The sequence below is a fragment of the Podarcis raffonei genome, chromosome 15 (genome assembly GCF_027172205.1).
Source record: "Podarcis raffonei isolate rPodRaf1 chromosome 15, rPodRaf1.pri, whole genome shotgun sequence".
Classification (NCBI taxonomy): domain Eukaryota; kingdom Metazoa; phylum Chordata; class Lepidosauria; order Squamata; family Lacertidae; genus Podarcis; species Podarcis raffonei.
This window is the reverse complement of record NC_070616.1, coordinates 18,319,432-19,313,157: the sequence shown is the minus strand read 5'-3', so window position 1 is coordinate 19,313,157 and position 993,726 is coordinate 18,319,432. Positions and strand designations below refer to the sequence as shown.

Genomic DNA, 993,726 nt, shown 5'->3' with positions numbered 1-993,726 from the left:
GGTGATTTAGACTCGGCTCATGCCACTTTTATGAAAATGCTTCAGCGTAATGAACTCTTTCTTTTTATCTCTCCTCCGGCATGGGAAAGCTGTGTGTAGCTAGTCTACAAATACACCAGTTAAACAGAGCTGATAAAGAAAAGGTATTGTGTCCAACATGTTATTATCATTTTTTTTTAAAGAACCTCTGTAAACAAACAAACAAAAACACCAGAAATGCTTCCAGAAATGTAAAACCATTAAAGATGTTTCTGTCTCTAATAAGAAGTATCAAAGGCAGAGGGGAAAATCAAGCTGCTGGGGGCAGGGAGAAAATTAAAGGAGATCAAAGAGGAACATGTGCTTAACTCCTTTCTACTAGCCTTATCTAATTTGGCCATTAGGATGTATTTGGGGGCTGTTACGAAACCAGCTACAATTACGGTATTTGGTCTTACCCTTGATTTGAATTGTGCAGGAGGGAAAGGAGATTCTAAGCAGGAGCCAGGGCTGTAAGACAACCTTCCCTTATGTCTCGGGGTACTTCCTACAGATGGCACAAAGGCTGGTAACCTGAGTGTGTCCCGACCTTTGGAAGTGAGGCACAGAGGCACAGTAACTCACTGAATCTTGCTTCCTAGTGTACATATATAATTAGGACTTTTTAATATCTAGGCACCCACAGCTTCTCTGTATTTTTAAAAAGCCATTCTAAATGGAGAAAGGATGGAGGCATGATGAGAAATAAGAAGAAAATGGGGCAATGGATATCAATAGCCTGTGTGCTTGTGTGCGCACATGTATGCATGCATTAGGAGTATGCACTGACCACAAGATTTACATTGGAGCATGACTTCGCATTTTGGAAAACACCCTGCCATGGTTTAAGGCACATTCATAGGTCACCTGATTCAGCTTGGGGAAATATATATCTAAGTAGAATAATAATAATAATAAATTTTATTTATATCCCGCCCTCCCCAGCCGAAGCCGGGCTCAGGGCGGCTAACAACAATAAAATAGTACAACATTCTAAAATCATTTCATTATAAAATTAATTCAAATCAAATTGATGGCAACCATTAGGCTAAAGTTCTCTGAAGATTGCCAAAGGAGGGAGTCAGGCTGTGCCCTGACCAAAGGCCTGGTGGAACAGCTCTGTCTTGCAGGCCCTGCAGAAAGATGTCAAGTCCCGCAGGGCCCTAGTCTCTTGTGACAGAGAGTTCCACCAGATTGGAGGCACAGCCGAAAAAGCCCCAGCTCTGGTTGAGGCCAGCCTAACCTCCCTGTGGCCTGGGACCTTCAGGATGTTTTTGTTTGAAGACCATAAGTTCCTCTGTGGGACATACCAGGAGAGGAGGTCCCATAGGTACGAGGGTCCTAGGCCATATAGGGCTTTAAAGGTTAAAACCAGCACCTTAAACCTGATCCTGTACCCCACCGGGAGCCAGTGCAGCTGGTATAACACCGTATTGCAATCACTTTATTTTTGATAGAAGTAGATAAAACTTGCAGGCACAACAGCCCCTCCAAAGCGGGTAAAGCCAGCAAAATTAGAGGCCCAGAGGCTTTTGTGTTGGTCAACATTAAGAGTTAGATTTTTAAAAGAAAACTTCTATAACTCCCCTCCCCTCAGTGTTGGGGCAGGACTGGATGAGTTTTACTGGCAGAGCTACCTCTTCTGAATAAATCCTGCCAAATTTTAGACTGAGAGCTGATGTGATGAATAGGATGGCCTTTACAGTAATAATAATAAAAAAAGGAATACACTGCTAGACTCACGACAAGCAATGGGACTAGCACAGCCTCATTCATTTTTTCCGTAAATTGGTGTGCAACATAGCCCTCATCTTGCAAGCATCACAATGATGAGGAGGAAGTGTTGTCCCAGGTAATTATTTGGTGAAGAATACAGTGGCTCATATTTGGAGGATATTATCCAAAGTGGCCTTTTTTCTCAAGAGCTGAGAGGGTGGGGGTAATTCGGAAACTTTCTCCAGGAGAAAAGTAACCCAGCAACACACCTTCTGAGAAATTTCAGCCCAGCTCGGCATCCACCACAGGTTCTGGTCCCCATCTTCCCCCTCCCCTTTCCCAATTTCATGGTAGTGACTTTCTGAGCTGCAGGGAAGAACCTGTTCTCCTCCTGAGCAGCCTGGCCATGGCAATCGAGCAGATGGACTGTGACATTTTCACTATTGTATTGCAAGGGCTCAGGCCATTAATCAGAGGGTGACATGGGAATCACAAGGGAAATGAGGGGGCCCAGGAGCAATTCGCTGCCATTTACCTGTGAGGTTCCTAGCACAGCCCCTACTTTGCTGCAGGCAATAAGCAGTTGCTGTGCCTAATAACTTTCTACACATGACCCATCAGCCACCAGGGCCAAGAGTCCCTCCCCTGACCGCTGAATGTTGCTTGAACCTGGCAATGGTGGCAAGATTTTCCTTGAGCCCCATCTTCAAGGAAATGTGTTTTGTTTGGTGTAATGCAAAACACTTTTTTAAAATGCAATAATATGTTGTAACAAATAAAAGAATACTTGTGAAGCACAACCTGGGGGGGGGGGAGAGGAGACACAACTGTGCAATGCTACAAGGTGATGCTCAGACTAAGGCGCTGGTGGGGAATGTTTTTCAGCTTAGTGACTGCATTCCCTTCCAGACAACTTTTTGAGGGCCACATGGCAATGGTGGGCAGGGCCAGAGGAAAAAGTGGGTGGGGTAACATACATAAATGCTACCTATATACAGTAAGGTCATTTACTACACACAGTGATACATTAGGGCTTATGAGGGATGTGGATTGGAGGAAAGCATTGTGGCTGAGGAGGTGTGGCCTATGGGGAGTCCCAGGGGCCAGACTTAAAGGTCAGGAGGGCCACCTTTGACCGCCAGGTCCATAGGTGCCAACTCTAAGGGCTGAGATCCCTTTACCCCCCTCAATAAAAAATTTGAAAGGACTGCCCCTCAAAAAAAGTTGATACTCATTGCCATTCAAATGGTGTGCACACACTGGGTCATGTAATCAATTATGTGGGGTGGGACTTACTTTGGCCCCCCAATATTTTTTTTTCAGATCAGCACCCCTACCCAGGTCTGAGGTTGAGACCAAAGTCTTAAAAACTCAAACATAACTTCTGTGGTAAAGCTCTAAGGAAACATTTACATGGAAAACAATTCACTTAAAAAAGAAGAAGTGTACATGCAACAATTGTGAAGCAAAGGATACTGTGGCCGGCTTGTTGGTGATAGCCAAATCATTAAATTAAGAAATACAGTTACATGTAAAAAGCAGGTCTATGTGGGATGCACACTTTTGAGAAATGTTGCTCATCCGATCATTGACCGGTGACTGCAAATCCAGTAAGAGATTTTCACCTTCCCTTGGAATACCCCACTTGGGAGACTTTGGCAACATCTCTTCAATAAGAAGTGTGAAGCTGCTGGCATTTCCATTTGTCAAGTTTTGGCTCCCAATCAAAGATGGCATTCCTTAGATCTTGGGGAGGGGAGTACATCTCATGCCTACTAAGAATGAACTTAAATGCACATATTAAAATGTTTGGAGGCTGTGCCCTGCCTATCTTGAATGGTAAAGCTTGTTTTGAACTAGAAAAGAAAGGACAAACCCACAGAGTGTGGCTTGCATCCTAAAACAAATGAACAAAAGGAAATTTTGCTTTCCCTCCTTCACATATGCACCCCCAAAAAACTCTCTGCTGTGGGTGAAAGGTAGCATCCTGATCAAGGTGGAACAAGGTGTGTGTGGAGTAGGCTGGCCAGTTACGCATGGCTTAAAAAGAGGATTTGCATCACTAAAAAAGAGGACATGGATTTGCATAACATTTGCACTTTGTATGCATAGGCATACATTTAGAAATAATAACTAACATTTAAATTTTCCCTGTTTATGGATCATTATCTCTAAGCAAGCTTGGCAACCAATAGAGAATGCCTTCAAATAGATGACTGTACTCCAAAAGCCCTTCAAAGTAGAGGACTCTCCTCTGTTAAGTAGGACACATGGCCACCCTGGGTTGGAGGTGAAGGGGACAGGAAACCTTCCCCCCCCTTAACATCTAAATTGTTATGATGCCAATTATTCCCTTAAACTGAAGGAGCCCAACCCCTGTTGGTTTTCAAAACTAGGAAGAGAGTAAATCAACATGTGAGGAAAGTCTCAGTGGTAGCGCATCTTCTTTGCATGCAAAGGGTCCCAGGTTCAATCACTGACATGATCAGGTAGGGGTGGGACAGACCCCCTGCCTGAAACCTTGGCAGTCAGTGTAGACCAGATTTCTCAACCTTGGGTTCCTAGATGCATTTGGGCTACAGCTCCCATCATTCCAAGCCATCATGGCCAGTGGTCAGGAATGGTGGGCTTTGTAGTTCAAGAACATCTGGTGACCCAAGGTTGAGAAAGACTGATGCAGACAATACTCAACTGGATGGATAAATGGTCTGGTTCAGTACAAGGCAGCTTTCCATGTTCCTCCTTTAGCCATGCTTGGTTACAAACACAGGCAATGTTCATTTGAGTGTTACTAGTATGCCAGAGTTTCATCTGTGAGTCAAGTGAGTCCCAGCATTTATGCCCAGAAGCAAGAAAATTTCAGACACTTTGCTCGCAAACAGCACCATGGCCATCCAGTCCACACATCTGATAAAACCTAATGCAGAAAGAGGTGGGGGGAAATCAGCGGCATCAATGTGGGGCCTCCTGAAATGCAGTTAGGAGAGCTTCCTCCAGGCACAGCGGCTTGAAAATTTACTTCTCTTCTGAAGTCCAAATAGGGACTAAAAAAACCCAGTTGGTGCTATTGATTTCCCGTCTTCCAAACGCATGTGCCACCTTAATTGTGATTTGTGTGATAGTTCAGGGGCTGAAAGCTTTCGCTTATCTCAACCTGGTTAAACAACTTTAAATAATAACAGGTCAATATATCTGTCCATTGGCCCGGCACATCTGCCCTCCAGTTTCAGTGGAGGGACAGCTTTAATCAGCCAGAGCTTGGGTCTTACTTACAGGGAAGGCGCAACGGAACAATCCTCCGAGGCAGCTCCCTCACTCCTGGAGGCTTGCAGGAGTCAGAATCTGAGTTTCCTCAACCCACCAGAGATCACCTGCACTCAGAAGTAACTGGAAACAGATGATGGACCAGAGCCTCTGTCAACTACAGTGAGCTCCTAAGAAAAGAATTGTAGCAACTCACTTCAAAATACACACTCCCATGACACAGTTAAGTACGAGTGCGGGGACGGAGATGGAGCAAGGAAAGATTACTTGCTTTCCTCAGCAAACACCCAACAACCTCCACTTCCCCACACCCCTGGCAAACCTTGCATGCCTTTGTTACTGGAGAAGAGAGAAGGAAGGCAATTCCATGACATTTGAAGGGTGACTTTTCAAAATGTTATGTCGTGGCTATGCCAAAGCTACACAAGAGCTGCACATGTCCCTTACTTAAATCCAAAATTATTTAGTGGATTTAACACAGTTAAATGCTGTAGGTTAAGAGTAGAGCATCTGCTTTGCATGCGGAAGGTCCCAGGTTTGATCTTTCATATTCTCCAGGTGTCTCCTGTCTGAAATCAGCTGCCAGTCACTGTATAGAATACCAAGCTTGATGGACCAAGGCACTGATTCAGTGTGAGGCAGCGTCCTATGATCCTAAGCATTAGAAGAGACTCTGTCACACACACCCAATTTGCCAGGATTGCACCCAGACAGGCACACTCCTCTAATCCCCCCAACTTTTGGAGAGGGGTTATTTGAGGCAGTTCAGAGCATTTTCATTACCTGTTTAATATTGCACAAAGTGGGAGATTCCAAACACACTCTCTCTGTAATCTCCTTTTCTCAACTTTAGCCAAAGGGTTTATCTTTCTTTCAGTTCCGTTCTATTGCTCCTCTTCCACCAATCAATGGCGATTTCATTAGCACACAATCACTGTCTAATTAACTCTGCATTCAATCACCACCACTAAACGGTGTGGTCAGGAACATCAAAGCTCGAGTCTGTGCTAACCTCAGATCTTTTGAAATGAGAAGAGCTAGGGAGGAGGAGAAACCAACAAAACAAATTTACAAGAGATTCTGGGGCACAGAAGAACCTAATCAGTGGCCTGCTAGTGGCCTATCTAGTCCAGTATCCTGTTCTCATATTGACTACCCAGATACCTGTGGCAAACCAGCAAGCAGGACACTAACACAAGAGCACTGTACTCTGCTGAAGGTCCCAAGAACTGGTTTTCAGAAGTATTATTGCCTCTGACTATGGAGATAGGGCATAGCCATTTTGGCTTGTACCCATTGATAGCCTCATTTTCCACGAATTTGCCCACTCCTATTCTCAAGCCAACTTTTTGGTTCACTTTAAGAGGGGGACCAGGGAGCACCCCACCTTATTCAAGCACCAAGATAGGGGGAGACAGTCTATGGCAGAAGATGAGAAAAGGAGAAAGTGGTTGCCTTTTTAAAATTAATTAGAACCTCTGTATATGGAGCCAGAATAATCTCTGAAGACAGGCACTGAGAGTAAAAAGCTGAAACCCACAACCTCTTCCTTCTGGGTGCCCAGAGGAGCAAGCAACTGATCATGGCTGGAAAGAGAAGAGAGGATTTAATGGGCCTTTTACCTGATCCAGCAAGGTGGTTCTTACGTATTCCTAGCTGCAGCAATGTGAGCATCTCTTTGCAGCCAAAGGAGATTTATACTAAAGAGGAGGTGGCTGACATGTAATTCCAAAATCGCTTTCCGTCCTGGTGTTGTCAAAGGGAACAGTCAGAAGCAAGAGGCTTGAGTCTGCAGCCATCAATCCTGGGTTATCTACAGAGCCATGCCGTAAACCCCATTGATCATAATTTCTCCAGTTTATTTTCTCTCCATAATAATCGAGGAGCCAGAGAAAATGGCCAGAATCTCTCTCACTCGCACGCTATCTCTCTGATACACAGAGTCAAAATGGGCAAAGGGATGCATCCACAGGACACTTAAGAGCCAGGCTCCCAGTATCAACTTCTGGGTCAGTAGCAGGGATGGAGCAGGAATCCACCAAACACAGACTCCAAAAAGACTCACCTGATCCCTTCTTGAAAGATCATGTTCTGGATGTGATCCATGGTCCACTTCAGAAACTTCAAGCTGGAGGGTTCCACTGGGAGTGGGGTGGGGATTGAAGACATTGTGTAATCCTCAGACCACCTATTAAGGGCTTGTTGCTTTTGTTTTGGTCCCATTTTACTAGCAGGTTTCCAGGTGAATGTGATCTAAACTGATTGATTGATTGAAAAACATTGCAGCTGTGGCAATATACAAGTTCTGTGTGTGGTGCTCAGTATGCAGTGACTCCTCCAGACATATCTATTTGTCGCTGGCCACATTCACACCATAAACTTCAAGCTTCTCATGCCACTTTAAACAGTCATGGCTTCCCCCAAAGTTCATTGTTCATTCCCCGAAAGTGCAGTGTAGTTCATTAAGAGTGCTGAAAGGTGTTGGGATCTCGCTGTTCCCCTGCCAGAGCTACAAACCTCAGTGGCTTAACAGTCAATCCCTCTTCATAGGAAACTCTGGGAATTGTAGCTCTGGGAGAGGGTCTCCTAACATTTCCCAGCACACTTAATAAACCACAGTTCCCAATATTATTATTATTTTGCTAGAAATCATTGCTGTTTAAAGTGGCGTCATAGTACTTTAAAGGTAGGATGTGAATATGTTCTCTGTGGTGGCATAAAGTGTGAGTCACACCATGAGCAAGCACATTTTGGAGGTGTGGGTGGGGACCCAGTGTGTGGTATACTTGCTGCTCCAACGCAGAAAGTTGAGTTGGTATTCATGGTTCCTCCTGCGGGCTTTGCACATCTCTGTGTAATATTCCATGCTGCAGAAGCTAAGACCCTATCGTACCGCAAAGCTCTTACCTTGATCAGAAAACAAAAGCACTAACACACATTCCTATATCCCCGTTCTTTTTGATATTATGCAAATCCACAAAGTAGATCCCACAGTCCATAAGAGCCTGCAACTTGTGGCTTTCACTGCTAACTTAAGATTTGGTTTTATTAAAGAGCTAACACCATGGAGCGGTTTAGACTTCAGCGCTGGAGTATTTTCCTGCAAAGCAAATCCTGTACAGTAGTCCCTGCCTCAAGAGAAGCCAAGCGAGTCCCTAAGCTACTTTTAAATATCGATCTTTATAGAAAAGGAAGCAGTCAGACGCTTACATTCCTTTAAGGGAATTGCAATCACAATGCAACAAAAATGTGGAAAGGTCCTCTCCCCACCCGACAATGAAATATAGCTCTGGAAATGGTTACATTTATGAACCTCAGTTTTGCAGGAACCCCATTACAGGCACATAAGCACACGAAACACCAAGGCCAGCAATGCCTCGTGGTACTCGAAAGCCACATAACTTTTTGCACATAGTGCTTGCAATGGCTTCATTTACATTAAGGCAAATGCAAGTTAGACTTTGAACCCCAAAATATGGGGACGGGGAAGAGAAGGGGGTGTCAGATGCTGAACTTTTGGTACCGCCCCAATTCATGTTTGGAATTGACCATAGGACACATTTGCATTCAGTTCGGGGCTATCTCCCAAGGCCCACATGCCATGGGTTGTTGAGTACAGTGCTACCTCGGGTTACATACGCTTCAGGTTACATACGCTTCAGGTTACAGACTCTGCTAGCCCAGCAATAGTATCTCAGGTTAAGAACTTTGCTTCAGGATGAGAACAGAAATCGTGCTCCAGCGGCGCGGCGGCAGCAGGAGGCCCCATTAGCTAAAGTGGTGCTTCAGGTTAAGAACAGTTTCAGGTTAAGAACAGACCTCCAGAACGAATTAAGTACTTAACCAGAGGTACCACTGTATAGTGATTTAATTTACTGAAATGGGCAATAGCATTACTGTATGTTTAATTCTGGAATGTTCCCCAGTATCTCTTGTGTGATTGGTTAACTCTGGGCACATGGGAGGTATCTCATTTCATTCTCCATTTAGTTTTGTGTGTGAGTGACTTGACTGTAATGGTTGCATCTCCACAAACACTGAAGATGAGACAGTGTTAGATGCAATAGAGGAGACAAGTGCTAATGTTTTTGTGTGAATGTATGTGACAGAGAGAAGTACAGAAGTTGATGTTCTCCCAAAGAAGCAGTAAGGAGAAGTCTGCTGGAAGGAGAATGTGGAAACCTCTCAGAAAGAACTGCATAGCCTAGCTGGACAAGGTACCGAAGAAGGCTGAGTGCAAGTACAGTTTTGGAAAGAGAGAAAGACACAGTTTGTTTGAACGTTTAAGAAAGAAGCTGTAATCTTCAACTAAGAAAAAATAAGCCCATGCTTGGATAAGCATGTGAATGTAAATACTTTGCATATATTATTCTTTAGCTATATGTTCTGCAGATAAAAGCTTTTTGAATATTTTAACAAGTGTTTGGACATTGCTTTAATTTAGAGAGTATTGCACATAATTTGGCTTCCTAGCTGCAATTTAGCTACTCTGCCAATGAGTGGGTGGGCCAGGGGCAAAAGTGGGTGGAGTAACAAATGCAAATTTGATCCTTATACAGACATACACACCCCTTGCCACTTGCATCCTGCAGTCTTATTTTCCCCTAACAAAACTGGTTCTGCCACACCAGAGAACTAGCCCAGTAACTCTGGATTAATAATACTGTGGGCTTTGGTTGGCACACTCAAACACTATGTTATCCTAACTTGTGGTACCACCACCAGCACCTGGTATTACAGGTTGCGCTTGTTTACAGTGTCACGAGTAGACCAAAGGGCAAGAATGATATCAAGAGCAGGTGTTACAGTGACGCTGCATTACTTGTAGGAATTGGTGTGCATGCAAAGGTCATCGGATGTCCAAGGCTGTTTACAACCATTTCTGAATACCCTCTTTTAAAAAAAATCAGTAAGAGGATGGCTTAGATTCTCCCTGAAAAGCTGTATTATCAAAGTTGACTTACAGGGAGGGGAATGGCTCTAGGTGTGGCCTGAACTCAGAAAGCTGGGGGTTGGGTAAATTAGTTACTCAGGCAATAAACTAGAAAGATCACAGTAGCTGAAAGTAGGGGCTGTTTCTCTCTCTTTCTGAAAGAGGGAGAAAATCATGCTGCTTTTCTCTCTTTAATAGGTGACCACTTTGTTTAAAAAGCATGAAATTGCCACTTTGCCTCTCCAAGGTACTGGTTACTGGGGAGAAGGTGATTATTACATCAGAAGCAATGTGACTCAACAAGCCCAGAAACGCTACTCAAAAATGATCAAGCAGGCACTTCACTGATTTCTTTGCATTTGTCAAGTTTGGGCATCTCTTAAAAAGTATACCACCAGGAGTGCTTTCCTGCAGCTATCTGAAAACCACTTTGGTCAAAACTACACATCACATTTTCTTGAGCATACAGCTAAATATACCACGTGCACATTTGGAGATGCCAAAGAGCTAAGAGGGATGTTTGCAGCTCACACTTGGATGTCAGTGCAGAGGCAAGCCCAGGTTTGATGCTGCTTAGGGTGGCACTGTCGGTTAAACCACAGAGCCTAGGACTTGCTGATCAGAAGGTCAGCGGTTCGAATCCCCGCAACGGTGTGAGCTCCAGTTGCTCGGTCCCTGCTCCTGCCAACCTAGCAGTTCGAAAGCACGTCAAAGTGCAAGTAGATAAATAGATACTGCTCCAGTGGGAAGGTAAACGGCGTTTCCGTGCACTGCTCTAGTTTACCAGAAGCGGCTTAGTCATGCTGGCCACATGACTTGGAAGCTGTACACCGGCTCCCTCGGCCAATAAAGCGAGATGAGCGCCGCAACCCCAGAGTCGGTCATGACTGGACCTAATGGTCAGGGGTCCTTTTACCTTTACCTAATGTGTGGAGTTGCCAAACCTTCATCATATTGAGGCTACTCAAAATTCAGTCACACCAGCATGTCATATCACTCGGTTTGTGTGTATAAACTAGTTGTATTAGGATTGCTAATGTCTTTCTGGTAGGAGTCTCTCGATGTTCAAAGGCCCCACAACGGGCAGAAATTTGACAGGTTGAAATGCCTCCCTTCCAGAACTGCTGCCGCATGATGTAAACAACAACAACCACCTGCAGTCCTGGTGAATATCTGTCTGCCATCTAACTGTAAATGGCACAATGATGCTGAAACAGGAAGAGAAAGCATACTGTCTTGGAAAGGATTGTCTTTGAGGGTGGTACCATGTGGCCTGAAAGCTCACTGCATGGTGGTTGACCTGCATCAGCTAGGCCAGTCTGCTCCCTGCCATCGTGCTAACTTTGTAGGTGTAGGCACACAATTATTGAACAGGGGAGTGACAAATCAAATCTGCAATCCCTTGTCTGTACTATGAAGTCCAGCAATATGAATGTATTATTGAGGCCTGCTGACCACACACTGCTGACAGACCCAACAAGCATGCTCTCAGCTGTTGTTGTTAGAGCAACAGATTAGGAACTGTTCAAATCCCTACTCAGCCATGAAGCTCACTGGGTGACCTTGGGCCAGTCACTGCCTCTCAGTCTAACTTACCTCACAGGGTTTTTGTGAGGATAAAATGGGGAGGGGAGAAACGTTTATGTGACCCTTGAGATCCTTAGATGAAAGGTGTGTTATAAATATAATAAATAACTTATTCACTGTGGCGGGGAAAGGGGTTCTAACCTATTTTGCTGGCACCTGCAATCTTCAATTTCATCAAGGCTTTTCTGATATGTTATATTAAGTGATTAATGTGTTAATACTCATCCTGATCCCCACTCCCCACCTGTAGCACCTCAGAAGAGCACAGGGTTCTCTCAGCGCCACATAAGGCTGTGACTAACCAGACTGTAGGCATGTCTCAAGAGGCACACGTACATCATGTGTACCAAGCCTGAAGATGCAGGGTTATACCTGGTGACGTAGACTATTATCATTTGAAAGCAAAATTTTGCCAGTTGGCAAGAACCACAACAGATTCTGCATTACGCAGAGCAATCAGTTAGGCATCTGACTCATTGACAATGCTAAACGATCAAGGAGGAAAAATGTAAGAAGAATCTTGCTGGGTCAGGCCAAAAGCAGACCCAGCGCATCATTCTGCTCCTGCAGTGTCGAACCAAATAGTCATGGGAAGGCTGTGAAGACATAAGTGCAAGTACCCCATTGCTCTCAATTAGGTATGTGGGAGAAACTTGATTCAGTTTGCATTTAGAGGAGAACTAATTCACACTTTGCCAGGCTGTTTGAAAACAGAAGATAGCCATCCTGTGAAATTCTCCACATTTTGCAATGCATTTCTCCAGCCAGATAATGTGTTCAAAATAGTATATACTGGGCTGGAGTACATGTAACTGTGAAAATAACATAATGCTACGAGCAGTGGCAGAGGAACCCTCTCCGGCACCCGGGGTGGGATGCCAAGGGGCGGGGTGAATTGCCTGGTGATGCATGTGCAATGTCTGTATGGACTGTGCATGTGTGGCAGCCTGTACAGTCACCATGCAAGACACAGCCCATATGGACGCTCGCATGGACGGTGCGAGAGAGTGGCAGCCCGTATGGATGCCACACAGGCGGCGCCCATACTAACTGTGCATGTGCCTTCAGCTGCTCTACAGCTGGGGGGGGAGCGAGCCATCTTGTCACCCCCCCCGAGTGATGCCTGGGGCAACACGCCCCCTCCCCCCTTCATACACCCCTGACTATGACTTTTGGGGTGGGATGTCCTGTGCTCTTTCCAAACCTGTGATGGAGGCATAGAATATATAAGAGCAAGCTGCCAAACTAGTTCCTTTGTCTAAGTAATGGTTTTGAGTGGCCAGTTAAATACCACAATTTGCAAGTTCAAAGAGGTTGCCATAGAAAAAATGGGTGCCCCCACCATCACAATAGGCAGAATTATTATCGAAGGAGTTTGATGTGAGAAGCTGGAGGCACAGAGACATGTTGTGCTCTCTGCTGAACTTTGAGGCTCCCCTGGAAACCTGAAGGGGAAGCAAGATCTATCTGGGTGTTAATGCTGTGAGCCCCTCTATCCTTTGCCCAGGCTAGGGACATGTATGTGTGAACAAAACCATACATCCTAAAAGTTACCACCGTCTCAAATGACCTTCATTCCAAGGAAACTGAACCCTGGGTAAGCACTTGGATCCCCTGGAGTCTCTCACAACTTAGAGACTGGGGTCGCATACAACAATATAAAAATGCATCATATTAGGAAAAATTGTACTGCAAAAATGTGTTAAGTTTGCTTACAATACTGAGAAGAAATTGGCACAAAAATGGAGCTGAATTTTCATGAGCACCATTTTAAAAAATGCAAATAGATGGGGAAATATAGGATAACTTAAAATGTGGAAGAATGGGAAAAGGGAAACAACCAAAATGGGCAGATTTGCCCATCCTTACTCTCAGAAACTCCCACCATCCGAATGGTTCCCTATCCAGTTTTCCAAAACCTCTTTCCCTCCCGTGCAGCTCTCTCAGTTGCTTCCACCATCTGCACTTAACCCATTAACTAAACATTTCCATTTGTTCTCTGCATAAGCCGTGCTCTGCAATTTGTAGCAGGGACCGTATCATGGCTTGCGCCATGCCATAACTCTGCAAAGCACTCTAAAGACTGCCAGCTCTATGAAAGGCATTATACAAAAACAGGCTTGTAGCGTATCGATTGTGCTGTTAGCAAGCATTCTCCGGTGCGATAGCCATGCACAAGCTGCTAAAAGCGATCTCTCCAAATCAAGCCACTGGAAGAGAAAAAGGAACACAAAAGACTGAGACTCAGTGATCATATAACACCTATTTTGAAAGATCTTCAACAGTTATCTTTCCACACACACACCCAACCAAGCCAATTTAAAGGTGCTGATTTCAACCTTCAGCTCTCTTAACATTCAAGCTCAATGCAATTGTAAATGTATTGTCACATTTAACTTACACTGCTTTTAAAAAGCAAGTAACAACGGGGCAGGGGGGTTGGTGAGGCTGATCAGGATCATAGTAGGCCTGGAAGGGAGAGTTTCTTTCCTGCCCTGACTAGATTGTTCTATGTTTAAATATAACAACAGCCTTAGAGCCAATATTCCATGAAACAAACAAGAAAGTGCAGATTTGAAACCAGTGGCGAAAATCAGTGGAGTTCTGAAATGTTCAGTCTGCCATCTTGATTCAACATGTATTCAACATCCAACTGTATTCAAGCACAGACAAAAACCAGTGCCTTGATCTCAGGAATGATCATGCAACATTTGGTTACAACATCTTAAGAGGTTTCCAAATGCATAGTGAACAGACAGCTTGTCAAGTCATACAGTTGATCAATGCTAGATAGCTAGATAGCTAGATGGACTTGAGGAAAAACAGAAAATGTCACCCCTGCCTTTACTTCCTGTTCTTCAGCTGCCCCCTTCCCCCATGCTGAAGGCAATCAGAGAGTAGAAAGAGGCTAGAGAGGAGCAGGCAGTGGCAGGTAGGCACTGAGGCAGTGGCAGCAGTGTGTGGTGAACTCCTTCAGAGGCCAGATCTCCTGCCTGATGCAACTGTCTCACTCTGCCCGGTGGGCTGGCTGGCCCTGGATTGAGGATAATCGGATGGAGAAGATGCACTTCTGCCACTGACAATGGCGAGTCTCACCCCTGAGAAACTGACACAGAATTGCTCTTTCTTCTTTAGAAATCTGGTGAAATTGTCCCCTCCCCACCTCAATTTCTCTGCCCAGGGGCAGATTTTTGAGAGACCATTTGCACATAGCTCTATTACTTGTACAGTCATTTTGTGATGCTGATTGCATGCTTGGCCATTATCATGTGAACATCGCATGAGAGTGTGTTTTGCTATGTTTACATGGGGTTGGAAGCTGCCTTCAGTCAATGAGCCCCCTCTCCAGGATGGCATAGATTGATGCCATGACCTGTGTTGCCTTCATTGTGGTGTACAGTAAAATTAAAAAAGCAGGGATGAAGACACAGGAGCCAGAATGACAAAAGAGAACTTACAAGCAGTGGAAGTTAATATAGCTACATTCTCCGGGTCAGTGCAATTATACCTCATTAGCTGCATTGCTGTCTTTTGTATAAACATACTGTGTGGAAGAGGGAACCCGGGGCCAATCCTTAGTGGGTGTAAACCACCAGGCTGTGTGAAGAGTCAATGGGGTTAGGATGATTTATACCACCCGAGGAGCCAGCCCAGTGTTTTCAATATTACATTTTAAATATTAGATTAATGGAGTTATGACCCCAGAAGGGAGCTCAAAAGAGCTGAAAGCTGACAGCCGTTCGCATGTCAACTATGGTTTAATCAGATTTCCTTCTTCTGTTCTGCTTTCCCTGCTAAGGGACTCCAAAAACCATTTTAGTGGAAACTGGTTTCAACCTCCCATGCATACAGCCACAACTCAAGGAGCCAAAAGCTGCGGCAAGGGCAATCCGCAGCCTGTGGCTAGGATTGGTAGCCAATGAATTGTGCTCCCTTAGGGTGCATTCAGACATGGTGAATATTGCACTCGTTTTCCTTGTTATTCTATGAGCACTACTGTCCCATTTTCTAACGTTCCTTCCACATTGCAGTAGCTCTTGTGTTATGGAACTGTGGCTTTTGGAGTGAAATACCGGCATGTTACAATAAATCTCATTCACACTGGTGGGCGTGGTGTGACACAACAATGAACGTCATTGGACAACATAGCTTTCCATACATGCTTGCTTCTGTTCCAACACTCCCCTCCTTAAAAATGGCAGGGAAAGATGGCATGCCTGCATACTGCCCCACATTTTGTCTCTTCCACAATTTTTCTAGGTTAAGGGGACTTCAAAAATATTTTATTTCTGGAATCAAACACTGGAATGAACACTCACACACCGCATTCCATTAGTTTTCCAGAAATGGCTTTTACATTGTATGGCAGCTCAAATATAACACACATGTTAATAGTTTGGAAAACATTGGGGAGGCAGAAGAAATGGCTGTGTGAATGTAGCCTCTATTGCCCTCTGCTTCTTTACCACAACATATGGGCAGGGCCATAGCTCAGTGGCATATGATTCACATGCCTTGGGATCTGATTCCTGACATCTCAAGGTAGGGCTGGGAAAGGCCCCTGCCTGAATCTCAGTTACTTATTTAAGCAGTATTAAATTCAGTTCTCCGCATTTCCACAGAAATTTGGATTCTTAAAAAAACACACAATCCTTATGAAAATTCATTTCAGTATGAATTTCCTCTAATAAATGTGCTTTTGTACAGTTTTGACAAATATACACATTTTGTTTGCAAACAATTTTCCCGAATATAATGGATTTTTTTGTGTTATTTTAACTATTATATGCAAACAAATCATGAACCGAAGAACAGCCTTTAAAATTTGCACTTCTCTGAATTTTGTACGGTAGTTCTCCAGCCAAGTAATGTATACAAAAAAATGCATATACTAGGATAATTTGTGCAAATAATATATATAAGCACATTATATACGGGAAAATTGTTTTCCAAAAATTTGTAAATTACGGGGAAATGCTTTGCAAAAATGTATGTATATCCGGCAGAATGACATACAGAAATGTGTATACTGTTTTAGGATAAAGTTCATATTATAATACCAGTGCAGTTTGATGAGGACTTTAAAACTTTGCAAGCTGATGTGCGGAACATTTGTGGAGGACTGAACTTAAGACTGGGAAAATGAGAAATTGAGAGATCTCGAAGTAGATGAATTTGCCCATCCCTAGCTTACCCAATGCACAAGCAAAATCCCAAGCTGTACAAATAGGCATTTTCACTGTAAATCATCAACAGTTTTTCTCAGGCAGCATAAAAGGTCCAAGGAGAGGACAGCCACAGAGTACTATGAACCATTTTCTCCAATGGCCTTGTTATACCATTGTTATCATAAGAGCAAGGAAAGGTGGAGCAGAGGGAGACTGACATGACACTACAGGGAACCTAGATGCCTTATAATTCAAAAAGGTTGTCGAAAATGGGTGCAGGTGCCAATGGGTGCAGGTGAGGGGACTTTTGTCAAATAAGCCACATTTTGTCAAATAAGGAGCAATAAGTAATAATGTGGCTTATTTGAGGTTGTTCTCAGGAGCATCAACAAGGACAGAATTGCAAATGCTGCAAAGGGGACAGGCTCAAAGGGCATTTATGGTGGAAGAGTTGAATAATAAGGAGCTGGCAATGGCTAATGTTTACCAAGCCACAGAGCAATTCAGAAGAGCTTATTAAACATAGGAAGCTGTCTGCCATAGAGTCAGACTCGGTATCGTCTACCAAGAGCAGCAGCTCTCCAGGGTTTCAGGCATGTGTCTCTCCCAGCCTTACTGTGGTATGTCAGGGGTTGGACCTGAGACCTTCTGCATGCAAAGCAAATGCTCTCCTACTCAGCTAAAGCCATTTAGCGGAACAGTCCTATTTACGCCTTCTGAATTCAGGAGGAATGAAGCAAAGGGCTGAGCACAACAAAAGAATTCCTAAGGCGGAAATAACCTTGCGAGAAGCTGCCATATATTGAGTCATAACACTGGTCCATCTAGCTCAGTACTGTCTGCACTGACTGGTAGCAGCACTCCGGGAATTCAGATGGCAGGGGTGGGGGGAGCATTCCCAGCCCAAGCTGGAGATGCCAGGGATTGGACCTGGAACCTTCTGCATGCAGAGCAGATGCCCTACACCTGAGCTACAGCCCTTCCCCTTATTAAGAAAAGTAGAAGTGGTTTTGTGAAAGAAAGAAAAGAGAGAAGCGCTAATCATAGTGCTAGTTGGTGGGCAAACCTATATATCTGGTCATAGGCCACTCAAAATTCATTCATTCTGCTCCCCGCCATCCCCATATTTGGAGTAAACTTACGAAGAATTGGAAAAAACAGGCTCCTGCTGTTAACTTGCAGTGTTTCTGGACGACTGCCTTCCACCTAAAAGGGGTAACAAAGATCATATTTTTCTGTGTGCATGTCTGGCACATTCCTGGTTGTTACTTTTCACTCATGGCTATTATGGCTATTTCATTGCTTGCCATCCACACCAGTGAGCGAAGCTGGGCAGAATGTATCAGGTCTGTGCTTATAAGTAAATCCCTACCCCTCATTCACCCCAGCCTGGCTCTTCCAAGGCCCCACCCCAAAGTGATGCAACACTTTGGACCATGACCCTGTTCTGTTTGGTGTGTGTGCCTCATCTTGGAAGGGCTCACTCAGTCTGAACCCACGTGCTCACCTTGTTATTTGATTGAAGCCATTGCACAGATCTACCTTCCATTCTGGGTATGATATGGATATACATAGACATTTTTCTAAAAGGACCAGGGAGGGCGGATCCCAGGAACTGTGCAAGGGCAAACATTTGCAGACTTGTTGATCATCTTTCACAGTGGGCAAAATGGGGGCTTGCGTTTTTTGTGGGAGAAGATATCAGGTCAGAGCCCTACATGCATGCTAACTTCTTGGGTGTATCTGCACTAGAGGCTTAAACTGGTTTAACAATCATTCCAGAGTAGAATTTAGTTGGCTATAGCACCTTGACTCTGAACACATGAGTTTCTTTTTTCCTGAAAAAAACAAAACCCTGTCTTATTGTGGGTGACAGACATTGATAGATCCATCCTACAAATTTGTCCAATTAATACTGAAAGCCAAGAAAGTTCCCAGTTATCACAACATCTTGTGGCAAGTGAATGTCAATGATCCAATGAGCAAACACCAAATACTCTGCAGTCAGAGTTTGTGCGCGTGGAGAACAGAGGAAGTGTTATCTTGTCATTCATGGTAAAAGAAGAAGAATGAAGAATGCTATTGATGTGGATCATACATGAGGAACCTCATTATGTGATGATCTGAGTCATACTGAATGACAGCCAGTCCTAAACTGGCTTCCAGTTCATTTCCAGGCTCAGTTCAAGGTGCTTATATTAATGCCCAAAGCCCTAAATGGCTCAGGCCCCAAATATCTGTAATATTATCTACAGACCCTGCCAGGTTTCAAAATCAACAGAAGGGGGCCCTCTTGGTAGTTCCACCAGCCTAAGAAGTTCAGGAGTGGTGGTGGCCAGGGAGAGGGCCTTCTCTGTGGCAGCCCCCAAGCTGTGGAACTCCCTGCCCACAGAGGTACACCTGGCACCTTCACTATAAAGCTTACAGTGAGTGCTGAAGATGCTCCTCTTTGCCTTCGGCATCTGAGATGTCCCATTCAGGATGCAGTGTATTCTTGTGAATGCAAAATATTTTAGCTGCTTTCAGTTCTGAATTTTAAATTGTTGTAACCCGCCTGGAAGCATGGACCTGAAGGGCAGGAAATAAATGTAATACTATGATGATGACGACAACGACTACTAATATTCAACAGTCTTGCCACAGGCATGCTGGTCCCCTTGGCAAGTATGAGGTGGAATTACCGTTAGATCCATTATTAGTGAGGTGAGTGTCACGTACGCAAGAATATGACCCGACCACAAGAGTGGTAAGAACCAGTTAAAGAGGAAGTTAACACTGACTATTAAAGCAAACAACAACAACAACAACAGCAACAACTCCCTCCATATAAGATACAGGGAGGGTTCAGACACATTCAGTAAAAAATTGGTTGAGTAGGGTTGCATTTCATGGACTGTGGCTGGATGAGAGGTGGTGAAGTGCTGGGGTGGTTGAAGATTATGTATAATTTTGACTGGCAGAATCCGAGACCAGGGGAGAGAGATAGCGGAGGAAGATTGGAAGAAATTTAAGGACTATCTTAAGAAACATTGCAAAATTAATGAATGTTAGTATGACGCTGGTTTAGAATCTATGTGGTTTTCAGCTGTAACGGATAAGTAAAAAGAAAGAAAGGTTAAAAATTAAATGAAATTTAGGGAAAGGATTTGCTGAATCAATAAATTAGAAACTGGAATACAGAAAGGGGAGGTATGAGGAAGTCGGGGAAGTAAGTCATAAGAAAATAAGGGATAGAAAGTATACTTGTTTTTTTTCCTTTTTATTCTTGTCTGTTTCTATTTTTGTATTTTTGTTTTGTTATGTCTTTATATAATTTTTGAAATTTTAATAAAAAGTTTTTTAAAAAAGAAGATTATGTATAATTTGCCTATATATTGTGTGTCCTGATAGAAAGTTATCACAGACTCTTTGCACTCTGCCTGGTAATGCATTACTGACTAAAGTCTGACTGACTGGGAATTGGAGGTGAGCCTCCATACTTGTAACCCCAAGGGGAATTCCCCCACAAATGCAACATACAGCTTGTCTTGCAGGGGCCTTGTAAGCAAAATGTCAGCAAAACTTAGTCTATTCCTTGCATTTTGTGCTATTCATGCTTCTATTCATATTCACTCCTGCATAGGAAACATTTGGGTTAGCCAATGTGGTGACCTCCACCTGTTTTTTGGACTACAACTCCCATCATTCCCAAGCACAATAATCAACAGTCAGGGATTGATGGAAGCTGTAGTCCATAACTTCTGGAGGGGCACCACCATGGAGACATTGAGTGGTGAGTCTTCCTGCTGCCCTCCACATGGCAAAAGCTATTGATGTAGATCGTTGATGAGGAATACCTCAGTGTGGTGCACCACATTGGCTACATTTGGTGATGGAAATGAAACATTGTCACTTAGCCAGTATTTGGAGGAAGATTTCCATTTGCAGTGTGCACTGAACACAGATTCTTTTATAACCTTTGCGCCTTCGCTATTGCTCACCCACTATAGCTAGAGGGAATGTCATTGCACTGCACTGATCAAAAGTCTATGACCTGCAATCAAGGACAAGATCAGGCAAGGAGGTTAACTGTCCCTTCTAGCACTAACATCTAAGCATCTATGGAGAGAAAGGACTGTAAAAAAATACAATAAAATCCCAGTTGTAACCTTTATGTCTCTGTTTCCCAGACCTCATTACTTGCAATTCTGCATCTTGCACTCCGTGGTATCCCTCCTGAAGGACACTCTTCTCTCCATTTAACTACTTCCCTACGTGATAAGCAGCAGTTCTTTCTTTTTGAGATGTCCCATGCAGCTTGTGGCCCACCAAAGGCAGCTGATCGACACAGTGTATCATGGTCTGCTATGTGTGGTATCACCCATATGCTTGGTTTTGTAGCCCCAGGCCAGTAACCAAGGAAGGTGGTTTATTCAGGCTGTGGTGGGTGAACAAATAGGGCAGGCTGGTGGGCTGTGTCCAGATTTGGAGGTCATGGTCTAATCCAGGCCAGCACATAAGGGGGCAGAATTACAATCATTTAGCCGTCCACATGGAACTGCTCTGATATCTTTTGATGATGTATGTATGTATGTATATATGTATGTATGTATAAATAAGGCTGCAAAGGTTACAGAAGCTAACTAGTAGACAGGATGTTGCCTCTCGCTGGACCAAGATTGTGAAGGAGAATATGATCTATCAGACTTGCAGGCCTTTTGTAAGAAGGAAGACTTTGTGATCTTAAAATGCTTGCTCGCTTTCTCCATCAGGACCCTGAACAAGAAAGAAAAAGGGAAAGGGAAAGGGAAAGGGAAAGAAGGCTTAGAACTTCCTCCTCTCCATGTTATTCCTCAGAGGTTTTGGACTACAACTCCCATCTTCCTTGACTATTCACTATGATGGCCAGGGATGATGGTAAATGTCATCTGGAACATCTGGAGGATAGTACAGAGTGAGTCTTTTAAAAGAGGCCCTGTGGAACATGGGCACTCTGTATCCATGGGGCCTCTTTTAAAGGACTCACCCTGTACTTGGTATGGGAATGCTGGTCCAGAGTTTCTGATAACTAACTGATATGTGCATAGCCATTCAATGTACAACATCCATGTTGAGGCCAACAGTGAAGAGAAATCAAATATGGAAAGGTCTAGGTTAACCTTCTAGCTCAGGAAGCTGGAAGATCAGCCCAATGATAGATGAATGAGGAGTAAGGCTAGAGAAACAGAGGGCAACCAGTCAAGGGAAGGGTGGTAGGCAGGAGCCAAGGGGCATGAGATTCCAACCATGCAGCCAGTGCAAGCAAGGAAATCATGAACAACAATGGGAAGAAGAATTAAGGATCCACAGGAGTCAAGAAAGCAGGGAAACAACTTTGGGCTTGCTAGTTCAATAAGATATGTCATGTCACCTGCAGCGTGATTCTCATTTTTGTGGGACCATTTCATGAGACACCAACACACACACACACACACACACACACATACTGTTGAATTATTAAAGTAACACTAACCCAAGTTGATGGTCATATCCATTTATGTTCAGCCCAGAGTGATCCAGAGATGTTTGGTTCCCCGCATTCCGGCCACATTGCATCAACATATCCTTTTCAATGCATTCTTTATCTACCATCAAGTTAATGGACACTGGGCAAAAAGACCCAACTAGGAACTCTTACTGAGACCTGCACACAGCAGGAGCAGCTAATTCTCTTGTGGTCTCCTACCCCACCACCCTGCTAAACTGGCATTGCACCCTGCCCTTGAAGATCTGTCCTATATCAGAGTTTAAGTTCAACATTTTATTGATGATTTGTTTTGCTGCATTAGCTATATATGCACATCTCTTCCACAACCAGCTTAATAATGAGGTATCACAATCAGTCTGAAGAGGAACATGGAACATATTCTTTTTTCTTTTTAATGTAAAGTCAGATACAACCTCCAGTTTTGACCTCCAAACAAATCAAGGACAAAGGAGGTCTCCATCTACTGAGCTATCCCCAAAACCGTCCGTCATCAAGGTGCAACTCTCCAATTCTATCCATTGAAAAGGAAAAGAGAGAACAAAACTGATGTGAGTCAATTTCTCTAGTAGACACGGGGTATGTGCATATGTGTGTGTTGGAGGGTTCTTTTTAAAAAGATGTACTATTCACTGAAACGTCGTTTATTTTTATTTTTCTCTGTGTCCTTGTTGTGTTCCTATCCAAAGCTGTGTAGCACAGGGAAAATAAAGGTTGTGTGTTGGTTTTAATTACCACTGTTTTCCCCATTTATAGAAATCCATATATGGAAAGAGACACTGCAGAATTGTTATGTGTTTTTTTTTCATTCTTTCTTTTCTTTTTTCTTTTCTTTTTTTTTATATAAATGTCTTCAACATGTAAATAACCCACGGAAAGGCCGAAAAAGGAAAGAAAAAGAAAAAGAAAGAAAAACAAAAGAAAAAGCAGGAATTAATTACACAGTTACCAATAAAACTCTATCCTTGTGTCTGAAAAGACCAATACACAGCTAACTTCATATACAGCATGCAGTAATGTCGGCAGAAGGACCTGGCTGAGAAATAATGTGCTAGGATGCTAACAAAATAATAATTATTATAATATTTATATATATATGTATGTATATTTATATATACTATATATATATATATATATATATATATATATATAGCTCATAAAAAGAATAAGCATATCCATCTAACTCAAGATACAGTGAGCATCAACCTTTGTACTTCCAAACAGTATGAAGACAGTGGAAAACCTTCTTGAGTTGAACACCAGAATAATGAATGAAAACTCGATAATGCTGGTGGAGGCATTACTTGCTTGTCCCCTCTCTCTCTCTCTCTCTCTCTCTCTCTCTCTCTCTCTCTCTCTCTTGCTTCTGCTGGACGGGTCAAATTGTATCCAGACCCATCTGATAAACAGCCAGAGACATTGACATTCCACCTCCTTGTAAGCCAGTTAAGAATCCCATTAGCCAATTTGTTCTTAATAATAAACTTACTTTTCTCTCTCCCCCACCCCATTTTTCCTCTCTTTTTTTGTATTTTTGTGGTGTGTTTTTTATGAACTAACAGTTCTAGGCTCATATCAGAAAATATAATTAATAAAATTAATAATGACTCAGAATCCCTTATTATCCATGACATCCATGTAGTACAATGAATCAATGTCTTAACAATCATGTGATTTTGGGTCATCATCGTGTTTTCCCTTTTCCTTGAAGCTGCTTGTGGTGGCTGTTGCTTTATCAGAGTGGTTGTGGTCCTGTCATTGTTTCGTCATAGTTTGCACTCAAAGAAGCAAACTGACAGCGCAGTCCATGAAGAGGAGGGAAGGGGACCAGAGGTGTATGTGGGGTTGGGGGGGGAACTGTGACGTATTTTGTGCACAGGGTAGTCGACACCATAATCCTCCAGAGTTGGGCAGATTTCAGAGAAAAGAAAAAACTGAGTCAGCTGCCTTGCTAGTGTGGGGATGGGCAGATGGGGATCAATGGTCACTCAGCCAAATGCACTGGTTGGTCCCCAACAGCTGCATTCCTTGTCCATGGTGAGGGAGGGAGTGGATGAGAAAAATAAAACCCAAAAGAAAGAAAACGAAACACTCAGTTGTGTTGAAACATCAGCAGAACAATTTGGACTCTTCTTTTTTCAGATTCCCTTTCTCTCTCCCCAATATTTCCTCATAATATACTCTTACTATTATGATTATTTTAAAAAAATTGTAATATTCTTCTCTTCATCTTCTTTATCTTCTTCTTCTCCGTCGTCATCTTATCGCCATGGTTGACAGGGTCAAAACTTGGGCAGCAGTTGCAACAGAAGGAAGGGGAGCAGCCAGATGCAGCCAACTCTTCTTGATCCGCCACTGTTCCCATCATGCACTGCTCCAGGGCCTGTGGAAAGACAGAAGGCACCATGTCAGTGAATGGAATAATAAGCAATGGAATGAAGAAGCAAACAGGCCAGAGGCTATTATCAGCTATGGCGAAACTATGGTTATTGCCACGGCTGGTTCCAAACTAACCCCTGTCTACCCTAGTCAAATTTATTTATTTATTATGTAGGAGCACAACAAGAAAACAAGGACAAAAGCTTGGTGGGGATGTGGGAGAGTGCCATCTCAGTGGCTGTTCACAGACTTTGGAACTCCCTTCCTAGAGAAGCTGGCTCCCTCCTTGTTGTCTTTTCATTCACAGGTGAAGACTGTTTTATTTTGACAGGTTTCTGGGAACTAATTGTCTTTTTTTTTTTTTAAGGAAAGGACTTTAATAGTGCTGTTCTGTTTTTATTTTCTGTATTTTAATAGATTTATTTTTTATGTTGCTTTTATTTACTTAGAGTTGTATTACTTTCTAACAGTTATATTTTAAATGTTTTTAGCTTTCTGTGTTTTACCTATTTCATTTTAATCTGCGTAAGCTGCTTTGAGTTCCAGTCTGGAGAAAAGGCAAGATGGTGATATCATCATCATCATCATCATCATCATCAACAGCAGCAAACAGGGACCCAAAGCAATGGCATTTTCCAGAGACTGTCCCCTTTCTTCATCAGTAACCATGGCTGATCAGCCAGTCTTCACAACACCCATGTAATAACACCTGAACCAAAGCTTATTAATTATAAGATTTCTTACCCACCTTTCACCATAAGGTCCCAGAGAGGGTTACAAGTGGATATGCAATTATTTAAAGAATACACACACACACACAATGAAAATACCGTACCGAAAACCATTCCAGAGTGAACCGAACACCACAAATTCAGCAAAGGAGATGCATCCCCCAAAATGAAACTCCTTAGTTGTCAAAAGCCAAAGGAAATAGGAGCACAACAAGAAGACAAGGACAAAAGCTTGGTGGGGATGTGGGAGAGTGCCAGCCACATCACTGCTTTTCCTGTGCCTAGAACAGAGGGGTCTGTGGTTTACTGCCTGTCCTGTCTTTTCTAGGCACAGGGCTGAGCGGTTTTGCCTTTGCCCTGCTGCTTTCTCCCAGAAAACCTGTCATTTAGCGCCAAATCAGAACAAACAGCAATCCATAGAAAACCCAATTGTCTTTCGTTCTGACTCAGCGTGAAACTGTGGGTTTTCCTGGGGGAAAGTGGAAGGGCAAATGGAAATGTAGACGAGCCCATGGTGAAAGCTGCACAGTGAAGGTGACTGACACACCTTGTTGGGGAGTTCCACAATTTAGAGGCTGCTCCATGGAATCTTTCTACCGGCCTGCTATTCTTTGTGGTGGAGCTGCCAAGAGATTTCCCCTTAGCAGATCTTAACACACGAAAAAAGCAGAAGAGATGGGGATGGCCTTTCATATATTTGAGTTCTAAGTTATTTAGAGTTTCAACACTAATGCGAGTAATGCAGGTTGAGGTTCAGTCCTGCTTGCTCTGAAGTCCCCATATTATTAGACCTGCCATAGCACAAGTAACATATTCTGTATACTATCAGTCCTTTACTTTTCATTGTGAAAAATCAGAGTGCTCCAGCTTACAAATAAGCAGTTAGAAACCCTTAAGGAACATATGAAGGAAGCTAGCTTATACTGAGCCAGGCAATCGATTCATTTGGCTCAGTATCATTGACACATTGACTGGCAGCAGATGTCCAAGATTTCAGGTGGGAGGTCACCCAGCCCTATCTGGAGAAGCCATATATCAAACATGGGACCTTTTGCATGCATAGCATGTGCTGAAGCATCACTGAGGTACAACCCGCCAAGGAATAAGATCAAATTTTCATGGCATAGTGAATCCTTGGAGCATCATACACTGGAAAACTAATGGCCAAACCACACAAAAATAATACTATGGGTGGAGAGACCCAGGATGAAAAGAAAGTCTGCCCAATCATCCCACTGTTACTCTCTTGTAAGCGCATCTGCCAACACGTTGCTCAGTTCTGTTGAGTCAAATGCTTCTTCCCTTGTCAGTCTTGCAAAGATTACTTCAATCTCTTTTATGTACTATGAGACATTTTAAATCCCGTCACAACATGCTATGTAAGGTGAAACTGAACGCTCAGAGGTCCGGAGCCTCTTGATATGTGCTTCCAAACATGTGATTCATATGATTGAATTCATTCGTATTCATTCAAAGAACCGTCTGCTCCAACATAATCCTGTTCATCTGCTGAGCATCTCCAGGGAGTCCCTGTTCTAAATCCCATCACTGTCTGATGTGTCTCTGGTGACAGCACTTGGTATATCTGGTCCCTTCCTTTTACAGATAGGTAGCCGTGTTGGTCTGCCATAGTCAAAACAAAACAAAATTTTTCTTCCAGTAGCACCTTAAAGACCAACTAAGTTAGTTCTTGGTATGAGCTTTCGTGTGCATCTGAAGAAGTGTGCATGCACACGAAAGCTCATACCAAGAACTAACTTAGTTGGTCTTTAAGGTGCTACTGGAAGAAATTTTTTTTTTTTGTTTTGGTCCCTTCCTTGTTAACCTTTCAATCTCTTGTGAAGACCACCTTCTTTAAATGTGCCCCAATGTGCCTTTGGTACTGGTCAGATGTCCGCCACACACGGTGTGGTTTTTACATGACTGCCTCCTGTTTCCATTTCTTCATTGCTCTGCTTTTCGGCAAATGACCTTTAAGTAGCCACCGCAGAGCAGCAGATTTCAAAGGGAGACTGTGCCATGAAACCTGCTGACTATATCAAGACTTTTGGATTGAAGCAAGACAAAGGATTTCGAGCACATTGTATGCAATAATTGGCTTACCCATGCCAGGATGCCTGTGTCTTCAAAAATGGTTTTATGAGCTGCCACTGTTAAACACTAAATTATCACTTTCTGTTTTTTTCCTGCATTTGAGTTCCCTTTACCCTTTTTTGTAACAACATCCTCCCAACCATGTATATATGTACTTTCAGATCAGGGTAACACTTCATGCATCTGATGAAGGAGACCACAGTCCACAAATGCTTATGCCCTAAGATGCCCCAAGACACTTTGTTGCTTTTTTGCACCTGCCTTGTTTCTTGGTATAGCATAGTTTTCCTAGCATAAATCCCAACTTTGTAACTTACTATTAAATCTGTACTGATGATTAAACACCTCCACCACAAATGTTTTCTATCTCCATTAAATCAACTGGCGTTATCACACTGGAGCTGGACCAGAAGCCCTAGAAAGCCTCAGCTACCAGTTTCTTGAAAGCGAAGTTGGATCCTTTGAAATTTCATAACAAGCATTCAAGGGAGCCAAGCACAGAGCTGCATGGAAGGAGATAATGGAGCTCTTGCTGCCAAAACAGCCATCAATGACGGCAGAGTCAACAAAGGAGCCGAAGTGGCCCAGCCTGGCCTTGGCAATGGCTTCTCTCCAACATTAATTCCTTAGCGCTCATTAAGGAGGCATGTGATGTTCCAAAGTGGCCAACAAACAGGCCCAGTGGTATCCTAGGGAAAAAGCTATTAAGCATCAATTATCCGCCGAGAGCATCTGAGAACAACGAAACAAATCATCTGAGAATGATTGGCCTGGAATACCCTGCTGAGTTTTCCATCCAGGTGCCAACTTCGGAGTGTTAAGGCATGCAGAGGGATGTTATTGGTGGCTTCTCCACACTGATGAGGATCCCTTTCCCCAGGGACTTCCAAATTTCAAGGGAGAACGTCCGCAGGCAAAGTTTCAAGGCTGGCTTATAGTAGCCAGATCTAAGCTGGTGTATAACTCAAAGGAAGGCAATGTTCAGGGTGTTTTGGACTACATGGCCAACATGGCTAATTGTTAGGAATGATGGAGTTGTAGTCTAGCAATATCTGGAGCACACCACATTGTCTATACCTGGTGTAAATGTTTGTTGAAAAAAAGTTCCATTCTGAGGAACACTCTGAGCAGGGGGAGATATAGATGCCATTTGGTCAGAAACATAAAGATATCCCATTAAGTTCTTCTACCTCTCAAAAGTGCACACCCTACTTCAGAGAACAGCTGAAATACCTCCATACCTTTGGCTTTGTGAACTACAACTAAGACAATGAATCTGCAGTGGACATTTTGATCAGGATTTAGCACATGTGGAAATAACATTATTTGACTGCTCTTCAAACTCATTACTGTACATTTTAAGGCCAGTACCTGACTGTATAAAATGACTCTTCTCTTCTAGACAGCATTGCATAAAGTGATGTGAGGGGATAAGGGCATTTAGGTGCTGTAGCTGTTCAGGCCCACTCACACATGCAGCAAACCATGTTTTGATATCACTGTCAATGCATGACGAAAATGTATGTATAAACCAGGCCTGAGATTCTGAATAAAGGTAGACTGGAAAAAGCACTGTAATGCTTCTCAGATCACAAATGAGTAATATATAGAATGTGTTTTGGGGGTTTGGGAGAAAAAAGGATTAGGAGAAGTGGCAAAGCAAGGATAGCGGGTCACACAGCAATGGAAGCAAAAGCTGTGTAAAGAAGATCTGTAAATTAAGCTGAAAGAAATGAGGACTAGCCGCATTATTCTGCAATAAGGATGACTGGTGACAGGTGAAGTCTTGCTACAAAGCAGATTGTTTGAAAGCAGGTGGCAGAAAGCCTTCAGGTATTCAGCAAAAAGAGGCAGAGGGTTGGACACAAAAGCTGACAAAAGATTCAACACGGCCAATGATGGGCCGTTCGATCCATTGATGTTAGCTTAGCCATAGGGGAAGGGAGAAGAAACAGAGAAAGACGGAGAGGGATGGCTGAGGTTCAAGGCCAGAAGTTGGGGGAGCAGCAGCAGGTTTGTGGGTTGCTGTTGTTGTTTTACTGACCTTTCCAGGGTGTCTGAAGTGTGGTTGTCTCTTCTACAAAATTAAAGAAGAAGTTATCAATAAAGCAAACAAAAGGCCCTCGAGGTGTTCTACCCTGCTCTGAGACACCTTCAACCTTGCACTGCTGTGATTTCTTGCAAACTTCTGCTAAGGCTCTCTCTTTTTTTATCTCTAAGCTGGTTTTATGCTTTTCCAGTCACAGACAGTTTACAGAGGGTTAAAAGATGGCAAATAAGATGCTCCAGGCATTGCAATTTTCATCATGTTGCTCATAACCCAGGCTCATAATCACCATCTCTAGAAGATTTCTGACCTTTTAAAACTCATTGTCATCTTTGATCTTGGTGCAACTGCAAATCGTTTGTAAAGGATTAGTAAAATAGCTACACTTTTCCTCATGAAATAAAGTTATCAATATGCTACTGCTGCCTATGGAGAAATTAGATAGATAGATAGATAGATAGATAGATAGATAGATAGATAGATGATAGATAGATAGATAGATAGATGATAGATAGATAGATGATAGATAGATAGATGAATAGATGAATAGATGATAGATAGATAGATAGATAGATAGATAGATAGATAGATAGATAGATAGATAGATATAGATGATAGATAGATAGATAGATAGATAGATAGATAGATAGATAGATAGATAGATAGATGATAGATAGATAGATAGATGATAGATAGATAGATAGATAGATAGATAGATAGATAGATGATAGATAGATAGATAGATAGATAGATAGATAGATAGATAGATGATAGATAGATAGATAGATAGATATAGATAGATAAATGATAGATAGATAGCTGGGAGCAGAGGTCAAACACAGTTCCTTGACTTGTGTACCTGGGATGCTATGCAAATCTGTGTTTGCTATGCACAAACCTTGGGTTGGATGCAAATGTGACAAATACAGGGCAGAGTGGAAAGTAATGCCTATTTACATCCCCACACCTAATTAACCTGTGTGTCATTTGCTCTTGAACACTTTGAACAGCTGTATGTTAAAATACAGTGCCTATAGTATAAATTATCTTACAGATAAATGCCTTTCACATGGAGTGTTTGCTTTAACATCTGTATATTTTGATATTCACATCAAATATATTTTTTAACCAAAAAAAGTGGGTGAGATAAAAGGAAACCCCAGAAGAACAAAATCACAATGCATGAAAGAGAAGAGGAGGAAGCCTGCAGGTATGATGTTTATTAGACCGAGATTTCTGTATCTGGAGTGGGGCCTTATGTTATGATGCAGGCTTGATGATGATGACGCATAACACTTCTATAATGATTTTGAGGATTCCCACAGATCCCTTTGCTGTAACCCTTACAACAACCCTGTAAAACAGATGAATATTACTAATCTCATACTCTAAATGGTTAGAGGCAGATGGGGCTCATCAACCTGGCAAGGTGGCCCATCTAGGAGAAGGTAAACTGATCCTAAACCTCTACTGCCTTGTGGCTATACTCATTCATGAGAAAGGCATTGGGAACAAACCCTGAGGAAAAAAATTCGTACCCACTGCCTTGTGGGACATCTTTAGGTGAAGAAAAGTCTAAGGAGTGGCATCCCTAAGATTTTGTTCATTTCACGTTTGAATTTGCATCTACCTAATTCATACTTCCTAAAACAGGATGCAAACCAAAATGCAGCTATCCCTCAAAATCTGCACTTCTCTATTTTTATTTTTTAGCAATGCAGTTCTCCAACAACAACAACAAAACGTGTAAAAGAATGCATATATTGCAAGAAAGTTTAGTTGAGAATGCACTGATTCACGAACGTTAACAAACAAAATGTGTTATATTGGGGTAATTGCTTGCAAAAATATGTATATTAGGCAAAATTGAATGAAAAAGGTGTGTGTTAGGCAAAATGTGAACTGAAATGTTGATGTTTTGAAAGGGCTTTTAAAAAAATGTGAGGTGTGGGAGAGGAACACAGAGGAACCAAACCTTGCATATCAGTAGCCAGTGACACCAACAGTCATACTCTAAAGGATGGGAAAGTACAAAGTATGAGATCTGGACAAATAGATGGGTGCTGAAGATATGAATCTGGGAAGCTGGTTTGCTGTAAAGAAAACTGTTCACACTTCCACTTTTGTATTGCTTTGTGCTGATGTCACTTAGGAGAAGTAAGCAATCATGGTGGGGTGTAGGAAGCAACAAGATGCTTTGCAGGGACCATGAGCAATGGAGGAAATGCTGGCATCTGCTGCATCATACTTTCAGCTTGCTTCCATGGGACAAAATATTTCCTGACACATTGAGATGACAGAAGACCCAGCTCTGTATGCTCAGCTCTAATATCCACTGGCCTCCTCAATCTGGCAACTGAAGAAGCAACTCACGCCACAGACAACAATAAGATGGTCTAGGAACTTGCAAAGCCAGAGAGCTTAAAAGTCTGCCTCATGGCTAGAATCTGGGTAGGTGCTATATAAGTTTTGCAGCATGAAGTTTCTTTCTTTTTCTTTAAAAAGGAAAGTAGGTTTATCTTGTGGCTTTTGGCTGAAGAGAGAAACCTAAACCAATATGTAGAATAGAACACAAGTACAGACACATTCTCTGCACACTCCTGGTTAAGGATGTTCTCATTCCAAATCCAGGTTATAGAAGAATTTAGATCAGTTGTAAGGAGTAATGACTCATGGTACCCATGCTATGGGTTGACAGTGCACAGTCTGTATTATGAATTGTACACTACTGTTCAGTCTGTATGCAACACACACACAAGCAGAGCTAAATAGGTGGTGCAGAAACACCTGGTCTGGGGGTGCCTAAGGAAACATAGGAGGAGTTGCCCTGTTCAGTTCAGTGTCACATGAACCACACGAAAGAGAAGAATGTAAAAGTTAAAATGGGAGGGGGAGGCGGGGGGGCGAGGTTAAAATACTGTTCACTTAAACAAGGAAATCAATCCTTTGGCTCGTTGCCAATACCAACTTTTTTTGCTTGAAAAGATGAGATGTTGTCATCCAAGTGCCCATGAACGTACATACTCCACATGATCCAAATGATCCAGCTCATGTATCAAGGCCAAGGTGGTCTTTCAGGTAACCTAACCCTAGATCATTTATATCGCATTAATATAGCTGGGTCATTTTCCAATTAGTTACAAAACCTCTCATGCCTACAGCTTCCAACCATTTCTGCTTTGGATCCTCCAAGTGAATCCCATAATGCTCCAGAAAATTAACTCCCAGCTATCTTCTTAAAAACCATGCATAAGCAAGCAAACAAAAATGTACACACACCCCTTGCAAAGACCACCCTGTGTCCTGCTGCCCCACCCCTTAACACTCCTTTCATAGGAAAAATGCAAAATTGGCTAGAGCTGGTATATAAGCTTGTGGTACTTACATGGCAGAATGTAGGGAGGCATGAGGAGAAGACACACACAAGGAAGCCATGCAGGAAGAAGAAAAGAAAGAAAGAGAAAAAAGGGGGGAAATAGGGGGGGGGAGAAAGAAAGAACAGATGAGTTAATAAATAAGTTTTGCTTCTCGGAATGTGGCAGCTACAAACCAGTGTTGATTCCGCAAGGTGGGAGGAAATGCAGATCGATAGAGCAAACCACATTCAAGTCCTAGTATCAGTGATGAAATCTAATGGAGGTCCGTGGACCAGGGACCAAAGTTAGCTCCATTCCTGGGATCATATCTCTCCAAATGAAGATGAGGAGGTAGGTTGGGGAGCTGGCCAAGTTTGCTAGGATTCTTCCCCCGCCTGCATTCTGTTAGCTGGTTTTTTTCCATCAGACCTATTTAAACACCTGGATTTGGGGCATGCTTTCACCTCACAATCATTCCTCTTCATCTGCCAGATGGTGCAACTTGGGGCCACTTTCTGCCAGTTCCACATCTCCTTCTGCTGAAATTCATCCCCCCCCCCCCGCCACCATGCCATCAATTAATTAACGCTGCCGTTTCCTTGTTACATGTTATGCAGTGATTCCAAATGTACTGCCTTGTTTTGTTTTCGCTGCAAGAGTATCAATAAGGCAGCGGCTGATCATTTTGTCAGCCCAGTTGGCAGGCAGTGGCAAAAAGGACATGCTTTAAACACTACAGAATTATATAGAGATGAATTCCATGGCGGGGAAGCAGCTCTCTTGTGATCCTGCATAATATAGGACGGCTTTGAGCCCTGATCAAGGCTGGCTTACCCATACACTTTTAAGGGGAGATGGGGGAACAGATCCCCACAAAGAATCATAGAGTTGGGAACGACCCAAAAAAGTTATCTGGTCCCATCACCTGCAATGGATGCTTCTGCAAACCTCCACCATAACTATGGAACAGTGAAGAAGGAGAGACTGGGCCCATTCTAATTCCATACACACAGTGGTGTAGCATGGGGAGGGGCAGGGGGGTTGTGACCCCTGGTGCAAAATTCTGAGGGGTGCAATCAGGCACCCTGTTCTGCAGGGATCCCCACCCTGGCCCAGGCAGCAGAGCAGCCCAGACCCACAGTGAGTGGCTGCAGACAGAGGGAAGCTGGCAAGTGGTGACCCCAGCACAGCACGATCCAGCGCTCCTCTCTGCGGGAGTCAGGGAGATTTGGCCCCACTTGGCTCTGGGGTGGGGGTGCTCCAGCGCCCACTGCAGACACACATCTACTCTGCAAACCTATATTGGTTTCATATTAATTTTCATTTTATGGATCCTCAAAAGAATCCTGGGAAATGTAGTTTGGTGAGGGCACTCAGAATCATATGTTGCAGATCCCTGGCACCACCCATATAACTAGACCCACCTACTACAATTCCCATTAGCTCCAGTCAGTGTGGCTAATACTCAGGGATGATGGCAGTAGTAGCTTAGCAACATCTGGAGGACAAAACAAGTTGACAAACCATGACCTACTGTGACACACTGAGTCCCAGATGTTGTTGAACTACACTTCCGTCAGCCCCAGTCAGCATGCACAATGATGATAAGAGCTGGAGTCCAACAACATCTGGAAGGGTACCCTGCCATAGATTTTCTGTGAGGGATGTGCAATGCTCTATTTGTTGGACGGCTGGGAATTTTATTGTCTACCTGATTCTCCACCAGCAAAATTAAGGTCATATTATCAAGGGTGATCCAAAATTCTCCAACCATTTTAGGAGGCTCTTAAAAAAATAAATACGTCCAGAACATTTCTCATAAAATTCTTGTTTTTAAGGATGTTTGGCACCGCTCTAGTATAAGCCCTAAACTCAGAGACTTATGATGGGAATATTGAAGAGGTTATGTGCATTCTAGGTTTAAACTGATTTTAGGAAATCTTGTGATCTGCAGTTTTGTGAGTCATTTCTACAGATTATTATTCTCACGATTCGTTGGGTAGGAAAACTTGATGGTCAAAGTGGTTAGGGGATGGGGACAGGGATGGGGATGCTGTAGCCCTCCGTATGTTGAGTGGGCTACAACTCAAACCATCCTTGGCTCTCCAGATGTTGAATGGGATGGAACTTCCATCACCCCTAACTCTCCATACATTGTTGGGCTAGAACTCCCACCATCCATAACGCTTGTCAGGATTGATGAGAGTCGTAGTTCAGCAAAAACTGGTGAGCCACAGGTTCCCCATCCCTGGTATAAAGGCAATATGAATTTTGCATGCAGATACACTTTTAGTTACTTGAGTCTAATCTGTGAGGGAGGAGAAGGAGATATGGAACTGGTTACTGAAGCTCTGAATCACTGAGTCAACAGATCAAACATGACATGATGGAGACAAGGAGACCAATCAGAGCCTGCAGTCTCTTGGGTGCTCATCAGGAAGTGGTACCGTCCTCCATGCAAATCGGACAAGGGAAACAGGCAATGTATAACGAAGGGTGGCGGCGGGTGGGGAGGTTGCAAATAAGGGAGCAGAAGGTGACATACAGCAAGAACAATACTGACCTTGGAACAAGGTTGAGCTTGTGGGCTCACTTATTTCTAAACCAGGTGAGGAAACAATGGAAGAGAAAAATGAAGATAAAATAAAAATAAATATATTGTTTCATAATTACCACTCCATGACCACAGCGCCGTGTAAATAAGAAATGGGATGGAGAAGGTGTGGGTGGCAGTGGGAGGGCTGTGAAGTAAATGGGCAAAACAGAGAACAGCAGACACTTTCTGAAAGTGAATGAAAGGAAGCATGAAGAAAAGGAGATGGAAAAGATGACATAGTTTTTAATGCCAGCCTTGCAAAAGAGCCCATTTGGTCACCGGAGAGGCCGGGGATCACAGTCTGTTCCTAGGCCTACACATCACTTTGTGCAATACCTTGATTTCTTGATACTATCATCCCATATTATTGCTTGTTTTGAAGACTGCTACAGAAGAGGAGTATGTCCAGCCCATAAGACAGCTAACAGTTTATCTTCAATGGTCAGGGAAGGGAATGTTTAACCCCAGTTGTTGCTTTCCCTTTCCCACATCACCTTAGCTGTATTTGTCAGCCAACTCCATGTTGCCTGTGTCACAGGGGAAAGTGCTAGGGCAAGGGTAGGAGAGTTTTAGGGAAGAAGTGATGGTTAGTTGATACCATGTCCACAAATTCTCTCCTGCAAATCACAGCCTCTTCTCACTGCTTTACAGTTTTGGGTGGTCACTGACTGCCTTTTGTGGAGGGGAAGTTCTACTATAGAACCAAAAGGCAGATATGAAAAGCCTTAAATAAAATTAAACACCAAGGAATAATTGGGCTTCCCAGTTTCCTAGTTCACACCTCACAGCTTTCAGCTCTCTGCCTGAGGGCCCCCTTTAATATAACAAACACAATAGGCAAACCCTGTAAAATCTCAGAGGAGACTTTTCAATGGCCAAAGAAGTCAAAATGGATGAGAGATATTCTCCTCAAACCACCCTACCTCTTCTTGAAGGTTGACTCATTAGATTCTTTTCCTGAAGGATTTGTGTGAGAAAATAGTTCCTTCACATCTCCATCCATGGAAGTGGATGGTAATAATCATTTGTGTGCTTAAATAGCACATCTCAAGTATTCAAAGCACTTTGCATAACTTATCTCAATCATCTTTACAATGGCCCTCGAAAGCAGCCCAGCATTTTATGTGGGTGTTGAGGCTGAGAGATTGGGGAATTAGGCAAAACCTGAATTAGGGCCTGCTCTGCACACAGCCTTCTCTCTTAGCTGCCAGCCTACACACCTCCTCTCACAACCACATTAGCTCTGCTGAGCTTATTCTTTTCTCCTTCAAATGTGGCACATCAGGTTGTTTATGGAGGAATGCATTGCCCTCCCTCTTCATCATTTAGGAGCACAACTGCTCTATCAATTAAGATTAATGAGGGAATCAAGATTCTGCACTTTTCGGTCAAAACTGCAGGTCACCTGTGATGGCATGACACCTCAGGGACCTTGTCATGCCTCTTCCCTATTGATTTTAGCGCAGCATACCCCCATATTCAAAACATGGAGTCTGCGGTTGCCCCTAACAACGGTTGGGCCTAGAATTCTGGCTCTCAACAGGAGACCTCTTATGAAATTAGCTTCCCACTAGATTAAGGCACTATGCGGAACCAAAGTGAAGTCCTGCAGAGTTTACAATGTAGTCACACAAAAGGTGTTGTGGGAGGGTGGTGCGGAGGGGAAGAAAGTGATTTGCTAAACTAAGATTAGTACAGGATGGTACAGTGGGACCCTGCTGTAGTTTAATTATCTGACGATCCCTCTGTGAACAGCAGACTGATTCTCTGCCCCTGCACTGAGCTGCTTTAAGGCTCTCCGCGGTTCGCGAGATGGTGGTTGTTCCTTTATTGCATCTTAGTGGTGGGGAAATTAAAACACCTGCCTCACCTAAGAAAGAATAACCACTCTACATCTTGGATTTGTTCAGGGAAGAAATGTTCAACAAAGGGAAGAACAGTTGCTGCTTTTGGCATGATTGTCTGAGAGTTAGTTTTTGCCAACTAGGGAGTCCAGCCTGACCAAGGCTGTGCACACACCATACATTTCAATCATATTTCAAGCACATGGCTTCCCCCAAATAATCCTGAGAACTGTAGCTGATGCCAACATAGCCGAAATTCCCATCCTCCTTAACAAACTACAGATTCCAGGATTCCCTTGAGGATGTTGTGCATTTTAAACATGCTTTAAATCATAGAATCATAGACACGTAGGGTTTGAAGAGACCTCCAAGGGTCATCTAGTCCAATCCCTTGCAATGCAGGTACCACATCTAAATAATCCATGACAGATGGCCATCCAACCTCTGTTTAAAAACCTTCAATAAAGGAGAGTCCCACCTTCCAAGGTAGCCTGTTCCACTGGTGAATAGCTCCTCCTGTTCTAAGCCATACAACAAAATTCAGTGGAATAAAACACCCACCGCAATTTTGACAAGGATTTCAGTGAAGACCTGGAGCTCACTTATCAGAACCTTTCACAACCCCCATTGTACTAGGTTCCTCTAGAACTGTCCCAAGGTCTAGTGCAAGCCTGTGACAGCAGTGATGTGCACCAAAGCCTACAAAGGCTTCTGGGCCTGCTTCTACCTACACGGTACATATCTGAGGAACATATACTGAAGAGGACTAAAAGCCTTGGACACTGTTGTATTGTCTGTGGCATTGGGGAACTGTAATCCATGCAGTGCCGGTGAAAGCAATCTCACAAGATCCCTGGGCTCAGATACTTATGCTTTTGGTGTGGCTTCTGGGGAGGCCTCATATCATCTGGAACAATGTGGGATCTGAGACATGTAGAACTCCCTGCCATAAAATAGGTACTACCCATGCAAATTCACCACTGACCTCTGGTAGTCTCTAGAATTCAACTCCTAATACCACTTTAGGTCCAACTAAGAGCAAAACTACTTAATAATAATAATACCAACTGCACCATAGTAGTCACTCCTTGTGGTATTTCCACCTACCAGTTTCACCTTGGGAAACTTGGGATACATGAAATGGGCTCAAGAGTATTCACAATTTGCAACCGTGCCCTGACATAAGAAGAGCCTGTTGGATCAGGCCAATAGCCCAATCTAGTCCAGCATCCTGTGCTCATAGTGGCCAACCAGATGTTTGCAGGAAACCTTCCAACAGGACCCAAGTACAAGAACAATCAATCCACCCCATCCCCGTGGTTTCCAGCAGCTGATATTCAGAATATTGCCTTAGACCATGGAGGCAGAGCACGACTAGCTGCCATTGATAGCCTTGTCCTCCATGAACCTCATTCAAAGCTATACACGTTGGCGGCCATCACTGCCTCCTGCAGGAGTGGGTTCCAGAGTTTCATCCACCCTGAATCATCCAACATTCAGCTTCATTGGCTGTCCACAAGTTCTAGGGTTATGAGAAAGGGAGAAAAACTCTTCTCTACCTACTTGGCTGTGACATATAACTATGAAAGGCACAAACTAGCTTCATTTGACATTGAGTGTACATTTGGTAGCAGATTATTTTTTTTTTTTGCAAGGCTGTATGACAGAACGTTGTGATGCATGTGATGGGAGAGATGTCATCAGGAATTAATCAATCAGCAGTATAAAACATTTTAGGCCCTGGTGTGGACACAAACTCTTGCTTGGAAGGCTGCATGGGATCAGCCTCTTGAAGAGACTGCTTCTTCTTTTACACCCCCTCAAAATGCTTACCTCCCACCACATGAATCCCCCTTGTGTTTCTAGTTTCTTCATTGTATGACAGCAGCAATGACATTTATTCTGAGTGACAGGGATGGAAGGATCTGTCAAATTTTGTTCCCTTGGTTTCTCGTTTTGCCAGTCCACATTTTGCAGCAAGTCCCATTGTGTTTTTCTCCTAATAAACACATATCCTTAAGCAGTTTTGACTAATGCACACATTTTAGCACATGCTACCCTGAAATATGCATTTTTCCCCAAAACATTGTTTGCCTGGCGAACTGCAAAGCAAAATTCGGGTAGGCTCATATTTTGCAGGATTGCCGTGTTTCTTTTTGCATATTATTTTGGAAAGTGTCTACCGGATAGATTTGACTTGAGTGGAAACCTGCATTGAATTGCTCCTCCATCCCTACTCAGTGACTTCCAGGCCTCCTACGAATGACTCCCCAAATCCAGACCCTGGGCATTGTTTTTAAAAAGAGTTATTTATTTATTTAATCTATTTCACAAGGCTTATATGCCACGTAATCATCAAAAAACATTCAAGAAGTTTCCACAAAACAACATAAATTAGTCATTAATAAAACTGATGAAATCAATGCTGAAAATAAGTGTTGACCTTCAATTCCTCTAAATTTAAGTAAAAGCAGCAGGTTTTTTAAAATGACATAATAAACTAAAATGACATGTTAAAATGGCATGTCTGACTTTGCTTTCCTAAACATTTTTTAAAAGCAAACACTGAAAACAGTATTCTCAGACACCTGCTTAATATTAATAGGCAACAGTTCTAGAGTGTATCTGCTAGCTAGTGTATGGGGTAGTACATGTGCTATCCCATTTGTTGCAGTTTCTAACATGCCATTTTATTTATTATTATTCAAATGGGGGTGGGTTGTGCTTGTTTTTCAAGCCCTCTTGCCTATCCCAAGCCTTTGGGATGGGCTGGTGGAAATCTAACTCAATCAATCATTTAAATCACAAGTAACTAAAAGACTGGGACCCTAATTTCTCTTCCCACCTGTGACATGACCCATCCCACTTGTGACATACACAGAGATAGGCAAGCTGAAGCCCATGTAGGCAGGGATTCAGGTTTCTACAATTCTGCAACATCAGACTGCCACTTCAGATTTCAACAGGGCAAGAAAATGCTAATTCACTTGGGAAAGATTCTCAGCAGCATTTGAAGGCCCGCTCTTAGCTAGATTAATTTTCCAAACATGCAAATCTACAGTTCTCCAGTGTCTGAAGAGAAATGAAAGGGAAGGGCTCCTTAACCATATTTCTGCTGAAATACAAAGCGGTGTATAAATTAGCTAAGCAAATAAAAATCCCACTTGAGGCATTTTCTCACTAAAAGTGACCTTTCCCCAGTTGCTTTTCCACACAGAGAGAAAAGATGTGGGTAGCAGCAATGCTGTGCAGAGAGAGAGAGAGAGAGAGAGAGAGAGAGAGAGAGAAGGGTCAAGCAACTCCTTCCCCACTACCATCTTTCCACTGAAACTCACAGCCTCCCACAGCTGCTTTTCATTTGAAACAAAGCAAAATAACACGGGTTTTTCAGGAGATGGCTACATGACCTACAGTACATCCTCTTGTTTGGCTATGAAGAATAATTATATGTGGTCTGAAACACTGATGTTACCCCTGCCTGACATTTGGAGGGATTCCAGTGTGGACACCTAGAGATTCAGACAAAGGAATAAATTGAGATATTTAGCTTCTAATTCCAATCCAGTGGCCACTTTGACTTCCTCTGGGACTCAAGCAGTCCTAGGCTCCTATTTAATAGACTGAAGTAATATGGCACACAACACACAGGGGCAAAGGTTGCATAATGATGATCACCAGGCCAGGAGATGCCAGCCTCTCTTTTACCAACGGTAGGAGAATGCAAGAGCCCCAATTCTAGTGGATGAACTATGCATTTCTGTTGTGTCCAGAGGCCTGGGATTCTTTGAAATAAGAACCTGGACTCATGCTGTGCTTAGAAGATGAGCAGGTTTCGTTTTCAGTTTCTTGCTGACCCACAGATTAGCATTCTTCCTTCCATAATTCCCCTTCTGGTTACTATGGAAGTAATGGCAATGTATTTATGGGTAAATCTTCAGGAAACCTACTGCTCTGTATTGGCCCTCCTGGCTTGCCATACAAGGGACTTCCTGAGTCTTCTCTCAGGGACTGGGCTTTTGGGGCCACATCTGCACCACACATTTAAAGCAGTACTCAACCAGTTTAAGCAGTTGCTACTTCCTCCAATTATCAAGGGAACTGTAGCTTGTGAAGGGGACAAAGAGCAGTTAGGAGACTCCTATTCCCATTACAGCTACAATTTCCAGAGTCGCTTGGGAAGAGCAATTGATAGTTAAATCACCCTAAGCATTGCAGCTCTGTTAGGGGAAGGGGTGTGTGTGTGTCTCCTAACAACTCTCATCACCCTTAACAAATGACAGCTCCTAGGATCCTTTGGGGGAAGCCATGACAGTTTAAAGCTGTGTCATAGTGCTTAAAATGGGTGGCGAGGATGTGATCTTAGCTCCTGTTCTGCATCAAAAGCAGTGGCTTCCTCCTCCACAGACCATATTAATGTTGGTTTCATTGATGTACCCTCTGTGTGGCTTCCTCTTCATGGTGCTTTTCACCAACCTGTCTTGGGCTGGGTCACTCCATGCCCCATGGGACAGCGCTTAAGCCATGGATAGGCAAACTAAGGCCCAGGGGCCAGATCCAGCTCAATCGCCGTCTAAATTTGGTCCACGGACGATCTGGGAATCAGTGTGTTTTCACATGAGTAGAATGTGGCTTTTATTTAAAATGCACCTCTGGATTATTTGTGGGGCATAGGAATTTGTTCATTTTTATTTTTATTTTCAAAATATAGTCCGGGCCCCCTCAAGGTCTGAGGGACAGTGGACCGGTCCCCTGCTGAAAAAGTTTGCTGACCCCTGGCTTAAGCCCTCTTAAGATTGTAGTATACAACAAGGAGGTTATGTTAAAATGTTCAATAGACATGGACTGGTGTGGCTACTATCCCTACCACCCAGTAACAATTGGTTAAAGTGGGCATAGGAAGCCAGGAAAGTGGGGCACTCCAGGTTTTGCTCCTCACCTCAGCTCCCAACTGGCACGGAAAGGCAGCCAGAACAGCTCTGCCTGCCACAACGTTGGAGAAGCATGACAAATAAGCCAAGCAATTACAGCTGTCCCTGGCTGTGAGTGGTGTCAGATGGATCCATCACTCTAATCAGAGCTCTGGCATGTGGAGAAAATAGCTTCCAGATAAGGGTACAGAGCTCTTCCCCGCCTCCCTTTGCGAAAGTCAATTTTTTATTTCATGTTGCAGTAATAGAAAATGCGACTTGGAAGCAAACCTGGGATCACCGAGCCGCTTGGGTTGTTTATTCTCAAAAGCCTCACCTAACAGACTGCACTCCGGGGTGGCGATGTCAGAGGAGGCTCTCTGAAATGGTGGTGGTGGTGGCTGTTTTGTATATAGAGAGGAAATTTGTCCTCGCCACAACAGGTCCCCTCTCTGCTTGATTACCTGAAAGGGCAATACTCTGGAGGAGGAAATTTCTTAAGATGTATTTATAAAACATGAGTTGAGGAGGGGACCAGTTATCTGATGGATCTACAATGGGTATATCAAGACTTCCCCAAATGAGGATGTTGTAAAGGGGTTAGAAGTTCTATGGTGTCCTATGGGGTTGGGATGGTTCCAGCTGCAAGTATTTAGTACTTCTTATCAGGCAACAATGGTACTTGAATGATCCCACCATGGGACTATTTGGCTTCTAAAAATCTCAGAGGGGGATTGTGTGTATTCATGTTGTTCAAGTGTGGGATAGGGGAGCCTCTGGATAATTCAGCTTCTTGGAATTTTATATGTTCTGAAGAAAGAGCTGAAAGTCTAGTGCTACAGTAAATGTTTCCCCGATTTAAGTCAGGAAAGTACTCTGTACTAGGCAGTTCTGACAACACTTCTGGGAGACACTGAAACAGGTGTACATCAGAACAGGTGTGGGAGAAATTTCATCCTTTAGATTTCACTCAACTACAGCTCCCATCATCCCTGGCCATAGACCATGCTTTCTGGGGCTGATGGGAGTTGGAGTCCAGCAAGACCTGGCAGGCCAATGATTCCCCATACTGACTTCAGGCAGTGGAATGAAGAAGTTTGTTGGTGTAAGGTGCCAGAGAATCCCATAGAAAGCAGAATTCAAGGTGAATACTGGCATTCTTTTGGAGGGTGAAACGTCCATGCAGTTTCCAGGGAAGGTTATCTTCTCAGGTTGGTTTTCCACATCCATAGTAATGAATGTGTCAAAGTCCACGTGTCAGTGAAGAGGAGGATGAAGTTGACTCAAGAAAAGTGGGATAGTGAAGCCCTTGCCCATTACAACTGAAGACAGTCGAAGTTATTATGGAACCAGCAGAGTTGTACAAAATCCTGGACTGACTTTTGCCTGATTAGGAAGTTATAGCATTCACTAAGTGTCACCCTGGTGGCTTAGTCCACCTCATTTCTTGTCCCACTCTTTGAGAGTAGCATTTGACAGAAGCCCCACATCCTGAAAGCTGTTGACATCTGCAGATGCCAGGGAAAGATGCTCAGTGGTAGAGATACTGCATTGCAGGCAGAAGCTCCTGTGTTCAATCCCTGGTAAATTTGAGTAGGGCTAGTAATGCCCCTTGCCTGAAGCCAAGGGAGTGCTGCTACCAGTCAATGTAGACATTTCTGAGCCAGATGGACCAGTGATCTGACTCAGTAAAAGCTACTTCCTATGTTCCTAAATATTAGGAGTAAATATAATTTGTAAAGATTTGGTTGTCTATCCAGTGGCATCCCAAGGATAAGAGGCTAAGGAGGGAGGCTAGTCTTTCATGACTCTAATAAATGTCATGGATGCAGCCCTTGTTCAGCCCTTGTGGCAGAAAATATAAGAGCCCTGCTGGGTCAGACCAAAATCCACATTCACCCCATACATTTAAAAGTAAAGGGTAAAGGGACCCCTGACCATTAGGTCCAGTCGTGACCGACTCGGGTTGCGCACTCATCTCGCTCTATAGGCCAAGGGAGCCAGCGTTTGTCCGCAGACAGCTTCCGAGTCATGTGGCCAGCATGACTAAGCCGCTTCTGGCGAACCAGAGCAGCACATGGAAACGTCGTTTACCTTCCTGCCAGAGTGGTACCTATTTATCTACTTGCACTTTGACATGCTTTCAAACTGCTAGGTGGGCAGGAGCAGGCACCGAGCAACGGGAGCTCACCTCGTCGCGGGGATTCAAACCGCCGACCTTCTGCTCGGCAAGTCCTAGGCTCTGTGGTTTAACCCACAGCGCCACCCGTGTCCCATACATTTAAAGCACCACAATACCACTTTAAAACAGTCCAGGCTTCCCCCAAAGAATTCTGGGACATGTAGTTTGTTAAGGGTGCTGAGGGTTGTTACGAGACCCCTGTTCCAGAGCTACTATCCCCATAGATCCCTGGGAGGGGAAACGGATTGTTAAACCACTCTGGGCATTGCAGCTTTGGGGGTGGGGGATAGGGGTCTCCTGACAACTCTCAATGCTCTTAGTGAACTACAGCTCCCAGAATTATTTGGGGGAAGCCAGGACTCTTTAAAGTGGTTTCATGGTGCTTTAAATGTATGGGGTGTATGTTGCCCTAGTCTAGCAGTCTGTTACTACAGTGGCCAACTTGGTGCCAAAGGGAAGCACTGGACATGAGTCCAGTAGCCCCCCGCCCATCTTCCCCAGACTTGAAAAGAGAGGGTTTTTTAACTCACCTGTCCACCCCTCCCGCATCTCCTTGACCATATACGATCCCACTGGAATACCAGGACATGCTTTACTTACCGTACAGAATGATGCTGGCGTTGGTGTTTCCTAGCTGGTTGTAGGCCACACAGGTATAGTTTCCATAGTCCTGCTCAGAGACATTGAAGAAAGTCAGGCGGGAGAAGAAGGCCTTGTTTTCCACTTTCAACCCTTTCTGTCCTTCAATGAGTCTGAAATAATAGGAGATAGCAAAGATAAAAAGAGGAAGACCAAGAAATGGTGACAAGTCCATGATGGAAGCTAACAGAGTTAGCTGGCATTGCTGCCTATAACTGACTGCATTCGAGCACCATAATTAGATCTGAGCATTCACCAGGGGCCAATTCTGATGCCATTTTTTGGGTCCACGTGATCCCTTGTATGGAGAGATTTCATCAAAAACATAAAATTGGAATGGGTTATCTAAGCCATTTATCTGGAGCTGAGAAGCACTTTCGTGACGTGGGATCATTGGATTCAAGCGTCCTTTCCTTCTCCACCTTGCAGATCCTGCCAGAACAAACAGCTCAAGGCAGAAGATTTCTTTGCCAGCTGCCTTTTAAGGAGATCCCATTGATTTGTCCACAGCACAGATAAACAATTCCAATGAAACGTGCACTGGCTCAGTGAATTCCAAAGGAGGAGACTGTGAATTCTAATGCTACACTAGACAGGACCTTCAAATCAGATTGCAGTAGGAAGGGAGGGAAGAGGCCAGCGAGTTCCATAGTTTAACTATGTGCTGCATGAAGGACTTTCTTTAGTCTGACTTGGATCTTACAGGATTCAGCTTCCTTGAATGTCCATGTGTTCCAGTGTTATGAGAGAGGGAGAGAAACTTTTCTCTATCCACTCTCTCCATGTCATGCCTTATTTTACACACAAGGAACAGACACTAGGCAAAGGAACAGGATGCAGCTGAAGAACTCTGCAAAGTGTCTGCTGGGGGAATGAAATGAGGTTGCTGAGCATATTTGGTAGATGTAAGACACTTTAGTTTCCCCCCACAGTTACACCCCCCATAGCCTCTTTGGTACCTGATTCCCCCACCCTGATACTCTTGTATGCTGCTTAAAAGAAAAAGACAATGTGTGTGTCTCTTTGTTTGTGTGTGTGCTATGCTTAGCTACTTTTCCCCACAGCCTCTTGCTCTGTGTTATTGCCCTGGCTTTTGATCCTGACTGGCAGCATATTGGAAGCTCACGTGATCCACAACTTAAAACAAATGCCTTAATCAAATGGACAATATCTCCAAATTTGTGTTTTCAATGGACCTCTGCACTGTGGAGATAATTAGCGGAGGAGAGCTCCAAGGTCTGGGGACGTCTGTGGGAATTACACAAGCAGAGAATAATTCTAATTTGATAAGTAAGTCTCACTCACAAACTGGGGTGGAATTGTTACAGTGGAGCCTTGCTGTACCAATGAACTTTGGCAATGAGGGCTGCTATTAAGCATAATTCCATGTTAGACACACAGATGAGGATATTGGGGTGAAGGGGCTGTGCCACATGCAGAAGATTACCACTTGCTTGCAGTATTATTACTCTTAACTAAGTGCCATCAATCTACTTTGCTGAGCAGCGTACAGGGAAAAGGTCCCTAATTTTAAGGAGCATACAATCTAAGACCCCATCTGTGCCCTGCATTTAAAGTAGTACTGTGCCACTTAAACATTCAAGGCTTCCACCAAAGAATCATGGGAACTGTAGTTTGTGAAGGGTGTTGAGAGTTGATATTCCCCCCTACATTACCCAGAGTTCTCTGGCAAGGGTGACTGATTGTTAAACCACTATGGAAACTGCAACTCTGTAAGGCAAATGGGACTCTTTTAACAATTGTCAGCACCCTTAAGAAACTATAGTTCCCATGATTCTTTGGGGAAGCTTTGACTGTTTAAAGTGGTATCATAGTGCTTTAAACATATAGTGCAGATGGTCTCAATGTTGACAACGGGGATAATAAGAAGTTGGGTGGAAGAAGCAAAAGTGGCAAGCGAGTGTGAAGGCAGGAATTGAAGACAGCAAAGCTAAAAGTAACATTGGACAAATGCTAGCAGATTCCCTTACAAGTTTGGAAGTTAATCCCCCTGCTTTGAAACATAAATGGGGGTGGGGTCATTCACTTTGCATTTCATTGTGATCCTGCTTAATTAACACTTTACAAACCAAAACATGAGCGAAACCTTCCAAAATGTGCCCTTTTTAAAAATTTTCACTGAAGTTCACTGAGAAAAAAGAGAGAGAGAGGAGAGAGAGAGAGAGAGAGAGAGAGAGAGAGAGAGAGAGAGAACAAAAGATGTATAGTAGAGGAAATATATATAATAGTGACCATAGCCTCCCTGCCTCCAGGCACATATATGTTAACCGGAATTGCATTGAAAATACATACAGAAAGAGAAAAGAATACAGAAATGGGAATGGGTTTTGTTGTGCAAAGAGTTTTTAGTAGAAAATATGTGCTACCATATTTATGGAAATGGGAGCAAACTGAATTTAATAAATTTGGGGAAATGAGAAACAAAGGAAAATTAAAAGTGAAATTCATCCTTCCATAGAATTAGCCCCAGTTCTTTATCCACACTCAGTCGCTGAACGACTGCAGAGAAATGTGCTCATCTACCTCACCAGCACCATGCTGACTGTGCTTAGGGTGGAGCGGCTATCAGTTTTCTAAGAGAGCAAGTAAATTCTGATGCAGTGATGGTGAGGATAGGTCCTGCTGAAATATCCTAACATCAGTTACAACTAATCCTTCATGTACCTTTTGTCATCCTTGTACCACTGGAACTCGGCTGATGGAACTGCAGAGGCGTCACACTGGAGGATGCCTTTTTGTCCCACCGGCACCCCAGTGTTCTTAGTATCTGAGATGTATGGCGGGTCTGTAGAGAAAGGGACAAGTTGAGGGGTTGTTCTCTGTGGCTTTGGAAAATCACTTTGCTCTGCTGTTGCTTCAAGGTCCTTCCCCTCTCCAGAGTTTTGCTTGTGCCAAAAACAAACTGCCAACAGCAGAAGGTTCCTTGGCCAGATGCGCTTGAAGAGTCAGTGACCAGATCCTGGCAGTGAATACTCAAAGGCTATTTTACACGCATTCTCAAAGGAACCAGCTCCAAACTATCTCTTAGACACTACCACTGCCCACACAGTTCCACTTTCTAACTCCTGCCCACTTGATCAATGCATCCTCAACTCTCTGCCACTTTTCAAGTCCTGTTGGTGCAAGATGTGTGTTTTGAGAATGCTCGTGTGTGCAAATGCATGCAAGTCCATGCAGGAATGTGACAACAAACACATGTGTATGCCTAATTGACTATGGACTTACATGTGTGTGTATGAGAAATGTGTGCACTTGTCTGAGTTCTGAAATGCGGGGTATGTGTGTAAATCAGTATGCAAACATGCAGACATGTGTGACCCATTCATTGGGTGAACTGGACATTTGGTCTAGGCAGCATCATTTCTGCTGGGATGTCACTAGAAAGAGATGCTCCCAATTTACCAAGTTACTGTTCAGCCCCCTTTTGGAAGATTTACTGTGGTGCAACAAATGTCAGTTTGTAGCTCAAAGGCAAAGCATGCACTTTTCATGCAGGGCACCATATCCAACATTCTTTAGTGGATGGCTGAGTTTTAGTGTTCTGCAACAGAGGAATCCAACACAACCGTCGCACTAGCACAGGCACAGACAAACTCGGCCTTCCAGATGTTTTGAGACTACAATTCCCATCATCCCTGGCCACTGGTCCTGTTAGCTAGGGATGATGGGAGCTGTAGTCCCAAAACATCTGGAGGGCCGAGTTTGCCTATGCCTGCACTAGCAGAACTCATGCAACAGAATGGTCAATCCACAGCGCAATAAAGTGACCAGCAATCTGCTTATGCATTCTCATGCTCAATGACATTCTGCTAGCACAAAACCTTTTTTTTTTTGCTAGTGAAACAAGTATACTGCTACATAACTTTAACTTAGCGCTACATTGGATACGACTCAGAAGGTTTCAGGTTGGACCAGCTTCATGTAAGGTAGCTTCATATGTTCTTATTTTATCACTTGCAGGTATTTAATTTATCTCTTGCAGGTATTAAAAGGTGCAGAGAATATGCCAAGGAAACACAGAAAATGCAGCAAGAAAGACTGTGGAAATCCTTCCAGCAGCAGCACCCCCACGACTGCTAAGCTGCAGCAACCTACACCCTGCCCTGCAACAACCTACCCAATACTCACAGTTCACTGTGACTTTTACTCTCCGCACCACAGGAGTGGCAACATCGTTGGATGCACTGCATTCGTACTCCCCTGACTGCTCCCGAGTGATGCCGGTGATCTCCAAGTACTCGTCTTCGCTCATGAATCCCACAGCTGTAGAAGAAAGAAAAGGACCAACCTTGACTATGCAGCAGGACAATGTGGCTGGTGAGATACCTAGAAACAGTGCACAATGTTCTCTGGGCATGCATCTTTCACCTGGCACTGCTGCTGCTGATGGGAGTTCTAGATACAGCCCTTAAAACGATCCTTTCCATTTGTTTGCCTGGATATCTTGATGTGGAGGAAAGGAGCATTATATATAAATGAGGTGGTAGGCAGCCAAGCTTGGCAGGCTGCCATTGATAATCCACGTGCGGAAGACACCAAACCCGCTGCCTCCTTTGAAAATGTGTGTGGGGAGCAGGGAGTTCCCTTCACTGTCAAGAGGAGAAATCCCCGGTCCATGGCTTTCAAGCCAAATCAAAGTGCATACTTAGCCTCATTTAGCTTACATTGATGACCCCCTTCAGCAGACTTGAGTCATGCATTTGTACACACATTACCAAAAGAAATAAGAGTGCTTTCCTGCAGTGGTGGGGGCAGTTGGTAAAAGGAGAGAATCTCCATAGTACTAGGGATATGTTTAAGGTATAGACATAAACTGGTTTTGCCCCAGTTTCACTGCCATGGTTGCCACCGCCGCCTCAATAATATCAAGAACCGGAATGTCATGAAAGGGATAAGCAAAAAGGAATCCACCCCCTCCCCAATACAATTCCCAAGGCTCAAAGGTTGTGCACACAGCATACACTCAAAGCACATGGCTTTTTCCAAAGAATCCTGGGAACTGTAATTTACCCCCAAAGAGCTGCATTTCCCAGCACCCTTCACAGACTACAATTCCCTGCATTCTTTAGGGGAAGCTATGTGCTTTAAATGTATGGTGAGTATGCAGTCTTGGGATAAAGTAAAATGAGATAAACTAGTTTCAAACTGGATTGCATTTGCAGTTCAGACATTCCCTCAAAATGCAAAACCATTAGATTATATCAGCATTAAAATACCTTTGGTATAGTGAGTCATTTTTTTGCAAATTGGAAAGTTCAAGTTTGATTTTGAAATGTGGGGAAAGGAAGGAAGAAACTTTACCAATCCCTTTAAAGGATGGCAGAAGGGTGAGGAGGAAGAGAGACATAAATACCTTATTTATTTCTCTTAAATCTCCCCATCTCCTTTTATCAAATCTTTTACAGTCCGGGTGTTGTAATTACTGAGCAGAGCATCTCTGAGACCGGTGTCACACTTAATATTCCTATTAATTTTAAATGTTAGTCCTTGGTACATATGTGTGGCAATTGGTGTCATATTTTAATTAGTCTTGCCCTACACCATCTGAAATTAATAATAGCTCGAATTACCAGTGTAATTTATAAATTAACATTGCTGCAGCATTAGGAAATAAATTAGCTGTGGACAGCTGTTTCTGGAACTGGACGACAATGGCAGTGAGAATGTTTTATGGGGGGGGGAGATACAGTACACACATATAACGTGCCCCCCAAACAGGGACTGAGCTAGTTTTACAGGAAGACAGAATGCCCTTCTGCAAATACCCAGGGGCATGCAAAATCTTGCAGTGAGAGCTGTACGTCTGCAGTCCTCTTATAAATGACAGTGACCATACAGCGCATGGGTGCATCTCAAATACATTCCTGGGAGGGTGCAGCAGTGTGAATGAGAGATGACTGTGCCAGCCAGGACACTGCATAGGGACCATGATGGGAACTGAAATCCCTCTTTGCCATTACATTCACCAGTGCCTTCCCATTACTGATTATTTCCTCCCCCTCATCCCAGACGGCAGACTGTACAGAGGCAGCTACGCCTTGAGGCTTCCTGGTTGCCGCAAGAGCTCTGTGAACTCCTGCTACAGGCCAGCAGCACCCACTGGGGGCCTCCCCTCTGTTATCAGGGAAGGAGAGAGGGGGTCTGCAGAGCTCCCAGGGGGGAAAACAACAGAAGCTGGAAATGTCAAGCAGTTACTGAACTATTTCTCCCCAAGTCCTTCCCCTGGAGAGACACAGAGCCAGCAGGAAGGAAAGTCCTCAATGTCTCTGCTTTCCCTCCTTCCAAGGAAAACAAACTCTGGGAAAGTGCCTTGAACCCTTTGAATCTCTCATCACTCAGAGATTGGGGTGGGGGTGGCATGCAACAATACAAAAGCTGTCTTCCACACCTCTGATAAAGCAAAGGTTCCTACTGATCCCCAGAGGGTTGCTGCAACCCCAAATTATAACCTGTGCAAACATGCCTAGCAGTGCCTCTTTGACTCTATCTCTCCCATAGGGTGAGCCCCATGCACCAGACCACTCTCTCTTTCACACACACCAGCAATATTATTAGAGCGCTCCTGTCAAAGAATGATGAATTTGGACAGGATTGCCAAGAAAACCACCTGTAGCCAATGGATGGCCCATGTTTATAACTGACAGGTCCTGATCTCAGACCCCTCCAAGTGTCCCTATTTTCCAGGGACTGTCCCAGATTTACAGAAGCCATCCCAGTTTCTGATTTGATCCTGGAATGTCCCAGTTTTCCTTAGGACATCCCTATTTTCATCGGAGAAATGTTGGAGGGTATGGAGTTAAGTGACTCCTGAGCCAAGGAGGTAAGTAACTATACAACCTTCAGAAAACATCTGAAGGCATCTATTTAATGTTGTATTATATATATTGGAAGCTGCCCAGAGTAACTAGGCAACCCAGTCAGATGGGCAGGGTATTATTATTATTATTATTATTATTATTATTATTATTATTAAACATCCCTATTTTCATCAGAAAAATGTTAGAGGGCTTGCGATCTTATTTTCTCAAGGCTGCAGATTGAAAACAATGGTTTCTCAAGGCAACACCCTACTATAAATGTGGGCAGCTTAAGCATGCTTTCTGAATATGTAGCCATCCTTTACTAAACCCTCATGTCTTCCAAACATGATTTGTTCCTTACCTTGGAAGGAGAAAGGATTAAGAGCCCTTGTAACAGAAAGAGCCTTGCTTTGCTTTTCAGAGAATTGTTTTAAAAGAGGGTACTTAGTTAACTTCTCAGCCAAGTCTTTCATAGAAATGAATAAATTGGATGGATCTACTTAAGTCGGGGGACGCGGGTGGCGCTGTGGGTAAAAGCCTCAGCGCCTAGGGCTTGCCGATCGAAAGGTCGGCGGTTCGAATCCCCGTGGCGGGGCGCGCTCCCGTTGTTCGGTCCCAGCGCCTGCCAACCTAGCAGTTCGAAAGCACCCCCGGGTGCAAGTAGATAAATAGGGACCGCTTACTAGCGGGAAGGTAAACGGCGTTTCCGTGTGCTGCGCTGGCTCGCCAGAGCAGCTTCGTCACGCTGGCCATGTGACCCGGAAGTGTCTCCGGACAGCGCTGGCCCCCGGCCTCTTGAGTGAGATGGGCGCACAACCCTAGAGTCTGTCAAGACTGGCCCGTACGGGCAGGGGTACCTCTACCTCTACTTAAGTCAGAAATAGTCGCTGCCCCCTGTGGCCTTCCATACAAAAACTCAGACCTTGTTCTTTTATTCCCTGCTAACCTTTGCTTAAAGTCAACTTTTTGGAATTTGGAAACTTTGGTGAAATTCTCATGGGTGAGTTTTCATGGTTTTTGTTAAGACTGATTTACTTTTGAGGTGGCTGGTGGCTGTTTGTGGGTGTGTCTTCTTTCATGCTACCAATCATCTCCCCAGTGGCCTGTGCTCTGCAGCTTCCCTGGGTGTCCAGGCTTCAGTGAAAACCCAGAGAAAGGTATCATGAGGCAACTTCTCCCAAGAGGCTTTTTTTCAGATCAGGAAGCGCAAAAAGCCAGGGCACAAGAAGAGTCCCACTGGGTGAGGCCAAAGGCCTGTCAGTACTCCAGCATCCTGTTCTCGCAATGGCTAACCAGATGCCTGTGGGAAACATGCAAACAGGGCCTGAGGACAAGAGCATTCTCCCTGCCTCTGGTTTCCAGCAGCTGGCATTTAGAGGCATACTTCCTCTGACAGTGGAGGTAGAACATGGGGAGGCAAACTAAGACCCGGGGGCCAGATCCGGCCCAATCACTTTCTAAATCTGGCCCATGGATGGTCCGGGAATCAGTGTGTTTTTACATGAGTAGAATGTGTCCTTTTATTTAAAATGCACCTCTGGATAATTTGTAGGGCATAGGAATTTGTTCATTTTTTTTCTTTCAAAATATAGTCCGGCCCCCGCACAAGGTCTGAGGGACAGTGGACCGGCCCCCTGCTGGAAAAGTTGCTGACTCCTGAGGTAGAACATAGCCATTGTGGCTAGTAGCCATTGATCACCTTTTCCTCCATGAATTTGCCTAATCTTTTTAACAACATCCAATTTGGGCAGCTTCTGGTGCAATGTTTCCTGGAAAGAGAGGAGAAAGCACACACCACCCTCAGGTTTTTTCGCCGCCACAAGGTAATTTCAAAACCATGCACCAAACTTCTGTGGAAATTATAACACGCTCTGAGAACAAAGCAGAAACGCTGGAGCCTCTTTCACAGGGGAAGAACATTTTCAAGAAATTGGAAGATGGGTTTGGTTTTTTGTTTTTGTTTTTGACACAGCAATAACTTTAATTCCTACTCAGGGGACTCACTCAATGAATTGAAAAGGAAGGTGGGGGTTGAAGTTCAAGGGGGGGACAAGTCCAAGGAGTCCCACACATTCTGAATCTTCCACAAACACCCACACCTCAAAAATTCCTGAAGAGCAGCTGCACTAGCTGGTTGTGTCAAAACAAAATGAGTCCTGTCACACCTTGACAAATGACTAATAAATTGTGACAGCAGCTTTTGAAGGAAAGAGCATATTTCCTCAGTCTGCCCCTCAGACTCTTCTACCTCACAGATGAACTTTTTAGAGCATCCCTTCCCGAGAAGCCTGAAAGGAGCTGAGACTTGTTGATGCATCATTATGCAACCTGTGCCTTCCCTATTGCCGCGATGATGAATTGTTAACATCCGGATGCCTCTGAGTTCCCAGTTCTGGGATTCCCTTAGCACCCTCCCTTAGCTTTGGGGGAGAAAATGCTGAGCTCATCAGTATCCAGCATAACCGAAGGGCATGGTGTTGAAGGCATTATTCCAAAATCAATATCCTTTGGTTTGGGTGGAGGGGTTGCGGGTGGGAGAAAGGAAAAAAACACAACTGCAGTTTTGTGTTCCAAGAGCTGCCCTGAATACACTGAAATAAATACACATGAAAATGGGGGAAGGATCCCTTTATGGCTGACCTAGAATCGGTGTCCCAGTAGAACAGTGTGTTCTGCTGATAAAGTGAATATGCTGCCAAGAGCCTGAATACAGTCCATGCACAAATTTCACTTCTCTCTGTATTATATATATATATATATATATATATATATATATATATATAGGCAACAAAAAGCTCGCTGGCTTCCTAATTAACAAAGAACTGAATTTCTTCCCTCAAGTAGATGCAGGCCATTTAGAGAGCATAGCCCACACTGAAGTGTGTGCCAAAAATCCTGAGCAGCTGGAAAAGCACCACACACCTCATTGCTGGTGTTTGGATTGTTCCTAAGGTAAAAGGGAGTTGGGCTTGATTTTGTCAACACACAACAGGCTTCAAAGTAACTTTGTGGGCAGGGGTCGATAGATCACTCTGTTTCCAGCCTGTGTCACTTTTGCACAAGGACCCGCTGAAATTAATAAGACACAACCAGGGCCGGATTTAGGTTTGATGAGGCCCTAGGCTACTGAAGGTAATGGGGCCCTTTATAAGTCCAGCTGTCCTTTGTCAACAACAAATTGTCACTGTTTTTTTTGTGTTGACTCTATGCTATATGGTAATTCATGGACCTAATAGGTATCTAAAGCCATTTGCACATAACAAAATACCGTATTTTTGCTCTATAGGACTCACTTTTTCCATCCTAAAAAGTAAGGGGAAATGTGTGTGTGTCTTATGGAGCGAATGCAGGCTGCACAGCTATCCCAGAAGCCAGAGCAGCAAGAGGGATCGCTGCTTTCACTGTGCAGCGATCCCTCTTGTTCTGGCTTCTGAGATTCAGAATATTTTTTTTCTTGTTTTCCTCCAACAAAAATTAGGTGCGTCTTATGATCTGCTGCGTCTTATAGAGCAAAAAATACGGTATGTATTTTATCAAAGTAATTGTTGAACTGAAATGCAATTAAGAAGAAGTATATTTGGGGGCCCCAAGAGAGTGGGCCCCTAAGCTATAGCTTGTTTAGCTATAAACACAACTAACTTAAGTCTGTTCATTTCCATGGGTCTACTCTAAGTAGAAGACAGCAGGATACGATTGTGCATGTACACACATGCACCAATCATTGTTTTGGTTATTTTGGGAAACCTCTGGACAACTGTGTTCCAATTCCTACAATAGTTAAAGAGCAGGTCAGCTCATACTGGAATTCACAAAGATGGAATCTGTCAAGCATCTTGATTATGTGGGTAATTTAAAAATAAAATAAAATCTCTGAATGTGAGGCAGGAAAATTCAGCACTAAGAGCTTCCCTTCTCTCTCTTTGTTCTTCCAGGATAGTGCAGATTAAGTTGAACATGGAATGAATGATGATCCCAGCAGGGAAAGCTAAAGGCACATGCTCAAGGTCACTTAAGATGGATTTGGTACCCTTTAGCACCCTTTAATCACTCTGCTGTGCTAGGAGTCAGGGTGGCTAAAGGGGGCAAAAGATGGATTGCCCACCACCATCACACTTTCAATGAATGTTTATAGGTGAAGTAGGAAGCCGGATCCATGTTAATAGTTACATGAAGACAGAATGAACACCACATCATGTGCCAGCATCAAGAAAAGGCTAGTCTCCAGGTGTCCGGTTTCATGGCTTATGGGAAGTCAACTATCAATCCAATGGGTAGTAGGACAGAGGTTAGAAGTGTTGTGATCTACCATCAGTTATTCCATCCTATCTACAACAGAGGGCCTCCCCATTGGCTCAGCTGAGAGACCAGCAACTATTAGCTCCTCTCCTCCTTCAACTCTCTCCATTCCAGCTGTTCATTACTAAGAACTAGTGTATGAGCTTTCTTTCTTTCTTTTCCTCTTCCTGCCTCCCCAGTCCATTTTCCTTTTGTGTCATGTCATTTAGACTACAAGGCTGATGGCAAGGGCTGGCAGAACTGATATCTGGAAGCCTCTCTTGCACCCTTTCCATTTTCAGCAGAATAAATACTTTACTACAAATAGTTGAAACAAAGCAAGAACCAATAACATGTTCCAGCTTATGCAGGGGTCACGTTGCAAAAGCAGCAAGTGAATGTCAGAATGGGGTAGAAGTGGAAATCGGAAGCCAAAGCAGATAGACAGGAAGATTGAGTTCCTCCGGTGGTACATGACCCCAGTCAAGCTTGCAAAAATCTATCATTTGCCCGATAACAAATGTTGGAAATGTAAGGAAAATGAAGGTACATTCTTTCACCTTTGGTGGACGTGCCCTAGGATTAAGGCTTTCTGGGAAATGATATATAATGAATTGAAAAAGGTATTTAAATATACCTTCTTGAAGAAACCAGAGGCCTTTCTCTTGGGCATGGCCGGCCAAGTGGTGCCAAAGAAGGACAGAACTTTTTTTATGTATGCTACAACAGCAGCAAGAATACTCATCGCAAAGTATTGGAAGACGCAAGATCTACCCACTCTGGAAGAATGGCAGATGAAACTGATTGACTGTATGGGATTGGCAGAAATGACGAGCAGAATCCGTGACCAGGGAGAAGAGTCGGCAGAAGAAGATTGGAAAAAAATTAAGGACTATTTACAGAAATATTGTAAAATTAAGGAATGCTGAATGGTTTCTAGCTGTAATGATATAAAGGAACATGGATGAAAAAAAGAGTTTGGATAGAAAATAAGGTGATATTATAAGCTGTAATGCTTTAAGTTAAGGATTTGCTGAACAAATAATCTGAAATGGAATACATGAAGGGGAGGTATGAGGAGGTCAGAGAAATATGTTACTGAAAAGATTGTATTATGAACTATATGTCTTTTTTAATTTGTTTGTTTGTTTTTTGTTTGTATAAAAAATTGAAAATCTTAATAAATATCTTTTTTTTTAAAAAAAGGAAGATTGAGTTCCTCCTTCTATTTCTCCTTCTTCTCTTGCTGTCTGCACCTTCTTTCTTCTCTCCCCTATTTCTACTGCTGTTGGCTTACTGGAGCAATGGCAGGCTCTGGATGCACTGAAGTGAGCACTGGGAAGCTGCTCACAGCAGGCCTCTGAACGCTTCCACAATCGGCCTCAACATAAAGGCTGTTCACAAGTTACATTCAACAAGTGTACAATCTGTACAGACGGTTCAGCTGTACACTCATGCAGTTATTCACAAGCAATGAGTGTATACTCTGTGTACACCATAGTTGCACTGTACAAGCAGAGATGTAGGGTGGCATTGATTTCAATGCAGCGCTGTTTCCATTCTGCTGCAGCTTGGCTTCTGACTAAAGCTGCGTCGTTCATCTTGCTGTGGCAGAATTTTTACATACTTGATTATTTTATCCTTATGCTATTCCACACCATTCATTTAAGTTCAGAGGAAGCACAAAGCAAATGGGGTGGTGGTGGTGATCAATTATGTAATGATCGCATATAAACAAAAGCAACTGCATTGATTTCTGTTCCAGATGTTGTTGTTTAGTCGTGTCTGACTCTTCGTGACCCCATGTCCAGAGCACGCCAGGCACTTCTGTCTTTCACTGCCTCCCGCAATTTGGTCAAACTCATGCTGGTAGCTTTGAGAACACTATCCAACCATCTCATCCTCTGTCGTCCCCTTCTCCTTGTGCCCTCCATCTTTCCCAACATCAGAGTCTTTTCCAGGGACTCTTCTATTTTCATGAGGTGGCCAGAGTATTGGAGCCTCAGCTTCACGATCTGTCCTTCCAGTGAGCACTCAGGGCTGATTTCCTTCAGAATGGAGAGGTTTGATCTTCTTGCAGTCCATGGGACTCTCAAGAGTCTCCTCCAGCACCATAATTTAAGATATGGAGGGAATAAAAAGCACCAGCAATTTCCACTCTTTCAGTGTCCTTATCAAGTAGCATGCTTTCATCCACAAAAATACTCACACAGGATTTGTGGAAAGACATCTTGAACCACCGCGGTGTAGTGGTTAGAGCTCTGGATGTAGACCTGGGAGACCAGGGTTCAAATCCCCACTCAGCCATGAAGTTAACAGGATAGCGTTCGACTAGTCACTACCTCTCAGCCTAACCAACCTCACAGGGTTATTATGAGAATGAAACAGAAAGAATGAGAACGATGGACAGTACCTCAAGCTCCTTGGAGGAAAAGTGGAATATAAATGAGACAGATAAACAAACAGCATGCATCTAATTCTCTAAAACCATCTCTCTCTCTCTCTCTCCCTTTCTCTCTGGTATTTGTCTCCCCCCTCTTTTTATTATTATTATATTATGTATGTTGTGTTTTATGTGGTAAACTGGCCTGTGGTCTCTTGATGAATGGCAGAATATAAATTTAATAAATTCAAAAATGAAATTAAGACTCTCATCTGGGAAAAACCCTGTATGGAAGTACATGGAGTAGGGATTTCCTTACGAGTTTTGTGATGTTATTGTTCCATTAAATAAAATAAAATAAAAACCCAAAACACTTTAAAGTAAAGCTGTATTTTGATGGACACAAGAGCAGTAAATAAAATCTAAAGCCATAAAGCTTTTTAAAATCCCAATCCAGCTGAGACCATTTAAGTGCACCGCCTAGCAAATAAAACACGGATCCCGTTCCAAGCCGGATGTTTATTTGCCAGATTCCAGCCTGCGGAATACATTATTATCTTTTCCCAACACCTCTTTGCCCCTATAAAATGAGATTTAATATAGTCTTTTCTGCAGCATCCCCTGCTGGATGCTACCAGCCATTTTATCTCTCCACTGAGGAAGGCACAGATTGAGAGTAATTGCTGAACCACAACGCTCCATGAGCCCTGTCCCTTTACTTTCTTCTTTTTGCCTGTTTATAATGGGAAGCCTTGTTGAGAGACTCGGAGACAAATTTTGTGCATTAGCGACCACCAGGAATGGAGGAAACAAATAGACTGGACCCAGGGAGTGGGGCAGGGGTTAAGTCAACGCAATCTGTAAATAACAGCATGCACTCTGACAAAAAAGCAACAGAACACAGAGGAGGTTATGGTTTCCAAGGTCCCAGGGCAGCTGGCACATAGAAGATGCATTTATTTATGGTACCTATAAGATAGAAGGGAGAGAGTTTGGGGAGGTAGCATAAGAGCATCTCAGGGTACTTGCAGACAGGGCCAGATTAAGACCTTTAGAGGGCCTAAGCACTTGAAAGATTTTGGTGCCCCCATAATTCAAAATATATAAAAACAATAAACCATATTTCATTAATCTGTATTATTACTATGTTGTTGTTGTTTGTGTGTGTGTGTGTTTATGTGTGTGTGTGTATAAAATTTATCCTGGGAGCGTTTTTTATGCAACCTGCTTCAGCTGCACCATATGGTCCCTGGTAAATCCGGCAATGGAAAATTTATTTCATGCCCTCCTTCCCTTGACACCCTGAGCATGTGCTTATTTTGCTTAATGGTTAATCCAGCCCTGCCTGCAGACATCCTGCTTATTCAGTGTTCATCCCGATTCACTTGCACAAAGCTTATGGGGTGCTTAGACTATGTCTGGTCTTTATAGAGTCATAAAAATGTATGGTTGGAACAGACCCTACAGGTCATCTGGTACAACACCCTGCTATGCAGGTATCACAACTGAATCATTTACGTTGGGGATGGGGAAGAATGTGGCCAGGTGAGCAGTGTGACTGCTTGCCTAGTCAGCTGCCTGCATAGTCACAAAAAGAGCCCCATTTTTTTCCTTCAAAGGGATCTTTTAAATTGGCTTTGGACTGAACCAGTAGAGGACGGTCTTCTGTGAAGGGTCATCTGGGTTAGGCACAATTCAGTTGCTCAGTCCCACTCATGTGTCTCAGAGAGTCAGCACTGATCTGTTTATGGGGGAGTTATATGACAGTCAGCACTCATCATCTCATTAATCCTTCATCCCATCCTTTGCACTGCATTTTCCCATCAGTTTGCAAACCATAAGGAAATCTGTTTCTTTGTTTTTAATTTTAAAAAGTGGATTTGTTATGCTAGATCAGAAGAGCACTATAATCCACTTCATAGAATCATAGAATCATAGAGTTGGAATAGACCACAAGGGCCATCGAGTCCAACCCCCTGCCAAGCAGGAAACACCATCAGAGCACTCCTGACATATGGTTGTCAAGCCTCTGCTTAAAGACCTCCACAGAAGGAGACTCCACCACACTCCTTGGCAGCAAATTCCACTGTCGAACAGCTCTTACTGTCAGGACGTTCTTCCTAATGTTTAGGTGGAATCTTCTTTCTTGTAGTTTGGATCCATTGCTCCGTGTCCGCTTCTCTGGAGCAGCAGAAAACAACCTTTCTCCCTCCTCTATGTGACATCCTTTTATATATTTGAACACGGCTATCATATCACCCCTTAACCTCCTCTTCTCCAGGCTAAACATGCCCAGCTCCCTTAGCCGTTCCTCATAAGGCATCGTTTCCAGGCCTTTGACCATTTTGGTTGCCCTCCTCTGGACACGTTCCAGTTTGTCAGTGTCCTTCTTGAACTGTGGTGCCCAGAACTGGACACAGTACTCCAGGTGAGGTCTGACCAGATCAGAATACAGTGGCACTATTACTTCCCTTGATCTAGATGCTATACTCCTATTGATGCAGCCCAGAATTGCATTGGCTTCAATTGGGTGAGTTTCAAGATGCTCTTGGATCCTTCCCACAAAACAGTGATGGTCTAGAAGTCTCCTTAGTATACACAGGCATACCTTGCTGTGTTATATCCATTGTAACATTTAAGGATCACAAAGGAAAGTATTATGAATAAAATTGGCAAGATTGCAATGCTGTTATACATAATGCTATCATACAAGCCTAAGTACAGGTAGGTAGCCGTGTTGTAGTCGAAACAAAATAAAAAAAATCCTTCCAGTAACACGTTAGAGACCAACTAAGTTTGTTATTGGTATGAGCTTTTGTGTGCATGCATACTTGGTATCTGAAGAAGTGTGCATGCACACGGAAGCTCATACAAGTAACAAACTTAGTTGGTCTCTCAGATACTACTGGAAGGAATTTTTTTACAGTTGTACCTCTGGATGCGAATGGGATCCATTCTGGAGCCCTGTTCACATCCTGAAAGGAACGTAAGACGCATCTGCGTGTGCATGGGTCACGTTTTGCCGCTTCTGCGCATGCGTGCAACATCATTTTGAGCGTCTGCTCATGTACAAGCAGCGAAACCTGGAAGTAACGCATTCCGTTACTTCCAGGTCGCCGGGGAGTGCAACCCAAAATCGCTCAACCTGAAGCGTATTCATCCCGAGGTATGACTGCATTTTGTTTTGCATACAAGCCTATGGTGTGACCACATCTGGAATACTTTATAGAGTTCTGGTCGCCTCACCTCAAAAAGGATATTGCAGAGTTGGAAGCAGTCCAGGAAAGGGCCACCAAAATGATCAAGGGGATGGAACTATGAGGAACGGTAACAATAACACCACAAAACCATCCCCTACGAGGAACGGTTGCATCGTTTTTGACTTTTTATTTTATAAAAAAGTTGAGTAAGATGCAATGTGATAGAAGTTTAAAAAACATCTGCATGGCTTGGAGAAAGTGGATGGAGTACTTCTTCAGACACTTCTTCACGATGGATTTTGCTACCACAAGATGCAGCAATGGCTAAATGTAATCACGATCATCTTCAATACCTTTTGGCCTGTAAAAATAAACTTCATCCTTGCCTTAACAGATTGCCAGGGTGGATGAGTCACCGTCTCCGCTGGCCGCTTTACACACATCACTGTTATATATTAAGCACCAGAACATATGCCGGAAGCAGAGCCATATAGATATCAACTGGCATTCAAATACCACAAGCGCCCTGAGACGTCGCTTTTAAATGCCCCAGTACATTCAGGAAGCCTGCATCCACTGGACCTCCTGCCCCGTTCCTCCTTGAGCCCACTCGACAACCTTTCCTATGTGCAGCCAGGCTGTAATTTTGCTCTTCAGGCAGAAGGGAAAGGAGAGCATGAGAAATAAGAATGTAAGAAAAGCTTTGCTGGATCAAGTCTAGCATCCTGTTCTACAGAAGGCAACCACACATCCATGGGAAGCCCACAAGCAGGATTTGAGCACAACAACACTCTCCCCACTTGTGATCCCTAGAAGTATGCTGCCTTTGACAGTGGAGTCAGAGCATAGACAACATGGCTAGTAGCCATCGGTAGCCTTATCATATGCCTAGAATTTTAGCAGCTGTTGGGTCTGCAGCTGTTTTTGGACTACAACTCCCATCATCCCTAGCTAGCAAGACCACTAGGCTGGGATGATGGGAATTGCAATCCAAAAGCAGCTGGAGACCCAAGTTTGGGAAACACTGGTTTAAAGTTTGATAGTTGGGGGATGAGAAAAGTGGGGAGAAAAGTAGCAAGGAACAAGAGTGAATAAGCATGACTTGGGTTTAATGCAAACAACATACAAACAAAAGAGTCCTTCTGGATTAGACCAGATTCCTGATCTTGCCCAGAATCCTACTTCCTGCAGCGGTCAGCCTCTGGGAAACCCACAGCCAGCACTGAAAGGCAAACAGCCTTTTCCTGTATTTTGGGCCCTAGAGTAACTGGTGTTCATATTAGTGCAGAGATGGGAGAGAAGGGGAGGCAGTTGTAGGCTCCCTCGACATCTCAAAGGCTTTCACATGGAATATGAAACAACCTTGTTTTCTGCTCTTAATTCTGGGACTGTCCCTGGAAAATTGGGACACTTGGAAGATATGTGATTTTGTTATTCTGAGCTTTGGAGTATTTGCATGAGGCCATGGCAAGGCAATCCGTACTGTTCATTCCCTCAAATTCACATTTATTTTCAGTGCAAAATGTACATACGCCACTTTCCTATATCCTTGAATCTAGCAAACCGCCGTTAAATGGTTCCAAAGACTCTTCTCTCTTACCACCGGAGGCAAAGCATTCTGTTGGAGACTTTAATAGCTGCAGCTCGCTAGACTCTCCTGAGAGCTCCCTGCTGTCATGATCAGGCCTCATTCAATTTCTCCTCGTTGAAACAGCTTTTGTGAACTTTTAAAAGGATCCCTCTAAAAGGGCACAATTAGGGGCTGAAATACAGCAGGCATTAATATTAAGATCACTCATTCCTCGGGGCTGCGGAGGCCAGCTCTGGCAGCTGATGTTATTATTACTATTAATAATAATAGTAGTATAATACAAGCTGGAAAATTGAACAGGCAAGAGCCAGTTTTCATCAAATACACATTCCCTATTCATAGGCTAATTGCACAAAAAGGACTATTGATTCATCTACAGGAATGAGATCCCACCTCTGCTCTGCTGCAGCTGATTTGGGTGGCTGGGTGTGCAGCTTGTTCTGATTGGCTGTGCAAAGAAGGAGAAGGCGCTAGACAAAAACGTTCCTTTTTACCCAGGCCTTTGGCTGATCGTATTGACATCCAACACCCTTTTAGAATGTGGCTCTTTTTTGTTTTGTTTTTACTGGGTTATTGTTTTTGGTTTGATTTTATATGTTGTGGTCTTGTTTGTGAGGTACTCTGAGACCTCTGGGTATAGGGCGGTGTATAAATTGAATAAAATAATAATAATAATAATAATAATAATAATAATAATAATAATAATAATAATTTATACCCCGCCCATCTGGCTGAGTTTCCTCAGCCACTCTGGGTGGCTCCCAATCAAGTGTTAAAAACAGTTACATATTAAAAACTTCCCTGAACTGCTGCCTTAAGATGTCTTCTGAATGTCAGGTAATTGTTTATCTCTTTGACATCTGATGGGAGGGCGTTCCACAGGGCGGGCTCCACTACCGAGAAGGCCCTCTGTAGCCTCACTTCTTGCAATGAGGGATAAATAAGGGGAAATAAATAAGGGGAAATGGTGCTTTGGGGCAGGGGTTATTCTCCTCAGGCAAAGCCCATATCACAGGTGCGGCTTTCGCCAGACTGAACCATTTTGGACTGCTGAGGGCAGGGGTTGGCCTTGGCTTTGGGAAGTAGGTGAGAGGCTTTGGCAGGGTCCTAGAGCCCTCTTACCTTCTTCCTGAAGCCCAGTATTTGCCCAGCTTTGAGAAGGATGGTGGAGGACTCTAGGACCCTAGGACCCTGTTAGAGCCTTCATGCCCCCTTTCTGAATCTTTGAGAAAGTGTCCTTTTCAGTTGAATCCCCAGTCTGACCACATTGTTTGCAGTGACCTAAATTTGCCCCTGCTGGGCAGGGCTTTTTTTTTACAGCTGGAATTTGCCAGAACTCAGTTCCAGCACCTGTCTGGTGGGTGCCATTGCCATTATAAGAAAACAAGGTGAGTTCTAGCACCCTTTTTTCCCTAGAAAAATAGTACTGCTGCTTTGTGTGTGTGTGTGTGTGTGTGTGTGTGCGCGCGTGTGTGCGTGTGTATCACATGTTCAAAGGTACTCCCATGTTTTAAAAAATGTATCCACATGCAAAACCAGCCTGTCAGGAATTCTAATCCAGCAACCATGAACTGGGGGTGAAATTTGATTCAGTTTGCACGTAAATGTGAACCTACCTGTTTTGCACTTTCTGAAACAATACCAGAAAAGCAACACTGACCACATATATCTTACTCTGTTCCTGTTTTATTATAGGGCTAAGCCAGAAATGTCACTGGCTGGCTAAGAAGTCAAATAATTGACAGGTGCTTCTGAAAGTTTTGGAACTTAAACTCCTAATTGAATCAACAAGGAATTTCTTACAAAGTGTATTACAAACTTGCATATAAATATGAATTTAGTCATTTTTATTTGGCATACGATCGAATAGTAATAATGCATTACATGACACCAATGCTAAACATTTAATTACAGCCTAGTGAATACTCTTTACGCTGCTATATAGAAAATGTAAATTGGATCCATGGAACTAGAGGTGTTTGCTTTATTTATAACTGTCCACAACCAATTGCATCCACCATTTTTCATGTTAGGAAAATAGGAAGGTATCCAATGGAGCTTCTTGGGGTATCAATTCTATGCACTGAGTTTCATGCTTTATCATGAAGTGCACCATTTAATTTGTTCTGAGCTGCTGCACTAGCTAAACTATTCCCTTTCCTCCTTTGGATATGAATGCAGATTTAATCAATAAATGAATCACGTGATCAACTAGAACATGTGCAACTAATTTAGGGCTGCCATATTTTGAAGAGCAAAAAAGAGGACACATTTGCCGACTTCTACTTTTAACTATGAATCGCTATGATGACTCTACCCGTGAAAAAGAGGGTGTGTCCTAGAAAAAGAGGACATATGGCAACCCTATTATGGGTGCAGTCCTAAAGTTCTTGGGAGGATTTCCCAGGGGTCACAGGATACATTGCTGCTTACTTCTGGAGATTGGAGACAGAGCTCTAATATCCAAGAGGGGGACGTGAAGTCGTATCCTCAGATCCTCTCCAGCACTGCAACAACTTCCACAACCTGGACCAACCAGGTTTGCAGCTCTGATGTGAGTTGGGCCCCCAAGGTGACTTGTTAGGGCAGTTTGGAGGCATGCCAGGGAAGATGGGGAAATGGATTGGATCTGAGCTTCTCCAAAGCCACACAAGCACCCCGATACACTTTCAAATGGGGGTGAAATTTAGACCAGCACAGGAGCCAATCTAGCTCTCTTTCTCTTCTTTCACTCCCATTGTTTCCAATATAAGGGAAACCATTTTTTTTTAAAAAAACTTCAGAACAAACAGAGGAGAGCAAGAGTACTCCTCCAACAGCACAGCTGCCCTGTTGATAGATGCCTTCAGGGCAGTGGATGGCATTGAGATTTTCTCCATACATCATTGTACCCTAAGATTTTTTTTCTTTGGGCACCAGCCCTGAAAACTACCGTATTTTTCGCCCCATAGGGCACACCAGCCCATAGGATGCACCAAGTTGGTTTTTTTTGGGGGGGGGGGAAATAAAGAAAAAAAAATTATTTCCCCCCCAGCCCCCAGAACAGGCTGCTATCCGCAAGCCGTGGGAGAGCTACACGACAACGCGCAGCTCTCCCACGGCTAGCCAAGAGCTGTGCGAAGGCCGAAGCCTGGGACGTGCTGAGCTCAGCGCGCCCCAAGCTTCTGGGTGCAGGCAAGCTCTCCACTAGCCGTGGGAGAGCTGTGCGAAGTCGCGCAGCTCTCCCACGGCTTGCGGATAGCTTCCTGAAGCCTGGAGAGCGAGAGGGGTCGGTGCGCACCGACCCCCCTCGCTCTCCAGGCTTCAGCGAAAGCCTGCATTCGCCCCATAGGATGCACAGACATTTCCCCTTCATTTTTGGAGTGGGAAAAGTGCGTCCTACAGGGCGAAAAATACGGTAACTTTGCAAGAATCACCCCCCAGCCTCAGAGGTAGTGTCTGGAAAAAACAACAACATACCTACATAAATTGCATTGGGTTTGCCACTCAACCAACACCCTCCCACTTTCGAGAATAATGAGATTTGCTTTGTGGTTGAACCTTAAACAAGTTCCTCTTTTTTTTTCTTATGCCACACACTCTCTAGAGGCAATGCCAGGGAAATGCCCAGTGCTTCTCCATGGGGATTAATTTTGTAAATCACTCAGACCTCACCTAATTAAAAGCAGCTTCTGAAATCCACAAACAAAAGCACTTGTTAGCCGAGACAACAGAGTGAGGTGTAAGGTTAATGAGCTGGTTTACTCAGCTGTGCTAATTTGCCATGCTCCTCTGGCCCACAGCCTGCGTGGATTCCACATACAGGTTGCCTGCAATCAAAGCCTGTGTCAAACCTCAGACAAAACTGAAGTCTTCCTTTCCTTGGGACACTTCCTTATCTTAAACTCACAAGCACACCTTCCAGAACAGTGGCTTATCCCCAGGGAGTTCTGGGGTTCCTTAGAAACCTCTTATGGATTTCTCAGGGAGATCAGTGATGGAGGGCAACCTTCATTTAGAGACTGATAGACCACCACCATCTATGGAAATTGAAGGCAGGAAATTCTGTATCATGCTAGGATTCATGTCCCCGCTGTCCCTCTTCACACACAAATTCAGCATTCAGATTGCCTTGTAAAGGGGTACTTTCTGGAATGGTGTGGCATTTAAGAGCAGATACATTTGAGAACTGATCACTGAGATGTGGCATGACAGCCATCTTCAAATATCTGAAGGGCTGGCACATGGAAGGTGGAGCAAGCTCTGCTGCTCCAGAGGGGAGGACCTGAAACAATGGATTCAAACTGCAAGAAGGGAGATTCCGACTAAACATCTGAAAGAACTTTCTGGCAGTAAGAGCTGTTTAACAGTGGAACGGACCATCTTGGAAGGTGGTGGGCTCTCCTTCTTTGGAGGTTTTTAAACAGAAGTTGGATGGACATCTTCCAAGGATTGTTTAATTATGATTTCTGCATTGAAGGAAGTTGGACTAAATGACCCTCAGGATCCCTTCCAACCCTACAATTTTATGATTCTACCTTAATCTCTTTCTCTTCTCTCTCACTGTCACCAGATGTGCACACCAATAAGTCCATCTCGCCCAGTTTCTGCATTAATCCACAGCTAATAGTGTTACAAAAGTTGGGTGCCACCCCCACTCTCTGCTGAGCAGTAGCAAGATTCTAGGGGGGGCGGTTCTAGGCACTCACCAAGGGTCTGGGTCCGTTTGATAATCAAGATGCAGCAGAAACTGCTGTAGCTTTAAGGAATTTGGTTTTTTCATATACTGTCATACTTCTTGTTACGTCCGCTTCATGTTACGTTCTTTCAGGATACGTCCCGCGGCAACCCGGAAGTACTGGAAAGGGTTACTTCTGGGTTTTGCCACTCGCACATGCGCAGACACGCAAAATGACATCATGCGCATGCGCAGAAGGTTGCGTTCTGCTCATTTTGCGAATGGGGCTCCGAAACGGATCCCGTTTGCAACCAGAAGTACCACTGTATTTACACCTGAGTTTGGTTGGAGTTAGTCCAGATCTTACAGCATGGTCATCTCAAGAAGACTTGTTCCCCACAACAGTGCAGCACAGAAGTCCAAGGCATCTCTCCCAGCCTCTCTTCAGCCAGCCTGTCCAAGATGGATCTGTATTTTGTTCTCCACCTTCTACTTCCCAGCATGCCTTGATAAAGACACTCTTTTCTTGTCACCTCTCTCACACACCCATCACCTTGGCAACCTCCATCAGCTGAGGCCCAAGGATACCTCTTAGATGGGTCATCAACCACCAACAAAGAACTCTGAGGCTTGTGGCTCTGGGAGGAGGACAGGGGTCTCAGCACCCTTAATGAACTACAGCTCCCAGAATCCTTATGGGGAAATAATTACTGTTCAGAGTTTTATCATAGCACTTAAAAGGACAGCTGTGCAGGTGGCCTGGTAATACTTTGTGTATGACTAACATACAGCCTTATGTACATTGTCATTTAAACATATACAGTAGAGCCACAACTTAAATGGGATTCACTTATACTATTGCAGCTTTTGTGGGTGGCAGTAAAATTAATTAATTAATTAATTAATTAATGGAGAGCGGGGAAAACACTCAAGGGGAGCCCCTGAGACCTTGTGAGATCTCACAAAGGCTCCACAAGATATCACACAACCTTCCCAGAGCCCAATAAAGTAGGGATAATCACACAAGGGCAGTTCTGGGGGTCTTCTAGACTTTGTTAGATTTTGCCTTTGCGTGTCAATCTCCAGAACAGTACCATCTTCATAAGTTGTGAGCCTTCTGCATGCTAAAACCTTTTCTCCAATATACATATTTTCTCCACATATTTTCTTGCACAGCATGCATTTTATCTTGTATTTTAATGCTTGCTTTTTTTTTTCAGTTGAGAACTCCATGTGAACTTATGGGAACTGTGAAATTTGGTGGGAAGCTATGTTCAAATCTGCAAACGAAGCAAGGAGGTTTGGATCAGGTCAGTTCACAAAGGAATTTACAAAGATCAAATTCCTCCAGCATCCCCTACTCTTCTGCTCAAAGAATGCTGGAGGCCCAACAACAGTGCCCTGCCTGAACTGTGGATATATCTGACAGCATTCTCCCATAATCCTCTGCAACTTGCAGGGTTCCTTTAGCAGACATTCCAGTGGTTCCTCAGCAAAGACGTTAACGTGCAAAGAGTTCCCTAGGGGGCGGAGAGCTTGAAGAAAATCTCGCAAAGGAATAAAGCAGATCTGACAGCAAGCCTTTGCCCCGAGAGTTGCCCTGGTAGGCAGTTTTGCAACATAAAAAGGACTTCAGCAAAACTCAGCAAAATTTAACAGCGCACACGGCTAAAGAATCAGCTCGGCTGCCCCCACCCGCTCCACTCCACTGGTGGTTCTGAGCTGACATGAGCAATCATCTTTTTAAAACCTCTCCAGCAAGTCCAGGATCTGTTGCTCCCCCACCTCCTACAGCCAGCCCAGCCTTCCACCTGTATAGCCCTGGGATGCTTTGCTTCCATCCATATTGCTAATGGCCTCCCTGAACGGAGGGGGATTGGCAGGTTCAGGAGACGGCTGCCCCAGTGCATTCTGGGGGAGGAGCGGCTGTAACCTGGCAGTGCACCATCAACAGCTGGCGAGAGCAGCCCAGCCTCCGAGAGAGCAGATGATAACTTGTGCTGTCAGGCGAAGAAGCCAAGCAGAACGCAAGTGGCTGCAGCAGAGCAATTAGCAAGCAACTTAAGTAAATCAGCAAAAAGCTTGCTCCTGACCATCCCCTCCACCCGCTCTGGTGCCCTTTTGACAGGAAACACATTCATTACGAAAACCCTTTCTTTTATACACATGGAAATTCACTGAGCATAAGAATACAAGAAGAGCCTGTTGGGTCAGGGCAGTGGCCCATCTAGTGCAGCATCCCGTGGCCAAGCAGATGCCTGTAGGGAAACCACAAGCAGGATTCAAGTACAAGAGCCCTCACCCCTCCTGTGGTTTCCAGCAACTGGTATTCAGAAACACTGCTGCCTCCACAATTGGAGGCAGAGCATAGCCATCATGGCTCATCACCATCGATAGCTTTCTCCTCCATGAATTTGAAAGCCATCCAAGTTGGTGACCATCATTGCCTCTTATGGGAGTGAGTTCCATAGTTTAATTATGTACCATGTGAAGAAGTCCTTTCTTTTATCTGGCTTTTAGACTCCTCCCACCCTGTCTGCAACAACTGTGCCCTGCCTGAACTGCCCGGTGCTCTTCACATGAAGGGTGGTATACAAAGAAGAAGAAAGAAGAAGAAGAAGTCAGTGCCTGCAAGAGTAATTTTGTGGCTATCAATGATAGATGAACCCATCCAACAGCGTCCTCCCCACTACATTGTGGTATCAACAGTCAATAAGCTACTTGTTCACCTGGAAATTTACCCAGAATTTAATCATGTATCACATCTCCAGATGTTGCTGGAATACAGCTCGTATCATCTCTGGACATTGACCATGTTGGCTGAGGCTGATGGGAAACGAAGTCCAGCTACATCTGCTTCTATGTTTTCTCTTTGATTATGTTTCTAATACGCTTACTTAATTTTATTAGTGTAATTTGTTTTTGGTGTACATCACTTCGGTATGTTTTGTTGTGGGAGGCTGTTCACAGATACAACCACTTAAGCCGAACAAACTAACTCTGCTGTACAAACACCTGGTGCAGCCTCTGTGCTTCATCCATGGGCACCCCTGATGTGGATTAAAAACAACAACCTCATTATCAGTGAGGTCCATATCATGTACACAAGAATGCAACCTGACCACAAAACTGGTAAGGAGGAATCTAACAGCTGTATGTTAAAGTGAAAAACATATCCAGATAAGGTACAAAAAGGGTTCTATTACATACAGTGAAGAATGGGTTGAATAAGGGTTTTCAGGGATTGTGGTTGGATGAGAGATGGTTGCGTGCTGGAATGGCAGAAGGTCGCTGGGTAAATGATGGCTAAGAATATGTATCCCAATAGAAATGCTCTTGCTCAGTGGCAGAGAGCAAGAGGGGGTGTGGCTGGCACATGTCTTGGGGGCGTGGCGCGCCGCCCGCAGGGGCATGGCACACATCCTGGGGCCGTGATGTGCCACCTGCGGGGGTGTGGCACCCAGCGCAGGGTGGGGCAGCCGCGATGGCACCCCACCGGGATTGTGGTGCCGGGAGCAGTATGCTTCCCTCCTCTTCTTCCGCCAGTGCTCTTGCTGACTCTTTGAACTCTGTCCAGTGATGCATTACTTAATAAAGTATGACCAGTTGGGAATTTGGTGTAAGTCCCTGTACTTGAACCCCCAAGGTGTATTTCTCCCCCACACCTGCCAAACCTTTCCTAAATGAAAGAAGCAATGGGAAGAAGCAATGAAGGAATAGTGAAGCCAGGGAAATAAAATAAAAAGGGAAAAGTGGAGGTGCTTAGTGAGAAATGAAGAAGTAATCAAACGACTCTGTATTAAATATTAGGATAAGGTTATGAAGACTGAAAGGTATTTCATCTGCAATATCTTCTTTCTGCCTTCTTTGTTTTCCCTCATCTCCTGTTAAACTCTGTACACCCAACTGCAGAAAAACTTTACGTCTCCACTGCACAATTCTCCCCGCTTCCTGCTGCACAGGCAGTGACTAGCTGCAGATTATAACAAACTCTGCCAGGAAATATCTGTAAACTGATCTGCAGAGGAAAAACAAGATACACTCAATAAATAATAGTCTGAACAACTAGGATACCTTCAAGGCAAAGCAGCAGCTGGTTCCTTCCTTCCAAAAGTCCCCTCAACAGAATTTTCGGCAGATCAATGCAATAATGTGGATTTTCATTTTTATTGTAGTTGTGTGTAGTTTAAAAATAAATAAATAATCCAAGGTCTCTGCCAGTCACCTTCATTTGCATTTATCATACAGAATGATATAGCTGAGGGCCCTGTGTACTTCAGTTCCCATAATCCTTCTGGGCTTGTCTACTGTCTCTCACTCCGAAGCACCGTACATAGTTTTGCATGCATAAATCCCTAGGTTCCCTTTCCAGCATCTCCAGTGAAGGGATCCCAGGGGTGCCAGAATCAAGAAAGGATAATGAGGCAGGCATGAGGCCGATATTACTAACACGACTCAAAGGAACCCAGCAGAGTTTGCTAATAGCACTGGCATGTCAATAAGGTCCCCATGTCCTCTCTAGAGGCAGGCAAGAGGCGGTGGCGACGGCAGCATCCGCAGCAGCAGTGGGCCCGAAACAGAAAGGTATAAATAACAGAGTGATGTGTCTCCCGTGGAGCAGCGGAGATAAGCCAGAGCGGGTACATTAAAGAGATTGCCATCTACAAGCTGGAGGACAGTGTCTCGCTTCGTAAGGCCCCTGGCTGATGGGGACTCATCTGTCAGAACGGGGGGGGGGGGGGGAGTGTCAGCAGGCCAGTCGGGAAATGGCAACACTCGAAGACAGGCTGCAGGAAGGGTAGGCTTGGCACAAAGGGGCAAGAGGTGAGAATGGGCAGACTCCCATTGCTACCTCAAGCAGGGAGGGAAGAGAGAGTTAGGGAGGGAAAGGATGCAGAGCGTCTGCAGTGTCTGCTGAAGGTCTCCATCACCTCTGGGTGAGGCTGGAAAAGCCAAAGTCTGCAGAGCTGCAGCCAAGAGGGATGGCCAAACTTGTCATTTCTTGGTTCCTCCCACTTTCTCATTTTTTTGCCAATCTTCAGTTCACTTGTTCATAGTTCCACCTCAGTTGTGTGCTTTTAAAGTGCTCGTGAAAATTCACCAGCATTTTAGTGCAAATTTCTCCTAACATACACGTTGTTGTCTGCAATTTCCCCTAAACTACACATTTTGGCAAAACTGTTTCCCCTTATGTAATGCACTTTTGTGTGTTATTTTCACTAGAGACCAGGGTTCGAATCTGTGAAGCTCACTGGGTGACCTTGGGCCAAGCACTGTCCCTCTCAGCCTAGCCTATCTCACGTGGCTGTTGGGTGGATTAAATGGGGGGGGGGAGCCACGTATGCCGCCTTGAGCTCTTCAGAGAGAAAAAAATGGTGGAATATAAATGCAAAAAAAGAGATGGACCTCTCCTTATAGGAACAGACCAGAACCCTGTGATCGTCATCTGAGGCCCTTCTTCGTGTGTGACAACACGAGAATGGGCCTTTTCTGTGGTGGCTCCCTGTTTGTGGAATGCTGTCCCCAGGGAGGCTTGCCTGGTGCCTTTTTTACACTTCTGTAGGCTCCAGGCAAAAGCATTCCTCTTCTCCCAGGCCTTTGGCTAATTAAACAATCAATGGCCTTTTAATATCTCTCTCTCTCTCTCTCTCTCTCTCTCTCTCTGTGTGTGTGTGTGTGTGTGTGTGTTTGTGTGTGTGTGTGAGATTGAGAGAGAGAGATGGGGTTTATTATTTATGTTTGCTACTATGTTATGTATTTTTGTGTCTTTATATTGTAAACCACTCTGTGATCCTTGGATGAAGGGTGGTGTTATAGAAAAACAAACAAATGCCCATATCTTGCAGCTGTGGTGGGATCCTGGTTTTATACCCCAGCGGTTCTGGGGTAAAAAAAAGGCAGAGTAGGCCCATGGCAAGTTTGAGTGTGGCCAACACCCAACAGGACTCAGACTAGCAGTGGGCTTACTTCAGAAGGAGAATATTTTATGGAGATAATTTTATTAAAATGTTTACAACAATACAGCCATTGGCATTCAGCTTTAATCAATAGCACAATTTATCGTCCTTCAAGGTGAACATTAAGGCAGGCTTCCCAATGGTCAATACTTACCCCTAAGGTCTATAAATCTTTACACTACCTCAGCTGAGGTTGACAGCGGCTGATTTGAGATAAGTAAAAGTAAGGGCATGAAAGATTGCTTCTTTTTTGGAGGCGAAAGACTAACTATTTAATTACAATCCCTACAGCAATTCAGAGCCAATTTACGGCTGCCTCCTGGTAATAAAAATTAACACTGCAAGAACTTGTTGCTCCGAGTGACATCCTAAAATGAAGGGTCATTCGTTTCACATGGCACTCTCCTTTTGCCCTCCGTCTAAATGTGAATCATAAATGCGGACATTAAACAACACTAATAAAGAGAAGATTGTAAACAGAAGCCAGGGGAAGGGGGAGAGAAAATGTGCTGCCAACAATCACTAATGGGCCATATTGCAACAGTCCCTGATAGTAATTTGTTTTGCATGGAGTTATATAACTGCTTCCAGAGCACCCCAGAAACTCTAGCATACGCTAGACATGGACATGGGGACTGGGGCAGCTGAATTACCATTCTGTTCCACTGCAAAATTTGCACCCAGACTGGAAGGAAGTGGTTGGGTTGGCTTTCTCTCTCAGGCCCTGAACTCAAATAGTTCCCATGGTTGGAAGATCTGAAAGCTTTATGGATGAAATCAGTACAGCATCCCAAAATGGGTCTACAGATCTGAAGCAGGAAAAGAACAACAGGGTGCTAAGATACATGGCTAGGATTAGGTACAAAGTTCATCCAACTCTTGACACCCCACCTGCACTTTCCTGTTCAAGAGTGGGGCAAGCACAGCTTCTTTGCACAGATGATGTCCCAGGCAAACAAAGCCAAACTCATTCGCAGAGGGTGGGCATGCACGGTCTGCTCACCCTGTCGCTTCTGGACCCTTAGTGACGGATGCAGACTCAATGTAGTTGGCTCGCAGTTTGTCTTATTGCATTTTAGACTAGGACCTGGGAGACGAGGGGGTTCAAATCCCCACTTGGCCATGAAGCTCACTGGGTGACTTTTGGGGCCAGTCACTGCCTCTCAGCCTTATCAACCCCACAGGGTTAACCAAGGAGACAGAGAACCATGTACACTACCTTGAGCTTCTTGGAGAAGGTGGGATTTCAATGCAATCAAGAAGCAAAGGAAGTGACGTTATGTGGATCAGCTCAGTTTGCATGCTGCACATGGGCCATAAAAAGGTAAAGGGACCCCTGACCATTAGGTCCAGTTGTGGCCGACTCTGGGGTTGTGGCGCTCATCTCATTTTATTGGCCAAGGGAGCCGGCATACAGCTTCCGGGTCATGTGGCCAGCATGACTAAGCTGCTTCCGGCGAACCAGAGCAGTGCATGGAAGCGCCGTTTACCTTCCCGCCAGAGCGGTACCTATTTATCTACTTGCACTTTGACGTGCTTTCGAACTGCTAGGTTGGCAGGAGCAGGGACTGAACAACGGGAGCTCACCCCGTTGCAGGGATTCAAACCGCCAACCTTCTGATCGGCAAGTCCTAGGCTCTGTGGTTTAACCCAGAGCAAATGCATTTTTTCTTAGCTCGGAAAATGGATCGTCTCATCACAGATTTGTATTGTATTTTTAATAGGGAGTGATGGAGTAAAAATGGCAGGCCAGTGACCATATGCTCATGACTTTAAAACAGTAACAGCATTGGGGTTTTATCACAGACTTTGTGAAGTGCTATCATTCCCCCCCCCCAAAAAAAAGCCCCTCTCTTGCTTCCCCATGGCTGTGGGGCATTTCCTGTTGCATGGTTACAATCTACGCCTTCAAAGGTACTTGAAGGTCATTACCTTAAAACCAGCTATGAAATGAATTATGATTTTGTACCGGTAGCTGCCACATTACATTTGTTATTATTATGTGTGATTTATACATCATCAACTGTTTGCATGGCACTTTACAGAGAAACATGAACAGAAAATCCTGGCCTGAGGACCTTTGCAATCTAAATTATAAGCAGTTGGAGTGGGAGAACAAGAGAGGGAGGGAGGGAGGAAGGGAGAATAGTAGGGCATAGGAAGGAGGAACCTCCTTGCTTGATCTAAAGCTGGTGTTGCATCACTCCCTTTATTGTCAATGTCCAGACTGTGAGTGAAGTTGGTTTTGTAATGATACCAGCCATGTATAATGTATCAGCAGTTTTGGGGTGAGCATGAGGTTTGCAGAAATATCCCCCCAAAATAAAATTTGGTCTCACGGGTCAAATTTGACCCTTCCACCCCCACAGTGGGCCAAGACTGGCCCACAGGCCAGATGATTCCCACCCCTGGACAATACAATAATAATTTATTAATAATAATCATTTATTATTTCTATCCTGCCCATCTGGTTGGATTTCCCCAGCCACTCTGAGACAATGTTCTCTAAGGTCAGTTCCAATTGTTATTTGATGATTGTATAATGATGTAAGGGGTACATCACTAAGGGGCTGTGTGGGCTCTTCCACACTTCCACTTGTTCCATGATTTCTATTTACAAGTCTGAAAAGTTCTTTTTTTGTCCTGCTGTTTTCCCCAGGAAACCTCACTGTTTCCTGCTGACTCAGAATAAACATCAATCAGGTTGTCTGCTGATTGTCCTTTGTTCCAATTCAGCAGTAAGCAGTGCTCCCCCCCCCCCCAAGTAATGTGGTGGGACAAAAAAGGAACCTCTTGGATTCACAACTAGAAATCATAGGACAGACGAAATCACAGGACAAAAAGACATGTGGATGAGCTCTGTGTGTATAGTCGTACCTCGGGTTAAGAACTTAATTCGTTCTGAAGGTCCGTTCTTAACCTGAAACTGTTCTTAACCTGAAGCACCACTTTAGCTAATGGGACCTCCCGCTGCTGCTGCACTGCTGGAGGACGATTTCTGTTCTCATCCTGAAGCAAAGTTCTTAACCCGAGGTACTATTTCTGGGTTAGCAGAGTCTGTAACCTGAAGCGTATGTAACCCAAGGTACCATTGTATATGTGTGTGCATATGAGGGAGGGGGAGAGAGAAGTCCTGCAGAAAGAGCAAGTTGGCACCGTTGTTGGCACAATGTGAAGATCCTGGTATTACAATCTAAATCTGGCAATTAGCTAAACAATATGATATTTCCAAATTCTCTCTCATTCTTATCCACCGGAGAGATACTTACACAGTCAGGTAAGGATAGAGGGTAGGATTTGAGGATTAGCCTTCAGGAACACAGGGCATTTGATATTCACTACTTATCCTAAATTCTTCTCTGCTCTGTCTGCCAATCATAGCTACTCGCTTGATTGATTGGAAACAATGCTCTCTCTTCCCTCTGTCCCTCCCTCCTTGCCTCACAAACACCCAGCCACTCATACAGTTCATTAAATTGGCTCGCCCTCCCTCCCCCTCTCTCTCTCTCCCTCTCTCCCCCTTCATTCCTTCTGATATTGCTCTCAGCTGTTTCATTAGAGTTTCCTGTCAAAGATTTCGGTATGGACAGTTCTTGGTCATATGTCCAAGACCCTTATATAAAGGTTCATAGGTGACATGTGCACCTCACAATCAATCACATCAGGTATATACCATGAAAAATTCTGGCTTTCCCCCCTCACTCCTGTTTGAATAGATCTGTGGATATTTAAAACTCATTGCAGGGCCTGCACAGGTCTCTCATAGAAAATGTTTCCTCCCTGTCTCATAGAATTATAGAGTTGGAAGGGAACTGCAGGATCATCTGGTCCAACCTTCTGCAATGCAGGAATATGGAGCTGTCCCTTATCAGGATCGAACCTGCAACCTTGGCATTATTAGCACCATGCTCTAACCAACTGAGCTATCCAGCCTAAAATAAAGAAACGAGCATAGAATCATAGTCCAGTTGCCTACAATGCAGGAATCCTGCTCACAGCTGTCCCTGGGTGGTCTCGAACCAACAACCTTGGTGTTAACAGCCAGATGCACTGACCCATTGTGCCTACAACAGCCTTCCCTGACCTGATGTCGTCTGGATGATTTGGACGACAACTGCAATCACCCCTGACCATCCTGGCATGGGCTGATGTGAGTTTTGATCCAGCTCCCCTATGAATGTATATATTGAGGGTAGACACACCAGACATCTGCACAGGGCTTTGCCATTTCTGACAGCAAGAGCACAGGGAGTAGCACGCTTGGTGGTAGGCTTCCACTTTCAGAACTCCTTCCTTCCTTTTGGAGGCTCACCAAAGTCAGAGCTTGAGGATTTTCTCCCCAGAAGCATGGTTCACTAAGACCTCTGTCTTTGAACTGATTCTATGGGACCATGGTTACGAGAACATAAGGAGAGCCCTTCTGGAGTAGGCCAATGAGCCCCCTAATTCAACATCCTGTTCTCACAGGGGCAAACCACATCATGTCTATCATGTCTTAAACTGCAGTTCTCTGCACATTTATTCAATGCATACGATACTCGGTTTCAATAGTGTGTTCTGCAATTCTGTACACATTTGGAGCAAGTACCACCAAATGCACTTGGACTAACTTCTGGGTAGCTGTGCATAGGATTATGCTGCAACCGCAGCTCTGCTTGACACAGCATGCCACGTTGTTCCATTCTATTTATTCTCTCCATTTATTGTTACCTGCTCAGAACCTTCAGGGTGTCTCTTGAATGCTGCAGGGTAAATTGCCCATTAATATTTTGGTGGTGCGAAGGTTGGTTTTCCCCCCACCTCTGTCTCTCCCTCTTTTTTAAAAAACTTCAAAGTCCTTGGAAGTTTCCCGCTGTGCCTAGTCAAACAAGATATTTCTTTGCTTTATGTCTCGTCTCAGCTAAGAAATATTTATGCTCATTTCTCGTATTGAAATCCATCTGCTGCCTGTTCTGTTAGAACTGACTGATTGACAGCTCCCTTCCTTTTGCATCCTGCAGCTCATCTATTCTCTAGACAATGAGGTACAAGCTTGCTCTCTTTCCTTTGTCCTTCCCCAGTCTTTGGCTCTCAAATCTTCAATCACGTCAGAGAGATGCCTCCATCTGCAAGCTAACCCCGTCTTGGCACTACCTGCTTTGGTGGAAGGCTCAGTGGTACAGCACAGGCTGGGCATGCAAAAGGTCCCAGTTTCAATCCTCAGCATCTCCAGGTAAGGCTAGAAAAAGCCACTTTCTGAAACCCGAGCTGATGCCAGCCAGAGAATGCTGAGGAAGGTGGACCATTGATCTGACTCTGCATAAAGGAGAATCCTAGCTTTGTTCTCCTTTTGGCCACACCAGCCTTTAACTCTGCATCTTTTATATGTACAGTGGGTCTGCAGAAACCCCATCTCAGACCCCAGAGGCATTATTATTATTATTATTATTATTATTATTATCATCATCATCATCATCATCATTATATTATTATTATTATTATTACTATTACTATTATTATTATTACTATTATTATTATTATTATTATTATTATTTCTGGGCAGAATTCAATACAGTTTGCAGGCATAGATATTTCTGAATGGTTGAACTCTCCCAAATTTCAGAATAATCACTGCAGCAGTTCTCCCACAAAGGCAGACTTTGCAAACTTTTGGGGTGGGTAAAATAGGAACCACTTAAGCTTCCCAAGTGTTTTGCAGGCAACCGGTCTGTAAAGAGCAGGCATAAGAGAGGTGTCCCTGGGTGATAAGCCTGCCAAACTGCAGACCAGTAGACTGATAGCGTTTTTTGTGCTAGGAGAATCAAAGGATATACCTTCCCCCTGCCTCTGGTTTTGCTTGTGATTTCCCATTTAACCAGGGATGCTTCTTGTAAGTTTGGCTTCACTTTTTGCATTTTTTTAAAAAACCTCTTCTGTATGGAGTATTTTGGTGCTTTCCTTATGACCAAGCCAACAGAGCGCTCCATGGCTTTTGGCAGGTATCCATTTGACTGTGTTTGTGTGGGGAGGTGTTCAGCTCCTGTAGATCTCACCTAGTGCTGGGCAAGTCCCCAAACAGCCCAAGGTGCCCCAGTTCAACCCAAGGATTATACAAAGCTGCTGCAAACCTCTAGAAGAGATCATTGTCTTTTCTGGGGTTAGAATTTAGCTTTCCATAGAAAGGTAAGAGGCACACCTGTTGCCTTGTCTGGATTCATCTCTGGTCACACCCACTACTGGCCTGCAGATTCTAGAAGATTGTTCATGAGTAAACGTGGCCCTTGGACTGGAAAGAGTTCTCCAAACCCTGCTCCGGGGCTTTTTTCCCTGCCAGAACTCATGGGAACTCAGTTCTGGTACCTCTCAAGTGGGCGCTGTTGCCATTATAAGAGAAGAAGAGAGGTGTTCATGGTGAGTTCCAGCACCTCTTTTTCTAGAAAAAAATGGCACTACTCTGCTCCAACCATCAGACCACATTGGCTTATCACTGCCAATGTTCTCTTTGGAGAATCCCAAAGATGCTCTCAAGGAACCTCAATATTCTGCAGGACACTGAAGACTGTTGCTTAAAGAGATGAGGAATTGGGGAGTCAATGATCTTGCTGTGAAGCAGATTTGGGAAGGCTGAGCTGGTGTATTATTATTATTATATTGTTGTTGTTGTTGTTGTTATTATTATTATTATTATTATTATTATTATTATTATTACCCAAACTTCACCAGCAGGTTCCAAGGAGGGTTACAACAATTCAGAATTAAAATTCAGAATTAATTCAGAATTAAAAACAGTTTAAACTTATTAAATTCATGAGAATCGGGTGGCTCCTGAAAACACATGTCTCCATTGTTGAAGGCCAGGGTGAAGAGGTGCATCTTCAGATTTTGCCAAATGTTGTATTGTGATGAAGCCAGACACAGCTCTGAGAGAATTCCACAATTTAGGGGCTGCCAAGGAGAAGGCCCTCTCCTGGAACACACTTACAGCAAACTTTTTTTAGGTATTTCCAATCTCTCCAACATCTGATTTAATGGTTGGATGCATTGAGTTCATTGGTTATTACTCCAGAATCTCCAAAGATACAGAAATGAATCTTGATTCAGGTACCTTGGAACTTCAGCTCCAGACTGCCAAAACCATAACACCCCCCCCCAAAAAAAGTGCTGCACTGCCACCAAGAGGCGTCCCAGTCCTATCACTGGTGCAACTGTAGCAAAACCAAACTGCCACAACACTTTAGTCACTATAGTTCCTATTTCCAGAGCAAGCTGACCTCTTGATTCCCACCACTCTGCAAAAAAAGAAAAGAAAAAAAGACTAGGCTGGGATTTGTTCAAACATTTGCTAAAATGGTCCAACACTTTCCTAACTAGCACACAGAGCTGGTTGCTGTGGATGCCTACTTGACAACACAGCTTATTAATGGAAATTTGTGCAAAGGGATGCAGCTTGTTACAGTATGGAATTTCTCACTCACTTGTTAACAACTCTCTCCCCCCTCCCCCACTTTGCCCAGCAGCATTTGGTTATTTGCGTGCACGCATACACACACACACATAAATACACATTGTTCTGTTCAGAAATGCAAGGGCTGAACAAGAAGATCATGTTCACAAACTTCCTTTGCATGCATCTTTAACTCTTATAAGCAAATTAATTGAATAAATTCTGGCTATTTGGTTGTTTGTATTGTTGTATGTTGTGCTTATTGTATTTCTGTATTGGGGGGGTGGGGGGTTTATGTGATGTTGTAAATATAATTTCCAATAAAAACTTTTTTTTTAAAAAAAGGAATAAATTCTGACTCCCTCCCTTTCTCTAAATGTAAGGGAGTGGATGGATTAAAGGAAGAACGCTGGCATTAGACTTTTCAGTCTGTGCTGCAGGAGGAGAGAGAAGCGAAAAGCCACAGCGAAAGGGCAACATCAATTCAGCATCCTGAAAACATATGAGATTGAGCTCCAGCCTCCAGGGAAAGATCTAGGCAGCCATCCTCTTGATCCCACTATGCAGCAAATCTATGAAGTGCAAGAGTGAGCTACACTACAGGAGCAAAGAAAGGACAGTGGCAGAGAAGAAGATAACTTACTTAGGAGGGGGACCAGAGACTATAACAAAGGATGATAAAAGGAATCAGCCAAAGAGAATGGCTTGCTCCAGGAGTATGGGTGGCCCAATAGTGGATGGTCCCTGTTGGGATTGGTAGGGCAGAAGCCAGGGAGATCAACAGCAGGGGGAGCCAGAGGCAATGGCTTCAGTGACAGGAGGAGCCAACTCATTTTTTCAATTTTAGATTTAGTTCTCCACATTTCTGCAACAATTTGAGATTTAAAAAAGGGGGAAAAAATCCTCAGGAAAATTTACCAACATTTTGGTGCAGATTTCTCCTAATATTTTTATACACATTTTTGATTAATGCACACATTTCCACAAGCAACTTCCCAAATATAATTCATTTTTGTAACTTTTTTAATGGACACTTCTCCCTAATATGTGATGGTTTGTTGGAGAACTGCAACACAAAATCTGGATAACTGTGAATTTCAAAGGATGCCGGTGTTTTGCTTCTCGTATAGTTTCAGAAGGTGCAAATTTGATTGATTAAATGTGAACAAAATTGAATTTCTCCTCCATCCCTATCAGTGAGAAGACAAATGGAAAGACCATATTTTTCTGTGTATAAGACTAGGTTTCCCCCCTAAAAAATAATGTCCAAAATTATACACGTGCCAAGGGTAGATTTTCTTAAGTCTGAGTCCCCAAAAATAGGGGGCGTCTTATAGAAGGAAAAATACGGTAATTGGTCTATTGGCTACTAATGTCACAATTGCCCTAAACTTTGCATTGAGGGATCTTTTCTCTTACCACTGTTCCAGCGTAATTGAGGCTTTTGCAGAAGATTTCTCCATTAGATACAATTTCATATGTTGCTCAAACCCACCATGCTACTTTCTTATTCCTCTCAGCATTCTGATGGTACCTCTCCCATCTGTGCCAATATCTCAATCCAAGAGAAGCAAGTTGGACGGACAGAACCACTTGCAGACCCAGTAAGTTATTACGGTGATTGCTATGCATTATTTACAAAATTGTGGCGTCTCATTTGCACTGTAAAGTACTCAATACAATGTACAAAATGGCAATAAATCCCCATTATGTGCCACATAAATGCCCTTTATTGCTTCAGCGTTCTGCTTGTTACTGAAGTGAAACCCCAGGAAAGGCAAGTTTGAACTCTGCACTGAACAAAGACAAGGGAGGGCTCCGATTTGTGAAGGTTACTGCTTGCCTGGTCCATTCTTAATGCCAGCTCTATCATTAAAATTGTTCTAACTCCTGCTTAATGCTGTCCAAGTATTTTTAACAACATCCCTTTTGCTCCCTTCTTTCCCCCTTGCCCTGCTGTGATGACTCTCAGGCTTTCAAACCCTTTGCCGGGGATCAAATCTTGTGCGCTATTAAATTGACTAGGAGGGAGGCATGGCAGCAAGTCAATTTCTGGCCCTACCGATATTCTGCAGCCAGTACCAGGAAGAGATAATGTTCCCTATGGAAGTCACAATACAGAGTTCAATGGCACCACACAATCTTCATTGGGCTCAGGCAGAGAATGACAGCAGCTACTTAATCTCCCATATAACTCCCCGGGTTTGTTAGCCGGTGAAGCTTGGAAGGACATGAACTTTTATCGGACGAGACAGGTACTGACTTTGCAAAGGGTTCGCTTGCGCTTTGAGACCGGCCTCTTGGGGATGTTCCCTGGATGGATTTTGCCTTTATGATCAAGGTTAAACCAGGGCTGAGCCTGCTCTACGCTACACAATTTAAATGGAAATTCAGCACCAAGGAAACCCACATTCTACACAAGGAATAGCTAGATCCTGAGATCCATGTACACTGTTCACACACTAGTCAGGTGTAGGGTATTCGTGGCTAGGGATAGGGGAACGTGCTCATTTTGGCTTCTCGTTTTTCCAGTGTTAAGTTCAATTCTCCACATTTCCACATCACTTTGCTATTTATTTATTTTAAAAAGCTAAGCCTGTTGGATCAGGCCAATGGCCCATCTAGTCCAGCATCCCTCCCCTTCACAAGTGTTACTTCCTCCAACTATGGAGGCAGAGCTCATCCATTATGGCTAGTATACACCAATCGCCTTCTCCTCCATGATTTGTCTAATCCTCTTTTAAAGCCATCTACTGTAGGTTGGTGGCCATCACTGCTTCCTGAAGGCATAATTCCATAGCTTAATTATCCCACATTATATTGCTTATGAAGGGACGCGGGTGGCGCTGTGGGTTAAACCACAGAGCCTAGGGCTTGCCGATCAGAAGGTCAGAGGTTCGAATCCCCGTGATGGGGTGAGCTCCCGTTGTTCGGTCCCTGCTCCTGCCAACCTAGCAGTTTGAAAGCACCTCAAAGTGCAAGTAGATAAATAGGTACCGCTCCGGCGGGAAGGTAAATGGCGTTTCCATGCGCTGCTCTGGTTTGCCAGAAGCGACTTAGTCATGCTGGCCACATGACCCGGAAGCTGGACGCCGGCTCCCTCGGCAACCCCAGAGTCAGTCATGACTGGACCTAATGGTCAGGGGTCCCTTTACCTTTATATTGCTTATCCACTGCTTTTGATTGGAAAATATGGTGGGCAATTAATCCCATCATGGCTGATCAAGATGTATACTATGTGTGACAAGGTGTTGACCTATAAAGTGTTACACAGCTCAGGATCTCAAAACCTTAAGGACTGCTTCTCCCCTTACAAATGAACCCAGACCCTGCGCTTGTCATCTGAGGCCCATCTCTATGTCCCTCCCTCCCTGAGAGGTTCAGGGGGTTACAACACAAGAATGGGCATTTTCTGTGGTGGCTCCCTGTCTGTGGAATGCTCTCTCTAAAGAAGCTCACCTTGTGCCATCATTACATACATTTAGGTGCCAGGTGCTTTACCCAAGACCTTCAACCCAAAAGTAATACATGGCCTGTTAAATGGGGGGGCTGTTATTATGCTAATTTTATTATATGCTGTGTATTGTATTTTTTATTATGCTGAATAAATTATGTTCTTAATGTTGTATACTGCCCTGGGATCTTTAGATATATAAATTGAATAAATAATAATAAGGTTGCAGTTGTGCATTATAAAAATAGTTTTCTGTTTCTTTCAGGTAAGAGTCCTGAGCACACAGTGGCAGTCAGTGGAAAGGCAGAGGCTTCTGAAGAATTCAGGAGAGAGGTAGTGCACATCCTTCCCCTGGGGCAAAATGTGCAATCTTTGTGCTTCTAGCACATGGGTGTATCCCTCACATACACACTTCCATTGTGCCTCTCCTCTGCTTGCATCCAGTTAAAATCTAACACCAAAAGCTCTACTCCCTTACAGATTTGGGTAAGTATGGCTCAGCATCTGGCAAACACACACTCACAAACACCCCCCCCCCTTACAAATTGCTTCTCTTTCATTGGTTGCTCCGCTTAATTTACTTCCAAAAGCCTCTCCTCGGTCTAGTTCCCTGCTCCGAGCTCTCCTTGCATGCCTCTCCAAGCATGCTTAAACACTTCCTTCCCTTGCCCCACGCTGCAGGGATGCAGGAGCATCGCAGCGATTAGAGTCCTCTCTCCCAAGGAGGAGTTCTTGTACTTGCTCAGTTCCCCGCCCACTCGCAAGGTGAGAGAGGACAGCATTGCTGGAATGAAAGATTCCCCTCCCTGCCCTCTCACAGCAGCAGCCCTAATTCATTTTTCATGGCCCCCTTGCAGTGACAAAAGCCGCTGCTCCTCTCTTGTAAGCCTGTGCCATGCAATAAGTCAAAGCTGATGTGCATTTCCCCCGCTCCAGGCGCCGGAGCAATGCTTTGATTTAATTTGTCCTGTTGTTTGGCTCGCAGGCTTTTGCCGGGGACTCTTCTCCGCTGAGCCCAGGATGCAGGAACACCATCAGGATGGTGGGGAAATGTGTGTGTGTGTGTGTCGAGGGGAGGTGTCAGCGACAGATGGGGTTTGCCGGGCACCACTTAAATGCCTTGCTGCAATGTGAAGATGTCTGAGAGTGACAGATGCTCCAGCAGAAAATTACTCAAATGCAGAGAGAGAGGGAGAGTCATGTTTGAAGGAGCCTCTGGTCCTAAGGTACACCCTTTTGCCATGTGGGCTTCTTTCCCTGTCCATTTCCCAGTCTCCTTCTCCAACTTCCTTTTGCCAACCCCCCAAAAAGCAAAGCAAAAAGCCTCCATGTGCATATGTGGCCGGGGTGGGCAGGGAAGAAAAGGCACTTGGAAGAACATCCATTATCTTTTAAGGCAGAGGCTCAGCTGTGCTTTTGGGTAATACAATCAGTCTGAAAGCTCTTGATCTTTCATTGCTAGGCATGTTGCGAACCACACATACCCACCAAAATAAAATCCCTACTCTTTGATTTGCCGGAAGAGAGCAGGAGCCTCATTGTGCTCTGCCTGAAATAGGCACAATGAGGCAAGCATCAGGGTGAAGCTGAGGGCAAACGCAAAGGGAGAACCTGGAGAATGTTCTCTCCAGCTGAAGCTCGCTGAGGGCCATCAGTTGCTGGAACTCAGGACTTGAGCTGTAAATAGAAAAGCTTTATCTGGGAGGGAAGAAGCACTGTCCCATTAAACAGCCAAACCTATCTTCCAACCTATCAGGGATGCTGTAGCAGCAGATTTTCAGTATCATCTAGGTGCCTTCCTAGAGGCCTTCCTGTGTTCTCGAAGCTACAAACATGAGCCTGACCAAACTGCGGGAGGCAGTGGAAGACAGGAGTGCCTGGCGTGCTCTGGTCCATGGGGTCACAAAGAGTCGGACACGACTAAACGACTAAACAACAACAACAACAAGGTGCCTTCCAACTCTATGGTTCTTTCACAGTTGAAAATGGTGTGTGCAGGAATGAGGGAGAAATTCAATTCAGTTTGCATGTAAAAGCAAACCTACTTAACTTGCCCATTCCAAAACAACACGTGAACCAAAACAAAGCCATCATTCGATATTCACACTTCTCTGAATTTTTCAATGCAGTTCTCCAGGCAAGTAGTTTGTACATAAATCCAAATTCAAGGGTAATGTGAGCATATAAATGCATATACAGTATTGGTGAAAATAGCATGCAAAAATTGCATACAAAGTTGAGAAATTCACAAAAAAAAAATGCAGATGAATTACCATGTGAACCTTTTTCCAAAAAAATGTGTATTCATGTAGAAACTTGGAAAAACACTACAACCTACCCTCCAATTCTATGATTCTATGAAAGCCTTGGACTATGTTGGAGGAATGCAGCGAGTGGGAAATAAGGTATCAATTCATAGCTGGGAGCTGAGTGAGTGGCACACGGAGTCTTTCAGACCTACTTAGTGCTCGAGTAGAGAGCTTGTCAGCTTTATTTAGCAGCCCAACTCAGCTAGTGGTTTGCCAAGCAGCATCCATGTGTCTGGAAGGAGGATGAGAGAAGGAGGAAGCAGACCTGAGATAAAAGCATATGGTATTACATGCATGCAGTAAGGAGAGAGGGAGAGGGGCACCAATGAGAGCTGCAAAATCGAGAGCATTTTCTAAGAGGCGCATCTCAGTGGTAAAGCATCTGATTTGCATACAGATGTTCCCAGGTTCAATCCCCAATGCTATCTCCTGGGAGGTCTGGAAAAAGCCATTGTCTGAAACCTTGGATATATGCTGCCAATCAGTGTAGAGTTCCACAAACTTTCCAGGGATGGAGAACGTGTGTGCTCTTAATGGGGAAGGATTTGGAGAAGAATTGTAGCCCAGTGGTGGAGCAAAAGGTCTGCATGCAAAAGGTCCTAGGTTCAAACCCTGGGGAGGTCTGCCTCTAAAGCAGTGTTTTTCAACCTGTGCGTCCCCAGATGTTGTTGGACTACAACTCCCATCATTCCTAGCCAGCATGACCAGTGGTCAGGGATGATTGGAGTTGTAGTCCAACAACATCTGGTAACCCACAGGTTGAGAAACAGTGCTCTAAGGGAATGCAGCATGTGGGCTGAAAAACATTCCCCATGCTCTATGCTTGGCTTCCCTGTCCTCCCATTAAGAAGCCCCAAACTCTCATTGCAAGAAATTTTCATGCCTCCTAGAAACAATGGCAGGATGGACAATGCAAGGGGTTGTTCTTTAACAACAGCGGAAGGCAGGTGTTTTTATTCTTTCCTACCCACCTCCAGGGTGTTGGGGAATACAGAAGCAGGAGATAAATGGTAGCAGCACATTCCTGCTTCTTTTTTCGTTTTGCTCTCCCCTACCATTCTTTCTTCTCCCTTTTTCTTTTTGCCTGCAGGATATATCTGGCTCGTCAAATTAGGAATTTGCTACATGACGGCTGTCAGAAATAAATGAGAAGAAGTGAGGGAAGGGGGGAAGGGGGGCAGCCGGCTGGGAGGCGAGCGGGGGACTGATGGTAGATAAATTTCCAATTTTTCATAAGACAAGGAACAAATGTTAAAATAAAAAGACAGGGGGGGAAACCCTGATAAAGTGTGCTGGTGGAGTGACCTGCTGTGTCTCAGAGGGAAAGGGATAGGGCAGGCACAGGCAAATGGGGGCTGGGGAGAGAGAGACTCTCCAGGTCGCTGTCAGACCAGAGGATGATTCTTACGGTGTGTTTTTCAGTGATTCTTCTAAAGTCATTGGAAAGTTAACACTACCAGAAGATTGAGGGAATTTGGGACAGCAGTGTAGAGGTACAAGGCCACCTTCACACCATACGTTTAAAGGACTATGTCACTTTAAATTGTCTTCCCACAAAGAATCTTGGGAAGTGTAGTTTGTTAAGGGTGCTGAGGGTTAGGAGATCCCTTGTGGAGCTAAAGTTCTCTGAGTGGTTATTGTTAAAGTCCCTCTTCACAGGGAACTCTGGGAATTGTAGTTCTGCAAGGGGTATAGTGATCTCCTAAGAGCTCTCAGCACCCTTAACAAACAGCAGCTCCCAGGATTATTGGGGGGAAGCCATGATTGTTTAAAGTTGTAGAGCTTTAAATGTATGGCGCGATTGTGGCCAAAGACCCAAACATCACTAGGTAAAGGTAAAGGGAACCCTGACCATTAGGTCCAGTTGTGACCGACTCTGGGGTTGCGGCGCTCATCTCGCTTTATTGGCCGAGGGAGCCAGCGTATAGCTTCTGGGTCATGTGGCCAGCATGACTAAGCCGCTTCTGGTGAGCCAGAGCAGTGCATGGAAACGCCATTTACCTTCCCGCAGGAGCGGTACCTATTTACTTGCACTTTGAGGTGCTTTTGAACTGCTAGATTGGCAGGAGCAGGGACCGAGCAACGGGAGCTCACCCTGTTGCGGGGATTCGAACCACCGACCTTCTGATCGGCAAGTCCTAGGCTCTGTGGTTTAACCCACACCGCCACCCGCATCCCAAACATCACTAGGTATGGCTAAATCTGCTCATCCCCCCTCCTTCTTTTGAAGCTTAAATTCTGTTTTCCACATTTCTGCAGCAATTTGTGGTTTATTTTATGATCCTTTAAGCAGCCTGTACAGTGAGGAGTAGGGCCTCCCTAGTGCCCTGTTGGTACTGAAGTATCATTTGTCCACAGCAGGGAGGGCCCAATTTGCATTTTTTCCCCTACACCCTGGTTTGGATTCTAGAACTTGGCTCCCTCTAGTTGCTGTTCGGAGTCCAACTTCTAATATCCCTGGCCAGTGACCATTCTGCTTAAAAAGGTAAAGGTAAAGGACCCCTGACCGTTAAGTCCAGTTGCGGATGACTCTGGGGTTGCGGCACTCATCTCGCTTTACTGGCCGAGGGAGCCGACGTTTGTCCACAGGCAGTTTTTCTGGATCATGTGGCCAGCATGACTAAGCCGCTTCTGGCAAAACCAGAGCAGCACATGGAAACACCGTTTACCTTCCCACCAGAGCGGTACCTATTTATCTACTTGCACTTTGATGTGCTTTCGAACTGCTAGGTTGGCAGGAGCAGGGACCGAATAATGGGAGCTCACCCCATCGTGAGGATTCGAACCTCCAACCTTCCAATCAGCAAGCCCTAGGCTCAGTGGTTTAGTCCACAGCGCCACCTGCGTTCCACTACCATTCTGCTTACAAAAAGCAAATGTGTGTTATGACTTGGAAAGGCTCCCTGTCTGAAACCCTGGAGAGACACTGCTGGTCAGTGCAAGCAACACTGAGCTAAATGGACCATTGGCTCAGCATCTGGCAGATTCCTATGTTCCCCTTTCAGTCTACTTTGCTGCATTTACACAGCACTCGACGAATGATCAGAATTCAGGCTGGGTTGGCAGCAATGATCTATGCCATCTCTCCATCATGTTCATCTTTATTTTCTTTCACCCCTCCAGACACGCTATTTTCTAGCCCAGCAGCTTTTGCTGTGCCTCTCAGGTTTCACAGTGCTGATATCTCCATTTCTGGGCAAAACATCGAGGTGGTTGTGCTGCACATATGGAGGAAAGTGATTGGAGGGACAGAAGAAGGGCAGGTGGAGGAGGGGGTAGAATGGCAGTGCACAGCTGACCTACATATGCAGCATGGGGCAGGGTGATGGGGGGAGTGGTGGACAAAACTGTCACTCTCCATTTCTTGTGAGTTTCTCATTTCCCCTAACATTAAGTTCAGTTTGTCACATTTCTTCAATGCTTTTTTTCTTTTCTTTTAGAAAAATCGTAAAGTCCTCACACACAAAAATGAAAGCATTTTGGTAAACTTCCCCCCTTTTTTGGTAAGTGGTTTGCCCAAATATAAATGCATTTCTGCACACATTTTTTGTTTGTTTGTTTAGAGACCCGCACTACAAAATCTGGAGATGTGGATTTTTCAAAGGATAGCTTTGTTTTAGGTCATGTATTGTTTGGGGAAGAACAAATTAGGCAGGTTTGTGTTATGCAGACTGAACCAATGTCTCTCCTGCCTATAAGCATGGATGGTGAGCCAGTGGTTGTATAGGGGTTAGAGTGTTGGACCAGGACCTGGGAGACCAGGGTTCAAATCCCCCTCGACCATGAAGCTCACTGAGCGACGTTGGGCCAGTCACTGCCTCTCAGTCTAACCTACCTCACAGGGTTGTTGCAAGGACTAGATGAAGGGGGCGGATATTGGAACCTAATCCCTCACAGGTCCTAGTCCATCCAGCCACTATACCACCACTGGCTCTTTGTGTATACGGGTGACTGGGCTTCTGGTGGTGTCAGCCAGACACCAAGGACCTAACTCATCCCCTATACATGCTATTTTTTATTCTCTGTTCTCAGCCCCACCTCACTTTGCACAGCCGAGGGCTGCATCCTGCCAACATCAGAGCCTACTCAGCTTTCTGCATTCCCTGGTGATGCTCGGGGTTACTGAGCACCAAGCAGGATGGCCCCAGCAGCAGCCATAACTCACAGACCATCTGAATCTAGAACAAAAGACTCAGGTGTATTCCCTCCCTTGCCTCCACTTTTGCAGAAGACAAAAACCCCGAGGGCATCCGGATAAGAAAAAGAGACAGAGGACAGTAAAATGAGAGGCTGCTGCCCAGCTGTGGAGATAATTCCCCCGCTTGCTAGCTTTGAAGATATTTCTCTCGCCTGACTCTTTCCCTGCTGATGCTCACGGAAATGGATTCCGCCAATGTCCCACACATAGGTAGAGAGGGGTGAAGGGGGGGGGAGATCCCATTCTTTTCAAGTCTTGTCACCATTGAGTCGAGATAATAATAGTCTTTTTCTGATCCCCTGAACTTTCCCATCTGCTTGGAAAAACAACGGCAATTCTTCTTCCTCCTGCTCTCTCCCACTCTCTCTCCCCGTTCCTCTCTCTTATTTTCATCCTCCTACTCTGTAATTTAAAGCCATGGCAATGCAGTAGCCCCTGGGTCCCTTCCCTTCCCTTCTCTCCCCCTCCCGCTCCTCCACAACCTTTTTAATACACTGCAGTTATTTCAAATGGCCTTTCTTCCAGGGCTGGCCTCCTTTTGCCTGATGCCCCAGAGAAGCAGGATAAAATATCTCTCGTCTAGACAGGGGAGGGACCTGTCCAGTGGGCCTGGCATTCCTTAGCTCAGGAGCCTCCTGCTTTGTGTGTTTTGTGATGGCCACTAACCTATATGGCTTTAAAAGAGGCTTGGGGAAATTCACAGAGAAGAGGGCTACCTCTAGCTACCAGCCACAATTGCTTTGCTCTGCCTCCACAGTTGTAGACAGCAATGCTTCTGAATACCACTTGCTGGAAAGTTCAGGAGGAGGGAGTGCACTTGTGCTCAATTTTTGCTTTCGGGCTTTCTATACTCCTCTGTCTGGCCCCCTTGAAAACAGGGTGCTGGACTACAAGAGCCATTGGTACCACTCCCTTGTTCCACAAGACATCTGAATGTATTCAGAGTTTTATTGAAATATTCAGGATATTGATGACCAGCTTACTTGGTAGTTATGTCAAGACAGAGACTAGTTATAATTTTGTATAATTTTGTAAAATGTTATCTGCACATGTGCAGTCAAAAGGAAGCCCTCTTAGCCTAGGTGCTAGACCTTTAGAATGGGTCTATGTCAGGGACTGGCTGGATGAGGAAAAGTGGTGGGTACCGCCTGCCCTACAGCCCCCAAGGGATGACACAGAAGACGACTTAGACCCTGGATCGTAGTGGTGGGACACCTGGAGAGCAATCTGGGGAAGGGATGTGCTGGGAGGTACTTGAAGCAGGAGTCTTGAGCAATCAAGGGGGGTCAGAAGAAGGAGGCCCTTCCAGGACAGGGTTAGAGGCTGAGAGTCACAGTGTCACTGCAGACTCAGACACAGAGAGGTCAGAGATTGCCCCTGCTTCTGAACAACTGGACACTCCCATTCCTGCTGGCTCTCCTCCTGACACCCAGGTGGAGGAGAGTCCTGGGCCAAGCAGGCTTAGAGGAGGAGCCCATCCCTTTGTCACAGTCTCCATCTGCTAGGAAGGGATCCAGAGTGAGAGGCTAAAGGGAAAGGGAAGGGCAGCAACGTCCCAAGCTGAATGAGTCGAGATAGAGTAAATCTGCTGTATTGTTACTTTCTGTGAATAAAAGCTAATTGCATTTCGTGCCTGATGTTCTTTCCTGCCCTGTGGATGCCCTGTAAGGATGGCCTGACAGCTCCTTGACAGTCTAGCTCTTATTCCTCAATTTTAAAAGTGATTCCCACCTTCCTTGTATGTTTGTATCCAAGAAGAAAGAACCAGGTGGACACCCTCTCCCAGCCTTCAAAATCTAGGCAAATACCCTAGCTTATGCTGGGGCATATTCACAAGGCCTTAGAGTGGTCTTGACCTAGCTCACAGGCCTTGAGAACGGCACAACACACCTTGGGCTTTATCATGTGAGAGGCACAGGCAGAAGTTGTGCAAGAGCAGCTATGCATTAAGGTCCTGATCCTAAGCCCACTGAAGTCAATAGAAAGACTCACATTGTCCTCGAGGGGCTTTGGTTCAGGACCTAAGCAGGGCGATGAACCAAAGGGTAAAAAGCATTCACAGTGGTCAAATGTTCACCTGCTATTTTCCACCTGCTCTTCTACCTGCATATTCTAATCTACAGTGTCCAAGCAGTAAAAATGACTGCTTTTTAAGCACGCAAATTTATTTTTCTTGCTTCACCTTTTTTCTCTTGTTCAGAGAATTTGGGGGATTTATTTTTCTGGCAGGAAGGGCACATAATAGCTCTGCCACTAACCTGCCCCCCTCTTAGGTCATGCTATGAAAACTGCCACAGAATGTCCTCCCTTCTTTCTTGCCCCAATCATGCTTGAAGTGCTGAGCTCTTTGGAAGAGCTTGTGTTATAACTCTCCTCCAAAGCAATGTTGCCCTGAGGTCATGCTGGCATGGAGAGGGTGGGAGAGTAGAGTGTAGAAACTGCCTTCCACAGAATTGGACCATTTGTCCATCTTGCTCAGTGCTGTCTGCTTTGATGAGCGGTGGTCCTCCAGGGTCACATGAGGGCTTTTCCTTTGGCTTACTACTGTAGCATACCAGCACATCCGCAGTTGATCTACAAGGGTTTCTGACTTTCACTTGTCCGACAATAGCAACAACAAGCACAGTGGTTCCTAAAGTAGGCAGTGAACCATGCCCTGGGGTGGGTAGGATTATCTAGGCGCAAGGGGACAGCAGGGTGTGTGTGATGGAGGTGTCATTGACTATCAGACTTTAAAAAGCTGGTATCAATGGATCAAGTTCATCTATTTCATTGAGTTAAGTAAACTAAATAGTTTTAACTGGGTTTTGAATAAATGTGCCATTAACTGCTACTATTCTGATTTTTATTGTGTTATTATCTTCCTTAGTAGCTTGTGCAAACTGCTATCCTGAATAATGCTTTCTATAGGGTAGTGAAGGGGCACAGGGGATGAGTTTATGGAACCAAAGAGATGATGGCCCTAAGAGGGTTGGGAACCACTGAACTGGCACATCCCACTCACAGGGCCATCAACAGGGGACACACCAGGGGTGCATATGCACTAGGCTCGTAAGGGACCCTGGACTTTTAGCTTTCACCCCCTTCCCCAAACATCTAGATTTGCCTTGCCACAACCTCTCACCACAAGCATTGAACTGCTTCCCCCGCCTCTCCGACCTACTGCAGCTTCCTAGTGGACCCCAAAGAGCTCCTTCAAGTTTTGCAATTGGCTACTTTCATCCTCTAATGCTTTTTTCATCACAGGGGAAGTCCCAAGATGACATACAAATTAGCCACACAGAGAACAAAGCCCTTGCATTTCAAAGCCAACCAACCTCCACTATTTTAGAGCAATACCACACAGGAAGTTGGAGAGAAGGGGAGGCAAATCTATGCAAGGCTGGAATCATGCCAGGACGCTCAAGTAACCTCAACACTTCTATAAATACTTTAGGATTAAGACCTCCCTTGCGAAGCTTCTTTGTTGAACATAAAACAGAAGCTCAGGACATGCTAACAGAGACAGCTATTCAGAGATAATCATATACACTAAAAGAGAACTCAATTCTTCTAGTGGCAGTCCTTATGGAGGCAAAAGGAATCATCAGCACAAAAGAAGGAGGTGGGACTCCAAAGTTCCCAGGACCACAAAACTTTAGGTGGGATACCTAAGGGTGGAAAACCTCACCAACACAGTCCAATGGGGACAGGAGTGATAGCTTGCAAATATTTAAAGATGCTACCCCTTTGAAGGGAAGGTCCATGAAGTGCATTACTATACTCAAGTTGGAAGGTGCAAGGACATCCATCATGTCATGGCAAACAAATCCTTATATTCTGGTAAGAGCAGAAACCAACATAAAGGTGATGCTGGAATAAGGTGTATGTGGGTACACAGGATCACTAGTGTGGTAGATGGGCTGTTGGCCTGATCCAGTGAGGTTATTCTCCATGACCCCTTCCAACAGCCACCTGCCCCCAGATCTACTGGATTGCCCACTCTCAACTATCTGTTTTAACTGCATTGAGCTCCACCAAATTTTATTGCACCTAATGACTTCCCACTGTTTCACAGGATGGTATGGTTGGAAATGGCCAAGGTGCCACATGGTTTAACATGCTGCCTCATCCTTCAGAAGGTCTATGTAAGTCTAACCACAATCCAGGCATATCCATCCATCTATCTATCATCTATCTATCTATCTATCTATCTATCTATCTATCATCTATCTATCTATCTATCTATCTATCATCTATCTATCTATCTATCTATCTATCTATCTATCTATCTATCATCTATCTATCTATCTATCTATCTATCATCTATCTATCTATCTATCATCTATCTATCATCTATCTATCTATCTATCTATCTATCTATCATCTATCATCTATCTATCATCTATCTCTATCTATCATCTCAAGGGAAGCCCTTCCTCCTCAAGGGGAACCCAAGGCAGTAGACAACAATACAACTACATGAAACAATTCACAACAACATTATGCTATATTACATGTTTCTTGGATGCAAGCAAAGAGGAGGCCTGTCAGATTTGATTTCCCTTAGCATTTTCAGAAAGCGCATGGCCTGTGCAAGGACGCTTGAGGGTTTCCCATGGGCATCTGGTTGACCACTGTGAGAACAGGATGCTGGACTAGATGGGCCATTGGTCTGAACCAGCAAGGCTCTTATTATGCTCTTATGTTCTTCACGGTATCAGAGTAGTAAGTATTTGCTGATGCCTGACTCCATTGAGCTGGGCACACACTGCAGGTCTTTCAGGGATACTAACCATTCTTGACTTAGAATAGGCTTCCCCAAACTGGTGCCCTGCAGATGTTTCAGACTAAACCCATCTCTGACTATTGGCCACGTTCTGTGGGCTGCATGGGAATTATAGTTCAAAACCTCTGGAAGGCACCAAGTTAAGGAAGGCTGATTGGGCGGGGTAGGGATACTTTCACAACACCCAGTAAGATTTTCAGATTCTGACTATAAGAAAAGCCCACCCACCACCACCAGTCAACCAAAAAAATGCCTGAGATGTTATGTTGAGATCAGTGATCATACAAAGAACAGAAAGCTATGCAGCGAGAGGCAGGTTTCTGAAATCAACACAAGCAGACAGTGACCTGAATGTGACCCTGCATTGTAAGCCGGGGGGGGGCAGTTAAAACACCTTGAAAGTCTTCCCCGTGGAGAGACAAGATAAATGAAAAAGGAGGTTAATGGGGCTGCAAGTTTTTGAAAGAAAAGGATACTGAAAGCACAGCTGTAAAACATGCCTCGCAGGAAACCAAATGGACACAGAGGGATCTTTTTAATGATCCCAAAAAACTAAAATGGAAACTTTATATGGCCAAAAAAAGGCAATGGGTTTAAATTTTGGGGAGGCAGATTTGGGTTAAGCACCGACAAGATCTAAACTGAGCACCTTAGCTATGGAATAAGCAGACCTGGAAGTGAGATAATCATTACAGATGCTGGCAAAGCTCTCTGTATCTGGGCCACACTATATGCATTTGTGCATGGAGATGAGCATTAGAAACCCCATAATGTGCTTCCCAAAGCTGGGGGAAAAATCATAGGGGAGCCAGGAGTCCTATTTTGACAGACTTCTATTTGTAAGGGCTGTCAGAGGTCAGCTCCCTGCTTGAAGGTGTCCTCTATGTGGCAGCTGTCCAGCCCAGGTCTGGTTTAACAATAAGGAACCAAAAGAAGGGTGAACATCGGCCCTGAAATTTGCCCATCAACAGCAGCATCTGGACAACAGATAGAGCAGGGACACAAGTCACCTGCTGTCTTCCCCACTGAGGTGAAATGTGTTGCATGACATATATATATGCATCAATAATCACATGCAAATTTCATGCAAACTGTTGAGCTCTTTGTGTGTGATGCAAATCCTCATTTTTTGGCAACACAAAACTGGGCATCCTTACAAATTATGGGCTTATCAGTCCTCTTCCTTTCACTTAGTTCCTGATCTTCTGATCTCCTGATCTCCTAATCCTATGCCCTCTTTCCTTCCCGACTCCCTATCTTTGGTGCCTGCAGAATTGCAGGACACCAGGACAAAAGGCACCATTTCCATTGTGAAATGCAATTTCCCTAAGGACAGTAGATTTGTGGGAAATTGCATTTCCCATGAGCTACCGGGGCTTTTCATCCTGGTGACTGGCTTGGAAATGGCTTGGTCTATTGCCAAGCAAATTTGACATGTGCCTATCTTTAGTCCTCTCCCTCCTTTCTTGATTTTTTTCCAATAAAATCCGAGGCAGGCATCTGTTGCTGTGATGCTTCAGCATATCCTGCCTGACACCTAGATTTGGCACTGAAATTTGGCTCAAAGCAACATTCAAAGTATGTTTGTGGGGGGAGGCTGCTCCTTTAGTAAAACATCTGAAGGATTTTAAGCGAAGACAGGACTTAATACTCAGTGTATTGCTACTGAGCAGCTAAAGAAATGTTGAAAATCACCATGTCTGCAGACAGGATGGACAACAAATGAATTCCTATATATCTGTACAGCAGGAGCAAACCTTGCATTTCCCAGCATCCTGCAATTGCACAATCTAAAGCAGTACTTGGGGAAAACTCTAAATTTGTTTGCATTGTTTGCATTGCAAGATACAAATGAACCTACATTTTGACTATTTAATAAACTTGGTTGCTGTTGTTGATTACACTTTCTTCAACCATATTCCCCCTGGATGTTTTGGATGCCAACTTTCATTGACCCCTACAAGTATAGCCAAAGGCCAGGAAGAATAGTTGTGGTTCACAGTACAGTACGCAACACATTGGCTATGCTTGACCTCCCCGCTGCACCAAGGATTCCCTGTCTGAGCTGCTTCAGGTCGTGGCGGATTTTCTCCTGGAGACACCTAGTTTGGTTGTCCTAGGGGATTTTAACATCCATGCCGACACGACCTTACAAGGGGCCGCTCGGGACTTCGTGGAAAGCATGGCCTCCATGGGGCTGTCCCTGAATAAGTTTGGCCCAACTCATAGTCATGGACATGCCTTAGACCTGGTGTTCACCTCTAGTGACGTGGGTGATCTGACACTAAGTAAAAGTGAAACAAAAGAAGTGCCATGGTCAGATCACTTCCTGGTGCAACTGGACTTCTCCGCGACCCTTCCCCTCTGCAGGGAGGTGGGACCAATTCGGATGGTCCGCCCCCGCCACTTAATGGATCCAGATGGTTTCCAGAGAGTGGTAGGGGATGCTTTATCCCATGTTGATGGCCTTTCAGCTGATTCCCTGGTGGCCCGCTGGAATGCGGAGTTAACCAGGGCTATCGACTGTCTGGCTCCGAAGCGCCCTCTCCGATTGCATGGAGCCCGGACAGCCCCGTGGTTTTCTTCGGGGCTGAGGGCGATGAAACAATCGCTGAGACGGCTAGAGCGTCGGTGGCAAAAAACTCACTCCGAATCTGACCGGACACAGGTTAGAGCTCAACTTCGAGCCTACCAAGTGGCGATAGCGACGGCGAAGAAGACTTTCTTCACCGCCTCTATTGCATCTGCAGAAAATAGTAGCAGGAGACTCTTTCAGGTGGTTCGCAATTTAACAGAACCACCTTTACCACCGGGGCCTTGTAAAGACCCCAAGATCTCCTGCAACGATTTTGCAAAGTTTTTTGCAGATAAAATCACTCATATTCGGAAGGAGCTAGACACCACCGTGGGAGCAGGGTTGGGGCGGGAGAGTGCTAGAGCTCTGTCTGGTCAAGTTGCATGGAATCAATTTCAATCCGTTACCCCCGAGGATGTGGACAGGCTGCTTGGACGCGTGAAACCAACCACCTGTCTCCTTGATCCTTGCCCATCCTGGCTAATAAAAGCAAGCCGGGAAGGGCTGGGCGATGGGCTCTGCGGGGTGGTGAATGCTTCCCTCTGTGAGGGAACATTCCCAGATCCGCTGAAAGAGGCGGTCATTAAACCGCTTCTTAAAAAACCATCTTTAGACCCGGCCAGTATGGCGAACTATCGCCCAGTCTCAAATCTTCCATTCTTGGGCAAGGTGATTGAGCGCGTGGTTGCTGAACAACTCCAGGCACGCCTGGAGGATGCGAACCATTTGGATCCCTTCCAATCAGGATTCAGGCCTCATCATGGGACTGAAACTGCCTTGGTCGCGCTGGTTGATGATCTCCGGCGAGCTAGGGACAAAGGTGAGAGTTGTTTCCTGGTTCTGCTGGATCTCTCAGCGGCCTTTGATACAATCGACCATAACATCCTTCTGGACCGTCTAGAGGGGCTGGGAGCTGGGGGCACTGTTATGCAGTGGTTTCGCTCCTTCCTCCTGGGCCGTGTTCAGAAAGTGGTGGTGGGGGATGAGTGTTCAGACCCCTGGGCCCTCACTTGCGGGGTGCCTCAGGGTTCCGTCCTCTCCCCCATGCTTTTTAACATCTATATGAAGCCACTGGGAGAGATCATCAGGGGGTTTGGACTGGGTGTCCATCAATATGCAGATGATACCCAGCTCTACCTCTCTTTCAAATCAGAACCAGTGAAGGCGGTGAAGGTCCTGTGTGAGTGCCTGGAGGCAGTTGGAGGATGGATGGCGGCTAATGGATTGAGGTTGAATCCTGACAAGACAGAAGTACTGTTTTTGGGGGACAGGGGGCGGGCTGGTGTGGAGGACTCCCTGGTCCTGAATAGGGTAACTGTGCCCCTGAAGGACCAGGTGCGCAGCCTGGGAGTCATTTTGGACTCACAGCTGTCCATGGAGGCGCAGGTCAATTCTGTGTCCAGGGCAGCTGTCTACCAACTCCACCTGGTACGCAGGCTGAGACCCTACCTGCCTGCGGACTGTCTCGCCAGAGTGGTGCATGCTCTGGTTATCTCCCGCTTGGACTACTGCAATGCGCTCTACGTGGGGCTACCTTTGAAGGTGACTCGGAAACTACAACTAATCCAGAATGCGGCAGCTAGACTGGTGACTGGGGGCGGCCGCCGAGACCATATAACACCGGTCTTGAAAGACCTACATTGGCTCCCAGTACGTTTCCGAGCACAATTCAAAGTGCTGGTGTTGACCTTTAAAGCCCTAAACGGCCTCGGCCCAGCATACCTGAAGGAGCGTCTCCACCCCCATCGTTCTGCCCGGATGCTGAGGTCCAGCGCCGAGGGCCTTCTGGCGGTTCCCTCATTGCGAGAAGCAAAGCTACAGGGAACCAGGCAGAGGGCCTTCTCGGTAGTGGCGCCTGCCCTGTGGAACGCCCTCCCATCAGATGTCAAAGCGATAAATAACTACCTGACATTCAGAAGACATCTTAAGGCAGCCCTGTTCAGGGAAGTTTTTAATCTGTGATATTTTAGTGTATTTTTGGTTTCTATGGAAGCCGCCCAGAGTGGCTGGGGAAACCCAGCCAGATGGGCGGGGTACAAATAATAAATTATTATTATTATTATTATTATAAAGTAAAAGATAAAATTAGGTGGTGGTTGTTTTCCCCTGTTCATTCAAAATACCAGAAGAATGTCTACGATGACAGAGGGCCTTCATGGTAGTGGCACCCGCCCTGTGGAATGCCCTCCCACCAGATGTCAAAGAAATGAACAACTATCTGACTTTCAGAAGACATCTGAAGGCAGCCCTGTTTAGGGAATCTTTTAATATTTGATGAATTATTGTATTTTAATATTTTGCTGGAAGCCGCCCAGAACAGCTGGGGAAACCCAGCCAGAAGGGCGGGGTATAAATAAAAAATGATGATGATGATGATGAAAAAACATAACAGTGTCCTTTAAAGACTAGCAACATTTATCAGGAGAATTTTACACATCTGTTCATAGCCAGCAACATGGTGTAGTGGTTAGAATGTTGGACTAGGTAGGACATGGGAGATCAGGGTTCAAATCGCCATTAGGCCATGAAGCTCATTTGGTGACACTGCCTCTCAGTCTAACCTACCTCGCAGGGTTGTTGTGATTTAAATGAGGAAGGGCTCCTCAGAGAAAAAGCTGGGATATAAATGCAATTAAATTAATGTCCCACCTTTCTCTAAAAGGAGCCCAGGGTGGCAAATGGCACAGGATAAAATACCTTAAAAACAATTCCACTACAGATGCGGACCAGGAAAGATATTACGTGTTGTGCTTATGAAATGGACCATCATGGGAAACCTCCCTGTTCTGATTCCCTGCTGGTGGGGAATACAAGGACTGTTGACTAAGGATAACAAACCTGAGAATCGATAACTTCTGAAACTCTGACAAGTCAATCTAATTATACAAGCCAGGGCTCTGTGGCCAAGCACTTGACCAAGATTAACCCTGCTTAGCTTATGAAGCTTCACACAGCCTGCTGTGGCCTGGAGAGCTCAGAGCCTTCCCCTTGTCTCCTCCAGCTGGTTTTCAAATGCCACAGCATGCTGCAGCATCTGGCTGGATTTTATTTTTTTTAAGGATGGCAAAAAGTTAGGCCAATGTGCCTGGTGTTAGAAAATAATAGGCATAGTGGCAGAGCTCAAGAGACAGGGCTTGGGCATTGCCCTACCAACTGTTCTGGTTGGCTTCCACAAATCTTAATACAGGAAAGTAGTAAAGAAATAGTCTTCCCTTTCCAACAGATCTTTCCCTGCCAGATGCAAAAAAACAACAACAATTCCACCCCTAAAAACCCAGAAGCAGATTGCAATTTGCTCTAAATTAATCTTATCCAAAATGTTTGACAAGTCTCGTGGCACATCCAATGGAATCTTATAGAACCTAGGAGCTGTTCATTGGTCTAGTGAGCCCTTTATCAAGTAGAGGCATCACATGACATAGTTTCCCTCCCTGCTTCCTGATTCATGTTAACTTTGGGACAATTTCATAGAATCCCAGAATCGTAGAATTAGAGTTGGATGGCAGCCTAAGGCCATCTACTGAATCTTCGAACCTTCAGCTTCATTGGGTCTCTGTGAGTTGCAACATTATGAGAGAGCAAGAAAACTTCTCTCTGTCCACTTTTTCTATGCCATACATGTTTTTACTCGGCCACTGAACTTCCTTTACTCTTTTACTTTTTGCTCTTTTTTTACTCTGCCAAACCTACTTTCTTCCTCTCCTTCCCACCATGCCTCACTTTCCACCTGGGTCCACTGCAGGCCTTTCTATTCTGCTTCCCTTTATGGCCTTATCAGCTCCTCACTCCTGCCACCCACTCTTCCCACCAAGGCAATCTCCCCCCCCCCCCAGATTCCCAACGTAGCCAGGATTCCTCCCAGGTTAATCCTGCAGAAACCTCTCCCAGCACACTTAATATTCACGGCAGCGAGAACATTTCATGGTGAATTGGATGCACACTCAACTGGAAATGGAAATTTTATGACTGTTCTCACTCAGCGCTGCAAGATTACACCAGCTGAGAAAACATGGAAGCAAATGAACAACCTGTGAACTGGAAAGTATATTAATAATGAAACTGCAGCCCGAGAAATGAAGGCTTTATTCTGTTTATATTCTGCTCCATTAATGGAAGGCATCCTTAGCTGGCTCCGCCCCATTAGCCAACAATCTGTGCAACGAAAAAGCTTAAGGGTGTTATGGCTTGGGCAAGCTGAGCATGGGGAGAGAAGGCGCAAGACAGAACCTTCGTCCAAAAAAACTATTGTTTTCTCCTTTTTTGGCAAGCAAGTTTGTTTGATGTTTAACAGTCTTGGCTACAAAGCATATAATATAATATAATATAATATAATATAATATAATATAATATAATAATATAATAATTATTAGTGGATTGCTTTTGAACTGCTAGGTGGGCAGGAGCTGGGACCGAAAGATGGGAGCTCACCCCGCCGCGGGTATTCGAACCGCCGACCTTTCGATCGGCAAGCCCTAGGCACTGAGGCTTTTACCCACAGTGCCACCCGCGTCCCTTTAATATAATATATTATAATATAATATAATAATTATTAGTGGGGGATAGGTGATCTCAAAATAGTTGGTCACTGCCTAATGGGGACTCCTCTGGAACAGATTGCCAAACTTTAAGCAGCAGAAACATTGGAAGGATCTTGAATGGATGCACTAAGGGCTACAATGCAGACAAAACAGGCTCCCTTAGTTCAAACCAGAATATTTATTTCACCTGCAGGTCAAACACCAAATGGAAAGTCAATTTCTGAATAACCTGCTGCAAGTACACACATTATGCAAACACCATTTCATTGTTTGAGCTACTCAATCACATTTATTTGCTTTGTTAGAGTTAAACTCTGTTTGGCAGAAGCAACAGTGAATTGGAGAGGTGGTTTGCCTGCTGAATTGCACAACGAGGTAATGGGATTCATTGCCACTATTTCTGGAGTGTTTCGGAGGAAAGCCAGGAGGCCCTTGCAGCTCAGTCGGAGAGCATCTGGTCTGCATGGAGAAGGTCTCAGGTTCAACACCCAATATCTTTAGTTAAGATTGGAAGAGACCCCTGCCTGAAATTCTGGAGAGACCCCTGCCAGTGGCCCTGACTCTCAGCTTCCTTCTGCTTAGCCTCAGTTTTGCCTTTGTAGAATTCAACAGGGAGGTGGGATGAGGACAAAACTAGAATTAGTTGGTTCTACCTTTCATTAACTTAGACTGCAATCACACGGCAATTTATTCCCTTTCCCTGATGTTTCCCTAACTGTTAATTTCTGCATTCTGATTGAGATTTTACACAAATTAATAGCCACTTCTGGAAAGCTAGCAAGAATCTGTTGGAAGTTTAGCATTCATTTCTGCATTAATTGGTTCCAGAAATAATCTGTTTGCAAACCGCTTAACCCAGAAAATCATGGTGAAGAAATTTGGTGTGGTATACCACCATACCGTTATTACTTGCTGTGTGTGGGGTTTTTTGGGGGGGCGACATGGGGGAGTAGAGATGTTGTTCATTGGCATTCGTTGTTATGTCACGCCACTGATGCAAATAAAATTTAGTGTGACATTCTAGCATATCACATCCCCTCCAACATGTTGTAGCGGAAAAACAGGATGCCTGTCTTCTGGGGCTTCACTCCTGCACAAGTCACATGACCCACGAGAGAACATGGCTTCCAAACATGTGTTTCCAGGTGCTGTGCTCTTGTGCAAATTCACAATCTTTCAGGGCTGTCCTGTTGTGTGTTTCGGGGTGCAGTGAGCTCACACAGTGTCCCGGTTTTATCAGGACAGTTGCAGGGTGTGATTTCAGTCAAAGCCCACATCCACACCATTCTTTTAAAACACCATGAATAACCACTTTTAATACCCATGGCTTCCCCCAAAGCATTGTGGGAGCTGAAGTCCATTAAAGGTGCTGAGACTCATCAGGAGACCCCTGTTCCCCACCCAGAGCTACAGTTCCCAGAGTTCCCTGGGAAGATTTGCATGAAAAGGGAAGGGTGGGGGAGCGAGGGAGAGGAGGGAACAAGCAAAATCAGAAAACATGTTGTTGTTTTATTAATTATAGGACCCACCTTATTTTTGTGATTGTAAGTTGTTTTAAACTGGTTTCAATACTGTCTTGTAACCCACCCAGGGACTTTGAGGTTAGGGTGGGTAATAAATGATAATGATAATAATATTACAGGTTACAGATTATATGTCTGAAATTCCTTAGCCTGGGAATTAGAAAATTAAGCAGTCTAATTAAGTCTGAATAGAAAACAGTAGTGCAGATAGGAGAGAACATGGCAGCTCTCCATATAATGAAACTAATGTTTTTGTGTTGGAAGCTAGGGAAAAAGAAAGAAGAGAAAAGGGGTGATTTGTCTTCTTTGACCTTTAGAAATCTTATCCTGAAAACTTCCCTATTTTCTGGTCAAAGAGGCAATAGAAGTCATGGTTTTCAATATTGTTGCACCCCCCCCAACAGGACTAGAAACTTTCTCTAAAATCAATAACTTAATATATTCAAAAATCTGTCAGATACCACAGGAAGTGTGCTAACAGCCAGATCCTAATAATGTACAATATGGGTAGGCAAACTAAGGCCCGCAGGCCCAATTGCCTTCTGGATCTGGCCTACGGATGGTCTGGGAATCTCCGCATGAATCACCAGCACGCGTGTTCTTTCCTTCTCCCTCCCTCTCCCTCACACGGCGCCTCCTCCCTCCTCCCTCCTGCCTTCTCTCTGCCCTGCCTAGAGGAGGAAGGGGGCTGGGCTTTGTTGGTGCCAGCAGCAGCAGTGCTTGAGTGGCCGCTATTTTAAGCAGCCCCTCTCCAGAGCCCTTTTGCACACCACTCATCATCCCGCCACCGCTGCCACCAACCCCTGCCACCCGCAAGACACAGGTAAGCAGCCACCGGGGCTCTTGCATCATCTTTTCCCCTTCAAAATATATATGGCCCCCACAAGGTCTGAGGGACAGTGGACTGGCCCCCTGCTGACAAAGTTTGCAGACCCCTGATGTACAGTGTGATCATGAACAGGCAGCAACCTAGAATTTGCCTAGGACCTCTTGGTATAGATATATATCAATATCGATAGATTGATGGTAGGTAGGTAGGTAGATATAGCCACCCGTTGCTTTAGTGGCTAGTGCCACTGTGAATTTGCCACATCTGCTTTGCATGCCTGTGCCCAGGGCTGGTGTGCCAAACAGTGACAGTGTGACAGTCAGCGAGCTCAAAACAGCCTGCAGCCCGAGGAGTTGACAAATTGTTCCAAGCACCAGGCTGTCCCTCCACAGCATGGCAGGGGTCCTTCCCATTTCTTCTGTCACTCCCTCGCCCACAATGATTTACTGACCTGCAATGTAATTAGTGACAATTGGAAAGGATGCCAGTATCTGGGAAGCCAATCGCGGGCACCCATGAGACGGGATGCCAGATGGCAAGGAGGAAAATGAAACGCAAGGCCCTCTGGTAAGGGGTAGGCTTGCTCACCGATGCTTCTCTCTAGGAACTCAGAACTCTCACACCTGTGAGCTTGAGCCTACGTATGCAACAAAACTATTTAATATTTTTTAAAAATGTATATGCTTTTCCCGACCCCCAAACAAGTAGAGACAGATAGAGATGGAAAGGAGAAAACTGCAAAATTAGAACTGAATGCTTAATCAAAAGACCAATAATTGGATATAGATCTTGGGCTCAGACCGGCAATTTAATAATTGGATATAGCTGTCTGCCCCCCTTCCCAGCATCCCAGTTGAATATTCTCTTTAGCCTTCCTGCTAAAATAAATGTATTTAGGAGGAAAATCAACTGCACAAATCAGGGATATCCAACATAGTGCCCTCACAACTCACCATCCCTGACCATTGGCCATGTTGGCTGAGGCAGGTGGGAGTTGGAGCCCCACAATATCTGGAGGGCAACACCTCTGGTTACCACTGACATAAATGGCATTTTCTCCTTGAATGTTTAACCCTGAATTAAATAGGATCTCTCTCTCTCTCTCTCTCTCTCTCTCTCTCTCTCTCTCTCTCTCTCTCTCTCTCTATTATGTTTCTATCTGTGAAGTCCACCCATTCAAGGAATAAAGAAAGGGCCGAAACAGAAATTCTGAATGCATTTGATATATGGATGTATTTGCACAGCTGATCCCATCCTCTATCTACCCCTGTCTTTCAAAATTAGCACATAATTGAATTTTCACCCAACCTTTTGCCAGTATTTCCTCTTATTAGTTTATCAAATAGATATTTCAAGCGCTACTCTGGCATAAATGTATGAGCCCTATTGCTGGAAAAAAAAAATATTCCAAAGGAGAATATGGTATCAGGCCAGCAGTGGAAAAAGTCATTGACACCATGTCTGGTACATATATGTATATATATCAGAGGTGGCTCCCTATGCCGAACTACAACTCCCACTGAGGATAACTCACAATATGGAAAACTGTTGCCCTGCTGCTGCTGTTGGATTCCAGCTCTCATCTATGTTAGCCAGCCTGGCCAGTGGCCACAGCTGATGAGCACTGGATCCTAACAACACCTTGAAGGCACAGGCTCCCCCAGCCCTCACTAGAGGATGATCTGCATTGCCACCAGAAAGGTGGGCATAGTTTGGGTGCTCTTTGGCTGTACACCACCAGCTAGCATGGTGTAGTGGTTAGAGTGTTAGATTAGGACCTGGGAGACCAGGATCCAAATCCCTACTTGTTCATGAAAGTCACTGGGTGACTGTGGCTCAGTCACTGACTCTCAGCCTAAATAGGGTTGTTTTAGGGATTAAATGAGGGAGAGAACCATGTACACCACCTTGAGCTCTCTGGAGAAAAAGATGAAATATAAATGCAATCAATCATTATCTGTCTACTGGACCACTTAATGGAAAACCCTAATACCAAATTGCCTCTATCCAGTGTGCTATGAATTCACATAGCAGGGAGCATTAATGTACAATGCTTTCTGCTATGGGATGTGGGATGACAGCCATAGTGTACCTCGGTTGTAAAAGAGGAAAAGAAAGCCAAAAGGTTGGGAAGATCCAGTGGCAGATGATGAGGGGAGGCCTCTTTGGGCCTGAACCCTTAGAGAGATTGAGTCAATCATAGTAGACAATGGTGGGCAGATGGGCAAATAGCCTGAGATCCAATGCGGTATAGTGGTTAGAGCTTCAGAATAGGACCTGGGATGATGGACTATATGGAATTGGCGGAAATGACTGGCAGAATCCGAGACCAGGGAGAAGAGTTGGTGGAAGAAGATTGGAAGAAATTTAAAGACTATCTGCAGAAATATTGTAAAATTAATGAATGTTAAAATGATGCTGGATTGAAATTAAGTGGCATTAGCAACAAAGTTAAGAAGAATATGCAAAAATGGATTGATAATGGATGAAAATATATAGCTATAATATGTTAAGATATTGAGTTAAGATAAATGAAAGAGGGTAAGGATTTGCTGAATTGATTATGTAAATGGGAATACAAAAAGGGGAGGTGTGAGGAGGTCAAGGAAACAAGCAAATGAGCTTAAAAATATCAAAAAATGGATTTGTTTTTAATTTTTTTACCTATTTGCTTTTTGTATCTTGTATTTTTTTTCCTTCTCTATGTATTTTTGTATTTTTGTATTTTTTTATCTCTTTCTGTTTTTTTATGCTTTCTTTTTATTTTGTAAACTTCTGTTTTTTGTAAAACCTTAATAAATATTTCATAAAAAAAAAAGAATAGGACCTGGGAGACTCAGCCATGAAGCTCACTGGGCAACCTCGGACCGGTCACTGCCTCTCAGCCTAACCTGCCTCACAGGGTTGTCCTGAGGATAAAATGGGGAGGAGAGAAGCATGCACATTAGCTTGAGCTACTTGAAGGAAAGGTGGGATACCGATGAAACAAACTGCAGCTGCTTTTAAAAAGTTTTTCATTGAACTGGAAACTGTAACTGTTTCCAAAATGTGTTAAGTGTTTTAAAATGCATTAGAAAACATCATGAATGTGTTTGCCACCATGGTCTCCTTCAGGGGGGAAGGGAGGGATATAATTATAATTATACACACACACATACACATATGAAGCAAGCTATTCAGTACATCACGGCTACTTCCCAAGAGCGGTTGCCTTGAGGAGAATGGGGTAGTATCCAGCAATTGCTCCTCATGTGCCCAAGAAATCCTGTGGACCTGAGAGCCTATATGTGGCTGACTCTGTTTATTCCATAAGCTGGTAGTTCCTCACACTTACTTAGGCTGAGATGGCTCTGTGTGGGAATCTTTATCTTTAAGATAAGGCTTCAGCTGACACCTGCTCTAGGAAGTACAGGCCAGTCTTAAAGGCTATCCATGTTAACTTTCTGCCAAGTATTAGTTAGCCTTACAATTGTTTATTGTAATGGTTGATACTGAATTTCTGTCTAATTATTATTATTTGTTGACATTTAATTTTATGGTGTGCTACTGTATTCTAATGGGTTATTGAATATTGCCTTATTGTTTATTTCATAGTTATGTTTCTATGATTCTTTGTATTGGATCAAATTTCTATAATGTGTGTATATATTTTTTCCTGCTTGTAGATTGCCTTCTGTATAGTATATATAGAAAGACAGTATACAAATTAAAAGTGGGGGAGGGGAGGAAAGGAAGAAAGGAAGTCTTTCACTTTGGTGAGAAACTGGCATGTCATCCAAACAAAGATGTTGCTGATGTAACCCCCTAGAGCAGCCTTTCTCAACCTGTGGGTCCCCAATGTTGCTGAACTACAACTCCCATCATCCCTAGCTAGCAAGGCCAGAGCTCAGGGATGATGGGAGTCGTAGTCCAACAACATCTGGGGACCCACAGGTTGAGAACCGCTGCCCTAGAGTATGAAGTAGCCTTTTACACTGGTGGGAACCCCAAATACCAGAATTGGTGGTTAATGCCTTAATTAGTCATATCAACATAACAAAAAACATATAAGGTAATTAGGCTGACCCCAATGCTGGCATGAGGGTTGCATCTTGGCTGCCATGAGTCTGTACCTGTTGCCATATGGATGGAGTTCTCCAGGCAACACAAAGGAGAATGGCATCATTGGCCTATGTTCTTTAATAAAATCTGCTTAATTGCAGATCTGGTGTTATAGACTGCCTACCTGAATTCTAAAGTACCACCGCCCTTTGGCAATACATAGAGCTGTCCCTGAAAGGATGAGAGAGAGAGAGAGAGAGAGAGAGAGAGAGAGAGGTGTCAAGGAGATAGAGGAGGGTGAGAGAGCAATAAGGGGATGTCAGGGACAGACAGGAGTCACAGCTGTAGAATTGGAAGGTACCCCAAGGGTCATCTAGTCCAATCCCGTACAATGCAGGAATCTATTGCCCAATGTGGGGTTCAAACCTGTGACCCTGAGATTAAGAGTCTCATTTGCTACTGAGTTAGCTATCCCAAATCGGAGGGGTGGCAGAGTTAGAAAGAGAAAGAGAGAGGAGGGGAGAAGCAGATGATCCTTCCTATTTTTATTTCAGCCCCCACTCACAGCTGGCTTCGGCACCACCCACTAGCCTGCAGCCCCATACAGATTGCCCTTCAGAGAATGCATCCTCTGGGTGGGGGGAATCCCACCCCCGATCTAAGGTTCTTAAGACCACAGCAAATTGCTGGATTGAAATGATCCATACAGCAAGCCAATGACAAGCTATTAAATGCAACTACAATTAAACTCCAGTCCCTTTTAAGTTAGCTATGCCTTTCAAAATGCAACCACCACAGCTTATGAAATGTGCACTCACTCACACACAAACATACACACATCACAGAACGCAAAAATGAGCCAGAGCACAGTTTTCTGCAGCTGAAGCATCCTAGCATTGACAGAATGAGGACGCGCTTCGCTTCTCCAGCTCGGAATTTTATAATAATACCTCGGGGGAGTCGCCGGCAAAGTTTGGCCAAAATATAATTAGTTTGCACATCTATTAGAGCCCGATAAAAGGTTTTAATTTGTGTGGAGATCTCCTGAATCTCAGATACTCTGTCCCCGGCTCTTCCTCTGCTGCCTCAGAGGCGGGCAAGCCAGGCAGAGGTACAGCGGTTTCTGTCTTTGTAGAAGGAATAAGGTTATTGTCCTGCAGCCATCTTTATTGCTAAAAAAGAATATGACAATGTGGAAAGACCAGGCTACTCCCATTCCTCCCTCCCTCTCATCACAAAACACACTCATGAACACACATGCACACACACAACTTTTTTCATGCCAGAAAACATAGCCCAGCAAACTCCAGCAGATTCCACTTTGGAGGCTAAATTAACATCTCAAGCAGAGTTTCCAAGCAAAGGGTCCCTGAGCAGAGCAGATAGGTAGAAGCTTGGGAGTTGGAATTTTTCATTCCTTTTTGCTCAAGGCACCCGGCACATGCCTCCTTCAATTGTGGTTCTTTGTTGGGGCGTGCAATTATCCCCAAAACACGACAGCTCAAGGCAATCCAAGTCACAGTAATTCCTTGTTCCACCCAAAGGCATACCGTGGAAATGAAAGAGACAGCCCTTGCTTCAAAGGCTGTGTGGCCTGAATTATCTAGGCATCATAGCTATTTAAATACTCTGTCTAACTGCTGGGTTCTTAAAGCACCAGTCAGAAAACTCAGAAAGGATTGTGCTCATAAACTTGTCCTTATAAGTCCTCCCTGTGCTCCCCACCCAGTAAATGGTCCACAGACACATTGGAATCAGGTCCATTGAGCTTCTCCAGTCAGTCTGCTGAGCCGTGCTGTCTTACAACATCATTGCTCCCACATCTTTCTCTTCTACTTGCAGTTGGTAGTTTCTGGGCACAGATAATGGGCATACATATGCACAAACATATTTAGTATTGGAAGGAACAGGTGCACAAGAGAGGAGACAGCTCTTGGAGGTTGTAACTCTGACTTAGTGGCTGCACTGGGGCACCCTACAATTGAGTCAAAATATACAGCAATCACCCTTGCTTCATCCCAAAGATGGTCATTCTCAGCTGTTAACGCTACATTACTGAATCTCTTGGGATCCAAAAGCGAGAGTTAATGCCACTGAAATTAGAGGTGCATTTTTTCCCCAGCGATGCTTTCAAGAACAGCATTTACAATAATGTTGCTCTGAAACACCAGAGAGGTTGTAGAGGCATGGGAATATACGTTCACATATGTTGGCAATGTAATGTCTTCAACAGGTTTAGGAAGCAACTCTTTGCTGAAATTAATGCAATCACACCTTGTAGTTTTGCACCTAGAACTAACTTAGCACTGTGAAGTACTTTTTGGAGAAGAACTTCAAGATATTGTGTACAAGTCTAGAAATGACACACCAGAAGAAGGGTCAGCAAGATGAAGAAAATATGGTCTTTCATTTTTATAGACAAATTTGTGGGCAAAAATAACTTAAGTCCTGTTATGACAGGATGGGGAACATATGGCCCTTGAGAGATGGTTGGACTCCATCACTCATTATAATGATAAACTGGCTCTGTGTCAGTCCAACCGAGTTTCAGTTGTTATATATATATATATTCCCCATGTGTTATTCTTTTTCTCTCCTATAAAAATATGTGGAAACCCATTATAATTTATTTGCTTGTCACTGCTTCACTAACCACTGCCCAGGGATGGAGGACTATCTTGGCTTTCCCCTTTGATACCTGGTTTAAGAAGATCTTATTTATAGCAATATCTGGAAAACGCACTCATTCTTTACGAGTTTCCAGGGGTAAAACCAAACCGACGGTCTATGCAGCTACATGGTAACCATTCATGACTTATGTCAGAAGACAAACTTACGACTTGCAAAGTTTGGTTTTATGTGGATCTGATTGCAGTCCAGGAATTATTATTGACCCCTCCATTGTTCGTCTGTGGAATCACGATCTTATTATTCAAAGCATCGTTATCTCTTGGCAACAACCATTTACCTGCTCTGCATCATTTTCTTTGTTAAGTTGGGACATCAAACAGCAAGCCGTTGTTCGTTTCTGCATCTTTCAAACATTTGTATTGTTATATGTAATGATAATGAAAAATTGCGTGGAATGTTTTCCTTTGCAATAAAAAGCATTATATATATATTTTTTAAAAAGGAATATTTTAAACAGGCTTGATATGGGGTTTCACTTTGCATCTTGCTCCCTTTATCCCTGCCTCATTCCTTCTAATGTATTTTTCCTAAACTCACTTGCTGTTCGAATGCAATGCAACAAGCTCAAAGCTCTTGAGAAGAAATGCTCCTGGGTTGCAAGGAGTGTGGAGTTTGGTGCAAAGAATCCCCTTGACATTGCCTGTGAGCCTCTCGCCACAGCTGCTGCCATGGAGACAGAAGACCTAGGCTCGGAATGACCTTTCCATTCCCCCACCACCACCACAAAGGGTTTTTGCTTGCCCTCCCTGATTAAGTGCACATCAGAAACCATGGCAGATTTACAGGTTAAAGCATGATTTAGTGGAGTGCACTGCAGTCAAATTAATGCGGGCTATAATATAGTTTACCTCATTAAACAATGCATGCCAAGATCCCGTCTGCTGTAAAACAATTGGTCTCCGAAGTCTAGTGTTCATCTTCCAGGGTTGCTGGGAGATAATAAATGGGTAATATCCCAGTGATAATGGTAATGGAGTCACGGCTCAGAGCTAATATTATGGCAAAGCAGTAATTATTTCAACAGTAAACAAGGAGACAGTTCAGCTGCCGGCAGGATTAGAGCCCGTTGAAATGCTTCAGTTAATTTAGCTGGATTCCAAGATGGTGGATTGGCTCTTCAAAGGAAGGTGAAGTTCTCATCTGCCGAGTGATGAAGCCAAGTCTCTCTCATTGACTGGCTTCCATGGGGCCAAGGCCATCCTTCCCACCCAAAATGCAATGGAACATCTTGGCATATGGGCCGCAGGCACCACAGAATGGGGAATGAGACAACATTTATGGAGATCTCTTCAAAGAGACAGGAACACCATGTCACCTAGATTAAAGGGCACCACAGAAGCTAGGTGGGATGAAATTGAAAACACACACACACAATGAACAATGAATGTGGGAGAGATAGCAAATGTATAGCAGCCCCAAAGTTTCACCTAAATTGAAATTTGAAGGTTCTTGCTCAGATGTGGTGGGCTGGGTGGGAACAGTGGAATTCCATGTGAGAAGAGGAGGGAGGAGCTTCATGGCCCTAGCATTTTTTTTCTCGCAACATGTAGCAAAGATAGGAGAGGTATACTAATAAAGTTAACAGCCACGTTTATTTTTCTATTTTGTAAAATGTACCATATATACCGCTTGACTGCAAAACAAACATGCAAACCTCAAAGCGGTTTACAGATTAAAGCAATGGCATTATCTCTGAAAATAAATAAATAAACCAGTTTTACAAAACACAATTGGAAACCTACAAAAATGAATAAAATCACTGATTTAAAAAAGCAGAATAAAACACATGCCAACATTTTGTGTGTCTGGATAGGCTTGCATAAACAAAAATGCTTTTAGCAGGCACCAATAAAAAACACACAAAGGTGCCCGCCTAATGTCAATAGGCAGGGAGTTTCAAAGTTTGGGTGCCGCCGCACTAAAAGGTTGATTCCTTACAAAGGCAGAATGGGCAGAATGTGGCACCTGAAACAATGCCAGTTCCTGAGATTAAAGCAGTCAAATGAATATATATGGGCTAAGGTGATCTCACAGGTCTCATATGTTTGTGTGAATTATTTACTCTTGCATATATTGTGTGAGAGAGAAACTTCTAAACCAGAATGAGCACTGAAACCCCATTTCTTTCACGGCTAATGTCTGACACCTAGATTTTGAAATTCCCCCCAAAAGCAAATTCTGTTCTATTTAAATGTGGCATATATAAAATGGGCACAGACCTGACAAGAGTAATAAAACTGTAAGTTATTAATACTACGGGAATGTTCTTCTTCAGATTAGGCAATTATGCAGCTTCCCTCTTTTTTTCCTTCCAGTATATTGCGGCTCCTCACATTCAGTACCTCTCTATTGCTTTAACCAAAAATGAAATGAAAACCTCTCTGTATTATCCTGCCCATCAATAATCGGATCCATCTGCAGACAATTCCCTCCAATCTTTCGCTGTCTATTTCCATGACTGTCTCAACGGAGCTCGTCATGCAGAACAGAATCACTGAATGTACTTCATGTGACAGGGAGCAGGAAAACTGCTGACTGTCAAGATTTTCCACATTTAGAAATGGAGTTTCCTGCAAAACCAGCCTGTTCCAAAAACTGCACTTTAAAGACTCCAACAAACTGGACTCTGTTTATCTAATGGAACTGGGGTTGGGAAGAGGGGAGGTATTCTGAGTCTCCATTTCTACCTACCACTAATATATTTATGCATGTGCAGTAATGGGCAGACATTTGGTCCGATCCAAAAATACCATATATATTTTTTCTCTATGACTCACTTTTCCCTCCTAAAAAGTAAGGGGAAATGTGTGTGCGTCTTATGGAGTGAATGCAGGCTGCGCAGCTATCCCAGAAGCCAGAACAGCAAGAGGGATCACTGCTTTCGCTGCGCAGCGATCCCTCTTGCTGTTCTGGCTTCTGAGATTCAGAATTCTTATGGTCTGGTGCATCTTATAGAGTGAAAAAGACGGTAGCTCTTCTTATGCGGCACCTCACAAAAACAGCTTGGGAAATCTTAGCACCGTGATCCCTTCCACCTATAATTATGTTTGTAGAGGCAATTCTGGTTCTGAGATGAGGCTAAGTAGGAAGGGAATTCTAGACCTAAATATGGTGGCTTTTAGTGCATACAGGAGTGAGGGTGCACAATTGCATTGTTAGATATTTTGGGGTATGGCTCTGTTAAGGAACAGGTGGCTACTATTTATTCAGGGCAGCCTTTTGCTTCCTCAAAGTAACACACCCAGACAACTGCTTGATTCTCAGAAAGATAAGAGAATTTTTTCAATTTTGGCTTCTTTTGTTTTCTCATTTTTCCAGCCTCAAGTCCAGTTCTCCACATTTCTGCAACAGTTTGCATTAAAAAAACAAAAAGTTTCTCGTGAAAATTTGCCAGCATTTTAGTGCAAATTTCTCTTAATACACAGGATTCTGGATGTGATTTAGTCCAATGTACACATTTTTGCAGAGAATGACTCCCAATATGATGAATTTTAAATGTTCTTTCTTATCACAAATGCATGCATTTATATGCATCTTTTTTCTCTTTGCAAGCATTAGGTACAAAAATGATAAATGCAAGTACCACATTCAGAGAAATCTGGAATTTGAAGGATACCTTCATTTCAGTTCACATATTGTTGCAAAATGTGCAGATTTAGGTAGGCATGCATTAAAATTCTGAACCAGATTTCTTCCTCTTCCCTATGTCGCTGCAAACAGCTCACGGGGACATTTTAACCAAGAGGCCTACACAAGGTCAATGGACATACACTTGCCAACAACACCATCACCTTGACAACACAGAAGATTCCAATGAAAGGGAAAGCAGTAACCATGGAAACAAGCGATTGCTTGTATCTGGATTTCCTTAACCAGACTCTAGTGACCTTATTCATGTAACTACAGTCAATATTGCAGGGTCAGAGAGGATGCAATATGCCAAAAAAGGGAAAAAAAACTTTCCTTAAGATAGTCCAGTGACTGATAACATGCACACCTGGTGGACCCCAAGCAGGCTTAAGTCATAGCACTTTATCAACAGTTGGTGAGATCCCCTCCCTATGACTCTCTCACACTTCCTGAACACTCACACCCATGCATAAGGGCTGGTAGTCTGGTAATAAGGAGGTGGTGAAGAAGTATTCCACAAACAGCTCAGAATGTACTTGAGCAACTTAGCTGCTAAAACAGAGGAGCCAGGGCAAAAACAACATCTTTACAGGACATTAGTAGTGGTATTAGTAGTAGTAGTATTAATAGAAGGAGGAGGAAGAATCATTCTTTAAAAAAAATAAAAATAGACTAGAATAGTTTCCAGGCTATTTACAATCAGAATAAAGGTAAAAGATAAAAACATAGCAAGAATATGCAATATGCTAGCAGAACATCAACCTCAAGAATCACATCACAACAACACAAGCAACATACAGTCACAATAATCCATCACAACACAACCAATGCCTGGGGAAAGAGGGAGGTCTTAATCTAGCGCTTAAAAAAGGGTTAGGGTCAGCTCCAGGCAGGCCTCGCTGGGGAGAACTTTCCACAGCCAGGGACCTCAGCCAAAAAGGGCCTTCTCTCATGCTGTCACCCTCCTGTCTTCCCTTGGAGGGGCTCACAGAGAAGGACTTCAAGAGATGGATGTAAGGTTTGGATAGGCCATGCTTTGCACATCACAAATCATGCAACTCAAATAAAGCAGGCATCCTAATGCATTCCATGCATAAGCCCCTATTTTGCCAAAGTCCTTCCTTCCTTTCTTCCTTGCTTCCTTCCTCCCTTGTAATATTTCTGCCTCCCACTGTCCTATTTCACAAGGCAAACCATGTTTACACAGTTTGCATTAAGGAGGCCTAAAGCAGCAAATCCAAAGGATAAGTCAACAACACGGACACAGCAGCAGACTGGAGCTCCTGAAATTTGCCTCAGGCTCATATGCTCTGGAGTGTTCCAGCCACACAAACATCCAGTTCGAGGTTGGTTTGGCTTGGAAACCACGGAAGCTGGAGAAACAGAGTTCAGGCTAGCAACTCTGTATACCCCTCCTTTACAGTGTGGCGAACTCTTCAGACCTCCTTTGTCATTAGTAGACTTGAAAGGTCTGTGGCTGAAACCAATTAATTATATAGCAGCTTTGAAACTGCTCTGAGCAAGTTTGCTCACTGGGACTGGCACAACCTGTGTGTGTGTGTATGTGCAAGAAGAGAGGAGAGAGGGTCAGTACACTGTGCAGAGAAATTGTGTGACTGCTTCCCACACACTGTTCTAATTCCTGGCCTTCGGCATGCCACTCTCCTTCTGCCCACTCAGCTGGCACTACAGCTGATGGGTCTCTTACCTGCCATTGGAATCATCTCAGCCCTACACAGGACTCCAAAAATACATGGCGGGCTCTCAGCTGCTGGGCTGAACCTGTCCCCGCCAGGTGCTAGCACAGCCCATCCCGGTACCCTCCATGCTTCGTAGCATTTGATGCCACAGCATCTGCCAGCTCTGGGGGCACACATTCTGTCAGCTGGAGCATTTGGGTCTGCAGTATCAATTAGTCAAAAACTTGCATCTTGACTGAGTCACAACTGCACTGAAAACTAATCCTGTGGCTGCAACTTTACATTTGGAGACTATCAACTGTTCCAGGAGCTGGACAGAAGAGAACTCCTACCGCAAGAGGAGCATACAAAGGACAGGGAGACAGACAGAACCCAAGGAATCTACCCATGCCTATGCTTCTTCATAAGCATTTGTTATGGATTTGGTGGTTTCTTCTCCCACTCTCTTCCCTTCTTGAAACATAAGAGGTTGGGAGCCCTTCAATGAAAACGATCAACAGCAGGCACGGGACAGACAAAGGATGCACTTCTTTGTATAATGTGAAATTAACCTAGAAATGTGATTGCAACAGAATGTTGCCATGGCCATTAGCTTAAGTGGTTTTTTAAAAAGATCAGAACAATCCAACGAACCACGGACCTATCAGTTCCAGTGGAGAAATGAGAGAAGCATGGCAATGTTGTGGGGGTGGGTATATATTTTCCTCCCCCTCCTGTATGCTTTGGCACTCCCAATAGCCCTCCCCTGATCTGCTTTTCATCTCATAAACAGAAAAGATAAAGGCACCTAAACGTTTTCTCCATTAGAAGCTAAGTATGGAGAATTGGCTAGGGATTAGCTGGGTGTTTATGGGTTTGCTAGGCAGAGCATCTCAGATATTTCTCTGGGGAGAAGGAAGAGAGCCTAAAAGGGGGCTGGAAGTGTTTTAATGGTTTAGTAGGAGAAACAGTGGCGTGTGGTGAATTTTTTCCATAAGGGAACAGTTAGGGCCAGAGGCGCCAGCTCGCAAGAGTGATGGGGGGATGCTGCATGCGTGAGTAGCACACCTTCCTCTTAAGCTGGGCAGAAGCATTCTGGACTTTGGGAAGGAGCTGCCAGAGACTCAGCTATACAGCTGCAAGAAAAACGTTTCAAATGTGTTGTAAAGAGCAATATACAAATGTGACACTAGATGGCGAAAGTGAGCTATGCAAAATTCAATGTATTTTTCAAAACGTTTTTTTAAAAAAGCATTTTCACAGCATTTTTTAATATGTGTGTAGATTCCACCCAGGCCTCTGACAGGATGCTGGAGATCCCCTGCCTCCTTCCCTAAGCTGTGTGGAAGGGCTCTTGGATCCTGTCAGAGCATTGTGCCCCCCTCCCTAAACCGGGCAGAAGCTTCCTGGGCTTTGGGAAGGAGGCACCAGGCTTCAATACTTTGGTAATCTAATTTATTGGGAACATTTAGGGAACTAACCTAGTCCCCCTAGTCCACTGGCCAGATGCCACCAAGGAGAAACAGCCATTCTAGGGGTTCATCCTTGCCCCACCGCTTTCCCCCAAGGTAACCCAATCTTTACCACTGAATTGGAACAAATATCAATTGGGTTTCCTCTAGACTGATATTTGCTCTGATTTATTGCTAAAGAGCAGGTCTTCCCAGGAAAATTGGCCAGGCAAGGACAAAGCTACTTGGACCTGTGCCTAGGAAGTGTGGGAGAAGTGGAAGTGAGGACAAGCCCTACGACCAATCAGTTTAATTAGAAACAAGCTTAAAGTGGAAGTTCTAAGTAACGTTCTTAATTCTTTCCATAAAGGGTTTCTGCCTGAAACATAGTATTGCAGCTAGTTGGAATAACCATTAAGCTTTAACCCTAATCAGATATCTTTAAATAAGATTATCATTTTGTTTACATTGTGCCTCATCCTTTTCAGGGCAGATGGGGCCTGAAACACATGCAGATAGTACATGGTGAACAAGGATTCAGAAATCAATTGCGCTACTTTTTGCCCAAGTGTTGGTAGCTTTTTTCAAGAGCTGAATTCCATTGTAGGGTAGTCTGTCGGAGGCTGCATGACCACAGTAAGCGGGTCTGAACTCATTGTTGGGTGGGGCTAGAGCAAATGTCGTTGCAAGCCGCCTATCTCTCACTTTCTCTTTCTCTCTTCTTCCCCACTTAGCAAACTGCTGGGGGCAGGAAAGAGATCACTCTTGCCAAAGGGAGTGCAGTTTGCCCTCATAGAAAATAGCATGCATGAAATGCAAAGCCATGGTTTGGAATCGCACAGTGAAAAATCAAAGGTCCTTACTGTTCCTGCAATGGCCTGCATGTGAGAAGGCAGGCGTGTGGTGGGCAGGGTTGCAGTTGGGCACATCTCTGGGAAGCCAACCTTTAAAATAATCTTTCTGATGATGGGATGGTGGGCAATTTATTTGGGTCCTGCAGTTTCGTCTCTACTGGTTCAGATGGAATTTGCTGGAGGAGGCAGTTTGTCTCCTGGGGACTGTAGGTTTTGCAGGACTCTGATGACAATTACATTGAATTGCTCGGCAAATGCATTGCAAAGGAAGGAAACATTTTGCCGTTCTCCCGGATGCCACCTCTGGATCCGGCAGGCTGAATGGGAAAAGAGAAGCCTGTGTCGACCGATCTTTGAGGGTGACCAGGCTGCTAATGCAGAGCATGTAATCTGGACATGAAATCTGGCGAAAGCTGCTCCAGTAAATTACCTAACCCTGCAGGTAATTTCTGATTAGCTTGCTCCTCTCCCCTTGATGCTTCGGCTGTTTCCATAGCAGCTAAATCCTAAGTAAAATGGAGACATCTGGTTCAAACTCAGGTAAAGCTCCCTTGGGGGAAAAAGGAACTGGCTGGTTGACAGCAGAGAAATAAAACATCCTTGCAGAAAAGTGAGCAGCAGCAGAAGCAACACCTGACAGCATCACAGGCCAGCTGGAGCGAAACCCCGTGGGTGGCAGACGGGGCCTTGAACTGTTGATGAGGGTGGCAGAGGTAACAGGAAGCAGGCAGAGGGCCTGATTGGAGTTAGATGGGTTGACACAACAATAAGATGGGTAGTAAGCATCCTGTAAAATTGCAACAGTCTAATCAAAACTCTTTGGGCTTCGGTGGTGGCTGGTGCCTGCTGGAATTGGTAGGGTGGAAGACAGGGAACCTGGCAGCAGGTGGCACCAGAGGCAACAGCAGGCACAGCCAGCTAATTCTAAATTTGTTCCGATCCTGCTGAATTTCACAACAACGAGACTGAGGAAAGGAAGTTGGCAGGCAGCAGCACACCCAGGACTTGTACGTAGGAATGCAGGCAGGCGGGGGTGATTGAGGTTGGGTGGGGTGCTGGGCTCCATTTACCCTAAATGTCCATGCTGCAGTATTTGGCTCCCTCTGAAATCCATGATGATGCCTCATCCAAGCAAGAACCTGCAGATTCACTCTGAAATTGGAGTTTAGGCAAAGATTGGTGGCAATTGTGTTGAAATCTATGCTTGTGGGTTATGTTGTTCAGACTTTGACCCAACACAGCTTTCTTTGGTCTTTATCCCTCCCTTGTTTGTGTACATGGGAGTTGGGACATGCCAAGCAGCCCTGCCAGGTGTCTGTACAGATACATCTACAGCAAGGGAAACCTCAGCATCAATACAACTCAGAACCATGACCACACATAGTTCCATGTTACATTGATGTATTTGCATGTCCCCCTGCATGTCACAGAACTGACCCAGCCATTAGTTAGGGTGATGTCACTGCTGAATTAAGAATAGAGAAAACATGACTAAGAAGCTTAAATCATATATATGACTGACAGCCTTCTTTGGAAGTTAAACCAGTGTCCAGACTTTAACATTCAAAAGCTTTACTTGCATATAGTTATAGATGAATTAAAACACAATATCTACAGTCACGTGCTCATCCAAACATAGGTTTACAGGCTTTTCTTCTAACTTCCAAACAACTTTATTTTCCTCTCTTTCCGGAGCTCAGCACTCAGCCTTCTGTATCTCAATTAGGCCATGCCTTGAAGCTCCTATAAGGGATTTTGACTTTTACCTTCTCCTGCAGTTTTGCTGTCTTTCTTTCAAGCAGAGAAGAAACACTCCAAATTTCTATTCAACTTAGCAGTGTTCACAGTGGATTCTAAAACACAGTCAACTTGTTTCACATAAAATGGATTCTCTCCTTCACTGGTCCCATGTGACCAACGTTAGCCAATCATGAGAACTACTAGAATTCGGTTACCAACCAATCAAATTTAAACACATAGTAATGCATATAAGCACTTACAATTTCAGTGAATTAAATTACTAAACAGCCACTGCTTCAAGAAGCAGAAACCTTTGAGGCAGCACCCTTGAGGGTGCCCTCCTGCTCCACAACTTCCGCTAACAGTGGAGAAGAGGCAAGATTGTGTCCATTATGGGTGAGATCTTGCCTGAAGTCAAGTGAGATTCAAGATCTCCTCCCAAATCAGTGTGATCTTACCAAAAATGAGCACCAATGGTGGTGTGGTTTCTCTGGTGGGGCACGCGGCCACAGAGCAGGCAGTGGAGGAGAAGGTGGCAGCAGCAGAAGGGATGGTGGCAGTGGTAGGACATGGCGGCACTTCCTGTTTTGCATCAAGCGGTGAAATGGGATGTGCTGCCCCCACTCCTTCACTACTGATGTTTACACTGCACATAGAGATGCCAGGGGTGGAGCTATACAATACATCCCTGTAACCAGTCAGAGCAGCATGAGAGCTAGAATGACTTGTGTGACAGTGTTTTTAATTCCTCCTTCCTGGACTCAGAACTGATTCAAACAAGCAGCAATAGGAGATGACACAGCCATTCTCACACTGTACCACCTCAGACTGGAAGCTGAGTGAATGCATGCATCAATATTCCTCAAGTTAAAACAAACAAACAAGCAAACCCCTTGTGTCTGGAAAGTGGGTGGATCAGAAAGAAGGCTAGGCTAAAATCCCCAACATTTTAACTTTTCATAGGCAGAAATCCCTTTTTCGTGGAGCAGCATTCAACCGCATGATATACCATAAGAAAATGGATGCTGTTCCTTCCACATATTTGAATCGGGCACATAAAGCCTTTGCACAGTGTGTGCCCTAGGCAACGTTCATCCATGTGGACAGTAGGCATTTCCAGGTTAGAGTGACTGTTTGCAGTTTGTTCTCAGTCATCATCATCATCATCATCATATCATCATCAAATGCAGAGCACCACGTGCAGTGCCAGATCTAAGATCCCCACCAAAGTATGACATGTCTGACAAGGGGAAGTCCCATCATCTATAACAGGGAGATACATCTTCTTAGAGTATCTTACCTTTGGGTGAGATATGTCTCCAAGTGATTGTAGGGTCCGGCCTGCCCATAGCTATGCAGGTGAGACTGACATTGCCACCTTCATTGATGGAGATGTCCGAAGAGATCTCAACAATTTTGGGAGGTACTGCAATGACAAACAAGAAGATATGAAAGTCAAGTCTCAGTTTCTGAAAGCTCTTACAAATAGACCATTCTTTGTGGGTCTCTGTACAACTAGGTTAAGGATGATCACCACCAAGCTGTGAACCTGATCTGGCTCTCAAAATAATTTAACTGCCCCCTGGAGGCCTCACGAAATTTCAGCTGAGGTGCAATAACCTTTTTTTGGCTCAAGTTTTCACCCATAATTCTTTCCAAAACATGTAACAGATATTGTTATTATTTGTTATTTCAACTTTCTATAAAGGTTGTATGCAATTTTCTGACCATGCCCAGGCATATGTGCTCAAAAAAATTACGAAGCTGTTATGTTTGCAGTAAGGATGGGTTTTAGTGTCAACCTACTAAAACTACACTTTCTAAAACAATATATGAACCAAAACACAGCTATCCTTCAAAATTTGCATTTCTCTGAATGTTGTGATGCAAATCTCTAGCAGTGTCCAGTTGCATGAGCACATTAGTGAAAGTAATATTAAAAATGCATTATATTGGGTCAATTTGTTTGCAAATTTGGGTATATTAGGCAAAATCACATTAAAAATATGCATATTGCAGAAAATGTGCAGTAAAATGCTGGTGGGTTTTCATGAGATTTTTTTTTAAAAATAAAGACCATTGCAAATTGATGCAGAAATTTGGCAAATTCAATTTAAGATTGGAAAATTGAGAAACTAGCAGATACCAAAGTTGTACCCTCCATCCCTAGGTGCCAGTGACTTTATGATGTAGTTGGACCATCCACAAGGGGACTTCTAGTCTCTTCTGAACAAAACCAATGTCTATAGAAGTTGGCAACAAAAATCATTATTCCTTGTGTGTATCTCCATGGGATAAAATATAATGAGGAATGAAATGTCTCATCACTTCCACAGGAGTCAGTGATGGCCACTAGATAGATTTAAGAGAGGATGAGAAATTCAAGGAAGATTGAATGGCTACTAGCCGTGATGGCTGTGCTCTCTCTCCTCAGTTGGAGGCAGCGTGGCTTCTGAATACCAGTTGCTGGAAACCACAGGAGGGGAGAGGGCTCTTGTGCTTGGGCCCTGCCTGCAGATTTCCCATTGGACTATCTGGTTGGCCACTGTGAGAACAGGATGCTGGACTAGAGGGGTCATTGTCCTGATGCAGCAGCCTTCTTCTGTTCTGTTCTCCTCCTCTCCTTTGGTGGCCTAAATTGCATTTCAGTGAAACTGATTTGGAACAGAATGGGATCAGACCCACGCTTCTTAAGAAAAGTATCCTACAGTGGTACTTCAGGTTACAGACGCTTCAGGTTACAGATTCCGCTAACCCAGAAATAGTACCTCGGGTTAAGAACTTTGCTTCAGGATGAGAACAAAAATTGTGCGGCGGCAGTGGGAGGCCCCATTAGCTAAAGTGGTACCTCAAGTTAAGAACAGTTTCAGGTTAAGAACAGACTTCCAGAACGAATTAAATTCTTAACCTGAGGTACCACTGTACTTTAGTTTATATGTGTATTAATTAAGACACAAACTCTCTGTATGATATCTGTGCACCCCTTGTTGCACATACACGGAAAAAGTTGTAGCCAAGCAAGGTTGCCAAGCAACAATCCGAAACAGCAATTGAAACATAGTATGCAAAACTATTGGCCAAATAACTAATTAATCAAAAGAGCACTGGGCAGAAACAAAGAATGGGAAACCAGCAAAGACATTCAATAAAAGGGGAACTCAGCATAAGAACCCAAAAGGAAAAGACACTCTGTTCTCAGAGAGTGCCAAAACTGTACTGCTTTTGTCTGGACACTGGAGTCTTGAGCACTATGGAAAAAGTGCCTGGAAAGAACTGCCCTCCTGTTCCCATTTAGTCTGGAGGACAGATGATTAAGAAGTGGTCCAATAGGCATCTTCACATATTTGAAGAGGAGTTACAAAAGTGATGGAGCAAATTTGCTTTTTGTGGCTCCAGGCAGTAAGACCCTAAGCAACAGGTTCAACTAACAAGGGAAGAAAGAACTTAGACAACACATTATAAATAACTTCCTGATGGCACAAGGTAGCTGTCAGTGCAACAGACTGCACTGGAAAGTGGTGGGCTCTCTGTCACTGGAGGTTTTTAAGCAGAGCCTGGATGACCAACTATCAGGGATGCTGCAGCAGTGGTCTGGATGACATTTGAAGCCCCTTGGAACTATAGGATTCAATGATCCCTTGTTATCTCAGATTTCTATGCCCAGTTTCATACATAGAAAGAAACCCTATGAAATCACAGGGTGGTGCTATTTCATATTTAATTTTATCTAACAAGATTTACATACCACTTACTTTTAAAAAAGTGATTGGCATATAATAATGTGAAATATTCATAAGGAAATACTGATAAAATTACAGGCTTTGAAAACCAGGAGATATCACAAACATGTCAAAATATACAGTACTTTTCTGTCTACAAGATGCCCCCATGTATAAGACACCCCCTATTTTGGGGGACTCAAATTTCAGAAAATGGGGGGAGATGGCACAGAGTTGTTGAGCTTGGATTGCCCAGGGTTGTTGAGCTTTTATTATGGGTTTGGGGTTTTTTTGCAAAATCGCACACCCGCCAAATCTGCCTCCTGTTTGTCCCATCATTGGCAGAAGCTGCCAATCACCCACCCAACTGCTGGAGCTTCCGCCAATCAACACCACCCATTGACGCAGCAACCAATAACAAGCACAATAGCCACTGACAGCCTCGGCAGCAACCAATCAAACATCCACCCTGTGCAATACCCATGTATAAGACGACTCCCACTTTTTAGCATGATTTTTAAACAAAAAAACATAGTCTTATACATGGAAAAGTACAGTAAATAGAACCAACAGGTTCTAAACCACAATTTATACGTTTGGGAAGGCCTTCCTAAAGAAACAACAGGTTTTTAAGAAAGTGTTGAAAATGGTCCAACAAAGGCACCTCCCAATATTAATCAGCACAATAAAAGGATCGATTCCCTGCAACTGTGAAGCAAATGTTATATGGCACTTGTAAGAGTGCCAGTTGCGCAGACCAAAGTGGCCAAGTGGGCACAAATGGGCTAAGGTGATCCATCAAGCAAACTGGTCTCAAGTTGCTGAGGACTTTATATAATAATAGCAACACCTTGGAATTGGCTGAGTAGCAAATCAGCAACCAGTACAGATTTCTGAGCGGGGGGGGGGGGGTCTGACAGAGCTTCACTCCTTTGAGGAATCATGCTGCAGCATTCTGCACTAACTGCATTTTCCGGAACCAATGCAAGGGAAACCCCACTTTAGATTGTACTGCAGTACTCCAGTTCTGAAATCACCAGTGCTTAACTAAAATGGTTTATTGTTTTATTGCTTTATTTATTTATGCATCTATATCCCACCTTTTTCTCCAAGGGTTCTCCACCTCCTCATTTAACCCCCATAAGAACCCTGTGAAGTAGGATAGGCTGAGAGGCAGGGACTGGTCCAAGGAACGTCATATCTGAGTGGGGATTCAAACCCAGGTCCTAGCCCAAAATTCTAACCACTACGCCACATTGGTTCTCCTGATCCAAGAATGGCTGCAGCTGTCATCATACCAGGTGACTGGTGTCTCAAAACACTGTGTACTCGCTTTCACAGTTATTTTGCACAAGATGAACGGGGGCTTTGAGCTGATATGATCAGGGCACCCATGGCTTTGGAAGCCTCTGCATGATGGAGCAAAAAATCCCTTTGCTGGTCCTGCTCTGAGGTCCACCCCTCTTTCCTTAGATTCCTCCTCCTCTAGGATTCCCTCCACGGTGTCTGGCGCAGACTCCAGCCTTTCCAAGTGAGCCGTCTGAGTGCAGAGGAACTGCAGTGGCCTTGCATACATTGCCTCTGACGTGCGTAGGTAAGTAATTTATTGATCCGTAAAGCACTTCGAGACGCTCAGGAAGGGATTATGTCATGCCAACGCTGCACGATAAAATAAAAAATGATGGACTTTTTGTGAACACGGGGGTGATTTAGGGTTTGTAGCTGGAAGTGTAGTTAAAGTACATTTTAAGTGGAAATCAAGGTAGGTAATGAATTACACCGCGTCCGGAAGGGCTGCTGGGAGTTCATTTTCCTGGCTTCTGAATCAAGAGCTAATATTCTAACTGTACACTAGAGGACAACAGAGGATTGAACACAAGCTAATGGAACAGGCCTTTGGCATTGGGTGAGGCAGGGAATGGGCCTGAATTTTCATCCAGGCATGGAGTTGTCCCAATGGCATGTTAGCCAAAGTAAGTCATTGAAGAAGACAAGTAAATGATAAAGCCGTTGTCTGAGTATAGTATAAAGGAACAGGTGCCATCAAACCATAAAGATGTCATTAGATTCACTAGGCAAAGAAGTGAGAGAAATCTGAACTGAAATGGTGCCTCAAGCGAAGTCTGCCAAGGCTGGTTCATGTGACAACCAAGTGATGTCAGTCTAATGTCTGCATATCTTATTCCAAACCATCTGGGTGGATCCAACCATGAGACGGATCTGACCCAGGTGGAGTGATGAGCAGATGAATGGACAGACAACTGCTGTCCTCTTGACTGTTTATGGCTGGATCTGTTTCCATTGAGCTCCTGCTCAATGTTACAATGAGATGTCAGCCAGTGTGGTGTAATGGTTAGAGCACTGGGCTACCTACCTCACAGGGATGTTGTAAGGATTAAATAAGAAGTGAGAGAACCATGTATGTCACCTTGAGCTCCTTGGAGAAAAAAGGTGGAGTATAAAGGAAAAAATGCAATAAATAATTGTCATAATTTGAATCTGAAGGAAATGATAAATTTATCATACAGATATTTGTATTATTATTATTTGTAGTAGAAACAATAGTAATAGTAATAATAATAATAATAAACACCCCATGATCCTTAGAGCCAAATGAAACTTTGAAGATATGGGCCCAGATGCAGTGTAATCTACTTCACCCTTCTCCAAAAAAAATCCATTCATGCTCTCAAAACCAATAGCAGTTGGTAGGGGTGGGGGTGGGGGATGACAACTTACTTTCACCTCCCATCACCACCATCCCTCTGGCATATTAGGAATGGGCAAGGGAGGGGCAGCAAGGTCAGTGTGGGTGCAAATGCACTGGCAGAGCCAATCCAGCAATTCTGGACAGTATGTTTGCACTGCACTGACTTCACTGCTGGCTCACCCTTCTTCCTGCCAGTAAGCTGTGTGGATGGATGGCTGTGATGGAATGCCAAACCCTGCTGAAAAATTCAGTTTCATTAGCTGTACCTGATTGGGAACTTCAGAATCCCAATCAGAAATCACTCAAATTACAGAAAACATTTTTAATCGACAAATATTATGAAATTGTGTAACTCGCGTTGCCTCGTTTTCAGGGAAGGACAGAGTTCTGGCCTCAGTGTGAGGTTCCATGACAGAAGCGCTCAACACCCATCTCTCTTCCCTTCCCCTATCTTTGCTTGAAAAGGTTCTTTGGAAATGTCAGCTGTGATAATCAATTAATTATTATGAACTGGCCATCAATGGGCTCCCATTTGCCCCTATCTCTGAAATGCAAAACTTGAAAAGGTTTGCATCAATCAGTATCAGGTGCGGAGAAGCAGCGATGACAGCCCCAGCCGGCATGGAAAGGAAGCTGGAATGACAGAGGCAAAGCCTGCCGTTAGTTACCCTTTTAATTCAAGCCCGCAAAGCTCGGATTTAACACGACAGTTATTATATGCTAATTAAATGTTTGAATAATTAATCAAATGAATTATTTAAAGTGCCTTTTCCTGCGACATAACAGGTATAATGGGAAGATTTCCCCCTCTACACTGGGGAACAAAGACTTAATAAATAAGTGATAATAAATATAAACCCGGTATTATTTAACATTCAATGGCAATCTCGGCTCAGCTATATCAAAATATTTTATTAAGATGTCAGCGTATCTGGGCAAAATAAAATAAAATAAAAAAGAGAGGTTTGAAAGGCAGGTGGTGCAAGCAAGATTTCTAAAGCCATATCGGAAAATGCAGATGGAAGCCCCTCCTGGATGGGGTTGGAGGCAAATAAATATATAAGTCCCAGTCTCCCTGCTTGGCGCTCCTGCTTGCCTTGCGGTCCCTGTTCTTGCCATATTACTCTTGCTTGGAGGTGATTAAACATGGCAGCACCATTGCTGGCCGCTCCAGTGACACAAGCACAGATTTCCCCAGAGCTGGGTCGGTGCTTTCGCAGATCTCATTTGCTTTGCCGCGAAGATGATCTTATTTCAAAGAAGTGTTTGCGCTGTTGAGAGCAGATGTGCTCCTTTATGTGAAGTCCCCAGAACATCAGTCAACAGATCAACCTAACTCAGGATTCCCCAACCTGGTGCCCCACACCCCTCACCAGACATTGTCAGACTAACATAGATAAGTTTACTAGATAAGTAAGTCTGCAACCCTATAACTCCACTTAACTGTGAGGAAGCCCTACTGAATTCTCTGAGCTGCATCCAGTGTTAACCCTATGCACAGTAGACCCATTGAAAGTAATGGACACGACTAGCTGAGGTCCAATGAATTCCATACAGTAGGTCTGTTCTAAGAATAGTGTAGTTGGATTCAACCCTATAAGGGCTGACATCTGGTAGACGTGGTTAGGATCGCACTGTAAGTAAGTAAATGATGCTAACTGCTGCTGATGTTGACCACAAATAGGCAACTCAGGGCACAGGCTTCATCATGATATTTCAGACTTTAGTGGTTAAAATCCATTCTCTTCTCCTAGTAAATATTGCAGAGTAACCCCCAAGTGACCTTGTAGATCTCACATGAGGTGGTTTGAGGGCCTGTCATATCTTGCTGTTTTTTGTTGTTTTTTTAAGTACAGTGGTACCTCAGGTTACAGACGCTTCAGGTTACAGATTCTTCAGGTTACAGACTCCACTAACTCAGAAATAGTACCTTGGGTTAAGAACTTTGCTTCAGGATGAGAACAGAAATCGCATGGTGGTGATGCGGCGGCAGCGGGAGGCCCCATTAGCTAAAGTGGTATCTCAGGTTAAGAACAGTTTCAGGTTAAGAATGGATCTCCAGAACGAATTAAGTTCTTAACCCAAGGTACCACTGTAGCTACAGATGCCCCCACGAGACTACCTAGTGCAGCTGCTCTATGAGATCTCAAGACAGGGAAGGGTAATTTTTCCCATCAGCTGATATCTGATCCTGGGGGATGGGGGGGGAGGTGGATATGCCACAGATAGAACCTGAGACCTTCTGCATGCATGCTTTGTGGCTGAGCTATGAAACTTTCCTTAAAGCACAGGTCTTTAACTGATGGGTCTTGTCAGGGAACTGCCATCGGAACTAGAGGAGGAGGCGAGGCTCCACAGCGATGCTGGAGAGGGGCCAAGCAGGGAGAGAGGCAGGTCTCCTGTTGGGGAAGAAAATCAGCGCGACACCAGGGATAGAGGGGGGCCAATGGGGGAAGCAGAGAGCAGGCTCCGGGACTCTTCACTGGACACCAGCGGGGAGAGCACAGGTCCTCCGCTACCCACGCCCTCCCTGCGCAGAAGACTTCCGCGCAGGGAGAGTAGGAGGAGACTGGGCGTCAAACAACTCTTATGTTGGAAAAGGTTTAAGAAACGCCCACTGACGGATTCTGCCAGCGACTGAACAGCCACGGAGTGGATGGCTGTCCAGCGAGAAATGGTTTAACCAGCCAACCTAGCCCAGAGCGGCGGCTATTTACGCACAAGCAACCCCTAAAGCCATTACAGGTCTGGACCCACTAGTGGATTGGAGTCTGATCCAAGGTGGGTCACAACCCAAAATGGATGGCAAAAGATTGAGAATTCGGTCCCAAAATGCATGTTTGAGGTTTTTTAAAAAAACGGATCTGAAAAAATTGAAGATACTGGATCTGGCACACCCAGTTCCTGGTGCCATTCATGCTGAACACAAAGCAAGTCTCAATGTGAGTGATAGCTCTTGATGGTGTAATGACATTATTAGGGGAAATTGTATGTTAAAAAAAAAAGGCAAAAGATACAGTATGTAACAACCTCCCACATGTTTAATGTACAATTCTTATTGAGAGGTACAGCATGTCATCAAGATCTGTCACTCTCAAGGGGACTTTTTTCTCTTTGTTTTTGATTCATGCAATGGTAGCAGAAGTCCCATGTTCTACCTAGTCATTGGACAATGCACTGGACTTGTGGACTAATGATGGGTGGAGTTATGCAAAGGTTCATTTGGGGTTGAGTCCCATCCACCAGAGTTGTGTTTTGAGAACCACTGTGGTATAAGGGCATTGGACTAGGACCTGGGAGACCAGGGTTCAAATCCCTACTCAGCCATGAAGCTCACTGGGTGACCAAGGGCCAGTCGCTGCCTCTTAACCTAACCCACCTTACAGGGTTGTTCTGGGGATTAAACAAAGAGGGGTGAAGCCATGCATGACACCCTGAGCTCCTTGGAGAAAAAGGAGCAATATAAATGCAATAAATCAAATCAATAAGTACTTTAAAAATGTAAACAATAGAAGACAGAAGGGTATCCCTCAGACCACCTTGTTTGTTTCATTTAAAAAAAGCTTTTCAAAAATGTGGATTTTTTTATCAGGTTTTGTATGTATTCCTCCTAAAATATTTGCACAGAACCAAGATTGGGGGGTGGGGCGGTTTCCACCAGACTTGTGCAGAACTGGGACCAGTCACATATTGGTCCTGGATCCATCCATATCTAAACCTGGAGTGTTGTTGAGCACTGCATCCTCATCCAGGTTACCTGCATGACAACTTTCCCATCTGGTTGCTGGGTTATTCAGCTCAGCTATATCCCCTACAAACCCAGAGATAACATTTGCACCCCTGGTACCAGTACAGGACCCTTACCCCAAACAATGAAGATGTAGGGGGTGGTTATTTTTGATAGGGAGCAGGAAATCACTGGTGTTAGCAGCACCATTCCTTATGGAGGCCCAATTAAGCCTCCGTACTACTTTGTCAAGATGGATAAAATAAGGGGTGGAGGTTGCAGCAAAAGAAATTGCGTGGCAGTGGCACGAAGGTAGTGGCTGTGAGTCAATAACTCAGCACGCCTAGTCCAAACGCTATGCTGATGGTAACAAACAACCTTTATGAAAGAACGCCGCAATATCTTGCAGCAAGAGTCTATTAAACTGCTACTCAGACACTGCCGTGCTAGACTGTCATTGGAGAATACCACTGGGATGTTTCCTACACAAAAGCAGCACAGAACATGCATATTTCTGCCTAGCCGAGTTCTGTGTCAGATTAAGGCAAACAACAAATATAAAGTCCCCAAAGAGAAAGAGAGAGAAGTGCATTAATGCTTTGTGTCTGATGTTGGAGCCATGCTCGGCAGCTTCCTGGCATCCCGCTCGAAAACAGTCACCAGGATGTAGTTTTTGTAATCTGTTGGCTGGGTAGAAGGTTTTTGTTTGTTTGTTTTTCAAATGAAGGTCGGACGCTCCATTGCCTCCAACCAATGAAGAAAGTAAGTAATGAAGAAAAGGGGGCAAATGGTAGAACTTTGTAGTTAAGGATTAAATGCATAGGATTTTTTTTTAAAAAAAAAACCAAAACACAAGTTCTACTGTTTTAAAAGCTTGGTTTATATTTTTCCAGCTGTTGACTTACCAATATTGAGAGTAGCCAGTCAGGTATCTCTGGGGTGCCCCTAAGCAGGGTGTAAATTCAACAGGCCCTTCTGAATCTACAGAGACTGGTCTTCAATGGCATGCAATGCTTACAAACCAAGAGGTTCAACACAGAAATCATGAGACCTAATGGCCACTGAGGGTGTTGCCTGTGTCATTGTGCGCTAGAGCTATCATCAAAGATGAATCCCCACTTGTTGAAAATGTTCAGACAATTTCGAGGAAAGCAGATTTGGTGGTTTTTTTGGTTTTACAGGACTAGTGAAATTTCCCAGGGAAGTGTGGAGTGCAAGCCCTGTTGTACTCAACGGCATTTACTTCTGAGTAGGATTTTCCAGTAAGCTGCCTCTAAGTTTTGCTTAAGCAATATTTCAAGACAAATTGAAAGGTGTAATGAACCTGGAAATCCAAGGGAAGCAAAAGAAGTTTTGATAAAATTATCAACCTGTGTGTGTGTGTTCTTACAAGCAAATGTTCTCATTTCACACTTTCTTTTTTCATCACTGCAATACACTGGGGAATGCAAAGTAATTATGCTTGCCATCCAATTCACAGATCAGCTCAAGGGATGGATGGATCAGTTTATTTCTGGTCCGCATCACTTTTGCACATTTTCAGTCATGAGCCCATCCCATGCCATTTCTGCATTAATCCTCATTTTAAACAAAACATGCAAAATGAACTTTGTTTGGGTCAATTGTTAAAGTGTGTATATAACAAAGGATGGGTGAGGGTGACATTTGCTTGGTTCGTATTCTTCTCTTACCACTGGAATGAAGTTGTGCAAAATTTAACTGCAGGCTGCCACGTACTGCAAAGCAAGCTGCTAAATAAGCTGATTTTTTTTTTAAAGCAAACCTTTTTAAAAAGCAATAACGTGCTGATATATTCTTGCAACTTTCACAATTTTTCAGTATCTTTAAGGAAGTGACTCACGTGCTTGTTATGCGCTAACTACTGTATAAATATTTTGCACTTTGTACCACGTTCAGAGCACCCGTGGCACAGATGTGCCTCTCCTGTTATGTGTATCAGAAATAAAGGAATGCTCCTGGCACTTGTTTCAAAAGATTATCTCGTGGTCTGGTTTCAAAAACAGATACAACTCAATACATGCCTCCCTTAACATGCTTTCTCTCACAATATGCATTCCTAAAGGCACTTTATCCAAGAACACACTTTTAAAAATACTTTTTTTTTTTAGTTGGAAACTTCACTGCACAATCTAGAGAAATGTGAGAGTTAATTATGTTCTGATATGCACATTAGTTCAGGAGATGCAGATAGGTCTTGGAATTCAAAAGGATTGAATCCCTCAAGCATCCATGCATAGCACTGTGCCCAGAAGAGCCATGTTAGAAACTTCATATGGCAGAGGGCCACTTTGATGGGTGAGTGGAGCCACTCACCTGTCAACCACCTGGTATCACGTGAAATTGCCTCATTGCAAATTTCAGTCTACCGTTACGAAGGAAGGATCAGGAGCATGCTCTAAGTGTACTCTTCATCTTTTTTGGCAAATAATTTTTTATTACTTTTTCACAGTTACATTTTTACAAATAAGAACAAATACCTTTTCACAAACCTTCCCTTTGAGATTCTTAAAATCTCTGGACTTCCCTCCATACCCCCTTCTGGTTCCTTATATTAACAAATTTCTTCTGCATATCCATTCTTAAACTTCCCCATTATTATTTCCCTTTATCTAATTTTCTACTAGTTGCAATCATTATTTAAAAGCCTGCCAATGTATCAACTTTTTTACAGTAATTTGCACATAAACAATAAACAATTCCCACTCTTGGTTAAATTTCTTGTTGTCATAGTCATTAATTTTGCCATTTCTGGATAGTCAATTAGCTTGATCTGCCATTCTTCTTTTGTCGGTGTCTTTTCTTCCTTCCATCTTTGGGCTAACAGTATTCAGGCGGCTGTTGTAGCATACATAAATATTTTCTTCTTTTCTTTAGGTAGTTCAGTTCCTATCAATCCTAATAAGAAAGCTTCTGGTTTTTTAACAAAAGTTGTTTTAAACATTTTCTCCAGCTCATTATAGCTCCTTTCCCAGCAGCTTTTAATAACCTTACATTCCCACCACATATGATGGAACGTACCCTCCTTTTCTAAGTGTACTCTTAATCCTTTACAGCCCCAGAGTGAATTCAAGCTGCATCTTCCTTTGCAGCTGTGGCTTGAACTGCAAAGGGTCACTATTCCTATTTGAAGGCAACACGGTTCTAAAAGGAAGAATTGGGAACACAAAGTGCAGTTCTGATTCTTCCTTTGCAGTAGCTGTGGCTTGAACTTTCCTGACTCTGACCTCATATATGATGTCAGGTTGTGGGAAGGTTGAGTATGGCTCACCAATAATGGTTTGGGAAGCTACCCACAATATGTTTGCAAGCAACCTAAGAGACCTAACTGGTCTTTTTAGAAGCGTTGTGTACTGGATTTGGCCAAAGGCTGAATCCCAAATTGAATTGGGTCAATTCAGATTCCTGGGTCATCCCAGGTTAGGTTGAGATACCTGGAGCATTCTGGGGCTGTCAGGGGATGGGGATTCAGACAGGAAGATGGAGAGGAAGGCAACCTCAAGGCAGCCATACACAGCGCTATTAATTAGATATATGGGCTAGAGATGCCCCACCATTGTCACAGATACATGACACATTAGATTTCTTTATTTATATTAAAATGGTGGATTTTGTCCAATGTCAGTCATGCTCAGAGTAGACCCACTGAAATCCATAGACATGGCAAACTTATTGTTCCGTTCCACCTTTAGAACAGGCATGTGGAGTAGTTGTGTGTCACATGTCTGTTTACTTCCAGCACAGTCTGCTGGGAACTTCTGTTGTATATAGCTTTTGCCTATGCTATTTGCTTGGACACGAAGGGAAGCGGACATGTTTTCCTTTGTCCTGATGCTGAATAAATGCTTGTAAATATGCTTACATATGCCTCTGTCCGCTACTGCTGTTGCAAAGAGTTCTTATCTCTGCTGGCTTGCCTGCTCAGTCTCTAAAGGTCTTTGAGGCTTGAGTCGCAGTTTTGATGCTGTTCTGAGAACAGGCTGCCGGCTGGAGCCACCTGGGGGCCTGCCAATTGCCCCTGTCTCCCTGGACGCATCCCAACACTTATATCCATTAATTTCCATTGACTACTCTAAGTAAAAGTGAGTTGGGAAAAGTGGACAGAGAACTGTTCTTCTTCATCTCCCATAACAGCAGAACTTGTGGACATTCAGTGAAGCCGGATGTTGGAAAATTCAGGACAGATGAAAGGAAGTCCTTCCTGCAGTGCATTTTTAAGCTATGGAACTTGCTTCAATGCGAGGCAGTGATGGCCACCAACCTAGATGACTTTAAAAGAGGATTAGACAAATTCATGGTGGAGAGGGCTATTGGTGGCTATTTGCAAGGATGACTATGCACTGCCTCAACAGGTGGAAGCAGGGATGCTTCCAAATCCAAGTTGCTGGAAACCACGGGAAGGGCTCTTGTGCTTGGGTCCTGCTTGCAGGTTTCCCACAGGCATCTGGTTGGCCCCTGGGAGAACAGGATGCTGGACTAGATAGGTCATTGGCCTGATCCAGCAAGCTCTTCTCATGTTCTTATGAGACAAGCATTGTGCCCCTCCTTTCCCGTAAAAGCTCTCAAGAGGACTAGCAACAATGGTCATAGCTAGGCTTAAGAAGCATCATTCAGTGTAGAAATTTGAGCTGTTTTTGACCACATCAATACAAACCACAGAAATCTCACGAACCTCCTTTTAGAGGGAGTTCTATATGTGTCTTTACAGGCAGAGGGCCTTCTCGGTAGTGGCACCCGCCCTGTGGAACGCCCTCCCTTCAGATGTCAAGGAAATAAACAACTATCTGATTTTTAGAAGACATCCGAAGGTAACCCTGTTTAGGGAAGTTTTTAAGGACTGGTGCTTTTATTATGTTTTTAGTTATGTTGTAAGCCAGCCAGATGGGCAGGGAAGAAGAAGAAGAAGAAGAAGAAGAAGAAGAAGAAGAAGAAGAAGAAGAAGAAGAAGAAGAAGAAGAAGGAGGAGGAGGAGGAGGAGGAGGAGGAGGAGGAGGAGGAGGAGAATAACAGCAAAGCTTATATCAAGGTAATTGGGCACAGAATTGCAGCCTTAACTCATACCCTCCAACATTTCTCCGATGAAAATAGGGACATCCTAAGGAAAAGTGGGACATTCTGGGATCAAATCAGAAACTGGGACAGCTTCTCTAAATCAGGGATGTCCCTGGAAAATAGGGACACTTGGAGGGTCTGTTAACCTGCTTTCAAACAGATCAATTATGACTTCAAGAGCAGGTGAGATGGGGTCGATAACAGGATGCTTGAGGAATTGGATCTTTGTGAATTCCAACATGAGTCGACCTCCTCTGCACCTTCCAGACTCATGTGCTAATTGGGACTGCATTAGCCACCAGATTTTGCACTTCCCAAATCCTCCAATGCAGTCCTCAGCTAAAAAAAAAATGCACCCAAATCCATTTGGAAATGCTCCTTTTGTGAAAAAACATATTTAAAATATACCAATATGCATATAAAGGAGGGGGTTTGGTGGGTGGTTAGATGATGCTTACAAATTAATGCAAAAATTAAAAGCATGTGGAATGTGACTAAGACCAAAAGCAGACTGATGTGTTTAAAGGTAAAGGGACCCCTGACCATTAGGTCCAGTTGTGGCCGACTCTGGGGTTGCAGCGCTCATCTCACTTTATTAGCCGAGGGAACCGGCGGACAGCTTCCGGGTCATGTGGCCAGCATGACTAAGCCGCTTCTGGTGAACCAGAGCAGCGCATGGAAACGCCGTTTACCTTCCCGCCGGAGCGGTACCTATTTATCTACTTGCACTTTGACGTGCTTTCGAACTGCTAGGTTGTCAGGAGCAGGGACCGAGCAACGGGAGCTCACCCCATCGCGGGAATTCGAACCAACGACCTTCTGATCAGCAAGTCCTAGGCTCTGTGGTTTAACCCACAGCAGCACCCGTGTCCCTGATGTGTTTAGCCCTTGTCAAAATAAGGGAAAAGAAGACTATTCCTCTTCATTTTTCATTGGTTTTGCATGCACTGCAATGATTATAAGGAAACAAGAAGCCTGGGATGGGTGCAGTCTCCATGCACAGCAGCTGCATGGGATAAATTATATTCCCCCGCCCACCAGGTGTTAGGGCAGGGTGTGTTCCAGCCCATCCTACAATTTAACTAAACAACACTGCACTAGATTTTGAGCTTCTCTAGGTTCAGTTATGGCTTAAAATATTATCCTATTCCACTGGGGGGTGAGGGGTGGGACAGAGGGTAGCAAGATTAATATCCTAACAGTATCTTTGCAACCCCCATCCTGCTTGACAAAAAGCATATGTGAGATCTGAGCCCTATATGTGGAATTCAGAGCCCATCTGCAGAAATGACTTGAGAATCCTGGAAATGAAGGGGACATATGACACAGACTTAATAGGCAATTAATAAATAACTAATAGAAATTGCTCTCCTCAAAATGAAGCCTAATGAGATGTGTCATATGTTGCAGAGATGCTTCTAAATGATTTCTCCCCAAAAAACAAATAGCCTCTCTTGTTGCGGCAACAGAGCTTTCCTCTCTGTGCTGGAGGACACAACATTATTTACATGCATCTCGACAGCATGTTATATGATAAAGCATCACCATAATTCATTGCTCCGTGAGAAGGGGAAATTTTTAATCATGCATTAGGAAAGTATTTGTAAAAAGTGCTGTTACATCAGAGTGTAACCAGCTCAGCACTCTAGGCAATGCATTAACAAAGCTCCAAGCTGGGAGCTGACTCTGATCTCCCTTTCACCAATGTGGATATTCCCATTTGCATCATCATATACAATTCCAGCCTTAGAATAACCAAAGCTTTAAAATAAATTGTAAAACAACAACAACAACAACAACAACAACAACAACAACAACAACAACCCACTTTAATTTATTTCTCTTTGATTTAGATTTTCTAAAACAGTATTGTGGAAATATTTATGCTTATAATGGAATATGTTTTTGTGACTTGTGTTGTTGTTTAACTGTTCATTCTTTGCAGAGATTCCTTGGAAGGAAAGGTTGTTCAGGAGTTCTGCAAATAAATCCATAATACCCAAGCTTGGGACCATCCAATGAAGTCAAATGCTGGCAGACCCAGGAGAGACAAAGTAAAGTCCTTCTTCACACAGTGCATAGTTGAACTATGGAATTTGCTCCCACAAGATTCAATGATGGCTTTGGATGGCTTTAAACGTGAACTAGACATTTCCATGAAGGACAAAGCTATAAAGGTAAAGGACCCCTGACAGTTAAGTCCAGTCGCAGCTGACTCAGGGGTTGCGGTGCTCATCTTGCTTTACAGGCTGAGGGAGCCAGCATTTGTCCGCAGACAGTTTTTCCGGGTCATGTGGCTAGCATGACTAAGCCACTTCTCATGCAATAGAACACCGAAACCAGAGCAGCACATGGAAACGCCATTTACCTTCCCGCCGGAGTGGTACCTATTTATCTACTTGCACTTTTGGGCGTGCTTTCAAACTGCTAGGTTGGCAGAAGCCGAGACCGAGCAACAGGAGCTCACCCTGTCACTATAAGTAGCTGCTATTCGTGATATCTGTTCTGCATCTTCATGTTCACTGTTAGAGGCAATACATCTCTGAGTGCTGGTTGCTGGGAATCACAAATGGGGGAGACGGCTGTTGCTCTCAGGTCCTGCTTGATGGTTTCGCATAGCCATCTCCCACTATGAGACTGGGATGCTGGGCTAGATGGTCCTCTGGTCTCATCCAGCAGGCCTCTTTTTAGGTTCTTATGTGGGTGGTCATTAAATAGCAAACAAGGCAGAGGGCAAAGAAGAAAGGAAACAGTGGTGATTGGAATGTCATCAAGACAACATGTTTGCACCAAGTGCTGAAATTGCTGAAGATGGGAGGAGCTTTGCAACACTCATGGAAATACAGGGATAAGTTTTGTCTCATCCCCAACCACCATCCCTCCAACAGTTTTTGTTGCGCTTTTTGCAAGCAAACTTCAAGTGCTGTTGACAGCCGTTTGGAGTCCTACCCAAAGCTGCTCTCTCCCACTCCTGCTGGGGTTAGCGCAAGGGCGTGGCACTTCTTGGCTGTGCCTGTTTCATCCTACAAGTCCTCAGAGCTGACAGTGGCTCTGTTAATCCCCTTGTGAAATGTCACCGTGCGGGAACGAGTCAGGAAGGGTGAGAGCAAAAGAGAGGAAGTTTGAACATGACTTCTTGTTAATACAAAGCTTGTCAAACCCGTCACCTAGAAATGCTGAATGTCTTTATTAGATTCCTTTATCTCCCCCCGAGATTGGAGGGACAAGGCTGCCTGATTCTCTACGGAGATGTCATCATCCAGAAACTAATTAAGGGCTGAAGAGGAAGTGGGGCATCGGGCACTCTAGAGAACAAAATGTATTAGCAACCGGAGTCAACGAAGATATTACAAGTGAACTTCAGATCGGAAAGGGCAAGCTGGGAATTTGACAATAACTTTCTGTTCCCCCACTCCTACCACTTGCTCCCCACAATCATCCCCCCCTTCCCTGATGTCTTGTTTTGCCTGAGGCACAAGCAAGTCCAGAGGGATTTTGGTGATTTCCTGGCATTTCAGCAAACAGTTTGCAATCTTTTTGCGAGAAGGAAGAACAGGGGAACATTTGACCATCCCTTTTTCAGAGCAGCGCTGCTACACGGTCGGCAAAAGCACATCACACAACTCTTGCCTGACTGCACTGTTGCATACTGCAGGTTGAATGAATTGATAAAGGAGATAAAAGGAAACCAAGTTGCTTCAAAGTTAGAGGGTCTGCTCACTCCTTTGTGAACCACATGGTGAGAAAGGTATATACCATAGATCAGGGGTCAGCAAACTTTTTCAGCAGGGGGCCGGTCCACTGTCCCTCAGAGCTTGTGGGGGGCTGGACTATATTTTGGAGAGAGAAAAATGAATGAATTCCTATGCCCCACAAATAACCCAGAGATGCATTTCTACTCATTTTCACACATTCTACTCATGTAAAAACACGCTGATTCCTGGACCGTCCACGGGCCAGATTTGGAAGGCCTGATCCAGCCCCCGGGTCTTAGTTTGCCAACCCATGCCATACTGTAGATGATCATATCAGTTTCTCCAGGAGAGTAAGAGGAAGTTTTCAAGTTGCTGGATATCATCATTAGGGCGGGATGATGTATCAATATATCGTCCAAATCTGGTTCGAAGTTCATATCGTGATGTCGGTTTCATCATATAGTGTGAATCATGATGTGTGTGTGTGTTCACACATTCACTATGCAAAAATCACAATGTGGGAAAAGCCATGGAGCCAGCCAATGTCTCTACATAGCTCCATCCTTATTTCAGACATTGTGATATATCGGTATATCGTGATGTTTAGCTGGTGATATATCACGAAGTTGTAAATCAGATATCACCCAGCCCTAATCATCATTCTAGCAGCTAACAGCAGAAACTCCTTGTGAGAGAGGCTAGGACTTGTGAAAATGTGCAGATTTAACAAGATAAGATGAACCTGCTGGATCAGACCAAAGGTCCATCTGGTCCAACCAGATGCCCAAGGGAATAACAGGTATGGGTTTCTTCCATCCGCAGCCAGCTCCACACATGGCTCCCTTCATGCACTGTTATCTCTGATAACAAAAGGTGCTAAAGAAACACAATAACAGATGCTTCCGGGCTGCCTGCATAGCTGTGGATGTTGTATTCACAGCAAAGCTGAGGAACATGGGGTCATCGTGGATGGTCAAGGAGATGCATCATTGAATGCTTCTTAATGAAGGTTCCTCCTTCCCTTTCTACTGTTAGCATCTTTCCCCCTACTCACTCTCTCTTGCATCCTGCAGGAGGGCAATGCTACATAGTGGTGGCTGAATGGTTCATTACCCCCTAGGCAGATTTAGTGGAGGAAAACCAGAAGTCTGTGGCAACATAATGAGTCCTTCAATTGACAGAGAATGAATGGATTAATTTGAGGCTATTAGAGTCTTTTTCTGTCATTGTTCTTAAAATATGCAGCAACAACCTTTTACAAGGGAGCATAAGATGTGTCATAACAGCATCTGCGGTCATGGGATTTAAACAGAGAAAAAGAAGGAACAAATAGAGGTCAGTGTAGATACATAGGAAGCTGCCTTGCACTGAGCCACATCATTGATGAACTTTGTTTAGCATTGTCTACACTGACTGGCAGCAGCTCTCTGGAGTTTCAGGATGCTTCTGGACCACCACTATTTTCAAGGGCAATTCAATCACATACTGGCAAATTCAGATTGTACAATTTGATTTGATTTTGGAGGCGTTGAGCAGCAAATCTGCTTTTCCAAAATATCATTTTTATTTTATTTTTTTTGCAATAAAGAAACAGATGGGAAAATGCACTGGGAAGTGTAGAATAACACTGGCTTACAGCAGCACTGTGTAACCACCCTACAAGCACATTGAAATAAATGCTCAGTAAGCAGCTAATGTCTAAACTCCCTGGAAACTAATCAGGATGAAGGATAAATAAACAGATTGCCTGAAAGCAACTTCAGGTAGGGGACATACCCAGTCCTACAGCAAGGTGCCAGGGATGGACCCTGGGACCATTTTTATGCAAAGCAAATTGAGCCACACCCCCTTCTCTTGGTCAAATTTAGCATGGTCTGGGATGGGCAAGGTGTTTGTTCAGCATCACAGCCAAGAGTGGGGGGAAATGTGCCAGAGAGGTGTTGGTAAATGCCTCTTGTGCACTGTTTGCATAAAAGGCACATGGGTCTGGTGTCAGATATATCCTAATGTGACAACATTTGTTCAATTTCCAAAGCAAAATTAGAAATGACAAGATGCTGTCTGGAGATGGTTGTCAGAAAAGCAAGATCTCCGTTTATGCTCATATAGGGTTATCAATGAAAAATGTGTGCCAACAGATGTCTGTGTCTGATAGGAAAATGCTACAGTTTACAGTCCTGATCTTATTGGGGTTACTATTTTGTGATGGGGCTCAATGCACAGAAATTTCCACTAACTGAGTCTAGTCCTTCCCTCTGGAGGAAGAGAGAACATTTGCTCCATTGTCTATAGGATAGCCCTATAGATATTTGAAGTTACTATCTTATCTCCCCTTAAACTTTTCTCTTCTCCATGCTAAGCGTACACAGATCTTGGGACTATTCCTCATAGGGCTGTTTCCAGATAACTCACTATCCAATATATCCTTCATTGGACACTTCCCAGGTTGTCAATGCCCATCTTAAATTGTAGTGACAAGAACCAGACACAGTATTCCAGAAGAGTTGTGCTACTTTCTCCCCACTCAACTTGATGTGAGGGAGACTAGGACTGAAACCTGCAGTAAAACTGAAGCTTACTGGGTGACCTTGGACCAGGCATTCTCACCTCAATCCAATCTATCTCACAGGGAAGTTGTGAGGATAAAATGGGATGATCTTGTGTGAACAATGCAACTTTTAAAAAAAATACTGAATAGGTCACTCATCCATCGATGACCTCCCCCCCTCTGCTAACCAAATCAAATAAAGAGCATTGCAATGAAGGCCAGGGCACAGATCTATTCATCTTTTTCTTGTTCTTCAAACAAGACAACTCCACTCAGATTTAAACCTTGTTTCATTTCTATCATTTCACACTGAGACCAGGTCATGAACCAGAGACCTTCTGGGTGTCAGGCATTGCCTTATGATAATGAGCATTGTTCTGGGATTGTAGAGGTCTGGTTGTGACTTCAGTTTTAGAAATGTTGACATTGTTGTAACTCTTGTCTTTTAACCTATAACATGAGTACGGAAACTTTTAACTCAAGGTCTGCCTTCCCTACTGGGAAGTCTTCCTCAAGCATCCTGCCAGTTGATTGATTATTTAATTTCTATATTGCTTAATATAGTAAAAATATCTCTAAGCAGTGTGCAAAAACCTGAAGCAGCAGCAGACAACTTAAACAAAATATTAGCAAAATTCACAGTTACATATAAAAATGTGACATTATTACAAAGTTACTAATATATAAAAATCAGTATCAATGCATTTTCCTTCTGGCACAGCCTAGTGGGTGGGACCAGAGGCAAATGTGGGCAGAGCAATCAATGCATCTCTGTATAGTAGGCTAGTTTCTATGCATAATTCTACACACCCTCTTGTCCTGTATCCAGAAAGCCAAAAAGCATTATCAGAACACATTTCAGGCGAAACACTCAAAGAGGGTGGAAAACAGGATCCGTTAGGAGTGTGGTCTATGGAAAGAGGCTGTGTGGCTGGGAAGGTGGTATCGCCCAGGGGAGAGTCCCAAGCGCCAGACAAAGAGGCCAGAATGACCGCATTTGATCTTTGGGCTTGAGGTTCCCTAACTCTGGCCTAGAGGCTTATTGTAGGAGTTTATGGCATACTGCTCATCCATCAGATTCTGGATTTCTATGGATATCTGTTGCAACTCAAAACAAACCAGCCTACAATCCCAATTTAGCGATATTTATTCATTTGCTTTCATTGTATTTATTTGCAGAACGTGGGTGTACGTTTTCATATGTTTTTACTTTATTCATATCTGCTGCCTTGTGGGACATCTTTGGGAGAAGAAAAGGCTAAGGAGTAAGCCCTACACAAATCCAGAGTAGAGTCCCTAAGGCACTTGGATGGCGTCTGTATGTCTCCTTCCGGCAACTCCAGAAACCCATCTTGTGCCAAATTTATTGCTCTTCTTTTCTTTGGACCACATCAGGGAGGCTGAGAAGGAGGCTTTGTCATCAGGGCAGCCCAGGACCTCCATACACACTGCCCAGGCTTGTGCCCCAGGGAGGTCACTTCAGTGTTCTAGCAGAGTGAAAACAATGCAGGACACAGTCGTTATGAGTTACTGGAACGCGACTCTACTTCAATTGGCTATGTATTGTACAATGCAAGCTGTGCCCCAGCCATTGCTTCCTCCATCCACTAACAGCCCTTCAGTGAATATGTTACCTTTACATCAAAGATACACAGTGGTGTTCTAGGGACCTTGGGAATCACAGGATCTTTCTATAGGAGGCAAGGAGGACTCTTCTCTCCATTGTGCTATGCCCAGGTGCTTCGTGGTGCACCAGACACAATGTGCTGCTGACTGAAGGGGAAGGGAGAGAAGAAAAAGTGCTCAGACCTGGTACTTCTGTCTCACTCCTGCAGAAGTATAAGAGCATAAAGAGAGCCCTGCTGGAGAGCCAAAGGATCATCTAGCTAGCCCAGCATACTGTCAGTGGCCATGGCGTCAGATGCCTATGGGAAGTCTGCAAACAGGACCTAAGAATATCAGTGCTCTCCCCATTTGTGATTCCCAGCAAGTGGCATTCAGATGCTTACTGTCTCTGACAGTAAGGAGAAACTAGGAGGGAGAACCTAGCCATCACAGCTAGTAGTTGCTGATAGCCTTGTGAAATGGATTTGTTGCTGTTTTACAGTTACAGTTTGATGCTTCCACATCTTTTATTGTTAGCACACCCCAGTTAAAATATTACTTAGGCAGGGGGATAGCCAATGCAATTGCAAGTAAATATTCATTGAAAGAATGTACTCATGTTCTTAAATCTTTACCCTTCTCCCACATGTCACCCTTGGTTTGGGAATGTTACTTTCTATCAGCTGTGACATCTCCTCTTTGTTTCCTGCTAGTTGTTTGGGGAAAAATTCATGCTGGCCTCCTTCTTACTATTGATCCTCCTGATCATTATGAAGATTGTTTACAGTGGGTTTCTTTCTGTTTTATTCCCCCCTTTAAAAAAGAAAGAAAGAAAGAAAGAAAGAAAGAAAGAAAGAAAGAAAGAAAGAAAGAAACAAACTATGGGGTGTATAAATCATTATTGTTTTAACTTAGTTCCTGTACTTTTAATTAAGTTACTTTTCCAATTTTTTTTATCTAGTTCATTTGTCTCTGTTCTCTTTATCCATCCTTTCTTTCCCCCCTCCCTTTCGTTGCTCTCTTCCCCCCTCCTTCCCCCCCCCCAAGGCAGACTTGGGTGTGAAATTATACATTTCCATCCAGCTAACGATCACTTTGAATTTTTAAATGTTATTAAATTGGATTGCACTGCGGTCACTGGACTATAGTCATCTTGCTGAGATATTTACTTGCAGTATTGAAAATGAAATTGGATTGAAAGCCGGGTGATGGGGAAGGGAGGTCGGGATAAGGAGGCTCTGCTGTCCGTGGTGCTGAAACTAAAGAGACTCCCTCGAGATTTTATAGTGAGCAAGTTCAAAGGAACATCTTATGTCAAGCCGTGCACGTATTGTAATATCTTTAATAAATCAATTACTTTTTGGCAGGGAAGTGTCACAGCATCTCAAAGCCTGGTAATCACTTAGCTGTTGCTGCGTCTTAAATGCTGAAAAGCTATGGGAGCAGGAGGGGTGGAAGGAGTCTGGCGGAAAAACAAAAGGACAGAACTCAAGTGCTTTGGCCTTAAAAGGCAGTGATAAATAAGTAAGCAAAAATCACGCACTCTGGGGTGCAATTACATTTCGATCCTGACCAAATCCATCAGTGGCCTGTGAACTAGAGAGATCTCCAGCCCAATTTATCTTTCTCATTTCTCTTTGGATTAGAGAAGGAAATCACAAACACAGTGATCCCCTGATGCTGAAAGCAATTTTTTGTTTCACCAAGAAGTTTTTTTTTAGAGAATTAATATGATTTAGCATTGGTCATTTCTTCTGCATTTCATGACTTTATAATGTTATGATGGTTTACTGATTTCATTGTACACCACCCTGATCTTATTATTATTTTGAATGAGCTTGTGGCATATAAATGCTCTTATAAATAAGTGAATGGATGACTAAAATAGGCCATAAAAACAGAATCAACAACTGAAAGGAACTCAGTCCTCTCACACTCCTCAGTCTTCCCACACCCTTGAAGGAGAGGCTCAAATGATCTTAGCTATAGATCAGTCTTTGGTCTTGCATCCTGGTTTTGGAGTGGTGTTCTTGGGCATGTGGGTTAAAAGAGTGCCCCTGGGCACATACAGAGAGCCAACCCATTGCCACTGAGTCCATAGCAGGCACCACAAGTAGGAGCTTGCAGTGCAGAGAGGATGGCTGGAAGGAAGAATTAAGGCTGGCACCACTTGTTTTAGAAATTCAGCACTATTAATAGCTTGTGTGCATGCATACATATATATATATATATATATATATATATATATATATATATATATATATGCAATGTCATGTCACATGCCTTCCATAATCTTGGAGTAGGGAAGGTTTTGCAGTGAGATGTTTGCCACAGCACTCTCCTCTCCTCTGCACAGATTGTCTCACAGCTGATCCAGTGATCTTACTTTAATCCCTCCTCTGTTGCTATCCCTGAAGTTCCAGAATGGGACTGGGGATGGATTCCCCACCACCACGCACCTCCAAATCTAATTTTTTTTTTAAAAAAACCCATAGTAGACTGAGTAGCTGCACTGAATATTACCCCAATTACTTAATCACACAAAAAAAATAAAAAAAATGTGTGCGGAATGAATCTGAAGATATTGTGTCCTATAAATGCAGAATTTATTACACCCATTTTTGTAAAGAAAGAAAGAAAGAAAAACAACTTTCAAAGTATCTGTCCACAGAAAAGCTTTCAATTGATTTTTGTGTTGTGGATTGTACAACTCTTCACCTATTTTGGTCACTTGTGAAATTATTCAGATGTTTTGATTTCATTGTCAAGTCTCTGCATTTGCTGCAATTTTACTTTACCAGAGGTTTTCTATGGTAGCTCTAGCATATAGTGAGCTAACAGGGCATGCCCAAGACATTTTGCTTCCTGTGGTAAAGGCCTATTTGGTGCTTGCACACACAACCCCAAATATCATGCTCAGAAGCCAACTAGACAGGCAGTTGAATTTTACTTCAACGTTGGCAATGGGACAGCATCCTCAACTATACCTGAAGACAGCAGTCTAATTTGAGAACACAGGGCAAGTCTGTAGACACAGCTCTGTCTTCCAGTGACATACTCCTACTCCCCACCTCCAAGTTATGCAGAGCAGAATTCAACAGAGCAAAACAGAAAGGCTCCTTTACAGTGAAGTATTTGTTTCCAAGAGAACTATGCAGAATTCCAGTGATCTCTAGACCAGTTCAGTTCAAGCTTTTGCCTTCCCCTTCTCTCTGTATCTGACAATAGTCTCCTTTCTCCCGAATAGCCATAATTTGAGCACAAACAGGCATGAAGCTTTTCAAGAAGTAATGAACTCTGTGCTGGAACCGCAGCAAAGGGAGGTTTTAATGCTAGGCTCCGAGACTGTGGCAAGGCCATCAATTACACAGCCCCACAGCTGAAGGAGCAAAATATAACATTTCAGACAGGTGCTGCCAAATGGAAGGGGGGATGCCATGAGCAAAATAAAATAAACTCAAAACACCTGCAAGCAAAAGAGAAGACTGAAGGGTCAGATCATCCAGATCAAATTAGAGGAAGGAGAGAGGGACAAGTTGAGTGTAATGAACTGGCAGGATGACAGGGAGGAGGAGGAGGAGGAAGAAGAGGATCGCAGCAAAGGGTTTACCTGGGACTGGGACACACCAGGGCAAGCTGGGGGTGGGGAAGGAGAGGTTGGTGTAGGAAATACTCATGGGGTGATTTAGGATGGTGAGGGGATAGGGGTCTGTGCACAGGAACTGGAGCAGCAGGACTCATCACCAGAGCCAGAGGGGCCCCTGTCTCAATGAACACGGCAGACTCTGAGGCGTAGGGAAAAGCAAGAGGGGTGCTCTGGGAGGCTGAGGCAGGCAAGAGCCCACAGCTCAGCTCACTAGGTGCCCATGTAGGGCTCAGCAGCTCTGGGAGGAGGTGTGTGATTTTTCAGCTGCAGTAGGCTCAGAACAGGTGAGGGTCACATGCCTCATCAAGCTCAGATGCTGAAAACAGCATGCAAACTATAAAGGAGAAGGAGAGCTGAGGTACTGTGTCTGTTCCAGCTTCCCATGTTGGTTGGAGCATGGCTTGGATGTTCTTCAGGACTTTCTGTGTGTGGGACTGACCTCTAGGTGCCCTGACCCTTGGATCGGCTGCAGAGGTGAGAACCTGTCCTGACTTTGGATTAGTTGGCCTGCCAGACTGCACACTAGCATCTGCCATTGGAACTCCAACAGGACTTACTGCCAGGTACCCCATGGTTTAGGACATAGGGAGGAAGTAGACCAGAACTGTCATGCAACCCAAGCATGGGGGGGGGTACAACAGAAGACTCTGCAACTGCCTTACATCTCTCTTTAGCACTTTGGATAATGTACTATACCAATTACTTGCCTGAAGAACAACTATAAAAGCATGCATGTTTAAGGTAAGTCAGAGGACTCTTACAGCTTAGCAGCCACAAATAATGCATGTTACACTTACTCAACTTAGCCCACAGTATCTTTGTTTTGAAACAAGGAGTAGGAAGATGTCAGACCTTCAGGGATGAACAGAGTCCTCCCTGTTCCCACTCTGCATTGTCTTCCACACGCCCTGAGTTCCAGTGCAACTAGGAAAATCTCAACAACTAATTTTGAACTTGGAGCATGTATGATCTGGCACAGCCTCTAGTTCCTCGGTGTCTCCTTAGCCCCTGCCCTCCCAACATAGAAATGTGCACTGATAAGAGATTGTAAGAAACAGACAAAAGCCAATCTGAATGTGACTGTATTCTCTGTTGTATCAAGATTATGCAATGTACAAGAGTGCAAGGGTGCACCAGTAAAACATGCAGAGGACAGACAGAGAAAGGTATGAGGTCTAGGCAGCCAGAAGTTCCAAGAACATTAGAAGAGCCTGCTGGACCAGGGCAATGACCCATCCTAGTCCAGCATCCTGTTCTCACAGTGGCTGAACAGTTGCCCATGGGAACCAGCAAGCAGGATTCAAGCACAAGAGTAATCTCCTCCCTGTGGTTTCCAACAACTGGTATTCAGAAGCATTTCTGCCTCTGTTTGTGGAGGCAGAGCATAGCCATAATGGCTAGTAGCCATCGATAGCCCTCTCCTCCACAAATTTGTCTAGGTTTGCCTTTCATCAGTCATTCAAAGGCAGCTTGCAAACTTCCCCTCTCCCCCCCTCCCCTGATCAACGCTGCCAGGTGGCCTCTTCCTTTCTCTCCTTTTTTATTATAAAAATGACTTTAATCTGTGTTCATGCTCTCAGTTTGGCTCTGGGAGCATGTTCAGGCACCTGGCTCCTGGCAGTGCCAGTCCTCAGTGCAGGGAGCACATATGCAGCTTTCAGATAGGAAAGGGAGAGCAATCACAGCCCAGCCAAGAGAGGTCAGCTCAATCCACCTTGACTATCGTCCACATACCAGTCTCCATGTGTTCAAACTCTCCTCTCTCCCAGCCAATGGCAGGCAGAGAGCCAGCCAGTCTGTGGCTTCTCGCAGCTTCTCCCCACCTCTATTCCTTTTTTTTTTTTTTTTTTTTTGGCAACTCCCGAGTCTTGGCTTATTTTGGAAAAGGGGGTTGGGTATTTAAAAGTGCCTGCCACACCTGGTGTAGTACCAAGAGAAGCATTTAAGAGAAAACATCAAAGGCTAATTCGTGTCTCTCTCTCTCCCCCCCCCCACAGTACTGTGTCCTACATCCCTTAATGTGCTTGAAACAAATGCAATATGACAGCCTAAATGCCAAGCTGTGTATTCTGAGCTGCAGACTGTGTGATGTTAGCTTGATGGCCCTTCAGGACTGTAAAATGAACATGGGAACCTGCCTTGCACGGAATCAAACCACTGGACCATCTAGCTCTAGTGATCTACACACCAACTGGCAGCAGCTCTACAGGGCCCACCTGGAGATGCCAGTGACTGAATATGGCACCTTCTGCATGAAAGGTACCACTGAGCTTTGGGCCTTCCCTAGCAGCAGCGGTGTGTGTGTGTGGGGGGGGGGGGTTAGATAGGGGAAGTTCCCAGCCCCACCTGGAAATTCCAGGGATTGAACAAGGAACCTTTTATATGTGAAACTGATGTTCTGCCATTGAGGTATGGTCCTTCTTCCAGTCAGCCCTTCCCCTTGTCTGGAGAGGGCAATTTGCAGAGGAAAAGAGACAATGTAGAGTGCTGAACTCTTCCTCTGAAAGCCAGTTTCCCCCCTGAAACCTATTCCCCAATTGCTTTCTCCTCCAATAGTTTTCTATACCCTGGCTTGCCTAGAACATCCATATCCAACCTTTCAGCCAGTGAACTCCATTTATAACCCACCTTTGCTCCAAAGTGGTGAACATGGTTTCTGCCCTCTTTCCCTCCATATTTTCACAACAACTCTGAAAGGTAGGTTAAGAAATAGTGACAGGTGCCATGTCATCCTGTAAGCTTCATGGCTGAATGGGGATTTGAACTCTGGCCTCCCAGGTTTCATTCTGACAGTCTAACCACTACAGCAGACCACTTGCATTGTATTAATACACCACTTTGGTGTATTAAACGAAAGAGAGAACACCCGACACCTCGTAAACTGTAAGCATTAGTAAGCACAGTACACGCACAGTGAGATGTTCAGATACACCCCTCTGATCTTTAGGGGGTGGTATTCACCCCAGCCTTCCAAAAGTGTTGACTAGGCCACACCTTCTGCCAAGCCTGAATTAAAACCAACAGTGTTTTTTCTAATAATAATAATAATAATAATAATAATAATAATAATAATAATAATACTGTAATAATGCTTGGAAATGGACTGGCAGCCAATGGTTTGATGAGACATGTTATGTTCAGCCTGTTCTAGTAAACCATTCAGCAGCAATTCTGCTTTGGTCCAATTGTCATTTTGGAGTAGTCTGCAAAGGCATAACAAATTAATTTGTGAAGTGAACATACATCCAGGAAACAAGATAGGGATAAAGGGTAAGATTTTTCAAGGAAAGGGTGAATTTCGTGCCCTCCAAACAGAGCTGATCCAAGACATTTTGCTGCCTGAGGAGACTGATGGTGCTTCTACATGCAGAAACTGACTAATTGTGACACACACAACTCTGTCCTTCACTAAGAGGAGAGTGCTGCCCCCCCTTCCCAGCATCTGTTGCTGAGAAAGTTGCCTCAGTCTGGGGCCAAACCTATCTCCAAAATACACTGAAATGAAGAGGGGGCTATATGTGAATTCGGTGTTATGGGTAGCTTGGCCTTAAGCTAGCTGGGGAATTTTATTTGCTCGGTAAACTTCCTGCTGTTATTATGAATAATATATTCCCCCACAATGGATGGAGATGATGTAGCAGTTACTGATGTGGCAACTTCCACTGAAGATCCTGCTTTGTGAAAGAGCATCTTCCCTTTCTGCCACCTAAGAACCTAACAGGGGAAAAGCATGGGGAAAGCACATCTAAAGACCAGTAAGGGCAAGAGGGACGGGAAAAGAAGAGACGGATTAAAATAAAAGATTAGATTTATGCTCAAGACTTAAGGTTTAATAATGCAACAGAAAATCAATATTTAATAAAGCAAATGATAGAGAAAAACATTGAACGGCAGATGAGGCTGGTGCACCGTTTTCAAACATGTAGCTCCCAGAGGAGGCAGAGTTGGCAGCACAGATCCGATACCAGACGGTCCTGAAGGGCTGGCACACAGCAGGAATTTGGGTCTCATTGATTCCAATTTTGGGTATCCAGAGATCTTTTTAAATTAAAGAAGAGGCAGAGAATTGCAATCACAGAGCTTATTTTATAGAAAGCTTCTGGACACTGTAATCAGTAATGATGGGTGCCTGGGAGAGTCCCATGAGTGAAACAGCAGGTCAGGATCAGATGGCAATGGCAGGGCTGCTTTGATAGCCAACAACAACCAGGCAGAGGTGCTTTAGATTGGTAACTTCAAGTGGGAAGAGGTGTTGTGGTTCTCAGGTCCTGCTTGCTGGCTTCCCACAGGTATCTGGTTGAATACTGTGAGATGTGGATGCTGGACTTGATGAGCCTTTGACCTGATCCAACAGGGCTCTTTGTATGTCCTTATAGCAGGAAATGTCAGAAGACTGGGGCAGTCAGTGGTCAGGAGTCATAGAACTAGAGGAACAGCAATGGCCATCCAGTCTACTCAACAGGATCTGGTGCCTACCAATCTCTCCACTGGTGAGTTATCCAACTCAGACTGCACTGTGTCTCAAACAAGCTAGGTCTGGAACTTCTTATTTGCCTTAGTCATGTGTTGATTTGGAATGCTTGCTTCCAGTTCACTAGCATCATTCTCAAGGCACAAGCACTCTGAGATGGAGGCATAGCTCTGTTTCTGCTGCTGTTGCTGTCCCTTTTCCCTCAGAGAGGTGGTGGCCACAACAGAAAGGTTTCCCCGATTTGAACTGTCTTGGCCCAGTAGCCAATCGGCATCCAGTGCAAAGCCTTTAAAAAGGTTTATGATTTATTTGTGGTAGGGAGCTCCACCTAGCAACCTAACCATGGCACTCTGCACAAGCTACAGCTTCACAGGCAGCCCCACACAGAACATAATACAGTAATCTATTCTCCAGCCCCAGGGCACCTGAAGCAATCTGCTTCACCCTGTTGCATGGCAGGGCTGGCCTCACTTAGCAAACCTTAAGGAGCTGCCCGAGGCTCTGACGCATCATAACAAACTTTCGGAAACTCTCTTAATCCACCCCTTTTGACTCATCTAGCTCACCATTATCAGCTATGAGTAGCATTAGCTCTCCTAAGTGTTAGGCAGGTCTCTCCCAGGCATGTTACCTGTGACTCCTTTGTTAAAAATAAAAATAAATGGAGATGTGAGGACTTTTTGCATGTCACCATTTGCTCTACCACCAAGCTCCAAGCCATTTTTTCATGCTGTGCCTCTCCTCATGCTCTGGCTATGATTGAAGAAGAAAATCAGCAAATACCGGCCAGTGAGGTTTAATAAAGAAGAGCAATATATATACAAACACAGAGAGAGGGGAAAAAACCCAGATGCCGGTGAGAGATTAGCAGCAGCAACAACTCCCTCCCCTGGAGGCTGCTGCAAACTGCATTTGACAAGGAGAACGGATGCGGCTCAGCACTGGCAGCAGCACCATTACCCTTTGCTGCCAAAGTCTCCTCCATCCCACTGGTTTGTTATGTGTGACAAACTGTATTATGCAAGCGCAAGGGGGAAATTCAGTAGTTTATGATTAAGTGAGCTTCTTCTACAGCTCAAGTGAGATGGAGACTTGCGATTTTGTGCAGCCAGTCATTCCTCAGGCTTCAGCACTGATTCAGCGCAGTCGTGTATGGACGTGTGTTTTAAAACTGATATTACTCAAGCTGCACTGACGCAGGGCACATGCCGCAGGGCAGGTCCAAGCACACCGATGCATCCCTCCATCTATCACCATGCCCGGGAGGACTTCCATGTTGGAATGGTGCACAAAAGGGACAATCTCACTGAAAGCATTCCCTCCAACATTCCTCTGATGAAAATGAGGCATTTCCTAAGGAATAGTGGGACATCCCCAGATCAAATCAGAAACTGGGACAGCATCTCTAAATCAGGGACGTCCCTGGAAAATAGGGACACTTGGAGGGTCTGTGAAAGAAGGGTCACCCCCCCCCCACACACACATACATTCATTCCAATAGCCATCAAGATAATAACCACCCATATGATATAGTAATATTGCAGAAGTATATTCAAAAATATTAGTTTTCAAAATAGTACAGTGGTACCTCGGGTTAAGTACTTAATTCGTTCCGGAGGTCCATTCTTAACCTGAAACTGTTCTTAACCTGAAGCACCACTTTAACTAATGGGGCCTCCCGCTGCTGCCGTGCTGCTGGAGCACAATTTCTGTTCTCATCCTGAAGCAAAGTTCTTAACCCAAGGTAATATTTCTGGGTTAGCGGAGTCTGTAATTAAGGTGTGTGACTGTTGCAGAGAGAGAGAAAGGAAGTTGGAGAAGGCATCCCAATCCACTGACCCAAAGGTGGGCTTCTGGGAGTGGTTTGGTGCAGGGATACCAAAGAAAGATGTCTAAACACTGGAGTGATCAATCTAGAGCTTTATTAGAAGGAGGAGCAAACTTACAGTAAGTCAGCCTGCAGGATCCCACTGCTGTTACAGACATGGCATGGACACTACAACAGGGAGAGCTCGTCATGCCGAGCAAACATTTGCACATTCTTTATATATAGAGCAGCATAAATCAGTTGGGCCAGACTGCCATCAGTTCACCAGTTCATCAATTCAAAGCTTACAGATAGCTCCCCACTCTGGGCCGAGACCAGCATCCCAAGGTCCACAGATAAGTGCAACATCAAGGCAAGTCAATTAGCATATATCAAAGCAAGTGAATATAAACATATATGAGTTCATTCTTGTAAAAACTCCCAATTAGTTTTGGGAAAAGATGGCGCTTGCAGGCCTGCCAGAACATTTCATCTTTGGTTCAACACAGCTGGACAAAATATCCCCTTGCTTGTAATGTTGGGAGATTTAGGGCAGATAAAACATAGTACTTCTTCACACATCGCATGTTTATATGTATTAAATTTGTATAACACCCTACATCTCAAATGATGGAATTTAGAATCATAGAATTGTAGAGTTGGAAGGGACCCTGAGGGTCATGTAATCCAATGCAGAAATCTCAGCTAAAGCATCCATGGCAGATGGCCACTCAACCTCTCCTTAAAAGCCTCCAAGGAAGGAGAGTCCACAAGTTCCCGAGGGAGACCATTCCACTGCCCAACAGCTCTCACAGAATGTAGTGATGGCCATCAACCTGTGTGGCTTTAAGGGAGGACTGGACAAACTGGCTATACTTTGCCCCCACAGTCTGAGTCAGCAATGCTTCTCAATGCTGGGAACTGCAGGAGGGACTCCTCTGCTGGGTCCTGGTTGCAGGCTTCATGGTTGAGCATCTGGCTGGCCATTGGCCTGATTTGGCAGGATCTTCTAGTGACACTGCTTTGTGTATCTTGTCACAGCCATCTCTTGTCAGCCATAAGTGTAATAAACCCTGTATAAAATCTCTCTCTCTCTCTCTCTCTCTCTCTCTCTCTCTCTCTCTCTCTCACACACACACACACAAACGTCTTATCAGTATTCCAGGCCAGGAACACCACAGAACGGCCATTGCCACCCCAGCTTTCTGTACTTTCTGTCTCCTCCCTTCCCCAACCTCAGGCTAGGTAATTGCTAATTAATAATAACACTTAGCACTTTCCATTTTCAAAGCACTTTGCAGATATTAGATAATTAAACCTGCTGTGAGTCGGGCCAAGATTATTATCGCCAATGCACAGATGTTGATTGCCAGAGTGTAAAAGTGACTTGGCTGTGGTTGGGGTGTGTGTGTGTGTGTGTGTGTGTGTGTAATGGAGGGTCAACATTGAAGGCTGCCTGTGATGTCTGACCACCCAGTGCTGGGCTGGTGCCATACCACTTAGGCAAATCTTAGCAAAAAAATGCAAAGGAACTTTAATTGCAAAACTTACACCACCACTCCCTGGCTCTCTTGCAGATCTTTTTCAGTTGAAGATCCTTAGTTAGTCTTAAAATTGATCAGGAAGAAATTCTACCATGTAAGATGAACACAGGAAGTAACAACTGGGTCGTGCAATTTCATCAGGAATTTAACAAGAATATAATGACATGGGTGTCCCATTTGATGTCATTCTGTGAGTCACAACCAGTTCTTCAGCAGTGGATGACAGTGATCACTTGATCTCTGAGGTCCAGCTCCAAGGGCCTTCTGGTACTTCCCTTACCATGAGAAGTTAAGTTACCAGGAACCAGGCAGAGGGCCTTCTTGGCAGTGGCGCCCTCCCATCAGATGTCAAGGAGATAAAGAACTACATAACTTTTAGATGACATCTGAAGGCAGCCTTGTAATGGGAAATATTAAATGTTTGATGTTTTATTATGTTTTTATGTGTTGGAAGCTGCCCAGAGTGGCTGGGGCAGGATATAAATGCTTATTTATTTGCTATTTGTTGTTGTTGTTGTTGTTGTTGTTATACCTCAGTGCTGAAGGAGTAGCCATTTAGAGTGGCACAGGGTTCATGAGGGCTGATGCTGACCTTTCCCCCTGACCCCTTCCACTAGCTTGCCTTTCATAGCACATGACACATATCTTGGAGTTGCACAGCCAGACATATACCACAAACCCGTTAAGATGAAAGAATGAACAGAACAACAGCTTATACTCTACTAAGAAGTGTGATGTGCAAATCCAACAGAGGCAGCGTTATCAAAAGAGGCACACCCTCAGGATGCGCTCTGTCCTGCTACTGCAGGAGAAGACTGCTTAAATGAAAGGTAGCAGTTTAGTCTCCAGGGAGATTCTCAAATGTGGCAGCACTAGCATCAATGTATGTTATGTGCAGTGGGTGGTTTGAACGCATACCTAACAGCTCAGTGTCTTACAAGAAGAGAGCACCCAAAAATTGTTTTGATGGGAGATTCAGAACAGGGAAAATAAAGCACTACTTTTCATTTGGACTTCAGCTGTGATTCCTGTACTGCAGACTACAGTTCTATGATTTGTTCAGTGTATAGTTAAACTCTGGAACTCACTCCCACAAGGGGCAGTGATGGCCACCAATTTGGATGGTTTAAAAAGACAATTAGACACATTCATGGAAAAATAAGGACATCAATGGCTACTAGTCACTTTGTTCTGTCTCCATGCCTGTAATTACCAGTTGTTGGGAATCACAAGTAGAGAGAGCATGGGGCCAGCTTGTGGGATTCTCAGAGGCATCTGCTTGGGCATGGTAAGAAAAGGATGGGGCCTTTAGCCTGATCCAGCAGCCTATGCTTTGGGTGATCCTGTTGCTTCTTTTTTGGGGGGGGTTAATGTGGTACTATGAAAAGGATAAGGACGCGGGTGGCTCTGTGGGTTAAACCACAGAGCCTAGGACTTGCCGATCAGAAGGTTGGTGGTTCAAATCCCCACAACGGGGTGAGCTCCTGTTGTTCGGTCCCTGCTCCTGCCAACCTAGCAGTTCAAAAGCACATCAAAGTGCAAGTAGATAAATAGGTAGCTCTCTGGTGGGAAGGTAAACGGCGTTTCTGTGCGCTGCTCTGGTTTGCCAGAAGTGGCTTAGTCATGCTGGCCACATGACCCAGAAGCTGTACGCCGGCTCCCTCGGCCAATAAAGCGAGATGAGTGCCACAACCCCAGAGTCGGTCACGACTGGACCTAATGGTCAGGGGTCCCTTTACCTTTACCTTATGCCCTATGGTCAAGCATGAAGCTTGGAAGAGTCCTAGCCACTCCACAGAATGGAGGTACTTGTTAGGGTGCAAGTTAGAAACAGAAATTGCAGATGAATGGAGGTTTGAGAGAGCTAAGGGCAAGAAGGCATAGGGCAGGAAAGCAGACCAGGCAAAATAATAATGTAAGAATTGCTTTCTGGAACAGGCCGATCACCCATCTAGTCAAGCCTCCTATCCTCACAGTGGCCAACCAGATGTCTGTGGGAAAACTGCTAGCCAGACCTGAGCACAAGAGCGCTCTCCACTCCTGTGGTTTCCAGCAATGGATATTCAAAGACATAATAAAAGACCCCATATGTGACAGATACTTATTTCCCCTTTGGCTTCTGTCATGCTTTCAGGGAGAGCTGCTTGCAGCGTCTCCTGTTCAATGGATGCAATTTTTTTTTTGCCCTCCCTCCCTCTCCCCAGCTTTGTATAGTGACACAGAGGGGGCTTCAAATAGCAGGAACAGCAGCAGGGGCTCACAAAGGCAGAAGGATGAAGTCAGCAACTGCCAGGGACCCAGAAATTACATAGGTTAAGCTGAAAAGATGGGAGGCAGCAGGTGAAGGTGGCGCTGCTCAACATGGGGACATCTGTGGGAAGTCATTCAGAAAACTGACTTAGACAGCTGATACTGAATCTCTCTCGGAAGTGCACAAGCAGCCATCAGATGAAGGCACTTGGTTGTTACAAAAGATAGTGGATTCAAAGGTGCAAAGTGAGGAGAGGGAAGACAGTGAGGGGATGTCCATTGCTAATTTCTGCAAATAATTAAATAAATATCCAACTGCCTCAGCAGAATTCATGGCAAATTGAAGATTCCTACTTAGGCAGAGCATCAAAGGAATTCTGAGGGTTGCCAAATTATTATTATAATAATTATTTTTTAAAAAAAACCCCAAACCCAATAACTTTAAATCTTTCAAAATGCCAAAACCATCACCTTAAATCAGAGAGGAAATCCAAAAACCATAGCAAGCCACAAAGCCCAACAAGTTCCACAAATTCAAACAACCACATTTAAAAACAGCATAATGCTGACATTAAAAGCACCAGGTTAAAAAAAAAATTATTATCTTTACCTGGTGCTGAAAATGCACTCCATAGGTGGGAGGTGAGACTCTTTGGGGTAAAGCTTCCCCAAGCAGCACATTCCTTCAAAACCATGGTTTGAAAATTTTGCATTTTGTGGGAAGGGTGAGTAGTCTGAAGCAATACAGTCCAACCCCCTACCCAATTCTGTCAAGTGAGTATGATGCTGCTTTCAGCCAAGTTACACCGTTGGTCCTTTCAAGACAGTATTGCCTACTTTTTCACTGGAGATACAGGGATTTGAACTCAGGACCTCCTACATCCATGTGCCACATGATGATCCCACAGGAGCAAAGCATCACAAATGTTACGAAATGAAAATATATATTTAAAATTAACACAGGTAACGAAAAGAGAAATTGACTCATCGTGTGCACCACAAGAAATCTGAAATATCTACAGAGCACACACCATGCCAGGGGAAGCCCCTCAGAGATGTGCAACTAACTCTACCCTTCAGCAACTGTGTCTGCTGCGCTGCACGCAAGATGGAGCCTGCCTCTCGCTTGCTTCTGCTTCATCCTATTTCAGCAAGCGGCTAAGATTTTAGAGTTTTGTCGCTTCACCTGAGCGGCACAGTTGTGCCACCAAAGCAGACAGGTAATTAACTATCAAACAATGGCCAGGATTTAGAGATTAACTCAGGGCACAGAAGGAGTGGGAAAACTCATTTGGAGCAAACAAAAGGGGCGGGGTGATTAGTTTCCTCGGCCACAAAGGAAAGATCCAGATAGGGTCAGGGCCAGGGAAACCGATAAGAAGCCAGAAAGCACAAATATCCTCCCAGGTTCTTTTCTCCTTTTTTATGCACCCCTCCCCTTACCAGCATCTCATGCTAGAATTCCACAATTTCATGCAAATTCACGTGTCTAAGTGAGATTAAACTCCAGCGGGTGCCCAGAGTCCTTCACAAAGTCCATTTCCAGCCCTGAGATAAGGCGGACTTCCTTTAATGCATCTCACAAGGCACAGAGAATGTGTTGGGGAGCATTACAAATACAAATACAATCGTGTCTCCTTTTGTTTCTATTCTATTGACCCTGGGAACAGCCTCTCATGCATCCTAAACATTTTGCAGGTGGAGGGTGTGGGGAAACTACCCAAGAAGAGCACGTATGCCTTTTTCAAGCTCAGAATCCAGTAACTTTGGTGGATTTGGGGGGACTCTGTATTTTGCTTCTTCTCTGCTTTCTGGGCATTGGTTGTCTCAGCTGCATCAGGGAAGCAGGATCGGGTCTAAGGATGCCAACACAGGCAAACTGTCAACAAGCAAATGTGCAAGTCAAGGAGGAGCCAATCATAGGATTGTAGGGCTGGAAGGGACTCCAAGGGTCATCTAGCCCAACTGCTTGCAATGTAGGAATGACAGCTAAAACATCCCTGACAGGTGGTCATCCAATGTCAGTTTAAAAATCTCCAACAAAGGAGTGCTCACCCACCTTCCAAGGTAGTCCATTCCACTGTCAAACAGCTCTTACTCTTATAAAATTCGGAATTTCCTTGCTTGTAATTTGAATCAATTGGTTCATTGAATCCACTTAAACAACAATCACTGCTCCAAGCAGTTTGTTTTGTTGGAGACCCTATTTGTCTATCTCAGTAGCATTTGTGCCCCATTGGTTTTCTATACAGCTCCCTCCCTCCCTGACTTTTTCCCCCTCCAAAAATCCCTTGGCTGCTCACTCCTCCTTCCTGTCAAAAACGTACTGCTTCACCCGTACTTAGGTTCTGTGTGACACTTTTGCAAGACAAATTGACCTCCACATCCTTTGCAAAAGTTCCACTCTTTCAGACTTACGTATATTACTGATGCAATATCATGGGGTTGTTGTAAATATTCTGTGACATCACACATGAAGCACAGCCAATGGCTGCAGGGCATAGCCAGTTGCTATCCCTGAAATGGAATAACCTAAAAGGCAGGGTGCGCCAGCATGGGAGGGGGGTGCTTTGAGGGTCACCAATGTGGGGAAGGTACCACCCCCTGAGACCTTGCTTATGCCCCAAGCCTAGATGAATGCATGTTGTTTGATGGGTGAATATGGAAGGGTGGTTATTGGCTGCTGGTGCCCCTGATAATGGAGGGCACCAGGGCCCTTTGGATGACAGCCAGGGTCTGCACTAGCCCAGGTGAGAGGTGGGCTGGGGTCCTTGGATGCTAGAATATTAAGGCTGCGTTCAGACAGCATTTTGTTCCATTTCCCCAACATTTCCTTACCTGATAATTTCTGCATTTTATGTGATCTTTCACAAGATTTAAAAGCTACTTCTGGAAATCTAGCAGAATCTAGTTTAGTGCTCATTTCCATGTTAATTCCTTTTAGAAACCCTCAATAATCCAGAAAGCTGGGGGAATCTTTGTGCTATAATTTCCCCAACATTTTCATGAATCATGCCATGTGATGAAATTTGGTCTCAAGACATTTGGGATAAGTAACAGCTAACTGGCTGGAAAGAATTTTCTTGATGTAATATAGAGCCTTTTATTCTTGGTACTCCTTGGTACAAATTATTGCAGAAATAAATAATAATAATAATCACAGATTAGTGTGGAACAGGGCAGATAAGACTTGTGGATAGACACATGCAAAACTGACATGGACCAGAAAGAGACAAAAACTTCCTTCTACCTGTGCCCCAAGGTAACTGGATACAGGATTGCTGCCTTAGTGTCTTATGAAAGTTGAAAGGGTAAAATCATGTGACATGTTCACCCAGCTACGTGGGCAGAATTTCTATCAGTCCTGCCATCACTGGGACTCTAAAGAAAATAGGATGGATACATATACAGGGGAAGAACTCCCTGTCCTTGGAGCCTCATCCCCAGAGGAAATGCTGCAAGCCCCAGGGCAGAATTTAATTGCTTGTTGAGGGTCCCCCTCATTATCTCACTTGCAGGAATTTGCCCAAAGGCCCTTTCCTATCCCTGAGGGAAGGATGCTACGGAGAACTCTGTGGAATGGATCCCCATTACCTTTCTGCCTTTTGCTTTAGGTGTGTGGCCACCTGGGCCCATAATTTGCCTTCAATGGCTCCACATATTATGCTGGAAGTCAATTCCATACAGACAGGTGGTTAACCTCAGCACTTTGCCCACCCCTAACAAATAAAATAAAATAAAATAAAAAAGCAAGAGGCAATGCAGAGATGAAAAAGCATTTCAATGATCAAAATGAGCTTGTAAAAGGTGAACAAAGCCTTGAAAAAGCCATGGGCTGGTTGGATGAAGAAATGGATAGGAGCTGGCCACAGCCTCGACTCTCCAAGACCAGGTGAATTACATCATGGATGGCCATCTGTCATGGATGTTTTAACTGAGATTCCTGCATTGCAAGGGGTTGGACTAGATGACCCTTGTGGTCCCAACTCTACAATTCTGTGATTCTATGATTCTGTGGGGTGCTGAATCATCCTTCAGATGTTTCAGAGCCACTGACTGCAATCTTTGAGAATTCTTGGGAAATGGGTGAGATGGCAGACGACTACAGATGGGAATTTTGCCCCAGTTTTTAAAAGAGGGCAAAAGGCAGATTCGGGCAATGACAAGCTTCTCAGTCTGATGTCAATACCGGGCAAAATTCTGGATGAGATTATTAAGCAGATAATCTGCGTCAGGAACAACCGTCAGGACGGGGTACGTCCATGCAGCTGGATTGCTGGCAGTGGAAACCCCTTATAGACTTTTTGCATGGAATAAATCAACTGATGATATCTGGGCTTGAGGACTGAAGATAAAGTGGATTTGTTGGGCATCGTCTTGGAGTGGGTGCATTACATAATTTTCTACATATAGCTGACAGATGAAGAATAGCAAGTTCTCTTTTTCTCTGGCTTGCTTGCTTGCTTTTCCCTTTCTCCCTCTCTTTTTATATTTGTGTTTTTATTTAGATTAGTTTTTCATACATGATAAAAAATTGATAATCTTTATATTCTTTTTCAGACTTTAATAAAATCTATCTAAAAATGGATGGCTGGCAGGGGTGGTGCTGCTAGTTACTAGGAGGAGTGGGAAAAGTTGACAGTGTGTGGGTTCAGTCAAACCAACATTTCTACTAGTGCACCAGCAGAGTGCTGAGCTCCCTGTTCCTTGCCCTCTACCTCCCAAGTAAGCAGCAGTGATGTTGGTGCTGCCAAGACCCCAGACACACTGAGTCACCTCTCCCTCTCCTTCACTCCTTTTTTTTTTTTATAATATTTTTATTCAAAAAGTTTTCCATATAAACATAACATACATGAACATACATAAACATACAAAAACAGAAACAAAAACAAAACAAAAAAACATGTACCATTTCATATCCTAATTTCTTATACCTTCCTTCCCCGACTTCCTCATGCCTCCCTTTTCTGTATTCCAAATTCTTATCAATTACTCAGCGAATCTTCCCTTATTTTAAATTTAAGTTTAAGCTAACCTTCCTTGTTCTCCTTGTCTTAACCATTACTAATAGTAACCATTTACTTTCAGTCCATCATCATTCTAACTTTCATTAACTTTGTGATATTTCTTTAAATAGTCCTTGAATTTTTTCCATTCTTCTTGCGCTGTTTCTCTTCTCTGGTTTCGGATTCTGCTCGTCATTTCTGCCAAGCCCATGTAGTCTATCACCTTCATCTGCCATTCTTCCAGTGTGGGTAGATCTTTCGTCTTCCAGTACTTCGCAATAAGTATTCTAGCTGCTGTTGTAGCATACATAAAAAAAGTTATATCTGTCTTTAACACCCCTTGGCCAACAATACCCAAGAGAAAGGCCTCTGGTTTCTTGGTGAAAGTATATTTAAATACCTTTTTAAGTTCATTATAGATCATTTCCCAGAATGCCTTTATCTTCGGGCACGTCCACCAAAGGTGAAAAAATGTACCTTCCTTTTCTTTACACTTCCAACATTTATTGTCAGGCAAATGGTAAATCTTTGCAAGCTTGACTGGGGTTATGTACCACCTATAGATCATTTTCATAATATTTTCTCTTAAGGCATTACATGCCGTAAATTTCATCCCGGTGGTCCACAACTTTTCCCAATCAGCAAACAAAATATTATGACCAATGTCCTGAGCCCATTTAATCATAGCTGATTTAACCGTTTCATCTTCTGTATTCCATTTCAGCAGCAAATTATACATCTTTGACAAATTCTTAGTACTGGGTTCTAACAGTTCTGTCTCCAATTTTGATTTTTCCACCTGAAAGCCAATTTTACTGTCCACTTTAAACGCTTCATTTATTTGATGATAATGCAACCAATCTCTCACCTTCCCTTTTAATTTCTCAAAACTCTGCAATCTCAGTTTGTCCCCTTCCTTTTCCAAAATTTCCCAATATCTTGGAATATCTCCTTCACTCCTAACCTGTAGGTAAATGGATATCTAGAAAACAGTACCTTGATTACTACATGTCAGCAGGTGTTTATAATGCCAGGGCAACTTTATCTCCTATTTGGCAGTTACTAGCCTGGAAAAGGGACGTGGGTGTTGCTGTGGTCTAAACCACAGAGCCTAGGGCTTGCCGATCAGAAGGTTGGCGGTTCAAATCCCCGCAACGGGGTGAGCTCCCATTGCTTGGTCCCTGCTCCTGCCAACCTAGCAGTTCGAAAGCACGCCAGAGTGCAGGTAGATAAATAGGTACCACTCTGGTGGGAAGGTAAATGGATTTCTGTGTGCTGCTCTGGTTTTGCCAGAAGCGGCTTAGTCATGCTGGCCACATGACCCAGAAACTGTACACCGGCTCCCTCAGCCAGTAAAGCGAGATGAGCGCCCCAACCCCAGAGTCGTCCACGACTGGACCTAATGGTCAGGGATCCCTTTACCTTTAGCCTGGAAAAGTTAATGGTCCAGGTAGTCAGGAACTCCACATATCTATTATACCTCTGTTTCAGAAACACATTTTATAAGGTCTCCCATGGCAACTTGGTTGACAAGATGGTATAATGTGGGCTGGACACTATTGTTAGCTGGTCGAGCAACCACACCCAACAAATGCATCTTAATGGCTCTGAGTCAAACTGGAAGAAGGTCTGGAGTGGAGTGGTTGCTTCTCAAATCTGCAGAAGACACAAAGTCGGGAGGCATATCTAACAGACTAAATGATGGAATCAATATTAAGAATAATCTTCATGGGCTGGAACACTGGATAAATGTAATGTTCTGCATTTAGACACACACACACACGTCAATGACACAGCAAAGCACAGGCAGTGGGAAATCTGGCTTGACATTAGCCCATGTGAGCAGACTCTAAGTGTGGATTGCAAGCTGTGAGCAGCCAGCATGAGTGTTGCTGAGTTCCATGACACTTCTCAAAAACTCAGCTCATAGCTGAAAATAGCTGGAGTGTCTCCCAAATTTGAAGACTCACAAATGGGTGTGTGGAATTTGGCAGGGGGGGGGCGGCGGTAGTGGTGGTAGTGGTGGAGAGAATCTCAGCTCAGCCATAAATGCCCGTTCATAGACATTAGAGAATCATGCGGTGCACAGCCTGTCATTTCCTACACTGCAGATGGAGAGGTATATATTTGGAAAAAGTGAAAGCATATTATCAGACAATTTTGTTCCTCTTCTAGTATATCTTTAACCAAAAAGAACAAACACCATTATTTAGAAGTGATTGCAGGACAGACTACTGAAAAGTATGCTGCATCCATTTACAAGAGAACCAGGATGATGGAGTGGTTCGAGTGTCAGATGAGGACCTGGGAGTCCGGGGTTCAAATCCCTACCTGGACATGAAGCTCACTGGGTGCTCTTGGGGGCCAATCACTGCCTATCAGCCTAACCTAACTCAAAGGGTGTTTCTGGGGATTAAGAGAGGAAAGGGAGGGGGAAGCATGTATGCTATCTTGAGCTCCATGGAGGAAAAGATAAGTGCAATTTTTTTAAAAAAGACACAGAGCAAAAACTTCAGCAATGCATAAGAGGAGGGGGATGTGCTAGGGGTGATTTTTGAAATGAACCTTGGAGTATTTTACAAGCATAGCCCTATTTTCCTTTGTGAACTGTTGCAGCATGTGCTTTCTTCCATACACCTGCCCACATGACACTACCATGGCATCATCATCATCATTATTTCCAATTCATAGAGTAATAACATTGCCCTCTTCTATATCTCCCTCAATCTGCTCAAGAAATGATAACAGTTCATTGACCAGCCTTTAAACACCCACAAACACTTGCAGAATTGCAAATACTCCAAATTCCAAATATTCACTTCCAAGACAGTTAAGAGAGACTTCCAGGTTTGATACCAGGACACATCATCTCTTAAAATAGCAATATCCTGTAAAGCAGAAGAACCTCAGGTGTGAGGCATGAATGTGACCCTTCAAGTCTCTCTATCTGGCCCTCAAGATACTTCCTAGCCACCCTCTCTCCCCAGGCCACACAACTCACTGGTGCTTCTTCACAGCCTCCTTCCCAATCTTTGAGAGATTTTGCCTGGGTAGATTCGGTCCTTGAACTCTGATCATTTTTCTTACTTGCCTGGATGGAGGATAGAGACCAGACTCCCCACAGGTCTCTATTTTCCAGGGACAGAAGATTTACAGAAGCCATCCTAGTTTCTGATTTGGTCCCAGAATGTCCTGCTATTACTTAGGGCATCCCTATTTTCATTGGAGAAATGTTGGAGGGTATGGAGTTATGCGACCCCTGAGCGAAGGAGATAAGTAGCTATACAGTGGTACCCTGGGTTAAGAACTTAATTCATTCTGGAGGTCTGTTCTTAACCCGAAACTGTTCTTAACCTGAGGTACCACTTTAGCTAATGGGGCCTCCTGCTGCCACTGCGCTGCTGGAGCACAATTTCTGTTCTCATCCTGAAGCAAAGTTCTTATCCCGAGGTACTATTTCTGGGTTAGCGGAGTCTGTAACCTGAAGCGTCTGTAACCTGAAGCATTTGTAACCCGAGGTACCACTGTACAACCTTTAGAAGACATCTGAAGGCAACCCTGCATAGGTAAGTTTAAAAAAAATGTTTTCTTATGTTTTTATATATGTCGGAAGCCACCCAGAGTGGCTGGGGCAACCCAGTCAGATGGGTGGGGTATAAATAATACAATTACTACTACTACTATGGAATAAGATGTCCCTGTTTTCACTGGAGGAAAGTTGGAGGGTATGTAGAGAGGGGCATGTGAATTTTTGTAGAAAATAGCCAACTGTGCAAAAATAAAAGTTACGTTAGTTTCTCCATCCACTTTTGCCTCTGGCCCTGTCCATGACTGGCAGGTGTCCTAGAGAAGGTTGCCTAGAAGGCAATACAGCCTGCGAAAGCTTCCCCATGCGAGCTGCAAATCTTTAGCTGCCATTATGTATTCCCTTCTTGAGGAAACCAGATGTCTTCCTTCCAGAAAACAGGATGAAATGAAGAGAAAACAACCACTGCAAACAGGCAGGATTGATTTTAAATACCAGAAGATATCAAGGGCTGGGGTCAGGAAACAAGGCACCAGCTTGAGGATGGATCCAATATAATTACACCTCCTCAGCTGCTTGATTGCAGCTTCAACATTTTCCCCCCTCCATGTGATTGACTTTGATTTAAGAAATCTGGACAGGTAATAAAAGTTTGCAAGATAAACAGAAAATGCATCCCTCTTTTTTATTTTTGGTTGTTTCATGGGCAGTGGAGATGGCGAAGGGAGGGGAGTGCCAGCTCTATTTATTTTTCCTTGATTGCTTTAAGAGGAAGAAAAAGAAGAGAAAAAGAGTCCTGGAATTTATTCTTTATTTTTTTATTTTTGGTCTCTTATTCATTAGTCTGTCAATAACGCTCAGCCCCAACATATCGACAGCGGATTAGCTCAGGTCGGCTTGGTGTACAAGACCAATGCCTTTCTTAACCCAGCTTGTTTCCAAATCAATACACCCATCAGCATTTGAAAATTAGCCCAAGATGAGATTCCAATAGTCAAGCTACTGTGTCATGCTAAGATGGCTTCCAGCCAAATCCTAGAGAGATGGCTGATGGCAAATGGATTAGAATCCCCCGCAACATTAATTCTTGCCCAGTAGCCCCACTAGTGCACTAAGAGTGCAGCAATTCACAGACATCACACGTTCCCCTCACTCCCCAGCAAGGATGGGGGAGAAATGCAATTGAGTTGCCATTTAAAGGCGAACCAACCTAATTCACACTTTCTGAATCAATAGGTGAATTGAAAACCAGCCGCCCTTCAAAATTTGCACTTCAACAGATTTTGGCAATGCAGCAAACATGCATATCCTAGGGTAAGATGCGCATGCATTAGTGCAAATAACACATCAAAATGCACAATAATGGGTGAAATTGCTTTGCAGAAATGTGCATATATTAGGCAAAATTGTGTACTATTAGGCGTGCATCTTAGGAGAAATTTGCACCAAAATGCTAATGGATTTTCACAAGGATTTCTATTTTTTTTAAAAAAAAAACACCAACTGATGTGTTAATGTGGAGAACTGAACCTACAATGGGAGAATAAGAAACAAAAATGGACAGATCCCCACACCCCTCTCTCACACACTCACACATTTTTTTTTCAGCCTGCACAATCCAAGCCACCATGCCATTCAACTAGGCAAACAACTTTATATTTTGCACAGTCAAAACTAAGAGTAGCAAAACTAAGGGGCAGAGAAGTAAAACATGAAGGCTTGTGTGAGAGAGAGAGAGAGCGAAGGTATTACATGGGTTGATTATTCTTCATGGTTTTTATGCTTTCGCACCTTCAAGAACACTTGTTCCAGCATGAGAACTAGGAACTCACTTTTTGCACGAAACCCTCAGGCTTCCCTGAGCCCCTACCTTGCACGATGAGATGGACCCGTGATGTCTTGGGGTGATTGTCCGTCTGCACGGAGCAGGTGTAGGGCCCCTCATCGTACACGTCCACCTCGTTTATCCGGATGGCGTAGTCAGTCTTGGTGTTGGCGATTAGCTCCACTCGCGGATCCAAACACCACTTGTCATTGCCAGCATAGAGAATGCTGCTGCGGTTGAGCCAGGCTACCCGGGTCACTCGGTTATCCACAATGCACCTGGATTCAGAAAGAGAAAGGGGCAGAGATGGTCATCACCAGCATGTGGGCCTTTTGAGAGGCTGTTTTATATGATTTCCAACACTGTGCCTTTCCCCCCTTCCCTTCTCTCCTTTTTTTAGCTTTGCTGCGAGAAGCATTTTCTCAGAGCCGGCACCTCCGTTCTCCCAAGAGGGAGATGTCAGCACTTTACTTGGATCCAAGGGCTGCACTCTGGACATCTTCCTCCATCTAAAAATTTTAACCTTAACCCTCAGATCCATTCTGGCACTCCTCCAAAGGAAAGAATATCAATTATTTCAGAGGCACACACCTTCAAGCTCTTGTTAAGCTGCCCCTTTGGTACCCAGAAACCATTTTCAAGGAAGATCGCCCACCCTTCCCTGGCCATCTCAAAGCCTCCAGTCCATTCCCTTAATTTTCCCCATGCATGGTCACTGCCAGCATCCACCACTAACTTCTCTGCAGTTCTTACTTCTTCGAAAGTTCATGCAACTTTTCCCTGAACTTTCTGTTCTGTACAAATTAGGCTCCAAACATCTGAAAGAAAACCTTCATCCCCACCAACCCTCTCTGGTGCTAAGATCAGAAGGGAGGGGGGGATGCAATCTTGGTTGTTCCACCACACTCAGAAGTGCAGGGAATGGTGGGTTGGGAGAGGGCTTTCTCTGTGACACCCCCTCCAATTGTGGAACCTCCTCCCCACAAAGGTGCATCCAGATGCCTCATTGTACAGCTGCTTCTGTATGTTAAAGATGCACCTTTGAGAGTTTTGTGGAAGCCACCTCTCATATTGGCTTTATACTGTTCTGTTCTGTTCTGTTCTGGTTAGGATAATTTTACTTGTGTGTGTAATATGTACAGTGGACCTGCAGTTTATCTATGTGATAGCAACCTTAGATGCACAGCTAATGAATAAATAATTGGAGAGTAGAGAAAACCTGCTGCAGAAAGAGCTTTTTGAGCCCTCCACCTTGCTTACAGGGCTCTGAGAAGGTCATGCCAGGGCTTTCACGCAACCTTCTCAGAGCCCAGTAAGTGAGACAGAGGGTATGTCCTGCCCTGGACAGGAAGGGATGGTCAAATGGGGTGGAGATTCAGGGGTTTTCCACATGTTATTCATTTTTGCTTTTGCATGTGGACCCCTGGATTTGAACTGTTGTGTAAGCTGAAGACCGACTGCATTTAAAACTGTGTATTGACATGGGTGGCGCTGTGGGTTAAACCACAGAGCCTAGGACTTGCTGATCAGAAGGTCAGCGGTTCGAATCCCCACGACGGGGTGAGCTCCTGTTGCTCGGTCCCTGCTCCTGCCAACCTAGCAGTTCGAAAGCACATCAAAGTGCAAGTAGATAAATAGGTACTGCTCGGGTGGAAAGGTAAACAGCGTTCCTGTGCACTGCTCTGGTTCACCAGAAGCCTTTTAGTCATGCTGGCCACATGACCCGGAAGCTGTACACCAGCTCCCTCGGCCAATAAAGCGAGATGAGCACCGCAACCCTAGAGTCGGCCACGACTGGACCTAATGGTCAGGGGTCCCTTTAGCTTTTATTATACTCTTGTAACCAGGGGCGGGTGAATCTGCCAATTTCGGTCCCTCTCAGTTTCTCATTTTTCCAGACTTAGTTCAGTTCTCCACATTTCCACATCAGTTTGTGATTTACGACAAAAAACCCCACACAATTCCTCGTGAAAATTTATCAGCTTGGTAGTGTGAATTTATCCTCACCTACACATTCCTGAATGCAATGTTGCCTAACACATAATTCTTTGCAAAGGCATTTTGTTTGTTACGTTCACTTATATATGAATTCATATATCCATATGCACACTTCAACCTCAGCATTTCTGTACACATTACTTGGCTGGAGAACTGCACTGCAAAATTCAGAGAAATGTGAATTTTAAAGAATCGCTGAGTTTTGGTTTGCATATCTTGGTGGATAGTACAAATTAGATAGGTGCACCTTCAGATGTCAGCTGAACTGAATTTCTCGGACCATCCTTCGTTGTAACTCACCCTTGTATCTTATGGATCTTATGGTTAAGGATAGGTAAGAAATCTCATAAATAGTTCAAAAAATCTACTATATATATTTGAAAAGTTTTCAAAACAGGTCTGCATTCTAATTACAGAAATCTAGGAAGTTACCTTATACCAAATTAGACCATTGGTCCATCTAGATCAGTACTGTCTGCTCTGACTGGCAGCGCCTATCCAGATTTCAGACAGGGTGTCATTCTCAGGTTTATCTGGAGATAAACCAGGGATTGAAACTGAGACCACCTGAATTTAAAGGAGATGGCCCACCACTGAGCAATTTCCCTTACCCATCAATCCACACTTACTAGGGAGATACCCTGCTGAACTTTATGGGTTGTGCAGCACAATCCTAAGTATGTTGGGTAGATAAGGCTGACAGTTCCTCAACAGCAGGGATTAGGAACCTGTGGCCCATCAGATAGTGTTGGGTTCCAGTTCCCACCAGCCCCTGCCAACATGGCCAAAGCTCAGGAATGATAGAAGTAGATTGGATAGAATAAAGACTTATTTGAAACCACCATCCTCCTTTCCTCTGGCACTGTTCGATTCAGTGCATATCGCGTCAACATAAAATATACAGAAATCTCATTTCCATACAATCCAATTAAACAACAACAATAATAAAACGTCCAGGACGTCAACATTTCCAGTGACAGTTTATTTCACGTCACTCCAAAGCACTGAGATCTGAATTGGAACTTTCATGTTCCCAATCAGAGGTGGGACTGGGGGATTTTTTTTGTCAATTTCCAGCTGTTTCCAGTCACATTCAATGTACTGCAATCCCCAGCACATTTTTTTCCAGATTTCCTCGCTTGCATATCAACCACTTTGCAACCTCATTTCATGAGCGCTTTATCTGACGCATTTTGGATTTCTCACTTGTCCTTGATCCCAAATCTTGAATGGCACTATTAAACGGAGGCAGCGCATGCCGCCAAGGCATCTCATTTTGACAGCACCACCAACCCCCCTCCAGCGAGAAAGCTGGCCGAGAAGAGGCTCCCTTTAAAGCATGCTTTATGTTTAACAGCCCTCATAACTCAGAGGAAGAGCGATGTTAAAAGGCCAATGATGGGGGATAATGTCCAAACGTAAAACCTGCTCACGCTAAAGACAGAGTGTTTGTATTCCGTCCACTGCTTACTCCATTACGTCGTCGTCGACATCTTCTTTTTTTTAACAGTGGTTGTGATACAAGCTGATTCCTGGGTTCCCAACTGATGGATCACCAAATATTACACAGATGTCACCCAACACAAGTAGAGCTAATGGACCGCACATCAGATTGCTGCAGTCAATGAACCAAGGCAAGTCCCCCACCATTTAGGAAAGAGGCACATCAACATTTCCAGGATACTACAAGGCCTTGCTTAATAGCAGTGTTTAATTGAGACTCAGCCTTGCACAGTTCCCATTATTTTCAATAGGAATGGCGCAGCACAGTGTCCTGGCAGATCACAAACCATGAACACCAAGCACAAGTACATATAAACAATACACAGATGCAGGGCTACCATGGATAGGAAGAGTGTGCATACACACACACACACACACACACACACACTGCCCATTTGACTGGGTTGCCCCAGCCACTCCGGGTGGCTTGCAACATATTAAACACAGTATACAAACACAAACATCGCAAACTTCCCTATACAGGACTGCTGGGGACTTGGCTAAGCAGACTCAGTGATTTAAACACAGATCCGGGAAAATGAGTTCATGTGTGGGGAGCCTCTGGGGATACAAGGAGAATATAGGAAGGAGGTGCCCTCTCAAAGTAGCAGTGATAGAATTTTTAAGGATATATATATATATCTCTCTCCTTAAAATGGTTCTGGAAATGAATTGACAGCTAGTGCAACAGTTTAAGAACAGGGTTTCTAGAGATGGAGAGATATGCTGTCGTTACGATATATTTCTGACTGTAGAAGAAAAGAGGTGGGAAGTTTCTCATGCCAGCGAGAAGGATTTAAGAAAAAAAATCTCTTTCGAGTTCCCCTTCTCTCTCCCCTTCTCCTCATGCCTGACCTTTGTGAAATGCCGAGGTCTAGGGACCTGTGGACAATAATGGAGGCAGACAGTGTGTAATCCAACCATTCCCTCCATCAAATGGGCATTTAAGTGCTTTTGAAAGGCAGCGGGGCACAGGCAACGCATGACGATGCAGTGAAATAAGTGTTTTCACCCTTCACAGCGCCTGGTCACACAATCTCCCCTTATCACATGGAGACGCTCCTCAAGGCCCCAAGATGCACAGAGCCAGGATGCCCACCCCACACCGGTCACAATCTCTTCTTAAAGCTCCAGAGTCAAGCACCAACACAAGGGTTAGTTTTTACGGTCCCCAGAAGGACAGGAGCCCAAGGTTTCAGTCACAGGGATCCTCTGTGCTTCGCTTTGAGTGAAAGACATGTTGCCCAGTTTAGTCTGAATGGGGACTGAGTTGCTTGATATGTTTTCATTGTCGGCTTCCTTTTCCATTTTTTGGCAAACCACATAGAAATCCTGGACAAATCAAAGGTAAAAGGTAAAGGTACCCCTGCCCGTACGGGCCAGTCTTGCCAGACTCTAGGGTTGTGCGCTCATCTCACTCTATAGGCCGGAAGCCAGCGCTGTCCACAGACACTTCCGGGTCACGTGGCCAGCGTGACAAGCTGCATCTGGCGAGCCAGCGCAGCACACGGAACGCCGTTTACCTTCCCGCTGGTAAGCGGTCCCTATTTATCTACTTGTACCCGGGGGTGCTTTCGAACTGCTAGGTTGGCAGGCACTGGGACTGAACGACGGGAGCGCACCCCGCCGCAGGGATTCAAACCGCCGACCATGCGATCGGCAAGTCTTAGGCACTGAGGTTTTACCCACAGCGCCACCCATATGTAAATGCTTAAATTTATTTTATTTACTTATTTCGTAAAATGTACATACTGCTTGGTTGTAAAACAACAACAACAAAAACCACACCTCAAAGAGGTTTACAAAAAGATAAAACAATCAAATTATCAATAAAACACCAACAATTTAAAGTTTCAAAACATTAAAATAACAATAGACTAAAAGCAGATTAAAACCCACATCAACTTTCTCAACATCTGGGTAGGCTTGCCTAAACAAGGATGTTTTTAGAAGGTAGTGAAAAGAGTATAGTGAAAGCACATGCCTGCTATCAACAGGCAGGGAGTTCCAAAGTGTAGGTGCTGCCAAACTAAAAGATGGAGCTCTTGCAAATGTGGAAGGGATATTAGGTGGCACCTGTAACAGCGCCAATTCTGCCAATCGAAGCAGAGGTGAATGCATAAATACATAGGTGACAAAGAACATCATTTGATTAGAGATACCTTCCCCTTAAGTCCTGGTATATGGAGATTCTCTCCAACAATGAAGAAAATACACTTTTCATATGCTCAGAGGAACAGTCATATATTTGCATTGTTTCAGTCTTTAATTTATTGACACTGAAAATATGCTGCCAAAGAGAGGTACTGAACAGCCTTTGATGGGTGTGACGGGAGCCCTTTTTCACACAAAGTTGCCCTAGGTATGCTTTAGACTATGATGTTCTGTACCTTGGCTACAACCAGACTACAGAATTAGGGTCCTTGCTAGTTAACTGATCCACCTGCATTCACAAGACGCAATCTTTTACATATGCAAACACTTCCAATCATCAACCTCCGGTTGTGGCAACTGGCCAAAAGGATAACATTCAGCAAAACACTGGTTGGATAGCAATCACTGCTGTTTAAAAAGGGACAGGCAGGAAATGCATCAAGAACCCTGACACGTCGCAAACCCTCCTTGAGAACAATCATGCCTAATTTCAAGGGGAGGTGTCTTTCTTTGCATTTTGCATGTTCCAAGTGGGGCCACAACACCAAATGCACCAGCTACAGAAGGTTGTAGGGTCTGTTTCCTTCTCTTTCTCTCTCTCCCCCCGTTTCCTCACCTCCCCCTTTTATTTTTGGCTCACTCCTGCCGGCTCAAATCCTGCTGTCAGCTTCCATGCAGCATACAAATCCCATTTCTTCCAGCAGGACTTAGCTGTGCATTAAACTGGGTGCAGGATTCCAGCTCCCTTTAACCACCTTATGCACGGAAATCTTTCCACGAGCTCCGTTGGTGCACCCGCTTGCGTTCCTCCACTTCAAGGCTGCTGCCGCCTGATCCTTGCCTTTCCTGACAGGATGAGCTCAAAACAGCTCAGCGAGTACTGTGCCTCTCGCCTCGCTCCCCAATCCCCTAGACCTCACTGCCTTTGGCAGCTGTGGCGATGCAAACAACAGCAAGCTTAGAATCGGCCCTTGTTATGTTGAACTCTAGGAATCTCAAAGTCTTTTTACACACACACACACACAAAAACACAAACACAGGGGGGAGGCACACACTCACTCACATGCACAGACAAAGAGAGAGGTACAATCATAAAAAAACAAAACATCCTTCTGCAGAGCCATGGCAACGAGGAGAAAGCGAGAAAAAGGCCAACAAGTAGTGTTTTGCGTCGGGAAATAAAAGGAGAAAAGTCACTCGCAAGAGAGTCAAGTCAGTCCAGGAAGAGGAACAAAGTGTTACAGAAGACGACTCTAACAGGTCTTGCTCATTCTTTAGAAATTTCTATAGAAAGCTTCCCTAACTGAACAACAGTTTTTAAGAACGAAACAATATGGTGTTACATGCTGCCCCAAACTCCAAAAAGCAAGAGACTCCGGGTATTCCAAGTACCGGTACTTGCACGGGTTCAGGCTCCTGGTGTCTTAAGGATATGCGGCTTTATTTTCACATGTATACAACGTGAGCATGGGATGGAGGAGGGCCTCACAGCATTAGGTCCCCAACAGATCTTGCTTCTTCATTAGTTGCAGCCTTGGATCCAGCACAGAGCAAGCAGGTCTCTGTGTATCCAGCTTCCATTCTGCTCCTTAGTTCAGCTCTCTCTCACTGCATTGGCTATTGTCCTTTTATTTACCAGCCAGGTGAGGGGGGGCACCCATTAACCTGGAGGGCTTAACTGTAGCTCTCTCAACCTGACTCCTTTGTTTGGGATGCTGCTGAGGACACTTAACTGGCCAGGTATGGTCACTGTCCCACAAAGAAACTTGTCTGAACATTCACTAGGTACATAATCCCAAGAATTGGAAGCGACTTGGGGCATCATCCAGACTAACCTCCTCCCCCGAAAAAACCTACAACAATACTGAAAGGCTTTGGAGGTAGCCACTCAGTTTGATAATCCAGTTTAGATATAGGTAATTTGTTCTCCCATTCCAAAGTGCCATTCTCCGTCTGCATTCCAGTGGATCAGATGGAGTCAGTAAATGCATTCTTTTCTGTTGCTCAGTGAAGGCAGATCTGGGAATTTAGTCTAACTGGTTGTGATACCCATGTATGGCCTTAGCTGACAGGACTCAAGTGCGGGGCTCCTGTCAATCTGGATCCTGATAGACCAACAGATCCATCACACTTAACAACTTCCACGCAGGCAGCAGTGGACCAGTTGGTACAGAATCCTACGTGGAACCTACTTATGAGTAAACATAATAAGATTGCACTGCTTTAACAAACAGCATTCACATATATTGTCTCGCCCATTTTTACAACAGCCCTGCAGGGGCAGGTCAGTATTATTAACCCCATGTTGCAGAAGGAGGGAACCAGCCTGAGGAAGTGATGGACATATAATCCCGGTAAGATCATTTTGTTTATTTTCTTACAGTGTTTTTCTTCTGCCATTCAACATGCTTATATTGCACGGTGGCAGACACATTCAAAATAAAATGAAATGTACCAAAATTACCAAGAAACATAAATGTCATAAAAGCCTGACATTTCTTAAAAGCAAAAGAGTAAGCAGCAGTAGCAGAACAATAAACCACTAAAAGCAATTTGAGAACAAAACAAAACAGCCCACTTTTGAAATGAAACGGGTCAAATGAAATGGTTGTAGGCTGGCACATAAATTCACAGGATGAGGCATCAGGCAGTCAAGCCTAGAACTGGGATACCACTACTGAGAAGGTCTGGTCCAAGGTCACTGCCCACAGAGCCCTGGTCAGATCGAGGTGAGTGAACCTGTCTGATTCAGTTTCCCTTTCTCACTTTTCCAAACTTAAATTCAGCTATCCCCATTTCCACACCGGTTTGTCTTAAATCCTTATGAACATTCACCAGCAGGTTGAAGTTCTCCAATATGTACATATTTTTGCAAAACAATTTCCTTCATTATAATGCATTTGTGTATGCTATTTTCACCAATATATGCATTTCATACATATTTCAGCCTAGTATATGAATTTTGGGGACACATTACATGGTGGGAGAACTGTGTTACAAAATTCGAGAAAAAGCAAACATTAAAGGATGACTGTGTTTCAGTTCACATCTTGTTTCAGAATTTGCCAGTCTGGTAGGAGCATATAGCACGGAAGCAATCCCTGAAATACCCTGTTCCAGGGAGTGAATAATCTCAGGCCCAGGTAATGACTTTGGTCTTCCAAGCTTCTCTCTCTGGCATGTAGGATTCTCTACAACACACACACACCATTTACCCAGGGTGCCACTCAGTTCCCTTGTGAGGATTGTTTCAGGGATTTCTGCCTGGCTAGAATGTGTTCTTGAACTCTGATATTGTCTCTTGCTTCCCTGGATAGAGGGCAGAGTGAGGTATATAAGTGCCACCAGTTGTGTCCCTCTGAACTGAGTGTGGTTTTAAATCTGGAAAGGCAACATACAAATAAAATGATTACTAATGACTGATTGAATGCCTGTTGCTGGGAATCCCAAGTGGGTAGCATTCACTCAGGTCCTGCTTGTGAGACCATCAACAACCAACCATCTTGCTCCTTGCAATAGACAAGTGAGGTCTTGTTGGTGGTACCATCGCCAAGAGGCTGCCAGGTTGGCACTGACCCATGACAGGGCCTTTTCTGTGTTGGTTCCCAAGTTGTGGAATGCCATCCCTAGTGAGGTGTGCCTGTCTCCATCATTATTAACAGCAAGGCAGAATATGAAAACAAGCTTATTTACCCAGACGTTTAGTGGCTCAATTACACTGTTTCATGCAACCCAGGGATCATCAGGTAGAAGTATGTTTTTTAATATAATTGCCTTTTGAATGTTTTTAACTGAAACCACTTTTAGATGTTTTTGATTGTAATGGTTTTTAGAATGTTTTAAATATTTTATGGTGTTTTTGCTTCTAGATTGTGTATCTGTTTGCCATTCCGGGCTCCTTAATAATAAATAAGCATCTGGTTGGCCACTGTGTGAACAGGATAGTGGACCAGATGGGTCACTAGCGCCATCCAGGAGGTTCTTCTTCTGTTTATTATTATTTATACTGCCTACAAGACCAGTTGAAGGGACATGGGTGGCGCTGTGGGTTAAACCACAGAGCCTAGGACTTGCCGATCAGAAGGTTGGCGGTTCGAATCCCTGTGATGGGGTGAGTTCCCGATGCTCGGTCCCTGCTCCTGCCAACCTAGCAGTTCGAAAGCACGTCAAAGTGCAAGTAGATAAATAGGTATCGCTCCAGTGGGGAAGGTAAACAACGTTTTCATGTGCTGCTCTGGTTCGCCAGAAGCGGCTTAGTCATGCTGGCCACATGACCCGGAAGCTGTACGCCGGTTCCCTTGGCCAATAAAGCAAGATGAGCACCACAACCCCAGAGTTGGCCACAACTGGACCTAATGGTCAGGGGTCCCTTTAGCTTTACAAGACCAGTTGTTTAGAGTGTGGTGCTGATAATGCCAAGACTGTAGGTTCAATCCCCAGATGGGACAGCTGCATTGCAGGGGGTTAGACTAGATGGTCCTCAGAGTCCTTTCCACTGCAATTCTATGATTCTAAGACACACTGGCCTGAGCCATACGCTGCTATTCCCTTCCTCACCTGAAGATGACCCTGAGCCCTGAGCACACCCCATCTTCCTTAAGAGACCAAGCCAAACTCCAGAATATGATCACAAGGCTCCCAGCCAAGCCTTAGCGCCTCTGACACAGAGTTCCTCAGCTCCTTTCCCCTTCCTGCATACTCCCCAATTTCCCCACAAATGAATGAAGTGAGGGGGAGGGGAAAGGGTGGGGCACCAAATGATCAAAGTGCAAGAGATGCTTCCTCCTGGTGTGATGTTGCCTCTTATGCAAATCACCTGCAGAAGTTGGGCTATGGAACATGTTTCAAACCCAGCAGGACACAGAGGGAATGAATAATATTAATCAGGCCCGGGGAAAGAGCAAAGCAAAATTAGCCCTCTGATTGCTGTTCTCATTGCAATTCAGGAGAGGAGGTCAAAATCTTTTTTGGAGGGTGGGGGGGGAGATGACAAGCTTTCTTCAAATTCCACCAAAAAAAAAAAAAATGCCCCACCCTTTCTGCAACAAGTTCACAAGACCTTGGCCACCTGTCTAGCCAGGAGTTTCCAGAGGTGAAATTCCAGCCCAGTTCCCATCATGCAATGAAAGAGAAGTTCATACCAGGCACCATCACTTCTGGGTAGCGAGTTGCGTGCTGTTTGTGCATCAATGGCTTCACTGGAATCTACAGACAGTACGGAACTAGATGGACTAATGGTCTGACATGGGATAAGACAGCTTCCGATGTTCCTCTGTGCTGAATTGTTCCATCCATTCCCTCAACACAGCCAAGGTCTCGCTGACAGGTTCTGCCTTTGGTTAAATCGCTCTAATAGCCTGCCTGCCATCTCACAGTAACCAAAGCCTTGAGAAACGAAACTGGCCCATGGGCACAGGTGAGGGGAGGGAATAGAGTCACCTGGCAGGGTGGAAGTGATCTTGCCTTTGCCCTTCACACGTCTCCTTGGTGAAAAGCTCATGGGATCTTCAACACAGCTCCCTCCTCTCCCTCTCCTGTCGTTAGACACCTCAGCACTCCCCTTTGTCCTTGCTGCAAACTTGGAAATTTAGATGAAGCTGTAAAATCCACTGACAGCTCTGCGTTGGCAGAGGCACACGGTCCTTCAGCTGATATCTGGGTGATATACAGTGATGACCCTCAGGAGCAGGTAACCACTTCAACGCCACATGTACAAAATGAGATGCAAAAGTGGAGAGAAATGGCACGGGGGAATAGGGGAGGAAATGATTCAAAAAGAAAAGAAAAAGATGAGAGTGACTTATGAGTGTCCATTGCCACCCAAAGCAAACTTACAGGCAATTTCAAAGTTTTCTGTTTGGAATAATAGTAATAATAATAAAAATTCTGAGGATTGCTGTGGGACACTAGCATTATCCAGAAAAGTTTTTTGGGGAAGAGGGTTCATGCACCCCTAATCCTCCAAAGCAGGGAGTTGCTGCTCAATCATGAAAATATTCAAGGAAAGCTAAGTCAGTTTCCAAAGACCTAATGAAGTTCATTTAGCTAGTGTGTCTGCAGGTTCAAGAATACTCCAAGATCCCAAACCTACAGATGGGGTTCCCTTAGCTCAGTGGCAAACCACCTTTTGGGTGCCAAAGGTCACGGGTTCAATGCCTGGTACCTCCAGCTCAGGGATAGAGATTTGTCAATTTCATTTTTTTCTCAGTTTCCCAGTCACAAGTTCTGTTCACACAATGAATCTGCACATCAGTTTGCAAACCGGTTTTATAGAACGTCACTAAACATCAGCATATTAGAATATACACATTTTGAAGCAATTTCCCCAATATAATGTATTTTTGCTTGTCGTTTTCAGCTATGGATGCATTTTTATGCATACTTCCCCTTAATATACCCATTTTTTTTTGTACATTTCATGTAGAATGTATCACAACATTGGAAGAATCCCAAATTACAAAAAAAAGCTAAAGCCCAGGTTCTGCATTGTTTTGAGAAGTTCGGATTTAATAGGTTTGCAAATCCAACCCAAAATTTATCCCATATGCTATTTTAGTGGAAAGAATCTCAGGCAGCGAGTTATATGGAAAACCTATTTGCCACAGGAACAAACTTCATGTCTTCTTAATCATGTTAATGCACATAATATACAGAAGTATTCAAAATCTAAAGAGCAACCCCTGTAACTGAAATCAAGATTGGGACAGTCATGCACGGGAAGGATGGGGTTAACACTTTCCCCCTTGCCATGGTCCAAAAGAAAATCCTGCTCCCAAAACCATTATCAGCCCCAGGAGAAATGTTTCCACTGGTGACAATGGAAGCTTCCCAGTCAGATCTGATAGCAGCTTCGGGTGTGGGGTTGCAGTGGTCAGTGGGACACTGCCACAAGCTGGGCATTACAGTTGCCATCCTAATCAGCCCTGGAGCTCATCATTTATACCAGCCAGTCAGAACAAGCAATACCAGGCCAGATGGACAAAGCATCTGATCTCCTTTAAGGCAGCTTCCTCGGCTCCTAGGATTCCTCCACAGCCCCTTACTGAAGCTCAGACATCCAGCTTGTAAGAACCAAATCTCAGGTTGCATTTTATTTTAAATGCAAATGTCTCATGCTTAAGGCTGTAAGGATCATGTTGCTGTAAGAATCAAAAGGCAGGAATCCTGGGTTTTAACAGCAAGAACCATTCCTTTTTCTTCCTGGGAAGTGAATGGATGAAAGGGCAAACTTGGGGTTCAGCATGCAGTGGTACAGGGGAAAGCCCCCTTCCTGTCCTTTGCTGAGCAACTGCTCTGCCTGCCTGCCCTGGATTTGCTTGATGCAAAGCCTGTAAAGCAGAGAGATGGGCAAAGGCTTTTGGTGCCGCAGGCAGAGGCAGCCTGGGACACCCACTCCTTGTGCTTGCCTTCCCATATAGTGCATGCACGACTGTGTGCGATTGTGCGACATGCGGCATTAGGAATCTAATTCCGAACTGCTTCTTGACAGGCCCTGAAATTGGAGAGCTTCTGAGCAGTGGGAGATTAAGTCCTTTCAAAAGAAGCACTGGCTAAGGAGCTCAACATATTCTCAACCTTGATGGATGAGTCATGGGAATTGGTGGCGGGAAATCAGTCAGAAGAGGGAGGGAGTGAGGAAGGTGGCACAGTTGGGGAGTGAGGCAGGAATCAGCCCATCTGGGCCAAGGAAGGTCTTCTCTCCACAGGCTTTTACAGCTTCCCCCTCCTCCAAGGCATGTGGGCTCATGTCACTCCTACCCCAACTCCTAGGGCCCCTCTGGAGTTTTTCCCTAGGTTTATTCTGCAATGTGTCATTGGCCACATTCACACCATACATTTAAAGCACAACGATGCCACTTTAAACACGACTTCTTCCCCCAAAGGATGCTGGAGCTGCAGCTTGTTAAGGGTGTTGTGGGTCATTAGGAGACCCCCCTATCCCCTCCCAGAGCTGGAATTCCCAGAATTTTCTGTGAAGAGGGATTGATTGTTAAACTGCTCTGGAACATTGCTTCTGGAAAGCGTGTGCAGACAGTGTAGGAGGGTTGAAGTAAAAGGTTAGAATAATAGCTCAACACTCCTCCCCATCCTGTGTCAACATCAGTCTATCCCACAGCTGCTATTTCTTTCTTCTTATTGGATTAGTCGGTTTAACCCATCCCATCAGGATAGCATCACAATTTTATTTGGTGATGCAATGACATCATTGATGGGTAAAGGAGGGCACTGGAGGGCAAGGTAAACAAAGTGGTGTATTTGTTTAGCTTAGCTTTCTTGCTAAAATGCAAGTATATGGGAAGACCACTGAAATGGGGAGGTAGTTTTTGGCACTGACAAAAATGGAGTTTCATTTCATTTCCCTCACAAAAGGTTTTTGGGGGGATCTCTCTAAAATGAGATATTATGGCACTAACAAAAATGTTATCTCCCTCACACACAAGTACACACCATATGAGTCATTTTGGCTCAACTCTAATTCTTAGAATATGTTTTATTGGGGTTTTCACAGAAATTTTCCTGTTCCCCTGGATTTAACATGTGAAATCATTTTGCAGAACTCAAAAGGCTAATTTAACATATTATTGCATTGCACATACTGTAGTACCTGATACACACCAGCTCTCATCATCATCACCTCTGGTATGTCAAGGTTGTTGGCAATAAATGCTCATGTTTCATTCCTCTTAGCAGAAAGTGATGGTCCGTCTCCCTTCATGCTTTGTTCTCAGCAACCAATGTTTCAATGAGTGCCTAATTCTTTTTCAGCAATGAGCTGGGTGCCCAAATACTTTCCATTTTTGCTTTGTGCCGTTAACACTTAATGGTTTGCAAATGAAATCAACCCACCTTATCTCAGAACATCCAGGGGTGGAGACTGTTTTTACCAGATACAAGGCTTGGGAACTGCCATGCTCAAGAGTGATGACTGGAGAGGAGTGATGCATCCAATTTATTACATAGTGGGAAATCGCCAGCCCAAATGGTGGGATTTTCCCTCCCTCTCCCCAATAAATAAATCCTGAATAGATTTATTCAGAGCCAGAAAAGTAAGAATTACTGTATGTAAGGCTGGAAGAGCACTTTCAGAGCAAGATAGAAAGAAGTTGGTATGTGTCAGCTGCATTCAGAAAACAAGAGCGCTAGCATAGTTGTAAATCACCCGATCTACCTCACAGGGTTGTTGTGAAAATCAAGGAGGAATCAGCCTGCATTCTGAGCAGGGATTCAAAGCTCAGTGGTTCAGGTTCAGTGCTCTAGCCGCTATACTCCATCGGCTGTCACTTTATGCTGTTGGAGTTAAGATCCTGGCCCTAGAGATACTGTAGATGTAATGGAGTATAAACTCTACACATGCTTTAAATCATAGAACTGTAGAGTTGGAAGGGACCTTGAGTGTCACCTAATCCAACCCCCTGCAATGCAGGAATCTCAACTACATCTTACATGACAGATAGCCATCTAACTTCTGTTTAAAAAGCTCAAGGAAGGAGACTCCACCTTTTCTCATGACAATCTGTTCCTCTATCTACCAGCTCATACTGTCAGAAAGTTATTCCTGATCTTCAGTTAGAATCTCATTTCTTGTAATGTGAATCCATTGGTTTATGCCTTACCCTCCAGAGCAGAAGAAAACAAGCATGCTCCCTCTTCCATGTGACAGCCCTTTAAATATTTGAAGAGGGCTCTCACATCTCCTCTCAGTCTCCTCTTTTCAAGGCTAAACATACACAACTCTCTCAACCATTCCTCATAAAGCTTGGTTTCCAAACCCTTTATCATCTTGGTCACCCTTCTTTGCTCATGTTTCAGCTTGTCAATATACTTCTTAAACTGTGGCATCCTGAACTGGACACCATATTCCAGGCAGACCACTCCAGGGCAGAACAGAGCAGTACTATTAATTCCTTTGATTATATATTTCTGTTGATGCAGCCTAGAATAGCATTAGCTTTCTCTCTCTTTTTTCTTTTTCTGTTGCTGCTGCATCACATTTTTTACCCACGTTAAGCTTGTGGTCTACTAAGACCCAATATCCTTTTCACATGTACTACAACCAAGCCAGGTGTCCTCTCCCCCCCCCCACAAAAAAAAAAAAACACCCAACAACCTGGTTTGTCCCTATTGAAATTCATTTTGTTAGTTTTGTCCCAGTACTCCAATCTGTTAAGGTCATATTGAATCCCGATTCTGTCTTTGGTGGCATTAGTTACTCATCCCAGTTTGGTGTCACCTGCAAACTGGATCAGCATCCCTTCAATTCCTTCATCCAAGTCATTTGTAAAGATGTGGAAGAGGCATGGGCCCAGGATAGAACCCTGCAGCACCTCACTTTTTCCCAGGATGACGAGGAACCATTAGCGAGGGACACTCTCTTTTATTATCATTTCACTGTAAGCATAGATCTCTGGAGCTCAGATCAAATTTCTGGGGGCTCAAATGAAGAAAAAATACAGAGGCAAGGGAAGGGGGATTGGGGGCTGTACCCAATTCTGACCACACTCAAAGTAGACCCATTGAAAGCAATGGACTTGCTTGTGTCTAATGATTTCAATGGGTCTAAGGTGAGTAGCTCTGGATGTAATCTATACTGTTAGGCAACCAAAGAGAAAATCCTCATTTTAAGAGCTGGATATAGCAGAGAATGACTAACAAAATCTTAGTTTGCTATTGGGTATAAAAGAAATTAAAAGAAAATAAATCTGGGCCACCTGAGTCCTGCACACATTCAGCCACCTCTGCAGCTGCCCCGTTGTTTGGTTGACTTCCCTTTTTTAATCCACTTATTTTGGATTCATGGCTGTGTGGCTCTCCGGGGACAGCGGAGAAACATCCCTGGTATCGTGCTAACAAAAGTACCCTCAGAGAGATCCACCCAGGGACCTGAGTCCAGGTTGCACGGTCCATTATCTCTTATCACACATGCAGCTGGAGCTAGTCAACACATGCGCAGTGGGAGAACATCAGCACAAAGTGTGCAAACAAAGGGAGTTATTATTTAAATCAGCGGGGTCTGCATTAATACCAATCTCTGGCATCCAGAAGAGCAGAGGGATGTAGGGATTTGAGATATAGCAGAGAGATCAGGTAGCAGATGGCTGAGTGCCAGGGACATCCGTCCCCTCAGGTCCCTCCTGTTTGATTTTGACTCCCGTGGCATCTGCCTGCGCATGTCCCATTAGTACCGATAATATTTATCGTGCGTGTTCTACACCTGAGCCTCCTCCCCAGTCAATGCTGATACATTTCTCCTTCTCTCCTTTGCCTTCCTCCAAATATTTGCATGCATCGGTTAATTCAGTCTCACCTTGACCCCGCTGTGAGGCTTATGCTCACCTGAGTTGCAAAAAAGAAAAAGAAATTGGGTTTGTAAACGCTGCAACTAGAGACACAGCCCAATTGTGCCTGAAATGTAATATATGAAGGCAATCAAATGTGGATGTTCCTGCTTTGGGGGTGGAGGGGGGCGGACATTGATTGACCAACCACCATAGAAATTTGAGGGAAGCAAATATTAGCGCAGAAGTTTGCAGCAGGGTGATTAGCAATCCCTACTTGGGATTCGGAGAATGAAATGCATCAGTCAAGCAGTCTACCTCACTGGCTCTTCTGCTGAAAGTCCAGGACTGGCAAACTCTCCATGCAAGAGGTTGGTAAGACTAGGGAGAGGGAGTTTTAACCTTCTTCTAAAGGCCATTTCTTGATGACCCTTCCCAGAAGGTAGGCATTCAATTCATTAGAAGAACCACACACATGCTAGGGTGGTATGTGTAAGTTTGCCTTAAATGGAAGAAGAAGAAGAAGAAGAAGAAGAAGAAGAAGAAGAAGAAGAAGAAGGGGGGGAGGAGGAGGAGGAAGAAAAGTTTGGATTTGATATCCCGCTTTATCACTACCCAAAGGAGTCTCAAAGAGGCTAACATTCTCCTTTCCCTTCCTCCCCCACAACAAACACTCTGTGAGGTGAGTGGGGCTGAGAGACTTCAAAGAAGTGTGACTAGCCCAAGGTCACCCAGCAGCTGCATGTGGAGGAGCGGAGATGCGAACCCAGTTCCCCAGATTATGAATCTACCACTCTTAACTACTGCACCACACTGGCTGTAGCCCAATGGTAGATCATCTGCCTTGGTGCAGAAGCTCACAGGTTCAATCCCCATCATCTCCAGGTACACAACATCTCTGTGTTGTTTTGCCAAATGGCCAGGAGAGTCTCCCCACATTCCTTATAGCACCTGATGAGAAGTCTGGAGAATCAGGCGAGTGATATGATTCTCCTCACCCACATGGCAGGGTGTTATATGCATACCATGGGATGTTACCACTTAGCAAAGACTTGTGTTCATTCACCCACAGCAAAGGAAGTTCTACAAACAGAACAAGTGGAGCAGGACACCAGCGTATACCAGCTGTGATGATCAAGGCAGATCAAAGATTCCTTGATATTAGTTTAAGAGGTTTAAACTATGGGACTCGCTCCCACAGGAGGCAGTGATGGGCACAATGTTGGATGGATGGCTTTAAAAGAGAATCGGGCAAATTCATGAGCTATGTTCTGCCTCCACGTTTCTAGAAATTGCAGGAGGAAACAGTGTTCTTGTGCTTGAATTTTGCTTGCAGGTTTCCCATTAGCACCTCATTGACCAGGGCAGGGGTCAGCAAGGTTTATTTTGCCTGGGCCAGATCAGTCCTGTGGAGATCCCTCTGTGGGCCAGATTGCGCGCGCACACACACAATTTTCGGCGCCGCAGAAGCAAGTCCCTGTACCGCACTGCGCTGGTTTAGAGCAGTGCACAAGCGGGCAACTTGGTTCGGGGGGGGGGATTGTGGGCTGGTCAAAAGACCTTTGTGGGCTGCTTCAGGCCCATGGGTCTTAGGTTGGTGACCCCTGGACCAGGGTGAGAACAGGCTGCTAGACTAGATGAGCTGTTGGCCTGATGCAGCTGGCTCTTCTTAGGTTCTCTTAGGGCAGGCATGGCCATGTTTTGGGACTACAATTCCCATCATCCCTGACCACTGGTCCTGTTAGCTAGGGATGATGGGAGTTGTAATCCCAAAACAGCTGGAGGGCCATGTTTGGCCATGCCTGTCTTAGGGGCTTTTGCTGGCCTGCCTTCTTCCCAGCCACCCCTTGTTTAGAAATCAGTGCTAACGAAAGGTGAAGGGAGGGGGAATCCTCCACCCTCTGACATCTCTCCCTCCCCTCTCCCCTTGAGGACATCATCCTCAAAATATATTTCATTTCACAGCTGCATTATGGTACCACAAAATCCTGTGAATCCAATTTAAGAACAGATTACCTCCTCACTTACTTCATTTGAAGCAATTACATGTTAATTTTCATTGAGACCAGCCTAATGCATACCAATCTGAGGCTGCAATCTCATTTGAATACTTGAGGGAACGTTACTTGGGCTTTGGGCTCTCGAGGCTCCCAGCTTAAAGGGCCACTTCACATTTCTGCCTCCCTCTGTTCTTCTCTGTTCTCTCTCTCTTTTTTTTAACTCACTCACGTTATTTATGTTCTGTTCACCCCTTATGTTTCCCAGCATGGGACTCAATGCTTTTCTCCCAGCAGCATTTCTAACCAGCTGGTACCACTCATGAGATTGCAGAAAGCAAAGGGGAGAGAGGAAGGGTGGGGGCGGGGAAGTTGCACTAGCAAAAGTTCATACAACCTGATTAATTGAGCATGAAGTTGTCACAAACTCGGTTGAGTTAGCCGAGAGGAAGGAAGTCTGGAGATGTTTTGGGAAGGGCTGCACAGTTAATTTAAAGAAGCCGCTTGTCAGTTTTGCATTGCCTTCCTTTGGGGATTGGGGGGGGGGGGATAAGTACCTTCTGTTTGCATTCTGTGCAAATCTACTTAATTTGCACCTCCTGAACCAAAAAGGTGAACCAGAACACAGCTAGCTCTTTCATAAATTTGGTGGTGCTGCTCTCCAACCAAAAGGTGTGCATGAAGGTACATACATTACTGAACATTATGCATAAACAACATCATGTTACGGGAAATGGTTTGCAAAAAAAATACATATACATGTGGAAGAAATGTGCACAATAGGCATACAAATTTTCCTGCAGGAGTCCCAAGCTTTGTAGGGGAGTTGGCATATCTGGACTGTTGAGAAAGTGTTGTGTGAACCAGTCACTAAATGAGGTGTTTTTTGGGGGGTGACATGACCCCAAATGGGTGCCACATCTAAACGAGGAGAAAGGGGAATGGACCTGACGTCAAACACGACCACACTCACTCACAGAGAGATGATTTCTGCACCTCCCCACTGTTCAGAATGAAACACCATCATGTTTCAAGGGGTATTGTTTAATGTAGGAGAGGCTGAGCTAGTATGGAGAGGTCTCTTGTGCATTGCAGTGTTTTGATAGGATATTCCCTGAGGCCTTTTGCAGGGTATATTGAAGGGGCAGGGTTGGTGATCCCTGCCATACATCATGTGACTTTTAAAAAATCTACTAAACTGATGGCAAAGCAAATGTTATTGTAGTTCCCTCTAAAGAAGGACAATCACAGTATTTGTTTTAAACAGAGCAATAATAACTCTGCTGAGGGAAGCAACAGGTTTCTACCATCTTGGGAGCATGTTGTCAAAAAGACTTTGGTGGTCCATCTTCCACTGAATCAACTCAGCCCTTTGAAAATGTATCCTTTATAGCTATGGCTTTGAAGCTGTGTCTATAGGATGATACAGTGCTACCTTTTCTTTCCATTTCCTCTTTCTTTGAAAGAGAAGATGCTGGGGTGGGAACTCTGATGTTCGTGATCATTAAAAGAGAGAGGTTTTAGTTACTCAAGTGTAATATTTGGAGGGAGAGGAGGGGGATTTTTTTTTCAAAAGCTTGGCCTGATTTAATATTTTATCTGAGGATGAGAGAGCGAGATTTGTTGGTGATCAAATACATTCAAATACATTAAAGATACCTCCAGTGATCAGAAACTTGTTAAGGAATGACATGAAAGTGGTGAGGGAAAACCAGGGGAAGTTGAGTCACTGTGAAAGGTGCCATAACTTATCAAGAAAACAAAACACAATGAGACCTTTTTCGGCTGTGAGGCTCTGTTGAAAGGACTGGAAGGTGGAGCCAATCCAGGAAAACTTGACAGGAGAACTAAGGATCCAGAATTACAGTCACAACAGATTATGACTATCACCAAGCATATAGGAGGAAGAGCCATAGATCAAATCTAAAGCACCTGCTTTGTATGTAGATGGACCCAGGTTGAAACCTCAGCATCTCCAAGTCAGGCTCGGAAAGGGTCTTAGCTAAGACCCTGGATTGTACCTGCCAGTCAGTGTAGACAATATTGAGCTAGAGCAACTTTCCCCAATCTCATGTCCTCCAGATGTTGCTGGACTACAGTTCCCATAATCCCTGGCCATTGGACATACCGTCAGCCATATTGTTGGTTCCAAGGGGTTGCCTGAAGGTACATGAGATCACCACTCTGCTGGAGCTAAGCAGGCAATGGGTCTGAGCAGTGGCTGGATGGGTGACCTCTTGGGAACCAAATGCATACCATTTCAGGGTTTCAGGATGGAAGAAAGGTGGGATATAAATGTTTCCAAAAATCCAGAAGTTAAATAAATAACTGGCTGGAGCTAATGGGACCTGGTGTCCAAAACATCTGTAGGGCACGACTTTGGGGGAGGCGGAGTTAGATGGACCAAGGATCTATCTCAGCAAAAAGCAGCTTCCTGCACCAAGAAATATGGTCTGCTAGATGGACAACAGCCATTCAGTACAAGCAGCTACATGTCACAAAATGCATATCACAGCTGTAGCATGCCATTAACCCCTACCTCAAAGTCAATGTGACAACTAACACAATGTATTAATTCTCTGTTTAAAATACTAGCCATGAATGTTGGCAATTGGTATGCTGCCATCAATGGACAATATCTATCTATCTATCTATCATCTACAGTATCTGTCTATCATCTATCTATCTATCTATCTATATCTATCTATCATCTATCTATCTATCTATCTATCTATCTATCTATCTATCTATCTATCTATCTATCATCTAGATATCTATAACATTGGGGGAGAAAAGTTCTAGCCTAGCCTGGATCAAGTAGCTACTATAGGCAGGGTCTTCCTGTCTGCCCCAAGCAGGAAACAAATGAAAGAGGGGAAAGAAGTTAATTAAAGGTAAATGCAAAAAAATGACGTTAAGGTGAATCACAAACACACTACAGTGGTACCTCGGGTTAAGTACTTAATTTGTTCCAGAGGTCCGTTCTTAACCTGAAACTGTTCTTAACCTGAAGCACCACTTTAGCTAATAGGGCCTTCTGCTGCCGCCGTGCTGCCGGAGCCCGATTTCTGTTCTTATCCTGAAGCACTATTTCTGGGTTAGCAGAGTGTGTAACCTGAAGTGTATGTAATCTGAAGCGTATGTAACCTGAGGTACCACTGTATCTGTTTCAGCCCTGCTTCCCAAGCTCTTCCCTGAAATGGAGAGGTGGGAGGGGGAGGGAACCATCAGGAAATCAGATCCTCCTGTTCCTGGATGGGGAACCAGCTGGATTATCTCTGGAATCCTTTAAAGAGGCAAGCAGAAGAGCCATTTGTTTCCATGCACAATCAGCACTCAGCAATGCCCGAGGCTCACATCTGATTAGCCGCCCGCTCCTCTGGAGTCACAGAAAACTTTGATCGTTTCATATGTATGCATCCGGACCGGAGCACAGAGATCTTTAAACTCCAGCAAATGTCTTATTACTGCAGCACATGCATCATGTCCAGGCCTTGCTCCTTCAGGCCCCTGGGATACAGTTGTGATTGAAGAGACAAGACATTGTCCTTCTCTCCCCATCTTGCAGCAACCGCTTGCCAGGACCAGACTCAATTTGCTCCTGTTTGTTTTCCTCGCTGCATGGCTGGGTGAAATAGGAGTTCATTAGCTTTGTTGGCGAGACAAACCTCACCAATCCGTTTATTATTCCATGTCCAAGTAAGCTGTGTATGGTTGTGTGGGTGGAGAGTCCATAAATCGACAGCATTTTTTTTCTAAGTTGCCCTGTGCTGGCTTTAGAATTTAGGGGTCCAGCCTATGTGCTGTGCATACTCAGTCCCACCCCCTTTAATCCAGAGGAGGCAACTTGTGCTAATGAAGAATGATTCCATGCAGAGTCTGACCTACTTGCACACCCAGTACAAAGTCAGAAAGTTTGTGGCAAATAATATCATACAGGAATGGTAGGGAACCTCAGGCCAGGGGGAATCAATGTGCCCCTCCAGGCCTCACTATTCAGTTCCCAGGTCTCTGCTGAAGCTGTGTGCTCCCTGGCTCTGCTTTGTGTCAACCCCTTCCCATCCCCTGACAGTGATTTTACCTGGCTGCAATGTGTGCTTGAACTGAAATAAGGCATCTAACTTCCTCTGGATGGTGGCTGGAGAGTGCTGTATGTCCGGCCACACAAACCATTGCATATGACCCCTTGAAGGTTACCAGTTAGAGAGTGGTGGAGCATGTTTTCATGGTGCCTGGAGCACATGCATGTGTGTGGTGGGGGGCAGGTCGCGGGACTCAGAGGGCAAATGGCGAAGGGAGCCTGCCAGATGCCAGCCCAGCCGCAGCAGCCAGAGTGACACCAGCCCCAAGCTGCTTTGTGAGGCTGGAAGGATCCCAGCCTTGCAAAGTGGCACTGGGGAGGGTGGTGTGAGAAGGATGCCATGTGCCCTTCGATCCCAGCCTCGCCCTTGAGGGGCTGGGATCGAAGGGCACATGGCTGTTGCATCTTTCTAATACTGACCTCCCCAAACCAACCCTGCACTGCTTTGCAATCATCCTGGCAGGTCCCTGGATGCTACGCCCCTGCAATTAGAGAAGGTGGCCCACGGGCTGGAAAAGTTTCCCTGCCCCTGTGTTGAGAGATTTGAAAGAAGACAGGCCCAACCCAATCCATTTTGCCAGAGGCAAAGGACCAGATAGCATCCACTCCCTAGTCTATGGGCAGAAATCAGTGCTGTCCACAGCTGGATCTGACTTCAACACTGGTGATGGGATTGCATCCTCCACTCTGCTGCATTCCCTTTGGGTGGTGGCAGCTTCAATGGGCAGCTCTGCCACCAGCAACAACACACCCTGAGCTGGCCCTGGATTCTGTCACACACAGGCAAATTCAGGCTGTACAATTTAAGTAGACTTGGACTTCTTGAGCAACAAACCCGCTCCCCACCCCCAAAAGAGAGAACCCATCTGGGCTTTCTGTGATAAGGACATTGGTTAGCAAACACACTGTGAAGTAGGGGGTATCACTGGCTTGACACAATGCCATATAAACTTGCTGCAAACAAATCAGGATGAATGCTCAATAAACAGGCTGTCTGCAAGCAGCCTAAATCTACCCAAATCATGAGTGCCTGCCACTCCAGTTGCCTCTTAGGATCCCGTGCAAGAGGTGGGAGCTAATAATATGAATGATTTCTAACATGTATGCCATGGATTAAAATGTTTGAAGCATTTGCGGCAAGCCTCTGAAGTAAATCAGTACATTTAATTCCATACTGTGGATGGAAAGCTGAGGCTAAGAGCGGTGGCTTAGCTATGGCAACCTCGCAAGTTCATGCCAGAGGTGCGATTTGGACCAAGGGCTCCTTTGGCTTACGCACGGTGCACCAGGCAGAAGAATTGGGTGAAAGGTGGTCCCGGTAGCAGTACCAGTGACGAGATTCTGTTCTAGCAGTGGGGTAGATTTTGTTGCCTGACCCCTTGAGCTGTTCTTGCAGCAAAGCAGTTCCTAGAATTGGGCTGTTTGATGTGAAAACAAAGAGCATTCAAACCTCTGCTTCCCTTGAAAAATGTTTTTTCTAAAGAGCTGGAAGACTACAGGGAGAAAAAGACTCTCCACCTCCACCATCAAAAACCACGGGGTTCTGAGTCTTTAAAAAGAGCTTTATTTATATATATATATGTGTGTGTGTGACATACTATGTGGAGGGAATAAAGAAAATGTACACAGTGGCTATCTAGCCCGCGGAAAGAAAAAAGCTTGCTACCACAGAAGATTACTGAGGCAACTAGCTTAGCAAATTTAAAGAAAAAAAGGATTTGGCATTTGTCGGAATAAAAACAGCACCTGGAGTTATTCTGCCCACGATAAACCCCTATGGAAAGGCCGATGGGATTTAAGAGGAAGTGATATCCTTTTACACAGAACTCCTCCATCTGAATCTGGCTGCAAAATGCCGATGCAGGGATGGTATTTGGAAATGAATTCTGTAGGTATTAAACAGGGATTTCCATATACACTGATTCTTAACTGCGTGGGATGGGGGCGGGTAAGGAAGGGGAGAACGGAATATGCAGGCAAGGCATACGACTGCTCACCTAGATTTGAAATCTTAGAGAATTTGCGAGGAGCCACAGTGAAAACCACCCATCTCCTCCCATAGGCATTCTAAGCATCAATTTAAACACAGAGAATAAATGCCCTGGTGCACCTGTAGCAGCAAAACTGGATGCTTTCATCTGCCCCACCTGCAATACAACATATCTCTCCTGTATCAGCCTCTACAGCCACAGCAGACACTGCAACTCTCCAATGGTTTGACTTTACCCCTGAAGGCACACTCTTCCACCCTCTCTCAAGACAGACAGTCGCTAACAGCAAAATCAAATACAACTCTACAACAATCCTGGAACCCCTGAACAATTTCTTACTGAAATGTTGGGAGCTAGGGATGGAGGAGAATTTCATCCAATCCACATCTTTCAGCAAAGGAACCAAAGGTGCACCTCCCAGGATAATACAGGGGATCAGAACACATAGCCTTTGGACCGAGCGCTTATACACATTCTGTGATGCAGTTCTCATTTTTTAAAAACACACACACACACACATTTGATATGTGCTTTTGGTGCAAATGCATACAGAACGTGTTTTGGATGCATTGGAAAATCTATATGCAATGTATTTTCAGGGGAAATGTGCCTGGAATGTATGTATGTATGTATGTATGTGTGTGTGTGTGTGTGTGTGTTTATATGCATATAAGAGGAGAGAATGTGCTTATGACTGAACACATCTGAAATTGGTACAGACCAGATAAAAACTGATATGTCCATCTCTATTGGGGACCCTACTAATGATGCTGCCCCAAAATATCATCCATCAATGGCCATCAGAATGGAAGATTCTGCAGGATTTAGAAAGCTGCCTTAGACCAGATCAGGATTTTTTGCCCAAATAACCCAATATTCTCTGCATCTGACTGGCAGCTGCTCTCCAATGTCTTCTTCAGACATCTTTCATCTCTCCTGCCACTTGGTTCTTCTAACTGGAGAAGCCAGAGATTCAAACCAGGACCTTTCATCTACAAAGATTGTATGGTACCATGAGTGGACGGCACTCATTAAGGATGTTTACACCTGCATTCCCTTGATCTTGTGACCTGAGTATACTGTTTTCATTGCTGTGCTGTTTTAATGGAACAGGTTTTATTGCATATTTTAATTATGGCTGTTTATATTTTTTATTGTTTCAATGGGAGAGTTGCATTGCAGTTTGTCAAGAATGGATCATTGGTAACAGTCAGACAGAAGACAGCAAACAGCAGTTGTGGAACAAACCAATACCGGCAGCACTGAATGAATCAAGATCAAAGAGCAAACCTAGTGGACATGATCTAGGACTGGGATTGTGAATTTGTGGTCCTTTAGATGTTGATGGACTACAACTCCCAGCATCCCTAGTCACTAAGCATGCTATCTGGAGCTCATGGCAGTTGGAATTAAAAAAAAAATCTGGAGGTCTATAGGATGCACACTGCTGTTTTAGGAGCAAACTGCAGGACAAACATGGAGGCAGGATTTAGGGGAAAGCTAGGAACAAAAATGAACCCACCAGAGTCCAGGAAGACCTTGTTTCCAGATGATAAGGAAAATTCTGGGTTGAGAGACTACAAGTCCCCTGTGGGTCCATGCGGTCAGTAAAAGAAGGAAATTCCAGCCAAGCAATTTGGAGCAAAACAGCAGTCAGTAGACTTAGATCCTTTATTGTTGCGCAACAGGTTCAAACAGCAGCGAGTGAACCCTGAGCATGGGGCGACATTGACTTTTAAAACTTTCCCACCATATCCTAACATACAGTTCATACAGCATCATTGATACATCATTGCTACATCACTAAAATGTCAAAAAGGGGAGGGTTATACAAGGCAAACATGTCAGGGCAAGACCCAAGTATAAGATTAGCATAGGCAACACCCCTTAAGTGCCCACCACCCAAAATACAATAGAACTTCCTTAGCATGTCTGGACCCCGAGGCAAGTTCGGTGATGAGATTTGGCTTCCTTTGGCTAACAATAAGCTCAGCAATTGTCACTTCTGGGCATTTCCTGGGAAGGAAGGAGTGTATGTGTCTGAGGGATTATGGTGGGAGGTGGCCAGGAAAAGAGTCCCTTTTCCAAGGGCAAAATGGCATTGGAATGGAGAAAATTGGCAAAGGGGTTGATGATTTATAAAGCTAGGTATCTTCTCTGAGCTGTCAAGTAAAAAAGATGCATTCTGGCATAATATTTTTAACATTTAACAACTGTCAAGATGTGCCCCCCCCATCATTTCCGTAACAGAGAGCAATGTTAAGTTGGAATCATAGAGTTGTAGAGGTGGGAAAAAATCAAGGGGTCATCTAGTGTGATGCCCTGCAATGCAGGAACTACAACTAAAAATTTCCTGACAGATGGCTACCCAATCTCTGCTTTAAAAACTCTAGTGAGGGAGAGTCCACCACCTTCGTAGGGAGTCCATTCCACTTTTGAACAGCTCTTACCATCAAGAAGTTCTTCTTAATTTTTATGCTCCTTTCTGTCCAGGAGAGCAATGACCAGCCTGAGAAGCTGAAGTCAGTCCAGGGCCTGGAAATTTATCACTAAAAAGGCTTCCACCTGCAGTTCAGTGGTTCTCCACACAGGGGAGCAACAGAGAGCCAGCAGCTCCAACCAGGTACAAGTGCTCAAGGTGATATGCTTCCTGTGCCAAATTTATATGCCAACATCTTTTCAGTGCTTCCCTGTCTCCAATGCCTGAGTAAATGTGAGCAGAGATGGACAGCTAGGCACAGGAGCCATGTGGTGTGCCAAGGCCACTTTGGGAAAGCTGACTAACCTGGGTACCTTCTGTTAGGTACTTTTGTTTACTAATCTGCAGCTCCTCTGGAGGAAGCCAAGCTGCCCAACCATAGCGAGCCATCTAACTGCTGCCAAAAGGGAGCTTAACCCTATTTATCCAGATGGTGCGAGCCTCCCAAGTGCTTGGGGCTCCTGACGTTTTCCAGGATAATGCCCAGCGGTCTCATTATATCCAAAACCCCTCCTTTTTCTCCTTTCAGCCACACCAGCAAAAAAAAATTTCCCTGGACTCTCATTGCCCCCCATCCACACTTGGCAGAAACAAAAGTAGAACAAAAGAGAGGGAGAAGGGAATTGGTTTCTATTGTGATGTTAAAAGAAAAACCAACACACACACAACCTGGAATATGAATGTGTTTATTTATAAATCGAAATTCAAACTAATTATTAGCTGGAGGCTTTCAAGTAAAAATGTAGGTCATGCAATATTATGTGGGATAATGACAATTGTTTCAAGCTTCAGGAAGCGCATAAGTAATGGGGAACCATTTGTTCTCCAGCTCAGCTCAACACAAAGTTCCCTCACGGTGCCAGATGACTATGGAAATGTGTGCGGCTCCATCCCAACCCATCCAAACGCCAATGTGGGCTCTTTTAGGTGATTGATTATTTCTACTGCCATCATCACTGCCCTGTGTTATTACAGCCTTTGGAAACTTTCATCTGACCTCTGTTGTCAAGACCCAGGTTGCAGAGTTGCAAATGCCTTCATAGGAAGAAGAGTTCTGGGACATCAAGGGCCCTGATATCTTCTCCTTGGACTGTCCTAGAAAGATTATACTGAAGAGTTTGTAGCAGAGGAGAAGAGCTTCTCCATAGAACAGGGGAAGCCAGATGCTGTTAGACCACAGTTCACATAATCATGATTGTACTGGCTGGGGCTGATGGCTTGTAGCATTGTTTAGGTTATTTTGTCAGGGGTGGGGTTGCTACTCTTATTGATATTGATTTTTGTATCCTTATTTTGTGTCTTATTAAGATTCACATGAAAATTGTTTCTTCGTGTAAAGCAGGTGCTCTACCACTAACTACAGTCCATTGCACTGATAAGCAACTCAGTGGCATAGTGGGGTTGGCTGGTGCCAGGGGTATGTGGAGGGTGAACAGAGCCCACCATGCCAGCCCATCTCTCACCACCGATACCACCAGAGTGCCCCCTCATTGAAGCCAAGTGGGGCTTCATGGGGCTGCCTACCCACCCATGCAGGGGGCAGCCTGTCTGGTCAATGAGGCCCTTGGTGGGTGAATCCCCCTGACATCCACAGAGAGGAGCACCAGGCCAGGCCATACTGGGGTCACCCCTTGCCTGCCTCCCTCTGTCCATGCCTACTCACCATCCTGGGAGTGTGCCAAGCAAGGAGCAAGGCCAGGTGGCCACTCAGTCAAGAGGCCAGGGGCACAGTGGCATGGCCAGGCCAGGCTCCATGTCCCAGAGACCCCCGGTGGCAGGCAAGAAAGGATGGGGAGCTGGGGTTGGGGCCTGCCAGGATGTGTCTGGTAGGGACGGGGATTCCTGTGGAAGCTGGCACCTGTGTGGGGGTTCCTGGTTTGCATGTCCTTAAAATTGTGCTCCTGGGGTCATGCCCCCCAAGCTACACCCCGAATCTTCTACATCATCTTCTACATCATCGTGTTTATTTTTTGCCATATGAGAGTTGACATGAGCACAACTTTCCCACAGTTGACCCCAGGGACTTCCCAAGCTTAGCACACTCATATTCACCTCACCCTTGTGCAGATGACTGCGGATTCCACACTAGGTAAAGGTAAAGGGACCCCTGTCCATTAGGTCCAGTTGTGGCCGACTCTGGAGTTGCGGCGTTCATCTTGCTTTATTGGCCGAGGGAGCCGGCGTACAGCTTCTGGGTCATGTGCCCAGCATGACTAAGCCGCTTCTGGTGAACCAGAGCAGTGCATGGAAATGCCGTTTACCTTCCTGCCGGAGTGGTACCTATTTGTCTACTTGCACTTTGATGTGCTTTCGAACTGCTAGGTTGGCAGGAGCAGGGACTGAGCAACAGAAGCTCACCCCATCGCGGGGATTCGAACTGCCAACCTTCTGATCAGCAAGTCCTAGTCTCTGTGGTTTAACCCACAGCGCCACCCGTGTCCCCCACAGCGCCACACTAGTGTGATGCAATTAAGAAAGCTCTTTGCTTCCTATGTCCTCTAGGCCATGTCCTCCCACCATCTGACACTGAATTCCATTTGGAGCAGAATCTGACTGCAACTCTCATCTGCTTCCAGTACTACTGACTCCATTCACAATAAAAACAAACAGGCGATCTGCTAGAGGGAGGGAGTTTCACAGTCACATTCAACAATCAACTTTCAGCAGAATGACTCTGATTTACATCACACATAGCCCACAGTCTGCATTATTTATACTTAACAAATGCTTCTTTCCCTACAAAATCTAAGGATGCTGATCTTTCTTAGAGAATGGCAGTCTTAGAACAGAATCGACATTACAGTCATCACCACACAGCTGAAAGCTTGTTGGCACATTCATTGTTCCATTGCTGCCACTGAACTTCTGATTGCTGTTAATCTCCAGTGTATCCTTTAATAAGCACGGTAGTATTGGAATCCTACATCATAAACCACCTTTGCCTCGATAATATGGAGTGACATTTCTTTCTTTCTTTAAGGACATGAATCATTGCACTCCAGGCCTCTGCTTCCAGGGGGTTGGGTGGGCATCTGTCAGAGATCATTCATCCCTTCTTAGCAGTGCAGCAGTAAAACAGCTAGCACTTTTGCAAAGCTAAGCACGGTCATGTATGAGTTTGAATTGGATGGGGGACCATGTGTTGAGATTCCTGCATGACAGGGGGTTGGACCAGATGACCATTGGGCCCTTCCAATTCTAAAATTCTGTGATTCTAGATGTAAAGCACCACAATGATGAGGAAGCAGGGAGTAACTAGCATCTTTGCAGCATAATCAGTCACCTAAACTAGGTGTGCCTATAAATGATGTGAAGCAGTTGTGATGTGAGTTTGCACTGCGGAATTCCAGGACATATAACTAAACATAGGGTTGAAGCAATGAATGGAGCAGGGAGAAGGAGGGTGACCATCCCAGAGAGACAAGGATAGTTCCACCCTTAGAGAGGGACTTCCTGGCAATGTTGCAAGAGAACACACTGGTCTGAGATACCCCTCTCCTATTTTCCCCAGACTTAGCTTCAGCCCACACAAGTCAGTGGCATGAAGTAAAGTCCATTGAGAAAAGGAATCTGTGAGTGATGGGTTAAATTGTCAGTTTGGATTTCTTTCCCTTTCTCATTTTTCCAGTCTTAGGTTCAGTTCTCCACATTTCCTTGTGGAAATTCACCAGCATTTTAGTGTGAATTTATCGTATTCTTTATATGCGTGCATATATATATATATATATATATATATATATATATATATATCCTAATATGCACCTTTTTTTGCTAGGCAATTCTCCTAATATAATGCATTTGTGTATCTTATCTTCACTGCTACATATACGCATTGATATGCACACTTTATCCCAGCAAATGCAATTTTGTACATGCTACCTAGCTGGAGAACTGCATTGCAAAATTCGGAGAAGTGAAAATTTAAAAGCATGGCTGTATTTCAGTTCTCACATCACTTCAGAAGGTGTGAATGAAGTAGATTCACCTTCACATGCTGACTGAATTTATCTCCTACCCCTACTTGTGATGAGCCCACTCAACCCCATCTGAATGATAGGGCAGGGCAGCTAGTGATCTGTGTGTCAGACTGGGGCAGTGCTTCCTGGTGCCTCCTGCCAGACCCAATACAGCTCTAAAACTAACCTCCCTCCCCTGTGGTGGGATGGAGCTCAATGCTGATAGCTCTGAACTGTACTTACCTGGGACTGCGGTTCAGGTGTGGCCAGGTTGGGGCTACATGGGTGCAATGGTGGATGCACCAGATTGGCTCCACTTGTGAGTCCATGCAGCCCTGACCTTGAGGTCACCATGCCACCACCCCGTGTAAGTAAGGTACAGAAGTACTAATGTCATTGAATCTCTGCTCCATCACACAGATTGCAACTGAGTGTACATTCATGTTATTATTCCAAATATGTTCCTATAAATATTTGCTTCTTTTTTGGGTGGGGGACAGAGGGGTTTCAGTAGAGCGTTGTGGATATCCATGCCAAAGAACCCAGGGAAATGCAAGGAACAAAGGGGTACAGAGTTTCCGCAAGGAACTTTCTTAGATATTTCCTCCAGAAAGAAAGTTAGTCAATAATTTAACTCTGAAAGGAGCAGACAAATATCAATTTTCCTCTGTGCAGACATGGTGCCAAATCCGGAGACTGAATTCAATCATTAAAGTGTGAAGCTGGGGGATTTCAGCCCTGCTTTGAGCACAAATCTCAATAAAGCCTTAACTATGGAGCTGCTATCGGTGCCTTCAAAATAATTATCCATGTGAGGTTCAAGGTTAGCAGCTCCGCAGCTGCAAGTCGGAGCGGAGCCGTCGATATGAAATACCACCATCGTAGCAGAGGGAGATTGGGCTGCTCCAAGAATAATCCACAGCCTGGATCTAAACTTTATTCTGAGCCGCTGTGAACCCCGCGGACCTGTGGCATGCCAGCTCCAAACTAGCAATGAGAAAGTGCCAGAGCAAACCTGCCTGTCAAAGCCATCAGCCAGAGGAGCTGAATCTGACGCCGGATGGTGGAAGGGGCAGCTTCTACATTTAGGTTTTCGGGGTCATCTACAGAAGCATCTGTTGCTGCTGTGCCACCAGGAGGAGATGGAGAAAAGGGATAATTATATGAAAAAATAATAAAAAAACCCTCTGGCACTGGTGCCCCAGCCTATTCTTCTGCAAAGCCAATTTGCATTATATACAAGCTTCCTGAGCCAAGAGGAATGTACAGCCTCCGCTGTCCAAATTGGCAATGCAGCATGGAGAAGGAATGTGGGGAGACCATATTTTAGTTTAACACACCAACACCTGCACATTGTATATCCAAGCACCCGTAACTGGGATGGAGGGCCATTCTGCCATGAACATGATGGCAGGGCCCATTCCCTTGTAAACCACAGGGAGCAAATTTGAAGTCAAAGCTGGCTCTGGCCTAGCAAGCACTGTGCATATCCCAGTGCTGAGAAGGGTAGCACTCATACTAGTTTATTGTGGCATTTCCCTTAAGTTGTAGACGCATAAACCTAAGAACATAATATTGTTTTTGTAAACCACTTTGAGTAACAATCACAGAATCATAAAACTGTAAACTTGGAAGGAACCCTGAGAATCATCTACGCCAACCCCCTACAATGAAGTAATATGTAGCTGTCTCATACCAGGATCGAACCTGCAACCTTAACATTATCAGCACCATGCACTAACAAACCATACTATACAGGCTGATCAAGTAGTGTATAAATTTTATGAAATAAAATAAGTAAAGAGTATGCTGGATCAGGCAAGTAGTCCATCTAGTTCAGCATCCTCTTCTCACAGTGCCCAACTGGATGCCTGCTGGAAATCCCCAAGCAGGAGCTGAGCACCCCTCCATTACTGTAGAGGCAGCTGCATAACTATCAATAGTCCTCCATGAATTTGTCTAATCCTCTTTGTAAGCCATCCAAGTTGGTATCTCTCACTGCCTCCTTTGGGAGCAGGTTCCATAGTTTTACCTCTGCATTGAGTGAAACACCCCTTCCTTTTACAGGTAGGTAGCCGTGTTGGTCCGCCGTAGTGGAAACAAAATAAAAAAATTCCTTCCAGTAGCACCTTAGAGACCAACTAAGTTTGTTACAGTGGTACCTCTGGTTATGTACTTAATTCATTCTGGAGGTCCGTTCTTAACCTGAAACTGTTCTTAACCTGAAGCACCACTTTAGCTAATGGGGCCTCCTCCTGCTGCTGCTGCTGCACGATTTCTGTTCTCATCCTGAAGCAAAGTTCTTAACCTGAGGTTCTATTTCAGGGTTAGCGGAGTCTGTAACCTGACGTGTATGTAACCTGAAGCATATGTAACCCGAGGTACCACTGTATTGTTATTGTTATGCACACGAAAGCTCATACCAATAACAAACTTAGTTGGTCTCTAAGGTGCTACTGGAAGGATTTTTTTTTATTTTGTTTCGACTCCTTCCTTTTGTCTGTCCAGGATCTTCCAACAGTCAGTTTCATTGGATGTTCACAAGCTCTAATGTTATGTGATGGAGGGTGGGCCTTTTCTCTATCCACTTTCTCCATGCCAAGCATAATTTTACAAAGTTTTATTTGTCCTGAGATTTCTAGGCACAGATCTGAGAGGTTTTTCTTTTGTCTTGCCATTTCCCCCGGAAAAACCCAATGTTTACTACTGAGTCAGAACAAACTTCAATCCGGAAAAAAAACCACTTGATGTATGAGTGCCCCCCCATTACGCCCCCCCTGCCCCCCATCATGTCCCTATTCCCTCCTTTTAGTGATGCGCTTTGTTACGTTTTTGGTCACTTCTTGGTTTGGCGCTGTGCGTGAGTACGCAACCACGCGTCTTCCGTTCACACGTTAATTGGTCGTTGCCTTTATAAACTCTCCTACTTTTGCGCTGTTTATTTATTTAAAAAGAAAGCCTTTTTGTGCTCATTTCATGCTGTTAATCTGAGCAGTGTGGATATGCAGCAGGAAGGTTTGATAAACATTAAGATTATGGGCAACACGATTTCACTGCACATACACACAAAAGCAGCAGGCTTGGACATTCACTTCAGTTGGCTTGTATCTATAATACCTAGTTTTACACCGCAGGTGATTTTGTGTGTCGAGAAATGTCCCCTACAAAAGCCTTGTGCTTGTTTGGGAATTCTGTGGGGGGCTGTGTTCTTTAGCAAATGGGTATGTGCAGGTTAAGTTGTATACTATTTATAGCACTCTGTAAGTGCCATATTTAAGGCATGCTGCATGCAGTTTCCCAAGAATGTGTTTGCTGCTCTCCTTAACCAAGAAACTTTCCAAAATGAAACAAAGCCAGATTTCCCAAACTCATGCTGGTTCACTAGCCCTGTGCATATGCAACCCTTCGCACAAGCCCATTCCGCCCAAATCTCCACAATGTGTGAATCTCCCAGGAGTCAGGAGCATAGCGAAAATAGATGCCCCAAGACATCACACAGCACCCAGACCTACACAGAAGAGCACACATCCCATTGGCTAGCAGTGCCTCCTCACACTGAGCAGGCTATCATAGTGGGTCTGATATACTCTATTTCATTTTTAAAATGTATGTACCACCTTTCTTCCAGTGACCTCATTTTGCCCTCACAACAACCCTGCAAGGAAGGTTAGGCTGAGAGGTAGTCACTGGCCTGAAGTCATCCAGTGAGCTTCATGGCGGACTGGGGATTTGAACCTTGGTCTCCCAGGTCCTAGTCCAACACTCTTAACTGCTGGCTCACAGTGATCCCTCCCCTGCATAGCTATGGTCAGAAATGGCAACCAATGTCATTCCTTTTGGTTATGAGACCAAGCACTAAGGACATTGTCAGGAGCAATGTAACTCCTATGGAGTAAGGGAAGAACTCCTTACATATCAGCCAAATGCCACAGTTCTTGCAAGGGAGCTCCGCCATAAAACATCGGCTGCATCTAAAGGGTTAAACACAACCCCCCCCCTTTTGTATTGGCATAATAAAGGCTGGCTGCAGAGTGGCATTTCTTGGCTGCCAGGGCCTGCTATGTTTGATATTTATTGCACATTAATGGGGGGGGGGTTTGTTGTTGTTTTTTGTAAGCCCCTCTGAGAGCCCCAGTGAAAGAGTGGCCAGTAAATAATTTCAATGCATCAAAAGATAATCAGCATTTTAATAACAAAGGGCTGCGTTCCAACTAACTTCTGCTCACAGTACAGTACCAGAACTGGATCTGAGGGAGCTTATGTCTAGCACTGAATACAGCCCATAGGCATCACATTTTATTTACTTATTTCATAAAAATTTATATACTGCCTGATTGTAAAAAAACAAACAAACCTAAAAGTGGTTCACAAAAAGAATAAAGCAACAACATTATTAGTAAGAATGCAGACTGTTGATTATGGTGGGGGATTTTTAATTTATAGCTATTTACATATTATTTATATACATTTTTTAATTTTTTAAATTAGAAATGGAATTCTGCATTGCAAGAAATTGTACTGGATGAACTTTTGGACCTCTCTCAACTCTAAAGTTCTCTGATTCTATGAAATAAAATAGTTCTTTTTTAAAAATTGCTTTTAACCAATCATTTTATCATCTTATTCTTTTGGTAAATCGCTTTGATGCTTCTTCTTCTTCTTCTTACAGTCATGTGCTGCATAAATATTACAAAATAAATAAATTATGGGTTTATTTATTTATTTGAATCCTTATTTGGTGCTTCATCTGTTTCTCAACCTTGGTGGTTGTCAGAAAGGGAAAGCAGAATAACTGCCACCATCGTACTATGGAGGGGCAGACCATTATCCATTTGACAATGCTTTTGAAGGAACAAAACATGCTAATTATAATGTTAACATTTCCATCAGGAAAAATAAGAGAAAAAAAGCTGGATGTGACATGGAACTGGCATACAATGAAAGGTTTATGGTGGTTTTTTGTTTTTTTATAAAAGAAAATGTTTCCTGAAAAGACTCGATATTTATTAAAATACTCTAGATACAAATGGATGTTCCTCTTTTAAAAAAATGTGATTGACTCACCTGCTTTCAACTATAGCACTTTGAGAGATGAATGGGAAAAGGTTGTCATATTTTTATTCTCTGCTCTCTCTAAGTGACTCAATACATTTGGCTCCAAACGCCGCTTTGCAATAAAAAATCCCTGCAGCAAATTCCCTCTCATTTAGTCTCGGCGGAAACCCGGACACCTTCAAACATCATTTGCTGGAAACTAAGGAGGACAAATTATTTTCTGCATTTGGCAAGCAGTGAATGCACGACCCTGAACTGGGGCCAAAATCAAATGGTGTCAACCCCAACCCCAACAGTAGCTGCAGGATTTCAGGCAACAAACGAATACATAGTTGGAGAGGCAATGTGGTGTAGTGGTTAGCGTAATGGACCTAAACCTTGGAGATCAGGGTTCAAATGGTCACTTGGCTATGAAGCTCACTGGGTGTGCCCTTGGGGGCATTTAATGCATGCTTCTCTGTTCTCCATCCAGGCCACAAAAGGAGTTCAGGGATATATTTCCATCTAGGCATAGATGGGTGCAAGGCAGGGCTGGGGATGGCTTGTTTCTGGGGAGTGGCTGGCATAGGAGAATGGGGTGAAAGAGTCCCAAAGGCCAGCTAGAGATGCTTTAGAGGTCCATATTTGACCCCCAGGGTCTTAAACTCCCCATCCCTGGCTTGGAAGCTGCCTAGTTTTCCTTATCCTTAGGTGACTTCATGTGTCTTGCTTCTTGATTTCTTTGCCAGATGGACTGGCTGGATGCAGCGGTGGGAGACATGAGCTGGGGAATCCCCAAGGGAACCCCCAGGGAAAGAAGGCTCATAGCCAGGGGATTGATGGTGGATGACAATGAGTGGTCAGAGGGAGAAGACTCAGAGGAGAAGATGCTGGGAGGTGAAAAGGCAACAGGGTTTAGTGAGCAGGAATAAGCTCTGGCAGAGGGCAGTCCAGACTCAGAGGCAGGAGAGGAGGGGGTCCAGGAGACAAAGATGAGGCAGGCTGAGGAATTCCTCTCCTGCACTGACCAGCTCCCCTCCTCCTGGTATTCCAGAACATGCAGAAAAAAGAAGTGGAAGGAACATTGAGAGAAAAGACAACAAATCCTTAGGCTGCTGGGGGAGGAACTGGGGGGGGGGCTTAGATAGCGGTAGTCAGGCAGGGACCTTAACTCCTTGCAACTGCTTCATTGGTAGCAAGACCTACCGGGAAGGGTTGCTGTGACCACTAGACTTGTGCTGCCTTGGTTTCTTTGAATAAAGAGATAACTTCACTGACATCAGGTGCTTTATTGTTTTATTGCTGACCTATGCCTGACTCCACCTCCTGACACCTGACCTCCGCCATCTCTACCCCCGGGGGCTTCTTGTCCTCGGGTTTTTCACAGGCATCTGGTTGGCCAGTGTGAGAACAGGATGATGGACTAGGTGGGCCATGGGCCAGATCCAACAGGATCTTCTGATGTTCTTATGCTCCTGCATGGCCCTGCCCGCTCTGCAAGGGATGCACTTTGACCAGCCACGAAGAAGGTTTTCCCTATAGGCCCTTCCACACGGCCCTCAAAGTCCATATTGGAAAATGAGAACAAGGGCTCAAAATCGCTCATAGGACCAACTTATCTCCCTCCTTTCACCCCCCAGAACTAACAAAAAAGTATTTCCACTCTGTCTGGAGCTATGAGAGCCGTCTGTGTTCGCCTCTCTACAGAGCTGGCGGTGCTTTGTTGCTGAGGTCTCGTAATTCCGTTCCCCCTCCTTTTATATTCCACTTATTTATTTATTTGTTTGTTTCAGGTTCTTTTCCCGTTTTTCAAAAAAATAAAATAAAAAACCTTCTTCTTTTCTTTTGCAACGTCTGTACAATTTCAGCCTCGATAACGCACAAGTTAATTAAGCCGTGATCTCCCAGAGACAGGTTGCTACAAGGAGATAAGCAACAAGACTCTGTTCGCCGTAAACAGCTGTGGTCCTGACCAGCTTCAGGGGATTTGCTGCTTTTGTACAGGAGACAAAAAACAATCCTTGGCAATTAAACCTAGACATATTTCCGCCACAATCGGTGGGACTCCTGACGTCATTTGCTCGGTGCACCCTCTCAATGGGCTTTTAAGGAATTTAACAATGCTTTGTACAGCCCCTGGGAAGTTAAGTCCTGAGCTTGTGAAACAGCCAGTTAGATAAGGATGTCTAGTTAATAATCACTGCACTTTTGAAGTACAGGAGCAAAGGCCCATTTAAATGTGGGTCACAAGATGATTTCTCGCAGAAGAGAGAAAATGTTGGAGAAGGGAGGGTGGTCTTCACCTGTTGGCGCTTAAGCGTCAGTTTGGGGCTCAGAGCATTTGGGTGTGATACTGGTTCTATGAACTGTTAATGCCACAGAATTGCTGAGCTGGGAGGGACCCCAAGGGCTATCTAGTCCAACCCCCGGCAATGCAGGAGTTGCAGCTGAAGAATCCCTGACAGACAGCCATCTAACCTCTGCTTAAAAGCTCTCCAACGGAGGAACACCCACCACCTTCTGAGGTGGTCCACTGCACTGTCAAACAGCTATGGTGCAACAAGTTTCCCTTTAGGAGTGACACATGTCCCCACGGTTTGCTCACATGAGTGAGTTAAGTTAAGAGCACTTAAAATGTATTTATTCTGACAGCACAGAGTTAACAGATGGAATTCACTCCCATAAAACAGCATGGCTGGCACCAACCTGGATGGCTTTAAAGAAGGATTAGATATTCATGGAGGATTAGGATATCAATGACTGCCAGCCATGATAGCTGTATTCCACTTCCACTGTCAGAGGCAATAATGTTTCTAAATACCAAATGCTGGGAAGTGCAAGAGTGGAGAAGGCTGCCACACTCAGGTCCTGTTTGCAGGCTTCCTACGGGCATCTGGTTGGCCACTGGGAGAACAGGATACTGGACTGGATGGACCATTGGCCTGATGCAACAGGTTCTTCTTTGGCCAACCTTTTGTATAAGCCAACATCAGCAGGCATTGGGCCATATCCAACTAACCTCTATTCAGAGTAGAGCCACTGAAACCAATGAACCTAAGTTAGCCATATCTGTTTATTCCAACAAGTCTGCTCTGAGCAGGACTACACTTTGGATACAATCCAATTTTGTCCTATAATGCTAGAATACACACACACACATACACCCACCCACACCCCAACACTGTCTTTAAAGGATTTGATTTTATACTTTATTTTATTGTTAGCATATAACTTTGATGCTTTGTAAACAGAATACAAAGTAATAATCAAATACGGAAACTGACAAGGACTCTCCAAATGACCTTTAAGAAATCCTTTACAAGGCTTTAAAGGATTTTAAATCCATCGCCAGATTAAAAACTTTTTGATGCTCTGCTCCATATCGGAAGTATGCTTTATAGGATATGTAATTTTCCCATTCCACTTATTATATTTCAAAATATTCAATAAAGGCAGTGGAGCTGCATGCAGTTCCATTGTTATTATGACGTCCATATACTGTGGCTTTGCTTTCAACGTATGATTGCTACTTGTTCATATAATTGGAGGGTTAAGCGTGTGGCTGATTCACCATCACTCCTGCTATTAATGGCAAACTCAAGTGGCTGAGTGTCGATAAGACAGGAACCATACAGAACCACTGAGAAACAAGGGGGATGCATCAGCAGGCTCAGAAGAACCCCAAGCTTTAAAGAAGTACAAATGAACCTTAATAAAAAATAAAATAGGGATCCAATCCATTCAAGCAATCTCTGTGTCACTCAGCATTACTGACATGGACTGGCAGAGGCTTTCCAGGGTTTCAAGCAAGCGAGTCCTCCTGCTCTACTTGGAAATGCCAGGGAGCAAGCCTTGGACCTTCCATATACAAAGCAGATGCTCTATCACTGAGCCACAGCTCTTCTCCAAGGCATCTCATCATAGCGGGGAGGACTGTGACCACATGGTGTATGCACCTGCTCAGTCCACTATCTAGGTGCTGATAGCTATTGATGAGTGCCTCCAAGGCCCCTTCTGCTCTCCCTTATGATTTTGGCGCTTGGTCCTTCAAAGAGAAGAGTATCCTCTGAGAGACCTTCAAATAGACTCAAGGACTTCCCTATGTAGAGCAGGACATGTGGCCACCATACTGGGAACTCCTGTAATGAGAACAAGGAAGGCTTGGGCATATCGTGGGAGTCAAGACCTCACAGTGCTTACAGCTGCCTCTAGCAGCTTGTGGATTTTGTGGTTGCTCATCGAGTTAGAAATCCATCAGCTTGGTAGGACCTGAGTTATGGATTCAGGAGAAGACCCCCCTCACGGGACTGTGCCGCTTGAAACACAATTACTGGAATATAATAAGTCATACAGTGGGAGACTCTCATTAAATGCAAAGTGAATCACTCAGTCTTTGGGGGGCTAGGAAGGGGAAAAGGAGAAGGGGATGGGTGTCCATTTTTATTCCCCTTCCTGAATGTGGCTTTAATGATTTTTAAATCCCTTCAACCCAATTATAGCTCCAGATTCTGATTAGGGTCTCTGGGCTATTGTGTGCAGCAGCCATTATCCAGAGAGCCACAGAAAAATTAGTACCTGGAGAGACTGCATTGGAAAATAAATCTTTCCCTGACATTTCACAACCAATCCTTGGCCAATTAGGGCAAACTCTGCTATGCTGGTAATGCGCCTGCAAAATGCTCTCCATGCTGGAAAGGCCAAGCGGAGAACAAGTTATAGAACACATACACACTATGAACACACAAAGCAACACACATTTATTGGTTTAGGGTCAAAGGTAAGGGTACATTTGAGTAGTGAGCAGCAGCAGTGACACAAAGTCTTATGGCATCTTTAAAAAAACCAACAACCGTACAGAATTATTATGGTACAAGTTTTAATGAGACTACTCATGCCATGATAAATGCTTAGACTTTAAGATGACATAAGACTCTTTGTTATAGATATACTTTTTTTAAAAAAGAATCATTTATTTATTTCAGCAAATTGTTGCCTTTCCTAATAATGTGAGCACAGGGAGAGTTACAATTATAAACAAGCAACTGTTGTCAACTCCAGCTAAGGTGATCTCTTAACTTAAGGGCATTCCTCTCAGCCATCATTTCTAACCCCTTTTCAGCTCAAATTAGGAGACCTTACCTGGGCCACATTTGCACCATGAATATAAAGAACTGTGATACCAGTTTTAACTGACATGACTCCACCCCCAGCATGAATTCTGGGAACTGCAGTTTCTTAAGTATTGAGAGTTGCTAGAAGTCCCCTGGCTCCTTTCCCATCAAAACCCACTTTTTATTGGGTTTTCCCCACTAATTCTTATTGCCAGCTATGATCCACCTTTAATACATGTAAATGCACTTGGAAATATTATCCACTACTCTCATCTCTCACTATGTTCTTTTCTTAAAGCATCAGCTGTACAGTATGGTGTTGTGGTTAAGAGGGATGGACCTGGGAGACCGGAGGTCGAAGCCCCACTCTGCCACGAAGCTCACTGGGTGTCCTTGGACCAATCACTGCCTCTCAACCTAGCCTTCCTCAGGGTTGTTTTAGGGATTAAATGAGAAGGGGAGGACCCTGCATGCCACCTTGAGCTCCTTGAAGGAAAACGTGGAACCTAAATACAACAAATGCATAATCCTCAGGATTATGCAATGCCCCATGCATGCGCGGTAACAGCACTCTTTAAATAATAATGGCGTGGGTCTTCAAGAGAGACGGCCAGTTTGTACTCTATTGATGACAGCATAGAGGAATGGCCACCCAAGAGCATCAGCCTATGACCCAAGAAATCCACTGCTCAGATATCACCACCACTAAGTATGCAGTAAGAGGCCTTAGTGAAATTGGAAGCCAGGCCAGACCATTGGTGCATTAAAGTCTGCATTGGCTGTATTGCCTGTCAGCAGCTCTCCAGGGCCTAGGGCGGAAATCCAAACCCCCATTCTACAGGTCTGTAGGAGCTGTGATGAGGCAGAGGTGCTCCTCTGCCTAGTCCTCCCTTTTTAGCCAGCTGAAAATCTCCAAATCACGATGTTTCATGGTTGGGAGAGGGCAGAGCTGGGCTGGAAAACTACCCACTGCATTCCTGCATTGCAGGGGGTTGGACTAGATGAACCTTGGTCTCCCTTCCAATTCCACCATTCTGTGATTCTGGCTGTACTGCTGTCACATTACATCAAGTGGCCTGACCTGGGTCTCTTCACTGCACCAACCTGGGAGCCAGCACAGTGAATCAGTGTAGTTCGCCTGCCCCTGCCTGCATGAGCAGAAAGGCTCTGTCAAGCCCTATGCTGACAGTTTAGGGCTCAGATTGCTCTATAAGAAATGGATCTTTCTCGACTCTCCCAAGAGGTCCTGGGGATTGAACCTGGGACTTCCTGCATGCAGACAGATGTAGCTATCGCTGAGCTACATCTCTTCCGCCAACAAGCCCCTCTCCCCCGGCTTCCCCCTCTTCTGCAACACAGAGGAAGTAGTAATGGGCTAAATCGTTTGTTTGTTAAATTTCTATCCCACCTTCCCACCAAATGGTGTGCTAGGCAGCTTAAAAGCAAAAACAGAAATTCAAGGGCTGTTGTAAGGATTACTAATGCATGAGAACCACTTAGCAAAATTGCTATATAATGCTAAACATTGTTGCTGCCATCAACAACAGCACATCATCCCCAACTATCCCAAGATGTACCATAGCCCAGCTGTATTCTAGAGCTACCCCTTGCCATCACCAACAAAGTAGCTGAAATTTGTCTCCAGCCCGTTCATCTATTGATGTGATGGGGTTGTCATTACAACAGCCCTCTAATTGCTCAAAGCTGTGCATTCCATCCAGCCTGGAACCTGCTTGTAGCAAATAACTGCAATGGAAATCTTCCCATCTTCCTTTGACCCAGCAACCTGCAGGAGTACCTGGGGTGGGAGGTGTTAGCTGACAACCACAATAATCATTCTGTGCAATAATCTTCAAGTGAACTGGGGGAGCGGGCAGTTGATGTGGCATATCTTTAAGCTGCCCTGGTGCTTCCATTTCTCCATCTTTCATAGTTTCCATAGCAACTTGTGGGGCGGTTGAGGGAGGGGGAGAGATAGAATAACCATACTAAAAGAGAGGTTCAGGAGGGGAACAAGCAACGAAGCCAAATAGCTAGTTTACTGCCAAAAGAAAAAGGCAGCATCTATATATGAACACCTGGAGCCTAATAGCTCTGTAGCATGCAGAATGGCTGCCTTCCTGTGCTGGCTCCCCCTTTGCTAGATAAGACAGGCACATGCATCACACCCACAGAGTGTATCAGAAAGCATAGAAGCTCAGGTGTCTGGACATTAACCGGATGCTAGGAAGACTGCAATGAAAACAAGGCAACTCAACATAGCATCATGCTTCCTTTACTTTGAGATCAAGCTCCACCACACCATCATTTTTGCATTACCAGGACTGAATGGCAGGGCTAGTCAATGCGTTATGCTCCAGATGTCTCTAGACTGCAGCACTCATTATTCCTGACCACTGACCATGCTGGCTGAGACTGATGGAAACTGGAGTCCAACAACATATGGAGCTCACCACATTGGTTACCCCTGGTGCCACGAGAAACTAAAGTGGCACAATGGTTAGAGAACTGGAGTAGGGTCAAAGAGAGACAGGTTAAAGTCCACACTGGGTGAGCTGAGTACAATTTCCTTCTGTCTCTGTCTCTGTCTCTTCTTCTCCTTCTCTCTGTACATGATGTACATGGTTCTCTCTCTCCCCATTTTACACTCACAACAACCCTGTGAGGTAGGTCAGGCTGAGATGCAGTGACTGGCCCAAGGTCACCCAGTGAGAATAGGGATTTGAGCCCTGGTCTCCTGGCCTGACACTCTAACTACTGCACCACACTGGCTCAACAACATACAGAACCGACTAGAGATCAGAAATTTGCTTCAGATGTACAAAATTAGTGTGCCAGAAAAATCATTTGGTGGTCCTCAACTAAACAGATCCATTCCTATAATGATTTCTGCTTGTGCTTTCCCCTCTTCCTCCTCGTCCCACATGCACCCTCTCCAAATCTGCTCCAGAGTATGGGAAGAAACCCAAAACCTATTTGTGTGGAACACACAGGTACCTGGAGAGAGCAGTATTTTTCCTAGGGGATCTATAGAGTTGGAAAGCAACCAGTGGGTAGAATCTGATGGCTAATGGATATTATTTAGATGAATCTTGCCAGGGGTTCATGGTTTTCACTCTGATCATGGTTCTTAGTTGGCTGGATGGAGGACAGTGTGAGTGCATGGAAGCTAGCCTACCATCCAAAGGTCAAATTTCTCATTTGTCACTCTGCCTTCTTTTGCCTCTAGTCCTGCCCATCATTGGCACATGGCCCCTTAAAGCTTGGGTAGGCAAAAAGCCTTCCACACTTGGTCTACTCTTTCTGGAAGGGGATCTCCAGGGCCTCAGGCAGAGAAAGCATATGGAGTTGTCATGAAACCTTCATCATGCATATAAAACACTCTACTGCTGAGGTGTGGCCTCTCCAAGGTTGCATGAAAGATAGTTTCAGGGTACAATGAGCAAAGAATAGAAAACTGGAACAGCAGTTATTTTAGACTATAATTGGAAGAGTTGCAGTGGGCAAGGAAATATATCTTGTTCCATGCTGGAGCCCTTAGCGGCATTCTGTCTGAGTCAGCTTTGCCCGGTCAGAACAATGGACAGATCACTGAGAGACTGGTTGCAAAGTCAACAAATAGTTCCCAGCAAATATATTCAACATGCAAAGCAAACTTGGGTGGAAAATTAGGAAGTTCTACATCAAGACAAACATCCAAGGAACCTTCTGCAGAGCAAAATATGTTTCGATCAATATTTCTCAAGGACATTACATACATTCCTAGTTTTATATCTTTTGAGGTTCAAAAAGTGGAAAGTTGTGTCTCATCTACAGAAAAGACTGATAGAATTATCTGCTAATTAACACTGCTAATTGTCAAGAAATCATTAAACCAGCATAACTGATGACACAGATTAATTCAGAAGCATAAGACCTTGCCATCTGGCAGTGAAAGAGTGGCTGATAATATCCGCTCATTTACGTTGTGTTGGTCGTCCTCACTGTGTGAACCAAATGGTGGTGAAAGAGGATTTTGCTTATTAAATAAATCAGAGGGGAGCATCCTAAAGGCAGCAGTGCTATTTCCAATCTGTTAGAGGGTTATCCATCTTTGTGAACAAATAACACAAGGGCAGGCATGAAAATATGACGGTAAGCTACTCTGATGTTTCATGCCAGTCGGTTTAGCTGGTTAACTTTATCTACAGAATTAACTACCTGGTATTAATCAGAGTCGGGTTTGGATACAAGAGATTGTGGGGTGACCTTGGCTCTATGCTAGAATGAGAAAAATGAATATGGCTCCTAGATCTCAGAAAAATTGTGAACCCTTGGCTGAGATTATGCTTTTAAGTTTTGATAAATAGTCAGAAAATTACAAGTTCAAACAGGGGCAAGTTTGCCAATGCTTATTTTTTTAGTGGGGGTGGGAGTGGGGAAAGTCAACTCAGATGGAAGTTGAGCTAATTCAGATGGCCTATGAAAAGCTCTCATGCTGAGACAGGATGTTTTCCAGTGCTGAATTGGGGCCCCAACTGAATTTTGTGGCTAGTAGTGCATATCTATAGAAAACCCTGGGTTTAATCCCTGGCATCTTGAAGAAGAAGAAGAAGAAGAAGAAGAAGAGTTTGGATTTGATATCCCGCCTTTCACTCCCTTTAAGGAGTCTCAAAGCGGCTAACATTCTCCTTTCCCTTCCTCCCCCACAACAAAGACTCTGTGAGGTGAGTGGGGCTGAGAGACTTCAAAGAAGCGTGACTGGCCCAAGGCCACCCAGCAGCTGCATGTGGAGGAGTGGAGACGCGAACCCGGTTCCCCAGATTATGAGACTACCGCTCTTAACTACTACACCACACTGGCTCTCTTGTTGGTGCTTAGACTAGATGACCCTTGGTTTCCCTTTCCAACTCTACAATTCTATGATTCAATTTGATGTTGGGAAAGACTGAATCCCTGGATAGGTGCCCCTGAGCAGACAATTCTGTGCTAGATGGAGAAGTATCCTGACCTGCTATAAGGTGTGCTGTTATTATTATTTATTAAATCTATTAGTCACTTCTTTGCCACAGCAACTCAAGGAAACTTATCAATTATTTAAAACAAATAAACACAAACATACATTAAAATAAACATGAAAAATAAAACTCCAAAAGTCAATGAGAGAAGAAGGGGGGAAACTGAAATGGATGGAGTGATGGGAGGAGAGAGGCCTCTGCAAGTGTTCAATTCAGATCTCTCAGGGGCTGAGGGTTCTACATTGCCCCAATGTCTGCTGGGATGGGGCTCTGGAGGGATGTTGCCCCAGAGGAGGCCTGAAGGGATGTTGCTCCGACATGGCATGGCCTGATGGGATACTGCCCCAGGATCCATAATGTTGGGCGCAACTTGGCATCTGTGCCTCCAGTACTCCATTGACACTGTAGGAAGGGGGAAGGAGACAGGGGAAAGTGTGTGTGTGTGGTGTGGAGAGAGAGAGAGAGAGAGATGGTTGGCTTGCAGCTCTGGGGATACTCATCCCTCCTCCCCCTCTCTCTCACAAACAGATTACCTCCAAGAGAATGTGGTCCTTGAGAGAAAAAGATTCCCCTCCACTGTGTTACAGAAACAGCTAAATACCTCCCACTCTACCTTTTAAACATTCTCTGTTCTCTAAGTGGATGAGCATCATGCTAGGTTTGGAATAACAAACGAAAGAGATATCGTTCTTCAGCAAAAGGAAACAACAACACTAACAGAGGGCAAAATAGATTTATAAATGTATCAGCAGGGAGAGGGATTCTTTTTGTGTGTGTCTCTATCTCTTGCTCTCACACACTTTTTTCCCTCTTCCTTCCTTTTCTCATAAGAGAGCCAGTGGTGGTGTAGTGGTTAGAGTGTTGGACTAGCACCTGGGAGACCAGGATTCCAATCCTCACTCAGCTATTAAGCTCACTAGTCAACCTCTTACTGGTCACTATCTCTCAGCCTAACCTATCTCACAACATTGTTGAGAGCATAAAATGAAGAGGGGGAGAGTTTTGTACACCTCCTTTGAGCTCCTTGGAGAGAGAGAAAAGTGGGGTGGAAATTTAATAAATAAATAAATAAATAAAATTAAAATGCAAGCTCGTCCAACACACATATGACCATCAATAGGTTTAGCAGGAGACAAAAGGAAGTATTGCCTGGCAGAACACACAGTTAACTTGTGAAACTCAAGGTTGGTGTGTGTGTGTGTGTGTGTGTGTGTGTGTGTCTATTCTCTTACACAGGTAATTGAAACCTTCATTGGTAAAGGAAACATAGCTTACCAAAGAGTTGAGCTTTGAGGGGGAAATCTGGCTTGATGAAGCATCCCATCTCTTGCAAAGCTCTTTCTAATCTCATCTGCATGAATGCTATTCTGAGAGCACCTGCCATCCATGCCCAACTGTTGCCAATTCCAAATTTATTCCAGGAGAGGGAGAGAAGGAAATGACTGTATATTAGCATTGTTTCAGTACCAGGATAAAACAGTGCTGTGTTCCCTGCTGTCAGGACAGCAATCCAGCTGTGCAAGGGATATAAGCATAGCTGGCTGTAGTATGCTGCAGTAACTACATATCCAGTCATTCAGCAAATTAAAATCTGCCCTACATTGGCTTCAATTTCCTCCTCTCTCCAATCGACTGGTGGCACTAAGGGGTGGTGAAGCTTCCTCTGTGATCATAAGGAGTAGTTAAAGCAATCTGGAGTGCAACCACCTGAGCAAAGGATGAGGGAGGCGGGTGATGACATAGAGCAGATGCTGTAGGCTGAAATGAAGAGGACCTGTGTTGGATTTCTAGGCTTGGGAGATCCTAGTTTAGGAGACCTTTCCCTCTGTTTTTCACTTTCCTTGTCTGAGAAATGGGAATGATTAGAATACCAACAAACTCTTGATGAGAATGACAGCTGCAGAAGAACATAGGAAAAACGCTGCAGCATTAGACTGATTTTCTGACCAGTCCAGCATTGACCATCTAAGGTGCCTTCAAATTATGAAAGAGCATCACTAACCCATTGGGCTCTGATGTGGATTTGCAATGTTTGGGACTTTTTAGTTAGAGAAAAAGTGAATAAGAGGTGATGCAGGGAGTGGAGAAAGCAGATAGAGAACAGTGTCACTCAGGGACATCCAATGAAGCTGAACATTGGAAGATTCAGGACAGATAAAATAAAGTCCTTCATGCAGCACATGGTTAAATTATGGAACTCGCTCCCACTGAAGGCAGTGATGGCCACCAACCTAGATGGCTTTAAAAGAAGATTTGACAAATTCACAGAGGAGAGGGCTATCAATGGCCTCTGAGGTGGGAGGCAGAAATGCTTCTGAATGCCAGTTGCTGTAAACCATAGGAGAAGAGAGTGTTCTTGTGCTTGAGTCCTGCTTGTGGATTTCCCATAGGTTAGCCACTGTGAGAAGAGGATGCTGGAGTAATTGGCTGGCCATTAACCTAATCCAGCAGATTCTTCTCAGGTTCTTACGCCTCACTGAATATGCAGCTGTACTGCAAGAATGAGGAAACTGCTTCAGGCGACAGATCTAGCTGGCTGGCAAATTGCCTCCCGCCCCAGTAGCTACCCACAAGGCTGCATTCTGATGCCACTGTACCGTGGCCATGCCACTCACCCACCACAGCTATTTTGAGCAGCAAGGAGGAATGCAGATGTGATCCAGAAACAGCACCTCCAATCTTGTCCTCATGATGCACCCTTAGGAACAGTGCTGGCAGATGTAGCAGTTGCTGCAGATGCCCTGTTGCCCACTCATCCACCAACTCACTAGCTAGCCCACCATGGAGCACAGCTGCTGCTAAATGCAGCCAGAGGACTCTCTGGACCAGGAACCCCCAAACTCGGCCCTCCAGATGTTTTGGGACTACAACTCTCATCATCCCTAACAGGACCAGTGGTCAGGGATGATGGGAATTGTAGTCCCAAAACATCTGGAAGGCCAAGTTTGGGGATGCCTGCTCTGGCCCACCACACCTCACTCTAAAGAATAGGTCCTTCCTCCACCATCCCTGCCCAATTGTTTTCCAATGCTGGATGGACCAGCTGCTGTCACCTGGGCAGAGGGAAACCAGGGCCCTATTGGCCATCTAAGGTGGAATCATGGATGGATAGCAATTCCAGCCTCTGTGATCAGCCCTGATTCTGGGTGGGTGGGGAGAAGAGGGGCTGCAACATTCATGCCAAAGCTGAATGGCTACTGAGAATCAATGGGGGAAGTGTGGCCCTCCAGATGTTGCTGAACTATTGTTGCCTCTTTCCTGACCATTGGTCATGCTGGCTGGAGCTGCTGGGAGTCAGTTTCCAGCAACAACTGAAAGGCACTTGATTCTTCCCCCGCCCAAGTTCCTCCTTTTCACTGCGGGAAGTAACGTATATGCAGCATTCTCAGCCAAAACAGCTTACAGATAAGGGAGCCGGAATACTCAAGACTGCTAGCTGAATTATCTTTCTATATGTACATCTTTTTAAAAGGGGGGAGGGGAGGGAAGACTAAAACTTATCGTCTTGATGTGCAATAATATTAAAGGGAGTTGAAGTTTTCTTTTATGCTTTCTGGTGCCTGCTTCATAATGTATAAACATTCCAGAATTGGAACTGGCATGCCTGTATGTTAAAACAGCACAAAATAATACGAACACATATTACAAACCCCTGTTGTGTGCCTGTTCGCCGTCAGAAATATGGGATCTATATTTGCAAAGTCTGCTGCGGGATTATGGGGGAAATAAACATGCTGGAGACAGGAGTGGAAATGGACAGAACTCAGAAAGAGGAGGAGGAAGAGTGGGCGGAAGAAAGCGCCAAACAATGGAAATGGGAGGTTTTGTGGGTGCAAGACAAGAAAAGAAATGACCGACTCCCATATATCCCCCTGCATTGCTGAAATATTAATTCCTCTGTGCCACATGAGATATTTTTGCACATGAGCCTAGGAAACATGCTGCAAGATAGTTTAAGAATTATATGGTTGGGGAGATGAAAGCATGTCTGGATACAAGATTAATTCCTGCAGTTTCCAGTGCACAGGAGAGCTTCTCTATGGGAGTGTGCAGCCAGTGCCATGTAGTGGTTAGAGTGGTGGATGAAGACTGGTCAGACCCAGTTTCAAATCCTTACTCAGCCATGAAGTTCTCCAGGTGACCTTGGAACTATCTCTACATCCCAGCTTAACTCAAGTCCACAGAGCTGTTGTGAGGTTAAAGTGGTGGTGGTGGGGAACCCCATGTTTGCCCATGGGAGCGAAAGCAGGATAGAAACATAATAAATAAAATAATGTGGCCAAGTGTTAAGGCTCTAGATGCCTGCAGGCAGGAGCCAAGCACAAGACCACTCTCCCCTTCTGTGGTTTCCAGCAACTAGCATTCATGACTGCCTCCAACTGTAGAGGTAGCATAGCTTCCATCATAGCTATTAGGCATTGACAGCCTAATGTGTCTAATCCTCTTTTAAAGGCATCCAAGATGGTAGCATCATTGCCTCCAGTGGGAGTGAGTTCCAGAGTTTAACTATGTGCTGTGTGAAAAAATCCTTCCCTTTGTCTGTCCTGAATATCCCAACATTGGGTGTCCACAAGATCTAGTGCATGGGTAGGCAAACTAAGGTCCGGGGGCCGGATCCAGCCCAATTGCCTTCTAAATCCAGCTCGCAGACGGTCCACGAATCAGTGTGTTTTTACAGGAGTAGAATGTGTGTTTTTATTTAAAATGCACCTCTGGGTTATTTGTGGGGCATAGGAATTTGTTCATCCCCCCCCCAAAAAAAATATAGTCCGGCCCCCCACAAGGTCTGAGGGATAGTGGACCGGCCCCCTGCTGAAAAGGTTTGCTAACCCTTGACTAGTGCTATGGGGGGGAGAGAGAGAGACTTTTCTCTATCTCCTTTCTCCATGCCATAGCATTCTCCCCACCTGCAATTCCCACCCAGCAACAGGCATTGAGAGCCTAGCTGTACCTGGGAGCTCCACTGCATACATCTCCTGCTTTCCAATGCCCACAGGCTACTCCTGTCAGGCATTTCACTACCACTTATATAATGAAGCGAGCCTGGTTTTGTAATGGAGTTTAAAATGTATTGCGGTTTTTGTGGTTCATAGTTCAGTCAATCCCAAAGACAACATCCTGCAGCAGGGTATAATGGCTCAGAGGAGAAGTAGATGGAGAAACCAGGGAGATAAAGTAAAAGCAGCCAGAAGCGTCTTCTGATCAAAATGGATTTGATATATGGCCAGGGGAGGCAGGAAGACAAAGAAATCGTGGAAAAAAATGGTATTTAAAAACATCGGTGTGTTTCTGAAATGAGATTAGGACAGCAACAGGTTTGCTCTGATGCCAGCTAAATCCCCATTAAATCAGATTAATGCAGATGGTCTTTATGTAACTGACCAGAAAGATCAATACTGTTGCTGCACTTGGAGAAGGGAAGAAGAGGAGGGAGGGGGGATCTTGTTGGGGGGGCGGATATTGACTGACTATAGCAACCTCAGTAAGGCGTAGCTAATTCAGGATCGCCTAAATCAGGGCCAAATGGACGAACATGCAATGGCAGAGTTTCAGATTCAGTAATAGTTGGTTCTTAGACAATGTATTGTAACAGAAGTCGGTCAAAGTGGCTGCATTCCTTGAGCGCAGATAAAAGTGGGCCTCTTTCCAAGAGGGAGGAGGAAGAAATGAGCTGTTGCTCATTTGTACACATTAATTCATCACAGCGAATGCACATTTTACAGTTTTCTTTGTGCGTACCAATAAGGTGGATCTGAAACACAGCCAGATGACAATGCAAAACACAGTTGCCTCTCTGCAGTATTGGGAAAGGGATCACTTGCCTTGGAAACAAAGATGGGGTTGGGTTTCATATGGCCACAATGATGTGCTTACAGGAATACTGTGCACCTTAAAAGTTTTCAAATCACATCACTAGCTTCATCTCAATAATCCTTACTGAGATGCAAGGCAATGTAGCACACATATCCCTGTGTTGCACATGCAGAGGCAATACCAAGAAGAAGTGGCCTGGATAAGGCCACCTACATGAGTCATGGCAGAAGCAGGATCTGCTGGTGCAGATGTCCCACTATGCTGCATAAACTCGCAGAACTGTGCAACTGGGCCTCCATGTTGCAAGCAGATAATGTGCTGATTTCACTACTACTTCCCACATTGGTACTGCAACTTCAACTGTGGCTACTGGCTCTGATGTCCCTCATGCAATATCCACATTGTCACCCCAGTGCTCAGTCCGGCTAGCACCCAGACATGACCCTAACCCCTTGGCTCCCTTTGGCTCACTCTACAGGTGACCGTGCAACACCAGTAGGCTCTTAGAAGCACAGCAAAGGAAGGACAGATCCTTGTTGATAGGAGACAACCTTGACTTCAGTGTCTGGGAGCAACAAGAGTTCTGGGTGTATGTTAATGCCTATCTCTGCATCATATCTCTTTGCCATCTTGCAACATGAGCATTCAGCCATCACTTTGTCCTCACCAGAACTAAACTCTGCTTCCGACAAGCATCACATCCATGGGCAACCAAATCAACAATCATCTGCATCCTTTAAGAATAGGATCCTCCACCTGTTTTGCACAATTATCTCCAAGAGCATCCAGCTTTGCATCACTCAGCATACAAGGTCAAGGTCAGATTGGCTCATAATCATTGCCTCTGCCCACAAAGACTACTCTTTCTGTCATGGGGTGCAAAATGTGGGTTACCATACCTCTGGTTATTTAGCATCTCCACTGTTGTCTGGCTTTCCCCTCTTTCCTTCAGATTCTACCTGATCCCACCAACCCCTTTTGTCACAGGTAGCCCCTCTTCATAGTGAACAGAAGAGTTTGTCCTCAAGGGACCATGGCGGTCAGTCTTGTTTGATCTTCAAGGTCCTTTCCTCACTTAATTCTTCTGAAGCAGGCTCAGAACCCAAGGTGAACCCCAAAGCACATCTGACCTAATTGTGCTGTTATCCAAAGCCCACACATCAGAGTCTGAACTGACTCTTCTGCTCAGTACATACCCCACCAAGCCCTCTTCAGGCAAGAAGCATCTTACAGCCACACTTGCCATTTGATTGCTGGATGAATGATGCAAAGAGAAGAGTGTTTCCCCACCTGCCCTGGGCTGGGGGAAAGTGACTTAGGCTGGAACCCTGCACTCTTATAACTTGAGAAGAAGTCTAACTGAACTTGGTAGGGCTTAATTCTGAATAGAAGCATATAGGATCGCACTGTTCCTTTAGGCTTCAAGAATCAAGAAGAGCAAACAGAGGGGGGAAGGAAGAAAGCAGGAGGCAGATGGGGAAGCTAAAGTTGATGATCACCTGAAATTCCTTCCCTCTGCAAGCCATTATCCAGTAGCCCATGCTGGAGAAGTTGCTCAGAGATATAAATCTTACAGTGACATTTCAGGGCTGGTTCTTAGCCAATTAGGGCACCCTCTGTTACACTGATAAAGCATATCCCCGCGTGACAAAAGGCCAAGTCAAGTGGAAGTGAAGTTTACCCCCACACCCCCACAGCACCACAGTCCTGTAAAGGGGGGGGGACCGAGCGAGCAAGTCTGGCACTCGCTGACAGCACTGTCAGGGGATCTAGCCTGATGAGTTCCTATGGGCTGTGCATGCTCCAGGCTCAGAGTATTCTTCGGGCACAAAAAAGGAATAGGTTCATGTGCAGCACCAGTCCCTATAGCTGTATAATCAGGGTCGGTCGATCCCTGCACAGAAACTGGCTCAAAGTGCCCCGGTGATTAATCAGTTAGTGGCATACAGAAATATCTAGCAATCCTTAGTAGCCTTGTAGGTTGCAGGCATTTAAAAGGATGGGTACCAGAGGCTCAAGAAAATCCCCGTTACTTCCTCTCTCTTTTTTCACATGTTTGAAAAGAAGTGCTTCCAAACAAGACACTGAATTCTCAGGATTTAATTTGCCACTTTCTTAGCCATCTCTGGAAATGGTGTTTTTTCTCTTCCCCCTGCCAGTTTCGTCCTTTCCCCCTTTGGCTAACATTGACTGTTTCCTCCTGAGTTTTTAATAGACTAAACAGATCCCAGGCTTCTCATTCTTTTTCTTATGCCGAAGCAGTAGCGGGGATGGAGGAAACCTGGGTGGATGGGGGAGAGAAACGGTGCTGCAAATTACTGTAATGCACCCAGCAGGGGGTGCTGTGGAGCACTGCACATGGTTTCTGCTGTCCCTCATCTCCTGGGGAGATGCTGGCCTATTGATTAAGTGGCGTTTACTTCTCAGCTCCACCATGCCAGGTTTAAGTGACAGCCACAAAAAATGGAGCTGCATTTACACAGGAGACGTGTCAGAAATGCATGTGCACTGGCATAACCCACTTGCTAACAAGCCAGGTTGAAGGTCCTTATATTAATGTACTAAGCCCTGAACAACTTAGGTACAGGGTACCTCAGGGATCACCTGAACCCCTTATATCCCAGCTCAGTCACTGAGACCATCTGCAGGAGTGTCGTTGGTCATTCCCCAACTTAGCGAGACCCATTTGACAACAAGGAACAGAGGCTTTAGTATCACTGGCCCAGTCCTGTGGAACTCTCTGCCACTGGAAATTAAGCAGGTGGCTTCTGGTCCAACTTTTAAATTCTGGCTGAAAACTTTCCTATTCCGCCAAGCTTACACAGACAGTTAAGAATACATCCCTTCAAAATGGTTAATTGATGTTTGATTTTAACTTTTAATTGTTTCATTGTATGGTTTTATGTTTACGTTGCTGTAACTTACTTTGAAGTATTTTTATGACACTGAAGTATACAAGCATTTTTTAATAAATAAAAATAAATGAAAGCTATAGGAATGCCACATCTGAATTCATGGATGTAGACAAGGTCAATTCAGTTAGTGAAGAACAAGTGTGGCCAGACACTTGGGGCTAAGCTCAAATTGCAGCTCTGTATGTCATTTGCTCAGACCAACTGGGTAGTCTGCAGGGAGTGGTTGAAGGAGAGATCGTACTACACTTGGAGCAAGTCAGACATGCAAAATCGCCTCGCTGGGTCACCTTGCATGGTAACAAGGTGAGGGCTGTAATCCTGATCAGCTTGGAAGTACGTAAATCCCAATGGGGCTAGAATGGTAGTCTTAGTTACATTCAAGCTGAAGTATTGCAATGGAAAAATCTGCCACCCATATGTCTCTCGAAGCTTGGAAACTGGGGACAGAGGCAACCGCCTCCTCTGTTTTTATCCTTAGTGCCTCATATTGAGTTACTTACCTATATGATTGCCTTGCCCCATACATTCCCACTTGACAGCTTCAATCAGCAAAACTGGCCCTGTTACACGTGCCACATAGTACCCGTTCTGCATTGGTAAGAATTCAATCAGTTACTGTGGCAGCACATACACTTTGGAACTCCCTGCCTACAGACATCCGACAGGTGCCTTCACTGTACTCTTTTGGCACCTGCTAAAACCATTTTATGTTTAGACAAGCCTACCGTGATATTTAGAAAGTTGATGCATTTAAAACTGATGTCATTTTAACTTTTTGAAAGTTTTGAGTTATTGTCAATTCTTATTCATCATTGTATTGTTTTATTCTTTTTTTTGCAAACTTCCTCGAAGTTTGCTTGGTGTTTTTTTTAATAATCAAGCGGTGTATGCATTTTATGGGGAAAATATGAATAAATGTGTCTGAAGTTTTTATTATTATTATTAGTAGTAGTAGTAGTAGTAGTATACTGCCCTATACCTGCAGGTCTCAAATGGTTCACAATATAAAATCACAATATAAAAACATAAAATACATGATAAAATAAAAACAAGAACAACCCAATAAACTCAAGAATCCCCCATTCAACCAGTATGCCTTGTAACTGCTGACATACCTACCCACTACAAATTTCTCCACTACTTAAAAAAAAAGTCATTGCACTGCCTCACAGGAGCAAATTCTGCACTGTTACTCAGAAGTAAGCCTTGCTGTATTCAGTAGGGGGTTTGCTTAGAATTGCTGCCTTACATCTGTGTGTGAAGGACTTCCCTCTTGTTTGTCCTGATCTGCTGCCAGTCAACTTCATTCTACTATTATGAGAAGGAAACCATGTAAGAGAGACCATCTTTTGTCTCTGAGAGGAGGCAGAAATAAAGTGTTTGGGGGGGGGGACACACCAGAAGCTGGAATGAATGGACTCTCTGTGCTATAAAACCTGCTCTCCATTGTCTTGTTTTGTACAACAGGAACAGAGAAATATGTGCACATCTTCCAGAGACGCTTTGCCAACAAACACTCACATTGACTCACTGCTTTGGCCCGGCGCTTTCAAACCAAGCACATAGGCGCGCGCACACACAAAAACACACAAGTGTGTGGGTGAAGCACAACACACAGTCTTCCGGTTCTTCAAAGAGCAAAGCAGTCTTTCTGAAAGCAATGTGTTGGTAGGATAAAAAAAGAGAGGAGGGGGAATGCATGGCTTTGTCATCATGGCAAAATTTCAGGAGGAAGAAGAGCCAATGCTAATAGCTTGTTTTTGACTCTGCCTTCTATATTGGGGGGGGGGGGAATGAATGCTTTAGAGTTGGTCTCTGGATTCCTCTGTGCTATATTAGACCAGCCCTGTCAAATGTTCAGGAAATGAAGGCTGTAGATTCTGCCTTAAAGGCTGACAGGCAACCCCCTCCCCCAGAATAACAGATTCATAGTTAGGACTCCAATGGCCACATAGCCCAACTCATGAAATGCAGAAATCACAGCAAAAGCATGCCTGACAGATAGCCATCCAACCTCTGCTTGAAAACCTCCAAGGAAGGAGAGTCCACCACCTTCCAAGGTTGTCTGTTCCATGGTTGGAGAGCTCTTACCATCAGAAAGTTGGCCCTAATGTTTAGTCAGAATCTCCTTTCTTCTTATTTGAGCCATTGGTTTGGGTCCTACCCTCTGGAGCAGGAGAAAGCAAGCTTGCTCCATCTTCCAAGTGACAGCCCATCAGATATTTGAAGATGGTTATCATCTCACCTCTCGGTCTTCTCTTCTTCACGCTAAGCATTCCCTATTCCTCCAACCGTTTCTCATGCTTTCCAGATCATTGATCATCTTGTCCAAATCTTGTGTCCTGTTATCATACCCTGTGGCTGCTCCCTAATCAGCACATGAGGAATGAATCTCTGGGAACGCACTGGAAATCCAATTCATGTTTACTCCAACTGAGCAGTAAGCAGTGGGGTTTCCCAGGGAATGTGCCAAAAACAAAAAACCTTTCAGACCCATGCCTAGAAAGCAGGGGCCAAGCGGAAGTGTGGGCTAGTTGGCTCTGCCTGTCATTGGTTCTGGCTCCCCTTACTGTTAAGTTCCCTGCCTTACACCCTACCAGTCCCCAATGGGCACCAGCTACCACTGCTGTGTTTTATTGTGTGTTTTAATTATGGATGCTTATATTTTAATGCTTGTTCAAAAGGCTTGTATACATGTAAACTGCTTAGAAGCCTACTTTGGCATTCAGTGGTATGCAAATGTTAATAATCACAATAGCAACATTATGTTTCTTTATTCCCTTTTAGACCTATTCCTTTTCATGTCTATGGGATCTTCTTCTGTTTTTAAGTCACCAACTTTGGGGGCATGGCAGAAGCACGATGGAGCTTTCACAGCTCCTGTTGCAGTTCTCTCCTCCCAGAGGCTGTCTCAGAGCTCTAGTGCTTCTGCTGCCCTGCCAGATCTACGTGCAAAGTCAGTTGCTGTGTGTGTGTATGTAAAAAGAAAGAAAAAGTAAAAGGGTGACATAGGAGACTAGAAGCCATCATGTACAGTGGTACCTCGGGTTACATATGCTTCAGGTTACATACACTTCAGGTTACAGACTCCGCTAACTCAGGAATAGTACCTCGGGTTAAGAACTTTGCTTCAGGATCAGAAATCATGCTCCGGTGGCACGGCAACAGCAGGAGGCCCCATTAGCTAAAGTGGTGCTTCAGGTTAAGAACAGTTTCAGGTTAAGAACGGACCTCCGGAACTAATTAAGTACTTAACCTGAGGTACCACTGTACTGAGATTGAAAACCCTATCATTCCAGCCCAAAACTATTTCAGTGGTTGAATGGTGAACCCCTGAAACAAAACAAAAATGGATGCCCTGGGAATGGGATAACGACAAACAAGAGACAGCCATTGTTGCTAATTCTTAAATTTGCAGCTCGATTTTCAGCTAAAATAAAAAATAAAAATACATATTTTAAGACTGAATATATTTAGACATGAGTTATTGTTCAGTGTTGTTTTGTTTCTGGCAGGCTCAAAAACCACAAGCGGGATGGAGCAGATTTACGTTTGAACATATGTGGAAGTGATACAGAGTTGAAATAGGCCGATCTGTCCATCCCTGGGGAGAATGCTTGGTTTGTGGGGCCTGTTTCCCTGCCATGTTTCTTTTCCATGTTACCTATGAGCCACAGTAGTCCAGCTACCATCTTTCAGTAGAACAGGGTTAGGGGAACAAAATGAAGCAGAGAGACATGTGGATGCTACCTTGAGCCCCTTGGAGGAAAGGTGGGGTGAAATAAATAAATACATGAATATAACAGATTCCCATTTCTTCCAAATCACTGCAATCACTTGGATCCCTTCCCTTTCCCCCTCAAAGTCTTATAGCGCTCAGAAGCATACAAAAAGCTCACATGAACACTCAACATAATACATTATAACATGGTAATTACTGTGTATACAGAAAGGGCTCAGCTTGCATCGACTTAACAAGACCACACCGACTAAGGCAACCCAAACAAATCAATGGCATATTTTAGACAAATAAAAAACCCCTCCTCGTGACACTGGCAGGCTGATGACTCAGAGATTCTGTTGCATTAACCAGAATTTTGAAGGATCCTTAAGTCAGTGGGACACCTTCAGAAGCAGCCTCCTTTGACGCCGCTTTGTTTTTGGAATTGTCGCATTGGCCTTTTGAATGCCCAATTATTCCGCTGCAGTTGCCCGAGTCCTTTTCTTCCAGCCCTCATGTGGCACAGATTGCCTCTTAAAATTCATTATTAGGTGTAGTCATTCAAAAATTTCCAGGCTCCATTCTCCACTGTTGTAGCAGCACCTAACAATTTAAAATACCAATAAAACCAAAACAGCAAAATAGTTTAACACAGTAACAACAGTCATTAAAACAGCTACATTAAAAAAATATATATATCCATAATGATATCTGTAGCAGCAGAAGTAGCTGAAAATAAGCAAAATTCAATCCCCTTCAACCAACACTCAGCACCTCCCCAAAGAGGCAGATTTTAGCCAGCTACTGAAATACCAACAAAGAGATGGGATATAAGCCCTCTTCAGGCATTCTACTCAAGTGTAAAAGCAACACGAGTGGGAAAAGCACAGTGTGCAAAGTCACCCTCCCTGGTAGCCTGTCTCAGGCACCCTCCACTGTTACCCTACAAAAAACCTGACTTTTTCCACTAGGAAAATTACAAATTACACATCGAGAGATGTTTGGAATCAATATTTTCTTAAAATTAAACTCTGAGAAAGAAAGAAACAATCTGCAGGCTGGTGTCTTTTAAAAAACAATGGCAGATTCACACACTAAATCCCTCATGTTGCTTCTGCAACTCTGTCCAATTTGTTTCAGATTTGCCATAGAAACAGCTGAGCCCCCCCCCCTCTTAGAAAAGACAATGACACTTCAGCACACTGAGAAGTCACAGCAAGCAAGGCAGTAACACCACAATGGAAAAAGCTGCCATGCCCAGGAAAAAAATGTGAGCAAGGTTCTTCTAAAAAACATATATAGAGACTGGCCAATGCTCAATGCATCATTGTGGCAGCTGTTCGGCAGCCATTAACCGCCTCCTTGTGCTTGACAGATGGACCCCTGGGACTGGTGTCTGGTCTCTGGCTTCCATTAAGGAAAGCACTTACATATGGGCTCAAAACATATCTGCTTGGTCTGGTTTTAGGGTGTCAGTTGCACGCTGGGACGAAAATGTGTTAGCTGAGGGCTCTCCACAAATGTGCGCTCTAGAGGTCTCGTCTGCTTCTGCAAATAACAATTTTTGCAGCAAATCTGCAGCTCTGTCCATAGAAGAGCTTTGCCAGCATGGGGTAGGAAACTCATGACACTCCAGAAGATTGGGCTACATGGACATCCTGCATGGAAGTAGTGAACAGATTAAGGGTGGGTGTCATGGCAGCACTGGCACATTGCACTGTTCAGCGTAGATCAGAAAAAGACAAGGCCACAGCAGCTAACTTGCAGTTAGTAGTTCCATTAAGGAATCAAACAGGAAACATAGGGAGACTCATGAGATATGCTCCCTTATAGTGCGCTGTTGCTCAGACTGTCTTGCACCTCCCACTTCATTCTATTCCCTCTGTGTCAGGCCCCTCCCTCTGTCTATGGAGAGTCCCAAGGGACCCCCTCCATCTCTGCTTTGCTCTCTGCTCTGTTATGTGAAGTAAACACCTTGTTCTGGGAGTGGGAGGAGGAGCTGGCAGTCTGTCAACAGACACACCATCAAGAGGAGCTTGTGATGAAGCTGCTGACTTCTGCCTTTGCTCCATGCTGGGGCACCTGCTTGTTTCCTCCTTTCCCAGTACCTCCCAGCTCTTCCTCTCTTCTGGTGTGTCAGGCGTCAGGGAAATGCCCCCCCCCCACCTTTGGCCATGCATCACCAGAACAAAGCAATTAGAGTCCCTTACCAGTTTAAGAGTGTTTAATGATCACAGAAAAAGAATAAAGCAGCCATTCTCAGAGTGAAGATGCTCCCAATTAAGTTTTCCTCCTACTTCCCTCTGAGTTATCTCCGTCACTTCTCATTCTTGCAACCAGATCCCACAACCACAGAGCTTTCTGTGTAGCAACCTTATCAGCTCTCCTTGCTATAATTCTCTGACATGGGGTGAGTCCGGTTGTCCACCACCAAGAGCCCAGCTCCATAGCTTCTTCCTAGACAACGTCAGCCCTCCAGATGTTTTTGGCCTACAACTCCCATGATCCCTAGCTAACAGGACCAGTGATCAGGGATGATGGGAATTGTAGTCCCCAAACATCTGGCGGGTCGAGGTTGTCTATGCCTGCTCTACGCTTTCCCTTGGAGCAGTGGTGGAGGAAGGGGGCCCGGTGGGGGCGGTCCACCCTGGGTGTCACCACTGAGGGGGGTGACAAAATGCCAGGTGGGCGGCACTCACCGTGGGGCCTGCAGCGTGCCCGAGTCACACATCTCTCCTGGGAGAGACACGCTGGCTTGGGCACAAGCAGGATCCACTCTGCCCAAATGGTCTGCCCACTGCCTCCCCCCCCCAGGTGTAGGGCGGCTGAGTGGGAGGAGGCAGCCAGACTCCGGAGGCCCCATGGTGTGCCCCACCCTCGCCCTGCCCCTATGGGCAGCTTGCCCCACCCCTGGGTGTACTGCCCCAGGCGCCCAAGTGCCTTCCTCCACTGCTGCCTAGGAGGCTCTTGGTCAGGCAGTTTCCACCACTCCTTCTCATCTAGCCAGTCCCTGACAGTGGGTTTTCCTGAAAATCTTGATGTCCAACATATCTGCACAAGTATTTTCTAATTCTCATCTCACTCCTTTATCTCAAAGAAATGTGAGGGGTTTTTTTTTAAATGCTTCTGCTAAAAATACCAAACAGTCCATGCATACTGCATACATTATTAAACACACGATTGTACACAATATTAAACATGTCATGTTCTCTGTATCTTCTATGCACGTGCATTCCAGGTTTCCTAAAGCAGTCAGCACAGAAACAGATACGCACAATGTTGCAGCCAACTGTGTGAAAATAGTAATTATATATTGATACTTAGGAAATTGTGCTGCAAGAATATAGTACTGCATGGGGCTTCGAGAGTTTTGTATGTATTTTATGCATATAATTAGTTGGTTAAAAAGAAAGAAAGTATACAAGTGGCCCAAGGCAGGCAAAGCTTGGTTGTATCACCATAAGCATCAAATTCCATGTATAAATATATTTAAAACAGATTCCCCCTTCATCCCTAGTGCTGGTATTATCATACCTCGTTTGGGGAAGAGGGCCCAGTGGGCAAGGGCAGCCACAGTGCTCCAGATGTCTGCCAAAACCAGCAACACCAGTGAGAAAACACCAGATTTCCACTGAGTCCTGCAGCCAGGGTTTAAGATCTGAAACCCATTCTGAAAGGGCATTGATTCAGCAGCCCCCCTGATGAAAAATCCACTGGCCACCACCCCACTCTCCAGATTGGAATACTGTGATTCTGCCAATTTCTTGTGGCATTTTTTTGTTGTGGGGGGGGGGAAGGTTGATGTATTTCTAAAGCTCTCTCTCCAGTGCTTAAAAGCAACATGGTTACACACCATAAACCTATTGATATGCATGTTCTAAATGGTGAGGAAGGCCAGCAATGAAAAACCAAGTATTGAAACAACAGCAACAACATTGGCACATGTATATATTTATTTACTTCTCAAGATTTATACGCCACTTGTAATTTACAAAAGCGCTTTACAAAAAGAAGAAAACAGTAACATTGTCAGCAAAAAAACACAACAACACCGTTACAAATAGCAATTTAAAACATTCAAAAATAATTAAAAACAGCAATAAGCTAAAAACCAGATCAAAACAGATGTCAACATTCTACATGTCTAGATTGGCTCGAGGTGTATATTTTTAAGACCCATCTTATTTTTTTTTGTAATTATCAGTTGTTTTAAACTTTTTTTAACATTATGTTTTAATGTTGCAACCCATCCTGGGTCCTTAAGAGTGAAAGGTGGGTAAATGATGATGGTGATCAAAATCATCAAAACAAAAATGTTTTTAGCAGGTGCTGAAAAGAGTCCAGTGAAGGAGCCTGCCTGCTTGATGTCAATAGGCAAGAAGTTCAAAAGTGTGGGTGGCGCCATTGTCAAAGATTGATTTCTTACTCAGTTTTAGTGCAAAAGCAAGAATAGGCGATAATTGCTTCAGTATATGCCTTCAGGAATAAAGGACAATTAGGTGTGGGGTGCAGGATCTTTAGAACTCCCTGAGCTGTTTTTTTTTTGCGTTCAAGAAGGGCACCTGGAACAACAACAGCAGCCATAGGACAGGTGGATTTACCTGGCTCTCACAGATTCTCTCCCTCCAGCTCCTTAACTCAGCCACCTCCCAGCCCCAAAGCCACAGTGCGCAGCCGCAGGGTGTGATTATGGCTCTCTAAACCTCTCCAGGAGGAAGCAAGTGGGTTCATTAGCAGCAAATGCTGACTGAAGCTATAAGCCGCCAGCAAATCTGGTGCCATAGCAGCTTGCTGTCAGCAGGGGGGAACGCAGTGTGTGGCCCTGTCCGTATGCGCCGCGGTGCGAGAGGGCAGAAGAACACACTGTGCTCTGTAATGAGACTTCCTGCAAACACAATGATTCTTGGCCCGCTGCTCAGGGAAAAAAACAAAAGTAGTGCAACACATGGAAAATTGGTAGGGAAGAGAGACGGGCGGAGAGAGAGAGAGAGAGAAGGGAGAGGATAGGATCAAACAGGAATGTGCACTTGGTAGTCAAAAGAGGGGAAACTTGTGCAACACCTTTAGGCTGCAAGACTAACAGTATGAGTGCCAGGCAGAAATTCAATCAGTAAAGCTCTCTGTCGCTGCATCTCTGTGCCTGGGAAATGCTGGTCTCCTGAATTTCTGTCTATCATGTTAAAGGGACAGGAATCCTGCCAGGAAGTAAAAAGATGGTATTGCAGTGATAAATACTGAAATATAGCTCAGTTGGTAGAACACAGGGCTCTTCATTTCAGGGTTCTGGGTTTGAGCCCCACGTTGGGTGAAAGATTCCTACATTGCAGGGGACTGGACTAGATAACTCTTGAGGCGCCTTCCAATTCTACAATTCTATGATCCCCCTTTCTCTTATGGTGTGTTCCGGTGTTTTCTTGCTTGCTTGAAGCAATTGGGTGTGGTTTGAAAGAGACTTTGTTCTCACAAGGACCCACCTTATTTTTGTGATTGTAAGTTGCTTTTGTTTTTAATAATGTCTTTTAATGTTGTAACCTTCCCTGGGATCTTTGGGTGAAGGGAGGTATTATTATTATTATTATTATTATTATTATTATTATTATTAATGGTAAAACATTGTATTTTGTCACACTCTAACCCCTTGGTGAAACAGGTTGGGTAAGCTTTTGAAACAATGCAGAAATCTGCAAATCCCTCTTAGGTGAGGTGAAAATGAGTGGCTGCCAGTGTTCACTGTTATCAGTGAGCCGCTTTCTTTTAAAACTGACTTCAGGCATTTCCAAATGAACTATTCTCTTAGGCCTTAACCGCCAGAACCTCTTCTAAATTGAACCAAATGGCCAAAAGGATGCTAGTTCAGACAATACCGAGGTTTGAAATTATTTAATGGTTTGTATGGAATATGCACACAGAGAAAAATCCGTCATGAGTAGGACAGCAGGAAACGCTTCCTCCAAGTTTCCTTTCCTTCCTGCATGCGAAATTATTTCGGAGGCCATTTGTTTGTGTGTTTGTTTTCCAGAGAAACGGCACACACTTTTGCTGCCTTCTCAAGTGATGCCTAAAGCAGCTAGGGTGAGCAAGTCACCCAGAAATGGTCCCACGCACAGTGTATAATGAAATTTGGTGGTGTGGGATACTGAGAGATGCCGCCTGCTCTCCAGGGGAAGGCATTTGTGATGGGAGAAAAGCCATCACTTGAAAGGGGATGTTTCCAGGGAAGGAATCAGAATGAGCTTCAGACAAGTCGTGCTGAGGGAATACTGGATGGCTGTGAGACAATGAAAACATAGCACATACGACACACTAAAACTCCACCTAGAATCCTACCTAGAATTGATTAAATCTCTGGAGTCTGGTGGGAATCTTAGCTCAGTGTTTGAGCATCTGCTTTGCATGCAGAAGGTCCCAAGTTCAGTCCCTAGCATCTCCAAGTATGGATGGGACTGCCCCCTGCTTAAAACCCCCTAGAGCCATTGCTTGTTGGTGTACACAGTGCCAAGCTACGTGCAGCAATGCTCTGAGTCAACTCCATGTCAGACGGGTGGGATACAAATAATAACATTATCATCATTATCGTGATTATTATCTCTTCATGGCCCATGCCACCCTCCCCCTGGATTCTGCTCTTCAATGCAGCCCTGGGGGGATGGACAAGGTTCCTTCACCCAGCCCCAACTGCTGCACAGCATACGTTTTCTGCCTGCACATATTGGTTTTCTATCTGGCAACCTCTCTTGACTCTGCCCTTTAATTTACTCATTATCCATCCTGATTAATTGACCAATAAAGCTCTGTCCCGTTTTTAAAAGCAAATCTCCAACCCACTTGCTTTTAGTGGAGCTCTGAGTGGGCAGCTGGCTCCAATATGCTCGTGACCAAGCCTTCCCCAGAGTGCAAGGCACTGCAAGTATTGTCTTCTTCACAACAACCTATAATAGCAATCTAGTGCATTGGCAGATTCAGAAGTGCAGGGTCCCTTTGTAATAGTCACAGCCACACCCCCTCATAGCCACACCCCCTCCTAAGATTACACAACCTTCTACAATTATACAATGATCTTATAATTATACAATAATAATCAGAGCTGGCTCTGCCATTAGGCAGATTGAGACGACTGCCTCAGGTGGCCAAAGTCCCCAACACGGCAGCCCCACAGAAGCGAGCGCTGATTTCAGCCAAAATCACACATACATACATAAACATACATAAGATAGGGCTGCAGATCCCTTTTCAATCAATAGGAGTTGCATTTCAGTAAGCGTTCATAGGATCGGACTGTAAGTCCCATTGAACTCCATAGTGATGCTTTTAGAAACAATGGCAGAAGTGGATCAGAATCCATGGCTCTCCAAAGGGATTCTCATCTCTCTCTCTTTCCCATTATAGTGAGCAGGAAGCACAGAAACAATTCACATACATTGAGCTGCAACGGTACATGATGCTCTGGAATGCTGGTGGCGGCGGTGCCCCCTTTAAAATAAGAAAAGGGCATTTAGAAAGTCCCTGCCTCTCTTGCCGTTATCTTGGGAGCCTTGAAGGCCCGCCTGGTGAACCAGTTGCCAGTAATTAGCCCAGCATCGGTACGGAGCATGAACACCTCTAAAACAACCCCGCTGCCTTCCATGCGGCAGAGATGGCAAACGCAGAGATCAAGTGAGCACAGGCCGTCTGGCAGCGCTGCAGCTAATGGTGCACCGGGGAAGCTGTCACTGTCAATCAGCCCAGTCTGCGTTGTCAGAGAGGATGCCGGATGCCGACTGTTTTGCACAGACAGCCTCATGTACCCAGTGCCTGGCAGGCACCTTGATGAGCACAGGGCACCAGCCTCTCCGCTGACAAAGATTCACATCCCACAAGGCGGCAGAGCAATGTAATTCCCAAGTGTAGCGTTTCAGGTGTACCCAAAATGAGGCCCAAACAAAATGTGTTGCCATGCAGTGGCATCCTTCATTGAAATGCAGAGGCAGTTGCTGTCCCCATCAAAGTGATGCTTCCTCCTAGGTAATGTGATGCTTCAGGAACTTAAAACCTTCCTATTGATTTCCACAGCTGTTTCTGCCTTCCTGGATGCTGCCTGGCATCCTGTGCTTGGGACCCTTACCTGCTGGCATATAATTTTCTCGCTAATGGGAATTATTACAAAGTTCCTAAGTTGCTGTGATGTGTCCGCTATTGCACAGGGTGCCTGGAAACTGTGCACTGTTCCTTATTTAGAAGCACAGACAAAAGCTCTTGCTCCCCATTCAAAAGCTATTCTCATTTGTAGTTGGGGAGGTGGTGTAAGTTGGCTGTGAAACATCTTCCACGTCAGGTCACTTCTTTCATCCTCACTGATCGCAAAAACATATATTCAGATATGCCGTTTGTTGGCAACATCTATCTCTAGCAGCAAACAAAGATGCCCCCCCCCCTCTTTTGATTTGAATGTGGGGAATCACAGATTGTTGTAGCATCGGAGGGCAAATTAGCTGTAACTCTTTTTACAATCTTTCATGTAAACGGGATGCTATGGGAGTCAGAAATCCAGGGCTGCATACGTATTCGAAGCAGATTACTTCCTGGGAAGTGCAGTTCATTAATGGTGCTGGGATTTGTAGCTGTATGAGGTGCAAACTACAGTTCCCATGATTATTTTCGGGGAAAGCAATGTGCTTTAAATGCATGCTGCATATGCAGCCTGGATCTTGATCGGTGCGGAAGAAACGCAATGTGCTGGCCAGGATGATTCCCTTTCCGGCATGTGTGTGGGAACAAAAATCTGGTTATTCCTGTAGAAGGAAGTTGGAAAATAGAGCAAGAAAACAGTGTTTGCAAGAAGAACAAAAAGCAACCTCATAAAACCCGCTGGCTCCTACAAAGGAACACCCATCTGGCTTAAAGAAGGCTACTTGAACCATCTTACAGAAGTCCAATGAAAGGGAAAGAAAATGCTCAGAATGACAAATTTCCCTTTAATTCCTTTCCCGTCCCTTGTGGATACTACACAGCTTTGAGATTTCCCCCACTGCTGCCGTGCTGGGAGTCCTAATCAGGACCGGCGCCTTATTGTTGCCTTTGTTCCTTCATCTCCTTCTCCTTCCTTGGCCAGATCTTAAGGAGCCAAAGGTTCAAAACGTGTCCTTTTGTTTGATTTGCATCAGATATGAAGGCAACAATACACAAGGCTCTTTCTTCTTCCTCCACCCCAGCCCCCTGCTCAGCAACGTCCCTGCCAGAGCTAATCAAAATTCACAGCACCTGGCAACATGTAAATGGCATTTCAAACACTTCGAAATATGAATCCCTTCCCTGGTTCCCCATGTCCTGTCATGCTTATCAGTGGTACGAGAGGAATGGGGAGAAGCTCCTAGCCCTTTTCATGCCAGAAGAGTGATAGATAATAACATTTTGGAAGAGAGAAGAGGCAGGGAGGGCTGAAGAGCAAGAAATAAGCTTCTGAGTGGAGGAGTCAATTGGTTGTTCACTCCAAGTTTTGCAGGCTAGGAGGGGACATTCCACTTGCTTTTTAAGAAGTTGTTTTCTCCACCTCCTCTTTCACTGGAGAGCCACTCCAGCAGAATTAATTCTTCTCCCCACTCTTTCCACTGCCCACCCTCTTCTGCAGCAGGACTCCATAAGAAGTTCCTGGAAATGGCAGCTCTCCAGTTTGGGCTTATTTCCTTTTTTTACCCAATCAACGTCATGGCCTCTATCTAGAAGAAGCGTTTGGATTTGATATCCCGCTTTATCACTACCCAAAGGAGTCTCAAAGCGGCTAACATTCTCCTTTCCCTTCCTCCCCCACAACAAACACTCTGTGAGGTGAGTGGGGCTGAGAGACTTCAGAGAAGTGTGACTAGCCCAAGGTCACCCAGCAGCTGCATGTGGAGGAGCGGAGACGCAAACCCGGTTCACCAGATTACGGGTCTATCGCTCTTAACCACTACACCACACTGGCTCTCTATCCATCTATCTATCTATTATCCATCTATCTATCCATTAGGTTGCTTCCCTCTCCCACCCAAAAGGTACAAAGCATCTTACAATAAAATAATCCAAGCATAAATGCAGCCGATATCAAAATACAGAAGAGAACATAGCATATACTTTGATTCACAAATGCGTACAGCAAGGCAAAGTGAGCATCACAATGCATATTTTAGTGAAAACAGATTGACCGCTTCAGTCCGCAGAATCGGCAGTCCTACAGGTGACAAATAATACTCATTCCACAGTTGTTAGAAACTGATCTTTCAGTGTGGGAGCAGCCACACTTTGGAACTCCCTGCCTATTGAAATCAGGCAGGCACCTTTACAGAACACTTTTTTGGCATGAGCTTAAAATGTATCTGTTTAGGCAAGCCTAAGCAGACATGTGGACACTGATGTGTTTTAATCCACTTTACTGTTAATTTTAATTATTTGAAAAAGTTTTTTTAATTGTTTTAAAATGTTTTTATTGGTAATTTTAATATTTCTTGCAAGCCACTTAGAGGTTTTACTGCAATAAAGTGGCACATACATTTTGTTAATTTTGTTCGCATTGAAATAAATAGAAATAATACAAACATGAATTATATTAGGGGAAATTGCTTTGCAATTATTAGGAAAAGTTACGTGCAAGAAAACATCTATATTAGGAGAAATGTGCACTAAATTGCCGACATAGTTCCATGACAATAAATAAATAAACAAACAAATAAATAAAGACTTTGCAAACTGATGTGGAACTGTGGAGAAGTGAACTTGGAAAACTGAGAAATGGCAAGAAACCAAAACTGACAGACTTGCCCCTCCTTACACAGCACCGGCCACCAGCTCCCAGACCAATGAGGTCATCAAAAAATGTATCCCATTAACATCAGTAAAAATTGACCTCAAGCATGAAGGAAGGAAGCAATAAAGATCTCCAGCAGTGCTGATAATTGCCAAGGTCACCAAATGAAAGACCACTGATTCTCCAAGTGTCTATACAAATTTTACAGAGTCTGCAAGCCTATCATCATCATCATCATCTTACTACAAAAGAATTTCAAAAATAGACTGGAAAGAGAAGTTGCCGAATTGCAACTTATTACCAAACTTAAAACCATGGAGAGACCTGGTCTGAATAGAGACATTGGATTCTTATCTCATTATACATGATAAAGCTATTTTTAGCCTTTTCACCCCTTGCTTTTTCCTGTAAGACCAATTGCAGTCTTTAACAGTCATCAACAGATTTACCACACCTATCAGCCAATTATCCATTCCCACCACCCTTCTGAGTAATACCCCTCCCCACCCTATCACTATATATAAGGGTCTGGTGACTTCTGTTTCAGTGTATCTGAAGAAGTGTGCATGCACATGAAAGTTCATACAGTGGTACCTCGGGTTTCAGACGCTTCAGGTTACAGACGCTTCAGGTTACAGACTCCGCTAACCCAGAAATAGTACCTCAAGTTAAGAACTTTGCTTCAGGATGAGAACAGAAATTGCATGGCAGCGGCACGGCGGCAGCAGGAGGCCCCATTAGCTAAAGTGGTGCTTCAGGTTAAGAACAGTTTCAGGTTAAGAATGGACCTCTGGAACGAATTAAGTTCTTAACCTGAGGTACCACTGTACCAATAACTAACTTAGTTGGTCTCTAAGGTGCTACTGGAAGGAAAATTTTATTTTATTTTATTTTATTTTATTATTTTGACTACGGCAGACCAACACAGCTACCTACCTGTAATCTTCATCATCATCATCATCATCATCATCCCAAAGCTGACTATACCTTGGATGCAGCTTTCCCTTCTTCCCCAACCTCCCTGTGCTTATTCCTGGGTTATAGGAGCGGGTTCCACCTTAAACTTGGAGGCTCAGGATGTCTCAGCAGAAGGAAAAACAAATTGTTCTGTTAAATCTCTGAAGGAACAGACTATCTTGCAGTCTCGATGCAACCACATGCAAGTAAGTGGAGAGATAAGGTCTGTCCTCCTTTCTGGCGTGATTGCTCAGGGCATATGGGAGGAAGGCAAAATTAACAATGCAACACATTTGCTGCCTCCCTGCCCTTCCTCCTGACAGTCTCTCGATTCTGAAGCCAGATGCCACCTGAACATCGGAAATCAGATTTGAGATACAGCCAGTTGGTCATCAGTATTTGATCACCAGTGTGTGACAATCTCCTTGCCTGCTATCATTTTTACATATATTATAATAATATAATTCTGTTAGAAGATTCAGAACAGATAAAAGAAAGTACTTCTTCATGCAGCACAGTTAAACTATGGAAAACCCCTTCACGGAAGGCAGTGATGACCTGGACAGCTTAAACAGACGATCACCAGGGTTTCCCAAATTTGGGTCTCTAGCTGTTGTTGGACTTCAACTCTCATCATTCCCTAAGCTAGCAGGACAAGTGGTCAGGGATGATAGGAACTGTAGTCATAAAACAGCTGGGGACCCAAGTTTGGGAAGCCCTGGATTAGACAAATAGGAGATGGCTATTGATGGCTACTAGCAATGATGTCTATGTTCTTCCTCCATGATCAGAGGCAGCAATGTTTCTGAATACCAGTTGCTGGAAACCACAGAGGGGAGAAAACTCTTGTGCTCAAATCCTGCTTGAAGAATTCCCATTGGCCTGACCAAGCTGGCTCATCGTATGTTCTTAGGCAATTAATTACTTTTCACTAAACAAAGCTGCAAGCCACCCAGAAGGTATATGTTTAGGGGGCAGTACAGTGGTACCTCGGGTTACATACACTTCAGGTTACATACGCTTCAGGTTACAGACTCCGCTAACCGAGAAATAGTGCTTCAGGTTAAGAACTTTGCTTCAGTATGAGAACAGAAATCGTGCAGTGGCAGTACAGCAGCAGCAGGAGGCCCCATTAGCTAAAGTGGTGCTTCAGGTTAAGAACAGTTTCAGGTTAAGTACGGACCTCCAGAACGAATTAAGTACTTAACCTGAGGTACCACTGTATACAAATACCATAAACATCAACATGCCATTACTATGTTCTAACGTAGGGTTAGGAACCATTCTTGACCTGAGGTCTGCATTACCTCCTAGCAAATGTTCTGGGGGCCACTTGGCAGTGGCGGGTGGGCTAGAAGCAAAAGTGGGTGCATCAATAAATGCACATTTTTTACACTTTGTACAATAGACTAGAACAGTACACAGTACCTCTATGTCATAGGCACTCACATACACATCTCTATTCTCTAGACAAGCATTATTAAAGTTCATTGATGCTTTTCACCTAGGCTAAAGTGTTTATGCTGTGCATTGTTTTACAAACTTCTATCAAACTGCCTTTTCCCCAAACCAAAAAGTCCCCCAAACTGAAACTTGTTTTCATGGGGAATCGCTCCATCACCTTGATCTACTTGGTTGCCCTTTTCTGAAGCATTTCCAAATTCTACCATATCCTTTGTGAGGTGAGGTGACCAGAACTGTACACTGTATACCAAATGTGATCACGCCATAGATTTGTGTAATGGCATTATGGTATCATGCAATTCAGTTCAATCACATGTTATGACATTAGTGTAGGTGTTGGTCATTAAAATTCCTTCCAAACATATAAACACTGTGTCTCGGGTGAATGATGCAGGAAAGAGAGAGCAAGAGAGAGAGGGGAAGAACAAGGCTGAATGGACTGTATCCCATTCCCTGAACACTTATGCTTAAAAATGTCTCCCCCTCATTTTCTGCCTTGCCTTCCTTCTCTCTTTGCCACCATGCTGTGGGAGGTGACAGGTCCCTTTATCTCATTTTCCTTCTGTTTTATAACCCCAGTTCTTGCAATGAATCCCATTTTGTTTCTCCCAGACACATTTTATCACAATAATACTTCACACTATGCAAGAAAACTTCAATTACCGGTCCCGGAAGTAATTCATATGAATTAAACCCCTGATTTCTCGCTGAAGCTATACACACAAAATGGTGTGTAGAGAGAGGAACAGTCTCACACATTAGGATGGGGGGGGGGAGAGAAAGAAGATGATGTGAGAACTGAGTTCCAAAGATGCTGGGTTTGGCTGCTAAGTCCACAAAAGCACATGGTACATAAGAACATTTGTGGGCTGTCCTGCCTACATGCAATATATGGTTGTGAGACATTGGCAGCTCCCTAGAGGCCTAGGATGAAAAGAAAACTATTCACACAAATCTCCCAGACCAATACTATGTTGGAAGGGATGGAAAGAGGATCAATTTCAATGCATTTTCTTATTTGACATAAGCTGCCTTGGGGACCTTCCTGGATTGAAAAGTGGTTTGCGAATCAACATAAGTCAGAGAGAGGGGTGTGTGTGGAAATGCCCCACCAAACAGGAGAAACGCTGTTGAAGTATAACCTGCTGGGGTTTTTAAATAATAATAATATAACAGTGGAACCTTGGTTCTCAAACGCCTTGGTACTTGAACATTTCAGCTTCCGAATGCCGAAAACCCAGAAGTAAGTCGAACCGATTAAGTTCGAGAACCTAGGTTCCACTGTAATAATAATAATGTATTGTTTTTATATTCCACCCTATACCCGGAGGTCTCAAAGCGGATCACAGAATAAAATCAAAATATAAAGCCACAAAGTATATAACCAAAATAAAAACAACAACCCAACAACCCCCTTAATATATATATATATATATATATATATATATATATATATATATATATATATATAATGTAAACAACAACTAGATAATGGTTCCTACAATGTGCAACAAATAATGCATGGAGGTGCAAGGGTTATCACTCACCTTGTTGAAACCTTTCACGTGCAAAGCCCTCCCATGTCAAAGAAGGGCGTGAGGAAAAGGCAGAGGGCCAAACCACAAGAACAGCCACAGAGGAATCAGCAGCCTTGCCGTAGAGACAGGGGCAGTTGGCTTCTTTTATTGGCTGGTTTTCTTGAACTGATGAGAGGCCTGTTATTTATAAGCCGAAGAATGCTCTGGTGTAAGAGCCTAATACCCTACTCTACATACCCTCCAAGGGTTCCTGTTTTCCAGGTACAGTTCCGGAATTACAAAAGCCACCCTGGCTTCTGATTTGGTCCTGGAATGTCCCTATTTCCACTGCCAGTGCTGATGCCGCCAACCTCGGGGAGGAGGATGAGCTGGTGCTTGTTCCAAACGGCAGCTGTGACAAAACATCTCATTGCCTCTCCATGACCTCTGCTGCTGGCCTCCTCCCTTGGGCACCTTGTGGAGGCTGCTGAAAAGCAGGCAGAGTGGAGGAGAGGCAGCCGCCCCCAAGGAGGAGCCCTACATGACATGCTGGATCTGAGGGACAGGCAAAGGGCAGGGCCTAAGAGGGGGCAGAGTGGAGTGCTGTGTCCTGTTGATGGTGGAAGTCACACTTCTTCAGACAGGAAATATTCTGCAGGGCAGGGGGTGGGGCAAAAATCGGGGGCCGAGGAGGGTCAGTTGGTGGAGAGTGGGAAATGTCCCTATTTTCACCTGAGGAATGTTAATATCATCATCATCATCATTTAACTATACCCCGCCCATCTGGCCAGGCTTCCCCAGCCACTCTGGGTGGCTTCCAAGAGGATATTAAGAACACAATAAAAGACCAAACATTAAAAACTTCCCTATACAGGGTTGCCTTCAGTTGTCTTCTAAAAGTCATATAGTTGTTTATTTCCTTGACATCTGATGGGAGGGCATTCCACAGGGTGGGCACCACTACCAAGAAGGTCCTCTGCCTGGTTCCCTGTAACCTCACTTCTCGCAGTGAGGGAACCACCAGCAGGCCCTTAGCACTGGACCTCAGTGTCCAGGCAGAACGATGGGAGTGGAAACACTCCTTCAGGTATACTGGGCCAAGGCTGTTTAGGGTTGGAGGGTATTTACTCATAAGCAAGAAAGCTGAGGCATGAAAGGAGTACAAGTGAAGAGCCTTGTGTGAAATAGAGGAACAAAGAGGAACAGCCTCTGTGGGTTTGCCAGGAATCCATAAAAAGAGAAGGTGCAGAGTAGAAGTAACACCCTTCCTTCTGCCTAAGGCCAAAAAGCCCTATGGTTTGTTATGCACCAACATAGGAAGTTGCCTTATACCAAGTCAGAACAACAGTCCATTTGGCCCAGGATTGTCTACAGTGACGGGCAGTGGCCTATCCAGGACCTCAGACAACAGACATTCCCAGTCGTACCTGGAGATGCTGGATATTGGATGTGAGACCTTCTGCACACAAAGCAAGTGCTCTACCACTGAGCTGTAGATCGTCCTTTACTGGTATGTTTTCTGCTGCAAGTTCTTCCAAACTATCGCCATGTAATCTATGTAAATTAAAACATCACACACCCTCCCTCTTCTTAATATCCTTTCCAGAATCAGCATCTGCCGACATGGAGCCAAGCACATCTTGAGTTTGACTTCAAGAGAGACCAAAACATAATTGTATTGAAACCCCCTAAAACATAATGCATCTCTTTAAGCACCATTATCTTCAAATGGTCTCATAAATAACATGGAAAGAATAATTTAATTTGTGCCAAAAATAGATGCCTAAACACTTCACTAATCTTATCCAACCACTCGGGTTTCCAAGCAATCATCTAAGGTGACGAGAAGGATGCAAAGAGAAAAAATTGTTTTATTAAAGACCATTTGTTAAGCACGAGTGCTCCTTTGTTTGGGATATCTATTAACACCACAGTTGTCATTCACCCAGTGTGAAATCACCCAGATTAGTTTGACATCACTCAAAAATATTTGACTTCCCCCTAAATTCCTTGGATCTAAGGACAGCTCAGTCGGTAGAGCACAAGATTCTTAATCTCAGGGTTGTGGGTTTGAGCCCCACGTTGGGCAAAATATTCCTGCCTTGCAAGGAGACCATTAGATGACTTTTGTGGTCGCTTCCAATTCTATAAAACTACCAGCCCCATTATTTCAATACAGGAAGCTAGCCTGGCTTAATTAGCTTTTAACACTTGCTGGGTAGAGGGATTAGAAGTGTAGCACACAGCTAAGCACCCCAAGCCTTGATTAAATTCTAACACTTACTGGATCCAGCAATTTAGAAAGGTCTAGCACCCACAAACTCATAACAATACTTTTAAAATAGCAGGAGCTGCTTAAGTTCCTCAGAGGTGATACAGACTGGATTTCCTATGTCGGACAAGCCTTACAAGGGAGAGGCCTGAACTAGCGTTATCATGCGGCCTGATTTAAATCAGATGTTCACTGTTCCACTCAAACTTGGTGCTATTCAAATGCTAATTTAAAATGTGCTTGCATTGAAATGATTTGACATATGTAAATAAGCAATGGCCATTTCCTCCTCCCCGAAGGGAGCATTGCTTCACAATCTCTTAGCTTTGCAATAAGTAAGGGAAGCTATTTTAGCAGATAATCTCTGTGCAGCATAATGGGGGGTACACTGTCTTCTAAATGTGATGCAAACTTTGATCTTGATGAATCATAGAACTGTAGAGTTGGAAGGGATCCCGAGGGTCATCTAGTCCAATCCCCCGCAATGCAGGAATCTCAACTAGATCATACATGACAGATGGCCATCCAACCCCTCTTTAAAGTCCAGGAGGGAGGAGGAACACTGCTTAGTTTTGCAAACTCACAGGGGACATCTGGCGGCCTACATTCTATTTCTATTGTGGCAGCAACTTTGATATTCCTTTGTATAAGTCATTAATCAGAGTCATATGAAAGGCTCACCCATTATTCAAAGTGGGTGGTCACATCATTATACACAGTGGAAGCAAGTACTAGACCCACAGCAGTAAGTCGCTTAAGTCCAATAGCTGCTCAGAGCACATCTTGGGTGCTCCTGCGTTGGTCATTTTGGCGACTGTGACTACCCAAAACTACAAGTCCAGTTTTGGATTCGGGGGGGGTCAGATTAAAATTACACAGCCCCTTCTACCCCCTCAGGGACTGTACCTCATTCAGCTGTGCTCTACAGGGCTAGGGTTTGTTGTCTATAGAATTAGCACCCAAACATATCAGATACTGTTAATCAGTAAAGCATTGATCCCATACTGAAGTAAACCAGAATGCAGAAAGCTTTACATCAAGCACAATTCATGTTAAATTTTGAGCTCAGGGTGCTTTTGAGCCAGTGTGCTTCTGTATGCAGTCTGAGATTAACATACAATTCAGATGGCATCCTAAGGAGATGTACAAGCTTTGAGAAATGTCGCCAATCTTATAGGAATTCTCTCTGTGGTCCCTGCAATCAGATAATGCTTCTCACAAGCAGGGACCTCCAAATTATTCAATATGAAATTTTGTGGCAACTCACATTTAAGGTACTTCCTCAGAATTTCAATAAGGCATTAAAGCTAAGGGTGGGGGGGAGCAACACCAACAGCATGTAGCTGAACTAACAAACCTGCACTAATGTTTTTGTTGGGTCCCAGGAAGTGACTGCAAAGTGCAAACACACATATTTCACTAATCTTATCTAAATTCTTTTGACTTTCCTTAAAAATCCTGGGAATGCACATATTTGTCAAGTTCAGTTTTTCCTACTTTCTCCCCCCCCCCAAATTCTGGGGAATTGAATTCTGCATCAGTTTTATTTTTATTTTCAACTGTTTTGGTTCAAATTGTCCTATAAATGGAAGTGTTTTGAATTTGAATTTTACCTTCTCCTTGTTTTATCATTGCATATCTTATTGTCCTAATCCACCTATGGCCAAAGGTGGGCAAGAACTCTAATAAGCAAACAAAGCCATGAAAATACATACATGTACAAAATGTTCTCCTAATAGATTAAGCATTGCATGAAATTTTCCTCATTGACACATTTTTTGAAAGCCCTTTCTGTCAATATAATGTTATTTTTCCCCAATGGATAAATATTTTCTGCACGCTTTTCTCTAATATACGCTTCCTTGTTTTGGAAAACTACATCACAAAATGTGGTGACATGATACCCATGGATACCCATGTTTTGGTTCATGTATTGGTTTTGGGAACTGCAAATATGGGGGAGGGCCATAGCTCAGTGGTAGAGAACTTGGTTTGCATGCAGAGAGTCCCAGGTTCAATCCCCACATGACCTGGAAGTTGTACGCCAGCTCCCTCGGCCAATAAAGCGAGATGAGCGCCACAACCCAGAGTCATCTGTGACTGGACCTAATGGTCAGACATCCCTTTGCCTAATCCTGGAGAACTTCTGAACATCAGTGTAAACAACATCAAGCTAGGTGCACCAATGGTTTGACTGGGTATACAGCAACTTCCAATGTTCCTATGTAAGTTCACATGAACATATCACAAATTAACCCCCCCTCCATCCTGACCAAACACAGCCTGACTTCTCTGCACTCCCTCAAAACCCTGCCACATTATCTCAGTTAAGCAAAATTCAGTGGTACCTCAAGATTTGAACTGGCTCGTCATTCCTGCAGTTCTCTTTGCCCGTGAACAAAACCTTGCATTTTCCACCTCACTGTGGTCTGCTATAACTTTCTAAATTTCAGGCTCTCTCACTGTTTCGCACTTGCAAAACAACCTTTTAGACATCGGGTTTTCTGATTACCCTTCTTTGTGTGGCAGGAAATGTTTGTAGAGGAAGCAAAAAAAAAAAAAAAAACCAACACAAAAAAACCCCCAAACCGGGAGTCAGTACATTAATGCCCTGAGATGAAATATAGTTCTGTCTAAATATGCTCATGGTAATTCAGAATGCATTTGAAGTGATTTTAGATTCTAAAGCCTGCTGGGAGCTACATTTTGGGATGTGTCTATCAAGCGGGAGGTTCATCGCCCACTCGGCTTCCATTCCCCCCCCCCTCCTGATTACCGTTTCCAAGACATTCAATCAGAAGCAGAAGTAGAGAGAAAGTCAACCACAGCTGCAGAAGCCGGAAAGTCCAGAAAGCTGACACTGGAGCTCAAAGATGAAGGTTTGATAATGGTCGGAAAATCCTAGACATATATTTGAAGGGACAGGAGTGCCAACTTGAATAAAATAGGGGGGCACGTAAACCCCTCCTCACATAATTGATCACATGACACAGGGCACACACACCGTTTGAATGGCAATGCCCATCAACACTGGGGGCCCCCTCAAATATTTTAGGGGGGACGAAGACCCATTGGCCCCTAGGAGTTGGCTCCTATGTGTGTGGATGGGGGTGTCGCAGGCCAGATTTCAACGACAAGCAAATTCCTCCTGTGTTTCAAAATACCTACTGAATCTATTTGCTATGACATACTTTGGGGCACCACAGCTGCCTGACCCATGTGCCACATTATGTGCCCCTAGCTGGCACTTTCTCACCCTGATACACAAAACCAGAAAGAGGCAAGCACTCACTTACCTGTGTTAAATCACAAGTGAGAGGACTTGCTTCCTTAGCTGCCTTAAGCCAGTTCTCAGCACAAAAGGCAAGGAGAAGAAGAGTTTGGATTTGATATCCCGCTTTATCACTACCCTAAGGAGTCTCAAAGCGGCTAACAAATCTCCTTTCCCTTCCTCCCTCATAACAAACACTCTGTGAGGTGAGTGAGGCTGAGAGACTTCAGAGAAGTGTGACTAGCCCAAGGTAACCCAGCAGCTGCATGTGGAGGAGCGGGGATGCAAACTTGGTCCACCAGATTACGAGTCCACCGCTCTTAACCACTACACCACAAAGGCAAGGAAACATTTTCAGCCTGAGGGCTAGTTACAGGTAGGTAGCCATGTTGGTCTGCTGTAGTCGAAACAAAATAAAAAAATTCCTTCCAGTAGCACCTTAGAGACCAACTAAGTTTGTTATTGGTATAAGCTTTTGTGTGCATGCATCTGAAGAAGTGTGCATGCACACAAAAGCTCATGCCAATAACAAACTTGGTTGATCTCTAAGGTGCTACTGGAAGGAATTTATCCTGAGGGCTGTATTTCTTTGTGGAGGATCTTCCAGGATTCATGGGAGCAGTGGTGGGCAGAGCCAAAGGCAAAAATGGGCAGGGCAATGGATACAGCTCTTACGTCAAACTGGAAGAGGTGGAAGCAAGACTCATTCCATCACATTTGCTGGAGGTCTATTAGGCACCTCCCTGCCCCTGAACTGTGCCAACTGGTCATTACAGAAGCTACTGTTTCGAAATTGGTCCCTGAGTTTTTGATTTCCCTCTTCCTTTCCTTTTCTCTTTGGGCTCGCGTGATGGTTAGGCATTGGAATAGCAATGTGTGGGAGAGGGGAGATGCGGCCATCACCTGCTCCTCCACGCTTAAGGGTATTCTGTTAAAGGAATCCGGGGGTATGGATCTCGTCTGAAGCCCAGGGAGGGGCTAGGGCCATGCCATGACCCCAGCGGGAACCCAGGGAATGCTCAAGTCAATCCACATCGGCGGGGCTCCCCCTACTGGTGGTTTACCCTTACCAGACTCCCTGCAAGGCAGGCAGGAGTCAGATATAGTCTGTTGATGCCAATGCCTAAGCCAATACTGCTCACATTCTGGAACCAATAAAGTTGTGGCCTAAATTTTGACCATTAACATTAACCTAAAATTCTGTGTCCTTGGGTCTTTATTTTCATGGGGATGGCTTGGGGGCTTTGACATGCAACCCTTTTTGTTGAAGAGTGTAGTATAAAAATGCAATCAATCAGTAAAGGACCTGTTCATTCTGGAATGCCAGGATTTCCCAGAACATGTTTTGATGTTGCTGTTCTACCACCTACTCAACTTTTTGGTTAAGCCAGCCCTATGGTCACTCATGCAAGTCTGCACACAAGTAAAGCATCTTGGTGGTAAATGTAAAGAAACAAACGATACACTCATTAAGCAGAAAACCACATGGGCAAGCTTTTACATGGTCACAAGGAACAGTCTATTAAGGCAGAGGAGGTTGAAGCATCCCTAAAATTGCCATTCCAAACTCTTATTATTAACTTCTTCAGTGATGCATCGTAGAAGGAAAGGAAGCCTGAAGGATTACCCATTTGAGCAAACAATCTATCCTGGAAATGAAACATCAAGCAGACCTTTCTGTTAACATATTACACCACAGTGGCTCAGAAAAAAAAAAAGATATATAGGGTGGCGGACTAGCCAGGAGAGAAACATACAACGGCAGAGTGGGTTCACTTCTTTGCTAAGCCTCACAAACAGTGAATGGATGGTGTGATGTACGCAGAAACAGAACAGGGCTGACTTTTTAAAGCAGAAGGGAAGAGACACTTTCTTCACCCTGGTGTGTGTGGGGGGGTGTGGGGTGTGGATCCTCTGCTGCCAAACTGCTTCAGGTCCATATTTCCTAGGCATGTCTCCACAAAGGAGGTCCTGTGCCATCTCATTGCCATATGGAAGACAGTGTAAACTTGTCTTCTCCTGCTATGGAGGCTAGGACCCAAACCAATGGTTTCAAGTTATAAGAAAGGAGATTCTGAGTAAACATCAGGAAGAACTTTCCAGTAGTGAGTGCTCTCCAACAGTGGAATGGACTCTCATGAGAGGTGGTGGACTTTCTTTCCTTGAACGTTTTAAAGCAGAGGTTGATTGGGCAACCATCATGTATGATATAGTTGAGATTCCTGCACTGCAGGGAATTGGACTAGAGGACCCTTGGGGCCCTTCCAACTCTACCATTCTATGATTCCTCATCATGTTCACTACAGTACATGAGCTGAGATCACTCGTCTGAGCAATGCAGGCAGCAGGAGCAGCCAATTCCATCTAGAAAGGGTGGAGGTGGTGCTGAAGTCACAGCAGCGACAGGAAGCAGTGTCTGCTTCCGTCATAAAAAGGGACTGTCTCCATCACTGAAGAATTTTGGGGAACAACATTGCCCTTTCAAACGAACATTATGCTCAAAAAGCTGAAATTGGGAGGCTTTCTGGCACAGCTCAACGTCTTCATCTATTAGTACAGCTCTATCTGCCTGGAGAGAAATAGCCAGCCATCATTAGGCCCAAATCCTTATGCTCAGATACTCCAAAGCCAAAGCTGACATCCTAAACTGATTAGATGGCATGATCTGTCTAACCTGGGGCAAAGTACTTTGGATCAGATGCGTTCGGGGTTCTTACTGATAAAACTGTGCTGATGTGCCTTTGTGAATTAGGCGGGCCCTTGTGATGTTCTTCTGAAGTGCAAGTTGTAAAAATGCACACAAAGAAATGCAATTTCTGGCTATATGGGCCCCATCTGTTCCTTTACCCCTGCATCTATTTCATCAATTAATGTATCTTTCTTAGGCTGATTCCATAAAGCCTCAAAAGAAAAGTCTTATCCTTGAACCATCCTCCCCTCTCATTCCCCATCTGTTTCCCGCAAACATCAATTATGGTTATGTTAGTCTTCTTAAAAACTCTGAGGGTTTTTCCTTTTTTCCACCTAAAAGAGACGAAATCTGCTGCTTCATTTCATGGATATAATTAATAATCACAATAATGGCTGCACTTTCGCGAGGCTCCTCCATCTGTGAACATGGTAAGTGTTTTACAGATATCTTCACAAAGGTAAACTCTGGGCTAATTTAGGATGAAATGGAGGCAAAAGGGGTAAGTAAGTGGCAGGCAAGGGGGGGTACAAGTTTGCATACATCCCCAACTGTGAGGCAACTTGGGGTGCCTTGGGGAAGGGTCTTGACGTGCCATTTCAGTTACACTTGTTATCAGTGAAGCCAATGCCACATATACAAATAATGCAAGTTTACCACAAAACTGGTAAGAACCAGTTTAAGGTAAAGAGAACCCTGACCATTAGGTCCAGTCATGACTGACTCTGGGGTTGCGGCGCTCATCTCGCTTTATTGGCCGAGGGAGCCAGCGTACAGCTTCCGGGTCATGTGGCCAGCATGACTAAGCCACTTCTGGCGAACCAGAGCAGCACACGGAAATGCCGTTTGCCTTCCCGCCAGAGCGGTACCTATTTATCTACTTGCACTTTGACGTGCTTTCAAAATGCTAGGTTGGCAGGAGCAGGGACTGAGCAATGGGAGCTCACCCCGTCGCGGGGATTAGAACCGCTGACCTTCTGATCGGCAAGCCCTAGGCTCTGTGGTTTAACCCACAGTGCCACCCGCGTCCCGAAGCACCAGTTTAGGAGGAACCTAATGACTGGATCTTAAACTGGAGGGGGGAAAGTTCCAGATACAAGGAGGTACAAGGAGGATTCTGATACATACAGTGAAAAATGGGATGAGTAAGTGTTTTCAAGGACTGTGGTTTGATGAGAGATGGTGGGGTGCTGGGGTGGCAGAAGGAGATTGGTTTAGGATACAAAAAGCTAAGATAGTGTATATTTTCTTTAAACTCTGTCCAATAACAATAATGGCTGATTAATGAGACATTATTTGGGGTGAGCCTCCATATTTGAACCATCCAATGGGTGACAATAGGATGCTGGGCTGGATGGGCCATTGGCCTAATCCAGGAGGACTCGCTTTATGTTCTTATTCAGGCATAGACAAACTCGGCCCTCCAGATGTTTTGGGACTACAACTTCCATCATCCCTAGCTAACAGGACCGGTGGTCAGGGATGATGGGAATTGTAGTCTCAAAACATCTGGAGGGCTGAGTTTGCCTATGTCTGTTCTTATTATTCAGCTTGTTCTAAGGGCAACAAGGTCTTCCCGCTAATGACACCGGAGCTAAGCCTCTATCTCTCCTAGCAAAACACACAGCATTAGAATAATGTGGCTCTTCAGAGAAAGAGGCCTCATATCTGAGAAAGAGGTGAGGAAAGGAGTTTTAGGGAGGATTTATTTCCTGACACAGCCTGACAGCCGTCTGCGGCATGATGAGCTTCTTCCGCACATTATTAAATGTTTCAATTTTCACCCGAGTACCTTTGGCGGTTATGAAGTTGTTCCTCCCCCTGCTTGCCCTCCCCCATCCCTCCCACCCTGCTATAATATTTAGTCTACGGCTCTGCTTATTTACATAGTTAATTTCGGTTCTGTATGCAAACACAAATTAGTTTTGTGCAATTACTTTCTGCACGGACACGGAGTTTATCCGCTTCGGTGGCTTTAACAGCATCGGAAGTGACTGCCGAGGACCATATGGCTCTCTCTACATATGATCACAATATTACCTGTACATATTAGTTACATAAGAGCTACCTTATAATTAGAGTGTGCCGGGAGATGGGAAGGGGGCGGGCAGGCGGGTGGAGTTCAAAGCAGAAGTGAGGGGAGAAACAAAGGAAGAGTAACAAATCAGAAAGGCATTAAGGCGATTCCAGCACATAATGGAATTAAATAATATGCTCACATGCACACCGAGGCAGAATCACAAGGATGGCAGGTATTCGCTGTGGGGAGGGACCCTTCCATGCTTGTAAACTGCTTGCCCACAGACCTGCACACGCTGGCCCATGGCAGATTAACCCATCAGACAACACCTGTGCTACTATTTCTTATTCATCTATTGCATTTATATCCAGCGCAATTTTTCTAGGAAAAGAGGTGCTGGAAATCACCATGAACACCACCTCATAGAATGGGAAAGGTGCCCACTTGAGAGGCGCTGGAACAGAGTTCTGGTGAGTTCTGGCTGAAACCCCCCCCCCCTATAATTATATCCCACCCTTTTTCTCTGAGGCACTTATGGTGGTATACATTGTTCTCAACACTCCTCAATGAATATCCACCACACCAATCCTGTGAGGTAGGTTAAGGCTGATATTTGTTTCTGCTTTTGGGGGGGGGGCGCTGACAAACCTTAGGAGTCTTTTTAAAAAATGATTTAGAGAACTGAATTTAATTTTTTTTTGTGCGGGGAGGGGTGAGAATATGAGAGAATTGAAATTGACAGAACCATCCATCCCGTAATGGACACCGCGTAATTTCTATTCCTGTACTCTATTTGTGAATCTGTAAGCTGCTTTCAGAGTCTCTAGGGGCTGTAAAGCATGATATTATGAATGAATAAATAAATAAACAAACAGACAATTGTCTGGTCTGGTGTCAGTCAGCTTCCTAGAGTCCACTTCTGGGACCAAACTATGAGTCAATATTTTGGGGGGTGGGGTGGGGGAGTGGGGAGGAATCATTTTGATAAATGCATGTAAAAAATGAAACGAAACATGATAGCCAAGCTGAAGGTCATTGCCACCCAAAGAAAAAGCAAACTTTGGACAAACAAGCTTCTCACTGATCTAGCTTGCAATTCTACAAGGTGATTTTGACACCCGGATACAGTGGCATCAGCTTGAGGAAACTGTGAAAACAATCTCTCCCCACTGCTACCAAGATAGTTTTATTTTTATAGCACGTTTTCACATGCAAGACATCTCCTAGAGCTTCGCGCAAATATTAATTATAAAGCCCTAGGTGGTAAATTATAAATATCAGTTCTTGCAAATTTAAAAGAAGCGGGGGTGGGGAGACCAACAATGCCAGACAATCCTAAGAAGAATGTAGCACTTGAACAGATGACGGAAGACCTGCCTGCAAGTCAACGGGCAAATCATTTAACAGCAATGGACTCTTAAGTGATGAGTGCAAACAGAAGGTAACTGGAGCTTATTAACAATTTCTCCAATGCTTTTAACATACATCACACTTTATAATCGTCACCCTGATCACAACAATGTGAGATCAGAAGCGGCTTGCTGGGTGGGGCGGAGACTCTGAGGCTGGTTTCCCAGCAGGTGAGTCACTGTTGCTTACCAAAAGAGACAGGGGCAAAGCATTCTGGGTATGGTTTAACATGATGCAAAAACACCAGCAGAACCAATTAGGAACTTGTGCACCATGCTGTCCTCCCTGCTGCTTTGTCCCTACCTGAAGCCTGAGACCATCTTCTGAGGCTCTTCATCATGTCCCTCTTCCATGACAGGTTCAGAGGGTGGCAACACAAGGGCAGGCCTTTTCTGTAGTGGCTCCCCATCTGTGGAATGCTCTCCCCAGGGAGGTTTGGCTGGTGCCTTCATTATACAGCTTTAGGTGCCGGGCAAAACATTCCTGAAGGCAGCCCTGTTTAGGGAAGTTTTTAATGTTTGATGTTTTGTCGCTTTCTTCTTATTAATAATAATATTCTGTTGGGAGCTGCCCAGAGTGACGGGGGAACCCAGCCAGATGGGTGGGGCATTAACAACAACAACAACAACAACAACAACAACAACAACAACAACTTACAGTGGTACCTCGGGTTAAGTACTTAATTCGTTCCAGAGGTCCGTTCTTAACCTGAAACTGTTCTTAACCTGAAGCACCACTTTAGCTAATGGGGCCTCCTGCTGCCGCTGCGCTGCCGGAGCCCGATTTCTGTTCTTATCCTGAAGCAAAGTTCTTAACCCGAAGCACTATTTCTGGGTTAGCGGAGTGTGTAACCTGAAGCATATGTAACCCGAGGTACCACTGTAGTATTATTATTATTATTATTATTATTATTATTATTATTATTATTATTCCTGTTTAACCAGGTCTTGGGCTGATTGACATCTGATGCCCTTTTAAAATGTGTCATTGAAGGGGTGGTGGTAATTGGGTTATCTTTGTTTTTGTTTTGGTTATGTATTTTGTGTTTTTTATATTGTGATTTTATATTGTGAACTGTCCTAAGATATACGAATATAGGGCAGTGTACGAATTTAATATATAACAAAATAAAATATTAGTAACAGCAAACCACCTGCTGGGAAGTTAGCACTCCACCCAGCCAGACTCTTCCGACCGAGATCTGTGTCTCCATTTTTCCCATTTCATAAATAGGAAGACAGGGTTGTGTCCATCTAACTTCTACTCAGCGTGGAACTATTGAAACAAATGGACCGAAGCCACCCAGCTCTAATGATCTCAGTGGGACTACTCCAAAGATGGCCAGCATCAGATACAACTGTAGGAGCAAGAGGAAGTGACCTGCCCACATCCAACAGCTAAGTCCATAGTTGGCCAAGGACCTGAAACAAGGTTTCCTGAAGCAGTGCATAGTTAAACTGTGGAACTCACTCCAACAGGAGGCAGTGATGGTCATAACCTTGGATGGCTCTAAAAAAGGATTAGACAAATTCATGGAGAGGGCTCTCAAAGACTACTAGGCATGCTGGCTATCTTCTGCTTCCACTGTCAAAGGCTTTATGCCTCCCAATACCAGTTGCTGAAAGCTACAAGATGGGAGAGTGCTGTTGTTCTCATGCCAAGCTTGTAGGCTTCTCAGAGGCATCTGGTTGGCCACTGTGAGAACAGATGCTGGACTAGATGGGCCACTGGCCCTTATGCTCATATGTTGTGTTCTTATGAGTGTAACACCTCTTTCTTTTTCTTAAAGAGTGTGTTGCCCTTGAGAAAGCAAGTGACAATGTGTGAGGGACACTCTCCAAGATGAGAGAAGTCCAGCAATGCTCAGCTCACAGTTGTGTTTACTGTGCCAGATGCCCATGTGTAGGGTGTCTATTGTTTGCATATGTGTTTGGTTCACTTTGTGCTGTAAGGACTACCAGCTTTTGAGACAGAGCCCAGACAGAGAGGCACTTAGTTTTCTCCACTGGTGATCATTGCTGCAGAATCTCCAGTTTCAAGGGGAGCAGAGGTAAGTGACTTATGTGCTCTGGGGTTGCCATACACAGCTGATGGACTAAGAAAACAGTAACTTCCTAGGAGGAATGCATAGACACCCCCACACCCCCAAAATCTATCAATCTTGATAAATACGACAAGTCTAATTGAAACACTATTTCACTCATATTGGAACCTGCAAATTCATCTCAAAATTGCCACATAATTCTGGAGGAGGAGTAAGAAAATAAGAAAAGCCTGCTGGATCAGCCTAATCAGCAATCTAGTCCAGCATCATGTTCTCACAGTGGCTACTGCAAGCAGGACCTAACTACAAGAGCAACACCCTCTCTCCTGTGGATTCCAGCAAGTGGTATTCAGAAACATATTGCCTCCAATTTAGTATTCTTCACTGCTTTTGTATATTATGGGATCATAATGTATTTTTTTGTAGGGGGAGGGTACATTTTATTCATAACTACTGTCATGATTTAACATTTTCATTTACTTATTGTGGAGCAGCTTCGAGAAAAGCAGAAATGATTTTGTTGATGTTGTTGATGAAAGTTATTATTTAATGATAGCAACAATTGTTAGTTCTGTTAATGCCAAAAGATGCTTTGAATATCATTTCTTTTATGGGCAAGCAAGGGGGGGGATCTAAGAAATAATAATTTAATAATGGCAAATCAACAACAATGCTCTTTCCTAGGCCAGATATGTGGAAGAAAACACATGGTCACATTTTTTTCTGGAAAAATAAAAAAATGACAAAGACATTCCAAGCCCTAAGTAGCCATTTAAAGCCTGGTAAAGCAGAGTGTTAAACTCAATGCAGTGAGTAACTATAAATGGCTAGAAATAATGACTTAAGTACCTCTGTGGTGGTGTGAGAAAGGAGCCTGCCCTCGACTCTGATGAACACTCTGAGGACCATGGAGGAGCCAAGTGGCCAGGATGGAACGGCAGTGAATTGCTGCAATCAAGAGGCGGCCTCTACAAAAGCTTGGATCGAAGCCTCCAGGTGTGCAGTTGCAGAAAAGCAGGCCCAATTTCTGCAATATTCTTTAGGTGGTGAAAGGGGGCATTTTACAACAGATCTCCCTCGTTTCCGCAAGAAGTATAAAACACGAGAGAAAAGCAAGCTCAAAGACCGTTCCCCTTTTGACTGCAGAGGCACACGCGCCCATTGAAGGAACAAAAGTTTAAGGGGTACTTTAACTTGACTTGGATAAAAAGCGAGGCAGCAGCAGAATAAGAGGAACATTATTTGCCCACTCCTATGGGTCACCTGGAGCAACTCTGTGTGTTTTCATGTAGATTTAATTGAAAGCAATTAATCGGCAGGAGGGTGCTTGGGAATGCTTACAATTACAGGACCCAGCTGCAATTCACAGGTGTGATAAGTGCCTGTGCTTTGTTCTGTAGTTACACAACAATTATACTTTGTTATTGAGTCACTAGGTGAATGCACACAGGAGAGTTGGCTGGAGACATGGGTGGGACGTTGTGGGTCCTCTATTCTTGGATAGGCCAAGAGAATGAATGGATGTGTGTGGTCAGCAAGGGCCCCAAGCTGAGCTCTCTCTTGGTACATCAGAAGATCCCTGCTGGATCAAGCCAGGGGCCCATCTAGTCCAGCATCCTGTTCTCACAGTGGCCAGTACTATTACTTCCCTTGATCAGGACTATGTATTTGCATGAGATTGAACAAAAGAATCTGACTTATATGGGGCCAGACTCAGTTTCAGACAGGTCATACCTGGATATGGCAAGGACTGAATCTGAGACCTTCTCTGTCACTGAACTATGGCCCTTCCTCAACACCTGCACCCGCCTTGGCCAAGGGTGGAACTAAAGCACTCCTGCTTTTAGGCAGAAGTCTTTGCTAGTGTTACTTACAGATGCCCAGGATTGGACATTGGACTTTCTGGATGCAAAGGATGTAGCTCCACCAAACAAGCTACCACATTTCCCCATTGTATTTCTGTGTGTGTGTGTGTGTGTGTGTGTGTGTGTGTGTGTGTGTGTTCATACTGCTGATATCTGATTGTTTGCAGCACCTGGCATGATGCTGGGTTTTGTTGTTTTGTTGTTTTTGTAAATTACATGTACATTTTGGAAATGCCATTTTGCAAAGAGGGAATGGCACACCAATGATGACTTTCTGAAATCCATAGAAGGACATGGAATTGCTCTGCAAATTAGGCCTCCATTTCCAATAGTTTGTGTGAGGGGCTAACAATGAACAAAAGCAGCTGGCTTTGGACATCTGGTCTGCTGAACACAGATCACGTACGTGCAGAAGCCTGATCACCACTCTGGGCAGTTAGAGGACTAATCTTGCACATTCCAAGTGGGAGAAATCTGCATTCTGTACTGGGTCATTATGACACTTAGCACAATTGCTACACACAACTGTTAAAGATAGAGAGAATAGCAAGAGAAGAGAAGGCAACCTGGAATCAAGGCTACAGTGGGGCTGTCACCAGCTTTTGGGGGGCTCTTGGGTACAAGCTATCTGAAGGACTGTTTTCTCCCATACAAAGCTGACCAGGTTCTGAGATTTATTTGTGGTTTTTTTTTGGGGGGGGAGGCCCTTCTCTCAGTCCTGCCAGCCTCACAGGTGTGCTTGCTGGGGACACAGGACAGGACCTTCTCAGTGGTTGCTCCTCCTGAGATTGAGGGAGCCCGGGGCCGTACAAAGACAGCACATAATTTGAGGGGCGTGGCCCTTTGATTTGAATTTTTGTGGGAGCCCTGCCCCCCCCGCTCCCCTACTTGCCCCCTGCCCCAAACCCAGCCCTCTGCCCTGCAGGAAGGTCTAAGGGAAGAGCTAGCATCCCTAGACCCCCTTTCTAAGCAACCAAAGTCAGGGTGGAAATGGAATATTCCCCCCTCCAACTCGAGTTCCTAACATGCAGCACCTTCCCCAGTTTCTTCATCGGAGTCTACCATCCCCAGCCTGATCCAGACAGTACTGCAAAGGTCATTACAACCCCCTAAAGTCAAAGGAAAAAACTGAACTTCAGTACTTCACCAGTCACCTTTTAATTTGTTGTCCATAGTATATTTTAGAGTTAGCTTAATCTGCTGTTTTATGCATGCCTCCCTAAGGGTAAATTTCAGTGGGGCTTACATCTGACTAGAGATGCACATATGCTCGCACTGTCAGAGGCAGATCTTGCGAAATATGTAATTTACAGGTAAACAAACAACACACACCTCAAAAGTAAACCACCAGAATAAATTTGGCCTCTATTACAACTTGTCCAGGAAACTTAGGTGTCTCCTAAATTCTATGTCTGACAGCCCAGTCCTTTCAGGGTAGAATCTGTAGTCTCATACACTTCCTCATTTAACTCAATGGGTCTTAATTCTGAATACACAAGCTTGCAGTTTATCAAGAGAGCAAACAAATACAGCCCTTTGCTTCCACTGTCTCATATTCGGTTTTGAATGCCTGAATAAAGGCTTATGTGAAGAGATGGTGAAACAATCGCCCTCCTAGCCCCATCAGTCAGGACCCCTCGCCATCTCTGCTTCCATGATGCAATACGTCTTGATGAGGGAAATATCATCGCAATCTACCCAAATCTCCTGCAAACACATAAAGGAACCAGCCATGTGAGTCAGTTCCGGACAGCTTGCTAAGCACCCATAGCATCAGTGATAGCCTATTATTATCCATCAAGCTTGAGTTCACACTTATTCCTGTGAAAGAGTAAATTCTTCGACTTAGCGCTGCAAGATCCAGAGAAAGTGCCCCGATTGAACCATCAGAGCTATTTGTTGATTGAAAAATTAAACTTCCATGAATCAGGAGCTCTCATCTTCAGAGCAGAATCGGGAGGGGGTTATAATTGTCCAAATCATCAAAAGCAAGCATCGGCCGCCACGGCATCAGAATAAATTGTCACTTTTGCTATAGCCATAAATGTCTTCTTCTCTTTATCTTCCTCCCATCATTCAGGATGAAGAGTGTCAGATTCTTGGGCAATGAAGTATGTTGTCATAGGATCAATGTCTCCTGCTTTGAAAATAAGTATCTCTACTTTACTGGGTACTTATCTAGCAGCTGGAAATCGTTATCCTCTGATAACTTCCTACTCACCACTGATGTTATCTCTTAGGCAATGCTGCAGCAATCGGAGAGTCACAATGCCTACTGCATCCCAGGACTGTCATACAAAATGAGACATGTCATAGGGACACTCAGGAGGCTGCAATAGCTATATCCCAATATGTGATAGAATCACAGAACTGGAAAGTTTCCCCAGGGGTCATCTAATCCAACCCCCTGCAGTGAAGGAATCACATGCACCCGGTGTTTGGAGAAATTAGGAACATTGGTCTCTCTAGCTCAATCTTGTCTATACAGTCTGGCAGCAGCTTTCCTGGGTCCCTGCCCTACCTGGAATCATAGAATTGTAGAGTTGGTACCCAAAGGGTCATCTTGTCCAACCCCCTGCAATGCAGGAATCTCAGCTAAAGCATCCATGACAGATGGCCATCCAACCTGTACTTTAAAACCTCCAAGGAAAGAGAGTCAACTACCTCTGGAGGGAGACGAACCGCTCTTACTGTCAGAAAGTTTTTCCATACGAAGGACTTCCGGGTTGGCGCCATTGTTTAATGGCGGATTCCCTCCGAGCTCCGGAGGGAATCGGCTCCGTAGCGTCTGGGTCTGGCCGCTGCGGCGAAGCGGGGACCCTTAAAATCACAGGCGCGGATGCCTGTGAACACAGAGACTCGGCGGGCACCATTTGCGCCCCCCCAATCTGCGACGGAGCCTTTTTAAAGGCTTCGGAACGGAGGCAGGGTGAGGCGTGGTGCTGAGAGTACTCCCTCGCCTACGGAGTGAAGCCGCAAGCCATAGACAGAGAGCGCCAACTTCTTCCAAGATCGACTGGACTCTAAAATATAAACCCGTGAGTAATACGGAGATTGGGACTTTATAAAAAATTTTAATTCTGGATTTGGAACGAGCGGGAAGGGGCTAAAAAGGAAGTCACCCCCCCTCTTTGTAAATAATTTAAAGCAAAGGACTGAGCAGCTAAGGTCGAAAGAATTTGCTTCTTGTTTTTTTTAATGAAAAGATTTTGATTTCACGGTTTTGACACTATAAGAAGATTTACTGGAGGATAAAAAGAACTTGGGGACTGAAATTTTACCCCCCCCCCAGACCCGGGAACGCCCTATGAGAAAGCCTGGTGTATGGAAGATTTTGACAGCTGTCAAGTGAGCTGTTAGTCAGCTAGCTGTCAGCTGGAAAAAGAAAACATTGTTTCTGCTGTTTCTGCTGGTTTATTTGGTACAACTTTGTTAAAAACAAGGAGGGCTGATACAAAATAACTGGACTTTTGGTTTTGAGCTGAAAGGAACATTAAGGAACTAAAATCCCCCTAGAGGGGGAATAAGGACATTACACTACAAAAATGACTGGAGTATGTAAATTCCAAGCAGAACTAGACAGAGTTTTCGTTCTCTTGGGAAACTTGAAAGATGAATACAATGCTTTGTCTACAAACGTATCATTACTACACTGGACAGTAAACAACAGCTTGGAGCCTGATAAGGACTTGAAACAGGAAGCCTATTTAACTGAACAAATAAATGAAACTGAAAGCGTAGAAACGATGGAGCAATGTGTTGTTTTTGAAGAAAATGAAGGAGGAGCAGGAGATTTGCAGGAGTTAAAGGAGAGTTACAACATGAGGCCTGACATGATGACAAAAAAGGATAATAAAAATTGGATGTGGAAAGCCTGGTCTGAATGGGAATCTGGAAAATGGAAAGATCTCCTCGGGAGGAGACCTGAAGACCTGAGGATTACAAATTGGTTGAAGGTGAAAGCTGGAGCTTTGGGGACATTTGGATCTGTAAGAAATCTGAAACAAGAGTTGGAGCACCCCATAGGCTTTGCTTTTAAGTATGGAGGACTGGCTGGAAGCAACATGGATTCTGTTGGGCCGGAGCCCCTCCGAGACTTGGGGCTTAACATTAAGGACCATCAAAGAGACCGGCGGAAAGGAACTGAGAGAGATATAAGGGCCTCGGACGTGAGATCTCCAGGCTAAATAAATAACATAAAGACTGATGGACATTGGTTGGGGTCTGGAACCGGGAAAAGGGTGGGCGGAGGTTGGGAATCCAAAGGGTGTATAAGGATAATTTGTTTTTTATAATTTAGTTAATGGTAAGGAAATTGGGCAAATCGTGGAAGGGAAATGTCGGTCGACTTCAGGAAAAAGGTTTAAGAATAATTAATGGGGTATAAGTATGGATGTGTGTTTTTAATAAGGTAAAATTGGTTTTTTCTTTTTAAATTAATTGAAAATAAGATTGTTAAAAATAAATGGAGGAAATGGAAAAAAGAAGGAAAGTAAAACAATAGTAAGTTAGAATAAATGTATAAGTTAAGGTAAAGAAATAAGTTAAGGACTTGCTGAACTGACAATTTAAATGGGAATACAAGAAGGGGAGGTGTGAGGAGGTCTGAGAAATAAGGTTAAGAACAATAAGTATCAGAAACTTTTATGTGTTTTTATTGTTGTTTAGTTTTGAATATTTTGTATTTTTGTGTTTGTTTTTTTCTCTTTTGTTTTGTTTATTTCTTGTTCTTGTTTGTTGTGTGTTTTTTGAAAATCCTAATAAATATTAAATTAAAAAAAAAAAAAAGAAAGTTTTTCCATACGATTTAGTTGGAATCTCCTTTCCGGTAAATTGAAGCCATTGATTCAAGTCCTACCCTCTAGAGCAGGAGAAAACAAGCTTGGAGATACCTGGGATTGAACCTGGGAATTTTGCATGCAAAGCAGATGTTCTATGACTGAGCTATTTGAGCCTTGGTTAAGGGTGGAACTAAATTAGTGTTGTGCTGAATATTTCTTCAAATTGCTTTCTGCTTGTTGTTGTTATTGTTGTTGTTTGTTTTACCATTTCCCATCAATTAATGAGAGAGGAGAAAATGCATTTGAAAATAATCAAATGTTAGAGAAACTCTCATGGCTGAGATTTGTCTCATGTATACCCCATGGCTGAGGTAGCTAATGAGTGTTTACGCGCACCTTTTCTATTATTCTACAAGCCATTTCATCTCTTTTCCCCCCAGGAAGGAGTCACCATTCACCTTACAGGGTCTCACCAGGAAGTGCTTCCTAGAATTCCAGGATGAGGGATGTGATGCAATGTCTTGGGGTGGTGTTCGTCCAACATGCTTCTGAGGTGGAGACACCTGATCCAGCATGCCAATACAAGGGGTTGCTCTGGAATCTATGACCTGTGAATTCTCACTTGTATATAGAAAGGTATTTGTGGTGGTCTGAGGTCTGCGTTTAGTCCTTCTTTTAACAAAAACAATTTTAGCTGCTAGTTGAGGGGAAGGCTCTTGCCACCAGGCACACTGAGTTGCATCCAGTGCTAGTCCCCCTCAGAGTAGATCCATTGAAATTAGCAGACATGGCTAACTTAGATCCATTCATTTCAGGGAGTCTGCTCTGAGTCAAAGCTTACGAGATGCATCTCGCCTGGAGCAACGGGTCATGACAGTGTTTGCGTTTGCTCTCGGAGAGAACTTTTTATCTTTTAATCTACACTGCACCTAATTTGCATTCTATCCCCACCCCTAAAATGTAAAATGTGTAAGATTGAAAACAATGTAAATATTTTAAATATTTTAAGATGGTCCATACTTTTTTAACATTTTAAATATGTCTAATTTTATTAAGTTTTTCACTGTACTGTTCTGCTACTGTGTTGTTGTCCTCCTTTGGGAGGATGGCCAGGATAGAAATCAATTAATCAATCAATCAATTAATTAGTTAGTTAATTAAGACAAGGCACACTTGAAATTCCTGCTGAGAATGACATCGTGCCATCAAGGCTCATTGCTCCTGGGACTTGCTACATTGATTCCAAAGTGCATGGTGGAAAGGACCACTTGCTTGCTCACTAGCCAGCTGCTCTTAGGTGCCGATTTATTTTTTTAAAAGCAATGACAGAAGACAGGCAGGCAACTTGTGGACTGTCTCAGAAGCACCCATAACTCAGACTACCTCTTACGTGTCTTGTTTGTCGTATGTTTTTATGTCAAGAAAAGAATTGTGTGCAGATTTATTTATTTATTACCCATAAAACAAAATAAAACTTCTTGAGACAAACACTTTGTAACAACTAAACCAAAGCTGGCATGGAATGCTACGTTGACAAGATGATAAAAAGCTGGTTATTCCAATATCTGCAATGAGATACAGTCAGGTAAGTGAAGACTCCCATCTTAAGAAATGAGGGAATTGTGGTGCACATGACTTGCAAGGGATACATAAACCTATCACTGAAACGACAAGGAGTACCAAGAATAAAGGGTTCCATATTGCAAAAATATTTTTTTCAGACAATTAGATATTACTGATCCTGATTATTTTAGAGACTTGTAGAAGAGAGAAGTGGTGTTTTTTGTGTTTTTAAAAATATATTCAATAAAATCGCACCAGACAGACAAAAAAGTTTTTTCAAAAGTCCCCACAGGTTGGTCCACTCACATAGAACAGGAACAGAAGTTTTATCCCATGGCAGACTGGTTCAACACAGATTTTGCCATGGGCCCATCACTAGATGTTAGTCCCAAGCCAGTCCAGGAAGTCTGGCTGGTGGAAGCTGCAATGGTACCTTTGCATAGCTGTGACTTGTGGATTTCTGGGTTGCTGTTTTGTTGATGTTGTTGAGGTTTTGATTTTTTAAAGTTTTAGAAAGCAAGCCCTGAACAACTTAGGTCCAGGATATGTCCGGGATCACCTGAACCCTGATACAGTATCCCTGCTTGATTATTGAGATCACCTGCAGGAGCATCACTGGTCATTCCCCTCTTTGGCAAGTCTTACTTGTAGTCCATAGTTTAACTATGTGCTCCACAAAGAAGTGCTTTCGTGTATTTGTCCAGAATCTACCAACATTCAGCTTCACTGGATGTTCATGAGCTCTAGTGTTATGAGGCTAGAGTTACTGCTGCTCCCAACTTCATGGAACATGAAGCTCACCTCCTGTAACTTTGAGATGCACTTGGTTGCATCCAACCCATGAGGTCTCACCAGCACAGTTTCCTTTCTGAGTGGTTTGGCAGGTCCTCGTCTGGAAAATTAGACCATTCTTGGACCCAAATCAATGCCCCGTTAAGAAGGACAATGCTGCCAGCCTCATTTATCCTCTTCCCTCCACCTCCATTAGGACGATGTGAGCAATGGCAAGCTTACTCCCCATTGTTTCCATTGGGAACTTCCGCCTCTGGTTTAAACCTCTCCGAGTTCAACTTCGTCTTCAGTGCTGTGGCTGGTGAGAACCTACGGGTCTTTTTTTATTACTATTATTACTCTCTTGGTTGCTGCTGGCAGGGTTCCCCCTTTTGTGTAGATCAAAGCAATCAGAGAAGAGCACAAACCCCTGACTTCCCAAAATGAAATAGGCAGGCAATCAAGGCTATTGGAAAAGGGCACACCAGGAAAGCAATGAAGAATAGAAATAACATTTACAAAACTGGGTCTCAGCATGACAGGGGTGCTTTGGCTGCCGTCCCTAGCAGCGGGCACCATTCTCTTCCTGAAAGAACTTCCTTGCAGCAAAGTAAACAGCTGGCCTGTAACGGAGGGGGTCTAATGATAATAATGCTGATGGTGATGATGGTGATAATAGCAATAACCATCTCACATTTATATAGTGCCTTCCATTCAGATGGCTTCTCAAGGACTTTTCTGTTTCTTGCAAACTTGGCAAAACTAATCTGTGGGATGTGACTCTGCCCAAACTCTAAGGGCAGATCTAAAATACAGGCATAGCTGAATATGTTATGCTTGCTGAACTGTCGTATCGCCCCACAAAGAATCCTGGGAGCTGTCACCGGGTAGAAGGGTGCAGATTTTGTTGGACTCCAACTCCCACCAGCCCCAGCTAGCATAAGGGACGACAGCACCAGATTTAGGGCCTCATGGAAGGTTCCCTCACACAGGGTGCTGAGCTGAGAAAGAAACTGAGAAGATCCATTTGGGGGCACCAAATTTTGGGCTCACACACGGTGCCATATTTCTGAATGGCTGTCACATGGAAGCTTGTTGTTTGGTGCTGCTGAGGGGAGGGCATGAACCAATGGATTCAAATGACAAGGAGATTAGGGAAAACTTTCTGATGGTAAGCAGTGCTTGACAGTGGAAAGGACTACCTCGAAAGAAGAAGAGGAGTTTGGATTTGATATCCTTCTTTATCACTACCCGAAGGAGTCGCAAAGTGGCTAACATTCTCCTTTCCCTTCCTTCCCCACAACAAACACTCTGTGAGGTGAGTAGGGCTGAGAGACTTCAAAGAAGTGTGACTAGCCCAAGGTCACCCAGAAGCTGCATGTGGAGGAGCAGAGACACGAACCCGGTTCACCAGATTACCGCTCTTAACCACTACACCACACTGGCTCTCAAAGGTGGGGTACTATCCTTCATTACGGGTTTTTAAACAGAGGTTGGATGGCCATCTGTTAGGGATTCTTTAGCTGTTATTCCTTTATTGCAGGGGGTTGGAATAGATGACCCTTTTGGCCCCTTCCAACTCTGCAATTCTGTGATTCTATGCTCCTGAATGGAAAGTGTAGTTCAGGGAGGAAAAACCTATGGCCCTCCAAAGGCTGCCAGACTCCAAACTCCCATCAGTTCCAGCCAGCATGACCAGTGGACAGGGACAATAGAAGCTGTAGTCCATCATGATGGGTATTGGTTAGAGGATATATCAATTATATTTAATAATCTATAGACTCGTGTGTGTGTGTGTGTGTGTGTGTGTGTGTGTGTTAGCAAAATAAAGGAAAAATAGCTGTTGCCTATTTTTTAAAAAACAAAACACGGGCTTACACATAAAGAGCCTCAGTAGCACAGTGTCACAATAGCAGAGTTTAAATCCAGTCATGAAGCTTATTTAGTGAAACACAGAAATAGGCTTCTAAACCTTCTTTTAATATGCTCCGGGTACTTGAGACAGTTGCCCTCTTTTACCCACATGCAGAGAACCAAATCACACACTGAAGTAAGTTTAAAATATACTTTACTTACAGTCCTGAATTGTCTGAAGCAGCAATAAAATGCAGGGTCAAAAAATACAGCAAGGCAGTCTCAGACATATGTCTGAGACAGAGATATATGTTGAGGGAGAGATAAAGGAGTGGGAAACAAGCCTTGCTTCTTCCCTTTTAGGAGAAGAGGGCATGTGACGTCATGGAGCCTGCTCTATCCATTTGGAACTCTGTGGCCCTCAACCCCTTCACATACTAACTAGCAAATCTCCCACACATCAGTATCTGGTGGACACCAGGATCCCCAACCCAGCCACAAATCCTGATGTTTTGATCCACTAGCTGTAAAATGAGGGATTATGTTTTGAGGATGAAGTATCTAAGCTGCAGGCTTGCACAATGTGCAAAATCCACACAATGCATCCAATGTTCAGAAGCTGCCACATAAGAAAATAGGAATTGGAGATGAGTCACACATCCAACTCCCTCTCAGAGCTGTTTCCTCTGAGGTTCTCCCTGCCTCACCCATCCACCCCAGAGTTTGCTCTTTCAGCCCCAGCTGTGCCTGAGAGGTCCAATTTCACAGCTGCTCAGTTCCAAATTGTACTTGTGCATCCCAGCTGTAGTTTGAATAGCCTGTATTTGTTTGCTATCAGCTTTAATTAAGAGAGGTTTCATTAGCTGGCACAAACATGACACCTTTTTGCTCAAACTCCGCACCCCTCCAAATCCTGTTTTGGGTTTGAAGGTGCACAACTGCACAAAGACAAAGGATGAGAACTCTCTCTCCTGCTAGATTTAACATAATTTCGAATAGGTGCATTTTCAGAGGAATTTGGGGTGGGAATGCACAGGGATTTCACATATGATATGACCCTTGCTGGCCCAAACTAGAGCTTGAAGCTCCAGAACTCACTGAAGCACAAGGCCAGTTCCCTTGGGGAGAAAACAATTTCACCCTCTGATTTCCTCTGAATTTGGAGGCTCCTCCTCAGATGAGTCATCAGGCAACTTTTGTGAGAAGACAAAACAATTTATTTCTTCTGGGCAATGTTTATTTGGTGGTGTGTATGTGTGTGGCTGTTCTGCATCCCATGGCAAACTGAGTGAGTGGAGAAGCTGAAAAGAAACCCTGGCAAGATCAGGAGTTACTGACTCCTTTCTTCATTCATAAGGAGGCAATACAAGGTGCTCTTATCCCTGTTCTCAGTTTCCTAGAGGTGCACAGCAAGTTGTGAGTGACCCAAGATAGTCAGCAATGGCAGTACTATGCTGAAGCCTGTCCTCCCATTTCTCAGATGCACAAATGTTCAGTACACATTTTGATGCAAGCCTAATTTGCACTTTCTGAAACAGTATGTGCAAACTGAACTACTGTTTGAAATTCTCACTTTTTTGAATTCTGTGGTGCAGTTATCTAGTCTTGCCTCAACCCCACCCCCACAATGATAAAAAAATGTGTCTCCTAGGGGCACAGTTTCCTCTATTACATTTTCACATACTAGTTAAAATAAAATATGAAACTGCATTGCAGTAGGGAAATTTGTTTGCAAAAATGTGTATATTTGGGTACAATTTGCACTAAACCACTGTGAGAGGAATCAATAAATTTGGTTTAGGATTAAGGGATTTAAGACAGGAACTCTGCCCTAGTTTTTAAAAAATAAATAAATAAAACACCAAGAAGAAACAGAGTGACCAGACCTTGCTTGCAAGAGCAAGCACTTTGCAAAAAGTTCTGATTTCATGCTGCTTAGAACAGGAAGCGTTGCTGTGCAAAACTGTGACCAGTTTTATTTAGAAACATTGAAACATGACAAAACTTGCTTGTACTTTTCCTTTGCAAATTTGTGGACGCACAAATCTGTTGCTTGTGTTTCAAATCATACATAAATATCCGTTGCGTCCTGCATGCTGTCAGAGTCCCAATGACCCTCATAAGGTCAGGAGAGTCTCCAAGCACTTGAATAAAAAGAAGTTTTAGGGTAAATCTGAGTGTGGGTATTGATTTCCACAACACTGCTAATAAATTTTCGCAATGAAAACTATAACACACACACACACACACACACACACACACTGAAATTGCAAACTGATATGGAAATGTGGAGGCCTGAACTTCACATTTGAAATCTGAGAGTGTGAACAAAGATGAAATCAACAGATTTGCCCCTCCATACTCAAGACCAGGGGTCGGCAAACTATGGACTGCGGGCCAGATACAGCCCAAGTGGGGCGTTAAACCGGCCCCCAGCCCTTGCCACTCGCTCAGTTAGTCCCCGCATGGGAGTGGGGAAAGAGCGGCTTTCAGAGCCATGGCAGGGAAGGAGGAGGGGTCTGCAGCCAATAGGAAGCAGTGGCTGCATCCCAGAAGTCAGTTCCCGCACGGAACAACCAGTGCAGCAATTGCTTCCTATTGGCTGCAGGATAGGAAGCCATTGCCACCCGCTTGGTCAGTCCCCATGCTGCGCCAGTTGCTCTGCATGGGGACAGACTTCCAGGACACAGCCACCACTTCGTATTGGCCGCAGGAAGCTCCTGCAGCCAATAGGCAGCCGCAGACACACACACATCCCCGACCGCCATGGCTCCAAAAGCCAGCAGGGAAAGAGCGGCGCAGGCAATCTGGCCTACCAGCAGAAAAGTTTGCCAACCCCTGCTCAAGAAATTCACAACCCTAACCCAGCCATGAGAGCAATGCATGTCCAGAACACCAATTTTTATTTTCTATTTAAATAAATAAATCACTGCATCCCCTCCCCCCTTTTCAGCTCCCAAGTCATTCATGTCACATGCATGAGGAAGGACAGTCCACCCTGAGCTCCATTCCACCACTGAGCTGAACAAGTCAAAGCCAATTCCAATCTGATTATCCAACATGGCCCGATCAGTTGAGACAGCGACATTTATCACATTAATGGAAATGATAGAAGAAAACTAGGATCCTGTCCAACGGGGGCACTTTTATCACATGTTGCACTGTCTTACAAATCCAATTATCGCCAGCTGAAGGTCTTAAGAGCACTTGAATTGCAACTTTGAAAATCATGAAAGGCCTGAGCCACACTTCCCTTGAATCCTGCTGCCATTGTCATCGGGAAAACGTGCATATTCCCCAGTGCTTTTGATCAGTGGGTTTTAGGAGCCTCGTAGCTGGGGCTAGACTTGGAAGCAGCAATTGTTGAACAAGAGAACAATTACTTTAGAGTCTGGGCTGCTCCTGCGCCATCACACAATGTGAGCTCAGGACTATAGACTGAAAAGATCCATTCTCCTGCAGGCTTGGAGAGAAACACGGAATATTGCAGTTAAGCACTTCTGCCATAAAGTCATGCAGCTGCATCTTAGAGGCTCCCTCACCGTTTCACCCCCTCAAATCACATCGGATGAAAAGACAGCTGTAAACTTCTCTCACCCATTTCAACAAATGCAGCTTCTCCTCAGCCTGCTGACACAAAGTGCCCTGGAAGGAGCTGCACCTGTTGAACTCCTCCCACAGTGTGAAAACAGCAATACTGCTGTGAGCAAGAGCCCACGCACAGCCAGTGACTCAATGGTTGCAAAGGATAAATTGAGAAATAATCCTGGATCCAGAGCTCTGAGCACTATCTGATCCAGTAGGTAACTGAAGTACTGTTACATGTTAATCAGTCTTCCAGGAAATTAAGATTTAAAATGCAACATTTTCCAAGCCTGACATCATGCATCTACTGTATGTACAAGTGCACAGAAGGATGGGTAAAGAACAATATCACTGACCTCAGGGCAGTGCTCAAAGCTTACCTCTCAAAATGTTATAAAAGCAGAGCTGAATTTCAGCTGTGAGACACTTTTTCCAATGCTGGGTCTTAGCATTGTGGATTCATAGATCTGTATCTATAGCAGAATCTATATCTATACAAAGTGGTATATAAAGTTTACTAGTTGAATAAAATAAAGCATGCAAGTAATGGGATGGGTGTGGCTTGCTAGAACAATATTTAGACATTCTGGGTTGGATCAAAATTGAGGAGGGGATTTGCTGAAGATTCTTCATGACCCTCCAGAATTCTCCAAAACTTTTGAGGTTGAAAGACAACATTCTGCCTGCCTTGTCAGATTCAGCATGGCTCCACATACGATTTGCTGGGAAATACAGGTGAGGAGGGTGCAGGACCCCCTTATGAACTTCTCATAGGCATCTGATTGGCTACTGTGAAAATAGGATGCTGGAGCAGATGGACAACTGGCCTGATCCAGCAGGCTCTTCTTATGGAAACCACAGGAAAGGGGAAGGCTCCTGTGCTCAGGTCCTGCTTGAGTTCCCATTAGGGCATCTGGTTGGCCAATGTGAGATCAGGATGTTGGACTAGATGGGCCCTTGGCCTGATCCACCAGGATTCTTCCCATGTTCTTAGCAGCAACCCACAAAAAACAAAAACAAATTCTCTGTTAATTTCTCAGTGCTTTTCTGCTCAGCGCTTTTTCCTTTCAGCTAAAGTTCACCTGGAATGACTCATGTTCCTTACACCTCTTGGTGGAGAAGGAGCAGGAGAAAAGTTTGTAAAACTTCTCTCTTCATTTGATGGAGCCACCAACCTGGTGGCAGGAGGGCTCCAGTGTGTCACTTTGAATCCACTGGAAGATCAGAGAGCTCTCAAGGACTGACAGCTTGCTGGAGACAAAATAGGACACCTGTCACTATCATCCAGTGACTCCTGATATTTTTTTTACAAGAGGACTTAACAATGCTGCTGATGGTTGTCACTCACTTCCAATACCATCCCCATGGAAACAGACAGCTTCAGAGAGAGTATGAGTGAGGGTACATAGTCATTGTGATTCAGGTTCTGAAACTGATCAGGCATTAGAAAATACAAGCACAATTGTTAGGTGGAAACTTGCCATTTTGGGCAAACAAAAGACACCTGTTCCTGGCCTGATGTCATATATGACATCTGCCATGGAGAAGTTCAGCCTGTGGCTTAAAAATCCAAGCTGTGACTAAAATGAAGAAGTCAGGTGCACACTCACGTCACCCAGATTCTGCTTTTGAAGCCAAAAGTTGGCACTTTAAAATTTTTGGTGTCATTTTCTGTTACCCAAAGTGCCCAGTTTTGCCTGCAAAGGAAGACTAAGGATGCCTTGGCTTGAATTCAAGGCATAGTGGCAAACAATTTTCCTTTGCACCCCCTGCCTCAATTTCTTTTGAAGTCACCCCTGCAAAGAAGAACAGGAACAACTGGGAACTGACTCAGAATACGCCTGTCCAATTCTGCCCAATTCTCCTTTCAGTTTCACTGGCTGCTGCTGCTATTTTTTGCATTGCTGTTTTACTGTTTTATTGACTGCTGGTTGAAACTCACTGTACTTTGATATTTCAATGTTGTAAGCCACCCAGATAAGACTATTATTGGGGAGCATAAAAATACTATTAAGTAACTAACTGACAAAGGGCATTTTGCATGTACTATACTTCTTCTCAGTAGTAGGGTGCAGTTCATGCATCAATGATTTAATTTACACTTCAGTATCCTAGCCTTAAGCAGAATTGGGGGGGGGGCAAAGATTGTCTGCTTTTAACTATTCGTATTTATTTTGGCATTCCTTCAAAGCCGTCAATGGCTTACTTCAATTAAAGGTCCTGGATATCTCAGCATATGCATATTTCCCTTTAGGTTGCACTGCATGATGGAGTTTGTAGTCTTGCAATTGCTCTTGAGTGTACATCTTTTAATGCAGGTTTCACCTGATTTCATGGGGTCTGTTGGAATAGTTTGGAACACAGGAAGGATCATGAAAATGCCACTGATCTTGTTAATGTACTGGGAGAATGCAGGCAGTGAAAGAATGCTGAAAAAAGTTTTTGGTCCAAGAGTAATGTGTGGCAATGATCAAAAGCCCAGAAGAGAGAAACACTCCAATCTGTATAAGGTTTCTGCAGTAGCTTTGTTTCTCATCACACTGCCATTTCGGTTGAATGGACAGGGAAAGTAAGCACCCCATCACTTACAGTTCATTAAGGAGGTGCACAGCTTCGTAGCATCCTTCAGACTTGGAGCTACTTCATACACTAAAAAAGCTAAGAGGGTTACAGAGGCTCAACCAATTTACACCTTTGCTCCTTAACTCTGCTGGAAGACAGAGGGAGGTGTCTGGAGAACTTCCCCACAGAATATCATGATTACTACTACCGTCAAAATTCACTTGAAGGTCTCTCTCCCTTGAACAGGAACCTCTAAATTCACCTTTAAACTTCCTGCTTCAGTGGAATGGACCCTAGAGGTGAAGACATAGACATATTGATCTCTGCCAGAGAGGGAACTAAAAAATCCAAAAGACACCACAGAGGAGATCCATGAATCTCTGCTCCTGCTGTAATTGGATCTGTACAAATCATGTTTCAGTTGTAAATAAATACAAAAAGAGCAGGAACACATGGGGAGAGAAATTGCTAATTATTTGAGAGAGAGAAAGAGAGCACCAATATACATTAGTCTCAGTTCAGAAGCATTCTGCCAAATTAGAGACAGGCAAGTGGAAAGTGAGCCAATGTATTGGCTGCGCAAGGGGCTTAGAGGATGTGATGCTCCGCAAGGCTGCAGGTGAGCCATATAAATGAAATGGCATTTATGGGGAGATGTGAGTAGGCATAAATCAGAGATACTCTACCAAGGAGCATTAACAGCATGGTCTCGCTGCTTCTCTTTGATCTATATTTCCTTCTCGTCTGAGCCTCTCTGGCCAATCACCTTATGGCTTACGCTTAAATCTGTCTTGAAACAGTTTCCACCTGGAACACTCAGAATTATTCCAATCCGAGAATCGGTCTATACCAGAGCAGATTAGCAGCAGTTACTTACCGGTTATTGATTGTGCAAAAGAGGGAAAAGACAAAGTTGTGCCTGGAAGAAACATTAGCACCAAGGCAAGGAAGAATTATTCCTCTCCCCCTGCAGGCTAAGTTAATGCCCTGGAGCATGAGATTATTCATGAACATTGGTCGAACAAGCACAAATGCTAATAGTTACCAAATTAACAAGCTCTCCTTCAGAAGACAGTCAGCTGCTCCAGTAGAACTAGGCCTCTTCAACATCACAGACAAGGGGGTGGGAAACAGATGGGAGTGAGCTGACACTACGACACAGTGTCTTTCTAGCCATTTTCCTGTGACACCAACACAGTAAAGGTAAAGGGACCCCTGACCATTAGGTCCAGTCGTGGCCAACCCTGGGGTTGTGGTGCTCATCTCGCTTTATTGGCCGAGGGAGCCGACGTACAGCTTCTGGGTCATGTGGCCAGCATGACTAAGCCACTTCTGGCGAACCAGAGCAGCGCACGGAAACGCCGTTTGCCTTCCCACCGGAGAGGTACCTATTTATCTACTTGCACTTTGACGTGCTTTCGAACTGCTAGGTTGGCAGGAGCAGGGACCGAGCAACGGGAGCTCACCCCGTTGTGGGGATTCGAACCGCCGACCTTCTGATCGGCAAGTCCTAGGCTCTGTGGTTTAACCCACAGCGCCACCTGGGTCCCTTCACCAACACAGTAGATGGCTACTATTTCCAGGGTGGGATTCAGTCACATGCTGGATAAGTCAGGTTGCACAACTGTAGTTGATGGAGAGGTATTGCACAGCAAACCCCCATAGATCAGACTTTTTGTGATAAGGAAAATGAGAGGCAAATGCACTGGAAAATGTCAGGTAACTCTTGCTTTGACACATCAGCTAACCTCCCTGTAAACAAATCAGAATGAATTCTTATTAAATAGCCTACATGGTTTGATCTCCCAGGAAACAAATAAGGATGGATGCTCAAGCATCCAGTTTTCCCTCTGCAAAATAGGCAGGCCTCTTTCCATCTCAACTGATTGTATTATTTCAGAGGGAGGCAGACGTGCAAAAAGCTCTCTTATTTCCTTAATGCAGAAGCTTACCGGTTAACACAGGCAAAAGTGAGATAAATCAGAAACAGACCTATTTGTCCATCCCTTATATGTTCCCCTGGTATCTTACAGCTTCTTGCAGAATTGTTACATTTTATGTGGCATATGGGAAGTATACTAGATGAAGGTCCCTTCTGAAAGCAGGTTAAAAATATACTGAGAAAAGGACCCCACTGCTTAGATTAGCCTTGGCCAGACTAGTGGCCTCCAGAAGTTTTGAACTATAACTCCCATCAGCCCCTGTGGGAGTTGTTGTCCAAATCTCTGGAGGACACTAGGTAGACAAAGGCTGGCTTGGATCCTGTAGCAGAAAGTGTAGCTCTTAGGTTTCTACAATCCTTTCTGCAGTTTCTACAAACACCCCCTCCGCGCACCCCAAAGGGTAAGAAACGTGACTGCATTCATCCTCGCCTCCTCCACCCGTCTCTGGCTAAGTGAAAATTCACAAAAGCCAGAGCTTCACAAGGTTTGAACTGCTATGATCTTTCCATATTCTCATTGATGCTCCCGCTGCTACAATACAATTTGCTTTCGAGCAGCGTCTTTCAGAAGAAAACAATAACTGAATGCCACCCAGCCGACTGCTATCAATTGTGACAAATGCATGTGTAGCTAGCATGGGATTTTGTGACAATGCACCATGGCTGGGGTGTGGGCATGGTGGTGCAGCAGGTGGGTTGTATTTCATTTGATGTTTCACCTTGGCTGTCTTCTTGCCAATCATTGTGAGCTGCCTTTACATAACGGCTTCCTCTTTCAAGACCTCATCTCTTGGGTATCAAGGAATTTGTCGCTGCTTTTGTTTCTAATCCTTCAACAACCCCATATTCTATCTATCTATCTATCTATCTATCTATCTATCTATCTATCATCTATCTATCTATCATCTATCTATCTATCTATCATCATCATCTATCTATCTATCATCTCTTTATCTATCTATCTCTATCATCTATCATCTATCTATCTATCTATCATCTATCTATCTATCTATCTATCTATCTATCTATCTATCATCTATCATCATCATCATCATCATCATCATCATCTATCTATCATCTATCTATCTATCATCTATCTATCATCTATCGATCTACCTATCTATCACATTTTTATATTCTACTCTTCAGCAAAAAGTGCCCCCAGCGTGGCTTAGATACAGTAAAAATAAGACAATCATGGAATCACAGGCTTGCAATCTAAGAACAAAACATGACAAACAAGGGGAAAGAGAAAAGGAAGGGATGAGAGAAATCAAAATAAAACCTATCTATCTATATCTATCTATTGCCATTTCACAGTGACTATCCCATTGCACATCTTGAATGATGTATTTCTGCCATATGATGGGGTCTGGCTGAGACTGGATGGTACAGAACCAGAGAAGGGTGCTCTTGGCAATAGAAGAATCTGCAGAAGAGGCAGGAGGGTGGTGAGTAGGAAAGAGGAAAGATACAACGTGAAGCAGCCCAAGGCCTCAACTAATCTTCTTGCATCATGGGAAATAGATACAGGATGGCGAATGCAACCTGAATCTTGACTGCCTGTGGGTCATAAATTCTGCTCCGAAGGCCGTCTCATCCCAAATTAAAGAGAGAACTTGAAAGTAGCTGTGTAGCTACACCCTGCTTAAAATATACCATGTATATAAAATACCCTCAACCGTGTTGCTAGCAGGGTTGCGGAGCAGAAAGATCGTTTTATCATTCGTCTGAAGATTAGCAGAATTACAAGACACCCTGTCAATCCTGATCCAAGATTGTCCTTGCCAGGTTTGTTTCCTGACGAGCTCAAAAAACATATTGCATAAAGATTTAATGCCATCATTTATTATCACAGCTCGACTGGAAATTGCCTGACAGTGAAAATGCAGGCCCATTTGGTTTAAATTCTTGGTGCCAGCATGTTTGGGAAATTGCCTCCATGGGGGAAAAAAGGGTTTTCAGTATAAAATGACTAAGCTGCCTTACCGGACAAGTGCTCTTCAAACAAAATGATTCTTATATATCGCTTATAGGGAAGGGGAAGAAATTCAACTCAGTTCACATTTAGAGGTGAAGCTGTTTAATTCACACTTTCCCAAAAAATATGCAAATGGAAACAGCCATCCTTCAAAATTCGCACTTCTCTGAACTTTGCAGGGCATTTTCTCCAGTCAAGTAATGTGTACCGAAATGCTTAGATCTGCATATATTAATGAAAATGTACAAAATTTGGGGAAATTAGGGGAAATCGCTTTGCAGAGTGTGTATATAGGCAAAAATGCATACAGAGACATGTGTGTTAGGAGATATCCATAGTAAAATGTTGGTTTTATACACACACACACAGAGTTGTACCTTGATTGCCGACAGATTGAAAACTCGAAAACCGGAAGTGAATGTTCAGGTTTTCGAACGGTTTTCGAAAGCTGAATGTCCGGATGCTCCTGCAGCCAATCAAAAGCCGGGTTTTGGTTTGCAAATGTTTTGTAAGTCAAATGGACATCCAGAACGGATTCCATTCGACTTCCAAGGTACAACTATGTGTATGTGTGCATGTGTGTGGAAGAGTGGAAGAGTGGGATAATATTATCCAACATCTTAATGAAGTTTGATGGCCCAGCCAAGCAAGACATTCTGCATATGGTCAGAGGCAATTTGTTTTTTCACTTCACATCCTGTAAAGCTAAGCACCAGCAATGAAAGCAGAAGGCAGGATTAAGGCTTTGTAAGGATTGTCCCACATGCTGGTGGCAGGTAAATAAGACACAGGTATAAATCCTGGATCTTCTGCATCTCCTGAGCTACTGATTTAAAATGAACAAGCCAAAAGAGAAGAGAGAAAGATTAAGGCAGATGGGGAAGCAGATAGATGGAGCATGAGAGATACATATACATGCCAGTTGCAACCTGTGGGAAGAAAGGTGGGGGGGATGAGAAGTCAAGTATGGACGGTCAAAAGAAAATGCTGTATGATGAAAGCGGGGGGAAATTTTCAAATGGGTTGAAGGAGCAACAAAAAGGATAAAGAGGTGGTTTTCTCTTTTACAAATGCTTTGATCAGCCGTAGTTTATATAATTAGCATATGAAGCTGCATGTAGACAAAAAGAGGATAACTACATCTGATGCACAATAATAATAAAAACCACAATATCTGTCTTTTAAAGAAACAACAACACCCTGTAGCCAGCTGTGATAAGCTGATTCGAAAACTGGGTAATGAAAGAATTAGACAAGCTGATCTCTCCCTCCCCCCCCCCCCCCCCAGAAATACACTATCTCTCTACCTGTACAGACCTCAGTTCCCACAGTGCTTCTTTAGGTTCTTTAGAAATAACAGCTGTAGAAATGAGGGTTCTGTGCAGGATTTGGCCAAGGAGGATTTGGGCACTGGCCAAATTAGGTTGAGGAAGCCACAGGGTTACTGCAACTCAGGTTGGACAGAGCAGTGAAATCTGGGACTGTTAGTGGGTGGGGCATCAGGCAGAAAGGAGAGACAAGTGGGGAAACCCTATAAAAAGGCAAAAGCCACATTCATACTATGCATTTAGAGCACTATGATATAAAATTAAACAGGCATGGCTCCCTCCCCCCTGCCAAGGGAGCTGACTTGGGCCCCATCTTATGGGTGCCCAGTGCCCGTGATTTCATGATGTCACGTCGTGATGTGACATCATGGTGTTACACACACACCCCGGCCTCAGAACCTGATTTCCAGTGGTACCAGATGTCGGGGTGCAGGGTCTTGCAAGGCCTTAGACAGCATCTCTGAGGGCTTGTGAGGCCTCAGACGTGACTTCTGGTGCTTCGTGAGGCACCAGAAGTTGCGACAGGGGCCCTGTGGTGTGCTTAAGCACCCAGAGCCCCCTATAGTTGGTGCCCCTGCCGCCCGCAAAGATTCCTGTGAATTTTAATTGGTTAAAATTGACCAATTAACCTGTTCCATTCCCAGAGCTATAGTTTCCAGAGTGTTTTAACAATCAATCCTCCTTCCAGGGGTATTTTATGATATTTGTTGATATGGCAGTATAAAAACAGTGGTTATAAACAAAACAAAAGAAAACAAAAAACCAGCACACAAAGCCATCTAGCACCCAGGCAGGCAATTTCTTCACCAACCCAGTGTGGTCTGCTCTGACTGGCAGAAATTTCCTGAGGTCATAGTCAGAGGAAGGGGCCACAGCTCAGTGGCAGAGCAGGTGCTTCACATTCAGAAGCTCAAATCCCTGACATTTCTATACAGGACTGGAAGACACCAAAATCCTGCAAAGCTGCTGCCAGCCAATGTGGACAATACCAGACCCTCCAAGTGTCCCTTTTTCCCCAGGGACAGTCCTAGATTTACATAAGCCATCCCGGTTCCTGATTTGATTTTGGAATGTCCTGCGTTTCCTCAGGACATTCCTATTTTCACCAGGTAAATATTGGAGGGTAAGCAACACTGAGCCAGATGGACCAAAGATCTGATTTATTCATTTATTTTGCATTGCTATCCCACCTTTTCAACAAAGGAGATTCAGGTGGTGTGAATGCTTCCCCCCCCCCCTTCATTTAATCCTCACAACAACATTCTGAGGTAGGTTAGGATGAAAAGCAGGGATTGGCCTATGGTTCCCAGGTGAACACCATGGCTAAGTGGCAATTCGAACCCTGCTCTCTCCCAGACCCTAGTCCAACACTTTAACCACAACAGCACATTGGCTCTTGTACTAAGGCCGCTTCCTATCTTCCTAGAGGGTCTTTCCCAATCTTGTTAAGCTACATCCTTTAACTACTAAAGCTATCAGGGATTCAGTCTGTGGGCATTGCACATGCAAAACATACACTCTGCCTCTGAGCTGGGAGCCTTTCCCATGATGATTAAAAAATAGTCGCCATCCCTTCAGGGTTGAGTTGAGGCTTCAATTAATCCTTGCTCCTCGGGGTTGCCTAGAGGGGAGGTGACCCTTTTGCAGGTGTCCTTGCAAGCTTCTGAGGAGGCCGAGGGGGGGTCATCCATGAGCCAGGGCACATGGGGGCGCCGCAGGGGCAGAACGCTGCCTCCTCCCTCCCATCGCATGCAAAACTTCTGATATATTCGGACTAGAACAATTTGTCTGTGGCCGTAATTTTAACTACCTTCGCACCGACAGGCCAATCAGAAGCCGCGCCTCGCTGAGGTTTTTACGAGCCCCCATAAAAGCTGCAAAATGAAAACTCAGGGGCCCTTAAAATATACTCCATGGCTATGTGTGGTGCAATTGGAGGCGTTTATGACTCCTGTCAGGGCGTTTATGACCCTGTAAAACTGTGCAGCAGCCTGGCCTGCAATGAAAGAGAGAGAAGGAGACAGAAACAGAGAGGGAGAGAGAGGACTAGTCCATATTAAAAGCCTAAATGGTCTTGCAGGTTTACAAGGCCTAGCGTAACAATGCGGTCAACTGCCTCCCCCCTCTTCACAGTCTGTCCCTGAGGGACCACCAATTCCATCCATGTTTATTGCTACTAATCCAGCAATGGGGTACAGGGGGAGAGACACATGATCAGTAGCTTGTATGGGGGGGCAGGGTTAGTGAAGTGATTTACAGGGCTATCGTGCCAATGCAGGATTCTGACCCCATGACAAAAGCACAATTCAAATGTGCTTAAAAGTTAGAGGCAGGCAGACACCTTTATTCATCCATATTCTTTTAGGCATTTCCTAAATAAAAACTAAATTCTACAGCCTGCCATGCATTTTATCGCTCTTTATCCTCATGAGATACATTTTTTAGGCTATGAAGAACTGAAAGGGGTGGCAACAGAGAAAAGAAGAAACAAAGCAGGGGCGTTCTGCGTATAATCAGTACCGCAGTTGCAATAATCCATGATTAGAGCAGGCAGAATCCACACTCGCATCCAGGCTGCTGGATGGATAGATGGATAAACAGAAACACACACACAAAATCTCTCCCTCTCTTTATTTAGCAAAATGCACTTCCTTGAATTAATTTTCTGAATTAAAAATACTGATGGATCCTTTGGCATGTTTCCCCAACCCAGCCCAGGCAGCAAAGACTAACATATGCCTACGCACAGGTAGACTCTCTCTAGGTTAAAAGCAGGGTTGTGTGAATCTGTCATTTGCAGCTTCAATTATTCCCATTATCATTTTTTTTTTACAATCTTAAACCCAGTTATCCATATTTCCACATGAGTTTGAGTTTTATTTTTTTTGTTTTAAAAAGTTGTGAAAATTCAGAAGCATTGTATTGCACATTTATGCTTATTTGTATGCAGTTTCGCCTAATACCCACATTTCTTTTGGCAAAACAATTTCCCCAAATATTTCCACATGCTATCTTTGCACATATATGCATTTGTGTAGAGACTATACCCTAATAGATGCCATTCTGTACATACTGCTTGGCTGGAGGGTTGCATTGCAAAGTTCAGAGACATGCGAATGTCAAAGGATGGTTGTGTTTCTTTTAGTTCACATAGCTTTTCGGGAAATGTGAATTAGGTGGGACCACCTTTAAATGTGAAGTGAGTCAAATTTCTCCCCCATCCCTGGTTGAGAGAGTTGCTTGGGCAGCAGAGGGGTGAGATTATGTCTAAAAGCAGGGGTCTGAACCTATGGTCCTCCATATATTGTTGGACTCCAAATCCTATCAGCCTCAGCTAACATGGCCAGTGGTCTGGAACAGTGGGAACTGAAGTCCAACAATGTCTAGAGAGCAAAAGGTTATCCAGACACTTTAAAGGAAGTGTTATTTATGAGCCAGATGGAAGAATGGAAGAATCCATAAAGCTTTATCAGTCAGAGCCATTGTTTTTCAAGGTTGTGTGTTTTTAAGGTTGTATTTATTTACATGAACATAAGCTTAATGTTACGCATGGGAATAAAACAGCCAACAAGGGCTGCATAGCCTCTGCATTTCTTACTACACAAAATGTGCAGGTGGAGAGGGGGAAGAGGAGCTCAAAGGAACTCAAAGGGTGGAGCCTTTGTCCGCAAAGTCACTTAAATAACACAGGTGGAGTCCAGGGAGAAAAAAGGCCTGGTAACACTGAACAAACTGGAAAAATACCCCACAAGACATACCCAGGGTATCATTTAAGGAGAAAGGAACAGAGAGGTTTTGTCTTTCTTGGTTCTGGGACTTGTACACAGCAGGGAGACATTTAAACAAACCTACAGATGAAAACACCCTCATAATTCCACAGCTGACCAAGGCAAGGGCTACCTCAGCAAAAATCACACACAAATGTTTTGCACAAAATGCTAGCTATGATTGGAAGGGGAGATCCAATAGTTGTCCTGAGTCACAAACTTCTTTAAAATACAGGTTTTAAAAGTAAACTAAAACAAAACAAAAAACACCTATGGATACTATTGAGCCCTTTATACCATCAGTTGTGATGAAAGTGAATGATTTCTCTATTATGAAAAAAGGGAAAAAAATGTATTTTCTTGCCCTCTGCCTTCTTTCTCAAATGAAATGGATGGTGCAGGACAAGCATCTGCAAACCTGACAAATAGCTAATAAGAGTCCTCTGGGCCTGATAGAGGTCTGGGGTGTTTTGTTTGGTTTCTGTGGTTCTCTTCTTCCAGATTATGGGCTCTGAGTCAGCCATATTGGGCAACAGGGGGAAATGGGGTAATTTTCCAGGTCCCACAGCAGACCCTCCAAGTACCCCTGTTTTCCAGGACCAGTCCCGGATTTTAAGAAGCCATCTCAGTTTCTGATTTGATCCCAGAATGCCCTGCTTTTCCTTAGGACACCCCTATTTTCATTGCAGAAATGTTGGAGAGTATAGAGGTTTGCAACCTCTGAGCCAAGAAGATAAGTAACTACACAACCTTTAGAAGACACACGGAGGTATCTCTGTATGGGGAAGTTTTTTAATGTTGAATACTTTTATATGTGTTGGAAGCTGCTCAGAGTGGTTGGGGCAACCCAGTCAGAAGGGCAGGATATAAATAAAGTTGTTGTTGTTGTTGTTGTTGTTGTTGTTGTTGTTGTTGTTGTTGTTGTTGTTGTTATAGTTATAGTACGTCCCTATTTTCATTGAAGAGATGTTGGCTGCTATGCCACAGAAGAGAAGCAGTGTATTCATATTATGAAGGTGACACTCTCTTTGACGGGGTGTGTGTGCCAAGGATAGAATCATAGAATCATAGAATCATAGAGTTGGAAGAGATCTATGGTAGCACTCCATACTCCTAGAAATGTTGTAACATTTCTTAACCCTCCTTCACCAGCTGGTCCCAAAGCATGTTACAGTAATTAAAAACTTAAAACAGTTAAAATATATTACAACCCCAGAATAAAACCAGCCTTGAAAATACCCACCTCAAGTGTCAAAGGCTAGGATAAAGAATTGTGTCTTCAGCATTTGCTGCAAGCTGTATGGCAAAGAAGCCAAACATACCTCTTTCGTTCAGGTAGACCCTGTCATCAAGCAGCATACTGCCAAAGTCCCTTTTCTGAAATATATTTGGATTACAGGCAGGAACCTAGTAGATGAAGTTCTTCCTAGCATGGAGGTGCAGTAAAAGGATAAGCTTTAGCTCTTAAACTTCTGATTGTGAAAGAAATGCCCTCCCAAAATTCACCAACCTACCTCACAAAGCTTATAAGCATCCACAAACCTATCCCGAACTCTTCCATTATGAAACTTATCTCAATAGATTGCAACTGTTAATCTTTGAAGAACTGTTTGGTGGCTTCCCCCACCCTCTCCCTAGACCTGGATGAATAATAGGGAAAATTTTCAGAGGATACTTGTTTGCTCTTTTAAAACAAATTTGCGTCAGCTGTGTTTCTCCCTTCTTTTCGTGTTTGCTTTCCATTAATATTTTAATGAATGAGTTTGTTGGCAAGAAATCTTTGTGGAAACAGCTAATTTTAGGCAAATACCACTGGGGATTTTTTATTTAAAAAATCAGAGTTGTTATATCGGCGCTGGTAATACACAATCCTGAAAAAAACACAGTATGTCATTCCACAACAGAATCCTAGGAAGCCACCTTATATTGAATCAGACCATTGATCCACCTCCTTCAGTAATGTCTACACCAGGGTTTCCCAAACTTGGGTCTCCAGCTGTTTTTGGACTACAACTCCCATCATCCCAAGCTAGCAGGACCAGTGGTCAGGGATGATGGGAACCGCAGTCTAAAAACAGCTGGAGACCCCCAAGTTTGGGAATCCCTGATCTACATAGACCTGATGCTACATAGCAGCAGCTCTTAGAAGACTCTCCCAGCTTACCTGGAGATGCTAGGGAGTGAACCTAGGACCTTCTGCATGCAAAGCAGGTGTTCTACCAGTGAGCTACAGGACTTCCACACACTGGCTGTGTTTGGATATCACACTAAACTATGGTTTTGAGAGATGTGAATGAATCTAGCCTCTTTCTGGACTTCTCCACCTGCTTTTCTCCTTCTGCACAGCTTTTTGCTTCCATTTCTGATTAACTGTGTTTTACCATGTCATCCCAACCTGTAACCATAGTTAACAGTAAAATAGCCATATACCCAGCTTCAGAAGCCACAATTTGAAGTTCAGATTGTTTTAACTATAAGTCACAATGTTAGCTATAGAAAGCAGAACAAACCATGGTTGACTACAAGTGGAAGTAGACGTTTCTGAATTTCCCCTCCCAGTCAACCAGGAGAAAGGAAAGGGTGGAGTGAGAGTCTAAGTCTGGGGGAAGGTTAGTCTTCCCAGACAGTAATTAAGCATGATGTCTGAATACAGTCACGGAGTAACATAAAAGAAAAAATTATATGTAAAATGTATTGGGGTAGGGAGGTGGCAGGGAAGGAGAAGCATATGAAGCAATAAACTTTGGGAAAACAATCTTTTCAGAGAAGTCAAGATGATTTTGTTGTTCTGAAGATGCTGTACTTTGGGTTGAATCAACAATGTTTTACTTAGAAGCAACCATTTGAAATGAATGGGCTTAGGCGAGTCCTATTTATTAATTTTAATGGGTCTACTCTGAGTAGTGCTAGCTTTAGTGACAACCCCACATTACTAGGTAAAGGTAAAGGTACCCCTGCCCGTACGGGCCAGTCTTGACAGACTCTGGGGTTGTGCGCCCATCTCACTTAAGAGGCCAGGGGCCAGCGCTGTCCGCAGACACTTCCGGGTCACGTGGCCAGCGTGACAAGCTGCATCTGGTGAGCCAGCGCAGCACACAGAAACGCCGTTTACCTTCCCACCAGTAAGCGGTCCCTATTTATCTACTTGCACCCGGGGGTGCTTTCGAACTGCTAGGTTGGCAGGCGCTGGGCCCGAGCAGCGGGAGCGCACCCCGCCGCGGGGATTCGAACCACCAACCTTTCGATCGGCAAGCCCTAGGTGCTGAGGCTTTTACCCACAGCGCCACCCGCGTCCCTCCACATTACTAGGTTTACACAAAAATGTACATCTGCTGAACAATCAACTGTTTAGTAACCTTCAGCCAAACGTGCAAACTTTTTTGCTACTTCATTTACGTCAGTCAGTAGGAAATACATTGTTTTCTGCAGTGGTTATTCCATGGTAGCTGATTGACTCACGCAAATATTCGGGATCCTGCTCACAACAGCTGTTGAACATGTTGATGTGAATTAGCCCTCATCAGAATCCCTCTCTTCTGATCAACTAATCTGGACATCCAAGAGGAGCAAATCACTCCTTGCATCTTGCCATTATCAACAAGCAGTGCCCAAAATCAACCAATAAACAAACAATCCCATCAGGCCTCCAGTATACATTTGATCATTACCATAAGCAGGTTTATTTGCTTTAGCAAGGCAAAACCTTACAAATGTCAACTCAGCAGAAAACGACTCTCGGAGCAGTTCTATAATTCTGCTATCGGAACGAGAGCTCGAATGTACAATGTGCTAATATACCAGCAAAGCAATATTGCTAATCGGGCTGTTCAGGACAGACATGGCCATTAGCCGTAGTTCCCTCTCGCTTTTTTTACAAACTGATTTCTGTCGTGCAGTTGGAACATGTCCTCCAGCTGTCTCCCACGTTAGACCAACAATGGAGAGACACAGCCTGTAGCAAACCGTTTCCACCCAGCCTCCACTTCCCATTATTACTATAGCTGCAACTAAAAAAAGACAGTCGAAATCAGAGGTAGTCAAGATGCGGCTCTCCAGATGTTATTGAATTCTGAATTTTGTTGTAGAGTAATCCAGTCAAACCCAATGGTTCTTCCTTCTGGGTAGGCAGGCATGCATAGGTTAGAAAACTCCAATCTGAAGTGAAAACTGAAGCACAAAGGTGTTTATAATGGATTAGCTAATCTGGAACACTTATGTTTCTGGCTCCACCCATCATAGGCTGTGACTCCACCCACCGGTAACTTGGCAGAAAAAGAAGACACAAGCCACATTTACACTATACATTTAAAGTGATATGATACCACTTTAAACAGCCTTGGCTTCCCCAAAGAGCTACAGATTAAGGGTGCAGAGAGATGGTAGGTGGCCCCCTATTCCTCTCCCAGAGCTACAACTTCCCCAGTGGTTTAACAGTTAATCCCTTAAAAAAAACTACAGCTTCCAGGATTCTTTGAACATAAAAAGCATCTGCTAGATCAGGCCAATGGCCCATCTAGTCCAGCAACCTGGCAGAGGTAGCCATCATGGCTATTGATCACCTTGTTCTCCACAAATTTGTCTAATCCTCTTTTAAAGTCACCTAGGTTGGTAGCCATCACTGCCTTCTGTGGGAGTCAGCTCCCTAGGTTAAATATGTGCTGCATGAGGAATACCTTCCAACATTTCTCTGATGGAAATAGGGACATCCTATTCAACAAAAGGGATGCAGGTGGTGCTGTGGGTTAAACCACAGAGACTAGGACTTGCCGATCAGAAGGTTGGCGGTTTGAATCCCCGCGACGGGGTGAGCTCCTGTTCCTCGGTCCCAGCTCCTGCCAACTTAGCAGTTCGAAAGCACATCAAAGTGCAAGTAGATAAATAGGTACCACTCCAGCAGGAAGGTGAACAGCGTTTCCGTGCGCTGCTCTGGTTTGCCAGAAGTGGCTTAGTCATGCTGGCCACAACATGACCCGGAAGCTGTACACCAGCTCCCTCGGCCAGTAAAGCGAGATGAGCGCTGCAACCCTGGAGTCGGCCACGACTGGACCTAATGGTCAGGGGTCCCTTTACCTTTACCAATTCAACAAAAACAACAATAATAATATCCCATCCATCTGACTGGGTTGACCCAGCCACTCTGGGCAGCTTCCAACATATATAAAAACAAAATAAAACATTAAACATTGAAAAACCCTATACAGAACTGCCTTCAGATGGCTCGAGGGGGTGATAACGCCATACTCTCCAACATTTCTGATGGATCAAACAGAAACCAGGACAGCTTCTGTAAATCAGGGACTGTCCCTGGAAAACAAGGACACTTGGAGGATCTATCAGAAGTTCTTCCTTCCTTCCTTAGTATCATAATACTTTAAACGCAAGATATGAATTTGGCCCCAGTGCAGTCGAGACAACTCGCTCAGCCAGAGCTCTTTATCATAGGCATATGATTGCAGGCCCATGTTTTTGGTCCCTGTTCCATCCACAGAAACCCTACAGGAACGTTTAATAATTGCAAACTGCTGCCCAGTTGGTTCCAGACATGTCCTGCTCAACTTGCTAACTCGTACTCTGCCCTATCAGGCAGGCGCCCCTGTTTCCAAAGCATTACCTGCTCCATGAAAGGAAGTAATCAGTTACACCGTTTTAAAACAGAAGGTGGTGTCTCCCCCACACACACCCTTTGCAATAAATGAAACACAACAATTGTCTCCTTTTCCCTTTCTTTTTCTTTTTTTGTTCCTGAACAGAGCATGGATGTGGAAAATAGCCTATTGAGCTCACTTCCCCGCCTCACAGGAGCTGCAAATGTGATCCTTTGCAAGCTCAGACAAAAATCTGTCATGCTACATTAGGCTTGATAGCAAATTCAGTCCTTGCAAGCTTTTATCAAAACTGTGTATCTAAAATCTTCATAACACAGGAGGGAGGATGATTGTCCTCTGCCCTGTCCTCTTCCCTCGTTCTCTACCCCACTTTCTACTCTCTAGAATTAACATTCTCACAATCAGCTTCCAGTTCAAGGCACTAGGGGAATAGAGAAGTGGGCGGCAGTGGTGGAATTGGCCAACCCATTTTCCTTGGTTAAAGAAAAACAAATCAAGAAACAGGAAAACACACACACAGGCACGATCTGCATCTCACTCCCATTTTGTTTTGACAACTGAAGCATGTGTTGTTGAGAGAAGCAGGAATAGCTAGTGTGTAGATAGCAGTCCCAAGCTTGAATCTGCTTAGGCAAGAGGCAAGTAATTCATTCATTCATTGATTCATTCAGCCATTCATACATTCATACATACAAAATTTATAACACACACCCCTCCTCAAGGGGAGCCCAAGGTGGCTCACACTAATAAAATGACATAGAAACAATTTAAAATAACACTATTTCAGTGCCTTTTGGATAAAAAGTTATGTGCTGGGTCTCTTATCATGATAAAAATGGGTGCCAGCAAACAATGGTTCCCCGGGGCAGCAAAAATAGGTGTCAATACTCTGCACTGGTGAATACGATTCACACACAAAAAGCACCGCTGCCTGCATCTGAGGAGGCAGAGCATAATCTCCATCATGGTCAGTATCTATACAGCCCTCTCCTCCATGAATTAGTCTAATCCTGTTTTAAAAGTGATCCATGACATCAGCTTGCCAACAAAGGTCCGTATAGTTAAAGCTATGGTTTTCCCAGTAGTAATGTATGGAAGTGAGAGCTGGACCATAAAGAAGCTACCAGCATGAGTTTGACCAAACTGCGGGAGGCAGTGGAAGACAGGAGTGCCTGGCGTGCTCTGGTCCACGGGGTCACGAAGAGTTGGACACGACTAAACAACAACAACAATTTTAAAAGTATCCCAATTTGTGGCCATCCCTGCCTCCTGTGGGTGTAGTTCATTATGTGCTGTGTAAAAAAGTTCTATATATATATATATATGTATGTGTGTGTGTGTGTCTGAAATCTCTTAAAAGTGAATTAACACAGGGTGTGTGTGTCCCCCCCAGTGGGATTTCTTAAAAGCAGGAGTTGATTCTCGCCCCCCACTGACCCAGTCGCAAGGTATGTACAAGCACCCAGGTTTTATGAACAGGTGAAAAAGCCACACTAACACCCGTGAAGGGCATCAGGCATGCCAATATGTCATTTTCATAAAGCCATATGCACATTCCTGTCAACCTTGCAAAGCTAAAAAGAAAGCAAACAAAAAGGAGCCTGTGTCTCCAATCCTCCGGTGCCATCCGCTGGCACCTTATCCATTTTGCAAGTATTTGCACATTCACACATATAGAGTGATTATTTCCATAATAGCTGCAAGAAGCAGCCTCAAATTGACAATATGACATGACGTTACAGGTCTAATTCCAGGCAATCTGAGTAAGTGACTAGAAGCCAGAATGAAGCTGACAGAATCATGCAATTAGCGGAACCAGGTCCGGTGCAGAAGTACAACAGCACAGACTAACCACGAAGGGGGTGCTTATTACTTATTTGCATTTACATTCCCATTGTTTCTTTTCTTATGAGAAGAGTCACAATTCAAGACCCTCTTTTTGCCCAGGGCGATGTGAAACCTTTGCCACAACCTCTCCGAGAATCAAACTGTAGGCTGTGACTTGACTCCCTGCCATGACCAGGATGTTTGTTACAAAATCAGTTCTTTTGAAATCCAGATATAATCCCAGAAGTTTACTAGCAATTCTTACAAAACCTCACCGTGCCAGATTTTCCCCTGGACGCTGAGCTTCTGCTTGAACTCGTTATGCCAGAATCTTCCAGAGGTATCATATGCTGAAAAAAGGAGGGGGAAATGTTTTTGTTTCTGTTGTTTGGGGAATAAATCCCCTGCTTATTTCTTGAGGTTTTTTTTAAGGAGTGGAAATCAACAGGGGTTTTCTTTAATTTGGCAGCTGGAGCTGTTTCTTGGCATGAAGATAAATGATGGGAGGAAGCTTAATTTTTGTGTCCAGCTGCTATTAAAGACTCAGGTGCAGGGCTTGTAAAAATGATGGCAACCCTAACAGTGAGAAATGAACCACACGATACATGCAAGTGTATTGTAAATATATGTTATATCAAACAACTCCCATTTATTTTATTTTATTTTAACCCAGTAGGGTGTGGGGGTATTTTTGACTTGTTCATTTACATTGCCTTCACTTGCTCTCTCTCACTAAACCATAGAAGCGTGGAATTGGAAGGGGCCCCAAAGACATCTGGTCTAATGCTCTGCAATGCAGGAATCACAGCTAAAGAGTTGCCGACAGATGGCCATCCAACCTCTGTTTAAAAGCCTAGAATGAAGGACACTATCCCACCCTTTGAGGTAGTCTGTTCCACTGTTGAACAGCTCTTACCATCAGAAAGTTCTTCCCAATGTTGTTGAGAGTCATTAGGAGACCCCTATTTCCCTCCCACAGCTATATTTCCTATAATGGTTCAACAATCAAGCTCTCTTAGACTCACAGAATTGTAGAGTTGGAAGGTACCCCAAGGGTCATCTAGTCCAACCCCCTGCAAAGCAGGAATCTCAACTAAAACATCCATGACAGACGGTCATCTAATCTTTGTTGAAATAGCTCCAATGAATGAGAATTCACTACCTTCCAAGCGAGTCAGAATCTCATTTCTTGCAATTTGAATCCATTGGTTTGGGTCCTATCCCCTGGATCAGCAGCAGAAAAGTTTGCTCCATCTTCCATGTGACAGGCCTTCACTTATTTTAAAATGGCTCTCATGTCACCCCTCTGTCTTTTCTTCTCCAGGCTAAACATACCCAACGCCAAGGCTCTCGAACCTTGATCATCTTGGTCACCCTCCTCTGCCCAGGCCAAATGCCCTCCTCTTTTTGCCACACTTCTAACCTCCAATCAAGTCATCCAGGCTACATCTTTGGTTTGACCAGATGAAGGAAGCTCTGCACTCGAGGCAGTGCCACAACACAGAGCCTCTTCAAACACCTCACATATTTGTACTCAAAACTTGTGGTGGGAAACTTCAATTCCCACCTCAGGCCTGGAGGCCAAATGCAGTCCTTGAGACCTCTCCATCCAGCTTGCAGAAGACTGCCCAGACCGCATCCCCTCACCAGCTCCACTTAGTCTCCAGGAGCCATGAAGTTCACAGCAGCAGTCACTGGGCAGGAATGCAAGAGTGACTTTGCCACAATGACTGCCCTGCACTGAGCTATCCCTGGTTTGTCCTTCCCTCTTGGTAAGCAGCAGGTGCACAGTGCTGCTCCGACTGCCCACCACCACCACAGAAAACAACAACCACAGCTGTCCCCAGTTCTCAGCTGGCCTAGGTCACAGGGGTGTCATGAGGAACAAATGGAAGGCAGGACACCAATGTCCACTGCTTTGAGCTTATTGGGAAATGGTCTGTGTTGTCATCCTCGTCTTCCTAACCCACCAATTCCATAATTTGAACTCCCCTTGGAAAGCAGGGTGGGGAGGACACAGTGGGGAGAAATTTGGGCCTTGCCCTTGAAAGCTACCTGACCTTGCTTCTGGCAAAGGGACACTGAGCATTCTCCACAGCCCACTTGCCTGTGAATGCCGAACAATAAGAAACATGGCTGTGATTTATCATTAGGGAACTTAATCCCAAGCATTTCTCTCTGTGTCTCTCATTCACTGGGCAGGCTTTATCCATTATGTTTATCTGCTGATCTACCCTTCTCTTATCTTATCCCTCATTCCAGCAGCAGTCCCTTGAGCCCAGAAGGTGTTTCTCCCCCCCCCCTTTTCTTTTTTCTTTCTGCAAATAGCAGGGTGTAAATCCCCTACTTAACAGCAGAAAAGGAAGGGGTTCAGGCACCCTCTTTTGAGGATCCAGGAATAGGAAGAGGGGCACTCCCTCCCTGCTTGGAACCAATTCTGCAAGGGCTTCTTTCAGCAAACAGGGAGCCTAAGCTGGCTGATCCAGAGAATATTCCTTGTCAAAAGGTAAGCTCAGCTTCTCCTCTTGTTCTAAGACTCGTCTTGATTAATTTGGCTTCACACACACACACACACACACACACAGAGAGAGAGAGAGAGAGAGAGAGAGAGAGAGACTGTCTGCTTCTTTGATACTTCCTCCCAAACTCACCCCACTCTTCAGTGTTGTGTGAGTTTCTAGCAAGAAATGTGCCACTAGCAAGAAAAGATCTTTAACAAGCTCCTAATTTTTAAAGCTACTGGCAATGGTGATAAGAAATCACCCTAACCCACACGTTCCCACATTTGACTGCTTTGATCAGTGGAAAAGGCCCTGCTACAGGTGCCACATAATACCTGTTCCACATTTGTAAAAACATTTACAAAAGGGCATTTACATACCCTTCAACTGTCCTGATTAAAATCAGGCCATCCCATTTTGGGGGACCATGCTCTCACAGGGGTTATGTGATTCATGCAGAAAAACAGCCCCAGAAGACTGGCATCCCGGTTTTCTGCTGCAACATGTTAGAGAATGTACATTCAGGGTGGCAGCACCTACACTTTGGAGCTTCCTGACTACACCTTAACTGTACGCTTACTGGTACCTGCTATTTTTTATTTTTAAATAGGCCTGTCCAGATACTTTAAAATGCTGATGTGAATTTTAATCTGTTTTACTATTTCGACTTTTGCATGCTGGAAAGTACAGCTCAATTTCCCCCCTTTTAATTGTTTTATCCTTTTTGTAAACTGTTTTGAGGGTTGTTTTTTTACAATCCAGTGGTGTTTAGATTTTATGAAATAAATAAGCTAACGTGTGTGTGTGTGTGCGTGCTGTAAGGTGGGGTTATGCGTAACAACAAATGAAAGGGCCCAAATTGTTGGTATTTGTTATGTCACCCAGCTGCTAATTACATTATTTTGCTGCATCGTTTTTTATAACCAACACCACTCTCTGGTTTAATGTTTCCCTAACTCCACTTAACTCTGAGTGGTGCAACTGAAAGAGGCAGCTGCATGATATTACTGCTGGTGGCCCCCTCCCCTAGTCTCAGTAATGATACCGATTCCAGAAATAGGATTTCACTAAATCAGATCTGACACATTTCAAGACAAGCAATCAGAGAAGCATCTCTAGCCTATGACTTCCAGGCCAGTCTGGGCTGAGCTGGCTGCAACCCCAAATCAATACTTGGGCCGCTGCATTGCTCCCAACACATAGCCAAGTGTTATTGGACATTTAAGAGCCCTACAAAATGGCAGTTAGTTTCTTATCCTTGGTCCCAAAGCCAGGGGGAAGAGTTTGGTGAATTCTGGGTGGGAGTGAGATTCCACGATGCCCAAGAAGATCCAATATCTGTCAACTCTCTTGCTTTAGGTGGGACATTCTGGATTTAGAGAAGCCACCTCAGCTCCCAGAATGTCCCATTTTGGCTCCCACAAGAGTACAGCTCCCAAAGATGCATGCTTTCGGTGGCTGTGACTCATGTGGGACCAGAGCCCTGGAAGACATGCATCCCAATTTCACTTGGCAGCATCTTGGAGAGTATGAGATCCAACTCTCCTGGCCAAATCCTGACTCACCATGCCCCAGTTCTAACTACTAGGGTCATGCACAATATCAGGTCAATTTCTCAATCCTGAACCAAATCAGTCTAATTTGGGGTGACCTGGGATTTGGTAGGATCAGGTTGAGGTATCCCCAGATTGCCCAGGGCCTGATTCGGTCAACTCAGAGCTATCCAGTGTTGTCAAAAGGGGGACAGTCTGGTAATATGGGGGGGGGACATTAAACCCTGAATATATGTGATCAAAGCAGGTATTTGTGGAGGAGCACAAGTTTAATTTGGGTTTTAAACCTTTATCAGACTATTTAATTATTTATTGCATTAATATCTCACCTTCCCCCCCCCCAGGACCCCAAGTGACACACAAGAGTCATCTCCTCATTTAATCCCCATATCAACCTTGCAAGGTAGGTTGCTGTTACAGGTGCACCATGGCATTTCTTCACTCTGCGCTTCTCCCGGCGGTCATTCCTCCTCTGCACACTGCCTGCCATGGATAAACAACCTGACTGTCTCTCTCCAAGCATTGCAGTTGTCTGCAAGGGGTTCCTGCACAGCAGAGTTAATATTGCCAGCCTTCATGTCATGCTTGCAGACATCTTTGTAACACAGAGTTGGTTTGCCAACAGGTCTAGTCCCAGCTCCCCATAGAGCACATCCTTTGAGATCTGCAACCCTCTTCCAAGCCAGTCTGATGAGAGTGGAGCGGAGCTTACCCATCTCTGCTCAGCAACATCGCACTAAAAACCAATGACCCTCCCTCCCCCTCCCCCAGGACCAAACTAGGATCATACCAGGTCAGGCCATTGGTCTATCTAGCTCAGTATTGTCTACAATGACTAGGAGATGTTCTCCAGGGTTTCAGGCAGGGAATGTGTCCCAGCCCTAACTGGATATGCCACTGGGGATTGAATTTGGGACCTTCTGGATGGAAGTAGGTGCCTTAAGAGACGCGGGTGGCGCTGCGGGTTAAACCACAGAGCCTAGGACTTGCCGATCAGAAGGTCGGTGGTTCGAATCCCTGAGACGGAGTGAGCTCCCGTTGCTCGGTCCCTGCTCCTGCCAACCTAGCAGTTCGAAAGCATGTCAAAGTGCAAGTAGATAAATAGGTACCACTCCAGCGGGAAGGTCAACAGCGTTTCCGTGTGCTGCTCTGGTTCGCCAGAAGCGGCTTTGTCATGCTGGCCACATGACCTGGAAGCTGTACGCCGGCTCCCTCGGCCAGTAAAGCGAGATGAGCGCCGCAACCCCAGAGTCAGCCATGACTGGACCTAATGGTCAGGGGTCCCTTTACCTTTACTTTAGGTGCCTTAATGTTGCTGAGCTATGGCCCTACCCTTTTATTTTGCTTAGGGTGAAGTGGCTATATTCATCTTTCATCATGGAATGAGAATGCAGCTGAGCACACAGCTGCCAAAGGCCAGCGTGGGTGGCAGAGGGGACACACCCAATACACAAAATTGCCATCTGAGAGCATGCTGGATGTTTCACTAATCCAACTTGGTATGGACAAAAGGCTTTAACGCACAAGAGCCTCTAAAAACCCATGGCAAAGGGTTGGAAATCAAGGCTCTGAATTTCTTCCCTTCCCTTCACTTTTCCCCCATTAAAAGACAAAACAAAAAACCCTCCCATCCTTTAACAAGGGCTGATTTTCCTCCAAGAGTTAGCACAGGGCAGGCTGAGTTACGGAGGCTGTGTAAATATTATTTTTATGATGCCGTTAATAATGGTGCTACTTTGCTCTTCTAAGGCATCTATTATCAAAGGATCGTAAAGTGTTTTACAAACATTAATTAAAGGCTCGCAACACTCATTTCTCCAAGGCAAGCTTTAGTTATTTCGTGTCTGCTACAAATGAATTAAACTCGTGGAAAGGGGAGCGATGTGATTCATCCACGTTGAAAGGAAGGATCAGCCTGGCAGGAATGGAACCGATCCCTGCTCCTTTGTTCCAGGACTGGGCAAGTGGTAGCCCATTGGCCACTTGGGCCAATTATAACAACAACAGCAGCAGCAACAACAACAATAACAAGCCCTATTTGCGTGTTGAGGTCCCCAAGCCACCCCCCAAATAACTCACAATGCACACTTAATTTTTGTTTAAGGTTTTTGGCATAATTTTGGCCACAACTTTATTTAAATACAAAACTGTGAGTGGTTGTTTAGGCATTGGTTAAGACTATCTGTCCCCCCGCCTGGGGACAGAACTGACTTCCGGGCACCACGAAAGACAGTGCGGGAAAACAAGTCGGGGAGAAATGGAGCTGAGTCACAGACCCTCAATTCTCATCCGCATGCTCCCCAAAGGCTTGCCGGCCCTAGTCCCATTCCAGGGATTGGACGAAAAGATGGCAAGCCCCAGGATTCCTTTAACGGAATTCCCTTTCCGCAGCAACCATGGAGGGGCAGGCCCAGCCTATCCTAACCCCTCCTCCACCAATTTATAACCAATGCCTAACCACAACCTTACAAGTTGTGACGATTTGCTACGCAGTAGGCAAAAACCAAATGGCCCAGCCAATCAGCCAGATGGACAAAATTCCTACCAGGCCCCTGCCCCAATGGCAGACAACCCCATGACAGGCATAGCAAGGTCAATGCAACAACCCCTTACTCAAGGGCGGGTGGGCAGGTGATCCGTTACACGCAGCAAAGAGAAAGCTCCAGGCTGTGTGCAGAGTATTTAAACATTTTACCCCTCCCACTAAAATTGTAACATAACTTTTACCCCAGCAACCCAGTGAACCAATCACTGACCCAGGCCATCTTTACCTGCCTGGTAACAGAGGGGTGGCTCAGCAGACCCCACCGCAACACGTGCTCTCCATGAAGGAGAACACGCTTTATCCCCCCCCCCCCAGTGATCCTATAAAATGTAATCAAAATATGGTCTGATTCAGTGGGGGCTAAGGCCGAGCCACACAGGGATATTGAGTGGTGGTGGTGGGCACAACTTGTTGCCCCATGCCTCTTACACCAGAATTGGAAAACTTTTTGCATCACAAGACACACATTCCTTCTAGGGGCCACATGTCAGTGGGGGACATGGCCAGAGGCAAAAAAGTAGGCAGGACAACCAATATGAATTTTACCTTTGGAAAGCATGGTGTTTCCACATATGTTCCCACATGCTTCTTTACTTTCCCTCTGAGCAAACAAGAGGCATTATCGGAGTTCAAAAGCATATTAAAGGTAAAGGTAAAGGGACCCCTGACCATTAGGTCCAGTCGTGACCGACTCTGGGGTTGCGGCGCTCATCTTACTTTATTGGCTGAGGGAGCTTCCGGGTCATGAGGCCAGCATGACTAAGCCGCTTCTGGTGAACCAGAGCAGCACACGGAAACACCGTTTACCTTCCCTACAGAGTGGTATCTATTTATCTACTTACACTTTGATGTGCTTTCAAACTGCTAGATTGGCAGGAGCAGGGACTAAACAATGGGAGCTCACCCCGTCGCGGGGATTCAAACCGCTGACCTTCTGATCAGCAAGTCCTAGGCTCTGTGGTTTAACCCACAGTGCCACCCGCGTTCCTCCAAAAGCATATTGCAGCCAGGTAAAATTGATGAAGGAGGGGGTGTAGCCTGGGGAAGAGTCCCAGGGGCTAGATAGAGAAGCCTGGAGGGCCACACCAGGCCCACCGGCCTAAGATTCCCCACCCCTGCTTTGCGGTTCATGCCTGAACGTTTGCTCTCTGATGGAAGTGTGTATGTATTTGAGCGTGTTTGTGTGTGTGTGAGAGAGAGAGAGGTGAGAAGCAGCCCAGATCATATTTAGTTATCTACTTCCTCCTCTTATGATTGACGGCAAATGTCAGAACCGATTGCCTCTAATATATCAAATGCAACACCACACATATTATTCTAATGTTCCACATGTTTTGATATTGCCATCAGGGATTTTTTTACAATTGCAATAAATCAAAAGCGCCTCCTGCATAGCGGGAATGGAATCCTAGCAATGGGAAAGACCTCTCTCCTCACCCTGTCTCTTCCTTGCATTCTTGGCCAACTCGCGGGTTCTTTTTCTTCCCCTGTGGTGTATTGTTCTGACAACAAATGCTGTAATTGGAGCATTGTTCTGACAAAGAATACTCTAATTCCTGTTCAGGCTGTAATTAAAGTCATCTTCCACTTACATACACTTTTCATTCTTAAGGGGTCCCCAAGCGCATCTCGGGCTCTTGCACAAATGACTAACTACATATCCAGCCCCTGAAACGTGGACGACCTCTAAGGAAAAACACTAGCCTGCTAAAACCTACACAAAGAGGATGGATCTGAGGTGGGTTTTACACAAAAGCTAGTGGCTTTCAGACTTTCTAACTTCAGGCAATACTTTCCACATCAACACATTAGGGGTTTTGTGCATGTCTGCTAGGGATGGTTGAATCTGTCAATTTCATTTTCTCTGTTTCTCATTTCCCCCCAGATTTCAGTTCTCCACATTTGCACATTAGTTGTTTTTTTAAAAAAAAATTCTCCTGAAAATTCACTTGCGTTTCAGTGTGAATTTTTCCTAATATACACATTTCCCCAAAGTAATTTCCCAATATAAAATATTGTTGTATGCTATCTTCACAGCGAGTTTCAAAGAATAACAATTTCAGTTTGTATGTTATTTCAGGAAGTGCACATATTAAAATGTGAATCACACCAAACTTCTCCTCCTTCCTTAATGTCTACTCCTCAAAATATAAATAACCTGTAAATCACTTCTGCGGTTTGGGCATTGTAGGATGGTTGAGAGATCTTAGATTATTATTTTTTCCTCTTAAGAGACCCTTGCCAAATTTACAGGACAACAATCTCCAAAATTTCAGGCTGGGGTGTGGTTGCACAGTTTGTCTCAGAATCTTTGTTCATATGTGTACATTAGGGTGGGGGCGTGACTAGTTAAGGATACTGGTCTCCAAATGGTCACACCCGATACTTTTCTGCAGGTGCACATTTCAGGAGAAAACCAGAAATTATAGACCAATGGTTCAAGTACCTCCCTACCTAGCCAGTGTGGTGTAGTGGTTAAGTGTGGTATAGTGGTTAAGAGCGATAGACTTGTAATCTGGGGAACTGGGTTCGCGTCTCTGCTCCTCCACATGCAGCTGCTGGGTAACCTTGGGCTAGTCACACTTCTCTGAAGTCTCTCAGCCCCACTCACCTCACAGAGTGTTTGTTGTGGGGGAGGAAGGGAAAGGAAAATGTTAGCCACTTTGAGACTCCTTCGGGTAGTGATAAAGCAGGATATCAAATCCAAACTCTTCTTCTACCACCAGCAGGTGCCAAAGGGTACTTCCAGACTGTTGCTAATTTGCAGGAGGGCTTTTAGTGCATCCTGGAACTTGGGGTTTGTGCAACTGAAGTGGATTAAAGAACTTTTTAAAAGAAGCAGCCTTTGTACAATTTAGAAAGTGGCAGGAGAATTCAATGCAAAGTGTGGGGTGTCTGAATTACCAATGGGAAGATGTATGAACATCCCACAAGCAAATCAGAATGAATGTAGGGTCACTGTCACAAAACCTTCCCACAAACAAATCATGCTCCAGAAAGGCAGGATGTAATCTAACCTCATCATAAGCTGTGCGCAAGCAATGATAATCTGCAAGAGCTTTCAAAGTGGTAGAACAGCCCCTCCCCCAACTGTTTGTTTAGGCCTGGACCTGTTTCTACCCATCACAGAGCATTTGAGCATTGGCCAGCAGTGGGATGGTGAGGTTCATTTTCACCTATTGTTTTCATGGTGAAGACAATAACACCTGCTTTGGGGGGAAAGTCTATGATTACTTGTTAGCGCTCAGATGCTATCGTTTAAATGGGGTGTTCAGAGATCTCTTTTAAGATTAAAGAGAAACTTTACAGAGAAATTGGAGGAGAGAGAGAAAGAGAATGAGGTTGGTCATATGGATTGGCCTTCAAGTGAGAAGAACAATATAGCGTCATTCGCTGCTCATTAATGTCGACTCTCACAGGATCAAAACTGTAGCAATTTTCTCAAATCAAAACTTGTGCTTATGCTTTGATTGAGGCTCAATGATGAACCGACTGTTCAAAGGTGGGCTACAAGAACAGATAATTCTATAGTATAAAACCTTCCTAGAACCCATATTTAGAAATGAAATGTAGTGCAATGCTCCACGCAGTCACTTCTTTGAACTTCCTTCCCCATCTCACCTCTGCACATAGAAAAATAACACAGCAGGCTATAGGCTAGCTTAATGACTTTCGCCCTGACTTTTGTTGGCTTTTTCAAAAGCAGCGCCTTTATGATATCATTCCCCCCCTCTGCAATGGCACAGTCTTCACACTTCTTTGCACAGCGCATAGTTAAACTATGGCATCTACTGCCACAAATGAAAGCAATGGCTGCCAAATTGGATGTGGAAGTGAGGTGCATAGTTTAACATGTGCTGCATAGTTAAACTATGGAACTTACTTTCACAGAAGGCCATGATGGGCACCAAGTTGGGTAGCTTAAAAAGGACTGGACAGATTCACAGAGGAGTAGTCTATCAATGGCTACAAGCCACAATGGCTATGCTCTGCCTCCACTATTGCACTCTGATGCTTCATGTGGGCTTCTCAGAGGCATCTGGATTTACTTCCATGCCCCCTACCAAGAACAAAACCTGCTCCATAAGGTGATGGGATCAATGGATTGCCATGTCGGAAGATTCAGGATGAATGAAAGAAAGGACTTCTTCATGTATCACATCATTAAACAATGGATCTCACTCCCACAAAAGGCAGTGTTAGCCACCAAATACTATGGCTTTAAAAGGGGATTATATAAATCCATGGAGGAGAGGGCTATCAGTGGCTGCTAGTCATGATAAGTGTGCTCTGCATCCACAGGCAGTAATGCTCCTGAATACCAGTTTCTGGAAGCCACAGGAGGGACAATGGCAGACCTTGGGGTCTCAAATTTTAGCAGCACCCTGTGCGACACCAAATTTGAAATAATAATTGTGGTATCCCCTGTGGTGCCGCTGAATCAGTCATACTACCCTAAATTTGCCTCTGGAATGGGAGAGTGCTCTTGTGCTAGAAACCTGCTTGTAGGCTTCCCACTGGGGCATCTGATCATTGTGAGAATGCAGGACTAGATGGGCCTTTGGCCTGATCCTGCATTCTATATAACATACTCTCCAACTTATTGTGGAAAGCCAGGCCACATGTCTCCCGGAACCATGCGAGATCGTGAAAGACACACGTCTTTTAGGGTTGTGAGCTCATGGCACCCCAAAACATGAGGTTTTTTTAATTGGGACACTTGAGGGGTATTATAATGTGGGGATGTGCAGTCAGCAGAGAAAACCAGCAATTTCTCCTTGTGAAAATGCTTTAGGTACATGGAAGGGGTTCTTTGAATCCTGGCCAATATTTCTGAATGTGTAGTTTGGTTCTAATTTGGGACAAACAGCTGGAATGAAAGAGGAAGTCCTTTGATGCCCAGCATGCAGCAATCTCTCTCCTTTTAATGGACACTAAAGAAATGCAGGGTTTAGCAAAAGAAAAAAGAAAGAAAAAGATGGACTATCTTCTTTGATTTCACTTGCGTCTATAATGCCAAGTCAATACAGGTTAAAAGCAAAATTAAAAGGAATTCACTTAGAGTAAATCAAGTGCTTTTTTTCCCTCTCCAAAAGGCAGAGTTATCTGCTTTGATCAATGCATAGGTAATATAGAAGCTGGACCAGTTTCCTAGCTCTCTGCACGTCTAAGTTGAGCAATTTTTTGAAAACATAGATTTTTTTAAGCTTTTCATTTAACTTCTTTTTTGGATTTCAAGTGCATCTATTTAAACCCACTTCATGCTGGATTTTTATTTTAAAGAAAAAAATCCAAAGCAACTCACAATAAAAACAAATTGGGGGAGAATGGAAAGAAACAGACAGTGATAAAATGTATAATTAAATAAAAATGTTCCACATCTTAGAGAAGATTTTAAAGTATATTGCTATACGATACCATCAGCAGTAATAAAATCCACTGCTAAAGCCTTGAAGAACAGAAAGTTTGTTCTTAACTAGGCCAACGTAACGAAGGAAATGTTGCTGCCTTCTTCACCTGCAAAAGTAGCATCCTCCTGAATCAGGTCAAAGGCCCATCTAGTCCAGCATCATCCTGTTCTCACGGTGGCCAACCAGATACTCATGGGAAGCCCATAAGTACAACAGCAACTCTCCCTCTTTCATAACATGCCAGAGGTGGGTTTAGGGGAGCACAACCAGTTCAGTCGCACTGGGTGAGGAACCTCCTGGTTCCGCATGGGGTGCCGCAACTATTATTTAGAATGGACCATGAGCACCAGGGAGTGCCAAATTCTGGTGTCATACAGGGCACGCTGCTGAAATTTGAGATCCCAAGGTCCGCCACTGCTAGAGCTTGTGGAAGATTCAGGGCGGATAAAATAAATCCCTTCTTCACATAGCACAGTGTTCAACTGTGGAACTCGTTCCCAAGGGAGGCAGTGATGGCCACCAAACTTTATGGCTTTAAAGGAGGGTTAGACAAATGCATGAGAGAGCTATCAATGGCCACTAGCCATAATGACTATGTTCTACCTTCACAGCTGGAGGCAGCAATGTCTCTGAATACCAGTTGCTGGAAACCACAGCTCTTCTGCTCAATCCTTGCTTGTGGGTTTTGCTTTGGGGCAACTGCTTGGCTAATGTGGGAAGAGGATGCTGATCTTGATGAGCTACTGATCTGTTCCAGCAGGTTCTACTTATGTTCTCAAGACCTGTGATCACCAGCTGCTAATATTCAGAGGCACACTGCCTCCAGTGACAAAGGTACTGTAGCTCCTAGCCATTATAGTTAGTTGCCAGTGATAGCCTTTCTCCTCACTACTGGAATAAGCACAGGAGTCATCAAATGGAATTAAGGGGGCCATTCAACATTAGAATAAAAATCACAGAATGCAAATAAACTAGAGTTTTGAGCAGAGCTCCAGAACTCCAAGGAGCCCTATGAAAGAACATTTCCCTTGAAATCATGAAACTTACAAATTAGCTGAAGGCATGGGACAGTAGGAATGCTGATTAGTGCAAAAATATCACTAAAAGTGGGGTACCTTATAAAGCCCTGATACCATCAAAGCACACACTATCATGAGTGAACAACAAAACAAATGTCTGGCAGGACCCTGGGGTACCTTTTATTACAGACCTCCCCACCCTGTTTTAAGGCATTAAGATTTCTAATTCCTTTTCTGCTCTCCTTACTCCCAATTATAATTTAGAGTTCCTTTCTCTACCCCACCAGGGAATTCAGAAGTCAAAGCTACTGAAGACAAGTGTGACAAGTGCAGCTTTCTGCTTAAAGTAGTTGACCTATTTTCATTACCTCTTCACATGTCCCATGGCATCCTTAAGTCAGTGTCTTTCATCACTATAGTGGTTGAAGACCAGAGATTTTCTGTTTTGTTTCTTTAGGGTGGAGTAGAAAAGTCTTTAGCGTCTCATGGGAGCTATGTCTTGTCCTAATGGCTTTACATGTCTTCCTATAGCCTTAAATAATTCAAATGTCTTTTGCTGCTGAGATCGCAGCAAGCACAACCAAGACGGAGAGCATTAAGAGTCTGAAACCCCCTGAAGAAAAGAAGAAAAAAGGCATAATTTGCCATTATGTCCTACAACCAAACTACCTTGTTTTTGGAAATTAGGCTTGAAGTCATTACCAATATGTCTGGCCTACACTATGGGCTCATGTCCTGGTATACTTTCTAACAGCTTCAGAAATATTCCAGCCCATCCATGGCCTAATGATGTCTTAAGTTTCCTTGTCAAGTCCTAAATAAATGATGGGGGCAGGGAGACCTGTGACCCTTCAGACATTGCTAGCCTTCAAACTCCAACATCCCCAAGCAACATGGCCAGTGGCCATAAATGATGAGAGCTGGAATACAACAGCTGGACGCTCCCCTTCTCTGATTTAGTATTTGATAAGGAAGCTTAAAACGTTATTAGGAGCATGGATGGAATTGGGTATTTCTGAAGCTGATAAAAAAGATGCCAGGACATGAGCTAAATTATTAAAACATAAATACCATGTATGCCGGATCAAACCAAGGGCCATTTTAGGCAAACATTTTGTTCCACATTCTGTGTATTCCACTTGCTGAAGCTTCTGAGCAGTCAACAAGGGCAGCCCAATGCACATTATGTTAGTAGTCTGTTCACAAGGGCATGAAACAATAGCAACTAGGAATGAATCAGAGATTGTATACAACTAATAATAATAATAATAATAATAATAATTCTGCACCAAGAGACAAACTACTGAAACTTTCCAGAGAATGGAAAACCATGGAGTCGTTGACATAAATTAAAACACCTTATTTCAATGAAACCTTGTAACCCATTGCTACCCAGAGCAGTTCCAATAATACTTCAGACTAGGGATATCAGAGAATTCTTGTGAAAATATATAAGGAAGCAGAAATTGCTGCAATGCGTATTTTTGTGTGTAGTCAAGAACTTAAATCAGTCAGGCAAATGCAATGGGAATTCATTCACATGCTGCTTGTTGGTTCATCAAAGTCTGTAAACAATATGTCATCAATGACTTTTTAAATGTTTTGACATTTCTTTTACACTGAAATGAATGTATGTTATGTCAATAGCTACATAACTCGCATTAAGCAGCAGACAGTGAGACTAATGACTTTGCATTTGATGGAAACTGAACTGCAGTGGAACGGAAAGGGTGCTGGTTATGATGAATATAGGTCGGAATGAAATACGCTGCCTTCTTACATTCCTAGCTACGGCCCTGCCTCAAGCAAGGCACTCTCTTTGCCAATGATTCAGCAGGAGGCGTTGTCTAGTTTCAGTGAACTGCGGCTGTGCATGTGAACTTAGATTTTCTCTACTAGTGACATGCTTCTGTGACCTCTGTTCAAATCAGATCATGCAGCATGGGAAGGGAGGAATGATGTCTTGCTGTTTATTCACAAGTGATCAGTTTGTCACTTTGATGCATGTTACCAAGGAAGCCATTATGAACAGAGAACAGTGCTAAGCTGTCTCTTTTCCATGTTCGTTTTCTGCAAAACTAATTGGGTTTTTTTCCACTGCGAGTGGAGTGGGAAAAGGCTGTGGGAGTGCTCAGGGTCAGCGCTTAATTTATGAAATGCAGTTTTAATAACCTTATCTGTTTACCTCCATTTCCCCCATGTCTGCTCTCTTCCTTCACCACCCCCGCTGCAGAGACTCCCCAGTCCTTAACCATGCAAGGAGATTCAATCTAATTTAACTCTGTGTGGCACTACAGGGAATAGACTCTTGCCCCTCCCCTCTATCTCTCTGAGTCATTCCAGTGGGAAAACCTCAAGAAGCCATCTCAATGTGACCCACGTCCTAGGCTTCTTAAGAGTGCTAAATTGGGTCAGATATGTGAGGAGTGAGGTGGGGGTGGGCGGGTGACATTGGCCTCATAAAATTTACTTGAGAGAGGGAGAAATCTCTGAACCATTAATGCTTCATAAAATTTTTACAAGGCTTTGGCTAAGAAAAAAAAAGGGGGGTGGTGAAACAAACAGAGATGGAGTCGGCGTTTGAGCGCTCTTTAAATCAAACATTCTCTCTCTAATGCATTCCCCCCCCCCTTCCAATACCAATCAGGAAAGCAATCAAGCATGATGCCCCCGGCATCCCTTCTCTTCCATTTCCAGATTCTAATATCCTCCCAGATCAAGACACTCCCGGTTGACGAAGGGAAAGTTAGTTATAAACTCTGCACACTCTACCGGAGTCCTGGAGCAAGGTATTTCTGGCAGGCTGCCAATCACCGGACATTTGCTCCTCTTTTAATCAAAAACACTGATGGCAGCCTTGTAAAATGTGTTCGATTGACCTTGTAACCTGGAGAAAGCTGGCAGGCTTTCTCGAAACTGGTGCTTCCTAAAGTGGAAGGTAGTGCCCCCTGGGTGTGAGGGGGTTACCTGGGGGTTCTAAGGGGTAATGGGGTGGCAAGGGAGGCCCTTCAGGTGCAAATGGCTATCAGACTTTGAAAAGCTGGTAGAACCAGCTTTTTTTCCTAAGGGGACACAGGGGGATGCATACCCCTAAACATTTTGTGAATCTTTGTACTTTTGTCCATTTACTGTACAGTCATATCTCGGGTTACAGACGCTTCAGGTTGCACATTTTTGGGTTGCGCACCGTGCCAAACCTGGAAGTACCAGAACAGGTTACTTCTGGGTTTCGGCACTCGCGCATGTGCAGAAGCGCCAAATCGCGAGCCACCTATGCGCAGACACAGCGCTGCGGGTGCCTCCCGCATGGATCACGTTCGCAACCCAAGCGTCCACTGTATATATTTTTCCCAATTTGAACTATAAAATGGTGGTTTTCTTGAGTCAAAATGAGAGTACCCCTAAACATTTTTAAACATTTTAAGCACTGGGTATAACCAAGACATTTTTTCCCAGCCAGAACTCACTGGAATTCAGTTTCGGGACCTCTCAGGTAGGCCCCATTGCCATTATAAGTGAACATTATAAGAGAACCATGAGTTAGTTCATGGTTCATGGCCTCTCTTTCCCTGGAAAAATATCACTGGGTATAACGGCATCAAGTTCATCCATTTGGTTGAATAATTAAACTAAAAAATTTTAACTGGGTTTTGAATGAATGTGCACCACTCGGGAGTTTGGGTGGTGGCGGCAGCCCAGGAGAGGGTGTGCTTTGTGCACCTCCTGGGTTGTGGAATTCCCTCCCCACAGAGGTGCATTTGGAACCTTCATTCTATAGTGTTCACCATATGGTAGAGATACGCCTCTTTACCCTCTTTTTTGACACCTGAGAGATGTGCTTTCAGGACCCAGCCTATTCTTGTGACTGCAATCTGTTTTAATCATGTGCAATTTTAACACTGAATATTTTAATTGTTGTAACCCACCCTGGGACCTGATGGTGAAGCAGGTAATAAACTGAAATCATCAACAACTCAAGCCCCTTCCCAAGTTTGGCTGTAAACATATATCAGGTGCAGCTATCTCTTGTGTCGGGATAGCTGCCAGAAGGAGAAACTAATGCAGCTCAAGGGCCTATGAATTCCTACAGATTTCCAGAATCTGCCTCTTATGGTTTCCACCTCAGATTTTGACATTCCTTTTTACTGGATACAATTACTGGAGCAGAACTCAAAATGTCAGAATCTGCTACACTTCCAGAGATGTATATCTGGAATGAGGCAAGCTGAGTCAATGGGGATTAATTATCTCCTTTCTGCGATTTTAAAGAAAAGAAAAACACTGAGAATACATTAACTGTTTAAAATGTGAGTTTTTAAATTTGTTTTTTAAATTTTGGGTCTGTTTGCCATCCTGGGCTCCTTTGAGAGCAAGTGTGGGATATAAATTCAATAAGTAAGCCTTATCATAGAATTGTAGAGGTGGAAAGGACCAAGAGGGTCATGTAGTCCAACCCCTTGCAATTCAGCAATCTTTTTGCCCAATGTGGAGCTAAAACTCACAACCCTGAGATTTAGTCTCAAGCTCTACTATCTGAGCTAGACCAGGCATGTTATGTGTGTTGTGCATGTGTTTGTTTGTTTGTTTGTTTGTTTGTGTGTGTGTGTGTGTCCCTTTTATTTGTGTAGTTATGGGACTGTGCTATAAAGGATTGTACTTGATGGTTTTGTACATCTCTAGTTGGAATAATAATAATAATAATAATAATAATAATAATAATACCCTGTCCTTCTGACAGTGTTGCCCCAGCCACTCTGGACAGCTTCCAGCATATATAGAAACATAATTAAACATCAAATATAATAAATTTCCGTATGCAGGGCTGCCTTCAGTTGTCTTTAAAGGGTTGTATAGTTACTTACCTCCTTAACATCTGATGGCCGGGCATTCCATAGGGCGGGCGCCACTACCGAGAAGGCCCTCTACCTGGTTCCCTGTAACCTCACTTCTTGCAATGAGGGAAGCACCAGAAGGCCCTCAGAGTTAGAGCTCAGTATCCAGGCTGAATGACAGGGGTGGAGACACTCCCTCAAATACACAGGGCCAAGGCCCTTTAGGGCTTTAAAGGTCAGCATTGACACTTTGAATTGTGCCTGGAAACGTACTGGGAACCAATGTAGGTCTTTCAGGAGTGGTGTTATATGGTCCCAGTGGCCACTCCCAGTCACCAGTCTAGCTGCCGCATTCGGAATTAGTTGTAGTTTTCGAATCACCTTCAGAGGTAGCCCCATGTAGAGTGTGCTGCAGTAGTCCAAGCATTAAAGAGTAGGAGTGCCTGGAATCTACTATCGCTTATTGACTCAATTGTTGTCCTGGGACAAAAGGGGCCAATGGGCATTCACCTGGCCCCCAAAATTCCCACCTAGCTCCTCATACTTGAACCAGTTGTTTTCAGCATCAATATTAAGCTTCTATAACATTACTCACATGAGTGTATTTGGCTTATCATTGTGCCCATTTCATTTATGCTTTACTTTACTTCCCATGGCCTGCCTCTCCAATGAGGACGTACTTCAGGGCCAGCCCCACCATCAGGGAGGTTCAGGAAGCTGCCCAAGCAGCAGATTTAGGAAGTGGTGGCAACTTTTGAGGACAGAGTTGTGTATGTGTCACTTGACCTGCCCTGCACCCTCTAACTAGCTTTAACTAGCTTTAACCTCTAACTAGCTTTAACTAGCCAACAGTCCCCTTTAGGTTGAAATTATGTTGATAAAAAAATAATAGGAATATTCCATCAGCGCATATTCAACTGTAGTGAATTAACTGAGGGTACAGCCTTTCATGCATATGCATATGGTGCAGAATTATTCAGCATAACAATCCAAACATTTGTGGTGCCTGGATAAACAGTGGCATGACTGCGTTTGAGCTGTGGCTCACATATAGTGCACTCTACTTTATGTTGATGTACAGCATGCCGGTAGCTTTAGATCTTCTCCAGCAGCTGCCACACTTGCACATATCCCCGTACTGAAAACCAGGCCAGCAGGTCAGCTTGGTGAGAATTAAACAGAATCCTGGCTAACCCTGAAATTTCCATTCATTAAAGCCTTAAGTGTCTGCTTACAGCTTGTAGCAGAGGTAGTGTCAGCTTCTAAGCACAGGACTTGGTAGCATCCCAAATCACCGTGGAAGGCGTCCAAGGGAAGTATATGCTTGTGATGTAACAAATGCATTCCCCATTAGAGATCCAGCATTTAACCTAGAGCAGTGAAAAGCTTCTCGGCTGGTTGCCGAGAGGGAGAAGGAAACAACCATGTCCCTCTTTGCCCTTCAATACCTGGGGAGGGGTGCAAGACAATGCTTTTGCATGCAGAAGGTCCCAGGTTAAATTCCTGGCATTTCCAGGCAAGGATGGGGGACACCCCACCCCACCCCGGCTGAAACCACAGAGAGCTGCTGCCAGTCATTGTGGACCATTGGTATGAAATTCACAAACTGATGTGGAAATGTAGAAAACTGAACTTAAGATTGGAAAAAAATGAGAAACGGAAATGGAAATGGACCAGCTCACCCACCCTTGAATGCGACTGGGTGGCAATTTGAAAATAGACCTTCACAGTCTTGATCTGACATTCTAAGGCCAGGGTAGCTTATGTGGTACCCACCAGAACTGTTGTTGGATGGCACTTCCCATTGTCCGTGACCATTGGCCATGCTGGTTGGGGCTGATGGGCCCAGTATCCGGAGAGTATCGTTGGCTACCCCTGCTGCAAGCACCCAAATACACTGATTCTCCCCAGGCCACACACCATTCCTTGTGTCACCCCTTAGTGGGACTGTTCTGTGCCCTCTTTGAGTAATTCTGCCAGCCTTTAATGCATCTTTGAACTGTGATAAGATGTGTACTTAGAAACCTCTGATTTTCAGTGGGCTAAATTCCAACCATGCAAAAAGCTGCATCTGTTGCTCCATCCACTTTTGCCTCTGTCCCCACTCAACATTGGTATGGTGCCCCCAAAAGCTTGCCCGTGAGACAATGTGGCCCAAAGGTTCCCTGCCCCTGACTTTAGTAATACAGTGGTACCTCTGGTTACATACTTAATTTGTTCCGGAGGTCTGTTCTTAACCTGAAACTGTTCTTAACCTGAAGCACCACTTTAGCTAATGGGGCATCCCACTGCTGCTGTGCCACCACCGTGCAATTTCTGTTCTCATCCTGAAGCAAAGTTCTTAACCCGAGGTACTATTTCTGGGTTAGCGAAGTCTGTAACCTGAAGCATATGTAACCTGAAGCATATGTAACCCGAGGTACCACTGTAAAGGTAATGTAGGTCAACCATAAGGCAAACTATCACCAAAAGATATATCAAGGTTCAGAAAAGGGCAAACAAAGTGATTAAGGGGGTAGAAGGACTCCCTGGTGAAGAAAGGATACAGCGTTTGGGACTTTTTAGTTAAGAGAAAAAGCAAGGAAGAGGCTATATGAAAGAATCTTATAAAATTATGCACGACAAGTTGCTAGGAAAATGTTTTTTCTCCTTCTCACATAACATTAAAACTTGTGGGCTTCCAGTGAAGCTGAATGTTGGGAGATTGGCCATTGGCCTGATCCAGCAAGTTCTTATTATGCTTTAAGTTGAATGCACAATTTTTTAATAACTGGCAGCAAAACCAAGACCATGTGCTTTGGCTACCGAAGCTCACCTCTTCCCCCTCCCAGTTCTGTTCTGGAGAAAGGAGTTGATATTTTGCACCCAGTGTGCATCTACAGGACAGCAGAAGGGAGGTCAGGATGGCTAAATTGGAACAGCAGGCCAGAATGGTGGGAAGAATCTGGACACCTTGCAAGGCTTCCTCCTGCGAAACTTTGGCATATTGTTCTATGAGAGTGTTCCAGGATGCAGCAATTCAGACGCCTGCAGAGCTCTAAGCATCTGCCCCTGGCATTTCTTCTCTCTACCCACCTGCTCCCTGGACACTCACTCGCTTTTGCCTTTTAAGTTCTCTATATAAGGAACTTTGGGAATTGGGCCTCCTGACTTCATTCATCACAGTATTTCAAAAGAATGCACTTCACAGCTCTGAGATCTGACATGGCATTCCATATTCATTGGGTGCCTCCTTCTGGATGCAATCCAAGGCAGTGGCCAGGACTTATACAGTTTTAACACATACCTTGGTCTCTCTGCATATCTCTAGAGGCTGCTTGCTTGCTTCCCTATGTCTGATCTGAGGATGCTGACAGAATCTGCGTCTGCCAAAGTCTGACATAGATTCTGAGGTTCAGTTACACAGGATACGTTTACTGGAGTGGAACTCAACATGTCAGGATAGAGGGGTTTTCCCCCGTACTTTCCTGGAATTTTGAAAGCCAGATTTTTTTTGGGGGGAGGTGCTGGTAGGGGGGTGAGGTTCCTGCTGTCTTTTTGGTTCCTTTCCAAGAAGAAGAAAAACACCAAAAGAATTTTTTTTTCATGAAGTATTCTTCCATCAGAATCACCCAGGTATTACTTTTATTTTTGCAATTTTGCAGTGGTGCTACTAGCATGTTTTTTTTATACTTATTAAAAATAGGAGTGATGTTCTTTTTTCAATTCTTTTTGAGCACTCTCTTTTGACAGTCTCAATTATCCCCTCCATTCTGCTTTATCTCCGCCTTCACAAAGACTCCGCCTTGTTTTCTCTTCCCTAGTCTCACTGCCTTACATGCGAAGAGCAATGGTCAAATCTGTCAGTTTCAGTTTCCCTCATTTTTTCCAGTCAAGTTCAGTTCTTCATGCTTCCAAGTAATTTTTTGGATAAAAAACCCCACATGAAAATTCATCAACATTTTAGTGTGAATTTACACAATTTGTATGCAATTTTGCATGCACATTTTTGCAAAGCAAATTTCCACACTAGAATCCAATTTTTGCAAGTTATTTTTAGCACCATATACATCTTTCTTCACACTTTAATCCCAATATCTGCATTTTTGCACATGCTACCTGGTGCGTGTGTTCTGCAATAAAAGGGCACCAGCTATGTGTTTATATTGTAGCATCCACACATCATTCTACTTTATTCATTGTTCTGCGATACTTCCTCAGTTTTAGCACACATTTTCTAACTAGAGGGGCAACACTTGCACTATAACACAACAGAAGTGGTTCAAAAACAAGCACACACCTGGAACATTTGTGGTTAAAAATAAAGTTTCCATATTTCAGCAAGATGTTACAGGGCATGCACTGATCACAGTAAGATGTCCACCCCAAAACCTTTGCAAACAAGTTTTGAAAGCGGCATGATGTATAGCCACCCCAATACCATCATGACTGCAAATCATCATGCAGGCACAACAAAAGATCATGGGGTGCAGGCAAACACTTGGCCCTAGAGCTGGCCTTGAAGCATCACCCAATATTTATAGTCTGCATACCCTACCATTGCTATGGAAGTGGCAGCAAGGAGACTCCCCAATGGGAGGGGGCACTTTTGTCTCCTTTGCTATGTATACTTCCTAGATCAGGCACTTGGCTGAGAACCTTCTGGCTATCTAAACTGGCTTAACCAAACAAGGGGCCTCCCAGATGATCAATACATTGATGGATGGCCTGTTTGCTCCGCAAAGCCCTCATATCCCTTCCCTGCCTCGCCCCCCTGTATTTTACCTCCCTCTCCCAAAACTAGCCAGCAGGTTTACTGGGTTCTGCCTGAAAATGAGATGCAGAAAGGGCATTGGTCAGGGGACAGAGCTGCAGAAACAGATGTGGCAGCAGGGGCAACAAAACCATCCCTGCACATCTTATTGACAATGCGGAGGTTAGATATGCTTGTGAAGGGCACCTCTGCAAACAGAGAGAGCAACAGGAGGCTCTCAAACAGCAGGGAAATGGAGACATTGTATGCTGGATTGTATACTTTTTCAGCAGGGGGCCAGTCTACTGTCCCTCAGACCTTGTGGGTGGCCGGACTATATTTTGGAGGAAAAAAATGAACGAATTCCTATGCCCCACAAATAACCCAGAGATGCATTTTAAATAAAAGGACACATTCTACTCATGTAAAAACACACTGATTCCCAGACAGTCTGTGGGCCGGATTTAGAAGGCAATTGGGCCAGATCTGGCCCCCGGGCCTTAGTTTGCCTACCCATGATATAGAGAGTACGGGATCTGTTTGTACTGATATGTTTATTGTTTTATTCTCTTTGTAAACTGCTTTGAAGTGTTTTGACATTTATAGTCAAGTGGTGTACAAATTTTATGAAACAATAAATAAACCGCATTCCTTCAACCCATTCATTTCAATGCAAAAGGGAGGGGAAATCAGTTGCATGTCATTTGTGGATTGTTCTTATTGCCCAGTATTGCCAGCTCTGACTGGCAGCTGCTCTCCAGGATCTACTTCCACCTGCTCCTAAAAAAAAAAAAAAAAAAAAAACAGCCTGGAGATGCCAGTGATTTAACCTGGGGCTTTTTGTGGTCTACGACTGAGCATCAGTCTCTCTCTCCCACTAAAGTGATGGCAACCCCTTTTGCAATGGGAAAGAGCTGGCTGAGTTTGGACGATGCAATCAGTGGGATGTGCTTAGAGCGACGACCCTCTTGTCTACTTGACCTTCTCCCCTCCTCTCTTTCCCCCCGCACTCCAAGTAAACCTGCCCTAGCAAGTGTTATTGGGACCGGCAGGTCAAGTGCATGACTTTGCAGCCATTGTGCTGCCAACTGCTCTATTTGCTGTCTCCAAGACAAGTCTGAAATGTCACAGACATTGGCAAAGGAGCTCTCCAGAGAACAGCTGCCCTTGCTCCTAAATTACTGGCGGTCAGTAAATGCAAGCCAGCTGAGTGCCCTGCCATGTAAAAAGAGGTTGTTTGCAAAGGCTCCCAAGGCCTCCAAGCACCATTTCTCTCTCATACACAAGTGCAAGCAGAAGGAAAACAAATAGCACTTTCAGACTTTACTTCCAGACCAGAGAGAGAGAGAGAGAGACAGAGAGAGAGAGAAGGAAGGAAGGAAGGAAGGAAGGAAGGAAGGAAGGAAGGAAAGGGAGAGAATAATTAGGGAATAGAGGAAGCAGGATTTTCATAGGGTCAGAGAGCTCCCCCTGACCCATTTGCAGCTATGAAATACCCATTAGAGATGGGCAAATTTGTCAATTTCAGTTTCTCATTTTTCTAAGCTTTAATTCAGTTTGCTACATTTCCACATCAGTTTGCAATTAAACACACTAAACGTAGCTCCCTGTGAAAAGTCAGCAGCATTTTGGTGCAAATTTCTCCCAATACACACATATTTGCTCACACTGTTGCCTGATCTATTTCCTTATTTAAAAGCACTTAATTTTTCAAAAAAATCTCTACTACACTTTCTTCGCAAGGCATATTTGTTTGTTGTTTTCACTAACACAGGCATTTTATGCATGCTTTGCCCTAGTACCTGTATTTTAGACACATTATTAGATAGGAGAACTAGAGTGCAAAATTTGTAGAAATGCAGATTTGGAAGATTGGTTGTGTTGGGATTCAATGACTGGTTGGGTCATGAAAATGGCACTTTTGCCCAACAAAACTGTTTCTCCAAAGATCAGACTTTTTGCAGTAAGGAAACGAACAGGGAACTGCACTGGAAAGTCTGAGAGACATTTGGTTGATGAAACATTGTCTAACCTCCCCACAAACAAATCAGAATGAATGTTCAATAAATAACATACACGGTCCAATCTCTCTGCAAGCAAAGCATGATAAACAAACAAATCGCTTGATAAACATGTCATCTGGAAGTGGCCATTTCTATTGCTGTGAAAACAAGGAAGATTCATTTATTTTAGCCCACAAGGATCTTTCTAGTTCTGGACAAGTTTCTTCAGTTTGCCTTCCAAACCATTCTGCAAATATTAAAGATCCGAGCTCTGTAAGTCAAGCCATTTCCTCATTACTGCTTTCAATAAATGCAACCGGAGACCTGGGCAATGAAATAACATTGCCATAATGAGACCCAAGGAATTGAGCAAAGTGATCTGATGCTACAGTGATCAAGAAAAGAGCGATTAACTCAAGTAGTACATAACTAGAGCCTAGTTAGCCATTATAAATGAGCCAATGTGGCAGAGGGGGTAGAGTGTCAGAATAGGACCTGGGAGACCAGAGTTCAAATCCTCACTCAACCATGAAGCTCAGAGGATCACTTATGAAAGCATCCATGCAGTGCAATCCTAGACAGCCTTACTCAGATTTAAGTCCCATTGTGTCCAAGGAGGTCCTTCCAAACATCAATGCACATAGGATTGTGACCTTATAGGTGCCACATAATACAGTGGTACCTCCGGTTGTGGATGGAATCCATTCCAGAGGTCCGGTCGGATCCCAAGGTTTCTGCAAGCTGAGGACTGCTTCTGTGCATGTGTGAAGGTGGTAGACTGCTTCTGCGCATGTGTGTGTGGCAAAACCAGGTCAAATACTTCTGGATTTGCTGCTTTCGCATCCTGAAGTTTATGTAACCAGAGGGTTACATAACTGGAGGTACTACTGTTCTTGTTCTGCATTTGTAATAACAACACCCACACTTTGGAACTCCCTGCTTATTGACACTATGCAGGTGCCTTCACTGTACCCTTTTCAGTGCATGATAAAAGCATTTTGATCTAGAAAAGCCACTCCTGTCCTGTATTTTAATCAGGTTTTTAGTTTACTTTTGATTTTAATTAATTTCAAATGTTTCAAATGGTTGTTTTTAAACTGTGGTTGTTGTTTTTCTTAAAAAAATGTTTAGGGGTACTCTCATTTTGACTCAAGAAAACCACCATTTTATAGTTCAAATTGGGAAAAATAAATACAGTAAATGGACAAAAGTACAAAGATTCACAAAATGTTTAGGGGTATGCGTACCCCTGCATCCCTCACCCCCCGAAAAAAAGCACTGTTTTAAACCATATTTTAACTGATAACTTTATTGTTTTGCTATTTTTGTAAACCACACTGAGGTTTTCTTACAATCAAGTAGCATATAAAAGTTGTGAAATAGAAGTAAATAAATAAATTATGCCCCTAATCAGGAAGCACCCTTAACATCCCAATCCCCATAGGGGGGAAAATGTATATTTTACTGGGTCAAGGAGAAAAGCTTGGGTTGTTGAACTGAAGGAAACAAATTGGGTGGGTAGGGGAGAGAGGCAGGAGTGACTGTCAACTGTTTCCATCCATTCCAAGCTATTCCCTCTGCCGCTCGCTTCCATTAACATCCGATTTGGAAACAAGGCCACAGAACTAGCTCCGGGTGGTCACAGCATCCCCCAGCAGGTACAGCTGGGTTTTTGCTGAGCAAGATGACTCATTTGGCATATATAAACCAGCTTGGACAAGAGTGCGGCTCTCGCTTGCTCTTTATCACCTCGCACAGTTGCACGGAAGAGGGGAACGAGACAGGAGAGGCAGAGAGAGAGAGAGTGGAGGAGATGTCAACAGATAAGATCTTCTGGGTTAAGACAATTTCTCTTCTCACCTCCAAAGAATGAAGTTGCCTCCCTCCTGCAAAAAAACAAAAACAAAACCCTACAGCCGTCTCCCTTGTCAAAGAGGAGAAAAAGGCAACCCCCCCCCCGCACTTTCAAGGCAAGGTTAACAGGGTAGAGAGGGAGCATCTGTTTATGAGGAGGGTTATCAAGTGAAAGGCAGTAACACAGTCTCCAAACCAGCTTTTCATAGCCTCTTACTTATTATTTAATTTGGCTCCAATACGTAAAATTAGGCTAATGGCTGTTAAGTGGTTAAGGCGCACACATTGTCCATCTGCCGAGAAGGCTCCAGGCCATTGTTCTGTTTCAAAGGCTAAGGAGGGGGAGGAAATAATAGGAGAGGCGCATGCTGTTAGCTTGAGAGCTAATGCATCCTCTCCTCGCTTGCTTGAGTTTCTTCTGGCACTGATGTTCTCTCTCTCTTTTGCTGGAAGTTTAAGAGAGAACTTTGGGAAAGTAGAATTTCATGAATTCAGAAGCCAGCCCAGTTGCACTCACTCTCTCTTTATCTCTCTCCATTATCATCAACAAATGGCTTTGATCTTTCAATATCTACCTAGCAAAGTGCTTGGTTGCTCTGACTTACATCAAGGTCAACAATAGCCCCCAAAGGCACAAGGCATATACAGGTTTTGGCCTCTTCCTAAATGGGATCTCTCACTTGGTGCAATATCATCGTATGTGCTCAACAATTTTCTGGAGGAAGGGGCTGTTTGTCCCTCTGGACACCAGGTGTGTAGCACCATATCCTGCCCTCCATAGATGAGGATCTGTTGGAGGTGGCCTCTAGGAACCCACCACAGACCCACCTAAAGCACAGTTACAAGGGGGAGCCCTCGGGACTTGGGGTGTAAGAAGCAAGCATTTCCGGTCCCATCCTAAATTCATTGCATGCAGCACCATTCCCATGGCGCTGCATGTCATCTTTTGCCAAAACCGACATTATTCGTCTTGCTGCCTGCTGTGGTGAAATTACATAAGTTATGTTTTTAATGATGTAATTAATTATGTAAATCATGTCATTACATTATGGCATAGTCCCCCCTCCAATATATTCCACCCCATTCATTACAATGCAAAGGAAACACAGTGCAACTAGAAGGAAAATAGAAATCAGTTAGGTACAGGTGCACTATGCCAAATCTGGCTAATATTCATTCTAGCCCAGTACTGTCTACACTGACTGGCAGCAGTTATCCAGGGTTTCAGACATGGGTTTCTCCTAGCCCTACCCAGAGATGCCAGGGGTTGAGCCTGGGATGCTCTGCATGCAATGCAGGGGCTCTGCCCCTGAGCTACGGACCTTCTCCATTAATTCTTGCTCAAGGTCAGTCTCAGGCCAAGCCCTGTTCAGTGTCTGGAAAGCTCTCAGTCTGGCTGGAGCAGATGCACATCTCAAGTCAGGCTGGACATATCCATTTGCAATGCCTCCTGCCTCATCAGGCTATAATGTAATGCAGCTTCTGGAAAATGGCATAGCAAGGCTTACCATTCATGGGAGAGGGGAGATCATGCTGAGCTATAGTGGAGCAGGGGCAGTAGTGGGTCCCATGGGCTTCGTGGATCTGGGCTTTCCCCTTTGCTTCTTGCAATTAGCTGGGGTAGCACTGATGATATATAAATATAGGGCATGAGGGGTGTTGGCTTGAGGATTTACTTGAGCCCTGATGATAGAGTAATTGAAAAGAAGGAGGGGTGAAAACATTTGCCAAAAAAATAGTCAACCCCCCCCTCAATCCCTAATGGATGACTGCACTGCTTCTCTGCTTCTCCACATCTATCTTTTGCAAAATCCATTGCCTCAGCCTGTACAAGCTCCCCCATCCCCCGCTTTATCTGCATCCTGCATCTCTCTCAGGGCAACCTGCCTGAGTGACTCTGCCTCTTAACTGTATCCATCCCAATTCATTAGCTGTGTACAAGGTGTATATATACACACTCAGTCAATCTCCACCAGTTCCAACTGCAGGCGTGGACAGAATGCAAAGTGAGGCTGGGAGCCAAGCTCAGAGGAAGTTGGTTGTAATAGCCGAACAGATCCACCTGTCTCCTTGTATGTCCTCGCCTGCCTCTCCAAACTTCTTTGCAACAAGGGAAGTCTGGAGCAGTTATGGATTTTTAGAGGCTGGGGCAGAGCGAAAGGGGTCAGATGTATTCCGAAGATGCACGTCCATTTATGCTCAAAAGATCATTATGGGTGCAAGGCGCATCCCTCCGAAGTCATTAGCAAAAGTCTCACTGATTTTAATTGATCTTGATTGCAACCCACAGCTGCTGAAAGTGAAGCACTGGAAAGTGAAATGACACTTGTACATCAAAGTTACAATAATTTGGGTGGTAGATAGGCCCACCTCATGAGGGGATGGGGTCACCCATCCTTTGCATCTGGTGATTTTGGGTGCCGCTGAACTGTACCAGATGTATTTCTCTTTGACATGGCCCAAAGCATAGGATCAATCAAAGCTGGGGGTGTTATAAGAATTTTGTTAGGCTGAAGGCACAGTGGGTGAAGAGCTGTGGTGGTGTCATCTGACTAGCCTTCTGCCCTTGCCAAGCCTCCAAGCAATGGAGGCTTTTCAATGGAGGCTTATCAGGCTTTTCATTTGCCACCTTGAAAACATTATCAGTTATCCATCCATGGTGAAAAGAAATATTGTGTCATTGCAGGTGCACCTGACAATTCCAGCAGCCACTGGAAGCATTTCCTGCATATGAGTGCATTTCCTCTTTTTTAGTGTTCCATAACTGGCCACCCTATCTGTGCAGCTGCTCCTTTTGCTGAAACCAGGGCCTGGCTGAGGTTTGAAACCCAGCCAAACATACAACTTTGCCTTCCCTCATAGAAGCGCTATTGCTAACATTCCAAAAGCCTTTTACATCAAGAAACTGGAATGAACTTAACTGTTCCAAGCCACCACAGTCTGTGCCAGAGGATTCACCAATAAAAGTGCAAAATAAGACTCAATCTCTTCAAAGTCTGAACTAGGATAGGAGAGAAATTCAACTCAGTTCTCATTTGAAGGTGATTGTATTGAACTCGTAACTTGCGATGCAATTCTCCAACCAAACAATTCTTACAAAAATGCATATACTGCATACCCCTCAATTGTCCCACTTAAAGTGGGACATCCCAGAGTTACAGAAGCCATCCCAGCATCTGATTAGATCTCAAGATGTCCCATTTTGGCTCCCACAAGAGCACAAGACACCTGTTTTGGGGACCATGCTCTTGTGCAAGTCATCTGGCTCATTGAGTGGCGGTGTGATGTCAGGGAGCATGCTCTTGCCTGGGTACCACTGCTTGCTCTAAGCTTACTTCTGGGTTTCTTCAGTCAAGCTTCACTGACGGGGTTGTGACACTGAGCTGGTGAGAATCTCTCTCCTCTTATTCCCAACACCAACAGCCCTCTTGTCTGCCATTCACTCCAAGCCCCGTATATTCACTTCAAGGCATATTCATGGGAAAGGGTTAAGTTGTATGTGTGTGGGGAGGGGTGAGTTGGGATGACAATCGTTTGGGATGTGAAAAGGAAGGGGTGAATGAAGGTGCACAGAGGGGAAGAAAGGAGGATAAAAGTGGGGTGTTGGCTGAGGAAATGGATGTCTTAGATCTAGGTCTCTCTCTTTCTCTGCCACCCTTTAGTGTAACCTACAGCAGTCACTCTGACACCATTTAGCGTGGCCCCAAAATATGTGTGTTTTGGAGGGACATGTTCCTGCACAAGTCACATAATTATGATTTGCACAGCATTCCAATCATGAAAATGTGTGTCCTGTTTTTCCTATGTGGAATTTTGGAGGATATTATACTGAGTTCAAAGGGTGCGTGGAAATGAATAAATCAGTGAAAACAATATTCTAAAATGCACAGTATTAGGAGAAATGGCTTGTAAAATAAAAGTAAAAGAAATGAACTAGTCAAAACTGCATGCAAAAATGGGTTTATTCGAAGAATTTTGAACTAAAATGCTGATGAATTTTCATGAGGATGTTCCTTAAAAGCAAACCATCTGCAAAATGCTGCAAAATGTAGAGAACTGAATTTAAGATTGGAAAAAAAGAGAAACCAAGAGAACCAAAGGGAAAGATGATCCAGGGTTTGTTCTAGCCAGTAACCGCCAGCCATCCAGGCTCATTAAACTGAACATTGTGGAGTCCTCCAAGCAACTCTGGTAACTCCAGCCGATCACCGCTGCTCCTTAACCAGCAGTCAGGTTATGCAGAAGATTATCATCGTGTCTCTTGATAGCACCCAACAGCAATACCATCAGCAGGACAAGCTTCTATGCATCAGGATCAGACCCCTGGGCTTGTTCCCTGCCTTCCTCTTTAGATTTTTCTGTGTGCAAGTTTCAAAATGAGCTCCTGATTCCCAGCTAAAACACAGAGTTTCACTTAGCGCCCCTATTTATTTTCCACAGGAGGAAAACACAACCTTCACACCATCAGCCACTACTGCAGTTCATTGGTCTCCATGTGTTTTCCCTGACAGCCCTGGGTCCAAGAGCCAACTGGCAGAGGGGGCCTGCACTTCCAGGGTAAACCATGTGGCGCTGCCAGTTTTCCGTGACAAAAGGAGTGTTTACAGCCGGCATGGTGACAGCTGTCCGAATGCCACATTTATTTACGAAACGTTAGTTAAATTACTGACAGTTGGCGCTGCAGAGGGAGAACTTAGTAGGAAAGGCTGACATTCCCCCCCTGTCTTGCTAACACAGCGGAGCCGACTCCACTCCATAGATCACCCTCTTGCCTCCTCTGCTTTTGTTTGTTTTAAAGTTCCCCTTTAACAAATCTCTGCTTCTTGGATTGCATTTGCATTTCCACACCTGCAGGCTCTGAACCTACGACGGACGCTCTCCAAGGCTGCGCGGGGACGCCAAGCTTTAAAATGGAGTCAACACAGCGCTTGTTAGAAGCTGTTCTGCAAGCTGTCGCTCAATGCTAATCCGGAAGAGCTGTTTACACAGAGGTCTGCTGGCCATCGCTTGGCTCATCTGAGTGTATTCAAGCGCCGGGGTCCAGAAGAGACCCCAAAACAGGGGAGCTTCAGCTGTGATCGCATAAAAAGAAGTACAGCAACATCTGCACTTTTAACAAGATGTCTGAAAACTGGAACAGGGCCAGAGAAGAAGATGGTTGGTGGTACAGAAAGCAAGTGCTAGGAGCATGAATGTAAGGAGGCCTCATTCTCCATTCCATCGTGTCTGATGCAACACTGTTTCCATTCTGCTGCAGTTCACCTTCTGCCCAAAAGTACATTGTTTGTCTTGCTGTCCATTGTTGCAAAATGGCTTGATTTATAATTACAGTTGAACCTTGGAAGTCGAACAGCTTAGTTCCTGAACGTTTTGGCTCCCGAACGTCGCAAACCCAGAAATGACTGTTCCAGTTTGTGAACTATTTTGGGAAGCCAAACATCCAATGGAGCTTCTGTGGCTTCCTGCATCCAATCAGAAGTCGTGCTTTGGTTTTTGAACATTTTGAAAGTCGAACAGACTTCCGGAATGGATTCCCTTCAACTTCCAAGGTACGACTGTATGTATAATCCATCTCATTCATTCCATTGCAAAATAATAATAAGCAAATGCCTATCAAATTCATGGGACTGATTTCCATTCCACACATGGGACAAATAAGCTAATATTGGTAATCTCTTCTCCAACATCTCCACCTATGAGGAAAGGTTAAGGGACTTCAGGACCTTTAGCCTGGAGAAGACTGACAGGGGCATAACTGTCTTGATACCTGCGGGTATAGGGCGGTATACAAATTCATAAATAAAATAAAATAAAATAAATAAAATAAAATAAAAGCCTCTATTTACCTGAAGTGCTGCACCATAGAAAAGAACAAAGGCTTGACCTCTGCTGCCCCCAGAAGGCAGGAGTAGATATAATGTGTCTTGATTGATCCTCAAACTCAAGCAACCAGAGCTTGGGGCAAAAGAGGTATTGTTAGAATTGAAGACCAGAGTGACTCTGAATATATTCCAAACGTACAAATTTGTTTTCCTTTCCAGCACCAACTGAACTTCAGTCCTGGTCAGCTTTCTTTATTTCCTCAGCCTAATTTAGGAGGGGAAAGTCATGTTTGTTGTTCCTATAGTTAGAATCTCCCAATCTACCTATCTAGATGCCAATCTACCTCAAAACACCCAGAGATCTTTCTAATAGATCCTGATCCTTTTGCCCAACCCTGCCATAGGTAGGCATGGAAAGATCTGCCCATTTCAGTTCTCAGTTTCTTATTTCTGCAATTTAAGTTCAGTTGTCTACATTTTGCAGCAATTTGGAACCTTTTTTTAAAAAAAATCTTAATCAAATTTATCTGTTTTAGTCCATATTTCTCCCAATTTGTATATGCAGTTCTGTCCATATTTGTATACGCAGTTTTGATTAATGCATATATTTCTGCATGCAATTCTCCCTAACATGATGCATTTTTGTATGTTATTTTCACTGATACCTTCATTTTTAAGCACACTTCCCCCTAACACCGGCAATGGTCGAAACGAAGGTTGGAAAACTACAATGCAAAAGTTGGATATGTGCAAATTTAAAAGGACAGCTGCATTTCAGTCTACATATTGTTTTGGAAAGCACAAGTTTGATAAATTTAATTCAGTACACATTTCAATCTATCTCCCATCTCTAACCACGGGGAGTCAGTTTAACAAAGCCAGCTCAATCCACCTACACAGACTGATATTTTTTTTAAGGTTGAAAAATTGTGAATTTAAGTAACCAAGCGATAAATCTCGCCTACTTTCAAAGTATACCTTACGAACCCCCTTAGTGTTTCTTTCAGAAACCTAGCTTAGATCTTTACTCAGGACTTGTTTGTCTCAACATCAATGGAAGGTGTTTCTGTTATTTTATTTTTTTTAAAATGCATCAGGATTCATACCAAGAGCAATGCACAAAAAATTACAATTTACTAGCAATAGGTAGGACCACCGTGCCTTTACTTTGAGTGGCTTTCGGGTCATCTGCTTGCATCCCATGCCTAATTTGTAACATGAATGGATCTGCAGCCCCAGCTGGGAAGTCAAACCCTTTATTTAAAAGATACCTATGCTTCCCTTTCATCACAGATCCAGGAAGGTTTCAAGAGACAAGATGGAATAACACAAATGAAATAATGCAATATGTTCAAAGAGATATAAATGGAGCATAGCTCTGAGGGACAGAGATTTTGGGGGGGGTGGCGGCATCCCAGTTATGCAATGAGAGCCAATGGGGGATAGTGGTTGGGGTGTCAGGCTAGGACCCTCAGACACCAGGGTTCGAATCCCCACACGGCCATGAAACTCAATAAGTGACCTCGGGCTGCCGCTCAGCCTATCCTACCTCACAGGGTTGCTGTGAGGATTAAATGGGGAGTGGGAGAAAAGCATCTGTGTCACCTTGAGCTCCTTGGAGGTGGGATATAAATCCAAACTAACAAACAAATCACAGTTATGGAAACTCTCCCTGGAGAGGATGGTGCTTACTGTCCTTCAGACACCAAAGACTTTTAATATTACCATAATGGCCTGAATATAAGCCTCACTTTTCCCCCATCCAAATTCTGACCGTGAAAAGTTAAAGTGTGGCTTAAATTCATGACCTTACAAAAATGGGCTTTTACGATATTGCTGCTGAAACAGACATATGGTAAAACGGAACAGGTGTGAGTGCCTGTGGAATTTTAAAGGAGTGGCTTATATTTGGGTACAATGGACCCTCTAGTTATGTGCCACTCTGGATACATAACTTTCGGGTTACAAACATGGCAAACCTGAAAGTGTATACTTCTGGGTTTCGCCATGCGTGCATGCCCAGAAACAATCATGCCGCGCACATGCGCAAAAGCGGCACCTCTGCCTACGGACTTTTTGGGTTGTGGATGGACCCCTGGAACAGATTTAATTCATATCTGGAGGGTCCAAATGTATTGTCTTCTCCCCCCTCCCCCCTTGAATTTTAAAGGTGCAGCTTATATTTGGGTGTGGCTTATATTCGGGCCAATACGATATTCTCTTAGGCTTTTGACCATCCTCTTAACATGTTTTTACATCAAATACGTTAACTTATGTTAGCATCATTTCACATCATTCAAATGTTCGATCGTCTTCATTTTCTATGATAATTGTGCTTAAACTCTTACAAGGTTTGTTTTGATTTCCTGGAGGAGGCCTGGTGATGGTTGCTGGCACCATCCATAATCTCCGTTCCGATTCCGCTCAGTGTTTCACTAGCTTTTTATATTTTATTTGATTGTATTCTATAGATTTTACATTTTAAAGATTCTTTAAAATTGCTTAACATCACCCAGAGGATCTAGGGTTATGGGGCAACAAGCAAATGCAATCAAGCAAGCAATCGTTTTGGAATGTACCACTTCAGAATGCAGGTGGGAGGGGGGCGCACCACTATGCAAAAACTCCCGGCATGAAGAAAGCTAGTATTTCTGCAGGATGCCATAGCATGACTGTTGTTTCAGACAGGCTACTGCAGTGGCTCTCAAAGGATGGGGCGTACCACACCAGCATGGCAGGAGAGGATAGCAAGTGTGGTGAGAAGATTCAAGTATAATCAAATAAGCATTTAAACATTTTGGTGCAGTATAGTATCAAAGTCTCTGTTTTTTTATTTGCAGAATATGGATAGAGATGTTTTCAAAATGAGAGCAATAGTATCAAGTGTGTAGCAATAATTCATGTTCTTCAGTAGCTGCATTGTTTTATACTTTCTGGATGTTCACTGATCATATTATAAAGTAGCTGTAGTCTGTGTTATAAATCAAGCACTGCTAGGAGTTGTTTCTTTTTGTTATTCAATGGATTTCTTATCAATATTTTTTTATTCTAAAAGTCTCAGAACTGCTGGTGAGCTCCCGTTGCTCGGTCCCTGCTCCTGCCAACCTAGCAGTTCGAAAGCATGTCAAAGTGCAAGTAGATAAATAGGTACCGCTCTGGCGGGAAGGTAAACTGCGTTTCCGTGCGCTGCTCTGGTTTGCCAGAAGCAGCTTAGTCATGCTGGCCACATGACCCGGAAGCTGTACACCAGCTCCCTCGGCCAATAAAGTGAGATGAGCGCCGCAACCCCAGAGTCATCCACGACTGGACCTAACGGTCAGGGGTCCCTTTACCTTTACTGAAGACATATCACATCAAATCCTCCAAGTGTCCCTATTTCCCAGGGACTGTCCCGATTTACAGAGGCCATCCCAGTTTCTGATTTGATCCCAGAATGTCCTGCTTTTCCTTAGGACGTCCCTATTTTCATCAGATAAATATTGGAAGGTATGCAGTTATGCAACCCCTGAGTGCAGGAGATAAGTAACTATACAACCTTTAGAAGATATATGAAGGCAGCCCTGTATATGCAAGTTTTTATTTTATAAATATTAATCTTTTATTATGTTTTATATATGTTGGAAGCTGCCCAGAGTGGCTGGGGCAACCCAGGCAGATGGGTGGGACATAAATAATGATGATGATGATGATGATGATGGAACAACATGTCCCTATTTTCATTGGAGAAATGTTGGAGGGTATGGAATTGTAGTAACTCCCGTTAGGCTACCGAACTGAGTTCAAGATCCTTGATTTGGCATACAAAGCCCTAAGCAAGCTTAAGAGAGCCTTCGCTTGCTTCCCGACACCCAGATACTTTGGACTACAACTCCCATTAGCCCCAACAAGCAGTGGAAGCTATGGTCCAAAGTGCCCATGCTGGTTGAAGCTGATGGAAGTTGCAGCCCCAAATAGCTGGAGGGCACCAGGTTGGGAGAGGCTGGCTTCAGCCTAGATAGTGCTGCCATGGACATCTGCCTGGGGATCTCCTGGGGGAGTATGCCCTCCTGATGGTTTTGCATCAGCCTGAAATGCAATGTGCAATGATGTGGGAGGGCTGCCTCAGAACAGGCACCCCAACCCCGGAATTCTCTCCCTTCCCAAATACACACAGTGCTGCCTCTTAGGAGCATCCAGCACCAATTAAAGACCTACTGATTTAGCCAGGCCTTGGGGTGAGCTATTGGTCTCCGAGTTTGCTATTATGATGATTAATTGTTTCTGTTAGTGTTTCATGGTCTGGCACTTTTATTATCTGATCGCTGTATTATGTATGTTTATTGCATTTGATTGCAACCCACTCTGGGATTGTTTTTAGCAGTGAAGTGTGAGCAAGAAATATTTTAAATATATAAATATTGGGGAGATGGCTATATTAAGCACATCACTCACAAATGGTAGTTTACTTACATGCAGGGATTTTTCACAGAGAGGAACAATGAAAAGCATAACCCTCCTCAACTTTAGCCCAGAATTCTACCTCTTCGGTCTACTCACTGTGTCATTCTGTGACTAAGAACCAGTTTCCCCTTCCTAGATTTATTATATTAGAGCTGGTTCGTAGTCACAGTTCCTATCTTCTACTGCTAGCTATATTATATTAGAGCTTGCTTTGGATACCCAGTGATAGAGATTCTGTATATGTTTTGGGGTACTGTCTTCTCCAGAGTGCAAGCAGAGGGGAACAGTCCCACCTAATGCATGCCATGGAAGGGTTGCGGCCCGGCCCTTGCTTCTCAACCATTGCAAGTCCAGCTGATATTAAGCTTCAGAGCTGCTGGGGTTCTTCCAGACTGTCACTATTTTGGGGTGGGATTCAATAACGCACTGGCAAATTCAGGTTGCACAATGAATGTTGATTTCACACTCTTGCACATCAAACTCACATCCCAGGGAAAGGACAGAATCAAATCAGCCTTTTTTGTCGTAAGGGAAAGTGACAGGAAATTGCATTGCAAGATGTATAAGACTGAGTCAGATAAGTGCTGGAGATGCAAAGAGGTGAAGGGAACGTTCTTTCGTGTGTGGTGGACATGTAAAAGGGGTAAAAGAGTATTGGGAAATGATCCATAATGAATTGAAAAAAATGTTTAAAAGTACTTCCCCCAAAATAACCAGAGTCCTTTCCATTGGGGATAATTCAGACTGAATTTCCCAGGTGTCAAAAAAGGTTATTTATGTATGCTACTACTGCAGCCCACGTTTTGTTAGCCCCAAAATGGAAAATGAGCGAGGTCCCAACTAAAGAAGAATGGCCACTTAAATTGACAGACTATGCACAACTCGCAGACTTAACATATAGAATAAGAGAACAAGAAGAACATATATTTAAAGACTGGAAAACATTTATTGAATATATGGGAAATAACTGTGTACAGCTGAAAACAACAGCAGCATTAAGACAAATTCAACAGTGTAAACAAGTTTTGGTGGATGCAATAATGGAATACTGAATGGTATAGTTTTTGTAAAATATGCAGGGATTTATGGTATGTAAAATGAACCATGGAAAGAGAAGAAGGGAAGTCACTGATTTAAATTGAGTATTTTAAATTGTAAAACAGAAAACTTAATAAAAATTATATACAAAAGAAAGAAAGAAAATGCATTACAACAGTGGTTCCCAATTAGCTAAGCACGGCAGACCCCCTATGTTTCAAAAGCCATGTCATGGACCCCCTACAATTGAAAATTTTGATATCTCTATTAGTTTTTGTTATGTGAATGGTGCCTTGGACCCCCTGGGTGGGTTGTGTGGACCCCCTGTGGTTTGTGGACCACCAACAGGGAACCATTGCATTCAAAAGTGTGAGATGACCATTTCTTGATGTGGCATTTTCTCACCACTCTGTAAACAAATCAGACTGAGTGCTCAGCAGTCACTCAGTAGTGTTTCTAACCTTCCCCCCAAAAAAAGTTGTACAAATAAATCATGATGAATAAAGTGCTCCCCTGGAAGTGACCCACGATGGAGACCTGGCCAAAAAAGCATTGCTTTTCCAAGGTAAAACAGCTTTGCAAAAAATTTTACTGTAATTTTTACATGACAGCAGCACCAGCAATCAAAGCTACCAACTAGGCCTAACTCAAACTAAACTCTATCTGTGTCTTTTTTTAAAAAAGGGGGGAGGGGAGAACTAAGAAAGTAGTTCTACTAGAAGACTTTTAGCTGTGCAATCACACTTTCCCTCTTTCTCTCCCTGCACACCTGACATTTATTCTGGGGAGATGTGCAGGGCTTATGGGAAGAGGAAAAGGTGGAGGAGTACCATTGCACAAGAGGAAATCCTTGTACTAGCTGAAGTACTTCATTGGATACCACTCAAAACCTCCTTGCTCCTAATTTTTTATCGGGTCTCTGAATGATGAAACACTTCAGTTCTGAATTTGAGAAGTTGCTCTTGATTATCTGTGTTGTTTTCAGGTGGATTTCTTCCTTGTCGCTGAAAACGAGAATTTATGCTGGAACAGAGGCAGCAATGCAGAACTTTCCTCAAAGCTATCAGGCCTAAAATGTCCTCAGCGAAGGATGCCCAGGCAGGCAGGCAGGAGGGGGGAGCAAATGTTACACAAAACTACACTCCAAAATGCAAATGGATGAGTGTGTTTTTGGAGCCATCCTGGGCTCTGCATGTGCCTGATAAAAGAGACGCAGGTGTTCAGGCCGTTTATGGTTGGAAGCATAGATGAGCTGGTCAAAATCTCTTATTTTGAGGGTTGGGGTGGGATGTAATATTTCACCAGCTGCTCCTGCTGGAATCTATTTCTACCTGCATTTACTCTGTCCTTAGCCATGTGTGGAAATGGGCAACACTGTCTCCTCTTTGGCACCTTAGCCAACTGAGCACATCACAGCCACCAACCCAACAGGCTTGGCCCAGGGCTAAAATTGCTCTGAGCAACTTTTGTGGATTCTCGTTCATGCACACCTTATGCTTGCCCCAGAGTCATTGCCATCTGTTCCCATCCTGCAACACGCAGAGAGGCTGAATTATCTCTAGAAGATTCACATTGGATTATTTCTAATCGCTTCTTAGTGTCAATCAAGACATCGGGTTTAAGGTCTATCAAGTAACTTCCTCGTCTGTTACAGCACACCCTGCTTTTCTCAGATACCTTAGGAACAGTGTTCCTTATTTGAGGCAGACATCATTACAGTCTTAAACATGCTTACTTCAAAAGAAGCCCCACCACATTCAATGGGGCTTATTCTTACAGAGTTGAGTGGTCTTGGGATAGCAGCCTCCCAGCCTAATCCTCACTAAGCACATTTTCTTGGAAGTCCATTCCACTGATTTAAATCAACTTACTTCTAAGGATGAAAGCTTAGGCTAGGTTAAAGTGTCAAGATCCATACCTTTCACATAACCTGAAGTGGGGTGGGGGGTGGGGAGGCTTTCTAGATATCCAACCGATATTAAATGCTTTCAGTCCTGCTCAATGAAGAGTAACAATGCCATCCGATAGATGTCTACTCAAGTCTAATTCTCTCAGACCCTCCAAGTGTCCCTATTTTCCAGGGACATCCCTGATTTAGAGAAGTCATCCCAGTTTCTGATTTGATTCCAGAATGATACCTCAGGTTAAGTACTTAATTTGTTCTGGAGGTCCGTTCTTAACCTGAAACCGTTCTTAACCTGAAGCACCACTTTAGCTAATGGAGCCTCCTACTGCTGCCGCACCGCTGGAGCATAATTTCTGTTCTTATCCTGAAGCAAAGTTCTTAACCCGAGGTACTATTTCTGGGTTAGCGGAGTCTGTAACCTGAAGCGTCTGTAACCTGAAGCGTATGTATCCCGAGGTACCACACTGTGTGTGTGTGTGTGTGTGTGTGTGTGTGTGTGTGTTTGTGTGTATGTATGTATATGTATGTTGGAAGCTGCCCAGAGTGGTTGGGGCAATCCAGTAAGATGTGTAGGGTATAAATAGTAAAATTATCATTATGGAATGGGACATCCCTATTTTCAACACAGAAATGTTGGAAGGTATCTCTCTCTCTCTCTCTCTCTCTCTCTCTCTCTCTCTCTGCTTTATTGACGTCCATAGACCCAAAATACAAGTCCAATTGACTTTAATGGGGCTTGCAGACCCTCCAAGTGTCTCTATTTCCCAGGGACCATCCCAGATTTTCAGAAGCTGTCCTAGTTTCTGATTTGATCCCAGAATGTACTGCTTTTCCTGAGGACATCCCTATTTTCATTGGAGAAACTTTGGAGGGTATGGAGTTTTCCAACCCCTGAGCCATCTGAAAGCAGTTGGCTTAGGGGTTGGATATATTTCCTGTACGTACAGGGAAGTTTTTTTTAATGTTTAATGTTTTGTTATGTTTTTATATGTGTTGGAAACCACCCAGAGTGGCTGGGGCAGCCCAGTCAGATAGGAGGGGTTTAAAAAGTATTTATTTATTTTTTTATTATTATTATCATCAACACCATTATTATCATTATTTAGGACTGGAAAGATGTTGGAAGGCATGGGCTTACTCCTAGGTAAGTGGGCTGAGCATTGCTTCCTAAAGTACACACCTAGCTTGCTCCCACACTAAACTCAACAGAGCTTACATAAAGGTGCTTAACACTGGCTGGATTGCAGAAAGAAAATAGTTTGCATTGGGTATTCTGGGCAAGATCTTACAGTACAAGGCCAGGATAGTGGTGCCAAGGGCTATCAGTGCAACTAGATGGGCAATCCTTGGCCAACAACCCTCCCCTCCCCTCCTAGAAACACCTTCCTGTCCAACTCGGCTGTGTTGATTGTCAGGACAAGGCAATCCCTCAGTTGACTCAAAGGCCAAGTTGTAAATAATGACAACTGTGGCACCAGAGTTCTGCTGTAGACACCCACCAACAGCCAATGTGTTTCTAATTCCAGAAGCCTCCTATTTCTTCAATAACAGCCAAGAGAGAAGCAGAAGTTTTTTGTGCCTCAGAGAGAGAGAGTGCCCTTCCTCCACCTCCTTCATCTGCATCTACACAAACAGTTCAAAGACACAACAGTACCTATTCAAGATCGACACAGAATCCTGCCCTGGGTTCCCACCTCTTTCATTTAGCAGGGACTTGAAACAGAGACCATTCTGCATCAACCCCTGCTTCTATCAGGAGAGCTATAAAGAGAAACATCTGACTGGCCCAGCTACAAGGGCCTGAGCTTTACACAGAGAGAAATTACTTTATAAAAAAAAGAAATCCATGCATATCACAATCTTTTCTCTTCAGACCGGTTCCATCTCCGCCACTCTTTTCGCCCTTGCCTCTCAGTTCTGCTGACTTTCCACTTTAGCAATAAACTCTTCTCCCTTTTTTTTGCAAGAAGAAGAAGTAAGAAAAGAAAGGAAAATGCGTGCTTCAGACAGACAGCGAACCGAGAGATTTGGAGCCACTGCTGGCAATCTTCACTTGCACAATGCCTTCCACTAACTATGCCAGGTGCTCCCCGGACTCATTTGAAATGAGGGCCTCAAAGTGAACTGGAAGCTCATCCAGTTTTAGTTCCACAGAAGCAGGGAGCAAGAGGAGGTGAATTAACTCCATGCAGATGGGATGGCAAAGCACACTCCTGGAAAGATCCTTGAATACCAATAGTTCCTACCGCTAGCAATTATTGCCTTCTGTGGGGAGTCAGAGGAAGGTGGAACTCTTCCTGCATTGGATCCAGATTTAACTCCCAGTGGGAAGAAAAAAGAGGGATTTTGTGGGTTTCACCAATGCAGTAGCAGTGAATTAGTGGTGGATTTATTCTGGAGCAGCCACACAGCATTCTGTTTGATGAGTTCTTCTGCAGTGCTACCCGGATGATTATATATTTAGCTATTTGTGTGCTTATTTATTTCATGACATTTATATATTGCTTGAATGTAAAAAAGCAAAACAAAAAACAAAACCCATACAGTGGTACCTCGGGTTAAGTACTTAATTCGTCCCAGAGGTCCGTTCTTAACTTGAAACTGTTCTTAACCTGAAGCTAATAGGGCCTCCTGCTGCTGCCGCACCGCCGGACCACGATTTCTGTTCTCATCCTGAAGCAAAGTTCTTAACCCGAGGTACTATTTCTGGGTTAGTGGAGTCTGTAACCAGGAGTGTATGTAACCTGAAGCGTATGTAACCTGAGGTACCACTGTACCTTAACACAGTTTACGAAAAGAAAGAAGCAATGAAATTATTAGCAAAACAAAAAACAAAAACACTTGAAGACATTCCAAAAATAAATAAATAAACCAGCCATAAACTAAAAACTTATCAGCATTCTAGATATCTGAGTAGGCCTGCCTAAACACAAATGTTTTTAGCAGGGCAGCCTGCCTGATATCAACCGGCAGGTAGTTCTGTACTGTACTGTAGGTGTCACCACACTAAAAGATTGCTTTCTTATACATGTGGAATGCCCTTCCTACCATATTTATTTATTTATTTAGGGGGTGAATTTGCCACACCCCTCCTCCCCTGGAAGAAGAGGTATCTCCCTCGGAGGAGGATATTATGACCTGATGGGCGATTTCGCCCATTGGGAAGAGGTAGTGATTTAAGCTTGCTCTGCCCCACGTTCTTCTGAAGTGTAAATGCCACCACACTAAAAGACTGTTTTCTTATACATGCAGAATTAATATTATGTGGCATCTGTAACAGTTTCAGCTCTGAGTTATTGTGCAAGAGTTGCCCAGCCAGATGACAAGAGAGCAACAAAACTGGACAACGAGATACATACCCTAGGACATTTATGGTATGAAAAGTTGCAGGATTCCTATAGGATTGGATGCAAAGTTCAGCCTGTAACTTTTGCAGGCACAAACAGTGCTGAAAGTGGGGTTGCATATAACTGCCCCAATACCACTGTGAGCACAAGCCATTGTGAATGTGCAATTAAAAGGAAGCCTGGGTAAATGGAAAGAAGCCAGACACTTTTCTGTTCAGATTGCAGATTCAACAGGCACAAGTTATTGCTCCACCTACTGCGTCGATTGACTCATAAGCCAGCAACTCAAAAGCATGTAGACCAAGTCAGACAGGTAGCAAAGGGTCACACACAAAGTCCGAGACTAAATTAAAAGTTATCCTTGCCCCATATGCACCAGAAGCAGGAAGAGCAAGATCAGTATGTGGAGTATCCCTCCCCTTCTCTCTGCGTGTTTGTCTCTTTAGGAATGTTTCCTTAGGGTTCTTTTTTGGTGGGGGCACTTTTGCAAACTTCAGGGCTTCCTCCCAAGTAAGTTGATGCATCCCTCTTCTTCATGGGTGGTGCCATTTTGCCTACATAAAAATAGGCACTCTGAAAATGAGTTTGCTATATTGGTATATATGATGGGCGGCTGCCAACAGGGTGTAACTCTATTCCCGAATCTCACTGGCAATTGATCTTCATGCACGAGCAATTAAAATGCCAGCCAGTTCAGTTTAATAGTGGATGGGTCAATAAAGACTCAGCTGGGATTGTATCCTCTTGCACATATCAAGGCACATCACAAACCAAGCGGTGCTGCAATGCTGCCAAATATCAAGCAGACCAGTCAACACAGAAGTTGAGCTTTAAAAAATAAAAAGCCTTAGACAAACCTTTCCAAATCTCCAGCCTCTATAACAGCTGTATAGAAAGGTGCCTCATTCCAAACGCATTCAGACATGAGGAATTCTGTGTTAGTGTTACTGATTATAATGCTACACGTCTGTCCTGTTTTCTGATGTTCTTTTCATGCTGCAGTACCTGTTGCATTATGGAACTGTGGCTTTTTGACTGCTATACCAACACATCACACTAATTTTCATTCAGACCAGTGGGCATGGTGTGACACAGCAATAAATGTCACCGCTATCACCCAACCCTTTCTGCACCTGCCTGCTTCTGTTTCCCCCACGATTTGAGGATACCACACCAATTTTTTACTCCCACGATTTTCAGTATTGATGGGGTTGCAAAGTGATTCTTTCTGGAACCAATCAAAACAGAAATGAACACTTTCACTGGGTTTCCAGAAGCGGCTTTTGCATCACATGGAAGCTCAAATATAATACGGAAATTCACAGTTAGGGAAATGGAATAAATTAATGTGAGAATGCAGCCTAAGCCACCTTTAGAACTCTTCCTCCACCTCACCATTAGTCAGCATTTCCAAGGCTGCCAAATCAAGAGACTATGACTTTGGGGTCAGGAGAAGAGGTCAATAACCAGCACTCCTAATACATCTCAATGGCAGCATTCTCCAAGGTGACATCCCACATATAACTCCCATATAACATCACATATAACATCAGCCTGCTTTGCAAAGGGGACATAGAGGAGGTTGGAAGGCAGGGTTCCTAAGTTAGGATTTAAAGGCCCAATCGTTAATATACTCAAGATTAAGCTTTGAAAGCCCAATACTACTCTGTACTTGTGCAACCAACCAGGCTGTTATGCACATAGTGTAATCTGTCCCCCACCCCAGCAAATAAAATTCTTATTAATTGATTGATTGATTGATTGCATTTTTCTCCAATATGCTCAAGGTAGCATACATGGTTTTCCCTCCCTCATTCACCCCTGCATCAACAACCCTGTGAGGTTGGTTAAGCTGAGATAATAATGTGCTTCCACTGGCCACAAAGTTACTGGTTAGACTGCTGCCTAAGGTCTCCATTGATTAGGTGATCACCAACATGCTGCTGGTTTGCAGACACAGCTCTGCATTTGCAACACAAGCCCAGTAATAATACTAGCCTTCCTTACAGGGTGGCTGTAAGAATTTCAGAGAAGACAGGTGTTCCATAGCGTTGTAAAGTATTTTGCATTTAAGTAACAACCACAGCCATGGTGCCACTTTGGCCAGCCGACCTGCCGGTTCTTTCAGCTTTGAAAAAGGCAGAGTTTGTGCAGCTGGGTCACAGCCCTGCCCAGGATGAGAACCAGAATCTCTGGCCTGGGCATGATGTTCACTGGGTAGCCTTGGACCATCCCCTCATCTCAGCCTAGGCTACCTCCCAGGATTGTTGAGAAGATGAGGAGGGCAATCTGTATTTATTTAATTATTGCATTTGTATCTCACCTGTCCTGCAAGGAGCTCTCAATTTTATCCTCACCCCCCCCCCCCAGTGAAATAGGTCAGGCTGAGAGTGAATGACTCACCCACCCAAGGACACCCAGTGAGCTTCATGGCCAAGTGGGAATTTGAACCCTGGCCTCCGAGGTCCTAGTCCGACACTAACTGCTGCACCATCACTGCTTCTCATAAATAACAATGCCAATTGCATCCTTGTTTGGCAGGGAGAGAAGATGAGGGGAATTGCATCCATTCCCTGCTACACCTGCTTCTAAACCTATATTGGTAGCCCACACCAAATAAGGAAGGTGGTAGGAGTTGGGCCTCCGGGGAAAAAGGTAGGCTGGGACTGGGAGAGCTGACGCTTCAGGAATTTGGCTCCCTAACCTTTATCTAGGCTCAGGCACAGACAAGTGTATTTCTCTGAAGACTGAAGCAACCACAAAACATTCTGACAGCTGGGTTTGGCACCGATCGAAGCTTCCAAGGCATCTCATGTATAATGTGTAACAGTAATCCAACTGGGATGTTGCCAAGGGCTACAGCCATTTCACTGGTAGACAATCGCTGGGGAGAGGTGAGAAGATCGTCTACAGGGTGACAACCCCTAAGCTACTTCAAGTTGTCATGAGACAACCACAAGCATTGGCCTGGGATTCAGGCCATGTTTGTACCATCCATTTAAAGTGTTATGATGCCCCTTGCAACACCCAAAGAAATCTCAGTGCTTGTTAAAGGCACTGAGAGTTGTTAGGAGTCCCCTATTCTCCTCACAGAGCTATGATTTCCAGGGTGGTTTAACAGTCCATTCTCCTTCACAAGAACTCTGAGAAGCACAGCTCTGTCAGTGGAAGAGGGGCTCCTCGCAGCTATCAGCACCCTTAACAACTCCCAGAGGTCTTTGGGGGAAGCCTAGTGGTACCATAGCTCTTTAAATGTATTGTGTGAAAGTGGACTGAGGCACACATTGACTGGGCTCACATCCACACCACCCATTCAAAGCACATGGCTTCTAGCCAAAGAATCCTGGAGACTGTAGTTTGCTAGGGGGTGCTGGGAATTGTAGCTCTGTTGCAGTGAGCTATAATTCCCTGGATTCTTTTTTTTGGGGGGGGAGTGGTAGCAAAGAGGTATAAATGTGTTTTAAATGTTGGGTGTGAAGGTGGCCTGTTTGCAGCATGCCACAGGGGACAAATTTTGCTTCCAGCGTATTTCCAGTGGCGCGCAAGCCCCCTGGCTCCTGTACGTGGTCTTGTGTGCACATGGGCGGTCTCTCATCAGAAAGCAAAGAACTCATCCACCGCGAGAAATGCCAGGCCTTTTCAAAATGCCGTAATCCCCAGGAAAGTTAAGGAGGGGGGAGAGGAGGAGGAGGGAAGCAGGTCAGAGTGATATTTTTATAGTCCAGAGCTCTGAAATAAATAATTTCAGAGGATGAAAAATATCAGGCACTGAACTTTACGAACATCAAAATGAGATGAATATTTCATAGGAGCCGCGAGCCACGAGCCTGAACCCTGGAAAGGAACATGAATACAGATCCGATAACAAGGATTCCGATGGTTGGACAAGAACACAGGGAATAAGTCAGGGCAGGGAAGGAAATGGGAATGCAGGAGTGAAAGGTAGGAAGAAACTAATCAGGAGATGTCCCCAAAGGGCTGCCTCATATTAGCAAATTATTCTGTGTTCGACCATATCCTATCCAGGCTAACACAGCAGCAGGGCCCCATCTGCACTATGCATTTAAAGCACTGCCATGCCACTTGGAGCAGGCATGGCTTCCCCCAAGGAATCCTGGGAACTGTAGTTTGTTAAGGGCGCTGTTCTACTGTTGTGTTTTATCACCCTGATCTCTGCACTTCTGGGGGGTGAGCATGGATGGGAACGTGCTAGCTGTTATCTTCTTTTTTATTTCTTTCAGGTAAGAATACAGCAAACCATTTTATTATAAAAAGGGCATGTTGAGAGTTGTTAGGAGATCTCTAGTCTTCTCAGAGGGCAAGAATTCCCAGAGTGGTTTAACAGTCCATCCCTCCTCCTAGGGAACTCTGGGAACTGTAGCTGTGTGAGGGGAATGAGGTCTCCTGACAACTCTCAACACCTAGTTCCCAGGATTCCTTGGGGTAGCCAAGCTACAGCTCGTAGGATGCTTCAGGGGTAAGCCATGACTCTTCAAGCATATAGTGCAAATGGGGCCCAAGTCTCCAGTGGACTTCAGGAAACAGCCTTACACTGAGGCAGATGTAACTCTTGAACACAAAGGGTGATACTTCCAGAATTTCTGGAGGTCAAATTTCCAAGATCCATCTCTGAAACATAGGAAGCTCAGAGCTGCCTCATGTTGCCTCAGACCATTGATCCACCTACTTAAGTGTTGTCTACAGACTGATGTCTCTCTGATGTCTCAGAAAAGATTCCTGACTTCCCCAGCTATACTTGGAGATGCCAGGGACTGGACCTGCAACCCTTTATATGCAAAGGAGGTGTTCTGCCCTGAATGACAGCCTTTCTCAGAAGGCAAAGGGATGACTCCCAGTTTATAGAACTATGGTCACCATTACTACACGGGGATGTATGGCATGTTAGGGGAAGAGGAGTACTTCTGGTGTGTCACACGTCTTTCTGAGGTAGTTTGTCCACCTTTGACACCCATCCTGCACTCAGCTCTCACCACACCTTGGGAATGGCTCACTGATGCAGCCCTCCTAGCTGCTTCCTTGATAAAGGGGAGGAGCTATGTGTGACAGCAGAATGCATATCTGCTTCTTGCACAGTGCATTTTGCATTCTGTGCTATGAATTCAGTAAAACCATGCACACATATGATATTTTGGTGCACAGGCATGAATGGTGTACAATATGACATCTCATGTCTGTGCACCAACCACAAAAATGGCTCAGTTAAATTCTCCCCCCCTTCCCCTGCCTGGCTTTTCATTCTCCAATTCTGGCAACAGGTGAGATATATAGAATTTCGGCCAGACAATATTACAACTGACTGGAACTATTCCTGGGAGCTCAACAGTAATGCACACTCCTGTGTGTCATCTTTGTTCTTAAGGGAAACTGGCTGGTATAATAGAACTGCAGGGTTGGGAGAGATGTCAAGACTCTTGATTGTCTTGGGCGCCCTCCTCTGCACACATTCCAGCTTGTCAATATCTTTCTTAAACTATGGTGCCCAGAAATGAACAGAGGACTCCAGGTGGGGTCAGACTGAGGCCAAATGGAGACTTGTGTTCCTGCTAGGTACTAGGCAAACTTTGGAGCATTAAAACACAACTTGGTTATTCTGTGTGCACAGTAACCACAGTAAATCCAAGGTGGATGAAATGTCTTAAAGAGTATCTTAAATAAAATAAAAGCTATTGACAAAACTCAGAAGTGAGTCCAACCCCCTGAAATACAGGAATCTCAACTAAAGCATCCATAACAGATGGTCATCCAACCTATACTTAAAAACTTCCAATGAAGGAGAGCCTATCAACTTCTGAGGTAGCCTAACTGAAATCAAGATACACTATGTCCACAGCATTCCCCTGATCAACCAACTGGTAACCCTATCAAAAAAAAGAAATGAGATTCGTCTGGCATGACTTGTTTTTGAGCACAGCTTTCAGCAGTGGATAACAGTGGAAGGAAAGGAGGCCCGGCAATGGTGTGGAAAAACAGAAATGTCTTTCAGCAGGGAAACATTTACTTATAGAAAATCAGGAAAGGCTGCAACATTTGAGATTTTTATTTTATTTTTAGTTTGGAAAAAAGGCAAATAACAGGAGAGATGGTGAAAGGGTGTACCATTATGAATGGTATGGAAAAAGTGGGTTGAAAAGAGCTTTGCTCCCTGAATCATAATATTAGAGCTCTTGGGCATCCAAAAAAGCTGAATGTTGGAAGATTCAGGGGGGATAAAAAAAGCACTTCTTCACACAGCACATGGTTAAGCAATAGCTCCCACAAGAGGGGATGATGCCTACTAACTTGGATCACTTAAAAAGAGGATTCAGCAAACTCGTGGAGCTCTGATTTGGAGTATATTCTTCTAAGAGGATTACACAAATTCATGGAGTGTTAAGTCTAGTAAAGGCTACTAGCCATGATGGCTATACTCTGCCTCCACTGTTGGAGTGGAGGGTATGTGGGTTGCAGTAGATGGTATTGGAGGGTATTCTTTATTGGAGGGTATTCCATACCAGTGGGGAGGGTGCTGTTGCTTGCAGATTTATTTATTTACTCATTTTATATCTCACCTTCACCCCAGTGTACAATCCAAGGAAGCTCAAATCAGATACAACTATAAAAGCACACAATAAATGTAAATATTTTTAAAAGCAAGTAACGCTATTAAAAATAGCACTGAAAACACTAAAGACCATTTAAACAAACAAACAAACACAAAGTATAACATCCACAGAACCCCCTGCCACAACAGCCAGTTAGTGGCCAATGTCTATTGGAACAAAAAAGTCTTTACCTGCTGGAGAAAGGAAAGCACAGAGGGGTCCAGGCTGGCTTCCTGTGGAAGGGAAGTCCACAATCTGAGAGCAGTCACTGAGAATGCCCTGCCCTCTCTTGTGTCCCCACCAAATGTGCCTGCAAAGGTGGTAGGACCCAAAGAAAGGCCTCTCCAGAAGACCTGAAAGCCCAAGCAGGCTCATATGTGGAGAATATTGTGCTTCAGATAGCCTGGACACAAGCTATGTTTGGATTTGCAGGCCATAACTTTACACTTTGAATTGTGCCCAGAAACAGACCAGTAGCCAGAGGGGCTGTAGTCACAGGAAGTTCTCCCTGTAACTGGCTCCAGTAAGCAATCTGACTGCAGCAACTTGGACCTGCTGAAGTTTCCAAACACTTTCCAATGACAGTCCCACATGGAGCATGTTACAATATTCCAAACAGGGTGTACAACCAAGGCATGTCGCTCCATGGCTGGATCAGACACCTCCAAGAATTTGCACAGCTAGTGCCCTTGCTTCAAATGTGCAAGCACACTCATGGCCACTGCCAAAACCTGGGCATCTAGACTGAACCCAGGAGTATGTCCAACTTGCAAACGTGAGTTTTCAGTGGAGTGCAACTCTATTCAGCACAGGCTGAATCCCTGGTTCCCTTATCTGCCTTTCAACTGACCATACTGGTGACACTGAACTCCAAAACTCTTGACAGCATCTCCTAGCTGTTTCAGGTAAATGTTAAATAGAATTGGGGGATATGACAGAAACCGAAGTGACACCACAGGCCAGTGGGATGGGGTGGAAAGGAGCACAGGGGCGGTTGCCACAGGTGCAAAATTGTTAGGGGGTGCAAAATTTCGACACCCAGTGCTGTCTCAATGTAGCTGTGCACTTCTGTCACTCCATTGAAAACGGCTTCTCCTCAAGAACCAGGAAGTGATCTATCCAGACAATGGAACGACTATTCTTTTCTTATCTCCATGACTGTGATCTCCTGCATAACACGGACACTGTTAGGCAGTTGGATGCACATGCATATTCCGTCTAAGTCTTTCTCACTTATCCACCTGCCTCCGCATGGCCCCGGGCACTAGCAACTCACACTACATCACTGCCATAGGCCAATAGCATCAGTTCAGCTACGGTGAGAACAAGATGGTGGACTAGATGGGTCTTTGGGATGGTCCAGCAGAACTGTTCCTATGTTCTTAAAGGCTTCTAACCCATCTTTCAAGGCACATCGCCTTCTCGGGGCAACTTACATAAAGTTTTAGAACAACAAAAACAGTTATAATTTAACCATTAATTGAAGAAAAAAATTAAAATCAGCGGCAGCTAAAATTCTTCAAGCGTAGCGTATTAATCATAGCAGGCTGGAATAAAAATGTCTCCAGAGTTTTCTTAAAAACCACCAGCCATATAGACATAGTTAATTTATGTATATATCACATTTAACAGAAATGCCTCCGTGCTCAACAGCAGTTCACATACAAAACAGCTCCAATTCAGTAGTACATGAAATAACAATAGATTCAGGCAAGTAGCTGTGTTGGTCTGACCCAGTTGAAATAAAAATAAAAATAAATAACAAATTGTCCAGTAGCACCTTATAGACCAACTAAGTTTGTTCTGTTATATGCTTTCATGTGCATGCACACTTCTTCAGATACACTGAAGCAGAAGTCACCAGACCCTTATATATAGTGGGAGGGTGGGGTGGGGTATTTCTCAGAAGGGTGGTAGGAGATGGGTGATTGGTTCAATGGGTATGGTAAGCCTGTTGACGACTGTTAACGACTGCAATTAGTCCTGCAGAAAAAAGCAAGGGATAGTGTGCACATGACCAAATAGCTTTAGCATGTGTAATGAAACAAGAAATAACAATGTAGAAAAAAAATTACAATGTAGAACAAAAAGAGGAACAACACTGCAACATACTACTAAAAATAATAAATTGCAATTATCATTATATTTAACAAACATCACAATTTAAGTGGGAACCAAGTTGACCAATAGCTGCAATGATACCCAATAAGCCTGAAAGCTGATGATATTGATACGTAGCAAAAACAAGAACATATCTTTTATGCCTCAACCCAAAAGTGCTCTTAAGGTTCTTCTGGAAGCAGATTCCTTATGAAAAGCTTGAGGGTGGAACAAGGGAGATGGAAATAAACACAAACTGGATGGCAAGCAGAAGTCACACCCACATCATATTTTTAAAGCACATTTAAAGCATGTGGCTTCCCCAGTGAATTCTGGGAACTTTACGCCTCACAGAGGTACCATTCTCAGCAAACTTAACATACTAGAGTTCCCTGTGATTTAAATGTATGGTGCAGATGTGACCAGAGTTTCTCTCCCCTGGGGATGTATTTGGTAGGGGATGGAGTTCCAAAAGGGCAGGACCACCACTGAAAAGGCCCTGTCCTTGTTACATGCCATCTAACCCCTATCCAGATGCTGATCTCAACACACAAGCAGGGCCATCTGGATGTTGGTGGTCTTTCAGCTAACCCAGTCCCAAGCTCCTTAGGGCATTAAAAGCTAAAACTAGCATCTTGAATTGGACATGGAGAAAACAGGCAGCCACTGTTACCGCTACAGTGAAATGTGTAACGGAATATGGAGGTACAATATCTCCAAGAGTTTTAGTAACCACATTCTGTATCAACTGCAGTTTCCAAATAATCTTCAAGAATAGCCACCTGTTGAACACACTGCAGCCATCTAACCAGGACATAACCAAAGAACATGTCACTGACGTTTCCTTATTTATTACATATTTATCCCACCCGTCCTCCAAGGAACTAAGGGAAATGTGTCCTCTCCTCTCCACATTCTTCTGCACAACAACCTGCAAAGTAGATGAGTTTTGAGACTCAGCAGGGATTTGAACACAGGTTTTCCCAATACTAGTCAATATATCACACTAGTGTGCTTGCTCTTTCTCTCTCTCTGTGTGTGTGTGTTTTGACTCTCTCACATTGACTTCTGCAGCCCATTTGCTTGATTCAAAGTTGAGATAACTGCAAATGTAAACCTAACCAGGGTCTGGCTTTTTCCCTCAGAGCTCTGATTTGCCATTGGTTGACTGGGACCCACCAGCAGGACACCACAGCCTTGTGATCTCACCTTCATAAGGCTGATTTCTTTGCTACACCTCTCCATGATAGCCACATTCTGACCCCTGTTGCTTCCCAGCATATGTCTTCTTGCATAAATTCCACCTGGGATCATATGCCTGTGAGAAGTCAATGAGCCATCACACTCAACCATCAGACCAAAATAAGGAGAGGATAGTGAGTTTGCAACCAAGGAAAGGAAAAGGGGAATATATATATATATATATATATATATATATATATATATATATATATATATATATATATATAAAATAATATTGATGACACAGTTAGATAGGGTGCAACTGCTGTGCCTCTTCTCACCCACCCCAGTTCTGCTGCAAACAGTATTTTAATATTGCCCCACAGTTGATGTGGGGGGAGCCCAAGAAACTGCAGTCCATTGTTCCATCTATCTCAGTATCTTTCCTGCATTGCAATGAAGTTGTGATTCTTGGTAAGAAACCGACAGAGTTTTCAACACCCTCATTACCCTAACCACCCCCCTCCCCTACACACAAAAACACACACACATTGAGAAAGCTGTGAGAGTTGAAGCAGCATGATGTGGGATTGGTAGTGTGGGAATAGAGTTCCTTCCATATGTGCTATTGTGGAGCAATATTCTCAATTCGTGCATCAAGCTCCTCCACCTTCCGCTGTATAAGCACATCACACTGTCGACTCCACTCGGTTCACGAGAAGGAAAATGACACCAGATCTCAAAAGGGTTCAAAGCTGCAACATGGCTGTTCTTCCCCAACCTCTCTCCAAAGTGTTATTCCTCCCCATTATTGGAAAATATCACCCCTCCTGTCTCCCCATCCCACCGCATTTCATCACAAGAGTATTGTGGCATCACCACCAAGGGCTAAGCAGAGACCAGTAAGCTGCATAAGCAATAACTTTTTTATTTTGGTTTTCAAAAAGCATTGTTCTGAGACAGGCACAAACTCTTGCAAAACTAGATTAGGTTTTGGTGCACTGATCAGACTAAGCTGCCCCAGTAACACACATGCGACCCACCATCATTCTCCCCCCCAAACCCCCCAAACCCCTCAAATAACAGCAGGGGGAGACCAAGCATAGCAGTGTCCCAACAGCCTTTAAAACATCACCACCTTTTAAGAAATTTCTTCAAGCCAAGGAGGGGCGACACACACACTGGAAAGCTAACCTTTGCCAGAGTGGCAAAGAGGCAAAAAACACAGAAACAGGGAGCATGTTTCTTTACAGCCATGAAACAGACTAGCCATCCTATTTCTCCTAGAATGAGCTTCCCCCTGCCAGCCACACCTCCTTCCTTCTATAGCGTAACCCTCTCAATGTGCAGTGTGCCAGGCATTTCTCCAGCCTCATCCACACCCACAGCTGCACACCAGTTCTCTTGATGCACAGAGCCAGTGGCGTAGCTTGGGGGGCCGGCCGCACCGGGCGCAACATCTGGGGTGCACAGGTTAGGGGGCGCAAATTACTTGCCTTGCCCCGGGTGCTGACAACCCACGCTATGCCACTGCACAGAGCTGTCAGAGCCAGGGACTGAAACCAAAGTGCACCCCAAAATCCCATGCATCCTGGTGCATCCACCAAGCCTCCCAGAATCTCAGCCAACACCCGAGCGTAAAACCTATAGCACATAAGCCGCTGACCACCTATTATCACCAGCTCTGTCCCGGAGTAAAAAAGAAGAAGAAGAAGAGTCTCTGCTCCTACCTGAGGGTGGCGCTCTCCCCTTGCCGGACGGTCACGTTGTCCATCGCCTTGGGGAAGGTGGTATCTCCGCTGCGCACTGGCACTCCTGCGGGCACAAGGAAGAGGAGCCTGAGAGACAGGACGACCAGGCACCGCCAGGGCAGGACTAAGCACCCACCGACCCCCATCCTGGGCTTTCCTCAAGGCAAAGATATATATATATTTATTAAAACAACCAGAGAGATGGATGGAGATTGGTTTGACAGGGACACCTCGCGGTGCCAAGTGTGGGCACAGAAGGGGAGGAGAGAAAGTGACGATGAGGAGGGAGAGGGCGGCGGAGCCTTTAGAAATCCAGTTTTTGGGTTTGTAGCTTTAGAGATCCGAGCCTCCCGAAAGGCATCCAGCGGAGTCCCAGGGAGGAAGAAGAAGTGCCCCCCCAAGGTGGCCAAGTTGCTGCGCGCCTCACAAACCAGAGCTTCCGATCAAGAGTTCGTGCATCTCACTTTGCTGGAGGAGGTGCGCTGCGCTCCGGCGCGGTAGGGCACAGCCGGCGCTCCGCAGCCGCGCAAGGCGACGCGCTCCAGAGCGGCCCCTCCGGCCGGAGTTCCAAAAAATAAAACTCCCCGCAGAAGAACTCGGAGAATGGGTGGGGCGAAGAGGGGGGGAAGCACCCCCGGAGTAATCTCAGAGGGAGAAGCGACAGGCCTCCTGCTCCAAAAGCTCCGACGGTGCCACAAGGCAGGATGGAAGGGAAGGTCCGGCCGGCTGCCGCTGCTGCCCGGCGCTGCGGCTCGTGGTCGGGAGCGGATAGGAGCCTCTTCCAGGCTCAGCTGTGCTCCTCGCCGCCGCTCAGCGAAGGGAGGCTGCGAGGAAAGGCATGGCAAAGCTGGCGGTGCCGGCTGTTGCTGCTGCTGCCTGGACAAGGGCTAGGTTCAGCATCCCGGATGCGCTCTGCCTCCTGGCTGGGCGCATCTCCTTCTCTGCCGAATCGCAGCCTCTCGCGCCGGCTCTCCGGAGCACACACACGCATCGGCTTGCAGGGGTTGTCATGGCAGCAACTCCATCATCGCTGACCAGCACTTGGGCTCCGCGGCACAGGCAGCGCCGCTCAGGAGCGCAGACTTAGCACATTAATCTCAGCCAAGGACACCGGGGATGGGGGGGGGGGGAGACTCTCCTTGCTTTTAACCCTCGCGGCGCCGGCGGGTGCACCTTGGGACGCCGGAGGGGGGGGGCTTCTTAACCCTTGCGGGCCCGCTCCCAAACAACTAGCTCGCCGTGTGTGTGTGTGTGTGTGTGTGTGTGTGTGTGTGTGTGTGTAGTATTCGAGTCCTGTATTTCTCTTTACAGGCGGCCGCGGAGCTGTTGGCACTGCGACCTACTATTCCGAGGTCTGACGGGGGTGAGGGTGGAGGGTGAGTGAGTCCAGAGCGTGGCATCCAGCCAACTTGGTGGATTTTTATTTGAACCCTGGGCTTTCCTCCCTGACCGCCTCCATCCGCTCTCGAAGTGGATAATGCAGGGTGAGGATGGAGTGGCGCAGAGGCTAAAGTGCAGGGAGAGTGAGGTAGAAATCCTGTTTGGATGATAAACCTGCTGGAGGCAAGCCACTCTTTTTCTCAGGCCTCAGTTTGCCCAGCCCGAAGTATGGGAATAATGATGGCTAGTTATTCTAATAGTTGTTTTGCATATGATGTTATTTTATATGACACCCTGTGTTTCTCTACTAAAGGATAGCTGTCTAAAAGTCTTGAATAATAATAGTAATAATAATAATAATAATTCTACCTTACAGGTCTACCCTATTCCTGTAACTTGTTTTAACCCCTTTAATGTTTAATTTTTCATTGTTGCAACCTGAACTGGGACCTGATGGTGAAGGATGGGCAATAAAGCAAATAAATATGTAAATTAATAATATGAAGATTACTGTTAATAGGAAAATGCCCAGAGCACTCAAAGAATCACTAGATACCTTAGGAGCATGATGGAAAGAAACACAGCTGAAACTGCCAGGCATTTTCTGTTCCATGCCAGATGCCTTGAAAAAGGTGTTGACGCTACGCACCTTGCTTTTTGCTACTACCCTCCAGCTGGGAAACTTATTTACTACATTGTATGGTCAGCCAACCACATATGTTCTCTGGGCATACCAGTGAAAAGAACAAAACTGCAATATTAAAAGTACAATACAGAGCAGCAGAAGCAGCATGGAAAACTTTTCACTCTCCCTCAGATATACAACAAAATACAAACCACAGAATTGTGGAATTCTAGAGTTGGAAGGCACCCTGAGGATCATCTAGTCCAACCTCCAGCAACGCACCTGGCCCATACAGGGATCAAACCGAAAACCTTGACATTGTCAGCATCACACTCTAACCATGGTGTCTCCTGGGCTGCTTTGGGGAGGCTGTTCCATAACATAGATGCCACCACTGGGGTTCCCCACCTACAAATACATTTTTTAAACAGAGGTAGGACAGCCATCTTGCTAGGAATTTCCTTGGTGTGACTCCTACATTGCAGGTAGCTTGGTGACCCTCCTTGTCCCTCTCAACTCTACATGGTCTCTTCCAATTCTACAATTCAATAATTCTATATTGCAGCTAGTTCACAGTTAGCAACATGTATGGGCAGACACAGCTCACATTGTTTACTCCACCTTGCCAGCAGATGATGATAGGCACACACACCCCTGCATTGCTATTCTGCCCACTTTACAGAGTGAGAAACTGAGGCATGATTCACAGCTAAGAAAGTCACTGGCTGCTGGAAGTCAACTCTTCTACAACAAGACCTGGGTGCGATCATTTCCAGCACTGAGTGCTTCTAGGTGACCTGTTTACTGACCATTCATCTCGATATGTTTGCAGGAAAATAGACAGAGTCAGCTACTTTACTGACCATTCACTCTTATTTGTGCAGAGGTTAGACAATGTTGCATGGATCGAATATGATCTTTCCAGTGCATTTTCCCACTCCTTTCCTTACCACAAAAGTCTGATTTGGGGGAGTAGAGGGGAATTGGTGTTGTTGTACAAGAGCCCTGAATCAACCTTAATTGTTCAACCCAAAATTTCCACTTTGTGATTGAATCTCACCTGAAAATAGCAACAACCAATGAGTGTTTCGTTTCCCTCTTCCTAGCCTGCCTGCCGCCAAAGGCAGCCAGCTCAGTTAGAAGCTTTCCTATCTAACGACTCAACAGCATCCCATTTGTCTATAAGTAGCAACTCTTACACTCTCTGCTTCTTTGCTAACTGAATTATTATTTCTATATATAATCGCCTGCTGGTAGGAAGTGCAAGACATAAACAGTCCCGGGGGATTTGAGTCCTTTATCTCGAAGAGAGAGCGGCAAAGGCAAGCTGCAGGAGACAGCAGCCCCCTTGACTTACCCTTCCCTTGGCCCGGCCGCCAGAGCCATACATTTCACTCGTCTTTGGCAGCCTTTCCAGGTGCCACAAAATCAATCTAAGATGCTTTTCTCTCTCATACTAAATGCTCAGTCATTTGGCTCAGATCAGGATCAGCTCCCCCGTGAGTTCATCTAGGCTTCAGGCCACAAGCACACCACACATTTAAATCACTGTGATGGTTACAATTCCTGAGGACTGTAGTTTGTTAAAGGGGCTGAGAGCTGTTAGGAGACTTCCTGCTTCCCCTCCCAGAGCTACAAATCCTAGGGTTGTTTAACAATCCACCCCCCCTTCTCATGAAACTCTGGGAATTGTAGTTCTGGGATAGATTCCAATCTCCACTCAGCGCTGAAGCTGGCTGGGTGACTGGCTTGGGCTAGTGGCAGTCTCTCATCCTTACCTACCTCACAGGGTTGTTGTGAAGATAAAACAGGGGAGGGGAGAACCATGCATAACCACTTAGAGCTCCTTGCATGAAAAGGTGTTATAATAAATAAAATTAAAGAAGAGGAAATGCACCAGCAACCCAACATAAATTTTCATAAAATTTGCATATGTCGATCTATATATATACTGTAGATGCATTTTTAAAAATATAAATATAAATGCAATACATGTCACCAAAGTTGGGATCACTGTGACCAGGTGACCTCTGTGCTTGCATAATCTACTCTCGAGGTGCCACTCATGGGAAGCTTCAAGGGCCCTGTTCCCTCCCTATTTAGGGTTCTTTGGGTGGTATCCAACTAATGTGTTTCAGTTCAAGGATTTCCACTGTTGCAATTAGGCTCCAGCCCCTCCCCTCCTCCTATGCACTCCCCATGCCCTCCTCAAATCTGCTCTGGAGGGTTTTGGGGAAAACCCCAAAACAGATATGGGGTTGGGGCAGAGGCAGAAATACTTGCACTGATGGAAAGCTTGCTTAGCACTACCATGGATGTAACATATTATCTTTAACCTGAGCATATAGTCATTCTAGGCTGCGGAGAATGGCAAAGTTTACAGAATTCTAAAAAAGGAAAGTGTGTGTGTGTGTGTGTGTGTGTGTGTGTGTGTGTGTGTGTGTAGAAAACATTAAGGAAGCAATTCCCTTGATGAAAAAACACACGGAGAAGATAGACCCATGAGGAATGACCACAGGATGCAATGGAGTATCCTGGGGAGAGGATCCAGGTGCAGCTTGTCTAAAGTGGCATGATGTTCCCAACACTGGCCATCCACAAGAACAGCCTGCTGGATCAGGCCAATGGCCCATCTACTCACAGAATCACAGAACTGTAGAGTTGGACAGACCACAATGCAGGAATCTTTCGCCCAACATGGGGCTCAGCGACGCGGACTTATAAAAAATATTGGGGGGGCCCGGGAAAGCTCATGAATAATAAATAAGCTCATGAATATGCAAATAAAGTGGCGCCGCCTCCTCGTGAGCGAATAGGGGAGAGCGTGCTGCGCCTATTAATCAGCTCCAAAGGAAATTGGGTGGAGCTTTTGCTCGGGAGGGAGGGCAGGAGGCATGCAGCCCGCCCCCCCTGTGCATTTTGGGCTGGGGGAGGGGCGGCGATGGCGCTCTGCTGGAGGGGCGCCGGAGATTATTGGGGGGGCAGAGCCCCCCCAAACGAATTTTTGAGGGGGCTCGGGCCCCCTCAAGCCCCATGGAGTCGGCGCCTATGATGGGGCTCAACCCCACGACCCTGAGATTGAGAGTTTGATGCTCTCCCAGCTGAGCTACCCAGCATCCTTTTCTCACAATGGCCAACCAGATGTCCATAGAAAATCAGCAAGTCGAACCTGAGCACAAGAGCAACTCTCCCCTTCTCCACTTTCCAGCAACTGGTATTCACTGCCCGCAACCATAGAGATAGAGCATAGATATCCTGGTGAGATTCTCCTCAGAAGCTTACAGGCAGGGCATGAAGGCAAGGTTCCTTGACATCTTGTATGCACAGTGACACTGCCCCTGAACATGGAGGTTCAATTTAGCTGATAGCCACTGAAAAGTATTCCTCAATTCTCTCAACGTGTGGAAGGATTGAGGTGGGAATGATACCTGTTCACATTGTTGACAGCAGGCAAGGGGTACCTTTCTCAGCCTGAGGGCCACATTCTCTTGTAGGCAACATTCTGAGGGCCAAAGGAAAATGGTGGGCAGGACCAGACATGAAAGTGGGTGGGGCGCTGAATGAATGTTCTACACATACACACAGAACCATAGGTAGGTGATCTTGCGCCCCTGGCAGAACCATCCAGATTGTGCCCCTAGCCACGGACATGTTAGCTCTTCTTTCCGCCTCTCCTCCAAACCCAACCCCCTCCATCCATTCAATTCACCCTCTATTTCAAACATTTTCTTATGAGGCAATAATTGATATTTTTATTTATAGACATATTCATGGACATATTTTTAGTCAATTTCGTGCCCCCTCCTCACCTGCGCCCCTGGCATGGGCCCACCCTGCCACCCCCTAGCTATGGCCCTGCCCCACACCCCTCTCCATCTTCTGTCCAGGCCAGCAAGACAAAGGATCGGAGGACACATTCCAGCCAGACTAAAACTCTTGAGGTGCAAAGCAGGGCCAGGGATGGGTGTGGCCGAGGGAGAATTCTGAGGGCCAGTTAGAGAGGTCCAGAGGGCAGCATTTGCCTGAGGTTCCCACCCTAGGTTTACAGCAATTAAAGGAACCCTACAGGGGGAAACAACAACAACAACCAAGGTCTTCTTTCGTTTCCTTTGCAGGTTAGTCCCTAACTCCCAGACATTTCCATAGCTAATGGAGCCAGTGTGGTGTAGTGGTTAAGAGCGGTAGTCACGTAATCTGGGGAACCGGGTTCGCGTCTCCGCTCCTCCACATGCAGCTGCTGGGTGACCTTGGGCCAGTCACACTTCTTTGAAGTCTCTCAGCCCCACTCACCTCACAGAGTGTTTGTTGTGGGGGAGGAAGGGAAAGGAGATTGTTAGCCGCTTTGAGACTCCTGAAGGGGAGTGAAAGGCGGGATATCAAATCCAAACTCCTCCTCTTCTTCTAAAAGGGAGGCTTTGGAAAATGCACCCACTCCTTTGCACCCGGGAGTCCGCAATTCCACGCACGTCGGGCACCTGCTGGCTATCAGCCATCTCCCACCTTATTAAAAATTGCAACCAACACGAGTTAGATTCCAAACTGGTGACCTAGATGTGAAAGGATCCATAGCCCCATTACTAATCCCCTGAGTCATCCAATACTCGGCAAACTATTATTTAATTCGCTAACTGTGCTATTTAATCTCAAGCATTCTGAGATACGCCAGGCAGAGAAGACACTCTATAAAATAATAAAGCTTTATTATTATTGCTTGTGCTGATGGGTCACAAGAGGAGGGGATTTCTTTCCAAGCCTGTTTATTTCCTCACTTTCCAATCTCTTTTTAAGATTACTGAGTGCGTGGCTTTAGCACTTGTGAAAGAATGTGGATTAAGAGCCTGGGAGAATAAAGCATGGAGAGGTTTTGTTTTGTCTTCTCATGGTCTAGTGGGCGAGGGGGGGGGGAGAGAAGGGGGTTGGGAATCAACGTTGCACAGTCCAGTAGTTCTAAGCAGAGTTGTAAAGCAATCATTCCCATCTGGAAGCAAATATTTCATTCTAACAGGGGTGCAGAACATTTTGCAGCCTGAGGGGGCTGCAATCCTTCTGTGCAGGCTTCTGGGGGCCGCATGCCAGAAGAGGGCAGGGCCAGAGGCTAAAGGGGATGGTGCAATTAATGCTATTTTCTACCTCTGTGCAACAAACAAGCAAGAAGCATTGCCAGACACATTCCAGCTAGGCAAAAACACTCAGGGAGGAAGTGCGGCAAGAGCAATAGGGCTGGGGAGGGAGGTGGTTTGGGCAGAGTCCCAAGAATCAAATGGGAAGATGATTGTTCTTGTTACTATTATTTTATTTATACACCACCCATCTGACCGGGTTGCCCCAGCCACTCTGGGTAGCTTCCAATATTTATAAAAACATACTAAAACATTAAACTTCAAAAACCTTCCCTATGCAGGACTGCCTTCAGGTGTCTTCTGAAGGCTTATAGTTACAGTGGTACCTCAGGTAAGAACTTAATTCATTCTGGAGGTCCGTTCTTAACCTGAAACTGTTCTTAAGCTGAGGTAACACTTTAGCTAATGGGGCCTCCCACTGCCGCCGCACCACCACCACACGATTTCTGTTCTCATCCTGAAGCAAAGTTCTTAACCCAAGGTACTATTTCCGGGTTAGCAGAGTCTATAACCTGAAGCGTCTGTAACCTGAGGTACCACTGTACTTATTTCCTTGGCTTAAGAGTCGCATAATTCCATACCCTCCAACATTTTTCTGATGAAAATAGAGATGTCCTACAGAAAAGCAGGACATTCCAGGATCAAATCAGAACCCGGGACAGTTTCTGTAAATCCGACGCTGTCCCTGGAAAACAGGCACACTTGGAGGGTCTGACAAGGGTGCAGGACTTTGGGGCAAATGTCAATTTGAAGAATGGGCAAGAGGGGCCTCAAAGTCAGAAGCGCTAGCTTACTTTATTTTTTAAGTGAAGAAATATACATTATACCTCTAAAAATGACCTCCCACCTTGTAAGGCCACTAAATTCAGCGTCTAGGCTGCTTATGCGCTATAGATTTAAAGCACATGCCTTCCCACAGAGAATGCGGGGAACTGTAGTTATTAAGGGTGCCAATAATGGTTAGTTGACTCCCTCATAATCCATAGCATGCCCTGCACCTTTGTCAACATCTGCTCCATACATTTAAAGAACATGGCTTCCCCCAAATACAGTGGTACCTCAGGTTACATACGCTTCAAGTTACATATGCTTCAGGTTACAGACTCTGCTAACCCAGAAATAGTGCTTCAGGTTAAGAACTTTGCTTCAGGATGAGAACAGAAATCGTGCTCCGGTGGCACGGCAGCAGCAGGAGGTCCCATTAGCTAAAGTGGTGCTTCAGGTTAAGAACAGTTTCAGGTTAAGTACGGACCTCCAGAACGAATTAAGTACTTAACCTGAGGTACCACTGTAATCCTGCGAACTCTATTTTGTTAAGGGTGCTGGGATCATAGTCCTGCAAGGGATAAACTACAGTTCCCATGATTCTTTGAGGGAAGGCATATATGCTTTAAATGTATGGTGTGCATGCAGCCTTAAATGACTTAAGTGCATTACTTCAGAGAGGAAAATGTGCGGTCGGAATGCCCCTGTGCTCACAGCAAGGATCACTATCTAAATCCACCGCCAACCTAACACACACTTTTTATTACTCATTGCTTGCTGAAGAATTTTCTCTGCCAGCTGTTCATTTATTTTGCAATAGCCTGTTCAGCACTGTTTTCTAAACAGTAATCTAGCAGTAGATTCTGAAGTGCAGAAGCTCATCATGACAGCCTCATAGCCATTGTGGAGGAGAATCCATAGTCTCTCTCCCTCTCCCTCTCCCACACATTCACACCCCATCCAAAAATGCAAGCAGCATAGTTATCCCACCTCTTAAGGCCCATTGGTTCCTCATTTGTTGACCCCCCACCCTGCCACGCTATGCCTGCCATTATCTGCCCTGCCTCTTGTCCCCAGTTACCAAGAGCTATCACTGTTTGCATGCATGCATGCATGCATGCATCAAGATGCAATTTGTAGATACACAGGAAGGGGCAGAAACCTGAATTCTTGCTACCTCCCCAAGAAGCAAAATAGGGTCAAAGCGATAGGTAAGGAACTATCCTTGCAATATCAGGACCACTAGAGAGAATGCTATTTTCAATTGGCACTTTGTTGTTGTTTTTTTGTTTTTTTAAAAAATAATATTTATTAAAGATTTTTTAAAATTATAAAAAAGAAAAAAAAGAAAAAAACGCAACAGAAAAATAGAAAGAAAAAATACATCCATCATTCTCAAGTTTTTAACTTTCATTACCTTCTTTCTTTGACCTCCTCCTCCTCCCCTTTCTTGTATCCTGGTTAATAATTATCACAGCAAATCCTATCCATAGTTCATAATATTTTGTCCTTACATTATCTTAATCTATTTTCATCTTGTCTTATAGCAAACCTTGAAACTTAAAACTTAAATCTTATTTTTACCGACTTCTCATAACCATACCATTAACCTAATTCTTTAAACATTTTTACTAGAACCAAATAGTTCCATTTCAACATTTTTCTAGCATTCATCAATTATTTTAAAGCAGTCCTAATGATAAAAGAAAAACAAGTAAAACAATCCAATCTTCATCCAGCGTCCCTTCCTCCTGGTTCCGGATTTTGTCAGTCCTTTTTGTCCCATTTATCTAGCACATTAACCTGGTGTCCTTATATCCGAGGCCCTCAAGTCTCTTCCATGTCCCTTCCGCGGCTCTTCTTCATATTTTCCTTCCACTCGTAGGAACTCCAGCTTAGTAATATTTTTGACCCTTTTCAACAGATCAGCCCCATTTCCATAGCCCAGACTAAACTCCATGTGATATTTAAACACCTGTTTCAGATTCCCTCCAAAATTAAAAGCCCCCACAGCTCCAAACATCTGACGGCCCATTACCAGACTCAGAAAGTCCAAACATCCCGGCATGGGAGGGTCATTCCAACCCCCCCCCCCATTTCTAAACCAAACCTAACTTTATCTTTCCAAATCTGGTTTTTTCCAAGTTCATTTATCAAATACAGAGGCTCATGATCCTGCTGGGCTGCAGCTCCCTCCATTTCTGACACCCAGGATTCAGCAGTATCCTCTTCTCTCATCTGTGCTGTCATAGCACACTCCTGTTTTAGTTCCTGGGTAGGCTCCATGTAGTTTCCTACTGCCTGTTCAAAATTTCTGGTCGCATTAGTCATCAAGTCCGTCTTCTGGCTTAGCTGATCCAGTAGGGCATTTATTTTACAGAAAGCACCCAACAGAGCTTCTGAAGACATTGTCCTGCAAGGTCACAAGTCCTTTCCCACGATTGTAATCTGTAACAGCTGCAAGCTCCTGAAGTTGGTTACAATTTCACAGTCTCCCTCTAGGGGGACAACTTGTTTATTCTTTCTTTTAAGAACAATAGCAACAAAGTTTCTTTTTTAAAATATTCAGCCAATATTTATTCCTTTAAAATGCGAAAGGAAACAATGGAGTCACTATGTTACTTTTCTTTTAACTATCTGTCAGAAGCATTTGTCTCTGGTCAATGAGCTTCAAACGTCAGTCCTGACACTCTGCTCCAGGATCAGGACAGTGGAAAGTTACTTTACTTTAAACTCACTTCTGCAGGTTTAAACAATCAAAAAAGAGGTCCCCCTTCTTCTCCTGCTACCGAAGGGGGTTTCCACGATTTTAAATGATGAAAGCCAATCCTTTAAAGGTGAATTTCTATGCTCTAGTTACGTTGTCTTTGCTTTATTCTGACTACAAAGAAACGGTAGGCTGACTTCCTGTTTAGACCTTCCCGTTTCAGTAGCAAATTGAAGTAAATTTTAAGTCCAATTCCTCTCTACTGGCCAATCCTTATTTAAAGTCCAATTGTTCGAGTTTTAAGTACTCACGGGTGATTCTTTAGATGCCAAATTGTCCCAGGAAAAAGGCAGCGCTCTCCGGCAACGGCTATGCGGCTTCGCTCCACGGAAAAAGCAGTAGACTCACAGCACCGCGCCACTTCCCCCTCTTTGCTTCGGAGCCCGTTTATGGGTTCCTTTGCGGGTTGGGGGGGGGCGCTAAAGGTGCCCACCGAGTCCCATGGTCACAGGCTTCATCCGCCTGTGATTTTTTAAAGGGTCCCCGCTTCGCCGTAGCGGAAAAGACCCGTTTCGTGCGGAGCTGGTCCCTCCGGTTCAGAGGGAGTCCGCCATTGCTGATGGCGCCACCCCGGAAGTCTCTTCAATTGGCACTTTGGGCGGTGAGTTTTCTTTTGTCAACAGAGTTTTGGGAGTTTTTCCAAATGGGCAGATTATAGCCTCCTTTGTTGAGAGACAAAGGAGTGTATCTCCAGGGGTGAAGTCAAACCACTGCTTAGCAGCACTGAAGTGACCTCTCCAGGGTTTAACATAAACCTGGGCAGTGTGTATGGCAGTGTGTGTACAAGACTTCCTTCTCAGCCTTGCTGACGTGGTCCAAAGGAAAGAAGAACAATACATATGGCACCATCTTGGCAGCAGGAGCTGCTAGGACGACTTTTATTCTCCTGAAGATGTCTCTCAAGGCAGCAGGCATGGCTTTTTCCTTGGGGTTTACTCCTGAAGCCTTTCTCATGAATGTGCATCACCACAAGGCAGTGGAGGTTTAAGACCAGAGTTTTCCTTCCCCTAGATGGGCTTCCTTCCCAGGTTGATGAGCCCCATCTGCCCTTCACTTCCCTCTACAACATGTGCAGAAACCACCTACTTGACATTGGACCCACTATTGGTCTTGTCCGTTCAATCCGCTGGAGTCTATCTTCACATGCGGGCGAAATCCCTAACCCACCAGGGGTTTGTGACTCATTAACTACCCTCACCTGGTTTAGCCAGCCAATAGAAGCCATCTCCTGGGGTGCTGCCATTGTAACATGCAGACAGCTTCTAGGAGCCACAGGTGAGAGCTGAGTGCAGGTAGGGACCAAAGGTGGACAAAGTACCCCCAGAAGGAGCATGACCAGAGACAATCCCCTTCTCCTAACACCCCATACTCCCCACCTGGCTTCAGAGGACTTCCCCAATAGCCAGAACATTATATCCCCCCCCAAACTGGAAAAATAAATAGATCCTCATTTTATGCTGATTTTGCTTGAGGGGCTCAATACAATTGAAGCTTTGCGTTGTGCAGCCAGGTGTGCAAAGCAGATTTGGGCATGGTGAGCAGGTGTGGGTTGGGAAGAAAGGAAGCATAAGCTGGAATTCAATCGAAAATGCTGTTGGTGCACTATTATAATTTTCTTATAGAACATTACAAGTTGAAAGGAGGAAAAGGAGGAAGGGGAATTGAAGGACCTGTCTTTCATGTAACTGCCGCCCACTGAGTGGTCTTGGCCATTGAACTTTACATCATACTTTCTCGTCACACCCACCTTGAGGTTTAGAGACTGGAGCGTGAATGAACAATTGCCAGAAGGTAAGTCAAGGCAACAGTGTGTATGCACAGGTTGTGTTGTGATGCAGCAGTGGTGGCTGGTGCCCTTTGGAACTGGCAGGGTGTACCTTAGGGAGGCTAACAGTTGTTGTTGTTTAGTTATTTAGTCGTGTCCGACTCTTCGTGACCCCATGGACCAGAGCACGCCAGGCACTCCTGTCTTCCACTGCCTCCCGCAGTTTGGTCAGACTCATGTTTGTAGCTTTGAGAATCACTGCCTTGCCGTGGCGAAGGGGCTTGAATAACTCAGAGAAGCTATGAGCTATGCCGTGCAGGGCCACCCAAGATGGACAGGTCATAGTGGAGAGTTTTGACCAAACGTGATCCACCTGGAGCAGGAACCGGCAAGCCACTCCAGTATCCCTGCCAAGAAAACTCCATGGACAAAGACAACAGGCTAACAGTAGGTAGAGCCATTGGCAATGGCACTTTTAACCACATCCAATCACAGGCAGCGTCAACTCATATTAGTTTTGTTCCCATCCTCCTTCCTGTTTAATACTACAAGGGCAACACCAGAGCCTGGAGGAGAAGGAGCAAACTAACAGGTAGTATCACCCCCTGGGGCAGGTTCTAAGTAAGATGGCATGCAGGCAGGGGCTGACCGAGGTTGGTGGGGCAGTGTCCCACTGACCGTAATGGGTCAGTCTCAACAGGAAGGCTTCCAGATGGTGGCTTAATACCATTAAGGGGCATTCAGATGTGCTGGCATTTTGATGTATACCTATCTAGAAGTGCATATAGAAAGAGCTGACTGATGCCATCTGCTACTACCAGCAAACATTGATTATTCAGCTAAAGCACCCCACTCCCATTCCCCCAGAAGAAGTAAAACAGGGAGGAGTCCAGGACTGGAAGCCAATGACATCAGTTCTGAAAGGGGCCACCAGGAGAATTTCCCTGTTTTGTCTGTTGCATCTTTGATTATAGCATTTTAAATGAGAAACCACCTTGAGGGTAATGTATAAAACTTAGTCCTTTTTTTAAGCAGACAGACAGACAGACAGACAGACAGACAGACAGACAGTGGATTTGGAAAGCTATCTGATCTTCACAAAGCTTGAAACACAGAAAACATTTCCAGCATTTTTCTTCTTCAGCCAGGTGCTAGCTGTTAGCTAGGGATGTCTGTAATAAAGGAAAGGACAGCACCCCCTCTATTGGCCAGAACGCTGCAGTGTGCTCAGTTCAGCAACTAACAATCAGCTACGAGCCCAGACTGTCCATCTCACTTCTTGCAGTTTGCTAGTTGTCAGAAGCCACAGTAGGGGAGAGGGCTCTTGTGCTCAGGTCCTGTTTGTTGGTTTCCTACAGGCATCTAGTTGGCCACAGTGAGTACAGGATGCTGGACTAGGTTCGACAATGGAGAGTGCTTTAACCATACCTGGTGGACGCACACGCGCAGAGCTGGGGCGGGGTGTGAAGGGCAAAAGCAGCCTGCTGCATGCTGGTGACGCCAGCCCCAAGCCGCTTTGTGAAGCTGGACTGCTCCTCCCCAAGCCAGACCAGCTTTGCGCGGCTGGGATCTGGGGAGGGCAACACGAAAAGGACACAACAGCCATGAGCCCTTCAATCCCAGCCCCATGGGGGTGAGGCTGCAATTGAAGGGCGCATGGCATCCTTCTCACGCTGCCCTTTCCAAGCTGCTTTGAGAGCCTGGGATCCCAATGGCCTGATCACATGAAAGGCAGCTTTGTGTGGAGCAAGTTGAAGCTAAAAGCTGAATGCTGGAAGATTGATTACAAATAAAAAAAAGCACTTTTTAACACAGTGCCTAGTTAATCTATGGAACTCACTCCCACAAGAGGCAGTGATGTCCACCAACCTAAAAGGTAAAGGGACCCCTGACCATTAGGTCCAGTCGTGACCAACTCTGGGGTTGCGGCACTCATCTTGCTTTATTGGCCGAGGGAGCCAGCGTAAAGCATGAGTAAGCCGCTTCTGGGGAACCAGAGCAGTGCACGGAAACACCATTTACCTTCCTGCCAGAGCGGTACCTATTTATCTACTTGCACTTTGACTTGCTTTCGAACTGCTAGGTTGGCAGGAGCTGGGACCGAGCAACGGGAGCTCACTCTGTTGCAGGGATTCAAACCGCGGACCTTCTGATTGGCGAGTCCTAGGCTCTGTGGTTTAACCCACAGTGCCACCTGCGTCCCTAAGTCCACCAACCTAGATGGCTTTAAATACAAATTCATGGGGGTGGGGAGCTATTGATGGCTACTAGCCATGATGGCCATCCTCTGCTTCCACAGCTGGGAGGCATCAATGCTTCTGAATACCACATGTGGAAGCCACAGGAGCGGAGAGGGCTCTTGTGCTCAAATCAGGCTTGCTGGTTTCCCACAGGCATCTAGTTGGCCATTGGGAGAACAGGATGAGGGACTAGCTGGGTCCCTCTTTGGAGAGCAGGCTCCTCTTCTTACGTTGGATCAATGTGTTGCCTTGGGGCATGTTGGCTTGTTGACAGTGTATAAAACTTTTGTGCTCTATCATTCAGTATTAACACACACACTCGTCTTGCCTACGTCTTCCCAGGACACGTGGTGCTCTGTTCCAGGTTACTGGAAGCTCTTTAAACCAACGGGAAGCGGTAATGAGGTACATAAAGTATGAGCTTTATTGATTGTGTCTGCAGTGCAGCACTCAGCAGACTCCCTAAGTCCCCCATCAGCACAACAGAGAGACGACAGCAGGTTCTCTTGTGGGCAGGTTTCTTGGTTGCCTCCGAACCCTGTTCTGATCCAGTGTGCAGAGATGAACCTTATGGATGTAGCACTAGCATTTAAAACTAATATAGGATTAGTTTTGAAATGAAGGCCTCATTTGGGAGATGCCCCCATTCAATGGGAGAACATCTGCCTTGCATGCATGAAGCCCAAGGTTCAATCCCAATCATCTCCAGGCAGGGCTCGGAGAGACTCCCTGTCTGCAGTTCTGATGAGTCACTGCCAGTCAGTGTAGACATGAATGAATTCGTTAGACAATTGGTCTGACTCAGTATAAGGCAGCTTCTCATTTTGTGACATTTTATGCCAGTGTAGGGAATCTCTGCAAACCTTCCAACTTTTTCTGATGCAAAACTGGGATGTGCATTTTTTGAGATGCGCTCCTGGGGGAGTCACATGATCCACACCTTTCTCTAGCCCCCAGAAAGGTGCTTTGGGGGGGGGTTGTGAGTGCAACATGAGAGAAAGGGGGACAGCCAAAATCGCCACCAAGATCTGGTACAGGAAAACGGGATGTCCTGTTTTTTCCAGGGATCTCAGAAGGTATGTCTTTGCCTATGCCTGATCTGGAGGGTCAAACTCAGCCCTCCAGGTGTTTTGAGACTACACTTCCCATCATCCCTGACCACTGGTCCTGTTTGCTAGGGATGATGGGAGTTGTAGTCCCAAAACACCTGGAGGGCTAAGTTTGCCTATGCCTGCTCCAGATGTTGCTGCACTACAACTCCCTAGCAAGCATGGCCAATGACTAGGGATGATAAGAGTTGTAGTTCAGCAACATCTGGAGGGCCAAATGTTCCCCACACCTCTTCTGTGCCCTCTACTCTACTCTACATCCTTTACTGAGGAGAGTAGAAGGGGGGGGGGATGACACATTGATCTATATGTGATCACATCATAGGGAAATTACTTACTTACACATGTAATAATTCTCTGGTTGTTCTTAATTAAATTTATATACCACCTTTTCTCCAAGGAACTCAATGTCCTATATATTCTCAGTGTCCTGCGTAGGGATGGGAGAGCACTCTTGTGCTCAAATCCTGATTGCAGGTTTCCCAGCAGAGGCTTCTGCTTGGCCTCTGTGAGAACAGTAATGCTCGACTACAGCTATTAGCTTAATCCAGCAGGGATCTTCTCTTTGTTCTTATGACAGAGAGTTTCTAGGCTACAAAACCAACTCGTAGCAAGAGTTCTATGCCACCTGGGTGGACACTTCCAGTTCTAACTAGTAGGGGCGAAAGCAAGCGACCAGTTGTCCAAATCCAGCCTGACATTTGTGGGCCAAATCATTTTTGAGCTGCACCTTTCCTTTCACAGTGGAAGAGAAAGCCCAAGCTCTCCTGTGGAAATCATGCATGCTCTTTGATGGCTTGATGCAATTTAACACACGTGCATCACTGGAATGCTCCAAGATTCCGCCGGGCTCCCTGCTCTACTTCCTGGGCTCCCTCCCTCCTCCCTTCTACCTTTCCGTTTGCATCTGTACAATGTATACATAAATCAGCCTGTCACAGCTCGTCTTGTCCCTGACAGCTGTAATTGCTTCAGGTTTTAAAAATATCTATAGACAATAAACACAATAAACACGTGTGCGTGCAATTTTTTTTAAAAAAAAAAGCAAAGAGAAAAATAAATCAAGGGGGCTTTAAATTATACAGCAGCTTCAGGGGAGAAGCTGGCAGCTGAGTCCAGCTGTGAAGGTGGTGGGGTGGGGTGCATGTGTGAGAGTGGGGGAGGGGGAGAGAACTTCTTATGTTGTCTGGCAGAAAAGCAGGATAAATCTGGTTAAAAGAAGGAAAAATATCAGCAACAAGGAAGGCTTCTGGCAGAGCAGGGGAACGAGGCTCAGAGCCTGGCACCCGTTCCAAAAGAGGAAACAGTGTTTGTTCAAACTAACCCATTTACAATGGAGCAAGTCACAGTACAGTGGTACCTCGGGTTAAGTACTTAATTCGTTCCGGAGGTCCGTTCTTAACCTGAACTGTTCTTAACCTGAAGCACCACTTTAGCTAATGGGGCCTCCTGCTGCCGCCGCACCACCACTGCACCATTTCTGTTCTCATCCTGAAGCAAAGTTCTTAACCTGAAGCACTATTTCTGGGTTAGCAGAGTCTGTAAACTGAAGCGTATGTAACCTGAACTGTATGTAACCCGAGGTACCACTGTAAATGAAAGCCCTGACAGTCCTGGGCTATGCAGAGGACAGAGTAGCAGGCTTCACGGAGCAAGTGAGCCATTTCCCGTTTTCTAACAAGGCTAAAGGACCCCCTCACCTGGCAGGCAGCAAAAGTAGAGTGGCCAGCCACAGGTAGGGTCTGATGCTACACAGCATATGGCTGGAGGAAGCAAGCCTATGTATACAAGGTCAACATGGCCAGGTTTAAACATCTGGGTGTTCACAACAGGGTCCAAAGGTCTGGTCATCCTCTGCCTCTGGGTCCACATTATTCCTTCCTGTGCTTCATGGGTGAAAATAGGGACATACATTGATAGCATCCTTATTCTGATTGGGAGGGCCTGGGTTGAATTTTCTCAGGAAATAACTCCCCACTTAAATGCTAAAGACTATGGGAGGGCACTGGACCCTGCAGAATGCAACTCACACCAACGACCTAAGCAAACAAACACCAGTTGATTCCCCATAGGAGAAAGATTAAGGATAAAATAGGGGAAGCAGTTGCTGGTCTCATTGGAACTGTTAGGGTGGATAGTAGGGAGACCAACAACAGCGGGAGCCTGAATCAATGACAGGCAGAGCCAACTTATTTTAGTTTTGTCTGCATCCTCCCCTCTGATGATTTCTACAAGAACAACATTGAGACTAAGGAGGAGGAAGTTGATGGGCAGAGCCATTCTTTGGACTGGTTATAAGGTAGGTAGATCAGGGGCTCACTGAGGGCAAACCGAGGTCACTGAGGCTGTGTCCCATACACTCTAATGGACCATCCCCCACTATTACTAATATGCAATTACAGTATAAAATTCCCACAATTTTCTGGGCTACATACAGATTCCCCTGTCCCACTGCCCCCCAGAAGCAAATAACACAGTAGTGATCACCAAACAGCTGCTAGATTTTCAGAAGCGGCTGTAACTTTGTCTGAAAGATTACATAAAATGTGGAAGTTACCAGGTCAGGAAAATGGGATACAGTGCTGTCTGAATGCAGCCTAAGAAAACCCAGGAAGTTCCAGACGATTCAACAGAGGTCCAGAACATTCTGCTTCCTGTTCAAGCACTCCATTTCTCCCTTTTGTTGCCAACAACAAAAACAGCAAAATGATTGGCACATTAATGGGGTTTTGACATGCACAAGGCTCACTTTGTTGGATGGGGTTTTTTAACGGTATTAATGATATCACAATCACGCCATTTATTGAATGGGCTCCAATGCCCTCCATTTCCTATAATGAATGAGCTCATCTCACCTGCTGGCCTCTGTTCCCCCACCTCCCTTCTCTAAACAGTTCTCTGACAAAAGCAGCTATTTGCTGAGCAAAGGTGCGTATTGTTCAACTGCTGCCAATCCAACTGGGCATATGCCATGGAACGAAACCCAAAATTATAAGAAAGAAAACACTATGCATTCACAGTGCCTAGCTGCTTTGGTTCCCATTACCGCGGTGAGTAATAAGCAAAAGGCTCTTAGTAGGGAAAGTGTTAAATTCTTTACCCATGCAATAAAGAAAATGAGAGCAGAGCGCAGACGAAACCAGCCCCCAAATCGCTAGGCTTTAAAGGGCAAATTGAATGTTCATTTTTATGACTAGGCGCCCAGTATAAAGTACATGCGCGAGAGGGATCAGAAGCAGAGAAGTTCCAGTTAGGCTTTAGGGGAAGGTTCCCAAATGGACAGTTAATTTAAATTTAATGGGACACTTACTGTAAGTTTAAATAAATGCCCGTTAAATATTAACAGCGTCTTTATTGGGGGATTAACGGAGCTTCTTGCATTGTTTTTAAACTCCATAATTATGTGCACAATCAGCATTGTTTTTTCAGGGGAAACAATGGCAGAGGATACTTTGGGTACATCTAAAGTGTGTGTACGTAAAGTGTACCTATATTTAGGTAAAGATAAAGGACCCCTGGACAGTTAAGTCCAGTCAAAGGCGACTATGGGGTTTCTAACAGCTTTCCGGGTCTTGTGGCCAGCAGGACTAAACTGCTTCTGGCGCAATGGAACACCATGGCGTAAGCCAGAGCGCACAGAAATGCTGTTTACCTTCCCGCCGGAGCGGGAAGGTATCTACTTGCACTGGCGTGCTTTCGAACTGCAAGGTTGGCAGGAGGTGGGACAGAGCAACGGGAGCTCACTCCGTCGTGGGGGTTTGAACCGCTGACCTTCTGATCAGCAAGCCCAAGAGGCTCAGTGGTGCAGACCACAGCACCTTACCATTACATGTGTGTGGCAGATCATATATGACAGATCATTGGAATAAAATTTCCCATACAGCAAAGAGTAGCATTGGGAAGGTTGTGGATCTGGAAATCAGTCATTTGTTAGAAAATATTAAGCAGCTGTTAAAATCTACCAAGTGATCACAGGGGGATTCAACAGGGCTATGCATGGACCTCCCTGTCTCCCTGAAGACCCTGGATCAGGCCAGTTCACCCTCTGCTGCCCAAGTGACCACCTACCCCACCCTGGATCCATCTCCAAAACACTTTTTGGGGAAGGGCTATGTGATAAAGTGTTTTTAAATCCTATGTCAACATACAATTAAAATAGGATTTGGGAAAGGTTTTGGGGGGCGGGGGGTGGATTACCAGCACCACACAGGATCACATCCTCCCACTGTTTAGTGGGAGGATCTGATCCTGCACAATGCAGGCTGCTGCTCCTTCACAAATGGCTTGCTTCCACAGTTTCCAGCTTTTGGGAGCATTGGATGTAGCCATTAGTCACAGGGTAGTTGCAAATCCCTCTAAAGTGGAGGTGGGAAAACATACAGTGCCCCACTGGTATTGGGCAGCTTCCAATGTTCCTGTGACATTAAACTAGAGCAAGGTCCCTTGCTCTTTTGCCATTACCTGACCAGGCTAATGGGAATTTCTATTTTTTTTTTTAATTTTTTTTTTGCAAGGAGTCCAACCACATCTAGGAGGGTACCACGTTGGCTAACCCAGAAATAGAGTGTCCTATCTTGAATAAGTGAGTGTCTCTATGCTGAAGCTGGTAAGTGAGAAGAGAACAGGAAAAGTGAGACGAGGGAGGACCATGTAGAAGTAAGACCAATGTTTACAAAGTCAGTAGTCAGACTAGGAAAAAGGCAAGTTTGACAATTTCAATTCCTTTCTGTTTCTCATTTTTCAAAACTTAAGTGCCATTCTACACATTTCCACATTGCTGAGCAGTTTTTTAACATCCCCAGAAAGTGCTCTGTTGCCCCCCAAGAGAAAACCTTACACAGGACTTGCAACATTTGCTCTGGTGTGGCATTTTGCATTAACTGAAAAAAATAACTTGTGTGTTGCCAAAGGATTGGAGGACGCCTGAAATATTGTTTGCTGTTTGGTGGAATTTTGTTTTACATACAACACACATAGACACACACACAGCATTCTCTCGCCACAGTACAACATGAAATTTGGCTTTCCTAATGGTCTTACTCTACCATCCCCATTTTAAGTTTCTTCCTGATAGCTTGAGATGCTTTTTTGTACTTCTGTTATTTTTATTATATCACTTTGATTTACTTTGATAAAATCATTTTTTTTAAAAAAGTCCTTATGAAGATTCAGCAGCATCTTAGTGTGAATCTCTAATAAGCAATTTGTGTGTGTGCAATTTTGCCAAATAGGTGCATCACTGCAAATTTCCACAAAACTGCATTTTTCAAGTCATATTTATTGCTATATGCATTTTTATGCACACTTTATCCTAGTGTATGCATTTTTGTACATGCTACTTGCCTGTACACTTACATTGCAAAATTCATAGAATCATAAAAGCTGGAAGGGACCCAAGGGTCATCTAGTCCAGCCCCCTGAAATGCAGGATTCTCAGCTAAAGCATCCAGGACAAATGGCCATCCAAGCTCTGCTTAAAAACCTCCAAGAAAGGAGAGTCCAGTCCCAAGAAACCTCCAAGGAAGGAGAGAAGAATGAGTTTCAAAACATTCTTGTGTTGCGGTTCACATATACAGTGTGGATTCAGTCGGTTTACCTTTAAATGTGAACAGATTCAAATCTCTTCCTCATCCCTAGTCTTAGCCAGCCTGCTGAGTTCACAGGTGAAGTGAATTTTGCACTTCACAGCTCTCACGCACCACAAGGATACACCGGCTCTCAGCTGCAGGAGTGCGGCCCTCCCCTCTTCCCAATTGTTTCTCCAGTTTGGTCTAGTAGTTCACCCTAGCAAGGGAGGGGGGACAGGGGGGAAGCAGCTGCTCTTTATTGCTAATAATGTTTCCAGGAAACCATAGCGCATGAAATAAACACTTTGTGTAGCACTTCAGTTAGCGCTGACAGAACAAGAGCAAACTAGCAGACTGTCTGTGGGGGAGAAAGGAGCTCTAATATCAAGCAGAGGAGAGAGAGTAGGCTGACAGACCTCCATGTCAGAAAATGTCATGAACCCTTCCACACACACAGGCTGTTTATGGCAAAACCACTGATCCAGCTGATGCTAACGAAGCAAGGTGACAGTTCTCATCTCAGGTTCTGACTTCTGTTCGCCTAGTTCAAAGTGCACAGCAAAATCTCTCCAACTAGAGGAGAGAACCATACAGAGCAGCAACTGAAATGAAATGGGGGCGATGGCAGAGAGATGCTAACATTGTGCAAGCCTTTACATTAATGATATGCACCAGTTGAGCTTGGTGTTTGCTGAGCCGTACCATTTCCCACCCACCCACCACTCTCGAATAATATTGCCCCACATCTTTGTGAACCTGTCATCCGGTTTCCCTTCTCCGCCTTGCCACCGTGGGCAGGAAAGACACTGCTGGAAAGTGAAGAGGGAGGGGAAGATGGCAGGCTGTGCATCTGGGAAACCTGCAATCTTTCAGCTAAACCCATGAAGCTGTCTTCTGGTTAGACCAGTGGTCCCTCCTAAGCCAGAATTATCTACTCAGAACTGGTGGCAGCTTTATAGGACTGCAGACAGGGATGTTTCCTACCTACCAGGCCTGCCTTTAGAGCAGGCATAGGCAAACTCGGCCCTCCAGAAGTTTTGGGACTACAACTCCCATTATCCCAGACCACTGGTCCTGTTAGCTAGGGATGATGGGAGTTGTAGTCCCAAAACATCTGGAGGGCCGAGTTTGCCTATGCCTGCTTTAGGGGCATTCTTATAGCTAGCACCTCATGGACAGGAGGCATCTAGTCTACTAGTGAGCTGCGGAGCCTCTCTGCTTGAAATAAAGCTCTCCTGGCTGCCCTTTCCTAGAATTGCAAAGTGTGCTGTTGTTGTATTAATTGTGGAAGATTGCAGCCAAACATAACTATGCATGAAGGGGTTAAGACCACAGACGTAGATTCCTAGACTCAACTAGGTCACGCCCCGCCCCGCCCCCCATGAGGGAGGAAGTTAAGCCTTCTCTTCTCTTCAGGGCATTAACGACAACAGAACCAACACTGTCATCGTCTCAGAACTATTTGCATGAATGACAACCTCCATGAAAAGCTTCAAACACACTTACTTTTCAGTGCACATTGCACAGGGTAGTAGAACCTCCCAACAAACAAATAAGAACAAATGATTAAGAAACATTGGCCATGGTGTAACCTCAGTGCAAGCCAGCCTAGTTTGCATAAATCAAACCCCTGCGTCCAGTCACACTTCCCTGCGTCGCTCTGCTGGAAGTTGACCTGGCAGGAGAGCAGAGCTGCAGCGGTCCCGTCCGTGTGAGATGAGGGATAAATCAAGTCCAGAGACAGTTCGGTTCTTATCTCTAAAAGCGTTTATTTACAAGGCAATAAATCCGTCCGAAACTTCCGACATTCTCATCCGTGCTCCAAGAGCACACTCGCAGCTTCTGTTCCAAGCTGCTGCTCAGTGAGAAGAGTGAAAGTGAGTCTTGAAACAGAGAGACGCGCTGCGTCACTGCTCTGCGACAGCAGACTCCTCCTTTTTCTCCCCCTCCTTTTCTTCCCAGACGCAGGACACCTCGGAGATCTGACCCTGTCAGTTCCAAACTCCACACCCCCTCTTGTCCTGCGTCTGGAGACAGTAGCCATCAATGCTTTCCCCATACACAGACCCTCACAGAACTCCTCGTGCTTCTGGAAGGTTAATGGTTTTGTGAAACCATCAGCGAGGTTCTTTGTTGAGGGACAGTATTTCAGAGCAACTAGCCCCTCATGAACGCTCTGACATACATTCTGGAAACGTATGTCCAAATGTTTGGTCCTCGCCTTGAATTGCCCTGTCTCAGCTAATTTAAGGCATGGTTGATTGTCTTCATGCACCACCACGGGCAGACAATCCTCTTCACAGATTTCCTCGACCAAACACACATAGAACTCCAGCTCTCTGCAAACCTCTGATAGCGCACTGAACTCAGCTTCAGTAGATGAAAGCGCTATGAGACTTTGCTTCCGGGACCTCCACCCAATCACTGAGTCCCCAAACTTCACCACTAGGCCTGACACTGATTTGCGGTCCTCAAGGTTAGCCCAATCCGAATCCACCCAGGCGGTCAGCTTAACATCACCCTCAGCTGACATCTTGAGGCAAAAGTCTTTGGTATCTTGCAGGTAACGTAGCACCCACTTAACACCATTCCAGGCCTGTACACTAGGACTTGAAGCCTCTCTACTGAGCAGATTGACAGCAAACGCTATGTCTGGTCTGCTCCACTGTGACAGATACAACAGACTACCCAGAGCTGACTGAAAGAGTTCAGTGTTTTCGAACACCACGCGTTCTACTTGCTGACACTCCTTCACGTACCCAGCCTCCATGGGTGATCTGGCACCTGCACAATCAGACATCCTGAACTTCTCAAGCAACTGCTCAATCTTACCTTTCTGGCGAAGCAAAAAGCTTCCATCACTTGCTCTTGCGATTTCTACGCCTAGATAGGACTTGACATCTCCAAGTTGCTTCAGCTTGAACCGCTTACCAAGCTCCTTAGCAAACTTCTCCACCTGTTCACTTGTCCTTGCCATCAACAAGATGTCATCAACAAACACCTGTGCCACTTGCTGTTGCAAGCCTGAATCTCTAATGTAAAGACAACTGTCTGCAAGAGATCTCTTAAAACCTAGCTTTTCTAAGGCTTCATGTAGGCACATATTCCAATTCCTGGCAGATTGGCGTAACCCATAGATGGATTTGTGCAACCGCCACACAACGCCTGGCTCACTGACTTCGAACCCTGGAGGAGGACGCATGTACAACTCCTCCTGGAGATCTGAGTTCAGGTAGGCGACATCCACATCAAAATGGTTCACCTTCCAACCTCTCTGTGCTGCTACTGCCAACAGCATTCTCAAAGTCTCCGCCCTAGAGGTCGGCGAATAGACCTCTGTGAAGTGGACTCCGCGTCTCTGTGTAAATCCACGCGCCACTAACCTCGCTTTGTACTGTGGCTCTCCTGCTTCTGTGGGTTTAAGACGGTAAACCCATCTGCAGCTTACAGCTTGCTGGTTAGCCGGCAGCTGTGTGAGTGAGAACACTCCAAGAGACTCCATTGAGTTCATCTCCTTCTGCATCGCCTCATGCCATTTGCTGGCTTCTTCCCGAGGCAACTTCTGAACATCCTCAAAGGATTCAGGTTCACATCTAGCCACACCAACCCAGACACTCGTGGCCTCATACCTTTCAGGTGGCTTCCCTTTGGTTGATCTTGCTGACCTCCTCAGCGTGAATTCTGGAACTGCGCCTGATTCACCTGGATCAACCCTCCTATCCTCTATGTCAGAATCATCCCCCTCTGACCTGCTGCGCCGTTTAGGGCGAACAGCCGGTCCTGCTGGCGAGGATGGTTCACTCCTTGGCTCAGACTTGACAGAGACCTGTGGAGGGGTCCTGGGACTCCCCTTTGGAGAGATACGGAGCCTCTCCCTTGGAGATCCCGGCTCTGGACTCTGTGGCTGTGGACTGTGCTCATCAGCAACAGGTTCAGCCTCACCCTCCTCTTCCTCATCTGAGTCTACCAGAATATCCGGGTTTCCGTGAAGCCGCTTCCACCCACTCTGCTCGCAAAACTCAGCACTGCCGCTAATAAGCAGCCTGGACTGGTTGCCAGTAGGGTATGCGAAGCGCCACGCCTTTGAACCCGGCTCATAGCCCACAAAGATCATTTTCCTGGATCTTGGCTCCCCTTTCCTGCGCATGGCCTTTGGAATCAGAACCCAAGCCGTTGACCCAAAAGTGCGCAGAAAATGTACTTTGGGCTTTTTCCGATGAAGCAGAAAGAACGGTGTGTCTCCTACACTGGAATTGAACACTCTATTCTGCAGGAAGCAAGCTGTTCTATAACTCTCGGCCCAAAAGCGCTGTGGCAGCCCCGAGTCTGCCAACATAGCATTCGCTGACTCCTGTAGCGTGCGAAACTTCCTCTCTGCAACCCCATTCTGTTGCGGAGAGTGGGGGGCCGTCAGTCGATGACTGATACCCTTCTGCCTGAAGAACGATTGCAGCGCAGAACCTGTAAACTCCCCCCCACGATCGGACTGAAAGGAAACTACTTTGGTAGAGAACCGTAGCTCTACCGCTGTGATCCAATCCCTGATCAGTGCAGCTGCCTCTGACTTCTGTTGCAGCGCAAATAGCCATGCATGTTTTGTAAAATCATCAACCAGAACCAGAACCCACTTAGATCCAGCTAACGAAGGTGTCGGCATGGGTCCCGACAAATCTGAATGGACAAGTTCAAAGGGTTTACTGGTTTTCCTCTCAGACCTGGGATATGAGCATGTTACGACCTTTGATTGCTTACAGGCTTGACAATCTAGGTATTTGTCACATGCTTTGAACCTACACCCAATGGTGTTGTCTGTGGCCTTCTTCACATATGACCACCCTGCGTGTCCAAACCTGCGATGCCATAAGTGTAAACAATCATGGTGTGGTGGGACATTGGCACACTGCCCTTGGGCATCGTCAATGGACTCTCCACTAGCCCCATTTTCCACCAGCCCCATTTTCCCACCAGCCCCATCTTCAATGGGCATCTTGACCAGAAAGAGCGTGCCTCTTCTCTGGACACTGTGGATCTTCTTCCCATTCCTGAAAAAGGAACACACATTGTTAGAAAACAAAACATCAAACCCAGCAGCCATAAGGGCTGGCACACTTAAAAGAGAGTGGGCAAGCTCTGGTACCACAAAAGCTTCTACCCAATGATCTATAAAAGAGCAATAAAGAAGACCAGTTTCAGTCAGTGGTCTTTGAGACCCATCTGCTAAAGTAACATAGCGTCCAGTTTTAACTGTCTTGCAGTTCCTCAAAAGCCCAGCAGATGTCACAAGACAATGCGTGGCGCCTGAGTCGATCACGAGAGATAAAGAGTGTCTCTGGTTGTTTTCCACAGATGCCATGGCGTTGCTAGCACTCCCATCGGTTGCCATGGCCACAGCCTCTCCCCGGCTAGGGCTCTTGCCTTTTCTCAGAGACGCCAGCGCAGCTGTGAGGTGATAAGACGCCTTGTCTTTGTTTTCCTCCTGGCCTGCTGCTTTCCCACGTCGTTGCTGGGAACCGGCCCTGGGAACCTGCTTTGTTGACATTCCACGCCGGCCAGTGTCCTTGGCAGCCTGGGCCTCTAGCGGATGCTTCCCAGCGCTGTTGGACGTCGCCTCAAAGCACAAACAACTTTCGAAGCCTTTCGCTTTCTCAGAGCTCTTGGAATGGCCTGCCTGGCCTGCCCCCCCACTGCCTTTTGGGGTGCAGCCTGCGCTCTCTTCCACAGCTCCCAGCTGCTCTCCAGCACACAGAGGTGTCGAAGCATAGAAACAGCCTCCCAGAACAGCCCCCTCTGGTCTGGCTTCCTCTGGGCATCTTCTAGCCCCCTCTGATCTGGCTCCCACTCCGGCCTGGAGCTTGCTCCCTTGGCCCTCGGCTTTCTCCCGGCCCTTGGCTTCTGCTGAGCCTTCGCACAGGCTCCTCAGCACCTGCCAAACGGCCTCAGCCGATTCAACGCCCTCCAGGTGGGGCAACAGCAAAGCGTCCACACTTGCTTTCAGCAGGCAAAGCTCTCTCTGCGCTCTCTCACTCTGCAGAGCAGTAGCCTGCATGGGTGGGGCCGGCTCCTTCTGGACTGGACTCCAGAGCCCTGTGGCCACAAACCACCCCCTTGCTCCTCTTGACCAGGCCTCCCAGTTGGCCCCATTCAGCCTCTCACCGGGGTAGCTCTCTTGGCTCTGCTGTGCCTGTGCAGCAGCCATTCTTCTCCCCCCCGGGGCTTCAGCGTACTCACAAGTTTGCCAGCAAGCCGGACCTCCGAAGCAGCCGTTCCTTCTGGCTCTTGGCTCCGCTCTCCGGCACCTCCCTTCTGCCCTTTCCTGGCAGGAGATTACAGCAACACGTCGCTGGCAGCCTTCTCCCTTCTCACACTTGTCAGGAGACGCGATACGTCCATAACCTTTGCATAAATCAAACCCCTGCGTCCAGTCACACTTCCCTGCGTCGCTCTGCTGGAAGTTGACCTGGCAGGAGAGCAGAGCTGCAGCGGTCCCGTCCGTGTGAGATGAGGGATAAATCAAGTCCAGAGACAGTTCGGTTCTTATCTCTAAAAGCGTTTATTTACAAGGCAATAAATCCGTCCGAAACTTCCGACATTCTCATCCGTGCTCCAAGAGCACACTCGCAGCTTCTGTTCCAAGCTGCTGCTCAGCGAGAAGAGTGAAAGTGAGTCTTGAAACAGAGAGACGCGCTGCGTCACTGCTCTGCGACAGCAGACTCCTCCTTTTTCTCCCCCTCCTTTTCTTCCCAGACGCAGGACACCTCGGAGATCTGACCCTGTCAGTTCCAAACTCCACACCTAGTTCCCATTTCAATTTTCCATCCACTACTTCTACTAAAGCAGGTCTTATGAGGAATGGTGGAGGGGGTTGGGAATGTTGAGCATAGAGAAGAGAAAATTGAGAGGTGACATGATAGCCACCTTTAAATATCTGAAGGGCTGCCACATGGAAGAAGGGACAATCTTGTTTTCTGCTGCTTTAGAAGATAGGATCCAAACTGATGGATTTAAATTACAAGAGAGGAGATTCCAACTAAACATTAGGAAGAACTTTCTGGTGGGGTCTTCCTAAAAAAAGTTCAACAATGTTTGGGGTGTCCTAACCGTTTTTTACTTTTTGAAATATGGCAACCCTAGGATAGCCATCTGTTAGGGATTATTTAGCTGTGATTCTTGAATTTCAGGAGGTTTATAGTAGATGACCCTAAGGGTTCCTACAGCGCTACAATCAGATGATTTTATAAATGCATGTAGTTATACTTCCATAACAACCTCTATAATGGCGAATGACCTCTCATGCACACGCACACACACACACACACACACTTTGTGTGAATTCAGAATTGTTAATTAAGAAACTTCCGTTGTTCAAATAGATGGCTTCTGCTCAGAAAGTGTCATGCAAGGCAAAAACCAAACACAACAATCTAGCACAGCATGTTCTCTATTCTCACCAGCCTCGTTGGATGGCCATCTGGTAAGGATTCGTTAGCTGTGATTTTTGCATTGCAAGGGGTTGGACTAGATCACCCTTGTGGTACCTTTCAACTCCACAATTCTATGATTCTACATCTTTTGCACTGAAGCCCCCCCCCCTCTCTCTCTCTCTTTTGCAAATCACATTTGCATTGCAAGGGGTTGGACTAGATCACCCTTGTGGTACCTTTCAACTCCACAATTCTATGATTCTACATCTTTTGCACTGAAGCCTCTCTCTCTCTCTCTCTCTCTCTCTCTTTTGCAAATCACATTTCAGTTCCTTATCAATAGCAGACTGGCACACAGGCGGGGGGCGAGGACGCTTTTATTTCTGTCCCAGTCTTTTAGGTATATTCTGCAAAGCCAACATAATTATCATGCACACAGTGCCACAGATGCGCATGGGGCTTAATCTTTAAATATTCATATATAGATTCAAAGGCGGGGTGGAAAGCAGATCCTGGGTGGCTCAGATGTCCCGAGTCACGCTGGCACAAGGGAAGTTATTAAACAGAATTGATCTTTGCTGTCCTTGGTTCAAATCAATATTCCTTTTTTTTTTTTAAAGGAGGAAGGAATACAACAGAAATCTGTTGCACTGATTGTGAAGTGGCTTTGTTATGTTAACACTTTGAAAAATGAAACTCGCCCAGTCCACACCCCTGCACCACTCCCCCCCCCCCGATCTGCATTTGATCAGAATAAGGATAGCTGACGATGTCAGATAAAGGAAGGCTGTCCCATCAGTCATCTCTTAGCATTTCGTATGCATATTGCATAAACCTAAGGTTTTAACAATCAAATCCAGAATTCTAATAAGCATACATTTGTATAGAGGGGGTTAGAGGAAGGGAATAAAAAGTGATTCCGGTGAGCTGGTACAGAGCCAGACCACAACTTTTACCTAAAGTATTTTCGGGGGAGGCAGGGAAGGTGTTTGTGAAATGCTTGGATCAAGCTTGAGATGGAAAGGGGATGCTTCTTTTGGATCCTCTACAAGATGTGCCACACATGATCAGAACCACAGATCCACTGGCTTTGAAAATGTAGGGAGGCTGGGGGGGGCACCATCCCCAGCCATCCATTGAGGGGGACTAAATTGTGCCAACCAAGTGACTTCCAATCAGAGCAAAGGCTCTGTGTCGCCCTCCTGTTTTGATTGGTTCAGAATTCCATTTCCTCAAGTTTCCTTTACACCAGGGATAGCCCAAGCGGTTCCCTGCAGTTCTTGCTGGACAACTCCCTTCTATGGGCCATGCTGTCTGGGGCTGTTGGGAATTGTAGTCCAGAAACACCTGGAAGTCTCCATGTTGGTTGCCTTTGCATTTGAACAGGGATAGCCAATGTGACACCCCCCCCCCAATATTGTCTGGTTACAACTCACACCATCCCTGACCATAGGCTACTCTGGATGGGTCTGAAGTCCAAAAACCTCTGGGGGGCACCATATTGGCCACCCCTGCTTTGTACCCACTCTTAAAGCATCCACTGAATGGGAGTCCACCTAACCCTGCGTGATTATGTGTCCTCTGAACTGCTTCTCTGCCTGCAGCTCTGGGCTCCTTCAAGATCTCTACAATTAGATTCTGATGATATTCTGTCTGCCTAAGACCTCAGTGCACATTTCTCACTTATTGACCAGTCTTGCCTGCCTGCCTTCAAAAACTAGTCACTAAGAATGCCAATGTGTGATGGATATTATGCATGACTGCTTTGAATAATAATTGAAAATCACATGGTCAATGAAAGATGGTTGCCTGAATGTACCCTGAGATATTCCTTCATATCAGCTGTCAAGACTGTTAGATGTTCATCTTTCAAGGTAAAGAATGATTTGATTCCATAGGACGAAGGGTTAACCAAAACACTTATTCTTAAGTAACTACAGTGAGCTGAACTACTCTATTAATGAATCCATTTTTGATTTGGTTGCCAGTCATACTGACCCTCACAGCATTCCCCCGACCAAGAATAATATTAATAGGAGCAGCACTATTAAGAGAGATGCTTGGCTTGAATCCGAAAATTTTGAGAAATGATCTCATAAATTAAATTCCCGGGGTACCATCCATCGCTGAGCGTTAACAGGCAGAGTTGCCTCTGAATTCTGGGAATTGAGCATAATTACATGGAAATTGACAAGGCACAAATGCCAAGAATTCTGTTAACCTTTAATATCTCAAAAAAACCCTCTCCCCTTGTAATTATCTCCTGCCTTTGTCTTAAATGTTACTGATGAATATTTAGTGGAAAAAGCAAATAAAAGAAGGCAAAAAGGTGCCCAGAAACTGGAACCTTGCAGAGAGTGGCTCTACAAACTTTGCTGCAAGACAATTCATTCAACTTTCAAAAAAAAAAAGGAAAACTACAACAAAACTCAACAGATGTGATCACTCATGATACCTACAAAGCCCTGTTCCTTTGTCCATTTATGAATTGATATGAATTATGAGATATAAGGACCCTGGGACTTTGCAGTCTTCAGCTGAGGACTTCAATGCAGGTGTGGCTCAGGGCAAGAACATAAGAAGAGCCTGCTGGATCAGGCCAATGGCCCATCTAGTTCAGGATCCTGTCCTTCTTGTGGAAAACCTGCAAGCAGAACCTGAGCACAGGAGCTCTCTAACCTTCCTGTGGCTTCCTGTATCTGGTATTTGGAAACATTACTAACTCTGACCATGGAAGCAGAGTACAGCCTTCTCAGCCAGCAGCCTTCTCTCCTCCAGTGCCAACTCTTGGACTAGTTGTAAGTAAGAAGGCAGGGAAAGTGAGGGCTGGCTGAGGGTAGACCAAGGTTGGTGGGGCAGATCCCATTTGTCTTTATGGTCTGGGCCTGAAATGACAGTCTGCTAGACTGCTAGACAGTCTGGTAGTCCAGAATCCTGTTCTCACAGTGGCCAACTGGATGCCTGTGGGGAACCCCCAAGCAGGCTTCATTCACAAGAACAACTCTTCCCTCCTGTGGTTTCTATCAACTGGTATTCAGAAGCCTTTCTGCCTGCAACTGTGGACACCATCAAGCTCTGCCACCATCGCCAGCAAAGGGCTGCAGATCACGCCGCTGTTACAAGTGTAGCAGCAAAGGAGGTTTGGCACAGAAATTAATAACCACAATCACAGCTTGGTTTTCCTCTTTCTCCTTTCTTCTCGTTCCTGAACAGCATCCTCCCGTTTGCAGCCTTCCACACACAACCGAGCAGCGAAAGGAAGCCGCCTCCCTTAGGCTTGGAAATAGCATTGTCCCCCTGATTGCAAACAAAGGCTGATTGAAAAGAAACGATTCTCTCTTGAATCTCATTAATATTTGTCACCACATTGGCATTTCCCCTTGTAATGAGAAAAAATGCCTACAGAGACCAAGCCAGTTCCCCCCCCATGCCCCTCCTCTCTCTGAAGCAGCACGCAAAGCAGAGAAATCTCACTGTGCTTGAAAAGCTGAAAATGTTTTTACTGATGTTCACCTAGTTACAGCTTGGCCGAGTCAACAAGTGGGCATGCTCATTACAGGGAAGAACTCCCAGCCTAGCGAATGCTACCAGATATAACACACACACACACACACACACACACACACACAAAACACAGACGGAGAGGGAAAATATAATGCCGGAAATAAATCACAAGAGATAGCAAAGCCATTTTGATCCATCTTGCTTGGCCAGCTACTTGCCAGTCAGGTGTGCCTGGAGTACAGTGCCAATACTGGACACATCATACATTTAAAGCACTATAATACAACTTCAAGCAGTCATGGCTTCCCCTGAAGAATCTTGGGAGCCAGAGTTTTTTAAGGTGGCTGAGAGTTATTAGAAGACCTCCACGCCACTCACAGAACTCCAGTTCCTAGAGTGGTTTAACAATCCTTTCCAGTGAACTCCAGAACTATAGTACTGGCTGGAAGAAAAAGGGTCTCCTAACAACCCCCAGCAGCCTTAGCAAACTACAGCTCCCAGAATTCTTTGGGGAAAGCCAGGGCTGTTTAAAGTGGTATTACAGTGTTTTCAATGTATGACGTGAATGGGGCCATCTTGTGGCCAACTTCTATTTATGCTTTTCATCCCAGAAGGGCAGTCATATCTCAATATGCAGGCACAGGCTCAGCCGAGGAGCTTGTGCTGTGCATGCAGAAAGAGCACAACAAGCTGCCCTATACCAAGTCAGATTGTTGATCTGTTTAGCTCAATATTCTCTACACTGATAGGCAGTTGCTCTCCAGGATTCTTGCATAAACGCCAAATTAAAATAGCTGCACTTGTTGCTGGTTCGTTTCAATTCAAGGTGCTCACCTTAGGACTTTTCACAATCTCCTTGTCCCATGCCTAGAAAGCACATCTGAGCAGTTTTCTGATTGCTCTGCTGCTTTCTCCAGGAAAACCCTTTATATATGAACTGGAGCAAACATCACTCCATGGGAAACTCAATTGATATTTGCTCCAATTCAGCAGTAAGGAGGAGGTGGGGAAAGCAGAAATGTGGATGAACCCCTAGCGTTTAAAGCCCTATATGACTCTGGCCCCCAATACCTGAAAGACTGCCTCCTTCCCTACATACCATCTCTGGTGCTATGACTGGTGGAGGATGCCCTCTTGGTAGTTCTCCTCCCCTCAGAAGTTTGTGGGGCAGGCAGGAGAAGGCCTTATCTGTGGTGGCCTCTAAGCTGTGAAACTCCCTCCCCACAGTGTTGCATCTGACACCTTCATTATACAGCTTTCAGAGGATGCTGAAGACACACCTCTTTGCCCCTGGTCCTTTGACACCTGAGGTGTATGTTTTTAGGACTCACCTTATTTTTGTGACTGTAAGTTGTTTCACACCATTAAATGCTGCATTTTAATATTAATGATGTTTTTAATTGTTGCAACACACCCTTAGGGTGAAGGGTGGGTAAAGCATCATAATAAAATAAAATAATAATACCACTGCCCACCCTCCAGCAACTTGAAACCCGCCATTTCCCCCTTTCGTTCTGTTTAATGCATGGAAAGGCATTTCTGGAGCTTGCAAAGCAGCCTAGCTGAAAATTGCAAATTGCGGAGGGTGGGTCTATTTCTTTCAAACAGAATGACATTTCTTGTCTCCGAGCTGCTTTTATGCCCCCTGCAAAGCGTTATTACCATGTTCCCTACTTGCTAATAAAGCACTATAAAAAGGGCATTTCCCTCCTCCCATGGCAAATACAGTTAACTTTCCTTTCTGCTAATGTGCTTCTTGACAGCAAAACCTCTGCTTTCTTCTAACACCTGAGAGTTGGAGTGACAATGCCCCCTTTTATACTCTCCATGAGGCTCAGGGCTTGAGTGACGTACCAGAAACCTCGCAAAGATGTAAAACAGAAAACAGAGATGGAAGAGTGATGGCTACCAACTTTAGTGGGGGTGGGGGGAGAGGCTTAAAAGAAGATTAGACAAATTTATGAAGGAGATGGCTATCCGTGGCTACCAACTTCATGCAGAAGCTGCAGTTAGTGCAGAATGCTGCTGCATGGTTGCTGACAGCATACAACACCTCTGCTCAGAGATCTGCATTGGTTGCCGATTTGCTACCTGGCCAAGTTAAAAGTGTTATGATTAGTAAAATCACAGAATGAACTCAGGCTTGCTAGAGAGGTTAAAAGCAACAAAAAAGGCTTTTATGGGTATGTTCGTAGCAAAAGGAAAACAAAGAAACAGTGGGGTCACTCGGAGGAGAAGATGGTGAAATGCAAACAGGGGACACAGAAAGGGCTGAACTCCTCAATGCCTTCTTTGCCTCAGTCTTCTCCAATAAAGAAAACAATGCCCGGAAGAATTTGGAGCAAAGGATTCAGCAGAGGAAACACAGCCCAGAATAACTAAGGAGATAGTACAAGAATACTTGGCTAGTCTAGATGTATTCAAGTCTCCAGGGCCAGATGAACTGCATCCAAGAGTATTAAAAGAACTGGCAGATGTGATTTCAGAACCACTGGCAGTCATCTTTGAGAATTCCTGGAGAACAGGCGAAGTCCCGGCAGACTGGAGGAGGGCAAATGTTGTCCCTATTTTCAAAAAGGGGAAAAGAGAGGACCCAAATAATTACCGCCCAGTCAGTCTGACATCAATACCAGGGAAGATTCTGGAGCAGATCATTAAACAAACAGTCTGTGAGCACCTAGAAAGGAATGCTGTGATCACCAATAGTCAGCATGGATTTCTGAAAAATAAGTCATGTCAGACTAACCTGATCTCGTTTTTGACAGAATTACAAGCCTGGTAGATGAAGGGAACGCAGTGGATGTAGCCTACCTTGATTTCAGCAAGGCATTTGACAAGGTGCCCCATGATATTCTTGTAAAGAAGCTGGTAAAATGCGGTCTTGACTATGCTACCACTCAGTGGATTTGTAACTGGCTGACTGACCGAACCCAAAGGGTGCTCATCAATGGTTCCTCTTCATCCTGGAGAAGAGTGACCAGTGGGGTGCCACAGGGTTCTGTCTTGGGCCCGGTCTTATTCAACATCTTTATCAACGACTTGGATGATGGACTCAAGGGCATCCTGATCAAATTTGCAGATGACACCAAACTGGGAGGGGTGGCTAACACCCCAGAGGACAGGATCACACTTCAAAACGACCTTGACAGATTAGAGAACTGGGCCAAAACAAACAAGATGAATTTTAACAGGGAGAAATGTAAAGTATTGCACTTGGGCAAAAAAAATGAGAGGCACAAATACAAGATGGGTGACACCTGGCTTGAGAGCACTACATGTGAAAAGGATCTAGGAGTCTTGGTTGATCACAAACTTGACATGAGCCAACAGTGTGACACGGCAGCTAAAAAAGCCAATGCAATTCTGGGCTGCATCAATAGGAGTATAGCATTTAGATCAAGGGAAGTAATAGAACTACCCACGCTGGAAGAGTGGCAGACGAAGGTGATTGACTATATGGGACTGACGGAGATGACGGGCAGAATCCGTGACCAAGGGAAAGAGACGGTGGAAGAGGACTGGAAGAAATTTAAATTTTATCTTAAAAATTGCTGTAAAATTAGTGAGTGTTAAAATGTCATGGGTAAAGCATAGCAGATTTGCAGCGATAAATGATTGGATAAGAGAAAAAAAGGGTTAAAGAAAGGGATTTATAAGTAGTGTAGATCAGGGGTTGCTGAAGAAGTTTAAAACAGGGATGCAGAAAAGGGAGGCATGGGGAAGTCGTTGAAATTGGGTATAAGAAAAAAAAGATTATGGAATTATACATGTTTATATGTTTGTTTGTTTTGGTATTGTTGTTGGTAATGTCTTATAATATATGTTGAAAAACCAATAAAAATTTTATTAAAAAAAAATAGATCAAGGGAAGTAATAGTGCCACTGTATTCTGCTCTGGTCAGACCTCACCTGGAGTACTGTGTCCAGTTCTGGGCACCACAGTTCAAGGACACTGACAAACTGGAACGTGTCCAGAGGAGGGCAACCAAAATGGTCAAAGGCCTGGAAACGATGCCTTATGAGGAACGGCTAAGGGAGCTGGGCATGTTTAGCCTGGAGAAGAGGAGGTTAAGGGGTGACATGATAGCCATGTTCAAATATATAAAAGGATGTCACATAAAGGAGGGAGAAAGGTTGTTTTCTGCTGCTCCAGAGAAGCGGACACGGAGCAATGGATCCAAACTACAAGAAAGAAGATTCCACCTAAACATTAGGAAGAACTTCCTGACAGTAAGAGCTGTTCGACAGTGGAATTTGCTGCCAAGGAGTGTGGTGGAGTCTCCTTCTTTGGAGGTCTTTAAGCAGAGGCTTGACAACCATATGTCAGGAGTGCTCTGATGGTGTTTCCTACTTGGCAGGGGGTTGGACTCGATGGCCCTTGTGGTCTCTTCCAACTCTATGATTCTATGATTTGGACAACTTTTCTGCTATACTTTATTGGAAGGAGAAAAATAACCATTCTAGTACATAACAACTTACAACCAGTTTACCTGTGTGATCACCTTAACCCTGTATTATGCCCACTTGACCACTTTAATCAGTGGAATTGGCACTGTTAGAAGTTTGAGATTGAGCAGAATGGGAAACTGTTAATACGGCAGTACCTACACTTTGGAACTCCCTGCCTATTGATATCAGGCAGGCATCTTCATTGTACAGTGGTACCTCGGGTTACATATGCTTCAGGTTACATACGCTTCAGGTTACAGACTCCTCTAACCCAGAAATAGTACCTCAGGTTAAGAACTTTGCTTCAGGATGAGAACAGAAATCGTGCTCCAGCGGCAGCAGGAGCCCCATTAGCTAAAGTGGTGCTTCAGGTTAAGAACAGTTTCAGGTTAAGAATGGACCTCCAGAACGAATTAAGTACTTAACCTGAGGTACCACTGTACTCTTTTTGGTGCTATTTTGTTTAGGCAAGCCTATCCAGATGTTTAGAAAATTGATGGGAGCTTTAATCTGTTTTTAGTCTATTGCTATTTTAACTTTTTGAAAGTATTAAATTTGTTATTGTTCCTTTCCCCCCCCCTTATTGATAATGCTATTGTTTTATCTGTGTTTTGTAAACCACTTTGAAGTTTTGTTTTGTTTTTACAATGTTACAATGTATAAATATTATAAAAGAGATAGTTAACAAATATACCTTCCGGCCACTCATTCAAATGTGTAAAAAAACGCACATTTATTTCAAGTGCATATTTCGCATAAGGAAACATGTGCAACAAAAGTGCAGGTTTTATGCTGGCTTCTTTACGCATTCTTTCAGAAAACCCACTCAATACAAGAAGGACAGGACCCAAGACTGAGCACCACAGAAACTGAAATGGGATAGATTTAGGCTTATTGACCATCCTTAACCGTATGACCAAATGAATCCTTAGTCAAAGCACAACGAGAGCAGAATGTCTCTGCCATCATAACCGTGTTTCACAAAGGGAAGCTGGTTACCATGTAAACATAAATGCTCCTGAAAAGGAGAGGACCATCACCAAAATAGCACCTTTCTATTAAACTGCATAACAAGATGTTCTGTACTTGAAGAGAGCACTGAGTACCATCGAGAAAATCTTTCTCTAAGGGCTAGGGATAGGCTGGGGCAATCAGCAGCTCTACCTGAATCCAGGCCTTCTGTTGGAAGCTTGGGTGCAACTCAGCTTGCAAAAGAGGAGTCTTTCATGGGTTAAAAGAGTCAGGGACCTCCAGGTTCCCAGATTATCCCTGTATCTTTAACCCATCAGCTTACTTCTCTACCACTCTGATGTTAGACTGATATTCCCAGGTTGCTTCCTGCTTACAACTTCCTCCTCCTCCTCCTTCTCCTTCTCCTCCTCACACTAATCTCTCAAGCTGCAACATGAGAGGTCCTCTTTAACTAACCTCCTAGAAAACAAAGGAGCAAGCATGGCTGCCTTGTTCTTCTCTAGGCTATTTACCGTATTTTTTGCTCTATAAGACTCACCTTTTCCCTCCTAAAAAGTAAGGGGAAATGTGTGTGCATCTTATGGAGCGAATGCAGGCTGCACAGCTATCACAGAAGCCAGAACAGCAAGAGGGATTGCTGCTTTCACTGTGAAGCAATCCCTCTTGCTGTTCTGACTTCTGAGATTCAGATTATTTTTTTCTTATTTTCCTCCTCCAAAAACTAGGTGCGTCTTATGGTTTGGTGCATCTTATAGAGCGAAATATACAGTATTTTCTTAGTGTGTGTTTGCAAGTAGTAAAGTCTACTCTCTAACCAAGATTCACTAGCTTAGACACTGCTTACTCTGCATACCAAAATGGTTTTGAAATGTAATTGGAACCTGTTGTCTCATTAGATCCTCAGCTGTCTGTTACTAGAAATGGATCCAGGGGTCAGAAGTACGGCAGGAAGGACATATTTCTGAGTTGGCCAGGCTTAGTCAATTGGCAGGACAGCTCAGTTGGTAGAGCGGGAGACTCTCTCCTGCTCAGGGTTGTAGGTTCCTGCCCTATGCTGAGTAGAAGATTCCTACATTGCAAGGGGTTGGACTAGAATGCTATGATTCTGTTATTCTATGGCCAGGTTCCTGGGCCAAGTCAAAGACTGAGATTGCCTCCAGGCTATCAGTATTTTGCAGTAGAGATTCAACCACATACCAGTTGAGCAACCATGGTGCAGTGGTTAGAATGTCAGACTAGAACCTGGGAGACCAGAGTTTAAATCTCCATTCAGCCATGAGGCCCACTGGGTGTCCTTGGCCCAGTCACTGTCTCTCAGCCTAACAGACCTTGCAAAGATTAAACGTGGAGAAGGAGAACCATATATGCCAACTTGTACTCCTTAGAGAAAAGGTGGGACATAAATGCAACCAAACAAAAAAAAGGGGATGAAAGCACTCTGCTACCAGAACACAACAACAACAAAGAAAAATGCATTTTGCTGTTTGGAAAGTGATGGAGAAATGCATTTAAATGTGTTGTATAGGTGAATGATTGACAGAAAGTCATGTAAACACCTCTCTAGGAAACCAGGATGAACTCAAGATGAGTGCTCATTGCCATAGAACCATCCCAGAAATAAAGCAGAACAGATACTCATGAAAGACAGGACGCCATTTAACTTCTGCAAAAGCTTTGCACAAACAAATCAGGATGAACAGGTGACCCAGAGTAGCCTTGACGCCCTTGCTACCAGTTGCCAGTCCTGGTGTAGCAAACTACATACCTTCTGTGTCTGAACTGGGTTATGTGCACATGAAAGCCCATGTTATAACAGAGAAATATCACAAAACTCACTGCATTACACCTGGTGGCAGCTGTTCCAACAAGCTGAGAGAAACAACAAAAAGAACTTGTTCCATCAGGCTCCTCTTGTCCTGAAGTTGCTTCTTTCACTTCTGATCATACAAGAGCTACTCTTAAGAGCTGGTGCTTGCATTTTATTTTTTCCTCTTCATTCCCTGTCCTTCTTTTCCTCTTTTGTCTACACTGCAAGCTTGCAAGCAGAGAGTGACCTGCTTTAATTGATTGCATGGGAGCCTTTTCTGGCCAAATGGCAGGGCACAGTTGATCTTAATCAATCAATCTATGTTGCAGAAGGCCCAGATTGACCTCATTAGATACTCTGCACGTCAACACCTGCTCTACATGTCAATAGCAGTACACATATTTTGTGGTGCCTCCTCACTTCATGCAAAAGGTGTCTGCCAGGTTCAAAACTTGGCTGATCCACCTGCTACCAATCTGGTGCAGAAGAGCAAGGACCTTTTGGTGGCCATCCTTGACACACCCCACTGAAACATCTACCTTCTCTTATCCAGCCCTCGGTTACATATGCGGTTCAGTATTGTTATTATTTTAGCACCATGTGGGGAGCATCAAGCCAGGATTTCCTTGCCACAGAAGACATTTGCTAATTAACCCAGCTAATTAACACTGCTGGGCTAAATAATAACGTAGCCAAGCGATCAGGCTGCCATTCCCAGAGCGCCAGTGGGTGAGGAGAAGAGGTGAGTGCCTTTGATTCCCACAAAGCTACAGCCTCTGAAATGAGGAAATTCCCATTCACAACTGCTTTCAGAGGAGGAAGGGTGTCTCCACTGAACTCCTATTAGTATCTTATAATCATCTTATATATTACCATGATTGATGGGTTGCTCGATTCAGTGAGCAGGGATGCCTGAGCAAGATAGGAATGTGAACTATTGTAGGAAGCAACAGGAGGGCTGCAAAAGTATTATTGCTTCTCTATTTGCAGCATCATTGGCTAATACAGGCTGCTTTTACATAACAAAAAAGGCACTTCTTCTCCTGAGTAGGGAAGGGAGGGGAAAATTTGATTCTCTGCACATTTCAAGGTAAAACTGACCTAATTTGCACTTTCTCAAACAAAACACAAACTGAAATGCAATAACCCTTTGAAACTTTCTGCCAGTCAGATGGGAGGGTTCAAATAATAAAAATATTATCAGTGCTTTTTCTTCAGGAGATACTCAAGGGTACGCAGAACAGCACCTCTTTTTTTTGTTAAAAAGTGTGGCACTTACTGTAACAACTTCATGGTGAGTACCAGACCAGCACCTATTTTTTTTCTAGAAAAGATCCTGATTATTAGAAGTATTCCAGCCAAGAAATGTGTTCCAAAAGTCATGGACTAGGGCAAAGTGTGCATAAAAATGCATATCAAAGTGAAAATGCCAGACAAAAATGCATTGAATAATGGAAAATTGTTTTGGAAAAAAGTATATATTAGGCCTGTTGTCTTTGTCCATGGAGTTTTCTTGGCAAGGATACTGGAGTGGCTTGCTGGTTCCTCCTCCAGGTGGATCACGTTTGGTCAAAACTCTCCACTATGACCTGTTCATCTTGTGTGCCCTGCTCGGCGTAGTTCATAGCTTCTCTGAGTTCTTCAAGCCCCTGCGCCACGGCAAGGCAGTGATCCATGAAGGGGATCACATGAAGGGGACTCCCTGGAGAAGACACTGATGCTGGGAAAGATGGAGGGCACAAGGAGAAGGGGGCGACAGAGGACGAGATGGTTGGATAGTGTTTTCGAGGTTACCAGCATGAGTCTGACCAAACTGCGGGAGGTAGTGGAGGACAGAGGTGCCTGGCGTGGTCTGGTCCATGGGGTCACAAAGAGTCGGACACGACTAAACGACTAAACAACAAATATATTAGGCAAAATTGCACACAAGCACATTCATATTAGGAAAAAGAATACACTAAAAGACTGGTGAATTTTCATTAGGACTTCTTTTAAAATGCAAACTGATGTGCAGGTGTGGTAGGCTTGCCATATGTCCGGACTTTCTTGGATATATCTGGAATACGGCAATCGGTACCACTGGCATTTTTTTAAGAGTGATTTTGCCCAAGAAGCTCAACAACTTTGGACAAAATTTAAATAGTTATCCTTTATTAGGCATAGGAACCACACATTATCAAACAGGCACCATATACAAATTGTGCAAAATACGAGTTCAACATAACAAGGTTTGAACTTTGGACAAAACTTTTAAAAATATCTCAACAACTTTTCTGTCTAGATTTTTATTGTTTGAAACAGAGCAACCCTAAGGTCTGGGAACTGAATTTAAGATCGGAACAATGAGACACTAATAGGCCCCATCTGTATTATATGTTTAAAGCACCCTCGTGCCACTTTCAACAGTCACACCTTCCCCCAGAGGATTGTTGGAACTGTAGTTTATTAAGAGTGCCAAGAGTTGTTAGGAGACCCCCTAATCTCTGGCGAGAGCTGTAATTCCCAGAGTGGTTTTAACCATCTGTCCCTCTTTCTGGATGTGTAGCAGAATGTGTGTCAGTTGTGGTAGACTTGCCACCATGATACCACTCTCCCACCCACTGCTAGTGTATATCCATTGTGTGCTAGAAGATAATCTGAATAGTGAGGGTCTGAAGTCGTCATGCTGGGAAAGACCCTGTGCCTTAGATCCTACAGAGTAGCTGGTACTGGACTGGCAGAATTGTCCAGCTTAGGGGTGGGGAATCTCTGACCCTCCAGATGTTGCCCAACCACAACTCCCATCATCCCTGACCATGGGCCATGCTGGATGGGGCTGATGGGAGCTGAAGTTCAATGTCTAGCTCACTGAGATAGTTCCTTACAGTCCTTTCTTGTGGTCAGAGATGATGGAAATATTAGTTCAGAGAATCTGGAGATCACCAGGTTCAAGAAGGGTCTATGGTACACACCACCATGCACCCCTGTTAGTGGCTCTTTGTAGAGTTTCCCAGGCTTTGAAAGGGAATCCAGGGGTTTGGATGTGGCCTAAAGTCTTTGTCTATTGGGCAAGGGTCTGAAGCTGTGATTTCCAGCACTGGGAGATGGACTTGAGCGCAGCTGTCTCTCCCCCCCCCCCCCGGGATCTGTGTGATAAATGAATGTGCCACATACAAGGGCATCAAAGCTATGCAAAATGAGATGGAGATTTCCTTATAATTAGGTTTCACTTTGAACCTATTGTGTGAAAAAGTTCAGTGAGAAATGTGTCAGTAAAGTCAAGCAGTGTGCATACTGGAATAGAGGTCCTCAGTGTGAAGGGATGGGAAGGTAAGTGGCTGTGGTACTATAAAGACATCTAATAGTTTCTCTAAAGAAGCCTTTCTCAACCTGTGGGTCCCCAGATTTGTTGAACTACAACTCCCATCACCCCTAGCTAGCAAGGCCAGAGCTCAGGGATGATGGGAGTTGTAGTCCAACAACATCTGGGGACCTACAGGTTGAGAACTGCTGCTCTAAAGGGACCCAGCATACTCTAATGACACTAGGTTCCAGTTGTTGGAAACCACAGGAGAGAATGCTTTTGTGCTTAAATTCTGCTTACTGCATATCCTTTAACATGTTGAGTTCCAAAACTATGATGTGCGGTTTTTTGTCCATGTCCTTGAATGAGTCATGTATCCTGAGCGAGAGCATGGCATCCCAAATGGCCGCCATGCTCTTGCAGGAAAGAAACAGGATGTCCCACTTTTTCCAGGACACTTGTTTCCAGGACACTATGCTATTGGTTGGCCACTGTGAGAATGGATGTTGCCATTATATGGGCCCCTTTTGGCCTGACCTAGCAGGATCTACTTATGTTGTTAGAACGATGGGCTAAACTTAGCTCGGTGCTACAGATTATGCTTTCTCTATTTTGCATGGCCTCCAACTTTCAACAAACACTGAATCTCAGCACAAATTTTCAAGTTCTGGTGTGTTTTAAGAGAAGCTGAGTCTCTTGAAGTTTCTCAGGACGGTCCCACATGGCCCTACCTGGGGTTCACAGGGTGTGGAAGTTAAACTGCAGGTGGACATCATCAGTCTCCCATCAGCACTGAATAATCAACTGGCCCTACTAGTTGACCAACTGAGACAAATGCCTCAGGCAGCAGGTGCTAGGAGGTGGCAGCGAGGTGTTGGAGAAAAAGACCCTATGGACCACATGAGCTGTTCTACATTACCTGAAGCTCACCTGCTGCCCTAAGGCATGGTAGAGATCACTGCCCCATCCCCCGTAGGGATGGGTGATAAATTTGATTCCACTGGTATCTATCAAATATGCACTTTCCTAAACCATAGGAGGACCAAAACACAACTAAACGGTGTTTATAAAAATGCATTCACTGGGGAACTGTGTGCATAAAATGGAATATATTAGTGAAAATAACTTACAAAAATGCATTATACTATGGGCAATTGCTTGCAAAAATGTCTGTGACAGTCAAAACAGAACTGTGTCTCAGTAGTAGAGCACATGTCTTTCCATGCATAAGATCCCAGGTTCAATCCCCAATATCTTCTTCCAGGGTGAGAGAGATTCCATGCTTGAAACACCAGAGAGCTGCTACCAGTCAGTGTAAGCAATGCTGAGCTAGTTGGTCTACTAATTGGTCTAATGTGGCCCAAACCACATTAGGGTGTTTCTTATGTGGTTTCTGTATAAGAGAATTGCCTGAGTTTGACTAATATGAGTTTGGCTAAAGGTAAAGGTAAAGGGACCCCTGACCATTAGGTCCAGTTGTGACCGACTCTTGGGTTGCGCGCTCATCTCGCTGTATAGGCCGAGGGAGCCAGCGTTTGTCCGCAGACAGCTTCCGGGTCATGTGGCCAGCATGACTAAGCCACTTCTGGCAAACCAGAGCAGCACACGGAAACACCGTTTACCTTCCCGCCAGAGCGGTCCCTATTTATCTACTTGAACTTTGACGTGCTTTTGAACTGCTAGGTTGGCAGGAGCAGGGACCGAGCAACGGGAGCTCACCCCGTCACAGGGATTTGAACGGCCAACCTTTTGATCGGCAAGTCCTTGGCTCTGTGGTTTAACCCAGAGCACCACCCGTGTCCCTAATGAGTTTGGCTAATACGAGCTAAATCTCTTGGGGGACAGGGGAGTTCTAAACACCCTAATTTCCATATTAACAGTCCTGGTTTCAGTTTTCAGCATCTCCAGTTAAAGGTTTCCAAGATCTATGCTTGGAAATATCTTCCTGTTACCCTAGAGAATTGTTGCGAGCCAGTCATTGATCACACTTTAATGTTTTAATTAGAGAAAAAACAAGCAGGACCCACAATAAAATGTGGTTGTGATTCCTCACCCCCTAACTGGAGTTCTCTGGTTCAGAGTTCTGGAAATTAAAAGCTGTGAAGAGCTCAAGTGTGCTAATTTGCTCTCCTTGGTTGGTGTTCCATTTTTCTTTTTCACCAGACATTTGACATTCCATGAATATGGGGTTGTTTCTGATGGGGTTTTTTTTAAATGGGTTTTAAAAAATGGATTGTACTTCTGCATACCTCCGGGTTCAGCAGAGTACACAAATGCTTCCTTCTTATTTTTCAGAGGCTATGTTTGGCTTTAAAACTAATTGATACACAAGCACTTGTGTTTGCTATTAGAAGGAATAATTATGATGGGTTAGTTGCTAGATGGAATTGAACCCTGCAATTGAACCAAAACACAGCCATCCTTTGAAATTCACACTTCTCTGAATTTTGCAGTGCAGTTCTCCACCCAAGTAATGTGTACAGTATAAATGTGTATACTGGGAGGAAGTGTGAATAAGAATGCATAGCTTAGTGAACAAAAGCAAATGAAAATGTTCTACATTACAGAAACTTGCTCTACAAAGTGTGTATATTGGGGGAAATTACATAAAGAAATGTGATATTAGGAGACTTTGCTCTTAAATGCTGATGAAGTTTCACAAGGACATTAAAAACAAACAAACAAACAAACAAACAAACATGCACAAACTGATATGGAAATAACTGAACTTTAGATTGGAATAATGAGAAACTGAAGCCACATTCACAACATACATATAAAGTACTGTGATACCACTTTGAGCAGCCATTGTTTCCCCCAAAGAATTCTGGGAAGTGTAGTTTGTTAAGGGTGCTGAGAGTTGTTAGGAGATCAATACAATTCTCAGAGTGGTTTAGCAATAAATCCACCTTTGCAGAGAATTCTGGGAATTGCAGCTCTGTGCCAGGAATAGGGGTCTCCTCACACCTTTCAGCACCCATAACAAACTACACTCCCCAGGATCACTGGTGCTTAAAGTGGTATCATAGGGCTTTAAATGTATAGTCTGAATGTGGCCTGAGAGAAACTGAAATTAACCCATTCCTCCATTCCTCTTACTAACACACACAAACACACACACACACACACACACAGAGAGAGAGAGAGAGAGAGAGAGAGAGAGAGAGAGAGAGAGAGAGAGAGTCAGAGTCCTTTGGAAACGCCATACAAAAATGAAAATGGAAGTTTGGGCTGGGAGAGAATGACTGGCAAAAATCTGCGGTTAGGAAGATGAAAGGCAGGAAGCAGTCTTGGATGCATCTCACTTCAGAAAGAGAAAGACAGTAATAGGGCAAGAAAAGGGAGGCACTCTTCAATTCTAACCTGTATCTGCCAAGCCTTGAAACATTTATTCCTCTTCTCACTGAGGCAAACAGAATTTTCTCTCTCAGCTGCTGCTGCCTCTTCAGGAACCAAAGAGGTGGGGTGGAGCATAATGGAACTCAAAGATTTGAGCTCTCTTCTGTTATTTACCGGTAAAAAAAACCCCACAGCCTATTCTAGGGGTCCAATGAAGCTGGATACAACATTATTTCACATCCAGTCATAAAAACAATCTTTCTCACAGGTAGTAATTTGTGAACAGGTACTACATACTATTGCAGTCAGTTACCATAGCATGTCAGCTACCCACTGTTAAGCAGCACCATATGCCAGGCATTATCAAATCGCAACTGTTGATGATCCAGTGTTGAAAATCAGACATCCTAGGATGCAAAGTATCAATTATTCAGCCAAGATACAAGCAGTTGCAGAATAGCTGGAGAATAAAGGTAAAGGTAAAGGGACCCCTGACCATTAGGTCCAGTCGTGACTGACTCTGGGGTTGCGGCGCTCATCTCGCTTTATTGGCCGAGGGAGCCGGCATACAGCTTCCGGGTCATATGGCCAGCATGACTAAGCTGCTACTGTCGAACCAGAGCAGCGCACGGAAACACCGTTTACCTTCCCGCAGGAGCGGTGCCTATTTATCTACTTGCACTTAGACGTGCTTTCTGCTAGGTTGGCAGGAGCAGGGACCGAGCAACGGGAGCTCACCCCGTCGCAGGGATTCAAACTGCCGACCTTCTGATCAACAAGTCCTAGGTTCTGTGGTTTAACCCACAGCGCCATCCGTGTCCCACAAGCTGAAGAATACTGAGCATCAAACTTTGCAAAATAGGAATTAAGGATTTTTGGGGTGGGGTGGGGGCAAAGCGATTCAGCTCTGTTCTAAAAATGTCAGCAGAAACAGAATCTTAGCAGAGGTGATCCCATATATTCACACGTGGAGGCAGTTGCCTGGGGTGGCTTGGAAATCCCTCTTGATTATGTTCTTTCAGAATTCACACTTCAGATGTTGTCCTCTGTAAGGAGTACATAGTTTTCAGGGCAAAACTGCATGCTATATACAGTTGCATGCAAATGAGAGCATCCATGGAATTCTGCAATCCTGCATGGGACATTTGCTGGAGCAGGGAGAAAGAGACTGCTTCACCTCTCTCACCTGGGCAATTTTTTTTGCACTCAAACTGCATTTCCACTGTAGGGGGAAAGATGGATGCCCCCTGTACCTTTTCTCCTGCTTGGTAAGGATCAAACAGCCATTTATCCAGCACCAGTCTATCTGCTCAAGATTGCAGCCTGCTTAGTAGGGTTATGAGATACACTTGTGTCTGTGCTATACCATTCAAAAGTGTGTATGGGAAGACACAATTGAACGATCCTCTATCAACACAGGTGATGGTGGAAATCATTGCATGCAGTGACGTAATGTGGGTATGTCTAGTTATTATTTTGTATTTTGTATGGGTGTTATGTTACTTGTCTTTGTATAAAAGTATATCATATTATGTTCGTTTATATAATCCAGAGTATTCACGGCTGACGAAGCCTGGTTGGGTGAAACAAGGAATTATCCTGGAATCTTTGTCTTTTTTTCTGCATGTGCCATTCTTCTAAGTCTTCCGTCTGAAACGTGCATACAAAGAATGCTAGAATTCTTAAAAGCATCTTCACGTGAAACATCACAAGATTGATATAAGAATTCCACATCTTGGATATTGCTAACATAAGAACTGAATAGATTGTATTTCCTGGTCAATCTGCTGGACTCTTATTTCTTATAATATGTTTGGTTTATATGATTAGTTGGTCTACAGAACCACATATTTTGATATGACATGTTGAATTGCATTTAAAAAAGAATTAAATAATATTTTTTTAAAAAAAATAATTCATATAATTACATACAGCCTGTCATGTTGTGTATGTTGTTCCCCTGGAAGACTGGGCAGCTGGGGTGGAGGCAGGTGTCTCAGGCCTGAAGGCCTGGTCCAGGTGCAACTTGCCTCCTCGGGGCTCCAGAAGGTGGCAGAAGCTCAGCCATGTAGCCTTAATGAGGCAGCCTCTCATGGGGGCACCTGGCTGTGCTCCTCTCAGAATTTTGTGCCTGGGGCCTCTGCACCCCCCCTCTGGCTACACTACTAATTGTATGTACAAACTATATGCCAGGGATCAGGCTAGCCTATGTACATACCTTCTCATCCATGTGGCTATTTTCTCTATGGAGGGAAGTGTTTGTGTGTGTTTGTATAGAGCTCTACAAGCTAACAGGTTCAGCCCAGCAACAGTTTGGGGACCTTGGTGCAAGCTAAGCCTAACTCTGGCCCAGGAACCCTGAAGTTTCTTGGCAGGCTGCTTGAATGAAGAAGAGAGGAGTTAAAAGTCATCCTTCTCCTGCAGAATTGGACTGTCAAAGCCTTTTGCCAGCATTCCACTTGCCAGCTTTCATGAACCCGTTCCACTGCCACTGGCACACAGTTAGCAAATGGAGCGGTCCAAAAGTCTCCCTGGTGTGTCTTAATTGAAGTCAATAGACTTACACCAGGGAGGTATCCGATCCAAGATCTCGGACTGGAGACCATGGCCAGTCCAGCTGGCAAGACAGAGACAATGATGATGGCTGCACAGATCCCAAGCTCAGAAAATGGCTTTGGGGCACTCATTTGCCTATACAGAGTGTCAGTCCCAAGCCAGAGAATGAAACAGATTTGAAACAGATTAATACTACCAGCCGGCATGTAATTCTCACTTTAAACTCTCCAATATATTGAACAAATAATTCCTCTCTCCACCTCCTCTCTGGTTTCAAATAAAATGACCAACAGTCCTGGTGTAAATATCATGTTGACAGTCTTGCTTTTAACCGATTAATTAGCTGATTAGAAAGAGAGAGACAACAGAATTTCGAACCAGGCATTGCTTTGGGGGGTATTTAATTAAGGTAGCTTGGGCAAATCATTTATCATTGTGGAAATCATTTTAAGCACTGAATAAACATCCCAAGTGGAGAATCCCAATAATAATCAAGTTACACTTCTTGACCCAAGTTGTACTGGATGAACAGTTCTGCACTATTACACAGTCACTCACAGAGAGATGTGGAGCCTCAAGCCCAGGGGCCAAATGTACCCCTAGCCTCCCTATCTAGCCTTCAAGTTCCCAGGTTCCTCAGTCCTGCTTCCACCTTGAATGCCTCCTCTGGTGAGAATGTGTGCTTAACAACTTGTGCCTTTTCAACTTGGATTCTGCAAAGATTGCCTGATTCATTATATCCCTACCTGATCACTAATATCCTGGGAGTGGGGTCACTGTTATTGGTCCCTCATGGCTCAAATGCACAGCTTGGATCCACCAGGAGTTGTATGTTCAGTATTGTGGGCCCAGTTTTACGGAACTCCCATTTAGTTGAGGTCCAACGGGCCCCCTCACTATATAACATGTTGCACCTTCTAGAGACATTTGCTTCCCACAGGCTGAATTAGTTAATTAATTACACATATCCAGTATCTCAGTGTTTCCTTTCAGAAACTCAAGGTGGTATGTATAAGTTTCTTCCTCCCCATTTTCTCCTCACAACTCTGTGAGGTGGGTCAGACAGAAAGAAGGTGACTGGCCCTCAAGGCTGCCCAGTGAGCTTAAGGGCTCACTGTGGTCTCTCGGATCCTTGTCTGACTCTCTAAACCAACGTTTCCCAACCTTGGGTCTCAAGCTGCTTTTGGACTACAGCTCCCATCATCTCTGACTACTGGTCCTTGTAGCTAAGGATGATGGGAGCTGTAGTCCAACAGCAGCTGGAAACTCAAATATGCTCTAAACCAATATACTGCACTGACTGTATTGCATTGTATTTTATTTTATCTGGGGTGTCCAGAACACTGTCTAATTATGTTGGGTTGGATGAGTTTCAGATAGTAAAGCTGAAGAATGTGGACAAGGTGCTTGGATCCATCTGGAAACTTGTCCCTCTTGGTTGATAAAAACCAGCAGGGAGCAGGCAGCTGGATGGGCAAGGCAGGTAGTTAATGTTTCTTTATGAGAGGGGGTGGTCCCTGCCTGCTTGAAGGGACTGGGGATGTTTATCCTGGAGAAAAGAAGACCGAGGGGTCACATGATAGCCATCTTCAAATATCTGCAGGGCTGCTATATAGAAGATGGAGCAAGCTTGTTTTCTGTTGCTCCAGACGGTAGGATTCATATTACAACTGACTAAACATTAGGAATAACTTTCTGATAGCAAGTGCTGTTTGACATTGGAACAGACTACCTCAGGACATGGTTTACTCTCCTTCGTTGGAGGTTTTCAAAAGGAGGTTGAATGGCTATCTGTCAGAGAGCCTTTAGCTCTAAGTCCTGCCTTGCAGGGGTTGGACTAGATTGATCTTAGAGCCTCTTCTAATTCTACAATACTATGATTCTACAAGTGCCCCTGGGAAAGTGTTGGGAAGGTTGGTGATATTCAGTCTAGTTCAAAACAAGCCTTTTGGTGCTAGCATCAAACCTGTAGAAGCCCCCACCCCCACCCCTTATTTTTTGGCCAATTTTTTCCAGTCTTCAGTTGCATTATATTATATTTTTATTTATTGTTTTCCTGGGGGAATAGACAGAGAGAAGTCAATAAACAGCCGATGTGTGTTTGCTCCTCATAATACAAAATACACTTTCAGGAAATAAAAATAAATAAAAAAACAAATCTTGACTTGCTAAATGCCAGCGTGACATTTCGAGGAGGCTGGTGCATGGGGAATTTTCAAGTTTGCAAATAATGGCTGGTTCTTCCTACAAAGTCTATTATGTAAAGCAGGGGTTTTGGCCTGGTGGGGCCAGGTCTCTATCTTTCCTCACCTCGCCGGCCAGTACTGACAGGCGGGTGGTCCCATCCACCTGTCAAAGTTGGCCCATGGGGGTGGTGAAGACAACAACCAAGCAGAATGAAACTTCCTATGTATCAGCTGCTGCCAAGGGAGTTTAATCCTGCTTTCTGTGGGGTTTGGGTGAGCCAGCAAGTCCCCTTACAGAAAGCAGGATCAAACTCCTTGCTCATCCGCTGATGATGTCAGTTGAAGTCATAACATGGTGTCAGCTGTGGGACAGGCAGACATGCTTTGGGGTTAAAGGCCTAGTAGGGCAAATGAGGAGCCTGGCAGGCAAAACTTGAGGTTCCCCAATATGGTAGTCATCTTCGGATATCTGAAGAGCTGTCACATGACAGGAGCAAGCTTGTTTTCTGCTGCTTCAGATGGTAAGACCCAAACTAATGGATTCAAATTGCAAGAAAGGAGATTCTGACTAAACAGCAGGAAGAACTTCCTGATACTAAGAGCTGTTTAACAATGGTCTGCACTTTCTTGGAAGGTAGTGGACTCTCCTTCATTGGAGGTTTCTAAAGTGAGGTTGGGGGGCCATCTGTCAGGGATTCCTGCATTGTAAGCGGTTGGACTAGATGGCCCTTGGGGTACCTTCCAACTCTACAGCTCTATGATACTCTGATGCAAGGCAAGGTTGTTTTCCTTATCTATTTATTAAGAAGTATTTACTTATTGCTGTGTAATTTTTTTCTACCAAGCACAAAGCGGTGTAAATAAAACCAACCACACAATTGAAACATCTCATGGTAAAGTGAATGTCAAACCACAAAGTCTTATTTAAGTCTCCCAGCAGCCCAGCCACATAAGGCAGCATCCTAAACCACACCTGATGTCACAGTTTTACAATCACCATGCTCATAGAACATCAAATGCTCATAGAGCAGTGATGGCCAAACTTGGGCCTCCAGCTGTTTTGGAACTACAACTCCCATCATCCCTAGCTAACAGGACCAGTGGTCAGGGATGATGGGAATTTTAGTCCCAAAACAGCTGGAGGGCCAAGTTTGGCCACCACTGTCATAGAGTAAACCACAAGTGTTGCTGGAGCCAATCAAACTAAATGGCAGAGCGGGCAAATGAAGCCAAGGACAGTGACAGCAAATGAAGCCAAGGGCAATGAGGGCAGACAGAAAGGAAAATGGCAGTGATAAGCAGAAGCAGCCAATGGGGTAAAAGCACAGCAAGTGCAAAGAGCATGAATTTAGCAAAGCACTTCCCTTCCCTGTTGTAAATTGTTTGGCTGAGTTCTTTTTTCTCTAAAGTGATCACACATGCTCCTATTATCCTGGAGACAGTCCCTGTTCTCTGGTATCTTTCCCTGGTAAATCACTGTCCCTGTTTTGTCCCCAGTTTTGGCATTGAGGGATGCCTTTTTAAAATGTTGGTAGTATGGGGTGCCAGACTTGTTATTCTCCAGGTTCCTTGCCCTCCTCAGTGTCTGTAGAAGTTAAATTTTTTAAGCGGAGGATGGCTGCTTCTCATCTCCTATGCCCATGCATATGCATGAACACGAAAATGCTATACCTTGCACAGCCTGCTCTTTCGCATGCTAGTGAGCCTCATTCCAAACCGTTGATAAAGGGATGTAGCTCAGTGCTGGGTAACATGCTTTGCAAGCAGAAGGTCCCCGGTTCAGTCCCTGACATCTCCAGGTTTTGTCAGGAAACACACTTGCCTGAAACCGTGGAAAGCCACCACTAGTCAATGTAGACCTGTGATGGGACACCTGTGGGACGCCAGGTTGTGGTCATATTTATGCCATGCCTTTAAAGCACTGTGATACCACTTTGAACCATCATGGCTTCCCCCAAAGAATTATGGGAGCTGTTGTTTCACCTGTTGTATCAGAAATGGTGAATTTGGTAGGTTCACCTGTCATTGTCAACTGAATCAAATCTCTCCTGCATACCCATCCATAACTGAGGTGACATTCACACCATACATTTAAAGTACTATGATGCCACATGACACAGTCATGGTTCCCCCCAATGAATTCTGGGAGCTGAATTTGTTAAGGGTGCTGAGCGTCATAAGAAGATACCTGTTCCTCTCCTACAGCTACAATTCCCAGAATAGTTCAACAATTAACCTCTCTTTAAATGGAACCCTGGGGATTATAGTTTTGGGAGGGTGATAGCAGCTGGTATTCAGAGGCCTCCAGTCGTGGAGCTAGAACATAGCCATCAGGGTTGGTTGCCATTGTTAACCTCTTCCTCATCCATGAATTTATCTAATCCTCTTTCAAAACAATCCACATTTGTGCCCATCCCTGCATTTTGTAGGAGCAAATCCATATGTATTCATATGAGAAAACAGACATCATTGTGTCTAGGAAATAGTGGAATACATTTGACAAATGAAATCAGAATAACTGACATACCACTACTCCATCATAGCTGTTTCCAGGGACCTTATTAAGCCGCGAGTTTCTTCTTTTCCTCTGACCTTGGTGCACGAACGTGGTTAGCCGAAGAGCCAAACCCCAACACACTATGACATTCATCTAGTCAGTCTCTAATTCAGTCAAGCTTCAGTACGGACAATTCCTTTCCCCCACTAATCCAATGAGAGGCCATTCCCCCTTGCACTGTAACAATGTTTGCTGCAAGGTGATAGGCATGCGTGCAAATGCAGTCTGATTAGAATAGAATTCTGCTATTCCCCATCAGCAACAACTTCTTTCCCTGCCATTCTCTCAGTTTAGACTAACAAATACATTGTGCTCAAATCAGGTGAAGCTGGAGGGTCCATTAACTTAAACTATCAGCAGATGGGTGGAATCTTCATGAGAAGGCCACCAGTCTACTGGCAGAAGTCACCTGGCCTGCACTGAACACACTTACAGGAAGATTGGGTGCCCAACTTTGGAGAGGGAACAAGTAATTGATGGTGGTTGGGTGCTCCCTCTAACCATCTTCTCATAGTCATAATCAGGCTGATTCAGGAACATCTGATCAAGAGGATTGCAGATGAACCCATGTAGGAGTCTTCTTTATGGAGGACCATTTTATCATGTGAACTTTCACTGCCTGCAGTCCGGTGGGATATAATTGAAATACACATTTACTTACTAACTCGCCTTCCGTCTGTGAGGAGACTGGCTTTGCTAACAAGCAATGCAAAGTGGCTGAACCCCCCCCCCCTGGACATTTACAAGAAATGTTAACAGGGCTTTCCCTGTGGTGGCACCTCATGTATGGAACTCCCTTCCCTCAAATGTGGCTCAGATACCATTCCTGAAGACACACTGTAAAGACTCACCTCTTTGCTCAGTCTCTGAGCATAGGTAGCCACTGTGAAAATATGAGCATTCATGCTGTTTGCTTGACAGCACTGGAGTTTTTAACTATGAGTTTTTTAAAAGTCCTGTTTACAGTATTATGCTTTGTATACGATATACAATATCTTTATTGTCATTGTCCCATGCAGAACAATGAAACTGAACCTGCCCTGAGATCATATATGATTTAGGGCAAAATAGAAACTGAATGTATGAATGAATGAATATTTTATTTTATTTTTGAATGTCCAATGTGGCTTTGGAGTAAGGAAACCATTCCTTAACAGCTATAGCAGATCCATAATCCATTGCATGTAACAGCTCCCAGACAAATATTGCCCAAAGTTTTTCAGTAGGATTGACCTTTGGCCCCATGTGGCTCCTCTCCGGATGTCCTTCTTTTCAAAGCTTACTCTTCAGAAGACATTGGGGGGCAGCCATCTCTCAGCCATTGTGGAAGCTTGCTGTTGAACTGCTAGTTCACATTAAGAATCCATATCCTACCAAACGAGGCTGGCCTGCTGAGTATAATTAGCAAAACACAGGTTGCCAAACTGGATCAGACAAACCATCCATGTGGTCCAATATCCTGTCACCAACGGTGGCCTTGGCCAGCTGCTGCTTTGGAGCACACAAGGAGCTGGCAGATTCTGGGGCAACCTGCCCTCCGGAAAACTGTCTTTCCTAGCCACCAGTCGTTAGAGGTCAGTTCATTGCCCTGCGGCGAAAGAATTTCAATCCCTTCATTAAGAAGCTGCTGGATAACACATTGGAACATAAAATTAAGCCTTAAAGAATGTTAGGGAAAGCTGCTTGACAAAGGGCATTCAGTGGACCGTAACGTAAGCTCTTCCCAAGAGAATTCAGGACAGAGCTCCAATCGGTCTGAAGATGTCCAAAAATTAGACTGGATGCTTGACAAGAAGCAGTTTGGGGAATGATAATCACCTGGAAGTCTTACCACTCTCCATCTCCATTGCTTTCTGCAGTATGATTGCAGTCTCTGAATTATCCTTCTCCAAAACAATCTGTGCACCATCTCTTTCTCTTGAGATGCAAAACATGAGAGCATTTTCAGGCGTCTCTGGGGCCAGCAGAAAGGGACAGCAATCTCTGAGAAGGAGAGTCAAGATTTTTGCTCTGATATTTCTTCCTTCCTTTTTTTTTTAATACAAGATAATTGTCTTGTGTGTTTTTTTATACAGCTGCCATGTTGAGCAATAAAGTAAATTAAGAAAAAGCATAAACAACTCTGTGTCTTACTTGATTCTGCCATCTGGAAACTCTTTCAATATTTTTGAATCAATCAGCAAAGGGCGAATCTGTCAATTTTTGTTTCTCTCTGTTTCTTGTTTTTTTCCCCAATCTCTGTATTTCCACATCAGTTTGCAGGTTGTTTTTTTTTTAAAAAAGTTAAAAATCCTTATGAGAATTCATCAGCAATTTAGTGCAAATTTCTCCTAATATAAACATTTTAGACAATTTTACTTATCACATTATTTTCATTAATCTATATGTTGATTTGCACACTTCACCCCAATATACTCATTTTTTACACACTTTACTTGTCTGGAGAACTGCAAAATTCAGAGAAGTGCAAATCTTGAAGAATCAGTATGTTTCATTTTGTGTCTTGTTTCAAAAACTACAAATTAGGTGGGTTTCCCTTTAAATGTGAACTAAACTTGTTTCTCCCCAGTCCCTAGAGTCAATAGTTGTTGGGTTGTTTTTTTAAGTCCCACTTGGTAAGAGGAAGAGGTCTCCAGAGTTATGCACAGGAGGGGTTTTCATACTGTATTATCACAGAGAATGGTGGCAGCTTTTGCACAATCAAAAAAGAGGAAACCCATCACAAAAGAGCACACAAAAGAAGCCACAGCTTTACATAAAATTTACATTTGCTAATTTACAGGACTAGATGTAGATGTAAAAATAGTTACTTTAATTTATATAGAAATACAACACATCTCACAATTGTTTCATTAAAACTAGCAGCATTTTTCTGGGATGTTATTGGACTCCAGCTCCCATCAGCCCCAGTCAGCACAGCCTGTGCTCAAGGAATATGGGAGTTGTTATCCCTGTTGTATAGCCGTGTTGTATAGAGATAATGTACCTCTTCACAAACAATGCTCAGCTTGGCCCGAGCAATATTGGCTGCTGCTGGCAAGAAAATTATAGATGACAGATGCCCCTTTGTCTGATCCGACAAGACCATTTTTATGCCCCGAATCCCCTTAAAACTCAGAGCTAAAATGAACCAGGTTATGCCTTTAGTTAAAATAAGATATTGATGCTATTTTAATGCCGATAGCCGAGACTGAACCAAATGATGATGACTTGTCAGTAAGAATCATTTAATTTGCTTAAGATTTATTCCTGATTATGAATCTGTTGAACTACAGACAAAAAGCGAGTTTTCCTGGACAGTGCTCACAATCCAGGGAGAAAGCTAGGCCTCTTTAAGACCCTACTGAAATCAAGGGCACTCGAGACTCGGTGATTTCAATGGGACTCGAGAGCACCTCATCTTCTCTGGACAGTGCCCATTAAGTCCAGCCGCTAAGCGCCTGCTGTTAAACGGCTTAAGTAGAATTTATTGTAGAATCACACAGGCCGGAAAGCCAGGAAGGTGGGGGGGAGGAAGTGGTTCAGGTCTGCGGGTTAACCTTCTGCATTTTGCAAAGATTATGCCATTCATCTTTTCTGCTAACATTCTGTTTAACACATTCCTGAACTCCTGACATTCCAAGTATCTCCTATGGATCCCTGGAGAGTCGAGTCGGCTGCCCACTTTTTCTTACTGCTGAGAAGCAACCAAGTAAAAACTTTGCCATCCACACCTCCGAGCGATCACTCCTTGTCCCAGCACCTTCTGAGAGGGCCAACAATTCCTTCATTTATAATGTTGCCTTGAAGGTATTTATAGGCTGCGATCAAAGCTCCCATGAGTCCTCTTTCCTTCTCTCTTTCCTTCAACTATAATTTTGCTTTAGTGCAAAGCAGAAGTGATCATGGAGAGCATGAACAGAATTTCCATGCCACCCTCATCCTGGACTATCAGAGGATAACTTTGTCTTTTGTCAGATTAACCCACCTCTCACAGCCAACAGCTACTCAGGGCCGGACTAAGACCTTTAAAGTACTTTGGTTCCCCCTCCATATGTCTAATTCAAAATATAAACAATAATAAACCGTAAAATGAAATTTTATTTTTTGAAATGAAACAAAACCTACAATAAGCTGGAAAATAATGTTTACTTTTGTACACTTCCACTTTATTCCATGATACAAACAATTTGCTTGCTAATTTACAGCTGAATCTTGTGCCTTTGTGCTTGAATATAGACGGATTTTGTCTCAGAATTTGTAAGCTGAAAAGTGGAGTTGCTAGTCCAGCAATGGACAATTTCTGTGGTGCAACCCCTACTCTTGATTCCCTAAGCACATGCTTATTTTGCTCAATGCTTAACCCAGCCCTGCATGTACTGGAATCTGTTCCAGATTGGACACTTTCAAACAGAGCAAAGGTGGATCTGAAAAGAAATATCACCAGGAATCTCATCTCACTATGTAATCCAAATGGAGGAAGGAACCTTTCCAGTCAGGGGATCAGGTAATATGGTAGAACCAGTCACCTCATGCTTCTTCCTATAAGCCAGGAATCAAGACTCGCTCAATACATTTTTGTGCCTGAGACAAAGGAGAAGATGACATAAGAATATAAAAACAAAAAAATAGCCTGCTGGATCAGGCCAAAGGCACATCTAGTTCAGCCTCCTCTCATCGCAACTGCAGCCATATTGATAGTGCCATTTCCCCATAAAAATAGCTCAAAAACTGCATATAATATATTTTTGCGAATTTGCCCAAAAAGCTCAACAACTCTGGGCAAAACAAAAAAAAAGAGCTCAACAATATGTCCTTATTTTCACTGTTTCAAATATGGCAATCCTAAAATGCTCCAGTGGGAAACCCACAAGCAGAACTTGAGCCCTCTTCCCTCCTGCAGTTTCCAGCAACTGTTATTCAGAAGCTTTGCTGCCTCTTGCACAGCCATCATGGCTAGCAGCCATGAAGAGCCATTATCCTCCATCAGCAGCACCAGCATGTAGCGGACGTGGTGACGTAGTGCACACATGCCAGAGTGTGTGATGACGTAGCATGAATATGTCCTGCGGTATGCATGCATGGCCGTGCCACACTTTGTGGGTGTCCAGCCTCCTCATTTAAAATGTTGTGGAAGCCATGGTATCGGGGAGCCTGGGACTCAGCACCCATGTCCTCTGTGGTACCCTCCATGGTTCGTTGGAAGCTGACTAGACTTGGCGTTGAGTCCTATTTGAACACTCATGATGGGACGACTCCACTATACCTTCCACTCTAATACATTTCATCCCACACTGCAGGGGGTGGACCAGATGGTGGTTGGAGCCCCAATGGTTCATACTCTTGTACAGCACCAGCTCTTCCATCTGGGATGCACGAGAAGGGCTGCAACTCGCTGGTAGAGCACATGTTCTGCACACAGAATGTCCAGATTCTGTGTGGCAGTGATGCTAGCCTAAAACCCAGCAGAGCTGCTGTCAGCTCGTGTTGACAATAGATGGTCTGATCATATGGCAACGTCCTACGCTGTGTGGCCATTCTCCTTCATAACTCCCCCTCCCATTGCCAGCTGAGATCCGGCTGCCCTGCCTTATCTCTTGTTTGGAGCCACGCTGACCTGTCTCATAGCCTGGTTACCCTTCTCCTCACCTGGCTGCACTGCTGTTACCTGCCAAGGTGGATGGGTAGAACCTGTCAAAAAAAAATGGGGAAAACAAGAAAAAAAGAGTTTTGCTCAGACACACTGAGGAATGGTTGCCAGCCCCAGACTCTGTCCTGGGCATGCAAATTGGCCTTTCCTGTTCTTTTCAGTGTCCTCCTAACATGCTTTCTGCCACAGTTCAGTACATTCCAAGCTCCCTTGTTGCAGCCCGGAGCCTGCCTTGCTCTTCTGTATGAGGGGGGGAGGGCTTCCGCTGCCACAGCCGCACAGGTGGCTGACATCTTGCCACAAGGCCCGCGATGGAACAGCAGGTGCTCACCGCCTCACTATTTCCTCATCAAGGTGACTGCCCGTCAGGCCTTTGATAGGACAAGGTGTACTTTGTGTTAGGGCAGAGGTGGCGTTTGTCAGCCGTTTTTGCAATGAGAGCTGGTTTCCTGATAATCGCCACATACTTTTTCAAGGGCTTTCATCTCTATTCATGCTCAGAAGGGAAGGGAGGGAAAGGTGGATAATGGGGGGAAAGAGGAGAAAGGTACAAAATAGGCAATGATGCAGTGTTCAACAGGGTATGCCTAATGAGCTGCTCTCTCTCTTTCTTTCTGATCCACGCTCTTTCACACACACAAACACAATTGTGCATCTCAGAGCAACTATATCCCTGCTCCCAACACCACCATAAGTTTATAGAAGTTTATAAAGTTAGGCATGCATATCCTCCAAGTGTCCCGGTTTTCCAGGAACGGTCCCAGAATTATAGAAGCCATCCTGCTTTCTGATTTGATCCCGGAATGTTCCATTTCCCCCTTTTCCTCCCTTCCATGTCTCAGAGAACAATTAAAAGTGAGGTGTGTGTGTCTAGGTTAAAAAGCAGAGACCTGTTTATACTGAAAATAAAATATCTGCACCAAATGAAGGAAATAATAAAGCTGGCATACAAAGTCCTTCCTATAATTTTGAAGGAAAAGGTCACAACTCTGCTTTACATTCTTTAATTGCAATCCTTCCACAGCCAGCCACGTCCTAGGAAATGCGGGAAATGTTTATTCCTTTATTGTAAATGGAGCCTGACACTGTCTACTCAGAAGCAAGTCCCACTGTATTCAGTGATGCCTACTCCCAGGTAACTGGGTCAAGAGGGTGCAGCCTTACACTGTAATCTGAAACATTTTTACTCAGAAATGAGTCCCACTGAGGTCAACAGGATTTATTCTCTGGTATGTTCCTGATCATTTGTTGTTGTTGTTTCCCACCTTTTTCCCTGACAGGGACTCAAGGCAGCTTACAACTACAATTTTATTTCAGTCCATTTATCTGTGGAAGGTGTTGCACATACTCCCTTCCCTCACATCGTTTTTCTTCACATCAACCCTGTGAGGTAGGCGAAGCAGAGAGGTTGCAGTTGGCTCAAGATGACCGGTGTAAATATGTACCGTATGTCACCATCTATGTGTGCAGGAGATCAAACACAGGCGCAGCTTACTGATGTAGAAGAGGATGCCCCTCGTTTCATTGGAAAAATGTTGGAGGGTACATGTGCTGCATGGTATGGAGAAAGCAGATACTGTATAGCTTTTCTCCCTCTCTCATCACACTAGAGCTCATGGACATGCAATGAAACTTAATGTTAGAAGATTTAGGGTGATAAAACATCCTAAACAGTAAGTGCCACTGTTTTTTTATGGAGAAGGGGGCCGATACTGCGTGCCACTGGGTACCCCCAGGGACTGCCCATCAGGGTGCTGATCTGAGGGACTGTCCTGACTTTCCTGCTGTTATTCTTATTATGGCCATTGCCAAAATCACTGGGATCCTGGGGGTGGCAGTGAAGTCTGTGGTGAATATGTGTGTCACTATTGCTCTTTTTAAAAGGACTCTCAGAACACACAATTAATACATATTTCAGTAGCATTCAAACATGTGTTTTATTCAGCACTTTTTTTAAAAAAAGGGTGCCAGAAGTGCCCTCTCACCACCCCTCGCCCCACAGCCCCCCCCCCCGGACAGGAGTGGCAGTGGCAACTCAAGGCTCTCAGAATGGCCAACATGGCACTTGGGAAAGGGACAGACAGAGTTGGATTTTATATATAGATAGATAGATGATAGATGATAGATAGATGATAGATAGATGATAGATAGATAGATAGATAGATAGATAGATAGATGATAGATAGATGGATGATAGGTAGATAGATGATAGATATAGATGATATAGATATAGATTTTGAAGCAGTGTTTCAGTTTGTGTCTTGCTTCAGAAACCACAAATTTGGTAGGCCCACTCTTACATGTGAACAGAACTAAATTTCTCCTCCATCACTACTTTAGACTTTCCTACTTAAAAATTCTAATTTTCCTTCCTCTAACTTGGATTACATTTTTAAGCATATACAGTTTGGATTCCGAATACTGCCTTGATGAAATAAAACACAACTGTGCAAGTTTTGAGTATGAAAACAAATGATGCAGAAAGCCATCACAGTGCTTGGACTGGACTCTTGTGAACCCTACACAGATTGGCTCTTGTGCACAGACCAAATTTCATTTCATTTCACTTTTAATTTGTATACCGCCTTTCTATATTACTATACAAATCGGCTTTCAGAACAAAGCAAGACCTTTTACCAGTTGATATGGAGGATGAAAAACCTCTCTAATGCCCACACCAGGGCATTAAAAGTGATGCAATAAAGCATACATGAGTTATTAAATATTGTCATCAAGACAAGCAATAAGTCAGGCTTTATGATTCCGGGTTATAAATTTGTCTGTAAAGTGTTTAAAGAGAGGCAAATGAAGAGACTCTGTAAAGGGTTGAAATCCAGTTATACTGCCAATGATTTCTCACTGTTGCTTTGGAGTGCCCAGAATTAATCAAAAAGTCACCGGGGGAAGATCAAGTTGTGCTGTGAGAGAATTTATCCACCAGCTGAGCTGAATTTAGAAAACAGGTAAAGTATCTGAAGCAGCAGCATCCTCATCCACAGTAGTTCAGGCACTGCTTACTTGAAGGCTGGATTACTGAAATGCGCTCCATGTGGGGCTTCCCTTGTGCTTGATCCGGAAACTGCAGAATGCTACACCCTCCAACATTTCTCCGATAAAAATATGGATGTCCCATTTCATAATGATAATTTTACTATTTATACCCCATACATTTTGTGGGGATGCCCCAGCCACTCTGGGCGGCTTCCAACATATATGAAAACATAATAAAACATTAAACTTCCCAGTTTTCATCCAACGTCCCTTCTTCCTGGTCTCGGGTTGTGTCAGTCCTTATTATCCAATTCCATCTAGTCCATCAACCTGGTAGTCTGATATCCGAGGCTCTTAAGTCTCTTCCATGCCCCTTCTGCAGATCTTTTTCTTCTTGTTTATGCTTGCACTTTTCCTTGTCTTTTGTTGGTCTCTTTCTTAGTTTCTTTCCTTTCTCCTTAGGGAGTAGGTCTCCGGGGAATTTCCATCCATACTCATGTCCATCTCCCCACGTCAAACCAGCCCATTCCCCACAGTCCCACTCCCCACAGTCATCAATATAATCCAAAAGATCTTTAACAGCATATTTCAAAATCTCTCCAAAGTTGAGATCCTCCTCAGCTCCAGATTCCTTCAGGCCTAATTCAAGTTCATTCTTCCAAAACAGTGGCTTATACTTCTGCAGGACCTCGGGTCTCACCATTTGTGTTGCTTGAGGTAGCACCGTAGCTTCCTCCATTATTATCTGCCCTTGCATTTGCCCAGTCGAACCAGTTTCCTGGATTGGTCCCTGTATAATTTCTATGTCAATATTCCCTATTTGTCCACATTCACTAGTTGCAACAGTCATCAAATCCAACTTCTCATTCATCAAATCCACCTTCTCATGCAACTGCTCCAGCAAAGCACTTGTCTTGCAAAAAGCAAGCACCAGGACTTCTTCCAAACACATTTTTATTCAAGGTCACAGTCTGGTCCCACGATGTTAATCTCGCAGCTGTGAAATCCCCAAGTAAACTGCAGCAACAATTTGACAAGCTCCCTCTAGAGGATACAATTTCTATTTGTGTCCATCTTTTTAAATCATGTCCAACAAAAGAAAGTTACTTTCAGTTTTCAAATATTTTGTTTCTTTAGAATGCAACAGGCAGCAGTGAAATCAATTTGTTTCTCTTTTTTCTTGCTATCTGTCAAAATGTTCCATTCACAGTCAATGAACGTCTCCGATAATTTCTGTCTCTGGCACCTATAAAGTCTATAAAGAATTTTTTTTATTTTGGGAATTAGTGTAAAATTAATGAATATTAGGGAGAATGTTGGAATGGAATTGTCTGGCTTTAGCAGAAATGATATAAGGATAAATAAGTATTAAGTTTTTAAGTTTTAAGGTATTTTACGGTATTTTATGCTAAGATAAGGTTAAGGTATTTTATGGTAAGATAAGGTTAAATAAAGTAAGGTAAATTGAACATCAGAATATGGTGAAAGATGGATAGGATGTATAGAGTTAATTAATTGGTTATAAGATAAAATATAGAAAGGATTTGCTGAAACAATGACTGAATCAGGATACAAAAAAAGGGAGGTGTGAGGAAGTCAGGGAAATAGGCAGATGAAAGATAGGATATGGAATGACTGATTTGTTTTTAACTATTTTTATTTTTCTGTATTTTGTATTTTTTTGTCTTCTTTTTTTCTTCTTTCTTTTCTTTTTCTTTTATATTTTTGTATTTCCTCTGAAATTTTAATAAATATTATTATAAAAAAAATAAAACATTAAACTTCCCTATACAGAATTGCCTTCAGACGGCTCGGGAGTCAGATAACTCCATACCCTCCAACATTTCTCCAATGAAAATAGGGACATCCTAAAGAAAAGTGGGACATTCCAGGATCAAATCAGAAACTGGGATTAGGGGCAACCCTGGGAAATAGGGACACTTGGAGGGAATGCTGCAGCATGATTGCTAATAGTGGTGAGATCTTGTCTGAATATAATACCTGTGCTCAGAGCTCTGACTTGGTTGTTGATTTGCTACTGGGGCAAATTCGAGGTCTTACTATAACCATATAAAGCCCTTAACAACTTGGGGCTAGTTTACCTGTGAGATCACCTTGCCACCACCCTCCCCCCAACTGCCTCCATCTGCAGAACTGGCAAAGTTACAGGTGCTACCTAAATATCCATTCCTCATTTGTAACAACTCAATCTTTTAGTGTGGTAGCACCTATATTTTGGAACTCCCTCCCTCTTGATATCAGGCAGGTGCCTTCACTGTACAGTCATACCTTGGTTCTCAGACAGAATGTGTTCCAGGAGTCCGTTTGACTCCTGGAACCGTTCAAAAACCAAGGCGCAACTTCTGATTGGCTGCAGGAGCATCCTGCAGCCAATTGGAGGTCACGCCGGACATTTGGCTTCCGAAAATTGTTCGGAAACCGGAACCCTCACTTCCAGGTTTCGATCGTTTGGGAGCCGATTTGTTCGGGAGCCAAGGCGTTTGAGATCCAAGGCATGACTGCACTCTTCTCATTAAAGTCCTGAGAACGTTTTTCTTTAGGCAAGCCTGCCCTTTTTATTTGCCACGTGAGTTTAATGTTGTTATAATAACAGCGGTGTATATACCTCCCGATGCAAACACTACTACAGCTATGGGCCACCTGCTAACTGCTATTAGCAAACAGCAGCGGGCCTACCCGGATGGAGCATTTGTGGTTGCTGGTGATTTTAATCGAGCCGATTTAAGGACTGTGCTTCCTAAGTTCCACCAGTATGTTGATTGTCCCACTAGGGGGGGAAATACCCTGGACCGAGTATATAGTAACATCATGCATGGATACAAGACCAAGCCCTTGCCCAATTTGGGGCAGTCAGACCACATATCTTTACTTATGATACCATCATATAGACCTCTCGTATGCAGAATCAGACCATCAACTAGAGAGATACGAGTGTGGCCAGTAGGTGCATCTGAGCAACTTCAAGATTGCTTTCGGAGCACCGAGTGGTCGCTTTTTGTGGAGAATAATGTGGACACATACGCTTCAACAGTACTGTTCTACGTTAAAAGCTGCATTGATGTTGTCACTACCATCAAACAAATACGGGTGTTCCCTAACAACAAGCCCTGGCTAAACAGGGATGTGTATCTTCTGCTAAAGGCAAGAAATGCTGCTTTTCACTCTGGTGATGTGCAACAGTATAGAGAAGCCAGAGCCAAATTGAAAAAGGGCATTAGGAACGCCAAAGCTATGTACTGCCGGAGGATTGAAAAACATTTTGAAAGCTCCGACCCTCGTCGAGTATGGCAAGGCCTGCGACAAATTACAGGGCAAAATATTAAAAACGAACTGGCCAGTAGCAGTGCGCACCTGGCTGATCAACTGAATCAATTTTTTAGTCGCTTTGAGGTGGGAACTGGAACTACCGTCACTACAGCATTGGCTACCAGCACATCATCAGAAACTACTACTGATAGACAACCATTTTTATTACAGACCTCTGACGTACAACGTGCCTTTCGGAGCATTAACATTAGGAAGGCAGCTGGACCGGATGGAATCACGGGACGGGTTATTAGGGACTGCGCTGCAGAATTAGCTGGGGTATTTACGGACATTTTTAACCTATCCCTGTTGCAGGGTTCTGTCCCTACCTGCCTGAAGACATCGATTATAGTGCCAGTCCCCAAGCAGTCAGTGGTGGTATCTCTCAATGACTATAGACCAATAGCTCTAACATCTGTCGTTATGAAATGTTTTGAGAGATTGGTGCTAGATCATATTAAGGCTGGTCTTCCATCCACTCTAGACCCGTTCCAGTTTGCATACAGAAGAAACAGATCTACTGATGATGCTATTTCCATCGCTGTCCATACTGTACTGAGTCATCTAGAACGACAGGGAACCTACGCAAGGCTGTTGTTTGTGGACTACAGTTCTGCCTTCAATACAATTCTGCCAGACAGGTTATTTCTTAAAATGACCAACTTGGGTATACATCAGAAGATCTGTCTGTGGGTAAGGAATTTCCTGACTGATAGGCCGCAGACAGTGAGAATGGGACCTCACTATTCTTCTACTCTAGTGTTAAGCACAGGAGCCCCTCAGGGATGTGTGCTAAGTCCCTTTCTCTATTCCCTGTACACATTTGATTGCACCCCACTGTATAAGTCCAACACAATCATCAAATTTGCGGATGATACAACGGTGGTGGGGCTCATTAGTGAGAACAATGAGACTGCTTATAGGAAAGAAGTACAGGGGTTAATTCAATGGTGTAAAGAAAACAATCTTATGCTTAACACCAAAAAAACCAAAGAACTCATAATTGACTTTAGGAGAAAGAAAAGTGTATTTTTACCATTGCACATAAATGGCGAGGAGGTGGAGAGGGTTGGTAGTTTTAAATACCTGGGCATTTATATCTCTGAGGACCTCTCATGGACTGCAAATATTAATATGGTTGTGAGGAAGGTGCAGGGGAGGTTGTATTTCCTGAGAATGCTCAGGGGACTGAATCTATCTCAGCACCTACTTCTGTCCTATTATCACAGTACCATTGAGAGTGTCTTAACCTATAGTGTATTATCGTGGTATGGGAGCAGCTCTGAAACGGATAAAAAAGCTTTACAGAGAATAATTAAAATTGCCCAGAATGTTATTGGGCTCCAACTACCAACCCTGGATGAGATCTTCACGTCTCGCACTTTGAAGAAGTCACACAATATCCTGAGAGATCCCACCCATCCTGCTCACAACTTCTTTGAACTGTTGCCTTCGGGCAGAAGATATAGGACAATGAAAACACGAACCACACGCCTTCTGAATAGTTTCTATCCAAGAGCTCTGATTGCACTAAATAATGATCTTAGGGCCAGTTGCAAGAAATAGCAAGCAGGAAGTAGGAAGGAATGAGATAGGTTTTAGGTTATGTTATGCCTTTAAATAGGTTATGTTATATTCTGGATTATGTTATGTTTTATAGATTATGTCTGAATAGGATGAGAATGTTGGAGATACGTGCAAATGTGTATGTGAACCCGGTCTTTGGGTGGGTGTTTGATTTTCGTTGTTGTGTATACTGTGTATATATGGACAATGACAATAAATTTATCTTATCTTATCTTATCTTTATCTTATCTTATCAGATGCTTAGAACGTTGATGCACATTTTAATCCGTTTTTAGTCTAGTGTTGATTTTGATTTTTTGAATGCTTACTTGTTTTTTATTGTTTTACCCTTTCTTCATAAACTGCACTGAGTTTTTGTTTTGTTTGTTTTACAATCAAGAGGTTGAAATAAAGAAAATAAATCCAGCATGGAAGATGTGCAAACTGCAGCATGGATATCCACATGCACAAATGTGCTTTTGGAGATGCATCACCATCCAAATTGTGATGCTCACCTGGGCTCTTTTGAATCGACCGAATACACCTTTGGGTGCACAGCATCCTCTGTGGCCAGGATTGGTTTCCTATGTTGTGCATAGCACAGAACTGGTGGCTTCCACTCCCTACTTATTTTGGAAAGTGCCCTCTAACTTTGTGCAAAAAGCTGGAAGGAGACATATTTATTTCCTTTGCCTAGCAGCAAATGGTGGATACAGAAAGCAGGAATGTGTCATAATAGCTAATATACACAGGAGTTACCATCCTGCTGGGAAGAGCCAATTGGCAAATTATGTTTGACAATTTATTTGAACTTTGGAGTTATTTCCAAGAAAGCCGTTTCTTTGACATTTTCTCTTGGCATTTGAAAGAGATGAGAACGAGAGAGTGATTTCTTTCTCTTTTTTTGTCGGGGGGGTGTGTGGATTTCTCCCTCCTGACACATCCCACCACCTTCCCTGCCGTGATTTGCTTTATGGATGTCATTAGCTTGCTTTGGTTCATTTCTGAGAATTGTGGGGCAATATAATTTAAGGGGGAAAAACACTTAAAAGTCATCTAATGGCGGACAGAGGAGAAGGCTAGAGTCGTGTGTCACGTGCATTGCACAGAAAGCACTTCTGTTGAGAAATAACATGGGTTTATTTAGTTTGCACATTTATACCCCACTTTTTTCTCCATGGCACTCAAGGTGGCATACATACCCCACCCCATTTATTCCCCACAACAACCCTGTGAGGTAGGTAAGGCTGAGAGGCAGTGAGTGGCCCACAAGGTCACCCAGTGAGCTTCATGGGTGAGTGAGGATTTGAACCCTGGTCTCCCAACTTCTATATTTCTGTGGGCAGCTTTACAATTTTGCAGAGCCAAACCCACAGAGGGATGGCTTGTCCCATCCTCTCCCTGCTCCAACACTGCCTGTATACTGGCTGTATATCCATCAGAAGGTAAATAGTTTTGCTTGCCTTTGAGTCGAAGACATCAGACAAAGCTGAGCCATAAATCATGTTACCTGCCTTGCTCCTAGCACTATAGCCATCAAACTCCAGAGCAGAGCCTGTTCTGCTCCCCTCCCCAATTATTTAAGGGTCCCTTAGATTTTTATAGTTATTGGGAGAAAGGGTGGGGGGTACTCTTTCCTAAGCAGATTTTTCTCTTGCCAGAATGCTCAGCAAACCTGCGTTTTGCAGTCAAAGCTCCCATTCTTAAGTCTTTTGACAGGCTCCTTGATAAATGGTGCACGCTTAATAATATATCCTGAGTTTGAATCCACAATAGGATCTGCAAACATAGAGGGAGGTATAGAGGTAACTGTCAATCTTGGTTTTTTCCTTCTTCATTTTTATGATCTCAAGTTAAGTTTACAGGATTGAAATAAATAAATAAATCCCTAAACAGAGGGGAATCTGCCTCGATGGAGTTGCCAATTGCTAGACAGATTCACATGTAAGTTAAATATGTACATTAGGATCCCAGCAAGTCTAAGGACAAGACAGCTGCAGCAGAATGCTACAGCACGATTGCTGACAAGAGTGAGGCCTTGTTGCCATATAACACCCATGCTCAAAGATCTGCACTAGTTGCTGATTTGCTGCTGGTCCAAGTTCAAGGAGTTAGTATATAAAGCACTTAATAGCCCCATCTATGCCCATGCAGCCAGCAGAACAGGCACTATTACAGGAGCCACATAAAACCTATTCCACATTCACATTGTAGTGGTACCTCGGGTTACAGATGCTTCAGGTTACAGACGCTTCAGGTTACAGACTCCGCTAACCCAGAAATAGTACTTCGGGTTAATTACTTTGCTTCAGGATGAGAACAGAAATCATGCAGCGGTGGCGTGGTGGCAATGGGAGGCCCCATTAGCTAAAGTGGTGCTTCAGGTTAAGAACAGTTTCAGGTTAAGAACGGACCTCCAGAACGAATTAACTTCTTAACCCGAGGTACCACTGTAACTCAATTGTTAAGCCTGCTCCAGTGTTTAGAAAGCTGTGGTGAGTTTTAATCTGTTTTTAGTCTGTTGTTAACTTTAACTTTTTGAAAGTCTTGAATGAATTGCTCTTACTGACAGGTTTATCATTTTACCTCTTTTGTAAAACACTTTGAGGGGTTTGTTTTTATATTTTACATATACATTTTACAAAATAAGTAACGGACAGGGTAGGGCTTTCTCATGAAACCAGCATCCTTCTTTCAAGTCCCGCATTCTACCCCGTAGTGTTGCTTACACTGTCTCCTAAAATCACCACAAAATGTGCTTTTACTTCTATCCCGGCAACTCCCAGGGCAGGATGTGGAATCCCTGAGTTCCACCACAAGACCTCAAGGTCCCCCATCATCAGACAGAAAACATGTTGACCACCAACTAGAAAATAAATAAATACAGAAATAAATAAATCGGGAAGATTCTACTCAGCCTGCCCTTTCGATGACACCCAGAACCCACCAGGTCAGCACATGGTAGCCAGCCAGGAATCTTATCAGAACAGGACATATTTACACCGCTGCCACCTCAGACGCAAGCCAAGCGCATTCAAGCCGCCAGCCAGGTTTTGTTCACACCAGGACTGTCACATCATCTGCACTGATTCACGGTCCTATTAAAGATCGTTTAGACAGGGACAAAACCCTCCACAAATGTGCCACGATAACCCAACCGCCTGGCCCTTAAAGCCTTGTCTCCCAGCCAGCAAGGGTGAATACAGGGCAATTCCTGTTTAATTATGGCTCGTAAAAAAAATTCCTCTGGCCGTGTTGGGGACAGAAGCAAAGACGGCAGAAAGGTTGATCTGCTGCCGCCTCCATAAACAGAGCTAGGTTATGGCTTCAGCAGTTCCTGCAACCGGTTTTACGAACGGTGCATTAAAAAAGGAAAGGAGTTTGGGCACAGCAATATGTTATGGTCCAAGTACCTGGAACTGCTGAGCTGACCATGAGGTTCCCATGAGGCAGAGCACCAGAGCCTACAAATGGGTGTCAAATACTACATTAAAAACAGAGGAACAGTGTAGGGTAATGGTTATAGAGTGACAGGCTAGCACTGGGGGTGGGGACACGGCACACCTCAAAGTTCAGATCCCCACTCAGCCATAAAGGTGATTTAGCATGGGCCAGTCACACTCTTTCAACCAAACCTACCTCACATGGTTGTTGTGAGATAAACATATGGAGTGGAGGACTGGTGAGGTCCAGTGAAGAAAGGTGGGATATATTATTAATTGAATTTATATACCACCCTATACCCGGGGGTCTCAAGGAGGTTCACAGAATAAAATCAAGATATAAAACCACAAAATACCTAATAAAAATAAAAACAACAACCCACTAGCCCCCCCCATTAATTTTTTTTAAAGGGCATAGGATGTAAATCAGATCAACCAAAGGCCTGGTCAAAAAGGAGTCATTATTCCACACAGGGGCTGCCCAGGGTTAGGGGGACTCCACCTGTCCACGCAAATAGAACAGATAAAATGAATAAACAGACCATAACTGCCTTGTTTTATTCATACAAGGCAAGGTGTAACACGAAACATTTTTCAAAAAGAAAACCTTTGTTGCCATCTGTTTTTGCCAAGGAGGCTGGTATCAGGAAAGGGTTATAGATCAGTGATAGATCATCTGCTTTCGATGTAAAATTTATTTATGATTTTCAGTTTTATACATTTCAATAATTTTGCGATCATTTTAACATTTCAAAACTCTACTTCCTCCCCCCCTCTTTCTGCAGTTCCTTAAATTTATTTTTTTAAATAAATATTTTCTGCATATAATATACCAAATTAACTTAATTTACACATTTATTCATCTACTTTAAATATATACTCTTATAAGATTGCAGGTTATTGCAAGATTCCTGTCGTAACATGACACTGATGCATGTCACGGCATTTAAGCAGTGCAGATGGGACAAATGCATGCAATGTATTTGGGGTGGGCGCAAGAAAATATATGTGGTCTTGTCTTTTTAAGGTTTTTTTTAGAAAACTTGTTTTGTTTTAAAAAATAATTTTCTCAGAGGATAAGAAAGATAGAAAAGCAATAACAGATCGATGCCAGACATATGGATTCAAAGGAGACAAAGAAAGCAACGCAGCAGCCCTGCTGGCTTCAGTAGGGTAAGCAAACAGGAGAGTGAGTTAACTTCAGAGCAAATTACAGGTATTAGGTGGTAAGTACATCTGAGCAAAACAGCATGTGGGGATTGATAATCAGTCTCGAGGAAGCGTCTGGATTTGAACATTTTTGGCTGCAATCTCAAAAGGCCCTCTGCCAGGAATTTGATCTCTACAACATCACTGGGACCATGCAATGAAACTCAGTGTTGGAAGATTCAGAACAGGTGAAACAGAGTTCTTCAGAACGTAAGAAGAGCTTGGCTGGATCAGGCCACTGACCCATCTAGTCCAGCATCCTGTTCTCACAGTGGCCAACCCTGGGAAACCAGCAAGCAGGATTCGAGCACAAGAGCCCTCTCTCCTCCTGTGATTTCCAGCAAGTGGTATTCAGAAGCATTGCTGCCTCCAGCTGTGAAGGCAGAACATAGTCATCCTGGCTAAAGGGGTAAAGGGACCCCTGACCATTAGGTCCAGTCATGGCCAACTCTGGGGTTGCGACGCTCATCTCTCTTTATTGGCTGAGGGAGCCGGCGTACAGCTTCCGGGTCATGTGGCCAGCATGACTAAGCTGCTTCTGGCGAACCAGAGAAGCATGGAAATGCCGTTTACCTTCCCGCTGGAGCGGTACCTATTTATCTACTTGCACTTGGACGTGCTTTCGAACTGCTAGGTTGGTAGGCGCAGGGACCGAGCAACGGGAGCTCACCCTGTCGCGGGGATTCGAACTGCTGACCTTCTGATCGGCAAGTCCTAGGCTCTGTGGTTTAACCCACAGTGCCACCCGCATCCCTGTCACCTGCGTCATCCTGGCTAGTAGCCATCAATAGCCCTCTCCTCCTCCATGAATTTGTCTAATCCTCTTTTAAAGCCATCCAAGTTGTTGGCCATCACAGCCTCCGGTGGGAGGGAGTTTCACAGTTTAACTATGCACTGCATGAAGAACAACTTCTTTTATCTGTCCTGAATCTTCCGTGTATGTGAAAATAGCAGATAAAACACATTGTATTAGAGGGAATTGCTTTGCATGAGTGTGCATATTGCATACATTGTGGGTATTCAGAGAAAACCATGCTAAAATGCTGATTAATTTTTATGAGGACTTTTAAAAAAAAGGAAATTGGAGAGCTGAATTTAAGAGTTTAAAAAGGGGGGGACTGGAATTGGCAGATTCCTGCACCCCCAATCATAGCTGTCAACGTTTTCCTTTTTTAAAAGGAAATTCCATTAATCCGAATAGGATTCCTCGCAAGAAAAGGGAAAAGTTGACAGCTATGCCCCCAATCCTGGGTCTTCTAAGCCCACAGCTCCTTCTCTTAACCTTGATACTAAAATTGGCTCTTCAGAACCCTTTCTCGAAATGACGTCGCTAGTGCTGCAAAGCCACCAGCCACCGTCCAGAGTTTCATTTAAAATCATACTCACTGAGGAATAGATCAGGCTGCCTCCAAAAGGGGGAAACTGATGAGGCAAGCTGTGCCCATTAAAAAGGTCAATTGCGGGGGTGTCTGGCAGTTAAAAACTGCTAGGAAAAAGTGTAACTAAAGAGGGACACCATGAAATTGACAGGGTCAGGGCCACCAGCAAAGGACATCAATATCCATCACTCAGCAAATAACCTTTCTGTAACTTCTGACCTGCCCAGGGGTCCTGATAAATGGCGGGTGGTTCAGGGTGGAATTAAAAGTAGTAATAAGCAGTATTCAGCCTTGGGAGAGAAACCCTGTCTGTTCAGATGACGCACAAGGGTGGGCCTTTAGTTTGGTGAGGAGACAAGGCACTGGGCTGGACAGTCATAGAATTATAGGATTGCAGAGTTGGAAGGGATCCTAAGGGTCATCTAATCCAATCCCTGCAATGCACAAATCACAACTAAAGGATCCCCGACTCATGGCTACCCAACCTCTGTTTAGAGACTCCCATTTCACCGCCGCCACCACCACCCAAAAATGTGCAGAGAAGTTGGATCTCAAGGTCGACCAGTGTGTGTATGCTAGTTTGAACTGTGTGTGTGTGTTTCTCTGTGTGAATTCAAATGGTTCTAGGCACGAAGGGCAGCGGAGTCTAGAAACTGTAGCTGACAGCAGAGTGGTTGAAGAAGCCAACTTTTGCTCCCAAGGGAGGCAGGAAGGACATGGCTGTTGGAGCAGTCATGGACACAGGACAGGAGAAACTGCAGGAGCAAGAGGGGAGAGGCCAGGTTTAGGAATGGGGGCAGAAATTCAGATTGGTTCACCATTTAATGCACACCTACTTAATTTGAATTTGACATGAGATCTTAAGAAGAGCCCTGCTGGATCAGACTTAAGGCTCATCTAGTCGACTATCCTGTTTTCACAGTGGCAGATCAGATGCATACGCAAACCTTGCAAGCAGAACCTGAACACAAGGGAATTCTCCCTACTTCTGTGGCTTGCAGCAACTGGCATTCAAAAGCATGACTGTCTCCAACAGTGGAGCCAGAACATGGCCATGGTGTCACTGATAGCATTATTCTCCATAAATTTGTTCAATCCTCTGTTGAAGCCAAAGAAGCCTGTCTGTCTCCATCACTGCCTCTTAGTTTAACTATGTGCTGTGTGAATATGTCTTTTCTTTTGCCTGATCTTCCAACTCTCAGCTTCATTGGATGTGCTTGAGTTTCTGATATTTGGAGGGAGAAAATGTTTCTCTATCCACTTTCTTTACACCATGCATAGTCTTATATCCACACCTCCTATTACTTGGCTTTTTTCTAACGAAAAGCTTCTTACCACTATACATGAACTGATACTTGGCTGCCCTTCAAAATTTGCATGAACCAGATCCTTGCTAATGATTATGAATACACAATTGTCAGTTGTTCTGGGATAAAAAAAAATATTCTGCATAAGCTTTCTCTGAATTCCAGGATACATGTAATGTTCCTATTTCTGAGGGTTGGACAGAGCACCTGGGCTCATTCTGAGCTCTTAAATTAGATTTCTTTTTTCAGCTGCCAAGTTCTCTGTGCAATTCATGCTTTCATCAATGGAAAACAATCTGAGCCTCATTCCTGGTAGCCTTGGAAGATCCCTCTGGAGCCGGTCACAGGATGCTGGAGGCCAAGTCACATGCTTTTCGGTGTCCCAGATAGCAGCAGTGATCACAGTTCCCATAAATCACAGTCAAGTCCTCCCATGCCCCAAGCCTTATGTCTGATCATTTAATATGAACCACTCCAAAATCATTCAGAGAATCCTTCAGTCTCCCAGTAATGTCCACCATGGTCAAGCCACTTGATTAGCCTCAAAGTTTAATGGTTTGATTGGTAGATTAATCTTAAGAATGTCAGAACAGTCCTGCTGGATGAGGCCAGTGGCCCATCTAGTCCAACATCCTGTTCTCACAGTGGCTGACCAGCTGTTTCCTGGAAGCCCACAAGCAGGACCTGAGTACAAGAACACTTTGCCCACCTGCAGTTTCTAGCAACTGATATTCAGAAGCATAGAAACAGTGGAGGTGGATCGTAGCCATCATCAATCCAATGCAAATGTTCCTGGGAGAAAGTCCCATTGAACACTGTAGGATTTACCTCTGAGTAAACACACCTATGTTTCTGTGCTGCAACAAAGCAGCAATCCCATGCACTTTTACTTGGAAGTAAGCCTCAGTGGAACTTACTTCTGAGTAAATGTCTGTAAGATTAAGCTGTGAAGTAGGGGTATGATCAGTTTTTTTTCTTAATTCTTTCCTCCTATCAGTAAGAAAAAAATCTGGAGAATCGGAGCAAAGGCTTATCTAGTTCAGCACCCAGTTTCCCTGTTTAAGTGTTTTAAATGTGTTATAACACTGTGACACCAGATGGCACTGCAGAGTTTGATCCTCTGGCAACATGATTTCCCATTATGAGCTTTACAACGCGTTTTCCTGAAACTTTTTTTATATATATAATGTGTCTAGATCCAGCCATAGTAATAGCCTTTGTAGCAAATTGTAAATTACTTTCTTTATTGCCACAAAAAGCTTTTCAGGCTTTAGTACTTGAAAATCTATTTACCATACATTTGATTCAGTGATTCTCAATTAGTTGCGAAAGGACAGGAGTTTAGCCAGCTAAATATTATCAAACAGTGTGTGTGTGTGTGTGTGTGTGTGTGTGTGTGTGTGGCGGGGTGTCTTTCACATTTGTTTGATTCCAGCTCCCATCATCCCTATCAGTGGCCATGCTGGCTTGGGCTGATGGGAGTTGTAGTCCAAAAACAGCTGGAGACTCAAGTTTGGGAAATACTGGTCTACACTGACCATCTGTGGGTCCCTGTGATTTCAGGCAGAAGTCTCACCCAACCCTACTTGGAGATGCTACTGGGGTTTGAACCTGGCACCTTCCATTTGCAGAGCAGATGCTGTGGTCACTGAGCTACAGTCCCTCCCCATCTTTTCAGCCTTGCTGCGAATACATCAACCAGACTGCAAGACTGGCATATGACAGAGGGAGAGGCCACGTGGTTGGGAATTTCAAGGGCTAATTTGCCAGTTAATTCACTGATATGCTAATAATTGATATCACAGCACCATACTGCAGTAACCCAGACAAATCTGACCGTACGTGGATTTGGGGAGGGGAGAAAAGAGCCACCCTTGCCCAGCTCACTTGGATATTCTCTGATGCCAGCCAAAGTCCTGCTCACCATCTGGGCAGCAGATGTGCCTGCTTTCACTCAGGCAGAATCAATGCAGGACGCAGCCTCAATTAGTGCCCATTTCATTGGGCTTCCGCGTCACCTGCGGACCCATCGCTTGGCCCTCTGTCCTCTCTTTTGTTTGGTTCTCAATTACAATCTATTTAGTCATCGATAAAAAGTTTTGCCTGCTGCCAAAGGGACCCAGCTCCCTGCCAGAGAACATGCAGCCACCACTGAGGCTTGGCAAAAACGCCTATGGAAAGCGGCAACATCTCGTCCATTTGGGAAGTGAAGGAGGAGCACAGCACAGAGCCAATTCTTTAAAATCACAGCAGCAACCACAACACAGAGCAAGCATGAATGCGTAAACATTGGAATCCCTTTGGGGAGATTCGGCACTTGATTTATTCCTCGCTAGCAACTTTGGACAATGCCCGACACTGAGAGGCACCCCCCAAAAAATCTGTGCAGCTTTGAAATCAGTGGTTAAAATCAGAGCGGTTCTGAAACAATGAGTCTGCCATCTTGATTCAAAATGACATCCGATTGTATGCAAACATAGGCAAAATCCACCTCCTTGATCTCTGGAACCATCATGCACAATTTGCCTTCAAATGCATAGTGAATAATTTTCCAAATTACCTAGCCGATTTACATATATTTCTGTCCACCTTTTCAGGATGCAAACAGTGCTGAATGTCAGTGAGTTTCATCACTGAGATCAACTGGGGAGGCTCTGCTATTGGTGCCACCAATTGGGGTAACTTGGGGGCGGCAGTTCCATGAGACAGAAACTTCTCAGTGGTGTGACCCTCAGACTTTGGAAGCCCCGTCTCCAAGGAAAGACAGTTGTACCCTCCAATACTGATACTTTTAATGCTAGCTGAAGTCTTACTCATTTGTGGTTTTGGGAATTAATTGCTGAGTGACCTCATGTTCATACATGTGAGGTGAGGGGTTATAGCGGTTCTAGAGGTTTAAATTGTGTTGTGAATTAATTTGTGTTGATGGCTTTAATCATATCGTTCATTGATTGGGGCTCCCAACCTGGAGGAAGAGCAGTAGAAAAAAACAGTTGTGGTGGTGGGGAGGGGGGGAAATGAATTTTTTCTGGTGGAACTAATCTGGTCCTCATTCCTTGATCCCCTTCAGTGCACAGCTCAGCACATGTCACAGGTCCATCGAGCTGAAATTCTGCAAGAAGTTATTATCCAACCACAAAAGAGCACCAGTAACTATCAGGTCAGAAATAGTTGTTTTTATTTATCGGCATTTCTTCAACAAAACGGCACCCAGCGTTTGACCAAAACTGCCTTAGAAATGAACTCCAGCTCATCTGCACCCACATGATGTGGCTCCAGGAACGTCACCCTTGTTAATGCAAAAAGGACCCTGGAGAGATCTTTCCCCATCAACTCACACCAGGGTGCCTCTACAATTGGTTCCCATAAAGCAAAGGATGACAACCAGGCTTGTCTCTCAGCCATGACCCCTGCTGGCACCAGAGATGCGTGCGGCTGGAGAGCAGCCCAGCGGGGCATCCCTAATTCTGCTTTGTTGAGACCTGGGCTTTGCATCTCTTCTGTGAGCAGTAATTGGCTGCAAGAAGCAATCCGTAACTCCTTCCTCTCCATAACCTCTTCCTGAGCAAACAGTGTTTCACCTACATGTGCAATGTTGCATCTCCCTCCCTCCTGCATCCAATAGCTGTCCTGGGCTGTCTCGGTGCCAGAAACCTTTCTTCCTTTCTTTTTTTCTTTTTACGTTTTGTCCCCCAGCAATCTCTAAGCCATATTCATTAGTGAAATATCAGGAACCTCTGGGGCGGCAGCTTGTGCTCCTAATTCATCTTCCAAATGTATAATGAGCCAGGAGTGAAATTTTTTAGGGTGAATTTAATTGACCTTTACAACAGCATCAGGCAGATTGGCTTAAATGTTATTAAAGCATAATATAACCCAGGGAGACTGTAAGGAAGGTTATCAGAAAATCTATCAAGTTGTTGGGTTGTTGTTTCATGGCGAACAAATTAAGGAGGAAAAGGGGAGGGGGAGGGAGAAAAACAGGAAGTGATGGAGACAGGTTGAAGAGGGCTGGAGTAATGAGCGTGGAAGACTGGGAGCCAGAGACAGCTGTAGCCAGAGGAAGATCAGGAGGAGGGGTGTGTTTGCCATTCTGAGGTCCCAAAGGCTCCTGACTGCTGGGAGTGCATTTATGAGCCAGTTCATTTCTCCCACATCCTGAAATAGGGTGACTTGAAAGTCACAATGAATTATGAATGGAGGTTGGTTGGTTCTAAAAGAAGACTGGCAAATTCATTGAAGATACAGTAAGGCTATCAATGGCTACTAGTGTCAGGGACCGTGCTGAGGAGGGCTGCACTGAGGAACAATGGTGGGAGCCACCCCCTCTTTCTGATCCTGAATCTTCCCAGGAGCAGGAGGACAGTATAGATTTGGAATAGGACTTTGCAGAGGGGCATAGTTCAGAAGGCAGAAGCTGGGAAATACTGGATGGGGAACAGCTAGGAGAAGAAACAGCGGAAGAGAGAGGGTTAACAGATTCACAGTCATGGGACAGCATTCACCCCCCCCCTTCTCCAAAGACACAGAGAGCTCAGAAAGTATTAGAATAGATAGCACAGAGAGTACAAACTCAGATTACAAGACGGAGGAGTGACGTGGATTAATAGTGATGGGGCGGAGGGAGGGAGCCTTAATTGGGAGCACCGCCATTTCTAGGTAGACGTGTTATTTTATCTCTCACTGTGATTATTAAAGAATCTAACTGGTAAGACGTTCCTTTTGTTTGATCTCTTCTTATTTACTGCCACGGGGGAGGAAGCCGATTCCCCAAAGCCTGACAACTAGCCACAATGGCTAGGGGTTGATTCCATGGTTGCAGGAATACTTTGAATACCAGTTGTTGGAAATCACAGGGTGGGGGGGGGGCTCCTGTGCTCAAGTCCAGCTTGTGGGTTCCACCTAATGCTAAGAAGTCATAACCCAACATGGATTATGATTAATTTATTATGATTATTTATTTCATTTATATCCCACCTACCCCCCGCCACAGGAGCTCAAGGTGGAATACATGGTTCTCCCCTTCCTTATTTAATCCTCACAGCAGTCCTGTGAGGTAGGTTAGGCTGAGAGGCAGTAACTGGCCCAAAGTCACCCGGCAAAAGTTTTGTGGCCAAGTGGAACTTTGAATCCTGGTCTCCCAGGTCTTAGTCCAGAACTTCCACCACTACACCATGAATACTAACCATTTGCACAATTGATTCCGCACTTGCTAGTTATGGGGTGGGGCCTGGATCTATATGTGGAAGGAAAGACCATGGGGAACCTTATTCAGCCACTCCTCTGTACTTCATGTTTCTCACATGCATGGCTTTAAAGCATTTTCTCTACAATCTTGAGGGCTAGAAACTGAATTTGATTAAAGTTAAAATCCACAGAGTTCTGATTCCTGCACCCAGTCCCATATTCTCCACTGCGTCTGTGTTCACTTAGAATCCCAGCATAAACATAACCCCATTATACTGTTCTACACACCAAGCAGTTTTGATATACAGAAAGTGGACTCTCCCATCTGTATTGGTGCTTACAATTTATACCAGGGCCGGGGAACTGTTTTCAGCCCAAGGACCACATTGCCTCCTGAGCAATGTGCAATCAGGGGGCCTGATTCAAGTGGTGGGAAAAGAGAGCAGAGGAATGGACGTGACGTTTACCCTTTGTACATTAGTCTACATTTTAGCCACACAAAAGTCAGAGGTTTCTTGGCACACACATTTCCCCATCCTCCACCCAAGGAAGCAAGAGGACACATTCCAGCCAATCAAAAGCACTGGTGTGTGGAGCAGGGCCAGGGAGGGGTGTGGCCTTGGGAAAGGGGGCAGCAGCACAGTGGCAAATTCAGAAGTGCAGGGTCCTTTTGTGACGCTCACAGCCACTTAGCATACAGAACAATTCATTGGTGTTCTTCCCATACACCTTCTCCAGAGTTGACCCTAGGAGCCAATCCTCAGAAGCTGCTTCACCTCTTTTCACTCTCATTGGCTCCAATCAGCACAAAGGGGAAAAAGACTTATTCTCCATGGCTAGAAGGCTTCCTTTTCATGCCAACTGGAAGGTTTTAGGATGCTGGAGAGAGGGACCCAGCTGAAGAAATATTAACAGGTCTTTGACGACAACACCCCACCACAATCCAAAACCCCTACATCTCTGGGTTTGGGCAGCAGGTGAGACCTGGTGGGCAGTCCTGGAAGCCCACATGCTCCACAGCTCCAATTTGATCCATACCCAATTTGAAGATTATCCCATGAAGAACTCGCCGCCATTCATTCCCATCCACCCTGCTGGGAGAATGGCAGGGGGCTCGCAGCGTTCCCCGCATGCTTCAGCTCAGCTTACTTCCAAACTGTGCTTCCCTATTTTCCACAGAGAGAATGTCACATAAAATAGCATTATAAAAGCATTTCAAAGAAGAATAGATAACAAGAGTCACATTTCAACTGAAATGAGAAGTGGGGGGACGGGGCATGTATTCATGGGTGAGAGTGCATTTTAAAGAGTTCAAAGCGTGCTAAAATGTGGACGGGGATGAAAGTCAACAGAATCAGCTTGGGCAAAACTGGGCTTGGGGGAGGGGGGGAAGGGAAGAGTTAATGGTGATGTCAAGAGCAATTTTTAGTCCTGTTAGATATTCATTTTCCATAGATCATCTGCTTGTCCCCGCTTGTTTGAAATTCTCAAGGTTTCAAGCTTCAAAGCGCACCATGACTGCCTTTTGCACAGAGCTCATGGATCCGTAGGGAGCCACATCAGCAGGTTATAGCAGAGTGCACGCCGAGGACTCCCGCTGGGACACTTGCTCCTTCTGCCAGCCGTCATCTCTGCGACAAGGGCATGGTGGCTTCCAGCCGGGAATAATGTACCCGCTCCAAAGAATTTGGGTAGTGGGAAGAGAAATGGAAAATCTGCTGGACTGGCAGGGGGACAAAGATGAATATTCTATATCCCCCTCTCGTTTTCTGTGTTAGAGAACCCCAGAGATTACCCTTTCATAGTACTTAATTGGATTAAGAACATAAGAAGAGCCAGCTGGATCAGGCCAATAGCTCGTCTAGTCCAGCATCCTGGTCTTACATTAGCTGACCAGATCCCCCAATGGAAAACCCACAAGCAGGACATGAGCACAAGAACCCTCTCCCCCTCCTGTGGTTGGAGACAGCAATTGTTCTGACTATCAGTTGCTGGAAACCACACAAGGGGACAGTGCTCTTGTGCTTGCGTCCTGCTTGTGGGTTTCCCATTGGGGCATGTGGTTGGCCACTGTGAGAACAGATGCTGGAGTAGCCAGCAGGCTTTTCTTATGTTCTTTTTGATGGCGATGAAAAATGCCTCTCCTTTTTCAGCATTTCCCCAAGCATTTAAAATGGAAGACATTATTTAGGACACTTTTAGTCTGAAGCATGGTGCCTGTAATGCCATCCTCTCTCTCTCTCTCTCTAGTTTACTAGGTGCCAAGAGCTAAGAGCCTAACAACTTGGTTTGATCAGTCAATTAATTCACACAGTTCGGCAACTGTCTATGCAAGCCGTCCTCTCTTGGCTCGAAAGGCCACGTCCATTAAGTGCTCTTGAGCAAGTTGGCTGAAGAGCTCTTCTGTCAAGCATCAGCCCAGAGCTCTTGCCTCCTAAAGTTGTTCTCTTTCTCTCCAGAAGAAACTACGTAGGACGAAGGCAAGACAGGCATCAGTGAAGGAAGCAGCCTTTTCATCTGGGAGTAGGTGTGAAAAGCATGGCCTTGAAGGGAGAACACAAAGCTTCCCCCACTCGAAAACACTTGCCGTGAAATGAAGGCAACACATCCATGATCCACAGCCTACAATGATCCAAAGCCTGCAGAGATAGTGAGCAGGTGAGCAAAAAGGGCTCTGCTGTGTTTCTCCTTGCAATTTTCTTTCTTTTTATCAAAAGCAGAAAGGAAAAAGTAGTGTGGTTGAGGCTGAGGGGGAAGAAAACCCAGCCATGTGTCCCACTCCGTGGAACACAGGAAGATACCTTACAGGTAAACCAGTGATGGCCAAACTTGGTCCTCCAGCTGTTTGGGGACTACAATTCCCACCATCCCTGACCACTGGTCCTGTTAGCTAGGGATGATGGGAGTTGTAGTCCCAAAACAGCTGGAGGGCCAAGTTTGGCCATCGCTGCACTTAAACTGAATCAAAGCAATGGTCTACACTGAATGGCAGCAGATTTCTGTTGTCACAGGAATCAGTCTTGCTCAGCAGTCCTACCAGAAGAAATGAATGAGTGAATCTGTCAATTCCAGTCTCTTGTTTTTTTTAAAAAATCTGTTCTCCACATTTCTCCACCAGTTTGCAATTAAAAGGCGAGGGGGGAGAAAGAGAGACCTCTTGAAAATTCATCAGCACTTGAGTTCGAATTTCTCCTGATACACATATGTACATATGCAATTTCCCTGTAATAATGCAGATTTTCACAAAGTAATTTCCCCTAATATTTTGTATGTTGTTTCCACACGGCAAAGAAATTCAACATGTGATTGCTGCAAAAAATCACACCCGCTGAATTTATCTGCTTTGAGGGTCATGACCCAAGACATGGGGGCGCTCCCACGAGAAAAGACCACAACCCTGCTTCTCTCCAAACAGCCTGGTTTGCATCGTCACCTGACTCTCCGCATTGTTTCCGCTCCCGGGAATAAAAATGCAAACCCATAAAGCGTAATGGGCTGTGGTGATTTATTAAGTATTAGTTTAGTCTTGGGGACCTTGTGACACCAGAGACCAAGGCAGCTCCACTCCTGGTTTTACGATGCTCCCAAGACCTCTCTGTGCAATTATTTCCTTGTCTCCCCACAGCCCATACATTATTCTCTATAATAATATGTTTTCTGAAACTCCTTTCCATAAACTACTGTAGCAGGCAGCAAGAAACCGTATTATTATTGATATCATGTCACATCAGTAGTAAAATGACTTATGGAAAATGGACTGTGAATAGAGACGGTTTCAATTTAAAACATTCTGACCTTTCAGATTATTAAAGAGGAGGGAAGGGGAAAACACACACACACACACACACACATACACACCACACCAAAATAGTGTGCGGCAGCATCATATTCAGAAGGAGCGGCGGGGGGGGGGGTACCTATAACAACCTTGAACTGCAGACAAACTGAAGGCCTCTTCTTTCGGTCTAAGCAGTGGGGTTTTTAAGTGAAATCCAGGGAATCTTGGGATTTTGCGGAAGTTTATCCGGAAATTTTGTGGAAGCTTGGAAAAGAAAATAAGCCACAGCTAACAAGTTTCCCTCAAAGCTTGTGGTATAAAGGGCTGTATCCAGCGCTAGCCAGACTCAGAAATAGACCCCTTGAAATTACCAGACATGGCTAATTCAAGTCACAGCCACACCATGCATTTTCAAGCACTTTCATACCACATGGCTAGGCATTGCTCCCCACTTACCTCTACAAAGTATGCTGAGAACTCTGTAGTTTGTTAATGGTGCTGGGAAGAGCAGCTATGTAAGGTGTCTCCTAACTCTAACCACCCATTAAACTATAGTTCCTGTAGTTGCCGGGGGGTGGGAGCCATGCTTCAAATATATGGTGTGGAGCTGGCCTTAGGTCAGGGGTCGGCAAGGTTTACCTTGCCTAGGCCTGTTCACTCCAGTGGAGATCTCTCTGTGGGCTGGATCGTGGGCACCCACAATTTCCGGTGTCTGCATCTGTGCACAGTGCACAGGGGCTCACCAAGCCAGCGGCTCGGTTCAGGGGCGGGTCATGGGCTAGTTAAATGACCCCCGTGGGCTGCTTGTGGCCCATGGACCTTAGGTTGCCCACCCCTGCCTTACATCCATTAATTAACCTGCTTCTCGTTTTGAAGCACACTGAACTAATTCACCAGTCCTGGATTTCTGTGTGGGTGAAATATGGAACTATCAATCTGATTACGTGCTTCTCCAAATCTGGCTTCCAGTTTGCTTATTTCTTTGCAAGAACATTTAACCTTAATGCATCAGCACCCAACTATAAGTGGAAGAAGAGCCTGGCTGCTAGATTACACCAATGGGGGCCCACCTAGTCCATCATCCTGTTCTCAAAGTGGCAAACCTACTATGGGAAGCCAGTGTGCAGAAGCACTCTCCCTAGTTGTGATTTTCCAGGTATGCAGCACCGTTCTTCACTGTGTACGTCCCCCAACTGCCTTGCATCTATCTATCTATCTATATATATACACACGCACACGCACGCACACACACACACACACACACACAAATAACAGTTTTGTGTAACTCAACTTTCCCCATCCACAATTTATTTGAACCTCATTTTAATTCAACAATAGCAGCACCCCCAATTTCTGGCCACTATTGCTCAGGTTAAAAACTGCAGTTTGAGAGCAAATTGCTAGAGAAGAATAGCCAGAAATGCAGACTGCAATTTTGCACAGTGGTTAGGAGACTGAGCTGTGAGGTTCACAATAAAATTGTAGCTTCATTCCTGAACTTGCTAGATTGCTGTAGTCAATCTGCCATCTCTCACCCTCAGCTACTGGGGGGATAAGAATACTGGCCTACCACAAAGGGCTGTTGTAAGGAACAGTGAGGCAATGTATGTTGAGATGTTTTCTGTGCTTAGAAAACACACAGCGGGAATACTGCCTTAACCCAGATGCATATTTACAGTTTTAACAAAGTTGCTGGTCCTAAGCACATTTACTCAGAAGTAAGTTCCACTGGGCATCACTGCCTGCTAAGTATGCTTAGGATTAAAGTTGTCATCTTAAAAATGCATGGCTGACTTTTTCCTCTTATCAGTAAATCCAGGATCAGCAACTTTCTTTTAATGGGGAGCGGGGAAGCAGGAAGCAAAGCATCAACAGAAAAAATATATTATTTTATTACTTTTTTTATTTAGGCAAAAGCAATAAAAATTGGACAAACTGCCCAAATCTCTTTTGGAAGCTTTCTGAGCTGTAAACTCACAAGCTCTGGACCACACTTAATCTCCCTGTGTGTTTATCTCAAAGTCTGTGCTGGGATGCTAACTGAAGGGCATATTTAATCAGGGATCAGATGTTATCTGGCCATTGGTCTGGGACCAATACTAGGAAGTGTTTATTGGTCCAGAAAACATCTCTACTGTTCCACCAACTGAACGCCTTTGCAACCGTCTTTTTCCACTTGATGCTAACATCTGATAGCTCATGGGCTGCTAGGAAGAGATTGATGGTCATGCTACATCTCTGCATTTCAGAGCTGAAATTTTAGCTCAGTGATATTGCACTTGTTTCCAAATATATGATACCTACTCCCAACAGCATCCAGAAGTATGTTGCTGGGATGGAAATGGCAACATTAGGGGTCAGGTAGCTCCTGAACTGAGGCTCAAGGGTATTGGGTTATTCATTCATTCATTCATAAAAAACATTTATATATTGCTACTTCATAAAATATCAGGGTGATGGGCAACAAGACATATACAACAAATCAGAATTAAAAGCAGTTCAAACCAATCCTCAAAATGACTGGCAATTGTACAGGCTTGCTAGCATAAAATGGTCTTCAATAGAAAATCTCTGTCAAATCTCTTTTGGAAGAGTATTTCACAGCATGGGACCAAGGACTCTAAGTGTTCAGCTTCTAGTTTAGGCCAGTCAGGCCTCTGAAACATGTGGGTCAGTCCCAGACCCAAGGTGTTCAGAACCTTATGAGTCAACACAAAAGCCTTGAACTGACACATTCATCCACCTTCTCATCAATTCAGTGGGGAATTACTGCAGTTTTCTTGTATAAGACTATGTTGTTTTCTTGAAAAATCATGCTAAAAAGTGGGGGTCGTCTTATACATGGGTTGTGCATAGGGTGGACCTTCGATTGGTTGCTGGCGAGGCTGTCAGTGACTATTGTACATGTTACTGGTTGCTGCATAAATGGGTGGTGTTGATTGGCTGACGCTCCAGCAGTTGGGCGGGTGATTGGCAGCTTCTGTCGGCGATGGAACAGACAGGAGGCAAATTTAGCAACAAATGCAGGTGAGCGATTTTCAGCAATCCGCACTAAAAAAAAGCTCCACAACCCTGGGTAAGCTCAACAACTCTGTACCATCTCCCCCCCATTTTCTTAAATTTGAGTCCCCAAAAATAGTGGTTGTCTTATACATGGGGGCATCTTATAGATGGAAAAGTACAGTATTCTCCCGAATGTTTCATCTAGTCTCCCCCACCCTCTCACCTTCAAAACCAGATTCCCTTGCATGGAACCATTCCAACAAAGTTCATAGAAAGTACACCAGTCTGGTGTTCCAAATGGTCCAAAGTTTTCCCCAACCCTAGATTAAAGAGGAAACACTGGCAGGGATTATTTAGGCAGCAAATAAGAGATTGTACAGAACGAAAACTGCCAATTCCTCAGACTGTAATGACATGAACAAACATGCCTAGGGCAATTTATTGTGCTGATAGCTCCGTAAGCACAGTCCACAGAACAAAATGTAGCAAATATACTCATTTGTGTGTGACACAGGTGACCTGCAAAGGATATTAAATGCAGCTGATGAGGACACACTTAATGATATCTCTTCCCATAAAGTAAATGCATGCATTTGCAGCAATGATGAGCGGCTGGTACCAATGGGTGCTTGAAGCTCTCTCTTCCTGGTCCAAAACATTGTGTTCAAAATCATCGTGGCAGCTGCCAGATTCCATGAGCTCCATTGGAAATCCTGTTGAACTCTACTGAGCAATGCATGGATTCCTGGAATCAGAACCAACGATTTCTGGATTTCTAGTCTACTTTGAGAACATGACCCCAGAGTTCAGCAGTAACCAGGATCCCAAGTCAGAGGCTACAGTGTCACTGGTTAAGGAGCCAGGGTGGGTTCCTGGATCTGAGCATGATGCTGATAATCAGGGGACCCATTGAGTTAGAGACTGGTGGGCAGGAATCCACTGAACCAGGTATCACAGAGTCTGTACAAGTGGACCCAGGACTCTCTTAGGTGCCTTCACTGGGTCTTAGGAACTGAATGCCTCTCATATTACCTCACTGCACTGGGAACACACCACGTGGGAGGCCAAGGAATGCAGGATAAATGCCTCCCCTTCAAACCAGAGGGTTGGCCCTTTAAGAGACTCTAGCTCTCACAAAGGGGGTGGTGGCAGAGGCACATGTGGCCTCAGTTCACTTCCAACTCTTGTAGAGAAAGCTGCTTCCTTGGTGCTGTCCATGGTTCTACAACAATCAATCAGCTTTGCTCCATGGCCCATCTAGTCCAGTATCCTGTTCTCACAGGGACTTGAGCACAATATCACTTTCCCCTCCCTGGTATTCAGAAGCACACTGTCTCCAACTGTGAAGGTTGAGAGCAGCTTGCTAAGGAATTTCTTGGCTGTTGCAAAACCACCTTTCCTAATCAGTTTTCAAACAAGTGTCATTGGGCTGTTCATATTTCTCTTTGCAGGCAGGAGGTCACGATTTTTGAAGATCAGAATTCCACTGTAGAATTTACAGGCGTTTACAAGCATGTCGTGTTATCAATTAAAAGGAGGAATGGTTGGAAGCCAAGTATGTGTGCCTCGATAAAATAAATATATAAATAAAATCCAGTCTCCACTTCAAGGTACTATTTCCTACCCCCACCCCAATTCCTTTCCAGATGGCTGGGAGACTTTTTCCCAGGTGGTAAATATATTATTAAGAACTCATTTCACCGTGAAATTGACTATTCAAAACACAGACAGAAGTTAATATATTAGGACAACCTGTCTGAAAACCTGCATTAGGAGGAAATTTATTTTTGTTTAATATAAAGCCTTGTATTAAGCCCATGGCCGTTCCCTTAAGCTGCATGCTGGCAATGCCCAAAGCCACCCCCTTGACATGTGCTTCTGTATCAGTTTGAAGGGCTGCTTGCATAAACTTGTTTGTGTAGAGGAGGAGGGTCAGCTGCTGGCAGCCTGAAGGCCACATGTAGCACACACCCTCATTTTATGTGAGTGGCAAGGAGTGAGAAATGAGAGAAAGGGGGTGGCAGGAAGAGAGACAGATTAGCAACAGGTTAGAGCAGGGATGGGGAACCCGTGACTTTCCAGAGGCTGCACGACCCCAACTCCCACCAGCCGCACAGCCAGTGCAACCTGTGTGTGAGTGCCTGGGATTCGGACTCGGAGGCTGGACCTGAGGAATCCCAGCCTGCACAGGAGTCCCCACCTCCAGAACCAGCTGAGCCGGGGCTGGGGCTTGAGCCTCAAGGGTCCTCACCTGTGCTGGATCCTCAGGTGCAGGCACCAGCTGAGTCTGCTCTGGCCCCTGAGGTGATGGAGGACCCATTGCCTGCAGGTGCTCCACTCTCAGCCCCATCAGGGGAAAAGGAGGTTGCCTCTGGGTCCGGTAACCCTCCAGCCTCTCCTGAGCTGCAGAGGCTCAGGGCAGATAGGCGGAGGAAACTAAGTTCCTGCAGGAGGAGTGCTCGCCTCCAGGACAGGAGAGGCGAGTCACCTGTGGACCGGGGCCGCCCTATGCCTCGGGGCAGATAAAAGCCAGCCAGCCCCAGTCCCAGGTTGCGGGAGCAATGTTGTTGCTAGCCTGTTCCTGCCTGCACCCTGTCCTGCTCTTCTGCCAGAGTTCCTGACCCCACCCGACTCCTTGCCTTGGACCCAGCTACAGCTTTGACGGACAGCCTCCATACCCCACCCTTGACCTCGGACCGGACTCGGACCTCGCCGCATGGATAACCCTCGGGACCAGCACACTGTGGTTGGGGATGAGGCGAGATGTAGTTCAACAACATCTGGAGTGTCATAGGTTCCCTATCCCTGGGTTAGAGCATGCCTCAAGACAAGTGGTTCCCAAACTTTCCCCCCATGGAACACTTTAAAATTGCTGAGGGTCTTGGTGGACCACTTTCTGCCCATTGTAGCAGTTGTAGGATCAGAAGGGCTTTTAGTTGCAATTTTACAGACACATCACAGACCACCCAAAGAAGTCTGTGGATTACCAGAGGTCTGCAGAACACAGTTTGAGAACTCCTGTTCTAGACAGTAAAGGGCTTGCACATCCTCAAGTAATTCCAACCTGGCTCGTATAAAACCAAGGAATTATGAATAACGAGGGCATCCTGTCTTGGTTGGACAACGATAGTATTTCCTGATCCTTCGTACAATCTGATCCAAAAGCTTTAGGTAGCTAAATTTCACTCTGTTTCAAGTTGCAGCTAAGCTAAACACCTGGACTGGACAATGTGTTTCAGCTCAAGGGTGACATCCCCTTATCTGCAACCTTCCAGGAGCCAGATACTAGCGGCCAGAGGAGCCAGAGGCAAAAGTAGGAGGAGCAACAAATACTTTAGCATGCACATACTCCTATATGTATCATGGTGCCTTTAATATGAGGAAATTGTTCATAGTTTTAACAAGATTGAGGGGTGAGAAATCTCACTTCTCATCAAGATTAAGGAGTGAGATAGAAATCAGGAAGAAAAAAAACCCATGTAGGCAAACTCAGCATTGAGATCTTGAGAAAATTATGTCCCTACTCCAAACAGTTCATTTTGAGCCTCTTTAGATTTCAGCTGTAATTCTAAGCATCATATCTGAAGTCCATCTTTGCTAATCATGCAATTAATTTATTAGGCAGCAGTTAATAAGAAATTATAGGACTCTGTCTAATTAATGAGTCCACTAAAGCATTTCGTCAATCAATTACTCTGTCTTTAAGCAATTATTTACTTTAAATAAGAATTCGCTAGTGAAAGTCCTGAGTATTTTTTTAATTTTTTTTTTGCTACCACTTAGGAGTCATTTAGGAAATTAGAAATAAATTGACCCCAGGGAAGAAGCTGGGACAAACAGCCGACATGACAAGGTAAACAAGGCATCCTTTGCCTACAAATTCAGTTTCCTTGCACCCCAAAGCAAAATACGTACACAGAAAACAGGAATATTCTCAGGCAAAGCTATGGGGGGGGGACACAGCTAGCATTCATAAGTAATATGCATGACCCCCCCTTTTTTTTTTGAATACAACACCTCCTGGTTTTGAAAGTTTAAGGGTGGGGGAGCTGCGTTCTCAGCCAACTTTATGTCCTTCCTTATGTTCTCTGCACATTCATAGAATTCTGGCACTATAGTGGCAGATTCTACTTCTAGAAAGGCAATGTCCCTGAGAGCCTGGGCAATCTCTACAATTTAATAAGGAACTAGTGTGACTGTCTTAAAGCCACCCAGTGAAATTCACAGCTGAGCAGAGATAGGAGTAGCCTTGGGCAACTTGTTGGAAAGATGGGAAATAAATGTAATGAATGGATGCATATTGCAGATAGAGGAGGGTCATGAAGAAGAGAGGTGGTGGTTTGCGATTAGTTTGCAGCTGAGGTGGCCCGGGAACCTTTCTAGCTCGTGGCTCATGTTCTCATCCAGTATGCTAAATTAGCTCTCATTATGAAGAAGAAGGGAGGTTTCACACTGGAGGAACGGTCAGAATTGTGTCAAACGAGTGTAAATTTAATTTCATGCTAAACTGCATGTGAGGCCCTCCACTTGCCGAGCTGCTCGTAGCCTAAAATATTATTGGTTTAATTGCATCTCTATGTGTGGGATGTATAATCCCCAAGTATGATAAATTATAGAATTATTCAGCCAAGTCAAAGTATTCAACTGCTCGCTCCTCTCTCTCCCCACTGCATTTGTGGTCAATCTCTATGGAGGCATCTCAATATCTCAGAGAGTATTTGGAGCTGTGCAGAAGAAACCGTGACTTATTTGAGAGTTTTAGCATCAAAGTCCAAGCCGGCTATTTCATTCTTCATTCAGCTGTGCTAAGAAGAGAAGCTTTGAATTCTCCCTTTTGCCAAGGGAGGGTATGGGAGGCAAACACCCAGCAGCACATAGTTAAACCCTAGTTAAACTATGGAACTTGTTCCCACAGTGATGGCCACCAACCTGGGATGGCTTTTTAAAAGGATTACACAAATGCATGGAGGAGAGGGCTATTGATGGCTACTAGCCATTATGTTTATGCTCTGCCTCCACTGCTGGAGGCAGCAATGCTTCTGAATACCAGTTGCAGGAAACCACAAGAGGGGAGAGTGTTTGAATCCTGCTTGCTAGTTTCCCACAGGAATCTTGTTGGCCACTGTGAAAACAGAATGCTGGACTCGATGGGGCACTGGCCTGATCCAGCAGGGTCTTTCCTTTCCTTTCCTTTTTTTTCTTTTCTTTTCGATAGTGCTGAAAAATGCCTCTCTTTTCAGCATTTTTCCAAGCATTGAAAATGCAGTGGTACCTCGGATTACATACGCTTCAGGTTACAGACTCCGCTAACCCAGAAATAGTGCTTCAGGTTAAGAACTTTGCTTCAGGATGAGAACAGAAATCGTGTGGCGGCAGAAGGAGGCCCCATTAGCTAAAGTGGTGCTTCAGGTTAAGAACAGTTTCAGGTTAAGAACGGACCTCCGGAACGAATTAAGTACCTCACCTGAGGTACCACTGTAGAAGACATTATTTAGGGCAACTTTAGTCTGAAGCACAGTACCTGCAGTGTCTTCCAATTTTTTATTTTTTACTTATCAGAGTGTGAACAAGTTTGTTTGCTGGGAAGTGTCGGAGGAAGCTGCTCAGGCGCCTGGGGTGGTAGGCCCAGGGGTGGGGTAAGCCACCCATAGGGGCGGGGTGAGGGCGGTGGCAAGCTGCCCATAGGGGCAGGCCACACCACAGGGCCTCCAGAGTCTGCCTGCCTCCTCCCACTCAGCTCCCCTACAGATGGGGGGAGGAGGCAGCGGGTGGACCGTTTGAACAGCATGGAACCTCTGTGCACCCAAGCCACTGTGTCTCTCCCATGACAGATGTGTGGCTTGGGCAAGCTGCAGGCCCTGTGGTGAGTGATGCCTGGCATTTTGTCACCCCCCCACCCTCAGTGGTGACACCCGGGGCGGCCTGCACCAGCTGCACCCCCTTCCTCTGCCCTTGTTGCTGGGTGCAAAGAGCCCCCACCCCATAAGGATTGTTGAGACAATATATATGATGAGCCTCTCTCTCTCTCTCTCTCTCTCTCTCTCTCTCTCTCTCTCTCTCTCATATTTTTATGATGGTCCTCATTACTCCTGCTAAGAGTGAACTTGGGTGGTAAGTGCTGATGATTTGGAACATAGGAATGGAAATTATTCTTCATGTGCCACTTTGATTTTGCTCCCACAGGAGGTAGTTATGGCTGCCAACATGGATGGCTTTAACAGAGAATTAGGCAAATCCAGGGAGGATCAGGCTTTCGATGGCTACTATCCATTATAGTGAAGTTCTACCTCCTCTGTTCAGAAGTATGCCTCTGAACACCAGTTTCTGGGAATCAGAGGTGGGAAGAGTGCTCTTGTACTCAGGTCCTGCTCACAAGTTTCCCACAGGGGCATCTGGTTGGCTGCTGGAAGAATAGGATGCTGGACTAGATGGGCCTTTGGCCTCATCCAGCGAGGTCCTTCTTATGCTACTATGCCATTTGAGGACCTTGTAGCTAAAATATGGCCATTGTGAAATAAGGAGAACACACCAGAATTCTTGTGGAAGCCCTAAGGTTTTCCAGAAGTACAAAAGCAAACTTTAGAAATAAAACTTAAGGAGGCATGCCTCTCCTTAAAAAAGAAATCACAACCCAATGAAGACTGAACATGTTTAGAAGTGGAGTGTCAGTTTGAGGGTGGAGAGAACCAAGAGGGACTGAAATGGAATACCCTGGAGAAGGGGATTTCTAGGTTGGTTGGCAGGAACCTGAATGAGGAGCACCCTTGCAAGGAGATAATGATATTCTCCCATATTTTGTTGTAGGTCTCATGCAATCTATTCTTGCTTAACTCATCATCTGAAGGCTGACATACCTCAACCATGGGAGTGACTCAAATATACATTTTGGAATTAATGTTTGCCTGGTTTTCATGCATGCTTAGACTATGATAACACCTCTCGCTTGCGTGGATGAAGAGTTGTTGGGGGGGGTGCAAAGAGAAAAACTTCATTTAATTCCTCATGGTTGAGCCTGTTAGGATCAATGCAGCTAAGTTTGTGGCAAAAGCTTCCCAACTCAGAAAAGCCTTGTGAACTGAGACATGTGTATATATGTATTATAAGTAGTTTATTACATGTGTTTGATTACTATTATTATCATCTTTGCTTGCATGCTAAAAATTGTTTGCTTATTTGTTTTGTTGGTTATAGCCAGTATTTAGTTGACCGATACATTTTCATTTGAGCATATTTGAACATATCCATTATTCTGTCCATTTTTTCAACTCCGTCCCTTCCAACCACCAGGAGGTGGCCCCTGGGTGGTTGCCACATGAGGGAATGTGGCCCTAAGGCTGAAAAGGTTTCCTCACTCCCACTCCCTGGGGTTAAATTGTTCTTCCTAGGCTGGCTCTGATCCATCCAGCGCCCCCCCCCCCCGCCCAAGTAGCAAATAAATTCTCTGTGAGGGTTTCGTGGCTCCATCCCTCCCGGTTTTCATTCTCCTCCATCTCCTTTTGCTCATGGAATAAGAGATCATTAATCTAGTCAGAGGAAATGAGACTTTCACTCACACAGAGGAACCCATCTGAAGTTCACACAAAAAGTAACACATTACCTTGATACCCTGACACTGTGAAAAACGGTTCTGGGGGGAGAGTGTCTTGCTTCTTTTTCTTTCCGCCCCCTCCCCCCATTCTTTTCAGTTATTCATTCAAGACTCCAACAAGGAATAAAAGGGGGGGGGACCCAGCTGTTACAAGTAGCCAATATTTGCTTCACAAAAGAAGAAGAAAGGAGAGAGAGAGAGGAGGGTGAGGGAGAGAAGCCATCAGACATGGATTCCAGTTCTTTCTACAGATGCAAATGCTAATAGCATTTGACAAATCAGTAATTTGTGTTTTTCCCCCCTCACACCATAATTCATTTAGTGTGGTGTGCTTTATTACTGTACATTTTACACATTGGTGCACAGAAGACGTTGCCAGCTCTTTCTTTCTTTATTAAACAATTTTATTCTTCTCTTTTAGCAATCATTCATTCATACGAGCGGCATAATAGCCTCGGGAGGGAGGGATGGAGAATAAAGACACAGGCAGAGACAGAAGGCAGATAGATGTAGAAATCAAGATTAGAGAAACAGAAATCGAGGGCAGGGAGGCATTGGTCAGCCACAGGACGGATGTCCTGTGATTTAAGAGGACATCAAGGAACCTGGGTGAGTTGCCGTGGCAACAAGGCGAAAGGTGAAAGGTACTTCTAGACTGGAGAGGCCTATTTTCCCATGGTCCCTCTAGAACAGGCATCCCCAAACTCGGCCCTCCAGCTGTTTTGGGACTACAACTCCCATCATCCCTAGCTAACAGGACCAGTGGTCAGGGATGATGGGAATTGTAGTCCCAAAACATCTGGAGGGCCGAGTTTGGGGATGCCTGCTCTAGAACTCTGACTGCCTCCTATTGGCTGACTGGAGGTATTACATGCCATGACAGGAAAGGAGTGATTCTGGGAATAAGAAAGCTGAGAATAAGAAAACCAAGGCCACATTCACACCGTACATTTAAAGCATTATAATGTCACTTGGAATGGCCATAGCTTCCCCCAAAGAATTCTGGGAGCTACAGTTTGTTAAGGGTGCAGAGAGTTGCTAGGAGACCCCCATTCCCCTCACAGAGCTGCAATTCTCAGTTTTTCCTGGGAAGAGAGGCTGGTTGTTAAACCTCTCCGGAAACTGTGGCCCTTTGAGGGGTCTCCTAACAACTCCTGGCTTCCAACTATGCAACAAAATTCTATTTTTTTTAAATAATAATATTTTATTAAATTTAACAATAAGGAAAGACATCACCAAACAAAGGACAATAAAAGCACAAAACCAAGATTTCACAATACATAAAATACCTAAAATACAAACATTTAACCTAAAAAAGAAAAAAGAGAAAAGAAAGAAAGAAAAAAAAAACACCAGTCAACACACAGAAGTAAAATAAGAAAAAACACAAGTCACTCTTTTCTAATTATTCAACATTGATTAACTTATTTTCCTGACTTCCTCACGTCTCCCTTTTTTGTATCCCTTTTTGACAGTTGGTTCAGCAAATTCATATCCTACCACTTTGTCCTTAAGTATCCTACCTCCCAAATTTATAGTTTCAAACTATGCAACAAAATTCTAAAGCAAATTCCGAGAGAGGGCACTACTTCTTCCCCTCCCTCTGAAGGGACCAATATTTTTACCCTTCTTCACAACCTCCTTCCCACAGGTTTACTTGAAAAAAATAATAATACTGAAAATTGACATTTTTTGCAGCTGGAAAAATGCTCCTGCAAATAAACAACCCCCTCCCTTTGGGCTCAGACCTATAAAGGACACATTTTGCTCCCAAGCTGATGCTTATGTTATTATATCTCTCAGCAGGCTTCAAGCCAACTTCAATTCCCTGTTAGTTAATAAGAAAAGTGAGCGATGCAACAATTGCTTTGTCTTGGTTGCCTTGTAAAAGGCTTTGTCATTCAGGAACGGGAACAAAAAGATGGGCCAGCTGACGCCCTCAGCCAGTAAGACAAGGACCAAGGAAGAGACAGAAATCAATTATCTGGGTGAAATTCAAAGGTAGCAAGAAAGACACGGAAACAGTGTACATCAGCAAACAGTCCACATAATCCCATTAACACAGCTGCCGTCTCCCTCATGGGGTTGCTAGCCAAGGAAGGAAATGATAATTAAAAGACGCAAACAAAAATAGTCTTGGTGTCTTAGGGAAGTCTAAAGGCTGGTGATGTTCAAATGATACACAGGGAGAGACATGGTGCGCTGGATGCAGGGGCTAAGAAAATAAGTGGTAATCAGCTGGTTTCCCAAGAGTACAGAGAAAGCTGCCCTATACTGAAACAGGTGATTCGTTCATCTAAGCCAGGCATGTCCGAAGTCCATTTTGGGGGCCTAATCCAGCCCACCAGTTGATTTAATCCGGCCCCTGTGGCAGTATATGTCCTGTGGTAAAACGGTAAAATTCTAAAAAAAAGCTCAGCAATTTCAGTCCTAAAAGCTTCAATCTTAAAAAAACTTTGTTGGCCCTCACACATGTTCACTTCATCAAATCTGGCCCTCTTTGAAAAAAGTTTAGGCACCCCTGATTCTAAGCAGTGTGGTGCAATGGTTGGAACACTGAACTAGAATCTGGGAGACCAGGATTCAAATCGCCACTCAGCCATGAAGCGCACTGGGTGATGTTGAGCCAGTCAGTCCCAGCCTAACCTACCTCACAGGGTTGTTGTGAGGTAAGCAGCTTTGAACTCCATGGAGAAAAAGACAGGCTATAAATGCAATGAAGGAATAAATAATAGCTCAGTATTGTCCACACTGAGTGGATTTGTCAGGAAGCATCCTGTGTGTATGTCCCCCCCCCCACCTTCATTCCATGGGGCTGGACTCTCTTGAAAAGAGCAAGCGGGAGGGAGAGAGGGACCTGGATCTCCATCTGGGTGAACACTGGCTTTTTTCAAGGGGTTAGGTAGTCACAACATATGAAAACTCACAGGCAAACACAAGTCGGTCAGTCCCTCTCCCAGGGAACTCTGGAAATTGTAGTTCTGTGAGGAGAATAGGGGCCTCCTAACAAATCTCAGCACCTTTAACAAACTACATTTCCCAGGATGCTTTAGGGAATGTCATGACTGTAAAAAGTATTGTAAGAGTGTGGATATGCCCTACATATCACTTCTTTTATATCAGGAATGTTCCACGCTGCAGCATTCGATGCAACATTGCCAAATACGGAAAGATTGAGTGGTTTTTACTCTGGTTGAGAACTCAGCCTACTGTGACTATTAAATAAGTAAATCGGAGTTACTTGTCATTGTGCCACAATTCCCATTGCCTAGGGAAACCTCTTTGCACACAACACATAGTTATTAATAGTTGCAGGAAACTGAGATCCGTATATTCAGAGCAGAATCCATTTGAGAATGTCCTGGACTTTGTGTCTGTGTGTGTGTGTGTGTGTTGCTAACATGTTGTGCATATCAAACAGCCAAATTGTTGGAATGCTAGCAGCCAAGAAAAATGTTGCAGGATCAGGGTTTCCAAATTCTGCCGCTTTAAATAAATGCTTTTGTTTTGCAAATGGCGGCCTAATTGGGTTTTTTCTGTGGTTCCTTGGGAGAGTAGGATGAATTCTTCAAGGAGATAAGTGATCACAGAATCATAGAATTGGAGTTAGAAGGTACATCTAAGAGTCATCCAGTCCAACCAGTCCAATGTAAGAATCACAAGCATCCCTTGCCAGATGGCTATTCCACCTCTACTTGAAAATCTCATCTCTAGAGTCACAAGGGAGTTTTGAGCATGTGCATTTCACATGGGGCAGCTGTGATGCCAAGTATAAAATAAGTCTGCACCTTAAAACATGACCTGTTGTATCATGGGCAGCAGATAGGAATTCCACTGTTGATGATTAAGGTTCCTCAGCAAGACAAGACAATGTGCAAAGTGTTCCTTAAAGCACAAAAGCCCTTCCAGGAGTTTATTTATTTTTAGTTCTGTATGGCAAGGGTGGTGTGTGGCACCACATTGATTAGCCCCACCTCTCCTTCCTCAACCTTATTGCACAGAAGATCAGTGGGAGATCTGAAGCAGGACTCTAAGTGTGTTTGGCTGAACACGTCAATATGTCACCTTTAAGAAACTCCCATCCATTTTTTGACTTCCTTCTCTTTGAGTATTTGTGACCATGGGATCCCACCCTGTAGTTCCTTAAGCTTTTTGAAATCAAAAGTCCAGAGTGGAAGTCTGACTACACTCAGGTTTCCCTTACTTCTGTACAATGAAACCTGGGGGGGGGGGGGGGTTAATTTCAGCTACATTTTGATGTGAACCTACTTAATTTATCTATTTTGTGAACCAATACACAAACCAAAATACAGCCTTCCTTCAAAATTCACATTTCTCCAATTTTGTTCATGCAGTTCTCCTACTCGAAAAATCTGTGTGTGCAGGGGTGCCAACTTGAATAAAATATTGGGGAGCAGGTAAGCCCCACCCTACATAATTGATCACATGATACAGCACGCACACACACACACAATTTGAATGACAATGCCCATCAACTTGGGGGGGCAGCCCCCTCAAATATTTTATGGGGGTGACAAAGGGACCTTGGCCCCTAGGTGTTGGCTCCTGTGTGTGTATGTGTGTGTGTGCGTGCGCACACATGCGTACGTGCCATACATGGCCATAAAAACTGCATATATTATTTAAAAAGCATCAAAATACATTAATTATGGGGAAATGGCTTGCAAAAATAGGTATACCAAGTCAAATTACATGAAAGAAATGTGCACAAAAATGTTGACTTATGTTTGGCAAGCCTTAAAAAAATGCAAACTGATTCTGAAATGTAATGAACTGAAGTTCTGAAAAAGAGAGAAAGAAATGGAGAGAAACTGAAATTGACAGAGCCATCCAACTCTATCCCAAACCATGCATGGGCTCAGCCATGCCTGAATTAGACATGAGAGGCATATCGGTAAGTCTTTCCTGCCACAACAAAAATTGTGGTCACAGAGCTTGCTCAAAAGAAGCCTCCCTTGACCTAGTGCACTCTAGATGCTGTCGGCCTTTCACTTCCCTCATCCTTGTTGGCAACGCTGACTGGGAGCATGGGAGCTGTAGTCCAAAGTCATCTGTAAGGGAAGGCTGCTCCAAGAAATATACAGATTATCCTCATTACATCCCTACTGAAGCAAATACTCATCAGCATCACGGGATCTTGAATTAATTTGCAGCCATTATGTATTTGTATGCTATCCAACAAGCTGCGAGTTGGGTCATCAATCTCAGCGACACCCTGGCTGGATGGCTTTAAATGTTAGATTTGTATCTGGAGAGAAATGGGGAGGCTGGCGATTCAAACCAATTCCTAGAAGGCAAATGCTTGCCTTTCCCCCCCCCCCCGCCACATGTTTCAAAGAGAGAGGAGCGGGAAGGAAGGAGGCTGCCAAATGCATGGAGGCAGGCTGCATGCTGGAACCCTCAACACATCCCCACGAAGGCGGCAAGATTAAAATACAGCCACTTAATCCGCTGCAAAGCCTCTTAAGCGTTTATATCAGGGTCAGCTCAGTCAGTGCTTAGTCAACCTGCCTCTGAAAAATATCCCAATTTAGACCCTTCGGTTGACTGTCATGTCAGCTGAAATGAAGATGGGAATCGGCCGGGGGGGGGGGGGGCAAAAGGAGACAGCAAGCAAAGTCAACAGCATGTAAGTAAGCACCAGAAGGTAACAGGGGTTCCTTTAAAACCACCCTACCCTTTCCATCATTCCTGCATAGTCTTTTCTCCCCCCCCCTCTCTCTCTGTGCATCCATTGAGGGGGGAGTGGGTAGAACAAAATACATTTTCCTTTCCTTTTCTAATCTCAATAAAACTTGCAGAGATGATAGCAGGCCAAGTGAGTGCATCAGTTTTTACCAGGGATAAATATATCACAGTGCTTTGTCAGATGGCAGGCAAAGACGATAATTACCAGCTGAGTTTGGTGGAGGGAGGGATTGGATAGTCTCATAGCACTGAGAATCTGAAACTTTTGGAGGATGGCATACCCTCCAACATTTGACTGATGAAAATAGGAATGTTCTATTCAACAACAACAGCAACAACATTATTTATACCTCACCCATCTGACTGGGTTGCCCCAACCACTCTGGCCAGCTTCCAACATATACAAAAACATAATAAAACACTAAACATAATAAAATAGGAATGTCTGGACATTTGGGATCAAATCAGAAACTGGGATGGCTTCTGTAAATCCAGGACTGTCCCTGGAAAATAGTGAACCTTGGAGAATCTGGAATGAGCCTCGCCAGCTCAGCATTGTCCTGCTTTCCCCCCTTTTCTTTGAAAGGAAATGGAGTTCAGAGAATGAAAGAACGATGCTGGTGAGAACTTAAAACTTACAGCAGGGCTGTAGCACTTGGGACTCTCTTGGCATTATTGGACTCCAACTGCCATCAGGTTTCAAAGAATGGCTGTGTTTTGGTTTGCATTATCACTTTCAGAGGTAAATTCACCTTTAAAAGTGGACTGAATTGAATTCCTTCTCCATCCCTAATAGAATTTCAAAGTGCCTTATGCTGAGTCATTGTTCCATTGACTGAGTGTTGTCTCCTCAGATTGGGAGCAGATCTCAGGCAAAGGCCTGACTACCTGAGCATCTTTTAAGCAGAAACTGTAAGGGCTGCATCAGGGAACCTTCTGCACTCAATGCATGAGCTCTATCGCTTCCCTGTATACAGGCTGTTTGCACACCAATGAGCACGCACACCGACAAAGCCAACTTTGGTAAGTCTACATGCTTTCCAAACTGCTGGGGATGAGATGCTCCCAAACTAGGAATGGGGCCAACCTCAGTGCATCTCCTCTTATCTCCCTTCCACATACCAGCACTGTCAGCGCCACTGGCAATTTTACATGTAAATGAGTCCATCCATCACTTGCCGGCTCTGCCGTGCCTCTCTTCCAAGCCAGCGACGGAGTTACGCCATTAAATCTCCCAACTACAATATACATCATGACATATTTGACATCCATCAGCTGTGTCAGTCTGCTCACTGTAAACCATAAAGTTGCTCTTCATTCCATCTCCCTCTGCAGTGATTAAAACCTTTGCGGGCAAGCTTTCTGATTACGGTGATGAACGGTGATTTGTCCCCCCAAAAGCTGATGCCCTGCCCATATCCAGCCACCACCCCTATTTTAGAAACCCCTTTTATTCAGGAAAAGGCTGGACTAATCTGTCTTTGCCACTGGTTCCATGGATCAGCTGTTTCGTATCCATTAGCCCATCGCTGAATTGTTCCCTCATAAGCAAGGATATTCTTGGCTAATAAAAGGAGATTGATAGACATGGGTGTTTGAAAGTTGCACAGAAAACCCTCCTATTGTTCTCCTTCTCCCACTGCTACTGTTTCTGGTCCTTGAAGAGTTGTAATCACACTTCTTGCTTCTATATAACATTTTCAAAAACCTGCAAGATGCTGGAGTGAGGGCAAGAATTATTGTCGTTGCTGGCTTGAGATGTCACCATGTAACCAAATCACATTGGCTATACGATGGCATCTCAGTTGGATGGTCACACTTAAGCATCACCAGAAAGAGATGCATACAGTGGAACCTCGAGTTGCAGACATAATCTGTCCTGGAGGCACGTCCGCAACTCAAAGCGTTCACATCCAGAAGTGCCGTGTCTGCATGCACACACAACACGATTTAGCGCTTCTGCGCATGCACGAGCGGCGAAACCCAGAAGTAACCTGTTCTGGTACTTCTAGGTTGCCGTGGGACACAACGCAAAAAGACGCAACATGAAGCGGACACAACACAAGGTATGACTGTAATTTAAATAGAAATACAAAGTGTCTCACCATAGCAGGGAAGTCTGTGATCAGGAGACCTGGGTGGAATCTATACACTCTGTGTAAATGCTTTTTTGAAAAGCATTTTAGAAAAATGCATTTTGAAGAATATATTGAATTTACCATAAGTTCACCATCGCCATCTAGTGTCACATTTGTATAATGCACTTAAAACACACTTAAAACATTTTATTTGCAGCTGTATAGCTGAGTCCCTGCTCATCTGACCCACTGTGGATGCTACTGTTAGAATAGTCACTCAGCCCCTGCCCTTATATTTGTTACCCACAGGATGCCAGTGTGATGGTGTGACATATTGCCCTCATTCTAATTTTGTTTCATATATGTGTCCTATTTTGCAGTGTCCTAATTTACAGAGGGCAGCCCTCTGTTTGAAGGCATCCTCTATCGGAAGGGCTGTCCAGCCTAAGGCTACTTTTGAAAACAAAGAACCCTAAGAAAGGAGAGCAGAGGGAGCCTTGAAGTTGCCCCATCAACAATTAGCACCTGGACTTAGCTCCAGGAAATGGGGGGTTATGTCATGATAGCACGTGTACCCCCCAATCCCCACCCCTTGACCTGATCTTTATTTTGCCCACTCTGTCCTGTATTTTGCCCAACCAAAGGTGGCAACTCTTCCCATAGGCTACGTAGGAGGTGACAGGTACTCATCATTGGACATCCACTTTTGCAGGTTGCCTTGCATTGATTTCATAATGATTAATCCACATCCTCAAATAACCAACCTTCTGGGGCAGGCTTCACCAATCTGGTGCCATCCAGAGTTTTCAGACTATACCTCCCACCAGCCTCAGCCAATTGTAGTCCAAAGATTCTGGAGAGCCCTACTTGGGTGATGCCTGTTCTCGAGCCATGGGGTCAACAACTGCACTGAGGCCAATGTGGGACAAGGGAGAGAGAAAATTGGAAAGAAGTAAGTTCTTCGCTTTCATTCTTGGGACATTCACACAGTTCTGCGCCTTTCCTTAGCACAAGATGAATGGGCAGCTGTACAGGTTATGAGTGAGGTTTTATTGCGGATCTATAAATCTGTGTCTGAGACCCCATCTGGAGGGAGTTTTAATTTAAAGAAGAGCGATGAATGCAGAGAGACAATAAATCAACCAAAAATAAAAATAATAAAAGAGTTGTGCATTCACACAAGCAATCTAAGCGAGGGGAAATTGTTTGGCCCTGAAACCAAGGTGATGGGTCTGTGGGTTCAGCCTGTACATTTGCCTTGCTGTGTTTTAGTTCCAGTTATGGGTGGGGAATAGGGATATGATTTATTCCTCTGTCATGATCCAGAATCAGTATGTGTGGGTGGGAGGGTGGAAAAGCTGCTCCCCTCCCCTTGAGATTGTGTTTTCACACTAAATGCAAAAGCAACTCCAGTAATGATTCTCCGAAGTATTTCCTACCTCTGCTTGAAGTTCCAAATTCAGGAAGAGACTAGCATGGACATCATGATGCCATCACCTTTGAGAAACTGTCTGAACTCTTTTGAGCAACCTCTTCCAGCATGGTGGCTTTCAGATGTCACTGGACCACAACTCCCATCATCCCTGGACATTGGCCATGCTGGCTGAGACTGATGGGAATTGCCATCTTCACAACCATGTGGAGGATGCTAGGAGGGGCCAGGCTGGGGGAGGCTGCTGAAGGGAGGTCAGACATCTGAAATGGGGCCATTTCTACTGCACACTCAACACTCAGTGCAAGTCACATTATAAAGAATGAGGGAACACCTCTCCAAATGTCTATTATGGGGCTTCAAAATCCCGACAGCTCAACCTTCTGCTTTTGCTTATAGGAAGGCTCCATACATCATTTAAGGAGAAACATGAGAAGTGACATTATACAGGCAAGACTATCTGTCCACCCAACCCAGCATTTTCTCCTCTGACTAGGAGGGTTCCACCCCAGTACCTGCTCCTGGTTTCTTTCAACAACAGACCCAGGGATTGAACCCAGGATCTGCTGTGCTCAAAACATGTTCTCTGCCACTGAGCTCAAAGCTGCACCTCATCTATCACTTCTTAAACATCAGAAAACTGCTGGCTTCTCCTCTTGCTCCTTAGAGGGTTTTGGAGAGTTTCAGCTTATTTTTAAAGAGGCATCCCTTATCCTAGCACATCATAGCTCCACAGCACAGAATTCATTCATTCTTCATATGCAGTAACAACAAAGGGCTAAACTCAATTGGTTGTATCCAGTGCCAGTCATACTCCAAGTAAAACAATTGAAATTAATGGGGATAGCTAACTGAGGTTCATTAATTTTAATAGGTCTACTCTGAGTAGATGTTTGTTGGATACAGGCCATTGTTTAGCAGCAAACCCAGCTGGCTGCTCAGCATCTGAAGGCTAGCAAGAAAGGACACAGTCTGTAGCAGAGACTCCCTTTTCAACACTGAGGAAGTTCCATGGACAACACAATTCCATTAACTGTATACGCCAAACTTGCCTTTGTGCTAAAATGTGGCAGGCAGATCTGTAAAACTGCCTCCCATTCCTTTCCACCCATCACCAGAAAACCCTTGAAAAGCAGTAGTCAAAATATTGTGGCATCCAGAAGGTCCAGAGATTTGCAATCGCAGAGTGCCTTGCTCAGGTCCCAGTGGATTACCATGTAATTACATTTAGTGGATCCTAACTGTAATCCCAATGTCACCTGTGCCAGAGAGGATTTGTAAAGCAAAGTAATCATGTGTTATCCTTTAATGATAGAGCACCTTGTACAGGATAACATGATTATCAAAGGGCACGTACCATTTAGTTACAGCCAGCTGTTTTCATCACATTAAAGATGGAAAGGTGTGTAGGTGGGCGGCTGATTCCTAGGGATGGGTGTATCAGCCCATGACACTCTTGCAAGTCCTCACCCATAAGTTCATTATGCCCTGCTTCTGCGCTCCTCTGCACAAATTATTTTTAACATCCACAATGACATTTGCATTGCCGTATATATTTTAAACTACTCTTTTTTTAAAAAAACCCTCATCCTCTTGAACTATGCATTTCTAAATTTAATTTATCCAAGTGCTGCATTTTAACAGTGAAAAAGCCAATGGACAACTAAATTCTGATCCACCTTTTAGCCAGGGAATTCTCTATTTCAAGCAACAGCCTCAGGGCTTTTCTGACCCATGGAAAGAGCTCAAGTTTGGAGAAAGACAGCAAGGGAAGGTACAATGAAGTCTAGGTCTAGGTTGAGGCGAGGTAAGGGTTTTAAGGTTCAATGGCACTCTGGACAGCTCTAAACAGGGATCAAACTGGAGACGCATTAAAAGCAGAGCTCAGATGTTGTTTCAACAACAGCCAAGCTCAGGCTGAGCCTTAAATAGGAGCTGTCGCTCTATCTGAGTAACAAACTCCTCCTTCTGTGGAAGAAGCCTCATCACTGAAAAAAATAATGCACTCATACTCCCCAACAGAGGGTTCAACCACACTTGTCCCGAAATGAGCAGTTTCTTGCTTGTCACGTGATTTCTAGGCACAACCTGATTGGTTTCATCTTTGCCATGCTGCTCCCCCCCCCCGAAAACCTGCTCTTTAGTGCTAAATTGGAGCAGACATCAATCCAGAGAAAACCTGATTTGGTCACTTTTCACACACACACAGACACACAAACACACACACACACACACACACACACACACACACACAAAGTGACCCAAAGAAACTCACAAAGTCAAATAAACAAATATTAAAACCTAGTATAACAACCAGAAAAAACCCCCTAAAAATACATCTATAAACTCTATAAAAAGGCAGGTCTAAATTCAACTCTCCCCATTAGAAAGATGAGCAAAAAGTAGCCACAAATATGCCAAATTCTCTCCAGAATAAGGGACAAAAACCTGTGTAAACGATTCCTTAGGGTCAGTGGCTGACCCTAAGGGCAATTCCTTCTCCCACTCTGAACCATCTCTCAATGATGGGAGACAAATTTGGGGTCATCATGACCAGGAGATGTGGATCAAGCTATTTCATAACAGCACCTGCAAATTCCTCAAGCATCCTGACCAAAAAGAAGAAAGGAAGGAGGAGAAGTCATCCACAGCTATTGATATAAGAGATCTAATAGGGCCCCTTTTAAATAAATGTCCAAATTATGGACCTCTTTCTTTACTGACATTAAGGAAAAGGACAAACTATTGGAAAACTGTTGGTGTGAGAAAGTTTAGTGGGTTTTAAAAATAAATAAATATAAATATCTGGTTTTATTATTAATTCAATCTGACTTGTGTAGCTGTTTAGCTAAATTTCATGAAGGATGCTACTCAGCATGGTGAGGTTGGTTGGGAGAAAAAAGGTGTATGGATCTCTCTCACACACCACAAGGCTTCAGCCTGCCTATTGCCCCTTTCCTCTGGAGTGGGGCTGTCTAAATCCTTTCAACTGACAGATATTTGAGATGCCATCATCCTGATTGAAATGAATGACAGACTGACAGATATGATAACAAAACGTGAAGTATGATGTGCAATCAATTTAGCATAATGAAATTAATGGGAGCAGCAAGAGGAGCCTCCTTTGTACTACAATGGGGAAAAAAAATGTCCCCTTTGTCTTTTATCTGCAATGTGGAAATCATTAATAATCCTTTTTCCATTGTTGACTTCTGTCTATTGCAGCTGTTAAAAGCTGCAAGAAACTGGTTGTGTTTTAAAGTGCAGGCGTTCCGCAGTAATTCAGAAAGCTGCAGCAATGCACATCTACATGATTATTACAATACATAGACATATATTGTTGTCACACATGGCTACCCTTTCTGGAATATATTATGACTGCCATTTTTATTGCTTCTAGTAGCAGTGTCCAAGGCAGCACAGCCAGTGATTAGGCATGATGGGAGCTGGAGTCCAATAACTTTCCTTGACTTACACAGCACTATTATTATACAGTGAGTCCTCAACTTATGTGTATAGTCAAAACACACTGGATGCGGTGCTGGGTGAGATTGCCAAAGTCTTTCTTCCCAAATGCCCACCCCCAATTACATAGGTAGAAAAGGCTGAGGGCAGCTCTCAAGGAGCTTAGAATATGAAATTCTGTACTGAACAAGACAACACAGTGAGGGAATGGAAGGAGAAGCCACAGATTCCCTACCCATGTTGGGAATATGAGACATGTCAGGTGGCTTGAAAGGGAGAAATCAAAACAAAAGTGATTTGTTGCTTGGTGTCAACATGCTATGGAGCTGTTAAAGCCATGGGTCCTCTGCTCTAAAGATTGTTAAGAATAAGTGTTGACGTATAAAAATTGAGGTTTTTAAGTTAAAATGGGTTAATTAAACTGATGGGGTGAATTTAGGGAAAGTATTTTAAGAGTAAGTATTGTTATATAAAGATTGAGGTTTATAAGTTAAAATTGGTTAAGTAAAATGAATTAGAGAAAATAAGGTAAAGTGTGGGGACAAGAATTTGCTGAGCTAAAAATTGGAATTGGAATGCAAGAGGGGCAGGTGTGGGGAAGTCAAGGAAATTGGTTATGGAAAGTAAGTAATGTAAACTTTTTCAACTGTTGCTTTTTCTTTTTCTTTTTTCTCTTTTTTCTCGTTTTTGTCTTTCTTTGTTATTTTTTGAAAATTTCAATAAAAATATATTAAAAAAAAAATAAAGGCTGCAAGTCTGCCTACAAGACAGAGCATTTGGAAGGCAAATGTCTTGCCTATTCTATCCTACTTAGAGGTTGGAGGATGCTGCATCCTTCTGGCCCCCAGTGCTAATAGTTCCAGGCAAGACAATGAACAAACCATCCAGACAACTTATTACTCAGCCCTACAATCTCCAAGTTTATTGCAATAAGCAACTAGGTTACCTCAGTCAGTAGAGCATGAGAATCTTATTTTCAGGGTTGTGGATTTGAGCCCCATGCTGGGCCAAAGATTGCTGCACTGCAGAGGGTGGACCTGTTGATGCTTGTGGTGCCTTCCAACTCTACAATTCCATGATTCTGTGCTATGCTTGTGATTATGGATAAGTAGGATTGTAATTAAAAAGTATGACTTTGATTGGCCTTCCTGGTCCTTACTGCTAAATGACAGCGTCCCATAAAATGACTTCACTTTTTTGGCAAGATGCCTGCCTATAGCAACAGTTTTATAGATGAGAAAGTTAATTGTACATATAATGTGTGTGTAAACTATTCATAGGATATTCCTTGTGACAAGTGAATCTTTAGCAATGTTTCCCAAAGTTTCTATAAACTCATCCCCATGGCTCCCTACCCTGCCCTGTAAAAAGCATTATTAAGAATGAAATGCAAAACAGTAACAACTGTTTCGCTAAATCTAAAGTTTCCTGATTTATTCAATGGTGGCAATCTAGCCTTTAATACATTGTTGTTGTTGTTGTTGTTTAGTCGTTTAGTCGTGTCCGACTCTTCGTGACCCCATGGACCAGAGCATGCCAGGCACTCCTGTCTTCCACTGCCTCCCGCAGTTTGTTCAGACTCATGTTTGTAGCTTCGAAGACACTATCCAACCATCTCATCCTCTGTCGTCCCCTTCTCCTTGTGCCCTCCATCTTTCCCAACATCAGGGTCTTTTCCAGGGAGTCTTCTCTTCTCATGAGGTGGCCAAAGTATTGGAGCCTCAGCTTCACGATCTGTCCTTCCAGTGAGCACTCACGGCTGATTTCCTTAAGAAATTGTATGTGTTTGTACATTGTATGTGTTTGTATTATTAATGTATTTGGGTGACTTTGTATGATTTTAAGAAGAAGAAGAGTTTTTATTTGATGTCCCACTTTATCACTACCCTAAGGAGTCTCAAAGTGGCTAATAATCTCCTTTCCCTTCCTCCCCCACAACAAACACTCTGTGAGGTGAGTGGGGCTGAGAGACTTCAGAGAAGTGTGACTAGCCCAAGGTCACCCAGCAGCTGCATGTGGAGGAGCAGGGAATCGAACCCAGTTCACCAGATTATGAGTCCACCGCTCTTAACCACTACATCACACTGGCTCTCTTTAAACTTATGCCAATAAAGGCCAGTAACAATAACAGTAACAACTGAATGCCCATTTATTCAAAATCCAATTAAAACAACTTAGTTTAATTCAATCAATTAGTTGAATTTGATCCAGTGATGCCAGCATTTCGAAGTCTGATAGTGATTTACACCTCCAGCACCTCTGCTGCCATCCCCTTGCCTCTTAGCATCCACATAGGTAATCCCACCGTTCCACGGGGCAGTACCATCCACTTTGGGAACCTCTGATCTTTAGGATCTATTTTGACTTGCAGCCTTCCATAATGCTAGGATCCTGCTCTCTTCCTCTTCCAAAGGGGCAACTTGCTACCTGGGCTGAACAGCAGCCCTGAATTAGCCACTGAGTGCCAAAGTGCACCTCAGCTTCTCTACTTCCACCACGGTGCTATTCAGATGCTCACTGAAGTTCCAGAACTCTACTGCTTGGGAACTTCAAAGGCAATGAAAGCCTTTATTCTATGGTAAATAGCCACTGGATTCTCAGCGGCCATTAGTGGGTTCCAGTGTGAGAGGGAGCATAGGCCACTGTTACATATTAAATTGTACAGCCCATTTCCTAACTTTCCCCCGTGGCCTGTTTTGTTTGATGTCTCTGGAGGCTGATGTTGCCCTAATTCCACTCACCAGCTTGATGCTATGCACACATAAATCCTTCTCGGCATTATTATAAGGATGCATGGAAGCCAGGAGCAGATTGCTGGCAGCTGCCATAACAGGATGCAGAGGAAGGAAGATGCAGAGTTCAGGGGATGGTCCTCAGCAAGTACGCTTTAGAAATTCAATCCAAGTCAATTCCAAGTCAAAATGGCTGGAATCTTCTCTTCTCCCTGAGCAATTTGCAAGTCAGAAGCTAATGTTCTACAGATTTTGCAGTTCTCTGAATGCAGTAATACCATTATAGGGCTTTTACACAGCTGTCTGAAGATGCTTTGCCTAAACAAAAATGTTTTGTTTTTGTTTAGCATGCAGTGAAAAGAGCACAGTTGAAGGCACACTAAAATATCAAATTCTTACAAATGTGGAGCAGGTATTTGGTGACACCTTTAACACTGCCAGTTTCACTGATGGAAGCAGTCAATGTTTCTCACTATGGAAAGGCTAAGAGGGGGACAAATAGAATAGTTTAAATACGCAGGCCAGTTTAGACGCCAATTTAGCCAACATTTCTCATCTCTGCGAACTGTGCCATCGCAGACAATGAAAAGATAAAGGCACACAGGACCACAGGACCACCTGCTGTGCATCTCATCAGACAAGGTCCAAGCTGTGAGCAAAAACACTTTTATTGCATTGAAACTGCAATGGGAAAAAAGTTCTTCTTAGCCTCCCTTTTGCTTTCCATATCAGAAACCCTCTTAGAAGTTGGAAAAGGACTGAGTCAGCTTTGCGCACAGATTATGGTTGAAACCCCTGCCACTTTCACACGTCTCTCAGTTCTTCTCTCATCCTCAAAGGCCCCGTCAACACACAAAGGCTAATGCATATTTTGCATTTGAATGCTGCAGGATCCCATCAGGCAGCGTGGAAGGGGTGGCGGGGGAGGTCCATACACTCCAATTATGAGCCTCGGCTGAGTCATATCTGCTCAGAAACAACATGGCATCCCTGTGGCTTCCACATATGCAAAAATCATTTCTGTCCCTTTGTTCTCTCCATCACTGTTTCAAAGGTCACCCACATTGAGAGCATTCCCCAACCTGTTGTACTCACTCATCACACGGAGCCCTTTGGAGCAGATGTGATCAAGGACACAAAACGGTCTCAGAATCAGCCTGTTCCAGGTGAACTGAAGCCTGCCTCAACTGATAACAAAATTTCTGATATCTCTAGCAACCCCATATGGAACAAGAGAACCTGCCTTATACTGAGCCAGACAGCCTTACCTGATCTTGCAGATATCTTTGGACTACAAATCCCATCACCCTTGACTATTGGTAATGCTGGCTGGGGCTGATGGGAGTTGCAGTCCAGAACATATGGAGGACACTAGGGTAGAGAAGTGTGACATAAGACATGATCTGGGGTGTCCACCAACTTGGGTGGATTTCACAAAGGGTTAGACAAGTTTCTGGAAGACAAAGCTATCAAGAGCTCCCAGTCATGATGGCTTTGTTCCACTTCCACTGTTGAAGGCAATGTGTCTCTGAATATTAGTTGTTGGGAGTCACAAGTGTACAGACTGCTGTTCTGTTCCTATCCTGCTTGCAGGATTCCTACAGGCACCTGGTTGGCCACTATGAGAACAGGATGTTGGTGTAGATGAACCATCGGCCTGATTCAACAGGCTCGTCTGTAGTCTCATGCAGCCCTGTACTATCTCTTGTCACTGGCAATAGTGCTCTGCGGACTCAGATGGAGGTCCTTCATCACTTCCTACCTGATCCTACTAACTAGAGAGTCCTGGGGTTGAAGTTCTGTGTGGGCAGAGAATGGCCATTCAAATGTTGACCTTAAAATTTTGGCAGGGCTCAGCTTTTGGTTGTTGTCAGAGGTGGGTCAGGAGCTAGGAATGAATAGTCTAGAGTTAAATGAAACCAAAGCTGATGAGTTGAGCCAGGAAAGCACCCATTCCAAAAAGGCTTTGTTTCTCCAGCAAGGATCCAGCCAAACCGGAAGTGATTTATTGGACTTGCTCTCTGGAAGGGTCTAATTCCTGGCTGGAGAGGTGGAATCTGGAGTCAAAGACTACTTCAGTATTAGGAAGATGCTCTAAACTGCATACATATGTTTGTGTGACTCACACATGGGGCAGTTACACAGGGAGCAGGGCATTCCCAGATCTATTCTTCATGGCTTCTGATGAAAGTAAGCACTGACCAATGCTGGCAGATTTTCCAAGTCATCCACTGGGATACTTAGCTTCTTTCATCCACCCATCTGACCTGGTTCTATCATTACTCCACTCTTGTCCAATTTATATGGTGGTTCCAGCTGCCAAAATCATCATCATTTGCTGTACCACCTTTTATCGACTGACAAAGCTTGAGTGTGACCTGCAACTTCATTCTCCTGGGGCTAGTAAGGAAAGCAAAAGGCTTCTCCTCCCTAATGAAAACCATACAGTTTGACAGAGAGCAGTGAGAGGAGCAAGGGCATTAACAGCTTTTGGGTTATCATTAAAAGGATCATGCGAAAAGAGGTCAGATAAATATCATTTAATACAGCTATTAATATCTGCTTTTAATTTCATTCCCATTTCACTACTGGCCTCCTTACCTCTCTTATGAGATTTTTTTTAAAAAAAAACAAAACTGCCGCCACTACCTTTCCCTTTGTTGACTTCTCATGACATTGCTGATCCCTTTTAAAAAAGGTCAATTCAGCTTGCAAGGGATCTGCCTCAAAGCAGCTCATCAACACATTTCATTCAAGGAGTTCAGGGTCAAGGAGGCTGTCTCTTCAGTTGCTAGCAACGCCAAGCTGCATTTCAGAGGAACTTGGGGAATGGAGATGGTGCTTATAGAACATTTTATAGCATAAGAACATAAGAAGAGCCTTTCTCATCAGGCCAGTGGATCATCTAGGCCAGCATCCTGTTCACACAGTGGAAAACCAGATGTCCCAATGGGAAGCCCATAAGCAGGACTCCAGCTCAAAAGCATGCTCCCCTGCTAAGGCTTCCATAAACTGGTATTCAGAATCATGGCACTGACTGTGAAGGTAGAGCACAGTCTGCATGTCTAGTAGTCATTGCTAACCCTCTCCCTTCAAGAATTTTCCCAATCCTCTTTTACAGCCATCCAAGTTCATGGCCATGACTGCCTCCTGCAGTGATGTAGCACCTGCCAACTCTTTGCAATCTGTCTAGAAACCTGCAGCCAAAGCTGGCTGCTTCAAAAGGGAAGTTAAACTTTTCCTGCCTCTGAAGTTCTTTGCCCTGTCTCCCAGTTCCCCTGACATTCTGAGACCAACTTCAGGCATAAAAATAAACCAGGTTGATCTGTCCTCCCCCAACCAATAAGACAAGCTTGGATGAAATAGGAAATGGCCTTCCTTTTCAGTGGGAATGAGGTAAGTGAGGAGCATGTCCATGGCTGAGACTTCTGCAGGCTCATATTTTGGTTTGCTCTTCCATTGGAATTAGGCTTCTGATTTAGCCTTCTATGCTCCTCCAGAACCACTCCCTTTTCTATTGGCACAAGTTCAAGTGACAGAAATTAGTTTGGGTGGCTTTAAACAAATTCATGGCAGAGAACAGATCTATCAAGGGCTATTAGCCATGACACCTGGATGTTCAGAGGTTGCATCCTGTTGAATTCCAATTGCTGGGTGGCAACAGTAGGTGAGGACAGTTGACTTTGAGTCCCTGCTGAATTATCTGGCTTGCCACTGTGGGAAATAGAATGCTGCACTAGATGCAACTTAAATCTAACCCAGCAAGGTTTTTGTTATGATCTTGCACCATCCATCCACCTTCTCTTGACCTACTGCCTTCTCTAATGGCCTACTTTCCTAGGCTCCACTTCTTCCAGCTTTCATTTCCTAGGTCAGCTTTCCCCAACCCACTACTCTTCAGATCCTGTGGGTCTATGACTCTCATTGGTCATGCTGGCTGCAGCTGATAGGACCTGGAAGTTCATAACTCCTGGAGGGTGCCATGGTAAGGAAGCCTACCCCACCCCTTCTCTTAGCTTTCCCTATATTAGAGAATATAGGGAGCCCGGCTTCGGCTGGGGAGGGCGGGATATAAATAAAATTATTTATTTATTTATTTATTTATTTATTTATTATTATTATTATTATTAGGAGGCCCTGAGCCCGGCTTCGGCTGGGGAGGGCGGGATATAAAATTTATTATTATTATTATTATTATTATTATTATTATTATTATTATTGGGCCTCAGAGCAACAGAAATGGTGGTGTATATGAATCAAGCAATTTGCTGGGAATTCAGCTTGCAGGACCAAGCAGAGAGAATTCAAAGCAGGTCACTTAGCCTGACATTTGCTTTGGCTTGTTGCTTGATATAAAAGGTGTTGTCATGATAACAAGAGTATACTTGAATGTCAGGGCAGGGCTAATTTTGAAGTGTGTGACCCCTCCTCCCCCTCCCCAACTGCCTTAAAAAAAACATAGTTAGTGTCTCTTAAGAGTATTGCCAGCCAGAAATTATGGCAATTTCCTGCCACTGGAATAAAGCGCCCAACTCTGCAATGCTCACAGCGGGCAAGGCCATTAATTCAACCGTTTGTGCTGGTAGATTATGGTGGGCAGCTGGGATTCCATTAGAGGGGCCAATTTCAACTCCATTTCCCTGATAAACAGACAGGAGTCTGCTCCTAAATGGGGCTTGATAGATTTGATTAGGACAGAGTTTTCACAGGTTGTGATTTCAGCAAGGAAAATTGCTGTTTGATGTGCGAGGGAAAATTGCACTTGAAATCCTCTTGTGACTGAGCAGGGGAGGGGACGATGATGGAGCACCTAGACATCCAGCCAATTACTATCATCCAGGCACCCGGGCCATCAAACTGTCATGAGAAGAGGCCGGGTATACAGGGACATTGCTGAGCAGAAATGTGTTAGAGTGGTTTAAAAAATTAGGGCCCGGTGGATTGAAGCATTATTTAAACAAGGCATTTAAGAAGCCGAGTATCAACTCTGCCTGGCTGGAGAACAGGTTGCTCAAGATCTTACCGTTCTTACAGGATGTTCTCACAAACACACAGGAATCCTAAATATGCTTTTCCTCTCCCCCCCAAAAAATCTTAATACTTAATACTTATTCAAGAATTTTGAATGTAAAAATGCAGGTAGACTTAAATCATGCAAATTCTCCATGGCATAAACACCCTGTCTTATCAGTGGTTCCACAGATGAAAGGGAGACAGAGGGTATTACAAAAGGAAAAAAGAGAGAAACGGGAATAAAAGGTGACCCAACAACAAATGCACCCTAAATGTCCATGTCATAAATGTATACATACTTAGAATGACTGTGGCAGAAGAGCACACATTGAAATCTTTGAATTACAATGAATTCAGCTAAGGGGCGTTTCAAACGCATATGTAAGCCTGGCTGGCTACAAAGGCTCATGTGCTCTCCCTTGCTTTCCACAAGCCATGCACTGTCTCCTTTCCTGGTTGGAGGCAACCTACAGTTTGACATTTTCAGCAGAAGCAGGATGGAATGGACTCATGAGTGAAGCCACGAGAACAAAATGGCACCGTCTGGAAAGAGGCTGCTTTGCAAATGCTTAGCAGCTGCTGAGAGATGCTCCACTGCTGCTTTGTGGTGGTGGCGAAATAAAATTATAATGTTTTAGACATATTTTTTTTTAAAAAAACAACAACCCACCTCTCTGCTGTCACTAAAAAACAAAGTTTGTATCCCAGAATATCTGTCCCCACCAAAAAAACACCCCCAAAAAACCAAATTGTACCTTAGGTTTTGCAAAGGTTATGAATGTAGGGTAACTATTTTGGTCCAGCCCTGTTCTCAAATCTGGGAAGGAGGCAAGGGATTAACGTATTGAGTGGCCACAGCAGCAGCAGCAACCTGAGCTGTGTTCACCAGCTGGCTAGATGGCTATGTCAATCACTACCTCCCTTTCTATGGACAAAGAAGGCAGGAATAGGAAGGAGGCTGCAGTAAAGATGGTAGCAATGACATGATGCATCACCTTCTCCCCAGTGAACCAATATAATGATTTTTAATTCCCCTTCCCAATGAAAGAGTAAAATGCCTTCTGCAATACACCCCTTGCAAACATGTGACATACCTGTGAGAGCATTTGACAATAGCCCTAAACCCGCTATAAACTAGCCTAAGGTATTCTATCTAAGGCGGGATGGAGTTCAGGACCTTGGACAGCCATTTACTTGAACAACAGGTGTAGTCAGAGAAGTCCTGACTCCAAAGCCATTCTTTGTGTGGCTATGTGGCTTGGATAGGCATGGAAGTAGCCTGTGTCTGGCAAGAAATGCCTCTAGGTGAATAAGGTAGGAAGTTTCTGCTTGGTGACAAGGAGTTGACTCCCCCCCTCACCTTTCTTTCAGGTCATCAGTGAGCTACAACAGAAGATTAAAAACACACCAATATACAACCAAGCAACCTGGGGGGGGGGGGATGTGGACTAGCAACTTGCATGGATTTATTGAAGGACTGACCTTCCAATCCACACTTGCCTCTTTGCTGGATATTGCTGAGACTCAATCCCAGCGGAATATAAATGGATATGATCTCCGGCTACAGAAAAACATGTCTCTTTTTTTGAAATGATCATTTAATAGTTAGCTCTTGCCATTTGTATATGAAAGGCAAATGGGTTCTCCTTGTTTACTGAAGGCTACTGCGGCAGATGCTTTAATGGGTGAGGTCAAGGCCTGTTTTGCAAACTGCATTTATTAACTGTGATTGGGCATCTAAGTCACATGTTAGTTTCATCTTTTGTTTCTTTAACTGAGAAAAGCATCTCAAGGACAATCCGAGCATTATGTCGATGCTTCTTTCTGTTATAGTGCAATATATTACTGAAATCTGTTTTGTTAATCATACTTTTCTTCATTACTGTTGCCTTCCTTCATATTTTCCTCAAGCAGATAGAGATTAAACCTTCAGCTGCTGACAAAATAACAAAATTTCTGCATGTATTTTTGTGAGAAACATTAGATCACCCATGTGGCTGGAAGCAAGGGAAGAGGCATAATGATTGGGGCCAGAGTCACACCATGCATTTAAACAGTATGACACCACTTTAAAAAGCTGTGGCTTCCCCCAAAGTATTCTGGGAACTGGAGTTAGTTAAGAATCCTGAGAGTTGTTAGGAGACCCCTACTTCCTCCCCAGAGCCACAATCCGCAGAGTGGTTTAACAAACAATCCCTCTTCCCAGGGAATTCTGGGAACTGTAGCTCTGGGAGGGTGTCCTAGCATCCTTAACAAACTACAGCTCCCAGAATTCTTCCATTGCCAAGAAGCTGGGAAACAAAAGCAGCTGCACAATGCCCAACCTCGGCCCAGCTGATTGACCATAGGAGCAACTGAGGGAGTGCACCAGTCAGCTGGGCAGCAGGTGGGGGCATGATGGGATCTCAGTGTGCCAGGTGCAGGGTGTAATCCTGCCCAGACATGCAGAAGGATGGGTAGAAACATGAGTATAAGTGTGTGAGTCAGCGAGTGAGTGAGAAAGTGAGTGAAGGGGAGTCTGTGTGTGAGGAAGTCTGGGACTGAGTGGGGAGAAGACTGCTCACCCCTCCTCTCTCTGTGTGTATGTCTGAGAGGGGAAGACTGTATGTGTTTACAGTGGTACCTCGGGTTAAGAATTTAATTTGTTCTGGAGGTCCGTCCTTAACCTGAAACTGTTCTTAACCTGAAGCACCACTGCCGCCGCGCCACCGGAGCACGATTTCTGTTCTCATCCTGAAGCAAAGTTCTTAACCCGAGGTACTATTTCTGGGTTAGTGGAGTCTGTAACCTGAAGCGTCTGTAACGCGAGGTACCACTGTATATGCTTGTAAGGGGACATGCAGGTCATGACCACCACCAGCAAGCAGCCCTTGAAGAAGAAACATTTCCCCAACATGGAACTCTAAAGAAATATCAATGACACTTCCCCCCTCCTCTTACAAGGTCTATCCATTTTTAAAAAATTCTAATGTTTTGCACTCTTCAAATCACAGTGCCTAGCACGGAGGCATCAACAAAATTTTAAATTATGTTCTAGTCACAATTAGCAAGTTAAAAAAAGCAACCAGAAAGAATAATAATCAACATTTTAAAAGCTACCTTTCCCCCAACCACTCTGAGAATATAAAAAAAACCCCATATAAAACACTTTCTCCCATCAAGAACCAATCTGAGTGCATTTTGTAAATTATAGATCAACCAGAAGCAATCTTTCAACAGTGAAGCTGGCACTGTGTTACAATTCCAGAAACGTTTTCGAGGGAGAGCACAGGGCAGAAGGTCACAGCGATCATAACAGTGTGTTCCCTTCTTATTGTTGTTATTTCTATATCAGAATAATAATGTTTCTTACAAAGGAAGACAAGCAGTGTGCAGTGTTATGTGTATGATGACAGGAGAGCAGGGAAACAGGATCAGCATCTTTGTTCAGTATGTGTATGTGACGGGGGACCTCAGGCCCAGGGCCAAATGTGGTCCCTCTTGGCCATCATTTACATTTGTAGCTCCTCCTCCTTTTGCCTCAGGCTCCCCCCACCTCTGGCATGTGCCTCCTGGGTGTCCAGAAGCAAAGATGGCCCTTGGGCTAAAAAGGAAGTGCCATAACCCTGATACATGTTTCCCAGTACACAGTTAAAACACCACCTTAGAATCTTATGGTGATTGCTTTGATTCCTCCCACCAGGACTGGGCAATAGGTAAGCTGGTCAAAATGCATCAGGAGGCAAAAACCAGAAGCCAGGAATTGAGCCAAGGAGTCAGTATCATGGGCCTATGCAGTGTTCCAGAACTGAGGGGTAAGAAGCTGGAGTCATGAGAGAAGCAGGATCAAAGGCATGTCCCAAAACAAACATGGTTTTCCCAGAACAAGGAAGGGATTTTTCCTTATGCAAGGTCTCGCTCAAGCAGGAAGCCCATACCAAGAGTGATGAGCCAGTGGCCTGCTTGGGTGGGCAAAGCCATCTGGGACTTGAGGATACTTTATTAACTAGACTAGTGGGTGGGAGACTCTTAGAATCATAGAGTCATAGAATTGTAGAGCTGGAAGGGACCATGAGTCTGATTAATTGGGAATTGGGGCTCCATACTGAACCCCCAAAGGAAATTTTCCCCAACCCAGGATGCTTTTGTCCAATTCTCACACACGCCACAGCCCAGTGTAAAGGGGGGGGGGTTGGTTGGTTGATTCAGCCTGTGAATTAACTTATTAATTTATTTATTAATAGTAATTAATAATTTATAAATTTAGTTGATCATGCTATATCCAATCGTTCCAATTTTAGGAAGCAAGTAACGCAATACATTTGAATTTTATTGGAGAAGACACTTGGGTGACAATATGATTAGTACATTGCCAGATAATAAGTTATTAATGATGGGATAAAATGGTTACGGCTTAATTTATTTCCCCCAACCTTTCCTTATTATTCTCCCCCCCCCCCCCACCTCCTGGTCCATTCTTTTTCCTTTGCTTTGTAATCTTGAAAATGCTAATTTTCCTTTCTATGAGGAGGTGGACTTAGTGAGTTTTCTTGTGCTGCTGACAGATTGCATGGAAGACAAGCCCACAATTGCTGAGGGTACCCAGAAGGTGATTCCCTCTTTGCTTCCTCAGCAAAAGCTGCCAAGTCACATTCCCATGCCAGTGCCTGGGGAGGGCTTCTCTCTGCACCCTCTGTTTATTAGCGAAAGAGAGAGAGAGAGGGAGAGAGAGAGGGAGAGAACGAGAGAGGAAGAGACTGGGGAATGGGGAGGCCTTAGGGAAAATCCGATCAAAAGCTGAAATAAACACATCTGATGAGCGTAACCACCTCCTCCTAAGAGGAACAGACGGTTGCTGGCACTGTGCATTTGAGACGGAAGGCTTTGAAGGAAGCAAAGACATCACAGGAGAAGTGAGGCAGAGGAGAAGGGTGGTGGCAAGGAACTTCCTTTCTACTGCTCTCTTTGCTGCCTACAGAGATGTCAGCCCCATCATCCCTGATGCCGTTTGCTCAGTCCTCTGCTGGCATCTAATCCAACCAGCATCAGGAAGGGGCACGTGCTTCTTTTTCTCTCTCTTGCGCACCCCTCTCCTCCCAGATGGGGGGGGGGGAATCGCGCCTTTTGCAACCTTTGCACAACGGATGAAAGATGTGCAGCCTCGGCTGAAAAGAACAGATGTCCTATATTTTATTAAAGGGACGTTGGCAGGTACTCCTCAGCATCTTGCGTTTGCTCAAGGATGGAACAGCAGGTGGTTCAGAAAGAAAGAAAGGGAAGGAAGATTGCAAAATGTGACATGTCCATCAAATGTAGGGAAGGAGGGCCTCTTGTAAAAACTTTCTTCACAGTCAACTCTCACACAAGCTATCAGCCTAAGAATGTAAGAGGAGCCCTGCTGGATCAGGCCAATGACACATCTAGTCCAACACTCTGCTCTCACAATGGCCAACCAGATGCCTGTGGGAAACCCACAAGCAGGACCCAAGAGCACACTCTCATCCAGTGGTTTCCATCAACTGGTATTCAGAATCATTGCAGCCTCCAGCTGTGGGGGCACAGCTTAGTCATCATGCCATCAGTGGTATTCCTCTCCTATCAGTGATTTCAGGGTTTGAACCAGGAAACTCATGAGCTAAGGCTGGGTCCCGAGGCTTGTGAGCTACCATAGATGGTTTGTAAAGGTAAAGGTAAAGGGACCCCTGACCATTAGGTCCAGTCGTGACCAACTCTGGGGTTGTGGCACTCATCTCACTTTATTGACCGAGGGAGTCGGTGTACAGCTTCCGGGTCATGTGGCCAGCATGACTAAGCCGCTTCTGGCGAACCAGAGCAGCGCACGGAAACGCCGTTTACCTTCCCACTGAAGCGGTACCTATTTATCTACTTGCACTTTGATGTGCTTTCGATCTGCTAGGTTGGCAGGAGCAACGGGAGTTCACCCCGTCGCCGGGATTTGAATCGCCAACCTTCTGATCAGCAAGTCCTAGGCTCTGTGGCTTAACCCACAGTGCCACCTGCGTCCCGGATGGTTTGTATTCAAGTCTTAAATACTTGTTCAGGTGCAAATGGCTAGAAATCTAGCAACACTGTTTGTGACTGGAGCAGTGAGCTTCCAGATGGGCCAGATCTAGTATAAATGCATGGCACTTCCAACCTTGCATCTTCACCCTGTTCTTCTTCAGGCCTCAACACCAGTGTCTCTGGTCCTAAGGAAGATTCCTTTGGGGAAGGCGGCAAGGAGCCTTAAATTTTATCAGATCAATACATTTCATTGATCGATGGGCTGGATGTCACAATTTGGATAACTTAAAATGGCAGGACACCACTGGAGATGGGAGGTGAGTTTGGGTCCTGTTCAAAAGCAGCATGACCAGTGAAAAGCAAAATAGAATGGGATCTAAGAACCAATGGAACCTTCTTGCTCATCTCCCTGGTATTTCTCACTCCAAAGGAATCAAAGAATCACAGAATTGTAGAGTTGGAAGGGAGCATGAGGACCATCATCTTGTCCAACCCCTGCAATGCAGGAATACACATCTGTCCCATACAAGGATTGAACTTGCAACCTTGGGGTTATCAGCACTATGAGCTATACAAAATGTTGTGCTGGGGTTCATATAAACCTCAAATTCCAAAAGAAAAAGAAAAAAGAAATCACAAGGCCTGAAAAGCAAACCAACCCCATTCTTTCCACCTTGACCGAAGGGACGTCCACATTCTAATAAGATAATTTTCCCCTCTGCCATTTCTTTTTCTTGTCCCATCACCATTGCTGTTCATTTGCCCTCTGTACACCAACACACACACACACCACTCATAACTCTTCCCTGAATTACAATGAGGCTTTCTAATTAGACTAATTAATTTTCTGCCCAAGTTAATAAGAACTGTCTACAGTTGAGAAATAATTGGACTTCCCAAACAGCAATTTTCTCCTCCCCTCCTCCCTTCTTCTCCTTTCCACAGAGAGCTGATGATGGGGCTCCTTAATAATTCAAAATTAGCTCCTGTTTTCAGATGATGGCTTCCTGTTACAAGAATTATTTAGGTTTTTCATTAACACCTAGATGGCAGCCTCCCCCATTTCCCGATGACAACAGAAAGCTGCCTGAGGACGGGCAAGGGAGGGGAAGCTGGCAACTCCACGTTAGTTGCACAAGTCAATAAATCCGTTCAGGGATCAGCATGCCACGGAACTCCCACGCTGAAGATGATCAGTTTTCCGGCATATTAATCTCCCTCATGTGCTCTGCTATTGCTAAGTGCCACCAAGGGAAAGCACATGTTTTATGGCCATATCATGCTGGTCTCTACGTGTGTTTTGAGGAGCAGGAAGCACAATGTCCCAGTTCTTACCCTGTGATCAGGGCCAGGGTTGAGCCCCAGTCCCTTCCCCATGTGTCAGCTGCCCCCTCAACATACACTCTGTACCCCCAATATTTGGGCCTCACCACTGGATGGAACTATTTAGGTTTGTTTCAGTTTCTCATTTATCCAGTCATCAGTGCTCCACCTTTTTGCACTTAAATAAATAAATGAATGAATCAGTCCTCATGAAAACTTGTCAGCATCTCCTAGAATTCACTTTCTTGTATTCAATTTTGCCTAATACATTTCTTCTTCTTTGTCATTTCCCCCTAATATAACACAGTTTTTGGTATGCTACTTTTACAAATGCGCACCATACATGTTCCATGATGCAGTCTGGGGAGAGGGAAATGTCTGTGAACATCATGAAGGATCAGGAACATGCAGAAAGCAGAGTATATCTTTGTGTACATCTTCTCCTCCGCCCTCCAAAATGCCAACTTTCACGGGGAAAATTAAACCTCATGAAAATGCAAACACGATGCTAGCAGGAAAAGTCAGGTGGCTGCACAACTGGGGCATAGTGTATGATGGAAACACAGCACTGCAAGTTTTCAGCATGGCTGCCTTTGAGGTAGGAGAAAGATGACTCTGGAGGAGCCTGCTGACTTGGACCTTGCTTGCAACTCCTGGAGCAGATATAGATAGATGATAGATAGATAGATAGAAAGATAGATGATAGATGATAGATAGATAGATAGATAGATAGATAGATAGATGATAGATAGATGATAGAGCCCTTTTTCTTTACAAAGTAAAATATCAATGCCTACAATTATAATATTTGTAATATGGGAGGGCTAGTTCTTTCACAGGCTCTGAGAACCTGGTTTTTATAGGGTAGCACAGCAAAAGAGCAACCACCAACCTTTGGATTCCCCCAAGTCTGCTGACACCTGCTCCTTGTGCCTGGGTGCTGCTGTTTTGGCCACATTAAGCAATGTACATTGGAAGACTGCACACTGGAAATAGAGGGAGTAATGATTTGAAGCAGCAGTGGGGAAACTCAGGCCTGAGGGCCAAATGTGGGAAGTTTCAGGCCCTTGGGATGCTCCCCAGGCCACACCCCTCCCTGGCCTTACTTCACATCTCAAGTATTTTTGCCTGGCTGGAATGCATGCATGAACTTCAATAATGCCTCTTGTCTTCCTGGATGGACCATCTGGAGGGGTTCGTATGAAACTGTGAACAAAAACTAGCCTCCTGCAAAACTCATGTTCACTGCTTCACCCATGTTTGCCACTTACACCACTGGCATGTGGCCCTTGGAAGGCTGCCCAGAATGGCATGTGGCTCTTGGGTTGAAAAAGGTCCCTCACCCCCAATTTGGAGAATATCCATCAAATTGTTGAATGGTTTCTATAAATGTAAAGGTTCATCATTGTTGCACCCGATGTGTATGTCTTTAAGGGGCCAGAGCAAGGGCCAGAGTAAGATAACGAGACCCAGCTTTACAGCTGTGAAATGTAGCAGGTGCTGCTGAGTTGTATTTGATTAAGGTGTGTCAGCATTTGGGTGTAGTATATAAGGAGCAGCACCTAGCTCTCCCATTACCCTGGGGGATGGGTTGGTGGTTGGGTCTGGTTTGGTTGTTAATGTATTTAGTGTAAAAGGAGTTTTTGTTTTTCTTATTAAAACCTTGTTTAAGTTATTTTTGAGTCCTTTCTTTTTAATGCATGGTCTCCCCAGCAAGCTCTCTGCAGCGTTACCATACTGCAAACAGCCAACATCTTTGGTTATGGGCCCAGCTGCTGAGTGGATGACTGCATATTTTTGGACTCTGAGAAAGGTTTGAAAACTCCTTCTCCTGTTAGCGTAGTTCTGTGGGTCTGGAAGAGTTCCAGAATGGTTGACCGGGTTCCTGAAGCTGAGAAGGCTCTGGTCTTCCCACAGCTAACAGATGAGAACTATAGTTTATGGTCTTTTCGGGTGGAGGCGCTTTTGACCTCTAGAGAAGTATGGACCTATGTAACTGATGACCCTCCTGACCCTGTAACTAATGCTTGGTCGAAAGGAGATGCAAAAGCCAGGGCGATAATTAATTTGGCAGTCAGCGACCAGCAAGTAGTCTATATAAGAAATAAGAAAACTGCCAAAGAAATGTGGGACAGTCTTGCAGCAGTGCATGTTAGAAAAGAGTCAGCATCTGCATTGACGTTTTTCAAGCAGTTGTACCAGACGAAGTTGCAGCCTGGTGGTGATTTGGCAGCACACTTGAGACGTCTGGAGGCAATACGCGGTGAATTAATTCGAAGGGACATGGACATACCTGATATTCAGTATGTTTTTATCATTCTTTGTTCCCTTAACGAGGACTTTGATGGCATAGCTAGCCAGATATCTGCCGTTCCACTAGCACAATTAACTGTGGAAGGGGTAACGGCAAGATTAATGGGCGGGTTGGATAGAAGGGAGGCTTGTGCCATAAGCACTCCTATTTCCAGAAGTAATGAGGAACGCCATATGCAAACTTGTGGTGATACAACTGTATTTAAAGCTGCCAAGCGTTGTTGGTTCTGCAATAAGCAAGGACATTTTGCAAAGGACTGCAGATCCAAAAGAAAGCAAAGTACTCCCAAGCCTGTTTCTGTTCGTCAGTCACGGTTGTCAGCCCAGCAGCCGACATCGTATAGTAGAGACAGAAACGAGCCGCGAGTTTTCCATGCTAGGACAACAGATCGTAAAAGACTTAAACGTGCCAAGTGGAAGTCTTTTGTTGTGGACTCAGGAGCATCTCAGCACGTTTGCAATGATCGAAGCTTGTTTATTTCTTTCGAAGAGGAAATTGGTAATGTACATTTAGCCAATTCACAAGTCTTGCAGTCGCTTGGCAGGGGTACCGTTAAAATTGACTCTTTAAACATTACAATAGCGAACTGCATTTACTGCCCGTCAGTGGACAATTTATTGTCAGTAAGGTGCTTTGCTCGTCAAGGCATAACTGTGCGTTTCTTAAAGTCAATCTGTGAGTTTTTTGATGGGAACAAACGTCTATTATATGCCCGGGAATCTGATGGTTTATATAGACTGTATTTTCGCACCTACTCCCAATCGCCTATAAATTGCAGAGCAGCACAGTCAAGCCAGGGGTTGAGGAATGTAAGGCCACATTCCGGGTGTGTCCATGAGGCGCACAGAATTCTGGGACACCTGAATTTTGCTGATGTAATTAAGACAAAGAATATTGTTGATGGCCTCAACTTAAAACCATGTAAATTCTTTATGCAATGTTTATCCTGTTGCAAGAATAAGATTAAGGTTGCACGCAAGGGTAGGTGCTCAGATAGGAAAGTAACTGAGCCATTTGAGCGTGTACATTGTGATTTAGTTGGGCCACTCCCACCATCATTAGGAGGTTCTAAGTACTGGCTCACTCTGATAGACCAGTATAGTAGATATTGTTGGACTTATGCAATAGCTGAGAAGTCCCAAGCATTTGAGAAGTACAAAGTTTTTTGCAACTGGGTAAAAACGCACTTTAACAAATCAATTAAGAACCTGTTTTCTGACCGGGGCGGGGAATTTGTTTCTGAGGATTTTGAGAAATTCCTGGAAGCGCAGGGGACTACTCATGAGTTATCTTGCCCCCGAAGTCCCTGGCAAAATGGGCTTGTTGAAGTTGTGCAGCGTGACCTACAGGCAGGGGTTAAAACGTATCTGCACGATGCTAATCTGCCCAAAGACTTTTGGGCTGAAGCGCTTAATGCTTTTTGTTATGTTAGAAATCGCAGTTATCATTCTGGTTTAGATGTCACCCCCTATGAGAAGCTGTTTAAAAAACGCCCTAATCTGAAATACCTACGCATTTGGGGTTCAGATGTAATTATGCATTATCCCGCTAAACAGAAATTGGGTGAGCGTAGTGTTCAGGGAAAATTAATGGGCTACCAGCAGGGGGCGTACAGAATTTACATACCAGCAACTGGCAAATTTCATATTACCAGAAGCATGATACAAACTGTAAATTGGAATGGAGTTGCTGTCTTCCAAGATACTGATGGTATAGATAATACTGAGGAAGAAGAGGAAGAAGCAGCAGCAGGAAATGGTGCTTCTGAATTAATGGAAAAAGACAAAAAGTCTGTTGAATCTGATTTGTTTGATGATTTAAAGTCACAGGAACCCGAGGGGAGGTTAGATTCTCTTGAGTTTTCTGACCGTGAGCTTAGCCTACAGGCATCTCTTCAATCTGACAGTGATTTACAACCTGAAACTAGTGGTTCACTTAGTCCCATTAAGTCTGAGGAGTCTGACTCTCCTTCCGGACTGAGACGTTCAGATAGAAAGAGACAGAAGCCACAACGTTTTGCAGATGAACATTTTAATACTGTGTATGCCAATAAGGCAGTTTTTGAGCCAAAAAGCTACAATGATGTTCAGAAATTACCTTAAACACACCAAACATTATATGTTGCAGTTTACAACATGTATTGACAAAGGTTTTGAAATTTTCTGCGATGCATCTCATGCAGTGGAACAAAATAATTGCAGGGGTGTGTCTGGTATGGTGTTTTGTTATAACGGTTGTCCATTTGAATGGAAGTCCCAGACACAAACCATTATTTGTCTCTCCACAACAGAGAGTGAATTATGTGCATGCGTTCAGGCCACTCGTGATGTAGAATGGTATCTGCAAGTATTTGCAGACCTACAGATGCAAGTAACACTACCAGTAAAAGTTTACCTTGATTCCCAGAGCGGACTTGCTATCCTGTGTTCAGAGACCAATACGCAGCGCACTAGAGTCTTAAGGTTACGTTTACAGTTTGTAAAGAAACTAATTGCTGACGAAATGATTGTATTTGAATATGTTCCAGGTGACAATCAAATTGCGGACATTTTTACTAAAGCACTTCCAAAGGTTACACATGAAAGACATGTACAAAATATGCTTTATGTTTTTGTTCCACAATGATGAACCGCAGGGGAAATGTTGAATGGTTTCTATAAATGTAAAGGTTCATCATTGTTGCACCCGATGTGTATGTCTTTAAGGGGCCAGAGCAAGGGCCAGAGTAAGATAACGAGACCCAGCTTTACAGCTGTGAAATGTAGCAGGTGCTGCTGAGTTGTATTTGATTAAGGTGTGTCAGCATTTGGGTGTAGTATATAAGGAGCAGCACCTAGCTCTCCCATTACCCTGGGGGATGGGTTGGTGGTTGGGTCTGGTTTGGTTGTTAATGTATTTAGTGTAAAAGGAGTTTTTGTTTTTCTTATTAAAACCTTGTTTAAGTTATTTTTGAGTCCTTTCTTTTTAATGCATGGTCTCCCCAGCAAGCTCTCTGCAGCGTTACCATACTGCAAACAGCCAACACAAATATCTAAAAAATTCAAAGGATGCCTGGATTCTATTTGCAATCCACTAAGGGACACTCAGAAGGGTGTTTTTGCTTCTGTTTCAGGAGCCATCTCAAGTGTAGCTGCCACTTTCTTTCTTTTTTTATTTTTCATCTGTTTATTGATCACAAAAGAATAACTATAAATACACAACTTTACAATTGCAAATCAACAGAATCAAATCCTGTGTACCTCAAAATAATAAAGACAATAATATACAGCCGTGTGGCTTCCCTCCACCACAACTCGACTTCTTATAAATTAGTGTATGTTTTACATTGTGTCACTATCCTGTTCATTATCTATCCATTGTCAATCTTACTTCTAATTGGTTCATCTTTACAGATTTAATCTATACATATCGTCTTTGGACCAGTGTTTTCTATAGCTGCCACTTTCTCTAAAGTGAAATGTCAAATCCAGGGTTGTAAAGACTGCAGAGAGAATAATTGGGTGCACTCTTCCCACCTTAGATCAAATCTATGCTGCCAGGCAGAGATAGCACAGGATAGTGCGCACACCGGAAGTGATCTCTTTCAGCTTCTGCCTTCTGGAAGAAGGTATAGGGTTATAAAGGCCAGGACTAGCCACCTGAGAAACAGTTTCTATGCAAATGCAATTCTGGTTCTAAACGCAGCATAAGGGGTCTCTATAGTATAGTGTATTTTATAGTATAGTGTATTTTATAGTATAGTGTATTTTAAAATGGGGTTTCAGAGTTTTTAGGGGTTTTTATAGTATAGTGTATTTTAAAATGGGGTTTCAGAGTTTTTAGGGGTTTTTGAATGTTTTATGTAGTTTTTCAATTTCATTGTTCTGTATGGGACAATGACAATAAAGATATCGTATATCGTATAAAGTAGCATTGAAGGTTCCTGCACAGGCAAAACATCAGAAGAACTTCAAGGGAAGTTGGACGTGATTTAGTAAGTCCTTTAAAAAAATCAAATCGCAAAAAGGGTCTTTATTATCACTGGTGCTGGTGCTGGTTTCAGAGAACGATCCCTTCCTGGGTAATCCTTGCCAAGGAACTGGGCTGCCTTTGTCCGGGGGCCATTTGGTCAGCCCCTGACTGAAACGCTGCCGGCTCCTCTCAGCAGAGTCCCAGCGGAGAGCTTCGGGGACATGGCTCTCCTCTTGCCTCCCTTGTAAAAGCTGACATGTTTGCTGGCTGTCACAGATAACTGGAAGAGACAGGTAGGCATCAGGGCGGGGGATGGGATGGGAAGGGGCTCTCCAGGCTGTGTTGACAGAATGCAATTTCGTTTCACAGCTGCTTGCTCATGATGACATGGCAGAGTCTGGCTGGGCCTGTCATCATGGATATGCCTCGTCTTGGGAAGAGTTTTGCCGGCGCAAAATCTAGCAAAGAAGAAGCTTAGAGTGGGAGGACAGGATTGTGGGCTTGTGAGACTGGGAAGGAAGAGAGGTATTGGAAAGAGTGCCATCTTATTAGAAAGTCTAGGAAAGACAACGTAGGAAGAGGCCTTTCGTGTGTTGGCGTCTAAACTTTGGAACTCCTTGCCATTACAGGTAGGAACTTGCCTCTGCTGATTTCTGAGCACTTCCTGAAAATCTCCCTTTTTCAACAGTCTTCATCTGTGGTGAATTTGTGTATTTGGAATTGTGCTTTTTTTGTTGAGGTTCATTACTGTGAAATATTTTCTGGGAAGTAATTCATAAATGGAATCAAACAAGGTCAACGACATAGTTTGTCCATACACCTGTTCTTTATAGGTTCAGTTGCCTCTCAAGATATCATCACCAAATTCAATTATGGGCACCATTTTGATTCAAGATGGAAGTCCAAAATATGACTTTGGCACTTTTTTTGGTGTGATGGGTCCAAACTCACAAAAGTTACACTAGCCATTAAAAAAAAACAAAAAACAACCCAGTATTATTATTATTATTTTGTTTCTACAAATTCCTGGGCAACAACGGGTACTCCCTTTTGGTAAATAAATGAAAGAAGAAGGAAACAAGGAGCACTCCATAGGTGAGGAATGTGGGATCTGAAGCCAGACAGATCTTCTTGAGCTCTAGCTCCCATCATCCCTAACCATTGGCTGTACTGGCTAGGGATTACTGGAGTTAGCGTCCAACAACATCTGGTAGGCCACAGGTTCCCCATCCCTTCCACTGGCCAAGGGAAAAAATGGGACAAGACTTGGGCTTTTATTATTTTGCTACCCATGTTAAACCTGTTTAGTGTTTCACTAAAATCAGGCATCCCCAACCTTCACTCCTCCAGATGTTTTGGATTACAATTCCCATCATCCCTGACCACTGGTCCTGTTAGCTAGGGATCATGGGAGTTGTAGGCCAAAACATCTGGAGGGCTGCAGGTTGGGGATGCCTGACTAAAATCCCTGCTATCAGATTACAGAGCTGCTTGTGTCATCACCAGGAGCCCAATATCACCTTCACTAGAGCTGTGATGAGGGTGCTAGGACTCAGGGGAACCATATCCTTATGAGGGATGGGTCTCCAGCAGATTAAGGGAAGAGTAGAAGTTTCAGTTAAAGGACCTATAACTTGGTGCGGAGGAGGTGTGGGGGGGGGGGAGAAGGAATGCCAAACAATTCACTTCTCTGTCATGCAAGGTTTAGAGAACAGAGGAGTCAGCAAACTATGTAAACACTCCATTTTCCCTCTTCAACAAAAACAGAGCAATCTCTTGATTCCACTCACGCAAAGGATATGATTTGTTCACATGGCACTTTATTCCATTTCCGTGATGTTTCCCTAAACTGTTAATTTCCACATTGAATTTGAGCTTTTACATGATGTAAAAGCCACTTCCAAAAACTACAGTGCAAATTTGGCATTCATTTCCATATCATTTCTGAACCAATGTTTTCTGGAAGCAAAAATACAGAAGCAAGCACTGAACTTGCACTATGGTCTCATCGTCATCTCCTTTGGCCCCGCCACTTTCCCCCAGGAAAACCTTTATCAGTCTTTACCACTGAATCGGAATAAACTGCTGTCAGAGGCTCAGGAGCAGAAGAGCAGGGGAGAGAGCAAATAGAGAGCGGAGGAGAGGAATCAGAGGGGAGCGTAGGGGAATATGACAGTGGACCGAGAGATTCCATGAGCTTCTCCAGCGAATCAGAAGATTCCCAGGAGGGGGCGCCTATGGTAAGGGCGAGGCGAATCCCAGAGGGGACGATCCATAAACAGGGAACCAGAGGGGAGTCCCAAAGGAGTAGCGGAGAAGTAGGGCCAGTTCCCCCACCAGAGCACAGTGGGGGAGAAGAGGCATGGGAGTCAGGACCAGCGTCTCCTCCATCGGGGAGTGGGGAGACGGAGGGAAGGGCAGGTCCAGCTAGCCTCCCCGAAAGGGGGAGCAGTGACACAAGTGTAACGGTCAGAAGGAAAGTGGGAGGCTGCGCGCGCGCGCCAAGTTCAAATGTGGAGGAGCGCGGGACAGCAGAAAACCCGGATTGGGAGCCAGGTCCTAAAGCCCGAAAGAGGGGGGAGGAGGAGTCGGGAGAATCAGCGTCAGAAGAATCTCGGAGGGCAGAGACTCCGACTAGCAGAAGGACCCAGAGAAAGAAGGAACAGAGGAAGAGGTGGAGTAAAGCTAGAATCTTAAGCTGGTGTCAGGGGGGCGGAGATTCAGATGGGACTTCTATGATCTGACGGATAGATGTAGCGTTGCGCGCTGCACGTCTGGAAATGAGACTGAACTTCAATAAAGACTTTTGAACTTGAGCAAGAAGCAGCGTTGGTCTTGTGTGAGCTGGGACCTTGGGCAGCGCAGACAGTAAGTCCCATCTCAAATAAACTCTGCGAGCTCACGGAGATAGGCAAAGATGACGACTGAGGAAAAAGTCAAGCAATTGCAGGAAGCGGTGTCAACGCTCTACGCAGAATTAGCTGCGTCTAGGAAAAAAGAAGAAGACACAGCTGCGCTCTGCCAGGATCTGCAAGCCAGGTGGGACAAATGGGGAAAGGAGGGGCAGCTGGGAGCCAAGCCGGAGGGAGTTAGCCTCGGGAAAAGGGGGGCAAGCCTTGTGACCCATTTTGACGGGAACCTGCAGCAGTACCCTAACTTCAGAGCAGAAGTAGTCTTCGCGCTCAATTTGCTTCGGAAAGATTTTAGAGATGAGGAGGAGAAAGTGGGTTTCATAATCACTCATCTGCATGGGGAAGCTAAGTCGTGGCTGCGAACTTTGCTACGCGAAAATGACCCCGCCCTCAAAGATTCAAGCGCTTTTATTGGAGCCATGGACGCTTGCTTTAAATCAACGGTGGATGTGGATGTCGCTAGAAGGGAAATGCATGGATTGCGACAAGGGAGAGCGACGGTGCGCCAGTATCATTCCCGCTTTTTTGGGTTAGTAAATGTGCTGGGCTGGCAGAAGGACTCAGCTGCCGTCAGGGATCTGTTCTGGGAGGGGCTGAATGGAGCCGTTAAAGATGAACTGGCGAGGGGGGAGAGACCCCAAAATACAACAGAAGTAGTCCAAAGGGCGCTTGCAATTGGGGTGCGCCTGGAAGAACGCCCGTGGAGCAGGGAGGAGGGGCGAAGAGCAAACACGTCAGTTAGAACGACTCCCTTCCTACCCAGAGAGACAGAGCGCGCTCAGTCCACGCCTCCTCTCATAAGTGGAGAGGAGCCAATGGAAATCGGAGGTGCAAGGGCTCAGACAGCAAGCAGAGCCCAGACACCAGGAGCAGTCAAGGCGAAGGCTCCTAGAGGGAGCAGGAAGTGTTACATCTGCGACAGTGCACAGCACATGGCGAAAGAGTGTCCCCAGAGGCTCCAGAAGCACACTGCAGCCTCAGCAACTGTTAAAGGAGGAATTCAGCAGGGAGTTGAGCAGCAGGGAAAAGGCGACGCCTGGTTGGAGATGGAGGCTCTGGGGCTCAACCAGGCGAGTCAGTGAAACAGTCCCCAGAGATTTTGCAGCCCACAGACCCCCTCCCACCCAAACCAGTGGTGCAACTCACTGCATCGCTCCAGCTGCCCGATGGGCTCACCCTGGAGGTCCCTATTACCATTGACTCTGGTAGCAACGCAGACTTTGTAGGGTTGGACTTCGTCAAGCAGCATCGCATAGCACTCCTGCCAGCCACGATGCCCCTAAATGTTGTCACGGTAGATGGCAGGAAGATACTGGGAGGAGAGGTGGTACAGCAAACACCGCCTCTGGTGATGCAAATTGGAAACCACCGCGAAGTCATCAGTTTCAACGTCACCCACCTGTCGGACACGCCCATAGTGTTGGGCATGAGTTGGCTGGATAGGCACAGCCCGGCGTTAGCGTGGTACCAGCGGCAATTGACCTTCTGCTCTTCCTACTGCGCAGCGCACTGCATCCAGACCTGCCAGGAAGGAGAGGGGCAAGAGGATGCACCGCAGCTACACCTAGGCGTGGTGCAAGCGGTGCCCAACAAGTACAAGGACTTTTTGGAAGTCTTCTGCGAGAAGGAAGCAGACAAGCTGCCTCCCCACAGACCCTACGACTGCAAGATTGACCTCCTGCCAGGGGCGACGCTGCCAACTGGGAAACTGTACTCCATGTCTGAAGACGAAATGCAAGAACTCAGGGAGTTCATAGATCGCAATTTGAAGCGGGGATTCATCCGGGAATCCAAAGCAGTGGGGGGCAGTCCCGTGTTTTTCGTGAAGAAGAGAGACACGCCCGAACGGAGGCTCATAGTGGATTATAGAATCATCAATTCCAGGACAAAGCCCACAGCATTCCCCATGCCCAAAATTGACGACCTGCTCGCGACGGTGAGGAAGGGACGGATCTTCACCAAGTTGGATTTACGAGGGGCCTACAACCTTATACGCATGCGGGAGGGCGACGAGTGGAAGACAGCCATGTTTACGCCTTTAGGAACCTATGAATACAGAGTCATGCCGTTTGGTCTCCAAAATGGCTCCCATTGTTTCCAAGCTTTCATGCACCACGTGCTAGCGGGACTCCTCTACAAGAAGTGCGTCTGCTTTTTAGATGATATCCTGATCTTTTCGGACTCGCAGGAGGCGCACGAGGAGGACGTCAAGGAGGTCCTGCAGAGACTACGGGAGCACAGACTTTACGCCAAACTGGAGAAGTGCCAGTTCGACACGACAGAGGTGGATTTCCTGGGCTACAAGCTGTCCGACAAGGGACTTGCCATGGACAGCGCCAAGGTCCGCTCAGTGTTGGACTGGAAGAGCCCGCGCAACCGGAAGGAGGTCCAGAAGTTCGTCGGTTTCGCCAACTTTTATCGCAAGTTCATCAAGGGGTTCGCGAAGGAGACAGCGGCCATCACGGACACCCTCAGCTCCAAGAAGAAGAAGTTCACCTGGACGGACCAGGCGGAGCAGTCCTTTCGGAGGCTCAAGCGTCTCTTCGCGTCCGAAGAACAGCTGCTACACGTAAACCCCAGCAAACCGATGAGGGTTGAAACGGACGCCTCGGACAGAGCGGTGGGGGCGGTCCTGTTGCAGCAAGATCCGCAAGGGGACTGGAGACCGTGCGCATTCTACTCCAGGAAGCTCAGCACGTCGGAGCAGAACTACACCATCTGGGACAGGGAGTTGCTGGCCATTCATGCAGCTTTCAAGGCGTGGCGGCACTTCCTCGTCGGAGCCAGACACACGGTGCAGGTTCGCACGGACCACAAGAACCTGGAGTACTGGCGCACGGCGAAATTCCTGAACCAGAGACACATCCGCTGGGCGGAGTTCTTTGCAGATTTCGATTTCCGGATAGAATACATCCCGGGAGACAACAACGTCATGGCGGATGCGCTATCCAGGAAGCCGCAGTATCTCGAGGAAGCGGCACCGGCAGCGGCCAAACACATTTTCGCACCAGAGGTGTGGGCGTGCGCTTCAGCCGCAGTGGACCTGGACGCAGTCCGTCGTGCGCTACAGGCGGATTCGTTTGCGCAAACCAAGATGGAGGAGGTGCGAAATGGCACAGCGAGGGACGACGAGTTCCAGATACGCGACGGACTACTCCTCCGCAAGGGGGCTCTCTACGTACCGGGAGAAGACCTTCGCGCGAGAGTCTTGCAGCAGCTGCACGACGCGCCCAGCGCTGGGCACTTCGGCAAGGACAAGACGGCGGAATTAGTCACCAGGGACTTTTGGTGGCCCAAGGTGCGGGGAGAAGTTGCGGATTACGTTTCCAGGTGTGACACCTGCCAAAGGGCCAAGCCAGTACACAGGAAGCCGGCGGGTCTGCTGGAACCGCTGCAGACGCCGCTCGAACCATGGGAGAAAGTGGCCCTGGACTTTGTTACAGATCTGCCCAGTTCGCGCGGCAAAACAGCAGTACTCGTGGTCGTAGACCTCTTCACCAAAATGGCGCATTTCATTCCGTGCGCGAAGGTGGCCACAGCGGAACAGACCGCCAAGCTGTTCATAGACCACGTGTTCAAAGCTCACGGCCTGCCGCGGTCCATCCTGTCCGACCGGGGCCGCCAATTCATCTCGAACTTTTGGCAGAAGCTGCTGGGCATCCTGAACGTCAAGATCAACTTAGCGTCGGCACGACACCCGCAGACCAACGGACAAGCGGAGAGGGTCAACGCCATCATGCAGCAGTACCTGCGATGCTACGCCAATCAACAGCCCTCGACCTGGGTGGACTACCTACCGCTAGCCGAGTTTGCCTACAACAACACGAAGCACGGGTCTACAGGGGTGACACCGTTCTTCGCCAACAATGGGCGCCACCCCAGAACCTTCCCGGGGTTGGAGACCGAGGCAGAGGGGGAGCCACGGGGGGCAGAGCACTTAGCCGCAGAGTTACAGGAGGTCCATGAGCAACTCCGAAGGCACTTGGAACTCGCGAAACACGCCTACAAGATGCAGGCAGACAGGCACAGGAGGGTTGGGGAAGACATACAGGTAGGGGACTGGGTCTGGTTAGCAGCTCAGGCAGTGCCGGCCAGAACGCTAGCTAAGAGGAAGCTAGGACACAAGCAGCTGGGACCTTACCAGGTCGCGGCACAAATCAATCCAGTGGCCTACCGGTTGACACTCCCGGAGGGCTCCAGAATGCACCCAGTCTTTCACAGGTCAGTGCTCACGCCTTACAAGGCGCCCCACAGGTTTCAGGCGCCAGGGACCGCACCAGCTCCACGTAGCCCATCGCCAGCAGGGGAGGGACCACAGAGGGCGACGCCACTCAACGAGGTCACAGAGATTTTGGACTCCAGATGGGGGGAAGAGGGAGTTGAATATCTCCTCGCCAGGGAGGGTACTCCGGCCAGCGCCAACGAGTGGGTGCCGTGCTACGCCGTGGAGGAGCACTATCTCAAAGACGAGTTCCATTCGATCTTCCCACACAGACCCATGCCGGCGGAGTATTTTGACGACTGGCTTTTCACACCCACACTGTCAGCCAGCACGTTCCAAGGTTTCTCCTCAGATGAGGAGCCGACGCCGGGGATGAGCTCCCCGGAGGGGTCGCTCTCGGGGTTTGCCACGGACCGCTCCTATTGGTGGGACACTCAACCAGAAGTGGGGTGGAGCAGGGAACTGCTGAGGGGGCCCTTGCACACAGCCTCACCCGAGGGACCGGGGGGAGAGGAGGACATGGACGTGTGGGGGGAGGATCTTGGTTTTGAGCACGACAGCAGAGAAATGGAAGCAGAGGAAGTCGACGTCGACGAACCCATCGTGGGGGGGCCTGATCCCGCCGGACGGTTGCACACCAGGGAGAGAGAACGGAAGCCAGCACTCACACCCCCAGCGCTGGAGCACCTGGAACCCACACCCGAAGAGGGGGAGGGGGGAAGGGGGGGCTTCGAGGGGGGGATGGATGTCAGAGGCTCAGGAGCAGAAGAGCAGGGGAGAGAGCAAATAGAGAGCGGAGGAGAGGAATCAGAGGGGAGCGTAGGGGAATATGACAGTGGACCGAGAGATTCCATGAGCTTCTCCAGCGAATCAGAAGATTCCCAGGAGGGGGCGCCTATGGTAAGGGCGAGGCGAATCCCAGAGGGGACGATCCATAAACAGGGAACCAGAGGGGAGTCCCAAAGGAGTAGCGGAGAAGTAGGGCCAGTTCCCCCACCAGAGCACAGTGGGGGAGAAGAGGCATGGGAGTCAGGACCAGCGTCTCCTCCATCGGGGAGTGGGGAGACGGAGGGAAGGGCAGGTCCAGCTAGCCTCCCCGAAAGGGGGAGCAGTGACACAAGTGTAACGGTCAGAAGGAAAGTGGGAGGCTGCGCGCGCGCGCCAAGTTCAAATGTGGAGGAGCGCGGGACAGCAGAAAACCCGGATTGGGAGCCAGGTCCTAAAGCCCGAAAGAGGGGGGAGGAGGAGTCGGGAGAATCAGCGTCAGAAGAATCTCGGAGGGCAGAGACTCCGACTAGCAGAAGGACCCAGAGAAAGAAGGAACAGAGGAAGAGGTGGAGTAAAGCTAGAATCTTAAGCTGGTGTCAGGGGGGCGGAGATTCAGATGGGACTTCTATGATCTGACGGATAGATGTAGCGTTGCGCGCTGCACGTCTGGAAATGAGACTGAACTTCAATAAAGACTTTTGAACTTGAGCAAGAAGCAGCGTTGGTCTTGTGTGAGCTGGGACCTTGGGCAGCGCTGACAACTGCAATCAGGTTTTCTGTCGACTGCCATTCGCAGGTTCATTCAGAGGATGAAAGCTACATGGCTCTTAACAGTAAAGGGAAAGTCATAAAAATGGAATTATGTGCCATGCGAAAACATCCTAAGTTTAATGCCACCTAGTGCTTAAACTATGTAATGATGCTATCTGCCCAAACATTCCTCAATAAAGCTATTTCTCCATTGGAAGGAGTTAATAGTCATTAGTATAGAAAGCTGCTGAGAGGTTGAGGAGAATTAACAGGGACACATTTTCTCAGGTTCCCTCCTGACTGAGGAGAGGCAACCAAAGCAGTTTCTGTGCCAAAACCTAACTGCCTGTTCTGTGTGCCCCTTACCCAGCCTCAGAAAGAACTTCTTGCTGGTAAGAACTGTTTGGCAGCGAGACAGACTCAATCGGAAGGTGTTGGACTCTCCTTCACTGGAGGGTTTTAAGCAGAGCTTGGATGACCATGTGCCTTTGTAGGTGTTTGGACTAGATGACACTCAGAATCGCTTCCAACTGTACAATTCTATTACAGTGGTACCTTTGGTTACGAACTTGAATTGTTCTGTAGGTCCATTCTTAAGCTGAAACTGTTCTTATCCTGAGACGCGCTTTCGCTAATGGCACCTCCTGCTTGCATCCTGGGGCAAAGTTCGCAACCAGGAACAACTACTTCTGGGTTAGCGGAGCTCGTAACCCGAAGTGTGCATAACCAGAGGTACCACTGTATTCTATGAGAGGGTTGCGAGGCATGATGGCTATGCTGTGCCTCCACAGTCAGAGCTGCTTGAAACAACAGGCTGGGAGAGGACTCTTATGCTCACATCCTGCTTGTGGGTTTCCCAAAAGAGGTTTCTGGTTGGCCACTGTGAGAACAAGATGCTGAACTAGATGGGCCATTGGCTTGATCCAGCAGTCTCTTCTTGTGTTCTTGTTTGCATGGCGAGTTCCCAACCCACCCACCCCAGCTAGAAATGATGACACATGACACAATTATTTAAGGTTAATGGGCAAAAAAGGCCACAACTTTATTGGTTACAGGTGATAAGCGGTATTGGCTTAGGCACTGGAGCTAACTGACTATATCTGCTTCCAGCCCGTCTGCTGGAAGTCCAGGAAGGGTTAACCCCCGTTAGGGGGAGTCCTGCTGATGCACATCAATTAGGAGCTCCCCCGGGGTCACCGATAGTAGGGTGTGCCTTAGGCCCTAACCTCCCTAGGCTTCGGACAGGGCCATGCCCCCCAGAATCCTTTAGCGGACTACCCTTCAAAATGCAGGGCAGGTGATGGCGCTACCTCCCCTCTTTCCATCTACAGAACTATTCCAATGCCTAACCACCAATAACCAGAAAGTTGTGACGATTTGCTACGAGGTAGGCGAAAACCAAGTGGCTAATGCCAATTTGCCAAGTGGAAAAATTCCTACCAGGCCCCTCAACAACAACCAACCAAAGTCCATAGCAAGGTCAAGGAAAAAACCTTAAAGGGCGGGAGGGTGGGAAAAACCGGAGCAGATGGAAGGTGGACAAAGAGGGAGATCCCTGGCTGCGTCCTGCCTTTATGGGGCAGGCCACACCCCTGGACCAACCCAATTGGCCGGCTAGGGGAGTGACACAGCCGAGAACCCCCCAGTCGCACAGGGCCGGCCTCCCACCAGGTGCACATGGAGGGGCTGTGAAGCCTGCAACCCCACCTCCTCCTTAAGGCGGAAGTGGCTTTTCTAGAAGTCAGCAGCAATGGGTGGTCTCCAAGGAGCAGGATTAGGGGCATGCTGGTGCAGGTACTTGCGGTGTGCCCCCTCCATGCCCAGTCATTGCATGGCTCTCCCATCACACGGATAATGCATGAAATGGTCTTCTGAGAAGACAGATGTGCAAAGCATGCAGTTGTGCTGAGACAGCTCCATAGCTTTGCAACACAATCACTGCTACTTTTCACTCTCCACCCCACTCCTTGCTCCCTCCTCTCTGCACCTGTTCTCCTGCATTTAAGTCGACGATAAACCTGCCTTGTTCCATCTATCTTGAGCTTGTTGTTCCCCCACCCCCACCCCTCCTTCTGCCCTGGTTTTTGCATTGCAAAGATGTGTATCTGTTTGCCTTATTGTCTGACTGCTGTCTGTGATTGCACATGATGCTCTCTTAATACTCCTCCACACACACACACACACACACACACACACCTCTGTTTATATTGCAAGATGGCATAAAAAGGCTCCGGCAGTTAACGCTGCTTCTGATTATTCTCTTACTTTTCACACACATCAACACACAGAGAGAGTTTCAAAATTCCTATCATTGTTATGATGTATGTGATGTGAGCAGACGGAGGCTCATGCGCTGCAAGGACCTAGAATGCCTGTGGTCCTTTTCTGTGGCTGTGCACAATGACACACACTAGCCATACCTGCACATTACATTTAATGTAATATTATACTGCTTTAAACAGGCATTGCTTCCCCCAAAGAATCCTGAGAACTGGAGTTTGTTAAGGTGTTGAGAGTCATTAGGAGCCCCCACCCACACCTATCTCACAGAGATACAATTCTTAGAGTGGCTTAATGGTCAATCCTTTTTCCCAGGGAACGGGCTTGCTCCCACAGGAGGCAGTGATGGCCACCAACTTGGATGGCTTTCAAAGAGGATTAGACAAATTAATGGAAGAGAAGAGGGCTATCAATGGCTATTAGCCATGGTGGTGATTTTCTGGAGAAAGCAAGGTTTCTGAATACCAGTTGCTGGAAACCACAGGAGAAGAGAGGGATCTTGTGCTCGGCTCCTGCTTCCTACAGGCATCTGGTTGGCCACTGTGAGAACAAGATGCTGGACTAGATGGGCCATTGGCCTGATCCACCAGCCTCTTCTTATGTTCTTATGAGAAGGTTTCAAGAATAGTGTTTCCCCCCTAATAGTGCTACAGATGACTAGAAAAGAAGAACCCTTTCTTTTAATTACCAACGAGGGAGCCAAGGGCTCAGCTTTACATGAATTATTCCCTTTCTCTTTCAGAAGTTATGTTTTTAAAAGTGTTCATATATTTATAAGGAACAACCCCACCACCACCCATAAATGTAAAAAATAACTATCCGTGAATTAATTAGCATTATATGACTAGTAGTTAGCTAGCAATGTAGCGTACTCAGCTTTGCTATATATACTATTATGCAAAGGCTGGACAGCATTCTTCACTGCTGTTAATAATTTAAACAATTAATTTTATTTAATTTTTTAATACACTTCCTCGCTTGGAGTTATCTCCAGAGGGAATGTCTCTCTCCCCCTCCCTCTCCTCCACTTGCCAAAGACCATACATCATTTGGCAAGGTTACTGGCTTCAGGAGTTCCCCCCAATAATCTCTACTCATTTCCACCAAGAAATACCTACGGCAAGTACCTGTTCCAGAGAAGCTGTAATAAATCTGTAAAGGTGAAATGAAGTGCTTCCTCCTCACCCCCCTCCCTTCCTGCCTTTAAGAAAAGAGAGAATATATCTAGCACATACAACTAAACCTCTGAGAGCCTAGATCTGTAACAGAGCATACCTGGAAAGTGAATTACAAATAAATTCATTTTTACTGTGGACTGGAAAGGTTATTTTTAGTTTTGCCTGTTGGGTTGTGAAGTTGGGCACCGATGAAATTGTGGGCAGCCACTGATCCACACCAAGAGATGCATTTCATACAGTGATTTACACTGCCATTGTATGCTGTCTCCAGGCCTTTTACACACACACACACACACACACACAGAGAGAGAGAGAGGAGAGAGAGAGAGAGAGAGAGAGAGAGAGAGAGAGAGAGAGAGAGAGAGAGATATTCCTCCTCCACACACAAATCATGCATAATCATACCATGCTGATAATTTGCTCCTCGTTCCCCCACCAGCGAGCTCAAGACTGGCTTTTATCCTTGCAGGTGGTGGCAGTGGTGGTGATTCCTGGAAATGGATTTTAACTGGAAGTGCAAAGAATACTGTGGACCTTTGAACTGCTAGGAAGTCCATTAATGGGAAGCAGCACCCAGCCTTGACACATTCTCAAGCTTTCAATATGCTGCCACAAATAGCGGAACTTGAAATGTGTAGAGATCTGCATGGGTTCCCAGAGCCCAAGCCACACTGGGGGGGGGGGGACAGAAACAGACAGAGTACGCATGCCCATTCAGCTGCCTAAGTTGTCAACATCACCCAGGAGGTCATAGACATAGAGATAAAAAAAGAAGAGTCGTTCTGTTGTCTGGAGAGGTCACTTCCTGGTTGTAAAGAAGAAGCTGTTTTCAACAGAGCCCAACGATGGAAGCACACAGCTGTATTGTGGCAGCACCTGGGTTTGAAATTTTGCGCCCCCAACAAATTTTGTGCCCGGGGCCACAGCCCATGTGACCCCCCCATGCTACACCACTGCATAGTCTTAGAAGGTTGCATCATCTTAGAGGGTTGTGTAGCTGTGAAGAGGCATGATTGTGACGGGCACGGAGTCGGCACTTCTGAGTTTGCCACTACGCTACTGTCTAAGATATATCATTTTTATCTGGGAATTTTCTTAAAGCATGCAGGGAACTAGTGAATGCTTGCATTCCACCTGGGCTTCAAATGTTTGGTTTCTCCTCCTCAGTCTAACTGCCCCCCAAAGGTCACAAAAACGATCAAAGATTATCAAACCTCCTTTGTGGCGATTAAGTTTTGCTAAGAGTTGTGCCTGCCCTCAGCTCCAGCTGCCACATCCAGGGTCAATAAACTATTATTCTAACAGCTTTTCACAGCCCACTGCCTTGAAATTGACTGCCCCAAGCTCTCTGCTACTTTATGGAGGACGAAGAAGAAGAAAAAAATAAAGTGAGAAAAGGGCCATGGGGGAAGAAATGAGTAGAAAAGGAGGTCTGCAGAGAAAAGAAGAGAAGGCTGTAGGAAGGCACACCTTCCAATGATTGATGGGTCATTGCTTGGTGGATTTGAGTGTTTCCTGTTCTGCTGGTATTTGTCTAGTTTGCAACACTGAACAGGCATGGGTGTTTTTTTTCTAGATGGATAATTGTGACTCAGGACCATATCACACATAGCACAACAATGTTAGATAATAAGAAATGCCTGCTGGATCAGGCCAATGGCCCATCTAGTCCAGCATCCTGTTCTCATATTGGCCAAACAGTTGCCTGTGGGAAACCCACAAGCAGGGCATGAGCACAAGGGAACTCTCCCTTCTTGTGGTTTCCAGCAACTGGTATTCAGAAGCATTATTATCTCCAGCTGTGGAGGCAGAACATAGCCACCATGGCTAGTAGACAGGGACAAGCCATCATGGCTAGTAGACAGGGATAGCAAACTCTGTTCTGCTATTTGTGGCACAACCGGAAGTGCTGTCCTGCCCTGCTCCTGACATCACTTCCGCTGCCACCCACCTGCTTCTGCCACTGCATGCCCTACCACTGCTGCATGCTCTGCTGCATCTGCTGCTAGCAGAGAGTTGTCACCACCATCGGTGCCTATTTCAGGCAAGGTTGTGCCTATCTTTTGTGATTTGGGGTGAGATCTTGCCAATGGCAGTGGTGCTTCTTCTCCACTGGAGGAGGTGGCAGGGCTGGCAGGGCACCCACAGGCAGTGGCGTAGCGTGGGGGTGCAGGGGGGGCGGCCGCACCGGGCGCAACATCTGGGGGGGGGCGCTTGCAGTCGCAGCTCTCTGCCCCTACCTGGCTCGAGTGCTAAAATCCACGGGTTAGGGGGCGCAAATTACTTGCCTTGCCTCGGGTGCTGACAACCCACGCTACGCCACTGCACACAGGCATGCTGTCTTCCAGGCTTCCGCTGCCTGAGGCACTGGCCTCACCCTGCCTAATGCCTAGGACAGCTCTGCTAGTAGCCGTTGATGCAAATGTTTAATCACAGCCCTGGGCATATAATTTGTGAACTGCAACCATACAACAATTCCTTACAGGGTCCTGTCTATAGCCATTCTGTTACTAAACTATCATGAGCCATCACTTTGGGGTAGGCTGATATACATACACAAAAAGGACACTTATTTTTGTCATAGCATCGAAGCTTCTCTAATTTGCAACCTCATTTATCTTCCTGACACCACAAACCTCTTTGAGGTCCGTCATGCCCAATTTACCCCTGAAAAATGGGAACATGAGGAGGGTGAAAGACTTGCCACACAAAGAACTAGCCATATACCTCTCCTCTGCCACCACCACATTTTTTTCAGAAGTAGCAACAAATAAGACAAAGTAGGATTGACTTCCTCGGTGTTCTCATTTAATCTAAGTTTAAAGCTTCTCATCTTGAGATCAGGTCAGCCATTTTGTTTTTATCTAAACTTAAAGCCAGCAGAGAAAAGTCTGGTGATTTTCAAATCAACGTGCAAACTTCTGCCCTTTCAACTGTTCAGTTCTATGATCTTTCTATCTGGTGAAGCTTCTTACAAAACATTTACTATATATAATTGCATACCGCTATATCATGAAAAGGAACACACCCTTTGCTGGCCCTGCTGGCCCAAACCATTTTGCCTAACTGGAATGTATCCTTGAGTTCCGGTGATTTAATTTCATTTATTTCACAAAACGTATACACCACTTGTCACAAAACCTCAAAGCAGTCTACAAAAATAATGGTTCTATCTTGTCAGGATGGGGTATAAAAAGGGGTGTGCGAGGATGTGTAGAAACTAGCTTACTGTACAAAAGTGAAGTTTAAATCTGTGTCCCACTTTCCTTTGCCTGTTGCTCCACCCTCTACTTGGGCTGGAAAAAATCATATGACTGTACACTTGAAGAATGCAATGTGTGAACACTCCTAAAAAGTGCAATCTAGCTGTTGTTGGTTTGGTAGGCCTCTGTTTCCCGGTGCATTTCAGGACCATGTGAGAGAGAATTAAAACTGACAAACGGAGGACTGAGATCAGATGCAGTGGGGGCAAGGAGGTGGTTCAAATGGATTATAGTTAAAACTTAGCTGGAAGACAACATCTGCTGAGACCCTCGCACTCATATATTTCTTTTCCATCAAGAAATTAATTTGGAGATCAAAAGGAAACCATTTAACAACAGAAAGTAAATAGGGTCGGGTCGGATGGGAAAGCGATGGAAAATCTTGCAGCCCCCAGGACTTGAGCGTGCCGGGAAGAGGATTAATATTTCTGACAGATATTTTTCACAAGCCATGGGGAACTTTCTTTGCAACATTAGAAAGCATTGAAAAGCACTTCCTGATTTGACTCTGAAAGGGGTAATGTTTTAAAGAGAGATGGACACACTTGCTCATTCGCCCGCACACACATATATACCCACACGAACTGAGCACCAGCACAAATCTATTAATCTTCTTCCTTCTTCTACAGGCTGGAACTAAAACAATGTTTGATTCTCTTTGGTGAGCTCTTGAGGCCAAATCAAATAAGGAGCAAAAAGAAAGCCTTTAACACCCGATAGACTTTATAACACACAAAAAAGGGATGTCCAGAAAAAGGTTGAAGGGGGTGGCAGAGTGCAGGAAAGACAAGTGTTCATTCTCAGTTCCAGAAGAGACTAAAAACTGTGTGTGCTCGCACCTGGGAACCATTCTGTTTCAGGTACGAGAACTTTCCAGAATTCCCAAAAACTTCTGGTGCCCTGTGCTGCAGCCATTTCGAAACCACTTGAGCTGCAGGTACATTTTATTCATAGAAAACAGAATCAGCGAACTGTGGGGCTGGGAGGGTCATCTAGTATAGCCCCCTACAATGCAGGAATCACAGCTAAATAATCTCTGAGAAACATCCATGCAACCTCGGCTTAAAAGCCTCTGGTGGAGGAGAGGCCACCACCTTCCAAGGTAGCCACTGTCAAACAACTCTTCCTGTCAGAAGGTTATTCCCACTGTTTCCCACTGGCTTGAGCCAGGGTGAAGCGACAGTGACGTCACATTTATAACATGCCTTTCCTTCAGGTGTTGCAATGTAGCATAGAGCAAAAGTATGCAATCGCTGGGCAAAGTGGCAGAGTGTTGCTGTAATAGTTAGACTTGGACCATGGCACCTCATTTTGGACCCCCACTCAGCTATGAGTCTTCCTACATCAAAGCAAGATCTCTGAGAGGATGGGCAGGATGTAAACGTGCAAAATTAGAAGAAGAAGAGGGGGGGGGAATCACTGCAGGTATAAATGTAATAAGTCACAGCGAATATCATTACCACTGGATAGACTAAAAGCATTCATTCCCAGCCTGTTTCAAAGTCAATAAATTGATGCTTGAGAATGATAGCACTCACTGATTGGGTTCTAGTATTCCAAGGTGGTGGCAGAGATGTGGGAGGAAGCAGGGAGTGATTTGATTGATTGGAGAGAAGCAAAGCAGACACTCCAAAGCTCCTCTCAGGCTCATAAATCACATTTGCCTCAATGGGATTTATGATGCACTTGCCGATGGCTTCAAGAATGCTCTGCAGGCAACAAGATGCAAATTATCTCATCGGGAGTAATCCCATTGACTTCAAAGTCACTACTCCAGAGTAAAGACTTAAAAAAAAAAAGATTTCCACCGCCTGCCAGTTCCACCCACCAACTTGGAGTAATTGCATTTATTGAGGCAGTTTAGATAACTTTCCATTCCTGGGTCGATTTGCTCACTCTGTTCTTCCTGTTGTTTTAAAACTGACTTTCACTGTGACACTTTAGCCTGCCTTGGCAGGAATGCAAATGACCATTTGCCAAGAGTGAATGGTGAGATGCAACTACACCAGCGGTCAGCTGCCTACAGCAGGGGAAGGAACCTGTAACCCTCCAGCTGCTGTTGAACTACAAGTCCAATCAGTCCTAGGCAGCATAGCTAGTGGTCAGGAATGATGGGAGTTGTAGTTCAAAAGCATGTAGCTACCCCTGGCTCACAGCACATATAGATCTGCATTCTGAGAATGAGGCAAACAAACTGGGGTGGAGGGAAGGAATCCTTAGGGTGAGAGATGGCTGCTACAAATGAGACTCCCTAGTTTCACCAATAGCAGGTAAGACTGACTCCTCTCTAAGAAAAATGGAGAAAGGAAGATTAACAGAATATGAATAAGTGCAGCTATACTTAGCATTGTTTTTAAAGGAAGAATGTGTCCTTGAAATGTGTGGAATATGTTCTTGGATTCTTTGTCTACCTTGCCTAGATTGGAAGAGAGAGATGAATGTGTGTGTGGTCTACTGTACTACGCTAACATTTACATTTGTTGCTCCTCCTACGCTTGCCTACAGCATCACCCACCACTGGCCTGTGGCCCTTTGAAGGTTTCCCAGAAGGGAATTTCTGTACCTTTGACTAAGGCTGGTTGGAAATGGGTCATAGCTCAGTGATAGAACACAGGCATTCCATGAATGTCTCAGGCTTGGTCCCCACCGTCAACAGGTAGGTAGGGTTAGTTAAAACTAAGAATATCAGAAATGTCCTGATGGATCAAGCAAATGGCCCATCTACTCCAGCATCCTGTTCTCACAGTGGCCATCCAGATGCCCCACTGGGAAACCCATAAGCAGGACCTAAGCACAAGAGCACTCTCCTATGGTTTCCAGCAACTGGTATTCAGAAGCCTTGATGCCTCCAATTGTGGAGGCATACCATAGCCATCATGGCTAGTAGCCTGAGGTCCTGCTCCTAGTTAGTGTGGACAATACTGAGGTAGACAGGCTAACAATTTGATTTCCTATAAGCCAGCCTCCCCATTTTGATGGAAAACCTATGAATAAAATCAGAACCATTCTGTTTTATGGAAAGAAATCTAGGAAGTGGCAAGTTTCCATCTGACCTACGAAACCATGCTAATTTCCATCATTTTACTCGGAAAACAGCATCTCCCAAGGGCATCTTTTAGTAGCAAATATACTTTCATCATAAAAGCAAATGCTGGATTTCAACATCTGCCAAGTTATCAATGTTTGTTGGCTCACTGAGCAGGTCGCTGTTTAGGGGCGAAAGGAGGCCTCTTCCTTTTACGAATGTAATTTACGTTTCCCGCTATGCTCTTTCGTACTCGATATGCTGGTAGCCTGAACGATGTCATTGCATGGGGTGAATTAATGAGAGAGAAAGCCTCATCGGGGCCTTTAGTTCTAGTAGGGCAGTGATGTTCAGAAAGGCCAAATTGGAGGGTGGTTGACACCTCTGTTGTCGTTCTTTTGACATATTGAAAGTTCAGCAAGGCATTAAATCGAGGGAAGTTCAGACTCACATAGTTACAACTGCAACTTTAACCCAATTCACAAATCGGTGGAGGCATCAAGCTCACACAAACTCTCTCCCCGTTCCTGAACTTCATGCATTCAGCTGAAGGTAAGACTAGAGCAGAGGTGGGGAATCTCATGCCTTGGGGCCAAATGTGGTCCTCTAGGCTGCTCTCTCTGGCCCCCAGGCTAGACCACCTCCTCAAACCACACTCCTCAAGTCACTGCTCTAGGTTTTTGTTTGTTGGTTTTGCCTCATGAACATTGGCTTTCACTGAGTGAGACCATTGGTCCATCCAGCTCACATGATCTACACTGACTGGCAGTGGCTCTCCGGGATTTCAGGTAGGAATCTCTCCCAGCCCTACCTGAAGATGCTGGGGAATTGAACCTGGGACCTTCTACATGCAAGGCAAGAGCTCTGCCACTGAGCTATGGCCATTCCCCTGGCATCAACATGCCCACGAACAGTAACAATGCTTGTTTGAATGGAGAAACTGCTGGTGTGTGTGTGGCTGCACAGGACCGTACAAAGATAACAATCAGATTCATTGCCTCACCCACCACTAGGATGTGACCCCCTCCCTCTGAAAAGAGGCCTGCTAGGGAATGCAGCCTTCAGGATGAAAATGTCCACTCCACCCTTAGAAGATAGCCTGTGCACCTGCACGATCTAACTCTAGAGGATTTCTTAAGGCAACCAGATGTTCTGTTGTCCTACCAATGCTCATTCTCCAAACTGCCTCCTTACCTACAAATTGCAAAAGGTTGCACTGTGGTTGGAAATGTATAAATGGCCACACTATTGAGGAACCCCCAAACTCACTTTAAATATTGTGGTTGTGTTATTAAAGTAATTCTGCAATAGGGAAACAACTTGGTATACCATCCTTTCATTATTCATTCTTACTTTTAAAAAAGGTTTCTTTCTTTCTTTCTTTTAAAAAAGGTATATTTCTTGCTTTTCTCACATATCAGAAGCAGTGCTGCAATAATATCCTGATCTAAGCGGATTGTGCTGAGCACCACACCTATTAAGATGGACATGCTCTGGGGCCAGGACATGTTCCACCATGACCAGATTCCCACCCTGAAATTTTAAACAAGGATAGCAATAGTGGTGATTTGCTGTAATAATAATGACTCTGATAATTGCAATAGTAGTAATTCATGGTCATAGCCATCAACACAATTAGTTAGTGTTGCTCATCACTGCTCTTATTAATTACTAGCAGAGATGTCCTCAAGGCAAAATACTTTCCATCCAATTTGCAATTTCGATGTGTCTGAGAACAGGCATAGAAAAGAGAGGTTATTCATCTAGAAGTGTAAATTTGATATTAGTTGATCTTGACTTGAGCAGTAGAAGAAGTCTGCAAAAATTAAGAGCTGACGAATATCTTATAGACTGAATCCATCCAAGTACAGTGTCTAGATCAAGGAAAGTAATAGTACCACTCTATTCTGCCTTGGTCAGACCACACCTGGAGTCCTGTGTCCAGTTCTGGGCACAACTGTTTATGAAGGATATTGACAAGCCGGAACATGTGCAGAGGAGGGCAACCAAGATGATCAAGGGTCTGGAAACCAAGCCTTATGAGGAATGGTTGAAGGAGCTGGACATGTTTAGCCTGGATAAGAGGAGACTGAGAGGCGATATGAGAGCCTTCTTCAAAGGCAGGCATATGAAAGATAGAGCCAGGGCCATCTTAGGCATATCTAGTGCCATGGTGCAAAGCTCCCTCTCCCCCCCCCCCCATTTCCCAGAGTTGTCAACTAGTCTCTATGAGTAAGATGCCCCTGGATAGAGCAAGCTTGTTTTATCCTGCTCCACAGGATAGAATTGACTAAAAATCAGGAAGAATTTTCCACCAGTCAGAACTGTTCAACAGTGGAACGAATGGTCTTCCTCTGGAGGTGGTAGACTCTCCTTCATTGTATATTTTAAGCAGAGTTTGGATGACCATCTGTCATGGGTGCTTTAGCTGAGATTCCTGCATTGCAGGGGGTTGGACTAGATGACCCTTGGGGTACCCTCCAACTTCTGGATTCTGGAACATAAGAAGTGCCTGCTGGACAAGGCCAATGAACCACCAAGTCCATCATTCAGTTCTCACAATGGCTGCCCAGATATTTTTGGAAAGCTGAGCACATGAGCACTTTTCCCTTCTGTGTTTTCAGCAACATGTATTCAGAGGCATAACACCTCCAACTCCTGGAGACAGAGCATAGTCATTCTTGCCAGTAGCCACTGAATGTGCATTGAGTACAAGATTGGATTTGGTCTTTGATTTGGCATTTTGGAGAACAGCCTGCCTCAGTCATAGGTGCTTCTTAAGCTGCTCCTCCCCCATCGCCTTCAGTACTGGGGAAGGAAAAAACAAACAATTTCCATCCTTATAATAGGAATAGATAAAATGTGCAGTCATAGTAACTGTTCTGGAATGGATAAATCCTAGCAAATTATAGGCAAATGTTTTGAGAGGCATTTGAATTAGAGAAGTCCAAAAAAAGGGAACAGTCTCTTTTTTATATTTGACCAGAATTGGACAAACTTTGCAGGTGTGGTTGTCCCTTTTGCTGCCTAATTTCAGATGGATAGCTGCAGCTGTTTTTCTACAAGGGCAGCCATAAGAAATAATGATAATAATATTTTTTTATTTATACCCCACCCGTCTGGCTGGGTTTCCCAAGCCATTCTGGGCAGCTTCCAACAAATTAAAACATCAAACACAGTAAAACATCAAACATAAAAAAGCTTCCAGATGCCTTGCAGATGTCTTCTAAAAGTTGTGTAGTTCTTTATCTCCTTGACATCTGATGGAAGGGTGTTCCACAGGGAGGGCACCACTATCGAGAAGGCCCTCTGCCTGATTCCCTGTAACCTCACCTCTTGCAGTAAGGGAACTGCCAGAAGGCCCTCAGAGCTTGACCTCAGTGTCTGGGCTGAACAATGGGGGTGGAGACGCCCCTTCAGGTATACCATTACAGGTTCGTGATTTGTTCCTTTCCCTCCCCTTCACTATTGAGAAATGTTTTGTTGTTGTGTTTAAAGACTATACCTTTCCCCCCTTTTGACAGAAGTGGATGAAATTTTCAGTTATGGTAGGTCATTCAATACTGGTAAAATCTGTCAGATTATGGGTAAATGGTTCTTTGGGCATAACCTTTTTATTTTGAGGCAGGACTGAATGGAATCTGAAGGCAATGTTGCCCCTTAGTAGAGAATGAGTCTTGCCACATTTCACAATGACAGCTATAGTAGTTTTCCCAAAGAAGTAGACATTACAATTTTGGGGTAATAAAAAAAAGGAGCCACTTAATCTTCCAGAATGATTTTTGAGCAATTGGTCTGAAAATTGCAGGAATAAAAGAAGTGTTCCTTTGTAAGAAAGCTGCCAAAATTTAAAATTCAGGGGCAACCAAGAAGTAACTATAAACCCAGAGAGATCTCCATAAGAGATGGTTGCAAAATACTTACTCAGCAGAATTGAGACTGTTCAAAATCTGCAAGTCTTGCCTAGTCTACTCCAGAAGTCACACCTTCTTGGGTACTCCATCCCAGAAAATACTGCCAGGATTCCAGTGACCCCTAATCCACTGGTGCCTCTTGATCTGATAACCAGGTTCTACAGCTATGATCTTGGAAAACTGAAGAATGGAAGGGGAGCTTGCCATCCTCTAGATGTTGAACAGCTAGTCTCATTAACGCAACCAGCACAGCCAATGATCAGGGATGAGTTGCTGTTCACAGGTTTCCCCACCCTTGGTGGATAAAATGGGTACTATACAAAATGTCACCACACCTGGGAGAGTTTTGCTGAACCATATTCAGGAAATCTCTCCTTTATGCATTGAATACACAACCAAAGAGGATACAGTAATACTACAGAAATCCAAACACCCACAGAGCCATGAGTTTATCTGTTTAGTGATGGTTTCTAATAGGATAAACTAAACAGGGTCAGCATGTAAAATACAGTTACTTTGGAGATCAATGGGGGGGGTGGTAGAGTGGAAGGGGAATGAGAGTGTAATCTGCAATGGTTTTTCACCTCTGGGGTCCTGAAAGCAGCTAAACTAGATTTGCTTATTTAGCTGATCCATTTTTTTAAAATATAAGTATCTTAAATAAATGGGGGGAAATGCATTCATCTCGTAAACCCCAGCCAGAGAAAACGTTGCCTCTAGCAAGACTTTGGGGGGGGGGAGAGAAATATAAATCCCAAATCACAACAGTGGTTTGAAATGCAAACAGAGCTGCTGGCTATCAGATCCTTTTGACACAACTGTGGCTTTTGGTTAGCTCTGGGTTCCTCCCCAAGGCATCTCTCAGACATCGTGTTTACCACTTTGTAGAAGCTGTGAGTAAACCACCCCCTGGTGTTTCAACGATATCATCCATTTATTTGCAGCTGTCGTTCAGATGCCACTTTAATTTGATGAAAGTCATCACGGTGGTTTGGCTAATTTGATCCGAACACAGCTTCACAAACCACATCCTGAAACATACCCGGTGCCTGCATGAAAAAGCCCCCTCCCCAAGACCAACATTAAGAAAAGAGAGAGAAAGTGGTTAAAGCACTGTTTGACATCTCAATGACTACTTGGAAGAATAAATAGGGTCCCGTGATTAATAGACCTACATGTACACACAAACCGATAGCATGGGTCTGATAGACACATGGGGAAATGTGCTGTCTTCAGCTGAACTGTCACTTCAAGCAGGTGTTGCTAACTTAACATATTTATTAATTAGGGTTTTATACAGCTTTCCAACAGGGCTCTGAGCACAGGCCTGCAGCAGGATTTCTCTTACATCAAGAAAAGAGAGGGAATATCTGGGTGTTGGGGCAGTGAGCAATTAATTCATTGGAAGACAGCTCAGGGAAGCCTTGCGGATACATTTGAATGGGAACCCCACAGTGTAAAAACAAAGGAAAGCTGGGCTTTATACCCAAAACCCCGAAAGCTGTCTTATACTGAGGGCTTATCCACACTTTTGCCCTGCTCTTTCAAGGCACAGCCCTGAATTTTAAGCTAAGTTGTTCAAGCTAAGTGTGGATAAGCCCTGAGTCAGACCATTGGTCTATGCAACACACAATTATTTGCACTGAACGGCAGCAGCTATTCAGGTTTACAGCCAAGAGTTAGTTCAAACCCTACCTAGATATGCCAGGTACCTCTGCATGAAAAACAGGGGCTCTGCCACTAAGCCACAGCTATTCTAATCTTTGTTTCTGTCCTCATATTGTTTTGGAAAAGTGCAAATTTGCTAAATTTGGCTTTAAATGAAAACTAAATTGAAATCATCCCCCAGCCCTACTTACAGGTCAGTTCACTATGCATCAGAATTTGCAGACATGAAATTTCTCAAGCATCCCTATTAGTTTTGATAAAGCCACTTCTGACATCAGGAGGAGGTGGGGTTGCGGGCATCATGCCCCAACACACGCACGGAGGCTGGTTTCCAGCCCCCGTGCGATCAGGGGAATCCTCAAGCCACGTCACTTAAGGCAAGCGCGGCCCTGGGATCTCCCTCTTTTGCCTGCGCAGGGACTGCCATTCCCCTATTGCAGTGAACAAGGCAAGGAAGATCTTGGAACGTGCAGTGGCTCATAGAGTGGCAGCACTAGGGGGACGGGTCATCGACCACCCCGACATCCAGTTCAGCAAGGAGGCCCTCTACCACAAGGATGGCATGCATCTTTCTGATGCGGGAAGTGATGTTTGGCTGGCTGACATATTCGCTGGGATTAAGGATTGGTTGCAGGTCTGAGGGTATTGGCGGCGAGCTTCGCTCGATTGGCAGTTAGGCATTGGTAGGGGTATTGTTATGTAGATGTGTTGGGGTGGGGGAGGAGCGCCATCACCTCCCCCATTTACTGAAGGGTAGTCCGGTAAAGGATTCGGGGGGCGTGGCCTCGTCCGAAGCCTATGGAGATCAGGGCCTAAAGCGCGCCCCCGAGCGGTGATCCCGGGGGAGTACCTAGTTGATGTGCATCAGCAGGGCTCCCCCTGCTGGTGTTAACCCTTCCCGGTCTTCATGCAAGCAGGCTGAAGCTGGATAGTCTGATAGGACCAATGTCTAAGCCAATACCGCTCTTACCTGTAACCAATAAAGTTGTGGCCAATTTTAGCCCATTAACCTAATACAATGTTGTCACATGTCTTTATTTCCACTGGGGGAGGCGGGAACTCGCCACGCAAATACTTTTTTCATAGGATGTGTGTGTTGGTGGGGGAAGCTAGAATCCCATACATGCACAGCTTCCCTTGAGCATCCAAGATCACAGGGATGGCAGTGTGGAGACGTTTGTGAAAATCAAGGTGAAAGTTGTTCACATTCCTTATCTGGGGGTCAGGAGGGAAACTCAAATTTCCCTGCTTTCTGGGGATCACTGTCATAAAGGCGATGCTTCCCCTGTGCCACAGGGCCAATTCTCCTCCAGTTGCTTTTCCCAGATCAGAAAGAAAATGAAATAGATTGCAACGCACACATGGAACACATGTGCATGCACAGTGCACAAAAATTCTATGTGCAGGGGATGGGAACAATTGATGCCTCTGGCTGTGATCTTTATTTTCCCTTAACGGACCTAGGTGAATGCCGTCTGTGTTTGAAGCTCCATATAATGAACTGAGAATGAAAGGGATAAACAGTAGCAGTTAAGGACTGTCTTTTCTTTTCCTCCTGGAGGAATGCTGAGCTTATTCAAGTCATGCTGCTGGCACAGGGAGCTTTTAATGGTCCCGGATAAGGAACTCAAAACCACATCTTAGCCTTCAGCACCTATATATACAAACAATAAAAATGCAGCCCAACATTGTGATTTGTGATTCTCAGTGGTTCTGGGTGCCAGGATTTGGAAGCTCAGGGCTTCCTAAAGGCATAAGTTCAAATGCTGCCAGAGATAGATAGATGATAGATAGATAGATAGATAGATGATAGATATAGATGATAGATATATTATTAGCCTTGCATAGCAGACGAGCATAGGTCTGGCTTATTTTTCAGGGCTGAACTGCATTATGTGGGATTGGTTCTCTTGGTGTGCTTTTTTTAGTGAGTTGCAGCCATGAAGATCACAAAATTAATTGGAACAGGGACTATGGGGAGAGGTTATTTTAAACTTTCCCCTTTGTGTTGTTTCCCCAATCAAAATCCCAATACTCCCACCCCAGCCACAGTTTGCCCCATATGGGCAGGGGGGAAACTGCCCTATGACTAGGTTAGTAGATTGTTTTCATGCAAGTGATCAAAAAGACTGCAGTAGACAGGTGTGATTCCCCTCACTTCTGTCCCCCACTGAAGAACTATTTCCCAGACAAGAAAACAAAAACCCTAGGTATTTATTAGGAACACAGGAAAAATTCAGTTCAGTTCACATTTAAATGTGAACCTATCTAATCTGCAGTGTCCGAAATAATACACACACCAAAACACAGCCAGCCTTTGAAATCTACAGCTTTCTGAATTTTGCAAGGCAGTTCTCTGTCCACGTAATGTGTACAAAGATACATATACTGGGGTAACATGTGCATTAAAAATCCATTCATTTGTGAAGATAGCACACAAAAATGCATTATAGTAGAGAAAATTGCACGACAGAAATATTCATAATGGGTAAAACGGCATGCAAATATGTGTATATTAGGAGAAAATTGAATGAAAATGCTGATTCCCCTCAAAAGAATAGCAAACTGATGTGGAAAGGTAGAAAACTGAACTTAAGGTTGGGGGTGGGGGAAGAGAGGAACTGAGATAAACCAAAATTGTCAGATTTGTCTATTGCTGGGATTTATACAATTGTTATCTATGTATGCATCTATCCATGCATTTGACTCCTACACCTGTTAGACATCTGGTCTTTTGTCATGATATAGACCAAAAAGAAGGCTGTAGTGCCATCTTCCCTTTGAGCACTGAGAGGGGACAGTGACATTTGGTATTTGCAAGGGGGGCTTGCAATCAAATGTTGGACTTAATTCTGTTTGCTGGTCCATTCAGTGAGTTCTGCCCTCCTCCACGACAGTCTATTCTATTCTTTCACCCACCTGCTATTTGCCCCCTCCCCCCAAAACCACTCAGCTTTCAATGGCCAGCAATTACACTCAGTTCTCAAGTAACTCTTTTGAGCATTTGTCCCTGAAGATCTGCAGTGTGACCACAAACCTTGGGAGCCCCCCAAGCCTGTAGTGGTGCCATTTTGGCTATGTAAACAGTTTTGAGGCACTCACACCTCAAAACTAGAGGCTATAGCATTTCACAACAATTTGAAACACAAGCAAAATCTGCCCATCTGCACACATGATTTTAAGGGGAGGAGGAAAAATTCAAAATGATATAATATTGCCTTGATTAAAGACTCCTTGTCCCACGACCAAATCAATTTTATTGCTATTATCCAAGGAAGAGATATTTGTTATGAATAAGAGTTGCCATGATTTGCAGTGGACATCCCAAAGTTGCAGAAAATGTTTCCTAAGATTAATTTAGGAGATTGTAGAGATGTTATATAACCTATTGATTACAATCTGCTCCTTTAAATCTGCAGGAAGAAAACATGTATTGATTTTAATTCTGTGAATCCCAGAGATGTTATATATACATTACTTGTCTCTAAAAAAGACCTCACTGAAACATTGTTGATAATGTGATTTTATCCAGTTGTATATAGTAGATGATTGTGGTAATGACCATAAAACCAATAAATATCCCTTAAATGCTGCTGTCCAATGTATATTATGCAAAGGTGCCTGAGATTGCCTTATTTTGTATAATATATATGGCTTTCAAGATTCAGGTCTCTGAATAGGGAAGTTGGTTGTCTGGAAATCAAGAATTACAATGCAACCCATCTTTGCTCACATACTTGCTCAGTCTCTCCCAGAGCACTCATAGCTGGCAAGTTGGGGAGCTCTGCAACTCAGCAAGAGAACATCTGCCTTGCACTTAGAAGGTCTCAGGTTCTATTCCTGGTGGATCCAGGTTGGACTGGGAGTGACCATAGCCTGAAATCCTCAAGAGTCACTGCCAATCAGTGTAGACAATACTGAGATAGATGGACCAATATACTGATGCAATACAAGATCAGTGGTGTTCCTACTAATGCCCCAAAAATGTTTTTGAGGTGCTGGACAGTAGGACAGCTAGATCAGGTGTACCAATGTGGTGCTCTCCAGGTGTCAGTGCACTGCAGCATCTATCAGCTCCAACCACCATGGTCAATGGTCAAGGATGATGGAGGTTGTAGTTCAAAAACATGGGGAGATTGGGGTTGCCACATTGCCTGCTACTGTGGAAATTCTGTAAAACCCATTATCAGTAAGGCCAGTTTCACTCTGTAAGACTGTGGCCTGATTATAAAACTTGTGAGAACCAGATAGGAGGAACCTAACTGAATATTAGAGTGGGGAGAAAATCCATATATAGTACAAGCAGGGCTCTGCATGTACAGTAAAAATAATTGGGTGAGTATTTCCAAGGACTGTGGTTTGGATAAAGAGATAGTGGGGTGATGGGGTGATGGGGGGAAGAGCATAAAACAACCAAGATAGTGTATAGTTGTCCTATATAGTGTGTGTCATAATAGAAAGTTCTCACAGATTCTCTGGACTTTGCCCTGTATTGCTTTACTGAATAAAGCCTGACTAACTAGAAACTTGTTGTGAGCCTCTGTAGTAACAGGCCCCAGGTAGGGCCTGAGAAACATCCCAAAGGCAGACAGAGGAGGAGCAATAATTATTTAGACTGGCATAGAAGCCAAGTAGAAAAGGTCAAGGCTGGCTGCTGAAACCAAGCCCAAGTCCAGCTAGGAACATTTTAGACGTTGACCAGGTCAGAAGAAGCTGTTGGGGAAAATATGGGGGTTCAATATGCAATACTTTGTGGGTTCAAGCCTGGATGGCCAATAAGGTTCAGACTCCAGTTGCCAGTCAAATGGGATGTTTATTTATTAAAGCATTGCAATGTGTTCTAACTTACTCTCACCATGTGGATGATGCAAGTTGGACCCCAACAGTTGAAACACACTTCTATTTCTACTTCACATTCACTGTGACATAGCACAAAGAGATACACATGGTGAGAGTAGAAATTTTTACACTTCACAATAACAAGGCTGAGAAACAGGATCTTCTGTTCCTCCTTTTCTCCTCTCCCTTTCTTAAGAGATAAGCATGTCTTGAGATAAACTGCTAGAGGATACATGATCTTGACAGTGATGCCTGTGGTTATCAACATGTAGATCTTGCATTTCACCCAGCCCAGAGTAACAGCCCCCACCTTGTTTACAAACGCATTTCTGGTTCTTAAATTCATTAATAGCTTCATAGTTTCAACCCCTGCCCCCCACAAAGCCAGTGGGCTGCCAGGGTTGGTGTAGTCACCCCAAAGCCAGAACTGCATATCCTCCAATATTTCTCTGATGAAAATAGGGATGTGCTAAATAATAATTGGCGTTTCCGTGTGCTGCTCTGGTGCCCGTTCGCCAGAGCAGCTTCGTCACGCTGGCCACATGACCCGGAAGTGTCTGCGGACAGCGCTGGCTCCCGGCCTCTAGAGTGAGATGAGCGCACAACCCTAGAGTCTGTCAAGACTAGCCTGTATGGGCAGGGGTACCTTTACCTTTAAATAATAATAATAATAATAATAATAATAATAATAATAATGGCAGCCCACCCATCTGACTGGGTTGCCTCAGCCACTCTGGGTGGCTTCCAGCATATATAAAAAAATAATTATTATTTTTTAAAAACTTCCCTATACAGGGCTGCATTCAGATGTCTTCTAAAGGTTGTATAGTTACTTATCTCCTTGGCTCACGGGTCACATAACTCCAACACCCTATAGCATTTCTCAGATGAAAATAGGGACTTCCTAGGGGAAAGTAGGACATTCCAGGATCGAATTGTGGTCCCTTCAAACTTTGCAATTCCATGATTTCATGAAATCAGAAACTGAAACGGCTTCTGTAAATGCAGGACTGTTACTGGAAAATAGGGTCACTTGGAGGGTCTTCAATTGTCTAACCACTGGGGGCAGCAGAGCAGAGAGCTTAGCAGTCCTTCCGTTGCCCCTATTTCTCACTTTCCACATATGCTTTGATTGTTATGTCTGACTAGCATTGCCAGGCATCTCTGCTTGTACATACGGAGGAAAAACAAAATGATGTGCTTTTTGTATACACCCTCTTAAATCCAGGCAGGCAGCCACAACAGGCTACCAGCTTCCCCACACACCCCAACACACACACAAACACAGAGAGAGACTTTTGCTGCCACAGACTCTGATGGCCCTGGCAATAAAGTTCTGATTTATAATTTATAGGGAGCCTTCTGCTGGGTCTTTAATGCTTTTTATTTCCTCAGGAAACACTGGCACACGGGCCTTAGTCAGCACATCAGAGGAGAAGTTGCAGGTGTTTCAAAGGCCCCTGACGCAAGGCTCGGCAGCCGACAATGGGCTAAGATAAGCAGTTTTTTAAGATTCCTGGCACACAGTGTGCCAGCTAACTCTTTAATACTTTAAATCAAGCCTTGTCAATCTCCCAGCTAGGCCTTTAATTTAAAATTAACAAGGTAGCTATTCCACCTTTAATAAATAACTATCGATCATTCCCCATCCCATCCCAGTGCTTCTTCTGGATTGAGGCTTCTGAGGCCATCTATGGTTGGTTACATGTCTCAAGATATACAACAGCTATTAAGTCCTTATTCAGCCCCCACGATCCAGGCATGGTTTCACCTGGGCATTGGTTCTTTAATTAACTGTTGTGGATGTGTTAGCTGAGTATATAAAAAGTATATGCAATTTCCTAGGGAGAGCACATCGCTTGCAAAAGATGCCAGGGAGAAAAAGCTCTATGAAACAAACAAAGCTCTCCTTTACCCAAAGAACAAATGCAATAGAAGATGTGTAAGCTTTTGAGCAGTGTGTCTTGGGGGCATAGGCAGGCATGAAATTAAAAAACAAACAAACCTGAGTCTTGGCTACAGGGTGCCTCTATGACTCATACGTAGTCTATTCGTAAATACCAGGAATGTGGAAGCTCAGGCCAAGGGGCCACATACAGGCCTCTGAAGCATCTCTATCTGGCCCTTGAGACTCTCTCCAGACTGTGGTCCACCAGCTCTTCTTTGAAGCCACTTTTGCCTGGCTTGAATATGACCCTTAACTCTGATAGTCCCTCTTTCTTCCCTAGAAGGAGGATAGAGAGCGCTGTTTGAGTGTGTAGAAATTAGTCTACTTCACAAAGGAAAGATTTGCATTTGTTTCTCCCCCCAATATTTGCCTCTGGCCCTGCTCAGCACTTGCATGTGGCCCCCAGAAGGTTGCCCAGAAGACAGTGTGGCCCTTGGACTGGGAAAAGTTCCCCGCCTCTGGACACAGACTATTCAGATTTTCTCTATTGTGATGATACTAGAGTGTGCTAAGGTAGTCAGTGCAGTTAAAAATGTTGGATAAAAAGCAGAGAAATTTGGGTTCATATCCCCCCACCCCAGTATGGAAACAGACACTTCCTTGGGTATGAATCAAATAAATAAAGCACAACTGGGAAAAGTTCTCAACTTCATTGTTAATACCTCTAGTTACAAAGATACAAAGATCTTGAGTAGCACTGAGAAGACCTCAAGCAGGGCATCTCTGCACCCATAAATCTTGCATGAAGATACATAATGGATTCTGCCACCACTTTGAGATTGAGACCACTTGTCTAAGGCCATCTAGAATGCATCCATGGCAAAACAAAGACCCGGACCTGCATATCCAAGGCCACAAAGTCAATGTGATATTTCCCAAAGTAATGACTACAGCATCTCAAAGCATGTTTGTTTCCTTAAGATGCTTGTAGAATCATAGAATGGTAGAGTTGTTAGGGACCCTGAGGGTTATCTAGTCCAACTTACTGAAATGCAGGAATCACAGCTAAAGAATCCCTGACAGATGGCCATCCAACCTTTGATTAAATAGCTCCAGTGAAGGAGAAGCCACCACCTTCCTGTGTAGTCCATTCCACTTTTAAGCAGCTCTCACCACCAGAAAATTCTTCCCAACATTTAGTCGGAATCTCATTTCTCATTTGAATCCATTATTTTGCATTATGTGCTTCACTCATAAGGGTCTCTGGCTACCAAATGAAGCAACTGATATAATTTCAGTCAAAAACAAAGCAAACAGTGAACAATAAATGACAAAACCCCAAAGTCACAATGGGCAGTGAAAAAACTTAAAATAAGAATAATGCATGGGTAGATGCATGAGTAGATGGATAAGTTTTGGTGAGGTCCACCCCATCTGAACAGTTGGCTTAGGTCAAAAAAGTGTGTTCAATTCTCGCAGGCCTCGTGCACCGCAAAGCGAGCTCAAGTTGGCCTCAGTTCAGCAGAGGTGCCATAGCCAACCCAACGGATCTCCAACTGAGTCATCTCCTCTCTTTAGAACCTTGATGTCAATGTGCCACTTCCGTGTGGAGGGGCACCAATCCAGCTGCCCCTGGCACCTCTGACGCACCCCGCCAGCTGCTACCTTTGCATCAAGCTTTCTTCATGGGAAGGACAGCTGCTATCATTGATTTGTACAGACCAGCGCTTAAATGAACCTTTTTCATCTGTCACTTTATTAAAAATAAACGAAGGGAGCATTGGAGTCTTTTTTTAGATGTCTCTGCACCTGGCAATCACCAGCTCACATCGGAGGGACGTGGGGAGAGTAAAACAACTTTGATTGCTTTATGCTCCCATCTTTTGACGCACCCGGCAGCTTGTGTGTCCCTGCCCCCACTCTCCTTGCACTTCTCAATCAGCTACAAGGGGGAGCGTGACATGAGGAATTTAGGGAAGGAAAGTTTGATGAGTTTATAAGCCACTAGTCTTCAAAGATACGCAGTCAAGCTATTGGCCTTGTCTTCCCAAAGCACACATGCTCAGATTTCAAAGCAGTCTTCTGAGTAGGGACAGGGATTCATTCAGTCTGCTTTTTGCAGCGAACTGATCCAATCTGATACCTTGAATTTTAGCCTGCTGAACAGAAAGCAACTCCCAGTTTATTGTTGTGGATCAATTTTATTTATTTATTTTCACATTTTTGCAGAGTAAGTTCCCCTCACATAATACATTTTCACAGGTTATTTTGGCTAACACATGCATTTTGATGAACATTATACCCTAGTTACAGTGTTTCTCAACCTGTGGGTCCCCAGATGTTGTTGGACTACAACTCCCATCATTCCTAGTCAGCATGATCAATGGTCAGGGATGATGGGAGTTGTAGTCCAACAACATCTGGGGACCCACAGGTTGAGAACCTGCATTGTTGCACATATACCCTGACTAGAGAACTGCATCACAAAATCTCAAGAAATATGGGTTTTAAAGAGTGGCTGTTTCAGTTTCTGTGTGGTTTAGGAAAGCACAAATTAAGTGGGTTTCCCTTTCAGTGCAAACTGATTGGAATTTCTCCCCAATCCCTACCTAACAGTACTGATCCATCTTGCTTGGCAACAATTCCTGACCAGAAAATTGGGAGATGGCCTTGACCCAGAATTCCTTAGCCCTTATGAGAGGTTATATGATAGCCATCTTCAACTACCTGAAGGGCTGCCACATGAAACAAGCCTGCTTTCTGCTGAATCCAAACCAATGGATTCAAATAGCAAGAAAGGAGAATTCAAATAAACATTAGGAATAACTCTGAGGGAAAGAGCAGATAGATAATGGAATAGACTACCTTGGAAAGTGGTGGACTCTCCTTCATTGGATGGCCATTTGTGATTCCTGCACTGCAGGGGGTTGAACTAGCTCACCCTTGAGGGCACCTTGCAACTCTACGATTCGATGATTCTATGAAATGGGGAATCTCAGAAGAACACACAGGGATGCTACTTCTATTGCACCGAACAGACTCAGGCTCCCTGCCGTCTCGGCATGTCCCAACTCCTGCGAGTTGATGGAGCGAGAACAAGGCCAGTCACGCAGTATTAGACAGAGCGCTGATCCCAGGAGACCCGACTGGCTCACCATCAAATGAAGAAGATGCAGTGTGGGAATCTGAGGGTATAACGTAACACTTTTATGTGATGGAGAAGAGGGGAAGAAAGGTACACCAGCGGAGGTTTGTGGAAGGGAATGTTAATAAGATCATGCCAACGATGAAATCATCTGTCAGCAAGGGGGGGATAAAACTGAAGGCTGTCGGCAGAAATGGAAAATAACAGAGGGATAAATAAGAAAGTAGAAGTATCACAGTGACGTCACAGATTTAAACTTTTAACTAATTTCAAAACTGAATGTCTAGCTGCCCCAGAAGAAATATCAACAACCTCAGATATGCAGATGACACAACCTTGATGGCAGAAAGTGAGGAGGAATTAAAGAACCTTTTAATGAGGGTGAAAGAGGAGAGCGCAAAATATGGTCTGAAGCTCAACATCAAAAAAACGAAGATCATGGCCACTGGGCCCATCACCTCCTGGCAAATAGAAGGGGAAGAAATGGAAGCAGTGAGAGATTTTACTTTCTTGGGCTCCGTGATCACTGCAGATGGTGACAGCAGTCATGAAATTAAAAGACGCCTGCTCCTTGGGAGAAAGGCAATGGCAAACCTAGACAGCATCTTAAAAAGCAGAGACATCACCTTGCCAACAAAGGTCCGTATAGTTAAAGTCATGGTTTTCCGAGTAGTGATGTATGGAAGTGAGAGCTGGACCATAAAGAAGGCTGATCGCCGAAGAATTGATGCTTTTGAATTATGGTGCTGGAGGAGACTCTTGAGAGTCCCATGGACTGCAAGAAGATCAAACGTATCCATTCTGAAGGAAATCAGCCCTGAGTGCTCACTGGAAGGACAGATCGTGAAGCTGAGGCTCCAATACTTTGGCCACCTCATGAGAAGAGAAGACTCACTGGAAAAGACCCTGATGTTGGGAAAGATGGAGGGCACAAGGAGAAGGGGACGACAGAGGACGAGATGGTTGGACAGTGTTCTCGAAGCTACAAACATGAGTCTGACCAAACTGCGGGAGGCAGTGGAAGACAGGAGTGCCTGGTGTGCTCTGGTCCATGGGGTCATGAAGAGTCGGACACGACTAAACGACTAAACAACAACAGATGCCCCAGAAAAGTGGTGGCAGTACTAACACTCTCTTAGGCCATCTATCCCAGGATGCCTTCCTCTAAGGTTCCTCTTCCCTCGCTCGGAGCAAGGCAAAACAGGGGGGCAAGGGGGGAGGTATACTGATGTCACATTAGTGGCAACAAAATATTAAAAGTAATGGAGGTGGGGATGCTATTTCACTGACTCTGTATGCTCTCCACTGCTTGAAGATAGCACTCCCTCATGCAGCTGTGGAAATTGCTCCTACAAAGAGACGGGGTGGCCACCAGTCAGGTGACTTTAGAAGAGGATTAGACAAATTCATGGAGGAGAGGGCTATCAGTAGGTCCGCTCACCTTCCTTGGTGGGCGGTGTTGCGGCCTGTCCTTGGACCACGTGAGTGATCTCAGAGGCTGCACTAAAAACAGGGGAGGAAGATGCATGGCCACATGCCATCGCCCTTCCCCATAGTGATGCTACCCTGCTTTTGCACCTTGCCCGGGGTGCTGGCAACCCACACTATGCCACTACCTACCTAACACAGTTGTTGAACTTGTGTTTTTTATATTGCAGCCCACCCTGGGACCTTATGGTGAAGGGTGGGTATGGAATAATAATAATGAGAATACCAGCAAGATTCAAAGAAAGGAGGGCTATTTTGAAGAACTGAAAAGCATATTTAGAGTGAAATTTAGAGCAAAACACAGTAAAGAAATGGAACACATTTAAAGAGAGAGAGGAAGGGAGAAAAGGAGGTGTGTGTGTGTGTGTAACCCATGCCTTCATAATTTTGTCTCCTGATCTCTCATGTAGTGTCAAGAGGCAAGTCTGAAAAAAAAGGGTTGAGGGGGTGTGTGCTTGAGAGACAGAAACACCACCGTGCAGAGGCTGCTGGGTTTCTGCAGGGAGACTCCTCAGATGGCATGATAAGAGGTGAGAAGAAGCTGCAACTGCCAAGCTCCCTCTCTCACACTGGCTGTGATTTTGCAGGCATTTCACCAGGGAAGTGGCAATGCTGTGGCAGCTGGGCTCCCCAACCCAATCACGGCTTCTCCTCTGCTGCTCTCTGCTCCTAATCAATTACAAAGGAAGCCACAGTAAGCCAGGGGGACAGGCAAGAACAACTGGGAAGGTGTGGGTGGGGGGGGGGAGAGAGAGAGAGTCTGTTGGCAAACTCTTCCAGGAAGTAATTAAAAAACAGTTTCTCCTCACTCACTGTCTTTCCTTCCATCTGTCCAGCTAACAAGTGCCAAAGTGCTGTGAATTAGAAAATTGCCCAAGGAAGGCCGTCCTAGGGATGGAAGGATGGAAGGGAGCATCCATGGTAAGGGAAGGGAAAGCAAGGCTACTAGCCAAGATGGCTACACTTTGCTTCCAGGGTTAAACTGTAGTTGAACTATGAAACTCACTCTGCCAGAAGGCAGTGATGGCCACCAACCTAGACGGCTTTAAAAGAGGATTAGACAAATTCAAGGAGGGGCAGAAGGCTATCAAAAGCTACTAACCATGATAGCTATGCTCTGCCTATGCAGTCAGAGGCAGTAATGCTTCTGAATACCAGTTGCTGGAAAGCACACAAGGGGAATGGATTCTTGTGTGTGGGCCCTGCTTGAGGTTCCTCACCCAGGTATCTGGGTGTCCACTTTGAGAAGAACAGGATGCTGGACTAGATGGGCCATTGGCCTGATCAGGCAGGCTCTTCTGAAGTATTTAATGGGGATCAGCAACTTGTGCAGCATGACTTCTGAGCAGGTCAGCTCAGAAGTTTGGTCCCACAGAGAATGGGTCCACAACAAAGTGGTGCACAGAGATGGTACTATAGACTGCACCACTTTGTTCTGCAAATGGAGGCACCACTTTTGGATGCTTCCCACTTAAAAACAACAACCCTGAAGATGAAATTAGCATTCTCTAAGAGATGGGGTGGTGGAAAACCCCAATGTAAGAAAATTCACAGGAAATTTCTAAAAAAAGAAAGAAATCAACAAATTTGAGACAATTCAGTGCAGATCTAGGCTCAACAGATCAACCACATCAATCTCTCTGCCTCCAACTCCCGCTCCTTAGGTTAGCACCTGCCTCGTGTAACAAGACCCCTCCCCCAATCTCACAATGAGTGCCATTCAAATTGGCATTACAGTGGTGAATTAGGAAAGGACCATAGCTCAATGGTAGAACGTCTAAGTTCCAGGTTCAATCCCTGGTGTCTCCAGGTGGAGCTGGTAAAAGCTCCTGCCTAAAACTCTGAAGAACTGCTTCCAGTTAAATGTACACAATACTGGACTTGATGGACCCATAGTTTGACTAAGTATAAAACAGCACCCTACACTTTAATTTATTTGCTGGTCCTCCTAACACCAAATATTCCAAAACAGGGCAGGCACTGTAGCTGGATATCAACACCCATGAGCCCCTGTCAGCATGGCAAATGATCAGGAACGATGGGAGATGTAGTCCAGTAACATCTGGAGGACTACAGGTTCCCCATTCCTGATATAACCCAACTCTAATTGAAACAAAATATCACACAACTGGGCTACTGTGCCATCATCTCACACACATTCCCAAGCTGCAAAAGGATCCTCAAGCAACAGCTGTCCCCTTTTGAACCCGTCCCTCTCCCCTGATGGATGCCCCATATATATCTATATCATCTATCATCTATCATCTATCATCTATCTATCTATCATCTATCTATCTATCATCTATCTATCTATCTATCATCTATCTATCTATCTATCTATCTATCTATCTATCTATCATCTATCTCTATCATCACCTTTGTATATACACACTTTTTAAAAGGTGTTGGCTCCAGCTCTGAGAAGCCACAGGTTTCATTTTTATTATTGTCTTGCTTTGCTTCCCCCTCCCTGCAAGGCTTCCAGCTGATATTTCACTCTGTCCCAGCTGAGGTTGCCATCTGCCAAGTGGTCACCCAGGCAGACACATTTGCTCAGCACTGGGATCAGCATGAGTATGAAGGTGACATTTTTCACAAGCGAAGGAGTTTTGTTTGTGTGAGGTTTTTGTTTTGTTTTTTGCTGTTGTTCCTCTTTCTTTTAATAATTTATTTTAAAAGGTTTCTTGGAAAATTGGAGGAAGGCATCAGGAATGAAAACAAAACTGAAGGCCAAACTAGACATTTGCTAGGTACATAGCATGAAGCTACGCATCCTGTTATTGTGTTCCTCCATGAGAGGTGTGCATGGGGGTTATTTCTTAAAGGGTGCACAGCATGCAAGGAAAGAGGACTTACGGTACCTCTTCCCTTCCCTGCAGAATCAGACCCAAACCCTCAAACATAGTTAGAAGCCTTAGGGAACAATCCCTCTTGGCACCAATGAAGATTTCCTCCTTAAGGCTTATACAGGTTAGGGATGGTGGTTCTGATTGTAATGAGAAGGAGAGGTATGAGCCACCATTTTACATGAGCTATGCTCTCTGTAAGGACTGCCGCCACCACCACCATGTGGCTGTAATTTAGAAAGAAAAACCAAGAGACTAAGAAACACTCTTCATGTCTAGAGAACATTTAGTTTAGCCCTTAGGTTGCAAAGGCAGTGTGCTGCAATGGTTAACAATGCAATACAATTGTATTCAGCTTACTTCCTCCCGTGTAAGCATGTATAGGATTGGTCCATATTTCTCAAGATCAAGATGTGGGACAAATTCAGTTCATGTCATATTTGAATGCAGACTTACTTGGTGCCTGCTTCCTAAAACAGCCAAATTCAAAACAGTTATTCTTCGAAAATCACACGTCCCCAAAAATTTGCAATGCAGGTTTCCACCCCGCCCCACACAAACGTGCATAAAAATGCATGTGTTCAGGGAAAGTATTTGTGAAAGCAACAAATAAAAACACCTTGTATGTAGGGAAAATTGCATGCAGAGATGTGCGTTTTAGGATAATTTCAAATTAAAATGCTGAGAATTTTTTCTAATTTGAAAAAAAAATCGCAAACTGATGCAGTGTGTGACAAACAAAACTTAAGATGAAAAGAATGAGAAATGGAGAAAGCAGAACCGACAGTTTCATCTATTGATAGGTCGAGGTGAGTTGCTTATCTCCATTTCCTCTGTGATAGCTCACTCACATATGCAAGGCACCATTTCATGCTTTGATCACGAAGTGAACTTGCATATGCAAAGCAGCTTGTCTATTACAAGCACCTTGGCAACCGAAATATCTACTGTTTTCCCCTCCACCCACAAAGTTATTGCTACAGATCCTGAGCCAATATAATCTTTTATCTAATACAACAAACCTAAATACCTAAGAAAAATTGCACTGAAACCCTCTTTATGCTACAGCTATCTACATAACCCCTCATTACAGTCCACCGACTGTAGGAACTGTGGTCTGCTCTTGCTGTCAGTGTCCCTCTAGTTTCCCAGCCACATGGGATCCTTTTAGCCACGCATGCCTAGAATTAAAACTGGGACTTTCTGTGTGCAAGGTGTGCAGCGAGAGTACCTACCTGCTCACCTGGTCCACCAGTCCTAGGCTATCTGGGAAGAATGCTGATATAGGTAACATTTCTGCTAGGATGAAGGATATCTAAAGTAGCTGTGGTCCTGTACTTAGCAGGCAAAGACAGCCCACCTCGACAAACCAGCTTCTACTTGCCTCCTTCTAGTGTCCCAAGTTAAGTTACTGGCCCTACGATCAGGGAACAGGAGAGGCAGCACTAGTGCTTGCAACATCAAGGCAAGCAAAGGCTGTGCATGTGTCAGTGTTGCTCATGAGCCTTCATCCTACTTGATGAGCGAGCACACTAATTGAACTCTTTAGAGGTGTAAGAAGGCAGCCATTTTTGTTCCTACCTATGCCTGTTACAATCAGCAGTGTTTCTGTTGTGCAGCAGTTTGGCTTCTGTCAGATGCAACACTATTAAACTCCCTGGTTAAGAACAATTTCAGGTTAAATACAGACCTCCAGAACGAATTAAGTACTTAACCCGGGGTACCACTGTATAGCCATTATGGCTAGGAGCCATCAATAGCCCTCTCCGGTGCCTCCTTGAATTGTCCCCCTGCTAATACTTTCTCTCCAGATTACAGATGTTGAAAGGGCTTTGCATGACCAGGAGCCAAGCATGGAAACAAGCGGGTGCCGCTGCCATTGTGCTGAGTCACCATTTAGATGACATACCATTTGTTTCCTCTAATTACCAGCCAGGCTTCATCTTAAAGCTATTTACACTGATTGCCTCTCCGGCTGCCTTTGCTAGTCAATGCTGCTACAGATTAACTAATCTGCCTGTAGGAAGGCGGATGGGTGGGTGGGATCCACCTAAATTCTTTTATCGAGTGCCCTGCTTTGCAGTGCCTCAGCTTCGATTGCTGCCCGCTCGTTCTCCTAATCTGACATGACTCAAAAAGGCTTCAACGGCAGCAATCTGCTCAGTTTCCTTCATAAATCTGCAAACCCTCGATGAGTCCCCTTGTTAATCTTCTCTTTGCTAATAATTAGAGACTGGTGTTCCTGACCCCTGCATAATGCAGCTGACAGTTTCCTAGATACCTACGTCCTCATTCAGGGCTGCCTATTACTGTGCCTTTAAGGCTACCTCTGTGCAGCCTGTTGAATTAAATATACAGAATAATGTACAGCGTATGTTAATGCAGTAGACCTTGAGCCTTTTATGCAAAGGAATCCACCATTTGTTTTGACTTTGCAGCTCCCCTCTTCCCATCACAGGGGACATGATAGGAACATCACTGACACACAACCCACCCAGACTTATGTTGATCATCCATATTGATCATATTGGAGTTCCTTTGCTTATTTATGTGCTGTATTTATTTGCAAAAAGGTCTATAAGAACCTGAGAAGAGTCCTGCTGGAGCCAATCTCGTCCGGCATCTTGTTATCACAGTGGCCAACCTGATGTTTACGGGAAGCCTGAGTGCAACAACCATTCTCCCCACCTACAAATCCTTGAAAGGGGTATTCAGAGGCCTGCTGCCTCCAACATTGAAGGCAGAACATAACTATCATGGCTAGCAGCCACTGGTGGCTATATCTTCCATGAATTTGTCTAAAATTCTTTTCAAGCCATCCAAATTGGAGGCCATCACTGTATGGTCATACCCTCCAACATCCCTTATGCTCCACTCTGCTCCTGCTTTCTTCCCACCCAGGGAAGTCCTGCCTTCTGCTGTCCCTCAGAGCCGGCGTGTCACCCAGGCCTGGGTCTTAGTGGCCTCAGCCTCTCCTTCTCCTTGCCCACTTTCTAGCTGCCCAGAGAAGGAAGTCAACAGCAGCAGCCAGGGAGATGCCATGGATAGGCAACAGGGTGTACTTTGACAGATGCAGCTTGGGACAAGCACCAGCTCATCCCCCCCCCCCCCGGAGCTCAGCAGTGGCAGCATTGGTGGGGAAATAGGGACATTCCAGGATCAAATCAGAAGCCTGGGTGGCTTTCATAATTCCAGGACTCTCTCCCTGGAAGATCAGGACACTTGGAGGGCATGTATGTTGCGGGAGCAAACATCCATAGTTTAACTATGTGGTGTTTGAAAACCTTCCTCTTTTATTCCCTCTTGAATCTTCCAACATTCAGCTTTGCTGGCTGGCCCTGAGCTCCAGCATTATGAGATAGGGAGGAAAAACTTCCCTCTGCCTGCTTTCTCCACATCACACGTAATTTTATATACTTCTATGCCCTCTGTCACTTGCCCTTTTTCTGAAGGCACATCAGTCTGTTTCCAGTTTAGGGCAGTTTCACACGCTCATTTGTAGGACTATTCCACTGCATCCCTCCATCATTCTGCTTAAACAAATAGAGAGACCCAAGGGGGCCCAATGTTTTATGCATTTTACCCTTGGATATGTAATTTTTTGTTGTTTAGCAAAAATGCTTATATTTATATATGTCGTTTGTCCTAAAATGTGCTATTCTGTATGCGTTTCAAAGTAAACTACACATTTTTTATAGACAAGAAGATCCAAGAGCACATAATTCAAAGTGTGAAAGAACCAAATGGTGCATTTTAGGGAAGAGCGAATCAGTTCAGTTCACTTAAAAACAGACCTAATGGCCTCCTTGAGCATCCCTTCAGAGCAATTGGTAATCAACAGACTTCAGCTGTGAAGCAAGCCCAGGGGTCCCCCTCCAGTTTGAGATCCAGGTTCTACCCTCAAACACCCCCAAGAGTGGCCCTGACGTTTATCCTGAACTGCACCCGGAATAGTAGGAAGGAAGGACATGGTGAGTAGCAGAAAGAGAGTTGGTGGTCCTAGCCCGGGGTTTGTTGGAAGCAGATAGGCTGAGTGAATTGGTAAGTGTAATAGACTATGAATGGAGATGTGCCTGGCCTGAATGATGGATATCTGAGCAGACAAGCAATCCACACACGGCCCAGTCTCCCTGCAAGGGCATCTCTGATTATTCTCAAGCCTTCACTCTCCACGTTTCTGCTTCGGTGGCTCGCTGCGGTTCAGTGTGTAGCAAACTCCTCACTGACTTGGCACCAGGAGGATAAGCAGCTGCAGCAGAACCAGCCAACTTGAAGGTAGCAAAACAGAGAGAAAGAGAAAAAGAGAGAGAGAAAAAGGAAGGGGGCCGGGGGCCGGGGGAAGAAGGATGCCTGAGGTGCCAGCTGTAGATGGAGAAGCTGTTTGAAAGAAGGTGCAACCCTAGTTTCACAGGTATGCAGATGGAGAAGCCAGGCAGAGAAAGGTGAGAAATAGCTAAGGGCGAGGGAAGGAGAGGGACTTCTTGCCTAGCCAAAGCCTTATCTTGTCCCAAAAGCTGCTATGGGTCAGTGGAGTTGCCTAGGAGAGGGGGCTAAAGGGCAAGGGGGCAGCAGGGGAGGGCAGAAGGTGTAAACGACTATCATTGACTCATAGAATCATAGAACTGTGGAGCTGAAAGGGACCACGAAGGCCATATAGTCCAACCCCCTGCAATGAAGGAATCTTTTGCCCAATGTGAGTCTCAAACCCATGACCCTGAGATTAAGAGTCTCATGCTCTACTGGACATTGAAAAGCTCATCAATTTTGTTGAATTAATTAAAGCAAATAATTACAGTTAATTTTCAATAAATGTGCAATGAATTGTTTCTGTTTTGAATTTGTGTAATTATCTTCTGTAATGGGTTGTGGAAACTGCTATCCCAGATAATTCTTTCTATAGGGTTGGGTAGGGGTCACAGGGGATGAGTTTTTGGAGCTAAGGTGGGAGGGGGGCACATTTGGGAACTCCTGCTTTAGAAGTAAAAGGTAACAGGACCCCTGACCATTAGGTCCAGTCGTGGCAGACTCTGGGGTTGCGGCGCTCATCTCACTTTATTGGCCGAGGGAGCCGGTGTACAGCTTCCGGGTCATGTGGCCAGCATGACTAAGCCACTTCTGGTGAACCAGAGCAGTGCACCGAAAAGCCGTTTGCCTTCCTGCTGGAGCAGTACCTATTTATCTACTTGCACTTTGATGTGCTTTCAAACTGCTAGGTTGGCAGGAGCAGGGACTGAGCAATGGGAGCTCACCCTGTCACGGGGATTTGAACCACCAACCTTCTGATTGGCAAGTCCTAGGCTCTGTGGTTTAACCCACAGCACCACCCGCGTCCCTGCTGCTTTAGAAGACACTTAGCAATTTTTTCTCTTTCTGCCAGCAAAAAGGACAGTGTCATTTTGCACTATTGCCTTTGAATATTCTCCAGCATTTTAATTTTATTACTTGGCAGAAGTTGCCATTCCTCTACACCCATGGGGGACTCAGTTGCACAGTTGACACTGTCTCTATCTATCCAGCATCTCTAAGGCAGGTGGTTTGGGGAAAACAGCCTCATAAGCAAAACTGGGACCAGTGGTGGGCCAAGCCTGACCTGCAAGCCAAAGGTTCTTCACCCTCACAACTGAGAGATCCCCTGCTATAATAATAATAATACACCTTTTCCTACCTATATTTGATAGCGAGACTCAATAGCTCTTTTACACAAAAGCAATGCTCTGGCATTCTCTCCCCATGAGAATGAAAGCCTTGTGCACGGATGTGGGGAGAGTCTTCACAGTAATTCTGAACAGCACACATTCTCACAGGTGACAGGTTTCCAGGAACTGAAACAGGAGCAAGAAGGTCACATTGTTCACCTTGAAATTATAACGTTCTCTCCGGAGCTCTGCCATCACCTCAAATAAAACAAAAACGATGTTTTGCTTCCCAGCTGGTATCGCCAGCGAATTATCCATGAGGTGTTGCTACCAGGCTTGTGTTAAGCTGGTATCCAGATGGGCCTCTTTAGCACAGCCTCAGCACTACACAATGAGCCATTTAAAAAGTACCTTTAAATTCGTAATATATGCAAATGCATGTGTCTTTTTATACTCTGGGAAGTGAACAGCAACAATATCCCTTGATATTTAAGTCTTTCAATCAAAATATGTCGGAAGCATCATCTCAAGAACTGCCGTCGGGGTGGGTGGCTGGAGGGATAAGTGGATTGGTACAAATTGAAGTTTATCTCTGTGACTTCTTTTGTAAATCAACTCAAAATGCTCCCCACTGATCCTTTTCCTTCCAGATTGCATCATCAGGTGTGTCCCTGGATTAATCAAACGAAATGTTCCTTTCCTGGAATGTCTTGGCGTACCAAATTCCAAAGCTGCTTCAAGTTTTGAAACAATTTACTTTGAGCACACAGACAAATGTTCCCCAAAGCTTCAGTAGCCAATTTTGGGGGTGGGGAATTGTTTCCAAGTGTTTCCAATCCTGCCACTTTCTGATATACCATTCTTCCCCGCTAGCTGCATTTCCTTTTCTGCTACACCTACAGTCCCTGGCCCCAGCCTTCCTCTCGCCTGCATTCCCTCTTGCATGTTCTTGCATATGTGTGTGTTTGAAACCTAAAGCTTCCTTCCCTGGGTGAGCGCTGAGAATTTCCACGATGAAGAGCTTTTGTGCCGTGCCACTGTGCAAAGACAAAGTAGGTTTCAGCTGGCACTTAATGGCCTGGAACGTTTACTCTCCAGTGCATAAGGATAAAGCTCTCATGCAATGTTCCCAGGCACTGTGCTGTAACTTTATTATTGGACAGTGAGGGAAAGAGAGAGAGAGAGAGAGGCAGGCAGACAGGCAGACTCTGTGAAAGTTCATGTGTATCTATGCACACATTTAATATTAAAACAGCTGCCCCCTACAGGTTCGGGTGGCACACATATTTATGGTATGAGAAGGTTAAAGTACAATAAAGGATTCCTGAACCACATATTAAGAAAATCAATATATGAGGTATGGGATAGATACAAAAGTCTGCTGGAATGGAAAACACCCTGGTGGTTCTCACCCCTCGAAGCAACATCTCTTAAAAAAGCAAATATGAAAGGTAAATGGGCCACATACAGGGAATTATTGATGGAGGTGGACAATCAATTAAAATTTTAAAAAATTGAAGAAGTAAAAGATGCAATGACAGATTGGTTACAGTACCATCAAGTTAATGATACTTTTAAACATAGATAAGAGAAAGGGTTTTGATACTAAAAGATCACAGTTTGAATGTGATTTGTTAGACAATACAGTGGTACCTTGGGTTACATATGCTTCAGGTTACATACGCTTCAGGTTACAGACTCCGCTAACCCAGAAATAGTGCTTCAGGTTAAGAACTTTGCTTCAGGATGAGAACAGAAATCGTGCTCCAGTGGCGCAGCGGCAGTGGGAGGCCCCATTAGGTAAAGTGGTGCTTCAGGTTAAGAACAGTTTCAGGTTAAGTACGGACCTGAGGAACGAATTAAGTACTTAACCCGAGGTACCACTGTAATGTCAAATCGCTGTCAAAAAGGCATAAATTGTTGTTGGAACAGCATACAAAGGTTGAAGAAATTAAAGCAGTAATGATACACTGGGTGAGGGATTTTGGATATAGTATACAATTAAAAGATTGGGAGAAATTATGGAAAGAAGATATTAAATTTACTGCATGCTGTTCATTGAAATTATATGAAAATGATGTATCGTTGGTACTTAACACCAAGTAAAATGGCAAAGATGTACAAAACTAGTTCAAATGTTTGCTGGAAATGTAAAAAGAGGGAAGGTACTCTTTATCACATGTGGTGGGTATGTGATAAAGTAAAGGCTTTCTGGGAGATAATTTATAATGAATTAAAAAAAATGTTTAAAAGTACATTTGTTAAAAAAGCAGAAGCCTTCCTGTTAGGTATAATAGGTGTCAAGTTACCGAGAAAAAATAAACGATTATTTATGTATGCAATGACAGCAGTGAGGGCATAAAGGTAAAGGTAAAGGTACCCCTGCCCGTATGGGCCAGTCTTGACAGACTCTGGGGTTGTGCGCCCATCTCACTCAAGAGGCCAGGGCCCAGCGCTGTCCACAGACACTTCCGGGTCACGTGGCCAGCGTGACAAAGCTGCATCTGGCGAGCCAGCGCAGCACACGGAACGCCATTTACCTTCCCGCTGGTAAGCGGTCCCTATTTATCTACTTGCACCCGGGGGTGCTTTCGAACTGCTAGGTTGGCAGGCGCTGGGACCGAGCAGCGGGAGCGCACCCCGCTGCGGGGATTCAAACCGCCGACCTTTCGATCGGCAAGCCCTAGGCGCTGAGGCTTTTACCCACAGCACCTACCAAGAAGTAAATATGCACAATGTAGGAATGCCAAAAGGGGCCTGCAGATTCAGGCCAATGGCTTGCCTGGTTCAGCATCTTGTTATCAGAGTGGCCAAAAAAAACATGTCTATGGGAAGCCCATAAGGAGGACCTTGGAGAAACAGAACTGCCTCCAGCAACTGGTGGTCAGAGGCATGCTGCCTCCAACACTGAAGGCAGAACAGAGACATTGGGGCCACTAATGGACTAAACCTGCATGCATTTGTCTTATTCACTTAAGAAGAGCCCTGCTGAATCAGACCAATGGACCTTCTATCTAGTCCAGCATCCTGTTCTTACAGTGACCAACCAGATGCCTATGGGAAGCCCCCAAGCGGGATCTAAATGCAAGAGCATGCCCACCACACGTGATTCCCAGCAATCACCCTCAGAGGCAGGCAGCCTCTGACCATGGAGATAGAACATAGCCATAATTTATCACATTATCCAGTGCTTTTTTAAAAAAAATGGGGGGAGGTGCCGATACTCTCTATGAAGTTTTACAGTAAATGCCACACTTTTAACACTGATACTGTGTACCCTTGAGTTACCCCCCCCCCAAAAAAAAGCACTGACATTATATTTTGTGAATCACAAATGCCTGGTTCACATAGGTGGGTCATTATTTTTCCAATCTGAAGTTTGGTTCACTTCATTTCCACATCAGTTTGCAATTTATTTATTGTTCTAATAGAAGTCTCATGAAAAGCCTTCAGTTGGATGGGTCATCGCTTCCTTTCAGGCCTCAGAGACCTCTTATGATACTGCTGGGGAGAGGAGGTTGACACAGTGGAGACTGAAACTGACAGCCAATATGACGGCTCTCGATCATTTCAGGTCTTGCATGAACACCCTAGGCTGGCCCTGTGTCCTACTGTATAGAGGGGAGTCCCCTCTAGCTGAAAGAATCCTGTATTTGAAGTATTGTCTACACTGACCATCAGCAGCTCTCTGTGGGTTCAGGTTGGGAACATTGCTAGCCATACCTGGAGATGTTCTGGACTGAACCCAGGACCGTCTGTACCGATGAGCTACAGCCCTCCCTAGATAGATCATATGGCATGTTGGTCCCAAGACAGCACCCTTGTGAGCAAGTTGACCTATTATGCAATAAAATATAGACCTGACCCGCTCTGCCTTGGCACTGTATGGAGAGCCAGTGTGGTGTAGTGGTTGAGAGCGGTGGACTTGTAATCTGGTGAACCGGGTTCGATTCCCTGCTCCTCCACATGCAGCTGCTGGGTGACCTTGGGCCAGTCACACTTCTCTGAAGTCTCTCAGCCCCACTCACCTCACAGAGTGTTTGTTGTGGGGGAGGAAGGGAAAAGGAGATTGTTAGCCGCTTTGAGACTCCTTCGGGTAGTGATAAAGCGGGATATCAAATCCAAACTCTTCTTTACTCTTGCAGACTGGTCCAGAATTCTACCACCGTTAAGGACCACAAAGAAATTCTGCATCCCTCCCCCCTCCATCAGTTCCATGGACTCCAATCACCTTTCCACAGCAGCTATCTCCTCTTTACTAAGCAGGCCATACGAGTGTAGATGCGGAAGCCAGAGACAACCTTACGAGCTCATCCGGCATTTATGCTCTCAAAGCTATAGCATTAATGCATCAACACAGATAGGAAAGGGGAGAGAGGGAGTCTTGACGGAAGAGTGAGAGGCCCCAAATAAACCCATAATTCTGCCACTGCCGCGCATGCTGTCTCTTGGATTGAGGACAGCGAAGGTTAGAGGAAGAGTTAGTGCTCCACTCTGGAACTGCGCTCAAATAAATTTTGTTACCCCCAACTTATCTCTTTTGTTCTAAGTCCTTAGCAGCGATGATGATACGGGTAAGAGAGACGCTATGGAACGGAGGCCAAGGCTTTGTGTGGCTCTTTTCTGCCACCTAGTGCCTCTCCTACTCATAACTTGCAGCTTGCTAAATTTAAGATCTCTCCAGAGAAAGAGGGAAATTGGCAAGGGAAGATGGGCCCAGGTTTATTATGCAAGGAGGTATTAAAACTGACGGAGGCGGTATTAAATTGTGGAAATGCACACAGAGAAAAGAGGATGACTGACAGCGTGAATCCTGCATTAGTGCAAGCCTGCTGGATCAAGCCAATGCCCAACTTGTCCAGCATACTGTTTTCGCAGCAGCCAACTGGATGGCTATCGGAGGCCAGCAACAACAGTCTCCCCACTTGCGATTCCTAACAGCCTCTGGCTGATCCAGCAGAGCTCTTCTTAAGGTAGTAGAATGCATAGAAATGACAATGGTAATCTAGTCTATCTCCCAGCAAGGCAGGAATCTTTCACCCAACATGGGGCTCAAACCCACAACCCTGAGGTTAAGACTCAAACTTCACCAACTGAGCTATCTGTATGATTTGACAAATTCATAGAGAATAAAACCATTGCTAGTTGCTACCCACAATGTCTATATTCCATCTTCAGTGCTGGAGGTGGTGTGGTTGTGAAAGAACTAGCTCCAGAAACCCATAGTAGTATGAATAAAAACTAAGTCCATCAAGGGCAGCAGTGGGGAACTTTAGTCTAGGGAGCTGAATATGGACCTCCAGACCTCTTTATCTGAGCCTTAGGATTTCCCCTGGGCCACAAACATCACCAGTGCTGCTTAGAACAGAGAAGACCATACTTTTACCATACAAAGGTAAAATTCACTTTTGGTGCTCTGCCCACTTTTGCCCATGCGTCCACCCCCCCTCCAGTAGCACGTGGCCACTGGAAGGCTGACTGGAAGGGAATGTGGGCCCAAATCAGGAAGGTTGTTGGTCAAATTTTCCAAGCCAATCCAAGGCTCAAAAAACAAGTCACTTCTTCCAGTCAGCTCCTCCTATTGGACAACTGTCCCACTTTCCTTCCCATAGCTGGTAAGCTGCAGTGGAAGCAATTGTCACCGCAGAAGATGTGAAGAGGGAGGTTTGCTTTGTCTCTTTCTTCCATCCTTCTTCATTGCCTTGGCTCATTGAGTAGCAGCCTGCCAGGACATGAAGCCCGGTGTTCGTGTGTGAGGTGCGAGACATGGTTCTTCCAAGGGCTATTGAAAACTACATCTTCCATAGGCAGCCTGAATTGGTCATCGCAGACCTTGCTTTCAGGAATGGAAAGGGGCTATTTCCAAGACACGCACACACAGCACAGCACATATCTTCCAACTACTTCTCTCCAAATGCTGTATGAAGTGTCCCTAGATAGGTGTGAACATGTATTTAAAGGAGAGGGCTCCCTTCCCAGGTGAGCTTGGAATTGTGAAAAGATGACCTGATGGACTTCGTGAGACATCAAGAGCACTTCACATCATCAACTACTTAACAGCAGTCACTTTGGGCTCAGACTTAGGCTGCAACGGCATGTCCAGCCCCGTACTTCACTACTTCACCTGAACACTTCATGAATTAATGTTTGTATACCTTTCATAAATGTCAAGTGCTGCTCATGTATTAAGTATCTTTAAGTGAAAGGTTTTTGTTCAGTTTTTGTGTGTAGAGGGGTGGGTGCATTTCTTGCATTCTAATATTCCATTTTCTATGATGGGCAGAAACCAGAACAGATTGACTAATAGAAACCTCTGAAAATTCACATGGAGATCATGAAGGCACCTCTGTTGCTTCATTTCTATGAAGGCACTTCCCCAACCTCCTAGTTCCTCTACAGCAGTGGACGTCAAGATGGCACCCTCCTAATGTTGTTGGACCACAACTCCCAGCAGCCCCAGCCAGCATGGCCAAAGATCAGGGGTGGTGGGAGCTGTAGGTCAACAACACATCATGCTGGCTGCCAATTACAAGAAAGGAGATTCTGACTAAACACTGGGAAGAACTTTCTGATGGGAAGACTTGTTTGAGTCCCTCAGAAAGTGGTGGGTTCTCCTTTCCTGGAGGTTCTTAAACAGAGGTTGTCTGGCCATCTGTCAGGGATTCTTGAGCTGTGATTCCTGCATTGCAGAGGGTTGCACTAGACCCTGGGATACCTTTTAACTTTACAATTTCTATTATACCTCTTTCTTACTGCAATTTAGCCTGTAACTAATCCTAAATATGTGGAACTGAAACAATCCCACATTCATTTTCTCATTTAACCCTGCCTCCACTTCCTTTGCCTTTCTCGGCTGCTTCCCCAGTGTCAGATCCTAGACTGTAAGCTACTCAAGTCTCTACTATATATTGTGAGAGCCAGCAGCAAAGTCAAAAGCCAGCAACTAAAAAGAGTGTGTTTCCCCAAATTAGGGGAGAAATTGCAAGCTCTCTGTGAAGAAATACCTTCTTTTTTTCTGTCCAGAACCGTCCAACATTCAGCTTCACTGGAGGACCCCAAGTTCTCGTATCACAAGAGAGTATTGTTGGTTTCGTTGAGGTATCCCTTATGACCCTGATATGTCTTTCTTGGTTAATCATTACCACTCTATACCTCATCGATATGCATCCGTGGGGGAAAGACTGTAGCTCAATGGGAGAACATGTGCTTGGCATGCAGAAGGTCCCAGTTTCAAGCTCTGGCATCTCCAGATCGGGTTGGGAAAAGGCTCCTGTCTGAAACCGTGGACAGCCACTACCAGTCAGTGGTCTGATTTAGTGTAAGACAAAAAAAGAGAGCCTCCTATATTTCTATTTAGGACTCTTTGCCCATCAAAACCTGCCTAGGTCTATTGCAGCTTTCCCTTCTTTCATCCAGAGATGCTATTTTTGGCTTTTTCTAGGCCCTGCCCAACGTGCTATAAAAACCTCCCAAAGCGTGGCTGGCTAGAAGGAAACAGAAAATCAGTGTTGCAGTATGTGTACCGCAGACAATGACAGCTCAGAAATACAGCGTCTAAGTCCCCAAAGAAAGTGACTACCTGCACACGGTCTCTGGAGCAAATCCTAAGCCTGAGGTTCCATTGCATTTGGTCTGCACCATCTCCTTTGCAAATGACAGCTAAACTTTTTAAGAAAGGAAAACAATGACATCTAGTGCCTCTGGCTGTTCATTACAAGGAACTGATAAACCGTTTCTGGTGCTGATATTTTAAAATAATAACAATAAAGGAAATCATTTTGTTTGATAAAACTGGGATTAATTGCATGCTAATGGGCGGCTTGATGGAAACTGCTAAAGCCAAGTGTACCAGTCTCAGAAACCTCCCAGTTCCTATAGAAGTCTCTCATTGTTTGGCTTTTGTCAAGGAAACAGCCACTGTGAGTATTGAGTGGCTGGGATTTCCCACAAGTGTTGAGTCCCTACGAATTCCTGTGGAAGCGTCAGGGGCACAAGACCCCCTGATGGATGTACCTTGTGTGTCTCCTGATTGGGTGAGGCAACAGCTTGTCATATGGAGAACTGAATTTGAGACTAGAAAAACAAGAACCCGAGAGAAACCAGTACGGATAGATTCACCCATGTCCCCCAGTAGTGCAGTGGGGTCAGTGCACCTGGCTATTAACCCATCCATAACTACAACTCCCATCATAGCTGACTATTGACCACGTTGACTGAGGTTGATGGGAATTGGAGTCCAACAACATCTGGAGGGTCCCAGGTTCCCTATCCATGGTTTAACACATTATGTAGCTTCAGGATGTTTACATAGGACAAATGGCAATTTAAATATACATACAAGGTTTTTCATAGGAAGTTTTTCCCCCTGACTTCTGTCCTTTGGATAATGATCTGCATTAAAAAGAGAATTTCCCTTAATGGGGAAACATTCATTTGTAGCAAACTGTTTTGCCACTGATTTACTCAGTGCCCTGGAACTCAGCTCTTTAGGAGGCCTCCTAGGTATTCACTTTCTGAGGGATACTTGGCCTTCCGGGACCTGTAACAAGAGTCAGTGTAGAGAAGAAGGAGGAGAACACCTTCCATCCCTTTTATCTGGGGTTCAAAGAGCACAGCTGTGTACAGACTCATGCCAGGAGAGATGGATCAAACCATTGTTTCCACTGAGGCTAATGATGCCCTCTGGCTAATTAAAAATATGATTAAAACACCAAAATACCATGAGGAGCCAATTTATCTATTCATCAGAGGAGCCCAATATGCCAATAAAAGTTTGAAATTCTGTTTGCTGGCTGCCTTTCAGCCTCTGGGCAACCCGGTGGGAGGCAAGCCTGCCAAAATGGACAGTGCTTATAAGCAAAAGAGGAGAAAATTGGGTCAGGACTCAGCATTTGGGAGCCCAGCAAGGGAGACCCCCCCCAAACCTAAGCGTCCCAGGGTATTGTTGATGCAGTGATGAGAGGGGCATTTGTAGGCAAGAATCAGGAAAAGGAGACAGGGGCTGCTTAGCCTTTCCTGGACTCACTATTTCCCCCCTGTAATTACTACTGATGGTCCCATCACCACCACAACCTGAAGCTAGGCTTACTTTTGAGTCTAGATCCTGGCTTAGGACTTAGGTGTAGTGGTCAAGAGCGGTGGACTCGTAATCTGGTGAACCGGGTTCGCTTCCCTGCTCCTCCACATGCAGCTGCTGGGTGACCTTGGGCCAGTCACACTTCTCTGAAGTCTCTCAGCCTCACTCACCTCACAGAGTGTTTGTTGCGGGGGAGGAAGAGAAAGGAGATTGTTAGCTGCTTTGAGACTCCTTAAGGGGAGTGAAAGGCGGGATATCAAGTTCAAACTCTTCTTCTTCTTATCCACACATACATTTTGCCCCACTCTTTCCAGGCACAAATCTGGGCTTCCCTGGTCTCTGTCCGAGAGCTCGTTGTTTTGCCCTGGAGCTTTCCCCATGAATATGCACTTTTAAAAGCTGAAGTGCAAGAAACAGCAATTCAATCCCCCCCATTGCCATTTGCTCCAATTCAACTTTAAAGAGTAGAAAAGCTCCAGAAAGCCTGATGGGAAAGATAACTGTGGATAAGCCCATCCAAAGTTCAGGTGGGGCCCCCTAACTCTCTGTCCTGAATTTTGCATGTCTCAGTGGCTTGATGGATCCTTTTTGGAACTATTGATCTCACTGCAGAAATTGCTTTCTTCCATTTAGCAAGTGGGTCAGTCTGGGATGTTAGGTTGGCTCCATCCATTAGCACACCTAGCACACCTCCCGGGCGAAGACGTCTTTGCCTTGCTTTAACTTCAGTACATCTCAAGATGGAATTAAGCGGCAGGAGATACTGCATCTCTGTCTCCAGCTGCTTCTTCCTCCCTTTTGGGAAGCTCACTGTGTATACGTGTTCGTGTGCATGTGTGTGCGTGATGGAGAGGAGCAGGATATTGCATCATTTACAATGACAGCATGTAGCATCAGGCCACTCAACTTCCTTACACTCAGAAGATGAGCAGAAAGGAACCTAGCAGTGAGTTTTCAAGCAAGCATGGAGGGAGGAGGGAGGAACCATCTTATCCTTCACCCCAGGCAGTAAAACGTCTTGGGCCGCCCCTGATTGTAAAGGAAGATCAATAATGGCAGCTAAGCTGTCTTTTAGAGATGCTTGTCTGGTATTATTGATCTTTTCATTAAAGAACCCTTGAGAAGCTTCCAAGATTCCTGGGATTACCATTTGAACACTACCGAGCTAGTGAATCCCTCAACTTCCACACATCTACAAATATTTAAAACAGTGCATTACTTCAATGCTGTTACCATTTATCGATGGTCATGTGATCAACACACAAGAGGAAATCCTGCTAATTGCAGGGTTTCAAACGCCCAAACTGGCTGGGAGCCATAACATCCTCCTCCATGTCAAGTCAACCACAGTCCTCAGTGTCCTACTAGTCACTATAACCAAGGCTACCAAAAAATAAAATAAAAAATGATGCCCGTCTTGTGGCAGGAACAAAAAACTGGAGGGACCAGATTAACCTCTGGTGGGAGAGAATTCCACAACAGGGCTGTGGCTGTGGAAAAGGTCCCCTCACACACATCTTCTTAGAAAAGCCTCTCACTCTTCTCTCTCATACAGAATGAAAAGCCTCTTCTGAGATGCAACATGCATTGATGCTCTCTTGTGTTCTACTGTACAGAGGACAGTCCTCTGCTTGAAGGCCTCTCCAGCCCAAGTCCAGTTCAAAGATAAAGGACTGTGCAGCAGAGGTCTTGATGTTCTCCATCAACAGTGAGCACCTGGTCAGCAGACTGAGCAAGCACCCAGGTCTTATTCCTCCAACATCATCATTTGTCAATTTGCATGCCACTTCCTGACAAAATTGTGCACAGCACAGCTCACGACATATCACATGAACAATAAGTGTGAGAAATTGTGGTGTGATGCATTTATGTTTAAATTGAAGTATTTCTGTGGTTACAGTAATCATTTCTGCAATTGCATTGATGAACGTAAATTTGTGTTTGTAGAACTGGTGCACTCTTTGGGGTGATGTTATTCCTCTTTTTCTGACAATGCACAAGTGGTAACCCTATGCAAGCAAGGAAGGAATGCTGCTTATCTTCAGAACTATTGCTGTATTCATATAGGCATATAATGACATTTGGGACGCAGGTGGCGTTGTGGGTTAAACCACAGAGCCTAGGACTTGCCAATCAGAAGGTCAGTGGTTCGAATCCACATGACGGGGTGAGCTCCTGTTGCTCGGTTCCTGCTCCTGCCAACCTAGCAGTTCGAAAGCACCCTTAAGTGCAAGTAGATAAATAGGTACCGCTTTATAGCGGGAAGGTAAAACGGCGTTTCTGTGTGCTGCGCTGGTGCTGGCTTGCCAGAGCAGCTTAGTCACGCTGGCCACGTGACCCGGAAATGTCTCCGGACAGCGCTGGCCCACGGCCTCTTAAGTGAGATGAGCGCACAACCCTAGAGTCAGACACGACTGGCCCGTACGGGCAGGGGTACCTTTACCTTTACCCCCCCAAAAAGGTGAGGGTTGGAGAACACTGAACAGGATAAGAGAATATGGTATTCATGATAGCATTTAAATAAACATACAAACACCTTGCAATATTTGATTTTCAGGAAAACAAAATACCAAGCATTTATCTGGAAGTAAAAAAACCCAGCACTGTGCAATGATTTATTCAGTCTATAATGGTGCTATAATTGAAAAGAGGTGTTTTTAAAGCACCAAACAACCGTTTAGATGCTTCAGTCCTGCCTTTCAGGCCACTATCTGCTAGGAAATCTCAGGAGCATCTTGCTGTCAAGGAACATAAAGACATCATCCTATCCAGAAGAATCTGAGGTGGCCCTGGTCTGCTCTTCCTAGATGGCTCCGGGCACTTTAGTCTTGGCTGGGATATTGACACTGGATGTCCCTGATGCTTGAATAAACTACCTCTCTCTTGGGAGTCAGAAGGGGCCATTGCAATAGGAGGCAATTGTAAGGAGAGCAAGAATACAAGAAGGAGAAAACTAGTATTTGCAAGATCTCTATAAGAAAGGACAGGGGAAGGATGTCAACACTAGAAAACAGTGTATTATGATCAATTCAAACAGCCCAAGTTTCCCCAACCTCCCCAGATTTATGACTCAGTTTACCTGGACCCTGTTGAGATGCTCGCCTTTAAGACACTTCATTACTATTAATTTTGAAAGATCCTTTCATGTCCACAGACAGAAATGTGGAGTATGGCTACCAGTGACATCTAGCAATAATGGCTATTCTCTACCTCCACAGCTGGAAACAGTAATTCTTCTGAATATCAGTTCCTGGGAATCACAATTGGTGAGTGCAGTTGTACTGAGGTTTGGCTTGTGGGCTTCCTATAGGCATCTGGTTGGCCATTGTGAGACCAGGATGCTGGATTAAGGTCACATCACATGGCTTCCCCTAGAATCCAGGGAATTGTAGTTTGCTAAGGGCACTTGGAATTGTAATTCTGTGAGCAGTAAACTACACTCCCCATAATTCTTTGGTAGAAGCCATGTGACCATGATGAGTCGTTGGTCTTAATGAAAATTGTAAGTCATGCCAAGCCACTCTAATTTTCGAATCTTTGTTGCCAGTTGTTCCCATCCATTTTTCTAATCTCCATCCTATTTCACAGGTATCTTCACTTGTTTCCAGAAAAATGCCCCAGGTTGAATATGACACCCAGATTTGGGGTGGCAAAGTATATACAATCACTTTCATGATTCCCGACCACTTTCTAAAGCAATTAAACCTAAATTAAAATTCACCTGGAAGCTTCTTGGAGCAAGCCTGTGAACTTAAAAAAAAAATGTGCTGTGAATAGTGGCAAGCACTGCTGATATTGTACAAATAAAATCAAAGTGTGGTAGCTGTTATCATCATTATGATATAACCCAACAGTAATGCTAAAAGCTTTTAAAAACAACAACCACCTTTCCACCTGAACATCATCCCTGTTCAAAGATGGCTTTGAAGACCTGGCATAGCCAAACCGGGGATCACTTCTATCCACAATGTAGATTTCTCCATCGCAAGACAAGCACACTGAAATTCTTCCCACCTGGGCTGACAGGGAAGCCTCTGCATCAGTGAGGGCTAATTAATTTATTATTCTAATTGAAATGACTTTGTCGAGTTAATAAATAAATAAAAATCAGAAGGTCACCGAGTTGTGCTTGGAGACCAGTCTATTAACATACATCTGCATACTCATTAAGAGGGGTGGCGGGGCGGGGAGCAATTGCAAAAAAAGAGAGCTGGCAGCATACATTTCCTGGAAAACTTCATTACCTTTAAAGAACGTTGCACGTTAAGCACTGATTCACACCCTTAACTACCCCAACACAGATGGCAAATAGGGGCTTTGGTCGATTTGCAGTGATAAAAGGGAAGGTGCCCTCTAGCTTTGGATGAAGGCAATTGGAAGCTCTTGCCAGGAACTCTCATTGGCTGCAGATTCACACACACAAAAAGAACTTGGCACAGGGAATTTTCACCCAGAGGGATCCCCCCCTCCCTGCTTTCATTCAAACTTTTTAAATTACCAGTTGCAAAAAAACAGTCTTGGAAATCCCTGCTCATTGCTGTTCTGAACTTTCATGGGCAAAATGTTTTCAGTGTGAAAAGAGAATTCAAAATGTTCTCCAAAAGCCCCTCCGCCCTCCATGCTTTGGTGTACGTGGGGCACCATTTTGTTCCTGTTCCTGTTCAAAACTGTCCTCCTTGCTCTGAATGTGTTCCATCCATTCAGGGATCATGTGGCCAGTTTGATGCTATCACAGTGCTATGCAGCCAGGGCTCAGAAAGACTTGCTGACAAATTCATGGGAGGAGAGGACTATTGATGGCTACTAGTCATGATGGTTATGTTCTGCCTCCACTGTTGGAGGTAGCAGTGCTTCTGAATACCAGTTTCTGGAAACCACAGGAGCAGAGACGGCACTTGTGCTTGATTCCCGCTTGTGGGTTTCCCATTGGCCGCTGTAAGAACAGGATGCTGGTCTTGATGGACCACTGGCCTCATCCTATGTTCAAAGCAAAGCACAGCTAAGAAAGAAGTCCTTCATACTCCTTCCTGCCTAGAAGGACCCAAAGATTACCCCAAGTGGGTGGAGTCAGTCCAGAAAGTCCTGCCAACTGCAGTTCACTGATTCGCCACATGGGGCAGCCACACCCAGGTTCCAGCAGCTCCCGACAGCCACATTCTATACCAGCCAAGTTTTCTTTCAGTAACAATGGGCAGCGCATTAAACCTATCTGGCAGAAAAATTCACCCATAGCACCTAGTACTCATTTCACACCTGATTTGATCTACACTGTCAAGTGCTGATCGTGACAGTAAGTGAGTTAATGAGCAACTTGTCACCTTCTTCCTTATGATTATGGAAGTTGACAGTCAGCTCTATCCATCTAGCTAGGGAATCTTCAGTCAATGTAATAGCACAAAAGAATAAATTCAAGGCTAAATGGAAAACAATTTTTACAACTTCTGTTCCTCCCGTTATCTAATCTGATGCAGGATGGAACTGATTTGCCAAAGGAAACACAGAGAAAACAGCCTGGCTCGATGGTTTATCTAATTTCTGTGTTATCCCTAGAAATTGAATCATATTTTGTGGACAATCACAACGTATCTTTACTAGATCAGCTGATGAAGGAAATACCCAAAACAGCAAAGAGTTATATGCAGGTAATTACAGAGAGGAGTATGTAAGGAACATGGGAAGCTGCATTAACCATGGTTGCTCACACATTAAACCAGGCAAAGGTAGAAGGTGTCTCTACACACGTACAAGTGTTTGCAGAGGCCTTCACGCATTTCATTCAATGCATGTACAATGCATTGTATGCCTGTGCACACAAACGGTCGAGATGTACACTCGTCCAGTTGTTCCAATGTGACAATAACGAGTGTACAATCTGTGAACACAATAGCTGAGCTGTACGAATCAGCAAGGGTACATGCTTTCACACAAACCTCTGTACATGTGAATCTGTTTCAGTGCAACTTGTGGAAGTCTTGTGAAAAAGGGTGTATCTATGTACACAGATGGGACATGTATTGCATGTTAAACATGAACATGTGAATGAGTGCACAGCTCAGCTATTTGCAAACACAGTTGCACTGATTACATACTCCAGCATATAAACATTATCACTGATTCAGACCTTTGGTCCATCTAGCTCATTAGTGACTACACTGATGGCAGTGGCTCTCCAGGGTTGCAGGCACAAGTGTCTTCAAGTCCTTGCCTTACATGGGACCTTCTACATTCAAAACAGAAACATCTGCAGGCAGCCCTGTTTAAGGAAGTTTTTAATATTTGATGTTTTATTGTGTTTTTAATATTTTGTTGGGAGCCACCCAGAGTGGCTGGGGAGGCCTGGCATAAGTTAATAATAATAATAATAATAATAATAATAATAATAATAATAATAATAATAGATCCTGATCTCCCAAGTCTGAGTTCAACAATCTAACCGCTACACCGCACGAGTTTTCTGGTTACACCATTGCAAGTTACCTGATGTTCAACCTGGCTTCCTGCAAATCCCTGAAATTATCTCTCTTCCTCCCTAAATTCACTGGCATCTGCAAAGAGGCAGGGAGGTGGAGAATGGTGCCCTCCCTGACTATTTTCAAAACCAAGCAGAAGCAAAGCTCAGAAATGAGAAACAGGAATGAGGGAGATTTTTGTGGAACTATTGGATATGCAAGAAAAGGAAGGAGGTGTGCATACTACATCCTTAAGTTTAATCACACTTACACCTACAGAGGTAGAATTGCCAGCACACAGAGGCGGCTTCCTCCTAGGGGATCATTTGGGAAGCAATTTAAAGCACCAATTGCACATACAGTACTAGGAAGGATGCAGTTCCTTCACGTGCCACCAGAGGCCGCAACAACCCCGATGTTTCCAACACTCACCCCCCCCCCCCATTTCCCATTTTTATGCAATTCCTAGTTTCTTTTGTGTTTGTTCTGTGTATATTTATTTTCAATGAGGTCATGAGTATCAAGGTGATAAAACAGATTTATTTTTTTAAAACAACTAATTTTCTTCCCAGATCTCATAGAAAGTGCTTCTGGGGACAAGCTTGTTTTCTCCTGCTCCGGAGGGCAGGACCCAAACCAATGGCTTCATGTTGCAAGGAAGGAGATTCCATCTAAGCATCAGGAAAGACTTTCTGACAGTAAGAGCTCTTTAACAGGGGAGGCCGTGCTCTCTCTTTCGCTGGAGGTTTTTAAGCAGAGGTTGGATGGCCATCTGTCTTGGATGCTTTCCGTTGAGATTCCTGCATTGCAGAGGGTTGGACTAGATGACCCTCAGGGTCCCTTCCAACTTTAAAATTCTATGATTCTATTGTCTTCTGGAGATTGTTCCCACCCTCATCTGTTCTTCCTTTGACAACCCTTTTTCCCAACTCCCTCAGGCCACCTCTCCTGTTTTGCCTCTGGCACCAACAAGCTGAAAAAGCTGAAAAAGAATGGAAGAATAACATTCTCCTTCCTTGAAAATTCCCACCCCCACCACCTGCTGACTGTGTCCAAGACACTTTCCTTGTTAGAGGTTGTGAAATCTCCGCATCAGCACAAGGTTTTAAAATCGAGGACTTTTGATTCTCTCTCTTGGGCTTGCCCAACATACTAAACAGAGGTATATTTCTATATTGCGTGTTTAAACCGTTAAACCTCCCTCTTAAAGACTCAGATGTTGGTTTGATTTTTGGCAGAATTTAGGCCACAACTTTATTGATTACAGCAAGTGAGTGGTTGCATAGGCTCTGGTTCAACTAGCTCCCTGCACCATTGCAGGTAGCGCTGACCCAGGGGACCAGCATAGGTCAGCCTAGGGTGAACACCCAGATAGGCAGAAAGCCGGGAACAGGCTATATCCACCACCCAAATGCCCCCCTGGACACAGGCACGGACACAACCCCCTCACAGGGTTGACCAAACCATTGAGTCCCTGGATTCCTTTAACAGAATACCCTTCACATAGGGATGGTGAGAGTGTTCTCCCATCCCTATCACCTGAACCAGAGCCTATCTGCAACCTTACAAGTTGTGACGATTTGCTACGCGGCAGGCGTAACCCAATTGGCACCAACCAATCAGCCAAGTGGGGAAAATTCCTGCCGTGCCCCTGTCCCAATGACAGATGACACACAACGGCATAGCAAGGTCAAGCGCACAGCCCTAAAAGTAGGGAGAGGTGGGCGGTTGTTCCGATGCACGCACCAAAATAGGAAGCTCTGGGTCACGTGCAAAAGTATATATAGGTCCCTTGATCCATTTAGCCTGCGTCCCATTGGCCTAATTAAACCCAGCAACGAGGGACCTACCAATCAGGTGTTGTGGCTATCAAATCATACCCACCCACAACTCAGGGTTTGGTTGCCAGGTCTCACCGCAACATGTGCCCTCTTTAAGGGAGGACCCAATTTATCAACCTCCACCTGCATAGGGTAAACTAACATGGGTCTCTCCTTGCTGGCACACATAGCCTGCTACAAGAGCTGGATAGTTCAACTTAATCATGGAATCCCCACATCACAGAATCATAGAATTGTAGAGTTGTAAGGGTCCCGGGGGGGGGGGCTGTCATCCACTTCAACACTCTACAATGCAGGAGTCACAGCAAAAAGTCCCTGGCAGATAGACATTCAACCCATTTAGAAACCTCCAATGAACGTGCTCCAATGAACCCTGGCAACTGAACCTTACACTGATGATTTCTCATAATATGAAAGTTATTCAACTAATACATTCATAAGAAGGATAAATCTATGCCACGCTTCCTCAACCTTGGCTCTCCAGATGTTTTTGGCCTACAACTCCCATGATCCCTGGCTAGCAGGACCAGTGGTCAGGGATGATAGGAATTGCAGTCTCAAAACATCTGGAGGGCCGAGGTTGAGGAAGCCTGATCTATGCATTATAAAATTAAGAAGAGGCTGGATGTCCACCTCTCAGGGATGTTGTAGTAGTGAATCTCCTGCATTCAGCAGATACTTGGACCAGATGGCCTTTGCAGTATCTTGAAACGATGAGTCTATTTAAGGGCACCTCCCATAACTAGTTTAGGAGGACAGGCCCAGGCAAGAGGCAGGGCGAGAAGCAGAGTCAGAAAGGAGCTAGAATACCTGTTTAAGTAATGAGCAGGTCAGAGGAGCTGGAAAAGTAATAGTACATTAGATCTATAATAAACTATTATTTTTCCAGCTCCTCTGACCTGCTCATTACTTAAACAGAGAACATTACACTATGCGTTTACTTAAGCATCATTCAGCATAATGTTCTGCAAAGCTTCTCCCAAGCTCGTCTCCAAAACTGTTCCACTTTTCAAGTATCCCTATGGAAAGGTCAGAGGCAGTAATGCTTCTGAAAACCTGTTTCTGGAAGCCACAAGAGGGGAGAGGGCTCATGTGCTCGGGTCCTGCTTGCAGGACATCTGGCATATGGTTGGCCACTGTGAGAGCAGAAGGCTGGACTAGATGGGCCCCCTTTGGCCTGATCCAGAAGGCTCTTCTTATGTTCTTAATGTTCAAAAGACTTTGAAGTGAGTTTCAAGCATTGGATAACAATTCTCCGTCAGACAAGTCTCCCTATCTCCAGTGTGTACCTTACCTTGGGGAGGAGGAGGGGCAGAGAGGACCTACTGCTGTAGAGAAGAGGCCTTAATTGCTCTCTCCTTAGCCAGAAAGAACATACAGAGCACCATATGCTGCCTAAGGTTGATGTGCTTGTAGTTTGAAAAACCCACGAGAGACACGTGCAAGTGGCGTTTCAGTATAAATGCAAAGGGACCCAACAGCTAGATGACATCAAATGTTGGATTGTTCTTTGGAATGCAATTGTTCAAGCATTTAAAACAACAACAATAATTTATCTTCCAACTGAATGCTGACTTGCTCTATTCTCCAACATGAGTGCCTAGAGAAAATATGATATCATAGTATAAAGTTTCAACTGTGGGGGACCCCCCCAACCATTGTACTCTTTGGATGATTATCATTGCAGAGCACAACATAAATTTAATGATATGATAGAGAGCTCATTACAGCTCCAGCAAACTGTGGAATCAGTGAAGATTAGAAATTATTCCTTATTAATTGTTTCTTGCTCTTTCTCTGCCCCCATCTTCCCCCTGTTAAGAGTGTGTCACTCAGAAAGGGGGAGGGGTTAATAAGTATGCAGAAGATGACAAACACGTGTGGCTCATACGCCTGAGTAAAACTGTCCCTGAAGAGATGTGCAAAAAATACCTTCCCAATTATTTCTGTAGGTATTTCCACCTCTACAAAAATGCTACTACACTGCAAAAGCAGATTATATATGTATGTGTGTGTGTGTAATATATATATTACACACACACACACACAGAGAGAGAGAGAGAGAGAGAGAGAGAGAAATTTTGTTTTTTTATTAGCCAGCACATATGCATAAGTGCACATCTTACTCTTTTCAAAGTACTGATCAGTGGGGATGTTGGAGAATTCTAACACAATCATATATTACCCATGTTTGCTTATTCATCTTGTGCCTGGAACAGAAATCAGTCCAGTGAATACAATCATAGAATTGGAAGGGATCCTGAGGGTCATCTAGTCCAACCCCTTGCAATGCAGGAATCTGAACTGAAAGCATCCATGACAGGTGGCCATCCAAGCTCTTCTTTAAAACCTGCAATAAAGGAGAGTCGACCACCTTCGGAAGGAGTCCATTCCACTGTCAAACACCTCTTACCATCAGAAAGTTTTTTCCCTGATGTTTAGTCAGAATCACCTTTCCTATATTTTGAAGCAATTGGTTCAGGTTCTACCCTCTAGAGCAGAAGACAACAAGCTCACTCCATCTTCCAGGTGACAGCTCCTTAGATATTTGAAGATGGCTATCATATCTCCTCTCAGTCTCCTCTTTTCCAGGCTAAACATACTCAATATCATCAACCGTTCCTCATAAGGCTTGGATCCCAGACCCTTTATCATCTTGGTCGCCATCCTCCGCACATGTTCCATCTTACCAATATTCTTCTTAAATTGTAAGGCCCAGAAATTGGCACAGTACTCCAAGTGTGGTCTGACAAAAGCAGAACAGAACAGCACTGCCATCAGAATTAGCAGTTGTTGTTGCTTCCAGTCCGCAAATGATTACATCCCACACATTTGCCTTGCAATAACGGGGTGGAATAATATAATGCCAATATAACTTACACACTTTATGTAATTTGCATAATCCATTGCATAAATTATACTAATTACATATTTTTTGCCCCATGTGACAGCAATATGAATAAGGTAGGTTTGGGTGAAAGTAAGACAGAAATGGTTTTGCATGCAGCAAATACAAGGTAGAATGGAAATTGTATGAAAAATGATAACCAGCTATTGCTTTACATGGCCCTGGGCTTCTGTTTATTGTTGTTCCTCCTGTAAGTTCTGACCAGTTTGCTTAGAATCTGAAGTGGCGGCCTGCCTGCTGCTTCTAATCATTGCTCCCCCACAATTGCTAACCACATTGCCCCTCTCAAATTCATTCCTCTAAAATTACAAATCAGCTTCCCACCACTTCTTGCCATTTCCCTTCACAGGCTGACTAGCCAGCTACAAAACTTCTCATTTGTCCCCTCCCAAGCATTGATTGGTGTCCTGCCATTTCTCTCCATTTTCTATCCAGAATGCGGCAGCTAGACTGGTGACTGGGAGTGGCCACCAAGACCACATAACACCGGTCCAGAGAGACCTACATTGGCTCCTAGTACGTTTCTGGGCACAATTCAAAGTGTTAGTGCTGACCTTTGAAACCCTAAACAGCCATGGCCCAGTATCCCTGAAGGAGTATCTCCACCCCCATCATTCTGCCTGGACACTGAGGTCCAGCACTGAGGGCCTTCTGGTGGTTCCCTCACTGTGAGAAACCAAGTTACAGGGAACCAGGCAGAGGGCCTTCTCGGTGGTGGTGCCCACCCTGTGGAAATCCCTCCCATTAGATGTCAAAGAAATAAACAACTATCTGACTTTTAGAAGACATCTGAAGGCAGCCCTGTTTAAGGAAGCTTTTAATATTTGATGAATTGTTGTATTTAAATATTTTGCTGGAAGCCACACAGTGGGTGAGGTACAAATAAATTTATTATTATTACTACTACTACTATTAGTAGTAGTACTACTACTACCCAAGGTTGATCTCAGTGTTGTCCACACTGACTTGTAGTACCTCACCAGGATCGGACCCAGAATTCTCTCTCTCTCTCTCTCTCTCTCTTTCTCTCTCTCAGGCCCAGCTGAAGATGCTGTTGAAGACTAAATCTGGGGCCTTCTACATGCCAAGCAGATGCTCTGCCCCTGAGCTACGACCCCTTCCATGGCATCTCCAATGCTGTTAGATCCCTTGAGCAAAGGGACAGATAAAAGAAAGTGCTTATTCATCATTAAACTAAGGAATTCACTCCCCCGGGAAGCAGTGATGGCAACCGACTTAGATGACTTTAAAAGAGAATTAGGCAAATTCATGGAGGAGAGGACTATTGATGACTTCTAGCCATGATGCTTAGCTCTGTCTCCATGGCTGGAGAAAGTCATGCCTCTGAATTTCAGTTGCTGGAAACCACAGGAGGCGAGAGGTGCTTTTGTACTCAGATCCTGTTTGTTGGCTTCCTTCAGGCATCTGGTTGACCATTGCGAAAACAGGATGCTGGAGTAGATGGGCCATTGGCCTGATCCAGCACGACTCTTCTTATGTTCTTATGAACATTACAGTTGGAAAGGCAGGCTCTAAAATATATCATTCCCCCCAATGCAAATCCACCCTGTTGGTCTTCCTTTTTTCTATTCCCTTTCTCCTCTGCACTTCTCAGCACCCACCCCACTTCCACAAGCGTAGAAAGCATTTCCCCATATTGCTTGCATTTCTCTCTCACATGCACTCTTTTGCAAAAGGAAAGTGAGGGAGGCACTGTGCCAAATAAAGGTGCATTGTAAAATAATTGTACCTGGAAGGCGGAGGAGCAGCTGTGACCAAGTACCACTCGTTGGCTCTTTGAAGCCGCCTGTTATAAGAAACAACAAAGGAGGAGAGAGGAAGAAACGGGGGCAGGCAGCCTTAATACGGTAGGCAGGGCACTGAAGCGAACTTGCCAGCTGAGAAGGGAGAGGAAGTGAGTGAGGGCTGCTTCTTATTACTCTCTCCATCCTGTTGAGTTTCCAGCTTTGCCCACTTCAGAGCGTCAGGGTCCCTTTCTAGACTTGTAGGGCTTTGACACTCATCCAACATATGTATTTGACTTGGCTCACATTGGCAGCAGTGTCAAATGGGTTCAGTGTAGTACAGCATGGGTGGAGAAGGTTTTTTTTTCCAGCTCATGGGCCACATTTCCCATCAGGGCAACCTTCTGAGGGCCATGTGATGGGGTGGGAGGAGCCAGGAGCAAAAGTGGGTGGAGCAAAACGTGCTAATTGACTCACCCCTCTCTAGCCCGTTCAGGCAAGCAAGAAGCACTATCAGACACAATCTAGACAGACAGAAACACCCAAGGAGGCCGTGAAGTGAGACTAATGAGGAGCGTGACCCAGGGTTTGTTCCCAGGACCAGATAGAGAGGCCCGGAGGGCCACATGTGGCCCCTGGGACTGATGTTCCCTATCCCTGGAGCATGGCTTTGCTGCACTTAAGAGGTGACATTTAAATAAATGCATAGATGATTTGATTTAGGGTACCGGAGGAATTCAATCTTTGCAAATCCCAGCGCAAATTGACTCAATCCATGCCTACAGGGCTAATGTGAGAATTAGACATCCACTGGCTTTCACACATCCTAAATATTCCAGTGCAGCCCTTGGCTCAGAAAACTATAAATCAAAATACACTTAAAAATGAGTATTTGGGGAGAAAATGCACTTGGATATGTATAGTTTAAATGCATATTTAAATACATATTTAAATGAGGGACCATGTGTCCTTTTGTTCCAGGACACAACCTCTTTCTCATGGGTATGTAAAACGAGAGTCGTCATAGCGATCCATAGTTAAAAGTAGAAGTCGGCCAATGTGTCCTCTTTTTTGCTCTTCAAAATATGGCAACCCTAACGCAAGGCTATGCTTGAAATGAATCTTGCAGATGAATGTGAAAATGGCAAGGAACGGATTATGGAGCCTGTCAAAGTGATAAGGATCAGAAATAGACTGCTTTATCCATCCCTTGGGAATGTTTCCTTAACATCTGAAAACACCCCACTTGCTTGTCTGGATGGAAGATGGAGAGGGGTGTGTGAGTATTTTTAGAAACTAGCACAAGGTTAAAATGTGCATTCATTACTCCACCCATTTTTCTTCTGGTCCTGCCCACCATTGGCATGTGGCCCTTGGAAGGTTGCCTGGAAAGGAATGCGGTCCTCAGTCTGAAAAAGGTTCCGCATTCCTGACCTATGGCTACTCCCTGTGTTCAACCAGCCCTGAACCTTGAACCAAAGTGCAACGATTTGCACATCTTACCACTTCTAAGGTGGCTCCTATCCATGAAAGGATTATGGAGATTTGGGGTTTACGGGGGGAAAAGATTTGTGATGCATTTCTGCACCAGCTTCATAATTAATGTTTGCATCATTTATCTTTTGTGGAGAGATTATTCTGACTAACGAGGTTCTGGGCCACTAATTCATTACAGTGCCTTGTCACTTCCTGCTCCTTCTTATTACCCAGAAATAGACTCATTAGTCAGAGTTCAATGACAGGGAGAAATTGTGTTCATTAATTTAATTCCCTTCTCTCCTTTTCTGGGTCTGAGCTTGTCCAAAACCAAAGGTTTTCATATGGAGGTGGAGGGATGGGGCTCGGCTCAGCACGCAAGTCTCGTTTTGTGCCACACTCGGCCACCTACTGGTGAGCAAGGGTACTGTGGAAGAGAACGGAAGCCTTCCACTGTCCATACTCTGAGGTCTGAGCCATATCAATGCAGTAGAACAACCTGAAGAGTGACCAGCTACTGCCATCATCTGCATATTTGGAGAAGTGTGTTACGAAAAAGCAGCAATGCAGAAGCGAGCTCCAGGTGGCTGGAATGGTAAACAGGAAGCTGATGTTATTGGATTGTACCGTGGGAACCAGGGTCAGTCTGTAAAGTGCTCTGAGAGCCGGATGTTACCTCAGAGTGACACATGACCCTGTACTGGAAGTACATGGGTGGAGTTTATTCTCTCTCTGCAGTTGGAATCAGAGTGTACAGACGTGTTTCTCTGTACTGCTGAAAGACAGGAATAAAGACATGTAAATATATTTCTGTCTGTCTCTTTCCCCCTCCCTGGGAGAGGAGGGGGAGGAATGGTGTGTTCTTCTTTCACGTTGGGAAGAATCGCCGAGAGAGACCTCCCTTGATCCTGCCGGGAGTCGCTGGCAGGGGAGGTCAATAAGGATTCAAGCCGGGCACCTGGAGGGTGGCCAAATTCCTCTGGACTAAGAGCAGGGACTGGCCATGGTGGCTTGAATTCCGACATCTGGTAGCAGACCGATGGATATCTGATCTATGAGAATCTGCATGAGAGGTGAGAGGTCGATGAATCGTTGCCATCCTCTGCACCTAAGGAGATAAAGAAAAGCGTCTGCCTGCAGCCAGAGGCTAAACAGAACAGACAGCTGGACACCGAGAGGAGTGTGTTTCAAGGCAACGGAGCCCCAAAAAGGTATGCTGCATTTCGGGCTAGAGAGAAAAGTGAACGCAGAATGGTTTAATTCTCTGGTTCACAAGAAAGAGCTGCGTTTGAAAAAAACAAGCTCTGAAAGAAAGGCTTGCATACCAGGAATTCCTGTGGTGAGATAAGGATTCCCGTCCCGGGGAAGGTTGCTGGGCAACGACCATCAGGGCTTAGAAAGTTACTGACAAATGGGATTGGCTCAGAAATAGAGTGAGACGTCAAAGAATGTTTTGACTACCTTTTGCAGCTGTGGAAAACAGCGTGCAGATTGCCTGCCTGAGAAAGCAGAAAAACAGCAAAAAGTTTGCCTGCCTGTAAAAAGCAGTAAACAGCCGAGTGACTTTTGGAGTTTACTGGCCTGAAAGTGAAAGCAGGCTTGAGAGAAAAAGTACAGACTTGAGTTCAGCATGGATGCCAAGAAGGGGGGAGTGCCCCTGAGTGCCGTGGTTCAGGATGAACACAGCCGGCATGCTGCACTGGAAGTAAAGGACAGGGGGAGGGAGGAACGGAGTTCTAATTCCCCCACCGATGAGGCTACTGGAAAGGAAGCTGTAGCTTTGAACGTTGTCCAGTGTTACAGTTGTGGACAGGCTGGGCATCTTCAGCGGAGCTGTAAGAAGCCACGTCAGCCAAAAGGAGCGAAGGGCCGCTCAGCAAAGCCTGAGGCGTCAGGCAAAGGTTATACCAAGACTTCGGTGAAACCTGGAAAGGCTTTGATGGCGAAAGGAACCACGCCAGATGTTGGGAACTCGTTTGTTATTGACACTGGATGCACGTTTCATATGTCCCCACACAGAGAACTCTTTTCAACGTTTAAGAAGCAAAGCTTCACTGTGACACAGGCCAACGGTCAGGAGCTGGAAGCGACCGGAAAAGGGACTGTCTATCTTAAGAGTCTGAACTTGACAATAAACAATGTTTACTTGGTTCCTGAATTGAAGTTCAATCTGCTAAGTGTTTCGCAGATTGCAAAGAGAGGACTGAGACTGTCCTACGATGCTGAGAGCTGCAAGATCTACAAAGATGGAGAGTTATTTCTTTCGGCCAGAGAGAAGGATGGACTATATTTGTTGACTTTTGCACAAAGTGATTACATGGAATGTAATTCATCTGTGTCTAACCTAGTTTCTCTTGCAGGTGTGAGCAAGAAGAAGACCGGAGTCAACAGAGCATTTCAGCGGGTGTATGCTGATGTGATTGGTCCTCTAGAACCATCTAGAGGCAATGCAAGATATTATCTTGTGTGTGTGGATCATTTCTCTAACTATGTCTGGGTTTATGTGTTGAGAAAGCCACAGGAAGCCTTGGATAGGTTTCAGGAGTTTTGTGACAAAGTTAAGAGTATGTATGATGCTAACATTGATTGTCTATTCACAGATGAGAAGCAGATTTTTCTTTTACAGGATTTCCAGAGGTTCCTGCAGAAGAAGGGGATCAGACACAAGATTGCTGTTTCAGCGGAAGCGTGGAACAGGGGTGTCTGTGTACGGGTGAACAGAGAATTGCAAAAGGGGATGGAAGCGCAATTGCTAAGTTCACATCTGCCACATGAGTACTGGGCCGAGTCTCTAATGTCGTTTTGTTATACGAAAGTGAGAAAGGTTTCAAAAGAGTTGGGAAGTTCTCCTTTTGAGAAACTGTTCCACAGAAAACCTTCTGTTGCCCATTTCAAGGTTTTTGGGTCTCATGTGAGGACAGAAGCTCCAGGTGGAGTAAAGAATGCCAAAGGCATTTTTGTGGGGTATGAAAAGGGTCTCTACAGGGTAATTTTGTCTGAATCTGGTCAGGTGATTCTCACAAAATTTCTAGAGAGTGCTCCTGAACAGGAGAGAGTGATAGTACACACATTTCCCACTGAGGACGATTCAGATGATGATGATTTTACTGATTACAGCTGTACTGAAAGTGATGACACTGATAGCTCGGAGAGCTCAGTTGTCACAGTAATTGAGAGAAAGTCTCACACAATGGATAGGCCTTCACAACTGAAGGATGAACCACTGTTTACCATTGGAACTGGTTCTCCAAAGAGTCCTGAGACTGGACCAGTGAGCAGAGAGGATCAGCACCTCATACGTAGGTCTGAGAGAGTTACAAAGGGTCAACCACCCAAGAGGTACTCAAAAGAGTTTGCTAACTTAGCTGTTGCATGTGTTGCTGTTGTAAACAACCGAGGACAGGTTGGAGCTGTGTCTAAGTCAGAGACAAAGACACAACAGAGAGTTGCTAGCCAAGGTAATGCAGATGCACTCATTCCTTGGAAACCAGACAACCAGAGAGGTACACTGGGGAAACCAGTGGCGGGGAGTTCCAAGGGTGGAACTGAAACAACAGGGGAGTGTTATGTGTATAACAACTGTTTGTTTTCTTCTCTGGATCACGCTTTGTTTGCCGCAACACGCATTGATTCTTTTGGGGGAGGATGTTACGAAAAAGCAGCAATGCAGAAGCGAGCTCCAGGTGGCTGGAATGGTAAACAGGAAGCTGATGTTATTGGATTGTACCGTGGGAACCAGGGACAGTCTGTAAAGTGCTCTGAGAGCCGGATGTTACCTCAGAGTGACACATGACCCTGTACTGGAAGTACATGGGTGGAGTTTATTCTCTCTCTGCAGTTGGAATCAGAGTGTACTGACGTGTTTCTCTGTACTGCTGAAAGACAGGAATAAAGACATGTAAATATATTTCTGTCTGTCTCTTTCCCCCTCCCTGGGAGAGGAGGGGGAGGAATGGTGTGTTCTTCTTTCACGTTGGGAAGAATCGCCGAGAGAGACCTCCCTTGATCCTGCCGGGAGTCGCTGGCAGGGGAGGTCAATAAGGATTCAAGCCGGGCACCTGGAGGGTGGCCAAATTCCTCTGGACTAAGAGCAGGGACTGGCTCTGGTGGCTTGAATTCCGAACTTGCGCTGTACATCCGGTCTGGACAAATCCCGAATCTTGAACTGAATGGGGTCCATCTGGGACATTCCAGGATTTATTCAGAGTGGGTGGACATAGTCTTGGGTCATCCCAGGTCATGTCTATCTAGAGCAGGGGTAGGCAACCTAAGGCCTGGGGGCTGGATGCGGCCCAATCGCCTTCTCAATCTGGCACGTGGATGGTCCAGGAATCAGCATGTTTTTACATGAGTAGAATGCATCTCTGGGTTATTTGTGGGGCATAGGAATTCATTCATTTATTTTTTTTCAAAATATAGTGTGGCCCACCACATGGTCTGAGAGACAACAGACCAGCCCACGGCTGAAAAAGGTTGTTGACCCCTGATCTAGAGCAATCCAGTGCTGTTTAAACAGGGGGTGGTGAAGAAATCAAGTGGCAAGGAAGAGAGAAGAGGAGATAGTGCAAGCAGAGAATCTTACCCCCAACACTGCCTTCTCCCTCCTCTCTGCCCATTCACATATTTAATCAGGGTTTGAAACCCTAAATTTATTTATTTATTGCATTTATATCACCTTTTTTCCCTTGAGGGAGTTCAAGATGGCCTACAAGGTAGTTCTACCCCTCCCCAATGAATCCCCAAAACAAACCTTCTGAGGTAGGTTAGGCTGAGAGGCAATAACTCGCCCAAGGGTCATACAGTAGCTGAGTGGGGATTTGAACCCTGGTCTCTCCCAGGACCTAGTCCAGCATTCTAACATTCTAACCACACTCATTCTCACATGTAATCAGACGGTCCACAAGAAGGAAGGAAGGAAGAAGGAATGATGTAAGCATCTGCCCATTGTCTCTTTCCCTTCAACCACCTGGCCACATATTTAATTGGGGTTTAAACTCCTGGTTAAGGCTGTGAAAGGCCCCGAGTCCAAACAGGAAAGCCAAATTGGATCCTGAACTACCTTGGGGGTAATAAGCCCATTTGCTGCTTGGAGAGCAGCTATGCAGCTTTCCGGACTGGCAGATCCATTGGTCTGCGGGGCTTCCCTTTCACAAATCTATGCAATTAGGATTTGCAAAACTTTCCCATCAATTTCTGTAGGCATTTGTGCCTCACCTGAAAGCATTGTTGCATGATGGGCTCTTATCTGCAAACGCGGATATCGCCTTTTCAAAAGGATGCAGCTTTCAAATTAGGCCTTTTGCCTATTATCCTTTTGGATGATTGACAGTCAGTTCAATCATCACCATTTCCCATTCAGATTCCTGAGCAACTTGAATTGCACAAGTGCCAGCCTTTTTATGGAATCACAGAATTGCAGGAAGGGACACAAAGGGGCATCTAGTCCAACCTCCTACAGTGCTCATCATTGTTTCTCATACTAACTCCTGACCAAGTCAATATTGGCTTGTTAATGGTGCACTGCACATAGCCATTTCCAATTCAGGTTGCAGCTTAGTGTTTCACAAGGTCTCTTAGTATTCCACTGAATATTTTACCATACACTTTTCCATCCTGGGCAATTGGCTTAACAGCATGACATCTTGCGCAATTGGCCCCTGCTTTTGATTTCCTTTTGCAACTCTTCAGAAACCTGTCCGCATACGCAGGACACTTTCCCTCTGAGGCAAATACACAATTGTCACTCCTGGGAATGCAAGTCATAGGTTGGCATTCAAAGAAAAACTTTTTCAAAAATTAAAAGCATTAAGAGGGTTAACAAAGAGAGACCCATTTTTGAAATGGAATGGTTTTATGAGGTTCATTAACAACAACAACAACAACAACAACAACAACAACAACAACAACAACAACAACAAAAATCCTCCATCTCATTATGTCAGAATATGGAATTTGTGAAACTGTTGTCTGTCTAAACTCTGGCCATGTTTCAAATCTGTGTTCCCAGCTTTTCACAATGACAAGTGTGATTTCCTTTGCTGGATGTTTCCATTGAATTGCTGTTATTTTAATTCACACATACACTTCCTTTACTGGTGTTCCATTCATTGCAGGGGTTAGACTAGATGTCCTTAGGGGGTAGCTTCCAATTTTGCAAGTATATGATTCATATATTTGTCAGCTTACACTGCATAACTGATTATTCTTTGCAGTTCAAAGGACTTGGTTAATGAGCTGGTGATTACTGTCACTTTCAGTTTTCACAGACTCTTGGAAATTGTTTTTAGGGTGTTGTGTTGTTGTCTTCACAATCTTTGTATTTATCTCTGAAAATCCTAATACTTTTTAGGGAATATTTATGAAGAACCACTACATTCCTACCTATAATATACAGCCAAGCCATTTTCCTCCATGAGATTTATTCACTTGTCAGAACTCTGTGATGGAATCATGCCTCCACAGTTTATTGTTCTTCATATATCCTTATGCAGTGCTTTGTCTGTTGTCCAACATGACCCTTTGCTTTATTGTCATCCCCACCCGTTTCAGTATTTTGCCGTCACTTACTGCCTCCCCGCTAATGCTGATGTACAGGTCCATTGTGATGGAGGGAGCCCCAGACAATACAAATGTCTCCACCTCCTCCAAAATCAGCAATCACTCACAGGGCTGGAGCAGAGAGAAAATATGATTATGTTCAGGAGACAAATCCCACTCCTCCAAACAAGAGAAATTGATTCAGTATGTGCGTGGGATAATTAATGATTTCAAATCCAACTGGATGGCATCTGAAGGGCAGGCAAAGATCCGCAGATTGCCTCTGGATCGAAATGAAGAACTCCCTGTTCCCATCACCAGCCAGCCAAGATCCATCCATTATAAACAGACAGAGCTTGGAGTATCCATAGCTCGGTGCTTGGCCTGCAGAAGGTCCCGGGTTCAATCCTGGGCAACTCCAGCCACAAGGTTTTCAAGCACCGGAACAAGAGAAGACTCTTGGTTGAAACGTGAGAGAGGCACTGTGCTAGGCAAAATGGATTGTGCTGGGCTGGAAGGATCAGTGGTCTCACTCAGTATAAAATAGTTTTTATGTCATTATTGTTGCCAAAGCAATACAGCAGTGGGGAGGAAGCTTTTTTGCATTCCCTTATTGGCAACCTATCAAGAGCCAAATGGAAATTGCTGAATGCACAAAAGGTATACATTTCCTACAAAAGAGACACAAAACTTTTGATTCCTGAGTATGCAAAAGCTATCCAATATTAGCAATATTTTTTTTTTAATCACAGGTTTTTTATGAGGTTGTACTTTCTACACATTGTTTTCCTCCTTCTTCGTATTCTTCTTATGGGTGGAGTAATTACTGTGAAGTTTCCCTTTGTACAGTAGTCTCAAATAATGTTATGGGTTTGTGGGGGGGGCAGATTCCCTATAAATCCTGGATATATTAAAAATTAGACTTAATCAAGGTTGGATTGAACTTTGCCAAACATGGAAACCCCCCTGGATTTAGTTATACTAAAGAGCCAAGCCAGCTCTGCAGAGCTACCTGGATGGGCCATTAGCAAGGGGACAAAGGCTGGTGATAGCCCATCAAGAAAACTATCAGAGGGCAAGACTGCCAGGCAAGCAGGTGTGGGACTCCTTCTTTGTTGTGTTCTGGAGGGCAAAGGCAAAGTCCATGTTTAGAGTTTCAGCTCTGAATGACCTAGGCTGGGGGGAGGTTAATGGAGTTGGTTAGCAAGAAGGAAAAGAACTCCATGTGAGCTGGCGATGACAGGCTGGAACTAAGAGAAACAAATAATGGTTTTATGCTGTCCTCTGAATCCAGTGCTGCCCTTAAGAGGAAAGCCAGACCCTCACAGGATATGACTGCTCTGCAATCCCTTAATCTAGGTGCAGGCTGTAGATGTGTGTAAATAAACCATATAGTATAAAGGCACCAGTCTGCACTGTGCCTTATTACCCAAAAGAAGCACAGTGAGTGCCTGTAACCCCTGAAGTCTTGTGCACTGTTCAGGTGGAGATTGGGATGGCATGGTCTAGCAGCAGATTAGTTTCTACCTGCACCACTTGACATTCAGGCAAGCAAGAGGCATTATCAGAGTCCAAAGATACACACCAATCAGGCAAAAGCACTCTAGGAGGGTGTGAAAACCAAAGTCAGTGATTCTTGAGATCTGGGAAGAAGGGTGTGTGGCTTGGAGTTTTTTCTCCGCAAAGGTCAAATAGAAAGGCACAGAGGGTCTCATTCAGCCCCCACATCCAAGGTCTTCCCCTCATGGCATGCAATACTGCCATCTTAGAAGGGGGTACATTTTTGGCCAGTTCATCCCAGGGACACAAAAGAATATAAGTAGAGCTTGCTGGATCAGACCAATGGCCCATCTAGCTCAGCATCCTGTTTTCACAGTGGACAACCAGATGCCTCAATGGGAACCCCACAAGTGGGACATGAGCACAAGGGCACTCTTTCCTCCTGTGGTTTCCAGCAACTGGTTTCCAGAAGTTATCAGTGGTATTCAGAAGTACTACTGCCTCCAACCATGGAGGCAGAGCATTGCCATCATGGCTAGCAGCCACTGATAGCCTTATCCCTCATGCATTTGTCTAATTATCTTTTCAAGCCATCCAAGCTGGTGGATAAGGCTGTTGGCAGCAGATACTAGCTGTAATGGCACTGCTTTACGTCCATGGTTAGAAGCAGTAATGCTTCTGAGATGCCTTCAGGTTTCCCACCAGCATCTCACACAAGGACTTGGAGGTCCTGTGACTAGAACTCCAGAAGCCTCATGATCAGAATCCAAAGTGGCTTCCATTGTTGATCAGGTGTGTAGCAGTGGTCACATTCAGTTCTCATGTTCAGGAATTCCTGCAGTAACACACACTCCGGCCTCCATTTGGCTGCTTAGGAAGGGTACACATCAGTACAACGCTATGGACTCATCAAAGAACAGCTTCAGTTTGACATGCCCAAAGCCTTCCAAGCTATCCCTGTTCCTGCGGCTCCCACTCTCAGAGCCCTTGATATGAGACCTTTGTGTAACCGGGGCGCTTCTGACCTTTCCTCCTTGGCCCTTTGCCGTATCTGGCAACTGAAAGATGAAGCTGATTCCTCATCAATAGTAGTAGTTACCTAGCTCAGAGGCATCTCCATCCCTAAAGGGCTACTTAACCTTCATGGCACTTGACCCCCGAGGTCAGCTTTTCCTCTCCTATACATAGTCTGAGCGACGTCCATATAGGCTTTCATGGCATAATGCATAGAGATCCAACCCAAAGGTGAACCAAAGCAAAAACATTCACAAAAGCAAAAAGAGTTGATCCCCTTGCGAGGTCGGCATTTTAAGCAGGTCGGAGCTAGTAAATCCATATGTAAAGGGCTGTGTCTCCCAGGTGGGTCTACTGCAAGCTCAAGCAGAATTAAACATTACAGGAACACACAGCCGTCCAAGCGGTAATGCTAAGCGGGGCTTGCTGGCATCCACAGTCACAGTACAAAGATTGTTTAGAAACACAGATACAACTCATTTGCAGGGTCTCAGTGGGAAGGGAAAATGTGCAGCTCATTTCCATTGGGTCTTATTATCATGCATTATGTGCAGGCTAGCATATGGATTTGCCCAGTGTGTGACGCTATAATGGCACAGCCTGTCGTGGTGCACAGGTGAACGGAAAAGGAGAGTTGGAAGCATAAGTAATAACAGAAAAGAACCTCAACTCAACTCTGCTATGAGTGAAGAATGAAGAGGAAGGGGAAGTGGGGCTGGAAGAAGTATATATGACTGCTCTTGAATAATGAATTTGAGGCTCAACTGTGGCAAAAGTATTCCCCCAAGGAATCTGAGTCACTGCATTTCCCGGCCAGTGTACATCAGAACTACCTAGGAGCTGGTGGAGCTCCCGTATCAGATCCACACACAGCTCCATCGAAGGATTTAAGGTAGAGAGGAAACGGGCTGCAGCTGCTGGAGTTGCCATGACAATTTCACCTGGATTGAATGTGGGGGATTCTCTCCAGGTGAAAAAGTGGAGATATTTCAAAGGAAGCCAAAACTCTTTCAATAAGATGAGCTCCGTTGGTTTTCCCTCCCATCTCCAGGCTGTCGCTGGATTTCATCTAATGCAAAATTTGAAATTAATTTGTTCTGAAGCAGAACCATGAATGAATTGCAAGGGGAGACCAAAAAGGGTTGGGGGAAGATTAGCAAAATGGAAGCGATCTGTATGTTTGTGTGGGGAGCACTGATCTCTCAATGTCCTGCACCAACCCAGGCAAAATCTTCATGCCACTAACAGTGACTTCCTTGAAGTCCTCAGTGATTGGGCAGGGATATAAGGGATTGGGCAATCCTTGAAGCATCCTGGAGGCAAATTGTTGAGGGCTGAATAAACTGAGTTCTGTGTTGGCCCCATCAACAGTCTATCCACAGCACGTTGCACAGTTGAAGTAAGGCCCGAAGGCACTTGATGCAAGAACCTTCCTGAAGCTAAGCACATCTCAATCTAGTTACTTCCTGGATAAGAGACACTGGGCAACCCTATGGGCATCACAAGGTACTTCATGGGACAAAAGGTAGGAGATGAAAAATGATAAATAAGTGTTCAAACTTAAGCAGGGAAATCCAAACCTGAACATGCCTTTTCAAGCCTCTGAATAGGCTGTGATAAAAAACCGAAGGTGGGTTTCAGAAAGAAAGGAACCCAGAATGCATTTGAATAAAGATAAATGTGAAACATTCATGCATAGTGGTGGTGGGTCTAACTACCTGAGGAGACAAAGTCAGAAACCGACTTTGGAGAATTAAATGCTTTTAAATTACACTGATTACTGCTTTTGGTTGGGACAATGCTATTGGCCTCCATAATGTAATTACAATAATCATATATTGCAATGGCTTGACAGGAGGGCAGAAAGAGGTAGGCGGGAATGGCCAGGAAACAAAGACAAGGGTAATTAGGGAAGGAAATGTAAAAATAAAACCTATATTTCTACTTTGGGCACATTCTCCAGGGAGGAATAAAGTGCTGTTTTTTAAAATATATATATACAAAAAATAAAAAATCCCCTACAGAAAGATCATTATATCACTTTTATTTATTTTTTATTTCGTTAAAATGAACATTAATAGTCTTTATTCTGAAATGTGTTATGCAAAGGAGTTTTTCTGTCAGCTTTCTTTCAGCTTCCCCTCCATCTGCATTTTAAACCCATATCCCCCATGTTCCCCATGTCCCACCTTTCCCATGACTCCCAGTTTTTCTGGGATGTAATCTTTCCGTGGCTCCTAGTATCCCAGGGATGCTACAGTTCCCATGACCCCCAGTGATCCTAGGTGATGCAGGAAGAATTTGTTGCCACCCTGTGCTTTTGGGGGGAGAAATAGTGGGGTATCACTTGATATTGCTCACTCCTTGCATACGCATTCCTAGGAGTCTTGCTCGGTACCTCTTCCACACTGTGAAGCATGAAGGATAATGTAAACTGCTCCTAGGAACGCCTCTGTAGGTACGCTTGCCTCTAGGCATTGGCACGCAGCAATGACATCATCACTACAAGGCAGAAATGAGAGCTCCAGCCTCCTCCAAACCTTCACACTTGCAGTGGGAAGCAACCACCTCTGGGGTGTCTAAAACTGAGAAGCACCTGCTGGCAAAGGGAGCCTGACTGCTGTGTTTTTGTGTGAATTGCCCGTGGGAGTGTACATCCTGGATGGAAGGAGTTAAAGCCTGAGTAGCAACAGAGAGGCAATGGGCAACCTCCTCCGAGGAAGAGATAGTGATTCTTCAGCATCAAAATTTCAGGGGAGATTGAAGGCTGATGAGAGTCAAGGGGAGAGACCTGAATCATGCAAAGGCAGGCATACTTTAGATAAGTTAGGCACATGAAGTGCTAGTCATACAAATGGGACTTTTTCAGTGGTGGCCCCCCAGTTATGGAATGCCCTCTTCAGAGTGGATTGTCTGACACCTACTGCTACTGACAACAACAACAATTTCATTACTTCTATGCCGCCCATCTGACTGGGTTGCCCCAGCCACTCTTGGCAGCCACAGTCTGCTCTCCAATCAGGCTGGGGTTACAACAATTAAAACATAATGTTAAAAGTCAGTGTTAAAACCAGATTAAAACCATTTACAGAAACTGGTGGGTGCTAAACAATATACATCCCAGGCATCAAAAGCCAGGGTAGAGAGCTATGACTTTTCAACACCAGACAGAGACCCACTTTGGTTTTTTTATTTTATTTTCTCACGCTTAAAAAAATTATTTTAGAATTTCCAGCCTCTGCCTTTCACTTTGGTCTGAGAATAATGCCTTTTGTGTTGTTTTGTTTTTAGCTCTGCAAGGATTGTTCTTTTGTCTTCCTCTGCTAAATGAATGCTGCTAAAGCTGTGTTAGCCTCTCCCTTTGATAGGACACCTTGTTTTGTGCTGTGTTCGCACTCTTGATGACTGCTGTTTTAAATGGTGATTTTAATGGGTTCTAAAAAGCTCAAATGCTTGCACAACATTTTGCAGCATTCAGGATGGTGTTGCTTTGGAATTTGGAGCCTTTTCCTTTTCCTTTGTGGCCTCTGTTTCTAAAATATGGACACCACAAAGCAAATGCATAAATACCAGGGGCTGCTGCCCCTGCTCACGCTGCTTGCCAACCTTACCTACCCTCTCATCACTAGAACCCCTGGTGTTGTTTCAACCAGTAAATAATTGTTGTTTACCATGTCACCTCTGCAAATGTTTCCTGACCTAACATATACCCCATCCCTGTTGCTAACCCCAACCCTTCCCTTTAGACTTCACCCAAGCCTCCCATCTCTTCACAGCTCCTTCAAACTATCTGCCATTTTAAAAACTGCTTTCTCATTTACTCTTCTCCCTCACCATAACATCTTGCAAAGTCAGGGTTAGGATTAGGCACTGCAGATCCTCCAATGAGAGCTGTGCGATGACAGCCTTACAATTAGATATAGATATACAGTATAGTTAAAGCCATGTTTTTCCCAGTAGTGATGTATGGAAGTGAGAGCTGGACCATAAAGAAGGCTGATCGCTGAAGAATTGATGCTTTTGAATTATGGTGCTGGAGGACACTCTTGAGAGTCCCATGGACTGCAAGAAGATCAAACGTATCCATTCTTAAGGAAATCAGCCCTGAGTGCTCACTGGAAGGACAGATCGTGAAGCTGAGGCTCCAATACTTTGGCCACCTCATGAGAAGAGAAGACTCCCTGGAAAAGACCCTGATGTTGGGAAAGATTGAGGGCACAAGGAGAAGAGGACGACAGAGGATGAGATGGTTGGACAGTGTTATCGAAGCTACGAACATGAGTCTGACCAAACTGTGGGAGGCAGTGGAAGACAGGAGTGCCTGGCGTGCTCTGGTCCATGGGGTCGCGAAGAGTCGGACACGACTAAACGACTAAACAGCAACATACAGTGGTACCTCGGGTTACATATGCTTCAGGTTACAGACTCTGCTAACCCAGAAATAGTGCTTCAGGTTAAGAACTTTGCTTCAGGATGAGAACAGAAATCGTGCTCTGGCGGCGCGGCGGCAGCAGAAGGCCCCATTAGCTAAAGTGGTGCTTCAGGTTAAGAACAGTTTCTGGTTAAGTACAGACCTCCAGAACAAATTAAGTACTTAACCTGAGGTACCACTGTAGAGATATAGGGATAGAGATGATAGAGATAGAGATAGGGCCTTCTCAGTAGTGGCACCCGCCCTGTGGAACACCCTCCCACCAGATGTCAAAGAGAAAAACAACTACCAGACTTTTAGAAGACATCTGAAGGCAGCCCTGTTTAGGGAAGCTTTTTAATGTTTGATGGACTATTGTATTTAAATATTTGGTTGGAAGCCACCCAGAGTGGCTGGGGAAACCCATCCAGGTGGGTGGGGTATAAATAAATAATTATTATTTATTATTATTATTTATTATTATTATATGAGTTAGAAGGGCCCAGCTGCTAACCCCATCCCAAACATCGCACCCACCCTCAAAAGTCCTGGATTCTCAATTGCATGGTGCAGCCTCTATGACAGGTGTGGCGAGGAACCTCTCACCTGGGAGGAGATCAAACACAGCCCTTTGTCCTTGGGACTCTCTGAAAGCCACACCTCTTCCTGAGACCACACCCATCTCTTGTCCTGATCTGCACCCTCCTCAAATGTTTTTGTTTGCTGGGATTTGTCCTTGAACTGTGAAATGCTTCTCCCTTTCCTGGATGAAGGCTGGAGAGGTCTGGGGGTGTGGATATAAAGAAAGTTTTGGCATTTGCATGGCTGGAGTGCAGCCTTAGTGTAAAAAAGGTAAGAGTCACATCCCTTGCTTTATGGCCCCAGGAAGGGTGATCTCTGGGAAATGGAGCCCCCTGGTAGAGGCACAGCCAGCTCTGCCTTCAGGCATTTCAATGTGTGGAGCAGAGTAGACTTGCAACACTAGGGGCAGGACCGGGAAAAGTCCTACTTCATTTGGAGACCAGGATTCAACATCCCCAGTTGCCCATGGAACTCAAGGGTGACCTGGGGCTGGTTCCATGTTCTCAGCCTGATCTACCTTCCAAAGTTGTTGTGAGGATAAAATGGGGAGGAAGAGAGCCACATACACCACCTTGAGCTCCCTGGAGGAAAGATCAGATGGAAATGCAATAATCAATCAACAAATACTGTAAAGCAGGGGTGTCAAACTCAAATTCATCGGGGGCCGCATCAGCAGTTTGGTCACCCTCAAAGGGCCGGTTGTATCTGTAGGACTATGTGTCCACTCTTTATTTAAGCAGAATAATAAGCAGACCCCCCCTAATAAGCAGACCCCCCCTCCTCCCCCACATACATCATATGTACTTACAGTACAGGAGAGAAGGGTTCAGGCAGCCGTTGGATCTGTCACATCACAGGATGGCATGCGCTCAATATAAAAACAAGTGGAGGTTTCCTGAATGCATGTAAAGTGGAGGTTTCCTGTGTAGAATGGCCGGCGCCGCTAGAGGGCAGACGTTCTCTGGCTTGTAGGCTGCCGCGCATGCGCTGAAGAGGCGGCTTTCTTGTGTCAAAAAAAAAAGTGAGAATAAAAGGTGAAGGTTGGCGGCTGGCGGCGGCTACACGGGCCACATGACGAGGTCTGGCGGGCCGGATTCGGCCCGCGGGCCTTGTGTTTGACACCCGTGCTGTAAAGGGACTACAGTGATCCTTTGGTTACTTATATCTTGCAGCACCCTAGCTGTTAGTTCACAGCACATGGTTTAGGGGAATTGCTGTTTCTGAAAAAATGCATCTCTTTGTATGTGTGTGTGTATATATATTTTATAGCAAAGCACAACACAGAGGGTTTAGGAAACATAAAGGTTTCCAACTGAGTGAACACCAAATGGAAGATTAAAGTCTCGTTTGCAAAGGATTCGTCATTGACCCAAATTAAACCAGTCATCTCCCCTTCCACAGCAAACAGGACTGCCTGTTGAGCTAATTGGAAGCCCCTCCTTTGTTAGGATAATCTGATTTGGAGACCTTGTGTTTCCTTGCAGAGATCTGTCATCCAGGTATTGTATCTCCCCTGCCCCTTACAGCGCACAAACAGGAATCTAACACTTCACCAGAAATTTGTATCTCATTTCTCCAGTTATGGTTAGATTTGGCTCAGGCAAATCATGCCATCTAGGAACTGTATTTCCCAACACACAGTTTCGATTAGCGTACTTTTTTAAAAAATGTATGCAGTTCTGACTAATCTACACATTTTTGAAAAGCATCTTCCCCTAATATAATGCATAGTTGTATGTTATTTTCCTGATTATGAATTATTACCAGTTTTCTTGTTGGATTGCCTTACCCCGTACGTGCCCACTCAACTGCTTTGATAACTGGAAATGGCACTGTTACAGTCACCACACAAAACCTGTCCAAACTTGCAGTGAACATGTCTCTTAGTGTGGCAGCACCTGCACATTGGAACTCCTTGCCTATTGACATCAGGCTATCACTTTCGCTGCCATCTTTCCAGTGTCTGGTTAAAACATGATTATTTAGGCAAGCCAGCCACATTGATGCTGATTTTAATTGTTCTTTCAAACGCTCCAACTACTTGTTATTATTGTTCATTCAAATTACTTGTAAACCGCTTAGAGGATTTGTTGTAATCAAGCAGTATATAAATTTTGATAAATTATAATAATAAAAATATGTAATTTGCATGCATTTCTGTGCATGTTACTTGACTGGAGGATTGAACGGAAATTTTCAGAGAAGTATGGTTTTTAGAATGGCTGTGTCTTGGTTCACATATTGTTGGGGAGCTGCAGATTATGTAGGCTGGTCTTTAAATGGGAACAGAATCAAATTTCTCCTCTGTCCCTATCAAAAAGGATGCAATGGGCAAAGTCTCTAAAGTGAGATCCAGTTAAGTGTATGTGATATTCCTAAGGGGAAAGAGCGAGATTGTGAAAATCACACACGCACATAGTCCCTCCTCTCAAGCATGTATTTGCAGGAAGCCCCCCTCCCCCATGGGGGCAGTTCAGAACGTCAGTCTCCCCTCTCTAATCAGTACATGGCAGCAACATCTTGTAACACGGCTTCTCCCCAATGGTATCTGCTATTAACAGCTGACACTTCATTTCAACAGAGCCTCGGGACTGTCTAAATATTTGCCACAAATACGTGCCGTTCTTTCGTCTCGCAATGCGGCTCAGCTGCCCCCCTCTGGGGTGGTGGTTTTGACTTTGATTTCTTTACACGCTGCAAACACAACACCTGCTTAAGTGAGAGGCTTTGCCAAGCGAGATTCAGCTCAGGATGCAGGGAGGATTTTGACCGGAAGGAGAAGGAGAAAGGAAAAGTTTTGCCAGAGGAGTTTGTCACTGTGACTGCAAACACTTAGAATCCTAGAATCAGAGAATTGTAGAGTTGGGAGGAGACCATGAGGATCATCTAGTCCAACTCCTAGGTGGCTGTCCCATACTGGGATCAAACCTGCAACCTTGGCATTATCAGCACCATGCTTTAACCAACTGGGCTATCCAGGCTGACCAGAAGCACTGAGGCAAGAGGCCACAGGCTGAAAAGGTGGCAAAGACGCAGGTCTTTTAGGAAATGGAAAAATTATAGGAGCATTCTGGGGAATGGAAATGTCAAGGGGATGTTCAGTCAAGAAAGCCAAACGAAGCCAGCCATAACCTGTATGCAACTGCATATTTCCCAGTCTGGGATGCTCCTAACCCATGCAAAATCTATCAAAATCAACCTTACTTCCTTGGTGTCAGGCATTCTGGAGCTAAATTTAGGAAACACGCTTTGCTTTTTGTACAACATCCCTCAGTAGTGAGATGTAAAGGTAAAGGTACCCCTGCCCGTACGAGCCAGTCTTGACAGACTCTAGGGTTGTGCGCGATGTAGGGCTGGGCAATATCTAGTTTTCAACATTGCAACATATCACCACTTAAACATCACAATCTACTGATATATCATGATGTCTGAAATAAGGATGGAGTTATGTAGAGGCGTTGGCTGGCTTCATGGTATTCCCTGCATCCTGCTTTTTGCATGGTGCATGAGCGCGCACACACACACACACACACGATTCACAATATATTGCCAGGTCATATATTATGAAACCGATCTCACGATATGGACTTCAAACTGGTTTTGGACGGTATATCGGTATATCACCCAGCCCTAGTGAGATGGGGATCCCATTGCTCTTAATATATTGTAGGACTCCATCAGTCCTACCAGCATGCCATGGTCAGCGATTATAGGAGTTACAGTCAAGTGACATTGCCATCACCACCACCATTGTCATTTTCATTCTACTTCATATAGCAACCTATCAACGTGGTTTATATGACAACATCTCAGGTGTCTCAACAACAAGGGTGACTGAATGTCCTACTTTACAGAGTAGACTCCTCTAGAGGAAGTCACCCATTTGAAGGGCTGCCCAGTCCAAGTCTGGCTTAAAGATAAAATGGGATGAATGGGACCATGCCAGGCACAGGTCACCGCCTATTGCCCTATGGCAAGAGGTCTCATCCCTGCCTCCATCTGAATACTTCTGATTTTAATGTTCAAAACATATATCAAGGTGGCTGGCAACAAAGCTACAAAATCAATCAATCAATATCTGTAAAACACAAATAGAAACATAAAAAACCGCAATAGATACCGGTTGGTTAAAGAGAAAGAAAACTCATACTGTAAAGGCCTGTCTAAAAGGCACCATTTTAAAGAGGTGCTTGAAAGTTGTCAGGTTTGGCTCCTGCCAAATCTCTACAAGCAGGAAGTTGCACAGGTCACTCAAGCGAAAGCCTCAGTCCCTAATGAAGAGCACCTGAACCTGCAAGGTGTGGGGAACCAGGAGATATACCCCATCAGAGGATCAAGGTAGAGTATTAGGGATCAGGTGGTCCTTGAGGACTTTGGGTCCAAGCTGTTTGGAGCTTTAGGAATTAACACAAGAATCTTGAACCTGGCCAAGCAGCAAATTGGTATTGAGAGGTGTTGTGTTTCTAAATTTGCACCTGTGCCTACAATTTAGCACATGCATCTTTTATATAAACCTGCACCATCTATATCTCCTCTTTTCGGCAATGCATTCCCCCCCCCCTTTTTGGACAATGCTCTAAGATGCTTGAAGGGCATGGAATTAAGTGCTCACTGCCCCCACTCAACAGCCCCATTGCCCAGACATAAAGAGGCCGTTCCCCTATCCCAGTTGGGTTTATTTATTTATTTACTTCATCCATTTAAGGCTGCATCAAATGCTCATCCCACTCAGAGCAGATGCATCAGAGTTCATGGGCTTGAACTTAGTTACATTCATTCTAATGGGTCTGCTGTGAGTGATTGTTAGTTGGATTGTTAGCTGGCTGCAAACCCATCATTTCCCACCTTTTAGAACCTTTTAGAACATTTCTCACAAGGTAGCGAAGAATAGAAAATTAGACGTATCACTATAACCGATAAAACCTTCCAATAATACTTCAAGCAACACCCGAGCAACAGCAGGTCCCTGCAAATCTCCAGTCCTTATCATTTTATTTATTTGAAAACAAACAGAATGAAAATCTGGAAGTAAGGGCCTGGTCTCTCTTCTCAACAAGCAAACACTCCAGCCCCATCTGCATCCATGGAGAATTAAAGTGCTTGTTTGTTTTTCGTTGTAATGGTCAGCAGAATGGCTGTGTATAAACTTGATGTCTTAAGGGCCCCTGCCACAGGCTCTCTTTTGGATTTCAAATAAAAATGACAGACCTCGTTCGTCCCCAGTCAATGCCACACTTGGCACCAAAGTCTAGAAAAATCCATCCCTGGGCTTCATTCCACTTGCCCACCAGCGATTACCAGAATGACAATTTATTTTATGACAATTGGGGGTGGGGGGTGTGACTGACAGAGAGGGGACCAGATTGCAAATGAGACAGCCTCGTTGCATGAGGGTTTGCCCACCTCAGTTGTTATTTGACTTCCCTTCCATTGTGTGAGAAGTTAAACCATGTTCAGCTGCAGAATTAAAGCTGCCTGTTAGCAATGGCCCAGGTTTTTGGTGGAGATAGAACTGAATAAACATAGCAGAAGGTAGTGAGATAGGATAATTAACCAGTGTGCTAAGGAACTTCCCTTCTGCTTCGACAGTGCAACATTAAGCAGAAGTTTAGGGTCACAAAATGGACAAAACTGAAAAGGATACTAAATGCACGGGCTAATCCTGAAACTCCCTAGCTCTTTATTATTTCCTAGAACATCTTATTGAAATTCTCTTTGTCTTGATGCACTTCCTGCTTGGTGTTTCCTTACCTACCATATTCTCCTCCCACCCCAGTGGCACTGAACAGGGTCAGGAAAACATCAAAAGCAGCTAATCTAGTTGGGTGGAGCCAGACTAGCTTTTAGCAGCAGGGTAGCAGGCAGATCAGCATAGTGCAGGTGCACCAGTGGAAGCACTGGATTGGCTCCTTGTTTATTCTGCCCTCAGTTAATTCCTGCCATTATACATACCCTGTTGCATGGGTGAAATGCATTATTTATTGACTCTTAGATCCTACACAGTTTGCAAGGATATCAACAGCTTGTTGTTTCTGTGCAATGGCATAGAAAAGGAACAACTTTTTGTGACAACAAATATTGTGATAGTGAACAGCAGTTGCTGCAGCTAACAAGCATGTTGCAAAACAGAACAAGAACCCATCGCTGTGGTCCAAAACACTCATCACCAAATTACCTTTTCAAGCTCTCTTGAATTCTGGAATGTTACCCACTTTTACCATCCCACTCTCACCATTCATAAATGTGACTATTGCACGAATAGCTACATAAAATCTGTTAACAGCTTTCATTTATTGTGGTCATTTGAGTGTGATGCTCATAAACTCTTGTAAGGAAATCATTGCCATTACATTGCCATTTCAGCAGGTAAAACACACACCCACACACACCAATGAGCGCAGTTACAAAAAGTCCTTAGAGGTATGGAAAGAAAAGATCCAGTGTATTAGCAAACATTAATAACATGGGCACAAATATATTCCTCCAAAAATGCTGAGCAAGAAGCACATCACAAAGACCTGGGATCAGCCTTTGCAAACTTGGTGTCCTCCCGATGTTTGGGGACTACAACTCCCATCAGCCCCAGGCAGCATGACTGCGATGGCTGGGGGCCAATGGGAATTGTCATCCAAAATGTCTGCAAGGCACTGAGTTGGTGAAGGTTGCCTTGAACAATGGTCATTCATCCCTCTATCGGAGCTACAGAACAACTCAATGCTCAGGTCCCATCCACCTGCTCTGTCTCTGCTTCGCAGTACAGAGCATCCAAAACAACTGGGATATCCATTTCAAAGGCCTCTCCTTGAACCCCTCCTCAAATTATTAAAAAAATAATAGTCTACTAACACCAACTGTAAAGAAAGGCACTTTCCACCAGTTCCAGGAACATCTCCTTCAAAAGTCCTTCCTCAAAGGAACCACAACAACAGTGAAATCTCTTGTCAAGGTGATGCCTACCTGAGCCATCCTTTGTGGATCCACCTCTTCCCTCCTGATCGTCCTCTCTGCTTTGCTTTGCTTTCTCACGGCAAATGTCTCATTCTAAGTTTTTATTTTTGCCACTTTAAGAAAAAAAATATGGATAACCTGCGCAGAACTCTGCCGTAGGGATGAGCAGAATAAAATGTCACTTACCTGAAAGAGAGAAAAGGGGAGGGGGGAGAGGAAAGCAAAGCATTAACACGAGTTCCTTTGAAATCAGGTCAACATCAAGCTTTGAAATTGCAACAATGATGACAATTTTCCCTGCATCCCCTTCACTTTTTGATGAAATCCTTTACTCTTCAAAACTCATTTCCCAAGGCCAAACATTCCCTTCATTATCCCTCTTTTTTGTTTCCATTATACCGACACCCTTCTTGCTCATCCCTGGAGAGAGGAGGTCAAGAGAGTGGGGCAGAGAAAAGTACATCAGAGAGACTCAAAAACAAAAAAACAAAGGGAACTGCCAGGTGTTCACTGTATGAAGGAGACAAATGAAGATGAGCCATTATTGTTTTGGGGAAATTAGAATGGAGACTTCTCTTACACACATCTTGGAGTGAGTAAAGAGCAGCGAAAGGTCCTTGCCTTTGGTTGCTTGGGGTGAAAATGGGGCAGAAGGGGTGGGGGCAGAAGGAGATCAAAGCTGGGACACAGGACCAGCTAGGACAGGAGGATCTGCGGCCCTCAAGATGTTATTAGCCTCCAGCTCCCAGAATTCTTGACTGGTCATGCTGGCTGGGGCTGATGGGCAAGTTCTAGGCTCTGTGGTTTAACCCACAGCGCCACCTGCGTCCCTTTTAGGAGGTTAAAGGTAAAGGTAAAGGTACCCCTGCCCGTACGGGCCAGTCGTGTCCGACTCTAGGGTTGCGTGCTCATCTTGCTCTAGAGGCCGTGAGCCGGCGCCATCCGAAGACACTTCCGGGTCACGTGGCCAGCGTGACGAAGCTGCAGCTGGCGAGCCAGCACCAGCGCAGCACACGGAAATGCCGTTTACCTTCCTGCTATAAAGCGGTCCCTATTTATCTACTTGCACTTAAGGGTGCTTTCGAACTGCTAGGTGGGCAGGAGCTGGGACCAAACGACGGGAGCTCACCCCGCCGCGGGGATTCGAACCGCCGACCATACGATCGGCAAGTCCTTGGCACTGAGGTTTTACCCACAGAGCCACCCGCGTTTGGGCCTGGCCCAAATCATGGCACAGGCCAAACAAGGATATTTAGTGGCTAGAATGTCAGGCTATGACCTGGGAGACCAGGGTTCAAATCCCCACTCAGCCATTATGCTCCCTGGGTGTGACTTCGGGCCAGTCACCTCCTCTTACCCTAACCTAACGTGCAGGGTTGTTTTAAGGATTAAATGAGAAGAGGAGAACCATGTATGCCACCCCAAGCTCATTGGGGGAAAAGGTAGTATATACATGCAATAAATAAAATAAAATATATTGGAGAGGCAATCCAATCGTAGTCTTCTTCTTATTACCCTGCTTTTCTTTTTTTTTGCAAGAGAGAGCTTTAAATTTTCAACCCATGTGAGGTGTCAGTGGCCGTTAGGGGGAAATCCAGTCCCCTTCTGCAGAAAAAATGAAGCCCACGCACTAGAGCTGCATTTAGCAATTTGCTCAAGGCCACAGAGGAAATCTGCACTTGGTATATAGACACTGGCGGAGATAATATCAAGTTCAGCAGAGTAGCTTACAGACAAGGTTATGCAGCATTATTAGTACCTTTCCGACACGCGAGCATGCAGACTTCAGCTAATTCAAAGCACATTGCCACAGAGCTAGGTCCAGTCCAGTTGCAGTGAATTAAAATGATGGACAAGATTTCCCCAAAGAGACTATCTGGAAGATTAAAATGTACTTTTTGCACAGGTTTCCTGCCATGCCTTCTCACCTTCCCCAAAAGCAGGCCATCGCCCAGCTTCAGAGAGTCGGAAAGGTCTACACATTATTGCTTGCTGAGGAACCAGATTAACAACCACAGCTCTCCAGAGAGATTGTTGGGACGCTCTTCTGTCCTTCCTACATGTGCCGGCTAGGCCAGAGCTACTCTCTGTTAGGGGTAGCCGGATCAGCCAATTTCAGTTCTGTGTCAGTTTCACATGAGAGTCTGTTCCATCCCTCTGGTTCATCCTGGATAACTCCATTGGTTAGAGCATGGCGCTGATAATGACAACATTGCAAGTTCAATCCCCGTATGGAACAGCTGCATACTCTTGCATTGCAGGGGGTTGGACCAGATGTTCCTCAGGGTCCCTTCCAACTCTATGATTCTATGACCCACACTTTCTTGCAGATTCTTTTATCTTTTTTAATTACAAAAAGTAACAGTGGGAGGAATCCAGGACCACACTGTTACAAACCTTCTGTCTGTAAAAGCACATCTCCTTGCTCAATGAAACAGTTTCTCTCCTCTCCTCTCCCTGTGCATTGTTCTGGGGGCAGCAGGCAGGGGTGGGGTGGGCAAATGTCCTGGGGGCATGCCACCTGCAGGGGTGTGGCACACATCCTGGGGGTGTGGCACACCATCTGCAGGGGCATGGCGCCCAGCGCGGGGTGGGGCAGCCGCAATGGCACCCCACCAGGATCATGCTACTAGGAGCAGTGCGCTCCCCACACACTCCTCTTCCTCCACCAGTGTCTGGTGGTTCTTCAGAACAACCCCATACACTCTGAGCTCATTTGGGGGTGCAGGTTGGGAAAAGCCCCATTCCACTAACAGAAGTCATTGCACTGGCTTTCACTAGCAGGGCCAGTTAGTAGAATCTGGCCCAATGTTTAAATTGTATTCATTTCCCCCTGCAGTATATATTTTGTACACATTCTTCGGTTAAAATATCCATTCCTATATGCTTTCCCACAATGCTTTTTTCTAGGAAAATAGGCGCTGGTACGTTCCATCAGTGCGGGATTTATATATAAGCTAAACAAGCTATAGCTTAGGGCTCCACTCTCTTGGAGCCCCCCCCAAAAATAAAGGGGGGGGACTGGATGTACATTTCCAAAATATAAGATAAAAAACAAATAAAATAAAACCTACATACTGCAACAGTGTTTTGTGTTGTGTAGGCTCCTAAGATGTAAGTAATGGGCCCCGCCTGCTAGCCTGCTCTCTAAAATATCACTGGTTTGCTCATTTCTCTATACAGTGGTACCTTGGTTCTCAAAGTTAATCCATTCTGGAAGTCTGTTGGACATATAAAGGGCCCAATTACCTTCAGTAGCTTAGAGCCTCATCAAACCTAAATCCAACCCATGAAGTTGTTACAGTAAGTGCCACACTATTTAACAACAACAAACAAACAGGTGCTTGTACTGCATACCCTTGAGGACCCCCTAATAATAATAAAAAGAGTACTGCTTTCCCTTACTTTTTTCTGGAAATGTGCACCTTGGGGTACATTTTTTGAACCAAAACTGCATTTTCAAAACAAGAAGTCCATAGTAATTAGATATGCAAATGATTAAGCAGTGTATAAATGCCTTAAATGAATAAATAATCTGCCTTCCAATCTAAATCTAAATCTAGGACCGGCGAGTTAGGATGGTTAACATTAAAATGCAGGAGAATTTCTCCTCCACCACTAACACTGCAATCTGGCTGGTTGGACACAAGTCCCCAAATCTCTCATACCTTGGAAAGGGAAGGACCCAAGCACAGAAACTTAATGGAAGAGTCTCCTATTTGATATGCAACCCTAGTTCATAGCAGTGCAAAACCAAAGTCTGTTTCAATGAATTACCGGCTGCTCTTTATAGGACTATCATAAAATCAAGAGTGGTGACAGCTCAACTGCTCCTAATCAGTTTCAACTGAAGAGGTTCTCTCGCCCTCATTTTTTTAATAATAACAGAAGCACTTTTTAAGGAGATTAACCCTTTGCTTCCTATTTTTATGCAAGGCTTTGGAACTGCCAGAGCTGGAAAAGTATTGTAGCTGGCAGGCAGATCAGTTTTCAAATGCACAAGGGTGGTTGCACCTTTAAGAGGCTCTTGGAATGGGAACTTTGGAAGTGAAGCGTCTTACAGAAATGTAAAACTATGGCAGTGGAAGATGCATTGGGTCAAATTTTCTTTTCTACGCAGAAATCTATTGTGGTTTTCTTTCATTAGGGGGTTATTTTACTTTGACTAGATCCATGCTGCTATTCCCAAGTTTCAATTTCTGGATAAAACTGGGCAATTTCAGGAGAGTAGAAATATTCCCCCGCCCCCCCAAAAAAGGGTATTTGCTTCTTACAACCTGTTTAAGATGGTTGTTTACTCTGGCTTCTGGTCCTTCCTCTGATTTCCTGGATTAATTGCATGGGTGATGATAACCAATCAGGGATCCCGCAAAGAACTATATGACATCACAGTGCTACATAGTAAATCAGACTTGACTTCCCAAAGATGCAACTGGGGGTAACTGAGGGCAACTGAGAGTAAGAATAAGTTGCACTTCTTTGAAAACACAACCATGAAGGCTATATAGAATATATCACCTCTAGGAACAGAGGCATTATGCCTCTGACTACCCATCGCCAGGGAGCAACAGCAGGAAATGGCTATTGCCCTCATATTTTCTCTGTTTCTCATTGGCATCTGATTGGCCACTGTGGGAGACAGGATGTTGGGCAGTTTGAGCCTTTGGTCTGATCCAGCAGGGCTCTTCTTGTGTTTGTTTTCCTTCCTGGTTTTCTCAAGCTTTATGGGTTTCAACAATAACATTTGATTGAGCTGAGAATAAGTGCGATTCGAAGGAGTGCTGGAGAGTTTCCAAAAAGAGGCATGCCGGAATCACTGTGAAAATGTCAGCAATAACAGTGTGTCGTTTTGCCTCGAATTCCTAACACACACACACCCAATGTTTATTTAGTAATAAACCGGATCTCTTCATTGCTTTATATCCAAACATTCCAAAGCAACATACAAAAAAAAAGTAATTCAGGCAACAACAAAAACATTATAATCTTGAAAAAATTCTTAAATATTATTAATCTAAGGGGTTTTTTGGGGGGGGGATTATTTTACAGAACAATTATATGCTTAGAACTCATTGGGTCTTCTATCCAGGCAATAGGTTTAGGATTGCTGCATTAAGCAATTATTGCACCTGCCTGAATAACCAGTTTGCCAGATGCAGTCAATGTGATTCCCTCCAGATGTTTTGGACTACAATTCCCATCATTCTTGAGCACTGGCCCAGCTGGCTAGAGCTGATGGAATTTATAATCGAAAACATCAGAATGGTATCATGTTGGCATTCCATAACACTCAACCCTAACACTTCACACTAACCCCCTTTTCCTCCTGCAAGATGGAATCAGGGTCTTAAGAAGCCAGTAGCTGCCCCTCAATGCTCGTTGTTCTGCTACACCTGACGCAGACTTAGTTCCACAGGAAAATTCTTTTTTTTTTAATCATCATTTTCTCAGACCCCCATTTCAAACCATTATCCCCTAGGGGAGTGCTTTTACTTTCCCCTCATTGCCTCATATTGAGTTTTTCTCTGTGTTAGATTTGTTCCCCCCCACCTCCTTTTTGCAGTGAGCATATTTATTGATTTTCACATTGGGCAAAGCAGCGCGTTATGCACCTGTGGGGAATCTCCATCACTAAAAGCCAGAAGGCTCTCGCCAGCCCATTGTGCAAAAGAATCGAGAATTAAAGACGGGAAGAAAAGAAGCAGCGGGCCTCCAAAACATCTCCAACCAGGCAGAGGGACACAAACCCAATTGACAAGGCGGCACGACGTTCCTTTCTGCTCACCACCGATGTGTTATTTGAAACCACAGACACAGCTATTTAAGTAGACAAACAAACCCAGGCTTGCCAGCAAACCCTGGCCAGATTCAGCTAACACTGCAGTGCTGGTATTTCCACCTTAGAAGGATAAACAGGACATGTGTTCTGTTCCTATTGTTTCAACCTTTTTACATGGACACACACATGCACAATGAGATGCTGACACTCAACAATGGCTTAATCTAGACACGGGGAACCTGGAGCCCTCCGTATGTTATGGGACTACAACTCCCATCACCCCCAAACAGCATGGCCAATGGGCAGGGACAATGAGAGTTGTAGTCCAGACACATTGTAGGGTCACAGGTTTCTCCATTCCCAATTTAGAGCAGTAGTATTCAAATGTCCCATGCTGCTCAGGGAACACATCCTGTATCACATACCCGCCAATATTTTTTCCGATGAAAACAGAGATGTCCAATTCAATAGTAATAATAGTAATAATTTTATTACTTATACCCCACCCATCTGACTCGGTTGCCCCAGTGACTCTGGGCGGCTTCCAGTGTGTGTGTGTGTGTGTGTGTGTGTGTATATATATATATATATGATATAATAAAACATTAAACATTTTAAAACTTCCCTATACAGGGCTGCCTTCAGATGTCATCCAAAGATTGTATAGATACTTATCACCTTGGATCCAACATTTCTCCCATGAAAATAGGAACGTCCTAAGGAAAAGTGGGACATTTTGGGATCAAATCAGAAACCAGGATGGCTTCTGTAAATCCAGGACTGTCCCTGGAAAATAGGGACACTTGGACGATCTGGTATCAGAGCTAGTGCCCGTAGTCTCCGTGGACCAGGCAAGGACAGAATTCCAAGCTCCTAGGAGTTACACCAAATCTGATCAATCTGGAAGCTTCCTACTGCCTGCCAATCACACAAGCAGATAATTCATTCCACTATTCCATTCTTGTTCCCAAAGAACGCTCTGAGACCCAAGTATGCACAGCCAGGCACAGCTCTGGCTTTTATTTTGAAGGGAGTTTGGGTAGTGGCTCTGACCAGGGCCTTCCCCCAGTATTTGGTGGAGGTTACAGCCTATTTCAGGACCAGGTTTCCAGGCCTTTGCATAGTTCTAATTTGTTCAGCTTGCAGAATCACTGGATGCAACAAGGTAACAAAACACCCACACAGCTGCTTTGAAATGACAAGGAAATTGCAAGCCCCGGTAATTAACTGTTCCTGCATATTAACTTTGGAACGGTTTTAGATGTTGCTGGATAAATGCTCAATAGAATTCTCAGAATGATCTTGGGGGCTTGGAGATAGAAACTCCCCAACTTTTTTTTTAAAAAAAAACACTTTTTGGCTAATCACATCTTCTCATAGCAAGGAGGAATAATCCCTTCAATTATTGGCTGCAGGGCCACAGATGGAAACTCAGCATAGTGAATAGAGACCAGATCCCTCCCTCCTTAGACAACTTCCTTGCACAGACTAATTTTTCACTCAGGTGATTATGAGTATTTAGTTGTTTGCAGACCTTCTATGCTGTTACATTTGAATAAAAACAACCCTTTTCATGAGCTATGGTTTACTGAGTCTTTTTTCAGAGTGTAACCAAATTTTGCCAGCACAACATCTCCAGGAGTGTCCGATGCATAGAGAACAGGCAGACAACTATCCAAAGAATTATAGTAGTTGATCAGAGGGTGGATGTAAATTCTCATCAAAGGGAAGGTGTCACGCAGCCAGTAGGAGTGCTAGAGAAATTTATACGTGTCTATTCATGAAAAGCTTTTTAGAACCCCAGTATCAATATATATTTTATTCCTCAAACAGTAAACAAGGCAGGGCAGCAAATGACCAGACCAAGGCCATGCCATGCATCAGTGGCAAATACAGGAATAGCTCAAGCCAATCTCCTGCCTGCAGACTTGTCTGCCATGCATGTTCTCTCGCTCCACTGTCCTTCCTTGCACTGATTGATGCTGCAGGCTCCACACCCACCTCCATTAAGGCATTCAAACTTTCGGCCTCTTGCTCAATGACCTGACTTGATGATACTTAAAAGTGGCAACTGAATGGATCGCCTCCTTTCAGAGCTTTACGGCCTGTCATTTCACAGTCATTACATACTTATCACATGCGGCCTCTCGTAAAACAGGATGCTATGGACCAACTAGCAGAATCTCCTTCCCCTCTTTAAAATATATCGAGTGACTTTTGGAGGTCCTGCGATATTGGGGTTGACTGCCATTTCCAATCGAGTCAAGGGGGTGTTCCAGGTGTGTGAGCAGGAGACAAAAATGGATTTTTGACAAGCTCAGAAAAGTAGGAAGAAGGGTTGATGTTGGTGTAACAACTGCAAAGCAAGGACATAGATGCCCAAGATCCCCTTACTGCATAGGGAAGCACCACTAGCCATAGCATGGCTTTTGGATGTCTTAGCTGAGATGGCAGTTGCAAAGGAACAGGATTAAACAATAAGCACATAGTTCCGTGGCAAAGGTTTTCTTTTTGTGACTATTATACAGCATTTTTATAGAGGCATTTCTTTGGCTCCTCTCAAAGCTTAGCCCAAGGAGGAACCACTCGTTTACATTGCTGAGATACCATGGCAATGCTACACTGAACACATTTTCTATCTCTGGTCCAGAGGAAACAACCAGTGATGCAATCTATATCTTCCAGATTAGGGAGTGAGAAATTGCAAGCTCAGGCATGGAGCCGTCTGCTTCCAAGAGGCAATGGCAGCAGCAGAAAGAAACAAGCTTTCTTACTTCACCACTTCTCATTTGGCCTTCCTGCAAACCTCCTGCAGAACACAATGACCCTTCAAAAGAACCCCAGAATTGCTGACATTTCACAAAGATTCCTGGGGGTTTGGTGGGACGTTTCTCTACCCTTGCACCCTTCATCTCCCCTTCCCTCCCCATCACTATTGTGCTCAGCTAGGGAGGTGTGAAGTGCTGCAGACCTGCACATACAGCCTGTACTTACAGCATGCTAACAATCATTAAATTTTTACAGATCACTAAATGAAGAAAAACCGCAGATGCTATCAGAACTGACAGCCCCCCGCCTGGCTGCTTGAGAAAGCCTGATCTGGGGAGCAAGGCAGTCTCGGGAGCTGAAGGCAGATTGACTTTTATATGCCTGGGATTCATCCACGTACCTCTGGCAAGAGAGAATGAAATTGCTTTCTGGTAAGTGCTCTCCTGCAGCTATAGTTAAATGTGGGGATCCTGCTGGCCAGGGTAATATTAGCGAAAGCGAGAATGGAGTGTGGAAGCTATACCCGCTGGCAAACATGCCTACATTCCAACAAATAAAGGCAAAACAGAGGGTGCTTGGTGCACATTCTCTCTCTCACACACACCCTAAATATACACACTCAGGCATTCCTTGAGAAGTACAGCATGTGTGAATAGACCTTTTGCAAAGAAAAGGCATTCCAGCTCAGGGGCATAGCGTGGGTTGCCAGTGCCCAGGGTCGCATACAGAGGGTGGGTGGGAGGGAAATGGATGGAGTACACATGCACATTCAACTGCCTAACAGCATCTGCGTCACTCAGGTGATCACAGCTGCAGAGATAGGAAAAGAAGAGTCATTCCGTTGTCTGGAGAGGTCACTTCCTGGTGCGCATGGAGAAGCCATTTTTAATGGAGCTCAGGGACAGAAGCACCGTATTTAGGTTTGATGGGGCCCTCAGCTACTGAAGTAATTGGGCCCTTTATATGTCCAGCTGTCCTTTGTCAACAACAAATTGTCACTTTTTTGTGTTAAATATATGCTATATGTTAATTTATGGACCTAATAGGTATCTAAAGCCATTTGCACATAACAAAATATGTATTTTATCAAAACAATTGTTGAACTTATATTTTGGAAATGTACATCCAGGATTTTTTTTTCCTTTGCTTTTTTTTGGGGGGGGCCCCAAGAGAGTCGGGCCCTAAGCTATAGCTTGATTAGCTTCTATGTAAATCCGGCACTGAGCACCGAGTGTTGAAATTTTGCGCTCCTAACAATTTTGCACCCGTGCCCCCCCCATGCTATGCCATTGTTCTAGCTGTGCTGTAGTTCTTTTCACAGAGCATAGTTAAACTATGGAACTCACCCCCATGGGAGGCAGTGATGCTCACCAACTTGGGTGCTTTTAAAAGAGGATTAGACAAATTCATGGAGGTGAGGGTTATCAGTGGCTACCAGCTATGGTGGCAATGCTCTGCATCCATGGCTGGAATGTTCCCTGAATTTGCAGAGTTATGTGCCCTAGTTATTTTATTGGGTTATTTTCTATGAGTTTTACATGTTGCTTTTAATGAATTAATATTGGTTGTGTTTTCTCGTTGTCTATTATGTTTGAACTTACATTTTGCTATTAGATATTGCACTAGCCACTCTGCAGAACCTCTACTTGGGTCAAGAAAATGGGATATAAATTTTAAAATAAATATTTAGGTGCTGAATATTTTTGCTCCCATACACTCCAAATTACATCCCCTCTAACATTGGCTGGAAAATGAGCTGGTTATTTAAACGCAGAACTACAGCAAGATCCATATTTATATTGGATGCTAGTATAATCCTTAGGATTAAGATATCAGAAGCAGGTTATTGGATCAGCTCCCAACTGAGGACAGATCTAGAATATATATATATATATAGTTAGGACTTGGTGAAATGGAATTGGATTTAGGAGATGTGAAAGGTTTTACTGCTGCTATGATTAATAGTTTTCTTTAATATTTTATATGGTTTCAAATTGTTCTTAAATGTTTTAAACCACTGTGGAAAGATAGCATATTTTGAATGATAGAATATAAATTAATTAAAGAAAAAATAAAATAGGCAATGAAAATTGGACAGCTGGCATTTAGTTTGAACTGTAAGTGAACCATTTTGCAGTTCCAGTGGGTTTATTGAGCCTCTTTCTGATTTTGTCCCTAACTCATCATATTCTACTTCTGCCCTCTAGAGATGGATGTATCTGTCAATTTCAGTTTTTCTCAGTTTCTTTCCCTCCCCCATCTCACGTTTAGTTGGCCCCTTTCCTCGTGTGTTTGCAATAATATTTTTTGCAATAATTTCCTAACACGATTCATTTCTGCATGTTATTTTTTTCTCTAATGCCTGCACTATTATGCACACTTTACCCCAATACATACATTTTTGTACCCAGTTTTTGATTCAAAAACTTAATCGCAAAATTCAAAGATGAGCAAATTACAAAGCATAGCTGCCTTTCCAAGGATGCTGCCCTACACTGAGTCAGAGTTCTGGTCCAACTATCTCATAATTGCTAGCACTGACTGGCAGCAGCTCGCCTTGGGCTCCAGGCTGAAGCCTTTGCCATCCCTACCTGGAGATGCCAGAAAGTGAACCTGAGACCTCCAGCATTCAAAGTATATGCTCAACTGCTAAGCTATACCCCTCCCACCTCTCCAGAGTTTCAGGCAGAAGTCCTTCCCACCCCTACCTGAGATTGAACCAGAGACCTTGTTGATATAAAACATGTGCTCTACCATTGAGCTATGACTGATTCATGTATTGTTTTGAGAATTTCAACTTGGGTATATATTTGCATTAAAATGCAAACCAAACTGAATTGCTCTCCCATCCCTACAGCCCCCATCCAAAAGGTCTGCATTTTTCAAACTGGGAGTTGGCAATCCATCAAGATCTTCTTCCTTTCTCCATCAGCACCAGCTGCAGACCTGAGAGCTGAACAAATGAGACCAGAGCAGCCCCTTCTCTCCATTGCTTCCACCGAATGAGGTGATTAGCTCCCTGACCTGCACAGCTTTAAAGCGACCTCTGAGAATAGATAGAATCTTGTTATCTTGTAATGAGTTTTATGGCTTATTTCAGTATATTTCAGCCTTGTTTCTCCAGTGATTAGGTGGCAATTATCAGCCCCCACATTGCAGGATTATGAATTATGGAGCTCTCAAGATCTTGTAAGGAAAAAGAGACAGACAGAGAGAAATGCTATCCCACAAGGAAGGAAGATTGATCATATCCTGAGAGCCCCTCTATGGTCCCATCACCAAAGTAAGTGCTTTTGTGAACTTACTTAGCTGTGGAGGTTGCAGGGAAATGATAGTGGGGGGCAAATAACAGAATTCAGCACTTGGCACCAATCAGTTGCACAGTGATTTATAAAATGAGTATGGCAATTTTTAACATGGGCATATCCAAACTGGCATGTGTGTTTCTTTTGGTGGGGACTGCAGAAGCAAATTATGGTCACAATCACAATGACTGCTCCTTGCTCTAAAGCAGGCATGGCCAAACTTGGCCCGCCAGCTGTTTTAAGACTACAACTCCCATCATCCCTAGCTAACAGGAGCAGTGGTCAGGGATGATGGGAATTGTAGTCCCAAAGCGGCTGGGGGGCCAACTTTGGCCATGCCTGCGCTAAAGAGTCCTGATACTACCAAATTCTTCTGAAATAAATGTATCAACATATTCAACTTTAGCCAGCATGCTGAATCAGCCTCAATATCCCACCCATCTGACTGGGTTACTCTGGGCGGCTTCCAGTCTAATAAAAAAAACAGTGAAATGTCAAACATAAAAAACTTCCCAATACAGAGCTGCCTTCAGGAGTCTTGGGAAAGTTGTGTAGTTGTTTATCTGTTTGAAAACTGATCGGAGGGCATTCCACAGGGCGGACACCATTACTGAGAAGGTCCTCTGCCTGGTTCCCTGTAACTTCACTTCTCACTGTGAGGGAACCACCAGAAGGCCATCAGAGCTGGATCTCAGTTTCTGGGCTAAACAGTGGGGGTAGTGGTGCTCCTTCAGGGATACAGGGCTGGGGCTGTTTGGGGCTTTAAACACTTTGTATAGTGCTCAGAAACATACCAGGAGCCAATGCAGATAAATAGATCGATTGCACAACATGCTGTGCTTCACACCAACATCTCTCCTCTCACATTGCTTGGCTCCTATTCTCCGTTGCCACACCATTGCATGACAGCTGGGATATTTGAGCTCCCACATCTCAGGACTGTGCATATTTGATCTCTTTATCTGTCATGGACATGGGCCGGTTGAGACTGCTTTGGGCCAATTCTCTCTCCCGTCCCTCCGCACCCTCCGGGCTGCCTTTGAAAATAGAACTGCTGGACCAGAGTGAAGCTAATGATGCTACAAATCGAACAATCAAGTGCAAAAGCAATAAAGGTTTCCATCTCTGCAAACGCTCCTCTCCTACATGTTACATATATATATATATATATATATATATATATATATATATATATATATATTCTGGATTAGAGATGAAAGACCGAACCTCAAGTAGCTCTGTGTCAACCTCAGAGTTTTCAGATCAAAACGTATACAGAAATAACAATGGTATTCTCACCACTATGATTTGTGGGGTAAGTGATGTATGTTCATATATTGTATGTCCCTGCATAGCAACTAAACTTTAATAGGGCCCAGATTTTTGATGAGCAGGGGTTGATGAAAGTTTGGGCTCCTCCCACTGACTCATTCCCACAAAAGCCGAGGCAGTGGCAAAGGGCTTCAAACTCTCCTTTCAGGTTATAGCTGTCTCTGCTCTTCTGGGATGTCCCCATTCAACATCAAGAAGGGTTATTTTTGGCTTCCCAATCAGGCTTAATCCATCCTATTTGTGGCCCACCCATGTGAGCTGCTGCTGATTTTGTGCACACACATAAAGCCACTTACTGGTTTAGCTCTTAACACATGGCAGGAACCGCCCCTAAGGTGAACTGGGAGTTTCTGGGTGAGCGTGTCCAGCTCATCAGATAAAGCCTCTCCCTAGCAAAATCCAGTATTGCATAACCTCCCCCAGTAGCCTGGCATTGAGGAAACATTTGCCCTTCATTCAGGCCACCCAGAGAACACATGGGTGATTAAGAGCCCCATGCAAACAGTGTGACGCAAGCAGAGTTTAATCACAGATTTAAGCAGGTTCAGTGCTCACACAGTTTGGCTTGCTCGAGTTCTCCCTGCAATTTCCCTTCAACTGTAATTAATCACAAATTTAAGGTCAGCTTTTGTTACTTAGATTGTAGCTCAGAGCAATGGGCTTAAAGGGTGTCATCAACCTTGTATAGGGCACTCTCTCTCTCTCTCTCTCTCTCTCTCTCTCTCTCTCTCTCTCTCTCTCTGTGTGTGTGTGTGTGTGTGTGTGTATCTATGTAAAAGACATACTGGCTGATCACCCTGTATTTAGATTCAGAGCATGATGACCTGGCTCAAAACACAAGAGTGTGGAGTGATGGGGGGAGTGCGGGAGTCCAACATGCAGTTTCTTCCAAATTGTCTATTCCTTGCGACAACAGAATGATTCGAATTCATATTCCAAGAGACGGAAAAAAGGTTTACAACTGCATTCTCCTTTCAGTTTAATCACCAGATTAATCAACTGGAGTTTAGTTGATTAATCAGTGAGGTGAAATTTTAATCAGCAAACTGCATGCTTATTTTCTGAAACTATGTTGACCCTGGTAGGGAATGAGAAAGAAGTTGAAGAATAGCCTTTCATGGTTATAGTTGTTGCAATCTGATGCAGAGGTAAGCACTCTCAAACTTATTGGCTATGGTCACTGACCGGTCACTTTTTAAAAATTAAACTGTAATTTGTTTTAGCCTCCCTTTCCTGTCTCAAAAATATGTCTGATTTGGAGGCCTCTGTCACATGCAGTTTCATTTACTGCTTCCTCCTGCATCAGTCACCTCCTGTATTAAGATTAGTAGGAAAGGCCCTGCTGATAGTCTTGCCACCATGTGAAGGACAGGGGTGCTTGAGAGCCTCTTCTTGGTGAGCACTTTTTCTGCAGTGACACTGAATGGCAAAATATGAAGAAGTGTGTATTTCAGCTGGGAGTTGCATTCCGATCCATGAGGAAGCCTACATGGATATACAGAGCGCTTCTAAAAGTTTTTTTGCCAATAAATTTATTGTTTTATTATTTTTGTAAACTGCTTTGCAAGTTTTTTTTAAAAATTACAATCAAGCAGTATATATATATATATTTGTCATGAACTGGCAGGACTTCGAAGAGGAGGAAGAGGCAAGGGGTGCAGCTGGAAGTGGGTCACACAGGAACAAGCTGGGGATGGGGAGCCACTGGTTCGTGTAGATAATACTCACAGGGTGACAGAGGATGATGAGGGGACAGGAGCTAGTGCACAGGAAGCCCAGCAGCAGGAACCATCGCCAGAGCCAGAGTGACCCCCATCCCCATGAACACAGTGGGTCCTAAGATGTAAGAATAAGCAGGCAGGGAACTCCAGGAAGCAGAGGCAGGCCAGGGCCTGCAGCCTAGTTCACTAGCTGGCCAGGTGGGGAAGGAGGAAAGTGATTCCTCAGCTGGGGCAAACTGAGAACAGGTGAAGGTCACATGCCTCATCAAACCCAGATGCTGCAATCAGAAGACACAGTATAAGGCAGCAGCAGAGCTGAGGTGCTGTGTCTGCTCAACTGCCCATGTTGAGGGACTTCACATGGGATTCTCCTTGGACCTTCATGGGTTTCTACTTTGAGATTGACTCTGGACTGTATTCTGGCTGCTGAACTCCTTTCTTGGCATACTTGGACTCACTGGCAGAGGAAGGGGGTGTGGATGATGCGGTCTGACCCTGGTGTCATCCCTGAGGGGGGGTGACATCGCTGCCCCGCCCTGGGGAATGCTCGCCCCACCCCTGGGTGCACAGCATGTGTACCACTCCGGGTGCCAGAGCAGCTAGCTCTGCCTCTGCTTACACTGACACCAGACTGTGTTTCCTGATTTTTGGACTTTGCTTGTGTGGATTGGTTTCTGGACTTAGAACTTTGTCTTGGCACACTCTCTTTCTGCCAGGTAGGCTAGGGGATCAGGACAATTTTGTGAAGTACAGTGGTACCTCAGGTTACAGACGCTTCATGTTACAGACTCCGCTAACCCAGTAATAGTACCTCGGGTTAAGAACTTTGCTTCAGGATGAGAAGAGAAATTGCACAGTGGTGGCAGCAGGAGGCCCCATTAGCTAAAGTGGTACCTCAGGTTAAGAACAGTTTCAGGTTAAGAATGGACCTCCAGAACGAAATAAGTTCTTAACCAGAGGTACCACTGTAAAACAAATAAATAATAATTGGACACAACAAATTCTTTCCCTATCCCTAACATTGCCGCAATTCCATTCATGTCTCTCAATACACCAGCTGCCTGCATCCAGGGTCCTCATGCTTGCAGCATCAACAGGCTGGTGGCTCATTTTGCACACAACCTCATTTGCTTGAGGCATTTGAGTTTATCCCGTTTAGCTTGCTGCTTGACCTCTGACCACCTGCAACACAGTGCACCCTGGTTCTCCCTTGGACTGTGCCTGAGATGCTCTGTATAATCTGGATAACTGTAGGCGGTGTTCTTTCATATGTGCTAATCTGTTAGGAATGTGTCAGGCATGATTGTTCCTTGGGCAGGGCAGGGTGTCTATATGTCTGCGCAGGAATGTGCAAGGAAGAGAAGGGTGACCTTCATATTGCCTCCATCTTCACAGTTTAACGATTTACGTACAGAAATGAACTGTCTCAGTGTGTTCCAAATCCCTGCAGCCCATTGGCAGTTCAGTCTCAGATGCCATGTATCAACTGGGTAAAAGACTCTTAAATCAGAGAGGAGAAAAAACCAGGCCAGGTCCTTTTTTCATTTACATGCACTTCTAGAGATCATCTTTCACCAAGTTCATCTTGCCATGTCTGATTTCCCAGATGTAGCTCTTATAAGGCACACTATGCACCAGAAGTTACATTTAAAAATGATCCCTTAACTCAAAGCTGTTAGTTCTTTCCTTAGCCTTTTCTCATTTCTGTTCTCTCCATTCCTTATCCTATCTGGCACTGCCTTGAGGTTAGAGATGTTATCAAGGATTGCTTTACTGGGCTCAGAAGTATGCATTTCAGGAGCTCTTAATGTTTGCTTCATATATAGGGTAAATATTATGATCCCAAAATTCTTCCATGGCTTGGATTTTAATCTAAACCAGAGAATAATTTTGCTTCTTGTCCTCTTCCAGACAGCTAGTCCCTAAACAACATTGCTCTTGAGGTCAATTTGCTCTTGACATGATAGGCAGGGGCTATTGGGCAAATGCTGTAATGCTGAGCTAGCCTGAAGAGGAGCTGTCCAGAAGACTCAGGCTAAGAGCAGGTGTGTGGAGTTTTAGGAAGCAGCTTCCAGGCAGCAACTAAGAATTTACATAACCAGCCTGGCTGAGTCATCTCTCCAGGAATACTAGTAGAGTTCTGAGTAGAACTCTTGTGGCAACTTAGGTCCAAGGTATCTCAAGGATCACTTGAACCCTTATAACATCCCAGCTCATCACTGAGGTCACCTGCAGGAGCAGCATTTGTTTTTCCCTGAGTTGGTGAGACTCATTTGACAACAAGACACTGAGCCTTTAGTGCAATTGGCTCAGTCCTGTGGAATGCTCTGCCAATAAGCCTCCCTCCTGTTATAGGGTTTTTGTTTTGTTTTTTGTTCTAATATTTGAGGGTTTTTGTGTTTTTATATTTTGTTGGATGCTATCCAGAGTGGCTGGGACAACCCAGTCAGAAGGGCGGAATTTAATAATAAATATGACAACGACAACAACAATAAATTACTACTATTATTACTACTATTATTAAGCAGCTGCCTTCCATGCCAGCTTTTAAAGACCTGCTGAAAACGTTTCTATTCCACCAAGCCTACACATGTAATTAAGAATGCATCTTTCCACAATGGTTATTTGATGTCTGGTTTTTTAAACTTTTAATATGGTTTACATTGTTTTGTTTTTTTGTATTATTGCTGTAAACTGCTCTAAATAAACTCAGTCTTGTGCTACCATGTGAGCAGTGCAGCATTGACACTGAACTTTAATTTGCTGCTGTCACTGTCACTGAGACCACAGCAGCCATTGTGGGTGTGTTCAGAGCCAAGGAGTGATATCAGCTGGGGAGTACTAAGGGTCTGGGGTACACTATGGCCTTGAGGTATAATATCAGGGGTTTGATTCCGGCTGCTCCTGGGTTCATGATGAGCTCCTCCACTGATGAGGTCACATCCCATTCCAGCTCCAAGACCTAGAGCTGCCATAATGGGGTGTGCATTTTAAGCAGCTCCAGATTTAAACTGTGGGCCCTTTGCCCTGATTTGGCAGGGAGGGGAACATGTAAGCATAGGTGCATGGTAGGAAGGACAGTGAATAATAAGTCTTGTTACCAAACAGCTGTCTCCCTTCCTTGGTATGTCCCAGAAGACAAGCCACACACACTTCAAAAGGTCAGTATCTAATTTACATGCACAGGCATTAAACCTTCAAACTAAAACTGAACAATATTTGTTCATGGGTTTCTGATATGTATGTGAAATTATAGGAGCTGGATCATCATGCATGGCACATGATGAATGGTTACACGATTCTGTAAATTTATTTCTGTGAAAGGTGCAGCTAAATAAGTTATCCATATGTTATCATGGTCAATATTTTCGGGGGCTCTCATTCTCTTAAGATGGAATCAAGGTAAGTGAGTTACCTGGCCCTGCTTATGCATACAGGCTCTCCTTACCACAAATGATCAGGCTATGGTTGTGGTCCTAAAATAAATGTGACCCTTGAAGCCTCTCTAATTGGTCCTCAGGGCTCTCCCCAGTCCACATGCTTCTTGAGGTTAGTGTGTGTGTAGAAATGTCTGGCTTTAGCATGGCTGGGATGTAATTTACTGTACAAAGGTGACATTTGTATCCTTTACTCTGCCCACTTTTGCGTCTAACCCTTACCACCAATGGTATGTGGCCCCTAGCATTGAACTGGTAGGTTTAAGAGCAGCTTGGGGCTCTTGGCAAAAAGACTTCCAAACAGAACCCCCTCCACCTGCACTTTGAAGCCCCAGCCTCTGGTACTTCAAAGCACAGGGCAGGCCTTCCTGAAAGTCTTGCCCTGTGCTTTGAAGTCCCATAATTCAGGGCTTCAGAGCATAGTGTCATTTGATGTCATAAGGACCCTCCAGGTGTGGAGAAATAAGGATCTGACCTGCTGACCAGAAAAGGTTACTCACCTATGCTGTAGTATGAAGACAACGACATTGGTCTTCTGCCCTTGCAGTGTCAACAGTGGAGTACTTCTGCCTGCTATAGTTTAGGCAACAGCTTAAGCCTCCACATCCAGTTCCTAACATCAGAGACCTAGGATGATGTATCAGCCTATTTCCATTCCCTATCAGTTTTACATGCACTCAAACTTCTTTCCTTGTTTAAAATGCACGCACACTCAAAAAGCTATACACATTTTGCATCCATTCTTCCCCCGAAATCCACATTTGTGTAGGCTTTTCAGTGCATTTCCCCCTAAAGTATTATATTTATTACTTATATTTCCATTTATATGCTACTTATAATCTAAAAGGTTTTGAAGTGGTTTACAAAAGGTAAACACATAAGTGTGTATATAAATAGACATATGCAGAAGTACAAACATGATCATGTCAAAATTCATGAACGATATCCATATCCATAAAACACATAAAACCAGATAGCATTAGAAAGGAGTCAAACAACACAACATTCATTCAGTTATTCATCCAATCCCACTTACCATCCATTTCATATGGCCCCCACAGCCATTCAATGCTTGAAGCATTACTTTTACCAAGCACTCATGCAAAAACCACTCACACTCAATAATATTCTATACCCTGGAATGTATAGAACTACTATGATTCACCCACTCCCAAGATTAGAATCATAACATACAAGATACAGCAAAACCTCCAAACCTGATAAAGGAACACTCAGCACTGGTAGCAGACATATTTCCCCCTATAAATATGCATTTTATTTGAATTTTTCTAGCAATTTTCACATTTCTCTGTGTATTGTTTTTAACTGAAACTGTACTGCAAAATTAGGAGAAGTGATTGACAGGTGCATTCCAATCAGCACCTAAGTTCAGGTCTGGTGTATTAGATCAGGTCACTTTAAAATGCAGACCTTACAAATTTATCCTCCATCCCTACAGGGACCCTGGGATTCCCTGGCCCAAATCCAACCCACTATCTGCAACACCTCCCTGGCTCAGTTTCACCTTCCCTACTCTCAAAGCAGTTTTTATGCATGGACTGCTCATTCTATATCATAAACCTTAGTGGCTTTGAGTACAGACTCAAAGAGAAGCAGCAATCGTGGATTAATGAATCAGGGTTTTTAAAAATTATTTTTCAAAGGAGTGTATCATGGTTGTGTACGTGTCCCGACGCGCAAGTTGGAAGGGGCCCATTGTGCTGACATAATCATCTTCTCTTAATTTGGCCTGAACAGCACTGTTTTAATTATATTGATTCATGCCTTGTTTTCTGCCGAACAAGCACTGGAAATTGAGTACCGATCGCTGAAACTACCGACGACAGCAAGAGGGCTTCCTTAATGGGAGCAGAGATACGACCCTGGTCCCATCCGTCTCCCTGTTGTCTGTTATTATTTCTAAGTGCAAAATATTAATTCTGCATAGAAATAAAATTGAACTCTGGAAATGGGTTCCAGGAAATAAAACTGTCACTTGGCTTAATTAAGAAGCCATTATGTTTCAAAAGCCTGCCGCAATAAGAGTTTCTTATAGCAGACTGGTCTGAGCTGCCAGTCTTCACCATCCTGCACATGGGAAATGGGCTTTTAGGAATTGGTTCCTCCAGTACACTCGGGGGAGCATACAGAGTTTTTCTTCTGGTAACAATCCTGTGTGGTAGGCCAAACTGAGGCTGAGAGGTGCTGACCGTCCCAGATTCACACAGTGTGCTTTGCAGCTATGTGAAGATTTGAATTGGGGTCATCTGAATCTTAGCCCTGGCATCCTAATCGCGGTACTAAGGATAGCCATTGTGATGCCCTTTGGACTACAGTTCCCATCAACCCCTGCCAGAATGGCCAGCGGTATGGAATTGTGGGTGTTGTTAGGTGACGGATACAGCATTAACTACAGCCTCGAGCAAGAGTCATCCATCGTGAACATTTGGAAAAGTATGCGACCAAATTTAGTTTTAACCATTGTGAACTTTTTTTGGGTGGCGGGAAACTGCCTGAGATTATTGTTGCTGTATTGATCCTAAAATAAGACAATAGCAAGGGCATGGGGGGTATCAGGTACGGTTATAGCTCACGTTTTGCATATGTGAAAGGTTTCCAGTTAAGGATTATTCAGAAGGTGGAGCATGTGTACAGTGCACACACACAAGGGGCAGGGGGGTTGCATAAGAAAACCACAGCATCTCGACCATGCATTTGGCAACTCCTATTCTTTCTCAGCAGTGATCTAATCCAGGGAACAGGGTTCATATCTGCATGCAGAATCTGGGGACCCCAGCTGTGGTACAGTATTTTATGGGAAGGATTAAGTTTCCCATCCATTTTCTCCAGGCCACATGTAGTTATAGAAACCTCTATCATGTACACACACACACAGGTCAGTTATGAGTGCTCCCACATTCTTAATAGGCCATAGACTGCAACCAGCAGGGTAGCTAACTATAGAGGGTGGAAAGGGCTTTGGCCCCCTAAATATTTGTGGGCAGGGGACTGAATCCCCCCAGTATTGGTGTGCTGGGCAGGGAGAGACAGGTCACATGACACTGGGCGCCCTCAATGTGTGTGGGGCAAGTCAGTGACCCTGGCAACCAGTCAGAGAGCTTTCACCACTGTGAGTCTAGCTCTTTGGGACTCACTTGCTAAAGGAGTCTTGGCTGGTTCCTTCCCTGCCTTGGTTCAGGCAAATGATTAAGACTTTCCTATTTAAGAATGCTTTTATGACCCATTTTCATGGCATCTGATCAGTTTTATGCTTCATGCTGACTTTTCTTTATCTCTGTGTTTTGTTTCTCGCTTTATTGTTCCTTTTTATAACAACAACAAAAAAACCAACCAACAAACAAGCATGTATTTTCTATACCTCTTTTTAAGCCACTTGGGGGAAGTACACTTCCTTGCCCAACAAGAAAATCAATGAGTGGTGTATAAATTAAAGTGAAAGTAAACAAAGAAAGTAAAAGTGGCAGCTTTATGCCAGCCTTCTCTGTGCCAAAATGGATTCAGTGAAAGTTGAAGCATATAATTAAAACCTCACAAACCCAAATTAAAGCTGACTGCAGTCTGTCCGCAGCATAAACAAACATGATGGGAACCAACAAACTCAATAAAAGCCCCCAAAATTCTACGTCACCAACAAGCCTGCCAACCAGACTGCCTGTGGCATGGAGTTCCCAGTGCAACCTTGCAGTACAGCTTGGGGAGATTTTCATTCAAAAAAGGGGGGGTGAGGCAAGTCTCAGCACTTGATCTCAAAACCAAGTGCAATCTAAGAACACGAGAACCTCGGAAGATCCTGCGGGATCAGGAAAATGGTCCAGCATCCTGTTCTCACAGTGACCAAGCAAATGCTTATAGGAAATCTGCAAACAGGATTCAAGCCCTTCTCCAAATTTTGCAATGCTGTTCTCAGATGAATGCATATCTTAACAAACATACAAAAACCCATTATTTGCATAGCTGTCAACTTTTCCCTTTTCTTGCTAGGAATCCTATTCGGAATAAGGGAATTTCCCTTTAAAAAGGGGAAAAGTTGACTGCTATTATTATTTGGGGAGGGGGCATTCCTTTGCAAAAATGTGCATATGAGGTAAAATTGGAGGCCAGCCTGTGCACATTAGAGGATAAATTTGCACTATGCTGATGCTTTTGGGCTTTTTAATTCCACCACCCCTCCCTGCAAACTGATGTGAAAATGTGAGGAACTGAAATAAAAGGGGAGGGGGCGCGAATGAGAAACTGAGAGAAATCAAAATGGACAGATTCACCCATCCCTAGCTCCTACACAGTCCTCTGTGCATGTATCACACAGCCTGGCTAGAGCCTCTCATCTCTCTGCTGTTCCAATCTTCCTCAATCCCTTTCCCCCTCCAAGCTGCCTATCGCCTTTCCCACTTGCACTAACGCCTCTCCATCGCATCCGCTTGCAGCAGCCCCTGCCCTTTCCAGTTCATCTCTGCTAACAGGCCTGTGTAATAGGCTGTCTAAAGGGATCTGCTCATCTTAAGTTCACCTCTGAGCTTGATACTGCTGGTTAGTCGGTTAATATCACCAAAGAGAGAGAGAGAGAGAGAAAGCATTAGATGAGAACGGAATATGCAAGAAAATGTTGGGCTCCTTCAGACTTCCACAGGATGACAGCTATGATACCCCCCCCCATTCCCAGTTACGAGAGGAAGGTAATTCGACATAACAGCTGTTCTGACACTTTCTCCCTGCAGATGATGCCAGGCAATAAGAATGCAAATAAGGAGGCTTGATGCTCGGCTCCTGCTTTCACCTGCAGAGCCCAAAACTGCTTTCAAAACATGGGCTAATTAAGTCTCACTTCCCCTGCTGTGGCGGCAGCATCATTAGACCCATTTCCCTTGCAGTTAGAAAGGCAGAGGAGGAAGAAAGTTGATCAGAGGCTGGGAGTTCCATATCAGCTGCAGACAGAGGCATAGTTAGGCTCCCTAGTGCTCATGGTAAAGACCTGTATCAGTGTCCCCTTCACTCCGGCCCATAGCTGTCAACTTACAGATTTGAAAATAAGGGACCAGCAACCTCAAAAATAAGGGATCAGCAGCCAAAATAAGGGATTTTCCAAATACAGGTATGTTCAACTTCTGAGCCCCTCCGAGCCAAAGGCAGAAAGCCCAGCCAGCAGCCAAACGAAGCCTCAAGCAGTGGTTCCCACAGCACAGCAACCCGGCAAAGGGGATGCAGCAAGGAAAACCACCGTCACCTCTCTGCTGGGAAGCACTGAGGAAAGGTGAGTCCCCAGCCAACGCAGCCGATTTGATTGGCACAAGGCATGCAAGCTCCACCCGCCCAGTTGTTCTTAGACTCCTTATTGGGTGAGCAACACAGCCAAGCAACACAGTTGGAGCCTCCCTCCTCCCTGGCCAGCAGGCAGGGAGGGAGAGGAGCTGCTACCTTTGAAACCCGGGAAATTTAAGGGACAGCAATGGGACACGGCGCTGGGATAAGGGACTTTCCCGCCAAATAAGGGACGGTTGACAGCTATGCTCTGGCCCTTTTGCCCTTGGCAAAGAGATGTATTGGTGCCTCCAAAGTGGAGAGAGACCATGGACCAGAAACTCAAAAAGGTTGCTTTTTGTTGCCTCCAGGGCCAGGTCTGCTCTACTCCACCTCCCCTCTTCCTCTGTTGGTCCATCTCCCTGCCTTCCGGCCTCCCTCTCTCTATATTCTACATTTCCTTCTGCCTCCTTCCTCACTCCCTTCCTTTTTCCTCCTCCTGCAAACCTTGCCTCTTTCTTGCCTCCAAGCTCCACTGGCCAGTCCTCTTCTAATAGTGCCACCGGCTGACTGTGGAGGGGTCATGCCTGTAACCAGATTCTTTTGCTGAGACACCCAGAGGAGTTTGCCATCGGACAAAATGACCCCAAATGGAGACAGTGGTAATGTATTATTATTACTACAACAACTGATATAGCCACCCATCAATAAACAAAGTCTTACAACAAAATATTTAAAAATACAATATAGAATACAGTGGTACCTCGGGTTACAGATGCTTCAGGTTACAGACTCCGCTAACCCAGAAAAAGTACCTCAGGTTGAGAACTTTGCTTCAGGATGAGAACAGAAGTCGTGTGGCGGTGGCACAGTGGCAGCAGGAGGCCCCATTAGCTAAAGTGGTACATCAGGTTAAGAACAGTTTCAGGTTAAGAACGGACCTCCAGAACGAATTATGTTCTTAACCCGAGGTACCACTGTAATAAGAAACAAAGATAAGGGGGGGGGCAATGGAGACCACGTTTAAAACACAAGACTATAACAGTAGAATAGGATTGCAGGCCTCTCTCTGCATCAGCTTGAAATACCAACAAATGTTGGCTATCTCTGTTCTTTTACTCTTCCAAATCCAGCTAGTCATTGTAAGAATATTGGAACTAAGAACCAATGCTAGTGTTAGCCTTTTTTCCTCCTCCCTCCACATCCCCTTTCCTTTCCTGCCATGTCTTTTAGATCATAAGCCTGAGGCCAGGGACCATCTATTAATGACATTTTAAAGGAGCTCTGGGATTTCTTTTTCCAGCCAAAGAGCAGGATTAAAAGAAATGAATAACAAACCCTTAAATAAATGACAGGTATGTGTAACAATCCCTCTCCCTCTTCGAAATTATTTCCAAGTCTGGGCACACGAGAGGCTGTGTGGCGAAGCACAGACATCTGTTGGGTAGTGTCTCCTGAGAATATAGATCTTTGGCCACCCGTACTTTAAATCTATGCTCATCATATATAATGAATTCTATGGCTGAGAGCAAGGTGTAAGGGTCAGCTGTATGCGGGCCTCAAGGGGTTTGGAGAAGGCAGAGAAAGAACCTTGAAGCTGAATGTCATCTGCATTTTTAGTGCCTGCCAAGAGTTCTTCTGCCTAATGTAGGCAATGAAGCTGTTCAGGATGAGACTGAGGAGAGGGTGCACCTGCGAGCAACTATCTTCAAGGCTGTGGAACCTGTGACCCTCCAAAAATTGCTGGACATACAGCTCCCATCATCTTCAGAACCCAAGAACATCAGTGGTCAGTGGCCCATCTAGTTCAGAATCTGGCTCTCACACTGGCCAACCAGATGGCCAAGAGAAGCCTGCAAGCAGGATTTGAGCACAAGAACTTCCTCCTGGCACTTAGTCACCGATTTCAGATAAAATCACAGATTTCTCCCCCCCGCCGCTTGCATTAACGTTCTGAAATTTTGCAACATCCACGTTCTATTTATTGCCCTATTCTGTAGAAAATCACTATAGTAAATCAATACATGGTCATCAGAGGCACACTTGCTTAGGAGCAATCCTGACTGACACCAGTGGATTTACTCCTGGGAAAATTTATTCAAGATACCCTAAGTATGCAGAGGGCCAGTCCCATTGAATTCTTGGGGGCTTCCTTTTGAGTACAGGCAGCAATTGTTTGTGGCGTGTCCAAATGATGTGTGGTCCCCGACGTGTGGGTTCTTTTGGATCCGGAAGAAGAAAGAATGGTGTGCTGGGGTGGCATAATGATAGGTAAAGGGACCCCTGACCATTAGGTCCAGTCGTGACCGACTCTGGGGTTGCGGCGCTCATCTCGCTTTATTGGCCGAGGGAGCCAGTGTACAGCTTCTGGGTCATGTGGCCAGCATGTCTAAGCCGCTTCTGGCGAACCAGAGCAGCACACGGAAATGCTGTTTACCTTCCCACCGGAGCGGTACCTATTTATCTACTTGCACTTTGACGTGCTTTCGAACTGCTAGGTGGACAGGAGCAGGGACCGAGCAACGGGAGCTCACCCCGTCATGGGGATTTGAACCGCCGACCTTCTGATCGGCAAGTCCTAGGCTCTGTGGTTTAACCCACAGTGCCACCCGCATCCCACTGGCGTAATGATACCCCCACCCAAAATGGTCACTGCCTGTAAGCATCTTTAATGATGAAGGGTTGACCATGACACACATTTCATTTTTAAAACTGCTGTGATTTAACAGCACACTACACTGTGGTCCCCATTAGCTAAGCTGAGCCCCAGGGATCTGAAGCATCATCATTAACAGAAATTAGATCCCACATTTTACCTATAGGGGTGCACTTAAAGGAAAAAAACTGTAGCTTAGCAGTAGAACATCTACTTTGCATGCAGGAGGTCTCAAGTTCCATCAATCTCTAGGATTTCCAGGAATGCCCCTGCTTGAAAACATGGAGAGCAGCTACCAATCAGTGTCAATGCTGAGCTAGAAGGACCAAGAATCTGACTCAGTGTAAGACAGCTTCCTATGTAAAAAACAGATAAAAGTGTGCTCTGTAACTCTCTGAGCTATTTCCATTGAAGAGGCAGGAAGAATTCTTGGAGCTAAGATGCCTAGACTGTCTCCATGACAGAGCTGGTCCTAATCACAGAGAGTGACGGATGGCGAATCAGAACTCAAGCGAACACATGCAATGTCCTGTTGCTTCCTATGTGGCAGCTACTAATTATCCATTGAAATTTATAGGCTCCTGGGATGTAAGCAGATGGGTATTTAAGTTAACCGCAGAATTGAATTGTCTTCCATTAGTTCCAGAAACATACCTGGTTTCATCTGAGCTCTGCGTGTTCCAGATTAACTACCCGTTGAGTAACAGTGAGTAAGCCGGTTATTAACACAACAATGGCACCATTAACTACATCCCTCATTTTCCCTACAAAGGAAAGCTGGGTGTGGCTGAGTTAGGGATGGATAATTTAGTTTCCCCTGTTTCTCTCTTTTTCAAAAGTTGTCACTTTCCCACATTTCTGCATCAGTTTTGTTTCTTTGTTGTTGTTGTTTTAAAAAAGTCTTCGTGAAAATTCACCAGCAGTTTAATGCAATCTTTTCATATGTGGATTTGTGGCTGGTTGACTGGCAGAGGTGATCTGGAAACCAAGACTTAGGCAGAAAAGTTGAGGGAGTTGGGTATGTTTAGTCTGGAAAAGAGGAGGCTGAGATGGTGTGTGAGAGCCATCTTCAAATATCTAAACTGCTGTAGCACATGGAAGATGGAGCAAGCTATTTTCTCCTGCTCCGAAGGGTAGGACCCAAAACCATTAGCTTCAAGTTACAAGGAAAGAAATTCCAACTAAACACCAGAAAGAACTTTCTAATGGCAAGGACTGTTTAACAGTGGGATAGACTCCCTCAGAAGGTGGTAGACTGCTTGATCACCCTTGGATATTTTAATTTCTTCTGTGTTTGCTATCGTTTCCACTCTTTTTTGATAAGTTGCTTTATTTCTCACTTTATTATGAATGTGAATTGTCTTGTGGGGCTGATTTAGGACAGGAAGGCTGTTCTAATTTACCAGTTACAGGAAGTCGCAGGAGGGGAGAGTATTCTTGTGCTCAGATCTTGCTTAAGGGTTTCCTACAGGCATAGGTTGGCCAACTTGAGAACAGGACACTGGACTAGATGGGCAATTGGCCTGATCCAGCAGGCTCTTTTTAGGTTCCAATGGCAAGACACCAAATTTTAATAAATCAGTATATTCTGTTGTATATGTCCATTAGATATTTTTATCAAATATGCAACTCTCTTTCCTTCCAAAAATAGTGGGAGAGGGAGCAGCCTGACTTTTGTTGCTAATACTGCTTCAGGTATAAGGAAAGAGATCAATGTTTCTGCAATTTAATATTGATTGTAGCCAAGAGCAGGCCTTTAAACCTTGCTGTGACTCTTGCCCCAGTTGCTATGCTGAAATCTGAGTTCCCCAAATGCTGTATTTCATATTTCATAGTGCTATGCATGTGAATCTACTGGTATCCTATGAATTAGCACCCAGTAACAAAAATTTATAGTACAATCTTATGTATTCCCATAGAGCAATATTATGCAATGCGATGTGAATCCCATTGTATTTAAGGGAAGATTTCTAGATACGCATGCATGGGATTGCAGCTATGCAGCACAGTCCTATGAATGCATTGTTTAAAGTGCATCCCGCATAGTTCAATTGTTTTACTGACAACTAAGTAAGGATAGGAAGACAGTCTTAACTGTGCAGTCATACGCTGTTAATTGATTAATCTTATGGGTTTCAGGCAGCAATCCTAAACACACTTACTAGGAAGAAAGCCTAATTGAACAGAAGTGGGACATACTTCTGAATAAACATGTTGTTAGATAGTTGATTAATTAATTGGTTAAACTTGCAGCATCAATTTGCAGTTGAGTAAACAGAGGCGTTCTGAAGCAAAAAGCAGAATTTCTTCATTCTGAAGTGATGTGTCATAACAGGCATAAATTTAGATGTTGGCCATCAGTAGCTTTTTCTTCTCTCTCTCTCTCTCTCTCTCTCTCTCTCTCTCTCTCTCTCTCTCTCTCACACACACACACACACACACACACACCATCTGTACATACACATTAGCCTGCAATTTGCATTGCAAAGAGAGAGAGAAAAAAAACTCCCATTCACTGTAATAGAACTTTCCCCAACCCCAATACAAATTGGGGCCTCCCATCAGGATTGGGATCCAGACATAGAGGGCAAGGGCTTTAACCCTTTGTCACAGTAATAGCCTGCAAGCCAGCACAGGGTGGGGACTGCACTGCTGACCTAGCTTCCGAGCACAGCACATCACTGCTGGTTACCAATAGGGGCAGGTGGAAGAGCAAGGCAGCAGAGACCTTTTTGCAGTGTGAGTGCAGGGGTATCCAAATGCTGTATCTGTCACACCAAACTCCCCAGTGCCTTCTCTCTCTTCTTCTTGGTAACCAGAAGAGATGTCCTGTATTCAGAAGATTGGCCAACAACACAGTCCTGTCCCGCCTCGCTGGCTGCTACAGGTTTGCCAAATAATTTGGCAACTGCAGTCCAAATAATTTTATATAGATATATTCTTTAGTTATGGTTTCTACTTTGCAGAGGGTTGGACTAGATTGCCCTTTTGGTCCCATCCAACTCTACGTTTCTATTATTCTCTATAGACAGATGGCAGGCAGACAGACAGACAGACAGATAGTTATTGTACATAGATATGAAACCTGTTGTCCAATAATTGGTGGCCCTTCTTTGTTTAGATTTATTTCCTAAAATTCATATAGCATTTCATTGCAAATACAAAAAACATCAAAGCCGTTTCAAAAAAAATAAAACAATGTAAGTATCAGCAAACAGAACCCAACAACACAAGAAAACAAACAAATCTGAATTAAAAACAACCTTCAAAAAAAGTGATTAAAATCAACAATAAGCTAAAAAAACCCCCACCAGATTAAAACACATGTCAACATTCTGCATGTCTGGGTTGGCTTGCCTAAACAAACAAAAACTATTTTTAGCATGTGCCAAAAAGAGTATAGTGAAGGCGCCAGCCCAATGTCAACATAGTCAGCCAAAAGGTTTTAAGTTGGCAGATCTAAATGATTAATTTGAAGTTTATAGCCTTAAAAGCTAGCATATGATTATTTTTAACAGACAAGAAAACAGGGCTTGTCCAGACTTTCTTTTGTGGCATGTTTCTAAGCATAGGTCCTCAGTTTAAAGTGCTGTGTCTGAGTGCTCTCTGACTTACTTAAGGACTCTTATAAATCCAGATACAGTGGTACCTTGGGTTAAGAACTTAATTCGTTCTGGAGGTCCGTTCTTAACCTGAAACCATTCTTAACCTGAGGTACCACTTTAGCTAATGGGGCCTCCCGCTGCCGCAGCACCGCCACCACACAATTTCTGTTTTCATCCTGAAGCAAAGTTCTTAACCCGAGGTACTATTTCTGGGTTAGCGGAGTCTGTAACCTGAAGTGTCTGTAACCTGAAGTGTCTGTAACCTGAGGTACCACTGTAGTTCCAACCCTTGCATAGCAAAATCAGGTCTATCGGTACTGACTTGGAACCCTTGTATAATTCAAGTGGGCAATATATTTATTGCAAAATTCAAACCAGATTAAGGGACACTGAAAAACAAAACATTGAGCCAGCTGTAAATAAAATTTCTTTCCCCAAGTTCTATGGTTTGAATACAACAGATGACAGAGTCACTTATACTGTATCTCAAAATTATTGAATTGAATTTACTTTATTACGGTCACAGACCAGCATAAGCAAAACATCTAAATAAATAGCATAACAATATCTCTAAGCGGATAATTATTAAATTAATTGGGAACAAGAACCAAACGTAGATTAAAACATAGACATAGAATACTTGATTAAGTGTAAGTAATGGATGAATAAAAACTGATAAGGAAAATTTAAAGGAGATCAGTTTTAAAAGAACAGCTGTATGGGGTGGGGCTTCAGAAGTGCAGATCTAACAATATGGGCCTTCTATTTAGGACTGATTTGTAGCATAGACCATCCTTCTATCTATCATGGCAGCGTGAAATGTGGTGACTAAATATGTGACTTCTGGGCTTTCGTCTGTACTACAGTGGTGCCCCACAAGACGAATGCCTCGCAAGACGGAAAACTCGCTAGACGAAAGGGTTTTCCGTTTTATGAGCTGCTTCGCAAGACGAATTTCCCTATGGGCTTGCTTCGCAAGACGAAAACGTCTTGCAAGTTTGTTTCCTTTTTCTTAACACCATTAATACAGTTGCAACTTGACTTCGAGGAGCAACTCATAGAACGCATTGTACATAGTAGCCTTTTTTGAGGTTTTTAAAGACTTTGGTGATTTTTGAAGCTTTTCCAAAACTTCTTTTGCAGCCATTTGGTAAGTTAAGCTTTTAAAACTTTTTTTTTGGGGGGGTTGGATTTTGGGTTGGGGTGTTTGGAATTCAAGGACTTGGTGTTGGGGAGGGGTTTGCAAGAATCTGGAAGCTTGTGTGTTTTTTCCAGCATTTTTATGATTTTCTGTGACCATTGGGGCACTCTGCTGTTTTTTTAAAAAAATTCTGGATTTGAATTTCTGTGTGCTGGGTGGCTGGGGGAACAGTTGGGGAGGGGTTTGCAAGAATCTGGAAGCTTGTTTCCCCCCCTGCATTTTTATGATTTTCTGTGACCATTGGGCCACTCTGCTGTTTTTTTAAAAAAATTCTGGGTTTGAATTTTGAAATGCTCTTTACAGTATGTGTGACTTTAAAGAGCACTTAATAAACTCTTGTTGTACCAAATTTGGCTTTGTTTGGACTTTTTTTGACCATAGGAACGCATTAATTGATTTTCAATGCATTCCTATGGGATTTCGTGCTTCGCAAGACGAAAAATTCGCTAGACGAAAAAATTCGTGGAACGAATTAATTTCGTCTTGCAAGGCACCACTGTAATAGGGAGATGTAGTGTTGTTCTGAACACCCAGGGAACTTATATAGAATGGCCTGGATAAACCTGGCTCAAATGTCTATGTAATACTGGCAATGAAGAAGGGCATGCTCCGTTGTTTCCTGCTGCCCAGAGCCACATGGACATTTCCTCTCCTCATATGGTATCTTCCTATAACGGCCTTCCTAAACTGCTGAAGGGAGGGCCTGACAATGGGTCAAGGTGAAAGCCCTTCGTTGTTTTGGTATTTCAAGATTAGCTATGTACGGCATTTGGGAAGTCGAGTATCTTCTAGTTTCGCTAATTAAAAATTTTGGGGACCTGTCTAGGTCTGCCTGTTGTTCTATGTCTACCACACACTGTTTAATAATTTTTTTGGCTTGTTCGTTCCCCATGTTAAGTAAGAACTGTGGACTGAATCCTAGAGTTGTTATTATATTATCCACTGCTCATTTCCATATCGATTGGAAATCCTCTTTGATAGTCAAGGAAGGAAGGCCGCTCGGAAGAGAGGCTAGTCTCAGCCAAAAATTAAGAGTGGTGAGCCGCACTCTGGCCTCGATTCTTATGAATCCAGTTTTGAGGCGTATTGTAGCATTGGAGACATATTTAGGTACTTGTACTCATTTTGGCAGCACATATACTATCTCAAAATTAATAATTCCAGTCCAACACAGGGCCTTTATGTCAGCCCGACTGAACGTTTCATCCTCAGCTTTTGTCAAGGGCAGATATTTAAACTGCCCCAGAAATGATAGACATTGCAGATGTTCTTTAAATGTGCCGGACACAGTTGAACATATGCTTTTCTACTTTCCATTGTACAACCAGCTAGGCAAATACATGCTATCCCCTTTTTTGGGTATTCTCACATCACGGCACAATGAAAATATCAGATTCCATCTGTCTGACATCAACCCAGAAGTAAATGCAAGGGGGGGCTGAGGTTTTTGTCAATAGTATCTCTTAGAGTGGTGAATGGCACTATTTAGCGGAACACGGCTGTTTATTTCTATATATGATAAATTTTTATATATGGATGTTTTATGATGGCCTATACTTGTAATGCCTAATAAAGGTTCGGCGAAATAAGTAAGAGTGCTACCCCTTCCAGTGCCTTCCCTACGAAAACTCACTCTTTACTGCTGAATCAGAACAAATGACAATCTGCTCAAAACCTGAATTGTCTTTTGTTCTGCTTCAGAGTTAAAGACAGGGTTTTCGCAGGGAAAGCACCGGGACAAATAAAAAAACTGCTCGGAAACAGCACTTTAAAACACGAACCTGTGCTTAGAAAGTGTGTGTTTCTCCCTTTCCCTGTCTGCAATTTTGGGAAGCGCTTGGCCTCCACTTTGTTTTACACCAGCAAGCTCTGCAGGTTAGGGCTCCAATGTGGATTTTAAAAATGCATTCCCTTTCATTGGTTAAAAAATTGCCTTTTCATTCTGCTGGTGTCTTCCCCCTGTCACCATCCCACCACTCTCCACCTTGTGCTTAGATCACGGGAGAATAAAGCAAGATCTTCTCCTTTTTTTGCTCGTTCAGCAGTCTCTACCAGGAATATGAAGAATGGGCCACAAATGCTCCTCAAAAGAGCTGAAATATTCAGCAAACAAGACCCCAATCTCTCTGGCTGCCTCCCTGGGAAAACAATGCAATAATTCTCTCCCAGATCCAAGGTATGCATCTTATCTGTTTCCAGGCCTGTCTGCTGATACTTGGCTCCAGTTCAGGGGAAATGATGGCTCAGAACAAGGGAAGGAAGAGAAGGGAGGGGAGGGGAGGGATGCAATGAACACACAAACTCTGACAGTCAGCAGGAGATGCAAGACAAGAGCATCAATTGCATGTTGATGGAGCAAAAAAATGAATTCAGAATTGCAAAAGGTAAATGCCACCATAGGAAGAAGAGGTTTGCACAGTGGGATGGAAGTTAGCTAGGTTGGTATGAAATGTTGATTCTAGATGGGGAACCTTTAGATGTTGATGGACACCCATCAGTCCCAGCCACGCTAGCCAATGGTCAGGGATGATAGGAATTGTAGTCCAGCAAAATCTGGTCCTCCATCTGTGTTGTTATTATAACCTGCCATTCACTTTAAGGGCCAGATACACCAACGCCAAGGGGCCAAGCATTTTTAACCCCCCACCCAATGTTTCCTACTGTGAGGGGCGGAGGAGGCTGAGCGCAGAGCTCAGCATGGCTTGAGTGGCTGGTTCCTCCTCACCCTTGCCAAGCACAAGAGAGGAAGAGCTGCAGGCCACTGTGTTCGGCTCTGTTCCCTGGCTCCTCCTGAAGTGTTACTCAAGGTCACATGTGCAACCCGTTCCCCTCAATCTTCAGTGCTTGTTGGCATCTCTGGTAAGGGCTGTCAATGGCCAAGACTACTTTGGCTCCACGGTCAGAGGAAGCAATGCTTCTCAAAACCAACTGCTGGAAGCCAGAGGTGGGGAAGGTCCTCTAGCGCTCAAATCTTGCTTGTGGGTTTCACACTGGAGTGTCTGGTAGGCCATTGTGAGAACAGGATGCTGGACTAGATGTGCCACTGGCCTGATCCTTCAGAGTTGTTCTTATGTTCTAAGGTCCCAGGGTGGGTTACAACATTAAAACACAATATTAAGAACAGTTTAAAGGAACTCACAACTTTTAGAGTGATGCTCATAATTTCTATTTTGGCCACTCACTGGAAGTTTGGGGGCAAGCTTAAACTTTCCTGAAAAAATTAAGCTCTCCTGAAAAATCATGGCAGAAAGAAATTGTAGCACAGATCTCTCTGTACTTTCCTGTCACCCACACTTCCTGGAACGCCCCTGAGGGTGCTGCAAGGTCATGTCACACTGTACCCAAGGCATTATGGGAACTGTGGGTGGCAGGAAGTGGGCTATGGCTCCCTCTCACAACTTCCTGCTAGCCAGACTTCATGATGAGAGCCAGGAATGGAAGCATCAATCTCCTTGGAGAACTAAGGATCAACCCCTGGCAGAAAAGTTTCTGAGATGCTTCTGCCCCACCACCAGGAAAGTGGCAGAAAATTGGTTTCTGTTTTCGAAAGGGAAGAATATTTGTGGGAAAGTGGAGAAACTACAACTCTTATTTTTCTTAGGCCACCTTCACACCATATATTTAAAGCACAATGGTACCACTTTGAACAGTCAAAGTTTCTCCCAAAGAATTCTGGGAGCCAAGAGAACCCTATTCCCCTCCCAGACCTACAATTCCCAGAATCCCCAGGGAACCCACCAGTTTCCCTCATCAAGGATGGAGAGAGGGAGAGAACAGGAGCTCGCAAGCTCACTGAGTTGCCTTCCATTCAGAACATGTCATGCTGTGTTCTGCTTTATGAGCCCCTTTCCCATTGCTACTCTATGCATAAGGGAAACTCACGGGGGTGGGGGAATAAAGGGTGTAGAGGAAGGAGGTTGTATTAGTAAGTCCTCTTGGCAGCTCTTTTCAAGAGGAGTTATTAGAATTTATTTTCAATTATACACTAGAATAAGCCGTCTGCAGTATAGTTAACTTTCAATTTCAACCAATTTTCGACGCAATCATAGATGCCTCAGTGATTAAGAATCTATGTTGCAAAACAATTCCCACTTTGCAACACAATGCAATCAAACAGATCTACAACACATAACCCATTATCCAATACTTTTGCAGCTCACTGGCGAAGTGAAATAGGATTTGCCAAGCATCCACTTTTATACCCAGAGAGCTCCCAGCCTCATTTGCAAACAGATCTGCAAACTCAAAAACAGCACACAAGAGGGGTGGTGGTTTTTTTTTGCTTTTTTGCTTTTAGTCTCGCTGTTTCTTTGCAAAGCCACAAATCTGATCACACATATAAAAGGTCACTTTTGTTACACTTGACTTTGAATGGTTCTGTTTTGTATCTTGCCCATCAGCCTCCTTCCCTCACACTGCCACCCCCTGCAGCAGATATGGCATGGGATTTAAATCAGTCTCAGGAACACAGGACAGCAACTCATTTAGATGCATAGAATATTTCAGGTTTATTAGTCTGAAAACCTGTACAAAAAAAAAAAAATCATCTCACTTATCCAGATTAAGGAACTGCAGTACGGAATGAAGAATTCAGCCACCCTAGCATACCATCTGGTTAAACACTTTGTGGGTCTCATTTACAGATGACAGGGTTTGTGATGCAACAGGCACCTCCTGCCTACCTCAGCCCCACAAGGGATTCCAGTCAACCAGGGATCACATAATGAAGCAGCCATTGTTCCCATAGCCGAGCAGGCTTGACTACATGATGCAGAGGGAACCTGAGTGAAGTCATATTGGTGATCCCAACCAATCAGGGACCATGAAGGATGACATTATGCCTACCAGATTTCACTACGTGATGAAATAGCTACAACTACGTGAGGGAGCAAGTCAAAGCTACAGAAACCAACACAGGAAGCTGCCTTATACGGTCAGAGCCTTCATCCATATACCTATTTATTTACTTTTTTATTATATTTTTATACCACCTTTTCCTCGCAGGAGCTCAAGGTGCCGTTCATGGTTCTTCTTCCTCTCTGTCTTATCCTCAGAACAATCCTGTGAGGTAGGCTAGGCTGAGGGTGACTGGTCTGAGGTCACCCAGTGGGCTTCGTGGCTGAGTGAGGATTTGAACACTGGTCTCCCAGATCTTAAGGCAAGACTCTAACCACTACACGACATTGTCTGCACTGACTAGTAGCAGTTCTACAGAACTCCAGGTCTTTCTCAGCCCTACCTGGAGATGACAGTGATTGCAAATGGGATATTTTGTGTGCAAAGCACATGCTGTACAATGCTCTTCCTTATAGACCAGCATCCCCCCCCCCCAAAAAAAAAAACTAACAATAAGCTTCTCCTCCTCCTTTTTTGGACAGCTTCAGTCACTTTCACAAAGAACAGTGAGTGGGCTCAATGTATGCAATTCGTGGAGCCCACTGCACTGGCATAAAGAATAGTTTCATATTATCCGCAACATGCATGCAGTTACAGAACTGGTGATACCGAAAGCAGATAAAGGCACCCTTTGTTTTTGTTTTCATTTCAAGGGTCTCCATTTCCAGAAGTTGCCAAGTACAATGCACAGAGAAGGCAAGTGCAACCTGTCATCCCAGCCCTTGCATGGCGAAACCTGCCTTGTGCCTCTCCTATTCCCCTAGTAAGACCTTTCGCAGCCGCGTAGCCCTTCCTTTCTTACACAACGAGATGCCGGGGAAGAAATGAAGCTCCCTTTATGCACTGCTAGATGGAGCAAACAGAATGCAAATCATGCCTCTGTATTGCAAGCACGCTGTGGCCACTCCACAGGGGCAGCGCCTCAGAATGCAAGCCACTTCCTCTCTTGGGCTCCTGTTGGCAAGAGCAATTTTAAACAGATAAATATGATTTAAGGCGTCAGAGACTCTCGTCACAATTCCCCAACGAGAAGAGAAAGCAATTATTCATGTGCCTTCTGGATGCCTGGGTGTGCATCTTCGATTCAGTGCACACACACACACACACACACACACACACACACACACACACATATACCCAACATTATTACCCAGGATTTTGTCAGGGCTATCTGCTAGAAGAGAAGCTCTCTCCTCTCCTTCTGCCCACCTGAGAGGCTGCAGTCAATGCCATCAGGATGGTTTTGGGGAGAGTCAGTAGGTTCTCCAATTGGCACAGGCTTTCATATGCTTCTTCCCATATCACCTCCCCAGAAGGGCTGACCTGTGTCCTCCCACTGTTGTTGGACTCCAGTTCCCATCAGCCCCGGCCAGCATGGCCAATGGACAGGGATGATTTTTTAAAACAAAAGCAAGGGAATAATGAGTATTATGTGTGCAATAGTGTGTAACATGTATAGAATCTTTCGAGGAGTTGGAGATGGCGTTTATAAGTGGTCCATGTTTCACAAGCATATATGCACAGTCACTTACAGACTCATTAATAAAACCTTGTCTATGGAAGACAATCTTCCTCGGCTACAAGTGATCACCAAAGAGGAAGAGAAGAAAGAAGAAGAAGAACATGTATGCATGTGTTCAATGATGGTAGTGTGTCATAAAACAATTTTGAAAATCCTATCATGATCCTATCATGAAAAGTCCATCTATGCTTTTGTGGTTACTCCTGCTCATGTGTTATACATGGGACGGTAAAAATGTATCGCGGAAGAAATGGGGGCATGCTTCTAGCTCCACCTCTAGCATCACATCTATTGCTGTTGTTTTCATTCATAGAATTGTAGAGTTGTAAAGATAGGAGGAGCCCCAAGAGTCCAGTCCAACCCGCTGCAATGCAGAAATCACAACTAAAGATTCGCTGACAGATGGCCATTCAACTTCTGTTTGAAAACCTCCAATGAAGAAGACTCCATGACCTTCTGAGGTAGTCCATTCCACTACTGAAGAGTTCTTCCCACCAGAAAGTTATTCCTGTCATGGTGCTGTCAGCAGCTCCCAGCTGGTTGCCCAAGAAACTATAAAGACAAGGAAAAGTTTCTTCACAGAGAGAGGCTATAGAACCCAGCCTCTTGGATAATGGCATTGCCCCAAGTGAATCTCCACCCCCCCCTTCTCTCCCACTTCCTCATTCGTCATCAGCATCAGCATCTCTACAGGTGCTGCTACATGAGCTCTTTGCTCTCCTACTTTTAAGGCTCACCGGATTCTGGTAGATGGTGGGTCTGGAATGCTTTCTAGTGACAATGTTAAAGCCAGCTGCTGCTTTGGCTCTGCCTGCTCCTCTCCCATTATTTCCCAACTTCCCCCCTCATCTGCCTCTGAGCTGTGATCTCCTGCAAACCACTGTTGTAAATCTATACTGTCTTTCTCCTCCTCCTTGGAAGGGTCAGGATAGGGATGAGGTCTCCACCACTCCTCCTCCTCCTCCTCTTCCCAACCCCTGACATCTAATATTTAGTTGGAATCTCTTTTCTTGTAATTTGAATCCATTGCTTTGGGTCCTGCTCCAGAGCAGCAGACAGCAACCTTTTCCCATCTTCCACATGTCAGTCCTTTAGATATTCAAAGATGGCTACAATGTCACCTCTCAGAAATGCAATGCTGGGGGCAGGACTTAAACCACTGCTCCACTCCTTTCTGCACAGTTTTGCCCTAAGCAGGAGTAACATGTGATCAAGGACGATACATGTCTTGCACATGTGATGACACAAGGTGGCATATTAACAGATTCAACTATGAACATTACACATACCCCTAGAATTTTCTCTCTTGGGCAGTCTCAATACTAAGATGGGGGGTGTTTAAAATCTGCACTCCTTTAAATATCATAGGAACATAAGAGCCCTGCTGGATCAGACAAAAGACCCATCTAGTCCAATAACTTATTCTTACAGTGGCCAGTGGTGGACCTACATTTTTAGGACCCTGGAGCTTTAATTGTCATGGGGGGTCCTTTGCAACCAGCAATGAGGTCTGGGTAACCACTGTTATATTCTTCAGTGGGGATAATCCATGACAGATCATCATACCTTTACAACATCCGTGCTACTGACTCTCCAATTTTGGGATTGTGGAAATACATACAACAACAAAATAATCAATTTGAGTTGAGTGACTCAAATTGGGTCTACCAGACCCCCCAAAATTAAGCAATGTAAACCAAAGACTCAGGAATTGGGGGCCCTGAAGTTTAAGCTTCATTAGTTTCATTGGCCCCTGACCGTGGCCAATCAGATGTCCATGAGAAACCCACAAATGGAACCTGAACACACTACAGAACTCTCCCGACTTTTGGTTCCTACCAACTGATATTCAGGGGCATACTGCCTCCAACATTGGAGGTAGAACATAGCCATCATGGTAAGTTACAGAGATTGCATTGATGTTTAAGGGGTCTCAAGATAGTTTGCATTCTGAAGAAGAGCCCTGCTTCATCAGACCAGTGGCCCATCTAGTCCAGCATCCTGTTCTCACAGTGGTCAACCAAATGCCCATGGGAAGCCTACAAAGAGGACCTGAGCACAGCAGCACTCTTCTCACTTCCAAATCCCAACAACCAGTACTCAGAGGCATACTGACTACATTCTTGGATACGCAAATAGGAAATGGAGAGCCTAAGACCCTGGGGAAGGCAGTACCCCAATTTGACCAGGTTCAAACCAGCAGGAGCATAAAACTGGAAATACAATGGGAATGTTCAAGGCTGAAAGTTGAGCTATGTAGCTTCCTTGGGACAAAGTCACCGTAGTGAGCAACAGGTTTTCAACCCAACCAAAAGATTTGTTTTCGAACTAAAAGCATTTGGTTCCACAGGCTCCTGGCTCTTTGTCAATTTCCAAAGTGAAAGAAAACACAGAGGAAAATATAGCCTACGCATCTGAGACTTAGATTTTTAAGGGCAGATAAAGAGCTTGGGCACAATATAATGAAAGAGGATTGCCTGGGGTCATAAAGCATGTCTGAAAATCTGACCTCTATTTATATATAACTCTGTATACTGGCTTTCCAGTAAGGATTCAGCTTGCTTTGCCCTTGCTTAGAGCCCTTTCCTGAAAGAGAAGGGAAGTCTAAGGCTTAGAAGCTGAACATAGGCTGCAATTGTGGGCGATCTCTATTTACTTCTGTATCTTGGCAACCTACAAGGGAGATGTTGACCTAAACTAGGACTGGATCTCACATTGGTTGGTTGCACTACTCTTGATAGCCACATTTAACAACAGCAGCAGCAACAACAGGCTGGATTCAACTAATTGGTCCTACTAGTGGAAGACCACATAAGGACTTCTGCTTGTGCAAGGTGTACCCACCTCTTCCTCCCCCCTCCCACATATACCCCAAATTGGCTCAGTAGCTTGTGGAACCCCCAGAGCAGCAGGCAGGGAGAGGAGAGGGGAGATAATTCCATCAGGCAAGCAGACATTTAAACTACAGTGCAAGGGAAGAATCAAATCAGAGGAGAGTTTATGTCCCACTTTCCAGCAGGCGACACCAGGGTGAGGGCAATAAGTGGTACAGTGGTACCTCAGGTTACAGATGCTTCAGGTTACAGACTCCACTAACCCAGAAATAGTACCTCGGGTTAAGAACTTTGCTTCAGGATGAGAGCAGAAATCGTGGGAGGAGGTGGCACGGTGGCAGCGGGAGACCCCATTAGCTAAAGTAGTACCTCAGGTTAAGAACAGTTTCAGGTTAAGAATAGACCTCCGGAATGAATTAAGTTCTTAACCCAAGGTACCACTGTACTTCCTCCCTCTGCTTCCTGGTTTCAGGATGGCACAAGCAGAGCAAAATCAGAAGCAGGAAATGCTCGGAGCAGGAAGGAACTTCAATGAAGAAGAGAAAATTAGTACCCCTTAGATGCGATTGCTGTGGACAGGTTCATAGATATAGGTGACAGTAGAGAAAGGTAAATGAGTGGAGGAAACAAGGTGTTGGGAATCCTTCAGCTCAAGGCAAAAAAAATTATTAAAGAACCTTCAGTTCAGATCTCAATAGAACCAATTTTAAGACGAAAACTCACCTCTGCTGTATTGATCTTGCTAAGATTCTACTCTCTTTAATAAATCTCCTTCTAAAATGTCTTCTGCCCCAGACTGATGGAGCATTTCCGCTCTAGTCTGGTGTCTGGCGACCAGCACAAGGAATGCTAGAATGAAACTGGGGCAAATGAGCCAGTCCTATGCAGTGAATGCTTTTGTTCAACAAGAGAGGTTAACGTTCTCAGAGTCCCCCTCATTAATCTGGTCTCATCTCAGCAATGCACACTTTAAAGCCAAAATAGTAGCCTATTAACCCATCATGAAATCTCAGCTCAATTTTTCATGAGACCCTTTGGTCCTGCAACTTGTTCAAATTCCTTCATCTGAAATAGCTTCTGATCTATTCATTGACTTGCAAGGCGCAACATGCAGACTGTCTTCCAAGGTCTAGGGTTAGTCGGGTTGGCTAAGAAAGGCATTATTTTTTTTAAAAGCAATATGGTCCTCACCATAAAGTATCGCTCAGCCCATGCTACCTTTGTTCTGAAGCTTCTTAGAGCTCAAAAAGTTTGGGTGTGGCTTATCTGTCTAGCACTTCTAGGAGAAAGTTTCTATTTTCAGTTAATCACACAGATTCAAAAGCAACCATGTGCAGCAACCCAGCATTGTGTACTTTTAGTTATCTGTATCAATGCAACACTTCAAAAACGCAATCTTGAAGCCTTGCAGTTGACTGCAGCTTGATAGTATGTGGTATTTTATCATTGCATGGGAACTGCAGGACACTGCATAAGAAGAGTCTCAAACCATGAATGAACTATTTTAAAATGAACTTTTACAATGTGTGTGTGTGTGTCTTCTCAGTGGAAACCTGTGCACTTTTAATGTGCACAAGTGAGCAGAAGGAAGTAAAAGCTGTAGCCCAGTGCACATGTGTTGATTCCAATTTTGTGAATGTTCTGGTTAATACAGGGAGTTGGGGATCATCTAGACTTCCTTTTGTGCTATGTTTCTAGGCACAAGTCCATGCTTTAAAGCAGCAATTCTCCCACAAAACCCCCCCCCCCTGCTCTTACCGCTGAATCAGAACAAACAGCAATTCAGGACTTCCGGGTTGGCGCCATTGTTTAATGGCGGATTCCCTCCGAGCTCCGGAGGGAATCGGCTCCGTAGCATCTGGGTCTGCCCGCTGCGGCGAAGCGGAGACCCTTAAAATCACAGGCGCGGATGCCTGTGAACACAGAGACTCGGCGGGCACCATTTGCGCCCCCCCAATCCGCGACGGAGCCTTTTTAAAGGCTTCGGAACGGAGGCAGGGTGAGGCGTGGTGCTGAGAGTACTCCCTCGCCTACGGAGTGAAGCCGCAAGCCATTGACAGAGAGCGCCAACTTCTTCCAAGACCGATTGGACTCCAAAACATAAACCCGTGAGTAATACGGAGATTGGAACTTTAAAAATTTCTAATTCTGGATTTGGAACGAGCGGGAAGGGGCTAAAAAGGAAGTCCACCCCCCCCCTTTGTAAACAATTTAAAGCAAAGGACTGGGCAGCTAAGGTCGAGAGAATCTGTTTCTTGTTTTTCAATGAAAGATCCTGACTTCACGGTTTTGACACTATAAGAAGATTTACTGGAGGATAAAAAGAATTTTGGGAGCTGAAATTTCACCCCCCCCCCCGAGACCCGGGAACGTCCTATGAGAAAGCCTGATGCATTGAAGATTTTGACAGCTGTCAAGTGAGCTGTTAGTCAGCTAGTTGTCAGCTGGAAAAAGAGAACATTGTTTCTACCGTTTTTGCTGGTTTACTTGGTATAACTTGTTGAAAATAAGGAAGGCTGATACAAAATAACTGGACTTTTGGTTTTGAGTTGAAAGGAACATTAAGGATCTAAAATCCCCCTAGAGGGGTAATAGGGACATTACATCACAAAAATGGTTGGAGTATGTAAATTCCAAGCAGAACTGGACAGAGCACTCGTTCTCTTGGGAAACTTGCAAGATGAATACAATGCTTTGTCTACAAAGGTATCACTACTATACTGGACAGTAAACAACAGTTTAGAGCCTGATAAGGACTTGAAACAGGAAGCCTGTTCAACTGAACAAATAAATGAAACTGAAAGTGTGGATATGATGGAGCAATATGCTGTTTTTGAAGAAAATGAAGGAGGAGCAGGAGATTTGCAGGAGTTAAAGGAGAGTTACAATATGAGGCCTGACATGATGATAAAAAATGACAATAAAAACTGGATGTGGAAAGCCTGGTCTGAATGGGAGTTTGGAAAATGGAGAGATCCCCTTTGGAGGAGATCTGAAGACCTGAGGATTACAAATTTGTTGAAGGTGAAAGCTGGAGCTTTGGGGACATTTGGATTTGAAAGAAATTTGAAACAAGAGTTGGAGCACCCCATAGGCTTTGCTTTTAAGTATGGAGGACTGGCTGGAAGCAACATGGATTCTGTTGGGCCGGAGCCCCTCCGAGACTTGGGGCTTAACATCAAGGACTATCAAAGAGACCGGCAGAAAGGAACTGAGAGAGATACAAGGGCCTCGGACGTGAGATCTCCAGGCTAAATTAATAACATAAAGACTGATGGATATTGGTTGGGGACTGGAACCGGGAAAAGGGTGGGTGGAGGTTGGGAATCCAAAGGGTACATAAGGATAATTTGCTTTTTATATTTTGTTAATGGTAAGGAAATTGGGTAAATCGTGGAAGGGAAATTTTGGTCGACTTTAGGAAAAAGGTTTAAGAATAATTAATGGGGTATAAGTATTGATGTGTGATATTAATAGGGTAAAACTGGTTTTTTTTTTCTCTTTTTAAATTAATTGAAAATAAGGCTGTTAAAAATAAATTGAGGAAATGGAAAAAAGAAGTAAAGCAAAACAATAGTATGTTAGAACAAATGTTTAAGTTAAGGTAAAGAAATAAGTTAAGGACTTGCTGAACTGACAATTTAAATTGGAATACAAGAAGGGGAGGTGTGAGGAGGTCTGAGAAATAAGGTTAAGAATAATAAGTATTAGAAACTTTATGTGTTTTTTCTATTTTTTCCTTAGTTTTGAATACTATGTACTTTTGTGTTTTTTTTGGTTCGTTTATTTCTTGTTTTTGTCTGTTGTGTGTTTTTTGAAAATGCTAATAAATATTTTTTTAAAAAAAAAAAAAACAGAACAAACAGCAATTCGCTGAAAAACTGAATTGCTGTTTGTTTGATTTAGCTTTAAAGAGCAAGTTTTCATGGAGAAAGTGCTGCTTTAAAGTGTGGACTTGTGCCTAGAAAGTGTGGGGCAAAAGGTAAGTGTGGATGTGAGCCCTTAGGGAAGTGGGACCCAAGGCTGAGCTCAATAAAGCAACAGCACCAGAGAAGTCCACCCTCTTGTTCCTTAGCTCTCTTCAGATACCTGAAGGACTGCCAAACAGAAGGGGCGAAATGTTCTCTGCTGCTCCCAGGAAGGCAGGACCAGATCTGATGGGATTATGTTAAAAGGTAAAGGGACCCCTGACGATTAGGTCCAGTCGTGACCGACTCTGGGGTTGCGGTGCTCATCTCGCTTTACTGGCCAAGGGAGCTGGCATACAGCTTCCGGGTCATGTGGCCAGCATGACTAAGCCGCTTCTGGTGAACCAGAACAGCACACGGAAATGCCATTTACCTTCCCGCCAGAGCGGTACCTATTTATCTACTTGCACTTTGACGTGCTTTTGAACTACTAGGTTGGCAGGAGCAGGGACCGAGCAACGGGAGCTCACCCCGTCGCGGGGATTCAAACCGCCGACCTTCTGATCGACAAGTCCTAGGCTCTGTGGTTTAACCCACAGCGCCACCCGCGTCCCATTGGGATTATGTTACTCGAGGGTAAATCTTGATTGACTGTTAGGAGAAACAACTTGATGGTAAACAACTGGATGTTCTTTGGGTGGGCATCCTCAAGCAAAGACTAGATAACAGTCTTTAGCTGTTGTTCCTGCACTGCAGGAGGTTGTATTTCAGGATTGCCAACTCTGCAATCCTGTGTTTCTATGATCTGTTCAGGAGGCTCTAACCCTGCAGTTCCTCCATTGAGCAAAACATCCTACAAGGCTTCCAACTATTTGATTTCATAGTTTGAATGCCCCCACCCCTCTTAATGTAAAAACTAGAAGATCAGAAATAAGACCAAACTGAAACAATGCTTTCCCCCCGACATACTACTTAACAGCTGTGAATCCACAGGTGGTTTTGACATCATCGTGGCTGCCTCCGCTCTGATGTGGTACCAGCCGGGAGAATAGCATCTTACACCTTTTTGTGACTAGGTAGATCAACCCTCCAAAGTCTCTCCTTGTTCACATCACCTAGACACTTGTTTCCCTTAAGCTGAAGAGGGTGGATGTATCACTGGGGATCATTCCAATCAATGTTAGCAAATAATTTCAAATAAATCAGATTTCTTTTTAGGCTTGGGTTGGGGGTGAAAGAGTAGCTGAAAGACACCTGGAAGTGACAAGGCGGTTGTGCTACAAGATAATTAGAGATTATTATAATCGAGATTTCATTGCCACATCAAGCGCTGTCTTTTAGCATTAATTAATCTCTACTCTCAGCTTCGGAGAACTCTGGGGCTCTCTCCCGCTGTAGGATAGCAGCTTGTCAACACACCGAACATTCACATCTCATTATCTTATCAGAAGGGAAAGCGGGAATTAGGAAAGCACAAACAGATGACTTGAGTTTTCAAAGATGCATTGATGGGAAGAGTCATCTGTATTTTCAGAGAGTGATTTGCAAACTTGAGGAAGCAGACATGTGGCTGTTGAAGTGAGGAACAAGATGTTCCTCTTTTTCCCCACAACACTTCCTCTGCGCAATTAGCCTGTAAAGATATTTTGCACAATACTCTCTGGGTGACCTTGGGCCAGCAATACTCTCTCAGCATAACCTACTTTGCAGGGTTGTTGTGAGGACAAAATGGGGAAGGGAAAAACTGTGTGTGCTGCCTTAAACTCCTTGGAGGAAACTGGGATGTAAATGTAATATTTTGTTTATTTATTGTTGTATTTATATCCCACCATTTTTCCAAGGAGCTCAAGATGGTGGCGTGCACACCCCTCTCCAATTTTATCCCCACAACAGCCCTGTGAGGTAGGTTATGGTGGGGGAATGTGACTGGGCCATGGTCACCCAGTGAGCTCCAGGCTGAATGGGGATTTGAACCTGGGTCTTTCAGGTCCTAGTCTGACACTGTAACCACTACACCGCATTGGCTCTCACAAAAAAACAATAACCTCCTCAACCTTTCCAAGGGGCAAACTGGTAATGCATAACAGTCTCCCAAGCTTTTTGTGAATGAAAAGCACCCCTAGGAGACTGAGAGCAGGAATAAATTCCTCCATCTATTTCTTGTCTGTGGCACTTTTGTATGGGACAGAAGGACTGTGGCTCAGTGCTAAAGCATCTGTTTTACATGATAAACATCCCAGGTGCAAGCAAGAGCAGCTCAAGCTAAGGATGGGAGAGATCCACTCTGAAATCCTGAACAGCAGCTGCAAATCGGTGTAGACAACACAGAGCAAGATGGACCAGTGGCCTGACTCAGTTAAAGACAGCTTCCTGTGTCTTCATCCACTTGCATATTCCCAATAATTTCTGCATTGATGTTTGTTTTTTAACAAAACCATATGGAAATGTGCATAACAATACACAATTAAATGTGCATTTTTAAATGGATTTCATCGAAAAAATGTTTTTCTAAAAAAAATGTTTTCCCAAAATCCAAATTTATTTATATTTTACAGTTATTTATATCCTGCCTTTCAGAATGACCATCTTTCCAAAGCAGCTTAATGAGAAACTTCAGGCTGTATCAAACACAACTCATACTCAGAGTAGACCCATTAAGAACATAAGAGCCTGCTGGATCAGGCCAATGGACCATCTTGTTCTCACAGTGGCCAACCAGATGTCTGTGGGAAACCCACAAGCACAACTCAAGCACAATAACACTCTCCTCTCCCCCAGTTTCCAGCAGCTGCCTCTGTCTGTGGAGGCAGAGCATAGACATCAAAGCTTAGTAGCTTTCTCCTCCATTAATATGCCCATCCTCTCTTAAGGCCATCCATTGCTGCCTCCTATGGAAGCGAGTTTAAATATGCACTGGGAATGAATTTATTTTATCTGTCCGGAATCTTCCAAAAATTCAGTTTCATTGGGTGTCTGTGCTTTAACGTTATGAGAGAAGTGGGGTGAGAATCTTCACTCCCTTTCTCTATGTCATGCATAATTTTATAAACTTCCATTATATCACCTTTCATTCACATTTTCTCTAATCTAAAAAGCCCCAAATGCTTCCCTCTTAGGGGAGTTGTTCCATCACCTTGAACATTTGGGTTTCGCCCGTCTGGACTTTTTCCAACTCTACAATATTCTTTTTGAGTTGAGACACCAGAATACTGAAATCAGTAAAAATGGAGAACTTGGGGGGGGGGCATTAATTGCAGTGGGTCTTCTCTGAGTAGAATTTTGTTGAATACCACCCATTAAAACCACATTTTTAAAAAGCACACAATTAATAATATTAACATAATCAAAGCCATCATAATCCTTCCCCCAAGGCAGCTGATTGTGGAATAGCCCTGTGTTTGGGAGGGATAGGTCAAATGGAGCAGCCTCCACGCACCCTTTTCTCCTGAAATCCTCCCCACAATTTAAACACGTGCAAACAGAAGTTTAGAAACATGTATTCCGATATAAAATATAGCCAGAAATGCATATTTTAAAACACATATTTTAATGCAGAGAAATGCATTTTGATGCTTTATTCAAGCTGAGACCTGTTGGAATATTTGAAGAAATGCAAAATCTGAAGGGTAGCTGCATCCTGATTTGCACCTCTGTCTGGGAGGCAAGATCAAGTGAGTTCCTTTTAGAGCTCACAAATACAAAATTCCTCAACCAACCATACAGGTGGGGAAAGTTGACTAAACTCTGTTTTCTATACAAACTTTGCATCTGGTCATCTTTCTTGGACGGGGGAAAAATACATAGGGCCAGTAAAGATTGTTCCTGGCTGGTTCTCCATCTCCTCTGTGTGACATCCCCCATGTCTTGCTGCAGTTTCCCTGCTCACTTGCTACCCGTTATGGATTATTTTTTTCCCTCCTGGAGGAAAGCTTTAATTTATTCTCTGTGCAATATCTTCACGCCACTTTTTTCTGTAACTTACACCATATATTATCCGCCGTCTTGTATCATTTAACTCTGGAAAGTGTTTGGAGATACCATTTACTTGAAAGATGCCCTACCATCAATCCTTATTCTGCAGTCCTGCCTCTTGCACTAGCTCTGTTGGCAATTTTCCCAGTGGGAACATCAAGCTGGATTTGTATCATGCCTGGACAGGAAAGAGGGAAGACAGCTTTATGGGGTCCTTCTCTTGCCCCTGCTTGGAAAGAAATCTCTCGGGGGGGGTGGGGAAGAAAAAGTAACATATGCTGGTTTATGTGCATATAGACATTACAGCCACCAAGTCTTGCTCCTCCAAAACTGAACTTTGGGATTTGGTCAGAACCCACTCTGCCAGCAAAACTTGGGTGAATTTGGCACCACTTAAAAAAAATATGTAACCAGGTATCTTGTTGGGCTGTTAAGGCAATCTGTGCTGCCACTGTGAAATTATGGGTTTCATGCAATTCTGGTTGTATTCAGAGTACCAGTAAACATTAATGGGCATTACTCACATTCATTCATTAATTACAATGGGTCTACTTTGAGTAGAACTTAGTTGGAAGCATCCCTGTATTTTCTATGTTCTTTTTGTGGCCCCCTTTTGTACTATGTGTTGTCTGTTACTTATTTGATGCTTTTATTCATTTTAATGTGAAAGTCATTCTGAGTTGCTTATCATTATTTGCCACTGCTACTCATGAACCCAGTGCTGAGGTGCCTCCAGCCCAGTTAAAACCTCAGCTTCAGAGTGTGCTCCTGATTCCTTTGTTGTAGCAATGGTCAGAAATTTATTGAACCTGACCTAAATATGGTGCCAGATGACTGAATTGTGGGTTGCCCCACCCACCTGCTAGAGTGGCCCACACTCTAACCACTAGACAACCAACCAATGGCTCCTACACTGAATGAAGGCTGGAGTCCATTGCCCTAACCCCCTCCAGCATGGTGGATCATAGGGTGCCAAAATATTGTGGGGGCCCAGGGAAGCCCTGCATCATCGATCACATGATGCAGTGCACACACATGATTTGAATCGGAATGCCAATCAACTTTGTGGGGGCCAGGCCCCCTCAAATATTTTATTGTGGGGGCCGAAGCCCCATAGACCCTAGGAGTTGGCTCCTAGGAGGTCAGATTGCTCTATAAACCTGGTAACTCTGCCCCAGGAGCTTCTCACCACTAGTAAAACTGGGGAGCATGTAGCAATTCAGTACTTTTAGGTGGAACTCCTGCGGACATGTTGGAAGCTTAAGAGGGGTCTCTGTCAAAGTCCATTGCCATCAGCCACTCAGAAAGCATTCCAAACAATTCCCTTAACAAAGGCTGCCTGTCTGCCTTGAGACTCAACTTAGAGGAGAACTTTCTAGCACAAAGACAGATCCTAATTCGAAAAAGCTAGCTGAATCTTTAGTTGCAGCTTGCCAGTACTTAGTATTTTGATTTTTATCCTGAATTTGCAGGGTGGATTAGCACTGGATCATCCCCACTTGGTTCCTGAGCCTCTTGCAGACAGTATTAGAAGTGATTTTCCATGATCACATGGCTTAGAAACTTGCCTAAGAAATTGCAACTGCTATGCCGGGGGATTTCTGATTCAGCCTCATCTCTCCAAAGAGCAGAATCACACAGCCTTAATTTTGCAGTTTCACAAACTTAATTCCCTGCTAGTTCCTTTGACAACACACAGCAAACTTAAAATTGTACCTTTGCACCCTGCTGCATAACTCATCACATGCCATTGCTTCTGCTCGGTGACATCTTAAAGCTTTCTTTCTAAATTAGGCCAGTGAATGAAAGACAAGTTGCATCTCTAGATGACATCTTTACTCATAGAAATGTGTCTCAAAATAGCTGCAAACCAAGAGATATCCCTGTGGCGATCCAGTATCTAAGCTATAATAAATAATTAGGGATGAGTCAACACTACTCACTGTTTTTCAGGAATGTCCAAAAAATGTCCCCTTCTATTTAATTATCTCTCTTCCCACTAAAAGGTAAAGGGGCCCCTGACCACTGGGTCCAGTCACAGATGACTCTGGGGTTGTGGTGCTCACCTCGCCTTACTGGTCAAGGAAGCTGGCATACAGCTTCTGGGTCATGTAGCCAGCATGACTAAGCTGCTTCTGGCGAACCAGAGCAGCGCACGGAAACACTGTTTACCTTCCCGCTGGAACGGTATGTATTTATCTACTTGTACTTGGACATGCTTTCGAACTGCTAGGTTGGCAGGAGCAGGGACCAAGCAACGGGAGCTCACCCCATTGCAGGGATTCGAACCGCCAACCTTCCAATCAGCAAGCCCTAGGCTCAGTGGTTTAGACCACAGCGCCACACGCATCCCCTCTCCCCGCTACTGTGCGCAAAAAGGGTTCACCTAAAAGGGTCTTCTCTTGTTCTCTCTCTGTCCCCTTCATGTGTCCTCCATGACATCATCATCACATATCCAAGTCTGATTTGCTAATTACCATAGTGACTCAATCTTGTTCATAAGAGCCTTGCTGAATCAGGCTAAAAATCCCATCATCCAGCATTCTGTACCCACAATCACTAACCAGATGTTTAAGTGGGGAATGAACACAATAGCCCTCTCCTGCTCATGGTCTTCAGCAGTGGTGGCTGGTCCATTAAGGCAAATGGTGCACTGCCCCACCAACCATCATCTGTTCTCAGCCAGCCCCCATCAGCTTGATCTTCCTACCTACAACCAGCTCAGGGGGGTGGCCCTGGCTTCCCGCTTTCTCCTTTGTAGTCTCAGTGTTGCCCCTTATAGAACTCAGCAGAGAGGAAGAAGAGGGTAGGGACAAAACTAGAAATAGATGACCCTGCCTGTCATTTGCTCTGACACCACCTACTGTTGGGCTCCCTGCTTTCCACCTTACCAATCTCAATGGGTACCAACTATCACTGTTCTCCAGCAACTAGTATTTAGAGGCATACCAGCTCAACTGTAATGTATCCAGGAAGCAGGAAGGAGCGATAACCTATGGGTATGTGTGAGTGAGAGTATATCAGCGCTTGGCCATGGTCAACCTTCTGGAGACAGCCAGGAGCTGGAAACCAGGTCCCAAGGCCAATCAACATCAAAGGAGGCTAAGCTGAACCCCTGGCCTACCTGGTGACAAGTTAGTATGTCAAGTCCCCGGTCCAGGGTCAGTCCAAAGTCCAAAGCACAGTCCCATAAAGATCCTGGAGCATCCAAGCTGAGGTCCATCAACATGGGCAGTTGAGCAGACATAGTACCTCAGCTCTGCTGCCCTTTTCTATATTGCATGCTGATTGCAGCATCTGGGCTTGATGAGGCATGTGACCCTCACCTGTTCCAAGCCTACTCCAGCTGAGCACCTCTTCCCAGAGCTAGTGAGCCCCACCTGGCCAGCTACAGAACTGGACTATGGGCCCTTCCCTGCCTCAGCTTCCTGGAGCACCCCACCCGTTGCTCCCTATGCCTCAGAGCCCACCGTGCTCATGGAGACAGGGGCTCCTCTGGCTCTGGTGATGGGTCCTGCTACTCTGGTTCCTGTGCACTGACCCACAGCCCCTCATCATCCACTGTCACCCTATGAGCACTTCCAACACCAACCTCTCCTTCCCCATCCCCAGCTTGCCCCAATGTGTCCCAGTCCCAGCTACACCCTTCGCTGGGATCCTCCTCCCCGTAGTTCTGCCAGTTCATTTCAGGTGCAGGGTCAGAGAATGAGCAAGGAGTCAAGACTGGAGAACATTCATAATAAGAGGACAAAGCCTAGTTAGGAGTCAGGAGCAAGGCTCAAGACCAAAAACCCAAGAGCTGAGGTAGATTTTGTTTTGCAAGCCCTTCCTGCCACAGAGAAGCCCAAGATCAGTCTGATCAGGAGGAGCCAGGGTCTAACCTGAGAGGAACATCAACAGGAAGCTGCAGGTACATGGTTCACCATTGGTCAGAAATTACTGACAAAGGGTAGCGGTGATAAAATAGCAGTTTTGGTTGGACAGTTCCGTTGAACAGGAACAGGATACACAGAAGCTGAACAACTAAAGTGCTTTTCAGAAAACATTTCTACTCCCTCCATCTGTGTTTTCCACCCCAAAATGCAAATGGGAAATTATCCAGCACAACCCCTTTTTAAAAAGCCTACCATTATAACATTGGCAAACAAGTGACTTATACTTTTCTCTCATTTTCAAAAACTATACACAAACTCACATTTTCACATTATTGTTTGAGCACAGAGAACTCCCAGTAATGGAAATACGGCAAATATCTCATTTGCAATTTTCCCAAGCCCCCCTCATGCACCCGTTGGTATAGGTGACCTCTCGCCAAGACAAATATAAAGGCTGGGTGGTACACATGAATGTTTGTGTATATTCCTAATGCCGTAATTTAAAAGACCAAAGCATTAACAAGAGGCATGGGGGCATGAAGCGACAGCCGTCTTGGTGGAAAATGCAAAATTACCATTTTAATGGATGGTGTGTTGACTTGCCACTACTCCCTGGGGGAGCCTGTTTGATTTCATTTGCTTGTTAGCGTAAGGATTTGACATAGGCGATTAATGCAGAGTTCATTAAGGTGTTTTTTTTTTTCCTACTGGATTAGAAAAAAAGACACACAAAGAAAGCAAAATTACATTAACTAAGAGATGGAGGTTTAACATGCCCTCTATTACAAGCACCTAGGCCTCGTCATAAAGGCACCAGGAGTCTATCAAAAGAGCATCAAAGCTTTTCTAAGGGGGAGAAAAAAAAGCACAATGAACTTGATATGCAATAAAGAAATCACTAATTAGATGTGACCTCTTCTGTACCCTCAAAAGAGGGGGGGAAGCAGGGAAACAGTTGCTAAAAAATTTAAGCAAGCTTCGTCCAGCGTCTACAGAGATCTGGGGATTAACTCTCACATCACCAGAAGCATTTAAATGGCAAGTAGAGGGAGATCAATCCACATGAAGTGGGTTACACTACGAGACTGTAAACAATCAGGGCCAACAATGGTAAGGGGGAGACCAATACAAATTACTGGGACTCGTCAATCAGGGAGAGGGCCCAGGGCTCAACTGTTTTGCATGTTTTATGCAATTATTAAGAAAATATAGATTTCATACTCAATGCACAAATGATTCTGAATAACCGCTTGCAAACTAGTGCCACAAACCCAAGTATTTCTGAGCATTTCCAACTGTATATGAACTTTCACGTCTGTGCTTTGATAGTATGACAGCATAGCCTCACCTTTTTCTGCATTTGTACATTTTTGTAAGTGAACGCCAGGTAACTGCAACCAAGTTCAGGTGCAATATACACTGTGTTGTATTGCACATACAAGGTTAACATTTAAAGCACATGGCTAGTTCAGCAATAATTGTAGGGTTGCTTATATTACTGATATTAGTAATTAGGATATTAATATTCTGAATAGGTACAAATATATATTTCCTAAAAAATAGTTTTTTATTAAAGATTTTCTTGAGTTACAAAACAGACAAAAGGGAAAGTGCATGTCATTTCCACTTTCACTTCATAGCCTTTTCCACAGTTCTTTTACATGTAGTGAGAGACACTTTTATCATAGACATCTTGCAGTTGAGGGGAAAGAGAGGATTGTGAGAGGGAGGGAGAGAGATGGGGTGGTGTTGTTCTTTTGTTCTGTTGCATAGTGTTAGTGTAGGGAGGGGTTTGTGTAAGCTAAAAAGGAGCTCACATATTTATTTTATAACCCATGGTAAAAAAAATAGCTAGTCTGCCCTGACTGGGAAGGCCAACATCTCCCCACCCCCAAGTTTGACCCAAACCAGCACTTTGTAGCTCTGCAGGAAATTAACCCTTTTAAGTCTGGCCCAAAGATAGAACAGAATGAAGTGGTACAGGCCTGAATAAGTCAAGGAGACTGTACCAGTTCAGAATGTAGAAAGGGCAAGGTGGATCTTTTTTTATAGGATAAATTATACAAGGGTGGGGAGGATAGCTGCAGCTGCTGAAATTCCACTTTTATACTGGCTTTTTGTTATGGGCACAGGATCCCCATATCCTTTTGGATTTGGTCACCCAAAGATGCTTTTCCATTTCAAGCATCACCTCAATAGAACCAGCCAGGGAAGTCCAAAACCATCACAGAAGGAAAGACCAGAGAGATAAGCCAAATAATAATAATAAAGGCAGTCTGTTCATATATATTATATCTCCCAATTTTCAGAGCTAAATGACCCTCTGCAAAACCAACGAAGGAAGCACTCAAGCCTGAAATGGTGCTCAAATTGCTACATTGACTGCACCAGTATTGAATGACTGACCAGGAAGCAGAAATCAAACCTGGCAACCAGACTGACCAGCTGATGGATTCAGGGCTGGCACCAGCGGTCTTTAATGTCAGGCATCTGTGCCCCAGCAGAGGGCTGACTGACAAAGAGCAGCAGTTAGCAATAACAGCAGTAAAAAGGCAGAGTGACTGAAAAATGGGATCCCACATTGGGTGTACTACCAAAGAGCCATCTCAAGCTTGGAGCCAACATTGGGGACTGCAATCCAGATAATGGAATCAAATCCATCTTACACCCTTAACTGTCTTTCCTGCTTCCCAGCAGGGTGGATTAGAAGCAAAATTGGTTGTCTTCAACCAATTAGAGCAGGCCCGCTGAAATCCATGAACCTAAGCTAGCCATGACAATTAACTTCTATGGGTGGGTCTATGCTGAGTAAAGCTATGGCCCCCAGACCCCCACAGTGCACCAAGGTGTGTTTGTGAACAACAAAGCATTGGTATGTGTGCTTGAGTTGCACCATCTCATATACCCCATATCACTAAACTTACCCTCCAGATGTTGTTGGACTCCAACTCCCATGAGCCTCAGCCAATGTGGCCAATGTTCAGGGATGATGGAAGCTGCAGGTCAACATCTTTGGGAGGGACACAGGTTCCATACCACTGGTCTAAAATGGCCGGTATCTGCTATCCAGGGTTTCAAGCAAGATATATTCCTATTGATACCTAGGATTCAACTTGGCAAAGCATGAGCTCTACCACTAAACAAAAACCACTGGTGGCTGATGCACATTGGAAGTGGAAGAGTTGAAGGTAGGGAGACCAAACAGTAAGTGGCATCAGAGTCAATACCAGGTAGAATTAACTAATTCTAGTTTTGCCTCCACCCTTCTCCCTTCTGATTTCTACAAGGGCAACACTTGTGACTGATGTTGACAGCCAGTGCCATCTCCTGGTCTACTTGAGAGGTAGGCAAGGTGGCCTAAAGTTGGTGGGGCAGTGACTTATTCACCCTAATGGGCCAGCCTTCCTTGGCTACAACCCTTGATCTCTTCCCATGAGCTCGTTCTCAGTGGAGAGACCACAGAATTGTTCATGGCTCCCCCAGAGCCTATAATTCATTAACTAAGTTATTGTATCATGCTAGCTTTTTTCTTGTGCTTGAGAATTACTTGCTTGTCTACCTGGCCACCTTCCCTCATTCCTTCCATTATGAGCCCCGAGAAGAATGGGCTGTGTGTTTGCCTCTGTGATAGAGATGCAAGAAGGCATCATCTCCTGTTCTGCATGCAGCACTGTTTCTTTTCCACTGCTGCTCATCTTCAGTGAAAAAACCAACATTATTCAGCTCACTCATCTGTGGCTACTTACGTCTATTGCATTGTCATGATGTGATTCTGCCCCACTGGTTTCAATGCAAAGGAAAAGCAATGCAAATAGGGCTGGGGCGTAATCAATTACACATAATTTCCAGACAAAAAGCAGAAGCTGCAGAGAATTCCGATTGTATTCGCTGGATTGATTTCCATTCCCGACATAGGGGGAATAAGCAAATATTGGCAATTTCCACTCCTGTTCCTGCCAGAATTCTCCAACATCCTTAGTGTGTGTGTTTTAAGTCTGTGGTTTTTTGCTCTTCTAAAATGAGCAATGTGTCTTTCACACGTACATAGGCTAGAATGATAGGAGTTTGGGGGTGTGGGGAATGCAGATCCTGGAACTTATTTCAAGGTCAATTTGTTTCAAAATCAAAAGCCATTTGCTGTTACACAGGGAAACATCAGGGGAGAGGGTGGAAACGTGGCCGAGAGGATGGAAATGCACCAATTGCCCTTTTTGAATCATTAAAAAAGAAGAAAAAAACCCTGGTCTTTCTATTTTCCTACCACTTCCTCTGGATTTTATGCTAAGCCTACCTCCCTTAGCATTTTCATATTTTATCACCTGGACAGACAGGCTGCCAAGAGACCTCCTGGGCACAGTTGTCTATTCAGCTGCTTCATTGCAAGCTATCAGGCCATTACTAAACTCCTGCCAGCTCCTTATGGGCTTGTTTTTACCCACTGCTCACACAAACAGTTTTGCCAAGTTCCCAAAGGGGAGCCTGGATGTCAGGGACAAGAGCAATTGCTACCTCCTCCTCAAATTGTTCTCTCAGATATTACAGATATCATTTGATTAGAGATCAGCTTTGGAGAGCACAATTAGCATTTATATTGCCTCGCATGTTCTAGGCGGGGCTGCCGGCTTGATAACAGAAGCCCATCAGCACAATTATGAGGCAAGGCCCCCGGGAAGGGACACACGGATACCTCTGTGGAAAGCACAGGTGTGGAGAGTTTCAGAAAGTGGTTTGATAGTCTATCTGCATTGTCCTCCAAAGCGGATTAGGGACCTCCAACAGATTACAGGACTTTAGGCACAGGAGAAGGATGAAGAGCACTTCACTGGCAGATAAACTAAGACCAAGAAGCTTCTTGAACTGCAATCCTGTGTGTGTTTACTTGGAAGCAAGTCCCACTACGTTCAGCAGGGCTTAAGTGTACCCATAGCCTCCAATATTTCTCCAATGAAAATAGAAACATTCTAGGAAAAAGCGGGACATTCCAGGATCAAATAAGAAACTAGGATGGCTTCTGTAAATCTGGGACTGTCCCAGGTAAATAGGGACACTTGGAGGATCTGGTGTACCTAGGGATGGATTTCCTCATTTCATTCCAATCTTAAATATTCAGTATATTTTCTTTTAATTGTTGAATGATTCTGTGTACATTGCGGCAGCCTTTGGCTATGTGCAATAAAACTGACTGGCTGACTAAATATGTCTCACCACATTTTTGCATGATTGTGATTTTTTAAGAGCAGTTCTCACAAAAAATCGTCAGAATTTAAGGGCACTCTTCTCCTAATATATACATTTTCAAATATAACCACTTTGTGGTTGTTTGGTTGGCTTTACAATCAAGTGGTATAAAAATTTTGTGAAAAAAATAAATTGTGAAATGATTTTTGCCTCCTCCAATATATATATTCTTGTATTTTATTTTCCTTAATATATGCCTTGCTATGCACATCCCCCCCATATACACTTTTTAAAAATAAACCATTTGCAGCTGTGCTTTAACAACAGCAACAACAAAAGCTATCCAGAGCTTTCAAAGGGCTTGCGGGCAACACTTTTGAGAGCTTCAGTTCTAGAAAGCCCACAGACCTAAAGAAACATAGAAATATAAAGGGAATAGAAGCAAAAGAAGAAGGAAGAAGAAGAAGAAGACTGAAAGAGAGAAGCTTCATGGGGTTCCCAATTGGACTCAGGGATTATTAACAATGTGCTTTAACTCCCTGCAATCTGCCTCATTATTTGGCCAATGCACAGAATATAAGACCATAAAAAGAGTACCGGATCAGGTCAATGGCCCTTCTAGTCCAGCATCCTGTTCTCCCAGTGGCCAACCAGATGCCTATGGGTGACCAGCCAACAGGATTTGAACACAAGAGCCCTCTCCTCTCCTGTGGTTTCCAGCAACTGGTATTCAGAAGCATTGATGCTTCCAGTTGTGGATGCAGAACACAGTCATCATGGCTAGCAGCCATTGATAGCCCTCTCCACAAATTTGTCTAATTCTCTTTTAAAGCCCTCTAGGTTGGTGGCCATTGCTGTGAGAGCAAATCCCATGGTTTAACTAGATGACACAGCTTTGACAGCGCACTCTGAGGAAGCTCTACAGACTCGTCAACCATTTTGCCCAAGCCTGCAAGGAGTTCCCAACAGCCTGATGAAGACCAACATCCTGGGTCAGGATGTCACCAGCACTCCATGTATCAGCACTGCTGACCACACGCTTGAGGTGGTGTGCAATTTTGTCTCCCTGGCTTCCACCATAACCAGCAATCTCTCCACCAATGCTGCGCTGGACAAGTATATTGGCAAGGCAGCTACGGCAGTGGCTCACCTCTCCAAAAGGGCATGGGAAAATGTGATGCTAACGTCCAATACCAAGATGAAGGTCTACCAGGCTTGAGTGTTGTGCACGCTGCTATATGGAAGTGAGTCATGGGCAACTTACAACTGTCAGGAGCTGTGCCTTCCACATGTGATGTGTCAGGAGGATTTGGGGTATCACATGGCAGGGCATAATTTCAATCAAAGGTGTGCTCTCCCAAGCCCACATCCCCAACGTGTTTGCACGGTGAGGGGAATATAAGGCTCTCCAAGCAACTCTCAGCACCTTGAACAAGCTACAGCTCCTAGGATTATTGGAGGAAAGCTCTGGCTGTCTACAGCAGAGCTTTCCAAACTGTTAGCAGATAGGCTGCAGTGTGTAGGTGTGTTGTACAAATGCCCCCCACACTCCTCCTGGGGCTGGAAAGGGGTGAGTTTAACCTCTGGCTTGCTAATAAAACTGAACTACTGCATCGCGAAATGATTCATGCCTGAAAAGTGTGTCACTGACATGAAAAGTTTGGAAAGCTCTAGTCTGGAGTGCTATCACAATACTTTAAAGGTATTGTGTGAGTGTGACTCTGGTCCAGCAACATCCAGAGGGGACCCTTTTGGCTATCCTTGTATTAGGCCAGGCATCTGCCCTCCAGATGTTTTTGGCCTACAACTCCCATCATCCCTAGCTAACAGGACCAGTGGTCAGGGATCATGGGAGTTGTAGTCCCAAAACATCTGGAGGGCCGAGTTTGCCTATGCCTATATTAGGCCGATCAGCAAGCATGCTTACCCAGTACCGAATTGTGTCCTAATCTTGCGAGTGCAGCACTAAGCTTGCCCGTTATTCCACAGTAATCGACACAACACCCAAAATGCCCACTATTCCATGGTAATTTACACCCAGGGTAGGTAGCTTCCTGTAACGTTGGTGCTATATTCTGTAAGGCATGCAGAACAAAACCACGCTGGAAACCGTTCTTGTTAACAGCTGGGGAGGGACTATCACAGTGGCGACACCCTCCATAAAACAGAGACCATTATAAATGTTATAACACGTAACTGGCAGCCAGAAAAGAACAGTGGCAGCAGTAGCTGCCAAGTGTACTGGAAAGATATAGCAACAATTAGCCATACAAAGAAGGGGAGAGAATGCTTTGCTCTCCCTGTTGGTCAGGAGGTGCCACGGGGAGCACGTGCCGGTGGCTGAAAGGCCTTCTTAGCCGCTCTCGAGAGTAATTCCACTCGTAACCTCATAAAGCTTCCTCAGGCTGCCAGGCTTTGATCAGCAGCTCCTGCAGGGACTCGCCGCGACCAGCATCCTCTATGAGGCTGAGTACGGAGAGCCGTTTCGGCTGTTCAAAAGCTCTCCAAAGTTTTGTACAAGGACAGAGTCTGCAGCATTCAGGGCATCAAAGGGGGATTATTGGGGAAATGATAAGAGATTTTAATTTAGATCCTACAGGATGGGTACCAGGGGCAGGTGGGGAGGGAGTGTGATGCAGGCAGGGAGGAGAAAGCTGGCTTCGCATTGCACTGGAAAGAAAAGGGAAAGGAGAGAATTTAGAAGCTGTGTCCAGCCTTTTATTATTCCAAGCATGGACTGTGAGTCTGCCTTGAATTTTGCCCTCAGCACAGAACAGTTTTGTTTTTGTTTTTTTTGTTCTGCATGCCACACATATCTGTGTATAAGACAAGCTGGCTGGTGTTGTTTCTCATGCATTCAATATTCCATCACATTCTGCTGTGGCCACAAAACAGGATCCAGAATAGGACTGCTCACAGGCAGGAGCAAGCATGGTTGTTAGTGGCTGGTATTGCTAGAGGCAGGGAATAGCTTAGCTCTCTTTTACACACACATACCCCCACCTGAATTTTACACCTTTCCCATCTCACCTATAAATGGATGATACACATTTGTGGGGAGAACTTGGACTGCACTGGAGAGGCAGATTTAGGGCATTGTAACTGGTTCCCCCACACTGGGCACCAAGCCTAGAGGGTGCCACAGGGAGTCAAAACTATGACAAAATGAATTGAGGAGAACAGAAAGCAAGAGGTGGGGGAGGGGGCGTGCCAACTTTTGGCCTTGCACAGGGTGCTACTGAGATTTGAAAGACCAAAGTCTACCCCTGCTCACAGATTCATTCTGATTGTGACTCCACAATATTGACCATCAGGAGCAGCCCAGACCCTGGGATTTCAGGGCCCACACCTGAGACCTGGGGGCAGCCTCTGGTGTTGTCCTAGGGGTGGGCCTTGGTGATGTCACAGTTGAAGGGGAACCAATGTCATCAGGCAGGTCCTGATGATGTGATTAAGCATGGCACATTAAGCAGCAACCACAGCATGCCATTCAAATAAGAAGCACAAAGCTTCACAAATCAGCAAATGTGTCACTGCTTGGAAATTAAGATAGAAACCTTAGCGCACACAAGGGGGTGCTCCCAGGTCCAGGTGAAGTGACAAGATTTCTCCTCACCTGCATAGGGAGCCTGGGTAGGGAAGGTGCTTTTGCCCACCGGAGAGTGAAGCCCTCCCGCTGCCACCTGGCAGTGGGCAGGCAGACTTGGGGACTTTGCGCCAATCCTGGGTGTTTTGCAACCCTAGACCACACAGAGTGCCGACACGCTTGCCACTTCTCTAAGGAGCAGCAGCTCAACAGACAAGAGACCACAAGAGACCATACTGCTGCCATGGATCCTACAGGAGATGGATCTCTCAGAGGTCTGTGAAAGACATAAACCTGGGTGCCGGAGTTGGCATCATCAGGCATTTGGCAATGTTGGCACACTTCTAATGAGAGCCCATTGCTGATCATGTGAGGCCTCTGTTTCCCAAAGCTGCTTCTGGTCTTCCTCATTGCCATTGGTCCTCATTGCATTCCTGTGTCCCAGAAGGAGTACACAGATGAGCAAGCAACAACTTGGAGCTGTTGGGGATTGAATCTGGGAGTTTCTGCATGCTCTACCCCTAAACTGCAGCCTTTCACTATAAATTGGAAGTGGTTACATGGTCAAGGCAATGTATTCTGTAGTCAGGACTGATACCTCCATAGAGATACATGGGCAGTGGTTGTTCAGATTCTCTCCACATATCACCCTTCCTGTGGTCACCACTTAATGTGTCAACTGTCTTAAACTTGCTTCCTCCTCCTGCTTCCTTTAGACACATCTAACAAACAACATGACCAGGCCAGTGTCCACTGTCATCAGTACAGCCATATTCAGATTAGCCCTGAAAGAACCTATTAATTGGCATCACTCATTGATTAATTCATTAAGCACAGATGTTGAAATGCAGATTTTTAATTGGATTTTAATCAGAGCTGGTCTCTTTCAAAGGGTGATGAGTTCTTATTGCAATCTCATTTTCCCCCTTTTTTTTTTCAAAGCCCACGTCCAACCCTCTATACAAATCTTTCCCTGTTCCACCAAAAACAGGCAAACCCTCTCCACTTTATACATACTAAAAATAATAATACTTGTGCCTCAGCATGGCAGAGAAATTCAGTTTGATGCATGTCTAATTTGCACTACCTGGCAAAATATGTAATTTGAAATTGGCACGTCTCCAAATTTTTCAGTGCAGTTCTCCAACCAAGATGTGTGTACAAAAAAGCATGTAGAAAATGAACAAGATGCATATATCTGCAAGGAAATTATACAAACATGCATCATATTAGGGAGAATTCTTGCAAAAAATGGTGTATTAGAAAATAAATTTCCATTACTTAAAAAATAATAATCAAAGTGTAAATCAATCGCAAACTGATGCAGAAATGTGAGAAACTGAGCATAAGATTGTAAAAATGAGACTGGCAGGGCTCTGTTGAGTGTGTGGGGCAGATGCAGGGGGTCAGGGACTGATCCAGGAGGGTGGACTAGTGATTTATGGGGTTAGGTGATATTGCAAGGAAGGAGCCAAAGAGGGGGAAACTAGAAGGATCGGAGCAGTCAGAGGCGGAGAGGCAAGCACAGGATGTGTTAGAAGCAGAGGAAGAGGGAGAGCCAGAAATCTTTTTGTCTTCTTCATTTTCTTTTCTTTTCTTTCTCTCTCTTTCTCTTTCCCTTCCTTTCCCTCTTTTCCTTTTTTCCCTCTTTCTGTTCCTTTCAGGAGTGCAGTGTGGAAGGGCATAGTCCCAGGCACATGATTTTGATGGGGTGTGTGACAGGAATCCCCATGCAGGGATCCTCACCCTGCCTGCCACCAGGCCCTTGCCTTGCCGTCGCACTCCCAGCCCCCACACTGAATGGCCACCCAACCATCGTTGGGGGGATGTGCCCGCCATGAGCTGTGTCAGGTGGCCAGGCTCCCCCCGTGCAGGCAGGAGGTCAGCACAGCACTTCCACGTGAACCCTACAAACCCTGCACCAGCCCAGTGGTGGTGGTGGAGAGGATTGGGCCAGCGTGGCAGGTTTTGGTTACCCTCCAGACTCAGTGGAGGAAGAGGAGAAGGAAGCAAGTTTAAGAGAGTTGACATCCAATTTATAGTGGACACAGCATGCACGTATACATGTGCATGTGCCCCGGGCACCAATGAAGGATGCAATACCACTGGTTCCTTTTTAGATTAGATTTTTAAAACATTTTTTTCATTCTGATGTACAGTGGTACCTCGGGTTAAGAACTTAATTCGTTCTGGAGGTCCATTCTTAACCCGAAACTGTTCTTAACCTAAAGCACCACTTTAGCTAATGGGGCCTCCTGCTGCTGCTGCACGATTTCTGTTCTCATCCTGAAGCAAAGTTCTTAACCCAAGGTACTATTTCTGGGTTAGCGGAGTCTGTAACCTGAAGAGTCTGTAACCTGAAGCGTCTGTAACCCGAGGTACCACTCTATTATTAAAAGGTACTTTGTATTGGGTATGAACTTTTGTATGTCCTTTGACAAGGATCAGTAAAAAATAGATTCTAAAAAGAAGCAGAAGAGGAAGAGGCTATCCAGGCAATGAGTGTGTGACCCAGATCCCCACCACCACCCCAGCCTGCTGTCTCCTAGATCCCAGGGGCGTAGCGTGGGTTGTCAGCACCCGGGGCAAGGCAAGTAATTTGCGCCCCCTAACCCATGGATTTGCGCCCCCTAACCCTAACCCCCAGATGTTGCGCCCTGTGCGGCCGGCTCCCCCTGCACCCCCCATGCTACGCCACTGCTAGAACCAGGAGGGGATTGGAAAGGAAAGAGCAGCTGTTCTAGTGGGGCATCCTGTTTTTTCACCCATAAACACTTCTTTTGGCGCCACGATCCCATGCGGGTCACGTGACTTGCTTTGGAGTGCATCCCAGGAAGATGTGCATCCTGGTTTTTCACCTCGACGTGTTGGAGGTTATGGCATAAGGCTAACATAACTACTGCTCATGATGACAGGTATGTTACCTCTAGTTATCAACAGCAGAATGCCTCTAAATACAACATGCTGGGGATCACAAGCAGGAGAGGTCTGTCGCACACATGCCCTACCTCTGGGCTTCCCACAGCCATCTGCATGACTGTTATGACAACAGGATGCTGGATTAGATAGGCCTTTGGTAGAGCTCTTCCATGTGCAACGCCCAGCACCCTCCTCCCCCAACACCTTTGTTTTCTTGAATGCCGGCTCTGTACATCAAGTTGCTTTCTCTGTACCAAAGTGATGCATAAAAGGCAAAGAGAGTGTTTTACTGCATTTTCCCAGCAACAGTCATGGAAACAACAAGCAAGGGAATGAGTGAACATTGCTTCTGGGAGGCAGGGGGCCGTAATTAAAATCTCTCTTTCTCGTTTTATTTCCAAATGGCCGATTAAAATGCTTGAACACAAAAGCACCCGCAAGGAGGCCCCTTACCCTATCCCGCCCCTATTTTCTGTTGTTTTTGCTTCTAAATGGAATGAAATGGATTATCTCACACCCCAAAACACCTACTTCTTCCCAAATACCATACTAGTTCCCACTCAATAATACATTGGCTACAGACAAGGCAAATAATATATATTTTAATCACTTTTCCACCAGAAAATACAGACTGTATAGGAGTCGCCCTTCTCTGTGCTTCAAAATTATGAATTTTTCAATAACCCTTTTCTATTATTCATCTCGTGTTATTCCGTTAACATTTTCTGCATGAGGAATGCTCTTGCCAGACATTTTATGAAGCTTTTCTATAATTTATTAAACAGCAAGGTGTCTCCCTGTACAACCCACCCACCCCGACACAACTGCACTTCCAACCTGCTCCGTTCCCAGGAAAGCGTGCTGAAGATACCATATAAGAAAGGAGGGGAGGGATGTACAGTTCTTTGGAGGCTTATTAATAATTTCCAGTAAGTAAGAGAGACGCTGAGTCATTCCTGTGACTCAACAAGCTCAATGGCAAGGCTTATTGTTTTAACCGTACTCTGAAAGTGGCAGGAGTTTAAAGAACAGGAGAGCTGGGACAGGCCAGAGAAAACATTTTCAACAGGTAAGGCTGGCCTTAGACATTCATTCATGCCATACATTTCAAACACTATGATACCACTTTAGACAGTCATGGCTCCTCCCAAGGAATTAGGGGAGCTTTAGTTTATTAAAAGTGGTGAGAGTTGTTAGAAGACACCAATTCCCTTCCAGAGCGACAATCCAAAGAGGAGTTTTACAACCAATTCCTCTTCACTGGGAACTTTGAATATTTTCTGGACAGAAGAAGTGGGTCAGAACATCCAGAAAGTGCATATAGCAGACCCTCCAACTGTCCCTATTTTCCAGGGACAGTCCTAGATTTACAGAAGCTTTCCCGATTTCTGATTTGATCTTGGAATGTTCCGCTTTTTCTTAGGGTGTCCCTATTTTCATCTGAGAAATATTGGAGGGTATGCTATAGCCAGTGGGTGGTTAAGTTCTGATCCACACCTTGGTTCCGGAGGTTTAGATTGTGTCCATCTGTATCAGAATTTGTAAAGATCAAATACCCTGGGGAATTCAACCATCCCTAGTTTTACTGCAGCCGATCTTTAAAAAATAATGCGGTGCCTATTTATCATCTGCAAGAACAAAGTGCAAATCTATACTGGTTTGAGAGTCTTTGGACTCTAAAGGAGGACATTAAATTTTCATACTAAATACTAAACTGGCAACAAGAAACAACCAGCCAACCTTTATTGGCAGCCTGAATTTGCTGCTGCAGGTGGTTGGTTACAGCTAGGCTGCTTTTTAAGCAACATGAAGGCAAGTGGGCGGAAGGAGAGGGTAGCGCACACAAGGCTGGCCCATAAATCAGCTCTCTGCAGTTTCATGGCTTGAAGAGCCACTCAAGCAATTCACCTCTTGCCAAAGTGTTTGACATTCCTCTCCCCTCAATACATCAATTTGTCAGACAGGAGAGTTTTCACCTGACAGGTCTGAACCACCATCCAAATATGTTGGAGTATAGATTATAGTAGAATCGGAGTTGGGAAGGTCAAAAATCCAGCCCCCCTTCTATTGTGCAGAAGAACATACCTCAAATGGTCCATGGTCTACATCAGGAGTGAGGTACCTCAAGCCGTCCAGGCCTTTCTCTCTGGCACTTGGAGTTTTTCTCCCTCTCTCATAACACTAAAACTCATGGACATCCAATGAAGCTGAGTGTTGGAAGATTTGGGACAGATAAAAGAAAGGACTTCTTCATGCAGCACATAGCTAAACTATGGAACTTGCTCCCACAGGAGGCAGTGATGGCCACCAACTCGGGTTAGACATGGAGGAGTGGTCTGTCAATGACTTCTAGCCATGATGTTATGCTCTGTCTCCACAGTCACAGGCTGTAATGTTTCTGAATACCAGTTGATGGAAACTGCAATTACCAGTTGCTGGGAGAATACACTCATTCTTGAATCCTGCTTGTGGGTTTTCCACAGCCATCTGGCTGGCCACTGTGAGAACAAGATGATGGACTAGATGGGCCATTGGCTTGGTCCACCAGGCTCTTATTATGTTCTTATTGTGGGATAACCTGTCTCATATAAGAAACTTGCTCATGTCCAAATAATGCATGGGGGGGTTAATACCATAGAGTAAGCTGTCCTGCCTGCCTAGCTGTGTCCACTTCCCTTACCTTAGAAGAAAATGAAAAATCAAGCCTATTGTTTCCCTTTTAGTCTACCTGATGAACTCCTATACCAATAATTGTGTCCCTACATCTATAATTTAGGAACTTTCACCACTTTGTAATTAAACCAGATTTTACTGCCTGTTGTATGGAAAAACACATGAACCAATCCTTTGAAGAGTTTGTAAGTCATAGAGCCATAGAACTGTACGAAACTGAAACGTGTGGTCTTTTTCCTATGCTGGGCGATGAGGGGACTATTTTGGAACTCACTTGGAAAGATGTATTTTAAAGGTCTAACAGCTTATATTTCCATGCTTTACTTTGCTGCATATTTTGTGATTTCAAATCCCTGCTGAGATTCCCTCACCAAAGAGTACATGCCCCCATCTTGGATCTTGGCATCTCATAATTCCCCTTTCTATTATACTATTTTTTTTCTTGGACCAACACTTAGGAGGAAAAAGAGAAGGAGAAGCATTTGTTTACCCTGAAGCTCCTCTTATATGCCTCTGGCAGCAGCAGTTCTATTGTCCTGAAGAGCCCATCTAAACCTCGAAAGCCCCCTAGGAAATCACTTCTGGAAATGACACCCCCACCTCCTTGTATATCCTCTGCAAGTGTGATGTGTGGTTTTTTTGCTTTTTTTGCATTGTGGGAGTTTCAGAAGTTGCTTGCAGCCTCGTGGAGAAGGGAGGGATTAGTTTTACTCAAGCTGCCATTTCCTCTGGCTCCAAAAGCAATTTCTCCTCCTGCCAATTTGCTCTGAAAGCAGACACTTATTCTGTCTCCTCCTGCCCCACTGCCTCTTCAGAGTCAGTGAGTTTGGGTTTTATAAACCAATTACAAGCTATTTGCAGACAATCACTTTGCCCAACATCCCAAAGTACCAAAGCACAAATGGTACGAAAATACGGAAAACACGGCAGTGAGAATCCACTACAGTTTGGAAGGGGTTTGAGGGAGAGTGAGGCATGAATGAAAGAAGTTTCAATCCAGTTGTAATGATCAGGAGAGAGCAAAAGGAAACTGCTCTATATGTGTGGGCGGGAGGGACTTAAGCTTGGAATTGTATATTTGAGGTTCAAAACTCTATTCTTCTGTGGAATTCCTAAAGTCTAGCCTGAACACCTTTCAGTGCATAAGTCATGCATTGTGGCCTGCCAGGTGTATGGAAGTTGTCCCCATCCAGGGCTGGCTCTAACATGAGGTACAATGAGGCAGCTGCCTCAATAATCAAATGTCAAGGGGTACAAAGTGCACAAAAATATTCTGACCAAGGCAGAATAGAGTGGTACCATGACTTCCCTTGATCTGGACACTATACTTCTGCTGATGCAGCCTAAAATAGCATTAGCTTTTTGCTTTTTGCTTTTTGCTGCTGCATCACACTTTTGACTCACGTTAAACTTGTGGTCCATGAAGACCCCTAGATCCTTTTCACGTGTTCCGCTAGTAAGCTAGGTGTCCCCCACCTTATGTCTGTGCATCTGGTTCTTCTTGCCTGTGTGCAGAACCTTACATTTGTCCATACTGAAATTCATTTTCTTAGCTTGGGCCCAGTTCTCCAATCTATTCATGTCATTTTGAATTCTGTCTTCTGCGGCATTAGCTACTCCTCCCAATTTGGTGTCACCTGCAGCTTTGATGAACATCCCCTCAATTCCTTCATCCAAGTCAATTATAAAGACTTTTTTAAGAACATAAAAAGAGTCTGCTGGATCAGGTCTAGCATCCTATTCTCACAGGGGTCAACCAGATGCTGAAGGGAAGCCCACAAGCAGGACCTGAGGGCAACAGCAGCCCTCTCCCCTCTTGTGTGGACCAAGCTATTTACTCCTCCATCCCAAAGGTCAGACTGCTTGTCCATCTTAGCCGCACACTGTCCACTCACGGTAACTCTCCAGGTTTCACTCCTTCATCTGCTTCCTGATGCTTTCAACTGGGAGTAATGCCAAGGATTAAACTTGTTATGTTATGCATGCAAAAACTTTGGGCACTCCCCTCCTCCGCCTCAAAAAAGCTGGGCAACTCTGGGCACTCCCCCCTAAAAAAATGCTCTACAATTCTGGGCAATGCTCCCCCCAAAAAGCTCTTGGCAATGACAATGGGCAGATCATTTCCAGGTTTTTTTTTTATACTGGGAGTAGATCGCAGTCTGTTGGGAGTTGGACATGCCTGCTCTAAAGCATGACTTTATCCAGCCCTGAAAAGATGCTCTTCTCCCCATCATTTGATTGACATTCATTCACAGACATGGAGAAAAGGGCAGTGCCAATTAAATGGAGGTACAACAACTTGAACCAAGTAATGATGACTTGATTGATGGAGTTAATTGAAAAGGTGCAACATGCCAAATTCTTAACACAATGTCAGAGGCACACAAGGGTGACATCATTTGATGGGCTTTGATGCTGGGAACACAGCACAAATAATATCATTTGGACCAGGCTCAAAAAAGTGTGAAAGAAATCTATATGATTAACAGAGGAGGAAGGGTTTGTAGGATACATTCCAGATAATTGAAGCGACAGTGCTTAATTGTTATCAATCAGCCTATGACCACATAGAAACTTGTCAGACCCAATATTCAGGGAAGTGGGACCCATCACCCTAGTGGACATCTGCCATCAATAAATAAGACAAGTTAAGTAGACAGCCGGAAAGTCAAAAAGATCAATATTCAAATGGATTTGACCAAGAGAAGGCTTAAATCAAACCAAATCACAGGGTATTCAGGAAGAGCCAAAGGAAAATGACTACATGCAGACTTTGCTTTATGTGTATCCTGGGAGAGGCATGATGGAATCTGGCAGAGCACAAAAAGGACTCAAGAATTGGGAATTGACTGACTTTTCACAACCAGAATTGGAACACTGTTTTACTTATGGATGCACATAACTGTCCCTGATAAACTTATCTAGTTATAGTGAAACTGTTCTGGTACTCTTCAAGATTCCTGAGATGTTTGATTCCCAGATAGAACCTCCAGATTCAGTAGCAAGGGAATCAACCATAACCTGCCTGAGTAATTTTGCTGTCTGAAACAGTTTCCATGAATGGTTTCAGGTGTGTGTCTCAGGTTCTTCAGCCTTGCAGAATAGGATGATGGGGTACTATCCTCATATTAGTGGCCCTCTGTGGCTCAGGCACACAGCTTGCATCCTCTAGGAGCTGTGCATTCAGTTCTGTGGGCCCAACTCTTTGGCATCGTCACTATCAGGAGGTGGTGCCAGAGTCAATGCAAATTTTATTTATCTTACTTAGTGGGTCACACAAACCACCATTCTGAACAATGCTATTCATGCAGTAGAATAGGGCACTGGAGATGAGTTTATGGAACCAAGTGGGTAGTGGCCCAAAAATGGTTTGGGAACCATTGATGCCTTAACCTGTAATGTTTCTCTCCAATTCCTATCAGGTGCACAGAATGGTAACAGGCTCAGATCCCATCTGTACTTCTGTGCCATTGTTGGCATCTGTCTGCCTCTGGAGAAAATGGAGGAGAGTGCCTGTGTGGTGTTCTGTACCTAATAATAATAATAATAATAATAATAATAATAATACGTGTCTCATTATTGCTTCTCATACCCTACACATGTATGGAAGAACCCATTACAGCAAGCATAGAAGTCTCTTGATTTCCCCAAAGCCCTCATTAGGGGGGATTCATATTTCACGTCCAGCACATGCTATTTTTAAACATTTAAATATAACAATGCCAAAAAGAAAGTCAGGGAGAGGAAGGAGCAAAGCCACCCCCAGCAGAGGAAGCACTGCAATGCATGGAGCCTTTGTGGCGGTGGAAGCGAGATGCAAAAGAGGATATCAAGCCCGATCTTGCCTGTTGCTGCTCAGTCTTCCACACAGCGGAGGAGGAATGGTAGGACGGGGGGGGGGTGCAAAGGGCAAAAGATATCTGGGCTTTTTCTTTCTCTACTCAGTGGAGGGGCACACTTCCTGCCAAAAGTGCCGCTTGCAAGGGCAGCTGCCTGACACCTAAGGGAGCACAGGCGCCGGCAAAACAGGACGAGATAAAATCACAAGTGACAGCTGAGCCTATGTCTGCAATTACAATGCATTGTAAACAAGGGGACTCGCAATTCCAGCTGCCAGCCCAGGTCAGTGATTGACAGTGCAGAAGATGTGTGCGCAGGGTGCAGGGAAGAGAGTTGAGGACGCTGCTCCTCACTCATCTTCCACATCCAGCTGAGGAAGGTGGCAATAGGAAGGCAGGGAAGAGGGAAAGAGGAGTTCTTTTCAAGGCTGAGTGGAGGAGAGCGCTTTTGTTCTAAAGGTCCCACTTGCTGGTTTCACACATCTAGTCCAACTTGATGAGAGGGTGTTGGAATAGATGGGCCACTGGCCTCACCCAGCATGCTACATTTTTTGTTCCCATGTGGGGATTCTAAAGAAACAAATGAGAGGACAAAACAATAAGAGGTCTGGAGGGTGGCAACATGAGAACGGGTCTTTTCTGCAGTGGCTCCCCTTTTGTGGAATGCTCTCCACAGGGAGGCTCCGCTAGCGCCTTCATTACAAATCTTTAGGTGCCAGGAGAAAATGTTTCTCTTCAGCCAGGTATCAGGCTGATTACAATTCTGTGGCTTTTAAAATGTGTTTGTGGGTTATTGGTTTGTTCTTGTTATTATGTGTTTTGTATTCTCATTTTGTCTTTTTTTTCTGTTGTGAACTGCCCATGGATCTATGGATGGAGGGTGGTATACAAATTTAATAAATAATAATAAAGTCTGGGAGCAGCCACTGAGGAATCCTTCTCCGGCGTCCGCATCAAGCATGCCAGTGAAGATTGGCATAACTGACAGAGTAAGGTAAATGTAAAGGGACTCCTGACCATTAGGTCCAGTCGTGACCGACTCAGGGGTTGCGGCGCTCATCTCACTTTATTGGCTGAGGGAGCCGGTGTACAGCTTCCGGGTCATGTGGCCAGCATGACTAAGCTGCTTCTGGTGAACCAGAGCTGCTCATGGAAATGCCATTTTCCTTCCTGCCGGAGTGGTACCTATTTATCTACTTGCACTTTGACGTGCTTTCGAACTGCTAGGTTGGCAGGAGCAGGGACTGAGCAACGGGAGCTCACCCCATTGCGGGGATTCGAACTGCCGACCTTCTGATTGGCAAGCGCTGGGCTCTGTGGTTTAGAGCACAGTGCCAGTAGCCTCCCCTAAAGATCTCAGAGCCTGGGCAGGTTTGTACATATGGAAGGATACGGTCTTCCAGACCCATTCCTTCTGGAAAATATTCAATTTGTTACAGAATTACCAAATATATATGGAAGGGAAATATTCCATGAAAAAGTAGATCTAGACAAATGTGGCCCATATAGATACATATATATATATATATATTTAAAGAGTTAACTCCTCTCACTGGAACACACAGGCAGCCAACTTACTCTGCAAATCTCACCGTAATGAGTTTGTGGGGACTGCAGTCTTTTGGAATACTTGCTGCTCATCTGCTAACCATCAGCAATGTGGACAACTTAATAGCAACCAGCATGTTGTTTTCATATTAAAATGAGAGAGAAAAACATGACCAGAATATTTACCTGGATAAACTAATTGCAACTGCTTGTTGGATGACTTAAGCTGCAATAAAATCCTGCACTTACATGATATAATTACAGTAGCTTTTATTTTTTCCCAGGGAAAAAAATCATTAAGATGGAAGTTAAAGGAGTAAACAGGCCATTAATTCACAATAGCGTTATCAGATGAGCTACAGATATTTGAAAAAGAGCAAACATCTGGAAACCCGCACATTTTATGGGTTTTTGGGTGGTTGTTTTGTTTCTTGAGAGAGGCAATTTAAACAGTGATGTTCCAGGCCAAACATATACCATGGAAATAATCTGATCACAAATTGAGTCAAAGGGGGATTTAGAAATAAGTATAAATTGAATCTGTGATCAGGACTGACTCCAGGTTTTTATGAGTTCTTGGTTCTGAGACATCCGATGATCTTGACACCTGGCCCAGAGCCTGGGCAGTAAGAGGACCCTCATTTATGCAACAGGTAATTGTACCATCCCCACTTGTCTGTAGAGAACTTGGAGTAAAAGGAGAGAATGGATTAAGGCTCTCACTCAGTCCAAGGCATAGCTTTATGGATTCTTCAAGCACTGTTGGGTTCCAGGAAACTGCTTTGCTGTTGTCACCTGGGAGCACTGGCCATGCCTATGATTTCTAGCTACTGGTCAGGAATAAGGATGAATGAAGATGTCCACCCTTAATTGGAAGTTTGTAATGAGAGGTTGGATGGTCATCTGTCATGGATGCTTGAGTTGAGATCCGTGCATTGCAGGGGGTTGGACTAGATGGCCTGTAGGGTCCCTTCCAACTCTACAATTCTATGATTCCATGGTTATTCCAGTTTCCAACCTTCATCCCTGCTATTTCTGCAACAGTTTGCCATTTTTCCTTTTAAAAGGCTACAATAAATTTTGTATGCATCTTTGTATATTCTTCTCCTAATGTAAGTTTATTTGTAAGCATTTCCCCCCCCAATGTACACATTTTTGCAAGTAATTCCCCCATACCTGTTATTTTAAATGTTCTTTTCACTAACATTAGCTTTTTTGTGCATGTTTCTTTCAGCTTGGAAATTGCATCACAAAATTCGGGGAAATGCAAATTTTGAAGGAGGGCAGTTTTGTGGGAAAGGTGAATTAGGTAGATTCACATCTTGAACTGAGCAGATTTATTCTCCATTCATAAGCAGAAATCACGGGCTCACAAAATACTAGGTTGCCAGTTTGCATGGGCTGCTGAAAATTGGATCCTGGCCCCTAAGCATTTGCAGAGGAGAAAGGCTATGCTACATGCACGTCAGCAATCAGAGAACGAGACTGCAAATCTAGACACAACAACTCACTCAAATCACACAAAAAATTGCAAGTTGTCGACAACAAATCAAAGTGAAACCAACAACCAGGCACATATACCTCACATCATTATAACAGATTGCATATAACGTACGTCGTTAAATTTCCAGAGCTTAACACCCGTAATGCACGGGGAAAAGAAAAATACTGCACTTCACCACGCAAGTCCTTGATTTGTCTTCTAATTATAAAACAAAGGGGAGCATGTTGAGAGTGTCTCCTGATTGCTGACAATCAGAAGATCAGCAGGCTGCTGGTCTCCCTCTAAGAACCTAAGAAGAGCCCAGATGGATCATGTCATTTAGCACATCATCCCCTTCTCACAATGGCCAACCACATGCCATGGGGAAGTCTGCAAGCAGGACATGTGCTCAACCGTTCTCTGCCCGCTTGTCATTCACTCCAACTGGTATTCAGAGGCATACTGTGGAGATGGAATATAGCCTCATGCCCTGTGACTTTGTCTAATCAATTTCATGATTTTTGCCTATCCATTTCAATTTGAAATATGTTTTGTATATCCGCATAGGGCTGTCTCCAAAACAAGGAGATTGACTTAATAGCTTGAAATGTCATGCGTCATACTCCCAGCTCTGGTCTGAGTTTAACCATGATTTTTCATCCAAGTACAGGTCTCCTTCCACTCCTTCCACATGCCCCAGCAATAGAAAATGCATACAACCATCTTCTACCAGATCTCTAGGCTTCCATAGCAAAACCATTCTTCACTCAGGACTAGGGCTTAGCTGAAATGGTTTCTTGTTCCTCCTCCTGCACTGCTCCCCCACCATTCTCCATCAATTAATGAGATAAAATGTTACCCTAAGGGCCATTAGTGTGTAGGGTAAGCTTCTGCCTCTTCTCTTCGCAATGGATTGTGGGGATTCAGTTGAGATTTGGTCATTGAGTTGCACAGGGGAAAGCATAGATTCATGTACAGTGGTGGACTTGGGTACTCCGGTGCCATATGTAAGCCCAAAATTTGGTGCCCCCAGCCCCAGCCCTCACACTGGCTTCCCAAAAGTGGGGAAGGAGGCACCTGGCTTAGGGAAGGAGGTGTATGGGCTCTGAAAAAGCGTCTCCACCTCCATTGTTCTTCCCAGACATTGAGGTCCAGCGGCGAGGGCCTTCTGGCAGTTCCCTCGCTGCGAGAAGCCAAGTTACAGGGAACCAGGTAGAGGGCCTTCTCGGTAGTGGCGCCCGCCCTGTGGAACGCCCTCCCACCAGATGTCAAAGAGAAAAATAATTACCAAACTTTTAGAAGACATCTGAAGGCAGCCCTGTTTAGGGAAGCTTTTAATGTTTAATAGGTTATTGTATTTTAGTGTTTTGTTGGAAGCTGCCCAGAGTGGCTGGGGAAACCCAGCCAGATGGGCGGGGTATAAATAATAAATTATTATTATTATTATTATTATTATTATTATTATTATTATTATTGGGGAAGGGGGACTCTAGGGGCCTGTCAGAGCCCTGTGCCTTCTTCCCAAAGCTCGGGCTTTGAGATGGCACCTGCTCAGCTGTGAATGCCCAAGGTGTGCACATTCTTCACACAGCCCTAAATCTGCCCCTGGCATGTGGTAAACAGTTTTTAATTGTTTCCCCTAAATCAATGTGATTGGAGCACTCTGGGAAAATAATCCACTGATTAAAAGCTAGATTGGCCCATCAAAATAAAAGATACACACACACACACACACACACTCCTTCCCCCGCCCCTCTCAAGCTCTGGGCATTTCTCCAGTCGGCTTGTTATTGTTGCTTTATTTTTGATTTGGACAAACTTCGTTGAAAAATGTAAACAGATAACAAGCATAATCTGTAGTCTTCCAAGACAGATACAGGTATATGTATTGAATATTGAATACAGTTAGCCTCATGATGTGAAAACAGACTTGAAAATAATATTTTGCAAGACCACATCTACAACTTGGTTTTGTTTTGGGGTGGGGGAATAGCTAATTGTGTGTTTTATATTGGGGGGGGTAGCCAAGGCCCCAGAGCCACTCAAAATCTTAGGCCGTTCCTTTCCTGACTTGAAATGCCTTGTTAACAGTGCAATCTGACTTGGAAACCTTCCCCAAATCACCCCAGTTCCTTTCCCAGAGCTGATGCACACCCCTTTTCTATACATATGAAATCTCTCCTCCTGTTCAAAGTCCTGATTGCCATCTTCTTCCCAATGATGCCAATTGGAGAAATGATTAAGGATATTTTGAAAGAGACCCCACTTTCGAAAGAGACAACTCTTGGGTGGAGGGAAGGAACTTTGATGTGGCCTTTTTCCTAGTTAGGTTGCTGGATGATGGCTCTTCCTCAAGGGCTGGTTTTTATTCTGAGCATGTCCACCCCCTCATTCATCAGCTGAAGGGTTCCGACTGATCTATTCCCCTCCTTCCAAAAAGAAGAAGCTGAGCCTTTTCTTTCCCACTGATTGGACTCTGCAAATTCTCTCTGAGAGCACTTCCTTGATCACATGAACCTTCCTGGCTGTACTCTACCAAATTAGAAGGAATTTGAGGGTGTCATGCGCAGCCGCTTCAAAGCTTTTGAAAACCCAACTTTATAATCTGAAATGAGATTTGCCTGTTCTTTAAATATTAAAAAAGTTCTATCTTTCAAACAAGACTTCAGGATCTTGGCTAGCAGAATACGGCTGATACACTCATGCTTAAACATCATTTGATACCTTCTCTCTTCCAGGTTACTCCATCATTGGGAGCTGAAGGTGTGGACTGACTCCAGTGAAAAGCATTGTGCTTGAAATGAGGAGGTTAATGGTGATGGCAAAGATACATCATACAAATAAATTGATGATGCTGTTGTTGATTACCTAGCAGTGTTAGTCTGAAGTCTTAGAGTGTTGATGCCTCATTCACACTTGCAAGCCATCCCTTGAGGCTGCAGTTATTGTTATTATATTTTAAACATTTTAGTTGATTCTTTGCCATAGCATTAAAAAAATAAAGCTAAAAAGACCATTTAAAAAACAACATTAAAACATCCCACCCATGAAAAAAGGACATAGATAATTAAAATCCAAAGGCCTGTCTGGATAAGATACATAGACTTACTGGAAAATAAAACCCCAAGGTGGCTGTCACCAATGCAAGCAAAGGCTCAGAAAAAGCTCAATATGGAGGCCAAATGGCCGAAATATTGGGAAATATTGGAACAAGAAGGAGACAAATTGAAATTGCAGAGTTTTGAGAAATTAAAAGATAAAGTGCAAGACTGGCTTCATTACTATCAAATAAGAGAGGCCTATAATTTGGACAAAAAATTGGCTTCCAGGTGGAAAAATCAAAATTGGAAACTGAACTGTTAGATCCCAAAACTAAGATACTTTCAAGAATGTATAACTTGCTGTTAAAATGGAATACGCAGGATGAAATGGTTAAATCTGCTATGATTAAATGGGCACAAGATGTTGGACATAACATTATGTTTGCTGACTGGGAACAGTTGTGGACCACCGGTATGAAATTTATGGCATGTAACGCCTTAAGAGAGAATATTATGAAAATGATATACAGGTGGTACATGACACCAGTCAAGCTTGCAAAAATCTATCATTTGCCCAATAATAAATGTTGGAAATGTAAAGAAAATGAAGGTACATTCTTTCACCTTTGGTGGACGTGCCCAAAGATTAAGGCTTTCTGGGAGATGATCTATAATGAAATGAAAAAGGTATTTAAATATACCTTCCTGAAGAAACCAGAGGCCTTTCTCCTGGGCATAGTCGGCCAATTGGTGCCAAAGAAGGATAGAACTTTCTTTATGTATGCAACAACAGCTGCAAGAATACTTATTGCAAAGTATTGGAAGACACAAGAGCTACCCACCCTGGAAGAGTGGCAGATGAAGGTGATGGACTATATGGAATTGGCGGAAATGACTGGCAGAATCCGAGACCTGGGAGAAGAGTTGATGGAGGAAGACTGGAAGAAATTTAAAGACTATCTTCAGAAATATTGTAAAATTAATGAATGTTAAAATGATGTTTGGATTGAAAATAAGTGGCATTAGCAACAAAGTTAATAAGAATATGCAAAAATGAATTGATAATGGATGAAAATATAGATCATAATATGTTAATATACAGAGTTAAGATAAATGAAAGAGGATAAGGATTTGCTGATTTGATTATTTAAATGGGAATGGGAAATTAAAAGGGGAGGTGTGAGGAGGCCAAGGAAATAAGTTAATGAGTTTAAAGTCACAAAGAACTGTTTTTGTTTTTAATTCTTTTTTAGTTATTTGTCTTTTGTATTTGTAATTTGTATTTTTATTCTTCTTTTTTCTTTTTATGCATTTTTCTATGTTCTCTTTTTTGTATCTTTTTTTCTTGATATGACTTTTTTATTTTGTAAACCTATGTCTTTGTAAAACTTTAATAAATATTTTATATATAAAAAAAAAAATCCAAAGGCCTGACCTGACAAAAAAATAAATATTTTTGCCTGGCACCTAAAGCTATGCAACAATAGGGGCAGGTTAGCCTCCCCGGCAAGAGTGTTCCATGAGCAGACAGCTACTGCTTGAACTTTATTGTGCTGCCACTCTCCGGATCTACCATGGAGGGGGCAGATGAAGAACAGCCTCAGATGACAATTGCAAGATCTTGGTTGGTTCATATTGGGAGAGGAGGTCCTTGTGGGGTCCTGAGCTGCATAAGACTTTATAGGTCAAAACAAACATGTTGAAGTGAGCCTGGAAACAAATTAGCAGCCAGTGCAGTTGGGGCAGGATTACTGTAATGTGCTCAGACCATCTTTCCCCAGTGAGCAACTTGGCCCCAGCTGCAATTTCTGAACTGTCTTCAAAGGCAGCCCCATGTATAACACATTACATTAATCTAACCCAGTGGTTACCAGATCATAGACAACAGAATTCACACTACCCCTGTCAAAGCTGAGCAGCTGAAGCTGTTGGAAGACACTCTGTGCCACCGAGGCCACTTTAGCCTTATTTGTCAGCTATCAAATGATCGCCCATAGATGGGAGACCTGAGCTACCACTGGCTTTCTGGTCCTGGACCTCCTAACAACACTTGGAATATATTGTTCTATATCAGGCATGTCCAACTCCCAAGAGACTGCAATCTACTCCCAGTAAATATTAAAAAACTGGCAGCTGTTCTGCTTCTTTTAGAAGGAGAGGCCAGAGTTTCTGTGCTTTTTTTAGTTGAAGAGGTTAGAGTTGTTGAGCTTCTTTTAGGGGGAAAGGCCAGAGTGCTGCGCTAAAGCCAACTAATGTATACACAATCATCGGCAACATACGAGAAAATAATGCACAATTTACACAACGGAGGGACAGAGCGAGGGAGTGGGGGGCGGAGACATTCATTCAACAGTTTTTATAATTCAGAGATCAAAAAGTATTCCATGATCAACCGCGATCTCCAGGGAATGTACCTGTTGATTGTGGTCGGCCGGTTGGACATCACTGTTCTATATGATTGTTGACCAAGCCTACCACATGTATGCTATCAGATCACCCTCCCTACTGCATCTGAAGCTCAACTGTGTAGAGCCCCCCCACCATGCAACTCTGGTTGCCCCTCCATGCTGCTCTGATCTCTCCACTTCCCTTTCACTTTCACCAATTAGGAGCCCATTGTGGAAGCAGCTCGTTCTTGAATACTGTCCTTGAGTGCCCATTGCACCAAAAGCCCAACCCAGCATGGCTTTGCCGAGGGACTGTGCTGACTTCTAAAGTCTCTTCTGAGCAAAAGCTGAACTACCTGGCAGTACTTCTAATCCAGAGGCAATTGATATTCTGTGGAGCATCTTTAGAAAATAATCCGCAAACAAGGAGCCGCAGGCTGTAAAAGCCTCTCCTTCATCTTTGCTTTAGATCGCGGCTTAAATAAAAACAAAACACAGGCAAAAGGAGAAGCAGCCGGAGATCTTTGCCTAGCTGTTTCATCCCAAAAGGGATGCATTAATCAATTTTTAAAGTGATCCAGCAATTTTAACAGGGTGTGAAAAGGGGGGAGGGGGGTATCCTCCAAGATCCCTTTGTATCAGGCTTTGGCATCAAAGAGCTCAATTAGCAGAACAGGCAGGGAAGAAAAGCTTGCTCTTAGAGAACACTTGGATCCACACTGTGCCCACAATAAAGATCAATACAAAGAGCCATTTTGGCTACTCCCGTGCAAGCAGCCAGCAGAGGTCCTGCACCCCAAGGAGTGTGAACCTTTTCACTCACTTCAACTCACATGAAGTTGGGAAAACATTCAAGACTTTCAGAAGCCTGACTCCAGAGTCAGACACTTCCAGGTGAAAAGTGGATCCTGTGTCACAAGAAATCTCTCCTCCTATTTCTTTTTTTAAACCAAAGTCACATAGGATATTTTGCACAATATCCCCCCATTCAGAGACCCTCAACACCCTATCATAAGAACATTAGAACCAGGTTGCTGAGTCAAGCCAATGGCCCATCTAGTTTAGCATGCCAAGCCCCCGTCACTAAGTCACTCCCTATGTAATGAAGTAACCAGACCAGACAGCGGTATGCAGACTTTTGGGGTTCAAATAGGCCACAACTTTTTTGGATGTGGGATTTGGGCATAGGCATTAGGTGAAGCCATTTATTTAACCCCCACCCATCTGCTGGGAAGGTATCTATGGGTAAACCACACATTGGGAAGGGGGGGCTATGACCCAGATCAAATAGGGGTACCCCCAAGGAGTCACTGCTGGAGGAGTGTTATGGCCCTAGCCCCCATCTGGGTGTTGGACAGAAGCAAATCCTCACAGATCTGACACAAAACCATCTCTTTTTAAGGAGAGGTTGGATGGCCATATCTTGTGGATTATTAGGCTGTGTGTTCCCTGCATTGCAGGGGGCTGGATGACCCTTGACATCCCTTTCAGCCCTACATTTCTACAGTTCTAGGTATGTGGCACAGTCAAGTTCAATCAGTTCCCATGTCACTGGGGTGACGTAAGCCTTTGCCCTCCAGCTTGTCCATAGGTTAGGCTGTCTTTCAAACAGTGCCTCCTAGGGTCAAAGCAAATGTTCCCTAGACACTGCACAGCACTGCCCTGCTGCTATCACCCAAATTCATGCCATTCAAAGGAGCAAGAGAGCAGGAAGTTACTGCTACGATGTCTTTGCCTCATCGCTGCTGCGCTGGAAACACCCAAGTATGTTGTCTTTTCTGGAAGCTGTTGAAGCTGGTTCTTTTCATAGTCAATTAACCCCATTTGAAAGTGGATTCTTCTAAAACCTTGGCATCAGGCCCCAACCATCAGGCCTACCTTGGCATGCAGGAGATCCAAGCATTTAGCCCCCCACTCCCTCCCTCCCTCTCGCTCTGTTTCTGTCTCTCCCTAGCTTGCAGCACTAAAGGTGCTGTCACATATATTGCTCGGAGTTGCTAGCCCTTGGCAATCACAGCTCAATCATTCTTAAATGCCACTGCTATTTATTGTTGTCACATGAGGTCCTGTAAAGCCCAGCTAGTTTCGATTGAGGGAAGGAAAACAAGATGTCTGGCACTACAGTTGGGTTCAGAGATTTCCCAGGATCTTTACAGGAGGCATAATAGAACAGCTCCAAATTCAGGATCCTCAGGCACTGACAATTTGTAACACCCACCATTCTCTTTGGGAAGCTGGCAGCAAGCGGGCAAGAATCCACATGGGACACCAGCTTTTCCCAGCAGGCAGTCTTTTATAGTGCCTAAAAACAATAGCATAAAAAAAAATGAGGGAGCAGACAGCCATCAACTTTTCACCTCTTCACCAATTCAGAGTCCTAAATAACTAAGAATTCTTACGCCAGGGGAGTAGCTGGGGGCGGGGAGCTGCTGGGGCAATGGCCTCAGGCACATTTTTTGGGGTGTGGGTGTGTGGTGCTTTTGCTGCCCTGCCAGCTCCATGCTGTTTTGAGAGGATGAGATCTGATCTGAATGATTTGCCAGGTGAATCATTCAGATCAGAACGCAGCCTCGCAAAGCGGCACAGGGCTAGCATCGCTCTGGTGGCATTGGCGGCGAAGTCTGGGCTGGGGCAGTGGGCTCCATTGATCCTCTGTGCCCCACCCCTTGCAATGTGCCTGCACACCCCGGGCACTGGCAAACCACTCTACGCCACTATCTTAACTAATAAGAGCACAGGGACCTGGCTTATATCAAGTCATAGAATTGTAGAGTTGGAAGGGGCCACCAGGGTCATCTAGTCCAATCTCCTGCAATGCGGGAATCTTTTGCTCAACCCAGGGCTTGAACCCGTGACCCTGAGATTAAGAGTTCCATGCTGTACCAGCTCAGCTATGATCAGAGTCAGACGAATGGTCCACACTGCTCAGTTCCATCTATGCTGACTGGCAGCAGATCTCCAGGGTTTCAGACAGGAGACATTCCCAGTTCTATCTGGAGTCATCAAGGACGGAACTTGGGACCTCCTACACTGCAAAGCAGTTGCTCTATGCTTCCCTTTCTCCACAGCCATTGGGTAAGATTAGATCACAAGCAGGAGAGCAGGAGCGATATGGGGCTGCAGTGTTTTCCTCTGGCAGAAGCAGGGGCGTAGCGTGGGTTGTCAGCACCCGGGGCAAGGCAAGTAATTTGCACCCCCTAACCCATGGATTTGCGCACCCTAACCCGTGGATTTGTGCCCCCTAACCCTAACCCCCAGATGTTGCGCCCGGTGCGGCCGGCCCCCCCTGCACCCCCCATGCTACGCCACTGGGCAGAAGTGGTCCCTGTAAAGGTTCTGCTGCAAGCCCTTGTAGCACACACAAGCTGGGTCAGTCCAAATGTAACACCAACTCATGGTTTGGCATTATATGATAGTGAGTGAAGCCCACATGCTCTGTCCTCTCTCCTTCCAGCTCTCTTCACTAAATTAGGCACTTCCTGGTTTGCAGCAAACCATAGTTTGCTGCTACATTCAAACCAGGAAACAATGGTTTGGGCTTGCACTATGAATTAGGATTGCTGACCAGCTACAACCAGTTTGGAAAATGGTATGCTTGAGCATACTCAGGTGCATCCAGACCACTTAAGAAGAAGCTACAAAACCTCTCTTGTCACCAGCAAACCCATTCCCTTAAGAGGGAGATTCCCTTAAATGGAAGGCTGAGTTGTGAGCTCCTCTGTGCTTTTGGAAGAGCACCCTGAACTTTCTCCAAGCATTCTATCAGATAGCTTGAGATAAGGAAACAGAAAGCAGGGAGGGAGGGGGCCATACCCATTATAGTCAGAAGATATCCATGCTTCAGCCTGCGGTCACTTCACAAATAATGTGTTAGGAACAGCAGGCCTGACACAAGGTTGTGTGAAGTCAACTGGAAGCCACAGTCAACCATGGGTTCCTGACGAATGCATGCATAAAAGATTGCAAACACAAATGCTTCACAGTCACACTTTACATATTTAAGTGTGCACTGCAGAAACAGTACAGTGTGAAGCAGCCTCTGATTCACCCTCTCCCCATTTCACCGCTGTTGTGATGATCTACTAATGCCTCAAGGCAAATTCATACCAGAACCTTGCGCGATAAAACACAGAGATTCTCTGTGACAAACTGCAGTTCTAATGTGATTGTTTGGGGAGACCCATCTTACTGAGTCCACTTTAATAGATTGTTCTTTATTATCTCGTTCAACCCTTGCCCTCTCTCCCCCTCCCTCCCTCCTTTAGTGATGAGCTGGTCTGATAAGAACAATCCATGATTTTGTAGCCATGATATGGGCTTCCCAACAGGAGATCACAAGATACCTTCAGTTTATTGCAAGAAAAACTGTTCAGTTTCAACACATTAACTAAAACTCGGAAGGGGAATAATATTTCCTGGCACCAAGACATGAGTATAAGGCAAGGACTCTTTATGCTCCAGAAACATAGGCAGTTGCCTTGCACCATCAGACCATCAGCTCATTACTGTCTACACTGATAGTGTCATTCCCAGTCCTACCTGGAGATGCCAGGGATTGAATTTGGGATTTTCTGCATGCAAATCAGATGTTCTAACATGGAGCCCCCATGGAATTTGGTAAGAAATAAAGTTTTACACATACAGATTTGTACCTGAAAACTGAAATGGACACATTCTTGTGTGATGCTTCCAGAAAGATTCTTCTTCTTACTTCTTCAGGGCATGGCTCAGACACACGTTTGAGTCTGATTAATTTCAAAGGGAGAATCATGCACATGCTGAAATCTCTTGCACTGAAATCAATGAGACTTAAAATGCTCCACTTTGACTGAATTATGCGCGGAGTGTTTTACAATCCTCTGCTCATTCATTCTCACAACCCACCCTGTGAAGTACGACTTTGCTATTCCCATCTGACACCAAGGGGACAGACTGGGATGCAGAAACCTACCCCAAGCCAAGGCAGCAAATCCATGGCTGAGCAAAAAGTTGATCTCCAGTCCCTACATATTTTCAGGTCCAACATGCCATTGGCCAGACTGAACAGGCTTTCAGAAGACTTGGAACTATATTGCTGTGCAGAAAAAGCATTCCCATTTCACCAGTGACATGACAAATCTGGGAGGCTTAGGCTGATTTCGCATGGCAGTTTATTCCATTGCTTGGACATTTCCCTAATGGTTAATTTCCACAATATATTTGAGCATTCACATTATGTAAAAGTCACTTACAGAAAACTGATGGAATATAGTGCATGTTTACCACTCATTTCCATGTTATTAGATTTTGTGAAACTCCATTTGCAGTGCCCATAACCCAGAAAATCATGGCAGTAAAGTGACACAATTTGAGTTGGTATATCAGCATACAGTTCTTTCCTGACATTTTCATGGGGGAACAGAAGCACACATGTGTGGAAGGAGGGAGGGGAGTAGCCACATTGCCCAATGTTGTTCCTTGTTGTGTCATACCTTGCCCACTGGCATGAATTAAATTTAATGCAACATGCCAGTATGTGGATCAAAAAGCCACCATTCCATGATGCAACAGGTACTGTGGTGCAAAAGAAATCTTACAGAGTGGGACAGAAGCATTTGCATTATAATCAGAAAAACAAATTCCCCACATCTGAATGAACCTTTTGTGTGTGTGTGTGTGTGTGTGTGTGTGTGTCAAAGGGAATATGCAGTTTGTGCACTGACCAGATGTTCAAATTTTCTGGCCCATCATTGCCCATTAGTGTGGTACAGCAAATTGCACAGAATCAAGGTAAAGACATTTAGGTACCTGAAGCAAAGGATGAGGTCATGCCCTCCCATATACGGAAGCCATGGGACATGGGTAAGCAAACTAAGGCCTGGGGGAGAGATCTGGCCCAATCGCCTTCTAAATCTGGCCCACAGACGATCCAGGAATCAGTGTGTTTTTACATGAGTAGAATGTGTGCTTTTATTTAAAATGCATCTCTGGGTTATTTGTGGGGTATAGGAATTTGTTCATTATTTTTTCTTCAAAATATAGTCCGGCCCCCCACAAGGTCTGAGGGACAGTGGTCCGGCCCCCTGCTGAAAAAGTTTGCTGACCCCTGCCATGGGAACTAAGGACTCAGCTACATTAGTAAAGAAAAAGCGCTTTATATGTGTTATAACACTGTGACACTAGATGGCGCTGTGAAGTCCCAGCTTTCACCAACATGATGTCCCTTTATAAAGATTACAACACATTTTCCTGAAAAGATTTTTTTAATGTAACTAGATCCAGCTTAAGGATCTTACTTTGACAGTGGGGATGGGATAGCATCCTGCACCACACCTTAAAGGAGGCAGGGCAGGCTGCATATAAGTAGTAGCAGAAGCAGAAGCAGCAACACTTAATTTCATTATGAATTGCTCCCCATGAGACATCCCAAAACAATTTGCAATATATGGCATCGTGTCTCTGTCTCATCTAATTCCTCATATTTGCTACCTGCCTCCCAGCATTCGCTGTCCCAGGCAGCCACCCCACTCTGCCTAATGGTAGGGCCAGCCCTACACATCCTTCTCATTCAAAGGCAGATTTTTCACAACTCCAAATCACTGTTTCACTTTGCTCAGCTGAGCACTGTTTTGGTAATTGAATCACTGGACCTCCCCCCACTTGCCAATTTACATAAAATCACAGGACTAGTTTTCAAATGTTGCACATTTGGAGATGAGGGCTTAATTGTGCATTCCCTCAGACCCCATTCAATGCCAGTACGAAAGTTGGTGCCTTGTTTGTGAAATGACACAGACTGCACAGCTTGCAGAAGTAGTCCCCACTTCTTCTTCCTTTCATTGATCCAAGCGCATTGTTCATGAACCTGTTGCTTGTTCATAAGCCCGTCCCTATTTTAGGTAATAGCTTCTTCATAAATGGCCACTTAAGGCAAACCAAACACCTTTTGGGTTTCGAGTGAAAAGTGCAGCAAAAGAACATCTGCAGTGCCATCGATTTTAGGTGTGCTTGAGTGAAGATGTCAGAGCAGCCAGCTCTGATTTTTTTTCCTTTTTAAAAAATGAAACAAGGCTGCGATCTTATACATACTTACCTGAGAGTAAGACCCACGGAAGGTACTGGGACTTAGACACACATAGATATAGTAGACGCTGGTTCATTTGAGCAAATGAGGCATAGCCCCACCAACCAGCAGGTAGTCAGAGCAGCTCCTATTTGAGGGGGTGGTGGAAGGACCCGAAGAGTCCTTTTTGCATCACCTGCATTTTCCTGAGTCTCTTAGCATTTTCAGAAGCAGAAGCCTCTCCCACCCCCATGCCTCCCTCACCCTAACTAATAAAGTGGTACATGACATTTGAAGGAACAGAGCAGCTAAGAGATGCTTTGTAAAGATGGAGCACAGCGATGTGCAAAAAAATAAACCCCAAACAAAACAAGGAAAAAATGCCACCTCTCCATCACCTTGAAAATGACACCGTCAGGTGCTTCTTCCTTCGTCCAGCCTCTCAGCGGGCTAATGAGAAGGACTGCACTTCCTGCCAATATTTCGCAGGCAATCTTGCACATCTGCTATGCAAAGCCCTTTGTACACTTTCTCTTTATGTGACGCCTGCCGGAGAAAAGATTTTCTCGAAGATGCAACGAAATCCAGCCGTTTCCCATTCTTCTCTCACTCCATGCCTGGTTTAACAGCTGACAAATACTACCAGTTAATATATATATATATATATAGAGAGAGAGAGAGAGAGAGAGAGAGAGAGAGAGGGAGAGAGAGAGAGAGAAACAGGCCCTCTCCTCACCACCACCCGCTTTTCCTCCAATCTCTGGCACTGCTGACATTTTGCCGTTTCCCCCTGAGATTATACTGCACATAATGAATTTCCCCCCCATCTCTTCCCTGGTTGCTTCTCTGCTTTGCTTCCCTTCTCTAAGCTCCACTGTCTCTCTGAGTGAACCCAGCGCAAAGATGAATTGTCCTGAGACACTAGATGCATCCTTCTTTACACTTCACCTCCCTCTGCCATGGATGAGAAATAGGCCCTTCTCTCATCCATCATAAGTCAGGATGACAAGGCCTGTCGTTCCCAGCCGCAAGTGTGCTGTATCATTCCTTCCCGGTGCCCTGCATCACTGAACGGCCTTGTTTTCAGGGGAGCATCAGAGACCATTCTAAAGGGCTTGGCTCATGGGGAGGATGCAGGCAAACTCATTTACTGAGACAGGTGTGCCAATATTGTTATTCAGACTCCTTTTTCACTACAAATAACCACAACCTCTAGCCCATGCCAGCCATCCCCTGACCCATTGAAACTTTGAAAGTTTTGCTCTGCTCCATGAGTTCAGTTATCAGACCCTCCAAGTGTCCCTGTTTTACAGGGACAGTCCTGGATTTACAGAAGCCGTCCTGGTTTCCAATTTGATCCTAGAATGTCCTGCTCTTCCTTAAAAAGGTAAAGGGACCCCTGACCATTAGGTCCAGTCATGGCCGACTCTGGGGTTGCTGCACTCATCTCACTTTATTGGCCAACTGAGCTGGTGTGCAGCTTCTGGGTCATGTGGCCAGCATGACTAAGCTGCTTCTGGCAAACCAGAGCAGCGCACAGAAACATCGTTTACCTTCCCACTGGAGCGGTACCTATTTATCTACTTGCACTTTGACGTGCTTTCAAACTGCTAGGTTGGCAGGAGCTGGGACAGAGCAACGGGAGCTCACCACGTTGCGGGGATTCGAACCACCAACCTTCTGATTGGCAAGTCCTAGGTTCTGTGGTTTAACCCACAGTGCCACCTGTGTCCCCTGATTTTTCTTAGGGCATCCCTATTTCCATCAGAGAAATGTTGGAGGGTATGGAATAGGACATGCCTATTTTTGTCAGATAAATGTTTGAGGGTATGCAGTTTGACTGCATTGCAGGGGGTTGGGCTGGCTGCCCTTTTAGGTCCCTTACAATGCTACAATTCCATGATTCTTTGACTGGTAGGGGTCTCAGACTCCTGGTGTTTATGCACCTTTCTGTTCTGCAGGGGCAGAATAACCATTAAACTAAGTACACCATAGGGAAAGTGTGCAGTCACAACAGCCAACCGAATCAGGCCCATGGTCCATCTAGTCCAGCATCCTGTTCTCTCAGGGACCACCCAGAAGCCTGTGGGAAGCCCACTAGCAGGGTCTGAGGGCACCAGCTCTCTCCTCTCCTGCATTTTCCAGCCCCTGATTTTCAGAAACCTACTGCCTTTGACAGTGGAGATAGAACTTAGCCATCATGGTCAGTACCATCAGTGGTCCTCTCCTCCATGAATTTGTCTAATCCTTTTTTTATTAAAGCCAACCAGGTTAGTTGCCAATTCCATGTTTTAACTGTGTGAAAAAGCACTTTCTTTTGCCTGTGTTGAATCTGCCAATGCCCAGCTTCATTGGATGTGCTTGTGTTAGCTATCATTGCTGTAGTTTATGAAGACCAGTGATCTTTTACAATGTTGATAAAGCATATTCATTGTGTTCCTTGTTCCTATAGTTCTTCACTACTTAAAAGCTGGTGCCAAAGATTTGGCTGGCTGCTTTGAATCAACACATCAAGGGTTGCCAACTCTTGTAGGCCTGTGAGCCCATTTGGATTTCTTGAGAGCCATAGGTACAACCCACTCTGGTCAGCTCTCTCTTCCCTCCTCCAGATCAGCCCCCTAAAATATACACAAAGATACAATTTTTGGCACAGAAAGGTCACTTTTCCAAGGGAGCTGGATAAAAGCCAGATCCACTGGAATTAATTTGAGCCTTGAGAAGTACATAGAACTGAAAGAGGAAATGGCAAAGGGTGCTACTCTTCTAATCTTCTCCTCCAATTCCGGGTAACTTTTCAAGAGAGGAAAAAAATGGTAGCTATCCTCATGACCAAGAGGGCAGTGCAGTGGCTTCCTGGGTGCCATGGTATAGCTCAAGAATGTCACTATTGCCATGGTTGCCATGTTGGTGATCCCTACTGTGATGGGATGATGAGCTGCTTGTGCATAAAGTCCTAGTCCCTCAGAGTTTGGCTAAGTCCACAAACCTCTGTCTGTGACGGAGCTCCTTAAGCATGGCTCCGTCAGTCGCTTGTAGAATCGGACAGTGGGCGTTTACGGAACTTCTTCCAGCATAAAAGTTCCTTAACGGAAACGCGTCTTCTGGACTCTCGGCGTGACAGTTTCCGGCGAGGAGTGGGTGTCCCTATGGGAGGTTCTGAAACCTCCCCACTATTTTCGCTGGAAGTGTCTCTGAGCCCTCCCTCCGACTCACTTTCCCTTGGAGCTCCTCCTCTCCCCCTGCTGGTTCCCTCCTCAGCTGATAAGTCTCTCTCAGCCTCTGTGAGCCCTTTCACCTCCTGTTTCTCCGATGGCAGTTCCCTGACACCTACAATACCCAGACTTTAATCTCTCTCACCCCAGCAGTCCTTGACTGTATATATCTTTCCATATGAACCTACCCGGACCCTGAGATCATCTTCTGAGGCCCTTTTTCATGTGCCTCCTCCTCGAGAGGTCCGGAGGGTGGCAACATGAGAACGGGCCTTCTCTGCAATGGCTCCCCGTCTGTGGAATGCTCTCCCCAGGGAAGTTCACCTGGCACTTTCATTATACACCTTTAGGTGCTAGGCAAAAATGTTGCTTTTTAACCAGGCCTTGAGTTGATTTGATTGACACCCTATGTCCTTTTAAAATGTGGGGGGGGGCTGGTTTGGGGGGGGCTATTGGGTTGTTGTTTTTATTCTGGTTATATATTTTGTGGTTTTATATTTTGATTTTGTTCTGGGAACTGCCCTGAGACCTCTGGGTATAGGGCGGTATATAAATGCAATAAAAAATACAGTGGTACCTCTGGTTACGAACTTAATTCGTTCCAGAGGTCCGTTCTTAACCTGAAACTGTTCTTAACCTGAGGTACCACTTTAGCTAATGGGGCCTACCACTCCCGCCGTGCTGCCAACGAACAATTTCTGGTCTCATCCTGAGGTAAAGTTCTTAACCCGAGGTTAGCAGAGTCTGTAACCTGAAGTGTTTGTAACCTGAGGTGTTTGTAACCCGAGGCACCACTGTAATAATATATACATCTCCTGTTTGGGTATTTCTGGTTTCACTTCTGGTCTCAGTGTCCTCCCACTTGCCTTCTCCATCCCACCATATTATTTAAAGCCCCCATATACCTCTTCAAATCCTGCTCTTTTATGACTCTCCCTTTTCACTTTCTCAGGCTCCTGCTTCTCCCTTTAGAACATTCTGTCCCACTCAGTGATCATAACAGCTTAGCCCACAACAGAGACCCTTGCATTTGTTCCTGTCCTCTGTGACATCCAAGCCAGTCACTATCAGAGGCTTCATTGCCATCCTGACCTCAAAATTCTTTAGTGCACCTCTCCTCCAAAAATCAGGATATAAAATCTGACTCCTCCAAGGAACCAGCCCGCCAACATAGCAGAAGCCAAAGTACAGATTGCACAAAAGTTTCAGCTATGGAACTCCCTCTATCACATGTTTTAATAACCACCAAACAGACTCGGAGATGGTGGATTCCCAGTGGCAGCTAGGTGTGTTTCTCTGTAGTTATTTGAAGTGTTGTATACCTTTCCTATTCCCAGCAAACACGCCGCCTTCTACTCAGTTCAGCTTCACTAAGAGAAATGAAAAGGCTTCACAGGAGGCTGGGCTGATTTATGATTGTGGAAAGGAGTCGTAACAAATTCAAGGCCACACTAGGCTGGACATGAAACCATGCAGATCAAAACAGAGGCAAATCAGTTTACACAAAGGAAGACATCCAGGCTTTGGGCAGCTCCAAGAAACAGAAAATGGATATTATGATGACACCCATCAAGGGAAGTCGGAGAAAGCGGCCGACTCCAAGCTTCATGCAACCAATAGCTAGAGTTGCCGCTGAAAGTTCATAGCAAATTGGGCTGTGCTTCCTAAGGGAGAACTAGATGAGTAACTGCAAAGTCATCAAAATAATCTCAGTAAAATTAGCAACATATCTCAGTAGGCTTCTGATATACTGGAGGAAATTGAGAGCGGCACTCAGGACAAGATGGAGTAGCAGTTCACCTTCCACATCCTTAGTGAGCCTATCAACTGAAAATCAAGCCCACCGCTGTCTCCATAGGTTTCATTCACACCATATGTGCAAAACACATTTAAGGCACATGTCCAGCCCCAAATAATATTGGGAACTGTAGTTTGCTAAGAGTTCTAGCTCTGTGAGGGGTAAACTACAGCTACTGGGTATGGCTGTTAACATAGCCCCATCCCAAGTTAGGTTCTTAGTTATCCTAGAGTTAGAGAAAATGTTAGGGAACTAGCTTATCATTCCTGTTATGAATGTTGTTTGGGAATGAGTACCAGACATTTTGTAAGCAATATGTCACCACCCGTCCATAAAAGGGAGGTCTTGGTGAACCTGGGTGAGGACCAAGATTTCCAGAATCACATTAAAAAAATAATAAAAATAAAAACTATTATCCCTAGGCACAGGAAATTTGAAATCTGTTGGGGAGGGAAAGAGATAACTGGGGTGGGGGTGGGGCAATATAATGGAGTATTGCTAGAGGTAATAGCTGGTTGGAACTCTTGACGAGAGCAAGTCCTACTGCAATGCTTTAGTGCAGGTCCCACTTGCCTACGCGTATACCCCATAGGATCATCAGAGCCACATTTTCCTGTGAAAGCTCATTACAGGTGCTTCAATTCTGGATAATGAGGGTAGACATTTCAGAACTGTCTAGTAATTGACTAACAACTGATCCTTAGAGGAATATGCCAATGCACTCCCCGATTAGAGGAAATGGCATGAATCAAAGCTGGCCAGACTAAATCATCCATTCAAAGCCCATATTTTATCTCCTCTCTCTCTCTCTCTCTCTCTCTCTCTCTCTCCTCTCTCTCTCTCTGTGTGTTTTAACAGTGAATCCCTCCTCCCATGGAACTCTGGGAAACGGGGTCTTCTAACAACTCCCAGCATCCTTAACAAACTACAGCTTCCAGAATTCTTTAGGGGAAGCCATGGCAGTTTAAAAAGGCACTATAGTGCTTTTAAATGCATAAATGGGACCTTTTGTTTTCCTGAGCCTTTTTTGAAGGATATCATTGTACAGTGGTACCTCGGGTTACATACGCTTCAGGTTACAGACTCCACTAACCCAGAGATAGTATCTCGGGTTAATAACTTTGCTTCAGGATGAGAACAGAAATCGCACAGCGGCAGTGAGAGGCCCCATTAGCTAAAGTGGTGCTTCAGGTTAAGAACAGTTTCAGGTTAAGAACGGACCTCTAGAACGAATTAAGTACTTAACCCTAGGTACCACTCTATTTTACTACTGCTTTTCCTCTCAGAATAATCTACCTCATAGGGTTGGGGGTTTTTTTTGGGGGGAGGGGTTAAATGAGGAGGAAGAGGAGAACTGTGTATGCCACCTGGAGCTCCTCGGAGGGAAAAAATGGGATTCAAGTGATGATGATGATGATGATGATGAGATGATAAGCAACCCACAAGCAAATCAGGATGAATGTACGATGCATGCTTTTTGTTGTATAACCTCCCTGCAAGCATATCAGAATGAATACTCAGGAAAGACCAGATATAATCTAACTGCTGCATAAGCTTTGTGCAAGCAAATCAGGACAAATCATCAACAAACCAGACATGTGGAGGAGCTCCCATTAACAACTGGGACCTCTCCAATCTGTATAACTCCACCCCTTCATTAGCATAGTCCCATCCTAGGTTTTAGTTATTCACCAATCTAGAGTGAGGCAGAGATGGAAAATCAGGGAGTGACTATTACATAGGGAAGCCTGTGACGCTCCGAATGTTGCTGGACTACAATTCCCATCATCCTTGATGACCGGCCATGCTGGTAGAGCTGGTGGGAGTTCTTTCCCTGAGTCTAGCCCTATAGGCTGTTGTAACTCTCAAGGGTAACCTAAGTTATAAAGGTGACTAAATGCAGCTTGGAAACTTTCACCCAGGAGCTCCTTCCAAACAACGCAACACGGTGAGCTAAAGTTTCCAGAAGTTCCATTCATCAAGTGCTTAGCAGAGGAAAAGATTTAAGCCCCAATCCAGGAGGAGGGAAGGAAAGCCCATTCTGCACGGAATACCCCAGCCATAAGCTGTCCTTTCATTCTCAAGATAAGTGGCTCAGCGAGGGAGATAACATTTAACTATGTTTGCTTCAAAACTCTCGGAATGAGCTTCTGCCTGCCTGCCAAGAGAGATTGATTTCCTAAATAAGTTATAAATCGCTCGAAATTTCCCTTGGCACACGTGGAAAAATAAAGGTATTGAGGTGCGGGGGGAGGTGGAATGCTGGAAAAAGCAGCAAATGAGTTATTCCATTAGGGCTTGTGTACCAAGGCAGAAGTGGTGTCTTTAGGCAGGTTATTTATCCGGAGTATTTCTTAAATATAATATTTTTGGGGGGAGGGGGTTAAATTTAATATCCAGTTAATGATTTCCTTCACCCCCATTTTGCTGCATCGCCTTTTGTGACAATTGATTCCTTGACTGATGCGCACATCACACTTGCTCTCTGCTCTCCCACTGGAGATGGCTGAAGAGGCAGAATATGGTTATGAGAACGTAGTGTGATTATGGCTGAGCTTCTGGGATCGGTTCTCACTTTTGACAATTAAATCCCCGCTGCTGGAGAACGAGATTGTGGGGGGGGTGGATTGGTGCTAAAGCATTAAGGTTTTTCCCCCTCTTCAAAAACAGTCTTCGTGGAGGGAAGGAACTCAAACCATGAGCCTCACTTGCATGGATGTCATTTATTTTAAGCTGGGGGGGGGGAGTGGGGGGGTTATATTTTGCTGCAATCAAACAGTTTACTTATGAAAGGTGCCTGAGAAACCACTTTTTCATGCTGTACGCAGTTAAACTATGGAACTCTCCCCACAGGAGGCAGTGATGGTGACTTTTAAAAAGGATTAGACAAATTCATGGAGGAGAGGGCTGTTGATGGCTACTAGCCACGATGGCTGTGTTCTGCCTCCACAGTCAGGATTGCTTCTGATTACCAGATGCTGGAAACCAAGGTAGGGACAGTGCCATGGGTAGGCAAACTAAGGCCCGGGGGCTGGATCCAGCCCAATCACCTTCTAAATCTGGCCCATGGATGGTCCAGGAATCAGCATGTTTTTACAAGAGTAGAATGTGCCCTTTTATGTAAAATGCATCTCTGGTTTATTTGTGAGGCATAGGAATTCATTCATTTTTTCCCTTTCAAAATATAGTCCGGTGCCCACACAAGGTCTGAGGGACAGTGGACCGGCCCCCTGCTGATAAAGTTTGCTGTTCCCTGGACAGTGCCCTTGTGCTTGAATCCTGCTTGTGGGTTTCCCACAGGCATCTAGTTAGCCACTGTGGAACAGGATGCTGAACTAGATGGCCCATATTATATTCTTATGAGCTTGCTCTGACACACTTTCTCATGGCCTCCAGGCATTGATGCACATCCAGGGCTAGCCTAGGATATTTTACTACATAAGACAAATCAAAAGATGGCACCTCATCATCAAGAGGAGTAGAACAGACTTCAGCACTGGAAAGTGGACAGTGTCTTCCAGCACACCTGAGAGCAGCAGCCTAGGACAGCAGCCTAGCTTATGAGATGTACACACAGTTCTGTTCTCCAGAGGAGGAAAGAATGACTAGGGCAGGGATGAGGAACCTTGGGCCTGGGTGGGGGGGCACACACAGTTATTACCCTCTCCATGTGGACTTCAGAACTCTCCACAGACCACATACTCTCGTAAGCCCCACATACACCTCATAAGATCTGCTGTGCATCCTCTTTGAGTATTTTCTCCTGGCTGGAATGTGTCCTTCAACTCTGCTGAGCATGCTCCTTACTTGGTTGGATGCAGAACAGAGAACATTGTGGGAGAGTGTGTGCACAAGCAGTCCACTGTACAGAAGCAAAATGTATGTTCCATGCTCCACCTACTTTTGGCTCTAGCCCCACCCACTACTGGCATGTGACACCCCCCCCATAAGGTTGCCCAGAAGGGAATGTGGACCATGGACTGAAAATGTTCCCTGTCCCTGGACCAGAGGTTCAGAAGGAATGGCCAAGGGGGAAGCTGCCACCACTGCCCCAATATCTGATGCTTGGGCAGCTAGCTCATTCTGTCTATTAGTAGGGTCGGCCCTACACACATCAATCTATCCTGCTCTTCATCCACCTTGGATAGGTCCCAGGGTTGCCTCCAAATCAATATGGGCCTTCAGGCAACAGACTCTCAAGGGCCCTTGCTCCATTATTTCCCATTGCCTGCTTCATTCCCATTTTACAATGATCACCTCTCACACCCGCACCATCCAGAGGTGAGACAAATGTACTGTGCCTAACTATTTACAGGTAGGTAGCCATGTGGGTCTGCTGTAGTCAAAACAAAATTAAAAAATTCCTCCCAGGAGCACCTTAGAGACCAACTAATTTTGTTACTGGTATGAGCTTTCGTGTGCATGCACACTTCTTCAGCTACCTAATTCAGAGAATTGTGCCTAACTAGATGAGCTAAGGCTACCTGTCCACAGGTCCCATAACATCTGGGTGCAGAAAGAAAGAGTCCCAATATTAAAAAACAAGCAACATAGGGAACATGGGGTCTGGAGGAGGCAGCAGGAGGAGTTGGCATGGAGGCATACATTTGTTTCAGTTCAGATTTCAGAGAAGGAGCATGCCTAATTCACACTTTCCAAACAATAAATGAACCAAAGCACAGCTGTTCTTCAAAATCTTCATATCTCTGAATGTTGCCAAGTTTTTTAAAAAAGCATGTACTAGGATAACAGGTGCAAGTAAGGGCATGCTTTGAGGACTTTTGCCTCCATGTCCTGCCCTGATGGCACCTCTGGTTCCAGATCATGGAGGAACCCAGATCTGGGGCATCACCCAGGATGTGGCATGAACTGCCCCAGCATTTGCCCAGACAAGTCCAGAGAGAGAGAAAACAAAGCGGCATGTTTTTCGTCTGTGCATTTCCATGCATGCACATGGGAAAGAAAGGGAGGGAAGAGACAGTGAGGCAGAGGGAGCTTTCTGTCTTGGGTGCCCAGTTGCCTTCTAGCAATTTGCACAGCTGTCTGGATGTAGGATACACTCCGCCCAATTAGCTAATCAACCTCCACCTCCTTTGTCACTTGCAGTAATTGAGAACCTCATTTCCCTCTCTCAAAGGCCAGTGATGGAGAGATGGCACAGCCCTGAGAGCAAAGTGATAAACAGCTGTAGACTGGGCGAGAGATGGGGAGGGGAGAGAATGGGAGAGAGAGAGACTGATTACCATAAAGCAAGCACATCCAACAGGTAGATCACTAGACGTTTGTGGTAGATCACTGGCTCCGGCCAAAGAAGCTCAACAAGTTTGGCTCCCCTAAAAAAAGCTGAATATTTTTGCCCTGCACCTCAAAAGGGCCTTTCTCCTTCCTAAAAAAAGCTCAAAAACTTTGACCTGAATCCCCTAAAAGGGGGTAGATTACTGCTGGCAGTCTTTAACTCTGCGAGTAGATCACAGTCTCTTGGGAGTTGGCCACCCCTGCTGTAAAGGAAAGGGTTAGAAGTTCTTGCTACTGTGTTAACAAAGTCTTGAGGGAAAATTGAACTTTCATCCCACCTCTATCCCCCAGTCTGGTGGAAGGAAACTGAGTGAGATCAATGATCAGAACAGACAACTTTGTTTCCCAGAGTGATGCTATGCCCTACAGCTTGGAACCACATAATGGAGACCCAGCATGGGGAGGTATAAACATACCATCCTCTAATCTAACTACAACAACATTTTGCTTCACCCCACTGGCAACATTTCCTGCTCTGCTCTTCCTACACAAATCCACATGTTATTATTTCAGGGGTGGGTGGTGTAGTTTACCATCGAGCAAGGGGCTGCATACTGAATTCTCTTCCCTGGACAAAGATGTCCAAACATTACCAACTGAGGGCATTATGGTCAATCAGGAATCTCATGGATATAAAGTAGTGGGCTTCAGTCCAACTCTCAACCTCACAGGGTTATCATGGGGGGAGGTGTTAACACATTATATTCGATGAGTGTACAATCTGTTTGACTGTGTATACAATCTGTACACACATATAGTTATTCACAAGTAATCTCAGTTAGTTTAGAGTCTGTGTACACAATAGTTCAGCTACAAATCAATGAGTTTACACCCTTTCACACCAACGATGCAGCAACCTTGTTTTCTCCCACTCTGGGGGGTAGGACCCGTACCAATGGATTCAAGTTACAAGAAAGATTGTGCATCAAAGAATTTTCTGCCATTTGGGGCAGTATTCGTGCATCTACTACAGTATGCAAATCCACCCACAGTCTTTGGGGATTGTTTTTAGACGTGCGGTGAGGATAAATCAGTTTGGCGCCTGTGAGTGTCACTGTTATCTTGGTTTTTAAAAATTGAGCAGTGATGTCTCTATGAGAAGCTTCCCAAGTCCCACACAGATGACATTTGTTGAGAAAGTCACTGTAGAGGATGCTAGCAGAAACGATCTCTGGCAGAGAGACTTTCAAATGACGTGAATGGGATCCGAGTGGGATGCTAAATTTGTTCTTTGTGGAGCGTCGGCAAGCGGCCACCATTGTCAAGTTAGGACCTCAGTCGCGCTCCAAGTGCCAATTTTAGAAAGGCATTTATATTGCCACAATTTGGGCTTCCTGGAAGAAGGCTGGTCCTGGACTATTCCAGACTGCTCGCCTCATCAGAGTTACTGTTTGGGATAATGAGGAAGCAGGAGAATTGATTTGAAGCTTAATGAATAATCAGCTGCCATCAATAATTGTAATCACTAATCTGGTGCAATTAGAGGCAATTATAATAAATGCAATTTCCTCCTGAGCTGCTAACGAACTGCAGAAATATGAATTGACTTAGAGGCTGGATGGTGGTGATTTATGCAACTGGGTGATCAAAGATCCTATTATCATGGTGAACGTGCTTAACAAATGAGGGTTTGCCTTGGTGAGCTTCTTTCTCCGCCAGCCCCTCTGCGTGGCAATTCCCTAATGCAGGCATCCCCAAACTCGGCCCTCCAGTTGTTTTGGGACTACAATTCCCATCACCCCTGACCACTGGTCCTGTTAGCTAGGGATGATGGGAGTTGTAGTCCCAAAACAGCTGGAGGGCCGAGTTTGGGGATGCCTGCCCAAATGTGAGAACCCAGCACCTTGCGCACCTATGGAATCACATCTCCTCCCAGCCCCTTTGAGTTCTGCACCTCCAGAAATCTCAGCAGTGCTGATGTATCCCAGGAACGCAGCTCTCTACCCTCATCCAAAAGACTTGCCCATTTCCCAGCTCAGCTAACCAATTCCTGTACTCGTAGGTTGAATCTAGACAAGGCCCTTCTTCAAGAATGACCCTCCACATTCCAAGAATGCATGAATGAGGGAGTATGGTGCCACAGAAACCCACTCCATTCATTGTTTGATCCAGCTGCTGCTGGTCTCCCTGTCTAGCCAGGTAAGACCCGGTGCTCCATTTCAAAATGGGACTAAACAAAGCTTTATGTAACCAAATCATTCTGAAGAACCATTGCCTCATTTAACATCCAAGCCAATACAAAATGCCTTCCTGTTTATGCTTTTGCTTTCTCTCTCTCTCTCTCTCTCTCTCTCTCTCTCTCTCTCTAAAAGTGTTTTCTTCTTTTTAAATACCATGGACATTTTAATTCCTTAAGATACATTCCATTTCCCCATATAATTATAGCCATGCATCTTCTATCTTTTGCTCACTGCCCACCCACATTTCCCTGGCTACAAGCTATTACCATTTTGCTCCCCATGTAGTATTGGGGGTATGTTTTCTGTGCAGAGAGTCAAGGTGTTGTGGCTGCCTAATGATGAGCTAGATGGCAGCAGCCTACAAAATTTATCCTACATTTCAGGCTCAAGGTTGCTGCCAAGGCTAGTCCTATTCAGAGTAGACCCACTGAATTTAATGTGCATGCCTAACTTATTTTCATTAATTTCAATAGGTCTACACTGAGTATCCACCAACAGCTGCCTTCTCCTTGAATTTGTTTAATCCTCTTTTAAAGCCATCCAAGTTGGTGGCCATCACCGCCTCCTGTGGAAGTGAGTTCCATAGATTAACAGTGCTGAAGAAGTCCTTCCTTTTATCTGTCCTGAACCTTCCAACATTCAGCTTCATTGGAAGCCCACCAGCTTTAGTGTTACAAAAGAGGGAGAAAAGGGCAGTTCCATGTGTTCCTAAAGCCATCCAAACAGGTGGCCATTATCACACATTGTGAGAATGAATTTGATCATTTAACTACATGCACGGAAACAATGGCATGTTTGAAAATGGTTGGAAAAACCATAGTGAAGACCTACCCTTGGTTTCATGTCTGCCCCAGTGCTGCTACCATGCACTGCTTTTTCTCTGGGGTTTATTGAGCTGAGAATTTGAAAATGGAACAGCACACACACACACACATACACACACACACACACACACTCCTCTTCAATTACCTGCCAACAAACGATAGCAGCCTTCTAAAGATGCACAAATAGCTTATGGTGCATCCCTTAAAAACTCGCATCCACCCAGCTTAGGCCTGCTAACTGCAAAACGTTTTGCCCACCCCCATGCCCGCCAGCAGAAAACAGGTAATAAATATGGAAATCCAGAAAGCCAGGGAAAGGGGGGCAGGAGAGAGACTCCACGGTCTCTTGCCAACAAAAAGTGCACAGCAGCCTCAAATGGCAATGAGCGGCTTTCCGTCCTCCGCTGCCTTCATGAATTCCTTATGGCCTCCGTGTTACTGCCGGCCCATCAAAGCGACAGGTGTCTTTCTTCCTCCGGCAAAATAGCCTGCTGTTTACGGACTATCAAGCAGCCACGCTCACGGCCTCCGCTCCCCTGCCAGGAACCCAATTGCGGCGCCACCGTTCCCTTTACCAAAGCGGCTGAAAACCCAATGTAAATTCATCGCTAGGAAAATCTACACAGAATATAGATGCAATTGACTGAGCAGAGAGAAAGAGAGAAACAAAGTCTTCGGGGGGAGGGTGGTGATCAAGACCAAGATGCTACTGCAGCTGGATGCCTCAGAACACACTATTTAAAAGGAAGAGCGTTCTTCCTCTTTTGCTTTGGGGTGGGTTTTGTTTTTGTTTTTTTGGTGGGGCTAGGAGGTGTTGCAGAAGCTACTCTGATAATTAGCCTGTGGATTCCAAGCCTTTTTTATTTTCCAAATTGAAAGTCTTTTCAAATCGAAGGATTTGGCTGCAAGCACCACACGCTGGTGCGGAACATGTCTCTCAAAAGGCTTCGCTTAAGTAAGACCTTGGCAGGGCGGTTTTTAAGGGAGATCAGCTTTGGCGTGGCAATGGGAGCGGTGGCCCATCCTGATGATCCGTCTCTCTTGACAGCGGCTGGCATTTTGGATTTTGGAGAGAAACGAATGAAATTATTTGACTGGCAAGTAAGGGGAAAGGACTACTTAACAGGGATAGAGTAGTACACTGTTTGCCAGCCTGAGACTAGATTAGGGTTACCAGACATCCTTGTTTCCTGGGGACAGTCCCTGTATTTGCAAATAATTCCCTGGACAAATTCCATCCCTGAAATCTCCCCGGATTTCATCTAATGTCCCAAGGAAACACATCAGTGGCAGTCTCTCAGCAGCCCGGAGCAGTGGGCTCTGGCTGGCTTCAGGAACTGCTTGGAAGTCTCCATATGATGGTGGTGCAGGGGCTCTAAGATGCAGCTTCTGGGCTGCCTCCACCTTCCCTGACCCCAGCAACTAAGCTGTGAAGGGAGGCTTCATGCTGCCTATCAGAGCTTGTGTGCAAGCAGGAGCAGACAGGGATCTCTCAGTTAGGCAATGGGAAGCCTCTCTTACCAGTGAGGGATCCCCGCCCCCTCCTGCTTGCATGCAAGTAGGAATGCGATTGGGGCTGCTCCAATGGGAAGGGAGGCATCGCACTGCCTGACCCTTGCTGCCGTCACTGCCACTCTTGGCCCTCCTTCTCCGCCTTCCATGCCTGACCCAACATGCACCGCTTCCCCACCACCACCACCGAAGAACCAACAACTCAGGGGCTGCCCAGGCTCATGGAGAAAGGAGATAGAAGCCTCGGAGGAAGGGGAAACGTGGCGGTTGAGGTCAAGGCAGTGGCCGCCCCTCTGCCACCACCATCACTGCAGCATCAATGTCCCAAACATTTATTTATTTATTTATTTATTTATTTATTTATTTATTTATGCATTGCATTGCATTGCATTGCATTGCATTGCATTGCATTGCATTGCATTGCATTGCATTGCATTGCATTGCATTGCATCCCCGGATTCATTGAAACCTTAGACTAGACTAGCCATTGCAAGGTTTGGAGATTAATTTCTGAAGGAAGAAATCAGACCAAAGGTCTCTGTAGCACAGCACTCTGTTATCACAACACTGGCGCCAACTCCAGGGGGTCCTGGGTGCCCGGGCTCCCACACATTTTTTGTGTGGGTGCTCAGTATCTGCACCCTCCCCTGCTGCTACCCAGCCTCCCACCACCACCACCTCTGCTGCTGCCCGGCCTTCACCCCTTGCCGTCATAGCTGCATTTCTTTAAGTAGGCTGGGGTAAAGTCATGGACTCTGTGGTGTGCAGTGGCCTACAGAGGTCCACAACACGACACATTCACATTAGATTTTTGTGGGATTTTGACAGCATGAAAGGGGGGGAGAGGAGAAACAAAACATTCCTGTCTATGAAGCCTTCCTTCCCTGCTCACTTGGCAGTGGCTCTTGCTCACCATAGGTGAGCAGTTATCCTCCAATCTGAAACGACCCAGTAAAAACAAATACAAAGGATTACGGTCTACAAAAATGGAAGAATCACAGTCTACAAAAACAAGGAGCAACAACGATGCTGTAAAAGGAAACGAGCAAGTGAAGTGTGTGCTTTCAAGCCTAGCAGAAGGGTAGGCACCTGTGCAAATACATTTCAAGTCAATAAATTTGCCAAGGTGAGGCGAGAAAGAAAGAAAAAACTTTACCTTCCGTGCAATGTTGAGAGTTGTTCAGAGCCACCTGCCTCTAAACTGCCTATTACTATTAGAAATTACAGCGCAGGGTTTCATGGTACCGGGAAGCGAGAGCCTGTGTCAAAGGATGCACTTAAGAACCATTGTGACGGAGCCATAGATGTTATTGACACGCCATTTGGTTTCTGCTGCCAGATGTACCCTATAGTTAGCGTCAACAGTGAACATTTTCTCTCCCCACCACTGAGCTATAGAATTAAAAAAAATGCAGTGTGGTGTTTGCTTCCAATTCCCCGGAATCTCAGACGCAGCACAAAAGCAGAAGCAATTCCGGTGGCGGCAAGGCTAATCTATTCAGTTTTGCATCTGCTAGAAGTGTCTGTGCCCCTCATTTTTTATTTTATTTTTATAATAAAAGCTACTCGATTGTCCTTCATTTATGGCAGGTGTTCTCTATTTTTATTTTTATTTTTTGAGGCATTTCCCAGGGCTCTGCGTATGGAGGGCAAGTGCCTTAAAATGGAAGAGAAATCACTTGGCAAGGAACAGCTGTGGGTCCCGTCCCCCCTCCATAGGCTCGCACCATTTAAGGGGCTCCAGCATAGTGTTTCGACAACACAACATACAGAATGAGGAATAAAGCTGAGAGCGAAAAGAATTTGCCTTGTTTTTGTGCTGGTGTTTGAAGAACACCTCTGATTCAGGCTGGTTTACAGGCCTGTGGCTGACACACCTGCGCCAATGTAATGCCCTTCTCCTCGTCTCCAATTCCCTCCCTCTTCCTTTGCTTGCTTGCCCATCCCTCCATTTTGGCTTCACTTGCCCACACTTCCGAGTAATCCTGTTGGCCACAGTGGCCCACGTGTGCCTGGTGAAAGACATCACATGGCATGCTGTCTGATGATGTCACAGATGCTCATCAGCAAAGTCATCCAAGCCATTTGGTTTAAATGGCAGCTGGGGCATATGTGGTCAAGGATCCAGAGGACAAAGACAAAGGGGAGATATGACAGTGCTGGGACAAAGCCTGTCCTCAAGTTTTCCCAAAAAAATACTTCCCCTGTAAAAGAGGCTTCCATTTTTCTGCCTCATTCTCAGGGCATGAGAATTTCTTACTGGTTTCAGTGGGTGTGAGGCAGCTCAATCAGATATCTGCCTATTCCAAATTTGCTCATCTTGGCAGATATTGGGTTTGGATTAAGCTGCAAGATAGCGTTCTCCTTTGCCCTAGTAATTTTTTATCTTTTCTTCCCCTTAAAAAGGAAGGAAGGAAGCCCCACTAAGGCTGAATACACACTATAAATCTAAAGCACATTCGAAGCATATTCTTTGCCACAAAGAATTCTGTGAAATGTATTTTATCATTCACATAGTTACAATTCCTTGCAACACTTAGCATACTACAGGGCCCAGCAGAGGTGCCATCTTGTACCCAAGATGGGGGGGGAGGGGGAGACAGGAGCATGTCACATATGTGTGATGTCATGCACCCAGTGCACGTGATGTCCCACAATAAGGTTTGCATTAAAGACCATGGAGAGATGGACTGGGAAGTCCTGAGGGAAGTGATTATGTGTTGCACAATGTATCATGTATGTAATTTGTGGAAAATGGATGTGTGTGTTGTGTCATACCATGTCCACTGTTGTGAATGAAAATTAGCAGGTTGTGCTGGTATATTGATAGAAAAGCTACAGGTCTATGACTCAACAGGTACTGCAGTGTGCAAGAAATGTTAGAAAACAGGACAGGAGCACTAGCATTATAATCAGGAAAACTAATATTCCCCATGTCTAAATGCACCCTCAGTATAATACAACTTTCTTTGTCCCCATGAAATATTCTGCATCCTAGCGCCTGTCAAGACTTTCTGGTATCTGGGTCTACTAGGAAGCCCATGATGTTTGATACAGTGCAGGCATCCCAACAGACATGAAGGCAGAGATATCGTTGGGAATAAAGTTAGAAATTTTGCATTTCCTTAGGTGACCCGCGAGGGACAAACTGAAACGGTTGTCCTCAGTTCTGCAAAGTTTAAGGAATGCTGAGTTGCGCTGTCAGAGTCACAGCCCCAAATGTACAGCTAAATATCGGCTGCCAAATTGGTGCTTCCATTTGCTGCCCTGTTTAATGGACTTAACGGGTGTGCATTTAAGTGTCAGCCTCTCAGTAGAGAGGGTTGTTTATGTAGCACTTAGGAACATCTTACAAGGTAATGGGTCGTGCAGAAGGCATTGGGATAATTGGTAAAATGCCTCCAAATAGATTAAATACACATCTGGATGGATGCAACAAGAAGTTTTTTTCCCTTGGAAAAGTAGACATTTTAGCTCAAATTTTAAACTTTTCTACTGAAATTCTGTGTGTGGAATTTATTGAGCTGAATAATTTCAGTCTCCATTTTTACTAGGCCACTGCTGGCTGCTAACACATCCCTAAGCTGGGCAGAAGCTTCCTGGGCTTTGGGAAGGAGGTGCCAGATTTTAATTCTTTAATACAGTGGTACCTTGGTTCTCAAACAGCCTAGTTCATGAACTGCTTAGAACCTGAATATTGCAAACCTGGAAGTGAACGTATCAGGTTTTTTTTAAAAAAAATTGGAAGTTGAAAGTGTCCTGAGCTTTCGTTTTTAGAGAGAGAGAGAAAGAGAGAGAGGGAGATTGTGCTCATTGGGGTGGTGGGGAGAAACGTTTTAGAGGTAGTTTTTCAATAGCCTGGAACAGATTAATCCATTTTGCATTACTTTCTATAGGAAAGTGTACCTTGGTTTTGGAATGCTTTGGTTTTGGAATGGACTTCCGGAACAGATCAAGTTTGAGAACCAAGGTACCACTGTACTCAAATTTACCAGGAACATTTAGGGACTAGCCTATTCCCCCAGTCCACTGACTGATCTCATGCCACTGCTGCCTTTCCTTTTCTGCAAAACACATTTTCTTCCAACTCTCATATTACATAAACTTTTAGGGCTTTTATGAATGGTGGAGAAATTTGCCTCCATTATCATTTAAATGTGAACTTCCCAAACTTGCACTTACCAAAATGAACCAAAACACAGGCATTCTATTAAATTTGCCCTTCTCCAAATTTTGCAGCGCACTTCTCTGGCCAAATAATGTCTACAAAAATGCTCATACTCATGTAAATTGTGCATAAAAATGCATATATTGGTGAAAACTGAAAATAACATACAAAAATGTATGACATGAGGAGAAATGGCTTTATCAAAGTGTGTATATTAAGCAAAATTGCATACAAGTGCATCTATTAGGAGAAAATTGCACTAAAATGCTGATGAATTTCATAAGAATTCCCCTCCCCCCTAAATTGCAAACTGATGTGGGAATGTGGAGAACTGAAGGTTTGAAAAATGGGAAATTGAGAGAAAATGAAATGGAAAGATCTGCCCATCCTTCGTGGCTTTATTGGGGGTACCGCTTTGTTGCTGTGAAGATGCAGTTTTTGCTCTGAGATGTTGAGGCAGCAGAAATGGGTTGTTGCAGCTCTCCTTTCCCCTACAATCAACAAAAGGCAGCTGCCATTGAATCTCCAGTGGGAGTGTGACCTTTTAGGCAAATCCAACTTGGGATGCGGGTGGCGCTGTGGGTAAAACCTCAGCGCCTAGGACTTGCCGATCGCATGGTCGGCGGATCGAATCCCCGCAGCGGGGTGCGCTCCCATCGTTCGGTCCCAGCGCCTGCCAACCTAGCAGTTCGAAAGCACCTCCGGGTGCAAGTAGATAAATAGGGACCGCTTACCAGCGGGAAGGTAAATGGCGTTCTGTGTGCTGCACTGGCTCGCCAGATGCAGCTTTGTCACACTGGCCACATGACCCGGAAGTGTCTCCAGACAGCGCTGGCTCCTGGCCTATAGAGTGAGATGAGCGCACCACCCTAGAGTCTGGCAAGACTGGCCCGTACGGGCAGGGGTACCTTTACCTTTACCTAACTTGGGATGAGCCAATCTTTGGGCCACAGTATGCAGAAGTAACACAGGGAGCAAAACTGATGTCCCGACAATCGAATGAGGAACACACAGCCCCTGCTTGGAAACGGCTCTTCCTTAGAATAGGAGAACTTGGGAACAAAAGTGTTGGAGAAGCAAAGCAGTGAGCTGACAGTGAGGAACTGCCACAGACTGCAGATAAGCCTTGGGGAAGGAGCACCGGGCTGGAACCAATCAGGCAATAAATACCAAGGTGAAGGGGAAAAAAAGATTCCCTGGCTCCTCATCTCCCTGACTGCTTTTGCCCCTTCTTCTGGCTTCTCTGAGTGCTTTGAACACTCACTGTTCCTTAGAGAAAGAGAGACAGGGAGGAAAGAATTGTGTAAGCAATTGAGGGAGTGTGCAAGACAGTGAAGGGGAAATGGACACAGAGAAGGTGTTTTATGCATGCATGCACACACACACACGCACATGCACACACACACACATCTGCCTGCAAATTTATGCAGTCCTCCACTTTTTATTTTTAAGTGAAAAGCTCCCTTGTCCCTTCAAAATGAGTTTGGTGGTTTTGCAGTTTAAGGCTGCACACACACTCTACATTTAAAGCACATTCAAAGCACATTTTCAATCTCTAAGAATTATGGGTCCCAGGTATGCCAACTCCTAGAGGCAGAGGTGTCTTCGCTCCCCCCTCAAATTGTGTGCTATAATCTCCTGAGATATTCTCCAAAAGACTTCCACTCTTCTCTTACCTGTGTTTCATCTTCGTTTCTTGTTTTCTCAGTCATCACTGCTAATTCTGTATATTCGGTCAATTTACTCTGCCATATTTCTTTCGTTGGTATTTCTTTGTCTTTCCATTTTTCCGCATAAACTATTCTAGCCACAGCATCTGGGTATATGAAGAGGTTGAGTGCCTTCTTTGGGATATCATCACTTATTATCCCTAGTAGGAAGGCCACAGGTATTTTGTAAAGGTGAAGATCTTTTTCAATTCTATATGAATCATTTCCCAGTGCTCTCTAGCATATTTTCACGGTCACCACATATGCATCAGAGTTCCTTCTACAGTGGTACCTTGGGTTAAGAACTGAATTCGTTCTGGAGGTCTATTCTTAACCTGAAACTGTTCTTAACCTGAGGTCCCACTTTAGCTAATGGGGCCTCCCTCTGCCACCGCGCTGCCGCCATGCGATTTCTGTTCTCATCCTGAAGCAAAGTTCTTAACCCGAGGTACTATTTCTGGGTTAGCAGAGTCTGTAACCTGAAGCGTCTGTAATAATAATAATAATAATAATAATAATAATAATAATAATAATAATTTATTATTTGTACCCCGCCCATCTGGCTGGGTTTCCCCAGCCACTCTGGGCGGCTTCCACAGAGTCCAAAAATACACTAAAATGTCACACATTAAAAACTTCCCTGAACAGGGCTGCCTTAAGATGTCTTCTGAATGTTAGGTAGTTGTTTATCGCTTTGACATCTGATGGGATGGCGTTCCACAGGGTGGGCGCCACTACAAGAAGGCCCTCTGCCTGGTTCCCTGTAGCTTTGCTTCTCGCAATGAGGGAACCGCCAGAAGGCCCTCGGTGATGGACCTCAGTGTCCGGGTAGAACGATCGGAGTGGAGATGCTCCTTCAGGAACGTCTGTAACCTGAAGTGTCTGTAACCCGAGGTACCACTGTACCTCTTGACATTTCCTAAATAACTTGGACCCTTTTAAATAATTTTTTACCAGTTTGCCGGGTGTCAAGTACCACCTGTACATCATCTTTTGTAAGTTTTCCTTGATAAGACAACAGGCTGAGAACAACGAATGTCATTGGACAAGGTTGCTAATCCCCCACCCTCTTCACATATGCCTGCTTCTGTTCCCCCACAATTCCCCCATGAAAGCAGCAGGAATGAATTGTATGCCAGTACACTGCCCCAAATTTCATCACTTTACTTCTGTGATTTTCTGGGTTAATGGGGCTGCAAATGGACTTTTTCTGGAAGCAATGAACACAGAAATCATCACTAAACTTATACTAGATTTCTGGTAGGGGCTTTTACATTGTATGAAGGCTCAGATCTAATACAAAAAAAATAAGTTAGGGTAACATTGGGCAAATGGAACATACTGCCATGTGAACACAGCCTGCATGAGACCTTTGGCCCATCTAGTTCTGATCGGCCGTAGCTCTCCAAGGTTTCAGGCAAGGTTCTTTCCTGGATGTTCCAGGGATTGAATTTAGGACCTTCTGCACAGAAAGAAAATCCTCTCTCAATTAATTACAGCCATTTCCTAAAACAGTCCTATTTATTACCTTCTAACTAGCTGCCCCCTGCAGTGAGTTCTGTCCTAAAATTATCACTATTAAACAGTGAGACTCGAACGAGTCTGCATTTTCGTGCAGATTAAAATCATAAGCCTGTGTGCATGTGGAGGGGGGGGGAACTCTTTTTAAAAAAGGCAACTAGGTGTACAATTGCACATGGATTTGCAGCCTCATTGAGCTCCATCTCTTAGAAGTACAAAGCCCCCTGGAAAAGACAGATACATGTAGCAATCCAAAACTAACTTAAAGCTTCGTGATGATCTCCACTCGGAAACACTGTGCTGTCTTGATCTAAAAATCTACAGAGCTGGAAAACGACCTGTTCTTGGCAATTTCCTGTGGCGGCTCCTTTGTGAAATTAATGATGGCTCTGGGTCATCTTTTAGGGCCGTGTGCCTGAAACTGGTGCCTTCCAGATGTTTTGGACTACAATTCCCATCAGCTTCAGGCAGCAGAACTGTGCTGGCTGGGGCTGATAAGAGTTGTAGTCCGAAAACAGCTGGAAGGCACTGCAGGGGAGAGGTGGTTTCACAACCCTCACTGCAGTCATTGGAAGGAAAAGAAGGAATACAATTAAAGCACATAATATGTCTATTTGCTGGAGAAAGTTTTGCCAATTTGTCCCCCCCCCCCCCCAGATCAGATGGAAAAGTGGGGGCGCTGGATATAATCACAAGAACACAGGGCTTGAAATTGCTTTTGCAAGTGGGCTGGCTAGATACGATTAACAAATACATATAACATCAGATTCTAATTGTGTTCCTTTTAGAAAATAACTGAGTTAAAATCAAAGCTGAATTTAATAGAAACAAACATGCCGAAGTCTATCCTAGCAATCTCTTAACACTTAACCAACGTCATCTATCAAACATATCATGTTAAAGGCCGCTTTTCTATCAGCAAGAAAACTGATATTGAAGCTGACCATTATAAATGACACCAGAGTTTTGTGGCTGTAGGTGAGCTGTCACAAGACTTCGCTGTGTGTTGAGGTGGGTGTCTTCCTCCCCACCCCCACCCTCACCCCCATTTATAGGAATCCCGCTTAGCACACTGCAGTTATGACATCTGGGTAAGCTGTTAAGTTGACAATTATGCCATATGCAGCCTTTAGCATTATAAGCTAATTTAATAAAATCATTGTTGCGAGGACTAATTAATAAATAGGTGACAACATACACCATGCCTTTGTCATTGTTGTGGAATTGCTTCTCGTGGACCTAGGGTTTAAAAGATCCAGGAGATGTCACCCAGGAACATATTTCTCTGCAATTTGGTAGGCTTTATTGATTCTGGTAAGCCTGCAAATTCTGGTAAGATGGGGGGGGGGTGTCAAATTTTGACCTTGCTCCTATGGGTTCCATTTCAAAGTATCCTTGCAGGCCACTTGTTATGAAAAGTTGGGCCACCCTTGTCTGAATGATGCCCTGAGCCCCTTCTAGCACTTGGGGTCTTGTGCCCACTGAGGGCTGGATTCAAATGGAGGAGGTTTCTGAACTGGTGAGACAAGTTTCTTTGTAACACTATGACCTGCACTGGCATGATAATAATAATAATAATAATAATAATAATAATAATAATAATAATAATAATTTATACCCTGCCCATCTGGCTAGGCCTCCCCAGCCACTCTGGGCAGCTTCCAACAAAATATTAAAATGCAGTAATGCATCAAACATTAAAAGTTTCCCTAAACATTTAAGAGGGACACGGGTGGCGCTGTGGGTTAAACCACAGAGCCTAGGACTTGCCAATCAGAAGGTCGGCGATTCAAATCCCCGTGACGGGGTGAGCTCCCATTGCTCGATCCCTGCTCCTGCCAACCTAACAGTTCGAAAGCACGTCAAAGTGCAAGTAGATAAATAGGTACCGCTCCGGCGGGAAGGTAAACAGCGTTTCCGTGCACTGCTCTGGTTTGCCAGAAGCAGCTTAGTCATGCTGGCCACATGACCTGGAAGCTGTACGCCGGCTCCCTCGGTCAATAAAGCGAGATGAGCACCGCAACCCCAGAGTCAGCCACGACTGGACCTAATGGTCAGGGGTCCGTATACCTTTTAAACATTTAAGTGTCCTCATCAGCATCCTCAAAAACGAGTGAGGTCACATGAGCTACAACGGTGTGATTGTGTCTCCCGGGTTAATAGGTGGGTCTTTCCTCCACCTCCCCTTACCTTGCCGCTAGAACAATAGCCAGAGAGGTGTATGGAAGCTGGGACTCAGCTACACTAGTCAAAATACAGCGTTATAACTGAGTTATAACACTGTGACACCAGATGGCACTGTAGAGCTGAAATCACAACTCAATGATATTATGAGCTTTGCAACTGGTTGTTTTATTTTTGCAGAGTATTTTCAAAGCGTTTTTTAAATATATATATAGCTGTGTAGATCTAGCCCTGGAAACAGTTTGGAAGGTGGAGAAACAGTGACATGTTTGTTCTGTGCTGGATCCAAAGCTGTGACTAATGGAGAAGCAGAATCTTTTCAGGTGCTGATGCTGCGATTTCATCCATTTTATGTTCAGGTTGTGTATATGTGTAAATAAAACCATATATACTGAAAACACAACAATCTCTGCTGACCTTCATTCTAAGGGAAGCAAAATCTGCATAAGCGCCTGGGAGCCCTGGAGTCTCTTGGAGCTTGGGGTGGCATATAAGAATGCCATTTGTGAACCATGTATATATGCATATGAGCGTATGGAGAAATACAGAGGTGTTACTTCCAGATGCAAATGGATGTCCCTCTCAACTTGTACACAAATAATTGTACTTGCAGAGTAGCCCTGCTCACTGAGGAGAGGCGAGTCCTTCAATCACAACACAAACCAAAAGGAATTGGGTAGTACAATTGCTGTCACTTGTCTAAGAATCTCCTGAGCTCGATTCTTTGTTCCTGCAGGTCTGAAGGAACTGACACACCATATGAAGAAAACAAGACTAGTTTATTTTACATCAGGACTGAGATGATAAGAACTCGACATGCACTTTCAAGGAACAGGGTCTTCTTAATACGTTCATACTATTAACAGTCTATTAGAAATGTGACAGTAACCTGGGGAGGTTTACATTAGATATTTGTTATTCATCAGAACATAAGAAGAGCTCTGCTGGATCATTGCTGTTTCCAGCAGTGACCAGCCACAGGCTTTGCTGAATTCAGTGTGTCTAAAATGGATTTATTCATGATTTAGTTAACATGTTTGCAATACGTTAATACCAAAAAGAGGGAGTTTGAAGAGCCCTCGCCCATATGGGCTCCCTAGTGATTGAAACAAACACTACTAATTTGAATATCTAGGAGAGCTAGAGAGAGAGGGAGGAAGGAAGGAAGGAAGGAAGGAAGGAAGGAAGGAAGGAAGGAAGGAAGGAAAGAAAGAAAGAAAGAAAGAAAGAAAGAAAGAAAGAAAGAAAAGATCCATTATAAGCTTGTTGATGAAACTGAATGTTGGAAGATTCAAGACGGATACAACTACAGTGGTACCTCGGGTTACATACACTTCAGGTTACAGACACTTCAGGTTACAGACTCCGCTAACCCAGAAATAGTACCTCGGGTTAAGAACTTTGCTTCAGGATGAGAACAGAAATTGTGCTCCGGTGGCGCGGCAGCAGCAGGAGGCCCCATTAGCTAAAGTGGTGCTTCAGGTTAAGAACAGTTTCAGGTTAAGAACGGACCTCCGGAACGAATTAAGTACTTAACCCGAGGTACCACTATAGGCACTTCTTCATACAGTGCATAGTTAAACTATGGAACTCACTGATGCAGGAGGAATCATTGGCCACCAACTTGGATGTTTTTAAAAGAGGATTAGACAAATTCATGGAGGATAAAGCTATTGATGGCTACTAGCCATGACGTCTGTGCTCTGCCTCCACAGTCAGAAGCAGAAAGCTTCTGAATATCAGTTGCTGGAAACCACAGGAGGGAAGGGCGTTCTTGTGTTCAGATCCTACAGGGCTTCCCAGAGGCACTGTGAGAACCGAATGCTGGACTAGGTGGTTCATTGGCCTGATCCAGCAGGCTCCTACATTCTTAAGCCCTGCTTGCAGAGGAACACTCAGGAGCACACTGCAACGCCTGTCATTGATAGCTGTGGCTGTTTCAGCCCCACATATAACATAAGTCCGGCATAGATGGGGATGGAAGGGAAATTTGCTTTTGTTTGCATTGCGATGAGAAACTGCCTAAGGCACAATGTTTGGTCCAATGTGTGAACCAATACACAGCTATCCATCTAAATGTATACTTTCATAGTGGGTTTTTTTCCTCCGATTCAGTTCCACAACGAAACAATACTTACAAAAAATGTATACGTTAAGGAAAATTGTTCATGAAAACACATATATCAGTGAACATAGCACACAGCAGTGGATTATATCAGGGGAAATTGCTTGCAAAAGAATGTGTGCATTAGTCCAAATTGCAAAGAGATGTTTTTAAAAGGCGAAAAAGGAACACACAAATGCTGATGAATTTTCATGAGGATTTTATTTCATTTCTATATATATTCTTAAAAAAGAAATACACGTATTGCTGTGCAAATGCAAAGAGCTGAATATAAGATGCTGTGTGAGTGTGTGAAATGAGAAACCAAACCTAACAACTGAATGTTGGAAGATTCAGGACAGATAAAAGAAAGAACTTCATACAGCATGGTTAAACTGTGGAACTCTCTCCCACAAGACAGTGATGGCCACCAACCTATATGGCTTTAAAAGAGGTTTAGACAATAATGCAGCAGCTAGACTGGTGACTGGGAGTGGCTGCTGAGACCACATAACACTGGTCCTGAAAGAACTACATTGGCTCCCAGTACGTTTCCGAGCACAATTCAAAGTGTTGGTGCTGACCTTTAAAGCCCTAAATGGCCTCGGTCCTGTATACCTGAAGGAGCGTCTGCACCCCCATCGTTCAGCCTGGACACTGAGGTCTACTGCCAAGGGCCTTCTGGCGGTTCCCTCACTGCGAGAAATGAGGTTACAGGGAACCAGGCAGAGGGCCCTCTCGGTAGTGGCACCCACCCTGTGGAACTCCTTCCCATCAGATGGCAAGGGAATAAACAACTATCCGACTTTTAGAAGACATCTGAAGGCAGCCCTGTTTAGGGAGGTTTTTAATGTTTGATGTTTTATTGTATTTTTAATATTTTGTTGAAAGTTGCCCAGAGTGGCTGGGCGGGCAAACAAACATTATTATTATTATTATTATTATTATTATTATTATTATTATTATTATTATCATCCATGGGGGAGTATTGATGGTCGATAGCCATAATGGATATGCTCTACCTCCACAGCTGAGGGCAGCAATGCTTCTGAATGCCAGTTGATGGAAACCACAGGAAAGAAGTGTTCTCCTGTGCTTATGTCTTGTTTGCAGGTTTTCCACAGAAGGCATCTGGTTGGCCACTGTGAGAACAGGATGCTGGAGAAGACAGGCCACTGAACTGGTCCAGCAGGTCTCTTTTGTGTACTTAGGTTCTTATGACAGATCTATCCATCCCAAGGTCTTGGTGGAAATGGTCTTTCAGACACATTGGGAATTCCAAGTGGACCTCAAAAGTGAAAAGGTTTGATTCCCTATTAAATGGAAGTGAAGTTCTTGCAATCATCTGCAGTGCCAGTCCATCTGTCAGGAAGTAGCTCAATGAACAAGGTGGGAAGCCTACCTGGGAATACAAACACACTGCCAGCCTCTCCACCCATACTGTTCTGCATTGCTCTTTTCTTTTTTTTAAGAAACAACAGGCTCTTAATTAAAAAGCTGGAAATCAATTGCCCTCATCTTCCTCATTCCAAGGCTCCTGTGCACACGAGGATTAGAGCCTGCCTCTGTGTTAAGTCAATTAGAGATAAGGCGGGTTATAGAAATGTCAGCTTCCGCTTATCGGCCTGCTTGAAAATGACGCAGATTGAAATGTAAAAAGATTATTTCCTCAGCTCTCTCCCACCCACTCACCCCACCCCACTCTACTTCTAAGAAGGAGGGAGGGGAATTGTTAAGCAAGAAATCTGACAACCCATCGCCGATAGTTTCGGGTAGCCGCCTGTGGAAAAGAGATATTATGAATTCCCCCACACACCTGAAGTGCAGCCTGCAAAGGTGGGCAGGAGATGAATACCTGCAAGAGCTCAGTTGCTGTCGCCTCTGATCTCTCACATGGTTTACCAGGAAGGGTGGGCACAGAATCTTTAATTTGCATGAATCACCCTCACTGCCCTACCCCTGGCAAAGATGTACAGAGATAAAAAGCCAGTATCAAAAATCTCAGATGTAAAAGCATTCATCAAATGGTCATCAAAGGAACTACAAAAATAAAATAGAATAACCATGCAGGGAAAGGGAGGAGAACCATTTTTCTTCCCAAAGAATACACTCCTTAGGAACTGCATGCCAATAGGTTACATTCTGTCTTTGCACTAAGCTTACCATTAATTCTTCATCCAAGAGAGATCAAATTTTTATTTGACAGTTCTCTGGGCAGACTGACCTGGACCCCATAGTAATCACCTAAGACCTAGACATAGAGGAATTCACACCCTGCTAGCACTAATCACTTATTGGCCACCATCTAAAATAAAATGCAGTTGTTGCTTTGATTTCATATTAAAAGGAGGTTCACAAGCCAACCAGTATTATTCAAAATCACCACTTAACAATAGAGGAGAAATAAAGCAAAAGTGAAACAATGGGAATGTTTCTTCTTATTGAAATGTAGAGCTTCCTCAAGTCTCAGGATAGAATCACAGAGCTGGAATTGATTGTGGAACCCAGTCCTTGTGTTAAAACAGGATTCCTTCTGCCTATAATTGCCTGATCCCATTTCACCCCATCACAGGCCAGTACAGGGCAGCTTTTAAAACTTCCTGCCTTAATTCAAAGTGATGGGATGCCTGTTGTGTAATGACTCCCCATCTGCTTCTTGCTCAATCACGTACCTTCTGTTGCTAAAAACGGTACTGAATGGCTTCTGTATGTACCAGAATTGGGAGCTGGTTATGTGTTGTGTGAGTGAAAGTCCAAAAAAACACACAACTAGGTTGAAAGCCACTATAACGCAAGGAACAGCAAAGGATGACTATAGGAGAAAGAAGTGATTTTCTCTTAGTCCAACCAGCTGTGTAAGTCTGCCTTGGCTTCCTTTGAAAATTTTCAGACATTTAATCTCACACCGACCCTCCAGATTCACTTTAAATCCCCTGTGAGTCAGAGGCTCTTTTCTGGAGAACATATGTAAATACTACCAGTTCCTGGTTGCCCAGTGATGAAGTTCCAAAACATAGATCTTTGCTCAGTTGTAAGAACATACGAAGAACCCTGCTGGAGCCAACCAAAAGGTCAGTTTGGTCTAGCATTCTGTTCTCTCATTGACCATTGCCTGTAGGAAGTCCACAAGCAGGACATGAGTAGAGCAGCTCTCTCCAGTCTTGGGGAAGACAGGAGACTGGCCTGGAGGGTGACCAAGCCCTATCCTCCTGCTATTTGCAAATTCCTCCACCTCTCGGAGTGAATGGAAAGAGGGTAGGAAGCTACAGGAATGGCCCTCATTTGCAGAAGTTTAATTTACTTTGCAATGGCTTTTTAAAGTCTCTTTCATCTGTGTGTTTGTTGAAAGCAGTGTGTGTGTGTGTGTGTGTTCCTGATAATGTTTGAGATAAAATAAAAAACAAACTAGTCTACAGAACAAGAATATTTTTTGAAAACAAAGAAACCCGAAGATGAAAAAGCAAGAGAAAAAAACAAAAAAGAGAGAAAAGGGGGAAATAAAAATACCTGTAGGGTCCTTTACCATATTTATATCATAGATATCTTGTCATTTATCCACACACTCTCCCATCTCCCACCTGGGAGCCTACTTCTTCTCCCGGTCGTCTCTTACCCTGGGAGACCTTGTTGAAAGCAAAGATTGAGGGACCCAGTTCAATCTGAGGGCCACCAACCCTCGTGGGTAAAATTCCAGAGTCAACAATAGGAGGAGCACCAAATGTGGTTCTTGGTTTTGTCTGGTAGGCTACATAGCAGGCTTGCAAAAGAAGAGATTTCTAAACACACACACACACACACACACACACACACACACCTCCATCCAAGCAAGCAAGCAAGCAAGCAAGCAAGCAAGCAAGCGAGCAAGCGACATTGCCAGATATCAAAGACACATCTCAGTCAATGTGTAAAACCATTGCAGGAGGGTGTGGAGGTGGGCCAGTGTAGGATGCTGCCTGGGGGAAAGGAGGGCTAGCTTGAGCATGTGATGTAGTCTGAGCAGAATTCCCAGGGCTGAATAGGCAGGCTCAAAGAGAGCCAAATCTGAACCCCATGTCAGAGGTTCCCCGCTCCGACTGAAAGCCACATGCCAAATTGAAATGGAAGTTAGGGTTTCCCAACCAGCACTCCCTCTGGGAGCATCATTCATGCAACACTGGTTAATAGCATTAGCAGAATAAAATGCTTACAACGAACACACGTTTTCTGCATGGCTTTAATGGAGTCCATCCGCTGCCACTGTTTCACTGTTTCACTGTTTCACAGTGTTTCACAGAGACCACCCATAATTGCCCACTGGAGTACTCCATCCATAGCTGGCTCTCTCACACACGTGGCGAATAGCATAAGGAGTGTTGTGGGAGGACTAGGAGAGTGTTGATTTGGATGCTGTCTTTTCAAAAATGCAGTCAGTGTGGATTACACTCAGTGCCATCACATTTATGGGACTGTTAAGCATCTAGCAGGTTGACTTGCTGATGTGTTAGGAAAATACGGTCTAAGATGCTACGGTGAGAAAGTGTAGGATGTTGCACCACAAAATAATGTGGTTGTTTTGCTCCCCAAGCAAAATAAGAATAATAAAGAATTAATGCTTTTGCAGATGAGCATCCACAGGTTTCAGAGCATCAGATGCAATACAATAAAATAAAATAAATGTGAGCGGGTTCAGACTCTTTCCCTCCTGCACTGGAAATGATGTGTGGGGGTGTCACTGCCTCTCAGACTGACCTACCTCAAAGGGTTGAAGAGAAGATTGAGTGAGGAAGGGGAGAACCATGCATGAAACTTGGAGCTCCTTGGAGGAAAAGGTGGGATACAAATGCAATTAATCATAATCACAATAATAAAAGTTGCTAATAATATGCATGCAATGCTTAACAAGAGTAGCATCATGTTTAATTCTCACTTCACTCTCAACTCTTTCAAAAGAGGACAACCATTTGCCAGATAAGAATCCTCCTTGGTTAAAATAATAATTATATCCATTACATTCTGATGTATTTGGTGCATCTTCAACAGAGCTTCCCACAATATGCAAGGTTTTTCTCCACCCTCCCTTGACGTCCCATGCTTTTTAATCATGAGATTTATGAGTCTACACACAGTCAGTATGAAGCAAAATATAGTAAACAGTGTGATGTTAAGATTTGTCCACATAATGAATCTGCAGGGCATGCCATTGTCTTACTTAATTATTATTTTTTCCAGAAGGAAAATAGATATGAGACCAGGAAAATTTCCCCAAGCTATTAAGTCAGGATATGGCTTTCCTATTCAATTGACTTGACATTTATAATCTTGAAGATCTCAATCTTGTTCAGTTTGGTGAAGTACCAATGAAAGCTCACACGTATGAAATATTATCTTATTACTTCAAACACCAGCTCTGAGTTTAAGGGGGTGAATGTTTTCTCCCTTTTCACCTTTTTTTCTAAAAAAATAAAATGAGATTATGTCCCACAGGGAGATCCACCCACCCCCCAACTAGATTTTCCTTGCTGACAAAAACCATCATTTTTCACTTAAATGGCTCAGAAATTCAACTTGTATTAAACAACAATTAAGAGGCAGCTTTTAATGGAGTCATTCACTTAATTTTCAGAACAGCTTTACTTTAAAAAGATGGGTGCAGTGAGTGGCAGAGGAAGAAAGCTGTCACGGTTATCGGGGAAAGGGTTTGCGTTCTACAGCGTTTAGTACTTTTTCACACAGCACATAGTTAATCTATGGAACTCACTCCCACAGGAGGCGGTGATGGCAACCAACCTAAATGGTTTTTAAAAAGGATTAGGCAATGCCTATGCTCTGCTTCCATAGTTGGAGGCGTAATGCTTCTGAAACACATGAGCTGTTGGAAACTACAGGAGGGAGGAGGGATCTTGTGCTCAAATCCTGCATGCTGCTCTCACTCAGGGATCTGGTTGGCCACTGTGAGAGCAGGATGATGGGCCATTGACTTGATCCAGCAGGCTCTTCTAAGGTTCTTAAATTTACCAGGAGACATTTTTCTGATTACCATACTTTTCCATGTACAGTGGTACCTCAGGTTACAGACACTTCAGGTTACATACGCTTCAGGTTACAGATTTCGCTAACCCAGAAATAGTACCTCAGGTTAAGAACTTTGCTTCAGGATGAGAACAGAAATTGTGCGGCGGCGGCGGGAGGCCCCATTAGCTAAAGTGGTGCTTCAGGTTAAGAACAGTTTCAGGTTAAGAATGGACCTCCAGAATGAATTAGGTTCTTAACCCAAGGTACCACTGTATAAGACTCATCCCCCCCTTAAAAAGCATGCTAAAAAGTGGTGGTCGTCTCATACATGGGTAGTGCATAGGGTGGGTGTTTGATTGGTTGCTGCCGCGGCTGTCAGCAGCTCTTGTGCATGTTATTGGTTGGTGCGTAAATGTGTGGTGTTGATTGGCTGACGCTGCGGCAATTGGGAGGGTGATTGGCAGCTTCTGGTGGCGAGGGGACAGACGGGAGGCGGATTTTGCGACGTGTGAGGGTGAGCAATTTTCATCATTTCCCCTTAAAAAAGCTCAAAACAACCCTTGGTAATCCCTCCCCCCCAAAAGCTCAACAATTTTTTGCCATCTCCCCCCATTTTTTGAAATTTAAGTCCCCAATACATGGGGGCGTGTTATACATGGAAAAGTACGGTGCATTCCTGATATTTTTCTCCCCTCTCACAGAAAAAAGGCAGTTTTGCACATTTTTCTCTGAATGTTCACCACCACTTCCTCCCCCCCCACACACAGAGGCAGCCATTTTACTCACTATGAGTGATATATTTTCAAAGTCCGCATCAATGGATCAGCATATTGTTCATCGTATAAACACCCAAAAGATATGCTTTGGCAAGGACAAACCTAACCAACTCCTATTTAATGCTAGAACAAAGACGATGGAAAGAAATGGAAAGACAGCACTTTTGAGGCTTATACAATGAGTTTCCCTTTCATACACAACACATAATTAACCTTGCCACCACTAGATATCATTGAGACCAAGAGCTTAGCAGAATTCAAAGAAAGGATTAGGCATTTATATAGCTAATGAGAACATTGATAATTACATTACATAGGATAACGGGGGGAAATGTCAGAAGAGCTATAAACCATCATGCTTCAGTGCCTTGGCCAATGAGTAATTGATGGAAGTCAGGAAGAAAAATCTTTTGTAGGAAGGATGATCTCTAGCAACCCTTGATGGTGTTTTTGAAGCGGCTTGCTGCCAAGACCTTAGATAAAAAGCCAGTGGGTCATTGGCCTAATCTTTGGTGGTATTGTTTTTGTTCCTAAGCAAGCAAAACGATGGTGCGTGTGCAGAAAATAACCATCTAATTATTCTTGACAAAATAACTAGCAACTTTCCTCTTCATTGCTATTAGCAAAGTCTGTTCTTTCACTAAAGAATGTGGATCTTTATATGGTTATACCATTCCTGTCCAGACACAAGAGGAAGACATCAGACAGGCTTCGGAGACAATCTTCTTAATCATACAATTTCTTATTCACTTCCAATTGAACTTTGGGAAGAGATTCATACCTGGCGACTGTAAGGAGCAGGTTTAAGCTAAACATGCCACCGCAAAGTTCTCCGCTTTGTTGAATTTTGCCACATATGAAATCAATGGGTAAAAGTGTGAACATGTGCATGTTTTCACTAGACCTTTTATAAAGAAGACCTCTTAAGGAAGATGCGCCACTTCGATGATGAGCAATTATAAATAATAGATAAAGGAGAGCCCTCAGATATGGATGAACAGCTCTCTAGAAAGCAAAGCAAAAAGTACAAGGAATGACTGGTGTGCCTTTAGAATTTCTGAGATCTGGAATAAGGCCAAGAATGTGGCAAAAAAAGAAGGTAGAAATCTCATAGGACTTCCATCAGTGTTACAAAATTTCTCCATGTTTCCCAGTTAATACATTGCCCATTCAGGCCTATAGAATCAGGGTTCTCACTTTCTTGAGCTTCTGGTCATCTGAGCTTTTAGAATTTAATAGGTCTGAAAAAATATTTTTAATAATAATAATAATAATAATAATAATAATTTACTTGGTCTGAAGGGTTCAGAGGAATCTAAGGAGGGATTTAATTAATGGAACATGAATTCAATACGGGAAGAAAAGCAACTACAACAAGAGTGAGAAAAAAGGACTAGTTTGGAGGGGTACCAAACATGTTATCCTTTAGATGTTATTGGACCAGCCAGCATAGTCAATGGTAAGGGCTTATGAGAACTGCAGCCCACAACATCTATAGGGCACGGCATTGTCTATCTCTGGTGTAATGTGTGTGCAGGTGTGTGCATGTATACATGCACAGAAGCACACACTACACATGTTTAGGTTGAAACTAGGGAGGAAATGCATATATTTAGAGTATTTGGTGTCCCCTGCTCTCTCTAAGGCCCCGTTGGCATTAGACATTTAAAGCAGTATCCCACTACTTCAAACAACCATGGCTTTCCCCAAAGAATTCTGGGAACTGCAGTTTGTTCCGGGTGCTGAGAGTTGTTACTATTTCCCTCCCAGAGCTGCAATTCCCAGAGCTCCCTGGAAAGAAGGACTGGCTGCTAAACCACTCTCAGAAGTTTAGCTCTGCGATGGGAATTGTGGTCTCTTAACAATCGGTGACTCAGCCACTCTTTGCATTAGGCTGTGCTGAACTGCACACCTTTTTCGACGGATGTTTGGAGGGAAAGAAACCTGAGTAAGCAAATGGATTTGTTGTTGTTGTTGTTGCTGCTGCTGCTATTAATAATTGTTCTGGCTCACACAGCAGCAAACACGAGAGCAGCGGCTCTTCCTAAGAGAAGACCTTTATTAAAGCAGAGTACAATACAGAGGGCAAGAGCTAACTCAGCCTCAAAGATCCTACAAATATGGTGGAGGAGCGAACCGGGATAGGAGCAAGGCCATAATCCAATGTTCAAGATCAGGGCATAACGTTCAAAACAAGGTGTGAGTCATTAAGTTCTCATGCCCAACAAGCAAGCTTTATAGCCAAGGTAGGCCACACATCTGACTTATCACAGTTAGCCTTGCAAGATCACCTAATCGGCAGAAGCACACTCTGTCAGGGTGGGTGTGTCTGTTCCCACTGGAGAAAGCATTGCCTAGGTCTAGGAGACAACAACAGACCCATCTCCTTGCCTGAATCCTGATCAGTGCCACCCATCCACAGCTCTGAGCTCTCTCCAGCCTCTGACAGAACACCTTCCCCAACAGGGCGGGAAGAAGATGCTGGGACTTCTGTTCCAATAGGGCCACCTGACGGGGAAGGGCTTTCCTCAGACAGGCTTCCCTCTGCTGTCTCAACCTCCTCTCCCCATTCCCCTCCATCTGCCTCACCATCTTCCTCCAGAGTCTGCTGTCCCAGGTCTGTGCCCAAAGGCGCTGAGAGACAGTAATCATCATTTGGTGAGTTGCTGTGCTGTGTATTTTAAAGACTGTGCTTGTTAAAGAATAGATTTTATGCATTCATTTTATGCTGTTTTGTTTCGTCGTAAAAAGTCTGTTGCAAAAGCCTGTGGCTTGTGCAAAGGGTGGTAGATAAATAAATACATGTCTAAAGGTATGTTTGTTTTTTATTTTTGTTTGTTTTTACTATTTACTATTTTATTTATTTATTCCATTTGTATCCCACCTTTTCTTCCAAGGAGCTCAAGGTGGCATAAATGGTTCCCCTGCCATACTTATTTAATACCAACAACCCTGTGAGGTAGGATAGGCTGAGAGACAGTGACTGGTCTAAGTTCACCATATGGGCTTCTTGGCCAAGTGGGGATTTGAACCCTGGTCTCCCAGGTCCTAGTCCAACATTCTAACCACTATACCACATTGGCTCTCTATTGAGAAGAGCTCTGAAGTGAATATGTTTGTATAAATGAGAGGGAGGTAGAACTTCACAGGATGGGAGCTGTGTTTACCTTATGAACAGAATGAAATGGCCAAGGAATCTCCCTGCCACAGCCTACCCACCCACCCCGGCTCAGCAGTCATGTTTTATAAAGGTCATGTGTGCATTCATACTGGCACAGAACTCCATGCATACCTGCTTCCAGCTTTCCTGGTATGACATTTCAATCACACAACTTCATGTGGTCACTTTGGGTTGGCCACTGTGAGTGAGCACGGGGCTTTCAGAAATCACAGTTGCGCTTATTAAAAACCAACAACCCCCAAATCAAAACCAGGTCCCTCAGCAACCTTCTTGGGTTTATTAGGTATGCACCACACTGTCTTATCCGACAAAAATTCTTGCAAAATTCTCCCTCTGCTTGTGAAGGTGGCAAGAAAGAAAATAGGCCTCTTTTGTAGTGGGCAGGATTCAGCAATGCACTAATTTGCACAGATTGGACCTCTGATTCAGAGGTGTGGTGCTCCCACACTCTGTTGATGGCAGTCAGAGCTTGCTTAGCACTACTTATGATGTGAGGAAGGTTCAAAACCCTGTGGTTTATCTCAGTTTTGAAAACTCTCCCACTAACCAGTGTAATCTGCTCCTGCTCTGAAAGGCCTGCTGCAGAGATGACCCATTGACCTGTTTTCCAAGCCCAGACACCAGCATTCTCCACATCAAGAGCACCTGCAACCATATTTATGGAGGTTGCTTTTCCTGCAAGATCAGCCAAGCCTGAAATTCAATCTAAAGTGAACCTACCTACCTTTAGAAAAACACTCAATAAAAGGGACAGAGTGCTGGGAAAAGCTAATGGAGAAACCAATTTCTCCCTGACTCCAGGTGGGACCTACCAGGGCCCAGAAACAAGTGAAGCTGAACAAACAATTAACCATAAATTGTTTAGCTGACTGATTTAACTCCCTCTCCGCTCCCAGAATATCCAGAAACAGGTCATGATTCTGAAAATGATCTGCAAGATGTGTGACTAAAATGCTAAGTGATAACCTTTTTTAAAGGATCTGTCAGCGATGTACACATCACACCGGCAAATAGCAGGCCAGCTAGCCAAGTTGCTTTTTCTGCAGAAATTGATGAAATGGAGTAGCCTAGAACCGCTTCAGTATTAAGGATATACAGTGCAGAGAAAGAATCAACATCGCTTCTGCAAAGAGGCTCTTTTGGCCTGATTCAGATATAGTCATGGCAGGCCTAAGGCTTGCAAGGTCCCCCATGCAAGAGGTAGCCATCAGAAGATTTTAAACAAGCCACAGTTGTCAGTCACATTTGAACTCCTAGAACTATGGTTTGTGTAAACTCTAGTTCATGTATAAAGAACCCCTGGCCCTTTTTTCTGGACTCCAGTTCCCATCAGCCCCAGCCAAGATGACCAATGGTCTGGGATGATGGGAGTTGCAGTCCAGCAACAGCTTCCCCACTCCCATAGGCTCCAACTCCTAGGGTCCCAGGTCCCTTCAACCCCCACAATAAAATATGTTTTCATGTTGCAGTATCCACAAACACGTCAGTAGGGGTGATACAGAGGATACTGTGTATCTCGATGGCCAGAGTCCATTGACAAAGTCTTCTACTGAAATGTGACAGTTTCAGGAGAAGAGCAAAGTTCAGCTTATGGACCAGTAAATGATTAAAAGAGAGGAGTTAATTGTTCTCTAGCTGAGAGTGAATGGCAGATGACTTACAGGGTGGGGCTGAACTCCTATGCTAGCCAGCTGACTGGGGGTGCTGCTGGTGATTAATGGGAAGGGTGAAGCAGTGGGAAGATAGGTGAGGTGCATGACACCAGCAGAGCAGTGCTCCTGCTGGTGCATTTGCACTGCACCAACCTGCCTGCCACCTCGCTCCTCTTGGTATGCAGCAGTGACCCACCTGCCAGGGAGCTAGCATAGCTGCTCCACCCCACCCAGTGAGCTGAACCTGCTAGTCACCTTCAGTTAAATAACAATTAGCTCCAATGCAGATCCTTGGAGGGCACAGGCCATTTCAGATATTCTCCTCTTCTCCCTAGCTGTGATTTGCTTAAGACTCAATAGTTGCCAGGCACTGATGCTAACTGGGGCTAATATTCGTACTATCATTTAGCATTAACTTTGAGCCAACAGCAAGCTATTCCCTGTCTTGATGCTAATGTGAAAGGTCTTGAACAAGAGACCCGGTAGATTATTTCCAAACTCATCATATGATTTAACTCCTCTGTCTTAAAAAAATAAAATAAAATATTGTAAAATAACGGAAAGCGGAAAAGAACCAGGCTTCGATAATTTCTCTGCAAACCTTTCTGGTCATTTCAATACCCCTCTCCAACAAGTGACAAGCCAAATTGGCTATGGAAGGAGGCATAGAGGGAAAACTCGGATCCAGGGCCATAACTCTAAGTTCATTAACTCTGAATTATTATTTGAGCCAGCCTCAATTTTTTCCGAGAGCGGAATTATACATTCTTAAAATAATGTCCCTGACACAGGCAGAAAAGAGGCTTTACGGCGCTCACCTTGAACTCCATCAGAACTCCTACCTCATCTGTTATCCTTCTTTGGATAGGAAGCCCAGCGCAGCCACTGCCGTTTCACCTTTAATTATGCTGGGCATTTAAGAGCTAATGTTCATAGAAGAGGAGTATACGAGGCCATAAATGGCTTTTGCAGGTGATTAAATGCCCAAGCAGAGCAGAGGCACTCGATAAGCGCAAAGGCCATTTGTTCACTTATAATCCCAATGCCACGAACTTTTTTCCCTCTCCCGTTACATGACAAGGCGGGAGAATATTCAACGAGGCTCCGCTAGAAAAAGGACGAGGTATTAATTTCCCTCCTTCCCTAGGGTGCTTCCAGAAAGTTGTTAGCTTCAGGTGGGATGCAGCCACATACCTGCAAATGCAGATGGTGCAATTACACTTGATTTGGTGCTCTTGCACAATGCACACACCCCGTGACTTTTTTGCAATAAGGAAAATGATATGAAAATGCACTGGGAAGTGTGGGATAACAACATGAATGAATAATATCCATTGTAGTCCCTGGACCAATTTCCCTTCCTGACCACAGACAAATATGCAACTTGCAGCAACTTTTGTCCCAACCCTAATAAAACTGTAGTTGAATTTCTCCTCCCCCTGGATAAATTTAGTGACACGCTCCTTAATGTCTCTGACCACAAATATAGCAGTGAATTTTGCACAAGCTCTATCCAAAAGAGAAATAACACAGAGAGTTATGGTTTAAGTGAGAGTGTTTGCACTTATTTATTTGTTGCAATATTCTGTGCATCTATCAAAATAAGCTCCATTTTGGAGTTGTCTCTTTGGGATGCCCATTCAATTTGAAAGAGGATCTGAACTGGAACCAAGTTATTCCCAGAAGCCCATTGGGCAGCAGAGCCTGGCAGCTGCTCTCAGTGTCCTTGCTGGTGGCAGGGCATCCGGGCAAGCCAGGCATCCTGGGAGATCATATGTTGAGGGCCTTCATTTGCAAAGCAAATACGTGAATCTGAACTAATAGGATTTCATCTTTCCCCTATTTCCATATAGACAATTGCATTATGCATGTTAAAGAGGGCACTGTTCCCTGTTCAAAGGCATAGACCTGGGCTACTGTCCATAATTCCCTCACTCAAAAGCAGAAGACCATCATCATGCAGGTTTTGAATCACTGCAATACACACAACAGTTTGTGCAATGACTTGCAGTGTTTCACCATAGATCAAACCATACTATTGGCAACCTTACTGGCTGTCTGAATGTCTTACCACGTATGTGAATACGTGATTCACATGCAGTTCATTATTAGTGGTAAATGCATAAGCCCTTGATTCATGAATTGGTTTAAACAAAAGCAAAGATGAAACAGGATACAACAGAGTTCACAGATAACACACCACCACCTGATCAGGAGCCCTTGTGATTATGCTTAGATTAAGTATGAGTAATAGTCATTTTCCCTCTTTATGTTACCAATGAAACAATATAAAGTATTGGTCTATTGATGAACGTGGGAGGGGTGTTCAAAGTGAAGATAATAATTTACATTTACACTTACATTTAAATCAACCGGATTGAGCCAAATGCTGATTGATTGTTCATTTTCTGGAATACTGGCATATGTTAAGAAATTATACCACACTAGGGTAAAGCCATCTTTCTTGATCTGTCCACATGTCAGCCATAGTTTATTTGTTAATCTCTCAAGGGGAGCTGTTATGTATCAATTGCCTATCACGGTGCCGGAAAAGGTCTTTCCACTGTCTAGTTATGTTGTTTCTCACATCTTGTATTAAATGGCTTATTAATTCTTTATTATGTAAATGCAGGTTGTTGTCTTGAAATATATTTAATAAATCTAATTCTGGGTTGTCTTCCAATTGTTGTTTTGTGGTTTTATTTCTTGAAATAGTGGATTCCAGAAAGGCTGGATTCTTGCACATTCCCACCACGTGAAGTGGTATGTACTGAGTGGGACAGCCCCTCCAGCAAGATAGTGAGGTGCCAGGATGAATCACTACCAGCTTCCTGTTTGCATACTCCCAACCTCCATCAGAAAGTTCAGTGTGTTCTTCCTCCGTTGCCTCCTTGCTGCCATTCCAGAGGCAGGTTGATTCTGAGAGTGTTGAGAGGATCTGTTGCTTCCAGTCTGTTGCTGTGAGCCGAGTTGATCCTCTCATGACAATAAGACGGAAGGGGAAGCCTCAGTGATATTTAATTCCATCTTTTTGCAGTTTAATCATACAAGCATGTAGACTCCTTCCCCCTTTTTAAAAGCGTTTCAGAAGCCAGATCCTGTATTGCCATAACTGGGCTGTTTTTTAATAACTTGCGAATATTAGGTTCCTCAGTTTGTCCCACACCATTATATAATGGTGGGACAGAGCTCCCTCCTGCAGTCTGGGCTCAAGCGCTCTGTGTCCATTCAAAATTATCAGCAGAGATTATGAGGAGTGGAAGCAGTGATCCAAGCCGTGAAGCAACGAGTTGCTCAAGATCATTCTCTTCCACTCCTTTTTCAAAAAACAAAGAAGCAAAACAAAAGTAAATTATCTTACTTCCATTTTCTGTATCATCAAGACTGTTGCATATATCTACGTATTTTTTAAAATCATTTTGTCATGGATTTGTCTTAATTCTTTTGTGGCTGTAGCTATTTCTATTAAAGCATCATGCCTTGCGTTAAGTTCTGTCAGTTTCGCTCCCATTGGAAGTATTCGTGGCTTCTTGATCTGCTGAAAATTCTTCTCTTACTATGTTGTTACCATTTGCTTTCTCCAACAAGGAAGAGGTCTCTTTTGAAGGTGGGGCCATCTTGGCTGCAGTCTGCATTAGTGTCCTTATTGAAGTGAGATCTTTTATTTTCATTTTTTCCCTGAATCCTTCTGCATTCCCCTCTCCTTTCTTCAATGTGTTTTTTCTTTTCTTTTCCCCTAGACGGCAGGGGCTTTTGCTACAAGTTGTTTTTCTGGGCCTTGGAGCAGAAAATTGTAGGGACATATATGATCAATCCAAAGGATATTGCTATCACAGTTCTTGCTCCCTGACAATGGGTAGACCCTGAAACACTCAAGCTAACTCTTCAGTTGTTGGCTTAAGGGGGGAGGGGGAAATCCCTCGGTGTTGTGTGAAAAAAAGTAGGCTGCCTGAAGAAGGCTATAAATTTGAGTGATATAATATCTCCTAAAAGCATCAGGAAAGAGAGCAAAGCTTTGTGTGGTAAATAAAAAGAGCGTGGAGGGAAGTAAATTTAAGCAGAGTTGGAGCAGCAAAGAAGTGTCGCCCAAGAGGGCTGCTCAACAAAGTACTCTTTTATTGGGATAATTTCATGGCACAGGCAGCTCGCCTGTTCAGCGGAAGATTGGCTTCAGTATAGGATTGTATATGCCTGATAACACATCTGAGTTTGTTGGTGGAGCGATATAGGATGAGAGATGGAAACAGCATCTCTGAATGCAGAGTAGTGTCACTAGGGTGCGGCAGTAAGGGCATCTGATTTCTGATACGGTTGCAATGTTCACAGTGGTAGAAAATGAGCCTACAGCAGGTTATATAATATCATTAAGGTAACATCTGAAAACTATTCCACGTTCTGTGTCTCACTTTTGGGCAATTATACCTAGTTTCAATGCGTGGGTGAAAATCAACCTGTTTGCTCAAAGGGTTGGTGAAGACCACAGGACAGGGGGATGCTTGAAGCATTTGATCAGCCTTGTGGCTGCTTCCTAACGCAGGAAAGCACAATAGGCTGAAATCTGAAATGTGGAGATAATATGACTGATGATATTAAAATGACAGAGAATACTGTACATTAAGATTTTTGAGCAATTAGGAGGAAATGCACAGAATCTCATGTGAGAGGGATTGCTTGTTTCTAATGGCAGAGTGCTATACATTTCAAACACACTAACATTGCAAGGGAACAAAGGTTGCCCTGCCTTTTGTAGCAAATGCAAAATATGGTCACTAGTATCTTCCCCATATGCTGTAACACAGGAATGGCTAAGTGATGGCCCTTCAAGGGTTATCATCTCCCATCTCACCATTGACCAGGCTAGCAGAGTCTAGCAACATCTGACAGGCCACAGGTTAATGACCTAACCTGTGGTCCTTGGCAGATACAGAAGACTTAACAGGAGTGGATGGACCAGACTCTTTGTCTTCATGATTTGGAGATTCTCTGAAGTAACAGGTGTAACCTCAGTACATCAGGGATGAGCAGACTTTCCTCATTCCGTTCAATTATTATTTCCATGACTTCATTCTGCCTCACACTCAGCCCCACCTGCCTTTGGGGTTAATGTGGGGAACTTCTAAAATTAACTTTGGAATTGCAATGAAGACAACTTGCTGCAATCTCCCACCCCCCTATATGTATTACATGCAAATTGCAGATGCACACTGATGTGCATATGGGTGCTGATTAAATCAGCCTAAAAAGGAATCTTGATGTGATTGCACGATCACATCAGGATTCTGCCTCCTCCTGTGATTTACTCTTCCAGTGCTCGAACTCATGTAACATGGATGTGTGGAGGACATTTCAACTTCTCCTTCTTTCATCCTGCCTGCATCCAAAGTGGTAAAAATGAAGCATAAGTGTGTGATTATTTTCCTGCCCTTTCAGTGCATGCTTGTGAGCAAAAGGCGAACTGCAATGGGAATCAGTAGTGGCCATAATTCTAGATTAATTGGTGCATGGTAATATAAGGTTATGTTTTGTGCAGCAAGGGATGCACTTCTGACCTACAAATTCATTGGCTCCTGTCCATTCATAAGTGGCTGAGCAACCCAGACTTTTTCCTCCTTACGAGCTGCTGTGCTGCTGACAATTGTCCCTCGATGACAGGTGATTAAATATACATTGGTCTGTGCCACACAGTGTTAGCACTTGGTGGTTCCTGTCTCTGAAAGTAGAGTCAGCTCTGCCCCCCTCCCCGCCCAATGCAACCAGGGACCCTTTGGGAAACACCGTAGAGCTGGAACTCCCATCATTCTGAGTCCTGAATCCAACACTCTGTCTGCCCCAAGCACAGAAGGGCTGTACTGGAATAGGGGTGGCTGTAAAGAGCCAAGAAATAGCCTGGGGCTTTGAGAAAGACATCAAGGATCTTTTCCACACTGTAAGCTCTTGCCATTTAGCAGTTCCCCATGGGTATCCCTTGTTAATGCAGTAACTACGGACACTGAAATGAAGCAGGAAAGGGAGCATTTGGTTACAGATTCTGATAGCACCGTGATGGGAAGGACTAGCAGCAATCTGACTACTGTACAATTGCCATGTACTGATTAAAAAAATAAATTGTGGGGGCTTGAGACATGAATGGAGAAGAGGAGGAGGAGGAGGAGGGAAAAGAGTGTCCTTTCCTTAAAAAAAAGAAGAAAAAAAGCTTAGATCTCAGGTCCTACCTTTTATTTTCCAAACAATTCCATGAAGTAAGTTAGGTTGAGGGAGTGTGAGGTCACTGATGAGATTTGTGATTGAGCATGTATTTGAACCTGTTCTCCTTGGCGCTCTATTGCCCAGGGAAGCCTAACTTGCAAACTGTGGACCCAATCTGGCTTGCCTGACCTCTTCATAAAGGCCCCCGCGCTCCCCTGAAGCCATGCCCTCCTCTTCCAAGCCACGCCCTACCCCAATTTTCATCCTCACCCCCACATGAAATGATTGAGGAGTGGGAGGTCCCCTACAGCAGAACAGAAAGTTTTTCTTCCCTCTCATGGCAGAGATTAGCCACTGTTCAACATTGGCTCAGTGAAGCGGGTTACAGATGGAGCCTGGAAGAATCTGGCTTATTTACTGGCTTTTCAAACCAGAATACCAATTATTTGGCACACATGCTGTCCATTCTTCTAAAATAATGCATGGTTGGCAACCTTCGATAACTTGTTCTCCAGCCTTTGTGTTATCATGGCATTCCCTATAGGTGAGATGATGGGCTCAATTGGCAACAGTGGCCGATACTATTGTGTACACTCTTTTGTCTTCATTTTGCTACTATCTCTTGGCAATAAGGGTTGAATTTTTTCGGGGGTGGGGAGAGGGACCCTTAAACTCTGCAAAATATATGAAGAGCAACAGTAGAATAATGAAGCATGTACAACAGGCAGTTATGACTCTATTAAACTAATTGCAGCTCTCAGGGCGGTGAGTTCATACTTTCTACAACTGATTCTGCTTGCTCCTGATATGGCTATAGCCCCATTTCTCTCCTCCTTTCTGGACACCCCCCCCCACACACACCTTAGCAAAGCATTCCCGTTTCTGCAACGATGCAATCAAATCTCTGTACAATACTTTTGTTCACTACATCAAAGTTAGTCTTGCGTGAGTTTTGCTCTGAATCTGTGTGTGAGAGTGCATAGCCCTGAGTATAATTTAGTAACCTCGCAGTGCGAGAAGCAGACTTATGTAAAAGGTCCCATGGGGCCAAACCCAGATCTCTCAAGTGCCATTCAAGTGCACCTTGCATAATAGTGAAATCCAGGCAGCATCCCTCCATAGCTGTGGCTGTTTCAGAATATTCCAATTCATCTGGGGTTGCTACTTGAGCTTGGAAATCACTTCTTGGAGCTACTGCCTCCGAACATACATAAACAAGCACGCACACACAATGCACCACACACTCAGACTAGTAGCTGAGTTTTGACAAAGGGAATGTCCTCCAAGAGGGCAGAACCATTAAGCATTGCAAGAGAGGAGAAAGAAATATGAAGCAATGAGGAATTTCGCAAAGTGCTGGCAAGAATGTCACTCGCCCCAAAATGGAAAGAAGCAGAAGTCCCTGCAAAGGAAGAATGGATAGAAAAACTTATGGAATGTGCATAAATGGCAAAACTTACCAGAAGAATAAGAAATCAAGATAACAAACTTTTCATAAAAGAATGGAGGTGGTTTATTCAATATTTATGGATAAATTGCAAACAGATAAGAACATTGGCAGGATTATTGTAATAACCTGTAGTTTTGTAAGAGTATACATTTAAATTAGATGAATAAATGAGTAAATTATGTTAATTTGGACATGCAGAAGGTATTAAAAATAAATTTAAGGAACTGCAGAAAGAGGGGGAAGGAAGTCAAGTTTTGAAGTGTTAAAATGATTGTAAAATTAGGGAAATGCATAAACCTGAAAAGCAGGAATATTTTTTTAAAAGGAATTTCACAACATGCTGAGGTTCCTTTGCATTAATCCATTAAGGGAGGAGCAATACTGAGCTCCAGGTGCCAGCTCCTTTCAGCCAAGTTGCCCATTAGCTCAGGTGTTTAGATTTTGATTTAATTTGGAGCCTCGGCAAAGATTGTTGTTTATGTTCTCAAAACCAGGCGACTGAGGCCTCTGGGATGGGAGTGACTTTCCAAGAAGGAGGCATTTAGAAGCCTAAACAGCTTTTGACAGGTGGTGAGGGCCAAATGAATGCCAGGTGCAGAAAGCCAAAGTGTCTGCTGGAGTGAAAATGCCGAGGAAGCTAGCGCCATATACGTACAGTTCTTCTAAAGTGCTTTGCTGGAGGAAGGGTGATATTGCCTCACTTCATTTCGAGCCTGGTGCCGATTCCAGATTCCAAAATTCGAAAAACGCTCAAGCCAGAACTGGCAAGCATTTGCTTAGCTAGACTTCTGCAGTGGACCCTGCAAATAACAAAACACATTGCCTTGGGCCAAGCTTCGGAGCGGGAGAGGAGCACTCCGGAGGACCACTAGGCTAGGAGTATGTCTATGGTGGTTGATGTACCAGGCAGCAACTAAGGGTTTCAGAGATGGAGACCTATGCAATTGTTTTTATTTGGGAAAGACTGTAGCCAGTAATTAGAATGACTGTTCTCTGTTGCCTTTAAAGGGATTATTTTAATGTTGCTACACCGATCTGATGTTCTGCAAGAGGAAGGTGTATAAAAACTTTTCAAAATCAATCACTCAGTCAATATAAGATGGGTAAGTCATTGTTGAGTATATCCAGAGAGGGATAGAGATACTCGAGAAATTCGATCTTTGTCAACTCTGATAGGAATTGACCTCGTTCATACCTTCTAGTGTAATGTGAAGATTAGGGCTCACTTAACAACTTGCCGTTTCTGCTCTGAATAGGGATGGAAAGACCAGCCCATTTCCAGTGTGTGTCAATTTCCCACATGCTCATTAATAAATTCATTCCGGTCCATGTCAGCTTCACATGTGTTCATTCACAAGTCCATTCCATCCTATTTATGGACCTATATTTCAATATGTTTTTTATCCCAAAATAACTGTGTGTGTATTTTATCTCAGTGTACACACTCTAAATGTATTTCATCTCACTATAACGTTTTTATCCCTTTGAGCCCAAAAATACATGGAAACACTGGGAGAAGAGCAAAATCTAAAACATAAATATGCTCCAATCAATGTATTAGAACTTAGGTTAAGCTCTCTGTGAACTGAATGAAATTCTCCTCCACCCCTAGTTCTGACACAGTCATAAGATAACAAAAAAAGAATAGCTTAAATGTATGTATTTTGAGAGAAAGTGGGTTTAAAGATAAAATGCAGAATAATATGGCAATGAAGTGGCACAGACTTATGGTTGAACAGAGGTAAGAGCGGCAGACTGGCTATAGATGCGCACTGGATTAATCCGTCGGCAGAGAGATTGTTCAATGTCACCACCAAAAGTACTCCCTCTCCAGCAGCCAACCACCTCACCTCAGAAGATGGGTCACTCAAATTTGGGCCTCAATGGAATTTCTTAACATGTAGGTAGGTTCACATAAGTCATAAGAGAAGGATGTGCTTTGAGGAGCCCAAGCCTAGGTTGTTCAGGGCAGACAACTGGGTTGGTGGGCACAATGCTACAGCCAGAAATTGCTTAGAGTGAATGCATTCCAGCAGTGAGTGGAGCCAGATTCAAAGTGTTTTTGGGTGGGCAGGTACACACACAATCACAAACCCTTAACAAACACAGGAGCATACACAGAAATAGATACAGATATTTACTTCTTAATAACTCCCCTCAAATTTCACCTTCCATTTTCTCCATAAACTTTCTTTGTCTTTGCACATTTTGAAGGAGACGGAAAGGATCTTCCCAACCAACGCCCTTATCTGTTCTGACTGTGCAAAAGGCAAAAGCGCTCAGTAATCCCAACAGAAGAATGAAAATAAAAGACTGGTGCACAGCTGAACAGCAAGTCCTGCCTCGCAGTTGCTCAAACCTTAAACTTCAAATTGCTATTGAATCCCCCCAAAATTGCATCCATGCAATTGCAAAAGGCATGATACGTTTGTGAGGAATGCAAAACACAAATCTGCTCAGAAGTTTTCCTCTCTGCTTTGATCTTTTTTGCAGAGTCAGAAGCTGCAATTGCACTTTGCACAACATTATGGCCCTTTCCGTTCAACCACCAATGGTTGGGAGGGTACCACCCCCCCACCCCAATCCCTTTAAGAAGTTTTTTCTGTGGGCAGAATTAGGCCAGCAGCCTGTGTGTGCCTTATCCCAGGTTTAGGACTTTAAAGGTAAAAACTAGATCTTTAAGCACTAGTGAGGTTCAATCAGCTCTATGAACTTAGCTACCTGGTCTCTGCATTCTGAACACTTCGCCCTCCATCCCTTTCTCTGCCAGTCAAACCTGATGGGCCTTACCCCAGCACAAGTTCCATAAGGATCTATAGAGGAGTCAGCCCTCCCACAAGACCTAAGGACACTTTAGACTGGGAGCCTCCAATTCATCCTCTCAAACTGTTTTCTGTACCATATCAATTTACAGGTGAGCACAATAAAATATAAAAAGCCCACAGATGTCCCACTGCTTGCAAAATGGAACTGGGAGCTGTCTATTTGCCAGCATGTGGAAGCAGCTGGAAGGAATTGCTGGGCAGTGATTGCTCCGAACAATAATCCTATCATTCGGGCTTACTGTGATCAGGCTTGGAGAAAAATCAATCCAAAACTGAGATTGGATACAGCAATACAATATTTATGGCTTGAGCAGTTGAGTCAGGTGCTAACCAAGTAAAGTGAGGCTGAAGTTTTTTTCCCTTCCTCCCCACTTGTGGAAGGTTTGACTGCTTCTGCCCTCAAGTCACAAGAAGTTTTACTTGTGGATCTTACATTTTACCAATCAGGGGCTAGAGAACAGCATCATAAGGTCTTTGTTAGTGCTGTTTTCAGCTTGCCAGAGGAATGCTGATTTCTTGTCAGTTGCACTGCAGCCAAGAGAGCACAAAAACCCAAGACTCTGGGAGCCAAGACTCTGGGAGCCTAGTTTTGATGTTATTTCTCCATGAAAGCAAACCAGTGCATTAAGAATGGGGGCAACTCTTGGGCCCAAGAATTATCCCTCCATGCTCCTCCTGTATTGTGCATAGGACATATCATTCACTTGGAGCTGTACCTGTTTCATTGTACACAGGATCTTCCTGACCCCACAACCCACATATGCACCCCATTTCAAACCCTGGAAGTGTCAGGACTGGGAGCAAGGTTGTAAGTAGCCAGGGAGCCAGTCAAGCAGGTGAGCAGGCCTGAGCTCAGGAAGACAGGGCAAAAATTAACAGGTATACATAAGCTATTGGAAGCCCAATGGCGCTTACTACCTTTTGGCTATCTTCACAACTGGCAACAAGTGCAATGATGATATCACAGCAGCACAAAGAGTGAGGCTCTTGGGTTCTGCTGCTGCAGTCACTGGTTTGAGACAGTGACTGGTTTGAGACAGTGACACCTTATTGGACATGAGAGAAAGATTTGAAAGATCTCACAGGGAGATGAAGGATGGAGGAAAATTACTTTCATTCCTCATTCTCTATCCAACCTAATTTGAACCTCCTGGATTAAGACACAGATCAGAACATAATTAATTATCCTTTGGATTTAGTACCTTTTAGTACCTTTCAGAATGTTGCAGTGCAATTCCAAGCTCCATCCCAACTCCAATGTACCAAAATATTTTTAAAGCATATTTTAGGATAGAATATATTTAGATAGGCGATTGATTCTATTTAAATGCCTATTTTGTAATTATTTTTTTAAAAATAAGATTTTGTTTTAGAATCATAGAATTGCAGAGTTCAAAGGGACCCTGAGGGTGATCCAGTCTTTATTTATTTACATGTTTGTTTGTTTATTGGCATACTTTTTAACAAAGGAACAAATCAGATTAATGCCAAAACAGGATGGGATGTACTTAGGAATGTACACATGTGAAATGGGCATGGACCAAAAGCAAAATGACTAGATGGTCCTTGACGTCCCCTCCAACTCTACAATTCTATGTTTCTATGGCTTGCTCATGCCTAACAGAATTAAACATCTTAAAATCTGGCATTCCACATGTGCTGTGGCAATGGAAGTGAGTCAGCTTCAGACTGCCTGCTCCTAAATTTCAATAGGAAAAGTACCCTACCCTGTTGTTTGAGTCACATCATCACAGCCCAGCTACACTGAAGTTACCACAATTTGCCATTTGGGTGGTGTTTCACAAATGGTGTTTTGTTCCTATATAAGAATGTAAGAAGAAAATGCTGGATCAAGCCAATGGCCTATCTAGTCTAGCATTCTGCTCTCAAATTGGCCAACCAGATGCCTATGAGAAGCGCATAAGCAGGACCTGAATGCAGAAGCATTTTGACAACCTTTGATTCTCAGCAACTGGTATTCAGAGGCATATGCCCTCTCTTAGCAGAGGAAGAACATGGCCATTGTGGCTCGCAGCTGTTGGCAGCCTACGAATTTGTCTAACGCTCTTTTAAAGCCATTGGGGTTGGTGGCCACCACTACCCCGCCACAGGAAATTCTCTAGTTTACAGATGTGATGTGTGAAGCTTTATTCTGTCCCAAAACATTCAACAAAATGTGGTCTTACCTGGGAACAATTTGCATTCCTTCGAGCCCACCATTTTTGAAACTCTTCTTGACCCCTCCAGTCTTGCAGATCAGGTGGACTGGAAATTCAAATTAATGCCCTTTCAAAGGTCAGCGCACCTCCGTGTAAGAGGCTCCCTGGGATTTTGCTTGCTCACTGCTTTACAGGTACCTCTCACTTAATGTAAAGCCAGGGAATCTATTTTCCTCTGTCAAGTAGCCGAGAATGTATATCCCCACTTCAGCATCAGAAAGACAGTTTCGCCATATCAGCATCTCTGCTACTAGCTGCACAGCAAAGTAAGTCTCTCCATGCTGAACTCAGGTGCAGAGTGCCCTTCAGTTTGACATTTAGCATTTCATAAGCTTCTGCTTTAGGCAAAGGAACAAAGGACGGGTGATACAAAAGCTGGAAGGAGTGGGCTTCTCTCGTAGCATTTCATCCACAGCACACTGCCTAGCAACCAACTCACCAACGCCTCATGCAAAAGAAGCCATACAAGGAGAAGTAGCTGGTGGGGCAGCCATGCTGACCTGATCTCCCATTGCCAGCATCACTATGAATTAACAGGAAGGACAGCGAGAGGGACAATGTGGCGAGGAGGTTGATGTGGTGCAGGTGCACCAGCAGAACCAAGCCAGTGCTCCCCATGGTGCATTTGCTGCCACCTTGATCCTCCCACTTTTCCTCCCGGTAATTTGCAGGGATGCTGCCGATAGGAGACCCAGTAAGTACTGCTGCTCCACCCTCCGAACTCCTACTGCATACAAATCTGTCTCTGAGATCAGCACCAGAAGCCCTTCTCTGACTTCCTCTGTTATCAGAGGTTAGATGGACAGAGGGCCTTCTCTGTAGTGGCACCTTAGCTTCGCAAGTCTTTCCCCAGAGGAGGTAGCAACTAATCTGTAAATTTTTGTTTTTTGTGTTTTTCAATATTAAGCTTAGATTGCCCCGTTTCTGCAAATGTATGAAGATGATGGTGATTTATTTTTTAAATAAAAAGAAAAGAGCCACATGGGAATTTGTAGAAATTTCCAGGCAAATCCCTCTGAATATACATAACTTTATATGCAATTTTGTTCAGCACATGGATTATTGAAAGCAATGTTCACTAATTATGCACATGTTGCTATGCATTCTTTATGGTGAAACTCAGAGCAGGGCAAATTTAGAAAGAGAGGAAAGTTTCAGTTTGCATATTGGATCAGGAAATGATGCAAATTTAGTAGATTCACATTAAAATTTAAACTGAACACATTTCTCCCCCATCTCTATCCTATGGAAGATTATCTGGTGCCATCACTACTGTCACTTCAGCTTTGCCCTGAGGCCACCCTACATTTCTAAGCTCACAATTGAAAGAATGATGGCTTTTATGCTGGCATTTTTCTGTGATGCTGCTTTATTCTTCCATTCATTGGTTCATTGTTATTTTAAACTTATGGATCTGTAAGCCACTTGCGTTTAAAATGGAAAGATAACCCAGGGAAAAGGGTCCAAACAAATGGACACAATTCAATGTAATTATAGAACTACACAATGCTACTAAGCCATGATGGCTATGATCTGCTTTGACAATTGGAGGCAGAAATGTTTTTGAAAGCAGTTGCTGGAAATCACAGGAATCACTGAATCATAGAATTGTAGAGTTAGGAGGGTCATCTGGCCCAACCCCCTGCAATGCAGGTATATCAGCTAAAGCATCGGTGAAGAATAGCCATCCACAGAAGCATAGAATTCTATGGAATAGGAGCAGAGAGTCCTGTTTGACTCAGGTCCTGCTTGCAGGTTTCCCATAGGCAACTGGTTGACCAATGAGAGAACAGGATGTTGGACTAGATGGGCCATTGCCCCGATCCAGCAGGTTCTTCTTATGTTCTTAGGAGAGAGCAATCACTCATTTTTTCAGAAGATTTATACCTCAAATTTCAATTGAATGATTCCCAATATGACTTTCAATGGGATTGGATAATACAACTACACCCATTACACAAAAGTCAGTGGCTCGTAGCTTGGGATAGGGAAGAAATTCAGTTCAAATCACCTTTAAAAGCAAACCTACTTAATTCACTGGCTGAATCAATAGGCAGAGCGAAATCTGATCATCCTTTGAAATTCACACATCTGTTAATTTTGTAATGCAGTTCTACAGTCAAGTAGCATACGTAGAATCAAAGACCTGGGGAGTTGGAAGGGACCATAAGGGTCACCCAGCCCAAGCCCCTGCAATGCAGGGATCTTTCACCCAAAGAGGGGCCCAAATCCCCAACCCTGAAATTAAGTCTCTCATGCTCTACCAACTATTATTTGACTTAACTAAGCTATCCCACGTGCACACACACATACACAAACACCAGGGTGCAATGTATCTATCATCTGTGTAAGCATGATGCAAAATGCATTCCATTAAAGGAAAATCCTTGCAAAAACTTGTATTTTAGGCAAAAAATGAATATAAAAATGTGGCTATCAGGAAAAATTTGTGCGGGAATACTCATTATGTTGAAATGTAGAGAACTGAACTTACGATAGGCGAAATGATAAGCAGAGAGAAATTGAAATTGGCATGTTTGCCCAGTCCTAGTCTTGGTTATGGATATGGAACATGCTAAAGATGTGGATTCTAATGATATAAGCTATGCCTTCCAACGTGTTGGCTGTTGTGGTATAGCGAGGGGACTTTTTTCCCTGTGTTGTGGCCACTCTTAGTCCCCTGTACTTTCTCCTAAGTGCATTAGAGGTAGAAAGGGGAACAAGGTCCCCAGAGAGACTGAGAAAGGAACCCCCAATGCAGCCATGCTGCTCCCCACAGCCCATGATAAAGCAAGCAACCCAGACAACATCACTAATACCCATCGCCTCAAAGGCAAGTGATTGAAGTCTTTCTTTCTAGGGCATCGATGTGTCTTCCTCATAGCACCAGACACTTAATGTTTCTCCATTTTCCATGTCATCTCTTCGCTTTCAGTCCCCCCCTCCCCCGGTTCGATCTCTGGGGAGCGGGCCGGTTGGATTTATAGGGTTGTCCCAGTGACACACCGTCTCAGTAACTGCAGAATGGCAGTTGTAAAAAATCCCATTTGCCAACCTATTAGAATCCTATTAGTACTCCCGGCAGAGGAATAACCTGGGTCCTCTCCGTGGAATTAGAGAGGCTCACGGGTACTGGCGCCGCAGCTTTATGGCCCTCCCCCCCACACAACTCAAGAGATCAAACTGCTAGATATAAAGCCTTAGGCAATGAGTGTCCTTGGTCCATAAGCCCCATGACAAAATACTTTTGAAAAGAACAGGTTGGACTGACAGCGCAGCAGCGAATCGACTTGAACACAGCTGTGCTGAGGGAATTAAACAGGCTGCTGGAGAGTTTGTTTGAGGCACATTTCCAGAGGCAATGGGAAATCCAGCTCGGTTCTTGGGTACTCGTTGCTGCTGCTGTTTCCTTTCAGTCAAATGAGGAAGATCTGCACCTTGCAATTTACAGAATCAAAGCCTCGGTATATTTAATCCAATTCTTCACCCTCTGTGTTTGTTGACCCAAGCCAAAAAAAAATAATGTAAAAGAAGAAAAAAGGAGCCGGTCCTATCCAGGGGTTGTTCAAAACTAATTTCCTAGGTACATGGGGAAAGCATTTTCAAACACAAAAGCCTTCACTTCCGTGGATTTGTCCAATCTTCTTTGAAAGCAAATCCAAATTTGTGGTCCTTGTTGCCTCCTGTGGGAGCGATTTCCCTAGTTTAACTACGTGCTGTGTGAGGAAGGACTTCTCTCCTGGCCCTGAATTTTGCTGCCTGGCACCACTCCCTTAAAGCTGGGCCCCATCCTGCCCATGCATACTCAGTTCCCTCATCTATCAAACAGATGCTTGGTGGGTAGGAGGAGAGAATGCAATTTGACAGGGGAGAGCTATCCCTTCACACTGTCTTGCCCACACTCCTCTCAGCCTGTGCAAGAGCTGTTTGGCAGGCTGGGAGGTGCTTGGTTTAAATGGGCAGGAAGGAACAAGGAGAAGAGAGGGGTAGTCCTGTTTGTGTGTGCGAGAGAGAGAAAATGAGTGTGCATGAATAAATGCATGTGTGGATGCTCCTACTCACCACCACCCCAGTCCCTGCCATCCATTATTTACAACAGAGACAGCTTTATCCCCTATACACCTGTAGATCACTCTATTCTGTGGGAAAGTCTTTCCTGCAAGTTCCAAATATCTCAGAAGCCCTCTCTGCAGTTAGTCAGAGCAGAGCTTTTCGTGTGGCTGCCCCTATTCTGTGGAGATAGACACAAATCTGCATTCTCTGGCAACTGTTGAAGTCATTTCTGTTCTGGGAGGCTTTCCCACCTAGCAGTATGTGGGATTGTCTTGGGGTGGTGCTTTTAAAGGTGATTAATATGTACATTGCAGTAGTAATAATAGAAATAGTTGTCCTGTGAACTGGTATGGCCCCTGCCTGCCCATCTACTGCCAAATAAGTCTCTCAGGGGCAAAAGGTTGCCCATTCTTATTGTGCACTTACTTGGAAGTATGCTCCATTAAACTCGGTGCTTCCTTCTGAGTAGACCCACCAAAGATTACACTGTCAGACAAAGATCTTTTAGATCAAGCTCTGGAGTCCCTCACCCCGTCTTTCAATGGCCCCACAAAGAAGTCTTTGGGCATGGGACTTTTGTCCTTGAAAAATAGATGGAACCTATGACCCTACAGATGTTGTAAGGCTCCCATCATCCCTGACCACTTGTCAAGATGGCTGGGGCTAATGATTAGTTTGGATCCCAGTGACACCTATTGAGCCACAGGTCCTCTAACCTCTGCTCTGGAACCAAGACCCCAGGAGTTTCTCACAAGTTTTTGTCTTCAGAGTTCACAGAAGGCAAACTAAGAGGACAGTGGAGGAATTGATATATAATGGCGGATGGCTTACTCAGCACTGCTGTAAATAGTTCATGAGCTCACCGAGATTTATTGCCTCCTGTGCTAACGAGTTTGCCTCCTCCGTCTGGGGATTAAAGGCACTGCTGAGTGGACGTGCAGAAATGGCTTTAAATTACCAATCCCAGCTGGACCTCTTTGTGGTGAGGGATGAGTCAGGCCGTTTTACTGGGAAAACCCATAGCTATTTTTTATTATTATTATCTCATGACCAGGAAAGACCATACATATGGTTAGAGCCCAACGAAGGGCAGTGAAAGTTCCAGATCAGTTTTAGTGTTGCTCCCACAAGTCCTTCAGAAACTAGGGTAGAAATGGAGTTTTGGCATTCCATCCCTTTGTCACACTCTGGTGTGACCAAGGAGGACAATCCAGGGCTTAATTTTAAATAGCCATAATAATAAGCATGAACATAGTACAAGGCCCGAATTCCAGATGCCCCAATCACATTCTATGAAACCAAGTAAATGGGCTGTAATTATCAAGACTGTTGACCCAATGGCAAAACCCGTTTTACCCCATAAACTTTGCAAGCTTTTCCCTCATTCCCATACTTTGGCCCATACACATGCAATGGTTACCATCCAGTTTTCTGGGGGTGGGCATAATGCTGCTTGGGGGTAGATGCTGAGCTGAGCTGAATTTATTGGATGTTATTTTGCTGGCCAAATGTCATCACCCTGAGCACCCTCAGTTACACTGAAACAGAACACTCAGTTCTTCTAATGTCCAACAGGCCTCATCGCTTGTGATGTATAATGGACCAATGTCTTCTCAGCGGCCTTCGGAGGTCTTATATTGTGTATCTCTTGGATCTATTTTTGGGTGGTGGTTTAGAATCTCTGTGGAATTAATTTCAAAAGATCTTTTGAAACTTCCTAAATCATTGCAATGCTGCTGTAATTTGAAATGAAGTTGTAAGCCACTTTTTTGAAGAACGGGGTATAAATGCATTATAGGAATTGTATATTAGGGGGAAAGGGGGGAAATGGAACACTTTGCAGAAATTTCTCAGAATGTCTTCCATCTGGTCACTCCCACAAAATGTCCTTGTGTGACATCTGTGTGGGATAGAGGAGAGGGCTATTGATGGCTACCAGGCATTGCTTTGCCTCCACAGTTGGAGGCAGCAATGCTTCTGAATACCAGTTGCTGGAAACCACAGGAGGGGAGAGGGCTCTTGTGCTCGAGTCCTGCTTGTGGGTTTCACACAGGCATCTGCTTGGCTACAGTGAGAACAGCATGCTGGATCAGATGGGCCATTGGCCTGATCCAGCAATGCTTTTATTATGTTATTTTGCAAAATGTTGACCAGTTCTTCTTACTCTTACAGTTCTGCTTACTCTTGCCATTTTCAGTGACCAATAAAATGCCAGTGGACGGAGAATGAAAGGATATGTGCTGATTGTGGGCACCACCCCTGAGAAATCTCTGAGGTACTTATACTCCCCTTGGATAATTTTTCGGGAAATTACACCCCCTATTTATCTACCCACAGAGGTTGGAGAAATTCAGGAGTCTATTTACACACAGCTCAGCAGGGTGTGGGGGCACTGCTGCATGGATGGGAACTTATCCTTTCTCTGCCTCCTGACAACGAGTGACCCAGTTTTGACTAAGAATTCCTCAAATGAGCACAATGCCCCTCTATGTTCAGAGCACACATTGGAACCTATTGCACAGACCCAGGGTGCCTGCAAAGTGTAAGTCTCTCCCCCTCCCCAAGTAACAATGGTGGGCATCTTACTGGCTGCAATCACCAGAGCAGATGCCTGCCACTGCCACCCTCACTAAAGGTTAGCCCAGCTATAAAAAGTGCAAAACATTCCATACACAATTCACAATCCCCCGAGCCACTGAGCTTTATTATCTGCCTTCACTTTTTCATAGGGTGATATTTCCACCTGTAGGAACCATCAAGTCCAGCAGCCCACAGTAATATATGGAGTAATAGAGTCTGGGCACTGCAAGCTTAATCTTGTTTTCCTGAAGCCCCGGGTGTCCTCAGCAAAGCCAACTTTGTCATTAGGAATTCCTTTCGCCTGATGGTAAGCTAGTTTTGTTTAGGGTTGTTATTATTATCCTCCCCTCCAAAGGGAACAGAAGCTCTTGAGATTGATTTATGACTTCCTTGATTCTTTTATGCAAACTGGCAAACCTTCAACAGAATAAGTGAATGAAAGGGAGGAGGAGAATAATAATGATTGGCGATGACCAGCAAAACTTTGTCACTATTCTTCCAAAGCAAAGGTGGCCTGGCCGGGTGAGGAGTGGGGGCAGGGGCAGAGACAGCTTGATGTGAGGGTGTCCCAGATTTCGGACAAAAAAACGTTGGAGCATATGGGAACCCAGGATCTGACCATAGCAGGTCACAGGCCAGAGGTTTCAGTGCAAATGAGGCTTGCTTGGACTTCATTTTTCAAACTCTGTTATTTAGTTGTCAAGCAATGCCAGGGAAATAGAGCTTGTGGCCCTATAGCAGGTGCACCCACTGTAGTGCCCTCTGGGTGTTATTGGACTAAAACTCCCATCATCCCTCACTGCTAGCTGTGATGGCTGAGAATGATAGGAGTTGGGAGTTCAACGGCAGTTGAAATGCACCACATTGGCTATTCCTGCACTATAGAGATATGTGGGGTAGAGCAACTCTCCCCCCATCTGCGCCATGCCACCCAAGTGGCAGGTTCAGTTTGGTACCCAAAGCCCAGAGCTGTGTGGCACTCTCATCTCTTAGCTTCAGCGCTCACAGCATCAGGATGCAGAAGAGATAAACATCAGAGAGGCTAGGTGCTGATGCTTCCACAATGCCTTAATCTGTTCAGAGCTATTTGACATTTTCCAGTTGGAATCTCGGGCTTTATCAAACCTGTGACAGCCTGGTGACTTGCCAGAGAACAATGGCGAGGAGTTCCTCTTGTTGCATAGATTGCTCAGACACCTCACCCCTAGCAGAGCTCAGAGCTCAATTGGCCTCTTGGAGATACCTTGTGGTTTTCAATTTCGGAAAAGCCAATGAGAGGCGATCTGAGGGGGCATTTCATTTGATCACACAGCTCTCTCTGTGGCAGGGTAGGTGCACATTATGGATATGGCTTTTCACTTGGGGGCTAGAACATCCCTTAAGTGGGGTGGGGAGGGTGGATAATGAAAGCAAACAAAAGGTTCCCTGTTCATCCATGTCCTCCCACCCAGACACGCACCCGCTGTGGCTGCTTCACAGAGCTGCCTTTCTGACACCCAGGCAGATTTGCTCACAGTGTGTCCGGAGGCAGCACCAGCAGAATACGAATGAGTGGAGGAGGAGGCCCATGAATATGCAAGCACCAGGAAAGCTTCCAGCCTGGCGGAATTAACATTGCTAATGAAATAATCACATGGGCAAGATGTTCAATTGCTGGCCATTTTGTGGCATCCCTGGAAGACCCCGATAATGCAGAACGAGAGGAGAAATATTTCCTCAAAGGTCTGCAAATAATCTTCACACAGGCCCTCTTCTTCCCACATCTTTTTGTTCATGCTCCCCTTTTCAAGTTTTAAATCTCCTTCCTGGGCAACCACTAGCAGTCACTCTCTTGCCTCTGAACATGGGATGGGGGGGGGGGAAGTCATCAGTAAATCTAGCTCCTCTTAATGGTACTGCTGAGTCAGAGGGATTGTGACTGCATTCTGATGCTAAGTCAGCAATGGGGGAGCCAAACCTGCCTCTGTGCAAAGGTCCAACATAACAGCTCTCACACAGAGGAACTATGTCAGGAGCCCCTTTCCAAAAGGATAGTTCTGCTTTCAAGCACCCATGCAAATAAGTTCTTAAAAGTTACGTGCTGTCAGGCTCCCATCCCAAAACACAACAGCAGCTCTTACTTAAGAGCACGAAAGAGCAAGAGGGGGAAATTGCACTTCTCCGAATTTTGTGATACAGTTCTCCAACCGAATATTATGTATACAAATGTGTTTGTTAGGGACATAAAAATGCACCTGTTTGTGAAAATAGCATGCAAAACTGCATTGTATTGTGAAATTATTGTATTGCCCCCCCCAAAAAATATGGTAAAGGTGTAACAAAGCAGTATTGGTATATGTGGTTTAAATAATAAGATAATGAATGCAATTTGAAATTCCACTAGACCCTTTGATCTGCTTACTAAGCAATGCTGAGAGTTGAATCTGCAACCACACAGGATCCCGATTCTAGATCTCTTAAACACTGCAAGGCTATTATATGCCAGAGTTTAGAAAAACACCCACAGACCAACTAAACAAGATATCGTTAGAAGGATTTGTGAACAGTTAAGCCTGATTAAATGAGCAGCAATGTTAAAGAATAGAGATAACGATCAAAGGGAATTAGTAAGTGGAGTCTGATGGCAATTTATGTGAAAAGTGAACTACAAATATCAGGTGCTGGTGTAGATTATGTATTTTAACAAAGGGCAAACGTATAGAATGTCCCCAGTTGTGCAAACAATTAAGAGATTATCCATTATGTTTGAGCATATGCCTCTCTAAATATTGGTTTATATTTTGTGTTATTGCTCAGCTTCAGGGGACAAGGATCTCAGGAGTCAGAGTGCATTTGCAAGGTGAGCTTTTGGGCTTACTTCATCTGGCAATGGTAAATAAAGGAAGGGGGTGGGAGATGTTGGCTGATGTCTGCATCTAGTCATAGAACTGTAGCCAACGTTCTCTGTCCACACCAGCAACGGGTCTTGCGCTAGTGGACAGGTGAGTTTTAATGTCGTACAATGAAACAGTTGCACTAGTGGAAGCCCATTGTTCAACAATGGTTTGTACCTACCATATTTGGTACAAACCATAGTCTTGAGAGGCAGTATGGTGGAGGTAGCATTCTAATGAGGCTATTTTAGGTGCTATCCAGGCTGCAGGGTGCAGCCAGAACTGACATCCAGCTATAAACTGAGTAAATGTGATTATTATTATTTTGTTCTCCCCCCTCTTAACAAACCACATGTGAAAAAAGAAGATGGACCTGTGCATGCCAACCTGTACCGAGAAACCATCCATGCCTAGGACCTGGTTGCACTGTCTCTCTTTCATTAAAATGCACCAGTCATTGCAATTGCAGGACCATTAAGAAGCTACCTTATACTGAGAAAGACTATTTGTTCATTTAGCCCAGTGCTGTCTACACCAGGCAAAGGCAAACTCAGCCCTCCAGATGTTTTGGGTCTACAGCTCCCACCATCCCTGACCACTGGTCCTGTTAGCTAGGGATGATGGGAGTTGTAGTCTCAAAACATCTGGAGGGCTGAGTTTGCCTATGCCTAGTCTACACTGACTAGCAGCACCTATCCAGGATTTCAGGCAGGATCTTCTCTCAGCTCTACCTGGAGATTGGACCTGAGGCCTTCTGCATTAATCACCCAGCCACAGAATTTCAGCCTGTGCACACCAGCAGTCCTGCAAGCAGGGGGTCCCACAGGGGGTGCTGTCATTCCAGATTGTGCCCCCTATTGGGACACATTATGCAAAAGCACCAGTTGCTTTGTAAGAGTTAGGAGGTGATCAGAGCCCTGATAATTCGGGAAAGGGGGAAGGAGCCAAGTAATATTTCCCCCCTCTGCTCTCCTTTGTCAAATTTACTGCAGTGGAATAATGTTTTCAGAAGAGATTTGTCATTGTTTGTGGCGTCTTGGAAAGCTCCTAAATATGCTCGATGCAATCGCGGATGTAAATTGCAGAGAAGAAAAAAGCAATTTGCAAGACATTAAAACCCTTGCACAGGTTTCTTCAAAATGATCAATGCATGTAAACTGCAACGTTATCTAGATAGGCAGAGGCTAGAGATGCCTACTGAACGCAGGTCACATACATGCCGGAGTCTTCTCTCTCTCTCTCTCTCTCTCTCTCTCTCTCTCTCTCTCTCTCTCTCTCTGTTTTACAGGGGATGGCCTTCAATTCCTGCTATTTGCCCAGGGAAATCCTGATCTCAGCTTTGCTGGGATGGGGACGGGGGCAGATTTTCCTGTTGTCCAACCTTCTGCCCCCTTGCTCCAAGACAGTGAAACCTCCAAGCAGCATGGACACGTTCTGTCCCAGCCGCACCCCAAATAAATGCACGTGAATGTACACAAAGGTATCTTGTGGTAGCCAATTTGCCACTGTGCAGACACTGCAGCCACCAAGGCTCATTTTGAAACAAAATTGCCCTGAGAGGAATCGTTAACCAGAAGTAACACTCGCACAGATGCTCTTTGCTTTTAAATCAGTGCAAGACAGGCTACTGCAGAATCAATGCATCCAGCAGGTTCCTAGCAACATGAAATAGTGCACGGGTGGGGTGTGTTGGGATGTGCATGGTTCTGACCCACGCAATAAACCAGGGGTGAGCAACCTGCAGGCCTCAGCCTTCTGCAAAGTCAGACCTCTGGCAAGAGCAAACTACACTTCATCTTGGGAAGGAGAAGGAGAGAGAAGGAGTGGCAGAAAGGAAGAGGGGGAAATGTTGGTGGAAGAAGGGGGTTTTGTGGAGGAAGAAGGGGGTTGGCTCCACCCACATTTGGCTCTGACCCTACCCAAAATTGCCTTCCTGTGCCAGTGAACCTTGGTGTGAACATATCACATAATTGTAGAGTTGGAAGGGACGCTGAGGATCATCTAGTCCAACCCCCTGCAATGCAGGAATATGCAGCTGTCCCATACGGAGATCAAACCTGCAACCTTGGCATTATCAGCACCATGCTCTAACCAACTGAGCTGCATAGTACTAGTCCACAATTCCATCCTTGTTTCCTTCTGTGAATTGCTGGCAGCCATGGCATTGACTAGCAGGTTCCTGTAGACCTTTTCTTGATCCCACCAACATCAGAGGCACGGGTTGGTGGCATGCCCTCCAACATCCCCCAGGTGAAAAGAGAGACATTTCTCACTTCCCCCAACTGAGAAAACTCCTTAATCCCGATTTGATTTTTCTGGTAGATTTGCAAAAAGAAAAAAAACACCAGTAAATAAATTTTAGAAAGGGGTGACATTAGAAAGGGGCAAGATTGGATGTGAACACACAAAGCATTTTTTAGAAGAAGAAGAAGAAGAAGAAGAAGAAGAAGAAGAAGAAGAAGAAGAAGAAGAAGAAGAAGAAAGACAGACTCCTTTCATTCTCATCTGCTCCCCCTTTCTTCCTGCCCAGGGTGGCCCTGCGCTCCCCATGCCCATCAGAGCCCAATGTCTCACACACAGCAGGGCCTCAGCAGTGGCAGCCTCTTCTCCTCCTCCTCACCGGCCCTCCAGCAGCTGCTATGAAGCGCCCAAGGGAGGAGACTGGCAGCAGCAGCCATGGAGAGGCTACAGAGAGGCAATGGGATGCTCTGCCAACTTAGCTTCCTTCCTGAGCTTGGCGGTGGCAGCACTGGTAGGGGAAATAGGAGCCTTCCGGGATCAAAACAGGAGCTGGAATAGCTTTTGTACTTCTCGGACACTTGGAGGTATGTGGTGGTGACATGAGATTGAGTCTTTTGATTGGCTGCTCCCAGATTGTGGAATTCCCTCCCAGGAGAGGTCAGAGTGGCTCCCTCTTTGCTATCCTTCTGCTGGCAGGCTAAGACAGGCCTTATTCAGACAGGGCTTTGAAGCTAAAGTGCAAATGATGCTGATCACTGGACTGCTGTCAGGGCAAACTGTATTTTAATTCCTGGTTTAAAATGGGTTTTTTGATGTATTTTATAGCCAGTGCATCAAGGGGGATGTGGGCCACAGGGTGAGATTCTTAGATTTAGTTTAGGGTTGTTGTTTTTTAAAAAAAGACTTTTCCCATTAATTATCTTTGATTTTGATCAAAAGGTCTCTTTTGTGAACTTACATTCTAAGAAAGGGAGGAGGAAGGATGGAGAGAGAAAGAGGCAAGTTTAGAAGGGTTAAACGCATCTCTCCCCCAGCTCCATCGCAGGCAAAATTTCTGTCTCTCAATCAGTAATAGATTGCAATCAGATGAAAAGGTGCTGCTTGCATTAAACAGATCAGATGGAAGCAGGCGGCAGGAGAAGAAAGCAGGGGGAGCAGGATGCTCAATCTGGAAAATTTATGTCCGAGATCACAAAACAAAAATAAAAAGCCACTTCCTTTCACCTTGCAGTTACCTCTCCAAAGAGCACCATGCCCAGTGGCTCCCAAACTCCAGCTATCAGAAGAACTCTTTAAAAAGTTAGAAACAGAGGCATATGCCGCCCATCCATTGAACCTTGTCTATGCTCAGAATGGGCACCGGGAAGAACTGGCAGGTTGCACAACAGCCCAGCCACTCTGTGCCTGAAGAAGCATTCCTCTTCACGGAAAAGAGGCAAGCCCAGAACAGGGACACATGCAGAGGGACAATGGAGCAGCCTCCTCTCAGGGTGGTGAATTCTACTGCCTCCCTGCAACCAGAACGATTGAATGAAACAATCACATCCGATGCGACAACACAGCAAAATGATTCAGTAGTACTAGTGGCTGATTAGGAGAACAGTGAATCAATCAGAGATGCAGTGGGCAGCCTCAGATGTGATTGCTTCCTTGGACTCCTATGGCAGGGATAAGGCAAAGAAACAGGAGCAGATGTGCTTACCAATGCTCAAATTCTTGCAGACAGAATAAAGGCAGCACAGCGAGTAAGCATTAATGAGGCCCTTCACAAAGGGCCAAATTGAGGTTTGATGAGGCCCTAAGCTACTGAAGGTAATGGGGCCCTCTATATGTCCAGCTGTCAACAACACATTGTCACTGTTTTTTGTGTTGAATATATGCTATATGGTAATTTATGGATAGGTATCTAAAGCCATTTGCACATAACAAAATATGTATTTTATCAAAGTAATTGTTGAACTAAAATACAATTAAGAAGAAGTATATTAATAGTGAAATTTTGGGTGAGGGGATAGAGAGTGGGACCCTAAGCTATAGCTTGTTTAGCTTATACATCAGTTCGGCACTGCCTTCACACATCCTTTGTGTATGTGTTTTCACATGAGCACCAAGGTAGAACTTTTGTGGGCCCATTATTAGGGAAGCCAGTGTCAAATATGCAAGGATATGATCTGACTACAAAACTGGGAAGAACCAGTTAAAGCGGAAATTAATGGCTGACTGTTGAAGTGAAAAATAAATCCATATAAGGTACAAGGAGGGTTCTGCATGTACAGTAAAAAAGAGGGTTGTGTAAGTTGGATTTTATGGACTGTGATTGATTGTGAGATGGTGGGGTGGCAGAAAGTGGTTGGTTAAAAGATGGAGAGTGAAGATGACATACATTTTGCCTAATGGAAATGTCCTCTTGGAACTTTCTCCTGTAACACATTACTGGGTGGGAATTTGGTCTGAGTCTTCATACTTGAACCCCCAAGATGAATTTCTTCCACAGCACCAGACCATTCGCCCATCTTCTCTACCAACCAGTCTTGGTCTCCTTGCCCGCCTTAGCAAGTCTCTCAATCACTATGTTTTTTAAAGGATACTAATTTTCTCTTGTGTGTCCCCCCCCTAATTTAATTCTCCACTTCTTTCAAACACCATCCAATGAAGCATCCAAATTACATCCAAACACCCTTTAAAAATGTTGAATTATGCAATTAAGAGCAGCGTGCTACAATAATAATGAGAAAAGGGAAGGGGGAGAGCCATTTACCCAGAGCACACTGTGGACTGTAGCAAGAGCTCTTAGGTATTCTCCAGGAAAAAGAAAAGGAATAAAACTTTACACCTAATTTGAGCTCTCTCTCCTCTTTGCATCAAAGCAGACCCTCAAAACCACTTTGTTGCAACCATTCTGGGGCCTGCAGAGGAAAATGAGCTTCAACATTATCCCCCCCCCCCCAGATCAGTCAAGCTTTCCTCCTCACTCAAAGCTGTTTCACGCTTTAAATGCCATCAACTGTAAACAGTAAATGTGAGATGTTTGCTTTGTGCATTTTTAATATTGGTGCATTTCATGATTTGATGAGTATTTTAGGATTTGCTGTTTCCAGGCTTGTGCGTAACTCAGAGTATCATGCTGCAAAAAAAGGATGGGTATATACAGGCTATTTTTATTTATTTCTAAGAAGAACTGCAAATGGCAACAGGACACAGGAACATGGAAAACTGCCTTCAACTGAGTCAGACCATCAGCACATTGTCTCCACAGATTGACAGTGGCTCTCTGGGTTTTCTCACAAATATGGAAAATTCACCCTTGGATCATCCACCATCCTTGTGAACTACAGCCAAAGGAGAAGTTTCACATACATTTCTCTGATGACTGCAGCATCAGGTGCTAACTTGCAAGGTAGAACAACCCATCCCAAAGCAGCCACCGCCAACAGAACCTTGGTGTCACCTCATTTCCACTGAACCCTCAACACATTTCCAAGGAATCATATTCACATATTCAGTTGTGAATTGTCACATGTTGAGTCAAATCAAAGTGTGAAGAATTACTACATGGGAAACATTTGTTCGTGAACTGGTCTATTTTAGACTTACAGTGATCTGACATTCGCCAGTGTCCAACCCTGAGCTTTCCACCATGGTGCGCATTTCCATTACAGTGGTACCTCTGGTTACGTACTTAATTCGTTCTGGAGGTCCGTTCTTAACCTGAAACTGTTCTTAACCTGAAGCACCACTTTAGCTAATGGGGCCTCCCACTGCTGCCGTGCCGCCGCACGATTTCTGTTCTCATCCTGAAACAAAGTTCTTAACCCAAGGTACTATTTCTGGGTTAACAGAGTCTGTAACCTGCCTGAAGCGTATGTAACCTGAAGCATATGTAACCCAAGGTACCACTGTATATAGCAGTTCCAATGTGTTAAGACTTTTGAGTCTGGAACCATCTTGCAGCATTGAGTTCCACAAACTTAAACGTGTATCGCTTCAATGAAGTGCTTTCCGAGTCAGGACAGACAGAAAAGTCTGAGATTGGTCTTTTCCATGCCATTCATTATATCTGTCCTATCAGTCTAGCAAAAAAACACACCTTGTACCGAAGTTCAATGGCAAACAGATGAAAAGCAACCATTTCACCCCGACTTTTGCTTTGAGGCTTTGGCTTGCTTTGAACACAGAGCTCAAAGTGATGTTGCTCAGTCACACTTTGATGGCCACGTAGGTGGAAGCTGAACAAAAAGCTCCCAGGAGACTCAATGAACTCAAAGCCCCCTGCAGCTTTGGCATCATTTCGTCTTTGCCCCATATGCCATAGCCAAGGGCTCGCTGATATAACTGTGCTCTCGAGGAAGAGCCATAGCTCAGTGGAAGAGCATCTGCTGTGCATGCAGAAGGTCCCATGTTCAATCCCCAGCAACATTTCCAGGTAGGGATGTGCAAAGATCTGTGCCTGAAACCCTGGACCAAAAACCTGACTCAGTATGAAGTAGCTTCCAAACAGGGCATCTGGCAAAGAATCCAATAGCATGGGCAAGATCCCTAGAACTCTTGCTTTCATTTAAAATAGAACAAAAATGGTTCTAGTTCATATCATGACAAAATAAGTGAAATGGCTTAAGCCAGTGATGGCCAAACTTGGGCCTCCAGCTGTTTGGGGACTACAATTCCCATCATTCCTGACCACTGGGGTGATGGGAGTTGTAGTCCCAAAACAGCTGGAGGCCCAAGTTTGGCCATCACTGGCTTAAGCTGTTTGCAAGCCAATTAAGAAGAATATATCCTGCCACAGAGCTGCCATCACACAGACATCAGGCTCAATGGGAAGCATCTGTCCCCTGATCTTCATGACTGCTGCTAAGCTAGGGGTGCAGCCAGGGGCACAGGAAGAGGAGAAGGACCAGAGCTGAGTGGAAGGGTGTGTGTGATGCATGCTTTGCATAAAGGAGTTCCCAGGTGCAGTCCTTCGCACCTCTGATTTTTTCTAAAAAAGCAGCAATTGGGTAGAATATGGTGGGAAAGACTGACAGTCAAAGTGGACAGGAGCAGACCCTCCAAGTGTCCCTATTTTCCAGGGACAGCCCTGGATTTACAGAAGCTGTCCTGGTTTGTGATATGATCTTGGAATGTACCGCTTTTCCTTAGGACACCCCTATTTTCATTGGAGAAATGTTGGAGGGAATGCAGTACTGGGCTAGGGCTAGATCAGGGGAAGGAGAAGGTGAGGCAACAGTGACAAAGGTGTTGATGCTGGGAACACCCACCTCCCAGTTACAGCACAGGCTACAAGAAAACCATGAGCTGTATTGAGTGTTGGCTTTGCACTATGGCAGGGATGGGAAATTTAAGGCCCTCCAGATACTGTTGGACTCCTGTTCCCATCATCCAGTGTAGCCAACTCTCAGGAGTGATGGGAGTTGTAGTCCAGCACTGTATGGAGAGCTACAGATGCCACACCATCTCTGTAGTAGGGACCAGCAAATATTAGGTGCCTGACTCAGCAGCAGGGGTGCCACCCTGCATAATCGATAACATTCACACCATTTGAATGGCAATGCCCATCAACCGGGGGGGTGTATGCTGGCCCCATAAAATATTTTTGGGGGAGCAAAGGGACCTCAACCCCTAGGAGTTGGTTCCTATGCTCAGCAGTGGCTGGTACCCATTGGGACTGGTAGGGCAGAAGGCAGGGAGTCCAACAGTAGGTGGTGCCAGAGCCAATGACAGGCCAAGCCACCTAATGCTTGTTTTGCCCTCATCCTACTCTCTGCTGAATTTTTCAGGGACCAGACACTGGAACTACGAAGGAGGAAGTTGACAGGCAGGGCTACCCCCTGAACTGGCTATAAGCAAAAAGACAGGCAGGCAGGAGCTGGTTGAGGGCAGAATGAGGTTTATGGGGCAGAGTCTCAATAGCCCTAATGGGCCATCCCCCACTGCCTTGACTTGCACAAGAGTAAGCTTCTTCTGTCGGCGCAAAGCCACCATTGGATACAACCTTATAACAATGCCCAATGGCCCTGTTAGCTGGGTGTGCATTCAGGGAAAGGATCATGCATTGCTAAGAATAACAAGAGGCTGTTTTTATTTATTTCTGCAAGTCTGAATAAAGAAGGTGCTGAAACGAGGAAGACAAATAGAATATTGTGTTACAGAGAGAGATTCCATTTGGAAGAAGCGAGGACGGCCGGCTTCACCTATTCTTCCTATGAAATATATAGCCTCCCTGTTGCTGCCGTCTCCTTTATCTGTCCTCCCAACAGGGCAGAGCAAGAAAATAAATGGTTGTCTGTGCAATTTTATTTCCAAACAAGAGATATTTACTCATGCACACTTTTATGCAAGAAATCAGTGGTGCGGAAGCTGACAGAAGGCCCTTGGGTAATCTGAAAGGAGTTCAGCTAGGTCTGACTGGTTTTGGTTAAACTGTCATGCAGTGGGACCCTGTGATTAGGGATGTCTAAGGAATGTGATCTTTGCAAACTGACTTGATCCACACCATCCACACATACATGCAGATTGAGATGTAGCTGTGCATTGGATTATGCCCTTCCTAAGGGAATCCATAAGTAGTACTTTAGTCAAACAGCCCTCTCTCTCTCTCCCAAGTTGTGCCCCACAGCAACTGGTACTCAGAAACATGCTATCTCTGATTCATGGCTAGTAGCCACTGACAGCCTTACAATCCTCCATGAATTTATCTAACCCCTTTGGAAGACAGGCAAAGCAAGATGGTGACTGTCACTTCATTTCATGGCAGCAAATTCCAAATATTATTTCCCCCAATTCAGTGAGTTTCTATATGCAACTTTGTACATCATTTTCATGAAAACATGCATTTTATGCACACTTTCCCCTAATATAATAATGTGATATGAAACAACACAATATGATACAATAAAATACAATACAATTTGTACACACCTGTGGCTGGCTGATGGCAGACTGAGGTGGATGGGGCATCACCCTACTTTCTGGTGCTAAGAGCTGCTGAACAGTGGAGCAGAGTACCTCAGAAGGTGATAGAATCTCCTCCATCGGAGGTTTTTCAACCAATGTTGGATGGCCATCTGTCAGGAATTCTTTACTGTGATTTCTGCATTGCAGGGGGTTGGGCTAGATGACCCCCGGGGTCCCTTCCCATTCTAAGATTCTATAGCTACTCTAATGGCATTAGTCTCCATTGCTTGCAACATTCTCCTGAAACAGCAGGAGGAGCAACTCACTTCTAAGAAATGGCCTTGGCCAGATGTTGACAGCCTGAAAAGCCTTCTGGAAGAGGATGCAGCTGGCCAAATCATTCAACGCCTAAAGGAGGAAAGACTGTCAGAATTTAAGGAGATAAGAAGAATCCTGCTGGATTAGGCCAATGGTCCATCTAATCCGCCACCCTCTTCTTCTCACAGGGACCAAGCAGATGCCTGTGGGGAAGCCCACAAGCAGAACCTGAATGCAACAGTGCTCTCCTCACTTGCAGTTTTCAGCATATAGGCATATAGACTCAGGCAATGGAGGTAGAACATAGCCATTGTGGCTAGTAGCCATTGATATCACAGCTGGATAAAGAGCAGCATTAAGTGCACCATCTTTCTCACGGTGGGAGGTGGCATGGGCAGGATCAATGCGTCCAACAGAGAGGAGAATGCAGGACAGGGGGGAGGGAATAATCAGCACTCTGTTCCTGTTTGCAGTGCCAGTTCTCATCTATGTTTAACACACCACTGCTGTCTCTGCTAGTGACCAGCTTTGTGCAGAAGTAAATTGCTTCTCTCTGCCCGTTGTCGGCTGCCACCTGCATTTCTAATACAGCAGTCCTCGGAGCAAAATCCATTCCACCACGATCTCCCCCATTAAACTGCAAGGCTCTAAAGCTGGGAGATTTTCAAGAGGCACTTCTTGTCGTTTTAAAGGGTACACCTACAGACCACTCAACACTTTGCCACTGTAAAAGGGGGGGGGGAATGCCGACTGATCAAAAACTCTTGGCACTCCGCTGGACATTCTGCAGTCATTTACTCCGAGGAGGACTATTCAGGTTCATCTTGATATTTCGACTTAAGCAACTTGCAGAGGGCAAGTCTGGTCTTACCAATTTTGCCTGCTGTGTGGGAGAGGTCATTTGCCTGCTCTCAATTCCCAATAACACATCCTGTGCAGGTGAAAGGCAGTGGCACCTGCAGGGCACTTTGGATAACTTTACGGAACATCTGTGTTCAAACACAGCAGCACACCTGTTACTGGGGAGCAAAAGTGAAATAGGACTACAGTCAAACCTCGGGTTACAGACACTTCGGGTTGTGCACTGTGCCAAACCCGGAAGTACCGGAACAGGTTGCTTCTGGGTTTCAGCACTTGCACATGCGCAGAAGCGCTAAATTGCACTTTGCGCACGTGCAGAAGCGCTGCAACGTGACCCGCACATGCGCAGATGTGGCGCTGCAGGTTGCAGATGCTGCGGGTTGCGAACGTGTTTCCAGCATGGATCACGTTCACAACCCGAGCATCCACTGTACTGTTGCCCTCCTACTCTGCTTCTGGGCTCATGCTCTTTAAGTCTCACTGCCCCCACCCATATTTTTGTACTTCTACAAACCTTGAGGGTTCCACGACTTCCACTAACATCTCCATCTTCTGTGTGGAAAGTGATATAAGGATTGGCCACTGGAAAATGGGCTTGTTATTCGGGATGGACTAGTAGTTGACAGTGTGATGACCTCCCAGCAACTGAGTGGCTGATGTAAGCATGGGTGAAGAGGTGAGGAGGTGGCAAGGAGGGTGGCACAGTGCAAACACACCACCAAGAGCATCAAACTGCCTCTGCTATCATGTTGGCAACACATGGCCTGTCTGCTGCCTCCCCTTCCCTCTCTCCTAGGAAGCAGCAATGACTCGCCAGCTAGGAGGCAACAGGGACTAGCAGGGCTCTGATGACTGTGTGGCGGAGGAAGCAGGGCAGAGGCTGACCCAGCGATTTATGGAGGTTTGTGGCACCTACGAGGCAGGAGCCAGGGCTGGTGGAAGCAGAAGAGTTGGAGCAGTCAGAAGTTGTGGAAGCAGAGGAAGAGGCTGTTTAGGTGTGGGGCGGGCTGGTTACTGTAATTCCCTGCTGCCCCGTGCCCCACCATTTCCTAAATCCAGGAGTGGCTTGAAGAGGCAAGTGCAGAGGCAACTTCCATGTAGGAAAAGTCATTGGTTGCTTGCCCACATTCCATCAAACAAGGCTACTTAAGCCCGGGAGGGGTGTGTGGTCCCACTGCTGCTTCAACTGTCCAGCCAGGGCACAAGCTTGGAATGTTCATGCCAGCTATGTAGCCGCTAGAAGCACAGGTGCATGTTGTATTCAGTGCACCTTAGGAGCTGCTGTAAGTGTGTGCTGTTACAATAAAGAATTGAAGCACGGGCCATTTGTCCTCCTTCATGGGGTGTGTGCAGGGCAGGAGGTCTGGTAAAGATGTCCACCCCACCACGCTGCCCACTACTGAGATGGAACACTCTATTACAGTTGCTTATTTCCCCAGACTTGAGTTTATTTTGCAACATTTCCACATCTATTTGCTGAGACCGCACCAAAAATGTGTATGCATTTTCACACACATTTCCCCTTGGTTTTTGGTTTGCAGTTGAAATATACTCAGAGTCGCAAAGTGATTTCATGCTCTTTATTCAGCTCACAGTGGTGAGGAGGAATGAATGAATGAAAGTCCCCTCACAGTATCTGCTTTATATACATTATTTACACAATGGGCTGCACATGATTGGCTAATTCCGGAATTCTACTGTAAGCCAATCAGGTTGTGGATTCACTTCTATCTGGAGCATGATTGGGTGGTTCCTGCCAACCAATCATACTGCTGCATTGTTCTAGGACCAATCAGACTGCTGCATTCTGAATTCTATTGTTCTAGGACCAATCAGACTGCTGCAGTTTGGATCCTATTCAACTCAGTACATAACAGCAGTGTTGCCCAATATATGGATTCCTACAAGCAGCCCCCGCCTCCGTCCCAATAGAATGCATTTTTTTGCACACTATTTTCACAAACACACCAGTTATTATATGCATCTTTGTGTTAGTGTGGCTGAAGAACTCCATTGCGAAAACCTGGAGCAGCATGGATATCAAAGGACAGCTGTGCTTTGGTTCCTGTGTTGGCCAGGAAATGTGAATTAGGGAGGTTCACATTAAAATGCAAACCAGAAAGGCTTTTCTCATTCGTCGCTATTTGCTATTAGTATATAGGATCCTGGCACTTAGCATCTCAAGGATGCAAGCTTGTTAAAAACCCAAAAGGAGGGGAGAGAAACACTAAAATGAACAAAAGCAGCCACCACACACAAACAAAACCGGGTGATTTTGTGTGTGCCATCCCTGCTTTTCATTAGCAAAGAGGACACTTATCAGAACACAGGCAGCAAATTAGGCTTGCATCACCACCTCCTTTCCTTTGCATCCCAGGTTTTAAAGTACATTTAAAAGCCCAGTGAGCCTCCCTCTACCCAGACAGCCCTGGGGGAACAGAGAAGGAGCGGGAATAGGAATCTGTCTCTCCTGTTTATTCCACAGGCAGAGGGTTGCCTCAGATCAGGAGAGTTAGGGAGCTGTGTCGTCTCCCGTGCAGCCGGCTTCATGTTCACAGAGGAAATTGATATTTGCTGCAAATTATTTTGGATGATTTACTGGAATGAATTAACTCCCCGGAACGTGGGGGGAATTTGAGTGATGGCATCTCCCCCACTCCCCAATCCTGTATTTACATGGCCAGCCTTCTGCATGGGTGGGTGTCATGAACTGAGCATCCAATCATGGGAGACGGTTAAGGAAGAAGCAGAAGAAAAGACCCAATGAACTGTGCCTCAGTGTCCCTTTGTGTACCAGTGATTATAATATTTCTACCAGCCATGGTAAGAAGCTGTTAGCATGATCCTTGGGGGAATTGCATGTCATTATGAGGGTATCTGTGACTTTGCTCCGTCAGCTTCATGAAACAAAACCACAGAGCTGGGTGGAACACTTCTTTCTCAAGTTTTGCAGGAAAAATTGTCTAGGTCAAGTCAAGTGTAGCTTAAGAAAGTAGGGTGGATTGACACCTGCAGCAGAATGATGGGATAAGAGTCCTAAGATGAATAATGAATGGTACCACTTCAGGTTGCCGCGGGCGGATGAGAGGATACGGTTTTTGGATGCTTCTCCACCTTTAGAAGAAAAAAATCAATGCAAATAGAAAACAAATACAGCAGGGAAAACTGTGGTTAGAGCCTCTCTCTTTGCTAGTTTTCTATCTGCGGAGAAGGTGGTGAACTCTCCTTCCAACTCTCCTCAGAAGGCGGTGGGGATGGAAGATGCAGCCAACTTGTGTTCTGCTCTCCCAGAGCAGAAGACCTAAACAGATGGATTCAAATTACAAGAAAGGAGAATCTGACTAAACATTAAACAGAACATTCTGATTGTTAAGAGCCAGAGGCACCAGCTTGTGAAAGTGATGGGGGTGGGGGCAACGTTGAAACGCATTATGTCCTGATGTCCCGACATCACGTGTGTGACGTCAGGATGTCGGGAGGAGTTGAGGATGGAGCTGATCACACAGCCATGAGGCTCAGTAGCTGGAGGCTTGTTCTCCACTTCCTCCTGGCACCAACACCAGCAGGAGGCTGCTTTGACCTTCCTTCCCCTCTACGGCAGGATGAGAAGGAGAAGCCGGCCGCTGAAGGCATGTTGCACTCTGCTCTACACCAGGACCACCACTTGCCAATGGCCCATCCACTCCGGCATCCTCTTATCACAGTGGCCAACCAGAAGCCTGTGGGAAACACACAAGCAGGAGCTCTCTCACCCCTTGGGGCTTCCGGCAACTGGTAATCAGAAGCATTGCTGCCTCCAGCGATGGAGGCAGAAGAGCACAACCATCATGCCTATTAGTCACTGACAGCCATCCCTTCTATGAATTCCTCTTTGCAATCCTCTTTTAAATCCATCCAGAGGAAAGAACCCTGGATTTGGGCTCCATTCTTCCTCCCAAAAGCATTTGCCTTGTGGCTTAGAGAGGAACCCTCCTAGATCAGGTCAAGAGCTCCATCTCACCTGCCATCTAGATCCTGATAGTGGCCAAAAGCAAAGTGGCAGAAGAAAGATGCAGATTGGTCCCATTTCGGGGGATTTCACACCCACCCTCTCTCCTTGTAAAACAAAGGCATTGCATATTCACTCAGGGTGTTTAAGTGTAGGCAAGCAGGAAGTGGTTCCAGGTTCTTAATTGCCCATCGTTCTGCATTTAAAAGCACCTTCAATTATCATTTGATTACCTTGTAAAAGTAGATCTTTGTTGCTCAATTTGCATTTTGCTAGCAGAAATAAGGCAGCTTACCCAAAGGAACTCTTTAAGTGGAGTAACTCCTCCCTGCCCATTCCAGGGGTGCCTTGGCATTCAATGCTTTCCTCCACTTGCCTTCTAGTGCTGGTGAGGAACTGAGGTTCTAACTCAGCAGCAGAGCACCTGCATTGCAGGCAGAAGGTCTCAGATTCAATCCTTTGCATCTCCAGGGATGGTCATGCCTGCCCGAAATCCTCTGCCAGTCAGTGTGGACAGTGGACCTAGGTGGACCACTACTCTGACATGATGAAATGTAGCTTTGACTGTTCTTATATGTGCACTTCAGACCATATTTTGCGCTCTCCTCTTTCACCCTCATTAAAAGGTTCTTTAATTCCTCCTCACTTTCTGCCATCAAGGTTGTGTCATCTGCATATCTGAGGTTGTTGATATTTCTTCCGGCAATCTTAATTCCGGCTAGGGATTCATCCAGCCCAGCCTTTCGCATGATGAATTCTGCATGAGGGTAAAAGAGGAGAGTGCAAAATATGGTCTGAAGCTCAACATCAAAAAAACGAAGATCATGGCCACTGGTCCCATCACCTCCTGGCAAATAGAAGGGGAAGAAATGGAGGCAGTGAGAGATTTTACTTTCTTGGGCTCCATGATCACTTCAGATGGTGACAGCAGTCACGAAATTAAAAGACGCCTGCTTCTTGGGAGAAGGGCAATGACAGGCCTAGACAACATCTTGAGAAGTAGAGACATCACCTTGCCAACAAAGGTTCGTATAGTTAAAGCTATGGTTTTCCCAGTAGTGATGTATGGAAGTGAGAGCTGGACCATAAAGAAGGCTGATCGCCGAAGAATTGATGCTTTTGAATTATGGTGCTGGAGGAGACTCTTGAGAGTCCCATGGACTGCAAGAAGATCAAACCTATCCATTCTGAAGAAAATCAGCCCTGAGTGCTCACTGGAAGGACAGATCCTGAAGCTGAGGCTCCAGTACTTTGGCCACCTCATGAGAAGAGAAGACTCCCTGGAGAAGACCCTGATGTTGGGAAAGATGGAGGGCACAAGGAGAAGGGGACGATGAAGGACGAGATGGTTGGATAGTGTTTTTGAGGTTACCAGCATGAGTTTGACCAAACTGCAGGAGGCAGTGGAAGACAGAGGTGCCTGGCGTGCTCTGGTCCATGGGGTCACGAAGAGTCGGACACGACTAAACGACTAAACAACAACAACAAATATGTGCACTTTAATGTATGGCGAGGCTTGGTGCGCCTCTCTGTTCCCACAATATGTTTCCATCTTCTGAAGCCTGTGCAAACCTCTGAACATGAGCAAAGTTGTTGTCTCAGGACCTCAAGGGACAAAAAATGGATAGCCTTGTTGTTTATTTCAGGACTGAGGGGAAGGGGAGGGGCGGGTGTCTCCATGCATTTGGAGAGAGAAAACTGCAGTTCCAGCAGGGGTCTTGTGCCCATGAAGAATGTGAAGGTATTCTTACGACTCCCGGCAAAACATAAGCAGAAGGAAAGCTCCCTTTATATAACAATTACACACACATATTATATATCAGCGACCTCAGACCAAACCTGAAGCATTAAGGTCTGGCTTAATTGTTCATTGTTCCCCATTAAACAGATCTATAAATCTTTCGATGTGTGTTTTTCCTGGGGGAGGAGCGGGGGGAGGGAGGATGTCAGAGGTAATGTAAGGACAGGTAGAAAAATGGCCAAAGAACTGAGCAGCAGAAATCTTTCGAATGCCATTGTGGTTCCAGCAGCTGCAAGGAAGCACACACACAACTTGTAGATCTCCAATTCCTTACACTTGTCCCCAATGGTTGTGCCCAGTCCCTGTCATTACTCAGACAAGACCCATTGAAATGAATAGACATTGCTAACTTTGGTTCATTAATATCTATGGGTCTACTCCAAGTAGAACTTAGTTTATATGACCCAGAGGATTTTATTTTTTAGACTGCCCATACATATGCAAACACTGCAGTTTTCCCAGTGAGTATAGTAAGCCATGGATACTCATTTCCCTCCTACTCAATATCTAGTATTCATTCATTCATTCATTCATTCATTCATTCATAGAACCATAGAATTGGAAGGGACATTGAGGATCATCTAGTCCAACCCCCTGCAATTCAGGAATATGCAGCTGCCCCATTCAGGGATCGAACCTGCAACCTTGGCATTATCAGCACCACACTCTAACCAACTAAGCTGTCTGGTTCATTCATTCATTTATATCCTACCCTTCTTCCAAGTCACTAAAGGTGGCATATAATGTTCTCCCCCTCCCCATTTTCCCCCTCACAACAACCCTGTGAGGTAGGTTAGCCTGAAAAGGGATTTGAACTCTGGTATCCCAGGTTCTAGCCAAACACTCCAGCTACTAAACTGCAGACAGGCTCCCTGTGACTATTGTTGTTTCATTTAACCAGTCTGGCTAATATTGATAGTTCTACAGTGGTACCTCGGGTTACATACGTTTCAGGTTACGTATGTTTCAGGTTACATACTCCGCTAACCCAGAAATAGTGCTTCAGGTTAAGAACTTTGCTTCAGGATAAGAACAGAAATTGGGCTCCGGTGGCGCGGCAGCAGCAGGAGGCCCCATTAGCTAAAGTGGTGCTTCAGGTTAAGAACAGTTTCAGGTTAAGTACGGACCTCCCGAACGAATTAAGTACTTAACCCGAGGTACCACTGTATTGCACTGATGGGACACACACTCAGTGCTACATTGAATAAAAAAGATCTGGACTCATGACTCTATCACAGGGCTACAAGCCAAAGCACCACACACAGGTCAAGTCAGGACCGCAGCCTGTCTCATGAGACTGGGACTCGCTCATGACACACACACACACCCCTCAGACAGCTCACTGCATGTTTGGCTCCACAGGTTGCCAAAACAAATCAAGTGTACCCTACAATGTGGCAAATCTCTCCTGGGGCCCTGCAAGTGCGGAGACCCAGTCCCCTGACACGTTGCACATTAGTGTTGCATGACAAGGATCTGACAGGAGGCATAATGCCTTGTGGGGAGATAAGGAGGGGAAGGGGCAATCTCAGCCCCCAGGAACCCTCTCCCACACTGTGCAAAGGCAGGCACAGCAGGCAAAGATGTTTAACAGCCGCTTGCGTGAGGCAAGGGGAAGCATGACTTCTGTCCTTTCCAGATCATTACAGAAACAATGACATTTATCAGGAAGGAACATTGGGCACCAGGCATCCAGTCGTGCAGGCTGTTTGTGCAAAGAGTTGACAGGGGAGAGCAGTGGATCAGAGCTAGATCACCTGCTTTGCGGAAGGTCTCATCTCCAGGTAGGGCAGCAAGAAAACTCTCTCTCTGTAGAGCTGCTGCCAGTTAGTACACTGAGTTAGGGGGACCCGCGGCCTGACTATGTATAAAGCAGCGTCCTGGGTTCCTAACCAATGTGCCCTGGTGTCCCATGTTGCATAAGGGAAATGCTACCAAAGCACATTTTGCAAATTTCTTAATGATGATGAACCAAGACCTAAGGGCAGTGGAATATGCGACCCTGTAGGCACTGTTGAGTTCCCAATTTCTTCCACTCCTGGCCATTGGCCATGCTGGCTTGGGGGGGCTGATGGGAGCTGGAGTCCAACTAAACTTGGTAGAATCAGTTCTATGATTCACTGCAGCCCACCAACTGCAATTTAATGTAATTTAAATCTTTGTTGGAAGCCACCCAGAGTGCCTGGGAAAACCCAGCCTTGGAAAACTCAGCCAAATAATAAATTTATTATTCTTATTCTTATTCCTCTTCTTACTCTTATTCTTCAACTGCATACCTTTCAAGTGTCCCTATTTTCCAGGAACAGCCCTGGATTTACAGAAGATATCCCGGCTTCTGATTTGATCCTGGAATGTCCTGCTTTTCCATAGGAAGTCCTTATTTTCATTGGTGAAATGTTGGAGGGTATAAAGTTATGGGATCCCTGAGCCAAGGAAATAAGTGACTATACAACCTTAAGAAGACATCTGAAGGCAGCCCTGTACAGGGAAGGGTTTTTTTAAAAAAAATAATTATGTTTTACTATGTTCTTATATATGTTGCAAGCTGGCCAGAGTGGCTGGGGCAACCCAGTCAGATGGGTGGGGAATAAATAGGATGTCCCTATTTTCATCAGAGAAATGTTGGAGGGTATGCAACTGAGGTGGTAATGGCCTAAAAGGACAAAAGATTAGGCCAGAATCATTGCCTTGTATCAACTCAGACTATTTGTCCATCTTGCTCTGCATTTTCTGCACAGATTGGCAGTGATTTTCCAGGATTTCAGGAAGGGAGAAACTCAGAGCTCTACTGGGAGAGCATGGGGACTGAACCTGGGATTGTCTGCATGCAAAGCAGATGAGCCACAGCTCTTTTCCAATTCATGGGAGGAAAGTTTTATTGATGGCCAATAGCAACGAATGTAGCACCATGCATGGAAGGGTACCTAAGTCTCATATGACAGGGATGAATATCCACAGAAGGCCATCACTTCCCATCCAGGACAGACCTTGTTTGAGAGCCCCTCAGAGGCATCTCGCCAGCTGGCTGATTTTGGAAACAGGTTCCTGGAGTATACTACCTGCAGCACATTCATCTGACTGAGTTCAACCATTCTTACATTCTATAGGTTTGCACTGCAGAAAACAAAACCACTAGTTGGTAGAATGGTTGGGTGATGATAGATATGCTGTTGTGCTTTAATTTTACCCTTGAGGGGCTGTATGAATTCACTCAACTCTCATAGAATGTGAAGGAAGCCAAAGATAACCACTTAAACATGCATGCAAAGGAGCTCAGCGAAGACAGTGCAGGTATGATTTGGACGTGTCTCAGTAGAGCTGTAAATGTACGGGTTGGCTGCAACCCAGGGCTGAAGAGGCCCTGTTTCATAACCTTACTCAACCGCAAAGCTCACTGGCTGACCTGGGGCTAGTCACTGTCTCTCAACCTAACCTACCCCATAGGGTTGTTGCAAAGATGAATTTTTTTTTGGGGGGGGGGATTATTTACAACACTGTGAGCTTCATGGAGGAAAGGCAGAATTCAAAGTAATGTGATTTAATCCGCCATATTGATGGCTATTGTTTTGGCCCTATAAGAAAGGTTCTGCAGATCTTTCTCCCTTCTGAGTGTTTCAGTGGCCTTTTTGATAGGAGCGTAAAGCACTCCATGCGAGCTATTGGGATGCTAGTGGCAGACAGCTACTCTGATTTACACTTGTGCCTGCAGGACAGTCAGGCATGGCCTACTCGATTCTCTTGCGGTTTGGTTTATGTGTAGCCCATACATAACTGTCTAGGTGCTGCAAACACTTCTGAAATAAGCATGAAAATTGGTTTCCAGGCTCCAGCAGTTTCTAAATAATGGATGTTTAAGATAATAAAAAAAGTAGTGACACAAAGTGGGTTCGAGGAGGATGGAATGGTGTCTGTATAAACCTTGGAGACAGAGTCTGGGGAAAATCAAATCCACACAGGGCAACAGGGCATCAATAAAATTGGAATTGGACCATTCGGGGGGGTAAGAGGACGAGAGGGAAAGGAAGGCATTGTTTGAAGCCTAGCTTCCTCTTTCCCTCTCCATTCTGCAGGAAGCTTCACTTCTCTTTCTAGTTCATCTGATGGCTAGGGATGGGGGAAGAAATCCAATCTTGTCTGCATTTTAGTAAGAAATTACCTAATTCACGCTTGTGAAACAAATGAAATCAAAACACAATTATGCTGCAAAATTCACACGTCTCCGAATCTTGCAATTCAGTTTTCCAACCAACCAATGTGTACACAGATGCACATGTTAGGAGCAAGCGTACATGGAAAAAATGCACGTCTTGAAAGCAGCATATAAAAACACATCGTATGAGAGGAAGTTGTTTGTAACAATGTGAACTTTAAAGAGACTGCATACCAGAATGTGCAGATTTGCTCTAAAATGGTGATGAATGAAGAACCAAATTTAAGACTAGAAATGTCAGAAGCTGAAATTGACTGATTTTCTCATCCCCCACCTGATGAAGATGCAGTACCTTCCAACAAGGAAAAACTGGACATGAAGCATGGACTGGACTTTGGAGACATCCATGCACAGACCAGTGTGGTGTAGTAGTTAGAGTATTGGACTAGAACCAGTGAGACCAGAGTTCAAACCCCCCATTCAAGCCATGAAGCTTGACCCTTGGGCCAGTCACTGCCTCTCAGCCTAGCCTACTTCACATATATGCTGCTTTCAAGGTGTGCATTTCACAGGGTTGTTGTGGGAATTATAGGGGGGCGGAGAGAGAAACTATGTATACCACACTGAGCTTCTTGCAGAAAGAGGTAGGATATAAACACAGTTTATAACAACAAACAACAACAACAACAACTGAGATGGAGCAGGAGCTACAAGCCAGCCTCATCAGGTGGTCCTTGCCAGGTGGATGTGAAGCATCTTATTCTGTAAACCCCATTGGTAGACAACTACCAAGAGTAAGAACAAGCAAAATAGCATGTGTGAAGCTAGAATTGGACCCTTTATTGTTGCCATTAACTTCTGCAAGGAATCTGCCAGTGAATTATCAAGCCATAATCATGTATATGTCGGTATCAGCTAGAACATGCTGTGCCGGGGAGGGGGGGGGGAGAGAAAAGATGGAGGACGTTAATAATCCCTACCATTGAGGAATGGGAAAGTAAAGTTGATGATTGCACAGTTATGTCTAAATTAACCAATTATGTGATAATATGAGGAGGAAGATAGCGAGAAAAACACATTTCTGAGTGGATGGGAACTGTTGAATGCTGGCAGAACAGAGTGCACATTTCCACAGACGCAACACATTTATCTGGTTTATTGCATTTAATTTACTGATATTGTTAGGTTGTTGTTTTTCTCCTGTGCATCTATATAATTATGTTTGTGAAACCGTTATGTATAAGACAAAGTTTGAGAAATCTTTTCTTTTGATCAGGTCATCTTGCAGGCAGGGTGCCTAGTTGTCTCTTGTCACACATGCTGGTGGTACATGAAACACCAAAATGCAAGGAGACATTGAAATATCACCTCACTGGACCAGACTGAAGAGCCATCTCTTCTAGCATTCTGACAAACAAGATGCCTCTGGGAAAAATCAAAAGCCAGGCATGAAGGAGATCAGGCAGCCTCTATTATTGTTTTTGTCTCAAATATTTAATAAGTCAGAGGTAGACTGCCATGGCAGATGAACTGTCTGTTCTTAGGGAAGTGGTGCGTGTTTGGTAAAAGCACAGAGCGGCCTGGTTTGAACATCATAGTAAGGCAAACTATCACATACTGAGACCATGCAAATAGCCGGATTCCCAGAGAGGAACCCTGCATCCCCCTGGGGCTGGGAATAGGTGCAACTGCTCAATCCCCATAATATTTTGTGGGGAGGGGCATGCCTGCTGTTGGTGACACTAACCAGCAACCCAACCCACCTGGCCAGTCCTTTGATCTACCATCAGTTTGATTAGACTCATCACCTCCTTCCTTCCTAGAGCAAGAGAGGGAGGCAGAGACCCAGGCCAGCACTGGGGTGGGTGGGTGCATATGGGTTCCCTTTGGGTCCAACCTGTTTCACCTCTGATGCTGGGTGGGGATGTGATTGAAGAAAGCCTTCTATATAGCCTGGATAGCTCAGTTGATTAGAGCATGGTGCTGATAACACCAAGGTTGCAGGTTTGATCACTGTATGGGATGCTAGTTGCGATTTCCCCCCCCCCTTCAGCTCTCCTACCCCACTAAATGAGTTTTCCTGGGGTAAGCAGCAGGGGGGAAAGGAAAAGGAAAAGCACTCAGACTGAAAGCATGGAGGGAAAGTAATTGTGCCTGAGTCCTATTCTGCCTTCCCAAGTTTGTTGCACCCAAATACTGCTAATGTTTGAAATGTACAGTATTTCCTAATTTCACAACTTGAATTCTAAATAGGACCTTGTTAAAGAAGCGTTAGTCAATTACTCACAAGAGAGTCATAGCCAATGGATTGATCAGTCAATAGGCAAATGTATGCCGATTTAATATCCAAGTAAATACAATAGTTTTGAAGCATGCTAAAATATAACAAAAAGTTACACACTGCAGGAACCATCTTAGAGGAGACAGAAGGGGCAACTGCTCCTGTCTCCTGCAGTTATTTTGAAGGAAAGTATTTTTATTTCTCCTTTCTTTCTTTTTTTAAAGGAAATCTTCTGATCAGCTAATCAAGGACAGGTTTTGATACGATTTGTTGACGTTTCATCTAACTGACTGACAAAACACTGCTGCACCGGTTATTTTGCATGTGACATTTCAAACTCAAAAATATCATTCTAAATGTAAATTTGAATTTTATCGCAAAATTTCAAGTCCAAATTTGAAGGCAGCTCTTGATTGTTTTGACAGGCATTGATTATGAAAAGTTATAATCTGTTTGCTGTCAAATACTCCTCCACACACTAAAACACCATTACATGACGAGTATCACATTCTGATAAATATCAGGTGCATAAAATGTGTAGGAGTGAAAATGTCACAGGGCAGAGAACAGAACTGAGGCCAAATCCACCACCCCCACCCCATCCCACAGGATTTTCCATCTAGCCCTCAACTTGTCCCTGTTCCAGAGACCACCTGTACACAATTAGCATCTTATCCAACTCTCCCACCCTGAGATTTGGGCCAGAGGCTCAGTGTGTGGGGCATAGGTTAATGTTTGCTGGTACTTCTTTGAATGATAGGCAGGATACAAATGGCTGGTATCCAACTAAAGAAACTACTTCTTCAAACAGTGCATAGTTAAGCTATGGAATTCTCTCGCACAGGTGGCAGTGATAGCCACCAACCTAGATGGCTTTCAAAGAGGATTAGACAAATTCATGGAGAAAAGGGTTACTAGCCATTACGACTATGTTCTGGAGGCAGCAATGCTTCTGAATGCCAGTTTTTGGCAACCAAAGGGCAGGGGAGTGCTCTTGTGCTTGAATCCTGCTTGTGGGTTTCCTATTTGGGGCATCTGGTTGGCCACTGTGAGAACAGGATGCTGGACTGGGTGGGTGATTGGCCTGATCCAGCAGATGCCTCTTATGCTCTTAACATGTTGCATCAGCATAAAGATTTTCATGTACACAGTGGAACTTCCCTCCCCTCCCCTCCCCTCCCCCTGCACCCTCCCAAAATCTGCTCTGGAGGGTTGGAGGAATTCCTAGAACATATTTAGGGAGTGCAAGGTGGGAGTGAATAGTCTCATAGTGAAAGCAGAAATCATTGCACTGATGGAATGCATTTGTTACATACCACCCAATAGCAACAACGAAAAATCCCCCCCACAGCCAAGATGATCAAGCATCTGGAGACCAATCCTTATGAGGAGTGGCTGAGGGAGCTGGGTATGTTTAGGCTAGGAAAGAGAAGACTGAGAGGAGATACAACAGCCATCTTCTGATATCTAAAGCTCTATCACATTAAGGATGGACCAAGTTTGTTTTTTTGTTGCTGCAGGGGCTAGGGCCTGAAGCAATGGATTCAAGTGTCAGGGACTGGACATTGGAGAAGGAATTATGGAGGGCAGAGGAGAGGAGGGCAGTATAGATTTACAACAGTGGTTTGCAGAAGGTCATGACTCTGAGACAGAAGAAAGGCAAAGCTGGGAGGTAATGGAAGAGGAGGAGGGGGAAGCAGCAGAGCCGGAGCAGCTGGCTGACACGTTATCATTAGACAGCATTCCTGACCCCCCTTCTCCTAGAACCTGGTGTGCATTGAGAGTAGCAGAACAGAAAGCTCAGAGGCAGAGAGTACAGATCAGCTGGTGCAGGGATGACGTAGAAGAGGAGAGAGAGAGAGAGTGGGACTTTACTGGGAGCAACACCATTATTTAAGAGAGGCGACATTGCTATGTCTCTGTGAATCTTGAATAAAAGACTTGGTAGGAACTCTTCTTTTTTATCTGCTTCTTGGCTGCCACCGTGGGAAGGATTGAATTTATAAGTTATAAGAAAGGAGATTCTGACTAAACATCAGAAAGAACTTTCTGACAGTAAGAGCTGTTTGACAGTGGAATGGACTCCCACAAGAGGATTCTGCAGCATAGTGGACCCTGGCATTGGACCATATAACAATCATAACTAGCAAGTATTAACAGACCATGTCCCTGAGATGTTCCCTGCTCTAAGTCTTATTAGCCCAAAATATCCCTCTCTCTCTCACACACAAATGTCAAATGCTTGGGGTTGTTTCCAATGCTATTTCTACCCAAGAGTAGACCCATTGAAGTTGGTAGATATTACTAATTTAGGCTTGTTAATTTCAAGGGAACGACTCCGGAGCAAAACTTAATTGAATACTCACCTTGGTGAATATTCACCCAGATGATGTGAGTGATGAGAGAAGAGCTGGAGAGATTTCTGGTGCGAAATAAATGCCCACAGCAGATAATTTTTCGAGAGCCAATTTTGTCTCAGCTCTGGAGAGCGGCAATTTCTTCCAGCCCCTTTTGGAGTCCTTTCCCCGTGACAGTCCCACAAAAGGGACCAACAAAAGCTCAAAGCGAAAACACACACTTTTAATTATAAGAAGTGGGCTGCCTCCACATGTCACCCAAATTATATACACGTGTCGTAATTCACTCAGCAGGGCTTTTTGCCAATGTCAGCAAAATGAAAAGAGTTTCAATTACAGCCTTTGAATCGGAGGCCTGCGTATTGTTATTTATAATACAATGCATCCTGACGGCCGGGGAAAGAAAAGGAAGAGAGATGTACAGATGCCGGGGGGGGGAATACCGTCCATCTTGGCAGTTAATTGAAATGCCTGCGCCTTCCTGAGATTGCTTCTTCTGGCCTCCATGACATTGGCTGGCGGGATATACCTGTTGTGTAGCGGGAGAGGGAGAATGAACACCTGTGGAAGGAATAGACTTGTCAACGGAAGACAGCTTCCATCCCCTGCAGATCAAATAGCCCAGCAGTGGCACAATGCTGCCTTTGAAATGAACCTCGGGGGACACCATCCAGACTGAGCTGCAAGGTTCTGATTGTTTCCTGAAGTGCTATCGGGGGCCCCGAGAGTTCCATTGGCTTGAAGTCACTCTTCACCCAAACTCCACGCTACAAACTTCTCCCCGGTGAAGTGTTTGAACCAGGTCCTCCTTTCCACACTGGTAAGAAGGGTGAAACAACCCATTTTTCTCTTATTTCTGCGATTATTTCCACTCTGTTGATGTGTGGGATCACACATGCAGGGCATTTATCTCCCAAAGCAAATGTGTGGTTTTTGAAACGGCAGGACTTTACAAGCAGTGCTGACATTTTAGTATGAATGGACCAGTATGGATGGAGCAGACAGCCCCATTGGCTACTCATTTAGGTGGGAAGGGCATAATGGGGCTAAAATTAGAGTGAGGCTGAGGTGGGGTTTCTCTTTTTAATTACGGCAACCTACACTGTTGCCTGTTATTTAATAGTGTAAGAAAAGCTTGCTGGGCCAAGCCAGTGGCCTATCTAGTCCAACTTACTGTTCCCACAGTAGCCAATCAGATGCCCATGGGAAACCTGCAAGCGGGATTAGAGCACAAAAGCGCTCTCTCCTTATGTGGTTTCTGGCAACTGGTATTCAGAAGCATTGCTACTTGCAACGGTGGAGGCAGAGTGTAGTTACTGTGGCTAGTAGCCATCGAGAGCCTTCTCCTCCATGAATTGGTCTTTGACTCTTTGAAAGCCATCAAACTGGTGACCATCACTGCCTTCCGTGGGAGCCAGTTTCACAATTGCATGAAGGTCTTCCTTTTATCTGTCCTGCATCCTCCAACATTCTGTTTCATTGGATGCCCACGAGTTCTAGTGTTATGAGAGAGGTAGAAAAGCTTTTTTTCTATCCACTTTCTCCATGACATACATGATTTTATTAACTTATTTCATGTGACCTCTTGCTTGCATTTTCTCTAAACCGAGAAGTCCCCAACGTTGCAACCTTTCCTCAAAGAGGAGTTGCTCCACCGCCTCAATCAATTTGGTTGCAGTTTTCTGCCTCTTTTCTAACTCTACTCCTTCTTGAGGGGAGGTGATCAGAATTCCAGTATTCCAAATGTGATCACATACATTTGTATAATAGCATTGTATGCCACTATCAGAAATTTTATTTTCCTATCCTAGCAGTGCCTTTTTCACTGCTGCTACACACTGAATCCAGTTCAGACCCTGTGAGCAAATATGTGAAATTAAGAGGAAAAAATTACGCCAATATGCATCACTTTACACTTGTTTACACTGAATTGCCTTTGCCATTTTACTGCCCATTCTTTCAGTTTGGAGAGGTCCTTTTGGAGCTCTCCATAATCTCTTTTTGTTTCAATGATTCTGAATTTAAGCACTGACAAGGGCCCAATGTTTTGCACAGAAAGTGATGACTAGCTTGCTGTTGCTCATGGTGATGCGTTGTTCCTTACCACTGGTCCTTGTTTAAGAGGCTGATGGACTTGTTGTTGCTCATTTTCATTTCCTTAGGTACCAACCAGCTTGCTAAAGAGCATCAACTCAGGCTGTTGTTCCAAGGACTATTGCATATTTATTCTCCATTCTGTGGAACTGGATTGCTTGTAAAATGCATTGCCTACAATGCTGTAAGAGGTCCCTCCTCCTTTTTCTCTCAAGCTTCTATTCAGAAACTTGCTGCTCTAGTCAGGAGGATGCTGTTGCACAGTTACAAATCAATAATTTTATTGGGGGGTGGGGGGTGGGGTTTTCCATGAAATATCTATAGTCAATATCCCTATCATTCAATAAAATGTAAGTGTCTGAAACGAGGAATTCATTGGCTGGTGGTACAAAGCAATTTAGAAACAAACTACATTATGAAGAACAAGCCCTAATGCAGCACTCAAGTGATGATTAAACCTTGAAAATGTTAGATTTGAATTTTCACTAGTGATGGGCAACATCTTCTCAGATGAATCTTGAAATTAGCTCAGGTTTTCTGAGCTCTCTCAGGGAGCTCTTGAGAAGTGGGCAGCTTGGCATGCAAAGCTTGGAGAGTTCCACACTGAACTTCTGCCCAACTCTAGTCCTGGCCACGTTCTATGCCTAGTGATGGGCAACCCATTCCCAGACCAGTTCTTATTGATTTGTCTCTGAATAAACTGGGTTATTCTCTCAATCTAGGAAATAAATTGACCTGGAACAACCTAATGTGACCCAAACTGGTGTGGGTGGGTGTTATGATGTGGAGGACAACCGTCATTAAAACATCAACAAGCCAAGTGGGTTTGGGGAATGGGTTGGAAATGGATAGCAAGGAGAGTAAGGAGCCGAATTCAAAGTGGATTAAAATCTAAGTGGCAGAAGCAATAATGGAGTCACGGTTGTTACCAAGCACTTCAGGCAAGCATAACGACCTGTTGAGTTTCATCCTTCAAACCGAAGTCCAGCAATAACTGTAAGTCACCCCAGCCATTCATAAGCTACCTCTGGACATCATGCTGTTCCTCCTTCATATAAATGGCCAAGGTGGTGCTGTTCCCACTGAAACACAGATAGATCTCTCTGAGGGGGGTGCGGGGGGGGGAGGAGGAAGTAATCTAGATGTAGCACTCAAAGGATGCAGTGGGGGCTGCATCATGGAATAGTCTCTGGAGTTCAAAGCCAAATCTATACACTTTCTCTCAATTGCCTCCTCCGCCAACAGAAATAGCCGTGTGTGTATTCATAAGTAGACAGGCATCTTGTATCTATTTGCTAAATAAGCCTATCCATTCATTCACGGGAGTGAATTTGTAGCTATTATGATTCAAATGGCATGACATGCTTTATTTTTCTGCTATCGAGTTAAAAGAAGCAACAACCTGAAAATTGCAAAACCAAAGCAATTTGCTTTGCATAGGGACGTCTGGCAAATAAATTCTCTTTATGTGGATCAATAAATTCCCCCATCCGCTGCCTCCTCCTTCCCCCTGGGACAAAACAAAGCATGGGCACTCTAAAGAATATAGAGAGGGTTCCCTGACCCATTTCTGAGTATGGCATGCATTTTTTAAAAGATGACATGCTGTATTCATTACCTATTGATTTTAATCTCTCCCTCATCAACATTAACTGCTACCAGGAATTTGTACCAAGCCAGATCTTTGGGATGTCAATCAATTCATTAAACGTTTGTTTAGTGTGTCATGAGCATCACTATCTCTCATTAACCCACTATGCCAAAAATCAATCAATCAAATTGGGGGAAAGAGGAAAATATAGCAGAAGGTTAAGCTCCATCATAGGATATGGGAAGTAAGAACCAGAAAAAGACTGTGTATGGTGATCAGAACAAGGCAAGATCCATTCTACCCCACTTGCCATGGCTCAGACTACTGACATTCTTCCACACCTAATTTTTTGTCCATCTCACTGGTTCTACTGAATGCACAAGGTGACTATTTTGGTTGACCTTTTCTGGCATTCAGTCTAGGGCTGGTTGACAGGCATGTACAATTCCCATAGGGGGTTTAACTGACAATCTCTCTGCCTGGGTAGCTTTCAAAATTGTAGCCCTGGGTCTCCTAACAACCCCCAGCACCCTTAACAACTAACAGCTCTCAGAATACTTTGAGGAAAGCCATGTCTGGTTAAAGTGCTATCCTAGAACTTTATATGTGTAGTGTGAATGTTGCCTCAGTGTTGCCTTTGTAGAAATCAGCAGGGAGGAGGATGGGGACAAGTCCAGAGTTAGTTGGCTCTACCTGCCACTGGCCAAAGCACTACTTGCTGTTGGTCTCCCTGCCTTCTGCTCTGCCAGTCCCAATGGGCACCAGCCATGGCAGAACCTCAATGCATGCAACTCCATGCACGGTGAACACTCTATAACATTCTAAATATGGCAGGTTGGCTGAAGCAAAGCCTGCTTCTTCAGTGCTGCCCATTGTTCACATTAATTACCCCATATTGGGAATCTAAGGTGAAACGCCCACTTAGCAGAAGTTGCTCCCAGTTCCAATCACCCCACAGAGGAAGTTTAAGGTCCAAATAGCTTGCTGCTGCAGAAGATTAGGTTTCAGTAATACAGTTCCAGATACCGATATATACATACAGCTTGTAGACATTGCAGATATGGATATATATGTGTCAAAAATATCTCTGTTGCTCCAGCAATTCAAGATGTAGCACTGACTACTGAGCTGACATGCCTTCATTACTTATATAGTCAGCATTGGGCCACTACCATAGCAACTGACTTGGATGACCCTGCACCTGTTGCTTATCTCATCCATGAGGTGATTTGTGTCCATGAAAGAAATCAACCTCTTCCTCCAGTCCAGTTCCTTCAACACCCCACATTGAACATTGGGAATGAGATTATAATTAAACATGCCTGTGTGCTGGTTTTGCAACATTAGATGCACAGTTCCTTGTGTTTGCAAAGAGAGAAGTGTGACAGATTGTTCTGTGTTGATCATGTTGCTTTGTTAAGAGATATTAACAACCAACAGGGACAAATAGTTCTACAATGCATCAACATCTCTTATTCTCTTTTTGTCACAGTTTAATCTGGAACACACACAAAAAAGTGAGCATCAAACCTTGCTGAGAATTTCTTTTTTCTATGAAATGACACCTGTGCAAACAGCGCAGAGAGTTGGTTTCTCATTTATGCCAGCCACAGAAAAGCCAGCAAAAATAGTTTCTACACGGCAGCTTCTCCATAGTGAGCATGGAGCACGCAGCTTGAATCAATGCAATGGACACAGACACACAACAAGGGTTTCCAACACGGTGTCCGTGGGCACCAGTGTGCTCATGAGTAACTCCTAGGGTGCTCAGAAAAGGTCTCAGTAAATAGCTCTTCAAAAATCCATAATGCAGCTGAGATTGATTGCTTTTCCTGCTCAATTCCTGTTTGCACTTGCTCAGCCTCTCCAACATTAAACATGTCCTGCTTTAACATGCACACATTTCATTGGATGTCAGGATTGCATGCTGACCCCCACTCCTGTCCTTTCTGAACCAAGGGGAGGTACAAAGAGCTTCTCTCTCAGAGCAAGGGCAGTGATTGTTCATGCAGATACCTTTCCCCCCATTTCTGAGGCAGCAGATCAGGGGAGCGGATGCCCCCATACCAATCTGTAGTCCTTTGTCTCCTTCCACTCTTTTAGATGTGGCAGTCATTTCTCATGTGCCAAAGGCAGCCATTTTCTGCTAGGCCCCATGCAGCCATTTTGTGTTATGCTACAAGCACACTGGCAGCCATTTTGTGGCTGGCACCTCAGACACCTTCTCCAAATACCACATAGTTCTAGTACCCCATCAAGGTTGGAGACTATTGCAATCCTTAAGCCTTTTTGATAACTACATTTTTTCTCTCATTTCTCCAATACAACTCATGACAACATGACCACCTTAAACTCCAGATGGATGATTGTCGCAGGATTTAATGTATTAAAAAAAAGCCATCTAGGATCTCAGTGAGAAGAGCTGTCCTATTTTCCATGTGTATTTTCTTTTATTGTGGGGAAGCAGGCTTACAACCCCTGCTCCCAGCAATTTGTGGCAAGGCAGATATTGAACAACATATTTATCATGTGATAATTGGGTCCAGAGCCTGGCCTGGCAAGCCTCAAGGACAAAAATAGCTCCAGGGGATTTGGTAGGTTAGGCTAAAACTGTGGCTGATTTGCCTCAGGTCAGGATGAACCCATCTCAGCTAAAAACATTGCTGGCTTTCCCTGTCCCTCATGATACCAACCTGGTTCCATTTGGCACCATCAAATGTCTCCATGCAAGTTGGTGCACAACTGGATGGAGACAGAGTCATATGTGCTACTAAACCCCACAAGCAGTGAGTTGGTAGCTGTCCCTGAGATCACAGTACTGCCTTCCTCAAACATCTGGAATCTCTAGAAATTGGCTTACTGTTCACAGCTACCTCTGCCACCTTAGACTGTTTCCAGCCTGCTTTATCAGATCTGTGTTGGGAAATAGCAGCCCAAGAGGGTCTAAGATCTAGCACAGGTGTCGAGAACCACTGACTCTCCAAATGTTGCTGAAGTATAGTCAGGGGTGCCATCTCATGGGGGCCAAGCTATGTTGGCCCCCAACAATTTTTTGAGGGGCTCCCCCCCCTCAATGTTCCAAATGATCAGGGGGTGGAAAAGGTTGAGCACAGAGCTGAACTCGGTGTGGCTTCTTTGGCCAGCTCCTCCTCCTCCTTCTGCTGTAGAAGGAGGCCCCAGCTGCTCCTGAAGTTGCAATGTGAATTCGCACATGTGAAGTCACTCTTAACCACCACTGCTCCCACATCTGCAACACAACTTGGTGCTTCTGAATACAACTCCCATCAGCCCGAGCCATTGACCATGCTTGTTGGGTCTGGTAGGAGTTGTAGTTCAGCAACCACTGGAGGGCGAAAAGTTCCCCATCCCTGATCTATCGGGTCTTTATCCAATTCTCTTTTGGAGTGAGCAAGAGATCTAGGCATCACCCCAAAATACAGGGCTGTCATTGATAAACACCAGTGCCCTTTGCTGTTATCATGGGGAATTTCTTTATGTTTCCTTGATCCTTGCTCCATATTTTTGATAACAAAGGATTTTTAGGAGGGATGTCACATTACATCACTAGCTTCATATCCAAAAGGAGGAGTGGTAGCAGAGAGCAGACCCAGCCCCACATCTGAGGAAACATCTACCCCAAACTTCCACCTTCCAGATGCACCGTGATCAGCCCCAGCCATCACAGTCAACAGTGAGGGATGTTGGGGACTGTATCCCAACAAGGCTGAAGAAAGCTGATCTAGTTCCAAGCTCAGACTTCACTCTAAGACAGTGTTTCCCAAACTTGGGTCTCCAGCTGTTTTTGGACTACAACTTCCATCATCCTTAGCTAGCAGGAGGAGTGGTCAGGGATGACTGGAACTGTAGTCCAAAAATAGTTGGAGACCCAAGTTAGGGAAACACTGCTGTAGACAATACAAAACTAGATGTATCAATAGAATGACTTGGTATAAGGCAGTTTCATGTGCTCCTGTGTACAAGTCTGGTCAGCTACACTACATGGGATTTGGGGTGGGGCGTGAATTGGGGCCATTTTGTCCTTATCATTTTAAGTCCCAGGGCTGCTTTCCTTTCTGGGCAACCTCCCAGGCTGGTGAAGAATGTGGCCTGGAGACAAGAGGGCATGATCTGGGTTGTGTTGTCGCCTGAGTCCCAAGGGCCACACAAACAGCTCTGGGGGGCACATTTGACCTCCATGCCAGAGGCTCCTTGTTTTTAGGCCTATTTATCACCACTCATGGAGCTGAGCATCTTCAGTTTGCAAAATTTCTCTGAAAGGTAGACAGGGAGGAGTAGGAGGAGAAGGGGGGGGGAATATCCACGGGAGAGTAAACCACATGAATGGCGTTTAAAAACTGAAAGCTGCTACTTTAATTATGGGCTTTCCATTTTATCACCGATAGCATTTTCTCACACATTCATCAGTAGACCTGGTGATAAATCAATTGTGGCTAGCCAGAAGCTGCAGTCTGGCTCCATCCACTTCTCCTCCCTGAGAGCTCTGGAGCGATTAGTATGCAGCTCAGCACTAACAGACTGTGCATTTCACATCAGCTTTGGACAAAGCTGGTATCAAGCAGATGCCCCCAGCAACGATTCTAGGCTGCTGGGTTTGGCTGCAGGGGAAAGAGGTGTGGGAAGGGGGAAGACAGATGAGGAAACGGAGAGAACCGGCTATCTTAATGCTTTTAAGATTTTGCAACACCATCTCAAAGGTAAGGGGAAGGAAAGAAAGGACATTAAAGTGGGCGTTTTAGAGAAATTCTCGTGGGTATCTTTGGCTGCCTCAGTAGTAATAATTGCAAGTGGCTGCTGTGGTGCTTGTGTTCTCCTCCCTAGGGGCTTGCAAAATCTCCCTATGAATATTCCTCTGCCACAAACTCATCAGATGCCGTCAGGGAAACCATTGCTTTTCAGACATGTGGGGTGGACGGAATTTGCTATATGGAGATCATAATGAAGGGTTATTATAGCCTGGTTTGCATGGAGCATTAAACCAGGGTTTCCCCAAACTTGGATCTTCAAGCTGTTTTTTTGGGCTACAACTCCCATCATCCCTAGCTAGCAGAACCAATGGTCAGGGATGGTGGGAACTGTAGTCCAATAAGAGCTGGAGACCCAAGTTTAAGGAAACACTGCATTAAACCATGGCTAAGAGAGGCTGAAATTTATAAACCAGCAATAAACTATGGCTTGCAAGTGGTGTTTGTTCCATGGTTGTGCTGTTGGGCCAGGTTCAGGTGATCAAATTTAAACATAGTTTATTTAACCACAGGTTATAAATCTCAGGTTAGAGTTGCATGGGAATCAGGCTGACAAGGGTTTGATGGGATAATTTTGGAACACTGAGAATCATCAACATCATATATACTGCATTGCATGAGACAGACAGACATGTGTATGCATAGCAGTGACTAGAAAGGAATGACTGCTGGGAGGACTGCAGAACAAAGAAATGCCATGTTGGAAGGTAGCCCCACCTGCAATAAAACCTGTCTCTCCTGTATTGGTCTCTACAGCCACAGCAGGCACTGTAAATCTCCTATGGTTTGACTTTATCCCTGAAGGTGCATATTTCCATGGTCTCCAGCGATTGTTTCATTGCCCTCAGATCCATGGAAAACCACAGGGCTGTCTGGGCTCCATGCAATCAGAGAGGGCGCTTCGGAGCCAAACAGTCAATAGCCCTGGTTAACTCCACATTCCAGCGGGCCACCAGGGAATCAGCTAAAAGGCCATCAACAAGGGATAAAACACCCCCTACCACTCTCTGGAAACCATTTGGAGCCATTAACTGGTAGGAGCGGACCATCAGAATCGATCCCACCTCCCTGCAGAGGGGAAGGGTCATGGAGAAGTCTAGTTGTACCAGGAAGTGATATCTTATCTTTGAATGCATGTGTTATATTTTTTAAAAAATGCAGGGGGGCATAATTGCAGTGCATGTGGGCCCTTTGACCAAAGGTTGTTCCAGAACTAAGCACTATACACTTATGAAATTAATGCACACAAGTTAATCATGTCAACAGTTTCAATGGGCCTATTCTGCACTGGATGCACTTTGGATACAATCTATTTTTTTTTAATAAATGTTTATTTGGGTTTTACAAATAAAAAAATTCATCATTTCAGATAGATCATTACAATAAATAAAGCTCACATAAAAAAGCAGAAAAAACAGAGATATATAACAAAAGAAAAAACAGAAAAAGAGAAAAAAGAAAAATCCACTTTTTTAAAATTTACAAAATTCCATACCCCTCTGTCTTGACCTCCTCACATCTCCCTTTTTGTGTTCCTCTTTATTCCAATCAAATTCAGCAAATTCAAACCCTTATTTAAACCATGCTTAAATTATATTCTTCTAATTATTATGTCCCAATTTTTCATTATTTTAGCCCATTCCTCATCTTATATACTATGACATAATATTATCCTTGTTCATAACCCCTTCTCCTTTTTAACGTTCTTCTTTTCATTCACATTTAACCAGATCCCACAAACCCTGTTACCTTCACTTCCCACATATTAACACTCAGACATTTTGCAATGTTTTTGTAAATAATCCTTAAACTTTTTCCAATCCTGTTCCATCAATTCTTCTCCCTGGTCACGGATTCTGCCAGTCATTTCAGCCATCTCCATGTAGTCAATCACTTGCATCTGCCATTCCTCCACGGTGGGTAGATCTTGTGTCTTCCAATACTTGGCAATCTATAACGTTGCATGGATTGCTCCCTATTCAAGACCCTAGCCACTTCCATTACCATCATCCTTGCTGGTTTTTGAAGCAACAGTTAGTGGTTCATGGCCACTGAATATCATTGGGATGTTCTGGGGGTCCCCTTCAGGGTTTTGACCCCTAACACACACACATTCCTGGTCTGCTAATAGCTTCCTCTGAGTGGTTCCAATTGTGGCTACATATACAAAGCCCTCACAGGCTGAACATCAGAAAGAAAGAGGATGGTTAGGTTAGAAGCCTGATATGCTATTCAGGAAGCTTCTGCCTATTCCCTCCCACTTCCTTTCCATATACAATAACTTGTCCTTCACTATCTGTGGTCCAAAAACCACACAACTCAGCAAAAGCAGCTCTATGTGATTCGGCAGATCGTGGAGCTCAGCTCTCTGTTAATAGGAGCCCCTTGATTGCTAATTGAGGAGACACAACCTTTTCATACATTCATGGCTCTTGTTTGCAGGTGAAAGCCTTTGTTCGAGTGTGCAAAGGGAACAAGGCAGCCTGCAAGACAGTTCCGTTGCTAGAAAGCAGAAGCCCATTAAACTCTTCCTGCTGCGGCAGCACTGACCCTTCCATCTGCACCCCCAGGCGCTATTGAGCAACACACTTCTCGCTCGCTCCACAGCCTGTCACCCACTAAACATTACACTGCCTCTTGATCATTCACTTTTAGGTGCAGGCACCCGACAGGAGAGCCAGGGCATGCCAATCATTTACTTCTTAATGTGAATGGCAATCCCAAAAGGGAGAGATGAGCAGAGGCTAGAGAAGAGCGGGAGAAACTGATGCGTGTGGAGGGAGGCAGTAGCCTTAAGCTCTCAGATCTACTTCCACTGTCAGAGGCCCATTGCTGGGAACTGCAGGTGGGGAACATCCTGATGTATTCAGGCTCTGCTTGCAGGCTTCCACAGGCATCTGGTTGCAACTGTGGGAATAGATTGCTGGTCCAGATGATGCAGCAAAGCTCCTCTGCAGCAGCGGAGGAAGCCTCTCAGGCACCTGCGGCAAACCGCCCATAGGGGCGGGATGCAATTGGTGCCCACGGGGGGTGATCGGCATGGTGATCAGCACCCAATGGGAGTGATTGGCATGGTGATTGGCACCCAGGGGGGAGGTGCGGCAATCCACCTGGGGGGGATTTTGTCACACACACCCTCAGGGATGACACCTGGGGCGAACTGCCCCCACCACCTCCCTTCCTATGCCCCCTGCTCCTCTGACATTCTTCTCTCCAACTTCCAAGGTGCACCACTGATAGGGAAGCAGATGTTCCTGTTAGCCTCGTCTTGAAGACCAATCCGCCACCCCGCTTTCCCAAATGCTCTTTATGGCTGCAGCAAAGGTGTGTTTCTCAGTCTGACATTAATTAGGAGGCTTCGGCATCCAGCCTTCTGGCGCTCTGGCCAGCTGAGCCCCTGCCACGCTGAGCCTTTTTATCTCTTGCTGAGCCTGGGAGATGGAACTCTCGGCCTCCTCTGCAGATGTTGTGAGAGACTCCGAGAGGCTGCAAGGAGCTGTTGCTATAATGACTCTTCTGCTCCAGAAGGCAGGTGGATTGGACACAGAAACAAGGAGGGAGGACAGAGCTAAACACTCCTTTCTCTTTAATGGGATTCTCTCTCATAGATATATAGATATAGATATATAGACACACACACATACTGATTGCAACTCTAGCACTTTCTAATGCTCCTCTCAAACTGCAGTACCAGTTGCATTATGGAACTGTGGCTTTTTGACTGAGGCTAACCTACCTCACAGGGGACGCGGGTGGCGCTGTGGATTAAACCACAGAGCCTAGGACTTGCCGATCAGAAGGCCGGCGGTTCGAATCCCCGTGATGGGGTGAGCTCCCGTTGCTCGGTCCCTGCTCCTGCCAACCTAGCAGTTCGAAAGCACATCAAAGTGCAAGTAGATAAATAGGTACCACTCCGGCGGGAAGGTAAACGGCGTTTCCATGAGCTGCTCTGGTTCGCCAGAAGCGGCTTAGTCATGCTGGCCACATGACCCGGAAGCTGTACGCCAGCTCTCTCGGCCAATAAAGCGAGATGAGTGCCACAACCCCAGAGTCAGTCAGGACTGGACCTAATGGTCCCTTTACCTTTACCTTTAACCTACCTCACAGGGTTGTTGTGGGGATTAAACAAGGGGAGGGAGAGAACCATGTACATCTCCTTGAGCCCCTTGAGGGAAAAGGTTGGATATCAATACAATAAACAAACAAACTCTTGTGGAGCATAACTCCACTCCCCATGCCACCCTTTCTTCTCACTGCCCTCTGTCACTTCCAAGCCTTCTTCCACCAGTATTTATCACAAAGAAGCATTATGTTTTGCAGGCTAATAAGGATCCCATTAAGCAGTATTTGTAACCAAGGTTCAATGGGGTGTGGTCATGGTAGGAGGCGTCAGAAACTTTTGCAATCAACAGCCCAATTCCCAGGAGTCTAGCAATACATTTTGCCTTAGGGGAGCAGAGACCAACACTGAGGAGACAGGACAGTTAGGAGGTCACCATAAAGGAGGTTTCTAGGGGAAATTTTGGGAGAAGTTGCCGACAGAGATAAGCCTCCATTTCTGCATTTTTAATTAGCCACTATGACCTGTGAAGTAAACAAGACAGCAAATCAATTTGAAATGCAACGTTTTCCACAACTGTGAGAGTCCTCTGGAGGCAACTGCTTCTCACAGCCAGAGAGCTGCCCTGGCGCCAACCCTTTGCCAGGTCAGAAGTTCCATTTCAAAATTAAATTAATAGCTATAAACATCACTTTGTGCAAGCAAATGCTTGACAGCGGGTCACGTAGCAAACGATGCATCCTACAATTAACTGTGCACACACACAAACACACACACAGACACACACACACACACACACGAGTCAGTTTCATGGAAAGGCTTCTGATTGGCTCCACCACAGACCCTATTTTGATATTACACAAGTTTGCATGAGAAATTCACAGTTATCACTGTGATGTGCACAGTGGGATGGTATTTCAAAACTTTTGCAGCAAGTTTTAAACTTTTTTACAGTGTTATTGTATGCTTTTATTGCTCTAAACTGCACATATATAATGATATATATAGTCAAATGCTTTTATAAATAAATAAATGGCTCACCGGGCAGGATGCAGTCGCTATGCTAGGATCCCAGCTGATGGGGTGCTGTTGCTGACGGGGAGTGGGAAGGGACAAAGGAATGGGGATGTCAGTGTTGTGCAAACACACTGGTGGGGAGGCTTTCATTGTGTTTGCACCATGCCAATCTCCCTACTCCCTTGCTCCTCCTTCTCTTCCTCCAGGCAAGCAAGAGCAATCCATCTGCCCGGAAGCCATTGGAGTGCTTCTGCTCTACCTAGTGAGCCACTTCTGGTTACAACTTCTGGCCACCCTACAGTCCTCAAAACTGCTTCAAAGGGGAACCAGCTTGAAACAGTTCTGGAAAGAGGAGATAATTTGAGAGAGGGCAAGGGATTTTCTGCACCAGTTCAGTAAGTTTCCAGAATTCTTTCAAAACTATTTTTCTGTAGAGAGGGATGCTGGAGCCTATACAAGAATGCAGAACTGTGCCACTTTTGGTTTCTTATTTATACCATCTTCAGTTCTGTTTGCCACATTTCTTATATCCCTTCAGGAAGTGTGGATTTGTGAGGTTTGCATTAAAATGCAAACCAAATCAAATTCATCTCCCATCCCAAAGTCTGTGTGTCAGCAATAAGTGCTAGGAAACATGAACGCGGAATTTTAAAGAGAGAGAATAAATGCTGCATTAGTATTTAACAATTACATAATTCATTTATACTATTTTAATTATACAATCGGAGGCACACGAAGATGCAACTGAATCAGTTTTAAAGGGGAGTCATAGAATTGTAAAGGGACACAAAGGGTCATCTAGTCCAACCCCCTGCAATGCAGGAATCACAGCTAAATAATCCTTGACTGATGGCCATTCAAGCTCCACTTAAAAACCTCCAATAAAGGTGAGTCCTTCTGAGGGAGTCTAATCCACATGAAGTCGGGAGTGGGTGCCATCTTGTTCTTTGCCTTGGGCAGCAAAATGTCCTGGGCTAGCACTGGCCTACATGCTTTAGTTCCCCCCTTTTTATGACCTTAAAACTAGAAACATTCTGGGAAGTTCTGGAACAAGATGGAGACAGAATAAAACTGCAGAGCTTTGAAAAATTGAAAAACAAAGTGCGAGATTGGCTCCATTATTACCAAATAATGGAGGCATACAATTTGGACAAAAAAGTTGGTTTCCAGGTGGAAAAATCAAAATTGGAAACAGAATTGTTAGATTCAAAAATTAAGAACTTGTCAAGAATGTATAACTTGCTGTTGAAATGGAACACTCAGGATGAAATGGTGAAATCAGCTATGATAAAATGGGCACAAGACGTTGGACATAATATAATGATGGCTGACTGGGAACAGTTATGGACCACTGGTATGAAATTTACGGCATGTAATGCCCCAAGAGAGAATTTAATGAAAATGATTTATAGGTGGTACATGACACCAGTCAAGCTTGCAAAAATTTATAATTTATCCGACAATAAATGTTGGAAATGTAATGAGACTGAAGGTACATTCTTTCACCTTTGGTGGACATGCCCAAGGACTAAGACATTCTGGGAGATGATTTATAATGAAATGAAAAAGGTATTTAAATATACCTTCCTGAAGAAACCAGAGGCCTTTCTCCTGGGCATGGTCGGCCAATTGGTGCCAAAGAAGGATAGAACTTTTTTTATGTATGCAACAACAGCAGCAAGAATACTCATCACGAAGTATTGGAAGACACAAGATTTACCCACCCAGGAAGAATGGCAGATGAAGTTGATGGACTATATGGAACTGGCAGAAATGACTGGCAGAATCCGAGACCAGGGAGAAGAGTCGGTGGAAGAAGACTGGAAAAAGTTTAAAGACTATTTACAGAAATACTGTAAAATTAATGAATGTTAGAAAAATGTTGGAATGAAATTATATGGCTTTAGTAGAAATGTTATAAGGAACTAAGTACAAATAGATTATTAGTGTATTAAAGGGAAAAACAAGGTTAGAATATGTTAAGATAATTACAGGACAGAAAACAGAGGAAGATGGAAAGGAATTGCTGAAACAATTAACAGAAGTGGAATACAAAAAGGGAGGTGTGAGGAGGTCGTTGAAACAAGTGAATGAAAGATAAGATATTGAAATTGTTTGCTGTGTCTTAAATTGTTTTTGGTTTGTTTTGTTAGTTTAATGTCTTACTGTTAGTGTTATGTAGTGTTTTTGTTTGTGTATGGTACTGTATTGTCTTGTTTAACTTTTTTTCTTTCTTTTGTAGTGTTTGAAATGTTGGGAAAGTAATAAATATTATTTTAAAAAAATAAAAAAATAAAACTAGAAACATTCTTTTTTTAAGAAAAGGTCAGATTCCCAGGATGCTCAATGCTTCATCCAGTACTCCATCTCAATGGATTCTGCTCAACACCAGTCATGCTCACCAGACCCACTGGAATCAAATGGCATGGCTAACTCTATTCTATTAATCTCAATGGGTCTACTCTGAGTAGAGGTGAGCTGGATACAGCCCACAACTTGCATATTACCAGACTTTCTTACTTCACTCCCAAAGGTGCATTCCTCCATTGTTTCCTGAGACAGACGGATCCCAAACTTCAGTAGTACGTACTGATGGTTTTACAGTGCATCTGTTAATTGACTGTTTGTTTGGTTTTTTGCTGTTGCTTAGAGATTTCTATATATATTAAGTGGCACAGAAATTGCCTTGGATAATTAAAAAAAAGCATTTTTTAAAAAAATCACAAGCACAGCTTGGCTTGCAACCTGTTTTGACGACAGATTAATTCCTTGTCGACTGCAAACTCGCAACAACGCCTCGCAGTACGGAACCATTTCGTGTCAAATGGAACAGGGGGGACCCAAAGTCTGCTGAAGAATGGTTCATTCCAGTTCTCATCCTCTCTTCTTCTCGCACATGTCGGCCTGCCTTGGAATGGCTGAGGTGGTAGGGGGAGACCTCGTCACTGCAGTAAACAGCCAAGATTCTGAAGCTGCCCAGGAAGCAATGTAGGCCATTAAAGCCGGGGCTGCTTCCTTGGAGGACTCAAGTCTCTAACTGCTCTTTAATTATTCAATGGCTATAAAAAACACCTTGAGATCAACCATTAATAGGACAGGGGAAGCTTACGACTTGAAGTAGCTCTTGCTACATCTTTATCTCCTGCCACTCTATCTCAGGGATGAAAGGATCTCTCGATTAGGCAAAGCATTGGTATTATTAGATTTCCTTAGAGCCCTAACACAGAGATATTAGATTATTACTGCAGATACATTTCTAAGGCACTCATCACTGGAGTATCAGGGTACCAATTACAGAGATTTAGAGATCTTTCGTCTCTTTTTCACTAGAGATGGGGAGGGAGACACACTTTCTCTCTTCCCCTTCTCAACTCAGCCCAAGTCTTTCCAGCTACCCTTTCCACTCATAATTATAATAAATTGTCTATTAACACAGCACCATAGAGTTAATGGACCTCTGCAGGAGTAACATCAGCAAGGAGAGGTTCCTGGCCACAAAGAGCTTGAAAATGAAAGTTTTAACTAGAGGGGATACAAAAGAGGGAGGGAAAGAGACTAGGGTAGCCTAGGAAAACAGAGAAAAGGCAGTTGCACACACATAGGCTTGGTTAATAATTAATAATAATAATAATAATAATAATAATAATAATAATAATTGGCTACAGTTGGGCAAAGGTGATGGGGTTAAGCCAATGCATTCACAGAGCAGGTGAGGGGTGGGTTTTTTTGGGGGGGGTATCTGAGAAGTGATTGGGTGAGCAGAGTACCAGGCAAAAGGAGGGGGTAAAGAGAACAAGTGCAGAGCATGAAAGCTTTGGGCAGCTGAGAATCTTGGCGTTGCAAGGACAAGGCCATTTGAAGAGTACAAAACACAGGAATCTGGCTATCCACAGTGAGAAAAGATGCTGTATTAGAAGGACCATTCACCTGATCCATCAGGCTCTTCTCAAGTTCTTAAGAAGTAAGAGGAGAAAGGAAGAAATGCTTGGGAAGAGCCAACACCCCAGAGTTTGTACTGAATATCAAGACAGATGGAAAACAGATCACATGGCATCAGGATAGGGATATGCCAAAGTGCCTATTTTTTTTTTATTTTTTTTTTCAAAATCCTTTATTAGGCATATCACACCTCACATTAACAAACAAACATCATATACAGACTGTATAAAATACGGGCTCAGCGAACACAATTTATCCCAGTCCTATTCTTAACTCCAAAAAATAAATCAATGTACATAAATAATATAATACAACACAGCAACATCACCTACCATTAAAACCACTAAGTCTCTTTATGATGGCCCATTCTTTCTTCATGGACAGCACTTAAAAATTCAGCCGCTATTAAAGTAATTTTATCATCGCTGTCCGCCAGCAGGTCCTGAACAGTTGGTTGTGTAAAAAACTGTCCATTAAATTTTAGGGCCTCAAATAATTGTCTTCTGGCATAGCTGCCAAAATCACAGGAAAAGAATATATGTTCTAGAGTATCGGGTTCCTGTTTTCTGCATTTACAGAGACGCTCTGATTCTGGGATAGCTAAGTATCTTCCTCTCACTACCGCCGAGGGAAACATGTTAAATCTGGCCAACATAAACAGCCTACACGATTCATGTTTCTTCAGATTTGTCATGTATCCCTTTTGGAAATCTCTACACAAAGGGAGATTTAGGTGGATAGGAGAGCAGGTGCTGTGCTTTGCAACCTCAAGCATGGCGAGAACACTTTTTTCTGTGAGGGTCTTCCTGATAATTTCCCATATATCTTTGGGATCAGAGATTTCAAAATCAGTTAAAGTGAGCCCTATCGAATCCAGTTTTCTCCTACAAATCACTGATAGATTGTAGATTGCCCTATCACTTAAAAGATCGTAAAGTATAGTATTAGGGGATAGGGCTCTATAATGGAGGAAGATCCAATATTTCAAGGTCCTCAGCCATGCCCTTACTGATAAAGGCAGTATTCCCAGCTCACAACATATTGTTTCATATTTTACAGAGTTTGCAAGTCCTAATAATGACCTCAAAAGGGATGCGTGAAATTTATCCAACCTCTTGAGGTCACCTGAAATCCACACTGGTGTGCCGTATAGAAGTTGGGCACAGAGTTTCATGTCAATCACTTGCAATACAGCTGGAATAAATCTGTTTCCTACTGGAGAAAAAAAATAGGATTTAATATGGTGGGCTGTCACTTTGGCCTTAGCTATTGCAGCACATATATGTGTATTCCAATTCATATTATTTTTGAATGTGATTCCCAGATAATTGAAGTGCTTAACTTCCTGTATTAGATGTCCATTAATTATACAGCCTTTTGGGTTCCCTCTCTTTCTGAATTGCATAATCTTTGTCTTATCATAATTAATTTTGAGATTATTGAGAGAGCAGTAGTTTGAGAAACTCTTAAATAATTTTTTTAAACCCAAAACAGAGAGTGAAATAATTACAGCATCATCTGCATAAAGTAATAAAAAGAGTGGGCTATTGTTTAAATAAGGAGTATGAGTGGTTGCATTTTGAAGAAATAATGGTAGGTCAGATAGAAATAAATTAAATAGGGTAGGGGCCAAGATACAGCCTTGCCTAACTCCTCGATTATTCAGAATAGGACCTGCAAGTCTACCATCTTTTGATACTTTAACATATATTTGGTTATTAGAATGTAAACTTTGAATCAGTGTAAGTAGATATGGGTCGATACCAAGGTGTTCTAGTTTAGTCCATAGTTTATTGCGGTCGACCGAATCAAAGGCACTTTTTAAATCCACAAATGCCACAAAGAGTTTTCGTTTATTTCTCATGACATATTTATCCACAAGATGACTTAACACTAGACACTGGTCAAGAGTTGACGAGCCTGCCTTAAAACCAGCCTGCTCTTTACCAGGTAGACCTTTTGTCAGCATCCATTCTTCCAATTTAATAAGCAGAGATTTGGCATAGATTTTACTTATGCATGGTAACAAACTTATAGGCCTGTAGTTCTCTTGGCAATTCCTATCACCTTTTTTAAAGATTGGTACCACTATTGAGTTGTTCCACGACTTAGGTACAAGAGCTGAGTGATAGATAGAATTAAAAAGCGGTACAAGTTTATTGGCCCACCATTCTACATCTAATCTCAACAGGTCTATTGGAATGCCATCCATACCAGGTGATTTCCCTTGCTTAAACGAAAAGATTATCCTTTTCATCTCCTCAACAGTAATTTGAAATTGTGTGGTTTTTGCCAGAGAAAATTTAAAATTTTCCTTTTTACAAACTTGGTGATCATAAAAAACGGCAGTAAAATGTGAAATCCAAGCCTCATCGCTTATATTAGGGAAATCAATGATATCTTTTATTGAGAGAAGTGACCAAAAAGTTTTGGTATCTTTAATTTCTAATGCAGTAACAATTTTAGACCATTTGGCTAGTGCGAACTCAGATTTTTTTTCCAGGAGCATGTTCTTAAAAGCTTTTTTCATTTCAAAATAAGTCTTCCAGAGACCTTGATAGTTGGTAATATAGGCTTCTTTTAGACAAGTTCTAAGTTCTTTCTTATAGTTAATGCAATCTTTATCAAACCAGTTATACTTATTTGAAGGTTTGTTGCTGAACTGAGGGTCTAAAAAAGAAGAAAATAAATCCTGGATAGTCTTATAATAACAATCATTATCCTCCAGGGGCATCAAATTTTGGTTAGCCACAGGTTCAAGAATAACTGGGTTATTTTCAAATACTGCTAATAGATCCTCCCTATTTTTATCACTTATATAAACTCTTTTGGCATAGATAGTCTTATCAATACTAATAAGAGGACTAATATCATTATTTCTAGGATTCATGTACATCTCTAAAACTATTGGGAAGTGGTCACTTTCTGAGCGAGGTACAACTGTAAAAGAGGCAACTTCATTTAACATTTCAACGGAAACTAGAGAATAGTCGATTACGCTCCTACCCCTTTTGGAGCTGAAGGTAAAATTTCCTGGAATATCCGGCCACATTGAGCCATTCAAAAATGAGAGGTTAAATTCTAAAACCAATTGTAAAAGTTTTCCTCCCGCTTTATTAATAATGATGTCCTTTGAATTCCTCCCTATTCTCAATGGAAGAGGGGCGTCTTCAGCTAGATTTGAGACATAGTGTTTATAGAGTGCCTATTTTCAGCCCGTGACAAGCTTTCCAAACTTCACTTACAAGCACCTGCTCTGCCACCTGAGGAGAAATGGGAATGTGTTGCTCCGTGTCCCCACCTCCAGTGTGTGCCACAACGTTGTCATCCCCAACCGCCTCTTCACCAAACTCAGCAAGAGGGGGAATGTTCCACAATGCTTTCATGCTTGTCTTTTCTGCCTCAGGGGTGGGTAAGATGAGCAAGAGAGGGGCATTCCACAAGATGGCACTTGTCTTCTCTGCCACAGGGGCAGGGAAGGCAAACAGCAGTGCCATGTGCTGGAATGCTCCCAGCGAGAGGGGCATTCCGATGGCAGTGGAAATGGTGGGGCAGGCGGAGTGCCCCACTTGAACTTTTGCCGCCTGAGGCAGCTGCTTCATTCTGGCTCATGGATGGGCCAGCTATGCTTATGAGTCTGCTCTGAATCATAACCATCATAAAAATTCTGAATTGCCTTTATTTATTTATTTATTTCACAAAATCTAAATGCATCTTGATTGGAAAACAAAAAACAAAAAATCAGCTCTCAAAGTAGTTTCACATGTGTGCAAAGGCAAATTACAAATATACCACAGAACAGCATGTCAAATAGTTTTCCAAACTGTACAAAAGCAGCAGCAACAACTGAAGACAGGTTTTAAAACTGTATTGTTTTAACAGAAGATCTAAGTCAGGTAACTCCATGAAAATTTGCAGTTCTATTTGCCTTTCATCTCAATGTCTGAATGCATTTTGTACTAAAATGCACACCCACACCTTTGGGACAGTTTTGGAGCTAGGAACTGCATTACAAAATTTGGGAAAGTGCAAAAAAACCCAAACAGCAACATTCCGATCTGCATACAATTTGGTGAGTATTAGGTCAGTTTGCTTGAAAATTCAGACTGAACGACATTCATCTTCTTCCTCCCTGTTTGAGCACAGAGAAAGAATGGTTTAAGTATGCCTGGAGGTGAGAGGACAGATGATCACAAAAGGACTGAGGTAATAACCAGATATATTTCAGATGGTGAACTACTCCTCTGTTTTAAAAGCAACACATCCAGGGCAGCACAGAGAGTTGATGGGAACCAAGAGGAAGGAAGTTTGGATGTGCAAATGAATGCGATAACATGCCTGAAGTGGGACTCCACAAAATGTAGGACTTGTCAGAAGAGAAAGACTTGTTATTTAGGGAATAAATCTTTGCCCTGGATTCTTTTTCATAAGTAAAGTTACTGTTATCAAGGGCTGCAAGCCTCCGATCCACTGACCTCCAAAATATTGTGACTGCCATTAATATACCTTCTTGCAAAGGAGACAAAGCTTTCAACCCACCAAGACATTCACACAAGATTCATGTTTCCCAATTGTTGGAATAAGGGTTGCATAGGACAGAACATAACCACTATACAAATATGACTTATGCTAAGTGCTTTTCAAGCTGTATAGGGCAATATAACAATCCTTCCATCCCATGATACTATGCCATGCCTTCCTCTGTGGCAATATCTTGCAGAGGATGCGTTATTGGGCTTCATCCAAACACCCTTCACATACCCTTTATTCCTTTACTTATAGAGACTCTACACACACACACAGTGCTAATCTTGCCCATGAACTGCTACAGAGCAACTCTAATACTACCATCGCTGGCTGAGCCGATGAGAAAAAATAAAAATTTAAGCACATAATCTGTTGGCGCAGATGTATAAGCACAGAGACAACAATTTCCCCAAATATTCCAGGGCACAATTGTTTCCTGCTCTCCTCTCCAATCTCAAGCACCTCTCAGCTTGACACACTCTGAATCCCAAAAGGCAATGTGCCTTGAATTCCATTTTGTTCCTTTGGTTTATTTATTATCCTTTCTGTTTGAACTTCCACCTCCTTCTGCAGAGGGAGCAAGAGAAGAGATAAAAACAGCAGCAGCCTCAAAAAGGTACAAGGGCAGAGACAAACCTAATAATACGTGACAAAGAAAAGGGCATTTTCTCAAAGATACTTAAATCCAACATGGATTGAGATAAACTTTGAACCTACTGGTTGAACACAGCAGCACAAGGGTGGGATACAGAAGGGCTGAGTTAGCCCTAAAACAACCCATGCAATTGTGCCTGCTTCAAAAGACTGCATAGTGGGAAAGGGTATGGAAACCAAGCCTTATGACTGACTTTCTATAACTGTGTTAACCTCAACCCAACTCGCTTGGACCTAGAGATGGGTATCCAGTCAAACCTTGGTTGTTGAAAGCAATCTGTTCTGGAAGACTGTTCGACTTCTGAAACGTTCAGCAATGGAGGCGCGGCTTCCGATTGGTTGCAAGAACTTCTTGCACTCAAGCAGAAGCCACGTCAGACCTTCGGGTTCTGAAAAACGTTTGAAAACCAGAGCATTTACTTCCAGGTTTTTGGCATTCGGGAGCCAAAACGTATGATAACAGAGGCATTCAGGAACCGAGGTTTGACTGTATCTGTCAATTCTGGTTGCTCTCAGTTTTGTATTATTCTTTTTTCAATCTTAAGTGCAGTTCCTCACATTTGTACATCAGTCTGTATTAAAAGAAATTAAAAAGTCATTGTGAAAACTCTTCATTTGAGTGCAAATTTACCCCATTATACATACTTTTCTATGCAGTTTTGCCTTACATAGATACTTTTTGCAAAACAATTTGCCCTACTATAATGAACTTTTGTGTGTTATTTTCACCAATATATGCACACTTTACCCTACTATATATGCATTTTTGCATACAAGACATGGCTGGAGAGCTGCATTGCAAAATTCAGATGTCTGACTTTCAAAGGATTGCTGCGTTTCAGTTCATGTATTGTTTCAGAAAGTGCAAATTAGATGGGCTTGCCTTTAAATGCTAACTGAATTTATTTTCTCATCCAACCCTACTTGGACCTGACCTAACTGACTAGACCTGACTTTTCATAACACAGGAAGGCAATTCCCATATCATCTCAGTAGGTATATTAATTGAATTCTATGAATTGATGAAATTAGTTGTTACTCCACAGGGAGAAAAGATAATATAAACCAGCAAGGATGGTGACTGTATTGCTAATCGCTCTCTTCCCCCAGCCCTCCGTTTCAGGCAATGCTAGAGTTCCTTGGAAGCTTCCCGGGGATAATGCAATGAGAAAGAGCTTTGCCTGCGGCTATCAACATACCACTATAATGTGCAACCAGGACAAAGTGTCTACATTCACACCATACATTTAAAGCACAGTGATGGCACTTTAAACAGTCATGGCTCCCCCAAAGAATTTTGGGAGCTGTTGTAGGACTACAAGAAGTTTTGTAAGGAGAACTATATGAAATATTGCAGAAAAGATTTATGAGAATGGATTTTGAGTTATGGATTATAAAAAAGTAATAGTTGGGATAACAAATGTAAGATTAAGAGATGAGGTTTGAAAATCATTAGATATGGCTGATGGAAGTCTCAAGCTTAAATACGAAAAATGTTGTATAAGATGAGATGAGATGTTCTGTTCTGTTTGGAAAATATGTGTAGAAACTAATAAAAATGTATATTAAAAAATACAAAGAATTTTGGGAGCTGTAGTTCATTAAAGGTGCTGTGAGTTGTCAGGAGACGCCTATTTCCCTCCCAGAGCTAAAATTCCCTGAGTTCCCTGGGAAGAGAGAACTGCCAAACCACTCCAGGAGCTATAGCTCTGGGACAGGAATAGAGGGTCTCCTAAGAGCTCACAGCACCATTAACAAACCACAGCTCTCAAGATTCTTGGGAGAAGCCACAATGGCTTAAAGGGGTATCATGGTTTTAAAGGTATGGTGTGAATGTGGCCAGTGTTGGGCATAATCTTGAGGGGGGTGAGGAATTCTGAGCTCAGAAGGAGCAAATAGGCCGAGTCACTGTGGCCAGCATCCTATAATAAAGGAATGTCCATCCTAGAAGATCAGACCCTCCAAGTATCCCTATTTTCCAGGGAAAGTCCCAGATTTACAACAGCGACCTGCTGTTTCTGATTTGATCCCAGAATGTCCTGCTTTTCCTTAGGCTGTACCTTTTTTCATCGGAGAAATGTTGGAGGGTATGGAGTTATGGAACCTCTGAGCCAAGGAAATAAGTAAATATGCAACATTTAGAAGACATCTGATGACATTCTTGTACAGTCGTATCTTGGTTCTCGAATGCCTTGTGACTCAAACGTTTTGGCTCCTGAACGCCAAAAACCCAGAAGTGTTCCTGTTTGAGAACTTTTTTTCTGATGCGGCTTCCGATTGAGTGCAGGGCAGGAAGCTCCTGCAGGCAATTGGAAGCAGTACATTGGTTTTTGAACATTTTTGGAAGTTGAATTGATTTCCAGAAAAGATTCCATCCGAGAACCAAGTTACGACTGTATAGGAAACTTTTTAAATATTTAATTGTTGTGGCAACCCAGTCAGAGGAGTGAGGCATCAATAATAAAATTATTAATATCATTATTATGGAGTTGGACGTCCCTATTTTCATTGGAGAAATGTTGGAAGATGCCCCTGCTTATATTCTGCAAGCAAGATGGCACATCTGCAGAGCTCCCTCAACAAATGTGTTGGTTTAAAAGCATTCCCCGCCCTTCCTCTCTCTCTTTGTCTCTCTCTCTCATGACAAGATAGTTTAGAAAGCCCTGCCCTGGCAAAACGAGATCCTCTAGTCCATCATTCCTACATCACCTTCTGGCCTTCAGTTCACTTAAACCTAGAACAGTCGTGTTTGAGCAGGGAGTCATCTCTGCCACATTCCTTCGCCTCCCTTTCCAAGCACACAGTCAGACTGCAAGGATATTAACATGGATGGCAGAGCCTGTCAGGCAGCCTGACAACAGCGAGATTTCATTAGCGTCAAAAGGAGGAGCGGAAAGTGGGGAGCGGGGTGGGGTGGGGAGAAAAACACCTCCTGGAGCCCCCCTGAGGAACTCCCCTCCAGTTCATTCATATTCTACAAGTCTCACACAACCTTCAGTGGATGCCAGGTGCAATAAAGGAAAGTTTGCCACTGAGCCTGATGGCAGAACAGCCCCCGAGGCCCTCCTCACACTGCCTCCAGGCACAGAGTAACTCTGGCTGGCTTTGGCGAACCAGGTCCTCACCTCCTGGCAGGCAAGAAAGCACACTCAGATCCTTTCTTCTTCATTGCCTGGGGCTGGAGGCGGCTGGAAGAAAAAGGGAGAGGAATGAAAGGGAGAAGGACAGGGGCAGGCAGCGAGAACCACATTCCAGTAATCCATAGCTGCTAATTGATTTGGAGTTTCGTTTTCTTCCTTCGTCTTCTCTGAGTCGACCCTTTGCGTGTCACGCCTCGGGACGTCCTTCCCCCCTTTCCCGTCAGTGCAACAGAGGAAGGCACCGCCAGCCTCAGAGAAGCCCTTAGCCGATTAAGAGAGTCCCCACTTGGCATTCCGCGTACACAAATGCTCAATCTGCACGCGGCGGCGAAGAGTATTTCTGCTCCCTTCTCTCTTCGCAGCGTCTGTGCCTTCCCCTTGAATAAATCAATACGAACGTAGCCCCAAGCCTCAAACAGAGAAAGAGATTGCTTTCACCTTCAGCCGGAGACCCCAGGGTGAAGGGGCTGGTGGAAATGTGTGGAGGCAGCCTGAATAAACCCAGCCAAAATTAAAAGGAACCTGTGCGGGTTCCTTTTACTTATTTATTACTTATCTGCTGCTTACAGGAACACAAAGCAAATAGAGAGATACTCTGGACTGGCACGTGGGAGACAGGCTGCAACAGTTCTGTTTGCTTCTCCGGAGCTGCAACACTGCCTGCATGCTGCGTGGACCAGAGCTCCATGAGATTAATGCATTAGTTAGTGCACCTTCTTTAATAGATCTTTGTCTTCTGTGCCACAGTTTCAAAGCTGCTAAGAATGATTCCAGAACATGAAAAGAAGAAGATTCCTGGGTTATTGTAGCCCTTTAACATTGAGACTATCTTCATCCTACAGATTACTTTTAGTCTCCTTTTCAAAGAATTTCAAATTATTTAAAGCTTAGCAGTCTGACACAAAGTGTAAAGCAAAGACAACCACAAAAGGTTATAAATTGCAAGCTAGCCAAAAGAGAGCAATAAGAAGGTTCAGGGCAGCCTGATTACAAACATTTCAAAAACTGCCCATGTTGGGAGTCAAAGGCCTGCAAAAAAAGGGAGTCCTGGTTGTCCACTTAAACATGGGGTAATTCTTGGCCTCGAAGACCCTTCCAAAGATCGTATTCCACTTTTTGTGCCTCCACTGATAAGGCCCCAAATCCCCACAACACTAGCAGGGTGGCTATTCAGCAAGGCGGCCATGGCTGCAGTGGCAAGGCCAAGCTGGGCTCTGGGGTTCAGAGACCCCCAATGGCAGGCAGAGCAGGACAGGGATCCCTGATTCACACCCCCTCAAAATTGTGCACAGAGGGCTACAGCCCCTCTTGCCCCCTCACACTACACCCCTGCAAGTGCAGGACCTCAAGAGAGAAACGCTTTTGCTCTTACACATATACACACATGCACAAACACCCATCTACCTCTGTTCATACTTCTCTAAATGGTCTCCACTTAGATTTAGAGGAGACCATTAGGATGGTGCAAAACCTGTCCCCTTATCATTATGCATTTTTCCACCTTCCACCTATTTGGAGCATTTATGCTGCTGATGCTGCATTTTTAGGACCACAAAAGCAGGCAAACTACTACTACTACTACTTCTTCTTCTTCTTCTTCTTCTTTTGCAGAGTGGATCCAAAGCATCGTATACATATTATGTACAATTGTACATTATATCCACCCCTGCAAATAGCGGCTCAGAGCTCCTGCTTCTTTTCTCAGTGTCAGGAAGATAACTCTCTTTTTTCTCTGGCGCCTGTAATACTGCTAATGTCAGATGTCAGGGAAAACTACATGCCCTAGGCTCCTAGCACTTGTAATATGACATAAATGCATTGCAGACACCAAGGAAGCAGAGAGAATCCTCCAAGGCTTCCCTACCTTTCAATGACGAAAGCTGTTCCAGTACCAGCTGCCAGCAGCCAAGAAGTTTAGGAGGCTCATAGACTGGGCCGATATGTATGAGTCATTAAAAAAGGGAGTGACCTTCTACACTTCTACTTATAATTGCTGGCATCCACTCAGAATGAAACCCTTCATTCAGGCCCTTCATTAGCCAGAGTACCAGCATAACACGTGCACTATTGACTTGACTCTGCACTGCCCACGAACCTAACGAGTCAAATACTTGGTCCACCTAGCTCAGTATTAGCAGGGGCAGAGGAAGGGGGATGCAGTAGGTGCAGGCCGCCCCGGGTGTCACCACTGAGGGGGGTGACAAAATGCAGGGCGGCACTCACCGCGGGGCCTGCAGGCCACCTGAGCCACGCATCTCTCCTGGGAGATGGTCTGCCCACTGCCTCCCCCCCCAGCTGTAGGGTGGCTGAGTGGGAGGAGGTAGGCAGACTCTGGAGGCCCCGCGGTGTGCCCCACCTTCGGCTCACCCCACCCCTGGGCATGCCGCCCCAGGTGCCTGAGCACCTTCCTCCGCCCCTGAGTATTAGGACATTTTTTTAAGCCAGAACTCACCAGAATTGAGTTACTCTTAGGTGGGCACCATTGCCATCATGAGAGAACAAGGGAAGTGTTTATGGTGAGTTCCAGCACCTCCTTTTTTCTGGAAAAATAGCACCGCTAAGTATTGCCCATGCCAAGAGGCAGCAATTCCCGCCTGACATGGAGACATTGAAGATTGAAACTGGGCCCTTCTGCATGCAGAGCTGAGGCCCCACCACTGAACTATAGTGTGCTCCTTTTTGTCCATTGTGCAGATGATCCATCCAATTTGACCATGGAGTCAGCGACAACATCCACAAGCCGGCTGCCTTATCGGGACACTTATCCCCAGCTGGAAATGTGTGCTATTTGCAAGAAATTATGGATACTCACTGCTTCTCATCCAACACATGGTGCAAAGTCTGATACAGACATCTGCCAAGAAACACCTTGTCTTCTCCAGGCAAAGCATTAAAATCTAAAAATAGAGTAGCTCCCCTCCTCCCATCCCTACCTTCTCCCACCCAATTATAAAGTTTGACACTATCTGTTAGCGTTCTTTTCTGTTGGCATAAACCCAGGCACAAACACAGAGAAATTAATAATAATTGTTGTGTCGAAAAGAAAAGGGATAAAAAAAGAGGATGCAATCAGGACGCAGAAGAGAAAGCAACACAAACAAATGGTATTTATCCTCCCATACGATCCTCTCTCTTTCCTCCCCCGTTCCCAAGGGACAGCGATGATAATGCTGGTGAAACAGATGAATCAGGGCTAATGTGAGGATTAGGAATGGATTCCAAAGCCCCAGCCCAGCCTGGAAGAGAAAGCGGACTCTTAATTGAAATCAGAGCTGGGATTTTGAAGCCTCTACAGAGTTGGGTTAAGTCCACCGGGGCCATGCAGACAGAGAGAATATGAATGGCGTCTCTTTTCAGGAGGGCCCAAGAAGGGGATGGGGAAAGCTTTTTTAAAACATCCATTTGCACAGAAGCACACTTGACTGGGGGACAGACAATAGCTGGGGAAGGAACCGTAATACTTATCTTTGCTCAAAATGTGCATCGGCAGGGGTGTGGAACTGGATCTAGAGAAGGCAAGCTCCTTGTCTCCCCCACCAGCCATGGGCAAAGGATGACAGGTGGATGGGACCATGCACCTGTCAATCACCTGATGCAATGGTGAACGCTGGGGCTCGCAACCTTCTCTTTTTGAAGTCAGGTTTGAGGCAGATGGGCATGGTTCGGCCAAAACAGCTTCACAATCCCAACAGGCCTCCCCACCCTGATGTACACAGTCATTTCTTTTAACCTGCTCTTGTTTCTGATCAAAAAATTTTTCTGAAACACCATAAAATCTGGCAGAACTTGAATAAATCATTGGGATGTGGAAGTGACTGGGTACACCATGTATGACAACGGTTCTGCCACCACAGCCTGTGGGGCCAAAACAATAGGGTATTCTGCAAGCCACATATGGCTGTCCATTGGAAGCTCCTGGTTTTGCCACCTACCTCAGCCTGCAAGAGAGAAAGAGAAAAGGTGGGGCAGTAGCTAGCTGCATTTAACTCCTTGACAACCAATAGGAGATGCCATGGCAAATCTCTGCCCATGTTTTGCAGCTAATTATACCCTAACCCAGGAGTTTGTGTCCCTCCACATGTACTTGGATTGCCATTCCCACAATGCCTGACCACTGGCCATGCTAGCTGGGGCTGATGGCAGCTGGAGTCCCAAAACTTCCGGAGGCTCTCATTTTTACCAATGAGCTAAACTTTATGCACAGCTGAGCGCTCTAAGCTTTCTACCTCCGAATGTTAAGCCCCACTGTGTCCAAAATGGGGCTTCTTCCAAGGTAAATTCATATAGGACTTTGGCCTTAACGGATTAATCCACTTATTAAAGTTTGAGCTCTACTTTTTACTGCTATAATGATTTGCTGCACTATCCTTCTCCCACTCTCTCTTAATCCTGTTATTTTATTATGGTATTTGACAGATCTACATTTGAATAAACAAATGGAAATCATATTAAATTTCTCCTGTGCCACAATATTTTATATCACACAGTACTGGTAGAATCCAGAGTTATTTTCAATTAAATTCTGTCATTACAGGACGAGAGAACAGAGAAGTTGAAGATGATAAGAAGGGAGAATTTCCTCATTGGAGTTATGACAAGACTCAGAAAAATTTGCATGATTTTAAAAGATGAAATATGATGATTGGTCAACAAATTTAATAAAGCATTTGCCATTATTTGATTGGGTCTGGTCTTGTACAGGCTGCATTTGTCTTTATGGATTGCTTCTGCCTGCTCTTTTATGAGAATTATTCTATTATCTCCACTCTTGTTTATTTTCCTGTAATTATACTGAAGGAAATCAATTAATATATTTTTTTTAGTTCATCAAAACTGCCAACCATCCTTCCAAAGGTTTTTACTCCCACTTTTTTTTTAAGGAAATGCAATTTTACAGTAAAACAACTTGTATTCCAACTTGTATGTCCACACTGTTTAGAAATATTGTTGTCATTTTTTTCTTGGTTGTACTTGAAAATCATTTAAAAACAACAACAGTGGAGTGAAATAGCATGGGGGAAAGATAATAAAAAATGGGGGAGTGACTGTTTCTTACCCACCCAATATCCAACATGGTGTAAGGAAGAATTGGGGGCAGAGGTGATCAGAGTGACCATATTCTGCTTCTTCCATGCAAGCTGGATTTCTTCTCATATAAAACTACTTCTTGCACATATAAAACAAAGGGAAGGCGCATTGTAGTGACTAATACTGTGATCCAGGATGGAGTCTCAGGTTGAAATCTCACCCCAGCTCTCTAAGTGACCTTATATACTTCAGGTTCTCCAGTGGGGACCAATAAGAAAGAGGAATCCAAATAAGCTTTAATATAGGAATAGGAAACATATGCTCCTCCATAAGAACATAAAAAGAGCCACGTTAGATCAGGTCAATGAACCATCTAGTGTAGCATCCTGTTCTCACAATAGCCCACCAGATACCTATGGAAAACTCACAAGGAGACCTGAGCACAACAGTAATCTCCCCTCCAGTGGGTTCCAGCAACTGGTATTCAGAAGCATTATTGTCTCCAGTGCTGGAGACAGAGCATATCATGGCTACCAACCATTGATGGTCTCCTCCTCCTTGCGTTTGCCCAGTCCTCTTTTAAAGCTAGGAATCTGTCCAATCCTCTCTTAAAGTTTGATTTAGGTTAGTCAGGTTGGGTATATGGTTATTAACTACTGGAAGAAGAGCAAGTTATACTGGGAGAGAGTGGAATTTGCAAGATGCCATCTACAAGAATTAACCAGGGCACTGTAGCTTAACGATGGAGGGTTAAAACTACATGACTGGCTACCGACGAAAGAGGAGTGGCAGATGAAATTAATGGACTATGCAGTACTAGATAAGATGGCAGGGAGAATTTGAAACCAGCAGGACCAGAAATTCTTGAAAGATTGGAGTAAATATGTGAACTATTTGAAAAACAATTGTAATCAATTGACAACGCTTGTAGGATTACAAGAAGTTCTGTAAGGAGAACTATATGAAATATTGCAGGGAAAATTTATGAGAATGGATTTTAAGTTATGGACTCTTAAAAGTAATAGTGAAAATAATGAAATGTAAGGCTAAGTGATGAAGGTTGAAAATCATTAGACGTGGTTGATGGAAGTCCTAGGCTTATAGCCAAAATGTTGTATAAGATGAGAGGAGATGTTATGTTTTGTATGGAAAATATATATAAAAACTAATAAACATATATTAAAAAACAAAACAAAACTACATGACTGGCACTTGAGCCAGCTCTTATGGATTCAGTTGCATTACATTGTGCGGGGTGTTTGCAACTGATACTATGAAACCCACTGGTTAAGTTCAGAATAATGCCTTTTGGAAGGAATTGCAGGTGGGGAGAATGCTGTTCACATCCTACCTGTTGGCCACTGTGAGAACAGAGTGCTGGATTGGATGCACCTTGGTCCTGATCCAGCAGGGGTCTTCCTGTAGTCTCATGTTGTTAAAATAAGCAAGTTAAATAATGTTTGGTAGCACCGGTCGAGCGTGGTTCAAGACCTTTTGCTGCCTAAGGCAAAAGATAAGTTGGTGCCCTTCCTGTTTCATGTAGAGAAACTGTCTAGATTGACAGTTGAATCATATTTCAACACTAGTGACTGGACATCATCCCCAACCATATATGAGAGCATCAAGCAGGTTTAAGGGACATAAGGCAGGCTGTGCAGCATGCACAGGTTTGTGTGTGCTGCACAGCCACCCCCTGCACTTTAGCATTTTCTCTTGATGGTACCTGTCTCATTTTGCCTAACTGGAGAGCCGGCCCCAGGTTTTAAAGGATGACAGACTGCTATTCTGTACAGATTCACTCTGAAATGTAACAAAGGCACATTTGAGGTTAAAATGAAACCAGAAGGCTCAAGAACATAGAAATAACCTTTTGAGACTTTAGCAGATTAAGCAGCACAGAATTATTTCAGCCTTAATTGTCACCAAAAGCATAGTAATTAGTTGTCACCTTAGCAATGGTTGCCTTAGAAATAGCCAATAAACAGGTAGATCTTGTTTGAAGCCACAGAGTTAAGTTACACTTTTACATGAAAAAGGAGGGACCCTGATCATTGCTTTGCTCTCCTCCAGAGAAGAACAGAAAATAGACATATCCCAATCTCTAGGCTATCAAGTTATGGCCTTTACTTTAGTAGGCAATTGTACAACTGCATACATTTTCCTACACCAAGTTCTAACTGACCTATTTCTTTTTCATTTAAGAATAATTTAAAATGATATACAAAACTATGCAAAAACCGTATCCTCAGAATGAATAAGGATAATCCATATAACAAGCTATTTCATATTATTTTCTACAGTAGATTCTTAGCCATGGGAGAAAGCTTTCCCCCACAGCATGTGCATTGACAAGGCAGCTATGGCAATAGATCACCTTTCCTAAAGGGTTTGGAAGAATATGATGCTAACGTCCAATACCAAGATGAAGGTCTTCCAGGCTTGCATGCTGAGCATGCTGCTTTATGGAAGTGAGTCGTGGACAACCTACCACTGCCAGGAGTGATGATGCCTCAGTGTCTTCCACATGCACTGCATCAGGAAGATTTGGGACATCACATGGCAGGACAGTGTCACACCAAGATGTACTCTCCAAAGCCAACATTAAATCCCATATTTGTGACTGCACACATTAGGGGAAGGGCAGGAGCACAGTAGTACAGCATCTGCTTTGCATGAAGAAGGACCCCAGTTCAAGCCCTGGTGTCTCCAGGTAGGGCTGGGAATGATCCCTGCCTGACACCTTGGAGTGTCAGTGCATACGGTTCTGAGCTTGACAGACCAGTCATCTGACTCAGTGTAGGGCAGCTTCCTATGTTGCCATATTATATCAGCCCCATCATATCTTGGTGGTCCTGCCCCAAATGCTCATGCTAGCTCTAAACCCAAAAGAGATTTTACAGGAGGCTTGCATGGCTCACCAGAAAGGAAGCCAGGCAGGAAACTTTACTGATTCGGGACAGATAAAATAAAATTCTTTTTCACACAGAATATGGCTAAACTATGGAACTCCCACAGAAGGCAGTGATGGCCACCAACTTACAGATGGCTGCAAAAGTAGATTAGATAAATGTATGGTGTGGAGGACTATTGATGGCTTCTGGCCATGATGGCTCTGCTCTGCTTCCACAGTTGGAGTCAGTAATGCTTCTGAGTACCAGTTGCTGGAAACTACATGAAGGGAGCGTGCTCTTGTGGTTGTGGGCTCCCACAGGCACCTGGTTGGCAGCTGGTGGTGAGATCTGGTTGCTGGACTAGATGGGCCATTGGCCTGATCCAGCAGACTCTTTCTATGTTCTTATGCAGAAAATGTGGTGCCCTTCAGATATTGTGGACATCATCTCTAGCTATTTACCTTGCTGGCTGGGGCTCACAGAAATTGCACTCCACATCTTCTGGAGGGTGCCATGTGGCTGGCGCTCTCTCTCTCTCTCTCTCTCTCTCTCTCTCTCTCTCTCTCTTCTCATAAATAAAGGAGCAACAAGAAATTTCTGATGCCCAGTGGCGTAGCGTGGGTTGTCAGCACCCGGGGCAAGGCAAGTAATTTGCGCCCCCTAACCCATGGATTTGTGCCCCCTAACCCTAACCCCCAGATGTTGCGCCCGGTGCAGCTGGCCCCCCTGCACCCCCCACGCTACGCCACTGCTGATGCCAATCAGCTACAATTAAGTCCAGTGCCACCTAGTGACTGAACTAGATAATGGCATGATCCACATGCCCACACACAAATTCAACAGCATTTCCCAGTCATTCTCTCTTACACTCACACAACCCCATATTCCATTTATGCTACTCAGCCAGCCAAATGATCACCATTGATGGCGTTGTCCCCACACTTCTCTTGTCCCCTTCCTACCAACACCCATTCCAACCAACGCCCCCATCTGTCCCTAACAAGCATAGTAACAGGTGCTTGAACTGTTCCAAATGTTCAGAATTTTTTCCCATTGGTATTCTATTGCATCTCAGCAGTTGAACCAGCATGGGTGTGCATACGTGCATCTGTGGGAGTCTTTTTAATAAACCAAAACCAGAACTCTCTCTGGGGAAAAACCCATGGTTGAGTTTGAACCCAGCAGCCTACATGCTTTCCTTCACATTTTTATTTTTGTCTTCTGCATCAGATTAGGGGACCAACTCCTAAAGCGATTATTTCCTGCAACTTTACATGTTGTGTGTTTTAATTTGGTACCTCATTTGTGTCTCTATGGAGAGAAGCACGTTCAACCTGATGGGTTCGAAGCTGGCATTGGCTTCAAAAATCAAAACTGCAAAAATAAAAATAAAACCTCCTGCTACTACTACAGACCATGTAACGTAGTCTTGTGGTGAGAGGGGAAGGATGTACTAGGCTGCTGCAAATCCCTGCAAAGTTCTGCTCCAGACTTCCATTGCCCACTTTTATCTGCTTGGCTCCTCTTACTTCTGCAACCCATGAGGCTGCTGTCGCTGTCACTCAGCCTCAGGCAGCAAGCCCTTCAGGCTACAACAATGGCTGATGGCAGTGTGGAACCAACCAAATGCCATTTAACAGAGCAACAACCATTTCCATGAACTGCAACACTGGTGGCTCCAGTTTTAGGCCACTTCCACACCAGCTAGCCATTGAACACAGAGCTGGCACAGCCAGTAGGAAGGGTGAGACCACTGCCTCAGGTAGCAGAAGCCCCCACAGGTGGCATGCCTAGGGGTCCCATGCCTGCCTGCCACCTCCACAATTGGCAGAGAAGCGCCACTGTCACCAACACCAATTGTAGGCAAGATTGTGTCCATTGGGGGGGGCAAGATCTTGCCTGAATATGGCGCTGATGGAGGTGCTGCTTCTCCACCAGTGGCGGAGGTGGCAAGGTGTATAGTGGCTGCAGAACAGGCAATGACGGTAGGAGTCAATAGGTGATGGTGGGAGCAGCAGCAGGGCAAGGCAGCACTTCCTGATGCACTGTTGCTGATTGAGCCCACACCCTCCAACATTTCTCCTATGAAAATAGAGATGTTGCCTCTAATATTTCTCTGACAAAAATAGGGACATCCTATTTCATACACTCTTGAGAGACTCTTGAGAGTCCCATGGACTGCAAGAAGATCAAACCTATCCATTCTTAAGGAAATCAGCCCTGAGTGCTCACTGGAAGGACAGATCCTGAAGCTGAGGCTCCAATACTTTGGCCACCTCATGAGAAGAGAAGACTCCCTGGAAAAGACTCTGATGTTGGGAAAGATGGAGGGCACAAGGAGAAGGGGACGACAGAGGATGAGATGGTTAGACAGTGTTCTCGAAGCTACCAGCATGAGTTTGACCAAACTGCAGGAGGCAGTGGAAGACAGGAGTGCCTGGCGTGCTCTGGTCCATGGGGTCATGAAGAGTCGGACACAACTAAACAACAACAAAATTCCATACACTCAACATATCTCCAATGAAAATAGGGACATCCTAAGGAAAACTGGGACATTCCAGGAACAAATCAGAATCTGGGACAGCTTCTATAAATCCAGGACTGTCCCTGGAAAATAAGGACACTTGGAGGGTCGGTGAGCACACATCCTGATTTGTTTGAACAAATTCTGTGGGGATGCTTAGACAATGCTACTGGTTACTAAGGCTGTGCGTGTATGCTGCCTTGTGAAGCCTTTGCCTCAAAAAGCTTCATATAAGTCCAGTCAATCAGTCAATGCTCTTTCAGGATGACAGCAGCCATTCTCTTCTGAGAAGTTCCTCAAGCCAACAGCTATCCACAAACCAGTCCAAAAACCTTGGTCAATGCTGACCCACAGGGGGAAGTTAAATGATACTCTTTTCCTACCCCCTGCTTCATGTGATGGTGTGGATGTCTTCTTCAGCAGAGGGGAAAGATTGACACCCCCCCGTGCAGCATAACATTTTATTGACTGTTTTGGAATTTCCTCAGCACCACAAGCTGTTCCTCTGTCACTCCAGCCCTTATTGAATTTAGGGAGATGGGTGGGATGGGGGAGAGGAGAGAAAGGAACCAGTCCTTGCTCTCTCCATATGTTGCTTTGGTTAAGAAGCAAAGCTCACTAAATGTTATGGAATATGTAGGGAGAGGGCCAGGGGGGTTGGGGGTGGATGGGGAGGGAGAAAGGAAGATAAATCCATCAACTAACAAGATAAGTGCCTTGTTCCTCCATCTGTTACTGCTGGGTTCTTATCTGGGATTGGAGCGTGGCAGGAGCGGTACATCTTGTGTCAGGCATTATATCCCAAACTCATATGAATGCATTTTCATGCTTGCAGCAATCTCTGATCCGGGCACCGGCTTTCACAACACTTGTCCTCAGGCACTCCCCACCTCTTTGCATTGCAAAGCGAATTGGGAAATTGATGGCGCAGGAAAGGCAGATGGGGTATGCAAGCTCCCAGAGAGTAGCTGCAGAGCTGCATTTGTGCTAAGTAAATATTCCTGTACCCTGCAAATATATACACATCCACAGATATCCTTTATTTAAAAAAATGGGCACATAATATGGATCACACTCTGCGATTGATGTGGCCCATGCCTTATCTAGAATTGTTATCTGCATACAGTGGAAGAAACTCAGCTCAAGTGTCATAACTTATTTGTTGCTGTTGGGGCGGGGGGTCCAGCCACTTTCAGGGGAAATAAGAGAGCTTATATAATAATGCAAGGTGGCAAAGGGTTGCCCCATCTCTCTCTCTCTCTCTCTCTCTCTCTCTCACACACACACACACACACACACACACACACCTTTTTTGCAGGGAAGCAGGGGTACAGCACAGCAACTAACTGGGTTCTCAACTGTTAAAAAGTAATAACAATGTTGAGCTTTTGTCAAAGATTTGATAGGAAGATTTGATGATGATGGGGGTGGATCTTGCTTGACTTCAGAGAAGGCATTGCACTACAAATCTACTATAAAATATAAATAGATAGATACATAGATGTGCATATTTGTGTACACACACACACACACACACACACACACACACACTTACTTATATCTGGACCACCTTAGAAAATATACAGAGAAAGCAGCTGGGAAGCACATAGATACCCAGCAGGTGACACTAGTTCTAAAGAAGCTGCACTAGATTCCACTACCACCACCACCACCACCCCAGCAAAAAAAGCAATAGGGTGCCTATATAGCTGCGCTGGGTGTAGTTTCTCATCAGCCAGTTTCAAAACTCCTTCCCTCTCCTCTCTCCAGACTCAAGCCTATCTCCTGCACCTTCCCTGTTTCCGAGCACATGAAGGCTCCCCAAGTAAGGAAACTGAGTACAACTCCAACCTGGTTGGCAATCCAGAGAGGTTGGAAGAGCCAATTGCTAATTTAATGAGCCACTGATGGGGATCTAGTCTGCAAAAACAAAAAAAGGGTGTGCAGGTCCTCATGATTTTAGAGTACCTGCTTGTTCAAAGCTAGGCTCCTACTGATTCATTCTCAGGACCAATACACTTTTCCCATCTGCAGATAAGGACAAAATGGCACCAATTCACACCCCACCCCAAATCCCATGTACTGTAGCTGACTTGTACACAGGAGCACAAGAAATTGCCTTATACCAAATCATTCTATTGATACATCTAGTTTTGTATGGTCTACACCAGTGTTTCCCAAACTTGAGTCTCCAGCCGCTTTTGGACTACAACTCCTATCATCCTTAACCACTGGTCCTGCTAGCTAGGGATGATGGGAGTTGTAGTCCACAAACAGCTGGAGACCCAAGTTTGGGAAACACTGGCTTACACTGACTGGCAGTAGCCCTCTAGAGTTTCAGGCAGAGAGTGTCCTCCAGCCCTACCTGGAGTAACCACTGAAGATAGAAAGTAGATGGAAAGCAGATGCTCTACCACTCAGGTACAGCTTCAAGGGAGGTGGCAATGGGACAGCATGCTGCACTGCACCTGGGGGGAGCAGACTAACTTAGGTGGTGCAAGGAAGGCAGTGTGGCACACACAGGCAGTAAGCTCACTGTGCCTAATGAAAGGGCTGGCCTCTTCCCAGACACCATCGATGGGCCCTATTCCCAGACACCATCGATGGGCCCTCTGATGGAAAATCCAAGCTAACTGAAGCTTCTCTTGCAATGCAGACTTACACTGAATCTCTATAGGCCTACAGACAGAACTAACTGAAACCTACTTGCCCCAAGTAACCACCTTAGAGGCTGCTATCTGCCAATCATAAAAGCAGCAGACACTTCCTTAGAGAAACGCAAAGGCAAAGGAGACCTCATTTTGTATCGCCAGGCATCCCGCTGTGCCTACATTTTGGTATGAAAAATAAAAAAGGGCTCTTGCCATCTCCTTGCTCCCTTTCCGCCCCACCACACAAGAGGTTAAAGTGGTAAAGAACAACCTGGAGGCAGATAACAGAATGACAAGCACTCGATAAAAGGGAAACAGAATCTGTGTAGGAAACTGGCAGAGAAGGTGTTGGGGATTTCTAGGGCAGCCACAGGAAGCGACAATGACCCCCTATGAACTCAATTTGCTCCACATCTCTAAACCTACCCCAAAATAAAATGAAATAATAGTACTGTGGGACTCCTCCTCTGGCTTGCAAAGGCTTTGCTAAAGACTCTCTGACAAAGGTTGCCTACAGTTTCTGTCAAAAGTGTCAGATTGAGAAGCCTTTGACATATTATAAAGAAATAGGCTGCAGAATGATGGCTGGATAGCTTTCAAATTGGGGGGGGGTATTTTTTTTATTGCATTGATTGCTATTCCCTTCTTCCCCTCCAAGGAGCTCAAGGTGGCCCCCTCCTCAATTAATCCCCACAACAACCCCTGTGAGGTAGGTTAGGCTGAGAGGCAGTGACAGGCCCAAGGTCAACCAGTGAGCTTCACAGCTGGGTGAGAATTTTCTAAATCCTCCACACACAAAAAGTTCCATGCAAGTTTCCTACAAGACTACTTTATCACAAGAGAGAGAGAGAGAAGAGAGAGCATTTATTCATTGCATTTAGAGAAGATGACCTGGGTGGGGCTTCTGGGAGTTTCCTACTGGAGGTGAGTGGGGCCAGACGCAAGAGTGAAAAGAGCAACAGACATGACCCATACCTCTGCATTCCAGCCATACAGAAATCAGGGGCTCCTACATCTCTCCATCCCTGATCTAGGAAAGCAAAAATCATTAACGTGCTTCAAGAACATCCCAACCAGGCATGAGACACCTTTGAGCTGGACAAGGAGAAGTTTGGAGGGTCACATTTGGTCCACTGGCTGAAGTTTCCACATGTCCCCATTTAGATCCTGCCTTGAAAGCTGTGCTGGTAGGATTCTCAGGAACATCCCCATCCAGGCATAGATCAATTATCTTCAGCTGCACTCCCTAAAGCCCTGTGCAATGCTCACAGAATCACAGACATCCTTATTATATGTTTTTTCTTAGGAAAACTAGAATGGGGAGAGCCAAGCAAGGCAGAGTCAAAATCCTTGCAGCGAGGGCCTCTGTCTCCCACAAAGGCAAGGCAGCTGCCTGCACATCTTACTGAGTGCTGGCCCAAACCCCATGCCTGCTTGCCTGGCTGCCTTCCCTTTAATGAGTAGAAATCCTTCCTACTACGCATTAGCGCCCGATGTAATGATGCAATGAGTTTGCCATTTATCATCATAATGCCAGTCAAACGAACCCCCTAATCACATAAACACAAGGAGGAAAAACGATTAGAGTTTATTTGCAGAGCAGCTTTGAACTCACTTCTGCTGCTCCGGCTGCGTAAGTAAAGGAGACGAGTTCTCAGCCTGGTCTCTGGGTTCGCTCCATGGATGGCCAGGACTTCCCGGGGGGTGGGGGGAGGAACCCACCTACAGGCTTCTGCATATTACTGAGCTGCTGACACTCACTGTAGGGTGGGTAGGTTTTTTATTTCACCTTTCGAGTGTAGAGCATCTATGTAGAGATAGACTCAAGGGCCAATTGCCCACAACTTGCCCAAATGTCTGGCTTGCTGTCCTGGTCCAGGATGTTTGGAGAGTACAAACCTCATTTCCCACAGAATATACAGGAACGCTGTCTCATCATAAGTCAGGTTTCAAAATGCCGCAGGGTCTCAAGCAGCAAGATGGGATGCTAGAAAGAAGAGGGATCTGACAATGTGGGGAGAAACCAATAGGTAGGAGAACCCCTATTCTTCTTTGTGAATACCAGGAAGTGGCACAGAGCATGCAGGTGCAGTGGCGTAGCGTGGGAGGGGGGCAGAAGGCCAGTGGCTCTGGGTGCAAAATTCTGAGAGGGGCACAACCAGACAGCCCCACGACACGCTCCCTCATTGAGGCTGTTTGGCTGAGCTCCTGCCACCTTTTGGAGCTGAGGTGAGGCAAGCTGCACCTGGGCTGGGCATTCAGGGCTGGAGCAGCACCTATTTCTTCTCATGGCTGGTGAAGGAACATCTACGCACCCTGCTCCTGGGCTGGTGGAGCTGGAAAGCCAAGAAATTGCACAGCCACTGGCCGTGGCAGAGCCAACAGCCATGGACCTCCCAAGCTCCCAGCATGCGTCTCCACCCCAGCTGCCCAGTCCACCAGGGGGACGCAACTCTTGCCCTGACCTGGGAGCTGGCAACCCATGCTACACCACAATGCAGGTATCATAAGAACCTAAGAAGAACCCGCTGCATCAAGCCAATGTTCCATCCAGTTCACCTTCCTGTTCTGATGGTGGCCAATCAGAGATCATTGATGGAAACAAGCATGTAGGGTTCAAGCACAAGAGCAATATCCCCTCCTGTGCTATTCAAAAGCATCGCTGCCTCCAACTGTCAAGGCAGAGCACAGACAACCTGGCTAGTACCCATCATAGCCCTCTCCCTCATGACTTGGTCCAATCCTCTTCTAAAGCCATCCAGGTTGGTGGCCACCACTGCCTTCTGTGGGAGAGAGTTCCATTGTATAGCTATACACTGTGTAAAGAAGTACTTTATTTTATCAACCCTGAATCTTCCAACACTGCAATGATTGCAATTGCTGACTAGGTAGGTACCCTTGCAAGTGGTCAGTCTCTTCAAAATGGTTTGCCATGAGTCGGAAAAATATAGTGTAAATGATAAGAGAAGGTGATAGATGTTACTGCTGCGACTCTTGAAGAAGTGGTCAATTGGTCACACCCAGCCTTCCCTACAAACAGATCTCAAGTGGTGCAGTGCAGAGGAGGAGGCAATCATTTGAGCAAGCATGGCATATGGGGAAAAAGTAGAGACCGGGCTATTTATGGTGTGGGCATTGCTAGGTGCTCTTGGGGAGAGGGGAAGCCCAGTAGGAATTGCTTTTGGAGAGGAACCTCCTGATTGGCCTTTGGAGGCAGCAACACTTCTGAATACCAGTTGGTGGAAACCACAGAAGGGAGAGTGCTCTTGTGCTCAAATCCTGCTTGCTGGTTTTCCACGGGCTTTTATAGTTGGCTGCTCATGAGAGCCACACAGGACCCTACCCCCACCGCCGCCGCCTTTATATTTACCTCTCTCTCTTTTGCTCATGTCATCACCTGCTACCCTTCAGCAATCCCAGGGCTGCCTTGTCATGTTCCACGAAAGCTGAAGGCACCCCAATGCCCTATGCAACTCATTCTAATTGCAATCTGTAGCTTTCCTCCCCTTGCAATCCTGGATCTGTCTCGCAAGTCAGTTGAAGTGTGTTTATTGCACAATAATTTCCTCATTAAGTCTAAATTAAATGCATATTTCAGAACCTCAGAGCAAGAGCAAATTGTTACGTCTAGTGCTCAGATGTGAGCGGGTGAACAAACGGATAGATCTTCGGAAAGGACATTGACTTTGAGCCAAATTACCACCCCGCTGATAGGACCGCGCAAATCCCAGTGGCCTCATAAAGTCACATCAGATGCTGAGGAATGTGAGAGAGGCTACAGAGGGAAGGAGAACACGTCCGGGTTGATGCATGAGCTCACCCATTAAACTTAAGAAGCCCATATAATCTTCCAAGCAACACATGCATGCTTGGAAGAAAGCCGGGTCACCCTGGATTTTTTCTAATCCACCTGCATGTTGGGCACCAAGATGGGTCTCCTTTTTGCCGCATTAATAGGTGCTTACAGGAGATAATTTTGGGTAGGGCACCTCTTCACAGAGGAAAGAGAAAACCCGTGGCTGTCCAAAGACTCCATGAAAAAGACAGGACCCCTCCCTGCTTTACATCTGGTTATCAAAGTTAAGGGACAATTGTCTATTTTAGGGTGTGGAGAGCTGTCTGTATTAGGAGTTTTTTGGGGGAGCCCCGATTTTTATTTTCTGCCTACATCACACTGTTTTGGTGTTCACAGTGGGAAGAGACATTTTGCGATTTTGGCTCAACTGGCATTGGGTTCAGGCAGGTGAGAGAATTTAAACACCTAAGGTATTACTGGGTTACAAGTTCTCTTGGGTCACCTTCCACTGACTTGGCAATGTCTTTTAGACTAGGCATGTCCACTGTGGTGAATGTTGACCAGCAGGACCACAGTGGACATCTCAGGTTCACATCCTCAAGGTACACATAAGCAAGCATAACTGCTTCCTACAGACTCCACAGTGAGCACAAACTTACAGCAGAACTGGACAGAGACTGGGCGAATTCCAGGACACCCACACAGTTCACAGGACAAGCTAGTGCCATCCACAAACCTCCTATGTGTTAAAGTGCAGATCCCAGAATATCTAGCTGTGGTGCAGGTGCTCAGGTTTTTTCAAGAGGCATCAATGCAAGAAAGCATCCCTTGAAGAGAAGACATTTGGAAACTGCTGCCAGAGTAGCAGCATAAAAGATCACCCCCATCTCATTGGCACCCTGCGCAAACATCTTTGAAGGCAGATGTGCAGGAGCATCGGGACTGGGGTGAGGGAAGCTCAATGAAGCCCAGCAAGGTGCCCCAAGGAGCGAGAGAGAGACTGAGAAGGAGCGTGTAATAGGCTGACGAAAGGGATGGCAACACAGGGAGAGGGAAAGATTAATGAGGATTTCACAAATATGATAATTTCCGGACACCACGGCTTTATATTTAACTGTGTCTTGGTCTGCTGCGGAGTGGAGGAGATGCAATGCCAGCTAAGCTGCTTGTGCGAGCCAACGAGAGTCTCTATATTTGCAAAGCTGCCCACTTTGAGAGAGTTTCATGCTCCTTTGCTGCACTCATCCGATGCTCCATTGCATTTTGATGCGGTGCTTTATACGGCTGTGCAAAATGACAGGGATAACATTTTTCCTACACTTTAGTTGAGTTTAATAACTAGGAGGTGTTTTTTTTAATCAAATGGCTTCCAGCAACCATGACATGAGCATCAACAGCTAGTGGTTTCTAAAGACCGGATGCCCCCGACATACTTGGAAGTTGATAGGAAACTGTCTAGCAGGTGGAATCTTAACCGGCAGAAGTCTGCAGATTTGTGGTGGGGTGGTCTCCCTCCCTCACATTTTGCCCTGCGGTGTCTTCAAACCTGCTCTGATGAAGCAGCTTCATTCCATTAGACTGAAGAATGGCAGTAACCCTCAGGAGAGCTGAAAATTACCATGGTCCCCCGCACACTGTCACTGAATATGATTGAAAGAGGGATGGAGAGTGGGGGGAGGACACAACCCGACCTGTCATTTCCTTAAATGCTTCTGCAACTTCCAAGGAAAGGGCAGTGGCATTGGTAAGGAGCGTCACTGTGTCTGGGGGTAGGCTGTTTCTCTGGCAGAGACCAAATAACAAAGAGGAACTCAAAGCAGGTAAAGGTAAAAGACCCCGGGCCGGTTAAGTCCAGTCAAAGGTGACTATGGGGTTGTGGCGCTCATCTCGATTCAGGCCAAGGGTGCCGGCATTTGTCTACAGACAGCTTTCCGGGTCATGTGGCCAGCATGAATAAACTGCTTCTGGCGCAACAGAACACTGTGATAGAAACCAAAACGCACAGAAACACCGTTTACCTTCCCGCTGCAGCAGTACCTATTTATCTACTTGCACTGGTATGCTTTTGAACTGCTAGGTTGACAGAAGCTGGGACGGAGCAATGGGAGCTCACCCTGTTGCGGGGATTCAAACCGCCGACCTTCCAGTCGACAAGACCAAGAGGCTCAGTGGTTTAGGGGAGGGGAACCTGCGGGACTCTAGGTCATGAGAAGAGCCTACTGATTCCAGCTGATGGCCCCCCCAGTCCAGAACCCTGTTCTCACAGGGGCCAAGCAGATGCCTGTGGGAAACCAGCAAGTGGGACTCAAGCACAACCCTCCCTCCTGTGATTTCCAGCAAGTGGTAATGAAAAGCTCCTACCATGGAGGCCAAACATAACCAACAAGTCTAGCAGTCACAGATAGTTTTCTCCTCCGTGGATTTCTCCAATCATCTTTTAGAGCCATCCAAGTTGGTAGCTATCACTGCAGATGCTGCTGGACCAGCTCCTACAATCCTTGGCCTTTGGTCACACTGGCTGGGATTGATGGCAGTTGGAATCCAACAACCTCCAAAGAGACTCCCTTTTTCCACGAGTGCAGAGTTGCCAAGCAACAGCCACTCAAGACCCTGGGAGGGTGTGGCCAGCTTCTTTTCAACCTCAGCGGCATCTCCTCCTTGCCTTACCCCCGCCCCACACGCAGTGGTGGTGACAGTATGCAGGTGTATCCCTTGCTAGAGGCATTCAAGAAGTCTCTTTTCATTTTCACTCCAGGTCTGCATCCTCATCTCCTTCCCCCTGTGATTCTGCGGAAGGCTACGTTAAGGATTCCAAACAAGTTACTCCCGAGGTACAGAAACGCATGAGTAATTACGGAGCTGCCACTCTCACACCTTGTTTTATAGACTCGAGAGCAAACTCTTTCCAAAGCATGTCCCCCATCCCCCCAAAGGGGGGGGGAATCACTCAGCCCCTCTTGTTAGCCCCGCTAGAAGCTGGCTGGAGGTTTTCTGTTATTCCTTTTGTCCAGCTCCAGAGCCATTGCGTTTGCTCCCCATTAAGCTTTTGTATGCCATAGAAGAATTGCTTTATTGACATTTAAAGGTCTCCATCAATCCGGTCCCACAAATCTTCATTATTTTCTGCCTCAAGATAAGCTTGCCAGGTCAGTCTGAGAGACAGAGGGAGCCGCCAAGCCCATCACCCGGAACCTGACCTTCCAACGTAAATCGCTCGCTGGACTATTTTTTATTTTTTTAAAGCAAAAGGATGCTTGTTATGAGTTTGGCTTATTAATGATTTAAGAAGGCAGCGAGCGCAGCGTTTGAAATCAGCAGAGTGGGCTGCTGTCACATCTACAGATAGTCATTTGCAGGTCAGAGAACATAAGAAGAGGCTGCTGGATCAAGCCCATCTAGTCCTGCGGAAAACCTGCAAGCAAGACCTGAGCATAGCTGTCAACGTTTCCCTTTTTTAAAAAGGGAACTTCCTGTATTCTGAATAGGATTTCTCGCAAGAAAAGGGAAAAGTTGACAGCTATGGACCTGAGCACAAGAGCATATTCCCCTCTGTGACTTCCAGCAACTGGTATCCTGTCACTTCCAGAAACTTATATGCAGAAGCATTACTGCCTCTGATGCTGGAGGCAGAGTATAGCCATCATGATTAGCAGCCATACCTAGCCCTCTCGTCCATGAATTTGTCTAATTCTCTTTTAAATCAATCCAAATTGGGGGCCATCACTGCCTCCTGCAGGAGCAAATTCCATAGTTTAACGATGCATGGCATTAAGAAGTCCTCTGTTTTCTCTGTCCTGAATCTTCCAACATTCAGCTTCACTGGATGTCCAGGAGCTCTATGGTTATGGAGATGTGCTTTCCTCCACCCCCTTTTCCCATACTATGCATAATTTCATACACTTCTACCAGGTTGCCTCTTACTTGCTTTTTCTCTAAACTTAAGACACCCGAACGCTGCAACCTTTCTTCATAGGGGAGTTGCTCCAAGCCCTTAACCAATTTTCTGAACCTCTACCAACTCTGCAAGATCCTTTTTGAGGTGAGGCAACCAGAACCCCACACAAATGCATTACATTCCTTAAGAACAATCTTACACCAAAGTTAGGCTGTTGGTCCACCCAGTCTAGTAATTCTCAAAGCAACTGTGATGCAGAGGTCTTTTCCACCACCTGCTACCTGAGCCTTTCATCTGGAGATGCTAGGGGTTGAGTCAGAGAACATAGGCAGGAAAGGCATTTGCTGTATACCTGAGCCATCGCCCCTATTTCTGAAAATTAGATGCAACTAGTATCTGAAATCTGGAAGAAGAAAAAATCAAGCTCACTGAGATTAACATACACACACGCAGAGAGAGCACTACCTCATAAATTCAAGACTATTCAGAGAGCTGCATTTTGAGGGGACAATCTACAAACACCGGCCAAAACAGCCCTAATCAGTGTGCAAGATTTCAAAAGCAAAACAAGGACCATTTTATCCCCCCTGGGGATAAGCATAAACAGCAGATCCTGGTAGAAAGCTATAGGGAGCCATAAGCCTCTAAGACTGGAATGCAGCCATAAATCACTGAAATAAAATGTTAAAATGGGTTTAAAATGCAATACATAAGATTAGTTGGCAATCCAACACAGAACAGTGTTCCCCTGGGCACAGTGATGTACCGAGTGGGAAGAAGTATGCAGGAAAGGCCCTTCAAAGTGGTAATTCCACCGTTACCAGGTAATTCCTGCTTTCAACTCCACTTCTGAACTTGCAGTTAGATCCTGGGTATATTTACTTGGAAGCAAGTCTTACTCCCAAGAGTTACTCCCAAGGAAGGGTACATAGGACTGCATCCTTCAAGCACCTTCTGGAATTCGGCTTTCACATTAATAGGAACACATTAAGAACAGTGGCGCTGTGGGTTAAACCACAGAGCCTAGGACTTGCCGATCAAAAGGTTGCCGGTTTGAATCTCCATGACGGGGTGAGCTCCCGTTGCTTGGTCCCTGCTCCTGCCAACCTAGCAGTTCAAAAGCACATCAAAGTGCAAGTAGATAAATAGGTACCAGTCCAGCGGGAAGGTAAACGGCGTTTCCGTGTGCTGCTCTGGTTCGCCAGAAGCGGCTTAGTCATGCTGGCCACATGACCCGGAAGCTGTACGCCAGCTGCCTCGGCCAATAAAGCGAGACGAGCGCCGCAACCCCAGAGTTGGTCACGACTGGACCTAATGGTCAGGGGTCCCTTTACCCTTTACCTTTTTAAGAACATTTACAGTTAAATGTCATGCTTGCTTTGCCAGAAGTAAATTCTCAGGCATGTATGTTAAATGACCCAGGCTTAAGATCTCCAGGGTTGGGCCCAATTTGATGGGTTTTAGCCCCTGATCAGACCAAACAAGAAGATAAAAAGTGTTCAGATGAGAACTGTATTCTTGCAATTAAAACTCTTCCCTACTTATGCTTATGGTATACTCTGTACCAATATACACAGTCACAACCAGTGAGGCAATTTCATACAGGAATCCAGGAGGATCAAAACACAAAGTTAAACTATGGAACTCACTCCCACAGGAGGCAGTGTTGACCACCACCTTGGATGGCTTTAAAAAGGATTACAGTGGTACCTTGGCTCCCAAATGCCTTGGTACTAAAACAACTTGGAACCCAAACACTGCAAACCCAGAAGTAAGTGTTCCAGTTTGTGAACTTTCTTCGGAAGCCGAACATGCTCCATTTTGAGTGTTATGCTTCCAGTTTGAGTGCCAGACTTCCGTTTTGAGTATTATGCTGAGGTCTGTCTGTTTTTGTTATTTATTTTGTGTTTTTGTGGCTCTTTTTGTTTTGTTTTTGTGACTGTGTGGAACCCAGTTCAGCTACTGATTGATTGATTGTGTGACTGCAGTACATTCATTATTGCTTTCATTTTATGGATCAGTGGTCTCGTTAGATAGTAAAATTCATGTTAAATTGCTGTTTTAGGGGCTGTTTTTAAAAGTCCGGAATGGATTAATCTGTTTTGCATTACTTTCTACAGGAAAGCGTACCTTGGTTTTGGAACACCTTGGTTTTGGAACAGACTTCCAGAATGGATTAAGTTCGAGAACCAAGGCACCACTGTAGATAAGTTCATGGAGGGGGGTGTTATTTTTTTTAGAATGAGGAGGAGCCCCAAGGATCATTTATTTCAACCCCAGAAACAAAGGAATAACAGCTAAAGATTCCCTTCTAGATGACCATCCAACCTCTGTTTGAAAATCTCCAATGAAGGAGAGTTCACCCACCTTCTAAGGTGGTCCATTCCAATGTCAAACACCTCCGACTGCCAGAAAGTTTCCCCTAATGTTTAGCTGAACTCTCCTTTCTTGTCATTTGTATCAATTGGTTTGAGTTCTCCCCTCTGGAGCAGCAGAAACCAAACTTGCTCTATCTTCCATAGAGAGAAGCAGCTTCCATTTCACTGAATTGTCAAGGGGAAATGGGAGCCAGCAGCAAAATAAACTTAAAGTGATTAGACTGGAGGGAAGAAGATGAATAATGAGGTGGTTGTGCAATGGAGGGAAGCACTGTTCCTTCTTTCAAAGGATTCCTTTGCCTCTTACTCAGCACTTCTCAAAAAGACAGAACCAAAAAGGGGGGGGGGGAGAATGCAAGTAAGTAGGACATCTTTGGTAGAACGGGAATTTTTTAAAATTCCACCTTCTCTCAACTCTGCTATATTAGCTTCCTGGCCTTCTGCAGTCTTCAGATTCACCTGTATGGTGGATGATAGCCAATGTGGCGCAGTGGTCAGAGTAATGATTGGGACCTGGGAGACCAGGGTTCAAATCTCCACTTGGCCATGAAGCTCAGTTCACTGCCTCTCAGCCTAACCTATCTCACAGCGTTGTGTGGTGGGGATTAAATGAGGAGGCGGGAACCATGTATCTGTCATATTCATTGAACAGCTTTCAGCAAATGCTGGATCCACACCTCTTTACCAGGCTTTTGACACCTGAAATGTGTCTATAAGGACCCACCCACCCTGTTTTTGTGATTGTAAGTTGTTTTTAACATTGTGTCTTAATTGTTGTGACCTGCCCCGGGACCTTAGGGTAGCAACAACAAAACATATGGTGTGATTTGCCCAGAGTGACTTAAACTGCATCAGGAATACTGGACAGAGTGCAACGAAGATCAACCTTGATTGCAGCATCAGAAAGGCAGGAAGAAGGTGGCAGGAAGGAACTTTAAAGCCTCAGGGTGCAAGATTGGGTCCCTTAAAACATTTCTATAAATTTAAAATCTAAGCTACCCAACTCTCTGTAACACTCTTACATTAAAGGTCCTCTGTAAACAAAAAGTGGGTTCTTCACCCTCTTTACATCCCACCTTTATCAAAATAGTGGAATAAGTCACTTCCTTAAAGGTAAAGGGTAAAGGGACCCCTGACCATTAGGTCCAGTTGTGGCTGACTCTGGGGTTGCGGTGCTCATCTCGCTTTATTGGCTGAGGGAGCCGGCGTACAGCATCTGGGTCATGTGGCCAGCATGACTAAGCCACTTCTGGGGAACCAGAGCAGCGCACGGAAACGCCGTTTACCTTCCCGCCGGAGCAGTACCTATTTATCTTCTTGCACTTTGATGTGCTTTCGAACTGCTAGGTTGGCAGGAGCAGGGACCGAGCAACGGGAGCTCACCCCGTCGTGGGGATTCGAACCACCGACCTTCTGATCGGCAAGTCCTAGGCTCTGTGATTTAACCCACAGCGCCACCTCTGTAAACAAACAAAAAGTGGGCTCTTCACCATCTTTACATCCCACCTTTATCAAAACAGTGGAAGAAGTCACTTCCTTAGAGAGCTATAAATATTACTCTCTGGCTGTTTTGCACTTTTTCATAGGAAAAAGAGATCAACCAAGATTAGGACTATGAACAGGGTGTAAGACATGGATGATGCTTCTCGGGCTAAGACAACTTAGCTACGTCTTACACTCTCTTGTCAAGGAGTGTTTGGTCTGAACTCTGCATGGCTTCTTCAGAGTTTCATGCCACTGTCCATCTTGAGTTTGCAGACATGCCTTCAAAATCTAATCCACAGAAGAATTTGGAGGATTGTGAAGCTAGTATTTATCCTAGGCCCAGTCAAGTCAGAGGCTTCCTGGTGCCCTGCTGATTGAGGGGTCCAGGGCTGCACAACACTCATCCCTTTTGAGCCTGAAGCGAGCTCTGAGGCTCTGCTACATATGTGTACACACAGAGAGTAGTCCAGTAGGCTAGCTTCTATCTTCAAACTCTAAGGTTTATGGTACAACCCCTTAAGTCCCTCAGAAAACCACATGCTGGGAGAGAGACTGATTTTTCCTCAGCATCCCCATGGCAACGGCAATGCAAGCTCTTGCCCTTGGCCCAGAGGCCGTCTAATCTAACCACTAGACAAGACATCCCCACTCTGTAAAATCGGCTCAGACTATTCATAAATCCTACGTGCCCAGCTTTGAAATGCACCGTCCCTGCAGCTCCTTGCTACGGAGAGGGCTCTCTTCCCTCAATTCGATCAGGGAGACTGAAAGCAGAAGTGTATAATCCTCTTGCAAATTAAAGTCCTTCATTCAAGCTATTTGACGTGGCTTATTTTCTTTAACTCTCTATTCAATCCCATCCCCACCCCCACCCCTGCAAAAACAATATATCAGCTGCAATAAAGGCGAAAAGGAAAAAAGGAAAAACAGGACAGAGAAGAGTGTGCATCTGGGTGGTTGGCATCTCCTCTTACCAGACCAGACTCATCTCCTTGACCTCTTCTAGTGCACCCAATCTAGGTTTGATCCCATTTTTTATTTGCACTTTGATCAAGGTGTGGAAGAAGATATTAAAAGGAAAAGGGCTTGGGTGATCTGGGTTTACTCAGGTCTTTGAAGATGTTGAGGAATGCTGGCCAGCCAGCCTCTGTCAAAATGACTAGGTGGGGGGAGGGATTAGATGCTGTAGCTCTTGCCAAATGACATCTCTCCAGCACTCCACCTAACCTGGAAAACAAGCAACGTCTTCAGCAGAATACAAGGAGGAAGTCAGGTAAGGATATCTTAGAGATGGGAACCGTGGTACAAATGTAGCCCAGTTGTTGTTTTTATTTTATTTTTTATCTCTCTTTCCCTGGGGATCCGTCGCAGGCCAGATCCCTGGCCAGCCCTGCTTTTCACCCTCCTTGAGTGTTTGTGACTGGCAGGAAAGCATCTAATAATGTGTTTGTTTGCTTGGATGGCACTGAGGGAATGGAGAGGTGGAGAGAGAGAGTGAGAGAGTAGAAAGAACTTCTTTACACAGCACGTAGTTAAACTATGGAACTCATTCCCACAGGAGGCAGTGATGGCCCCCAACCTAGATGGCTGTAAGAAAGGATTAGAGTTCATGTAGAAGAGGGCTATTGATGGCTACTAGACATGATTGCTATGCTCTGCCTCCACAGTTGGAAGCAATAATGCTTCTGAATATCAGTTGCTGGAAGCCACAGGAGGTGAGAATGCTCTTGTGCTTTGGTCCTGCTTGCAGATTTCCCATTGGGGCATCTGGTTGGCCACTGTGAGAACAGGATGCTGGACTAAATGGCCATTGGCCTGATCTAGCAAACTCTTCTCAGGTTCTAATGAAAACAACCTAGTGTTTTCACATTCATTGCTCTGCCCACTTTTGCCTCCAGCCTTGCCCAATGCTTTGCTGTGGCTCCCAGGAGGTTGCCCAGAGTGGAATGCGGTCTTTGGATTGAAAAAGTTTCCCCAGCCATCCCACAGTATTGGGGAGAGACTGAAATATATAGAGTATCTGAAAAGAGGCTCCAGAGCATAAAGGAAGTGCAGCAATCCCCTCATGAGATACTTACTAATCAGTAGGCCTTACACAAAATTGCATGAAGCCACTGGTCAGCTGCCTGGACAAACCTGATCATCACTACAAACCTTAGGCTGGATTCCATGGTAGCATCTTTCCACATCAGCACCAACTCTCCCTGAAACCACAGGGAGGGAATCGTCCATGCCATACAGTCAACCAAAGCTCCTCTTTCCACACTCTACCAAAGTGCCGTGGGACTTGGTCAAATCGAAGAAGCTCAGACATCATCACTTCAATAACAGATGGCATTCCACTGGAGGACTCTGAAAGCAGCTTCCGCCTGACTCACAATCAGCACTAGAGGATACTTGAAACGGTATGCATGTTAACGCTTCTCAACAGGATCAGGTTGATGAAGTCTTTGCTCCACCAGTCCAGGCAGCATAACCAAACACCAGTGTATCAACAGCAGATACTGTCTACAGAGCATTGATGATGCTTTATATGCTATCTCCAGCAGATTCATGTGGTTATCAGCTCTATATGTTAGGGCCATGCATGGCTGTTTATCAGTCTCAACCAGGCATGTGCACTAGTAAGGTAATGGCCCCAGAGATCAATGGCTGGAGAGGTAGGTTTCAGCTGGAGCCAGGATGGTGGCTTGCACACCACCAAAAAGAAAAAAAAGCTGAAACAAAACCATGAAGCAGATTTGCTTAAGCTTTGCACACGCTAATTGGCATAGAGATGCATATTGCAAAATAGTTGCTGTAGCTTCAACAGAAATACATCACATTCTACACCATTCTGGGGAAGCCTCAGAGCAGATTACCTGTGCAGGCCTGCTCAGTCTGCTGTTCTGATGCTACTACTAGGTGAGCAACTCAAGGCTCCTCCTCCTGTTCCCCTCCTCATGTTGCTCTGTTTTTAAACTGCACTTTGGCTAGCCCTCCAAAAGCAGGACTGAGCACCAGGACACATGGCCACCCTAACTGGAGCTTTGAGAAGCCAGCAGGTTCTGCTGAGAAAACGAAAGCAGGCCACATATTTAATCTTGTTCCAGCCAAACCTGGAGGCTTCATTCTGCCTGTGTACTGCTGGAGCTATTACTTTGCATGACTAGGGACATGACTAGGGATTTCCATTGCTCATTTCTCCAACCTTAAGAACATAAGAACAAAGAAAAGCCTGCTGGATCAGGCCAATGACCAACCTTGGTCAGTAATCTGAGCTCACTGTGTGAGGAATTGTTTTCTTTTATCTGTCCTGACTCTTCCAACATTCAGCTTCATTACAAACCTTACACACAGTTCCGCCTATTTCCGTATCAGTTATTTTCTTTTAAAAACTTTGGAGAACTCCCCCCCCCCCAGTGTATTGCAGGGCAGGGTGGTATAATCCTCCTAGTGTATATTCCTCCCAAGCATCTTTCCCCCTTTCAAAAGCTGAGACTGCTGCTTAAGAGGCCAGAGATCATCTTTGCTATGAGTCCTGCAGGACCCACTGCTCATAAACTTTTGGGGTGAGGTGTTGTTTAGGGGAGTTTTTCGGCTTCATTTTTGCTGTTCTTGGTATTAATTTTTTGTATCTTCATGGTTAGACCTTATGATTTATGTGAGATTGGTTTAATTTTATTGCATATTCACTGAGATGTTTTCATGACTTGCCTATGACTATTTTTCTTATAGTTTTCTAATTCTGTAAACCTTTTCGTCCTGTAAGCAGCCTAAAGTGTGGTGTAAACCTGGAAAGGAAGCATACGAAGAAGGAATGGTTATGATTATAATAATAATGTATGCATTTTTGCAAGCAATTTCCCCACCCAAAATGGAGCTTTATATATGTTATTTTCACCAATATACTCATTTTCTCTGCCTGCTTTTTTGGTTGAAGAATTTCACCACAAAATTCAGAGGAGTGCAGCTTTCAAAGGATGCCTCTCCTTCAGTTTGGTACAGGAAATGCAGAATTAGGTAGGGGTGCATTAAAAAGCAGCTGGGTAAATCACATTCCCACACATGACACCCCCCTTTGGAGCTCCAAATTCCCCCTTCACCTCCCCAACCCCACCCCTGTGCACAATAAGAAGGTAAACTCACTAGGCAGAGTCATTATCAAGAAAAATGAACGACTAAAGCTACAACTGCACATATGACAATCTGGATGGAAACAGTGTCCCTACCTCACCAAGGAAAAGCTAGCAGTGGCTCATGAATATGATAGAGGTCATGCCTCAGATGGAGTCTGCCTCTCAGTAGTACTCCTTGACCTATTTTATCTCCACTTTCCAGGGACTCCCACTGTCCTATTTCTCTGTCTCACTTCAAGTTGCTACTTTCCTCACTCCTTCTCAAAACTGCATGCTCTCACCCTGCTTCCACTCTTCTGTGTTGTCGTCCCCCGCACAAACACACACCACCAGCCACTTCCTCTTCATCACCCACCTGCCTTCTCTCCTCCTCCTTGAGCCACTTAACATCCCTTGACCCTCTTTCACCATCAAGCAGATTTGCAGCTGCCGGGACCATATAACACCGATCTTAAAGGACCCACGCTGGCTTGCAGTACATTTCCGAGCACAATTCAAAGCTGGTGTTGACCTTTGAAGCCCTAAATGGCCTCGGCCCTGTATACCTGAAGGAGCATTTCCACCTCCCATCGTCTAGCCTGGACACGGAGGTCCAGCTCTGAGGGCCTTCTGGCGGTTCCCTCACTGTGAGAAGTGAAGCTACAGGAAACCAGGCACAGGGCCTACTTGGCAGTGGCACCCACCCTGTGGAACGCCCTCCCATCAGATGTCAAACAGATATTTGACTTTTAAAAGGCATCTAAAGGCAGCCCTATTCAGGAAAAAATTTAATGGTTGATGCATTAATGTGTTTTTAATATTTTGTTGGGAGCTGCCCAGTCAGATGGGTGTCATATAAATAATAAAGTTGTTGTTGGGGGGGCTCCCTGGCAAAGTATTGTATGATGGGTTTCCCAATGCCTTCGCCCCTCAGTATCAGCTGAGGCAGGTGTACCAGAGGCTGAAGGCTGCAACAGTGTCCCAATCTGCAGCAGGTGGCTGCAAGCTTCTGCCACCAAGTTGGCTTCACTTAAAAAGGACAATTGAAAATGGCGGGTGACAGACAGCCACCCACTGCCAAACAAAATCTGAGTTGGAATGCGCTCCATCTGGAGAACCCATGGGTCCTTGGCAGCATCCCATAAATGCTTTGTATAGTGTGGGAAAGATGGGGAGTATGTTATCTAGGAATGGTGGTGGAAAGGAATTTACTCAGTTCTCATTCCAATGCTAATTTGCACTTCCGGAATTAAGGAGTGAATCAAAAGACTGGTCACAATTTTGTTATGCAGTCCTACAGTGAAAAACTACGGATCAAGAATGCACACATTAGTGAAAATAACATGTAACGTTACATCGCACTCTGGGGAAATTCCTTGCAAGATTCACAGAACTGTAGAGATGGAAGGGACCACATGTGTCATCTAGTCCAACCCCTGCAATGCAGGAATCTTTTGCCCAATGTGGGGCTCGTACCCAGGACCCTGAGATTAAGAGTCTCATGCTCCACAGAACAAGCTACCCCACTATCCCTGGAATGAGCACCTTCACGGGGAAAGACTGGCATACAAAAATGCCATCATTTGGAGAAACAGGCCCCCAAATGGATACAGATCTGCAGACTTGTAAAATATACAATGTTGCAAATGGATGTAGAAATGCAGCAAACTGAAAAGAGAAAAACTGAAAGTCACTGCACTCAAATAATGCCCAGACCAAGGGCCACTGTACATGCTGAATTGGGGGGAGGGTCGATTTCTTGCATGCAAAAGGCCCCAGGTTCAGTCGCTGTACCATCTCCAGGTAGGTTTGGGAGAGACTCCCTGCCTGAAACCCTGGAGAGTCGCTGCTGCCAGTCAGTGTAGACAGTACTGAGCTAGGTGGATCAATGGTTTGACTTGGTGGAAGGGAGCTTCCTCCCTTCCTAAGAGGCTCCCGTTTCTTTGCCCCTCCACCTTGGCTGGAGGCAAGCTTGCTCCCTCCTTGGGTAGAACAGGCTCATTTTATATTCACCATAAGGAAGAGCGAGAGAGAAGGAGGGAGAGCTTTGTAAACAGTATTATTTTTAATAAAATCCCAGTTTGGCAGCCCAGCTGTTTGAGTGTCTGTCTTAATTTAATCAGAATATCTGTTCTCTCCTAGCAGCGACCAGGCATGAAAAGCATTAGGAAGAAATCAAGACAGTGGCAGAGGGAGGAAAAATGAAGTTATTTTTATCAAGTACTTTTTTGAGGGAGCAGAATCAGAATGACAAAGAGGACCCAATGAACCCATTTAACTTTCTCTGGCCACCTTATCAGCTCCCTAATTTGACAATGGATGTTGCGGCTCATCCTTTTATTTTGTTCATTCCCCCCCCCCTCCTGCACATCCTCAGTTCTTTTATACAATTCTTTACTGACTTTGAAGCTCTCACCTCAGGAGGAAGAAGCCTCCCTGCAAAACTCAGCCAGCCAGTCTTGCAACCTGAACACAATGCTCAGCAATTAGTCCATGCTACACAGCAATTGTTTTAATTTGCCTCGTCCTTTTTAAATAAGGTACCGTATTTTTCGAGAAACAAGAAAAAAAATATTCTGAATCTCAAAAGCCAGAACAGCAATCGCTGCGCAGTGAAAGCAGCAATCCCTCTTGCTGTTCTGGCTTCTGGGATTCAGAATATTTTTTTTCTTGTTTTCCTCCTCCAAAAACTAGGTGCGTCTTGTGGTCTGGTGCGTCTTATAGAGCGAAAAATACGGTACCTTATTTAAAAAGGACGAGGCAAATTAAAACAATTGCTGTGCAGCCTGCATGCGCTCCATAAGACGCACACACATTTCCCCTTACTTTTAAGGAGGGAAAAAGTGAGTCTTATAGAGCAAAAAATACGGTATGTTGTTAAGCGAGGATTTGCATACTATGCAGAGGAAAAGACCCACATGCATACCTCATCCGAAATTGTGCAATTTTATACATAAGTTGAATAATTATGGCACCAGACTTCTGGACTGGGCAATGGGATTTGGGATGGAGAGACAAGGGAAGGAATCGTGCCTGGCATTCAGCAGGCAAGCTGAAATGAGGGGGTCATCACATTTATAAACCACCCTTTCACTGATTAGGGCAGTGATGGGGCACCTTAGCCTTGTTTATGGGGAGTATTCAGTCCACTGTATCTGATTTTGAGACTCTGCTCAAGTCACAGCCATCGCACTGAGCCTCCTCAGAGTAGTTTAACAGTCCTAGAATCACGAAACTGTAGAGTTGGAAAGAAACCCCAAGGGCCATCTTTTTCAGCCTCCTACAATGCAGGAATCCATCCTACTTCTGTTTTAAAATATTCAGTGAAGAAGAATCTACCAGCATCCAAGGTAATCCGTTCCACTGACGAACAACACCTACCGACAACAAGTTCTTCCTAATGTTTAGTCAGAATTTCCTTTCTTGTACAGTGGTGCCTTGGTTCTTGAACTTAATCCATTCTGGGAATCCATCTCCCGAAACCATTCAAAAACAAAGACACGGCTTCTGATTGGCTGCAGGAGCTTCCTGCACTCAAGCGAAAGCTGCATCGGACATTTGGCTTTTGAAAAACGTTCGCATACAGGAACACTTACTTCCGGGTTTGCAGCGTTCGGAAGCCAATTTGTTCAGCAACTAAGCCATTCGAGAACCAAGGTACCACTGTAATTTGACAGTGGTACCCTCTGGAACAGCAGAAAACAAGCTTGCTCCATCATCCATGCGGCAGCCCTTTAGATATTTGAAGATGGTGCTCATATTTCCTCTCATTCTCCTTTTTTCCAGGCTAAACACACCCATTGCTGAAGGCGATCCCAAATGACATCTCTTACAGTGCAAAATTCAGAATCTCCCCGCCCTGCTCATCACTTCCACTCCACCCAGTTCATAGAGCTTACAGCGGGGTGGGGAAATGTTTATCAAAAATAAATACAGTATTAATAAACTGCCAATTAGCATGGAAAGGCAAACAAATCAACCACTATTTGTTCATGTTTACTAAAGGTTAGGGAAATCTCAGCAAGAATCACTTACTGCATTTCAATATTTTCAAACTATGCATTAGGTAGCAGTCATAAATGCCACCAGTAAAGCAAATATGCAGCTCAGCAGTGTGAAGGAATTAATTAGTATTTAATTGCTTTAAAAATTGCTGGAAGTTCTTTTGCTATCATTAATCACTTTTAATGACTGCTGTAATTACAAGTCATCTTTTCTCTTTGGGTGGTCGCTGCTGGGACTTGAACCACTGTCCCCTCCACATCTGCAAAGAAGGGACCTACTCAGTGAGTAAGGGGGAAGCAGCTTGTTTTGAGTTCTTCTAGTTAGAGCACTGTGAATTACGTTGCCAGCAGAGTTTTTGGACTTTTGATGGGAGGATACAGAAGGGAAAGGTGTGGATCTAAGCTATTTAGAAGGCTACAATGTTATTCAAACTGTGAGCTAAGCCACAACCACACATAGACTTTCACAAACCTTTGTCATAGCTGAAAATGAAGGCATTTTACACTTTTTAAAGCATTGTTTTTGCTCTATTTTTTATTTGAGGGTAAGTGAAAGCAATTGCCTCATCATGTATCCAAATCTAATGAGCAGGCTAGCATCACAACATCCCCCTAACTCCATGTAGCATCACAACATCACTTTCAAGTTCTTCCACCAATATCCCTGCTTGGATGGCTTCAGTAATGCGCCCTAAGCCAGGAAGGCTTGCCATCACTCACCATTTACCTTCAAGGACATCATGGTGCCAGCTCTGATTGGCTGTACAGTGCCATGACTCTGTTCATGTCACTACATGCTCCCTAATTGGTTGGGATCAGAAAAGAGAAACCATATTCAGGGGGAAACGGTAGCAAAGGAGCAGCAGGTAAGGGGATCAATTGTACAAAGTAATTTTGGAGAACCTCCCTCACCCCCAAACCACTATTTTCATATCAAAGATCACAGTGCTTCCAATTAAATGAAGAAGCTAATGCCTTGTACAGACTTTCAGTGCTGCTATGAGGTGCATCTAATGAGCACTTAATCTTCACCATCAGAACAGAAATTCTCGGAATTTGGTTTAGTTTGACTGGCACAAGTCTAAAGTAATGTTGCATCAAAAACCTGACCACCAATTATGGAATATTTCTCTTCTCTTTTTTTAAAGAAGGCAGGCATTTCATTGGGGGTTGTAGTGTTGGAGAATTTCTGTGACATTCTCAGGAGGCCATTTGGTGCTTCCTTTAATGGATTTCTGTGGTGCTCAATGGACACACATGTGCTCCTTTTTTACATTTCCTCCCAAGGTTCCTGGAAAACTTCACTGAGAAGGTAAGGATAACTCCAGGTTTGACCAAGAAGCTACAATGGCTGAAAAGCACCCACAGTGTGGCACAGGAATTTTAGAAAGGGCCTAGGCCATATTGGGTTGGATCCAAAGTAGAAACAAGATGCATGTTTCATCCATTGCTCTTGTGCACATGAACCCGCTTAACCTAGGGGGAGGGGTTCCCCAATCCTCTGCAGCAGATTTGGGGAAGGTGTGGGGCATACATGGGGAGGGAGCTCCCATTGTGCAAGCAGAATCCCTTGTGCTGACAGGCTACAATAGCTGAATATAACAATAGCCCCTTTGTTATTGAGGTTGAGTGCCATACATCTGCATCTACAAGACAAAATTCTCTCCTTCCTCTTTCCAAAGTTTTTTTTTTTTGAGGGGTGGGGCAAAGGTCTCTGTCTCTCCCCCTCCCCTCAATTGGCAGCTGGAAGGCAAAGTGCAGCCCAAGTTGTTTGCAAAGTTTAAAGAGACAATAGTGTGACATTGTACCACTCCAGCATGAATAATACAAAGAAAACAGAAATGGCCAACTGGAAGGCCCAGAGGCCAGATCAAACCCTGTCCCTCAAATCTATTTCATCCTTCTCCAGGCAGGCCACTATATATACACAGGTGTGAGTCTAAAGTATATGTCATGTTCTAGTAGTGGATCTGTGTCCATCTCTTGCACTGTGCTAGTCTGACCTCCTGGTTTCCAGAACTGTCAAGCCCAACAAAATAATCCAATTTAGTTCTTGAAGCTTTGCCATTTCCTTTGGCTCACCGAAATCAAAAATCCCATAGAAACAGGTGTTGTTTCTATGAAAACCCACAAACCATCACTTCCCTCTTTAAGAGTGCCCTTATCCAAGGTAAGAAGGCCATGCTGGATGGAAGCCAGAGCTGGCACATCAAAGGATTGTTGGGCGAGGAGAAGAAGAGGGGGGGGACAGGAGGGAAATGATAACAGCCAGCCAATCTCACACCCAACTGGCAAAGAAATGAAGAGAACTTGTTTTTTTAGACGTAAGAGAGAGATCTGGCTAATGAGTATACAATGCATTTCTCAATAGCCTCTGCCTTTTCCAGACGATGGATCCAAAAGAGGAACCATTTTGTTTCTAAACAGGGGGGGAAATGCTTCTTTTTTTTAGCTTGTTAGCACCGTGGAGGTCAAGAAGCTCTTGAAAAGCTTTTGGAACTCCATAAACAGCATCCCTTACCCAACAGATGCTGTCAAGTGGCGCATCTCAACTCCAGATCTCCGGCGCACGATCAACCTTTATGCAACAAGAGATTTGCATCCTGCCTTTTGTGTTTGTGACAGAGGCTTTGGGGTGTGCTCTCTCTTTCTCTCTCTCTCTCTCTCTCGCTCTCGCTCTCGCTCTGCTTTAGGACCAGTTACCAGAGAAAGCCAGAAGCCAGACCAAATTTCCCCTAGTTTCATCTTTTTGGTGCTGGGCTCCACCACTGAACTGACCCCCTAGACCAGGGCCAATGTGCTACAGCGGTTAGAGTGTTGGAATAAGTCCTAGAAAACCAGGGTTCAAATTGCTATACGGTAATGTTAAGCTCACATGTTAAGCCCACCTTGGGCGAGTCACCGATGCTCAGCCTCACCTACCTCACAGGGTGATTGTGGGGGTTAAATGAGGAGGACTGAACCACAAATACCACCTTGAGCTCCTTGGAAAAAAAGGTGGGATATAAATAGGCCTATTCTGTGGTCCACCTCCTGACAGAGAACTTTTTTCTTTTCTTTTAAGAACTGGCCAGCCTTTGTATCTGGTTATGACACCACTAATATGGTGTAGTAGTCTGAGCATCAGACTAAGACCTGGGAGTAAAGGTAAAGGTAAAGGGACCCCTGACCATTAGGTCCAGTTGTGACTGACTCTGGGGTTGCGGCACTCATCTCGATTTATTGGCCGAGGGAGCTGGCGTACAGCTTCCGGGTCATGTGGCCAGCATGACTAAGCCACTTCTGGTGAACCAGAGCTGTGCACGGAAACGCCGTTTACCTTCCCACCGGAGCTGTACTTATTTATCTACTTGCACTTTGACGTGCTTTCGAACTGCTAGGTTGGCAGGAGCAGGGACCGAGCAATGGGAGCTCACCCATCGCGGGGATTCGAACCACCAACTTTCTAATCAGCAAGCCCTAGGCTCTGTGGTTTAGACCACAGCACCACCCGCATCCTTAGGACCTGGGAGACCAGGGTTCAAATCCCCACTTACGCATGAAGTGCACTAGGTGACTTTGGAGGCCAGTCACTGCCTCACAGCCTAACTTACCTCACAGTGTTGTTGTGAGGATTCAGGAGGAGGAGGAGAACCATGTGCACCACCTCAAGTACCTTGGAGGAAAAGGTGGGATATAAATGCAGATCAAACAAATAAAAAAACCAATGTAAAATGAAGGTCCACGGTTGGTTGAGCTGGCAACAGAAAATGAAGATTGTGAGTGTGGAAGGAGGAATTTGGGAGGAGGGGAATTCTAAGAGGAAAATGAAAATGTATGGACAAGTCATAGGGAGGTGCTATTTTCCTTGCAGAGCCCCAGCCATCATGTTCCGCTGCTCCTATTTCCCTCCCCCTGCTGCTCAGGCCCCCTGCAGCTGCTCCTACTTGCCCCTCCTGTCTTCCCTTTAACAGCCAGGCAGCTCCACCAATGGCATCAAGATACCCTTCAGTCCTGGGCTCCTTTGGGAGGAAGAACAGGGTAAGATAAGAGAAGATGATAAGGTAAGATACAACAACTCCAGTATGACAAATGGGCAGCTTAGCCAATTGCAGTTCTTCACTTTGCACATATCAGCTATTTCATTACTCCCTATCCAACTGAAATGGTTAGAGACACCCTTCATAACAAGTGTTTGCAATGGGATTGTTTATTGGTTGTTTTTCGCTTCTTAAGAGGTGAACAATGAGCCAAGAAGGGCAAAAAGGGGAGGGGAGCTGGCTTTTCAATCAAAGCTTTAGTTCTGCTCTATAATAGGACATGTCTCTTTATAAGCACCGACAGACAGCCTGAAGATTCATTCTGGTGGCATCCTCCAGAATGGACTACAGTTCCCAACATCCTTGACCATTTGCCATGCTGACTGGAGCTAATAAGAGTTTGATGCCAACAGCATTTTGAGGGCACTGTGTTGGCTATCCTGGTTGAGCAGCTCAAGAATCCCAGATTTCATTTTTACGCATGTTAAAAAGAGAGCCAGAATGAATCAAGTTTTTCATCTTGACGGCTACAGAGGGGGGGGGGGAGAACAAATTTTGTTGGCGAAAGTGTGAAAGGGATAGAAGCAAAACAACCCAATAAACAGAAGCCCACATGTTTATTCTCCAGCTCCCATAATTTCAAAGATATTTTTTTTGCAAGCTTTTATGTTTTGCACATTTCAGAATAAAAATATTGTAGAATAAGCACAACATGTCCACCAACTGGAGCTTGGCACCTGCCATGTTCCTGTAAAATATATGCAAATGGCGCTACTTACAGGCAAATAAATAATGCAAATTGTATGCAGCTCTCTTGCATCAGGACACATTCCCAATGTGGCCTTCAGTGTTGACTTGAGGTCGGAATTCTAGCCTAGGCAATATACTTTATGAGCAGACAAGCGTAGGATTGCACAGTAAGTGACCTTGCATAGGAAGCACATGGTTAAACTACAGAACTCCCTCCCACAGGAGGCAGTGATAGCCCCCAACTTAGATGGCTTTGAAAGAGGATCAGACAAATTCATAGATGAGGGTAAGGCTATCAAGGACTACTAGCCATGACAGCTATGATCTGCCTCCACTATGGGAGACAGTAATGATTCTGAATACCAGTTGCTGGAAATCACAGGAAGGGAGAGGGCTCTTGTGCTTGGGTCCTGCTTGTGAGTTTCCCAGTAGCATCTGTCCAGCCACTGTGAGAACAAGATGCTAGACTAGATGGGTCATTGGCCTGATTCAGCAAGTTCCTCTTAAGTTCTATGACACAAAGTAATCAACATCCCCTCCCAAATTTCTTGGACAACATATTTACATCTAGGTCCAGGATTGATGTCTCACTGATGAGCACCTCTTGTTGTCAAGATCCAAGGCCAATAGCTTCTCGAGGAGGACCCCAAGTTGAGCTTCAGGCCTACCTGCCATTCCCCTCATGTTGAGCTTCTTCTAATTAGCAGGTGATATTTCTGCCTTCCTTCTGGTGTGGAATTGAGTCCTCCCATTTCTCGTTTATTCTATTCTCCGAACTAATTGCAAAGTGCCTGCACCCTGGGTGTCTGGTGCTGTTGGAGAAGATTAGTATTTTTAGACATGGGGTGGGGGGGGGGGGAGGAAGAGGAAAGAGATAACACAATCTCTTTTTTTTTTCCCGCAAGCAGATGAAAGGAGAGCCCAAAGAGATGTGTATTTGACTCTCAAACGTGTTCCTTCAAGTCTCCCTCTGCAGCACTTAAAGGCATTTCCAAAGCAAGACTTTATGAATGCTAAATGAACACCGGGCCTTGTTCCTTCACCACGAGGAAGGGAGGGGGGAACTCTTATCTTTTATATACAATATTTCCTTTATGGCTGACACTGTGCATCACACATTGCTCCTATCAGCCTTGCTTCAGACACAAATACTGACCTTCACAAAGTCACAGTGAAAGCTCTGCCGCATCAGAGCTAGGAAGCATCTCTTACCAAGGAAGGATGTGGACACAAGCTCAGATGGGCGAGGAATCAGAATGTGGCTTTAACACAGGGAACTTTACATATTTTTATTGTAGTCTAGCAGAATGATAGACCTTGCAAATTAGGCTGGCCTGCCTAATACAGAAAGAGAAGCCAGGTGGAACTCAGCCTAGGCCCTCACCCCAAAGTTGAAACTATTTCTGCAATAAGAACATAAGAAGAGCTTGCTGGATCAGGCCAATGGCCAACTTACTCCAACCACCTGTTCTCACAGTGGCCAACCTGTGGTTCCCAACAAGTGGTCTCCATTGCTGTCTCCAGCTGTGAAGGCAGAGCATAGCCATCATGGCTAGTAGCCGTTCATAGCCCTCCCCTCCATGAATTTGCCTAATCCTCTTTTAAAGTCACCTCAGTTGGTGGCCATCTCTGCCTCCTGTGGGAGCAAGATCCATAGTTCAACTATCTGCTGCATAAAAAAAGTACTTCCTTTTATGTGTTCTGAACCTTCCAACATTCAACTTCATTGGATGTTCTAGTATTAACCCCTATGGAAGAAGCACGCAACAAAAGATATAATTTTTTGAGTCACTCTTCAGGAAGCAATCCTTTGCACTTCAGCCATGGGACCTCCACCCATGGGAACCTCAGGCCCCCATGGACACCACTGGATCCTTGTTAAGGCTGATGGGAGGTAAAATTTCATGGGTTCTCCATATCTGAACCTACTGAGATTCTGTATTCTACCGCATACTGGTCGCCACTGCATAATAGTCATGCACCTCTTTTACGGATCCTGAAATCGGTCCAAGAGCATTCCCCGCATAATGGTTGCAAGGGTAATTCTGAGGTGAGCTAAGGGTTGGCACAGGGGGCTCCTGACGGCTCCAGAGGTGGGAGTCCAGGCCCTCATTGATTTGCCAGCCCCAAGTGGAGATATGGTAGCTGGAGGAGGCAAGACGAGGCAAGGCAAGGCAAGGCAAGGCACATGCTCTGACCTCGGCTTAAATCCAGCCAAGAAGCCCTGCTCATGCACACCCACCCGAGCAGAGGTAGCTGGAGATGGTGAGGCGAGGCGAAGTGGCTAATACTGCTGCTGCCGCTGTTGCCGCTCACCTTGCGCTCGCACTCCAGGACCCAGCCAAGAAGGGGAAGCAGTGGGCGAGAAGCCACCTCCGCCACCCATCTGTGACCCCTTCCTCTGCCTCATAATTCACCACACAATAGTTGTGCGCCCCTTTTTGGAAAGGAAAAATTGGCACACAAAAATGTGACCATTATGTGGTGAAATACGGTGTATTCAAGGTGCTGGTGTTGGGGTATAATGCCCTATAACCCTTGGGGCCAAGATACCTAAAAGATTGTCCCACCCAGCTGATCAGTGCATTCTGCAGGAGAGAGTATCGTCTGGATGCCATCATATCAGAAGGTCTATTCCATATGATGTGGGAATCAAGCCTTTAGTGTGGCAAAGCCTACCCTTTGGAAACTCCCAAACAGCCACCTTCACTATTGTCTTTTCAGCACCTGCTGAACAGAGGTGCCAGATTGCAACAGTGATTTGGATGTGTGTATGTGTGTGACAACAGTCTGCGTGTGATGTCAGGACACTGGAAGGAGACGGGGGTGGAGCTGAATGCAGTGGCAGCACAGCTTCAATTGGCAGTGGTGCCTCCTTTTAACTCCACTGGTGAGATGCTGCTTCAACCATCCTTCCCCTCTGTGGCAGGAGGAGGAGCAGGAGGAACTGGCCAATGAAGCTCCACACTTTGCCTCCATGATTTTTGAACATTGGAGGGGCACGGCCCCACCCCCAAAATATTTAGGGGGCCCAAAAGGGTTTGACTCCCAAGAGCTGGTGCCCCTGCTGCTAAAGACACTTCTCTTTCAACAAACCTTCTAAATGGAGAACCTTATCCCAAGGTGTGTTACTTATGTGCTATGGTTGTGTGTTTTAACACACTGAGTTTTAAATCACTTTGGGATGCCTCATGGGAAGCAATTCATAAATTAAAGGAAGAACAATAGTAATCATATTAACTTTTAGACAGGCAGGTACTACTTCCATCATTCCACACAACAGGAGGTTGAGCGGATGGGGAGATTCATACAGAGAATTGCATGGCAAATACAAGGCCACCCCAGATAAAACATAAGGGTGCTGCAAGGCCTAATTAGTAAGAGTATGCAACAGTACTTAAGAGCCTGCTAGCACATAATTGCTAAATATCACCATGATTACCTCAGAAAGTACAAGGTGTTTGTAACAGTGAGGAGAATGAGTGACATGGCCCTCCTGCCTTCCGGGCAATTAGCATGACCTGTAAACACTTGCTGATGAACTAATGCACTGTTGCAACTAAAGCCTGCACTGGCAGAATTCATGGTAGCATCCTGATTTTCTGAACGGAAAGACTTGCTGCTTTCTCTTCTTTGCATTTAACGTGGAAGCTTCATGCCATTGGGACTAATAAACTTATCTAAGATCTCTGTTCCATGGGTCTGTCAAATCTCGCTTTAAAGTCATTTAAGCCAGCAGCCACCATCTAATGGCAGTGAATCCCAAAGTTCCCTAAACTGTAGTCTCTCATATATGCCAGAGAGAGAGAGAGAAACTCCATCAATTCCTGCTGCAAAAGCCAGGAAGACATAAAGGATGCCTTGGTCCCACCCCTGCAATTCCATCTAATCACACAACTGTCCTGGGAGAAGCACAATATAGACAGAAAGACTTCATAAAGTAGCCCATCATAAACCAATGCTGTTCTGTTCAACAAATAGAGACAGGAAATGGAGGCACGCAGTCTATCAAAACTGGGGAGCTACAGATGTTGTTGGACTCCCCAGCTCCCATCAATCCCCAAAAGCATGGTGAATGGTCAGAGATCATGGGAACTGTAGTCCAAGAATATCTGGGGAGCCAATTGTTTCCTTCTATTGTCTTCCTGACAATCAGATCTTGATTCAGCTCCATCAAGGTAACCAGTAAATTCACAGCCTAAAAGTTCAAATGTCCTGTACAACCATGGCTGGGAATTGAAGGGAGCTAACCCTGATGTTGGGAAAGATGGAGGGCACAAGGAGAAGGGAACGGCAGAGGGCGAGATGGTTGGATAGTGTTCTCGAAGCTACCAGCATGAGTTTCACCAAACTGCGGGAGGCAGTGAAAGACAGAAGTGCCTGGCATGCTCTGGTCCATGGGGTCACGGAGAGTCAGACATGACTAAACGACTAAACAACAACTCTCAATTGGATGTATGGGGTGTTAGGGGATGCGCAGTAACTCTGGTAGGAAAGATGTCGTGCTTCTTCTGGGGTTGTTTGTCCACCTTTGGTCTGCACCCTGTGCTCAGCTCCCACCAGGGGCTGCTGGAAGCCATAAGTATGTGACAGTGGCCACACCCCAGGAGCAGCTTTGTTGTGAGAGCAGGATGCTAGACTAGATGGGCCCCCTTTGGCCTGATCCAGCTGCCTCTTATGTCCTTACCAGCCAGCACGGCAGCAAGCAATGTGGAGGGAGACACCTGTGAGCAACTCTTGGGTTTTGTCTGCTCTAAAATAGGAGCATATCCCAGATATTTAAAATGTCATTATTTATGATGATGATTATTGTTCTTGTTATTTCTTGTGTCAGCACCAAGGGAGCTTTCCCCAGCCCACTCTCTGCTGGCCAGAAGAAGTATAAAATCCAAGGGCTCCACACAAACAAAACATTACCCAACTTGAAAAATCTACTCCAGCAGCAAAATGACCAGCGGGCCACCAAAGTAATTAATTGGAGATCATCAGTTTGGGATTGGCCTCTAAATCCTCATTAAGTTGGGTGTTGAGGCATTGCACATTAATCCCAAACATTTCGCCTTCAGCCCAAACAAACAACTGTCGTTTTCATTCTGCAAGGAGGTGTGGGTGTTTGTGGAGTGGGAGGGGGGAAAGACAAAGGATTCACACTTCTTTTTCTTTTTCTTTTTTAAGTGAGTGAGTAAAATCATCTGCCCACAAATCTTATTAGGCCAGTTTTAAAGCCTTGACAATTTAACAACACATCAGTGGGCGATAAGTCATTTATTAAAAGTCACAGTTCATTAAAGCAAACATGCCACATGCAATTTATTTACCCAAGCTGAGAGGAAGAGTTGAGATTCTGAGAATCAGTAGGGAACCTTAAAATGCAGGCAGCAGTTGGGAGTTCCCAACCCCTTCCTCCCTTATTTAGAAAGGGAGGCTCAGCACTAGGACTGGGGAATCTTTGGTTCTCCAGATGTTGCTGTTGGACTGTAGCTTTCATCATCCTTGACCATTGGCCATGTTGGCAAGCAATGATAGGGGTTGGTGTCCAGTAGCATCTGGACGTGCCATGGCCCCCACCCCAATCTGCATGCAGCCTTGCGTGCATACAATTGATGTGAAAGCACATCTGTCTTGCAAGATTAATCTAAGAACCCATGAAGAAGACCCTATCCTTGTCACTAAGAACTTGGCTAGCTGCCAGTTTGCTTCCAAGCAACTTCCCAAGTACCTTCAGAGTACCTGCACCTTCTGAGGAGCAGCAGAGTTAGAATTTACACCCACAACATGCATTTAAAACACTTTATACCACTTTAACTATCATGGTGTCCCCCACAGAAGCATGGGAACTGTAGTTCATCAATGCTGCTGGGAATTGCAGCTCCATGAAGGGTTTCCTAACCACTGTCAGTATCCTTTAAAAAACTACTGTTCCCAAAATTATTTGGGAGTAGCCATGGCTGTTTGAAGTGGTATACCAATGCTTTAAATCAGGCATGCTTTAAATCAGGAATGCTTTAAATTCCTGCTTGGCAGGGGGTTGGACTCGATGGCCCTTGTGGTCTCTTCCAACTCTATGATTCTATGATTCTAGGCATAGGCAAACTCGGCCCTCCAGATGCTTTGAGACTACAATTCCCATCATACATGACCACTGGTCCTGTTAGCTAGGGATGATGGGAGCTGTAGTGCCAAAACATCTGGAGGGGCAAGTTTGCCTATGCCTGCTTTAAATAGCTGGTGTGGCAGAAACTCAATTCCTTCTCAGATAATAGCACCTCATCTTTGAAGAGACACCCTGGTACCCATTACGTCTGTGTTTAGCTAACAGCTGAATACCTCTTATCTCTAGCATAGAAAGAAATCTGATTTAAATGTTACTGCTTACCGCATCCCATTGTTTGTATTTTATTTATTTTTTAAAATCATTTTAAATATATGATCTAATTCTTTTTCTCTCTCTTGTTTTAGAGATGTTGTTAGCCACCTCATGAGACTCTCTGGCTGAGAAGAAAGATAAAAAGAAAACGAAACGAAATGAAACAAACCGAATGGATGCAGCTTCTGATGCAATGTTCCGTGAATCTATATGACCAATATTTTAATATATTTTATAATAAATTTCAGGGTCATGCTAGGCAAGAAGGCTCCCTCCAACACTGAAGGCAGTACATCTCTGCACATCAACTGCTGGTGGGCTGTGGAGAATTGCTATTGCACTTGGCTTCTGCTTGCAGGCTTCACATTGGGGCATTGGCCTGGTCCAGTAGGACTCTAATTTCATTTATATACCACCTTTTTCTCCAAGGAGCTGAAGGTGTGCATGTGGTTCTCGCCTACCCATTTTATCCGCACAACAACCCTATGAGATAGTAAGAGACAGTGATTGACCCAAGGTCACCCAATGAGCTTCATGGATGAGTGGGGATTAGAACCCTGCTCTCCCAGGTTATAGCCCAACACTCTAACCATTACACCACACTGACTCTCTTCTTGTGTTCTTACGATCCAATACTGTTCTGAAATGAGTCTCAATAAGGACAATTCTACCCCATTTTCACTCCTGTTGGGGAAGAAAATCACTAAAATGTTTTCCTACTTCAGACCGTACAAGTGGGGGTGGTCAAACTGGAGATGAAAGGATTTCATCTAAACTCTCTCCTTTTACAGGGCTTCAGTACCATTCTTCAGCTCCACGTCAGGTTCTCAAAGTGAAGTAAAACTAAACAGGATCTGCACCTACAATTTTGGAGAGATACAGAACAGGTACAATGAACTCTGGACACAGGAAGAGCCCCAGCCCCATTTCCCACCTCTTAAAAATACAATGGCTAACTTAGCAAATTCTTAATGTCACAATGTGAGGTTTGTCGCCAGAAAGGCATACAGCGAAGGGGTCAACCACAGCTTCCCTTGGGGGGGTGGGGGGTGGATCTTCCTGATGCTCTTTAGATTCAGAATAGCTTCACATCTCACCTGGTGGGGCAAGAATCCTAATTAGAAAAGGATTCATCATTATCAAGTTGGTCTGGCAAGATCTGGGCAGTGCTATTTATTGTCTCAGATTAAAAAGGGAATCTGGATCCTAAATACATGGATGTGTCCTTGGAAACCTGGCTCCCATTCCTCAATTTTGGAAGCATTAAGAAAAATCTGTACGGTATAACATCCCATCTGAAATCTATTCTTGATCCGCCCTAGAGAGTTTCTGAAAGATTTCAAAATTGGATGCTCCTGATTCAAGAGAACAGTTAAGGTTATCGCAGACACCCTGGGGTGGTGGTGGTCTTGAGGCATGATGTGTCCATGCTAAGCAAGCACATGAGGAAGGGGAGAGGGAGTCAAGCATCACCAGAGGGCCATCTTTGGAATAGGGGGTGCCTCCTATACCACAGAGGCTCCCCACATGTTTCTGAACCTTGATTTTCCAAGGTTTGAAAAACACACAAGATGTCTCATTGGTACCAGCAGGAGTGGACCTTGGTAATATGCTGCCCTGTGCAAGGCCAATTGACACCCTCCCCTCAGGCCTCTGCTCTGGCTGGCTTTGGGAAGTATCTGTGAGGCTCTGACAGGGTCCTAGAGACCTCCCATCTCCTTCCCAAAGTCTGGTAAGTGGCTGCCCAGCAATGGGAAGGAGGCAGGAGGGCTCTAGCACCCTGTCAGAGCCCTCACGCCTCCTTCCGCAAGCTGGGCAAGTGCTTACCAGGCTTTGAGGAGGTGCCCTCCTCGGCTGTATGCTCACTGCAACTGGACCACTCACCTTGTCCTGAATCTGCCTCTGGTACCAGAAACCAACTGCTTCAGATCACCACCTTCCAACTTGTGGGGGGCAATTGGAACAGCAAAGGCCCCTATCATGATAATCTGCCCCATGTGGTTATTTAACACAGGGTTGAGTACCTGGAGGGAGTCTGTGTACTACTGCAGGTGGTGGCTATCTGCCTATTTTATAATGGGCTGTGTGACTTTTTTTAGCTGAAGAAGGTCCATATTCCCATCTACTGTGCACAGCCTTCTGAGGGCCACATGACAATGATGAGCAAGACCAGAGGCAAAAGCTGTGCCTGTGAATACTTTCTTTATCCTGAGCAAACTGTTTTGTATGATTGGCTTTCGGACTGATGAAGCGTGTAGCGAAACCTGTTATATATCCAGAGAACAGGACTCCTTTTGCCCACTTGCGTTATTCTCACCAGGGTGGTGGCTTTGATTTGCCTTCCCGTGATTGATCCATGCACAGCTTAGAAAAACAGCTTTGAAAAACTTTTTCATATTCTTCAGTGTGCTACCCTTGCCGTTGTGGCAGCACAGGGTTGCCGTTCTGTGATTGGATTTACGCTACTTGTTGAACGGTTCATTTATCCAGTCTGTATAACATTTACTGCACATGTAACTTGTTAAGATAGAGTTGTACATTTATCCACTCCATGGTTTGTCTTGCACATGGCACCTTAGTATGTTTGTTGTTTGAATGGTTAATGGTTACAAATCTATCTCTAGTCTAGCTATTATTCTAGTAAATTTGGTTTTATACTTATAAGCCAGTTTGTGGTGGTGTTGTTTTGTTGTATTATTATTACTGTCATCACATTTGATACTTTGTGTATATACAGAGGCAAAAGCAGGCAGAGCAATGGACAGCATCCATGTCTCTGCCCCCTGCTCAACACACCCTTCCCAATTCCTTGGTCACCTGTATTTACATCAAGAACCATAATTAAGGCATCCTTTAGTAAGCACCTTTCTGTGTCAAGGACCAATGCAAACAGCATCTTAAGAGAGTCTCAAGCCGAGCTAGCCTCCATTTCCCTCACATTGAGCTTCTTCTATTAGCCGGAGACATTTCTTCTTTCCTCCCCATACAAAACCGAGTCGCCCTATTTCTCATTTATTGTGAAATACTTGCAGAAGTCTCTGCACCCGGGGTGTCTGCTGCTGTTGGAGAAGATGAGTATTTCTAGAAGCAGGGGGTGGGAAGGAGAGGAGGAAGTACAGTAGGCTAGTTTCTGCACACAGGCATGCACACATCCCTCTCTGTGTCCTCCACGCTGGCCAACAGGAGGCATCATCAGAGGGCAAAGACTCTTTCCAGCTAGGAAGAACTCTTGAGGTGAGAAGCAAAGCCAGTGAGGAGGAGGAGGAGGAGAAGAAGAAGAAGAGTAGTAGTAGTAGTAGTAGTAGTAGTTTGGATTTGATATCCCGCTTTATCACTACCCTAGGGAGTCTCAAAGCGGCTAACATTCTCCTTTCCCTTCCTCCCCCACAACAAACACTCTGTGAGGTGAGTGGGGCTGAGAGACTTCAGAGAAGTGTGACTAGCCCCAGGTCACCCAGCAGCTGCATGTGGAGGAGCGGGGAAGCGAACCCAGTTCCCCAGATTACGAATCTACTGCTCTTAACCACTACACCACACTGGCAATGGGAGTGTGGCCAGGGAGAGAGTATGGAGGCCTAATCTAATCTCTGATCTAACATGGATACAACATGTCGGAAGAGGGAAGAAGCACACAGGCTCCTATTCTGAACCAGCTGCATCCTTTTGTCCCAGTCTTGGATCTTGGCGTTCAGGAAATTCTCCTTCTTTTGCAGAGGGTGCAACAGAGGGTGCACCATGCTCTACACAAACATTTACGTCATGCTCCATTAAGTTGGCTTCCCACCTCAAATATCTGAATGGCTGACTGAATTTGGAGAATGGGCCCCATTTTTATGCAGTATAGATCAAAATTCTACAAGGTATCAAAGACTCATAGGCAACATGCCATTGAAAAACTAAGGGCTTAAAAAAGTAAATATTATCGATAATGTCTACAGTATAATCACTTTTTACAAAACAGAACCACCATTCAATATTATCATCCATCTCATTAAATAACTCCTGACCAACTAAATGTGTTCTTCCCATAAATATTCTTTCTCATAATGTTCAACACAACTGCCAGACAACTTCAAAAAATGTGCTATTAGATTACATCCTCCATTGTCTTTTATTTCAAAAAACAACTATTAACCATGATTTATTGATTCACTGATGGACTGAAGGCAGTTCATTAGATTTCCATTGCTACAGTATTAAGGGCAGCAAAAAAATCTTTTTTAATTTACTTTTTTCCATGTGGTTTCCTCATTCTTTCCTCCAAACTCAAATAGACTTCAGTATTACAATGGGTAGTATTACTGACTTTCAAATTAATCTCAAACTCGCTGACTAGAATTTACTCATAGGACACTTTTCTGCCACCTTTCCTAAAATAAGGTGGCCACTTTGCAAAATTGTTTCTAAATAATTCCCACTTTTATTTTGCAATGACCAGAACAATGTTAGTTCTCCGAGGCATCATGGGAGAATGCAAAATAATTGCCAGTGCTGCCATCACAGTCACAACTGCGTTCCTGCAGCTTGGGATGGAGGAATCTTGTCAGTTTCACATGGATTGGTAGGCGAACTGCATTGAAAAATTCAGAGGAAAGCAAATTTCGTAAAATCGCCATGTTTCGGTTCGTTATTGGTTTGAGAAGTACATTGGTACCTCAGGTTACATATGCTTCAAGTTACAGATGCTTCAGGTTACAGACTCCGCTAACCCAAAAATAGTACCTCAGATTAAGAACTTTGCTTCAGGATGAGAACAGAAATTGTGTGACAGCAGCAGGAGGCCCCATTAGCTAAAGTGGTGCTTCAGGTTAAGAACAGTTTCAGGTTAAGAATGGACCTCCAGAATGAATTAAGTACTTAACCCGAGGTACCACTGTACATATATTCGGCACTTCCTCATTAAAAGGAAAACAAAATTGATTTTCTCGCCATCTATACTGTCATGTAATGGTTAGAGCGTTGGACTAGGACAGGCAGCCCCAAAATCGGCCCTCCAGCTGTTTTGAGACTACAACGCCCATCATCCCTAGCTAACAGGACCAGTGGTCAGGGATGATGGGAATTGTAGTCCCAAAACAGCTGGAGGGCCGAGTTTGGGGATGCCTGGACTAGAACCTGGGAGACCAGAGTTTGAACCCCCAGTCAACCGTGAAATTCACTGGATCACCTTGGCCCAGTCACTGCCGCTCAGCTTAACCTACATCATGGGGTTACTGCTGTGAAAATTAAATGAGGAAAGGGAAACCATGTAAACCAACTTGAGCTCCATGGAGAAAAGGGTGGGGTATAAATGCAAAAATATATAAATAAATATGTCCCCCTTACAGAAAAAGAAGGAAGTGTCCTATGGCCACCGCTAAAGTGGAGCCCCCACCACCACCACAAAAAATAATAATAGATAATTTCTTCTCTCCTTGTAAAAATCTGGTTAATTGTCCACCTGATTTCTCCACACATAAACAGGGTGGAGAATTTCAAGAAACCATCTGCACACACATCTAGGCTGCATTTATACACACACTGTTAGGACAAGGGAAAAGGCATGACAACAGCATCAGTACACTCAGCGGCCAGTCTTGTTGTTTAGTCGTTTAGTCATGTCCGACTCTTCGTGACCCCATGGACCAGAGCACTCCAGGCATTCCTGTCTTCCACCCAGGAATTCCTGTCTTCCACGACAGCGGCCAGTAGATGGCAGTAAAGGCACCAGACTCCTCCCACTTCCTGTCTGTACACACCATTGTTCTATTTCAGCTGGAAGATATCCTGGAGACTTTATGACATGCCGTCACACTCAAGGGTCTTGTAACATCACTTACGCTTTTACTGCCCAGAATATCTGTATTGTCCCTTTTTTACAGTCAGAGCTTAAGGAGACAAATTAACATTTTAAAAGCATGTAAATGTTCTGAATGGCAATTAATGGGGAGGACATAATCTGCCAGTGTCATTAAATGGATTGGAAGGTCTCTAAGCATTCACGATAAAATGACCATACTTGTTTGACTACAGCACATGATAAATCCAAGCCACAAGTACGTTCCCCCAGTGAGAGAGAAATTAGATTCAGTTCACATTTGAATGAAAAGCTACCTAATTCACAATTTCCAAACTTATATGAGAACTGAAGCACAGCCGTCTTGTGAAAGTCACTGTTCCCTGATTTCTGCAATTCTCCAGCCAGTGTCATATGTACAAAAAAGCATATGTAAAAATATGCATACAAGTGAAAGCAACATATAAAAATGCAGAAAGTGCATACAAAAAATAAAAATATATGCACATTAAGATAAATTTACAGATGAATTTAAACATTAATCTCCCTCCTCAACACAGAAATGTGGAGAACTGAAGACTGGAAAAATGAGTAAGTGAGGAAAAACTGACAGCTTTTCAGATGCAGATCTCAGGAAACAGAATCTGTACTCAGACACATTCTAAGAGGCTCCTTGTGTAGAGCAGCCATTCATAGGGGACAAGATGATTGGTTGTCAGATTTCCACCCACTGGCTGACCAGCTCAGACCCTCCATTGAATCCACAGTCCCCTTGCCTTAGGAACAAAGGCTCCAGTCGGTCAAGTGTGTGACCTGGTCCTGCCCCAGCTACTCTCCATGGAGAGGCAGAGATTGGAAAACACCAGAACATCAGAAGAGCCTCCTGGATCAGGCCAAAGGCCCATATCTAGTCCTGTTCACACAGTGGCCAACCAGATGCCTTTGGGAAACCCACCTGAGCACTATAGCACTCATGCCCTGTGTTTTCCAGTAGCTCCTATTCAGAAGCATTACAACTTACAATTGTGGAGGCAGAGCATAGCTATTATGCCTGGTACCCATGGGTAGCATTTTCTCTCCATGAATTTCTCCAATCGCCTTTTAAAACCATCCAAGCTGGCTGCCATTACTGCTTCCTGTGGGAGTGAGTTCCAAAGTTTGATTATGTCAGGCCTCTCCAAGTGTCCCTGCTTTCCAGGGACAGTCCCGGATTTACAGAAGCCGTCCCAATTTCTGATTTGATCCCGGAATGTCCTGCTTTTCCTTAAAGGTAAAAGGTAAAGGGACCCCTGACCATTAGGTCCAGTCGTGGCCGACTCTGGGGTTGTGGCGCTCATCTTGCTTTATTGGCCGAGGGAGCCGGCGTACAGCTTCCGGGTCATGTGGCCAGCATGACTAAGCCACTTCTGGTGAGCCAGAGCAGCCCATGGAAATGCCATTTACCTTCCCGCCGGAGCAGTACCTATTTATCTACTTGCACTTTGACATGCTTTTGAACTGCTAAGTTGGCAGGAGCAGGAACCGAGCAATGGGAGCTCACCCCGTCATGGGGATTCGAACCGCTGACCTTCTGATCAGCAAGTCCTAGGCTCTGTGGTTTAACCCTCAGCGCCACCCGCTTTTCCTTATTTTCATTGGAGATATGTTGGAGGACGTTTCATTGGAGAAATGTTGGAGGATATGGTAGGACATCCCTCTTTTAATCACAGAAATATTGGGAGGTATGTTGCGTGCTATGTGTAGCACCTTCCTATGTCCCTAAGCCAGGCAGTGGCATCTAGTGCTCCTCCTTCTCACCAGCCAGCCCAGAGCAAAAGACAGACTAACTCAGCAAATGCACAATCATGTTCACCTTTGATGCTCACCCAGGCAGAGAGGGCAGGTGGATGGGCCAGAAATCCTGAGCAGGCCTACCAGCCACTTCTTCACCTATTTCATCCTCACCCTTTTAAAGGCCATTATGTATCTCTATCCCATTGAAGGAAAAAAAAAAGAGGTGGCATGGGATAAATGATGAATTAGACCCTGCCAGTCAACCACGCTTTCCTTCCCCCCCTTCCCCCCGCCACACACCCTAAAAAAAAATGCTTTATATCCCCAAAGCTATAAAAGCAATATTCCTTTCAAGCCTTATTGGAGCCATTTCTATAAGGCAATCAGATCCGTTTCCTTGGGGATTTGAGTTGAAATGTGCAACGGTTTGCTTTGCCACTTTTCTAATATCCACTTGTGCGCCCCACTCCTAAGCGGAGGGTCAGAGCAAGCATACTAATAGGAGGAAACAGTCCTTCCAGGCCAAGGGCTAGCCAGGGTGGGCACCCCAGGGGTGGAGAAAGGGGCTCAAACAATCTTCATATCGCACCTGCCCATCCCGGGTTTTTCCTAGGCAGCATAATAAGTGCTGCAATAGCACATAGCAGACTTTCCACATTAGGCATCAGTTTATTGGGACCCGTTTAATGGGATCATTTAGGAACGATTTACCTGCAAGATCACCTTACTTCATATACACCCACCCAACTGATCTATGGAACTGGCACTGTTACAGATGCCACATCATACCTGTAAGAAATCAATTTTTAATGTAGCCATACACTCTGGAACTACCTGCTACTTGACATCAGGCAGGTTCCTTCACTGTCCTCTTTTTGGCACCTGTTTTAGTTCAGGCAAGCATACCCAGACATGCAAAATGCTGACATATGTTTTAATCTGGTTTTAGTTTATTGCTGGATTTATCTTTTGGATGTTTGAAAGCATTGTTTTTACTGATAATTTTATTGTTTCATTCACTTTGTAAACTGTGTGTGTGTGTGTGTGTGTGTGTGTGTGACTGTGTGTGTGTGTGTGTGTGTCTCTCTCTGTGTGTGTGTGTGTGTGTGTGTGTGAGAGAGAGAGAGAGAGAGAGAGAGAGAGAGAGAGAGATTAACTGCTCACTTTCATGCAGAAGCCAAAATATCCTGCACTCCCTTTGGGAGGAAGGGCAGATACACATTTACTAAATGAATAGCTAATAACTAGCAGGGAGCTCCTGCGATATAATAAGGTGAAAGCTCAGCTCCCCTTGTTATTCCTGAGTGTACAGAAATGGGGAAGTTAAGAAGTGAACTACATCTAAAGGTGGGGGAAACTATCGGTTTCAGTTTTTCTCAGCTTCTCATTTTTCCAAGTTTCAGTCCAGTTCTCCACATTCCCACATCAGTTTGCACTTAAAAAAAAGAAGTTCTTATGCAAATTCACTGGCATTTTAGTGGGAATTTATCCTAAGGCACACATCTCTGCGTACAGACAGATCTGCCTGATACACACTTCTGCCGCAAAGCAATTCCCCCTAACACAATGCATTTTGGTATGTTATTTTCAACAATATATGCATAGTTAAGCACATAGTCCGAGTGTGTACAATCGTAGTATGCATGACTTGGCTGTAGAAATGGATGCCAAAATTCAGAGGAGTGCACATTTCAAAAGATAGCTGTGTTTTGGTTGTGTATTGTTCTGGCAAGTGGGAATTAGGTAAGTTTGGGTACGAACAGAATCAAATTTCTGCCTGTCTCTGCACTTATCTTCTGGCTTGGTAGAGAACAGCTGTGTTCACGTATGTTTGTGTGTGTGTGTGTGTGTGTGTGTGTGTGTGTGTGCGCTATTGGCTTTGGAGAGGGGAGCTGTGAGAGAGAAGCAGCTTGCAAGATACTTTGTAGTAGCAGCTGACCACCATTTCCCCCTGTAATGCCCTGAAGGCAGGGCTGCCATGTCCCATTTCACCAATCAAGTCAAAATGGATAGTGCTGCCCTGCCCCCATTCCTTGCCTAGCTGTGCAACAGTGCAAAGCAGGAAAGATGGCAGCATGTTCTCGTGAGATTTTGGGGAGAACTTGCAAAATCTCAACAGAAATTAGCAGCGGAAAACACACTTTTTACTGCTGAATGCTAACAGCAATCTGTGGGAAAACCCAATTGCTGTTTGGTCCAATTTGGTTGTAAACTGTGGGTTTTCATCCAGGGGGAAGTGGCAAGGCAAAGGGAAGTGTGGGCCAGCCTTGTATTTCCAAATTTAAATATGAAAGCACTGCCCGTCTAACTTATTGGTAGCAATTTTCTCCTTCTTCCTGCCACTAGTGCAACTTGGCTAGCTTGCTTGAGTCACCTGGAACCAGCCAGCTGATCCAACGCTTCCCTTCCCATCTGCAACATGGGAAATTAGACAATTGCCTGTCCCATCTGAATTAGACAGTCCCAGGATTGTTTTTCCTCCCTTATTAAGTGCCTTAGCGTCACCAGGCATTTTCCAAAGGAAGTCATTATTTCAGTTGATTGGAGAGTGCTGCTGAAAAGCCTCGCTTCTCCAGTACAATTTTCTTCATATCCTATTAGACGCAATACAATTACAGTGAATACATCAATTCCAGGGGGCTGGCAGCTCCTGGAAGCAGCCACCTTAAAAAAAAAAAAAGCTGACTTATTAATGGAATTGTACATCCTAGGATTAATCAGCTTGCGCCGGCCATTCATATTTCTCATTGCACCAGCCCTTTTGTGTGCTTAATAAGCTAAAGTAGCTTGAAAGTGACACAACTTAAACATATTTTTGTTAAAGGGGGGGGGAATCCTTCAACTATCCATTGTGGTATGGATTGCTGCTAAATTTCATGTCATCCTGCCCCTCCTTTTCCATTCTCAGAGGTTGGCTTTTGGGGGTGGGGTGGGGTCAGAATCTGGCATAGGACATTGGGTGAGAATGCATGGCAGAACCACTGAGTAGAGGAAGATGAAACCATCGGACAGCTGGAGCACAGATGGACACACTGCAGGTAACGGAGGAGTGGGAAGCTAGGTCACAAAGAGGCCATGTCCCTGTGAAATGGTGAGTGATTAGTCTCCATCCTTTACGAGTAATTAGAAGGGCTAGCTTGGAGGAGCTGATCAAGTCAGGAATCCCCACCCCCTTTTAAAAATTAGTAACTAACAGAAACCAAAGGGGAGGAAAGCATAAATAAATTAGTTTCAATAGGGACAAATGTATGGTTCCACACTTAGGCAGGAATAACCAACTGCACAAATATAGGATGGGAGAATACCTCACTTGCCAGTAGTACATGTGAAAAGGATCTAGGGGTCTTAGTAGACCACAAGCTTAACATGAATCCACAAGGTAAGCCAGCAACAAAAAAATGCTAACACCATTCTAGTCTGCATCAACAGAAGTCTAGTGTCCAGGTCAAATCATAGTACCACTCTATTTGGGCTTGGTCAGACCCCGCCTATCCAGTTCTTAGGATCGTGACAATATGGAACGTGTGCAGAGGAGGGTGATCAAGATGATCAAGGGCCTGGAGACCAAGCCTTATGATGAAAAGTTGAAGGAGCTGGGCATCTTCAGCTTGCAGAAGAGAAGACTGAGAGGTGATATGATAGCCATCTCCAAATACAGTGGTACCTTGGGGGTTAAGAACTTAATTCATTCCAGAGGTCCGTTCTTAACCTGAAACTGTTCTTAACCTGAGGTACCACTTTAGCTAATGGGGCCTCCCGCTCATGCAATTTCTGTTCTCATCCTGAAGCAAAGTTCTTAATCCGAGGTACTATTTCTGGGTTAACAGAGTCTGTAACATGAAGCACCTGTAACCTGAAGCATCTGTAACCCGAGGTACCATTGTATCTGAAGGGCTGTCACAGTCACACTGAAGATGGAGCAAGGTTGTTTTCTCCTGCTTTTGAGGGAGGACCTGAACCAATGGATTAAAGTCACAAGAAAGAGCTTCACAGGAAGAACTTTCTACAGTAAGCAAAGCACTATTTGACAATGGAATGGACTCCCTTGGAAAGTGGTGGACTCTCCTTTGGAGGTTTTTAAGCAGAGGTTGGGTGGTAATCTGTCATGGATGCGCTGAGATTCCTGCAATGTAGGCAGCTGGCCTATATGACCCTTCCAACTCTTCCGCTGTAGCAGACAATGTCCCCACCATACATTTAAAGCGGTATCCTACCACTTTAAGCAGCCATAGCTTCCCCCAAAGAATCCTGGGAACTGTAGTTTGTGAAGGCTGCTGAGAGTTCTAAGGAGGCCCTTAGTCCTCTTCAAAGAGCTACATTTTCCAGAGTGATTTAACAATCAGCCTCTCTTTCTTAGGGAATTCAGGGAACTGTAGAGGAATGGAAGTCTCCTGTCAGCACCCTGAACAGCTACAGCTTCCCAAGGATCCTCAATTCCTCTCACAGAGCTACAGTTGCTAGAGCAGTTTAACAGTCGGTGCCTCTTCCCTGGGAATAGACCCCAGCAGAATGCTAAACCTCCTCATTTCCCCCAGGCTTTCCATCTAGAGTCCAGTGGTTAAGTGGTGGGTCAGTCTCTCCAAATGCTGATATTACTGCAACTGCCAAGTTGGTCTGCATTGAAATTCTGTAATAGAGTATGACTTTTCCCTGTAATGAAATTTTTCTAAACCACTAGGAAGGCGAAAAGAGAGAGAGAGAGAGACTGAGACTGAAACTCTATTAACCATACTACAAAGGCACCTACTTATTAGTATTTTACAACTGTGGCAAAAAAAAAATCATTCCTTGAATCTAATTATTGCTGACAAATATGAAAATTGAAATCAAAGTTAAATTTTCAGCTACAGTGCCTCGTAGTATAGCAGCTCGCCGGCTTTCGAACTATTGCATCAACTCATTTATTCCGCCGATAGGCGCCACACAAGATTGGATATTTTGCTTGCCTCTCCACCCCTATAGGTTTTGAAGCATTAACTCTGACATATTCATCTCAACTGCTGGCTCTGGGTAACTAACTCGATATGTTTACCAGTCACATACACTTGATGAAGCCAGGCAAAATGAGGAGGAGGGATCAAGATGGTTGCTTCTGAAAAACCATGACTAAACTCTTACTCTCTCTGAGCTCAGTTCACAAACCTCCCGTTTGGGGGGTTTGGGGTCAACTCCTCTCGAGGCTGATTTCCCCCCCCCAGACCATTGCCCTCACTTGACCACACTGCCTTTTAAAGCTATTGGTTGTTGTGTTCCGTGTTTCCACTCCTCCAATGACGTCACAGCACTGCAGGTCACAGGCTGGTAACATGGACACTCCAGGAAAGATCACACAGGTTGCTAGAGTCATAGGATCGCATGGCAGGGAACAAGGGCAAGTGAGGGCAGAGGGCAGTGACTGGGAAACTGGGTCAAGCAGCTACCACAAGGGGAAACCAAAATGCATCCAAACGTTGTCAAACACATGAGTATCACCCAAAGTGATTATTGTTTTAGTCTTCCTGCTTCCCCGATCCCAAACACCACCGTCATTTGATGGATTTCAAAATTCCTTTCTATTATTAGGAATCTGAAAAGACTCTTGTCAACACATTTCCTTTCCCTTTTCCCCCCTATTAAGCATACTATTAAAATCAATCCCTTTTGTCATCTAGCTCTTGCTTCCACGGATGTTTAATGGATGTCGAGGGAACTAATGAGAGCTGCTAGAAAATTCATTTTAGATTTGCTATTTATAAAGTGCTCTGTGCTCAGGTGGGAAATTATTGCAAGGAACGGAGGAAGGATGACAAAAAGGGAGCAAAACGCAGCCTCACAATGGAGCTGTAGGAACTGGCGGCTGATGGGAAGATGGCGGTTTTTGAAGCCAGTTAAGGCTGTTCTCCTTTGGAGGGAACAAGCTGTCCTTGTGAAAAGTTAGGAGGAGCATATAACGGAGCCAGGATTTAACAGCCAAGAACTGGGAAGGAGAAGGGAAATGAAGGAGCAATGGGGACAGAAATGCACTCTGCATGTGTTCAGAGGAATCAATCTGGAGCTTATTTATTTTATTTATATTCCACCTTAGCTCCATTGAGCACAAGGTGGCGTACATGGTTCTCCTCTCTTCCCCATTTTATCCTCACAACATCCCTGCGAGGCAGGTTAGGCTAAGAGGCAGACACCCCAGATAACCCGGGCTCTCCTCCTTTTGAGCTTTCTAGACAGAGGCTGGATGTCCATCTTGCACAGACTATTTAGCTGCAATTCCTGCATTGAAATGGGTTGGATTAAATGACCCTTAGAGTCCCTTCCAACCCCATGATTTTGTGACTGGCCCAAGCTCACCCAATGAGCTTTGTGGCTGAGTGGGGACCCCTTGCCTAGCACCACACTGGCTCTCAGTTTGCACATATTAGAAAGAAAAAAAATTAACAATCCTTCATGTGCACTCTTCAACCAATTACCCACCCACCCCTACTAATGTTCATCAGCAAAAATAGCGGCTTCTAAAAAAACACAACTTCTCAAGATAGAGCTTTTCTCAAGTGTTCCATACGCTTTGCACAGATTATCTATGCAATCCTTATAATCGCCCTATTAAAAGGTAAGAATAAAATACAGGTTATGCTAAGTGAGCAGCTGTCAAACAGAGCAGGAGTGCCTTGTCTACCTCCCCCTCTCATAAAATATCTAACCATGCCTTTAGAACAGAGAAATGCATGCCACAGCATCAGCACAACAGACAAGCCGTACTAGACCAGAGGTGAGGAGCCGCAGACCTGCAAGCCAAATGCCCCAGCCCAGGACTCCCAGTCCAGCCTTCAGAACATAACCCAGGACACATTTATTTGAACCTATGGCTCACGGGTGGCGCTGTGGCTTAAACCACAAAGCCTAGGACTTGCCGATCAGAAGGTCAGCAGTTCGAATCCCCACGATGAGGTGAGCTCCCGTGGCTCGGTCCCTGATCCTGCCAACCTAGCAGTTCGAAAGCATGTCAAAGTGCAAGTAGATCAATAGGTCCTGCTTCAGCGGGAAGGTAAACGATGTTTCCGTGCGCTGCTCTGATTTGCCAGAAGCGGCTTAGTCATGCTGGCCACATGACCCGGAAGCTGTACGCCGGCTCCCTTGGCCAATAAAGCGAGATGAGCACTGCAACCCCAGAGTCAGTCCCTACTGGACCTAATGGTCAGGGGTCCCTTTACCTTTACCTTTTTGGCTCAGGACCCCCAGTACCTCAAGGACTGCCTCTTCCCACATGGACTGGCACAAACCCTTCTTTGTGTACCCCCTCCTTGGATGGTCCAGAGGGTGACAACATGAGAAAGGGCCTTTTCAGTGGCAATTCCCTGTCTGTGGATTGCTGTGCCTAGGGAAGCTCACCTGGTACCATCATGATATGGCACCAGGCAAAAACCTTCCTTTTTAACCAGGCCTTTTAGAGGGGGTGGGTTATTTTAACATATCCCCACCCAGCACAGTTCATTTTAATGTATGTGGGGGTTTTCTGTAAGCCATTTTGTAAGTTACTTTGAGTTGCCATGGCAAAAAGCTAACAACAACCACGTTACTCATGCTACTGGGAGCCCAGAAGCCTATGTCTAGTCTCCCATGGATAGATGCACATATAGTAGCTGCAAAAGAGGAAAGGCAGCTCCACTAAATTTTCTGGTAAGCAGGAAACCTACCAAGGTGACCAGATGGTAGAACAGCAGTGGTGGAACACAACAATTTCAAGGTAAACAGGTAGGTGGGGAGATAGACACCTCCAACACGCGGGGAGAACAGTGGCACTACCCTATGAGTTGCATCCACTTTGAGAAATATCTATAAATATCCTAGATATAAAAGAAAAAGCACTGTAGACCAGGGATAGAGAACCCTTTTCAGTAGGGAAGCATCATTCCTTTCTGGGCAACATTATGGGGGTAATAGGCCAGTGGGGGGCTAACAAAGGCAAACATGAGCCAAGCAATGAATGGAAACATTTATATTTGCACAGTAGGTACCCCTCCTTACCCTCCATCCAGGGAAGCAAGGGGCATCATCAGCCAGAGAAAGACACTCAATGAGACAGGACCAGTAGGAAGTGTGTCTGAGAAGCAGAACTGGGGGTGGGGATGAACGAATTCCTATGCCCCACAAATAACCCAGAGATGCATTTTAAATAAAAGCACACATTCTACTCATGTAAAAACATGTTGATTCCCGGACCATCCGCGGGCCGGATTTAGAAGGTGATTGGGCCGGATCCGGTCCCCATGCCTTAGTTTGCCTACCCATGGGCTAATCCATTATATTTTGTTGCCTGAAGTGGAGGGCAAGATGGTGCCCCCTGCCCACATAAAAGCTGGCTGGACTGGTGGCCGAAGATGCCTTCAAGACTGGTGGTGGGACAGGGTCCCCCACTGCATTGATAATAAATAAAATAAATAATAATAATAATAATAATAATAATAATAATAATAATAATATATTATAATTTATAATTTATACTCTGCTCATCTGAAGCAATGGGCTAGTTTAGGACCTCAGGTCAGGTTGTGTGGCAAGCACAGCTCTGTCCTCCAACAAGAGCCAGTCAGAGACCTCTGCATCTGGCACCTGAGGCAGATGCCTCTCTCTGCCTAATGGTGGGGCCAGCCCTGCATGAGCCTGAAGTTCTCCAACCCTGCTGTAGACTCCTAAGAGCTCCCCCCATTTAACCCCTGTGACCACCACCACGACCACCACCAATCCTTCCTTCCATTTCTTCCATCCTTCCTGCAGCTCATGCTGCGAAGCTTCCCGCTATTATATCTGGATTAGCCACAAATCTCCCTCGATTACACAGCTCCTATCAAAACAGACAACCTGTTGGCAGATGTTTGATTACGCTGTCCCGGGGGAGCTCCCCACACCCGGATTGCAGCAGAGCCAAAGCCAGTTCTGTTGGACTCCCAACACCCGGTGTCATCAAGTTGCTAATTCATCGCCTCAGAAGTTGCTCTGCAGTTTGATTTCTCAATAATAGGCTTCGTACGAAGCCCTTAAGCTCCTGAAAGCAATCCGAAAACCGCTTTTCCCTTCCATTTACATAAACACAAGTGGATCAGAAGGAATAATCATAGTTTATGCATTATTTGGGGGCTTTGGAGCCAGCTGCTAATGCGATGTCAGCGTTTGAAGCCTCGAAATTGTACAATAGGAAAATGTTGACACGCAAGAAAAGCTGTGCTAAAGTAAACAATAAATAATACAATATCAAATGTGGGATTCGGTGACAAGGCGCCTTGGCTCACCGAATTCAGCAGGCGCTAACAAATCAGGCTCACAGTCAGCGCCGCGCCTAAGTAGACCTCATTAGACGGGATGTCACTCAAAGCCGAGTTGCCTCTATGCCAAACCACACGGAGGTTATCCCGTGATTTGGCTAATAACCGGGAAGAGCTGTGCTGGCTCAAGAGGAGAACGTGGCGGCTGTTTTCACGCTGCAAAATGGAGCCATGAACAAAATTATCTGTGCTAAAAACAACAAGAACCAGGACTCACAAGCCAATATGCAAACATGAAAATGTGCAGAAAACATGTTGCAGGCTTCACACATCCTGGAAACAGCAGGCCATGAACTTCTGCTCCCATCACAAGCTTTCTCCTGAGTGTGCCCACTTACAGGGTTAGCAAATTGGTTCCATTTTCTTGCGCTCTGGCTTCCGTCACGGTGTTCTGTTGCACCAGAAGCAGTTTAGTCATGCTGGCCACATGACCTGGAAAGCCGTCTGTGGAGAAATGCCAGCACCCTTGGCCTGAATTGAGCTGAGCGCCGTACCTTACCTCCTTTTGGGGGGGGGAGGGGGTGCACTGCCTTGATTCCAAAAACTCATCTGCAGTGTCCTCTAGCCCACCCTATAAAAAGCATTACTCAGAATAGTGGTCTGCAAGACCCACCAAGGAAGACAGTAACAATTAATTGCACATTTATTCAAAACCCAGTTAAAACTATTTAGTTGATTTAATTCAACAAAACTGAGGAATTTGATCCAGTGGTACCCGTTTTCAAAGGCTGATAGATCTTAACATCTCCAGAGGTCCCCACCTCTCAGAACCCACCTAGGTAACCCCTCTGCCCCCCTCCCCAGGTTGCTATTGCCCTCTTGGGGAAATTGCATGGTTGAAGCTCAGCCAGCTGTCCAAAGTCAAGCATTTCACTCACACACAATGTGCACCCATGTAGCAGCTTTCTTTAGAAAGGATATATATATATTTCCAGGAACACCTAGTGCTCCCAGAAACTCTGGTGGCAACAGACCATTTGATTTGGCAGCAGCACATGTGGATTTAACATTATGCAGCATGTAACAGAGCCTCCAGTCTCATTTCCTAGGGAACAGAAAAGCAGTGTTGTTAATGTCTCTCTGCAAGCGCCGGGTGTCTTTAAAGGGAGGAATATCTCAAACACCATTCAGATCAGGGCACTGGGACTCTGGCTTCCACGTATGGGTGCTACTGGGGATGCCCAAATTATTATCATCATCATCATCCCAAGGTGGTTACAACATTAAAGCACAACATTCACCTGCCCCTCCCAAAAAAATGAAAATGCACCGGTGTTTTAGTGCCACATTCTCTCAATATGTAGATTTTATTTTATTTTATTTTGCAATGCTATTTTACCTAATTTAACACATTTGCACATTATTTCCACTGCTATATGCACACTTTACCCTAGTATGCAGAGGGTGTATAGTTGGCTGGAGAACTGCACTGCAAAATTCAGAAAAGTGCAAATTTCAAAGAATGTCTTTTGTTCCAGTTCACCTATTATTTTGGAAACCCAGATGATCCGGGTTCCCATACTTCCTCTTTTTCCAGGACACGTCCTCTTTTTTATGGGTATGCAAAAGGAGTGTCGTCATAGCAATCCATAGTTTAGAGGTCGGCAAATGTGTCATCTCTTTTGCTCTTCAAAATATAGCAGCCCTAAGATGATGGAAGTTCACTGTTAAATGAAAACTGAAATTGAATTTATCCCTCCTAGAAGCATAAGGAGGGCCTGCTGGATCAGGCCAATGGCTCTGCATCCTGTTTTCGCACTGGGCAACCAGATGCCTGTGGGAACCACAAAGGAAAGCTGGGCACACCCACACTCACCCCCCTCCTGCAGTTTCCAGCAACTGGTATTCAGAAGCCTCACTACCTCTAACTTTGGAGGCAAAGAATAGTCATCATGGCTAGTAGCCTTTGATAGGCCTCTCCTCCATGAATTTGGCTCATCCTCTTTTAGAACCATCTAGGTTGGTAGCCATCACTGCCTCCTGTAGCAGGGAGTTCCATAGTTTAACTATGTGCTGCATGTGGAAGTACTTCCTGGTATCTGTGCTGAGTCTTCCAACATTTAGCTTCATGGAATGCCCAGGAATTCTAGTGTCACGACAGAGAGAGAGAGAGAGAGGGAGAGAGGGAGAATAACTTTTCTCTATCCCCTTTGTCCATGCATTATTTTATACATCTCACCTTTCCTCGCAACTCAAAAGCCCCAGCCATCACCCACATCCACAGCTAGTGGAGGCAGCACCCACTTCTCCCTTGTCTGACCACCAGTTCTTACAGACTGAGCCTCACAGAAGAGCATCTTCACACTTAGCAAGCAGTGCATGAATGAAGGTGCAATGGAGAGCAGGCCAAGAAACAAGGACTGCCTTGAGGATGAACGGTCAATAGGTGAAAGGAGTGTGTGTGTATGGAGAAATGGTCAAAGGGCCAATTAATTTACAAGCGTTTTCTGAGTTGGACATATTTAACCATAAGCACATTAAAAAAAAACCCTACTGTATCCTTGGCAGGAGATGAGAGCAGTGCAGTGACGGCATCATCTCTGATTTATTATTAAGAAAGTGAAAGGTGTAGACCTGGGGGATGGGAAGTGAAGAGGAAAGAGGCTCTGAGTTGCCTGCCCTGCTGATAGATCTGTAGCTCTGCTAGTGATTCTAGCATAAGCCACGCATCAGTTTGCTCAGAGGAAAGTCTGTGTAGTCATAGGAAGGAAGAGGTTCTGTGTTGCTCATGCTGAAGTCAGTCCCAGAGAGGCAACCTCACATGTTGGATATTGGGCTAGACTAGGACCTGGGAGATCAAAGTTCGAAACTGGACACATCCATGAGATGTGTTGGGTGACCCTGGAAAAGTCACCATCTCTCAGCCTAACCTGATTGTTGTGGGGGTTAATTGAGGAGGGGGCCACCTTGAGCTCCTTTGTGGGGGGTGGGGAGAAGCATGAAAACTTGGAGGAAAGATGGGACTACCCAACACACTCCTAAATATAAGTTGTGGTGAGGGACATGCAGGCAAAGAGCCATAACTCTGAGGCAGAACATTCGCTTTGCAAGCAGAAAGCACCCTGCCTGAAACCCTGCAGACACACAGCCGGTCAGTGCATATAACACTGAGCTTGATGAGGTACAGCCTGGCTTCGCCAGAGCACTCATCACCTCACGAGATGCTGACGGTCTTGCTTTCTAGGAAAGAACGAAGCTTCTGAAATTCCCTCTGTTCCTTCCAGGTGCATCAAGAATTTCAGCATTACCAAGGAGAGGACTAATAAGTCATTCCCCAGATATCAGGGAGATGCTCTGACAATACTGCTGCTTGCCTTTACCTACTTGTACATTTGAATATAATTAGAATATGCTGTAAGCTTCCAGTGATCTCTCCCCACAAAAGAGGAAACCAAAGCTACAAGCAGAGCCAACATTTATCAGAATACACACCCACTCCACCCCGCCCGAGGTCTCTCATCCCTATAGAAAATGGGCACCTTTTGCACCAATGTGTCTGATATTCACCACATTTTATGCAATGGTGTACAGTCATTCTCCAATTAGCCCAGAGCAATTTCCCCACTATCCTAAGTGCCCCGATTTTACTCCTGTTCCCCTCACAGAACTACAAGTCCCATAGCTCCCTGGGAAGGAGGGCTTGATTCTTAAATCCCTTTTCAACATTGCGGTTCTGTGAGGCAAATGGAGGTTTCCTATCAACTCTCAGCACCCTTAACAAATGACAGCTCCTATGATTCATCTGGGGGGGAGGCATGACTGTCAAAGCAGTATTGTGGGGCTTTTAAAATGTTAGCAGGGATGCGGCCTAGCCAAAAATGACAGGAAAATAACGGTTGATTTAGCCAACATTGCAGTGCATTTTTTCCTCCCAGGTCCTTGCTTACTCTCCTGGCTCATGAACATCTTCCTAGCTGAGACAAATCCATGCCACCATGCTACTACTAAGCAGTGCTAAGAGCCTGCAAGAAAAAATTGCCCGCAGCAAACCCCTAGCCATTTGGCAACTAAAAAAAAACCAGAAACACCAAAAATAGTTGTGCTGAAGTGCTCCCCTCTGTGGCTTGACCTCAGGGCCCCCATCTCCAGCTTATCACATTTTATTGCATCCCCTCTACCACCTCCGGTTGGCAACAGACGGCAGAGTGCCAGGCCTCGCCTTGGGATCTTGGGAATTAGGTTGATCTACTTTTCTCTTCCTGCTTTTTTAAAGGCAAGTCAGCATGGAACACGGCAGACCCTGCTGGTTTTGACCTAAATCTGTCAAGTTGTCATTCCCACCCCCAGTCCTCAAAACAAGAAAATAACATACAATAAAAAAGTTTTTGTGGGCAAAGGTTGTTTTTAGAAGCCAACGCAGCCAAGGGGGTAGAAGAGGTGGGCAGAACCCCAGGCCAGCTGCTTAGAAGCCTTGGCTCACCAAGAATCAAAAGCACCACGCAACTCCCTGGAAAATGCAAGACGACACACACGCCCCCCAAAAATGAGACACAAGCAAGAGATGCCAGGATCCAAGAGAGACGCAGAGGAGGAATCAAAGGGAATGTTGCGTCCATGGGACACGGTGTTACCATCAGGGACTGTGGCAGGCTGGCTTCTCAAGAAGCTACTCCAGTCAACCAATGCTATGGAGAAACACGAACTTGGCTGATGCAGAGACATATTTAGGGAATGTTTCCAATGACAACAGCAAAAGCCTCCTTTGAGTCCTATGCACATGGCTGAAAAATAAGTATGCAGATAATATGAATGCAAGACAAGAGTGCCGTTTTAACTGGAATGTACGTGCCACTCAGTATAAACCAGGAAAGGGAAAACCAGATTATTGCTGGGCTATGACTCTGACTGTTGTCAATGCTGTTGGGAGTTGGGAGTCCAACAATATATTGAGATTCCCACCCCACCCGGTGTAGAAATGCCCACACACCTAACAACAACTCCACCACTGTGTTTTGTATCTTTGCAGTCATAAGGACTAGAAGCTTGCGGTTTCTCTGTTTAAAACACAAAAAGGAAGACCGGGATTCTCAGCAAGCTGAACTGTGCACTCCGTGTATAGCATTCCATATATTTCCCTGTACTGAAATACAATTGTGCGCTCTCGCTCTCTTGCTCTGTGTGTGTGTCTGTGTATCTCTGTGTGTGTGTCTGTGTGTCTTCACAGGGTATGAACATAGGCCTCAGCTCCTTCACAAGACTCCTGAGCTACAGGTTGCCCTCATCTCAAATCATGGCTTTTTTAACTAGCTGAGAGCTGCGACTCAGCTACATTGGCAAAGAAAAAAATGCTTTATATGCATTGTTTATGCATTCTAACACTGTAACACTAGATGGTGCTGTGGAGTTCCGTTTTTTCTAACCTGATTTCTCATGCAAAGTTTGCAATGCGTTTAACTGAAAGGCTTCATTGAAGTGTCTAGATCAGGCATAGGCAAACTCCAGCCCTCCAGATGTTTGGGACTACAATTGCCATCATCCCTAGCTAACAGGACCAGTGGTCAGGGATGATGGGAATAGTAGTCCCAAGCATCTGTAGGACTGGAGTTTGCCTATGCCTGGTCTAGATCCAGCCCTAGTGTGGTATAGTGGTTAGAGTGTCAGGCTAGGACCTGGGAGATCAGAGTTCAAATCCCCGCTCAGCCATGAAGCTCCCTGGGTGATCTTGGGCCAGTCACCACCTCTAACCTATCTCAAGGTAAAATTGAGAGATTCTTTTTTTTGGGGGGGGGGACCATGTGCACAACCTTGAGCACCTTGGTGGGAGGGTGAGATAGAACTGTAATTTTTATTTTATTTTTAATTTTTTTAAAGAATAGTTCCACCTTTCATTGCAAGAAGCATCAGGCAAGGTGGTTGGGGTAAAAGATACAGTTCAGGAAAACCAGAACAAGGCTTTATGAAACTTGCCATGTATATCCCTGGATCAGGGCAATAAAGCAAGCAGAATGCACCAGGCATGCAGACAATGTAATTGGGATGTCTAAGATTGTAAACATCAGTTATAACTATTATTATTTATTAGGCACCGATTGGCGGCTGCCGAGGTGAATAATAACGATTTTATCGAGCCTAGTAGTAAATATTGACCCCACTGAAGTCAAGGCTATTATTATTTTCTGCAAGGGACAATAAATCTTGATATTAGCAGAAAGAAGTCAATATATTTGTTTAAATACACATTCATCGGTGCCATCATCCACACACCAAGGAGAAGCCAAAGGGAGCTCATTCTCTTCTCTCCCTCCGCCCTCTCCAAATCTCACCCAAGACAATAATTTTAACACAACACACCACCACATGCTGGGGAAAATGGGATTGAACTACTGCAGCAATTTGTTTAGAATGTGTCTTTTCCGAGAGATGGAACTTGGCAAGCCTGTGGCATTCAACTGCTCTGCACGCCTGAAAGCGTGCAAACTCTCATCCACACACACACCGCAGCCTCTTCGGAAAACACTATGTGCCTTTTGACGGTTCTCACTCTGTGTTAACAAGCTGTAATCAGATCACATTTGTCTTGCCGAAGGCCAATGGAGAGATGCGACTCATGGGCCTGATTGTAAACCAGAATATGCCCCCATTTAGAACAGCAGGGGCTGGTGCCTACTAGAACTTGTAGGGAGGAAGGCAGGGAGGTCCAACACTAGGTGGCGCCAGAGCCACTGACATGTGGAGCCAACTCATTCTAGCTTTCCCCCTATCCTCCTCCCTGCAGAGTTCTTACAAGGGCAACGCTGAGACTAAGGCCACATTCAGATCATACACTTAAGGCAATCTGAGACCACTTAAAAAAAGCCATGACTTCCCCCAAAGAATCCTGGGAGCCGTAGTTCGTTGAGGATGCCGAGAGCTGTTAGGAGACCACTCACTCTGCAGTTCCCAGAGAAGAGTAATAATCAATCCCCCTTTCACAGGAAACTCTGAAAACTGTAGCTCAGGGAAGGGAATAGGAGTCTCTGGAAGACAGGAGTGCCTGGCATGCTCTGGTCCATGGGGTCATGAAGAGTCGGACATGACTAAATGACTAAACAACACCTCCCAGCACCTACAATGAACTACACTTCCCAGAATTCCTTGAGGGAAAGCCTTGACTGGTAAAGGTGGTGCCATAGTGCTTTAAGATTAGGCTGAGAATGTGGCCTAAGGTGGTGGTGGTGGAGCTAGTAGCCAGTGCCACACCAAGGACTGATTGTAAGCAGGCAGACAGGTGGGGGCTCTGAGGGCTGGTAGAGGTTGGTGGAGCAGTTCCCCACTCATAGGGTTGCCATATTTCAAAAATTCCTGATGGGGGGTGGGGGAGAAACCCAAATTGTTGAGCTTTTTGGAGGAGACCTCCAAAATTCCCCCGGCACCATTTTTACACCCAAAAACCAAAAAACCAGGACATGTCAGGAATTTTCCTGACCTACGGGAAGCCTACCCATTTGCCCTAATGGACCACCCTCAACTGATTTCATCTCTCATCTACAAACAGAAAGCAAATCATGGCTTTCCATGAGTTCTGTCACTCAGACTTAGGTTCTCCCCACCCTGCCCAAGTGATAGTGGTTAGAGCAACCAGGCACTGGGGAGAAATTTATCCTGTTTGCATTTTAATGCAAACCTACCTAATTTTCACTTTCTAAACCAGTATGCAAAACCCCAAATGCATTTACCCTTCAAAGTTTACAATTGCACACACATTGGGGGGCAGTGCTCACAGAAGCAAATGATTATAAACCACTCACTGATATAGAAGTGAAGGGGGTAACTTCAGGGACACCCCTGGAATGGGAGGAGGGTGAGCTTGCCCCCTGTTCTGTTGACTTCAGACATTAAGGTCTAAGATCCTACCCTTATCAACATTCCTGTATTGCAGGGGGTTGGAATAGGTGGTCCTTGAGAATTCCATAGAATTCTATGATTCTATGCCATATCCTGGGCATCTGGGCCACATGAAGATATGTCAAAATATGTAATATAAGAAATGCAAACAGAAGTCAGAAAGGAATTCTTACAAGCCATAAAGAACTACGGGAACAGCGCATCAATTTGTTTTCAAAAGCAAACAGAAAGTATTGGTCACAAAGGCAGATGCTCAATATTGTAAGAGTAGTGGCCAGAGCAAGCCATCAGTAAGGATGCAGATATGCCAATAAGGACACAGATAGATGCCTAGGCAGCAGACGACTGGGAGGATTGTTACCTCGTTTGTGCAAAGTCAAGCCAAGCAAATATTTATTCTATTTTATCTGCTTTAAGTTTCTATCCCACTTTTCTTCCCATAGGTGCCTAGAGTGACAAAACACAAAGCAGCAAATAGTACATTTTTTAAAAAATCCAAAACATTTAGAACAGCCACATAGCCTCAGAGTTCATAAATACAAGGTTGTCAGGAACAGCATATTTCAACCATCAAATTCGGAGAATTGGAGGTAGGGATTAAAAACTGGTGGTTTTTTTATAGGGATCTATTCTTTCCATTGTGCAAGTCAACCCAGAACTTCCCTTCCACACACACACATGCACACCATGAAAAGAGACTGTGTGCAAGATTCAACTAAGTTGTGGTGTGCATGGAATGCATTCTGCCCGTGCAACAGGACCTCCTTCATTCTTCCCTCACCACATCTCCTAAATCTGCTCTGGGCAAGGACAAACCCAGAACAGATCTAGGGAACAGGAGGAGGTGAGGGTGGATGAGCTTCATTGCAAGAGTGGATCTCGTTCCCTGTGTATGTCCTAAGTTGGATTCTACCCTACATATCTTAGATATGTGGGGAGGTGATGGTGGAAGAAGCCCATCCCTCAGCAATCACCCTTGAGGTAACAGTGACCATGCTGGGAATGGCGTTTTGCTCCTGACCCCCTTCCCCCACGAGTACTATTGCATCAGTATACCTGAAGGAGCGTCACCACCCCCATCGCTCAGCCTGGACACCAAGGTCCTCCGAGGTTCTCCTCCAAGTGGCTTCTGCTAGTTTCCTCACTGCAAGAAGCAAAGTTACAGGGAACCAGGCAGGGGGCCTTCTCAGTGGTGGTGCCCTCCCTGTGGAATGCCTTCCCTTCAGATGTCAGGGAGATAAAGAATTACAAAACTTTCAGAAGACATCTGAAGGCAGCCCTATATCAGGAGGCTTTTAATGCTTGATGTTTTTATTATGTTTTTTAGATATGCTCTAAGCAACTCAGAGTGGCTGGAGATGGGCGGGGTATAAATAGTAAAATTATTATTATTATCATCATCAACAACAACAATGACAAAATGGTAATATTCGTCTTTCAGGGAAAACCACTGCAGCAATCTGGCAGTGTTCAAACACTCAGAAGGGGTGACCATCCCTGCAAAGTGGATCCAATTCTGACAGACAAGGATAAAGTGCTAGGCTTTCTTTTAAAAGTGTATTATTTATTTAATTAGCTATTTCATAAAATTTATAAACCACTTGATTGCAAAAAAAAAAAAACCTCAAAGCTTTCCACAAAAAGATAAAATAGTAAAATCAAGAAGAAATTACAACCCTGCTTGAAAACATGCGAAAGTTAAGATACTAAAACAGATTGAAACTACCTCAACTTTCTATGCATCTGGGTAGGCTTACCTAGCAGGCACTGAAATGAGTGCAGTGAAGGCATTTGCTTGATCTCAACAGGCAGGGAGTTCCAAAGTGCAGGAGATGCCACACGAAATGAATCCGTACAAATGCAGAGAGGCTACTACCTGTAGTAGTTCCAGTTCTGCCAATCAAAGTGGTCCAGTGGGCACATGTAGGGTAAGGTGAGCTCATAGGTAAACTGATCCCAAGCTTTATATACTAATATTAAAAACCCTGAACTTGGCCCAGAAGCAAACTGGCAAGCAGTGTAGACAACTACGCACAGGTGTTAAATGCCAGCAAGGCTTCACTCCCGTGAGCAGCTGTGCTGCAACCAGCTTTAAGGGTGCCTTGCATGAAAAAGTGGTCACCAAGTTCAGCTTCCCCATTACAGTGAAAGGGGGCAGAACTTCAATTTATACAAAGCAGCTCAGAACCCCTTTAGTACAGAGTGACATGGAGGGAGTACAGAGTGATTCATCCACAGATCTAAGTTGTTTTTAAATGCCACAGATACAAGATTCTGTGGACAACCCTAGCACGTCCCACAACACTTCGTGAAGTCAGTAAGAAATAAAAACATTGCTAACTCGCACCATTTTTTAAAAAAACAAAACTTGACGATTTCACATGTGTGATCGTAGCTTGTAATTTTTTTAAAAAAAGTCAGATTTGATCTATGATCTGATCTCAACTGAAAAAAAAAATCTCTTGACAGGGTGCAAAGTTATGCCACTGCTCCAGTGGGTGGAAGAGCAGAAGGGGAGAGGATAAAAATTGGGAGATGCAATCTGCTCCTGTTTTGCTATCCGCATGGGCTCTCTGCCTGCGAAACAAAAAGAAGTTGCTCTCTCAAAAAAAATCAGATGCCGCAAGATACTCAAATTGGCAACGAAAAAGAGAGTGAGCTTTGCCTGCTGCGCCGCGTCTTAAATTGTCAGGCTGACTACATGAGGCACCAGCAGCAAGTCATCCCCTCGCTTCCCCCTTTTCAAGAAACTTTGCTTTATGCTAGGAGAGAAAGAGCAAGCGAGTGAGCAGGGAGATTACCAGAAGCAGTAAATGAGATACCAGGCAGAGGAACAAAAGGCTATAGCCAAACAAAACTGATCAGAAAGCATTAAAAGGGAACAAATCCTTCTAAGAGGTGGCAAAATGATTGCTGGTGGGGAGGGGAGAGAGGAATGCAAAAATAACAGCCAATGCACTCCCTGTGAAGTTTGGGACAGGAAGGTCTGGCTCCCTGCACCCCTCCCTATCAGGATCTGTTATAAGTAAACACCTGCTTGCTGGGGGACCAATGCCTTCTGGAACTCATCCCATGCCTCCAATCAAAGCACTCGAACATGGAGAATTCTCTGTCTTGCAGTGGTAGAGAACCTGGTCCCAGGAAGTCCCAGGTTCAGTCCCAGGAAGGGCTGGGAGAGACCACTGTGCCTTGAACCCTGGAGAGCTGCTGCCAGTCTGTGTGGAAATGCAGCGGGTGCCCAAGACAGGCAAGGCAACAGCAGGTGGTGCCAGAGCCAATTGCAGGTGGAGCCAACTCATTCTAATTCTGCCCCCATCCTCCTGGCTACCAAGTTCTACAAGGGCAGCCCTGAGACTAAGGAAGAGGAAGCTGGCAGGCGATGCCCACGAAAAAAGGGGGGAGGGACAGGGAGGTTGGGGGTAGCTGAGGGCAGACTGATATTTGCCTTTATGGACCAGCCTCCACTGCCTCCAAGTTCTTCGTAACCAGGACTAAGAATATTTGAAAGTCATCATTAAAAAGCCTTGTTGCTAAGCAGGCAAATTGCAGCTTCGTTAAATTATTTGCTTGGAAGTTCTTTCTTGTAACATTCGGCTAATCCAGATGGCCCATGTCTAGTTGTCTGATTCCATGGATGTAAAAAACTTTTGAAGTTCTTATCTGCATTCACTAAAGGGGAAAGACAACTAAGTGCCTTTGTACACTGTTATGGCTGAGCTGCACAGAAAGGGCACCATCCTGCTCAAGCTAAATTAAGACACAGAGGGAGCAAATTCAGACGTTAAGGGAGTAGAATGCAAGGCTAGAGACCAGCTGCAGATCTTTTTTAAAAAAAAGAAGACTATGGGGCATAGACCCAGTGAAATGAATGAACCCAAGTTAGACATGTCCATTAACTGCACTGGGTCTTCTTTGAGTAGGGTTAGCAATGAATAGCACTCACTCTTTGCAAAACGAGGAGATAACCCTAACTGTTCCATTTCCTAAATAATGGTGTATTGTCTTTTAGATCCTGCATCCATGACATGAAGTGGTCAGAATTAAGGCCAGTTTTCATCAAGCCTACTTGTCTTCAAAGGGTACGTGGAAGGAACATAAGCTGCTGCCACACAGAGTCAGGCCACTGGTCAATCTAGCTCATTATTGTCTAGATCTGGGATGGATAAAAGGTAAATCGGGATCTTGTGGTAGAGCACTGGGTGACTCTTGTATATCCACAAGAGATCCTGCCTCTGTATTGCTTATCAAACAGCAGTAGCTACCACACACACAAACACTAGTTTGCTGGGAAAGAAAATTACTTTAAAGGAGAAAGCGTTCTTGCTACTTCTGCAAAAGGAGGTTTGTGTATGAAAGGACTTGCAAGAGCTTAGTTGTGATACTAATAATGAATTCCTGGGCCCAAGGCACTCTTAATTCTTATGAGTATGTCCACCTGGCTGAGAAATTATTTTGCAGCTGGCTGCTAGATATTATTGTTCTAGGGGAAGAAAACATGAAGAAATTCATGCAAGCAGGAAACCTGCCCACCCCTGGTTTTGAACTGACTGACAGAAGGTCTCCAGACAGGGGTCTTTTCCCCACCTGCAGAGGTCGGGGATTGAAATGGGGACTTTTCTGCATGTGTTCTGCTGCTAAGCTACAACATTTCCTAGAATGTCTGCATTTCCCAGATGCTTATCCAAGATTACTGAATGAGAGCATCAAGGATAGCAAGCAAGCTTCCTTGAAAGGCAGATTGCCTATTGCTAAGCCTTCCTTTGCTGTAAGGCACCAAAGAGACCCAATAGGTGCAGTGAATTCTCTGTGTCATCAGAGTGTGCAGGCTCAAAGGACCCCCACTACACAAGACATATGGATTGTCCAGAATCAAAGGACAAAACCATAGGAGAAATGAGATGGTTGAAGTCATCTTTGTACTCCCTACCCTCTTTCAAAAATATATAGACAAAGGGATTCAAAGGGACTTAAAGGAGCCCATACTTTTTTGAAGGGGGATGGGTCAGTTCTGAAGTGGCAAAAATTTCATGGGCAAATTTCACAGGCTGCATTTGAAGAGGAAAGACTGTCAGAACACAAAAAGGTGATCACAAAGTAATGGCAAATGTCTAAAACCAGTTCAACTTTTGGAGGTATCTGCGGCATATGCTGTACTTTTCCGTGTATAAAACTATGTTTTTTTCTTTAAAAAATCATGCTAAAAAGTGGGGGTCGTCGTCTTATACATGGATAGTGCTTAGGGTGGGCGTTTAATTGGTTGCTGCCGTGACTGTCAGCTACTACTGTGAGTGTTATTTGTTGTTGCGTCAATGGTTGGTGTTGACTGGCTGATGCTGCAGCAGTTGGGCGGGTGACTGGCAGCTTCTGCCGGTAGTGGGACAGGCGGGAGGCGAATTTTGTGACATGTGCTGGTGAGCGATTTTCAGCCATCACCCCTTTAAAAAAGCGCAATAATCCTGGTTAATTCCCCCCCAAAAAAGCTCAACTCCTCTGTGCCATCTCCTCCCATTTTCTTAAATTTGAGTCCCCCAAAATAGTCTTATACCTGGGGGTGTTGTATACGCAGAAAAGTATGGGATATGTACCATAAGCCAGCTACCCAACTACCATCAGCGTAGCTCAGAATTTAGAACCCCTGAACTTCAGCTGGGGGCTGTCCTGAGGAGTGTGCCTCCTTTGTGGCTGCAGGGGGCAGAACATTTGCAGCGGGGTAGAAACCACTAGGAAGAATTCCCACAAAAAAATAAGTTGACAAATCATGGCAGGTAATGAACAAGGACTCTGGTGTGCCCAGAAAAGGCCTAATGGCATTAAGGGTGCAGGGAAGGAGAGGAAAGTTGAAGAAAGCACAAAACTTGATAAGCCACTGAACTAATATGGAGAATGAGGTTGCAATTGTATGGGCAGATCCAGTCTGGAAGTCTTAAACATTAAACTCCCTGCTTGTAAAAAGCCAGCACATCAAGGAGAAAAAAAGGAGAAGCTACCCTAAACCTTTCTCCTAGATGTGCTGGCTTTCGGCCTGCAGGGAGCTTTTTATACAAGTGAACATTCAAGAGAGTAACTGCACTGTGATAGTACAGTCCAAGCCAGAAGACATTTTGGCTGAGAGAAAAAAAAGTGATTTGCCCACCACATCTGCACTCCCTAGAAAAAAGACCAACTTATATATGTGTTTGTTATCAGTCACTCACTTTTCCTACAATGCCCCAGAATCACACTAGATCAGGGCAGTTTTGGAAAATGCCAAATGATGGCAGGTAGGCAACACTGCTATGGCTTGCAGTGATGGGCAGATGACACTTATGGGGTGGGGGAAACTGCTAGTGTTAAGCCCCACTCCACAGAAACTGCTGGAGAAGCTCTCTTCCCCCTGGAGAAATTCAGCAAAACAGCTGCTGTCCCCCCAACCCAGTTTCCCGGCCAGAATTTCAAGAAGCCATTTGTGCACATAACTCCAGTCCAAACATCTATCGTCTCATGGTGATGGGGGTGAGTTTGGGTTGCCAGGCTGAGAAACTCAGAAAAAGAAAGTGGGAGGGCTGCAGCTCAATAGTAAAGCTTCTGCTTGACAGGCTGTCCCTTGCCTCTGAGTGCCAGTTCCTGGAAATTAAGAGCAGGCAGAATGCTGTTGCTCTTGAGTCCTGCCTGGGAATTTTCCATAAGCTTCTAGTTGCCTACTAGATATAATCCCCAGCATCTTAAAGAAGGCGTGGGAATGTCTTAATTCTGAAACCCTGGAGTGCTACTGCCAGGCAGTGTAGACAAAACCAAGTTAGAATCATAGAATCATGGAGTTGGAAGAGACCATAAGGGCCATCGAGTCCAACCCCCTGCCAAGCAGGAAACACCATTGGAAACATTGCTCCGTGTCCGCTTCTCTGGAGCAGCAGAAAACAACCTTTCTCCCTCCTCTATGTGACATCCTTTTATATATTTGAACATGGCTATCATATCACCCCTTAACCTCCTCTTCTCCAGGCTAAACATGCGCAGCTCCCTTAGCCGTTCCTCATAAGGCATCGTTTCCAGGCCTTTGACCATTTTGGTTGCCCTCCTCTGGACACGTTCCAGTTTGTCAGTGTCCTTCTTGAACTGTGGTGCCCAGAACTGGACACAGTACTCCAGGTGAGGTCTGACCAGAGCAGAATACAGTGGCACTATTACTTCCCTTGATCTAGATGCTATACTCCTATAAGTTGCTTGAACCAATGTTATGATTCAGTACTAGGCAGATTCCTGGGCTCCTATGTGGGGATAAATCTACACACATGAACTTTTAGATACATGGAAGTGAAATACTAAAATGAGCACCTGTCTTTATAAACCACATGGGAAGCTGCCTTATAGTCAATCAGACTACTGGTCCATCTAACTCGGTATTGTTAACACTAGCTGGCAGCATTCAGGGCTTCAGAACAGAGGCTCTTGCAATCCTAACCTGAAGATACCAGGGATCGAACCTGCAACCTTCTGCTGCCCTAGCACCAAGCTACGGAGGGGGAATGTCCAAAGTCCCTTTCAACCACTCTGCAAGACCAATGTATTGTGTGCAATTCTTGCAACAGCTTTCCCAGGGTACAAGTCCCAGGCAAGAACAAGAGGGCGAACAGCTTTGTGATTCAAGAAACCTTTCTGGCACAGGAGTAAGCTCCACTTCAACACAAGACAGACACTTTCTGACCACTGAGGATCATACCCCAGATGATCTGCAGAAACGCAACACCTTTCTTCTAAAAGCACAAGCCTCTTGTGGAAAGAACAGCTTGTGCCGGCATCTCCAGATGGTTGTGCAGAAACAAACACAAACTGACATCTTTGCAAGGCAGAAACATGGGTCCGTCCGTCCGTCCTACCCCCACCAATGAAATGCACAGACATGCCCCAGCTCTGTGCACATCTGTCTCCCTGCCTCCCACACCTAGCTGCCAGCCCATCCCCGTGGAGTTGCCTTATGTGCACCACCCTGCTTTCCTCGAAGCCACTTCTCTCCCCACTAGCACCCTTCTATCCCGGGGGTCTCTGGCTGGCTCCAAACGGAAGTGAATTACGTCTCCGTCAAGTCTATTGACCTCAGCTAGAGGGGTCAGGGAGGATTACGAGGAAAGTATTTAATCAAGTTTATGGAAAGGCCTCAGCCGGCAGAAGGAGGCTGAAAGCCTCTTGGAGGGGCAGAGAAGCATCAAGGGACATCTCTCAAGCCTACCCTTGATCCAAGCCTGGCTTTTTGCAGCCCATTTAAGCGACTAGAGAGACAGTTCTGTTTGCAAGTCCAGCCAAATATGACAGGGCGTCTGGGGGTGTTTCGTATCTCAGAGGCCAACTGACCAGTGCTTAGGGTGTCGCCACCAGCAACTGAAGTGGACATGGCTTCTTTAGCAGCTGTGTCCAAGAGAGGATTTAGGTGGGTATACCTTGCGTGACACAGCTGCGGCTGCCCAAACTCCCCTCTTTGACCTGACTATTAAAGATGCAGGAGGATCTTCAGCATCTGGTGGCTGAACAAGGGGGGGTAGAGAGAGAGAGGAGCACTCTCTGTAGTAAATGCCTTTCAGTCTACACCTCAGAAGCACCCCCCTCCCATCTTCCTTAAAAGCAGAAGGGGGTGCGATGGAACACGCATTGCTGAAGGGGAGATCCTACTCAGCAGCAACAAAGTCGCACCATCTTAACAGTAGTGGAGAGAAATCAAAGCCAAAACAAGGAGACGCGAAAAGGGAAATCAACAGCAGCTGGAGAAGGCTTGGCTCCCTCACAAGAACACTTCCTCAACCCTCCATAGAGACAGGGTTGGGCGTGCGTTCCCTGTATCCATCCTTCTCACTGTAGCTTTGGCAACCCAATAAAACAGAGAAAAGAAGTTTATCTCTCTTATTACGGTGCCCCTGAATGCTTAGCAACACCCACACATAAAAGCTTGCACACCCCATTACTACTGAAGTTATTTGTCCCCCTCTCTTCTACCCACCCCAAATATCCACCATTTGCTTTACACAGAACGGCGGCAGCTTTTGAGAAGGTTTTTGGAAGGAAAGGCAGCGACCCAGAAGGAAAGGGGGGATATAATTCTGGCCATTTCTCAGCCCTTGCTTTCCCCGTCTCCCTCCCCTAACAACCCTTTCCTCTTCCACTTAGTAACCGCAGAAGTTTGTCCGCTGAAGTTTCTCATCCCTTCCGCCTCTTAAAGAAGATCCCATCCAGAAGAGAAGGAAGAAGACCAATGGGCGTCTCGAGAGCTTGCTCAAATTGACAACTCGATCACATGCCTTTTTTAAACATTTGTTTGCATCGTACCGGCGCTGATCTCTATCGGAGAAACGCGACGGGGGTAGGGGAGGCTCGGAGAATGGGAGAGTAAGAGAGAGAGCCTCACACGCTCCGGAATCACGACTAATCCAAACGCACAAGCAAATTAAGCCATCAACACACAAGCCACAAATTGCGCACCCGGCGCGGCTCCGCCAGCAGCTGCGAGAATCGGATCGATAATCTATTTTGCAAAACCGGGAAGGGGGGGGGGGTTGAAGAGAATAAGAAGAAAAAGGGGGAGAGAAAGCATCTGTGGGAAAGGAGGGGGTGGTCTTCCAAACATCCCTGCTTCTTCTCCCTTGCAGCAGAAGGAAGCCAGCCAAGGGGAGGCGAGAACCAGAATTCGAACCCGCGGTGCAAAAATCTGAAGTCGTCTCCTTACCTTGGAAGAAGAACAGCGAGGCCATCCCGGCCAAGACCGCCCAAAAGAGAGGGGTGTGCATTTTCGCCAGAAGTCCAGTCATGCTCGGGGACCGAGGTTTTGTAAGAGCTATCGCGCTCCGGGCTTGTCGATTTCAGCTGCTTCTTTTCCCCCCCTCCCCTGTCCGATCCCCTCTTGAGCTTGCGGAGAGAGACAGACAGACCAGAGCTTGCTTCTGCGACGATGATTATTACGGACGGAATGGAGAGGCGCAGGGGAGAGAAAGCCACACAATCCAGCGCCTGCCTGCCTGCTTGCTTGCAGCCCAAAGCGGAGCGAGAGCGAGACTCCTTCCCAATAATTATCTCCACTCGTGGTCTGGCACCGAGACCCGCTCCAAGATAGGGGATTGCGGACAGCCCTCCTACGCGGCGCACTCATTGGTTCGCATCCAGGGATTGACAAAGCGGCAGCCCCGCAACCTCGCGCGCCGCTGCCAGGAGTGTTAAAGAGCCCACGAGGCGCGCGCGCGGGGTGCGGGGGCTGGGCGTTTGATTGAGAGCGGCGGCGGCAGCAGCAGCAGCAGCCGGAGTGACTCCGAATCAAGGAGACTCCGGAATGGTCGCCAGACAGATTTGATTTTTGGATTTGATTTATTTATTGCAAGTCTGTAACTCTTATCCTCCATACAATGTATGGGATCAGTCCTGGCTTGCTCCCAACTTGCTTTGGGGTCCAGACGTACACTAAGTGGAGAGGGTGGTTGTTCAGTGGCAAAGCATCTGTTTTGAGTTCAGAAGGTCCTTGGTATATTCTGCAAGGCCTGGGATTGCACCACCCGTCTTGAAACCCAGGAGAGCAGCTGCCTGCCCGTGTAGACAATACTGAACTAGAGGGGCCCATGGTCTTGACTTCCTATAAGCGCCTGTGGCTCCTGCTTTTTTTTTTAATCTATCACTGCTGGTGTAAACGATCACCATGCTAATTTTATATTCACTCTGCCTGAGTTGCCATTAGCCATAATATATTTTAAGCATTGTTTTGGCCTCTGGCCTCATTGCTTTCTAATCCCTTACCACCATATATTAATCTATATCTTGAAACAGAGGGTTGCATTCCATGCATCTGATGAAGTGGGCCCAACTTGTCCACAAATGCAAAAAGGGGGGATGTTAGCAGGTGTTGCTTGTCTCCTTAAACACTGGTTTGTTTATATGTAATGCTCAAAGCAACCCCAGGTTTCAAAAGCAGTTAACTTCCTTTGGAGTCAACACAAATAGAACCAGGCTGTACAGCTGCTGACTTTTGCAGACATTAATCAGGTGAAGCTTCCACCATCCTTTTGTCTCCTGGTCAAAGCTCTCTTAAAGGCACAGCAGTGGGGCCATTTCTTTTTAATTTTATTTTTTAAGGCTGTAAGACACCCTGATTTAGGATAAACCATGCTGCAGTCAAGGGGCATTAAAGAGAGTGGCCACCTGATTGTACAATATTAAAACGCATTTGTATATTCTAATCTAAACTTGATTTTCTTAAAAAACCACAGTAATCAACAAATTACCATACAGATGCCAAGTTTTTCAAGAAAAACCCTCCTCCTTTAACCACCGTATCCATCTAGCTACTCAATGCAAAACAAAATAGTTGAGTCTTGAAAACCCTCTAGCAGGAACAACTCACCTTTAACCCTCCAGCTGTTAATGGGCTACAACTCCCATCGCCCCTAAACATTGGCCATGCTAGTTGATGGGGCTGATGGGAGTTGGAGTCCCACAACAATACCTAAGGAGGGGAAATCCCTGCCCTTTCGTATGCACAAGGAACACAGGATTTCTGAGAGTAAGGGGCAGTAACATTGCTTGTGGGGGTACAGAGGCGGTTGCCCCGGACTCAAAATTGTTAGTGGTGGGGAGGTGGGATTAAATATCTAGCATGCTTTTAAAATCAAGCATCTCCCACCACCTCATCAAGGTGCTTTCCAGAGTGGCTGGATGCTTGTTACACCTGCCTGCTAAAAAAATACATGAAATTTCCGCATCTGCCCAGCTATTACTGGTGCACAAGCCTCAACCGTTTTTGCATCTGGCCATCCAAGCACCAAGAATTAATACAGGGCTAAGACAGCCGACTATGGGGAGACAGGGTTCCTGTGAGCCACAGTAGTATTCATCAAATGCTATTTTAGCACTTTCCCTGTCACTACAGTTTATTTATTCTGGTCATTTATAAAGCACTAATCGTATGAAATATCATAGCAGCCTACAGGTAAAAATTCAATAAAACAGAGCAAACACGGCTTCCATTAAAAACATCAAAATGCTGTTGTCGCCATACAGGCAATGAGAGGTTCACCTATCTGGAAAAACCTGCAAGAAACGAAAGCTTTTAAGCATCCAAGAATACTTACAGACTGTCAGAGCCTGTAATCTCAGATGGTAATGTGCTTCACGAGGCTGGTGCTATTGCTCTAAAGGGCCTGGACCAGGTTGCAGGAGAATGAGTCTGTAGTGAATGGAATACAAAAAAGCTCTGCAGCTGACCACAGAAATCAGGCATCCCTTCCATTTCAAGAGTAGCTACCTGATGAATATCTGGCTGAGATGCAGCTGCTATGGACACCGAGAAGTCATGCTATGGGGGACAAGGACCCTAACCCACCTCATGACTTAGCTTAGGACTGGGAAATTTGTGGTCTCCTATCATCCCTGGTCACTGGTCATGTTGGCTGAGGTTGGTTGGAGATTGAATCCAACCACATTTGGAGAGCTGCAGGTTCCCCAGCCCTGGTTTAGGAAAGTCTCTGTCTCTCTCTTTTTTGGGCAGGGGGGCAGAATAGATAGAAAGATGGTGTCATGGGAATACAGGAAGCTGCCTTATTGACAGATCGTTGGTCCATTTAGCTCAAGACTGGCAGCAGCTTTCTAAGGTTTCAGAAAGGCACGCTCCCAGCCCTACAAGGGAAGGAATTTAGGACCATCTGCAAGCAAATTGGATGCTCTCCCACTAAGGTAAAAACCCTTCTCCTTCACAGAATCATAAAACTGAAGAGCTGGAAGGGACCCTAAGAATCAGAGAATATTCAGCTGTCTCATATGGGATCAAATGTGCAACCTTAGCATTATCAGCATCCTGCACTAACCAGCTGAGCAATCCAGGCATGGTGCTGCTGGTATAGATTGCCCTCAGTGATGTATGATCCATCAGCTGAAGACCAACAGCATTTTGGATCAGGGTTCTGACTCTGTCCCCTCACCGCTAAGCTTAGTGCACTGCCAACTTTGGTGAGCGCTAAAACAACCATGGTACAAGCACCATGGGAAATGAGCAATTTCCCGTTATCTGCAGGTTTAAAACCAGCAAAGTCCTATCATGTAAACAATACACCTAGGAAAGCTAAAATCAGCCGACAAGTGTATGTAGTTCCTCCTGTATCAGATGGGGAGAGCAAGGCTCGCTAAAGGAATATGAATGAACAGAAGGCATAAGATAACAGGGGATTGCTTTATTTTGTGCCCTCTTGCCTAGATCTGCTGCTCCTCTGCAACATATAAATGACATCCATTTGGGAACCTAATAAGATAGGAGAAAGGGCTATCGTTTCTTCCTGAAATTTAGCACTCAGAGATCAAGAACAGCTCGTGATATCCTCAGTCACTGCTTCTGTATGATGCCCAAATGGAGAGATATGGGTGTTGGGTCAGTTTATATAGTCAGCAGGAGCTTGTGGCTGTTTGTTTCCTGGACTGTATCATTTTATCCTGCCTCAAGCATGCCCAAGGAGGGATAGGTTCTACAGCAGAGTTGAGAAGCAGGCCAAAGCCTGGGCAAATAGAGAGCAACAGTGCAGGCAGGTGCAAAAGCAGTCCAAATGTTGCTCAGAAGGCATTCCAAACACAAGACTGTGTTGGTGTAAGCAAGAACACCCAGTGTTCAGCTGAAGCTCCTTAGAGGCTTCTGGAAGATGTCCTTCTCATGTGAGGAAGGCCCTACTCATGAGGAATCCTTTTTGTACTTACTTTGCCAAACCTTTATTAGGCAGTACAAGTACAGGCTATCATAAAACATCCACACACACACACACACACACACACACACAAATAAACAGCCATGTAAAATATGTGATAACAAGGATTTTCACTTGAATTTCTTTCTGCTAATAGTGCCGTTCGCCACTCTAAGAGATACCGTTGACAAGAACCTCAGCCACCCTTGCAGTTACTTCTGGGTTAATGTCAAGACAGATAGAATCTGATAATTTAATTGTCTTGTTGTCTGCAAACAGGCACACCTCCCGAGCGTGAGGGTCCTGGCCTGCCTTTTAAGTCACCATTATGTCCAGTGGTTCAGGGGTGGTTGTGACTCCTCAAGAGGAGGAGCTCCCCTCTTTCACTGAGGTACCCCTGATAGCCTCCCCTAAGTTCCCTGGCTTCTCCTTGATAATTGGCATGGACCACTCCGGGATGCCACTGGTTTTTTTGGGGGGGCTCCAGATCCTCCTTGCAGGAGGCATCCTCTAGCAGGGGCATGGCACACTTGGGAATGCAGGTAAGAGGCTTGTATTTGTGAATACACCCCATGAAAAAGAATGTAATGGACCCAAAGGTCCAAAATAGTAGGAGGGGGATTCTCAAGCACCTGGCAGGATGGTCTGGATTAAATTTAATGGTTCACAAGTTGTGTAAGTCTGAAGCACTTGACTTTGTTTTGATTAGGGCTGATTTGCTTTTTAAAAAAATACTCGCCATGTCCTGCAAAAAACAATCATTTATTTATTTTTATGCTGCCTTTTCAAAGTTCAAAGGATGTGCAAGGTGGCTGACAACCTATAAAATTACAGAACTACAAACCTAACAAAACTAGTCATAAACAATAAACAAAACATCAAAAAATATGCAACCAAATTGAAAAATGTCCACATAAATCATAAGATCCATATGTAAAATTAACATCAATTACAGCAACAACATCCACCCTCCAAGAAAAACTCCCAGACAACATTCCAGCTCTGCCTGCCTGTTCATTTATATTGTCTTCCCTTGCTCTCAATTGGGTTCACTTTCCTGCAGTGATGTCACCACATAGGCAGATCTGATTGGCTATGTAGCATTGTAACCTCATACCCTTGACTGTATGATCCCCGGTTGGCCAGGACCAAACTGTGACTAACTCTGAGAAGCATTTCATATATTTTCATTTGCCCTCATTTCCCCATTTTTATTATTATTATCAGGCAGTGGAACTGGAAGGGTTCCCCACTTCCCCAAGTGATGAAAAGTTCAGGAGCGGCGCTGCAGGGTTTAATTTCTTTAGGATGTGATCACTTGAGAGCGAACTGTGGTGTCTTTGTAATATTTCTTTTATTTGAGAGCATACATGCAAAACACAGTGAAAACAAATAACAGGCAGAACAATCAAAGCACAATTGCTAATTCTGCTTCAGATCCCCCAAAGCAACAATATGGTCCCCCACAGACTCTTCAGTCTGCTTCCTATCCAGCAAATCTAGTGAAGCACTCAGCAAATTCTGCCTCTGTGTTCAAATCCAAGGCTACAAATGTTCTCTCTGTCACTCCTAAATAGGATGGGTGTCACATCCTCAGGGCAGGAGAGAGATTCATGCATGTTAAAGACCATGTGCATCATTTCTTATGCTTGTCTAACTTTCTTTCAGTTAGGCTTACTCCCAAATAAATATGCTTTAAAACTCCATCCACTGGCGGAGGAAGAGGGGGGCAGGGGGAGCACACCGCCCCCAGCACCACGATGCTGGTGGGGTGCCATCGTGGCTGCCCCTGCCCCTGTCTGCTCTCAGCCCTCCCCCCCCCCCCCCGGTGCCAGAGCATAAAGCTCCACCTCTGCATCCATCCATAAATTTGTCCACCAAAATGGAGGCTTGCTTCCATATGTGGTGAGACTGCCTACGCACTGATCCATTTTGGAAGAAGGTTTTTGAAGAAGCCAGTGCAATAACAAATCAGTAGATTACACCAAACCTCCAAAATGCCACTATTTTTCCATGTTGAGTGAAGAAAACCTTGGTCTATTGTAGAAAGGTTTACTTATATTTATTTTATATAACACTATCTTCCCTCAAACAAAGCTGCCCAGGTTATGAGATCTCTGCGGGAGGCCCTTGTCTCAGTTCCACCCCACCCCTCACCACGACCACCACAGGCTTGGTAGATCTTCTCAGTGGCTGCTCCCAGACTTTGGAACTCCCTCCCTAAAGAAGTTAGATTGGCTCCCTCCTTGTTGTCCTTCCTCTGGCAGGTGAAAACACACACATACACATAGTTTTAATTCTATCAATGTTTAATTGCTTTTTAATTATAGTTGTTCCTCTATGGTTTTAGCTGCTCATATCTTTATACATAGGCCACCTTGAGTCCTTTTCAGGGAAAAAGGTAAAGGTTAAGGTACCCCTGACTGTTAGGTCCAGTTGCTGACGACTCTGGGGTTGCGGCGCTCATCTCGCTCTATAGGCCGAGGGAGCTGGTGTTTGTCTGCAGACAGCTTCTGGGTCATGTGGCCAGCATGACTAAGCTGCTTCTGGTGAACTAGAGCAGCGCACAGAAACGCTGTTTACCTTCCCACCGGAGCAGTACCTATTTATCTACTTGCACTTTGACGTGCTTTCAAACTGCTAGGTTGGCAAGAGCAGGGACCGAGCAACGGGAGCTCACTCCGTCATGGGATTTGAACCACCGACCTTCTGATCGGCAAGCCCAAGGCTCTGTGGTTTAGACCACAGCGCCACCCACGTCCCTTTCAGGGAAAAAGGTGAGTTATAAATAAATATGTACTAATAATGATAATTTGGGGTGTTGAAAATATTTGGAAAGGCCTTTTTTCTATTATGTTTTAAACTTAACGCCAACAACTATGGATTGTTGCTCTGATGGATTTACTGACTGCATGAAGCCATATATAAATACTAATCAAAATGATAGCCTTGATATGGACTGGTATAGATTTATGATATCTTCTGCAATGAAGGAACATAATTACAAACTGCCTGCTACACAGAGATCACTCCGAAAAGATAATCTGGATTAACAAATCTTTTATATAAACAATGTTTTCATATCGGAAACAAAGAACTCACAACTCATGAACTTTGCCTCAGTGGGATTTGAGTGTTATTTATGTATTGTTATATTTGTTTTATACAAAACCAATAAAACATATATTGTACATTTATATATACAATGAGACTGATTCATTCTGATTGAGACAGCAGTTTTACGACATCATCCCATTCACTATGCTGTCCTGAATGGTCTAGGACCATGCCTATGACTAATCCAGAGAGAGGGAGAAGAAAAACCCAGCAACAAGGGCACACATCAGTGCCAAACAAGATGATGTGGGTGGCAGAATGGCGAATAATTGTATGTTTTGAGGAAATGTTTCTACAGCTCCAAAACAGCTTTTTTTAAAAAGAAAAAAACAAAAGCAAAATATATAAATGGAAACTGGAGAGCACAGCTTTAGTCTTGTTTTTATTTTTCTGTTAGTATGGCTGTTGAGCACCATCGTTTATCTATTGCTGTGACCCAACCTGTGCATTTTCTGCCCTTTGACTGCAATGCAGTGCCCACTAGGCCTGGTAGCCAGTGCCCATGTGGCAGCTACAAGCTAAAGAAGAAGAAGACATCCTTTGTCCCAAAGAGCAGGAATGATCTGTAACAATGCACAGGTTGCTCGCAGCCTCTTTTCCTAAGGTTCTGTGTTGTGTATTGCTAATTTGCCCAGCCCTCTTTCTAAGCACGTAATGTTGCCTGCTGTCCCGGAACAGTTCTTTTGGAGCCTTCCGCTCGTGGCTTTGTGGAACATCAACTTTTCATGTTGAACAGCAGGTGGTGTTCAACAGAACACCTCACAGTAAATGCCTAATATCTGTTCCGCACGTACAGACCTGTGTGCCTTTGCTGATAGGAATGTGCAGATTGAAGGGCTGCATCCAGGAGATATGGAGGCACCAGAGAGAAGGAGTTTATGACAAATATTGTCACATGTGCCTCATCCTGGTTTGCAGCAACAGCAGATGCAAAACCAGCAAGGTATCTCAGAATCACAGTACAGCCATAACCACACATAGAACTTAATGTAGTTTGGTAGCTTACTCAGAGTAAGGAAAAGATCTTCCTTCCTTCCTTCCTTCCTTCCTTCCTTCCTTCCTTCCTTCCTTCCTTCCTTTTCAGCTCCTCAAGCTCCTTTCACTTCTCCTGAACTGACCACTCCCTCCAGGACACCTCCGCAGGGCCCATGACTCTGTGTGTGTGTGTGTGAGAGAGAGAGAGAGAGAGAGACAGAGAGAGTGAGAGCGCAAATGTGTATGTGTATGTGTGTGTGTGTGTGTGTGTGTGTGAGAGAGAGAGAGAGAGAGAGAGAGAGAGAGAGAGAGAGAGAGCAAACCAGTGGTGTAGCATGGGGGCACAGGGGTGGTTGCCCTGGGCACAAAATTATTAGGGGCACAAACTTTCAACGCCCAGTGCCACCTCAGTAGAGCTGCATGCTTCCTTCGCTGGCTTCATTGAAAACGGCTTCTCCATATGAACCAGGAAGTGACCTTTCCATAGAATGGAATTATTCTTCTTATCGCTGCAGCTGTGGTTTCCTAGGTGATGTAGATGCCGTTAGGTAGTTGAATACACAGGCCCGGGCACTGGCAACCCACGCTATGCCACTGCCCCAAACCTGTCTATCTGGCCCTCAGCTATCTTCCTGAACCATACCCCACCCCCCAGGAACACCCCTTTCCCCCAGGCCCCACCTCTCACCTTCCCTGCTTTGCATCCTCCTTGTGTGTTTCTGCCTTGCTGGAAGGTGTCCTTGAACTCTGATAATGCTTTTTGCTTACTTGGACGGAGGCTAGAAAGTGATGTGTGACTAAATCAGCATTTGTTGCTCCACCCACATTCTGGCTCTGCCCACTGCAGCATGTGGCCTCCTAGGAGGTTGCCTAGAAGGGCAGGTAGCCCTTGGGTTGAAAAAGAATTTCCCCACCTCAGTCACAGATAGCCTTAAAAGGCATGAAGGCACATATCCATCATTTATAATGTTTTTGTTGGTTATCATTCTGGAAGCTGGCTGGTCCTTTCCGTTTTGCATGCAGAAGATTCCAGCCAAGCAGAAGCTCATCTACCTCAATTAACAGCAAGGCAAGCAGAAGCTGGCAAGCGCCAGGCATAGATTTTCAGTGCAGAAATTCTCAATCAAAGCAGCTGCCCTGCTGGTGAGGGATGTCTCTTAACTGCTAGCACCTGGGGAAGTTTGCAGCCTCCGTTTCAGCATCACCTCGGCTCACTCATTGTGGCACCTTCCCACTCAGAGCAGCCAGTCAGTGTTCAAAGGATGCTCCCTAGTGATGGAATGTGTTCAAAATCTAAATAACAAATGCATGATAAAAAGAGGCGATTTGCAGCTCCGTACTCCAAGCTCACACAGTCTTCATCCCAATGAAACCACGGCAACTGCATTAGCTCATGGTCATTCCCATTTGGTTGCAGGGAAGCCGAGAATCAAGACACTTGCTGCAATTGCTAGAAGAGTTGTGGGTCTCTGAGGTCCAGTGTCTGGAGCCGGCCCTACCATTAGACAGAGTGTGACAAGCAGCCAATGTTGGGGGAAGTGGGAAATCGTAGTGGTTTGCTGGAGAATCCTACACCCCTGAAGCTTGCTTGTTGCTATCAGGGACAGGGAAAGAATAATAGAATTGCAGAGTTGGAAGGGACCAGAAGAGTCATCTAGTCCAACCTCTTGCAATGCAGGAATCTTCTTGCTTGACATGGTGCTTGAACCCACAACCCTGAGATTAAGAGTCTCATGTTCTACCAACTGAACTATCCAGGAAGCTCAGGTTGTCCTGGGTTCAGCATTGGAGGAAGATTGATGTGTGAGTCCAGTGGGCTTTGATATGTGGATGGTGCTGTCTATCAGCATGGGGCAGCAAAATATCTTAGACCAACTGCTTGCTCATTTGCTTTCCAGAGCTGGATCCTGGTGGTAGGTGCTCCCATGCGGAGGTCCCTCAGAGATGGTTTAGTGGGGAATGGCCAGCTGAAGCAGTAAAAAAAATGTAAGCCGACCAGCTGCAGACAACTGGCCACACCCATCCAAGTTTTGCTGGTCTGTTAGCATGTATCATTTAGCTAGTTCATAAAATGTATATACTGCTTGGCTATATATATATATATATATATATATATATATATATATCCCCTCAACAACCTAAAAGTGGTTTAGAAAAAGAATAAAACAAAATTATCAGTTAAAAGCAATGGTTTTAAACACTTTGAAAATAAGTAAAAACAATGATAGGCTAAAAACAGATAAAAACACATGCCAATGTTCCATATGTCTAGACACAACTTGCTTAAACAAAAATGCTCAAAGCAGGTGCCAAAAAGATAACACTGAAGTACCCTGATTTCAGTAGGAAGGGAGTACCAAGTTTGGGTGCTGCCACACTAAACAGTGCAAAATAGGTATTATGTGCAACCTGTAACAGTGCCCAGTTCCTTAGATGGAAGTTGTTGAGTGGTCATATACAGGGTAAGGTGATGTCACAGATAAACTGGTCCCAAGCTGTTAAGGGATTTATATACTAGCAATAACACATTGAACTAATAGAACATCCATGTTAGTCTCAGTTAATAGGAGGCTTGCTAGAAATATTTTTAGGGGTAAGGGAGAGCATAGCAGGTCAGATGTCCTCCTTCAGTACATATTGGAAAGCATATTAGCTTTTCTCCTGATGGTGGACATCTTGACTTGCAGGAGTTTGTGTCTGTGGCCTTCCAGAAAGCAACTTCCACCTACCCCAGCCAGCATGGTCAGGAATGATGGAAGTGGCAGTCCAATGATATCTGGAGGGCCACAGGTCTCCCATTCCTGGTGTAAATGTTGTGAGTGCCAGGGTGGTATAGAGCAGGGTTTCCCAAGCTTGGGTCTCCAGCTGTTTTTGGACTACAGTTCCCATCATCCCTGACCACTGGTCCTGCTAGCTAGGCATGATGGGAGTTGTAGTCCAGTTGGAGAACCAAGTTTGGGAAACCCTGGACTAAAGCGTTGGACTATGATCTGGCTTCAAATCCCTATGCAGCCACAAAACTTACCAGGTAGCGATGGGCCCACCTCTGCATTCTTGCTTCCAAGGGGTTGAACTAGATGACCTCAGGGTACCTTCCAAGTCTACAATTCTGTGATTCACTGTCTCCCAGCCTAAGCTACCTCCCAGGGTTGCTCTGAGGATAAAATGGTGAGGTGGGAAACCACGTCCTCCACCCTTGAGCTCCTTTGAGGAACGGTGGGATATAAATGCAACAAAGATAGATGGGTTAGATGTTTAGGCGTGTGCAAGATCTCAGATTCAAATGCACAGAGCATCCCGGGTATAATAAGACATACCTCTCCTCTCGCTCTCTCATGCGTGCACACACACCATTCCTTCTCCTCTCTGAGGAGCCCTGCTCACTGTACACAGATGCTGGCTTTTGTTCTTTTAATTACACCTCCTGCCGATCAGAAAGATAAGCCCAAATGGAGTGACTGCATGAAGCGAAGGAGCCTATAAGTTATTCATAAGTTCAAGCTTGAGCTCTTCTCTTACCTTCACTGCATGACACCTTCAAAACATATTATTCATCTGTCTCTCCCCCCCTCCCTGCCACCCCCCACTCCTTTGGGAAGAGAGCAGGTAATTGTAGTAAATACATCACTGCCAAGGCAACTTCATTGCTGCAGAGCCCACAGTGTCCTATAGGTGGGAAATGAATGCAGGCGACTCTCTCTCTCTCTCTCTCTCTCTCTCTCTCTCTCTCTCTCTCTCTCTCGTGTGGGGCAGGGTGGTGGAATGGCACAGATGGCTTCCAAAAGAAATATTCAGCCTCAATTACACCTCTGACACCAGAGATGCAAGCACAAGGCGGGAAGCTGGGGATGCATGGCAAAATAGGCTGTGATGGCCAATATGTGGACCTAACAGAATTGTCAAGGCTGCAGGGTGGTAGCAAGCACATGAGTGCTGGTTTGCCCCATCTAAGAAGCTTCCAAGTACAAGCAGGAGTGGCTACTAGGCATAATGGTGATGCTTTGTCCCCAGCAATGCTTCCAATAACAGTTGCTGGAAACTGCAGTCGGGGAAAGTAGTCTTGTGTTCAGATCCTGCTTGTGAGTTCCTCGCAGGCATCTGGTTGGCCACTGTGAGAACAGGATGCTGGACACAATAGATCACTGGCCTGATCCATCACAGGCTTTTTTCATGTTATTGGGGACATGGTTGAGAACCACATTTCCTTGTGGGGCAAGCTGTAGGAAAGATGAGAGGACTGTGCCCAAAGTAGTTGGTGCAAGCCCTTTTACCTCTCTCAGCTTTGGTGACAGCTTTTTCTCTGTCTCTTTCCCTCCTTTTTCCTTTCCCACTTGCTCTTTGATATTAAGGGCCCCCAGATGCCCACCTCCAATTAAAATAATAAGAACATGTGTTTGTTTTTAGAACAGGAAATATTCTTGATAGAAAGAAGGCTTAGTCGTACTTAGCAAAGTAGGGGACTGAAAAATGCAAGGTTTGAAGCAGGTGCCCTACAGGTCAGACACTGATTCATTTCACTGCCACATTTAAAAGCGGCAGACCCATCTGGTGTGGAAGGTTGGCTGCAGCTCTGCTAGGGTGGGGCTTTATAAGGGCCTGCATGAAAGAGGCCTTTTTGATACTGCTGCCATAATAATAATATTAATTTATTATTTGTACTCCACCCATCTGGCTGGGTTTCCCCAGCCACTCTGGGCACCTTCCAACAAAGATTAAAAATACATTAAAATGCCATGCCTTCCTTTATACATAAAGGAAGATGGTGGGGGGGATTGGTGAGGTGTAAAGGGAAGGGTTTGGTCAGGTATGAGGGAAGAGCATTTGGCAAAGGGGTAGGTGGGGTTTGCAAGTGGAGCAAGCCAGGGCATCAGCCCCTAGTAAATTCATATGAACACATGAAACCGTTGCATGTACGTTCTCAAGCTCAGCACTCTTAACTTTGTCTGGTAGCCGGTCTCCAAGGTTTCAGACCAATGTCCTTCCCAGCTCTGGGTCCTGCAGTCTTCATTCTGTAGGGGCCATGGATTGAGCTATAAGTTTTCTCCAAAAGAGGTTATCTGCCGGATATGAGATTATATTATGAAGCATCTTGTCTTTGTTGGTTGAAGGAATGGATCACATTGGAGAATCCGCATATTCACATATCTTAGATTTAGAAAGTCATGATAATATTTTTGGTTGGTACACCTATTTGGTGAAAGTACACAAAGGATTTACAAATCACATAATTAGGAAAAAATTGTATAGAATATGGGATAAATACAACTTATTGGAGACAAAAACACCACTTTAGATCTCACCTTCGGAAGCCAGAAAAAGAAAAAGAATATAATAAAAGGCTGTACAACTTATAGAAATTTATTATAACAAGAGGGAGGAGAATTTAAATTAAAAGAATTTAAGGAATTATCAGGAAAGTTAACAAGGGTACAATATCTTCATTTGAATGAAGTATTTAAGAAAGATAAGAAACAAGGGTTTGGGGAACAAATATCACAAATGGAGAGAGACTGTTATAATGTAATGTTAAAGTTCTGTCTAAAATATATAGGATATTATTGAATTGGGAGACAAAGGGTGAGCAAGTAAAATCTTCAGTGACACACTGAGCAGTAGATGTTGATTATAATATACAGGGAGATACAGAAGCATGGAATGATTGTGGAATACAGAAATCAAATTTACAGCATGCTATTGTTTAAGAGAAAACTATATGAAAATGTTATATAAATGGTATCTAATACTGAGTAAACTGGCAAAACTGTATAAATCAAAATCGAATAAGTGTTGGAAAAGCAAAGAGAAAGAAGGTACAATTCTATGCAACTTACTTGGTAGTAGGTTTGGATGAGAAATTCAATTTTGCTTGCATTTTAATGAGAAACTACCCATGTTTCGCATCCTGAAAGAATATGTGAACTGAAACATGTGATCCTTCAAAAACCTGCAGTTCTCTGAATGGTCATTCTCCATCCAAACAATATGTAGAAAAATGCATATTTGAAGGAGAGATACACAAGGAGCATATATTACTGAAAACGACATGTGAAGGAGCATTGCATTAAAGGAAATGGGTTGTGAAATGTGTTTATTAATCAAAACTTCATACAAGGAGTAAGGGAAATTTGCACAAGAATGCTGGCGAATTTTCATGAGGATTTAAAGAAATAAAAATAAATCACAAATCGATATAGAAATGCAAAGAACTGAATTGAAGATTGGGAAAACAAGAAACCAAGAGAACTGAAACGGACTGCTTTGTCCATTGCCGCTTGGCATTAGGTCCCACTGAACTACATTAGACTTGGTTTCCATTAAACACCCGCACACAGCCTCGTGCCGTCGGGCAGCAATTGCTTTGCAAATTCTGCCGTTCCATCCAGTTATGAGCAAAGCTGTAACAGAAGGCTCTGGAAGGGGCACTAGGGAAAAGAGAAAAGAAGCGGAGGTGGGATTAGGAACATGCGTTTCGCTTGCCCTTAATTTTTTGCGAGGTCATTCATGGGCCACTTGTGACACTTTCCCAGCTCTTTCCATCATGTCTAATTTTCTCTGTGACTTTGTATAATCTCGTCTCCTCTGCGCCAGCAATTGCTTCCCCAAAAGTGAACTCAGCAAGTTCATTTCTGTTTACAGAGCGATTACAGCTGAGCCCATTAAGCACAATAGCTGCCGTGTCAAGAAAGAGTGCCGGGTCATTCGCCCCGGCGCTGGAGATTGTTCAATACTTTGTCGGAATGGCTCTTGTGCCGTCTTTAACACACGTGCCTGCCAATGCATTATGCATGCAGGGCCTGGGCTTCCCACGCTCCTAAGAAGGAGCCCCAGTGGAACGGCCTGTAAGGAACGCTTCAGAGATAAAAACCCCAGCAACCAGCAACTCTGGCGCTGAGCACATATCATTGTTTTCCATTAAAATTTAACTGATGGTGAATTAAGTGCTCAGGGACTATTTGATCTTTGAAGCACCGGAGGGCAAGATAGAGGGCACAGGAAAGTGGAATCTGAGTAGCCATAGGCGCTTGGCTCTGGGGCTAGAAAAGCCACATTCTGTAACCACAAAATCCAACCTACTTGGAATAAATTATACAACATGGGGGAGGGTGGGAGATGCATGTGTTTGTTTGACTTGCATGGCAGGGGAACTGCTCTTGTTCTCAGAATTCAGAAGGTGTGTTTATATATCAAGATTCCTAACCTGCTTTCAAATTTCCATGGCAAATGGAAGAATTAAGAAGGAAAGGAAATAAAATGGGGGGGAGGGAGGGAGGGAGGTTATCAGGCATCTGCTTAAATGTGAAATTCCTTGTTTGATAGTGATTTTTGTCTCTGGGAACAAGATCATGGGAAGCAGAATATAATGGAAGGGTGCGTGTATGTGTGTGTGCGCGCGCTGTTCATCCTACACAAAAGTGTGCAACCTTGCCTCTTGCTCCGAGAGGTTCTTCCAGTCTTTTTAAATCTCTTTTGCCTCCCTTCACAATTCCTCACTCTGCCTTATGAAAGGGCCAGCCCCACCATTAGGCAGGGGAAGATAGCGGACTCTGCGGAGTGGTGGCAAGGAGCTAAAAGGACAGAGCTATGAGCACCAGACAGCCTCCCTTAAAACCTCCAAGCTAGCCTCCTGTCCTCAGGGGCAGGGGAGGACTGTGTATCATCACCAGCATCAATGCCGACCCAAAGCATTTTTCTGCCTGAGGCTGAGCAGCCAGTGGCAGCTGGTGCCCATTGGGACTGGTAGGGCTGGTGACAAGGAGACCAACAATAGGAGGAGGTGGAGACAAGGAGAGAGATGGAGTCAATTGATTTTAGTTTGAGTTGTACTGGCATTCCTCAAGGACAACACTGAGACTAAGGAGGTGGAAGCTGACAGACAGGGCAGGGGGGGGGGCTGGCTGAAGGCAGCCTGAGGTTGGTGGGCCAGTGCACCATTTGTCCTAATGGGACAATGTTTCTCCCACAGTCAGAACAGAATTGGCTTTGAAGGAACCTTTTCTGATAGACCAAACACACCCTACACCACTATGCAACCTGTCTCCTGTTCCTATAGGGCCAAAGATACAAGACCTTGAAACCCAAAGAACCAAGGGAGAGCCAGAGCTCAATATAAGTCACACCATATCCTCTGTGCACCTGTTTTGTTCCACCCCACCCACTGCTTTTGCTGTACAAGGAATTACTTGTGCAGCCTGATCTATTCATGCTGTGGAGGCTCAGGGGAGAGGAGCAGCCACTGCTCTGCCCTGCAGCATCTGCCACCCAAGGCCTCCTCCTCACTTTGCCCCATGCCATGGCTGACCCCATCTAGTGCTCAGTTGATTTATCTTCCTGTCCAGCTGTCTTTAGGACATGGAATGAGGAAGACACACCATCTCATCCTTCACTTCAGGGAGCCAAATGTCTTGCAGAACAACCCCAAAAAAATGAATGTGTAAGATAAGGCAATCTAGGGGGAGGGGAATTGTTGTTAACTTAAGACCCGTTAAAAATCTGAATTGTCGATGCCAATATATGCAGCACCTCTGGGTTCAGCAATCAAAAGTGTTTTGACTTCATGTGAAATTCCTCCCACCTATCAGTTGCAGAAGAGACCCCCAAGTTCTCTTTGCATGCCACTTTAGAAGAAATGTGGGTCCATTTATATTTATTATTCATCAGTAGCAGCAGTAGTACCTTATTTGCATAACACCATTAATGTGTTTGCTATATATATCCCCTTGCATAGACCTTCCCTCCTGCAACTCTACCACCCTGAAACAACGGAAGATATGCTGCTCTCTTAAATGACTCCACTTACTCTACCTGTATTGGCTGTGTGCTACTTCCAGAACCAGAGGCAATATATGCCTCTGAATGCCAGCTGCCGCAAATCACAAGTATGGAGAGTGCTGTTGCCTTCAGGTCCTGCCTTGGGCTTCCCACAGGCATCTGGTTAGCTGCTGTGAGCACAGGATGCTGGGCGAGATGGGCATCTGGCCTGATCTAGCAGGGCTCTGCTTATGTCTTTATTATCAGGGCTGCAATGAGAAGTATACTGCCCACTTGACCGACAGGGTGGGGAAGAGTGGCAATTCCTACATTGATCAACATCCGTCTATAATTCCTGCAACTGTGAAGTGAAAGTTCTGCTTAACTTGGAAGATCTTCTTGGTCTGATGCACCATGCAGCGATACTGGAGAAGTAATTATATTTTCCAAGAGTTAAATCCAAACGTTATTTGCTCTGTTGACTGCTGCGTCATTCTTTCTCCCTTACATCAAATGATTGTGTTTGTATTTACTCATGGATTACAAAAGAAAAGGGGGAACAAGGCCACCAAGGGAAGGGATGAGCAAAGCGGGAGATGTTCATTGGGCCAATAACGATGTCTAGACAGAGTGGTTTAGCATCTATGGGGTGATTTACCATCTTATGCTCTGATGTGTGGCAATATCAGGTCTTTGAACTGTAGGGCCAGAAGATCTCCAAGCAGGCAATAGTGGGAGCAAGCAAAGAGCATTCACTACTCCAGGCTGCAATAGGATTTTGGATTAGGGATTGGGGGATAATTTTGGTTCAGTTAACATTTAAAGGCCAACCTATCTAATCTGCATTTTCTAAAACAATATACAGGTGCATTTTGAAATTTTTGCAATGGAGTTCTCTAGTCCTATGATGTGTGCACAAGCACATATCACGGGGTAAAATGTGTGCAGAAATGCATATATTCATGAAGATAACATATGGAATGCATTCTATTAGGAGAAATTGCATTCTATTAGGTTTGCATGCAAAGATGTGTGTATCTGAAGAAATTCAAACTAAAATCCTGAAGATGATTTTTTTTCCTGGAGGGGGGGGAGCAAACTGAAGTGGAAATGTGGAGAACAAAACTCAAGACTGAGAAATGAGAAAGTGGGAGAAAATGAAATTGACAGGTTTGCCCATCCCTGTACGCCCTGTGTTGCAATAAAACAGGAAGAGCTGTTGCTTCACTTCACCCTACACATTTTTCTGGAAGCTTCAACCTGTTTCCAGGCTGTATGACACTTATATTGGCCTAATGGAAATGAATTTACAAAGGCGCGTGTGTGTGTGTGTGTGTGTGTGTGTAGGAATCAGATGCACAGGAGGATAGGGCTCCTGTAACTTTAATAATTAGGAAAGATTGAGGGCACAAGAAGGACCCGACAGAGGATGAGATGGTTGGATAGTGTTCTCGAAGCTACCAGCATGAGTTTGACCAAACTGCGGGAGGCAGTGGAAGACAGGAGTGCCTGGCGTGCTCTGATCCATGGGGTCACGAAGAGTTGGACATGATTAAATGACTAAACAACAACGACAACAACTTTAATAACTGTATGGAAGAGAGAACTTCTTTTTCTAGGCCCTCTCTCATTTTTACTTAGGCTGCAGTCCCATTACTCACCCTGTCCTGGAAATAAGACCCATTGAATTAATTGGGGTTTACTTCTCAGTAAACCTGCATAGCAGGGATGAGGAATAATAATAATAATAATGATAATAATGTTAATAATGATAATGATGATGATGATGATGATGATGATGATGATAATAATAATAATATTTCATTTATACCCCGCCCATCTGGCTGGGTTGCCCAAGCCACTCTGGGCGGCTTTCAAGACATAAAAACATAATAAAAACCAAACATTAATAGTAACAATCTGATCCCATATAAAAGTCACAGTAACTTTAAAATAAACAACTTATATCAAACAAAGCAACATTCAACAATCCGCCGGAATCTAATAGTAAACAGTAAAATTAAACATCAGCAAATAATAATTAAACAGCTCAACCACAATAAAGAATAGCCAATCTGTAATCAATAAAAGTAACAGCAAATCACAATGGATAAAATACCACAAAACATACAAAACCATGTAAAAGGATCAAATTGAGAAACAAAGAAGCACAACTTTTAAAAGTATTTTTTTTTAAAAAAATAAAATATCCCTGAACTCCTCTCTTCCCAGCTTCTCCTGCTGCTGCTGCTGTTCTCAAAGTCCTAGTCTGGGAAAGGCTAGGTGAGGCAAGGGAGATGGAAACTCCATTGCCTGATGAGGAACAGAAGTCTCTCTCCCCTCCTGAAGCTGTTAGGCAAACTAAGGCACGGGGGCCAAATCACCTTCTAAATCTGGCCCACAGACGGTCCAGGAATCAGTGTGTTTTTACATGAGTAGAATGTGTATTTTTATTTAAAATGCATCTCTGGGTTATTTGTGGGGCATAGGAATTCGTTCATCCCTTCCCCCAAAAAATATAGTCTGGCCCCCGACAAGGTCTGAGGGACAGTGGACCGGCCCCCTGCTGAAATAGTTTGCTGACCCCTGTGCTAGACTCTCCAACTCCTACCAGCTCCAACAAAGCCAATGGCAAGGGATAATGCAGTTGGAGTTCAAGAGCATCCCAAGGTTCACAGGCTCTCTATCCCTGATGTATAGGATTGTGCTGCTGGTCTCCCTCTGCCTCTCCTCCCTCTCCTGCCCCCCCCCCCACTTACGTTCACACCATACACCAGAGCTTTTCAAACTGTGTGTCATGACACTGTTGGTATGTTGGCTGCTGTGCGAAGGTGTTGCGTGGACGCTCCCCACACTCTTCCCACAGCTAGAAAGTTTAACCTCTAGTTTGCTAGTAAAACCAAATTACTGTGTCGCGAAATGATGCATATCTAAAAAGTGTGTCACCAACATGAAAAGTTTGGAAAGCGCTGCCATACATTTAAAGAAATAGGATGCCACTTTGAACAGCCATGGTATTGCCCCCAAAGAATCCTGGGACCTTTTGTTCCCTTGTACTGTAGTTTGTTCAGGGCACTGAGAGTTCTGAGGAGATCCCTATTCCCCTAAAAGGGGAAGATAAGTTGAAAAGAAGGATTGATTGTGAAACTGCTCTGGGAATTGTAGCCCAGGGAAGGGGACAGGGGTCTCCTAAGAACGCTCTCAGCAAACTACAGCTCCCAGAATTCTTTTGGGGGTAAGCCATGACTGTTTAGAGCGGTCTCACGGTGCTTTAAATGTATGGTGCAAATGAGAGCAGAGAGAGAAAGGCAAAACAGTACAATCCTAAACTTCCCAACCAATCACTGCACTCTGCAGGAGAGGAAATCCTGCAGTTTCCATTTCATTAGGAGGTCTGTTCCCTACAATGCAGGAATTTGGCATTCAGTGCATTTGACGCCTACCCTTTGCATCTCTCTCTCATTACAAGGCAGGCAGGTGCCATCTCTGCTACCTTTTCAGCTCTTGTTGAAAACCTTATTTCCCCCCAAAAAAACCTTTTGAGATTTCCCCCCCAGTCTGTACATGTATTGGATTTGAAACTGTTTTCACGCATGCTTTTATTGATTTATTTATTCTCGGGCTGGGTGTTCACTAATATGTGGATGGTAGCCCTCTCTACTTCTCATTTAAATCGGAACCACTGCAGGCAGTGAATGTCCTGTGTGAGTAACTGGAGGCGGTTGGAGGATGGATGGTGGTTAATGGATTGAGTCTGAATCCTAAAAAGACAGAAGTACTGTTTCTGGGTGACAGAGGGAGGACAGGTGTGGGGAACTGCCTGGTCCTTAATGGGGTAACTGTGCCCCAGAAAGATCAGGTGCACAGTCTGGGAGTCATTTTGGACTTACAGCTGTCCATGGAAGTGCAGGTTAATTCTGTGTCCAGGGCAGCTGTCTACCAGCTCCATCTGAGCCATATCTGATTCAGCAAACGTTAGAGCAGGATGGGGAGGGGATTGCCTTTGATTTGACTTGCCATTGCGAGGAGATTTGTGCACACAATGAAGAAAAAGATGTAGACATTTCAGAGTGAAGTTGTGGCCCAGGAAGATGTAGCTTGGGAACGTTTTGGGGTTTGATCTGCTCTGATCAGCTTCACCCAAAGCGTTACAAAAGTATTGATTTCTTTGCTGAGGCCTCCTAAACCTTATTGGCAATTTGAATAAGCTAGATAAGCTTTATAACAGCTGAGCTGCTGGACCGAAACAGAGTTCCCTGTAAGAGTTCAGTCCTTCTATTGATTAATTAACAACTTCTGCATACTAATTACCTCTTACAAATACAGATGAACAAACAGAGCAAAAAAAAAAAAAGGTTACAGGTATTTCTGACATTCTGTTAGGGGTGGGTTGGAGGCTAGAACTCCTCCATTGGGTAATGGGCTTTAATTAACCTCTTAAAATTCAACCATTGGCAAAGACAGATCTATGTGGAAAGCCAGAGTGGTAATATGTGTTGGTCACCATCCACAGGAGAGTCATACTTTAAACTGGACAGGCTATAATAGTAGTAGCACCAACATCTGAAGATAAGGAGGATGAAGATGAAGAGAAAAAAGAAGATGGAAAGAGGGAGAGTGAAGGACAGAGGGAGAATCAGGAAGAGAAAAAATTGGAAGGTACAATAAAAGAAAGCTCAGTGTGTTGTCTCAAGGCACGCTAATATAGAAGTTTTTAAATAAAAGTTAGATCCATGACAGAGATTCTTTAGGTATGATTCCTCCATTGCAGTGGGTTGGACTAGCTGACCCTGGGATCCCTTCCAAATCTACAATTTTGTGAGTCTGATCTTTCTACGGAGGTGACACCCACTCATTAGTTAGAATAAGGGGACAACCACAGCCAACAAAGCTCACTGGGAGCTTTCCATGGTCCTGAAAAGGTCTGCCTGGATATAGACCTATCTCACCATTTCCATGTACATTCTACACATTCTTATGGCACTGCAGGGATGGGGAATCTCAGGCTCAGGAGCCATATGCAGCCCTCTAGGCATCTCTATCTGGCCCTTGGGACTCTTCACAGGCCACATCTCCTTAGCCACACCTCCTACTAGCCCTGCTTCACACCCTCCTTAAGGGTTTTTGCCAGGCTGGAAAGTGTCATTGAACTCTGATAATGCCATTCATATGCCTTGATAGGAGACAGAGATGGGTGTGCAAGTGTGTGTAAGAACTAGTCTATGGTTTTGTGTCCAATGCTACTCCGACTTTTGATTGTACCCTTCTGTCACTGGTATGTGGTTCTCAAAAAGTTGTCCACAATGGTAATTGGACCTTTGGCTAGAAAAAGATTCCTCATGCATTCTGATACCCAGAGGTACATTTCTTCCGTATAGTCATAATAGTTGATAGCAGGACTGGGCTGAAATAGAGGGGTACTTTTTGAGAACCACTGACTGTAACACATGACTTCCTTTTGGTGATCTTTTGCAAGGTACTGCAAAATAGGATGATTATGTTTGCTCACTATGCAGGAGCATATGTCAAGATTGGTGGGATGACTGTCACCTCTCTCTTTCTTGCTGTACGACACCAGGAGACAATGCAAATGCCACCATAGCACAACAAGCCAGAGAGCATCTGCTCAGATGACTTTGCAACAGGGATGCATTCCCACATGCTCCTGCTCTTCAGAGTGACAGCAGTGTAAGAGCTTCATTTGCCCCCGGCCATGTCTCCATGCAGCCAAATATGGTTCTATGACATCACCAATCTGACCAAATGATATTTGATTTTATGGGAACTTACAGCCCACAAAATGAAGCACAATGAATGAGCCATCATGCCAAATGAATCACCTACTAACAAGGGCAGAGAACAGCAGCTAACATGAGCGCAAAAACGGTAAATGGGAAAAGCCACCTCTTTACATGAAAAGCATTCTACCCTAACTGACCAACCTAAATTCTATGAATATATCTAATCCTTTTTTAAAAAGATGCATAAGCTACTGGAATAATACAGGGCCAGTGTAACATTTACTTCTCTCCCAGGAGAATCAGAATAAAACTTTATTTGCGTCAGCCATCGGCCATAGCAACAGAAGAACATTGCGATAAACACAAAACAAAATAAAAAGTTGATTATATAAAACACAGTTTAGGGTCCTGAATTCAGCAGTCAAATAGTGGACCTTATTCTGATTGCCCCAGCTAAAAACCTTGCAACCTTTGCTGTCATCTGCACCTCTTGATCTGCCAGGAGAAAAGACACTGTGACAGTGGTTGGGCGACCCAGAATGGACAATAAAAGAGGGCTGATAATCTCGTTCCTCAGGTCTTTATAAAGAGTGCAAGCCAGGAGGGCATGCGCCACTGATTCGGTGCTGCCATCTCCGCAGGGACATAAGCGTTTTTTGTGTGGAGCCTGAAAACAGTTGCACAAGGTTTTCTTTGGTTGCTTCACAATTCATCCACCACCTGGATTGTTAAACTTTCCTAAAAAGAGAGGGGTTTTGAGTTTTTTTAAAGAAAAGTCTGAAGCTGGCAGCTCCTTTGCTAGTTGCTTGTTGCTGGGACAGAGAATGACCCAGTGGAATCTGGAAATACATTGTCCACTTCTAAGAACAGAAGATTTTGTAGCACACTGAGAACCGACTTTCTACTGCAAGTTCTTAAAAAAAGAATACCCAGCACTGGCTTTACAGCACACATGAAACAGAATGGGAGTGAAACTGCCTTGGTCACGCTGGTCAATGATCTTCGGTGGGCCAGGGGCAAAGGTGAAAGCTGTTTCCTAGTTCTGCTGGATCTCTCAGTGGCCTTTGATACCATCAACCATAACATCCTTCTGGGCTGTCTAGGGGAGCTGGGAGCTGGGGAAACTGTTATACAGTGGTCCCGCTCCTTCCTCCTGGACCGTGTCCGGAAAGTGGTGTTGGGGGATGAATGTTCAGACCCCTGGGCTCTCACTTGTGGGATGCCACAGGGTTCAGTCCTCTCCCCCATGCTTTTTAACATCTATATGAAGGCACTGGGAGAGATCATCTGGGGGTTTGGGGTGGGTGTTCATCAGTATGCTGATGACACCCAGTTCTACCTTTCTTTTCAATCAGAACCAGTGAAGGTGGTGAAGGTCCTGTGTGAGTGTCTGGAAACGGTTGGAGGATGGATGGCGGCTAACAGATTGAGGCTGAATCCTGACAAGAGAGAAGTACTGTTTTGGGGGGACAGGGAGCGGGCTGGTGTGGAGGAGTCCCTGGTCCTGAATGGGGTAACTGTGCCCCTGAAGGACCAGGTGCACAGCCTGGGAGTCATTTTGGACTCACAGCTGTCCATGGAGGCGCAGGTCAATTCTGTGTCCAGGACAGCTGTCTACCAGCTCCATCTGGTACACAAGCTGAGATCCTATCTGCCTGCAGACTGTCTCGCCAGATTGGTGCATGCTCTAGTTATCTTCTGCTTGGACTACTGCAATTCACTCTATGTGGGGCTACCTTTGAAGGTGAACCGGAAACTATAACTAATCCAGAATGTGGCAGCAAGACTGGTGACTGGGAGTGGCTGCCAAGACCATATAACACCAGTCCTGAAAGACCTACATTGGCTCCCAGTACGTTTCTGAGCACAATTCAAAGTGTTGGTGCTGACCTTTAAAGCCCTAAATGGCCTTGGCCCAATAAACCTGAAGGAGCATCTCCACGCCTGTAATTCAGTGTCCGCACTGAGGTCCAGCGCTGATAGCATTCTAGTTGTTCCCTCACTGTGAGAAATGAGGTTACAGGGAACCAGGCAGAGGGCCTTCTTGGTAGTAGCGCCTGCCCTGTGGAATACCCTCCCACCAGATGTCAAGGAAATAAGCAACTATCTGACTTTTATTTTTTATTTTTTTAAATAATATTTTATTAAGTTTAACAATAAAAAAGTAGAACAATAAAAACACAAAGAAAATATAAAACACAACAATACAAACTTTCACGATACATAAAATACAAACATTTAACAAGAAAACAAAAAAAGACAATCAACACTCAAAAAGTAGAATAAGAAAAACACAAATGACTCTTTTTCCAATTATTCATCTTCAATTAACTTATTTTCCTGACTTCCTCACGCCTCCCTTTTTTATATCCCTTTTTAACAATTAGTTCAGCAAATTCGTATCCTACTACTTTATCCTTATTTATTTTACCTCCCAAATTTCAAATTTTTATCTCTTATTACTAGAACCCCTTCATTTTAATTCAATGTCATCAGCATTCATACATTTTACAATACTTCTGTAAATAAGTTTTAAATTTCCTCCAGTCTTCTTCCACCAACTCTTCTCCCTGGTCTCGGATTCTGCCAGTCATCTCAGCCATTTCCATATAGTCGATTACTTGCATCTGCCATTCTTCCAAGGTGGGTAATTCTTGTGTCTTCCAATACTTTGCAATGAGTATTCTTGCTGCTGCTGTAGCGTACACTATCTGACTTTTAGAAGACATCTGAAGGCAGCCCTGTTTAGGGAAGTTTTTAATGTTTGATTCTATTTTTAATATTCTGTTGGGAGCCACACAGAGTGGGTGGGGTATAAATTATTATTATTATTATTATTATTATTATTATTATTATTATTATTACTGTTATTGTTATTGTTATTGTTATTGTTATTGTTATTATTAGGTATTATTATTATGGCAACAAGCAAAATACTGGTTGTTCTGACAAGGGAAGTGTTTAATGCATGCCTTATATCCTGCAGATACTGAATGAAGAGTTACATCCTGTTGATGGAGGGTTGCAAGGTCAGGAGTCCAAACTAGAGACCTAGGTAAGGCCCTCTGGTGATGTCATGGTGCGAGGTGAGTCCCAGTGATGTCACAGGGGCAGATCCTGCTGAAGTCTTTAAACATGACATATTAAGCATTAACTACAACCGCCAAGTGCATGCCATTCAAATAAAAAACACAAATGAGCAAATATGTTGTTGGTTGGAAATGAAGACAGAAACTTTAGTTAAAGTGTATGTACCAAAGTCCAGGTGAAGCAAGGGGATCATTTCTTCTCACCTGCTTAGGGATCTTGGATTGGAAAGGCACTTTCACCCACCTGGATTTCAAGTGCTCCCCTACCACCTGTGGGGGGAGGCATACCTGAAGACCAGCGGGTTTGACAGCCCTATTGCCATGGGACACTTCTTAGTGCTGGACCACTAGATAATGGAGGAGTGGTCTGGGAGAAGGCATAGAAATTGCATAGTTTAATGATTTTTTGTGCATTTCTTAAATTCATGAAAAGCAGGCCAGAACACGTGTATGACTGAGTACATAGGAATATGACAAGGAACTGACATAGTTGGATCGATCGTGCTCTGCATTTTATGCCCACTGATTATTGGCTTGTTTTGAGGGGTACACCCTGAGAGATCTTTTTTTCCCTGAAAGATTTGGGGTTCCCCTGAGTCTACTGATTCTTCCCTCTTGTGCATGGGGCATAGGCAGTGTTACTTTGGTTACAGAACTACCTGTAGTTGGAGAATTGAGATTGTGTGTGTGTGTGTGTGTGTGTGTGTGTGTGTGTGTGTAATCCACTTTTGACCAGTGTACTAGATCAAGATGTAGTCATCCCTGTGCAGGTGAATCTTCACAGGTGGGCTGGATCAACACTTGGCCAGCCCTGTCAACCACTGATGTGAAATGACCTCAGGTGGACCTGATCCCACTGGGCAACAGCAGGGTTTTCATTAGGTGGAGAATTTAAACATTGCCAAATCAACACCCATTCCAAAGGAACAATTGGGGAGTGCATGCTAAGCTGTGCATTTAGGATTCTTGGAAGCTGCCAAGTGGAACTGATCCCAATGAGGCTCACTTTCAGCGGGAAGCAGCTTCACTTGGCAGCTCTGATCAGGAGTTCAAGTGGAACTGATCCCAACAAATCTTGCATTGGGGGCTGAATTTAATTTCAGCACTAGGTGTCATCACCACAGCTTTGGGCATGGATTGACTCCACTCAGGTATTCACCTTGAGATCTCCCAAGTAGAGCCAAGCCAGCTGGGTTGGATTGGATGCAAAATTTAAAGAGCCCTGAATGCAAAGGAATGATTGAAAGCACACTCTAAGGCTCCAATAGTTCCTTTGCAGCTATGGCTTGACTCAGGTAACAGATCCACTCTACTCTGCTTTGGTCCCCACCTGGGGCCATGTGTCCAGTTCTAGTCACCACAGTTTAAGATTATTGACAAGCTGGAATGTGTGCAGAGGAGGGTGACCAAGATGATCAAGGGTCTGGAAACCAAGCATGATGAGGAATGCTTGAGGGAACTGGGTATGTTTAAACCGCAGAAGTGAAGACTGAGAGGTGATATGATACCTGAAGGGATGCTCCATGGAAGATGGAGCAAGTTTGTTTTCTACTGCTCCGGAGGATAGGACCCAAACCAATGGATTCAAATTACAAGGAAAGAGATTGTGACTAGGCATTAAGAAGAACATTCTGATTAGTAAGAATTGGTTGAAAGTGGAGTGCACTACTTGGGAAGGGAGCAGACTCTCCTTCATTGGAGATTTTTCAACACAGATTGAATGGCCATCTGGTTGATTCCTTAGCTGTGATTGCTGCATTGCAGGAAGTTGGACTAGTTGACCTTCTGATGCTATGATTATGTGATTCAACATAAGACAGCTTCCTATGTCCCGATATTCTTAAACTAGCATGTATCTGCATAGTCCCACCTCAAGATCTGCTTCTTAATCCCCTCTCGGAGCATTGTGCTCTCATTTTTGCAATGTCATGCAATGAGGTAGAGGCTAACCTTCCCTGACCATCCATCCAAATGAGATATGCTTATCAGCTCTGTATGGCTAATTGGGTGGCTAAGGTTGAGAAAGTGGCTTGCCTTAAAACCAGCTAGTGGGTTTCGAGGTCACGGTGAGATTCATCTTGTACCAGAAGCTTCCCAGTTGCCACTCTTGATTGCTCTGCTGCATTGGCCATTGAATCCAGCCCTGCGTCTGATGATCAGCGACTCTGTAATGAATTCTGGAGGATTCCTAGCACTTTGTAGGAAGCCAGAGTGCACTATCTTACAAAGCACTTTCTGTGCTGAAGAAGCAATTTGTGGCCTTACTGTGTGTTGAAAGATTTTCGCTCTCTCTTTAGTTTTAATACACATCTCTCAGACTTTAGCTGGGAAGGAGAGAGAGAGAGAGAGAGAGAGAGAGAGAGAGAGAGAGAGAGAGGAGACTCTGACCCTTCCTTCACAGAAAAAGAAAAATCCAATACTTTGGATAGATTTATGCAATATTTTCCTCCTTCCGTTATCTCCTTGTCACAAACTAATTGTATTCCTTGCATGATCCCATTCATCCCGCCAGGGTCTCTCTCTCTCTCTCTCCCTCTCCCCTCTATCTCCAGGTCTTTACTGCCTTGTAGCTTTATACAGCAAGCTCAAAGCACAGCAGAGATTGGCTTGATAATCTGCCCACAGAAGTCAAGAGAAAATTGAATGCCGCACAAGGGGAGGGAGAAAGAGAGAGGGTGGAAGGCAGTGGGGAGAGAGAAAGCAGCTCTTGTCAAGAACACGGAATCTAGAAGGAAGTAATTTTTCTCCCTTGGTTCTGGTTGGATGTTATTGTTTAGGTTTTCAACGAGATGCAAAATCATTTCTTTCCCCCCTGCAGCTGGATCAGCAGCAAATTGGGAGAGGAAGGAATGGCAATGGAGGTTTGAGAGGGGGAGAGAAGATGGAAAGCAATCACCTGTTGAATGTTTGGTAGGCTGGCAAAATATTTAGTGGTGGAGATGTTAACTGGCATTTCTAAACAATTTCTCTGTGTGTGTGAAAGAGAGAGGGGGAAGGGAGGGGTCACATTCACACAATACATTTAAGGTACCATGATACAACTTTAAACAGTCATAGCTTCCCCCAAAGCATTTGGGGTACTGTAGTTCAAAATTGGTTCAAAATTGGGAAAGGAGTATGACAAGGCTTTATATTGTCTCCCTGTTTATTTAACTTATATGCAGAATTCATCATGCAAAAGGCTGGGCTAGATGAATCCCAAGCCAGAATTAAGATTGCTGGAAGAAATATCAACAACCTCAGATATACAGATGACACAACCTTGATGGCAGAAAGTGAGGAGGAATTAAAGAACCTTTTAATGAGTGTGAAAGAGGAGAGTGCAAAATATGGTCTGAAGCTCAACATAAAAAAAAAGTGAGATCATAGCCACTGCTCCCATCACCTCCTGGCAAATAGAAGGGGAAGAAACAGAGGCAGTGAGAGATTTTACTTTCTTGGATTCCATGATCACTGCAGATGGTGATCACCGAAGAATTGATACTTTTGAATTATGGTGCTGGAGGAGACTCTTGAGAGTCCCATGGACTGCAAGAAGATCAAACTCATCCATTCTTAAGGAAATCAGCCCTGAGTGCTCACTGGAAGGACAGATCCTGAAGCTGAGGCTCCAATACTTTGGCCACCTCATGAGAAGAGAAGACTCCCTGGAAAAGACCCTGATGTTGGGAAAGATTGAAGGCACAAGGAGAAGGGGACAACAGAGGACGAGATGGTTGGACAGTGTTCTCAAAGCTACGAACATGAGTTTGACCAAGCTGTGGGAGGCCGTGGAAGACAGGAGTGCCTGGCGTGCTCTGGTCCATGGGGTCACGAAGAGTCAGACACGACTAAACAACAAGTTCATTAAAGGTACTGAGAGTTGTCAGGAGACCCCTCAATAAGCTGCAGTAACCAGAGTGATTTAACAGCCAATCCCTCTTTCCATATCTGTGAGATGGGGAGGGCACTGATTGGATCAGGTTCAAGCTCCCTTTCTCATTTGTAATCTCCATCTCCGCTTGGTTGGAGAAGTTTATTTGTTTGCTTTTGGTGAACTCTGATCCTGAGATGTCTGAACTTCTTACATTAGAATTTGACATGGCAAGAAAGCCACTGAATGAATAAGGATGACTGTGATTGGCAGATGTATGCAGATGTTCAGCAAATTGCATAAAGGTCAGGTGCAGCGATACAGGTGATAGGATTCTGTACCTCCACCTTCACACATTTGTTGCAATGGAAGACTAGGACCTGAATCGACAGGGCAATTTTGCAAATTTCCTGTTCTCTTTTGGTGACATATTTTGGTCTTTCATCACCAGTTGGTCCCTTTTCCTATAGCAAAGCTATCCTGCTCTGTTACTGATCTCTGTCTGTAGGCTTTCAGATATTCACACTACTCCATACATTTACACTGACATAACAGACATATAGGTGTCAGTGCTCTGTGGTGTTTCATTGACTGTTTCTATAGCAATTAGTATCAAAATGTGCAGCTATGTGGGATTATCAGATCCTGCTAGCAAGTAGGATCTGCTTTCTGTATTTGTGTTTCATGCTGTTCAACCGCCACACAAAACAAAATAGCAGAGTGAAATCACCTGGTGAATGGGGGGGGGGTTTATTGGGGAGAGTGAGGTACCAGCCACGATCTGATGACATCCATCTTTATTGTATTCAAGTAATGGCAGTGGATTCTCTGAACAAGTGCCTGGAATTAACAGTGGGCTGGATGAAGGCAAATAAACTGTTATCTCAATCTACTCAAGATGGAGATGTTGATGGCAGGGAAAGCAGTGGACAAGGAAGTTTGGGTTCGCTTTTTGCCCCAGGGCTGCCTTTTCTCTTAAACACTGGATACACTAAAAACAAGAGCCTGCTCTTGTCCTCTAAAGCCTTACGTCAGTGGTGGGGAACCTCAGTTCTGGAGGCCAAATGTGGCCTCCAGTTCTCTTCATCTGGTCCTCTATCAATAGCGCTGCTGTGCACCTTGACTTTCCTTCTCTGCCTGGAATGTTCCCTTGAACTCTGATAATGCTTCTTGCTTGTATGGAGGGTAGAGAAGCCAGCCTACTGCACAAAGGTGCCATTTGCATCTGTTGCTCTATTTAAGCGTGCCTCTGCCCCTGCCCATTGCTGCGATGTGGCCCTCAGAAAATTGCCTATCAGGGAATGTGGTCCCTAGGCTGGAAAAAAACTTCCCTGCTTATATCATATATACCAGGGTTTCCCAGACTTGGGTTTCCAGCTGTTTATAGACTACAGCTCCCATCATTCCTAGCTGGCAGGACCAGTACTCAGGGATGATGGGAAGTGTAGTCCAAAAACAGGCTTTGGGAAACTCTGATATATACTAACAGAAAACTCAATCGTCCAAATGCCCCTCCTGGTGTAGCCAAAATAGCACCATCCTTGCCCCTAGGGGAGGCATCACCAGAAGCTGATTTATATTTTCTTTTGAAATGTCAGGCTGGCGAGTTGCTTTACAGATCCAGCTTAGATGGACAGGCTGAGTAGAAATGGATGAAGTGATTAATTACACCCATATCCACGTATCCAGAAATCTAAAGGTCCCTGCACTACACAGGTTCTCCATCAGAAATCTGGGGATTTTGCTGAAGTTGTTTGAAAAGTCATGAAGCAGAGGGGGGCGGGGGTGAGTAGCCATGTGTGGGTGAACAATATGCTTTCCTTCGCCTCTTTGAACCTTAAGGACACAGGGTTACTCTGGCAACCCAGACAAAACCATCGATCGGCCTGGAGATCCAAGCAAACTGACCCAGAATTTGAAGAAAGAACAAGACATTTGCTGAACAGAGGGATATGACAGTTTATTGACTTCCCTGTTGCTGTTTTAATTACAAATTTCAAATGCGCTCACCGCTGCCGAGGCAGCACTGGAGAAAGGTGTCAGGTTCAGACCTCAGGAGATTAATGCCTCTGTCCAGAGGGGTTAGAAGTGGCGTGGGAGCAAGGCACTCTCATTATCTGTGCACTTCTAATGCACCTTGGTGCCATGGGCTGGCCCAGTCAGGAGGATGCAGGTGGAGAGTTGGCCAAGGACTCGGGAGGGGGCTCCAGTAGGATGTGAGGGCCTCCACTGGGAGTGGGGAAATCTGCTAGCGAGGATCAGAAGGGGGCCTTCTTCACACATGTCCTCTCACCTCATCCGTCCCTACAGCAGGAGCCACGAGCTCTGTCCTTCTCTCCATCTCCGCCTTTCTCTCTAGACGCTCTGACACACCCACTCCAGCACTGTTGGATATGGGGTGCGTCTGCCAAGAAGAGTATGTTTCACAGGCTCACAGAAGACACACACACATTGCCTAGGTCTAGGAGGAGTCAGACCACCAGGAGGAGCAAGAGGTTGCAGAAACGCTCACAGGTGTAGGAAAACCCCCCACCCCATCCCTATATAACAAATAAGCAGGAAGTTTTGCTGGCATCAGATCAACTTTTAGGGCTTCTCGCCAGCTTTGTGTAGTTGTGCATAGGATTAGCTGTATGAGAGTGGGTGTTGTATGAGCTTTGTTTGCATTTATTTATCAAGCTGTGATTTATTTTACATTCACAGCCTTCTACCTGCCATTGCTTGGAAATGCTAAGAAACCAGAAAATCAGTGCAGTTTTGAAAGGCTCAGACCACCATCTTCATTCAAAATGGTTTCCAAGTACATGCACACATAGAAGAAAATGTGCCCCTCAATCTCATGAAAAAGTTGTTATGGCATTACTGGATGATTTCAGTGTATCCATTCCTTTAACTTTTTGTATTTTATTTTTTAAAAAAACCTTTTGTATATTATTTATTTATTTATATTGTTTGTTGTTAGCCACCCAGAAAACTTTCCATGTTATGGAGTAGAATACAAATGCCAAAAGCAAACTAGTAAATAGTCCAAGTTTTTACATGCAGTGAGGTGTTTTTCATGCATGAGCTTTCCCTCCCCGAGACTGTATTTTTAATTTCCCCTTTAAAGCTAATTTCCAGCTATTCAAACCATCTCTGTTTCAAATGTATATCCCCTGGAATTGTGCATATTAACAGCACCGCTAAAATAATTCAGAGCCATCTGTGCTTTATATATATTCAAGTACAGCAAAAGGGTGGGGGGAGGGGGAAAACCTCTTTTTTCCACCCTTCAAAAATAAAAGAACCCTCCATGACAAGTTACTGCTTCTTCTCTGACATATTCCAAGGTGTTACTTAAATAGTGAGAGGCCAAGGCACATAAAGGCATGGAACCTCAGCCTTCTGTTCTGAAAAAGGCTTGCCAGGTCCTCGAGAGCACAAAGAACTGAGATAATCACCTCTTTGACTTTACCTGCCCTGTTGAGAAAGAGCGTTGGCTCAGCCCACTGCCTGGGCTGTTCTCCATCTCTTCCTTCCCATCTCAGAGCAAAGGGTTTCACTTCATTAATTGGTGTGGATCAGTTCTTGTGTTTGCTGGGGAAAGAAGAGGGGATGCTTATCTCTCAGTTGAGCAAATCTTTCAAGGCATCAAGGTGGCCTGCAAGCAGGGGAGGAGGAGGAGGAATTTGGTTCAGGTCATATTTTAATGCAAACCCCCTGATTGATTTGCAGTTCAGGAAACAGTGAGTAATATCCACTCTGTCCCATCCCTGCAACGATTTCCATTTGTGCATTGCCCCCTTCTCTCCCCTTGCACCCTCTCCAAATATGCTCTGAAGGATTGAGAAAACCCCTAGAACAGATTGAGGGAACATATGTAGGAAAAATCCCATTCCACCAACATAATTTCTCACCCTGATGGGATGAGTTACTCAGTGCTACTACTTTGGTACAACCCAGTATGCAAACAGCTCTATATCCATTTGGAACTGATAGTTCTCCGTATAGTGCAGTTCTCCAATCAAATAACCGCACAGGAAAAAGTATGTATTAGGGAAAATAGCATGCAAATAGGCACTGTGTTAGAAGGAATTGCTTGCAAAAATGTGTAGGAGACGTGTGCTCTAAAACATTGATGGATTTTTGTATGGACTTTTTTTGTTTTTGTTTTTTAAAAATGCAAACTGATGCAGGGATGTGGAGAACTGAATTTAAGAGCAACTGGAATTGACGGATTCATCCACCCCTAGCCAAATGCACATAAAAATGAAGTCCAGCATTGGTTGGGCTTGTAACAATCCATTATATATTTGGAGCCTCTGGAATCAGGTACAGTGAACAGTAATGTCAACATCCTATACTTGACCAGGCCTTGCACTGACTACACTAGGAATGGGAATCAAAGGACTGGGAAGGGTAGGAGAAGATCTCCATTATGAAGCTCTCCTGCTTTTGGACAAAACTATCTACCTTCTTCCTTTATACAAGTAATAGTATCAGGAGGAGAAGTTCAAGTGACTCCTTGCCAAGGCTGAGCTCTGGGCAGTTTTCTTTAGTGAGCCAGGAACTATGGGCTGCATCAATAGGAGTATAGCATCTAGATCAAGGGAAGTAATAGTGCCACTGTATTCTGCTCTGGTCAGACCTCACCTGAAGTACTGTGTCCAGTTCTGGGCACCACAGTTCAAGAAGGACACTGACAAACTGGAACGTGTCCAGAGGAGGGCAACCAAAATGGTCAAAGGCCTGGAAACGATGCCTTATGAGGAACAGCTAAGGGAGCTGGGCATGTTTAGCCTGGAGAAGAGGAGGTTAAGGGGTGATATGACAGCCATGTTCAAATATATAAAAGGATGTCACATAGAGGAGGGAGAAAGGTTGTTCTCTGCTGCTCCAGAGAAGCGGACACGGAGCAGTGGTTCCAAACTACAAGAAAGAAGATTCCACCTAAATATTAGGAAGAACTTCCTGACAGTAAGAGCTGTTCGACAGTGGAATTTGCTGCCAAGGAGTGTGGTGGAGTCTCCTTCTTTGGAGGTCTTTAAGCAGAGGCTTGACAACCATATGTCAGGAGTGCTCTGGTGGTGTTTCCTGCTTGGCAGGGGGTTGGACTCGATGGCCCTTGTGGTCTCTTCCAACTCTATGATTCTATGATTCTATGATGGATAAAGTCAGGAGTTAGAGCTGAGCTGTAAGTTAGAAGTGAAGATCCATGAGAATGCCAGAAATCAAGGCAGAAGAACCACCAAGTATATAGAGTCCCAGGGCACTTTGGAAGACCTTGCTGGTCAAACAAGGCTATCATACTCTTTCTCATCTAGGAGAATCCCATGATCAACCTTGGTGAGGGGAGATGCCTCGGGGCCTGGGCTACATTCCTGAAAAGCTACCACTGGCAGTTCAGTGGCTTATCACAAGCTAAGGGGGCAGATGCACCTGATCTCAGCTACTTCTGACACCTCCTCTCAAGCATAGTCCAAAAATGCAGGCAACTATGTTTACGCATTATGTTACACAGAGAGAGAGAGAGCGAGAGAGTACATAGGAGGGTGTGCATTAGGTGAACGCTGACTAAGATTTGGTTTCATCTCCAAATCAGGGCTTCAGGAAACAGCCTCCCTTGCTCTGAGATGCTATGTAGGTTGCCTCATTGGGCTCAGGCTCCATCCAAGGTGGCCTCATTTCTTTCCCCTGCTCCATTCGCTATTGGGTTCAGAGGTCTCAGGTTCTGGTGGTCTTTGGTTGCTGGACTCAAGCTGAAAGTCAGGTCCCAGATTCAGTGTTTCTTTGAGTGGTGCTACTGATATAGATGGCCCCTCTTCCTCCAAGTCACTGCCCAAGACACTACTGGTAGTTTGGGTCATGACACCCTCCCATAGATCTCTCCATTGCAGGAAAATGCCATTAAAATACAGTGGTACCTCAGGTTAAGAACTTAATTCGTTCTGGAGGTCCGTTCTTAACCTAAAACTGTTCCTAACATGAAGCACCACTTTAGCTAATGGCGTCTCCCGCTGCTGCCGTGCCGCCGGAGCACTATTTCTGTTCTCATCCTGAAGCAAAGTTCTTAACCCGAGGTACTATTTCTGGGTTAGCGGAGACTGTAACCTGAAGCTTCTGTAACCTGAAGCTTCTGTAACCTGAGGTACCACTGTAATAGTTAAAATACTGTTAACTAGGGATGAAAAGGTCTCCATTTCCCCCTTCCTAATTTGTTTCATTATTTGCATGTTGGATACCATTCAATTGCTATAATGAGTATCACAGTCAAATCTCCATGGTATGTATGTGTGTGTGGATCTTCTATCTATCTATTTATCTATCTATCAATATATTGGCATCTATTAACAATTCACCATTGCTGAAATGCTGGCCAGGAGACCAGGGTTCCTGCTGCTACAGAAACTGGTGGAAACAATAGAATCTCTAACGTCAAATAATTCCACTCCCACCTTTTGCTGATCTCATCTAATGTGATAACACTCATGATAAATAAAAACTGAGTTTTTAAATAAAAGATTTGGACCCAGGTGTTCAGACTGGAGAGAGCACTTTAATTGGGTGACTCATTGATTAGACAAAAATGGAATTGGAAAATGTATTAGATTAAAAACAATGCATCTCATTTTCTTTCTGGCCTGTTTTCAGCCTTCCTTGGTATCTCTGTAGCTTAGAAAGGAGAAAAAGTCTTGAAGAAGGTCAGGGATGTCTCTCCCCCCTTTGATCACCTCTAATTCTTAAACTGATGGTAGGGCACGTATTCCTTCATAAAAGCTCTCATCATTTTTTAATGGCAGTAGAGCTGAGATGCAAAATTGTTCAGATAACTGTTTAATTTATTCAGATTCAAACAGTAAAAAAAAACTATATAAAAAGTTAAAATCAGAAACCAGCTAACTATTTTGGTAGGGTATATTCTTAATTGCCTGCATAGACCTGGTGGAATCAGCAGGTGTTTAAAAGTTGGAACAGAAGGCACTTGCTGAATTTTCAGTGGCAGATAGTTTCACAGGCTAGGGCTGATGAAACTAAAGGTTCAGTTTATTCTTGATGTCTCACAAACTCAGGGAATGACCAAGGATGTTCCTGCAGATGATCTCAGTGATTGAGAGCTGGGATATAATAATAATAATAATAATAATAATAATAATAATAATAATAATAATAATAAATTTATTTATACCCCACCCTCCCCTGCCAAGACCAGGCTCAGGGAGGCTAACATCAGGTATAAAAACGATTAAAATACAACTTAAAAGCAGGATTAAAATACAACTTAAAATGCAGCCTCATTTCAGTGGAAGCCCAGATCAAAAACTGTTTGGGGGGGGGACATCAAATCTTCACCAAGGCCAACTATCAAAACTGGTCCTACGTGGGCCAGAAAAAAGTCAGGGAAGTCCCCAAATAGGGGTTCCATCACAGAAGGAAAAGGAAAGAGGGGGAGGGGATCAGGGTGAGTCCAAGCCAAAGGCCAGGCAGAACAACTCTGTCTTACAGGCCCTCAGATCCCGCAGGGCCCTGGTCTCATGAGACAGAGTGTTCCACCAGGCCGGAGCCAGTGTTGAAAAGGCCCTGGCCCTGGTTGCAGCTAATCTGACTTCCTTAGGGTCCGGGAGCTCTAGAGTGTTGCTATTTATGGACCTTAAGGTCCTCCGCGGGGCATACCAGCAGAGGCGGTTCCGTAGGTATGAGGGTCCTAGGCTGCAAAGGGCTTTAAAGGTCAAAACCAGCACCTTAAACTTGACCCTGTACTCCACCGGGAGCCAGCGCAGCTGGAAAAGCATTGGGTGAATGTAGTCCCATGGCGAGGACCCCGTAAGGAGCCTCACCACAGCATTCTGCACCCGCTGGAGTTTCTGGGACAACTTCAAGGGCAGCCCCATGTAGAGCGAGTTACAGTAGTCAAGCCTGGAGGTGACCATCGCATGGATCACTATGGCCAGATCAGGACCAACTGTTTGATACAGCGGAGATGGAAAAATGCCGCCTTTGCAGTGGCTGCAACCTGCACCTCCATGGAGAGGGATGAGTCAAAGGTTACACTCAAACTCTTGACAGAAGGCACTGGCACAAGTTGAGCCCCCACAAGAGATGGGAGTTGGCCCCCCAACCCCATGCCATCCCGACCCAGCCAGAGGACCTCTGTCTTTGAAGGGTTTAACTTCAACCGGCTCCCATGCAGCCACCCAGCCACAGCTTCCAGACATCTGCTCAGTGTGTCCAGGACCAACTCAGGATGTCCGTCCATCAGCAGATAGAGCTGGGTGTCATTAGTATATTGATGACAACCCAGCCTGAAACTCCAGACAACCTGGGCAAGGAGGCGCATAAAGATGTTAAAAAGCATCAGGGAAAGAATTGTGCCCTGTGGCACTCCACACACCAAGGGGTGCCGCGATGACATCTCCTTCCCTAGCACCACCCTCTGTCCCTGACCTGAGATAAAGGAATGCAGTCATTGTCAGACTGTGCCCTGAATCCCCACGTCTGCAAGGCGGTGGTCCAAAAAACCGTGATCAACCATGTCGAAGGCTGCTGACAAGTCTAAAAGAATCAGCAGTCCTGCCCCGCCTTGGTCCAGTTGTCTACGGAGATCATCTGTTAGGGCTACCAGAGCCATCTCGGTCCCATAACCAGGGCGAAAGCCGGACTGGAATGAATCCAAAGCCAATGTTTCCTCCAGAAACCTACCAAGCTGTTCAGCAAACACTCTCTCAGTTACCTTACCCAGGTACGAAAGATTCAAAACTAGGCGGTAATTGGATAGATCTAAAGGATCTAATGATGTTTTCTTTAAGAGCGGTCACACCACTGCTTCCTTCAGCTCCCCTGGGAATGTCTCTGTGCCAAGGAACAAGTTGATGATCTCACCCAGGGGGACCCGCACCTCATCTGGGCACATTCTAATCAAGAAGAGTTCTGCAATCCCTGAGGTACCCTGGACCTAAGTTGTTCAGGACTTTGTAAATTAATACACGAACCATGAACATGGCTTGATAGTAAGTGGGAAGCCAATGGTCTCACCCAGAAGCTCCCCTCAAGCAATCTGGCCTCTGCATTCTGCACCAGCTGGATCTTCCAAACCAGACCCAAGGGCACACATAAGGTACCTTCCTATGTTCCTGGGCCATAACCATTGTCACACTCACCAGATGAAGACAAGTTAAGTATCCTTTCTTGCAGCAAATCAACCCAGCTTCTCTCAGTGAGCCGCTGTGTATTTCAGACTCCGAAGGCTGCAGTCCTTCTTGGAAAGGGAGAGAGAGTGTACTGTACCATGAAAAAAAGGCAGGCTGGTGTGTGTGGTTTCCCCCCCCCTTTGGCTGTTGATTCTGTTGCCTGCCAAATGATGAAGTTTGTTATTGTGGGCCGGCAGGCCCAATGGAGATAATTACCACCCGACAAGATCTGGAAATGGTATCTGCTTGTGCATTGGTGGCTGCTGTTGCTGCTCAGTCCTCTCCCCCCTCCCTCTGCTCCTGAACAGAATTCAGAAAGACCGTGGGCTTTCTCAATGGCTTGGCAAGAGCTTGGTGTTTTGTCTCGATGTTATCTTGCCAGCCTAGGCAGGGGGCAGAGCTGGTTGTTGTGCCATGTCCCACACATCACAGCCACAGTTCGTAAGTGGGGAGGGAGAGGGAGGGAATGCCACTGGAATTGGACAATGAGGCCCACACTGAGGCCTCGTCCTATTGCTTGGCAACCACCTTGCAAAGAGGGACAAAACAGAACGGATCCTAGCAAGGCTCCTACCAACTGATCGCTTAGAATTATGAAGGGGTAAATTAAATGCATTCATCTCCATGTATGTTGAAATTGAGCATTTTCACTCTGTGACAATCAGGCTAATTTACTTTAATAATAAATGGAAAGTAACTCTTTTTCTTGGCTTTTCTTTTTGCTGAATGGCAATCAGAGGTGGACCAAGGCTCCACAGATTTCACCATCTCTAATTCCTTTTAAAAATAAAGCACTGTAATTCATCATACTAATGGAGGAGAGGGGTAGAGAAGTAGGAAGACCATGTGGGACCTTGGGAACCCGTGGAACCTGTTGCTTAAGGTTTTTCCACGGTCCCAGTTCCATTTGTTCGTCACACTAGCATGTGACAGAATGTGCAAAAAGCCAGAGCCAATAATAGGCAGAGCTAATGAGGGCAGGTTAAAGATAATATTCAGATCAATTGAAACAATTTACAATCACAAGAAGAGGGTGGGTCCTGAACACGTGTATTTCAGGTGTCTCTTAATAAACACATGTTTTGCATGCGATTTTAACTAACATGTCCATTTCTGCAAGCAATGTTTTGAATAAAATGCATCTTTGTACATTATTCCCGCTCACAGATGCATTTTTGGACACACTGGTTGGAGAACTGCATTGCAAAATTCCAAGAAGTCTGAATTTCGAAGAGCAATCTCTGGTGCCAAATCCATTTACCAATCCCTCGTGAATCATTTCCTCCAAATCTATTGCTGAGTGACGGTGCAAACCATCTGAAGGAGGTTTCTGTTATGTCCAAGTTGTTGAGGCACGGTGTGTGTGTGTGTGTGTGTTATTCTTTCTCACATCATATTCCTGGATAGCGACTGCTTTCTAATGAGATTTGTGTATACGGTGGAGCATTCTCCCTCCTCCTACCCCAAGGTACATTGGATAGATTTTAGTATGTCTCTCGAGGCTCACAGGGGATGAATCCAGCTTGTTGCTGGTGTGCTTTTGTTAATCACAGCTATTTCAGATGGATGGTGGAGGTGTTTTTATTCTTGTTGCTTTGTTTTAGCAGCAGGTGAGTCCCTTTTCTCTGGTGCTATTATCGTTATATATTTATTTATACCCCACCTTTTTCCTTGACACGGTACATGCACAGCATGTTCTTTAAGCTATGCCTACGAGCCTGTAATAGATAGCTCATTAAAAGAAGGAAGTTGTGGGATCAGAGAAGCCCCCCCCCTTTCTCTCTCTGCCTTTATTGGGCAACCATTTTGCCCCTAAGAATTACATCCAGCTGTGAATGGGCAGTCTGGAGCCACATGGCAGTGGGTGTGGCCTGACGGGGGGGCATGTGCACACACACAATTAAACTGTGTGTTGGCCATGTAAGGGGAATTCTCTTTGGGGGATCAATATGGAGGGTCACACCCAACTCCCAATTGGCCCGACTTTATTCAGTAAAGCATTACAGGACAGAGTCTAAGGGACACTAGGACACACTCCATATAGGAAAGGTATATATCATCTTAGCTGTTCATCCTCTGGACAACCACCTCCTCTCACACTCCATCACTTCACCATCTCTTCATCCAGACACAGTCCTTGTAGAGATGGAAGGGACCCCAAGGAACATCTAGTCCAACCTCCTGCAATGCAGGAATCTCAGCTAAAGCATCCATGGCAGATGGTCATCCAACCTTTGAGGAGGGCAACCAAGATGATCAAGGGTCTAGAAACCAAGCCTTATGAGGAACGGTTGAAGGAACTGGAAAAAGAGGGCCCTGAGGTGAGATATGATACCCATCTTCATAGGCAACTTTACTCAACCCATTTTCACTTGCCTACCAGAACCCTCTCTGTACATAAAAATGGAGTTGTTTTTGCACTCTAACAGCCAACTGTTAGGTTCCCCCTGAACTGGTTCTTATCAGCTTTGCAGTCAGGCCTCACCCTTGAGTTCGTGACACTGGTCTCACTAATACAGTGGTACCTCGGGTTACATACACTTCAGGTTACAGACGCTTCAGGTTACAGGCTCCGCTAACCCAGAAATAGTACCTCGGGTTAAGAACTTTGCTTCAGGATGAGAGCAGAAATCACACAGCGGCGGCGTGGTGGCAGCAGCAGGAGGCCCCATTAGCTAAAGTGGTGCTTCAGGTTAAGAACAGTTTCAGGTTAAGAACGGACCTCCAGAACAAATTAAGTTCTTAACCAGAGGTACCACTGTAATGAGGTTCACAAAAATGGCACATCAGCATTGGAATTACTTAAAAGAGTTCTCCATAGTCTGATCATGCTGAGTCTTAGTCAACGTGGAAGATTGACTAAACCCATAAAGAAACACCTGCCCTGCCCTCTACTCCAGCCCTAGGAGCCTTCACAAAGGGAGCTGCTTAATGGATGACTTTGACTTGACCTATTTGTAAGCTGTATGCTTACTTGGATGTTTATATATGTTAAACGAACTGTTAATTGTTGCTCATTAATGTTTTTAGTGTTATGGCGCAGTGATATTATATGCCTAATTGTTTGTCGTTACTGTATTGCTGTATTTAGACTTTCATTTTTGTGAGAACCACTTCACAGATTTACTTGGGGAAAATGTGGTATATAAACAAATGAATAAAGACCCCCTCACACACATTCACATTCATCCAAATGCACAAACATACATATCCATAGAGAGCATATAAATGGGGAAGGTGGTTCCTGGGTCTGGACTTGTGGTCCATCTACCTGAAAGAGCACCTCTCTCTTTACTGACCAGCCCATGATTTGATATCCACTAGGGAGGTCCTCTTGGTTGTTATGCTGTTAATGGAGGTCTGCTTGGCTGGAACCCAGAACAGGGCCTTCTCACCACTGGCCCCCTGGCTCTGGAACACTCTCCCCCATGAAATCAAGGAGGCCTCTGTAGTAAGAGGGCTCTGTCATCCAGTATTTCCTTATTTCATCAGACCTTTGAACATCAACAGTGACTTACAGTATGGATTCTCCTCAGATAAAGGATGTGCTTATAATTTTCATTGAGATTTCACTGATTTGTGTAATTTCTGCTGCATATTTTTGCATGTTGTAGCTTCTCCCGACACCATGAGATGAAGGGCAGGATGTCAATTTTAAAAGAATAAAGGAATAAAAGCTCAGAGGGGATTTCATTCCTCGTTTTAGGTATCATGGTCAGGTTGACACCTGGGCAGGTGAAATGTTTTCAAGGAAAGCTGCTTTGATAAAGGGCTGGGTCAAATATTTCCCCCTCCCATATTCCCAGGATTCTTGAGGAAGAGGGACTGACTGTGATTCCACTGTGTGAACTGTAGCTCTGTGAGGGGAATAGAGGTGTCTCCTAGCAACTTGCAGCACCCTTAATTTCATTTCATTTCACTTTTAATTTGTATACCACTTTTCTGTATTACTATACACAAGGCAGTTTACAAGATGAAGAAACAACAAAGATCATGCACACCTTATAACAATCTGATCCAATACAAACATGTCATCATAAAAGCAGAACTTTAAAATAAACAACTTATATCAAATAAAGTAATATCCAATCATCCATTAGAATATAATAAGTACACATTAAAATTAAATATCAGCAAATAATAATTCAACAGAAATTTGCTCTTAACAATTACAATAAATAATTTCTAAACTATAAACAGTATAAACAGGCAGCCCTGTTTAGGGAAGTTTTTAATATTTAATGCTGTATTGTTTTTAACACTTGATTGGAAGCCGCCCAGAGTGGCTGGGGAAACTCAGCCAGATGGGTGGGGTATAAATAACAAATTATTATTATTATTATTATTATTATTATTATTATTATTATTATTTTAAAAAACAGAAAGCCACAGTGCCTAAAATAACACAATACAAATCAAGAAGCAAAGAGACACAACTTCATATATATATATTCCCAGCTTAATGAACCACAGTTCCCAGAATTCTTTGTGGGAAGCCATGACTCTTTAAAGGGGTATGATACTGCTTTAAAGGAAAGGTGCAGATGTGGTCACAGTGAGTGGGATGGTGTCACAGTGCCAATGGCAACTGAGAACAACAAAAATGAATAGGCAAATATTTTCACAGAAAATGCCCTAGCTGAGAATGATCCCGCCCCCACCGGCATTGCCAAAAATGTTAGTGGGAAACTGCAAGTCACTTTGGCTCGGCTCCATAGACTGTTCTGTCTGCTGCCTCAGGGCAGGAGGGTGCACCAGAAGACACGATGTGGGTCTCTTACAACTCTGTGGTTGCATGAATCAAAGGCTGCCTTTAATGTTCATTTCATTCCTCTCTAGCACTACTGTTATCTCCCTTAGAGGAGATGGGGGAGTTTGGGACTGTAGAGCAGAGGTCTTTTTTAAAAAGAAAGAAAGAAAGAAAAGAATAACAACCCTCACAACATAAAATGAAACATTTTGGTCCTGAAGCAATAAACTGGCAGTGGATGGAAAGAATCTCCCCCATCAAAAGAGCCTTGGCTTGGGAGAGGTAGGTTTCAATATGGTGCCTTTCTGGTTCCAAGAACCCAGCCGCTTCCAAGCTGTCCCTTGTCAATGGTGACCAAAAACGTGTGCCAGAGGCTGGCTGAGTGGCGGCTTGTGTAAACTGCTTTATTAGAGCCACTTCTGCTCCCATTTGAACAGGTATCCATGTATCATGAAGGCCAGCTGTCCAGCTGGCAGGTGGTGCCAGCAGGCAGAGAGCAGAGGGCAAGGGTGATTGACTGGCTCTTTCAACCCCATATGTGTGGTCCCTCCAGAGAGGCCCAGTGAGGAAGTTGTGTAGTGGGCTAAGAGAAATGGAAGGGAAAATGTAGCTTGGCTTATATTGAATACCACAGATGTGAATTCAGATTACAAAACAAAAACAAAACCCAACTACAGTGGTACCTCGGGTTACAGATGCTTCAGGTTACAGATGCTTCAGGTTACAGACTCTGCTAACCCAGAAATATTACCTCGGGTTAAGAACTTTGCTTCAGAATGAGAACAGAAATCATGCGGTGGCAGCGCAGCAGCAGCGGGAGGCCCCATTAGCTAAAGTGGTACCTCAAGTTAAGAACAGTTTCAGGTTAGGACCACCAGAACGAATTAAGTTCTTAACCCGAGGTACCACTGTACTTTTCTTCCTTAAGTAACACAGAGCTGCCATTTGATCGGAGGGATGTTTTGTTTTGTTTTGTTTGGTTGTACTCAAATGCACAATAGTCATCCTATAGTTTTTCCTAGTCATCACTTCTGTGTAACCTTTGCACAAATCAATGGTTTGAATGGGCAGTGGACCTCCTGTGGACCTCCATAGAGCTCCCATTCATCCCAGGCACCATGGCCGATAGTCAGGGAAGGTGGGAGTTGTAGTTTGGCACCATCCAGAGTGTCAGATAAAGTGGGGAGGGAGATGCCCACTTTGCATGAATTAGGAATGTAGAATGCACACTTTAGATTTGCACTTTCCATTTGGAAAAGTGGTAACATGAAATGCTGAGGTAAATGTCTCTCCCTTTAAAAAGGGGGGTGGAATTGATGGGCAAAGTGCAAGGTAAGAAGGTGCAGTGCTGTCTCTAGGGACAGGGATTCTCATGAGTAGCTGGGTATTCCCTTAAAAGCTTGGCTGGGAGGCAGAGCAACTCATTGGAACAACTTCACAGCTCCTTGTTACGGAACTTGGACACCAGGACTTTTGCTCTGATCCTAGACAGGACTTACTGTTGCTATCCTTTTGCCATATCCTTTTGCTATCCTTTTGTCCTCCCTAAAAGAGGGCATGTGTTGTGGTGAGACCTGGAGACTGACCTCCTGGTTGTGGGTGGGTATATTGGACAGTCACAACACTCGATTGGTAGGTCCCTTGTTGCTGGGTTTGATCTGGCCAATGGGGAGCTGTTTAAATGGATCGAGGGAGCTATATATACCTATGCACGTGACGCAGAGCTTTCTCTTTCAGCTGGTGCATCGGAACACCCGCCCACCTCTCCTTATATGTAGGGCATTTTGCGATTGACCTTGCTATGCTGTCGTGTGTCATCTGTCATTGGGACAGGGGCACGGCAGGAATTTTCCCCACTTGGCTGATTGGCTGTTGCCATTTGGGTTTCGCCTGCCATGTAGCAAATTGTCACAACTTGTAAGGTTGCGGATAGGCACTGGTTCAGGTGATAGGGATGGGAAAATGGTCTTGCCATCCCTATGTGAAGGGTATTCCGTTAAAGGAATCCAGGGACTTAACTTGGTTTGGTCAACCCCCGAGAGGGGGTTGTGCCCGTGCCTGAGTCCAGGGGAGCATCTGGGGAGTGGACATAGTCCATTCCTGGGCTTTCCACCTACCTCAGGTGTTCACCCTTGGCTGACCTATGATAGAGCTCTGGGTCAGCGCTACCTGCAAGGGTGCAGGGAGCTAGTCAAACCAGAGCCTATGCATACCACTCACTTTCTGTAATCAATAAAGTTGTAGCCTAAATTCTGCCAAAAACCAAAACTAAAATTTGAGTCAAATGTATGTTTATTTAGGGGAGAGGTCTCTGGGTCTGAACACACAAAAGAGCACCAGGACTATATTCTGTTATTTCCTTGATGCTGAGTTGGTACCATTGGCCTGCTATAACAAATGTTCACTTCTTTACTTACAATAAAGTGTGACCGTTGCCACTTTGGGGGCAGAAGCCAAGACAGGCGGTCCTTCACCACACCATCTGCTGCCGCTGCTGATAATTTGATGGAGACAGAGATCACAATCTGTCCTAGATTTTAAAGCAATGAATGAGAGCTATGGCATTTATACCCTTTGGGTTTTGATATTCATTTCCACCCCAGCTCCATTACCAGCACTACATTCCAGTGGGACCTTGGTATGGAGTTGCCCATGGGCCCCCATCCAATGCTAATCTGGACTTTGAAAGGTAGTGGAATCTCCTTAATTGGAGTTTTTGAACAGAGGTTGGGTGGTCATCTGTCAGGGATTCTTTAGCTGTGAACCCTCCATTGCAGGGGATTTGAATAGATGATGCTTGGGCTCTACAGTTCTATGATTATGTGTGCCAGTGAACATTTCCTCTGACTCTGGTACTCAATAGGATCAGGAGAGTGGTTCCACGGCTTCTTCCCCCCACAAGGGCTGCTGTGGCATTTTCATGCATATTTCTTCCAATATATGCACTCTCTCTCTCTCTCTTTCTCTCTCTCTCTCTCTTTCTTACACAACTTTGCCAAATATGCAACTTTTTGCAAGGAATTTCCCTGAATATAATTCAAATGCACTGGCAGATACAAATACTGCACTGCCCTCCCCCCTCCCGGTGACTCACCTTCTGGGAAGCTAGCATAGGGCTTCCTACCCAGACAGCAAGCTGCTTCCATTGAATTCCAGGCACAGTTGTGTGTGTGGATTATTATTATTATTTAATAGCAAACTAATGCAGAAATGGGTGAACTGAAGATGGCAAAAATGAGAAATGGGGAGGCACGAGTATCGACAGATTCACCCATCCCTACAAAGTCATTGAGCATCTTGACTGGGTAGCTATGTACACTTCCGCTAGGATGCAAACTAACTGACCAGAAAATCCTTTCCTTGTGAAAAGCACATCTCTGTTTTTGCCAGTAAACTAAACAAGTGATGTCACTTTTAAGCACACTGGAAGCATCCCCAGAAAGGAAAGGCTTGCCTCCATTGTGGAGAGAGCAAAATCCAGCTGTCCAGTCTCTCTCCCTTGCTTCAGTGGTCATCAGGGGGCTCTCCTGCCTTGTAGGCAGAAGCCAGATGGAAACTCCAGGGAAGACTAAGGAGGTGGACAGGATATGGCAGGTGAATAATCCAGGCATCACAGGAGAATGGGTTATTCTCTTCTCTTCTGGATGTGCTTTTTTATTCAGAGAATCTTTTATAAGTTGCTTTCAGGTTCTCTTGGGGCTATGAATTAGGGTGTCAGTTTTCTAAATACTCAGGATTAAAAACAAGCATTTAGAACCTTTTAATGGGATTGTTTTATCTTGTATTTTAATAATGGGATTTTTAAAGAAATATTGTGTAGTTTTAACAATGTTGTGTAATTGCTTTTTATATTTGGTAAACCACTTTGGAACCTTATGTTTGGCATTAATTGTTATTATTACTATTATGATTATCATTACCCATTTTATAGCCCCAGGAGACGTGTAACAAAGGGCAAGAAAATGCTGATCCATGGGTACTCTTAAGAATACTGCGAAAAGTTTGATGGATGAATAGCCACATTCTGCCTGGATAGCAGTAGTATTCCTCGTTACTTTTATTCTCTTTCCTTTCAATATTATTGTTAATAAGACACAGCAAGCTATGTTAATATTGCTGTCTTCTTTGCTTCTGTTTGTTATTATATCCAATATGTTTTGTTGATACATATGCAAATTTAAAAATAAAAGTAAAGCCAAGAGAGAAGGCTTTGCACCTCCCAGCAGAGCCCTGGCTTCCATCCCAAAGGCTTCAGTCCTTTGTGGACAAACAGAAGAAGACGCCTTTACCCCGGTATGGCTCCCCTTTATCACATACACAGCCCAACAAGACAATCACAATAATCCACCAACAGCATACAAATCAATATGGCTAACCTGATCCAAAACACCCACCCACCCCACTCACACATGAAAACAAAGATCACCACAGCCAATCACAAACAAACAACCACACCCTAGGTCAACCCCAACCTCTCTCACCACCAAAGGAACACAAGTGAACAGCAGAGAACCTGCATGAGCAACACTGACACCAAACCCTACATACATTAAGCAAAAGAGAAACATCGCCACCCGACCCCACCCCCACCCATCTTCCCCCCTCCACCCCTTTTCTTTCTAATGTCTCAACAAAAGAAAGTAATTTGTAAAAATGTTACATAGAAAAATACGAGAGACATTACACATACTTCTGTAAATCAAGAAAATCTTTAATAATAAAAAAACAAAAGCAAAAGCCAAAGGCTTCAGTTCTCTGATGGATCCTTGTGTCCTCTTCTCAGCTCTTTCCTCTTTCTGCCTCTCCTTTCCCTGTCTCTCTCCCTTCCTCTGGTCCTCCCACCACCTTCCCCGTCTTACTACCACCATCCACAGGATGCCTCAAGCTAATCAATGCTTTAGAACTGTAACTCAGCCATTGATCAGCATTTGTGGGCTTCCGTAAACTTTTGCCTGTAAAGGTTTTTACGAGCATGCCTCACAGTCATTACGTCAAGTAATGGGAAACATCCATCTTCTTCTTCTGCCCCTCTCTGGCAGTCAGTGGGAAGATTGGTTTGAAAAGCATTCAGGGAGCTATAGAAATGATTGCCCCCCTTGTTTCCTTACGAGTAGGCCGCTCTTCCACATTGACTAAGTCTCAGGGCTTGTAAGCATGGTCAGAAGGCAAGTGATACTTGTAAGTGATGCTGACCACTGACATGCAATATCTGTAAACCATCAATGGGACCAGTGTTGTGTACACAAGAGTGTGGTCTGCTGACAGAGTGAAATACAACTTCATATAAGGCACAGGGAGGGTTCTGATAGGCACATGTAAAATGGGTTGAGTAAAGTTGTATTTTGAGGGCTGTGATCAGATGAAGAGATGGTGAAGCAATGGAGTGGCAGAAGGGAGCTGGCCAGAGGATGAACAGCTAAGATGACATAAAAATAATTATATCCGGAATGTTTCCTAATGGGAAGATCTTGCTGATTCTTTGGAAGGTGATAAACTCCCTTGCATTGGAGGTTTTTAAGCAGAGGATGGGAGGCCATTTATCATGGATGCTTTAGTTGAGATTCCTGCTTTGCAGGAAACTTGGGTCAGAAAATAATAATAATAATAACAGTAATAATAATAATAATTCTATTTATATCCCGCCCTCCCCAGCCAGAGCCAGGCTCAGAGTGGCTAACACCAAGAAAATCATAATAAAAACATAATAGGGGGAAAAGAGAAGGTGGGAAAGAACCAATTTAAAATACAGGTTAAAATGCAATTTAAAATGCAGCCTCATTTTAAAGTAGCCAATAAATCAAGACCATAAGGGGAGGGAAACATAAGAGTCAGACCGAGTCCAAACCAAAGGCCAGGAGGAACAGTTCTGTCTTGCAGGCCCTGCAGAAAGATGTCAAGTCCTGCAGGGCTCTAGTCTCTTGTGACAGAGCGTTCCACCACGTCGGGGCCAGTGCTGAAAAGGCCCTGGCCCTAGTTGAAACCAATCTAACCTCCTTGAGGCTTTGGACCTCCAAAGTGTTGTTATTTGTGGACCTTAAGGTCTTCCGTGGGGCATACCAGGAGACGTGGTCCCGTAGGTACGTGGTGTTCCCTTGATGTTCCTTCCAACTCTATGATTCTACAATTCTTCCCCATAATACATTACTGAATAAAATCTGACCTTTTGGGAATTTGGTTTGAGCCTCCATACTTGGACCCCCAAGGAGAATTTCTCCCACAATGCCCATGTTCATTGGTCACCCACGGACAACAGTGAATGTATTTTTGGCGAGGATCACTGCTGTAGCTCCATTGTCTGCCATGACCCCAGCCCTCAAAAGCATCCAGGGCTCTGGCACAGAAGGGGAATACACACATTTGGGCTACTGATATTCTGGCTAAATTTTTTAGGGAAGAAGCAGGGCATGGGGGGCTAGTGGGGTGGGCAAAGCTGGAATTCAACTGCCCAGTGAAAAAAAGGGAGGCAAATACCCAATAATGAATTATATCTTTCTGTTTAATTGACAACTCTATTAATGCTGCTGAAAAAGCAGCTAAATTCCTTCAATCTTCAGTACAAATTGGGAAGCCGATTGTAAAGTAAGAACTTCCTTTTCAGTCCATCTGTAAATTTATCTGTCTTCTTTCTTTTTAAAAAATGTATTTTATGCTTTTTATCTATCTTTTTTTATTGGTCTCCAACCATAATAAATGTATTCATTCATTCCATTACCCAATAATGTGATTTTAATGCCCAATAGCTCACTGTGGGCTGGGGGGGAGAAAAGAAAAGCTGCTGGCAGCTGCTTTTTGCCTCTATCTTATGTTTGAGGGTCCATTTGCAGCCCTGGAATTAGATTCCAAGTTTTTGTGGGGTTGCCACTCCAAATCAGCGCCCAGCAGGAACGCTGTTAAAAGTGGGAATGGCCCTTCTCAGGCCACACTCACACTATACATTTAAAGCACTATGACAGTTATGGCTTCCCCTAAAGAATTCTGGGAGCTGTAGTTTGTTAAAGTGGCTTGGAGTCGTTAGGAGCCCCGACTCCCATTCCCCTTAACGCAGCTACAATTCCCAGATTTCCTGTAGAAGTGGAATTGACTGTTCAACCACTCTGGATGCTGTCTTCTGGACCCATACCTGCAGATAAGGTATTTCCAAAATGCCCAAGGCTTAATTGGAAGAGGTGGGATGCATGGCAGAGTAAAAGAATGAGGGAGGTCCTTCCAGTCATTCATTTATTTAAATGTTTATGTGCCTCTATGAGAGCCAGTGTGGTGTAGTGGTTGAGAGTGGTTGACTCGTAATCTTGGGAACCGGGCGTCTCCGCTCCTCCACATGCAGCTGCTGGGTGACCTTGGGCCAGTCACACTTCTCTGAAGTCTCTCAGCCTCACTCACCTCACAGTGTTTGTTGTGGGGGAGGAAGGGAAAGGATAATTTAGCCACTTTGAGACTCCTTTGGGTAGTGATGAAGTGGGATATCAAATCCAAACTCCTCCTCCTCCTCCTCCTCCTCCTCCTCCTCCTCCTCCTCCTCCTCCTCTTCTTCTTCTTCTTCTTCTTCTTCTTCCACTGTAGCTTAATGCTCCTCCTTGGCAAGCTCCCTCATTTCTCTCCTTCACCGCTGAAGCAAGGAATAGATCACAGAGCATTGCCTGGCCACAAGCTAACACAAGGGGACGGACTCCTGTGTGACCTAATGAGATCAGCTGGCACACGCATTGCCTATGTGGAATGCCAAGGAGCAAGACAGGGGCACATTGACAACCTCACCTCCTGCTCATCACTCCCAGGGCAGCTGGAAGCAGCGCATCACCTGGACCCTCCCTCTTGCTAATTAACGGCCTGGGTAATAAATAGCATCCCTTTTATTCATGGGCAGGTGTGCATCTTTGTCAGAGGTCTCCACTTAAATCATCCGCTCCGCCTCCCGTTGCAATGTGAGCAGCTCGCAGAGCTGGCTCCGGCCTGTAAAACATATTTCCCTGATGTTTGCTCAATATTTCCATGAGAATTAAACACATCTATTACAGGCTGCGGGATGCTAACAGGCCCCAGGAGCAGACACCAAGCTGTAACTCACCAGAAGGGCTTTGCCAGGACCACAGATGGTGGCACCGAGGCAGAGCTGGAGCCCAGGGAGAGAGGGAGAGACAGAGAGAAAAGCATAACCTTCTGTTGGTGGCAAGGCTGGTGATGGTGCAGTTGGCAGCCATACGGGGAGAGGAACAGATGTCTCCATAAGTCTTTGCAGGCTCAGAACTCTTCAAGACTAGCAGGAAATGACCACATGGAGATATCTAGCCCCTTCACCTAGCCTAGAGTCTTCATTATACATCTTTTGTTGTTGTTGTTTAGTCGTTTAGTCATGTCCGACTCTTCGTGACCCCATGGACCAGAGCACACCAGGCACTCCTGTCTTCCACTGCCTCCCACAGTTTGGTCAAACTGATGCTGGTAGCTTCGAGAACACTATCCAACCATCTTGTCCTCTGTCATCCCCTTCTCCTTGTGCCCTCAATCTTGCCCAGCATCAGGGTCTTTTCCAGGGAGTCTTCTCTTCTCATGAGGTGGCCAAAGTATTGGAGCCTCAGCATCAGGATCTGTCCTTCCAGTGAGCACTCAGGGCTGATTTCCATCAGAATGGATAGGTTTGATCTTCTTGCAGTCCATGGGACTCTCAAGAGTCTCCTCCAGCACCATAATTCAAAAGCATCAGTTCTTCGGCGATCAGCCTTCTTTATGGTCCAGCTCTCACTTCCATACATCACTACTAGGAAAACCATAGCTTTAACTATACTATACATTTTTAGGTGCCAGGCAAAAACGTACCTCTTCAACCAGGCCTTGGGCTGATTAGCATTCTACAGCCTTTTAAATGTGTCTGTGGGAAGTGGGTGGGGTATTGTTTGGCTGTTTTGTTTTATTTATTTTCATGTTTTTGTCCTTTATTTTATTCTGTGAACCGCCCTGAGAACTTATGGCGAAGGGCAGCATATAAATCAAATCCATCAATGGATATTAAGGGGTGGTCCATGCAACCAGCAAACAAGCCAATAAAATACTTTTCAACAACAGTTCTCAACCACAGGACCTGGTACCATATTGATGATATTTAACATTTTTAGAGCATCCCAGAGTTTTCAAAATAGTGTTAGCCAACATCTTCTGAGTTCGACTCAGAGTCAGCTGGTTGATTCTACATTCTTGGCTAAGGTTTAGAGCACGGATGAAAAACCTCAGGGCCAGGGGCCAAATGTGGACCTCTAGGCCTCTTTACCTGGCCCCTGGGACTATCCCCAGGCCACACCCCTGTCTGAGCCCCACCCCATCACTGGCCTTGCTGCACACCCTTCTTGTGTGTGTTTTGCCTGGCTGTAGGGACGCAGGTGGCGCTGTGGGTTAAACCACAGAGCCTAGGGCTTGCTGATCAGAAGGTCAGTGGTTCGAATCCCCACAACAGGGTGTGCGCCCGTTGTTCGGTCCCAGCTCCTGCCCAAAAGCACGCCATTGCAAGCAGATAAATAGGTACGGCTCTGGCGGGAAGGTAAATGGCGTTTCCGTGTGCTGCTCTGGTTCACCAGAAGTGGCTTAGTCATGCTGGCCACATGACCCGGAAGCTGTACGCCGGCTCCCTCGGCCAATAAAGCGAGATGAGCGCCGCAACCCCAGAGTCAGTCACGACTGGACCTAATGGTCAGGGGTCCCTTTACCTTTAATGTCTCCCTCAACTCCAATGAAGAAACTAGCCTACTGTACTAAACATTCATTGCTCTGTCCATCACTGGTATGTGGCCCCCAGAAGGCTCCACGGAAAGGGATGTGGCCCTCAGGCTTACTCAGTGCACCACTTATTGCAATATACTGAATTCTTGATTTTATTTTATTTTAAAAAGATATTTCACAAACCAATGGAATTGCCAGTATTTTTAATCAGCTGGCTTTACCAGCGGCTAAATCAACAGGCATTTAATGGTGATCATTTATTTCTTCATTTTATCTCCATACTGTGAAAGGATTCATCAGATGATTTCCACATCTCAGTGGCTGTTAATCAGATAAGAGCAAGCCAGGCTTTTTTTTGGGGGGGGGTGTTTCCTGGTCAGTTGGCAATCCCACCAGCCTTACTATGTGCCAACAGCTCTCATGAGATAGCAGCTCCTCCTGCCAGTGCCCCACCCCTTCCCTGACTTCTGGAAGTTTTAAAAATATTGTTTTTAGCAAAATATTTATTCCGCTAATGAAGCAGAGCCTCCGAAGGTCAAAGCTGAGATTGTTGCAATCAGCTCCCTTCTTGGAGCTCCAATGAAAGGGGTGCTGATTGCAGGTGCCAATCAAAGTTCTTAGCATCACCCACCTATTAACAAAAGTGTATAAAAACACTTCTTCCCGGCAGCCAAATTAGGGGAGATTTGAAATTCAGGCCTTTGGCAAGCACAAGGCCAGATAGGAGGGTCAAGAGGACACAGATTTGAAAAAAAGAAGGAAGAAAGAGCCTTAGCTGAATCAGAAGACCACCAAGCAGGGCTAATTCTGTCCTTCTGAGAAGCTGATTATAGCAGCAGCTATCCTATCTCAGAGTCTGCAAGTCTGTTCATCTATCCCTGCCCTCTGCCCTGCACAGGAGTCAGTCTTGATTAGCATTCGCTCTTATTGTTTCCTCTAATTCCCAATGTTCAGACTGCACTTTCTGATGCTTACAAAGCCGGTACACTACTTCTTTATTTCATAAAAAATTATACGCCGCTTGTTTACAAAACAAACATACTCAAAGCGGTTTTCAAAAAAGGTAAAACAAGAAAATCAAGGGGGAAATACTATAGTTTTATTCATACGATAAAGTGAAAATAGTAAAACTGGTTAAAATATGCAACAATTTTCTCAGCACCTGGGCAGGCTTGTCTAAACAAGAATGTTTTCAGCAGGCACCAAAAAGAACACAGTGAAGGCGCCTGCATGGCATCAATAGGCAGGGAGTTCCAAAGTACACACTAAGCAATCAAGTTCTTACAAGTGTGAAATGGGTATTATGTGGCACCTGTAGTAGAGCTGATTCCACCAACTGAAGTGGTTGAGTTGACACATGAGGGGGAAGAAGAAGAAGAAGAAGAAGAAGAGGAGGAGGAGGAGGAAGAAGAAGAAGAAGGAGGAGGAGGAGGAGGAGGAGGAGGAGAGGAGTTTGGATTTGATATCCCACTTTATCACTACCCGAAGGAGTCTCAAAGTGGCTAACATTCTCCTTTCCCTTCCTCCCCCACAACAAACACTCTGTGAGGTGAGTGGGGCTGAGAGACTTCAAGAAGTGTGACTGGCCCAAGGTGGAGGAGCGGAGACGCGAACCCGGTTCACCAGATTACGAGTCTACTACTCTTAACCACTACACCACACTGGGTAAGGCGTTCTTGTAGGTAAACTGGTCCCAAGTTGTCACTGGTCCCTTGAACTCGGCTTAGCAGTAAATCAGGCAACCAGTGCAAATCTCTGAGCACTGACAAGGCCTCGCGCCTCCAGCATTCTGCACTAACTGCAGCTTCTGGATCAAGCCCGAGGGAAGCCCCAGAGAACAGTACCATCCATGCACCAGGACGGAAGCAGAAGCACACACACACAAAATAAGGGCAAGGGGAATGCCCTGGTGGGAAACAGTGATAGAGAACTGATCATGATCAGCAGCCTCAGAAGGCTGGTGGTCTATTGGAAAGGAAAACAACAAGAGGAAAAATGGGAGACTGGGAGAATGGAATGGAGTGTCGTAAGTAAAGGAGTGGCTCAAACCCTGAGTTTATAATGCAACATTTTGCTGCAAGGAGGGATGTCAGATAATCTCAATGGAAGTGGGAGTGGAGATTTCCAGCATTCGCCTATTTGTCCCATGTCTAGGGCAGAAATCAATCCAGCGAATATTATCAGTATTTGCTTTCAGTCCACTGCTTTTGGTTTGAGGCCTTTTCTCTTCCTGTCTAATTTAGGTTTTAACTGAGATGGCTTGTTTTATTTATTTTATTGCTATACCTCATATTTATATCGATGTGGATATATTCTTTTGGGGAGGTAAGGCAGTATAGAAACAGCTTAAACAGACAGACAAACAAGTTGGCGAATTCAGATATGAACTGACTCTACATCTACATCTCCCCCATCAGGAAAGTATGCAACATTCCTTCGCTATCTGTGAGCTTCACACTTTGCAAATGTTTTCATCCATTTCTCAGCTCCAAAACATAACTATTCTTTTTTTAAAAAAAATAATTTGAGATAAAATGCATCAGGAAATCCATGTTTAATACATATTTAAACATGTGCAGATTAATGCAGAAATGCGCTGAAACAGACCTATGAGTAAATATGACTGAGGAGCTGATCAGGTCAGTTCCTTCCATGCTAATGCAACGATAAGGTGTGATCCTTTGGCTTTGGCTTTTCTTAATATTCTACAGTGCAATTCTTGACTCATAAAATTGTACCAGTACACATCTAAAAATGCATGTTTTGAGATGATGATACATTTATTTATAACCTACCATTTTCCTTACAGGAACTCAAAGAGGCTTACAGATAAAAATAAGAACAGCTAAATTATAGAAAAAAGTAAATAAGATACAATGAAACACTGGCAGAATTGAAACTATATCTATCTATGTATACATAAGAACTCTATTAAAACCGTACAAATAAAACCCTGTGCACAGCAAAGAGAGAATGTTGCATACAAAGAAGGCATTGGACAGAAGGGCAGGAATCCAACAGGTGTCACCATACCCAACAATGTTTTACCGGTTGAATTTCTTCCTGCTACATGGCCCTTAAAGGTTCAGGAGCGGGGGGGGGAGTGTAGCAATGCTATTCCCCAAATGTGACTGCACACAAAAACTTTGTGACAGCGAAGGAGGGGGAGACCTTCTTTCCCTTCTATTTAACAGCTTCCTCTTTGCTAGGCAGCCAGCTATTGTTAGAAAGCTGGTTATGCAACACTCTACACTGAAAGCTTCTATTTAAAGCTGTTCTTTGGTGACAGCAAGAATGACAGACATTTCAATCCGCTGTGTGAGCAACCCTAACACATCTCTTTCTCATTCATCTCCCTTGCCTGTAATCCGCTGGAGTATTCAAGAACTACCAGCTGTTGTCTCTGGATGGCATACATTCCTCACAGGAGAACCTACAGAATTCACGTACATGCATTGGAGGCAACCATTCTCTCTATACAATTAGATGATGGATCAGAGGGAAAGGTAGGTTTGTGTGTGTGTGTGTGTGTGTGTGTGTGTGTGTGTGTGTGTAGGTAGGTAGAAGAGAAGGATCAGGATCTGTTTTAAGAGAGATAGCATAAATCTAGATCAGCAAATTAGCTTGAGTTGGTCCTAGCTGTGGCATCACCTGGAAGGAAAAGGACCTGCTCTGCATTATGGCCGTCCCTGCTGGCTTGCTATTGACACTTGCATCTGTTTCCATTTTCCTTGGTGGGAGATTGAAGATGATTCTGGAGTGTCTCCTGCCTCTAGCAATCTGCATGGGAGTGCGTGTCTCTCTGTGTGTGTGCACTGAGCGCTGAGGCCGACTGCCCCTCTGAGGAGAAACCTTCCCCCGGCATTCATCGTTTTAATTAGCTGCGCTTTGCCCTGAATCTCAATGTGAAATTAAACCACGAGGAGAGCCACACTGGGAAGCACAAGCATCCTGGCTCGTTGGGGAAATGTGCAGAGCTGCCTGTGAAATTATTAGGAATATTATGTGCCCCCTCCTTATTCACCCCACCCCTCCAGCTCAATGCACACATATTCCCCGATCCTCACACATCTGTCAGGAGGCAGTAAAAGAAAGCAACATTTTACTACAGGGAACATTTTCACCTTGAGGGGCCAGATGCCTTCATTGGAAATCTCCTGGGGGCCACATGTCACTGATGGGTGGTCTCACACTCCACCTCCACACCCCCTCCCTCATCCCATGTCACAAAGAGTCCAAGCAGAAGGCCAGATCTGAAGAGTACATGTGTGATGGTACAAGGCCTTCCTTATTTCTGAGCCAGGAGAACAGAGGAAAAACTCCAGAGCAGGGCCTTACTGATGCCTCAGTTAAGGGTGAGGCAGCAGGGCCAGGATAAGACCACCCACCACTTGTCTGGCTGCTGCTAATGCAACACCTCATTCAGTTCTTCTGAGGCTGAGCTGGACAGCTCCCCTCATGCTTCAGTATTCCTTGCCTAAGCCTGCTGTTCCCCTGCTGGACAGCTCCCAAAACTCATTGGTGGAGTAAAGAATCCAGCCTCACCATTCAGGGTTCAAGAGAATAAGGGCTCTCACACACTTCCGTTTCTCCCCTGATTTCTAGTCAACGGTCTGCGGGGTTCTTTTTCATTTCTTTTTTGTCTCACTGCTTTCCCTAGGAAAACCCCCTGTTTAATGCTGAATTGGAACAAATGTCAATCTGCAGAAAAACCAACAGCAGGAAATAGCAGATTTTCCCAGGGAAAGTGGTGCAACAAAAAAACAAAACAAAAACCCTCTCACATGGGACAAACAGAATTGTGGATGAGCCCTAAGTCAAGCACATAATTTAATGAACAAGGTTTTGAACCCACATCTCCCTTTTCCAAGTCCAACTAATTATGCCAGAGGTAGTCAATGTAGTGCCCTCCAGATCAGAGGTGGCCTGTCTCCCCCCCCACACTGCCCCACCATGCCTTCTTGCTGCCAACCCAACCCACTACTTCCACTGCCCCCAGAATGAGTTCAGCAAGAGGGAGGCATTCTGCAAGGCTTTGATGTCCATCTTCTTTGTCGCAGGGGTGGGGAAGGCGAGTGGCAATCCCACACACCGGAAAGTGACCCTCTTGCTGAACTCGGAGTCAGGGTTATTCTGTACAACCTTGACACTCATCTTCTCCACTGCAGTGATGAAGACGTTGAGTGACCACACTGCCCCTTGGCAAAACTCCGTGAGAAGGGGGCATTCTCTGGCACTGAGGGTGGGTGAGACAACCACCTCCTGTGCTTCCACCACCTGAGGCGGCTGCTTCACCCTGCCTCATGGGTGGGCCAGCTCTGCTCCAGATGCTAATGGGCTCCAACTTGCATCAGCCCTGATCACCACTGGACATACTAAAAGGAAACTGATGAGAGTTGTAGTCCAGCAATATCTGGAGCACCCTATGTCATCTGGCTATGTAATAAAATCAAGAAATATCTCCAACTTTGGGTTTCTGATTCAATATCCATTCCAAATTCTGCTTATGCTATACACCTCACATCAACAACTTTACTGGTACTCTTTGGGGAACTTCTTATCTGCCAGAGCTAAAATATTTTATTTATCACATGCTTGCATCCTAGAGTTTCTCAGAGCACAGCATGGCATATATAGGGACTATTCCAATTCATTCTCAAAATAATCTTATGAGACATGGACTGAGCAAACATTGAACTCAACCAAGGGGACCTGGAAGCAAAGCCCAGGCATATTCTACTCTCTGAACCACTGGGGTCACTTGCTGGTGTGGAAATGGGTGGTCTGATTCTTGGTGCTCCACAGTGGCACCTCAGTAATGACGGTTATCAATTGCTCTTAACCATCATGCCTATGCTCTGTCTCCACAGTCGGGGGCATTTATGAGGTGCCAGTTGCTGGAAACCACAGGAGCGGTGAGAGCTCATGCTTGGGTCCTGCTTGTGGGTTTCCCTGAGGCATCTGGTTGGCGACTTTGAGAACAGGATTCTGGGTAGATGGGCCATTGGCCTGATCTGACAGGCTCTTCTTAAGTTCTTATGGCCTGGGACTTGAGCTCAGACTCGGAACCAGAGTAGACTCAGTCTGCACCAGGTCCTTTGCCTCAGGCATCATCTGAACCAAGTCTGGGGCCTGATCCTGAAGAGTCCCAGTCTGCACAGGTTCCCCTGCAACAAACACCAGCTGGGCTGAGTCAGGGGCCTGAGCCTGCCCTGGCTCCAGATGCGGGGATTACCTCATTGCCTTCAGCTAGGCCATCACTTACAGCTGCTCCACTGCCAGTTTGGTCAGGGGAGGCTGAGGCGGCCCCTGGGTCTAGTAACCGACCGAAATCTCCCGAGCTGCAGAGACTGAGGTCTGAGAGAAGGAGAGACTTGAGTACTCGCAGGAGGAGTGCTCACCTTCAGGCAAAACAGGGAGGTGAGTCGCCAGGGATCAGGACTGGCTCCTACCCCCAAAAAGATAAAAGGCTGTCGGACCCCACCCCAGGTTGCCGGAGCAACATTGCTGTATGCTAGATCCTGCCTGAGATCCTGTACCTGCCCTTGCCTGGTTTCCTGCCTTGTGTCCTGCCTTGGCCCTGTCAGACTGACTCCCAGCGAAACCTTCGGATACTGGACTAGTCCTGGACCGTATTTCATGGGTTACCCCCAGGCCCAGCACATTATGGGAAGCTGTACAGCGGAGGTCATCTCATTGTAGCTGTATCTGGAGTCAATATGGGCCTTACTGGCCTTGTATAATTTCTATCTCAGACTGGGCTCCACAGTCTGAACAATGTATCATCTATGGTGCTTGCTGTGCAGTATGGGAAATCTGTAGCTCAGGGGTTTTGGTGGACTACAAACTCTTATGAGTCCAAGCCAATCACGATGCTGGATAGGGCTGATAGATGTTGGGAGTCTCATCCAACATCACCCAAAGAGCTCCAAGTCACAGGATGGGCCAGGAGGAAAACCACCAGTTTTCTTTCAGCAACACATCCCGTGTTATAATGCAGGGAACAGTGTGGTTCACACATTCAAAGGCAATAGCAGCCTGTTTCCACATCATCTCATAAATGTTTAACTCGAAGCATTTTGTAAAAGAAGAATGTTATTAAGGGGCTTGTCATCTATGGGGGCTGAACGTGGTCGTACGTCAAGACAGTGCCACTGCCTGGTGTCTGTGTGTGTTTGTGTGTCCCTCTCATATCTGTTTGTGGGAAATGAGTTTCTTTTTGCAAGAGGGAAAAGGACAAAATGAAATGCAGACTCCCCGAGGAACACCCGGGTGGCATTTGAGAGATGTTCTCCCAATAGATCGCGCCACTGCAATCTTCTGATGCTGAAATTCAAATAGCTAAGGAAGAAAAAAAAGAGTAGAAACCAATAAAAGAGAATGGGTAAGATGAGAAACCATCCCTAGCAGCACTGTTGGCTGCAAAAATACTCATTTGTAAGAGCAAAATCCCTTTTCTGTAATAGCAAATTAATTTTTTATTGCTACGGAAAATGCAGTAATAATATTTATCCCGAAAATTCATGTCAGTTTAGGAAAGGTTTGGGCTTTAGGAGTGGGTAATGCCCTCCCCCCCTTTAGATCTTGTTCACAGGGTTGCATATTTTAATTGGCAGATTAATCAACTACAGGACAATCTAAACCATGTATATATAAGAACATAATAAGAGCCTGCTGCGTCAGGCCAATGCCCCATCTAGTCCAGCATCCTGCTCTCACAGTGGCCAATCAGATGCCAGTGGGAAATCCAATAAGCAGGATCCAAGCACATGAGCTCTCTCCACTCCTGTGGTTTCCAGCAACTGGTATACTCAGAGGTGTGTTCTATTGAATTCATTGAAGATTACTCCAGCAGATAGACATGGCTAGAATGCAGCCTAAAGCTTTAGCTGACTATATGGGGCAGCATTAATTGTGAAAGAAAGGTTTAATGCCTAGGGCTGTGAGACTGGCTGATTTTTTTAGGACTTCTTAATGCTGGTATGTTATCACCAGAGGGAGTCGAAAAGATGGTGTATTCAGATCAGGCACAGGCAAAGTTGGCCCTCCAGATGTTTTGGGACTACAACTCCCATCATCCCTAGCCAACAGAACAAGTGGTCAGGGATGATGGGAGTTGTAATCTCAAAACATCTGGAGGGCCGAGTTTGCCTATGCCTGATTAAGATGGTGCTTCCAGTTTGCAATGAGTGGCAATGTACAAGTAAATAATCAAAGGCTACTTTACACTTCTTGCAACATCTCCATATCCTGGTTTTACCAGGGTTCCCAATGGGGCTATGAAGCAGATTTGGCTGAACCAAACTGGGCTGATTCAGGGTTGGGGCTGATTCAAACTGGTCGGGGATCCATGCTTAAGGACATAAGAAGAGCCTTCTGGATCAGGCCAATGGCCCATCTAGTCCAGCATCTTGCTCTTATAGTGCCCAAACAGATATCTTTGAAAAACCCGCAAGCAGGACCCGGGCACAAGCGTACTCTCCCTACCAGAAATGCATTGCTGCCTCCCGCTGTGGAAGCAGAGCATAGCCATTGTTGCTAGTAGCCATCAACAGCCCTTTCCTCCTCCATGAATTTGACTACTACTTTGTAAAAGCCATCTAAGTGGCCATCAGTGTTGCCTGTGGGAGTGAGTTCCATAGTCTAACCATGTGTTGTGTGAAGAAGTCCCTTCTTCTTGCTTGGGCCAAGTCAGGTTGAGACAGCCTGAGATCACCCCATGGCCTTTGAGTGTGCTTATTTTCCTCTTCCCTCCCTCTCCCTCTTTCCTTGTGTATCATGTTGATATTCAATTGTATGGCACGAGTGTAAACCTGCAAACTTTCCTGAAGCACATTGCATTGCGTATCAGGCAGCAACGCTTGGTGCATTTTACCAGGAGCAAGCCCTACTGAAGACAGCAGGATTTACTTCTGAGGAAATGGGTTGGGTGACATGTAATCAAGAGAATAACATTGCCATGTGACCCATTCCCTCTGTGGCTTGATTCTTGGCTTGGTCCGCTCCCCCCTTCCCCCTAGTTGAGATGCAGCACCCTGGACCGCCTCCCTCCTGCCAGTTTTTGCATCCTTTACAGTTGCCACCACACGCCACGCTTGCTTAGGGAGTGCGCCAGCTCCGGCAGTCATTAGGAGCTGTCTGAGTCCTGCAGCCAGCTGTGCGCGTTGCTGCCGACAAGACTTAATCAGACAGTGTATCAAATGCAAGCGGAGCGGAGGAGGTAAGTGAGGATGTCATCAATACCCTCTCCTGCCTTGTACCTCTTTCATGGTTTGTTATTTGGTCGGCTTTCCCAAAGGCAACCAGGCTTGATCTCCCCTCCATTGCTTCCCAAGGAACCACAGGTATCCAAGCAGAGATTCTCCTCCCGTGAATATGGGTTTCCCCCCTCTAAATCTCCACCTTTCAGATGACTATAAAATTCCTTCCTGCCCATAGAACATGCCGACTGATTGATTAATTGCTTGGTTATTTATTTACCGTATTTTTCGCTCTATAACACGCACCCGACCATAACACGCACGTAGTTTTTAGAGGAGGAAAATCCGTAGGCATGCCACCCGTAGGCATTCCCTCCATAACACGCACAGACATTTCCCCTTACTTTCTAGGAGGAAAAAAGTGAGTGTTATGGTGCAAAAAATACGGTACTTATTACCTGGAGATCATGGGATCTATTGCAGCATTAAAACACAACATTAAAAACAGGGTTGTTGTTGTTGCTGCTGGGGTTTTTTAAAAAAAAACAACTTGCAGTCATGCAAATAAAGAGGGTCCTAAAGGCATATACCTTGTGTCAAAAGACTTGTGTCTTCAGCATGCCCCAGAAGTTGTACAATGAAGGTGCTGTGCCTGATGCACCTAATCAGGGAGGGGGGGTTCCACAGCTTAGGGGCCACCACAGAGAAGACCGTCTCCTGGGTCGCCTATCGTTTAATGTGTGAGGGCAGAGAAACTACCAAGGCCCCCTCTGCCAATTTCAGCACTTGGGAGGGGCTGTAAGGCAGGAGGTGGTGGTCTTTTAAGGGGACTGAGTCATTTAGGGTTTAAACAACTTGAATTGGGCCCAGAAATGAACTGGCAATCAGTGCAGCTGTTTTAAAACAGGGGTTATATGAGGTCCAAATGAAACCCCAGCCAGTAATCTAGCTGCTGCATTTTAGACCAAGTCAAGTTTTTGAGTTAGCACCATTCAGAAACACACACACACACACACGTGTGTGCATGTGCGCGCACACACATTCTGCAAGCAAAATTGTCCTGAGCGTAATTGCTTCTGGATGCAACTCTGTACTGATGTAAACCAGTGTTACGAAATTACCTTGCTGGTGGGTGATAACCCCCACCCTTCTCTCTCTCTCTCTCTCTCTCTCTCTCTCTCTCTCTCTCTCTCTCTCTCTTTCTCTGTAACAGGCAGAGAAAGGAGAGACAGAAATCCCTACCTAGTATAATGGAGAAAACAAATTCCCCCTAGATGGAATTGAGGGCTATTGCTGTCACTGCAGTAAAGCAAATTGCGGTCTCATTACTCTCTGCTCCTGGGCCTGGGCTGGGGTTACCAAGTGACAGGGAGGCGGATGGACTAGCATGACCTGTTCTTGTGCCTTTTAACAGCTGCTTTCAGAAATCACTCGGTGAAGGTTTGCATTGCATGGAGGCTCTCTGTTAGCCTTTGCAGATCAAGCTCCCATTACAGACACAAGAGCAAGAGCTGGAAAAAGGATTTGGCAACAAAATGCATATGTGTTTTGGAGTCCTCAAGCCATTCCTAATTTTGGCTCCAGGCAAGGTGGTGGAAACCTTTGCATAGGGGTTAAATGTCCCACACTGTCAACTCCCCCTGGTGTGAACTGAAGCCCTGTTGATGTGAAGAGTTGGGAAGGGGGAGAGCTGTGAAGCACATGGGGGGGGGGCAACTTCATGGTGCTCTAAGGTGGCAATGAGAACACATCCCAGCAGTGACACGTCAGGATTTTAGACAGAGGACGTCCCCGGAACGTCAGGCAACACAATCCCCAGGAACAGGACATCCCGATTGTCAGGGAACTGCCATCGGCTCAGGGGGGAGAGGGAAAAAGCTGGATGGATTACAGAGAGCCCCCAAAGATTGTGGGAGGCAGTACCTCCTCAGCAGAGGAGAGTAACCATGCCTCCAGTGGAGAGGAGCTTCAGGGCTCGGAGGAGGCGAGGCAGTGCCAGGACACCTTGCCTGGGCAAAGCGGGGAGGGGAGAGGTCGTCCATTACCCACGCCCTCCTTGCGCAGTAGGCTTCCGCGCCGAGAGGGGAAGCGCAGATTGGGAGTCAAGAAACTATTCTGCTGGGGAAGGTTTAAGGACCGCCCACTCACAGATTCTGCCAGTGAATGAGTGAGCCACGGAATAGTGGCACTCTGCATGGTGAAGGGTTTTTGGCACCAATAACGAGGCTTTACAGCCGACCAAGGAGGCATTTGCCTGATTGCTCTCAAGTAAACCCCTGATATCCTTACACTGATGTAGATTTTTACTCCCACCCCCATTCCTGGTGTAGATCTTCACTCACCCCTTCTTCCCTGGTGAGGAGGGGGGTAACCTTTTTTGTGATTTGCCTCAGGCGGCAAAATGTCTTGCACCAGCCCTGCAGAGGTTGAATCTGGGTCCCTCTGTATGCAAAACAGCTGCTCTAGCCCTGGGCTCTAAATCCCTCCCACATTAGAAGTCAGAGACATAAAAACTGCAAGATGAGCCAGATAAACTACCACATTAATAAAAAAGCACACATTAATAAAAGCAGAGGCTTAGATTCCAATAAATAAGCAATGGCAGGAAAACATTGTTAAGGCAGCTCAATCACTCGAAACAGCAGGGAGAAAAGCAATAACTTTTTTTTTTAAGGGAAAAAGAAAACCTCCCCGAAACCTTTATCTCGAAGCAGAGACAAACCAAAACAGCCCCATCCTGTAAAGCTGAGACAAATCATTATGTTTAAATCCAAACAATGCTGCCCCTCTTTTGCTGTGATTTAATTCCCAAGACTGCGTCCCCTGGCAGTCTCACGAAGTCGGTCATGTGACTCAGACAAGGAGTGACAAGATGTAGAATAAAATGTTTATTACTGTTTCAGATCGTGTCCCCTGGCTACCCAGAAACAGCCGTCTGTCTCCCAGTAATAAGCAAGGCATTTCTGAAAGAATGTTGGGGGAGCATTTCGAAGTACCTTGCTGGGAGAGAGGCAGGACCTGACGCGCATGGAAAGGATCCTGGGTTCGAATCTCGACAACGCAAGTGTGTGTAAATATAGATATAATGAAGGTTTGCTGTTATTCTTTTTTTAAAAAATGTATACTGCTAAACTGTAAATAAAGCCTTACCGCAGTTTCCAATACATACATACAGATATAGATATAGATATAGATAAAAGTCAAGGTTAAAAACAAGCTGTATAAAATAATATGTTGTTGCTTTTTTTAGTCTGAGTAGACTTGCCTGAACAAAAAAAGTTTTAAGCAGCTGCTGAAAAGGTACAAAGGTCAACATGATGTCAACAGGCAGGGAGTTCCAGAGATTAAGAGCTGCCACTCTAAATGTTCTTATGGACCTTATTCAACAAAATTCTTCTTACAGTCTTAAGATCATAGTAGCTATTTTCTGAGCCCATTGCAATTTCCACACACTCTCCAAAACGTAGCCTATGGAGACCTCATTGCGAGCAGAAGATATGAGAAGACCTGACCTAGTTGAGCAACTCTTCTCTGGAAAGCATGTGGCACTATAGGTCAGTGCGTCTGGCTGTTAACCAGAAGGCTGGTGGTTTGAGCCCACCCAGGAATGGTTGCAGGCAGGAACGCCCTCCCATCAGATGTCAAGGAGATAAATAACTACAGTGGTACCTCTAGTTAAGTACTTAATTCGTTCCGGAGGTCCGTTCTTAACCTGAAACTGTTCTTAACCTGAAGCACAACTTTAGCTAATGGGGCCTCCTGCTGCTGCCACGCCACTGGAGCACGATTTCTGTTTTCATCCTGAAGCAAAGTTCTTAACCTGAAGAACTATTTCTGGGTTAGCGGAGTCTGTAACCTGAAGCATATGTAACCTGAAGCATATGTAACCTGAGGTACCACGGTACCTGACATTTAGAAGACATCTGAAAGCAGCCCTGTTCAGGGAAGTTTTTAATGTGTGACATTTTAATGTATTTTTAATCTTGTTGGAAGCCACCCAGAGTGGCTGGGGAAACCCAGCCAGATGGGCAGGGTACAAATCAATTATTATTATTATTATTATTATTATTATTATTCCTGCATTTGCAGGGGGTTGGACTAGATGACCCTTGGGATCCCTTCCAACTCTACAATTCTATGCTTTTATAAAGGGCGGAGATGGCAGGGAGGTTTTTGGTTTTGGTTTTTGACAGAACACACTATTTGGGAATGTGAGCTATTTAGAATTTAAACTTGGAGTGACTGACAAAAATAAAAAACAGTCTCGTTTATTTTTATTTTATTTATTTTATTTTTGGCATGGTTTGAGATCTTTTCTTCCCCCTCGCCTGCACTTTTGTATCAATAGGGCCCTTTTGTCTCGAGAAGCTATTTTTGAGACTGAAATATCTGCAAATTACTTCCCAAACCTCTATGTGAGCGGATCACACAGAGAAAATAAGCTGTGCAGGAATGTGGTAAATTGTTTCTTTCTCACGAGGCAAAGTAGACCACAGAAAAGTGCTACAGATGAGTCATTAGGAATATATATATATATATTCCACACACACACACACACACACACACACACACACTGGAATTCATCCCCAGTGCCTTCTACCCTATCAAAAGCAGTATTCAGAATAATGGTTTGCACAATCCACTAAGGAAGATAATAATACAATCAAATTCTGAGAGTTTGAACAAGTGCTATGTACAAATACTATATAATATTCTAAAGCATACCTGTAGATTTGTCTCTTTTAGCTTAATTCTTCATAGACAACTTTATACACTTCTATTTATTCCAAATCCAATTAATACTATTTGGCTTAATGAATTCTACAAAACTGATGAACCTGATCCACTGATACCATCTTTTCAAAGCCCGAGTCATTTGCACTTCCAGCGCCCCCTGCTGTCCTCTTGCATCTTAGCACCCCCTAGGTAACTCCACCAGCTTCCAGGGGGTGCTATTCAACCAGTTGAGAACCGCTCTTTTAAACAGCTCCCTGGCACAGGATCCTAGCACAGACTTGCAGCAGAGTCTCTCCTTGGTCCAAGACACACATGGAGGGATAAGGAGAAACCACTGGCGATAGGGAGTGATTCAGGGAAGATAAGGTTATCAACAGCTACTAGTCATGATGCCAAAATTCAGGGGGTGGCTAGGCCCCAAGATTCTCCTTTAATCACTATCTGTATGTTTTTAAAAGTTTCGATCTGTTTCAGAAATCAGGGGTTTCTTTGTGGGGGCAGGGGCTAAAAGAGGTTCACTTTCTTTGTGAATCTGGAGGGGATGGTTATAGTATGCTTTTTCTTATCTTGAAATAATTAAGAGGTGGCTGAATTGTGTGTATTCCTGTGTGTATAATAATGGCAGCCTCACACTGTCCTTTCCTTTTCATTGGTTGTTTGGGTAGCAATGGCCCCATGAAGGGTCTTCTCCCATACAACACCTTCTGATGTGTTCCTGCTCCAAGTTGCATCTCATATGGAGACAAGATTTGTCTCTCTCTGGAGCGGAGCCTTCTCATCAGCAGCTCCAATTCCCTGGGGAACTCTTCCAAGGAAGATCTCCAAAGCCCTCTTCTTTCAAAAAGACATCAAAACTCTCTTCTTAAAAAACATGCTTTTGCTAACTGTTGGTTAAAATTTGTTAACTGATGATCCTTGTGTCTTGCCGTATTGCTCTCTCTCTGTGATTTGGACTTGCACAGGGAGCAAACCGTGAGTGCTGGTCTTCTTGCATATTCTCCACTGATCTCACACGAACTGCAACACACATCACAAGGACATAGGAAGCTGCCTTAATTAGAGTCAGAGCATCTGTCCACCTAGCTCAATTACGTCTACATGGGCAGCTTTCTAGGATTTCAGAGAGGAGTGTTATCCCCACCTCTACGTACATGGAGATACCAGGGATTAAACCTGATGCAGGACTGATGCTCTAAGACTGAGCTATGGTGCATCCCAAAGGACATGCACACACACACACATCCTGCACGAGGGTCTACAACTATGTTTTGTTACCAGAAGAGAGAAAGAGAGAGAGCAGTTTTACACCCCAACAAAGGGAGCAATTTTACTCAATAGCCATTCATCCTTCTCTCATATCCGGCCTGCTGCTTTCTTGTAAACAGTACATTTCCAGCACCTAAAATGCCTTGTTTACCTACATCAAGCCATTACTAGCCTGCATGTGCTAGGCTATGCGCCTGTGTTGCTTTTGTTACGGAGGCAAGAAGGGAAGAAGGGAGGGGGAAATCTATTTCCAGCATGCCAGGTAATGATTCATCCGCCCTCCCTTTGCACACAATGCTCTGTGGCAAAAGCTGAGGCAAATTGTTAAGTGCTCCCTAATGTGCGGTAATTGATTTCCGTGTGTGTGGTAATGGATTTGGTCACATTGTGCAGCAATGGATTTGACATGGGCACTGGCTGATATTATTAACATGGTTAAATTATTAGTCTAGTATGCGAGAATGAGCCAGTTCGTCGCAAGAGCCTCTGCAACCTGCCCTGGCTGACCAGTCTGAGGTAGAAAAGGGGAAAGTGGTGTTTGCAGGACCAATCTAAAACCCTAAATCATAGGCTTGTTTTTAATCAAGGGGATGGTGTAGCAGTTATAAATAACTTTTCTGGGCACAGGTAAAAATGAAATTAGAATTTCACAACACTTGCCACTTGGCATTTCCCACAATGCAAAATCTCAATGGCCCATTTCCCCATAATGCAACCAAACTCGGCTCAGCAGGGTTACTGTGATACAGTAGTGTGATGCATGAATGAGAGCCACTGAAGGCTACAGGAATGTGGATGATGGAGTCCTACAATAAAGTCAGCGGTGTGCACTAAGGGCCAAGGTAGATGTGTGACACAGAGCTCTCATTGCACTGTGATGTTATTGCATTGCATGTCTGCCTGCTAATGATGTCAGATGAGGCCAGGAAACACAAAACACAGAGGTCTTTGTCTGAGAAGTTGAGAGAGAGAGAGAATAAAGAGGCCCAGACTACCAGCAGCTCCTACCCTGTGATAGTCATGTTAGTCCTTTGGTTGCAGGTTGAATATGTTCCAATATAAAGTATCCCAAGAAAACTAATAGAATTATAGAGCTGTAGAACTGGAAAGACCCCAAGGGTTCAAAGCCCTGCAATGCAGGAATCACAGCTAAAGAATCTCTGACAGAAGGCCACCCAGAACCTACTTAAGAGCCTCCAATGAAGGAGAACCCACCATTTTCTGAGGTAGTCCCCTCCACTGTTGAATTGCTGGTACTGCTTAGAAGTGCTTTTCAAGCAAACCTGTGCAGAACCCCCCTTCAGACCTTCATGCTATGTGATGAAGGCATTCCCTGCAAAGTTAGGGGTGGCCCTTTGTCCCTCATGACACATTTTTGACCTAATGTCTCCAGCTGACGTCTTCAAAAGAGCTTCCATCTTCCACAATTTCTTCCTTTTAAGTCAAAACTGCAGGCAAGATTTTTTTAAAAGGTCCGTCTCCCCCAAATGATGAGTTGATGACTTTTAACTGATTAACGAATTGCTTGGAATTTAAACCAATGTGCACGTTATGAAATCCCAGTACCATTTCTCTTTTTCAGACACTGAAGAAAGTGTGAAATAATTGGCCATTTAATAATCAAAGGCTATCGCTTTGCCATAGAAGGAACTGACAACTTTGATATTTTCTTTTCTGTTATGAATATGTGGATTTGCACCCAAGTTTGCAAAGATACATTGAGACATGTTGACATAAGACATAAATGTTAATGTTGGTAAAATATAATAACTAGACAAATAGTTGCCAAAATCAGTAGGGAATGGGGAGAGGGCAGATGACGATCCCAAAATGTGGGCTTTCCAAATACATGGAAAAGCATACAAAATGTGTATTTGGGAATTGTGGGGAATGCATGCAGAATAGTATTTTAAGGGAAGGGAAATTAAATATGTATAAAATTAAAATGCAAATTGTGTGTGTGTGGCAAAGTAGACAGAACAGGCTTATAATTCAGTGCAGGTGAAACCCATCCTTTGCCAGCAGAAAAGGGTTGGGTCAGTAGCTCCTGGGGACTAACACCAGATGGATGAGTCCATGACATCATTTTCCCCTTCTCCCCTTAGAGAGCAGGGCAGGGCAACATGTGGCCTTCTGAAGCCAAGTTTGCAGTTCTGGTCAGGATGCAACATAAAACAGCCAAGCTGCACATGGCTTGCTCCCTGCATTGTAAATATTAGCAGGGCAAGTCTATTACCTCCTTCACTGCAGGGCAATGCCAAAGCCCAGCAGCCCTTTCCATCAAAGGTGGACTTCCTACTAGGGCGAATGTTTTCTCCTTGGGTACTTACAAGCATTGCAGTGGTGTTAAAAATCTATTTTCACTCTATCTGCGCTTGACTGGCTACCTTCTGTCAGAGAGCGAATTGTGTTCCTGTCTATCAGGGAAGCTGAATGACTGCAATGAGAAAATTGCCTCGAGCAACAGGGTTTGCGAAGGGGGTGCTCTCCCTGAAAACAGCACTCTAATTAAGTAATTAGAAAGGATGTGCATTTAATTCATTGGGCAGTGGGGAGAGTCACCAGTTGCCTCACCTTCCTCATCCCTCCTTCTTCAAAAACAAGAGAGAGAGAGAAGGAGTTCCACCGACAATAAATGCTAGGGGTGCATTTCCTTGAATTGGCACTAATTGGAAATCTGGAAAGAGAATGAGCCTTAAATCAGCCCAAGGGCCATATTCCCTCTTAGACAGCCATCAGAGGGCCACATGTCAGTTGTTAAACTATTCTGGCCCAGGCTAAAGATGCTTCAAGAATGTGTCTTTGGGAATTCCATTACAGACTGACCTGAGCTGCATGTCTAGGGCAATGAGAGAGCAGGGCCTTTTCTGTCACTGCTTCTTATCTATGGAATGCTCTCCCCAGAGTAGCCTGCCCGGCACCAGCCTTCTCATTATTTCAGTGCCAAAGACACTTCTGTTTTCCCTAGTTTTTTGGCAGCACCAAATATTCATTGCCATTAGTTTTTAATAATACTTGCGTGATTTTATTAGTGTGTGTGTATTAAAAAGTTGGTTTCAAATCACTTTGGGAATCTTTTTAGTGGGAAGTGATGCAGAATTTTAATAAACCTAATGCTAAACTTAATGTGCAGATCAAAACTTAGTTGTTCAGTGGCTATCACACAGCCTGAATATGCAGTCCTTTTTTTTTAAGTATCAAAATGCATTTGAAAATGTGTCTTTTGAGAGAAAATATGCTTAGAAAGGTTTGTTTGGGGAGAATATACACTTAAGAACTCATATTGAAATACTATTTAGATGCAAATTTTCAGATTTACCTGGGAATGTGACGGAATGGACTTGTGGGTGAACGCATACAAAAGAGAGACGGCCTTGGAAATAGATTTATTTCTCCATCCCTAGCTCAGACTGGGAAGCAGGTTCTGAGATCAGGGCTTCATAGAGCCTGGTGGATCACGACTGGCCATTGGCTGATCATCCTCATGCAGTCTGGAATCCTCAGATTCGTGTGTAGACTAGGATCCGGTTGACCAGGGTTCAAATCTCCACTCTGCCATGAATCTCACTGGATGACCTTGGGCCAGTCGCAGTCTCTCTCAGCCTAACCTGCCTCACAGGGTTTTTAAGTTGATTAAATGAGGAGGGAAAGAGAAAAATGAGATATAAATGCAACAAAGAAACAAACATTAGTGGTGAATAACTGTATGCGTGTGCAACTCAAGTCTTTTCATGCCCAGGTTACACAGATTGTACACTCATTAGATGTGATGTTCTCACATTCTTCTCTGACATCCAGAGGAGGTTCCTACACCACCCTAGACATGCATGCTTCAGTTGTCCATAAGGCACAGATTATTAAAAGGGGGAAAATCTGTTGGTGTGTCCTTTGAATCTTGAAAAAGTGACAAACCATTAACTAATGGCTGTTTTCATGGCAAGCTGATGTGCTTCACAGCATGGGGTGGATTTAACAGAAATGCTTAAAAAAATCTGCGCATGGAAAAAGTGGTGTGGTAGGGGAATATAAGAAGATCCAGTGGCCTATCTAATCCAGCATCCTTTTCTCAGTGGCCAAGCAGATGCCAATGGAAAGCCTGCATCCAGGACCTTAGCATAAGAGCACACACTCCCCACTTGTGATTCCTAGCAGACAGCATTCAGCAACACATTGCTTCTGACAGCGGAAGGAAAACATGCTCATTGTGGCTAGTAGCCTTATCACAGGGACGCAGGTGGCACCGTGGTCTAAACCACTGAACCTCTTGGCTCAGATCAGAAGGTTAGCGGTTCAAATACCTGTGATGGGGTGAGCTCCCATTGCTCTGTCCCAGCCAGCTTTGTCTTTAGCATATGTGCTGCCAGGGTGCAAAGATCCGCCTAGCGCCCCCAAATTTACTTTAGCCCCCAAATTAACTTTTATTATGCTTATGTCAAACACCATGCTTACACCTTATCTCTTGTTTATGAAAGAAAAGGGAGGAAAAAGAAACAAACTTTTTTATTTGCTCATTTATTTACAACACACTTATACTTAAGTATACAACACCACCGCACTTAAATTTATAAGTATTGTTTAGGCACCTACTTAGGAGAAACATCAGTTGTGTCAAAGGTGCCACTGACCTCGTTGCTGCATAGCAGCTCAATACAATACATAACATAATATATTGACAGCGTCACTGAGAATGACAAGCGCCGTTGTTGAGTCTGACAAGCACTGCTGCAGATGCGTACACAAAGTTGAAAGTCCTTTAGTGAAACAGTAGGTATACATTTTGGTAATACCTACCGGTAGGTATATATTTATTTTGTTTTTCTAGCTTGACCAAAATTATTTATTATTTCATAACAGGTAGATAGTTAAGAGCTTAGGTGACTTCAGCGGCAGGCGCCCCCCAGAATTTAGCGCCGGGGGCCCCATACCCCTTGCACCCCCGGGTAAAGACGATCCTAGTCCCAGCTCTTGGCAACCTAGCAATTCGAAAGCACGCCTGTGCAAGTAGATAAATAGGTACTGCTGTGGTGAGAAGGTAAATGGCATTTCTGTGCGCTCTGGTTTCCGCCACAGTGTCCTGTTGCGCCAGAAGTGGTTTAGTCATGCTGGCCACATGACCCAGAAAGCTGTCTGTGGACAAACACCAGCTCCCTTGGCCTGAAAGCAAAATGAGCACCACAACCCCATAGTCGCCTTTGACTGGACTTAACCGTCCATGGGTCCTTTACCTTTACCTTTTACCTAACAGCCTTATCCTTCATGAATTTGTCTGGCCCTATGAGAAGATAAGAAGAGTCCTGCCAGATTGGCCAATAACCCATCCAATCCAGTATCCCATTCTCACAGTGGCCAACCAGATGTCTGTAGGAAACCAGCAAGCAGCACCTGAGCACCAGAGAACTCTCCCCTCCTGTGGTTTGCAGCAACTGGTATTCAGAAGCATTGCTGCCTCCAGCCGTGGAGGTAGACCATATCTGAAATGCTCCAATATGCTCCTTGACAGGAGGAGGAAGCACAATGCTTTTTCTTGGGACAACTGTTGCCCCCAGAACCAGATCCAAAAATCCACCACCCCACCTGCACCACCCCCAGAGGCAGAAATGACAAAAGTGGGTTCACATTAAAATGGTGGCTTTTCAGATCCTGCTGCCCTGCTCTGACTGGAAGGCTTGGGCACACATAAGCAACATGTCCTGCAAAACCACTATGGCTCCAATAGCTGCTAGAGAATGGCCCATGGTGACACTTGGCCCAGGTCCTATTGGTCAATGCCTACCCAGTGGCCAACCCTTTGACGTTATCCCACGTGCACAGGAGCAGAAGGAATTTGCATGAGCGAAAGACACTTTGCAGAAAATTATAACTTTCCCCATTTAAATTAATCATGATGTAGGGACATAAATGTTTAAAGAGTGAGGGTTTTTTCTCCTCCCCAAAATGTAAAAAAAAATTATATATATATATATATATATATATATATATTCAAATCTAAGTAAAAAGGGAGAAAGAGAGAGAAAGAAAGAGAGAAACTTCATAAATATAACATGAGCATGTCATCTTTAGGCTTGCATGCCTGCATTTTGCAGAAAAAAACCATCTTCATTTCAAACCTTTCTCCCACTTAGAAGATATGTGTGTGAATATATATATATATATATCTATGCATACATACACACACTATAAATATATGCTGTGTGTGTGTCTATTAGATATTCTGTTTCATATGAAACCTTTCTTTAAAAAGGGAGGGGGGAGATTAAACTCCCCCCCCCATGATACAGAAATATTTTTCCTGATCTTTTTCTTTTCTGTTTTTCTAGTGTCCCCCCCCCCACCTCTGCTTTTTCAGGAAGAAAGAGGAAGGGTGGTGCTGAACAAGAAAATGAAATATGAAGAATCTGGCCCAGGCCTGCTTTGTGCAGCGAGGGGCTTTGCTGAGAACATTCCCATCCGCCAGACTCCTATTCCATCTCAGTCATCTTCCCCTTCAGGGCTGGTTTGCGTTTCATTACAGATTAACACGCTGCCTCTTTGCTTGGATCGAGCTCGCTGGAGATCACTTGATCCATAAAAAGGCATCTGGAAAGCGAGTGCAGACGCCGTGCTGAGGTCTAATTCCTGGCTCCCTGCTTGATGACTAATGTACTCCTGGCCCCCAGGAGGGTAACTGAGTGTGTGAGCCACTTCTTCCCTTTATGAGAAATTCATTAGCCAAGAGACTTCCCCAGCTTTTTTGGATGTTATCGGAGATAGGAAGAGCAGATTGTCAAGGGCATCGATCCTTGGCGTGAAGGATACGGCATATCCTCCAACATTCCTTAGATGAAAATAGGGACATTTCTCGCTCCCCCCCCCATTTTCCACCCCCTGCAGAGCATTTACGCCACCACTACACCAATGGGGCACAGAACACATGCCCTCCACCATCTTGAGAAACCTCTTGATCCCTGTTCTGTTCTTTTCTATTCATTCTTTGGTAGATTTACAAAAAGAAAAACACACGCCAATAAATAAATTGTAGGCAGGGGCAATATTAGACACGGATGCAGAAAACATACATTCATAGAAACACACAAAATCAAGACTAAATAATAATAATAATAATAATAATAATAATAATAATAATAATAATAAAAAATTGTATTTATATCCCGCCCTCCCCAGCCGAAGCCGGGCTCAGAGCGGCTAACAACAATAAAAGTAACACAGCATTCTAAAATCAATTCATTCTAAAATCAATTCAAAATCAAATCAATGGCAACCATTGGTCTAGAGTTCTGTGAGGATTACCAAAGGAGGGGGTCAGATGTGCCTTGGCCAAAGGCCTGGTGGAACAGCTCTGTCTTGCAGGCACTGCGGAAAGATGTCAAATCCCGCAGGGCCCTAGTCTCTTGTGACAGAGCGTTCCACCAGATTAGGGCCACAGCCGAAAAAGCCCTGGCTCTGGTTGAGGCCAGCCTAACCTCCCTGTGGCCTGGGACCTTCAAGATGTTTTTGTTTGAAGACCGTAAGGTCCTCCGTGGGACATACCAGGAGAGGTGGTCCCGTAGGTACAAGGGTCCTAGGCCGTATAGGGCTTACTTGCGCTCCGCTCCCCCTTTTTCCCAACCAGGGCCGCCCTGCCTCTGCCTGCCCCTCGGAGCCAGCGTGTCATGCAGGGCTGGGCCTCAGCGGTGGCTGCCTTTCCTCCTCACCCTTCCAGCAACCGCTACAAGCTGCCCAAGGAGGCTGGCAGTGGCAGCCATGGAGAGGCTATGGAGAGGCAACAGAATGCTCTCTTGCAGCCACGACTGCTGCTCAGGAGAAACACTGGCTCATCCTCCTACCTGAGCACTTGTGGCACCGGTGGGGGAAATAGGGACATTCCAGGATCAAATCAGAAGCCAGGCTGGCTTTCATAATTCCAGGACTGTCCCTGGAAAATAGGGACACTTGGAAGTATGATACTGGGATGTCTGTACCTCAGCAAATAGCCAGCACCGACCTCACAGGTCTTGGGCTACCTTTGTTTTACAGGAGGGGAGAACCTTAGTCAGCCCAAAGGCTGATTTCCCTCCTGGGAGCACATGTTGTAAGGCATTCGAATGGGCAGAGAAATGAATGCAAATGAATGCATTTTTGGGAGCCGGGAGCTAGGGCAATCCATACCCTCCAAAGATTTCTCCAAATAAAATAGGGACGCCCTATTTCATAATAGTAATAGTAATAGTAATAATACCCCGCCCATCTGACTGGGTTGCCCAGCCACTCTGGGCAGCTTCCAACATATGAAAAAACATAATAAAACATTAAATATTTTTTAAAAAAACCTTCCTTTGAGATGACTTCTAAAAGTTGTATAGTTACTTATCTCCTTGGCTCGGGGGCTGCATAACTCCATAACCTCCAATATTTCTCCCCTGAAAAAGGGACATCCTAAGGAAAAGCCGGACATTTTGGTATCAAATCAGAAACCAAGATGGCTTCTGTAAATCTGGCACTTTCCATAGAAAATAAGGACACTTAGAGGGTCTGGCAGTCCTGACTCGGCCTGCCCATGACATGCTGCTTGCCAAGGAACAGTCAGGAGCACACTTGCACACTTCCTCAAAGTTCCAGAAGTTCCCAGAGCTGTACATGGGAGCATTCACAGTGAGGTGTCTGGACTGCATTTTGGATGCATGGCTGCAAGAAAGAAAAGCTCATCCCATCCAAGCTCTCTTTCCTCATGTCTAAGAAGCAGTGGCTAAGTGCCATTTCTCCCAATGTGGCGCTGAAGCCCCTGCACTGAACTGGACAATTAACAAGATTCACAATCAATCTGTCAGCTTGTCTGATGATATGGGCCTGCCCCCCTCCCCCCCCCCGCGCTGCCGCTGTTGCCCTTTGTCAATCTGGTAACTGCTTGGCGGTTTCCCTGCCGCTATAATCTTCCCAGGTTTGCTCTGCCATCACTGCATGTATCTCTCGATATTGATTAAATAATGTCACCGCAAGGCTTCTTTTTTTAGATGAAGTAGGTTTATGGAGAGCAAAGCGATGGGTATATACACACACTCCTGGCTATTATTGTGTTATCCTTGGAAAAAAGGCTGGGGAGCGGTTTTTTAAGAATGGACAGCAAGATGAACATCCTTTCTCTTTTGCCACTTCAGAAACCACAACTGAAGATCTCTTTGGTCAGGCAGCGTTCGGAGTAACCGTGGAAAATGGATTCTGCTTGCAGAGTGATGTCTGCAGGCTTCGGTTTAGGCTTGATTGCGTGAGAATATGCACCACCTTTGGAGCCATGCAGTCTGGATTGTCAATGAAATTTAGCCTCCATCTGTAGCTGTGGGAGCTGGTCTGTTTTGGGAGAAAGGGGCACTGGACTACCAACCTTTGCTTGCCCTCAGCCAGCTCTTCAAAAAGTGGTGGTGTTCGGGAGGAGCATTCTGCCCCAAGCAGTGGAAGCTGGCCCATTAGGGCAAATGGGGCACTGCCCCACCAACCACACTCTGCCCTCTGCCAGCTCCTACCTGCCTTCTGACTTACAACCAGCCCAAGAGGTGGCACTGGCTGCCGCTTCCTCTTCCTCAGTCTCAGTGATGCCCTTGCAGAACTCAGCAGGGATGAGGATGGGGACAAAGCTAGAATGAGAATTTTAAACATCTGTTGGGAAGACAGGTGAACTAATGCCAGCGTACTGGAAAAAGCAAAGATCACCAGTGTTGAAGCAATGATTCTTCAAACATCAACTTCGTTGGACTGGTCATGTTGTGCAGATGCCTGATTATCATCTTCCAAAGCAACTACTCTATTCTGAACTTAAAAATGGAAAGCGTAATGCTGGTGGTCAACAAAAGAGGTTTAAAGACTCTCTCAAAAAATGTAGTATAAACACCGACAGCTGGGAAACACTGGCCTGCAAGCGCTCCAGTTGGAGAACAGCCTTTACCAAAGGTGTCATGGACTTTGAAGACACTCAAACTCAGGACAAAAGGAAGAAACGTGCTAAGAGGAAGGTACGTTTGGCAAACTCTCACCGTGATCAACTCCTGCCTGGAAACCAATGTCCCCACTGTGGAAGGATGTGTGGATCCAGAATGGGCCTCCACAATCACTTACAGACTCACTGTTAAGACTGTGTTCATGGAAGGCAATCTTACTCAGCTACGAGTGATCACAAGAAGAAGGAGGAGGAGGAGGAGGAAGAGGAGGTACTTCTTGTCACTGGCTCTGGCACCATCTACTGTTGGGCTCTTGGTTTCCACCTCACCAGTCCCAATGGACACCACCTCCCATCGTTCAGTATTAACCTGACTTCTTCCCACTTAGGAGCCCCATGTGACAGCCTTCATCGTGTTGTGGCATAGCTCTGTCTCTTCCCCTCCACACGTGATTTCGTGTCCATCTTCATCTACTTGCAGCAGCTGAACTCTTGCTAATTGCATACTTCTCAGCAAAATTCACACAGCGAGGTGCTGAAATCTTACAAGAAGTGCTTCTTGAAAGACCTTAGCATCTGGTTATGTAAATTAATTTTGCTGAGCAGGATGCATTTTGCAAGAGTTCAGCTGCAAGTCAGTTAATATGAAAATGTACAGTCAATGGAGGTGAGCTGTGAAGTATTTGATTTGTGTGGATGTGCTCCTTGTTTCCTTTACCAACAAGCAGGTAGAAGGAGACTTGATCTGGTTGTGGCGTAATTCAGGCACCTGCTTGCAGAAAAGTTTGCCAACCTGCCCACCCACCCCTATCTATATACAGTTGCCATTTGTGGCACACAAGTGGCCAACTCATTTCTGGTTTATGGAACTGTCTCTGCTTGGACGCCTGGGAGCAATTTGCACGTGCCGTTGGCTGTTTGGCTTCCAGAAAGCTCGTCATGGGGAAAAGAGCACTTTCAAATCACAGTGCGCTCATTCCTTTGATGCTTTCTGCCCCAGAGAATCCCCAGGCAAAGCTCATAGACTCAAAAGTGTTCTGAAATGCCCACTGGCAGATCTCTCGCTGTGCAAATAATTCACGGCTGGTAGATGCAAAGCGTCATATATGTTATTCCAAAGAGAATTAGCAACAAGTTTAAAACAGGATTGAAGGTATCTAAATGTGAGATGTGAGACTCAAGGTATATTGCACAAATAACATCATTATTCATCTTTGACCGATGGTCACCCAGTGAACTTCCTGGCCGAGTGGAGATTCAAACCCTGGTCTCTCCCAAGTCCTAGGCCAACACACTAACCACTACACCAACTTAGCTCTCTGTGATTCCATAGGGAAGTTCTGACTCAGGGTTTTGCAAATCCCCTCCATCTGTGGTGGTGGATATCAGGTGGCCTGTTAATTCACACATGGAAGATGGCAACCAGGGCCACCTCCTAGATTTGTTGGAAGGAAGGAAGTAGGCAGCTGTGTGGGGACAGACTAAGTTTGGTAGGCCACTACCCCCACTTCCTGTAATATTTATTATCATTCATTTAATTTATATCCCACCTTCCTTCCTCCAAGGAACTCAGAGTGGGGTACATATGTCTCCTCTGTGTTTATCTCCACAATGACCCTGTGAGGTAGGTTAGGCTGAGAGTGAATGACTCACCCAAGGTCCCCCAGTGAGTTTCATGGCCAAGTGGGGAACTGAACCCTGGTCTCCTAGGTTCTAGTCCATCCCTGTAGCCACTATACCACCCTGGTGTTACCACTATTGCCCATCCCTGTTGTAGAGGAACCGAGCAGGCCAGAACTCAGCATGTCCCTTTGAAGATGGTGCCCGCACCTGATCTGCAGCATTTCCTCCCCCCTTTGCAAGCAGAAATCTAGCTCAGCGGCTGTGAAATCTTTGACAAAGAAGACACAGTTTCCCCCTCTCATGGAAAAGTTGAAAGATAAATAGCAGACGATTCAGTAAATAATTCAGCATATGACCTTGATGCTTATTGATTCCTCAAGCTGTTTATCTTTCTCATGTTCTCCCCAGCAAAAACAATTATCACTTAATTATAAAATAGCTTGGCTTGAGGGAGCCCTTCCAATTGGCTGGCAAGCATTCCAAAGGGGGTGAGTTAATCTATGGAAAGCAAGGAGCCCTGACAGAATACACTGCTTAAGATTCTGAGCCACAAACTTCATTATTATTTTTTCCCTGACACATTTTTTCCTCCATCCCTCATTTTAAAATCACTTAAGGATATTTAGCCAATCAGAGCTTTTGACTGGCTAAGCATTCTTACCCCTACAGTATTACATTTAGCTAGATAACAGCAGGTGCTGCAACGCAGAAGACATCAAATGCTTGCCATGGAAAATGATGGACTCCTGTCAATCAAAGCACTACAGCCAAGTGGAGCCAAGCGCTAAGCAGCAGCCTGAAGGACCTGGGTTCTGATTCTGCTGCATAGCCAATCTACACTTTATGCAGTGCTATGGACTCCCCCACACACACACAGCAGAGGAACTAATTAACTGGACAGAATTTGCTCCCCAAAATTCTCCTCTGTAAATTTGAATTTCTCAGCTATGTATACAGCCATTGCGATTTGGGGCTGATAGTAGTATCTCTAGAGGGAGACAGTTCCCCCCCTTAAAAACCCCCACTATTCTTCAATTTCCTTTAGGCAAACCTAAAGGAACGCGGGTGGCACTGTGGGTTAAACCACAGAGCCTAGGACTTGCTGATCAGAAGGTCGGCGGTTCGAATCCCCGCGACGGGGTGAGCTCCTATTGTTCGGTCCCTGCTCCTGCCAACCTAGCAGTTCGAAAGCAAGTCAAAGTGTAAGTAGATAAATAGGTACCGCTCCGACGGGAAGGTAAACGGCATTTCCACTGCTCTGGTTCACCAGAAGTGGCTTAGTCATGCTGGCCACATGACCCAGAAGCTGTGCTCCCTCGGCCAATAAAGTGAGATGAGCGCCGCAACCCCAGAGTCGGCCACAACGGCACCTAATGGTCAGGGGTCCCTTTACCTTTACCTTTAGGCAAACCTAACAAAAACTGCAATAGAGACATCATTTTTTTTCAAAAGTAGGGAGTCCAAGGCTTGGCTTTTGTATCCACTGGGACCTTAGCTCTGTTGAATCTCAAGAGACATCCAGAGCACTGTCTAGTCCTGTTGCACTGAATGAGTTTCAGTTAATGCACGTTAGGGATGTGGCCAAGGTCCTGGGATTGGTTCAGGCAGCCACTACTGCTCTCAACCCTTTCCTTAATGGCTGATAGAGATTCAAGCAAGGATGGGTCAGTAGGCTGAGCCAGGGCAGTGATCAATGCCTCCAGGTGAGAGGAGGTGGCCCGTGTGTGCCTAAGAGAGGCAATGGTAAGTCCACTAGCCTGTTTTTGGCATGGAAACTTCCTCAGTTCCCCAATATAATGACATTTTTTTGGGAATAAGATGAGGGAGTTTGGAAGGAAACTGGACAATCTTATTTGTCTCTGGGTGGAGTGCTAATCCAGAAAAAAAGGACTATAGCTGGATCTGAGGAGCAGAACTGTGCAAGGATTGTGTTCGGATTTCATTTTACTTGCCACTCATAATTTAGTATTATTGTGATAAATCACAGCCAAAGAAATGCATTCATTTACTTATTTCAATCAAGTAAACAATTTTTAACGAACATAAGACATCCCACGCACTCTTCAGTTTAGAGCAGTTTGATCTCTCTCAGATTATTTGGGTGTAATGCACCCTACACCATTTGCCTCGTGCTTCTTCTGTGTCAAAAATACTGTTTTTTTCCTGTTTTTGCTAATCTGAAATCTAAGCTGAAAATCTTGCAGAGGAGCTTAGATGATCCAAAGGGGTCCTGGCCCTTCCAGGCTCCTCAGCTCCTGGTCCTCAAAGACAGCTTAATGCCAGGAACTCCAGAGTCCAAAGGTATTCGCTTTCTCATTCTGAGCACATACAAAGAAATTGTTAATACTTCTCCCTTTCCTATCAGAAGCTGCTGCTCCAAGCAAAGGCTAAAAAAGTTCAGACAGAGGGGCAGGCAGGCTTCCTGACATTTTGAAACAGCCAGAAGAAGGGCCTCCCCCCTGTTCCCCCCACCATTTCTTGGCTAAGCTTTCCCAAACCACTTCTGATGTGCGAAGGGAAGAGGGAGAAAAAATGGACGAGAGTATATAGGCAGAAATGTGAGAAGCATACAGAAGCAACACTGTTTTGTAAGAGACAGAGAACGTAATTGCCTTCCGTGTTTCTTGCATCTCTACAGCAGGGGATGGGGAGATTCGATCCAGGCCTCATTTGAAGCCGAATCTGTCAGATCTGTACTTTCCAAAACAGTATATGAACCGAAACACAACCGTCCTTCAACATTTGCATTGATCCAAATTTCGCCAACCAAGCAATGCTCACCAGTACCCATGTATTAAGGGAAAGTGTGTATAAGAATGAATATATCAGTGAAAACAGCACGCACAAACAAAATATGTACTGTATTATATTTGGGGAAATGGATTTGCAGAAATGCGTGCATTAGTCAGAAGGGCATGGAAAACGTGTCTGTTAGGAAAAATTCGTGCAAAAATGATGGTGAACTTCCGTGGAAATTGCAGCTTGCTGTAAAATGTGCAGAATTTAAGATTGGGGAAATGAGATACTGGGAGATCAAAAAATGACAGATTCACTCATCCCTACTCTACAGTGCTGTCACATTCGTATTCAACGTGAGATCATGGACAACATATTTTAAAGTTTATATCCAGTATTTACTTTTGTTTATACATCTGGCACCTGGCTGTCTTGATGAATGCGAATGAGCATCTTGTTACAATTTCCCCCAAAGAAAGTAGTAGTAGTAGTAGTAATCATAATAATTTATTACTTGTACCCCACCCATCTGGCTATGTTTCCCCAGCCACTCTGGGCAGCTTCCAACAGATAGGTAGCATTTGCTCTAAATAGGGGTCCCAGGTGTCAAAATTGTTTTGCTTTTTGCACCTCTAGGCAAAAGCAGTTTATTTTTTTCTTATTCTGCAAGAGAGGAGCAGCCAGGTTCCCTGCCCTCAGTGCTGTAAAACTACTTACTTAGCCACCAATAGAGTGTGCAGTGTTCATCTGTCACTTCTACAGGATCCAAGACACTGGGATATTATGGTGCAGAACACAAACATCCACGTATTTCAGAGATGTTCCTAGGACCAAATTAACCCAAGCAAGGGCTTCCATCCCAAAAGGAGTTGCTAGAGGGCAAGACCAGATCACATGCATTGATGCTCCCCATGAAATAAATAAGCGTTCCTTGAAAAGGTAGCAAGCCTAAATATACAGAACACAATCTTTAAGGTGATAAGCTGGAATGCTGGAAGCCACAGAGTAAGGGAGAGTGTAGGGTTTTGCTTAGTTTTTAAAGAAGTGGGAGAAGTGTTGGAAATAAGAATGCTGAGAATGGGATAGGGGTCCCCGGAGGATCTGTGGGCTTGATAAGAATTATGGCTCAAAGCGGCATAGCTCAGATGCGTAGCCAGTGTTTCCACCAGATGGCAGTGGTGGTGGTTTAGTTTAATTTTTTAAAGGTAGAGTTCCAGCCAACTGCTCCCAAAGAAATTCTCTTCTATCCATTTTGATGGCAATTATTATCCAAACATGCCTCTGTGAATATTTCCATTTTTCGTCCAAAGATAGTAATCAACATTGGACAAAATAAACTGGTTGCTCGTGGTCAATTTGATTTTAAAAAATGCATCCTTTCATCCATGCCTTAACCCAGCCTTTCCCAAGATGGTGCCCTCCAGATGCCTTAGACTCCAATCAATAACCATTCTAGCTGGGAGTTGGAGTCCAACAACCCCAGTACCAATGTCTGAAGGTGCATATGGCCCTCAGGATGCAAACCTGCTGCAGCTTAGTTCCTGGCTGGGTGACCTGCTTGGGAACCACATAGACACCACCTTGGGTTCCATAGAAAGGTGGACTATAAATGACAGAAAATGAATTAATGAACTCCTGAATAGCACCAGGCTGAGGAAGGCAGTTGTATATTAATTACACTCCTACAACCCAAAAAATCAAATATTGAGGGCGGATTTTGGCTCACAAGTCAAATATTGACACCCCAAATGCAAAATCTGACAATTCATCAATAGCAGCTCTAATAACAAGAACTCTGCCAGTTAACATGGTTTCCCATTGAGTGCTTATGTGGCTGTTTTGGATTCTATGCTGACCCATCCCACTTCCCCCTAAGGTTTTTGGTTTTTTGGTTTTGGTTTTTTGCTTTTGCTATAGGCTCTTGCCTTAATTGTTGGCCACCTGGATTCTGTACAAAGATGAGCTGCTGATATACCTGATAGTATAGCTTCTGAAAAATATTGTTCTGCACAATTTCCAAAACTTTAATGGAGTTTGAATCAGAGCCCCAGATTTCAGTGCCATAGAGAAGGCTCAATCAGCTGCCCTTCTTTATTGTGATAGAACTTCATCAATGCCTCTGTGGGTTTCCATGCCTTTACTTTCACTACCTCAAAGGAGTTCATGGTGGTGGTTCTACCCCTCCTCAATTAACCCCCACAACAACTCTGTGACGTAGGTTAGACTGAGAGGCAGTGATTGGCCTAAGGTCACACTCAGTGAGTTTCATGGCCAAGTGTGAGGATTTGAACCTTGATGTCTCAAGTCCTAGTCCAACACTCTAACCAGCACACCCACACTGGCACCACAGAGAAGTTACCAAGTCACAAAGCTTTGGGTGTCCAGCCTGTCCAGCCACGGAGCCACTGGCAGCAGGCAGCAGGGGCAAAGGGCTCATTCCGCTACCCCTTACCCAACCTGCCACCTGAGATGCATGGCTCAGTGTGACTCATGACAGGACCACACCCGATTTGTCTGATTCTGCAAAGCTGCGGTCTTTGAATATCCACATACCGTTTGAATGAACTCACAAGCTGCAGTGCATGAAATGAGGGCTCATTTGCTGATTTGTTCCAAGGAAGGCATACATTAATAGCGGCACTTGGCAGTCACCAGCAGGTATTCCTAATAATCGCCCTTCCGCAGTCTCAGTGGAACAGCAAAACCCAGCTGCAGATTAAAGACACTTCCAATGCAGGCCAAAAGACACACTATCATATTGGCCTCATTTCCTGATTCTGGGCAGATTGAAAACCTTCCTCTTTTCCTCTTACTCTTTGTTGTGGGCAGTGGGAGGAATTGAGGCCCCAAAGCCATTTAAAGTCAGCCTAAAACTCTCAGGCAGCGGCGGCTGCTGTGTATATATTTTTGCCCTATTGCAGGTTATTACAGGATCCACTTGTGAAATAGAGGGTCAAACAGCTTTCCAAACACAGTTTCCTATTGCCTATAATGATGACAGCAAACTGATCTCTAACCTGCCATTAACCAGGCAGGGACTTTGAGAGATCGTTTGCAATAGACAGGGTTGTTGTTGTTTTTCAAAGGACTCACATACACACTGAAATATATTTCTCAAGCATCCACCCCCTTGGAGTTATAGTTATCTTGAATTAATGTGTGATGTGCAGGTAAATGTCTGCCAGGAGCTGCCGTATATGTTTCCTACAAATAAATCAACGTTTCACCTCCATCTGATCCGAAATGTTTCCTTAGAGAGATGGCATATAATTTACATATATGGGAGTAACTTGTGCAGTCCCCATGAGCTCCTGAACAGTTATGGGCCTTGTATATCATGAAAGTAGAGAAGCAGTCTATAGACAGTCTCCTTCCACTAGGAGGTGTCACATTTAAGAAACTCTAAATGTTTAAAGCACTTTCCCCTCCCTCCATTTAAGCCCTTCTGCAGGGCTGGTGTTTCTCTTCTTTTTTCAAAGGGCTCAGATTTATTATTTCACCAGGAGATCAGAGAGGGAAGGTTTGTACGAGATCAAACAAATGTGAATCCACCAGGAGAGACAGGAGGCGAGGCAGGCTAAATTGTCAGATTAAATCAAAGGGCGGCGGGGAAGGTTTGCGGCACTCTGGGGCTGATTTAGCCTGGCATCTATGGAGACTGTGTCTCTGAAGCTGCTGCCTTATGAGAGCCATTGTCCCATCTCATCCAGGTGTTGGTGCCTCCAACAAGTGGAAGGTCAAACACTCCAGGCAATAAGAGTCCTACAAGGGAAGTTATAATGTGATGTGCCAATGAGTTTGGGAGGGCCATAGCTCAATGCGAGAGCATCAACTTTTCATGAAGAAGGCCCCAAGCTCAATCCTCCATGCCTCAAGACTACCATACTGTTAGATGAACCAGTATAAGAGAGTTTACTATGTTTGGTTGCAGAGTTGGTGAAGATTAAGCAGAACTTTGGCAGTGATTGGCTGATATCATAGCAGGATGGGCCTGGCAGAGGAGTCACTTGCTTTCCTTGGAGAGGCTGCTCATGTTAGATAGAGCCTAGAGAAGAGAATAGCAGGTCTAGCGAAAGCCCTAGCTATGGAAGGCACCTCTGACTTGGTGGGTACACATTCCCTGCCAACTATCCGCTCATCATTTCCAGTTCACCCACCTGTGTGGAAGAGACCAGCTTCCCCCACCCTACCTGCCTCCCCACACTGACACTGTAAGTGGCTCAGAATGGGAGCCTCATTACCGTAGAACACTTTTCCAAGATAGCTGACAGACTCACTGGAATGCACAATTTTCTGTTGCATCCATCCTGCCCATCTATTCATCTGCCAGCGACACCTTTCAGACCCTCCCATTTCCACATATTCCTGTTTCCTCAGCAATGGAAAGTTCTGTGCTTCTTCTGCAGGCATTGTAATCATCAATTCATTTACAAACATACCACCAAAGAACTCCTGCGCTTGCAGGAATCAAGCATAGAACTCAATATCAGATCTATTGAAATGTTACTATATAATATTTTTGTAAGGAAAACAATCACCGAGCTCTAATTTGCTTGCCTGCCACTAGGCAGCCACTCAAACTGCACCATGAAAGCAGCAGGTGGAGTAAGTAAGCAAAGCAAGCAGGCCAGAGAAGTGAGCGAGCAGGCTGGCCAAGTTCCTTGTTCCACTGCTACTACCCAACCACTTGCCTGCTTGCAAGCATGCACAACAGGGCAAGCAAAGCTCAGGATCCAAGCAAGAAGGCAGCCCAGCTGAGTGAGTGCCAATCAGAGGAAGTCAGCAAGTGGGTAACTGGCTGGCTAGTTCACCAAGGCAAACCTGAAGGCATTCCCCATTGTCACTCCTGCTGCTGGTTCATCCCAAACACCTCCATCCCTTGCACTCACCCTAGTCCCAAGATTCTGCTGTTTCTGACACTCAAAGGAGGATGAAGATGATGATGATGATGATGATGATAATAATAATAATAATAATAATAATAATAATAATAATAATAATAATAATTTATTATTTGTACCCCGCCCATCTGGCTGAGAGAGTCTTTCTCCACTGTGCCCCATGCCACCTCTCACTTCCTTCTGTTGGTAGCACCGAGTGAAGGAGAGAAAGACTTTCTCCTCTTCATTACATTCTCCTCTGCGAGTGGCAGTGGGATTGGGATATTGGGATTGGAGCAATCTGGGAGGGGGAGGGGAGAGGGAGTTTGAGATGAACTGTAGGGAATGGGGGAGTTTTGGATGAAGTGTGTGTGATGGGGAGTTCTGGATGACCTAGTGGGGTGATGGAGATTGACAACAGGGCAGCAGTTAGACAGAGATGTGGGGTTGAAGGAATTGTGTGGGGATGGACCAATGGCCTATGTAGTCCAACATCCTTTACTCACAGTGACCAATGAGATGCCTATAGGAGGCCTGTGCACACAGAACCTGAATGCAACCTGCCCTCCTGTGATTCCTGACATCTGATATTTAGATGCATTGCTTCCTCTGACCGTGCAGGTAGGACCATTGTGGCTACTACCCACTGATAGCCTTTTCATCTCATAAATCCAGTCTCACTACACTGTCACCCCCTTCAACGTGCCATTCCCTGCCTAAAGTGATGCTGCTTTTTTCCAGCTTTCTCCCCCGCCCCCATTTCTCTCTACTGCCCACTTTCTGCTACACCAAGCACAATCTGCTTCTAACCTCCACCCAGCCAGCAGGGTGTGACTTGCATTCCAGGTGCTTGGAACACCAGCTGCTCATCAGTGCCCGCTTAGCACACACCTAGTGTTCATCATCAAGGAGCAAGCTGGATACAGGAACCAAAAGAGAGCCATTTGGCACCAACAGAGCGGCAGGGCTGTAACATGCTCTGGTGTTTCTCAGTGGCTCAGCAACAAGCAATCTGCGTCCTCGTAGCAATAAGAGGCGTGCAAGAGGGATGGACTGCTTATGCAGCTTTGAAGCTGGCTAGTAGTGGCGAAGGCAGTGGTACATATTATAGATGTGCATTGGCTTTGTGTCTACCCCAAATGATTAGCCAGACCGGGGTGGTCTGAGGTTGCCTTTCACATGATGTATTCAGATCACATCATTAACAAATGCATGCCACAGGAGCTCTGTTGCTTCAGGTAAAATTAAAGGCAAGGCAGTTTTGTGGTCCATAGATGAATAGAACTGGAAGGCATCGCAAGGGTCATCTAGTCCAACGCCCTGCACTGCTGGAATCACAATTAAACAATCCTTGACCAATGAGCATCCAACCTCTGCTTGAAAACCTCCAAGAAAGGAGAGTCTGCCACTTTCTGAGAGAGTTCGTTCCACTATCAAACAGCTCTTGCCCTCAGAAAGTTTTTCCTAATGTTTATTTAGTCGCAATCTCCTTTTTTGTCATTTGAATCCGTATATTCCGGTCCAACCCTGTGGAATAGCAGGGGGAAAAGCTTCATCTTCCCTGTGACAGCCTTCAGGTATTTGAAGATGGCTATTATGCCACCTCTCAGTCTTCTCTTCTCTGGGCTAAACATATTGTTATAGATTTGGGATAAACACTAGAAATTAATAAATGATAGGGATATGGATAAAAGTGCAGAACTGTGCCCAGGGAATTCTGGGCTGCCTTATGGAAACCAACCTGGTCAGGCTATGGCTAACAAGAGTACAATAGAGGCCATTAACAATACAAAGGAACTTTCCCCCTTGGCCCCAGGTGTGAACAGAGACTGGGGATTGGGGAGGCTGCCAGGGTAACTGCTCTGGGGGACAGCAAGGGGTTTTCTGGGAGGAAGAAGGAGAAAGAAGGGGCTGAGATCCATCTTGGGAGAGGCTGGCTAAAAGGTAGGGTAAGGTAAAGGACCCCCAGACAGTTAAGTCCAGTCAAAGGTTAGTATGGGGTGCGGCGCTCATCTTGATTCAGGCTGAGGGAGCCGGCATTTGTCCACAGACATCTTTCCAGGTCATGTGGCCAGCATGACTAAACTGCTACTGGTGCAACAGAACACCATGACAGAAGCCAGAGTGCACAGAAATGCTGTTTACCTTCCCTCCGCTGTGGTACCTATTTATCTACTTACACTTTCATGCTTTTAAACTGCTAGGTTGGCAGAAGCTGGGACAGAGCAACGGGAGCTCACCCCATCATGTGGATTCGAACCACTGACCTTCTGATCAGCAAACCCAAGAGGCTCAGTGGTTTAGACCACTGTACCACCAGCTCCCTTTGATGGCAAGGGGTTTTCTGGAAGGAAGAAGGAGGAAGAAGGGTTGAGATCCATCTTGGGAGAGGCTGGCTACAGGTAGCTTACACTGCTGCCACTGGGAATGACTATGCTGTAAGATCTAGACTCCCTCCATGCAGACTGAAGGTGTAAATAGGTGAATAAGCCATATTTCTTAAAGCACGACAGTCTCTGCTGTGTCTTCCATTCTCCAAAGGGACACAGACCCTGTGTGTGTGTGGCTGTGACCCCCATGGGCTCTTGCCAACACTTGGCTGAGAAAGGGCCAAGCACTTAGCTTATGTAACAATACTCAACCCCCTCAACCATACCACATGAGATTTGGTTTCCAGACCCTTGATCATCTTGGTGACATAAGCACAACAATTTTAGTTTACAAGAAGCAAAACCCAGATCTCAAGAGGAGCGGGGGTCAAGAGAAGAAGCGAACAGGTGAAGAGATAGGGGGGCCCTTTTGAAGGACAGCTCTAACTTTTTATCACAAGGAATTATTTTCCTAGTGCATTCCGATTACAGCAATTTGTGGGAAGAGGAAAAGCAAACCTGCAGTTCATCCTTCTCCCCCAAGTTTTGGCGGGGGTGGAAGGGTGTAAGTGGTGGAGTTGGAATATTGGGGTGGTCTGCTTCACTCTCAATTGTTCTGTTTCTTAACAAGCAATTAAAAATGATAGCAAACTCTCTTTTCCCCCCAGCTAGGATACTTCCAGGAAGGGTGGGACACAATAAGGAGGAACCTGTGACTTTCCTCAATTATTTAAAATGTGGCAACTGCTCCATAGAGAGTGAATCTGAGAATAGCTGCCTAAATGTCAGATCAGTGAGCATACGTAGGTCTCCAGAGCTGTAGAAGCAACTGTAAGTGTTATCTTTGACAATAAGTAGTTAACTCTCTGCTGTGTGCATTCCTTTGACTGGCATGCAACCTTGACATTATATATTATCTGTGCAAAATTCCCCTGGATTGTTCCTCCTGAATATTGGGATGCTTAATGGGGCTCCTTTGTCTGCAAACTTCATCCACTTATGTGAAAAGAAAAGAAAAAGTTAGGGTCGTTTTTAGATTCCCCATTATACTCAATGGGGGCAAGACAGCTTTGGGTTTAACCAATCAGATTTGGACCCCAGATAATGACTGAAATCAGGATGACATAGGGCAGGTGCAAAGATCAGGGTTCTTCAGAATGCTACAGATACAAATACAAGGTAAAATGTGGTTCCTGCACACCCTGAGATAGCATTGACAAACAGGTAGCTCAGCTATGGAATTTATTTTGATTGACTGGCTGATTGATTTCATATCATTTGTTCACTGCTTGATTGTAAAAAATACAAACCAAAAACCCTCAAAACAGTTTAGAAGGGGATAGAAAAACAGAATTATCAGTAGAATCAACTATTTAAAACATTCAAAAACAAATTAAAATCAGCAATAAACAAAAATCAGATTCAGACACATGCCAATATTCTATATATCTGGGTAGACTCATCTAGGTGCCAAAAGAAGCACAGTGAAGTCATCCACCTGATGCCTTTAGTTTACTGCTCCCTGATGTGTTGTTGGCCACTGAAGGGGATCAGACAAATCTGTGGAGGGAGCCAGATCTATCAGCGGCTATCAGGCATAGCATCTAAATGGAACCCCATGTTCAGAGGCAGTACATCACTGGATACCAGTTGCTAGGGGAGGGCTATTGACTTCATGCTCTACTAGGAAGCTTTGTGGAAGCATCTGGATTCCAGAACACTGGGATGCGGAGTGACAGAGAGTCTTTTGGTCTGATTTGGCAGGGTTGATTTCTTCCGGGAGAAATGAGAACAGCCATGGTAACATGAGATGAGAGGATAAGCTGCATTTCCGTAGGCTCTGTTTGTTTTGGGGAGTGACGAGGTCTAAGAGACAAAGACTTCATGGTGGAGATGGGCTGCAAAATGGGACTTGGATCCCAAATCATCTTCCCAGGCTTTGTGAGGTGTGGTAATTGGCATGTGGTTAAGAGATAGTGTTCTCGAAGCTACCAGCATGAATTTGACCAAACTGCGGGAGGCAGTGGAAGACAGAAGTGCCTGGCGTGCTCTGGTCCATGGGGTCATGAAGAGTCGGACACGACTAAACAACAACAAAAGAGACAAATGTAATAAGAGTAAAGGAAGGCAGGTTGAGGGTGGGGTTGTAGCTCTCCTTAAAGCTTGACTAACTCATGAGATGCTCTGCTTCCACTTTTAAGACATGTGCGCACACAGCCACATTGCTAATCTATCACTCCTGCACCTCTTTCCTGAGCTATTAAAGCTCAACAAGACTCGGAACCTTCTGTTCCTGTTCCCCCGCCGGCACCTTTCATCTGCTCCACAACTGTCGGCAAAAAGCCATTTTCTGCTTTGGAGAACAGTGGGAGGACGCCAGTCTTATTTATGCACACAACGAAAGCAGAGAATGTCAGGCTCACGTCCACACCTTCAGTCATTCAAGAGCTGGCAGGAAACGAGCCCCAGGAGACTCCAGAGTTGCTTTGCCTGTTCCCCAATTCACCCAGGTAAATGTCACCTTCCATAGGTCAACCTGCCCAAGCCCTGTTTGCTGTTTGTTTGTAAGTGAGCGGCAGTGATGGAGAAAGCAGCCTGTGGACAAAATGCAGCTTTGGACCTCAAGTGGGGAACATGCATTCAGCTAGTCCAGCCTACATGGGTACTCACTGCAGTAGGGCTAGCACTACTTGGAGCTCTCCAGACACTGTGGAACACAACTCCCATCAGCCCCAGACAGCATGGCACCCCCATCTTTCTGTCCAGATGCTGAGGTCCAGTGCCGAGGGCCTTCTGGTGGTTCCCTCACTGCGAGAAGCAAACCAGACAGAGGGCCTTCTCAGTAGTGGCGCCCACCTTGTGGAATGCCCTCCCACCAGATGTCAAGGAAATAAACAACTATCTGAATTTTAGAAGACATCTGAAGGCAGCCCTGTTTAGGGAAGTTTTTAATGTTTGATATTTTATTGTGTTTTTAATATTCTGTTGGAAGCCACCCAGAGTGACTGGGGAGGCCTGGCCAGACGGGTGGGGTATAAGTATTTATTATTATTATTATTATTATTATTATTATTATTATTATTATTAAGCTGTTAAGGGAAGGGCCATAGCTCAGTAGTGGAGGTTCCGCATTGCATGAAGGGGGTCTCAATTCAATCCCTGGCACCCGCCAGTAGGGCTTTCAATCCAGGAGAGCCGTTGCCAGTCAATACTGAACTGGATGGGCCAGTGGTCTAACTCAGCATAAGCTAGCTTCCTATGAAGGTCAAAACATCTGGGGGGCACCACGTTGGTTACCCCTGCTCTGCAGTATCTACACATTAAGCCTGGATGCCTGAGGAATTGGCTATTTGGAAACTGCAAGACACACTGATCAGATCCACACCTCTCAGATTAATGTGTGGATGGAATAGTATCTGCCCATCGGATTTTGCATTCCTTTAAATGTTGTGATGCATTTCTCAGCTCAGAAGAGATCCAAAGTATGCAGCTTGAAATAAAATGTTTATAAATAGTTATTTTGAGATGAATAGTATTTATCTCCAGGCAGAGGGCACCAGGCAGAGGGCCTTCTCAGTAGTGGTGCCCGCCCTGTGGAACGCCCTCCCATCAGATGTCAAGGAAATAAACAACAATCTGACTTTTAGAAGACATCTGAAGGCAGAATATTAATAATATTCTGTTGGGAGCCACCCAGAGTGGCTGGGGAAACACAGCCAGATGGGCAGGAATGCAGAAATGCAATGGAAGAGGCTTTTTACACCCAAACATACACATATAATGCATGCAAAATTGTTTAGTATAGCAAAGCAGGGCTTTCTACCCTCCCGGTTTGCAATGGTGTTACACAAGTCTTAGCTATATCACTGTTTTATTATTAGAAAAATCCCAACCAGGTGACAAGGTGTATATAACTGGCTGTTTTATTCCTCTGGCTCCCCATATTCATTTTCTGACCCTTTGCCTTCAGGCCTGTTAAAGTGTGCCACTCCTTGCTGCTTCCCTCATTGCTGGGAGCTGGCTGCTAGCCATGAAAGCCGGTCTCGGAAGGGGGCGAGGATTGGTGCAGCACATGCCAGAAAAGGACTCGAAGCCAGTGATTAAGCCAGATACTATTTCCAGACTCAAAACTTTGATGTGAGCATTAAAACACACATACACAAAAAGAACAACAACTCCTATCTGAGTCTTGAGTGAACTATTTTCACTGCCATCTCTAGTATCCAGTGACCAAACATTAATTATTGCACTGGCTGCAAGTACCTTGGAGCAACCTGATGTCTGGCTTTTCATCTACCCTCTTGAAAACTGTTTTATGAATCCACACTGAAAAGAAAGCATTAGGCAATGTAACATTATTTTACTGCCGACATTCCCTTTGATGCCTGTGTTCTGCCCAGAGACCTGTGGCCCTAACACCCCACACCTTTCTTACATCACTGCGGCTTCATCCTGTGGCTTCACCAGCATTAATTTACAGAAATGCCGCTGGAGGAGAGCAGCTATCGTTTCTGGTCAATAAGAGCCAGTTACTGAAGTCTCAAAGTGGAATCCATCACACACTTATCAGCAGCAAAAAGAACCATGCAGTTTCCCGTGTAAATCATTTCTATTGCTGCATTTCAGAAGGAATCCAAGGGCAATTCCAAAGGACCTGTTTACTAGGCATTCATTCTGATTTGTTTGCAGGGAGATTAGACTGCGCTGACTACTTAATGAGCATTTCTTCTGATTGTTTGAGGGGAGGTTGGATGACACTGTGTCAAAGAAAGGCTCTATCCCACACTTCCCAGTGCATTCCCCTCACTGTTTTCCTTTAATGCAAAAAGTCTGGTCTTTGGGGGAAGTGCTTCTTACGCAGAAGCACTAATCAGCTTTGATTGTACAACCTGAACTTGCTGCGATGCAATTGAATCCCATCTGAAAATAGCGGCAGTCTGGAGGTGCTGTAAACCACCTGATTTTCTTTAAATATGGAGCAACTTCCCACGGTCTCATCTGTTTCCAGAAGGTACTGTCAGATCCACAGCCACCATGGAAGGAAGATGCACATGGGGGAAAATAGTTTTACTCCATGCTGAAATGTGAATTCAACATCTGTTTTCCCCTGCTCTCAGAATATATATATATATATATATATATATATATATATATATATATATATGCCACCTTCGTCACTTGAGAGCATCCATGGTAAGCCCATGCAAACAAAGAAATCGATGCCTATCGATCCCCATGCCAGGAATTCATAAACTCCTCGAAAGGTCAAGGATTGATTTTTTTCCCTCCCTTCACTTTCTGTAAAAGAAAACATACACACACAAAACACTTTCCCAAACCTTCCATCTCTCACGTACTTCCCCTGCAGACAGAAATGCCACGTGGCATGTGCAGGCTCCTTAGAAACACAACTTAGGGGCAGGAGAAGAGTATATACAAATGATCCGTACATGAAGCCAGACAGATTCAAGGAAGATGGATGAACGAGGCCTGTCTGCTCATTGGAGCTGTTCCTGCACTTCTTTGCCGCTCAGAAGTGGCATCGAAATGAGATGGAGATAAGAGACTCTCTTAAACTCACGGACATACCAACACCTGGTTCAAACTTTAATCTGGTTCAAATTGACTCATGGCCAATGCACAAGATTCTGACATGGTGAGACGCTTCCTATGGATCATGTTTGTAGAAACATGGTTCCCCCAGAGACCTGTTTTGTTCTCTTCATAGTAATAGTTTACAGGTGGAAGAGGATGGATATATTGCCATGGCCTGCCCTAACATTAGGCAGAGAGAGATGACTTCAGATGGCCCATGAAGGCAGCAGATGCCAGAAACCTTCCCTGAATTCCTCCTGAGCTTTGTAGGCTTGTCTGCTGGCCTCGGGTGCAATGGAGGAGACCACCAGTGTTGCAGTAAGATTCAACTGCCAGTGAAGTCAGATTGTGTATATAGAAGGGGGAGCCATCATCTCAGGCAGCTAAATGCATTGGGACAGCCCGGACATTTGTGTTATGATAACATATACCCCTGCCTTCTCCTGGAGCCAGAGCTGACCCATCATCTCAGAGGAGGTGTTTGCATTGCTATTAAAATGTGAGGGGACTGGATCCCTGCTGCCCAAGTAAAAACATTTGAGCCCAATCAGAGTACAGCTTTCCACTGACCAATGAGATGCAGGATAAGACCAGGGGGAAATGGTTCATTGGCAGCAATTGTTTGTGCAACCATTTTAGCAGTTGGTATCGATGAGCTTAGGGCCTAGCCAAGAAAAGAATTAGTTATGATGCAATGAGGAACAAACTGAAGACCCGTCTAAGGCAGGAATGGGGGACAATTTTCAGCCTGAGGACCACATGTCCTCCTGGGCATCCTTCCAGAGACCACATGCCAGTGGCGGGTGGGGTGGTGGGTGGGGCCCTGCTGAGAGCCTGAGGGCCCGCTCCTGCCTCTTTCCACCTGGCCCAGCCTGACAGGCTTCAAAAGGACTGCTGCTGCCCAGCAGAGGGTACTGTTTCTTTTGTTAAATTGCTTTTAATTTAATTTAATTTTTAAGATTTTTTTTTTTAAAGTTTTAGTGTTTTAACTGCTTTTAACCTACATCCTATGCCCTTTTGGGTACGTGGGTGGCGCTGTGGGTTAAACCACAGAGCCTAGGACTTGCCGATCAGAAGGTCGGTGGTTCGAATCCCCATGACAGGGTGAGCTCCCATTGCTCGGTCCCTGCTCCTGCCCACCTAGCAGTTTGAAAGCACATCAAAGTGCAAGTAGATAAATAGGTACCGCTCCAGCGGGAAGGTAAATGGCATTTTCATGCACTGCTCTGGTTCGCCAGAAGTGGCTTAGTCATGCTGGCCACATGACCCGGAAGCTGTACGCCGGCTCCCTCGGCCAATAAAGCGAGATGAGCGCCGCAACCCCAGAGTCGGTCATGACTGGACCTAATGGTCGGGGATCCCTTTACCTTTACCTTATGCCCTTTTAAAATATGTTGGGGAAGTTATTGGGTTGTTGCTGCTTTTATTTTGATTATGTATTTTGTGGTTTTATATTCTGATTTTATCCTGTGAACCGCCCTGAGACCTGTGACTATAGGGCGGTACATAAATACAATTAATGATGATGATGATGATGACAATGTAAAAGTGGGTGGGTCAACTTTTGTAAATTTTACTGTTGTCCAGTAGGCTAGTTTCTACACACTTTCACAATCCCATCTCTGTCCTCCATCCCAAGCAGCAATAGAGTCTAAGGACACTTCCCAGCCAAGCAAAAACATACAAGGTGGGTGCAAAGCAGGAAAGATTGTAGAGGTTCCAAGGGCCAGATAGAGGGACTCGGAGGGCCACTTTCAGCTACCAGAGCTGAGTTTCCCCAAATCTGCTCTAAAGGCTCTCAACCAACTGTGCAACTTGTCTCCATTGAGAAACATACTGTGTGTTCCAAACATTCTGTCTCTGGCACTTAGCCGACGGTGGCTCATTTGCCAGGCACACTGGTGCTTGAGGCTACTGTCAACCTGTGGTATGTATGAATCAGCTTTTGCACTGCAGAATTAGATTGCTTCCTTAATTGCACCATCCCATGCTCTTTCGCTTGGGCCCTTTCAGATGCACCCTTGGAAGAACTTCCCATTCAGGGCTGAAGGACTTGGGCTGCTGCATCTCCCTTTTAGCACTTGAATTTAAACATCCACCCGCAAAATGAAAACCAGCTAGCAATACTTCTCCACCCCAACATTTCCTGTTTGGTTCTAGCATCTAGTTTTCTACCACCGTCATGGCTTCCTCCCCAAAGGATTCTGGGAGTTCTAATGTCAGATAATTCTGTAAGAGATACACACACACAAACACACATCCTAAAATCCCCAGGATTCTCAAAAACTTTAAAACCAGCTTCACTCTCACGGAAGTGTGCCCCATGTACTTCAAAGGAGGTCAAACCAAATGTTCTGGTTCTGATAATGGACTTATAAAACAGCCTCAGCAGACATCTCTGCCCCAGTGAAGGGCGACTTGTCAGCCTCCTCCTGCCTGCATGCACTCCATCCGTTCCAGAGAACCTGGGTGCTTATCCTGCCTGGGCCTCTGCTCTGCTTCTGGCTCTCCTCCAACGTCAGCAGCAGGCACTAACAGCTAATTGCTGCAAAATAGCTAGTCTCTGTTTCAGGGCACCGCTTTTCTTTTGCTTTAGGAGCTGGCAAATGGATCCTCGGAGGGATTATAACAACTCTGTCCTGGCCCTGTGCCCTGAGTTTTTCGAGCCCTTGTCTCTGGCATTCTTCCTGCCAGGACTGAGAAATTCTTTTTTGTCTTTATCCCCTTGAAGTCTCCATCTCCGTCTCCACCTCCCTCCGCCCCCTGCCTCACCGTATGCCCCACTCCATCCAGTCCTCTTCAAGGCTGCCTGGCTCTAGGCCAACTCAAAACACATGGCACCATTTACCCTGTAGTGTCAGTGTGAGAGCTGCGTCCAGAAGTCTTCAATCTTTTGCATCCTGCCATCCCCTGACATTCTCATTCTGCTAGGGTAGGAATGCAAGGGGAGGGGGTTCTGTTGCCAAGGCCACATTTTCACCAGGCACTTAAAGCACAGTGATACGACTTTAAACAGCCACAGATGCTCCCAAATAATTCTAGAAACTGTAGCTTGTTCAGAGAGTTGTTAGGAGGCCCCTTGTTCCTCTCCCAGAACTACAATTCTCTGGGATGAGGTATTGATTGTTAAACCACCCTAGGTATTGTAACTGTTACATCCTGACTGATCTCATCCTCCCCACCTCTTCAGAACTGCTAAGTTCACCTCCAGGAGCAGAGGCGTTGGTGGGTCCAGCTGGAAACACAGTGCTCATCTGACAGCACGAGGACAATTGTTATTGAGAAGATTCTTGATGTTTCAGGTGCTTCAGATCAGGGACTCAATGACAGGCATGGAAGCAGTTGAGCAGCACCAATGATTAGAGAGCTGCTCAGTTGCTGAAACAGCATCTAATCTTGCCCGTTCTCCCTGTTGGACAGCTCCTCTGATACTTTGAATTTCCTGAAGTTTGACTAACTGGACAGCTCTGAGTTAGGCAGGATATTTAGCCACACAAGGAGAACAGGAGCAGATCGGGAAGGCTACATCACTTAATACGCAACTAACTGAAATACCATATTCCCTCATACCAACTTGGGCTCTGAGATCCTCGGAGGAGGGCCTTCTCTCGGTTCTGCCACACTCACAGGCAGGCTTGGTAGGGATGCAGGAGATGAACTATTGCTGGCTGCTCCCAGACTTTGGAATTCCCTTCCTGTATAAATTAGAATCATTGAGTTGAAAGGGACCCTGCGGATCATCTAGTCCAACCCCCTGCAATCCAGAAATATTCAGTTGTCCCATATGGGGATCGAACCTGCAAACTTGGCATTATCAGCACTATGCTCTAACCAACTGAGCTATTAGACTGGCTCCCTCCTTGTTGTCCTTCTGGCAGCAGGTGAACGCTTTATTGTTCTAACAGGCTTTTGAGAACTGACTGTTTTTAGTGCAATGATCTGAATGTTGTAATAGATCATGTGTGTGTTTGTATGTAGTAATTCTATTATTGTTTAATTGGTTGTTTTAATGACTGCTTTTTCTATGTTTTTAACTGTATCTATTTTGGCTGCAATCCACCTTGACACCCTGTCAAGGAAAAAGCTGGAATATAAATATAATAATAATAATAATAATAATAATAATAATAATAATAATAGGAAGCAAGCCCCACTGAAAACAATGAATTGTATTTCTGAGTAGGCATGCATAAGATTGCTCAGAAAGTTGTCACCCATATAGGGCAAGATATAAATGACACAAAAAATAAATGCTTTAACATTCACTAAATTATTAAATGTTAAGAGACTTGTACATGAAATCTTGAAGAGTGAAAGGACCAGGAACCAATCAAGTGAAAGAAACAGTGTAAAAAAAGCAACACCCATCTCCGATTTCCCTTTTATCTCTGTGACATATAAATCATACAGCAGAACTATAAGGCAGGAGATTCTGCCTTTGACTAATACCTTTGAGCAATCCCAGGAGATGAATGGTTTGACCTCAGGATGTCAGCATTAAATAAGACAAAGCCACTGTTGATGCTTGCTCCTTTCATCATAACTGTTGTCGCAGTATTTCAGCTATTATAAACAAAGTGCCACCATCTGCAGAGGCAGGGTTCCCAAGGGAGCTTATTTGCTGTAGGACACCTATAAACTTCCCCCCTGAACAGATGCAGGCACTGCTGGAAGCTTCTGATGTGCATGCTAAGCTATCGGCAGAAGGTATCAGCTCCCAGATGTCCACCTATCACTTTGTCAAAAACTCCAAGTTGCTTCCTTTGGGGAGAGGGCAGGTGGGAGGAATTCCGCCTGCCCTTGAGATCAGCACATGGGAGAAAGGTACATTTCTGTCACCATGCGAAAAAAAGCATGCACATAAAAAGATAAGAAGAGCCTGCTGGATCAGGTCAGTGGCCCATCTAGTCCAGTATCCTGTTCTCGTGGTGGCCAACTAAATGCTCCTTATGGGAAACCTGCAAGTCGGATTTGAGCAGAAGACTACTCTTCCCTCCTGCAGTTTCCAGCACTGGTAATCAGAAGCATTGCTGCTTCCAACCGTGGAGGCAGAATATAGCCATCATATCATACATTTGTTGCAGTAACGTCTAACTCAGTCTATTTATTCAGTACCCTGCCTTTCCACTAAATTGGCTTACCTGACGAGCTAAAATCAAATCAAATACATGAGATCTGGTTGCTCGCTGCAAGAGCAGGATACTGGAACAGATGGGCCATTGGACTCTTCTGCAGGGCTCTTATTGTGTTCTTGAAAGAGAGAGAGAGAGAGAGAGAGAGAGAGAGAGAGAGAGAGAGAGAGAGATCAGGAGGCAACAGATAAAAAGAAATCAGAGAGTAGGGAGTGTGAAATGCCCCCAGTTTCAAAAAGAGAAATAACTTTGTGAGCCAAGACAAGACCATCAGGGATGGATCTAGGCAGGCTTCCCACAGGTGGGAGTTCTGCAAGCTAGTTATGAAGGCAGAGAAGACTTTCTTCCACACCTCGCCCAAACATTTTGGCAAAACACGAAAAATAGCCTCTGTGGCACATCTTAGCGAACAGACAGGCTAATCTACTCAATGCCAGGCTTTCTTGGATGAGGCTGATCATTTGGATTTATTTATTGATTTTGCTTAATTGATTTCAAAAGCTTATGTTCTGCCCCACAAAAAGGAACACAAGGTGATCTGTGGCAATAGGAATATTTAAAGGCCTGCAGCCTTTTGATGGTGCCTTCCCACGACATTCCACATCACAGGCCCCTGCTCTGTGCCCCACCTGCTTCAGGTCACATCTGCACCATACATTGCAAGCACTCTATTAAACTGTAATAAAAGCAGTGGCTTCCCTTATAGGAATTGGGAACTGGAGTTTGTTGAAGGTGCTGACTTCATAGGTCTGCAATTCCCAGCATTCCCCACGTCTGTTAAAGTGGCATAAGAACACTTTAAGTGTATGGTGTGGATGCGGCCTCAGAAGTACAGCCAGTTGTGACATGAGACAGCTCATTCTGTGCTGCAACAAACAAATTTCAGGACCCAGAGCTCCCTCTCTAAAGAAGCTTGATTGGTTCTCTCCTTCTTTAAGCTTTGGGCATTTGGCAAAACACCTTATTGCACCTTGCTTTTGATCTGTATGATGTCTATTCTCCCCTTGCTGATTTTGACTGCAATTCCTAGCCCCAAATCCCTGTGTATAGGCCCCATTGAATTCAATAGGACTTACTAAAGACTGTGGTCTTTGTTAACATTTCATTCCCTTCTCAATTTTTTCTATTTTAATTAGCATTCATTAAACTGTATTTTACTATGAAGCCTGGGGTGGGTAGGTGGGTGGCATTTTAGGGTCAAAATATGGCACATAAAGGACTTCATAAACAAAGCAAGCAAGGAGGCACCCATAATCCCAATGGGAGCCACAACAAGCTAAAAAAATAGCTCAGGATATGTTGAACCCCTGTCTGCCATATAGGGCATGTGCCACACTGGGTGGAAACCCTCTTGCTTATCCCTTGCCCCTTTCCTTATCTTTTTGAAATTCCCAAGATGTTTCACCCAAGCAGAAGCCTCCAAGTTTGCCTCAAAATTTTGTTTTAGGATTAATTTGATGACAACTCTCAGTGGAACGAACAGGAGATTAACAAGTTGGAATGTGTGCAAAGGGGGCTGACCAAGATGGTCAAGGGTGTGAAAACCAAGCCTTATGTGGAACAGTTGAGGGGGTTGTGCGTGTTTAGCTTGGAGAAGACTGTGAGATGACATGATAGGCACCTTCAAATATCTGAAGGGCTGTCGCAAAGTCCACGTAGCAAGCTTGTTTTCTGCTGCTCCAGAAGGAAATATCCAAGCCAATGGATTCAAAGGATGAGAAAGAAGTTTCCAAGGAAACACTAGGAAGAATTTTTTGACCGCAAGAGTGGTGTGAAAGTAGGGCAGAGGACCTTGGAAGGTGGTGGACTCTCCTTCACTGGAAGTTTTTAAACAGAAGTTGGATGGTCATCTCTCAGGGATTCTTTAGCTCTATATAGCAGGAGGTTGAACTACATGATCCTTGGGGTCTTTCCAACTCTATTAATATCACTTATTAAATTTGTATACCACCGTATACCCCACAGGTCTCAGGGCAGTTCACAGGATAAAATTACAATATAAAAACACAACATACATAATCAAAACAAAAACAACCCAATAAGACATGCCCCTAATACATTTTAAAAGGGAAATGGATGACATTCAACCAAAGGCCTGGTTAAGAAGAAGGTTTTTGCCTGGCTCCTAAAGGTGAATAATGGAGGTGCCAAGCGAACCTCTATAGTTCTATGATTCTATAAGTAGGAGTAAAATAGATAAATAGACAGACAGATAGCTCTCCTGCTTCCTATGCTTTAGATGCCTTGCATACATGATAATAACAGTTCACTTTCCCCCTGTCCTAAGCCAGAATGTCCCAGCTTTCAAGGCCAATTCCACTTACCTAGGTGAGCACTGTGTGCTCAGCTATGAGCACAGCCAGGCACTGAGTCTTCTAAAGCAGCTTACCTTTCGCCTCCCGTTCTCCCCACTTGCTGTGAACCAGCAGCATCACTCAAGGAGAACCAAGGAGACTCCTGGTGCGGAGATAAAGGCAGTAAACAATGAGCAGTCATTTCTGGAGGCAGGGATGGGCACTCTGAGTCCAGTAGAACATCACTCAGCATGAGAAATCTCTTTGCCGGAGCTTTTTTATGGGTTTCTTGCAGCCAAGATAAGCGGGAGATCCATCCCAGGAATAAATGAGAGGCTGCAGCATTGATCGGAAGCAGGAACAGCAGGTGGCCGGCTGTAGCAGGGACCTCTATGCCGGCAACAAGGAGATGCCTCCCTGTGAAACCCCAGGGTTTCCCAACTCTTTTTATTCCCCATGCCCATCCTTTTAGGAGATGCTTAAACTGTGAACAGTGTGGCATGCAGATACAACTCGTGTGCCACAAGAAATATGTCAATTTGTTCAATGATTCTGAATACAAGTTTACTGGAAACTGCAGGGAGAGAGGGTGCTTTTTTGCTCAGATCTTGCTTGCTGGCTTCCCACTGTGAGAAGAGGTTACCTGGGCTAGTTAGGCCTCTTCTTATGTTCTGTTCTTCTCTCATGAATGTTGTAGGGAAGCTTATTCAGAATCATTTCTGTCCCCTGAATTGGAGAAACACAGTGCCTGGGGAAATGATTGCCTTTGAGCAGAGGCAGTGCAATCCTGAGATGTACAGGAAAAGCTCAGGGCAGCCCTAAGGCATTCTGTCACCCAAGGTGAAATCAATCCCTGCTCTCCCTCTGCATAGGCAGCCTCCTGAAATTTCCAGCTTCTGCCGTGGCCCAGCCATTCTCACCCTAATAAATTAAGGACTGCGCCACTTCCTTGCTGCTGCAGCAAATCAAAACTATTTGTGCAACCTGGAAAGCATTAAAATAATATCACAGCAGCAGAACTTTTGAACCGTCATCCAGGTGGGAGATCAAGCGTGGAACATCTTACCAGCGTCGCAGGGCCCCTGAGGAGAGTGGAGAAAAAAGGCAACTCAATGACTCCGGCAATTAACTCCTTTCATCTTTTTAACCCAGCCTTTTAAAAAGGTAGATTTGCCAGCATTAATGGCAAATGATGTTTGCGTTTTTCATCACCTGCCAAGTCATTAAAGGCAAGGAAGGGGGAGGGAATTGGCTCTTGTTTCTTCCTTCTTTTGCATTCACCCAACTTAATTGCGACGGCACCTCGGAGCATGGCGCGTTCCTGCAGAGTGCAATTTCGGATGTCAGGAGCATATTCACGGCTTCTTTTCAGAGCCTCCCTCCTCAACCCCCCCCCCGTCCCAATATTTATGCCTTTAATTCCTCAGTGCAGATTTTTGTTCTGTCATGCGGTGACATATGAATTGCTACTCATTTGATCCTGTATTTCCACATCACTGATGTTTTATGACGGAACAGCTTATAGCTCACCTTCACTGTCCTGGTAATTGCTCCCCAGACTGCCCCACACACTCTTGAAAAGGGCAGAAGGTCTGAAAGGCATGAACGCTCCATCTCCTACAGCCAGATCTTTCTTGTTCTGGTTAACGTTTCTGCATTATTCACTCCTCAGTATGGCAGTCAAGGAGACTTTTGGGGGGACAAAGCACCATAGGCTCAAGGGACACCTCAAGAGGTGGTGCAGTGCAACGATAGGAGAAAGGAATAGAGGAATCAATTAGGGCTACTCATTTTTCTAATCTTGAATTCAGTTCACTCACGGGGCAACTGTTAAGCCTTAGAATCCAGTCCTGTGTGGTGTTCTTGCACCCCATCCCAACCATATTTTGGAACCCTATTTTACCTGTGTGTTAAAATTAGTTTTTAAAAACTATTTAAAGCCCTTAGCCCCATCCCTAAAATTCTTTCAGGGATGGAACCAGGGTGAGGTGGGTGGCCTCAGGACAGCAGAGGGTAAAGTGACCCAATTTGGGGGCTGCAGACAGGGCTGCAGGGCAAATCAAGGGAGTCTTATTGGATGCAACACTTTGTAGGCAAGTTTGCATAATATACACATTTTTTTTAACAATATAATGCATTTGGGGTGTTATTTTTTCCACTAACACACACGTTTCTGTACATAATTTTCAGTTGAAGGACTGCAAAATTCAATGAAGTTTTAACTTCGAAGGACAGCTGCATTTTGGTCTATATATTGTGCCGGAAATTTCAAAGTAGGTGTATGTACATTAAAATACAAATGGGGATTGTGCAGATAGCAGCATGACCTGAGATACCCTCTTCCATAAGACCACTTGATATCCTTCTGCAAGCCACTAAAAAAAAAAAAAGAGTGATGGAAGGAAGCACCATAATGGTCATTGACATGGGACGTGATCTACGGTACCTCCGTATTCTGCATCTGCATCTCTCCATCCAGTCATATATCTCCAATCACCTCTCTGAACATCCTTTCAGTAAGACTACAAGAGATATTTGGCAGTGGAACAGGCTACCTTGGAAAGTGGTGGCTCTTCTTTATCAGAGATTTTCCAACAGAAGTTGGGTGGCTATTTGTCAGAGATTCTTTAGCTGTAATACCTGCACTGCAGAGAGTTGGAATAGATTACCCTTGGGATCCATTCCAACCCTACAATTTTATGACTCAATATGGCCAGGACAAAACTTCTCACCTTTCATTCTAAGCTCTCATCTCCTCATCCTCTCACCTTATCTATTGGCAGTATATAACACACACACACACACACACACACACACACCCATCCACCCCACTTACCCCGCACAAAGCCTTGATTTAGTCTTATTCTCCTCTCTTTTTCATCTCCCAGATTCAGTTCCTTGCAAAATCACATCATTTATCCCTTTACAACATCCCAGAAAAAACACCCTTCCTTTTTTCATAGAATCATAGAGTTGGAAGAGACCACAAGGGCCATCGAGTCCAACCCCCTGCCAAGCAGGAAACACCATCAGAGCACTCCTGACATATGGTTGTCAAGCCTCTGCTTAAAGACCTCCAAAGAAGGAGACTCCACCACACTCCTTGGCAGCAAATTCCACTGTCGAACAGCTCTTACTGTCAGGAAGTTCTTCCTAATGTTTAGGTGGAATCTTCTTTCTTGTAGTTTGGATCCATTGCTCCGTGTCCGCTTCTCTGGAGCAGCAGAAAGCAACCTTTCTCCCTCCTCTATGTGACATCCTTTTATATATTTGAACATGGCTATCATATCACCCCTTAACCTCCTCTTCTCCAGGCTAAACATGCCCAGCTCCCTTAGCCGTTCCTCATAAGGCATCATTTCCAGGCCTTTGACCATTTTGGTTGCCCTCCTCTGGACACGTTCCAGTTTGTCAGTGTCCTTCTTGAACTGTGGTGCCCAGAACTGGACACAGTACTCCAGGTGAGGTCTGACCAGAGCAGAATACAGTGGCACTATTACTTCCCTTGATCTAGAGAAAACTTCAGAGAAAACTCTTAGATTCATAGAATGATTCTTAGATTCATAGAATGAGTTGGAAGAGACCCCCCCCCCGGGTCATCTAGTCCGACCCCTTGAAATGCAGGAATCTCAGCTAAACCATCTATGACAGATGGCCAGCCTATGTCTGCTTTAAAACCTCCAAGGAAGGAGAGTTCACCACCTTCTGAGGGAGTCGGTTCCATTGTGGTTATATCTTGCCCTGACTATTGCACTCTTCCTCTCTCTGGTCATTCCATCATCTCACCTTTGTCCACTCACATCTGTCCAGTACTCTTCTGCCAACATTATTCATCTCTCTCATCACTCTGACCATATGACATCCCTCCTCAAATCTCTTAGCAGGGATCTGGTACCCTATGAATGTTGTGAGACTCAAACTCTCATCATCTCTGGCTGAGACAGATGAGAGCTGTAGTCCAAGAACTTCTGCAGGGCACGAGATTAGGAGCAGACCTCAGAAACAGGAATCATTTCAGAAAGCGTGGGTCCATGCCCCTCTTTGGCAATGCACATTAGTAGTTAGTTTGATGTTTAAAAAAGTTTTAAGCCAAAACATCCCTATTTGGCTAGGACAGACTGAAAGTGCTAGAGAAATTATAACTAACTGGCAATGGAGCCAGGAAGTTCTAAATCAAGACAGACTTCTTGATTATTTATTAACTCAGCACTGGCTACATAATTAGCTCTTAAAAGTCCCCCCTCCCCAGTCACCATAGTAACTCAGCACCTTGCAGGTTTTAACAGATTGGTCTTCACAGCAGCCCTGTGAAGTGGCCTAATGAGGCAGAGATTAAGGGCCAATTCTTTTCTCTATGATATACACATGTTATAATGAGAGGAGGGGGGCCTTTGGACTTTTGCAGCTGCTTGGCTGCCTAGCCCCAAGAAGAGCCATCACTGTGACTATTCCCAAATCTCCCAAGAATGTAGAGAGCCACTTCCTCTGAACCTTCTTGTGGTTCTAATCAGCACTGCTCCCCCCTGGACAGCTCCAGATCTATGCAGAAAAGGCGAGTTGGGTGATCAGATGTAGGGAAGGTACCTCCTGCATCTTTAAGGGCTACAGCTCAGTCAGTCAGTGTAGGCACTATTGAGCTAGATGCACTAACGGTCTGACTTTTTATAAGGCACTTTGCTATGTTCTTAATGATCACGCAAAAGACACTTCAACCACCCTCTTAACCAGGGACATTCTGTATTCCCCAGGGCTGTGCATCAGATCCAGAAAACTGTGGATCCCAAACCAAAGTGGGCCATTTCAGGATTCAAGGCAACTCTGGGTAGCCCCAGGTTGGGTCAGGTCCACCCAGGGCAATTCAGGGCTGGCAACAAGGAGAGGGAGGAGGAGATGATCAGGTATCTTCAAAGGGCCCCCTTCCCCACCCTCTTCCCAACCACATGTTTAATTAGGTTTCAAAACCCAGAAAAGAACACCAGAAGAACCTGTTGGATCAAGTCAATGGCCCTTCTAGTCCAGCATCCTGTACTCACATTGGCCAACCAGAAGCCTGTGGGAAACCCACAAGCAAGACTTGAGCACAAGAGCACTCTGCCCACTTGTGATTCCGAACAACTGGTATTCAGAGGCATACTGGCTCCAGAGCACCGGAGAGATAACATAGCCATTGCGGCTAGTAAGCGTTGACAGCCTTATCTACCAAAATTTCATCTGATCCTCTTTTAATAACATCCAAATTGATGGCCATGACAATGTCTTGTGGAAGCAAATTCCACAGTGTAACTATACTCTTAGAGGAGAACTCCTTGCTTTTGTCTGTCCTGGTGAGGATTTATTCTTAATAGTGATTTCAAAAGATGTAGCAACCATTTTCACATTCCACCTGCTTTCATGAGAATGAGCCAGAATTACATTGTACCTGCTGTGAACAAGAGTTGCCAACTTTTTTTTACCAGCCTTTGCTCTTGTGCTTTTTATAGCTGCTGCAGGCCTCAACAGGTGGCAATATCGTCTCCATACCCCCCAGAAGCGTCACCAACTGATTTCTGCAAGTCCAACTAGCTTTAATGCCACTGGAGCATGAGATGTCATCTTTGCTAGCCAGCTGGCATGCCTAGAATGAGCAAATACTTTTAGCACTGTAGCTACAATCTGAGGGCTTCCCTTCCCCCATCCTAACCTTTCCCGCTCTTACATTGTCATTAACTTCCCTCTTGCTAAGAAGGTAGGATATTCTTCTGGGCCTGGGTTATTAATTTAAAAAGCCAGTTGTGCTAATTCTACTGCCAACTTTAGAGCACCTTATAGCATTTCATTCAAGTAATTGCCACTTGTAAAGGGGTATAAATTGATGTCTATTAGACAACGCAGCGCGAGAGAACTTATAATAGCCAAAATCAAAGCCTTTTATTGTCCACACTCATTCCAGACACTGCCAGCTCCTACATCTCTCTGAGCCAAAGAGCGTATTGCCCTTTGGACTAAACAACATTGTAGGAGAAGACTATGTAACTACAGGATGTAAGGTGTGGGGAGGAAACCTCATGAAAGCAACCAGTATCTAGTGTTTTACAGAGTGGACAGTGGGCTGGAGCGAATCAGTAGCAGTCAAAGAGCAAAGAGGAGGAGATGGGCAAAGCAGGACCAGATTACAAGACACACCAGAGCTCACACATCATGCCACCAGGACTGCTTGTTATAAAAGTGGTTGCAGAAGCCTATAAGGACAACACAGGTGGCAGCAAAATAAGGGGGTGATGGTATTCTGGATCCCTTCCAAGTCTACAGTTCTATGATCCTAGAAGAAAGTGAGCTGGGGTAGTTTCAAAGGGACATCTGCATGCTCCTTAACCCTCCGTTTTCACCACAATCCTCATTTGCAGATGCACAGTCCACTGTAGCTGTAGCTCAGTAATTCAGTCCCTACCTTCATATTCCTAGCTAAAGTACTGAATTAGAAACCAGGCCAGCAATTGTTCTCAAAGGCCCTTTTCTCTGTCCTGCTACAAAGAGCTGTGGCAGCTGTGAGTAGCAGGAACATGGCCTTCTCAGTGGTAGGCACACGAGTTCGAAGCGCCCTCTCCTGGACAGTATATCTGGCTCCAGCATTGCTGGATTTGAAGAAACTATGAGAGAGACATTTTCATTCCAATCTGTGTTAAGTATTTTGCTCTGCTTAAACAAACAAAATAATTAGCTGCTGATAGTTTTTAATGCATGATGATGATGATGATGATGATGATGATGAAGCATTGTGTTATTTTATTGTAATTATTGCTTAAATTTGTTTTTTTGAAAACATTTATGGAAACTTCCCCTTGTGAGGGCAACGAGCCCTGGTAAGGGGGTTATATATCTTTGAATCAATAAAAGAATGAAATAAATGTCTGCCCATACAACATGGTGGGGGGGGTGCAGTGTTTCCTGCCCCATACACACAAACATGTTTCCTTTTCCCCTGTTCCTGAGGTCTGAAGAGGGTTAGAGAATCTTGCCAAGGAGAATTCAAGCTGTTTCCTCCAACCACAGTCCAGCCTTTGAAATATGAGACTTGCTTTAACTATCATTCCGAGAGCTCTTGACGTTTTATTTATTTTAGATTGACAAGTGGAAACCTATTTGTGAGCGCGATAGGGTAGGAGAGATATCAGCAAGCTCTCTCTTCCCCTAAGTGTACGGGGTTTATAATGAATTTTGTCCCCATCTCCTTGGTAAAACCTGGCTCTTGAGATTTGATAGGGATCGTGTACAAGCAGAGAGGCACTGCGAGGCCATTATTTATCTTCTACTCTTTATTCAGTCTTCATTATATATTAATATAGAGCCACCAATGTAAATGGGGCTTTGCAGGGTAATGTCATCGTAAAAGAGGGGCGGTGGGAGAGGGAGAGAGAAAGGTCTTTGCTTCCAATCTATATTAAACAGCTGGGGAGACAAGGAGGGGGAACTGCAGAAAAAGAATCAAAAACAAGAAGAGGTGATGAATGGGATTCCGAAAAGCGCTTCGGCCCAAACAGCTCCATTGGCTACCAATCTGTTTCTGGGCACAATATGAAGTGCTGGTTATGATGTATAAAGCCCTATTTGGCTTAGGTCCAGGCTATTTGGATGACAGTATCATCCCACATGAACCTGCCTGGACTCTAAGATCTTTTGGGGAGGCCCTTCTCAGTCCCACCACCTTCACAGGCACACTTGGTGGGAATACAGGAGAGGGCCTTTTTGGTGGCTGCTCCCAGGCTTTGGAACTCCCTTCCTAGAGAAGCTGGACTGGCTCCCACCTTGTTGTCCTTTCAGCAGCAGGTGAAGACTGTCTCCAAGTGCCCCTATTTTTTAGGGTCAGTCCCAGATTTACAGAAGCCATCCTGGTTTCTGATTTGATCCTGGAATGTCCCGCTTTTCCTTAGGAAGTCCCTATTTTCATCAGAGAAATGTTGGAGGGCATGGAGTTATGCGACCCCTGAGCCAAGGAGATAAGTAACTACACAAACTTTAGAAGACATCTTAAACCAGCCCAGTTTCCTTAATGTTTAATATTTTATTATGTTTTTTTATATATGTTGGAAGCCTCCCAGAGTGGATGGGCAACCCAGTCAGATGGGTGGGGTATAAATAAAATTATTACTGTTTTAATTTGTGTAAGTCACCCTGAGTCTCAGTTTGGTGAAAGGATGGGGTAAGTATGTATGTACGTATGTATGTATGTGGTGCAAAGGGGGTCTGGGTGTATTGCCCTGGCCCCTTTGCAGGGTGGCCAGTTATGCATTGCCAAAAATTAACATGGGCACGAGCCATCACTAAAAGAGGTCACAGATTTGCATGAAATTTGCATATGTTGATTTATATATCTACATGCACATTTAGAAATAATTCCAAATTAGAAATAATTTAACTAGAAACATGATGCATCTCACCATAGCAGGCATCAGGGGGAATGGTCCAAGGGACTTGCATGTATGCCCACTCAGTCTGCTCTCCAGGTGCTAACCATGGATGGGCAAACTTCTGCTTGAAACCCTGGAAATCCACTGTTGGTGTAATTCTGAGTTAGATGGACCAATGTGCCTGATTCAAAATAAGGCAGCTTCCTCTACCATCATGAGAGCATAAGAAGAGGCTGCTGGATCAGGCCAATGACTATCTGGTCTAGCATCCTGTTCTCACAGTGGCCAACTAGATGCCCCAATGAGGACCTGAGCACAACTCTCCTCCTGTGGCTGCATTGCTGCCTCCAACCATGGAGGCATAGCATAGCCATCATGTCTAGTAGCCATCAAAAGCCCCCCATCACTATACTGGGCATAATGTTTGGAGCAGGGAGCCTGGAAGATCAGGTTTTACAACTGCAGAGGGACTAAACCGTGTTGAATGACTGGGAAAGTAGTCCAGAAGGACATTAATAAAACAGAATAAAGTGAGGCCAATTTCCCTCTCCCTTCACTTGTTTTCTGAGTGACTTTTTGAAATGCAAGAATGAATGCCATTCCTTTAGCAGGCCAAACACACACACACACAAATATACTGACACATAAGCACATGCAGAGGAGTCTTTGAGCAAGCTGCCAAGGCCCTGACGAGTGCCTGGCGGGGGTATTGAATGCGCCACGTGAGAGGCTTTCAGTCGATTGGGAGGCGGAGAGGCTGCCAAAAGAGTGGCCGGCAGGTGAGAGGCAGCCCAGCATGGACCTGGAGCTTTGTCAGGTGGAGAAATAAATGGTGTCCTTAGCAACTTGATAGTAGGTTCTGAGAGCAATCATTCAATTGCCAGCCAGCCTCTGCATAAATTCCATGCTGGACTCTTGTTATGTTCCAAGCTTGCAGTTGCTCGCCAGGCTACTGTACTTGATAGCGGAGTGCTAAACACTGCACTTTTATTTCTCTTAAACTAGGTCAGGCTAGGGAGAGAGCTATGCATTCTGGGGTTATTCTTTTTAAATGCAGAAAGAGCTTGACTAGGGGCTAGGTTAAAAAAAAAAGGTAAAGGACCCCTGGACAGTTAAGTCCAGTCAAAGGTGGCCATGGGGTTGTGGCGTTCATCTCACTTTCAGGCTGAAGGAGCTGGTGTTTGTCCACAGACAGCTTTCTGGATCATGTGGCCAGCATGACTAATTCATTTTTGGTGCAACAGGACAATGTGACGGAAACCAGAGCACACAGAAACGCTGTTTACCTTTCCACTGCGGTGGTACCTATTTATCTACTTGCACTGGCGTGCTTTCAAACTGCTAGGTTGGCAGGAGCTGGGACAAAGCAACGGGAGCTCACCCCGTGGTGAGGATTCGAACTGTCAACCTTCCAATCAGCAAGCCCAAGAGGCTCAGTGGTTTAGACCACAGCGCCACCCCAGGTTTGTATTGTATTGTTGCATTGATATCCCACCTTTTCCTCCAAGGAGCCTAAGGGGATGTACCTGCTTCTCCCAGCTCATTTAATCCCCACAACAACAACCCTGTAAGGTGGGTCAGGCTGAGAGGCAGTGGCTGGCCCTAAGCCACCCAGTGAACTTCATGGCCGAGTGGGGATTCAATACCCTTAATACATCAACACTCAGAACAAATCTCATCTAGAAGTAGCAGAATTTACTGGGAAGAGGGATTGATTGTTAAAACGCTCTTGGAACAGGGTCTGAGAGAAGGTCAGTGAACAACTCTCAGTACCCTTAACACCTCCCAGAATTCTTTGGGGGGAAGCCATGAGGTGATAACGATACTGCTTTAAATGGGGCCAGAATGTGGATTTGGTCCGCCATGTTTCCCAGTTCCATAGTGCCATCATCATGCATTTGCATCTGCCCGCTATACTTTAGGATTGTAGCCACAAAGACATAGGCCCAAGGATCTCAAACAGGGCTGGCTGCAGGCATTTGAGGGCCCTTGAACAAGCGACCACCTGGAAGGGGCCATCACTCAGTAAAGTTGTGCATGTTCTGCACTCATGGTGTCCCTGGTTCAGTCCTTGGTATCTCTGGTATTAAAAAGAGCTGTAGGTCACAGGGCTCGGGAACTAGCTTTGCTTGAGGTTCTGGAGTCAGATTAAGATGGTGGACCATTGGTCTATCTCAGCATTAAGTTGCTTTGCATGTTCCCTGGGCTGCTTTATCCACTGCCAGACAGAACAGGCAAGATACATATACTGCATCCTTTGCTGGGCAAACCTTTAGCAAAGAGCCCTTTGTGGAGTCCCAACAATCACCTATGAAGCCAGATGATTGGCAGGTGAGTATGGCTTGATGATGGGCTTGATGATGGGCCAAATTAAGCCAATGCATCTGGTTGTTCTCCACCCCTCCGGTGCACAGATAAGCAAGCAAGCCAAGTCACGCAACCCAGTTCTGATATTGGCCATAATGTTTATCACTTTGATTCCAATTTAAACAGCCATGGCTTACCCTAAAGAATTCTGGGAGCTATAATTTGTTAAGGCCTCCCAGAACTACAATTCCCAGAATTCCCTGTGAAGAGGAATTTATTGTTAACTTGCTCTGTGAGCGGAATGGTGGAATCTTCAACTCTTAACAAACTACACTTCCCAGAATTCTTTGTGGAAAGCCATAGTGGTATCACAATGCTTTCAATGTATGGTATTAATATGGTTGTTGTAGTGGAGTTAATGTACAAATTTTGCCTCCATTTGTTTTCAGATGAAGGCCATAACAAGCCAGAAGATTTAAGAGAAAGAAAAGACAATTGGGGGGGGGGGAGCTTTGAAGGGTCTGTTCTTTCTCCTCAGGCCTCACCACTGCTGCAGCATCTGCTCCACTTGGCAACTTCCAGAACAGGTCAGGCAGCATAAAAAGGAGTGGTTGGGGGCAGCCATACAGTCCTGGTTGTGAACTTACTGTCAATATGTTCCCCGTCATTGGTTCTGATTTACAATGAAAACCTTCACTGCATGCCAAAGCTCCTTATAAATAAGCACTTCAAAACATGCTAGGGGTGAAAGCTGAATGCGGGGGGAGAAACCCTGAAATAGTATTAGGGAGTAACTCAACCAGAGTAAGCAATTGGGAAAAGCCCCGCAAGGAACGTTTTTCAGAAAGCTCAATGCTGTTAGCAGGACAGGATTCAATAAGTGCCCAAGTGTTAGAGCATTTACTCAGGGCCTTCCAATAATAGTCATGAATGTTCAGAAGCTTTAGGTTTTAGCTGCTCGGATTCCACTCAGCCGGGCATCTCTTAAAACTGCTGTCGTAAATATGGAGGGAATGGACAAAACTAACTCAAAGGAGCTTCCTGCTGGCAGCCATTTTGCTTTTGCTTTCTCGTCAAGAATTCAGGCCCAAATACCTCTGAGGTGTTGCTGGAGGTGGAAGCAACATCAGTCCCCCACAAGAAGCCCTCCTAGTTTGGTCAGAATTGAGTATACTGTATACTTCCAAAGTTAATGCTAAACCAGGGGTCTGCAACCTTTAAGACAAAAAGAGCCACTTGGACCCGTTTCTGAAGAAAAAAAAACTGGGAGCCGCAAAACTCGTCATTATAAAAATAACTTTTTTGTCACTTTTTAAAATTATTTCTTTGACCCCTCAGAATTACTCCTCCTCATAGAAATAAACGTTAAATTAACAAGTTACCTTTTTGTGTGTGTGTTCTTCACTCCCCTTCTAAACAGTGACCAGCGTACATGCACCCTTTCAATGCAGTGACCAGCGTACATGCCCCTTACAATGTAGCGGGCGGGTGGGAAGGTGACGTCAGGACGGTGCGTGACTAACGCACGCCCTGCCCCCATGCGACATCACAGCCAGTACAGCGCCTGCCACAGTGGGGAGTGTCGGGGCGCACAAATGCGCCTCCTCCCCTCGCTAGTATCCGCCCCAGAGCCGCGGCAAAGGTGTAAAAGAGCCACATGCGGCTCTGGAGCTGCGGGTTGCAGACCCCTGTGCTAAACACATTACTTCTGGCAAATGAGCCAGCATAGCCACTAGAGGGCCATGAAAATTTGTGTCCCAGGCTTTTTAGTCTCATCTACCCATGTGCTATCTGAAACCAAAGGGGCAGATTGGTTGCCAGATGTGAAATATATTTGCATTATTTTCAGCTCTCCTAGCCCACTAATCTGGCCCCCTTTATTTGCAATACTAATTACAGTTGCAGTGTATTAGTTAAGTCAGTACAAGGTGTGGTTATTTTTTTAAAAAAGTATCGATTGCAAGCATTGGATGGTGGTAGAGGAGGAGGTAATTGCTTTAAAAATAAATTCTAGGTTCCAAGCTTGGCCAAAAGCCATATTTAGAGGGGTGGAGTCTAAGGAGAAAACTGTTGACTGGTTTGACCTCTGGTTTCTCCTGGAGGTTATTTGGTTTCTCCATTTGTCCAGGAATATGCCTGGGTAGTGGGACGCGGGTGGCGCTGTGGGTAAAAGCCTCAGCGCCTAGGGCTTGCCGATCGAAAGGTCGGCGGTTCGAATCCCCGCGGCGGGGTGCGCTCCCGCTGCTCGGTCCCAGCGCCTGCCAACCTAGCAGTTCGAAAGCACCCCGGGTGCAAGTAGATAAATAGGGACCGCTTACCAGCGGGAAGGTAAATGGCATTCCGTGTGCTGCGCTGGCTCGCCAGATGCAGCTTGTCACGCTGGCCACGTGACCCGGAAGTGTCTGCGGATAGCGCTGGCCCCCGGCCTCTTGAGTGAGATGGGCGCACAACCCCAGAGTCTGTCAAGACTGGCCCGTACGGGCAGGGGTACCTTTACCTTTACCTTATGCCTGGGTAGTGGCCTTTACCAAAGGGCAACAGCCAGAGGTTCTTGGTCTTAGGCTTACTGCAGGGTGAGCCTGGCACAATTAAGTACACCATGTGAGGAAAAGAGATCAGCCATCTCCTTGGAACTCTTTGCCAATTCCTCTTTTAGTGACAAATTAAGCCACGTTAGGAAACCTCACTTCAAATCCCAAAGGCATTCTTCCGATCTTTCCATGCACTAAATTCTCCTGGAAAGAAATCTGTTGTACAAAAAACTAGGCCCTCTTAAAGACAAATTAATCAGCAGAAATAGAACCGCAGACATTTTTTGGCAGAAAAAAACTATTTGCAACAGTAGGAGGAGGTATGGATTGTGTCTTTTGAAGTGTTGTGTGGCAAAAGCAGTGTGCCAAGGAGAGCACCAGGGTTGAAGGCAGCCCCAAGCAAAGTGTCTTCTGATGGCCCATTGCTCTGTTGGTGGGAAGTTAAATGGGGAGTCAGATCCAGCCACCTGGAAATGTTGGGCTCTTCAAAAAAATTAAAGGGGGAGGGAGCTGGGGCAGGCATCAGTAGTGGCCCCTGATCCAAGGATGCCAGATGGTCATGCTGGTTAGACAACCTGTACATGCCCAGAAGCACTCATCCACATCTTCACACATCCCATGGAGAAGAATTTGGCATTGCAAAGTTTTTGGGTGAGGTTTTTCTACCTGATCCGCACATCTGCATGCGTCCGCTTTCCCCTGCAGCACAAAGAAGTGGTCAGTGTTGCACACAATTGTTAAACACACAGAGAGACAGAGACACACCTGAAACAAAGTGATTTATTGAATAAATTGGTTATTAAAAAAATTAATGGCTCTAAAAAACATGAGAAGAATGTGCATTGTGCATCAGCTTGCTGCTTCCTGAGCTGATAAATTTACAGGGAAGAAAAAGCATGGGAGGGGGCTACCCAAGTGGATTCTCCTCTATGGATGTTTAAGACCTATTACCAAAATAGCCGTGCAACATGGCCATTATAAATGTCATCCTTAACATCTTTTGATGCCTCTCTTTTATATATATTTACTCTGAAGTGGCCAACCTATCATAGAACAAAGAGAGGGCACATTTTCAATCTCGTTTGAGTTGGCTCCTTGCTTCATGAACATTTTCCCCTCTGATGCTTGGTTCCACATATAAAACCCAGCTTGCCTTGGCACTGTAAATCTGTTTTACATTCATCTTTATGGCAACCTGAACTGAGTCTTCAGCCAAATTAGCAATGTGTTAGTTAGGCTGCAATGCTAGATGCAGTTACATGGAAACACACTGAGCATTCAGCGAAGTTTTACTCAGAGGAGACCTGCTGAAATTAATGGACCTAACATAGTTACAATCATTCATTTGAAAATGCCTACTCTGGCAGGATCTATACACTGAATGTGAGGTGCTGGGAGTTTCTTCTCCACCACTTTTTCTAGGTGAGGACTCCCCAGAGGCAGAGTCTTTTGGCAACTGAAACTCTGAGGAGAAGACTGATCTATTCCTTGGTCTTCCCCAGGTGTGACTGTAGACACCAGCAACTGCATCCCCTTCTCTACGTCCCAAGGAAGAACCTCTGCTACTCAACACTAATGGTCCACAGACGCCTTAGAGGACAAAGAGAGTGCTGAGGAAGAGATCTGCATAGCTGGGAATCCTGTTACCCTGAAATATTCAACAGCTGCAGAAGGAATAACTTAGGAAGAATTTTCTGATGGTAAAAGCTATTTGGCAGCGGAATGGACTATCTAGGAAGGCGGTGGACTCTCCTTCACAAGAAGCTTTCAAATAGAGGTTGGACGGCCGTCTGTCAAGGATTCTTTAGCTGTGATTCCTGCATTGCAGGTGGTTGGACTCAATGGCCCTTGGGCTTCCAACTCTACAGTTCTGTGATTGAGAAAACACCAGCTCCTTAACTTCCCAGGAGGCAGCACTCAGGGCATGGGACATCTAGTCAATAACTATATTGCCCTGATATCTTGAACTTAGCCAGATGCTCCAGTACAGGCAAAGGCAAACCCGGTCCTCCAGATGTTTTGAGACTACAATTCCCATCATCCCTGACCTGTTAGTTAGGGATGATGTGAGTTGTAGTCCCAAAACATCTGGAGGGCCGAATTTGCCTATGCCTGCTCCAGTCCCTTGCAAAGACAGCTTGGATGGCTGGTCTCAGTTATACAGGTGCCCTGTCCATGGTACTGATCCCTCTGATCTTGATCTCTCTCCAAGGTGCTGGCTTGGCCTGGCTGTTCTACCTGTGTTGGAAACCAGAATCTACCTCCTCCCCTTTCCTTGGGTCATCATCCCTCCTTGGGGATGGGTGTCCCCGCAGTTCATGACATTCCCACCCCCCTTTTCTTTCAGGGAAAAAAAATGCTTCCAGAAGCAGCTCAGTTAGCTGCACAGTAGACCAGCAACATTCCCTCACAGAATGCTCCATAGGAACAAAAACAATGCTATGTCAATTAATATTCAGCTTCATGAAATGCTGAAGGAAGCTGAACTGGATACACACGTGTGATGTCTGACTTCATCTTTCATCCCCATCCTTGACCCAAAGGAGGCAGTGATGGCCACCAATTCGGATGGTTTTAAAATAAATTTAGATAAATTCATGGAAGAGAGGGGGTATCAATGGCTACTAGCCATTATGGCTTTGTTCTGCCTTCACAGTCAGAGGCAGCAATTCTTCTGAACACCAGTTGCTGGAAACCACAGGAGGAGAAAGTGCTCTTGTGTCTGAATCCTGCTTACTGGTTTTCCACAGGCATCTGGTCAGAACAGGATGTTGTTCTGCATTGGGCCATTGGCCTCATTCAGCAGGCTCTTCTTATATTCTTATGTTCTTACCTCTGGTCCTAAATAAGGATGTGCTGAAATTTCACCCACGAGGATATTTAAGCTGCAAGTGGGGTGGGGATGTTGTAGATCTCCCATGCATCCTCAGAACCACCCAATGTATCTCCTGTGGATGACATCCCAGCCATGAAGTCCCTTGCCTCCTCCTGCATTGCAGCACAATGTTGTTAGCTGAGAAGAGGCATCCAGTTGTCTAGGTAACATGGGAGCTTTCCCTGACTTCTGTCATGAATACTGGAGCCCAGTTCTGGGACGCAGGGAAGCATCCCCATGTTTCCTAGGCAACCAGGTGATTCTTTTTTCCCCTCCCAGTGCTCTGCAGCAGTAGCTGAGCTCTGGAAGATAAGGAAGCATTGTCCACTCAAAGAATGGATTTTGTAGCCTTAGAACATGGGTGAAAAGTTTGGGGGTTGGCTTTGGGCCTGTCCTCCAAAGCAAATCTCTCTTGTCCTAGCTGTTCCCTGGTTACATGTGAGGAAATGAGAGGAATATCTGCAGTGAGGAGGGCCAGATTAACCCCTGACTAAGAGCAGTGGGGGGACCTTTCTCAATCCAAGGGTCTCATTCCCTTCTAGGCAACATTCCTTAGGCCACCTACCAGGGGTGGGCAGCACCAGAGGTGAAAGTCGGCAGAGCAATGGGTGCAAAATTTACCTGATTTCTACACACATTCACACACCTGTCTCCAGCCTCCATCCAGCAACCAAGAGTCATTTTTAGGCAATGAACACTGGTGTGAAGCAACGGTGGTAAGAGGCCTGGAAGGAGGTGGTGTGGCTTGGAAGGGTGTGTGGTCTAGGCAGAGTCCTAAGGGCCAGTTAAAGAGACCCAGAGGGCCACATTTGACCCCCAGAACTGAGACTTCCCTCCCGCAATGCAGAACAAGGATCCAGTCCTATTGAGGACTTCTGCTTTAGTGGAATTATTTGGTCATTACTAATCTTCCATCTTCTTGAATCAGGGCTAGCAACGCTTCTCTGCAGCTGATAACTCCTTTAGCATTCAAAGAAGATGGCTAAATTCCCTCTGTGTGGACAGAAAGGGTAGAAGTTTCCACCTTGCATGATTTTTTTCAGACACTGCTTAATTGCTGTAAAATCGCCCTTCAGACGCAATGGAAGAAAAGCAAATGGAATGTGTCTCCCTAATCCGTAACCCTTGTACCCCTATGCTGCAGCCAGCACAGGGATTAATCCCCTACCAATCGGTGTGATTTTGTTTTTGGCTCGAAGAGAGTTTTACTGCCTTTTCCCTCCCCCCTGTCCTCCTCTCCTAATAATCAATATTGATTTTACTGCCCGCGTTATTATCCCAAGCTTGGAGATTTATTTTCTTGCTCTGCTTCTCATGGAGATTGCGCTCTGGCTGGCTCCTTACTTTATTCCTTTGCAGGATAATTATCTTGCCCCATTGGCAAATCATGGTGTTTAGATTATATTGAAAAATAATCATTGGCTTCCACCACCGCCACCTCTTCACGGTCAAGTGGCTTGCTTTATTATTACACAGCGAAGCGAGGAGACGGCCAGTGGCTCAGAGGCAGGCAAAATCAACTGCCTGGAGAGGCAGGGAGGGGCATCCATGTCCCCCTCCAGCATCTGCTAACTAGAGAAGGAGGACTGGCTGTCACTCTAGTCCTCATGAAAATTGGGAGAGCTGCCTTCAGACTAAAGGCTAGAAGAAAAGGCGGGGAGACTAAAAAATGTATTATTCTCTCTCTTCTGTTCAGATTTGAGTAATTAACCAATTGAATGGCTTATGTTCCAGACTTAAAAATAGGGATTGCAGTAAAAAGTGCCTAAAATAGCTGGGTGCTGTACAATGTGTGTGCGAACAAACCAATTTTGTGATTAGCCACTGGAAATTCTTTTGCTTTTCTTCAAGTTTTCAGCAGCAAAAAGATTTTTTAAAAATCAAAATTACCTTTCATCAAAAGTGTAGGAATTTGTTTCCCCTCCTCCTAACTAGTTTAGCATATTAGTCATTTGTGGATGAAACGAAAGGAGGATCCAAGTTTTTATCAAGCTGTAAATGTGCTTCTGAGAGGTAGCCTAGAATCATAGAATCATAGAGTTGGAAGAGACCACAAGGGCCATCGAGTCCAACCCCCTGCCAAGCAGGAAACACCATCAGAGCACTCCTGACATATGGTTGTCAAGCCTCTGCTTAAAGACCTCCAAAGAAGGAGACTCCACCACACTCCTTGGCAGCAAATTCCACTGTCAAACAGCTCTTACTGTCAGGAAGTTCTTCCTAATGTTTAGGTGGAATCTTCTTTCTTGTAGTTTGGATCCATTGCTCCGTGTCCACTTCTCTGGAGCAGCAGAAAACAACCTTTCTCCCTCCTCTATGTGACATCCTTTTATATATTTGAACATGGCTATCATATCACCCCTTAACCTCCTCTTCTCCAGGCTAAACATGCCCAGCTCCCTTAGCCATTCCTCATAAGGCATTGTTTCCAGGCCTTTGACCATTTTGGTTGCCCTCCTCTGGACACGTTCCAGTTTGTCAGTGTCCTCCTTGAACTGTGGTGATTAGCCTGATGTTCTAGATATTGGGTTGCATTCAGTGCTAGTCCTACTCAGAGAAGACTCACTAAAGTTGGTAAATATGACGAACTTAAGTTCATTAATTTCAATAGGGCTACCTTAGACAGATGCAACCCAAATGTCTTGGGCTAGGATGAGGTGGCAAATCCTCACTCTTTCATGAAGATCAGTGAACAAACTTGGGCTAGTTGTTCCCTCTCAGGCTAATCTATCTCACAGGGCAATTGTGAGGCTAAAACTGAGAGGAGACCATAGAAGCCAACCAGAGCTCCCTGGTAGAATTTTAAATCATTATCATGGTACTGCGAAGCCCTACCTGGATCCTCCAAAATCTGTGCCTTATTTTGCTCTAGCTTTCCCAAGTGGTAAAGGGCCACATTCCTATCTAGGCAACCTTTTGAGGGCCGTGTGCCAGTAGTGGGCAGAGCCAGAAGCAAAATTGGGTGCATTTAAAAAATAATAATCACAGAAGCTAAAAGAGGGTGGAATGGGCTTATGAATGCACAGGTGTAAAACTGGGACTGAACCACCCCTGGATTCATGCATGGCTACAGCAGGCCCCTTTACCTTTACCTTTACAGCAGGCCCAGAGAGTTCTGCCCAGTTTAAAAGCTTACATACTCCCTGCCACAACATGCATTGGTCAAATATGGAATTGCAGGGATGCCTGTCTTGTTTTCCATCACCTAGGCACAGCAAAACACACATTGTGTGTGTGTGTGTGTGTGTGTGTGTGTGTGTGTGTGTGTGTCTGACACACACAAACACATTTGCATCCATTCTTTGCAAAACCATTACATTCCACGTTGCTAGCTATTCCAATGAATTTCAGTGGTTCATAGAAACACTGGAAGCTGCCTTATACAAAGTTTATGAAATTATGCATGGCAAAAGAAAGTGGAAAGAGGAAAGAGAAATTTTCTTCTCCCTCTCTCATAACACTAGAACTCATGTTTGTCCAATTCAGGACAGATAAAAGAAAGGACTTCATCATGCAGCAGATCATTAAACTGTGGAACTCACTCCCATGAGATACAGTGATGGCCACCAACCTGGAAAGCTTTAAAAGAGACAAGTTCATGGAGGAGAGGACTATTGTGATGGCTCTGCTCTGCCTCCACAGTTGGAGGCAGCAATGCTTCTGGGTACCAGTTGCTGGAAACTACAGGAGGGGAGAGGGCTCTTGTACTTGAATCTGCTTGCGGGTTTCCACAATCATTTTGTTGGCCACTGTGAGAACAGGATGCTGAGCTAAGATGGGCCTTTGGCCTAATCCAAGAGGTTCTTGGACTCTACATAGCTCAGCATTGACCGCACTGTCTGACGGCAGTTTTCCGGGGTTCCAAAAATGAGTTTCTCCCAGGGATTGAACCTGGGACATTTGGAATGCAAAGCAGATTCTCCACTACTTCTGACTAATGCCCCCTCTTGTCCTCTTTCTCCTTGAAAGACATGCCTCAATGATTGCCAGCCTTCTCTCGATCTTCACCTCTCGAGTATTGATATATGGTCTATAGACTGATCGTGGCTGCTGAAGACCCAATGGAGGGTGGCCTGCTGTGAAGTGACGTCCACCACCCCTGCCCTCTCATTAGCAGAGCAGATGGCATACAACACGCTCCCAGACCCTGATATGATTGAACATTAACAACCAGTCTTTCAAATATTTATGACAATGGCTGTTTTAAGTAAATAATGCATGAAGGACCATTTCCTTCACCCACCCACCCTTGCTGGCTTAATTCGCCTTAACGAGGATGGAAATCGTTCTGATAGATTGCCTCGTTGTGAATGTAAAAAGGTGAGTGAGGCATTCCCTTGGAAAATCTGTCCTCGGGTAGCCAAGAATTGGCTGCAATCTTCCCCAAGTGGCTTTCAAGATACATACTTCACACTATAATGGAAAGACATGAGCAGACAGATCTTGTTAGTCAGTGCATCTTCTGCTGAGAGCCCCCAGATGCAGTGTAGTCAAATAGGTGACAGCAGCCAGCCTAGGTTCTCGGGCTTTCCTGCTCAGTCTGTTGCAATGTATTAGTAGGATGAGCCAAAGCTCAGCAGTAGAGCATCACCTTTACAGACAAAAGGTAACTTCAAGACTCAAGTATTACAATGTGCTATCTTGGTCTGGAGGCTCCAGCTGGTGCCAAACACCACGGCTAGACCATTGGCAGGGACATACTATTGCCAGCACATCACCCTGGTGCTCAAAAGTCTTTGCTGGATGCCCACATGCTACCACGCCAGGTTGAAGGTTCTTGTATTCATTTACAATACTCTTAACAGCTTGGGTCCAGGAAACCTCAGGAGCCCCCAGATCCCCTATATCTTTGCCCAATCATTGAGGCCTTTAGGTGAGTTAATGTTAGTGGTCCCCCATACCTCATATACACAGTTCCTCTCCACCAGGAGCCATGTCATGCTTAGTATATGGGACCCAGTTTTATGGAACTTGCTTCCAATTGAGGTCAGACAGTCCTCCTTCCCTACTGACCTTTTGGCATTTCTTGGAGACTTTATTATTAATACAGGCAACTCTCCAATTATGCATGGGTTGCATTCCAAGGCACCACATGTTTAAGTGAAATCGCAAATATTTTAAATAACATTGGAAACCATCTGCCAACACCTTCTGGGAACCATTGAAAAACCGGAGAATTACTCAGAGCAACACCATTACTCCAAGAGGCTGCATTTCTAAGCCTCTCTCTGTGGATATTGAATAAAAGACATTGGTAAGAACTTTCCCTGTCTTATCTATTCCTGGCAGCCTACCGTGGAGGGATCAGATTCCCTGACATCTGATAAATTGCAAGGCACTGTTTCTGTGCCTTTTGCCCTTCGTGGGCTCTTCTAGGGCTACTTTTGCCATTTTTAAAGTTGCTTCCAGGTTTGGCTCAATGTGCACACATGGTGCCGCGCATCAACTGGACACGCATAAATTGGTTGTTGCCTATATTAATATTCCATCTAATTTTATAGTTTAAACCATGGGGTTTTTTTGTTTTGGGTTTTTTTTTCATATTGCATCTTTGTAAACTCGGTAGAGACTGCTGTACTTAAGCGCTTTATAAATTAAAGAAATAAAAGGTCCCATGTTCAACCTCTGACATATTCAGGTAGCGCTGGAACCCTGCTTGAAATCATGGAGAGCTGCTGCCAGTCAATTGGGCCACCAAGCACACCCAATCCTCATTGGTCTAATTTGGGGTCCCCTCCCCTAAAATGTGTGATTCTTCAATTTGTGGTCCTCTGCTGATACCTGTCTCATATCTGCAGACAGTGGGTTTTTTGGCTGCCACTCAGAAAGGATTTTGCTATTTAGCATCTAGGATGGAAGCACTGGTGGGTATGTTTTGTTTCTAAATTCTGCCCCCCTCCCCTTGCGCACACACTCCTTGATGCTGCTTTTACCCCCATATGTGGAACCACAGTTTGTTCTCAGAAACTTGTAGTCTGCTCGACAAACAGCAAGCGGGTTCTTTTACAGTCTTTTCATAGTTGCGCTTTGTGCAGACATGGGAGACAATTAGAGGCTGTATAATCAGAAGCGCCAGGGGCAGGCCTTTCATGTCTGCTGTGCTTGGGGACTCTCAGGAGGGGTTATTACCATATTAAGCATCCTTCACACATCTGAAAAACACAGTCCCTGACTGCCGTCGCCACCCGCTCCCCACCAAAAAGCAGGCAAGAAATCCAACAGGGAGCTCCAACAAAAGAGGCTTGAGAGACAGAACCTCACTTTGTTTTCCCCATTATTTTTAAAGTTCATTTGATGATTAAATGTTTTGCCTCCATTTAATATATTTTTTTAAGCAACTGTGTGCTGGTTTTTGTTTCTGGTTGTTTTTTTGTTTTTGTTTTTTTGGTGCACAACGCAGCTTACTAGCCTTCTGGACAGAACAGTCTTTCACAATAAGAAGAGCCTTCTAGATCAGGCCAATGGCCCATCTAGTCCAGCATCCTGTTCTCACAGTGGCCAACCAGATCCCTGTGGGAAACCTACAAGCAGATTCAAGTGCAAGAGCACTCACCGTTCCTGTGGTTTCCAGCAAATGGTATTCAGAAGCATTGCTGCCTCCAATTCTGGAGGCCGAGCATACCCAACATAGCTAATAGCCACTGGTAGCTCTCTCCCCTTCCATGAATTTGTCTAATCCCCTTTTAAAGCCATCCAAGTTGGTGGCCATCACTGGCTCCTGTGGGAGTGAGTTCCATAGTTTAACTATGCACTAGGCCTTTGGCTAATTAAACAATCTAAGGCCCTTTAAACTGTGGGGGCTACTGTTTATTATTTGTTGCTTTGTTATGCATTTTTGTGTTTTATATTGTAAACTGCCTTGTGATCCTTGGATGAAGAGCAATTTAGAAATAATGATGATGTCTTCTTCTCCTCCTCCTCCTCCTCCTCCTCCTCCTCCTCCTCCTCCTTCTCCTTTGGCGATCACTTGTAGCCAAGTAAGATTGTCTTCCATAAACAGGGTTTCAACAATGAGTGACTGTAGAGGCCAATTCTGGATCACACTTCCTTCCACAGTGGGGACATTGGTCTCCAGGCGGGAGTTGATCACGGTGTGTATTTGCCAAGCGTGCCTTCCTCTTAGCACATTTCTCCCTTGCGTCCTGAGTTTGAGTGTCTTCAAAGCCCATGACATCTTTGATAAAGGCTGTTCTCCAACTGGAGCACTTGCAGGCCAGTGTTTCCCAGTTGTCAGTGTTTATACAACATTTTTGCCTTGAGACAGTCTTTGAACCTCTTTTGTTGGCCACCAGCATTACACTTTCCATTTTTAAGTTCGGAATAAAATAGTTGCTTTGGGAGACGATAATCAGGCATCAGCACAACATGACCAGTCCAACGAAGATGATGTTTGAAGAATCATTGCTTCAACACTGGTGGTGCACTATGGGGAGGTGGGAAGAGATAGCTTAGTGGTGCATGCAGAAGCCCCTAGATTCAATTCTCAAATAGATTGGGGAGGACAGAAAGTCCCTTGTCCCAGGTCTCCAGAAGTTTTGTCTCTTAGTGGCAAATTCAGTGAGGTGTGAATGCTGAAGGGCTGGCATGGTTGGGGAGCAATGTGAGCTGGCATGGCAGCCCATAGAAAGGGTGCCAACTTGGAGAAAACATTGGGTGGGGACCAGATAAGCCCCACTCCACATAATCAATCACAAGATGCAACACATGCACACCATTTGAATGGCAATGCCCATCAACTTGGGGGTAGCGAGCCCCTTAGATATTTTATTAAGACCTCAGCTCCTAGGAATTGCCTCCTATAGCCCTTAGTAAGAGCATAAGATTGTAAGAGCCCTGCTGGGTCAGAGGAAGGGCCCATCTTGTCCAGAATACTGCTATCAAGGAACCCAACCAGATGCTTATAGGAATCCTGCAAGCTGAAGCAGAGCACCACTGGGCTCTCCCCACCTGTGGTTCCCAGCAGCTGGTTTTCAAAGGCATGCAACCTCTGACAGTGGAGGTAGAACACGAAGGGTCCTTGCTTAGTGGTGAAGCAGAGGTTGTGCAAACACAGAGTCTCTGGTTCAACCTCTAGCATGTCCTGTTATAAAGGAGCTCCAAGTCCCAGACAAGCCACTGTGGTGCTAATTAGAACAGACAGAACTGGGCTGGGTGGTATAAGGCAGCTGGCAGCGCACATACAACGATTGCTAAAAGGGGTATTGGAACAGGTCTGTACCCACAGCAGGGAGAACTTGTACCGCCGTTGAGACTGGAATTTCAGCCCAAAGTTGTCAGCGCTGTTGACTTCAAAAGCTGACACTGACAGCCAGAGGGATTTTTTTTAAAAGGTACTATATAAGGACACACACAAAGAACAGACATTAAACTGTAGGCAATGGAATATTAATTGATATAATAAAGACACAGGTGTAGAGGCTGACATTTCTGCTTGTGTAGGGTAGGGAGATCTGGCGGGGCCCATTGCAGTGAATGGGATGCTTTATGGCCTATGGACAAGGATAATAGGACTTGTGGTTGTGCAATATCTGCAGAGCCTTAGGCTCCTGTTTTATAAAGGCAGGTGTGGCTCATAGTGCAATCCTATGTTGCATTTATACCTCCTGGAAACTGTTAGGTTACCAAATTTCGAATCTTGAAGAGATGCTTCATCAGGGAGTCTACATGAGCTCTCAACACCAGGGCAATGGCCCCTGCAGAAGGGCCCCAAATCATGGGATCATAAAATTGTAGAGTTGGAAGGGACCCCAAAGGTTTATCTAGTCCAACCCCCTGCAATGCAGGAATGGATACCACGAAGGGCTTCTTGGGTGAGAAACAGGACTCAAGTCAGGGTGCTAAGTTTTCTTGTAAGCTATGGTATACTTGCGTTGGCATTAGGGATTGGGTGGGGATGCAACTTGGTTCTCATTTAAAATGAAACCTACCTAATTCACACTTTTCAAAACCATACATACATAAACCGAAAAACACAGCCATCCTTCAAAATCCATGTTTCTCTGAATTTTGCAGTGCAGTTCTCCGGCAATGTAATGAGTACAAAAAAGCATACATTGTAGGATGAAGTGTGCATAAAATACTTGTATTCATGAAAACAGCATGCAAAAATGTATTACATATGAGGAAATTGCTTTGCAAAAAAAATGTGTATATACTGAGAAACATAGGCACTAAAATGCTGCTGAATTTCCATGAGGATGTAAAACAAAACAAACAAAATGCAAACTGATGTAGAAATATTATATTTTTCTGTCTATAAGACGCCATGTATAAGACGCCCCCTATTTGGGCGGTCTTAGATTTAAGAAAATGGGGGGAGATGGCCCAAGGTATAAGATGCCCCCTAATTTTTGACATTATTTTTTAGGGGGGAAACCTAATCTTATACACAGAAAAATACGGTATCATGAGCTGAAAATAAGAGTGGAATAATGATAAACTAAACTGACAGATTTTCCCATCCCTTGTTGCTGGGCTAAATCTTTAACATGTGGGGTGGGATAGGCTGATATGATTTTGGCTTCCTGTTCCGTTCCCCCCGCTTGCATGTAATGGTTCCTTCCATATATGGCTACCATGAATGGCATCATCAGCACGCCACTCTGTGATTGGTGTATGCCACTAGTGTTGCCATTGTTGTCAGAGTCTTTGCATTGTCTTTTGCCCAGAGTGATGTCATTTTCTTCTCAACCTCATCACTGGGATTGTACAGGTTCTCAGCTAAGCTGCTCCAAAATTCTGCCAGCACCAGCTGAGCACCATCACTGTGGGCAGTGGAGGAGCTTCATGCTCCAGCACTGGGGGGGTGGAGAGCAGGTGGGGGCGGGGCTTGCATGTGTCCCAGGGATGTGGTGCGCCACCTGCGGGGGCGTGGTGCCCAGCGCGGGCGGGGGGGCAGCAACGATGGCACCCCACCAGGATCACACTGCCAGGGGTGGTGCGCTCCCCTCACACTCCTCTTCCTCAGCCAGTGACTGTGGGATCACTGGCAAACCGCAAAGACATTCAGAAAGGTTGTTACATTTCAGGAGTCCATGAACTCCACATCTGTATTCATTCCATTATCTTTTGTATTGAGCAACCACAACTCAAAATTGAACTGAATTCCCAGGCAAGTCTTTTAATGATGCTGTACAGATTTTCTTTATGGACAAGGGCTGAGAGGTCAGGGGAGAGAGAGAGAAATAGAAGGAGGTTCACCTGGAATTGACAAACTGGCTCTTGACCCAATCGTATTTCTATGTAAGTTTAGTTAAGATCTCAGGGATCTTCAGAAGAAAGAGAGGCTCACATACGTACAAGAAACACACAGAGAGAGAGAGGAGCACTGCAAATCAATATGTTCTCCCTATTGATTCTTGAAGGGTAACAGAATGTCCGGGGTCAAATGGCGCTCCTTAGGTAGAATGCAATCATGACACGCATAGGTGACAAGTTTCTTAGGGATGTGAATAGGGCATGATTTTAACAAATGGCCTCTTTGCTGTTGCAAAACATCCACGTAAGGGGCACACTTTATCCCAGAGAACGAACAGTGAGAAAGGGACGTTTAACCTTTTCCTTGAAGAGAGAGAAAAAGACAAAACAGCAGCAACAACCACAACATACAAACTCTGAAAATCCCTCTACCTCTGTAGAGGGATGTGTAAGGTGGATGTGACAAAGGCCACATCCACCTTACATTTAAAACACAATGATACCACTTTAAAACATGGCTTCCCATTAAGAATTCTGGAAGCTGTAGTTTATTAAAGGAGCTGAGAGTTGTTAGAAGACCCCATATTCCCCTCATAGGGGTACGGTTAGCAGAGTACCCTGGAAGAGAGAGTGACTGTTCAATCACTCTGGGATTCATAGCTCGCCTAACAACATCTAGCGAACTACACCTCCCAGAATTCTTTGGGTGAAGCCATGGCAGTTTAAAAAGCTGTGCCTAAAATGTATGGTGGGAATGTGTCCAAAGACAAGAGTCTGGGATCCTGTAAAGGTAAAAATCGGTCTGGGGATTTTTCAGGAGGGAAAAATTGGGGAGGGAAATTCTCAGCCTTTCCCTGGGGCAAAGTAACTTTTCCTGAAGATCATTTGCAAAGGGCTACTGCTGCTTTGTTATATGGAGCTATAGTGCAATGTAATCTGCACTTTTTACACCATAATTGCATTACAGTTATACAGCTGCATTATTGTTATGTTGTTGTTGTTGTTACACCTTCTCCCCAGACCATGGCTTGAGGTACCTTACACAAATTAAAACAACACAAATAAACTACAAAAAGCTATTAACATATAAAGGATATTTGTTAAAAAGTAATTAAACTCTCATAGAATTAAATCGGTATAAAAAACAAATATATTAAAATACAGATAATAAAAAACAGCACAGAACTATTAAAATCCCCTTTAAAAACAGCCTGTTCCCAAAGCCTGTCACAATAAAGCTGTATTCACCTGCCACTGGAAGGACAAGGAGGGAGCCCCAAAAGAATTCCAAAGCCTGGGAGCAACCACCAAGAAGGCTGTCTCCCATGCCCCCCCTCAAGTGTGAGGGTGGTGGGTCAGAGAGAAGGGCCTCCCCAAAGATCTCAGAGCCTGGGCAGGTTCTGATGAGGGCATACAGCTTTTCAGATAGCCTGGACCTAAGCTCCTGTACTCACATAAGAACCATTTTAGCACATAAGTGCTTGAGGTGGGGAAGGGGGCAACAGATATAACCTCTCCATATTTTTTTATATTCATGCACCAAATATTGGAATGGGGTGCATAAGACTTAGAGCCATGACCCTAAATTAGGAAGTTTGTATCCTACAACATTTGGGGAACATGTGGCAGACTCCATTATCCATCATTCCTGACCAGTAGCCATGCTGGCTGGGGCTGATGGGAACTTGAATCCAACAACATGGGGGGGGGGCAGGTTTCTCTCACCCCTGCTGCTAATCCACAGCTCCCAATCCTTCTCTTTCCCTGTTCACAAGTATGAATGTAGGTTAGAGAGTTTTCTCTTTGACTTATCCGCATGCAGTGACAGAGTGCAGGAGAAGACCCTTTACTTTAATGCCTGATTATGACTTTTTTTAAAAGGCAGGGGCTAAATACAGTGGTACCTTGGGTTAAGAACTTAATTCATTCTGGAGGTCCGTTCTTAACCTGAAACTGTTCTTAACCTGAGGTACCACTTTAGCTAATGGGGCCTCCCACTGCCACGGCACGATTTCTGTTCGCATCCTGAAGCAAAGTTCTTAACCCGAGGTACTATTTCTGGGTTAGCAGAGTTTGTAACCTGAAGTGTATGTAACCTGAAGCATCTGTAACCCGAGGTACCACTGTACTTGCTATTTTTTAAGGCAGAGGTTAAATACTTGCTGTGTCCTTCTGGAACTGTGAAATCCAAAAGCCAAAGAGAAATCGCCAAGAAAACAAACCTTCCGGAGCTAATCTCCTGGCTGCATTTTGCTTCAGCACTTTCTGCTGAGAACAGCAAGTATCTCATTATCCTCCTTCGACTCTTAAATTGGACTGGGCAGATAGTGGAATATATAGTGTGTTATCTAACCGCACACATCCAGAAAGAAGCTACAGTCCTGTCTCAAGCGGGGCAAAACCAGAAGCACCTGGTCTCTAGCCAAGGAGCCTCATGACTGAAATGCAGATCTTGCAATTCCTAGTCCAACATTCAAATACAGGGCTCACCAACCTTTTGTGGGCCAATGGCCACAGCTGGAATTCTGAGAAAGGTCTGTGGGGTCCCTTCAAAAAAGGACTTCTGGGGTAGCATAGTACATACTATCACAGCTTGTTGGCTCTTTGGGCCATAGCATAACACAAAATGGTCATCTTATCTAAAGGAGAAGAAAAAGCAAAGTCCCAAAATGTGGTGGGCATCCCCCCTCCAGCAGATTAAATAGCACCTATACCACCCACTCTCACATTACCCACAGTGAGAAGCTCTTTGCACCTCTCCTCTGTTCAAGACAGATGAGAAGGAAACACTAGAACCCATGGAATAATAGTAGAATACATGTGCATCCAATGGATATGTTGGAAGATTCAAGAAAGATATGCATTGCATAGTTAAACTATGGAGATCACTTCCATAGGAGGCAGTGATGAACACTTACTTGGATGGCTTTAATAGTGGGTTGAACAAATTCATAGGGGAGGGCACTATCAAAGGTGACTAGCCACGATGGATTCAACATATGTTTCTGAATACCAGTTGCTGGAAGTCACAGAGGGGGGTGTGCTCTTGCAGGGGTGCAGTACAGGTTCTCAGCACCTTGGGAATGCTTGTGTGTGCTGCGCGCAGGTGGAGGGAGCTGAGGGTGGCCGTGCCAACCCAAGCCCTCACCACCAACTGAGCTGTGGCAGTCTGATCGAGTGTCAGGGAATGGTCCAGACAGGAGGATTGGGAAATGTATCCTCAGTCAGATCAGCTTCTCTCTGAAGAGGAGAAGGGGGGGAGAGAAATTGGGCACCCTTCTCCCCAGCTGTTTCAACAGGAGAGAGAGAGAGGAGAATGCTGCACATTACTGAGCTATGAGTTAGTGGAAGAAGAAGGGGAAGGGAGAGAATAGCTAACAGAAACATCCCTAGAGAGCCTGTGTGACACACCCCTCCCCTCCGGCTCTTAAAGGTAAAGGTAAAGGGACCCCTGACCATTAGGTGCAGTCGTGGCTGACTCTGGGGTTGTGGCACTCATCTCGCTTTATTGGCCGAGGGAGCCGGCGTACAGCTTCCGGGTCATGTGGCCAGCATGACAAAGCCGCTTCTGGCGAACCAGAGCAGCACACGGAAACGCTGTTTACCTTCCCGCCGGAGCCGTACCTATTTATCTACTTGCACTTTGACATGCTTTCGAACTGCTAGGTTGGCAGGAGCAGGGACCGAGCAATGGGAGCTCACCCCATCGCAGGGATTCGAACCACCGACCTTCTGATTGGCAAGTCCTCAGCTCTGTGGTTTAACCCACAGCGGCACCCGCATCCCGGCTCTTAGGTCTCTCTATATTAGAGAACAGAGAGTGCAGAGAACTTCCCGTTGCCGCCCAAGGTGTTGTTGGGGATGGAAGGGGAAGAGCTCAGAGTAGCCAACACCTCTCTTTGTTGAGAGATGGATTCTTGCTTTGCAACCAGATGACTGAATAAAAAGGACTATATAATACAAACTGCTTGAGATTCTTGCCTATGAAGTTATCGGACGAGGAGAGGACTCTCCACACATGATGGCAAGGCGAGCAGAGGGGAGGAAGAAAGAGGCTCAAAGCCGCCCCACAATGAGGGCAGACCTGAGGGCTGTGACGCCCCAATCGCAAAGGAGCAGGTAGCTGCCAGAGTCTCTCCTCTCCTCTATGGGTAGTGGTTGCGCCCTCTCCTTCCCTCCCTCTCAGCTGGCCCAGGGTAAGGGCACATATGGGAGTCCCTTCACGGCCATGAGGAGAAGGAGGTAGCGCCGCTGTCCCAGTCTTGAAGGCCAGGCCAGGCCAGGCCGCACCTTGGTGAGTGACAGAGCCTGTCATAGGGGCACCTGGTTGTGCCCCCTTGCACCTGTTCAAAAAATTGTGCCCAGGCTTCCCCATGCTATGTCTCTGGGCTCTTTTCCCTGGGTCCTGCTTACAGGTTTCCCACAGGCATCTGTGAGATGGGCCACTGGCCTGATCCAGCAGGCTCTTCTTATCTTCTTATGAGGGTCAGCATCCAATCCTGGCACCTAGAGGAATGTGGGCATGTTCAAGGGGTGGAAGGTGTAATGGAGAAGATGCTGAGCCAGGGGAGAGGGGCGTCCCCACCTGATGCATCTCATCCTGTCCATGACATGCACAATAGCATCTAAAGAGGGAGGTCCCCACAAGATCATTAAATTCATTGTCTAAAAGAGTGTTTCTCAAACTTTTCTAGGTCACCGCCCTCTTGGTTCCATAGACTCATCCCGGGTGCATGATTACCCTATAAAAAGTATTCAGAATAGCAGTTTGCACAAGCTACTGAAGAAGATAATAACACAGTAAAAATTAGTAACAATTACTTGCACATTGGTTCAAAATCTTATTAAAACTATTTAGTTTATTTAATTCAATGAAATTGCTGATCTCAATCCAGTGATACCAGCTTTTCAAGGTCTGATTTTCAAGCACCCTCTTGCTGCCCCCTTGCCCTTAGCTGTCAACTTTTCCCTTTACTTGTAAGGAATCCTATTCAGAATAAGGGAATTTCACTTTAAAAAAGGGAAACATTGACAGCTATGCCCTTGCCTCTTAGCAATCCCCAGTAACCCCACTGCCCCCAAGGGCAATTTGGGAACCACCGGTCTAAAATTACCATGGTGGCTAAGGTGCCAGGATGGTGACCCTTGCAATCTAACAATTTCGCTGTCCTGACACTCTTTTATTCTCCTCCTGCTGCTTTGATCTCCTTATTTTGTATTTCATGGTGGAGTCACATACTTATGATGCTTTATAAATGTATATAATTAAGCCACCTTGAGAGAGCTGTTTGCAGAAAGACAGCATATAGGTTTTTAAGAATTAATTAGCTAGCTAGTTAGCAAATGGGGTATTCAGGTCTCCCTTTCCTCCAGCAATGTTAATGCTCAGCATACTTGGATAGCCCGTTAGGCAATTGCAACATGGAAATGGTGGAACAGAAGTCACCCGCACCTGCTTTCCCGGACTCCCCTCCTCTCTCCTCCCTCCCCCCTCCCCAGCTGTAGAGCAGAGCCTTGAAGCTCTGGCATTTCTCCCACTTAAGGGTTCACAATGGGTCACCTTGAAGCGAACAGGAAGGGGCCAGCCCTGACACATTTTTGCAGCCAGGGACATGATTGAAATTTTCTGCCTGTGAAGCAAATAATTACTTTACAAGACACATGCTTATACGGATGTGGGGGGGGCAATGTGTCGCTGGTGTGTGTGTGTGTGCATGTGAGAGACGGCAGCGTGGGGAGAGGCATGCTGATGCTTCATTTTATGAACTGCCTCTGGAATCTAGGAGTATACAGTGTATGTGTTAGCACTGATGTAAATTGAACAGTTAATGTGCATAGCATACGGCCATTGTGCACAGTCACCGGGATTCACAGAGAATACGCACAGGATCTAACCATGAAGAGGGAATTGTGCACATTTCCCAGTCAATATATGAAGCAGCATGGGAGAGAGGGGAAAGAGGCATGTGGAGTCTATGGGCTCTATCCTGTATCATCACAGGAGGAACATCCCCTACCCTGTTATCTTCAATCAATGAAGGAAGCCAGAAGGCATGGCCATGCCTATCGAAGACAGTCCTGTCCCACCAAGAACTTTAGCAAGGGATTTCTGGAGGGGGGATATATTTCACTGGCTCTGCTCCAGGCATGCATTGCCACCAAAGGAAACACATCAAAGGGTTTCTTCCCTTTGGATTACCACCTAATAGAAGCACCTGAAGCTACCTTATACTGAGTCAGGCCATCTGAATACCCAGCTCTCTGGGTACACTGACTGGCAACAGCTCTGTGGTAAGTCAGGCAGGAGTCTTTCCCAACCACAGCTGGAGAAGCAAGAGATTCAACCTAAGACTTTTGGCATGCAAAGCATGTGTTCTACGGCTGAGCTACAGCCCTTCCTTGGGGAGTAGCAAGGTCAAAGGCCATCCTCTGAGCTGGAATTTTGTTTGCTCCCCAACCCCAATCCCCCTTCCCACAAGGTGCTTAGCAATATCAAACAGAGTGTTTTTGCTCTACCTGGAATACTTCATTTCCAGCGTTGTGTATTGATTGTGGGATATATATTATTAATTTATTGGGTTTTTTCTGTTTTGATTTGTAAGCTACCTTGGGACTTTTACATTCAAAAAGGCTGGATAAAAACATTTTTAAATGTTAGCACGGTGAATAAGCCTTCTGTTGTGAGTGTTTACCTCCGTGTTTTCCTGCTGCTCCCACAAGGCTTAACTCTTTCGAACGTGGACGCCCCCCAGATCCAACAACTCCTTTCAACACCCCAACAGAACCTTTCCCCCTACCTCCACCACCTCCCTGTCTTCCCCACCTAGCCGAGGGCACACCAAGAGTCCTCTTCCCATTCCCGACACTCATTATGTTTGTATTGATGGCCTTCCACCTCCCCGTTCTGCCAGAAGATTCAAAGGCACAGACCTTTGCGGCGTGAGTGAATGGTTTTTGTCAGTATTCAGTGTGTTACAGGAGAAAGCATAATACATTCTGGCACTCAATTGAATATGACATGATAATGAATGTTAACATCATGTGCGCCCCTTTGCCAACAGAGGGGAAAGTCATGTTAGATTACAGCTAAACACGGCAGCAGGGTGAATTCCATTTGCCTGCTTCTCTGTCTCTCTCTCGCCTCCTTCCCTGCACTCAATCTCAGCCCGAGAGATACCATTACTGCTGTCTGGCAATCACAGAGATGGCCACTGATCCATACAGGAGCTCAGCTGCTCTGTTCCTTTGAATTAGGGCTTGTGCGCATGTCTCCCCATGTCCCTTCACTCTTCTTCAAGGCTGGGCACATGGCTTGTCTAGGAACCCATGAGGTTAACCAGAAGGCAGGCTGCTGTTAAGATGGCATTTTGGCAGGTGCAGCTTTTTTCAGCTCTATATTGGGGGGGACGACACTTGCCCCCAATGGCCTCTTCTCCTTAACTATGAACGGTGCCTGTTTGGGAGGGGCCATCTCTATGGATGTCTACACAGAAGGTCCCAGGTTCAAACTTCAGTAAAAGGGATCTCAGGTGCTGGAGAAAGCCTTAGCCTGAGATCTTGGAGGGCTATAATGTGTAGGGTAAGCACAGTAGGGGGAGAGGGTTCTTGTGCTTGGGTCATGCTTGAGGGTTTCCCAAAAGGGGCACTTGGTTGGCCACTGTGAGAGCAAGATGCTGGACTAGATAGGGCATTGGCCTGATCCAGAAGAGCTTTTCTTATGGTCTTATGATTTATTGATGCAATATAGAAGAAGAAGAAGAGTTTGGATTTGATATCCCGCTTTATCACTACCCTAAGGAGTCTCAAAGCGGCTAGCATTCTCCTTTCCCTTCCTCCCCCACAGCAAACACTCTGTGAAGTGAGTGGGGCTGAGAGACTTCAAAGAAGTGTGACTAGCCCAAGGTCACTCAGCAGCTGCATGTGGAGGAGCGGGAAAGCGAACCCGGTTCACCAGATTATGAGTCCACCGCTCTTAACCACTACACCACACTGGCTCTCCAGATATAACACCCTCCCGAGGAGCCATGGATGGAAGCCGCTTTGTCTGTATGGCAGACAGTTTTGAACATTATGGGCCAATGGCAAGGATGGGGAACATGTGTAACCCCTACCCCAGATATCGTCCCAGCTCCCATCAGCCCCAGACAGGGTGGTCAATGGTCAGGGGAGATGGGAGTTGTGATCCAGCAACATCTAGAGGGTACCATATCGATTACATCTGAATTAAGCAATAGGCTGTGGTCCTCAAACTCTTTCTTTTCTCTGGGCCAAACATTCAGAATAAAAATTTGCTCACGCCATACCCAAATTTTCATTGTGAAGAAAAACACTGGAAACAAAAAAAGAAACAACACCTAAGAGTGCTTGATATAGAACATAGAACACGACTACTTTATAATATGATCATGGGACGTCCAGAAAGTATAAAACAATGCAGCTACCTAATAACATGAATCCTTCTCAAATGTAATATTGATTGCCCCTGATTCCTCCTGTCACACTTGTCATTCTCTCCTGCCACACCAGTGAGGCACACCACACCCTTGGAAGGTCACTGCTTTGGAGCAATAGGGTCTGAGTTAATTCTGAGTTAAGCAAGAATGTGTTTTTCTTTTTTAAATGCCACTTTGCAGCTCTCCTGCTTCCCGCAATACCACCCTACTCTTTTATTTTTCTCCCACTCTGGGAAGCACGCATCAACTTTTGTATTTGTGATACTCTCTCTCTCTCTCTCTCTCTCTCTCTATATATATATATATATATATATATCAACTCAAAACAATTTACAAAAAAGGTAAAACAGTAAAACTGTGAATAAGAAAAACTAATAACAATAATGTAAGTTTTCTGGAAAGTTATAATAGCAATAGAATAAAAAATAGATTCGCGGCCACTTTCTAAACATCTGGATAGGCTTGTCTAAACAAACCTTTCTTTTCTTTTTTTTCAGGCGCAGAAAACAGTACTGTGAAGGTGCCTGCCTAAAATCAATAGGCAGGGAGTTCCAAAATGTGGGTGCTAGCACACTAAAATATCAAGGTTTTTTTCCAATATATGTACCTTATTGATGTTTCAAATAAACATGGAAAGGCAAAATCCAACCAATGGTTAGTTGTAAGCTGTGAAACTGTTGATCTAAGCCCCATTTCCAGTTGTGGCTGGGTGGGGAGGGGAATAGCTTGAATGACACCTTGTCTTTAATAAATGCTGCTAAGCACAAATATATGCTTGTTTTCCCCATGTCAACAATCTGCAAACACACATGGCACAGCAGCCAGGCTAAAGATAAGCAGGTCTGAGTCTGACTGATGATGGCATGGAAGATCTCTTGAGGACCTCACGTGCTTTGCTTTGAGAACCGAGACAGAAGAAAATTAGGGTGCTGATGCAATAAAATTGATATTTTTGAAATTTGGGTATTATTGTTTAGAGGTGCTAGGTGAGGGGTAGTGCCTCTGATGGGGGGACACACATCATGCTTCATGTTTGCCCACCTCATCTCTGCACTCAACTCTCACTTGTGGATCCTGGAAGCATGAGACAGCGGCCACAACCCAGGGATGGCTTCGACTGGCTGGCTAAACCAGCTCAGGGTAGCTGATGGGTCTCAAATCCTTGGTGAGTTAGGGACCCCTGCATGTGAAGATAGGCTCCAGCAGATTGAGCAGACAAGACCAATAGTTGGCCCAACAGTCAAGAAGATGGTTTCTGCACATGCGCTAAAGAGATGTGAGGAGCAGGCGGGGCTCATCAACCTTCAAAGATAGCCCATCTAGGGGAAGAAAACTCTGATCCTAAACCTCTGCTGTCATGTGGGACATCTTTAGGAGAAGAAAAGGCTAATAATAATAATAATAATAATAATAATAATAATAATAATACCCCGCCCTCCCCAGCCAGAGCTGGGCTCAGGGCGGCTAACCAGTAAAATTACAATAAAAACATAATGGGGGGGAACCAATTTAAAATACAGGTTAAAATGCAGGTTAATGAGTAAATCCTATACAAATCTGGAGTGGAGTCCCTAAGGTGGTTGGATGGTGCCTTCCAACCAGTGAGCCAGTGTGGTGTAGTGGTTTAGAGCGGTAGACTTGTAATCTGGTGAACCGGGTTCAATTCCCCGCTCCTCCACATGCAGTTGCTGCTGGGTGACCTTGGGCTAGTCACACTTCTTTGAAGTCTCTCAGCCTCACTCACCTCACGGAGTGTTTGTTGTGGGAGAGGAAGGGAAAGGAGAATGTTAGCCACTTTGAGACTCCTTAGGGTAGTGATAAAGCGGGATATCAAATCCAAACTCTTCTTCTTCTTCTCCTTATACGCCTCCTTCTGGCTACTCCTGTTAGCCAAGCTGGTGCCAGACATACTGCTCTGCTTTCCTTTGGACTACATCAGTGATGCTGAGAGGGGGGTCTTGTAGTCAGCCTAGGTCCTCACCCCCAGGGATGTCACTTCAGTGCTGCTAATGCAGTGATTTGACTTCACCCCCAGAGGTGCACTCCATTGTTTCTTGAGGCAGACGGGTGCCAGCAAAAGAAAATGTATGTATTTTTTTCTTATTTTATAAATGTTTTAATCATAAATAAATTATTGTGGCTGCATTCACACCCAAGATTTAAAGCACATTTAATGCACATGGATGCCTGCAAAGAATCCTGGGAACTACAGTTTCCCCTTCAAAGTGCTACAACTCTCAGCACTCTTAACAGGCCACAGTTGCCAGGGCAGTCATGCCTTTTAAATGCATTTTGAATGTATGGCACGTTGATGCAGCCCTGGACTTCTGTTTGGACTTTGCCACCCAGTGGGAAGCAAGGAGAATTGCAATTCTTGCCTACCTCACCTGCACAGCCCCACCTCCTTAATTCGGGCAGTTTAGAGGCTTGCTGTTTTTATTGCCTAGAATGAAATGATGGTAGGAGTAAACGTATTGCACAACTACATCCATTGCATTGACAGGATGCAAAGCCCCCCTCATACCCCTGCAAAACTCACCTGGAGCCAGCATAGGTTGAGCAGCTGAAGAAGCTCCCTTAGATCCATTGATCCATCTAGCTAGTATTGCTTCCATTGACCGAGAGTGCCTCTCCGGGGTTTCAGCCGTGAGTCTTTCCCAGCCTTACGAGATATGTTTGGGACCTTTTGCAAGCAGAGCATGTGCTTTGCCAGGCCTTGGGAAAGAGCCACTTTCTCCCAAGCTAAAACACAGGCAGAAGCCTCTCTAACCCAAGAGCCCTAGCTCCCTGCTTTCCCCTTATGACACAACTCAGCAGTGGATAAAGGAAAAGTTTCCTCCCTCTTTGATCACACTAGAAAACATGGATGTCCAATGAAGCTGAGGGTTGGGAAATCCAGGAGGGATAAGAGAAAGTCCAGTTAAACTATGGGACTCACTCATGCAGCAGGAAGCAGCAATGGCCACCAACCTAGATGGCTTTAAAAGAGGTTTAGACAAATTCATGGACGAGAGGACTATTGATCTTGCTGTACTCTACCTCTTAGTTGGAGGCAGCGGTGCTTCTGAATACCACACGTAGAAGCTACAGGAGTGGAGAGGGCTCTTGTGTTTGAATCCTGCTTGCTGGCTTCCCACGGACAACTGATGAGAACAGGATGCTGGACTAAATGGGCCATTGGCCTGATCCAGCAGGCTCTTCTCGTGTTCTTTTGTTCTTTCACATGCCAAAACCATCTTTATCACTGCCAGCACCTCCATTTCTATAGCACTTTACAATGTTCATCCAGGGGCTTAGAAGCCTAAACTGCTACTCCGTTCATAAGAACTCAGCAGAAGCCCTCGTTGCCAACTTTCAAATGCCAGCTGAAAACTTTTCTGTTCTGTGCAGGAAATCAATAATGCATCCTTCCACAGTGGTTAAACAAGGTCGGCTTTTAATTTTTTTAATAGGGTTCTATTGTACGGTTTGCATGCTTTTATTGCTGGGAAAAAACAGCTTTGATATATCTTTAGGACACAGCAGTATACAAAAATTTTAATATGAACATAAACACAGGGAGGGGCCCCATATCAAGTCAGACCTATTAGCCCAGCCAGCTCAATATTGTATATATGGACTGGCAAAGCTCTCCAGGGTTTCGGGTGACAGCAGGTTCCCAGACAAACCTGGAGATAAGAACATGCAGAGATCTTGTTGGATCAGGCCAATGAACCGTCTAGTCCAGAATCCTCTTCTCAAGGGGTCCACCCAGATGCCCCAGTGGGAATCCCCCAAGTGGGATCCAAACACAAGAGCAATGCTTTCTGCTCCTGGGGTTTCCAGCAGCTGGTATTTCAGAAGAATTACTGCCTCCAACTGTGGAGGCAGAGCACAGCCATCATGGTTGGTAGCCACTGATAGCCATCTCCTCCACACCTAATCCTTTTTTTAAAAGCCATCTTAGTCGGTGGCCAACACTGCTTCCTGTGGTTGGGAGTTCCATAGTTCAACTCTGTGTTGTAATATCCATCCTGAATCTTCCAACATTCAGCTTCATTGGATGCCCACGAGTAATAGTAATAATAATAATAATAATAATAATAATAATAATAATAATAATAATAATAATTTTTTTTATTTATACCCCGCCCTTCCCGGTTCAAAAAACCAGGCTCAGGGCAGCTAACAACAAATTTAAAACACTTAATTCATGCAACAAAAACCAGCATAAAATACAGTATAAAATGTGAATAACAATAAATTCAGGATTCAAAAATCCATTTAGGGGGAGTTCTAGTGTTATGAGAGAGAGAAGCCATTTTTTCCTGCACAATTTCTCCATGCCATACATAAACTTCTATTATATCACACCTCTTTGGGTTTGAATCAGGGACCCTTTTGTGTGCAAAGCATGTGCTTTACCAATGATTCATTAAATATCCCCATTGATGGGACTGGAAAAATGCAAGTGGGGGGGGGGAGATAAGATAATGCCCCCTTCACTGCAATGGGGCAGCAAGTCTTAACTCTGCTGCAGATTTTCCCCACACCCATAGGATTGCTCGGTGATAAAGATTACATCCTACAAAATATCAAATGCTTCATGTGGCATAGATATGCATCTTTTAGATATGTGGCTTGAGACCAGTGTTGCTAAATTATGTATCCCTCAATCCTCTGGAGCATGCCTTATAAAATTTGATGTCTCCATTCCCTCTACATGTCATATATTTAACAAATTTTTGCCTTCCATCCTGGCTGCAAATTTATATCCCAATGCCCAGGAAAAAAATTATTTTTGTCACTATCAGTAGATTCATTATAAATGACAAGCATATGAAACTGTCATATACCGAGTCAGACAATTGACCCATCTGTCCCAGTTGTGTCTGGTCTGAATGGTAGTGGCTCTCCAGGGTCTCAGGCAGAAGTCCTCCCCAGCCTTTCTCCAAGAAAGTTTTTGGGATGAACATAGCAGGAATTGAACCTGCAACCCAGCGTGGACTCTGTCCACTGAGCTATGGTTACGGCCCCACCTTTAGATTCATACCGTATCCCTATAATATTTCTTCCAGGTCTTTTCTAAGTCCAAATAAAGAAGATCAATTGCAGGAATTATGGCACCACCACAAGTTGTTATCTTGGGATACGTGCAAGATGTAGGCTCCAAGCAAGTAATTGAAGTGGTGTATCATTTGTTAATGGCTGCCAGGGTTTTCATAGCACAGGGCTGGGAGGAAGCAGAAGTTCCACCTGCTGCATTATGGGAAATTCAGGCAGTAGTCCTAGAGACACTTGCATGGGAGTAGAGATGAGGGAGAATTTTCATTCGGCTCACATTTAAAGGCAAATCTATCACATTTTCAGTTTCTGAAACAGTGAGAACCAAAACACAGTAGTCCTTGGGAATTCCTGCTTATCCAACTTTTTTGATGCAGTTCTCCAACTAACCAGCATTTACAAAAAGAAAAAGAAAGCATATATTAGGAGAAAGTGTCCATAAAATAAGATAGAAAAACACATTATATTGGGGAGGGGGGAGGGGGCGGGAATGTGTACACATGCAAAATGTCTTAGGAGAAATTCACACTTGCGATGAATTTTTATGAAGGTTTTATTTTAAAAACAAAACAAAAAAAAGCAATTGCAGAATGCTGCAGAAATGGGGAGAACAGGATTTAAGGTTAGAAGAAAAAGGAACTGAGAGACCCAAAACTGAGCATATGTTTCCATCCCTGCCAAGGAGCAACTCCCATTTAATTCAATGGTGCTTTGATTCTGAATAAACCAGAATAGGATTAGGCTGTTAATGCAACATTTCAAACCTACATTTGAAAGGCTCAAAATAAGTATCTAGGAAACATGGAACACACTAATAATTTTTCTCAATATTAGAATAAACACAACCAAGTGAGAGTTAATAGCTGGGTCAATTTCTTTGAATAATCAAGAATATTCTAGGAGAGAAAGAGAGCATTTAGTATTTCAGTAGTTGTGAACAGGTGTGTGTGTGTGTGTGTGTGTGTGTGTGTGTGTGTGTGTGTGACCAACTCTATGGAGCCAAAGGCACCTCAGCCCCATCAATATTTGCTTTAATGGGGCTGGGGCCCCTCAATCTTCAAGTGCCCCTGTGCACTTTGCACACACAAAGCAAACCGTGCACCGCAGGTCCAATGGCTGGCTCCTGCAGAGTGCTTGGCCTCCTGCGTCATGCACACAGGTGACATTGTGCATGTGCAGTGAGCATTGGAGGGCCCCAATCTTGGGGGAAAGCCAGTGCTTCAGGTGTGAGAGGGGGGGGAGAGAGAGGTTTTGTACATTTTTAACTTTTTAATATATATTTTTTAAAATACCAAAATCTCTTGGAACACTGCATGCAACACTTCGGGGCCGCATTCCTCTGTGGAGAACCTTCTGGGTGCCAGACATTTCTGTGTAAGGTGGGACCAGTGGCAAAAAGACTGAGTTTTTTCTATAAACAGAAGCCTGGATGTAGTAAGGCACTTGCCAAGATATGGAAAAGAATTCTAGGATCCTGTTGGAGTGCAAATCAAGGGCTCTATTGGTCAGTTGGTTAGAGCGTGATGCTGATAACACCAAGGTTGCAGGTTCGATTCCCATATGGGACAGCTGCATAGGGGGTTGTGCTGGATGATCCAACTCTATGATTCTGTGATTCTAGAACTGTTTTCCCATTGGGGCATCTGGTTGGTCAATGTGGGAACAGAATCCTGGACCAGCTGGGCAGTTTGCCCTGATCCAGCAGGACTCTTCCTGTGTTCTTATGTAGATTTTCCACTTATCAAAACTCACATGGTTTCTCAGGGATCTCTTTTTAAAATAAGTGTATGGCGGGGGGGGGGGACGACTTCTTTGGACTTCAACTAGAAAAGAATGCAGATGACTAATTGGAACAATTGTACAATATGCATTTTCTTGTCTGTGCTCTTACTATTTTGCAATATGTCTCTCCCACCCCGCTTTTCCTGTCTCCTTGGTGAAACCCAGTATCCCATCCAGCCTCTTCTCTATCACCCTTAAGGTTGGCTTTGGCACCTGGGCATCCTATTCATCTGTGTCTCCTGGCCCCTAAACTACTTGGCTGGCTCCACACACCATAGCAGAGGACCTGGAAAGTTAGGGGGGAGAGAGAGAGAGAGGCTGGAGCTTCTGCACCAGCTGCCCAGATACACCTGTGCTTGCTATATTTATCACTGTCTCATTCGGGGCTCCTGCAGTTATATTTAGGAGACGGTAGAGAAGCAGCAGAGACAGTAAAACAAACAGCAGCAATCAAGAGGCTGCAATGCGGCTCCGTTTGCCAGCTCCGAGCTGATGAGGTTCAGCACTTAATCACAGGTAGGGGGTGGCTTGAAAAGATAACGGGCCTGTAATCATGACACCGTGAACTGGGGTGGGCGGTGGAGGGTATTCTTTTGCACTAGGTGCAGATGGAGAAAGTGGAGCAGTTCCAGCAGAAATGGAAAATACTAGAGAGGGACAATAGAAGAGCAAGGTTGGGTAAGCTGCATTTCAAAGCTGCTGTCCAAAGCTGAAGAGTAACAAACATCAATAGGGTAAGGTAAACTTAAAGGGACCCCTGAACATTAGGTCCAGTTGTGGCCGACTCTGGGGTTGTGGCGCTCATCTCGCTTTATTGGCGAAGGGAGCCGGCGTACAGCTTCCGGGTCATGTGGCCAGCATGACTAAGCCGCTTCTGGCGAACCAGAGCAGCACACGGAAACACCGTTTACCTTCCCACTGGAGCGGTACCTATTTATCTACTTGCACTTTGACGTGCTTTCAAACTGCTAGGTTGGCAGGAGCAGGGACTGAGCAACGGGAGCTCACCCTGTCACGGGGATTCGAACCGCTGACCTTCTGATCGGCAAGTCCTAGGCTCTGTGGTTTAACCCAAAGCGCCACCCTTGTCCCATATCAGTAGGGTAGCCAGGTGCAAAAAAGACACAGGGCTCGTGCACCTTTAATACTTAGGAATTTCAGTATGGACAACTTGTCTTGAAGCAATTAAAGGTATAGGGGTGCTGCCCTCTTTTGCACCTAGGCAGCCAACACGGAAAACTGCAGGATCTGGTATCCAGTGCATGTCTTCCAACATTTCACAGATGCCAATAGGGACGCACACCTGGTGTGTTGTGCTCCTGTTCTCATACTGAGGATAACTGCTAGGGAAACTCACCATCCAATGAAGCTGAAGGTTGGAAGACTCAAGAGAGAAAAAAGAAAGTACACTTCACACAGCTCATAGTTTCCTAGGGAGCTTGCTCGCACAGGAGGCAGTAATGGCCACTAACTTGGATGGCTTGAAAAGAGTTTTAGGCAAATCCAAGTAGAATAAGGCTATTGATGGCTAGTAGTCACCTAAGGAGAGTGCAAAGCACGCCTGGTGATGGGTGTGATTCAGTAGGGTGTGCAGCTAGGGAGAGTCCCAAGGGCTAGAGAGAGATACCTGTAGGGCCACATTTGCCCCCTTGAGTGTGAGGGTCCCCACCCCTGGCTTCCAAAGCAGGCAGTGTAACTGCTAATTATGCATCATATTCTCAGAGTAACCATTGCACCCCAGTTTTTTTGCAAATCCAGCACTCTCTTTCTGGCTTCTTCTGTCTTTCTGCAAATTCAAGCAGCAACTGCTATTTCTTTACCCCTCACATTCACTGAAGATGGTGGCATTCCAAAGGCTGGAAAGAGCGATCGTGAGAAATGCTCAACCACAAATTTTGCCCTTTCATGAAACCCCTGATCTTGTGCATGGTTGCATGGAATCTTATTTCAACTAATCAAGACCGGGAAGGGGGCAGGGAAACTATTAACAATACTGAGCATGGCTATAAAGGCATGAAGCATTGCCAATGTTTTTACCTGCTCCTGCATTTTTAAGAACTGCAGACACAAGTGATAAGGCTGAATTCGATGCTGCGAAAAGCCTCGCCTGCTGATTTTGGCAACTCAAGCTGCTGCAAGGGGCACGGGAGCAGGCCAGATCTGTTGGCAACCCCAGAGGCAAGGGCTTAGCCATGGGATGATGCTTCTCTTCTCCTCACCCTCCTGACTAGGGAGGTGGTCCTGCCAGGCCTTCAGAGCAGCTGGTCCTTCCTTCCCAAAGCAGCTCAGCAGCATTAAGGGACAGTCTGAGCCAGGTGTGCCATTGAGCCGCAGCTGATGCTCTGCCAACCCTCATTGCTGCATTATCTTCGTTCCTAAACAAACACGAATGAGGGAAGGGGGGGTGCAGGTGGTCCTGAAGCCAGTTCCTCCAGCAGAAAATAAATATGAGAGGCGGCTCCTGGTGTGAGCCTCCTGGGTCTGCTGGAAGGGCAGCTCAATGACCTCTTCCCATCCATCACCCATCTTACCAGGGCTGTTAAAGACCTCTCTTCCTGCCCCCCCCCCACTGGCTTGTAATCACGCCAGAAGGAAAGAGAGGCGCTCTGCTTTCCCTGCAGCCACATTGACTGCCTTGCAGTCACATTACAGAGGCTCACTGCTCACATTGCAGAGGCATCGATCACCCCAGTCCAAGTGGAGGGAGAAAGAGAGAGAGAGTTTGCTGATATCACATCGGATCAGAAGGGAAGTGGCTTACACTACAAGGGCATGTTGCTCCTGAGAAGGAAAGGCTGTGATATTCCAGTTACCTGCCATTGCAGCTCAGGGTGGTGCTGCAATGGGAGATCCACGATTCTTCTTTCAACTCCCTGCTGCATCAAAGAGATGGCTCAAAATGAGCCCCCCCCCTGCAGCTGCTCCCGCTCCCCACTGCCAAGCTCCTCTGCTGAGTGGCACCTCTGGAGCAATAGAGAAAAGGGCTGCAGAAGGAGCGGGGGCAAGAAGCCAAGACTGCTTCATGCCTCAGTGCAGCATGGAATTCAGAAGTATAGGGTGGAGATCATAAAACATAAAAAGTGACTGCTGGATCAGACCAATGGCCCCTCTGGTCCAGCATCCTATTCTCACAGTAGCCAGCCAGATGCAGGATCCGAGCACAAGATTATTCTCCCTTCTTGTGATTCCCAGCAACTAGGATTCAGATGCATTGCTGACTTCAACTGCAGAGGCAGAGCAGAACCATCATGGCAATCAAGAGCTCTCACCTCCATGAATTCATTTAATTGTCTTTTAAAGCCATCCAGGTTGGTGTAGGAGAGAGTTTCACCGTTTAACTATGTGCTGTGTGAAGAAGGACTTCCCTTTATCTGTCCTGAATCCCTATCCAAGATGCAAAGTGGGCATTGCTCCTCAGCCTCTTGATTCCTGGGTCCAATGCCATGGACTCAGAGTAGACGTTTGCAATGCACACACCAAGAGGAGCACTTCAGTGAGGATGAAGGGCAGAAGGAAATGTTATTGCTGGCCTTGGATCTGGGATGCAAATGGCAATGGGGTCAAAATGAGCCTCTTCCTAGCAGTAGACAGGAGCTCCCTAATCAAACTCAGCCCAAGGCATAACTGTGAGCAATCTTCTACCCAATCATATACATAATTTGCTTTCAGGAATAGGAGCTCCTAATGCATAGTGGACATCTGCAGGTTGAGATAGAGATGAACTCGGTGTTGCCTTAGTAGAGTGATTAGCTACCATGTCTAGGTGTTGTTGTTCTTTTTTTAAAAAATCAAATATGCCTCATTGGGATTATTTTTAACCCTTCTAGCCCCAAGTATGATCTTGGCAACAACAGCAACAAATCTGCTCCTGTCCCAATCTGCAGGCAGTTTCTCTTAGTGGGGAAATTTCTCATTGGCACTACGCCTCCATCCCTGCATGAAAGGAAGTTCCCATCAGGATCATGCCAGAGAGAGGAGGGTTTAAATCTCATCTACTCACAACACTGCAATCCCACTATAAATCACCCGAGCCTGAAATTTATTTTATGTTTACTTTTAAAAAAGCAGATGTGGTTGCTAATCATGCTATTAAAGTAACATCTGGTTTGGCCCTGAGAACCAAGCTATCTGTTTGCTTAATACATAGTGTGCAACTATTATCTTGTTTTCCCTTAAGTAATTACAGATGTGGAGGTAATTCTTACTGGGAAGGCATTGCATAGCGAGAAGAGGCTTCTCCCTTCCCTTCACCACTGCAACTGGGGCAGAGATCTCCTCCCCTGGCACATCTAGGACCCCAGCCTAGGGTGTGTGATCTGTGCTTTGATCATGGTGCGGGAATGAAGAGATAAGCCTCCCCTCCTTGTGCACTGTCTTCCCAGTTAGATTCCTGCCCCTTACACACACACCACCACATTGCACCTGTAATTGTTTAAGGGGAAATATTAGGTATCTAGATGCTTCATATGAAATGTGCATCTGAGATGGCCTGAGTCACTGTAGGTGGGGAACCTACAGCCCTTGGACTGCAGTTCCTGATGGCCTTGCTGGCTGGGGCCGATGGGAGTTAAATAACATCAGGAGAGTCACAGGAAATGTTTGGCTAGAGTTGTAGGAATTTGGATAGCTCTGAGTGGACAACCCAGTCCTTTGGCCCTTCATTGTATCTCTCAGGAGCTGGAATGAGGTGTAGGTCAGCAAGAAAACAATAAAGCACTTGGTATCAGTAAATTTAACTCTTTATTCAAAGAAACAAAACAGCTCAGTCCTCGTGGCCACAGCAGGTCTTGCCCAAAGGAAGCAGTTATAAGGTCTGAAGGTCCTTGCCTTCCTACTGCTCTCCTGGTTCCTTTTCCAGCACCCTAATCCTTGGGGGTTCCCCACCACTCCTCTGCATCCAGCCAATCCATAACTGCATCCAGTTCATTTGTGTCTTCCTGAACTTTAGAAGTGTGCAGCAATGTGGTTGTGAACAACAGTGGCAGAGCAATCTTGGTGGGATCATATGCATGGCAGTGTCAATATTCTTTATCTACAGTGCTTTACGAACGTGTGTACATACTTGCAGGTGAAGATAAATCAGAACACCCCCAAAAATAATATTCACCATGAATTCCATCATACACACATTCAATTGGTGCCAACCCTGCTTTTGTTTTAGACCCCACATGAAAGCATATATCTTTCATCAGGCTTTTGATGCATAGGATAGCCTGGAGCACAGAATGTAGGCAACTGATGGTTTCCTTGAACCGATTTTAATATTTGATTGTTAGTACTAGTGTTCTAACCTGCCCTGAAGTCTATGGACGAAGGGTGGGATACAAATGATGGAAGTAAATATATAAAAGATGGTTGTATTGGGATTTGTTTATGCTTAATGTTGCACTGTATGTTTTCTTTCGGCAGTAGCATGAAAGTGAAACATCACATAAATGGAAAATCTTGTTGCAATCATACATCCATCAGAACTTCCTCCAGGAGGCACATTAGAGCTCTGGGCACAACTCTCCCCACAAAGAGCAGTGGGGAAATGTAAGAGGGATGCAATGGCAACGGTGGCGTCACGAACCATGGCCCTGATCTTTTCCTCACATGATGGGAAGCACATGTGGACTGAGGACCCAAAGAGGGCTATCATTAATAGGAGAAAGCATTGGTTTTTTAATATATCCAAAACAGCAAGATGAACTAGGTTGGTTTGGATGTGGAATTCATGTTACCCATTATCAGTGAGGCCTGAGTCACATCTGCAAGGGTGCGACCTGATCACAAAACTGGTAAGAACCAGTTGAAGGGGAACTTAACAGCTGAATGCTAAAGTGGGAAGCAGCTCCTGATACATACAGTGGTACCTTGGTTCCTGCATGGCTTGGCTCTTGACCAAATCGGCTCTCAAACGCCGCAAACCCAGAAGTAAGTCTTCCGGTTTGCAAACGTTTTTTGGAAGCCGAATGTCCAACACTGAAGTTCCTGCAGCCAATCGGAAGCCGTGCCTTGGTTGTTCAAACAGTTTTGAGAGTCAAACAGACTCCCATAACGGATTTAGTTCAAGAACCAAGGTTCCACTTGGTGGAGTAAGTTACATATCCAAAGACTGTGGTTGAACAAGAGTATGAGTTTTAAACACAGAGTGGATGATCATCTGTGAGGGATTCTTTAGCTATGATTCTTGCATTGCAAGCAGTTGGATTAGATGACCCTGGGGTCCCTTCCAACTCTACGATTCTATGATTCTGTGACCCTCCCCTTGACACCAGTCCCAGTCAAGAGGCTCATAATCTGAGCCCTGCTACTCCTGCAGCTATTGATCTATCTATCTATCTATCTATCTATCTATCTATCATCTATCAACAGACTGACTGATTGATTGATTGTATTTATATCCTACCTTTTCTCCAAGGGGCTCAAGATGGTCCCATGGTTCTTCCCCTCATCCCTACAATGACCCTGTAAGGTAGGCTAGGCAGTGACTGGCCTCCAAGGTCATCTTCATGGCTGAGTGAGCAACTTGGACCCCTGTCTCCCAGCTCCTAATGCAACATTCTAACCGCGGCACTGCACTTTTTCATTGCAACGCCTCGCTTCACTGAATGTTTGCACACACTCCAGTCGCCAAGCACGCTCCATCCTCCCAGGGCTGCAGACTCTGCATTTTCTCCCCATGCACAACTGTTGGCCCATCGCAACCACTCTGGCCTGCTCCGAATGAGCAGAAAAAGATTTAAAACCAAACAAAAATCCCTACTCAGCTTTGCTCAGAGCTGCTGTCAGATGACGTTGGCTTGACAGCTCCCCGCCTCCTTTTCCCAGCCCAGTGAAGGAATCCACCTGTGGTGGCCGGCTCAGCGGGCGTGAAAAGGGGCCGTGTGGAATATAAATGGACTCCCTCACTTAGCGGGAGGCAGGTAATTTCTTTTGTCCCCACTGATGCATTATTGATTGTGATGAATGTCAGCGCGGGAGCCTGTTCCAAAAGCCATTAAACAATAATTTCATCTCCGGAGGGTAATTGATTGTCAGTGGGAGCGGGATTGCCTGGCTCGGGGTGGTGGTAATGGAGGATGTTTATATTTGGGCAAGGGTAGGGGAAGCAGCTCTGGCAACTTCATGGTTTTTTAATCACCTGGCTTTAAGGATAAATGGGGAGGCAGGATTAGGCTGACCTTCACGCAACACAGACATTGGGTGAGACAGAGGAGATGGAAAGGTCACTCAGAACCAGGCCAGGGTTGAGGCAAGGGGATTGACGCTGGCTTCTAAGACGCTCTCTTGCTCGTAATGCTAGGAACTGGAGGGCACCCACCAGCCCATAGTTAAACTATGGGACTTACTCCCCAGGGTGGCCACCAAACTAGATGGCTTTAAAAGATTGGGCAAATCCACGGAGGAGAAGGCTATTGATAGTTATGCTTTGCCTCCAAGGTCAAAGGCAGCAAGGATTTCGAATGCCAGGCACTGTAAACCGCAGGAGGGGAGAGTGCTCTTCTGCTCTGGTCCTGTTTGAGAGTTTCCCACAGGCCTCTGTATCCTCCAACATTTCTCAAATGATAATAGGGATGTCCTTTTCCACTTGCCTGCAAGCGCTCCAATTGGGGAACAGCCTTTACCAAAGCTGTCATGGGCTTTGAAGACACTCAAACTCAGGACGCAAGGGAGAAACGTGCTAAGAGAAAGGCACACTTGGCAAATCCACACCGTGATCAACTCCCGCCCGGAAACCAATGTCCCCACTATGGAAGGACGTATGGATCCAGAATTGGCCTCCACAGTCACTTACGGACTCATTGTTAAAACTGTGTTTATGGAAGACAATCTTACTCGGCTATGAGTGATTGTCAAAGAAGAAGAGACTATTATTATTATTATTATTATTATTATTATTATTATTATTACCCCACCCATCTGACTGGGTTGCCCCAGTCACTCTGGGTGGCTTCCAACATATATAAAAACAGTGCTTTTTTCTGGGGGGATGCAGGGGGATGAATACCCCTAAACATTTTGTGAATCTTTTTACTTTTGTCCATTTACTGTATTTATTTTTCCCAATTTCAACTATAAAATGGTGGTTTTCTTGAGTCAAAATGAGAGCACCCCCCCTAAACATTTTTTTTTAGAAAAAAGCACTGTATAAAAACATAATAAAACATGAAACATTTTTTAAAAGCTCACCTATACAGGGCTGCCTTCAGACGTCTTCTAAAGGCTGTATAGTTTACTTATCTCCTTGATTCAGGTTACTCCATGCCCTCCAACAATTCTCTGATGGAAATAAGGATGTCCTAAGGAAAAGCGAGACATTCCGGGATCAAATCAGAAACTTGGGGTGGCTTCTGTAAATTCAGGACCATCCCTGGAAATTAAGGGTACTTGGAGGGTTTGGGACTCTGGTTGGCCACAGGATGCCAAGAGCAGGACGCTGAGCTAGATGAGTCCTTGGACTGATGCAGCAGGCTCTTATGTTCATTTCTTTGTCTCAGTTAATGCAGTGTAATTTGAAAGCATTGTTTCCTTTGAATAATGGTGTGTGCCACCCTTCCGGCATGAGTTACATATCTTTACCATATTCCGTGACTGAATACACAGAACCTAGAACAGAGACTTATACAGGGGCTTTGGAGGAAACAAGCAAACAAACATCTGCTTCAATGAACCTGGCAATAGGGGGGGGGACCATTCTGGTGCCTAAAGGGGGGAAATGGAGTTTATCTGTCTCTCTCAGCACAGTGTGAAAGGTGGATCCGTCATGGCTTTCTCTCGCTCTCCCTTTCTTGTATTGGCAGTTCATTATCTTGTCAGCTGGCACCGTCTGGCTCCTCCAAATTCTCCATCATTCTGTTGTTGCATGTGGAGATGCGTTCTCTCTCTCTCTCTCTCTCTCTAGCTTGGAGAAGATACAGACAAGCCCCATTTCATAACAACATGAGAACAGCCTGCTGGATCAGGCCAATAGCCCATCCAGTCCAGCATCCTGTTCCCACAGTGGCCTATAGGAAGCCTGCAAGCAGGATTCGAGCACAAGAGCCCTCTCCCCTCTTGCAGTTTCCAGCAACTGGTATTCAGAAGCATTGCTGCCTCCAACTGTGAAGGCACAGCTTCTTTGGTGATTACTCGTAGCCAAGTAAGATTGTCTTCCATAAACGCGGTTTCAACAATGAGTCTAAGTGACTGTGGAGGCCAATTCTGGATCCACACATCCTTCCACAGTGGGGAAAAGGCAAGGTTGATCATGGTAAGGGTTTGCCAAGCGTGCCTTCCTCTTAGCATGTTTCTCCCTTGCGTCTTGAGTTTGAGTGTCTTCAAAGCCCATGACACCTTTGGTAAAGGCTGTTCTCCAACTGGAGTGCTCGCAGGCAAATGTTTTCCAATTGTTGGTGTTTATACTACATTTTTAAAAATTTGCCTTGAGACAGTCTTTAAACCTCTTTTGTTGACCACCAGCATTACACTTTCCATTTTTAAGTTCGGACTAGAGTAGTTGCTTTGGAAGACAATCATCAGGCATCCGCACAACACGACCGGTCGAACAAAGTTGATGTTGAAGATTCGACACTGGTGATCTCTGCTTCTTCCAGTACACTGATATTAGTTCGCCTGTCTTCCCAAGTGATGTGTAAAAATTTTCGGAGACACCGTTGAGGGAATCTTTCGAGGAGTTGGAGATGGCATTTAGAGTATAAGTGGTCCATGTTTCACAAGCATACAGTAAGGTTGTGTTATGTACTGAGTTGAATAGGATCCAAACTGCAGCAGTCTGATTGGTCCTAGAACAATAGGATCCAAAAGGCAGCAGTCTGATTGGTCCTAGAACAATAGGATTCAGAATGCAGCAGTCTGATTGGTCCTAGAACAATGCAGCAGTATGATTGGTTGGCAGGAACTACCCAATCATGCTCCAGATAGAAGTGAATCCACAACCTGATTGGCTTACAGTAGAATTCCGGAATTAGCCAATCATGTGCAGCCCATTGTGTAAATAATGTATATAAAGCAGATACTTTGAGGGGACATTCATTCATTCCTCCTCACCACTATGAGCTGAATAAAGAGCATGAAATCACTTCGCGACTCTGAGTATATTTCACTGGCGACGGAGGTGGGATCCCGCTGAGCTGACTGCCACACACAGCACCGCAGCACCGCCACCTGCCGCACCGCTGCCTCGCACCGTGTATCCAGGCTTCAGCTCCGGGACACAAGGAACTCAGAATGGCAACCGACAACAGCTTCTCGCCATTCAACCCAGCATCTGGAGACTGGGAAGCGTACGCCTCCCGTTTCACCTTCCTCCTAGAAGCCAAAGGGGTCACCGACGAAGAAGACGCCAAGAAGAGGGCGATATTCTTCAGCGTCTGTGGAGAGGAGACGTTTGAAATCGCCCGGGCTCTCCTTGCGCCTGAAGACGTCGCTACTGTTCCATACAAAACAATAATGGAACAGCTGAAGGGGCACTTTTCGCCGCAGCCCTCAGTGGTGGCTCGTCGAAATGCCTTCTACGCAAAGCGGCAAGCCCCTGGGGAAACCATAACTGGGTTTGTGACCTCTCTCCGCCAAGCCGCCCGGTTCTGCAACTTCTCAGAGCTGGAGAACATGCTTCGTGACCGCCTCGTCGGTGGCCTGAAGGATGAGAAGCTGCAACGACGCCTCTACGCTAAGAAGGACCTAACGTTCCAGGTCGCTCTGGAGGAGGCCCTGGCAACGGAAGCTGCCGAGAGGTCGACGCAAGAGGCACGGCCGAGCCGGCTGTCCCAACCGAGGGTCCACCACGAAGACCTCACCGACGACTCAGGATCCGACAGGGAGGAGGTGCACCGAGTACAGCAGCGCACTCAAGCAGCCCACATACCACAGCTGCCTCGACGAGAAGGAGGGAACTGCGCAAGCTGTGGAGAAAGTCACGAGAGGAGGACCTGCCGTTTCCGCAACGCAGAGTGCAGGCAGTGCAGAAAATTGGGACACATCGCCCGGGTGTGTCGGGCTCGGCCCACCCGACGCCAGGCATCAGATGACCAATCCAAGAGCCCCAGGTCCCGGGGCCCAACGCACCAAGGCAACTCGACAGAGCTCACGGACTTCCAGGTATACCAGTTGCCCCACCCCAACGTAGAGAAAATTTATGTTGACGTACAGATAGAGGGGGCCCCATGCCGCATGGAGCTTGACACGGGTTCAACTCTATCCATAATCTCGGCAAGGACCTTAAGGAAACTGTGTCCTACTGGGGGTCCCAAACTCAGGCCGGCCCCATTCACCCTCCGGGACTTCCAAAAACGTAAGGTCCCCACAATGGGGGTGGGGACCTTCAGGGTGCAATACCGAGGGCGGACGCGGCAACTGGACTTGCTTGTGGTCAAGGGCCCCTACATTAGCTTACTGGGATTGGCATGGTTTGGACCACTGGGGCTAGCCGTCACCGGGGTGAACCACACTAGCTTACAAGTGGACGTGGACGCCATATGCAAGGAATTTCCGGGGGTTTTCGATGGGAAATTGGGACAGTATACGGGCCCCCCCATTGCTCTACAGCTTGACCCCGCAGTACGACCGGTCAGGCTCAAGGCCCGCCGGGTCCCATTCGCCCTGAAACCCCGTATAGACGAGGAATTGGACCGGCTCGTGGAGCAAGGAGTGCTGGAGCCGGTGCCTAATGCCCCCTGGGAAACCCCAATCGTCACGCCCGTCAAGCCTAATGGTTCAGTCCGCATCTGCGCAGACTACAAATGTACCATAAACAAGGCCCTCACGGCCCATGCATACCCAGTGCCAGTGGTCAGCCATGTTCTTGCCACCCTGGCTGGGTCGAAAATTTTTGGCAAGCTGGACTTGGCCCAAGCATATCAACAGCTGCCAGTAGATGAGGCCACAGCAGAGGCACAGACGATTGTGACACACAGAGGAGCATTCAGGGTAAAGCGGCTGCAATTCGGTGTCAGCGTGGCACCAGGCATATTCCAGAATCTAATGGACTCTCTACTTAAAGGGATTCCTGGCGTCACCCCCTTCTTCGATGATGTGTTGATTGCCGGGCCCACACCAGAGGAGTTTGAGGACCGCCTCCGCACCGTTCTGCACCGTTTCCAGACGGCGGGTCTCAAGGTGAAGCGGGAAAAATGTCTACTAGGAGTGCCTCAGGTGGACTTTCTGGGATTTATGGTGGACGCAGAAGGGGTCCACCCGACTGGGGACAAGGTACGGGCCATTTGTGATGCCCCAGCGCCCAAGAACAAGACTGAACTTCAGGCCTTCTTGGGACTATTGAACTTTTACCATTCCTTCCTTCCCCACAAGGCGGCGGTAGCAGAGCCCCTACACAGACTCCTGGACAAGCGGGCCCCTTGGGTGTGGGGCCAGCGCCAGGAGGCCGCATTCCAGGCAGTCAAGGACTTGCTTGTCTCAAACTCGGTCTTGGCACACTTCGACGAGAGGCTGCCGGTGGTGCTAGCATGCGATGCCTCGCCCTATGGAATTGGCGCTGTCCTGGGACACCAACTCCCGGATGGAAGAGAGGTACCGGTGGCATACTTTTCCCAGACACTCAACGCAACCGAGCGGAACTACTCGCAAATCGACAAGGAGGGTCTGGCAATCGTGAAGGGAGTAAAAAAATTCCATGATTTCTTGTACGGGCGGCCCTTCACCGTGGTGACTGACCACAAGCCGTTGCTTGGCTTATTTGCCCCTGAAAAGCAGACCCCCCAAGTGCTGTCTCCTCGCGTCCTCAGGTGGTCAATTTTCCTTGCCAGCTACCAGTATGCACTGATTCACCGTCCGGGGAAGGCGATGGGCCATGCGGATGCCCTCAGCAGGCTACCACTACCGGAAACAGGCCCCGACCCAGCACCTGCACAAGAGGTTATGAGCCTGGAGCTGCTTCCCGACCGCCCCATTCAGGCACAAGAAGTTGCACACCATTCCAAGAAAGATAGGGTCATCTCCCGGGTCCTGGACTGGGTGTGGAGGGGATGGCCCAGCAGCAGCCCCGGGCCAGAATTCGCCGGCTACACAACCCGCAAACATGAACTGTCGGCCCACAAGGGGTGCCTGTTATGGGGAAGCAGGGTCGTTGTTCCCCAGCCCCTCCGCAAAAGGGTCCTCACAGCCCTACACGAGACACACCCAGGGGTAGTAAGAATGAAGGCCCTTGCCAGGAGTTATGTGTGGTGGCCGGGGATCGACGGAGAGATAGAGGCCTGGGTCAAACACTGCCAGGCCTGCCAAGAATCCCGCCCAGATCCCCCAAGGGCCCCAGTCCAGTCCTGGGAGTCCGCCCGAGCACCATGGTCACGCCTGCATGTGGACTTCGCTGGCCCCTTTCAGGGGAAAACATTCTTCATAGTGGTGGACTCCTACACCAAATGGCTGGAAGTCGCACTGGTACCGTCCACTTCTACGTCCGCAGCCATCCGGGTACTACGCAGGCTGTTTGCAACCCACGGGCTCCCTGACACTCTCGTCTCAGACAACGGGACTGCATTTACGTCAGGAGAATTCCAAACCTTCACAGCGCAGAACGCCATCCGCCACATCCGTTCGGCGCCATTCCATCCTGCCACCAATGGCCAAGCAGAACGCATGGTGCGGACCACCAAGGACACCCTTCGCCGCATGACGCAAGGGGATTGGGAGTACCGCCTTGCCACATTCCTTCTAGCACAGCACAGCACCCCCAGCTCAACAACTGGCCGGAGCCCCGCTGAACTACTAATGGGTCGGCGCCTTGCAATCAGATTGGACCGCATTCACCCCGATAGAGCTCAGGATGAGGTAGTGGTGGGGGAAGGCAGGAACCCCCGGACCTTCGAGGCCCAGGACCCAGTGTACGCAAAGAATTTTGGGGCAGGCCCAGCATGGGTACCCGCCACAGTCACCAGGGTCACTGGCCCCGTGTCGTACGAGGTGCTAACAGATGGGGGGCAATGCTGGCGCCGCCACTGCGACCAGATACGGCGACGATTCCCGGGAGAAAAC

General features: G+C 44.8%; 1 protein-coding gene and 1 long non-coding RNA gene across 10 annotated transcripts; one reads left to right on the top strand and one right to left on the bottom strand.

Annotated features, from left to right (window-relative positions):
- Positions 1–22,450: 22,450 nt before the first annotated feature.
- NTM (neurotrimin) lies at positions 22,451–835,795 on the bottom strand. Of its 9 annotated transcripts, none has more exons than XM_053367507.1 (10): positions 835,321–835,795; positions 344,177–344,261; positions 168,746–168,978; positions 122,852–122,977; positions 49,114–49,248; positions 47,650–47,770; positions 44,926–45,077; positions 35,360–35,395; positions 29,438–29,470; positions 22,451–24,572 (listed from the first exon to the last, which is right to left on the bottom strand). In XM_053367507.1, exons 1-10 carry the CDS (start codon positions 835,400–835,402, stop codon positions 24,472–24,474), a joined length of 1,104 nt encoding a protein of 367 aa, XP_053223482.1. In that variant the 5' UTR covers positions 835,403–835,795; the 3' UTR covers positions 22,451–24,471. The 9 variants fall into 9 exon arrangements, with proteins under 9 accessions (XP_053223482.1, XP_053223490.1, XP_053223483.1 ...); XM_053367515.1 differs by lacking the exon at positions 835,321–835,795 and adding an exon at positions 344,392–345,288; XM_053367508.1 differs by lacking the exon at positions 835,321–835,795 and having other exon boundaries at positions 29,438–29,467; positions 344,177–345,290.
- Positions 760,980–761,759, top strand: LOC128402988 (uncharacterized). Its single transcript, XR_008327829.1, has 2 exons — positions 760,980–761,038; positions 761,613–761,759. It is a non-coding gene; the product is annotated as an uncharacterized LOC128402988 (long non-coding RNA).
- Positions 835,796–993,726: the final 157,931 nt, after the last annotated feature.

Excerpts from the sequence above, each read along its gene's own strand:
- NTM (XM_053367507.1), bottom strand. The coding sequence starts at position 835,402 with ATGACTGGACTTCTGGCGAAAATGCACACCCCTCTCTTTTGGGCGGTC. Across the intron at positions 122,978-168,745 it reads GGTCCATCTCATCGTGCAAG|TACCTCCCAAAATTGTTGAG; the intron begins GTAGGGGCTCAG and ends TTGTCATTGCAG. Across the intron at positions 35,396-44,925 it reads CGCCAGCATCATTCTGTACG|AAATAAGTGAGCCCACAAGC; the intron begins GTAAGTAAAGCA and ends CACCTGGTTTAG.